Here is a 1,066,031-nt window from a genome sequence, read left to right as displayed (position 1 = left end):
TTTGTCTTTTGGAGTTCTGGAAGATATGGCAATTGCATTCTCACTAAATTGAGCATTATTTTAGTGGTGCATTAAACATCAAAACTAGATGTCATGAAATATTGTACTTATCATCATAGTGGCAACAGTGTTAGCATAATACAAACAATAAAACCATTACAAACCATCAGTTAACAAATCACAACTCTGTCACTATATTCAAAAGCCATATAAAAAGCACTTATCGTACATATTTCACAACCCTTGCAGGATCATAAAAACACAGACAAAGACAGCCATTATTTCATAGATTTCTTCAACCTGTGTTAAAGTTCTTGGCCCGGTGACAAATTATCCTGTGTCTATAGGCCGCCCAGATATATTTAGCTGGAGAAAATAACATATCTGGAGACAAGAACTGATACAAAGCATAAGCACTGAACAGCATGTACATATCAACCATTTTGATCTCCAATGGATATAAAAGTCAGAAAAAGTGACAAACTGTCACATGTGCAGGGTTTCAGCACACTTTCATGGGATGGTGATTTCAAAATGATGGTTGTATGACAGACGTGGGTACCTTGCTCGCTGAACCACTGGAATCAAGCTAGCCAGGCTGATGAAGGGTGATACCCTGAAATGGGTTCCAGAATGCTTGTTTCCTGTCCAGGGAGGACCTGGCCTAGCAGTTCGGGCTGGACTGTTCCCATGGGGAACAGGGTCAAGACTGATTTGCATATGGCTGGGTGCAAACTGGGGTGACGTGGCGAGCAAAATAACAATGGATTAAACCCAGATCTGTGACTGGGAGTGAGTGTTTGAAAAATGGCAACACTCCGCCCATCATTTTATTTTGCATTTCATTTTATTTAGTTTTGTGATGTTGCTTTGTGCGCCCTAAGTGGCAGGGGTATGCCCAGACGTGGGTCCCTTGCTCGCTGCACCACTGGTATAAAACTACCCTGGCTGATGAAGGGTGTTACCCTGAAACCGGTCCCATGATGCTTGTTTCCTGTCCAGGAAGGACCTGGCCTAGCAGTTTGGGCTGGACTGTTCCCATGGGGAACAGGGTCAAGACTGATTTGCATATGGCTGGGTCCAAACTGGGGTGACGTGGCGAGCAAAATAACAATGGATTAAGCCCAGATCTGTGACTGGGGGTGAGTATTTGAAAAGTTTAAACACTCCGTCCATCATTTTATTTTGTTTTGTGATGTTGCTTTGGGCGCCCTAAGTGGCAGATGTATGCCCAGACGTGTGTCCCTTGCTCACTGTGCCACTGGAATCAAGCTAGCCTGGCTGATGAGGGGTGATACCCTGAAACCGGTCCCAGGATTCTTGTTTCCTGTCCAGGAAGGACCTGGCCTAGCAGTTCGGGCTGGACTGTTCCCATGGGGAATAGGGTCAAGACTGATTTGCATATGGCTGTGTCCAAACTGGGGTGACGTGGCGGGCAAAATAACTATGGATTAAGCCCAGATATGTGACTGGGGGTGAGTGTTTGAAAAGTTTCAACACTCCGTCCATCATTTTCTTTTGTTTTGTGATGTTGCTTTGTGCACCCTAAGTGGCAGTGGTGTGCCCAGGTATGGGTCCCTTGCTTGCTGCACCACTGGAATCAAGCTAGCTTGGCTGATGAAGGGTGATACCCTGAAACCGGGCCCAGGATGCTTGTTTCCTGTCCAGGGAGGACCTGGCCTAGCAGTTCAGGCTGGACTGTTCCCATGGGGAACAGGGTCAAGACTGATTTGCATATGGCTGGGTCCAAACTGGGGTGACATGGCGAGCAAAATAACAATGGATTAAACCCAACTCTGTGACTGGGGGTGAGTGTTTGAAAAGTTTCAACACTCTGTCCATCATTTTGTTTTGTTTTGTGATGTTGCTTTGTGCGCCCTAAGTGGCAGGGGTATGCCCAGACGTGGGCCCCTTGCTCGCTGCACCACTGGAATAATGCTAGCCTGGCTGACAAAGGGTGCTACCCTGAAACCGATCCTAGGCTGCTTGTTTCCTGTCCAGGAAGGACCTGGCCTAGCAGTTCGGGCTGGACTGTTCCCATGGGGGACAGGGTCAAGATTGATTTGCAAATGGCTGGATCCAAACTGGGGTGACATGGCGAGCAAAATAACAATGGATTAAACCCAGATCTGTGATTTGGGGTGAGTGTTTGAAAAGTTTCAACACTCCGTCCATCATTTTATTTTGTTTTAAGATGTTGCTTTGTGTGCCCTAAGTGGCAGGGGTATGCCCAGACATGGGTCCTTTGCTCGCTCCGCCACTGGAATCAAGCTAGCCTGGCTGATGAAGGGTAATACCCTGAAACTGGTCTCAGGATGCTTGTTTCCTGTCCAGGGAACCTGGCCTAGCAGTTCGGGCTGGACTGTTCCCATGGGGAACAGGGTCAAGACTGATTTGCATATGGCTGGGTCCAAACTGGTGTGACGTGGCGAGCAAAATAACGATGGATTAAACCCAGATCTGTGACTGGGGTTGAGTGTTTGAAAAGTTTCAACACCCTGTCCATCAATTTATTTTGTTTTGTGATGTTGTATGACAGAATGTCATGAAAAACAACATTGAGTGACATGAATATCCTGTAAAAAATATTGTTTACCAAAATATTGTTTTTCTATACTTATAACGTAAATTACCAAAATATTGTACCTGTTGGGCCTGGCCCTTTTTGCAGTAATCTCCAAACTTTTGACCTCCTTCCTTCTATTTTGTTCTGACCTGTTTTTGTCGGCTTTAGGAGTCTGGGCACTTTACCACTGCTATCCAGTGCTAAAGTACAAGTGTTCTCTGTCTAAAATATAATGGTAATTGGATTTTCATCATTTGGCCCATTTGATTTACTTGTAAGTCCTTATTACAGTGCCCAGGGCCTGTAAATCAAATGCTACTAGTTGGCCTGCAGCACTGATTGTTTCACCCACATGAGTAGCCCTCTAAACGAGTCTCAGATATGCCACTGCAATGTCTGTGTGTACAGTTTTGCACTGCAAGTTTGAGCTGGCAAGTGTACTCACTTGCCATGCCCACACCTTCCCTTTTACTTCATGTAAGTTCCCCCTAAGGTAGGCCCCAGGCAGCCCCGTGGGCAGGATGCAGTGTATCTAAAAGGTAGGATATGTACTGATGTGTATTACATGTCCTGATAGTGAAATACTGCAAAATTCGCTTTTCACTATTGCAAAGCCTATCTCTTCCATAGGATAACATGGGGATTGCCATTAAATCTCTTTTAAGTGTAGTTTCCCATTGGGAACAGATAGAGATGTGGAGTGGGCATTTCCTCGCTTATCCATTCTGTGTCTCTGCCTGGCTGCTAAATACATGTCTAGGTCATACTGACGGTTGGGTTGTTTGTGAATTCCATCTAGACAGTGACACAAAGCTCAGGTGTGTCCTGCATATCCTGGTGAGTCTTCCTGGGCTAGAATGGGAGGGAGGAGCTGACACCTGCACTTGAAAGGGCTGTGCCTGCTCTCACACAATATAGTCTCCAACCTCCTAGTCTGTGTCTGGGTCAGGACAAGGAAGAAGTAGGGTCTTGTGCACTACAAATACTTTCCTACTTCAAAGGCAGAAATGAAAATAAGTATTGGACTGCTGACCCTATAACTTTAGATTACTTCTAGATCAAGAGGAACCTCTACCAAGGAGAAGAACTTGATGCTTCAGGAGGACCTGCCACTCTGACTGTTGCTTTGCTGTTCTGGCCTGTTGCTGCTGCCTCTGCCTTAAGAGAGAAAGAACTGGATTTTGCTTTCTGAAATTGTGTTTGTGGAGTTTCTCCAGGGGCTTTGACCTAGCTGGCCTTCTGTTAAGAAGTCTCAGGGACATCAAAGACTTAACCTGCCAGCATCTGGGTACTCCTGCTGAGGACCCTGGCTTGCCAAATTGTGCCAATCCTGTTCCTCGGCCCTTGGGTGTGGAAGCTGTCCTGAAACCAAGAAAAAACAGGCACACTGACTCCGGACGACTCTGGAACCGGCACTGCTGCATGACTTTGCGTCGCTGCATGCAACCCGAAGCTGTGGTCCTGCTGGAGTGCTACGACCCACGACCAACACGCAACCTTGACACCGTCGCAGCCCTACTGAAGTCCTGCAACATGGTGAGTCCCAAGTGCCATGTCCCTGACGTTCGTGACACCTGACTTCACCATGGCGCCTGTAGCCCTGTGGCATGACTGCGACCCCGAGAGGTCTTGATCCACCAGATTTATCAACCTCACTAGATCATAAGGAACTGACGCCTCGCACCAATGCCACATCACATCCCTTGCTCTGCAGTAAGGAACCAACGCAACCGGATCCAGCGACGCCTCATCTCTCTGACTCTGTAACCAGCTTGTTTTCCTCGTTACCAAAGGTACTGAACCTGCCGGTCCGTCCAACTCCGTGACCGGCGCCACTGTCCACGGGAGTGGCATCGGGCTGTTGGGAATGACTCCGTCAAATATGTTGTGATAGCCCCAGTTGGAGTAGTGTTTCTAGATGTTTTTATTGCGATTTAATCTTTTAAATTTCATTTTGGTCTTGTTTGATTTAGATAAATATTGGTTATTTTTCTGAACTGGTGTGTTGTCCTTTTGTGGTGTTTTCACTGTGTTACTGTATGTGTTTGTACAGACACTTTACACAATGCCTTTGAGATAAGCCTGACTGCTTGTGCCAAGCTACCATGGGGGTGAGCAGGGGTTATCTGAGCTGTTTATCTCCCTTACTCTGACTAGAGTGAGGGTCCCTACTGGGGACAGAGTGCCAACTGACTGCCAACCAAAGACCCCATTTCTAACAAGACCAAATATATTGTGGACGAAAATATTACGAAAAAAGCAAACAGGGGCAGTCTGTTTTCCATATATCCATAGACACTGTTTCCAGTTCTAATAATAATTTGATGCGGGGACACCAGTTCACAAATTCACTAAGTACCCAGAGAAAAGAATGCTTGCTCTAACAGGTTTCATTTGAAAGGACCCTGCGGTTTATCTTAATATGCAACAGAAACTTCATCTTTAATACCATACACCTTAAGGACCTCATTACGAGTGTGGCATTCTACAGAGCTGTTTTCAGACAGTGAACACTGCAAGGGTACTGGTGCACCCTGCTGGCTACAGCATTGGCGCTGGCTAGATTATGAGCCGGAGGCAATGCTGTAGCCTGTTTCCTGCTAGGCTGGCAGTTTCTGCCCGCCAAATTAGTGGGAAACTTATTATAACTCCGGCGGGGAGGTCACCAGGAAGGTGACGGCCACCTTGTCTGGAGTTTGGCGGACAGACTTTCCCGTCCGCCAAATTCAAAACGAGGCCTTAGGTGCCACTTCCACGGAGTAGTAGGTATTGCGTCAACAGGGGCAGCCCTGCTAACCCGGAACCTGGGGCAATTAAACCTTATACTGATAACAAGCAGAAAAGGGAAAAGAGAATAAAAGAAAAGAAACTGTAAAAAATCAAAATTATTATTCAATATAATCAAACATACTTAAAACAGTGGCTCCCCACGATACACCAAACAAAAATGAATTATTTTTTTTCCTGGAACCACTGTGGTCAATATAACCTTCAAGGAGTAGGCAGCAAAGATATTGTTTCAACTGTCAAGGCCTTTGACATTTTTCTTATGGAACACTTCTGTTTTCATCATTTGCTCCTTCCAGAATCAGTGCCCTGAATACCTTACCATCATGGTTTTATGACAAAATTTTCCAAACAAAAAATTGATGTTGGGAACCAAAATATTGTGGGCCGGATTTACTATGATATGGCACACTTCTGTTGCCTCCATAGCCCTGGCCCACTGTGAGGCAATGCAATGCAGCAAGGGAACTTGCTGTGCTGTGTTGTGTGGAATGGAGAGAGCAGAAATCCACCATATATATTAAGATATGGTGCACTTCTGCTCCCACAAAGCACCCTCTCCTAGCATGTATGCTGTGTGTGCTGCCTGCCTATTGTCAATACAGACCATGGTGCAAGGGTGCCAACATTTAGGGCAGGATTGATTTTGTGCAGAAAGCGATACCTTACTGCACAAAAAAACAATATTTAAGGCTTATTCTTCTCTCCATGTATGCTGTAGGATGGAAAGAGGAAAACGAGGAGACATGAAGATTATTCTCTTTGGTAAAGCTAGAATTACTTCACATTTCATGGATAGATGCAGGGAAACTCCCATGCTTCACTCTTGGAATGCATACCACAATGCAGTTGAAAGCAATGCAGCACAAACTGCTTTACATTCCTTGACAAAGTATCACAAGGCATTGCAAATTGCCACATATGTGTCTTTGTAAACCCCATTTAAGGACTTGCATTGCCTTGTGATGGCTTGCATCACACAAGGGCAATGCAAGTCCTTAGCAAATCTGGTATTTACGTACTTTGGTCCAGATTGCGCTAGGTTTGCAGCACTTTTGTGATGCAAACATGGTGAAAAGAAATAATGGTGGATTTGCACCAAATCTTATGCCTCCTCGAGACAGGTGTAGCAAGCAGAAATGCTTTAGGCCCTCACTACGAGTTTGGTGGGCCAAGGGCTGCTAAACCAGCAGTGGCAGTCGGACTGTCACACTCCTAGTGGTCCAACCGCCAGATTACGACTCTGGCAGTCGGACTGCCAGGGGACCACCACCAGGATCATGGAGCCAGAAGGAGTGGTGCCTATCGCAGTCATGGTCAGCCACGGCGGCACTGAGTTAAGTGGCACCTTGCTGATCACTAGTTCTCTTTCCACCAGCCTTTTCATGGCGGGGTTCCCACCATGAAAAGGCTGGCGGAAACCCAGTGCTGGCGGCCCCCCCGCCAGCACCCTCAGAATGTGCACTGTCTGTTGTGCAGACAGCGCGTGTTTCAAGGGTACTGTTTTGCGATGGCATTGACCTCGGCTCCCTTAAGGTCAGGCCGATCAGCCCTGTGGAAATATGATAATATGACTGGGGGAGGCCACCAGCATGACGGCCACCTCCTCCTTGCGGCTTTGACAGTCAGATCGCCCGACTGCCAAAGTTGTAATGAGGCCTTTAATTTCTATTCATTTTTCTGGCTTTGCATGTGTGGTGCAGACACATACAAAGTGGGAAAAGCCTTAAAACATGTTTTGTGGTCACAAAGACATCACTTCGAGTACAAAACCTATGCTTTAGGGCCCGCACTCTTGCACTATGGCAGAAGGGTGTGTGCATTTGTGCATGAGTTCCAAAAGTGCACCAGCAACAGGGAAGAGAAAAAATGCATCATATTTTCTCTTATGTGACATTTATTCTCTATCCTTTTCTGCAAGACAAAGCAACAGTTTTGCTGCAGCATTGTCTTGTGTACCTAAAGGATTGTAAACATGGGACCTTGAATGTAAACAACAAAATATCGATATAAAAATATCATGGACCAGAATATTGTAATACACAAGCAAGTATATTGATTTTACTGGGCATAGCATTATATTTCATTCCTTTTAGATAGTAAAGTGTAAAATAACACTGCGATTAAAAATAAATAAATGCAATATTTAAAAATAAAATAAAATGCATAACGATATAAATGTTAATAAAATAAACAATTGAATAATCTGTAAAAAAGCGTCAACATTAATTACAATAAAACCTTTAATAAATACATGTAGCCTACAAACATATATCATATTATGTAATAAAAAAATAAAAAAGAATACATCAAAACATAAAAATATATAATTAAAAATACATATTTACAAATATTTTCTAAACATAATAAAAACATTAGAAAAAAACAAGTAAATATTACTACTCCTAAGCTAATTAATAGTAAGGAAAGTGTAGGACTTAGAATTTAATAATCGCACTCCCAGTTTAGCAACTATAAGGAAATTATTGGCTCTGGAGGGGTCAGATTTTCTGCTCGCACTCGAAAGTAAGCAAAGGTAGAGAAAGTGTTGGACTTTGGAGGAGTTAGGTTTACTATTCTCGCAAAGTAAACTAAATTAGGGAAAGCTTTAGAATGTGGAGGGGGTCAGATTTACTATTTTGACTCCAATCTTTGTAACAGTAGAGAAAGTATTGGACTTTGAAAAGGGTCAAATTTACTATTTGCATTTCAATCTAAACAATAGGTGCGAAAGTGTTGGACGGTGCAAGTGTCACATTTTTGCAATTCCCACTCTAATCAAACCAGCACAGTAGGGAAAATGTGAACTTCGGAAGGGGCACATTTACTATTCCCACTCCAGTGTAACCAAAAGTAGGGAAAGTGATTTTTGAAGTTTTAGATGTACTAGTCCCACTCCAATCCAAGCAATGGTAGGGAAAATGTTGCACTTTGAAGGGATTTACTATTTCACTCCTGTTTTAAATAAACCATCTAGGTATAGACAAAATAAATTAAAATTTGAAATTATTTTTAAAATAATCAACATATTAAGTAAATATAAAACAAAATTCAATTTAATAAATACAACCTTTACATTACAAATAAAAGAATCTTTAAAAACCATTCAAAATATTTTCAGTTAGACACCTCCCACCTTACTACCCTAACGAAGAAACACTGAAAATAGATCATATAAAATTATGAATTAATCATATGACCTTAAAAATGAAATAAAATAATAAAATTATTAAACTCAATTACAAATTAAAAAACTGCCATTTAATAAAAATAAAAATTAGTCAATTAATTTATTTCAATAATTTATTGCCAGTTAAATAAAAAGATCACTTGAAAATGAATTCTAAATTAACAATAATAATTTCCACAGTAAAGAATTCCCACTCCATTCCCCCACATACCCAACAATCCCCTACTAAATTAATAACTACACAGTTAATAACTTATAGTACTAAAATAACTAATCACAATGATCAAAAAGGATGTCACATACAATTATAATAAAGACAATGATGTTATCTACTATTATATTTATAAAAAAATATATTTATCAAAATAATTTAAAAAATATATTTTATACATGAAAGTTAGAAGTGCAGCATCATCCACAAATACCAGTATTGATAGGGAAACCACACTTAACTGGACAATCCAACATCTGCTCTTTGAGACCCCCAACTTGGCCATTATGAAAAAGTCCAAAATGGTGGGGCCAGCACACATCCTAGCTTTACTCCTGATGAAATACCAAAGACTTTTGCAACCCCATATTAGAACTTGGCCATGATCCCATAATGGGTGTTCCTTAAAACAGCAACTAGACTACGAGTTATATTTTGCTTTTGCAGTTCTGTCCTCAAGCTCTCCCTGATCACTAAATTGAAATTAAGGGCCATATGTATGAAAAAATGTCCCTGTGAATCGCAAATAACGATTTTTAAGAAATCGCTATTTCCGAGTCGCAATAGGCCATGTAACAAAATTGCGAATCGGAATGAGCAATTTCTTAAAATTCGCTATTTGTGGTTTGCGAGGCACATTTACTGAATCGCAATTTGCATTTTTGCAATTTGCGATTTTTTACCGATTCGGTAAAAAATAGCAAATTGCGAGAAATTTTGGTAAAGCACACCTGGAGGAGCCTGATGACATCACAAGCAGGAAGTGAGTCATCCCAGGCAGTTTCAGGTGTCACACCCAAACCAGCATCCAGAGAGAGAGCAGCCCAGCCACACTGAGCAACACTCTGAAGGAGGCAGCACACCTGAGCAAGGATGGACACCTCAGCCCAAGGAAAGGAGAAGGGAGAGAGAAAGTGGAAGCTCAAATTCAGCGAGCAAGAGCTTGAGGTGCTGACAGAGGAGGTGGTCAGGAGCCATGACCGCCTTTTTGGGAAAAGCTCACTCCAGGTGCCGGAGAGTGAGAAAAGGTGACTCTGGGCAGATTTTCAATCCAAAATCTGCACAATTGGAGTGGCACAGCGCTCGGTCGATGAGATAAAGAAGAGGTGGTATGACCTGCGGTCCCGTGTGAAGGAGAGGGTGGCAAGAAGACTGCCAGGGGCACAGGAGGTGGTCCACCCACAGAGGCATCATCCACCCCATTAGAGGACCTAGTGGAGTCAACACTCCTCCCTGAAGCTGTGACTGGGGTCACAGAGATAGACACCTCCAGCACACCAAGTACCAGCCAAGGTAAGTGCAATATTGAATTGTGACCCCATATGTGTATTCACAAAAGCCCCTTAGGAATTAGCAAGTAATGTAAAACATTGTGGGAAGTAGTCCATGCCACATCTTAGAAGCAGCACAACAATGCATTATGGGAGTGGCAGTCCACAACCCAGAGCTGAACGTAACACATAGAATGTAATTAAGTAGAGCGACACACAGAGTAACACAACACCCACAACACAGTGAAGAGAAGTACCTGTACCTTTATTACCATTGTGTGACCTTACTTGCAACAAACATAACTGACATGCTGCATAGTGTCGTTGTAGGTGGGCCAGGCCCAGCAGCCACAGCATCAGCCACCGTAGGCGAGACTGACACCCATCCAGCCTCTGATTCCAACACAAGTGGGTCTCTCACCATTGCGCCTGTCCGACGCAGGCCCAGGGCACTGCCACTGCCAGAGCTCAGCCAAGACTCAGATGAGCAGCAGGAAGTTCCAATTACACCATCCCCAACAGGCAGGCGCAGCCAGATGCAGGAGGCCAGTTGTCAGCAGACCACAGCACCCGCAGGATGGCGACAAATGCTGGTGCATAACACCAACATGGGGGGCCTGCATCGCCAGCTTGAGTGCCTCAATTCTAACATAGAACTGCTGCATGAGGGACAGGTGCAGGCATCACAGGACACCGGAGAGCTCACTTGTGCTGTGCGTGAACTATGCCAGGAGCTGCGCCATGAGATAGTGAGCCATCGCAGACAGGAGCGCAGATTCCTTAACATGTATGTTCAGGGGCTTCTGTCGCTCTGTGAACAGGGTGGCTACTGCAATGTCACTGATTGCATGTCGTGCAGTGGCTGCACAAGGGGAGGCAGCACACAGCAGCAGGGATGTGGCTAACAGACTGGTACAAATCACTAATGTGATCGATAACATCCTGGGACAGAGGTCAGCCACACCTAGTGAGCTTGCACTGGGGGACACAGAGGACAGTTCCAGCCTCAGAAGTGTAGCTGTACCAGCATTGGACACCAGACGGAGCAGTGCCAGGCACAGCACTGCCAATGAGGGGGACAATAGAGGTGCAAGTGAGGTAACTTGGCACCCGAGTGGTGTGCGTGGCCGCAAAAAATGTTTTTCATTTAATTTTTTTTGCTATTCATAGAACGAACATTACCTGACATTAAGGTAATAAATTTAATTAACTACAGGTACAGTTGTCAGCGCATTTGTGTCATTCATACTTACATCTGAAATGGTTGTGTGTGATGTCAGCACGCCTTTGCCTTCCCTTTGCTGCACTGCTCCTGTCTGCTGGCTGTAGGGGTGGTATGGGATCATCATCCTCATCAGATTCAGATTCACATATTTCTACAGGTATGCCCCTGGTGGTAGCTATATTGTGCAAGATTGCACAAGTAGCCACTATTCTACATGTGGTCTCTGGACTGTACTGTAGTGCCCCTCCACTTTTGTGGAGGCACCGGAAGTGACTCTTCAGCAGTCCAAATGTGCGCTCCCCCACGTTGCTGGTCGCCCTTTGTGCTGCATTGTATCTCCGTTCAGCAGGTGTTGCAGGATTGAGGTAGGGTGTCATCATGTAGGTGCACACTGCATAGGCACTGTCTCCTGGAAGGGACAGAGGGTATGATGAGTAACTGAGCCATCTGACATCAGCACGCCATTAATGCGCCATTGTATAGAGGGAAAATACCTAGTAGATATCCTTCTCCAAACTCCCCAGCTAGCAGTATTGTGTGTATGCCGCTATGGTGAAAAATGTACAAATCATGTGTGCTCCCTGGGTACCTGGCCACGAGATCAGTTATGATGTAGGAAGCATTGCAAATCACCTGTATATTCATTGAATTTTGGTATTTCCGGTTGCGGTACACATACTCTGTGGCTGATGGTGGACAGATTGCAACATGTGTCCCATCTGTGGCATCTAGGACGTGGAGGAACTGTGCTATCTGGTAAAAAACAAATTTTGTCTGCTGTATTTCCTGTGGGCCGTGGGGGAATCTGATGTACTGGTGTAGTTTGCTCAGCAGTTGATAAATGCATTGAAAAATCTGGAGAGGGTACTCTGTGAGACCCCTCCAGCTGCTGCTATGACCCCTTGATAGCTCCCTGAGGCAAGTAGGTGGAAGGAGCATAATACCTGCACATGGGTGGGTATGCTGTGAGTCCTTAGTGTTCTGCGCTGCAGTATGGGTTGTAGCTCAGCTATCAGATCAAGAATCATGGCTGAGTTCAACATATACCTCTCATATATTTCCTCCTCTGTCAGGTTAAAAAGTATAATGCGCACTCTGAAAATGCGCTCCTGTCTCCTCCTCCCTCTCCTCAAACCTGACAAGATCCTCATCCTCCTCGCCATGACGTAGAGTGCAGCCATTGTGGAAAAGAGTCTGAGGCATTCTGGGCCTCTTTATATAGGTTGCACCTGGTTACCACCTGGTTTCACTTAGTGGTATTTTGCATGTGCAAAATGCCATTCTGTGAAAAATCGCAATTTGCGATTTTTTGCTGCATCGAATTGCGACTTGGATTTTGCGAATCGCATTTTGCGCCTCGCAATTTCCTACTGGACATACTGAATCGCAAAATGCGACTCGCAAAACCAGGTCGCAACGCAAAAAATCGCAATTTTTGCGATTTCTTATTTTTGGTCTGCAAATGCCTTTCATGCATCGCAGACCATGTTTTTGCACATGCAAACGGCCGATTTTTTCGATTCGCACCGTTTGTGAGTGCAAAAAAGTTTCATACATCTGGCCCCAAGTTACTAAGACAAATGAGTGTGATGCACCTAAGGGTCTTTTTATTTTGAATATGTTGCACAGTAAACAAATAATAGAATACATTAATTAACTCCTTTGCAAAAATCACATCCATGCCCACTTTGTCCAGCAATGAGATTGTCCTAAATTTAGGGGTTTACGCCTATTCCTGTTTTTTGTATTGGTACAACAATCATAGTGTTCCATTTTGGGCAATTCATGGATGTCAGTAGAGTGGCATCATTAATGCATAGCAGTATTGAAGCCTAGATTTATATCTACCAAGAGACACACTGATCAAGCCAGACACCTTTGCTCAATTTTTGTTCTTTCAGGGTAACTTCGGGCTCTGTTAAGGTAAAAGGAAAAACAACACAGAATTTCATAGCAGCAGAAGTACGTTCATGAAATGTATCCCCCGCCCCAGCTGAGAAAATATTATTTGGTGTAATGCTTCACTCATCTATTTGGAGTGGTATTAGTATCAGTACAATCTCAAAGTTTCTTGGGGTTATTATTTGTTGCTGCATCAATTTGCTGTTCCCCATATCTGGGAGGCACATTTTTACTCTATCTATAATTCTTTATATGTTACATTCAGCATAGCTGAGGTGTAATTTACACAATAAGACAGCGACCCATCAGAACCACAGGGACAGGGTCAATACAAAACACACAATCAAAAGGTTTCCTCAAGTAACAAACTAATCATTAAAAAACAGGAAGGGTCTTATGCAAAGGTGGCCCATAAGCAGATATTGTGCATCAGAATGTAAAATATTCATACAACAAAAATATTTGGGTTAGAAGAAAAAAAAAACAAATTTATTGACAATCATAAAAATATTAAAAAATGCATACATATCAATGACAAATACACATAAATAGTCTTTAAAAAAAACCGAAGAATACAAAATATTTCCATAGGTCTTAAAGAAGATGCCTGCCTTTATACAAATATTGATATGTATCCGTTGTTCAACTTGTATAATTTAAGGCTGTTGATGGATAATTCATTAATTGCCAGATGGTTACTTAGGGAGGGTTTTTTGTGAAGTGTAATTTACCACCCTGATATATTTAAATTTTGTTTTAACAGTGCACCAATCTAAATCATACCAGTTAGTCACCTTTGGGCAACTTGGTTAAGCCGGGCTATTAGTTATTATATACAGTCTATTTCATTACAAGATCGAATGCTTATGCAGGAAACCTTTTGATTCCACTTCAACGGCAGCTCCCTTAAAAACACACAGTACCATTACAACAATTTCAGGATTAGAACAAAACACACTATATAGCCTAGAATCTTCTGCCTCTTTTAAATTAAGCTTCTGGGATGAAAAGAGCTATTTTCTTTGTTGAATTAGTTTATGTTTGAAGATAAAATGCTTTTGGAAGATAAATTTTGGTATATAAATATAGGCCCTCATTTCAACCAAGTTGAAACCGCCGGGCGGCCGCCAATGCAGCCACACTCCCGCGGGGCCTATTTGGAGATACCTGCTGGGCCGGCGGGCAGAAACCTGGTTTCCGCCCGCTAGCCCAGCGGGGATCTCGGCTGCAAATGGAGCCGGCTGTGTTGCGGCTGTGCGAGGGGTGCAGTTGCACCTGTCGCGCTTTTCACTGTCTGCTATGCAGTGAAAAGCTGCATGGGGCCGTGGCCAGTGGCATGGGCAGTGCAGGGGCCCCCATGGGCCCCGCGACTCCCCTTTCCGCCAGCCTTTTCATGGCAGTTCAAACCGCCATAAAAAGGCTGGCGGGAGGGGGACTCGTAAACTGCCCGGAGTAAAGTGGCGGGAAACCACCGGTCCTGGCGGTGCGACCGCGGCACTTCCGCCGTGGTCGTAATTCCCCAGGAAGCACCGCCAACCTGTTGGCAGTGCTTCCGTCAAAACAGCCCTGGCGGTCAAAGACCGCCAGGGTTGTAATGACCCCCATAATGTTTTGGTAGAATGTTTAATTTAGAATGAATGGGAGCTTTTAATTTTCAGTAGCAAGTGTTGAGAGAAAATGGAGTTTTACATATCTGTACTTATGCCCTCATTACGAGTTTGACAGTCGGATTGCCAGACCGCCATAGTGGCGGCTGCCAAAAGACCGCCATGTTGTGAGTTTCACAGGCAGGACCGACAAAAGCCTGCAAACAAGCCAACACTGCCAGTAGTTTGGAGGGTGGGAAATAGGTGGTCCGACCACCAGCACCGACAGCTCTTCTACTAACCACTGAACCTATTGCAAGTAGTCTCAGTGGAGGTCAGCTATGGCGGTTCCTCAATGGCGGTCCGAACCACGGCGGTTCACAGTCAACAAAGTAAAACACAAGACCACAATGGATGGATTTGGAAACAACACAGCTAACGCACATTGCTGCACCTGATACACCTGCAAAGCACACTATAAAACACACCCCTTCACACACCACCACAATCCTTTGCATACACAAAGCCAAACATTGTAGCCAGAACGCATAATCAAAAAAGATAAAACCATAGAATAGGCACCCCACAAACTTGCACTAGGCACATATCCCACACCCCTATCACATCCATTTGCACCACACCACCCCATTTACTCCCCACCACCTGTTCAATTCCTACAATTATATCAAATTTTTATTATCACTACCATGTCTCACAAGGAAAATCCCCATTTCACTGAAAATGAGATAAAAGTCATGGTGGATGAAATCATTAGAGTAGAGACACATTTTTTTGGAGCACAGGTCCAGCATATTACTATCGCCAGGAAAATGGAAATGTGGCAAAGGACAGTCGACAGAGTGAATGCTGAAGAGGTGGAACAACCTCAAGGGGAAGGTCCGTTCCATGGCATCCAGGCACCGGCTGCAGGTCCAGAAGACTGGTGGTGGGCCCCCGCCTCCTCTCTTACAGCTCACATCCTGGGAGGAGAAGGTCTTGACCATCCTGTATCTTGGGGCAGTGGAGTTAGGTGAGTCACAAAACTAAAGTATCACAAAAATGTATTTTCAAGCATGCTCACTGATTACCTAAGACCACCTTCACTGTCACCCCACTCACCAACCCAGTGTCCACCTAACCATTGACCATTCTCTGGCATCTCACATGTGCACTCGAATCACCTGGGGGAACAATAGATAAGTACATTGTGTGTAGTGCAGGGATTGACAGGACTACAATTCCCAGCAAGCACTGTTCAACCATTACAAAAACCAGAACAGTGTATCCTTTTCAAATTTACATTGTTTAGCAAATCCCTAGTGAAGTGTACCCACCTGAGAAGATGACATCAGTATAGTGTGTGATCAGTACAAGCAATGACAGGACTACTGAGACCAGGAAGCACTGGTACTGTCACTCCACTCTGCCACCAAAATGTCCTCTGCTCAAATCACCGTTCTCCCTGTACTCACCATTAAAGGGTACTCACCTGAGAGGTTGATATCTGTATAGTGTGTGGCTAATACACTGACAGGACGGATAAGGCCAGGAGGCCTTGCTGCTCTCACTACACTGAGCCAGCACAGTGTCCTCTGCTCCTATGACCTATCTCCCTCCAGTCAGCCTTTGAACTGTACTCACCTGAGAGGATGACATCTGTATACTGTGTGTAGTACTTGGAGTAACACGATTGTAGATCCCAGGAGCAGTAGTCCCTGTAACTCCAATAACCAGACCAGTGCCCATATAACATTGTGCATCTGTCTGTGAACTTACAAATGAAGTGTACCCACCTGGGAGGGACCAAGATATAGACCATGGTACACTGCGATGTGGCTGAACACCTAGATCCATCTTCAGCAGCTATGCCAAGATGAAAATATTGTGGACACGAAGGACAGCTCAACCTGTGTGCCAAAGAAATTTGAGACAGATCAAAGGCCCAAAGATGCATCAGTTAATGTTATGGGCAGCAGACACATTCACAATGCACTGAACACATGATGACAACTATCACATATCCAACACGGTTCTGGGTCTGCCGGCATAATAGTTAACAAGGTCTCATAAGGACCTAAACCACATCCTGCCGAGCCACTGTTCAGCCTGCACTGCTAGCAAAAAATGAGTGACGACCATTCTACAAAGTGCGAACTGTAGGAAAGTACCATCTTGCCTGGCATGTTACCCCCATTTTTACATGTATGTAAGTTTGTTTTTGCCTGTCTCACATGGATCCCGCTAGCCAGGACCCCAGTGCTCATAGTTTGTGGCCTGAATGTGTGTATCTGTGTAGTGACTAACTGTGTCACTGAGGCTCTGCTAATCAGAACCTCAGTGCTCATGCTCTCTCTGCCTTTAAAATTGTCACAATAGGCTAGTGACCATTTTCACTAATTCTAATTGGCACACTGGAACACCCTTATAATTCCCTAGTATATGGTACCTAGGTACCCAGGGTATTGGGGTTCCAGGAGATCCCTATGGGCTGAGGCATTTCTTTTGCCACCCATAGGGAGCTCAGACAAATCTTACACAGGACTGCCACTGCAGCCTGAGTGAAATAAAACACACGTTATTTCACAGCCATTTTACACTGCACTTAAGTAACTTATAAGTCACCTATATGTCTAACCTTCACTTAGTGAAGGTTAGGTGCAAAGTTACTAAGTGTGAGGGCACCCTGGCATTAGCCAAGGTGCCACCACATAGTTTAGGACAAATTCCCCAGACTTTGTGAGTGCGGGAACACCATTACACGCGTGCACTACATATAGGTCAATACCTATATGTAGCTTCACAATTGTAACTCCGAACATGGCCATGTAACATGTCTAAAATCATGGAATTGTCCCCCCATGCAAAATCAGGTATTGGGGTGCCAATTCCATGCACTCCCGGGGCTCACTATGGACCCCGGGTACTGCCAAACCAGTTCTCTGGGGTTTTCTCTGTAGCTACAGCTGCTACCAACCCACAGACAGGGTTCTGCCCTCTTGGGGGCTGGGCAGCCCAGTCCCAGGAAGGCAGAACCACGAATTTCCTCTGAGAGAGGGTGTCACACTCCCTCCCTTTGGAAATATGTGTTAAAGGCTGAGGAGGGGTAGCCTCTCCCAGCCTCTGGAAAAGCTTTGAAGGGCGCCATCTGTGCCCTCCTTGCATAAACCAGTCTACAACGGTTCAGGGAACCCCAGTCCCTGCTCTGGCGCGAAACTGGCCAAGGGAAAGCGTAGTGACCACTCCTCTATCCATCACCACCCAGGGGTGGTGCCCCGAGCTCCTCCAGTGTGCCCCAGGCCTCTGCCATCTTAAATCCAGAGGTGTGAGGGCACTCTGGAGGCCTCTGAGTGGCCAGTGCCAGCAGGTGACGTCAGAGACTCCTCCTGATAGGTGCTTACCTGACTAGGTGGCCAATCCTCATCTGAGGGCTATTTAAGGTCTCTCCAGTGGGCTTTTCCTCAGATAACGACTTGCAAGAATTCACCGGATTTCCTCTGCACCTTTCTTTTCGACTTCTGCCAAGGATCGACCACTGACTGCTTCAGGACGCCTGCAAAACTGCAACAAAGTAGCAAGAAGACTACCAGCAACATTGTAGCGCCTAATCCTGCTGGCTTTCTCGACTGTTTCCTGGTGGTGCATGCTCTGAGGGCTGTCTGCCTTCACCCTGCATTGGAAACCACGAAGAAATCTCTTGTGGGTTGACTGAATCGTCCCCCTGCTTCAGCAGGCACCAAACTTCAGCGTCACCGGTACTGGGGGACCCCTCTCATCCTGACGAGCGTGGCCCCTGGCACACAGGTGGTGGACCCAAGTGACCCAGACTGTCCAGTGGTCCAACTGTCCAAATTTGGAGGAGGTAAGTCCTTGTCTCCCCTCTCCAGACAGTAATCCTGTGCACCACGTGAACTGCAGCTGCTAGGGCTTCTGTGCACTTTTGCAAGGAATCCTTCATGCACAGCCTAGCCCAGGTCCCCAGCACTCTGTCTTGCATTGCTCAACTCGCTGAGTTGACCACCGTCTTCGTGGAACCCTCTTTTGTAGCATTGAGATGACTGCCATGCTCAGTCTTCTTGAACCTGTGCTCAAGGACTTCTGTGGGTGCTGCCTTCCTGTGCATGGGCTCTCTGTCTTCTCTCCCAAGTGGCGACCTCCTGGTCCTTCCTGGGCCCGGGCAGCACCCTTTTCATCAACCACAACCTTTGAAACTAGCAAGGTTATTTGCAGTCTTTCTCCAAGGAAACAAATCTGCATCATCCAGCACTCCATGGTACATCTTCTGCATGAAGGAGAAGTTCCTAGCACCTTTCGTTGTTGCAGAATCTTCAGCTTCTTCCATCCAGAGGCAGCCATTTTGCACCTTCATCTGGGGTTTAGTGGGCTTCTGCCCCCCGGACACTTTCACAACTCTTGGACTTGGTCCCCTTCCTTTGCAGGTCCTCAGGTCGAGGAATCAGTCTTCAGAGATTTGCAGTCTGTTGTGGTCTTTGCAAAATCCTCTATCACAAGTTTAGTGTGTTTCTGGGGAAATAGTAATACTTTACTTCTCCTTTCTAGGTCTTGGGGTGGGGTATCTTGGACACCCTTAGTGTTTTCTTACACTCCCAGCAACCCCCTACACACTACACTAGTTTAGGGGTCCATTCTTGGTTCGCATTCCACTTTCTTAGTATGTGGTTTGTGTTGCCCCTAGGCCTTTTGCAACCTATTGTATTCTACAGTGTTTGCACTACTTTCTGACTGTTTTACTTACCTCATTTTGGTTTGTGTGTATATTTTGTGTATTTTACTGACCTCCTAAGGGAGTATATCCTCTAAGATATTTTTGGCACATTGTCACTAAAATAAAGTACCTTTATTTTTAGTAACTCTGAGTATTGTGTTTCTTGTGATATAGTACCTATATGATATAAGTGGTATGGTAGGAGCTTTGCATGTCTCCTAGTTCAGCCTAAGCTGCTAGAATACTACTAATCTACTAATAAGGGATAACTGGACCTGGTGGAAGTACCATCAGGTACCCACTATAAGCCAGGCCAACCTCCTACATTGGTGGTGCAGTGGTGGGATAAGTACTTGCAACTGCTTTACCACTTTGTCATTGGTGCTTTTCAGAATATACACAGTTAACCTAAACAGTCTAACTCTCTTTCTGAAAAGTTTCTAAAAAGTTTGAAAAAGTTTGAAAAAGTTTGAAAAAGTTTTCTCTTGTCTTTAAAAGTTTCTCAACTTTTTTCTCTCTATCCTAAACTCTTTGTTGCAACTATGTCTGTAGTAGAGGCCACTCCCAAAGTTGTCCAAGCAACTTATGGCAGTTTAAACTTTAAAGGTTTGAGGGGTCTCTGCATAGAAAGAAGTTTAAGCATCGGTAAGAACCCTACCAAAGATCTTCTCCTTAGCCTTCTCCTAGAAAGTGACCAGAACCAGCCTGGCCCATCCCAGGATCAGGAGGTAGAGGAGGAGGGTACCCAGAAAGCATCCGGGGAGGCCCCTGAGGACTCTGGGGAGGGTTCCTCCAAAGAACTGTCAGCTAACAGGCCATCTAGTGAAGCTGGTAGTGGGAGGGGGTCACACATCAGTAGGGCACCTTTCACTCCAAAAGGCCAGATAACTAGAGTTCAGGTAGTTAGAGACAGGTCCACTTCTGCCAATTCCCACATCACCTCTGTGTCAGAGAATTCCCAAGCCTCCCATCCTGAGGATAACACACTAGACAGGGAACTCAGAAAGCTGAGTTTGGAAGAGGCCATACTGAAGCTGAGACAGCAGCAGTTGGCTTTGGACAGGGAGTCTCTAGATGTAGAGAGGGAAAGACTGAAGTTGGTGTTAGTGTCCCATGGTGGCAGCAGCAGTGTTCTCGATAGTCATCCTGTAAGAGAAACAGATTCAAGAAACCTGCACAAGATTGTCCCCACTTACAAGGAGGGGTAGGACATAAACAAGTGGTTTGCTGCACTTGAGAGGGCCTGTATGGTACAGTTGGTCCCTCAAAGGCAGTGGGCTGCTATCTTGTGGCTATCTTTCACTGGCAAGGGTAGGGATAGGCCCCTTACTGTCAGAGAAAGTGATGCCAACAACTACAAAGTTTTGAAAGATGCACTCTTAGAGGGTTTTGGCTTCACCACAGAACAATACAGGATAAAGTTCAGGGATACCAGAAAAGAGTCTTCTCAAGACTGGACAGACTTTGTAGACTGTTCAGTGAAGGTCTTGAAGGGCTGGTTATATGGCAGTAAGGTGACTGACTATGAAAGCCTATATAATCTTATTTTGAGAGAGCATATTTTGAATAATTGTGTGTCTGACTTGTTACATCAGTACTTGGTATACTCAGATCTGACCTCTCCCCAAGAATTGGGAAAGAAGGCAGACAAATGGGTCAGAACAAGAGTGAGCAGAAAAGCTGATACAGGTGGTGACAAGGATGGCAAGAAGAAGGGTGGTAAGTCATCTGACGGGGGGACAAAGATAAAAAGCATTCTTCATCAGGCCCACAACAATCCTCTGTGGGAGGTGGGTGCAAATCCTCTTCACACAATCAAAAGAAGCTATGGTGTTATGTATGTAAAAGTAAAGGCCATTGGGTAAGTGATTCCACTTGTCCAAAGAAAAAGACCAAGGCTCCCACTACCACAACTCCAACTGTGTCCTCTAGTGCCCCTAGTAATAGCAGTGGTGGTAGGAAGAGTACTACAAATAGCCAATCAAAGGGTGCTGCTGGGCTCACCATTGGTAATGTAGTTAGGGTTTGTCTTGTTAGGGAGACCATAGAGGCTGTTTTAGTCTCTGATGGTGGTATTGACTTTGCCACCTTGGTTGCTTGCCCCCTTAATATGGGTAAGTAAAAGCAACTTCCCCTAATAAATGGTGTTGAGGTTGAGGCCTACAGGGATACAGGAGCCACTGTCACTATGGTGATTGAGAAACTGGTTCACCCTGATCAACACCTACTTGGTCAGCAGTACCAACTCTCTGCTTTTAAATTTGTCACTATAGGCTAGTGATTTCATTTACCAATTTCAATTGGCACAACAGACTTGCCCTTATAAGTCTCTAGTATATGGTACCTAGGTACCCAGGGCATTGGGGTTCCAGGAGATCCTTATGGGCTGCAGCAATTATTTTGCTACCCATGAGGAGCTCAGACAAACCCTTTCACAGGACTGATATTGCAGCCTGTGTGAAATAATGCACACACTATTTCACAGCCATTTTCACTGCACTTCAGTAACCTATATGTCTAATCTTCATTTGTTGAAGGTTAGGTGCAAAGTTGCTAAGTGTGATGGAACCCTTGCATTAGCAAAGGTGACTGCGGGGACGCCATTACACGTGTGCACTACATATAGGTAAATACCTATATGTAGCTTCACAATGGTAACTCCGAATATTGCCATGTAAGGTGTCTAAGATCATGGAATTGTCCCTCCATTCCAAATCTGTTATTGGGGAGCCATTTCTATGCATCTGGGGGGCTCCACCATGGACCCCCAGTACTGCCAAACCAGCTCTCTGAGGCTTGCACTGCAGCTACATCTGCTGCCACCTCACAGACAGGGTTCTGCCCTCCTGGGGTTTGAGCAGCTCAGTCATGCTCTGGGAACTCCCTGTCTTTCTTCTGCACCAGAAGGACCGAAGAAATCTCCTGTGGAGTGATGGAGTCACTTCCCGGCTCCTGCAGGCACCTTCTAAGACGACAACCAGTTCTCTTGGACTCCTCTCCTGCGTGCACAGGTGGTGGACCCCGTCGACACAGACTGTCCTAAGTTCCTTCTGTCCAAATTTGGAGGAGGTAAGAGCTTGCCTTCCCGATTTGCGGCAATTCCCCTTTGCACCGTGTCAACTTCACCTCCTGAGGCCTCTGTGCACTATTTGCAAAAATCCTTCATGCACAGACTGGCCCAGGTCCCCAACACTCTATCCTGTGACGCTCAACTCGCTGAGTTGTTCTCTGGCGATGTGAAACCTTCTTCTGTAGTGCTGCAACAACCGCAATTTGCACCTTCTTTGTCCCTGTGTCCTGGGACCTCCGTGGGTTCTGCCTGGTCATCTTTGGGTTCCCTCCAGTGTTGGGAGCCCCCTCTGCCTCCTCAGTTCGAGTTGAGGCTTCAAGGTCCCTCCTGGGTCCAGGCAGTGCTATGTTGATGCAATCGCGACTTTTGGTTGAACCAAGGCTTGTTGGAAGAATTTAGTGCCAAAACTCACCTGCATCCAACTTCTCCACAATGGACATCCATTGCATCAGGCAGAAACTCGCAACCATCTTCCTTTGGTGCATTTCTGCAGTCTCTGTCCAACTGGAGACTCTTCTTTTGCACCCTCTTCTAGGTTGGCAGGGGCTCCTGTCCTTTCTGGAAGCTTCTTCGACTTCTGGACTTGGTCTCCTCTCTTTGCAGGTCTTCTGGTCCAGGAATCCACCAATTGTTGGTTGCAGTCTAGTTTGGTTCTTGCAATAACTCTAATCACTACTTGTAGTGTGTCCTAAGGAAACTTGCAGTACTTTACTCCTACTTTCCTGGGCTCTGGGGTGAGGTATTTTACTCACCTTTGTGGTTTTCCTACTCTCCCAGTGATTCTCTACACAGTACACTTGTCTAGAGAGCAATTTGTGATTTGCATTCCACTTTCTTAGCATATGGTTTGTGTTGCCCCTAGACCTATTTTCTCCTATTGCATTCTATAGCATTTCCTATTGTTTGCTCTATCCTATGTCTAATTACTTACCTTATGTTGGTGTCTAGTGTATATATTGTGTATAATACTTATCTCCAGAAGGAGTATTGTCTCTAAGATATTTTTGGCCTCGTGTCACCCAAATAAACTACCTTTATTTTTGGTAACACTGAGTATTGTCTTTACTTGTGTATAACTACTGTGTAACTATAAGTGGTATTGCAGAAGCTTTGCATGTCTCCTATTTCAGCCTAAGCTGCTCTGCTATAGCTATCTCTATCAGCGTAAGCTGCTAGAACACTACTACGTTTCACTAATAAGGGATAACTGGACCTGGTATAAGGTGTAAGTACCCAAGGTACCCACTACAAACCAGGCCAGCCTCCTACAATGGACTTCCATCGTAAGTCTCTGGAAAAGTGAGAGGCCACCAACACCATCCTGGCCTCCCTAACAGGGGTGTTCAGGGAGATCAGTAGTACCCTGATCAGGGACCGTGAGCAACATCACACCCCTTCTTTTGGCCAAGCAACACCATCCCCTTCAACATCTGTGGCAGCCACTAGGAAGGGAAGGGCCCACCACAGACAGCCCTGCCTCTATAGCAGCAGGAGGGGCAGATGGCAAGACATTAACCACTGCCAGCAAGTGACATCTTCTTGAAGAAACTCCTTTGTGTGCCACAGATTCACTCTGTTGACTGTTCCTTAACCACTTTCCATTTTCCATGATAGTGGGACACTGTACTTTGGACTTCAAATTTTGAGGCATCTACTAATTTGGTTTCTTCCACCATGACTGATACCTTCACTTTACTATTTTTGAGTCTCACAGTTATGTCCTGTACATATGTAAATAAACACACATATCACAAAACACTGCCTACTACCCTTCTTTTCAACATTTCAAAAGGTTGAATTGTAAACCCATGTAATGCACATGATGAAGATATACGATAGTAATGGAAGGAGGGATTTGTCTCAGGTAGTGTCATGCTGAGGAGAATTAGCAACACAATGACACAAGTGTTGGTGGTCACACCAAACATTTTATTGCACAGTACAGCACATATGCTGTCTGGACTGTCATAGCCAGGAATGGCAGAACCACCTTGAATCTGGCTAGATATCACAAAGGTACTGTCCCTCAGACCACAGAAGAAAGGGCTCTGTCAGACCTTGCCCCATAGAATAGGCTAACAAATAATGTATCTTGTCACTAACTAGAGTCTCATCATAAACCAAAACCATGTCAGCCAACTTAACACATGCCATGGCACATACAGAGGGCAGTACATCAGTCCCTGATCATAGGTCCATCCAATTACAATGAGCAAGCATCTGATGGCATGACATAAACCTATGTTATTGTTGTGGCACAGGCACTGTCGTCTACAATGCGGAAACACATCAACAGCTACACAAAGTTCCTACAAGTCCATTGACAACGCAATATGACAGTAGAATGCATGGATTGCACTGGATGGCAACATATCTCAAACCCATATGATCACACACAAGAAATTTGGACCAACTCACCACATCAAACAAGTGTATTGTGCACCTCAGAATTCCATCCACCCACTGTCCAAGCTGCTTTGGCACAGGTCTCATACACCTCATATCTGTGACCAACATTACCTGGATCAATCCATGTCTACTTCATATTTCAGAACAGCAAAAGTTACCTCTCAATGTCATAACTCTGAAATACCCACTTGAGGATGACAGGGTGAAGAGACCTGGATAAAACACTAAAAAAAGTGTTTAGGCATGAAAATCATACATATGATCCAACCCTCATATCAAACTTCAGTAGATCCACTCACATTGCAATGAGACTGACACAAACAAAGCAGACCATTAAGTTAGCAACATTTCCAAGTCTGACTTAGCAAGCAAACCTTGGCTATACGCTGCATAGCTTTATATCCCCTGTCGATTGGAAACAAATACCCTACTCAACACATCCTGACCCCTACAGTTCCCCGTACAGTCACAGTAATCACATAACATTACATACTTACACTCAAGTGAAGTATTGATTGATGAGATCTGCCCACAAGTCATCACATTCCTCTTCATCTCTGTCATCCTCACATGGCATTTTTGGATTCTCACCCGGTGGTACTGCTAGCTCCCCATCATCTGGAATATATGGGATGTCTCCCCGCAGGGCAATGTTGTGGAGCATGCAGCAGGCCACAATGATCTTACATACTTTTTCGGGTGAGTAGAAGAGGGCTCCACCTGTCTTGTCCAGACACTTAAATCTGGCTTTCAGGAGCCCACAAGCCATCTCCATGGCACGCTGTGTTCTTTCGTGGGCATTGTTGAAGCAGACTTCCCCAGGCGTAGTTGGATTCATCACTGACGTCAACATCCATGGATGGTTTGGGTATGCAGAGTCCCCTGTAATGAAATGGAACATATGTGCAACTATGAGTCCCTCTCATCCGAATTTTTGCAGCAGACATTGCATACAAACAAAGAGGACATAAGTGACTTACCAACCAGCCAGGCACTCTTGTGACATCAGCTGTGGAATTGCACTGTTCCACATGATGAAGGCATCATGGACAGAACCCAGATAACAGGCTCAGACCTGTGAATTGTAGAGGTCCACCAAACAAACAACTTGGACATTAATGGAGTGGAAGTTCTTCCTGTTACGATAGACTTGTTCATTGGCATGCAGTCGAACCAAGGCAACATGTGTACCATCAATGGCTTCCACAACATGTGGGATGTGTGCCATACCATAGAACTCAGCCTTCACATGGGTGAAATTCACATGTTGAGGAAATCGGATGTAGCTGTCCAGGTGTTTTAACATTGCTGAGAGTACATCCTTCAATAAAAGACTGAACATAGGCTTGGACATCCCAGCAGATAGGGCCACTGTATTCTGGAAGGACCCCGTGGCCAGGAAGTGCAACACTGCGATGACTTGTGTAATGGGTGGTATGCTATTTGGACGTCGAATGGCAGGCATCAGATCTGGTTTCAACTAACGACAGAGATCTACAATTGTTTGCTAATTCAGCAGTAGATCTGGATAATGTGTTTTTCTTCCATGGCCTGAAGGTCTGGCAGTGGACGGTAGACAGGAGGATGTCTGATCCTTCCCCTCCCTGGGTACCTATGCAGGACAAGTAATAAGTTTAGCCATCACTCAATGTATTGCTTGCAACATGCATTAGGCATATCAATGACAGACTGTGACAAGGCATGTCATAAGTTGAGGACATGATACTCAGTACACATCACCATTGTCAATGACACAGAATCAACATGTTTCCCCCTTGCTTTGCCACAAACGTGTACACATCATCTAACTGGACAGCAAGTATTTGTGCGTAATACTTGCCTCTCGGACTGTGACTTGATATCTCAAGACTTAAATTACCTGGGATGGGGGAGGGGGGGCTGTGCCACAAAGCAAGTTTCCACTTGTGTCAAGCAATGTACAAAAATGGTGTCTAACTCGAGGACCCACATTACAGGACAGGACAGGCACTTATCATGGGTATTAACAACATTTTTGGAGTTGTGAAGCATTTTTCTTAGCCACAAAATGCATTTCATGCCTCTAAAATGGTAGGTGACTGACCCACTCCACTGGACATTATGAACTGCCTGTGACCGCTGGCAGAAGTCGTCATGGGAGTACACGGTTGCAACTGTGGCGGACATAGCCATAGGCTAACATTGTTGCCAGTGGTGGTCGCAGGCCAAAGGCTGTGTCCACAGGCAGTGACTGCTGCGGATGTTGCGGACGCGACCACCATGTTCTGAAAAATCCCTCAATTGACTCCTTACACTGTGCCAGCAAGACCTCCATGGGCTGAGCTGCTGTGTACCTCCTCAGGGATCAATCATGCCACTCCAAAAGGTGATAGGGCCTCTGCCTTCTCCCCAGAGAAGCTAGAGAAGCTAGTTGAGGAGGTCCTACACCTGTGTGGACAGCTCAATGGTGCACCAGAGGAGCGGGTAAGTACCTCATGTCCACTTTTTTCACTGCACATCACCATATTTTCCCTCATTACAGGCTAGAATGTACCCATGTGTGCCAGAATGAAAAGTCAAGGCCATGGAGGTGGAGTCAGTGTGCCATCAATTGGAGAGTCATTGTTCATGTAACTGTGTTCAGTGCCAGATGTTGGGTCCTTAGACTTTGGTGTGTGTCTGTTTTGAGTGTACCTTATGTTGGATGTACAATACTGGTGATGTGACATCACAGCAATCCCCATACATCACTTGACACATGGATGTTGTCAAAGTGAGACCACATGTATTTCCATGACAGCATGAGCTGTGATTGCATGTTTTATGTGTCAGGTGTGTGTCAACTGAGCTATGTGTATGTTGCCTGTGAGATTTCAAACCACATCTGGATCTTTTAAACTGTTATTCAGAAGGTATATCCTGACTCACTCTGCCCTTCAGGGTACCACATATGCACCACATGCCAATATGTTGTTGGCTACATGATGTACTGTCATGCATGGAAGTGAAAGGAATGGAGAACCATGTAGGTTCTGTCTGCTCAGACTGCAGAGACCAGGGCCTGTCAAATGTATCTCTAAATATGGGTCCAAGTTTAGGCTGGTGTTGTGTTTTTTGACTATGCAATTGTGACACTGTGCCCACTCCCTGTATCCAAGTATGTCTGTTCATGTGAACTAATCTAGGATCTGTGATAAAATGCAGCTTATTGAGGTTCTTTCCCTGATGAGTATGTAAATGGTTTTAGTAGGGAGACAATATTATGTGTATTATGTGCACTTGGCATCACTGTCAATCTGTGTATCTGAACCCTGACAGGTCCCTTACTCCCACAGCTCTTTTGACGGCATCACACAGGTCATATTTGTCCTGTGCAGGCTTATTGTAAACATGATATTCCCATACCGCAATGTGATGAATCCTCGGAACCCATGATATGTGACTCATTGGTTTGGTAACATAGCATATAATGGACAATGCATGCCTTTATTTGTTGGATGCCATCTCTGTAGGATGGATACGTGTCCAGAAGCATGTTTGATGGCATATGAAACAGATTCCCACCCCCTGAGGTGGCATAAGTATGCATTTGTCAGACCACATGTCCACACATGGACAGTTTGGACACCTTCTATACCCACCATGCCAGTCCCTTCATCATTACCCATGTGTAATGTTTGAGTTTGTACCCTGGCAGCAGCCTGTAGGAACTGTATGCAGGGAATCATTCTCACAGAGTGTGAGTGTATTAATGCATTCATGCCTAAGGGGTGTACCATTCAGAAGCCACAGAAGTGTGATGTGTCCCATTGTTACTCAGCTTTCAGTCAGCTTGCTAGGGCATGTACCACAAGATGCCAGTTGGTTTACCTAGTCAGTGGAGGGCCTGAGCAGGGTGGTGGATTGGTCTACAGATTGGGAAGTGTTTGTAGTCATGTACTTAGTGGCTGGCACAGTTGGGCAGTTTGGGCAAAAAAGAACGTCCACAGCTTTGTGCTCTGACAGATATGTGACTCATCCATTTTGGATGGGATGTGTGGACATAATTTCTTGTCTTTTCTCTTGCATCTATGCAGGTGAACGTCCATCAGAAGAAAGGGATTTGGATCGCTATCGCCAAGAAGGAGCGGACCCTGGGGGTCCACAGCCAGCAGAGTGCCTACTGCAGAAAGAGGTGGGAGGACCTGAGACACGGGACCCGGAAGATCGCAGAAGACGAGTTGGGTCTGTCCTCCCAACGTGGGCGGGGTGCCCGTAGGACAATGAGCCCCCTAACGGCCCACATTCTGTTGGTGGCCTACCCAGAGCTGGATGGGCCTTTGAGGGCAGCACAGCAGCCACAAGGGGGTGAGTAACCCATAAATTCCTGCCTGTCCCTTTGTCAGGTGCTACCTGCTCCCCCTGACAATTAGAGGTGAGCCATTTGTCACACAGTAGATGGGAGATTGTTTTTGCTGACATGTCATGTATATCAGACTGGTCTACCTTGCCTTCTGAACCTGCAATCTGGTACAGACCTGGGGGAAATACCCAAGCACTTTTCTACGCCAGTACCACAAATAGCTGTGTACAGTGATCTTTCATGTATTTTGGTTGTTGTAGTGGGTGTAATTTCTGAACCACAGACCACTTCTCCTGAAAGTCAAAGAAAAAAGGTAAGTGGGTTATGGATCACTGCCCTCTGCCATGTGTCTGGGCATATGTGGGCATATGTGCATGTAGACATCTGTCAACCAGAAGCACGAGTGTATGATGTGTGCTGTGCCTCACTACATTCTGTGATGTATTTGTGCCCAGCATAGATGTGACATGGCTTATATGGTTAATGTTTTGGAAGCAGATGTAGCACTTTTCTTTGGTAAGTGGGTAATGTCCATTGAGTAGAATTATGTCCCATGACATCCCAACATTCCTTGTGCCTACATGTCAGCATGTGTCCTTTTATCCTTGGGAAACATCCTTATTCTGCAGTTTCATGCACGTTCTACCCATATCGATGGGATGATGTCTGTGTTCCCTCACATATATGTGCATGGAAAACTGATAGTGGAATAGCACAATTACAGTGCTGATCCATTTCATGTCATGCCACAGACGGCAGTGTGTCGGCATTGTCTATTGTCTGACAGATACCTTCATGCATCATAGTATGTCATTTGTCATGTGGGACTAAAATAGCAATGAGGGACATGATATTTAGACCAGATTGTGGAACCACTCTGTGTTTACCTATGCTCTTTGTTAGAAATGGAGTCTCTAGTTGGCAGAGGTAGGGACCAAGTAGGGACCACAATCATAGTCAGGATAGGTCACACACAATCCGTGCCCACCCTCTGGTAGCTTGGCACTGAGCAGCCAGGCTTAACTTAGACAGCAATGTGTAAAGTATCTGTGCAATAAATCATAGAGTAACACAGTGAAAACACCACAAAAATACACCACACAGGTTTAGAAAAATATATGATGTTCATCTGGTTAAATTAAGGTAAAAAACTATAAAGATTCAAAAAGCACAAGTTGAGATATCACTTTTGCAAGATTAAAGAGTCTTACATTTTAGAAATCAACAGCTGTCTCATGTTTGCACAAAGTACCTGGTTTGCGTAAAAAATAACACGCACTGTGACTGCGCAGAGGAGAAGCTGTGTTTAAAAATAGGGTGTGCGTCAGAATTTCCGACGCAGCACAGACGTTACGTCATTTCTTTCCACGCTGCAAGGGGATTTTCGTCGATTTCCGGCGTGCAGTCTTGGTTCCTCACTGCAATGCGGGGATCTTTTTGATGCTCAGGAATGAGCCAGGGAAAATCCTGGGATGCAGGAAGAAGTCACAGACGTTACATCGGTCCGGTAGCTGATGCGTCAAATTTTCTTCACTCAGGAAGTCAAGCGACGTCGTTCCGGTTCGGCTGGGTGTCGATCCGGTAGGGATGTGAGCTGAATTTCCGGTCTCAAGGCAGATGCTGCGTCAAATCTTCACTCAGGAAGTCTGGCTACGTCGTTCCAGTTCAGCTGTGTGGCAATTTTCTCGTCACAAGGCAGGCTGTGCGTCTTTTCCGGCAGGCTGCATGTTTATTTTCAGCTTACAAGGAGTTTCCTGAAGAGAGGAAGTCTTTTTGGCCCTCAAACTTCAGAAAACAGGAGGCAATCTCAATCCAAATCCAAGCCCTTGAAGAACACTTCCCAGCAAAGTCAGAGGGCAGCAGGGCAACAGAAGAGCAGCAGTCCTTCTCAGCAAAACAGTCCAGATAAGTCCTTTGAGCAGCCAGGCAGTTCCTCTGAAGTGTCTGATTTGGTGGGGTCAGGGACCCAGTTTACATACCCAAAAATGCCTTTGAATTGGGTGAGACTTCAAAGAGTGGTTTTGAAGTACACAAAGTCCCCTTTCAATACAGGTCTGTCTGCCAGGGTCCCAGTAGGGGGGTTGGCAGTCCATTGTGTGAGGGCAAGCCACTAGCCTTTGAAATGTAAGTGTCAGGCCCTCCACACATCCAACCCATCCAGTATGCAGATGAATGCAGGTGTGACTGAGCCTCCTGTGTTTGTGGTTATCTGGGTGAAATGCACAAGGACTCTGTCAACCAGTCCAGCCCAGATGTTTATTGGAGGCAGGTTGTAAGGCAAAGATGGGTTTTCAGAGCAGAGAAATGCTCACTTTCTAAAAGTGGTATTTCTAAAATAGTGATATAAAATCCAACCTCAACAATAAGCAGGATTTTCTATTACCATTCTGACCATACTAAATATGACCTGGTTACCCATTTCTGATCAGAATCTACCACTCAGACAGTATATGAGAGTAGCCTAATGCTATCCTATGAAAGGCGCTGGCCTCACAGTAGTGGGAAAGTAATTTATGAGTTTTCCACTACCAGGACATATAAAAGACACATGTGCATGTCCTGCCTTTTACCTACTTAGCACCTTGCCCTATGGGTTACCTAGGGCCTACCTTATAGGTGACGTATATGTAGAAAAAGGGCAGTTTAAGGCTTGGCAAGTACTTTTAAATGCTGAAGTGGCAGTGAAACTGCACACACAGGTCTTGCAATGACAGGCCTGAGACATAGTTAAGGGGCTACTTATGTGAGTGGCACAACCAGTGCTGCAGGTCCACTAGTAGCACTCAATTCACAGGCCCTGGGCACATGTAGGGCACTTTACTAGGGACTTACAAGTAAACAAATATGCCAATTGGGAATGAACCAATGTTACCATGTTTAAGGTAGAGAGCATATGCACTTTAGCACTGGTTAGCAGTGGTAAAGTGTGCAGAGTCCTAAAACCAGCAAAAACAGTGTCAGAAAAGTGGAGGGAGGCAGAAAAAACGTTAGGGGATGACCACCCTAAGGCTTTAAGGTCTAACACCCTTGATGTGGCATTTTGTGTAAAAGTGCACTGCACATGTTAAATGACTGAGGAGTCTTCCCTGAATGTTGTCATGCATCATGGAGTGACTTGCAGTGATGTTGACATCACATGTGCTTGGGTTGAGACATTCATCCGCAGACAGATTCCAGGGGTGGCATGTCTTAGATATGGACAATGATGTTGCTTCTCAGTGGACAACAGGTTGGGGTCCTTCTATTTTTATTAGCAAGTTCTGTTTCTCCAACATGCATGGTGCAGATGTGCACCACACAGACACTCAGATGATGTAATTGTAATGAGTGTCAGACAAAAGTGTTTACTATCCTGGGGCTGACTGATTCATTGTTGTGTGTATTCTGGAGTCATCCCTGACGTCAATGTTGTTCCTTTCTATGACACACATGAGGCCTAACGAGTGACAATTATGCTACCTCCCTGACTCAATTGTGACAGGTGTCACTTTGTGAGCTATACATTATTGAAATGGGTATTTTCATGTCAACTACTCCAGGATGTTTCACTTTTGTATCTGCGATAGCTGGATTTAATTTGCATCATCTCAAATTGTTGGTACATCATGTATGTGCAAAATAAATGTGTGCATAAACTTGTGTGTGAAATATGGGACGTTACTTTACCAAGGGATTGTGTTGTTGACTACAAGTGAACTGAGGTCTGCTGCATGTGGCACAGCTGTGAGGGTGGAGAGGTTACCTAGTTGTTCTATGGTCATTGTTATTGCAAAACTTCAGTCATGTACTTGTAGTTGTCTGAGATCCTGATTGGCCTGTGGGTAACTTTGGTAACTCCAGGTGGCATGCATGCATATGGTATGGCAGATGAAAGTGTCACTTTGGTGGAATAATTTTATGAAGCCTACTTGACATGATGATACTGTTTGTCAATCAGAGTCGTGATTGAGGTGTTATCATGCATATGTTATGACCCTATTTCTCATTCTTTTTGATGCATCATCACAGGCAAGCGAAGGAGACGGGGAACCGCCGAGTGGGGACGTATCTCGCCATGGGACCTCAGATCAAGATACCATCAACAGAGAGGGACCCAGTGGCTTGGAAGTCGAGGTGAGTGCCACTGGGGAAACATGATCGACATCCTCATCATGGGATTCCTCCTCCAGCGGCCACTCCTTAGTAGTGGTGGACCCATCGGGGACCCCCCAAGTACCATCCATGTCCGCCACCCCCATTCTATCACCACCCTGCCTGTTGATCCCCACCCAGTTGGCTGTGCCTGCTCACCCAAGAGGGTGGGTGTCTCCTTTGCCGCAGGCACCTCTGCCCCAGCCCCTGTTGCCCCCTGCTGCCCTCAGTGAGGAGGCTATTGATCACCTGAGAACGGTCACTGTGGGTCAGACTGCCATTGTGAATTCCATCCAGGGATTGACAAGTCAGTTTTAACAGACTAATGCATTCCTTTAAGGTATTCATGGTGCAATGTCTGGCCTACAGAGATCTATTCAGGCTCTGGCCTCCACACTTACGGCAGCCAGTCATCACCCAGCTTCTGCCCCCCTCCACCTTCTTCTTCCCAATCCAAATCCCTACTTCCCCTACCTACCTAAAGCACACAAGCGGATCCTCATGCATCCTCCTCAACAGACAAACATAGCACAAACAAACACAAGCACCACAAGACACACCGGCACGCACACAAACAGCATCCACCCACAGACATAGCAACACTCACAACTGGCCGTGATATCCCCACCACCCCAGCTTCACACACATGACATCAAGCCTACCTACAAGCACCACAACAACAGTCACTGACACAGCCACCGCACCCATCCTACCTGCAGACACCACCCCAGCAAACACTCATACATCCACTACAAGCACTACTCCTGCAGATGCCACAACTACTGACACACCTACATCAACCACATCTACCATACCTGCAGTCACCACCCCAACAGATACCCACCCACCACGGCATCCCCCAGCACCTCCACCCTCCCCAAGTTCAAGACACATAAACGCCCTCACTCACCCACCCAACAGACACCCACCACACACAAGATTACCTTTCATAAGCACACACCCAAGAAATCCACGCCTACACAGCCTACAACCACTCCCTCAACTTCCAAATCCTGTCCCCCTTCTAATGACTGTCCCTATGTTTCTAAAACCTTTTTCCTGTGTGACTTTAGCCTTACCCCTGTTCTCCCCCCTCCAAACCACACCCAGAAGGACTTCACCCAGCTCCCAGTCCGTCCCTTCCACCTCCAAGGCCTCCCCTGCCCCCCCACAATTAGCCATCCCCCCCAAAGAATCCCATCCCTCCCAAAAAGAAGCCCATGCCTCCTAAGAAGAAGACTACTGCTCTTCAGCCCAACCCCCCTCCCATATCCAAAACCCCCACCCTGATAACCCCTGAGGTGCCTGGCTGCTCCCTTGATGCCCCTTCCTGTGGAGGTTATATGGCAGTGAGGAGTCAAGTTGGGGCATGGGAGTGTGCCATTATGTATTCATGAGGTGTATTATCTTGAGTTTTGTAAGTGCAGACATGGAGTGCGTTGAATTGTGCTAGCTGTGTTTGCATTTGCCTGTGCATATGCCAATTTAGGTGTGTTTTCCCTTGCAATTGGTTCCTGTAGAGGTATGTCCCATGCAGTGGGAGTTGTATGTGCTTTGTTGACTTTCCCTTCCCCATTGTTTAGATGTGCATAACAATTGGTTTTGGTATCGTTTGTCCCTGAGACCCGTGTAGGGCCATTTCCTGTGGAGATGTTGTTTGAGGGTCCTGTTCAAAGTGCTATAGGTCCCAGTGCAGTCTCCTTCCCTGTGTGTCCCAGATGGCACCATCCCAATTGCGTAGGTATAGTTGTTATGTTGTTCTTGATGTACTTGTGTCTCTTTCTTTTATTCATGCCACTGTGCTTCCATTGTGCTGTGATGTGTGTATCCATTGCAGGGCTGTTTACTAGTGGTGTTGTTTGTGTTGCATGGCACGCTTAATCGACAGGTATGTGTTGTATGTGTGGGCAGTCCCTGGCCAGTGTGGAATGTGATTATGTGAGCTGTAATTGTATATGTGCTGTAGGTGTGTTGTTGTTGCTGTGTGGGACATTGTTGTGTAGCCTTCAGTGTCCTGTTTCTGGGCTGTTTGGCCAATTGTATTTGTGTAGTGTTGCAGTGAAGTGTGAGTGTGCTGGCCAAAGTGTGCGTATTGTGTGTGTGTACGTGTCCGTGTTGATGTATGTCAGTGAGTGTGTGTAGTATGAGATGTGTGCCTGCTGCCCATGGCGTGACCCCCCACCATGATGTGTTTGCCGGCACTACAAGCTGTTTTTACAGGTTGATGATTCCGGTAGGTGCGTGTACTTTTGGTTGATGGTGTCCATGGCAATGCTGATTTCGTGGTCTTTCGATGAGCAGTGGCATGATGTATGTGTAAGGCTCCATGGCGGTCTGGACGTGTAAAGCTGCCTGCAGGTGAGTGTTTCTCTTTATACTGTCCATTTCCGCCAGGTTGTACAAGGTGTTTGGACCGCCGCGGTCACATTGGCAGTGTGCAACCTCGCAATGGGTCAGACGGAAACACTGTCTCTGCCAGCCTGTTTATGCTTCTATATGATCGTGGAGGTCTGTGCTACCTGGCGGTGCTGGCGAACTGCTGCCGGTCATCTGTTTGTATGACCACCAAACTCATAATACGGCGGTCTGCTCCACCAGACTCTTGGTCGTCGGACCGCCACCACAAGCATGGCAGTCACAGGACTGCCCAGCTCGTAATCAGGCCCTAGGTATTGTAATTCAGTCAAAATGATCATTTAATGTTGGATTATAGGGAATTTTAAGATAGAATGCTAACATATAGGTAAGTGTGGGAGGAGCACTTCAGTGTTTTCTTATAAATGCATAATCAGTTCTTACCTTAGATCTTGGGATCTTTGCGCATATTAACCCCTCAACTAATAGCCCAGTGATGAAATCTTTTTTGGCCATTTGGGGTAGTTCAAGATTAAGGCGTCATAAAGTTTTTGCACATTAGGTATCCATGCAAATTTGCATCCTTCTTTTGCAACATCCTGGGATTTCTAAAGGTACCCAGGGTTTGAGGAGTCCCTTGGAAGGGACTGGGAAAATAGGCAAAATAATGTAAAATTTTGAGGTTTTTGAGAAGAATTGGAAAAAAGTGGTCCGGATAAAAGTGTCTGTTTTTTCCCCTATAAATGGCATAGATTGCTGTGCTAAAATCACCTTCTTCTCAGCTTTCAGAAACATGCAGAGCTGAATCAAAAAACCTAGCACCTCATTTACGAGGACTGATGCATGGCTGCGTTGTATCAGCGATGCGTCAAAAATATTTGTGCTTCGGTACAGAATCCTACATCATAGAAGCACTGTATTTACAGTACGGCGCATCATGGTGTAAGGAGGTTGGCTGCATAAAAAATTACGTATCTGTGTGTGCCTTGTGGCAGGAAAATCTGACGCTCTTGCTGCATGAGAGACACAGGGCTGACTTGTAGCACTTAAAGTGCTGCAAATTGGCACAGCGTCACTTCAGGGTGCGGAATACATGAAAAAAAAAAAAAATGACGCTTTGGTGGAAAAAAATTGGCACACTTCACAGAAGGCAGCCATGGAGGAAACAGCAGGTGCAAGGACAACAATCCCAGCACCAGCCAGGATGTCCAGACAGACTCCCAGGGGTAGAGAAACCAGACTCCCAGGGGTAGAGGAACAGGAAGTGCATCTTCAGTGAGGAGGACAGTGACATCCTGATCACTGAGGTGACAGAGCACCAAAATCAGCTCTTTGTCACCTCACAATTGCCACTAGAGAAGGAAGAGGGCATTTGGCAGTCAATAGTGGAAAAGATCAACAACGTGGGACAAGCAAAAAAGGACTGTCACTGCAACATGCGGTCGCACGATTATAAGTGCCAGACAAAGGAGAAACTGGCCAACAACCTCAAGGCAGCAATGCAGACCAGAGGATGTAGCCTTGCACCCCAGGAGGATCTAGATGCCTTGGAGGAGCGGATAGCAGCTGTCATCTGAGGCGAGTTGGTGTCCCCAGACACAACAATGCAGCACACAAGGGACAACCACAGACACAAAGTAAATATTATCAAGCGGCAATGAAGGCAAAAAAGTCATGTTGGGCAGTGCAGCTAGCTATGTACCAGTGCTCTAATGCTCTGTCCCCAGGGCAAAGGCCTGGAATCTGGATTATGTCCCATTAAATGCCACTGAAATGTTACTCTCACTGCTCAGTAATGTGTTGCACAGTTCAGTCAGGCTCCATCACGTTTATCCATTACATGTGTGAAGCGCAGCACCAGTCCAAGTCAACCTGTGTATACTGGCTTGTGTAGTGCAATTCACAACATGAGTCACCAGAACCATAAGTCATACATCACAGAGTAAAAAACATGGATGCCCAATCACAAGCTTAGTGGTGCAGGGTAGCAATTAAAGTTACCTTGCTGTGCTGCCCTGTGCCACATGGAAAGGTGAGGAATGGTCTGTACTACCTAGATAATGTGCATTCCTGTCCTCTGCCCCTGTGCTGATGCACACTGGGCAGGAAAAGTGCCAGCACCCTTGCACCATTTAGTAAGGATGCCTGTGTGGCAGACCGTATTGTCCCTGTGCAGGAAGGGACACCCTCATGCACAAAAACAATCATGTCTGGCTTTGTTCCCTCCCTATGTATGATACAGAATGCAGCACATATAGAAAAAGGAAAAAAAACTAAGAGAATAAAAGCCAACACTCCTTGTTACGGCTCCCCTGAGGAGGTGTAAGAAAATTTTGTGTTCCCTGGTTCACTGAACCTTGTAAATCAGGGAATGCCACAAAAAACATGGGTTTGGCACTAGAAATACAATATAAAAGCCATGGTACAGCCCCCTGACACAGAGTAGGCAATGCAGCCACTTGCCCAGCCTTGCCTCACTCCATATTTACAAGGCCACAAAAAGCCATGCAAAGTTGACTTTTGTTTCCTTGTCAAAATGGGTCTTCAATTTACCCCGCTGGTTTGTCATAAAAAGTGATTTTCCGGCAGAGGAAGCTCCATGAACATATGCCCCAGGGACTGCAACAACACATCATGCATGGACACCTGAATCCAATACAACCTTATGGGAACAATGCAGACCAACTAGCACCATGAGGACACTGAAACCCTCATTATGACATTGGCGCTAAGTGCCGCTTACCGGCATTCTGATTGCCTCCAACATACCGCGAACGTGGCGACATACTGCTACGCGTATTATGACCCACACATAGAAATCCGCCACTATGCAGACACACACACAAGTCCACCACTCTAAAGGTCAGTGATATCTGGTAGCAAAGCCCACACTGTTACAGCAACAGAAATACACCCACAGCATTATGACCCATGAATCACTGCAGCGGACACTCAACCGCGGTAAACCATTGGCGGTACATACCGCTGGGCTCAAAATACACACACACATACAAAACAACACAACATTGGACAATTCAAACTACACACAACTGACACACATACACACACCACACACCCACACCACTATAAAACACACACATACATTACCCTCAACCCTTTACCATTACAAACAAGTTACAACAGAGAGAGAAACACACCAGGAGCACCCACAGAATCAGAGCCACAGAACACCATCACCCATACTCAATCCACGCACCTCACAGCACACACCCCAACACATCACCCCATACACACTCACACACACCACTCACACTACACCCATGGCACCACAAAGACACCCCAGGTTCTCAGAGGAGGTGCTAAGGGTCATGGTGGAGAAAATCATCAGGGTAGAGCCACAGCTATTCGGATCACAGGTGCAGCAGACGTCCATTGCTAGGAAGATGGAGCTATGGCAGAGAGTCATTGACAGGGTCAGCGCAGTGGGACAGCAACCCAGAACAAGGGATGACATCAGGAAGAGGTGAAATGACCTATGGGGGAAGGTGCGTTCTATGGTAGCAAGACACCAGATAGCTGTACAGAGGACTGTCTGTGGACCCCTACCTCCTCCCCCACAACTAACAACATGGGAGGAGCAAGTCTTGGCGATCATGCATCCTGAGGGTCTGGCAGGAGTAGTAGGAGGACTGGACTCTGGTAAGTCAAATCTTTACTACGTTCACCACCCCCCTACCTGAATGTCATCACAAACTCCCACCCCTACCCTCACAGCTATCACTCCACCACCTCACATATACCCCACCATCACAATCCACCCATCCCAATACCAAGCCCTGCCTGCAACACCAATGCGTGGACACCACTCACAGACCTGCATGGACCCCCATCACCACAGCATGCACACTAGTGACAATCACTTAGCCAACCAAATTACAACTCACACAAGTCAAAGCTGCCTTGGTAATAACAACCATAGAGGGGAACATACCCATGTACAAGATGTCACATGCAGTAACAAAAACACTGCATTTACATCCCCAGAGGACCCCCACACAACGTCACCGGAGATGAGGTGCCAGCAACATCCGCCTCCCCGAAGAGGCCCACACTGATGACAGCAGCTCTGCACGCCTGGATATGGATGACCAACCTGGCCCATCAGGGACCTCTGGACAGTCGGTGACCCAGTCACAGTCCCACACAGCCACAGAGCCTCCCCCCCAGGAAACACCACCACAGCACCCACCCAGCGGGCCCATAACTCTGTCCCCAGGACACGTCAATCAACAGTTTGTCCACCACTGCAGGGACCCCAGGCAACCCCACAAACACAGGACAATCAGTGACCTGGGGTCAGTGGCAGTGGGCACACGGTTCAGGGGACAGAGGCACAGGACAACCGGGAAGCTGGGAGGACTGCTGTGCGACAGGGGAGGACAGGCCCAGGGAACCAACTCTCCACGAGGCACTCAACAACATCCTGGGAGCATACCACCATTTCCAGGAGACAATGGGCCAGATACTGGCCAAGTTGCAGGAGACCCAGCGGCTGCAGGAGGGACAGTACCTGGGGATGAGGGAGGAACTGAGGGACATCCACACCACCCTGGTCACCATTGCAGGGGTGCTGGCAGACATGGCCAACACCATGAGGGAGGCAGTGGCACACCAACGGGCCCCTGACACTAGCCACACCGATGAACAGCCCTCCACCTCCGCTGACACTAGTGGACAGGAGGCCCCACCACAGGAACAACAGGCCACCAGCACCCCTCCCCCCGCAAATGGAGAACCACCACACAAAAGATCCAGGCAGAAGCCAGAGAACATTGCCAAGACCCCACCAGGAAATAAGACTCCCCTGAATGTCACCCTTGTGTCCCACTCTGTCACCCTGTCCACCTTGAACTGCCATTGCCCCACTCCCTATGCCCTCTTGGACAATGCACCTGTGATACCAATAGACTGGACTCTATCCTGGACATTCCTCCATCATCAACCCAGCCCATTGCAATACCCCCCACACTTATTATCACATAAATAAACGCACTTGGAACTAATACAAGTATGGAGTGTCAATTGATTGAAATATGTATTAGTTTAACAAGCTGTAAACATTGCAATTGAAATGTAGAGTTATATATACAGTACATAGGTATGACCTGTAGTGGGCAGCAGTAAATACAGCAGGAGCCAGAGTGGGGCACAGATATCTGAAAATAGAGATGCCAAAGGGTACAGTAAGTGGCATAGAAATTGGAAAATCAGACTGCCATGTACAATGTAAACACAAAACTGCAATGGAAGGTGAAGTTACAGTGTCTTACCTGTGTGTCACTGGAAGTACTGTTGAATTATAGTTGTTCTGTTGTCCCAATCTTCTTCCTCTGCCTCCTCTTCGTCACTGTCCACAGGCTCCACCGCTGCCACATGACCATCTCCAGCCTCATCCTCCTGCAGAAAAGGCACCTGGTGTCTCAAGCCCAGATTGTGCAACATGCAACATGCAATGATGATTTGGCACACCTTCTTGGGTGAGTAGCACAGGGATCCAGCTGTCAGATGGAGGCACCGGAATCTGGCCTTCAGGAGGCCAAAGGTGCCCTCAATGATCCTCCTTGTTCACCCATGTGCCTCATTGTAACGTTCCTCTGCCCTTGTCCTTGCATTCCCCACTGGGGTCAGTAGCCATGAGAGGTTGGAGTAACCAGAGTCACCTGTAAATATTGAGGGATACCTGTTAGCCAGACACTCACTCTTAGGGCCAAACCCACACCCATATACCAACAGACATTTGGAGGGGACCATGGGCTCACCTATTAGCCACACCCTGTGCCTCTGGAGTTGAGACATCACTTATGGAATGCTGCTATTCCTCAAAATAAAGGCATCATGCACAGACCCAGGATACTTTGCATTGAAATGGGAGATGTAGTGGCTTGCCAGACACACTATCTGCACATTCAGAGAGTGAAAGCTCTTTCGACTTCTGAACACCTGTTCATTTCTCCAGTGGGGGGGAAAAACCAATTTGTGTACCATTAATAGCACCAATGATTTTGGGGATATGTCCCATTGCATAGAAGTCAGCCTTCACTGTGGCCAAATCCTCCACCTGGGGGAATATGATGTAGCTCTGCCTGTGTTTCATCAGGGCAGACTACACTCTGGTCAGCACGTTTGAGAACATAGGCTGTGACATCCCTGCTGCCATGACCACTGTCGCTTAGAAGGACCCACTTGAAATGGAGCACTGGACCTGCACAAGAGGGGAAGTACCAGTGGAGTGGCAGATAGCTGAGATCAGGTCTGGCTCCAATTAGGCACACAGCTCATGGATTGTGGCCCTATCCAGTCTGTAGATTAGGATAATGTGCATGTCCTCCATTGTGGCCAGGTCCACCAGGGGTCTGTACACAGGGGTATGTCTCCATCTCCTATTCATCCTCACCGGCTGAACTCTAGGGTGAAAAACAGTGAGTAGATGGTCATATTCAAACATATCCTCAGATTAATATGCCTTGCATTTTTTTACAAAAACAGTATATGAACGTGTTGGGCCGTTGATGTGCCTATATCTGCTGTGACGCAATTAGATGCCATGGCCTGTTCCCCCCTGAAATGGCGGCCGTCTGACCTGTGAGGAGGGACAAGTGGAAATGAGATAATTCCCCTGATGTTGAGTGCCATTGCGGGAGGCGGTCGACGACTGCCTTGCAACACATCATTGGTTATCATTGGGGCCTAAGGGTTCCAGGAGCCAATGGTGATGTACGCGGGCGGTGATGGTACGCACCGCCGCTGAAGTGACTGCCATTTTCTATCTGTTCACTCACTTGCTACCTGACCTTCAACAGGAGAGGACTTACACTGCAAGTGCTGCTGTGACCTGTGTCTGGAAGCGACCATGGCCAGAGTGTCTGGGGAAAGGGCCCCTGCCTTCACTTCCGAGGAGTTGGAGAGACTAGTGGATGGGGTCATACCCTAGTACCCTTTACTTTATGGTCCTCCAGACAAACAGGTGACTACACTGTGAGCACGATGCTTGGGGCATGAATGTATGGAGTGCTGTGTGTGTAAGCCTCGTGTAGGGGGTGGGCTGAGGGGTCCTGGGAAGAGTGCTGCATGTTTGGTGGGCAATGTCTGTGCATAAGGGGATGGGAGGAATATGGTGGGCCATGAGTGTAACAGTCCGGACGGTATGACTAATAGAATTTCTTATGTATCTTTTTCTGCAGGTCAGCGCCCACTAGAAAAAGGGTATTTGGTGTGCCATCGCCAAGAAGGTGCGGAACCTGGGGGTCTTTGACAGTGGGAGCACCCACTGTGGAAAACGGTGGGAGGACCTGAGCTGCTGGGCAAGTAAGACGGCAGAGGCCCAGATGGGGAATAGAATCCCAACGAGGAAGGGGTGCCCATCGTACCCTGACCACCTGATGTTCTGCATCCTGGCGGTGGCCTATCCGGAGTTGGATGGGCACTTGAAGTCATCACAGCAGCGACAAGGCGGTGAGTACAGATTCAGAATCATGAAGTTGTGTGCGTTGAGGTGTTACCTGGGTGGGGAATGTGGGCCTGTGGGTGCCCCTAGGCCAGGACGAACATGGCAGGGTAGGTTCCATGATGGGCAGGCTCAGATGCACTCCAACCCCAATAATACTAGTGGGCATCTACTACTGGGCAGGGTCCTGAGGGTTTAAGGTGTGCAGGTAATGGCGTTAGGCATTGTACCCCATGGCCTGGTGACTAGGATTGTAACTCGTATTGCATGGCCTAGTGCATAGGGCTGTTCCCTGTGAGTTGTGTACGCCAACGGTGGTGCTGTTGCTGGCATTGACCAATTGTATCCTGTGTCTCTTCCACACCCTTTCTGTTTTGTCACCCTGTCCTTGTGTGCACTAGCATCATCTGGCGGAGGAGCTGAGGCACCGGCGACGGCGGGAGCTGCATCCCACATGGGCCTGGAGGCAGAATCCACCGACGGTGAGCGCACCAGTGGGACGGAGGGCGAGGGGAGCACCACGACGGAGACAGGAGGGGACAGTTCTGACAGCGACACCTCCTCCAATGGAAGCTCCCTGGCGGTGGCAGACACCTCTGTGCACACCCCAACTAAAGGTACAGCCGCTACCCCCGTACCAGCACCGCCCTCCCAGCAGCCCCTCAGTGAGTTTCCCGTGCCCGCTCACCCAGGAGGGTGGGCATATCCTTCGCCCCAGACACCTCAGGCCCTGCCCCAGTCATCGCTGCTGCCCTCAGTGAGGAGGCTATTGACCTCCTGAGGTCCCTCTCTGTTGGGCAGTCAACCATACTGAATGCTATCCAGGGTCTAGCAGGGCATTTGCCACAAACAAATGCATTCCTGGAGGGCATTCACTCTGGCGTGGCGGCACAACAGAGATCATTCCAGGCTCTGGCCAACTAACTGATGGCAGCCATTGTCCCTGTCTCTAGCCTCCTACCTCCAACTCCCTCTACCGAGTCCCATTTCTCTCAACCCCAGCCTATCCCAAGCACACCTTCAGACCTGCATGCACCCAAATCAACACACAGAAGTGGCTCAGGCAAACACAAGCACCACACTTCATCCCAAAGGCACTCACACAAGCACCATCCAGATGCAGACACACCAACATCCACTGCCTCCACTGTGACCCCCTCCTCATCGTCATCCACCTCCATCCCAGGAGTGTCTCCACTCACACCTGCATGCACTACATCCTCATCCACTACCTCCATCACCAGCACGCCTATCACTACACGCTCCTCACTGGCAGTCACTACCCCCATATCCATGCACATGTCCCATGTGTCCTCTCCCACTGTGTCTGTGCTCCCTCATCCCAAAGTACACAAACGCAAGCACTCAGACACCCAACAGCCGTCCACCTCATGACAGCATCCAGCCCATGCACCTGCACCAAAACACAGCAGACAGACACCTCCTACAACCACTCCCTCTTCCTCCACTCCCAAACCTTCACCCTCTTCCAGGTCCAGTGTCCCTAAAAGGCTTTTCCTCTCCACCCTTGCCCTATTCCCTGCCCCCCCATCCTTCACTTTGGGCCAAGGTGGGAAGAACCCAGGCCAGCACCTCAGCCACCCAATCCATGGCCACTGTAGTTTCTGCAGCTACTGCATGTGTGAGAGGCTTTAAGGAAGCACCCGTCAGCACTGCCTGCACCACCTGCCAAGGGAAAGAAGGGGCTGCCAGCTATCAAGGGCAGAAAGGGAACACCAGCCAGCAAGGGGAAGGAGGCACCACCAGCTAGCAAGGGCAAGGAAGCACCACCAGCTAGCACGTGCAAGGAGGCACCATCAGCTGGCCGCAGCAAGGAGGTACCACCAGATAGCAAGGGTAGGAAGGGAACACCAGCTGGAAGAAGCAAGAAGGCACCATCAGCTGCCAAGGGCAGGGCAGGAAGGGAACAACAGCTGCCAAGGACAATGTAAAAGGAACAGACACCGCAGGCAAGATGGATCTGGTGCCTGGGGCTGGAGCAGCATCTGGGCAAACAACACCAGCCATGGCTTTTCAGCCATCCGAGGCTGCAGGGGAAGGGCTGGAGCCTCCCACACCACTGACAGCACCGCCACCTGCACTGCCGCCAGCACCGCCACCTGCACCGCCACCTGCACCGCCACCTGCACTACTGCCAGCAGCACCACTGACAGCCGCAGCAGCCCCAGTGGGCAGTCGTCTGAGGCTGCAGGGGAAGGGCTGGAGCCTTCCCCCACCACTGACAGCACCGCCACCTGCACTGCCGCCAGCACCGCCACCACCGCCACCTGCACTGCCACCTGCACCACTGCCAGCAGCACCACTGTGTAGTCGTGATTACATGGGCTGTAGTGCGTCCTGGCCCCTGCAACAACTGTAGGTGTGACACCCAGGTGAGAGACTGTGACCTTGCACCATCCAGGATCTGCATCACAGGGCACAAGGACCCCTCCAGAGCCAGTGGAAGAAGGCATCCACTCATCCCCTCCTTTCCAGGATGAAGCACACTGGGCACAAGGGCCCCTCCATAGCCAGTGGAAGAAGGCATCCACTCACCCCCTTCTTGCCAGGATGCAGCACATTGGGCACAAGGCACCCTCTAGAACCAGTGAAAGAAGGCATCCATTCACCCCCTCCTTGCCAGAATGAAGCACACAGGGCACAAGGCCCCCTCCCGAACCAGTGGAAGAAGGCATCCAATTGCGAGACTGTGGCTGTGCACTCCCCAGGACCAAATAGTGGGCAAACCACCCACTAGAGAGACTGTGGTCTTGCACTCTCCAGGAGCAAACAGTGGGCAAACCATCCACTTGAGAGACTGTGGCTTTGCACTCCCCAGGACAAAGCAGTTGGAAAACCACCCACTTGAGAGACTGTGGCTTTGCACGCCCCAGGAGCAAGTAGTAGGCAAACCACCCACTTGAAAGACTGTGGCTTTGCACTCCCCAGGAGCAAGCAGTGGGCAAACCACCCACTTGAGAGACTGTGGCTTTGCACTCCCCAGGAGCAAGCAGTTGGAAAACCACCCACTTGAGAGACTGTGGCTTTGCACGCCCCAGGAGCAAGCAGTGGGCAAACCACCCACTTGAGAGACTGTGGCTTTGCACTCCCCAGGACCAAACAGTAGGCAAACCACCCACTAGAGAGACTGTGGCTTTGTACACCCCAGGACATCGTAGATGGCATGTAGCCCCCCCAGTAGCAGTGGCGTTGTACCATCTACCAGCTGAGGTGCTCCCCGTTCCCCTTCCCCCGGAGGTGCCTGTGTATCTTCGACCTGATGCCCCAGCAGTGTTCTCTCTGTATTGAGGCAGGAGTCAAGTGTGACCTTGTTCATTCAACAGAAGTCAAAGGAATAGTAAAAAAATATCTCCATTATGTGCAATTTACACAAGGATCACAACCTGTGTTAGTTTTCCTTTGGTTATATAACTTTCAAACCTTTACAGCCATTGACCAAGCTGTGTAGCATGAAGGATCATTGCTACTGGGGAATCAGTCTGTGGGATCTGCATGTGCCTTAACTACATATGGGCACAGTCAATGTGCACACTCTGTAATATTTCCATTGTGTATTACATTACAAATCACACTATCTTACACCTTTAACAATGTGTCCCACTCATGAGGCAACTTTTCCGGATTTACTCTCAGCTCTGTTGACATGTGTGTAGCATTGGTCAACACACATGGAAGTCCCCTACTGTGTAAATAAAGTATGTCAGACCATGAATCTATTCTTTCAGAACTACACCTACATATGCCAACCAATAATGCTGGGTTGACCACTAGCTGGCTCTCAGTGTTACACTGCCATTAGAATGTTAAATTTTAACATCTCTAACATTGTAAGTCAAATATTGGGTATTTACTGTTAACACAATGCTGCTGATTAACCTCACTATTGTGGCTGTGTTTTATGTCAGTTTACGTAATATGGGCAGGTGTCCAATGTCTCAGTATGTACAGTCAAATATACATATATAGATATCTTGTTGAGTTGCTACTTAACATCCATAACAACTTTATATACTACAAGTTACTACTACCTATCTACATCTAAACTTCAAATCCCCACCCTGCTTAACATTTAGGAATAAGTACAACAAATACACATACTAAAGCCTAAACATTTACTATTCTGCACATATGTTACTAAACATATAGGGCCTCATTACAACCCTGGTGGTCAGTGATAAAGCGCCGGTAATACCACCAACAGGCCGGCGGTAACAAAAATGGAATTATGACCATGGTGGAAACCGCTCACACAGACAGCCACTTTAACACACCGATCGCCACGGCTGTAGCAACAAGCACCATGGCGGTAACTGCCAGCAGCCAGGCGGACAACAATGTACCACCCACTCTATTACAACAGGCCTATCCGCCACCTTTTCTGGGGCGGTACCAACGACATCAAAAGCACAGCAGAAACAGTACACAGAAGGCAAAGGACTCACCCCTGGAGACACAAGAAAGAACCACGCCGCCATGGAGCCAGAGTTGCAGGTGTTCCCCATGCTCGTTTATCTCTTCTTCACTATGAACACCAATGCCGGCGAAAATGACCACGGTGAGTACTGCCGCCTAGCACACAGGGGAGGGGGGAGGAAAAAGAAAGTGACACACACACGCAACACCCCACCCCCAACACCATACACATAACCAGATGCAGTAACATTACATATTCACCCCGTACCCCTCAGGAATAATGCAAGGACAAAAGGAATTGATTAAAGTGAGTGTAATAATATAAAACTGTAGAAAATCGTGCTTCAAAATCAAAACAGTATATACATATATACAAATGGAGGGACACTGCCCAGTCCACAATGTCCGTTGGCCAGAGGGCCAAATCACATAGGCCAAGGCCCGACTTGACTCCTGCAACAACACGGAGAGAACACCACAGGGGCATCAGGTCGAAAATACTCAGGCACCTCGGGGGGACGGAAAACAGGGGGGCACCTCAGCTGGAAGATGGTAAAACAACACTGATCTTGGAGGGGGCTACATGCCCTGTGCGATGTCGTGGGGAGTGCAAGGCCACAGTCTCTCAAGTGGGTGGTTTGCCAATTGCTTGGTCCTGGGGAGTGCAAGGCCACAGTCTCTCAAGTGGGTGGCTTCTCCACTGGTTCTGGAGGGGGCCTTGTGCCCAGTGTGCTTCACCCTGGCAAGGATGGGGTGAGTGTGTGGCTTCTTCCACTGGTTCTGGAAGGGGCCTGGTGCCCAGTGTGCTTCATCCTGGCAAGGAAGCGGTGAGTGGATGGCTTCTTCCACTAGTTCTGGAGGGGGCCTTGTGCCCATTGTACTTCATCTTGGCAAGGATGGGGTGAGTGGATGGCTTCTTCCACTGGTTTTGAAGGGGGCCTGGTGCCCAGTGTGCTTCATCTTGGCAAGGATGGGGTGAGTGGATGGCTTCTTCCACTGGTTCTGGAGGGGGCCTGGTCCCCTGTGATGCAGCACTTGGGGAGTGCAAGGTCACAGTCTCTCACCTGGGTGTCACACCCACAGGACTTGCAGGGTACAGGACGCACTACAGTCCATGGAGGCAGGACTGCACACTGCCCGCCGGTGGTGACAGCTGCTCAGTGGTGGCAGTGGCGGTGCTGGTGTCGGGGCTGGCAGTGGTGGTGGGAGGCTCCAGCCCTTCCCCTGCAACCTCGGACGCTGCCCACTGGGGCTGCTGCTGCTGGCAGTGGTGCTGGCAGGAGTGCTGGTGGCGGTGCTGGTGGAGGGAATGCCAGTGGTGGGGTGAGGCTCCAGCCCATCCCCAGTAGCCTTGGACGGCTTCCCACTTGGGCTGCTGCTGCTGGCAGTGGTGCTGGTAGCGGTGCTGGTGGCGATGCTGGTGTCGGGAATGTCAGTGGTGGGGGGAGGCTCCAGCTCATCCCCTGCAGCCTCGGACAGCTGCCCACTTGGGCTGCTGGCAGTGGTGCTGGTGGCGGTGCTGGTGTCGGGAATTCCAGTGGTAGGTAGAGGCTCCAACCCTTCCCCTCCAGCCTCGGATTGCTGAACCACCATGGGTGGTGTTGGGGGCTCAGAATCAGTCCCAGCACCAGGCCTCCTGTCCTTCCTGCCTGCAGGGGCAGGCTCCTTGCCCTTGCCAGCTGGTGGTGCCTCCTTGCCCTTGCCCATGGCAGCTGGTGGTGCATCCTTGCCTTTCCCCTTGGCAGCTGGTGCAGACACACTATGAGTGCTGATGGCTGATTCCCTGGAGCCTCTCACACCTGCAGTAGCTGCCAACCCTTCTGTGGCCGTGGACTGGGTGGCTGAGGTGCTCGGCTGGGTTCTGACCACCCTTGCTCGACGTGAAGGACGGTGGGGAGGGGTAGGGAAGAGGTCAACGGCAGAGAGGAAAAGCTTCTTAGGGACACTGGGGCAGGAAGAAGGTGCAGGTTTGGTAGTGGAGGAAGAGGGAGTGGTTGGGGAAGGGTCTGTCTGCTGTGTTTGGGTGCAGTTGCATGGGCTGGATGCTGTTGTGAGGTGGATGGCTGTTGGGTGTCTGAGTGCTTGCGTTTGTGTACTTTGGGAGGAAGGGGCACAGACACAGTGGGAGAGGACACAGGGGACGTGTGCATGGATGTGGGGGATGTGACTGCCAGTGAGGGGTGTGTAGTGATAGGCGTGATGGTGATGGGGGTAGTGGATGAGGATGTAGTGCATGCAGGTGTGAGTGGAGACGCTATGGGGAGGGTGGTGGACGAGGAGGAGGAGGGGGACACAGTGGAGGCAGTAGATGTTGTTGTGTCTGCATCTGGATGGTGTTTGTGTGAGTGCCTGTGAGATGATGGGTGGTGCTTGTGTTTGCCTGAGCCTCTCCTATGTGTTGTCTTGGGTGCATGCTGGTCTGAATGTGTGCTTGGGATGGGTTGGGGTTGAGGGGAATGGGACTGGGTACAGGAAGTTGGAGGGGGAGGCTAGAGACAGAGACAATGGCTGCCATCAGGGAGGAGGCCAGAGCCTGGATTGAGCTCTGTTGGGCCGCCATGCCAGAGTGAATGACCTCCAAGAATGCATTTATTTGTTGCAAATGGCCTGTCAGCCCCTGGATGACATTCACTATGGCTGACTGCCCAACAGAGATGGATCGCAGGCGGTCAATAGCCTCCTCACTCAGGGCAGCAGGGCTGACTAGGGCAGGGCCCGAGGTGACTGGGGCGAAGGAGATGCTCACCCTCCTGGGTGAGCGGACACGGGACATTCACTGAGGGGCTGCTGGGAGGGCGGTGAGGGTGCAGGGGTGGCGGCTGTACCTGTAGTTGGGATGGGCACAGAGGTGTCTGCCACAAGCAGGGAGCTTCCATTGGAGGAGGTATCACTGTCAGAACTGTCCCATCCTGTCTCCGCCGTGGTGCTCCCCTCGCCCTCCGTCCCACTGGTGCCCTAACCATCGGTGGATTCGGCCTCATGGGCCATGTGGGATGCAGCTCCCTCCATCGCCGATGCCTCTGCTCCTCTGCCAGATGATACTAATGCATATAAGGAGGGGTGACAAAACAAAAAGGGGGGCAAGAGACAAAGGATACACTTGGTCAATGGCTGCTCTAACATCACAGTTGGCGTACACGACACACATACACAGGGAACAGCCCTACGCACTAGGCAATGCACAACCTGTCACAATGCTAGTCACCAGGCCATGGACAGGAATACCTAATGCCAATAGCAGCATACCTGAGACCCATAGGCCCATGCCCAGTAGTGGATGCATACTAGCTTGGTAGGAGGTGCTGTACAGCAGACCCAGCCCAACATGGGACCAACCGTGCAATGTCCGGCCTGGCCTAGGGGTACCCACAGGCCAACATCCCCCACCCAGAGACCACCCCACCACACGCAAGTAGTATACTGGGAAACTGTACTCACCCACTTGTGGCTGCTGTGATGCCTTCAAGTGCCCATCCAGCTCCGGATAGGCCACCGCCAGTATGCATGCCATTGGGGGGGGTCAGGGTTCAATGGGCACCCCTTCCTCGTTGGGAGGCCATCCCCAGCTGGGCATCTTCCGTCTTCCTTCCCCTGCGTCTCAGGTCCTCCCACCGTTTGTGACAGTGGGTGCTCTGCCTACCTTAGACCCCCAGGGTCTGCACGTCCTTGGCAATGGCACACCGTACATCCTTTTTCTGATGGGAGCTGACCTGCAGAGAAATACCCATAGGAAAAGGTATCAGTCAGACTGCCCGACCTGTTACATTCATGTCCCACCATAGCCCTCACATCCCCTGATGCACAGACATTGCCCACCATACATGCAGCACGCTGCCCAGGGCCCATCCACCAACCCACCCACACAAGGCCCTCACACACAGCAATCCATGCATTCATGCCCCATGCATCGTGCTCACAGTGTACTCACCTGTTGGTCTGGAGGCCAATACAGCATTCAGTACGGGGGTGGGACCCCATCCACCAGTCTCTCCAACTCCACAGCGGTGAAGGCAAGGGCCCTTTCCCCAGTGACACGAGCCATGGTCGGTCCCAGACATAGGTCACAGCAGCACTTGCAGTGTAGGTCCTATCCTGTCAGGTAGCAAGTGAGTGAACAGATAAAAAATGGTGGTCACATCCGCGGCGGTGCGTACCGTCACCAACAGCGTACATCACCATTGATCACTGTAACCCATAGGGCCCAATGACAACCAATGAGGTGTTGCACGGCGGTAGTCCATCGCCTCCCGCAACGGCACACAATGTCAGCAGCATTACCTCATTCCCACATGTCCATCCACACAGAACAGGCGGCTGCCATTTCAGGAGGGGGCAGGCCAACCTAACTGCGTCACAGTACACATAGGCACCATGTGGGCCTATACAACAATATACTGTCACAGTCACAACATGCAATGCAGTGTAGTGTTTGGAAATGTTGAATACTGACCAGCTGCGCCCAGTTTTGCCCCTTAGATTACAACTGCTGTGGATGAATAGGAGATGGAGACATCCTCCCATGTACTGACCCCTGGTGGACTTGGCAACAATGGAGAACAGGCACTTTATCCTCACCTATAGACTGGACAGGGCCACAATCACAGAGCTGTGTGCCCAATTGGAGCCGACCTGATATCTGCTATCTGTCGGCCCACCGAGATCCCCCCTCTTGTGCAAGTCCTATCTGTGCTCCATTTCTTGGCAACTGTCTCCTTCCAAGTGACAGTGGGCTTGGCAGCCAGCAGGAATGTCGCAGCCAATGTTCTCAATAGTGCTGACCAGAGTGTTGTCTGCCCCGATTAAACACATGCGCAGCTACATCGTTTTCCCCCAGGTGGAGGATTTGGCCACATTGAAAGCTGATTTCTATGCAATGGGACATATCCCCAACATAATTGGGGCTATTGATGGTAAACATATTGCATTCCCCCCCACCCCCCGGAGAAATGAACAGGTGTTCAGAAATCCTAAGAGCTTTCACTCCATAAATGTGCAGCTAGTGTGCCTGGCAGACCAGTACATCTCCCACGTCAATGCAAAGTATCCTGGGTCTGTGCATGATGCCTTTATCCTGAGGAATAGCAGCATCGCAAATGTGATGGCTCAACTCCAGAGGCACAGGGTGTGGCTAATAGGGGAGCCCTGGTTCCCACCCAGTGGATGTTGGTGTACGGGTATGGTGTTGGCCAAAAGGGTTAGTGTGTGTTTAGCAGGTATCCCTCGATATTTGCAGGTGACGCTGGTTACCCCCAACCTCTCATGGCTACTGACCCCATTGAGGAATGCCAGGGCAAGGGCAGAGGAACGTTACAATGAGGCACATGGGCGGACAAGAAGGATTATCGAGAGGACCTTTGGCATCCTGAAGACCAGGTTTTGTTGCCTCCATTTAACAGATGGATCCCTGTACTACACACCCAAGAAGGTCTGCCAGATAATTGTGGCATGCTGCATGTTGCATAACCTTGCGTTGAGATGCCAGGTGCCTTTTCTGCAGGAGGATGAGGCAGGAGATGGGCGTATGGCAGCAGTGGACCCTGTGGACAGTGAAGATGAGGAGGCAGAGGATGAGGACAACAGAACAGCAATAATACGACAGTACTTCCAGTGACACACAGGTAAGACATTGTAACTCACTCTACATTGACAGTTTTGTGTCAGATATTGTACATGGCAGGCAGATTCTCCCAGTTCTATGGCCACCTACTATACCCTTTGGTATCTCTATTTTCAGATATCTGTGCCCCACTCTGGCATCTGGTGTGTTGACTGCAGCCTACTACAGGTCAGTCCTATGTATACATCCCTGTACAGTTGTATTGCAGTGTATAAAGCTTGTTAAACTAATACATAGTTCAATCATTTGACAGACTCCATACTTGTAATTTTTTAAGTGGTGTTTATTTAAGTGCCAATAAGTAGAGGGGTATGTGCAATGGACTGGGCTGGTCGTGGAGGAATGTCGAGGATAGAGCCCAGTCCATTTGTATCACAGGTGCATTGTCCAAGGGGGCATAGGAAGTGGAGCAATGGCAGTTCAAGGTGGACAGGGTGACAGAATGGGACACATGGGTGACAATCAGGAGAGTTCTATTTCCTGGCGGGGGTCTTGGCAATGTTCTCTGGCTTCTGCCTGGATTGCAGGGACCGTTTGCGGGGTGGTTTGCAGGGGGGGTGCTGGTGGCCTGTTGTTCCTGTGGCGGGGCCTCCTCTGCACTAGCGGCAGCGGAGGTGGAGGACTGTTCATCGGTGTGGCAAGTGTCAGGGGCCTGGTGGTGTGCCACTGCCTCCCTCATGGTATTGGCCATGTCTGCCAGCACCCCTGCAATGGTGACCAGGGTGGTGTGGATGTCCTCCAAGTCCTCCCTGATCCCAGGTACTGTCCCTCCTGCAGCCGCTGGGTCTCCTGCAGCTTGTCCAGTATCTGGCCCATCATCTCCTGGGAATGGTGGTATGCTCCCAGGATGTTGGTGAGTGCCTCCTGGAGAGCCGGTTCCCTGGGCCTGTCCTCTCCCTGTCGCACAGCAGTCCTTCCAGCTTCCCTGTTGTCCTGTGCCTCTGTCCTCTGAACCGTGTGCCCACTGCCGCTGACTCTAGGTTCCTGGTCATCCTGTGTTTGTGGGGTGGCCTAGGGTCCCTGTAGTGGTGGACACACTGCTGATTGACGTGTCCTGGGGACAGAGGTATGGGTCCGCTGGGTGGGTACTGTGGTGGTGTTCCTGAGGGGGGAGGCTCTGTGGTGGTATGGGACTGTGCCTGGGTAACCGACTGTCCGGAGATCCCTGATGGGCCAGGTCTGTGATGGGGGTCCGTGCATTGATGTTATGTGCAGGGCTTGGTATTGGGATAGGTGGGTTGTGATGGTAGGGTGTATGTGAGTTGGGGGAGTGATGGGGGTGAGGAAAGGGGTGGGGGTTTGTGATAGCATGCAGGTAGGGGGGTGATAGTAATAAACATTTGACTTACAAGAGTCCATTCCTTCTGCTACTCCTGCCAGGCCCTCAGGATGCAGTATTGCCAAGACTTGCTCCTCCAATGTTGTTAGTTGTGGGGGTCCATCTCCAGTGCTCTGTACTGCTATCTGGTGTCTTGCTCCACGGAACGTCCCTTCCCCCGTAGGTCGTTCCACCTCTTTCTGATGTCATCCCTTCTTCTTGGGTGCTGTCCCACAGCATTGACCCTGTCCACGATCCTCCGCCATAGCTCCATCTTCCTAGCAATGGATGTCTGCTGCACCTGTACTCCAAATAGCTGTGGCTCTACCCGGATGATTTCCTCCACCATGACCCTTAGCTCCTCCTCTGAGAACCTGGGCTGTCTTTGTGGTGCCATGGGTGTAGTGTGAATGGTGTGTGTGAGGGTATGTGGGGTGATGTGTTGGGGTGTATTCTGTAAGGTGCGTGGATGGTGTATGGGTGATGGTGTAATGTAGCTCTGGTTCTGTGGGTGTTCTTGGTGTCTCTCTCTCTCAGTTGTCAATTGTTTGTAGTCGTAAAGGGATGTGGGTAGTGTGTGTGTGTGTTTTATAGTGGTGGGGTGTTTGTATTGTTGTCAGGTGTGTGTAGTTTGAATTGTCCAAAGTGGTGTAGTTTTGTTTGTGTGTGTGCATTTTGGGCGTGCCGGTATGCACCGCCAATGGTTTACCACGGTTGAATGTCCGCTGCGATGATTCGTGGGTCATGATGCTGTGGGCGTAATTCTCTTGGCGTAATGGTGTGGGTTTTGGTACTGCCAGTTTACCACTGACCTTTGGTCTGGCGGACTTGTGTGTGAGGCTGTATAGTGACAGATTGCTATGTGTGTGTCATAATATGGGTGGCAGTAATCCGCCGTGCCAGCGGTATGTTGGCGGCAGTCAGCATGGCGGTAAGCGGGATTTACCGCCAATATCATAATCAGGGCCATAGTGAGCTCCATTCAAATTTTGATCTGACACACATATTGTGCAGGATGGCACAAACCAAAATTATTTCAGAAACCATTGATGATGTGTATAGATAGGCATCACATCCAGACTGATCCAAATACCTGAATCTTAATTTGAACACTCCAGAAGTCCTTCCCACCACATTTCTAGTTTCTTCGAAGTATCTGGGCTCTATCTGTGTTTGGCTGAATGGGGTCCTCAGTCATACTTGCAGCCCATAACCTCGATCACCTATAGAGAGAGGAAGAAATGCAAATTAGGAGTAGCTGCCAACTTACATATTCATGTTGCACGGCTGATACTCATTGAATACTTGACCACAAAATTTAATTTTTCAAGGCTATCTTTTTTAAGGCTGTCTGTTTGTATTGGGGAAGAATAGAAGGTAGCCACATGTGATTGTACAGGATGTATATTTGCAATGTTGAATATACATCTCCTGATCTTGCACACTTCTTTGTCTGAATGACCAGCGTTATGAAAACAGTTGATGCCTCCATTCAAACTTAATATGGTGCTCAGTAATGTGTTTTGGAAAACAACATAGAATACCCATGGGACCATGTTATGTAGCATTTGCATTGCTATCGCATCACACTAGGGGAAGTAAGGGCAACCAAAAGGCAAAATTGATCTTCACTAGGACACCAAAGGCCAATTTTGCGTGGACGTGCATGCCTCTGTACATAAACGTCAGTGAAGGAAGCTGCTAGAGCTCTGTTACTTTACATTTGAAAGTAGGAGCCTTTTCATGGGTGGATCATTGTTATTTCCATGCATACACCGATGTTTTGCTGAGAATTAGTAGAATTTATACATTTAGTAAGAATGGGTATGTATCTACATCGTGTTCATCCCCATCCCAGCTATGACAAAGCCATAGACATGTATTTGTGCTTTTTATTTCAGCAGTCAATATGAATTGCATTGTGCAGCACTCACAGAAAGATGATTAAGCCTCTAAGATTATAATTTTAGGTGGGAGGCTTCACTTCTTGCACAAACACTATCCATCAAGTAGCACAGACACCTTAGTAAGACAGTGCAAGTGTGGATCCATTGGTGCGAGGCTCCGCACATTGCCGCACATTGCCACAGCATGAGTATTAAGTAGAACAGGTCAATTTTATGTGACATATAGGTCAGGTCTGCTCTGTACATTTCAGACAATACATCTACCGTGCTTGGTTCCCTGCATTGTTTGAGATGTTAGTACATATAGACACTAATGTCACACAAACGTTTAGCTTTATGATTTCATTACAGCCACTGGTGGGTAATGGAGCATTTGATTGATCCTATATTTAGTCTTTCCCATTCCATGTTCCAAAAGACATAAAAAATAAAACTTACCAATGAGAATTCCATTTTCATATGTTCCACTCTTGAAGCACCCAGTTATTATTACAATGTCTGAAAATGTAAGAGTCATGGGCACTTCCTGGGTATTTAACTACCACATTAGTGAATAATCCTTGATAGTCAATTATTGCCAGCACATTGATGGAATAGTTCCGCTTTCAGTTCTGGAAAATGTGTGCATTAGCTGCAGGTGGCACCAATTGCACATGGGTGTCATCAATTGCTCCAAGGACATCAGAGAAACCAGCAATCTCATAAAATCCTTGTTGGATAGTGAATTGTTGTAGGCTGGTTTTAGGGAACACCAGATACTGGAGAGTTAGCTGGCTAATCGCATCAAGCACAGATGGCAGAAAGGAAAAAGAGGTCCCCTGCAATATTCCAGCCGACAGGTCTTCTGAAAAGAGCCAGAGCCCAACATGCGCAGAACTGCCATTAGTTTCACATGTGGTGGGATGGCATTGGACAGTCCTGTTGCTTGTTGAATACTTGAGGTATCTTTGGCAACAACTCCAGGATGCTCTCCTTCTTCAAATGGAATAGCTGAATCACCTCCTCCACCCTGAAATCAATGAGGGTGATCCTTTGCCTGAATATCTGCTCTTTCCTCCTTTGCTGTCACATGGCTCAGATAAGCTTGACAGATTGTATTGAGTAGGAGTTCTTCTTATACTGATGGCCGTGCATTGTTGCATGCACCTACATTGGCCATGTGTAGCATTCTGACGTATTTACATTGTTGACATACATTGCGTGTCACTGCGTCAAGCAGTGATGTGTTAGTAAATACCACTGCATTGCTCTTGCAAAGGGATTTGCATGGAAACACCTAACTTACATGCTTCCTTATTTCCTGAGACATGCAAGCTGACACAGCGCAGGACTTGCACCACATAAGTTCAGAAAAGGATGCAGGAAGGCCTATGCATCGATTACTAACTCTCACTTAAGCCCTTGCATCGCCTTGTGTGGCACAAGTGCAATGCAGGGGCTTAGGTAACCTGGGCCTAGATATGGCAAAGGAGGCACACTTGATAAACAATGTGCTACACCTGTCAGCCTTAAGGTGGTCTTGTGCCAAACCTTTTTGCATTTGTCTTTGTAATTTTTTTTATAAATTGTTGCTGGCCTTAGGACTCTGCACTACACCGAGGATAAGCAGGGGTACTCTGCACTTTACCGAGGATAAGCAGTGCTAAAGTGCTTCAAACATAGTAGAATTGCATACACAATTGGCTTTTTTTTTCTCCCAAATATTTTTTAATTGATTTTCAACAGTATAAAGTAAATAGCTGGTAGCAGTGATGCCCACTGCATCACAACCCCTTATCAAAGAGGGGATATAGTACATCATACAGTATATCATATATCAGCTAGTAAATTGACATTTTATTTATATGCCGCAACCTCACATCCGGGAACTGATGATCCCCGAGCAATGTTCAAAGTGTCTGCCTAGCGCACGCATGGGGTGCATTTGCTTCCTACCCATCAAGGACCTTAAGGACTAGACAAGCAGATGGCTCCCCGGCGGCAGGGGGAGAAGTAGAAAAGAAAGCTGTGACTCCAAATGGTACGGAGTACTATTGCGTAATGGTTGGCTATACAGTGGCATATCTTGCTTCTGGCAGGGGTGAACCCATTAGGCTGGTGTCCTCATTCCCCCAGGGCTATTTTGTAGGCCAGTTTCAACATGTAGGTGCCCATAGTGTCGTAACCCCATCCCTACCTAACGAACGTTGGTCTTTCTCCAATGCTGTAGCTACTTCCGCAGCCCAGTAGGACACCAAGTGTAGCCAGTTCTCCACAATGGGGGGTTGGGGTGCTTTCCAAGACATAGCAATAAGTCGCTTAAACAGTACAAATGGAAGATACACGAATTTTAGATAGTGTTTAGTTAGTTTGTTTCTCGTAGCTATCCCCAGTTAACAGAAGAGTGGGTCCAGTGGGAGGTGTACAACTATGATATCCGACACATGTTGTACTATATGTGACCATGTAATGTGTAGCAATGGGTATTCCCATGTTATATGTATATGTAAAAAAAGTAGCATCTTCATGGCTGCACCTCGGGCACGAGGGGGAAGCTCCTGGACACATACTATGTAGGCGATGTGGTGTCAAATACGTTTAATGAACATAATTGAATTGTGAGTATTTCAGTCTAGCGTTCTGTGAAACATACTGCACATGCTCCAATTTCATTCTCCATTGCTGTTCTGTCAAAACAGGCGTCCCATCGAGCCTTGCTATGGGAATGTTGTACACCTTGTGTCCCTCCTAGTGTGGTGTAGAGATTAGAGATCAGCCTCCTTTCCGAGCCCTGTGTTAGTATATTATGCAGCCCTTGATGTATTTTGGGCACTGTGAAGCCCGACCGCCAGACTTTTCCTATCACTGCTTGCACTGCTGCATGAGCAAGAAACTGCCCTGTGTCCAGGCCATATACTTTGCTCAAATTTGAAAAGGAACGCAGCTGTCCCTCTTCATAAAGATCACCTAAATGTGCAAGCCCACCCTACCTCCATGTATTAAAGTTGTGTATTTGAGTAAGGTCTCACAACTGAGGTATATCCAATATTGGGAGTTGAGTAGGGGAACAACCGGCGCCACGGATGGACATATCGAGTCCATGCCAACTTTGCTGTCCGCAGTAGCAGGCCCAAATCTGCACCGTGTGTGTCCAATGTGAGGAGCCATCTTAGTACCCCTTTCTCCCACAGCGGCTCGCTTCATATCTCCCTCTATTGTTTGATCACCAGTCAACCAGAGCATCAGCCATTGGAGGTGAGCTGCTGCATAACATCGTTCTATATATGGCACTGCCATGCCACCTTCGGCCAAAGGGAGCTGGGGTGTCTCCAAGGATACCATCCTGTTTCCAGACCCCTATAGAAGTGCCGTTATCAGACTGGGCAAAGCTTTAAAAACGGCTTTCCCAAGAGGAACCGGTAATGCCATAAACAAGTAGAGCAATTGGAAGAGAACCAACATTTTGGCGATGGCCTCTGTACCCATAGAGGAGAGGGGCAGGTGCGTCCAGAAAGACGAAGATTGTCGAGCGGAGGTCAGTGCCTTGCCATAGTTGCGCTCCACTAAGTCCATCTCAGAGTGATAAACATTGATCCCCAAATAACAAAAGGTCCCGGTGGCCCAAACAAGCCGCTTCCCACTCGATGATAGTCCCACCATGTCCCTAGCCTTACATAGGGGAAATGCACAGGATTTACCCCAATTTTATTTCAAGCCCCCTACATCCTCAAAGTGGTATAATATAGCAAATTGATCTGGAAGAGCTCCAGCAACCTCACGTAAATAAATTAAAACATCATCCGCGTAGAGGGATGCAACATGCCACTCTCCGACCACCCAGATCCCCCAGTCTAATTACCTCGTCCGCAATTGTACTGCCAACGGCTCCATAGCCAGTGTTAAAAGCACTGGCGAAAGAGAATAACCCTTTTGCGCCCCCCTCTGGATGGAAAAAGAGTGAGACACCTGACTGCCAGTGCAGACTCTCACCCGAGTGGCGGTACATAGCAGCTGTACCCACCTTATAAAACAAGGGCCAAGTCCAAATCGTTCCAGGACCTGCATCAAGTAGGTCCAGCTAAGTGTGTCGAATGCCTTTTCAAAGTCCAGGGATACAGCCACTGGGTGGTCTGCATTCCTGGAAACCGCATCTATGATGTGGCACAGATGTCGGGTGTTGTGAAATGTGGCCCTACGAGGCACAAATCCGCACTAATCAAGATGAAGTAAGGTAGGGATCACCGGAAGCAGTCTGTTTGCCAGGGTCTTACTTAGGACCTTATAATCAATGTTTAACATTGATAAGGGTCTATCTGAACCCATTTCAAGCGGGTCTTTGCCTGGTTTGGGCAACACTATTAAAAGTGCTTTGCAGAGCGACGGTGGGAGTTGCCCTTGCCGACAAGATGCCCACACATATCCAGTAACTGGGGCGCAAGTGTGTCACTGTAGGTAGTGTAAAATTCAGTTGGAAACCCTTCTAGTCCAGGGGGGTTTTCTCTGGCCATCTGTCGAATTGCTAATCGTATTTTGTCTAACTTTAACAGTTGCTCTAAGTCCTGCCTCTGCTGCTGAGTCAGGGTAGTCAGGAGTTGAGCTTGCAGAAATGAGCGAATATGGGAAACGGACAGTGCAGGCGGTGCAGAATACAATGTTTCATAATACTGTGTGAAGGTTTCATTAATTGCTGCTTGGGTGTTTATCACCTCACCCTATTGTTGCGAATCGCCCCTACAACCATTCTGGGTACTTCCGAGCACAGTAGCCATGACAGTTTACGTCCTAGCTTATCCCCGTCTTTATGTTGTTGGGTCAGATGAGCTTCATAGTCTACATGACCTAGGAGCCGCAGTTCCTCTCAGTGTTGACTGCGCTGAATCGTCAGCAGTGAGCGTGCAGAGGGTCACCTATAGCCTCCTTTTCCAGCCTGCGTATATCATGTTCAAGGTTCAATATACTACGCTTAAGGGTAGACTTCACCCCCCAAGATGTGGCCATACAATGGACTCACAAAACCACCTTCATCGCATCCCATTCCACTCGAAGGTCGCCTACCTAGCGTGTGTTTTGCTTAAAATACTCTAAGAGGGAGGTGCCTATTGTAACTCTATATGCTGCGTCCTGTAGCACTTCTGCCCGTAACTTCCACAAGGGGGTTGGTGGTTTAGATTTACCCCACTGGAAAGTAACTTTAAAGGGATTATGATCAGACAGTGTTCTGCCTAGATGTTCAGAGCCACAGATATGAGGCCAAAAAAGTGAGTCACAGAAAATATAATCGAGCCTTGTGTGTATTTGGTACCCCGGTGCATAGTAAGAGTATTCCCTGGTCCCTGGGTGATTTAACCACCAAACATCGTGTAGACGCATGGAGTGAAACCACTGTTGAAAGTGTTTGGTAGCTTGGAGGCCAGGAGTATTCGGGAGAGGAGGGATCGAGCGATCCAACATGGTATTCTGTATGCAATTAAAGTCTTCCCCCAAAAGACCAGGAGCCCCAGGATCATGTATTAAGGTCGGGTCAGCTCATTTAGGAAAGCCCCTTGGGCAGTGTTAGGGCCATATATCAATGCTAGCATAATATGTTGACCATTCAGTTGGCCCTCTAGCAGTACGTGCCTCCCCTCTCGGTCTACGTGCACTCTAGTTTTCACAAAGGGAACCTACGGCGCCACCCAAATTAGTGTGCCCCTAGCGTAAGCTGAGTATCCTGTACCATAGATATGGCCCCTCCAGCGACGACAGAGCTTAAGCAATTCCCCATTTCTTAAATGCGTCTCCTGGAGGCAGGCAAAATGTATCCACCGCTGCCTGAGGTAAATATAAACCCTGTATTGTTTAATAGGGGGATTAACCATACCTGAGTGTTCCAGGTTAAAACAGCGTATTCTGCAGCCATAGAATCAAAATATAATGTTCATCTCCACAGTTGCCTCGTCCCACCAGCCCCCCCAGCCCCTCCACCCAGTCCGCTCTCTTCCTGTCTACCAGGCACATTAAAAATAATATGAACAAGATTCACAACTCCACGATCACAAGCCTGAACCACAAGTATCATGCCAAAACCCCTCAAACACTCGAATAGTTCTTAAAAAACTGTAATATACATGCGTCCATTCGGCCAAGGCATTAGGCCACACCTATGTTAAATTTACTAAATGTACTAACAAGTCCCTGTTAAGGTAGTAGAACATATACCCAGGGCCTGGAAATTAAAGGTTACTAGTGGGCCTGCAGCACTTATTGTGCCACCCACTTAGTTAGCCCTTTAAAACAGGTTATAAGTTTGCCATTGCAGCCTCTATGCTGTTTTAAACTGCCAATTTGACTTGGCAAAGTAACCCCCTTGCCAAGCCTTAAACTACCTTATTATTACATATGTTACTTCTAAGTTAGGCCATAGGTAGCCCATAAGACATGGTGTATTGTATTTAAGAGGTTGGACATGTTAAGTTTTACATGTTCTGAAAGTGAAAAACTCCTAAATTTGCTTTAGACTACTGTGAGGGCTACTTCTCCCATAGGATAACAGTGGGTTTGCTTATTACATTTAATAAGTGCTAACGTCTGATTGGGAACAGGTAGGAAATTCATGTTTGGTGCTTGAGAAACTGTAATTGAATGTACTCTGTAATGGTAAAGTCTGATTTTGAGTCACAGTTGTGGAAATTCCATGCAATGAGGAGTTTCCGAAATGTTTTGAAAAGAGGAGCAGTGCTTATGCTCAAGGACATTCTTTCGGCTGGTTCATACATAAATTTGTTAGGACAAATGAGGTAGAGGCAATTCGGGAAAAGAGACAAAATCTAGGGTTCAGTGAAACTGGATCTATTTCCAAGCAGGTTGACTCCTCAGGTGAGGGATAGTTGCAGTTGGTTACCAGGGGCCAAATGTATCAAGCAGTTTTGCCCATTTTGTGTCTATGGGAAAATGGGTTCATACATATGGCCCCAGATTTGGGGGGCAACTGCAGTGTTTTTTTTCAAAAGAAGTGGATAGGAGGAGGGTCTTATCTGTTTACTCCATTTGCAATGATACAGAGAGTCCTATTGAGGTGAGACAGGAGAGATTTCAATTAATTCTGGTGACCCACATTTTAACATCTCAGGCATGGTTCCTGTGGTTTTGGAGCTGGCTTACAGAATGCCTATTCTGTTAAAGGCAAGAGAAGGTATACTTTCCAACGAAGAAAGTCAGGAGCATCCTCTAATAGTGAGCAAGGTGTTGAACCTTCTTGTTTGGAATGTATAGGGAAATCTAGACGATTCAAATGTCTTTTGAAAGGAGCTACTGACATACTTGAGGAATCATGGCCACAAGGAACAAGACATAGATGAAAAAGAATATTGTCAGTTTGTGTTCCTTGGTACTTTGGACAGAATTTAAATTCTGTGAACGTGCCTGTCGCTGAGGCAGCACATTTTGTGACAGAATAATTTGAAAAAGGTTTGAGCTTTATGACATGAAATTGTTACAGATCACCAGTGTCTGCAGGATATTGTTTAATAAATGGAAGTTATGTAGAAGCTCTACTTAAGCTTGAGTAAGGCAGAAGCTTTTTTGGTCACCACCATTAGGGAAGGTGCAGACTCTGCCACAGCACAGCAAAGAGTTGTCCTAGCTAGACCCTTGATCAAGCTGGAAAAACAGCTGAAATTTCTTTAGCAATGCATCAAGGATGCTATGAACTTAGGGAACAGGTAGGGCTCCTTTTGGCGGTTTATAGGTGTCAGAAGGTTGCAGCAGGATTTGTCAGTAAAGCTAAAAATGCTAACGGTGATATGGTTTCAGGCCCTATGATATCTAAGAAGTCTTTAGGGGATATTACAAAAAATCCTTTTCAGTCTCAATCTTTGTGGGGGGAACAGGCTATGGAGGAATTTTTGGATAATGTGGCTCTCACCGTAACTAAAAAGGCGGAGCGAAATCCTTTGGAGACTGCCCTCGCGGAAGGCATCAGGGACCAATCAACTCCAGCTGGAATTCTACAAGACCTTCAGTACAATTTTAGGGCCAATTATGCTTGGACTTTTTGTGCAGGTGCAGCAGGTTTTAAGGCCTTCAGAATCATGGTCAAACGTTAACATTGTGGTTTTTCTAAAAAAAATGGAAGGTCCTCTTTGACTCAGGATTGTATCGGCCTTTAACTTAAAAAAATAGTGATTCAAAGATCTATTCTAATGTTTTTGGTTGCCAGGCTATACTGTATAATTGTTAAATTAGTGTCAGCTAATCAACATGGCTTTATTCCTAGTAGGGATACCACTGATCGTATACGCCAGGCCATTACACTTTTTAATGAAACTGAGACTGCAGATGAGCCCATGGCCCTGGCCCTGTTGGACGCAGAAGCAGCATTTGAAAGGGTCAGTTGGCAATATATGTGAAAGGTCATGAACTTGATTTAGGGACACGTTTCATTAAGGCAGTCCAGGCTAGATATAAACCATTGGCCCTGCTACAGATGATCTGAGGACAGTCCGATACCATACATATAGAAAGGGAAACGCAGCCGGGGTGCCAGTGCTCCCCTTTGCTATTTTCACTTTAAATTGATCCTTCTATTTGTAAACTTAAGGCTAATCTGTAAACTGAAGGCTAATCCAGTAATACTCCCAGTGCAGCAACATGAGTAGAGCATGAAAATATGCTGATAATGTGACAGTTATCACCATCAACCCTGACTCAGCTTTGCAGGCAAAAGCGATGGAAGCTGCTAGATTCAGGGACTTCTCTGGACACTCACTGAACAGTAAAAAGACACAGCTTGTGGTGAATCGCTGAGTTGATACTTAAGATGCTTGTGTGGTCAAGTATGCGGTGTATTTGGGGGTACAAGTCTGCGTGAATGTAGATTAGACAGTGAAGCTGAACTGGGATCTGATAGTTGGGAAAGCCAAGCAAGATCTTGGTCGATGGAATAACTTGCATCTGTTTATTATGGGTCTCTGAAATTTGACTAAAATGTTATTTTTGCTGAAAGCGTTGTACTTTTTTCATGCCATGCAGTTAGAATTGGAGAGCTCTTGGTTTAAGATGATGGACGCCCTGATCTCTAGGTTTAAATGGGCATATGGGAAAACGAGCAGAGCAAACACATTTCTGTCATTGCCCAGGGAAAGATGTAGCTGGGGCCCCCTGACTCTTAGGTTGTATCACCTGGCCACTGACCTTCAATATATGAGACCCCTTATGGATAACAAAGATGATGGAAATAATGCATACACACCCAATATCTATCAGCTCCGAATTAGGCCAGAAGCTGGGGGATGTCTATTGAAGGTGGTTGAACCCAGCTTCTACAAGAAGGTTTGATTCAAAGCACTAGTTGCAGCCTACAAGAACTTGGTGGTCTTCAGAAAAAAACTGGATTAGGGAAATGTAATTGGTATACTCAAGCCACCAGGATCCCACTGCTGCTAGATGGCTTTCATGATACCTGTCTGATAAGGTGGTGGAGGCACGGACTGCATAATATAGGAAACATTTATGAAGGGAGTATTGTAGGTTCATTTGAGAAACTCCGTGAACGATTCAACTTGACTAGTAGAGACTTCTTTCAATATCTCCAAATTTGCAACTTTCTAAGTAGAAATAACAGGTGTGGTTGCTTCTTTTTCAAAATCCAAACTAATTGATCTGTTGGTGGGCCCTGCAAAATGTTCAGTTAGCCAAATTTATTGAATCCTTATCTATGACATGCCCGACGACCTTAAGAAACACAATTCAAAGGGCAGCAGAGTATGGGGATCGTTGTTTTTACGTCTCTCTGGAACTTGGAGGCACTATATTGTGCTCCTCTGGATTACAGGACCAGCATTATAAAACTATCTTTAATTTATATTTCACCCCTGCAAAGATCGGGGGAGTACAGAAGGAATTCGTTGTCCACGATGTCAAGCTAGGAAAGCCCATTTGTTACATATGTTCTCAACTTGCTCTAGGTGAGACTTGCTTAAACTTGAAGTTTCCAAATTTGCGTGAGACATCTTAAATTCAGTACTAGTTTTGACCCTTCAGATTATGCTTTTGGGGGCCACGGAGGCAGCCGATGCTGCTGGCGGGGACTTTTTAATATTTATTGCTATGGCGGTTTTATGTATCTATATTGTGACTTCTTGGCTTGATCTGCAGCCCCCAACGTTCCATCAGTGGGAAGGCCGATTTGTATCAATATTTCATATGGAGATGGCACTCTATGAGCACAGGGGGAAGAAGGCCCGGCGAAAGGGAAAAACGATCTGGGGACCTCCCATAGATTGGGTGCAACGTCAATCTGGATAATCTGCAAACAACTTGATGTCTGCAACCAGATTCTCTCCTGGGTGAATAAGAGGTTGGAATATGGGTTGGCTGGTCCTCCCTCTTGGCACTATAAAGCATGAAGATGTACTTCTATACTATTACTGGCTGTTATAATCTAGAAGAGCTGGTCAACAATTGGGGATAGCAATGGTTCTGTATTTTCAGTGCGATAGAGCAGATATCGGGACAGTGCTTTATCCTGTTGATAGCTCTAAACCACTATGCTAATTGGGCTATTTTGATATTAATGTCAATGATAATTTTCATGTCCGGTAACTAATGAGTTCTATCTACATGATCTTTTTGGACTACAATCAACATTTCAGTAGACATGCAATTGTATACCTGCTTGCTTTTGTTGTCGGCTCGATATGTATTGCTGTATGTCTACTTGAGTCGAAGTTAGTGATGTAATAATCGATTTAAGCTTTTATAGATTCCCATACAATAATTCTTAGTCCCATGTACCACCTATTGTTTTTATCATGATTATATCATATTTATCTATTAAAAAAGCATTAATACAAAAGGTTTACAAAAAAGGAGAGTAAACCTCACTCACTTCCAAAGGCATGATTCCTCATCAGGCCCCCCCTTACCTTTAAGAGGTTTTTGTGGTTCATGGCGTGCATCTTGATAGACCACTTTAGCGACCCCCTGCATTTCTAGGACCATAGTCAACTGGCAGTTAGAGTGAATCCCCAACCCTAGTAGGTAATGAGCTGGAATTCGAAGTACCTATAACTTAAAATGGTTTCCTTTCACATTATAAAAAACGTACAGGGCTGTGTTAAGAACCTATTCTGTCATTAATAAAAAGGAAATTATGTAGGTAGGAATGTTTGCATAGAAGAATTTTAAAAGGCATGAGGATGTAAAGATGGCCTAAGTCAAGATATGAGGTGTTGACGGACGTGAGGTAAGATTTGAGGTTGTTTGACGTTTAGTCAGCTTATAAATAATTATTTAAAAAGGTTATCTTTGAAGTTGTCAACTTTTATATGTGTTTATTGTTTGTAACAGAGTTCCAGATATCAAAGGATTAGATACATGCAGTATGATTAATTCAGCAAAGGGGGTGCTTTCTGAGGTAAGAAGAAGAATAAAAACTATGTTAGATTGTTTTTCTTATCCAAAGTTTGAGGAAAAACAGAAAATGAGAAGTGGTACAATATATGTGGGTGTATGAAAATAAAGTTTAGAAGTTCAGACATGATGTTGAAAAACAGTTATTGACATCTTATGTGAAACCATATAAAGCTGTGAGATCAGCAGTGATTGCAAGATGGTTAGGATATGTCATGGAGGAAGCAGGTGTGGATAGGTGTAAGTTTGGAGCACATTCGATGTGAGGGGCTATGGCAAAAAAGCAAGTCAGGAGCAAGAATTGAGGATATTGCGAGAACAGCTGATTGGTTGGGTTCTGGTGTGTGTAAAACATTATTTCAGACCTGTGAAGCATGTTTCTAATGTTGTTCTGAGAGGCTTTGAACATGGATAATGCATGCCTCCGATCTAGTTAATAGAAATGGCGATTCTCCAAATGTTATGAAATGAGAATCAAGATTTCATTAAAGATACGGAGGCTATCATTATTTCTCTCATCCCTCCCTTTAGAGGATTTTGAAGGGATTCAAATATGTTAAGCATTTTAATTATAGGTGTTTTTAATACTGTTTATCAGTTGGACTTTCTGAAGCTAAATAAAAAAAAGAAAACGAAAGCATGTTTTGGTTCATAAAAGGACAGTAACGAGACATATGGAGGAGAATTAGCGGAGAGGAGAAGATTTTGGAGGGAAAGTGAGAAGGAGTATATTGGTGCATCTGTGTGTGATCTACGCATGGATGTGAACGTGGACCGCCCTAGCAGAGGCTCACCACTCTGGCCTCAAGTCTGGATTGGAAAAACCACTATCGATGTGCGCAGCGCACCTTCTTTTCACTGCCTGTCCAGCACCCTGCAGGGCTGATTGCAGCCATGCTCACACTGCTGCTACAAAATCTATATATTTGTTATAAAAGTACACCTACTTGCCGGACCGAGGAGGACTCGATGACAGAGTCTGCGGAAGGCAGAGCCTGGAGCAAAGGTAGGAAACCCGAGCAGACACATTCAATTATGTCCACTAAAAGGAAGCCTGTTTCCAGCAGTAGGCAACGGGAGCTTCAGTACAAGCACCCCCTCACCTGCCCACCGGTTACATGCCTTCTGGGGAGTTGGGTCTCTCTGCACATCATGGCAGGGCTGGCTAGTCTCAGACAGCAGCACGGTTCGGGAGAGTGGGGTACATGTGTTCTGGGCATCTCTGACATTTAACAGTAAACTGTCTGGACATTTCAGCTTCCTCCAAGAGCACATATGGCCCAAGCTGTGGGCCCCTTGTATTTGCCAAATCAGCATAGTTTTCTACAGAGGCCTGTGTAAACAGAAAAACAGTTAAATAAAATGAAATGTCGTACAGCCTTGAATTCACTGGAAACAAACACACAGTTGCATTTCCTCTCCTCCATCTTCACCCAGCACATGCAATTAGAAGGCTATTTTTCAGTGAAACTGAATGCAGGTCTCTCTCATAACTCCGATTGGCTGTTGCCAACCAATCAGTGTTAAGGTGGGTTTCACAAAAGTGAAAATGTGTTGGTATGACTGAGGGATGAGGAATAAGGAGTAGGGATAATGGATGAGGGATGTGAAGTAGTAATGATGGAAGATGGATGAGAAGTATGGATGAGAAGCAGGGATGAGGGATGAGAAGGAGGAATGATGGAAGATAAGTAGGGATGATAAGTAGGGAAGAGGGATGAGAAATAGGGATGATGGATGAGAAGTAGGGATGATGGTTGAATAGTAGGGAAGAGAAGCGGGGGTGAGGAATGAGAAGTAGGGATGATGTATGATGGATGAGAAGTAGGGATGACGGATGAGAAGTAGGGGTGATGCATGTTGGATGAGAAGTAGGGATGGTGAAAGAGTAATAGGGATGATAGATGAGAAGTAGGGATGATATATGATGGATGGGAAATAGCGATGATGGATGAGAAACAGGGATGAGAAGTAGGGATAAGGAGTGAGGATGTCACATCATTATTCCGAAATTCTTCACTCCCCCACCCACTGTTTCATACTCGTCACCCCACCATCTCACACGTTGTTGCTTGCCCCATCCTCTCCCATCAGAAAAAAAGCACTATGATGAGGCCAGTACTGGTCGCATCATAGCACTTTATTTATATCATCAGCGATGCTGCACATCAGCTTCACTGCTGTAAAACATGGCTAAAAGACATTGACGAAGTCAATAGCTCTTTTCTGCGTTGTTTAAATTGCACCAGCTTCACAAACCTTGAAGTGGCGATATTTTCAAAAAATGGTGGCTCAAAAAGGCCCTCTGTTGCAGTGAAACTATTGCAAGGCTTGGTGGCCACTTAACTTGTTTTTTAGGTCAAGCGCCCAAGCGCTCAGATGTGTTGTAATCTATCTGTGGGCTTTTAACCACACCCACTGCACACCCATCACTATCACTCGTTCATGGGCTTGCCTTTCAAAAATCCTTCGCTATCATTGGTAAATGCTTTACATTTGTCCCTCCTTGGGGCAGATTTGTAACCACCTTGGCCATCGACCCTATTACATGGATAATTACACGATTGCCAATACTTTGAAAGAGAGCGAACTTCTTTTTCCTTTTGTGTCTCTCCTTCGTGCTCACGCTCATGGCGGCTATGCCGCTTTGAATTGGCTTGCTTATGTCCACTGTTGTACTTATAATTTTCAATTTATGTGGCAAGAAAAGTCCAGTTAGGAATTTGCATAGCTAATAGCTCTAATTCAAGTGCACTAAAGACCTATTGCATTGCAAATGCTTGTCTTAGGTCTGCTTTAACATTTGCTCCTATTTCCAGGGTAGGTCCTGGAAGCAGGAAAAGTGAAAAAAAACAAATGAGAAAGAGGCCTATTGCATTTCCCACTGTCACTAAGCGGACAGCCGGGAAATACAGGAGCTTATTTACAAACAAATGATGCAGCTTGGTGCCGCAACCTATCTTGCAGACCCGAATTGCGCCATTAGGAATATGCAGGGATGCATCATATTTACAGCAATACAACGCAACCCTGTACTTTTTTCAGCGCTGGCGCACAATTGGCAGACTAGCGCCAACACAGGCACCCTTGCACCATGGTGCAAATGTGTTGTCTTGTGTGGATGATTGCTTATGTATAGGAAGGGACTCCTTCCTTCACATAAACAATCATTTATGCTGTTTTCCTCCATCTATGTGAGGAAAAAAACGAGGACAGATAGATATATTTCTCATTGTTGAACCACTTTTATGCCACCCCTAGGTTGGTGTAGTAATCTGAGGCATTCCCAGCCTTCTAAATCCAAGAATGCATCAGATTCCATACGTGTTGCTTGGGAACACCCACAGCAACATCTATGGAATGCCCATTTCACACAGAGTAATGCGTGCAAGAGGACCATATTTACAAGGCCATGAAAAGCCATGCAAGGTAGCTTTGCGTGACCTTGTAAATATGGGCCGGCACACTGCGACACCGGAGCATTAAAAAAAAGTGATGCTTCGGTGGCGCTAGGGGCTTGTAAATATGCCCCCTAGTTTTGATGTGTCCATGCTGGTTTTGACAACAATCTGCAGAAAATGGATACTGAAATAAAACTATTTTGGCCTCCGGCAAACTTAGGGAAGGAACTTTGAAATCTTTGCAGGTTTCAAAGTTCTCTAAATATGCTGTACTATGCGAGCAACATTAAAGCTTCACTGACGTACATAACACAGATGAAGTCAGTGCACATGCAAGCAGGCAGAGATATTGTCAGCTGTGTCTCCTCCCCAATGGCGGAGGAACATCGCCCCGCTGGCTCAGAGCCAGCAGCAGAAAAATAAAACAATATTTCACTATTGTTTTATTTTTCTGCTGTGGCTGAGCCAGCCTGTGCGGGGAGGGGCAGGCAGGCCGTGGGAGGGGGGAAGGAGGAGGAGGGAGTGGAGTGTGCCCTTAATCGCACATGTCTGTTTGGCCAGCCACTCTAGGCCGGCCAGACATGCGCAGTTAGGGTTCTTCAACCCAGCTGTATTTGGCAGCCGGGTTGAAGAAATAGCACAGACTCCCTGTGCCTGACTGAGCGGAAAACCAGCCGTCTCAGGACAATCCCCGTGCTGAGCTCATGCTAGGTAATAGCATGAGAGCATCACAGGGATTACACAGGGAGTCTTTGATGCTGGGACCAGGAAGCAGAGAAGCGTGAGCCGGCCGGCAGCACCAGGTAAGTGTTTTTTAAACTAACCCCTGCACTCCACACTCGTGCTTCCCCACCTGCACTTCACTCTCCCCGCCACTTTTAATTTTTGTCAGCTGCTGCTGGATATGGTGCTTTCCGGCTCAAGATAATGGCTTTTGGCATGTACATTAGTTGACTGCAGTGCAGAATTGCAGTCTCCCTGCCCTAGCCACGGAGGCTTTTTAGACATAGAGCTCCTAAGGCAAAAAAATTGAAGTTCAGTCACTCAGCACAAAAGGGAAGGTAAAAACAGTTGTGGAGTACCTGCAGCTCTCGCTCTTTGTGTCGAGATGGGTTCAAAGTGGAGGCTGCTGAAATAGAGATTGATTTACTAACATGCCAGGGTAATGGAAGGGACATCACACGCCCTTTGACCTTAATGGCCTTAAAGTGACATCATATGACCATGGACCCTGAATGTTCCAAGTAAACCATGTTGCAAGACCTTATACCTGTAGACATCACAATAAGTGACATCTCTGAAGCTCTGTAATAAATGCATGAGTAATATAACAATACAACATGGACATATCTCTATTTTATATACCACCTATGTTAGGGAAATTTTCAGGATTGATTCATAACTTGAGTAACTATTCTCTGTTTGGTTTAATAATCATTCTCAAACGATTTAGATTGCATTCATTTCACCCACCTCTACACTGTATGAGTGCCAGAATTTTGCCATTATTACTATCCCTTCGCCATGGGTGATCCTAATGCCAACAATTACCTCAGTATGTTAGGACCTTCATTTTATTATGACTATTGTAAGAAATTGGGTTATTGTTTCAGCAGTGTGGAAGCCCCACTCAGGCAAAAAACACAATCTTTGTCTGGTGAACCACAACGTGCCACCAAATTATCCTGTGCTGAACCCTTTGGTAGCCTGACACAAAAGCAGTTAGGCTTAACTTAGAGATATGGCGTTAAGTATTAATGCAGCACTCACACAGTACCAAGGTGAAAACACAACACAAAAAAATGCCACACCAATTTAGAAAAGTAAAGGAAACTGTCAAGAAATAAAATGACACCAGAACAACAAAAATACAATATGTTGAACAAGAGATATACAATTTTAAGTAGTTTTAAGTAGATGTTGCGCCTAAAAGCACAAAGCTTTATTCGTGGTCGTCTGGTCAGGGAAGACCAGTGGAAAGTCACAAGTTCAGGCTGACTGCAATGGAACGTCGGACAGATACAGGGACTAGGTTAGTCCAGCTGAAATAGTTACCTTCTCTAAGTCTGGCACAAAGAGTCCAGTTCTCGGTGGACGAAAACTGAGGCGCAAGGAGAGCATAGCTAATGGTCACCACTGTAGCACAAAGAGCAGGCCTGACATTTTGGATGGTTGTCACTGTAATGCTAAGATCTGGTTTGGTATGGCAGACTATTGTTATTTGGAATTTTGTGTTGGTGGTCATTGTGGCCTATTGTTGCTGTAGCATGAAGTGCAGAGCTTGTGTTACAGTCATCTGAGTCAGTTGCAGTAGGGTTACCCGGAGCTTTGCATTGGTGGTAACCGCTGGCGGCAGAGTCTTGGCACAAACAGGCCTGTTTGTGGTCCTGGAGAGCCCACAGCTTCAGGTGTGCACTTTGATGCAAGTCAAGGGTTCAAGACTTGGGGAGGTACCTCTTGCGGATCGGTGACTCACTCCAGCAGAGGCCAGCAGGGCTCAAGCTGGTCCAGTTGCATGTCCGGGCAAGTCCAGTTGCAGCAGGTCAGCTGGGCAGTTGCAGGGAGGCCTCCGGAGTTTGTTGTCTCCCCGTAGCTCAGAACAGGAGATCAGCCAACTGACCCTTGGAGTTACTCAGGTTAGCCTAGGATGAAGATAGCAGGTCCAATCTTCCTTCAGAGAGCATGGCAGGCCTCAAGCAGCAGGACAGTCGTCTGTGGATCAAGGCAGGCCTCACACAGCAGGGCAGTCCTCTGGTAGCAGCAGGGCAGTCCTCTGGGCTATAATGCAGTCCTTCTGCTGTAGTTAACAGGTCCAGGAGTGTTCTGAAGTGGTAGTTCAGGGGTTCCAATATTTATACCTGGTGGTAGCCATTGAAGTGGGGGGTGACATCCTGACTGCCTCCACATCTGTTTCTGGATGGTGCTTCCCTTCCCCTGCCAAGACTCCAAGAAGTCTGGGGTGACAAAAGACCTGCTAACATCTAGTCCCCTTTTGCCTCACTGTCTGAGAGGAATACAAAAAGCCCAGCAGCTAACCTATTCACAGTCATGTGACCCAGGACACATGCAGCAGGCACCTAATTGTTAGGACAGGAAAATGGCAACTTTCTAAAAGTGGCATTTTCCAGATTGTGACTTAAAGTCCAAATTTACCATTACAGAGGATTTCACATTACAATTTGAGTCCAAACGTGACATCCCTAGCTGTTCTCAATCAAAAGTTAACACTTATTAAATGTAATAAGGTAACCAATGTTATCCAACGGGAGAGATAGTCCTTGCAGTACTGACAAACTATTTTCACTACCAGGTCATATAAAACTTAAAGCAGATGTCCTAATTTTTAAATACAATGCACCTTGCCATGTGGGCTGTCTAGGATCTACGTTAGGGATGATTTATATGTTGTAAAAAAGGAAGGTGTAGACCTGGTAAGAATGTTTATTTTGCTAGGGCAAATTGGCAGTTTTAAAACTGCACTACAGGCTGCAGTGGCATGTGTAAAAGTGCTAGTTATGTGGGAGACCTTATGAGTGCTGCAGGCCCACTAGTAGCATTTAATTTACAGGCCCTGGGTACATGTAGCACCATATACTAGGAACCTATAAGGAAACTGAATATGCCAGTCAGGTGTAAGCTAAGTGTACCATGTTTTAAAGAGAGACCACAACCACTTTAACACTGGTTAGCAGTGGTAAGTACACAGAGTACTAATGCCACAAAACAAAATAAAAAACAAGAAGGATGAATGCTGAATGTTTGGGGGTGACCCTGCAGAGAGGGACAAGTTTAAGAACTGAGCCTCATGACAAGAATTACCTCCAATGCACAAGCACCAGCATTTTGCTATGGGGGCACCCATGATTAGATCTGCCGCTAGTATGTTAGTGCCAGTATTTTGCTATGGATACCTTCAGTGTGCTAGGGCCAATGACAGAGTCACAAGCATAATACCACATTCTCACTCAGGCTCACTTATATTCATTCGTTCACACTCATTCTCACTCACACTCACTGTTAGAAATGGGGTCTTTGGTTGGCAGTCAGGTTACCCCCCCGTCCAAGCAAGGACCCTCACTCTAGCCAGGGTAAGTCACACATAATTCAAATTATCCTGTGCCACCCCTCTGGTAGCTTGTCACTGGACTGGGGCAGTCAGGCTTAACTAAGAAGGCAATGTGTAAAGTATTTGTGCAATAAATCATACAAAAACACCATATAGCACCACAAAAATACATCACAGAGTGTTTAGAAAAATGTATAATATTTATCTGATAAGATGCAGGTCAAAACTATAAAAATACAATCAGTAGATTTTGAGACATCACTGTAAAAGTGATATAAAGGTGGTCATTCTAACCCTGGCGGTAAAAACCGCCAGGGCGAATGACCGCGGTACCACCGCCAACAGGCTGGCGGTGCACCGCTGGGCATTCTGACCGCGGCGGTTCAGCCACGGCCAGAAACGGAAAGACGGCGGTGTACCGCCGACTTTCCGCTGCCCTTGAGAATCCTCCATTCTCCATTCCCGGCGCGCTCCGCCGCCATGGGGATTCTGAAACCCCCTACCCCCATCCTGTTCCTGGCGGGTCTGCCGCCAATGGCATGGGCACTGCAGGGGCCCCCGTAAGAGGGCCCCACAAAGTATTTCAGTGTCTGCTATGCAGTCACTGACATACGCGACGGGTGCCACTGCACCCGTCGCACCTTCCCACTCCGCCGGCTCAATTCTGAGCCGGCGTCCTCGTGGGAAGGCTGTTTCCCACTGGGCTGGCGGGCGGCCTTTTGGCGGTCGCCCGCCAGCCCAGTGGGAAACCCAGAATGACCGCCGCGGTCTTTCGACCGCGGTACGGTCTTCTGGCGGTTCCCGCTTGGCGGGCGGCTTCAGCCGCCCGCCAATATCAGAATCACCCCCAAAGTGTCTTCAGTCTTTGAAAAACAAATAAATGTCTCTTAAAAACAAGAAATGTCTCTTGCAAGCACAAAGTACCTGGTTTGCATTCAAAATCCTCGCACGGGACTGCAGAGGAGGCGATGCATGGAAAATGGGGAGGTGTACATCGGTTTCGCCCCTTCGCACACCGACTTGCGTCATTATTTTCCATGCAGGGGAAGACTTTGCGTCGTTTTCTGGTGTGCGGACTGGGTTCATCTTCGGGTTGTGGGGTTTTCTGGTGCCACGGGGATGGTGCATGGAATCCTGGGCTTGTGGAGCGAAGTCACAAGCGCTGCGTCAATCTAGTGGGTGCTGCATGGAAATTTCTCCTGCACAGCAGACGATGTGTTGATTCCTTTCTGGAAGTCATCTGCGTCGTCCCAGGTCAGCTGTGTGTTGATCCGGTGGGCCGCACATGGAAGTTCTGGTCGCTACGCTGGCGCTGCGTTGATCTTCTCCTTGCGAAGTTGGGCTGCATCGTTCCGGTTCAGCGTGCGGTGAGTTTCTGTCCGCGGGGCACGCTGTGCATTGTTTTTAACAGGCTGTGCGTCGAATTTTCACCACACAAGGAGTCCAGTTGCAGGAGTGAAGTCTTTTTGGTCCTGAGACTTCAGGGAACAGGAAGCAAGCTCTATCCAAGCCCTTGAAGAGCACTTCTCAGCACAGCCAGAGAGCAGCAAGACAGCAGGGCAACAACAAGGCAGCAGTCCTTCTCAGAAAAGCAGTCCCAGTGAGTCCTTTGGGCAGCCAGGCAGTTCCTCTTGGCAGGTCTGGTTCAGGGATTCTTCACCAGCAGGTTTCTTGTCCAGAAGTGTCTGTGAGGTGGAGTGTCTACCCTAAGAAGTGTCTAAAGTCTGTGGTTTAGGGTGCTCTTCTTATACCCATTTTGGCCTTTGAAGTAGGCTTACTTCAAAGGAAAGTCTCACTTATTTGTGAAAGCCTGCCTTGCCCAGACCTCAGAAACACACCAGGAGGTTGGAGACTGCATTGTGTGAGAGCAGGCACATCCCTTTTAGGTGCAAGTGACCACTCCTCCCCTCCCTCCTAGCACAGATGGCTCATCAGAATATGCAGGCTACACCCCAGCCCCCTTTCTATCACCGTCTGGAGAGAGGTGCAAACAGACTAACTGTCAAACTAACCCAGACAGGGAATCCACAAACAGGCAGAGTCACAGAAACAGTTCAAGCAAGAAAATGCCCGCTTTCTAAAAGTGGCCTTTTTAAACAAGCAATCTCAAAACCAACTTTACTAAAAGATGTATTTTTAAATTGTGAGTTCAGAGGTCCCAAACTCCATATGTCTATCTGCTCCCAAAGAGAATCTATGCTTTAATCATGTTTAAAGGCAGCCCCCAGATTAACCTATAAGAGAGATAGGCCTTGCAACAGTGAAAACCGAATTTGGTAGTATTTCATTGTCAGGACATATAAAACACATTAGTATATGTCCTATCTTAACCATACACTGCACCCTGCCCATGGGGCTACCTAGGGCCTGCGTTAGCACTGTCTTATGTGTGGGAAAAGGGAAGGGTTAGGCCTGGCAAGTGGGGACACTTGCCAAGTCGAATTTACAGTTTAGAACTGCACACACAGTCACTGCAGTGGCAGGTCTGAGACATGATTACAGGGCTACTTATGTGGGTGGCACAACCAGTGCTGCAGGCCCCTTAGTAGCATTTGATTTACAGGCCCTGGGCACCTCTTTTGCACTTTACTAGGGACTTACCAGTAAATCAAACATGCCAATCATCGATAAACCAATCAACAGTACAATTTACACAGAGAGCATATGCATTTTAGCACTGGTTAGCAGTGGCAAGGTGCTCAGAGTTCTGAATCCATCAAAACAGGTCAGGAAAAATAGGAGGAAGGAAGCAAAAAGTTTGGGGATGACCCTTCAAAACAGGCCAGGTCCTACACTCATGTATTCATTTTTATTCGCTCTTGCACTTGCTCAGTTATGCACACTCATTCAGTCTTATTAATCCTCACACTGACTCACTCATAATTCATTATACTTCCATGCACTGTCTCTTGCTCTCACCTCCTCATCCTCACTCAGACTCATTTAGTTGTCCCTCTGGCTCACTCATTTTCAATGAATAACTCACATGTACTCATTCATACTTTCTCACTCAATCTAACTTGACTTTTCATCTCATGATTATGGTTCTGCTTTACTCTGACTCACTTATACTCACTGCATTTATACTCACTCATTGTGACTTTCGATCAGTTTCCCTTACAGTGTATCTCACTCACACTCCTTCACATTCATTCATTCTCACTCTCACACCTGCCGTCACTTTTACTCTTACTCAGCCTCATTCACTTTGACTTCCTTATACTTACTGACACATAGGGGGTCATTACGACCTTGGCCAAGATCTGACCGCCGTGCGGCCGCCAATGCGGCCGCATCCCCGCCTTGGCCATTTGGAGATCCCCGCTGGTTTCCGCCCGCCGGCCCAGCGGGGATCACGGCCACTACATAGGAGCCAGCTCCAAATGGAGCCGGCGGTGTTGCGGCCGTGCAACGGGTGCTGTTGCATAGCAGACAGTGAAAAGCTGCATGGGGCCCTGTCAGGGGGCCCCTGCACTGCCCATGCCAGTGGCATGGGCAGAGCACGGGCCCGCAGGGGCCCCACGACTCCCCGTTTCGACAGCCTTTTCCTGGCGGTCGGGGACTCGTATCCCCTGGGCCAAGCGGATTATCACCGCCGGGGCAAAAGTGGCGGAATACCGCCGACCCCGGCGGTGCGACCGCAGCACTTCCGCCACGGGCGTAATACGCCTGGAAGCACCGCCAGCCTGTTGGCGGTGCTTCCGTCATTTTAGCACTGGCGTGACCCCCTTAATCTCACTAGCTATGTCACTGGTTCTTGCTTGCACAAACATGCTTACACATACACACACCCTCTCTCACATAAACACTGTCACCTTAAGCATGCACAAACACATATATAAAGGCATATTTTTACATAGCCCAGCTGCCAGCGAAGGTTCAATTCAAACTGATTGTGCCCTACACTACTAGTAAATAATAGATTATTAATTCATTATTAGTGTAATAAAAAAATGCCAGAAAGTTAGGAGGGTGGCAACCCAAATGATGCCCATAAGGATGAACGGTCCCTGGTTTCCTTGCACTGATTTTGCCACCTCTACATCCAGGCGTCACAAAGGCAGTTCCAGAGATCACAAGGGGCAAACTAGGGGGAGTCACCATTGACCGGGCGCGGCCCGTCCTTTAGGGCGTAGGGGCCACACACCCCCACCTTTTGCCCCTCATGAAGAGTGTCTGTCAGGCTGAACAAAGGTCAGCCTGACAGACACTCTTCATGTTCAGGTCAGGCAGCCAGGAGCAGACCTGCACGATTTGTGCAGACTCCTGGCTTCCTGAACTGAACTTTGCTGAGGAGGTCACAGCTCCTATGGGCGTGACCTCCTCAGCTCAGCAAAGGTGCCTCGAGGCCCTCCCCTGGGTGATGAGGAAAGCGTCACCCATTGACTTCGACCTGGGTGCTTCAGGTTTAAGCCCTGAAGCACCCAGGGCGAGTCTCAATCAGTGATATTTCGTCACAGAGTGGGGTGGGGTCAGCAGTCTCACTGACCCCATTCCACTCTGTGACGAGGTTGGGACTGCTGCCTTCCCTCGTTGGCTGACCTAAGGTTAGCCAACGAGGGAAGGCAGCAGTCCCAAACCTCCTGGGACCTCCGAGGCTGAAGGTAAGTGTGTGTGTGTGTGTGTGATGTTTTAAAATGAATGTTTGGTGCATGCGTGCATGTTTGAATGTTATGAGTGTTGTTAATGGATGTGTGTGCGATCGTGCTTGCATGTATGTGTGAAAGAATGAGTGTGTGTGATCTTTTAAAATGAATATTTGGTGCGTGCGTGCATGTTTGAATGTTATGAGTGTTAATGGATGTGCGTGTGTGTGAAAGAATGAGTGTGAGTGTGATGTTTTGAAATGAATGTTTGGTACATGCATGCATGTTTTAATGTTATGAGTATTGTTAATGGATGTGCATGCATGCATGTGTGAAAGAATGAGTGTTTCTGAACTTTTAAAATGAAGGTTTGGTGCGTGCGTCCATGTTTGAATGTTATGAGTGTTGTTAATGGATGTGAGTGCATGTGTGTATGTGAAAGAATGTGTGTGTGTGTCTGTGTGTGTTTGTGCTTACCGCCCGCCCCCCTCCCTCCTAAAGCTGCCGGCCGCCACTGCCATTGACACCCTTAAATGATGTCCATGGCAGCAGATTAATCCACAATGACACAAGTTCAAGATAGAAAGGCAAGTTTACTTTCAAAGACAGACCTAACGCTTTTCAGAGGAGAATACGAGCCACCGACTGGGTGGGCAAAACTGTGACTTCCTTTCCTGTGACTTTTTACAGTTATAGACACTTAATTGTTTTTTTCTCCTGGTTAGTGCAGCTCCATGCCTCCTCAATTTCAGGTAAACTAATAGTGATGCACTAGAAATGACCTTGAGTAGACTATCACGATGCATAGACATCCACAAATATTTGTACCTTGAATTTAATTTATTAAGATAACGTACAATAAAAGCACCCCACCAGGAGCATGTTAACACAGGCTCAGCCCTAGCCCATCTGGGCTCCTACAACCGACTGGTTGAAACCACTTCGCACAAGGGTTCTACATTACCTGAGAGACAACCTAGACACAGACAGCAGGCACTAAATAGACACACACACAGCATACATGACAGGATATCACACGCCTTCCTTTTTTCCAACAAGCAGCAAGTAAACATCCTCCTTTATCATACACACAAAATAAACCACAGTAAGAACCATGTGTACTACACACAGCCTGCCCATGACTTACATATACAAGTAAAAGAAATACAAGATACACTAAGTATCCTTGAAACGGGCCATCCGTTGTGTCATACATGGGCAGGAGGGGAGAGGTGTCGTCCCTCACCGTTGTGGAGGAAACGACGAGGTGATAGGGGCGGCTCCTCCATAAGTACAGAGGAGCGTCACCCCCCTCCCAGCAGCTGCAAATCCTTTCAAAGAAAACGATAATAAACTATGTTTATTGTTTTCTTTGAAAGGGGTGGGGTCACAGGGGTGACGTGAACTTAGGTGGAGTGCACGGCACTCCCCCTCACTGCGCTTGTATATTTGGCCGGCCGTCTTGGGCCGGCCAAACATACATGCACACAGGGCTCTCTCCAGCCCAGCAACACAGTTGCTGCCCTCGAGAGAGCCTGCACAGGCTCCCAGTCTGCCTCAGAGCACCCTGGATGGGCGCTTCCAGCCAATCCTGATGCTGCTCTGAGCAGTGTCAGGATTAGCGGCAGTGTAGGCTGGGAGCCTGTGCCTGCAGCGCCAGCGAGACAGAGGAGCAGAGGAGTGGCGTGGGAGCAAAGGTGTTTTTTTGTTGTTGGCTTATTTAATTTAATGTTTATTACCCCCCATCCGCGCGCCACCTCACCCCTTCTGCACCCCGCGAACCACCACTGCGAGGTGGCCAAATGATTAGTTGAACTTTGCTGCAGTGCTGGTACCAACTGCCTGCCGGGGGCTGCGGGGAGCCCCTCTGTCACCCAGTTGAGTCCACTGCTCCTTGGGGAAACCGGTGAATGAACGGTCTGAACCTCTCCATTCTCAGGCCCTACAGACGCAATTGTGCACGCACCCCACCTGTGGCACCTGCACCCCTGGGTTGTGACTGGGGGTACCACGGTTGTGCCTCAAGACCACAATATGTATCTCTTGGGCCCACCGTATCACAAGAGATCTGCCTGCCTTCCTGCCACTACCTACACAGTTGACGCCTGTGCTTTTTCCTGTCTGGGATCGTGACAGGCTTTCAGAGTCTTCAGAGGCACATTGGGTACGTAACCTTGGATGATGACACTCCCGCCACGATTGTGCCATTTCTACCCAGGTGGCACCAGCATGGGCTCTGCTCCCTGATTCTGTAAGCAAATAGCGCATATACACCAGACACTACTGTCCATCACTTGAACCTTGCCAGTCATCCGCTTGCATGAACTTAGGTTGAACATTGCCTTGACAACTACCTCAACCGATTCCTGAAACGTGGAGCTTCAGCCTCGCACAATCAACACCTTACACAAAGGATTGAGCACACTCAAGAGATATAATTTGGGGCAACATTCAAGCTGGTAAAACCAAAATCTGCCAAAATGCTCCCTCACATTAATGGAACTACAACCGTCTTCTCCTCCACATCCATGGACCACACTCTCGATACCTTGCACCATTTAGAAACAATCCTGTGCACCCACTCTAGCCAGTTTGAAAAAGTCCTCCAAGCTATTTTGGGCACTAAAACTTCTCTGGAGGCTCAAATTGATGCAGTTTCCCTCAATGTGAACCTACTGAGAACGGACCATTGCAAATTGTCAGGCAGGATGCATAAAACAGACTCCACAGTGGCTGGATTGAAACCCACAGTGAAGGTACTGAAGGAACAATTACAAAAAATAGAAACAGAGGTGTCCTCCCTACACAGCAGGGTGGAGGATGTGGAGGGGAACTCCCACCAAAATAAAATTTGCCTCCTGGGATTTCCCAAACGCTCAGAGGGCCCTAATGTTGAACTATTCCTGGAGAGAATGGCTAAAGAAGATGGTGTTAGCAGATACGGTACAAAAATTATTTTCCATAGAAAGAGCACACTGGACAGCTGGCAGGCCTCCCCTGCCACGGCCCATTATGGCATGTTTTCTTAAGTCCCTGGACTTACTGCTTCAGCGATTCCTGTCCAATGGTCCCTGGCACTATGAAAATGCTCTCATTACGGCCTACCCATATTTCATGATGGTCGTGCAGTATCAACGGGGCTCCTAGCAGAAAGTTAAACAACGCCTATGTGAACTGAACTTTAAATATGCACTGCTCTTCTCTGCTAAACTCGGATTGTTGACTGTGAGACAACCCATGTGTTCCTGACACCGGAGGATGCATGGACATGGCTGCATGCTAGAGGATTTGCGCGGACAGCCATGGAGGAGGTTGGTGCTGAGAAATGGCTGGTGCCCAAATCCCGGCAATGGAAGCGTTGACCCCTTGCTCGAACCTGCTGGAGACCTGGTGGTGGCAGAACAGGCATGAGCTGTTTCTGAGGCTTCCCAATACAGCGCAAACTCTTTCACACTATTGTGTACAAAAAGCCTGCCAGCCTCTGACTGAGATGAGAAGAACTCAACGCCATCACTGGATGATTTTCTCCAGGGCCCGCGCATCATACTGAGAACTGCTGATGAACTCTGAAGCGACCGGCGGGAGCTTGCTTGAGACTATCCTGGTATGGTATGCTCACAGTGCCCAGTTCACTTCATCGGTAAGCTGTAAATCCTACACCTGATAGAAAAGTACTGATGCCCCCCTAAACTTCCCCAGATGACATTCCATCATTGCTGTTACGCAGTGACAGAAGTAATTGCGACTTTTGTTGTTAGACTCATGTACATTACTGCTTTTCTGGTATCTTGAAAGAGAAACTTTCACTGGGATCTTGGGGTACTATTGTCTTGAAGTAAAGGCCTACAGACAGACACGCCTTGGGTTTCTGGCTGCTCTCAGGATGGTACACTAACTGATCTAGCAAATTTGACCTACACTAGGATATACTATTACCCCCTTTGCTAGAGGCACCCTACACCAGCGGAGGGGGCAGAGATGCTCCATTAGTCGACACAGGCCTGTCCGATAGCTCCACGGTACATAACCACTCTTAAGTGTGATACACTTACATTTGACAGGCTCCCCACAGCTTGTTCTGCACAGCTACATACACCTAATACGCATTAGATACAAATTAGTTCATCTGTTAAAGGGGTTGTGGCATGAAGCTAAACAGCACTCAGTCCAGGGAAAGGGGAGTTGTTTTAGGCAATTGTTTGAATGTTTTTCAATATCTGGCTGCGTGGTTGGGTGAATGGGTGAGGGTTGGAGAATGGGTAGGGTCCAGGTGGGCTGGGGGGTGCATGATGGCCCAGTGAACTACACCTTCTACTCATGGCCCCCACTTTTAATGCTTTAACATGGCATATATGGGGCTTAGCCACTCCAGCTAGGAGACATAGAATATATGTGTACCTGTGCCGTAATTAAGTACATATGGACTGTCTCCAACAGACTCACCTCACCTCAGACTGAGCTTGATAAGTTAAGGAAGCATTGGAGCGGGCAGATTTACGGTAATGACTATTCAGCGTACACTCGGGGGGGGGTTCTCATTTGGGTTGCTCCAGAAGTACCTTTTGTCAAATCCAGAACACTGGTAGACAAGGATGGCAGGTAAGTTGTCATAGAGGGAATCCTCAATGGCCACCCCTTCTCTATGGCATCCATCTATGCACCCAACACGGCTCAAGACACTTTTTTCAATGCCCTTACCCCAACCATGCTCCGAGACATGAAAGCCCCTGGGTTTGGGAGAGTGACTACAATTACACCCATGACATTGCAGCCGACAGAACAATGTCCCCGCTTCCTGGCACAATGGGTGCGAAGATAACACAACATTTCAAGCGATGGTCTAGACATACTAGCTTGTATGATGTTTGGTGTTTGGGGCATCCAGGAGCTGCAAAATATTCCTATTATGCCCCGGGCCATCAAGTGCACACTAGATTTTTTTTTGGGAATGCTGAGGTGTTGACCCCTCATCTGTGGTTCTGAATATCCGGGCAGGACCCTCTCAGACCATGGCCCACTTACAATTATGTTTTGAGGGGGAGGGACAAGGGCACTCATTCCAAAATAGTGACTCTGAACAGGAGCGCTAGGGGACACGACATACAAAGACACAACACACATTACCTGGTTCTTTGACAAGAATACAGGGTCGGTGGAGTGCCATGGTCTTGAATGAGACGCCATGAATGTAATCGTGAGGGGACATTGCATTGCCACAAATTGGGGAGCCAGGACAACTCTCACGTGCACAGTGACAGAACTGGAAACAAAATTCTGGGGCATAGAAACTGAGGCAGTGGCGGAGCTGGAGGCGCGTCTCAGTTCGATGGACCTGTGTTGTCAGTATCAGGAGAAAGTAAAACAGTTTGGTGCTTTAGACCATAAGTCTTTCATAGCTCGCCAGCATGCTGATAGCGACAAGCCGGGACATACTGAAACCCCTGGGATATTGGTGGGCACAAAACATGATAAGGAAGGACACAAAAGAAACACACAAGAGGATATTAACAAAGTTTTCATACAATATTATAAGCGCTTATATTCCCCCACTCAGTACTACACCCATCACTAATACAAGATTACTTGGGACAGATACCTCTCCCCCGACTGTCCCCATTGCAGTCATTAGATCTAGAACAGCCCCTTCAGGAGGAGATAAATCTAGCCATCTAAGAGATGGTGTGCGGCAAGGCCCTGGGTACCAATGGGCTACCCATGGAGTTTTATGCCACCTTCTGAACTGCCCTTGCCCCACAACTGCTTGAGGTATGCAGAGAAGCACATTGACAAGTGGGTGTTGGCAAGTTCCCGTATGTGAGGCACTCATAGTAGTACTCCCAAAGCCGGGGAAGGATGCCTTTGGAGTGAGTTCCTACCAACCATTACCAATGTTAAACATTGACTATAAATGGAGAAAATCCTACTTTTTCCCCCTATATTGGGTCGAACCAGAACACAGAATGGGGCTGGCTGTGGGGCATCTTCTCTGGTCCTTCGACACCATCAGGCACCTCAGCGTTAACATTTATCATTCAGAGAAAGATCTGTTCGATGGTAACCATGGTAGAGCCTTGTTGTCAATCCGCCATTCTAGGTGTTTTGGACCTGACTACCTCTTTCAACTATGGACAGAGCCTCGATTGCCAAAATGGTGATCCCTCCTAAGCTCCTATATTTCTTTGTGGTATTGCCGGTGGTACAGACTAAGGCGGTCATTACAACATTGGCGGTAAAAGCCACTTACCCCGTGCAGAAGATCGCCAACACACCGCCGCAGCCGTGGAAATCCGCCACAGCTATTATGACCAACAACACGGAATCCGACAATATTCAGACACCCACACAAGTCCGCCACACCAAAGGTCAGTGATAAACTGGCGAAAACAAAACCTCCACTGTCACGCCAACAGAAATACGCCCACACCATCATGACCCACAAATCCACACGGCTGTCTTTCAACTGTGGTATTCCATTGGCGGTACACACCGCCGCGCTCAAAATACACACACATCTCCAAAACACAGCCACATTGGACAAATCGAAATACACACACCTGATACACATACACACACCACTCCCACACACCCAATACAATATAAAACACACACCCACATCACCCACAAACCCCTAGGACCACAATTACTGGTCACCTCTCACTACACACCACTACATATCAGCACACTTATCACCCCACACACCACCCCACACATCACCTACACCACCCCATGGCACGGCAAAGACACCCCAGGTTCTCGGAGGAGGAGCTCAGGGTCATGGTGGAGGAAATCGTCCGGGTAGAGCCACAGCTATTCGGAGCACAGGTGCAGCACACCTCCATTGCAAGGAAGATGGAGCTATCGTGAAGAATAGTGGATAGGGTCAACGCAGTGGGACAGCACCCAAGAAATCGGGAGGACATCAGGAAGAGGTGGAACGAACTACGGGGGAAGGTGCGTTCCGTGGACTCAAGACACCACCTGGCGGTTCAGCGGACTGGCGGCAGACCCCGACCTCCTCCCCCACAACTAACAACATGGGAGGAGCAGGTCTTGGCGATTCTGCATCGTGAGGGCCTCGCAGGAGTAGGTGGAGGAATGGACTCTGGTAAGTCAAATCTTAACTATTACATCCCCCACCCTACCTGCATGCCAGCACATACCCCCACCCTCACCCCCATCACTCTAACTCCTCACAAATGTTCCAACATCACAAACCACACATCCTAACACCAAGCCCTGCATGCAACAACAAAGCATGGACACCCATCACTAAAGCATGGCCACTGCACATACCCATACACCCCCCTAAACCATCATCACACAAGGTCCCACACAGGAATGCAAGCACTGGGGTACACGGTCACCCACCCATTGCACACCATGGCACACACAGATGTAATAAACATCCTTTTATACCCCTGCAGGACCCCTACCCAACGTCACCGGACAGGAGGGTCCACACACATCCACACCACCAACAGAAAAGGCCCACAGTGATGACAGCACCTCTGTCCAACTCAATCTAGATGACCAGCCCGGCCCATCGGGGACCTCGGGACAGTCGGTTCCCCTCACCCTGGCACAGGCCACCACAGAGCTTCCCCCCTCTGGAAATACCAGCACAGTACCCACCCAGGGGGCCCATACCTCCGTCCCCAGGACACATCAATCAGCAGTGTGTCCACCACTACAGGGAACCCAGGCTAACCCACCACCCCAACAACAGGGACCTGGGGGCAGTGGTAGTGGGCACACGGTCCAGGGGACAGAGGCCCAGGAACACAGGGGAACTGGGGGGGCTGCTGTGACAGGGGGAGGACAGGCCAAGGGAACCCACTCTCCACGAGGCCCTCTCCAACATCATGGGAGCCTACCACCACTCCCAGGAGACGATGGCAACGGTACTGGCCAAGTGTCAGGAGACCCAGTGCATGCAGGAGGAACAGTATTTGGGCTTCAGGGAGGAACTCAGAGCCATCAATTCCACCATGGGCACCATCGTAGGGGTGCTGAAGGAAGTACTCAACACCAGGAGGGATACTGTGGCACTACAAGGGGCCCCTGACACTAGCCTGGATGATGAACTGCCCACCACCTCCACCTGTGCTAGTGGACAGGACCACCACACCGGCATCCCACCCCCTGCAGAGGGAGAACCACCTTGCAAACGGTCCCTGAGATCCAGGACAAAGATAGAGAACGATGCCAAGACCCCCGCCAAGAAATGAGACCACCCTGAATGTCATCCTTCTGTCCCACTTTGTCACCATGTCCATCCTTAAACTGCCCCCAGCTCCAATTCCTATGCCCATTTGGGCAATGCACCTGTGAGACTAATAGACTGGACTCTGCCATGGACATTCCTCCGCCATCACCCCTCACCATTTTGCTACCCCCTCCAATATTGAGCACTAAACCCAACACCCTTAAAGCACAAAGCAATCTGGAGTCAGTCTGTGATTTCGAAATAGTATATTAGCAATTACTGTGGCAAAAAGCTCTTTCATTTGTAATGTCAACATACCTATGTCACACAGCTGTAGTCCATGAGGAATCAAAGCAGATGTCACACATTGGGACCCACATCTGTGAAATCGTAAGGGAAAGTGACAATTGAGTGACCATACAATGGGTGAAAACGACAGACAGTAGAGAGGTAGTAGTGTTTAAGTACATGTAGTAGGCAGGTTTGTATTCTTACATGTGTTTCACTGGAAATATTGCTGGATCACTGAGTCCCTGTTGTCCATGTCTTCTTCTTCTGCTTCCTTGTCTTCACTGTCCACAGGCTCCACAGCTGCAACAACACTGCCATCTGGACCCTCCTCCTGCAGAAAAGGCACCTGTCGTCGCAAAGCCAAGTTGTGAAGCATACAGCAGGCCACGATGATCTGGCACACCTTCTTTGGTGAGTAGAATGGGAATCCACCTGTCATGTGGAGGCACCTGAACCTGGCCTTCAGGAGGCCGAAGGTCCGTTCGATCACCCTCCCAGTTCGCCCATGGGCCTCATTGTAGCGTTCCTCTGCCCTTGTCCTGGGATTCCTCACTGGGGTCAGTAGCCATGACAGGTTGGGGTAACCAGAGTCACCTGCAAATGGCGAGGGACAACTGTTAGACACACACTAACCTGTAGGGATATCCCCAGACAACCATTCCCACTGTCTTGCTTCCAGGTGCTCACCTAATAGCCACACACTGTGCCTCTGGAGTTGACCCATCACATAAGGGATGCTGCTATTCCGCAGGATGTAGGCGTCATGCACTGAGCCAGGGAACTTGGCATTCACATGGGAGATGTACTGGTCGGCCAAACATACCATCTGTACATTCATCAAATGATAACTCTTCCGGTTTCTGTACACCTGTTCACTCCTGTAGGGGGGGACCAAAGCCACATGGGTCCCATCAATGGCACCTATGATGTTGGGGATATGTCCCAGGGCATAGAAATCACCTTTCACTGGAGGCAAATCCTCCACCTGAGGGAAAACGATGTAGCTCCGCATGTGTTTCAGCAGGGCAGACAACACCCTGGACAACACGTTGGAAAACATAGGCTGGGACATCCCTGATGCTATGGCCACTGTTGTTTGAAATAACCCACTTGCAAGGAAATGGAGCACTGACAGCACCTGCACTTGAGGGGGGATTCCTGTGGGATGGGGGATAGCTGACATCAGGTCTGGCTCCAGCTGGGTACACAGTTCCTGGATTGTGGCACGGACAAGTCTGTAGGTGATGATCACATGTCTTTCCTCCATTGTCGACAGGACCACCAACGGTCGGTACACCGGAGGATGCCGCAATCTCCTCACATGTCCCAGCGGACGGTGCCTATGAAGGTCAACAGCGAGCACAGAGACAAACAACTCAGAGGTACGTACCCACAGCTTACACAGAACACAAATCATAATCCAAAAAGTGTCCTGTATGTGTGTTGAGTCTAGGCCTAGGTATGTGTGACGCAGTTAAAAATTAAGCCATGTGGGCCCCTGAAATGGCGGCTGCCTGACCTGTAAAGTGGGACAATAGGATGTGAGGTAACTGCGCTGGCATTGTACACCGTCGCGGTAGGCGGTCGAAGACCGCTGCGCAATGCTGCATTGGTTAACATTGGACCCTATGGGTCCCAGGAGCCAATGACGATGTACGCCGGCAGTGACGGTACGCACCGCCGCAGACGTGACCACCATTTTCTATCTGTTCAATCACTCGATACCTGATCTTCGACAGGAGAGGACCTTCACTGCAAGTGCTACTGTGACCTCGGTCTGGAAGAGACAATGGCTTGAGTGTCTGGGGAAAGGGCCCCTGCCTTCACATCGGAGGAGTTGGAGAAAATCGTGGATGGGGTCCTCCCCCAGTACACGCTACTCTACAGGCCGCCAGACAAACAGGTAAGTACTCTGGGAGCATGCTGTTGGGCTATGCCTGTGTGGAGGGGGGTGGATGTAAGAAAGAAGTGGGTAGAGTGCGGCGTGCGTGAAACGCCGGTGTGTGCATGTGCCACATGCCAAGGGTCGGGATGGGGGCCAATAGCTGTGACGGTGCAGTTGGTAGTAAGTTTCTCTTCCCTGTGATGGGAGCTCCCTTGTGGTGGAGGCAACATCTGTGCCCCCCGCATCTACAGGTACAGCCGCCACCCCCCTACCAGCACCACCCTCCCAGCAGCCCCTCAGCCTTTGCCCCGTGCCCGCTCACCCAGGAGGGTGGGCATCACCTTCGCCCCAGGCACCTCAGGCCCTGCCCCTGTCAACCCTGCTGCCCTCAGTGAGGAGGCCATTGACCTCCTCAGGTCCCTCACTGTTGGGCAGTCTACCATTTTGAATGCCATCCAGGGTGTAGAAAAGCAGTTGCAACAAACAAATGCATTCCTGCAGGGCATTCATTCTGGTCAGACGGTCCTTCAGCAAGCTTTTCCGACTCTGGCCTCAGCACTGATGGCAGCCATTGTCCCTGTCTCTACCCTTCCCCATCCAACTTCCTCCACCCAGACCCAATCCCCTGTACCCAAGCCTATCCCAAGCACACCTTCAGACCAGCATGCACACACGTCAACACACAAGGGAAGCTCAGGCAGACATAAGCACCACACATCCCACAGGCACTCACGCAAGCATCACACACATGCAGACACACCAACATCCACTGCCTCCATTGTGTCCCCCTCCTCCTCTTCTCCCTCCTCCCTCCCAGTCTCGTCTCCACTCACACCTGCATGCACTACATCAACAGCCACTACTGCCATCACCAGCACACACCACCACACCCCCGCTCACGTTCAGTCACCACCCCTACAACCATTCACACGTCCCCTGTGTCCTCTCCCAGTGTGTCTGTGACGCCCCCTCCCAAGATACACAAACGCAGGCACACACACACCCAACAGCCATCCACCTCACGACAGCCTCCAGCGCATGCACCTTCACCCAAAGTCAGCAAATGAACACCTCCTACAACCACAACCTCTTCCTTCACTCCCAAAACCCCTCCAGCTACCCGTCCCATTGTCTCCAAAAAACGTTTCCTGTCCAACCTTGACCTCTTTCCCACACCTCCCCCACCCCGTCCGTCTCCTAGGTCCCGAACTAGCACCTCAGCCACATCTCCGGGACCAGTGGTGCCTGTAGTCACCGGAATATGGAGTGCACCAGCCACCAGGGCAGCCAGTGTGGCACGGAGCCATAGCACAGACAGTCCCCCACCTGTGAAGCATCAAAGGTTGGCCAGTGCCCGGCGGGAGAGGGGGAAAACTCCAGCCACCAAAGCCACTCCCAGGGGTCCCGGTGGGAGTGTGGAGTCAGCTGCGACACCTTCCAAGGTGGGAAAGGGACACAAGAAACCAGGAAAGTCTGGGAAGAGCAGCACAGCGGAGCAGACCGCCATCATAGCCGCTGCCCAGGACAGCAGTCATCCCCGCTGCCCAGGAGGCCACAGCCATCATCCCCGCTGGCCAGGAGACCACTGCCATCATCCCCACTGCCCAGGAGGCCACCGCCATCATCCGCGCTGCCAAGGAGGCCACAGCCATCATCCACGCTGCCCAGGAGGCCACCGCCATCATCCCTGCTGGGCCAGAGAGGACCGCCAGCACATGCCCCGCTGGGCTAGAGAGGACCGCCAGCAAAACCCCCGCTGGGCTAGAGAGGACCGCCAGCACAAGCCCCGCTGGGCTAGAGAGGACCGCCAGCACAAGCCCCGCTGGGCAAGAGAATACAGCAGCAGAAGCCCCGCTGGACTAGAGAGGACCACCAGCACAAGCCCCGCTGGGCCAGAGAGGACCGCCAGCACAAACCCCGCTGGGCTAGAGAGGACCGCCAGCACAAGCCCCGCTGGGCCAGAGAGGACCGCCAGCAGAAGCCCCTCTGAGCTAGAGAGGACCACCAGCACAAGCCCCGCTGGGCAAGAGAGGACCGCAGCAGAAGCCCCGCTGGGCTAGAGAGGACCACCAGCACAAGCCCCGCTGGGCCAGAGAGGACCGCCAGCACAAACCCCGCTGGGCTAGAGAGGACCGCCAGCACAAGCCCCGCTGGGCCAGAGAGGACCGCCAGCAGAAGTCCCTCTGAGCTAGAGAGGACCGCCAGCACAAGCCCCGCTGGGACAGAGAGGACCGCCAGCAGCTGAGTCTCTGCAAAGGAGCCCGCCGCTCCAAGCACCGCTGAACAGGGCACCGCCGCTCCAAGCACCGCTGAACAGGGCACCGCCGCTCCAAGCACCGCTGAACAGGGCACCACCGCCTCAAGCACCGCTGAACAGGGCACCGCCGCCTCAAGCACCGCTGAACAGGGCACCGCCACCTCAAGCACCACTGGCCCATGAGCGCCAAGGTCACTGACGCTACTGAGTCCGTTACGGGCAAGATGAAGCACTCTGGGCACAAAGCCCCCTCCAGAACCAGTGGAGAGATACATCCACTACCTCTGACCTTAGCAGGACGAAGTACTCTGGGCACAATGCCTCCTCCAGAACCAGTGGAGACTGTTATCCACTTGAGAGACTGTGGCTTTGCACTCCCCAGGATTGAACAGTGGGCAACCCACCCACTGTAGAGACTTGCGAGACTGTGGCTTTGCACTCCCCAGGATGGAACAGTGGGCAACCCACCCACTGTAGAGACTTGAGAGACTGTGGCTTTGCACTCCCCAGGATTGAACAGTGGGCATGTGGCCCTCTCGTGGATTTGGCGTCATGCACTCAACCGGCTAAGGTGCCCCCCCTTTCCCTCCCCCTGAGGTGCCTGTTTTCTTGCTCTCTGATGCCCCTACAGTGTTCTCTCCATCATGGTCGGGGATCTTGTGTGGGCCTCGCCCATACCGTGTGGGCCCAGTGTTCCACTGATTTAATTGGAGCACTACCTGGACTACTATGCTTGGTGTATATTTTGTTTATGGTGTATGTATATATTTTTGCCTTTTTTATATTACAATGGTTCCACTAATTTCCTTCTGTCTTTGCATTCTTTCGGGGGGGTTGGAGGGTGTGACTATCACGTATTAATATGTATTAGTGTTGGTGTTGTAGTGGGTGAGGGTGGGGGTGGGGGTGTTGTGTGTGTGTGTCCCTGTTTTTTCCCTTCCCCCTCCCGTGTGTCGTAGGTGTAGTACTCACCGTGGTCTTTGCCGCCGGCGTTCGTGCTCCTGGTAGAGGAGCAGGAAGACTATCGCAGGGAGAATTTGGAGTTCCGGCTCCATGGTGTCCTAGTTCCTCGTGGGGTGTGTAAAGGTGAGCGTTTTCCCTTCGGAATCCTGTTTCCGCTGTGTTTTTATCCGCAGTGAATCCGCCCCGGCAAAGGTGGCGGATTGGCCTGTTGTGATACTGTTGGCGGTACTTTGTCTTCCGCCTGTCTGTTGGCGGTGACCGCCAAGCTGTTTGTTTGTACCGCCGTGGAAGTCGGAGTATTAAAGTGGCTGTCTCTGTTGGCGGTTTCAGCCTCGGTCGTAATTGCTAGTTTTTTACCGCCGGCCTGTTGGCGGTCTTACCGCTGCTTTAACCCCGACCGCCAGGGTTGTAATGACCACCCAAATCTTTTCTCAGAACCCAGAGGGGCCTGCAGTCAGACCTGTCTGGGGGTATACCAGAAAGAGAGTTACGGTGGAAAGACTCCAGTGTCCTATGCCAGAAGGGGGTCTTGCAGTCCCAGACTTAGACTTGTACTTCTCAGCAGCTCAGCTACAGTGGCCCTGGCCCATGCAATGGCTAGCCGGAGATAGGACAATGGAGGGAGATCTACTGCGGGCAGAGCTGGGGAACACAGACATACTGGAGTGGTTATTCGGAACAGTACGGGCAATTGGATGCTTGAGCAAGCTAGCCTGAGTGGCTAAATGAACTTGGAACTGTAATATCGAACTCAACCGCACACTGACCCCTTGCACCCCACAGCTGCCCTTGTGGTGAGTACCAGTCATGAGAACTTTAACAACTACCCATGACACCTCCAAATGGCGAAACGCTGGACTCACTCATTTATGTGATCTCTACTCTGACATGGTCCTAAGCTCTTTTCAGGGGTTATAGGAACACTATGAGATCAATGCAGGCATATTTCTACTCTGTTCTCAGGGCATCGAAAGGGACAATATGGGTATCCGGCCAGATAGAGCCACTGACGCACCTAGGTCTGCAATGCTTTTAACGCATGGGATGGACTGACGAGTAGTCTCAGCTCTATATGTGGCATTGCAAGGAGGAGGCAGTGAGTTTGCAACTTGAAGCAAGTCAAATGGGACACATGGCTACACCCAGAACTCACTGCCAAGCAATGGACATGGCATTGGAATGAGTGAAACAGATCTCATGCAATGCCTGTTTAAAATGCATCCAATTTAACTTCTTGCACCAAAATTATCTCAAACTGCATCACCTCCATAAGATGTTCCTGGGGTCCTCCCTGGCATGCTCTAGGTGTGGCCACACTGACACAACATACCTACACATGGTCTAAGAATGTCCGCCATTGATGTACGTCTGGATCCAGGTACTGGAACATGTATCTGCAATAATTGAGATCCAACGCTCACTGGACCCCCTCCTGGGGATCATGAAATGCACCAAGCATACCAAGCACTATCTAAAGCTGGTTGACCTGGCACTGGTCCTTTTCAAGGGATTACTAACCATGGCCTGGAAGGCTTCACCGCCCCGGACACTTAAGTGTTGGCCTAGTGTGACTCACAAATGGTCCCTGGTGGAGGAGATGCTGTGACACATGATCGCCGAACGAGGGGTGGAACTGCCACAATCACAATCTGGGACACGTACGTACTCCACTTGTTTGATAAATTAAACCCACCACCCCCAGATGACCCTGCCACCCATGACGAAGCAGAGGAACAAATGCACTGAGCCCCCACATGTCCTGTACACTATTACCGACTCTTCACACTGACCTATTTGTGGCAGTATATCGGCCTCCCCTACTACCACACCAGGAATGGATGGGTTGTGCCTTTCCTCCTCTCATCCTCTCAGCCGATAGGTCATTATCGGACTGACTCATCCATCTATATGGTCGACCCCCACCTCTCACACCCACTCCATCCTGGCGGTAACCGCTACCCACGCCAACCAGAAAACTCTAATTGTTACTGTTTTGTTTTGTATCATTTAATGTTATGCATGTTGACTACAATTCTAGCAAGGTAAGATGTGATATTCTGCTGTAAACAAGTATCCCACTATTTGTTCTCTTTTTGTCACCAACTGCGGGACACTGACAGATATGCCATCCAAGTTTCGCCAAAGCAGACATTTTGTGATTCATTAATACAATAATTTATAACCAACTTGGATTGTATTATTTTGTTTAAGGTTTGATGATTGTATTAAAAACCAATAGAGAAATATATATAAAAAAAAAATTAAAACCACAACCAGCCTGTTCAAGACCTAAACTATACATGCAACACATGACTCAAAACTAGATTTTAGCCTTTTACTAGCCTTTCACTTCACTTACTTAACAACGGAGACAGCATGCACTTCCCCAACATGCATGTTAAAGGAACCTAACACATCAAAAGCAATCTGTCATAATACCCAGTCATAAATCTAACCAGCAAATACCTGACCACGGAGAGCAACTTTTCGCAGAATGCACCACATCACTACCATACATAGAGTAACCTACAGCAGTACAACATGGAGCTTCCACACACTACTCTACACTGAAACACCGCCGCCTGCCAAGCGGGAACCGCCAGAAGACCGTACTGCGGTCAAAAGACCGCGGCGGTCATTCTGGGTTTCTCACTGGGCTGGCGGGCGACCGCCAAAAGGCCGCCCGCCAGCCCAGTGGGAAACACCCTTTCACGATGAAGCCGGCTCCGAATGGAGCCGGCGGAGTGGAAGGGGTGCGACGGGTGCAGTTGCACCCGTTGCGAATTTCACTGTCTGCAATGCAGACAGTGAAATTCAAAGTGGGGCCCTCTTATGGGGGCCCCTGCAGTGCCCATGCTATTGGCATGGGCACTGCAGGGGCCCCCAGGGGCCCCACGACACCCCATACCTCCATCCTGTTCCTGGTGGCCGAACCGCCAGGAACAGGATGGCGGTATGGGGTGTCGGAATCCCCCTGGCGTGCTGCGCCGCCATGGAGGATTCCTGAGGGCAGCGGAAAACCGGCGGGAGACCGCCGGTTTTCCCTTTCTGACCGCGGCAAAACTGCCGCGGTCAGAATGCCCTTGAGAGCACCGCCAGCCTGTTGGCGGTGCTCTCGCGGTCGTTGACCCTGGCGGTCAATGACTGCCAGGGTCAGAATGACCCCCAAAGTGTTTGCTTAATTAGTGCAACACATGTCCATACAAGACCACGTGCAGCAAAATACACAAAACAAAAACCATTAAAATGATAAACTCTCTCCTTTGCTCAGGGACAGGATATACAGGAAGAAAAACATTCACACTTCAAGCATAAGCAAAATCACCCTCCATTAGAAACTCGAAACAGAAATGCCGGTAGTAGCCTACAAAATGTATATGCAAATGAATAAACACTGTTTCTAGCAGCATTGTCAAACGTACATTATAATGTACTGATAGTTCTTCACTTCCCAAAAACAGACACTTGAGCGTTGTTCCTATATCTGTGAGACTTATGAACAGTCACGGTCCTTCATTGTTGGCTGAAGACGTGTGATGCAAGTCAAAGTAACGCTATATGGGCTACGTGAATCTGAGTTCATCCAAAAGCCTCTCAAGGTAGCGGCTATTTACCCGGTCGCTGTGTAAGTTGTGAATTTGTTCAGTTATTTATTTGGCTGCTGGCTAAATAGTAGAAATTATTTACTATTTGGCTGGTGGCATTGGAAATAGAAGAGAAACTTCACTAATTACCTGTCCACTGGCTAAATATTAAAGGTTCTACACTGTTTGGCCCACAGCTATGTAGATAGTAGAAAAACTTCACTATTTACCCTGCCACTGGCTAAATAGTAGACATTCTTTATTGTTTGGCCAGCAACAATGAAAATAACAAGGAAACCTCACTTTTTACCTGGCTTCTGACTAAATAGCAGAGGTTATGTCCTACCTTGGCCACCAATCAAGCAGATAGAAAACAAACTTCACCCATTTCCCGGCTGCTGGTAAAACATCATTCTGCACAATTTGGTCAGCAGCCACACAAATAGCAAATAAACGTAATTGTGTACCTGGCTGCTGGTTAAATAGCAGAAATCATATACTATTTGGCCGGTAACCTGGCAAATAGTAAATACATTTTTCAATTTACCCGGCTGCTGGCTAAATAAAAGAAATGATTAACTGTTTGGCGGGTGGCCTAGAAAAAAGCAGCACAATGTCACTATTTACATGGATGTCTAAAAGCTTACATTTTATGTTATTGTGACTTATTGAGATTTCAAATGATACCTACCATAAAGTAGGACTTGAACCCAAATAACATCCATCTCTTTATGCAAGTTAGGATCCTCATTATTTCATTCACAAAAAGTGGTCAAAAATAGTGTACATGCTTATTGAGAATGGAATAGTATTTTCAAACCACCTAAATACTGTTTGGTTGGCTCACAAAATACTGAATCGCAGTGGGATGCAGAATGACTTGCCTAATTGATATTCATTAGGCAGGTGCAAATTTGCAACCATCTGTGATTAACTCCACTCACAGGTTTGGTGGCCTGCAAGGGACAGCACGTTACCATTCCTATGACTGTATTCCAAAACTGAAAACTCTTTTCTTTCCAAGGCAGACTGTGGGGGGCATTATTACCCTGGCGGTCACGGTCGTAGTCGGACCGCTGTCAAAGTGGCAATCTGGTCCAACCTCCAGGCTGCCCCCAGCCTGCAGCCTGGTGGTCCCAGCGGTTGTAATCCGCCAGGGCAGCAATTCAAGCAGCGCTGCCCTGGGGATTACGAGTCCCCATCCGCCAGCCAGTCCATGGTGGTAAACACCGCCATGGAAAGGCTGGTGGGGTGGGGGACTCGGTGGCCCCTAGGTGTCCCTGCTCTTCCCGTGCACTTGGCATGGGCAGTGGAGGGGCCCCCATGCAGAGCCCCATTGCGCATTCCACTGCCGTAATTACAGGCAGTGGAATGCGTGACGGGTGCTGCTGCTCCCGTTGCAACACTACATTGCCGCTGGCTCCATTAGGAGCCGGCTGCACTGCTAAGGACCTGGTGTAGGTAGGACGTTGAGCGATGTGGGCCACCAGGAGTCATCCCAGGCTGAAGTGGAGTTTCCGAAGATGATAAGCTCGGTCTTGTCTGAGTTGAGCTTGAGGCAGCTCTCCCTCATCCAGGCGGCGAGAGCTTTCATTCCGGTGTGAAAGTTCCCCTTAGCTTTGTCTGGGTCTTCAGTGAGGGATATGATGAGTTGTGTGTCATTGACGTATGACACGATGTTCATTCCGTGACCTCTGACGATGGCTGCAAGCTTACGGCCCCTTATGCAGTCACAGACACCGTATAGTTGATAGTCTTAATTCCAATCTTGTGACAAAAGGAAGAAAAACTACAGACCTTTCCTCAGAGTTTGTTGGACGATATTAACTCCTTTGCGATGATAAAGGACAATACCTATGCTATCCTGAGGGACCTCCGTTTATTAGAGTTCCTATGTACAGTTCTCTTCATTGACAGGAACTGCTTTCATAGCGGTTCCTGTTTATGCATGAAAGGTTTGATGGACAATACCGTCAGACCTGAAGGCTGGCCGGCAAACTTTTCAAATGTTTTTTGTTTTTCAAAATCTAACTCCCAAAGCAAAAGCTGTTTTTTGGAAAACTAAAAACTAATGCCACCCACATGCTGGGAGTTTTCTCCCAGGATGATGGGGGTCATTATATTTTTCTGTTCCTCACAGACAAGTTTCAACCTATGTAGGATGGGCAACATAAAAGCCTTCCCCCTGTAGACCATCAGAGGAAGTATTCTGTCAAGAAGCCACAAGCAAAGGAATGGTAATATAATTGATTGAACTGAATTCCATTGGAATATGGGTGAATTTATCCAGTAAATCAGAGAAAGACATTTAGGTATCAAAGACATGGAGGAAATAAAACTCAACAAGATAATTTATTCATTGACTTTATTGTAAATATTATAAGAAACAAGACACTAAGTAAACAGGTACATTTTGTTACTGTGAAATGTCGATCATTTCAGAGTTCTACTTTTGTACTAATTTTCCATACATGGGACATGAATCCAATGTTAGGGTTTCAGGGCCTGATTTAGATTTTGGAGGGGGTTACTCTGTCACAAACATGACGGATATTCTATCCGCTGTATTACAATCCCATAATAGCCTGTGGGGATCGTAATACAATGGACTGGATATCCGTCATGTGTGTGACAGAGTTAACCATCCGCCAAACTCTAAATCAGGCTCTAATTTGGGGTGATACTCTTTCAACTATCATTCTTCTATCTTTAGCTGAGACACAGCCACTGTGCTCGTCGATGAATCTCACAGCAGTAGCAATAGTGCTGGCTTCAAGCAGGAGTATCCAGAACAAGGACACAATGAAGCGTCATATCTTAGCATCTGGCTGGCACCAGCCTTCCTGAGCAGTCATCAGGCACAGGTAAAAGGGCAGCCTGTTATAGAAACGTTGCCACTTTTAAGAGAAATCTCTGACCTACCACTCTCTCCTACTATCTACCCTATGTTGCAACTCAGAAAGAACTAATCAACAGCCCTTTGGTAACAAGGACCCCACAGACTTTCTGTGGCAGCCTTTTCTCCATCCTCCATCACTTCAGATCTGGGTCTTCACCCTCCATCCACAGGGATACAGACAGTATGCTTCCACTGCCTAGGGAAGCTGTCTCTACACTCCACCATGTCATGCAAACTGCATCCAAATGGTCCATTCACTTAGACTTTTACCACACAAGGAGTCTTATTAGTCTTATTAAAACACATTTGCTACATATCCATCACACATATAAACCCCTAATCAATCAACCAGGGACTTGTAAACCACGGCTTATCACCTGTGGGGTCTCAAGGCGCTGTTGAGGGCATGCTGCTCACTCAAAGAGCCAGGTCATGAGATCCTTCTTGAACTACTTCAGCGAGGCGGCCTGTCTGAGTTGAGTGAGAGCGTGTTCCATGTCCCGGCTATGCAGGTAAGAGAAGGATCAGCCTCCAGCTGTGCTCTTCCTGATTCTGAGGATTGCGGCGAGGGCAAGTTGGGAAGATCTGAGATGCGTGGTGGGTGTGTAGAAGGTCAGACAGTGGTGGAGGTAGGCCAGGCAGATGTTGTGCAGTTTCATGTATGTGTGCGTCAGTAGCTTGTAAGTGATGCGTTTGTCGATCGGGAGCCACTGCAGGTCTCTGAGGTGGGTGGAGATGTGGGTGTGGCGGGGTTGTCCAGGTTGGATCTGGCTGCTGTGTTCTAGGTTATCTATGGTCTTGTTTGAAGCTTCTTTGTGACGCCGGCATAGAGTGTGTTGTTGTGCTTTGCTGCTGACAAGCGTGTGGGTGACCGTCTTTCTTGTCTCAGTGGGGATCCGGTTGAATATCTTCAGAAGGAGGCGCATGGTCTGGAAGCATGTCGATGAGGTGGTGTTGACTAGATGGGTAATAGAAATCATGAAGTCCAGCATGATGCCCAGGTTGCGTGCGTGGTCAGAGGGCGCTTGACATCCTCTGTCCCAGGTGGAGGGGGTGGAACCAAGTACGAGGATCTCTGTCTTGTCCGAATTGAGTTTGAGGGAGCTGGTTTCCATCCAGGCAGTGACTGCTTTCATTCCACAGTGAAAATCTCTCTTGGCTGTTGATAGGTCATCAGTCAAGGAGAGGACCAGTTAGGTATTGTCAACAAAGGAGACGATGTTTAGGCCATGCTGTCTAATGATTTTAGCGAGCGGGCCATGTAGATGTTGAAGGGGGTCAGGCTTATTAAGGTTCCCTGTGGTATTCCGCAGCATGTTTCTTTGGGTGCCGAGATAAACAGCGGGAGTCTGACACTCTGGGTTCCTCCAGTGAGGCTGCTGAATTTAGACAGCAGAATCACCTGAATTGGAGGAACTGATTCCAATCCCACACCATATGACAAATGTTGGACTAATCCGGTTTTCCAGCTAAGTACCAGCACCTCATCTCTGCCCTAGAGCCGGGGTGATTGTGGCCACCGGGCACATGCTAAGACTGACTTCTCAGGGGGAATTGTGGTGCATCAGATCTCATCCTTTTCTCTCAATTATATTAGTCTCACAAATGCAAAGACAAACAGAGGCAGAGAATAATTCAATATGATTTATTGAATTAGCTGCATCTTAGATAAAATGGCATGAATTGCAATAACTAGGATGATAGAACATGCTAAAAGCAAAATGGTTTCCTAAATCTGGTGCTCCTGGCTCTAGTCTTCCCTGACCATTGTCTTCCTAGCCCTGCTCCATGTTTGTATTAGCTCTTCATGGTCTTTCTGGTTCTGGTACTAGCGAACATCACCCTGACCCTGTAGGTTTGCCGGGTCCTTCTCCAACCTGCCCTGTTGTCTTGGATCTTCCAGGTCTGGCACTCCTAGTCTTTCTGGTTTGTGTCATCCTGATTATCCTGCATCTACTGGTCCTGGTCCTCCTTATTAGGTCCTCTTGAACTGACTCTAGTACTTTTAGTCTTGGTCTGGTTTCATTGGTGCTTGTGGCTCTGGTTGTCCTGGTTCCCCTGGTCCGCACCAGCCCAGTCCTGGCTATCCAGTTCCTAGTCCTCCTGCCCCATCTGATACTTTGGTTCCTGGTTCCTTTGGTTCCGATCTCTGATCCTCCTAGCCCTGCTCATGGTCCTCCTTATTCTGATTCTTCTAGTCCACCTACTGCTGCCACATCTGGCTCTTGGTCTCAATGGCGATAGTCCACATACCTGACTAGCCCTTCTGATCCTCCTCCAACATGTCATGATACTCCTGGACCTGGTGTTCCTGCTCATTTTCATCCTGGTTGTGTGCTAACTTGTCTATTTAGTCCTGATCCTCCTTGTTCAGGCCAGTATGTTCTTAGCTACCTGGTTATGGTCCTCCATGTTCCTGTCATCCTGGCCCTCCTTGTCCTGGTTCTCCTTTTCCTCTTTGCCCTGGCCCTCCTTGTTCTGGAATGCTAGGACCTGATTCTCCTGGACCTGTGTGACTTGATTTTGCTTTTTTTGCCATTGTTTTTGGTCCCACTGGCCCTCCGTGCGCTTGTGTTCTTAGCTCTTGTGGCTCCGCTGGCCATCTCCTCCTGAATCTCCAAATCCTGTTCTTCTGGTCTTCCTCACTCTCAGCCTGGCTTGCCTAACAATGATTTTCCTATTCCCCGACCTGATAGTCTGTGTTCTCCTCTTGATTTTGTGCCCACTAGACTTGATCCTTTTTGTTCTGATCCTCCTCCTTGTGTGAGTCTTCTATACCTAATTCTCTTGGATCTTGTTCTCCTAGCCATCCTGGTCCTTCCAGACCACATTCCTGTATCTCTTCCTTTTCCTTCATAGTCCTCTTGACCCTTCTCCATTTGACCTGGTCCTTCTGATGCTTTTCACGCTCATCATCTGAGTTCTAGTACACCCATTCCTGATCCACTTGGTCCACATGGCCTCTTTTATCCTGGTACTCTTAGACCTTGTTCCCTTAGGCCTTGCTAGTTTGGGTCATCCTAGCCTTCTTGTCCCTGTGCTTGTCTTCATGGTCCTTCTGGCACTGAACCCAATGGTCTGGACCCTTTTGATCCTGGTTTCCTTTGTTTGGGTCCTTCCTAGCCTTGCATTTTGGCCCTGGTCCCCCTGAACATCCAGGTCCAGCCCTCTTCTGGTCTTCCTGTTCCTCCTCACCCGGGTATTCTTACCCCCAGGTCCAGGTCTTTCTAATCCATTTGCTATTTATGGCTGTGGTCTTATACTCATAGTCCCCTAGCATCCTGAGGCCTGATCCTGGTTCTCAGAGTGCTGATCCTTCTAATCCTCCTTGCTCTGGTCCTTGTTCTCCTGGATCTGGTCCTCCTGATTTCCTTTGTACTGGCCCCCTAATCTTCCTTGCTTATTCTGGTCCCCTGACCCTACTGGCCATAGTCCTCATGCTCCTACTTTTCCAAGTATTCCTGGATCTGGTCCCGATCCTCCGAGCCTTCCTGATCTTGGTCCTCCTTTCTCTGGTCCTCCTCAGCCTGGCCATCCTGTTGCTTATCCTACTGGCCTTCCAGTTCCTAGCCCTATGGCATGGACCCCAGGCTGTGGTCATTCTAGCCCTGATGTCCCTGTACCGGATCCTTCTTTTGTTCCTCACCATGGTCCTCCTGGTACTGACACTCAAGGTACTGATCTTCATTTCCCTGGTACCCCAAGTCCATAGTTTTCTGGTCCTCTTAGAACATTTCCTTATCTGGTTGCCTGTGTTCCCCGACTCACCTAGGTGGCACTCCTAACCAAGGTTGTGCTATTCTTGCTTTCCATAGTCCTTGATCTTCTCAAGATTCTGTGCCTATTGACCATATTTTGGTCCTCCTGGGACTAGTTCTCCAGGATCATTCTAGTCTTGGTATCCTTGTTACTGGCCATACAGGTCCTTCTCGTCCTATTGTGCTTGCTATAACAAACCTTGCTTTTGTACCATCCTGGCCCTTTATGGTTTCCCCAGTCTTGGCCCATGTGGCCCTATTCCTTTCTTGTCCTATTGATCCTGGTAACCTTGCCTGATTCTCTTCACCATGAAACTCCTAGCACTGGTACCACTAGTCCTGGTCCTGGCTTTCTTCACGTTTGTACTCCTTCTGTGGGTTGTCCTTGTCCTCCTGCATCTGTTACTAGTCCTTTTAGTCCTGCTAGTCCTGTAGCCATTGATTCTGGCCATTTTGATGCAGATTCTCCTTGTTTGGTTCCTCCTGAGCCTTGTCATTTTGCATCTGGTCCTCCTACCCACCACTGTCCACTCCCTTTGTCTTCCAGATTCTGGTTAGCATTCTTACATCTGATTTTCCTCACCCATGTCCTGCTTTCAATAATGATTGCTCTGCCCAACTTGATTAGTTGTGTTCTGGTCTCTAGATCCTGATCTTCATTGCCTTTTTAACCCTGTTTCCAGTCCTCATGGTCATGATCCTTTTAGCTCACATAGTCGTCCTTGCGCTGGTCTTCTGGGTGCCCATGATACTGGTCCTCCAAGTCTTCCTAGCCCTTATCCTGATTTTCCTAGTCTCCTGTACTACTTGCCATTGCCCTCCAGGTCCTAATCTTTGTAGTTCTCTTCAATTGGACGTTGAGCCTCCGGGCCCTAGTCTTCCTGCTCATTGCTTGCATGGACCGGCAATACTCTTGCCCTAGCCCACCACAAATCATTCTAGCCTTTCTTTGTTCAGATGTTCCCTGACTTCTGGTTCATGCTAACCTAAGAACTTCCCAGACCCGGTCTGTCTGGTCATCCTTCCAATGTAATGCTGTCCAAAGTCCTTTGGATTCTGGATCTCCTGTTTCACAGGGTCCCGATCCTGGACCTTTTCATCCTCCTGACCCTCATTTTATCCATCAGTCCTCCTGATCCTTTTCCCCTGGTTTAACTAGTCCTCTAGTTTGCCTGTTCTTAATCCTTCTATTTTTGCCCCCCCGGTCCACATAGTCTTCATCTTAGTTCTGATACTCCTATGTCTAGCCCTCTTTCATCAACTCTTTAGGTGCTGCTCCCACTGGCCTTGATTTCTTTAGCCATCCTAGTCCCATGTCCTCCTGCCCCTTCCTAATCCTACTATCCTCCTGGTCTTCTGGGTTGTCTATTCTATCTTGTTCTTGTCCATATGACCATGGGCTCCTCTATCATGGTCCTTCTAGTATTGGTCCTATTGGCTCTGGTCTTCCTGATCCCTCTGGAACTGTTCCTCCTAGTTCCTATGTTGCTGGACACTCTGGTCCACAAAGTCCTTGTCACCCTGGTTTAGGATCCCCCTGGGTCTGACTCTCATGGGCCTTCTGATCCTAGCCCGACTGGTTCTCAATATCCTGATACATCAGGATACATTGTGCAAGTGACTAAAATGCCAGTGGGGCTAAACCAGGCACTCATGACATGGGACTATTAAGCTTCTGTTCCTGGAACCCACTCTGCTGGGGAGTATGAAAAAGCATGTTTATCCAGCAGGCAGCTGAGTGAAATCTTCTAGTGAATTACCCAGATGCATGACTTCATGTCTCCTACTTTCACTTCCCCATTCCACAGAAGTCCCATTACAGGGTCTCACTCAATTTACCTCCTGCAAGTGTCCCAGAGCACTGTGCCCCCAAGCTCCAATTGTCTACTATAAGTATCCCTCCCGCTGTGGCCCAGATACCGTTTATCTCTATGCATTCCCTTGTTGCTGCTGCCTGTCGACTGCTGCTTTAGTCAAGAGTGAAATACTAAGCAAGCACCGGGGGGGGGGGGTCCTCCATTAGGGCAGAGGAGCATCGCCCACCAGCCAGCAGCAGAAGCTGCAAAACCTTTCACAACCAAAGGATAATAAACAGTGTTTATTACCCTTTGGTTGTGAAAGGGGCGGGGCATTGGGGTCACGAGCAGCGAGGGGAGTGCACAATGCACATATGCGCAGTAGGCTCTATTCAGTCCAGCAACGCAGTTGCCGGGCTGGAGAGACCCTGCACAGGCTCCCAGTCTGCTTGGTAGTACCCAGGCTGGGCGCTCCCAGCCAATCCTAATGTTGCACTGAGCAGGGTCAGCATTGGCCGCAGGGTAGGCTGGGAGCCTATGCCTGCCTGCAGCAGAGGAGCGGAGCGGCATGGCGGCGGAGAAAGTAAGTGTTTTCTTTTTTTTATTTACTTAATTTAATGTTTATTTCCTATTTCCCCCTTCACCCCTGTGCGTGCGCCCTGCTCCTTTCGCGCCCTGCGGCCTCAAACCCCCGCACACTGCCCTGCTCCTTTTGCACGCCACGAGCGGTGACTGGCAAGCACAAATCCTCCTAAAAAAGAAGCATAAAGCTAGCACTAGGCTTTCCCTATGAAACTGAAAAAAGAGCAGTCCTACAAAAAAATCAGCAAAAGGAGTATGTACATTAAACCAAGAGTGCCAATACTAGTATTTTACAAAACACAAGAATTACCTTGCGTATGACTCTCAAGCACAACACCACATTTTTACTTATACTCACATTCACTCACACTCATCCTCCCTGAGTCACACTCATTTATTCTCATGGCTTGATCTCAGCCTTCCTCTTACTCCCACTCACTCATTCTCACTCACTTCAGTGTGTTTGAAGAGACACTCCTCCCACCATCCTGAGTCTTCTGGTTGAAGTGTCTAACTGAAGGAACGGAGAAATTACTCACAGGTTCATTTTGGACAAATGCAATAGTGTGCTCCACTTGTCAGTGCACTCATTTTCTGGGCCTCTTACTGCAGCTCTTTGGCTCAGACACAGAACCATATTCTCACAGCCAGACCTCTCTGATCCTCTGCCCTTAGCTCCTTGCAGATGATGTCTCTACACCAGTGCAGACAGTTTCTTTCCCAGGCTGCCAGATGCCGTTTTTTTATTTCAGGTCAGGGACATCTTAAGGATTCTGGGGGCCCTGATCAAATGTATTTTGGGGGCCCCTGTACGGAACAGCTTTGAATGCACAATCCAATTTCAGCTCTTTCATGCCTTCTTTAGCCAGGTCACTTACAGTGCACAGGCACACTGGTCCCAATTTTAAGGCCTGGTTCACAAGGGTAAACTTTTACCCTTTCGTAAGTTTACGATTTGTTTCAATTCACAAAGAAATTTTACGAGTAGTATTTTTAGGACTATGCAGTCTCTGCTCCCCTGGTGGTGACTCCACACACAAAAAGATAAGCAGTCTTTAAGATACTATTCATAAAATTGCAATGTAGATTGCAAAAAAACATACACCTACGCAAATGTTTACCTTTGTGAATCAGGCCCTAAATATAGATAGCTACTCATATTAAAAACATATTAAAAGAAAGCGGTATTTGAGATGATCTGTTCAAGGTCATCAGCGCAGCTCCCCTCTCCTCCCCCCAGGTCCCGGCACCCCAACAAAGGCTGTGCCCCTGGATCAGAGCCTACTATGCCCATGCCTTAAAACGTCTCTGGGTCGGCTGCAATTTTCTTGTTTGTTTCAGTTTGCCCGATTGATTTTCTGCTGCATGTAGACATTCTGCAGGGCTCAGCTCTAAGCTGACTCAGTGCCAGTTATGATGAAAAGAAGCCCCACATCGATGCACTTTTAAGTACATTTCCCAAAGTTACATATCATAGCACTTCGCCAGGTGAATGGTGACACCTGCGCAACCCTGGCACTTCTGTGCTTCTCCAGCTGAGTGCAGGAATTCACTGCACACCAGGGTCTACATTGCCACACAGACACAGCGGGCACTAAATACACATCATCCAGGACAGGATATAGCATAAATATACTCGTTGCATTCGTTATCATCATGATTGGAATGATTGCAAGTGCTATTCTGCTCGTATGTATCACCCCCTCACTGACTGTCTCATTATCTCCCTCATAATCTCCCTGAATCCTCTGAGTAATCTCATTTGTAGCTATCTGAGAGCAGACGATCGGTTTTGTTTTCTGAATCTCAGGGCCATCTTGAGTTCATTTATACTGTACACTGTTATGCGTGAATTATATTTTTAATTATTTAATAAATACCCACTTTAGTAATGTGTCTTTTTTATATACAGCTATGGTTCATAAAATCTTTACCGATTCCCCAAAGGAGCAGTACCAGAATGTAGTTTCTTAAATAGATTTTGAAAAAAATATCATCCTATTCAAATTCATGATAGATAAATTTACACCCAGTGGAGCAATATTTTGTAACTTAAGGCCACAATATTTGTATATAACAGTATTTTTTGTTATTGACATTCTAACGTGCAACTCCCTCTAAAATATTTCCATATTATGCCTGAATAAAACAGTATAAATGGATGTGTGCCTGCTCTGAATTATTTCGAATAAAATGAATTATTATTAGTGCTCTGTTTCATTATAGCTTCTGGGCACCACTGCTCGGTACTCATCATTTTTCCTTTTCAGTGCAATATTCTATTCTTTGCTGACTTTTGGTGCCACAGCTCATGTCATCAAAACTAAAAACATACAAAGACCGAATGTGGAGTAGCCCCTTTCAGCTACTGTTTTGTTTGGATCAGCCCCTGTCAGCCAGTCCAGGAAGATAGAAAAAGTTACAACAGACCTGCCAACTAACACGGGTGTCTCCTGTGACACACGATATTGGCTCCCCTCACACAGAACCCAGGTGAGTAGCCAAAATCACACGGTGACAGAGAAATCGAGCTAAAACTACTGTAAACAATGTATTTCAGCTCGTTTTCGAAGGCTTTTAACTCCAAATGTCCATTATTGGGTGTGAAAACACCCAGGACATGGGCAGCAGCCTCAGCAAGATTTTTTTCTTTTTTTGAGGAGGGGCTTTGGGGCAGGGGTGGGGTCAAAAGTGCCTCCTAGGTTAAGATGACCAGATTTTGAGGCGCAAAAACCGTGACAGGTCAGACATAAAAGTAGAACTAAAGACATTACTGTCACTTTTATATCTGGCCTGTCCCTTTTTTTTGTGTAGCTTTGTGAACGTGTGCTGATACGTGTGTATTTGTGTGTGTGTACGCACACACACACATATTCACACACACATTTACAAGACTACATATATAAAATTAGCTATGGCTTGACCTCCCACCATGCACCCCCAACCCACCCACCTCTCTCTGCTCCCCACTTCCTCTCTCTGCTGGGAGCTGACAGGGGATACAATACTTTTATTATTTCATACTTTGCATGCCTCTTGGTTTATGCTTCCCTAGATGATCTGACCTTTGGCCTAAAAACCGGGACACCTATTTAATAATCTGACCTTTGTCCCAAAAACCGGACATTTATTTAAAATTAAGAGAAGTGTGGGGACACCAGGACAGTCCTCTAAAACCCGGGACTGTCCGGGGAAATCCGGGATGTCTGGTCACCCTATCTTAGGTGCTTCTTGGCACAAGACCATACCCCTTCAAGGCCCGCCCCCCTCCTCACACTGTGAGGGTTTTTATGAAGTTGGAAAAAGTCTGTTACAAGTTAAGGATCAGGCTAGAGGAGTATGTCTTTCTCACCATTTGTTATTGGCTATAAGACGTGTTTTTGACATGGCAATGCATGGGCAATGATGCAAAGCCTCCCTACACTGCACTGAAAGCACATAAGGGTCCCTAAAGGTATTCACACGCTCCTGTTGATGCTGCACACATATTTGTTTTGTTCAAAATATATATATATTTTTTTTATTTTGCTCCGAAATTTAATTGGTGTTTCTAACTCCTGAGGATATTGCACCAACAGTGATTTTGCATAATACTCTTTTCCACATAAATATGACCCATGCCTAACTTTAATATCACATTGCTGCTTACTGTGCTCCGTCAAAGATTAAAATCAATAAAATAATATCCAATAACGTTCAAAAAGAAACTTTATCTCACAGCTGCAGACAGTCAGGAGTATTTCTGTCCTGCACTGCCTAAAAAGCAAATTTCATGAGTTTATATATCTTACAATGCACATTGTACAAGAGACACAACCAATCCTGGCATTTAGCCGTGTAACACATTTCTGAGTAATGAGCGTCATCAACATCAGCATTGGTCTTGATAATGATGTTAGGCTATGAATCAAAAACGCTAAGCAAAGCAGAAATATGTCCTTTATACTTGTGATTTATTCATTGTGAAAGCTTTGTGGTCATTGCCAGTCAGTTCAGCTTTGCCACCACTCAGAACAACATCCTCCAAGCTCATGTTGAGTAGCACAAAATGAAACCTGAAACAAAATGATTTCCACAGCGCCAAGGGAGATTTCCACCTAAAAGTGATTAACAACTAAATATATTTTGTGCTCCTAAACGTTTTTCATACTGATGCTGAAGTTGCATTGCTTGTGAATTTGGAATCAATGTGCCGTCAGCTTAATAGGTTGCCCTGCTGATGTAATAGTTTAACACCTAATGTGACATCTTAGAATCATCTTACAAAAACATTTTTTTCAGTACAGAATGATTGTTCACCTAACTGTAATACTACATCCCTTCGAACTGCAGGAAAGGCGTTACATGTGGTTTTACACTCCTGTTGATGATTTATTGAGAGTGGTTTTGGACCTAAATGTGCTTTACTCCTCTATGGAATTTTATTTTTGACAACGTTTTCCTGCTAAATTATTTTTCAACTTCTAAATCAGTTTTCACAATACTGCAGATTTTGCACCCGTGGGGATTTTACATGTAATGATGAACTTGCACCTATGGGTGATTCTTTAAACCTTGTTTCCTTTGCACCTACAATTTATTTTGCACCTACAATGTGATTTGTGCTCCTAAATGTTTTCCTTAGTAATGCTAAGGTTACACCAAGGGTGAATGTGCTCCTAAAAGTACTGTCATTTGATTGTATTATTGGTAACCCCTCTGACCCATGCTCTAGCTTGCAGCTAAGTCCGATTTTGCATCTAAGAGTATTCTGGTCCTAAATATAATGTGTTTTCTACCAGTGTTCTCAACGACCTGCTGTTTTATCAAGGGCGATTCTGCACCTAATTGTTTTTCTCTTAAATGTGATTTGTTCTCATTAAAGTAATTTCACTCTTACTGATGCTGTTCCGAGAGTGGCTTTGCATCTAAATGTGATTTTACCCCGTATGTATTTTACCTTCGAAATATGATTTATGCGCCTTAAAGGGTTTCCACATTCCTGCTGATGCGGTACCTCTGGTGATTTTGCTCTCCCTAAATGCGATGCCACATCCCTGCTTATTTTGTTTTTAAGTGTCACCACGTGGCCCATTCTGTTCAACTCGGCTTTGAACTAAGCAAGTGCTAACTTAGGGGTGGCCAGCACTGTTTACTTTCACCTGCTCAAACTGCGATCTAGTAGCTCCATTAAATAAGTTAATTCAGCAGAATAATGTGCACTCTTTTAAATAAACAATGTGAAATAAAAATACACATAGAAGAATAATTTAAAAAGATTATCTGATCAACACGTTCACCTTTGTAGAGAGACAGTGCACTCTTTTAAATAAACAATGTGAAATAAAAATACACATAGTAGGACAATTTTAAAAAATTATCTGATCAACACGTTCACCTTTGTAGAGAGACAGTACCTTTCAGATGATCATAAATCAAAGTGTTCTGACAATGAAAGGACAGCTGTAAACTAATAACATAGAGCTATTGCATCCTGACCATGTGTGGTAAAAAATATTGTGGTTTCTAATATCCTTCTGTACTTTGTGACACTATGTCCTCCACTTCGAACAAAAAGAGAAAGAGTTATGCTTCCCTGGTATGTGGTGCCAGCATCTTAATTAAAACACAGTTGGGATCTAAAATAGACCTTTATTTGTGTTAGTCACTGTTGTTTTAATATATTAATTATCTATTACGAGGTTTTTCACATCAGGGTCGAAGACCATATGACATCAGTTCATCTGATGTCAGAGGATATGTGATGCTACTTCCGCTATCCCTGATATTTTGGTAATTGACATCCAGCCCCCAAGTTCAATTCAAACCTCAATGGTACCTTCCTCTCCATGAACTGGGACCTCTTAAAATGCTTGGTGAGAATGGGGATGGCAGTAATTCAAAAGTTCCTCTACCTGCTTGAGACCACTGAGAAACCCACTGATGAGGCTTTAGTAGCTTCGACTCGCCAAATACTCCATCCTGTTCAGGTATCCTCAACACACCGGCATTCCCCTTCACGCCAAAGCGCTCAAGCACCACCGTTGCCTCGGAGCAGGAGGTCTAAGGGCTTCTTACATCAAAGCTGCAAGTATCAACTTCCAACTGTATTTATGGTATATGGTAGGATAAGAAGATACCACATAATTTTCAAATCAATCTGGATTACATTGTGTCCAGGGGCCCTCTGAATATTGATACTGTTACACAAAGGTTTACAGATATAAAGGCTTATGTATTTTTTAAAGTCTCTCACCCCTGTTTGGATACACTTCATTATATTATAATCAGGGTAGCATCTATCATTTGTGCGACAGGTGCAGTTGCACCGAGGACCAGAGGTGGGATGTGCACTCCAAATATGGCTATATTTCAATACTGCAGGCAGACCGTGAAGCATCTTTTCACAAAGGTTTCCTTGCTTCCACAACGTCTTTAGCCATGATGTTCAAGCTTATTTGTACAGCAACGTGAAGTTGTTTTCATTGTTCATATTACTAAACATACAACAATTCATTTTTCTGCAGTTATGCGATCATATATTAGCACCTCAACAAAATGATTCCCACTTCAGTGAATGGGCTTTCAGTTACAGAAGTTAAGGAACTAACAGATAATGGAAGCTTACTTTTGGGACCTATGCCTTCTAGAAAATGGAAATGTGAGCAGGTTATTGCCAGACTCTTTGCAGTTTTATATACTCAAAAATCATGCGCACAGAAACCAGCAAATGAGAGCAACATAGGTTTCTTTCATTAGTGATGACACAAACATTCTAACTCTGAGTATCCCTGCTATATCTGAGATAATTTCCTCTTCACATAATTATGGGAAGCTGAGTTGTTGGTTGACTGGTATGTGAACCCTGGTCAAGCAGCAACTACAATTCCTGTCAAGGTAAGGCATAAGCAAACCCCAAATTAACCTTGGTCAACTCCCTGGAAGCTTGGCTCACAACAGTGAGGCTTAACTTAGAGGCAATGTGTAAAGTATTTGTACAACACTTCAAACAGTAAAACTGTGAAATCAGCACACAAAAATAAGCCTTTAGTGTTAGAAATGGGGTTTCTGGTTGGCTGAGGTATGCAAGCAAGCCAGAAAGAATCCGCCACTCTAGTCAGGGTAAGTTAGATACACACCACAGATAACCTGTGCTCACCTTCTGGTAGATTGGCGCAGAGCAAGCAGGCTTACCATCAGAGGCAATGTGCAATGTATTTGGGCAACACACACAGTAACACAATCAATGACCCACAAAAAGAGACTCCACACAGGTTTAGAAAAATAGGTTTCTACATTGAGAATAAAATCAGACTGTTAGAAATGGGGTCTTTGGTTGGCAGTCAGATTACCCCCTGTACAAGCAAGGACCCTCACTCTAGTCAGGGTAAAAGAGAATCGCCCTCAGCTAACCCCCGCTCATCCCCTTGGTAGCTTGGCACGAGCAGGCAGGCTTAACTTCAGAGTGCTAGGTGTAAAGTATTTGTACCAACACACACAGTAACTTGATGAATACACTACAAAATGACACAACACAGGTTTAGAAAACTAGAAAATATTTATCTAAACAAAACAGGACCAAAACGACAAAAATCCACAATACACAAGTCATCAATTAAAAAACAAAACAAAAAAAGAGTCTTCATGTACTTTTAAACACAACGCTAATGCTGTAAGCGTGGATATGTACCTGGGTGCATCACAAATAACCCCACACGGGTGAGTGTGCATCAAAAAGGGCTTGCGATGCGTCGATATCACTCACGAATGAGACCGTGCGTAGTTTCTCCTTCAGTCGAGTTGGCATGCAGCGTTTCTTCTCTCCGCAGGAGAGCGATGTGTAGATTTGAACCGCACTCTCGGGACCAGGGCAGGCCTTGCATCATTTTTACATACCTAGCGATGTTTGCGTCGGAAATCCTGCCGCACGATCATCCAGAAACCACGCAGCGTGGGTTACAATCTCACCAGCCTCCGTCAGCGATGCTGCGTGTAATTTTCCAGCCACGTGCATCGATCTTTCAGTCGTGCTGCAGGCGAGCATCGATTTGCAGCCGTGAAGCCTTTGGCGAGTCTATTTTTCAGTCGCGGATCGGAGTTGCATTGATCTTTTCCCCGCACGGTGGTCGGTGCGTGGATTTCTTACTCTTGTTCTGCCAGCTTCTCCTTTCAGGGTCCTACGAACCACTTGGCAGAGTAGGAGTCTCAGCAGAGGCTCCAGGTGCTGGCAGATGGAAGTCTTTGCAGTTCCTGAGACTTCAAACAACAGGAGGCAAACTCTAACTCAAGCCCTTGGAGAGTTCTTCACAAGAAGGAAGGCACATAAAGTCCAGTCTTTGTCCTCTAGCACAGACAGAAGCAGCAACTGCTGGATAGCTCCACAAAGCACAGTCAGAGGCAGGGCAGCTCTTCTTCCTCAGCTCTTCAGCTCTTCTCCAGGCAGAGGTTCCTCTTGGTTTCCAGAAGTGTTCTAAAGTCTGTGGTTTTGGGAGCCCTTCTTATACCTATTTTGCCCTTTGAAGTAGGCTTACTTCAAAGAAAAGTCTCTCTTGTTTGTGAAATCCTGCCTTTCCCAGGCTATACGCAAGACACACACTAGGGGGTTGGAGGCTCCATCGTGTGAGGGCAGGCACAACCCTTTCAGGTGTGAGTGACCACTCCTCCCCTCCCTCCTAGCACAGATGGCTCATCAGGATATGCAGGCTACACCCCAGCTCCCCTTGTGTCACTGTCTAGTGCGAGGTGCAAAGAGCCCAATAGTCAAAGTGACTCAGACAGGGAATCCACAAACAGGTAGAGTCACAGAAATGGTGTAAGCAAGAAAATGCACACTTTCTAAAAGTGGCATTTTTAAACACACAATCTTAAAACCAACTTTACTAAGATATGTATTTTTAAATTGTGAGCTCAGAGACCCCAAACTTCCTATGTCTATCTGCTCCCAAAGGGAATCTACACTTTAATCAAATTTCAAGGTAGCCCCCACGTTAAGTTATGAGAGGGATAGGCCTTGCAACAGTGAAAACCGAATTTAGCAGTATTTTACTGTCAGGACATATAAAACACATTACTATATGCCCTACCATAACCATACACAGCACCCTGCCCTTGGGGCTACCTAGGCCTACCTTAGGGGTCCCCTACATGTAAGAAAGGGAGAGGTTTAGGCCTGGCAAGTGGGTACACTTGTCAAGTAGAATTTACAGTTAAAACTGCACACACAGACACTACAGTGGCAGGTCTGAGACATGATTACAGAGCTACTTATGTGGGTGGCACAACCAGTGCTGCAGGCCCACTAGTAGCATTTGATTTACAGGCCCTGGGCACCTCTAGTGCACTGTACTAGGGGCTTACTAATACATCAAATAGGCTAATCATGGATAAACGAATTACATACACATTTTGTAAAGGAGCACTTGCACTTTAGCACTGGTTAGGAGTGGTTAAGTGCCCAGAATAACAAAAACAGCAAAAACAGAGTCCAGCACAGGTCAACAACCTGGGAAACAGAGGCAAAAGGTTAAGGGAGACCACGCCAAGGATGAAAAGTCTAACACAAGCACAAAGTACCTGGTTTGCGTTCAAATTCTCCGCAAGGACCCGCCGAGGTGGAGGTGCGTGAAAAACGGGGAGGTGTGTGTTGATTTTTCAAGGCACACACAGGTGATGCGTCGTTGACTTTCCACGCAGGGCAGTCTTTGCATCGATTTCCAGCGTGTAGACTGGGATCCTCTTCAGGATGTGGGAGTTTTGGATTCCCCGGGGACGATGCGTTGAAATCCGGCGCTTGCAGGACGAAGTCACAGGGGCTGTGTTGATCGGGTGGGCGTTGCGTGGAAATTTCTACCGCAAGGCAGGCGGTGCGTCGATTCCTCTCAGGAAGTCAGGCTGCGTCATTCCGGCTCGGCACTGCGTCGATCTTCTCCTTGCAAAGTCTGGCTCGTCGTTCCGGTTCACCATGCAGTGATTTTCCCACTGCGATGCAGGCTGTGCATCGTTTCTTGCAGGCTGTGCGTCGATTTTCACGGCACAGGGAGTTCCTCTAGCAGAAATGAAGTCTTTTTGGTCCTGAGACTTCAGGGAACAGGAGGCAAGCTCTATCCAAGCCCTTGGAGAGCACTTCTTCAGCACAGCCAGAGAGCAGAAAGGCAGCAGGGCAACAACAAGACAGCAGTCCTTCTCAGAAAGCAGTCAGGTGAGCCCTGTGGGCCAGGCAATTCTTCTTGGCAGGTTGCAGGTTCAGGTTCTTCTCCAGGAAATGACTGAGTTGGTAGGGGCAGATGCCCTGTTTAAATACCCAAATGTGCCTTTGAAGTGGGGGAGACTTCAAAGAGTGGCTTAGAAGTGCACAAGGTCCCCTTTCAGTTCTATCCTGTCTGACAGGGCCCCAGTAGGGGGTGTGGCAGTCCTTTGTGTTAGGTCAGGCTAATTAATTTAGGAGTTTTACACTACCAGGACATGTAAACTACACAGGTACATGTCCTGCCTTTTGTCTAAACAGCACCCTGCCCTATGGGTTACCTAGGGCCTACCTTAGGGGTGCCTTATATGTAGGAAAAGGAGAGTTTTAGGCTTGGCCAGTACTTTTAAATGTCAAGTCGATTTGGCAGTGAAACTGCACACACACAGGCCTTGCAATGGCAGGCCTGAAACATAGTTGAGGGGCTAATTAAGTGGGTGGCACAATAGTGCTGCAGGCCCACTAGTAATATTTAATCTACAGGACCTGGGCACATATAGTGCACTTTACTAGGGACTTACAAGTACATTAAATAAGCCAATTAGGTATGATCCAATGTCATCATGTATTAAGGTAGAGAGCATATGCACTTTAGCACTGGTTAGCAGGGGTAAAGTGCACAGAGTCCTAAAACCAGCAAAAACAGTGTCCAATAAGTGGAGGGAGGCCGGCAAAAGTTAGGGGTGACCACCCTAAGGCTGTCTGGTCTAACAGCAATAATTACTATTCTCATTAAATTGTGAACCTCAAGGTGTCAGATTTTAACAGGCATGAAAATGATCATATCAAAGGCAAGGGCGTTCAGAATCATGGCCAGAATTGCTCAACGGGTCAGCTTATACCTTGTCTTGGAGACATTTGGTTCATTTAAATTGCCCAATCAAGTTCAAAGTTCCCTTCAAATGCTTGTGAAGAACACAGTATAGTAGAGTGCATTTTTCTTTTGGTGGCCAAAGCACAGGATGCTGTGAATGGTCAGGGAGCTCTAGTCATTATATGAGTGGTGTGCCAACCTCATGTTTCCATGCCACAGTCTTCGTTCAATTGTTGCTCCATGGGCAGGTCACACTTTGACCTTCTAGAACTGGTTCACCTTCAGTCACTTACAACAGGTCCTTCCTGTGAATGATGACTTAAAGCAAGACGCCTCACTTGGCTTTACAAAGAATTCCTATTGGATTGGAGCTATCTAAGGAGTCAGCTATCTCAAAACTTATAAGGACCTTATAGCTTGATAGGCTGTGAAGAAACCAACGAAACCCCATCATGTGTACTGCACCTTCCATTTTACAAAAGCACAGGGAATCACATTCATCATACACTAAGAGGAAATAACAAGGCCCATTATGACATACAGCCCTTATTTTGTGGTCAGAGGCAGTTTTGGTTCAATGGGTTGAGGAAAAAAAAGGAATTAGAATCAGTTGCCACCAACCGTTATTATGCCATGGCCTGTTTATGTGGACTGAGTCTGTCAGAATGGTCAAATGAGGAGCAGATTGTCATGAGGGGACTGTGTCAAGGGATCTTTGATTGTGTTTTATATTTCTGCTCACCTTGACAGCAGGCTACAAATGGAGGCCTTATTTTGGGGTAAGTAGTCAATATCTTTATAGATTTTTTTTCCTATAACACCATTTGCCAGGTAACATCTTTTCTTCATTACTGTGACAGTAGTGGTGCTGCACATTCTTTGCCATGGGCTGAAATTGAGTTTCAAAATGTACTCCCTGGTACATTAAATCTAGAGCTATTTTTATCTCATTATCTCATTTAATCTCATTAATACTCAAAACCGATGAGATTACACAATGGATAGAAGTCTGCAGGATTCTGCTTTCCAGAGCTACATCCAAGAGCGGGAAGCAGACCACCAGGAAAGAATGACATCTGATGGCAAACAATGGTCTACTTTGGCATTGACCATGCGCTTTAGTCCACTCTCAAGAAAAACATGGAACATTTCAACATAGTTAATTCTTTCACAATGCAGAAATATGGCTTAATTTGCTTTTTAGCAATCACATTCAGCTTATTGAACAAGTTACTTCCGTTCGGTAATGCCTTGTCTGGTGGAGATTCTAGCTGCAGATTCCGTACCTTAGAGTATGCCCCAGACATCAGACTGGATGAGGGCTTTTTTGAGAAGTCCCCTTGCATGCCGATAGGTGTCATCATTCGACTATGCATGACATTGTTGTCATCCGTGCCAGAAATTACATGCACAGTTCCTATATGGGCACCACCCTAGTTCATAACTATTTTTACACACTAGAGCCCCGGAGCCAAACTCAGGTGAAATGACCAATATACCAAGATGAGGTCCAGAAGGATCTCTTCGCAGAACTGGGAGGATGAAAGGGTCGATAAGGAATTTCCAGTTAATCAGAGTCACTACCATATAAGACTTTACAGAAGGTAAGTAACTTGTTCATCTGATAAAGTCTTCTAATAGCAGATACTTTACCTTAGAACTGATACCAAAGCAATCTCTCCCTGGAGAAGGGTCTGCAGACTGTTTACACTAAAACCGAGGACCGAACGGGTGAAATGGCCACCAAGCCAGACCTGACTGTCTAGGCAGTAGTATTTGGCAAACAAGTACAACAATGTTACATAACTGCTTGACAGGTGTTCAGAACTGTGGCCCCTCTAGCTACAAAGTGGTTGCAGAATTAGCCCTGGTGGATTAAGCTCTCAGGCCCTGAGGGGGTTGCTTCTTGGCCTTTGTGAGCAGATTTTTACACAGAGGACAATCCATCTGGAGATGCTTCTCCTTTCTTCACAGCCACAAATCCAACAAAGCGTTGATCGCCCACGCGGAAGTCTTTGGTACCATTAATGCAGAACGACAACGCTCTTTTTGGATACAGGCGGTTGAGTTTCTTCTCTTCCTTGATAGAGTGAGTGTTGGGGAAGAAAGTAGGCAGTGTGATGTTCTGCTTGACGTGGAAAGGTGTGACCACCTTTAGTAAGAAGGAGGGATGGGTTCTTAGGACCAGTTTATCCAGGAAAAAGGAGGTGTATGGGGGTTAGCAGAAAGTGCCTGCAATTTACTAACCCACCTGGCAGATGTTATAGCCACATGGAAGGCTGTTTTGATGGCATATTTCTCAGAGGGCAGCTGTGTATGGGGTCAAATGGTGAACACATTATGAAGGTGAGAACTAATTTAACCTCCCATTGGCGCATAATGAAAGGTGTAGGAGAAACATGTGCTGCAAACCTTTCAAGAAACGAGCCACAACAGGTGACTTAAACAGGGAGGGTTGATCTGACAACAGCCAGAAAGCTAAAATGGCTGAAAGATACACTTTATTTGAGCCCAAAGGAAGGCCTTGGAAGGAATAAAGCAAACAAAAGAACTTCAGGCAGGAGTGTAGACAGAAAATCAGTGGATTTGGCAGCACACCAAGCAACAACTTTGTTCCATCAGCAGGTGTAAATCATTTTCATGGGGAAACACCTGGCTGCCAGAACATCATCACACACTTCGGGAAGGAGGTCAAATACACTCAACTGTTGACGCTCAATTCTAGGGGTGTAATGGGAGCTCTGCTTCGCTGGTGGAGCTAACAGAGTTTTTGGAAAGGAGGGAGTGTGAGAGACTGGGAGGCGAGTTGAGGCTAATGCTGAGGACCGCTGAGGACTGCTTCTCCCAATGCAAGGTGTGTTTCCGGGGCAGCATCGCTGTGGTGCCGCAGAGCTGTGGGCTGTGGACAGCACCGGGCAGCAGAAAAGGCTGATGGAGAATGCTGCAAGGGTGGATCTCTGATGGGACGCTGTCGCTGAGGACCACTCCTGCTGACACGACGGGTAGCGGTGCTGTAGCAGCAGAACGTGCAGGCAGCTGGGCGCAGGGCGGTAAGGTGGCAAGGCGGCAGGGTGGCAAAGACAGCAGAAAGTGGTCAGAGGAAGCAGTGGGGCCTGGGATTTCGCAACCTTTGCGGCCCCAAACTGGCCCAGATTGGCTGGAAATGCTCCAGAACTTGACCCGTAAGCCGCTCCCTTCTCCCTTCACCTCCCTCCACCCCCCTTGCCCTGCTGGTGGTAGACCTGTAGGGTGGAGGTGCAAGGCATAAGTTGGAGGAAGAAACTGATTCTGTTCAGATTATCATCGCTATCACCACCACTGCACCACCACTGCACATTCCTAGCTACACCCTCCAGGATCCCCAATCTCAGCCTCAACTACAGCTCCTGCTTCTGCTGTGCCCCCCTGCTGCATACGACTTTGCACTAACTGTGCACTAACACTGCATCCTCTACACATCTGGTGCTTTTATGCAACCTGCGGATTCAGTGCACAAGAGGCAAATAGAGAAGGGGGCAAAATCAATTAATGATCCAACACCACATGGTTGTGCAAAAGTGTACAAGGGCCGCAAGAACATTAGAAGAAGGCGCTCATAGATCGGCTGTTTGGCCTAAACAACAATGACTTGTGCTGCACGAACAGATAGAGCGCACTATAAGACCCACGGTCGGCAACCAAAGACGGGTGTGGTGTGCGTGGCTATGGCGTTAGAGCCTGGGCCCTAGGGTAGAGCTGGAGAAGCGGCCGGACTAGGATGGGGTGTGGCTTGCTCCACTCTGTGTGCACCCAAGCCACCTTGACCTGTGTGATCCATGCGATCTGTGTGGTGGATAATGCAGTAACCCCGCTGAGATAACGCAATACAAGCACAACAAGGCACACAGCTGTTGCATATTAGCGACAATCAAATTATTGGGGTTGGACCTCTGAGTATGACGCTGTAGGTAATGCCACTAAAAAGCAGAAGAAGTATCAATGCAAGGCAGATTGCCCCGAGGCGCTCAATGAGAGTGCTTAATAGACTGATAAGAACACCTCCCAAGGCAAAAGGATTTGGGTGGAAGGAGTCTAGGCCTACGACAGGGGTTGTCAATGTTCTCTATGGTCCCGAGTCTACAGGGCCTGATCCCTCCTCCCCTGTAACTTCATTGGGTAATAACAACTGTAGCGATGCTGAGGACATGGTGAATAAGGCCACCCCTAGAACTCCCATGGGGCTAATAACTAGCTTCTACCAGAAGGTGGACAAGGTGCCCCACTTGCAGCAGATTGCTGAGCAAACAGGACCAGCTGAGCTTTAGGACCTGAGGAGCAAGTAGCAATGCAGGGTCATGCACTGGAGAAGGAGGATGGGCTAGAACCCTGCAGTGAAGAACGTTGAATAAACAGCACAGAGGTAGTCAGGGGGATGAGAACTATTGGAGACGTTAAACCTGTTCTAGCTGGACATCCAATGCCAGTGCTCACTTGTGAGCAAACCCGCAAGAAGTTATGTGCCACACCAAAGAATAAACAAAGAGCAATGAACAACTCGATGGGGGAGCATATGGCTCTGTCCCAGAGAAGGAAGTGGTACAAGATTCTACTCCACAGTTGCTCCAATAGAGACCTAGTGGCGCCAACTGACCATCTGGGAGATGTCAATCTAAATGGGAAAAGTGTCTATCTCAAGGAAAGTTCTCTCATGTTTCTCGATTACACACTCTCTGATGTACTGTGTAGCCCACTAGTTACCAGGAACAAGGCACTTGTAAGAAAGATTGGCTCTTGTGAACCGCCTGATGCTTTACTAACATCCAATGTTGACTCTGAGGCCTGGATGGAGGCTGCGCTCTGTACCAATTTAATTAATAACAGAACTACTTGAGTGAGGGGCTCTGCTTGGATGACTCCAGATTTCAGAGTATTCCCGCTAGCCAGTACTCGATGACCAACCCTATACTTGCATAGCCCCCACAAGGTTTCATAATTTCTGAGGCTATTACTGCACTAAATAACGTCATAGCATCGATCCTTGCTTTATTGGAGAAATTCCTTAGGGGAACCAACCACATCGAGACATTACTAACCATGATATTACAGGCTCTACTTCTGAGAGGCAGGACAGATAAAAGAAATCGAGATATACCTCCCCAGCAGTCCTGGGAAACGGCCACAACCATACCAAATCTCCAATAATGAAAAGGAACACTGTACAGACGCAAACTCCAGATACCAATCCTGCATGCACTGAGAGCCTAATACAATTTGACGCAATTACGGTCAACCCCTGTGATGATGGTGACTATGGCTGCGGAGTGGGCTAGCACAGTAGTGAGGGTCACTAGGTTTACAGAGGAGCATCAGGCTACTCGCCCTGAAAATGTCACAGTTACTTTTAGATCTAAGCAGCACACTGTGGAGCCTCAAGTGAGAACCCGGGGCTCACAGGGCAAAGCCCCAGGCAAAGCAGGTGATGAGCTGTCTATGGGTATCAAGTAAAAGGGAAAGGCTGTAAAAAAAGGGAAGGGGGCTACACCATTTCCAGTCTATTCCCTAAAATGGCTGTTCTCCAACTCCAAGAGCCGTGCAGACAGTGGGGTAACCCCAATCACTAACTATAAAGTTATGCCAAATGCAGAGAACACAGATGTTGGCAATCCAACCACCCCACTGCTGGATATTGTCGCATAGCAGGACGGAAGCAGCAGGTTCGAAGAAGGGGCTTCTGAATCACTCATGCCCCCGATTGTGAGGGCAGACGAAAAGGGGTAGGTCCAAAGGAAGAGGTAGACTGCCTAGAGCATCCCCTAGGGGAAAGGATGCATAGGAAAAAAGAAAAAGAGGCTTTAGAAAGGGAATAGCTGCAAGGAAGGGCACAACAAGAGCACTGAAGGGTGGTAGCCCTCCACCCCGCACCCAGGTGAGGACGGTAGCCCGAACCAAACTGAAAGATGCACGTACCCCTAGAGGCGCCTCCTAGTCTGAATCCTGATGCCCTACCATTTCCTGCGCCCCCTGCAACTAGACTCAGAGACAGCCCAGGAGTTTGTGATCTGTATTATGACAGTACTGCTGCTCCTGTTGGTATCTTGCCCAAAAGGAGGAGTAGTGGGCGTTGCCTGGAGTCTGTCAATCTCTTCCATGATGTCGGGTCAAATCAGCTCCTGAATGGATCAAGGTTGCTTGCGCGCTTTTACGCTGTCCCGGAGTTGAGAGTCCTTTCTTCAAGGGATGTGAAACTGGTGAAGTTGGGGAGCAAGCAACAGTGGTTTGACCGCAGCAGAAGGGGCGCCTATCCTACCACCTCCCTAGGTGGTACTTCCGTCTACTGTCCCTCCGCTGTAGTTGAATTTGCCCCGCCCATATGAGTTTCGTATAAGCTAAATTACAAAGGGCATAGTTGAATTTGCCCTGCCCGGTTATTCTCAACCACAAAGATTGCTTCCACATAATGGGGTTTGATCTGATGCCTTGTCCTGATATCAACTGAGAGGAAATTGGCTTGGATTAGTATTGTAAGAGTACTAAGGACATGTTGACTACCTGTAACCTGCATGGATATGGATCTCCAGTATGGGGTAAAATGAGGGGGTCCTCAGCTGATGACAATAAGTGCATGACATCCTGACCATCACCATTCATAACAACAGCAGGCAAAGTAGGATCCACAATCATGGCAAGAAGGAAACTGTGAATGTTTGTGAGGATTGGTCATGGGTAGCAGCTGTATTGGCTGGTGACTAAGGAGCCCCTCCCAGAGTGCAATTTGACTGAGTAGAGAAGGAATATCCCTGCTATTTGTCACCCCCTCTGCACATATTGTTCATACGCCTCTTTCATATAATAACTTGAAGGGGGTTGTGTACAAATTTTGTCATGGAATATAGCAGGTCTTGCTAGCAAAATGGAAGATAAGGATTGGTTAGAATTTGCTAGCTCACATGATATTTGCTGCTTCCAAGAAACCTGGGCTCTTAGTGAAATTTGTGCAAATGGGTTCTTGGGGGTTGATACATTGGCTGCCCGCTCCAGAAAGGGGCGGCCATCCGGTGGTCTTTCAATATGGGTTTCGTGTAAGCTAAATTGCAAAGTAGAGCAAGTAGATTTGCTAACCCTGTCGCTTTTGGCTAATGTTCAGTATGTGAAACTCAGGTCTGGGTGGGGACACGAGGCAGGAGATAGACATCCTGAATGTATACATTCCGTCATGGTGGTCACTAGCTCTTGAGCTCTGGAAAGATTGTTCAACATATATTGGAAGTGTTAGGCAGGCTGCAATACATTATAAATTAGTGAGGGGGAACAAAGGAGGGAAGAATCTGATGCTGATTTGTGGAGATTTCAACACACCAATCTATGACGCCATTAACAATAGTAGAATCATGATGGAAGATCTCAGTTTAGGAATTCCTGAGTCAGCTATATGCTGTTTTAAGTCTACAAAAAAGGCTGAGGCATTAACTGATCTGTTGCTAAATAATCATCTTCGTTTTGCCAATGGATGGTGCTGCTAAGGCAACCTTCAACAATGGAAGATGCTCTTCGGTCATTGACTATGTAATCATTAACGTTGAAGCGTGGAAGACTATCCTTGATATGGCTGTGATCAATAGGGTGGAAAGTGACCACAATCTACTTATCCTCAATATGAGAATGAGTGCCTTGGGGATAGAAAATACAACTAGGAGGGCCCCGGGGTACTATGAGGGTGAGATTGTCCTATCCAATTTCAGGAGAATAAAGTGGGATGGCGAGAATTCCCGCAACTTGAACATATAGTGGTAAATTTTCCACAGTCTATTTTAGATGCTCTTTCCAGCGATAGTCCCTCGATCCTAACCACATATGATACTATGGTAGGGGAGTTGAGGGCTCTGTGGACCAAGTCTGCAGCGACCAAGCTGGGTGGCAAAAATAGAGGGGGTGGCTTGGGGGGAAAGGCTGGTTTCATGAGGAGTTTGCGAGAGTAAAAAGAGATGTTTCCTGTGCCTTAACAGGGCGCCATGATAGCCGCACCAGTCAAGAGAAATTCAGAAAGTGTAGAAGAGGCTATAAGTGCCTGCTGGCTGCTAAGAAACTGCTGTACCAAAATGCTCTAAGGGAGGCTGCAGTTGAGAATAATTCAAAGAAAATCTGTGAATTGATAGCCAGAGTGGAGAAGGGAATGGTGAATGCTGTAGAAACTGGTATAAGCCCAGGTGTGTGGGTCCACCGTTATAGTACTTAATACAGTACTGACCCGGCTGGTCCCTTGGATCACAAGTTGACACAAGATGTCCTGCCCACCTGCCTCAATTCAACAGAAATATGAATCCCGGAAGAAATCAGAGCACTGGTAGCTATGAAGAAGCATGAGGCTCTGGGCCCTGATATGGTGCCTGTGGACCTCTACTGTAAGGCACACTACTACTGGGCTAGACCCCTCACTAAGGTGTTCAATGCAGCCCTTGGGGGAATGTAGTACCCCAGTCCTGACACTCTGCCATTATTGTTCCAATTTACAAGAAGGATGGCCGAGGCTGTCCTGCTAACTATCTGCCAATCTCCCTTCTTGATTGAGCCGGGAAGGTCCTAGGGAAAGTTTTGCTTACCCGATTGCAGGGGTGGGTGGAAGCCCAGGATGTCATGACAGGAGTGCAAGCTGGCTTTCGGTCCCAGGTGGAAACATTGATCAGGCTATCCGCCACTATATGATTGCATGCAATTTCACAGTAATCTGGGGGTCTTCATTATATTTGGTCTTTTTTAAACCTAAAAGCTGCCTTTGACTCAGTAGACAGAGGGAAGCTTTGGAAGTCATTGCTGGAGCCAGGGGTGGGTGAATCCTTAGTGAAAGCTATAGCGGCACTGCACTCAGATAACACGGCCAGAGTGAGGTACGGGATGGGTGTGGAGTGCACAGACCCTTTCCGGGTACAAAAGGGCGTGAAGCAAGGCTGTGTTTTGGCACCTCTACTTTTTATCCTCTTCCTGAATGATGTGGTCCATTACCTCCTAGAAGAACAGTTTGATATTTCTGCTGCAGCCGGTATGAGGGTCCCAATATTATTATTCGCAGACTACGAGGTGCTCATGGTACGCACAGAAAACGCAGCCCATGGGCTGCTTGGTCACTTTGTAAAATACTGCGTGGAAAAATCATTGATTATTAACTGTAGTATGACCATGAGTATGACCTTGCAGTCATCTCCAAACCTTAGGCGAAAATTAGCGAATAATGATGTACCAATTGATGCCATTAAGCACTTTGATTGTCTGGGCGTGCGGTTTTCGGATAGTCTAAGTTGGGACGGTCATGTGAGGAAGGCAGCTATAGTCTTAAAGCAAGCAACAGGGGCAATACTGAAGTTTAAGTGTAAGGCTGGGGTCTGAAGCATTAGTACCATCTTGAAAATATATGCTTAAAAGACAGTGGCTGCAGCACTCTATGTGGCAGGGCTTTGGGGACTTGCAAACACTAATGTGCTGCAAGTAGCCAAGAATAATTTCTTGAGAACTTTATTGGTATTAGGGCCAGGAACACCCAGGAAGGCCCTCTTCGCAGAGCTTAGCCTGGTGTCAATATCTGAACTAGCAGATCTAAGGCCAGTGTTAAGGGTAAGGTTAGTGCGCAATCCTAAGGCAGCAGTGTATTTGGAAACCCTCAAAGAGGTCACTGCGAGTGGTGGATGAGGGGGGCTATCGTGGGGGGCTCATGTCAAAAAGATTTTAGAAAACCTCTATCTAGAGGTTGTGTGGGTGGATTGCGGTACAGTCAGACAGGACACTGTGGGGCAGATAAAGGATTGGTATCAAGAATTCAATAAGATAATGGTCTGCCAGGAACTTCGGCTTGAATCTATTGTGAGCTAGCACTTTAACAACGCCTATGATCCTGCCCTTCTAAACTTTTTGGATCTGTTGTATGCCGAACTGAAGCATACTCTGTATATACAATATAGGTTGGGTGTGCTGCCACTAAGAGGCTATTTGGTCTGACCCGCCGCCTAGAGGCTGGACTGGAGTACTGCAACTGTAGGTCTGGGGAGGTAGACATGTTGCCCACTTTACCCTGTTTTGTAGGAAATTCGATGCGGCTTGGCATCTGTAGCTCTACCCCCTATTCAAATCTAGTGGGGCTAACTGTAACAAAACTGCACTAATCCTAAGGCCAGGTAGCATTAGTGCACATAACCTGGTCACCTCAAATATCTGGGCTGTGTGGCCCTCTTTGAGGAAGTTACCAGCTAAGCTGGGGTTTATTGAATTATAAGATCTGTTAGGGCCCAGCCCTGATGATTACATGAGACGGAACTATTTACTACCTCCCGTATGGATGGGGCGGTGCCATACTCAATGTCTCATTGTGGCAAAACCGTTATATGCCTAAACACTCCCTCTTTGTATTCCCTATCACACCTACTGTTCAGTGAGGGTCGGCCCAGTAGTGGTAGATGTTTTCCTAATGCCTTGTTACTATCAATTGCACAAGCAGCTTCTCTGGGTCCCCTTCATACAGTTCTTGGCTTGGATGTGGGGTCGTTCTTTTGTAGTTATAGATGGTGGTACTGTATTTGCACACATATGTACAAGGTGGTTCTAGGATCAGTGAGCTGCCTATGAGGAGATGCTTTGCTGCTGTTTGTTTTTTTATTTAATGATTAGCTGTTTTACGTGTAAATTAAGTTTTCTTATTCTTTTATGTATATTGTTTTATACTATTGTAAGGCGTGAAGCTGAAACAATTAATTGATTTTAAAAAAAATGTAAAAAGAAAGGTATGGTGCAATCCCGCTGGACAGTCTGAAGCACACATCTGTCTGAAGTGATTTCCTGCCATTTGGTCAAGTGGTGGCAAACCCTGCCACCAACAGTATGCCCGTGATGGTATGAGAGCAAATTAAAGGGGCTTTGACGCTGCTCTCCACCCGGGGGTGGGGAGCAAATAGGGTGACCTCTGGTCTTCACTAACAATGCCTCACTAACAATCACTAAGTTTATGCTTTCCAGAAAGATTGCTTTGTTTGATGATGTTGGCTTAGGTTTTGAGACCTATTGTGACATCATTCAAATGACTTTAATGGCTGGACCTCACTTACCAGAGTATGGGGTACAGAAATAGTACTCAGATAGGGGGCGATGCACACTGTTGATTCGGACAAGCTCGGGGACAGTGTCAGATGTCAACGAGTGCGGAGCGGGGCCTGGGGTGGATTCAAGTTGGCAGGCCTGAGTCCATCACCCCAGTTACTGCAACAGCCCAGCCTAAGGTACTTCTTCTCTTGGACTCAGCCACCCCAGTCGATAGCACACATCACATCTGTGTACTGCACACGGCAATGGCTGCCTGTCCACTATCCATGTGGGCCACATGCAGGCAAGCTCTTACATGATCGGTACCATGGTCTGTTGGTCAATTCTGGGCTAGCCAGGTTGTAACTCGCAAAAGCTGCACATGTGACATAGGCCAGCAGGTCACCTTCATAGTCATACTGGTTTAAACTGACCTGCATTTTAATATCATATCCAATACTCCAGCATGTTTACGTCTATCTATGTTGTCAGTGTATCACCGTCTGGTTAAGTTTGTCCTAAGTGAACAGACGTCCTTTCGTTGAAAGCACCAATCCACCACGCATTATTTGGGAGTGTCAGCAAATACATTACTTGTACTGTTTGTATGCTAAGCGCAAATATTCGTCAAGGCGAAGAAAAACAGGCATCACGCAAACAAATTGTTATTTTCTTTATTTGAAAGTAATGTTTCATTTCCCCAGCGTCGATGTGTTTTTACAGCGTATAATAAAATATGTCCCATGACCATTGCAGCATTGTTAACAATAAGTCCCTCTCCTGGTTCCCTTTGCCTTCATTGTTTATTGAGCTTATTTGTACACATACTCACATTACAGCATTTCAAAGGGAACAAACAATAATATTCAGAAAGCACATTTACGCACCACCTTCACCCGCTCCCGCACAGCTGAAAAGTAAGCCTCCCACCCCGGGGCGGAGTGTGGGGGTTGAAGGATTCCATTCTGGCATGCATTGGCGATCACCTGTGTTCTGAAACATCACGACGTGCACACTTCCGCCATCAGTGAGCGCGGTGCTTGGGTAAGAGGTGAGATGAGCTTGTTGGCGAACATTTTTATTGCTCTTTTTTGTCACAGGCCATCTTATTGCCTGGTGCAATTTTATTGTGTGTGTGGCGTGCACATGAGCAGGGTGATCTGCGGTACATTTGAAGTGGTAAGCTCCGGGTCGTATTCCACGTTTTAACCACAGTTTCAAAGTGAGGTGGGTCAAAACTTGAGATGCTAAGACATTGGTACATGGATGGAGATCTTGATATCAGATCGGAGAAGGGCATTCATGATTTTTCAATCCAATTAGGACCATATCTTTGTAAATCTATCTTTAATTGAAATCAAACCCCCCAAAGTCAGCACCAGTTTGTAAGGTGTCACCTGGCCGAGAGGCCATACCCTACAAGGCGAGCATTTTAAAAGTAATGACTTGTCAGAAACATCACACTTAGTACTCGTGGTCCTCATTTCTTAACTACATGTGTATGATAATTCAGTTTAGGATATGTATCCATGTGTGCATGACTTGTGACTGCGTATTTTTATGAGATGATTGTGTCACGTGGTTTCATAAACGAGATCCCCTCAGAGTAACAAGTGATATGTACTCTGATAGGCACGTGCCTTCTAGTCCGTCTGTCTCTCTCCCACACACATACCCACACTGGTAAGTACAGCTCTCTTCACATTACACCACATCCATGCGGGCCTGTGGCAATAACATTATGGGTTATACAGACCGTGCCGTGTTTCAACAACACATTCTTAGCACTCACCCAAAGTACTTATTTTATTCGTTTTCTTATTTTCTCAGTAGCAAAAGAATCACAATTATATACTATAGGAGAGCCCAAGATCATCCGGATACATACAGGTGGTGTGGACATTGGAGCTGTGCAATCAACTCCTTCCTGGGTAACCTGTATCCTTTATCGTGCCATTGGCACATCAAAACATGAGCACCCGGGACTGGACAGAACACAACATGCCTTATAGTGCGCATAAAAATACTATGAAAAACATTTACTGTTGAATATATAAATGCGTACAGGCGGCAGAATCATCATCAAAATTCATTGGCAGCTCCACTATGTACAATTGCTGGATAATTTAAAGCGTGGCACATCTGAGAAGATGGCAGATGATTACAGATTGACTTTAATAGAGGTTCAACAAGAATGTAGTCAAGGTGCACGCTCGCGGATACCTTTCTAGATTGCCAGGTTTTCCACTGACTATACTATTTAAAGTTTTAGTGTAATTGTCTCACGCATTTCTGATCAAACCTCTTTAAAGTTAATTTCAAGACTAGGTCCCATTTCAAGGTACGTTTGTCATTAATTTTGCTTGAAATTTGCCCTGGAGTCCGAAAGAAGTCTTCTGGCCTCTAACTCAGGTGTGTCAATGTTAATGTCATGTCATGTCATGTCATGAAAGAGCCATAAAGTGCAATATAAAATGAACATTTCCTGTGACTACCATTAGCTTGGAAAGAATGATGCCATTTGGCTCTAACCCAGCTGGCTTGTGGCAGGATGAGTGAACGGGTTCCTGTGCTTTTCAAAGGGATGGAGCTTCTATGCGCACAGCTGGAAACTGTCAATGTCTAAAGACTTTTTTTAGAACACCTATACTTCTGCAGACAACTTTGTGTTTTGAATATCTTTGGGTGTACTGTAATCCTTATTCTGCAATTGTCCCTCTCCTTAGTTGTATTGCTGGTACTGCTCTGCACCATATTCACTCAGTGCTAACTACAAGATGCGAACCCTTCCAGGTGCAAATCCAAAAAGACCAGGGATTGCACACATTAAAAAAACAAGGGTACAAATGAAGAGGAAAGACAACAGCAAAATCTGAGCACGGTTTCGAATCAGCTGTTTTTTCAGTTATGAACAATATGAACAAAAAAAATCAATTTCAAAGGTTGTACTAAAATACACTTTCATCCTGAACGTGCATTTCGAAGGCCCCGAGCAAGTGATTGCGCGGAACTTTGGAACCTGGCAAAATCTGGCCTATAGTTTATTTCACTCTTCCCCTAAAACCATTTTTAAGGCATTGGCTTCAATAGAAGCCTTTTTTATTTGGAAAGCCTGTCTAGTTGTTTGTAGGATGGACTGAATCTCTGCATCGGGACATGACATAAAAACAAAACTTGGCAGCCTGTTATTTACATTATATCCCAGTTTATATTAGTGAGATATAGCAACCCTAGCCTTGTAAATGTATCAAAAGTTAAGATGCTACATTCATTTGGTAGGAGAGTCTCATTCCCTCCAATAACCTTAAAAAGTAAAGTCGTAGAACCCAGACCATGGTTGAACACATGATCAGTGCTATTGTGTGAAATGTTTGATTAATCCCAGGAATGTCCTGGCTCCACACTTTATTGTTTATTGTTTTGGGTGCAGTTTGGGCATTAACTGCGCCTTCAACGATGCAAAGTTCTACCTCTATTCACGGATGCCAACTGTAGGAGGAGGTCTCTTTCATTTCAAACAAACATTGAGGCATGTTGACCTACTGAAGCACAAGGCATTAAAGTTATTGTGTATTGTTGTTATTTTTTGACTCCACACCTAGGGTGATAATTGTGTGTATGTGAGGATATTGCACTCTTTCCAAAGATTGTAAAAAGTTGTTACAGTAATTTGGCTGGCATGACTGGTGTCCGTGATCTGGAATTAATCACTTCATGATTAAATTAATCAAATCTAAATGCAAAACAGTTGCTCAAAAAAGTGCTATTTGCAGGGTATCTCGAATTCTGTAGCAACAAAGGAGTGAGTTATGTGGCCAATACCAACTTCTCTAAACTTGATGGAAATAGAAAGGCTACTGGAGCAGGAGTTTGCATTATAAATCACATTTAGCTCCAATTTTGGGACCCAGAAAAAAAACTATTTCGCAAACATGGTGCCCTGAGTGGTGTGAAGGAAAACTACTGGACCTCATGTAAGATATTTTGAGGGGTCCCCTATATTTTTATCAACCATAGCATAACAAGCATGTTACTTCCAAACTCTCCAGCTTTAATGACAGTGTCTAGAAGTCTCAGTTTTAATGAGTAGACAGCGGCCTGTGAAGGATTACTGAGTAAGAACCCTTGACAAGCGTGGACCCTCACCCTGAACCATTAGGGCTGAATATGTATATGCGAGGAACTTGGGATACCTCAGTCTTGCACAAGAGGAAAACGTTTGCTTCAAGTCACAGTTTTAGTTGTGGTTCACATCTGGTAACTTCAACACAATAACACCATTGAGTAGGGCAATTGAGCAATGAACAAAAGAAACCAAAATGTAAGCTCAGGGGATTGAGATGAAAATATCGCAAACATGGTTGGCTACATATTGCATCTGGTGTCAGATTACTTCAGAAAATAAATTTGATCTAAAATGTGAACTTGGCTTGCTCAATAGAGATCTCAATATGTATGGCTTCCTGTCATTACTATAAAGCACAAGTGCCATGGGTGCATCAACCATTATAACATTTCTTTAATAAAGAATATGCAGTCAGACTTCCACTGCACAGATCGTCTCTTTCTATTGCTTTTATTCCATGTTTTGTGTTTAAATTATTCTTTTGTACACTTCTTACTGCAAAGTCATGCAGCCCCGCAGGATTACTTGCTTGCAGCTCCAACCTCATCTTCCAATATGAGCATAAAATAATTTGTCTGGGTTAAGGGATCTACTATGAGCAATTGCCAGACTCTGAAACAGTGGCTAGGCTTCAGAGGCCAGCCAGGTTCACCTGGCGTGATGACTTGGACATGAGAATTGAGATTGCAGATATGTCTCTCTCGTAAGTGTGCTTCTCTTCCATGGCACTCGCTCCAGGTGCTTATCTTCTGTATATAATATTGGTTTTGAGAGTAGGTCCTTGGTCGTCTCCTCACACCACGGTACTGACCGAGGGGTCAGAGAGATTGAGCTGTCCTGTGATATCTGTTGGATGGTACTGCTGTGAAATACAAAGAAAGATCAAGAAATTGAGCCTCAAAGCATGGATGGAAAACAAACATTAACAATATCAAGGCCCAAGAAGCTGCCTCTCGGTGCAAATAAGAACCAGCGAGCTTCCAGCGCCTTTAAGTGACAAACATAAACAAACTTTGCCAGTCAGACTTTACAGAAATGCATGCAAAACATGCTCTAACAGGTTGGATCACGGTCTAGTTCAGAGTGAGAGGAAGCCTGTTCACAGGCACAGCACACTTCTGTAAATGGTGGTCTTTCCACACTGTGTAACTCAATGCATATATCACATTCTGATGTCTGTCTATTGTGTTTGCTTGCTATTGTGGCACTTAAGGAAGAGCTGAGATCAAGTTTGGAGACTGGTCCTATTGTTAGATATGGCGTTGTATGAATAATGTTCCCCGTGCACATGGTAAGTTATCTGTTTCAGTCTTTCATGTTGGACAGCAAGAATGCCATTGAGTTGGGGGTAATACTAGGATGTGTTATAGACAGCACATTGAAGCAGCAGGTAATTGTCAAGAAGTGCTATACAAACACAGCTCTATTATTTTTATTTTTCTAAGACAGTGGTCAAGCTTTGGGACTACTGCACATCATCCAGGTCTGTATCGTGCTTACACGTTATTTAGAAATACAACTGGAAAACGTGCAAATTTGTGTTTTCTGGACATCTAAGTAGCATAACTTGAGTAGCTGCTGCAAGAAATGGACAAACCTAAGTAGGCTTTTATATCCCACCCACATGTTTCGAAAGACGTTGGTCATCATTTGCCCTGGATTGCATGGCCGTGTTTGGGTGTTTGGAAGAGAATTGAATATTGACACTGATTCAAGGGCAAACTTATGATTCATCCAGTATTTTAGCATTTAGCAGTAATTAATTAACAGTGAGCCTGACCCATTGCGGCAAACTAGCTACACAAAGTTGAGGTAAATACTTTGATTCTGTATCCTTTTGTAGATACTTTATCCGGTCATAAACCTAAAATGCAACAAGGCAGATTTATCTGAAACGATTTTAAGCTGGATGCAGTACAATTTGCACAAGTTTTAGCATGCAAGTGCTTACCAATTATGGATTGCTGCAAACAAGTGCTGACACATTTTTATATGTGATAGGAGGCATCAAATCTGGGTCAAGATGTTTTTGATCTGCTCCACGCTTAGCAAGCGTCAAGAAGGATGCAAAATCAGTATGCCTATATGAGATAAATGTATTTATTTTTAAAAGTAAACCGAAATGCATAAAATAATGCCCTGATGTGTTAATTTTATCTGGGATCCAGAAGGGAGTGGACGTCAGAGTGGGTGTGAGCTACAGAGAGGCAAGGACAAGAAAAGCAAGTGCCTTGTAAACACTGGTAAGTCTAGGGCAGAGTCAGTCACAAGATAGGATTCTGCCATAACCATACAGACCTTCTATAGGCAAGTGCCTTTTGAGAAATCTCCTATTCTCCTTTTAGGTTAGACAGTTTCTACTGGGCTCCGCTACCTAACAGCAGAACATTTTCAAAGCCCCTATGGATATTTTGCCTCACAGCTGAAAATGACAAACCCGCTCCAGTGCCACACAGTCACTGTCAGGGTATCACAGTGCAGTCTCACATAAATAGCTGCCAGCATTTTTGTGCCTACCATTTTACAATCACCTCAGTGAACACTGTACACTGAACTAAACTGGAAGTCTTTGACTTGAGAGAGTCGAGTTTGGACCAAGTGTTTAGACGTCCCTCCTTACAGAAGAAATCGAGACACTTTCTATCCTCATTTTTAGTTGTTGTCATGCCCCAGTCCACATTCCCACATCACCCTAATATCGGTCTAACTTAGCAATGAGATGTCTTCATTTCCTATCATGTGAAACCCGCACGCATATTATCATTGTCTGCCCAACCTCTACAATGTCCCCTTCTTATGCCCATCACTTTGCTTTTATCACTGTAACCATACTGCTATTGCTAACACTTTTCCTTTGTGTTTCATCAACTTTAGCGGTTAGTTGCAAAACAAATCAAGGCTCCAGATAGTAAAAAAAAGTTACAAAGACGTTTATTAAACTGCTCAATAAAATAGCAAGCATTTTCCATGGCCTTCTTAACCCCGAAGACTCCAGGAGCCTCTCCTCAAGCTGCTGCTGGAACCTGAAATCAAGGCCCACCCAGGTGTGAAAGTACTCACTGATGAGCGCTCCCAGTACAGCTTCATGTATTGGAAGCAATCGCTTAAAAACAATTCATCCCCAGGAAAAAAACGAACACTTCTCAAAAACCCTCAGTAACTTTGTTTGTGTGTCAACCTTGACGGCTTCAACAGCGTGATGTATCTGACATGCTTTCAGAGTATAGAAGCTTAACGGAGCTAATGAAAACTTTCAGTGTTGTGGTAAAAAGTAGGATAAAAACACCGATTGCAATATAAGCGGAAAATGATTGAATATTTAGAGATTTTACATGTAGTAACCTTACATTTGTCAGCCTTTTTGTGTGTTTGAGGGAAGAGCTGTTTTGCCCATGTATTGTTAAGAACATAAGGCTGGCAGGGCAGTCATTCTTCCTCCAGTAGCCTTGAACAAGTATCGAGCTTAAGGGTAGCCTGATGGGCTCCAGTGCTTCTTCTCCGAAATACAGTAAGACTGTCAAATATGGTGGGCTGGTATGATTAGTTGAACGCTAAGCTCTTGCTAAGGCCTAGTGTCGGGATTTAGCTGTCCTGTGTGACAAAAGGGCCTGACCAGAGAGAAAGCCACGTTGTCAGATTACTCTATGTCGGGATAATAGCCAGAGGGTCCCCTGTCAGAGACCTGGAACTGTGATCATGATCTGCCTCATAATTTACTAAAAAGTTAAATCTTTGTAATTGGTGAGGTCTGGAGTGCATGATTTTAAACCACATTCTTGTGTGGAATTGTTGAGGGTGTTAGAGACAAACTGGCTATTTCGCTCAGTTCCTTAAACTTTTCTATCATGTGACCAACATCTCTAAAGGACTTGTCTGCACCAAATGAATGCCCACCAATGTACTCTGAATCGTAATGGAAAGCCAGACAACACTTACCACAAATGCCTCTTTTAGCAGAGGAATGATTCTTGATGTCATCACCAATTCAACTTTATCTAAACCTGCTCAAATATTTTTTTAGAAGTAAATTCATTAAATACCCCTTGCCTCAAAGCCTCCGACTGATCAGCAGACACATGCTCAACAAACACTTTACACCAGCTGCCACAAAGGTCAGTGGTATCCTGCCAGGTTACCTGTGCCTTTTACTGAGATCTAGAAGTGTTAGACCTGGCATTCTTGGTGTGGTTTTCCCTGACTGTTTTGCATTCTGACCTTCTGTTTGCTGACTTTGTTTTTGCTATCTTTAGCTCTGTAGGCATTTTACCACTGCTAAGGTGCATGTGCTCATTACCTAAAACATGTTACCAGTTGCTTGTCCATAATTGACATATTTAATTTTCTTATAAGTCCATAGTAAAGTGCACTACACGTGCCCAGGGCCTGTAAATTAAATCCTATCAGTGAGCCTGCTGCACTAATTGTGCCACCTGCTTAAGTAGCCTTTAAACATGCCTGGCCTGCCATTGTAGAGCCTGTGTGTGCAGTTATAAACTGCAATGTGGGCCTGGCAAGTTAACCCTCTTGCCAGGCCCAAACCTTCCTTTTAAATACATATGCCACCCTAAGGAATACCCTGGACAGCTCCAAGGGCAGCGTGCAGTTTATTTAAAAGTTGGACATGCACTTTTAAGTTTTACATCTCCAAGTAGTGAAAAACTCTTAACCACATTTTTCACTACTGCAGGGTCTATCTCTCCCATACGGTAGCATTGGGATTTTCTCATTGCATTTTTAAAGTGTAATTTCCAATTGGGAGGAGATGGAACCCCCAAGTTGTTGTCTCTGGAATCACAATTTAAAATCACAACTTATGTCGAAGTCAGATTTTGAATTATACTTCTGAAAATACAACTTTTAAAAAGTTGGCATTTTCTTACTTTAAATCATCTATTGCGTGCAGGCTGTCTCTGAATACACATCTGGGTGGGTGGCAGCTGGGCTCTTGTGCATTCCCTCCAGACAGCCAGACACAAAGGGAGCTTAAGTGTGACTGAGTGGCTGTCTGTAGATTGATGGCCCATCCTGCGCAGGATGGGTGGGAGGAGCTAGCACTTACACCTGAATGGGCAGGGTCCTTAGCCCTCACAAAGTGCTGCACAACCCCCTGTAGTCTGTCTGGAGCCAAGGCAGGAAGGACAGGGATTTTGTGCACTTCAAAGGCCTCTCTTTGATGTCTCCCTCACTTCAAATCCACCACTGGGTACAAGAACTGAACTTCTGGCCCCACCAAATCAGTACACGTCTGGACCTAAGGACATTCTTCCACGAAGAAGGACTACTGTGCTGCTGAAGGGGCTTTCACTCTGCTGGAACTCAGCTGCACTTTGCTGGACTCCTTCTTTGCTGTACCAGCCCTGATGCCCTCCTTGCCTGGAAGTCAGAAGGATTGGACCTGCATCTCTACATCCTCAGATCCAAAGGGACTGCAAGGGTGTGCTGGCTCAACTCCTGTTCTGAAGTCTCAGGGACATCAAAGATTTCACACCACTCTTCTACAGCTTCTAGACTCCGCCAACTGTGAGTCCTTCCCTGCCAAGTGTCACCAATCCAGTCCTAGGCCTTTGTAAGTTGGTTCTGCAGCTGTTTCTACAGAAATCCATGCATCACCATCACTGTGCCAATCAAAATTGCTGCATCTTTCTTCGACGCCGACACATCACCGCAGCCGTGGAGGACAATGACATCACATCATGAACTGCGCAGCCCAGAACCGAAGCATCGCCATCATTCCCGACTCATTGCCTTCACCTCTTGCCTAGCATCTTCTAAATTCCTAATGAGTCCGCAATCTGTTTTCAAGCTCACTATTTTGTTAACCCAATTACACTTGTCATATATCCTCTGAATATGAAGACCAATTACTAGTCATTCTCTTCTTTTGGCTGATTCTCAAACAGGGTAGCAGCCATACTTCTATTAGGCGTCACTGTGAACTCCTTTAGTATCCCCTTCGACATCCACAATGTGCTATGTGAAGTCCACAGTGCTGCAAAATCAACCAAAAGAACTAAAGCAACCATAGTTTCCCTCAGTGGATGTGTGTCAAGCTGCTGTGTAGATCTTTCACTTCAGGAGGTGCAGGACGTTTATAATGTCACCAACTGCAAATCTGCCTTGTTTCACTAAACACACAGACCCTTATTGAAAAGGTATGCACTGTACGGGTAAAATGGGAACAGCAGAGGTAACTCCTAATTTATCTAATTGACAAACTTTAAGTACACACAATTGTGCCCCAAATGTTGGGCAAGTCAGAAGTGCAATTGCAAACATGGGTTTCCTCTCCCTTGTCAATGAGGCTGCTCTCAGAGAAAAGTTCTATTGAGCTGTGTTTCACAAACATTTCTCCAGTTCTTCACCAGCTCCATTTTAGCAGTCGAGTTTGGGGGAGTTCTCCATTTTCTCTTCTTCTGCTTTTGAAAGCAACAAATCATTGGTATCTGTCTCACTGGTCCCACCTTTAAATGCCTAGAGGAATCTTGGTCATAGGAGTGTTATACACCTGTCTCACCCTGAATGGGTCCTTTGACTTTCTTGGCAAATTTAATTCCTTGACATTACCTATAACTATTTGTATGTTCCTTGTGTACTGTTTCTTCAAGGTGCTACTCAGGCAGGTTTCACATTTTTCATGGTCATGACAAATCCTCAACCCTACATCCTCTGGCCATGGCTTTCCAATTTAGACATAACTTTTATAAACCTGCCACAAAACTTACACCCCAAAGATATTTTGCTTGGTTAGAATGTAAAAACGTGTATGAATACTTGAGCCAGTGAAAGTAGTCCTGCATATGTTCTAGCGTCTCAGACCAATGCATGAAAGTTGGAACAGAGGGCACTATGTCCTAAGCCAACACTGTGATTCACAAACGTGTACAGTTTGTGATTGTTGCATGGCTTTTCACTATGTACTAAACCCATTAAGCAATTACATAAAAGGTTACTGAAACGCAATATGGGTTAGGAAATGCATTATGAATCTCAATTTGGAAAAATGTTTAGTGAGTGCCTTCTGAATTGTGAGTTCCAATGCAAAATATCAATGGTTTGCAACTACAATTTCAGTCACAATTCAATGGTAAGTTCCTGATTCCTCACAAAAGGTGGTAACCCATTCACAAAGGGGAAGGGGGAGCCAAAATGGCCCCTGTTCCTTTAAGTGGATGTCAAAAAAGTTGGTTTGAGAATAGGCAGTGGCAGGGACTGCTGCCAACTATTCAACACACTTAATAATTTTTTGTTGTTGTTTTAAACATGCAGCCCCCAGTTTCCTTTAAGGAGAAACAACTTATTTTTTTAAACAAGTTTTCATTATTTAGATACGATCATACATATTTTGGTCTGCTGGCTCTAGCAAGCCACCATCTCCGTGATAAAATCCAGAGTAAAATCAATTTGTAACCTACCACATGAACACTAATGATTTAGAGCAACTTGTAACCCACTCCAAATAACCTTATTTGGTGAACTGGTCTATTAATACATAGATCTGTTTGCGAAATATTCTACAAACATCCAGCCCTTTGTGGCGTTGTAAGAGCACTGCAAATTGTTTCCTGTAGTATCATCAGGTCAGTTGGCACAGTTGAGCATCAACAAGATAACCAACACTCAGTGGCAGACATGGCACTATCTACCTGATGAGGGACAGTGGTCTTTCTGTGAGCTCCTTGTACTTTGTGTTCAAATAAAGTAAAATACATTTAGAATTAGTACGTCTCTTCAGAATGAAACCCTGCTTAAAAGTCAGAAGAATGAATATAAGCTATCTGTGGGAGTAGTGAATCATGCAGTCCAACCTCCCGGCATACAAAGTAGATACTGGAGCTGCTACTCAAAACACCAAAGAAGGAGGATCCGATTTTGGGTATCTGGCCTGCAAAATTCACTGTTTGTATTGTGGCTGAGAAACCAAAATATGAACAATGATTTTTACTACCAGAAGACAGCACTGGACATTACAAACAAGAAATGTAGCAAGAGAGCTCGTCGTCAGTCACAATATGTAATGTGGTTCTAAATTTCACCATGTTTTAAATTAACACCAAGCAAGCATGTTATGGAATGTCCTCAATGTTCTTCTGCAGGTTTGGTCCCCCTAACCATAAAGCTACATCTGTATTTAAGAAATTCATGTGGTTTCAACATATTTTCAGCCATGGAAGAGAAGACAAAATAATAGTACATCAATTATCTCTTCGCTAAGAGCAAGCATGTTGCTGTATTTCTAAGGTTTTGTCCCAGTAGAGCTTTTGTCAACTGTTGATTGAGGGTGATGTATTTTGCAGTGACCCAATGTGAGGGAATGCACCCTGGACCATGACGCTATTTGGTGAAAAGGGTCAGAATTATTTTTTTCTGAAAACAAATAAGTCATGAGGGGCTAACACTGGGTGAGTCTAGGAATGTGCTTGCCTTTATCTATTGGGAGCTGAATATTTCAACCGGACCCACAGTAGTTAAAGCCATGTGCTTTGTAAATTAAAGACAGTCAAATGACACATACCTTCACGGTTGAAAGAAAACTACATTGGCATCCAGTGGCGGCACAAATCAAACATAAATTGCTCACATCGATGCATGAAATTGTAATGGCAATACTTTGAAACAAATCAAAGCAAGGATAACCAATTACCACCCAACAAGAAACCTACATTCAGCCCGTAACAACATTCTGTTAATCCAAAAAATGAACAGATCCTTGGTGGGAGGCAAACGCCTATCCTACCTGGGGCTCAAGGCTTGCAACAAACTTCCAGAGTCACTGAGAGAAGAGGAAAACATATTTAATTTCAAGAAAAATATTACATAAGCATCTATTCCAGCAAACCACTTGCCAAACCAGTCAATGCTGGCGTATTTGGTATTGCGCCTTCTAAGGCTTTTAGCTCTTTGGTTAGCCACTCTGTTTTAGCACCATATAAATATACTAACCATCAGTAAATAAAATAAACAAAAACATTTTTAAAGAGGAGTTTAGGACTGTGTATGTATGGTGCTGAGCAGGTCCCTCGCTAATTTTCACATACAAAAAAATTAAAAACGAACGTCTCTTGGTCACTTTTTTATACTAAGTCTTAATAAAATGCATTGCTTGGGCACAATAACATTAACACGGAAGGACACGGAGGTTTCTTTGAGTTGGACTTCGGTAATTGGTGGGCATTTGTCCATTTAAATGTGGTTGAAGCAATAGGTGGAGGTTGTGGAGCTGTTAGTGGGTCGAAGCACTGCGAATGATCTGGGGAGCAGGAGAGGATTTCAGCTGTGGGCCGTGGTCTGGGCTATTGGGAAAGGAAATGAGTGAATGAATGGGAAGCTCATGAAATTAGAAGGGTGAGTGGAGGGGTGGTTAAGTTGTGTTACAATAGGTGAACTATGATTCTGATGGAACCCTAAGTACAGGCAATAAACCGGCATACATTTTGGTTGCAGATCCCTTCCTTGAGTTTACTGTTTCAACTTTAAATATAACCTATACCTGTTACCCACATATTATCATTTATATTTTGCATCTAGTATGTTTAAATAGTGAAGATCTGATCCTTTATGAAAGATGAATAATTTGCACAGAACAGAAAAATATTCAGCAATCTGGTCTTAAAGGTCAACCACGAGGTCATTTCCATATTTTATATTTTCGAATATTTCCTTACATTTATTGTTGGCTGTGGATGGCCAGAGACCATGTACAGGGGCACCAGGATAGATACAAGATAGCAAAGCTGGTTTGGTAACAGTTGACACAAAGTAAACAGGGAAGCTCTAACTACTTCCTCCCTGAATTAGCTGAAAGACTTCAGCGATAAGGGGAGGAACTGTTTTCCAGAGGCTTGGAGTCGATTTCTATATTTCCTCATGCTGCTGTGGGGTAGGGCATTTTGTCAAATATTGCCTTGCATAATTGGCAAAATTCATTATGTAGAGAAAATAAGGCTGCACCCGTTGTACTGGCAGCAGATGCACCATACCAGGCCTATGGTGCCCCACACACCATATCCTGTCAAATCTACGGTGCAGCCACAAGAGGTGACAGATGATAAGTGTCCCCTCCTGTTGACTATGACATGCGAGTTCTTGATCCAGCAGCCGGAGACCATATGCCTTTCATGGGGGGTGACTCTGAGAACTGCGATCCAATCAACTGTACTCTGCATCTGCTGATGAACAAATAAGGTAAAGCAACCAAAGGCATTTCACAGACCACAAATTTGGTTTGTGAAAAATCCTAAATGCATACATTATTCAGAAATGAGCATCTGTTATGATTATCATCAGATGACTCCATGTCACTGTGAGCCATAATCCAGTCCATGGCTTTCCTTTTACAAAACACTGCAGAACTATAATTTACTTCAGTTTGTTTAACTGGAGTGATCATGAGTACCTCTACATGAATGTAGTGGGTGATACTGACACATCCTGGGTACTACTGAAAGCATGCCAGCAACGTCACACTGACTAGCACTATACTTGGTGAAACGCATCAGTAATTGTGTAGCTGTATGTTTTTGCTATAAAGTCAAACACATTTTGAATGAAAACTCTGGAGACATGAAGATGACATTAACCAGATCAGTGGAAATCCGTTTGGTCACAACTTCTGCCTTAATGCGTGGGCGACGCTACTTTAAAAGTTCCCGTGTAGAGAGGATGCTTTGATTGCATTCTGTTATTGGATGAATGACTGTCGTGGTACCAATTACTAAAACTCAATTGTGTTTGCAAAATGAGAAACTGATAGGCTGATAATCTCCAATGGAAAGTACGTTGTGTAGATTTATAATTTTCATTATAGAAAATGTGAAATCTGGGTAGATTTTGCTGTGTGTTGCCTTTCGAAATTCTGCTTGCCCCAGGGCTCAAAGATGAAATTATTGTCTAGCGAGTGTAGCTGCATACTGCACCACGTATGCGAGACAGCTTTGTGAAACAAGGTTTTAACAAACCGAGTGAAGGTCATTGCATACTGACAAATGATACGGGTGTATGAGTCGGGTAGTGGAAAACCTTTTTGAAGTTTAATTTCTGTAATTCTCAAATCAGCACTTTGTCACTAGCCGTGTCTCTTTGACGTTCATTGCACAACCATGGAACATATACATACATGCAATTCACTTCTCACACAAAAAGCGGAAACATGCTGCTTAGAAGTTGCATTTGAAAATCTTGAGAGAGACAATCTACACATAACACAATATGCATCAGCTTTTGGAAATGTACAGATACACAAAAGGAACACAAAACAATGACTTTCATTTTATTGTCCTCACCCCTAGGGTTCTTGTGACTATAGGAATGTGACTGTTTCGCCAAATTATCATCCTAGCCTCCTGTCCTTAGCTGTGTAAAGCTTTACATGAGTTGGAACTTATAGCCAACCAGTACCAGACATGTATCTGAGTACTGGCGATTGGGAGATGGTTTGGGTGTGTACTGAATACTATCGTGCAGTTGATGCTAATGCACAACCCTGCTGGAATAGTACTGCAGATTTATTACAGCATCAGTTCATAGATATCTTCATATCTTGGATTATAAAAGCCTTTAGGGCAATGGAATGATGAAAAACTGCTTATGTAACAAGAGGTTGGTGAACAGTGCGCAAGAAGAAGTGTACATGCATTTATTTTTAATTTTTGGCAGTTATTTATCACAATTTCAAGAAGTTAGACTAGTATTGTCTAACTACCTAAAATGTTTGTTTCTGAACGCCCATGACGGATATGCCGAGCTGCACTGTGGCACTATCCTAACCGCTTTATCTTTAGCTTCCTTCCACTCTTCTGATCCAGGAGATAACCCTTCCAGGTGACCAGGTCCACACCCTTCACATCCTAAAGACCACAAGCAGAAAAGCTAACCATGTGCGCCAGCTGATCTACAAGCTCCTCTCTTGGTGACCAAATGGCCTCCACCTGTAGAGAACCACCATGATCCCACTAATGCATAATGTAAAATGAATATGAACACTGTAAATCTCCATTTTGCAATCCATTTTCAAAATAACTTTACTATGCATTGGTTACATTGTTGCTAAGAACCTGGGACAAATGTGGCATGCTGTTTTTCTCGGATCAGCAGCTTCTTTTTTATTATCCCTTCCCTTATGCTTGACAGAGCTAAATCACAGATGAGTTTGGTAATCTCAGGATATCAGGATACCCACATTGTTTTGTAAATTATGTAGGTAATGCTGAAAACTTTGACTAATTATTTTGTCTGCAATCCGCTATCCTCTGACTAGCAGTAGGCATGAAAAGCATTAGGGAATTATAGCTTCGATCTTTTGGACCCTATGGTTAAATCCAATTCCTGTTTCATCAATATATATATTTTTTTTTACCATTACTATTTATTCATAAATAGGCTTCATAAACCTTTATAGTTCTGTGTATTTTCCCAGACCTTAACATTGTAGAAGAATATGATTGTGTTTTGACTATGATTTATCAATGCATGAGCCTATCACTGAATTAGTGAAGAGAGTAATCAACTCAAGCGTGGAAAATAATAACCAGTCTGTCTAGAGGTATGTCAATTAGGAGCACTGCTACTAGGTGGAGGTTTGTCCTGGTTAGACCACTTACACATGGTTTCCAGCTAGTGCAATCAGGAGACTGCTGAGGATGCAGGATGGCACGGTCAAGCTTTTTTGACATAATGATACAAGAGCATATTAAACCAGTTGTGATCAAATTGCAACATCTGCTAATTAAAAGTGTTGATTTCATGGTACCTATAATTGGCAGTAGATGTCTGTGCGACCGTTCATATCACAGATTCATATGGACTATATTTATTTGGTGTACCAATTGCTTGATGTGTTTATTCCCAGATATTTCCCGGAAGAAAGGAGCTTAGTTGGTCATCGGTTGCCATGCCAGTGATTAAGGTTTTGAGTATTCACCCACAAAAGATGTAATAGACAAAAGACAATTTTTGGATCACAGTCAAGCTCTTTAAGAAAGCTTTAGCTAAGCCTATGAATTTCATGTTATGTTAAACACTTTTATCATCAGTGACTTTCCCGAGAAACTCCACGCTTAGAAGCAAAACCCCGGGGAACACACTTTGCATGGAAAACGAAGCCTGATAACACAACATAGCCTAGCAGAATCTATTAGCATTCTGCTCTGCTGAAACTATCAGCCAGCTACTCGGTGAAGGTGTGATAACTAGTAATGGAGATAACAGCTCATGAAGTGTTAATCCTCTCGGATCCAAACAGTTCTTTTGTTCTAATAAGGGTGTCAAGGGAGACAGTTATGTTTTTCTTAGTTTATGGTTAATTAGTGTGTCTTGAACAGCTTTCTGAATTTTAATTCTGTTCTTGTTTTAGATTCTCCTGGAGGGGAGTTCACAGTGCGGGTTGGTATCACCAGCGCTGTGAACTCCCCTCAAGGAGAATCTTTTCTTCTGTAGTGAGAGGAAGAAGAATGAAATAGAACTCTTCTAGTTCACATAGAAGTCGAATTTTTTTTTCTTCAGTGAAGAGGACTAACTCAACACTGCTTTAAAACACACCACCCACAGTGATTAATTCATGAGCCATACACCGCACTGTGATACCACCCTCACTGTGAACTCTCCCCCAAGATAATCGAAGACAAGAAACAGAATTAAAATTCAGAAAGCCAATTGTCTCCATCGCTGTGGTATGATCATGTTGTGTTACTGTTCTTAATGTGGCAATAAGTATGTAAAGTGTAATCTTATTTTAAAGTGGAGAGAGAATTTGGTACTTTAGTATGTGAAAGGTCATGATGGTTTTGAATTAGAATTTTGCAACCACAATTAGCCATTGTAGATTATGGGAATGACATATGCAGAATGAGTTCAGTGGGAAAATCATTCTCATCTTTATTGTCTTCTTATAAAAATGCAAGAAGACACCCTCTGCACGACCTCTTCTATTTTGTTTATCACTGGTACTATTTTGCCATTCCCCCTTCTGTAATTTGCAGCTCGAAGCTTTCTCCACTCTCTTCATATAGTTTAGAAACTTTTCATATGCCTCCTGCTTAAATATAGATATTTTAGTAGGATCATTTTTACTTTTTGGTCCTTTGCTCATCAATTGTTTGTTTTTTAAAGATCTAGGCCTGTAAATTACAATTTAGGGTTTTCTATGACAACTTTGGGCTCCTCATTCAGTGTCCTGTGATTCGGTTAACATGTTTAGTATGGCTGAAGCATATTCTTCAGTGTCAATATGCCCCTTTTTATATCTCCAAGAACTTTTACTTTTTTCTAATTCTCTTATGCAGCAGTGAGGTATGTATAACTGGGTGATCTTTGTTTTTAACAAGATTTTTATTCTTTTAAAAGGAAAGGTGGTACACATTAGGCAGCTTTTTCCTGGGGCCAATGTGATGACTTCTATTTGGTGTGTGCTTGAGGTGATCAGGTAAGAATTCAGGGTTAATATATGCTGCTGTTCACATTGACTGGGTCTTGAAAGAGGGATCCAGAGATTCAAAAGAATAGCTTTATATAGTTGATGCTGTAGTTAATCAAACTTAAGAGAAACAGAGGTAGTGCCCAAGACTCTGCAAGCGGTGAATGTATATTGGCTTGTTGAACTTGCTTACACTTACTAGGCATATTTTAACTCAGAGTAGGGGTGCAAGCTATCAATATTCTAAGTCAGTTATCCTGATAATCTTCATAGAGCAACTCATGATTATTTGGTGTTGTAGTGTGTTGAAAGCAGCATTTAGGTATAACAACACCAAAACTGCCCTGTTACATGAATTCCTCATGCACACAAGCTGATCCTTTGCATATAGGAATGTGACTTCGGTGCTTCAGTTTGTGTAAACTCTGTCTGACAACTTCTTAGTGGATTACTGTTCACCATACTCTTTGTGTGTTGAATCCTGTCCATTATATCTTGGATTTTAGTTATCACTGCAATAAAGCAACAGTTGCCCAGGTTTTCTGCATCTCGAGTTTTTTGTTAGGTTGTGTGGAACTACACCACTTGTAAAATATTAGTTCATTATTTATTTGCATAAGGTGAAAAAGTTGCTGAACATAGATTTATAGTTGTTGCCGTGCATGCGTATGTTGGACACCCTGTTGCATTTTAGACTTTGGTTGTTCTCTCATTTTCAGAGGCAGGCCATGGCGTGAAGGTAAAGTTTGGGCACGATGACTATTTATTTTTAAAGGGTTTAGCTTGTACTGAGAGATGTTTATTTAGTTTGCAAAGTTGGAGTGTGTGTCAGGGGCCTGGTCTGAGCAACACAACTGGCCCTGATTCTGTGTATGGTATCAGCGAAGAAGCGATGTTTTTCAAAGTATTACTTTCTTATCTACTGTTTGATGTGACCTCTATGCATCATTTCAGAACATGAAAAATATAAATATGATGTATTTTAACCGTGGTCTATTGCAGCTAAGGGACATAAGTGACTTCAAGTTGGGGTAATATTTGTGAATAAAAAATGACAGGCTCGACTCTTGTAGCAGACAGCCAGCCCCTTAAGCCTTAATACTGTAAGCACAGTTTCCAGCCATGTTAGCTTCATGTGTTTTGAGTGTCTACATATTACTCCTGATGCTATGTTGAGACTATTAAAATGATTTATGTTAAATTAACACTCCAGAAGGTGTGCTACTGATCCAAACACGTTGACATCATCAAACTAGCTGATCAAACACCCAAAGCTTAGGTTGGTGTCTTTTTGTACTGGACGTCCTGCTGTAATTTCTCTGTCCTGCTGAAGCTTGTATCATCCTAGACTCTGAGCCCGGTGTATGATGGCACTCTCCTTCAGACTGAGAGTCTGATGCTCTGGTAATTTCCCTTTGTTCACAGGAGCTAAGTAACTCATGGCTAAAGAACAATTAGGGTCTCAAGACACCCCTCCAAGAAAGCCAGAACATTTGCAAATGTCTGCACATTAAAGGTGTCTCAAAGCGGAGGGCTATTGTTCCCCACTCTTTGTCCAGTTCCAACAGACTCAGAGTGCCCCTCAAGTCCGTGGATGCAAACTTTGTTTAAATCTATGTAATGCTCATTTGGTGCACTCAGTGGGCACCACATTTTAAAGTGTCTCTAACTGTTTGCTTAGAGCAGGCACGAGCATAAAAAGAGCAACAAAAATGAGAATATACTGTTTCAATATTGTTGCTTTCCTCGGCGAGCTACCATCACATGACAAATAACTATGAAAAGACGTTAAATAAGAACGAAATGTCTTGCAGCTCCGGGGACTTCCAAATAATTTATCATTTTAGTACCCCTACATTTTACTGAAGCATTTAACCACGAATTAGTCCTGACCGAAAGTAGATGACTAGTGAAAGCCAAACAAACTTGTAGCTAAGTGTGGTAGACATGACTAGGTAATCTGTGCAGAAGGAACAGTTAGAATACCCGTCTTTGTGGTTGATCCTTGTGTATTCTGTTAAGTCCACAGAGTCATAATTTATTTCGAGCATGCTATGAGCCAAAGATAAAAATGTGGCAGGCAGCGAATTCTATTAAAACAATATCTTGTTAAAATAATTTCGAGGAAGATTTTACTCGAACTGCACGTAGGCATAATGTTCAGGCGGCATTCGGTGAACTCTGTGGCCCTGCAGTGTCAATCTACCTTCTAGAAACTTATTTGGAATGACACTGATTTTAACAGCTTAATAGGAAGTTGATCTAAAACAGTGGTTCCCAACTTTGTTGACATCTGTGGACCCCCACATTATCACTACTGGAACCCGGGGACCCCCACTGAATCAATATTGGAATCCAGGGACCCCCTCCTGAGTCATTACTGAAAGCTGGGGACCTAATCTGTTAATATTATTTAACTTTCTAAGCAGTTGCGGAGCTCTTGAGAAGGCTTTGCGGTCCCTCAGTGGACCCCGGACCACAGTTTGGGAACCACTGATCTAAAATGTATGCAGGGAGAAATGTATTTGGATTTGGATGTAGTTAGAGTGCTTGGATAGATCTGATCCTGATCCTGAGATGGCAACATAATTGAGTAACATTTGCATATCTTAAGAAGTTATTAACTCCAATGTAATATTTCTTTTCTTCTATGGTTAGAGGAAGAAGACTGCAAGAGAACCCTTCTAGTTCACATAGAATTTAAATATATTTTTCGTCAGTGAAGATGACTGCTCAGCGCTGCTTTATTATACACAACCAACAGTGATTAATTCATTAGCTGAAGAACCTGTAACTCACTAATGATTGTAGGGGGTGTTGTTAGTAGTGTAAAAGTTTATTCATTAGCCAAACTAGGATTTTATGGGTTTGGCCAAAATGTACAATCACAGCGTTTTAAATGCATTCAATAAATTGACGTCCTGTCAGACTTCAATCATTTGTGAATTGTATTTCCGTATCTATATCTTGGGGCATAGGATTTATTAACATTATACTTTCTGTGGCCCATATTTGCTTTTTTCTGAGTGGACAAAGGAATCCTGCCTTCTGCTTGCCCTACAACACTTAAACACATATGATACAGAAAAATAGGCCAAACGTGCTACAGTAGAGTAGCTGTCCTGGGAATTAATAATCTTATTTTCTGCAAACAAAGGTCCACCTTAAAGGAGACGGCGCTCGAGATCAGGCAGGCTGTCAGGCATAAAATACCCGATATACTCACTTATTCCCAAGGAGATAACCCCTCAAATGCTGACCACAAACAACTGGGGGCAAGAGGGTCTCTGGTCTCTTTCTTAAAAAGTGAAAGGTAAGCACAGATGTACTTCAGCATTCAGATAGTTCATAAGTGTATCAGCAAATCGATTTTAATTCAGGGAATCGAAGAAGAATACAGAATTTTAATTTTATGATTCACATCTAGCAAGGTTGGACCAATAATGATAGAGAAATTCACAAATTGACGAATGCTGGATTATTCATACAGTCATTTAGTCATCCAATACTGAAAGACTGACAAATATATCAGCGAAAAAGCTGTCTCAACAGGAAAAGAAGGGGTTGTGGTAGTCTCTCATACATTGGAAATATAGAATTGTCCATCGATTAACAACCCTTGTTATAAAGACAATTAATACCATTATTCTGAAAAGCTTTCAAACCTGGAGTCACTGACTCCGGAAAACAACGATGTCAAGAGACTAATTCTGCCCCCGCCGCTCCTACTGAGACATTACCAGGTGCATAAACCGGTCTTCAAAATAATGACTGTGATAGTAGTTTGCTTCAGTGCTTAACTTTTAAGTTGAAGACCGTGGAACCCTTACTGAGTACCTAGATAGACAAATATAGAGACTATTTCTCCTGGCCAATGCAACCGACATGTTCTCCATGGAGTGGCCTTACTAAAATATTGCCTGCAGAGCTGAAAAGAAGGAAAAAGTTTCTTGTTCCACTTTTTAAGATTTAACTTGCCCTACAGTTTAAACTAAGACACACCCCAAGTGAGTCAACAACCAAGGAGTTAGAAAAAATAACAAAATAAAAACTGGGCTGATAAAGATTGTGAAACGTCTGGATAGTTTGAACAAATGCTAATTACCTGTTTGCACCTGAGGAAAAGTAGTTGTTTTCGTCATATTAGGATGAAAATGCATTAGTGATGAAAATGCTGCAAATCACATCATTCTAAAGCTCTAAGATCTTAGTAAAGTCATTTACAGATACTATTGTCTCAAGTTAGATGCGTCCAGATGCAGAAAGACCCCCACCTCAACAATCATTGTCTCTGGAAATCAGACAAAGTTAAGGAACGATCTTGTTGCATATATACAATGGGCCAAGGCAATTTATATCGTCCAAAGGGCCCTGAAATAACAGTTTCCTAGAGACCTGATGCACTCTACATATATATATATATATATATATATATATATATATATATATAAATATATTTATATATATATTTCAATGCAGAAGGTTTCCCTCAACTGCATTTATATGCTAGCATCTTTAACATATACTGTTGTACCATATTGTAAAGCTTGTAAAGATCAATTCCTCCTGATGGGCGGAGTCCTGCTCACACATAAAAAATACACAGCTAACTACATAAATAAATGTATGAATTAATAAATACCTATTTTGAATTACTGGAGACACATGAAGGCAGAGTTTTGGAGAAGGTCTGTACTTGTACCAATACTCAAAGAGAGTAATACAACAGATTCTTGAAATTACTATGCCAAAAGCATTACTTGAAATATGTGGCAAAATACAGGAACAAATGGTAAGGGAACTAGTTTCACAGTGGGTAAGTAAAGAGACGCTGGTATGGGTTTGGAATAGGTCATATCACAATAATCAGATGTTGTTCCAAGAGTAGTGGGAAAAGGTGATGCTGCTTACTTGACTAACTTTGACTTCAGTAAAGACTATGCAAATGAATTAATTTACTGGTAAAGTTTCTATTTCCCATAAAGACTTTGTTGCATATATGAAATCGGTTATGTGACCTTCGAGGGTAAAGGCCAAAGAGCAGCATATTGCTGGCAGAAGGTTAAAAGTGGAGTGATGCAGCGGTCACTGATACTAACATAGTACTTGACATAAAATGAACACGGAAAGATCAATAAAGACAAGTAAGTTGGCCTAAAGTAGACAGTATGAGAATTACCCCATACGAATATATATAAGTGAACAATTGAAAGCAAACAGATGGATGCTAATTAATCTAAGTTGAAGTTATGGCATAGTAAGGTACCTTAAATAGGAACATCTAGCAATTCTGTACTAAAAAATCTAATGTTCCATACCTTGCATAGAACAGAAATAAAGTCATATTATGTACACTTTATAATATGGTTTTAAAGTCATATTTAAACTACTCAGTGGAGTTAGAACGGCCCCAATAGAATTAAAGACTGTTACAAATGAAAAACTATACATGGAAGTGCAATAAAACAAATTAAAGTTACAGAGGGTACAGCCATTAAGAAAAACTAAAATAGTTGAATATATGTGTGCTCTGTATGAAGTGTTGAACCGGGAAGTACGGCTCTAAATAGATATTTATGGCAACCTATTCACCAGGAAGGGATTGTTTACTGAAGACATGTACCAGCTGATCAAGAAGGGTGAAGTTTATTACTGCTATAAACGTTTCAAAAAATAAGTTAAAGTTAGATGCCAGGAAAAAAAAATATCCATTGGGACGTTTTCCTGGATTCTAAGTTTAGTTTCGATTTCATCAAGCAGGTCAACAACTGTCATGCAAGGTTGCTTGAATACCAGCAGTGAGGGGTAAAAAAAAATCCCAAAATAGCAGGTACAGTAATATAGCCATAATTATGGAACTACAACATGGGGTTACACATGATTATATTATGGTTGTAGAAGAGTGTGAAACCTCCCACTCAATAGTTCCCATTTAGAATCCCATGAAAATGTTTCGGCTCACTAAAAAGCCTAGGTGGATTGTGGCTTGGAAGGTACTGTGCGTGCAGACATGGGGTGACAGGAGTTTTTTTGCCCTTGGAAAACCACCTTTGGAATGCTTTGATATGATTTCCTATTCTCTATTCAAATGGATCGATTGAGAATCAGCTCCTTATTTAAGCACTAATAGGGAATGTGAGTGGACTTACTTATATGCTGAGTTGTTGGTTTTATTTGTGCAGTTGGCATCATGGATTCTGAGAATGCATCCACCAGGAACTAAACTAAGACATAGGGGTTTATTTATTGAGAACTGGCGTAAGGCAGTGCCACAAGTCTTCTTGCTGCGCTGCCCTACACCAATGTGAAAGGGCAGGAATGCACTGTATTTATAAAATACGGAGCATTCCTGTCCTTTTCCCCTGCGCTGGCGCACAATTGACTGACTAGCGCCAATGCAGGTACCCTTGCACTGTGGTGCAAGGGTGCCTGCGTTGCATGTAAGTTTGTTTTTCTGCACAAAACAATCCTGAGAGGCGTTTTCCTATTTCTATATTTGCTGTGTGAGGAGAAATACAAATACAAATATTTCTTCTCGTCATGCCTCCCCTGGAGAGGCGTAAGGTTTTGTCACTTCCCCAGGTTTATATGGTTAAGTAATCTGGGGCAGCATCAAAACCCCTGGGTGTTCAGTCAGAAAACCTACCACAACGCCCATGGAATGAATCTGCAGAGCAAGGCAAAGCAACAACTGACACTGCTTTATCTTACTCCATCTCTATGAGGTCATTCAAAACCACGCAAAGTGGTTCTGTGTGGCCTCATAGATATGGCTGAGAGGTTAGCACCGCTGGAGCTTTAAGAAAAGTGACACTCCAGTGGCACAAGCCTCTGCTAAATAAGCGACAAAATGTCATGATTGGGACATTGTGATCTAGCCCCCTAACCGAGCAGTGCCACTTGGGTGAAGTTTATTAGTGGTGCAATCGGTGTGGCCACAGAGACACTGGCTTTGGAAATGCACCAAGAGAAGAATTTGCACCATTGTTTTCTTTCTGATTGACTCACTGTGGCCTCTCATTTGAGTAATGATACACAGTATGTTTTAACACACCTATGTTGAGCTACGGAAATCACTTACTGTATTGGCTATAATTGAGCCACTGGAATTCATGCCACGCTTTGGATGCTGCCTCTGACGGAAAGCATCAGTGGAGCCTATAAAATGGTCTTAGCCTGTTGTTTCTATGGTATTCAGCCTCCAGTCTAAGGACTGTGGCAAGCTAACAAAAAAAGAGAAATTACTGACAGAGGGACTGGAAATACGAATTTCTTTGTCCCTATCAAATCCTATGAGATGCACAATAGGTTTGAAATCATTAGGTCATATTATGAGAGATTACTTTTTTTGACTCTGAAACTGGTGTTTCGTTTCCTGCTACTATAATTTTTTCTAGTTTGTTTCTAGGTTGACTTATTTTTCTATGTTGACTGCAAAGTAAACATGAAGTGCACAATTCCCCTGTGGTAAAATTATGACCTTAAGACCTTAACAGGCAACTGTGCATATTGGGGGTGGGGGGGGAGGGGAGGGGGAGTGTGCTTATCCAGGGACTAAGCAATCGCTAATTATTTTTGATGTGGTAAATGATTGTGAAGTCTTCGAGACAAATGATCTTTCCCATGAGGGCTTGACCAACGGAATGATATTCGGCCTATTGACTCTAGACTTTCTCAGACACATCATTTTGGGGATGCCGGGGGATATGATTCCTCATTTGATTCCAGAGACAAACTAGATCTGCTCTTGTATTTATTTAAAATGGTCCCCTGCTTCAGGCTACGCTGAGTCCAATTGTTTGAACTGAAGTAATCACGCTGCAGATGAAAAGCCTTTTACTTAGAGTAGATCCTTGTTCACCCTTGCCATTTGAATGCTAAGCATTTGTCTTTACCTCGCTTGTGAGTTTACATGAGGCACACTACTTATATACTGAAAAACATTTAGCTATGGTGAATGAATTGCTTCTACATTTGAGGCAATGCATGTGGCTATTAACAACAAACATTTTCATATGTGCCTACCCTTGAAAACCTGTGGGGTCACTGCTCCCTAAAGTGGAGATGTTGAGACTCGTGGTTCGATTACTAGGAAATCTGTGACACCTCCTGGAAGCTCTGTTCTGCTTGAAACACTTAACTCCAATTACATATCTAGTTCATCAATTGAGAAGTTGAGCAAGAATGTGTTACTTGCTCCCCCTCTTTAATAAAATTGCAGAGGAATTGAAACCCATTCCTATTGCACATGACGGGGTGGAGGATGTTGATATCAGCTTGTCCTTACCTCTTCAACACAATCAGAAGTGTGTTCGTCCTAGGGAAAAAAAATATGAAAAGGACAAAGGGTCACCGTAAAAGAATAAGAAATTTAAAGTCCAGTGCACCACCACATAACAATGGTCTAGATGATTACGGAGTGGATAAAGGACTCCATGAATTATCTGATCCAGCTGCAAAGCCTAAGAATCTAAAAAATAGTAAATTACTATTTTTACACCTGGCTCACAAATGGCCTCACTAATGTTAACTGTAGCCAGAAGGAATAAGCCAGAAATCAGTAAAAAGGTGTTCAAACTTATGGATTTAAAAGTGCTAATGATTCCGAATAATGAAAGCATAACTCAGACCGCTTTGTCTTTCCATGTCACAAATGAGATTTTTTCTTCTGCAGCAGTGGGGTCTGATCTGACTATATCTTGTGAGCTCTCAAAGTCCATTGTGTGTGGTAGGCATAGTGACTGGATCAACTCTGGTGGATAGTTATAAAAATAATTCTATGGTTATTGGCAGTCCAGTCTTTTCCCACTATTTCTTCTCTCTCATAGGAATGAAAAGGGGTCATGGCTCAAGTAAGGAAAAGGCCAGTTATCAAGCTTTATAGTTTTTCTCGTTTATTATGATAAACTGCTTTAAATAGCGTTCTATTTCTTGTTTTTCTACATCATCATATTTCCCTCAGTGGTTGCTTGTGCAAAATGTCCGTGATCTGTTGATTCTGTGATTTCTGTTAAAACTGTTGCCAGAGAAAGAGATAACTTATTATGGACTTTGTGCGACACTGTGGTTTCCAAAAATTATTCTTGAAAACACAGATTATAAACATGATAATTGGACAGATAAACTCCTGGCAAGGGTGAACAAGCCAAAGGTTTTACTTAATAACACTGGGATAGTCACAAACTTGCTTCTTCACAGCTCAGCAAAAATGGAAGTTGATCATAGAAATAATAGCTGTGAGAAATGTACAGTTAGTTTCACATGGGTTCTCATTATGACTGAATTTACTCAGTATGGTCGCAGAGTTCATTATGTTGGCTATCATTCCACACAAAAAAACACACATCTAGTGATGACACTCTGAAACAAGCTAAAAATCTCAAGGCCTCGTAAGGCTATATTACCACAAACGATTGAACCTCCATCCTAGAATTCGTTTTCTACTCGGTCTGTTGTCTCCATGGTTTATGGGAAATTTGAACTATCAAGTTGTGTTTCAATGTTTTGTAAAAGTTTCAAATTCTACTTTCTGCAGTAGTTGTTGCTATTGATGAACATGTGTTTGATTTGGTATGCCCTTTATTTACAACTACTGAACCAGCTAATTACAGACCAAATGATGACTTAATCTGAGTATTTCATGTGGAATACAGTTTGAGTCCTGCACAAACCTCCTTGTCTGTTCATATGGTCCCTCTTCAGTTTTGCAGAACCATATTATGCTATTGATTTCGTAAACTTGTATTTATCACCATCTAAAATGTGTACTATGCATCTGATTACGTGGCTAGAATAGACAATTGTGATATAAAACATACAAATCTTCATGATTTTGTGTAATTCAACAGTGATTGTAATGCAAAATACCCATGTAAGGATTATTAATCAATTGAGTACATGAATTCTTTATTAAACATTGCAGAGATATTCCTTCCTCGGTTCATCTCTGACCACGGAGGTAATGAGATTGTTCATTGATTGTATTGATTTGTCCAGTATAACTTCTTGAAGATAAGAGTAAATTGACCGATCAACAACTGGAACCTTAGAATTATAAATATATGATTTCTTTGATATATTTCTGCTCCACACAACTCAGTTGGGGTGAACCAATTCTGTACCTGGCCATTCCTTTATTTTTCTACATGATGTTTCAAAGTCTATAGACTCTTCATGTGTATGGAAGGATAGTGAGTGATCATTGTCCCCACAATATTTTCAACACACAATCACTTTAGAGCAGGGAACTGACTGTACGCAGTGGGGATAATAAAGCTTGTTTAGCCCCCATTAAGATTAGCTATTCAAATAAGAGTATAGCCAGTTTTGATGACTTGCGTCTCTTGGAAGAATGACTGCTCCCTAAAAAGTGAAGTGTTAGGGGCACCTTCTCCTCTTATCCATGCCTCCGTTTTTGAATAGCTAGTGAAATGATTTCCTAAGATTTTTGCATCTCTAATTCCATGGTGTTAGAAAGATCCAGTCTCAGCCAAAATGAATGGATCTATGTGACTGAGGTGATAACAGGCCTCTAAATGAGAAGATAACACTTGCTTCCAATCTAAGAAGAATGTATAGAATTGCTATGAGAAAAGAGTGTGTTAGCATTAGTTATTTTTTGCCATGAAACCTACTAGTTCTTCAGACCTATATTTGATTATCAATTTAACTTTAAAACACCAATCAATTTGGTTGAAGAGATGTTCTGTGTTTGTGAACCTCACTTTGACTAGCACTACACATGCTGCTTGGAGGGGCAAGGTACTTTTGCCTAGTTACTGTCCTCAAGGCACTCCTTAAAGCTAGTGGAAAGATTTTTGGGCTAGTTTTTGTTCAACCCTTTGATGGACTGGGCTTCGTTTATTAACTTATTTCACCCAAATAGTTTTTAACTGTAACAGCATACTGTATTTAACTGCCAGCTGCCAGAAAACGTGATACTCCGGTGGACCACATTGATATTAGCCCACAGAGAAGCAAAGAAATCTTTGTAATTGTGTAAGATTCCCCCTCACCATCGACTGCCTTCAACTTGGTCACCCACTCGTAGGATGTCTGCAACAATCTCTCTCAATTCTTCAGCAACAAAATCATCACCGATTACAGTAACTACAGCCCACAACCACTCCCAGCAGACAGACCTCACCTAATGCCTCCTGAGCTTATCCAAAGAAACAATGCAAAACACTTGGCCCATAATTAGTCCAGCAAAAACTGCGACCACCATGAAGTCAATAAACTCAAGGTCTCCATCGGACCCCTGCCCTTATCATGCCTACTTCAGAGGACTACAACTCATCAGCGCCATGCTTACACCCATTTGGAATGCCTCCACCTCTTCAACGACCTTCTAAAATGCTTGGAAACACTGGGGCTAGACATTCTTCCCGTGGAATTGGCAGAATTTGGCGACTTCGTCTTACTCCTGTAATTTGGAGTTCTTGTCAAATTCCGCCAATCGCTGCATGGTGGAACTTTTTCGACAAGGCCCTAGAAATGTCAGCGCAAGTGAGATTTGGCATTCCCTACTGTGATTTTTTAACATGTGCAATCACGAGCGGTCACTGTCAGAGGGCTGCTTCTCAAGTAGATTTGCTGCAGCTCAAGTAGATTTCCTACTTGAGCGGCAGCATAATTAACTTAAGTGGCTGCACGCTCTTGTGCTCTTCATGGTGCCATTTATACTGCTTATTTAGCATTTCTTGCACTACTGTGCTAAATTGCAGCACTGTCAGTGCAACGTGCATATTTTCCGTCTATTGGCAGAAATCCGCTCCCAGAGGGGTGAGCGAGTTACCTCCACCCCTAGGAAACATGCAACTATCCTCCCATTACTGTAGAAACATTCTGTGGATTCTTCAATGCTCACTAATTACAGTCTGAGCTCCCTTCTACAATTCCTATCCAAGATCTTAGAGAAAATGATCAACAGACACCTCACCAAATACCTCAAAGACCATAAACTATTTGTTACCGCTCAATCTGGTTCCAGACCCAACCACAGCGTGGAAACTGCCTTCATCGCTGTCATGAATTACATCTGCATGACTCTGGATAGAGAGGATGAGGAGGCCTCTAACCTCCTGGACCTTTCTGTAGCTTTTGACACAGTCTCATACCCGATCCTCATCCAACACGTACAGGAAAACAGAATCGAAGGACAAGCACTCCAATAGATCTGCTCCTTCCGGACCCAGTCAGTCAGCCTGGTACTGTACACCTCGGACACCTGTGACCTCATCTATTGAGTTCTGAACGAATCCTCCCTAAGTCTTACCATCTTCAACACATACATAATCCCTCTAGCCAACATCAACTCTTTCAACGTTCTCTCCTACGTCAATGACACGCAACTCATTCACTCCATGATGGACAAAATGCCCAGTATCAGGATTAAGTTTAATGCCTGTATGACTGAAATCACACAATGGATGAAGACCAACTGTCTAAAGATGAACATTGACAAGACTGAAATCATGACTTTCGTGAAGAACATGTCACCGTAGGAATCCATCTGGTGGTCAACAAGGCCAGGACCAACATTGACCCCTACCCATGTCAAGAACCTCTGGGTCATCACTGACAGCAACTTCAACATGACCGCCCAAGTCAATGCTGAACCGGCTCATGCTCCACACCCTGAAGATGCTGAGGAAGATTTTCAAATGGCACGCAATCAGCACCTGGAGAACTGTCACGCATGCCCTGGTCACAAGCATGCTGGAATATGGGAACATCCTCTATGCTAGGATCAACACCAGAAGGCTGAAGACTATTTAATACTCTGTGGCCAGAATCCCTCTCAACCTCTCATGCTGCACTCACATCACACCACACCTGAAGGAGCTCTACTGGGTCCCAGTACACAAACAAGCACAATTCATACTTGTCACCTACACTTTCAAGGCACTACATAAAACTCGCCCACATACCTCAACAATCGCCTCTGCTTTCACAAACTTTTGCACTTCCACTTGTTTGTGTATAAGTGAATTAATTCCCCAAAAGACATGAAACACTGCCTTTGACATCTAATGTTGTCAATTGGGGGATAAGGGAGGCAATGTTAACAACATTTTCTAGGTCAACATGTTCTGAATCACTCGTGTGGCTGCCCGACCAAGTACATTGTCAGTAATGTGAATATGCAATGGTTCCAAAACGAATACCTTACAAGCACCCAGGCAAATTATATTATTTTGCCATTTGCTACAACAAAGGGGGACTTATGTGCAGAGTTTTTTTCTGTAAAACTAAACCACACTGTTAATGTACAAATGACAGATTCAGCTATGTGGAAATGGGTTGACCTTTAGGTAATGCTACCCTAAATGTGATCTTCAGCCTCCATATGAGAAATAATTGCGAATACATAGTTATCAAGTAAATTTCAAAAGGAAAATAAATATAAAGTGGATTAACACACCATTATACACAATGAATATTCGAGATTGCCAGGTCAGACCACGAATTGTATATATGTTTTCAAACAACATATGCACAGAAAATAGTGAGTTGAGTTTGAGCCACACTAAAGGCTAAACAGCAATTAAAACACCGCAAAACGTGTTTGCCTAGTGTTAGCGGATGAAGGCTAATGTGAAGGATTTGGCTAATGTGATTCAAAGCAAATGGTGGGCAAACTCAATGAAATAACTTTTATAGGGACAGGTGCCTCCAGAACCTGAACTATTATCAGCCCTAAGGGCACTTTGGAATCAGAAAATGTTTGGTTGGATTTTCACAAGCATTTGAAGGCTTTCATTTTTAGGCGCATATGTTAAGCGGCTAAGAAATTTTGAAATGAGAAGCTATTTGATTCTCTGGTTTTGTAATTTCAGCAAAGATTGTGGAAACTCTCTTCCTTAAATGTGATGTGTTTCTCCGCTTTTAAACTCATTAACAATATTACTGACCATGGGAAAGTCTGCAATTGTTGACAAGCGTTACATCTGAGATATAACCAAAAGTGATAAAACTGATGGATACCAGCTGACATACATTGATTTTTTTATCCTTCACAATCCTAACGGAAACAGAGGTTCTTGTTTCAACAGTCACCGTTCACTAATCACTAACAACCAGAAGAAGAGCAGGGCTGAAGCTTGAGGGGCGAGGGCTGTCTGGGGGTTACACCCCCTTATAAATTGATTTTTCTGCTAAATAGTTGGGTACAGGTACTTTTAGTCGGGTATGGCGAGGTGTCTTTCGGATTTCACCAACACTCTCTAACTTTCAATGATTTGAAAGCCTTCAAAAATGTTGGTAAGTTTACAAAATACTGTGCTTTCCCTCAGTACCCCTATAAACTGCATTCCTCTCCCTTTCCTCTGCCCCTTAAGCCCCTCTCACGCACCCTGCTCCCGTATAATGTAGTTTTACATTCCATGCCAGCCTGATTGTCGGAAAATCTAAAACTGGTACCACCCAATCTACGCCCCTGAAGAAGAGCAGGATACCAGATTACCAAAGCTGAACGAAAACCGTGTCTGAAGACAACCAAAATCCCTTAAAAATAACCTACAGCTAAGGGACAAACAACAAACATACATAAATGGGTAGAGATGGAACGTCAAGAAAGCAAAACTAATTATAATGGGCAGAAAATATGGAATAGGTGCCAGCTAGATCGATAAAAATACAGTTAAGGTGCCCTACGGATAGGTCAATAAATAAGAAACAAGTGGACCCATAAAGAGGATTCATAAATGAGGATAAATTAATCAGGGTGAAAACACAAGTGAACAGTCCTAACACTGCCTAAACAAAGCAACTGGAAAAAAACGTGGAACTGCAATGCAAATAAATAAAATCAGATGTGAGGGATACAATGTAAAGAAACAAAGTGACAGCAGTGACATTTGAGCTAGCACAGGAGTAAGTCCTTATCCAATCCTTACAGCTAATCCTAACATCTAATCATTGTTTTTAGGAGAGCACCCATATGCCATGTATATACGTGGATGAAATTTACTTCGAATGGGCTGGGTGAAACACTACAGCATTGCAATGTGTGGACTAATATTCTTTTTCCCACCAAATAGACATTTCTACAAGTAACCGCTCCCTGTTCTAAATAAGCAGTGGCAAAGCTAATATGTCTCACCTAAACTCTACCAGTGATAAGCTATTGGATTTGCGAATGCTTGTTTATAAAGTACTGATCAAAAGTAAAATAATATTTTCAATTTTCATAAATGGCATGCTTTAGTTTTCAAATTTCATATTGGAAACTATGAACCAAATATAAAAAAACTCTTGCCCCGATCCAGCTTAAAAACAATACAAAGGACTAGTTGAAGAGAAAGCCAACATATTATATTCAAGGCTGAAACACAGCCGACTCTCAGTAGTTTGACTGTACAAAATAGGTCTTTGACAACAGATATCTAAAAGGTGTCTGTAGGTAAGACCTAAAAAGGGCAGAACAGAAGGGCTGCATCTAGTTCTAAAGCTTTTAATTGCTCTGCACCTCACATGCAGATGATAACATGGTAATTAGCTCAAGTGGAACAGGTGATGCTGTGAAGGAGTACCGAACCAAAATACTTTGTAGGAAACCTGTACTTAGTATTTTACTATTGACATAGCACATTTTATTGAGCTGGTTGGCTGGGATATTATGTAAGCCGAGACAACAAGCTGGGGATCACTGAGTTTGAAAGATTTAGACCAGGCAATCAGTGGAGAAAATATTCTCTCCAACTTGTAGTGGACTTGTCTGTTCTTGCTGGAGAGTGGCCCTCTCTCACTACTAATGTATAGCTCTGTAGACAAATCTGTCCTCAACACTAATATTATATTAGCAGACATGTAAACTGCACGTGTCCTAGTGTCAATAGTAAACCCACACCAACAAGTAAGCCTTCTACACAAACAAACCAATGCCCAGAAACTGAAGGATTACCTTTATCGATAATACAATTGCATGCATTCCTTGTGACAAGGTACATATTAGGATGGATAACAAGGTGTAGTGTACAAAGGGAACTGGTTAAGACAATGCCTGCACTGCCTGCACTCGTCCTCTCTGTAAAAGTGGCATGTTCTAGGTATGTAAAAATATAATTGTTAATACTGGTTTGGGCAGAATCAGAATTATGTTTTATATATACTCTTATAACAATACGGTATTAATATGGGTGCAAACAAGGAAATGGCCGGACCCACGATTTCCTCGTTGGACTCAGTCGATTGCCAGGTTAAAATAGTCTTCCAGGTTCCAGATAAGATTTTAAACTGAAGTTTTTCTCCTTCATTTGAATTCGAGACTATATTGATTCTTAGAAGATAAACAAGTAGTTCTAATTTCTGATGGGAGCACGTGTAAGTTGGCAAATGAATAACTAAATATGCTTTAATTTTAAAACAATGGCTTTTTATTTTATTTATTGGTTTATTTATTTATTTGAAGTATTTAGTATAGCACGAACCTAGCCACAGGGCAGCAGATCACTTTACAAGTAACAGTTAATAAAGGCAATTACAAAAGAATTAGTGTGATTTTAGCATAGGGCAAGAAGCATAGAGCAATGTGCTTTACCGTAAACAGTGAACTATGGGCATTCCTGAGAAACGAGAGGAAAATTTTGCTCAGCTGGAATGGGATTCCAATAGGAAAATTACAGGACTTTCCAGGAATCTGTTTGGAACCATACACCTAGAACAGCGTTCTGTACAGACTGCTAGATGTTTTGAGTTCTACAAAGTAGTAAATCTACACTCGGACATAGACGTAAATCTCCAAGTGTAGATTTGCTACTATTTTATAAACCTATCCCAATGCATTCAGGAAGCTGAAAATACACTGCTGCATATTGTTCTATTCCAGCCAAAGACTAATTGCCATTTATTTATCAAACATGTTATGAGCTTTATTTAGTTTGAACTAGGTTGCAGAAGGTGAATTCGAAGTGCTATACTTCAAACGAACACTTGCACAGCCTCCCTAGCCTGTCAGGAGTATCTAGGATACTCCTTTTGCTTTGCTGGCTCTTTCGATACAGTGCCAACGCTGTTATGATTTGACAAGAGTTGTGCAAAGATGTAAATTCCAGGGACTATAAAATGTGTAATTTTCTAAAACTTTGCAAAGCTTTGCAAATTGCAAAGCTTGTGAACTTTACAAAAGATTGCTCCAGTGGCCCTATTCGCAACAGGAAACCTTTTCCACTGCAGCAAAGGGCCGCTCGGTCGGGACAGCAGATTATCACTGGTGTCCAAATGTGTCCCTTGCAAAGTTTCCCAAAAGCATGAACCTTTGACTCCATATCACATCTATTTCTGCCCAGGGTCATTAGTGATGGCACAGAATTTTCTTCCTCCGGCTGTGTCCTGGAGGAAATCCTGCTTCACAACAAAAAACCGCACATTTTACTTTACCAACTGTGAAGATGGATGAAATCAAGAAACTTCACCAGCTTTACTGAGCTGAAGTATTCCTACTTTGCCCTACTCTAAATCTCAACTGCCTCCAGCAACGCATCTTCTCCCAGAAGTAATCCTTAATGATCCTTTTTGGATGCCAGAGATCAGAATGACTATAATGCTTTCAAAAGCATATTTATAAGAGACCTTGCTGGGACTTAAATGACTTGAAAATAGGCTATGTGTGTCTCCAGATGTGATAGAACAATAGATGTGCAGCATGGTTGTTTTCCTGGTATTGCTTTCTAAGCCAAACATATGAAAGACTAATACTTCTTGAGAATTGACTGGTAATTGGCTTGGTAGCCCGTAACCCTGGCTGAGAAGATGTGTAGACCGCCCAAATCCAAGACATGTTGTTGCTAAATAGCCAATCTACAACCATCCCGGGGGCCTAATTACAGCAGCTCAAAATACTGACCCAGCAAATGAGAAGAACGCTACATTATGCTAATTCAATGGTAATACCACAACTCAATTGTCAGTTGCTCTTCAGGATTCTAGCAAGGTTGCCAAGTTGGAAATTGAATACTTAAACCTGGACTTTGGTGGCTGGATGTATTGTGGGTGACAAAAAACTCAAATCAAAATCATAGGCCACTGGCAATGAGCGGTGAACAGATATGATTGGTGTAATGTGGCTGGTCCTATGAAAACTGGACAGCAGGAGTGCTGCAGTCTGATAGTGGTACTCCAGTCACTATTGAAATCCGTGAATCTTGAAAGGATATGTCTGAAAAATCCCTTGTCTTCATTCTCCAACAGAACAAGGGAATGCAGACTTCACTGGCATAGTAATCACTGTGTATGTTTATTGAAGCAGGGCTCAGGTTCTAGGCTTGAAATGCAGGATGAGGAGAAATGAAGGGAAAGAGCAATGGAATAAAACATAAACTAATAATATGGCTGTAAATATATACAATGTAGATTCACTATATTCATTACCTCTGGTAAGGTAAGTATTAAGATTTACTGTTAGGATATTTGGAAGCTAATTTCGTATAAGGCACAAGTGTAATGTCTGGTCCCCTAATGCCTTTACTGTGGTTTCTAGCAATTTTATTATAGCTCTAGCAAGTTATGCCACTTTCATATAGAAACTCTAGCAAGAATCCTTTAAAAATGTCATATAGTAATCTTCGTAGACTGTAATTTAGTAATCCTTGCATTGACCTTTGAAGCTGCTCACCTACAGGTTTCTAGACGTCCTGTACAAATCCCAGAGGAATCTGAGAATGCCATTTTATGTAGGCCTGGCTATTTGAAATAACTTTTGATGATTTGTTTTTATACCCGCTTAACCACCACTAGAGTCTTAGCATTTTTAGATGCACTGCCATTTTGTTATTCCCAGTTGTACATTGTACATTTAGGCTGTGTGTTCAAGTAAGCATAGCCCCTTGGCTCAACGAAGTGAGAAATGCAGATTTAGTGAAATCAGCCTATTACCATAGCTTGCTGTATCTTTATTTCAAGGCATTCTCACATCCTTCCCACAAGAAGAGCCTGACATCTTCTTGTTAGTGTCTATCTGCAGTTTCTAATTAATCACATCTCCTGTCCTCTCCTTATGGCATTTAGAAATAATCGTATTGAAGTAGCAACATGAGGTACAGAATTCAGCATTACATGCTCCAACGGATCAGACAGTGGAACAATGGTGCTTTTAAACGGCAGATTACACTGAGAACATTTTTGATTATTGCCAGCTATTTTTTCATTTACAATGGGTTTGACTTCCATTACTTTTACAGATTGTCTGTTTTCTTTCACAAACTATATAAGCATAGGCTCAGTCTTCTGCCTAGTGGCTTGATAACTGTCCCAGAAGTTCTGAGTTCTATGGCAATGAGGGTTGTGCAAACCGCAATTCAAGAGCTCTTCTTCTCTTTAATCCTCTCCTGAAATCTGAGCTTTGCAAGTAAATGTCTTGATTACAGAGAGGGAGCGGGAACTGTGGAAAATTGTGAAGTGAACCACAAAAGTCACTAATTTACCCTGTGCTTAACCCTCTGGTACCTTGGCACAAAAACAGCTATGCATAATTTAGAGGCACTGTTTTAATTTGTTATGCAGCACAAAAATAGTAATAAAGTAAAAAGACAACACAAGAAAACTCCCACATCAATTTAGAAAAATAGAGTAACAATTAATAATAAAATGAGACCATAACAACAAAAATCCAATCAGTAGAACCGAAGATATGAATTGTAAATGCTTAAGTAAAAATAGTGTCAAGAAGCAGCAAGGGCTAACTGTGGGTATCTGGTTGCATCAGACAGGAACAAAGTCACAACTTCAGGCCAGCCACGATGGAGTGCGGGCTGAATATAGGGACCAGGTTTGTCTCTCTGAAAAATGTACCTTCTCAAAGTCCTGCGTGCAGAGTTCAAAACTTCAAGATTTCAGAAGAATAGCTCATCTGATGCCGGAGAGGGTCCAGGACTTGGGGAGGCATATCTTTGGCATCAGGAACTCACTTGAAAAGAGGCCAGCAGGGCTCAGGCATGTCCAGTTGCAGGTCCAGGCAAGTCCATTTGCAGCAGTTCAGCTGAGCAGTTGCAGGGAGGCCTTTGGAGCTTGGGTCCCTTTAGCTCAGAACAGGAGGTCAGCCAACAGACTCTTGAAGACACTCTGGTGGTCCTAGGTTGAAGAAGATGGTCCTCTCTCTGTCAAGCAGCAAGTCAGGCTCCAAGAAGAGGGGCAGTCCTTTGAAAAACCAGGCAGGCCTCAAGCAGCAGGGTAGTCATCCAGTAGCAGCAGGGCAATTCTTTGAGAAACAAGGCAGGCCTCAAGCAGCATAGCAGTCCTATGAGAAACAAGGCAAGCCTCAAGTGGCAGGGAAGTTCTCTGGAGTACAAGGCAGTCCTTCTGCAGTCTTCCACAGGTCCTGGAGTATACTAATGAGTGGGCCGGAGGGTTCTAATTTTATACCTGTTGCCAGCTTTGAAGTGGAAGAAGATTCTGGAGTTCACTCCCTCTCACATACATGTCTGCTGGAAGTTCCTGTCTTCCTGACCAGACCCCAGGAGGTTTGGGCCACAAATAGGATAGTGTGAAGCTCTTTGTGTATCTGCTGGGGCAGTGTCTTTGAAGTGGCTGTGCACACCCAGTCCCTCTATTGTGTGACTGTCTAGGAGGAATACACAAAGGCCAACTGCCAATTACACCTAGTCATGTGACCCAGGAAGCAGGCTGTAGGCACCAAATTGTTAAAATAGGAAAATGCCAATTTTCTAAAAGTATAATTTTCAGAATTGTGACATAAAATATGACTTTACCAATAAAGAGTATTTGAAATTACAAATCCTTAGATACTAAACATGAAATTTTCTACCTGCTCCTAAACAAAAGTTTTCACTTATTGTTGTAAAGTCTTCTTTTTGGCAGGTTTCCCCCCACTTTTTGCTGCTGGATGCTGTTGTTTTTGACCTGAAGGTGTACTAAGGCCTGCTAACCAGACTCCAGTACCAGCGCTCTTTCCCTTAAATTGTACTGAGACTCTGCAAACCCAATTGGCAAGGACTTTACTACCACTGTAAGGTCCTAGTAAATGGTACCGGTCATACCTAGGGCAGGGATGGTAACAGCAAAGTTTGCAGAGCTGCCATGCCAGCCTTCATGGGAAGCTTGTCTGCTCGAGTCCCTTCACTGCCCATAGCACAGGTCAGTCACCCCTAAGGCAGGCCTCCTATAGCCCATTAGGCAGGGTGCAATTTGTAATGAGTGTGGATATATATGCACGAGCATATATGACCTTGCTATAGCATTTAAAACTTGATCACAAGCGACCAGCAGTCCGTAGCATACCATGGGCTGGAACTTGGGCAGTCCCCAGATGCCCGGCTCCATGATGGCCCAGCCGCCCCTGTCTTTGGTATCAAACACCGGGCTTTTTAATTCAGAGCACAATTCTCGTACCTAGGATTACCTAGCATGTACCCTGGTGGCATCCTTAGAGGATGCCCACCAAGATACCAGCTTTCTCTTGCCTTGGAGGACTCTCCTGAGCCATTTAGTGCTAAGACAAGAGTCTGCCCTCCTGGTCATGATAACACTTCCCTCAGGACAGAGACAAAGGACCTGGGCAGGAAGCAGGTCACACCTCCTCCCTCCCACGATGGCTACTGTGAGAATAATCAAGGTGGTGAGCCTCAAAGTATTTCACTGCCCTTGATGTGTAAATTCTTGCCCCCCATTTGAGGACAAAGCCCTTTTCCACCTTGTCCAGGTCAACAGGTGGGAAAATGAGCTTTGCAGGAGGCATTTTCCTCCAAAAGGGTAGTCATACCTTTATGGTATGCTAGGAGGTCTCTACAGCCGAGGGAAGGTTCTGCCATATTGGCAAACCTTAGTAATAGTGGGTTCTGGGTAGAAAAGTGAAGTACTCCCGAAGGAAGTCATCACTTCAGGGGCGGACTAGCTGCAGGGCCACTAGCCCATTGGTCAACTTCCCTCACACCCTTTACACCTGTTAAAACTAGGATTTAAAGGGCTCCCCTGACACCAGACCTCCAGTTCTGTCTTGCAACTGAGGCACAAAGAAGAAGCCATCACTGACAACAGGATGTAGGATTCCGCTGCAGTGCAAAGCGAGGACACTTAAGTGCCCTGAGGGGACTACTACTGGAACTGTATGAACGACGTGTGCCTGTGGTGAAAACTCATTGGTCCAAGCAAGAGGAACCCCAGTGGACACCAAGAAGCCAAGACAGACTCCCCCGACTGCTGGTACCAGTCACCTGCAACCTGCAGAAGAATTATTGTGCTGCCTCACAAGAAGTGTGACCCATCGGGCCCCTCATGAGTGAGCCCAAAGAAAGTCGGTGACCTGCACCCCGGCAGTGGGGCTCTCACCAAGTTTCAGGACGCTACCTCCAGCCAATTGAGGAACCGTGGACTACTTTTGCCACTGCCAAAGACTTGTTGGTCGCCAGTCCGGTAACCAACGGCTTCTCAGAAATCACTGACTCCAGAGCAGTTCCCAGCATAGAGACCGACATCAGCAACTACCCCTCTCCTGAGATCCTGCATCCTGAAGGAGCCGACTTCGAGAGGCGCGGCAACGCATCCTTGGCACAACCAGCCCTTGTTTGACAGCTGAAGGTCACCTCTGCATCCGGAGACGCCGGGCATTTTTGGAAAGTTCCCGCTGTGGAATCCAGGTCCTGGGACCCAAAAAGCCTCTACTTCCCAGGGGTAGAGTGTGAATCCACCCGAAAGTGTGCTTTTGTCAAGTGCTGCAATTTTGACAGCGCACGTGGATCCCGTCAGCACCAAGGTCAGCCAGAGCACCTCTGCACCCGGACTCTCTGGGCAAGGTAACTAAAACTGACTGTTGAAGGTTGGTCTTGAGACCTGCAAGACCTTAACTCCAACGGGGTCCCCCGGAGCTCACCCTACAAGTGATCTATTGCACACTGTGATTTTCCCCATTGAATTCAATGGGAGTTGTTTGACCATTAAAAGTACTCTATATTTCAACGCTTTAAAAATCCACAACTCCAGTTGTATGTAAAATAAAAAGTTTGTTCTGGTGTCTATATTAAGACAAAAATTGCCTATATTTTTCTAAATTGGTGTTGGATTTCTTTTGAGTCGTGTCATTTACTTATCATCCATGTGGGTGTTGTGAAATGATTTACATACGTTCCTGTAAGTATCCTGACTGCTCTTTGCCACACTACCAGGACTGAGCTAAGGTTTACTGGAGTGAACACGAGGTCCACTTCTGAGTAACGTGTAGTATTACATGGTAAGACTCCCCAGTCATACCACATAATACTGCCATTTTGCTACAATTACTAAATGTAATATGGTCACCCAATGGTACTTAAGCTTACATGTCCAACCTTTTACATAGAATGTACCCTGCCCTATGGGCTGTTTAAAGTCTACCTTATGGGTGTCGTATATTTATTAAAAAGGAAGTTTTAGGTCTGGCAAGGGGTTTATTTTGCCAAGTTGAATTGTCACTTTGAAACTGCATACAGGCTGCAATGGCAGGCCTGAGACATGTTTTAAGGAGATACTTAAGTAGTTGGCACACAAAGTAATTTACCAGCTTTAAGACTTTTAAGCTAATTAAATATGCAAATCAGGTGTAAGTAAATTTCACTATATTTTAGGGAGTGAGCGCAAGCACTTTAGCACTGATTAACCTTGGGGAAGTACACAGGTCTCTAAAGCCAGCAAAATTAACTCAACAAAAAGAAGGGATGAAGGCAAAAGGTTTGGGGGTGACCCTGTAGAGACGGCCAGATCTAACAGGCACAATCTGTGACTTTTGTTTTTTTGGTAGATTTCTGGAAACAAACTAATAATGGAATACAGAATATACCAAGATATGGAACCTGCATAAATGAGGGCGAAGATAGGGAAAATACTTACTCCATAATAAGGAACTCAATTACTTTTGGACAATGACCACCTTTTTTTAAAATTTTAAAAAGAAAAAAGCTATTTTTGTTGATTTTATGCAACAAAACATTAAGTAGTTAACACACAAGCAAAGCATAGCTCCATTCCTGGAAACGGAGAGACTTTAGTTACATGTCATAGCAGTATACTTAGAAACAGTAGTACACATGGCTGAATCCAACACCAGATGGATAAAACGACTAGGGAACAGGAGCACATCAAAGCCAAGTCATCACGCCCAATACACAGTGATCACTACAATTATGCAAACTTGGCTGCCACCGTCACTGTACCTTGGCACTAAGGGCACATACATCATCCTTCCTTGTCAGAGCCGTCCCTCGAATCAATCACATCCTCAGCAACAAATTTATTGAGAAGATGCCCGCAAAACATGATTGCAAAGAAGGCACCCTTATCCGTGTGGTCTTAACGCATGTGCATCTCCTCTGCTACCCTCTATTCAAGGAGATCCCACTGCTAAGAAGACACCAACGGGGCTCTGGTGCCCATCCATCTGAAGGCCACCCACCTTTAGGCCAAGAGCAGCTCAAGCTGGGCTAGTCTATATAAATCCTCCAGCCCCTGGGTTTCACCACCACCCCCAGGAGGCAGGCCAATGGAGTCAGAGGGATCCCAATGTCCATCGCTTCCTCTATTTTGGGCACAACATCCCTCCAGAATCCCTGAATCACAGCACATGCTGAGGCCAAGTGTAAAAAGATGGATTCCAAAACCCCACATCATGCACACCCAGCCTTGCTCGAGGGGCCTATCCTGTTCAATTGCATAGGAGTCAAATAAGTGTGATGTAGATAATTAAAATGAAGCAACATGAATCTATGGTTGCATGACAACCTCCTCACCAATTCACATGCACACGCCCAGTCAGCATCCTCAATGGGCTCCTCCAATTCCTCCTCTCACGCCCTGAGTGAAGTGTAAGGGGCATTAACCATGTCAGTCCGGATCATCTTGTAAAATAAGGAGGTGAGATGCCTGCCCTCTCCCCACCAAAGTAGGCCACCCAACATCAGTGATGGCTGGGGTACCATAGGAAAACAGCCCAGATCTCTTGTTCACCTCTCTCCAACTTTGAATATTGGAGGAAGTGGCCCGGTCCTACTTCAAAGTTCTCCTGAGCCTGCTGGAATGTGATGAAGACCTCCCCGGGGTACAGATCCCCCGCCACCTGGGAACCTTCCATCCTCCATCGATCCATGGATATATCCTCATCAATAGCCCTATACGGAGCAAGGTCCCAGAGACAAAGATCCTTTTCGAAGGGAGTCCTGCGCAGCACCTGCTCCACCACTGCCTCCCAAATCGCCGTTGTCTGCCTCACCGAGTACAGGATTGTGCACTCGGACTGACTGTGAAGCATCAACAAGGATGTCAACGTGTCATCTCCCAGCATATTGAGAAACAATCGTTTTCCCCAGTTATCAGAATCTGTAAACCACCTTGCAGGATGTTGTAAGTTAGCCGCATAGTATTTCTGCCGTACATCCGGTATAGCAGGGTCCCCATCCTCCATATTGCACTTGAGTACTGATAGGGCCACCCTACTACGCCTCCCAGCCAAGACAAAGGATGTAAATAAACTGTCCAATTTGCTGAAGAAGTGCGGTCGGAGAGTAAACATTGCATTTTGGACTAAATAAAGGCAGTGAGGGAGAAATACCATTTTGGCTACTGAAGCCCTACCTATCACTGACAAAGGAAGTCTATTCCAGAATGCTATAGAGCCTTCAAATCCTGCTACAACTTTATCCTCATTCAAACGCCGAAACACATCCTCAGTGTGGGCTACCCATATACCCAAGCATCTAAAGCCCTCCATTTCCCAGCGGAAACCAATCCCGGGTAACCGGGCAGCGAGCACCCCGATCAGACCACCAAGTGGAAACAAGAGTAATTTCCTTAGATTAACGCAAAGGCCCTTAGATCCTACTAAAGACACTGAGGAGCCCTATTAATATTGGCACAGACTGGTGGAGGGACCATATATATATACCAGCGCGTCATCCGTATAGAGAGAGATAACATGCATGGAGACCTCCCCAATCGACTCCCCCATGGCTCCACCCCTTTACACAGAAGAAGTGCCAAGGGCTCAATAGCAAGAGCAACAGGAGTGGCGAGAGGGGCCAAACCTGCTGGTGCCCCTCCTGACCACACACCCCTGACAAAGGTCACTCCCAATCTTTACTCGGGCCGTGGGGCTAGTATACAAGAGCTGTACCCAGCTACAAAAGGAGGGGTCGAACACCATCCTCCGCAGCACTGCCATCAAAAACGGCCACTCCACAGTATCAAATGCTTTTTCCAGATCAAGGGAGACCAATGCCAGTTCGCGACAATCATCTATTATGTCATGTAGGATGTATGTGAGCCTCCAGAGATTTAAGGCAGTACTACGGGCTGGCATGAAGCCACATTGGTCTTCATGAACCAAGTCACAAACCACTTCCCCAGCTGGGCCACTAGTAGTTTACATAGTATTTTGACATCAGTATTGAGCATCATAAGGGGTCTACATGATAAAGGGTTCTCCCTTAAGATGATTTACGAAGACACTCCGGATATCACAGCGACTAGTCATCAATTCTCCATTAAGAGCACAAACATGAAGGATAGGATAAGCTTCCTGCTCCAGTCGCAACATCCATGCCAAAAGTCTACCGGATTTGTCCCCCTCCCTATGTAGTTATTGACAGTATGCCCTAATCCTGCACTTATCCAAGGATTCTGCGCCTGGAGCACTCCCTCCCATATTTCCAGCTTGAACACCTCAGAACCCTGGAGATTCCCCAAAGGATGCTCCCGCTCCCCTAGATCCACCTCCAGCTGTCGTCGTATGCCATAGCTGATTCCTATACCGGCCCCACACATGACTCCCTTAGGAGCCTCCCAATCCATAGCTCTGGGGGTGGTAGACCCCCAATTAAGATCCAAATAATCAGTGCGGGATGTCACCAGTGCGTCACGAAACACGGCGTCAGCAAAGAGGTCAGCTGTAGCACCAGCGCACATCTGTGCCCCTTTGTAATTTGAGTAGCACTGGCGCATGAGCGCCAAACTTAGATGCATCACCCCCAACAATTTCTGAATATCTATTCCACTAACCAGTTTACAATCTAGGCGGCTATAAGTAATATGGGTCAAGGAGTGACATGTATACTCGTGGCCATCGGGGTGCAGACCCTGCCAACTTTTACGAAAGTCCAAATTGCGCATTACTGCTGCAAGGGAGGATGTCACCAAGGGCTTAGTACCTTTCTTAGGTGGGTAGCAATCCGCATCCCCGTCCAGTAGACAGTTGTAACCCCTGCCCAGATTACCAGAGTCCCAGCACTGTCATCCAGGAGATCCTAAATACGGTCCTAAAACTGTTTATCATCAATATTAGGTGCATAAATATTGAGGAGTGTAATGGCCATACCATCAGCTGTGCCCTGATCCAGGAGATGGCGCCCCTCTATGTCTGCCTCACTATAAGTATGTCAGAAGGATAACCCTGGTGCAATCCAAATGGTCACCCCCAGGTATAGGAGGAGCAAGAAGCTGAAAACAACTGCCCCCGCCATTTCATCCCCCAGGAGATGGGTTACCTGCAGACAGGCTATATGGGCCTTATGCCATCGGAGGAACGAGTGAACCCTATACTTTTTAAAGTAACCCTTCAATCCTCTAACATTCCATATTTGTAGACCCAGCCATGTTAGAGCATAATGCCATTTCAACAAGATCAGACTCGGCCCCCCCCAAGCAGCTGTCTACATGGACCCATTTCTCCATTTAAATGGAGAAGCAAAGCTCCCTATATTCACTGCAAGCAATAAACTGCACAAAAAAATGAGTAGGAGTACCGAACAAGACAACTCCCTCAACACCTCACACCCCGGGCAGACAGTATAATGATGATAACTCATACTGCACATCCATCAGGTATCATGCTGTCAGGACCCACAGCCTAACCCCAAGACCCACAAACATGGCCTACCACTTAATTTGGAAAAGAAGCATTTGTGGCCCCGTAGAGAATGCATAAACTCCATACCATTCATCAAATAGAGCCAACAGTACAACATATACATTTTCCTGCAACAACGGCACACTACACCCAACCTCCAAGGACCACCTCTCCACAATTCAGGATGAAGAAAAAAAACACAGGAAGAGGAACATGTGGAAAAATGCAATGACATAAAATGGGTACGCAATCAAGTAGCAGAGTCACCCATGTCTGGGTCCGCACCAAGGTGGACATTGTCCCCATCAAGACAGGCTGAGCGTCCTGGGACACCAACGCCATGGTACCATCCCCTTGGATCTCAATCCTCATTGGGCTCCCATCTCGGCGCGGCGAAGAGCCACCTAGCACAGTGTCCTCCCGGAATCTCTAGTTCAGGCTGGTGGCTCCACGTGCACTCCCAGCTCCAACCTGATGGGGGCCAGTCTTCTCCCGATGCACCTTGTCCCACACCTCCAACCATCGCCACACATCTTCTGGGGTATCAAAGAAGTGGGACTTTCCCCCTGACAGGACCCTCAAATGGTCCGGGTACAAAACCATGTAGCAGAGGCCCACTGAGTGAAGATTGGCCTTGACTTCCAGGAAGCCCTTCTAAGACCACTGAACTTTGTTAGTACAATCCGGGCAGATGGAGATCCTGTGATTCTCAAAGTGGCAAGTATTGATCTCCCGGGCAGCACGAAGGATACAATCCCTGTCCTTAAAGTTCAGGATCTGGGCAATGATAGCTTGCAGCAGTGCTCCAGGCCTAAAGAGAGCGACCAGCATTTAGTGCGCCCTTTCAATTGCAAATAGCGGGTGACAAACCAGACAATTTCAGTACATCACAGATATAGTGTGCCACAAACACATCTGTCACATTACCATCAGCATGCTCCTGGAACCCAAGAAAAAGGACATTGTTGCGGCAGGACCCTTGAGGCACTCTGCCTCAAGGGTCCCCGCTCTGGAAATGACCTCAAACATCTGTTACCATAGCGTGACCACCTCAGACTGGAGCTCAGCGATGGAGCCCTCTGCAACTCATACCTTATCAGACACATTCATGAAGTCCACTCAGAGGAGGTTGACCTGAATAGCCACCGTCTCAATCTTTCCCTGAGGGCCGATTTGCAGCCATGTCTCACAGCAAGTAATTCGGTCCTAGATGGCTCCTCAGAGGACAAACCAGGCTCAGGATCCACTCTGAGACCAGCATGCCTTGCCAGCCACTGTGAAGGAGGGACTGGTGTAGTATACTGCTCCATAGTGTTCCCCCACAAAGGGGCCAGCTGCTTGTTCCTCCCTATAATAGAGACCGGAAGGGGATTCGTGTTCTCACTAGACCAGGTAACACAGCAGCAGAGGCACCACCCCAGAGGGCACAGCAACCCCTGACAGAATTGTGCTGCCTGGCTGTTGTTCACTCCCCAGCCGTAGGATGTAAAGTAGGAGGTTGGGGGGGGCAGAGAACTCAAGCCCCCATTGGCGGTCCCCCTTAGTTTTGCAATGCACCTCAAGCATGGCCCCCCAATGTTCACTGTCCCAGGGGTAAGGGGGTAAGAGGGAACACAAACCCAAACACCTGGGTCAATGGCCCAAGGTCCAGTTCAGTATTGAGGCTTCTCCTCCAAGAGGGGTTCCAAGGGTGAGACAAAGGCTGATCTATTAGGCTAATGTCCAGACCAAGATGGTTCTAGGCCCTCAGTTCCTGCAAAAACGTACCGCATCTCAGTGGGGGCCCTGCGCACAAACAACCCCAGGCCTCACAAGAGAGCTTGAGGCCCAGCTCTTGGCCACAATCTTGCCTCCTCATCGCAGCAGGCTCCTACACAAGCCAGATCTAATTTTGGCCCCAAGAGGACGAGGAAGTGGCTCCAGGGCTAGCCATCTCAGCCCAGCATGATCCACAAGGAAGAAGGCAGCCCGGGTTCCATAATTCCCAGGAGGTCACCGGCTGGAACTAGATGCCAGCCGATGATCAGGGCCCAATGTGGTCCAGTCAGAGCCGGCGCTAGAAGAGCTTCCTCCCCTGTGAGTCTTTGGTCCAGGGCGCAGGAGGCAAGCTTGTGCCACTGACCCCAGTGCCCTCCACTGCCGGCACCCCACTCAGTAAATTGCATTGGGCAGAAGACGCCTCCAGTCACACCCTGCGGCCCGGGCCACTCAATGCTGCTATTCAGATCACACAACACAGGCCGCAGTTCCAATCCAGCCACCACTCGCTCTCCTAAGGTGTGGACTGAGTTCAAGGGGACAGCTCCCAAGTTGCAGGGACAAATGAGGTAAGGTATGGCAGGATTCCAAAGGATAATGCCGGGGCTGCGAGGAACCTCTTAGAGACGTGTCCTGACGGTCATCTTGCGTGGCCACGCCCAGGACAACGACCACCTTAACTCCTGGAACTCTATAATGCCCGCCTCTGCATTAACCTACAGGCAGCATACAAAAGTCAGTAAACTCATGCAGTGTCAAGAGGTCACATAAATTGCAAACAGGGAGCCTTACAAAATTGCATACAATAGTATTTGTCTAGTTTAACAAAGCGTTTACAATGCCAGAGTTACTCATTTAATCATCTTCTGGATGTAAAAGTCAGCATCTTGCTCTCTTTAATTTCTTAAAACCTCTTATATCACTCTTTTTCAAGCACAGGACCTCTTGCACAATGCATATGCAGGATAATACCAAGACATGTTTGATTAGGACCCAAGACATAATAATGTGAAAGGGTTCACTCAATTTGAGGATAACCCAAAGGTAATTTCTTTAGTACTATAATCATTAGCATTATCAATATTCATTTCTTTATTTTAGTTTTGTAGTAGTATAATCCACAGCGGTTTTAGCATTCTGACTATTATTAACCAAATTTGCTATTTTATTAAAAAATGTATGTATTAACAAGATAAATAGCAGCAATACTTTAATCATCAGTACCACAATTTATATCATCATAATAGCACTATTATCTGCACACTTTTGGTGGGGATTGCATGTCCCAGGAGTGCCTAAGGCAAGCCACGGTGCAGGAAGTGGACAGAGCCATCACACACTACGAACCACTGCCCCTGATCCAGCTGTGTGGAAGTATCTGTACTCTTTAGGTTGGGACTGTAGGTCAAAGAAGCGCCTGAGGCAAGCCATGTTGCATGGGGGAGGAGGGGCAGAGCCAACACAAGAAACATAGCACTGCTTCTGACCCCAGTAATAAGCAGAGTACTGCGGGGGACTATCTGCACAGATCTGATAGGGACTGCAGGTCCCAGGAGTGCCTGAGGCAAGCCACGCTACAGGAGGGCTGCGGAGCCAATATGCACTATAGGTGCTCCCCCTGACCCCACTGCTCGGTGAATCTGTACACTTTTGGCAAGCTGTAGGAGTGGGGCAGAACCAACATGCACTGCAAAGCGAGATTCCTGACTGCTGCGTGCGTTGCATGCAGGCCACCCACAAGCAAATCACAAGCCAAGAACAGGCTAATCTCTGTGTGTCATTGACCAAATTTGGCCAGGTTGGGCCCCCTCATGGTCCATTGATGTATTATTACCTCAGTCATTACGTGTTTCACACTTCTCTCTTTTTTATTTGTTCTACAGTCTAATTACGGTGACCTAGCCCACCATCTGCAGCATCTGGGGGTATCTGTAGCTTGTGTATTTGATTCTTTTGGCTTGACTTTCCTGGTATTGGTTAAGCTCAAATTAGGAGCCCATAAATCCAGTACTGGTAGAAACGCTAATTTGGATGGTTTCTTTCAATGGGCAGTGGGGGTCATCAATAAGGAAATTCAGCTTGCTGAGAGACGCCTTTTCTTAACTCTGGATGTTGTGGACTTGCCTTCAGCAACCCTGGGTCACTACCCCTCTTTGGTGCTTGCGGAACTTGGTGAGCCTATCCCTCTTCCTGCCAGCAATAGTGACAATATGGACCCTCTGTTAAATTCAGTTGCGTTGCCGAAAATGATGGCGTCTTTAGGGAAACAGCCAAAGCGGGGTAAAAGCTGAGGAACCCGATTAATGGACCAGACAAGACCCCTCCTCAGTCCAATCTTATATCCCCACTTTCTCTGAATGCAATGAAGAGTGATTTAATTTCTCAGATTTGTAACCAGCTCAACTGCATACTGAAAGACTGCCTTTGCCCCCTCCATGACCGGCTGGACTTAATTGAGTACAAACTATCTTCTTTGGGATCGGTAGGGGTTGGGGCCTCTAGTCCTCACAATAAACCTGCAAATTCAGTATCTACTCAGACCCCTGCCTCGACTGAAACAATGGCAGATGAGGCACCAGGGTCTGGATTTCCAATGATGCCCAACAAGCAAGTTCCTGTCAATGTTCACTGGTGGGTAATTCTAATTTGGTGGATGTGGGCCCACCTATTCAGCATCTATTGCCAGAGATTTCCGCTGCGGGTCTTGAGTTAATAAGAGAGGGGAAAGCAATGTAACTTGTCACTTAGTCCAAGCGTTTCTCTGTATGTGGTGAGTCTGTCCAATGTCCCCAGATTAGCCCAGCATGTAAGTGAATCAGCAGGGCAGCTGGTAAACAAGGTTATGCATTGGTTTCATGCTCATGTTAAGCGTAAGGGTGGGCTATTTGGCTGCATCTTGTTTGCACATAGTGTGAAATGGGTGGCCTTTTCGATAAGGAATATGAGGGGAACTGTATAGTTGTCAAACGCATAAATCCGCTTATAGCGAATGATTTGCTACATGCCCCACTTTTAGGCCTAACTAGGCCTAATAAGGTCAAGGTATTCCCGTTGGGCTATTTCTATAAATATCACAGATCAGATCCCTTGGAGTCCACGTTTATACCATTCACCATGCCCCCTTGTATACATAGTCAAGTACCAACCCAAAACTGATACTCTGTTCTTTTGGCTCTTCCAGGTAATGACTGATTGCAGTGTGTTTGGCTGCAAAATAATTTTTGCGGTTTGGTCCAGACATACAATCCATTTTTTCCTAAACTAAATTAGGCAGTAGTTAGTGAGGTTATTAGGACAGCTGCATCATGTGATAGGATCCTCATGTCTTGAGATCCATACCCACCTCCAAATCTTTTCACTGTGGCATTGCCTTTCTAACTCAATTACATTTTTGAGCTCTAAAAGTTCTGGTATTTATTCTAAATTGTTTGGAATTTACTAATTTATCCAATATTGTTCTCTTACAGGAAAAGTGGGCAACTCCTGAAATTGTTTCTCAAGATTTTGTTTGTTATTCCGTCCCCACTGTCCCCTCTACTGTGGATTAAGACAGGGCTGAACTTACTGCATAGTTCAAGACCACTTTAAACTGTACTATATCACATATTCTGCTTAAGAGTGGTCTAATTCAGGCCTTTTATGTGAGCTGGCTAAAGAACCTCTGTATTGTTATTATTAATTATTTATAAGGACAACTTTATAGCTAAGGATAACCCAAATTTTGATCTACTCAACTACAAACTAGGAGTGGGAGTTGGGAATATCTCTACCATGCACAATGGGAGAAGATTGGTTTGGCGTACAGCAAATGTGGCTGACTTCTTACGCAAACTCTGCTCTTTCTGGTTTCAATATATTGCTCTCTTAGTGTTGAGCAGGCATTCTCTATAGGTGTAGAGGCCTGTGTTCAATTGCATCTTATAATCAGGGATGCACCTTTGAAGCCCCACAGGACCATGGGTGATATTCAACCATCATGGTTTGATGGCACTTTTAGGTTAGCAAACACATGGCTCCGTACAGCCATACATAAGAGCCCGAAAGATAGGGGGCTAATTGCAAAATGTAGGAGGCAGTGTAAACAGACTCAGAGAAAAAGAAAGTTGAGTGTGCAGCTTGACATCTAGAACAATCCGGTCTTATCTTGTAAAGTTTGAAATACCAGCCTGTATTGACATGCAGTCAACTGTAGTAACCTATCTACTAGCCGTACCAATTGTCTGAGTGCTAAACACAGATCAATGGATGGAGCATTTTGCAAGATTTATAACCCAGTGAATTGCTTGACAGAGAATATTCACCAATCTCCATCTGACTTCTCCATTGATATTATTTGGATCCCTTGATGAGGTTTTAGAGGCTGTTAACAATAGCCCAAGTAACAAAGCACCTGGGCAGAATGGCACTGATTTTAACAAAGCTAACCTAGATTTGTGAGTGCCATTGCTTACCAGTTATATAAACCTTGCTGCTAAGTCCATCTTCCTTCATTCTTGGCAATCTGCAATTACAGTACCCATGTTTAAAAAGGAGAACCGTGCAATCCCCCAGTTGTTTTCTGCCCAATTTCCCTTTTACAGTCTGCTGTGAAAATTGTGGGCAGGATGGTTCTTGATAGGCTAACAACATGGATGACTAACAACCATGGCATTTCAAGTGTGCAATCTGGTTTCAGGGCTGCCTTGGTCATCGAGAAAATCGTCAACACTCAGCTCACTCGGTACCTCGAAGACAACAACATCCTCGACTCCTATCAGTCCGGCTTCAGATGCAACCACAGTACCGAAACCACCCTCCTCGCCGCCATAGACTACATCAGAAGCCACCTCGACAATGGAGAAACATCAGCCCTCATCCTCCTAGACCTATCAGCCGCCTTTGACACCGTCTGTCACCACACCCTAAAATCCCGCCTCCACGCAGCAGGAATCCAGGAGCAGGCCCTCGAATGGACCGCATCCTTCCTCGCCGGCAGAACCCAAAGAGTCCACCTCCCCGTACCAATCCAAAGCCTTCAACATCATCTGCGGCGTACCCCAGGGCTCATCCCTCAGCCCGACGCTGTTCAACATCTACATGGCCCCCCTCGCACAAGTGACCCGTCAGCACAACCTCAACATCATCTCCTACGCCGACGACACCCAACTCAGCCTCTCCCTCACCAAGGACCCGCACACCACCAAAACCAACCTCCACGAGAGACTAAAAGCCATCGCCGACTGGATGAGAGACAGCCGGCTAAAACTGAACACGGACAAAACAGAGGTCCTCATCCTTGGGCGCACCCCCTCCGCCTGGGACAACTCATGGTGGCCGTCCACGCTGGCTCCCCCACCGACAGTGTACGAAACCTTGGCTTCACCCTCGACTCCTCACTCTCCATGTCAAAGCAGGTCAGCGCCATCTCCTCCTCCTGCTACGCTTCGCAGAGTTTACAAATGGATCCCAACAGAAACAAAAAAAACAGTAACCCAGGCCCTCGTCAGCAGCAGACTCGACTACGGCAACGCCCTCTACACCGGTATCTCATCCAAACTCCTCCAACGCCTCCAACGCATCCAAAACGCCTCCGCCCGACTCATCCTCAACATCCCTCGCCACTGCCACATCATCCCCCACCTAAGAGACCTTCACTGGCTCCCCGTCTACAAGAGGATCACCTTCAAGCTACTCATCCACGCATACAAGGGACTCCACTACACCGGACCATCATACCTGAACAACAGACTCAGCTTCTACACCCCCACCCGACATCTTCGCTCCGTTAACCTCGCCCTCGCCTCCATCCCCCGCGTCCGACGCAAATCTCCCGGCGGCAGATCCTTCTCGTACCTCGCCACCAAGACCTGGAACACCCTCCCGCCGGATCTACGACAGACCCAGGACCTTCTTTCCTTCAGAAAACTCCTCAAGACTTGGCTCTTCGAGCAGTAGCAGCACCCCCCCCCCCCCCCCAGCGCCCTGAAACCCTCACGGGTATGTAGCACGCTTTACAAATTGATTGATTGATTGGGTATGATGAATTAGTGTCTTACTGTACACGATTGGCAAACACATTTTCATCTAACTAGCCCTCATGAATCTTTCCTGTGCTTTTGACAGTGTTGTTAACACAAAGTTGTGGAAAAGTTTAGAGTCTTTGATGGCTGAGTAGGATATCGGTACCGTCTTATGTGCCTTGCATTGTGACCTTGTAGTCTCAGTCAGATACAGGGCGAGTAGCACATGTACGGAGTCTTTTGGACTGTCCCGGTTGTTCGGCAGGGTTGTGTACTTGCCCCTGTACTGTTTTTATTCTATATCAACAGACATAAAGCAGTTATGATTAAGAAGGGCAGGAATATCTCCCAGGTTAAGAACAAGGAGGCGAACATTTTATTATACGTGGATGATGCAGTGCTATTAGCAAAACTTCAAATGGGATTAAACTTTTGCCTGACCCCTTTATTAATTCCATAGGCCAGTTACCCCTAGAAACCAATCTTACCAAAACGTTTGATATGGCCTGTGGCCCAAGAAACCTTAAGTCCCATTGCCTGGCCATCCAGAGCAAAGCAATCTCATGAGTTCCCTTATTTGGGAGTAACTTGTGACTCGCAGGGCTAATGGGCATCACGTTTGACCAAGAGAACAGAAAGATTTTCTAATGATGTTGTACTCTTATTTAATTTGGCATCCTCTATTGCAAGGAAACTTATCACCCCACCCCTAGAAGTATACAAGACAAAATGTTTACCGGTAGTAACACAAGATTCAGGTGTCTGGGGTTATAAAAAAGGGAGGGAAACAGGGTTTGTATGCACATTTTAGGCATCCCGGTCAGCTGTCCTGCTTATGATATTCATGAGGAGGTGGGACCGGCCTTTATTGAGGATGATAATAAGGTGTAATCTGCATGCTACATTCAACAGGGAGGTTATTGACAACAGCCTATCTTACGACCTGGATCTTTGGATCCTAATGCTGTCCTGTAATCAACAGGTCTGCACAACAGGTCTGCACTAAGGTAAGTAGATCTTTTTACATTTTTAGGGACTTAATCATAAAAGAGAAAATGATCTATTTAAATTCTAGAAATGTAAGCAAAACAATAAGAAATGCTGGATCAAAATGAACTTTCTGGCCCTTAAGCAGCAGGAAAGAGAGTCAGTGGAATTAACTAAACCAATTAATACACTATGATAAGAACCACCATGGGTGTGGAGCAATATTTGGATAAGGTATTTCACACTTGGGACTGGATCTTATTGACTAGATTGCCCTGTGGTGAGCATTCTTTCCAAATGTATTAAATTTTACACTTTTTTGTAAATGTTATTTATACCAAATTCCTGGTTAAGTGCAAGTCTGTCTTGCTTTTTCTTCAAAACCTTAACGCCCCTATTGCGTGTTTTAGTGTTTGTTCCTTTCTGAAACAGACTTTTCCACATGGGATTCTCCTTATGTTTTAAATTCTGGCGGAATTATAGTGTTTGCACTTAGAATGTATGACATTCTGGGATTATATGTGCTGATGGATTGTTTTATGTTATTTTTCATGATCGCATATTTACTGAATTTTTTATATCTGGTACATGCTTTATGTTCAGATACAGCTATCTTTCTATCGATCTATCTCACTATTATCGGTATCAGCATCGTTATTACCAGAATTAGTGTTTTTTATGCATTGCTAATAATACCATCACATATAACATTAATAGGTAATAATTATATTGTTAGATATCTAATCAATTCATGCTCAATATGATTAGCCTTGATTTATTTTGCTGACAAGATGGACAAGTTAAACTCTCACAATGAGGTAACACGTTTAAAATAATCACTTCATAATAAAAAAAAAAAGGTGTTTTAGAAGTATTATCAGCAGCGTTATCAGTATGCTTACTATTAATAATTAAGATTAATTATAATCACTGTTTTATTAAAAATGCATGCAATTTATTTTATTTTTATTATGAGTCTTATTTCTATCATCCTGACAACACTATTATTATCATTATTCACATTGTTATTTGCAATCTTAAGGCCTAATTCACAAAGGTGAGTATATGCATGTATATTTAATCACATGCATATTTACTTCTACATCTAGGTGTAACTTTACACTTTTTGAGCTATTCAACATTTCAGAGTGGAGATTTACACCTAGGTGTATAGTTATGTGTCTCTACAGTGTCCAACATGTGGCTAGAGCCTCCGTACAATGGCATCTTTGACTGTAGATTTACGAGAAGTAACTTTACAAAGGTAGTTTACGTTTTGCCTACTTGGTGTTCGTGTCTGGAGCTGGAGACCTGGCAACAGAGATGGAAATCCCTTGGGGAAAGTATAGTGTTGTAATTAAGGATTCCTTCTTGGTAAGCAGGAGTCAGGTAGCCAGTTCATGTAGAATAACAGGTTGTAGGTTTATTGACAAATCTACAGGTCGCATAATAAAGTACCCCACCAGCAGCAGCAGCATCCTCTCTGCTCAGCCCACCCTCTCTAACTGTCAAACAACCTCCAGTCATTCACCAGTATTCCGTGACATCACACACTGCTGAGCAGTGCAGGGAACAATGGAGGTGTGCACAGAATGCATCACAAGCTTAGCAGATTATAACATATAGGAAAATGTAATAATGATTTATTATTTAAAAATAAATAACTAAATATATTATAATATATGATATACATGTAAATTGATGGAATGTATTTAGCATGGATCTGGAGATAATAAAATGAAAATGTAGAGTGCGTTAACTCCTTGAAAAGTGTATTAATAAACACAAATATGAAATGTATTAATTTCATTTATAAATACCAATATTTACAACAATACTTTAAACAACTACTCCCCTGCACTGACATTTTAATATCATATTTAGTACACTTGGTCAAAAGAAACATTAAAACTATAAAATATTCATATATAATTGTTTAATCATGCCAAGTCTTTAATGCTGTTTTTGTTCATAGCATCTATCAATAATAGCATTCATGGTATTGCTTCTGACTGATAGCACTGTCGACATTATTAATAGCAATATGATTTCCACTTATTTATTATGCTAGAAGATGGCTTGGTAAGTTAAACTGCCACAAAGTAGGCAACAAGCTTATCATCATTAGATTCAATGGTATTATACTGTTATTATCATTATCATTTTTATTATTTATTTATTTAGTTCTGGTGTTTTACTAATATTATCAACAGAGTCATTAAGATATTTATAATACTAGTAAGTCCTATTTACAAAAACAACAGTAACTGACTAATAACAATGTTGACTTTTTTATCAGTTCTCTGGCCAATATGATTATCATTAATTTCACTGATTTGTTATGCTGGTGATGTTGCTCCGTAACTTAAACTATCACAATGCAGGTCACAAGTCGGAATTCCAGCAAGCCAAACTCAGCTTTCCATGCTTCTGAGGTCAGCACATTGAGTACCATTAAATTGGATAACAGTAACACCTTCTAAATAAGGTGTCCAAAAATGGCAAAAATGTAGTTTGAAGCATAATATAAAAAGGAAGATATCATTAATCTATTACCAGTTTTATTATTATTAGTAATGTTGATAATATTTTCATCACTAATAATTAGTACAAATCTACAACAGTACAAAGCAGATGATGCTTTTCTGACAACTGAGCTAACCTAAAAAGCAAGCAACAAACAAAAAATAGGCATTTGACTGCCTATGCAGAAACACCGAGATTGGCCTTACAGTGTCTGCAGCTTCTCTACTTTCGAAACACCCAGTACATATAGTCTGAACTTTAAGCAGTTCAACACAAGCTGCACATAATATAACTTCAGCTTGACTGGTCAGTGTACTTTATAAAAATAGACTGTATGTATTTGTTTTTTTATAACAAGTTTTTTTTAATTTCAAACTAAACACTAACAAATGTTACAATAACTACACTTTATTTACAGGTATTACACTTTCTATTGTTCATTTCCCTCTGATTCTCCACTACGGTATTCATACTTTCCTATCCCATATCTTCATGTACTTTCAAGGATAATAGATAACACTAAAAATGATGCTCATTATCTTTAAAAAGGGTCCTAGTCCCTTCGGCAACGTCACCCCATTTCTTTTGAAAGTCAGCAATATATTTTCTAACTGTAACCAATATTTTCATAAAGTGAATTAAAAAAGATGTGTCTTTTCTTTAATTTGTTGGCTCCCGTAAGTATATGTAATGTCTGTGATCTAAGGCACTTCTGGCGAAGAGTGTTGTTGGGAATATTTCATTGATTGTCTTACTATGGCATAAAATGTGCCTGAATCCCTCTATCTAGATGTATAAGCTGTTTGCAGATACATCCTCGTAAGTGCTTCTGAGCATATCCTACCACAAACTTTGGTTTGATGAATATTTTCCTGAATCAGAATACATGGGTTTGATAATAAACATGGTCAAATAACTCGACGCCATGAAAGAGGCCCGGCCAATGTTGCCCATCCTTACAAAGGAGACCTAGGCTAAGTCTGTAGTTGCAGATCCAAGACAGTATGGACAAGCAAAAAAATACATCATGCTCAATATAGCAAAACCGAAAGAGAGGGGCTGTGAAAGGAGTCTAACAGTGGAGATTAAAATATATTTTTATTGAAAACTGGGAACATTCCTTGAAGGTGAGTGTGAGACTACGTCATACACTGTTTTCAATTTGTAACTCCAAATGATGCTTCCACTTGCTTACTGAACCTACTTGTAATTCAACAAATTGTGACTGCCCCGATCAGACAAAGTGTTTCTATGTATAACGATATTAAAATGACAAATCCATAAACAGTGCTTGGAACTAACCATCATTATAGGTATGTAAACCGATTTGTTTGGACAGTAGTTTTCACATAAGGTAGATCTTGAAAAATAGTGTGCTGAGACAATGACATCTCACACATTACATTTGCTAAAATAATGACGAGCAGAAGTCTGGAGATCATGAAATGTTACAATCGCAATAGAAATGTATCTCTGAGCAATGGGGCATCTAACTATGGGATCCTACTAAAGAGGTCTCCAATCGCGGCTGACTCTCCACTGGGTCATAAGCACTGACAGCAGGCCCAAAATACGCTGCCATTAAACCGTATTAAACTTGACATTTATGGGTGGGTTTGTATTAGGCTGCTGACTGAGTAATTAAACACATTTGAGCCACAGGGGGCTGAACTGCAGATTTTAGTTGAGGAAAGATAATGCCAGAACCAATGCACTTCAGATGTGTGTCCCACAGGTAGTAAAAACAAGCCAGAATTTGCTGAATAAATGGCGGGGGAAGGAACAAGCACACTCAATAACAGATGCTTTTATCAAAGCTGTTTTTCAACTCTCTGTCTCATATCATGAGTTGCTGTTTAGAGGATGCTGTGTGGCCCCTTAGTGGTGGGTAGCAAAAAATGTATAAATGATGCCCCTGCTGGAAGGAGAAAGTGACTCAATAGTGTCTTCTTGAGATGTAAGCCATAAGAGGTCCTAGTACTGAAGCAATTACACGTGTATCAAAATGGCAGCCCTGGCCTTTGCCTAGTCCTGCTAAGCTGTTTGCCTGAGCAGTTGTTGGTAGATGTGCACAATGAAGGACAGCAAGAGGTGTCTTATTAGTAGATCACAGTGAGCTCAAGCCTATGTTTACATTTACCAAATTGAGGGGAGCTGGGACTTCCGCCCAGGCACATGGGGGGTCATTCTGACCCTGGCGGTCCATGACCGCCATGGCGGAGGGCAGCGGAAGCACCGCCAACAGGCTGGCGGTGCTTCCTGGGCGATTCTGACCGCGGCGGTAAAGCCGCGGTCAGAAAAGGGGAGCCGGCGGTTTCCCGCCGATTTCCCGCTGGCCCAGGGAATCCGCCATGGCGGCGCTGCTTGCAGCACCGCCATGGGGATTCCGACCCCCTTCCCGCCAGCCTGTTTCTGGCGGTGTCCACCGTCAGAACCAGGATGGCGGGAACAGGTGCCGTGGGGCCCCCTAACAGGGCCCCACAAAGATTTTCACTCTCTGCTTTCCAGACAGTGAAAATCGCGACGGGTGCCACTGCACCCGTCGCACCCCTGCAACTCCACCGGCTCCATTCGGAGCTGGCTTCATTGTTGAAGAGGCTTTCCCGCTGGGCCGGCCGGCGGTCTTCTGGCGGTCGCCCGCCGGCCCAGCGGGAAAGCCGGAATGGCCGCGCGGTCTTTCGGCGGGAACCGCTTGGCGGGTGGCGACCGCCGACCGCCGCGGTCAGAATGACCGCCATAATGCCCCCTTTCAAATCTCGAATCAACACTGAGAAAAAGACAAGGATAGGTGGGTGTGTTTTCGACCAAGGTAGTGACAGACAAAAAATTATATTATTTTCTGAGAAGTAAGTGTGGCAAATGAAAGCCACAACAGTTGATTTCATCTGGAAAGCAGACAGACACTCAAACGGCCAAAATGTCGTCAATTGAAACATACATTGAAAATGTCACTGCAAACCACAAATTAAAACAATATAAGTAAATAGCAGAGTTGCTGGTAACCATGTTAAAGAGGCATTTAGAGATTTCTACCACATTTCAGTGGAGGAAACATAGAACGAGGCTTAATAGCTTAACACCCAGGGTTCTAACTCTATCAAGGGGAGACCACTTCCCTCCAACTCATTTCGGACTTTTGTGTGCTATCGTAATACATTCTGGGTGTTCTAGTCCTGATTTGCTTCAATTGAACTAATACACTTGAAAGCAATGATTTGTAGGTGAAAGGATACAGGCTGGAGACTATGCGCAGTGACCTGGAGTGAGGTGATCAATGCACTCTTTCATAAGTAAGGATCTCTTGGCTTACAAAAATCATTTCATTCACACCCAATGTGAACCACAAGGATGACAGTGCTCTATTATTAAGCCATCAAGACCCTGAAATCCCAGAAAGTGTTGCAAAAGTGTTGAGGATGGTGAAAACATAATTCTGAAGAACGTTATATTCAAAATGTCAGAAAAATGGTAAGACTTTTGAGACTACGGGAAGCTCCTCTTATCAGACGAACAGCCAGTGCTTAATTTGTAAAAAAAAAAACATAAAAGTGCCAGAGCCCTTCTCAGAAAGTCATTGGAGCTTACACCATCTGTTACCCCTGCTACCACTGCCAATGACAGTACCAACATAACTACGAACTATTGCACTCCTACACGTGTGACAATCTAGACTATTCCAGGCGACTCAAAGCTATAGGAATGCAGGCATTATTCATTTGTATTCTATATGAAAGTATTGCACACTGTTGTTGTGCTCATCTCAACATTAGACATACAGCACCACGATGTGGTGCACTGCTTTTAGTGCCGGTGTTGACAATCAAGCGCCAGCGCTGAGCACCCGAAAGCTCCAGCTCAAATTAAGTAGTGACAACAGGAAAAAAGATTAATTCAGCAACTACCTTTCAACTTGTCAGCATTTCAGTCTAAGTGGGGGTGGTTATGCAGAAGCACACAGAGCAAAATAATTATCTAAGTACACGGTTAAGGCAGATCAACCTTCAATGTGAAAGTCTCTACGTATTTTCCCATGCACAGAGGATTTGCATTCATTAACCTTGTTGATTATAAGTTATTGCTAATCCGTACCTAGAACTGAAGGGGTACTTTCTTCACTTGGAGACAACTACGGCTCAATATAAATGAGACTTGAAACGTTTTATTCCTCTCCCCTTGAACTGAGCCATTTGAACAATAAGTGTCTGAGTATCGGAGGATGCATTTATTTGGAACGATTCGTTGATATAAAGCTTTATTAGTTACGTCTGCCTAGTGAAAGTCAGTGGAAGTTCTAAACTAGATTTCCTGATAGTAACTGATCTACTAAGCCATGAATGACAGAAAAGGATATTTACTGGTACAAATTTAGTAAATCATAAAATACATTTCAAGTCATTGCAGAAGTCCATAGGGAGATTTCAATTAACTACATTAAATGAGTTCCCAATAGCCCTCCGTTATGAGGTTAAGTATTCTTCTTGAACCCTACTTGTATGAGTGAATCACTGAATACTGCATCATCAACACAAATGAACAGAGATTTTCTTTAAGTGATGAACGAAGGACCTTCCTGCACACTACCACCTGCAGAGCTGGAGTTTGCTGCACAAATACTTTCTGGTAATAAAACGGCCAGTTTCCAGCTGATGAGGGAGAGTGAAGTCCTTCGTTTAGAAAAGGCACGTTTTCAGAATGTTAAACTGGAGAGCCCTGTTGCTCCGCTCGTTGAGACAGGCAGACTCGTCAGTGGAGTCAGTGCTCGTTTCCAAGAGCACATGAAACAACCTATGAACCTGTCAAGAATTATTGGCCAGGTACTCCTTAACTAAACTTAGAATCATTTTACAACTACCTGACACTCTCAACTCGTCAGAGGTACATACACCCTGGTGCTACCAAAGATGTAGGATTACTGCCGGCCTGCCAGCACAGGTGCTTTCATCAGATAACTAACTCAGCAGCCTAACTATGTATACTCTTCAGTATTTGGTAGGTCGTTCCCATGCCCTACACATACAGAGTAAGATTGCGAAGAAAGCACTGCCAACTGTATTGTGCGTTTTCTAAAAGACACATTGCACTAGCCCAGACAGGACACCGTTGGGCCGATTGGCTAAATAACTGGCTGTGATGCTTCAATGAAACATTCAAGACTGCCCCAACACTTATTTTGGAGGCGCTCCCTTCCTAAAACATGTTTCCTTAGACTACTAACGATAACTGTCTTTCTGAAGCTGAGTAGTGCATGACAATTATAATGCTGCAGCACCCACTTCCACTGTCACTCATGTAAACAGGGGCGTGGCTTCAGGGTTTTTTGGGGTGTTACACCCCCTAACAAATATATCTTGTTATGAATATTTGGGAACAGGGGCTTTTAGTCGGGTATGGTGAGGTGTCTGTCGGATTTCGCCAGGAATTTTACGCAGGCAAACAAAAACACACACAGTCTCTCTCCCTCAATCTCTTTGGGAATACTTAAAAAATGTTGGTTATTTCACAACATAATGCGCTTTCTCTCACTTCGTGCACCTACCAATCTGCATTCCTCGCCCTTTCCGCCGCGTCTAAGCCCCTCGTGCACCAGCTTGTCCTATAATGCATTTCAACATTATGTGCCAGCGAGATTGTTGGGACATCGGAAGCTCACAACCCAACCCCACAATCTTAAACCCAAGCTACGCCCCTGCATCTAGCGGGCACCTAGCAGGTATTAATATACCTTTCACACTCAAAATATGATTCAGCTCTGTTCAGAGCTGCTTAGGCTAGCTATGCATAGGCAGTCTGACGAAAGAAACTGAAAGGCCCTTGTGCCCCACTAGCACCTCTGAGCCTTAGCCACGGACTTTAAACAGTGTTTTACTCCTCGTTTTAGTCATTCTTTTTAAAAGTAAATCTCGTTGGCGGTGATCTATTCTATTTTCTTTTGCGTACTCATAAATCCTTAGAAAAGTAATGTTACAAGGAATGTGGTTTAGAATAATACATTTATTTTATCCTTTCCTCACTTTTTTGAAGTATTGCTTTTCTTGCCTTTTTCTTTCAAGTGTTGTACCTAATCCGCATTCAGCAATTTCATCCATCTGGCTATGAGCTACTGGCTAAATTACTTGGGCAAGTATGTTTACATTCAGCTCAGGACCCTACACTGAAAATGCCATTATGGTTCACTGATGGCATTTGTAAAGAGAGGGAACAGAAGGCCCTGCTGAATTAAGTTGAAAGTCTCAATCAGAAAAAGACGTTTCATTCTGAGTCCCACAAATCGAACATTTAGGTTAGACACTTGTTGCACTCGGACAGTACCGATCTTTCTGGCGCACAAGTCAGATTGCACCTACCTTGATGCACCTGCACTTGCTACGGGTATGCGATGTGTTAGCCTGAATGTATCCTAAGGTATCCTAAGGTGCACCGAGAACAAGGCATTGTCGTGCATGGATTCTGTGGATGGCACAGCGTTCACTGGTGTAGAGATGCAGCTTTGGATATCCATGTACCCGAGAAATGGATCATCCAACAGCAAACCTCCACCACTCTGCCTCTTCTGGCACAGGGTCTACAGAATGTCCCATCTCTCAGCCTGCTCTCGAACGCTTTAAGTGATATCTGTAAGTGACTATAATCCTGGCACCAGGTATCACACAGATAACAGATTATGTAGCAGTGCTGACAGCAGTCCAACATTTACATGCCCTAACAGTTCAGCCGAGATCGCTGGTCTTAACGGTGGAGGACTCAAGCTTAAAGAAGACCAACTTCAAGCTTAACTAGTTATTGTTGGACTTTTGCTTATGCAGGGTCATCCCCAGTCTTTTTCGCCTCCTGCCTCCTATTTTTTTTCTGACATGTTGCTGTTGGCTTTTCAACTCTGAGCACTTTACCACTGCTAACCAGTGCTAAAGTGCATATGCTCTCCTGTCTAAATTGTATGTAAGTGGTTTATCCATGATTGGCATATTTGATTTACTAGTAAGTCCCTAGTAAGGTGCACTAGAGGTGCCAGGGCCTGTAAATCAAATGCTACTAGTGGGCCTGCAGCACTGGTTGTGCCACCCACATAAGTAGCTCTGTAATCATGTCTCAGACCTGCCACTGCAGTGTCTGTATGTGTAATTTTACACTGTAAATTCGACTTGGCAAGTGTACCCACTTGCCAGGTCTAAACCTTCCCTTTCCTTACATGTAAGGCACCCCTAAGGTAGGCCCTAGGTAGCCCCAAGGGCAGGGTGCAGTGTATGGATAAGGTAGGACATATAGTAATGTGGTTTATATGTCCTAACAATGAAATACTGCCAATTTCGTTTTCACTGTTGCAAGGTCTGTCTCTCTCATAGGATAATATGGGGGCTACCTTTAAATATGATTAAAGTGTAGATTCCCCTAGAGAGTAGATGGACATGTGGAGTTTGGGATCCCTGAACTCACAATTTAAAAATACATCTTTTAGTAAAGTTGATTTTAAGATTGTGAGTTTGGAAATGCCACTTTTAGAAAGTGAGCATTTTCTTGCTTAAACCATTCTGTGACTCTGCCTTGTTTGTGGATTCCCTGTCTGGGTCAGTTTGACAGTTGGGTTGTTTTTCACCTCACACCAGACAGTGACACAAAGGGAGCTGGGGTGTAATCTGCATTTCCTGATTAGCCATCTCTGCTAGGAGGGAGGGGTGGAGTGGTCACTCTCATCTGAAAGGACTGTGCCTGCCTCTGACAATGCTGTCTCCAACCCCCTGGTGTGTGTCTGAGGCCTTGCCTGGGCAAGGCAGGATTTCACAAGAAGGTGTGAGTCCCCTTTGAAGGAAGGTGACTTCAAAGACTAAAATGGGTATAAGAAGGGCACCCAAACTTACAAACTTTAGAAACACTTCTGGAATCAAGGGGAACCCCTGCCTGGAGAAGAGCTGATAGCTGAGGAAAACGTGCTGCCCTGCCTGTGACTGTGCTTTGTGGAGCTTTCCTGCAGTGCTGCTTCTGCCAGAGTAAGAGGGCAAAGACTGGACTTTGTGTGCCTTCCATCTTGAAGAAGAAATCTCCAAGGGCTTGATGTAGAGCTTGCCTCCTGTTGTTGAAGTCTCAGGGATAGCAAAGACTTCTTCCTGCCAGCACCTGGAGTCTCTGGAGAGACCCCTACTCTGCTCTGTGGTGCCCTTCCAGTTCCTGGGACCCTGAAAGGAGAGGCTGGCAGCCTAAGGACAAAAATACACGCACCGAGCGCCGTGCGGAGAAAAGATCGACGCAAATCCGATCGCGGCTGAGAAAACGACGCGACGCCGGCTCCGCAGCTGAGAAACGACGCCGCAGGAAACGCGACCGGAGAATCGACGCCCGGAGCAGGAGAAACGACGCGCAGCATCGCTGACGAAGGCTGAGAGATCGCAACCTGCGCCGCGGGACTTTCGGACCGTCGCGTGGCTGGCTTTTTCGACGCGCATCACCGTGCCGAGTTGTTTTCGACGCATATAACCGTGCAGGGTTATTTTCGACGCACACCGTCCGTGCGGGGTTATTTTTGACGCAAACCAGGTACATTTACACGCTAGCAGCGCTAGTGTGTTGTTACAACTACCTAAAGACTCTTTTTATTTTAAACCTTTAAAAAATCATAACTTGACTTGTGTATGTGGGATTTTTGTCGTTTTGGTCTTGTTTTGTCTAGATAAATATTTCCTATTTTTCTAAACTGGTGTTGTGTCATTTTGTAGTGTTTTCATTAAGTTACTGTGTGTGTTGGTACAAATACTTTACGCCCAGCACTCTGAGGTTAAGCCTACTGCTCTGCCAAGCTACCAAGGGGGTAAGCAGGGGTTAGCTGAGGGTGATTCTCTTTTATCCTAACTAGAGGGAGGGTCCTTGCTTGAACAGGGGGTAACCTGACTGTCAACCAAAGACCCCATTTCTAACATTGGAGGCAGCGACGGGATTGGACTTGTATTTGTACTTGACATACAGTAATTAAGTGTACACTACTGTTTTGATCTCAGACCACTACGTGACCACATACTACTTGTTTGGTGATCTTTTTGATTTTTCTCTTAAGGACTCTTTTTATTCTACTTCCATGATTTTGCTGATCCCTTGACTGATTCTTTTTACTTCATTGGGAAATTATTTTTTTCTGCCTTTTGGAACTTTGCACTTGTGACCATCATGTCTCAATCTGGAGATGCAACAGCTGGAGCTGTGTTTGAAATGGAGAAACTGAAGGAGTACTCAGTTGCTCAATTGAAACAGTTCCTTAAAGATCTTGACTGTCCCACTGAGAGCTCCACCAGGGAGGGGGAGCTGCAACAGGCACAGAGGGCCTGGGTGACAATCAAGAAGGCTGGAAGGCACACAGAGGAGGAGAATATGGGGGGGGAAGTGCAGAGGATACACAGTGGTGTAGTGGAGGAACCTGTTACGCCTGGGGGGAGGGTCCCCAGGAGGGGTGGCAGGGTGTCACCCAAGGGTCTGACTCCTGAAGAGTTACAGGACAGACAGGCAGAGAGGGAGTACCAATGGGAGATGAAAAAGCTCAATTGGGAGTTGGAAGAAAGGAGGAGGAACTTAGAGATTAAAAAAATGATTTATGCTTACGAGCTTAAATTGAAAGAGCTGGAAGTCATGAGGGCTGAGTCCAGCTGGAATGGTGGCAGCAACAATTGTATATCCAGTGACGCTGCAGAAGTGCACATGCCCAGAGAGGTGGTGCCCTACTTGAAGGAGGGAGTTAACACACGCCAGGAGGTTCAGGGGTATGAGGTAGCTCCAGTGATGCACAGGGTCCCTGAGGTGGATTGGGGAACTGGCATGGGGAGTCATATTCCTACTAGTGGGAGGGACACTCTACTGACTCTAGGTGAGAGTGACAGGGAGAGGGGTTCCCCCCAGGTAGAAGTCCTGGTTATGGAGTGTGAAAACATCCCAGAAGAGTGTGGGTTGAGTGTCAGGGACAGTCAGGTACTGTCTCACCAGTCTCAGGAGGGTGATGTGGGGTGCTTTTTCAAGGCAGAGTCACTGGATGGTTGGGTGAAGGGTACTTTGGTTAATTCATGTGAGGGGCTGAGTGATGTAATTGCTGGAGAGCATATGTCTAGTCCTTATTTTCCAGAGCTATGCCAACACCAGGTGGAGTGTGAGTTCTCTGACCCCAGGGAGCTTACAATGGAGGCAGACTTCTGGGTGAGTACCAGAGAGTCTGAAGAGGCATTTGGGGGTGCTCCTGAGAGGAGTGGTCTAGGTAGTTCCCAACCAGGTGAGGTAGGGAAGGATTGTAGTGTCCCAGGTAGGTCCCAGTGTAGTGGGATGGGTGAGGGACCCCATGTCCAGTCTCAGAGGAGAGGGAATGGGGATGGGTTGAGGCCCAAGGTGCCCGAGATCCGGTCCCAGGTCCTGGAGGGTTCCCTGCGGGAACACCAGGAGGGGAGCCTAGCCTGTACCATAGGGCCATCTGTTGAGGGAGACCCCACAGTGTCAGGAGAACTTGGGGGGGCGGCTGTAGCCAGCGTCCCACCAGTTCTGGTGTCTGGCAGTACCACTCCTAGGGAGGGGGTGCAGAAGTCCAGACAGAGGGTTGAGAGGGGGTTGCGGACCCCAGTGGAGAACCTGGAGGGTCAGGGGTCAGCTCTGAGAGCAGAGCCCCCCATGAATGACCTTGGTGAGACCATTTCTGGGTTGGGGGGAATCCAGACTCTGTCAGATGGGCAGAGGTCAGGAGACCTGCGCCAGCCAGACTCTTGTGTGGCCCTTCGGGACAGTGTGTCCCTTGAGGGGGGTAAGTGTGCCCCCCAGGAAGTCCTGGTGTGCCAGGCAATGGTTCAACCGCAGGGTGGTGACTCTGGGTTGAATGATCAGGTTCAGGGGGTAAACTCTGACCTGATGGGGGGTAAATGTGCTCCCAAGGAAGTCCTGGTGTGCCAGGCAGTGGTTCAACCGCAGGGTGGTGACCCTGGGTTGGATGACCAGGTTCAGAGGGTAAACTCTGACCTGGTAGGGGGTAGGTATGCCCCCCAGGAAGTCCTGGTTTGCCAGGCAGTGATCCAGTCTGTGGGTACAGACCCTGGATTGGGAGGCCAGGTTAAGGGTGTCCCCCCTGACCTGGAGGAAGGGGCTACTGCTAACAGTGCCCCTACCATGCTGTCTTCTGGGGGGGCCACTCCTAGTTGGGTGGTTCAGGACCCCAGAGGAGAGGGCAGGGGGAGGGAAGCCTCACCCCTGGCCCTGGTCCAACCTGAAGGTACAGACCCCAGGTTGGAGGATCAGTTGCAGGTTAACATCCCTGCACTGGTGGAAGAATTGTGCAGGACTGCTTCTACAAGCACCCTGACAGTTTTTGACTCTGGGGGTGCCGCTTCTGCAGGGAGGTTACAGAGCCCCAGAGGGGAGGACCAGGGTCAGGTTGTCATCCCTGACCTGGTGGAAGAGAGAGTGGTCAAAGGGTGCCAGGCACCTGGGGCTACCACCCCCCACTCTCCACAGTCACAGTGGTTAGAGAGGCCTGAGGTCGGGCTCTCATCCCTGACAGTTGTCTGGGGCCACTGTGGCTTGCTGTCCTGGTGGACAGAGTTGCCCCTGGGGGGGGGAGGACGAGAGTCACACCCCGGGGGTGGAGTGGGCAACACCACTGTGTTGGCCCTGGTGGTACTATCTGCCCATTACAATACATCTGTGAGCAAAGTAAAGTTAGGTGTTGCACAGATGGTGTCTGTAGATGTGGAGAAGGGTTCCCCATGGGTTAGCTTAGTGGGCCCTGAGAGTATGGACAGAGGGATCCAACTGGAGTCAGGAAGGCGTAGAACTGGAACATGCCCCTGCTGTTGTGGGCCTGGGTCCCTGTTCTATCGCCCCAATCAGGGAAGTACATCAAGGTATTGATTGTTCTCCCCTGGCTTTAGGCTGGTAGGGGGTCGTGTTGGACTTTTGCTTATGCAGGGTCATCCCCAGTCTTTTTCGCCTCCTGCCTCCTATTTTTTTCTGACATGTTGCTGTTGGCTTTTCAACTCTGAGCACTTTACCACTGCTAACCAGTGCTAAAGTGCATATGCTCTCCTGTCTAAATTGTATGTAAGTGGTTTATCCATGATTGGCATATTTGATTTACTAGTAAGTCCCTAGTAAGGTGCACTAGAGGTGCCAGGGCCTGTAAATCAAATGCTACTAGTGGGCCTGCAGCACTGGTTGTGCCACCCACATAAGTAGCTCTGTAATCATGTCTCAGACCTGCCACTGCAGTGTCTGTATGTGTAATTTTACACTGTAAATTCGACTTGGCAAGTGTACCCACTTGCCAGGTCTAAACCTTCCCTTTCCTTACATGTAAGGCACCCCTAAGGTAGGCCCTAGGTAGCCCCAAGGGCAGGGTGCAGTGTATGGATAAGGTAGGACATATAGTAATGTGGTTTATATGTCCTAACAGTGAAATACTGCCAATTTCGTTTTCACTGTTGCAAGGTCTGTCTCTCTCATAGGATAATATGGGGGCTACCTTTAAATATGATTAAAGTGTAGATTCCCCTAGAGAGTAGATGGACATGTGGAGTTTGGGATCCCTGAACTCACAATTTAAAAATACATCTTTTAGTAAAGTTGATTTTAAGATTGTGAGTTTGGAAATGCCACTTTTAGAAAGTGAGCATTTTCTTGCTTAAACCATTCTGTGACTCTGCCTTGTTTGTGGATTCCCTGTCTGGGTCAGTTTGACAGTTGGGTTGTTTTTCACCTCACACCAGACAGTGACACAAAGGGAGCTGGGGTGTAATCTGCATTTCCTGATTAGCCATCTCTGCTAGGAGGGAGGGGTGGAGTGGTCACTCTCATCTGAAAGGACTGTGCCTGCCTCTGACAATGCTGTCTCCAACCCCCTGGTGTGTGTCTGAGGCCTTGCCTGGGCAAGGCAGGATTTCACAAGAAGGTGTGAGTCCCCTTTGAAGGAAGGTGACTTCAAAGACTAAAATGGGTATAAGAAGGGCACCCAAACTTACAAACTTTAGAAACACTTCTGGAATCAAGGGGAACCTCTGCCTGGAGAAGAGCTGATAGCTGAGGAAAACGTGCTGCCCTGCCTGTGACTGTGCTTTGTGGAGCTTTCCTGCAGTGCTGCTTCTGCCAGAGTAAGAGGGCAAAGACTGGACTTTGTGTGCCTTCCATCTTGAAGAAGAAATCTCCAAGGGCTTGATGTAGAGCTTGCCTCCTGTTGTTGAAGTCTCAGGGATAGCAAAGACTTCTTCCTGCCAGCACCTGGAGTCTCTGGAGAGACCCCTACTCTGCTCTGTGGTGCCCTTCCAGTTCCTGGGACCCTGAAAGGAGAGGCTGGCAGCCTAAGGACAAAAATACACGCACCGAGCGCCGTGCGGAGAAAAGATCGACGCAAATCCGATCGCGGCTGAGAAAACGACGCGACGCCGGCTCCGCAGCTGAGAAACGACGCCGCAGGAAACGCGACCGGAGAATCGACGCCCGGAGCAGGAGAAACGACGCGCAGCATCGCTGACGAAGGCTGAGAGATCGCAACCTGCGCCGCGGGACTTTCGGACCGTCGCGTGGCTGGCTTTTTCGACGCGCATCACCGTGCCGAGTTGTTTTCGACGCATATAACCGTGCAGGGTTATTTTCGACGCACACCGTCCGTGCGGGGTTATTTTTGACGCAAACCAGGTACATTTACACGCTAGCAGCGCTAGTGTGTTGTTACAACTACCTAAAGACTCTTTTTATTTTAAACCTTTAAAAAATCATAACTTGACTTGTGTATGTGGGATTTTTGTCGTTTTGGTCTTGTTTTGTCTAGATAAATATTTCCTATTTTTCTAAACTGGTGTTGTGTCATTTTGTAGTGTTTTCATTAAGTTACTGTGTGTGTTGGTACAAATACTTTACGCCCAGCACTCTGAGGTTAAGCCTACTGCTCTGCCAAGCTACCAAGGGGGTAAGCAGGGGTTAGCTGAGGGTGATTCTCTTTTATCCTAACTAGAGGGAGGGTCCTTGCTTGAACAGGGGGTAACCTGACTGTCAACCAAAGACCCCATTTCTAACAGTTATCTAAAGGCTATTCACATTTTTACTGTGATTGACAGCAATGCCCACTTAATGAGGGGAGTCTGAATGCATATTTACAGAGACTGATCCCTTCTGACGGGTAGAGTAAGCAGACAAACTCAGCTGTTCTTAGACTAAAAAGAGATTACATGCAGTTTAGAGGGTAAGCTAAAGGGGTAAAAGACTAAACATTAATAACAATAACAATATGATGATAATAATGTATTGTTGTAATATTACTTTTATTATTATTTTTATTATTACTTTTATTATTGTTTGTATTGTTCTTCATTTGCATTGAAAAGTAGTATTACTCATTCTAGAAGGGCAGTTGCACTCAGGGTGGAGTTAAATTGACATTGACTAGAAGGGTACTGCTCTTTCAATATGCTTTTACTTCTACTTATTAAAAGATCTGAAGTACTTTTACTAGAGTGATGCCAGCACTTCCTAGAATGGGTTCTCCACTTTGAATTGTATACTCTTGGCACTCGGAACAAGAGCTGCTCCACTTTGCATAGAGTGGCACTGGCTTCCTGGTAGAGTTGCAATAGTTTTAAAGTGAATTATCTAGATTAGCAGCAAGGAACTTCTAGGCTGGCTGCTGGGTTTTTTATGTTGTTTTAGGGCTCTCCCAAAAGTGTACTTTAAATGTGGTGTTAACAAAGAGACTGCTGTACTGAATAGTTGAGAGTGGCAATTCAAGTACCTGTTCATTCCCTTTCTTTTCTGTCTCAAGTATTGGAGTTGCTACACACGATTTGCGAGACTATTTTGAAATAAATGTGGTTGTGCTCCATTTTTATGCCTGGTGTGTCATTTGTACACACACAACAGCAACACTGTTCGAAGATTTCGAACACCATGGATCTTGTTGTACAGGTCCCTATTGGAGAATACCGAAGCAAGGATTGGTCTACCAAACGATCCAAGTTTTAAATTAATGACGTGGAGAGGTTGGAGTGATGGGAAAACAGAGGGGTCCCAGCTGGAGGAAGTAACTAAGCGCCTTAATTTTGGGATAATATGTAAAAGATTTTTGAGGGAAACATATGTGAGCTCTGGTATGGGCACACACAGGCGAGTGTTAGTCCGCCATGATATAAATGGTATTTATTTACAGACAGTAACATATCTCTATGAATTCAGTCAGCACGATTGAATAGGTTTTGCCTTAAGTTAGTGCGCACTATCAAGCTCTTTGCCAATGCCAGAGAGAAATTCAGATTTTGACAAAAATCTCTGGCAGGTCTAGTAAAAAAACAACTATGTGACCAGCAGAATGAGATCCAAGTACTGACAATGCAAAAGTCTTGCTTCGCAATGTTTGGAGCAGAATGAGGAGTTTATCATTTTGAACGGGAGGCCACAAGATTATCTTGTACACATGTTAATTAAACTGGGTTAGATGTATTATTGGGGAAATTATTAGAAGCTCTTCAAAACAGATGGTATGGTCAGGTTTCATTGGCGGGATCGAACCATACTCCAATACCTTGCACTTAAATATCAGCAATCAATAGATGTTTAGGAATACTGTGTTTCAACCATACTTGAGTGGAGAACACCTGACAGTTAATTGTGGGCCACTACAAAAAGAACAATCATGATAGTATGGAAGGGAAATTTTTTCTCAATAAAATACATATGATAAAATCAATTTTACCTTTTTGCCATGAAAAGTGAGTTTTCTCTCATCTTGGTGTCTCAATCGATTTTTATAAAAGTACTCTCTACAATCCATGAGGGCAAAGCTGCCCTTAGAAGAGTTTGTTACAGAAATATCTGACTGACCAAGAGGTGAAACAATATCTGTGGGTGTAGGAACTCTTGACTTTGAAATCCTGCAATCGAAGCTGGGGAGAGTTCTCTCACCCAATTACCTTCCTCTACAACAGATTGAAAATTCCTGGCAACCCCCGCCAGGTATTTTAGGGTTAATTTCTAGGTATCTTAGGTACATATCTGGTCATTCACAAACCTAAAGATGTAAATGCAATTCAGGAAGCTCTATTTGAGGATGTTTGATTTAGGTCGGACAGATGTGATACAGTGAGTTTTTTTCCCTTTACTTAGCGCAACAAGTGGACAAAGGGACCTAGGGGAGGAGCTTCCATAGCTGAATCAGTAGTGACAGAAGAGATGCAGGATTAAGCAACGAATACCTTGGTGGGGGATTGCTTGTAGGGTGAAGGCAAATTGACCAATGGTTGTGTTTCCAAAGTTATGATTGTATCCACTGCAGTAATAGCTCAGGCAATGGCAGCAATGCTAGGGGCATTCGGAGCAATGAGCCAGGGAACTGGAGAAATGACTGTGGAAAACATGAATGGAAAACAGAAGAGACTGAAGAAAGAGGGAGGGCTGGAGGCAAAAGAGAAAAAAACATGAGCACAGGAAAAATATAGAACTTCAATATTGCACTGTTGTGTAGCCATAGTATGGACAAGTGGTGGTGTTCGTATCGCCAGAGAACGAGAAGATAGTTCACTTGTATTACACATTGTAGGTTAATACGCCAGCATGTATTGTCTCAGACAGGAAGATGACAATACTATCAAAGATTCCTTGCCCTCAATCTCTGCATTAGGGAATTGCAAGACTGAGAAATGATGCTGAGTTCAGAAACACTTTTGAACACTTTTGGCTGATGACACCACATGGAAAGTGTGATCTAGAGATTACCTCAAGGGTCTACTTGACGGTTTCTGAGCTCTATGAGGACTCATGCAGTTGTAAGGCACAGCTTGTCTAAAGATAGCATGGTTGGTGTGCCTAAAGTGCAAGCTTTCACTCTGTAGATTGCTGAGTCAGTAAGTAGTTTTCAGAACACTACTATCTGTTTCTTTTTGTCCTTTAGACCAATGATGGTGCTAAATAAAACATTAATCACTGGGAGTGCAAGTGTTGATACTTGATGTCCGCATAATCTAAGGCAAATGGCTTTTAAATTGCAGCCTCAAAAGCACAAAATGGCGACAATTTAGTCACACAAATATTTAAAGCTCTGTACAGACACCTTAGGAACAAACACAGTTATACAGCAAAGTAATCCGGATTTATAAATCCTCAGACTTATTACAGGAACAGCAGACAATACACCTAAGCAGTGAACCTGATATTATTCACAAAATACCTGACTACCATTTGCTATATTGGCTCTCCAAGGCCAACGCTCAAGTAATGAGGCACCACTACAGTATAACAAAGCAGGAGACTCATAACCAGAACATAATATAGATAGTCATGAGAGGGAGCCTCAAATGTAGACAATTGAAGAACATTCATACTGAACATGATGCAAATATCTGTGGCGTAATAGACTAGATTGAACCAACATAAGGTATTTATGTGCTACCCTCATAATGATCACCTACTTCACTGATCCCCACCCACTACCAACCTCTAGACAACCTACATGAAACCAGCATGATGCAAACAAACAGACTCCGTTCACGGTACCCATAGTACAAATTAAATATGTCTTAGAGCAACTGGATTTTGCACTTGATAGCATTGTCTTCATTTGCTAGAAGGAGTGTTTTAGATGTAATGCAGGAGGCCTACGTCAATACAGCCTGAAGATTACCTACCTTTTTGCATATATTTTGAAAGCAGGGCGGGGGACCAACACTCGGAATAGAACGTGTTTGCTCTACTGTGTTTCCTTTACCAAGCTTGCTTTTGCTTTGACACGCTATAAAATTTATTTAGACTTCTCTCCCAATAAAGAAAGGTAAGGTGTCTTATCTTTAATTGTGTTTTTCATTGTGAATATACTGATCATACGGATAACCTTTAGGGTATTTCTTCTGGTCCAGTGAAATTATTTTCTCTAAAATATAGAAATATATCTAAAATATAGAAATTATTTCCCTTTTTTAATGGAAGCTAACATGTAGTGGTTGAACAGGGAAGTGAACTCTGACTCTTTAAGACTACCATCTCGGCAGCATATACAAAAAATTTGCACCAGCCTGTTTCTTTGGTTCTATTTGTAACATACCAATCATTGCTTCCCCATAGGGAGGTTTTAGTGGGTTGTTTATGAACAAACAACATGAAGGTACCATTGATGGAGAAGCAGTGCTTAATTTGTGAAAGAATGAGTGCTGGTACCCAAAGTTCTGTTGAGAAGCCTGTGTTCAGTGATATTAAATATCAGCAGGCCAAATACCAAGATTGCGTAGTCCTGAATCCAACCCAGGCCTCTTTATTCCACTATCAGACACTCCCTGCCCCTTTATCTCACTCTTTTCTGTTCCTGCTTTCTCCCTTTGTGGTGGTGTTCTGTCTTTCTCTTCCTCTGTCTTTCTACTTTCTGTGATTTTACTTCTCTTGCTCTTGGAAAATGTCTGAAGAGGAAAAATATGTGCGGGTCCCCAAAAATGAGTGCCAGTTCACCCCACCACCTACAGCCACCGTCTCAAATTGAGCACTGCAGAATAGTACCACTGTCATCAAGAACACTTTTCTTCTCTATCATGAAATTTTCATTGCCATTTATAACTTTTAGAATGGGATGACGGGGAAAACTCCATGATCAAAGCGAACAGATTTTTTTATGTGACAGACCTGGCTGTGCATATGAGCATCAGTGCTTATCTATAATTGTGTTTTTCATTGGACTCATAGTAAAAATTAAAGATGTCTCAGAGCTACTGTATTCTGCACTTGATAACATTATCCTCATTTGTTAGGAGGGGAGTCTTAATTATATTGCAGGAGACCTTCAGTAGCGCAATCTGAAGCCCACGTACCTTTTTTGCAAGTATTTTGGAAGTAGGACGGAGGACCAACACTCGGAATCGAACGTGTTCGCTCTATTTTGTTTCCAAACTTGTTTTTGCTTTGATACACTATAAAAGTCATTTATACTTCTCTTCCAATAAAGGAAGGAAAGGTGGCTTATCTATAATTGTATTTTTCATTATAAATGTTGATCATATGTATAGCCTTTAGAATATTCCTCGTGGTCCAGTGAAACCGTGGAACACTTGTTTTAAAATTATTTTTGCAATTATTTTTTCCTCTAAGATATAGAAAGTGATGCTCTATTTTCAATGGAAGTGAACATGTGGTGGTTCAACAGGGAAGTGAATTCTGACTCCTTAAGACTACCAGCTCTGCAGCATATACAATGATTTGGACCAGCCTGTTTCTTTGGTTTGTTTAGTAGAATTATCAAGCAAGAACGTCTTTCTTCTTTATCATGAAACCTTCATTGCCATTCATAATTTTTAGAATAGGTAGCATGCAGTAATCCCTTCTACCTAATCATACAGGTGTAGATAGATGACAATGCCTTGTTACCTCTGATGCTTGAGCCCCAACTTGGAATCTTAGATACTTCCTGTGCGATGCCTGAAATGGCATACGGAAGTTGGTCTACAGTGCAAAGCCATCTGCTTTTTGAGTTTGAGATTTTCAAAACACTTTTGTCTACCAAAGTCTTTTGAGCATACCAGAGAAACAACTCCAATGGCATTTTCAAAGTAATTTGATTAATATTTTAAGAAGTTGAGTAAAATGAAAAAGATTAAACCAAAGAGGAAAAACATACAAATGGAGAGAATAGGAAAATAATAGTGACTATGGGCACTTGTACATACTCAAAACGTCTGATTCAATGGAGATAGACTAAGCTCCATAGTATTTGGGTAATTTTATGTACTGGGGCAAAGAAAAGGGACCGATGACATCTTTACAAACAAAATAATTTCGTGCTAGCTCCTCACTCTTCATAGAGTTTCTAGCAATTGCCATTTCTACAACCAGTCTGAACACAATCTTTCTTCCTACTCATTCTGTTATGTGAATTCCTTCCAACATCTTGTTGTGATGTCGCCCAGGCCAAACCTGGTTTGGCATTATCCCTCAACCATAACATTACCTTTTTCTGGAAACTATCCTAAGGTTAATGACCTGCAAACATGGGAACATTTGTGGCTATAACATTACATTTACCTTACATCAGAATTCTCAAATTATGGTCTGCTTCTAGGGTTATCTCCTTTTCTCGATGTTTAAGCATTTGCAGGAGCCTGATTTGTCCCAGAAAGGAAGGGTAGGACCAATACATTTAGCGGTGTCTCTTTTCAAACTCTACTTTGGGATCTGTCAAGTTGGTCTAGTTGAATATTTTCTCTATCGTCTCACAACAAATATGCATATCAGAACTGGCTACCCATCTGTGGTTTGAATTTGGCTTTCTAACCGTTGGCTATGAAACTGAAAATGTAGTAAGGTGTACTATCGAATTTGTTTACTCTTTCTTTGCTTTAAGCTTCAGCTCTTTCTGAAGTCTAGCTTTTTTTTACTTCTGAGCAAATACAGTAGGCCAATGTAAGAGGCACCCTCACGATGAGTCTTACCCAGTGTGTGCTGTAGTTTGGTTTTTGTGCTATGTTAAATGTAATTGTTCAGCCTGAATCTCACCTGGGAAGGTATCTTGGTGCTGATGAGAAAGGGGGTTACTTGCCACCCAATCTGTGTCCTAACTGAAGAGCCAGGTGTTCAGCTTCTTCCTGAATTCTAGGACTGAGATGGCAGCCCAAATGTGAAGAGGGAGTACATTCCAGGATTTAGGAACCCGTTATGAAAAGGTGCAGCTGCTGGCTCTGACTTTTCTCATGTGGAGGACAGTGGTGAGCATGAGTTTTGCAGAGTGGAGGTGTCTGGTGGAGCTGTGGAAGCTTACACAGTTGTTCAGGTAAGTGGGGCCTAAACTATATGGAGTGCGTTATATGTGTGAGAGAGTGTTCTGAAGTGAGCACGTTTGTGTATGAGGAGCCGGTGGGGCTTTCTGAGGTGCGTAGAGATATGGGTGAATGCAGGAAGGTTGAGTATGAGCCCAGCTGCTGTATTCTGAATAATCTGCAGCAACGTGGTGAGTTGGGTGGAAATTCCAATATAGAGAGCATGTCCATAGTTTAGCTTACTGTTGATGAGTGCTTGGGTGATTGTTCATCAGGCATTGAGAGGATGCCACCTGAAGATTTTCCTGAGGATCTTGAGGGTGTGAAAGTAGGAGGTGGTGACTGAGTTGTGTGAGCTGGCCATTGATGGTTTCTTGTCGACCACAATTCCCAAGTTCTTGGATAGCCTGGAAGGGATTGGAGTAGGACCAACTACTGATGGCCACCACTCTAAGGACCATACAGTCAGGTCTTCCTACAAGGATGCTACCTCCATCTTGCCTGTGCTCAGTTTGAGGCAGTTGGACTTCATGCAGAGGGCCATGACGGCCTTGTATTCAATTAATTCTGTTTGGGTGTTGGCGGTGTCCTTGGAGAGAGACAGGATGAGTTGTGTCTCACTGGCATATATTTGATGATATTGGTTCCAAAGGTTCATACGATGTTAGCGAGTGGGGCCATTTAGATATTGAAGGTCATGGGGCTCAGTGATTTTTCCTGGGGGACTCCGCAGATCAGATGTGGTTTTGGATGTTTAAGGGGATAAGCTGACTTTCTGCAGACGTCCTGCGAGGAAGAAGCTGATCCACTGAAAGGCTGTTGCACAAATTCCTAATTAGGTGGACTTGTTGGATTGGCAGAGGCCTATGAGATGCTCGTCATCCAGGTGGTTGGCTTATCTCTTGTTGATCAGTTTCTCAAAGACTTTCACAGGCTATTGATGTAGAGAGATGGGTCAGTAGTTGGCAGGACAGGATGGGTCTGCAGTGGATTTCTTCAGTAATGGCAGTGGTGCGGTTCCAGGGGTCCAGGATGGTAGCTATGGGTAGGAAGTCAATCAGGGTGAGTGTGGTGCTGATGGACTTGAGTCCTCTTGCGAAGGTAAAGTGAGGGCAGGGGTACAATGGGATTCCAGAGCAGATGGATCGCATGACAGTGGTGGTGTCCGCGAAGGTGATTGTGGGCAAGAGGTCAGGATAGTTGCAGGAAAGCTGTTGTCATCTCCGAGGATGGCTGCTGAAGTAGAAGAGTTCAGTAAGGGTGTGATAATATTCTTCACCAGGAGGGCAATTTAATTTACTAAGAGTTTTTCTTGCAGGAATTTGATTCCTTTCCTTTGTTAATTGAAGTGGCGATGAGGTGGGCAGCACCTCTCAGACGGCTGTTGCATGGGCACCCTTTTTTACAGATTTGCCTCTTTTGTTACTGGCTGTTCTTTATTTATGGATTTTGGAATGGAAGAGAGTGCATACTACTGTTCTCTGTCCTCATCATCTTCTCTTATCTCTTACTTCCTAGCCTTGTTCTCCTTCTATGACTCAACCATTTTTTGAACAGGAGTACTTTGGTGCAACCAGTATACTCAGAGTATCTTTCCTCAATAATGTATGGACAAATATCAAGCCCAGAAGAGGTCTTAAAGCTCTGGGCAGTATTTGTTGCACTCATTAGAGTGCCTTGTATAATATTCTTCTTGTTGATAGACAAATAGAATAATTTTGACTGACTCCTGAATGTATAGAATGGATGCTGTCTTTTGATATTGAAGTAGGTTAAATTGAAGGCAATGTGCATGAATTGCAGCCACTCACACTGATGTTTCTGTTTGAAACTATATTGATCATCAGGGAATCTGTAGCAATGCCCCTCAAAGATAAAATACACTTGGAACATATCCTCTCCTATTGAGTGCTGAATGGTGAGGTGTTAGGAAGTCACTAGGAATTTTGGGATGGAGTTGGATATTTTCCCTGGAGCACAGCATTAGGAGACAATCATTATCATTTTCCTGGAGGGGGGGTAAACAATCTAGAAATCTCATGTAACTTTTTAATGTAGTACTGGGAGCAGGGAACCTCATACAACCCTATTTGCTTTGGGCATTTGATCTGAAGCAAGGTTTCAAGGATCTCCAATCACACCAATCTTAGGATGTCTGTTGGAAATGGCCCTTCCTGCATGTTCACCCCCAACCATTTTGCCTTACTTCTCTTACTCTTTTCTGGATTTTTACATGTTCGTGTTAGGACTCTGTGCACTTTAACACTGCTAACCAGTTCTAAAGTACATGTACTGTCACCCTAAAACATGGGTTGATTGGCACATACCAAATTGTCATGTTTAATTTACATGTAAGCCCCTTGTAGAGTGGCATACCATACACCAGGGCTTGTAGGCCTGTGCAATAAATGTTACCAGTGGGCTTACAGCACTTATTGTGCCACTCACCTAAATAGCACCTTAAAACTTGTCCCAGGTCTGCCATTGCAGCCTGAAGGCAGTGGCCCACCGCCATGTTGACTTGCCATTCAAAACCCCTTGCCAAGCCTTAAACTCCCCTTTTATTACAAAGGTCACCCCTTAGATAAGCCCTAGGTTGCCCATAGGACAGGGTGCTATGCAGTTAAAAGGTGGGGCATGTACTTTTTAGTTTTACATGTCCCAGTAGTGATAAACTCCCAAATTTGTTTTTCACTATTGTGAGGCCTACCCCTCCTATAGGATAACATTGGAGATTCCATATTATATTTAATACTCTGCAATTTCTAAACCAGAGGCGGTATCTATATCATGTTTGATATCTATAAATGTAATAATAAACCCTCTTTAATAGTAAAGTTGGATTTATCATTAAAAGTTTTAGAAAGTTGGCATTGTCCTGCCCCTATCCATCTGTGCCGACAGCCTGTCTTAGGTCACATGACTGGGTGTAAATGACAGTTAGGGCTTTTGAATTCCCTCCAGGCAGTCATACAATTGTGGGATTACCTGAGCCTGAATGGCTACTATACAGCAGGCTTAACAACACTGTATTGTCAGTGCAGCCAGCTAGAAGCTAGGGAAGGGAAGGCAGGAAACTCCTGGAAAGAACCCTTCTGGAGACTTCTGGAGACTTCTCCCAACTTCGAAGAGCAGGGCACCCGAGCATAAAAATAAGGCTTTCAGACCCACACTTCAGTTTACCACTGGATCTGTGGAAGGACTCTCAGAGGACTGCCTATTGATGTGACCTGCTGTACACTCTGCCAGACTGCTGTCTGGAGCCTGCCTTAAACCTTCAGAGGTCAGCCCTGCTGAGGAGCCCTGCATCTTCACCTGCACCAGGACTTCCAGAAGTGACTCCAAGGGCTAGTTGTTCTGGCGTCCTGTTCAGAGCCACAGGGACATAACAGACTCACACCATCTTGAACCCACATCTGGACCCAGCCTGAGTAAATCTTGATTCCCAGGAGGTCTCCATCCACACTTGGATCCTTGGTTGTCATGCTAACAGTGCCAAGGTGGCCATTTTCCAAATAAGAGGACTTGCTACTTTGAACCTTAAACATCACAAATTTGTAACTCTGGTTCTACTAATTGGATTAGGTTGGTTTTGGTATCAGATCATTTATTACAATTTGCTCTATGTATCTAAATTGGTTTGGGATTTTTCTTGTGTTGTGTTTTTACTTTAGTACTATTTGCGTGATGCATAAATACTTCCCATAGTTCCTCTAACTTTAGGCTGGCTGTTTTTTGTGCCATGCTACCCAGGGCTAAGCACAGGTTAAATTAGTGATTTTTTGTGGTTCACTTTGCAAGGGACCGTAGCTGTTTCTTGACCAGGTATCACAACCTAGTCAACCAACAACCCAGTTTCTCCCAATGTGTAACTCTGTTTTCATCCTTAAAATTTCTCTGTGCTCCTGTGCACCAAAATTTGTATTTTGAGAGAAGGGCAAATTAACTATGTTTTGCTGTGTTTCAGGTAAAAGTTCAGTCAACGTAGATGGGAAAACCTTATTAGAGCTGGGACATGCATGACATTTATGGTCTCTTAGTCAACTAGCTCCACTGAAGAGTTATCAATGATAACTGGAAGCTACTTGCCACTCTCCCAACATCACTACCATTTAGCATGTTGTCAAGGTGTGCCGGAAAGGGATTTGTCACGTGTTGTGTGTAGATCTTCTTTTTCATCTGGCCTACCATGCAATTTCCTTGTCTGGATTCCTAGCAGATGGTGTTCCAGGTAATAGTAGTAGCTTACCCTTAACTGCAGATGCAACTACTGAATATGGAGGAGGCATTCCTTCATGAAGGAAGGAGACCAAAGAGAGGTTTGTATGTTTTCTCATGACTTTGAGTGCTACTTGAAGCAGTTGTCAAAAAATGCTTGCATTTGCATCTTGAGTAAGCCTGGCAATAATGAAATGTTATTTTTGATGCTGTTGTGGGTGTTAATGTTTCAAATATTAATGTAGTCCTTCTAGTAATTTCTGTGAAGCAAGTGACATCTTCTGGAGGTGATGAACTTGTCAGTTTATTTTGGTTGGCATCTGGAGCTGGTAAGGACTGTGGCCTATTATATTATGAGCTAATTGTGGTGTCAAGACCTGCTGATTGCAGCAGGCTTCTTGTAAAATGCAAACTGGACTTAGCAGTGTATACACATATTGTAAGTTCATTGTGGGCATTGGTCTAAATTATATAGTGCGTTATATGTGTGAGTGAGTGGCCAATAAAAACTGCCAGGTGACTGTGGGATGCACATGGCACATTTATATGATAATCTTTGTTCTGGATTTTGAAATATGTTCTAATAAGGCAGGTGTGAGGGAGGATAAAGCATTAGAAGTGATGCTCAATGTGTCAAGTGCCATTGCCATATCAATCAGCTGCTCAATCTCAAAGAGAGTCTCAACATTGGATATTTCAATGACAATGATTGCAAGACTGACAAGAGTCATCCTGGCTACATGGGCCTGCTCAGAATTGCAGTTTCTGCTGTTGAATCCCATAGCACCACAGGGGATCTCAACAAATGGGAGACATAAGTTGTCACAAAAGGTTTAACACCAATCATCTAAGAGACAGCCCTGCTGATTATTTAAAGATGTCACAACAGAAAATCAAAGTAGGTTCAATTATTCACTAGGTTACTTGGCCGAAGACAGAGATCTATGTTTTTCCTCCTTCATATTTGGGGCTTCAGTGGTGAGTACAAACCTTCCTTCGCTAGCTTTCTCTCCATAATGTTGCCAGTTCTGCATATAGTGGTGTTGCTGAAGTGCCATTGCCATATCAATCAGCTGCTCAATCTTAAAGAGAGTCTCCACACTGGCTATTTCAGTGACAATGATAGCAACACTGACAAGGGTCATCTTGGCTGCATGGCCTGCTCAGAGTTGCAGTGTCTGTCCATTTTTCAATGACAGGAATAAATGCTAAAGGGGGGGTCCTCAGAGAAAATGTATTCTTTTTGGATAATGTCAAAAAAGTGCTGCTGAGACTGTAGCAAAACTGGGAGGACTGGGATTAATTTAAATTACGCCGGCATAATTTGTGTAATGTGTGATTTCGCATTACATTTGGTACGCAAAATTTCCAAAATGATGCCATTACACCACTTCACATAACTGCTTATCATTTGCAGTAGAAATTTACAATGAAATGTGAAATTTTAGGTAAAAAGAATACCTGCAAACACATGGGAACAACAGAACGCTACTGACTGTTGTTTGTGTCCTTTTGCACTTAGTTTGTGTGCAAAATGTGTGCTTGCATCAAAAATGTACAGGACCGCCCAATTCACGCTGACGTATATATTAAGAAATGCTAGTTTAGAATTTCATGTAATTGTGTATAATTTTGCTGAAATTTAGCACAATTGCGCAAAAGCAAAAATTTGGAACCTCATAGGAAAAACCAAGATGAGAATATAGTATCTTTCCCCCCCCAAAAAAAGGCAATTTTTTCCTCTATAGCTGAGGGGAAAATGGAAATAAATGACTGGGCTCGTTCAGAGCGCTGTGGTTGCCGGAGTCTTAGTGGTCTTAAAGCAATAGGATCTTATACCAGGGGCAAACTCTGAATACATAGTTACACTAAAAAAAGAAGAAACAATATTTTCAGTGACTTTTTAATTTTTGTGTAATTAAATATAAATCTAATTTACGAAAAGTGTTCTAGATTCCCACTAGAACAGTGGGCAGAGCTTATTGGTTATGAATTATGATTGATGAAGGTCGCACTATGGAAAATTAGTCTTGAAAACTATTAGTCAAACTATGGGCCTGATTTAGATCTGGTGGACGAGTTACTCTGTAACAATGGTGATGGATTTCCTGTCAGCCGAAATATAACTTTCATTATATCCTACGGAACTAAAATTTTGGTGGATGGGAAATCTGTCACCGCTGTGACTGAATAACTCACCCGCCAAGATTTAAATTAGCCCCAAGTGTCTAAGATAGGCTTCATATTTGCAAGCTATTATTTTCTTTTTTTCCTTTGAAAAAATAAACTGTATATTATGATAATTATTTTACTTAAATCTGGGCCTGAAATGAGTGATCCTTTTCCCTAGGTATGTTTAAGCGTAAGAAGTGTACATTCTTATAGTCGCTATATTTTATGTATTATCTATCAGGAAGTGTGATTTCTGCCTTTCAGGTCAAATGCACTTGTCAGGGGCAAAGGAAATGTGCCACCTGATTTTCTGATCATCTTATGATTTTTTAATTACCATTGTTTTTCATAATGTGAAGTGTGAAATAAAGGTTTCCCAGCGTCATTCTTACTTGTTATTACGAAAACGATGAGAACATTTTAGAACAGTTTAAGAGAATATAACAGAGCATGCCATTTCGTTTTCAGATAAGGATTAACATTCTGCTCCTCTCCAGCAAAATGCCATAACCACAAACAAAAAATACACATACAAAATATGACACAAACATGACTCTTGGTGATGTGAAACAATGCCCAAATTAAAGAAAATGGTGCCACAATGGCATTGGATGAAAGACAAGTAGAAGAACATGAAAAAAAGAAACACAAAAAATATTGGTTTTAAAGACCGGCACCAGTAATGTAAGCAAAAAAAAATACAAAAAACAAAAATTTTATGTCAAAAAACTTGACAGCATATCAAAACTGTCACAAAAATTACAGACAGACTCCTTCTATTCCTAGAGGAGTCAAGAAGATCCTTTCAGATACACTGGATGACTGACCGACTGACTGACTGACTGTGGACGAACATGGCTATGAGATGCTGCCTGAGCAGTTGCAGCGTCTGAATGGGCTTTGGCAGTCAATGGGATGACAGAAAAGAAAGAGAGAGGTAGTAATAGACAGAAAAATAGAGAAAAAGAGAAAGAAAGAAAGGAAGGAAAAGGGCAGAATTCTTCTTCTTATTCTTACCGTGTCTTTCGAGGACCTACGTCTCTTGAAGCTGGAGGCCAGGGTGGAGGTGATGGACCTAAAAGAGCCTTTCTTTTTAGGGTCAGGTTCTGCTCTACCACTTTTTCTATCCTAAAATGAATATGTATAAGCAATTAGATCTCTAGTGTGTCTGTTTAAGCTAAACCTAGCATTTGTTGAATCATGCCCTGTGTGATTTTTAGTGGGTAGGAAAGCAAAAGTATTCATTGGAATAGCATCATCCCCAAAATCATCCATTTTAAGGCATTTTGGTGTACTGAATTCTCAATTTGTAACCACAAAAGGGTCTACAAATCTGCTATGCCTTCCTTTGTCTATTTATAATTAGGAAAATGTGTAGGAGTCCAGACCAGCTAATTGATCTTAAGTTTCTAAAAATACATTTATCATCTACAAGATTTGTATTATTTAGCCAGATTTTCATAGTTTAAAACTAATAAATTTCAATATGTTTTGATTACATTATAAAATTGTTCAGTGTACTTTTGGAAAGTATTGTGTTTTTCTTTTTAAATTACAATCCAATTACATGTTTCAGATCTAGCTTAGTCAATTTCTTCTCTGCCTTAACTAGAAAGAATTGGAGCTGCCTCCAAAATCCTTAGTCAGTTCAGAGGTATAGTTAGTGTTTCACATGGAGTCTAGGGTGTTTTAGAGTGAATTACTAAAATATGAACGGGAAGCAGGCTAGTAAGGCCTAGAGGGCCTACCTATATTGTCATAATGAGGATTTAAGCTTTGTCTAGGCCTACCACTAGCAATGTTCAGTATGGCAGAGGACTCTTTGTCTAGATAGAGGACTGCATTAGAAGAGAGGTCATTGTATGGATATTCTGTAAAAAATGTATTCAAAAATTGTAATGGTGCATTTGTGCAAAGCGTTACCTTATTTTTCAAAGTAAAGTCAACAAAACAATATGAAGCTGAGTAAGCAAAGCTCTGACTTTATGACATCATAAAGGAAATGTTATGAAATCATAAAGAGGTAAAAGTAAAAGAAGAAAAATGCAGTTGCAGCTGTTATACCCAAATCCAGGTATAACACAAATTTATTCCACCGGTGTTTAAGCACGCAGATGGGATAAATTTTATCCATTTGATTTCTGGCACACATGCACGGACGGGAAATGAAGCAAGATGAATGGAATGGAATGCTTTGTGTTCCATGGCATCTTAGGGAAAAATGTCCATGGAAAAAATGTGATCCCAAAAACTAGATTTGTGTTTTAACAAATAAATCTTTCCACTTGCCTGCCTTCTAGCAATGTACCAGATTCTAGTTTTCTGACGTTTCCACCTGTGGAAAGGTCTCACATTGTAAAACTGCTTTGTGACAGGATACTCTGCTAATAGCCACAGGACAGCATGCATGCTTATGGACTTGACATGTCAGTATATTATTTATCCATTGACCTAGTGCAGTTATTTTCTAGAAGATTGGCAAGTGAAAAATGGTGGTGTACTTATTGTGCTCTGTGCCAACAGGCCTTGGTTCACAGGATTAGCGGGGGAGGTTTAGGAGATCGATGGCACATTTGGTACCACCCCTTGCAAGCAATGCAAGCTATACTATGGCACGATTGCTTCATAAAACACAATTGGTTTTAAAAGGCTTCACTCTTTAGCCTGTTGAGAGAAGGGGACCCATATTTTCCTACTTTTTGGCATTATTCCAAATTTGCGATGGGAAAGACACTGCCTAGAATTCACTGTGAAATCTTGGACTTGACAGGATTTCTCAGCACAGAAAGATGCTTGCAGAATACAAGTGACAGAAGGGTCGTAGCTATGAATGGAGCAGAAGGTGCTGTGGCACGAGGGGCCAGAGGCATGATGGACCCATTGAACCACATTAATGCTATATTTTACAATCAACCAGAGGTCAAATGGCCCTTTTCCTTACTTGCTCTTGGGCCCAAGATACCCTTGCTACACAACTAATTGAAAGAGCACACACCACGTATCTTTTGGAATCTCTTATGAAGATTGCAACTGCACTTTTGCTGTAAAGGTATCAGAGTTGATTTTTGCTTGTGTTGGCGTAATATTTTCATTTTCATTCTAGCTCTTCAATGTAACATTTTTAACAGTAAAGTAGCAACATGATGCATGTACTGACAGCAGATTAAACCACGGAGGTGATACGTGTTAATTGCACATTTATTGTGAATAGAGCACAAGATATTGTGATGACTCCATATCACCATGATAACATTTTGTTGCATGCGATGGACCACACCGAGCTCCGGTGAGAGTGCCATTGCCTGTACTTTTGACAGTTATCTGAGTGATACCCATCGCAGTATCTTGCAATGTATTGGTGATAAATGGGAAAATAACAAATGCCGCCACCGCAGACCTTCTGTGCAGTCAGATATTACGCCAATGAAATGAGTAACGTTACCAGCACTGACACTTTTTTGCTCAAACTGAAAAAACAAATATTAATATACATTAGAGTATCTGTAACAAGCATGTGTTAGAGTTTTCGGATGAAGACAACCATGAATGGAAACATTCATAAAATCTAAGATGTTTAACTGAGCCCCCCACAGTAAGGATGCTTTTCAATGCAAAATCATTATGCATGTTTCATCATTAACTATGGAAGAAAGTCAATGGGTGATTTAATTGTTCATGGACAAGCACTGAAATTAAATGATGAGAGGCTTCTGGGAATATTTACAAGCGAAGAGTTATTAAGGGCACCAACATCCCCGGGATAGGTCAACTAAGTTTGTCAGTGAAAACATTTTTTTACCACATCACTAAAATAAAAAGCACTTTTTAATTTTTGTGTAAAGGGTTTAGTCATACCTGCAGGTTTTTTCTCCAGACGTTTACGGCGGCGAAGGCCAGCTGCATTTGCTTTCTCCGGGCATCCTTGTGCCGTTTGTATGCTATTTCGATGAATATTAAGAATATCCCAGCAACAATACCTCCAGCCACCAGCATGAACACACCTAGATGAAGGGGAGACATTGAAACCGGTGTGGTCAGAACTGCTTAAGATAACTGTCAGGAATTTTAAAGAAGGTGTATTGGTGGAGGTGATGATAGGGACATCTTAGTACATTCTCCGTGGTAATGCTCAGATTCTCTGATACCGTGAACCTCTTGCAGGTAAGCTTGATCACTCAGCTTCACTGAAGGATCCATAGCAGATAACAAAACTGCTACTAAGGTACTTGCAGTGAACAAAAGACTCACAGAAGTGCACAGTAAGCCATTAGATCCAATAAGAGTTCCCTCCTAGACAGCTTTATCAACATTTTTAAAAACCATGTCGGCTCTACTTAATTTGCACTCAGCTCAATTTCCCACGACAGAATTATTTTTGTCTCTGATCCGTCAAGCTGTACTGTGTCTGGTTAGACCGGTTCTCTCCTCAAATTGATAAGCCACCAGAGTTCCTATCAGTTCTCCTCTCTCGTTAACTCCTCTTTTTGCCCTAGCTTCTATCCAGGATTCTTTAGTTCTGTGGTTTCCTACTCTGCCAAAGGAGCTGGCAGATTTGATCACTACACCGTCAGTCCCTTGAGCATTACTAACAAGGCACCTGAATGGGCTGCATCATATCTCTTTAACCCCTATGCCTGTTTTTGTAGAATTCATGACTCTCCTCGTCTAGCTACATATGATTTGACATTCCACAGGAATCTGTCATAGGCCTACTCTTATTTGTAAATTAAAAAATACAAAATCACCAGACTCGTAATGAAGGTTTCCTTTGTGGGAAGTCTGCAGCAAAATCAATGCATTCCCACAAAGTATGTTTTAACTTTGGCTGTTTGACCTTCGTTGTTTTAGTATAGCCGGAGTTCTTGTACAAAAGCTATTGCATTACTGCAGACTATGTTTTACATATTGTTTCAATAGAGGAAACAAGAATTATAAGAAAAAAATATTTTGAGCATTCCTGTATTTATATAGTTGTTCATTTTATGATTCATTTACTTTGGCTGTGTTGCACACAACAAATATCTCCTTTTGGTTGGGATTTATTGCCACGTGTAGGAGTTTGCTTCCCTTGAAAAAAGAAATTAAAAAAAAAGATATTGAGCCAGATATTTAAAAATGAGTGAGCAGGAAGATAATGCAATCACTGAAAATGTTGCAGAGTCGGACAAGGAATTATTTACATGAAACCTCTGTCACTTTTTGGATACCTCTGTATCAAAATACATTTCTAAAGCAGTCTCCACTTCATTTAAGTTTGTGTTGTCAGATATTGGTCACTTTGTGGCGACTGTGATTTCTAATTTTTAAAACATTATCTCTGTCTGGAAGTAAAACATTGTTAAAAAAAAGTACTTGGCGACAGAATAACGATGTTGGTGGGTTAATTCAGCAAAATGAGATGGATTTAAATAACATATGGCATAGTTCTTTTATGAGCCCAAGTGTAGTTCAGTTTAAGAGTCCTTTAGAAGTTACATATGATGCATATATGGAAGACATCTATTATGATGTACTATGATAACAATAATAATGTTGTGAATGCCATAAAAAGGTCGAAAGTTTATAAATTACAGGACGTGACACTGGAAGCTGAAGGCAATACCATTTTTGATTGTGGGTTAGTTTAGCATTCCAATTTGCATGGGTGTTTTCACCATCTTTTAGAGACAAATACATAAAAACAGAATAAGGGCTCCCATAGATAGGACTGCTAGGTGCCAAAACATAATAAAATACGTGTAACTCTTGACTTGAGGACTACTAGGTCAAAAAGCAGGGTGGAATGCCCTAGACCAACAATTGCAAGGGAAGGAGGCTTTAATGCCAGTGTTACATCACAAAATAAGTCTTAGTAGATGAGCAAAGATCCCAAGAAAGCATTGTACAAGGCCTGCTCATAGTGCCAGGACAAGACTTTGAATGTCCTAGGACATTTAACTAAAATACGATGTGCCATACAAGAGGTCAAAAGTTCAGTGAAGGTGCTGGATCTCAAGGCTGCTTCTAAACGGGCTCAGAGAAACATATTTTCTGGGAGATAATGAAGGGAATTCATTTAAAAGAAGCGAGGTATATTATTGTGGATAGATCCTAAATTGGGGAATATTGCAGAATCAGACGTTGGCTGTTCTGTACAAGGATCCCTGTCTCGAGATAATTACATAAAGGAAATTGGCAAATAGGTTCAGTCTTCTACTTTTGACAAGGCACATACATCACTGATGACAGTATTCAGTCGGGATTCCACTGGCAGGCTCAGGGGTTGTTTTGCTGGCCAGACAACCTTCTACAGACCCTTCTAATACCACTAGCTCAGTTTCTACATGCCTTTCTTCTTCCCATGCACATGGAGGGTTGGCCACAGGGCCCCGCAGCTAACCTCCATAACCACCTAACCCCGCATTATGCACAGCTGAACAATCTGTCTCTTTTTGTGTGAGAATAGGTGTGAGAGGGTGTCTCTGGGTGTGAGAGTGTCTGTATGGGTGTGAAAATGGGTGCATGAGGGTCTGATGGGGTCTGTGAGTGGGTGTGTCAATGTCTGAGTGGGTCTGTAAGTGGGTGCATGAGTGTCTGAGTGGGTCTGTGAGTGGGTGTGTGAGTGTCTGAGTGGGTCTTTGAGTAGTTGCATCAGTGTCTGAATGGGTCTGTGAGTAGGAACATCAGAGTCTGAGTGGGTCTGTGCGTGGGTGCATGAAGGTCTGAGTGGGTTTGTGAGTGGGTGCATGAGTGTCTGAGTGGGTGCGTGAGGGTCTGAATGGGTCTATGAGTGGGTGAGTCAATGTCTGAATGGGTCTGTAAGAGGGTGCATCAGTGTCAGAGTGGGTCTGTGAGTGGGTGCGTCGGTGTCTGAGTGGGTCTGTGAGTGGTTGCATGAGGGTCTGAGTGGGTTTGTGAGTGGGTGCATCAGTGTCTTAATGGGTCTGTGAGTGGGTGCATGAGGGTCTGAGTGGGTTTGTGAGTGGGTGCATCGTGTCTGATGGGTCTGAAAGTGTTTGTGGGAGTCTATGAGTGAGTCTGAGTGGGTGCATGAGTGTCATGAGTGGGCGCAAGAGTCTCTGAGTGCATTTATAAGTGAAATAATTAGTGTATGAATGAGTGTGAGTTTTTTTAACATTTTTTTTTTTGCTTATTCGTGATTAATCCTGATTAATCTTAATTGATCTTGATTAATCATTAATAGTGTGCATGATGAAGACAAATAATTTTAAACCCATAATTTGACCACCAAACACCTCAATATCACACTCCTCGGGTCAGGGTACGTCCACCCTGACCCGTATGCTACTTTTCATTTTGTTTTTCAGCCCCAGGGGCCCTCTCCCATAACATAAAATATCAGCTACAACTTTCTACTTAGGGCGTGGCCAGACAATTACAGCTCCTCTAGTTATGTGCGCATTTGCAAAAATTCGCAAATATTCACGATTTATTCTCGACCTCAGATATACAAATTTGCATTTCCCTTAATTTCTCATCAACTACTGAACAGGTTTACACCAACTAAGTGAAAGCGTAATCTGCTTACCAAAAGCTAGCTTTCTGCCAAATTTAGTGTAATTCTGTCCAGTGGCTCGGGCTGTAGTCATGTCTAAAGGTCCTATGAGAATTAACATAGAAAACTTTTTTGACCCCCCCCCTCCCCCTTTCACTTGGCCCCCGCTTAACAGATTACCCCAAAACTTTCTGCACGGAACAAGATTCACCAGGACACTTGTTTTGGAAAATTTAGTGAAGATTGGCCGAATGGTGCCAAAGATATAGGCAAGTCAAAAATCGCTTTTTTCTCTGGAAACATGGTCCTAACTATAACTACCTAGTGGATATATATATATATATATATATATATATATAAATATATATATATATATAAAGAACAGAGGGGTGAATGTTGAGGACTGGAGAATGCGCCTTGTAGGGTACTATCTACAGAAAGTTACAACACTTTTGGCATCCACTATACTTTCTCTAGTTGTAAAGTTTCTTCAAAATTCATAACAACTTACATGAACAGCTCTAGTAGACTTGGACTTTTACATACATGATGTGTAGACTACTCCAAATCTTCAGGAGAAGACTCTATTTTCCTGGATGTACTACACAGTAAGTAGTAGTGTACAGACGTGAAACAGACTATTGGTTAAAGTGGGTGATTATACAACCAGCTAGGTCCAAAGAAAAATCAGTAGTGCAGGGGCAGTGCCTGTTAAGTGTCAGACTTGACTTACGACTAATTTTACCCCTTACCTACCCATCCTTTAGAACCACTAGCCAGTCTTGCAGTCACCTACCAGTATGCATGGCAGGTACAAGCTTCAATCGAGTAATAAGACCTGAAGCAATGCTGTGCAATGGCGGCCGTAACTAAACACTTAAACAAAGTTTTCTTCGGCAAGTGGATATCAAACTTTTTTCAAACTTAAAAGAAAACCAGCTTAATAATTCCAAGATTTAAAACAGACCTGCCATGTTTTCGAAGGTCAGTGTTGCTGGAGCATTGCTGCGGGAATCACACTCCTGGTATCGCACCCAGGTTTTGTCCAGCTCCTCCATGAATCCATTCTCATGGGACCTTGAAACGGAACCAGAAAGGTGTCAGCAGGTTTTGGCAGGACTCATCAATGTTTACAGGCAACCAGAGGAAGCGTGCCCCTGCTTACATTTTAACTTCATTAGATCACTTCAACTGTTGAAAACTGAAATTAGAACAACACACAAATACATTCTACCATAGATTGTACACATTTTCCACACTGCAGGGAATCTGGTGTGGTTTGTTGGCACATGCACTTGAATGTAAACGTGTCTTTTTAATGCCATATATTCATTTCCACATATCTTTATTTTCCTCTAATAGAAAACAGTTTATTTCAATTTTACAGTGTTAGAATAAATTACATTACAGTCCATTTTTTAAAACATTTCTCCTGTTCAGTTCCTCTCACTATGTTCAATGCCTTGCTTTCTAAACCTCAAGACATACACACAGACATACACAGGTACACAGGACCCTTCACACGAAGCTCCTGAAGCTTGCAATGCCCATTACCCCAATTAGTGCTGCCAATGCCAGTACCAATACAACTGGTAAGCATCACACTCTCGCAATTGTGATAATTAGGACTATTCCAGGCCACTCAGAGATACAATAATGGTCTGGGTGGCAGGTAATGCTAAGTTTCCTGTATTTTGAATTATTAAGCACTTTGTGGTGCTCACCTCAAAATTAGACAAACAGCGCCAACATGTGGTGGAGTTTCTTAAGCACTGCTGAAGAGAATTATGTGCCAGTACCGAGCACCCGCAAACATTAGCTCAAATTAAGCAAGGCATGTACATTAATATAGTAATAACCATCACATAATAATCTACAAAGGTCATGGTAAAACAATATCAGCCACTAATTCTACAGCCATTAGAACAGCTTCTACCCAAGTCTCTTATATGGCACAAACAATTAAAACAATTTAAAAATTCCCTTGAACCACTTTCTTTTGTGACTTTGTTTACCCTAACATCATTCCATTTACGAAGTTGGCAATTGTGTAACTAACTGAAATGCTGTTACTCAGACTTATGTGTCAAATACATTTTTGTATTGGATTCACAAGCTACTAACAGTGTAGGAGAAAAATAGGGATAGCCTTTCTAAAGAAGTCGCGAACATGCTTCCACTTGGCTGACACTCATATCTGAATTAATGAAAATGATGACACTCCATCATTTAGCCCCAGGTAGTTTGATACCGTTCAAAGTGAACAAGTATTTATGGTGGAAATATAATGCATTTTGGGGGTCCTTTCTGCATATATTGTGTACAAGGTAGATTGGGGATGTGTCATCCAATCAAGCAAGTCATATGTTTCAACCTTAAAAAACAAATAATGCCCATCAGTCAACCTCAGACATGAGAGTGACAAAATAAAAGAAATTGAAAAATGGTTGACCCTTTTAAAGGCTTTACTCCAAAGAAAGACTTGTCACAGAGCAATGTATGACATTGTTACAGGGCAAATAGGTCCAGTTGGTTTAGAGTCTAGTACTTGGTTCCACCACTCCAGGAGACATTATGGGCTATTTATAGAAAAGAATCAACATTCAGAAATCTTTGGGTAACATTTTCACTAATTTACTTACCTACTCAGTTTGTCAGTTACAGATGTGCAAGGATGTGTACTCACTCACTTAGTAGCGCACCTACTGATTACTGACTTATTTTTTCACTTGCTCATTGCAGGAAATGGCATGTTAAGTAGAAGGGCATAGCAGTGAATGAGCTCTCTCAAAGTTAAACAATGTTGGGGCAGATGTATGAAGAGACTCCCCTCTCCCCACAAGGTCATCCAACATGATTCTCAAAGGAAAAGGGGTTCCTAAATGAGCCTCTGCCCCTTTGCAAATCAGTTAACACCTTTTGTGGGGGAGATGCGCTAAACATTGGAAGGGGTACTACGAGTCCCAGACTGCTCTAGACCCCAGGAGGCAGCCATCTCACTGCACCAGCTGTCCCTAATCACCTCACCAGCAGCACTATAAAGCGCCAGGGGGACAACGCAGCGCGGGACGTGCTGAATATTGGAAGGGGGACTACGAGTGCCAGACTACTCTAGGCCCCAGAAGGTGGCCATCTCACTGCACCAGCTGTCCCTAATCACCTCACCAGCAGCGCTATAAAGTGCCAGGGGGACAACGCAACGCGGGACGTGCTGAACATTGGAAGGAGGACTACGAGTCCCAGACTGTTTGGCCCCAGGAGGCGGCCCTCTCACTGCACCAGCTGTCCCTAATCACCTCGCCAGCAGCGCTATAAAGTGCCAGGGGGCTGCCGGAGCCAGAAGGAGGCTGGGCTTGGCGGGGGAAGCTGCATAGCTCCTCCCCTGTGGCGACCGGAGGTGCACTAAATGATCTCCGCTTCCAGCAGTTGGGGGCCATAGAAGGGGCTGGGCTCACTTATTCGATTTTTATTTGCAATCTCATGAGCAGTGGGAAGTTAGGAGAGAAGTTCTTGAGCCTCTGGTTGGTGCTTGCTGGGGCCCCTTACTTTAATCTCACTGCATGCCTAGAGCTAAGACATCTTGTCGTAAGACAACTAGCAAGGCCGCTCCCGGGCCTACGAACTCTATAGGTCAAGTAGGTCCCTCCAAGTCGAGTATGGACAGATTTATAGTAAGGGCTGTGGAGATAATCGATAAGGAAATTGAGCTGGCAGAGCGTCGGCTTTCTGTATCCTCCCTACGTTCCATGCCCCTGGGTTGCTAGGGGCCTCATTAATAGGAGCTTCTAATGATGAGGAGCTGGTTGGGAGGGGAGGTAGTAGTGAGGTGATGCCCTGTGATGATCCTGTGGCAGTTGGGATTCAGGGGGACGTCGACGAGCCAGATCAGGCTCAGAGGCAGAAGTATGATCCCCTTGAGTTTGGAGCCATGGATTTAGTTCCCACAAATAACACAGGTGATAAGATGGTAACAAGAAATAAGAGGAAAGGAATGATAATCACTTATGTTGTGGTTGTATCCAAGTGGCAGCCCAACGCATTATTCCTTCCGAAAAAGAGGGGGCAGCCCAACGCTCCATCCATTCTAAAAAAAGAGGGGGCAGGTAATGGGAAGGGGCAGGGACAAGGGCAGGCTCAGGGGGAGATGGTTGTACAGATGGAAAAAAAATTATGTAGCATCCTTGACTTAATATTGTAGCCTGTAATCGACCGTCTCAACTCGATAGAGACTATGATTTTACGATTTGAGTTTAGCCACAACAACAGAGATCCCTTTACCAAGCCTAAGGAGAGAGGGTGTGGCAGGACCCATGAGCCAGGTGGAATCCCTGACATCCAGAGAGCACGCCCGAAAGGGACCGGAGAGGAACCGTTGATCCACCAAACAACAAGTAAAGGAAGAGGTCTACCTGTATTTAGTGAACCCTCTAAGGGACTTTTCCAACGCCCAAGTAGTGGACACCGTGTGGGTGATGAGCAAGGGGTTGGAGACCATGGCAGTGGATCTGAGGAAGCTGGGTCTGTGTATTTGCGTACTGACACCTTTGATAAATGACCTAGAATTTCTCCGGAGTGTACCCCTTAAATTATTATCCTAGAGAATGTTCCTCGGTTACCCAGAGGAACAAGTGAGTCGCATAACTCATAACTATATAACGTTGCACACTGGTTACGGAAACAGTCGGGCTGGCCAGAGGTCCTCAGTGAGGAAATATTCACTACCCAATGGGTATGCCAAAAGTTTCACATGGGGACTGTATAATTGTGAACTTCAAGTCACCTAGCAGTGTCAAATATCTGTTAAATATGATTGGTAATAAAAACCAAGTGAATGGGGGTATTGGAATGTTACCCCTGGGTTTTTTGTATCCCCCAGTAGCAGGGGGTTCTGGGAATATACTGTCTGACCAACATCGAGCACTACAAACCGGGTGTATACAACATCCTACCTTTAAGGTACCTATTTGGAACCGCTACTACCCACTATCCACACTAGACCAGTTAGACTTACTAGGTCCTTTGGGGTTACGGAAGGACAGGGTAACTCTTACACCCCAAGGACCAGCTGTCACCAAATCAACCATAGAGGCTCCCGTAGGGGGGGATCTTGTATATATCGATGGGCAATGGACAAAGGGGTGATTCTCCCGAAAAGGTGGCTGAATACAGGACAAACTTATCACTAATCTCCTGGAATGTTGCAGAGTGAACCCTAAGATAGCTGACAAAGCATGGAGCTCCCTTACAGAGAAATATGATGTCTGTGTGTTCCAAAAAACATGGGCTGTTAACAAGGCCTTTGTTAGAGGATTTACCACTTATAGCGTTGAGGCCCTGCCACCAAGGAAAATGGGCCGGGCAATGGGGGAACTTCTGATCTTGGTCAGAAATTACATAGTCTGAAGGCATGAATTACTGAGGATAGACTCCCCCGACCTAATGGGCATTAGCTTATGATTCTCAAGGGGATTAACCTTGGTTATATTAAATGTGTATGCACATACTTTGCCAGCAAACAGAGAGTCCTCTTTTGGCAATGTTTGAAATGCTAGTGGAAACTTATAAAAGTAAGCCTAGCCTAATAGTGGCTGGAGACTTCAATACCTGATTTGAACCGTGTCTTGCCCTCAACATGGTAATCAGTAAAGAGGATGAGCAATGGGGTGTCCCACAGCTGGTAGGTAGGCCAATAAGTCATCTTTCTCACATGGCCCTGTAGATAGTGGCAATGGTGGCGGCCCAGGAGCTACGTGCCTGTAATGGGAGAACAAACTCGGATCAAGCGCGAGCGCCCACTTTTAGAAGGGGGCACCAAAGGAGTGTGATTGATTATATCTTGTTGGATGTGCGATTATTGCCTGATCTGGAAGATATGGAGGTACTTAGCACCACTGTGAGTGACCATCGCCTACTAGCAGTATGGCTTAATGGAGGGAAATTTGTTAGGTCTCCCAACTGGGGACTTTCAGACCTGCCGGAACCGAGTATCTCTAATAATCAGCGACGAGTAACGTGGCCTAGAGTCCTGGCTGATCGGGAAGCGCATGCTGAGATCTATCAGTGGTTCATACAGTTTTTAGACGAATTTGAAGATCTGCATATAGTTTTCTCTAGTGAATACCGAGGCAGCCATAGGTTGGGAACAAAACATCCACATTGGTTTAATCGGGATTGTAGGGTGGCTAAGCGGGTGCTGGTAACCGCCATAAGGGAGTGTAATCCGCACAAGCACAAGCAATGTATGAAAAGGCTCAAAGGGTGGCAAGGAAAGAAAGAGATGATGAAAGCTGGCAAAAGCTACTTAAGGTATTGAGGCTAGGAGATAATCATGCCTTCTGGGCCATAATATCAGATGTAACTGGTGAATTGGGTACTTTGAGGCACTGTAACATTGCACCAGATAAGTGGGAGGAACACTTTTGTGCTTTATATTCAGTGAGTGTAATTGATAAGGAGGAGGTTTCTGGTGGTACCCCACATCAACACACAGGGAACCCCTTAGTAGACCTTAATATAGCATTAGGGGTGGAGAACCCTTGTATAGCTTTGGGTGAGGTAGATAGTCCTTGAATTATTTTTTTCATTGGAAGACACGCTGGCAGCTATCGATAGTCTGAAACCTCTTAAAGCTCCAGGCTTGGATTGAATTCCCAGAGACCTATACAAGTCCAAACCACGAGTGTGGGCAGGGTATATAAATGTTCTTTCTAATGCAATAGTAAGCGGGGGCAGCATGCCGGATACCTGGAAAGGGGCCAAAATTATTCCTGTGTTTAAAAAAGGAAACGCGAGCTGCCCTGCTAACTATGGCCCTATTAGCCTGCTGGATAATGTCCAAAAAATATTTGCTAGGCAGGTTCTTGACAAACTGTTGGGCTGGGCAGCTAGCGTAGAGATATTCTTGCCCTTGCAGGCAGGATTTCGGCCCAAGACAAGTACCATCGATCAGGTATTTAGGTTTTCAATATTGTACTGGAAACAGGTCCTCCTCCAACGTCAGAGGTTATAAGTAGCCTTTGTTGATCTGCGAGCTGCTTTTGACTTAATCCCACGTGAAAAAACTGTGGCAAGTTCTAAGGAAGATGGAAGTCCTTAGTAGTCTAGTGGACATCTTGATTAGACTACTTGTGGAAACTACGCCCAAGTCCGCTGGGGTGGGCAAGGAGAAGTGACATCTAGAATTCCGATAGGCCGTGGGGTTCGACAAGGTTGTGTGCTGGCACCTACGCTTTTTTCTCTCTATATGAATGACATCACCGAATATCTTGGATAGTGTATAAATGATTCTCCCACCATTTGTGATGGAAAAATCCCCATCCTTCTGTTTGCAGACGACTCACTGCTAATTTTCAAGTCTCTAGTGGGACCGCAAAATCTGGTGTTAAACTTCGGGTCCTTTTGTAGAGAAAGGGGGATGGAGATAAACTGCTCTAAGACCAAGTTTATGGTCTTTGACAATTCTACCGTCAGAATGAGGAGCATAAAATGGGTGATTCCAACCTTGAAAGGGTGTCAGAATTTGATTATCTAGGTATCACATTGTCACCTTGTCCCCAAAATTAAAATGGGAACCTCACGTAGTAACACTAGCACATAGATCTAACGCCATTCTTCGATTCTTCAGAGCCGCAAGCACTCGCTCTATCTCACCAGCTCTTGAGGCTTATCGAGCTAAGGCCCTCAATGCAGCAACCTATGGAGCAATAATATGGGGGTATGCTAACTCACATAGGATAGAGATAGCTGAAAAATGTTTATTAGGGCGCTAGAGGCCGTACCACCTAGTACCCTGCTTATACCCTTGAGATTTGATATAGGTATAAATCAGGTGATTGATCAAATACAGCTAAAACCCCTACTCTATTGGGTACGGGTTTGGTCTACCCCTGAGTTGGCCAGATATAGTGCATGTGTAAGACACTTGGTAAAGCTAGACCTAGCTCGAAAAGTCCCTTGGCTGGGCTTTGTCTTTGCATGGTTTAAAAAGTTGAAGCTTGAGGCACTTTGGGAACAGCCGGACCAAATCCGCTGTGAAGACAAACAGGTAGTTAAGGTGGCTTACTGGCAGTATATTAGGGAGCGCCAACAGTATAGGGCTAACCTGGGTCATCTCACAGAAACATATCTGGAATTCAAAGCTGTGCCCAAATTTGAAGATTTCCTGGACCAAGGGCAAAAGGTTTGTATCTGCGATATAGATATGGCCACTTGCCCTTAAACGCTTTCTGTAGCTCGTGGCGAGGAGATGGGCCATCTGTCTTATGCCCCTTGTGTAAATCTAAGCCTGAAACAGTCAATCATATTGTTATTGTCTGCCCTGGGCATCGAGCCTCAAGGTGGTGGTGGCTTAGGCCAGTTTGCTTAATCCTGGGGATTGGGGATTATCGATTGGCGATGCACCTGTTTAAGACAAGTACAGACAAGAGTTTAGTCTATCCTATGAGCCATTTTCTCCTGGGTGTGTAGATCAGAAGAGATATGGCTCTGGATTGGGAGGGGGCATGCAAGGGGGCTGGGAGAGTTATTCCACATGAAGTTTAAGGACTCTGGTAAAGTAAGGCCCTTGATAGGCTCGTTGTTGCACTGCCACTTTACGAGGATCAATAGTGGGCTAGTTCTATAGCTAACATAGAAGCCATGCTCTGAATGAGAAGGAGGGGCATAAATGTTTTAAACTGGTGTTTTTAATTGCTGAAAGGTTTTAAGGATTTATAAGCTGATTATGTGGCGCTAACAAACCCCTCACAGAGATGGGCGTAGTAATATATTGTGACAAGCAATATAGGGTATGTAAGAAATGGAGCACCTTAGAAGACTAGAAATCGTTTAGTCTTTGCTGTCTTTTATAAGAATTTTATTTTTACTGTTTTTCTGTTAGTAATATATAATTCTAGATTTATTAATGTATTGTTTTGAATAATGTATTTTTTTATGCATGCATTTAGGGAAAACCGCCGAAATGAAGTATTTCAATCGATCACCTATTGTGAAGTGCTGGTAGCTAGTCAATGGTTTGAGACCGTAATGGCGGTTGCAAACCATTGACACATACAATACTGAAATGCAATTTCCTCCAGGAGTTAAAAATCTTTACAGTCCCAATTTTGTTAAGAACACCGAATATCTTCCTCCATTACTCCTACATCTCTCAAACGTCTGGTGACAGCTCCTAGTGTACCACAGCACAGGCAACAGTGTGAGACAGACTCAATCACTCTCTTCATTAAATATGCCAGTACTCCAGTGGCATTGACATGATGTTTTTTATTTAAAAATGGCCTTCTTGTTCCTCATCTCCCTTTAGATTTCACAAGGCCAACTTCCCAGACCTTTGAGAATCAATGTTACAAACTGGTTTCAAGAGAAAACACAATACAAGACACAATACATGACATCAGCCCTTACTCAGGTAGACATGGTTACTGGGGCAGCAGTCTTCTTAATCGTGTCTTCTCCCAATTTCAGCAAAGTTTCACTTTCCATGAGGTGGACAAGCTGCTCTATAGATATAATCCAGTCGTGTGAGTGTGATGATGCTTTGAGCCTATCACTGTGACTTTCCATGTTGCCCCCACCACTAGTTTACATTGTATTCTTTGAACGGAAAAGAAATTGTGAAAGGGAGAATCCAATTTGAGATGCTGGACTAATAATTGACCTCTCTCTTGGTTTCAAAGGAAAACCCCTGAAGATGGTCATTTTTTTTATTGTACGTACCTGGGTGGAAGGTTATTTTAAAAAGACCTACATCAAAAGTCCTCCTCCCACTGGGCCTAGTATTTGCAATGTGAGAATATATGCCAGGTCATCCTACTTGTCCTTGGTTGACAAATGCCGACAGTACATCTGCTCTTTCTCTCCAAACTGGACCTTGTGTTATGGTAATTCAAACTAGAAGTGTGGATTCAGCATACTATGTGGCTTAAACTAAATGAAGAAATAATTTCATGAAGTTTACAAAACCGAAAAGTACACTCTGTCTGAAAATCATATTTGCGAAACACTTAAGGTCCCCAATGGATAGGAATTGTGCAGTGTAGCACGATGTTTCAAAATAAGGAGTCACAATCGACTATTCAGTTGGAAACAAAATTGGGAGACCTTCAAAAAGATGTACTTCACTACACACACTCACCTTATTTCTAGTTTCCTCATTAGGCACAAGTTCATTCAGCAACATACTCACATGTTTGCATGCTCACTCTCTTACTTCCTCATTCACTCACAATCTTACATGCTCATTCTCAATCTAATATTCTCACATTCTGCACCACTCATTAGTTTACTTTCTCACTTACACGGTGGTATACTCACTCTTGACTGCCGTAATTACAAACTGTTAGACCTGTCAATCTAAGTGTGGCCTTCTTGCCTGCACCCTTTTATTTTTCTGAATGTGTTGTTACTGCCCTTAGGACTCTATGCACTTTACCACTGCTAACTGTTGCTAAAGTGCTTGTGCTCACTCCCTACACATGGTAAAATTGTTTTACGCCTGATAGGAATATTTAATTTACTTATAAGTCCCTAGAAAGTGATATACCGCGTAGCCAGGGCCTGTAAATTAAATGCTAATACTGGACACTTATTGTGCCATTCACCTAAGTAGCCTGAATGCAGTTTCTAACTGGCCATATTGACTTGGCAAAATATACCCCTTGCCAATTCTTAATTCCCCTTTCATTACAAATAAGTCACCCCTAAGATAGGCCCTAGGCAGCTCATAGAGTAGGGTGTGTTGTAATTAAAAGGTTGGACATGTACTGTTAAGTTTTACATGTCCTAGTAGTGAAAGCTCAAAAAAATCATTTTTCACTACTGAGAGGCCTACCATAACATTGGATTGCCTTAGTATATTTATTAAGTGCTAACCTATGAATGGGAGGAAGTAGAAAATTCATGTTTGGTGTCTGAGAAACTGTAATTTTAAATCATCTTTAATGGTAAGGTCGGATTTTAAGTCATCATTTTGTAAATGCCACTTTTAGAAAGTTGAAATTTTCGGCCCTAATTATTTGTTGCCTGCAACTTGTTCCTGGGTTACATGACTGGGAGTAGTTGGCAGTTGGATTTGTATATTCTTCCCAGATACCCACACAATAGATTGATTAAGTGTGCCTGGATGGGCCATCTCTGGCAGGGTGATGGGTGGAGCTAGGCTCTGCCCCACTTGCAAATCAATAGGCTGTACCCTGTCTTCACACAACAAATTTTACATTAGTCCATTGTGCCTGTCACCAGGATGCAGCCATGACTGAGGAGCACTTCAAAGCGAATCTCTACAAATGTCCTCTACTTCAAAGAAGGCACCAGAACTGGAAATAGGACCCTCAGACCCAATCTTTAGGTAACTTTCTGGACCTGCGGAAGAACTCTCAGAAGACTGCCTGCTGCTGTGTAATTCAGAAGACTGCTTTGATGCACTGCTCTTCTGCCTGGAGCCTGCCTTGAACCCTCAGAAGCCTGCTGTACTGTTTGAGCAATGTTCCCCGGCTGGAATCCAGGACAAGCAGAGTTACACCAGAGGCTAGTCGTCTGGCCTTCTGACTAGAGCCTAAGGAACAGAAAAGGCTCCAACCCTCTTGAATCCTTATCTGGGATCAGCCTGAGTGAGTCCTGACCCTCCAAGTGCTGCAGGCCTCGAAAACTCTACTTGCCCACTTGCTATGGCGAGTCATATTTTATCAGGTTGGGCTATTTTTAGGACCTACTCACCCATAATGGTAAGTTGACAAAGAACAAGCATTTTGTTCAGTCAGAAAGTGAAGGAGCAATAAAGAGGCCTTTAAATCATGTTTTGATCTTGACACATTTGTTCAGTGCTCAGAGACAGAGGTCAAAAAATGGTTAGCATTTTTACAATTACCCTTCCGTATCTCATTGCAGAGTTCCAGGATTTTATAAACTGAATTGTCTAACTTGCTGTACAAAGAGTGTGAAGTGAAAGGCTGCAGGGTGTCAGATTTTTCCTAACATACATTTAAATAGGCAATAAGTAAACTGTACAAACGTTTCAAAATATATTTCAGTAGTTTTGAAACCCATTTTTTATACTTCTGAGTGATGAAACAAATATTTCAATAGGATGAAAACTAATCAGAACACTACTTGGCGAAGTGAAAATGATAAATGTTTTCAGAAACCCAATTGCCACTGATTATTGTTAATACACTATAGGCCCTCATTTCAACATTGGCGGGCAGCAACCGCCGCCTGCAAAGTTGAAACCGCGGGGCGGCCGCCAATGCGGCCGCACTCCCGCGGAGTCTATTTGGAGATCCCCGCTGGGCCGGCGGGCGGAAACCTGGTTTCCACCCACCAGCCCAGCGAGGATCTCGGCCGCAACACAGGAGCCGGCTCCAAATGGAGCCGGCCGTGTTGCGGCAGTGCGATGGGTGCAACAGCAGACAGTGAAAAGCTCCATGGAGCTGTGGCAGGGGGCCCCTGCTGCAGGGGCCCCCAGGGGCCCCGCAACTCCCCTTTCTGGAAGCCTTTTCATGGCGGTTCATACCGCCATGAAAAGGCTAGCGGGAGGGGGACTCGTAATCCCCTGGGCAGCGCTGCAAACAGCGCTGCCCTGGGGGTTTACAACCGCCGGTACAAAAGTGGTGGGAAACCACCAGTACAAAAGTGGCAGGAAACCGCCGGTCCCGGCAGTGAGACCGCGGCGCTTCCGCCGCAGTTGTAATGCCCGAGTTTGTACCGCCAGCCTGTTGGCGGTACAAACTCCAAAACAGCCCTGGCGGTCTTTGACCTCCAGGGTTGTAATGACGGCCTATATAGTTTTATCAGTAAAACTGCAAGTTAGTGAGAACGTTTTTGACCATTTCTTGGAAATATACTGTCTGTAAATAACAGTAAGCTACCACATCATGCCTTCATGATATATTTATTAAAAGTGAGTGTTTAAACATAAACTGAGAAACGTCCCTGCCCTGATGGCGATGCTATTAGTAAACTAAGAGGCAAGTCAGGGATCATGTGTACCCTATATGCGGGCTAGATTCTCAGGGCCTCATTTATGAGGAAGTGATGCAGTGCAGCGCAGCAAGTCACTTTTCTGCACTGCAATGTTACCTTGCTGCACTGCACCATGTGGCAGGGAAGGGGCAGAAATGTGCTGCATTTAAGGCAACATGGTTCATTCCTCTCCTTTCCCATACGCTGGTGCACAATGGGCTGCCTAGCACCAATGCAGAGAACCGTGCACCATGGTGCAAGGTTGCCTACATTGCATTCAGGATTGTTTTTGTGCAAGAAGGGAAACTTTCCTGCACAAAAACAATCCTGGGAGTCATATTCCTCTTTTTATGTGTGCTGCAAAATGCAGCACACATAGAAAGAGGAAGAACTGAGGAGAAATAGAGATATTTCTACTAGTTACGCCTCCCATGGGAAGGTATAAGATTTTGCTGCATTCCGAGGTTTGCAAGTTCTTGTAAGTCTGGGAATGTGTCAAAATCCCGGAGAGATGCGTGGAAACACCCATGCAATGCCAATGGAAAGCCTTCCTAGGGCACAGTAACACAACACAGAGATTTGCACTGCACTGCATTACTCCAGATTTTGTCAAGTCCTGGAAGTGGCGCTAAAAGTGCCCAGATAGCCAAAACAAAAACTCTGGACTTTGAACTTATTGGCTGAAAAGTGCTCGGAGAACTGAAAGAAGACTTAGCCTACCTTCTCATCCATCCACCCAGGATGCATCACCAGTCTGTCTGATTTCACCATGTTCTTCTCCACAGCAGCCCATTTTGTTCAGTGGTCATCCGCAGAAGGGGTGTCTGGCCTCATAAAGCCCTCGTCAGCTACAGCTTGCAGCTTCATCCAGCTGCAGATTTTTGACTTCCAAAAAAGAAACTAAGGGGGTCATTCTGACCCTGGCGGTCATTGACCGCCAGAGCCAACGACCGCGTGAGCACCGCCAACAGGCTGGCGGTGCTCCCAAGGGCATTCTGACCGCGGCGGTACGGCCGCGGTCAGAAACGGAAAACCGGCGGTGTACCGCCGGTTTTCCGCTGCCCTGAGGAATCCCCCACGGCGGCGCAGGTTGCTGCGCCGCCATGGGGATTCCGACCCCCTTACCGCCATCCTGTTCCTGGTGGTTTTGGCCGGCAGGAACAGGATGGCGGTAAGGGGTGTCATGGGGCCCCTGGGGGCCCCTGCAGTGCCCATGCCAATGGCATGGGCACTGCAGGGGCCCCCGTAACAGGGCCCCACCATGATTTTCAGTGTCTGCCATGCAGACACTGAAAATCGCGACGGGTGCAACTGCACCCGTCGCACCCCTTCCACTCCGCCGGCTCCATTCGGAGCTGGCATCCTCATGGAAGGGTGTTTCCCGCTGGGCTGGCGGGCGGCCTTCTGGCGGTCGCCCGCCAGCCCAGCGGGAAACCCAGAATACCCGCAGCGGTCTTTTGACCGCGCAGCGGTATTCTGGCGGTCCCAGCCAGGCCGGCGGCTTCTGCCGCCGGCCGGGATCAGAATGACCCCCTAAGTCTAGATGTAAAAATCTTCACCTCAACTTCCTCCAGAGGCTCCATGGCGATGATCCTGAACTTTACCTTCTCAGACATTTTTCCCCTAAATTCCATCTGAAGATAAGCTGGGACAAGGTCCAATCCTCTCGTATTGGATTGTTGCTGTTGGTGTTGCTTGAGCAGTGTTCCTACCCCACTAAAACAACAACAACTTCCCACATGAACGCACTCAAACATTCAAAATGTTTGTACCACAGCTTTGGTAACCATTTTCCTGTTTCACTAGGGAGGAGAGAGAGCACATTCTATTAGTCTGTGCTGCCTGGTTGAGCAGAGATATTTCAAAGTTTCTCAAAGAAAGTTATATACTTTACATTTCTCCATTACTTTTCCTGGCTACATTTATTCCTTGTCAGTGTTGCAGTGTTGCTTGACTTCAGCCAATATGTTTGTGCTGACCAGGTGGAATGTCTTCTTCAGTTCATCAGTTACACATTACTACCTCTCCAACCATGATATCAAGCTGACCATTTCATCAACATGATTATTATATCAACATGGCCAATAGTGCAACCTGATATGGCCATAATTTGATATGTGTACTATTCTCACAGTAATGTTGGCAGCAAAATATAATTTCCTCACAGACATTTTCTCATGCCACTATATCCTTTCTCCTATTTCCTCATTAGATAACATTTGGCTGTCCAACATTTTCTCTTTTTCCGACTTGACGTCGGTGCATATCACATTAACTAGAATTTTTATACAATCATCTCCTCATTAAAACCTTTTATGTAGCATCACAATTTTAATAAGACAATATGGGGGTCATTCTGACTCCCACCGGTGGCGGTAACCGCACGCCCTGCGGGAGCCGCCGAATGACCGCACCGCGGTCAAATGACCACGGCGGTCATTCTGAGTTTCCCGCTGGGCTGGCGGGCGACCGCCAGAAGGCCACCCGCCCGCCCAGCGGGAAACCCCCTTCCACAAGGATGCCGGCTCCGAATGGAGCCGGCGGAGTGGAAGGGGTGCGACGGGTGCAGTTGCACCCGTCGCGATTTTCAGTGTCTGCCACGCAGACACTGAAAATCTATGTGGGGCCCTGTTAGGGGGCCGCTGCAGTGCCCATGCCAAAGGCATGGGCACTGCAGGGGCCCCCAGGGGCCCCACGACACCCGTTCCCGCCAGCCAGGTTCTGGCGGTGAAAACCGCCAGAACCAGGCTGGCGGGAAGGGGGTCGGAATCCCCATGGCGGCGCTGCTTGCAGCGCCGCCCTGGAGGATTCCCTGGGGCAGCGGGAAACCGGCGGGACACCGCCGGTTTCCCGTTTCTGACCGCGGCTGTACCGCCGCGGTCAGAATGCCCATGGAAGCACCACCAGCCTGTTGGCGGTGCTTCGCGGTCGTTGGCCCTGGCGGTCCATGACCGCCAGGGTCAGAATGACCCCCTATATGTGTTTGATTGTATTTTTTAAAATATTTACATAAGAAATTCTCATTTTTTTAGGCGCCTGTATATTTATAATGAGGTACTGAGCCTTCTACTACTAACAAAACTATCATAATAGTTCAAAAGGTAGTAAAACAAAAATTAAAAATGGCTATAATCAAAGAGGCAAGTTAATTTAAATTAAATTACTTGTATTAATTGTATTTACATTTAAAATTAAACTAATCTTAATTCATCTAATTGTGAATCAGGGATAGATTTACTATTCAAAATATTGGAACAGAAAGAATATTTTCTGTAATTGGGACAAAAATGTAAGTCTTGCTCCCAAAAAAATGCAAGAAAAACATAAAAAAAGAAAATCTAAATAACAGCTGGCCGCTACTTATTCATATCGAAAGAAAGGAATTCCTATCACTGAGACAAGTTTGCCTTACTTAGTATATGATGACATAACAATCGGAATCGGTACGGCTTCCACTATGACGTTTTGGGTGCTACCTTCTGACAATCACCTTGAAAAAGTCCAGATCGACTGTGGGGCATGCGGGAGGTTCATAAATGAATCTGAAAGAGAACTCATCGGGTCGAAAATAATTTTATTTTTAGCCTGTGAATCCTCCAACTTTTTCAAGATAGGCAACATGTCGCCCATGCTACCGCAATCTGAAGGGCAGGCCCTGCACAGCCTGAATGGTCTCTGCAGGGTTTCGTGGAAGGACATTGAGAATAAGTTAAAGAGCTTGTGTGGAAAACTGTCACAATAATGGTAACTTAATGGTCCCAAATCTATTGCAGCTACTTCCCTCCATGACCAAGACAGCCAATTATCTGCTCCTATGTCTGGCTGCTTCTTAAACTGTGTGAGATCATCATTATGTGTCCTGTTCTCTAGTGCACAGTTCCCCACTTGCACCTTACAGTGCAGTTAAAGAGGACAGTGAGTTCAAAGAAGTTTAGGTTGAGGGAAATCGGGGCTTATGGCACAGGGAACCCCTGCCAAACAAAGCCAGGCCATGGAGATGGAACCACATCTGCAACAATTCACACACCACTAAGGCAACCCAATATTCTCTCAGATGTCTGAGTGAGAGCCATATAATACAAACAATGGGGGTCATTACAACGTCGGCGGTAAAAGCCGCTTACCGCCGTGCAGAAGTCCGCCAATACACCGCCGCGGCTGCGGAATTCCACCACAGCTATTATGACCCACATCTCGGAATCCGCCGAAATTCAGACACCCACACAACTCCGCCACACCAAAGGTCAGTGATAAACTGGCAAAAACAAATCCTCCACCGTCACGCCAACAGAAACACGCCTATGCTATTACGACACATGAATCCACGTGGCGGTCTTTCAACCGCGGTATTCCATTGGCGGTACACACCGCCGCGCTCAAAATACACACATCTCCAAAACACCGCCACATTGGACAATTCCAAATACACACAACTGATACACATACAAACACCACTCCCACACACCCAACACAATATAAAACACACATCCACATCACCCACAAACCCCTATGACCAAAAAATAGAGACGAAGGCAACAGAGAGAGCACAGCAATAGACAACCCCACCACACAGAGGCACAAAACACCATCACCCACACAACATCCACGCACAAACACCACACACCACTACACATCACCACACTCATCACCACATACACCACCCCACACATCACCTACACCACCCCATGGCACGCCAAAGACACCCCAGGTTTTCGGAGGAGGAGCTCAGGGTTATGGTGGAGGAAATCGTATGGGTAGAGCCACAGCTATTTGGATCACAGGTGCAGCACACCTCTATAGCTAGGAAGATGGAGCTATGGCGAAGAATCGTGGAAAGGGTCAACGTAGTGGGACAGCACCCAAGAAATCGGGAGGACATCAGGAAGAGGTGGAACGACCTACGGGGGAAGGTGCGTTCCGTGGTCTCCAGGCACAACATCGCAATTCAGCGGACTGGCGGCGGACCCCCACCTCCTCCCCCACAACTAACAACATGGGAGGAGCAGGTCTTGACCATTATGCATCCAGAGGGCCTCGGAGGAGTCGGTGGAGGAATGGACACTGGTAAGTCTAATCTTAACTATCATATCCCCCACCCTACCTGCATGCTATCACACACCCCCACCCTCACCCCCTCCCCTATTATTCCAACTCCTCACTAATGTACTAATAACACAAACCACACATTCCAACACCAAGCCCTGCATGACACAACAAAGCATGGACACCCATCACTAAAGCATGCCCACTGCACATACCCATAACAACCCCTAACCATCATCACACAAGCCCCCACACAGGAAAGCTAGCACTGGGGTACACGCTCACCCACCCATTGCACACCATGACACACACACATGCAATAATCATGCTTTTATACCCCTGCAGGACCATTACCTAACGTCACCAGACAGGAGGGTCCAGACATCTCTACCCCACCCACAGAAGAGGCCCACAGTGATGACAGCAGCTCTGGCCAACTGGATCCAGATGACCAGCCCGGACCATCGTGGGCCTCGGGACAGTCGGTTCTCCTCGCACAGACACAGCCCAACACTGACCTTCCACCCTCTGGTAACACCAGCACAGCACCCACCCAGCGGGCCTATACCTCCGTTCCCAGGACACGTCAATCAGCTGTGTGTCCACCACTACAGGGAACCCAGGATAACCCACCACCCCAACAACAGGGACCTGGGGGCAGTGGCAGTGGGCACACGGTCCAGGGGACGGATGCACAGGAACACAGGGGAACTGGGAGGGCTGCTGTGCGACAGGGGGCGGACAGGCCCAGGGAACCCACTCTCCACGAGGCCCTCTCCTTCATCATGGGAGCCTACCACCACTCCCAGGAGACGATGGTGACGGTCCTGGCCAAGTTTCAGGAGACCCAGCGCATGCAGGACGAACTGTATTTGGGGTTCAGAACCATCAGCTCCGCCCTGGGCACCATAGTAGGGGTGCTGAAGGATATACAGAAGACCATGAGGGACACCGCGGCACTCCAAGGGGCACCTGACACTAGCCTGGACGATGAACTGCCCACCACCTCCGCCGGCGCTAGTGGACAGGACGCCCCGCCACAGGACCACCACACCAGCACCACACCAGCACCCCACCCCCTGCAGACGGAGAACCACCGTCTCCAGAGACGGAGCACCCACTGCCGTAAAAGATGGGAGGACATTCGCCGCTGGAGCAAGAAGACGGCGGAGGCTCAGCTTGGTATGGCCTCCTAACGTGGGAGGGGTGCCCGTCGCACCATGACCCCCCTGATGTTCCTGGACCTGGCGGGGGCCTACCCTGAGTTGGATGGGCGCTTGAGGGCATCACAGCAGACACAAGGGGGTGAGTACACTCACATTCTGATGACTTTGCGCGCAGTGGAAGGGACTGGGTGGGGGAGGAGGGCTGTGGGTTTCCCTAGGCCAGGGCGACTTCCGTAGGCTAGGCCCCTCCGTAATGCAGGCCATGTGCCACTCCACCCCACCTCTGTAGAGTACCAAGTACAGGTATACATGCCCCTGTGTCATCTATGTGGACAGATGACACTCATAGCCATGTAGGCCACATGCCATGAACTGCATCTGTAGAGGCCAAGAGCACGGTGTAGTGCAGGGGGCTGCTGTGTCTGTATTGTCCGCCAACGGTAGCGGTAGCGGTAAGCCATGCACTCAACCTGTCTTTCTTCTGTTCCCCCCCCCTTTTTGTGCTCTCCCTGTTCTTTTGTGCATCAGCATCATCAGGCAGAGGGACAGTGGCACCGGAGCACGAGGGAGCTGCATCCCACATGGCCATGGAGGGCCACACCACAGACTCCGAATACACCAGTGGGACGGAGGGCGAGGGCGAGGGGAGCTTCACGTCGGTCACCGGATCAGCAGACAGCGACACGGACTTGTCCTCCGATGGGAGCTCCCTTGTGGTGGCGGCACCATCTGTGCCCCCCACTTCTACAGGTACAGCCGCCGCCCCACCTACCAGCACTGCCCTCCCAGCAGCCCCTCAGCCTTCGCTCCGTGCCCGCTCACCCAGGAGGGTGGGCATCACCTTCACCCCAGGCACCTCAGCCCCTGCCCCTGTCACCCCTGCTGCCCTCAGTGAGGAGGCCATTGACCTCCTCAGGTCACTCACTGTTGGGCAGTCTATCATTCTGAATGCCATCCAGGGTGTAGAAAGGGAGTTGCAACACAGTAATGCATTCCTGGAGGGCATTCATTCTGGTCAGGCTGCCCTTCATCGAACCCTGCAATCTCTGGCCTCAGCACTGATGGCAGCCATTGTCCCTGTGTCTAGCCTCCCCCCTCCAACTTCCTCCACCCAGACCCAATCCCCTGTACTCCAGCCTATCCCAAGCACAACATCAGACCAGCATGCACACACCTCAACACACAAAAGTGGCTCTGGCAAACATAGGCACCACACATCCCACAGGCACTCACACAAGCATCACCCACATACAGACACAGCAACATCCACTGCCTCCACTGTGTCCCCCTCGTCGTCGTCTCCCTCCTCCCTCCCAGTGTCATCTACACTCTCACCTGCATGCACTACATCTACAGCCACTAGGACTCGCACCAGAACACCCAGCACCACACCCCGCTCACCTGCACTCACCACCCCCACTACCATTTACACGTCCCCTGTGTCCTCTCCCAGTGTGTCTGTGACGCCCCCTCCCAAAGTACACAAACGCGGGCACCCACACACCCAACATCCATCCACCTCATGACAGCCTCCAGAACATGCACCTGCACCCAAATCATATAAAGTTACACATCCTACAACCACCTCCTCTTCCTCCACTCCCAGACCCCCTCCAGCTACCCATCCCAGTGTTCGTCAGAAACTTTTCCTGAGCAACGTTGACCTCTTTCCCACCACCCCCCCTCCAATTCATAGGTCCCGTACTAGCACCTCAGCCAAAAAAAGTCTGGTTCCAGTGGTGCGGGTTAGAGGTATATGGAGTGCACCGGGCACCAGGGCAGCCAGTGTGACACGGAGCCAAAGCACTGCCAGTCCACCCCCTGTAAAGCACAAGAAGTTGGACAGTGCCCGACGGGAGAGGGTGAAGACTCCTGCCGGCAAAGCCGCTCACAAGGGTCCCGGGGGGAGTGCCGAGTCAGCTGTGACTCCTCACAAGGTGGTGAAGGGGCAGAAGAAGTCTCCAAAGTCTGAGAAGGCCACCATCCTCCCCGCTGGCCAGGACGCCACCGCCAGCACAATCGTCACTGGTCCGGAGACCACCGCCGGAGCCAGTGCCCAGGAGGGCAGCACAATCGTCACTGGTCCGGAGACCACCGCCAGAGTCAGTGCCCAGGAGGGCAGCACAATCGTCACTGGTCAGGAGACCACCGCCAGAGTCAGTGCCCAGGAGGGCAGCACAATCGTCACTGGTCCGGAGACCACCGCCAGAGTCAGTGCCCAGGAGGTCAGCACAATCGTCACTGGTCAGGAGACCACAGCCAGATTCAGTGCCCAGGAGGGCAGCACAATCGTCACTGGTTAGGAGACCACCGCCAGCGTCAGTGCCCTGGAGGGCCCCGGCAGCCACAGCCCCGCTGGGCACTGAGGGACCGTCATGCCACACACCGCTGCACAGGTCAGAGACAGCAAAGTCAAGCACTGCTGAACAGGGCAAAGACCGCCATGGCAAGCACCGCTGAACAGGTCAGAAACTGCAAAGTCAAGCACCGCTGGACAGGGCAAGCACCGCTGAACAGGGCAAAGACCGCCATGGCAAGCACCGCTGAACAGGTCAGAAACTGCAAAGTCAAGCACCACTGAACAGGGCAAAGACTCCCATGGCAAGCACCGCTGAACAGGGCAAGCACCGCTGAACAGGGCAAAGACCGCCATGGCAAGCACCGCTGAACAAGTCAGGAACTGCAAAGTCAAGCACCGCTGAACAGGGCAAGCACTGCTGAACAGGGCAAAGACCGCCATGGCAAGCACTGCTGAACAGGTCAGAAACTGCAAAGTCAAGCACCGCTGAACAGGGCAAAGACCGCCATGGCAAGCACCGCTGAACATGGCAAAGACCGCCATGGCAAGCACCGCTGAACAGGTCAGAAACTGCAAAGTCAAGCACCGCTGAACAGGGCAAAGACCGCCATGGCAAAGCACCGCTGAACAGGAGAAAGACCGCCAACTCAAGCATCGTTAGCCCATGTGCAGCTGGGACAGTGACGGAACTGGGACCGTCACAGAGTGCGTGATGCACTCTGGGGACCAGTCCCCCTCCAGAACCAATGGAGAACTGCATCCACTACCTGAATCCTTCACAGGATGAAGCACTCTGGGCACCAGTCCCACTCCAGAACCAGTGGAGAACTGCATCCACTACCTGAATCCTTCACAGGATGAAGCACTCTGGGCACCAGTCCCCCTCCAGAACCAGTGGAGACATGCATCAACTTGAGAGACTGTGGCTTTGTACTCTCCAGGATGGTACAGTAGGCAAACCAACCACTGTAGAGACTTGAGAGACTGTGGCTTTGCACTCCCCAGGATACATCAATGGGCATGGAGCCCCGTCGTGGATCTGGCGTGGTGCACTCATCCGGCTGAGGTGCCCCCCTTCCCTTCCCCCTGAGGTGCCTGTTGTATTTCTATCTGATGCCCCTACAGTGTTCTCTCCGTTTGTGGACAGGTATCTAGTGTGGGCCTCCTCCATGCATTGTGGGCCCAGTGGTCAACGGACATTGAAATGTGCATACCTGCACTACTAATCGTGATGTATATATTTGGAATGTGTATATATTTCTGTATATATGAGCTTACTGTATTTGGATACATTACAATGGTTCAAGTAATTTGGTTTTGTCTTTGCATTCTTCCGGGGGGGTTGTGGGTTGTTCCTGTGATCTTTGGAAATGCATTGGTGTGTGTTGTAGTGTGCGAGGGTCGGGTTGGGTGTTGCATGTGTGTGTCCCTGACTTTTGCCTCCCCCCCTCCCCTATGTTGTAGGTGCAGTACTCACCGTTGTCTTCGGCGCCGCCGTTGCTGGTGTTCGTAGAGGAGCAGGAAGACAAGCGCAGGGAGTATTTGGGGTTCGGGCTCCATGGTGGCCTCCTTCCTCGTGGAGTGTGTTCAGGTGAGCGTTTTCCCATTGCAAAAGCTGTTTCTGCCATGTTTTTATCCACGGTGAATCCGCCCCGGAAAAGGTGGCGGATTGGTGTGTTGTAATACTGTGGGTGGTACTTTGTCTTCCGCCTGTCTGTTGGCGGTGACCGCCGCGCTGCTTGTCTGTACCGCCGTGGCGGTCGGTGTGTTAAAGTGGCTGTCTATGTTGGCGGTTTCTGCCACGGTCATAATTCCCTTTTTTTTCCGCCGGCCAGTTTGCGGTATTACCGCCGCTTTAACACCATCCGCCAGGGTTGTAATGACCCCCAATGTGCCAGAATAAATCATTTATTGAGAAGAATCAAGAGAGCAAATGGTGTTTAGTGTAAAAAAGAAGAGAAGTAAGACAGCACCAACACAAATAGTAATGAACAAGTAGACAGATGAAGTGCCACATTCAGTTAGTTCATCTGTTGATTCCCTCACCCCCTCTTAAAATCTGTAGGTGACTACCACTTTCCCCAAAATATTTATGGCTGGTTTTGCCCAGTTAAGCCAAATCTACTAGTGGGCTATTGGTACCCAACATCAATATGGGCATCTATGACCTTTTTATGGCAACATATTTGAACCAAAAGTCTCCATAAAACTTCTTCTTTAAATAACATCCACTGGAAGCGCAAATACTTTTCCACACAATAAGGTAAATTTACATATCCGTGTGTTAACACAAAGCACATGTAACCAACTGATGATTTTTAACCACCAACCCCCACCATATAGATCTACATTCACCCCTTTCAATCAATGCGTCTCCATGAAAGTATAAAACTCTAGTTACAATGGCGGTACATACATTATCTCAATCGAAACGAGTGCAACGTTCCCATGTAACCTTCGTGTACACATTGCTAAAGATACAGCATGAATAGTAATAGACACAAGCGTAATTCCCCATGTCACGCTTGTGTATTATGCACCATGTAACAATATTCTTCCCACTATGCTTTTAAAATCTTCCACTACATAGGGTAATGAACCATGACAGCAAGCCAGCAACTTAATATGATACTACAACATATCAATATATTGTCTCCTGATGAAGTGGCCCTTATCTTAAGGAGGCAACCGCTGTGGATATTAAATGTGTGGATTTCCATCCTGAAGGGTGGAGTCATTGGAGTTGTATGTCCAAATTATAGACACTTGGGCTCATGTTGTTAGATGAAAGCCATCAAAGGCATCATTCTAGATGTATGTTAAACACACCCACTTATGCAACGCACCAAGTTGGTCACATGTTGAATATTTTGCATTGGGAGCCCAAGCACATCTGGTAATTCTCACTTAATTGTCTGGCGATAACTGCACTGTCCAGCCAGTTCTTAAAAAGGGGGACCAAAGTGTGGCAATTATTACAGGTCCATTTCTCTGCTCATTTGAGGGGCAAAACTCTTTGGAAGTTGCTAGCCCCAAGATTCGAAACCCACTTATGTTTTGAAGATAGAGGGCCTGATTACAAACTTGTCGGATGGGATATTCCCTCACAAAGGTGACGGATATCCCGTCCGCCATTTTTTGAGTTCCATAAGATATAATGGAACTTGTAATACGGTGGATGAGATATCCATCACCTTTGTGAGGGAATATCCCATCCACCAAGGTCGTAATCAGGCCCATAATCAATTATGTTGGCTGACTTTTAGCCTTCTCTGGAGATGGCAGAACAGGACCTCTGATTGTTCCACTACCTTATGGAGTATAATTTCACTGAGGAAAAGAAGGCTATTTAGGCCTTCATGGACTTCAGGGCAGTGTTTGATAGTGTAGTTAGGATATTACTAAGAGATTTACTGAACCAGACCTAAATGCAGCAAGCACTTAAATAGACATTTTTGCTGTACTCTAAGAACAAAACATCTTTTTAATTTGGTTCTCGAGAAGAGACCCCAAAGCACTATCCAGCAACAACAAAAGCAAGATAAGTATGGCTCTTTGCATCCACGGTATTTATTATTTTTGTAAAACACATGCCGGATCAGCAGAGCAAGTGCAATGCAGATAGACCCACAGGTAATGGTGCGTCAGTCCTGTGTTTGTTATATGATGACAAGACTATTCTACTATCCCACATGACAAATTCACCACAAAAGTAGCCTATGAAAACTGAGAATCATTGTGAAATAATAATGTGAAGAACTTAAAGCCCAAAGAGGCCTTTTGGACTGAATAATGACATCCTTTAATCAGTCAATGACTTTGGTTAATTGTGTTTTAATTCAGAGGATAGGAAGTCCCCTAGAGAAAAAGGTCCTCGTATTTTGAGCAGTTAAGGATGGGAAATAACAACTTTGAACCTTTAATTGGGTGGTAGACTGCTGACAGCATTATCAGAACTTTTTAGGTCTCAGGTTTAGAGTTTGGCTGATGGAGTAGCACCTGTCAGGAAGTGGAGAACATTACCTCCGAGTCATGTTCAGTGCACCCGTGGAATGTTTCCATGACAACGTGTGCATTATTTCATGAATGATTCTGGAATGGGTTATTCTCTAAAGTCGGCAGTAGTGTTTCTGTTAAGCTGCATTAAGACGTGTATCTGGAGTGGTGCCTTATAAATAACGATCCTACTCATCTTCTATATGTGGATTCGTACTTCACAAGTGGTGACGAGTGGCACCACTCCTCGGACCTTTATTCAGCGTGCGATCGCCTCGTCTGGGGTCTTGTGCTATCATCTGGTTTTCTACAGGGCACGTGGATCTTTACTTTATGTTCCCCGGATTATTTTTATTTTTGTGCCGTGTACTGCACTGGTGCCTATATTTTGCAGGAGGACCTTATTTTTGGCACAGGTACTTTCCCAGACCTTTTTTGTCGGGCAGAGAATTCTGGAGTGTGCCGATTTCTATCTTCTCTACATTTTGTGGTGTGTACACTTGGTGCATTGTCTGTTGGGGAGCGGGGTTCACACTCCTAGATTGTGTACTTTCGTTGGAATTGGGTACACACACACTAGGATTGTTTTGTTCTATCAACGCGCGCGCAGCTCGAGCAACATTTACTTTTAAATCTGCTCTTCACGTGATCCTTCGGATTCCTTTCATCTGCATCTTCTGTCTTCAACAATGGACTCTTTGCAGTGGCGCGTCACGTACTGCAGAAGCTGTTTTACTCTCTCACATTCCTCCAGTTTCATTGGTGGATGAACTTAGGAAGTGTTTGTTTCAATTTTGGATCCATTTACCTAATTTGCTGCACATTTGGATTGTTATCTTAATCTGCATTTTTTTTCGACCTGTTGAATCAGTAAACTCCTAAGACATTACGTTTTGTGGAACCTTCCACTTTTTTCCTACCTACATGGAGCGTTTTACTCAACCTCATGCATGTAAATGATTCTTCTGTTCTAGAGAGGCTATGGATGAATGGGGATTCTAATTTACAACAAATTTTAGATATTGTCAGAAAAGCTTAAATGTCTTCCAGGAGTGCTATAGTTACACAGAAAGAGTCAAAACAAGATGAAGGTGTAGGTAAAGTTCATGCAAAAAGTCAAGGAAGAAAAGCAGGAAGGAAATAAGAGGCGAATATGGATATTTTAAAGGAATTCCCTAAAGAAAATCTTAAGTGTTTTAGATGTGACAGTAGATCACGTTTATGGAATAGTAAATTGTGCCCTGCATTAAAACAGAAGTGTTCTATAGGTGGTGGGATGGGGCACTTTTCCAAAGTTTGTAAATTTAAAATAATGTTAAATTTGTGGATGAAGGGAGTGACAGGGATGATTTTCTTTCACTGGACAAGAGTGAAAATGACAAGTTTGTATTAAACATTAAAGGTAGTGAAGACAAAATGTTAAATGTTTATATGGAAAAGGTCCCGAAAAAAACTGGATATACTGTGATTATTGGTGGGCTTGAAGTTCAAATGTATGCCGATTCGGGCTCTCCTTACTCTATTATTAATGAATAAATTTGGTATGACAAGTTTGCAAAAAATGTCGGTAATGAATTGGTCAGTCCTGATATTTCTTCAGAAGGTTTTTCTGGAGAAAAAAAAATGATTTATTAGGTTTTAGCAAACTTCTCTATGAATTTAGAGATAGATCTAGTTTATGTAAATTGTAGGTTTCTAAGAAGTGCCCTTCAGTGTTAGGTTGGCAAGATCAAGGAGGTTTGGGAATTATTCCAGACCCCAATTGTCCTGAACCTGTGATGGTAATTGATAAGTGTGAACAAATAAGTGATTTGGTTTGTAAGAATTTCCTAAGGATTTTAGTGATAAGATTGGCAAATTAACTGATTCCGAGCACAGAATTGTTCTTAAAAAAATTGCTGTTCCTAAGATTTTCAAGGTGAGAAATATACCTATAACTGTAGGAAAGAAGTAGGGAAGGAGTTGGTTCCATTGGTAAAGGAGGACATAATAGAGAAAAATTAATCATCTGAATGGGTTTCCCGGTTGTAGTTGCTAGGCGCTCGGATGGCAAAATTAGATTATGTATTGGTTTACGTTACTTGAACGATAATATACTTACTGACCAATTTCCTTTACCTCGCATTTCGGAAATGTTTTCTACTATTAATGGTGAAAAGTTTTTCACTACCATAGATCTTTCTGCCGCGTATCACTAGATTGTGTTACAAGAGGATTGTAAAATGTACACGGCATTCATTACTCCAGTTGGTTGTTACCAATATTCTGAATGCCACTCGGGTTGGCTTCTGCTGCCGCAGTCTTTCAAAGACGTATGCATTCCTTATTTGATAATATGGCAAGCGTGCAATGTTTTCAGGATGATATTTTAATTCATAGCAGAGATAAAACTGAACATGATAAAACTTGAGATTGTGTTTCAGGGCTGTTTTTTTGTGTTTTAGGTCTCAGGGTGTGGGGTCTGGCTCGGCGATGTGTGGGATTGGGTTGTTGTCAAGGTTTCTTGGTGGGAATGGGCTGGGTTTTGGTGTGTTTATGGGGTCGACATATTTTTTTTTTTTGCACTTCTGGTGTTTTCGTGCATGGGAGTGAACGAGGACACTGTTCGACTATGTTCAGAGTGCACCCAGGCGCCCTTGTGTGGCTTGACCCCAGTAAGTGCATTGGTTTCAATGGGTGGGAGGTGGGTGTCTTTGGTATTTTGTTTGGGTGGGTTGAAGTGAAGCTGGGGTTTCGGGATTTTGTGTGCTAGTAGGGGAGGGGTGAGCAAAGTTTCTCTCCGAATTTGGTGGGGATTGGTCCAGGGGAAGGGGTCGAAAAGCATTTTTGAAGTTGGGGTCGGATTCCAATTATGGCCGCGGTTTGGCATGTTTTTGGGGGGCTGTTTTGGGGGGTCGGAGTGGAGCTAGGGTGATGGGTCTGCTGTGAGGGATGGCTAGGGGTGTCACTAAGTAATGGGATTTGTTGGGGGTTGATCGATTGAAGGAAAGGGTTGTTTTGGGGCTGGTAAGTGAATGTGGAAATGGGCGTGTATAGGCTTTAGCAGCGGTAGCATGTTTACATGTTTTTGGGGTGAGATTTGAGGGTGTTGTGGGGGCCCTGGTTGTCGTTGTTTGATGAGCAAGGAGCTGAGGTCTATTGCGGTTTGTGGCAAGTCATTCTGAATGAGGGAGGACTAACAGTCACATTTTTGCAAGGGTAAATTTGCAGTTAAAAGTTTTTCATTCTTAGGCTGCATGCTGAGCGAGGAAGGAATAAGGCCCAAACCTGATTTCGTAGATGTGATACGTTTAGCCCCAGAACCAACTTGCAACAATGATGTGAGATCATTTCTTGGTCTAACAGAATTATTTTCAAAATATATAATTAATTTCTCATACAAAATCTTCCACGTAAGAAAATTACTCCAGAACAGTAATAGATTTCTTTGGAGTAAGGAGTGTAATAGAGAATTTGAAATTGTCAAATCAACTATTGCTAATGCTGCTGCTTCATCAGGTTGTGATCCAAATGTACCTAGTAATAATAGTACTGATGCCAGCTCAAAAGGTTTGGGTGCAGTATTATCCCAAAAGATGGTTAATGGTGGTGAATCTTTAATCACTTATGCCTCAAGGTCCCTCACTAACACAGAGGAGAAATATTCAGTCATAGAAAGAGAGACGTTAACATGTGTGTGGGCTTTGGAGCATTTCAAAGCGTTTGTATAGGGTAGACCATGTGAGGTGAGAAGTGATCACAAACAATTAGTTAAATTACTCTCAACAAAAGGCATGATCAAACCATCTGCTCGTTTGGCTACATTATCAATGGGACTCCAGGATTTTATTTACAATGTCATTTATGTACCTGGAAAAGACTACGTTTCTGATGATTTTCTTTCCAGGATGCCTCTAAAGATTAAGGAGGAAATCAGTTCTGAGTGGGACAATTATCATATTGCTGCGATACATGATGATGATATCCCTTTTAATGACAAGAAGTCATGGGAAGAGGAGAATTCTAAGGATGTTATGGTGCAGAAGGTTTTGGCACAGATTGTTCAGGGATGGCCCGAGAACAGAGTTTCAGAACCTAATTTGAGAACATTTTGGGAAGTTAGAAATGAATTATCCCATATCAATAGTATATTATGGAGAGGTGATAGGGCTATTCCTCCAGCTAGTCTAAGGAGATTAATCACATTGCAATGCCATGAGGGACATGGAGGGATTTTAAGGACCAAACGATCAGTAAAAAACATTTTGGTGGCCTGGTTCTGACATTTTCATAGAACGGTGTGTGAGAGATTGTAAGTGTGCTAATGCTGATAAATCTTTGAAGACATTAAAACCAAATATATATATTTCTTGTAACCCAAGGAGTCCTTCGGAGGTCATTGCTTTGGATTTTATGGGCATGTTAGACTTTTCATCCTTGGCGTGGTCTCCCTTAACTTTTTGCCTCTGTTTCCCAGGTTGTTGATGTGTGCTGGACTCTGATTTTGCTGTTTTTTTATGCAGGGCACTTTACCACTGCTAACCAGTGCTAAATTGCAAGTGCTCCTTTTACAAAATGTGAATGTAATTGGCTTATCCATGATTGGCATATTTGATTTAATGGTAAGTCCCTAGTACAGTGCACTAGAGGTGCCCAGGGCCTGCAAATCAAATGCTACTAGTGCACCTGCAGCGCTGGTTGTGCCACTCACCTAAGTAGCTCTGTAATCATGTCCCATTTCTGCCACCGCAGTTTCTGTGTGCGCAGTTTTAACTGTAAATTCGACTTGCCAAGTGTACCCATTTGCTTGGCCTAAACCTTCCCTTTTCTTACATGTAAGGCACCCCTAAGGTAGGCCCTAGGTAGCCCCAAGGGCAGGGTGCAGTGTATGGTTAAGATAGGACATATAGTAATGTGTTTTGTATGTCCTGACAGTGAAATATTGCTAAATTCGTTTTTCACTGTTGCCAGGCCTGTCCCTCTCATAGGTTAACATGGGGGCTACCTTTAAATCTGATTAAAGTGCAGATTACCTTTGGGAGCAGATGGACATTTGGCGTTTGGGGTCTCTGAGCTCACAATTTTAAAAAACATCTTTTAGTGAAGTTGATTTTAAGATTGTGTGTTTGGAAATGCCACTTTTAGAAAGTGATCATTTTCTTGCTTATACCATTTCTGTGACTATGCCTGTTTGTGGATTCCCTGTCTGGGTCAGCTTGACAGTTGGGCTGGTTGCACCTCACACTACACAGAGACACAAAGGGAGCTGGGGTGTAGTCTGCATTTCCTGATGAGCCATCTGTGCTAGAAGGGAGGGGAGGAGTGGACACTCACACCTGAAAGGGCTGTGCCTGCCCTCACACAATGCAGTCTCCAACCCCCTGGTGAGTGTCTGGGGCCTAGCCTGGGCAAGGCAGGATTTCAAATTCAAGAGAGACTTTGCTTTGAATTAGGCCTAATTCAAAGGTGAAATTGGGTATAAGAAGGGCACCCAAAACCACATACTTTAGAACACTTCTGGAAACCAAGAGGAACCTCTTCCTGGAGAAGAGCTGAAGAGCTGAGGAAGAAGAGCTGCCAAGCCTGTGACTGTACTCTGTGGAGCTATCCTGCAGTTGCTGCTTCTGCAAGAGTAAGAGGGCAAAGACTGGACTTTGTGTGCCCTCCTGCTTGCGAAGATCTCCAAGGGCTTGATTTAGAGCTTGCCTCTTGTTGTTTAAAGTCTCAGGGACAGCAAAGACTTTTCTCTGCCAGCACCTGGAGTCTCTGGAGAGACTCCTACTCTGCCCTGTGGTGCCCATCCAGTTCCTGGGACCCTGAGAGGAGAAGCTGGCAGCCTAAGAGGAAGAAATCCATGCACAGAAAGCCTTGCGGGGAAAAGATCTACGCAACTCCGATCTGCGGCTGAAAAATGTACTCGCTGCCGGCTTTGCAGATGAAAATCAAAGCTCACCTGCAACACGACCGAAGAATCGGCGCACAGAGCTGAAGAAACAACACGCAACATCGCTGACGGAGGCTGGTTAGATCGCAACCTGCGCTGTGTGGTTTTAGGATCATTGTGTGGCTGGATTTCCGAGGCAAGTACCACAGGGCGTGTAAAAATGACTCAAGGCCTTCCCGGTCCGAGAGTGGTGACTGGATCGACACATCGCTCTCCTACGGAGAGAAGAAACAACGCGCCCCGACCCAACGAAAGGAGAAACAACGCAAGGTCTCGCTTGTGAGTGAAATCAACGCATCACAAACCCTTTTTGATGCACACTCGCCCGTGCAGGGTTATTTTTGACACACAAAAGGTACATTTTCACGCTAACGGTGTTAGTGTGTGTTTTAAACTACATAAAGACTCTTTTTGCTTTTTAACTGATGACTTGTGTATTGTGGATTTTTGTCGTTGTGATCTTGTTTTGTTTAGATAAATATTCTCAATTTTTTTAAACCTGTGTTGTGTCATTTTGTAGTGTTTTCATTAAGTTACTGTGTGTGTTGGTACAAATACTTTACACCTAGCACTCTGAAGTTAAGCCTACTGCTTGTGCCAAGCTACCAAGGGGGTAAGCAGGGTTAGCTGAGGGTGATTCTCTGTTACCCTGAATAGAGTGAGGGTCCTTTCTTGGAAAGGGGGTAACCTGACTGCCAACCAAAGACTCAATTTCTAACAAGGAGCAATTTAGAATGACCTCTTAAGTATCTTGAAGGTCCCAGGGAAGAAATGTTTTGGGGGTTCTGTTGAACGCAGCTTTGAGTTTTATTACCCATTTCCTATTTTTGCAAAACCCATGACCTCAAACAATATTTACTTATACATTAGAGGTTGAGATACAGAAAGAGATGGAAGTGAGAGAGAGAGAACAAGTGCCCTTTCACAGGGGCCTTTTGGAAATCGAAGGCCCTAGAGAACTGCCCATGCCTTAAAAGTCTCTTGTAGTTTATTGAATGAGCTGTTCCCCCAAACGGTGCGTGTCTATTAAAATACCTTACCTATTCAGGGGTAGCAGCATTCACATGCGACGGAATGTGCGCAGTCATAGGTGGTGAAAACATAAGAGAATTACTGTTTAGCCTTTGCACACGTTAATTTTTTTGGCACCACGCCTAAGGTAACATTCCACGGCAGCACACTCTCTGCACTTTCGACTGACAGACTGCTGGGGGCGCACATCGCAGCGTTCACTGAGCTGTGGCATTGTCACGCAAGGTACGAGCTCTGACTGCAGACGTGCCACTGGGAATGCCACTTATCTGTGTGTGCGCGGTTCGGGTGTGCCTCGTCACCATAGAGAAGTCTCGCGGACCCGTGCAGGGCAAACACCTTCACAGTAAGAATGATAGCAACGCTTATGTTGTGTTCACTGTGGAAAGGGCGAAAAACCTGCCGAACAAGACTGCTGTGCTTAGAAACGCTGCGTACTAAAAGGTCAAACAGCAGCTAAACAAAGGCGTGCTGGTTTTCACCGAATGTCTCCTTAGCACCTCAGCCCGCGACTACCGCCGTCCAATAGGGCTTTCAGGAGGACTTGAGCCATGATCAAAGCCTCGCGCAAGCAGGTGGAGGCCTATTTTAGCTGGGCTGTAGGGGATGAGGGGGGGGGGGGAGAGAAGGATGGTTTAGTGGGAGTTTTGAGGGAGGACAACTGATGACCAAAAAACCAAACATGGTTACAGAGAAAAAGAAGAATGATCAAAATCGCAACGAAAATGTAACTGAGAGGCAAAATGATTATGAGTGCAAAACAAGGAAAGGAGGAGAGGACGAATTTTGTCAGGAAGGAAAGAAAAAAATGGAAAGTATTAAAGAAACATGAAAGGAGGGGAAAGGAAAAAAGGAGAAATCTTTCCTTGAGCAAATAATCCCTCGGAAACTTCACTGAAAGGGGCTGGGCTCGAATGTTTCGCTCACTCGCTCAGTGGCAATCATATTGTTTAAAGTGTTATTTTATTTTAATTTTTCTGCCTACTCCTTTGCAGCCGTTCCTCTTACCCCAAAGTATATCCTGAGTGACAAAGGGCCTGATAGAGGGCCTGATTTAGAGCTCGCAGAGGAGTTACTCCATCACAACGATGTTTTCAATTGTATTTAGAGTTTTAAGGACTAGAACTTAGTTTTTTCATCAGATATTGGCAGCGAGTATGAGAAAGAAAAACACGCAACCAGAAATGAAGGAGGATGACAGAGATGGAAAACAGCACAAAGAAAGAAAGCAGGATCGGCAATAGTGAGATAAGGGGTCAGTGGACTGAAAAGGCCTGAGAAGAATTCAACACTACCCAGTCTTAGTATTCGGCCTGCCGATCTTTAATAGCACTGCTGCAGTGGAATTTTGCTCATTGGCACTTATCGTTTTATAAATTAAACACTGGGTACACTGTAGAACTGGAACCCCCCATATTCTCCCATCCTGCAACATCATACAATAATTTATTAGCTGTCCACGACCCCATGATGCATTGTCTCTTAACATGACCTCAAATGATAAGTTGACGAGAAGAATGGAAAGGCAATAAGAATATATACCTACAGTGTAAGTTCCCAGTAAATCTGGTCCATAGGTGTCGACGACAATTGCCTGAGTACATCCTAAATATCAGACAGAGAGGCCTTTCATTTCATACTGTTGAGTATGATCTCCGGGGACGTGCTCTGTTACTTCAGTGTTATCTGGGTACACTGGTATGTCTATGCAGTCCTTCTGGCATTTATTTGGCTTCTTCTGTTGTGTGTGTTCCCATATTTAGCTCCAAATGTATTCATGTGATCCCTGGTTACCTCCATTGCTGCAACACTGTAAGACCACTTTCCCTTGGTGGACATCCAAGCAGCGCTGTCTGGACACTGGAAGACATGTATTGTTGTTATTTGAGTCATGTTTCTGTGACCTTACATTCTTCTTCATGCTGCTTCTCCTCTTCAAAAGACAACAGGGCACCTCTGATGGGGCACCTTCATTAGTTGACCGGATGCCACCCCTCCAACCATTCCCACACCATCTCTGGTATGATTTTATTTTTCTTCTGCAGAGATCCTCAGGCATGCAGGTTAGAACATCATGTATTTTATATCCTTATCGCTGAGAACTCTCTTGAGAGCATGCAAATGTAATCTTTGCTTTTGCCTGCTAGAGAGAAGTCCAATAAATCAAGGCTGTTGGGCCTTGTTTCCTTGTGGATTGATGTATTACATCCTGTTCCCCATAAGTGAAAGGGCTGTTGGTAATCACTCTCAAATGGAAGGCATATTTGTGAAAAGGGTTCTGGAAGGGTGGTCCTGATTTTTTCACTCCCCACTGGATCTCTTTGAGTGTTCTTAGGGGTTTACCATTTCTTGATTTCTGGTTTCCTGGTGCCAGATGTCAGTTAGTGTTTGGGCAGTGTCAGCAACATGCCACTACTAATGGACCCTATGATGTGGGAAGGGGAGAGACCCAGACTTCCTGTCCACAGACTCATGTTTCTGCAAATGTCAGTGCCAGGTATGAATTATGTTGTCCTGCGTTGAGTACCCAGGAGGTTAGTCAGGATACCACAGAAAGTCTGGAATCCTGTCTCATTATTATGTTCTCTGTTGTCTGTTTTTGTGGACCTATTAAAGTTTCACTCTTTGGGTTTTTACTGCTGAAGGGCACTGTGATCTTTCCTCAGAATGCTGTGTCTCCTATCTCTGGTGTGATATTTGGGTAAGGCCCCAATGTCTTTTAGTACAATCCTTCTTATGAATATTGTGGTCTTACAGTATGTCCACTCTACTCAACCGCAAGCAGAACAGCTACACCCTCTAGTTGTCCCTCCATCGCAGTGACAGTAGATAGATTTATATGTGGCCTCCTGTGCATTTCGCTTTTCAGTTCTCTAGTGCTAGCAAAACTTTTAATTATTTGATGTTTTTCAGGCTGATCGGGAACTCTTTATCACCTTTATGCCTCCTCCTTGCATTAATTTCCTCCAACAGCAGCCCATGCCCCAGAGATTGCTTTCATTGTTTGATGCCTCAGCACCTTGCCTGTCTCATTGCAGAGGCCTTCTGCAGCCTCTGACCCTCATACCTCACTACAGTCCTGTACATGATGCCTAGGCAGTGCATATCTTGATTATGAGGTTTGGGGGAGCCTCCACCCTTTCTTCCTCATCTTTCCCAATGATTAGGTCTTCCTGCTGCCACTAATCGTTGGCCCACACAGCTTCCTACCCAGGTCCTTTTTGCCTCTTCCAGTGCAGACAATGCAACACCAATCCCTGTTGCCATGAGTCAGTTATCAGCACTTAGGCCTTGAAGATGATTATCAACAGGGGAAATTATGGGGATTCTTCATCCCTTTCTCCAGGCACTCTACTTAGCTCCAGGATACACAATTTTGCCTTTGTTCTTCAGTTATCTGTGGCTCGACTCTCATTCAGGTATACTGCCTCACTAACATATGTTGACAGGTGGATTTAGATGGGGTTTCCAGGAATGGAGCATGGATCTCTCCTAGGTTGCGACCATTTTGTGTGTCTCTTGCTCACTGGTTCTTTTTGATGAATTTCTGAGTAGGGTTAGGATTTGACCAGTCTTCAGACTTTATGGCAATTAATTGATCATATTCCATAGCAGCATAGGAGCCAGCCCTGTGCTTTATGACTCTGAATAGCACAGTACTGTTGTTGGGAGGATTTGTGATGGAGTGCTTGTAATATTTAGCCACAGCTTCTGTGAGAAGTTGCCTTTGAGAAGAGCAGAGGTGATTTAGAGTGACAAGTTCACCATGGTGCTATATGTATTTTCACTTCTTTTTTTGTTGTCTGATTCTGTCCTTGCTGTTTCATGGCATTCTGTCATACCTAAATGTTGTATTTTTAGACCTTTCAGTGTGGAGTGTTAGTGGGATATGTATGTGCAGTCCTGATTCAGGCAAGTTATTGAGATCCTGCATGGAAAGCTCAGGTTCAATGAAGGCCAAAGGCTGTCAAGCTGAAGGGAATGGCCAGGAATGTTAGCACACTGGTGGCTGGAAAATAAGTGTACAAGGTAACTGCAGAAATGGTGGGCCGTAGAGTCAGGTCGTATGACCTGTGCCATATGGTACCTTCTGAACTCGGTGGTGTAACCTACCAAATTATCTATTTCTATGCCTTGCTCTCTGCCTCCAACTCCCTCTACCTCTGCCTATATATAGCTCTCTTGACTTCTGTTAATCTGTGTCTCTCTCTCTAGCTTTATCTCTAGTCACATATTTATCCAGCTTTATTTCTCTCTACCTACCTATCTCCTGCCCACATGTCTGCCTGTCCATATATCTATCTGTCAGTCTGTCTGGATGTTAGTCAGTCCACCTGTCTCCTATCTATCTATCTATCTATCTATCTATCTATCTATCTATCTATCTATCTATCTATCTATCTATCTATCTATCTATCTATCTATCACACCAAAGGTTACAGGGACGTTATAGTTAGGCTCCCATTTGAAATGTACAAAAACATAGAAATTAACCTGTTATAGTTAGAGGTAATTCAAGAAACTATAACTCGTGCCCTAAGGTATCTATAAGTTGTACCCCCGCCATACAGAGATCAATAATTTTACTGCAGATATTACAGTGACATTATTAATTATGTTATCAAAGATGTCATGAGTGGTGTAATTTGTGGTGTCATTACCAGCGGTGCGAGTTATAGTTACCTTAGGGCAGTATTTATAGTTACTTGAAATACCTCTAACTATAACAGGTGAATTTCTTTGGTTTTGTACGTTTAAAATGAGAGTCTAAATATAACATCCCTGTGACCTTTGTTTTTTCAGTGAATTTCTATGGCTTTTTTAACGTAAAGTAGTTTTCATTACTATACGTTAATCCAACTACCACCATGCACAGACTTCCACTGTGCGCAGCGGTGGTTGGCTGCAGGGCCTGGCCTGTGACCAGACATTGCAGCCAACCTTTATAACAACCTAACCCCATGCTGTGCACAGCCTTTGGCCTTGCACAGTGGGATATGGCCGCAGGGCCTGGCCTGTGGCCAGGCCATTCGCCCAATCCCTATAACCACACAACCCCACACTATGCACGGCCTTAAATTGTAAGGGGAAAAATACTTCAATGTTTCATCACTAGGAATGTTTAACACTGAAAACACTAGAAAATAAACAGACACACTGCCAAGGATTTGAACCTTCAGCCTACTGAGAGACAGCAGAAGACCTTGCCCATTGGTAAAGAAGTGACTCTGTTCTGCTCTACATCCAAAATGTAACTATAACATTTGTAACAAATATCTTGCTAGTCTGACTCTGTGATGTCAATGTATGGATAGGCCACTGCAATGAAAATCACACTCCCTCTCTTCCATCAGATTGTGAGATGGAAGAGAGAGATAGAGAGTGACAGGACCGCCGGGGGAGCCTCAAGGCCCACGCGGTCCTAGCTGGCTCCCCACGTCCTGTGGGGCCTGGCATTGCTCCCACAAGCAGGGAGCTGCTTTAATTAGCAGCTCCCTGCTTGTGGGAGCAGTGTTTTCATCTGTTTCCCTCTACGCATATTTGCGTGCAGGGAAACAGATGAAGACTTCCCTTTCTGCAAGTGAGACCTGTTTGAAATGCAGTCGAAAACCTTGGCAACAAAAGTTGTTTTTTTAATTGCATAAATCTTTGTTGGTTTCGTTATATCTTTATACCTGCTAATCAATCTGTCTGACCGACCCTGTTTGTTTTCTTAATGTACACATTTGGGCAATTACAGTTATTCTTCATGGCAGCATGCATTCACGTATTTGCACTGAGCACTTTCCTTATGATTTTAGGATACCTTACTGTATATATTTGATTTTTCTAATGAACAAATAACATATTCAAGTGCATGGATCCTTGTTGGTTCTCTTAATTGTTATGTGGTACAGCATTTTCAAAAATTAAAGTCAGTTTGATGAAACTTCATTTTGGGGACAAGGTGAAAAGATGAAACAACTTTTTCACAAAGATACAATATTTTGATGAAAAAAGGGCTGTGGTAGTCTTTTTTGTGTGTCTACCACCATACAGTACCAAAAAAAGACAACATTCGAACAAAGAAGACAGCAAAAAAAAGGTGTAGGGAAGATCGGAACAGGGCACGAGTATACAGGATGGGGGTGGTGTGGATGGTTTAAGGAGGTTGTTGGGTATTAGAATAAAAACAATCATGATAAAAAGCGAGTGGAAGCAGTACAAAGAAAACTGAAGGCAGGGAAGAGGCTGAAAGGATTGTGGGGAAGGGGAGAACACCGGACGTTTAAAGAAAGGGAAAAGGGGATTGGGTCCTAAGGGGAAAGAACCTTTCTTAAAATATAATAAAATGATCCTGGAGAAGCTAATATTTTTTCAAGAATGGCTTACATATTGATTTAGTCAAGCTTGTGAAAATCCTTATTAATGAAAAACTCTCATCAGAAGCATTTTCTTCAGGTTAGTTTTTCACCAGGAACACATATAATCTGTGATAGTATTATCTACCAAAACATACCAGATCCTTTGATTTATTTAATATCTACCTTGTTTTAAGAATTTCACCTTGTGGAAACATTATTGTGATAAATGCATTCTGCTTTCTGGGCATTTCACTCCTTCATTGCTTATGTATTCTGTGGATATAAATGTTCGAAGAAGCAATATTTCTTTGTCATCATCTCCATCAATTTCTTTATTTCAGTTTAGAAAAAAATATAAATGTTTATAATAAACTAATTTTTGCGTGAGCAATGCCCCTGCACACCCTCAGGTGTTTGCATTCAGTTCTGTGCGGCGGTGTCATTGGCACCGCAAATGATGTCCCGGTCACCTATACATGCCCCACTCAGGCTCGTGGACATCAGTTACTTTCCACACCAGAAGCACAGAGCCATGAAGTGCACTGACCTTTTTGTGTCCAAACTAGGGCCCTCAAAGGGATCGTCCCTAATTCTAGAAATCTGTGCACAGCTAGGGAATCATGGCTGGGTCTGTAAGGAATCTGCAGCTAGGTATTGTCCCTGTCAGATAATTCGTTACCAAAGGTAAGTAACATGTTCATCTGATAGAGACATCTAGCTCCAGATTCCTTATTTTTTAAATAAATACCCAAGCAATTCCATTCTTGTGGTGGGCTGCAGACAAATTTGTCTAGACTAAGAAGCCCTGTAGAACCAAATGGGTGAAATGCCCGTCTCTTCAGACCTGATTGTCCAAGAAGAAGTATTTGGCAAATGTGTACAGGGACGCTCAAGTTGCTTCCTGACAGATGTCCAGGACTGGGACTCCACGTGCCAACACCATGGTCACAGCCTTTCCTCTGGTGGGATGAGCCCTGAAGCCCTCCGGAGGCTGTTTTTCTGGCCAGGGAGTAGCAAATTTTAATACAGAGAATGACCCAGGGTGAAATGGTTTGCGGCTGTACTGCCCAACCTTTCTTTGCTCCCACGGAGCCCACAAACAGTTGGCCGTCCGCTCAGAACTCTTTTTTACAGTCATGGTAGAATGACAATGCTCTTTTTGGGCCCAGACGGTGGAGTAGCTCCTCTTCTTTAGAAGGATGTGGAGGAGTATAAATAGGGAGGCTTGGATGGCCTAGCCACCAGCTCACTCACCCGCCTGGCAGATTTTATTACCACTAGAAAGGCTGTGTTGATGTTAAGTAGCCGGAGGGTACTATTGTGCAGCAGCTCAAAGTGAGCACACATGAGGTATGTGAGAACCAAATTAAGGTCCCACTGAGGCATGATAAAAGGGCAATGAGGGAAACATGTACAAGTCTTTGAGAAATCTATAGACAATGAGAGACGTAAATAAAAAGGGTTGGACAGACAGCTGCAGGAAGGATAAAGAGCAGAGAGATAGCCCTTAAGAGTACCCAGAACAGAGCCCTGCTCTGAAAAGGTAAGAATAAAGAGAAGAATATAATAAAGAGAGGCAGAAAGAAGGTTGATATAATACAAACTTTTGCCTTTGACAGACGTACACCTCCTTGGTGGAGGGACGCCTGGCTGCCAGAATAACATTACAGTCTTCAGGAGGAAAGTCGAGGCTGATAACTATTGCTGCTCAATCAAGAAGCAAGAAGTAATAGAGTTGATATGTTTGGGTAGAGGGCCTTCCCTTGCTGCTTTGGTAGAAGATTCTCCCGAAGAGGCAGCCTGATTGGAGGATTGATGCTCATTTTCAGAAGCCCAGGATACCAGACTCTCTGTGCCCAGTCTGGTGCCACAAGAATGACTTGGGAGTGGACGTTCCTGATCCTCTTGAGAACTCTGGGCAGAAGTGGTATGGGAGAAAGGTGAACAGGAGGCCTTAGCTCCCCTCTAGATGAAAAACATCTCAGAGCGGTAGATGCCTTGGAAACTCCAACGCGCAAAACTGCTGATATTTGGCATTATCTTTGTAGGTGAACAAATCTAACTAAGGCTCTCCCCACTCCTGAACGAGTCTTTGCGCAACCTCTGAAGGGAGACACCACTTGTGATCTGCTAGGCATTGACTGCTGAGTTTGTCAACTCTGACATTTAGAGAACCTACCAGGTGTTGAATGACACGGGTAATGCCCTGTTGTTCCAGCTATGTCCAGAGTCACAGGGGCTCTTGATAAAGGGTCCACAAACCCACTCCACCCTGCTTGTTGTAGTACCACATTGCCGAGGTGTGGTCCGTGAACACCTGCACTATCTTCCCTTGACTGAGGGAAGAAATGCTTTCAATGCTAGTCGGATTGCACGGAGCTCCAACAAGTTGATGTGGTGTCTGGATTCTGCCAGAGACCAGAATCCTCTGACCTCCACCTCTCCCATATGGCCGCTCCACCCCAGGAGTGATTCATCTGTCACTACTGTCAGATCAGGTTGGGTAAGGGAGAGGAGTCTGCTAATGACCAAATCGCTGTTCATCAGCCAATACTGCAGGTCTTTTGCAGTTCCCTCTGAGATCTGGACCACGACAAAGCGATTCCCCTGATGCTGCGACCACTGGAACTTCAGATCTTACTGTGGAGCCTACATATACCATCTGGCATGATTCACCAACAGGATGCAGGAGGCCATGAGACCCAGCAGCCTAAAAGTCATTCTCACCGAAATCCAGGACAGAGGCTGAAACATTGGTATCATAGCCTGAATATCCTGCACTCGCTGCTCAGGAGGATAGGCCCAAAACTGCACTGTGTTCAGAACTGCTCCTATAAAAGGGAGTGTCTGAGAAGGAGTCAGATGTGACTTTGGCACATTTACAGTGATTCCCAGCCTGAAGGTGGAAGATGACAGCATGGGGTGAGCCCATCTTTTACAGCTTGTTGTCAAGATAGGAGAAGACTGACACCCCTAATCTCCGTAGATGAGCTGCAACCACTGCCATCACCTTGGTGAACATCCGAGAGGTACTGGTAAGGCCATACGGGAGCACAATGAACTGAAAGTGCTCATGGCCTACCTTGAACCACAGATAACAACTGTAGGCAGTCAGGATGGTGATGTGGAAATACACGTCCTGCAAGTCCAACTCTACCAACCAGTCTCCTTGGCCTAGGGCAGACAAGACCTGAGCCAAAATGAGCATCTTGAATTTCTCCTTTTTGAGGAAGAGATTGACGGTTCACAGCTCTTGAACAGGGTGAAGAACCTTGTTCTTTTTGGGTGTCAGAAAGTAGCAGGAATAACAACCACTGTCTTCTTCTGATATCAAAGCCCTCTCTATAGCTCCCTTAGCCAGGAGAGCCTTAATTTTCTCTCAGAGTAAGGATAGATAATTCTCCATCAGCTATTCTTGTGTTGGCGGTATAGGGAGAGGGGAAGATTCAAAGGAGAGGGTGTAGGCTCTCCAAATGATCTGCAAGACCCATTTGTCTGATGTAATGGATTGCCAGTTGATGTTGGATTCTCCCTCCACCTGGGTACCCATGGTCTTGCAGAACCAGACTCGGAGGGCTTAGAGGCTGCAGCCAGGGGTTTGTGGTGGGACACTTCTGGCTACCTGACCCATGGGGGTAAGAACCTGCTGCGCCCATGTCCTCACACAGCTTGGGAAGCTTGCACAGGATGGTGGTTGGCATAGGGTTGATGTGGTGGCATGGCCCTTACATAGCCACGAAAGGGTTGAAAGGCAGAATGGGTTGAGGGGTTGCTGAGAGGCCCAAGGACTTGGCCGTAGACTGCAAGTCTTCAAAGAACTCCAGTACCCAGTCTGCTTTTTCTCTGCTAGTGAGTCAGTTATGGTGAACTTTGCTGTATCTCTCCCATCTTTCCCTGCTTGGAAGAGAATGGACTGGGCTTCCTCCAGGACCTGTGGCACCACTTGCACAACTGTATCCCACAGAGTGTGGATACAACAGCCCAAAATGCATGTTGTGCTCACCGACCGCAGTGCTAGACTGGTGGAAGAAAACATTTCCTTCCCAAGGTGTCCAGCCTTCTGGATTCTGTGCCCGGGGGAGAGGTTGGGAACACGCCATGGAAAGTTGAGGCCTGGACTACCAAGCTCTCAGGGGTGGGGTGTTGGCTGAGGAAACTTGAATCACCTGAGGTGAGGCAATGACGGTGGGCAGTTGTCTTATTCACAGTAGCCCCTGTGCTGGGCTTGGACCAGGTTCCCAGCAGGACATCAGTCAGTGCTTCATTAAAAGGGAGCAGGGGTTCCTTAGAGGAAGCTCCCGGTTGAAGCACTTCTATCAAGAAGTTAGTCTTTACCGCAACAGAGGGAAGTTTGAGGTCAAGTTCCTTTGCTGCCCCCTTCACCACTATTACCTAAGATGATCCCTCTTCAATACCCAAAGTAAGGGAAGAAAGCAAACCAGTATCTGGAGGTGTGTCCAGTGCACTGGCATCTTCAGTTTCCTCATACCAGTCCAATGATGTTCCCAACTGGTATTCTAAAGAGTCCAGTGACCCCCTCCCATTTTCCCCCTAAGCCTGGCTGTTCAGAAAAATGCTCAGGCAACAACCTAGAACAAATGGGCCCTGTCAGCGACAGAGTCTGTGTCGAGGGGCACCGTTACAACCCTGAGTTGTCGGGGATTAGAATGATGCTGGCACCGCCAGTGGATGCCGGCAGCTCTGGGAGAATCGGCATCAGAACCAGCGCTGGAGAAGGTCATGTAGCCTTGACCGGTGCTGGTTCAGATCCACGATCGGATTCCTGGGGGCCATTGGAGCTGAGGCTGGAGCCACCTGTGCAGAACCTGATGGGGCCCCCTCTGAACCCATGGGCCCTGAAGGCTCGCTGATGGGAATGGCCTACTCAAAGACATGGTGCATGACCTCGACAAACTTTGTTATCTGAGCAGGGGTCACTTTGGCTCCCGGAAATGGAAGGATGCTCAAAGTCAGACCTGGCAAAGGCTCTATGGAACCCTATCTGGAATGCTGATATTCTGAAGTCATCGCGTTGGCCGATGGACAAGGAAAAGTCAAAGCCTGCTTTGACTTCTTGTCCTTCATATTCCTCTTTCCTCAGTGTCCCTATGACCTGGAGTGGGACGAAGTGGACTTGGGGCTCCTGGAGCAGTCCTGTGACCTTCTCCTCGATCAGGACCATGACCTCCAAGGAGTTACTACCGGGCCACAAGCAGCTTTAGGGACCGCTCCCTCAAAGCCTTCGGCACCATGGCCCAGCAGTGTGAGCATGACTTAGAGTCATGGTCGTGCTCCAAGCACCATAAACAGACCTGAATGGGGCGCTGTGACTGACATGGTGTGGTGTCAGGCACCACACAACTTAAAAACTGCTTTCCTCGAAGACATACCCTGACACACAAAACAATGCTCGCCAAAACATCGAAAAAACCTGTCAAAAAGTGACAGATGGGTAGCATGTCTTTGGATCAGCACTAACTGGCAAAGAAAGAAAAGAACTGATGTCTGTGCGTCTGGTAGGTGCCTATCTGGGTGACTGTGATGTAATTTACAACGCACAACGATGCGCTGAACCAAGCAAAGCCACACGATGCTTGCAGAAATATTCTGGATCCAGTCTGACGCCTGCAGCTAGATGTCTCTATTAGAATATGTGTGGTATTCACACCATAAAAGTCTCCTCTAGCACGTCTCCACAGGTCTTTCTTGTGTTAATTAAACTTACAGCAGATTACGTGACTGACAGGATCACAAATTACTCTCCGACTCAGCACATTAATGCACAGTATTCTCGTTCTTAAACCCTCCTTTAAGTAATTGACTTGTTCATCTCTATGGGCAGCAGTTGGAGTGCTGTTTTGCATTGTCTAATATCGTGATCCTAAGCATTGAAATTACCAAAATGTTCCTAACTATCTAGTGCAAACTAGAAAAGAAAAGAAAATAAACTCTACTTTCCTTCTTTTGCAGTCACCAATGGGTAAATGGTAGAAACGGTTTAACAGCATCCCTTTCGCTCCAGTTTCAGGATGAAAAGTAATAGGAATAATTTATATTCTAGCCTTGTAACCACCTTCCCTCAAAAAAGGGGCTTCAGTTCAACGACCTCACTAAGAAAATATACACCAAATTCTGAATTTGCAAGATAACTGCTAGTAGAGTACCCAATACTAAGTATAAATTTATTTTCGAAAACCATTTGCTCCTGAGCTTGTGCAATCTCAAATATCAGCTGCATAGCATGCTTTGACTATTGATTTAGCTCAGCATCCTCTCGTTAAACATAGGTTCTCAATTTTTGAGGAACATCAAAGATTGCTAAATTGGATTTGTTAAATCCAAGAATTGTCTTCCATTCAGGGTAATGAGCATACAGCCTCAGCTTTCAAAATGAGCAGGAGTGGCACTAGTATGCACTACAGGCACACTCCCCTCCTGTACAAATTTCAGTTCTTTCCACTCCGTTTCAGTCTGTTATCATACAGAAAAAATCTCCTCATACGCTGGCAGCTTCTTCTATGACGCATAATTTAGGCAAGGCGGGACGCAGAGTTTTACTCCGCAGAATTACATAAACTCCGTGAGATTCCGTGGAGTTCTGCCCATTCCTAAATTGATGTCACTTATGTCCAAAGTGCGCCATGTCACTTGGAACTTTGGCATACCACAGACCATGCAACTTGACTTTTAGCCACACAACTAATCATTCGTGAGAGGAAGCACCTGCGGTGAATGTGATCACAGTATTTACTCTTCCTATTCCTCACAGCGAGTAACACACGACATGACTACACGGATACAGCAGTTGCTTTCAAATGGCCTCACTTTACTTACTTAATGCATTCATGCAGAGGAGCGTGTACCCTAAAAAATGAATGTGAATCAAATCTACGAGGCGTCACATCTGTTGCAAATCACCTGCGCGCTCAAAGCAGTGACTTCCAGCGGCATTGTTTCCCACAGGTAAGTCATCGTGGCTTCTGCAGTAAACGCAGAACAGCTGTTACTTTGCGATACTTAGTATCGCTTTTGCTGGTCTCTCTCTTCTTTGGTTTTAAAATATGCCATTCGCAATTTTAGTGGTCGTAAACAAAAAGACCTCAACTATGCAGCATAAGCCATGAATCCCAGAAAGTTACAGGATTCATTATGTGGTTTCCATAGCAGTCACATTGAAAATCTGGAAGGCTTGTGCACATAAGCAGCTTGTACTTACAATAAAAAAAACTTGTATTTTATTTTTCACAATTAGTTCGAACTTCAAATGTACAACAGTGCGGCTAGTTGATGTTATTGTATGTCTTTCATTATGATTATCTTGTGTCTGTGGCATGGTAGCCGCAGGGCAGTCAGTTTCTCAGGGCTCCCACCAGTGCTTAATTTGAAGAATGTTAAGTGCCGGTGCTCCAAGCGCTGTTTAGAAACCGGTGGTGGCAACAGGCATGCCGAATACCACTCTGCGTGGTCTTAAATCCACCACAGGCTGCTTTGATTAACCGCCAGACAAAGGGGGACACCGCAAACTGAAAGTGTTCTTACCGCACCATGAAATGCAGACCATGCCTGTGGGTTGCAGAACAGCCAGAGGAACCGAAGGAGGAGGACAGGACAGGTAGGTACATTTATTTTCAATAAGTACTGGGCCCATCGCACATGGGAGAAAATTCAATAGCCCCAGCCCTGTTAAATAAGTGCCGGTGCTAAGCCCCAGAAACCATCGGCACACATTAAGCACTAACTTCCACTGTCTTCAGTCAATAGGACGGGACGTGTGAGAGGGTATCAGGTGTCCTGAAGTATCTGGGGTAGGACAGTTCTAGTGGATGTTTTGTTTAAATGTGTTGATTAGGTGCCCCTTACAGTTCAGCGCAGCTCAGACAAGAGCTAGCCAGATGACGAGTGACCTGGGAAATGTAAAGGCTTGTGGAGATGGGGTTGAGTCAGTCACATGTGACAAGTCAGTGGCGGGGCTATGGCTGTCTTCACGAACAGACCAGGCTTGGTCTTTATGGGAGAATGACTTACAAATTTAATATACCACTTGGTTGGAGGAGTCTGCCAGTCTCATGCTTGTGGGGATAATTTAATAACACCCCACCCCTGCCCACCTGCCTCCTGGGCCATCCCAGTGCTTACACCCTACTAGAGAGAGCAAGTTCCTTAATAAAGATCATGAAAGATGGCAAAGCATCAGAGCTGTGTTGAGGCCTCTTTCTGTCTTATGCATTCTCCCCACTACCTTATTGTTCTCTGCTACTCAGCCAGTGAGTGAGGTGATTGTATGGTTGGAATGTTGACAGTGTTTGTGCTTGGATGAGTGGACAGTTGGAGTGAGAAGCGCTGAGCGGCAGGATGCTGCTCCTGGTGGGGCTTTATCTGTAACCTACAACTAAGCTAATAAACCTAACTCTTTCATAACCTAAGAGTATCCATCATTGATTACAACTCTGGTGACGATTTAAGGAAGAACCAGTGTGCGAAAAAAAGAAAGAAACTAAACCTACAGAAAATCTAAAGAGGAACTAGATTACAGAGGAAAACTAAGAGAAAAGAGATTGAAAATCTAAGAGAAAAATATGAAGCAAAAGAAACTGAAAATTGAAGTGAAGAAGAACACCCTGGGAGCCCCACCAGTGCCTTTTCTACCAGACAGCCTGTATTCAACAGAAGTTAGAGGGCATGTGACCTGTTTAACTTCAAGGCAAGCTGTTTAATCTACTAGGTGCAGTGGTCTGCAGGTTGTGAAGGTGGTCTGCTCAGCTATGCACGGAGCCAAACCTGTTGTACCTCCTTGTATGGACTGGGTATATTGAAGAAATGTTCTGCTGAACAGCGTTTGTACAGAGTTCAAAATGTATGGCACTGAACACTTGGCAACCTAGTGGAAAGTCAGTTGGAGGAACAACTGGTGTCAGCATTTATACACTATCTAAAGAGTGATCAGTGAACCTGTGCAGCAACCACTTGAAGCGCTATGATTAAGGGCAAAGATTGAGTAACAGTTACAGTCTACCTGATGACTGGGTTGCTGAGTTTCCCGACCCCTATTCTACAAGAGAGATCATTGGGTACCTGATCTGTTTCCAGGAAGCTTTCTGAGAGGAAGACTGCAGTGCCGACCTGGCACATGGGAACAGCTCATGTGCAGTGGAGAACATGTGTGCCAATTTTTCATACGAGGGTAAAGAACTGTGCGTGCATTTAAATGGAATAAAATGTACAGTGGCAATTGTATTCGGATGAGAAGTCGCTCACCGGCGCAGAGTATTTGAATGTTTTCCAGGGAATAATTTAACTTTAGATATACTGTCATGTGCATTTTACTCAATACAATACATTGCTTGATAGAATTTTTCAATACTGCCATACTGGATTTTAAAGATGCGTTGGGTTGAATTGAGTATTGTTATGTTTATGCTGACAGCGCTTGCCGCTGCTGAAATAAATTTTTATTGAATTGAGAAATGTTAAGCCATTACTGACATGTTTTAAAGTTGTTGAGTCATGGCATGTATGTTATGCATGGGAGATGCGTCCTAATGCTATTTTAACATGACATCTTGCTTACTATATTTTGCGTGTGTATATTGGCCTGAAGTTTTAAAGCCATGCTTGATTTTCGAGACGTATAATTTGAGGTCGGATGCTAGAGTCACGTGCAGAGTTACATTTTAATGTTGTGATATTAGTATCTTGGTCCGTATTTGGGAACATGTTTTTGACCATCCTTCCTTAGGGGTAAGGATGTGGGGGCAGCTTGCTAAGCCCAATTTTAAGGGGGGTATGCGCCAGTGATATGTCAATCCTTCCTATGGGGTTAAGGATGTGGGGGAAGGATGTTAAGCCCAATGTTAAGGGGGTACACCCCAATGATATGGGCCAATCCTTCCTATGGGGTTAAGGATGCAGGGCAGTGTTTTAGGCTAAATGTAAACGGGGTAGGTAGTTACATTCCTAATGCAGTAGAGGGTAGGTGAAACCCTGGTCGAGTATAGGGTGATGGGAGTACGTGATTACACCCCAATGCAGTAGAGGATAGGTGAAACCCTGGTTCTGTTTAAGTGAATGGTGATGGGGGTACGTGTTTACACCCCAATGCAGTGGAGGGTAGGTGAGACCCTGGTTCTGTTTAAGTGAATGGTGATGGGGGTACGTGGTTACACCCCAATGTAGTAGAGGTGGAAGAAACTCTAGTCCTGTTGAGTGTTGAGTTGTCAAAGGCAACAGGCTGGTCCTGTTATAGTGTGCATAATGTGAAGGGGAACAGGTAGTTAGTGTTATCTGTTGGGTGAGCAGGGAAGTTTTGTGCTATTTGTACACTTGTATTATAAATTTGTGGAACATATTGATTAACTGTGTTTTACCATCTTACATCCCATTGAAGTATTGAAGTTATGCAGATAGGGTGTTTGTTAACCTTTTCTGTTTATTGCAGAGAATGTTTGTTAACCTGTTCTGTTTATTTCGATGGAGTGGTACTCAATTTTGGAGGACGGTTGATGGGGGTGTTTTGCAGTTTCCGTTCTGTTGAATATTTCATTATTTTCATAAGGGGGAGATGTGTTGTGGCCTCTTGCTATCTCATGCATTCTCCCCACTTCCTGATTCGCTGCTGCTCAGTCAGTGAGTGAGGTCATTGTATGGTTGGGATGTTGACAGTGTTTGTGCTTGGATGAGTGGACAGTTGGAGTGAGAAGGGCTGAGCGGCAGGATGCTGCTCCTGGTGGGGCTTCATCTGTAAGCTACAACTAAGCTAATAAACCTGCTTCTTTCATAACCTATGAGCATCCATCATTGATTACAACAAGCTGTTAGCAATTAGTCATACAAATGTTTGCGTGTGCCTGACCTGTCCTGCAATTAGCGCTTTTATTTCCAAAGTATATTTTTCAATACACAGACATTAAAAATGGTTTGCATAGAAATAATGAACAACTTGGATCCTTTATTATGAATATGATTAACAGAATTGCAAATATTTGTGGGCTGAGGTCAGTTGTGCAAATGGCCCGGCAGGCCTTCCTTGGTGGCCCGCAGACCATGCGGTGCTTACAGGTGCATCCACCAGACTGACAGGAGGGCCCATAAACACAAAAGAGGTCTGCTGGAGCATGCTTCAATGCACATGCTCCCGCTCCAGGTGCCCTTTTCTATGTTTACTGGCATGCTGCTGTGCTGGGAAGCAAAGGCCCCTTAAAAGGCAGCATTGATGGCTAACTTTTACAGGGCCTTTTGGTAAGCTTCCTGCCGCCTTTGCCTCCCATACTGCGTCTGCTGCCTGAAGCCTGAAGCCAGTAGTTCGCCGACACTGTCTCCACCTGCAGCCTGTTCCTCACACGCCTTCACAGTTAGGATGACAGAGCTGCTGGCATCCCTGCCCCACGTATCCAGTTTCTCAGCCAGGTAAGACGGGCTCGCTGGCGCTCTCCCTTGCATAGCTGCCAAGGTTTCAAATTGCTGTGTGTGAAATTTTCATAATTTCACTGTAACGAGTGACATTATAATGACTAAGAGTAACACTTTCTCACAAGCAAAATCAAACAGTGAAGATGAGTGCAATATATATCAGAAATTACACCCATTTGAGCAACGAGAGCGCTAAATAAATGCTACAGTACAATACAAGGTCTTCTGGTTTTAGGCTTGCTTAGGAGCCAGCTCTTGGCATGTGGTGCATATTTTGTCATTTTCACACGAGTAAGCACTGTCTCACCAAAGGTTTCACTTCATTAACTCTCAAATACAGCAATAAGCAACAAAAACAAGGGACCAGTAAACCATTGCAAAATGCCTTCTGCTGAACGGCATTGCATGTTGCCACATTTTTAGTAACTTTTGCTCCGATGGAGCAATTTGCTGCAGCATATGCAGCAGAAGATGGATTATGTGGCAAATGCAACTAACCTATAATAAGGTGGGAAACGCCATTGCTGCAAATTTGCATGATTGCAATGGCCCTGCCTAGAAATCCAAACCCCACTTGACTAAATCGGACCTCATGCTACTGCATAAGTAAAGCAGCTGCCTCAGTGCATAAGACCAAAAATTGCCTTTTAATGTCTATGGAGAATGCTCAAGCAGGAAATTTCTATTTCACTTGGAATATTCTTGGTCTGTTCCTTCTACTCTTAACTTCACTTGTTGCCCGCTTCACCACACATCTAAACCTAAAACACATCTCAAGCCCTTATGCACTATGCCTGCATACAGAGACTTGTCTTCAAAGTTGTACACAGATGCAACTCACCTCTGTGAAAATTACCACACTCTGGGCAAGCAACCCTTAACTTAGTTGCAGCTACTACACTGCACCACAGTCAGCAAACATTTTGGGAATACACACATCACATATACATGTAATGTATGTCATGTGGAGTATGACTTTCCACCTCACTACTCGACTATCACATGCCGCCTCCTCTTCTGAATGTAATTAGCCAAGAGAAATTCTGGTATTACTTACTGTAATAAAAGGTTAGCTTTTGTGACTACCTTGTACTCATAAATCAGGAAATTTGCTGTCCCGGCAAATTTCAGGCCATGGGGACCTATCTGCAAATCAAACAGAAACGAACAGGCAGGGACAAGGCTGGAGCAAGATGAGGAGAGTGCTGCTGCCAGCACAACCTTAATTAGGACTCTCGGTTTTATGGTATGTATGTTTTTTAATGTTTCCGTCTATATTTCGCCATGGTTGTATTTAGCCATATTTGTCTTTTTAGTCATCAGTATTTTTCGATATTTATTTTGTGCTTCGTGTATGCATGAAACAGTAACACATATATTCCCACGTTTATTAAACAAATGTGCAATCATACATTGATGCCTGTCGAGCTGCATTGCGCCTTGCCGAATATCCGGTTAGCAAGGATTCCCAGGCAATGCCTCTTAAAATTACTATTGTCTGATAATAAAAATATATTAGCAAAATGTCTTCCTTGTAGTTTTGTAGTTATATCTAGCTTCAAAATACAGCATTGTCTAGTAATGTTTTGAAAAAGGGCCCGACCCCACCCCCACCTGCAGGCCTATCAGTGCAGCCCTCAATCCCAAGCTAGACTGTAATTTTGGCCCCTGGGAAAAAGTTTGTGAGTACCCATTTTTAAACACTTCTAAAGACTAAGGAGCTCAAAGGAGGATAAAGTTGGTAACAGGCAGTCTCCCGAGCTCCAGCTTTACCTGATGATCTTCTGTGGGAAGGCATGGCTGGTGGCCAGGATCGCGCCGGTTCCCCAAAGAACAGGAAGGGAAGGCAGCCTCTCTGCCTCTGCTTAAAGGTTGCTGTGAGTGGCCCCACCTGGCCAGCTACCGTAATGAAGCACACAAAAGTGCACTCCAATGCAAACACCAATACTGGGAAGAGTGCGCATAGAAAATCCCGCACTTCAATCTAGGACCTCGAAGCTTAAGAGGGGTGGGTGCCAGTAAACTCCGCCACAATGCGTTCGGCAGAGCCTTTACCAAACTCCTCACTCCAAGTGTAGAGCAGAGTGGCAAAACTCGGGCAAACTCCACTAGAAAAGCAGAGTCATGCACCCATCACTAACAAGAATTCCTTCTTTCTGGTTTTCTCTCCCTGCATGAGATCGCATTGGACTCTCTTTTTGTGTCTTGCCTATCAAACAGTGCAAGCTGTCTGGTTGTGAAACATCTTTTGTGGGTTTACCAAGTATTTACAAAGACTTACAGCCCACCCATTGTTTGCAGTTGGTTGGCTTGTCAGTCATGTTTGCTTGCTTCTATTCAATGTTTTTTCATGTCCCTTCTTGTCCCTCTTGTGCTTGTCCCTCTGCTTGAGCACAGCCTCTTTACCATCATTTTGACTGGCTGATTTGTATTCTTCCACTGCTCATTGTTAGGTACCTGCATTTTCTATTTGATTAAGCACTCTATGAGAGTGCATGTGTTCTCCAGCACTCTCTTGTGTGTGCTTCTCTTCCCATGCCAAATACCCACCTCCAAGCTTCGTTTTGCTTTCTTCCTCATTTGCGACTCCCTTCCACCCCTCACCTAGCTTTATTTATTTTCCTGCCTTTTGTACCTAATCTTTTTGCAGAGTCTTCCCAAGACTTTTTGCCGCATTCCGCCTAATTTTTCTGACCAGTTTTTGTAGGCATTAGAACCCTGGGCACTTTACCACTGCTAACCAGTGCTAAAGCGCATTTGCTCCCTGTGTAAATTGTATTGGTGATTGGTTTACCCTGATTGGCATATTTGATTTACTAATAAGTCCCTAGTAAAGTGCACCAGTGGTGCTCAGGGCCTGTAAATCAAATGCTACCAGTGGGCCTGCAGCACTGGTTGTGCAACCCACATGAGTAGCCCTGTAAACATATCTCAGACCTGCCACTGCAGTGTCTGTGTGTTCAGTCCTGCACTGTCAATTCGACCTGGCAAGTGCACCCACTTGCCAGGCTCAAACCTTCCCTTTTCATACATGTAGGGCACTCCTAAGGTAGGCCCTGGGTAGCCTCATGGACAGTGTGCAGTGTATGTAAAGGTAGGACATGTAGTGATGTGTTTTACATGTCCTGACATTGAAACACTGCTAGATTCGTTTTTCACTGTTGCAAGACCTATCTCTCTCATAGGGTAACATAGGGACTGCCTTTATATCTCTTTTAAGTGTAGTTTCCCACTGGGAGTAGATAGAGTTATTGAGTTTGAGGACTCTAAACTTACAATTTAAAAATACAAATTTTGATAATATTGGTTTTTATATTGTCAGTTTGAAAATGCCCCTTTTAGAAAGTGGTCTTTTACTTGCTTAAACCATTCTGTGGCTCTGCTTGCTTGTGTATTTCCTGTCTGGATCAGATTCACAATTGGGCTGTTTTTGAATCTCCACTAGACAGTGACACAAAGAGAGCTGGGGTGTAGCCTCCATATCCTGATGGGTCATCTGAGCTAGAGTGGAGGGAGGAGCTGACACACCTGAATTGGCTGTGACTGCCCTCACACAATGCAGTCTCCAACCCCCTGGTGTGTGTCTGGAGCCAGACCTGGGCAAGGCAGAATCATGTGAACAACAGAGACTTACCTGTGAAGTTTTCCAACTTTAAAGGCAGAAAGGGGTATAAATAGTGGACCCCAAACCGCTGATTTTCAGATTACGTCTGGACTCAAAAGGAACCTCTGCCAAGGAGAAGAGCTGAAGACTAGGAGGAGGAGAACTGCCCCTTTGCCTGTGACTGTGCTTTAGTGAGTTGGCCTGCAGTTTCTGCTTCTGCCTGAAAGAGGACAAAGACTGGACTTTGTAGTATATTCCTGCTTGTGAAGTGTCTCCAAGGGCTTGAATTGAGCTTGCCTCCTGTTTTGAAGTGTCAGTGCCATCAAAGACTTCCTCTGCCAGCACTTGGACTCTCTGCTGAGACTCCTACCCTAGCCAAGTGGTACCCTATCCAGTACCTGGGCCCTTGAAAGGTGAAGCTGGTAGAACCAAGGTGGAAATCCACACAAAGGAGCCATGCAGGGAAAATTTCCACGTACCACATGAAACGCAGCTGTAAAAACGATGTTTCCATCTGCATTGCGGCAAAAAAATCAATGCACCACCTGCATCGCAGCTGGGAAATTGACACATCACCTGCATAACAGCTGGAGAATCGACACAAACCCCACCCAGGGCAGATTCTCATCCTCATGCAGCTGGATTTCGCACGCATCGTCGCTGGGCATCAGAATCAACGTGAACCGGCCCAGATCTGAGGTGCCTGTCCGGTAATCGACACATCGCTCTCTTGCAGGGGAGAAAAACAAATCATCGCCTACCCGACCGGAGAATAAACTACACATGGCCTCACTTGCGACTAAGGAACTGACGCATTGCTGACTTTTCCGACGCACGCTCGCCAGATGCAAACCAAGTACTTTGCGTAACATCAACATTTCCATTGTTACTATGAAGTAAGATTCTGTTATTTTAAAAATTCATAACTTTCCTTGTGTATGTTGAATTTTTGTTGCTTTGGTCTTGTTTGATTAAGATAAATATTGGCTAATTTTCTAAACTGGTGTGGTGTTCATTTTTTAGTGCTTTCACTGTATTACTGTGTGTGTTGGTACAAATACTTTACACATTGTCTGTGAGATAAGCTACACTGCTTGTGACAAGCTAAAAAAGGGTTTGTGACCGCAAAATGGCTATTTGTTAAGTGTTAAACCCATTTTTCAATTCAGTGACAACTTATTTTAAGAAATTGGGTTACTGTTTGAGGGGATAAAACTGTACTTAAGCATCAACTACAATCCTAGGCAGGGTGAAGTCACAAATAAACCCCAATTTATGCTGCACTCAACCCTCTGGTAGCTTGGCACAGAGGCTCAGATGAAATGTGTAAAGTATTTATGCAGAACCCCAAACAGTAGTAAAATGAAAACACTACACAAAAAGGATTCTTTACCAAGTTAGGAAAATATAGTAGATTTTAATGAATAAAACGAAACCAAAATGACATAAGTTCAATCAGTAGAATAAGAGACATGCAATTGAAAATATGTAGGTGAAAATAGTGACAAAAAGTCCAAAAGCACCACTCGCTGAAAATTGGTCACGCAAGACTGGGAAAATGTCAAAAGTTCAGGCCGATCATGAAGGAGGACTGGTCGGATACAAGGTCCAGACTCGTCCTGCTGAAAAATTAAATTCTCAGTCCAACGCAAAGAGTCCTGTTCACTGTGAAGGGGGATGGGAGGATCAGCGAAGCATCACTGATGGTCATTGATGTCTCATGAAGAGCAGGCTAGGCATCACAGATGGGCGTTGATCTAGCATGAAGAATCAGTTGTCATTGTGAGCAGTCGGGCCAATGCTGTACGGTGGTGCTCTCCACAAGTGGTGGTTGTGAAGGGTCGGGTTGACGGAAGTTCGTATGGCGGGCTGTGCAAGTGACAAGGTTTTGGCACCATCGGGCCAGTTCATGATAACGAAGTGCTAAAGTGTGCAGAGTCCTATAAACCAACAAAAACGGGTTCAGAAAACAGGAGGGTAAAGGCAAAAAGCTTGGGGATGACCCTGCAGAAAGGACCTAGTCCAACACTTACCAAATCCCAAATGGATTTTTAAATCCATAATGAATAGCTATTTGGAAGAAGCTTGTTCAGGGCATCCTTTTCAGAAAGGGATATGCTAAGGTATGTATCAATGTTTTGCAACGGAATTGCAGTCACACAACATTGAAATTTTACTAGCACCTCGAAGGGGGTGTTAACCTTTTGCAAAATGGGAAAGGGTTCTTTTGTGAACCCTTCCCCCTTGTCAATGTTCAAAAACTGTGTTGGGAGCAGGCAGTTTTCACAGGACCACAGCTAACCCTTAACAAAACACACAAAAAAATCATTTTCTTTTTACATTTAGACCCGTTTCCTTTAAGGAAAACGGGGTGCATTAAAAAAAAAGTTGACTTTATTTAAAATGTCATTACAGTCATGGTGGTCTGCTGACCTTAGCAGGTCAATATCCCTGTGATGTATACAATCGTAGCGAGTCACAAGTTACAAACCTACCTCATGAATATTGACAATTTCCACTTTTGTGAACTCAGTTATTTGTATATTGATGGGGTCACAAAGTTCCTTTCACAAAAAGTCAGTATGCAATTAGTCACCACTTTTTGCGAAAAGGAATTTCATACATCATGTCCTGAGTCACTAAAGCTTACAAAGGAGCTCACTGCAGTACTGATACTAATAGTAAGTGGGTTTCTAAGAGTCACACTGGTAAAACGACAATAACACCAGGCATATTAGTTTTCAGTATTATTTTCCGATCGAAATCTATATTCTAAATAGCGAATTCGAAGGGTGTATTGACTTTGTTAAAGCTTGCTTAATTTGCATTGTGGCTGTGATTCACAATTGTAATTGCATAACTTGTTTAATTCCACCCGCTGGTTCCTACTGCTATGTGTGTTAAAAGTGTTTTGAAAGAACTTCCAAGAATTAAACATGCTTACACAGCTCAATCTGATGCTGTATAATTGCTGAAATGCCTAGCCAGGAGCTGGAAGCAAAGCACCATCATCCATGCATGTTGTCATTACTTGGAACACTGGAATTACACCACCTCTTCAACAACCTTTAATTTTCATCAAAACAGCAACTCGATGGAGAGGTTTCTGGCATGTGTCATAGAATATACTTTTATGACTATTATTGGTGCAAACAAGAATTCCGCTTGAGATGATTTCAAATTTTGTCTGAAGAACAATACAGTTCCCAACCTTTCAAAGTTTCAGTCACTGCTATATTGACTTTGCAATGCTTTGCCCTCTTGAATTTTCCATTGGCACCCACATGATGATCAGAGGAGGGAACTTGCCATTACTTCAAAATGATATGGGTGCTAGTCTTATATAGTCGACAGATTTTCCTGTCTATATAATAATGATAAAATGATTTTCTTTACATTCAATATGCTGTGTTGCTCACTGTTATGGAGAACTTCAGCTAATGACAAATTTGTATGCTGTCTGGAAGGAAAACATATACTCACCTTAAAGACCGCAGACACTTTGAGCAAGTGATCTAACTGACCACATGATAAAGTAAAATGCTTTTGTGAAGCATTACTAGAAATTGATTATTGTGAAGTTGATTAAGCTTTCCTGTTTGCTTAATATGCCCAGCTCCAGAGGGCAAGATTGGTCACAGCAGGTTCACCAAGTTGATTTGATGAGAAAAGTAGCAATGAGGCTTCAAAGTCTGTTTTGCACCAGGCCTCAAACAAACCTTTGACATATCTGAGGATGATTCTTGTGGAAATGCTGCAAGCTGCTATGACTTGAGTACTGCTGCTTCTAGTAAAGCACAGAATTATATTTTGGGTTTTGAGGTCTAGCTGGTATTTGTAACCTAGCTGGTTAGTGAGGAAGAGTATACAATTGCACAGATTTGCATACAATTTGGAAGGATGTTGATATTAATTTGGTCTTTCTAGCCCCTTGGTGGTATGTATGTTCCAATAGAAGAGTGAATGAAGCACAAAGGAGTGCGTGCCAAGTGTGCACTGTTGGAAAGAATGTGTCCCCTTTGTTGTAAATGTCAAGGACTGGATGCTGAGAAGATCTGTTGAGTCCCTTTCTTGGCTGCAAGAGTTAAGGGCAACTCCTCCTAGTAGCCATATTTCACAGAAAAGACTATGTAAAAGTTGTCAGGTGTCTCATTAAGAGGGTGCCAGGCAGGAGCTAAAAAAAAGAATGGCAATCCAGTAGTTCTGAAAAAAAAATGAAGATAATCAGGGAGGCATTAAACATCCACTGACATTACGGAGGAGAAAAGAGCCAAGAATGTATGAATAAGTGGAACAGCCAGAGGCAATCCAAGTTCCAGGAGGTCAACAAAAAAGAAACAAATTGCAGCCAAAGGTCAAAGAAAAGAATGAAAAATCACTGAATCAAAGCACTGCAACACATATGCTTCAAACACCAACTTTTATCATAGGAATAGACTGTAGTGCATCATGGATTGGGTATCTTAGATAATATCCTTTGGACACACCATATCTAGGAAGGGCTGTTTATAGGGTTAATCTGTGCAGCTTTCTGGAATTCATTACATTTGTTTGCAAGCAATGACCTTGTTTGGCATCCTTTGCACCATGATGAATTTTGCAATCCCTCTTCCCTTTACATCCATGCAACTCCCAAAACACCACTCAGGGTGAATGTGACTACAGAGACGCCACAACAGTCCAGGTGGCCAAGGTGTCCAGCCATGAGCACCGCATCTCATCCAACAATATGCTGTTGACTGCACATGAAGCGCTAATTCCTCTTATGAGTGCATGAAGTCTATAGTAAGCCATTTGTCCTGCTCTTAGCCAGCTGTTGCCACATGTATATCAGCAAGGTACTTGGTATGTCTCTAGATAGTCCAAGGTAGAATAAAACCAATATGTCACTGTGACATAACCTGGAAACACATATCTGTGTATCTTTAGGTTGAAGCTAGGTAAGTAGTAGTGTCAAAAAGTCATACAGTGAGTATGGTATGCTCTTCACACTTTCTTCTTAAATGTAGCCTAACTCTTAATGTGTTATTGGATAATTTAAACACATAAACATTTAAAAAACATTCAGCTGTGTGATGATGTACAAGAGATGGTGAGAGTGCACCGTTTAGGGGCACATAGTTGTAATTGTTGGCTTCTTTGTTCCACCAATAGCTATTTAACCCATGGAATCTATTTCCAACAATCTAGAAGGTAGCAGCTCGGTCAAGCCAGCTGTTCTGAGGAGGTTGGTCAGAAGAACATTCATCTTACAGGACGTTTTAGTCATATTTAAACTATCATTATTCCATCGCAGACACTGAAGTGCTTCCACTAACAGGACCAGCCTTCACATGCAATTAATTATTCACCATCACTAGTCCCTAAAAACAACACCACAAGAATATGTGATCTTCTAATTCTCCTTCAAGGTGATAATCAAATATGACTAAAAATAATTATCGGACTTTGCCACACATGAGCTAGTTACTTTCAATCTTAACCTCAATTGTACCAATGCCACACATTCCATTGTACTGCTAGTCACCTTCATATGAATGGTCTGTCAACCCACCAGGTTCACTGATGACGTAATGACAAACATACATAAATGCTTTGAATATAGAACAATTGTAGCAGTACTTGAAATATTATCAAAAAACACTCAGACTATCATCAGCATCTCTAAAAGGAGACTCATATGGCAAACGGGTGAGTAACCGGAATTTTTTAATTAATCTAAATACTGGAAATTACTCCAGTGGAATTCAATTTATTGATTTTAGATCCCCATGCCACAAAGGCTTTAGCTGCTCTTGACTAATAAGACCAAAAAGACTGAAGATCGAGTGACATTACTTGTGTTCCCACTCAAAGCAGAAATTTAGATTATTCCTCTTGGAATGTGACAAATTTGCATACTGCTGATCCCTCCACAGATGAGCTATACGGAATGGCATTCTAGTGGCTAAGAATATTTGAAAAATTTGCATCCATCATTTTTTTGCTCTCTGAGCTTGACTGTATCAATGCCTTACCCAAGCCTGTCACGAGCTCTGCTCAAACCTGAAAAAAGTTCAAATCTGCTGAGATAATGCATAGACTAGGCCCTATACAATATTGTCTCCCCAAGAATTCCTCTGATGCTCCTCAATTCATTCCCTTCATGCCAGCATCAGATTTATGACTGACAATAAAGGACATGTTAGGGAAATACTTCAAAACCTGCATTTTAACTAGCTCCCTAAGGACATAATACTTTTTGCTAGTCTTAGAACTATCCTGATTACCTTGCTGTATCATGCAAAACATTCATATTTCCACCAACACAGAAAACATCCCTTAGACCTTTAAGGAACCTTTACTCATGCATTTGAGAAAGTGAATTCATTTGAATATTTGCCTTCATGTTTACATGTATCCTATGAAACTGCTGATGCTTTTGTTTGCATTTACGTGTGCAGTTACATTGTATTAATCAATCACTATTTTCTTTTGTACCAACTTGAAGACCACTAAAGCCTTAGTATTACTGCATACTTACACACATTTTAATGTATTCCCATCATGTTATCCAATGTAGTACACTGTTCTGAAGCTGACACAATGAAGCAAGGATTTTAGAAAATAGTAGAGTCAGCTGCTGCTGGTATTAGTTGTATCAATTTGCCATTGTCTTCTCACCTTCCTCCCATAAGAAAATCTTGGCACCTGCTCATTAGCGCCTATTCGTATGTTTCTTGTTTGTCACCTGTTCTCGCTTCCATTTGTTTGAATTGAGGATAAAGTGTATAAACGTAGCATCAAAATGTATAGATTTTATCAATACATGCTCCATGTGATCGAGGGAAAAGCTCTGGTCTGTTAAAATGGCTATTACCTTGCTTATTCCGAATGCTTGCTGGCAGTTTTTGTATTAAACGCATGTTATACATTTCTAGCCGAGTGTTTTCTTTTGTGCGCACCTAAGAAATTTACTTTTTAACCCTTAGATCCTGGCAGCAGCAAAACAAATGCCATGTTCCCTGATTAGCATAAATTCCTGGGGAAAGAGGCAATCTCCAGTTTTTAAGCATTGTATATCTTAGATTTTTTCATACTATGCTTCATTTGATCGCCATTACAAAAAGTAGAAATGCTGTGAGTCCCAAACAGTGACAGATGGTGAACTTTTTGTATCGAAAGGGTTTAACCATTGATGTCAAACAACTCTTTTTTGACGTAGAATATTTCACAATTACTCAGGAAACTGGAAGATTGCATACCTGGCAGGTTCATCTCACCAATTAGTCAATAGGGCTATCATTAGTGCCTCATTGGTGCCTGTTAACTATTAAGCACTGATCCAATTTGAGATACTCACAGTACATCAATTATATCTAAATAAATGTGTACTTCTGCTTCACTGTCTAAATCAATTCACTAAGTCAGAGACTATGCTAGAAACAAAGGAAGATCTGCAAAAGATACCCTCCTAACAGTGGTTTATGAGAGACCATTCATGTGTATGTATTTTGGCATTAAGGAAACTTTGAAAGAATATGTAGTGCCAGGTTTCTAGTATTGTAAGTCTGTATTTGAGTCCTATTTCTAATACCCAAATACAAAGATTTTCAGCAAGTCACATTGGACATAACATTGTACGTTAACCTCTTGGCTTTTTTCCCTCATGTGCACTACACATTGCCCACGCACCAGAGCTCATATGGTTACAGGACCAACTGACAGCAGTTGTAAATTAAATCAGGTCCTACTTATTGAGTCCAAGTATTGTAAAACAGAAGATTTTGCCATTTGGAAACAAGTGCTGTAAGCAGTCTTGGAGGACTGAGAGAAACCCCAGGTGAAAATATATAAACATGTGTATTTGGACTAAAGATGTCAAGTAATATTAGATAGTCTAAAAAATTGGTTATGAGAAACTCCAAAGCCACAAATTATTTTACTTGCATAAACAAGCTCAGATACAAAACAGAGAGGGAAACCTACAGATGTTTGGTTGTACAGTCGTCCCACAATTCTGATAAGAATCTTAACTATGACTCCTAAACTCTTCTCCAAATTCTGAGTTTTTGAAGTCAATTAATCGTGAAACCTTGAGGGGCTGTGGAAACTCACTATTTTCCTCTTATGCAAGTTCTAAAAAAGGGCAGCCATTTTCTTTATGCTGATCACATAGGACTCTGTCAATGGAGATATATATACCATATGGTTGAAGAACACAGGGCCTCCGGCCCAAGAAGCCAGTTCAACTGATCACAGTTAGGAAGATATGAAATCAAAAATCTGGATGGAGTCCCTGGTTTGCCAGTCCAGGGTGCACTCTCCTGCACTTCACTGAAAATACAACTTTCGGAACTGCCTATGGATCTGGGTCCAAGGATGGGCTGGGTGTCAGTGGAAAATCAATAAATTGTGCTGCAAGTTCTCAGTGAGTGCATCTCCTGACCAAACCATCGATGCCATGCATGCTTAACGATCCATCGCAAAGAGGAGCAAACTGTGACTATGAGTCACTAAAATATCTATCACATAGCAGCTGTAAAAGTAAAAGTACAAGATGAAGCTAGTGGAATATGTTTCTACTTCAATGCTATTGTGCCCATAATGCAGTTAATCAGGTGGTGCTCACTAAGTGCATGAACCTGTAGTCCCATATGGCTTGGTGAAATAAATAGCCTCAAGATGGCTCTGGCATGGAGGAAGGAAATTTTAGAAAAAGTGAGTACTTTGTTTTTGTTTTGTTTTGCATAAAGGCAACGTGATTAGACTTGGTGTGGCTGGCAAATGGGAGCATGCTCTATAACTCAGCTCCTTGGACTGCAAAGCCTATGGTTTATAGCGGAACAGTGGATCAGGGCCCTGGGGCTATCCAATCAGTAAACATCGAGATCCTTTGAAAGAACACAGAAGTAATCTGCTAAAACAGAGATAGTAACATGGGTAATAAATATAATTACTATCAATGATTCTCTAATGAGTGTGACCACATTCAGAAAAAAACAACAACTGTGTGAATAAGCAGAGCAAATGTGTAGACTAAACTGGATAATGGTCACTAGCAAGTTTAAGTGGATGCATTTTGTATGCCCTGCATCCACATATTATGATAATGGAGCATGTACTGCTCTCTTTCTTGAATTGTGTTAGAGAATAGCAAGAAAACAAAATGAGGGTGACTGCCAACTGTTGACGTTTAGGATTTAAAATAAAAAAAAGTGACAGAGTCACATTGGAAAAGATACAATGAGTGGACATTCACTGTCAGATTCCTGTGACAAATCTTTTGTTGTATAATTATGATGCAGTATAATGGTTTAGTGTAAACCTAAAAAAACGGTTAGGGCCAATTTACAAAAAAATCTTAAAAGGACCTCTCGGAGCGTGGCTTGGCACTGAAAGAAGATGGCCGCCTCCAAAGGAAAACAAGGACACAGGGGAATGGTTGAGGACAGAGTGACCTCCCCTACGAAACTGATCGGCAAGTCTCTAATGCCATTTTTTCATTAAATAATGGAAGTCTCCTGAGATTTCAATTGCGGCCACCATTTTGATTTTTTCTCTTTTTCTCCTCACACTTTCTTTTGATGATTTTATTATATATTTTATCAAATGCCTGGGAGATTTCTACATGGATTGATCAGTTTTCAAGTTTTTCAACATGTATTCTTCCTATTTGCATTGTGACTCTTTTCAATATTAATTCATTTTTTACTTTTACCTTTTCCTGAGGTGACAGCATCATTGGTGTTCATCTAATTCTTCTCATATTCTTCAAACTGTAATTCTTTGCTTATGGGCAGATCTAGGAATCTTCATTTGAGTAATAGTGAAGGACAAATTACTAAACCTTGGATAGTATTGCTTTATTCAATTCATTTCCCCCTTATCAAATATGGATAACATAAACAAATCCAGCCAAGGTAATGTTTTTTCTGTACCTATAACACCTGCCTCTTCATCGTCTGTGATTAATAAATTGTCTTCCAAGCTGCCAGAAGCATCATCTGCATCACCTAATAAAAGAGCTAAAACAGATCCTCCCTCTCCTATTAAAGCAATTGATAACATCTCCATGAAGTTACTTCTTGAGGAAATTAGAGCTCTTAAACCATATATGGAAGACACCAATAGACAACTACAAAATCTGAATGATAAATGGTTGCATGTAGAAAATAGAGTTTCTCATATAGTGGAGGTGTTGGACAATTCAATTGCGGCTAATAAATTGTTACAATCTGAAGTGGCTGTGTTGAAAAAACAGGCTGAAGACATGAAAAATCGAAATAGAAGGAATAATCTTCATATTTATGGTCTCCCTGAGGTTGTTAAAGGATCAGATTCAATGTCTTTCTTCCAATAGCATTTGCCCAAACTCCTAGATCTGCCCATGTCTCAAAGTTTAAATATACAAAGAGCACATAGACTTGGGCACTCTTCTCTTATTGCCTCTATGTCTAGAAAATCAAGAGGGATAATTCTATGTATTTTGGAATATCTGGATCTGCTAAAGGCTCTCAAAGCAGCGAAGGCTAAAGGTCGTATTGTATGGTCAGATTCAATCAATTAATCAATCAAATCTTTTTTTATAGAGCGCGCTACTCACCTGTGAGGGTCTCAAGGCGCTTGTGGGGGCGGGGGTGAAGGGGGGTTACTGTTCGAACAGCAATGTCTTGAGGTTTTTTCTGAAGAGTAGGAGGTCTTTGGTTTTGCGAAGGTTGGTGGGGAGGGAGTTCCAGGTTTTGGGGGCGAGGTGGGAAAAGGACCTGCCTCCTGTGGTGGTGCATTGGATGAGGGGGACTGTAGCTAGTGTGAGGTCGGCAATCTCTTTTTCACGCACGAATATGCTAAATCGACAGCAGACAAACTGAAAATATTCTTAGACATGTGTCCGGCGCTTAAAGCTCCTAATGCTTGATATGGTCTTTTTCACCCCTGTTTGTTCAAGGTGACTTACTATAATAGAACCACAACATATGAAGATCGAACTTTACTTCAGAATTTAATTGATTCCTACAGCAGTGAAAACATTGATATTTCCAAAACAGCAGAGTCTTAATTAATATACTATTCTTTGAAATATAATTGTGCATCTTTTAATCCTTGTGCTGTTAAATTGAACTTAATATTTAAAGGAATTGGTTGTAACTTCTTCATTTTCTCTTTTAGATAATGCTTTCTCAATGTGCCCGTTTCTAGGCTCGCATTTTGTGAATCCCGGCCTTACTCCCCTTTCGTGTTTGCAGTTATGGAGCTGAGGTTGTGTCATCTTCCTACTGTGGTTTCACCACCCTCACTTTGTTTTGTCTTGTAGGTATGTTCTTATTACTTGTTATGTTTATTTGTATTCTTGTTCTCTCTATTTATAAAGGCCTTTTTTCTTTCTCTTTCTTTTCTTTTTCTTTCACTACTTTTCTTTCTTATCATTTTTTCTTACTGTCTACTATTCATATACATTCTCTTTCTGTTATGCACTTTATGATGGTTTTGTGTGTTCAGATTTTTAAATTTCATAGTTGATTTATAATTTGTGTTTGGTGGTTACATTATCTTATTTTTCCTTCTAAATGACAACTAGATTTATTTACTGGAATGTTAAAGGTTCGGGGTCTCCTATAAAGTGTCAAAGAGTCTTAACACGTGTTGAAGTTAAAAGCTGATGTTGCCCTATTACAGGAAACTCATTTCTGATAATGAAGCATCCAAACTTGAAAGACAATGGGTGGGACATGTATTTTCCTCTCATGGTTCGGGAAAAATGGTGTGATTATCTTATGTCATAAGGTTTCTGATATTTCAGTTATATCTCAAGAAGTTGATGCTATGGGCAGATGGCTTCTTGTTTCGATGTTTATTAACAAAGTTCTGTTAACTATATTTAATGTTTAATTACCCACTCAACCAAATAAATTAGTTTGGAAGAATTCCCTTGTAAAGTTAATGAATATTTCTGATGTGTATTTAATTTTTGGAGGAGATTGTGATATGATTATAGATCCTTTCATTGATCATAATTCTAATGCTAAATGTATACCTTCCAATATCTTTTTACAGTTTACTGATATGATTAACCAAAGAGTTTTAACGTATGTTTGGAGATTGTGTAACCCCACATCACGAGAGTACTCTTTTTACTCTCCTGTACATTCCTCTCAATCGAGGATAGATTACTTGTTTGTTTCACAACATTTTGGACATGTGTTAGATTCGGAAATCAGGTCTATATTAATTTCTGATCATGCTGCTCTTGTAAGTATTGTCCTTGATCTTCTACCACATGTTCAATCAAAGAAAAGATGGAGATTTAATAATTCTTTACTCCTTGATACTAATTTTTCTCAACTTAAAAAAAAACTTGCAATACAATTCTTTTTGGATTATGATACTCCTCAGTTATTGACTCAGATTATCTGGGATGCTTTCAAAGCTGCCTCTAGAGACTTTATTATTTCTTTTGTTACCAATAAAAAGAAAGTTGCTAATAAAACTTTACTACAATCTTTGAATCGCATTAAACAATTAGAAAATATGTATTACTCTTCCATTTCTACAAAGTGTTTTAATGAGTTAGTTCAAGCTAGGTTTGCCTTTAATAAGAATTTCACAGACATTGCTAATTCCTACCTTCTTAAATCTAGTGCTAAATATTATGGAGGGCAGAATAAGCCAGGGAAACATTTAGCAAATTATCTTAAAATTTTAAAAAATAAACTGAAGATAGAATCTATTTACAATGCCTCTAATTCTTGATTACATAAAAATGATGACATTTTAAATTAATTTGTATATTTTTACACACAATTATATACTCCTGAATCACAACCTTCGCAGGAATGCATTTCCCAATATTTAACACTTATTAATCCGCCAACACTCTCACACTCTGAATTCTCTGCTCTAGATAAAGATATTTCCTTTCAGGAGATTCTCAATGTAATAAAACTTATGAAGAAAGGTAAAGCTCCAGGACCGGATGGTTTCACTACAGAATTGTATATGCACTTCTGTACATTATTGGCCCCAAGATTATATCAACTTTTTCATATTTCATCACATCTAATTTGACTGGAGGCTCTTTTCAAGAGGCTTTAATTTGCCTTATTCCAAAAGATAACAAAGATCCAAAATTATGTAAGAATTATAGACCAATCTCCCTGGTTAATTTAGATTTTACACTTTTTCTAAAATTTTGGCACCTTGTTTTGGAACCACTTTTACCCAACTTGATTGGTAGGGAACAATTGGGATTTTTTAAGGGTCACCTATTATTGGACAATACAAGAATGCTCCTATTGTGTAAGCCAACTGAGGACTTCTCTCTAGCTCTTGTCACATGGCAGTCCGGGGTGTGCACCACTTTAAAAAATGAAATGTTTCTCATGACCGTCTCCTGGCCTCTTTTAGCAGTGATCATGGTGCCTTTGACCTGACTCACCTCCCAGGGATCCTTCTCTAAAGGTAACACAAATTTGCTTCCACCTCTTCTGCACTTTACCAGGACCAAATCCCCTACGTGAATAGTTCGTTCTTTGGCTCTCCTTTTCCGTGACATCTTGTCATTCCTGTCCTTTCTTTGTGACAGCACTTTCCCCACCTGACTATGAACTTCATGGGGGATGGTATCTCGTACCTTCCAATTAATGCATATGGAACTAGGTGTCTCTCCAGTGGTAGTATGAGGAGTAAGTCGGTACTCCCGTAAAAAGGCATATACATGACCCCCAGCAATAGCAATTCGCAGTACCTTGTTGAGAGTCCTCATAAAACGTTCCACCTCTCCGTTTGCCTGAGGCCAATGAGGCGTGATCTTTTTGTGCACAATCCCTTGAGACTGCAAGTACTCAGCAAACTCTTGGCTTGAGAACGGAGGTCCATTGTCAGTGCGAATCTCCTGTAGCAAACCATGGGTGGCCATAATATTCTCGAGACGTGGTATGATCTGAGATGCGGTGGTAGACTCCACGATTTCAACCTCAGGATATTTTGAGAATTCATCTATCACAACAAAAGTGTGACGTCTATCTGGCAGACTCCCAAAATCAGTGCTCACTCGAAACCATGGGACAGGATGAATGGTTTCCGTAAGGATTTGTAGGGGATGTTCAACCGGACCAACCGCTTGACACATCATACATTGACATACAACTCTTTCAACGTGGTCATCAAGTCCCGGAAACCACATCTTACAACTCAATCTGGACTTTGTCTTCACCATTCCTTGATGAGATGCATGGGCAAGCTCCACTACAGGGTGCTGTAAGGACATGGGAATGACCAGCCTGTGTCCTCTCAGCAGACATCCTTCAGGAGATACAGCCAGCTCTTGTGCAGTGAGGACAACATGGTACGAGCTTCCGCCATCCGGAGAGTCACATTTCGAAGAATAGGATGCCATTTTCCGGATACCACTGCTGACATTACCAACTACAGACACTCATCACCATCTGTGGCTGACCTGATTTCGTCCAGAGACAAAGGCAGTGGCCGGGACCTTTCCACAATCAGCCTTACATACTCTTCTACTTCTTCTGCATCCGCGACTTCTTGAGAAGTAGCGGGCCTGGCATGCCGTGAGAGGTAGTCGGCAGGGTTCAAAGCTCCAGGTCGATACAGCACCTGAGATCGATAATCTTGCAGTTGCAAAATCCACTTTTCTATCCATGGCAGGGGCTTGGATGAGGACCCATTAAACAAAGGAATCAGGGGCTTGTGATCAGTGTGTACTATAAACGCTGACCATACAGGTACAGATGAAAGTGTCTGCAGCCCCAATGCACCGCAATGGCTTCTTTTTCGATTTGGGAATAGTGTTGCTCAGTCTCTGTTAGGGCACGACTGGCATATGCCACAGGACCCCACTCTCCGTCCAATTGCCTTTGTGCCAACACTGCCCCAAGCCCTGTGGGACTAGCATCCAGCAACAGTTCAGACTCCTTTCGAGGGTCAAAATAGACCAGGGTGGTGTGTTCAGATAACGCTGACTTGGTGGCATGGAAAGCAGCATCCTGTTTGTGTCCCCACTCCCAAACGGCATTGGTCTTGATGTGGTCTCTGAGAGGAGTCGTCAGAGCTGTCAGGTTCTTGATAAACCACCCACAGTAATTCAGCATGCCCAAATAGCTGTGGACACGGGACACATTAATGGGAGCCATGGCAGATTGAATGCCTTTTACCTTGGCTGGATCCGGCAAGACTCCTTCTCCAGAGAAACGATACCCAAAGAAGGCCACTTCAGTCTGTAAAAATGAACACTTGTCTCTGTGAAGCGTCAGGAGCTGGTGGTATCCAGCCCGCAAAACCATTTTCGAGAACCACTTTGACCCTGCAACCTCTGCAACAATGTCCTCTATAGTAGGTGTTAGATGCCGTTCCCGCTTAATGGAGATATTTGGCAAGTGCATATCCACACAAATTCTCACCTCTCCCGGTTTCTTGGGTTTCCTAGCAATCACAATGGGCGATACCCACGGAGTGGGACCATTGACCTTCTCTATAACATCCGCTTGCTCCAGCTTCCTGAGCTCCTCCTCCACTTTGGGCCTCAGATGGAAAGCAACTCTGCGATGTTTCAAAGCCACGGGCTGCATGGATTTGTCAATGTGTAGCCGTAACACGCGGTCCTTCAAGCAACCTATACCTTCAAACAATGGCTTAAACTCAGTTACCAAGCTTTCCACAGTCTCAAGGTGAACCCGTGAATGCAAAAGAAATGAGGTTGAGCTGCTCTGCCATCTGGCAGCTAAGTAGCATATCCGATCCAGTTTTGGTGACAAATACCTTGGTTTGTATTGCATTCTCCTTGTGAGACAGTGTTGTGGTAAACACACCTTCCAACGGCAGTGGCCGTGACGACTCAGACGCATATACTTGAGTCAGTGTAGGTCGTAACTTGAGCTGAATGGGAAGACTTTTTAATACTGATTGGGCCATTATATTAATGGAAGCGCCAGTGTCAATCAACGCGCAAACCTTATGGCCTGCCAGAAGAACTGGGCACCTTGGTACTCACTTCCGAGGATACCCACTAGGTTGCAACGTGTGTATCATGTGGACAGTTCCCTTACCTTCCTCATCATCGTCCAGATCATCATCTTCTTCTGTCATTATGGGTGGTTGAACTGAGTTGACAGCTTTGGGTTTCTGTGACTTAGGACGGACCGTTGACCTGCATACTTTGTCGAAATGGTTGACTTTATTGCAACTCGAGTATTTCTTGCCTTGCGCAGGACACACACCTTGATGAGGGAATGGACCACCACAAGAATAGCAGGATCGTGATGACGTGGTGGCCTTTTGCCTGGATTTCTTTCTATCCGCAGCAGCTGCGATGATGGCGTTCACTGGCTCCACTTTGACCTGGGTTTGGAGTGCTGCTTCCATATGAGCTGCACGTACCTTAGACAGCTCCTTGGACCTTCCCAACGTGAGGATGTTTACCATCGACATACCAGGTATCTGCAATATGGGTTCTCTTAGCTTCACGGATACGCAACCCTGTATGAATTGCGCACAGACTTCATCTTCCACGTCTAGCAAAGTGCAGGTACGAGCTAGGTCTTTTAGCCTCACATAGAAAGTATCAACTGATTCGTTTGGATGTTGTTTGGCCTGTCTGAGGAGGAAACGTTCAAAGTCAGGATTCGCCAGAGGTTCAAAATGAGCTGTGAGCGCCTGTTCCAATGACTGGTAGGTGAAAGGCGGGCCCTCTTCGGCCACAGACTGTCCCAGTTTATGAATGGCTGCACCTCCCAAATGTAAGAGCATGGGACGGCGTCTGTCATTGTCCAGTGCTGTTGCCGCAAAGTAGGTTTCTAACCTGTCCACCCACTCTTTCCATCGAGCTGCTTGAGCGGAGGGAGGACCTTCCACGACAAAAGGTTCCAATGCCAGGACTGAAGCCATGATTGCACCTCAAAACTCGCGACGTGTGAACACACCTTCACCTTTTATGTGCACGCAATCGAAGCACCCAAGGGTCACTGCATGCTTTAGGAGGTTTGCTGTCAGCCTGACACCACTGCCACACAGCCAACTCCACAGCGGGCCAGGAGTGCGGAAACCAGAGTCATGTACACAAACACGTGGAGTGTTAATGCGAAGTGTCTGAATTTATCCACATACTATGCGCAAGATTCACTTGTCCTGTGAATTTCCAGGGGTCACAGGAACTTTCAGATAAAGAAAAAAAACTTCCAACGAGGAGTAAGTGCCAAGAAGAATGAAAGAAGAAAGGAAAAATTGAGCATAGGCTAGAGCCCCAAAAAGGATCCTCAGTACTGTTCTGCCATTGTGCACTCCAAAATGCATGCACCAACGAAGCACAGGGGGCTTCACACGCCCCTCCCGATTGCTGCTCACCTTGTGCAGGAAAGAAAAGTTCAGTGGAAAAGGGTGGTTGCTCCAGCAACCGCCAGGACGCTTGCCTTGGGCGTGGATAGGTGAGCCTTTAACCTCCACAATGCTCCGGGCACACCACATGCAGTCGAGCCCTCAAGGAGCCACGCCATCAGCACTCAGAACAGCCAGGGCATTGGCTGGGGCGCGCATCGATGGGCGCGGCTGAAACTCGGCCTCTGCACACGGCCAACTGCGCCCAACGCCGGGATGCACACACGTACCCCAACACCAGGACCGGCAGAGGCACCAGCACCCAGCAGGAAGGGCAGAGGCTGCTGAGAGGCACTGGAGCGACCCTCGGCGATCAATGCCGGAGAGCTCCACGAGCCTGTATGGGGCTGCCGAAACGGCATGGAGGACGCTCATTGTGGCGTGCAAGAACTGGTGAGTGAATGAGGGGGTCCGATCAGCAGGATCACCCGCCTCGTCGCCAATTTGTTGTGTGGTATGCCTAGGCCATAAGTTATCAGCTTGCCGTGCTAGAAATAACACCTGCACACAGTTTGAGGTAACTGGACTGGCGGGAAACCTCCAGAGTCCTTTTTATTAAAGTCGGTTGCGTCACAGACTCAACCATTACTTCATTCCATTGCAGGGGAGATTGGTGTCATCTCCCTGCAAGTGTGGATGTCATGGGCGGGTCCATGACTAAACACAACAACCCCCTTGGTAGCATGGCACGAGCAGTAGGCTTAACTTCTGAGTTCTAGGTGTAAATTATTTGTACCAACACACACAGTAAATTAATGAAAACACTACAAAATGACACAACACAGGTTTAGAAAAATAGAGAATATTTATCTAAACAAAACAAGACCAAAACGACAAAAATCCACTATACACAAGTCAAGTTATCAATTAAAATGCAAAGCAAAAATAACCCAGCACGGGCGAGTGTGCGTCAAAAAGGGCTTGTGATGCGTCGATTTCACTCACGAGCGAGACCTTGCGCTGTTTCTCCTTTCGTTGGGTCCGGTGCGGCGTTTCTTCTCTCTGCAGGAGAGCGATGCATCGATCGGGTCAGCACTCTCGGGTCCAGGCAGGCCTTGCGTTGTTTTTACATGCCCAGCGGTACTTGTGTCGGAAATCCAGCGTTAAGATGATCCAAAAACCACGCAGCGCGGGTTGCGATCTCACTAGCCTCCACCAGCGATGCTGCGCATCATTTCTCCAGCTCTGTGTGTCGATTCTTCGGTCAAGTGTCCGGCGAGCGTCGATTTTCAGCTGCGGAGCCGGCGGGTCGTCATTTCTTCATCCGCAGATCGGAGTTGCGTCGATCTTTTCCCCGCACGGCGCTCTGTGCGTGGATATCCTCCTCTTAGGCTGCCACCTTCTCCTTTCAGGGTCCCAGGAACTGGATAGGCACCATAGGGCAGAGTAGGAGTCTCTCCAGAGACTCCAGGTGCTGGCAGAGAGAAGTCTTTGCTATCCCTGAGACTTCAAACAACAGGAGGCAAGCTCTAAATCAAGCCCCTGACGATCTTCACAAGATAGAAGGCACACAAAGTCCAGTCTTTGCCCTTTTACTCTGGAAGAAGCAGCAACTGCAGGATAGCTCCACAAAGCACAGTCACAGGCAGGGGAGCTCTTCTTCCTCAGCTCTTCAGCTCTTCTCCAGGCAGAGGTTCCTCTTGGTTTCCAGAAGTGTTCTAAAGTCTGTGGTTTTGGGTGCCCTTCTTATACCCAATTTCTCCTTTGAAGTAGGCCTACTTCAAAGCAAAGTCTCTCTTGAGTGTGAAATCCTGCCTTGCCCAGGCCAGCCCCCAAACACTCACCAGGAGGTTGGAGACTGCATTGTGTGAGGGCAGGCACAGCCCTTTCAGGTGTGAGTGTCCACTCCCTCCTCCCTCCTAGCACAGATGACTCATCAGGAAATGTAGACTACAACCCAGCTCCTTTTGTGTCACTGTCTAGTGTGAGGTGCAACCAGCCCAACTGTCAAACTGACCAAGACATGGTATCCACAAACAGGCAGAGTCTCAGAAATGGAATAAGCAAGAAAATGCTCACTTTCTAAAAGTGGCATTTTCAAACACACAATCTTAAAATCCACTTTACTAAAAGTTGTATTTTTAAATTGTGAGCTCAGCGACCCCAAACTCCACATGTCCATCCGCTCCCAAAGGGAATCTACACTTTACTCATATTTAAAGGTAGCCCCCATGTTAACCTATGAGAGGGACAGGCCTTGCAACAGTGAAAAACGAATTTAGCAATATTTCACTGTCAGGACATATAAAACACATTACTATATGTCCTACCTTAACCATACACTGCACCCTGCCCTTCGGGCTACCTAGGGCCTACCTTAGGGGTGTCTAACTTGTAAGAAAAGTCAAGGTTTAGGCCTGGCAAGTGGATACACTTGCCAAATTGAATTTACAGTTACAACTAAACACACAGACACTGCAGTGGCAGGTCTGAGACATGATTACAGAGCTACCTATGTGGGTGGCACAACCATGCAGGCCCACTAGTAGCATTTTATTTACAGGCCCTGGCACTTCTAGTGCACTTTACTAGGGACTCACTAGTAAATCAAATATGCCAATCATGGATAAACCAATTACATACAATTTACACTAAGAGCATATGCAGTTTAGCACTGGTTAGCAGTGGTAAAGTGATCAGAGTTCAAAAGCCAACAGCAACAGGTCAGAAAAAATAGGAGGCAGGAGGCAAAAAGATGGGGGATGACCCTGAATAAGCAAAAAAAGTCCAACAAAAGCTATTTAACACACAGAGAGACAGGTGTGCAAAAGGTGAAGGCAGTTGAATGATATAAAAAACGGAGAACTGTGGAAGAGGTGTTAAAGGGACAGTATGGTGAGCGTCCACTTACAGAGGCCCAGGGAAAAGTGTTGGGATAAGGGAGAAGAAGAGGGGAATACAGGTGAGCAAGATAGATGGATTGCTGAAGGGACAGGCATGTTACAAAAAGGACAGCTGAAAGAGAGAGAGAGAGAGAGAGAGAGAAGGGGAGAAAGCAGATGTTTAAGGGAGATAAACAGTGGTGAAAGCAGAGAGAGAGCGCGTTTGTGGCACTGTAGCTGCATGTGAAGGTGGGGGGCAAGGTGCCTTCACCCCTCTTTGTAGGGTGTGGGGGCATGGGTGTCTGCAGTGGGGGGTAAGGGGGAGGCACTTGCTCCCCCAGGATTTAGATACAGGCTAGTGCGCAGACTCATAGTGCAGCATAACTCTACGGCAGTGTTATCTGCCTGCACTAGGACGGCCGCAGCACCCACCAAAACAGTATGGGACGCCCTCCCCCCAAAAAATTCTGCAGACGCCCGTGTGAGGGCTAACATTTTGTTACCCCACTGGCCTTGTAATACCCACTTTCCATCCCTCAAGTGGAATTTACTTTTGTGGATTTATCCACAGACATGCCGTGAAATCCACAGTAAAAAATACAGTTACCACCACCAGGTATCACTTTGTGAATTCCTTCTAGCAGGCTTAAAATAGGTATTTTACGGTGCAAACTTTAGTGATAATATGACATTTGTGAATAGTTCTCTTAATAACTGTAACTGAAATGTAAAGTATTTTATTGCACAGTATCTTACTGACAGAGAGTGTGAAAGCGGTATGCCGAGGCATGCAGGGGATTCTTGCATGGAGATGAAGAACGCCACTTGTGCGTTTACACAACGTGAAACCACTGATTTTCTGCCAACAGGCTAGTTCTTAACGGCTCTTATAACCTCAAACCTCTCCCCCACACCAAGAAACAGACAGCTGGCCCAACCCTTCCAAGCTACACAAAAACTACGTGCGTTACTATCAACAAATGAGAAATGACAATTTGTTCTTCTTAGAGGCAACAACTTCTAATCACTGCCAATTGAGTCCAAGCTCACCAAGACTGGATATCCTGTTCTTCCTGTTGTATGACTTTTCATTAACTGTGGATGGGAATGTGTTTGCAGCATAGAAGGATCAAATACTTTGGCATGTCAGTCTACATAAATGTGTTGTGCAGTTGCCATGATGAAAGTGGTTCTCCTTTCTCAGCTCTGTAATAATTCACAGACCACACCAAGATGTTGCCAGCTTTGCACGCTTGTTCTCTCTAGTGGCCTCGTGTGATACGCAAAAAACACAAGTGGTGCACCTGTTTCTCACTTGTATGGATTAGTGCTGAATGCGTTCCATTCATATTATTTGTGTGCAATGTTTTCTCCTAACTCCACAAGAAGCTTACCAAAACACAATAACATAAAAACAGATATACTGCAGCACACCTATACGCAAGAAAGTGAAGGGATTCCTAAATTTTGACTGAAATTGTAAACCACTTTGCTCAAGTGCTCCCTTGATCCAGATGACTGACGTATAATCTGTCACCTCTCTGTACCGCCACTGAATGTCCTCCCAAATACAGAGTAAATGCCCGTGAGCATTTCGGATATCTAACAGGTCTTATCAGTTGGAGGCTCTTACCCCCTCGAATGGAGACCACAGAGCCTCAGGCTCCATGTTGCACACCATCCCAGCATACTAGCATCTAGAATGAGGGATAGAAGGTCCATGGATTGAACTTTACAGTGTAAATTGCACTGTGCTTGACACCCTCTGGGAAACCTGGATCATCTAGAATGAGAGAGGTGCTTATTTTACACCACGGAATCCTGACACTAGTGAGCCTGAGCATATCTCTCTACTGTACTAAGTTGCAGGAAATGCCATGGGAAAACAAATGCACATGTAGGCAAATTGTATTCAACCCAAACCTTTGCGGATGGTGCTGAGATAAGAGCAGACAAATGAGTTCTGATGATCTTTGCCTGCAGAATATGAAGGAAATCTTCCCAATTGGCAGTGTTGATGTTTGTCTTCTGTGTTCCATGTTTTGGAAGGGAAATAGTTTTGACTTTCTGCTGCTGATGTAACAGTCATATTTCCTCAACATCCCTCGCCCACTCACAGTCCGGTAGAGGTCAGGGTAATGAGTCTGAGATGAACATCCATTTATCTGTGTATGGATATTGCTATATTACTTTAGATTATCCTGAACAGTACCACAATTTTCTTGAAGGTTCGAGGTGCAGACCTCAGGCTGATGAGTAGGCCACAAAACTGGCAAAGAAGTAGTGGCATAACAGAAAAATGATGGGGCTCCCATTGCAGAATATGAAGAGGGGCCCCTGTGGCTCCAACATTTCACAGATATTCATTGGCCTTGGGCTGTATGGGACACCCCATGAACGCTTGGGGGATGCCTAATGTTAGAGAGGCCCCTAAAGACTTAGAGGGCCCCCACTGAGGCAAACGCTGCAGGGGATTATGTTGCACCCTGCAAAGAAGGACATCCTCTGTGAAACAAAGGAACGCTGAATGACATCACCAGGATGTGTATACCAAGGCCGACAACTCACAGGAACACTTCTGGTATTACTAGTGGCATGATGTGTCCTGCCAGTTTCATCTCTCTTGGTGCTACTTGGTAACTCTTTAGGTTGCCTGTTGTAATCTATCTGTGGGCTTTTAACCACACCCAGCAAACACCCATTACTATCATTTGTTCAGGGGCTTGCCTTTCAAAACTCCTTTGTTATCATTGGAAAATGCTTTACGTTTGCCCCTCCTTGGGGCAGTTTTGTTACCACCTTGGTCACCGACCCTGTTACATGGATAATTGCATGTTTGCCGATATGTATGACTGCAATCTAACTTCTTTTTCCTTTTGTGTCCCTCCTTCGCGCTCATGCTGACCGTGGCGCTTTGAATCAGCTCGCTTATGTCAACTGTTCTACTTTTAATTTTCAATTTATGTGGCAAGAAAAGTTCAGTTAGGAATGTACAATGCTAATAGATCTAACGCCAGCAAATGCGGGACCCATTGCATTGCAAAAGCATGACTTGGATGAGTTCCGGTTTAAAATATCCAACACTTTCAGCTGTCTAGAGAGAGCCAGAGGCCCTACTTGGGAAAATTGAATTCACAGATCACTAAATCACATTAATCTGCTTGGATTATCAATACAACGTGGAATTGGTTTACCATTCACTATAGAGAAATTATTATATAGAAAAGACCCAGCTCTCAAGCACCTGCAGTTCTACCTTTTGGTGTTTGATGACACACATACCATTTTTAGGTCTAGCTTGACACACTGTTATCAAGGGTCTAACACATACATGGAGTTGTCATTTGCTCTGACCTAAAGGAGTATTATCCCCTCCCCTTATGCCAGTAGAAGTTTGGACGTATCCTACCGCCTTTCATTGCACTGCATGACGGATTATTTTGCATCCTAACAGTACGCATTGAATTATTTGAATTACTTTTTGTGCATTTTTCTTTGTCCCTCTTAACATTGTACTCTTGTCATAATAATGTACTTCGTTTGACTGGTTTGATGTCATTCAATTTGTGGGTAGACCTGCACGTATAACGTTTTCAACAGTATTTTATTGCAATCTAAAATTAGGTTTTTTTTTTGCTACAGACGATTCTTAATTCAGAGTTCCTGATTTTCTTTCGTCATGAAGGAAAAGATAAGCACCTGATTCTGCCTAAAGCATGTTTTCTTTCAGTGAAACTGAGTTCAGTGGCAGGTAGTCCTACAGCAAATGCAGCCTCTGCAGGGTGTGGTGTCACAAAATTAAGTTCCCACTGTATACCTACCAGCTGGAAGATGGATGCTGAGCCCAAGGCTGCATCACTTGAGGATAATTATTGCTCTTGAGGGAACTTATTAGGCCTGGGAGTAATTTTAATTATGTCAGAGGAATTGGAGTCATTTAATTAATTTTGCATTACTCTTGTGATGAGAAATTACATGATTGGCTTGCTCATGTAATTAAGAGTAATTTGGGGCACAAAGCCCAGCTCAGGAGCACAGAAACAACAAACTTAAAAAGTGCGAGCGGCTCCTGCCTGTGCATGTCCTGTGATATTCAGGGCTATTTTCTTAGCACAAAATGCATCCTATGGCCCATTTCGGATAGACATGTGCATTTTGTGCTAAGGAAATAGAGCTAAATGCTTGATCATGCTTATTGCATGATTGCAAGTAACTACAAGTAGTTACGCTAGAGGCAATTACATGAGTTACATACACCCCAGAATTTATTGGACTACAAGGAAAGTTTTGACCAAGTTGATAGGACCATATTATATTTCTCTGGCCAGCTCCTCCAGCACTTCAATAAGAGAGAACATCAGTGTTAATGTAAATGACATAACCACACCCTAACTAGGGATCCCATCACTAGGAGGCTGTACAACTAGTGAACAGTACAACTATTGAATGCTTCCAGTGCAAAATATGGCACTCACCTGATCAGGCATACCACACTAGATAGGTGGCCATTCAAACTATACGTGTACATTAACGTGTGTTATTTACATAGTATGGCCGTTTCTTCCAGGAGCATTGTACTTATATGATTTTGGAAATCATACAACAACGTTCTAACTCACTCTTTAGTGTGCTAGTTAACTGTTTGGTACCTGTCTTGTATGTGTGAGAGAATCGTATTATGTTCTTTCTGCTAACTGTCCGTAACCTATTTCTGTTAGGGAAGGCTGTGCTTTTGCTCTTTAAGTCACCTGTATTGTGTTGTTAAGCTTGGTATAAAACTTTCCATTACACATAAAAAACAAATGATTCACATTGCCAATGCTTGCTTTAATGCGGGATGTGTGTGAAGGAGTGAACCCCTACAAAATATATGAGCAGACCTTACTCTAGGATTTTGCATGAAACAGTTTTCGAAACAGATTAGTCAACTTTGTAAAGTTTCAAGACACAGCTGACAAGATAACTTTGTAAAGATTCATAGCATAGCTGACAAGTGACCATTTCTGGCATTTTAACCAATAGCACACTTTCTATGCATGCGTTTTGAGTTGTGGCGAAACTGTCCCAAAATGAAACATGCTGTTGGTTAAAAAAAAACAAAAAACTAGATGATGGTATTCAATGTCATAGTGCTGTAGCGCAGAGATATGAAACCCAAAGTACAGTTTAGTTCCTGGCATTCTTCCTTTTTAGGTCGAGCGTAAGCGTACGGCCTCTTGTATATACTTTAGTATATACTTATATACTTCTTTGTGGGCTCTCTGTTTTTCATTGGTTTGTTTAGAATATACTTATATACGTTTTTGTGGGATCTCTGCTTTTTCATTGGGTTGTTTCAGTGTTCTTAAAAAATCATTGCGTGCTAGTGGTCAATCCTTGCTCTTTGTCCCACCTTTTCCTCAGTTGCACACTCCCCTGGAACATGGCCCTAGTATTTGTACCCTTCCACTTGTACTTATGTAGCATCTGGTTAGGACTACTTTTTTCTTAGGCAAAGACCATTTGACCAGAGCGCTGGATGTTTAAAGTGGCTATAGTCAGTTTCTCTAATCATGGTTGTAAATTATTTTATTTTCTGGTTACATGTGCTGTAGTTTCAAAGATCAAGGTAAAATGTTAGAGGCTGTTTTCTGGGAGGCCTGTTTCAACCCCTGGTGTAGTGTTACTTACTTTATTTTTTGTCTTGTGTCTCTGCAGCCGGTGTGTTTGTGAGAGTGTTTGTTTTCTTCTTTCACAAGGAAGTGATGATCAGTGAGATGGAGAGAGTTTTGCTAAGCGTCTGCTGCTGCTGGCACATGCTTAAAAGCAGCGGAGCTGTGCCCAAACAGTCCCCAGTGTAAACCATCACAGAGCAATATATATATATATAATAATAACAACAAACGGGAGGAAGCCAGGCGTTAATCTGCTCTCCACACCAGGGAGAAATGCAATAGCTTGGCCAAGGTAGAGAGAACAATACAGAGAGAATAGTTGCTCCAGGGCTTTAAAAACCCTCAAGGCAGGGATCAGGAAACAATATAGCTCATGCCTCCACCTCAAGTCTAAAGCAATCCCAGGAAGCAGAGAGAGAGTGGCGGGAACATAAAATATAACACAGTTGACATTAAATTAACTGATGAAAAGGGCTGCAGGATTGATTTAAAAAGTACAGATATCTTTACGTGGCATATTTTTGTGTCTCATTGCTCTCGCACATGAGTGTATGAGGGGAATCAGTTTTGCTCCAGCCTCCAACTAGCTTATTGCGCCCTCTCTCTCCCTGTGCACAAAAGCTGATTTTAATCGGTGTGATTCGTTTTGCTGTGTAGGCAATGTCTGCAAATGGATGGAGTGTTTCTTTGCAAGAAGAGCGGGAAGCAGATGATAACAATTATAAGGCTTGCAGGTCACCCCTCGCTCCTTATCACCTGGACATTGTCGCACCGCACCTAGGGTTGCAGGACTTTTTGATAAAGAGGCCCGCTCCTCTGGGCCTTCTCCCCCTCCTACCACTGTCTCTGTGCGATCAAAGGAAGTGTGATAATTTTGGCGCTGAAACACAATCCGATTTCCTTCTTCCCTAAAGTCCCAAAATGACATGCTGTGATAATCAGCACACAGGGAGCCCCATTGGGTCCAATAAAGTCCAAGGCAGAGCCTGTGGGCCACACACACACATTTCTTTCAAAATGAGAGGCAATAGATGCAACACAGTTTTGCCGTACATTGACTCACATCATTTTCACAAAAATTTAACAATCACAAGCCGATTTTCCAATATGAAGGTGGGAGTATTCGCGCACAAGGTTCTTTTTACCTCCTCCAACGAAGCATCACAGGAGCTAAACATTTCTGTCTTGAAACTGTTACCATGTAGTTTCCTCAGAATGGTCTGTGGTCACACGCTATCGTTGTTAGGGAATAAAGCAGTAGAGTAGCCATGTCGCCTTATCAGGTTGGACAAGGACGACAGTTTCCAGATTACTTCATGTCACATCATATCACGTTCCCAGTCCAAGTCTTTGACAAATCTTTTCAGGTACTCTAGTTGAGTTGAAATTAACCAAGAGTACAACTCCCAGAATGCGCTAGTAATTAAAAATACAAACCTCGAAACAAAACGTCCTGATGACTTGAAGTCACATGCCACCAGACCTTGTTTATTTTGATCTATGTGGGCAAGGTTATTGTTACCTCTCAGGGCCATTTAACCAAGTGTCATTTTTGGGGACCCGGCATGACAAATTTTGAAGCTCTCTGTTTGGAGCAATGTTGAATTTTATTACCTGTTTTGCGCTATTTGAATCCCACACAATGCCTATACTTCCTAATGTATACATTAAACTTTCAAAAGTGGGATCACATAAAACAGCTGAATTATGTCTTGCCTGGGACCCCAAAAATCCTCAGAATGACAATGGTGATTCGAGAAGAGAATGAGATACAAAAATAGACAGAGTTTGGACAGGGGCCCACCTTCTCAGTGGGGTCCTTTAAAGGTGGGGTCCCTGGGCAAGTGCCCATTCAGACCACATCTTAAAATGTTTTTGATTTAACCCCACGTCCTCTGCAAGCAAAGGGTGATTTCTTATTTTATTTAAATGTTTTACTTTTCTAAAAACTATCTTTTGAAGGGCACTAAATAAAACAGCCACTACCGTACAGTACATATCTAAAAGCTGTGCTTAATGGGAAGTTGCAGTACATTTTTTAAATTATGCTAATATCCTCTTTTTCAATCCTTCGAATTGCTTCACTGGGTACTCAAATGGTTCAGGTCCGCAGATACCTGTTTGCTCCAAAATCAGGAGCACAATACACTATGGTGAGTGGCACGCAGTCCATATTTGACAGATGACCTAACGTCCTGTGTGACACTTTCAGTTGGTCTCTGAGTTAATCAAATGTGCTTTGTATGAAAGCACACATAGGCCCATGGGAAATATTAAATTATGAATCCCGCAGTTAAAAGTGTTGTAGACTAAAATATCAGCTGATTGAATGTGTCACAAATGGCATGGCAACACTAGCAGTTTGGCCCGTTGGAGCTAAATCAGATGTTGACATTTCTGAACTTCAGTCAGAATTTGACATGTCTGTTGGTGCAATCAAGAGAACAATCTTAGAAGTTGCTTTCAAAGCCAATATTTCTAGAAGGCTCTAGTTTCCCAGTTCCAGGTGTGTAACTCACTCAGTGCAATATTTTCTCTTTGGTATTTGGGAGTTGCAGTCCTAGTGACCTCTTTTCATTATCAGAACTACAATATCAAGATTGCAAGGAGAAACCTGAAATGGATGAATTACTATGGTATTGAACTGTAAAACCTGAAACTCTATTGAGAATGATAAATTGTTTAATACTTATACCAAAAAGACTTAAACGCTACCATTTTATGCAAGAAACTGCGAATCTCCATGGTGAATGCATTTATGAAACGTCAACCTGCTTCACTTTTTCTTTCTCCATCTCCCTTGTGCTTTATTTTGGTCCTTATGCCTTAGGTGAACTGACCATGCACAATGCTCATAGAGGCGATAGAGTGAGCACTTGCTAATTTAGTGTTGGCGTGGCCCAAAATGAGTCAACAGAGATAGACCTCTGGCACAGCAGCCTCTTCTGATAAGTACTTCAAAGCACTATACATTTTCAAGTGATATGTCAATACTTCATAGTTTATTTTCTCAGGTGACAGCCCGTAATATATGTGTGTATGTGTTTTTTTCACTTAGTGATGCACTGCAACATAACAACTTAGTAATGTGGTGTTTTTTTATTAACTTACATTTAAAAAAGAAAACAAATCAATATAAGAAACTCTCTGCTATATGGAGCTGGGCCTGAATTACAAAACCTAAATATATAGTTAATCACAGTTACATTTACAAACAAAATAGGTGTTAAGCATAAGATATATTCATTTTACTGATGTTCCTCTTAGATGTAGACCATCTCCAACTAGACTTGTGAATGCTGCCTCATTGCAGGTGTAAATGCCCAGACATTGCTAATGCTTTCTCAAGTGTTTTACGCCTGTGTCGCCCAACCCTTTACAAAGACACAAAACAAGAGTTAACATTTCATCCCATGATCACAAAGCCTGCAATTTTTTATCCCTACCATAGTTGGGTACCATGTGCCCCTCTAATGGAGTTTGTAAAAACACAGAAACCCTCACAACCTGTTGCCTTGTTACTGTGTGAACTTCTCAAGGAATTCCAGGACAACCAGGATACTAATCTTGGATTTGGACAAAAAGTGCCTGTTACAAATTGTGTCCTGGTGCTTACCTAGCTAATGAGCATAACAATGAGCATCAACAAAACCTTTTAGCCTGTGACCTCAGAGTGGTGAGGTTGAGCAGTCCAAGGCTTACTCATGGAGGTGGTCTGAAGTTAAAGACTCACAATGCAGCAAACTAGCCAACAGAGGTTACTAATTCAAAAGTCTAGCTAGTAACCAGTGTGTAGACGTCAATTCACCAAAATGCCAGGGGTAGCAGATGTGACATCATATACCCTTTGAGTTAATTAATGTTACAGGAAGTGACATATTATGTTATTTGGCCCTGAATCGTTTCAGGTAGTGTTGTGACATATCCCTAAACATTAAATCCTACTGACATTACAATAGTTGCCACCGTTGAAGTTTGATAAAAACGGTATGATTAATATAACAAAAGGACACGTACATAATGTCTGTTTTAGGTTTCACATCTGTTAGGGTGTTAACATGCTGTAGTAGAAGATTACCCATTTCTGTATGTAATACATGATCCATTATGAGCTTGATTACAAAATTAGTTGTAAGAACCACCAAACTTGCAAATGAGATAAATACAAATTTTGCAGGTTTGGTAAACAACAGGTTTTGAACTGATTTAGAGTTTTTACCACGTACCAAGCAGTTAGCAGTTGGTATTGACATTTCTTAAATACCAAATGTGTGCAATTTAATTGATGTGGTAAATGATACACCTGATAAATAGAACATGCACAAAACATCACAAGTGCCCATTTTCAGACATTTGGTGTTCCAGAACCGAGCTGACCGTCATACAGGGTGTGTCAGGGATCAGAAGAATCTTTTTTGCACATACTATGTATATGATTCACTTTGCAAACAGCACACAAAAAGCTTTTATACAATCTTTTTTAACACTAAAGGAGTAAGAACATTTCATCAAGCCCTGCTTTTTTTGCTTGCAAGGTCTGAGTGCAGCACTGGTGCTGTGCTGTAACTGCTGTGTCTGAGGGAAGCTTGCACTGCTGCTGCCTGTGCTGTATCTGCTGTGTATGAAGGAAGCTTGCACTGCCGCTGTGCTATACTTGCTGTGTGTGAGGGAAGCTTGCACTAATGCATGCTGTATCTGCTGTGTGCAAGGGAAGCTTGCACTGCTGCCTGTGCTGTATCTGATGTGTGTGTGTGTGTGAATCTTGCCCTGATGCTGCCTGTGCTGTATTTGCTGTGTGCGAGGGAAGCTTGCACTGCTGCTGTGCTGCGTCTGTGCTGTGTGTGAGGGAAGGTTGCACTGAAGCTGTGCTGTATCTGCTGTGGGTGAGGGAAGCTTGCACTGCTGCTGCCTGTGCTGTATCTGTTCTGTGTGTGAGAGAAGTGTGAATTGCTGCTTTGCTGTATCTGTGTGAGGGAAGCTCGAACTGCTGCTGCCTGTGTTGTATCTGCTGTGTGTGATGTAAGCTTGCACTGCTGCCTGTACTGTATCTGCTGTGTGTGAGGGAAGCTTGCACTGCTGCTGCCTCTACTGTATCTGCTGGGTGTGAAGGAAGCTTGCATATTACCTTCTCTGTAAGGGAAGCTTGCATTGTACCTTTTCTATGAGGGAAGCTTTGCATTGTACCTTCTCTTTGAGGGGTGCTTGCATTGTACCATCTGCGTGAGGGACTCTTGAATTGTACCTTCTGTGTGAGGGATGCTTGAATTGTACCTTCTGTGTGAGGGAAGCTTGCATTGTACTTTCTGTGTGAGGGAAGCTTGCATTGTGCCTTATCTATGAGCACAGCTTGCATTGTACCTTCCCTTTGAGGGAAGCTTGCATTGTACCTTCCCTTTGAGGGAAGCTTTCATTGTAGCTTGCATTGCACCTTCCCTGTGAGGGAAGTTTGCATTGTACCTTCCCTGTGATGGAAGCTTGCATTGTACCTTCTCTGTGAGGGAGCATGCACTGCTGCCTGTGCTGCATCTGCTGTGTATGAAGGAAGCATGCACTGCTGCTGCCTGTACTGTATCTGCTGTATGTGAGGAAAGCTTGCATGGGACATTCTCTGTGTGGGAACCTTGCATTGTACCTTCACTTTGAGGGAAGCTTGCTTTGTACCTTCTGTGTGAGGGAAGCTTGCACCAATTTCTAAATAAACTACCTATCCCTCTCTATCTTCTTTTCTATCTATTATATGCAGCTATCACCCATATATATTCACCGTGCCACATAATTCCACTACTCAAATACTCCATACCACACAATTCCACACTGTTCAATTTCACAAGTAACAATTAAAATACAAACCACAAATTTCCACTCCACTCCACATATATCCCCTACACTCCAAACCAAAACACATAAATAAAAAGACATTGTCATTTACAACACCAATCGCTCTAACTCTTGCAAATGTGAGACTCATTGCATTGCAAATGCTTGTTTCTAATAGACAATCGTGGGCGAAACAGCCCAGTTAATGAGACATCCTTTCAGATGCAATTGCTGGCATCTCACTGCTAATGGGCTAATGATAACACTCCTTACAAAAACTGTAAGTGTATGGCAGCAGTAACAGTTAGACATGTCTAGAAACACTCAGAAATGAAAAATAATGTCTTGTCACCTCTATTCTCGAGCACAGCCTTGGCCTGAATATGTTGCGATTAAGGTGACCCTTACAACATCACAGTGAAGCGCCCTCTTGTGTGCACCGGATGCTTCAGATGCTGCCCTGCGAGGGCCCCCTGGGGTACTACTTACAGAGCACAGGAGCCTCTGGGATATCTCACTAACTCTCAATAACACATGCGCAAGTTCCATTTCTCTAATAAAATTCAACCTTTTATACATACTTTCACTCACGCACTGTTTCACTTAAACCAAACATAGGCATCTCTGTTTTTCATACACACAGGTGCTCGCTCGCAATAACACAGGAATGCACAAACACATACACACCTTCTATCACACCACACATTGTCACTCACAAACACATTCTGTCATGTGCACAAGAACACTCTCTATCACCAAATGACTGTGTAACACTTTTATGTAGTCTTCTTATTTTTATCCAACAGGACTGTGCATGCTGCATTTTTTGGGCCCATACCTACAATACTGAAAAAGATGTGTCCATTTGAGTAGGTCTGGCTTTAAAGTGCTGTTGTATGCAAACAACAGCTGTGCATGACTGACCTTAGGTGTTTTAGCGCATTAAAGCCAGGGCTTTGCCAATGTTTGTTTGCATATGCAGACACAGGCTATCTTTTGTCTACTGTCAGCTATTGCAATAAAGAGTCTGTCAAGATGATCCCTAATAGGTTCCCCTCCCTTCAGAATGAGGGATTGCTCCATGGTCGTACAATCTGAATAAGTCAGTAGTATATCAGTGCACCATGGTATTGTGATTCTCGCACCACCGATGGCCATGCATGTATACTATATGCTGATGCTCAGTTCATCAGCTGCAACAGCTGAAATCTGTCACTTTGACTCAAACCATTGGGCAAAGTTGCCAGCTACAGTCTGCAAATATTCAGAAACTTGAAAAGTAGCGTTTCACCAAAACTAAGCTTGCGACAAAGCAAACCAGTATGAAAACACTTCAATATAATGTTCATAATATTAGGTAATGCGGGAAAAGCGGCTACAAACTTGAGAATGTTCAGCGAGACGTTCTGCTTCCACGGGCTATCCTTTCTCATTCCGATCCCGAAGCCCGAGCGGAAAAAGAGCTCTCCCGTGGTCACCAGGTCGCACTTCTGGGACGCCTCGAACTCCAGCACGGCAGAGTCCCATATGAAAGCATGGAGTTTACTAGGGGGAAAACAGGAAGGCTTATGAACACCAGGACCAATACTTTCAATGCATGAATTAATTGCACCTTTATAGAGGGCAGAAACAAACGTTTCGCTTTTTTTCTATTTGATTAATTCCCAGTAACAGGCACCCTTGTCCACCACTTCAAATAATATCTCACATCTTCATTTTACTAATCCGCTGCAGCTAATCTATTCCTATTTAAAACACTTAAGTAAATGTCTGAGGTCTCAAGAGCACAAACTTAACACAACTTATTCTACAGAGAAAATGAAGCACATATTACTAATCTCCTAGCTAATTACCCTTACTTAGATTGCCACTCGCCGAAAAGCGCTTTAACACCTCGTCAGGATTTGGAAGCACTATATAAATACAAATTACAAATATCTATAACTTTTTAAGATATGCCTCCACAACTGCACCTTCTTTTAAGAGTAACTAACCAGTGATGAGTTAAGGATCTGCCCTCGCGATCAGTCTCTTTCCGCACTTTAACCATTCTTTAAAACACCAAGAATAGCTAAATCGGTATTGAAACCGGTTCTATATTTTTTTTGTAAGAGAAGTAGTTGAGAAGTGGTGACCCCTGTCATATTAAATTATTACTCCAAGGCAGCAAATGGCTTCGACTAGTATTTATTGAGTATAATATTATTTATTATTCTTGTGGCTGCCAAATGTGTCTTGGGTTGACTGGATCCTACACACATAGTAATGGCAGTGGGTCAAAGCTATTGCTTTTTAAAACGTTTATTGCTTTCCAGAATGTATTGCTATGTGATGTTTTAAAACACGTCCTGTCTCAACAAACAATTTCAGAATAATAAAAAAGGGACATTGTCACTGAAAATATAAACCTTTCACATCTCCTCGCCGCTGCTGGTCCTCTAAGAGACAAACAGACACTATAGCTGCAAAGGATCCAGTACAGTAGGAGGAGGAGGAGTGTGTGTGCGTGGATGTGCATTGGTAAGTGAAAGATACAAATATGTGAAGCCTTGTCTTACTACCCAGGGACAGTCGTTACTGGGCACATCTGCTGGTTAACACTCAAGCCACAGGGCCGAAATATTTGTGCATTCCATCATGGATAGCCAAATTACTTTAGGCATTCTCATAGTGGTGAGGTCGAGAAGGCAAGATGGCGGGGGCTCGAAGTTCAAATTTCATAAGAGAGCATAAAAAACGCTCAAGTACATCAATGACCAGTCAGTGCTTTACTTTAGAAAAATAAATGTATCATGATAATAGGTAAGTAAAGCAGAACAGTCAAACCTAAGGGCTGCAATGAAAACCAGAAGATGCGAGCTCTATCTGAAGCCGAGGTGATAAATGTTTCACAGATTCTTAGCACTAGACAAACTTTTGTTGACATTGGCCATGCGCCATATGGTATTCTACCAGGCAAGCCTGTGATGTGAAGTCTGTCTGTCCCTTGTTACTTCTGGCCTGAAGAAGGAGGGATGCAGACACCCTACAAGAACCTTTAGAGTCAAGAAAAGAGGAAGGTGACTCTGATGTATGAAGGCAACGGAGTAGCACCTTCATCTTGGTTATCTTGCTTCCCCTGATCACCTAGACTAGGGCAACTGTATGACTCTGGAGCAGATGCAGTACATATAGCTGTATTCATATAAGTCGTCCCGGCTGGACTTTGTACAGAACGTCCTCAGGATTATATTCTCATCTGGACAGGTGAAGTTGAGCACCTTTTAGATAGTTTGTTCCTCTTTTCCCATGTTACCACAGTAATATGAATCTGCTGACTCTCCAAGAGGTAACCATATTTTCAGGGAGAACACAGGGGTCTTACCCAGCTCTAGAGCCTTCTTCTATACACTGCATCTCAATGTCAAGAACAAGACGATGGACGCGGACTCAAGACCCACAACTTCTCCTTTTGCCAAAGGAGAAGTGACATAATATCAAGTTTGGTTCTTGTAGTCAGTGAGATTGCCAGCCCATTTTTTTTATCGGAGAGCCAATTAGATAAACACCATGCATGACAGTCATCCACTTGTGTTGATGTATTTATTCGAGGTAGTCATGGCCCCTAGGCCAACTAACCCATGTGGACTGGTTGGCCCAGGGGTCATTGGTTTACTATGAGTTATAGTAGTAGAAGCTGGAGGCCGACTTTGCACAACGCTCTTCTAGGTTCACTGCAAGGAGCTCCTATTTGATCCTTAAACTCAGGTAATCATTTCCCTTCTCCTGTATAGATTAGAGGCAATCACTCTAACATGATGTTACGGCCCAATAACAGGTAAGGGAAAAAGCCACTGCACAGCCTTGACATCCTGGTACAAGACCTTGTGCCACAGTCTACCAAAGCAGAGACTAGCTTTTACGGTACAACGGGTGACTTGAGTACCTCAGAAGGGAAGCTACACTGACTTTACATAGCAATGATGCCTCCAGTGCACCAGGGCTTTTGTCTGTGAATCGATTTATGCTTTTGGCATGATGTACCCCCTTCCTTGACAAATCACATCCAACTGGAAGAACAATCAGCTACATATGAAAAGGTTGCTGTTCAGACCACAGCTTCCATCTTTGCACAGGTTACTAGTACTTCTTGCCTTTTGTCAGTCAAAGCAACTCTCCATGTTGAAATTGTGTGGGGCACCGTAGTGCCTCAATAACACAGGAGTTTCTCAGTGACTTAGCACATGCAGTTGCCTCGGAACATCTACTAAAAAATACAAGTCCAATTCTGAGATATAAGTTAACCTTCATTTTGCATACATGTCATCCCTTGAAACATCTCTCCAACATAGTGAAAAAGTGAATTCAGACAATTACACGTAGTATGTAGGGTCACATGTTGCTTATGCAGTAGCACAACCAACCTCCTAATGTGAGCATTTCTTACATACCCAGTTCGTTTCCTACCTACATTCTGAGTTTCCTGCTCTTACTCTAAATGATTTATGTGTAGGTTGCTCACCAGAAAAGTCTTGAACTTCCTTGGAGAAGGTACCTGTCCAAAATGGTACTCCTTTTGACTAAGTTAATTACTGTTTCTCTTGTTTCTTTGTCTAGATGATCACAAAGACACCTATGCCCTCATTATGACCCTGGCAGTCTTCTGAACATCAGGGTAAATGTGGCGGTAGCACCGCCAACAGGCTGGCGGTACATACGCCACATAATGAGATTGGCAGGTTGGCTGCAGCCAACCTACCACTTCTCCACTCATACCGCCATAGTACCGCCCATGGCATTATGAGCTGGCCTACCACCATGGTTTTCGTGGTGTTAGCAACGCCACAAAAACCATGGTGGTAGGCCCTACCAGTGACAGGGCTTCCCTTTCACAGGTAGATGGCTCTCCCACCCCCCAGAACACTCACCTGGCGCCCCCTCCAACCAAAAGCACCTCCCCACCCACCCCCCATACACACACTAACCCCCACCCGATACACAAACTAACCCCAAAACCCCTTCCGATCCACTCACTCACCCCCACCACCTCTGATCCACACACTCCCCCCACCGCCTCCGATCCACTTATTCACCCCCCTCCGATCCACTCACTCACCACCCGCCCCTCCGATACATTCACACACATACCCACCCCCCATACACACACACACCATCTGATACGCACACACCACACAATTGACCCCACCCCCATAGCCACACATGCAGATATCACCCCCTCCCCGCATACACGCACACAGACATGCAGCAGGCATTCACTCATTCACTTACACTGGCATACACACATTCATACACACACTGGCATCCACACATTCACATATGCATACTTCCTGTCACATTCACACACGTTCTTACACACAATCACACTGACATGCAGACACGCACTCACTTCGCCAGTCTTACACGCATTCACTCACACGCATACTACCACGCATATACCACAACACTCACAGACGTATTCACACACACACTCACACATTAATGTACACACTCAGCCACACACACACAACACCCCCCCACCCTCCCAGCCCCCTCCCCTTTGGGATGCCCGACTTACCTTGTCCAGCGAGGAGGTCATCCTGCAGGGAACAGGAAGGGGCACTTCTACTTCCAGCAGCGTCCCGCCAGCAGAACACCACCAGGCAGCATCACTGGTCATAATACGGCTGACACCATTCTACTGGCGTGGCAGTGCTGGTGTTAGCAGTGCAAGGGTACCACCTTCCGCCACTATGTACACTGCTGGATTTCCAACCTTATTGTGGCAGATGTTAGGCAGTGCTCATAATATGGCGGATGGATGGTAGCCGCCGTGGCGGTATGCAGTATTTACCGCCAATGTTAGAATGAGGGCCCTAATGTTTAGTGGTGGCTCATTAATAATCATAGGCCTCCTTGGAGCCACCTCACACTGGGAAAGGTGCCTGCAGTAGTTCCTGAAAAAGCAGTCCTGTATTTCTATCAGAGCACATGAGAGGTTGTGTCTTTGAGGCTTCTGCTATCCCAGTATATATGTAGCTCGAAGAAGAAAGATTGTCATGTTAGACAACGTAGGTTGCAGATAGCTGTATCCCCATCCCCTAGCACCACCCACGGCACTATGCCCTTCCTGCAAAAGTCACTGCAGCCAGGTTGTTGTGTGTCTATTGTAGGTTCACAGACTCTGAAAGGAAACTGTTTGTGCTCATGCCATTGAATCAAGACTGGTTTATCCAGGTCAAACAGTGGCCTATAAGGAAGCATCATCTTTACAAACAGTGTGACCAAGGGCGCGGCCCTGCTAACACCTTAATAAAAAAGATGTGATGGTTGGCTCTCCTCACGTCTTGGGGTCGGCTTTGGCAGAGAAGGAATGAAGCCCAGCAACAAGAATTGTAATAAGTGAGGGCCTTGCTACGTGGAATCCATAATAATTGGTGATATCATGAAATATCCGCCACAGCCGCTGTTGGGTATTTGCCCTTCCTGCAGGTTCACCCAAGAATTTTGCCTTCTGTAGCTGAACCTTTTTTTGTTGGCATTAGGATTCTGGGCATTTTACTCCAGCAAACCAGTAGTAAAGTGCTTATGCTTTCCCTTCTAAACATAGTAAAATTGGTATATGCCTGACTGGCACATTTAATTTACTTATACTTCCCTAGCAGATACACTACATGTACCCAGGACCTCTAAATGAATTGCTGCTATTGAGCTGCAGCACTTAGGGCCAGATGTAGGAAGCACTTTGCGAGTCGCAAACGGCAAAATTTGCCGTTTGCGACTCGCAAATGCGTGTTTCCTATGCAGAAATGCATTTTGCGAGTCGTTACCGACTCGCAAAATGCATTTCCGAATCGCAAATAGGAAGGGGTGTTCCCTTCCTATTTGCGATTCGCAATGGTATGCAATTCCATTTGTGACCGCTTATGCGGTCGCAAATGGAGTCGCAGTTACCATCCACTTGAAGTGGATGGTAACCCATTCGCAAACAGGAAGGGGTCCCCATGGGACCCCTTCCCCTTTGTGAATGGACCCCAAAATATTTTTTCAGGGCAGGGAGTGGTCCAAGGGACCACTCCCTGCCCTGAAAAAACCGAAACAAAAGGTTTCGGATTTTTTGAAATGCAGCTCGTTTTCCCTTAGGGAAAACGGGCTACATTTAAAAAAAAAAAAACTGCTTTATTGAAAAGCAGGTCGCTAACATGGAGGCCTGCTGACTACAGCAGGCCTCCATGTTAGCGAGTGCCTATACTCGCTATGGGGCCGCAATTTGCGACCCACCTCATGAATATTCATGAGGTGGGTCATTGCGACCCCATAGCGAGTTGCAGTCGGTGTCTGAGACACCGTACTGCATAGCAATTTGCGAGTTGCAAATTGCGAGTCGGAAGGACTCGCAATTTGCAACTCGCAAATTGCTTCCTTCCTACATCTGGCCCATACTTCTTTCACTCATTTGAATTGTAATTTAAAATCATCTTAATAGTAATGTCAGATTTCAAAGTATTACTTTGGAAATGCTACTTTTAGAAAGTTGGCATTTCCATGCCTAGAGTTTCTGGGGCCTTTCTGTGAGTGTCCAGATGTCTTGGACTGCTGATGGTTCCCCAACTGGGAAACGTGTATTTGAATCAGACAGTGGACAAAGGACCTTGGTGTGAAAAAAGGTGTGCCTCTCCTTAGCAGGATGGTTTGGGGTTTTGCTCAGTCCATTCCAGAATTTAAAAGGGTAGCATGAGGTCTGTACCTGGCATCTTCTTGACTTCAGAAGAAGCCAACCCTGTCACTGAACGCTGCAGCTCACAACCGGGCTTACCTGCCCTTTATTTCTCTAGATAGGCTGGAGCCAAACCCAGGGGAAAGGGAAGAACTGTCAAGAACTAGAGTTAGAGTGGTTCCAGACCCTTGGTTTGAGTCTGATTGTGCTTCTCCCTGCCTACTAGATGGTTTCAATGGATCTGACACAGAGCCTCACAGAGCTGCTCAGCTTCTAGTTGAACTCCTTACAGCATCTGATGGCAAGCCACGCAGCGCCCCTCAGAGCTATGCTACGAAGATCCCAACTGAAATCTTCATTAGATCCGATGCTGAGCCTCACAGAGTCTCGCCATGCAGCTAAAAGCTTAGCTGAATCTGACACCAGGCATGCGAAGCCCTGTAGAGCCTGGCCGTGTGGCAAGAGCTTCACTGTATCTGACACAGAGAGATGCAGAGCTCCACATGGACTTGCCACACAGCTGAAAGCCTTACCAGATCTGATGCAGAGTGACACAGAGCTCCACACTGTGCAGACCCTTCACTGAATTCAGAAGGTAACATCCTCAGCAAAACAAACCTGGATTCAATCGGCCTTAACTTCTAACTTTGCCCCAGTACAATGCGACCAGATACCCCAGCTGGCACTTCACAGCCGTAGGTGCTATTAAACTTTAAAAACAAAATACTCCAGTTCTAATGATTGGATTTTGATCATTTTCATGTAATTTTATTTATTAAAATATTCTCAATTTTTCTAAATTGGTATGGGATTGTTCTTGTGTTGTGTTTTCACTTTATTACCTTTTGCTGTGCAAAAACGCATTACACATTTCCACTAAGTTAAACCTGACTGCTTTGTGCCACGCTATCAAAGAGTTAAGCCCAGATTTATTCTTCGACTTTTGTGGTTCACTCCTACAAGGATTGTGATTGTTCTTTGAAGTGAGTTCTCATTCTATTAAACAAATAATCCAGTTTCCTACAACCACAAAATCAGAACTCTGAGAACATTAGAAGATGGTCATTACAAAAAGACCAAAGTGCTGCACTAATAATGATTGGCTGGTGAGGTACTCCCAGCTTGCTGTGCAATTGCATAAGTACATAAGCAGAACGTTTGACAAGAAAATGTGTTCACTTTTTTCTTCAAACTCAAGCTTCCCTATGCCAGATAAGGAAACAAAATATGGACAGGAAGACTGGCTCACCAATCACTTTGGTCTATACTTGAAGCACTAAGGAAAATGGTTGTGTTACTGTGACCCAATGGAGATAAGAAGGTAGACTGTCCGTTATGGTGAGAATAAACATTATCTGGTCAAGAAACCAGATCTAGCTGTTAAGAGCATCACTACCCAAAATTGGAGAATGCTGAAAAGACTGGAGACGTGTGCTTCTGTCCACCATAACTCCAAGAGTGATATTAGTTGAGTGTAGAGATCTCATCATCATTGGATGAATGAAGAGGAAATTCCTTGCTCCTGCCACGAGGAGAGAGACAGATAGGCTAATGTATTCCCTATGATAAACTACTGTGCCCTACAGCTTTCCGGAGGTACTCTTCCTCCCTGTTAATCTTTGAATTCTGACTTTAATATCAAGAACTTGGTTGCACCCAACATGTGGTTCCCTTGAAGCTGGTCCACTTAACTGTGATGACTGCAACACTCCTGAGACCACATACGCCTGCATGTTGTGCTACTAAACTGCCATGTGCCTCATTAACTGAGGATCAGAGCAACCAGGAGACTCCTCTGTGAACCACAAGCACACTTCATAATGCTTCCAGCATCCACTAACTAAGATCTCCTACCATATATCACTTCTCCTCATGGCTGCCACCTCAAATAATATGTGCTTGCAACTGAACAAACACTAACAAGGTTATCTAGGGCCAGATGTAGCAACTGGTTTGCATGTCGCAAACTGCGAAAAACGCAGTTTGCGACATGCAAAACGGCTGTTGCGATGCTGATTCACATTTTGCGAGTCGGGAGCGACTCTCAAAATGTGAATCCGACTCGCAAATAGGAAGGGGTGTTCCCTTCCTATTTGCGACTCGCACCGCGATGTAGAATTGCTTTGTGACCGCGAAAGCAGTCACAAAGCAATTTGCAGTTAACACCCACTTGAACTGGGTGGTAACTCATTCGCAAACGGGAAGGGGTCCCCATGGGACCCCTTCCCCTTTGTGAATGTCGCTGAAAATATTTTTTCAGAGCAGGCAGTGGTCCAATGGACCACTGCCTGCTCTGAAACAATGCAACCAAATGGTTTCATTATTTTTTTGAATTGCAACTTGTTTTCCTTTAAGGAAAACGGGCTGCACTTTTAAAAAAAAACTGCTTTATTAAAAAAGCAGTCACAGACATGGTGGTCTGCTGTCTCCAGCAGGCCACCATCCCTGTGAGTGCAGGGACTCGCTATGGGGTCGCAGTTTGCGACCCACCTCATTAATATTCATGAGGTGGGTCTTTGCGACCCGATAGTGAGTCGCAGAAGGTGTCTGAGACACCTTTCTGCATACAATTTTGCAAATTGCGAGTCGGTATGACTCGCAATTTGCAACTCGCAAAATTGTCTGTACCTACATCTGGCCCCTGGTGTCTTACTGGAAGTGCACCTTCTGACCAAGGTAGCAGAGCTCTGCCTCCCAAATGGATGACTGCCCATCATGTTTACATATCTCTGCCGGCCTCGCAGAGATCTTTGTGCCTCTAGAGGAAATGCCATCTCAGCGGCTCCTCCAAAGATACTGTGAGTTTGTTTATTCTCTGCCATCTTTCATGCAGCTGCTCAGCAATAATTTGTGTTTTGAAAAAAAGCTCCTAAGGCAGGAGTTTCTTTTTCATTCAGTTTATTAAGTCAGGTTTTGTAAAGTGCAACACTGTCACCCGAGGGGTATCTGGATGCTGTGTCTCTGTCAAAGAGCCAGGTCTTGAGTCTCTTTCTGAACTCTACCAGCTAGGGAGCTGTATGGAGCTGAAGGGGAAGGTTGTTCCAGGTCTTAATAGCGATGTATACGAAGGAGCGGCCACTGTTATGGATGAGACAGATGCAGGAGGTGTGTGCAAGGGTGAGTGAAGAGGAGCGCAGGTGTCTAGAGGGTTGGTGTTCAGTCGATGGATGAGGTAGGCAGGTCCTAGGTCATGGAGGGCTCTGTAGGCATGCATGAGGATCTGGAACTGGCATCTCTTCTGGATCGGGAGCCAGTGGAGGTCCCTCAGGTGGGGGGTGATGTGGGTTCGTTTGGGGAAGTATGGCTGCAGCGTTTTGTAAAGTCTGGAGTCTTCTGAGAAGATGGGTGGAGATGCCGGCATAGAGGTCATTGCCGTAGTCAAGGCAGCAGGTGAAGAGAGCCTGAGTGTTGGTCTTTCTGGTGTTGTTTGGAATACATCTGAAGATTCTGCGGAGCATGCAAAATGTGTGGAAGCTGGAAGAGGTGACTGCGTTGATTTTTTCATTTCATGGTCAGCTGGCTGTCGAAGATGATGCCGAAGTTGCATACATGGTCGGTCAGTATGGGTCCAAGCTCTGCAGGCTACAAGCTGTGCTCTATGCGGAGGTGTTCTTCCCAAAGATCATTACTTCTGTTTTGTCTGAGTTGAGCTGGAGGCAGTTGTGGTCATGGCATTGCAGAAATTGCTTTTGGCTTTGGAGGGGTCCACGGGGAGCAAGAGGATCAGTTGAGTGTTGTATGCTTCTGAGATTATGTTGAGTCTGTGGGATCCGACGACATCTGCAAGGGGGTCATATAGATGTTGAATATGGTGGGGATGATCCTTGTTGTACACCTCATAAGATGTCTTTGGGTGCGGAGGTGAAGTGAGGCAATCGGATGCTCTGTGTGCATCCTGTGAGGAAGAAGGTGATCCACTTGAGGGCACCTTGCTGTATGCCTATGTGGTAGAGTCTGTTGATGAGGGTGCTGTGGGAGACTGTGTTGAATGCAGCAGAGAGGTCGAGAAGGATCAGGGCCACAGTTGTTCCATGGTCGAGGAGTGTTCTTATGTCGTCAGTGGTGGCAATCAGTGAGGTCTCAGTGCTGTGGTTGGGACAGAATCCTGATTGTGAGGCATCCAGTTGGTGGCTTTGTTCCAGGACTTTGGTGAGCTGCTAGTTGGTGGCTTTCTCGAGTACTTTGGCCGGGAAGGAGAGCATGATCATTTTCAACAATGAAGCATTCGGGAGAGGACTTCTTTAGGAGGAGTCTGACGTCTGAGTGTTTCCGATTCTCCAGGAAGGTAACTGTGGAGATGGAGGTGTTGAGGAGGCTGGTGAGTTGCGTGCTGATAGGGTTCTATGTGAAGTTGTTAAGGTGGTGGAGGCAGGGGTCGGTGCTTCTGATAAGTTGTGAAAGTCTTGTGGCAGAGACTACCTGATCTAAAGAAGAGTAGGCAATAAAAAACACTTTGAAAATGCAAGGAAATATGAAAAAATGTGTGCTAGGTGCTGTGGACTAAAACCAATAGGCACCAAAGATGAAGATTCTTGTAAATACTGAGTGTTGAGTGTATGGTTCTAGCAGCATCACTCTCTGCATTAATCATATTTAAAAAACGTTTCCCGTCTTGCCAGCAGGGTGCCGACAGGAGAGACCCTGGAGACTGAAGCTATCTTAGTATGACTGAATAATACGCAAGAGAGGGCCTTTTATCTCTTCCCTCTGCTCTGTGTATGTCAATTAGGGATAGCGGTGTTGGCAGCTCCTACTTGTGGCCTGCATTTCATGCACCTGCCATGGTCTTTGCTACATCTAGTTTCAAGAGCCATGAAAAGGAACCAAAAGTAAACAGTTATAGTAACCATGCTTAAGTTTTGTAGTTTCCCTTCCTTGTCCTACCTCCTCTAGTTTCTCAGCATCAAATATGAGATTGTTAAGAGGTCTACTAACTGACGTTATCAAGTACTAACCAGCTTGTGATGTCACTTTGCCACCCCTGGTCTTGTGGTGAATCAACATCCATGCACTGCAGATGTGAAACTGTGCAGCGGTCCAAGATGGGACTTGATAAATGAAATTCATACCAATATCTGAAATTTCCCGACCCATTGCCAGAGTGGGTGGGGTAAGCTTCTTACTAGGTGGACGTGGCTAGTGGTATGACTAAGCCACAACCTCTATTGTTTGTTTTGCAGCTCAAACCATGAAGGTCATTTGTTGTTTATCTGCAAAGGTCTACCGCTAAGTCAAACAATGGGAATTAGAACCATTCAAGAAGTAGTGGCAGCCTTTTCTGAGGGAACAAATGTGCAGGTAAAACAAAGGAATGTTGAGAGCTCCATTGCAGACAATTCAGAAAAGTGGCTCAGGGTCATTAAAGGACGGTACAGACCTGAAGCTAACATTCTTATGTTTGACTTTCTGACTCTCCCCACTGTATCTCCAGTGGGTCTAATTTTGTAATAACTTTACAGCCATTCTGCCTCTGGGTACAACAAATGTGAAAGACCCGAATTTTACTTATACATCCCCTCATCTGCAACTCTGGCCTATAATATAGGAAAAAAGGCCAGGGCACACCGAAAACAGTTCTATGTGGTTGATCCAAGTGGTCTTTCAATCAGAGTCGAAGTCCAAAACACGGATGAAACTAGACATTTATTAACCGATGAATAGGTGTGGTCAATATTCTCCTAGACTTTATCAAGGCTTAGAGATGAAAAGATGAGCAAAAGTAGGTATTGAGAAAAGGAGTTCCTTTCCCGGCGTGCATGGTTTCGGCCTCAGAAGTGGCCAATGACATCCAAATAATAGAAGTGAAAACTGGCCCTGATAAGCTGGTTACTGGGAGATAATGCCGTGCTGATAGGCGTCGGTGAGTTGCATGATGCATCTTTTCATCTCTAAGCCTTGATAAAGTCTAGGAGATGAAACATGTGTCGGATGCTGGCTGTATTTTGGATTGATTGTGATACATGTGGTCTTTGACCTGAATATTGACCACACCTATTCATCAGCTGAATATTGACCACACCTATTCATCGGTTAATAAATGTCTAGTTTCATCCGTGTTTGGGATTTCGACTCTGATTGAATGATCACTTGGATCAAGCACATAGAACTGTTTTCGGTGTGCCCTGGCCTTTTTCATATATTCTACATAACCACTGACTATTCCCCAGTCAGCGTTTTTTTGGACACCTTGGGTGGTAGGTGCCCTACCGGGTTGGCACCCATCTCATTTCCATTACTTGATGTGCTAAAGGACTGCTGTGTATGGACATTGTACCAATATATGTGTTGATGTGCGAGCATTGTGGCATTTTCCACCTGTTTCTTCATGTGTTGTAACTCTGGCCTATAATGCGGGTTTGGAGCCTTTACCAATTCTTATTGTTCATGGCAACCGGCTATGATGCTTAATTATTCGGAAGACTGATAAACTTCTTACCAGAAGTGATCCAAACGTAAGAGAAATGCATCTGGCCGATTCAGATCAGGAATTCCCTTTATGTATTCATCAGAAGTAGTGTGATTCACTTCACTAACGTTTGTAAATTCTGTAACATGATGGCAGTCATTGCCCATCAATCTGACCTTTATTCTATTACAAGGACGTACAATGAAAGTGTGTCTATGTTTGAAGAATTTTAAACTGTGTTTAAGGTTTTAAGATTTCTGAATTGTACTGAATGGTTATTGAGATATATATTGTATCATTGATAAGCTTTTTATTAACTTTAACAACATAAGCATACCTTATGTAGAAAATAGGAGGAAAGCCATGGTGAAACAATTTGACTCGCTGAACACAGCACTCGCCAATAAAAACAGGAAAAAATATAAAGAAAAAAATGTGAAATAGTAGAAACACGGTGACCCAAAAATAATGATTATATCAGAAGGAATATGTTTTCTAAATAAATATATTAGACAGAACCACATCTGAAGTTACCATATCAGATTATGAGGCCATAAGAGATCAGGTTTAGTTGTTGGAGATCTATTGTGGGGCTATCCAAGGGATACGGCATTTCTATGTGTGCTTTCAATTAATTCCATATCTTTTACTAGCTAATGTCCACTGACGTCTTAAAAGACGCATTATCGTTTCCAAGAATTTAAGTACACTGTAATGAGAATAGCATCGGTTTTAAATCCTTGGGATTGTATCTGCCAGTATTAGTTACCAGGGAAGCAGTTTCTGTTTGTAAACAATCAATCTATGAACAGCAAAGGAGTGTGTACATATAGACAGTCTTCTCTCTCTCCTTTTATTTATTTCTCTTTCTAGCTCTCTCTGTTTAAACTGAGAGTGGGCAATAAATTCTGTTCTGCCGGCGGAGGTCCAGCCAAATTCTGCCAACAGCCGCGTGGCGGAGCTTTTTGTGGCACGTGACTTGCCAATGGTAAGTTTTGCATGTCAGAACTGGCGTCCCCTAGGGACAGTTTTGGGTGCTAGGAGGGCACCTGGTGAGATTTTCTCACCGTGAATTGTCACGGGTGATTGTGGGCAGTCACGGCTATTTGCAGTGAGAAAGCTCCCACTCAAGTAGAAAATCTACTCAAGTGGCAGCAAAATCAACTCAAGAAGCAGCGTCCTTTGGCATTCTGTGTGCCATTTGTGCTGATTTTTCAGAGCAGATCGAGCTCCTGGCGCTTAAAGTCAGCGTGAGCAGTGAGACGTGCCAATTTTCGCCTGTTCGCGAAATTCTACGGAATCTCATTGAGATTTCATGTAACTCCAAAGAATTCCACGGCATGAAACTCCACGGGTTCCGCCACCCCTAGTTTACACACAATATACAAAAAAGCACAAAAAAATCCAGAAAAAGTAAAAACTTAGCACACAAATGGCTGGAGGGAAAAAAGAAGGGTTATGGGACCAAAAGAAGGAAATTGAGGTCTTCAAACATAAGGATAAATAGATCACCAGACACAGTAGGATAAGTTGTGTGATAAGGAAAACAACACTGCACGTAGATGTGATGAAAGTAAAATTAATATATTTAGAAAGGTAAAATCTTAGCCATGCTAAAAAAATTCGAATATACTTTCCTTTTTTTCAATTTTTTCACCTAAATGTTTTTACTCTAACATCTGAAAGGGAATTTGGTATATTAAATGCTGTCGTTTATTCTGACTTATTTAAATAAGTAACCCACCAGTCTCATACTCTTGATGAATAATACACTTACTGCAGTATGATGCAAACTAAACAGGAGCTTTCCTTGAGAACCATGGGCCCAGTGTTCAAAGAAATTTTGCAATTTCAAACCCTAGGATTGCCAAAATTACAGGGTTTGCAACTGCAAAATGTATTTTTCCATTTACTAAATCTATTTTGAAAGTCATAAATGCCTTTTCGACTCGCAAAATTATACACTCTGAATTGCAATTTAGTGTGTGTGAAAGGGGTGTTCCTCCTAATTGCGAGTCAAAGTGGGATGTTCAGTGGTTTGTGACTACAACTGCGTTTAAAATTAATAGAATAAGGTACTTATCTATACATGTAGCTCACTAGTACTGGTGTCGTTCATAGGTTCACATGCTTGAATAATCCCTATCGTCGAGCTTGGAGTCTCAATATAATTTTAGTAGCAGTCCAATGCTAATCTTAACTTGGAAAAACATATAATTGCCCCATTGTTAGCCTCTTCACATCATTTGTAAAGAACAAAATCAGCCAATCAAAGGGAAGGCTTCCTTTAAAGGGTGTGGGAGCTATGCCCCACATATTTATTGTCTCTTTTATTTGTGAAATCAAATGGATCCTACCTGCAGTAGGTGGTGATAGCTGAGCAATCAGTATAGCTTCTGACCCTCGCTCCACGCTAGGGTCAGGTAGTCACAGCTCTGACAGGCACATGCACTAACTGCGCATGGGCCATGTTGCAGGGTTTTCAGGGCTTATTTGATGCAAGCCATTGTTTCTCTGGCCTACCTGGGCTTATCTAATTGAAGCTCCTGTTTCTGTAGGCTGGCCGCCACAGAGCCACTCGTGCCCTGTCATGTGCGTGACCTTCTCTGACTGACTGCACTTGGGCACTTGAGGCTGCAGCCTGTGCTTCCCAAAACAGTGTGTCAATCAGTGAGGGTTCCACCTTTCTCAACTCATCATAGCATGTGGGGATCAGGAAGCCTGGCTGACCACACCCCACTCTCAGGGGCATAGCTTGGTCAGTGAGATTGGGGGGGGTGAGCTTCAGATTTTCCAACAATCAGGCAGGCGTTTACTGTTAAAATAAATTATACTGCAAGGAGGGCGCATGAGAGAGTCTTAAAGGTCAGTGAAAAGGGAGAGGAATGCAGATTAGTAGGGTTGGTAAACTCGAGAAAATACGAGAGTTTGTAAAAATAGCCAACATTATTTAAGACTTTTAAAACAAAGAAAGGGAAACTGTGGGGGTGATTCTAACCCTGGCGGTCGGTGATAAAGCGGCGGCCAACCCGCCAACAGGCCGGCGGTCGAAAAAATGGAATTCTGACCCTGGCGGGAACCGCCAACACAGCCCGCCACATTAACACTCCGACCGCCGCGGCGGTGCAGACAAACAGCGTGTCGGTCACCGCCAACAGGCAGGCGGCAGACAATGTACCGCCCACACTATCACAACTCACCAATCCGCCACCATTTTTCGGGGCGGGAGCCCCGCCGATAAAAACACGGCGGAAACAGACTACGAACGGGAAAACGCGCACCAAAACACACTCCACGAGGAAGGAGGACAGCATGGAACCCGAATTAAACATCCTACCTGCTCTCGTCTACCTTCTCATCTACCACGAGTACGAACTCCGGCGCAGACGACAACGGTGAGTACTGCACCTACGACACACGGGAGGGGGGAGGAGGGAAGCTTACGGCACACATATATGCGACCCCCCCCCCAAACTATGTACACACTAATGCAGAGCAACAATGCACAGTGACACCACCCAAACCCCCCTTAAGAATGCAAAGACAGAAATAAATTGGGACGAAAAATTTATATAAAAAATAGACTCTGATATGGAGCGGTCAACTACGCAAAATATCCATAACAAAATGATACTATATACACTGCCATGGAGAACCGAGGCAATTAGTCCTGTACATGAAAGTTAAATGGAACAGTCCGTGGGCTACAGTGTAGCGACACAAGGGCAAAGCCCACACAGGAGACCTGAGTCCTTTGGAGAGAACACTGCAGGGGCATCTGATGAAAAAATTACAGGCACCTCAGGGGGAAGGGAAGGGGGAGGCACCACAGCCACATGAGTCCACGACGCCAGATCCACGAAGGGGCCACCATGCCCATTGATGTATCCTGGGGAGTGCAAAGCCACAGTCTCTCAAGTCTCTACAGTGGGTGGGTTGCCCACTTCACCATCCTAGGGAGTGCAAAGCCACAGTCTCTCAAGTCTCCACAGTGGGTGGGTTGTCCACTTCACCATCCTGGGGAGTGCAAAGCCACAGTCTCTCAAGTCTCTACAGTGGGTGGGTTGCCCACTTCACCATCCTGGGGAGTGCAAAGCCACAGTCTCTCAAGTCTCCACAGTGGGTGGGTTGCCCACTTCACCATCCGGGGGAGTGCAAAGCCACAGTCCATCTGGTGGATGACAGTGTCCACTGCTCAAGGAGGAGGCATGGTGGGCACAGTGAACCATAAACAGTGCTTGAGAGGAAGGGCCCAGCGGAGCGGTGCTTGAGACGGCGGGGCCCAGCGGAGCGGTGCTTGACAGGAAGGGCCCAGCGGAGCGGTGCTTGAGACGGCGGGGCCCAGCGGAGCGGTGCTTGACAGGAAGGGCCCAGCGGAGCGGTGCTTGAGACGGCGGGGCCCAGCGGAGCGGTGCTTGAGAGGAAGGGCCCAGCGGAGCGGGGCTTGAGACGGCGGGGCCCAGCGGAGCGGTGCTTGACAGGAAGGGCCCAGCGGAGCGGTGCTTGAGACGGCGGGGCCCAGCGGAGCGGTGCTTGAGAGGAAGGGCCCAGCGGAGCGGTGCTTGAGACGGCGGGGCCCAGCGGAGCGGTGCTTGAGACGGCGGGGCCCAGCGGAGCGGTGCTTGAGAGGAAGGGCCCAGCGGAGCGGTGCTTGAGACGGCGGGGCCCAGCGGAGCGGTGCTTGAGACGGCGGGGCCCAGCGGAGCGGTGCTTGAGATGGCGGGGCCCAGCGGAGCGGTGCATGAGACGGCGGGGCCCAGCGGAGCGGTGCTCTTATGCACGGCGGGGCCCTGTTCAGCGGTGCTCTTCTCCACGGCGGGGCCCTGTTCAGTGGTGCTCTTGTGCACGGCGGGGCCCTGTTCAGCGGTGCCTATCTTCACGGCGGGCCCTGTTCAGCGGTGCTCTTCTCCACGGCGGGCCCTGTTCAGCGATGCTCTTCTGCACGGCGGGGCCCTGTTCAGCGGTGCCTATCTTCACGGCGGGCCCTGTTCAGCGGTGCTCTTCTGCACGGCGGGGCCCTGTTCAGCGGTGCCTATCTTCACGGCGGGCCCTGTTCAGCGGTGCTCTTCTGCACGGCGGGGCCCTGTTTAGCGGTGCCTATCTTCACGGCGGGCCCTGTTCAGCGGTGCCTATCTTCACGGCGGGCCCTGTTCAGCGGTGCCTATCTTCACGGCGGGCCCTGTTCAGCGGTGCTCTTCTGCACGGCGGGGCCCTGTTCAGCGGTGCTCTTCTCCACGGCGGGCCCTGTTCAGCGGTGCTCTTCTCCACGGCGGGGCCCTGTTCAGCGGTGCTCTTCTCCACGGCAGGCCCTGTTCAGCGGTGCTCTTCTCCACGGCGGGCCCTGTTCAGCGGTGCACATCCAGTAGGTCAAGGGAGCCAGACCTGGCCTGGACCCCCTGCTCAGTCGCCCTCCGACCGTGATGCTTCTGGACCCTTCGGGGACGGAGTCCTGGGCCCTTTGGTGTCCTCCTTTCCAGCTGGGATGTGGCATGTGGGGCCCACCTGCTCCGCGCTCCTGCTGCCTGACTTCTCCGCCCTGCTGCCCTTACGCTCCTTAGATGGGGCTCTCGGGCCCTTGCCTCCCCTAGATGATGTGGCTGGTGAAGTGGGCGAAGTTTGCTCCTTGGGGGCAGCCGTGTCAGTCCTCGCACGGCGGCCCTTGTGTTTCCTGGTCCTCTTGCCGGGGGGGGGGCTGGATGTGTCCTTGCTGCTGATTGAGGTGTCACTGCTGGCAAAGGGTGGACTCCAGAACCCATGCACAACAGTGACACCCGAAGCTGGGCTGGTGGTGGCTGTGGTGCTCTTGGGACTCTTTGCAGATGGAGGGGGTAGGTCATCGGAGGGAAAGAGGTCAAGATTAGCCAGGAAAAGTTTTTTAGGGCCAAGGTAAAGGGTAGGAGAAGTGGTGATGGGAGTGGAGGAAGAGGATGTGGTTGTAGGAGAGTCAGGTGTGCTGTCATTGGGTGAAGGTGCTGGTGCTGTAGGCTGTCGTGAGGTGGATGTCTGTTGGGTGGGTGGCTGCCTGCGTTTGTGTGTCTTGGAAGAGGGGGTGACAGACACAGTGGGAGAGGACACAGGGGACGTGTAAATGGCAGTGGGGGTGGTGACTGCACGCGTGCAGACTGTACAGGAGGGAGTGGTGGTGATGGAAGCACTGGCTGATGTTGGTGTGCATGCAGGTGTGAGTGTAGACGTCACAGGGAGGGAGGAGGGAGACGAGGAGGAGGGGGACACAGGGGTGGCAGTGACTGTTGGAATGTCTGCATCTGGGTGTTGCTTGGGTGAGTGTTTGTGGGATCTGTGGTGCTTGTGTCTGGATGAGCTGCCCTTGGGTGTTGAGGTGTGTGCAGGCTGGTCAGATGGTGTGGATGGGATAGGCTGAGGAACAGGAGACAGAGACAGGCTGGAGGCAGTCAGAAGAGGGAGGCTGGAAACAGGGACAATGGCTGCCGTCAGTGCTGAGGCCAGAGCAGTGAACGATAGTTGATGGGCAGCCTGACCCAAATGAATGCCCTCCAGGTTGGCAGTGCTCCGATGCACCTCCCTTTCTACCCCCTGGATGGCATTCAAAAGGGTAGTCTGCCCAACAATGAGCGTCCTCACAAGGTCAATGAGCTCCGCACTGAGGGCAGCAGGGGTGACAGGGGCAGGGGCTGAGGTGCCTGGGGCGAAGGAGACGCCCGCCTTCCTGGGCGAGCGGGCACGGAGCGTAGGCTGAGGGGCTGCAGGGAGGGCGGGGCTGGTGCGCTGGGTGGCGGCTGTACCTGTAGAGGCGGGGGTCCCAGATGTTTCCGCCACCGCTAGGGAGCACCCATCCGAGGACGTGTCTGTGTCGCTGCTCTCACCACCAGTCCCCGTTGTGGTGCTCCCCTCGCCCTCCGGATCACTGGTGCCCTCGGTGTCTGTTCCTGGGCCCACCGGGGCCTTGTGACTTGCAGCTCCCTCGTGCTCCGATGCCAAATCTCCTCCGCCTGATGATGCTAATGCACACATGCACAAGAAGATGAAGAAGAAGGGGGGGGGAGAAAAAAGAAGACCAGGTTGAGTGCATGCAATGTCAACACCGTTGGCGGAGAGGACAGACACAGGAGCCTCATGCACTAAGCCGCGCATTCGGGGTACACTACTCAGTACTTCTGACTAAGACAACAGGTCAAGAGAGGACAAACGCGCAGATGTGTGAGGCTGGACCATCAATAGCTGTACTTGTCACCCTACAGAGGTGGGGGCCGGGAGCACAGGGCCATGCCTAAGGGAGAGGACTTCACTACAGAAAGCGCCCTGGCCTAATGTCACCCACAACCCTCCTCCCCCACCCAGATGCCTCCACTGCGCAGAAAGATAGCAGAATGTGCTGATACTCACCCCCTTGTGTCTGCTGTGATGCTCTCAAGCGCCCATCCAAATCAGGGTAGGCCACCGCCAGGATCCGGGACATCAGGGGGGTCAGGGTACGACTGGCACCCCTCCTAGGTTGGGAGGCCATCCCCAGCAGTGACTCGGCGGTCTTCCTGGTTCCGCGGCGGATGTCCTCCCACCTCTTGCGGCAGTGGGTGCCCCGTCTGACGTGGACCCCCAGGGCCCGGACTTCCTTGGCGATGGCACGCCAAATCTCGACTTTCTGATGGGTGCTGACCTATGTGACATGTACAGGGTGGGAAGGAAACATTCATCAACTTACTGCATGTTAGATGTGATTGGCCCCCCCTCCCCAACCTTGCCATATGGCACATGCTCTCATCTGTCGTGCGTTGCACTCCTCATTCGCCCCCCACCCCACCAACTTACATCCACCCCACTCCACACAGGCATCGCCCATTCCATGTGCACCCGGTGTACTTACCTGTTGGTCTGGAGGACCGTAGAGTAACGCATACTGGGGGAGGACCCCATCCACGAGCTTCTCCAACTCTTCAGACGTGAAGGCAGGGGCCCTTTCCCCAGTCACAGCAGCCATTGTCACTTCCAGACCGAGGTCACAGCAGCACTTGCAGTATAGGTCCTCTCCTGTGGATGATCAGGTCTCGAGTGATTAGGCAGATAGAAAATGGCGGTCACGCCCGCGGCGGTGCGTACCGCTACCGCCGGCGCACCTCGTCATTGGCTCCTGAAACCCATAGCATTCAATGTTAACCAATGCGGCTCCGTGTAGCGGTCTTCGACCGCCTACCGCCACGGTGTGCTCTGCCAGCGCATTGACCTCACATCCCATTGTCCCACTTCACAGGTCAGGCAGCCGCCATTTCAAGGGCCCACATGGCATAATTTCTACTGCGACACACAGGCCTAGGCCTTGCATTGCCACACATACACGCCTTTCAAAACATAGATAACCGTGTGCTATGCAAGCTGTGGTGAACGTACCAGTGATTGGCTTGACTCTGTGCTCCATGTTGTCATTCCTAGGCACCGTCCGCTGGGACTTGCGAGGAGAAGGATGAATCCTCGCGTGTACCGACCGCTGGTGGACCTGTCGACAATGGAAGAACGCCACATCATACTACGATACCGACTTGACCGTGCCACTATCCATGAACTGTGTGCCCAGCTGGAGCCAGCCCTGATGTCCCCCATCCGCCAACCCACAGGAATTCCCCCTCTGGTGCAGGTTCTGTCAGTCCTCCATTTTCTTGCAAGTGGCTCATTCCAGACAGCAGTGGCCATGTCATCTGGAATGTCTCAGCCTATGTTTTCCAAAGTTTTGTCTAGAGTGTTGTCTGCCCTGACGAAACACATGCGGAGTTACATTATATTCCCTGAGGAGGTTGATTTGGCCACTGTGAAGGGTGATTTTTATGCCCTTGGACATATTCCCAACATCATTGGTGCCATTGATGGGACCCATGTAGCCTTAGTCCCCCCAAAAGACGATGAGCAGGTGTACAGAAACAGGAAAAGTTACCATTCTATGAACGTCCAGGTGGTCTGTTTGGCTGACCAGTACATCTCCCATGTGAATGCCATGTTCCCTGGGTCAGTGCATGACGCGTATGTGATGCGTAATAGCAGCATCCCTTATGCGATGGAACAGCTACAGAGACAACGTGTGTGGCTAATAGGTGACTCTGGTTACCCCAACCTGCCTTGGCTATTGACCCCAGTGAGGAATCCCCGGACCAGGGCTGAGGAACGGTACAATGAGGCCCATGGGCGAACTAGGAGGATCATAGAAAGGACCTTTGGCCTCCTGAAGGCCAGATTTAGGTGCCTGCATATGACAGGGGGATCCCTGATGTACTCACCAAAGAAGGTGTGCCAGATCATCGTGGCCTGCTGTATGCTTCACAATCTGGCATTGCGACGTCAGGTGCCTTTCCTGCAGGAGGATGGTCCAGATGGTGGTGTTGAAGCAGCTGTGGAGCCTGCGGAGAGTGAAGAGGAGGAAGACTCAGAGGACGACACAGACAACAGGGACAGAGTTATCCAACAGTATTTTCAGTAGCACACAGGTAAGAATCACCCACGCCATTTTACTTTTCCTGCAAGCCTCCTGCTTCTCAACTTTGTCTATGACCCCCCAGTTCTTTTAAACTGATGTTTGATTTTCCCTTCCCTTTTCAGTGCTGTATGACCCACTCCGTGACTACTGCTTGGTTAGCCCATGGACTATGTAAAACTATCTGGTGAAATCCGACAGACACCTCCCCATACTAGACTGAAATCACTTGTACCAAACTATTTACCAGAAAATATATTTATTAGGTCGGTGTAGAACCTCAAATACCCCACATGAAGCAACGCCCCTGCCAACTCTGTGATGTGTTGGAAATAGGATAGCAGGACTTGAAGAAGTGCATCTGACAGGCGTCATCAGTGATGTCTGGTCACATGCTGTAAACAGATACAATGCACATGTTTCAGTTTTATAGAAGCATGCACACTGTACATGTTGCCTGATTGGGCTATTTCCTGCATCAAATGGATGATAGTTTTCCAATTTGTGCAAGAAAAACCTCAATTGGCGGGTCTCTCCTTTTTCTGCTTATTTTGGCCCCCTGTGAGTGCTTTGGTGCATTTGTAGGCAGTGCAGTGCTGAGCTACTTGTGAGCTTTCCCCACCAACTTCAGCACAGAGCATGTGTTCTAGTGGCGCAGGCTATCGCAGCGCAGTCACTCTGATAGAGCAGCACAAGCCTCTCTAATAGGAGCAGCTCCTCCATTAGGGCGGAGGAGCATCCCCCGCCAACAGTGAAAGCTGCAAACCTTTTACCAAAAAACAATAATAAACTGTTTTTATTATTGTTGTTTTTGTAAAAGGGGTGGGCCACGGGGTGCCCAGCATTGAGGGGGAGTGCACAGCCCCACCTGCCCCTTCTGATCGCTGCGAGCCAGGAAGATACATTTCCTTTCTTCAGACCATCCCCCATGAAGTATCACTGGTCCTGAGCCTTTCAACAGGGCAGTCAAAAGATGTGAATACCTGCTGCCCTTGGGCTAGGTGGTTTGGCAGTGTCCATTGGCTCTTGCTCCAGTGGCTCTGTCAGGGTTGGTGCAGCTCCTGCCTATCTTCTTTTAGGTATGGAAACAGTTAATTTTTTATTACTTTAATTCCTTCTCTCCCTGAGCTCTCCTCCATCTGGCCACTTCAAGGGCTCCAACTACAAGTGGACAAGCCTAAACATTAACAGGGAAAGCCAAGGACTGTCTGGCTTTAAGAGTCTGTGAGCCGAACATTGGCAGTAGTTGGCATGTTTAGAACATGATAAAGTACCTTAAATGTTTAAATGTGTATTTCTTTAACACGTGGAAGCTTTTACACATTGATATATCATATTATATATCTATATCCAGAAGAATTTATTAAAAGGCAGGATTTTTAGACGTGAAGGGGGAAACTATCCTGCCCGCCCAGATGACAATGCTGCTAGAGAACTAGGAGGCACTATACTACTCTACAACAAACAGAAGTGACTTTTGTTTACAGTGCACATCCTGAACGCAAGTATTTGAAAGTGCTCTAATATGTGATATTTAATAAAAAAAATGTTTGGTGAAATTAAGTACTTGTCTAAGATTACACATGTTCGTCCAGCAGATTGCATATCTCTATGACATTTAATATTAACGCTTTGTCCTTAACTCTTAAAGGATGTGATTAGAGCACGGGCGACAGGCAGACAGTTTATTTTGTGCAGTGTTAAATACCACAAAACTTGTCTAAGGCCATAAGAGAGCTTCATAACAGATACAGGCTCTGTTACACGTTTTATTCCAGCATACAAAAATTCGCAACAAGGTACATCACGCTGAACTGAAGCCAGGATCAAAGAGTGAAAGTGTGAAGTGTGGAATGCCAGGATCAGGGTGTTGGCTGCTGTACATTAAGGCCCATATTTAGAGGCAAGAGCAGAGAAACAAACAGGCACAAAAAGTTTTGTTACTTAGCTCAGCTAATAGCTGGTGGAAAAACAGAGTGCAAAATTCAGCAAACACCAACAAAAACAAGCATTGGCAAAGCCAATAGGTTCTGATTGTGGGACCTACTTGCTTTGCCAATCCTCTTTGGCGATGCTGAACATTAGCAGTACAAATCAATGCTTTTGCTAGAGCTGTTTGGTATTGGCATATTGGCAGTTGTGTCATTCTGTTCGTATGTGCGTATGTTGACATGGGTACCATTTTCTTTTAGTTTTTATTGACTAATCTAAGGTGGTGGACGCTACTTAGATAAGTGCACAAAAGTGATTTGCTGCCTGGCCCTCCAAAAAACACATATATTTAAAAGAGATATTTCAAAAGAGTAAGGGCAGAGGTGTAGGGGTAACAAAGCAGCAGGTGAGGGGCCATAAGATAGAAAGTATCATGGGGGGAACGCACAAGGGAGATAGCGACATGGAGTACAAAGTGGTTTGGAGGAAGAGAGAGAGCACACACAGAAAAATAGGATGGGTGTTTTGGGGGAGAGGGGAGAAACACAAAATGGAGAGAGCTAGAAACACATGCACTCTGACTGAGTGTTTATCCAAAACAAAACAAAATTTTCCTCTAAAAGTAAGCAAAGTCACAAGTCAGTTTTTCAAGAGGATAGTAATAAAACTATGGTCCAGGGTAAGGACAAGTACAAGGAAAGCTATCAAAAAAGAAGCAAGCAAAAGAGAGAGAGACAACTAAGCCAACACTGTAAGTTCTTGGTGAGCACACCACAGGTCTTTTGCAACTGGAGAGCTTGCTTTTTCTTGAAATTTCTTCCTAAAACTGGCACAACAGGCAACAAACAATTATGTAAAAGTTATGCCTCATTTTGTGCACCAAACTGTATGGCGGCATTGGCATTACCATTACTGGCAGCTATTTCTGCCATAATTAGAAGGCACCAGAAAAAACTAGGTTCTAAGTGATGGTAATGCCTTGAAAGTAGGTATGCCATTGGAAAACATTAATTACTAGGGTTGAGTAGAACTCGTGGGGTTTCCGTCTGTGGAATTGCTGGGGTTATATAAAAACACTGCAACATTCAGTGGAGTTCTGCAAGTGGATGGAAATTGGCACTTTGCGCTGCCCACAAGGGTTTTTTTGAGCCGGAAACTTGTTCCACACCGAGAAATCAGTACGAATGGCGTCATATGCTGCACTAAAGTGTGCTGCTGCTTGAGGTGGTGTTGCTGCTGCGCAAGTGGATTTTCTACTTGAGCTGTAGCTTTTCCAACACGAACAGTAGTGACCGACCGCATTGGGAAAATCCCGCCACAGACCCTCCTATGGCTTGAAGATCGCACTACAGGATGCCAATTCTCACTCATGCTCATCAACTTACCATTGGTAAGCTACATGGAAGAAAAAATTCCGCCATGCGGTGGAGTGTGCAATTCAGCCTGAACTCCAACTCACATGTGTAATGTAAAGTGGTCAAAACTCAACAAACTCTTCCAGCGAAGAGGACTTTATCGCCCATCCCTACTGATTAATCATCAAAATTTATTAGCTGGGCTATTGTGGGTCTAAATGGACAAGACAATCTTTATTTTAGGTTTTCAGATAGCCTGGCTCTGTGAGATGTGGGCCATGATGTTCGAGGATTCTTTCTCTGGCGGTTATTCTCTGTGCCTCTTTTACTTGATAGCAGTCACCGTTATTTCTGCAATAAACCTTTGGAAGAATATTTTGGTGTTTTCTCGTCACTTCAAAGTGGCAATGAGGTGAAGAAGGTATTTTCTCTTCGGTTTTCACGGCTACTTATTTTTTTTTATATACAACTCTTCCAAAAGTGCTTTACCACACGGCGAGAGCCTCCTTGGGTCTACCGTCGGTCAATTCTTTAGGCAGCTTGTGTACGCGGCTTGCTCCGGACCCGAGGGCTGAATGAAAAGGAACGACCGAAGAGGACTGGAAACGTGAGGCACTGAGAGCTGTGAGCTTGCCTACACAGATATAAATTCTTTACTCCGTCACAAAATCCCAATGAAAGTATCTATACATTTATCACGGCACTAAAGGTTCTAGCTACGAAATGTGAATTTGAGAATTTTACTTCTCAACTCATTAGAGATCAATTAGTAGCTAGATGTCATACTAAAAGAATTCAAGAGAAATTGTTAACATGTAAAGACCCTTCATTGGATAAAGCTATTGACATACCAAAAAGCATTGAATGTTCTTTGGAAGATGCAAAACAGTTATAGCAATCTTTGTCCAATACAACAATTTCAGGAGAAGTGTCTAGTGTCCAAAGTAGTGATAACAAAAATAATTTACGGGCTGAGAAAAAACAAGATGGTTCTTCCAATTTGAGAAACAATATTTCATTCAAATACATCAAGAGACTATTTGTTATAGATGTGGTTCTTTAGCTCACATGTCTTCTTTCAAAAACTGTCCAGCAGTGAACCAGCAGTGTAGGAACTGTGGTAAAATGGGGCATTTTTCAAGAGTTTGAAGAAGTATGAAAAAAAATTAATGTCCGTTGTGTACTCAGCGAAGACACTGACAACATCCAGTTAGAGCATGATTACAATGAACTTGTGTTAGTGGTCAAAGATACAGTGTACAAAGTAGTGTTAGACCCTGATATTGATGTATTAGTAGATGGGGTATTAGTAAAACTTTTAGGAGCCACAGGAGCTCGCATCACTATTGTATCACAGGAAATATTTAATGAATTTTGGGCTTCCAGCACCCTTCTTCCTCCTGATGTCTCTACAGTTGCTTTTGAGGGAAGCAAAATTGATTTGATTGATTATTTTTGGGCTTCATTGTGTGTTTTTGATTAAACTATTCAAGGAAAAGTCTATGTTGCTAAAAAAGGTATCAATGTTTTGGGACTGGCTCATCAAGCTGAATTTAATTTGATTATCAAACCTGGAAGAGAAAAACCTGTGTCCATTGAAAAAAATAATTCGATTTGTGTTAAAACTGTTCCTGATTATATGTACCTCTGGCAACAGAAATTCAAAAAGTTATTTCAAGATAAGTTAGGAAAAATAACGAACTTCACACATACTATAACATTTTAAAGCAGGGTGTAATTCCTGTGAAACACAAATTAAGAAATATGCCTTTAAGTATAAGAGCAGACTTATCTAAATTATTGAAGGACATGTATGAGCAAGGCCTTATTGAGAAGGTAGAGGCAACCTTGTGGTTGTCTCCCATTGTTCTGGCAAAAAAAGGACAGGAGATTTAAGAATGTGTGTGGATTTAAGAAGTTTGAATGACGGAATTTGGATAGACAATTTTTCTTTACCAAGAATTGATGACTTAAGTATGAAAGTTGGTTCATCCAACTGGTTTACGAAACTAGATTTAAGGTCTGCTTACCATCAGGTAGAATTGGATGTTGACTCTAGACACTTAATGGCCTTTATAACTCCGCATGGCACCTTTCAGTTTTGCAGATTACCTTTTGGTCTAGCTTCAGCTGCAGCTGTATTTCAAAGGCTGATGTCTGACATGTTTGATAACAATCCAAATGTGGTAGTTTTTCAGGATGACATTTTTTTTTTTTCAGACAGTAAGGTTACACATGATAACATTCAGGAAGGTGTGTTAGGTACATTAGAAGATAGAGGTGTTGTTTTAAGGAAGGATACATGTATATTTAAATCTAGAGAAATTGAATACCTGGGACATGTGTTATCAGGACAGGGTATCAAACGGAAACCAGGATTAGTGAGAAGCATCTTGTAAGATCCTGCTCCAAAATCTAAGGATCAATTATTGTCTTTTCTGGGGTTGTGTGAATTTTATGCCAACTTTTTAAAGGACTTTGCACAAACTATTGAATGTTTCAGATCTGTGCTTAAGAGTACAACATTTATTTGGTCAGAGGAGTGCAATAGGACGTTTGAGCAAATCAAACGTGAAATTGTCAGTGCTCCAGCTTTACAGCCCTTTTCAAAAAGAAAAGAATAGTTGTGACTGTGGATGCGTGTAAGTATGGTTTAGGCGCTGTATTAACTCAGTTATCAGATGAAGGAGGTGAGAGTACTGTTGGGTTTGCTTCAAGAACTTTACGGCAGGTGGAACGTAAATACTCGGTGATTGAAAAACAGCTTTTAGCATGTATGTGGAGTATAGAGAAGTTCAAACAATATTTATGGGGTAGACATGTTGTCTTGAGAACGGATCATCGACCTCTTGTGGAAATTTGGTCAAGAAAAATAAAATAAAACGCTCTACAGCTTGTATTGCAAGATTGTCGGCAAACTTTTAGAATTTAATTTCTCTGTTGAGTACATTCCTGGTAGGAAAAACTGCAGAGCATATTGTTTATCTAGATTGCCCATTGAAGATAAAGATGAACAGGAATGGGAAACAGAGATTAAAGAATGCTTTGTGGCTTGTGTTGCAGAGTATAACAGACTTTTGGATGAGAAGGAATGGGTTGATTTTGTACAAAAGGATAGAGTGTTGTGCGCAGTGATGCGGTTGGTTAAGCCTGGTTTGCCCAAAGAGAAGAATTTGTCATTGGAACTACAACCATTTTGGAAAGTGTCTGATGAGTTATCCATTGAAGGAGATAAGTTAGTTAGAGGTAACAAGTTGATTCCTCCTGAGTGTTTTAGGAGAGATTTAATTTCTAAGGCTCATTCTGGTCATTTGGGTGCCACCATTACCAAAAGGAAGTTAAGATCTGATTTTTGGTGGCCTAGAATGGACAAAGAGATTGATGAATATGTCAGAAGTTGTACGAGGAGCTGTATGAGTGACAAAGTTTTGATCAGTCAGGATGCTGTAGATTCATTTGTTCCGTCACCGGCTAGAGCTTGGCAAAAAATTGGTCTTGATTTTTTGGGGCCTTACCATTTATTAGCACCCAACATGAGATATTTTATAGTAATTGTTGATCATATTTCGAGATGGGTTGAGGCAGAGCCTGTAAGGTTTCCTACCACTCAAAGTGTCATTGATTGCCCAAAAAAGATTTTCATCCGTGAAGGATTCCCTGAACAAATATAAACTGACAACGGGCCAATTTGTTTCAGCAGATATGCTGCAGTTTTTAAGCAAGTGTGGCATTAAACATATTAGGACACCTCTGTATCATCCACAAAGCAATGGACTGGTGGAGTGATTTAATCGAGTGCTAGTGGATTTTATCCAAGCTGCTTACAGATGTAATATGTCTGTTGATCGAACTATTAAAGAACTTGTGTGGTCTTATCGCACCATACCACATGTGGTCACTGGCAGGAGTCCTTTTGAAGTCATGAGGGGTAGAATAGCGTCAACTGAGTTATGTCCATTTTGGATGATTACTTTATTTCATGAAGGAAGTAATCTAAAAGAAGTTTGGCAAGTGGCAAAAAACAATTCCAACCATGTGGAAAAAAACGGAATGAGTTGTACGAAGAAAGTAAAAGTTTGCAGGTGGGTGATTGGGTAAGAGTAAACAATCCTGTATTAGTTAGAAAAGGTTTATCAAAGTTTAAGGAATTTCAACAGATTTGTGAACTAAGTAGGAATGCTGTGAAGCTTTCTGATGGTTGTTGGTGGAGCACAACTCGTATAGCTTTGGATCCAAGTGCGCGAGACCAGTCAGGTAACATGCAACAGGGAAAGAATAGATGTACTGTCAATGTTTCAGATGTTAATGAAAAGTGTGAGAATAGGAGAAGCAAAAGAGATAACTACAAACCAAGAACATTTCAAGACTATGTGATGTCCTAGGTAAGCACATGCTTCATTTTATATTTCATTTTGTCTGGTATAAGTATTTAGTTTAATGTATTGTACTATGTTCTTTTGTTCAATTTATTGTCTCATTTTAAAGAGGGAAGAATTGTGGTGATGCTGCTGTAGGTGATTGGTGAAGGTCCCTTGGAACTTCATGACATCAGGTGCTTGTGATGTGATGATGTTCGAGGATTCTTTCTCTGGCGGTTATTCTCTGTGCCCCTTTTACTTGATAGCAGTCACCATTATTTCGGCAATAAACTTTTGGAAGAATATTTCGGTGTTTTCTTGTCACTTCACAAGGTTCCAGGACTTTCACCGCCATACATGATTATGAACATAAGATTTATAAAGTGACACCTAAATTCTGTCTGGGTATTAAACCTGGACCAGTCCAAAACACTGGTAACTGGGGTAACCACAATCTCCCAGCAGGATGCGAGTGAGCCCACAGGAGGCACACAGGCCTAATACAGCAATTAAACAGGAGCTGGTTTGAGCAACCGTCATCCAGCGCTGAAATTCTGAGGCTCCACACAGTCCAGGCACTAGAGGACTTGTGTGTCCGCCTCAAAGCAACCTAAAGAACCGGCCTCCTGTGACCTGGAGGGCTTCGGCCTAAATAATTAGGTCTGGGCAAACTTTTAACTCTGCAGAAGTAATTGGAGTTATTTAGGTAATGACACAAAATTACAAAAAATTACGTAAGTACCCTATTCACATAATTATGAGTCATTTTGGATGTGAGGGTGCAATGTGAATAAAAAAATCGCTGGTATTCACTCCGCACATCATTTCGGTTAATTTTGCATAATTCTGCTGTAATTCCAGCAAATGATACAAGTTACATGTCACACCTCTCAGCATTCCTTGTTGATTTGGCAATCTGACAGTCTGGGGGGCCCTAAGGTGGTCCTATAAACTTACTGCTTGGGTAGCCCTAGAGTCCTGCCTATGGTTTTGTGGCTTTGAAAGCATAGTGGATTGCACAGATTAAATTAGTTATTTTACGGTTGTCATGAAAACTATGGGAATTTCTTACATGATGTAAAGTGCCGTGAACAGAGTTGACCTCATAAAGTGACATTGTGAGGCTTCAGCATTCTCTGCAGCAAATGTTCAGAGTTGGGCTGTCTCAGGCTTAGGGAAGGTGATTAGGTGTATCTTATCACTTTTCTGCTGCAGTTGTATATTTGCATGTGCACGTCATAGTAGTGTGAGTCTATTGGCTCCCGTTTGTTTTTCTAAACACATCAGCAAAGTCAAGCTCCACATTGATGAAACAGTGCGGCCAAGGGTCTTGCGTCACAAGAGGTGGTAGAGAAGTACCTAGAACTACTCTGTGGGTGTTACTATTGGTCATTGCCCCGAAACCCAAACAGCTGGGGACAATAAGACTGTGTGTGGACATGAGACTACCCAACCAGGCTATTCGAAGGGAGAGACCTGTTACTCCAACCATTAACGAGATAGTAACTGACCTTAATGGGGCCCAATAGTTTTCCAGAATTTATCTCAATTCTGGATACCACCAGCTGATGCTAGAACAGTCCAGTCGGTACATATTGACATTTTTCACTCATGTAGGACTGAGGAGATTCAAGTGTTTCAGTGTTGCCATATCATCGTCAGCAGAGACGTTTCAGGATGCCATATAGGAAGCTTTGTCTAGACTGGTGGGACTTATTAATGTAAGTGATGACATAATAATATTTTCCAGAGTCCTCGAGGAACATCATGTACGACTGAGAGCAACATTCCAGAAGTTAGAAGAAAGAGGGGTAAGACTTCATCATCACAGGTGTGCATTTGATACCAATGATTTGGAATGTTTTGGAGACAAGCTCTCCAAAGAGGGGCTCCAAGTTGATCTACAAAGGAATGAAGCTATCAGGTAGACAGCTAAACCCTGCAATTAATCAAAGGTGTGCAATTTTCTGGGCACATCGAACTATCGTGGCCGATTCATACCCCAGCATGCAACACTATCAGAACTGCTAAGAGCACTAACCAACAAGGATGCAATGTAGGAATGAAAAGGTCACATGGCTCAGGCCTTCAGAAACATAACAAATGTGCTTCTTCAGCATGTAACCATGGTGTACTTCAGCCCCAAGAGTCCAACAGAACTAACTGATTGTAGATGCCAGCGCCTTGGGGCTTGGAGCTGTCCTGCTACAGATGAAAGAAAAAGGGGAGTGGGTTCCCATAGCTTATGTGAGCAGAGCCCACAGAGCAGTGGAGATTCGATATGCGCAGATTGAACAAGAGACTGTTGCAAATCGGTGGGCCTGTAAACACTTTCATCTCTATTTGTGCGGTCAGAAATTTCAAGTGATTATGGAACACAAACCACTTGTGCCACTTTTTGCAGACAGTGCCAGAAAAAGGCCTCCAAGGATTGAAAGATTGGATGTGCAGCTCCAGCAACACTCCTTCGAAGATCCATACAGGCCGGGAGTGAATAATCCAGCTGATTATCTATTGCGCCTTCCTGTGGTGGTGAACCCCAGTGTACAGCAAGAAGGTGGCTTGGGGGCTGAAGCGTTCATGAAAATAGTTGTGGAGTTGCAGTACCATTGTGCACTGTCCTTGGAGGAAATTGCAAAGGAAACCAAGACTGATGGATGTCTCCAGAGGGTTAAGGAAGCACTACAAGAATACCACTGGCGAAACTTTCTGGATGGCATTCATGGTTTAGCAGAGGAAGAGCGAGAGGCCAGGACAAAGCTATGGAGGTGTTGCAATGAGTTGAGTGAGAGTGGAGAAGGACTCATGCTGAGAGGTCATCAAATAGTTATCCCTCAGAGTCTGTGGACATGAACAGTAGAACTGGCTCACCAAGGACATCAGGGCATAGCCAAGATGAAAGCCTGCATCGGAAGTAAAGTGTGGTTCCCCAGCATGGACCGGATGTTGGAGGAAAAAGTGAAAAACTGTAGATCCTGCATTCTCACAGGTGGGGAACCGCCAGTAGCCCCAGTGATCACAGAAGATGCTAATACCACGCCATGGTCATCCTCAAGCATGGATTTCAGAAGTTTTCCAGATCAATGATTCACTTTAGGGATCATGGACAGTCGTACCAAATTTCCCGTGGTGGATATTGTAACATCAATGTTCTTTGAATGTATAAAGCCTTTTCTCGACCAAGTCTTCGCATTGCTGGAGTTACCAGAGGAAATCAAAACGGACAATGGTCCTCCGTCCCAAAGTCAAGAATTCAAGGGCTACCTGCATGGCCTCAACATCAGACACAAGAGGATAATCCCTCAATCGCCCCAAGCCAATGGTGAAGTGGAGAGTTTTATAAGAAAGCGTAACAGGGCACACAGAATTGGGGTGAAAAAAGGTGAAATTCTGGAATGTTGTCAGCAGCAGTTTTTACGAGCATATCGCCAAACTCCACATATCACAACTGGGTGTGCGCCAACTGACCTCTTGATGAGGTGGCCTGTAAGAGATGGTCTGCCAGCCAGTCTCCAGTGAGAATCTGCAGTGATCAATGTATTGAGCACCCAAGAGAACAGAGGAGACTATAATGAAAGGGAGAGCCAGAGCGGGAGGGCTATAGAAAGGGGCAATTAAATGGGAGAGTGAGCCATCATTTGGGATTGCCACCCTGGATGGAAATGCCATACCCCATTTGAGAAAGAAGCCTGGGAGGTGGTAAGAGTGAAAGGAATGATGATAACGGCCAGGAAAGGAACCATGCCAGTGTTGAGAAATGTGTTGTGGTTGAAAACATCACAGAAGTGGGAGCTGGCTTTGCAGAAGATGGCGAGGAGGATGATCTTGATGTCGGTAGAACAGCAATCAATGGGAAGGAAGGGATCCTGATGGAGTCAGAAATGAGTACAGATTAACCCAATCACTACCATTGCAGGACATCGATCAGATAGCAGGACCCTGAGAAGTCAGCTGGGGTCATCCAAATCAATTGAAAGATAACCCTGGGCCTATTCAGAGACAAAAAGACTTTGTTTGCTAGGCACCAGGTCTGGTGTGATAACATTATTATTATTTTTTTTTAAGGTTATAAGAGATGTAGTGAGCCACCAGGCCACTACCATAAAATGTATATGGCATACATCCTGAGGGCAGGGCTCGGTCCAAGGGCTTCAAATGAAGATGCCTCTGCCGCTCCGGCAGAGCACGTAGCCACCAGAATTCCTGTGTGTTGCGAATAATTACTGTATGCTGCTGGCCCATGTAGGGCCTGTGTACTCACCCTAAACCCCAATACGACAGAGAGGTACAACAATGAACAAGTAAACTTTTAAAGCGAATCATGGGTGGATGATGTAATTTATATTTAGAGACTACCTGTAGACTTCAATAAAAGTCAGTGAACCACTGTGACTATGTGGGACACCCTCCTGGCAATAAGTGAGTAAATTATTAAGGCTTTTCACGGGCAGAGAGAGCATCATTAGTCATAAAGCAAGAGTTGCACTGGTAAGCATACAAGGTTTGTAAACGGGTGGGGTTCATTGGCTTTGTTTTTTAATTATTCATTTCTCATTTCAAAGTATTTGTAACCCTCAAATATTTTGAAATAAAAAAGTGATCTTTTACATTGAAATACAAATAAATGTAAAAATGTTAATCAGAATAACTGAACATATTGTTTCTGAAAGGACCAGCTCTATCTAGTGCACTAGATACTGCTCTACTCACAGGATATAAAGTTGTGATAACACTCTGATGCTGGACACAGTGCAAGACAGTAACCAAGAGTACACTTCACATTATGCAGCCGATAAAATCATGTCTTTTATGTTTAAAATGTATAGTCATTGCATAGTTTACATTTAAGTTATTTGATTTTATGCTTTTGGGTCTCTGATTTTATTTTATCTATCAAAATGTGTAAATATGATTATAACAAATGTAGTTATAAGTAGTTCACTATACAAATATTAGGGAAAATAAAAAATAAAAATCAATACATTATAAATAAAAAAAGGGATTTTAAAAAAAAACATTTCTACAAAATAAAAAAAAATCAATAAATTAGCTTTAAGTACAGCAATACTTGAAAGTCAGAGTTTTTAACTATTTATTAATACATGTACATATGGGACTATACGTAAACATTATGGGCCTGATTACGACCTTGGAGAATGGGATACTCCATCACAAACATGACGTTCCATTATATGCTATGAAACTAATAAAGTGGTAGGCGGGATATCTGTCACATTTGTAACGGAGTGTCCCATCCGCCAAAGTTGTAATCAGGCCCCAACTCTCTTTATTATGGTCCATATACATGTAAATTTCTATGTAGTTATGCATCTCTATATTTATCACTTTACTCCTAACGTACAAAAAAAAAACTTCACCTCTCTCCAATTCACTACTCTGGGGGTCATTCCAAGTTTGGCGGGCGGCAAACTTCCCCTGTCAAAAGACCGCTCCGCGGTCAGAAGGCCGCGGGGGCCATTTCGACTTTCCCGCTGGGCCGGCGGGCACCCGCCAAGGGAGCACCCGCCGGCCCAGCGGGAAAGGCCCTGCAACACAGGAGCCGGCTCCGAATGGAGCCGGCGGTGTTGCAGGGGTGCGACGGGTGCAGTTGCACCCGTTGCGATTTTCACTGTCTGCTAAGCAGACAGTGAAAATCATGCTGGGGCTGCTGGGGCTGCTGGGGCTGGAGATTCAGCCCAGCCAGGGGTAATCCGGCGGGAAACCGCCGGATCCCCTTTTCTGACCGCGGCTTTACCGCCGCAGTCAGAATGGGCAGGAAAGCACCGCCAGCCTGTTGGCGGTGCTTTCCGTCGGTCACGGCCCTGGCGGTTTTTACCGCCAGGGTCAGAATGACCCCCTCTATGTCTCGTTTTATAACAATAAATCAATATATCCTCTACCTGCACTCTGATTTATCCTAAAACTCATTGTACTGCTCCATCCTGTGAAAGTAAAAAAGTTGCCCACATCCCAGAGGGATAAGGCGAAAACACCTGCCACCAAGGGCTCAGGGAAAACAAAAGGGGATAGTGGCAAGACAGCTGCGCCACCATCCAAGGTCAAGGGCAGGACAGGAGAGGGCATGGTGGCACTGACTATGGGACCTGTGTCACACCTTCTGTCCACGTCAACGCCAACCGGTACGGCAGAGAAGACCGCCACCTGCACCGCCACATGAACCGCCATCAGCACTGCCACCAGCACTGCAGTCACTGAGCCCGCCACCAGCACCGCAGTCACTGAGCCCGCCATCAGCACCGCAGTCACTGAACCTGCCACCAGCACTGCTGCCACAGAGCCCGCCACCAGCACCGCCACCACAGCACGCCACCAGCACTGTCCCCAGCACCGCCACCACAGAGTCCGCCACCAGCACCGCCACCACAGAGCCCACCACCAGCACCGATCCCACAGAGCCCGCCGCAAGCACCGCTGCCACAGAGTCCACTGCCAGCACCGATGCCACATAGGCCACCATAAGCACCGCTGCCACAGTCGGCCACCAGCACCGATGCCACAGAGGCCGCCACAAGCACCGCCGCTACTGACACCGCTGCAAGCACCACCAGCGGCCCCAGGACATGCTGAGCCAGTGGTACCAACGCAGACATGGCTGCCATCCCCAGTGGTCAGTCGACCGAGCCTGGTGGTCAGTTCCAGGAGCCTCGGCAGCTTCCATGATGCAACACCTTCAGTGGAGAAAGGCATCCACTTCCTCTGTTTTTGGCAGGATGAAGACTCTGGGCACAAAGCCCCCTCCAGAACCAATGGAGTATCACATCCACTACCTCTGTCCTTGGCAGGATGAAGCACTCTGGGCACAAAGCCCACTCCAGAACCAGTGGAGAAAGGCATCCACTACCTCTGTCCTTTGCAGGATGAAGCACTCTGGGCACAAAGCCCAATCCAGAACCAGTGGAGTATCACATCCACTACCTCTGTCCTTGACAGGATGAAGCACTCTGGGCACAAAGCCCCCTCCAGAACCAGTGGAGATAGGCATCCACCTGAGTGAATGTGGCTTTGCACTCCCCAGGATACAGCAGTGGGCAAACCACCCACTGGAGAGACTTGAGAGACTGTGGCTTTGCACACACCAGGATAAAGCAGTGGGCAAACCACCACCCACTGGAGAGACTTGAGAGACTGTGGCTTTGCACTCCCCAGGATAAAGCAGTGGGCAAACCACCCACTGGAGAGACTTGAGAGACTGTGGCTTTGCACTCCCAAGGCTAATGCAGTGGGCAACCCACCCACTGGAGAGACTTGAGAGACTGTGGCTTTGCACTCCCCAGGCTAAAGCAGTGGGCAAACCACCCACTGGAGAGACTTGAGAGACTGTGGCTTTGCACTCCCCAGGATAAAGCAGTGGGCAACCCACCCACTGGAGAGACTTGAGAGACTGTGGCTTTGCACTCCCCAGGATAAAGCAGTGGGCAACCCACCCACTGGAGAGACTTGAGAGACTGTGGCTTTGCACTCCCCAGGATTAAGCAGTGGGCATGGAGCCCCCTCGTGGAGCAGTGCCGTTGTGCACTCATCCGGCTGAGGTGCCCCCCCCTTCCCCCTGAGGTGCCTGTTTCATTTCGATCTGATGACCCTGCAGTGTTCTCTCTGTTTGATGTCTGGCATCGAGTGTGGGCCTCGCCCATGCATTTTGGGCCCAGTGGTCCGCGGACAATTATTGGTGCACTACCCGGACTTGTGTACTTGGTGTACATAATTGTATATACTGTAGTTCGAGTTTTGACTACTGTTTTTTTCATGATTACAATTGTTCAACTCATTTCCTTTTGTCCTTGCGTTCTTCAAAGGGGGGTGAGGGGGTGTAAATGTAATGTTGCAGCATGTATTTGTGTGTATGTTGTTGTGGGTGAGGGTGGGTGGGGGTGTTGCGTGTTGCATCTGTGTGTCACTCTCTTTTCCCTCCCCCTCCCCTGTGTTGTAGGTGCAGTACTCACCGTGGTCGTCGCCGCCATCTTTGTTGCTCATGATAGAGGAGCAGGAAGACCATCGCAGGGAGTATTTGGAGTTCTGGCTCCATGGCATCCTGGTTCCTCGTGGGTGTGGAGAGGTGAGTGTTTTCCCTTCCAAGTCCTATTTCCGCCGTGTTTTTGTTTGCGTTGGTTCCGGCCCGAAAAAGGTGGCAGATTGGCGTCTCATAATAGTGTGGGCGGTACAATGTCTTCCGCCTGTCTGTTGGCGGTGACCGCCGCGCTGTTTGTTTGTACAGCCGTGGTGGTTGGAGTGTTAAAGTGGCTGTCTATGTTGGTGGTTTCCGCCACAGTCGTGATTCCATTTTTTTTCCCGCTGGCCTGTTGGCGGTATTACTGCCGCTTTAACACCGACCGCCAGGGTTGTAATGAGGGCCATTATGTCAGATTCCCAATGTGTGATGTGTTTATAATGAAAAATTATGGCAAAGAAAGTAGGTCTTACTCAATTATTTTGAAAAGTATGTGTTAAAGGCAAACAGCTTTTAAGGGTGGATTTTTAAAGCCAGTAGGAAGGCATTTGTGGTGCTGGTGACACACATGAACATATCATGTAGTGATGATTTTGGCTATGGTGATCCTTATTAAGGCCTGTTAGTAGGGATTTTTTTATTGTTTTGACAACTGTATTTTGTACATATTTGTAATTTTATTTTGGTATACTTGACGGTTGCCTTGAGGGAAATCTTATGAACGAACATAGTAGGTCCGAGTTGCTTATGGGTGCACGCCAATGGTAAAGGTTATAGGCTTGATTGCTTATAATGAAATGTTATGATAAAGCCTGTCATTGATTGTGAAAAGCATATGTTAAAGGCAATAGGTAGATAATTATTACTCTGTATTACAGCCTACAAAGGGGTATTTCTTTACATTGAAACCCCATAGATTTCCATACTAGGCAAGCAGTTTGTTAATGGTTAATCATTTGATCATGAGTGCAAAGGTGAGTGACAGAGTGCGTGTATGATGACCTATTGAGGTCCTACATCCATCAGTTACATAAAAGGTGCTTTCACTCATAAGCCACACCTATTGGCATTGCCAGTGCTTGTTTTTACATTTGATCTGCTAATATTAACTTCTGTATTTTTCATGGTTCTCTTTAAGCTGCCTACTGATTCCCTAGTTACGACTATTAATGGTCGATGGTGGAGATATTATTACATTCTTGGAAATGCAATACATTTCAGACAGATAATCTGGTTATAAATTACATTTTTAGTTTTTGTTAACAACGTACAATCAAAACATGAATGGTAATAGTATTGCATAATAGTATGTGATGCATTGCAACTGCATGTTTCATATTTATATAAGAAGAAGAATTAGGCTGAAAGAAGACCAAGAGATCCACTCTACCTCAATCCCCCATATGTGTATTACAAAGTGGAACTTAAAATGATCTTTTACTTTACATTTAAGTCAAGACGGTCTCATGGGACTTCTTGGAGATCTCTTAAAATTCCTTGAAAATCATCCATTCTCCCCAGATGTTCATGTTTCATCCAGAAGCCTTTTGATTTCATAGGGAAATCTCAATAATCATACAGGTGTCTAGCCCCTAGGACATCTCTCTAACTGAGGTGGGTCTTTGTGCCAGATGTATGATGGAACAATGCAAGTGTATATCACGCATGCCTTTACAACGAGATCGCTACAAGGACTGTGTCTTTATCACGCATGCCTTTACCATGCATGCCTTTACAAAGAATCTCATTGTAAAAGCATGTTTGGTAAAGAAACATGCATGGTAAATTCACCAGACACCATGCTCCACCTGCCCAAAGCCCTTAAAAATGTCCCTTTCACCCCCTGCCCTGAGCCATACCCCACCCCTACCCTGTTCTGTCCTAAAACCTACCCCGCCTTGTCCTAAAAACTAGCCCAACCGCCCACCCACCCTAATCCCTAGAACCTACCCTGACCTAAAAACTACCCCACTCTATACTAAAAAGTACCCTGCCGCCCCACCTTAAACCCTACCCTGTCCTAAAAACTCCCCCACCCCTCCCTAAAAGCTACCTGCCCTGACCTAAAACCTACCCACCCTGTTATGAAAACTACACCGACCCCCCCACCCTAAACTGTAAAACTTGCCCTGTCCTAAAAACTACCCTACCCTGTCCTAAAAACTACCCCAATCCCCGCCCCACCTTAAACCCTACACTGCCCTAAAAACTCCAGATACGCCCACACCCCAACCCTAAAAGCTACCTTTTCTGTCCTGAAATCTACCCTTCCCTGTCATAAAAAATACCCCGGCCTGACAGCCTTAAACCATAAAACATATCCTGTCCTAAAAACTACTCTACCCTGTCCTAAAAACTACCCTGACCCCCACCCTAAACCCTAAAATCTACTCTGTCCTAAAACCTACCCCGCCAGGTCCCTAAAACCTACCTTGCCTCTGCCCTAAAACATAAAGACAATCCTACCCTGTCATAAACACTACCCTCCCCCAGCCCTAAACCTCAAAAAGCTACCCTACCCTGTCCTAAAGCCTACACCACCCTCTTCTAAAAACTACCCTGACTCACCCACCCCGTCCTAAACCCTAAAACATACCCTGTCCTAAAAACGACACCACCCTGTCCTAAAAACTACCCCAACCCCACACCCCACCCTCATCCCTAAAAGCTACCCTGCCCTGTCCTAAAAGCTACCCTGCCCTGTCCTAAAAACTACCCTGGCCCACCCTAAAACCTACCCTGTCCTAAAGCCTACCCCACCCAGCCCTAAAAACTGCCCCATCCTGAACACTAAAACTTACCCCGCCCTGTCCTAAAAACAACACTGACCCCCAGCCCCTGCCCTAAATCCTAAAACTTACCCAGTCCTAAAAACTACTCCACCCTGTCCAAAAAAACTACTCCTACTCCAACCTAAGCCCTAAAATCTACCCTGTCCTAAAACCTACCACACCCTGTCCTAAAAACTACCCCTACCCACCACCCTAAACCCTAAAACCTCCCCTCCCCTGCAATCTACCCCTACCCCACCCTAAACCGTAAAAGCTACCTTGCCCTGTCCTAAGACCTACCCCACCTAGTCCTAAAAACTACCCCTACCTCCCACCTCGCCCTAAACCCTAAAAACTACCCTGTCCTAAAAGCTACCCCACCCTGTCCTAAAAACTATACGACCCCCCACCCTAAACCCTAAAAGCTACCCTGCCCTGTCCTAAAACTTACCCCTCCCTGTCCCAAAACCTACCCTGACTCCCTGTCCTAAACACTAAAACCTACCTGTCCTTAAAACTAGCCCACCCCATCATAAAAACTACCCCAACCCCACCCCTCCACCCTGAACACTAAAACCTACCCCGCCATGTCCTAAATACTGCCCGGACACCCCCGCCTTCACCCTAAAATCTACCCTGCCCTGTCATAAAACCTAACCTGCCCTGTCCTAAAAAGTACAGACCCCTGCCACACACTAAACCCTAAAACCTACTCTGTCCTAAAACCTACCCTGCCCTGTCCTAAAAACTAAACCACCCCGCCTAAACCCTAAAAGTTTCACTACCCTGTTCTAAAACTTACCAAGCCGTGTCCTAAAAACTACCCTGGCCCCTTGCCCTAAACCCTAAAACCCACCCTGTTCTAAAAACTACCCTGACCACCGACCCCCTCACCCTAAAACCTACCCCACCCTGTCCTGTAAATTACCCCAAACTCCCCCCACCAAACCTGGCCCCACTTACCTCTCTCTTCTCTGGTCGCTGCTCCTTCCTGTCCAGCCTAGACTGCTCTCTCTGCCGTTACCACACATATGCATGGTAAAGGCATGCGTGCTAAAGGCAAGCATGCTAAATGCATGCGTAGTAAACGTATATGTGTGGTAATGGTAGCATGGTCAATGCATAGCGTTGCATTGACCGTGCTGATAGTGATGTTTCCCCATTGTGAAAAGCTGTGGCTTTATCGTGTTTGCAGACCAGGTCCAATAATGCTAGTATAAACCTGTTTGCTTCTAGGTTTCATGGTATGCAAAATAAGGCACGCCTTGGGAAACCTCTATCCACCATCCCATCATTTTCTGAAATACGCATTACTCCCTCCTGAAAGGGCTTGATCCCTGGTATTGTAGATGAAATCCAAGGTTAGTTCTTTGCATCAGTGACATTTTGAGGAGTTATCTTTCTCAAAACACCACAGGTTAAATTGTGTAATATAGACTCTATGTAAGTATTTTAGTTGGCTAGTTCTACATTTGGTGGTAAATTGGCCACAGTGATCTCTCTTGGAGACATCTTGGCATCCTGCCCTTCTTCATCTAACAGATCCCCCATATCCCTTTCCCATGCTTGCTTAAGGACATCAAATGAGTTTGGACTATGGATCACAATAGAGCAATATGACATAGAGATCCTTTGAGCCCATATCCTCCATCAACAATTGTGTTTCTAGGGGGTTAAATTGGGGAGTTCTGCATGATCTTTAAAGACTACCAGATAGATGCAGTGCCTGCTCCTTCTTACCAGCGTGTCAAGGATTTTCAACACATCGTCCCTGAGCATCAAAATGTCCCCACATCACTGTGAGGAACCAAGGCTGCACTCTTGAAAAGTGGTGCATCCCCTTGCAGCACGGAAAGGAACGACCCATCGTCTATGCCACGCCAGAAAATCCGACACAGCGCCTTATTGTTTCATGCATCTCCTCGGAAACAAGGCTGAGCTCCTGGAAATTGATGCATCACCTTGCACTGTGGAAAGAAACAACGCATTGCCTGTGCTGTGCTTGAAAATCCGATGCAACACTATTTTTAGATGCATCTCCTCCTCTGCGACTCCGTGGGTCGTTATTTTTGATGCATCCCAGGTACTGTCTTTTACAAGGATACAACCATTGATTCTTAAGGATTGAGAGTCACTTAAATCTTTAAAAAGTAATATCCTGACTTGTGCATATTGAATTTGTGTTGTTTTCCTCCTATTTTATACAGATAAATATATGTTTTCCTAAACTGGTGTGGAATACTTTTTGTGGTGTTTTCACTGTGTTACTGCATGAGTTATTGCACAAATACTTTACACATTGCCTTCTAAGTTAAGCCTGCCTGCTCGGTGCCAAGCTACCAGAGGGTGAGCGCAGGATAATTTGGATTGTGTTGTGACTTACCCTGACTAGGATTGAGGTACCCACTTGGACAGAGTGCATACCTCTGGCAACTAAAGACCCAGACCCAATTTCTAACACAGTGAATATGCGTAAAGGAGGCCAGAGCTCCACTACAGACAAAAAATGTCTTAGAGAGAGTTGCTTTGGAAACTCCAGCATTGCATAAGTGTGGACATTCAATGATCTCAGATTGTGGCAAATAGAGCTAGCCCAGATTCTCCCAGTTTGCGGAACAGACCTTGCTCGACCATCCAGATGGACACGTCATTCATGATCTGCTAGGGAACAAAGGCTGAGTTTGTCCACCCTGGCATTCAGTGAGCCTGGCAGGTGTTGAACCACCAGGAAAATGTCCTGACATTCCAGCCATGTCCAGAAACGTAGGACCTCTTGACATAGGGTCCATGACCCCTACCCCACCATGCTTGCTGCAATACAACATGGCAGTGATTTTGTCTGTGTACACCTGCCCTAGCCTCCCCTTGATGGAAGGGAGGAAAGCTTTCAATGGCACTTGGATCATTCTCTGCTCTAACAAATGTATGCAAAGCTGAGACTTGCCCGGAGTCCAGAGTCCTCTAATCTCTACCTCTCCTGGATAGCCCCCCCCCCAGCCCAGGAGTGATGAATCTGTCACTACACTCAGTTGTGGGTGGGGAAGGTTGAGGCATCTGCTGCTGACCCAAACTCAGACTGTAAGCCCGCTTTGCAGGTCTTTTGTAGTTCCCTTCAAGATCTATACTAGGTTTGGGAGATTCACCTGATTCTGCAACCACTGAGACTTCAGATCCCACTGCAGAGCCTGCATATACCAACAGACATGTCACCAGGAGGTTGCAGGAGGTCATGAGACTCAGCAGCCTCAGAATCAGTTTCAATGAAATCTAGGACAGTGGCTGATACATCAGTATTATAGTCTGAATATCCTGGACTCAATGTTCTGGAGGGGAGGCCTAACACTACGTTGCATACAGAACAGTTCAGAGGAAAGGGAGCATGTGAGAGGGAGTCAGGTGTGACTTTGGCCCATTGAAATTGAACCCCAGTGAGTGCATGAGGTCCGCCATTTTCTGGAGGTTGGAGACAACTGCCTGGGCAGAGCCCACCTTCAACAGCCAAATGTCGAGATAGGGGAAGACTGGAAGCCCTGACCTTTACATATGTGCTGCAAAACTACTATCACCTTGGTAAACACCCAAGGGGCACTGATGAGGCCAAAAGGGAGCACTGTAAACTGAAAGTGCTTATGACTCACCGTGAACTGTAGGTAGTGTCTCTGAGCAGACAGGACAGGGATGTGGAAGTAGGTGTCCTGCAAGTCACAATCTACCATACGCTCTCCAGGATCCAGGGCAGACAGAACCTGAGCAACCATGAGCAAGTCAAATTTCTCATTCTTCAGAAGAGGTTAAGAAGGTGCAGGCCTAGAATAGGATGAAGTCCTCCATCCTTTCTGGGCACCAGAAAGTAGCAGGAATAGCAGACACAACCTATTTCTGATGCTGGCTCACTCTTGATGAATCTTTGGCCAAAAGAGCCAGCACTTCCTTACAAAGCAGGGAGAAGTGCTCCTCTGTCAACCAGACAAAGGAAGGTGGCATGGGGGTGGGGTTTTGAGGAAGGGGATGGAGTAACCCCATTGAACAATTTGGAGAACTCAAATGCCTCATGTTATGGACTGCCAGTGGAGCAAATGATGGGGTATCCTGTCACACACTAGGTGCCATTGATGGTAGAAGTGCACACTAAAGGATGTTGGAGGTGGTGGCTACCAAAGAAGTGGTAGACTTGGTTGTTCTCCAGCTGGTTGTCCCAAGGGGTCAGTGGAAGCAGTGTCCTCAATCACTAAAGGACTAGGAAGCCTGCTGGCTTTGGTGACTGGGTAGAATTAGATGCTGCTGGTAGACTAAACTATAGTCATGGAAGGGGCAAAAGAAGGACTGAGGCTAGTGTGGGGTCATGGGGAGTCCAAGGTAGTGGGTAATGGCCCTACTGTCCTTAAGGTGCTCAACCGCCAAATCCACCTTCTTGCCAAAAAGGCAAGTGCTGTCAAAGGGCATGTCCATGGGTGAAGCTTTGGCATCCCCTGAAAATCCAGTTGATCTCAGCCAATATCTGGCAATGGTCAATTGTCCTGTGCACAGGAGCCCGTGTGCAGGGCTTTGCCCCAGTCCCCAACACAACATCTATGAGGGTTTTACTGAATGGGAGGAGAGGCTCAGAGGGGGCAACTTCCAGCTGAAGCACCTCTGTCAAGGTATTCCTCTTGACTTCCACTAAGGACACTGGAAGGTCCAGAACCTCAGCTGCTGTCAATGAGACCAAGTCAATGTCTGGTGATGTATCCAAACCTCTGGCATCTGCCAGTTCCTCATACCAGTTGTCTTCTAGCTCACCAAAAGGGTTACAGTAACCACAAGGGTCCTGAGACTCCTCCCTTTCTTCTACCTCTCCAGGCATGACAAAGGAAAAAGGCACTGGCTTCAACTCAGAAGGTCTGGTCCAGTTCTGGACAGTGCCAGAGTCGGTGTTGGATGATGTGCATCTGACTGCATATCAGAGTCAGATATGACAATGGGGCTGGCCCCACCATGGGGCAACAGTGGCACTTGTTTATTCTTTATTTCAGTTACTTAAAAATTACAATTGTTAAAAACTCAGAGTAAAAATATATTTGAATAAAATCCGACAAATTGAATGTGTCTTCTTACAATCATCCTTCTTGAGAAACACATTAGCTGGCTAAAAAATGCAAATGTGGACATTTACTCTATAAAAATCATCAATCAAAAACTGTGTTACAGCTATGATTACCAGTTAAATCACATCAGTCACATATTACTATGCCTCAAAACAATTGTCATCAAGCTCATAAACATACCAACCCTTCAAGATTCTAGAATACCTAAAAAGTGCATCGTACTGCATGTCATCAAAATGTAGTAGCTTTAAAAGTGCACATTTTCTGGAAAAGTGCTAAGTGCATTGACATTAAGCTTGTCTCCTCATACCGGCTATTCCAAAATACTATAAAATACTTGTGCTACTTGAACATAGGTAATAATTGCTTATCACAAACCAAAGTAGCTTTAAAATAGTGATTTCCTAGATAATGTGTTTAATACGTTTGCGTTAAATTTCATCTCCTCATGCCTACATACAATGATACTACAATAAGCTAGAGTTTAGGTAATAATTGCTTAGCTGAAAGTGTGCACTATATGCCCATGGATACAAAGTATCCTGCTAGTCCTTTGGCATTAATTCCACCTTCTCATGCCCATACTGCAGTGATACTATATTGAACTTATACTAATAATAATTACATGGAGCAAAGTATGCGCTAACTGCCCATCAACACTGAATACCCAGCTTTCAAATACATAGCAACTAAGCAATTGATTAGCTTACAGACATTGCCAAATCAAAGGCTCCTTTATAATTTAATGTGCTAGTTTTGACTCCGCAATTCATCTAAACTTAAGAAACGTCCCAATGAACATCACATCTTCTCCTTGAAGGCAGGCTATAATTGCCTGCCGACACATACATATGTCTTCTTAATGAAATACTGTCTCAATAACCCTTTTCCATCTATTTTTCTATATTATAGCTGGACAAATACACACAATGTAGCACTGAATACAACGGCACTGGAGTGGGCTTCAAAGGATATCAAAGTCTTGTGGGTGGAGTCACTCTGGATCCATTAGCATATCTAAGGGGCCCGAGTGGTGCCGAGGGTTGTGAGATCCAGTGGTGCCTCCCCTCAAGCCTATGGGGCTTGAAGGTGCTCCAGAGGAGTCGGGCCACCCGAATATCATGTGCATGGCCTCAGAATACTCCTTGAGTTAACAGAGGTCACTCCGGCTTCTGGAAACTCGTGCTTCAAATTCCTGGTAACGTCTTGTTTTTTGTGGGAGTTACCCGATGAAGACTTTGACCAAAATGACGAATGTCAAAACTGGCTCCGTGAACGGTCCTGGGATCCCCCACATGACCAGAATCTGGAGCATTGAGGTGTTGTCTGATGCCTGGTGACCAGGAGCTTCAAAGACCACTCTTGCAACTTCTTTGGATGGAGGCGCCGCAGTCCACACAGGCCTTGGATTCGTGGCCTGGCTCCAAGTACCAAAGACAAACCGGGTGATGGTCTGTCACAGACAGCTGCCTGAGACAAACACCACAAGGTTTAAAGCCCTGACACACTGGGAGCCAAAGTCTCACAAAAAAGCTTTCACAAAATGTCAAAACAAGGTGCGTCAAAAATTGACTGGGCATAGCATTTTCTGGATCTGTGCTGATTAGCATGGAAAGAAAAGAAATGATGTCAGTACTAGGTGGTACCTATTTAGGCCCATCCATGTCGTTTCCAGTATCCCTGACATGGAGCCAACTGTCGCCTCCTTCAGTGCGCAAGGGTACTGTTTGTAAAGTTTCCGGATCCAGTCTGATGCCTGGGGAAAATTCTGAGGTAAGGAATCTGCGGCTAGAAATCTTGATATCCCACATACTTGACTTATTCAGTTGTATAAATTGTTAAAATATTTGTATTTGTTTCCTTATTAAATGTAAACATACAAACACTGGGGATGCCTTCAATATCTCTTTAAGTACGGCATCTCACAAGAGCATCAGAAGAAAGCATAATTTTTCAGTACTTGGGCATTCTTATATTAATAGTGGACATTGATGTTGACAGTGCTCACATGAGAGTGAACAGATGAGGAGGCCGAATGTGGAAGATAGAATAATATTTACAATTCGCCCCTCAAAAAAGTATTGAAACATTAAAAGCTGATGAAACGAGAATCAGAAAGACAAGGCAAACTGCAAAACTCCTAAAAGTCTTACAGCTTGGGAATTATTCTATGTTTATATCAGGCACGAATAAGTATGCTCACATTAATCTATGAAGAGAGGGCCGAAGTAAAAAACAACAGAGACATGTTACAAAAAATATATGGTTTATTTTTCTGGACGGTGACACCTTGAAGAGCTGTTATCTAACTTATGTTTGCTGAAATGTTAACTATCAAAATGTTTCTTGTCCCGAGCAAACTAAAGTATTGTAATGTCAAGTATTTATAAGATAGAAAAAAACAACGGCAATAAATGGGAAGCCGAAAGAAAGTATACTTTAAGAGTCTTCTTTGCTAAGCAAAGGTGTGATGAAAAGGGCTTGCAATATGTTATTTAAATACCTTTGTTGGTGCACGAATGATACTGTCATTTACATGTGTGCTTTACCTAATTGGAAATTATATCAATATATCTATGTGATGGAGAGTTCTACTGCCTGAAACCTTAAATTGACACCTCTCAGAGGCAGCAAGTATGTCCATTTACTTCATTACTTTGCATTCTGGTACTTGCAATTTTCATTTTATTTTGTGTCTAGAGTGCCCACCTCACTCCAGGTGTTTATGGCAGTCCTGAACCCTTCCCTTAAAAATCATTAATTTCAGTTGCGTTAGTCATATAGTTTAATGGAAGGAAATCCCAGGATGATTTAGGCTATTAGGCAATAGTGAAGGGCTGGAAATAGTGTCCGCAGTAACCTGCAGTGAGGTGTTCACACTATGAATTGCACCATTAAAAATACTTAACTAGATGTACCGGAATGAAAAGCAAAAAACTAGGATTGGATTAGCTGCGGAGTTTATAAGATCTTTGACTTGAGTTTATAATTAACCTTCACCACAGTACTGCAGTCTTAGTTCCACCCTCCAGTGAGAAGAACCTTAGCACTATGAGCAGTCTGTGGTATTTCACTCATCAGAACGCTGGGGGCATGCCTGAACATTAAGATTGAAGGGTTGAGACACTGAGCATCATATTATCAAGAAAACAACCCTCCTAATCCTTCACTTCTCTAAGCACTAGGGAAATAGACTAAGGAACTATGGGGGTGATTCTCACCCTGGCGGGCGGCCAGAGTTCCCCCCTCCAGAACACCGCACCGCGGTCATTAGACCGCTGCGGGTATTCTGGGTTTTACACTGGGCTGGCGGGCGACCGCCAAAAGGCCGCCCGCCAGCCCAGTGTAAAACAACCTTCCCACGAGGACGCCGGCTCCGAATGGAGCCGGCAGAGTGGGAAGGTGCGACGGGTGCAGTGGCACCCGTCGCGAATTTCACTGTCTGCAATGCAGACAGTGAAATTCATTGTGGGGCCCTCTTACGGGGGTCCCTGCAGTGCCCATGCCATTGGCATGGGCACTGCAGGGGCCCCCAGGGGCCCCACGACACCCCATACCCCCATCCTGTTCCTGGCGGGCGAACCGCCAGGAACAGGATGGCGGTATGGGGTGTCTGAATCCCCATGGCGGCGCAGCGAGCTGCGCCGCCATGGAGGATTCAGAAGGGCAGCGGAAAACCGGTGGGAGACCGCCGGTTTTCCACTTCTGACCGCGGCCGAACCGCCGCGGTCAGAATGCCCTGCGGGGCACCGCCAGCCTGTTGGCGGTGCCCCCGTCATTTTAGCCCTGGCGGTCGACGACCGCCAGGGTTAGAATGACCCCCTATATCTCAAAGTAGGCTTGAGAAATTGGTTGGGGTCAGTCGATCTCCCTTGGAATGGCTCCAGTCCTTTCTCTCCAACTATAGCCACCAAGTCAGTATTGAAGCAATGCATCCATCATCTCTTAAGGTGTCATCTGGAGTGCCTCTAGATTCATCCCTATCCTGTCTTCTCCTTAACATCTGTGTGGTCCTATGAGGTGGAATTGTTGATTTTTAACTGTTTGGAGTGATACCAGCTATGCACCATCCTTTGTGTCAAGTGATAATTGGGTGACACTGTCCTGCATGCCATTAAAATTAAATGTTTTGTACAACCAAATGTCTTTCACCGTGTTGCAGGATCAATAGCACTTTGTTACATTACGCTTGTTGAGCACTGGACTTAGATGTTTTCATGATTCGTGAATAAAAATATATTTTGATATTTCTGGTACTCCTCTTGTTACTGAATCAAATCACTTTAATCAACTCCTTTGAAGTGAGAGGTGTGTAATGAGCACTAGCCTTGACTGATTGCTTACAAACTATTGCTAATTGTTCCTAATGAGAAACACAATGACGCCACTTTTGTTTGAATAGTATATACCCTCTTAGCCACGCATAGCAGCACCCCTGTTTAGGCTGGAATATTTTTGCATGCCACTAAGCCAAGATAATGCTGCTGTTGTCTACAGCTCACAGGAGCAGAGTCTTGCTTTATTTTTATATACACTTTATTGTTTAGAAATGTCTCGGAAATCAGAATTTTCATACCTTTTGAGATCACAAGTATGAAATTAGTGCTTAAGTCCTCCTTGGTCATTGTTGTGGGTATATCCACTATTTGCTAGTTTGTTACGCAATGCTAGGAGAATCTCCCTTACGTGGATTTATTAGGAAGGTTTAAGGGTGCAGTTTTTGGGCAGGTTCCATGTAATGTTGCTGGTTGGGTTTAGGGACGGTTACATGAATTATCACCCTAGGTTTTTCTAGATCCTGCTTTCAATGAATCGGAATAGAAACAGAGTACATAACAGCATGTGTACTCATCAACTGCAGAAAACAAACAAGGTGATAACAGAAAGGCACACACTAAAAAGAAGATCCATATATTTATGTGCAATTGCATGCCCATAGAACTGTACTGCTTTTTCTTGGCATTCTGTTATCATTGTGCCAAACTCAATCATATGCAGTTTAGATGTGTTCAAATTCCACTTCTTCAAATTACAGGTTAGTTCATATGTAAACCCTGGAACAGAAGATTGTGCTGTTTATGTGGGAACGGTTTTGAAACAGTTTTGCATGTTTTCTTCTTGTTACACCTTGACAAACAAGCAGAAACTATATTTGGTCTCTTAGATTAATAGCTGGATTAAAGGTGTGCATGTGAAGATGTGGGACCGAGTTGCAACAATATGATGCTTTTTGCATGATTAGCCCCAAAGTTTTGGAATGATGCTGCTGGTTTTTCGACTCTGATAGTGTGTTGAGGCCAGCTAACCAGATCTCAGTGCCAGTGCTCTGATCCTTAAAACTGTAATGTGTGACTGGCTAATTCCCAGTTGGTATAACTTAACTTAATTATAAATCCCAAGTGTATAGTACTGGGGCACCCAGGACCTGTAAGTTACATTGTTCCTCATGGCTGCAGCACTTACTCGGCCTCCCTGAGTGTGACAAATTAAAACATGTCTCCTAGCCTGCCACCTCAGACTGGTAGAGCCATTTTAAACTGCTAACTTAACTTTTAAACCAATTACATATTCCAGACCTCCCCTTTTAATGCATACAAGTCTCCCCCACAGCACATCTATCGACACATACGGCAGTGGGCTGTTAAAAAGTAGGACAAATATTTGTATATGTCCTAACAGTAAAAATCCCAAATTGTCATATTTACTGCAGAAAGGCCCGGTTGGCGAGTATAGGGTTACACACTGACAATTCAGCTGTGCTAACTCCTTAATGGCACTACTAACCTTTACACATCACGGTATCAAAATAATCTTCACATTAATCCAAACCTCATGCCCAAGTCATGTTCAATTTACCTTTTAAGTATAAAGCAACTTTAGAAAGTTGCCACTATGTTGTCCAAGTTTTCCAGTGGCCATTCACAAATGGTGGTCACAAGACAGCCTTCTCCTGAGGAGAGATGTGAAAGACTCCCAGGAAGAGAAAAAATAGAAGCCTGCAAGTTGAAGAGATGTTACCTCTCCCTAGCAACAAGCCACACCAGGTGTGAGCCTAAAAGGAACATTTTAATTGGGAAGCTGCCTTTGAAGAGCAAATAGTGGACACACACGAGAGGGGCTGCTCTTTTGTTCTGGTAGACAGGTTATTGTCAGGGATAGAGAGGGGAAAACAGTTGTCAACCCAGTTTTTCTGTGGGTGTGTAGACCTCAAGTTAGCACAACTCTAGAGTAGGCTACCAACATCCACACACCGAGAGAGGGGTCCTGCCATCAAACATTCATAAAAATAATGTCTATTTGTTATAAATTGGGGTCTGATTTCTTTTGTGTTATTTAACTTTGCAGTTTCACTGTTTTGGTACTTTTAAATGTTTTACACATGTTCCTCAACAAATGAGTCTGACTGAACCCAAGACATTATTGTGAGTGTATTACATAGTGAGATCCCACAGCGACATCATGTAGTACACCACTTTCCTCACACGAGGGGTTAATTAAGTGGACAAAAGCACATGAATGTAAAGCTGTTAATAATTGCTCTGTGTATTTTAAATTATGAGCAATGGCTGAGGATTAAGTTTTGAATGCACTAGGGGAAATCTATTTCGGTCAATTTACAAATTATATTTTATCTTATTGTTTCTTTAATAATTGGCAGGATCCTTAATGTTTAAAAGACGTGTATATATTTTGGACTTGGCCTTGCATACAATGGAAGTACCTTTGCACTTAATAGCGCTACTTCTGAAGCTATTGCATTTTCTCCATTCCTGGTGGTGTTTTTTTTAGACCATCATCTACTAATCAACATTCTTTCCACACTGGGAGGGATGATTCTTCAATGGTTAATGTCTCATCTGAATGAACTCTTCCAGATTTTGAACATGTTTATTTCTCACTCGTCTCTCAGCATCCACACTAAACAGTATGGATTCAATTTTATTTAACCTAAATGTTGCATCTCGGGGAGGCTTTAGATATTCACAATTGCGTCACACACCACCAAAATACAGGTTGTGTGCAGACGTAACCACAATACCTACAACAGCGATGTACAAGGTTGTTTTTCTGTGGCAGAAAGATGACTAATCAGCCAGCAACTAAACTGAATCAAGAAAGAAGTGTTGACCCCAACAGCAGCATTGAATAAAAGTGGCAGCGAAGCGGGCATCCTGGGGAAACACAGAGCTAGGGCACAGTGTGCCCCCACAGTGCTTGTCACATCCGTCACCAGCTCTCAGACATGTTCAGTTGGCAGCAGAACAACTGCAAAGACGAGGCATGCGGACTTCACTGAAAGGGATGGTAAGAGGCTGAACTCCTGTGCGCAGAGAACCACCTTTAACACATGGAGGGGTTACACCACTGTACATTGCATTGGCCAGCACCTGTTTTCCTAAGCAGCAGTCACACCTCCAGACCCAGGAAAGGCCTCAGCCTCTTTGGCCGATTGGCCTCTATTTTTTTCTAATGGGCGATGCAGCACACAACATATGGTGCCATATGTATGAAAGCTTTTTCCCATAGACACAGAATGGGTAAAATCCTTTGGTACATCTGGCCCATGGTTTGGTAGGTTAATGTGGTTGGAGAGTAACAAGGCATGGTAAGCAATGTGCTAGGTTAGGTGTGGTGGGCTAAGTGGTTCTGTAGTCAGTCCTAAATAGTGTAAGAGTGCATGCATCTGTACACGTAGTATGAATGGAAATGGTGTTCCCTTGTTAAACAGACTGGGATTGAAATCAGAATTTTGCGACAAAGGTGTAAACTCTATGAACAACCTTTAAAATAAATTGATGAAAACATTCACACTCTAGTCTTTACATTTCCAATATTGTGCTTGCCTGCAGCCGTAGTTAATGAGACGCCGAGTCAGTTTTGTTCTATATAGTTAATGGGCCCTCAGAAATGCATGGGTTTAAAGGTGGTTTAGGGGTCACTAGAGGTCGATAAGGAACAGAGCGTGCACTTTTCTTTGATATACATGAATGTTTCACGCGCATGCGCATGCTGAAATTGTAAGATTTGGCTGCTGGAGGAAGAGCAGGCTTCCCCTGTAACGATTTCTTAGTTTCAGTTGCACTCAAAACTGACTCAGCAGATAGCGCTGTTTTCGGTCATTATCTTTCCTAATTAGATAGCTCAGTGGGTTAACCACTCAGGTTGAGGTAGGAAACCAGCAGCTTCCAGCCTGCATTAAGCCCACTTAACCTTCCAAGGTCGAAAAATCGTGCATTGTGAAGGTTGTTTTTTGTAATCTATATGGATTATATTTAAGGCAAACAGCAGTGCATAAGGCAAACAGCAGTGCATGCGCTATTCGAAAGTATAGCCGTATGGTGTTCCACACGGGTCTTCAGTTAGCCCCACCTTGTTCATCATATATGTGGCCCCCCTAGTGAACCTCACAAGATCATTTGGCCTCACCACTATTTCCTATACAGACGACACCAAGTTGTTATATCCATTAGTAGAAACAGCGAAGAAGTCAGGCGGTTCCATAACTGCATGGCAGAAGTGGTCACTTGGATGGGGAACCACTGTCTTAAAATAAACTCCAATAAGATGGAGGGACTGCTTTTTGGAAAGGGCAAAACTTTTTGGAACACTACGTGGTGGCCTCAGCATCTTGGCCCCCTTCCACACCCAATATAAAAAATGAGGAGCCTTGGGGTAATATTTGATTCCAAACTTACCTTTGCAGATCAAACAAACAATCTTCTTGTTGGACTTGGCTTTTTGACAGGGACATCCCCAAACTTTTTGCCTCCTTCCTCCTATTTTTTCTGACCTGTTGTTGTTGGCTTTTGACCTCTGGGCACTTTACCACTGCTAACCAGTGCTAAAGTGCATATGCTCTCTGTGTAAATTGTACTACTGATTGGTTTATCCATGATTGACTATTTAATTTACTTGTAAGTCCCTGGTAGAGTGCACTACATGTGCCTAGGGCAGGTAGATTAAATGCTACTAGTGGGCCTGCAGCACTGGTTGTGCCACCCACCTCAGTAGCCCCTTAACCTTGTCTCAGGCCTGCCATCGCAAGGCCTGTGTGTGCAGTTTCACTGCCACTTCGACTTGGCATTTAAAGGTATTTGCCAAGCCTAGAACTCCCCTTTTTCTATACATAAGTCACCCCTAATGTGTGCCCTAGGTAACCCCTAGAGCAGGGTGCTGTGTGGGTAAAAGGCAGGACATGTACTTGTGTGGTTATATGTCCTGGTAGTGTAAAACTCCTAAATTCGTTTTCACACTACTGTGAGGCCTGCTCCCTTCATAGGCTAACATTGGGGCTGCTCTCATACATTGTTGAAGTGGCAGCTGCTGATCTGAAAGGAGCAGGAAGGTCATATTTAGTATGGCCAGAATGGTAATATAAAATCCTGCTGACTGGTGAAGTCGGATTTAATATTACTATCCTAGAAATGCCACTTTTAGAAAGTGAGCATTTCTTTGCACTAAAATCTTGTTGTGCCCTTCAATCCACGTCTGGCTAGGTTTAGTTGACAGCTCCTTGTGCATTCACTCAGACACACCCCAAACACAGGGTACTCAGCCTCACTTGCATACATCTGCATTTTGAATGGGTCTTCCTGGGCTGGGAGGGTGGAGGGCCTGCCCTCACACAAAGGACTGCCACACCCCCTACTGGGACTCTGGCAGACAGGATTGATCTGAAAGGGGGCTTGGTGCATTTCTTAGAGACTCGTTGAAGTCACCCCCACTTCAAAGGCACAACTTAGTATAAAACAGGGCCTCTGCCCTACCTCATCAGACACTTGCTGGAGAAGAAACCTGAACCAGAAACTACATCCTTCCAAGAAGAACTGCCTGGCTGCTCAAAGGACTCACCTGTCTGCTTTCTACAAAGGACTGCTGCCTTGCTGTTGCCCTGCTGCCTTGCTGAACTCTTGTCTGGCTGTGAAAGTGCTCTCCAAGGGCTTGGATAGAGCTTGCCTCCTGTTCCTTGAAGTCTCAGGGCCAAAAAGACTTCTCTCTTTTACGTGGACGCTCCGTGCGCCGAAAATTTCGACGCACAGCTTGTTTCGCGGCGAGAAAAACGCCGCACTCCGACGCTGATCAACGCGACGCTCTGGGGACGATCGAAGATCCGACGCACGGCCTCGCAAGGACAACGCCGCCCGACCTCTAGAGGAGAAATCGACGCGACGCCTGCCGTGAGATCGTAATTTCAACGCGCAGCCCCGCAGATCGAAGTCTAGAGGAGAAATCGACGCGACGCCTGCCGTGAGATCGTAATTTCGACGCGCAGCCCCGCAGACCGACGCGCAGCCGGAGAACAAGCAGGAAAATCCACGCACAGACCCGGGACATCTGGTAATCCCCGCGATCCACAGAAAGAGACTGTCCACGCGCCGGAAAACGACGCCGACTTCCCCGCGTGGAAAATAATGACGCAAGTCCGTGTTTGCTGAGGAGAAATCGACACACACACCAGTTTTCCACGCACCTCTTCTCCTGTGGCCCTCTGAGGAGATTTTCCACCAGAAACCAGGTACTTTGTGTTTGAAAGAGACTTTGTTTACTTTCTAAAGACTTAAGACACTCTCTATCACTTTTCAGTGATATCTTTACAAATTCGTATTGCAACTTTGATCGTTTTGACCTGAAGATACCCAGATAAATATTATATATTTTTCTAAACACTGTGTGGTGTATTTTTGTGGTGTTATGCTATGGTGTTGTATGATTTATTGCACAAATGCTTTACACATTGCCTTCTAAGTTAAGCCTGACTGCTCGTGCCAAGCTACCGGAGGGTGAGCACAGGCTGATTTTGGATTGTGTGTGACTTACCCTGACTAGAGTGAGGGTTCTTGCTTGGACAGAGGGCAACCTGACTGCCAACCAAAAACCCCATTTCTAACACTTCTCTCCAGTTGTTTTTTCCAATTAAAGATGTTAAAAAAAATCCTATCTTTTTTACCGGACAGTCTCAAGTAATCAGCGACAATCTCTCTGGTGTTGTCAAGGTTGGATTACTGTAATACCCTATATCTGGGTTTACAGCAGACCTCCCTCAAAAAACTACATTGAGTACAGAATGCGCACAGCTGATGAAACATATTAGGAAATGTGTCTCTTTTTCACACGCTCTCGAGGACCTTCACTGGCTTCCAATAAAAAAGAGAGTGACCTTCAAAGCCCTGTGCCTAATGCACAAAGCACTCCGAGGTATAGCTTCAGGATACCTCAGGAACGAGCTGTCCTGGAATGTTACAGGAAGAAGCCTTTGATCCGCAACTTCAAAGTTAGCAAAGGTCCTAAGTATTCACACTGCCTCACGGGGTAGTAAAAGCTTAATTTACTCAGCAAGAAAACCATGGAATCCATCATCGTTTGATCTAAGAAACCAATCAAATCTGCTGACTTTCAGAAAATTGCTTAAGACTTAGGGCCTCATTATGACCCTGGCGGGCGGCAGAGGCCGCCCGCCAGGATCCCGCCCTCCAAATTACCGCGCCGCGGTCAAAAGACCGCGGCGGGTATTACGAGTTTTCCCCTGGGCTGGCGGGCGGTTCCAGTTAAACCGCCCGCCAGCCCAGGGGAAAACGACCTTCCCACGAGGATGCCGGCTCGTAATCGAGCCGGCGGAGTGGGAAGGTGCGACGGGTGCTACTGCACCCGTCGCGTATTTCACTGTCTGCAAGGCAGACAGTGAAATACATTTTGGGGCCCTCTTACGGGGGCCCCTGCCGTGCCCATGCCATTGGCATGGGCACGGCAGGGGCCACCAGGGGCCCCGCGACCCCCCCTACCGCCATCCTGTTCATGGCGGCTTTCCCGCCATGAACTGGATGGCGGTAGGGGGGGTCAGAATCCTCATGGCTGCGGAGCGCGCTCCGCAGCCATGGAGGATTCCAATGAGCAGCGGAAAGTCAGCGGGAGACCGCTGACTTTCCGCTTCTGACCGCGGCTGAACCGCCGCGGTCAGAATGCTCATTGGAGCACCGCCAGCCTGTCGGCGGTGCTCCCGTGGTCGGTGGCCCTGGCGGCCACCGGCCGCCAGGGTCAGAATGACCCTCTTAGTTATTTCGGCTTCATATGTAGCCAGAAATAGGATCTCATCTCTGTGACTTCTCTCTCACTTGCGGATGATAGCGCCAAGACACTCTAGGGCATTTTTCACGCTCTAAAAATCTTATAACATAACATATATTAGAACACTGCTCAAAAGCAATACAGCTAACTTCATCAGCAGTATACAGGCCACGAAATCTGGAATTAAAATCCTCCCTGTAAAGAATCTGATGCAAGGGCATAAGAGTTATATTGCCGGGCCCTTCTCACAACTGATTGTCCATACCTGGCCCTATTCCACCTGTAGAGTGGTGTTAGAAAGAAGCTCATTTTATCACTCCAGAGGTATAATGTAATAAGTTGGACTAGTGTCCTAGGAGACATATTTTTTTCAATGGACTTAAGATGTTGATTATTCACATATTGGTTCACCATGTTTATTTTTTGGGGAAGAATCTCTATCCGCTTGGTGTAAGCACTTGCTTTCCAATGCAAATGCTGTCTGAGACATGCTTTTAATCATGTTTTGATATTATAACAAGTATTAAATATGGTGCTCCATTCTTTATAATTATTCTATAAAGGAAAACAAAATGTGTTAATTGTGAGTTTGCCATGTATGCAGTAGGAGCTAACTAAATCTTTGGTTAAGTTCTTGAAAATATACTGAAGTTATCAGGTGAGGAACTCCTTGTGGTTATATACTCATTGGACCTAGGGCATAGGGATCACATTGGACCTACATCATACCCAGGGCATAGAGTCTTATGGGCCCCTATGGACCCGAGTCCAACAGCAGTCCAACAATGGAAGATTTTATGTTTGCCCAGATAGCATTTATTCAGGGTTTACGGATATCGTTTGATCCAGGTCCTACTGGACCAAGCTGTCAGAGCTGCCATTGAACCCTGGGCTTAGGGCTCCCATTGGACTCCAGACTCCTCTTTGGCCCAGGACGTAAGGGCTCAGGGCTTAAGGCTCTCATTTGTTTCATGGCTAAGGGCTACCAATGGACCCAGGACTCAGGGCCCCCATTGGATCAAGGTCACTTTACTACTGGGGCTTCCTTTCTGACGTAAGCTGAATCTTTAGAGTATCCATGTCGAGGGTAACAGGTTAACAGGAAGGCTCAAGTGGGTAAAGGTAAAGGGTGCTGAATATTTTGGCCTGTTAGGGTCAGGAAAGACCCTATATCCAGGAACTCTGACTCTCTTTTCAAGCAACTTAGGTAAGATACTATGCTCCGTGGTATGTATCTAAAAATTACATGCATCCACACTCAAAATACATTAGCATCACTCACCATAGGAAATCCTTTCTTCCCTTTCTTACTCGTTCATCACTCCACATCCCATCACCACCCCCACACCTCTATCTAGTCATATCCATCCCCATTAACTCCACCAACTCTCCCATAGCCATTTCCAAATGTGTACATCCCATCCACTTTACCATAGTCACCTTCTGCTTCCTATTGTTGTTCCACTCCTTCCTTTTCCTCAACACTACCATACTATATCTCCCCAAATTAACTCTATTGTCCTTGCATGTCAACTCCACACCCACCTATGTACTGTATTTCTACTCCTAAAATGTCACCCATATCATCTTTCCATCACTTCACAAATCTCACATACAAAATCATCCCTCCTAAGTCTTCACACATCTCCCACAACAGTGCTTAATCCTCATCCTCCCTACATAGATGTCCCCATCCCTCTCTTCATCTTCAGTTCTCATATCCCTCTCAAAATCACCAAGGATTTCTGAAACAGACACTACCAGCAAATAAAAACTTTCTACACTACAATCATCTCAAAGACTTCTTAGTCAATGCCTCTAACTCCAGACCCACATAACCTGCCTACATCTCAACATCCTTCAACAACGGCTTTCATGAATACAGTTTCCATCATAAACATAGCACATTTATAATTTTCTCATTCAAATCACCCTTCATCCCCCTACTAACAATCTACCCACTGGCTTTGAGTCACAATTTTAGTTTCTATCATCGACCTATCAAACACCACCCAGCATACAATCATAAAGCAACACATTCTCCCCTGTCCTCAATTGTTAATTTGAGAAATGTAAAGTTAAACCCTTACACTTTTCCTCAACTAGTGACCCACACACCATTTACCTTCAACAAATGTTAAAATAAATTATAACACTGCTGCCGGATGCATATCCCGTTACCTATTAGACAATACAAGTCCCAACATTACCTCAATACATCACCAAACACCAGACCACCATCACCTTCTTCACAAAGACTTCTACTCACCCCATCAAAATGATACCACTAAATCCTTTGTAAGCAGAAAAGTGACAGCTTAGACATCTTTGATGTAGGAAGCAACTGGTCAATAAATATCTCATCCACCCACTCAGTTTAATTGCTCTAAAATTCACAAGAAGGAGGAGATCCGCAAACCAATCAGAACACATTGACCAGGGGAGCAAGGGAATATGCAAAATGTAACAAAGCTCCTACCCTCTCTGCCTCTAAACACACCTCACAATAGCTAAATTGTATGGTGATCAATGAGCAAAACTAATCGAAAATCTTTGACCTACTGACTGTCTTAAAAATAGACCCACTATTTGTCACAAAAACATGGCTAGGAGATGACATGGCTCCAGTCCTTCATGAAGCAATTCCACCAGAAAACAGATTCTTTACTCTGACTCATTACTGAATCAACAGGGAAAGAAATAAGGAGAATTAGCAACTATATTCACATAACCTTTATCAGCCACAAAATGGATAATAATACAAAACAAGGCTGCAAAGTGCTTCCTATTAGATGCAATCCCAGTCCTACAGTCACCTTTAACATCCTTCTGTTACACAAACCTCTACCCAATTATGGAACCTTTACTAACACCATTTTAGATGCAATATCAGACCTATCCATGGCCAGCTCCAACCTATCCATCCTTGGTAACTTAAGCATTTGGTTAGACCAGGGTTCTGCAATGTTAGTCCTGGAGAGCCAGGTCCACGCCAGATTTTTAGCATATCCACATTTAGAAAAATGTAGATTTCTGAAACATGTTTTTTCTAAATGTGGATATGCTAAAAACCTGGCATGGACCCGGCTCTCCAGGACCGACTTTTCAGAACCCTGGGTTAGACAAACGTCAAATGCCTCAACCAAATGCCATCTTTTATCAGGTTGGCCACACTCAACCCAATCCATATCGGCATCACACATACCCATATTGCTGGCCATACATAAGATCCAACATTCTGCTTCCTATGCATTATAAAAATCCAGGGAAATGCTCCACTCACATGGACTGATCATCACCTTATCTCCTTCTTACTTTAGATGCTTTAAAGACTCTCAACTACCTGTTCCCTTTCTGCAGCAACCTACAGGCTCTGGAATGAGCTGAAAATTGATGACTTTGTAATATAAGCATCCACAAGCATACACCTAGAGGCAATATACTCTGCAAAGAAGCTGCATTACTAGATGACCATACCCTTTGAAACACAATACCCATAAAAACATCAAAATGTTCACATAAAAAGGCAAGCCCCTAAGATTAATGAAATCCTAACAAGGGAAAAAAGAACAAATCACAACACTTCAATGCACTTGGCAGAAATAAAATACCCTCTTGACAAAACGTGCCCAGACAGGCAAAACAGAATATATAAATCAAACATCAAAAGGCAAAAAGAATCCACAATTCAAGTGGGATTTACAACACCAAATGCCCACACAAAATCCTGAAGTCACTCACACAACTATCCATCTTTCTCAAGACTTCTGCAGCAAACTGGCAACTCACTACCCCACCAAAACAAACACATTAGACTCATATCTAGCAAGTAAGATAAACAGCTGTCAACAAGCACTCCAGAATAATGCATGCATCTCTGTCATCTTTCCAAGAAATATCAACAAATGTATTTCTGACCTTGTGAAAGCACCCAACCCAGCAGACTGGCTTTCCAATCTATACCCACCAAAAATGTTCAAGAACCTTCTACCACAAACATCAGTGGCTATACCAAGATTGAATTTAATCACCAATTCTCTGCCCACTGGAATATTTCCACAGACCTTACTGAAACATACATGCAACCACTAATAAAGAAGAACAACCAGGAACCAGATGGCCTTAATAACTATTTACCAATTTCTAGTGGTCCCTTCCTGGGCAACCTTTTCAAAGATCAACATTTCTTCAGATCTCTCAATTCCTAGAATACAGTAATTTTTTTCTGAGACAATGAAACATGATTCTCATCAGAAAGAGGCACAAAACCTGCTCTAATGGCCATATGTGATGATGTGATGGCTTAATAAACATTGCTGACAAAAACAGTATAGCAGTATTTCCTAGATCTATCTTAGGCTTTTGACACAGTTCACCATCAAAGTTTAATGTTCAGATTCAAAGAAATCAGTATTGATGATATAACTCTTGCTTGGGCCTCCTCTTACCTTGCTAATAGGGTGAACATGATATATATGCTCCTGTCTCCTCAGCACCTTGCAAAATAAAACTAGTCATTTCTCAAGTATCTATCACCTGTCTTCTCTTCTTAAAAGTTTACATGAAACCATTACCAATGCTAATGAACATTTTGGACACCACCTGCTTCAGTTATGCAGATGACACACAAGTAATTCTCAAACTGGAAAACCCCAAAGGCATACAAAACATTAAACACAAAAACTGTCTCACAGCTGTACACTATTGGATGACATGGAACAGTCTTGACTTAAATGCATCAGAAACCAAAATTCTCACTTGTAGTGCATGCAAACATGTGACCTATTAGTAGTCTGGCCAAATGATCTACGCCCATTGCCAAACATATCAGAAGATGGTTGAAATCATGGCATTGTCACAGGCTTTGCACTGTCACCTAGCAACCAATTGGAGAAACGTATCAAGTTTTCCGTCTGCACTATGAAGACACTCTGTCACATTTTACCCAATCTTGCATTTCCACAAATGGCTATAACAACATCATTCATCCTCTCAAAAGTTGATTATGCAAATGGTCTGAATCAAATGATTCCTGTCTCAGCCATGAGATAACTTTAGAGAATTCAGAACTCAGTTGCATTATTAATTTTATATCTACAGACATGCACACAGATCTCCCCCCTCCATTGTAGGCTCTTCACTGGCAGCAAGAAGATATTCAGTCAAACTATTATATATCACTCATAATGTTAAACACAATACAATGCTTCTGGAGTAAAATCAACAAATACTCCCAACGATGGACCCGATTCACAAAGATAAACTTAAACTTTTGGTCTAAACTTAGACCAAAAGTCTAAGCTTACAGCTTTAGGAATTCACAAAGGGCATTTGCGAGTATTATCTTTATATCCCCACTTTGGGCAGGAAGCTAGCTGTTGGTTCAGAAAGTGTGATGTGTGTGATTTGATGTAAATCTGTTTAGCACCTATGGAGATATTAGGCTCCAGAAATCTTTGCATATCTGAACGGTTGGGTTGGAGGGGCTCTGGTGAGAGTCCCTTGAATCCTGTTTAAAAATATAGAGCCTTGTGATTTACCCACGGGACTTTTTTCCCCTTAGGCCATCTTGTTCCTGAAGGAGCAAAGCTATGATTGGCTGCCAGCAACATGGAGAAAATGTTTGCTGGCAACCAATGCAAGACTCGGGGTCTTACTCCCTTGTCATGAAGCTAAAAAGTAAAAAAAATAGTATAAGGATGAGAGTAGGGCTATCCTGACGGTCTACGCCATGTATGTTGGACCCAGAGGGGGCCCCCAGTCCAACCCCACCAGGCACCAAATAAAAAAGTACATTGGCCTTTTCTGCTGCAATCTCACCGGAGTCATGAGGTATTGAGGCAAAAACAACATGACGGCCTGGCATTTATTTTTATACGTGGGGAGGGGGTTATGTGGGAGCCCGCTCTGTATGTGGATTTGGCCCCAGGGCCCATTTGGGTTCAGGGAGGGAGACAAACGCTCCCCCCCTAAAATAATTGCAGGGGGTAGGCTCTACGTATGTTAATATAATATTACTTTACATTAAAAAACCTAGAAATTAACTGAAAAAAACAATGGTTAAAGAGTTGTTATATTTAGAAATATTTAGGAAATGTAATTATAACTTAATTTGCATTACAAAACCTAGGAAATTCACTGAAAAATCAAAGGTTAAAATAAAGTTATATTGAGGTAAAAATGTCAGTGCCAATGTAACGTTTTGAGCCCAAAAACCATAAAAACTGACCTGTTAGCAGAGCTAACAATGACTTGCACCCCCAGCAAGCACTGCATACTACATCACTCATGATATGTTCTATGACATCATTTATGATATCCCTGATGACATCTCAAAAGACGTCACGGATGACATCACTGATGACATTATCCAAGCTACTTTTGTACACATTACTCTATAAAAGAACATGGCATTAGAGGTGTGAAAGTAAGTAGAAAATAGCTCACAATAATATGAAAAAACATTAGTGCCATTACATATTCAACCCACTTAGGTGAAGCAAGCTGTTTTGTGTGAAACAATGACACTATACGATATTCTGGTAGCCAAGCTCATTCAATCACAAATAGATGTCTAACTCGTACTGCACACAATATTCAGTCTGTATACTATATGTTCAGAGAAAACCAAGTTCTTCCAGACGCTCAATCCCTGTTATGTAAATAATGCCTGACTACGGACAGTCTTTAGTGTGTATTAAACCCTTAATAGTTAGCAAACCTCTCATGAGAAAGGAAGCAGACATGAGTAGAAAAGTGGGTACTATAAATAGTGTGTACTCTGTGCAGAGTGTTTACCCCTGTACAACACTGTTTGCAGACAGTCAAATCTCAAGAGGAATATAACACAAAATATTTTATCAGTATTTATTAAAAGCAGTGTTCACTCTATGCAAATCCCTCTGCAAAGAGAGACTATGCATTGTAAACACCCAAGGCCTGAAGGTGCTACAGGTCATACTACCCACACCCTTTATGCTCTGTTGAAAGCATTATAGATACATCAGCTTCAGTGGCCTATCAAGCACAGGTACCTGAGTATCCAGTGCACACAGTTGTCTTTCCTATATAAAAATCATCATGCTGATACAATTCCCTTAAATTCTGAAGGGTGCTTACAATTCATGGTATTTGCTACATACAACTTTTGCACTGTTAAAAACGTTAAAAATAAAATAAATCAAACATGTGTGCGAGTCATCAACTGTCACCTGCACAGAGTGTTAGTCTTGTACACAAACATTCATAAGGTGCTCACTACCTCGTGACCAACTAGGAGCATCAACATTTTGAAAAATATTTACCCCCATTAGCAGCAAAGAGGTTTAAAAAATTAAGTAGGGAAGTAGGATGATACTTACCTGCCACTATGCAAAGTAGAAAACAAACTAACATCCTCATTGGAGGATGTCATAAGTGATGTCATCAATGTCATATGAGATGTCATCAGTGATGTCATTAATGATGTCATAGAACATAATATGAGTGATGCACTATATGAGGTCATAAACAGTGCACGGCGGTGGCGCACGTTATATTTAGCTCTGAAGCTATAACTTGTGAATTTCAGTATATTTTTGGGTGCAAAACATTATGTTCGCACTGAAAATGTCACCTAACTACAACACCACCTTAACCTTTGTTTTTCAGTGAATTTGTAAGGTTTCTTTTTAAAAACAAAATCAGATCCTATTATTATGCCTAATTATAACGTATCACTTTAACTTTTGTTTTTGTCAGTGAATCTAGATATACACCTTAACCAGCTGTCGGAAAACTCTTTTTCTCCCGTTCTGCCAAAGAAGATTGCAGCACTGTGTCCTATAAAGAGCCCTTACTTGTCCCGGACAGCTTGGATGGCTTCAGCAGCGCTCTCATAGTTGTGTTTCTCCATATGTCGGTACATGGTGCTCAGCTCGACCTGCCTTCGAAAATAAATGTCCACCGAACTCTGCTTCACCGTGGCATAGATAAACTTGTCGGAAGGATTCCGCAGCTAGAATAAAAAGTGAACATAACATACTTTAGGAGCAGCAGTAATCTAAAAGGAGGAACATATTTCTGCATGGTATAAAAAGTGCACTGGCTAGTTCCTCTTTGAGCGAGACAACCATTAGGCAATGTCTTAAATAGTACAGTGACTGCCAAAACTAAAGATCCTACAGCAAGAATATATGCTTAAATGGGCTTGATCTTTTATTAGGTAAACATAGGATAACCTTTGGCAATAATGAAGCAAGCACCTAGTTATGATGCACAAATGTGCGAGAGAGATCAGATGCTCTGCACTGAACAAGAAGAGTACTACAGGGATCTTATGCATCTGGGAAATAAAACCAGAGATATATTGTTGGTGCTACTTTATCAGATACTCTAGGATAAGGCACCTCCAGAGGATAAGAGATGATGTTAACCTCAAGAACACATGAGGCAGTGGGTCAGCATAGTCAATTAAAGAATGCTTAAGTCAAAAGGGCTCAAGTACAGTAAAGTTATAAACCATGTAGGTTTATTAAATATTAAAGGGCAATTCAGAAAGCAAAAATAAAAGTTTATCAAGTGCATGGCTAATTAATATAGGGAAATAGCATACAGCTCAAATGAATGCAGCACAGAGTCTGACATGAAGTCAAGTGCCAGAGTGAAAATGTTCCAAGTCCTAAACAAGAAACACATAGGGCATTATTACAACCCTGGCAGTCTTGAAACCGCCAGGGGCACGGTGGCGGTTGGACCACCGCCAATGTGGAAGTATGGCAACCACATTACAACCATGGCAGTCGTGCAATGGTCGGACCACCAGCACTGCCAGATCATCAATTTTGGTCGGTTTGGCGGTGCTAATCCGTCAGGGCAGCGCTGCCCTGGGGATTACGTGTCCCTTCTCCATCAGAAATTACATGACTGTAGCCCCCCCATTTAAAGGCTGGCGTCGACAGGGTGCAGTGGGCCCCATGGGGACCCTGCACTGCCCATGCACTTGGCAATTATGAGCCAGTGTCAATGTTGGGGACTGTTTCCTGATGGGGGAAACACCTAATGGGGCCTGCGTGAAGGGGACACCACTGGCGGTAACCTGACCGCTGGAGTTTGGCAGACAGTCTTTTCTATCCGCCAAACTCAGAATGACCCCCAGAGTGACTGGGTCTGCTCTTTAAGCCGGTGCAAAGAAGACCAATGGCTCACCTCCAAATATTTGGTCTTATACAACAAAATTCCAAGCGAAAATTACATTGCCTGCATAAGGTGATCACATTATTGTAAGGATTGACAAATCAGGGTACAAAACGTAAGGCAGCATCATCTAACACAATCCCCTAATGAATATTGAAGCAACCCCTTTTGACCTAATGTTATCGGATGAGTCCATGCAAATCTAGTTACATACAAAACAATGTCAATTTTACATTATGAATAGGTCTACAATGGTACAGGCACGAAGAGCCTTGAATGTAGCAAAAGGGCTTTCTCCAGTGTTCTTTGAGAACAGTATGTCAGTACAGAGCGTGTCATAGTGCATATTTTATTATGCGTGCTGCAAAGTGAAAAAACACTCACACATCATGCACACATCAAGGCTGCGTTTAGATTCAAAATGGAGGTTAGGCCTTGATCGGGCCCAGTTCAGTCAAGCAGAGGGAATTACAGTTTTCCGAGGTGTACTGTGTTTTATTAGGAAAATGTTCAGAACATATTAGGCCCACATTCTTAATAAATCAGAAACATCTCTCTCAATATGACAGGATTATAGTTCCTATTCAGCCCATCGTGAGGTGTCCTATGGTTAGAGGGCAGAAGAATTGTTTACTGAGCGTGAAGTCTGAGTAGGAATGTTATGCTGAGTTAAGCCATAAATGAAAAACTTTAGCGCCCCTACTTTCCTCGCCTACCTCTATTGTCATGTGATGCTTCCTATGCACCCCACAATGGGGTTTCTGTTGCGGTCATTTCATAAACCCTCTTTAATCTCTACTATACGCTTGCAGTTTATGTGTGGTCTGTTTCCTCGTAGCATGATCCATTTGTTGTACATGCTGCATGTTTTATGTTACATTTGTTTTGGCTTTGTGTATCTAGGGTTTATCAAAAATGCAAATAAAATGTAAAAACAATGTTTTCATGTCCGAAAGGGGACCACACTGCACTCCAAAGCTTTCTAGCAGCTGATTGAAAAGTGACCAAAATCTCTAGCGAGAGGCTGAGGAAGTATCTACCTGTAATGAACATGCTTTAGAATAAGGGTGCAATTAGATGTCCTTATATTTTTGGAACTGTTATTTTACGCACTTGGAAACTGAGGAAATTCATTACCTGCCCTTCAGGATATGCTGACCGAACAAGGATGAGTTACTATTCCGAAGTTCATTGAACCATTTCGCTATTAAAAAGCCGCCATAACACTGTCAAATTTATAATGTCGGAGATTAGCTCATCTCCGACAACACCTTTATTTTCACCTGGGGAGTGGACGGTGGTGACCTCCTTCCACTAAGACACTAACCTTTGATCAATATTGATTTGGGACATAGACAGGCCTACCACTAGTTTAGGTGTTGAGAGGCCTGCTACATCTCTAGCCAGCCTGCCCTCGCCCTCTCCCTCCCCGGCTCCAAATCAGGCAGGACTGTCACCATTTGCTAACTTGCATGGCTGTAAAAAGGTGAAGTGATACATCTCCTTCTAAAAGCAGATTCTAAGTCAATTCTGCCTTCCTGAAGCAGCCGTAGTCACTATTACTTGGGAGAGGATGCTGCCAAACCGCACTGGCCAGGGGTGGCAGTTTCCCATTGTCCTTTCCAACTTCTTTGAATCCAGGACGAACTCCTGCCACTACTAAGAAATAAGTCAACTTGCCAGCCTCCATATTGAGTCAGCTGTCACAAAATGGATAGATGATATCTTCCTGGGAAGCTTATTGCAAGTATTATTGTAGCTGGATTTAAAACACAGGCAAAAAATGTTTTATGGACAAACTCTAAACGCATTATATTTGAGGAAACTTCATATTGCTCTTGTTGAAGATACATGTTTTTCCTGTGGTCTAGGACCTGCTCATTCCAGTGCAGCTTCTTGAATATTAAATGGAAAGCAGATGGGCATGGTATAACAAATTTCACCTGTTTGCCCCACGGCGCATCTTTAAACAGGTGTGTCAGGGCAAAGAAGGAAAGTGTATCCTATTATGATGACTGCACTGCTGTTAGGGCAGCAGCGAAATCCCGCTGCCCTATAGGCAGCGCAGCAGCTGCATGTTTTGTCTGTGTAGGTGGCAATCCGCCGTCACTTCGAGTAGAGGAGAGAGATCCCTTAGCAGGCAGATGCAGTGAGTGATTGCACCTACCTGCAGTGGGATGTCTGTTGGGTCCATGGGACCCACTGTCACCTGCCACAGTACTGTCCAGAGGGGGCGCACTGACAGAACCCTTCCAATACGCCTCTTAAGGGCATGTTTGCCTTTCGGCCAGTGTCTTTAATACGGCTCAGGTGCAGAGACAAAGTGATTTGCTCATTTGCATGGGACAATGCTCTCTCATGACAGTTCTGGCACTGCATGTGTGCCAGTGCTATCAGTATTAGAGAAGAGGCAGTACAAGAGTCTGCGGCCCCTTCTGCAATACCAAAGTGGGAGCACACTCCTGTTGTGCCCGCAGGCATTTTCCGTAATACCATCCCTGTAGCGCCAGCTTTGGACTCAATCAGGTTCCTTTAGAGTCCAGAGGAAATTTGACTTTCATTGCAAATGTGCTTTAACTTGAGTTTTGCAAATTTCTCACATAAAACAAGTCATTTAAAGAAAAGCAGAAAATTCGCCTGGTGGGCCTGATATTACTGCATCATGGAAGACACAAATCTGTTTCAGTTACCTTGAGGTAACTTCCTGGAGAAAAAATTGCAAGACGGCGCAGAGACTTTGGCGGTCAGTCCAACCGCGGTGGGCGGCGGTAGCCGCCCGCCTGGCGGGAACCGCCGAATGACCGCACCGCGGTCAAAAGACCGCAGTGGCCATTCTGGCTTTCCCGCTGGGCCGGCGGGCGACCGCCAAAAGGCCGCCCGCCGGCCCAGCGGGAAAGACCCAGCAACGATGAAGCTGGCTCCGAATGGAGCCGGCGGAGTTGCTGGGGTGCGACGGGTGCAGTGGCACCCATCGCGATTTTCAGTGTCTGCAAAGCAGACACTGAAAATCATTATGGGGCCCTGTTAGGGGGCCCCACGACACCCGTTCCCGCCATCCTGTTCCTGGTGGTAAAAACCGCCAGGAACGGGATGGCGGGAAGGGGGTCGGAATCCCCATGGCAGCGCTGCAAGCAGCGCTGCCATGGAGGATTCCCTGGGCCAGGGGAAAACCGGCGGGAAACCGCCGGTTCCCCTTTTCTGACCGCGGCTTTACCGCCGCGGTCAGAATGGCCCAGGAAGCACCGCCAGCCTGTTGGCGGTGCTTCCGCGGTCGACTGCCAGGGTCAGAATGACCCCCATTGTGTCCACGTGTTAATCCTCATAAATATCAGGGAATCGAAAAAATTTGTAACTAGAGCCTAGACGAACATTATATGCACTATGGGTTTTTAACATCCGAATTTAGTGGTGTAGAGGGTTGGCCTGACCATTCTGCCTCTCTGGAATTTATACGCTGACTCGCAGTCTATGGGACTGCTGTTGGAGCAGGATGGGCTGCCTTGGCCCAAATATGCCCCAGAGGCACATTGCAGTTGGCCCTCTACAGTTTGCGTGCGTGCAGACGTGTGTGTGTGTGTATGTGATTGTATGTATCCCTACTGCAATACAAAATAGCAAATGTACTTTATCCAACTCATGTTTGCATGTACTATAATAAGCTCAACTAGAATTCAGCTGTTTGTTTTGACTATCTATCCTGTATCCTGTATCTTTGATTTTTACTCCTATGTTATTTTAACTTTACTTCATATCATTCTTGTAAAACTGCAATAAATACGTATGGAAATCAAAAAAGAGTAGAATAATAACAGTAATAAAACGCATCTAGAAGTCTGCACTGGGTTTCTCTTATTCGTAGTTAGACCAGTGGGAATTCCCAGTCTGACACTGACACTAATAACATTCTTTTTATCAGTTTTCAATTTTAAATACCTTAAAAAAAATATTAAGCAAATGGAGAAATGTTACACTGATAGTGCTATTACATTTCTCATCCCTCACAGCAATGCCTCTTTTCAGTACCTCAGCATAAATCGGTTGATTTATTTCATGTATATATATTGCATTGTACTGCATTGTGATAGTATTTATATAGCGCTTACTACCTCTGAAGAGGCTTGGAGCTCTTTATGGCATGTGGCATGCTATTCAGGAAACGAAGATTAGTGGTTAATCCATTGGCTATAGTTTATAGTTGGCTATTGGCGAGTGGGATTATGTTCTCAAGAAAACAATCCCAGGAATTCTGTCAGGACTGGAGTCAAGGATTATGCTTTCGCTCTTCGCATTACGTTTTACAGCAGCCTTGTTTAACATCAGCAGAAACTACCTTTCCCATCAATCATAGAGAAAGGAAGAAGAAAAACATCAACCAGTAGTGATACTGAGGGTCCAACAATAATACATTCTCGGCTGCTATGCCCCCTCTTTCTTTGCTGCTCCACAGTCACAAGTTAAATGCCTCTCCTATTGCTTGAGTTTTATTGGAAAAAAGTGGGTATTTGGATTCCTTACCATAATTGCCTTTATCCCCAAAACAGGTGATGCGACAGGAGCACAGCTTATTGCTCCTCATGCAGTGCGGGTGTTTTTCTGATTTTGGGGTCCGCTTTAACACGGTGAAGCCCTACGTTCCCTAGAGGGTGCTCACTTCTAAATAAGAGTGCACCATAGAGGCGCAGAGCACACTACTCCAATGGCACCTGGCACAAGACACCCCTAACAAGAGGTCTGTACACGCTACAATAGTGCCTTCCATATTGCAGTATATATGCCCACACAGGGGTTGGTACTGCTGCCTCAGGTAATACCAAAACAGGTGTGTGCCATGCAACTGGATGCCCCAATAGGGGTCGGTATTGACAGTGCAGGCAGTAGAATCTGCCTTTATATCACAGGGAGAGGCAAGTGCAACTTCCTAAGATATAATAAGGGAGTACTGTCCAAGGGTGCAGAGCCTTAGGCACCTCTACTTGCAGTACCACAGCTTCACATCACAGTCTTCTCTGCATTTGCAAACAACAGCCTACAATGCACCATATAGAGTTTGGAGGAAGATGTTATCCCTCCCTACTTTCCTTCGCTTTGACAATGAGTTTTGAGACCTAGTGGAAGCATTTATCGATCAAGTAGTCGCCTCAGCCAGTGCCCCCCCCCAGAGCACAAACTAATGCAGTTACCCTACTGTTACCCAGAACCTCTCATCCTGATGGAATCCCCGTCAGGCCAACAACCACCAATGTAGCAAGCGGGTCTCCCAGATTAAACTCCCCTTAAGATGGGGGCTAAACGCAAGCATGTGCAAGGCATAGATCTGGATGCCTTGTATTCCCTCCAAAGGGTGTTCTTGTCTCAATCTCTAACCCCTTCGAATACACCGGCTGCCCAAGTCTCTGCCCCACTGGGCAAGGGATAGGAAGATTCCGAGCCCCAGTCAAACTTAGAGAGCAAACCCAATGCCCTAAATATGGTTGACTACAATGCGGACAACTCCCACACGGACTCAGACGAAGGCCCAGGCACATCTTGGCCATAGCATGCAACCTCTGACTCAGGAACTACATCTATTCCCGTAGCACAGAACTCAGACACGTCAAATATGCTGGATCTGGATGACCTGATGTATCCCAGTTCCTCTGAATGGGTCCTGGTAGAGAAGGTGGCGACTTATGTTGCAGTGAGACTAAGAAAACCCTTAGGGAAGGAAACTGGGCTCATCTCATGGTGGAATTACCCCATTCCTCCTTAGAAGAAAAAGTGATGCTGACTACAGAGATTGACCCTAGAATGGCCACCTCCATAGGAAAGTACATCTGAGACCCCAAGAAAGGCATTGACCACTTGTAGTGGTCATGCCAGGATAAACTGTTGGACATTACAGGGTCTTTAATGAAAATCCTGGACATGGCCAAGAAGGCCAAACAATCAAGTTCCCTATTTTCTCCAGAAATCTTTTCCGGTTGGGCACAGTACGCGATCATGCTTTTATGGAATGCTAACTGTGTATTGTCCATGAACACAGATGATCCCTCCTAATCAAGGTGGATCCAAAGCTTGGAGATATGGCATCCTTAGAGACGGGCCCATTGCTCAAGGGGGTTTGTTGGAGACCCTGGAAAAAGTCAAGGCTTGGATGTTTGACCAACAGGTTTTCCCTGGGACCTGTGTGGGCAGCGGTGCTTGGCCAGCCACTCCCTTTCAACTACCTGCCCAGAAGTCAAGGCTATCAGGGTGACCAATAGCAAGATTCAGGTTTGGAGGTGTCTACCCTTCCAGAGGCCAACATCAGCAAGGTGGCAGAAGAGGACCTCGAGGAAACTCACAAGACATTGATTCCGGTAAGTGTTCTCCCTTTTTCCCAACTAAAAGTGGGAGTGTGATTTGTTCTATTTGTATATAATTGGGAAAATATTACATCAGACGCCTGGGTCCTCCAGACAATACAAGGCTTCCACATAGACTTCTATGGGACTCCTATTCAGAGACATTTCCCTGACCTTTATCCCTTTCAAAATAAGATTCCCTCTTGGAAACTCAGGAAGTGAAGTGACTACTAAACAAAGGTTTTATATCCCCTTTTAAACTTCCTCCAAGGGGTTTTGTAAGCAATCTTTTCCTGGTGGAAAAAAATGGATGACAGCCAATGTCCTGTCATCATCCTACAATAGTTTAACTAATGGCTGGTGTATTGCCACAACAAGAGAGAAGGAATTCACCTCCTGTGGGGCATCCTAATACCATTGGCTTTGATAGTTCGTTTAGATTTGAAGGATGCCTATTTCACAATTCCCATCTTTCCACTGCATCGCTGATTCCTACAATTCATGTGGGCGGACCCACCGTATGAGTTCACCTGCTTGCTCATCTGCCTATCGTCCTCTCCATGGTGCTTCACTGAGGTGCTACGCCCAGTCACGGAAACCCTGCGAGCCCAAGGGATTCGCCTATTAGTCTACCTGGATGACATCCTATTCAGGAGCGGCTCGCGTGGCCGGGGCTGGGCGTGGCAGGGGGAATGGGAAGGGGGCGCGGAGGGCGTGGGAGAAAATTTATTACAAATAATTTTTAAAACCACTTACCTGCTTTGCTCACGCGCCGCTCCTCTCCCATCGCTGCTGCAGGCACAGGACCCCAGCCTGCCCTGCGCCAATCCTGACACTGCTCAGATCAGAACAGAGTTTATTATCCTTTCCATGTAAAAGGATTTGCAGTGGTTGCTGCTGGCGGGAGGGCGACGCTCCTCCGCTCAGACGGAGGAGCCGCGCCTGATCCTATTATTAGACCAATTCCCAAAGAAAATTCAAGAACACCTTCAAATGACCATGCATCTCTTGGAAGGCCTGGGGTTTGCCATCAACGCAAAGAAATCACTACTATCTATGGCACAAAGAAAAACCTTCCTCTGGTTCGTTATAGATTCCCGAGAACCCACGCTGAGTCTCCCAATGAAAAACATTGCAAAGATTGGCCAAGAACTCTGCAAGACTCTTTTAATTGAGCAGACCTCTTTAAGACAAACAGCACGAGTGGTAAGACTCCATTTATCGTTCATCCTATTGATATTTCCAGGCACTCCCCATTACAGGGCCCTTCAACGCATGAAAGCTCATCACTTACGCATAGTCGGAAAAGGTTCCCTTGACAGAGGACACGAAAGGAAAAATTAGATGGTGGCACATGTACATGGAAACGTGGAAGTGGAGAGCAATCTTAGGGTCCAACCCAGGCATAGTTACAGAATCGGACATCATAAAAGCGGTTGGGCACCCATTATGGAGAGTTTTCAACAGGAGGGAAATGGTCTGCTCAAGAATAACTGTTACATATCAACTTTCTAGAACTTCTAGTGAGCTCCTTTGATATATGTCGCTGGATCACAGAGAGAGCGCAGTGCTGTGTGCTACTGAAAATGGACAATCTCTCAGGGGTGCAGGACAACAACTACCTCTGCATGCCACGATCAAAAACTCTATTGGTGTTGGCCAAGAGTCTCTGGTATTTCTCTCTGGACAATGACATCTCTGTAATTCGGGAACACCTTCCCGGCAAAGGGAGGAAGTGGCAGACTGGGATTCCAGGCACCTTCAGGAAATGAGCCTGTGGAGTTTAAATCAGTTGATGATCTAAGCCATAAGGAAAAGATGGGGCCTATTCTCAGTGGACCTATTTGCGTTGAGTCTGGATGATCAATGGGAGAAGTTCTTCAGCTGGAGACCAGATCCCCAAGCTGCGGAGACGGACAACTTCCTCAAGGATTGGAGAGAAAGCAAAATCCTCGCCTCCAAGTCCTTAATACAATTGAAACTTTCCAATACAAAAGCTTAAACATTTTTCATTTTCATTTACTACTATTTCGTTGTGATACAATAAATTAATAGGAACTAAATGTGGTATCACTTTCAGAAAGCCTAGGAATGCTCTCCAGACATTTGACTGAAAACAGTCAAGTGGGGGTATCATTCTGTAAATTCGGCCATTGAACCAGGGATCTCTGGCTGGAGTCCTAGTACAGTAGCCTTTTCACTATTACGGGTTGATACAAGAATTTGTTTTGGCTCCTGAGACCGCGGTAGAGGGAAGTAAGATGGGTGAAATATGCTTCACACTTCAAAGCTCCTGTGGCAGGTCTCGGTTTTTGTCCCATTTAGCAACCCCAATGATTATGTGCACAACATTCAGGAATGAATCAGTTATCGCTGGGCAATTTAGGGCCTTGATTTGGGCCTAAGTGAGACAATAAAAACATTGTGGTAAGAAGCCTAGCACGGAAGCCAGGAGCCCCAAGGCAATAAATGGAAATGCCTTCCATGCCACTGTTTAGGCGGAAAATATAGAAATAATCATGTTTAATCACCCTCTTAGATCGCTGGGCGTTGGTGCCACTACATCTGCTGAATTATTGATAGCTACGCCCTAGAGCATGACGGTGTCATATAGGTGGGTTCTAAGGATGCGCAACAAATGAATATACTGTAGTTAATATGAATGAATATATTGTAGTTAAATCTCCAAAGGTACAGATCACATTATCACAGGCGAAATACCTCTCCAATAGAGACGTTTTGCTTAGAGAAATGGGACAACAAACGGGTGCTCTCATCCTCACACAGATGTGCTCAGGCAGTGCCGTAACGGAACTTGACTCCCCACCCCTCCCCCCAGCAAAGTGCTTGGAGGGCCCCCTTACCCCCGGACCCAGTCAGGGGCTTGCCAGCTGTGCACTGTGTATTGTGCTGAGGGGGCGCCCTGGAGCTCTGGGGCCTTTGTTACGCCACTGTGCTAAGGAGCAGGACTGCAAAGCAGACTTGAATTTGATACTAGAAAGAATATATCTCCCAGCACGGAAATGAACTGAGCCTCCATCTTAAAACGTGAAATACATACACTGATATGCTGAAATCACAGTGTCACACAAAAGTCTCGAACCTTGCATACTTTCACTGACAGGTTTTCTACTGAGATCTCTCACACATATTCTCTTACGATTTCGAGCAGACAATATTTACAATATGTACCAGTATGTGGATCTTAAGACAAGCACAGCAAGCTGAAAGAGTGGCTAACTGTTGTGGTTAACACATGTATGGGCAATATGTCACATTAAAAAGGGACACTGCACACCTGCATTACTCAGTGTTGTTCAAAATAAAGAAGTCAGCCTGGTCTTGGCGTAGGAGGAAAGTGAAGAGAAAAGTCAGAGCATCAGTTCACAAAACAAAGAGATCCACAGATATCTAGCAGGAAAACCAGCAAGCATTTCATGAAGGGTGAGATTTCTAATGCTGACGGCAGGGTGTATGTTTAGAAAACGTTTGGTCAGATTTACAAGCCCCTAGCGCCTCCTTGCACCATACTAGCGTCATTTTGCCAAAAGGGCATTAAGGTGGCCATCCCCTCGTGTCATCTTTGCAACCCCTGGCACCACATTATGTCTGCGTCACGCATAATGTATGTAAGGGGGCCGATCCCATGCAGGAGGCCCCAAAAAATGTTGCAGTGAAATTTACAGGATTTCACTGCACAATTTTTCCCATCATTTTTAAAGCCTGCTCAGGGCAGGTGTTTAAGTGACGCACCCATTATAATCTGTGTTTTACTGCAATAACGTCAACATTTTTTATGCTAGTTTGGCAAAACCACAACAGCGTCAAAAATGTTGATGCTGTTGTGGTAATTACTGTCATGGTGCGCCATATTGTAAATACGGCGCAACCATGGTGTCGTTAGGAGGGGGCAAGGGGAACGCAAGAAAGTGGTGCATGGGGACAGATGCACCACTTTCTTGTAAATCTGCCCGTATAATAATGACAACTGGCAGGTGATGAATATCTAGTGTGTGCAAGATAATGCACAGGGGGTGCTGTATGTCTAGAATGCGTAGAGTAATGCCACTGGGTCCATGCAGTGCGTATAGCATGTGTACATTAATGTTACTGGCAGGTGCCGTATGTAGGGTGACCAGACGTCCCGGATTTGCCTAGACACTCCCAGTTCTTCAATGACTGTCCCGGCGTCCCGAAACTTGTTGCAAAAACAGATAAATGTCCTGGTTTTGAGAGCTGATCGGGTGAGCACGCACATTTATCACTCTGCTCTGAAGGCACATGGCAGCATGGCTTAGGAAATCTTAAATCTTAAATCTTCATGCTACAGAGGTAGCGTGAAAATGAAAGACTTACTTATATATATAAATATATATATATATATATATATATATATATATATATATATATATATATATATATATATAAAAGGAAAATGAATATAATACTCGCACACTCGGATTTCAGGAACAAAAAAGATCAGTTTAATCTACACACAACGCGTTTCGACTGACACAGCAGCCTTGGTCACGTGATAAACATCACCACTAAAATACCATTTAAATACCCTGTTAACATAGACATAGAAATAGGACATTTAAAATGTGCAACCAATAAAAACACACACTACTTAGCAGATGTTATCGTAATAATACTCTTAGTACTTAGATCAGTTCATGCCCCTATATAATACCAAATATAATTCAGATATAATTATTAAATTACAAATCATTTCCCCCAATATTATTAATAAAATTAATAAATTAATATTATCAGTTTTTTTTGAAAATTCATTGTTGAATTTAAAAGGGAAAATAACCAAATTAAATAGCAGTGTTCTATCTATTAAAATTCATATTTCTTTGTTCTAAATCATAATGACTGTAAAATTACTTATCATTTAAAAAAAATTTTTTAGAGAGATGGTAAAATATGTACACTGCAAATATATCATCATAAACTTATTAAAGGCTAAAAGTCATCACCAGTACTAATTTTAACAATCAAATCAGAAAATCTGCAAAGTTAACCACCCATTAATAACGTGAAAAACAGTGGAGAATGAATATAAGCAAGCGGATAAAGTTTGATACTCCTTCGTCCGACCATATTATCTAAAAGAGATATCCAAAAATTAGAAATTAGAGTCAAAATTGGAGCAATAACTGAAAATTTAAACATCAAATTAATATTCAAATGAAAACTTGACACTCATACTCCATATCACATGATTGACCAAGATACTTGATCTAGATCCTATAAATTAATTCTATGCATAATAACATTTCTGTACAATCACCTCATTATATATATTGGTAAAAAGAATTTTCTTAGTCAGTAAAAAAAGTCTCATCAAGATAAATTAATAGTTATCATATAGGCTTCCCACTCCAAAAATCAAGCTGAGTGCCCTTAATGCTATCTGTGATTTGCGGGCTGAGTGCCCCTTCCGCATCAACATGAATAGTATACACTGTGTACTATGTAAGGACCTATGCCCTGGGCTCCATTGTTTTCATACTGAAATAGGTAATGACAATAATAATCCCCGGTCCTCATTTACAGCACCCCTGCAGATCAACCGTATCCGTGAGATATCCTGTCCTGTTAAAAACACCTACATGGCCTATTGCCATACTCAGTCCAAACATTTGGAACACATCTTATCTTTTAAATGCCTTTTGAGTGCAAGAGTCACCAAAAACACTTCTACAACTTTCAGGGTTCAACAGTCTGGACGTAGTCATGTAGACCTCAGTTTTGACACAAAGATCTTATGTTCCTACAAATGTGTGTAAAGATCCTTATCTGCGTTGAGTCCATAAGGTACCTTGGTGTGTAGCTTCATTATGTACCTGCTTTCCAACCTGCAGAGTTGCAGGGTTCTGTCACCTCCCCTGTCATTTTTCAGTATTTGCGCTATTCCATAATACTGCATTGTCCACCAGTTCTCCACATGGGATGAGGCATAGTGTTTTGCCAATGCGTAACTCGTGTCTTCATGTTGTACTGCTTGTATGTGCTCAAGTGTGCACTTCTGTAAGGGGCACGTTGTGCTTCCTACATATTTCAGTCCACATGGACATTTGTGCACCCTTGTAGTCCATGATGGTCAAACCTATTGTACATGCCTTACACATACCCCTTCTTGCATTCATTGAGCCAGTCGCTTGGTCCCCGATTCCCAAATTGACTGCACACTAGTAGATCCTTTAGGGATTTCACCTTCCTATACGTGAAAAGTGGTTGTCTACCTACAAATCTTGCAACGTCACTGTCACTCAGCAGAATCTTCCAATGTTTTAGGAACGCTTTCTTGATTTAAATACTTTCCTTGCTATAGGTGGTTATCATCCTTATCTCATTCGAATATTGCTGTGCCTTGGAAGCTGTAGTCATCAAAATGTGTTTCTGGGTGTTTTTTATAAGCCTTTTTGGCTCCCTGCTCAACAATGGATTGTGATATCCTTTTTGATGAAACCTGTTTTTCACTTCTTCAATTTGAACTCTCATGTCTTATCTATCTATCTATCTATCTATCTATCTATCTATCTATCTATCTATCTATCTATCTATCTATCTATCTATCTATCTATCTATATGTATATATATATAATATATAAAACCCAAGTGGCGGTTACCTCTAGGTAGCTAAAGTATAGTTAGGATTATGTTTCCATAGGAAATGTCTTTTTTGTGCTGCTAATAACTTTGGAACTCTTTGACAAGTCTCCACACAACTTTTCAAGAAAGCACTACTTTTTGACTAGTTTCCATATGGAAAGTTTCAGAGTGTCCAAGAAAAAAGGAGGGTGCCAAAACCTGTTTTCCCCATTCATTTTTCCACTGAAACTTTAGACACAGATACAGTCCAAACCGCTTAACAGATTTTCACCAAATACGTCAGACAGCTAGATCTTGGTCCATATTTTTGGAAAAATTAAGCTTCAAATAATTAGTATGATTACTTGGCATCACAACAACCAGAAAGTTGTGGCAGCCATCTTAGTGTTCTGGACTGAGTCCTGAGATAGAGCTAAGAAAAGATACAGGGGGCAGAGCGTGGATACCATGATCCTTTAGACTTGCAGGTGGGGTCACAGAGGGACCCTGCCTGGGGCCCAAAAAGTTTTTTCTTACATTTTGCCACAAATTCACAGAGAATCGGTGAATCTGCTGCATTTTTTTTTTTAAACAAAGTGCAGGCTCTGCACTTTTTTCTTTTAAAGGGTGGTCCAGGGCCCAGGGAAGGGGTCACACTTTTTTTTGGGGGGGGGGGGTGGTCGGGAGCACATGGCCAACCCTCCTCGACCCGAATAAGGTGTGAGGAACCCCATCCCCTGGGGCTGAAATGGTTTAAAAAGGAAAGTGGAGATGCACAACCCCCTCGGAAGCCTCAAAAGGTCCTGGGGATCCCCATCCCCCGGGGCAGTGGCACTTATGAAAAGGGAAAGGTGACACAGGCCCCCCCTCCCTGAGCCTTTAAAGGCCCTGGCGATCCTATCTCCAGGGGCTGGCTCAGTGACTGTGTCCATCCCCTGGACACAGTTGTTTCCCTGCCCGCACTACTGCAAGAAGGAAAGTATATGCTTGCTCCTGTCCCGAAGGAACACTTTTAAATCTCCTGCCAAACAAAAGCAGGGAAACAAAAGACATATTGCTCCCGCCCAGAGGGATGAGGAATAGATAGTTGCTGCCTCTGTGCAGGAGCAATGCTGGCTCCCAGCCCAACGTGTTGGTTGCCAGGTGCCCTGAGTGGGCACTAGGCCACTCACCTTTTATAAAGATAGACCGCAGGGATGGGGTCCCCAGGGCCAGAAAAGGCTCGAAAAGGGCAGCCGCATGGCCCTTCTTCCCTTTCAAATAGGATCCAGCCTCAAGGGATAGAGTCCCCGGGGCCTTTAATGGCTTGGGTAGGTGCACCCCTCTTTTTCAATTGTATTAGGCCATGGGGATGGGGTCCCCAGAACCCAGTGAGGCTCAGAAAGCAGGGACCCCATGCCCGCCCCCTTTTTTAATTAAATTTGGCCCTAGGGGTGGGGTACCCAGGGCCTAATGTGGCTCGGGTGGAGGGCTGCTATAAAGCTTAACTTGTTTATTTATGTCACATAAAGTGCATAAAATAATGGCCAATGTGTTTCGGCTCTTTTGCCTTAAAGTAGAGGTGTAGCTCCAGGGTAGGTGTTTGGGGTGTTACACCCCATAAACATTGTATTCTGTAGTGGATAGTTGGGTACAAGTACTTTCAGTAGGGTAATGTGAAGTGTTTGAGAGATTTCACCTGGGTTTGGTATATGCCCACACTGACAAAAGCACATTCCCTTTCTGTCGTCTGTCTTTTGAAGGCCTTAAAAAAATGTTGATTAGTTTGAAAAATATTGGGCCAGATTTACAAGGCCCTATCGCAACCGAAGCGTCACTTTTAGTGACGCTGCGGTGGGGCTATGCACTGCGCCGTATTTACAAGGTGACATTAATCCACTTTTTGTGGCTTAACACCACCTTGTAAATACAGCCCCTTCACATGCGGCACTTTGCCTTGTATGGGCGTGCAATTGTTGTTGCTGTAGGCGTGCCACAGCAACACCCATTGCATTTTGACGCTGCCCCAGATTTATTAGTTTTTGTAAACCTGAGGCAGCGCCAAAATCGAATGCCACCCAAGGGGTGGAGTTTGCATGGAGCAACAAGGAGAAATGCTTTAATTTCTCCTCGTTTTTTGTTCTTTATATCTGTGCTGCATTCTGAAGCACACATTGAAAGAGCAAAAGGCCATTGAGGATTGTTTTTGTGCAGGAACGTCTCCCTTCCTCACAAAAACGAACTCCCCTTCAGCACAGCCATCCTTGTACCAGGCGCAAGGGTGGCTTTATGGGCGCTCAGCAGCAAATTTAGCGACGGCACAGGGGGAAATACAGGGGTGTGGCGTATTGTTGTTAATATGGCACATTCCTGCATTTTGAAAATGATGAAGCGCAGCACTGCCAAATTTGGCGCAGCGTCGTGCTCTGTCATGTTCTTGTAACTCTGAGCCATTGGGTGCTTAATACCTCTAATAATCTGCCGTCGTCTCTCTTTACACTGCCCCGTAAACCCACCTCATGTCCTTCTTCTCACATTATGGGTTTTAACTAGATAGCCATGCATGATTGTTGGGAAATCTGAAGTTCACCCCCCCCAATCATACTGACCAAGATACGTCCCAGCATATAAGTCATCACTAGGGTAGGCCCTGGACAGGCCGGGGAACAGGGTGCCATGTTTTTAGATGATAGGACATGTACTGTTTAGTTTTACATTTCCTGGTGGTGAAAACCTTTTACATTGGTTTTGCAGCACTGTCTCTGGTCACATGATTGGTTGCAGTTGGCAGTTGAGCTTTGTGTATTCCCCCTACACAGCCATACACCTTGGGAGCTTAAGTGTGACTTGATGGGCCATCCTGGGTAGGATGGGAGGGAGGAGCTGGACTCAGCCTCTCTTATATCTGAATGGGCTGTGTCCTGTCCCCAAACAAAGGGATGCATAACCCCTGCAGTTAGTCTGGCGCCATCGTAGGGAGGGCAGGACATCTGTGCACTTCAAAGGCATGTCTTTGAAGTCTCCCCCACATCAGCGGCACTACTGGGAATAACAACTGGATATCAGACACCACCACTTCAGTACACTTATGAAACTATGGATACTCTCCCAGAAAGAACTGCTGTGCTGCTGAAGGACTGCCAGTCTGCTGGACTACACTCTGTTGGACTCCTGCTTTGATGTGCTGACCTGTTGCCTGCTGCCCTTGTGCCTGGGAGTGAGAAGGAATACACCTGCATCTCTCCAACCCCAAACCCCGAGTGACTCTAAGGACTAGTTAGCTGGCCTCTTGACCTGAAGTGTCAGGGACATTAATGACTTCCATCCACCCTGCTTCCGCACCTGAACTTCATCCCCTCCTTTCCATCTAGAGTAAGAACATCTCAGGTCTACTGAACAAATATACACCTTACAGACGGTCTCTCAAGAAACTGTAATTGAGCAGGACTATGGGAACTAATTATGGTTGGGAAATATGACATGGACGGCAGTATTGACCCCAATAACCTTTACTGCACTTGGCATTCACAGTACCTATAAAAACACCACACTTGAACCGGTCACCCTGCCATACAGATCCCTAGTGATACTATGTCCTGTAGCGCTACCACACACCAGGTATTGAAGATAAAGGCACGCTTAGCGTTTTTGAGTTTGTCTGCAACGAAAAGAAGCTTAGAAAGTTACACAAACTAAAAACAATGGTGAGAAACACCGTCCCAAATCCGTGGAACAACTGAACCAGACAGCTGATAATGGAATGCCAGTCAGTGACTATTATCTGTTCTGTAACAAAACTCCTAGTTAGTCAGAATTTAGTCACATCTACATTACTGACCCCAAGACCCCACATTAAGCAAGGAGGGAACAATTTGGTTCCATTAGCCCCCGTCCCACATTGCCTTTCTACACAATAGCCCGAGGCATAAGTACACCCAGAAGGCACCACATGACAACATCAACAACTGTGTCCCCTTAGGTCAAACTAGGAAGCGTAATGCTAATGCAATTATTTCCTCCCTTTTTAGGCTATGTTGAGAGACTAATAATCACATTGACCTTATTACAGAACCGTGGGGGCCCCTGGAAGTTAATAAAAATTGACTTGATCCTCATGCAGTGGCGTAATGAAACTTGATGGGGCCCCCCTGCAAAATGCATGGGCTGGGCCCCACTCTCCTCACTCAGTCAGGAGCTCTCAGCCAGGGGTCCGTCATCCATGCATATTGGTGGAGGGACCCCTATAGAGCTCGGGCCTCACAGCATCGTGGGGGCTGCGGGGGCTTTTGTTATATCACTGCCCTACCCAGTGTTTCATTGGTAAAAGAATGAGTGCTGGTGCCCAATCTCTGCTCAGAAGCATGCGGCCAGTGCTATTAAACGTCTGTGTGCTGATACCAAGGCTGCATTGTGTTGAATCCATCTCAGCCTCTTTAATCCACTACCACACACTCCCTGCCTCAATATCTCTCACTTGTAGGTTTCTGCTTTCTCGCTTTGGGGCATTTTTTCCATCATTTCCTTCCTCAATCTTTCCCCGATTAGGAAAAATAAGTGCATGTTCCCAAAAAAGAGTGCCAGTGGGCCCCATCACCAACCATACACTCAAAATAAGCACTGCCATTACCTGCATCTCTGAGGGTCCTCATGATATTTTCAACAGAATCAACCTTCTACGTTTTGACAAGCTGGTACCTAAATATATCTTGTCAATTACGTCTCTAAATATATTGGATATGTGACACAATAAAACCATAAGGGTAGGCTTGGCGACCAGTCTCCTATGTGTTGCTCTATAAGCCCAAAAGTCATTACTGAACAATTTGGAAATAATGGTAACACAAGCTCCACTTGAAAAGTACCAATTTAACCTCGGATCCCCCAAACATTCTTCTTGCCAACACAACAGTGTATTAGGTGGCATGCCAGCTCAACTGTCTGAAATTCTGATCTAGGTCAAGAGCCACCAGCCCTCAATAGCCCCAAACCTTCCCTAAATGAGAATAAAATATATCTTCAAAAGTAGCAGAAAAATAATGAACTTCTCAAGGACAACTGGGTATAGCATTCTTTACTACATAAAAAACTGCAGGCTCCCCAGACAAGGTCCAGCAACTCAGAATTGACAGCATCTTCATGAGTTAATAAACCTCTGCCCTCATTTAAGGTACACAATTCCTCTGGTCTCAGACTACTAAGCTGGAAAATGGCATGTCTGTTGCACAACTTGGACGGCATGACATCAAACATCAGATATGTGTCTTTCAGGAAACCTAAACTCTAACACCCCTGCACAGACGTTGATAATGTTGCTGGGACGTTCCTACTGAAAACCCCCCAAAGGGAGGAATTTTCCATTTGGATCCCTGTACCTCATTGAACTGCCAAGTTAAGGTTAATAATTGTAATCATCCCAATTTCCAACACCTGCTCTTCAGTTTTCACTCCAACACAAATCTCACTTTTCAAAGTACAATCCAGTAGCCCCAAGAGAAATCACAAAATTGCTGCTGTCCCTCAAACAGGCATTACATTCTTGCATCTCAGACTTGAGATGTTGCAGTAACCCGAAGTTAATCATTACAGGGGATTTCAACACTTACTTTAACCACATGAAGATTACTGTAATGAGACTGAGGATGAAGATAAAGCATGGGGAATTCCACCTTTAAAACAAAGTAACCCGAGCCATCTTGCAGCCATAGGGTGCCAGTTAACTCTGGTGCTATCACAAAGCCTTCATGCCTGTAAAGGGAGATCTGGATCAGACACACCCAGACAGCCAACTTTCAACAGCGGTTATTTTTAATCTATAATAGATTATGTCGGTTTGGAAATATGCCACTTGGACAGAATGTGTGATATGCTTATTGAAACACAGCCAGAAAGAAACCATAATGCACTGGTGATTTCTTTCCTCTTCAAAAATCATTCTCATTCTACCCTCATGCCCACCGACTGCAATAGCCTTAAGGCTGCGCGCCTTGTCGGAGTCTGAATAAAATCTACTAATGATTTATATCTGATATTCACTGCTTTACAAGATGTTTTGTCCAAGGAGGAAGTTTCCCCTCTGGTCCATAACAGATTATGAATAAATACAATAGCCTTGCAGAATTCATAGTGCCAGTGCTAGCTAGACCACCTCAGGGCAGGAAGTAATCCTCCCATCAATACAAGCAATGTTTTGACAGAGCTAATATAAATTTACATGCTTGCTGGTGTAAGGTTAAAGGATCAACAACCCTTTTGGAAAACCATGGTCTCAGGACACAATAATAGAACTACCACCCCAGAGTCATTTTTAACGAAGGACCAATGGTATTCACATCTCTCCGAGTTATATTCTCTGGCTGTTCCGTCAATTGATCACTTGTTTCCAGATGCAATCATGTTGTATCTCATGATCTAATCCCCTTTTCATTAAAAAAAGGTGGTGGCAGCTTTAAACAAGTAGGTGTTTGGAGAGTCCACAGGCCTTGTTGCAATCCCAGCCGACCTCAACAAACCGGACACCATCTTGTGGGCCATTACTTCATACGAATCAGTAATGCAATTCTAATGGAAGCCTCATCCCTGCATTAAGGCAGGGAGCCTAGATGGTGCCCATCTATAACAAAGACAAGAGGCAAGAGCCTGCTAATTCCTGCCCAATTAGCTTGCTTGACAATATTCAAAAAGGATGTTCAAGTGTTCTGCTGTCAAGGATTGAGAGCTGGGTGGAGGAGAACAAGATTCTATCCAGCTGCCAAGCCAGCTTTCAGAAGAAAATTACAGCTGATCAAGCATTCAGATTCTGCCTCCTGTTGACTAAGTTTGCGGTACTGAATAAGCAACCGCTAAATGTGGCATAACTACTTTATGCTTTCAACAATGCTCTGTGCCATTTGTTGTGGGCTCCTCAATGTGACCTTGATGTTCCATTTGGAATTTTATCTCTACTAATTAGTCTGCATGAAGGGAATTTTGCATTGATTCGTTGGGGCACTGCTGGTGAAACCATTAGACCATTTCCAGTGCTAAGGGAGATCCAACACATTTGCTCCTTCGTTCACCTTTTCTCATGATTTGAGGTGGATGGCCCAATGAGCTGGGAGCACTGTGGTGCCCTTAGAATTATCCTGACCTCCAGTCAAGCTAACTCTGTAGGTCGTGGTGGACTCAGAAATACTGAAAAGAACAGGTAGCATGCATGCTCTGCTTGCTATTTGTGGCCACCAGGGCCTCGAAACTAATTCACAAATCACTGACATGCCAAAATTATATTTTTGAATTTGACTCACAAAGGGTAGCAAAGGTAAGCAGTGAAGGCTTACATTTAGTGTGATGCTGGTTTAGGAAAATAGCCACATACAACCCATGAATAACAGGCAATAAACCGAATTCCGTATCAGTGGTATTATAATCATATTTACTTACATTAGATAATGATTTAATAACTCAATAAAATTGTGATAGTTCTCAACTGAACTAATTCAACTCAAAGCAAAGACTCTCTTTACCATATAACAACTCTGGGGGTTATTCCAACTTTGGAGGAGGTGGTAATCCGTCCCAAATGTGACGGATTTACCACCAGCCGTATTACGAGTTCCATAGGATATAATGGACTCGTAATACGGCTGGTGGTATATCCGTCACTTTACCGTCACTTTTGAGACGGATTACCACTTCCTCCAAAGTTGGAATAACCCCCTCTGTCCTTTAGTGTGCCAGATTTAGCAACGCATATGGGAACATCATCTGAATGTTCATAATACTCATGCAGCATAGGCAAAGCAGTTCAGAATGCTTTGCAAATAACAGGCAGCAACTGCATAGATACTTTGTCCTTGTTGGCACAAACAATTCATGATGCTTGGGCACCCACCAATGACTATGCCAATATTAAACATCTTTATTCTTCTGCATGCAACTGCAAACTCAACATTCTAAACCAAGCTTTCAATGCACTTGGCTCTAACAACTATGTCACTCTTCTAAGGAGTCCTTTCGAAGCCAAATGGGTTCCATCATAAAACTCGCAAGACACTACATGCGGCAGTCAATTTCAAACAAGCTTTAGAATCCTTTGGCTTGTCCCAACTCATTACATAACCTATACATATTGAGGGGGTCCTAATCTTGACTTGTTTTTGTCATCCTTTCCAGGTATATGAGTCACAAACACATTAGTGGCTGGAGTTGAGGCAAAGTGGTGAGATGGGGGTGGCACAAAACAAAAAAGACACACCAAAAAAAACTATAAAAATGTACTTATCGCATCACCGCCAGTTCACTGCTCTTCTGGGTCCCTTGCTGAAGGCACAGACTCCTCAGCCTGCCCTGCGGCCAATACTAATGCTGCTCTCATGCTGCTGGCAGCTTGGGAGCAGCGTCAGGATTGGCCTGAGCACTCTAGATTTGCGCTCCCAGGCAGACTGGGAGCCCAGGCCTGCTCTCTCCATCCCAGCAACACAGTACCAGTTTGGAGACAGCTCAGTGCACATGTGTGTTTGGCCGAGACAGCCAACCAAACACACATGTGCACTGAGGGGAGTGCACCTACCTTTCCCCCTGGTGTCTGTCATCCCCATGGCTCCACCCACACACTATAAAAAGATAATAAACAGAGTTTATTTTTGCTTTATTTTTCAAGTTTGCAGCTGCTCCTGCTGGTGGGGGGTGAGCCGCTGCTGCACAAACATTAATTTCTAGATTGACCGGGCCATTATCTTATCCAATTTACTATACTGTCTGCTAATGACCCACAGCAGTCACATGATTAAGCTACCCTCACCCGTACATTGTGGGGATTTTGTAAAACTTAATGCAGCCACAAAAATACCTACAACAGTAGTCTAAGGTTTTGGGGAGAGTATATAACCCCACTGCCATCCTAGGAACAGGGTTCTCAAGTACTTAGTTCCAGTGACAAAAATTTTCAAATGGAGTCCCTGATCCTCAAAATCTGTGATTCTCTGGATCCCTCCGATAATTTGAGTTAAAAACCCGACAAGCTTAGTGTCAGTGGAGAAAATGTTATTCTGCTGCAGTCAAATCAGTGTATAACCTCCAAAGCATGAGCTATAAAGCAGCCAGTGGACAAGCTACAGCAGAACGTCTTATCAAACAAATCACATTTTCACATCAGACACTTGTGTTATTTCCTCTTTCATGAAACTTAACCATCTTGGCAATACCAGACTGCAATCACAAGAATTTTGCAATCTGTTAGCTTCATAATTCATCAGGCAAGTTGAATCTACTTTTGATAGCACTACGTGTAACAAACACACATGTTTTATCCTGAGAAAGGTTCTGACTTGGTGGTTCGGAAAGGTCTATTATGGAAGGATTTACAGCAGAGTGAATCTTTTGAGACTTTTACCAAAGCCAAGTCCTGGCCTATGGAGGTCGTATGTAAACTGGCAGCAGGTCTAAGTAGCCCTGTGACTAAACAGTTTCATTTCCAGTCTAGCCATGAACATTGTACCAGAATACTGGGAAATAATGTTTCCTCTTTTGAAAAAAAGAAAATTGTAATCCAGAAGACCCTTATAGCTACTGTCCAATCAGATTACTGCCATGCTTACTAAACTTCTGGAAAAGACTGTGGTGGCTCAGCTTGGAAGTTTATGGGAGTGTCCAATTTTTTGACCAATGGCAGTAAGGATTTCTTCCTGGTTGTAGGACTAAACCCACTTTTCTCCTGGCAATGGAAGAAATCTGTCAGTATTAGAATGAAGGACATTCTGCAGCATTGATCTCTCTCTCTGCCACATTTGATATAGTGAATGATGTCCCCTTAGCTTACTGCATTGCTATAACTGGGATCCAGGGTATAATCTTAGCTTGGTTTAACATACAGTATTTCTATTTAACATGGATTAACTGTTGTCACTACTTACCTTCCTGTCGCCTATTTGCTTCATCATCTATGTCTGTCCCAGATCTTAGATCATTAAGGGGGTCATTACAAACCTGGCGGACGGTGTTAAAGCGGCGGTAAGACCACCAACAGGCTGGCGGTCTTTTTTAAAAAATTATGACCATGGCGGTTACCGCCATGGTCATCCGCCGCTTCTCCGTACCGCCCGCCAGGGCGGAGACGACCGCTGGGCTGGAGACTTGGGTCCCCAGCCCGGCGGCCGTCACAATACCGCCGCCGGTATTTTGATCCGGCTTACCGCCGTGGATTTCCAGCGGTAGGAACCGCCATGAAATCCATGGCGGTAAGCACTATCAGTGCCAGGGAATTGCTTCCCTGGCACTGATAAGGGTCTCCCCCACACCCCACCCCCACAAGACTCCCTCTCCTACACCCCCCACCACCCCTGCCACCCCCCAAGGGTGGCAGGACCCCCGCCCACCCCGACCCCGGACATTACCTGACACATACACACCCGACACGCACGCAGGCACCACCAACACACATACATGCACACACCGACATACATGCCAACATCCACACACACAGTCAGACACGCACACACACATTCAAACATACACGTGCACATCCATACAGACATACCTACAGACATACACGCACTCATTCCCAAAACACGTACCACCCCGCAAGCATACACGCACTCACATACCCCCTCTACATACACCCACGCACACCCCCATGCACGCACACAACACACAACACCTCCCCACCCCTCTCCCCTAACGGACGATCGACTTACCTGTTCCGTCGATCCTCCGGGAGGGGACGGGAGCCATGGGGCAGCTCCGCTGACACCACACCGCCAACAGAACACCGCCACGCAGAATCACAGGACGTGATTCGCTGGGCGGTGTTCTGTTGGCGTGGCGGTGGAGGTGGAGCAACCTCCACTTCCCCTCCGCCCGTCACAATGGCTGTTGGCGGCTCTCCGTCGGAAAAACGACGTAGAGCTCCCAACAGTCATAATACGCCGAGCGGAAAACCGCCACCACTGGCGGTCTTCAGCACGGCGGTCCCTCGGCGGTCTTGTGAAAAGACAGCCGAGGTTGTAATGACCCCCTAAGTCTTTTCGCTTTAAAGCACCGTCTTACACTGAAGATGCTCCAGTCATCTTCAGGTTAAGTCCATTTGGCCTTGAAAATCTGCAGTCAGGCTGAAAGACATTCTGGTTGCTGTGCAACTGTTGATGAATTACAACTCCTTAAAACGGAATGCTGGCAAAATATAACATCCACTTCTGGGCAAAAATTGTGAAAGTGGTATCAGTAAATTTGTCTCTTTACAGACCTACAATTTCCCTACCAATGCTCAAGATAGAATGGAAATAGTAAATCTGACCCCACTAAATCCCAACACTTTCCCTACTGTTCAATAGCCTGGATTGCAAATAGTAAATCTGTTCCCTCCAGTGTGAAAAACCTTCAACAACTGTGTTGAGCCTGGAGTGTGAATAATATATTTGACCAGTCCAAAGTCTAACACTTTTCCTTCTGTTCTACAGGTTGCAGTGAGAATATTAATCTGACCCCTCCAAAGTCCAACACTTTCCCTACTGTTACTCAAATTGGATAGGGAATAGTCAATCTGACCTCTCCAAACTCCACCACTTCAACTACTGTCACTCAGATTGGACGAGGTATATTCACTCAAGAGTCTCCAAAGTTCAACATGTTTTCTACTGCTGCTCAATTTGGAGTGGTAATAGTAATTCTGACCCCTCCAAATTCCAACACTCACTGCTTTTGCTCAGGTTGTGAAATTTGATTTCCTTTGATGTATGTGATTTTTTAATACTTTTTGTTTGAATGTATTTATGGTATATTTTCATTGGCATTTTTTGATGTTTATCAGATTATAATTAGAGCTTTATATGGAAGTTTTTAAGGATATTAGGAAATGTGATGAGGAAAAACAGACCTGGTCATGGATAAAAGTATTTCTTTCATGTTTCTGCATGTCACTTAATAGCACTGGGAAGTAGGGCATGACGTCTATGTGTGGAAAAAGGCAAACTGCCAAAACGCATTCAGCCATATCTACATAAATCACGCTTTAAAATCGAATCATTATGGAGTGCCGGCAATTCTTCTTTGAAGAGGTTTGTGATATATATAAATATATATGTATGTATATATATATATATATATATATAGAGAGAGAGAGAGAGAGAGAGAGAGATTTTCTGTAAAATGGAAATTAATAATAGTACCTTTTGATTTAACTATCAACTTCTTAGTTAACATTTTATTTATTTCATATTAATTTTAGTATATTTTTTCTGATTTATATTTATTTTAGAATTACATATTTTGATTTTATTTTTAATTGAATACATTTGTTTTCATATTTTTTTTATTGTATATATTTTGTAATTGTTTTAGGTAACTGTAACTCGTGCCCTCGCCATGCGCTGCTAATTACCCCACAGATTACGGCACTCACGACAACTTTGATAACATCACTCATAATGTCATTGTAATATTTGCAGTTAAACATTTTGACAAAAAAACTGTGCAAGGTGAGGGCGTGGGTTACAGTTATCTTAGGGCACGAGCTATAGTTACTTGAGATAACTATAACAGTTGAATTTTTATGGTTTTGTATGTTTACAATGGGAGCCCAACTATAACGTCCCTGTAACCCTTGGTTTTTTGAATTTCTATGATTTTGTACGTTTAAAATGTGAGCCTAAGTATAACATCTCTGTAACCTTTGGTTTTTTTAAAGTGAATTGCTATACTTTTTTTTAATTCTATGTCCTAACTATAATGCCCCTAACTAAAACGTCCTTATGTGTGTGTGTGTGTATACTAACTAATATGTCGTTATGTGTGTGTGTGTGTATGTGTATATAAATAAATATATATATATATATATATATATATATCCATGTAATATCGATAATTTTTCCACCTGTATTTTTATAGTCAATATTTTTGTATTTTACATAGTGTGTAGAGGCAATATTTCTGTTCTTGCTATTTTATCTACGCTATTTGTGTATCACAATATTTTTGTACTGCGTTCTTTTTGACCTTGGTATTGCTTCATAAAATAATTCAAGAAAAGCTCTTTTCCACTTCAGCATATATATCTTCATAGTAGAGGAGTCCATTGCAGCCTGTAGGATGTCTCTAGAGTCTTGTCAGATTTCCAGCACTTATAATTCTAAGAACCTGATTCTGACTGGTGTGCTTCTACTTCATTGGATACAGCACACCCTATTTACAGAAACCAGTGCAGCGTCCCGGTAACGTGAGGTGTCCTTATAGGACATCAGATATCCTATATAGCACATTGGGTTCAGGCTGCTTCGTTCCCTCGGTGCTGGGACCATAGAAACCACAAAATGTCTTCCCTATAATACGCCATCCTCCCCTGCTGACCCTGCATTTTTTCAGCAAAGGCCATGTCCTGCAAACTGCCTTACATCTAGGAGTCTTCTGCACTTTGCACTACTGCCAAGGAGGGCCCAACAGAAAGCCTACATTTATATGCATCTGCCCATGATGATTCACTGTCCACTGCGATGAGGTTCTCCCGAAAATTTCAGAGTCAATAACTTTCTAAGTCGTTCCTCAGTCGCTAAGACTGTGACTATGAAGTTCCCGATGACTACTCCTAGAGGGTCATGGCTCCAGCACACCCTTTGCTCTCAAACATAGACTGTTCCGTCCTTGTTCAGTCTCCGAACTCTCCTGGAAGTGTCCTCCTTGCTTCTATATTCTCTCACACATTCCAAACACCTGTCGGTGCCCTCACTATAAACCATCATTCATTTCAGCTTCCCAAAAATAACTCTGGTAGCAGAGAGTAATGAGCTGCAGGTGAATAAATGAAAGGGAATTATTTATTATTTGCAGCTTAGAAGATGCAGGATATCTTCCAAAAATTGGTAGATACCCCATTCACCTTATTCCCAACGTACACTCGTAGAAAGTGTGCTCTTGTGTACACACTCTGAATAGTGTGGATGGGAAATCTGACAGTTTTTGAAGGATGCCCTGCAATCGCCAAACTGTAACTAATCCTCAAAACGTCTTATGTTTCTAGAATCAGCAGAGATGTTTAAAAATGTTATCAAAGCTCGAGCTCACCTAGAAGAGTCCCTTCCAGTGCTTAGTTTGTGCTTGCTGTTTCCGGTGCTGAGCACCGGCACTTATTTTTGAGGGCCGGGGCCTATTCTTCTGCCTCAAGCATTTTCTGCGAGCAAAAGACGCATATGGGAAAGACGGATGGATGGAAAAACGAAAAAGCATCACAATGAGAGAAAGTAGAAAGCTGCAAGAGTGAGCTGAAGGGGCAGGGAGTGGCTTTATATGGATTGAAGAGGCCCGAGATGGCTTCAGGATTACGCTGCATCAGTATGTCGTCTTCCCACATTTAATTGCAGCAACCGCGTGTTTAAGAGGAGGGCTTTGGGCACCGGCACGTTTTTATTTACAAATGAAGCACTGGTCCCTTCACAAAGCATGCTGTAGGAAATCTAATGTGCTCATAGCTGTCCCTTCCAATGAGGTGCACGGGCAACCAAGTTCTATTGTATTAAATGTGTGTGTGAATTAAAACTGTTGGATTCCCAGCCTGATGAAGGGAAGTAATTCAAGCCCTTAAGTCTGTAAAACATTCCAGTAAAAGCACGCTTGGGTACTAAACGTGCGTGCTTCCGCTGGGCCTAGAGCAGGTCTTGTCCAGGATTATTCATGTATTGATTCTGCTTGATGGGTCAAAGACTGAGGTGGTTCGTTCTCGGGCAAGTACATATTTGAATAAACATACTGACCAAAATCTTCCATCCAGCTATTTTGGCCAAGAGATGAACTAGAACCTAGAGGGGACGTCTGTCATGCAGTGGGTACCATACCAGTTCAGATGTCCTCACTGTGTTATGCCTAGTAGAAAGTGTTCCTGGCATGTGGGCATCTCATATGCTTATTTACTTATTAGTATTTTTGTATAGCACTTACAAGACCCAAGAGCATCGTAGCACTTTAAATAGTTATGAGCAGTGACAATACAAATACATCAATTAAAGGAAATAAAACTAAATCATTAAAATCACTAGGTCGCTGAAAATATATCACACAACTACCATAATTGTTCCATGGCATGTAAATTCAGTGATGATGCAGAAAGAGCAAATAGAATCGACAGTAAAAACATCCGTGACATCACACTTAAGAGACAAGCTATGCAGAGAAAGGTGGGAAGTACAGAATTTGGGCACTGTGTTCCAGATCTTTGAAAAACATCTGGGAATGGATTGGTTTATGGTGCAGAGTCGTCGGGAGCCACCAGACATCCTTAATTTCTTAGTGAGACAGTCGGTTTGAATGGATGGGTTTGTGTACAATTCATGGCATCGTATAAGTGGATCTGCTTTTGCTAAGAAGGCAGTCCACCGCATGAAAGACTGGAGTAATGTGCTCAAAAATGTCCATCGCCTGAGATTGGATGGGCAGCAGCATAAAGGGAGGCTTTGAGGGGCACAAAATGCATTTTTGAAATACCAGATAGGTTTGTATTTCCATAGTCCAGTCTGGATAGTACAAGCTTTTTTTACGTTATTTAGATCTTTTAGATCTTGATCTGTTAAGAAAAGTTTGATGCCTTTGATTAGTAAAAGATGACGTTTAACATCTTGGCGACGGGGTTGTTGTTATTGTGTATACTGAGGGGGTTGTAAAGGATGAAGCCAAGTGATTTGTCATTTTCAGCTACAGTCATTGAGCATCATGGGATATTGGAGTAGTCTAGCTATTTTGGATAAGGAGTATGCCGTGAGGTCACTCATGCTGTGCACATAAGATCGAAGCGAATTCATTAGTCTGACTGTCAGAATAGTTAGTGAGCAACATATAAACAGAATTGAATGAATCTGTATGATTCCCTGTCCTACAGCAAAGTGTTAAAAGAAATGTAACATATTCTAGGGTTGTAGGAGAAACAACATTAATAAACAAAGAAGTGTATAATTACCCTTGGATCATTAATTCCTGTAATTCTCTCCTCAGGCCTGTCCAACACCAGGAAGGCAGCCAGGTTGGCAGTGTAAGAGGCCACAATGATCATAGCAAATCCAGCCCATACCATTCCAAGGATTCGTGCTGAGAAACTGCGAGGAGCACCTTGAATGCGGGAAACACAACAAATGTGCATTTGAGAACCTCAGGAACTGCAAGAACATCATTGTAGTAAATATTGTCACAGAGAAGGTTCCTACGCTGATAAGGATGTGTCTAAAGAGTCAACCCAAGAATGTGATCAGTGCAACCAGCTTGCAGACAAAACAAGACTAGCAGTGCATGGGGAGGCCCTTTGGAAACAATGGAAGCGTCACTTTAACTCCTGTCTTGGGCAGGCGTTAAAAATGAAGGGGAAATGGAGAAGTGAAATCAAATACATTTCACCGCGCCATTTTTCGGGGCCTCCTAATGGGGGAATGCCTCCTTGCATACATCACACCTAGTGTAGGCATAATGTGGCGCAAGGGGTTACAAATTGACGCAATGCTCACATTGCTCCACTTTGTAAATCTAGCGTGGGGAAAAGGCCTCCTTAATGCGACCGAAGCGTTAAAAAATGACGTTAGGGCGGCACAAGGAGGCGATAGGGGCTTGTAAATATGCCCCTCAGTACTGCTTTCGAGCAGTCGAGATACAGCTTAGCTGGATGTGTATAAATCTGAAAGATATTTAGAATGCAACTCCCAGGCCTTTCGTTCAGAGACTCTCTGCCATTACTAATTCATGGGAACCTCCCACCATTTTGTGGGATACACACATCACACACACACACACACACACACATTTGCACAATTATACACACACACTTGCTCTCTAGTTGTCTTTCTCTCTTTCTTTCTCCCTCTCACTGCTCTCCATGTGCTGATCTCCTTCTGGGCAGATGCTGTCCAGCCACCTAATACCTGCCAAATCTGAAACAATGATGAAAGGTTAATGTTAGCAACAAGTGAGGCACATGGATTAAGACTACAGGATGTCTGTGGTAGGTACCATTTAATCGCTCTTTCATCTGGTTTACTCTTTTCCAGTATGTTAAAGATGATTACTTAGCAGAAAACATTAGAATGGGGAAACAGCAATAACCGGTGATATGTCTCATGTAAGCAAGCTGTGGCAACAACTTTCATTGCAACATAATATCCTCCTAACAGATCGCTATCAATAATCCCAAGAGACGCTCCAGAAAACCCCATATCTTCTCTTTGTCACCTAAGTCATTCATGACATTTTGACCTCCTTAGTTTCCAAACATATTGCTTTTCATCCCTGGTTACAATATGATTCTTATTCCACCAGCCTTTGACTTCAACGTGCACACTTTATTCAACATAAACCATACTTCTCAAGGCTTTTTAATTGTAGATAATGATTTCCTGCAACATCAAAAGCAGATTTTATACACTCACTCAGCACTCGATTGACTCTCATGCAATCTAATCAAGGGTCATTCAATGCTACCTTTTGGTGCACCACTGCTTTCATTTTAAGAAAATCTTTATCAGACACCATTTGGAGAGCCATAGGGCAAGCAAAGACGAGTGGGTCTCAACCGAAGAGTTGAGGCTGTTAGACCCTGATGTGCCAGGATCCATCCAACTATGGATATGCAAACTGGACCCAGTACAACCCCTGCAGCACTTGACTCTCAGTGGTAGTGAAGGTGAGCAGTGACAGGCTTCTCAGGAAGGTAGTGTTGGGGTGCTCAGGTTTAGCTCTCAACAGACACACATCAGAATAATAAGTGATTATCTAACCCAGTGCTTGACTTTCAAAAAGAAAACTAAATACTACAAATAGGAAAAAGTACACAATCCAATTTAGTGTACTGGTGCCAGTTGAGGCCTCTTCTCACTGTTGATCATGTTCTCCCACCACTTATTGTCCAGGCAGTCCCTCACTGGGGCTAGCGTAATTAGACTTGTGCAGATTACCTTTGTAGTCTTGTCTTAGCGCACATTCTTTGTAAGCCAGTTTTTTGGCTCTCGCAATACAAGTATCTTTCAGTGTGTGAACAGGCTGAAGCTTCTCAGTGGGTCCTTGGGTTACACTCATAGACACCAAGCATACACCATGCAGCTTAAGTACACAAAAGTACACAACATGCACTTCGAATGTAAGCACTGTGGGCCATATGTACGAACACATTTTCCCATAGACACAGAATGGGCAAAACTGCTTGCTACATCTGGTCCTATGATCTTTGTTAGCACAGTGCAGCAGAACCTTACCCAAGTGGGCCAGTGACACAGATGAAAAGGTTTTGCCACTAATATGGATTAACAAAACATGCTGTGCTACCTTCACAACTCTATGTACCCATGACAGAGGCAATAGTAGTCCACTGTCTGTACAATGTAGGCCCGCTTGGTGTGTCCATCCAGGTCACAGGACAGCTCTAGAACTTCACTCATGTAAGAGGATATGCCCAGGCCTCTGCACTCACATTAGATTAGTGTGAAGCTACAACCAAAATCAAAAACCAGGATACCAAATACATGCAGTTTGGCACTTAGGATAGGGGATCATGATTGTACTTAATGAAGGGGAAATTCCAGTCCCAACAGGTCTGCATCAAATGATTTGTGAATTGAACTCTAATATTTGACAATAATCTGGCAGAAATTCAATAGCACTATGTGCAGTCAAATTCTTCATTGAGTCATGCATTACTCATTTAGAAAAATAATTAACTAAGGCCTCAATTAATCTTTAGGTGCAGGTATATTTTCAAATGGCCAAATAAATCTATTGCCAACTGTGCCTCCAGCCTCATCGGGATAACAGTGGGGTGAGTGGAGGTTTCCTCATCTTCCAGTGGTTACCAGGGGCTTTGCATTCAACACTGGAATTCGTACAATCCTCAGTGTATTCATTTATTTATTTTTTTAGACTTGGAAGCACAATGGCGACCCTAATTATGGCAAGTTAGCTTCTTTGTAGTGGCTTTGCCAAATGGCAACACAGTGCAAGTACTATCAGTTTATTTCTAACCCCCGAGGCAAGAAGTTTATCTGATCTTAATGAACTTGGTCCAGAGATAACCGATCACAAAATTCCAGGATGTCTATAAATCCGCAATCATTCTTCAAACAACAGTTCTCCACATTGCCTGAAGCCATGCTGGCAAAAGCACTATGGCCTCAATATAAGCTATCCCTACTATGAAATTCTGTCCTCCAGGAGCACATCGTTTTCATTCGGAACAGGCATTCTTAAAATGACTTTGTTGCCCGATACCCTATATATGCACAGCCTCAAAGCTGAACACATACAATTTAGAAATTGGGAGGATTAGGCGAGTAGACGCTTTGCCACTATCCGCATATTCAATTAATGCACAAGGGGTTTGTGGTCAATGAGAAGGATTCACTGAAGCGTGTTAATATTTCCTTTTCGAGAACTGAGCATTATGTATGTGCTTTTTATGCCTAAGAAGTGAAAGTCACACTGTGGCCCTGACCAACAACCAACTGCAAAACAATAGAAGCCAAAAAAATCACTCTCACATGCATGTTCAATACACAGTCTTTTCTACTAACAATACGCTGAAATTTTGGTGCTCCTTATCAAAAACATGTTGCTGCCAAAAATCCCACTCAAATCTAAACTCGGTTTTAAGAAGGAGATGTGGCCTGGTGGCTAGACTAGTGGCTACTCCCAGTGGCTTGTAGGACTGGGTCAAACAATAGGCCCGCCTGGACCTCATTAGCGAATCAGATAGCTTGAGGCCCACATTTGAAGTCAACCCAGTTTTGAACTTATAAATATACGCTGTATGGATATTTTGAAAGGCGTGGGAGACTATGCATTTGTGACTGCTACATGCAATGCTTGTGGTAACATCAGGGAATCAAGAGTAAAACTGGCACACTGGGCCATGAAACCGGTCCACAAACTCCTAAAAACAGGCTCACACACAGATCTGTCAGACCAGCCCATCGGGCACTGTCTGATTGCCCTGTGGGCCAGTCCGACCTTGCCTGCTGACTTCGGATCATGGGGAACCAGGTTGGAATCCTGACCTCCGTTTATCAACCTGTAATCCTGGGCAAATCACGTAATCTCCTGATGCCTAATACCAGTATAATGTGGGCTGGCTCTGGTATGGGACAGGCAGGTGTAGAATCGCTATTTTGTTTTTGATGATGTAAAAACTAGGGCACACTCAGGAGAGCCTCGGACTGCTGACACGGGCAGTGTTGCTGAAGGCAGAGCAGTACCAGAGAAAAAGGTGAGAGTCAAGATATCAACACCTTGCATGGTACATCAATAAGCTTCTTTTGAGAAGACAGAAAATATATATATATATATAAAAAAAAAAATAGATATATATATATGAGATATGGGCCTTTGTAGTTTTTGACAAAATTGACCCCCCCCCCCCCCCCATTAAATGTCATATTGTGGCTAATGAGGAAATCTTTGAAACTGACATTATTATCTCTGACAAATCTGGTCTTCACGGATCTCTCTGAAGAGCCTGTCAGTGAAAAGTGAGGACCCATGAGTAAAAGGGGCAGGGATAAAGTGTTGAAATGCCCAGGGTGCAAATGTCCAGGCTCTTCAGAACTTGCAGAATCCATTTATAATATGAGAGGGAAAGCTTAGGTAAACTCTTTCTTTTGAGCAGGTGGGACAAGAGACATCTATTTCATTTTTATTCTGCACACTTGAATCGTTATGGACATTGCCACACAGTAGTTTAAAGTCACATGAGGTTGAAAGAGAGACACGTAAAATCACAGACAAAAACGACAGTATAAGTGCAAAATATGAACTAAAAACAAACACTTTTTTGAGGAGGGTGACTAAAAAGAAACGAACATCAGCTACCACTGTGGAGAGTAGTGAGAACCAAGGCTCCCTGTACAGGGATTCATGTCATAGGTTCAGGTGCAGAGGGGACTTCTAGAGCAGGGGTTCCCAACCTTTTGATTCCTGAGGACCCTCACTGAATCAGTACTGGAAGTTGGGAACCCCCAAGCAATTTGTACAATTTAAATTTCAAACATTAAAACAGTAATTCACGAAAAATACGCAAACAAGTGCACAGCAAACACTCGAATTACTAAAGATATAATGATTTAATATTGAAAAGTATCAAAAAAATGGAAACATTTTAATGGGAAGGTTGATGCTGCATGTCGGCGACCAACTTTTCAATGTTTGGTTTTATTTAGGAATGACCAAACCATGTAGCACCAACGTCTACATTACTAGCAGAATTATTGTCTCACTCTCAAAGCACAGCATGCAAGATACCCAATGCACTTTATTCTCTGAGAAGGGGAAATGTTTATCCCGAATGGAGAAGTGGCAAAATTATGACATACAGGATGATTCAAAGATGTGAGTCTATGAAAGATCCTATGCTGGAGAAACCATACTATATGGAAAAAGGTACAAGTAAAAAAAAACGACATTCTCACATTAACTGCTTTAATGCTAAGGTCCTATTTCATGTTATTACCACAGTATTTCCTATAGTATGAAATCAGGGGTTAGTGCATCTCACACAGTTTACAAACATTTTAGAGGAAAACAACTGGAGCCATACTCACATGGCTTATTTCATGTGATTTATTTCATCCAAGGGAGTAGCCTGAAAAATAAAATACACCCCCACACACTTCGAGCTCTATGACATTAAATGAAAGAGCACAAGTTAACGAACTCAAATTTTTCTATGAATGCCAGTGAGAATTGTACACCCAAGGACAACTTGCAAAGAATTGTTCATATTAATGCATTTCATAGCATGGTTTTAAAGGAATCTGGTCAAAACCTGTAAGTACCTGTATTCACTTCTTTCTTTCATTCTTTCTATCTTTTTTTCCTTATGGTCTTTTTTCTTACCTGCATTCTATTGTTATTTCTTTTCTCCATTCTCCTTCTATTCCTCTTTCCATTTTTCTTTCCACCTCTCCATCCTACTTTCATACCATCTTTCATTGTTTCTACCTTTCTGTCCTTTTTAGATTTGTTTCATTTTCTTCCGACCCTTCGTTTTTAATTATTTCATTCTTTTCTTGTTCCTTCCTTTCTTCTTATGATCCTCTTGTACTTCCTTCTCCCCTTCAGTCCATCCTTTGTTTTATATTTCTCCGATTTGTTGTTTCTATTCTTTTCTTCCATCACCCTTCCCCATTTCCCATTTCTTCCTTCCGTTATTTCAATCTATCTTCCTGTACTCGGTATCTCTTTCCCTCGTTCCAGTTTTCATTTGAAGTATTTGTTCCTTGCATCTTTTCGTCTTGCTGTCATTCTTTCCATGCTTCATTTTATTTCTTTCCTTCTATCTTTGTTCCTTCATTTCTTTTGATTTCTTTCCTTCTTTCCATTTTTCTTTTGTGCTGTTTTCCATCCTCCTTCCTTTTTTACTTTTCATCTTTCTCTCCTGATTTACATTCTACTCTCCTTCCTTTTTTCGCGCTCACTCACTCCATTTGCCTCTCACTTATTTTCTCTTCATCGTTTACTTAATTTCTTTTTCTGTCTGTCACCTTTTGGCTTCTTTGGCACTCTTTGGCCCAATCCCACAACTTTGTCATGGTAATTATTATTGCTGCACTGCAATCCACAGATCAAAGTTAGGAAGGGCCATTAAACAATTTGTTTCTCTCCAGCGTCACCCCGTTTAAGCAGATCAAGGGGGTGCCTCATTATGCCCTTGATATAATCAGTGCACCGATTTAACCCCATGTGTTCTTGATTTCTGTCTGCGTTTAAGACTGTTGATGGCTTGCACACATTAAATATTGCATTGTATAACACTTTACATCAACGAGGAAGGGAGAGTGAAACAGACCCGCACAAAGTTGTGCTTCACTTAATTCATACCTTCTCGCTGGACGGTGTGTGTATCTATGTAAGTGGTGTTTTTATAACGCATCTAGCCAAATGGCAGTGGAGCTGTGCACAAGCCAAAGGCAAGCGCATACTCAATGAGCGATAGAAGATGGGGCTCGATTCTAGGTAATAAATAACATTTCACATTTGGGACGTCTGTACATATGCTGTTGTCATTAAGCACGCATCGACTCCAAAATGCTATTTATTTCCATTGTCAAAGGATCAACGGCTCCTCACCCACGAAAGGTAATACTCTATTTACAGGCTCTAATGCTCAGTGTATCTACAAATATTATATGCTAAGTAATGATTTATGCTGAGGCGTTTACACATATATTTTTTTACACCCCAGCAACAACGTGCTTACCTTCGCCTATTCCAGAGTTCAGCAGTACACCCCAGGAGAACCACATCGCCGAAGACAGCGTCAAAGCATCTTCTTCCTCTTCCTCGCTATTTACTTTGAATCGCCCAAATGGACTGAAAAAATAGAAGTCATAAATTATAATTAGGACTTTATGATAAAAAAAGCTGGAATTTAATTAAGTAAAATGTTTTAATTGAACTAGTGCATACTTGGTATGTTATTTGGACTTAGGGGCAGACATTTAAGATTAAAGGCTATCTGAACAGATGCTGTGTTGCACACACACCCCCATCACCAGGACTAGGAAGTGTGTAGTAATGAATAAATTGCTATCTCTTTGGCTCCACAAAACAAGTCAGTTGTGAAACCGCACGTGCAGCTTCGATGGCAGCCCAAGAACGTTTTCGTTTTTATCCCACTTCCCCTTCTTGTCATAAACACTGGGTGCAAAGTGACTTTCCAGAATGTTCCTGTTCATCCTGTCTCGGGCAGTGGAAGGATCTAAAATTTGAATCCTGGTCACATGAGTAAATAGGGCTGTGATTCCAAACTCTTCCACGTCTTTACCTGATGCAGACAATTGAGGTCCCAGAAAACCTGCAGACACACTTCAAAATGGGCAGCAAAGTAGACCTTTGGCGATCACCTGTAGATGCCAGTCACTGCTTGACAGAATGATGACACTCACCTTCGTTGTTCCAGAAGCATCTAAAATCTAACAGAATTGGATCTGAGTGTACGAAATAACATAAAAAACACAAGCGTGTTTCCCTATACTGGGAAGAGGGTGGATTGTTTACAACTTCAGTGAAGATTCCTTCCGTGCACAATTGAAATTATATGTAAATAACATTTTCTTCTGCATAGTAGAATCCTCACTGATAGTCACAAATGTAGAATTGATTTTCAAGTATATCCCTCTTCACAAATTCCAGTATTTTCCAGTAAACTTCAAAGACTGAGACTAGACTGAACGATCTAAAATCTTAACCAAAGAGATTCCTTAAAGCTGCCTGACCATCAATTGAATCAGCTTTATTGTCTTCATCTAAACACTGTTTAGTGAACAAACAAACTAATTTCCATGTAGCAGGCTTACAGATTTCAGAAAGAAGAATGTTTCTCAAACAAGCAGCTGCCGACGTGACCCCTCTTGTACAATGTGCTTTTGGTTTACTAGTCCAAGACTTGTTAGCCTGTTGCTAACAAAATGATATGCAGGACACTATCCATCTAGCAATGGATTGTTTAGTGGATGCCATCTCGGTAACGAAGGTCTATAAATGATATATAAATGTGTAGACTTGCATATGTTTTTGGCTCACTCTAAATAACATTTCATCACTCTCCAAATTTCTAGTGAGTGTTTGGTTGTTATGGTTGGGGCCTAAGGAGTGCTGAAAAAAAATATCATTGAGGGATAGACTGATTGATAAGAAAATCAGAGACAAGATTGGGTAGAAAATTTGGGTGAGTCATTAAAACTATCCAGTTGTGCCGAAAAACAGAATACAATTAAATAGCAGCCCACTAACCCTTCAAACAGAAGTGGTTCAAACTATAAAAGCTACCTTCCAAAAAAGGTGCTGCAATGATATCTTAGGGATAGGCTCAAAAGTTTGAGCCATTAATGTAGATAGCACCAAGTTAAGTTACCATGGAGGAGAAGGCTACTGTCATTTTGCAGGGTAGTTTCTTCAGTCCTTCAAAAAAGATGTTCATCACTGGGATTGCAAAAAATGATCTTTGCCTGGTATTTTCCTTTAAGCTGTGATGGCAACTAATTGTATTTTTGTTGAAGAATACAGCAGCTTCGATTTTGCAAGATGCAAAAGATAGGGCATAATGGCCTAGTTTTGGCATTTGTTGGGATCGTGGTCATTCTGTAGGCAATCACTTCCACTTAAAACATCAGGATGTTGTTGGGCAAGGTCATTTGGCTTCTTTGAGAATGTTCATACATTCCTGAGCCAGACCTAAGTGTCCATGTTACAGGAGCTAAGAAGCCATGCAGCCAAATTCAACAATTGTATGTTGTAATGATCTGTCTTCCCCAGCATCTTCAATAGCGGATTCATCTGCATGGCAATTTTGTGAGTGGTCTTAGTCCTAATGACAGATGAAGAAGTTCCAGGAACCACCACTACCTCAATTATACTGGGACAATAAGTAGCATTTTCACATTGCAATGCTTCATTCTCATCAGCCCTGATGGAATTAGTGGCAAAGGTTGAAAAGCATTCTGAAGTTTGTTTTCAATTCTTCAAAAGGACATCGCTCATTGACTCTGGCTACCAAACTCTTGAAGCAATATCTCAGCATTTTGCACTATGCCTTTGCAAGGAAGTCGGTTCTTCACATTTTCTACAACAAATAGTACATTTTATTGTAGCATCAGATAACACTTCCAACAAGGATGAAAACCAGGAGATAACTGCCTCTAAGTTCAAAGCAAACATTCAGATTAGGAACACTCTTCAGCAAGTGTTCTGCATAAGAACACTACATAAGACGCAAAACTTCTTCTTATACAAACTATCAACAGAAACTTAGTAAAAGTCTAAATGCATAAATCAATTTAAATATTATCCCTACTGATTCAGACAAAGACAGGACACTCACATCTCATGTCCCAAACACCAACGCACACACATAAATAAAATCAGACATATATACTTCTCTCTTTAAATATTCCCTTAAGATCCTTGAAGGATGACTTTTACTTGATGACTGTCTCGTAAGACTCATCAATGATGCACTCGAAGTGTCCTCTGTAGATGATCTTTCCAGGTCATCGGGGTCCCTATGTTTGGACAACCGAGGCAAACTCACATTATCCATTTCTCATAAACTGAGGAAACAACTGACAATTTCTCCATTTCCCAATGTTTCCCATAATCCTATTCCACAGCACTCTTCTCAACATGCACAACCCTCTTTGATGGTGAAAAACAAAAGGCTTCCTTTTTATGGTCTCCAGGTAAATTTACTCCTATCACGTACCCCGCTGTCACCATTAATCTCCTACCACTCACAATTCACTTCAACTTCTTCTGTGCTAATTCCCTTTTCCAGCAAACCTCATGTGTATCAATAGAGAGTTCATCCTTGCCCATCTATTATCCGCTCATTTTAAAACCAGGATGTCATCCTCTTGACAATACAAAAGGTGATGCTTCAATGTTAACATTGGGTGTGGTGCGAATTGCCCAGAGAAGTTTTTAAATTCACACACCCAAAGAAGATTATTTACTAGAAAAGGTTGCTTGTGTCACGCCGCTGATGTCCCACTCAGCATGACTCCTAGTGGCTGTCTCGGGCAAGCGGGACATGCAGGAGTGTAGGTACAAGTCAGGGTTGGGGAAAGTCGGTGGGCTGCCGTGCTCCCTAATTCGCAGCCAGCCTGCTGGTATAATGCCCTGTTCAGCCATTCTTCTCCCTGGGGGGGCTGTGCATTGGTGGGGCTATCCCTGTTTCCTTGTTCCAGGGGAATTCTGGGTCCCAGAATTCTCTCTGCAGAAACATATCATGCCAAATCCAAGACTGCCACATTGCTTTCTCTACTTACCTGAAGGCTCTCAATTAAACATGGTGGTACTCTTTTTCTTGATATAATTTCCTGTTATAAGGGTGTTAGTCCTTTTATACTTCTGCTGCAATGCTTCCTTGTGCTATAAGTGTGTTTCCTCGCTCCCAATTCCCTTCTAGGAGTTTTTTTCTCAGTTAAGGAGTGCTTGCTACCCTCTGGCGTCTTCCAGTTCTCTCGCTCCTCCTGGTCTTCCCTCTGGCTTTTTTCGTCCATTTGAGGGCATCTTCCTGAAGGCACTATCTGCTAGACACTACCTAGTGTCTGTGGCATCAAGGCTACTAGAAGGGGTCACTCCTACCACTGGCAGACATTGACAGTTAAAACGTGGGCCCTCTTGTCATTGGAACGCTCCAGACCGGCGTCACTATCCTGATAGTTTGCAACACCATGTACCTGGGTCTGACTCTGAAAATAAGGAACAAGAACAAGCTATCGGCAGGTCAGATGGATCAAGCCCTGGCTCTATATCAGACTATTCAGCAACAGATGCTGAACATGCAACAACTGTGAGATGATAATCTGGCTCTTTGGCAAGCCCTGGTGGCTAGGGCATCTGATGCTCCAACTGTCTCTTCAGTAACACCACATTTCTCAGGAAATCCAAATAAATTGAAGGAGCACTTGCATTCCTTTACAGTCTTCTTTGCTTCCTCTCAGCTCAATTTTTGCCAGACAGAACCAAGGTCAGTTACCTGATAAGTGCCTTGTAGGGTTCAGCCCTGGCTTGGGCAACACCCTAGTAGTCACAGAAGATCATTGTCTGCCGAATTACTGCACCTTTCTTTCAACCTTCAAACAAATGTTTAAAAGACCAGACCTTGAGTTCTCTGCTGAAGATGCTCTGTGCTATATACAACGAGGAAGCAAGACATTTTGACCTACATTACTCATTTTTGCAAGTTGGTGACAGAAGCTACATGTGTTGAACAAACCTTAGTTACTATGTTCCATAGGGGCCTTAAAGTGGAGATTAATGACAAATTGGTCCATTCTGTCCAAGCCGACAACCTCTCCATGCTGACGGATCAGGCCTTGCATATTGAGCACTGACTGTGGGATTGTAAGTCTGAAAAGGTAGAGCCCGCTCCTCTTTGGCTTTTGGTAGTACCAGACCATCAGTACATAAGGTGGAAGCTTCCTCCAAAGAGCCCACCATCCCTTCTAGTGAAGAACTGATACAAACTGGTCTGGCCCATGGACTTCCTACAAAGTCCGAAGAGAACACCAACATAAGCACAGGCTATGTATGTACTGCAGATAACCAGAGCATCTGGTTTGAGCCTGTCCAGTGCATCCCCAGAAGATTTCCAGAAACACCAGGTCCCATCCCATGTGGAGGAGTAAAGGATGGGAAGACCTCAAACCCCTTTTGTTGGAATGTCTGGGAAATACAAAGCCTCGCTTTTTCTCCTGCCTTTGTCTGTGAATATCCTGAATGGAGGAAGGGAAAGAATTTTGGCACTCTTAGACAGTGGTGCCAGTGGAGTGTATTTGGATGAAGACTGGGCCCAAGAGCAAAAAGTTCTCCGTATCACTAAAGAGATATCTGAACAAGTGCACAATACTGATGGCACACTCCTGGTTTCTGACCCTGTCAAAGAAATGGCAAGACTCTTGACAGTGACTTTTGGAAACCATCACAAAACTATTTCCTTTGATCTCATTGCCTCTCCTAATCACATAGTTATTCTAGGGGTTCCTTGGATGACACAACACAATCCGTACATGAACTGGGAAACCTGAACTATTTCCTTATCCTCCCATGCTGTCACAAATGTTGTTATTCCACTGAGGATTCCTGGGCCCCTAAAGAGCTTGACAAACCTCGGGGAACTGACTCAAGTACCAATTGTTTTTGATTAACAAAAGGAACTGTTTTTGACACCCGATCTGAAATTTGATTGTGCCATTACCTTTGAACTTGGAGCCATCATTCCTCATGGAAGGATTTACTCCCCCTCTCCGAGAAGGATACTCTAAAGTTATGCCTGGAGGAGAACTTGGTGCTTCCATGATCTTTGTTCCTGAAAGGCTGAACAAATGAAGACCTTGCATTGATTATAGAAGACTAAATATAATCACAGTAAAGGATCAGTATCCATTGCCTCTAATCAGGGATATTTTAGAATTAGTCAGAAATTCTAAGGTCTTCACTAAATTGAACGTATGCAGTGCGTACCACCTTTCATGCAACAAGGAGGGAGGTGAGGTAAATACAGCCTTTAGAACGCCATTCAGGCTTTTTGAATAGCTTCATGCCATTTAATTTAAGTGATGTTCCAGCAGTCTTCAAATGTTAAAGGGCCCATACATTTGCTGACATGTTTAATCAATTTGTGATCGTCCATCTCAATGAAGCCTAGTGTTCTCCAGAGTCCCCCTTCTGCACCATCAGCATGTCAGCCAGGTATTACTTATACTACATAATAATCAGTTGTTTTGAAAGCTGAAGAAGTGCAAATTTGACCAAACTAAAGTAGAGTGCTTGCAGTATCAGATTAACAGATTTCTGCCATTTTGGATTAGTCAACTTCATCTAATGTTAAAGAAACCCGATATTTCTACAGGCAGTTTGTTGGAAACTTTGCCCAGTTAACTAGTGGAATTACCTGAATCTGAAAGAAAGGCATGATCCATGTTTCTAAGGGGATGGGATGATCAGGCTGAGGAAGCCTTCTAGGTTTAAAGAAGGTCTTTACTCAAGCACCAAACTTGCGTCATCCAGATGCCACTAAAAAGTTCATTGTGAAAACCAGGGCCTCAGACTGGACCATTGGAGCTGTGCTTCTACAATGCCAGGAAGATGATGGTCTTGAACACCTTACTTTTTATCTGTCCCATATCCTATCTGTAAGAAACTGATTTACTGGTTGAAGGGGTGAAACCCTACTCAATCAGCAACCGCAAAACCTGTCACAGTGAAGCCACAAGTGAACCCTCAATTAACTTGAGCTCAACCTTGTGTGGTTTAGCAAAGAGCACTCAGGCTTAAATCAGACGCAACGTGTAAGTATTTCTGCAACACTTTAAAAAGTAATAAAATGAAAATACCACACAGGAACAGTCCCACTTCAAATTAGAAATATAGAGTGTTTATTAATAAATAAAAGAAAGCCCAAATGACAAATTAAATCAGTAAAACCATAGATATCCATTTATAAACATTTCAGTGAAATCAGAGCCCAAACATCACAAGGCGGCAAGGGTGGACATCTGGTTGTGCCAGACCAGGACAAAGTCACAAGTTCAGGCCAACCACTATGGAGCGTGGGCCAGCTAGAGGGACTCATTTAGGTCTTCTGAACACACTACCTTAATCCTGGTTGCAAAGAGATGTGCAGCCTCATGCTGAGGATGTATTGCACAACAGAGGAAAGCGAGGTCTGGTATAGATAATGGTCATGCAGCTGCATTTCCAGGAAGCTGTGTAGGGTGATGCAATGTATTTCCGTGGAGATGCATTCTGCAGTTGTTGTTCCAGCGATCTGCTTTAAGCAATGTGGAGTTCTTCCGTGAAGATGTGTCCTGCAGCAGCAGTGCCAGTGGGCTGCTGTAGGAGATGCAGAGTCCTTGCATCGGAGAAGTCCAAGCAGCAAAGGTAATGCATTGATTCTTCTCGGGGTTGTGCTACGCAGCAAAGGAGATACATTGGTTCTGCTGGTCCACAAATAGCTGACGGAGCACCTTTTAGGAGTCCAGTACTGGGGTGGCACCACTTGGCAGGGTAGGACCCACAGCTGCAGAGTACGGGTGCTTGTTAAAAGGGACTAGCCCTTGGAGTCACTCTGGTGCTCCAGGGTACAGGTCGCAGGTGCAGTCCTTCGCATCCAGGCAAGAGGGCAGCAAGGTAGCTGGTCAGCACAGAAGGGCAGCAGTCGAGCAGGTGGCAGTCTTTTCAGCAGCACAGCAGCCCTTCTTCCTGGCAGAGTCTCCCACAGGTCCAGAAGTGGACTAAAGAGTTGGGGTATGAGATCTGACATTTATACCTGGTGCCCACTTTGAAGTAGAAGAAACTTCTTGAGGTTTTACCCCCCCCCCGAAGTGTCACAGGATCATAGAACTTAAGCACAAGGACACGCATGCTGTAAGGTAATTCTATGCAGTATTCCAAGTTTAACAGCATTCCAATGCTCTTTTAATTTGTATAATGTCCACAAACACTCACATATTCATCAAAAAGAGAAGGGCACTATTATGCACACTGTTCTGGCACATTTGCACTGCCACACTGGTAAAAATAAATACTAAAGGGCACATGTAGTAATTACCCACAGTTTGCTGGGATATTACTTTTTCTGTACGGCACTATACACTAGAGTCTAAAATGTTATTAGGCAAGCATTAAATATATGCTTTGTTATTTACAGCCTTGAAAAAGCCCACAGCTTGCAGACCACTTAAGGGGTGAACATGTGTTCACTGTTTTTGATTCAGTACTAAGGCGAATCACAGCTGTACTTGATTTGTTATCAAGGAGGATTATGAAAAAACACAACTCTGTAATATTTGGTTTATCATGGATAATTCACAGGATTATGTAGTAGGAAAGTGTCCTTGTTCTGGTATGGTTACCCCTACTTTGTGCCTGTTGTCAGCATGTTTTTGACTGTGTTCACTAGGATCCTGCTAACCATGACCCCAGTGACTGTGCTCTCTCCCTTTAAATCTGGTTGCTTGGACCACAAACACCCCACATTTGGCATGCTGGTGCCCCATTATAAGTCCCTAGTATATGGTATCCAGGTACCCATGGCATTGGAGCACCAGGGGTCCTTCATGGGCTGCAGCGTGTCTTATGCCACCCATGAGAAGCCCATGCAAAGTGTATCTGCACCCTTTTCCCTACAGGTCTCTGCACCAGGTCACTGTAAGTCAGCCCTATGGTAGGCCCTTCTAGCCCAGAAGGAAGGGTGCAGGTATCTATGTGTGAGGGCACCCATGCATTAGCAGAGGAGCTCCCATGAACTCCGGCTCCATTTTCATGGACTTCGTAAGTGCAGGGATGACATTTTACGCGTGTACTGGACATAGGTGACTACTTATGTCCAGCTACATAATGGTAACTCCACACCTGGGCATGTTTTGTATCAAGCATATCGGAATCATACCCCAATACTGTTGCCAATATTGGAAGTATGATTCCATGCACTTTGGGGGCTCCTTAGAGGACCCTCAGCATTGCTCATACCAGCTTTCTGGGGTTTTCCGGGCAACCCAAGCTGCTGCCACCCCTCAGACGGGTTTCTGCCCTCCTGCTGCTTGAGCAGCTCAAGCCCAGGAAGGCAGAACAAAGGGTTTCCTTTAGGAGAGGGAGGCAACACCCTCTCCCTTGGAAGTAGTTGTTTCATGGCTTAGAGGGGTAGCCTTCCCAAACCACTGGTATGCTTCGAAGGGCACATCTGGTGCCCCCCTTGCATAAACTCGTCTGCAACAGTTCAGGGACCTCCAGTCCCTGATCTGGCACGAAACTGGACAATGGAATGGGGAGTGACCACCCCCTGCCCATCACCACTCCAGAGGTGGTGCCCAGAGCTCCTCCAGAGGGCTCCCTAATTCTGTCATCTTGAATCCAAGGTGGGGAGAGATCTCGGGGATCATCTGAGTGGCCAGGTCAGGCAGGTGATGTCAGAGCCCACTCCTGATAGGTGGTCACCTGGCTAGGTGACCAATCCCCCTTCCAGGGTTATTTCGGGTCTCCCTCTTGGGTGGGTCCTTAGATTCAACATGCAAGACTCCAGCAGGAGTCCTCTGCAATGTTTACTTTGACTTCTGGCCCCTGGAACTGCAACTGGAATCCACAGGAACCTACGATCTGCAGCAACATCAACGACTTTGCCCTGCAACATTGTTTCTCCGGCTCCTTCCAGCAACTGCAACATTTCCCCGGCTGTGCATCCTCTGAAGGCAGCAAGTCTTCAGCCTGCACAAGAAGCAAGAAGGAAACTCCCTTGGAGTGAAGGAGTCACTTCCCTGCATCCACAGGCATCAACTGCAATGATGACTGGCTGCATAGATCTCCTCTCATCCTGAGCTGCATGGATCCTGCACCACAGGTGGTGGTCTGGAGTGGTCCCCTTGGTCTTCTCTGCCAGCTGTCCATCTTTGGTGAAGGTAAGCCCTTGCCTTCCCATGCAGGACAGTACCCCCATGCACCACGTCACTTGCAGCTACCAAGGCTTGTTGGCATCGCCTCCGAGGTATCTTCAGGCTCTGTGTAGCCCCAGCCCCCAGCGCTCTACCCTGTGACACACACCCCTCTGTGTGCTTCTCCTGTGACGTCGAACATCTCCTCAGGTGTGCTGCATGGGCCTCTCTGCGAATCCTGTGCTCCTTGCCTGTGGGTCTTCTGTGGAGGCTGCCTCCTCTTCTTTGGACTCTCTGCACAGCTGAAGGTTGCCTGGGACTCCCGCCATGGGTTGATTCCTCCTTGGAACTTGCGGGTCCCCGGCACCCCCACTTTTCCTCCAAACATGACATTTGCCTTTGCCAAAGCTTGTTGGTGGTTTTTCCACACCAAAGACTGACTGCAATCCTCCATCCGGCGCGGGAAGTCGACTGCATCACAGAGAAACTCTTCATTTGCTCCAGTGCTGCATTGCTGACCGTCTTCATCTCCCCGTCGACCAACTCCTCCATCCACAGATGGGTGGGTAGTGGCTCCTGCCACCTTCCTCTTCCAGGATCCACCTTTGGTTTCTTGCAGTCTTGTCTGGGTCTTGCAATATCCTTCACTGAAGTCCTGTGGGTTGGTTTGGGTAGAACCAGTAAATTACCTCTTTCCTCCTGGTCGCTAGGGGGAACCCAGTACTTACATTTGGGGGTTCCTAGTACCTCCAGCTACCTCTTCCGATTCCACTTCCTTGGGTGGGGACCTGACCTTCACATTCCGCTTTCTTAGTATGTGGTTTGGTCTCCCCCTAGGCCTTCAGTAGTGCCTATTGCTTTTTACTGTTTTCTATTACTTTTAATGCATATTTCCTGATTGTTACTGTACAGATATAGGGGGTGATTCTAATTCTGGCGGGCGGCGGAGGCCGCCCGCCAGAATTCCACCCCCATAATACCGCTCCGCGGTCAGAAGACCGCGGAGGGTATTATGAGTTTTTCCCTGGGCTGGCGGGCGGTCTCCAAAAGACCGCCCGCCAGCCCAGGGAAAAACTCCCTTCCCACGAGGATGCCGGCTCGTAATCGAGCCGGCGGAGTGGGAAGGTGCGACGGGTGCAGTAGCACCCGTCGCGTATTTCAGTGTCTGCAAGGCAGACACTGAAATACCTTGCGGGGCCCTCTTACGGGGGCCCCTGCCGTGCCCATGCCATTGGCATGGGCACGGCAGGGGCCCTCAGGGGCCCGCGACCCCCCCTACCGCCATCCTGTTCATGGCGGCTTTCCCGCCATGAACAGGATGGCGGTAGGGGGGGTCAGAATCCCCCATGGCGGCGCAGCAAGCTGCGCCGCCATGGGGGATTCTGAGGGCAGCGGTAAACCGGCGGGAGACCGCCGGTTTACCCTTTCTGACCGCGGCCAAAGCGCCGCGGTCAGAATGCCCTGCGGGGCACCGCCGGCCTGTCGGCGGTGCTCCCGCCGACCCTCGCAGAATCAGCCCCATAGTGTATTTACTAACCTACTATTGTGGAATTGCCTAACTAGTATTTTTAATAATTGTATCACTCATACAATTGTGGTTCTTTCATGTGTGTAAGTGCAGTGTGACTACAGTGGTGTTGCATGAGCTTTGCACGTCTAATAGATAAGCTTTGGCTGCTCATCCACAGCTACCTCCAGAGAGCCTGGCTTCTAGCTACTGCCTACACTTCACTAATAAGGGGATACCTGCTCACCACACACCAGGCCAGCTTCCTACATTGGTCGGAGTGGTGGGATGTTCTGGAGGCCCTGCAGAAAGCAGGCCTCGCTATCAAGGCCTCTAAGTGCCTGATAGGACAGGGGAATGCTATATAATCTGAGCCTCATGGTATGTGGAGGCCAGATTCAACCACTGCAGGTGAAGACTCAAACCATTTTGGATTGGACTTCCCCTACTAACCAGACCCAGGTGAGGCCTCACTGGGAACTACAGGTGGTTTATTAAGAACTATGGCTTCATTGTAGCCCCTCTTAATCACCTCATCTCAAAAAGGATGCCTAAAACATTTTTGTGGACAGCCAGCTGTCAAAAAGCTTTTGAGGATCTTAAACAGGCCATGTGCTCTGGACCTATTTTAAGAAGCCCTGACTACTTTAAGTAGTTCATAGTTCAGGCAGATGCTTCTCAGATAGGGGTTGGGGAAGTTTTGTCACATCTTAATAGAAAGGGCCAGGAACAACTTGTAGCTTTTATAAGCAGAAGGTTGACCCTCAGGGCCTAGCAAGTCAGTTGTTCCAAGTTTACATCTGTTGGAGAACTTTTCTGCATCTCTCCCATCAGCAAGCACCTGAGAGAGTGTGGCCCGGGTCTCCTCCGGGACTTTAGGGAGCACTTTTGCAAGCAAATCCCATTGTGTATGGAAATTAGTCCCAATGGACAATGCCAAATGCCAATGTCGTGGTGCCAAACTGGTGGAAGAGAACATTCTCTTACCAAAGATGTACAGCCTCTTTGATTCCCTATCCAGTGGAGTGCTAGTGCATGCATCAGGGTGAATTAGGGATGAGGAGGTTTGGACTACGAAACTCTCTGGGGTGATGTGTTGGGTAAGGAAACTGGAATCCCCAGGAGTGGGGATATGGTAGTAGGCAATCGTCCTATTCACAGGAACTCATGCACAGGGATTGGGCCATGCCCTAAGTACGATGTCCTTAAAGGCTTTATTAAATGGGAGTAAAGGTTCTGAGGAGGAAACTCCAGGCTGAAGACCCTCTGTGAAAATGTTAGTTTTGACTGCCACTGAGAGTAGGTTAAGGTCCAGGATATCGGCTGCTGTGTGGACAACCATAGCAAAAATGGCTCCCTCCTCAGTAGCCACAGTAGGAGGGGAAACCAAGCCAGTATCAAATGAGATGTCTAACATACTGGTCTCAACCAGTCTCTCATGCAAATTGTCCTCCTCAAATGGGTCCTCTCCATAAGGGTCTATAAACCCCACACCTCCCAAACGTCCCCCTCTCCAGGCCTATGCATTAAATAAGCTATTGGCTCTGCTCTGGGGATGATGTCCTCAGTCGACACTGGATGTGGCATCAGATGACATCCATCCAGCTCTGTGTCAGAGTCGGGTATGACAATGGAGATGGCACCATCTAGGGGCAGCTCCAGGGGCATCAGTACTGGAGCGGGCACTGAGGAAGGTCTTGGTTTCTCTGGTGAGTCCGCTCTGGATCGAGCAAGGGGTTTTTGGGGCCTGACTGGTACTGAAGAACCTGTCGGTGTAGGCCCAAGGTTCTCCAGCGGGGCTGGGCCACCTAAAAATGAGGCACACGACCTCATAAAATTCTTTAACCTGGGCGGGAGTTGCTTTGGAAAAAATGGGGAAGCACAGAGCAGACCCAGGTTTAGACCCCCGCTGACTCATGGGGCTAGAAGTGCCAACACTCCTTCGTCTTATCAGAGGACATGAAGTCGAAGAACTTTTGGGCATCTTTGACTTCTTGTGTTTGTGGGACTTACCCAAATTCCCTGATGTCTTTGAGTGCAACGAGGAATGTTGTAACTGGCTCCATGAACGGGAACTCCCATGCAAATGGGACCTCAAGCGTCGTGAAGTTGAACAAAGTCAGGCAAAGAGGAGCTTGAGGAATACCTCCCTCAGTGCCTTCATGTACATGGCACCGCAGTCATCACACGTCTAGGAATCATGCCACAGCTCCAGGCACCATAAACACACCAAGTGGGAGTCTGACACTGAAATTTGCCTGTGGCAGGTTACACATGGTGTGAAACCAGTTGGTTTCTTAAGTGACATTGTCACACCAGGGGGAAGAATCACACAAAAAACAGTCCACAAATTAATGGAAAAGTCCAGAAAACGATTGAGGGGTAGCTCAATCCCGCTCAGTGCTTTCTAGGGTGGAAAGGAAAGAACTGACATCAGAGCACTCAGGTGGCACCAATATAGGTACCATGCACATCACTTCCAGTGTGCATGACGCCAATGACGCTGATGCGAAACCGAATGATGACACCTACCAGCACATTGGGGTACTGCTCAAAAATCTTCCAGCTCCAGTCTGATGCCTGGGGGATATTCAAAGGTGAGGAATCTGTGTCTAGAAGTCTCTCTCAGATAAAGCCTGTACTGATTTCTTAATAGGATCCCAAGGACCTTTCGAAATCTGAACAGATCATCCATTATCTCCAGTCCCTCAGAAATATGTAGTGTACAAAAGTTGTCAGGCCTGTGGTGCTTACTTTTTTGTCCAATATGATTTCTGTATTACCTATGTTCCTAGCATTAAGAATACTTTAGCAGATGCTCTGGCCCCTTAACCACAGAAATAAAGAGTATTTTCAGTCAGAAAAATATTTAAATATACTCCTACTCTTAAAATATATCCAGTGAATGAAAAAAGGTTCAGGTTTGGAGTGATTTTCAATTAGAAATAAACCAACTAGACAGAGCTCAGTGCCCCATGATTCCATTACTAAGAGTCAGAAAAAAGAACGGTCCTAACTAACATCTATGGGGCATGATGGGGTATAGAAGGAACAGTGAGGCTTTTACTTTTATAGGCACAGTGCCAGTTCATGTACACATTTCATTTGCAGACTATCTGCTAACATTGCTCGACATTCCCATTTTATTCCTTTCTGAAAAACATTTGTGAAACAGTTTTTTTAGATTCTTTGATTTATTTAGTGATGATTTGTATTCAACTGGATGCTTTAAAAAAAATTAAAATTAAATGCAATTTGGTCATTGATAGCCTTTTTATAGACTGCCATCATAATTACTTTCATTGTTATGGCACTCCTCTCTCTAAAGAGAGACATCACACAGTTGTACCAGTTGTACTCATGTGGCTCCTCATTTCAATCATTGATTCAAAACAAGTCAGAACTAAATGTGACCTGCCAAGAAATCACCAATGCCTGAATATATAACACTTGTTTCCCCTGCTTTATTATAATGTTTGTTAGTTATAAAGCAAAACTATTCAAACTGTGACAAGAACATGATAGAAAGACACAGTACACCTCTAGAATAGTACTCACCTAAAGCGGTCCAGTAGATATAACATCACAGCCACAACGTGCACTGAAAGTCCAACGAGAAGCCACAGAGTACTCTGAAAGGGCTGCATAAATGAGTCCAAAGTACTTCTGGGAATTTCCTAGGAGAGCAATACATTGGTATTCAGTAAATTAAAACAAGATGTGAATCATGGCATCCATAAATCATCCTGTGAAGCGGACTAAGAAAAAAATATACAATGCAAAATACCCAACATTGCAATTCGTAGTAAAGCCTGAGTAACTTCCAAGCAGTCTATCATTATGTTGGCCAGGGGATTCCCACCGCACTGAATTGTTATGCATCTATATATGAACGTGATAAGTCACACAATAATGCATGTGAATATGCCAGAGGAGGCACTGCACCAAGAGTGGGCACCATTTGGCAATGAATGCCTACAGTATATCAGGGTTTATAACCATTATGCCAGCATAAGCAGTACACAGTAGTGGGCATCGTCAGGCCAAGAACACCAACCATATGTCAATAAATACCATTTATACCATTATACGTTATTAGATGTGCCCCGTCACCCAGTAATCCCAAATGCATTTTCAGTTTCAGATAACTATAACTGCTGAATTTCTATGGTTTTGTGTGTATAAAATCTGTACCTAACTATATCGCCCCTGTAACCTTTGTTTTATTCAGTGAAATTCTAAGGTTTTTTTTTTATTCTATTCCTAACTGTAACTTCAGTTAACTAATATACCTTTTATTGACACATTCATTCTTATTACATATATATTTAAAAACCTATTGAGGTAAGGTTTTGTGGGTCTGTGAGAGGGTGTGTGAGTGGTTGTGTGAGGGTGGAATTCGGTGTGTTAGTGGTTGTGTGGGTTTGTAAATAGTTATGTGAGTAAGTGAGTGAGTGGCTGTGTAGATCTGTGACTGGGTGTGTGAGTGGCAGGAAACAACCTTTACAATGTGTTCATCACCACGCAGTACCTTTCCCTTGCATCCATTACCACACAATTACTTTACCACGCATATGCCTTTACCACACATACCTATACCATGATATAGTAAGTATATGCAAGGTTAGAAAATTTCAATATATGTACATATTACCTACCGGCAATAGCCAGTAAGTAATTATAGTTAGGACCGACTTTTCCCATGGATGAAGCATTTTTAGTTTTGCTAATAACTTTAGCGTTGTTTGATGAATCTTTACAAAAGTTTCTTTAGGTGCTGTCTGGAAATGTTTGCAGTGATTCATCAATTGGGGGCTGAGATAAAGTGTGTGGGGGGGGGGGTTCCCAAAACTATTTTTCTGTATGCAGTGAGTATGGGGATTTTGCTATTTTTATACATGGCCACAGCCCGAACCTCTGAAAGCAATTACACTAAATTTGGCAATAAGGTAGATTTGGTCTAAAAAGAACCCTTTTCATAAATTGGTGTAAATCTGTTCAGTCGTTTCAGAGTTATTAATGGAAACAAATATAGATATCTAGAGGTGCAGATCCTTCACGGATCTATAGCCCAATGGGGGAAAAAAAACTCATATAGCATACCCTGTCTGCACACTGCCCAAGGCCATGTCAATCACCGCCGCACACGGCCAAAGGCATAGTGTGGCGGTGGTTGTGTTAAAGTATGGTATTTATATATTACCCTAAGTTAACAAAACCACAGAAATGCACTGAAAAAAATAAAGGTTACAGAAACCCTATAGTTAGGTTAACGTTTTAACCACACAAAACAATAGAAATGCAGGAGTTATATTTATCTAAAAAAAATGATAACTTGTGATGTTAAGTAACTTTAGGTCACAAGTTATCGTTTCTTAAAGTAAGTAAAACTATAACTATACATATAACTGCTGAATTTCTATGGTTTAGTTTTTTCCAGTGAAAAAAATATATACATACATAGATATAGATATATATATATATATATATATATATATATATATATATATATACATACATACATATATAATGCAGTGCACTCACAGGAGATTTGAGAACTCTTTCCTTTGGAAGGTGTGTTTTTGATCGTGAGGGCAGCCGGAGCCTTGCTCGAATCACCGCATTTATAGCCCCGGTGAATACTGGCACCTTTGGTGATTTATTTGACTTTTATATCTGGGGCTATCCGCAATTCTTAAACTATTGGTAATTGGATACCACAGTTAGCGGATACTGGTGATCTGCTGGTATGTGCAGTAAGTGAATTCTATGGTTAATGGGATAGACCTGGTGACCTGGAACTGAATTGGTTTTGGAAGTGAGTTTAATCACAATATTTGCTGTGGTAGGCACATGCACTCTGCAGTTGAAATACAGTTTGCTTACATTCTCCATTCATTATCAGGAAACCTGTTTGTCCTGCCATGTTCAACATTACGAGAATACGAAAGCAAGCGGCTCTGTAATCGACATCCAGCAGGCAAACTGATACATTGTTGCACATGATCCAGCAGTGACGGCTTGAATCTCAGCGTCTGGCAGCCGGGTGAGTGTTTGGCAACAATAAATAATTTCAAATTGTCAACTAAAGGGCAGCCCAGTTCAGTGTTGCCTATGAACTAGCAGGAACAGCCTGCATTTTGTCAAGTACTGGAGTTAACATTTAATACGTTTGACAATTGATTTCCAGCGACTAGTCCAGTTCCCCGTCTGTGGATCGAGTGGGAAGGTGACCTCCGGAGTACACATCTCATTGCAATCAGATGGGTACGACACACCGAAACGAGTGCTGCCCTGCAGCCTGGAGGGCTCATGTGATGCCTACTCCAAGTAAGTGTAGAGTTCCTTTTTGTTTTGCTTTGGGGACTTTCACATTGAGACCACTGAAATTAAGTGCTTTTTTTGAGAAGTGACCATTTTGGGATGTCATGGCAGCAGAAGGTTCTACTGGGAAAGAAAGAAAGGAAGGGGGGATCCAGATTCAGTTAAAGTTTGATAAATTAGAGAAGTTCAGTATAAAATAACTATCTAAATGGTGGGAAGCGGAATCCCTACAAAAGTATGTAGAAGTGAAAGAGTACAGAGAGGATTAAGAACTTTTAATACACCTACATATGAGAATCCAGACCCTGAAATGTTGATAGAATGGGCAGATAACTCAAAAGATTTCTCAATGACTACAATGTGCATAATAATCAAATATGCATTAAAAGATAGAGTGAAATTACTAGCAGAGATTGACAAATTTAAACAGGAATTGGGAAACTTGACACCAAGGAAACGTTTTGATGAATTCTTTAAAAACCTGGACACTAAAATGAGTAAATTAGAAACAGAAATTATGAATACAAAACAGCATACATTTATTAGAGATTATAAGGATTATCAAATAGGGCGTATTTTGACATTTCACAGAAATTATTATCATTTATATAATGAAGAAGAACCTATAAGGGAGTCAAGCACATTGGGAGACCAACAACCCGGCTGAAGTGAATACTCAAAGAGCAATGCCTCAGATGCATTAGATACAACTCGCACCCGGATGGAACAAAGAAGCTCAAGACAGAATTTTTTTAATCAGTTCCTGCTTTTAAATCAAAGTAGGACAGAGTTAAAAGTAGAACAGACTTATAAAGGGGGCGAAAGAGGAAGCAGCAGAGGGAAACAAAGCACCAAAACAAGATCCGTGAGCAGGACCCCAGTGGGAGTAAAGACAAGGGGCCAAATAAAAGCACCATGAATGTGTTAAATCTTTCTAATCATAATTTGACTAAGGAGGAAATCAACTTGTTATCTCTGGGCTTATCATTTTGTCCAACAACTAATTTTAACTATGTTCAAAGTAGGGTGGACTTGTTACACTTTACAAGAAAATTAAAGTTGAAGAAATGGTTTGATCTTAAGCCTAGAAGTTTTGGAGCCGATAAACCCTACTGTGACCTTTAGTGAACTACAAATAGCTGATATTGATCTACTGCAGACTTTGATGATCTGAGAAGACAATGACTCGCAGCATGAGGATCCTTATCTTAATTTACTGAATTAAAATATTGAATTGGGTGTAAATGATCCGACTAATTTCAAGCCTAAATGAACCTTTTTGTCCATGATATCTTGTGATGCCACTAATGAGTTCGAGAACGTGCGGTCAAAGATTTTAAAAACATTAGGAATGTACGTTCACAGTTGCATACTAATTTAACCAAGAAACAATTTTAATTAATTGAGGGATTAAGAAGGGATCCCGAGACTGTGATACGGAAGTCAGACAAAGGTGGGAACATTGTAGCCATGTCAAAGGATATGTACTTAAAGGAGGGTAGAAGACAATTGGAGGATGCCACTTGCTATACCATTTCTAGTAAATTAGAATGTAGGGAAGCTGAACAAACATATGTAGAATTATTAACTAACTGGAAGGATAGGGAACTCCTCAAATGGGAGGAATTCCTTTTTCTCAAACCAAATAATTCAATAATTCCAGTCTTGTACCTCCTCCCAAAATTGCATAAGAATGTTAAAAACCCTCCTGGAAGACCAATTATATCTTCTATAGGTTCTCCCTTAGAACATACATTGAGATATATAGACCACTACTTGAGGCCATTTGTCCTAGCTCTGCCAGCTTACCTTAAGGATACTAGACACTTTCTGACTATCATTGAGGGCATACATTGGGGAAAGGAATATGTCCTTATGACAGTAGATATTACTAGCCTCTATACTAGTATTCAACATGAAATAGGATTGAAGGCATGCAGTCATTTGTTTCAAGCATGATCTTTGCCCGACATCTTACATTTAGGAATGTTGTTAGACATGATAATGTTTTGTTTAAACAACAATTTTTTTGCTTTTGACAATAAAATCTATAAACAGACTTGATCTATTCCAAGCTATGCCAATTTGGTGGTGGGCTGGTGGGAAGAGAGGGTCCTACATGGCTACCCAGAATTTGAAGAAACAATCATGTCATGGGTCAGATTTATTGATGAAATGTTTACAATTTGGCAAGCGGATGAGAGTTCTACAAGAAATTTTGTAAGAAAACTGAATGGAAATTATTGAAATTTACAGTTCACTGAATCTATCAGTAAAGAGAGGGTTGAGTTTTTGGATGTGGAAGTTAAGGTCAGAGGTGAAAAATTGGAAACAACATAGGGCCATATGTACGAACACATTTTCCCATAGACACAGAATGGGTAAAACCCTTTGGTACATCTAGCCCATTGTTCTTTAAATCTACAGCAGGCAACAGTATTTTATTTTCCACAAGTGCCCACCCCAGAAACCTATTTAATAGCATTCCATATGGTGAATTGTTGTAAGCTAAAAGAAACTGCAGCTCACCTAGTGCTTTTAAAATTGAGAAACAAGTGATGATGAAAAGATTTAAAGAGAGAGGCTATTCGAATGAGACAATAAATCAAGCTGTGAGCAAGGTAGAACGAACATCCAGACAGAATCTACTGTGCCCTGAGTCCACACCACAGGGAGAGGTGTCCAATGTTTTGAGATTTAGCACAACTTTTTCGAATCAAGCACCTAGAGTGAGAAAAATATTAGCAAAACATTGTCACACTCTACACACTGATAACACTCTTAGCAAATACATCAATCCCACCACTCAAATAACCTGTAGACGGTCTCGCTCATTAAAAGATGCATTGAGTAAAAATTTTATAACTGAACAAATTCCCCCTGAACAAATGCAAGGCTTTTTGTTGCTGTAAGAACTGCAAAGCCTGTAAAAAAAGCCATGACATCAAGAAATTTAAAATCCCTAATACAGCTAAGGAATTTGTCATCAGAAAACACACCTCATGCAATACAGAGAATGGAGTGTATTGTCTGATATGTCCTTGTAGGCATATATATGTGGGAAGTACCATACATAAAGTCAAAAATGGGTGCTGGAACAAATGAGAGCTATGACACATAATGATGTTACATACCCAGTCGCTAGGCACTTTGCAGAAACCCACTGGAGAAATTCTAGTTTGCTACAATTTGTGCTAATTGATAAAATTGTGGTTAATACTAGAGGAGGTGATAGAGAGAGAGAACTGCAAGTGCTTGAATCAAAATATATTTTGCAGTTTGAGACACTAATGACTCAGGGATTAAATTCAGATGAAGAAATGGCAGTACATTTATAGTGACAAGGCATATACTGTTATGTTTCTGTACTTTTTTCTGTCACCTTTTTACTTCAACAGGATGATTAGTAACCATGATTTTAATCATTTTTTATTCTTTTCACTTAGGTCAATGCCTGGTAATGTGGACAAGCAAGAATGGTCTAGGAAACTGATATAGTCCTTATAAAAAAAGCCCACTTGGGCCAGTTATGTTCTTATGTGGGACAACAGCCCACTTGGGCATTACCTTGTAATAATTAGAATTTTTGACTATTATTCTGATTGTATAAGGATATTGTTTAGAATTATAATTATGACATATAATATTAAAAATGATTGGGCTCCAGTTCGAATTGGAATTTACCTATATCACAGGTTCGTAAGAAGGTTTTTTAGTAATACATATAACATTAGACAGGACATGTCACTTCTACGTTGTATGATGATGATTTAAATTGATTATATACATTTATCTAAGGATGACATTATGCATTACGTTTTCCTTTTATAGACAATGAATGGTAACTAGTATGTTTTCTGTAAAATACTATTCAAAGATGGAGCCCACGTTACTGACGTTACATTGGTCCTTTCACTGTTTCTAGTTTGTTTATATTTGTTTGGTAACTATACTCTCGTTACTCCCGTTACCCATGACAAAGGTCCATTGGGACCAAAATGAGTTGGGCGAGGCCTGGAAAAAACTAAACTTTTGCACGCACAGAAGATTAGAGAATTCTTTCCTTTTGAAGGTGTGTTTATGACACACACACACACACTCATATATATATATATATATATATATATATATATATATATATATATACACATATTGATATATATTTAGAGAGAACGAGAGACAGTTATTACAATATGGATAATTTTGTGTAATAAGGACCTATATTGCCATCAAGGGATTCTGGTGAGATATATAAATCACGAGGACAAAGGCCACCTGAATGTCACCTGAAGATGGCTTAAAGCTGTGTGGCACTTTTTAACTGCTAAACCACTATGACTCTAGAAACATACTCAAATGTTATTAGGCGTGAATCAATGGCATTTCTGTTAGAATTATTTATTGTTTTACAAGAAGATGTACAGACAGGTCAGAGGTACAGCTATGGGAACCTGCTTCACCCGAGTTATGCTAATTTGCATATGCGTTGGTGGGAAAAGCAGGTGCTGCATTACCAGTGTGCATGAATGGGAGCATTGTGTGGTCTGTGGACTTGATTTACAGATAATCTATTTGTTCATTGGATGGGGTCTATTGAAAGTGACAATGATTGAATAGATAAAATTAACATCAGTGTTTTGAATTAACAGTTTACTAGTCATATTAGTGCACACTAGGTTCATTTTTTTGATTTACCTGTGCATATGCAAAATGGAAAATTGCAAACTAACTTTTTGGGAAACACAAAGTGGGAAACTTCATCTTACATGCATCCAATTTTTCATCCTCACAGTCTTAAATGCAGCATACGATATGTAGAAAATCTGTGCATACAAAGGAATTGTAGTGATCACTATGAATTACACAAAGCGCAGGATGAATTAGCAAACCACTTCCAACAGAGAGGGTATGGCAAAAATATCAACCAAGAAGCAAGATAAAAAGTTAACTTGATCAATTATGAAAAACAATTATTTGCTAAGAAAGTTTAATCCAAAATCAAGAAACTGTAGTATGGATTGATTACAGGTTACAGCCAGAACCATGTCACCACTAGGAGGATTGTATCCAAACATTGGCACCTTATAAGAGTGACCCAGTCTTAGGTAAAACAAATCCACAATAAACAATTTATTACTTTTAAGAGAGCAAAACCTATGAGGCAAGACCTGGATAAGAGCAATCCACAAGTTGCAGAAAGTAAAATATGGTTAAAAAATCCTGTGGGGTTTAAAGATGACAGAAATCTACGGCATGCTAATATACCATTATTAAAGCATAGGTTGTTTCACTGTTGTGTAGCTATTTTAGCCATGTTTTAGACACGTTGTTTTAAGCTAACTAGGCCTGCCGCTGGCACTTTAACCCTGTTACAATTTATTCAGTACTATACTTCAATCAATGAGAGCCAGCAAATTAGAAATAAAGGTTCTTAATTCCCAATTTCTTAATTTCTCTTTTTTTAGATAGAAACTGTACATTTTATGGATGCAAGAGGTGGAAGAACCTTTTGGGATATACTAAGGTATACAAGTATAGCTGGTGCAGTAACAATAGCAGGTGGTTAAACAGACCTTCAAGCATGCATTTTGAAGAAATAGTTGATGGATTTTTTATCTATAGGCCCACTGGGGCTTGATTTTGCAGTAGTTATTAAAAAGGAATTAATTAATGATCTAGAAGTTTCACTGCTAATATTACCCTAGTTTTAATTTGAGGATATGTAATTAATTTAGCAACAAGTTCTAATCCACACTGGAGTTTTTCAATGAATTGCGAGCTGTATTTTGATTTAGATTTTTGTAAATTGCATTGCATATTAGTTTAAAAAGCTTCAATGTATTTAATTCAAATATCAACCACTGCTGTTGTACACGTTACAACAATTTTGATATATGTAATTCAATTAATATGTATGATTGTTGGCATCCCTGTAACAGTATGTCTTTTATGTTTATTTTTAACCGGCAAGTGATTGCTCTTTAAAATATACTACCAATATGGTGCTGGCTTCATGAGAATAAGGCCATTGGTGGCGGGCTAAACACATTACGGTAGAATCGTAAATAAATTGCATTATAGCAACTCGTAAGTGTGTCATACTAACTCCTTATTCAGACACAGATATTGTCATATTTGCTCTGTTTCCTCTGACACCCCTCGCTTTGATATTATATATATATATATATATATATATATATATATATATATATATATATATATATATATATATTCTGTTATTCTTTTTCAATATAGTGATTTCACATGCTTGAGTTCTCTGAATTTTAAGGTGGTACCTAAAGATAAATGTGAGTTATGAGTATGACTTATAATACTTTGAAAATGGTGCATAAATTAAAGATATAACTATAAGAGTAAAATGGTGCATAAATTAAAGATATAACTATAAGAGTAAAATTTCTAATATTTGTTTTGTTTAAGATGGGTTTCCAAACAATAACTGATCTTTAACCTTTTTTAACCTTTTTTGTGAATTTCAATGGTTTTTGTAATGTTATTAAAAAATGTGTGATATTGGAACAGTTTAGTGGTGTGAAGTGGAGTGTTTTCAAGTGTAGTATGGTAGAATATAGTGGAGGGTAGGGTTGTAAATTGTACTGTGGTACACTATATTTTGGTATACTGGAGTGGAATAAAATGGACTTAGGTATACTGGAGTGGCATACCTAGAGATGGCATACAGCGAAGTGATGTAGAGTGGAGTCCCATAAAGTGGAGAAGCGCACACTGAAGTTGGAAACAGTAGAGTGACGTATATTGCAGTGACATAAAATGTAGCAGCGTGCAGTACAGTGGTATACAGTGAGATAGCATAGAATGGATTATGGTAAAGTGGAGTTATGTCCTATAAATATTGTAGAGTGTATTTGTGTAGACTGTAATAAGGTACAGTGGAGCTCTTTACAGTGGAGTGTTGTATAGTGTTGTATAGTGTAGGAACATATATTAGATTATTGTATGCTAAAATAGCATACAGTCGAGTGGTGTACAGTGGAGGGTTGTACTGTGGAGTGAAAAAAACTGGAATAGAGTACATCGGAGTGGGGTACAGTGAAGTGCCATACAGTGAAGCGTCATGCAGTTGAATAGAGTACAGTGGGCTTACGTAAAGTTGAGTGTCAACTTTATGTAAGCCCACTGCTGCATATTTTGTAGTGCCATACAGTGCAGTGGTGCAGACCAGAACAGCGTGCACTAGAGTGGTTTTGGGTGTAATAAGGTAAGGTCCAGTGGAGTATACTGAGGTTGCCTAAAGTATGGTCCCATACAGTGGAGTAGCATACAATTAAGTAGTGCTTCCTGTAATGATGTTGTGTTCACATGCATTAAGTCTTGAGACGTACACTGGAGAGGTGTTCTTTAGTGGAGTGGCGCAGAATAGTCTTGTAAAGCAGAGTGGCATACAGTACATTGTGGTACACTGTAGGGTTGTATACTACATTTTAGTAGAACTGAGAATTGTTGATTGGAGTAGCATACACTTGAATAGCGTACACTCCAGCAGTGTATCATAAAGCAGGGCATAGTAGAATAGCATTTAGTCGAATAGTGTAAAGTGTAATTGGATATAGTGGAATTGTGTACAGTTGTGAGCAGCACAGTGTAAGGTCGACCAGTAAATTGGCATACACAAAAATTACAGCAGTGAATAGTATAATTGTCTAGAGTGGTGTAGGCTGGAGTGACGTACAGCAGAGTTGGGTTGAGTAGAGTGGAATCAGATGTTATCAATGATGTCCTTTTGAGAGATCATCAGTAATGTCATAAATGATGCAAAAGACCATGTCATGAGTAATGTAATGTGTGAGGTCATAAGCAGTGCATGGTGGGGATGCATGATATAGTTAGCGCTGCTAACTACAAAAGGTGAATTGATTTTTTTTTTTAGTTCAAAACATCAATGTTATCAGTTATTAGTGTCATATTCACCAAAACGATAAAAAAATTTAACCTTTGGATTTTTTAAGTGAAATTCTACATAAAAAAAAAACAGATCTTTTCATCACGACTAACTATAACATTACTTTAACCTTTCTTTCAGTAAATTTCTAGGGTATTTTTGACGGAAAGTAATATTTAATTATGATATATAAATCCAACCACACCCACCATACACTGCTAATTACCCCACCAATTATGGCACTCAGGACACCTTTAATAATATAATTGATAAAATCAATGTAATAATTGCAGTAAATGTTTTGACGAAAAAACAGTGTATGGCGAGGGCACCAGTTTTAGGGCACGAGTTATAGTTACTCGGGATAACTTTAACAGGTGAATTTCTATGGTTTGGCACATTTAAAATGTGAGCCTAACTATAACGTCCCTGTAACCTTTTGTTTTCCGAAGTGAATATATATATATATATATATATATAACTTACTGGAAGTCATCAGTAGGTAGTTATAGTTAGGGCCATGTTTCCATAGAAAAAGCATTTTTTGTCTTGCCTATATCTTTGGCACAGTTTGACGAATCTTCACAAACTTTGCCAGAAAAAGTGGCCTGGTGATTCTTGTTGCGCCTAGGAACTTTTGGAGTGATCTGTCAAGCAAGGTCCAAGAAAAGGGGGCCCAGAAATCTGTCAACACGTCTACAGCCTGAACCACAGGAATTACACCAAATTTGGCAGAAAGCTAGCTGCCAGTAAGTGGATTGTGTTTTTTTGTTATTTGGTGTAAATCCATTCAGTAGCTTAGGAGATACTTAAAGGGAAATAAATTTGTATATCTCTGGCCACAATTAATGATGAAATTCTCATATTTTTGCAAATACGCATGCAAAAAGAAGCATAGCAATTGGCTGACCACAACCTGACTAGAAAGTTGTAACTGCCATTTTATTTCACGGGACACAGTCCCCGGGAATGAGAATTGAAACTGAAAGTTGTATAAGGGGTCAGGGTGAAGGTACCCTGTCCCCAGGGATGTGGTATAGGTGTGTTTTAGGGGCAAATTATAGGTTTAATATAATTTTGCATCACAGCGCCCGATATTCATGAAAATTCATGAATTTTCACAAATTTCTGTGAATTATTTGCAAAATATTCACAATCATGGAAACATTTGAAGAAAAAAAATCAGACTCATTCGTACACTAACTCATTCACTCCTACATGCACTCAGAGGTTCATACGCCCACTCACACACTCACTCAGACACTCATGCACCCACTCAGATTCACTCATAGACTCACTCACCCACTTTCAGACCCACTCAAACACTCATGCACCCACCCACACATCCACTGACAGATACAGGCCCTGTGGCTTATCTGAGCTGCACACGGCCAAAGGCCATGCTTGGCATGGGGTTGGGTGGTTATAAGGGCTTGGATGCAAGGCCTCAGCCATGTGCAGAGGGGGTTGGAATAATCTATAGTAACTAAAATTACTTTATGTTAAAAACCATAGAAATTCACTGAAAAAAAACAAAGGTTACAGGAACGTTATAGTTAGGTTCTGAATTTACTCATACAAAGCCGTAGAAATTCAGCAGTTATAGTTTGAGTTCTTTCAAGTAAGGATAACTTGTGCCCTAAGGTAACTATAACTCGTGTCTTCGCCATGCACAGCTAATTACTCCACAAATTATGTCATTGATGAGATCTTGTATGGCATCTTTGATATTACTGCAACCTTTGCAATTACATTATCGATAAGAAAACTATGCATGGCAAGGGCCAGGGCAGGGACACCCTGACCCCTTAGCTCTGGTGCTGGTGTTAAAAAAAAAGCAAGAAAAATCAGAGGATCGGTGGAATTTTCAGTAGTTTTTTTTAAAAAAGGGCAGGGCGTTTCCTGCTCTTTTCTTTTAATTAACCCCTGGATGGACCAGGTCTCAGGGGCATTGTGGGGATATAAAAAGGAGAAATCGCACATGGCTCTCCTCCAAGGGCTTCTATTAGCCCAGGGGACTGCCACCTCTCCGTGCCAATCAGAAAGAAAAACGCAGGGGGGTGCATGGCCATCTCACCCCCTGGGACCACTATCTCCCCAGGACAAAACAATACCTTGATGTGGGGGAGGCCATATGGCCTCCCACAAAGCCCCGTGGACCACCACCACCCCGGGGCTGAATTAAATATGCATGTGGAGGTGGGGTGGCCCCCGCACGGCCCCCCCACAGCCTGTGAGCACCATCTACCCAGGGCAAAATATTGTTTTAATATGGGGAGGCTCTATGACCTCCCCAGAGCCCCAGGGACTGTCACCTCCCCGGGGCAAAGATAGAATTGTTTGTGGAGGCTCTATGACCTCCCCAAAGCCTCTGGGGCCACCACCTTCCCGGAGCTAAAAGAAAAGAATGAAGGGGTCCATTGTGGACCTCCAGCCTCGTTAACCACCACCTCCCTGGGGCAAATACAACATTGGAGAGGGGCTGCACAGCCCTCCTCATGGAGCCATTCTTGGCCCTGGAGACCGCCACCCCCCAGGGCATGCTCCTGCCTTGTCCTGGGGTGCCCACCCGAGGACATAGCTGTTTGCTTTTGCTTGGTGGGAGCTGAGAGCTCCCAACAAGCAAAAGCAAACATAACTCCACTTTCTGCAAGCGGGAGCTGTCAAACAGCTCCTGGTTGCAGAAAGCAGGGTTTTCATCTGTGCAAGGAAACAGGCGAAAATATTGATCCTTCAAGCAGAGAACTACTATTTCAAGCTGCTCCCTGCTTGTGGGAGCAATGCCGGCTCCCGCAGGAAGCGGGGAGTCGGCTAGGACCGTGGGGGCCTTGAGGCTACCCTGCGGCGCTCTCTGTCTCTCTCTTCTATCCCATAATGGGATGGAAAAGAGAGAAATTTTGTTATTGTAATGGTTTTGCTATATAATAACTTCAAAGTGTCACACCAGTAAGATGTTTGGTTTAAACCTTATAGTTCTTTTTTTTTTTTAAACACCACTCCTGGCCTTCTGGTAAAGCTCAGTAGGATGAAGGTTCAAGTCCTAGTATATCATACAGTGGGTCAGTCTATTTACTAGTGTTTTGAATGTTAAACATTGGTAGTGATGTAATATTTAAGTCTTTTTCACCAACAAAATCTTTGGCTGGAGTGTCAAAGTTATGTCTGGACACTATAGACTAAGGAGCCATCTATGGAAAAGTAGGTGAGGTCTCTGACCTTCACACTGAAGGCTGAGGGTTCCAGTCTTAGTGTGTCTCTGGTTGTTTGCCCACTTTAATTTCTTTTCAACTTTAAACGTTTAAGGTATATACTGAAAGTGATCTCACTCTTTTTACTGGACAATTACATTTTTCTTATCAATTTGTCCTTAAATATATAATTCTCAATATATAATTTATTAAAGTTTCAAAAAACTGTCTGGGAGGTTGCAGGGAATTACCCCAGCTGTGCATGACCAATGATTTTGGATGGCTCAGAGTTGGGTAGGTATAGGGGTTGGCCACAGAGCCCGGCCGCAAGCTGGGCTCTGTGGCAAACCCCTACCGTGCGCAGCATAGGGTTGGGTGGCTATAGGGGCTAGGCTGCAGGTGGTTGGATTAACATATAGTAAGGAAAATTACTTTATATTAAAAAACATGGAAATTCACTAAAAAAACAAAGGTTGCAGGGACATTACAGCTAAGAAACAGAAAAAAACATATAAATTTCACTTTAAATAAAAAGGTTACAGGGACATTGTAGTTAGGCTTTGAATTTACTCGCACAACACCAGAGAAAATCAGCACTGCACTGCTAATCACCCCACAAATTACAGCACTCATGACATCTTTGATAACATCATTGATAACGCCACTGTAACATCTGCAGTACAATTATTGATCAGATAACCTTGCATGGCGGGGCGCAAGCTATAGTTACTTTAGGGCGCGAGTTATAGTTACTTGATATTACTCTAACTAGAACTACGGAATTTCTCTGGTTTTGTGCGAGTAAGTTCAGAACCTAACAAGTGAAAAAACACACATATATATAAATGAGTATATATATATATATATATATATATATATACATATATATTCACCCAAATGCTGCTCGTTGTTACCTAATTCTATCAGGTGGGTGCCTCCTTCGTGCAAGCAGCACTGCACGTAATTAATGTCCAAACCAAGCAGCTCCACTACAGAGCCAGGGGCACTCTTGGATTCCACTTCCTCACCCCAGCATGACGCGTTTTGGCGAAGTGCCTTCTTCAGATGCCGGTAATTACAGGACACACGCCCACTAGTGTTTAAATACGTTTTTACTCCTCCTTCAATTAATTCATGATTACAAACAGACTTCATTTCCCATAATGCACCAAGCTGGATATGCTACCACTCTGAGTATTCTTAATTGTTTTTACACAGTCTCAATCATATTTTCTCTCAGTGGATTGTAATACCAAGAACATTTTGGTTTTGGGCACTTAGCTGTACTGTAGTGGCAAGTGCATTCCCAGCCTCCATGTATATCCAAGAGTGCCCCTGGCTCTGTAGTGCAGCTGCTTGGTTTGGACATATATATATATATATATTTATATAATAGTATATATGCCATAATGAGAGATGTAATACGTGATAAGCAGTGCATAGTGGGGGCGCAAGTTATAGTTAGCCAAGTGAGGTATAATTGGGGAATTGTATTTTTTGCAGGATTTTAAACATTAGTTTTTTGTGTTAGTTCAACACCCAACTATAATGCCTCTATAAACTTTGTTTTTTTCAATTAATTTCTACGTTTTCTTTCTTTTTACAAAAGTTAAAATGTTAGTACTGCACCTAACTATAACACATTTTCTCACCCCAGGCAATAGAAGATTATTTATTTAATATGATTAAAATATGAGCGCCATTCATAGTGAATGGGGTTCACACGTTTAGTACTAAAACTCAAAGGTCAAATTCAAGTGTTTTTTTAACACTGTACAGCAAAAGTGATACAAGAAATTTTTTTTTTACTGTCTCACACATTTTATCTTGCTTTGCACTTTTAACCACTTGCATCCTGGCTTCGCGCTGTGAAACAAATGCACAGAAAATAGGAGACCTGATGACTAGCTCCAGAGCACAAATGGGATCCAGAAAGTAGTCAGAGGTATAGAAAAATTGGAAGACTGCAGTAAGAGGAGGTAAACGCACACATTCACTAAAATATATGAGCATGCAGCCATCATTTTGTCATCATAAAAAGGGCACCATTCTTCTGAGCTGTCAATTTTCTGTGAATTTGCAAGTTTCAGGTGAATCAAAAAATAAGTGAACACTCATATAAACAGTGTTTAATTTGTGCTCGCTGTTTCCGGTGCTGAGCACCGGCACTTATTTTTGAGGGCCGGCGCTTAGACTTCTGCCTCAAGCATGAGCTGCGAGCAAAAGACACGTTTGGGAAAAACGGAGGAAGAGAAAAATAAAACAAGTCACAATGAGAGAAAGCAGAAAGCTGCAAGAGTGAGCAGAAGGGGCAGAGAGTGGCTTTAAATGGATTGAAGTGGTCCGAGGCGGCTTCAGAATTACGCTGCCTCAGTATTCCACTGTTCGCACATTTAATTGCAGCAGCCCCGTGTTTAAGAGGAGAGATTTGGGCAACAGTACCTTTTTATTTACAAATTAAGCACTGCATATAAGGCACCACTGAAAGCAAGATTAAAGGCCAAACAGTGCGAAGGTGTGCGTCCTGTGTGCGTCCTACAGCAGGTGCATAAGAGCAAAGGCCATGTACAGCACAGGAAGAAAGCCCACATGGGTTGGAAGCACCACAGGCCCTGCGGCCAACCACACTGTGCAAAGCAAAATGTCACGTGCAGATGTTGTGTCGTGCCTGTGGAAGCTTTGGTGTAACCATGCAGGTGAAAAGTCAGATACTGCATAAGTTGAAAAAAAACAGAACATCCTTGGAAAAATACAATTAAAGGTGAGTTCAGCAAACCAAAAACACTGAAATTCACCATTGTGGTATACAGCGCACAAAGTTCCCTGGCATGCTCAATCCATTCCTTTGCCAAAGACACAAGAATAAAACAGTCTGTCTACCAAGGGCAAAACATGGCAGATCCGTGGAGTGTGATATGTTATTTATTACCTTTGCTGGGTGTGGAAAGGATCATGACTCACAAGAGGCGGAGAGGCGCATTATGACCCACTAGAGGCTTCTCCTCTTCTAAGTCATGGTGAACCATCCCCACGCTCAAAAATCGTAAAAAATAACGTGTTGTACTCGGCAGATTTGCTTGTATGGGTTGCCATGCTGTTTTGTCATGTGGCGTAGTTGTAAACGAAGACATTTAAACATATCCCGCGCTCGCTATTAAATTCATTTAGTGAGATAAAACCAGAATAACTAGGATTTGTGTGAAAGGCCCCAATTGTTCTCTTCTGCCAACTGATTCTAGAATGGAATTTTCGAGGCAATAAGCATAATTGTCTAAACTCAATTAAACTGACCTGTGGTAACTGTGGGGAATTTGACTTTAGCACTGCAGTGATAAAAGAGTGAAAGATTGTTTATTAGTACTATTGTTCCAAATAAATTATTTGGCCACATTTATTTTCACTAGCTAGGTATAAATATGTATCAATTCCTTAGCAGTGACAATAAGAGTGAATCAAAGGGATAGCAACTCACATTTGGTTGGGCACAGTCCTTGGTGTATGGCTAGGTGTTGCAGTCAACAACCGCCGTGCACTTGGTGCCCAACCCCTGCTACCCACAGCCAAGGGCAGTGCACTAGTGTGTTTGGGCATCGGCTTGATAGAAGGGTCTGGCTGTAGGCCGAAGGCCGTGCAGAGCAGGGGGTTGCATTCTCGGAGAAGTACAATAGTTAGTCCCCTTAATTTGTCTCACCTCAGCTACGGCAATGCTGTCCAGCAGGGCCTGCACAAGGCTCCAAAATATGGTGAAGTGGGCTCGGAAAATTCGAACATGTCCTTACTAATGTTGCTCCTTGCACTGGCTTTTGGATGCATTCGGTTTCAAGCAACGGAAGTTTCCTATGGATCTTTTGTTTTTTACCAATTAATTACAACTTCCCAGCTGGCCAAATATTTGTGATTCGTCAGGAGGGGTCCTCTTAAAGTTCCACATGCTCGAAGGGCCCTGTGTGGTGTACAATCCTTTTAAAATTATTTGCTATTGCAAATACATTTGATCTCCAATCACTCTCGATTTAAGAAAGCCCTTAGAACACCCGTATTACCTTAAGTAACTTCTTTTTTTAGACAGTCTTATTTTTCTAGAACGTCTAGAAAGCCTTTTCCTTCTAGTAAGCCTTACTTTTGTCTTTTTTTCTCCTTCCTAGATATGTCCAAGATACTGTGTACGGTGAACGCTGTGTTTGAATAAGTAAATAAATAAAATAATACATATTGTTTCTTATAACAAATTCTACCGCATGATAAATGCTCACCTTTTTAACCAGAATGGTCAGTCCTTGGTACTTGAAGGGCTTCGAAAACTCTATGTACTGGGCTCGCTCATTGTTGATGGTGAGGGGAGCCACTATCATATCAGCCTGGCCGCTCAGCAGCTCGCCCATCATCCCGTTCCATTCTTTCTTGTTGCTGTTATTGACCTGCAGGGACACAAACGGCTGTCAGTCACAATTCCCGTGCTAGGTAGGTAGTTGAACAATGTTGCACTGTAATACTTGTGTTGTATTGTTTGCATCAACTGATCCAAACAGGAAACACATGCAAATACCGCGGGAGCTTCAATTACCCTCAACTGATAAATATGCACCAGCAGATTAAATATTCCAGTAGTACGCCACTCTAGTATACGGTATTTCACTGTAGACCACTCCACTGTACCCCCCTGCACTCTACACCGCTCTACTTCACTCCATGTCACTTCACTCCATGCCACTCCAATCTATACCACTCTAGTCAATGCCTTTGCATTCTATGCTAGTTCCTCTATGGTACTCCATTCTACACTATTCTATTGTACTCAACACCACTCTCACCACTACATTCTACACTATTCAAATAAACACCAGTCCACTCTATGCCACTCTGCTATACACTATTCCCAAATATATCAGAACACTCTACGACTCTCCACTGTACAACTCTCCACTATATGCTATTCCACTCTACGCCACTCACCTCCATGACACTCCACTCTACACTATTGTGCTGTATGCCACTCCATTGTACCTCAGTCCAATGTATGTTGCTCCACTCTTTGCCACTGCACTCTGTGCTAATCCATGCTATGCTATTAAACTGTACCACAGTACTCTATGCCACTTCACTCTTTGCCACTTCACTGTACGCTGTTCCACTGTATGACACTCCACTCTATGCCATTCTACTCTACAACACCCCACTCAACACTATTCCACTCTATGCCACTACACTCTACTGCACTCCACTGTATGACACTCCACTCTACGTCAGTCCTCTCTACACCACTCTGCGGAACACTACTCCACGGTACGCCACTCCACTATACCACATTTCACTCTAGTCCCCTCCACTCTAGGACACAATACTCTATAACAGTACACTTTATGACACTTTCTTCCACTTTGCTGTACCTCACTCCACTTAATGACACTTCATTCGTCCACAGTAAACCCTACAATTTCATTTTTTTTAATTAATTACAAAAATAATTGGAATTCAATGAAAAAGATAGAGGTTAAACCTTTTCCTATAGCTGGATCACCGTGTGCATACACAAACATTAGAAATTCTTCAGTTATGGTTATGAACTACATTTAAATCTTAAATTTATAGTTTATGCATCACTTTTAAATTGATATAACTTAATGTATTCTTTCCCTACAAGTAAAAGCTAAAAGGCATAAACTTATAATTTCCAAAATTATACTTATATGGTTCATTTATAATTTATGCCACACTTCCAATTATTATAACTTGTGCACCTCCAGACACAGTGTATTTACCTTGGTAGCCCGCACTGCCTATAACTCATGCCTTTTCCATGCACTGCTGATAGCTTTTTATATTATCTCACTTATACCTTGTGAAATATTAGTATTTAGAAGAACAGTTATATCATTGCAAATCAAATCTTTTGTGATAATATAGTGCCTGGTAAAGTGGCGAGTTTTGGTTAATGTACTGTGGCACCCCTGCTTGGGCCAGGGCTTAAGGTGGGCAGTCCATACATCACTTTAATGAAGGGGTGCTCGGGCCCTCTCCCAAAGCCTAAAAAGGCCCCGTTGGGCCCATCCCCTGGGGCCACAACACTCAAAATAGGGCTGGGAAGCATGCAGCACCACTTCCTGAGCCATATAATGCCCCGGGATCCCATCCCCCGGGACCGGCTAAGGGACAGGTGTCAGGGGCAAACCCTCCCCTGGGACACCGTCTATTTTCCTGCTCAAGAGAATGGGAAGGGAGAAGTTTTATGCTCCCACCTTATGCCTTCCCCATGCATTGCTGAGACCCCTTCATATCACATCAGCCATAGCATGCGAAATCATAGCATTCATAAAAACACTCATGACATCTCAAATGGCATAATTTATAAGAACACTGATGGTAGAGACAGCAGAGGCCACTGCAAATGTCAAGGGGGGGCAGGGGTGGGGGGACGAAAGGGATGGGGCAAATCATTTTTTAAAAAAAAGCACTTACTGTTCTGGTCGCCGCCTCCTGCTCTTGTCACCTTGTGCTCCTTTTCTGGTGTCCCAGCATTCACTGGGACACCAGCACAGGCTACACACCAATCCTGGCGCTGCTTTCATGCTAAACCTAGCATGAAAGCAGCATCAGGATTAGTCAAAGCGGCTTGGACTGCCACTCAGGCACTGCCCTATGGTCTGTGCAGTTTCTCCAGCCCGGCTGTTCAACACAGCCGGGCTGGAGAAAAGTAAGTGCGCATGTGTGTTTGGCCGGCCTCACACGGCCAGCCAAACACTCAAGCACACTTAGATGCACTCTCTCCTCCTCCCACCTCCCGAGGCCCAGCCCCACCCCTCCCCGCACTGCGGCCTGAGCCAACAAATAAAAAAGCTATTGCTTTATTTTTCATCTCATGGCTTTTATCTTGGGGATGGGGTGGGCATTGCGAAGAAACCACCCCTTGGTAGAGAGCCTAGGTACAGTTAATTTAGTCTAGCTAGCAAGTTGACAACGCTGTGTTCGGAGGTGAGAGAGTTATAGTACGTGTGGCTCGGGGTGGTAAATTATCACTAACTTCTAACTATACCTTTTCAATATCTGAGGTTTGTGTAAGTTAAGTTGGCTTTGTATAGAATTAATAAATTAAGTTTTCCTAATTATGACTAGTCTTAAACCTTTGGTGGTTTGTTAAATTTTATGTTTTGCTTTTAAATTTGTTTCTAAGCATGTAATGTTGTTTAATATGGCATTAAGGGGGTCATTCTGACCCCGGCGGGTGGCGGTTGCCGCCCGCCTGGCGGGAACCGCCATTTGGCCGCACCGCGGTCAAAAGACCGCTGGTGCCATTCTGACCTTCCTGCTGGGCCGGCGGGCGCTACCCAAGGTAGCGCCCACCGGCCCAGCGGGAAGGAGCCCTGCAACACAGAAGCCGGCTCCGAATGGAGCCGGCGGTGTTGCGGGGGTGCGACGGGTGCAGTTGCACCTGTCGCGCTTTTCACTGTCTGCTAAGCAGACAGTGAAAAGCTTAATGGGGCCCTGTTAGGGGGCCCCTGCACTGCCCATGCCAGTGGCATGGGCAGTGCAGGGGCCCCCAGGGGCCCCTAGACACCCGTTACTGCCAGCCTCTTCCTGGCGGTGACAACCGCCAGAAACAGGCTGGCGGTAAGGGGGTCAGAATCCCCATGGCGGCGCTGCTTGCAGCGCCGCCATGGCGGATTCGCCCAGCCGGGGGTAGACCGTCGGGAAACCGCTGGCCCCGGTTTTCTGACCGTGGCTTTACCGCCGCGGTCAGAATGGGCAAGGAAGCACCGCCAGCCTGTTGGCGGTGCTTCCGTCATTCGCGGCCCTGGCGGTCTTTGACCGCCAGGGTCGGAATGACCCCCTAAATGTTTAAAATGTTTGTTTGGGTACTGCAGTACTTTCACGATAGTTCAAAGTTCATTATGAACGTCAGAAACATCTGTGTGATCATTTTACTTTCAATAGCAGTTCCTTGATAGTACAGTGATATGTGCGTAAAATTCTAAAATTATATTTACACCAAAGAATTGTATTTAAGACAGTAATTGGCCTCCTTCCAAAATTACGTTTTTGGTATGATGTAGTTTCCGAATGGCCAATCATCTATTTTATTTTGTTAAAATTATTATTTTTGGTGATTTCAATAAGTACTGCAGTACTTTCTAGATAGTTTTGAGAAAGTACTGCTGTACGCCCTAAACGTTTTATAAAATATATAAATTATTAAAAACATTTTCCTAACTCCACAGACTTTGCTAAACTGTCTCATTTCTTCCTATATATAACAAAAGAATAATAAGCTAAGTTTCATATAAAAATACAGAACAAAGACAGAGTGTGGTCTAAACAATATGGCTGCCTTTTTATTTTGCAAGGGCTTTCATTAACCAATAATATTGTGTCTCATAATCACCATGTTATGCAGTACGCCGTGAAGGCAAGGCACCACTTTATATCATGGCCCAATATAGCACTATGTTTTTGTCCCTTATTACTTAAAAACAACAGAACAAACTCAGATCAAGTAACAAAAACTACTCTTGCTCCCACCATAATCTATATTCCTGCCAAATGTCATGCAAATCCATTCTGCCACTTTGCCACTATGTCTATATAAAAAGTCTATGGGAAATGTGTTTTGGGACCCCCTTTTTTCTTTGCACCCCTTAACTAATTACCACAAAACGTTGCACCATCAATCAATGTAGAAAAAATAATAGATCTGCATCATTACCTGGAGATTAATCAAACAGTGAAAAAGTCATTAGCAAACAGAAATATGAAGAATTCCTATCTCCCAAACTCCTAACTATAACTACATAGTGGTTAGGGTCACTCTCCTGTCCTACATGGACATCTGTTTGGTTATCAGATTCTAATTAGTAGTGTCTAGTGAAAGTATGTATTGACTTACATGTTGTGGCTTTACAATTGTCTGAGATAGGGGCATTTTGGATCCATGCTGTGGTAGTCATTTCCCTCCTGTAGATTAACTTTAGGTTTTCCAGGCTTGGATTGTCCACAAGTGGGTAGCACAAGGTGATACAAGCCACTAACCATCTAACAATGGATTGCTTGAAAGGGGTCAGGCCTTGTCTAATGTGGCCAAATTTACAAACGTTTTATTTTTCTTGTTTTTTTCCAGATAAAACTGGAGAATCCTTTTAATGTTTCATGAGTGGAGAGCCTTTTCTGCCAGCGTAGTGGGTCACATAAGAAAGCCAGTAAGGTAATAGTCTGATTAATGTGGAAAACAGACACGGGTAAGAATGAAGTGTGTTCTTAAAACTACCCCTTTGGACTGAAAGAGAGCAAATGGTTCTACTGCTGATAAGGCTTGTAATTCACTGGTTCTTCTAGTTGAGGTGACAGTGATTAAAAAAGCAGTTTTCCATGATAGATGCTGCAATATGGCTCTATTCAAAAGGATTGCCAAACTTGAAAGAACTAGATTGAGCTCCAATCTTTTCACTAGTAAACAACCTTCTTGAATCATTTCAGAAGTGTTTTAGGTATTGGAATCGTAACAAAAGAGATTTGCTGTGGTGTCTTTCTAAATCCCATCATAGCAGGAGGGGGCTCCTCCACAATGGCGGAGGAGTGTTGCCCCTCTGGCCAAGATCCAGGAGATGAAAAATAAAACAATAGTTACAGTATTGTTTTATTTTTCATCTGCTTGCTCAGCAAGCATGTAAAGGGAGTGGTCGGGCTGGGCCACGGGAGGTGAGAGGGGGATGAGGAGAGAGTGCACATATGTGTTTGGCTGGCCATCTTAGGCCAGCCAAACACACATGCGCACTTAGGTTGCTACAGCCCAGCTGTGCTAAACAGTGGGGTGGGAGGTGGGATGAGGAGAGTGCACCTAAGTGTGCATGTGTGCTTGGCTGACCGTCTTAGGCTGGCCAAACACACATGCGCAGTTAGGTTTCTCCAGCCCGGCTCTGCTTGCATGAAATGAGCGCCAGGATTGGTGAGGAGCCTGTGCTGGTGTCCCAGTGAATGCTGGGACACCAACCATCGGGATCAGAGGAGAGCGAGGTGGCAGGAGGTGGCAGGAGATGGTGGGAAAGGTAAGTGGTCTTTTTTATCTATTTTTTTGGTTTTCTGTTCCTGCCATCCCCCTGCACCCCCCTCCCCGACATTTGTGGCGGCTGCTGCTGCTTCATAGCAATATTGACCTATGAAAGGATTTGTAGGTTTGACTAGGCTATATACAGCAATTAAGGAAGCAGTACGTCTGGGCATGTAATGGTCTTTTTACCTTTACTACTGCAAAATATACAGAATTGCTTAAATTTTAGTACTTAGCATGACTTGTTGATAGAAGGTTTCTTTATTGATTTATTTACCCTTTTTTGGCACTATGAATTACCTGGAGTACACTCCCTTGTTTCCCTATTCTGGTGGAACTTTTTCTACTGCTCATTTGGCCAAAAGGAGTTGAGATTCTTCTTTCAGTGCAGGCAGATAGTGATTCAATGTTGTTTTTGATGGAATAGGCAGTGGATTTGACTTGAAGAGAATCAGCCAGCCTCATCTTATAATGTTCAATACCAATTTGTCAGTTGCATAAACTTCCACAATTCCATGTGAGATATCACCACTCCCCTTACAGAAGTGGGTAACTGGATGGGGGGTTTGGATCATCATTTGCAATTACCACAGGAGTTTCTTCACCTGAAGTTTGATGTCTTCCGCTGAGTTGATGTGTTGTTTTGGTATCTCCACTAGTATTTGTATTATTGTTAATGTTGTGCCTGGTAAGACCATGCTGGGGAGTGACCCCTCTGATGGAAAAAAAATTCACTCTTCGAGCCTATAATTTGAAAAAAGTTTTTTGTTTCTCTTGGTTTCTGCTTCATTGTTCATACAAAGCTCCTGTTCCTCCAACTTTTGGCCAAAGTGTTGATCTTGAGCGGGGCAACAGGCTTTAGAGATGACACTCTCAGCCATGAAGTTCTTCCCAAGGAATTGCCACAGCAGTAATCTATTGCAGCAGGTTTGGAGGAGTACACAACAGAACTAACAACTTGGTTTTAGACCACAGCGCCTTCATTTAGTATCTCAAAGAATCCTGTTGCTGGTGTTTCGTTAAATCTGACACAAAGGATTTAATTCCATCCTAGATCTCTTGGTGACATCTTCTGAGTAGCAATGAAGTGCAAGTGTTCTTTAGAGGAGCTGATGCTGTGTCACACATCTCTTTCTCCAAAGAGTCAAGTCTTTTACTTTCTCTCTCAGGTGGAGCCGCGGGTTCTTAAGCTGGTGCATGTTTTTGTCTCACCACTGTTACAATAGGAGTAGAGACTAGGATCTACCTTGAGGAACTCTGGGTTTTAAAGAGGTGTCTGGTATTGTTTCTGCAGGTGTGTGTTACTGCCTTCCCAGTGGCCAGAGTCATACATTTTTCTTTTGCTATCTCTAGAAGGCCAGGAACCAGAGGTAACAGAGGTTTTGGAGCTGCTCTGTGTAACAGATTCTCCAATATTATGTACACTGTTAGTTGGGGTGTCTCCGAAGTGATATTTATTTTAGCTACCCCTCTCACCAGCACCTCATAAAAGGTAAGGATGTAACCCATTGGTGAAACTCTAGAAGGAATTTGTGTCAGACATGTCAGAGTGTATAAAGAGGAAGATAAGTACAGAATGAGAACACAAAGGGGGTTATTCTAACTTTGGAGGAGGTGTTAATCTGTCCCAAAAGTGACGGAAAAGTGACGGATTTACCACCAGCCGTATTACGAGTCCATTATATCCTATGGAACTCGTAATACGGCTGGTGGTATATCCGTCACTTTACCGTCACTTTTGGGACGGATTAACACTCCTCCAAAGTTAGAATAACCCCCAGAGTGTACTATCTGTGAGCTGTGGTAGAAGGAATGCTCTGAGATGAAACAACTCTCCTCCTTTGTGATCATTGTGGTAAAGATGGGTTCTACTGTCTTAATGGAGACATAGAGATTGTCTTTGAAGTCTTCCTGGATGGTGCTAGACCAAGAGGCCTCAAAGGTACCTGCACTGGGTATTCAAGGGGATTTAATAGCCTAATGAGTTGGTAAGACAAGGTGGAAGTGTCCAGAGATGATGCAGTCTTTGAACGTCCAAAAAGAGTATATTCTGTTTCTTCTCTGTTTCTTTTGGGGAGAGGTTTTCTCTTGTTCCAAAGAAAAGGTTATTCCAGCTTGAAAATATGTTGAATTACTTTAGTGGAAGTTGAAGGTGATACTGACCACACCTTCAACATCTGTGACGGTGATGCAGTCTCTTTTTACTTCTTCAAAGTCATCAGTCATCAAGTCAATTACAAACATTGTCTACTAATACTGATGGTGCTTAGTTGGCGGTATTCTTCTGATGTCAACATGGATCTGTATTTTCTTGACAGCAATGAGTATCAATGCCGATTGTGAATGGCCTGACATCGATGGCAGGTCATGCTCCAGGTGTTGGCAATGTGTTGTGGTTGACCCATCCTTCAACGGTGAGCAGGTTGGAGCTGAGCCTCTCAATGGTGATGTCAGTGATCTTGGTACAGGTCTCTTGTGGCATCAGGAATGGTAATGTTGTCTATCCCAGGCACATTATTTTCTCAGCCTAGTTTTCCATTTGATATCTTTTTCAAGAGGTGGTGCGGAGACCAAAGCAGGCTGAAAGGCTTACCTTCTCTTCTTTTTCTTCTCTCCTTCCATCATGTCCTCCAACAAGCCCCTTAGTCTGAAGTCCTCTCTATTGTGTAATGTTCTTTTTGACAGTCACAGAATGCAAGGCAGGATGACAGAACACACATACATTGTGGGCATCAGTCACTGTTTTCTTTCTTCCACATGAGGGGCACTTGGAGATAAGAGATGGCATTCTGAAAAAACTAATCAGACACCAAGAAAAAATGTTTCACTCAACAGCAGATGGTTAATCACATTGAGATAATCAAGCAAAAATATTTTCCTAACAGGAAAAGGGAAGATTTTTGAGGGAAAAATCCTCAGCAGATGTTCTGAGATCCTTCTGTCACAAGCTGGAAAAATGAAGTGGGTATGCTAGGCAAATGTGGGTACAATGCACTCAGGGAAAGGTGCCTGCCCGGTACTTAAAAGGATATACTTCTTTTTTCTTTCTGTCTACAATGTGAGCCTATCCAGCTGCATTTGAACTTTCCTGTTGCCTGCTCAAACGGTTTTCTCTGTATTACGATGCTGTGATGCAGTTACATGGCATTATTCTGGTGGATTATTTTGAACATTCTGGGAAAAATTAGACTTCTATTAGGCAACCATTTCACAGTTTGGCAGAGCGGACACTCTGTCACGAGCATGATGACTATCCTGTCCACAATATAACCAGTGCCACAGGAAATAATGCACTTATAGTAAGGTGGACAGGATATCTGTCACATTTGTGATGGAGTGACCCATCCACCAAACACAAAATCAGGCCCCAAGTCAATTGCTTATTTTCATTGACAAGTGGTCATTACAGCTTCCAAATCTTTTAAGCACAATTCAAGATAGCGAACTAAAACAGGAGCTATTCATTAAGCCAGTATGTCATAGGCAATAGTTCTGAAACATTGTCTCATTCCATGCCATGCTGGAGCCATATGGGCCTTAGTAGTGTTACCCAAATCTATAATGCAAAGACAAACAAAGTATGTGTTAAAGGAATTCTGTCATGAGGCCATAAAGTACACACGATGTAGATCACTGTTCCTTGGGATATGAATGATTTGCTTCTTTCCTTAAATTAAGCAGTCTCAGCCTAAATCTTAAAGATCCCTGTGTGGTCTAGGTGATATTGAAGTGGTTAAATAACACAGAGGACCTAGTGTGATGTATCACATGTCTAAGTCTTCATATAAAGACAACTGGTGTATTGCAACAATGTATGAGCTAAAAGTAAAACTATGTCCACTGTTATTTAGGTTATATTTCATTTTAAATGAACATGTATTTGGATCTTCCACTTTGCAGAGCTTTTTTCTACTTTATCTGAAATATATTTTCTCATACCAGCTAAACGATCATAATAATGCAAACTGGATAGTGTCCAGTTGCGTATCCTTACTTCCCCTATAAACGCAGTAGAGTATAACAAAGCTGATTCAAATTTGACTGAAAAACCCATCAAACCAGGTTTTGCCGAAAGACCATTGTATTGCTTAGAGAACAAGTGTAATCCATTTCAGGTTGAGCAAATTTTAGATTGAAATTTATTTTCCCTAATTAAGAAGGAGTAAAATAAATTCTTAGGCAACAATATTCTGATACTTGTTCCAATTTGACTCCCTTCATGTGCCACTTCAAAGATATTCTCCTTCCAAATTTTTTATATTTTAGTTTTTCTCCAATTCAGATGTGAATATTTTTAATTATTATGGAGAGCTAAATTATCTAACATTCTTTGGGATCTTACAGGGGTTTTATCAAGAACGACTTGAAGATCAGCATACCTCACTGGAAAAATCAGTAGCTGTCAATTTGTGGTGGAAAATAATGGCACAACACAAGCGCATCTGGTCAGTCATGTGCAAATTAAATATAGCTGAGGCTGGTACACAGCCTCATTCTAAACCATTTGATGTTTTTATTGCCCTTGCACAGCCCCACCTTAGCTTTGTTCCACCTAGACTCATGTGTTCTCGTGAACACAGTCAATTCCTTGTTTTAGCAACTTGCTCCTTAACTGTATCAGCTTATTTATCGAAAGCAGTTGATTAAGTTTACTTCATATCTTTCTTTTCATCTTTCTTTCTCTTTCAATTTTCATTCTTTTTCTTTCTTCCATCTTTCTGTTTCTTTCCTTTGGTCTTCTTCGTTATTTGTTCCTTTTTTATCATCTGTCTTTCTCTTCACCTTCTGCTTTCCTTCTTTGCATTTCTTTCTCTTTCTGTTCCCTTTTTATCCACTATTTTGTCTTCTATATCTGCCTCTCCTTTTTACTCTTTCCTACAGTTTAAGCATTTTTCTTTTACGTTATATTGTTCTGTCCTACTGTATGTGAACTTTGCATTTTTTCTTAGATATTTCATCCTTCCTTCCACTACTCTATTTTTCTTTCTATCTTACTTTCATCCTGTTTAAACTTTTCATCTTCCCAACCTTCGTTAATTGTTGTATCCTTTTTTCACCAATATTTTGCTTTACTTTCTTTCCATCTTTCTTTCGCACATTCTGTGATTCTGTAAAGTCATTCTTGTTTTCTTTCCATATTCCATTCCTTTTTTCCATTATTTTATCTGTAGTCCTTCTTTTCTTCCATTTTTTTCTCATTTTCTCATCCCTTGTATCCATCTAATCCTACTTCTCTCCATCTTTCCTCTTTTGTCTTTCCTACAAATATATTTTTTCATTGTATTGACACGTTCAATCCAAACAATATAGGAACATAACACACACCAGTGCTCTTTAGACATGACGTTAGTAGATCCAATATGCATTTTCAGTAGTGCATATGCAGACATAAATACGCATCAGTGTGATGTACCCATTACCTGCGGGGAATCTGCCCCTAGGATTCATCTGGAGTATCCAACAAGAATGTCATAAGGGGACCCTAAGGGACATATTTATACTTTGTTTGCGCAGAATGTGCATCAAAAATTTTGACGGACATTCGGCGCAAACCGCGCACCATATTTAAACTTTGACGCCCGAGCCCGTGGACATCAAAATTTCTCAGTGTGAGTCATTTTTGGGATGCAGGAAACTGCCTTGCGTTAATGACATGCAAGGTAGGCGTTCCCGCCCAAAAAATGCCTGTGCGGTTTATTTATTTATTTATTTATTTATACTCCTGCGTCAGCTTCTACGTCCCCACCCGCCCCCTCCGCTCCGCTGGCCTCGCACTTGCTGCCGTCCCTCGCACCCGCCGCTCCACGGCGGGTGGGAGATCTTTCTCCTTCCTGGCGGCCAAGACCTGGAACTCCCTCCCCACCAGCCTCAGGACCACCCAGGACCACTCCGCTTTCCGGAGACTCCTAAAGACTTGGCTGTTCGAGCAGCGATAACCCCCCCTTTCCCCCCTAGCGCCTTGAGACCCGCACGGGTGAGTAGCGCGCTTTATAAATGTTAATGATTTGATTTGATTTGATTTGATTTGACGCACAGGAGAGGGCTGGCCTTAAAAAACGTTGCACAGCCTGATGTGCGCCGTTTTTTAACGCCTGAGTCAGGGCAGACGTTAAGGGACCTGTGGGCTCACTTCCATGGTCTCTAACCATGGAAGGAGTCCAGAGGTGCCCTTCCCTGCCCCCAGGGACACCCCCTGCCACCCTCGCCCACCCCTGGAGGACACCCATGGCTGAGGAGACTCATCCCAGGTAAGTACAGGTAAGTTGAGGTAAGTATTATTATTTTTTTAAAGTGGCATAGGGGGCCTAATTTGGGCCCCCCTACTTGCCACTGTGCCCAATGACCATGCCCAGGGGACAGAAGTCCCCTGGGCATGGCCATTGGGCAAGGGGGCATGACTCCTGTCTTTGCTAAGACAGGAGTCATTTCAATGGGGTTTGTGCGTCATAAATGGCGTCAAAAAGTATAAATATTGGCCTAAATGTCCTTAGGCCTTGAGGCCAGTGGCAATTTCTCCACGAGCAGTTCCAGCTGGGACCGATAGTAGGCTACATCCAACAGCCATTTCCTCTTGGTGACAATAGCTTGTTTACCACAATGCAGGGCTACCCTTCTCTTTGCTAACAGCACGGCCATAGACACAAATTCACAGTTCACTGGTTGCAAGCTCTTGACCAATCCCAGCAGACACACTCCAGGATCACAATCCACTGGCCCAAGCACCATGGATGAAAATGCTTTAATGAATTGAATCAGTATCTTCTAATAAAGTCACATTGCCAAGCTAAGTGAAGAAAATCTGCATCTGCCAACCTACATCTCACACAGTTCCCATCTTCTTACACACCAAATTTACATAATTTAGCAGTCATGCTGTACATTTGGTGCACATATTTGAAGTGCATGATGAACAAGTTCCATTTAAATGTGAAGGTGTGCAACTGTGCACAGCAGAATTTCAAATCTGCCACCTTCAGTGGTCTGCCAAGCACAGCATTCCAACTCTCCAATGCTTTGTCAGGGGCCTGTGGCCGGTTGGTTTGCACTGCACTATATAATTTTGTGATCAAGTGTTGTCACGTGTCGCTTGGTGGAAGTGTCTGCAGTACACTGAGAGTGGGCTGTTCCTGTGGGAATTATGGGTAGACCTCATGCAGTGCAACTCTGAGGTGGTAATTTGTAGATGTCAGTAACGAGGTGTGTAGTTGGGTATGGGAAATATCCTCAAGTGCCACAAAGGTGCAATTGGGATAGGCATCTCCTATAGTTTTTAGGCCCGCTCAGTCGAGCAGTCGCAGCATGGTGCCCTCCTTAGTGATCGAGATTGCAGGGTGGTATGGTAGCGTGAGCGCTGGTGCATAAAAGGGGGTTTTCCCTGCTAACTCTCCTAGTACCACCATGCCTTCATGGTAAAGTGTACTGCGTTGATTTCCGTGAGTGATATCCCCTTGCTTCTATGCGGCAGAATAGCTTGCAGTGGTATAGAACAGGCATCTCTACGTTCCACTGCAAGGTGAGGTAAATACTCATATGTTGCATATCAATAATGTGCAAAACGATCATGTGCACACAAGCAATATAAATGGCAGTATGGCGCATTAAATCATCTGCATGAATGTGGCATTGTAAGTATATTCCAACTGATATTGTTAGGAAATGTGTCCTAAGTTTTTTTTTAAAATGCAGCGGTAGTGCAATGGGTTCATTAATAAAAAAGGTATAGAAACTTAGGCTGGACCACCATTTTCAGAACGGCTATCCTATCAGCTAAGGACAGTGTCCAACGTGACCACCTGGAAACCTGTTCTTCTAATTTGGAAATAGCCTTACCACAGTTGAATCTGATTACCAAGTTTGGGTCTCTATGTTCTTTGCAATATTATTTTCTTCTTATCATCTTTAAAATCTAACATTCCCTCCTCTCCTTCTTTCCAGTTTCATTTTCTTAATTTCATAGGTATTTCTTCCTTTCCCTTTAACTTTCTTCACTCTCCTCTTTGAATTTTTCTTTCAATCTAGTTTTCCTTTGTTCTTTCTTCACATTAATTCTTTCTTCTCTTTCTCAATTTTTTATTTTCATTTTCTCTCCACATAGCTTTCAATTTACCATTCGTACTGTCATTCTTTCTTACTTTCTGTTTATTACACTTTCCTTTTATCCGTTCTTCATTTATCCCTCAACCTTCATTTCAACTTTATTAGATTTTTGGCATTCTTCTTATATTTTTCTTCTTTCCATCTTTGTTTCTTTGTTTCTGTTTTCCTTTTCATCTTAAAAGTATTCTCATAGTCTTGCTTTTCAATTGTTTCCATCCATCTCTATTCACTACTTCCTTTTCTTTCCTTGTTTGCCTTCCTCCCTTCATTTCATGCTTTCTATTTTCAATTGCCTTTCTCATATTCTTTTTCTTAGCCAATTTCATCATTTTGCGTTTCCTCTATTGGTTGCAGTCCAAAACAGATCTGTTTCATGATACCTTTACTTTTTTCATGGTGAAGATTTTGGTTGAAGTATATGCAAAATGAAAGCATAGGAGTCTTGGGTATTATTAGTATTTTCTAGCCCTCTCGCACATCTGCTCAAGCATCCTAGGAGAGAAACAGCTCTTCAAAAGCAAGAACTGCAACAGATTCCACCATGGGTAAACGTTTCTAATGGCTGTGTTGATGCTAAAAATGGTATCAAGTCAGATACTTGATTTAGGATAGCTTTTCTCTCAGCATTTCCAGCTGCATCAATTCTCAGCAGGAAAAGTGTGCAAATAATGGTGCACGGAAAACACACGGAAGCCCTGATTTATACTTTTTGGTGCAAAACTGCACTAACGCAGTTTTGCACCAAAAAGGTTAGCACCGGCTTGCACCATTTCTGTGCACCAGCCAGGCACCATATTTATGGAATGGTGCAAGCCAGTGCACAGGGTAGGCTAGCGTTAAAAAAAATGACGTTAGTCGGGTCGGGCTGGCGGTATGGAAGAAGGGGGTTTTGCACCAAAAAATGACGTTAGACAGGTTAGAGTGAAAAACATGACTCTAACCTGCCTAGAGTCATTTTCTGACACAAAACCATTCATACAACATGACTCCTGTCTTAGAAAAGACAGGAGTCTTGCCTTCTTTCACAATGGCCAGCACAGGGTACCAGGGTCACCTGGGCATGGCCATTGCACCCAGTGCCATGTAGGGGGGCCCATTTCAGGGCCCACAATGGCACTTTAAAAAAAACAATACTTACCTGTACTTACATATATTTACCTGGGATGGGGTCCCCCTTCCTCCACTGTCCTTCTGGTGTGGGTGGGGGTGTCCCTGGGGCCTGAGGAGGGACCTGTGGGCTTATTCCATGGTGTTCCACCATGGAAATAGGCCCACAGGTCCCCTAATGCCTGCCCTGACCCAGGCGTGAAAAAATGGTGAAAAACGAGCTTTGCACCATTTTTTGACCCCTCCTTCCCCCTGTGCGTGATTTTTGCACAGGAGGATAAATAAGGCACTAGAGCCTTAGAGTCATTTTTTGCACGGGAACACCTACTTTGCATCTCATTGACGCAAAGTGGGTTTCAACATCCAAAAAATGACTTTAACTCCATAAAATTGGCGCTATACAGGTCTAGCGCCAAAGTATAAATATGGAGTTAGTTTTGCACTGAGTTTGCGTACAAAAAATGACACAAATTCGGGGCAAAACAAGTATAAATATGCCCCAAAGTCACTGATATTCAAATAGAAACCCTTTCACAGTGTATGGGGCATTTTAATGTGAGTGCTGGACATCCTTTGCTCAAAGATGCTCAGACCCCATCCATCAGCTCTATAGTTTTCGCAGGGGGTAGCTGAGCAACACTAGCATTGCAAGCAACTAGAACATACATGGCGGCGAGCACATTACCCAGAGGACTTACTCCATTTTAAAGTGGCACTGAAATCCTATCATGTTCAGATCAAGGCAGCCAAAAAAAGTTTATTTCACCACTCAGATTGTTGAAGCCCAATCAGAAAACAATTTTTAAGATCTTAAAATCCTTTTTACAACCTAAGGCACTGGTAAGGAACATCCCTCCCTCTCAAACCCACCGAGATCATATCTCCTTGTTTCCAAAGAGACAATACAAGCTATTTAACATCGCTTCACAACCTTTATAGCCCCATGAAGGATGCTGTGGTGTATTCTCATCGAAACTAGAGACTGAAATCTTCACTGTCTTTCAGGAAATCACATTAGACCAGTCACGCCAGGCCATTATGTCCTGTAAACTGGGAAACCCCAATGATCCTGCCCCCCCTGTTATTTTACACAAAGTTGAAGACATTGTCAACCTCGTCATTAATACAACTCTAAATACCTCACTAGCTACTGCTGAGGTTCCAAAAGACTGGAAATTGGCAGCTGTCAAACCTCCTCAAAACAAACCCATAGCAGCCACCGATTAATTATCCAATCTTTGCTCATTTCTCTACGCCAAGTATCAAGCAAAATGCTTGAAAAATTGGTTAATGGCTAATTACCTCTTTTTTGGAAGATGCAAATGTATTTCAGACAGGGCAGTCCGGTTTTCGTTCAAGTATACTCCACATAATCAGTCCTGTTCGCTGACACTTTAGAACTGACTTTGGATGCGGGAAATAATGCAGTGTTGATTTTATTAGATTTCTCTGCTGCATTTGAAACCTTCTCACATTACAGACAGTGCCAATGAATTGAGGACTATGTGATTTTTCAACTTGCCTTGTCCTGGATTAAATCCTTCCTAATAGATCATAGACAAACAATTTTGTTAGGCCCTTCTTTATCCCCAGAAAGAACAGTTACATCAGGGGTTATGCATGGCTCATTTTTTAGCCCTGCATTATTTATTTAATATATATATGACCCCCCCCCCTCATCTCTCTGATTGCTTCCTTTGGAATAGAAACCATCTCAAATGCTGATGATACACAGCTAATTTTATCTCTGGACAAAGCATCCACTGGATTTAAAAAATGCCTTGCTGAAGTCATCTGGTGGATGCATTCCGATCATTTAAAATGCGAAACAAACAAAACAGAGATTATGCTGCGTGGCATATCAAACTCGTTTGCCCCAGTACTATGGGGGCCGAACTCAGTGCCTTAACCACCTACCACTATAGAGGTTGTAAGAAATCTTGAAGTAAACTTAGATACCCCCTTGTCCTTCTGCCCACATGCTCTTGCAGTAGCAGGGACATGTTTAAATCATTGAGATTATTTTTTAATTACGTCTCATTGGCTGCAAGGAAGACTGTTGTCTTCACCTTGATAACCTTGAGACTTGATTACTGTAATAGTCTCTATGCAGGATCCTCAAAACAGACGATCCACAAACTCCAGGTCGTACAGAATGCAGCGGCTAGACTTGTGTGGAAACTTCCTAGACAATCCTCTGCAGCTCTTAAAACTTTACACTGGCTCCCAGTGTGTAAAAGGATCCTTTTTAAAATTCTCATATTGACCTTCAGAGCTTATTGATCCACTGGGTCTAGTTGTCTAACAACCAGATTCACCCATTACACAGCTAAAAGGACCCTGAGATCTTCCCATGCAAATCTACTTGAGCCCCCTCTTTTAGACTCAAAATTTGAGGCAGTAAATCCTTCTCAGTTCTGGGTACTAAGATATGGAACCAACTGCCCAGTCATTTACAATTCATTGAATCAGAAGCAATTTTCAAAAAGCAACTGAAGACCTGACTTTTTTGGACCCCAGGCGCACAGTGTTCTTCTCTCATCTAATGACCTAGTATCTTTTTTGCTGTTTCTCTTGTGTGATTGAGTCTCAATTTCCTTGCAGTGCCAGGATACTCCTTTGGGAGTGGCAGTGCACTTCTCAAGCTTCAAATTTGTTGAAATTATTACATTCAGAACTGCTGTCCAAGCCACGTACTCTCACACCTGGATGATGGTATCACATCTGGATGATGGTAATGCCCTACTCCACATCCTCCTAGACTCTACATTAGCAACGCCTCAGGGGCACTCCACACACTGCACCACGTCTCATCCAGGGCCTGAATAAATATGATCACATCACCCTCATCCTGATAGAACTCAGACCAGATCCTCTTGCCATCCAACACCATCTTTACAATCAACTGCATAAGTTACAAAGCCATCATGAACAACACCCCGCTTACCTCCCATTCAAGCTCACCATTTCTGGCGGTTCTTTGCACACCTGCAGCCACAACACCATCAGAATGCAGACTAAGAAGTGTAAAAAAGGGGAAAGAAACCAACAGGCTTTTTCATCTATATACCCAGGCTGTTGAACAACATCCCAATACCCATTAAGACCACTCCAATGCTTCTCCAATTTAGGAAAGAGTTGTGGACTCCACCTCTTTAACGATCATTACATCACAATGCATTAACCGTCCAAACTCACCTTTCTCTCCTATTTGTTGACTTGAAACTTATCTTTCATTGTGTACAGTGCTCTGCTGCCTTTTGGCTCGGTTGTTGCCAAAGATGTAACATATACATACATACATACTTACATACCCATTCTGGAGGACAGTTCAGTATCCACATTCATAGAGGCATTTCAACTATGCCACTAGGAATTCGATGGACCGAGCTCTAAGCATATTGCTCACCCACAGTGCTTCCTAGTATAACAGCAGGTGGCATTTCCCACTTATAAGCCAGGATTTTCCAAATTTTGCTGTGCATCTGCTGCTTGTGTGACAGCAGGTGGTTTGAGGAACAGGCCTCTAAACTTTCAATCAGGCTCATTTTTTCATTTAATTGCTGCCATGCTGAAATCTTTCAAACAGCTGAGCAGTGACAAGTTAGATTAGTACAATGAGAAGAGGTGAGAGCATGGGAGGAGGTGCAAGGTCATGGTTCAAATATAAAAATGCTGTAAAGATCTAGGTCACAAAGTTAGCACATCTAAAAGAAGAATGCAGACATTATTGTCAGCAAATGGTGCAAGCGCATAGCTATATGGTCACTCATTCTTAAACATGCATTTTAAAAAACATGAATACTATCTTGCTATGGTGTATTGCACAATAAGGCCCTGACTATGAGTATGCCTTCTTGGATGCAATAATTATTGCATTTGATAAAAATCCAACAAGGAGATGTCCAGAACTCATTGGCTGCAATAATTATCAAGTATTTTGAGTTGTTTTTTGGCGTTTACTGCACCAAAGCTCCCAAACCCGGTCAAATTAAGGCACAAAATACACAAAATATAACGGTTTGTGTGATCTTTATCACACCTGGTAATTGCCAGGTGTACTAAGCATCACATCTCTTGTGGATGTAACCTCTATGCAGGCTGGCCCTTTCCGGGCCTGCAACTGAATGGGCTAGTTGTAATCCCAACCGAAGTATGACTATTTTTCGAAATGGCTGTATACAGATCTCAGATTTACGGAGGCTCGAAAAATAGACAGGCTAGAAACTAAAACAAACTTATAAAATGGGTATTGGACCGCTTCATTCTCTAATGAGTCAACATAAGGGCACCTCTAGTCTGACTGCACTGTCCTGCTCAATGGGAGAAATGACTCTGGCCAGTGATTGGGCCATTTGTGTTGTCATTCCAGGTAACTCTTGTGAAAATCAGCTTGAGACACAAACCATGAAGCCCGTAACAGGGTGGTCAGCTAATGGTGGCTCAGTGACTGTGCTCACTCCCTCTGAGGACTTGTGCCAAGCCGGTGAATGATGGAAACAAGCAGATCTTCTTGTGATTGCGGGCAGACATCCCCTGCGGCACAGGAGGGACTGCAACCCTTCAGAAGGCCCTTAACTTTTCAGGGAGCCATATTCAGCCCAAAGCCAATGAATATCTCTGAGATGTGGGAGACTCAGGCCTTCATCACATTCAGAGGGTCCAATCATTTTGCGTTATTCCACTGAGACAGGGTAATGCTAGAGGGCGACATGCAGAATATCAGAGCCGGACTCATTCTCTGTACTTCTTTTCTCCCAGTGAGCTGTGGACTGGAGTCAAGCATCACACTTAATACGGTAGGAACGGGGAGGTTACTCAGTTGTACACTGAAAGCTGTTGTTTGTTGCTGGTGTGGGGACATATCGAATGGCTGTTGTGAGTGAGTGAATCGAGCAGTATTGGAAAGGGTCTTGAATGGCTTTGTGTTGAACACCCTTGGTGAAGTTGGGCTGCGGGGGCAGCCACTAACACCCTGCACTGAGCGCCATGGTGTGTTATTTCATTCTTGGCCCACACCAGAAAATACTGGAGCTGATTCACTCAAGACAATGGAAAATTAGAAAGTACCTTGACTAGATAAGATTTGAGGGGCCAGTCAGGCCAACTGAATGAAGGGCTTTTCTGTGATATGGGACAGTGTTTGCTGGGCATACTGGTGTTGGCTGGGTTGATCAATACCTGTGCTCATAGGCCTTCCGATTCCTCCTCTTCCTCTGGAGGACGTTGATCAGATGATTTGACCTATGAGTGACTGGTCCGGACTAGTGTGTGGTGGGCTGAGCAGGGCACTGTTGGCACACTATGACATCTGCTGGGAAGAGACAACAGGAGCTGGAGAAGGTAATGTGTGACTCATTTCATATGTGATAATGACTGGCGCACTGGTTGATGAGTATGTCCTACATTGTCTCTAATTAGTAAAAATGTAAACCTTGATCGCTGGTGTTAGAAATGGGGTTTTTGGTTGGCAGTCAGGTTGCCCTCTGTCCAAGCAAGAGCCCTCACTCTAGTCAGGGTAAGTCACACACAATCCAAAATCAGCCTGTGCCCACCCTCTGGTAGCTTGGCACGAGCAGTCAGGCTTAACTTAGAAGGCAATGTGTAAAGCATTTGTGCAATAAATCATACAATACCATAATATAACACCACAAAAATACACCACACAGTGTTTAGAAAAATATATAATATTCATCTGGGTATTTGCAGGTCAAAACGATCAAAGATGCAGTATGAATTTGTAAAGATATCACTGAAAAGTGATATAAAGGGGGTTATTCTAACTTTGGAGGAGGTGTTAATCCGTCCCAAAAGTGACGGAAAAGTGACGGATTTACCACCAGCCGTATTACGAGTCCATTATATCCTATGGAACTCGTAATACGGCTGGAGGTATATCCGTCACTTTACCGTCACTTTTGGGACGGATTAACACTCCTCCAAAGTTAGAATAACCCCCAAAGTGTCTTAAGTCTTTAAAAAGCAAACAAAGTCTCTTTCAAGCACAAAGTACCTGGTTTCTGGTAGAAAATCTCCGCAAAGGGCCGCAGAAGAAGAAATACGTGGAAAAATGGTGTGTGCGTTGATTTCTCCCCAGCACACACGGACTTGCGTCGTTATTTTTCACGCAGGGAAGTTGTGCGTCGTTTTCCGGCGGGCGGACAGTCTCTTTCTATGGGTCACGGGGATTACCAGATGTCCCGGGTCTGTGCGTGGATTCTCCTGCTTGTTTTCCGGCTGCGTGTCGTTCCGCGGGGCTGTGCGTCGAAGTTTCGCTCACACGGCAGGTGTCGCGTCGATTTCTCCTCTGGAAGTTGGGCGGTGTTGTCCTTGCGTCGAAGTTCTGGTCGTCCCAAAGGCGTCGCGTCGATCAGAGTCAGTGTGCAGTGTTTTTCTCTCCGCGGAACAAGCTGTGCGTCGAAAATTTCGGCGCACGAAGCGTCCAAGTGAAAAAGAGAAGTCTTTTTGGTCCTGAGACTTCAGGGAACAAGAGGCAAGCTCTATCCAAGCCCTTGGAGAGCACTTTTATAGCCAGGCAAGAGTTCAGCAAGGCAGCAGGCCAACAGCAAGGCAGCTGTACTTCGTAGAAAAGCAGACAGGTGAGTCTTTTAAGCAGCCAGGCAGTTCAGCAAGGCAGCAGGCCAACAGCAAGGCAGCAGTCCTTTGTAGAAAAGCAGACCGGTGAGTCCTTTGACCAGCCAGGCAGTTCTTCGTGGCAGGATGTAGTGTCTGGTTCAGGTTTCTTCTCCAGCAAGTGTCTGATGAGGTAGGGCAGAGGCCCTGTTTTATACTAAATTGTGCCTTTGAAGTGGGGGTGACTTCAAAGAGTGTCTAAGAAATGCACCAGGTCCCCTTGCAGTTCAATCCTGTCTGCCAGGGTCCCAGTAGGGGGTGTGGCAGTCCTTTGTGTGAGGGCAGGCCCTCCACCCTCCCAGCCCAGGAAGACCCATTCAAAATGCAGATGTATGCAAGTGAGGCTGAGTACCCTGTGTTTGGGGTGTGTCTGAGTGAATGCACAAGGAGCTGTCAACTAAACCTAGCCAGACGTGGATTGAAGGGCACAGAAAGATTTAAGTGCAAAGAAATGCTCACTTTCTAAAAGTGGCATTTCTAGAATAGTAATATTAAATCCGACTTCACCAGTCAGCAGGATTTTGTATTACCATTCTGGCCATACTAAATATGACCTTCCTACTCCTTTCAAATCAGCAGCTGCCACTTCAACAATGTATGAGGGCAGCCCCAATGTTAGCCTATGAAGGGAGCAGGCCTCACAGTAGTGTAAAAACGAATTTAGGAGTTTTACACTACCAGGACATATAACTACACAGGTACATGTCCTGCCTTTTACCCACACAGCACCCTGCTCGATGGGTTACCTAGGGCGCACATTAGGGGTGACCTATGTGTAGAAAAAGGGGAGTTCTAGGCTTGGCAAGTACTTTTAAATGCCAAGTCGAAGTGGCAGTGAAACTGCACACACAGGCCTTGCAATGGCAGGCCTGAGACAAGGTTAAGGGGCTACTGAAGTGGGTGGCACAACCAGTGCTGCAGGCCCACTAGCAGCATTTATTCTACAGGCCCTAGGCACATATAGTGCACTCTACTAGGGAATTATAAGTAAATTAAATAGCCAATCATGGATAAACGAATCAATAGTACAATTTACACAGAGAGCATATGCACTTTAGCACTGGTTAGCAGTGGTAAAGTGCCCAGAGGTCAAAAACCAACAACAACAGGTCAGAAAAAATAGGAGGAAGGAGGCAAAAAGTTTGGGGATGTCCCTGTCAAAAAACCAGGTCCAACAGCTGGTCTCCAATTTCTCTAAGGAGTTGACCACTGGCATAATATTAGTGGCAAAGCAATGTAAAAGAAGACGCTCTCTTTCGACCCTCCTCGTCCCCACAGAATCTGAGCTATTTTGCTCAAAAGGGGGACTTACTTTCAAAATGGTGAAAACAAAACCTCCAAGTGGTCACAACTTGTGCCCTCAAACAATGGTGTTCATCCAATGTGCCCATCCGATAGACTAGATCACATTCTGCAAGCCATACAGTAAATGTATGTCTAGATCTAGAACACAAAGTAGTTATCAATTTTTGGCTATTGCTGCCTCACCTGCTCAAGGGCTTTTTTGTGACAATGCATCCATAGTGACCCTGGAGTCTGGTGCTGTCGAGCAGGAGTGAGTGATGTACCTTAAATATCATGCGGACGATGTTGAAGTTTGATCCTGATGCAATAACATAAGACTGATGAATCTGCCTGAATTCAAAGAAGGAGTCAGTGATTAACTTTTCCCTGAGCAATAGTGGTGAAAATCTCTTGAGTTAAATGGCCTGTCCACATTTTTCACAGGGGAATGGATAAACATGAGCCACAGGTCTCCAGGGTACCTCTTCGATGCATCACAGTAAGACTAGAGAATTACAAAGAGCATGGACATATACACAACACCCAAGAAGTGATTTTCCCCAACTACATGGTCCTGCAGCAGTATTGACTATCACTCACCAAGATGAAAAAGAGACTAAGGGCCTTATTTATACTTTTTTAGTGCAGCATTTGCATAATTTGTGACGCAAAAGCGGCGCAAACGTACAAACTATAATTGTATTTTGGAAGTTTGTGCTGCTTTTGCACCAAGAATTACGCAAATGCTGTGCAAAAAAGTATAAATCAGGCCCTAAGGGTCTGAATTTGAGCTTGGCAGGCACATTACCCTGTCACAAATGTGATGGTTAGCCAGTCCACATTATTACAAGTGCAATAGGATATAATGCTCTTTTGACAAGGCTATCCATCACATCTCTGGTGGAGAAACCTGTTCAACAAACTCAAAATCAGGTCTCAAGTACCCTACTTTTAAAATTCATAGGTTTGTTCCCAGACACATTGAAGGCAACAGCAGATGGTGAGAATGTTAATTCTCTGAGGTGTCTGCATCATGAGATTTGGGGAAGGCTTTTGTGACATCCACTGGCAAACCAAACAACTTGTAAAAGGAGGAAAGTTTAAATAACATATTGAAGTAATAGCCAAGGTGGATGCAATGCAACACACTAGGATGGCAATCCTGCATTAAGATCCTCAGAGGTTCTGCTTCAGCTGAAATACGTAGCCCATGACTTACTCTCATGACTGTTGGTGAGATTGCCTGACTGAAGATGAGTTGTAACATTACAAAGAAGGTGGTCTGTGACATAGGCCAGTGACCAGAGTACTAGTGGACAATGTACATGTAAATGGCTGTGCCTTCACCCTCTGTAGTGATTGGTACAGAATTGACGGAACAATTGCAATAATATTTGTTAATATGAACTCTCTACTTCTCTTCTTTTTCTTCTCATTTTAATCTATTCTGGTTGACCTTATATCTTCACCCACTGGTCTGTGACTCTCTCCATGGCACCCACAAGAAAGTAGCCCCTTCTTGTTGTCTTAAATAGCTGTTATGGCTTGAGAGGGGTAGAGGGAGTCCTGCACTGTATTTACAGAGTTCCTCTTTAGGACACACATACAGACAGCTTTAGATGTCTGTTGTCAAAGAAATATAAATTGTGATAAATCTTTATAATTCCTGTTAGACCTGGCATCCTTGGCATGATTCCCCCTGTCTTTTTGCCTCTGTCTCCTGTAGTTTAGACTGTGTGCTGAATTTCATTTTTGCTGGTTTTGGTACTCTGTGCACTATGCCACTGCTGATCAGTGCTAAAGTGTAAGTGCTCCCTGTGTAAATTGTATAAATTGTGATTATGATTGGTTATCCATGATTGGCATATTTGATTTACTCGTATGACCCTAGAATAGTGCACCATGTGTGCCCAGGGCATGTAAATCAAATTCTACTAGTGGGCCTGCAGTACTGATTGTGCCACCCACGAGTAGCCCTGTAAAGATGTCTCAGGCCTTCCATTGCAGTGTCTGTGTGTGCAGTTTTAAACTACCATGCTGACCTGGCAATTGCACCACTTGTCAGGCCCACAACCTTCCCTTTTACTACATGTAAGGCACCCCTAACGTAGGCCCAAGGTAGCCCCATGGGCAGGGTGCAGTGTATTTAAAAGGTAGGACATTTGGTGTGTTTTACATGACCTCACAGTGAAATACTGCTAAATTCCGTTTTCTCTATTGCAAGGCCTATGGGCCATGGGTTAACATGGGGATTGCCTTGAAAATATCTTTTAAGTGTAATTTCCCATTGTGAGCAGATAGAGATGTGGAGTTTGGGGTCTCTGAACTTACAATTTAAAAATACATCTTTTGGTAACATTGGTTTTTAGATTGTAAGTTTGAAAATGCCACTTTTAGAAAGGACCACTTGTTTGATGATACTTTTAGAAAGTGGGCATTTTCTTACTTAACCATTCTGTGCCTCTCTCTGTCTGCTGGAATACATGTCTGGGTCAGGATGACAGCTGGGCTGTTTGTGAATTCACACTAGACAATAAAGCACAAAGGGAGCTGAGGTGTGCCCTGCATTTTCTGATACGTCTTCCTGGACTATAGTGGTGGGAGTAGCTGACACTTGCACCTGAATATGGCTGTGTCTGTCCTTACACAATGCAGTCTCCAACCCCCTAGAGTGTGTCTTGGACCAGGGCAGGAAAGGCAAGGTCTTGTGCACTACAAAGACTTTCCTTTGAGGTTTGCCTACTTCAAAGGCAGAAATGAGTATAAGTATTGGACTGCTGACCAGACAACTTCAGAACACTTGTGGGTCAAGAGGAGACTCTGCCATGGAGAAGAGCTGAGGAGCTGTGAGGAGGAGTACTGCTCCTTTGCTGTGTGTGCTTTTCTGGGTTGGTTTTAAGTTGCTGCTTCTGCTTTGGAGAGGACAAAGACTAAACTTTGCTGTATATCCAGCTTGTGAAGTTTCTTCCAGGGCTTAGACTGAGCTTGCCTTCTTTTAAGAAGTCTCAGGGACATCAAAGACTTCACCTGCCAGTCCTTGGGTTCTCTTGCTGAGGACTCTGACTCACCAGGTGGTGCCCACTCCAGTTCCTGGGCCCTTAGGAGTGAAAGCTGGCCTAAAAACAAGAAGAAGCAGACACATCAACTTTGGATGACTTCAGAATCGGCACCGCTGCCAGACTCCACCCTGCTGCCTGCACCCGAAGTTATGGTCCCCACTGAAGTGCAACAATCGTGCCTGACACTGAAGGCCAGACGCTGCTGGCCCGAAGCCGTGCGGTGCCTCTGATGTCCCACAACATTGTGAGTCCTGAGTGCTGTGTCACAGACGTCCGTGACAACCAACTCCGCCACTGTGCCCGTGGCCCCATGGTGTGACCTCGACACTGCAAAGTCACCTCATTGTGTCTTTACCTGCTGGACTCATCGACAACACTGGATCGTAAGGAAGCAACGCCCTGCCACCAACGCTGCATCACCTCCGCCGCAACCGTAAGGAACTGACACCTCACCTCCTCTGCCTCCCAGTAAGGGACCGACACCCGCCTCCCTGGTAGCAGTAAAGAACCAATGCTGCACCAGCTCCAGCAACGTCTCACCTCTCCGACTCCGTGCAATGTCTTTGTTCATCGTTTTCAAAGGTACTGTACATGGGGTCCGTGCGACTCCATGACTGGTGCTGCACTCCCTTGCAAGTGCTGTCGGACTGTTGGAAACAACTCCGTCAATGGCTTCATGAAAGCCCCAGTCGGAGCTATGGTGTTTCTAAGCACTTTATTGGAATTTCATCTTTAATAATTCATGTAATTGTTTGTGCATGTTGAATTTTAATATTTTTGGTCTTTTTTTGCATAGATAAATATTAGCTAATTTTCTAAACCGGTGTGGTTTCCATTTGTAGCGTTTTCACTCTGTTACTGTGTGTTGGTACAAATATTGCCTTTGAGATAAGCCTGACTCATGCCAAGCTACCAAGGGGGTGAACAGGGCTTATCTTAGAAGTGTGTTACCCTGACTAGCGTGAAAGTCCCTACTTGGAAAGGGTGTAAACTGACTGCCAACTAGAGGCTCCACTTCTAACACTATCCTATTTGGTTTGCTTGCTTACTGATTTTGTACCCTGTTTCTCCTGCAGTTGACATGGTATGAGTCCCCTGTGGACCTTGATATGCTGAAGAAAATGGTACGAAATGGCCCACCTAATAAACCCTGGTTTAATATAAGACCATCAGATAAATATACTTCTTCAGCTAGGATCAGGGAAGTAGCGAACACCCCCGCAGCCTCCATAGTGTGGGGGGGCCAGGCTTCTCTACAGGAAGAGGGCCCTCTCAGCTTGTCTGTGCAGCGTGGCCTAAAAGCAGCTGCAGTGTGCTGCCTATTTTACGCTGACACAGCGCTGGCCCCAGGCTAAAAAAAAATTGGGGGGGGGGGGGTTAGAGCCTGCCAGGCACCTTACAGGAATGGGTGGAGAGGCCCCTGAGAGAGAGAAAGAGAGAGCATCCTCCACAGAGCACTGCATGTTTTACAGGGAAGGGGAAGCACAGAACTTACTGGAGTAGAGGTAGGGTTGCCACCTTTCACAAAGAAAAAATGCCAGTCCGCTCTTCGCATTTTAAGATTCTGCAAAAGCCTACACACACTTGTTAAGTAAAACTTTATATGAAATAATCTGTATACATTTTACCATTGCCTTTATGTCTTTATTTGCTTAAGTTATCAGTCAGGGGTCATTAGGACTGCTGTTGAACACATTCTAAAGTGTTTTATTCTTACATAAGCTGTGCCGAGTATGTACTCATGAGGGGAAAAACACAAAGCCAGGAGAGTAAATGCTAGTCATTGTAAGTGATTTCATAATGTTGACATTAAAAGATCTGATGGAAATCCAGAGCTCTTATTTCCCTCAATCACGCTTTGAATAACTTAAAAAATATGCCAAGCCAAAGTTAAAAGCAATATGCAATACATTTATGGGCATATTTAAGAGCCCCTAGCGCCATTCTAATGCCACATTAGCACAATTTGTTATGCTAATGTGGCATAAGAAGGCCAAAAATGATGTGCCATATTTACAAAGTGGTGCAAAGCATGCATTGCACCACTTTGAAATCCTTTGAGCTACATTATGCTTGCAGCAGGCATAATGTATGCAAAGGACGCGTTACCTCCTTAGGGAGGCCAAACAAATGGCTCACGGACATCTAAGAGATTTCTTTGCGTCATTTATTTCGGCACTTTTAATGTCTGCCCAGAGCAGGTGTTAAAAGGAGTCTTCCATTGGTTACAATGGGACTGTGGATGCTTGGCAGGATTAGCGTCAACATTTTGAACGCTAATCCTGAAAAGCACTGGACTAGCGTCAAACTTTCCCCTAACTACCGCCGTGGTTTGCTGTATTTTAAATATGCCGCATGGTAGCGTTAGGGGGGCACTAAGGGGCACAAGAAATATGCCCCACAGTTTGAAAATAATTGACAAATATATACCAATAAAAGCACTGCATTGAAAAACTAAAGTGACCACCTTTACTGAAATATTCACAAGTGCTTCATGTATTTTCGTTTAAACCAAACCAAAGCAAAGTAAAGTATCTGCGTTCCATTAAAAAATTCAGTGAATTCAATATTAAAATAACCTCATTATTACGTTGCAGGTTTCTAAAGTGGAGATATCAACCTCTCTCTTGTCAGATGTATCTTGTTTTTTAAATCTGGTTCTTGTCATTTTGCTTTTCCCATTATAGTCAGGACGGCAAATAGCAGAATGCAGCCATTAACTACTCATAGCTGAAATGGAAAAATGTAAGGTCACTGTGTAATGTCTAATTGATAATTTCTTGTACACATACAGAACATGGAAGCCCTTTCCTTCATTGTTCCCACAATGTATGTTTGCGTTTTCATACTGCTAGCTCCCACAGCAGGGATGTACATCAGCATTGGTTATTATAGTTTCCAAAATAAACTCATTTCCTTCTGTATAACAAGGCAGTCAGTGATACCAAAGCAGTGGCTGAGGGGTTGTGAGGAAGGGGACCAAGTACATGATTTTATTGGGCAGGTGAAGACAGTGGCAGGTTGCCATAAGGTAATTACTGCTGAAAGGAGTCAATATATTGTGAGAGGTACACATTAAGTCAATTTGTATTGCTAGGTATAATTCCTGACACGATTAAGGTAAGTTACCTGCGCAGGGTCTTTGAAAGTGCATCAGGGAAAATTCCTCCCATGTGTGCAGAAAAATGACCTGCTTGGGTTAAAGATAAAGGTTTCCCTGAGGAGTCATTCAAAGTGTCACACATGAGGCCTGTAAATGTCTTACATTAGCTGCTGTAAACAATGAAATGTCACACAAAAGCTGACTTAAACTTGTAGCCCTGTTTGACATAGTTAAATGAAGGCATGGTGTCCCTGCATATGCAATAAGCTAAGGAGAGGAGTTCTGCGTGACATGTGATTTATTTTAATCCAAGGAGATGCATTGAAAAGGTGACCGCATCTGTTACACTGAATATGAACATTGACTACATTATGCGACAAGAAAAGGCAAATTAATCAATGTAATGTGTCACATGTTGTGATAGTATTACTTCATAATTTTGTCATTTTTTAACAAGTTACCACTGCCTGGCAAAAGGTTGACCTAAATTTTACCAGTTTCACATACAAATACAGTAAAAAGCAACAGAAAGGTGGCCGGTCGTCTTTTCCATAGGGCTGTCTACTGCACAGCACACACATCATTTACATTTGAAACACATTTTGTTTAGTAAAAGCTGTAGTTTTTGCAGCAGATGATGTGTTATGTAGCAAATGCATAATAATGTGGAAAACGACACAGCTGCAGAGCCGCATTACCCTATTACCCAAAACAGCAATCACTCATATTACGCATTCCTGCATGGGGCATCAAGTACATCTGCATTATGTTCTCTGTGCATTTTATTGAATGTAATGTTTAAAATACCACTAACCAGACTATCTTTGGTGTCCCTAGAAGTGAACTTTGGGGGTGGGGTGGGCACACATTATGTCACAGATGGCGCTACACCTAGGTAGGCACTCAGAATAAGGCATTAAATGAGATGGGGGACTGTCAGTCTTGAAGAATGTGAGCTCTGCAAATTTATGGTAAATTAACTCGCTCTACCAAAATAGAAATAACTTGCTTAATCTTCACCTTTTGGTGACTAAATTTAATTTGCACCTGCACATGCCTTACAAACCCACTCTCCTATTTTGGCATCAGCGAGAAGAACATTTACTCCGCCCTAAAGTTAAATTGTGTTAATACAAATAATAATAATATTATAATTAAAATATGAACACAACTCAATATTTATTGTCATTTTTCCAGCGCATGTTCATCCTGCAAGGCTAACTTTCTTCTCTTTGACGCTAAACATATCTTGGAAATTACTGCTGATGTCATGTGGATGCAGTAGGCAAAGGTGAAGTACTTCTAAAATGTGTTTGGTGACCGACTGCGGGGGAATGAGCTTTTTGGGGGGCACCCCTCACCATTCCCTGCAGGGAGACAGCTAAGGTTTCGTTACGCCACTGACTAGAATTTTAGGGTTACGGCAAGCTGGTCAAAATGATATTTAATGTCAGCATTCCTTAAACACAGATGGTCTCCTTCTCTTTCCTGCAGGAAACTGACACTTTGGGAGCAGATGCCAAACTCCAGAAGAGGTGGAGGGGAGAGGTGTATTACACTTCTTTTACCTTTTACAGATATAGATTACTAATGTGGGTTCAACTAGGGTTCCATTTGAGCAGATTACAGTGCAAGTAGACAAACCGGTAGATATATCATGGAAGAGGGGCCACTGGATGGGGAGCACAGTTAGCTGATGTGTGTGTGTGTGTATGCTCCAAATTTCATCTCAGTAGTCCTATTACATGTGCTAGGAGAGTGTATGGGGGTCACTTTCAGGCAAACACAATATGGGGAGGAGTCTATAAAAGTATTATTGTCACTACATACAAAAAATCATATCCTTCTCTGACTCCATGGCCAGTGAGAGAATGAGAGAGAGAGGAGAGAGGAGGAGACAAATGTCTTTAGGCTATTCAGATATCTCTTGATGTTCCAATTAGTGATGAGGATGGGTTCCTCTGGCTTTAGACACCATATGGTAAGTGTTGAGTGATTGAGTGAGTGCGCCGTGAGTGATGGTATTTATTGGTGTACATAAGCCCAAGGACTTCTTGACAGTAGGATAACAAAAAGCAGAAGGGAAAGAAAGCTAAGGGAGGAGACCATTAGCAAAATATGTGTGCTATCAATACTTCACAAAATATTTCATGATAGACCAGATGATGAAGGGCCAAAGAAAGAACATTTCAAAGCTGGAGGTTAAGAACCGAAAAAGTCTGACCTCCAAGATGTAAGTGACTGGGATGGAGAAGATATTAAACAGGAAAAGCCACCCAGAGTGAAGGAGTTGAAGAGGCATGAGTCAAAAAATTCAAAAGAGCTTGTACAGCCCCTCAACATAATTGGATCCATATGCAAGTTAGAGAACCTTAAAGTGGACTTTCTTTAAAACAGGGAGCCAAAGAAGTAAGCCCCAGACCTGGTCACATCTGCAAAGTCCAAAAGCAAGTCTGACCACTATAGGCCGAATTCTCTGAAGATGCTGGATAGTGTCAACTGAGAGCCCCCGTTAGCAAGTGTTGGCTTAGTCAAACCTGGGAAAAAAATCTGAACACGCCCTGGGGCTGGCAGATACTGATGAAGACAAGGAAAAATCCTTCTTAAGAGTCTAAATTGGCAACTGGAAGAGGTGGAGAAGCCATCTTACTTGGACACAAGACAGCGCCACAAGCTTACCTAAGCTAAAAAAGGACCTCAGCAGTGTTGGTAGTGTCTTTCTTCATGTTCCTACTTTTCAGAGTATGAAGGTGCGACATACGGAATGGAATGGTCTGCTAAAGCTCAGACTGAGTTTGACTATAGAGTCAGATTTGTTATATGTAACCTGCAAAAATCTCCACCTGCACCCAAGTCAGCCAGATGATGCATGAAAAATAGGCTATCAATCGAAGAAGCAAATTGGTCAATATGCTTTACCAATCTGGCAGAAGCTTTTTTGTCTTCTAGTGGAGGACGTCTTGCAGCCACCAGCACCTTCAGCTTCTCCAAGAAGATAACTGGGTATTGAAAGGTCAGTTCCTCGTGTGTGCTAAAAACAGTTATAGCAGGGATGGATGCATCACTCACAGAAAACATGAAGTTGATCTGAGTACCAAGTCTAGTAAGTCCAGGTCAGGCAACAAAATCTTCACAAAGACCCTTAAAATCAAACAGTTTGGGGGTAGAGCTTACTAACATTGCTCATAAAGCCAAAACTAAGGCTGTACCACAGGGATCTGGGCCCACTGCCTATTTAGGAAACAAACTCAATGTTCTTGGACTTGAGGTGAATTGGGGTAGACTGCTTCTTGGTATTAAACCACTTATGAGAGAGTTGCCATTTACCCTGTCTTATTTGGTGTTGTTGATCAGAGTGATTTGGGAGAACAGGAGGAATATACTTTTTTGCAATGCCCACAGCCACCATTCCAAAGTTAGAACCAAGGATAGAGTAAGAGAGATTGGCTTTAAGTGGTCTTCTTGTATTTGCTCCCACTACACTACCAGATGAAATTGTAGGCAGGCACATTAAGCTTGGCGTTAGTTGCCATTACTAAGGATAGCTCTTACAGTCCTAGAAGCTTTTATTCTTTTGGTAGTAAGTGGACCTTTATGTGAGCTACTGTTGTAACACTTTGCACTTTAAAGTTTTGTTAATGTTTTGATTCTTATCAAAATTTCTATTATGGAAAGTCCTTAAAAATCCAGCTGTATCCATTGTCATGTCTTCAGACTACATCACTATTTCTTCTCATCCTGCTCAGGACAAGTATTAACATCAGAATCCCACATAACATAACATAAAAATTTGAATGAAATGAGTTCCTATTGCATATAATGTTAAAAACATTTGAGCAACTTCAATAGTTTTGAGTGACATAACAAGTCAAATGATTTTTTTCTATGCTCATCAAATCATTTGAATATTTAAATGGGTGAATGATAGGCATGACTACGCCGATGACCAAGATGGCCATGCGGCGTTAAAGCTCCGGGAGGATCGGACCCCAATAACGACGGAGCCCCATGAATCGGGCTTCAAATTACACCTAATTGGCGCGCCCAGGCGCTAGATGGCTCCTGGCTGATGGAGTCCTGAATCGGAGGCCCTCGGAGACTGGGGAGGACCACTGGCAGCCTGTGGCCTATGCTTGGATGCCATGCGTCGGAAGCCCTGCAGATACAGGGACTACGCAGCCCAACTGAGCCCTACAGTAGAGCTCATGAGTGCCGGCAGGTCCCACCCACCTTCTCCCCACAGCGAACCTGAGCCTGCCCTGGGGATCAGTGCCAGGTGCTGCCAATATGCTGCAGTGAGTGGCGGGGACCTAGACTGTGAGTTGTCTGGCCGCGGGGAGCAGACCATGACTGATGCTCACCGGCTGGTGCTGGGGCCACCGCTGTTCCTTGGTCTACTGCGGCCCCTGATTTGCTGGGCTTGCCACCGGCAGGCAGATCCCCCAAGTGCACCCCACGCCCCCCCACCTGTTTTGCCCCAATATGGAGAGGTGCGGGCCTGTGATCAGTGAGTGCCCTTCAAGACCATACTGCAACAATGGTGACTGGGGAGGGCGGTCATTTGTGAACTGCGCTTAGACTACGCTCCTTTCGCCATACAGTGAGGGGAGCTCACCCCTTGATACATTGCTGGGCCCTCCGTGGCCAGCGCACTGAGCAGGGCTCTGTCATTGGACCATCTCGGGTGGGGCAGGTGCCTCACACCTCTGTGCCCCAGGCGAGTCCCCCTACATTCCACATCGTGGTAGGCGCACAGTGATATTGGACTGCTGCATTCATTCATCTTTGGTACGCAGCCCACCGCAATCATGGGTAAAGTGGACCCCTGGCTGCGCTGGCTCACTTTTGACAGACAAAAACACTTGCAACAACAAGAAGAGCCCCTAGTGCGGGAACAGGGGCTCACACAGAGAAGATGATGCAGGACTGACAGGCAAAGCCCCTGCAATACTGAGGGAGCTCCACGCAGGCTTCAAAGCAATTGATGCCAGATTTGACACAATAGCGGGCTGCCTATATTGGATGGGCGAACATATTGACGGCCAGGACACACGTCTTGACCAGGTGGAAGACCGTATATCCAAGACAGAGGATGCTGCTGCCAAAGTCACCAGAAGGCCAGAGGTGCTTGAGGGCTGTCTCCGCACTGTCACAGTAAAAAATCAGGATCTAGAGGCAAGAAATAGGTGTAATAATAGGCGCATCCTGGGGGTAGCGGACACTATGAGCACTTTTGTGAATGCTTGTTTACTGACCTGTTGACTGCTCCAGCTTTACATCTACATTCGTGGTTGAAGGCACCATAGATCTCTCATGGCACTATCAGTGTCTGGTACCCCCCCCCTCATCTGATTGTTGCCCATCTACTCAACTTCAGGGACTGCGACAACTCCCTGTGCCTGGCCCATGAGAAAGTTCCTCTAAAATACCAAGGCATCACGGTCTCCAGCTTCCCTAACCACACTGTAACAATACAGGAGGCCACACGGAAATTCTTGGAAGCCAAGACAGCCCTTCAGAAACATGACGTCTGATACTCTATGATCTACCCAGCCAAAATACGTGTTGATATCCCAGATGGGAAACCACGTATCTTTGACAAACTGTCTGATGTGCAAGAAACTCTTTAAGACACTGCCATATTTGGACAGCGCATATTGGAGCGCTTCTCCCACACACCCCAGGATGCCAGCCAGGAGCTCTTAACATCAGACTGATGGTTAGCTGTGCACCTGAATAAGAGTGCACCTCCACATGTCGCTCTGAGACTAAATCAGACAATGCCTTTCTGCCCCTTCCCGGGAGTACGCCCTGAGATTCCGAATTGACTGCAACCCCTCTGGAGCTCCTCAATAAGTTTTTATGTTACCCAAGTTGCATACTCGAGAAATGGGGTCTCTCCACAGCAGAGTTGCCACCCCTCCATGGTTGACACCACATTACTTGATCCCATTTTTTCATCTCTTATTCTAATGGTTTGAGTTTCACTTGTCATGTTCTCAACAGGCGTGACTGACACAAGACACTAATACGACTGACATTGGACGTTGCGCTACTGTCGTGGATCATCCGGGCCTCAACAATCCTCACAAAGGGAAGCAGGTTCAACAGTACCTGACTAGGCATGGCTTGCAAAATGCCTTCCTGCAAGAGACCCACCTGCCCCCCCATTTCTGACTCCCCAATCGCCAAACACTGGGGTCACACCAACATTTCTCTAATTACAGAGCCTACTCAGAGGGGGTATGCATCCTGGTTCATAAAACTTTACCATTCCATCACCAACAAACCATGTCGGACACCAACAGCAGATTTCTTCTAATGAGGGGCATTCTGGCTGGCCTCCATGTTGCACTACTTAACAAAGATGGCCCCAATACCGATACTCATGATTTTGTTCATACAATACAGTTGCACCTGGACAAAGAACCTGCTGAGCACCTGATAATTGGGGGTGATTTTAACTTGCTACAAAACCCCACACTGGACATTACCTTTCCACACCCCACCACAGTCTCTGCAGACTCTCCATGACATTTGTGCAACACACTCACTCCATGACCCGTGGTGACTATCCATGAACATTGTGCTTCCATACACATTCTATTCTGCACCACACAACACCTGGTCACGGACAGATTTCTAGGTGTTGTCACCCCGGTCATGACATGGCAGGGTAGCTCTGCCCATTTACCATGCACACTTTTAGACAACTCCCCATTCCGACTCGACTTTTCACATCACATGCATGGACTATATAGAGCTCCTGTGGTGCTTTCCCATGAAGGCCCTGCAGGACGATGCTTTCTGCGAGAAAGTCGGCTTGGCCATTACTGAATATTTCAACCTTAATGCACTTTTGGCCTCATCTTGGGCAGTGCTTTGGGTGACCTTCAAGGCCTACATGAGGGGAATAACCATATCCACTCAGGAGTGCTACGTTCTATCCACCGGGAACTTGCCCAGGTGGAGACCGCCCCGGCAAAGCTGGATGACCACCACGTTATTAACCCCAATGGACCATCGCTGCGGGCAAGGTCTCAATTCATGGACAAATTTAGGGAGCTTGCAGAGCATAAAATTAAACTTTTGTGTAAATTCACCAGAGCACGCTGCTATGGTGAAGGCAAGAGGCCAAGCAGTACTCTGGCCCACCTCATTCAACCTTCTAGTTCCGCCTCCTACATCCCTGAGATAAAAAGGCCTAGATGGCACTATGGCCTCCGACATTACAAAAGTTCAGGCACAATTCCCTGACTATTATAAAAGCTGTACACTGCTCGGATCACCTCCAGCTTCCCAGCTCTAATACAATACTTGGAGGAGGTGGCTACGGTCTGGCTAAGTTCAGGGCAGCAACAATTCCTCAGCGAGCCCTTCACTGAGGAGGAGCTTTTACTAGCCATAGATGCACTGAATGGCTCTAAAGCACCTGGGTTGGATGGCATCACAGGTGTCTTTTATAAGACATACAAGAATCTCCTTACCCCTGGCCTCCTCAACATGTATCAGGAGGCAATGGTACAGAGAAAACTCCCCCCCACGCTTAGAGATGCAGTAATCACTCTGCTCCTGAAACTGGGCTAAAACCCCAAGCGATTTGGCTCATATTGCCCCGTCACTTTTGAACATTGACAACAAAATCCTTGCAAAGCTAGTCGCGAATCAACTGTCCTTGTTACTAGACCAGATTATATCAATGGCCAATCGGGATTTGTGCCACACAGATCCACATCTCCGCACTGTCTCATGGGGCTTTGCTGCTCTGGTAATCTTGCTGTATGCCTCTCTGACTCTGCGACTTCGTATCAATGTCACACTGACCCTGGCCTTCTTTATTACAAGAGGGACGAGACAGGGATACCTACTATCTCCCCTTCTATTCATAATCGCTATGGACCTATTGATAAGGCACCTACACTAAAGACACCTACACAGAGGACTTCAGTTCAAGAGTGGGCCTTTGTTGGTCTCCCTTTACGCCAATGACATCCTCCTTTTCCATCGCTACCCTGCCACCAACCTGAGTACTGTGCTTACTGAGATTACCCTCTTCCTCACCTTCTCAGGGATATGGATAGATTGGAATATATCTGAATTATTCCCCTTGACAAAAGCTACCACCCCAGTGACCTGCGAGTTTCCCCTCACCTGGTATAAAGATCAGGTTAAATTCCTAGGCATTCACATACATAGGGACTGTGAACAAATAATTCTCCTCAACTACGGCCCGCTGTGGACAAACTGAACTCTCAGATAGACCACTGGATCCGCCTCCCATTGTCAATTGCAGGGAGTATTACCTTGATACAAATGGTGGTACTTACCCAGTTCTTATATCTCTTTATTAACATTCTAATTCCACTCACAAACTCCTTCTTTAGAACACTCCAGAGCTCACTGACTCCACTAATTTGGACTGGGAGACCTTTAAGCTCCTTTACGAACGAGGTGGATTCGGTGTTCCCCACTTTCAACTATGTTATCTGACTGCACAGTTCCACTACACCTATTACTAGTGCCACCCTGAGGCCTGCTTACCATACAATCTACTAGAAAGGGACCTAGTGTTCCCTGCCCACTTGACGACTCTGCTCCCCTCTGGCATCCTATTAGACACTACGGGCATTCAACCTCTCGTTACAACCTGCTGGGCATGGCTTAGGGTGCCTGCTGGCATCCTCCACACTATACTCACCAGCTCTTCCTCTGAGGAACAACCAGTGGCTTCTGCTTACACAGGAAAAACTAGTCCACCGCACCCTACGCTCCCATCACTTGCTCACCGTGGGTGACCTTTTCCCAGACTGGCACATATTTTCATGAACGGGAGACCCTCGCTTCACCAGTGCTACCCCAATAATTGTCCTTAGTCTTTCCAAAGCATGTTACGGTCACTCCTCCCCACCTTCTCTCTTACCCCTGTGGATTTTACCCCACTTACCTTGATTATTACTGCAAACTCTAGTGCGAGTCTCACCACTTTTGCCTTGCACAACTCCTACTTAATTACCGGCAGGTGGGGAGGCCTGGGGGGTAGCCCTGGGATATGATATCTCAGACAAGGTTTGGTATGCATGCTCCACACAAATACTCACAATATCCCTCAACCATAGACATAAGCTGTTGCATTATAAATTTCTTCGTAAAACATACATGACGCCCAATGCCCTAACCAAGCTTGATCCCACCGGGCCCTCTAATTGCTTGAAGTGCAATGTCGAATACGCTGCCTTTGCCCACCTGGCATGGACATGTGACCGGGTGTCAGAATACTGGAGGAATGTTTTTGTTATGTTTCCATCTATGAGTGATATCAATGTTGCACCGGATCCCCAGATGGTATATGTAGTGGCAATTCCTAAGCCGATGCAACGATTTGCAGCAACTGCCTTATTATTAGCCAAACGAGAAATAGCACTGCATTGGGGGTCCAAAACATCCCCTACGACAAAGACATGGCTCCACAGCCTTATATATTGCAACACCACTAGTGAGATCTTCGTCTTCTTGCAACCACCCAGTTCCTGTCCCAGGGATATCTGACAGCTACTCTGTGCTTACTTGTTGACATTGGATGACTCCAATCTGGTAAACACCCAGGACCATGGTAGCCCCTCGAACTAGACAGGAACCCCCTGGCGGAGGACTTCTTATCGAATTCACTCTACACATACCCAAAAACATGGGCAGATTCATGATTTGTACTCCCTGGCAGGCCCTTTCCATCAATATTATCTGCCAATATTGATTACATCAGTATACCTTTGCATGACCCTTTGTGTCAGAATCAAAATGTTATTGGCCCTATAATGTGCTTGTTATTTTTTTAATGTGGCATTTTATTGCTTACAGTTGAAAATCAATAAAGAAAGTTATAAAAACAAAAATAGGTGAATGATGGCAAAGATCATCAAGGACCGCAATTGTGGAAATATTTGTTCAATTCATCATTAAAATGTGCATTTCTGATGGCTGCACAAAAAAGTTCAAAAAAGTACACATTTTACATTGGCTTGTCAAATAGAACACCATTGATAGAAATCCCATAAATAAGCCAATGACATTAAAAAAATAAAAATCAAACAACAAAATGAAATCTAAGTTGGTGGTTGCTGACAGGGCCCACTGGTACTCATTTCTGGGGACCGGCACCCATGTTTCCCCATCAGGCGAGAGAGAAAAACAAACACCACGGAAAGAACAGGAAAGTGAGAGACAAAAAACTGTTACAAGGGAGAAGCAGGAGCCTGCATAAAGGGGCAGAGTGTGTCTGCAAGTGGGCTAACGAGCTAAGAGATGGATTTATTGTGCGTTTGGCATGCCAACATTTAAAAGGATTGGCTGTATGCATGTAAGTAGAGCACTGGGTACCAGCACTCATTCATGTATACATTAAGCACTGAAGGGGACAAGATGTGGCGTAATGGCCTGAGCCACTGACCTGTTCAAGGTACCGGGTTCAAGTCTCAGCGTTGGCTCAACATCCTGTTATTTGGGACAAATCACTTACAGACAGATGTACAAAGAGTAGGAATAGCAATTTCCAAACAGCAATTTTATCAGCATCACTATTCCTAGGTTGCAAATAGACCTACTTCATGATTATTAATGAGGTAGATTGCAGTTTTTGACTCAGGTTACCAAACCACCATGTCTGTGATTGCCTCTGAGTATTTTTTTATTTTTTTGCTGAAATGCAACCCATTTACCTAAAAGGAAAAAGGGAGGCGTTTCAACCAATCGCAGCTCGTGGTGTTAAAGGGGGTGGGGCGGCGCACGCAGGGGGGTAAGAGGGTGAAGCAGCAAGGGGTTGCGGGGGAAGAAAATATTAATAAAATTAAAATAAAAACTAAACTTACCTGAAAACCTCGCCGCGTCCCTCTCCTCTGCTGGTTACAGGCAGGCACAGCCTCCCAGCCTGCCCTGTGGCCAATCCTGACGCTGCTTAGAGCAGTGTCAGGATTGGCTGGGAGTGCCCAGCCAGGGCGCTCGCAGGCAAACTGGGAGCCTGTGCAGGCTCTCTCCAGCCCAGCAACTGTGTTGCTGGGCTGGAGAGAGCCCTGTGCGCATGTGTGTTTGGCCAGCCAGCCAAACACACATGCGCTCTCAGGGGGGCTGCTGAGCACTCTCCCTCACACTCGTCACCCCGTGGCCCCTTCCCTTTACAAGGAAACGATAATAAACACTGTTTATTATCATTTCCTTATAAAGATTTTGCAGCTGCCGCTGCTGGCGGGGTAGCAATGCTCCCCGCCCTCATGAAGGAGCCACCCCTGGCTTCAACAATAAAAAATGACACGTTTTGTTTAAATTTTTTAAGAGCAGGCAGTTGGTAATGGAACCAATGCCTGCTCTTAAAAAATGTTCTTCCAACATTCACAAAGGGGAAGGGGTGCCTTGGGGAGCCCTTCCAATTTGTAAATGCATTACAACCAACTTTGAGTTGGTGATAAAATATCAAGGTTTTGAAACGGTATTTTGGTTTCAAAACCTTGATACGTAACACTGAAAATCACTATTTGGCGTGGACGCTTTAACACACCCCTTACAATTGGCAATTTCTACACCCAAACAGAAATTCTGGAGAATAACAGTTTGGAAGTTTGTACATTTGGAAAAGCATTTTTTCTGTCCCAAACGGACTGATTTTGCAAACCAGGCTGTTTGCGACTGCAAAAATGCTTTATACATATGGCCCTTAGTCTCCCAATGCCTACAAAAAAAAGGATATGAACGTGTCCTTTGTAGAGTAACTAGTGCTCATATAAAGTGCTCTAATACCTTCAGGTCGAGTTTGCTCTTTATAAAACTGCACAGAAAAAGGTCACACAAACAGAGAACTCAGTAGCTCAGTAGAGGGAGAGGTTGGGGAGGAGCAACAGGGCACGAGCCGTGCTCCTGCTGCCCCTTGTGCTCCGTCCCTGCAGCTGAAAACGTTCACGCGGCTGCAATGGGTATCTGAAGATTCTCTTTTTTCAGTCTCAAATTACCAGGCTTGCGAAGATCTAAATATAAAGTCTGAAGTAATGAGTCACCCATCTGAGCAACTTCACAAAAACCCCTAGAAATGACCCTTCAGCTAAGCAGTCAGACATGCTCCATGCATGAAATCTGTCAGACTATGATTCTGGAAAGTGAGTGCTTATTTGAGTGACATCAAAGTCTACAGTGTGTTGGCTTTTGTGAAAAAGATTGCGCATTTTGCTCTACTGCTGTCAAATAAAAACCTTTTAGAATTAGCTTTGACATGTTTTGTTTTCGATTTAACCCAGACTTTTGTCAAGAAACTTACCCTCTCCTGGGTGCCAAATTTGCCATCTGCAACAAGGTGAACTTCATATGTGAAATGCATTTCTCGTGCAAGTTTAATCAACAAATCAATACAAAAACCGTAGCAGCAGTGAGGCACTGTTGGACGCCCTGTAAGAAAGGACAGTCGTGCGTTAAAAAGAGGCATTAGCAAATAACTCTCTCTAAATATACAACCTGTCCAAACATGAATTTAGGATGTGCGAATCATATAAAACACTAAAGGTGAGATGTGCTAATCCCTTTTATGGACATAAATCCTGAAAATCATACAGTTTTCAACCACAAAAGGGCCATTTCTAATGAACAAAATCAATTTTACGACCCATACAGAATCATAGTTTGGAAGGGGCATGAAAGGGGCAGTTAGTTCTGAGTGCAGTACCAAGCATTAATGAGAAATAAACAGTGTAATAAGGATCAAAAGAAAGAATTTCCTGGTAATTCCTCATTTACCAGGGCAACTGCACCCCCATTTCTTCACTCTGCCAGAGTCACCAGTATCACTGGTAACAGAAACTTTGGCAGGGTCGACATTACTCATCCAGTTCCATGGCATGCATAATAAGGTCCTTTTGCATCATCTATCGTATACTTCAAATATCAGTCCTTTCTACATACAGACCAGGATCCTAGTTACGAGTCACATTAAATTCTGCTCCGCCGGCAGAGTTGGGGAAATTTTGGCCAATCTATCTTACGCCTATAATGCAGAGTTACGGTCAAATTCTGCAAACCACCGGATGGCAGAATTGTTTTCTCGCACGCAGCTTGCCAATGGGAAGTTGCTGAGGGCAAGCAAGAGGTGGGATCACCTAGGTGGATTTTCAGGTGCTAGGAGGGCACCCGGTGATATTTTCTCACCGTGAACAATTGCGGTACGGTGAGAAAGCTGCTACTTGAGTAGAAAATCTACTTGAGCGGCAGCAAAATCAGCTTGAGCAGCAGAGCACGCTGTCAGGCTGTGAGGTGCTGTTGGGCTGAATTTCAACAACCAGCAAGCCCTCAGCACTAACAATCAGTGCAAGCAGTCCGATGTGCTGATTTATGCCCATTCGTGGAACTCTGCAGAATCTCAGAGAGTTTTCATGTTACTCCACGAAATTCAGCAAAGTGAAACACCTCAAGTTCCGCCCACCCCTATATCTTAGTACTATTCGGCATGACAATTAAAATAATCCTTCATAGCACTACGGCACCAAAAACGTCAGGGATGTAGAATAGGAAACTGAAATGGAAGTGCATATCATATGTAAATCCATACACCATTGTTAGAATAACTAAATCTGCTGCAATTCTGAAAGAAACTAAGGGTCAGATGAACAGAAAGCTTATTGCAAATTGCTCTCCAACAAATGGACAACATACCACCATCCTTCTGTTTGCATTTCGAAATGGAAAGCTTTTTTTTAAGCAGCTTGTGTTCTTTAAAATAACTGGCGCTACTTGAAAAACAAAAATAGATTTCAATTTGGAAATCCATCAAGAGGGCATGCAGTGGCCATTTGGACCACTGCCTACTCCAACTGGACTGCTAACTTGATTCCAAAAGGAGAAAGGATTCTGCAGGCACCTTTTCCCGCAGCAAGTCAGCTACTATGTCCTTTGAGGAGTCGCTGGTCAATGATTTGCGACAGGACTTGCAGTTACAAACCATTATCCATACAATAACTGAATCATGAATTGCAATTTGGGACGACTCACCCAAAACCCATTTCAATGGCAAACCCAAGGAGTTTATGAATCAGAGGATTTGCAATCACAAAATCACTGGATTTTCAATCACAACATTCTTTAGTACTTCTGGCCCAAATTGACTTCTGCTTTAAAATATTATTTGGACAGCACTCTAGAATCCTACGGCATTTCAATATGTTATTTAAAAAAAAATAGGGATTTGTGGTCACAAACCCGGTGATTTTACCAATTGCAGAACATCTGTGCCAAAATGACTTCTTCTTTAAAATGTTATTTGTTAAGCATCTTAAAAATCTTTAAGCATTTCTAAATATCAGCTTCCTGTCTTGTGTTTATTCTCTCCTCCACTTGCTGTTCCCTGACAGTACTTTTACCATACTATATTTCCACTAACTTTCCTTTGTTGAATATGCCGTTGCCACTTGCAGTGAAGTAGCCTTAGTCTGCAAGCAGCACATTACAACTGATCAATACATAAAAACATTAAAAAATAGATTCCAGGCATATTAGCTAAAGTGTGTATATATCACAGCAGTATTCAACCTCAATTTTGACTGCAGAATTTTGTTGTACCAGAATATTGTGCCAAGAATATCGAGGCCACAAATATCAAGATGGTGAGGTTATATAGGTAGGTATAGATTTACTTTAGATATATGTACCTTTTTGATTTTGCTAATAAGTTAGGCGCCGGTTGACAAATCTTCACAAAATTTTCTAAACTAGAACACTAGTTTGTTCAGTTGTTGTCTGGAAAGTTCAAGGGTAATTTCAGGGGTCCCAAAACACTTCTTCCACATGCAATGTCTATAGTGATTTTACACTTCTAAGACACGGCTGCAGCCTGAACCACTGAACCGAATTTCAGCAAATTTGACAGAGAGCTGGATCTTGGTCTGGAAACAAGCCTTTTAGGATTTTGGTGTAAATCTGTTCAGCGGTTTTGGAGTTACTAAAGAAAGAAATATTTGTATATCTAGGGATGTGGATCCTTTGCGGATCGCAAGCCAAAAGCAAGGCCCTGATTGGCTGATCGCACCACGAAAGAAAAGTTGCAGCCACCATTGTGTTTCTCAACTGCAACCTTGGGGTAAAAACATAAATAAAAACACATTTAAGGGATCAGGATAGAGGTATCCTGACTCCTGAGGACTCATGGAGGGGTCTCTGAGGGACCCCTTATGGGCAAAAAATTGGGCCACTTATTTTTATTTTTTTACCTGATCCGTGGATCCACCTCAGGTCTCAGCGCGACACCAAGTGTAAATCTGCAGTTTGGAAGCCCAATGAAAACAAAAATACACTCACACACCAAACCTCCGCTATGCATGTCTAAAGTCTGTGAACAGAGCGGTGTTCAGTGCATGCAGGCAAGTCGGCTGTAGGGCCTGGCTGCAGGCTAAGCTCTGCAGCCAATCCTTTCCATGAATGGCCACAGGACGTGCTCAACAGTGGTTGTAATAACGTAAGGAAATCATAGAAATTCTGCAGTTATAGTATTCTTATGTTAAGAAACTATAACTAATGGCCTAAAGTTACTTAACAGCACAAGTTATATTTTCTTGAGATAAGTATAACTGTAAGTATAACTGCTGAATTTCTGGGGTTTTGTGTATGTAAAAAGTGAACCTAACTATAACGGCCCTGTAACCTTTGTTACTTTGTTTTTGGGGAATATCTTTTTTTTTAAACATAAAGTAATATATTATTATATATTATCAAGGTGCATGGATGTGGAGGTAAGAACTGTAAATCTTAGTAATATGCATTTACCTTCTCGACATGTTTGTCCTCAATATTTATGACACATTGTTTTGGTACCAGATTTTTTTGCTATCGATATTTCGACATCGTACCCTCACAGTGGACTTGATGAATATATCACCTTAACACGTAACGATAAATGTAAGATAGTTGTGTATTTGACAGATTCAACTTGACTGTATATCTTCCGAACGCAAAAGGAGACGTTGTTGAATGTGGACCTATGATCCCCCAATCCTATACTTTTTTCATGTGACCATGTTGTGTGATTTTGGATAAACACGTCTGTCTCTCCATGTATCTCAGTCCCAGCATGTGTCTAACTTGAAAATACTCAAAAAGTATCCAGCTCCCAGTACTGAGTGATCACACTCAATGACTTCCCTACAACGTCTCTCCGTGTCATACAAGTATGAATTTGAGCACATATCACGAAATGCATATTTTGTAATAAAACAAACTATGATACTGACCCATAGAAAGCACATTTAGTTTGAAAGCAATATTGGTTGTACTGCTGCAAAACAATGCATGACGGTACCGAACAGCTGCTGATTTTAAAAACCAGCGAACCAATTAACTATTGAATTCCAGAGTTCCAAATTGAATTTCTCGTTATTAATCAATCTCAAATTAAGGATACGAAACGTGACTGCCTCTCTACTGAGATGAAGTGGACTGGTCATCTGGAAAATTGAATGATCACCTCCGGAAAGCCTGGATGCCTCAGCTTGAAGTCAGTCACATGTAGGTCGAGCTACCATATACCCAGTTATTCTCCAGTCCGGTCCTAATAATGATAAATCATAATAATAACTTCTTATAGATTTCTATGACGCCCTTCCCTCGTAACAAATGATGTAAATAACATTGGGAAGCCTTGGCTAAGTGCAACCGCTGCTCAGCCACATTTATAGAGGAGCAGCGATGTGATGTTCTTACTGCAGCAGACTGATGGACCAAAGGCTAAATTCCTGGACCAATCAGAGCTCTCGAAGTTCTGTTCCCATGGATACGAGGCACGTTGTAATGGGAATGAGAGGACCCGCACCTGAACAGCCTGAGGAACCATGTTGTATGCAGCGATCAATAATTCGGCGCTAGCAACCGAAGCTGATATTCCATTACATTTCTGCGTACAGACGATAATAATATAAATGACGATTGTTCTAAAAATCCTGCAGTAGCCTGGGCCTTTCCGCTAGTCTGCCGGAGTTAAATGTTCAACAGACAGTGCATTGATCTGGCATATTGAGGGGGTTAAGATTAGGAAAAAAGACATATTGCTTAAAAGGATGAAGTGATCTGTAGAACGCAAACGGAAATAACTGGGGCTGAAATATGCAAAATGTGGTGTGATTTAGACTTGGAGCAAATGATAAAGGAGAATCTTCCAGATTGTGCAGGCAGTTCCAATATATAAAAAAAATATTCATGTTGGAATGCGCAGCTCCCCGTATTTCGCACTTCTTCTCACGTGCAGAGTCCCCGTTACTGGTCCCTGTTTCTACTGGTCTCAGATTGCACCTGCCAGTCAATGTATGTCTTGATTTCCCCTGCGGCCTGGCTGCCTCCCACAACCAGGCTATTACTTGACTATTGAGCCTGAAACACGGATCCCGTGTTGGGAAGCAGAAAAGGAGGGTGTGCTCGGGAGCTAGTAAGGGCAAGCTCGAGAGATAGGGAGGGCAAGCTCGGGAGCTGGGGAGTGTTGAAGACGCTCCAAAAGACACCAGAGGAACCCGGCATGAATGAAAGCCATTGGAAAGTAGTGGACACATTTAGGGCCTGATGTAAATACTGGCGGATGGGTTGCTCTGTCACAAATTTGACATATCCCGTCTACAGAAATCTAAATCCCATAGGGAATAATGTGATTTAGATTTCGGGGAACGGGATATCCATCACCGTTGTGACGGAGTAATCCATCCACCAATATCTAAATTAGGCCCTTAATCTCTTTCTGTAGTATCAGAAGCTACCCCAACCCAACCTCTCTTTCCCACAGCCGAAAACAACCTGGGTCTTTTGGTAGAGCACTATTCATCAAATCCTAAACTGTCCTTGGCGTTAAAACATTAGAGCAGCTCTTGCTATCACACTCAAAGGTACTGGTTTTTATCATCCTTAAGAGGATGAAAGCTGGAGTCAGCCTATCGTTGTTAAACTTACTGTGCTGTCTATATCACCTCTACAGTTACATTTGTAATGGACAGCTCCTTTCAGCATTTTCTGATACTGTTCGACTTATCTTCCCCTGAGCTGATTTTATTTTCAAATACTTTATTGTCCTGCTTTCTCTGTACAAGAGTCTAGACGAGGATGTTGTATCTGGTAAATGTCATTTGGTGGTTCATTTTGCATATAATATGCTGGAAAATGCTATCTGGGATAAATTCAGGCAGCCCCTCCCTATGAGTAGGTACTGCCTTTGATCGACAATATCTAAGGATTTAGATCTTTGCAACTGACGAAATGGGCCAACTCCCTACACCACTGTGGGGCAATTCTTTTTACTCCCTTAGTGCCACATAGGATGGCCAGTCCAGGTAAGCCTAGCTAGCTCTAGCGGAGGTGTGCAGAGCTTAGCCAAACGACGAGGTTAAAGTTTCTCAAATATCCGACTACTACAGCAACTAGGTGGGACAGGACCAAGGTGTACAAAGCAGGCCTGTAGAAATGTTTTAAATTAAAGACTTGGGGCGGATTTATATATTGGCGGTATGTATACTCCGTCGCAACAGAGTATATACATCATGCCAACATAATGGTCTGCCTGCCCAATTTAGAGTTGGGCGGACCATAGGTTTGTCTACACTAGTGACTACTCAATCACTGCCATACCAAATCCCTTCTACTGCCCAACAGACTAGGGGCCGCTGGAGAAATGGCTATATGACCACCCACCCAAACAGGATGGGCGGACATATGGCCATTTTTGTACTGTCCGTCACCCTGATGTTTTAGTGTTATAAAAAATACACAGCATAGGCTGAATTCAAATTGTCTAAGTAGTGGTGCTCGCCATAACAGATTTTACTTTCTTTTTTCTTCCCTTTTGTTGCATTGAATTCATAGTCCTCTGTAACAGTTAAAACAGAAATAGCCAACAAATGTTATGCCCCTTGAAACTCACAGGCCTGGGGCCTTTTTAAGGTTCAGGTGACTAGTTAAATCCTAGCCAGAGATATGAATATAGGTCATAAGTTTATTGTAGACATGGTGATGAGTGCTACCTGGTAAGAAATAGGGATGTGGACTGGTATGGCACAATTATGAGACTTGTGGAGAATAGGGCTGATTGCTTACAATTTGGGAAAATAAAGTTTGGTCACTGTCATTCGCTTCAAGTCCATGCAGGCTGTATGGTGCATTTTCTGGCTAAGAAATCCATGCTCAAGAAATCTGAATTGGAGTCTGTAAGGATGAACTAAACTTGAAGAAGAAATTATGAGGCACCTTCTGTTAGTCTTATTTCCTAACTAGTTAGACCTATTTATGGGTTTTTAAAATTTAGAAGTACAGTGATTATTTAGCAGAAGGAGCACAATGACATTACAAATTAAGGGGCATATTTAGGAAAAATGGCTCTACACACAGTTCAGTACCATTTGTCCTGCACCCCTTAACACACCCCCAACACCACCATGTGTGCGCCGGATTTAAAATACTGTGCACCATGGCCGTAGTTAGGGGACTAGCGACAGACTTTTTGATGCTAGTCTGGCACTTTGCAGAGTTAGCATAAAAAATTCTGACTCTAATCCTGTAAAGCACCTAGAGGCTCACTGTAACTAATGTGAGCCTCCTTTAATGCCTGCTCTGAGCAGGCGTTAACTGTGCCAAAATGGGGGAACGCCCCCTTTGTATACATTATGCGTGGCACAGGCATAATGTAGTGCAAAGGGGTACAGAGTGGCACAATGCATGCACAGCGCAACTTTCTAATTATGGCACAGCGTTTTTGGCCTTCTAATGCCACATTAGCATAACAAAAAATGATGCTAATGTGGTGTTGGAATGGCGCCGGAGGCTCTTAAATATGCCCCTAAAGGTGTGATGGGAATTTTAAAGATACTGGATGGATGGACAGACTCAAAGTGTAACTCTCATTATAGCTGCATATAGAGAAATCAATTGCCCCAAGTTGATAGCTTTGAATGTTCACTTCTATGGATATTAAAGTGTATTGTGCCTGGTATATGCATATTACATTTGTGTTATTTTAGGTAAGTTTATGTGTTTTTCTTATAACTGTGTTTTAGCTTTCCATTCATAGGGGCCTTCAATCCCCTTTTCGTATTAGTATTTTGTTTCTCATTTTCTTTCAAAGGCAGAGAATGCGCATATATTTCCTATAAAATAGTCAATCATTGATTATTTTAACTGCATCAAAGCGACCATTAGGAATGTGAGATAGTTGGTTGTGATAGGTGGCATTACCGTAGAATTTCAAATGAAGTGGGGGTCAATAAAATGTTCCCCTAGCAATGAAAGGGACTTCTGAATGACCTGCTTCATCGGGGTCTGGCTTCTAATGTATCTTGCAGGGTGACTCGTTGCCTGGTAAACACGAGGAAGAGTATGAAGCAGGATCCCACTAGGTCAACCCTAAGTTGCCAGTTGGCTATGCATACAACATGATTGTCAGTATCCTTGCCCGACTAGTGTGTGCTCCACATTTCCCTTTAATGCCAAACCTGTGCCTCTCTCAATGATATCCGTAGTGGCTCTGCGCAGGAAAGAGAGAGCACCACACAATGCCGAGCACCATAATGCTGCTGTAAGTTGCGTTCTGGATACACTGGCAACGCTGTAGTCTATCCACTGGTTGCAGTGTGCACACCAGCTCGCTAATGGACCCGTGTGCAGTGTACTGTGGTGCAATGCACCGTGGCAGTCTGCATACACACTCCTTCCACACTGTTCCACTGTGGTATTCTTCAGTGTATTCATACGTGATATTGTAGAATGGCAGTATGGTAATTTATGCTTATATGCAGATGATACAAAGCTTTGCCTATTACAGTGGGGAAGGGTACATGGCTGTTAAACCTGTCCTATTTTTGCTGAATCTGTTTTGTTGGTCTTAATACTCTGCACACTTCACCACTTTTAACCAGTGCAAAAGTGCTTGTTCTCTCAATTTTAAACATGGTGAAATTGGCACATTTAATTTATCTGTAAGTCTCTTGTAATGTGGTACCACCTGTACCCAGGTACTATAACATAAATGCTACTAGTGGGTCTGCAGCACTGATTGTGCCACCAGCTTAAGTAGCTCTTTAATGATGTCTAAAGGCTGCCATTGCAGCCTGTGTGTGCAGTTTTAAATTGGCATTTTAACCCAGCAAAATAAACGTTTTGCCAGGCCTATACCTTCCTTTCAAATATATATGTTATCCCTAGTGCAGGCCCTGAACAGATCATAGGGCAGAATGCAGTGTATTTAAAACTTTGGGCATGTACTTTTAACTTTTACATTTCATGGTTGCGTAACACTCTTAAATTCATTTTTCAATAGTGCAAGGCTTGCCTCTCCCACAAGATAACAGTGGGTTACTTTATTACATTTTATAAGTAATAATTCTAAAGTTAAAGCAGGTGGGAATGTCAAGTTTGGTTACTAAAGAATTGTAATTTAAAAGCATCTTTGATGGTAAAGTTGTATTTTAATTCACAATTCTGAAAATGCCACTTGCAGAAAGTTGGCATGTTCTTTTCCCAAGCATTTAGTTCTTGCATTTAGTTCCTGGTTCACATGACTAGTTGGTCTTTGTGTGTTGCTCCCAGACAGTGAGACAAAGTGGGAAAAGGTGTAGGCAGGATGAGCTATCTCTTACTTAATAGGGTGTGGAGCTGTCACCTACCATACTTGCACATCACAAAGACTCTGCCTCGCACACTCCCAAAGGGTTTCACACTAGTCTTTTTTACTCCCTAAAAAGTTTGTGCCAGGGCAGGGAGGCAGGAAATTCAAGACATTTCTGTAGGGAGAGGACTCTTGAAGCTTGACCACTTCAAAGTGAGCACCAGGTTTCAATAGTGGACTCTAAGACCCAACTCTTCAATACACATCTGGACCTGTGGAAGAAGGTCTGTCACTCTGCCACCCCATTGTACTGCTGCCTGATTGAGAAGGACTGGAGCTGCATCTTGGACCCAGGACCACCAGAGTGCCTCCAAGGGCTAATTGGCTGGCCTCCGGATCAGAGCATCAGAGCCAGAAAAGGCTCCAACCTCCCTCAACTCTGCACCTCAACTCTGTCTGCTGTGAGTCCTGCTTGCTGTGGTTTCTGCTTGAGTAGGGTCCATCTCCAACCAGTAACCCAATTTCCTACAATGGCTTTACTGTACCCATGTTCAAAGTCAAGCTCTTGAGACACAAAAATTATGCTGAAGATCTGTATAGGTTGAGCCGTACAGTGTCCAGGATAATCAACTAACAGAGAGGTTTGAGGGGTACCATGTTGGATGACTTTAAAGAAGCTAACTAATGTCTCATGACCCCTAAAAAGCAAATTAAGGCAGAAAAGGGGGTTGGCTGGGATACACAGAGGAAGAAGCAGTGCTGGCATAGGACTGAAACTGCTTGGGTCACAGTTCTGGCAGTGCCCCCTTGATCAGACATCATCACTGTCTTTGGTGGGAGAAGTTTTTTCGATAGTCTGGTATGCGATGAGTTCTTATGCAGCAGAGGCTTCATTCTAAGATATTGTAAAGCACACGCTGACAGAGAGCCTTTGTCAGGAGGAAAACAAATTGTCTCCATTTGCACTGGGTCATCTCCACAGATCAACCACTGTGGTGTTAAAAAAGTAAATTATGCAAAATTACCAGGCAATAAATCAGCATGTCACAGTCAGCCCTGATCTGTAATCATAGAAGAGAGTAGAACAGTGCTAGAAAGGCAGACGTGGATTAAACAGGAAATTTAGAATGAATATAATTTTAAAAAACACGGCTAAAATAAAACCATTTAAAACTCTTAAATCTGAGTTTTATCGAGCAGCTACTGCAAAAAGAAGTTATCTTATTTTGAGAAGGGTAATTACAGAACACTTTAGATTGTGTGAGTCAGAGAACTGAGCTATGCAATATTTGAAACACACAAAACAGACTTTCAGGACATGACAACAGATGTCTCTGCAGCTCCATGGGCAATAGTGTAATCTGTCATAGCCAAAACCAACATCAACTTGCAGCATAGACTAGTGGAAAAAATATGACAAAGGCTTCACTGGACGAAATATGTAAATTGAATCAAACAGACACAGAAATGCACCAATCTAGAAAATAATAGGTAAAGGCATGTATTGGTAGACTGGTGACAAGTGAACGAACTGTGGGATGATGTACTACAGCGGAAAAAAAACTCACTACAAGTCTGACGCAAAGCTCACTGGTGCATTTTTCTAAATGACCAATCTGTGTAGCCTTGCTGTCCCTTACGTTCAGAACTGTGGATTAAAAATACTTTCGCCTTTGATAAACATATAGTGCTAAGAAACTTGAAATCTACTAAGAATCTTAAAATTGGGGACAAAGAGATGTGTAAAATAAGTATAAAGGCAGGCCAGGAAATCTTGATGTAAAGCAGGAATTCTTTATTGAAGTACATCCACAGGAGAGACCTTATCCACAGCCAACAACAAATCAACTGCTTCTCAGTCTCTCATGGTAACAATCACGCATTCTAAATAAGTTTCATCACAGCATGGTAACTAGGGTTCTACATCATAACTTGAATACATAATCATGCTCACAGCATGGTAACTAGGGTTCTACATCATAACTTGGATACATAGGGGGTCATTCTGACCCTGGCGGTCACCGACCGCCAGGGCCAACGACCGCGGAAGCACCGCCAACAGGCTGGCGGTGCTTCCATGGGCATTCTGACCGCGGCGGTACAGCTGCGGTCAGAAACGGGAAACCGGCGGTGTCCCGCCGGTTTCCCGCTGCCCCAGGGAATCCTCCACGGCGGCGCTGCTTGCAGCGCCGCCATGGGGATTCCGACCCCCTTACCGCCATCCTGTTCCTGGCGGTTTTCACCGCCAGGAACAGGATGGCGGTAACGGGTGTCGTGGGGCCCCTGGGGACCCCTGCAGTGCCCATGCCACTGCACCCGTCGCACGCCTTCAACTCCGCCGGCTCCATTCGGAGCCGACTTCCTCGTTGAAGGTGCTTTCCCGCTGGGCTGGCGGGCGGCCTTCTGGCGGTCGCCCGCCAGCCCAGCGGGAAAGCCAGAATGGCCGCCACGGTCATTTGACCGCGGTGCGGTCATTCGGCGGCTCCCGCCGGGCGTGCGGTTACCGCCGCCGGCGGGAGTCGGAATGACCCCCATAATCATGCTCTCTCACGCCTAGATTCAGAACACCACACCACCTCCCTTGCTCAACAAAAGAAACAGCAAAAGATAGTAAGAAACTGTACAAGATACATAAAAGGTATTCTTCAATGCGAGAAATACTTGATTAACATAATCCCTTAGGTAGAGAGGTACCTTCTTTGAACATTGTTGTCTTTGTAATTCATTGGATCCCTCTCCTAGTTCTTTTTCTTCAGAAACATTCTCATTGCAGTTCTGACATTTTGCTACTCTGTTTAAGTTCCAAATGCTATGGTCACTGGTTTTTACAACATTCGTGAACACTTTGATAACTTTCCCATCCATTCTGGGAGACTTAATTTTTACTCAGTCTCCAACATGTACCACTGTCTTTTTAACTGCTTTTCTCAAATCTTACAATTTTTTCCTTTTCTCCATTCTCTCCTTTTCCTTTTCTTCTCAGCCTTCTATTCTGCCAACATTGTCATCTACACTTCTCCTTTTCTCAGTCACCCACATGGGAATCACTTCAGTATTAGCAACTCTTCCTTTGAACAGCCAAAATGGTTTTACCCCTGTTGAGGAGTGTGGGGTAAATCGATATTCACGTACCTTCTTTCTTATCACCATTTCCCAATCCAAACCAGACACTAGAGCTTGTTGTAAGGTCTCTTTCAAAACCTTCACACGTCTCTCAACAATTCCATTGTTCTCAGGGTGATACAATGCTGTTTTTTTATGTTTTATACCTCTAGTCTTCAAACTTTCCTCTACCACTCTAAAGGTAAATTGTACCCCATTGTCTGAGAGTAATGTCATAGGAAATCCTTCTCCCTCAAAATGTTCCTCCAAAAAGTCTATGACAATTCTCAATTCTATCCAATTCAAAACTTTAATTTCAGGCAATCAAGAATACATGTCTAAACATACTAACACATAGCAATCCTGAGATCTCACTCTGACAGGACCCGAAGTGTCTATGGCAACATCTGACCACGGACCACTGGCTTTTTACCTCACTACCATTGGTTGAGACCTACATTTCAGAACTCTGTCACTGCAGGAACATTCAACACAATTTCTAACCTCTCTTTCAATGTTCACGTCCATTGCAGGCCACCAATATGCTTCTCTCATTCTTTCCTTTGATTTTGCAATTCCCATTTGACTTGCATGGGCATTTCTTATTCATCTCTCTCTTAGCCCACATGGGGGAATCAGCTTGGTGCCACACATCAATAATCCATCCACCACAACTAACATCTCTAACTGGCCAATATCCTTTTAGTTGTTCTTCGCAATCCTTCTTTCCACTCCAACCCTCATTAACCATTATACAAGCTTTTTGTAAAATAGAGTCAATTCTCAAATTCTGTCTCCATTCTTCCTCAGGTATTAATCCTTCTGTAATCACACATACTTTGATTTCTTCATCAAATTCTTCTACAGCAAACCATTCACCATCGTCCTCATTTTCACTTTTAGCATCACCTAGTCTGGATACACAGTCAGCAATAATATTATTGACACCCGGTAAATAGGACACTGTGAAGTCAAATTCTTGCAATGCTACTACCCATTTTCGTATTCTGTGAGACACAAAGTCTATGCCCTTTTTGGTAAATACTTCCTTGAGAGGTTTATGATCAGTTTGAATCTCAAATTTCCTTCACCACAAAAATGTTCTCAGTTTGCGTACCGCCCAAAAAACTCCTAGCACTTCTTTCTCAATAACTGCATAATTGTTTTCAGCTCCCTTCAGAGATCTGGAAATAAACAATATAGTTATTTCTTCTCCATCAGTCCTCTGAGTAAGGATAGCTCCCAAACCTCTTGAGCTTGCATCTGTTTTAATGTAGGATTCTCTTTCTGGATCAAAACTCCTTAGATTTGGTGTTTTAGAAAAACATTTCTTAACCACATCAAATTCACCTTCACAAACACTACACCATTTGAATTCCTTCCCTTAGTAATTCTCTCATATGGTATGTTTTTTCTGCAAAGTTTTGGATACATTTGTTATAGAATTCAGCCATACCAAGGAATTTCATGAGTTCCTCTGTGTTGAGGTACTTGTAATTTACATATTGTTTCTACCAAATCCTTTTTTGGTTTGATTCATGTGACTGATACCAAATGGCCCAAGTATTTGATTTCTTGCACATCAAATTTATATTTATCTGTACTAAGGGTAGGACCAGCAGTTTGTAATATTGACAACACTTCGCTTAACCTACATTCATGTTCCTTAGGATCCTTTTCCACTATAAGCACATCATCCTGATACACTCTGACTCCTCCCACGCCCTTCAGAATTCTTTCCATCCCCTCTGAAATACTGAGTCTGCAGAAATTAAGCCAAAGGGCATTCTTAAAAACTTGAATGTGCCAAAAGGAGTGATAAAAGCTGTTAGATCTTGGGACATAGGTTGCAATTTTACCTGATGGTAGGCCGAAGACAGATACAGAGAAGAAAAATGTTTCGCTCCATCAAGAGAAGTCAGTAATTCAGTAAGGTTGGGGAGAGGGTAGCGGTCAACTACGACCACTTTGTTGAGTTCTCTTAAATCAATACAAAGTCGGGCCTTTCCATTAGACTTTCGAGCCATAACAATTGGAGACAACCATTTAGTTGCCTCCACATATCTTGTATGATGTCATTTTCAACCAGTTTATTCAATTCTTCTTTCATGCTTTCCTTCACCAACATAGGAACATTCCTAACCTTGCCTACTTTAGGTGATGCATCATGTTTGAGTTTTATGAAATGAATGTAACCTTTTAGGCAGCCTAATTTGTTACAAAACACCTCAGGAAATTCTTTAACCCAACCTTCACTCCCAACACACACAGATTTAACTCAAAGCATTTCTTTGAGACAAGCCAGAGGATTTTCATTTGGATCCAAATATACATACAAGTCTCTTTGGTGAAACCAACTGATCAATGAGTCTCCTTTCATTGAACTATACATTTTTCCTGGGATTATCCTCCCTCCAAATTCAATTGTACCCCAGAAGTATCCTAACAGATCAATAGGTGCACCCCATGACCTTTTGGTTTTACTTCTGGCCTTTGTATCTTAACTTTATTTAATAGATGCTGTTCATAAAAGACTCCAGAGTCAAATAACATTTGAACAGGTGCACCATTTACTATGACCATTTCTATAGGACCTTCATTAACCTGAAGAATGCTGCCTCTTTCCTTCACACTTTCTTCATAAAGATTAACTTCTCTTACCTTTTTGACATTTTAGATGACCTACAACATTTTGTAAAACGGCCTTTTCAACAACACATTTTACATGTTGCTTTCCACCCAGGTCAATCCTTAAAATTGGCTACATGACCAGTATTACCACAATGAAAACATTTTACCAGAGGCGCTTTCAGTGTAGAATCCGTACTCAAGTAAATGTTTGTTGGGTTATCTTGAATCACCTTCACAGAATCACTATCATGCCTGTTAGAGGAGGTATTCTTAGGTATTATTTCTACACTTGCTTTTGAATGATCATGCATTTTCGCAAGAGAAAGTACTTCCTGCAGAGAAGGATTGCCCATTTGCCACAAGCTGTCCCTTGTTATGTCTAAAACACAACCCAATATTAGTTGGTCCCATAATCTGCCTTCCAGAGTTACACCAAAATTGCATGTGGAAGCTAATCTGCATAATTCTGTGATATACTGGAACACAGATTCTTCCTGACGTTGCATTCTCCTCCCAAAAGGATATCTTTCAAGTACTATGCTGATTTTGGGAAGATAATGCAAGTCTAACTTTTTTATACAAATTTCATATTTGTTTTACCCTGAAGAAGCACTTTGAGGCAGGTCAGGAAGATGCTCAAAAACTTCCAGTCCCTCTGAACCTAGGCAATGCATCAGCAAAGAAAGTCTTTATCTCAGCACTGAGAGATGTCCCACATACATGTGCATAGTGACCAAGTACTTTCTTCCATTTTAACCAAGGCAAAGGTGGGTCACCAGGAGATGATAGAAAAAAAGGAGGTGTAGTAACATTTTGCATGGTTGGTAAATGTTGGAACAATAAAATGCAATTGAAGCGTGCTAATTGCTGAGATTTGCCAAAGGTTGTCTTTATACTGATAATTGACACTTTGCTGAATAGATTCTAAAGGAAGAAAAACTTGCCATCACTGTTGCATTAATTAGTAGCACTAGTCTTGCCAGCAACACAAGGCGTATTTGGTATAATATTCAATCGCTGTGCGCAATTATTTCATAGCTGTAGTCATGAGCAAGATAATTGTTCGAAGCTGTGTGCATCAGCGAATACATTTTCCTGCTGTGCACATTGAATCTGTAGCTGTGCCCATCAGTGATCAGATTCCTCCACGGGTGTCCCTGTTGCTAGGACACGCTGACATTGGCTGCACTGTGCGCTGTTCAAAGTTGTGTGCATCAGCGAATAGATTTTCCTGCTATGTGCATTGAATCTGTAGCTGTGCGTATCAGTGAACAGATTCCTCCATGGGTGTCCCTGTTGCTAGTTCACTCTGACACTGGCTGCAATGTGCGCTACCTTACGTCACTACGCACATGCTTTGCCTACGTTGCTCACCGCCTCCATGCTTTACCGTACTCACGCGTTCTGCTCTTCACACACCAGATTTAAGTAATAACTGCACTAGTAAGGCAGGTTGCGAGAAAGTGGCGCAAGGAAGCTGTTCTCCTTACTCACAAGTCGCGAGGCGGTGCACGAGGAGAGTCTGTTAAACTCAAGTATGCTTTAATTTCCAACAAATAGCAATTTGAAAAGCTTGCGCAGAAGTAAAATAAAAGCAGGTAAGAAAAGTAAATAAAAATAATAAGTCGTAACTCAAAGAGTTATATAAATGTTTAAGTATTCAATAGTTACATAACAGAAGTGCCCAGTGAAATGAATCACCAATCCGAACGTGGAAGTGGATTTGATGTCCACAGTAATTTGTGAAGCGAAGTACTCTCTTTGAAGATTTAAAGGAGGTGAAATAGTAGAGCAGATAGGCACTTTAAATGTTGAGGTCTCTTTCAGTTGTTCAATAGAAGTCCAGGTATGGAGGGGTTTGTTTCCATGATCGTCGCCAAATGTAAAATAATTATAGAAGGCAGGCCAGGAAATCTTGATGTAAAGCAGGAATTCTTTATTAAAGTACATCCTCAGGAGAGACCTCATCCACAGTCAACCACAGAGCAACTACTTCTCAGTCGCCCGTGGTAACAATCATGCATTCTAAAGCATGGTAACTAGGGTTCTACCTCATAACTTGGATATAGAATCATGCTCACAGCATGGTAACTAGGGTTCTACATCATAACTTGGATACAGATACAGAATCATGCTCCCTCAGCCCTAGATACAGAACACCACACCATGGCAAAATGATCTGCATTGGAAAAGGATTGCTATGAACTACAGGGGGAGAGTGAATGAACACATGAAAACACAGGGGGGCTGCACAGAAAAGTGCAATTTGTAAGAGCGACTAATACATGTTCATTGCGAGATCAATTCATTCTATGCTGCATGTAATGATTTCTCCAGACAAACCTAGGCTTGTTATACACAAAAATATATAACAATGTGATAGTCTCTGAGCAGAACTCCCTGAAGTTTCTCTGTAGTGGGCAGTGGTCAGTACAATAATTGAGGCTGGAGTCTACACTTAACAGAATTGATGGGATGCTTTCTTTTGAAGTTTAGTACAATTAAGGTGTAGTGTTGTGTTTGTTTTCTGACGTTGTGTTAAAGAATGCAAAAAAGAGAAGGGTGGACAAATGTCTTGTCTTCGAAAATTGGCAAGCATTGAAGTTTGAAGAAATGCAGCTTGGTTTTTAGAACAGGGCAGTCAATGATTCATGTGTTCACTCTCTGGCGTCTCACATAATATTTATTTGCAATTCCATTAGAAATTATTAAATTATTATATAAATTATATTGAATTGCAATAATGGTGCGTATTTGACTATGCGAAGTACTAGAAATCGAAAATAGATGCAGTTGTTAAGTCACTAAATATACACATTAACAGATATGGCAACCTTGCTGTAGACAGCATATTTTTCCAGTATGGTTATGGAGGACCTACAAAGAAGTGCTGGTACTTTCCCACTTAAGTACATCAACACTTGTTTCGGAAATCCAGGCATACGTACGATTACTCCACATATGATTATTATGGCAGGCCACATGAGAAGTACTGGCAACATCATGCTAAATGGATACCAGCCTGCTGAGTTATGGTAGCACTGTGCCACTAATGTAGAGCACATCTGCTGAGAAATGTTTTCGCATCTGTCTTACTAAAAGTATAAGAGCTTCAAGTTGACTGAATGGAACTGAAGTTCTGTGAATAAAGAATGTGTCACCAGTCTTGCCAAGAGTTAGGTAGAACAATGTCATAGGGAAATCTAAATTCTGTGTTAAGTGCACTTGATTTCCTCACTACTGGCAGCCACTGATATCAACTAAATGTGTTGCCTGATTCCTGCTGACCTATTTACTTTCTTTCGGCACCATATTGAAAGTATTCTTTGTTTCAGTCACACTGTAGTCTATTTTGTTGCAAATAATCAAACAAGTTACTTCCCTTCGGTAACACGTTATCTGGTAGAGACTCTATCTAGCCTCAGATTTTTTACCTTAGAAAATAATTCCCAGATGCGGACTTGATCCCAAAACTTTTCAAGCGTCTTTAGGCTCCACATCGGTGTCGTCCACACCAAAAGGTGAAGTGTGCAGTGCCTATATAGGTACCATCCCAGCACGCTGACATCAGTTACTTTTTGTGAATTTCCCACGTCAGAAGCTTGGAGCCATGAAGGTTGCTGAAGTACCAGAATGCAGACACTAAGGACCTCATAGGGGTTACCCAATATGGCGAAGTCTGTTCACAGAGCAGGGAGGATGGGAAGGCGGTAAGAAATCTGCATCTAGATAGAGTCTCTACCAGATAATATTTTACCAAAGGTAAGTAACTTTTTCATCTGGTCGAGAATTCTAGACGCAGATTCCTTACCTTAGAATAGATCCCTCTCTGGAGCTGGATGTGCAAACAGATTTAGACTAGAAGTCATGGAGGACTGAACAGGCAAAGTGCCTGTCATGACAGCCCTGACTGTCCTGGCAGTAGTGCTTGGTAAAAGTGTGCAATGAAGCCCAGGTTTCTGCCTGACAGATGTCCCGGACAGGGACTCTGTGAGTTAACGCAGTGGTTGCAGTCTTAGCTCCAGTGAAATGAGCAAGTAAGCCCTCAGGGGGTTGCATCTTGGCCAATACACAGAAGATTTTAATGCAGAGCATTATCTATTGTGTGATTGTTCGTTTCTGCACAGCCGTAAATTTCTTTGCCCCAACAAACTCTAGTTTGTTGATCGTCCACTTTGAACTCTCTAGTGCGATCAATGTAGAAAAACAATGCTCTTTTTGGGTCCAAACAGTGGAGTCCCTCCTCATCTTTGGAGGGGTAAGGTTGAGCAAAGAAAGGAGGCAATGTGATGGACTGGCGTATGTGAAAAGATGATACTACTTTTGGTGGGAAAGAGGCACAGGTTCTCAAGACCAGTTTGTCTGAGTAGAAAGTTGTGTAAAGAGGGTGCACAGAGAGTGCTTGCAATTCACTAACCCTCCTGGCTGATGTAATGGCCACTAGAAAGGATGTTTGTATGGTCAGCAAATGAAAGAGACAATTTTGCAAGGGTTTGAATGGCTTAAATTAGAATTAGTTAATTAAGTTAGAATTAGCTTAAGGGCCCCCTGAGGCATGATGAAAGGTTGTGGAGAGAGCATATGCAGAAGTTATTTGAGAAAACTAGTCACAACTTGTGACTTAAACAGGGAGGACTGATCCAGCAGCCAAAAGAAAGCCAATATGGATAATATATATCCTTTAACAGTGCCAAAAGCAAAGCCTTGCTGGGTTAAAGGGAGAACAAACAAGAGAACCTCAAATAAGGCTGCAGAAAGAGGATCAACCTGTTTCAATGCACACCAAGTCACAAATTTGTCCCAACGACAAGCGTATACTGTCTTGGTTGAAGGATGCCTAGCTGCCAGAACAACATCACAGACTTCTGTTGGGAGGCTAAAAACTGTCAACTGCCACTGCTCAATCTCCATGCATGAAGGCAGAGCATGTGCAGGTTCAGGTCAGGTGAAGGACTCTAAGCTGCTGCTACAACAGTAGATCCTCCCAAAGAAGCAGCCTGATCGGCAGACCGAGTTCAGAATGCCATACTCTCTGTCTCCAATCCAGAGCTGTAAGAATGACTGGGGCCCAGTCGTTCCTAATCTTCTTGAGAACTCTGGGCAGGAGTGGTATTGGCAGAAAGGTGTACAGGAAGCCAGAGCTCCACTTGAGACCAAAAGCATCTCTGAGTGAGAGTCACCTTGGAAAATCTGGTTTGCAGAAGTGCTGACATTGCACATTCTCGGAAGTGGTGAACAGACCTAACCAAGGTTCACCCCAATCTGTGAAAATACTGTGTACCACCTAAGGATGAAGACGCCATTCGTGATGCACTAGGCATTGATGGCTGAGTTGTCTGCTCTGGCATTCTGAAAACCTGGCAGATGTTGAATCACCAGGGAAATGCCATGAGTTTCCAGCCATGTCCAGAGATGCAGAGCCTCTTGACAGATGGTCCATGACCCCGCTTTGCCTTGTTTGTTGAAATACCACATGGCAGTGGTGTTCACTGTAAACACCTGAACTAGCCTTCCCTCGATAGAAGGCAGAAAAACTATCAATGCTAGTCGGAATTGCTCAGCTCCAGATCTGAGATGTGGATCTGAGACTCCATGAAGACCAGAGTCCTCTAATCTCCAACTCTACCAGAAGTCTGCCCCTGCCTAAAAGTGACAAATCTATCACTGCGGTCAACTCTGGTTAGGGAAGGGAGAGGGGTCTGCAGTCGTAGTTCCACTGTAGGGCTTTTGCAATTCCCTCTGATGCCTGGATGAGGTCAGGGATATTCCACTGGTGCTGAGCCCACTGGAACCTCACGTTCCAGTGCAGAGCCTGCATATGCCAATGAGAATTTGTTAACAGCAAGATGCAGGAAGCCATGAGACTCTGCAGCCACAGAGTCAGTCTCACCGATATCCAGGATAGAGGCTGACATGTTTAGAATCATAGCTTGAGTATCCTAGATTCGCCATTCTATAGGAATGTCTCCAAAGAGACGGAGGCCATTGAAGGTCATGTCCATAAAGGATGCCTGGAAATCCCCTGAAAAAAACAGTTAATCTTAGCCAGGGGTGATATCTGAGTGCCACTGATGATGCAATCACTCTGCTGAGAGAGTCAGGCATATCCAGACTGCAGTGACTGGTGACCTTTGCTGCATCTATCTCACTTGCAATAGCCTGTGACAGTATGTCTGGGCCTCCCCGGCGACTATGGGCAGCACTTACAGAATCCCAAGCTATGTGGGTGTTTCAGCCCAAAGGGCATCTGGTGTTCACGGACTGTAGTGCGAGGCTGGTGGAACAGAACATTGTCTTGCCAAAGGTGTCCGCCTCTTCGATTCCCTATCTGGGTGTATGGTATTGAATGCATCAGGGATGAATTTGGACGTGGAGGCCTGGATAACTAGGCTCTCCAGGATAGGGTGCTCGATGAGGAAAGCTGGGTCCTCAGGAGTGAGGCGATGATGGCAGGCAACTAGCCTTCTTTGCACATCATCACTGACTATGGTCTGATGACACCCTATGCTTTAAAATTCATGTGAGTGAAGTGGTGTTTAACAGCCTTTTAAAAAAAAAAAAAAAAAACACATAGAAGAAGATTATACTTGGACACTTATCATAAGAAAGGAAATCAGAAGTTCAAGCAATCATCTCTCCAAGGTTACTTTATGGTAAAACCTTTTATTTAAGCTTCCCAAAATATCTGAATAATCAGCTGCACGTAGACCAGACTGTGGCAGCACAATTGATTCTAGTTCTAGATTGCTGCACACCTATTGCTCTGATTTACATGGGTTGCCAGTTCATTAGTGGACTGTCTCTAGGACTTTTTGGATCTTCCATCAAGATATCTATGGCTCTAGTCTTGCTTTTAATGTTATTCCACATAAGGTTTTAGAAAGTTTGCAATACCCTCCTCTTCTCTTTGAAACCGTAAAGCATCTACTTATTTTTATGAAACATCTAAAAATGCTACCCTTAGGGATCCCATATTTGCTATTAATTTGAATTTGTGTTAGTGGGTCAAAGACATCTTGAATGAATAACAAAGTTCTGCATAATTATCGTGGTTAAAGCAAAGCTACTACAAAGTCTTTATATGGAATATTGTGTCTAGTTCTGATGAGAGCATCTATAATGTTCAGTTCTGGAGTTCATATCTCCAGAAAGATAAACAATGATTGGAGATAATCTGATATAGTCAAACAAAATGGAGGAAGGTTTAAAAAAACCTTTGTAAGAAGAATGTCTCCATAAAAGAAAGACACACTAGAAAAACACATGATAGAGACATTCAATATTCAAACTATTTACACATCATTTATCAGTCAAGTGCACTACTATAGCTAGATTTTGTGTGTGATTTGAGAAAGGAGTGAGGGAGGCTTATTTGTAGCACTTGAGCACCCTCTAAATATCTAATACACTTTACAAACAACATGGCCATGATAAACAGTCTGCAGAAAAGCCTGCATCTGATGCTATTCATATGGAAACCCACAAAATATGCATATATTTTGTAATTGTGACCTTTACACTGACTATGCATCTTTTCAACAATTACAACTTGCCTCCACAGTACAACAAATGGTACAAATTATCAAGGGAGTATGTGTAAATATCTGCAGATGAGTCTGTCTCATTTCAGTAATGAATTGTTTTCAGAGGCAGGAAGACCTACAGGGCAGTTGAAACCCTCACCATACTTGAAAGGTCCATAGGGTTGTGGAAGCCTGGAGAGCATATGAAGGTAAAGCAGATACTTGCATGGCCAGAATCTTATGTCTTCTAGACAATTTAATGCTATAAAGAATGTTTAAGGTGGACAAAACAAATTTTAAGTATCTCTTAATTTAACTAGATAGCTTACCTAGTACAGTTTGGTTTGGGCCATTACAGATAACTTTCTTGATTGGATCATGATTGACAGTGTATTCCTCCTTGCATGTTCCATCTGGCAATGTCCCCCTCACATATACAAAGGGTTCCTGATGAATTGTAACAATCTAGGAATAAAAAGATTATTATTTTAACCAGTGTCTAATCCATGCAAACCATATTGACTGACTGAACCGGCTACATTACAATGCCTTTTTATGATAAATATACCTTGTGTCGGTGTTACTTTCGTTTGCAGGTTGGTTAGGTGGTATGCTCAGAAGAAAGTTGTGTAATGTTAAATTTTGATTTGTGAGCTTCAAACCATGCCTCTCAACAACTGTTTCAGAACACGTGGGTACATTAACGGCTAATGTAGCTAGGACAGCCATAAGTTCTTTGTAAAAGCTTGGTAAAAAGAGGTCTTCAGGAACTTCTGAAATCTGCGAGGACTTTCAACAGCACATATGGTTGAAGGGAGCACATTTTACCAGCGACTTTCCCCCAGATCTGACATTCTTGAAACTGGATGGCATAATTGTTAGGGAGTTGAATGTATGTATTTGAGAGCTATTTATCACACTAAATAAAGAACAATAACTTTGGGTGGTGTTATTTAATGGTTTCAATAAATAACTACAATTACAAATTCCCCCATCGAATAACAAACACATTTAACCATATCTCTAAGTAATATCTGCAGCTTCCCCGCCACACAATAAATATCGGAAGACTTGACCTGGTAATACTTTTCTGCAGAAAAACTCCAAAGGGACGTAAACAATCTGACCAACTTTTCCCACACTCATGGAATTCTAGGAGGCACTCATAACCAAGGAAGTATTAAGATAGTTTGGATGTACAGTGCGCCTTTCCACAAATTGCTTTGTGACTCAATGTCTGAATCTTTAATTGCATAAGTGCAGCTACTTGCATCCATTAAAGATGAACCAGATCACGGAAGGCACTGGGGCCTATTCATAAAGGTAGGTTACACATTTGAGTAAGATACACATCCAACTTTACCTTTACACATTTAAGTAACTTTACTACTTTTGGCAATTAAAATCCAAGTGTAAAGTTACTCAAAAGTGTAGACTTGGATCACTCCACCCCTTGAAAAAGGAGGTGAAGCTAAAGGTGTGAAGGAAGTATTGCTGCTCCACCAAAGTAATTGGGTATTTGAATCTCTTAGCTGCCATCTCCTCCTGAGTATAAAAAGTGGGCTATGCCATCTGGAGGTGCTTCTATTTGAATGGCCAATTTATCACCCCCCTTGGTTAAGATATAGCCGCCCTATTCATTACTGCCTTCACGGTCTCCCTGTGGGAGTTCAGCTACGTCCAAATTTGAATATTAAAAATTGGATGATCCTTTCTCCCCTTTGTCCTTGGGTATGTATGGACCAATGGATGAGTGACAGCTCTGGCAGGTGTCTTCGGTTGCGAAGGAGTAGAAGGAGGTGGAGGAAGCGTAGGTGGCATAGATGGAGGCAGAGGTTGAGTCTGTGTGGAAGAAGCTGAGGACAGGGCAGTTGTAGGAAACAATCATCTGCTGCAAACCTGTCAAAAACGCAACAGGTACCTGCATGACCTCTGGTTCTTTACAGTGACAATGATGTCCTTAGAGAGAGGAAGCTTGTCAGCACCCTTAGAGGAGAACAGGTAACTTATGGTATTGGTGTCAATGATATTGTAGACTAGATTGTCTTTGACAGGGCTGTCATCATCGAGGTACTAGCCCTAGCTGTACTTCTCAGCTTCTCCAAAACAATTCTATCACAAAAAATAACAGGAATGTCAGACTTTGTCTGGAAGGGTAAATCTTCAAACATCCCGAGAACAATGTTATACAGCTCTGCAATTGAGGAGTGTCTGGTTTCACCAATGTGAAAATGTGCAGCAAAAATAAATCTGTTCCTGGAATGGAATTATGGCCTGGAAAGAGGTAAAGCAGGAATTCTTAACTATTCCCCTCAGATGGTTTCTGTGGCTCCCCCCAAGTACAGGGTCTGCTCCTGAGGGGATGCTCAGAACTATGTCAATCCTGGTAGGTTACTGGCAGAAGGTAATGATGAAAAAAGGCTCTTTGTTTAACCCTTACGCAATGTCCCCTATCATATTTAAGCAAAGATTTACCCAGAGCCTTTCTGCCCTGTGATTTCATAGATGTCCACCTCTATTGAGAGATTTGTTTGACAGTGGAGCCCTCTAACCTGAAAAGAGATTAAGGACTGATTGTGTCTCCTCTGAGAAGATGAATACATGATCCAAACTAATGCACTGAATAGGGGATGAGACATAAACGATAAACCAAGTAGGGAACATACCCACTTAGATTCCCTGTTTGTCAATAATGTGAGTTGGAAAGGTATCATATGGCTCTACCATTACTTCCCGAAGGTAGGTCCTTCCTAAAACATAACTATGTTATGACATGGGAGAGGGACATCAGAGAAGAAATTCCACTAGACATTTGGCTAGCAATCTGGATGAAGGCAGCCAAGTTGTCTTCCTATAAACAACATAGAGAAAATGCCTACAAGCTCCTAACCACTTCAAAGCTTTCTCCTACGCGATTGAAAGCAATGTTTGGGGGCCATTGGATACACGTGGGAAGGAGTGTGGTGATCACAGAACACTAACATATGAATGGTCTTCCTGTCTCATTATCATGATGTTCTGGTGCAAATTTCTGGCACATATCAAAGATATCATGGGCCATTACAACCTTGGATATTATTTCTGGGGGGCATAGATAGAAACAACATATTTTCCCTGACTACACACCTAGGGAAACTATTATCACACTTGGTTCTGGCCGCAAGACAAGCTATAGGCCAAGTCTCAAAAAGCCAGTTGTGCCTCAACTTAAAACGTGGTGGGGTAAAATATGGGCCATCTTTGCAATGGAAAAAATATCCACCATTGATAATGACAGGGTACACAAGTCTAAAAGAATGTGGCACCTGATTGTTACCCACATGAGATGAGCCCAGGTGTTTGGGGGGATCCTGCAGTCCTGTCTGATGTTTCGGTGTGTTCCAGACTATTTGAAATAATCCCTATGAAGGAGGAAGAAGACACTCCTGATCCCTATTAATCTGAACTATAGTAGTGACATTAGGATGTCCTGTTTGGTATAATGCATTGTGAGCTGTCGATTATTGAACCCGTACCACCCCCCTCTCCCTTCACTCCCTTACTTTCCCCCTTTTTTCCACTTTTCCCTTCTGAAACCTAGCAATCACCCCTCTGATGTATGTGAAAGTATTATGCTACGTAACTGTGCCAAACTGTAAGCTTTATGATATGTTCTCAAACCCTGTACTATTTAAAACTCAAAATAAAGTAGCTAAAAAGAGAAACACAGCTTAGGAAATCAGAGGACTGAGTATTGCTTACTCTGTGACACTGTACTGAATGAATACATGGTGCCCAATGGTGTGGCATCAATTCTTACCCCAGACTGTCCCCTGCTTGAAACAGTGGGCAGAGGGAATCCCTTTACCATCTCACTAACCAAACCCTATCTCAAACATCTGGTGCAGTCTCTAGGTACCAGTTCAGTTTGCTTGCTAAGCAGTCAACATCTTTGGAAAATTGTCATTGCTGGTGCCTAAAGGAGGACATCATTCCTTCCATCAATCTTCTTCTTCAGATTTGCACTGCTTCTTCTTTTTCTTTTCAGGTGGTACTGTCTCGGCTAGGAGTGATCACATACATTGATTGGAATTTCCTTCTTTCACATGATCCTAATGCACTTCCTAGCATCTTTAAAAAATTGGATTTACACACCCCCCAAACGTAACATTTACCTTTACTAGATACATCAGAATATATATGATCTGCAGAGCTCTAAATTGTAATTTCACTTGAACAAAGAACTTCCCTTGCTTCTGAACTTGGGCTATTTTTCCCAGGAGGATAAAGACTTTGTCTAATCAACAATGAAAGTCCTGGTTTTGTCTTTCCATATGTAGTATAGTGTCTCTGTCAACATAATTCAGGAACTCATAATTATAGGGTGGCAGGAAGGAGGGCCTGAGAATCAACATTCAATGGGCTCTTTCTAGCATGAAACTTGAGGAAAAATCCCCTCAGGGATACTGGTTGTAAACCATGCCATATAGATCTGTTCAGGTTTACTTTATTTCGTTCCTTCTAGGACACCGATCAGTAGAACGTTATTCCTTCTCAATTGCTCTTTTGCATCTTCATTTCATCTTTCCAATGCTCTTGACAACTCTCTCAAGCATTTCGCCTCTTTCTGTAGAGTTTGTAGCTCATCTTCCAATATGGACTGTGCAGGCCTTTGCCTCTGTGGTATTTCAGCCAGTTTCTGGAAGTCGTGACAAAGGAATGATACTTGCACCCTAACTCTACCAATTTTGTCCTCTAGTGCTGTTTTAGTCTCTCTGATGGCCTGAAGGGTAATATGCTGGGGTGGTGGCCGCCGCAGGACCACATTAGGCCTCTGTCACCCTCTTGATTCCTTGGTACGTCTGCTCGCTGGGGATCTAATGAATGTATTGATTCCTCCTTGTATTGTGGCACCTTGGCTCCTATTTTTTCCCACTCTGTCCATCTGGAGGTACCATCACCACCCTGCACATAGACCCAGCACAAGAGGGGGCTCTCAAAGTTTGTCCTCCTGTCCCTCCTTACTCATGTTTCTAGCCAGCTCTTAAGTCACCACCTGGATGGGGGGATGCCAACCCAAGGCACAATGTCAGAGGGTGCCTTGTAACCTCTGGTACCCTAAGGCATCCATGATGTCTAGGCCCAGCAAAGTCCTATAGTCTACAATAAGGCCTATAGTCTCATCTTAATCACTTTGTGCTACCCCTGTAGGTTTTGGATATAGTGTTTCATTTGCAGGCATGGGGTTTTGGAAAAGTGTAATTTCTCATAAGAATGGCCCCTATCTGTGCCTCCTCTCGCAGTCTTCAAATCTTGCTTAACTGGAGGGGCGGGTTGCAAAAATGCCCAAAGAATGCACCATCCAGCGCCCTCTTGTGCCCCTCACAATCTCCTGGCCCGGGTCTTCATTCATAGTACATCTGATCCACACAGAGTATGGGAACACCACTATCCACATATTTATATTGTTGATGCTTAGGGCCTGTTTAAGGAATGGGCCCCCACAGCCAGCAGCTCCCCCTCTCCACTCGCTATGAGTTTAGCTGATGCTGCAGGTTCTTATAGGGTCATCAAATCGCGCCTGCCAGGCTACTGGTCTCCTTTAGTCCCCATGTCACCCTTAGACCCAGGACTGACACTCAGAGCACGACCAGGCCTCTGGTCACCAAGTGACATTTCTTACAAAAAGAAGAGTGCTTGGTTTACTGGCCTGAGTGAAGTTCAACCTAATGGTATGCAGTTCTGAGATCTAATTTTGTAAATTATTTGGACCAGCCAACAGCAGTTTTAATTCAAGGTAGAGGAAAACTTTCTACCCAGATGACATCACTGAGATAGCCCAATTCAATGCTTAGATGTAAACTGCCTGTTTTATTTTAACTAAGGTTACTTGGGAAAGCCTTTAAGTGATATCAGCGGGTTGATGATGCAGTCTTTCTACATATTCCTAAGAAATTTGGACAGCTCAACCTTAACTCCATGTGGAACATTGCATAGTCTATGTTTTATGCGGGCACACACTCTTTCAGTTTAATTGTATGCTTAAAATACTTGATTTTTCCAACTTTTTCCTCAAATATGTTATTGAATGGCTGTGTGAACAGACTTATGGTGTGCTAACGAGACAGGATATTTTTCACATGGTTTGATGACCATACCAAAGTCAACTTGGTGCCAACAACTCAACACATTAAAGCCCTCATTGCGAGTCTGGCGGTCTTAAGACCTTCAGACTCGCGGTGGCGTTGGACTGCCGCAGCCATGGCGGTCCAACTGCCACATTACGACCGTGGTGGAGCTGCCACAGTCCAACCGCCAACACTGCCAGGTTGCTGCCAGTCGACAGCCTGGCGGTCTCGACGGTTGTAATCCGCCAAGGTGGCGCTGCATTCAGCGCAACCCTGGGGATTACGACTCCACCATCTGCCAGCCTTTTCATGGAGGTTGGACCACCATAAAAAAGCTGGTGGAATGGGGGCCCCCCAGGTGCCCCTACACTGCCCATGCACTTAGCATGGGCAGTGCAGGGGTCCCCATGGACAGCCCCGTTCTGCTGTCCACTGCTCGAATTAAGGGAAGTGGAAAGCACGACGGGTGCTGCTCACCCGCTGCACCGCCACATTGCTGCCGGCTCGATTACGAGTGCGGTGCTCCTGTTATAGGGCCTGCGGTGCTCTGGCCGCACTTGTGGTCAGGTGGCAGTACGTGTTTGGCGGGCAGACTCCGCTGCCTGCCAAACTTGTAATGAGGGTCTAAGTCCTTTGTGAGCAACATACATTTTTCCTTTTATTTTATTGCTCATCTCACAGTCCTTTTGGAACCGCAAGCCCAAAGTGAGCTGAGCTTTAATCTGGCTACTGTTTGCTACTTACCCCTTTCATGAAACACAATAATTAAAAACAAAGCCAAAGCATTTGGTGTTAGAAATGAGAAAAGAGGTAGCCATCTAGTAAGTGAGTTGCATAATCTGAAATCAGAAAACCTGGGACAAATCCTGGCTTCCTTGCTTGACCAAATTGTGTGATCCTAGGCAAACATTTTAGTATGTGTAGCATCATTTCTCTTCATTTTTAGAGATGAGACTACCTTCCAGTATGTCAGTTCAGGGTGTGTACTAGAGAAAAATAATTTGATGCATTAAGGTGAAAAACTTCAGCATGTTAAAGAAATACACCTTTTTTCATTTTAAGGAGACTTCCTATGATGTTTGTGGCCTGTTTAGATGCAGACTATTTTCAGGGCTTGTCTCGTGCATGGGCTCTTAGAGCCCAGCCAGGCCCTTGGCTTGGCTCAGCTATCCCTGTTAATTAGTTGGCTCGCCCACCTCTAATTTTATTTTATTTCAAAAGAAATCTACACCCAAAAATAGTGAATCATCTCTATTTGACTTCCCTCAAAAGCAGTAAGAACTGCATCAAGAGGTGATAAACATTTGTCTACAAAGCTTTCAGTACTCTTCAATACAGATAATAGTGATTCTGGCACCTGAATCAACCAAAAGTTGTATTTCAACATTTTCAATTGTACCATTAATATTGGGATCATTGTACGACCTATTCATTGAGCTTCTTTCGTGTGAGTTGGAATCTTATCCTCGTCATAAAAAAATCTAGTGATACGAAGACTGTGGCTATCCAGTAGTGGAAGCTTAGTTTATTACAGATAAAGCGAACAGGAAGCTGCTGTATGGGCCCAGGTCAAGAGCAACTGTCACTGGGTTCACAGCATAACAATGTAAATTATACTAAGGAATGTATAAACAACAAATAAAATGCTATAATAAGTTTGAATCATCGGTACAGTGTAAAAAAAAGATGAGCAGGTTCCACAGAACCTTCCTCCAATCAACAATTTAAAGGACCTTGTGGCAGCCACAGAGATGTGGATCCATGAGGTCCTTGTACCCACCATATCAGAACAAGGCCCTGATTATGAATTGGTGGAATTTGCCATCACCCCCGAGCAAACCCCTATTTGTGCATGGGTCGGAATTCTGAGTTGTTCAAAATTTACCACATACGGTAATTACCAAGTGAAATAAAGTCCCCACCCTTCATTAAATTTTGGTAAGTGAAACCTGCTAGAAGTTATCAGGGGTATAGTGCATGGTATTTACAGTGCCCTGTGAATTTTGTAGTGGTAAGCACCAAATCTGATTGTTAGTCCCCAAAAGATGAAATAGGTGCAAATATCATACCCAATAAATTTTGAACCCCGGGGAGCTGGATTTTATTGAACGAGATTAATAACACCTACTCCTCGTAAAAAGTGCCCAGGCTATCAGATAACTATGATATAGTATGCATTAACTTCAACTACTTATCCTAAAAAATCATTGTGTGCCTTGTATCAGCTCCATCTTCCCAACACCGCTGCCAAATCTTTGTACCTTAATGACTATAATTATCTTTCTCTGTAAATTAATAATATGTTGCAAGAGCCAGATAATAAGTACTCTCAAGCAATCACCTCTAACATGGACAGGCTCAACTTGCTTTGTTGGACTCGAGGACACCACACTCAGGTGGTCACAGCATCAACATGAAATTTTTTCTTTTACCCAATCTTTACGTTTCTAGTTACTTATGATGAAGTTGTCATACATTTTAACGCTATGATTGGGCTCTGTACATTCCTTGTATTGGTCACTTTGACATGGCTGCCAACTCGGAACCTATGGACCAAGGGCAAGCTTGAACCATACACCACTAAAACTCCTCGTGATCTTTACTACCATTAGCACAAGGAATTCTTGCTTGGCTTGCACACACTCACCAGAATTGTAGACAAATCCTTTTAATGGTTCATGTCATTCTTCAGAACAAGACTAACTATGCAACAAATTTGTTTATCAAAAAACATCTCCATCACTTTTGGACCCTTTTAGAAATGGGGTCTTTAGTTGGCAGCGGTATGCACCCTCGTCCATGTAGGGACCACGATCCTAATATGGGTAAGTCACAATACAATCAAAACTATCCTGTGCCCACCCTCCGGTAGCTTGGCATTGAGCAGTCAGGCTTAACGTAGAAGGCAATGTGTAAAGTATTTGTGCAATAACTTATATACGAACACAGTGAAAACACCACAAAAATACACCACACAGGTTTAGAAAAATAGAGAATAATATTCTGAATAAAATACTTTTAAAACAATGAAACTCCGATGTACACAAGCAAAGTTATACATTTTTAAAAATTAAATCCCACTAAAGTGGTTAGAAACACAATAGCTCCAACTGGGGCTATCACAATGTCGTTCACAGAGTTGTTCCCATTAATCGGACGCCACAGGTGCCGGTCACGGAGTCACACGGACTCCTAGACACAGTACCTTTTGAAAACCAAGAGGCAAAGACGTGGCATGAAGTTGGAAAGATGAGGCGTTGCGGCGGCCGGTGCACCATCACTCCTTTCCAGCGTCCGGGGAGATGAGGCATTGGTTCAGCACTGTGAGGCAGGGGGAGGCGAGGCATTGGTTCTGTATGGTTGCAGGGGGAGCTGTGTGGCATTTGTGGCGAGGCGTCGATTCCTTGTCAAGACGTGATGTGCCGACTTCGGAGTGTTGCGATGACCCTGGTTTCATGTTAGTGTCGTGCTTGCGTTGCAGGCCGCAGTCGCTGTGTGCAGCGATGTCCACATAGCAGGATCAGGCTATGGCGTCGGTGATGGCATTGATGAAGTAGTTCCAGGTGTTGATGAAGTTGGAAAACCAGCTAAAAGCCAGTAGATATAGGCCCTCATTACAACCCTGCCGGACAGCGATATTTTGGAGAAAGGTACTGCCAACAGGCTGGCAGTACCTCTCCCCAAAATATGGCATTGGTGGTTTGGCTCAAGCCATTGTACCATTCTGTCCACCAGGGCGGTAACAGCCGCCGGGCTGGAGACTTCAGTCTACAGCCAGGCCGCCGTCACTGTCCCACCAGTGGGATTATGACCCCGCCTACCGCCATGGTTTCCGTGGCATTCTTACCGTCACGAAAACTATGGCGGTAGGCACTATCAGTGCCAGGTAATTCCTTCCCTGACACTGATAAGGGTCTCTCCCCCCTCCTCCTCCCCAGAGTCTCCTCCCACCCTCCCCCTCTCCCGCCCAACCCCCCACGACATACATGCACATTCACGCACCAACATACACACGCATACACACACTCATACCCACATTCACCCACGCATGCATACATACATTCACACACACATCCAAGCACACTGACATAAATAAAAGCACACACGCATTCACACAACACAACATACACACACACTCACACCCATTCAAACACACACAAATTCCACACGCCACACACCTGCATGCACACACACACAAACATACACACACACAACACCCCCAACCCCCTCCCCTGTCGGAGCACCCGACTTACCTGCTTGCAGGGGGTCCTCCGACAGGAGACGGGACATGGCGCTGTTGCCAGCAGCAGCATCTGCCAGCAGAACACCGCCAGGCCGTATCATGGGTCATGATACGGTCTGTGGCGGTCTACTGGAGTGGCGCTGCTGCTGGCAGCAGTGCCACCTTACCTCCATCCGCTGCCATGACCGTAGCCGGAATTCCACCATTCTTCTGGCGGAATTCCACCTACGGTCATAATATGGCAGACGGTAGGTAGCCGCGGCGACAGTGTTTTGGCGGCCGTCGTCACAGCGGTAGGCGGTCATTACCGCGATTGACATAACGAGGGCCATAGTCTTTTCTGTCCCTGAAAACAGGAGGCAAGCACAATCCAAGCTCTTGGAAAGCATTTTTTAGTATGGCAGAGTCCTTGCAGCACAGTCAGAGGCCATCAGGCAGCAGGGCAACAGCAGGGCAACAGTCCTTCTCAGCAAAGCAGTCCAGATGAGTCCTTTGGGCAGCCAGGCAGGTCTTCTGACAGAGTTCAGGAATATATCCAGAAGTGTCTGATTTGGTGGGGTCAGAGAACCAGTTTATATATCCAAAAATGCCTTTGAAGTGGGGGAGACTTCAAAGAATGGTTTTGAAGTGCACAAGTTCCCTTTTCAGCCCAGTCCTGTCTTCCAGGATCCCTGTGGGGGATTGTCAGTCATTTGTGTGAGGGCAGGCCACTGGAGGGAACCCTCCACCATTGCTGCCCAGGGAGATCCATTCAGAATGCAGATGTATGCAGGTGTGACTCAGGCCCTTATTATGGCTTCAGCTGTCTTTTTGGAAGACTGCCAAAGGAGCTGCAGCCAACAGACCGCCAGTGCTGGCGGTTGGCTAGCCGCCATATTAGGATTCATTGGAGGACTTCCACCCATTTATGGGTGATGTCTGACTCCGAAGAGACGGTTGCATTGCCAGCACTGCCACAGCAGCATGTCTTGCTCGAGTGGTGGTGCTGGCTGCGTAAAACTGCCAGGACACATCCCCTCCCGGACGACCTCCTCGACGGAGAAGGTAAGTGAGTGTCCAAAAGGTGGGGAGTGTTGGGTGCATGTGTGTGGTGTGTGCGTGTATGTGTGCGATGTGGGTGCATGTGTGCAAGTCGCAGAGTAAGTGGGGGTGCATGTGTACAAGTGTGCATATGCTGAGGGGGTAGTGTGTGAACGTATGCGTGCGTGGAGGGGTGGGGGTGTGAATGATTGTGGATGGTGGGTTGGGGGTGTTTGTGGATGCATGTGTGCATGTGCATGTGTTTGAGTGAGTGAACAGGGAGAGCGGTGAGTGTCTGAATGTGGTGCAGGGGCGATGGGGAAGGGAGGAGGGAGGTGTGAATATTTGTGGAGGGGGGTGCGTATGTGTGAGTGAGTGTGTGTGTATGTCAGGGTGAGTGGGGGTGTTTGGATGGGTGTGTACGGTTGGGGGGTGTTTGGAAGTGTGTGGATGGGTGGGGGGTGCATAGAGGTGTGGGGACATGTGTGCATGTGTGTGCTGGTGACAGGAATGGGGGTTCCTGTCGCCGGGTGAGTTACCGCCAGGGTTTTTGTGGCAGGGTGACCGCCACAGAAAGCCTGGCGGTCTGCTGCGTCGTATTCCAGCTGGAAGGCTGAGGCCTGCCGCCAGGCTGGAAGTGCTCACCGACGGGCGCGTCAATGCAACCGCACCGGCAGGCCAGGCGGCGTAGTGAAGGTTTGGCTTCTGCCAAACCCCACAACTTTTAATGCGGTTGTCTTTACTGCCGGTTCCAGAGCCGTAAGACCGCCACAGCGAGGCTGGCAGCCTGATGACCGTGAACCTCCTAATGAGGTCCTGAGTGGTCTGTGTTTATGGCTGTCTGGGTAGAATGCACAAGGGGAGCTGTCAACCAGCACAGACCAGATGTGGATTGGAGACAGGCTGTAAGGTACAGAAGGCAGTAAGTGCAGAGAAATGCCCACTTTCTAAAAGTGGCATTTCTAAAATAGTAAGATTAAATCCAACTTCACCATTAAGCAGGATTTTCTATTATCATTCTGGCCATACTAAATGTGACATGGCTACTCCTCACAGATCAGAATCTTCTACTCAAAAGTATATGACAGCAGTTCTAATGCTGGCTTTTGAGAGCAGCAGCCCTCACAGTAATGTAAAATGACTTTGTGAGTTTTTCATTACAAGGACATGTAAAACACATAAGTACATGATCTGCCTTTTATTTACATAGCGCCCTGCCCTATTGGTTACCAAGGGCCTACCTTAGGGATGACTTATATGTAGAAGAAAGGAAGTTTAAGGCTTGGCAAGTAGTTTTAAATGCCAAGCCGAAACTGCACACACAGGCCTTTCAATGACAGGCCTGAGACATGGTTAAGGGTCTACTTATGTGGGGGGGCGGAGCTAGTCAGCCAGCAAGATGGCCGGCACTCCGTGAGGCTCTGCTCTGGTGGGGGCCCAACTTACGCATTTACCCGGCCAGGACGGAGCTGGCCGAGCAGTGAGGCGGCGGGGGGGCGCCTGAGGTCGGCTTCGCCCCCTTTCCATTGTGAGTGGAGGCAGATCGGCGGCGTGAGAGGGGAGATCGGACCCCTTGAGGCGTGGCGTGGTCATGGCCGTCGCGCCGACGCAGAGCTGCTTTGCGCCGTCCCCGGGGAGTCCTGGAGGGCTCCTGGGGCTGCGCTCATCGAGAAGTGCGGGGGGCCTGCTCGACGGCGGTGTCGTGCCGCGGCCCTCCCCCCCCATGACTGGGGATTTCTTCTTTGGCCGCGGCCGGGATCACGGCTGGGCCGTGGGGCTGGTTGCCGCGCGGCCTTGAGGACTGGTGGCCGCGCGGGCGGCTTGGCGCGCTGGGCGGCCGGGGGGCCGTCTGTTGCTGGAGGACGACTCACGGCCGGCTGCGGATAGCTGGCCTGAAGTTGCTGAGCTTGACGTGGGAAACATCTTGGAGTGGCAGCACGGCGTGATTTGGCCCCTGTGCCTTGGGCCCACCTTATAGAGGTCAGTGGGGCTGCGGTGCCCTTTAGTGCAAGCATTGTGCGAACTGCTGGTGTGACGGAGCTGGGTGTACGACCGGGAGGCCCGGAGCCGAACGGGGCTGATAGACAGAAGCCTAGTGGAATTTGCCTGAGTGACCTACATACCTCACTCCCTTTCTTGAACTTCCACGGAGGTTGGCGATATATATTTGGCTACGACCTATCGACTGAGTGATGGGGAAGGCGGAGCAGAGGCAAGCTAAACTCTAATTTGAGGGAGGCAGGCGGAAGGGGGGGGCACCTGCTGCTCAGCTGGAGGAGTCTGCGACGGACGGGGAGACATCGGATGGATCGGTCAAGGCTATGTTTCTGGACTTAAAAACCAGCCTGGATGGCATAGATGGGAAGCGTGACCACGTGACAGAGCAACTTGATCGCATTAAGACTCGGGTGGACGGGCATGACTCCCGTCTTGACCAGTTGGAGGCGCCTACTTCCAGACTGGAGGACGCCTAGCGAGGGGAGAGTGAGCAGCTGCTGTGCATGGAGAGGGTGCTGGAGGTCATCCGGGCTAAAAATGAAGATTTGGAGGCCCGGTCGTGCCGGAATAACCTCAGACTGATAGGACTTCCCGAATCCACAGACATGGGCAGAATAGAGGATTTTGTTGAGGGAATGTTGTCCAATCTCTTCCCCGGTCAGTTGTCCCGCTTACTGGTAGCGGAGAGGGCGCACAGATCGTTGGGGCCACGGCCCCCGCCTGGGACTCCCCCGCGCCCTATCATCATCCAACTCCTAAATTATCGGGATCGAGACACGATTTTGCGACTGGCCAGGGAGCGCCGCCCGGTGGTCTCTAAAAACACTGAACTGAACTTCTTTCCGGACTACACCCCTAGCGTGCAGGCAGCGCGCAGGGCGTTTTTGCCGGTAAAGCGCTCTCTGGCCCAAACGGCTGCTAGGTTTTCGCTTATATACCCGGCAAAGCTAAAGGTGCAACATGGTGGGTCTCTTCAATTCTTTACGGATCTGAAGCAGGCAGCGAGATATACTAAGGCCCTCATTCTGACCCTGGCGGTTCTCTACCGCCAGGGCCAACGGGGGCGGGAGCACCGCCGACAGGCCGGCGGTGCTCCCTTGGTCATTCTGACCGCGGCGCTTTGGCCGCGGTCAGAACGGGAAAACCGGCGGTCTCCCGCCGGTTTTCCACTGCCCCTTAGAATCCTCCAAGGCGGCGCAGCTCGCTGCGCCGCCGAGGGGATTCTGACCCCCCCTACCTCCATCCTGTTCATGGGGATGGCTGTAGGGGGGGTTGCGGGGCCCATGCCCGTAAGAGGGCCCCGCAAAGTATTTCAGTGTCTGCCTTGCAGACACTGAAATACGCGACGGGTGCCACTGCACCCGTCGCACCTTCCCACTCCGCCGGCTCGATTACGAGCCGGCATCCTCGTGGGAAGGGAGTTTTTCCCTGGGCTGGCGGGCGGTCTTTTGGAGACCGCCCGCCAGCCCAGGGAAAAACTCATAATACCCTCCGCGGTCTTCTGACCGCGGAGCGGTATAATGGAGGGCGGGATCCTGGCGGGCGGCCTCCGCCGCCCGCCAGGGTCATAATGAGGCCCTAAGTCTCTCTCTCACGGAGCTCTGAGGCGGCGCCTGCAGAGGGCTGTGCCGCTGAGCGGGAGTCGCTGGGCGACAATGACTGATTGACATGGATGCCTTCTAGCAGAGAACGTGCCGCTGTATTTGGCTGTGAGATACTTTTGTGCTGTTCGTCCTGAAGACACTCCTTTTGCGTTGGGCCCCCTATCTGCCCTCCCTGCCGTTAGTAGGCGGGTTGGGCGGTTAGCTTTCGCCCTCTGGATGAGTCCCCACTATTTACATGTTTGGGTATTTGTGGTTTTTGGGGGGAGGGATATGCATTTGACCTGTTTGGGGGGTCGGTGTGGGTGGGGGGTGGTGGAGTTCTTGGGACTGTTGAAACTCAGGATTTTCTGCTTTTCTTTCTGTGTTCTGTGGATGGAGGAGGCTAGCCGGGATGGAGGAGCGATAGAATTCTGCTGTATGCCTGCTGAGGAGCGGAGATGTCACCGATGAGAGCGTCTTTGATTCGTTGCTTAACATGGAACGTGCGTGGCTCGAATGACAGACGGAAGGTGCGCCTTATGTCGGCTTATGTTAAGAGGCAGAACATAGATATATGCATGCTACAGGAGACGCACCTGGTGGAGAACACCTTGCGTTACTTAAAGGCGGGATGGATTGGGGAGTACCATGGCTCTGTGTACTCGCGTTATGCTAGAGGTGCAGCGATCTTGATACGAAAAGGGTTACAGTGGCATACTCGTAAGGCGATTGTTGACCCAATGGGACGGTATGTACTGCTAAGTGGGGTGTTGATGGATAAGCCGTGCCGCCTCGCGTCGGTGTATGGACCCAATACAGATGACCCTGAGTTCTTCAGTGAGGTCTGGTGATTGATTGAGTCTCTGGGGGGAGGAGCTGTGATATGGGGAGGGGACTTTAATGTGACCCTTGATCCTATTCTTGATAGAGAAAGTGCGGCTCGGGTTCAGCGTTCTGCTGCTGCTCGCGTCTTTTCCGCAGTTATGGAGGATGCGTCGTTAGTTGACCTGTGGCGAATGAGACATCCTGCGGTCCGGGAGGGCACTTGTGTAAATTATGTGCATAATAGTTGGTCGCGCCTTGATCGCTGGATAGGCTCGCGTGATGTGGCTTTATGGACCCGCTCGGCTGACCATTTGGCTCGTACATTGTCGGACCACTCCCCGGTGCGGGTGGAGCTGGAGATACCTGGTGGGCCAGCTCAGACTTATGTTTGGAGGCTGCCACTAGGGGCGCTTAGAGATGAGGTGTTCCATGAGGAGCTGCGCCGAGACATTAACCTTTATTTCGAACAGAATGCGGGCTCGGTGGGGTCTGCTGGCAAGCTGTGGGAAGCCTTTAAGGTGGTTGTATGCGGGACGTGCATTTCAAGGCAGCGCGGTGTATTACGTGCGCTGCGGCATGAGCTGGCTGAACTAGAGGGCCAGATTGCTGATCTGGAGACCCGGCTGGTGTCGTACTGGTCAGGAGATACATTGGCTGCCTTGCGGACTGCAGTCTCTGTGTACGGGGAGGCCTCTCTGAGAGAATTACATTTCTTAGGGAAATTTGCACGGGCCAGGCGTTATGGAGAGGGCGACAGAGCTGGGCGCACCTTGGCGAGTTTACTCCGCATGCCATGGGCTAGCAGTTACGTGACCGAGATGGATGATCCAAGTGGGGAGCGAGTGATGGGTACGTCTGAGGTTTTGAGGGTCTTCACTGCATTTTTTCAGGACCTCTATTCTGCCCCCTCTGCGATTCCTGAGGAGGTGATTCAGAGATATTTCTCGGACATTAGTCTCCTCTGGTTTGACAGGGCGCATAGGGAATATTTGGATGTTCCCTTCTCTATAGAAGAGGTAAAGGCTGCAATTTGGAGCCTTCTGGGAGGCAAGGCCCCTGGGTTGGATGGGTTGACACCGGTGTTTTACAAAGAATATGCTGACATCTTGGCACCCTATCTGCTGGCGATGTATGATGAAGGCCTACGGGAGGGTGTCCTCCCGGCCTCTCTGCGCGAGGCGCTTATTGTCACGATTCTCAAACCGGGTAAGGCTGAAGCTAGCTGTGATTCGTATCGACCTCTATCGATGATTAATATTGATAACAAGATATTGGCTAAGATGATAGCGGCTCGGCTGCAGCCTCTTATGACGAGACTGGTGTTGTCGGATCAGTCAGGGTTCATTCCAGGGCGGTCCACCACACACAACCTGCGCACATTCTTTGCCGTTGCTGGTTCAGTTTCCGCTGATGAGGTGGCTGCGGCGGTGTTCCTAGATGCCACTAAGGCGTTCGACTCATTGCTGTGGCAATACCTGTTTGCGCTTCTTGAAAGGGTGGGAATGAGCAGACGTTTTGTGAACTGGATACGTTTATTATATTCGCCGATGTGGCACTATATGTGCGCGACCCTGCACGCAACTTAGACGTGTTGTTAGATGAGATTGTCAGGTTTGGAGGTATTTCTGGAGTGGCGATAAATTGGACTAAGTCGGTTGTGTTACCTCTGTCGTCTGGAACGGCGGAATGTCGATCCCGCTATCCCATTGTGTGGGCGGATGGGCCTGTAAGATACTTAGGTCTTTGGCTGAGCTGTGATGTTGAGACGCTCTGGCTGGCCAATTATGGTAAAGCCATGGCTTGGCTAGAGGACAGAATTACAGCATGGCGTTCATTGCCATTGTCCCTGACTGGGCGGATTGCGGTGGCAAAGATGATTGTATTGCCCAAATGTTTGTATTTGTTTACTAACCTCCCGCTGGTGCTTACGGTTAGTTTCTTGCAGCGCCTTCGTTCCGCAGTGATCCGATTGGTGTGGGCGGGGGATCAACCCCGCATAGCTTGGAAAACATTAGTGTTGCCATTCGAGATGGGAGGACTCGTGGCCCCTGATTTGGAGCTATACTATTACTGCGCGCAGGTCCTATTTGCGTACTATTGGATCAGGCCGATCCGCTATCTGCCGCACCTGGCTCCTGAAAGCGACGCGGTGTGGCTTGACGGACTTGAACGAGTGTTGGGCTGTCTGGACAGGGCTCGGCCTCGAGGCATAGATACGGTGGCTTCCACAGTCTGGGCCTGGTCGAACATATTGAAGCGTTCTGGAACGAATGTGTCGTTTGCGCCATCTATGCACGTGGCGGCTGCGGGAGATGAGATGATGTGTCGAGACTCGCAGCTCCGGAGTTTCCTTCAGGCTTTTGATTTGACAACCCTGGATGATTGGTTTGTTGAAGATAGATTGATGTCCCCCGAGGAGGTCCTGGGCGATAGACCTGCCACTGCGCTTCATCGCTTCTACGTTTTGCGGATATGTGCCATGCTGCGCGCTCACTTCCCTGGCTCGCCTGCTGTGGAGTTCGCGGTCTCCTAAGAGGCTTATCACAAAGCTGTATGGCTGTGTACAGGAGCAGGGGGAGAAGGCGGGGCTGTCAGCAAGGGTGAAGTGGGCGAGGGATGTAGGGGAGAACATTACAGAGGATGCCTGGAGAGCGTGCTGTGCGCATATGAAAGAGCTGTCGCCCAACTACAGGTTATGCCTTATACATTTTAAGTTCCTGCACCTTCTGTATTACACCCCTCGAAGTTTGTGTGCTATGGGGCTACGGGCAGATGACATATGTGTGAGATGCCGGGCCCCTGCTGCTGATTTTCTGCACTTGCCGTGGGCTTGCCCGGAGGTGTATGCTTACTGGAAGATGGTATTCTGTGCAATTTCTGAGATGATTGGTCAGGAGATTTCTCCGTCTCCCGTGATGGCGCTGCTGGGTGAGATGAGTGGAGTGCAGTCTGCGATGCGACGCTTGGCTGGCATGATGTTGCTGCTGGCTAAGCGCAGGGTGGCAATTTGCTGGGGCCGGGCTCGGTCTCCTCGGGCCTCGGATTGGCTGCGAGATGCTGCGTACTGCCAGGAGCAATTAACGAATTATTGGGAGCTGATGCCGGCTGGCTCTAGGCCACGAGATATCTGGGCGCCTCTGCGATCATACCTTGAATCTATGTCTGTCTGAAGAGTCTGATACGGATGGGCATCTTGAGGTGTTGAGTGCTGTTCCCGCTTCTATAGGTTGCAATCAGGTGGAACGGCTGTTGAGAGAAAGGATTGCTCCTCCCGGCTTTGAGATTTCTGTTTCTCCCTCTCTGCCTTATATGCTTAGAGTCCGGCCCTTGGGCTTGATGACCTGCGGAGTTCTCTTGGCAGGGGACTGCTGCACACATATATTGGACACTCCTCTCTGGGCTAACTCAGCTTGAATGTTAAGAACTTTTGAGATTCGAGACATGGAGAATATTTGTAGTGCTGAGGATACACCACTGCTAAACTGTCTTTGAGTTACAATTGTAAGGGCAGAAGAGGGAACTTTGGCGGTCATTCTGACCGCGGCGGGCGGCTCTCGCCGCCCGCCATGAGGTCACCGCCGAATGACCGCCCCGCGGTCAAAAGACCGCGGCGGCCATTCCAACTTTCCCGCTGGACCAGCGGGCGCCCTCCAAAAGAGCGCCCGCCGGCCCAGCGGGAAAGCCCCTGCAACAATGAAGCCGGCTCCGAATGGAGCCGGCGGAGTTGCAGGGGTGCGAGGGGTGCAGTGGCACCCGTCGCGATTTTCACTGTCTGCTAAGCAGACAGTGAAAATCTTTGTGGGGCCCTGTTAGGGGGCCCCTGCACTGCCCATGCCAGTGGCATGGGCGGTGCAGGGGCCCCCAGGGGCCCCACGACACCCGTTCCCGCCAGCCTGGTTCTGGTGGTGAAAACCGCCAGAAACAGGCTGGCGGGAAGGGGGTCGGTTCCCCTTTTCTGACCGCGGCTTTACCGCCGCGGTCAGAATAGCCCAGGAAGCACCGCCAGCCTGTTGCCGGTGCTTCCGCTGCCCTCCGCCCTGGCGGTCAGAGACCGCCAGGGTTGGAATGAGGGCCTTTATGTTTTTGTTGTATGTTGTTTTTACAAAACTATAAATAAATATTTTTTTTTTAAAAGGATCTACTTATGTGGGTGTCACAATTAGTGCTACAGGCCCACTAGTAGCATTTAATTTATAGGCCCTGTGCACATTTAGTGTACTTTACTAGGGACTTACAAATAAATTAAATATACCAATTTGGTAGGAATGAATGTTACCTTGTTTAGGAGAGAGAACACATGCTCTTTAGCAATGGTTAGCAGTGGTAAAGTGTGCAGTGTCCTAAAACCAGCAAAAACAGTGTCGGAAAAGTGGAGGGAGGCAGGCAAAAAGTTGGGGGATGACCACACTAAGGCTGTCAGATCTAACAGACCCACATAGATCAGTACTTCCTAGAACCTCTTTGATATATACCTTGTAATTAGTGTATCAAATCATTGACTCCTACAACGTCAAATTCCAAATGTACTATGAAAACACTCACCAGAAATGCTCCAGTGAGTGGCAGTAAAGGGTTTCCTGCCTGGCCAGGATTCAAGACTGGATGCCCCTAAATAAACAGTGAACTAAATTCTCCAAAGTTGGAGACAGCCTTAATGGTCAGCAGACCTCCACATCAACTTATCAGCTGGTTGGCCACCAGGGTCCCCTTCCCCATTTATTAAAGAAGGTAGGAAGCTTGAATGTATTTTTACCTCTAATCAGACCATTTCTCAAATTCAACAGTGTCTTCAAGAGCATCTCCCACCATCTGCGCCTACTTCAGGAAAAACTACCTAATGTGACGCTGATTCCACTGTGCACTGATCATTACAGTGTCCCTTGAGGTTGTACTATTGTGACACCATATACACAGGTGTCTTCCCAAAAATGACTGGCAAGCAGAGGACACAGAACCATATGCCAAGACTCATTCTCTATTTATGATGCTCTGCTCCCATGAACCGTTGTCCTGAAAGTTGTGCCTTGGTTGCAGATAAAAAAGAGAACATACTTCAAGATATTGTGCATGTCACAGGACTTTGCCTAATATGGGTCAGTATTAAATATCAGCTCAACAGCTGCCTATGTTTGGCGTTCCTGAAACTGCTTGGCATCAACGGCCAAATATAAGTTATTCATTTTAGGTTCAATCATTTGAAACATTGATTCTTTCCGCATAAGATTTGAACAACATTTCTAGAGACTCAGAAGAGACCTATAAACTGATTTATTCCTGTCCGCCTGGTCCACCAGAAGGTGTGGCCTAGGCCTTCTTCCAGTTATCCACTCCCTTACTCCACCCCGCTTTTTCTAGGTCCTCTTGATAATTGTCTTAAGTGTGTTTCTTCTAGCTCTTGGAAACAGTTACTGAGAATTATAAGTGCAAAACAATCCCACCCTCCAATTAAACAAAGGATTTGAAAAAAGCCATTCAATACCGTCCTTTTTGTCACCCACATCATCAATTTCACTTGTTTTCTATTTTGTAGTACCCATTCCGCCCACCTTCAATCAAGGACTATGTAGCTGTGAATTCTGGTTTTCAAACGGAGAGCATTGCCTGCACTATATCAAGTGGCATGGCAAGAAAATGAATTTCAAAAGCATTAATTTAATATTGCTGTATTAGATTGCTCACCTTCAATCTGGTTGACATCTGATAGCCCTGTGGTTTTTCTGTTTGTCCTCCAGGCCAAATGATCTTTCTATCATTCTGTAAAACCTGCGGGAAAAACGATGCAATAGATCAGGCTCAATTATCAGCACCGATATGCAGCGTGTTTACTGAGCAGTTAGCAGCCATTCTGACAGATGTAGGGTGCATATGAACTGAGTCAGACTGGGGCCAGGGCATTGAGGGAAAATGATGATAGACAACGGTTTCAGTGTTGAAGCACAAGCATTGCAAGAAAGCACGGACACATTTACACAAAAGGCTGTACATGTAAGATCACATATTCTATAGTATGTGCACATTTACACTTTATAAGCTGGTGATTGGTAGGTCAGGTTTCTACAAGCAGTTTAGATTTCAGTTTATGTTTAAGCTAACTAAGGAAGTGAGTATGAACTGGTGTGGGAGGATGTTCCAGTGAAGAGGAGTAAGTAGTTCAAACAGTCTCAACCTTGAAAGCATGAGTCAGGGTAAAACTACGAAATGGAAATTGTCAGAATGTTGAGAAGGTGATTGAGTGAGATATTTGACCAGTTGGGAGTGTACTGTGAAGCAGTGCTGTGAATGGCTTTAAAAAACAAGATGATGATCTTGTACTGTTGCAGATATGTTCTATGCTTCAGACTCACTGATTTAACAACCTCTGACTTAATCTTATAATGTCTTCTTCCACTTACAATCTAAATTATGTATTATATGAAAAAGGCAACTCCACAATCTCTATGCCTCCGTACTCAACCTTGTGAGTCTTAACTGTGATTGGCGTTGAAGAACATTCAGTGCACCTCACCCCTTGCTGCCAGACTAGTGGATATTCTAATAATGTGGTCAGAGGGCACTTCCCACTTAGCAGTCATTCTTAGTGCTTCTTGCTTCACGTCAGTTGAAAGAAGCAGTGAAAAGCCTCTCATTTGATCCCATAGGCATTTATCATACCAGTCCACAGGGCTGAGTATGGCCATCCTAAGGGCCAACCCATTAGTGGTGCAGACTTTCTTGCCCAGGTGTGCCAATCTTCTCCTTTCTTTTTCTGGTGGTCCTGAAAACACGGCTGTATATGATAAGACAATCACAGAATCACTAGGTTATGATCAGATTTTCTACATAAGACTTACATGTTCTTTCTGATCTCTTATATATGATATAGTGGAATCTGGTGGCAAGAACATCTATAAAGACTCTCTCTAACGTCCCTGGCATTATTCTATCGAGCCAATGTCAGTTTCAGCATCACAAAGGATACAGACTTAGGAACCTACATACAGGAAATCAGAATGTTATAGAACGTTTCTGCTTTCCTGCTTACAGCTATAACAGAATGAACTCAGGCGTTTGGTTTTGTTGGAATTAAGTAACAGCTGCTGCTGGAATATATCTTCCGATCTTACTATGGTGAAGTATCAAATCTAGCTGATATATTTTAACCATAAGGTACGGACATCGGCCATTAAAGTGGAGTGTCAAGCAATCTCCCGTTTTTAGGTAGGGTCTTTTTTTAGTCATATAAGCAAAGATAATTCTGTAAGTTGGCGTCTCCTGGGTGTACGACTCATGCCGGCTATCTAGAGGCTCACGCTAAATGTGCAGAAGTCAATTTTGCTTCTCTGTTCAAGAAACCTCAATTAACCTGGCCAGTAATTGTGATGCTGCTGCTTAGGGATACTTGGAATAACTAATGTTTTCTCCACAAACCACCGGTTCAACCTTTAGAATGCCATAATGCTGACTGCTTTGGACATGAGTACCTTGACTTTAAGGTAGAATCCCTCCGTGTGATAGACATGCTCAGCAACAAGAACATTCTACAAGTAGATCGTTGTGGTGCCACGAAGTGTCTCTCTGACTTGAAAACGGAATGGAAGCAGAGCATGTGGGGTCCTAATCAAAATCGAAACGTAGCAAGATGCAACCCACGTTTTCTTAGCAGGAAGATAGTCTACAGGCTTACTTCTAATCTTCTCTGGCAGAACTACAGACTGTGCATGGCTGGCAGGTGATGTCTGTATTGAGGTAAAAATATAGGGGGTTATGACAACTTTGGAGGAGGTGTTAATCCGTCCCAAAAGTGACGGTAAAGTGACGGATATACCACCAGCCATATTACGAGTCCATTATATCCTATGGAACTCGTAATACGGCTGGTGGTATATCCGTCACTTTACCGTCACTTTTGGGACGGATTAACACCTCCTCCAAAGTTGTAATAACCCCCATAATCTCTTCACTCTCTCCGGGAGAGTTTCAAATTTCATTGATTAACAATGCTTGTGATTGTCAACATCCCGATGGTCAGATAAAAGACTTTTGAAATGGCCATCATCCTTGCATACCTTCCACTCACATATGTTGCTATTCTTGAACGAAGCAGGTCATAATAATACCAAACCACCAGATAAAACAGGAAACTTGGAACAGGCATTAAACCAAAAGGAGTCAATAACCACAAAAAGAAGGGTCATGGTGTCCTGGAACCTCCATGTTTTTTTGGAAAAATAGAACGTGAGTGGTTGTGGAGAGTGGGTCACTGTAGGTTCAAACATAACATTTAGGACGCAGCTGCCCTGCATAATCAAGACTGAGGAAGTTCTTGTGTGGCTGGAGTCACTTTTCTCTTCCACAATAGACATCTCATCCATGTAACTATATGTACGCTCACATACATGGTAATGTCACCTCATTGGCATACATTATGACCAGATGTGCTCTACTACATGATTTGGTACTGGACAGTCGTGCTGACAATGATGAAGTATCAGGAGGACCTGGACTTAATGATAATAGGTAATGAAGAATTGGTGGAATGGATAGAAAAGTGGACTGCTGAGGCATGAGAGTGCAGGGATCATGTGGGAGCTGGTGCTGCAGCACAGATCCATCTGGTGAGCAGCATTTGTGTAAATGGCAGTGAGGCTTAGTTGGGAAAAGGGTTGAAGACAGAATTCATATTAGGAGATGGATGGTCTTCCAAGCTGGTAAGTTTGGCTCATTTCACTTGTGGTCCTTGAGGTGCACATTCAACCTACAGCAACCAAGTGGAAACATATGAGCACACGACTAACATATCCACTTCTACTTCCCAAATATCCTGACATCAAGAAACGTTGGAGCCCATAGGTGCACAGACAAGGCACTTAAACAATAAGCTCTTGCTGTAATCCAGCTCCACAAAGTTCACATAGCTATAGAGGCCAGGTCTTATGATCCCAACACACATCAAGGATTTGAAAGCCCTTTCACTGTCGGTCAGTTGTTCAGCAAGACAGGCAATCCTCTTAATAGCTCCCGTCCTCTTTGCAAACTACAAGAGCTTCAAAAAACAAGTGTCTGTGGTGGTGCAGCCCTTAACACATAAAAGACAGTTCAGATGATGATGAAGTGGGTTTAGTTTGGGATAATGAGAAAGAAGGCATGAACTGACAGAAGGTTGTAGTGTATAAGGCTGGAGAGAGCAATGCTGCTCTTTTTTAAAAGGCACAGAAGAGCTCTGGTGTTATCCACTGAAGCCATAGGTTTTGGCCAAAATATGGCTTATGTAGTGGGGAAGGCCAGGGAGGCATACATGCCAAAGCTTCCTCTGTGGCTGTGAGGTCCATGTCAGCCAACATTTATTGGAAACCTTTGGTTGAGCTGGGGGAGTGGGAAAGGTACATAGCCAGAGCAAAGGCCCTGAGACATTAATTCTTCATTAACTGGCATGCGGTCTTCAAGATTGGTGGTAGATGTTTTCTAAGAATATGGTCTTCAGCTATTTGTCCCTCTCTCTCTTTATAGTATATAGTTAAACCCAAGCCAAAGGTTTTTCTTCTTTATAGTCCATGTGTCAATTTAGGCATTGTCTCCTTATATTGTGTGCACGACGAGTAAGAATGGTGGCTCAGTCTCTCTTCACAATTCAAACAACAGTTTTTAATCCCTTAATTTCCATTTTGTCTTTAACACGAGCCACAAACATGCACAAGAGTTTCTTGGTGACTCAGACACTGGGATGAGTGATGAAGAGCTGTTTGTTTACACAAAAACCTGTCAACTGTGAACTGCCATACAATACCAGTCGTTGAATTTCGGATTACTGGCTAATTGGTTAATATGGCGAATGACCTAGTGCATTTAACATTTCATTATGTAGTCTCATCATAGGTTTTTAACTAGTGAGCAGCTTCAAAATATAATTAAAACCAATGGTTACTTACATGGCTGCCATTGTAGATGCCGATCTGGACCAGCTTGCGGTTTTGCAAGTTCATGATACTATAATTAGCAAACTTCCTGTCTCCATCTTCATTAAACTCAACTCTTCCTGTTACACCCTCGGGATACTTGGAGGACATCAGGACTCTGAAATAAAAAGAAATGGTTTGATCGCTCACCACTCAACCAGTGTCAAATAGGGACCCAAAAGGAGCCCTGGCAAAAATATCCACCCCCCTTTCTCCTTGCTTTGTCATTTTTTTCTACTGTTTTTCTCCAGTCGCAAATGGGCCAATTCTGCCAATCAGCCCGTTTGCGGGTGGAAAAAACTTCATACATGTGGCCTTCAGTGTGCAAAAACACTGACTGCCTTGCAACCCAACATTAGTTCACCAGTCCCTTATCTTGCCTTTTGAATACTTTCTTTGTGCACTTTCTTGTTTCTACCTGCTAATTTTAGCATTGTGTCAGTTTCAGGTTTGCACTATTTTGCTTCCCTTAGGTCCTACTAGAAGTCTTTTGAAAGAGCAGAAATTATTTATGTTTTTCCTGTTGCATTCTTGATTGATGATATCCCTCATATGGGGCAAGTGATTCCGTTAATATCTCAGCTTTTTGCTCAGGTGTTGTTGAGTCATTTAGCTGGTTATTTGATCACAGTAACCTTGGGAAACACTACAAAAGGGATTGTGAATTTTAAGTACTCTAGCCTATCATTGATTTTCAAAATGTTTCTGGTAGGCAATGGGGACATTAGGTTTAGATCTCCAAAGCACATTATCCTATTACAACTGTTAGAAAATGGGACGTTAATATTTATTATAAGGTCTGGATTATCACTGATATGTCTTAAGTCTTTAAAGTATTTTTGTAGGGGAAGAGCTATGTTTAGCCCCTGTTATATTAAGCAATATCATCTCATTGTAACACAATTATGTGAAGAACGTAAATCTAGCAAAGCATCTTCTTATTGAAATGTGATAACAAATATTCTGGAAGGCCTAAGTGGGCACATATAAGGTAACTTTCCGTTTTGATACTAAATCAACAATACTACTGTGCAGCTAAGCGCACACAAATATTAGTCACAAATTACGAAATATGTGCCTTAATATATGTATGTCGTTTGCAGCTGTGGATTGTGGGTAATGTTAATGGCCCTTAGATGAAAAATAAATGAAATAAACCAATATACAGAAATGAAAGTCACAGTATACAGATTTGAAAGTCACTTGAATAACTATTACAGCACAATGACTATCCAACATAAAGCTGGTTGGTGACTCAACCCAGCTAAAGTGGAGCTATATTACTTGTATTAATGAAACGTGAAAGAGGTGCAAGGAATATACAGAGAAAAGCATAAATTGGCCCATGCAGGGTTAGCTCTTGAAATACATTTTAATGTTGTTCTTTTCTGATTACCAACAAACATGCAGGCGGCACAGTGTTCACTTTAGTGTGCATGCAACCCCTTCTATTCCAAAGTAAACAAATGCAATATCCAACTAAAGGGACACAAATGCAGCAAAAAATAAATGTAGGAGCCTGGCCTGGTTTGTAGTGGGCACCTTGGGTACTTACACCTTATACCAGGTCCAGTTATCTCTTATTAGTGAAATGTAGTAGTTTATTTGGGTGACACAGTACCAAAAATATCTTAGAGGCAATACTCCTTCTGGAGGTAAGTATTATACACAATATATACACTAGACACCAAAATAAGGTAAGTAATTAGACATAGGATAGTGCAAACAATAGGAAATGCTATAGAATGCAATGGGATCAAATAGGTCTAGGAGCAACACAAACAATATACTAAGAAAGTGGAATCCAATTCACAAATTCCCCCCTCGACAAGTGTAGTGTGTGCAGAATCGCTGGGATTACCCCACCCCAGAGCCCAGAAAATCAGGAGTAAAGTACTGCACGTTTCCTTAGGACACACTACACCTCATGATTGGAATTATTGCAAGAACCAACCAAGTCTGCAAACAACAAACAGTGGATTCCTGGACCTGAAGACCTGCAAAAGAAGGAGACCAAGTACAGAAGTCAAAAGAAGTTCCAGGAAGGATAGGAGCACCTGCCAACTCAGAAGAGGGTGCAAAGAAGAGTCCCTGGTTGGACGAAGACTGCAGAAATGCACCCTAGGAAGATGCCAGCGGGTTCCTGCATAATGCAAAGGATGTCCCACGCCGTGAAGTTGGATGCAGGCGAATTTTGGTGGTGGATTCCTCTAACAAACCTTGGTTCTGGCAAAGTCGCGTTTTGCATCAACTAGGTGCTATCTGGACCCAGGAAGGACCTGGGGGCCTCAACTCTGTGTGAGGAGGAAGAGGGGGCTCTCAGCACTTCAGAGAGCCCTCAAAGCACCAGTTAGCACCCACAGGAGTCCCGGGACAAGGGGACAAATGAGGTGCAAAATGCGGTTGGTGCAGCACTACAAAGGAAGGTCCCACGCCGCTGGAGATCAACTCAGCAAATTGAGCATCACAGGGAAGAGTGCTGGGGACCTGGGCCAGGCTGTGCACAAAGGAATTTTGCAAATAGTGCACAGAGGCCTCAGGAGGTGAAGAAGACCTGGGGCACAGGGGTACTGTCGTTCTGGGGGAAGGGAAGGTCTTACCTCATCCAAATTGCGACACCAGGACCTCAGGACAGGCGTTGTCGATGGGGTCCACCCTCTGTGTTCCAAGGAGCATGCTTGTCACTGTGAGAGGAGTGCAAGAGAACTGGTTGTCGACTTAGAAGGTGCCTGCGTGAGCAGGGGAGTGACTCTGTCACTCCACGGGAAATTTCCTCGGTCCTTCTAGTGCAGGGTGAAGATAGGGAGTCCTCAGAGCGTGCACACTGTGAAAACTGTTGCAGTTGCTGGCTGGAGCTGAAGTTGCAGAGGAAAATAATCCCTTCTGGCTAATTTGTTGCTGTTACAGCGGTTCCTGGAGCAGTCTGCGGTTGATCCGAGGTCAGAGGATGAAGTAGTAGTTGCAGAGGATTCCTGCTGGAAACTTGCATGTAGAATCTGAAGAACACCCACAGGAGAGACCCTAAATAGCCCAGAGAGTGGGATTGGCTATCTTATCAGGTAAGGACCTATCAGGAGGGGTCTCTGATGTCACCTGCTGGCACTGGCCACTCAGAGCCCTCCAGAGTGCCACCCCACCTTGCAAAGCAAGATGGCTGAAGTCTGGGACCCACTGGAGGAGCTCTGGGCACCACCCCTAGGGTGGTGATGGACAGGGGAGTGGTCACTCCCCTTTCCTTTGTCCTGTTTCGCACCAGAGCAGGGGACAAGGGGTCCCTGAACCGGTGTAGACTAGCTTATGCAAGGAGGATACCATCTGTGCCCTTCAAAGCATTTCCAGAAGCTGGGGAGGCTACCCATCCCCAGCCTGTAACACCTATTTCCAAAGGGAGAAGTGTAAAACCCTGCTCCCAAAGGAAATGCTTTGTTCTGCCTTCCTGGGACTGAGCTGCTCAGACCCCAGGAGGGCAGAACCCTGTCTGTGAGGTGGCAGCAGCTGTAGCTGCAGTGTAACACTCAGAAAGCTGGTTTGGCAGTACTGGGGGGTCCATAGTGGAGCCCCCAGGATGCATGGAATTGGCTCCCCAATACCAGATTTGGAATGAGGGGACAATTCCATGATCTTAGACACCTGACATGGCCATATTCAGAGTTACCATTGTGACGCTAGATATAGGTATTGACCTGCATATAGTGCACATGTGTAATTGCGTCCCTGCACTCACAAAGTCCCGGAAAATGGCCATGAACTATGTGGGGGCACCTTTGCTAGTGCAAGGGTGCCCTCACACCTAGTAACTTTGCACCTTACCTGCAGTAAGTGAAGGTTAGACTTATAGGTGACTTATAAGTTACTTAAGTGCAGTGAAAATGGCTGTTAAATAACGTGTGCGTTATTTCACGCACACTGCAGTGGCAATCCTGTGAAAGGGTTTATCTGAGCTCCTTATGGGCAGCGAAAGAAATGCTGCAGCCCATAAGGATCTCCTGGAACCCCAATGCCCTGGGTACCTAGGTACCATATACTAGGGACTTATAAGGGGACTCCAGTGTGCCAATTGAAATTGGTAAATGAAGTCACTAGCCTATAGTGACAAATTTTAAAGCAGATAGAGTATAAACACTGAGGTTCTGATTAGCAGAGCCTCAGTGACACAGTTAAGCATTATACAGACACACACATTAGGCCATGAACTATGAGCAATGGGGTCCTGACCAGGCAAAAACATACTGACATACAGGTAAAAATGGGGGTAAAATGCCAAGAAAGATGGTACTTTCTTACAATAAACCACATAAATACATAATGATTCACTGAATCGGGATTGGAAAGTTACATTTGACTACATAAATACATAATATTTGAGCGAAACAGGATTGCAAAATTACTTTTGAGAATGTAAGTTAAATGTAGGTGCACGAAAATGCCTGAGAATTGTCTTTGAGGAGGGTACTGGCAAAACTGCCCTCTAACAAAATATACTTCCTCTCCTCACTCGCACACTGAAGACCTTCAGCTTCTTTAGGCTGAGCACCCATGTGACCAAGATTAGGATTCTTGGTGCAGGAAGGAGAAGATGGCATGCCTTTCCCAACAGACATCTAGGATTTGGAATGCTATTTTAATTTTAGATCGATTATGGTCCATCACTACTGCTTCTACCATGATCTGACCCATCAATTCAAGCGATATTTCATCAAAGGGTAAGCACCAGTGTTCTGGACCATGCCACTCCTGGCCCATTCAAACTTCTCGGGTCTCTTCCCCACAGCTCCGCCATATACCTCGCTGACCAAAATCTCCCCCTCTAAACCTTATCCAAGTGCCCCTCAGCTTTCTATTTTAAACTATCCCTCTTATTGCTGTATCCCTATCACCCAGCTTACTCCAAAGTGTGGAGCACTTGCTTGCTTTACACATACATTCATATGCATGGATCACACAGGCATCCCTTAGGCCCATGCAAGTGACCTGTGGCATCTTCAATAGCCTCACACCAGGGTGTCTTATCAGTTCTATAATAAAATCATTTTTTCGAGAGATCAAGTTTCCATTGTAGTTCCCTACAACTGCGTAACGTCCTCAAGCTGCACTTATACCATTCTGGGGATCTTCAGTATTCTTGATCATTCCACAGAGAACTGTAGAGTCCCCCTGGGTCTTCTCCAGTGAACCATCCTAGTTGCACGGTAATACCATTTCTCTGTCCCCTAAGTCAGTGTCTCGGAAAGTGGGTTTCTGAGTAAAGCCACTGCTCAACATCGCAAGTCAAATGCCTGATCTCGACGTACTTACAGTCAGAGCAGAGCAGGCAGCACAGGAATGCACGCACAATTCATATTCACATCCTAGTGCCTGACAAGATGAGAATGCTTCTTGCCGCTCTATCCTTGTTTTCTGAATACCAGTTCTTATCATTCTATGCATTTTTCACAGGCACACATTTGAACAGCTAGTTTAGAACATGACAGCTGGAATTTCAGGTATGCTCAGATTGACAGTACATTCACATGACAGTGTGCTCTTTAGGAAGAAAGGGGAGTTAAAAAACAGGTGATGCCTTAAAAGGGAGTGCTGACCTCTGAAAGTGTGTATACACAGAGTTTTGTGAGTTGGCCTGAGCTTAGACTAAAGCCCTTTGACAAACAGTGCAAGTATTATGAGGAACCTTGAGGAAATGGCGTTTCTAAGGCCAATCAACGAGGACGTTTTTATATTTCATTAACTCGGCATTGCGATCAAATCGTGTGGTAGTAGCCCCTCTGAGCTCCATTAATTAAAGCATTGGTACAAACGTAAGTGCATCAGGGCCGGAGCCATGGCAGCTTTAAACGATATAGGTTGACTGCGTAAATATTTCACTTGGATATATTTCTTGTAATTATGCCTCACAGTCCTATGTTGGACACCCCTTGGACTAAAGAAGGTGAACACTAAGAAGTGATGAGACCCAAGAAAGGCAGAACGTGCGTGTATTTATGTCTGTCTGTGTTTGCCTATGAATGGATGCCTGGCCACCCACTTCAATCATGGTACTTCCAAAGCCTGGGCTCTGGTGCTGGAGTCTGAGTCGAGATCTTTGGGTGAGTGTGCCTCAGTGTGAGCGGCTGAATCCTGATTAAAGGAAGAGTGAGCCTCTCCCAACATGGCTGTAAGTGTGAATCAGGTAACATCCGAGTGAACAAGAAACAAATCGCCTCCCATCCCCCTCCAAGGCTGTGCCATGTTTGTCAGTTCATACTTCCTTGGGTGTGGTCCTTATGTGCAGATACACTTATAACATGTTTATTGGGATTGTTGTGTAGTTTTTTCTTATTTTATCAGTGTGATGATATGCAATGTTGTGTATCTGTCTCGCTTCCTTGCGTAGGCCCATACTCGAACTTCATAGCAAGGTGCCCTTTCTCCAGGGGGCACAAACCAACATTATAGTGTTGGCACAACAGAGCTGGTTTTTTTTTGCATTGCTTCATTGTATAGTTGTAAATCTAGGCACTAGTCTCTCAAGGATTACAGGGGGCTTTTCTACATATATCCTAACGCTCCCAAATGTTATAACATGTTAAAAATCTACTCTACTCATTAGTCAGCATTAACTTTCAGTGGCATTTTGTCTTCTGTTTCAATTACTCATCCATGACATACAGTGACATAACAGACAATGGAGGGGCCTCCCTGCAGAATTCGTTGAATGTCCCCGGAGTCTCTCACGTGTCACTGATATTCATTACAACCTAGAGACCAGCCCAAAGAAAAGCTACAAGATGGACAGGGAAAGAAGGAAAACATTCTTTATTAGAAAAACCCTCATCCACCAGGGTTGGTGGCATATTCCTGATATTCATTAGCCTAGGCTTAATAGAGGGCTCCCTGAAGGACTGGGGCCACTGTGCACCACAGGGCTGCAGGGGGCCGTGTTACGCCCTTGGTGGAGCCCATGCATTGAAACATAAAGAGATAGCATTCCTTCTATCACCTTGCTGTTTTTGCTGCAGATACCATAATTCTGGGCTGTAGAACTCAATTTATACCTCACTGACAAGACCTAACCACGTCAAAACTCGCCTGGCGCTGCTTGTATTCCCACTTGGGGAGGATATTGCATGGCAGTTCAGGCTGGACTGTTTCTGGGGGAATAGGGACAATCCTAATTTGTAGGAGTCAGACTCTGTCTAGAATGGCACAGTGGATGCAAAATGATGGTCTGAAGTTTGATCAGTGTCTGACACTAATTCAAGCATGACTTCTATTGCCTTCTTGTTTTTGCAACACAAATAATGATTTGCTTTCAAATACTTTCAAATCAAAATATTTATTACGTATAAGCACAACATACTAGTCTCTGAGCCATACCACTATCCACAACTAGGGACAGGGGTGTACAATGTTTTTGAATTAAAACACTACAAAAGTGGAACATTTGAGGCTAAAATGCTGACCCAAAATCACTGAAGGGTCTCAACCATGGAACTGGTTTTGTGATGAGGGAGGAAAGTGGATGAGAGAAGATCAGACATTGGATCAGATCTTTGGCGCAGTATAAGTGATGCTTTCTATTTCTTTGGTGGCGAGGACTGATAGTATTCTATTTTTAATTATGTAAATATGGAATACTGATTTATTTTACTCATATTTTAGTTGCAGGAATCTAAGTTTGTAAGGATATAGCGTGGGAAGTTAATTATGTAATAATTAATTACCAATTAATTATTATTTGTCTTTATTCATTTAATTGAATTTTAAATATGCAAAGTGTGGAATACCTATTTAAATCCATTTTATTTTAATTGTGGGATGCTGGGTTTATAGAGGTCAAGGGTGGGAAGTTAACTAAGTAATAATTCATTACCAATTAATTATTATTTGTTAATTAATTATTTGATTTATTTTAAATATGTAAAATATGAAATACTGATTTACTTTACTTACATTTTAGGTGCGAGCTGCTAGTAATTATTAGTCATTATGTAAACTCATTAAATGTTATATATATATATATATATATATATATATATATATATATATATATATATATATATATATATATATATATATATATATATACTGGAAGATGCAGGATCACAAGAAAACAACAGCCAGCCAGGGCAAAAATCTGGATCCCAAAGGATACAAAGAGCCACAAGAAAATGTAATATCCAAGAAAGAAGTGACTCAAACAGATGATCTCATTAAAGAACAAAAATATATTTCTACTACAACGTTTCAGCTTCCGCCTTCCTCAGGTAGTACAAGATGGTTTGCTCAGTGGCTGCACAGCTGACACTGGTGGATTTTCAAAAAGCATCATGAGTGAAGATTCCAATTGGAATGTGGAATCAATGCAGTCCTGAGAACTCTTCAGATATGCAGAAATCAAGTGGTATTGTCAGTGATGTTCAGTCCATCTGGATGCAGAGATTTTAAACGGTACATCCAGAAATTTTCTCTGATGTCCAGTAGTTCTTCCTTTAAAACATGCTCCACAGGGAAAATCTTCAAATCTGATAGTAAATGGTCCACAAGGTTAAAATGGTTGAAGAGTCATCTCCCTTTTCTGGATGTGTTACTCACCATTCATGAACACAAAATTATAACTGATCTGTACCACAAGCCTACAGATGCTCATTTGTATCTAAACTGGACTTCATGTCACCCACGCCACACTAAACTCAGCATCATCTACAGCCAAGCACTCAGAATAAGACGCATCTGCAGCAATGAAGACACTTGTAAAGGCCATCTACAGGAGCTTGTTAGATTATTTAAAAAGCGAGGCTATCCTCTGCATATCATTCTGCAACAAATTGACAAGTCTTTGCAGTTACCCAGGGAAGCACTTATTTGGAATAACAACAGAAGAAGCAAAAGTGACAGAATCCCTTTTGTGGTTGACTATCATCCATCAGCTCCCAACTACAGAAATATAATACAAACAACTTTTCCCTTACTATCTACTTGTGAAAAATTGCAAAAGCTTTTTCCAAAACCGCCAGTCATTGCTTACCGCAGAGCTCCCAATTTACGATCACTTATTGTGAGAGCTGAACTTAAGCAAGCTGTAACAAATGCAGGAGTTCATTGCTGTGATTCCAAAAGGTGCATCACATGTGAATACCTTTTACAAACATCATCAGTAACTAGCTCTGTTACAAAAAGGACCTATGGAATAAGACAGCATCTTACATGTCGCTCTAGATGCATTATTTATGTGATTCAGTGCCAACGTCAAAGCTGTAAAAAACAATATGTAGGTCAAACTGTGAATGACCTCCGTACACGATTCAGGAACCACAAATCGGCAATAATTAACAAGAAACTTGACCAGCCTGTAGCCAACCATTTTAACCTTGTGGACCATTTACTATCAGATTTGAAGATTTTCCCTGTGGAGCATGTTTTAAAGGAAGAACTACTGGACATCAGAGAAAATTTCTGGATGTACCGTTTAAAATCTCTGCATCCAGATGGATTGAACATCACTGACAATACCACTTGATTTCTGCATATCTGAAGAGTTCTCAGGACTGCATTGATTCCACATTCCAATTGGAATCTTCACTCATGATGTTTTTTGAAAATCCACCAGTGTCAGCTGTGCAGCCACTGAGCAAACCATCTTGTACTACCTGAGGAAGGCGGAAGCTGAAACGTTGTAGTAGAAATATATTTTTGTTCTTTAATGAGATCATCTGTTTGAGTCACTTCTTTCTTATATATATATATATATATATATATATATATATAATAATGTTTTTATTAAGAATTTAATATTTTTTCTACATTCATGGGGTTATTCATATATGTAATGTGTTTAAAGTGAAGCATTTTCCCTACTCTTGCTTAGGCTCCAGTGGTAATAGTAAAATTAACCTGATCTCAGTTCAACACTTACCTTAATATTGCTCTATTTTGAGTGGGAAAAGTACATTTAACCTCTCCAAAGTTCAACACTTTCCCTACTGTTGTGTAGACCGGAGAGAGAATAGTACATTTCACCCCTTCGCAGTCTAATGCTTTCCCTACTGTTTAGACTAGAGTGGAAATAGTACATTTATCCCCATCTCAGTCCAATGCTTTCCCTACTCCTATACTCACTGGAGTAGAAATAGTAAGTCTAACCCCTCCGAAGTCCAACACTTTCCATACTGTTGCATAAAGTAGAATGGGAATAGTATATTTAATATTCTTAAGTTACAATAGTTTTCATAATATTGTTTAAATAGATTATATATCAATAATAGTTTTATATGGCTTTCTATTTTATTTTATTTGTTGTTATTTTTAAATATATGTTACAGTTTCTAGTTTTTTTTGTAAATTTTTTACCATTTTTCAGTTTTTAATATTTTGTCTGTGTTAATTATTTTTGTATTCAATTGTTTATATTTGTAATGGTCTTATTGTGTATGAATGGTGTGTATATATATATATATGAATGAATGAATAACTGCTCCTGTTGCCTCCGTGATTTGATTAAGGAAATAAAAGCACCTCATTTCAACGTGAATCTGGTACGGCGCTTCTCTCTATGTGGAGATATTGCTGGAATTTGTTTGTGAGGGTGCTCCGTCCCTGCGCGCCGGCCAACCTGTCTGGATAAGGCTCTTTAAAAGCAGAGTAAAGTGATGATAAATATATATACAGATATATATATATATAGATATAGATATAGATATAGATATATACATCGCAATAGCAAGGAGGGAGAACAGGTCCAATGGCAAAGGTACTGTTTTTCTTTACTTTATAAAACCTTTGCCTGATAAGCACTTGAATTACCTTGCCTGCTCTGGGTTCCTTTAGGTCTAGGACAAACTCTGCTCCAGGGCGCTTTCCAACTGCTGTGTGGACAATTCACCTGTGAATTACTTATTCTTACCGGAACGAACTTACGAGCCAAATAGTATTCTTGCTCATTCGCTTTTAGCTTAACTAAAATGTAAGTAAAGCATTTTATTTTCTTCTTTTGTGTGATTTTAGTTAGCTCACTTTGGCAGGCATATATATTTTAGCATTCCATCTGCCCTGGAAGCACTGCAAGATATAGAGTGTCTGAACACTAATATTCTTTGGGGTTTTGGAAATGCTCTGACAAATTTTTCACTCTCCATCTATTTTCACTTTAGTATAGGTAAACGCAAAATGACCAAACTAGTCCAGGGAGTCCCCATACACAGAAAGGCAGAAGAGAAGTCCAATAACTGCCCCTTAAGTGAATCTGACTAGTTTATTGAAGAAGTAAATCTATTATTGGTGCAAATTGTCGGTTGGTAAGTCGAAACATTTGACCCAAACTCTTCCTGCTCTTTTTAAGATTTAAGAAGAAAGCTGTTAGGAAGACGCCTAGTAGAGCCTCCCCTGAGTCAGATTATACACAGCCTATCTACAGCGTCAACCCAAAGAACCTCGGCGCCCCTAGAGAATATTCCTAAGAGTTAGGCTTACAATGCAGCAACTGTTTTTTGCCACTATTTGATTCAAAAGGAACCTCAGCAGTTATGAAGGTCCCCGCTGAGGAGGCTGGGGTGATAGCTCCACAGGAAACTTTACCATCTAAAATTGAAGATCTCATTGTTGAAATTAAAGCAGCTGAGTTTAGAGGTAGGGGTCCTTAAGTGTTTTATAACCCAATTAACAAGCATGGTTAAGCAATTACTTACCAGTAAGGTGGCAATTATTGCTAATAATTGTTACAAAATAAAAAGCTTAATGGCAAAGACAGTAGAGCACACCTGAAGGACACATTTGTTTTCAGCTCCATAGGAAGGTCCAATAGCATGATAGAGGAACTGCCCAGGAAATTCTGAGTCAGGTTTATAGTGAGAAATATAGATCCCAGAGGAGACCAGGTGTCCCCTAACCATCCATGTCAGGGAAAGATAGTCCTAGAACTATGTTGTTAAGGATAAACAGTAATTTGCTGCATAATTATAAGATAGCACAGCATGATAATGATAGAGGGCCAACACATGCTTCCGAGATATATATGGTAAATGTACCCAAACTCTATCCATCGGCAAACTATGAAGGGACGGGCTCACTTAAGTATAAACTCATTCTTTGGGTACGACATGTGAGGGATTGTAGGTCAATTATTGGGGAAAACATTCCTAGTGCTAAAAGACTCTTTAATTATAGCCAAAAGCAAGATTGCATTCAAATAAATATGGCTGATGGAAAGCTGGTAGACAATCTAGTGACTCTGGATGCCAGGACCAGCCCTCCTTCGGGTTACAATATTACATTTAAATATCAATGGATGGGCATTAGACGCACCAATACTTTGTATAATCCTCAAAATTCAGTAGCAGACTCTGTATTGGGGGAAATCGATTGACTGTCTACTTCACACAATCTGTTCCCACTCCTTAGCTTCTTACAGCCAAATCCTATTGGTGATAATTCTAGGCATAGGGCATCATTACGAGTTTGGCGGTCTGGCGAGCCAACTGCCAAATTTGTGGGGTGGATGCCACCATCATGCAGGTGGCAAAGCAGACAGTGCACATTCCAATGGTGCTGGGCAAGGGGGCCCCTGTACTGCCCATGCCATTGACATGGCCAGTACAGGGGCCCCACTGTTGTCCCGGCACTGGCTTTACGTCAGCCTTTCCATGGCAGGGAGACCGCCATGGAAAGGCTGTTGGAAAACTGAGTTGTATTCAGCCAGGCGGCATTGAGTTCAGCACCGCCATGGCTGAGTACAACCCAGACCGCCATCAGCCCATTGAGAACAATGTTCCTGGCAATGATGGTGGTCCCCTGGCAGGTCCACCCCCAGGGTTGTAATGTGGCAATCGGACCGCCTGGAGTGCGGTGGGCCAACCATCACCACAAGTGTGGTGGTCCTCGGACCGCCACACTCGTAATGAAACCCATACTCTGGAGAGCCAGACAACAATAGTACTCATTTCCACTACCAGTGCAGCTACAGATGCCAGTCTGAACATCTCTTTCCCCTGTACGTAAGGCCTAGCTTACTTATGTAATAACCAGGGAATTACCTTTAGTACTTATAACCCAGCCCCCTCAATCGACCCTAACCTAACAGCAGATACACTGGGGAAGGACTTGTCCTCTGGTATATTTACACCATCATTCGACCCAATTGTAGGGGTTTTAATAGTTTCCTGGTATATGACGGGACTAAGGTCTACAATCACTCTTCCGGACTGGAACAATTTTATAGAACAATTCGACATATGTTTCTTTCAGGGAACATGGTGCCCAAAACCAGTCCTTAAGACTGGGTATATAAACTATTGGACTCCTGCTACCCATAACCACCAAGAAAGGCCATCTTGCTAATATGGGTCAGAGAACCCCTTAACTGCTCAGCCTCCCAGCTAGCCATAGACCGTCCTGGTATCTTAGTCATGCGAGCCAGGGATCATAAGAACACCACCATGGAATTTTATAATATCTATGTTAGAGGCACAAAGGGAGGCAAGCTGTCTAAAACATTGCAAAAAGTTGAGGAACATCTGGACAAGAGAATGTGTTTTGCACACCTTATCATAGCAGGTGACTTTAATACTACCTTTCAGCCTCTGGGGGGGGTGGTCACCCTAAGAAGAGAGTAAGATGATCAGTGGGCCATTTCCCAGTTCGACTTAGCCCCAATAAAAAAGTGTACCCACGTTGCTCTCCAATTGAAGGTTTTAACACTAGAACATGGGCTAAGGGTGGTCAATGGCAGAACAAAGTCTGACAAAGGAAGGGCTCCAACCTATATCAGAATAAACTGCACAAGTTTTATCAAATATGACTTGGTCAATTTGTGGCCATGGCGCTATGTTGATGATATGATGTTTAGGGAAAGACTCGAGAGCGACCAGAATCCCTTATTTCTGAGTATGTCCTCATTATTCTGAAAGTGGCCATCCGAATCTCTCCCACATCAAACCACAACGGCCATTGCAGCCACCAACAAGCATTACCTAAAGTGCCACCATCTTGCATTGTAACATGACACCCTATCTCATTTTCACCATGAAATACAAGTGACTGTGGTTCATCTAGAGGGTATCCATTCAGGGAATGGTGACATAGAGAAAGTAACAAGTATTCATACATGTTTCTTTGAACACATTGCTTTGTTTTTTCTAGTGCTCCACTCATACTAAAAAGAAAGCTTGAAATCCTAATTTAAGGGTTAATGAGGCATACAGGATGTACAGGAAACTGCTGACCTTAGCAGTAAGATCCAAAGACATGGTACAAATAAGTGCTGCAAGAAAGGCTTATAAGAAATCCCTGGTCAAAGCAAAAAGAGACTGGGATGAGAAGAGGTGGTGGGACCTCGCAAAAACATGTTCATGCAAGCAAATTCTGGTCCTTGGTTACCTGGAGGGGGGCAACCCTGCTGCATCTCAACTAACCACTGCATTATCCCGTCTGATTGCACTAATCACTAAACATTTCTACACTGACAAAAAGTAGACCTTTGCACATAGACTCTCTTTCCCATCTTTATTTTTAGAGCAGGCTGATTCATTCAATTCAAGTGATATCCCCACATCCTTAGACACCATAGTACGTGACGATGCCCCAGGGTACGATGGCATACCAGGGAATATTTTCATCCATGAAAAAGAAAGGTGGACCACATACATACTTGTGCTGTCAAATGTAATAACAAGGGGTGTCCTCCTTCCTGGATCCTGGAAAGGAGCGGAGGTGGAACTCTTCTCTAAGAAAGGCGACCTTAACTTACCAACCAACAAGATAACCATCAATCTAATCAACTCTATCCAAAAGGTATTTTGTCAGACAGTTCTGATCAAAATCCAGGTCTGGACTGAGGAACCTCCTTGCAGGCTGACTTTAGAAAGAAAATTAACACTACAGAGCAGGTCTTTCGGTTTATTCTTCTGAAGTGGAAAACTGTTCTAATTGACGGGGCCACCTTCACATGGCCTTTGTTGATTTGAAATCAGCTTTTGACCTGGTACCCTGGCAAAAGCTCTGCCTCATTTTACGTGATTTGAGAATGCCGCAAGGGGTCCTAGCTTTAGTTGTGTGCCTCCACAAGGACAATAGTGTGAAAATCTGCTGGGAAAAGCAGGGCCAGCTGATAGACCAAAACCCTGTGAGTAAGTGAGTCTGCAGGGATATGTGCTTGCCCTGACTTTATTTTCGTTATGGCTGAATGAAGTTGTCCACTTTCTCTCTCTTTGTCCCACGGATGCCACTCTCTTGCTAAAGACAAATCACCTCATTACGAGTTTGGTGGTTATGAGACCATGAGTAGGGGTGTGCGGGGAGTTCCACTCCGCCGGCGGAGTTAACAGAGTTGTTAGAACTCCAAAAACTCAGCTAGCACCACCAGCGGAGCAGAGCTCACCCAGTGCGCGTTGCATACGGCAAGCACAATCTGCGCTTGCACTGTGCAGCCCGTAACTAGGCTGCAGCATCCCCCGGAGCACAGAGGGAGGCAGCCGCAGCAGGGAGAGACTCGTCGCCATCGGACGACGAGGAAAGGACGACTCCCGGGAAGACCCAGGTAAGTTTATGTGTCTTTTTATTGTTGTTTGTGCACATTGGTGCACAAACAAGGACTGAAATGGCAGCTTTTGCTTCCTACAGCCCTGGTCTGAATACAGGCCAGGGCCGTTTCAGGCCTCTTGTGCACCGGCCTGCCCCATGTGCAGTGCACACTGGGCCACCTTTACGTGCCTGTTACATTAAAATATCAGCCAGTTAGCTATTCTACATTCCTTTTTAAAGTGTTTCATATCTTGTTTATAAAATAATTAGATGAATCCTCAGGTAATATCTCAGAGAAGCAACCTGAGAAAAGGGAAGAGGTGGGGGATAGAGTACAGGTTGGTCTCGAGATTTGAGTATTTGGAGAAGGGCATAAGCTGACAGGGACAAATAGGCAGTGGTGAGATAGTGTGCAAAGGAACAAAACAGGAGCAGATAGAAAATGTAAGAAAGCCAGAAGTTAAGAGCAGGAACTTTTTGGTGAAAATTAAGAGTGAAGCCACACGCAGAAATTTAAAGAAGAGCTGGAGCTGTTAAGAAGCAAGAAAACAGGAAGGAGCTGTAGAATCTGTTAAGCAGAAATACATGGGTACAAAGGGGTATCCTCAAATGTTCGGTACAATCATACAGAAGCTATGTTCCTAGTGGTTCATTAAAATCAAATGTTGAGTGTCATCAGTGACCCAGTGTCATTAGTAGCTTAGTATCATAATTGGTTTTGTTATAAGTGATTCTACATATTAAGTAGCTCTGTATAATGATCGGTCAGAATACTTAGGGCCTCATTACGAGTTTGGCAGTCCCAGGACCCCCATGTTGACAGTGGCGGTCATACCGCTAACGGGCTGGCGGAGAAGACCACCAAATAATGACTCTGACGATCTTCCCTATGGAATACAGCCAAAGCACTGCAGGCACCGCCACTGCGGTCAGACTGCCAAGGACAACTGAAGGCACCTGCAGGCCGGCAGAGACCATGTTTCCGGCAGACATATAGCAAGGCTGCACATCGCCAAGATTTCTGCCGTGGTCCACCATTACAGAATTCCTGGGTGGAAACGAACTCTATAACAGGAGACACACACCATCAGGAAGGCATACACGTCCAGAGCTGCCATGGAACCACAACTAGACTTTGTCCCGCTGCTCCTGCTCACCAAACAACTTTGGAATCGTTGGAGCCACCGACGACAGCAACCGTAAGTACACAGACTTACATGCTGCTGTTGTATATTGTTAATTTTTGTACACTTACACAACATACCATCACACGTAACTGTACACTGACACACACACTCACATACAGCCACATAGACAACCGCACATACACAGTACACACTACAGCCAGCATACACACACATCAAAAACACACACGCATGGAAACACAGCACATGCCCAGTCTCACACAATGACACACAACACCATAGCAAATCACAACTACACCACAACTACACAATTGTCAACACCTTGGCAAGCAATCACAATAGACACTACCCAGAGACACATCACACATACAATATAAAGTTCAGCCAACAGGGAATGAACACACACAATTACACAATCAGGCAAATTACCAATCGACACACACAGATTACACACAGCACATCGTACCTATCATTCCATACAGGAAACACACACACTCACACAATCAAAGCACACAAAGCAGCACAACAGAGCAACAAACACATGTCAACACAAATACCACACAATACCATGACAACAACATGTCTGCTACATATACATGCCCATCACACAATACACACCCTATCCCTGTAGGACAAAAGCACTGCACACACCCACACATACTGGCCATACAATACAGGAAGCACAAGCACCACACACACAAATACTGAAATACAACCAATGTCAGCCAGGACCAACTCTAACCTAGTAAAAGTAGTGCAGGACAAAGATGTAACCAGGAAACTAACAACTTGTTGGTCTGAATATATCAGTAAGAAAAATATGAATAAAGTCAAAGGCCATAGGCCAGTCCATAGTTCTAATAATGTTCAACAAAGGAACATTTTGGTGAGCCGAACTTGGCTCCTGACTGCCATGTAGCCTCCACAGGTAGGGCCATCAAGGGGACAGGCAGGCACCTCAGGGATTATCTGGGAGGGGTGGCAGGAGAGTTGGGCTTAGGCTTGGGAGGGGGGCTTTGGGATTTGGCTTGAGAGGGTTTATGTTTAGGCTTGGAGAGGAGCAGGTCTTCATGGGAGGGGTAGACTTCTTGGTGGGGGGCATGAGGCCTTGGAGGTAGAAGGGATGGACTTGGGGAGGATAACAGCACATCTAGGAGTTTCATTGGGTGAGAGAAAAGGCAAACTTAGAAAGGAAATATTTTTTAGACACACTGGAACAGTCATAGCAAAAGGGTTTGGATGTGGAGGGAGAGGGAGTGGTTGTATGAGGTGTTGGTATGGATGTCTTGGGTGCATGTTTTTGGTAGGTATGCTTGTGGGCTGTGGGTGTCTGTTGGGTCGGTGTATAAGGGTGTTTATGTGTTTTGGGCTGAGGGGGGTGGATGTGCTGGGAGATGCTGTGGTTTGGCTTTCTTTTGGGGTGGTGACTGCAGTTATGGTGGATGTTCTGCATGTAGAAGTGTCAGTGGTTGTGGTGTTGGTGGGTGTGGTGACTGGGGTGGATGTCTGAGGGTCTGCTGTGCTGCTGTCTATGGGTAGGATAGGTGACGTGGCTGGATCCGTGAATGTTGGTGAGGTGTCTGCAGGTGTGCTGTCTGTGATGCTGGGGGTTCTGTGGGTGTCAGGGCAGGATGTGACTGTTGCTGTGTGTGCATCTGAATGTTGCTTGTGTGTATGCCAGTGGTGTGTCTTGTGGTGCTTATGTTTGCATGAGCTACCCTTGGATACTGAGGTAGATGCATGCCTCATGCCTGTCTGTTTGTGTGCTTTGACTGGGTCCGGAAAGAGGGGTTTGGGATTGGGAAGAGGAAGGTGAAAGGGGGACAGTAGACAAAGGGTGACTCTCTACCATCATGTGGAGTATCTCTGTAGGCCAGTCAGTGCACCGTGAATGCCCTCCAGGGACGCATTACTCTGTTGGATTTGAGTTGCAGTCCCTGGATGGCATTCACGATGGTCGACTGACCCAAAGAGATGGACCCTAAGAGGTCAATAGCCTCCTCACTGAGGGCAGCAGGGCTAACAGGGGCTGGAATAGAGGTGCCTGTGGCAAGGGGGATGCCCAACCTCTTGGGTGAGTGGGCACGGCCAACTTGGTGGGGAGCTACAGGGAGGGTGGTGGTAGAAAGGGTTATGACAGACAGAGATGGTGCTGGGGTGGTCCTAGATGGGTCCACCACTGCCAGGGAGTGTCCACTGGAGGAGGATTCCAAAGATGATGAGGTGAATCCTGTCTCGCCCATGGACCTCTGTCGTATCATGACTAGAGGTCCAGTGGCCAGCAGCTTCCCCACTCAGCTGCGCCCCGTCTCCTTCATCTGCCGATGCTGATGCTGGAAAACAGGAAGAGAGGTAGGGTCATCACATTCTTTTCATACACTAATACCACACCGTACACATCATTTACATTACATCAAGTTGTACTACAACTCCTGTTAAAACCATGTTATTACCAACATTATGTGACAAGATACAATCTACACCCCTACATTACAACGTCTCACACTATTTAAGCCACCTATCGCACACCTACAATACCATCATATCAGTAGAGCTATCACGCTAACCAGTCCATGACATCCTGACTTGATAACATGATTCTGGGTCCCTATCCACGGCAACATAATCACCAACGATCAAACTATGACAAACTATGGAAATAGTGGTAACATTGACTTTCACATATCACATACACAAAGGGGGTCATTCTAACCCTGGCGGTCCAAGACCGCCAGGGCTAAAATGACGGGGGCACCGCCAACAGGCTGGCGGTGCCCCGCTGGGCATTCTGACCACGGCAGTTTGACCGCGGTCAGAAGTGGAAAACCGGCGGTCTACCGCCGGTTTTCCGCTGCCCATTTGAATCCCCCATGGCGGCGCAGCTCGCTGCGCCGCCATGGGGGATTCTGACAGCCCATACCGCCATCCTGCTCCTGGCGGTTCGCCCGCCAGGAACAGGATGGCGGTATGGGTTGTCGTGGGGCCCCTGGGGGCCCCTGCAGTGCCCATGCCAATGGCATGGGCACTGCAGGGGCCCCCGTAAGAGGGCCCCACAAAGAATTTCACTGTCTGCATTGCAGACAGTGAAATTCGCGACGGGTGCCACTGCACCCATCGCACCTTCCCACTCCGCCGGCTCCATTCGGAGCCGGCGTCCTCGTGGGAAGGTATTTTTGCACTGGGCTGGCGGGCGGCCTTTTGGCGGTCGCCCGCCAGCCCAGTGCAAAACCCAGAATACCCTCAGCGGTCTTCTGACCGCGGAGCGGTATTTTGGAGGGGGAAGTCTGCAGGGCGGCCTCCGCCGCCCGCCAGACTTAGAATCACCCCCAAAATCTCCACATACTTACATTATTACCTGATATCATGTACCAGTCCACAACCTTCACAACAGAAATAAGAAAACATGCACCTACTATAATTGGCATTTCCAGATTTGGAGTATGATAGAGTCTGAACACATGAACCAATAGGGATGTAGGAAAGGGTGATACATACATTTTGTGACCTACTCATCATAGTCATTCTTCACCTGTAAACAAAGTCTTGCACATTGATAGGGGCCTATTTAGTCCATAGAGTTTAGCCACAGACAACCACAGGTAGCATAACTACTCCTTAAATATAATGGACACCTGCTATGTGCATGAAGGCCACCTATAGTACAACGTATCATGATGAGTGGCAAAATCAATAGCCCAATGTTTGAGTAGCAACATCACTATCCACACTTCAGACATGAGTGGTCTTACATCTGTATAGGAAAATGTCAATGATATCAATCTGAGGATACCATGATAGAGACATGCACCTTGAAGCTAGCCAACAGACTGACTACACATACCATTCCACCCACATGTGAATGTGAAATACCACACCTGCACCACAATGTAGTCAGTTCAAACAATAGATTTCCATACTAAAAGCATTCAAAACATATCCAAAATAGCAAAAGAAAGCATGTCTACAATATATTACAATGTTTATTTATGACAGAACCTTACAATGTACACATGATGTTGGCAAAAAAACAGTGAATAATGTAACTGTTCATGTTCTTGGCCTATTTATGTTCATGTTCTTTGCCTAATTAGCAAGTACAAACTCAATGATTAAGGAAATAGCTGTGTAACCACTTACCATTCAAAGACCATGTACGTGGTACTAAAATTCAGAGCTCTGATAACAATGTATGTGTTGCAATAGTAGTCTTGAAATACCTCCATGTTTCCATCATGTAGGATGTCCACTCAGATTAGACACTACAGGGGCCAATGTACAGCCCTCACTTACCAAATGGGTTCACTTCCTAACTGCTCTGAGTACGTTTACCAAGTATGGCATGTGAAATGTCAGATGGACATCACAGCCTCACATGAAGTTGTCACTCAACAGAAACCTCATGAAAAGAAGGTATGACATAAACTTGTCAGACTCTTTGTTTCACATAAACATGGATCAAGGGGCAGTGGAATGGACCGAGGGCAAATACCTGAACAACTTACCATCATGATATCGGGAGTATGGATAAGTAGATGGCAAGTAACAACCAGTAGGTTAAATAAAGCAGTATAGTGTTACACATATGACACAGTCACATGTGCATCTGGTATGCTTTTGTACAGAAGGGGTAACATAGGAGAGTAATATGTCCCTAAACAATAATATGTGCACACCTTTGTACCAATCTTGAGGACTTTACATCTATGTGTTCCTTGGAGTTATTTGACCCTTTGCACTTACAACATTGTCACAGCTTAGATTCTATCATTTCATACACTGACTTGGCATAAGGAAGAAAATGTGTTTTGTCAGTACTTACCCCTTTATGGCTGCTATGCTGCCCTCAAATACCCATCCAACTCAGGGTAGGCCACTGCCAATATGTGGGCCCTTAGGGGGATCAAGATCTGATGGGCACCCCTTCCTCCTTCGGAGAACTTCCCCAGATGGGCCTCATCCCCAGATGGGCCTCAGGGGTCTTCTGGGCCCAGTGTCTCAGGTCCTCCCACCGCTTCCTACAGTGGGTGCTCCGCTGGCTGTTGACCCGCAGGGTCCACATTTTATTGGCGATGGCACACTAAGGGGGTGATTCTAACTCTGGCGGGCGGCGGAGGCCGCCCGCCAGAGTTCCCCCCTCCAGAATACCGCACCGCGTCGTAAGACCGCTGCGGTGATTCTGGGTTTTCCACTGGGCTGGCGGGCGACCGCCAAAAGGCCGCCCGCCAGCCCAGTGGAAAACAACCTTCCCACGAGGACGCCGGCTCTGAATGGAGCCGGCGGAGTGGGAAGGTGCGACGGGTGCAGTTACACCCGTCGCAAATTTCACTGTCTGCAATGCAGACAGTGAAATTCAAAGTGGGGCCCTCTTACGGGGGCCCCTGCAGTGCCCATGCCATTGGCATGGGCACTGCAGGGGCCCCCAGGGGCCCCACGACACCCCATACCGCCATCCTGTTCCTGGCGACAGAGCCGCCAGGAACAGGATGGCGGTATGCGCCGCCATGGAGGATTCTTTTGGGCAGCGGAAAACCGGCGGGAGACCGCCGGTTTTCCTCTTCTGACCGCGGCCAAACCGCCGCGGTCAGAATGCCCTGCGGGGCACCGCCAGCCTGTTGGCGGTGCTCCCGCCAACCTTGGCCCCGGCGGTCCATGACCGCCAGGGTCAGAATGACCCCCTAAATCTCCTTTTTCTGGTGGGCGTTGATCTGAATGAATGACACAGACAAGAGGAGAAAGTCGTCATGTCCACATGCACCATCCCAAAACAAGAAGGGTGAAACAAAAGTTAGTACAAGTAGCCATACACACACTTCCTCCACCATAACCCTTCTATGTGGAATGACCATATGCATGCAGGCCATGTGTGAAGTGGAGTCAGGCATACAACATGCATATCCAGTACCAGGTCTTGGCTAGAAACATACGACCAGACCACAAGCATGCATTTAAACATGGTATAAGTATACAACTATTGCAAACATCACCTTCATTTATTATGTTATACAGTTTTTCGTTGGGTCTGGGTACATACTCCCTACTATGTGTTAGGGCTCAAAACTATCTAAGCACATGTGCACATGTCCATCTACCCACAAATATCATCTAAATCCTTCATTTCACCACATTTCGTTAACATCATCGTACACTCAACATTTCATATATTGGTATTGCAGTGCACTTACCTGCTCCTCTGGTGCAGCATAGAGCTGTTCATACAGGGGTAGGTACTTCTCCACAAGCTTGTTCAACAACTTATTAGGTGAGAAGGCAGGGGCCCTATCACCTGTAGGACATGGCATGATTACTCTCAGAAGCAGTACACAGCAGCTCAGGTCGTGGAGGTCTTGTTGGCAGCAGTGTCATGAGACAAGTGAGGGCTGAAGTATGAGATGGCGGTCACATTCGCCACGTACAGGACCGTCACCGCCAGCAGAGGTCACCATTGACCCAAGTCCACCAAAGGCAGCATTGTGTTCCAATGGCAACGTCCACGGTGGTTGTGATCGCCTACCGCCATGAGGACATCCGCCGGCAGAGTTAGGTCATTTCCTGATGTCCAGTACAGTAGATCAGGCAGCTACCATTTTGAGGCTCATATGTGTACATTAAGGTTATGAAAGTTGAAGTTGCTTCATTGACTAAGATTCATTTTATGATAATGTGTGAACTGCTGGCTTAATGCAAACATGTAGCAATGTGCATGTAATATGTATAGGATGTGAAAATGATATATCTTGAGTTATGTACATGAAACAGTATTGTCAGCAGATTAATGACGATCTGGACATAGTATAGGTATCCCAAATATGTGTCACATGTTAAGTAAATAAATGTCACTTTTACAGTCTGTGACATGTTTCTCTATTCAATGATCATGCTAGGGATTAGGGGATCTGATTACAGTATTTAGGCAAATGTTGCCTAGGTATGTGCTGAATACAAGTCTTTCACTGTTTAATGTGACATAATGTAGCTTTATCTGTGACGTTGGTGTGATCATCCTTACGATGTATAGATTGAGTCATACACATACATTCTGGTGTTGTCCCACATAGTTACCCTGGCACGAGAAGAGCAAGACAACCTCTAGTGTACTGTCCGCTAGGAGACATGCACACAATGAAGGAGCAACATGTCATCCAAATATACCGCCTGGATAGGCAGACAATCATGGATCTCTGTCGTCAGTTGGAGCCAGATCTGATGCCTGTCATTCGTATCCCAATTGCATACCTCCCATTGTCCAAGTCAGGTCAGTGCTACACTTCCTGGCCACTGGGTTATTTCAAAATACAGTGGCCCTAACTGCCGGGATGTCTCAGCCCATGTTCAGTCTGGTTTTGAAGGCTGTACTTCCTGCATTGTTGAAACACCTGGACCGCTACATCAGATTTCCCCAACATGAGGTTTTTGTCCATGTTAAGGCTGATTGTTATGCTTTGGGACACATTCCACCTGTGGATAGAGCCATAGGTGGCACTCATGTTGCCTTGGTTCCCCTAAGTGCCCATGAACAGGTATATAGGAACAGGAAAAATGTCCACTCCACCAATGCCCAAGTGGTCTGTTTGGCTGACCTCTACATTTCACAAGTTTGTGCAAAGTATCCTGGGTCAGTCCATGATTCATTCATCATGCAGAACATCAATATCCCACTACTAATGACACAACTGTACACAGAGAGGGCCTGCCTGGTTGGTAAGCCATATAGGTCATGTGTGTCTGTACCTTTTATCTGCTACCATACATGTGAATATCCAAGATTAATGTTTGGATTGTTGTAACCATACCTTACAGGAGACTCTGGCTACCCCCTTGCGATTCCCTGCACTCACAGGGATGGTGGCCTGCTGGAGACAGCAGACCTCCATGTCTGTGACTGCTTTTAATAAAGCAGTTTTTATTTTGTATTGCAGCCCGTTTTCCTTAAAGGAAAACGAGTTGCAATACAAAAGAAAAAATGAAACCATTTGGTTTCGTTTTTTCGGAGTAGGCAGTGGTCCAGCAGTCACAAAGCAATTCTGCATCGTGGTGCGAATTGCAAATAGGAAGGGAACCCCCCTTCCTATTTGCGAATCTCATTACCATTTTGCGAGTCGGAACCGACTCGCAAAATGGGATTTTGCATCGCGATGTGCGTTTTGCATGGCGCAAACTGCGAATTTCGCAGTTTGCGCCATGCAAAATGCTTCGTACATCTGGCCCTTAAGACCTGTTTGGTATTGAAGGTGAGGCCAATGGTGCCATGTGTGTGTCAATTTGTCCCTGGCATGTCATGTGGCATCCAGACCCTCTAGCATCATAATGGTTTGTGTTGCATGTGAACTAACTTATACCTAGCTGTCAGTGTGTTGCCACTTTGCAGAAAAATGTGCATGTGTCTGAAGTCTAACATAGGTAAGTGGCAAGCCTACAGATGCCTGACCATGGTAAGTGGAATGTTCCATGACTGGGGACATTAGTACTGACCTATGCTGAGAACACTCTAGTTAGCAGCAGTACTTCACAATGTGGTCACTGGCATTGTCCAAATATATATGTGGGAATGTACAATACATGTGATTTGTGTCATGTACATGATACATCGCCAATGCAATATGTATCATGGTTATACAGTACATGTGTAATGACCATGGCAAATATGTTACATTAGAAGGGAACATTTTGATGCAAGACTTGTAATACATGACAGCTGTATATGTTTGATAAATCTCACTAACACATGTTCTGTGGCTAAGTGGTATTTATTGGGGAGTGCACAGCAAATTGAGTGATAAGAAACAACAATAATACAAACTAAACAGTGAAGGGTTCAGTCATGGTGGATGAAATCATCAGGGTAGCAGCTACATCATTTGGAAACACAAGTCCAGTGTCCTTGTACCATAGGAAAATAGAGATAGGTTTCAGAACGGTCAACAGGGTGTATCTGTGCCACACAAGGGGAACCAATCAGTAGAGGTTCACTTCCTGGCAGTAGGTTTGGTCTTGGCATCTGTTCCTCCTGGGTGTCTGGGTGGACATCTACGTATGCAGTGGGGTTCTTCTGCTCCCGAGGGTGGGATGTCTGAGGCATTCCCTCCCCTGGCAGGGCCTCCATTCCACTAGCAGCCACAGATGGTAAAAGGGCCGGATGTTTCATTGCTAGAAGAAGAGGACTGATGATGGGTACAGAACCTACTCAGGGTGGTATTGATCTCCCTCAGCACCCTAACAATGGAAGCCAGGGTGGCAATTTAGGCCTACCACTGCTGCATGGCGTTCTGGTGGTTGTCCCTCTGCAGTTGTATGATCTCCTCCATTGTGGCCAGTACCTGGCCCATCATGCCTTGGGAATGCTGGCAGGCTCCCAAGACTTAAGCGATGGCATCCTGGTCAGGTGTGTCCCTTGAAACCCCCATCCTCTGGCCCACACCATCCCTTCCATGCTCCCTACCCCCACGTACCTGTGCCTCTAGCACAGTGTGCCTACTCCCACTGGTGGCAAGACCATCATTGTCATGGGTACCAACAGGAGACCCAGGTACATGTAATAAGGGGGCACACAGTGGAAGACACTATCCTTGGGAAACTGGCTTGGGGGAGAATGGTTGCCTGTGATGTGGATGCAATAGGGCTGGGAGGAGTCAATGTGGGCTGGGTGAGGATCATAGTTGTTGACTGACCAGGTCTCCCTGATGAGTCAGCTTCGTCCTCTGTGTCCAAACATGGATGGGTGTGTTCCTCACCGGGGCCTTCATCCAGAGGGGTAGTGTCAGTCCTCTCCATGTTAAGAATGGCAAGGTTAGCTGTAGGAGAAATGGAGCATAGGGTTGCTGTAAGTGACGCAACAAGTGATGTTTAACTTTGAAAACTAGACATGCTATGTTACATGTACATACTGCCTTTACATGATCTCTGATATGACAATGACAGCTGCTTCCAAATCTGGCTTAGAGCAATGTGGTGCCCAGAGATTTGCAATTGCAAACACCATGCTCCAAACTCTACGAGTATATAGGTGTTTAGATGACTGCTGTTACCCTCATATCTTGTCTGAATAAAGACATCATAATGAAAATGTCACTTACCCAGTGTACATCTGTTCGTGGCATCAGTCGCTGAGATTCACATGGTATGCATGAGCTCGCCATCTGGTGTTGGGTCGGAGTGTTACAAGTTGTTTTTCTTCGAAGAAGTGTTTTCGAGTCACGGGACCGAGTGACTCTTCCTTCTGTGCTCATTGCGCTTTCGATTGTTTTCTTTCCGCCATCGGGTTCGGACGTGTTCCTGGAGACATTTCTATCCTAGTAAGGTGTATGGCATAATTGGTTCAGCTGACAGCTGGACAATGCACAATGATGAAAGAGCTGGCAAACAGCATGGGAGTTACCATTTTATCTGGGCATGTGTATGGGTGTTCTGCAAGTACATCCAGTTTACCATAGAGTTTTTTCACCCTGAGGTGAGTATAAGACATTGTTTGGAAAGTTTTCTCAGAGGCCAGTTTGGTAGGGAACACAGGTGTGGCTGTATTTTGCTTGTAATAGTGCTGGTAGTAGGCCATAGCATTGCTGTCATTGCCATGGTCTGTAAGGCAGTGGTGTATTCAGGAGGGGTTACACTAATTGTTAGTTTCACATGCAAGACATTTTAACATGTAGTACAGTGTTCTGGTTTTCTTACATGTGGAACAGTACCTGATGGGAGTTGTAGTGCTGTCAGTCCCTGTACTTCACATGCCATTCACAACCATTGTGGCACCAGGTGAGTTTAGTTGACATGTGGCATGCCCGAGAGGGGTATTTAGACATTTGAACACAGGGGTGGTCGGTGGTTTGGTCACTGAGGTTTGATCAGTGAGCATGAAAGACAAATCTTTTTGGTGACATGAATCGTGTAGTGACTTATCAGACTCCATTCACCCGGGTATTCCTGTCAGGCCCTCAGGATGTCCAAGAACTTCTCCTCCCATGATGGGAAAGTAGGGAGAGAAGGTGGGCATCCACCGCCAGTCTTGCAGACTGCCAGCTGGGGCCTGGCAGCCATGGAACGTACCTTCCCCTTGAGGTCGTTCCACCTCTTCCTTAGGTCCTCCCTTGTGTGTGGTTAACTGCCTACAGAATTCACCCTGTCTAGTATCCTTTGCCACAACTCCATTTTCCTGTCTATTGACGTGTGCTGGGCCTGTGCTCCAAAAAGCTATGGCTCTACTCTGACAATTTCGGCCACCATGACACTCAACTCATCATCAGTGAAACATGAATGTTTTTGTGGGGACATAGTATTGGTGAAAGAGACGGAGAGGTAGTGAAAAATGTGATGGGAAATTTTTACTGATGAGGTGTGGGTGTGGGTGCTGTGATGTGAGTGGGTGATGGTTGTTGTGTATTGTGTGGGATACTAAATTGTGTGTTGTGTATGTTGTGTGGTGTGGGATGAGTGCTAAGTGAAATGTGTAGGGGTGCCTATTGTTTGTTTTGCTAGATCTTTTTTTGGCTAGTCTCCTGTGAGTGGTTTTCTGGTTTCAAAGAACTTGGGGTTGTGTGTGAGTGTGTTTTATAGTGCAGAGTGTAGGTGTGTCAGTTGTGTGAATGTGTGTCAGGTGCGGGGTACTCAAACTATCTAATGTGGTGTTATGTTCTGACTGATGTGACTTCAGATTCCCGTGGTTCGCAGCGCCAATGGTTTTCCACCATGGAAGATCTGCTCTTGTGATTTGTGGATCTTAATATGACCGGAGGCTTTTTAGCGGGCTGGCGGTGCTAAGGTTCAAACTGCCTCTTTTCCGTCCTCCATCGTCATAGCGGTTTTGGGAATTTGGCTGTTTTTTGACGGACTGAGCTGTGTAACTCTTAACACAGCGGTCGGATTCCTGCCAACATGGCAGTCATTTGGTGGCTGCCACTGCAGCGGTCTCACCTTCAGACCGCCAAACTCATAATGAGGCCCTTAATTTGTATCATTTAGCAGTTACTCAGTATATTCAGTGGTAAGTATCATTAATGACTAAGTAAAGTTTCATCAGCTACACAGTATCATTTTGGATAAGAACTCTCTATAAACCATGAATTCATAAAGAAATAAGCACTCTGAAAGCAGTACCAGCACCTGCAAGTATCCCAAAATTACTTACTATACCAGCAAACCACACAGCAGGTGGCAACCCAAGCTTCCACTTTCTAGTATCTTAAAAGTTCTGTTTATACAATTATTAACTGTATTATGAGGTAACATGTCAGAGAAAATCCAATACAGATCGGACAGAAACTGAAAACAGCTGGCAGCTGTCATCTCAGGTTTTAAAAAGCTGGAAAGGTACATATGATTGTCAGAAAGCAGACTGGACCTTTAAGGAAAACATTGGGTAGAGAGGACTGGGGTTCAAAGCAGTATGAGAAGAACGGATGGGAAAATAAAGCGCTAATGAGAAAAGGCAATGGATACAAAAACTACTATGAATAGAGCATGAGTTTCAAGTACAAAGAAAATAAAAAGACATTAGAGGAAATGGAATGAGAGCAAGACTTGTGAAGAAAGACAACACACTATAAGAATAGGCTTGAATGTACACAGAGAGTTCAGTGATCAGTACAATCAGTGCCACAATAGGACTAGTTGCTGGTTCAGTATTGGGTCAGCATCACAAATTGTTTAGTATCATCAATACACAGCATTATCACCATTATATGTAGCATAGTATAATCACTAATTAGTATCTCAGTATTGTATCTGATTAGAATCAGTGATGAGAATAACTATTATTTCAGAATAATCAGTGCTACAGTACCATCAGCAGTTAATAATAAAAGTGGCTACATCAATAACATAGCATTATCAATCATATAACTGTGTTATCAGTTTGAAGTAGTGTGATCAGTGCCTAGTATTCATGGTAGCACAGGACAGTGATACATTAAGGTACCTTTGCTGCTATTAGTGGATCTTTAACTTTACTTTCTCAGTAACAAAAATGGTTTAGTATCATTATTATGCTAAAAAATAAGGGCAACTCAATGCACCTAAGGAATCTCATTAGACACTATACTAGTGTTAGTGTTAGTGTTAGAAGATAGTGGTTCTTTGTAGTATTTGATTATCAAGATGAATTTTAAGAATATTATTGATTTAGCAGTTCTTATGCATTAAAATATATAGAAGTATATAGAATATATAGATGTAGTCCCTAAGCTTAGGAATTATACAAACATGTATTTTCTTTTTTTTCATGCAGATTAATAAAAGAAAGAAAAATTATACAACACTCTTGTTCAAACACACACTCGCAGTGGCATTCCGACCACTGCCAATGCGGCGGTCTAACCGCCACATTATGACCACAGCGGTCGTGCCGCAGTCTAACCGCCAGCACCGCCAGGATTAGTTATCCCTGCGGCCTGGCGGTGGCGGCGTCCAAGCAGCGCTGCCCTGGGGATTACAACCGATGATTTCATGGCAGTAACACCGCCTGGCGGAGAACTGGTGCAGGGACCCCCCCGGCCAGCACCCTTGCAATGTTTACTGTCTGCTTTGAAGACAGTGAACATTGCGTGGGTGCTGGTGTACCTTTCATCCTACAGCATTGCCACTGGCTTGATTACGAGCCAGAGACAATGCTGTAGGGTGTTTAGCGCTAGGCTGGCGGACGGAAACTCAGGTTTCTGCCCACCGACCTAGCAGAAAACTCGTAATGGGCCAGGCGGGGAGGTAGCTCATATGGCGGCAACCTCCCATCGGCAGTTTGGTGGATGGCTATACCATCCCCCAAACTCGTAATGAGGCCCACAATGTTGTGTAAATAATATAAGTGGGTGCAAAAGTAAAAATAAAAACACTTGAGCAATGGGATATTAACAGTAGAGTACCTAAATAGGTCATTACACAACAAATACTATAAAGTCTTTATCCATCAGCCAATGGCAGACACCCGCACACCCTCCTTTGTGCATCTGTTGGCCATTAGCCGACGCAAGGGAAGGCCAAAGACTAACTACAGGACAAATCATCAATACCCCTCGCTAAACTGCATTCAAAACATGTTATGATTCGCGAGGAGATAGCATATTTTTGTTCAAATAAAATCCTATGTAACCTTAGGATCTGTTCAGTGTCTTGTTCTATTTTGCTGTATATAGACTTGTTCACTGTTTGAGTACTGCATCATCTGCATTACTTTGAACATATTATGAAATGTACATTGTCCTTATACTAAGGATGTGAAAACAATCGTCATACAAGGTATTGTGTCCTGTACCCTTTTTCAATAACATTGGTTATGATCCAAGTTACTACTTGAGTTTTGACACTTTCAAAGCAAAAGTAGTAGTGTTATTGAATGAGTCCCACAGGACATTTGCTTGACTTATTACTTTAGAATCCTTGGATAGTATTCCCCAGCTTGTTTGCCTTAGTTTTAAAGGTAGATATGCTCACTCAGTTCAAGGATTGAGGCCTCGGAGGCATAGTCAGACATCTCCAACTTGCATCCACAAACTGGAAGGAGTAGAATTTAGCACAGTGAGCACGCAGAAAGCGCTTGAAAGACATATGTCTTGAGCTTCAAGTATCTAGCAAACGAAGGTGTTAGTATAGGTTCACGTTTCAAGTATACAGGATTAATCAGGGCTCTAATGAGGACAGAGACATAAAGAGGGAAGAAAAGCTTAAGCTAGGTGTGCCCTCACAGGGATATTTTACAGGTAGAAGGTAAATAGTAAAGGTAGTACAGATACACATGCTATCACTTCATCTTCACTTATGGATTCAAATCTATTGGCGCCACACTCTCCCCAATACTGAATTACTCCCTCATTTAACTAAGAAGATGACTCAAAACCATATAGAACGGAGCAACCGCATCCTTCCTCAACATCCCAACACACACACACACAGAGCACCTGAAACAGCTCTTTTCAAACTCTTGAAACACACATTCTAAGTCTTACACAGCGCTGGTCTAGCATTCCTCCATACTGCCTCAGATACCAGAAACCTTCCAGATATCTTTGCTCATCATAGGCTTCTTCTAATTTGCTCCAAAGGGCAGAACGACCTGCCTCTACACACATGTGCCAGCTCTAACATTAGTGCCTTTTGCACAAACGGAATACTTGGCTCTTTGATTAGGTTACTCCATGAATTAGCGCTGACTCCTCTTGCATCGGCGACAGGATACCCTCTTGGATAAGAGTGCGTTTCACAAACAAATCAGAATATTGCAGAGAACACTTCCCCCAACACGTATGGGTATGTTTGTCCTGTTAGCTATGTCCTTTCCCGGACAGAACTTAGAATATGTTCAGTTTACTGTGTGATATGCGTAGTGCACTCACAGCACTGCACATAACAGTGGACATGACATATGCTATGTTCTCACTGACTATCCTGTGTGTCAAAAACTCCAGTTTTCCATATTTTTTTACTTTGTCTTTAGGGAACTTCGACTGGATTCCGCAGCATGTTTGCCTTAGTTTCAAAAGGTAGTTATGCTCACTCAGTTTGAGGAATGAAGCCTTAGAGGCATACTTGGCCACCCCCAACTTGCATCCACAAACTGGAAGAAATTGGATTTACCACGGTGAGTGTGCAAAAGACACATGTAAGACATGTCTTCCTGAGCCGCATTTGGCTGTCATAGGAGTCATTGATAAAGGTCCAACAGGCATGTGTTTGGTAATGTTCAGAATGGAAATGGTGGAACTGTGAAGGTTGAGGATGCATCAGCTGCCAACATGTCTGGACATCAATGGCAATTCCGTCCTGTGACTCACGAATGTGATGAGCCCTTGCATGGCAGTGGTATGTTGTTGTGGGTGCACTGATCTGTCGGATTGGACCTATGGCTGGTGGTATGAAAGTCTTGTGTGTGGTGCATGAATGGTGTGTGAATGGACTAGAAAGCGGTTGGTGCCTTGACGCGGCTTAATGGCTCACCTTTGTTAGCACGTCTGTCCTTATTTGGTGTTTATATGTTAATGAATAAGGGGACGCGTTATAGGTCGATAAACCTTTTGACTCCACTTAGAGTAATTCCACCATAAATCCCTAAACTCAAAGCAAATACATTAACATAACCAATAAACATCAACAAAATCTAGTAAGACTCATTAATCGTCACATGCCATGACCCATTTAGCCATGAATAACCACACCATTTAATAAAGTTAGAAAGTTTATTTCCCTAGATTAACAATGCTAAAATTACGTAACTCAATCTTAAAATCAGCTGGTAGACATACACAAATAACACTCATTAGCCAAATCGTCTAAAGAATCTCAATTTAACTAACACGTTGACTGTCAAGTATTCAGGAATAACTGCATTAGAAATAGCATACATTTAATTTCAGCAAATGTATGAATCAAAATTCTTTTAATAATAAGTTGTCAGCATCTTCAGTGTCTCCCTATCTATCCTTCAGATTAGAATAGCATGTTTGGGCTTCATGCAGAAACAGATTTAGTCAAAGTTAATTAGGAAAACATTTAACTGTGACTCTAACAAATAGCGGTTGGTACATAGAACAACTAATAATATCTACAACCAAGACAATAGCATGTTGTTATACCTCTCCTCAATATGGATCGGCAAGCTGCGATTCTCTTCATCAGTTGGACATCCATTTATTCTTTTTCAGCAAAGGGCAATGAAAGGGAAATGGTTCAGACACAGGGTTTCTCTACACAATCTGAACCATTATAGCAATCTCTAAGGGCAGCATCAAATTATTTAGCCATCATGCTTCAAAGTTAAAGTTATCAGGAACTGCTCAGCTCCCAGAACAGAATAGAATGACAATGACAATGCGAATGGCCATAAGGAAAAATGCACTCCTCCCTTCGGTGCAGTCAGACTAAGTTAGAATCACCTAAATAACTTCCTACAATGTAATTGGTCAGAAAATCGTAAGTTTATAGTCAATACAATTAGAACTAAACTCCAAATTTATGATGTAACTAAACTATCTTTCACACGCTGATGATTGAGTTTTCTTCTACTGTTCCCATAGTCCGGCTCATCAGGGAACTCTAGTCAGTGCGTCCAGTGTTTGTTCCTGTGAACATCACTTTCTCACGCATCACGTTAACAAAGTAAAAAATACTAAAACAGGACACTCTAGCAAGCAGTTCTCATGAGAAAGTTACAGGCTTCTGCTAAATGTTTGGTCAACTCAGTCTGAACAATGCATCTTTATTTTCCAAACATGATTTATATTCAGTCATTGCAGTTTAATATGAGGCTGTGCAATACTTAGGCCCAAACCTCGCTAACTTAAGGCCTACAACTAATAACAAATACATAACATCAAATCATTACTATAACATATTACTACCAAAAATGTCTACGTATATGTTCTTAATAAACATTAGTATACATTTAATATAACATTATGGGTGTCATTATGACCCCGGCGGTGAGTGGTAATGTGGCGGCAATACCACCAACAGGCTGGCATTACATATCGCCACATTATAAGAATAGCGGGTTGGCTGCAGCCACTTCTCCACTCACACTGCCAAGGAGGTATCAGCCGCCGGGCCGGAGATGTCTCTCTCCAGCCCGGCGGCCGGCGGCCGGCATACTACCGCCGGCAGCATTATGAGCCTGTCTACCACCATGGTTTTTGTGCCGTTAGCAACGCCAAGAAAACCATGGCGGTAGGCCCTACAGGTGACAGCAATTTGTTCCCTGTTACCGGTAGGCGGTTCCCCCACCCCCTCAACACTCACCTGCCACCCCTACTCCATCCAAACTCCCCCACCCCCTCCGATCCTCACACTCACCCCCACCCCCCTCCGATCCTCACACTCACCCCACCACCCCCTCCGATCCTCACACTCACCCCCACCCCGCCAATCCTCACACTAACCCCCTAGCCCCCATACTCGCACACACCCGCAGACACGCACCACACATACACCTAATCACTCACACTGGCATACACGCATTCATACATGCATACTTCCAGACATGCTCGCACACATTCTTACAACGATCACACTGACATGCAGACATGGACTCACTTCACCATTCTTACACGCATTCACTCACACGCATAAAACCACGCAAACAACACAACACACACATGCATTCACACACACACTCAGACATTCATGTACACACACAACACCCACCACCCGCCCACCCCCCCATCAGAAGCCAGACTTACCTTGGTCAAGGAGGTCTTCCAGCAGGGAACGGGAAGGGGCGCTGCTACCGCCAGCAGAACACTGCCAGGCTGTATTACTGAACATGATATGGCTGGCGGCGTTCTACTGGTGGTAGCAGTGCCAGCTTACCGCAGTCCACCAGTATGATCACTGTTGGATTTCCATCGTTCTTGTGGCAGAAGTCTGGCAGTGATCATAATATGGCGGACGGATGGTAGCTGCAGTGACAGTATATTATGTTATAATGATGGCCTAAGTGATTTATGGTGGCTGCTCAAGTGGGCACATTTTCCAAGTTGCACATTATTTTCTATGTTAACTAAATTATATGCAAATTCATAACTCATAATATATCAAATTCATTTGTAATAAATTCAGCATTCACAATCCCTCCTTGGATGACTAAATATGTCATCACAATTTTCATTACCCTAAAATTTCCCTCAACCAAATTTTGGCTTCCCTTAAATTTTTACTATTCCTTTTCACCCTTCTCAAATTTTTCCTACATGCTCTTTCCATGTCAATTTTTTCCCGTACTCTGATCATTTTTCAGTTTTCTCATTTTAATCACATGATACAATTTATAACTTTCCCATATCCCAAATAGACAAATCACAATAATCAATATTACTTGTATTATTTTCAAAGTGATTCCTTTCCCTAGCTTGCCAAGCTAATTCCCCACAGAAGACAAACCTTTGCCAACTTTTTCCCAAACTCCAGGTTCTTTCAGCTCATTTAAGTCAGTTCTCTCATTAGTTAGATTGTTAATTAAGCTTCTAATCTCTTTACTATTATTAGGTATGCATGTGCAACAATGTTGCAAGTTCAGCATTTTACAGACTCTGCCCTCCTTTGCTAAAAGGATGTCTAGCCCAAGTCAGTTCTGAAGAATCATTGATCTTACCTCAGCCATTTCCGTATCGATTAGGATCAGGGCTCCTGAACATTTTGTCAGCATGTTATCCACAATAGTAGACAACTTTCAAATGTTTACTGAATTCAGAATAACTCCCACTGAAGGAATCATTGATCCAAAAATATCTCCCACTATGCCAGAAGAAGATTCTCACGTTTGTCTGACATGATGTAATTCAGTCAGTTTAGGTAGTTTATTCAGGTTCTCAAGTTGAAATATCTTTGAGAAAACTATTCCCAAGTACTATGTGCCATACCATCTTCTTGGAAGACAGTAATACACATTTTGTCCACAGATGTAATACATTCCTGGAATTTCTGGGTCTTGTCCAATCAACATAAATGCCCACTTACTCTGAAACAAAAACACATGCCTACATTCACTCATTCCCACAAACAATGCAGCAGTTCTAGATTTAGGCCTATATTTGCAAAGCTTCCCTATGTGTTGTGCATCTTAAGCTAATTTCCTTTGTGTCATGTCGCTAAATGCATGATCATTTCTAAATGTTCTCTTGTCTAAGCCCTTTTCTAATTTCTGCTTTATTGCTTTTCTCCTATCGTTTGTCTGATCTAAAAAGCTCTTCTCTAAAGGTTGAAGCATGCATGTCAGGTTGTTCCTGTGCACAGAAGCTGTGCCAAATATTAATGTAGGTTCAAATAATCCTCTCAATAACTCTATATTATTATTCCATATGTAAGAGGCAAACTATGATAAGTAACTCCTTCCTCCACTGATGAAGGAATCTGCATGCATATATAACATTCTCTTGCATTCATCATTTCCACATACTCATGCAATAGGCGACAGATGACATTAGAAGAAAGATCTCCTTGTTTATTGTCTGCATGCAAATATTTCTCATCTAACCTGAACCTCTCTACTGCTGTAGGTGTAGCAGCTGTCCCTAAAGCAACTGTATGGTTGGCCACAATCTTGTCAAGCAATGCCACACTCACAATCAACACCAAGCATCCTATCATACACGCAATTGCCAAACCAATAGCTATGTATTTACAGAACTTTCTGTTCCTACCCTGCTGGCTTTGGTTACTCATGATCTGTAAAGAATCAAACAGTAGAAGAGAACAATCATAGCTATGAAGCAAAAATCAAAAGCAAGACAAAAACAAAACTTTAAATCTTCTCTCAGCAGTTATTTACGGCTTTCAGTCTTTCTTCCAGGACCCTTTTTGTCAAAATTAGGTAGTTTGTCAAAATCGATTTAGCAGCTTTGTCAAATCAGGTTATTTCAAAAGTATCTTCCAGTTAATTTCAATAGTCTCTTTTCTTTTCTCAGTTTACAGTTTTACACAATTCAGTTCATTGGCCTTCTTCATGTGCCAAAATATTGACCTGGAATTTCTCGATCAAAACAAAAAGACAAAAATTCATTCTGCATTCACATGTTGTTACATACGCCCATTCAGGACCTGCGTACCTTAGATTTACAATTCATTTTCTTTTCAATCTGCGATCTCCACTTAACTCTCCATTGCTCCATTGCTCAAATCTTCTTTTCTTGTTGTGTCTACTTCCTCCTCAATTGTTGTCTCTGTAATTACTTCTTTTCTCTTTAGTTCTCATTTTGGCCACGTATCACCTTTCAGTGGACCTCTTGTCAATGCTCTTTTCATTGTTAGACTTGTGACTTCTTTTAGTTCTGCAGGATTTTCTCTTGATGCACCTGCTACTAGGTCCAGAGGAGTCAGATCATTTTGGCTTTGATCCGCCTCAACTCCTTCACCCTCAGGGCCTGCTGTTTGCTCTGTTTGTCTCTCAAGACTGTCTGCTTCTGGGAGAGCCCTCCTCTGACTAGACTCTCCTGTCACCTTGGTTGAGGCTGATCAGACGTCAACCTACTGTATTCCTCCCATTTCCTCTCTCACAGGAGTATTTGGACTGCTTTCAGTTTGCTCAGAGTCAGCCTCTGATTCTCCTTCTCCAGTCTCCAATTCTGGAATTGGTCTGGAAGTTGTTGTTATCCTCAATAACCATTCTTCATTGTCCAATGGACATGGTACTCTCTGATTATTACTTGCTTGGATCCAGTTTGGAACTCCGGTGCACTTCACAGCTGTAGTAGTAACCAGTACAACTTGGCAGGGGCCTTTCCACCTAGCCTCCAAGCATGTCTTTCTCACATGTTTTCTGATCACAACCCAGTCTCCTGCATTCAGGTTGTACCTTTGATCTTGCAAATGTTGCAGTGTGGTGGCCTCCATCTGATGAGAGAAAGAGCGAACCACGTAAGCCAGACCTTTGCAGTAGTCCAACACCATATCATCTGCTATGTTCACAAGAGACTTTGTAGGTACCGCTGGCAACCTCATTGCTCTGCCCTTGAGGATTTCATAAAGTGACAATCCAGTTTTCCTGTCAAGTGTGTTTCTCATACTCATCAGAACTAACGGCAATTAATCTGGCCATTTCAGATTAGTGGACGCACACATTTTCGCCGTTCTTGACTTCAAGCTCCCAATCATCTGCTCAAAAACTCCTGAGGCTTCAGGGCGGTAACTACAATGTCAGTTTCTGCTCAATATTTAAAGCTGAACATAGCAATTTCATTACTTCATTCCCCTTACCTGATTCTAAAGAGACCGGAAAACCAAAACGTGGTATTAGTTCCCTAAGCAGTAACTACACTACAGTGAGACTGCCATTTCTTTGTGTAGGGCAAGCTTCAATCCAGTGACTAAAGATGCAAACAATCACTAACACATATTTCAATCCTCCACAAAAGGCATTTCAATGAAATCCATCTGTATTCTGCTAAATGGGCCTCCTGCTCTTCCAATTTGGCTCATAGTCCTTTTTCCCACGTTCATCAGTTTACAGATGATGCAGCAATGACAAATTGCTTCGGCAACCTGTCTAAGTTTCCAATTAAACCATTACTGTTTAAAAGTACAAATCATGGTATTTCTCCCAACATGTGCTTGACCATGATAATATCTTGCCATTTGAGTCAGAAAACTATTGGGCAGAACCATCTGTCCTCCTCCTCAAACCCAAATGCCATCCTCACGTTGAATACATTTTAACTTTACCCAATTTGTCCTTTACTCCCTGTCAGCATTTTCTTGAAGTGCTTTTAGTTCTTCTAAAGTGTCAATTATATGTAAAGCATAACTAGCACAGTATTTGTTTTCCGGCAACAATTCCCATTTCTCTTTCAACGATACACAGTTCAATGCGCAAAACCTTGCAACTTGATCCGCATATCCATTTCCCATTGACACAAAATCCTGTGACTTCAGGGGTGCAATGCATTTCACCACAGCAATCTTTTCAGGCAGTTGTATAGCTTGTTACAAGTCATGGATTCTCTCACTATTTCTAACTGGCGAACCAGAAAAGATCAGGAAACCTCTCTGTGATCACAGCTGGCCAAAGTCGTGGACTATTCCAAATGTGCATATGGTAACTTTGAGCTGTGCAGATACATGACATGCTCCAGTAAGAGCCAATAATTCATTCACTTGTGCCGAATACACTCCTCGAAGCCAAGGCGCTTCAAGTATACCAGAAATTGTGCACACAGCATATCCTACTCTCAATGTTCCCATGCTCTCACTTAGACAGGAACCATCAACAAAGACAATTTGGTCATTTTTTTCCAATTGGGTATCTTTAATATCAGGTCTTGGTTTAGTGCACAAATCAGTTACCTCCAAACAGTCATGCTCAACTTCTCTCAATTTGTCAACTTCAGTATTTGCCTTTGGAAGTAAAGTTGCTGGATTAAGCACTGTACACCTTTGTAAGGTCACATTGGGGGAACCCAGGATAACAGTCTCATACCTAGTCAACCTGGCATTCGTCAAATGCTGAGTCTTGGATCATGTAAGCAAAACTTCTAAGGAGTAAGGGACCATAACAGTTAAAGGATGTCCCATCACAATGCACTCACTCTTAGTGAGGCTCTGTCCAACATCAGCAACAGTTCGCAGACAACCTGGTAAGGCTGCTGCAACTGGTTCCAAAGTAGCTGAAAAATATGCTACTGGGCGGTATACACTGACAACGATAGCTCACCATTCCCAAAAACATCCTGACATCTCTCAATGTGTCTGGGGGATTCATCTGCAGTATGGCTGTAACCCTTTCTCTGGAAATTCTTCTAGCACACTTTTCAGTTTGGTGTCCCAAGTATTTCACTTTTTTCTGGCAGTACTGTTACTTAGCTGGGGACACTTTATGCCCATTCTTCCCTAAGTGATTCAGTAAGGCAGTGGTATCATATTTGCATGCCTCTTTTGTTTTGGACGCAACCAAAAGGTCATCATTGTACTGGACTAACATCGATTGGAAAGGCAATTCCATTGACACCCAATTCAAGACCTGATTGAAAATGGATGGTGACTCTAAAAACCGTTGAGGAATTCTGTACCAATAGTAGAATCGATCCAAAAATTTGAAACAGAAAAGAAACTAGCTATCTTCATGAAGAGGTACAGAAAAGAACACTTGTGACGACAAGTCCACTAAGGTGAACTATTCAGCATCGCATGGGATCAGGAACAAAATCACCGCTGGATTTGGCACCATGGTCAACATTTAATCACAATATCATTTACTTTTCTCAAATCCTGAACAATTGGAAATTTCCCACATGGCTTCCGCAAACCCATTATCGGTGAATTACATGGGCTGCTCAGCACTTCCTTCAAAACCCCTTGGGTAACAAATTCTGCAATTATAGGAGCAATCCCCTCAATGGTGTCCTGTGTCATGTGGTATTGGGGTATCTGGGGGAAAATCGCATTTGGCTTGACTGGTACTTTAACTGGCTCAACTCCTTTAATCAGACCGATGTCTTTTCCTTTCAAATCCCACTCTTTCATTTTAACTGTTCCCTGTAAGTCAGAAGGAAAATCTCTCACTGAGAAAACTGGTAAAGAAACTAATCAGAGGATGCTCCTCATTCACTGTATCACATTCCTTTTCTGTAGGCAAGTCTTCTTCATCATCACTGTTTGTCTGGATGGCAATTCCATCCTCCAAGCAAGTAATTGAACACCTAGTTTTGTATAGCAAGTCCCTTCCCAGTCGGGATTCTGGGCTCGAATCACAAACCACAAATTTGTGTAATCCCTCAAAATTTCCAATTTTAACCTGAACTGGTTCTGTAATTGGATTTGTCAAACACTGTTTGGCAACTCCTACAATCTGCACTGTCTTCCCTGAAAGGGGCAAGTTTGGAACTTCTGCAGATCTCACTGTAGAGCGTGTAGCTCCTCGGTCAACTAAGAATGAGACTTTGTGACCTATCACCTTCCCCTTCACACAGGGACCTTTATGAGCTACTTCTAAGGAAACTGCTAACACGCATTCCTCTTCATCTGAACTTTCACTTACCCAGTCATCATTCGCCTCATCCTCACTGTGTAGTGGGAATGCGTATACTGTGTTATTACTCTGATTAAGCCTTTGACTCGTGACCTGCTGTGGAAGCATCCCCTGCTGCTGCGCCATTGGGGCTTGAGGTATTTGAATTTGTTGTCTAGGTACCATTTGCACTTGAGGCTGCATTTGCTGCAACTAGGGCATCTGCAAATGTGGCATTTGCACTTGTTGCACAGGCTGGCAAGTTTGCATTGGGTTCACATTATATTGGAAATTCTGATTTTGACCTCTCATTCTTGAACCTCTTGGATTTGGGAAATAATGTATTTCATTTGTCTGCTGAACAACACTTTCCTGACCTAGCATTGGACACTTCCGTTTCCAATGTCCCAGGCCTCCACAAGCGTGGCACAGTAACAATCTCTTCATTCCTTGTAAATCACCTTGAACAACCACGTACTCAAATCAGGACCACGATTCACATTTCCAACTCCACCTCTACTTCTACCTTTCGCCTGGCTCTGTGACCACATATTCTCTTGCTGCTGTTGCTGCTGCTGTGGAAAACTTCCCTGCATCCCTGTTTGTGCCACTTTAATCTGCATCACCATTGCTTTCTCTTTCAACTTTCTCTGCTTCAATTTAATTTCATCACTACAGTACTTTGCATACTGCAATACTTCATCAATTGGCTTCGCTTGTCAGCAAATCAAATGACTCTTAAACATCTGGTTGATTTCAGGTCTCAATCATTCAACAAATCTGAACACAAAATGAATCATGTCCTTTGGCACAATTGTCTCTGACCCACTGTAATGCTTGAATGCCTGAAACAATCTCTCATATTATGCATACATTGACTCCTTGCTTTCCGGAGCTGTCTTGTCTATCCTCTGCCAGTCAGTATTCTTGGGCGAGATTCTCGTTTTTAAAATTTCAATCACCTTATAGTAATGTTTCATTACATCAAGAGATCACCTCTCAGAGGTTCTTTTGTCAGCCAATCTACACTCCTTTTACACTCGACCCATAAGTCTGCTGGAACCACTATTTCTAACAGGGTATTCAAATCTTCCCACAGACACTTTGCGAGTTTCACAAACCTGTATGTTTGCTGGTACCATTCCACTGGCTTCTTTCTCAACCTAGGATAGTCATTTGTAAATGACAATATGTCACTTCTGCCACAAGGGACATGTACAAAGTTCTCTCCCGGGATTTCTCTGATTGGTAATATTTTTACTGGGTTCTCAGTTTACTGCACATTTACAGTAAGATTCCCAGACCCTCTTTTTCTTTTGTCTCTTTTCTTCACCCATCTGCCTTCCCATTTGTCCAAGGCTCCCCATGCTTGAATACTCTGAACTAATTCCCTAACTTGAATTTTCATTTTGGTACTCTCATGTTCTCAAAGTCTTTTGAGTCAAATTCTAACCTGTAACTCCTCTTTAAGTTTTTCATTTTCTCAATGTCTATGTCATATTTTCCTGCTAATTTCTGATGTACTCTTCCTGTTTTGATGGTATTCAGTTGGCACAAATAACACAGCTAATCTTTCCTATATGAGTCAATTCTGTTTAATCCCATTGTTCCCTCAGTCAGTTTGTCTGCTTCTAGTCTAAGTCTTCTCAGCATTTCTAAACATCCAGTTTACTGCTGAGCTGTGAAGCCTTGTAATGAAATGTTATTATTAAGTGCACCTAGTGCCTGCTGTAATGTTAAGCTCAGGGTCTCTGGTGTCACCATGCTCGGATTAGGGTTTGTCCTGAAACTTCCCCGATTGTTTGGAGGAGTTCTAAAAGAATCAAAATCAATTAATGGACCTGATCCATCGAATGTTGGGTTCTCTGCTCATTGGTCCCATTATTTCCCTGGGCAAACAAGGGTATGACTGGACCTATGGTAACCGATATGGACACTGCATCTGGACTGGTTCTGGCATTTGACTCTCTTGGGTACATTACTCCTGTATTTTGGCTCATCAATGCAGACATTTCTCCCAGAGAGCCTGTCATCAGGGTGTATCCTAGAACTGTCTGTACTTAGGGACATCATATTCGGGGTGGACTCTTCCTGGATTAAAGTAAACTTCTGGTAAACCTGTCCTGATGGTACTACTAGGCTTGGGACAGTATTTACTATTGGCACATCTGGGTAAATTCTCGGTATGTCCATCAGCGGCACATACCTTTGAATCTCAGAAGTACTCAGAATACTATGGCTAACCTGTTTCTGGGTCTGGGTGGGTTCAACTGGTGTCGGAGCTGTAGGGTCTACACCGGTACTTGAAACTTTTTCATATGCTGCACAGGGTAGAGGACGCTTTCTCAGTAACTGCAAAATAAACTCATTGTCATCTGAGTCTTCGTTGAGAGTCAAAGACTTTCTGCTCTTTGCCCTCAGAAGGATGTGGATCCCTCTCCTCTGTACCTTTTATAGTCTTGTTCCCATTCTCTTGGGAATAAGCAGAAAACATCTTAATTCCCTGTAACGTCTCAGTTCTCCAAAATTTCTGATTATTTTCCCACCATGCCTCAGCTAAAGTCTTCTCAGCTTTTCTCATTCTCTTTCAAACTTCAATTGCTGTTGTTGTCTGGCTTCTAGTTTCCAAATATCTAAAGCTTCGAACTGTGCTGGTATCAGAGGAGGTTTCAAATCGTACAGTACCCTCCTCAAATTCTCCAAAATCCTCAAATTAAAAGTTCCATGGGCAGGGAATGCTAAGCTCCTGTCGCTCTCTGTCTCTTTGCACCATTGTTTTAACCAAAGACATGGCGCAGCACCATGTTCTTCAAACACGATGTAGGAGGGTGTGCCTTCTGGCAGTGTAATTTCTCCTATTCTTGGTGGTATAAATGTAGGTCCCCTTAGGGCACTCTTTATTCATTTTTTGTAATTTACGCTACTTTCAATCAAATCAGGCGGTGACTTTCAATCCAAAAATCCTTTTCGTCTACCTTATCAACCAATTACGATTCACGGTTGTCCACCAATCCGTTTGCAACCCTTCTCACTAACCAACCTATCCCAGCGTGGTTTCAATGACGTCACACTCACACGTATAGCGGCTGACAACCCCCTTCGGCTTGCCCTCCTAAACTCAGATCCACGCAAAACTAATGCAAAATATTATGAGCACTAAATAAAAACCCAATACACAAATTTGTTTGCTTACTACAGGTAGGTAACACAATTGCTTCAGAAACCTTACTGATTTTTCACTGTGGCATTTCGATCTGACAGCTACTCCTTCTATCTCAGTTTCTCTGACTCGCAAGCAAAATTCGACCTTCAAATTTCACTCTCGACCAATCATTGGATGCTTCTGGTGCAAATAGGACTCGCCCAATCGCAGTCAAAAACCTATCACTTTCTTTAACACGCACTCTTGAGTTTGTCAACCACGCCCGATTGACCTACTAAACAGACAAATTACAACATAGATGTATTCACTACTCCGGAGTCTTAGACCACACAGGGTCCATATACCAACAACCACATGGACAACTTTTCAGCACAAAGCACCACGCACATGTGAAGTTTGACGACCTCCCTACTGTCACACTTCGTAGTACGCAGACTCCCTTAACAGCTTTATTTGGAGTACGCAAACTCCCTAAACCCTCACAAACATCACAATTCACCTGCGATTTGCTTAAGCTGTGCAAGCGCAAAACCTCTTACATTCACTCTGTCATTGGAACGCCAAGAACATCCTCAAACAAGCATTGGCAAACTCCAAGTATTTGGGAAAGTCACAGTAGGTTCTTAGGGAGACATTTTCTTTCCACTTTGTATCATCAAATCCAAAAATCTTAACTTTTATCAACTTCTCTTACCAATTCTGTGAATTATTTTTATCTCCCAAGAAGATCCCATCCAGCTCTTTTACTACTTCTGAGAAAAAAGGAACTTATGTCTACTCTGCTGTCAATTCTGGAGAAAAGGACCTTCTGATGTGCTCTTAAGGAGACAAACCATGCAATGGACCTTACAATGGGCTCTTACGTAGCCTAGCCATCCTAGTCTTCTACCGTTTCTGTTAGCGCGTCTCTCCTTATTTGGTCTTTAATAGATAGGTTAATAGATAATGGGACGCTTTATAGGTCGATTAGCCTTTTGACTACGCTTTGAGTAATTCCACCATAAATCCCGAAACTCAAAGCAAATACATTATTAACATAATCAATAAACATCAACCAAATCTCATAAGACTCATCAATCATCAGACGCCATGACCCATCTGGCCATGAATAACCACACCATTTAATAAAGTTAGAAAGTTTATTTCCCTATTTTAACAATGCTAAAATCACATAAATCAATCTCAAAATCATCTGGTAGACATACACAAATAACACTGGTTGACCAAATCTTCTAAAGAATCTCAATTTAACTAACGCATTGACAGTCAAGCATTCTAGGATCATGGTACAAATCAATAACAGGAATAACTGTGCATCAGAAATATCATACATTTAATTTCAGCAAATGAAAAAATATAAATTATTTTAGTAATACTTTGCCAGCATCTCCAGTGTGTCCCTATCTATCCTTCACATTAGAATAGCATGTTTGGGTTTCATGCAAAAACAGATTTAGTCAAAGTTAATTTGGAAAACATCTAAATATGGCTCTAACAAATCGTGGTTGGTACATAGAACAACTAATAATAACTACAACCGAGGGTAGTTGGCACTTAGGTCCTCATAACCTTTTGTCCACATAAACTATCCATGCCAAATTTGGGTCCTTTTTTTTTCCAACATCCTAGGGATTCTAAACGTACCCAGAGTTTGTGGGTTCCCCAGGAGGAGACCAAGAAATTAGCCAAAATACAGCTAGAATTTAGTTTTTTTCATAAAAATGGGGAAAAAAGTGTTGCAGAAGAAAGCATGTGTTTTTTCCCATGAAAATGCCATCAACAAAGGGTTTGCAGTGCTAAAATCACCAACTTCCCAGCTTTCAGGAACAAACAAACTTAAATCAGAAAACCACATTTTTCAACACAATTGTGGTATTTTACTGGGACATACCCCATTTTTACTATTTTTTGTGCTTTCGGCCTTCTTCCAGTTAGTGACGGAAATGGGTGTAAAACCAATAGGAGATCCCAGACAGCTAAACATTTCTGAAAAAAAGACAAAATTCTAAATTCAGCAATGGGTCATTTGTGTAGATCCTTCACGGTTTTCCTACAGAAAGTAACAGCTGAAATAAAAAATATTGAAATTGAGTTAAAAAAAGCAATTTCTGTCCACGTTTTCTTCTGTAACTTTTTCCAGCTATGGCAGATTTTTAAAAGCAATATACTGTTAAGTCAGCTGGACTGTTCTGGGTCAGAGATATATAGGGCTTGAGGGTTTATCAAGAACCCTAGGTACCCAGAGCCAATAAATGGGCTGCACCTTACAATGGGTTTTCATTGTATAAAGGGTATACAGCAATGTATTTGGTAAAATATAAAGAGTGAAAAGTAGGTATCAAGGATACCTTTGTATTTCCAAAATGGGCACAAGATAAGGTGTTGAGAAGCAGTGGTTATTTGCACATCTCTGACTTCCGGGGTCCCCAGCATATGAATTACAGGACATTTCTCAAATAGACTTCTTTTTCACACACTGTCTTACATTTGGAAGGAAAAAATGTAGAGAAAGACAGAGGCAATAACACGTGTTCTTCTATTCTGTATTCTCCCAAGTCTCCCAATAAAAATGGTACCTCACTTGTGTGGGTGGGCCTAATGGCCTCAACAAGAAACGCAACATGGACACATCACATTTTTACATTGAAATCTGACGTGTTTTTTGGAATATGCCTAGCTGTGGATTTTGGCCTTTAGCTCAGCCAGCACCTAGGGAAACCTAGCAAACCTATGCATTTTGGAAAACTAGACGCCTATGGGAATCCAGGATGGGATGACTTGTGGGGCTCTCACTAGGTTCTGTTAACCAGAATCCTTTGGAAACCTCACAATCTGGCAAAAAAACACTTTTTCCTCACATTTCAGTGATGGAAAGTTCTAAAATCTGAGGGGAGCCACAAACTTCCTTCCACCAAGCATTCCTCCATGTCTCTGGATAAAATGGTATCTCACTTGTGTGGGTAAGACTAGGGCCCACAACAGGAAATGCCCCAAAACACATTGTGGACACATCACATTTTCCCAAAGAAAAAGGAGCTGTTTTTTGCAAAGTGCCTAGCTGTGGACTTTTGCCTCTAGCTCACTCAGCACCTAGGGAAACCTAGCAAACCTATACATTTTTTAAAACTAGACACCTGGAGGGAATTCAGAATGGGGTGACTTGTAGGGGCTCTCACCAAGTTCTGTTACCCAGAATATTTTGCAAACACCAACATTTTGCAAAAAAACACTTTTTCCTCATATTTTGGTGATAGAAAGTTCTGGAATCTGAGAGGAGCCACAAATTTCCTTCCACCCAGCATTCCCCCAAGTCTTCTGATAAAAATAGTATCTCACTTGTGTTGGTAGGCCTAGTGCCCGTGACAGGAAACACCCCAAAACACATCATGGACACAAAATATTTACATTGAAAACTGACGTGTTTTTTGGAAAGTGCCTAGCTGTGGATTTTGGCCTCTACTTCAGCCGGCACCTAGGAAAACCTGTGCATTTTTTAAAACTAGACACTAGGGAAACTCAAGATGGGGTAACTTGTGGGGCTCTCATCAGGTTCTGTTACCCAGAATCCTTTGCAAACCTCAAAATGTGGCTAAAAAAACACTTTTTCCTCACATTTCGGTGATAGAATGTTCTGGAATCTGAGCGGAGACACAAATTTCTTTCCACCTAGGATTTTCCCAAGTCTCCCAAAAAAAATGGTACCACACTTTTGTGGGTAGGCCTAGTGCCTGCGACAAGAAATGCCCCAAAACACAACATGGACACATCAAAGTTATCTATTACAAAACTAACTGTTTTTGCAAGGGGGGCACCTGCGTTTTTGGTCCTGGGCTCAGCAGCCATTTAGGGAAACCTACCAAACCCAGACATTTCTGAAAACTGAACACCGGAGGGAGTCCAGGGAGGTGTGACTTGTGTGGATCTCCCAGTGTTTTCCTACCCAAAGTCCTCAGCAAACCTCAAATTTAGCAAACAAATTACATTTTGCTCACATTTCTGTGTGGGCTCACCGAACCGGCACAAATTTCCTACCACCCAACATTCCCCTCAGTCTCCTGATAAAAATGATACCTCACTTGTGTAGGTGGACCAAGTGTCTGTGACATGGAAGGGTCAAAAACATGTCGAAATTGAGAGAGAACCAAAGCGGGTCTAAAAGGGCAGTTTGAAAAAAACGTTTTTAGGTTGACAAGTGGAGCAGAATTTTTATCAGTATAGATGGGACTATGCTAGGTGGTAGGAATTGTGTGGATTCCAGAAGGTTCCATCACAAAAATGTAGGGAAAATACATGATTTCAAGCAAAGTTGGAGATTTGCAGAGCATTGTGGGTAAGAAAATGGTGTGGGGTGCATGTGAAGCACAACACCCTGGACTCACAAAGATGTTTAATTTTCAGATGAGTATATTATCATTATTATAACCTACTACTGCCAAATATTTCTACGTATATGCTCTGAATAAACATCGGTATGCATTTAATTTTATGTAAATATGGTGGCCACTAAAGTGGGCACATTTTCCAGGTCGCACATGATTTTCTATGTTATTAATATTCTATGCAAATTAATAACTCGTAATACTTAAAATTCATTATTAATAAATTGAGCGTTCACACCTTCAGGGGTCTTGGTTTCAATATTCACAGATTTTGTTAACTATTTGAGCTTTGAAGCTAGAATTTCTGGAGGTGCTAAAACCAACTAGTGTAAGTGGGGCATTAACTTAAAAAAATTTTAACCAGATTTATAGCTTTGGCGGTAAGGATACACCGTCACAATGGCAACAAAGTATCCTTCCTGTCAAGATGATGGTCTGGCCACCTGATATATATTTGAACGGAGCATTGATGCAATCGTGGGGAAGACTACTCAATCTGTGGCATGGTTGCTCCTCCCATGTCCCGACTAAGTAAAGGCCATCGTTGACTGACCTCTGTGACCTCATACCTAATTTAGATGTGCAGAAATCCAGGTCAGTTTTCATTGTTCTTCACTACCTGGAAAACCATTGTGGTAAGGGGGTAACAGAGGCATTACATGGGAAATGCAGGACATGACCTGCGGTGAGTAATACTAGCAATAGACAGTATGATGTACTAACCATTAGTTCTTGGAATATCAATGGAGCACATACAAAGTCCCAGAAGAAAGATTTACTCTTGTTGCTAAAAGGGAGTCAAATAATATGCCTCCAGGAAACATGGGCGATTGAAGACTTTGATATAGTAGGGTACTCCGGTCATTTTAGACAGGCAGTTAAAACAAAAAAACAGGGGCGGCCAAAAGGGGGCTTAGCAATCTTTATTGAAATGGCACTAAAAATCGAAGCAGTTATAGTACCCATAGTAAATAATAACATTTTGGTGGTATCATTAAATAATTGGATGGAGGACATAAACATGTCGTTATACATAACAAATGTGTAGATTCCTCCAAATGCAAAAAGAAAGAGTTCAATAGTACTTGAGCTAAGCGAGGGGATAATAGCATGCCTGCAGGAACCAAACGCACCAGACATAATAGTAACGGAGTACTTTAATATGGACTTGATGTGCCATTTTGAGCGGAAAGAACTGGTAACCCAGCAAGACCACATATGGTCAATTCCCCCCGAAACTAATAGGGACCCCAAGAAAAGAATATATGACAAAAAGGCAAATGCATTAGTAAAGGACATGGAGGCCTTAGGACTGGGAGTCCTAAATGGGAGGATTCAATCAGGTAGTCCACCAGAGTGGTAATGCTAACTCTCAGGGACAGGATAAAGTCTTTTAATATAAATAAAACCCAGAGCAGTGACCAGGGGCAGCAAAGAATCATGCTTTCAGTGCAAGTACAACAGTATAAACAGGCTCCCTTATTGTTTGGGGAAGATACCACGATAAACTATCACAGGCTAATATGGTCCAGTAATTTGGATGCCCCAAGAAAGGAGCTAGCTGAAAGATTAGTAAAGGGAAGTGTAGTTAGAAGACATGGTAATAAAGTAAAACAATGTGCGGATTTCTTTAATAAAATAATGGAGAAAGGAGCAGCCCAGAGGCCCCATAAATGTCCTCGAAAAGAGTTGATGCAGAGAATCAGGGGTAGAATAAAGCCCTCCATTTATACTCAGAAACCACAGAAAAAGCGGGAAGAGCTGCATAAGAACATTAGGAAAGATCCACAAAATAGACATCTAAGCTATACCCTCACTAAATTTAATAGAAGCCTGCATAGACAGGTCTGGGAAGAAAAAAGGGAGGTAAATGACAATTCATGGATCAAAATGCTATACTTATCAAAACAAGAGAATGCAAGGCAGTTCTGGAAAGTCGTAAATGGAATAAACCACCCAGAAAGCCCGATAGTTAACTCTAATACACCAGAACAGACATGGGTAAAAATGTTAAAATAATTATTTAAATCATCAGCAACTAGGCTGCAGGATGGAGAACCTAAAATTGAGAATATCAGGAAGGGGGCTGTAGGGATAAGGGAAATAGTGTTAAGTTCCAGGAAAGATGGTGCTCCGGGACCACACGCAATTCCCCAAACCTTGTATTCATCAAATATAGATCTATGGGGTCCTATACTGGTGACAGTTTATAACTGTGTGATAGGGCAGCAGATAGTGGAAGATTCATGGCGGGGTTCCATAATAATCCCTATACACAAGAAAGGAAATAGAAACGCACAAGAAAACTATCAGCTGATAACGCTCATAGAAGACATAGAAGCAACGTATTTTGCTAGCTTATTACTGGACGAATTGAGGGAATGGCCATAGATAGAAAGATAGTTCCATTAAATCAAACAGGGTTTACACAAGGAGCACGAACAGAAATCAATATTCTAACATTGTCCCTATTAATGGATAAGCATATTCTCAAGAAGCAACAACTGAACCTTAGTTTTATTGATTTTAAATCAGCTTTTGATTCTGTGAATTGGAACTTACTTTGGGAAAATCTTACACTACTGGGCATTCCAGCTGGCCTTCTTAAGGTTATTCGGCTCCTGTATACTGTTACGTGGGTGAGGATACTGATAGAGAATGCCTCTGTTGTGTTAAGGAAAATATATACCTTTCAGGGATTAAAACAAGGCTGTGTCCTGGCACCCTATTTATTTAATCAGTTTTTAGCAGATTTGTCACATGAACTTGAAGAAGTAAACTCTCACTCCCCAAGATGAGGCCCGATGACTATGTCAAATCTGCTATATGCAGATGATGCTGTTCTTATAAGCCAAACACGAATTGGATTACAGAGATTAATGGGAAGGTTAGCAGAGTATTCGAAGGATAATTGATCTAACAGTAAATCTAAAAAAAGTAATGGAATGTAGCGGGAAAATAAGTAAGAAGCATAAATGGTTCCTTAATGGAGAGCAGGTCATGCAAGTTCAATCTTACCGTTATCTGGGAGTACTGTTTGATGCAGGGGATGTTTTATCCAACACAAGGATGAACTAAGAAAAAAAGGTCTAACATTGCGGCTAGCTTTTTCAACCTTAAAAAGAACCCTGAATGGCCCTAGTAAACTCCCTCTGTTAAAAGTGATATCAGCTAAATTGGCACTTAGCTTAACCTATGGTAGTGTTGCACTGTGTGGGAGTGATGCAGCATGTTTAAACACGAGTATAATAAAAACATATAGGTAGCTATTTTTCCTACCTCCAAATGCATCGCCTGCACAAACACGCCTGGAGTTTGGGTTACTAAACCAGATAATAGCCAGGAAAGGTGCCTGTGTGAATAGCTGGTATCGAATAAAAACAAACAATAAGAATGACCTATGGCAGATGTTGTGGAAAGAACTTCAAAATAATAGTGGATACCCTGCCTCACTTTACTTGGACCTGGCAATAAAAGATTTAGGGTTGTAGGAAAGTTGGGGAAGTGATTTATCTGCAGCAAGTTTTAAGAGTAAATAATAAAATGAAGAGGCTATCCATATTGAAAGATAAACAAACATTATCAAAAAGATCACATGCATGGGGGTGCTAAATGATTACAAGTTCCTTCGACATCAGTTGAATTTTGAAATAGGCTGGTCCTCAGTTCTAAAAATGGAATTCTTGCATATTCGACTAGGGAAGTTACCAGGTGATAATGGTGATTACTCCAGAGAGAGGGTGAGCTTGAATGAGAGTTGCAAGCTATGTAAATCTGGAAAGAGGAATTTGATACATCTCCTATGTTTGTGCCCAGCCTTAATGCAAGAAAGGAAATGTCGGTTAAAATCTCTTTCCAATCAACGTGGTTTACGAACCTGTATACAAGCAGTAATGGCATGTCTAAAACCACACAATCCCATCTTGAATTCCTGTATCGTGAAATTCATAAGGAGGCAGAGAAAAAATACTACTAAACGTGGTAACAGAATAACAGCAGTATCAGGAGAGAGAGAATAACATACTGTGAAATTCGGATTAACCCCGGCACAGGTCACGTAGAAGACAGAGGTTATGTTTTAAGTCTACCTTTTAAATGTTATTTATTTTAAGGATGTTCCAATATTTATGAATTTTATGTGGTGATATTATGATTTTAGAGGCAATATCTGGTATATTCCTTGTAATGGTTTTTATTCAATAAAGATTCATTCATTCATTCATTGTGGTAAGAGGCAGTGATAACTCTCAAATGCCCCCTCCCTCTTGCCTTGGGAGATAACTCCAAGGGTGTAAGGGGCATTTTTTTTTTTTTTTTTAAAGTAGTGTGTCAAACGTAAAAAGGCATTGACAGGAACCACTATTTAGGTGGGTCCGGTCAATGTTTTTTATTTGACCACCATTTGGTGGTCATCTTTAAATTTGTTTGGTGGAGAAGTCTCAGAGTGACAGACATTACCATCTCCGTCAGGGCAACTGAATCTTTTTTGTCCGCCAAATTGTAAATATGGCCCTTACTAATAACTCCTCCTTTTTTGTTTTTTGATTTTTGCAATGTGGGTAGCTGTGGATTTAGGGCCCTAGCTCAGCTGGCACCTAGGCAAACCTGTGCATTTCTGAAAACTAGATGGCGAGGGCAGCCCAGGGGCACATGACTTGCATGGTTCTACCCAGAAACCGTTACAAACATCAAACTTTGGTGAGAAACACAGATCTTCCTCACATTTCTGTGACATCCAGAACTGGAATCTGGAGGGAACCACAGGTGTGGGGGTGGGCTAAAAGAAAACAACACAAAAGGCCCTAAATCTCTAAATTGAGAGATAAGCAATAGGGGTAGGTGCTGCATTTAGTGCCGTTCTCTGGTACCACCTATGTTAACCTATAAACCACAGATATATTTGAAAACTAGACCACCAGGAGTGTCCAGGGTGGTGTGCGTTTTGGTGATCTCACAAGGTTTACTTACCGAAATTTTCTGCAAACCTCAAACTCTACCTGAGATCACACAAATTCCTACCACTCTGCATTACTTCCCTTGTGCCAATAAAAATGTAGCCACACTTGTGTGGCTGGGCCTAGTGCCTGCTACAGGAACAGCTCAAACCAAAGTCAATGGGAGCCCTTGATACGTTTCTGTCACAGGCAGTAGGCCTCGCCACACAAATAAAAGTACCATTTTTATTGTGAGACTTGGGGCAATGTAGGACAGATGGACATTTGTGGCTCCCCACAGATTTCAGAACTTTCCATCACAGAAATGTGAAGAGAAGGTATTTTTTAGTCAAAGTTTGAGGTTTGGAAGCGATTCTGGGTAAATAACCTGCTGATAGCCATGGCAGTAACCTTGTCCTGCATACACATACAGTGTCTAGTTCTCAAAAATGTACACGTTTGCTAGGTTTTCCTAGGTGCTGGCTCAGCTGAGATGCAAAATCTACAGCTACCCACATGGGAAAAAAGGTCCTGTTTTTCGGGGAAAAATGTGCACCATCCTGTTGTTGACACTAGGTCTACCCACACAAGTGAGGTACCATTTTTCTCGCAAGACTGGGGGAATGCTGGGTGGAAGGAAGTGTGTGGTTCCTCAAAGATTCCAGAACTTTCCATCACAGTAATGTGATTAAAATGTGTTTTTGTAGTCAAGGTTTGAAGTTTGCAAGGACTTCTGGGTACAAAAATGTGGTGTGAGCTATGCAAGTGACCCCATCCTGCATACTCCTGCTAGGTTTCTCTAGGTGCTGACTGAGTTGGGGTCCAAAAGCTAAAGCTACTCGGATTGGAAAAAGGTTCAATTATGAATATAAAAATGTTATGTATCCATGGTGCGATTTGGGACGTTTCCTGTCTCGGGCGCTAGCCCTACCCACACAAGTGAAGTACCATTTTTATCAGGAGACTTCGGGGAAACGCTGGCAGATGGAAGTTTGTGGCTCTGCATAGATTCCAGAACTTTTAATCACAGAAATACGAGGAAGATGTGTTATTTTAGTCAAGGTTTGAGGTTTACGAGGAATCCTGGGTAAAACTATCTCTTGGCAGCCATGTAAGTCACCCCACCCTTAATAACCCTATGTGTCTAGTTTTCAAAAATATACAGCTTTGCTGGGTTTCCTAGGTGTCGTCTGAGCTAGGGTCTAAAATTTACAGCTACCCACATTGGAAAAAATTGTATGTTTTACAGTGGAAAAATGTCATGCATCCATATTATGTTATGGGCTGTTTCCTGTCCCGGGCACTAGGCCTACCCACACAAATGACGTACCATTTTGTATCGAGAGACTTAGGGGAATGTTGGGTGGATGGAAGTTTGGGACTCCCCACAGATTTCAGAACTGTGCATCACAGAAATATGAGAAACATGTGTTTTTTAAGTCAAAATTTGAGGTTTGCAAGGAATGATGGGTGAAAAAACATGGAGAGCAATGCAAGTCTACCCACCCTGGAAACCCTTAGGTTTCTAGTTTTCAAAAATGTATGGTTTTGCTAGGTTCCTCTCAGTGCCATCTCAGCTAGGACCAAAAATGTACAGCTACCCACAATGGAAAAAAGGATCAGTTTGGAGTGGAAAAATGTCATGTGTACATGTGGGGTATTTGGCAGTTTCCTGTCACTGCCACTAGGCCTACAGACACAGGTGAGGTACCTTTTATTGGGAGACTTAGGGGAATGCTGGGTGAAAGGAAGTTTGTGGTTCTATGCAGATTTCAGAACTTTCCAACACAAATGTGTGAGGAACATGTGTTTTTTAGTCAAATTTTGAGGTTTGCAAAGGATTCTGGCATAAAAACCTGGTGAGAGCCATGCAACTCAACCAAGTCTGGATACCCTTAGGGTTCTAGTTTTAAAAAATGTGATCTGGGGTCAGGAATCTATAGCTCCGCACATTGGAAAAAAAGTGTCAGTTTTCAGTGGAAAAATGTGATGCATCCATGTTGCATTTTGGGCCATTTTCTGTCACTGGCATTAGGCCTACTGAATGGATGGAAGTTTGTGGCTCCCCACAGTTTCCAGAAATTTCCACCACAGAAATGTGAGGAAAATGTGTTTTTTGTCAAGGTTTGAGCTTTGCAAGGGATTCTTAGTACACAAAACGTGGTGACAATAAGCATGTCAACCATCATCCTGAATACCCCTAGGTCTCTAATTTACAGAAATGTACATGTGTGCTAGGTTTCTCTAGGTGCCAGATGAGCTAGGGTCCAAAACCTACAGCTATCCACATTAGAAATAAGGGTACGTTTTCAGTGTAAAAATGTGTTTCATTTTGGGACATTTCCTGTTGCTGGTACTAGGCCTACCCACACAAGTGAAGCACCATTTTTAGCAGGAGAATTGAGAGAAGGCCGGTGGGAGGGATTTTGTGCATTTATATTGGGAGAATTGGGAGAAGGTCGAGTGGGAGAAAGAGTGTGACTACCCACAGATTCCAGAACTTTCCAGCATAGAAAAGTAAGAAAAATGTGTTTTTTTTGGTCAACGTTTGAGGATTGCAATGGATGTTGGATAAAAAAATGTGTTGAGAGCTATGCAAGTCAACCCATCTTGGGTACCCTAGGTTTCTATTTTTCATATATGTACAGGTTTGCTAGGGTTCCCTAGGTGCCGGCTGAGCTAGGGTCCAAAATATACAGCTACCTGCTTTGGTAAAAAAGGTCTGTTGTCAGTGGGAAAATGTGAGGCGTTCATGTTGCGTTTTGGGCAGTTTCCTGCTGCAGGCACTAGGTCTACGCACACAAGGTATCATTTTTTACAGTAGACTTAAGGGAATGCTGGTTTGCTGGACGTTTGTAACTTCCCCACAGATTTCAGAACTTTCCATCACAGAAATGTGAAAAAAATAGTTTTTTTGTCAAAGTATGTAGATTGCAAGGGATTCTGGATTAAAAATAACCTGGTGACAGCCACACAAGTCTCCACACTCTGAATGCCCCTATGTGTCTAGTTTTTACCCACACAATGGAGGTGCCATTTTTTATTGGGCGATGTAGGGAAAGACTGGGTGGACAGAAGGTTGTGGCTCCCAACAGATGCCAGAACTTTCCATCATAGAAATGTGTGGAAAATATGTTTTTTTTTAAGTCAAAGTTTTTGGTTTGCAAGGCATTCTAGGTAAAAAAACACCTGGTGAGAGCCATGCAAGTAACACCACCCTGGAAATGCCTAGGTGTCTAGTTTTCAAAAAGGTACAGGTTTGTTAGGTTTCCCTAGGTGTCGGCTGAGCCAGGGTCCAAAACCTACAGCTCTCCATGTTGGAAAAAGTGTAAGTTTCTAGTGGAAATATCTGATGCCTCTATGTTGCAGTTTGGGACGTTTCCTGTCACGGGCACTAGGCCTACCCACACAAGTAAGGTACCATTTTTATTGGGGAACTTGAGGGAATGCCGGGTGGAAGGAGCTTTTTGGCTACCCACAGATTCCAGAACTTTCCCTCACAGAAATGTGAGGAAAGGTTGTTTTTCTAGCCAAAGTTTGAGGTTTGCAAGGGATTCTGGGTAAAGAACATCGTGACAGCAATGCAAGTCACCCCGTCGTGCATACCCCTCGGTGTGTAGTTATAAAAAATGTACAGGTTTGCTAAGTTTCCTAAGTTGCGGACGGAGCTAGGGTCCAAAATCTACAGCTTCCAAATTTACAAAAAAAAGGGTCAGTTCTGTGTGAAAAAATGTGATGTGTCCATGTTATGTTTTGGGCAGTTTCCTGTTGCGGGCACTAGGCGTACTTACACAAGTGAGGTACCATTTTTATCAGGAAACTTGGGTGAATGGCAGGTGGAAGGGAGTTTGCAGCTTCCCACAGATTCCAGAACTTTCCATCTCAGAAATGTGAGGAAATGTTTTTTGGTCAAAGTTTGAGGTCTGCACCGGATTTTGGATAAAAAAAAAAACTGGTTGATAAGTACCCAAGTCTCCAAAACCCTGTATATCCTGAGGTGTCTAGTTTTCAAAAACATACAGGTTTTCTGGACTTCCCTAGGTCCCGACTGAGCTAGTGTCCAAAATCTAGAGAAACCCAGATTGGGGAAAAAAGGGTCAGTTTCAGTGGAAGAATGTGATGCGCCGATGTTGTGTTTTGGCCTATTTCCTGTCACAGGCACCACGCCTACCCACACAAGTGAGGTTCCATTTTTATTAGACTATTTGTGGGAGCATAGAATAGTTGAACATTTGTTATTATCAAATGGATTTCGCTGCATTTGTGCCGTTAAAATGTATGCCACTATATAAGAAAGAAGACAAGTTGAAAAATACCCTCTAAATCATAAGCTTGTACGGGTACCCACAAATTCAGAGATGTACAAATAACAGCTGGTCCTAAAATCCATATCTTGTGCCCATGTCAGAAATACATAGGTTTCCTTGATACCCATTTTTCACTCTACATATTTCACGATATGATTAGTATACTCGGTACTCAATGAAAAACCATTGACCGGTGCAATTCAGTTGTTGGCAGATGAAAATGCTGTCACAAATGGCCATCTTTTCCTACTCATTTTCCACATTTCTTGATTTCAACAGGATTCTCTTTGGGAAACCTTGAGGGCTTGGCAAAATATGACCCCTTGAGGAATTTTTTCTATCTTTCAGAAAGCTAGAGCTTTCCTGGATCACACACAGGTCTCACACTGGTTTCCACCACAAGCAGGAAGTAGGTTGAGAGCACATAAATAGGAAAAATAGACTACCTCTTTGAAAAATGCAAACACTGTGTCCAAAATTTGGTTTTTTGATTCAGCTCTGTGTGTTCCTGAAAGCTGGGGAGATGGTGACTTTAGCACAGCAAACCATTTGTTGATGTCATGTTTAGGGGAAAAAACAGACACTTTTATACGGAGCACTTGTTTCCTATTTTTCTAAAAAAACTCAGAATATTGCTATATGTTGCCTATTTTCTTGGTCTGCTCCAGGGTAATCTATAAACCCTGAGTACCTTTAGAATCCACAGGATGTTGGAAAAAATGACTCAAATTTGGTGTGAATACTTTACGTGGAACAAAAACGGTTATGAAGCCCTCAGCGCGAACTACCCCAAATAGCAGAAAAAGGGCTCTGCACGGGGGGGAGTTTGGGGGTGGAGTCCCAGCAGCTAAGTGGTTCATCAATGGTGTTTTGGCCTTATCTTAAGCAGGAGGTAATCATTAAGGCAAAATAAAATTTAAAAGGTCCAAAAATTAGATATACAAATGAAGGAGCTATGGTAAAATGAGGAACTAATCTTCACTATGTGAAAATGGAGGCAGCTTCTTCAAGATACAAAAAGGTTTATACATGGATAGGCTGCAAGGTCCCTCAAGAGACGCAAAGACAAAGGGTGCAAAATTGCTTTTGTATCACACTAATTAAAGAATTGAGGTGAAGTGCTCAACACTCGTGAGTCACACTAATAATACAAAATGTTGTTTTGAACTTAAAGGTTGAGTATAAGGATAGGATACGGTTAATTAATTGAAAAAATCATCAGTCAAATGTAGAAAGTGGGATGCCAGGCCCAATTAGTGAGGACTATGCCATTTTCTTCTGGATGGTTGGACGATCAAAGCTCACGCACATGAGTAATGAGCCCACGACAGGTTTCAAAGTACTGAAAGTCTAGAAAGTGAGCTACAGGCGGAATCACAGTGACAGCAGTTCTGCTTGTTGTTGACTTCCTAGCAGCCTCTTTCATTCTTGCAACACTCATTTTGGGCTTGCATACTTGCCCGTCTGAGTTTTGATCATTAGAGACAGAAAATCAAGAATCAGGATATCAAAATGGGAGCAGGGGGAGTTTGTAAGTGGGATGGCATTATGGTAGGTCTGAAGAGATGAGGATAGAGGATTCACCTTTTTGATGGAATGAAACATTTCTGGGGTAGTATGAAACTTTGCAGGTAGAGTGGTACAAACAAAATGGTCGAGGTGCTCTACAGAAGGCCTTGACCAGAGTCTTAATCGTTTACTTGGCAGATATTGGAAGAAGAAAGGGTCTCTTGGGCTCATAGGCCAGGTGATGAAATTACCCCTTACCTTGCAGATGTTTGATTGACAAGCTTTGGAAGGTGAAAAGGTCTCATAGGCCAGGCTGTGATTTGACTCCTTTACCTGCAATGGATTAGAGCAATGGCACTATAATTTCACCCAGGCTTGTCCTGGTTAGGCAATTAAGAAGTCACTGTCTGTCATTTAATAAGCATGTCTGTTTGCAAGTATTCGTGATTCTCGGTGGAATTTCAAGAATGCCACTTTATAAATGCTTGATCATGTAGGTAGAGTACTAAGAATGCTATCTCAAGGCATCAAGAAATGCACTGCAATAATGTGCTATGTCAACACTTGACATTGCCAGCACTTCATTGCACAAACCTCAGAGGCTGAAAGACCGGTTGTGGCAGTTATAATCTGAGTCATATTAAAGACGCCCGACATGAAAGTTGTAAAAACTGTACGCAGCTCTCTGAAGTCCCCATGTTTAAGGAAAGTTTCTCCATGATTCACATTAGTTTTATTTGTTAAAAGGTAACATATTCATATCCTTGCATACAACCAAAGGCCAGCAAGCAGTTAACCTAAATAAATACATTCAGATATCAGCAAAACTGTCTCTTATCACCAACCCTGCAAATCACAGTACCAGCGAAAGAGGGGGGCGAGTCATTAGAAATCCAACCAGCACCTGTATTATGAAGCATGCATGCAACTTCCCTAGGTGGTTCGGGGGGACTTTCACATGTCTCATGATCAATAGCAATTCTTGCTACTCTGAAGTAAGAGGCAGCTGAGTTCTACAACCTTTGAGAAGAGATATTTCAGGAACGACGCCCAATCCTGTTCAGTTCATAGTCTTGCACCATACCTGTAACGCAGTTTGAGACATTCTCAATTTATAACAGGTCTTAGACTCTGTAAAGTCTATTACTATGCTCTGGAGCCCTGTCTTTCCCCATTAGGAGACTGATAACTTTTTTGGTGTCACACAACATCAGTGACAGCAGCTTCCAGCGGTGGAAGTAAAAGGTGTGTAAGGGCCCCAACACACCTCCAGCACTCTTCAAAACTGCTTTTATCTGGTCGCTGCTCCTGGGGTGAAAAGGGGTTGGGTGGGACGACAGCATGAAAGCAGCGTTATGATTGGCAGGAGCGCCCTGGCTTGGTGCTCCAAGGCAGAGTGGGAGCTTCTGCCTGCTGTTTCCAATCCGGCACCACAGTGCCAGGTTGGAGAGAGCCCAGTGCGAATGTGTGTTTGGCCAGCCCGAGCTGGCTGGCCAAATATACATGCGCACTGAGGACAGTGCTGTGCACTCCTCCTCCGTCCCTGTCATGCCCCATGGCCCCCCCTCTTTACAATAAAACGATAATAAACATAGTTTATTATCGTTTTATTGTAAAAGGTTTGCAGCTGCTGCTGCTGGCCGGGGGCGACGCTCCTCCACCATGCGGAGAAGCTGCTGCTGGTTTTATCCCATTTGCAAACCATCACAGGGATGTGGTATAAATAAGTGACTGTTTTAATTAGCACATTCCTGTACCCTCCAATAATCTCCTCTTTTAAATTCCTTTGTGCCGATGACTTGCAAGCTCGCTCGCATGCAGCAGAAATCTACAGATTTCTAACATCAGTTTTTAATTGTTTTCCTTCATGAGCAGCCAACATTCAAATTTCATCAGCAAACTGCAAACCAGCGGCCTAATTGTGGGGTGTAACACCTAGTGACATACCTGTGCATAGTGAAACCGTTTGTATCCAGAAGAGGAGAAATCACATTTTAGGCTATCTAGAGATTTAATGTCATCCATATTGAACAGCTCTAATCATTTAAGAACTCACCAAACTCCACTCCTGTAATGGTTAATGTTCCCCACGCCCCACCTCCCCCACAGGAGTCAGTGGAGACTAGAATACAGTCAACCCCATGCTTCCGAAGTAACTCTGGTAACCATCCAGGGAACGTTTCAACTGTATATTTGAACAAGCACCCTTTCCTTTTTGGATTCAGCCTGCTCCATTTCGACTAGCTAGTGAAGCTGTGTGTAGTGTATGCAGAGAATGGTTATCACCGTTCTCGAATGCCTTGTGCTGGTAAGGCTGCACGTTCTGGTTATGTTGACAGAGAGGCATTCGAGAACGGCAACAGTTGTGTGACGGTTGTTGAGGTGTACGGGACAACTGCGCTGTCTTCCTGTATAATCTGTGCTTAGAATAAATAAAGCACGTTTTACCAATTTCTACCGTGTTGGACGGAGTTCTTACAATTGGCGACGAGCGGCTTTTATCCAGTGCATCAAGATTGCACCAGCAACCAGCGACCAGGAGCGTCTTTTCCTTCGTATTCCCTGATGTTCAGGTGAGTCTGAGGCCGCGCAGCATCGCAGGGACAGAGGATTGTCTGGGAGTTGGGCAGCAGCACTGTGTTGTACGTGCGCTGTACCAACACGTCAGTCTGACGTGTACCGGCAGCCATCTTAATTGAGTCATTATTCATCTGCACCACGTGGAAGCTGAAACACATCACCCAGACGTGTAACTGGCATACGGCAGCCATTTTAGCTTGGGAATCGGCACTGCAGCCATTTTGGAACTGGTTATGGGAGAATTAAAACGTTTACATGTCCCAAGCAGCCATTTTTATTTGGAAATTGACTTATCAGTGACCTAAACACGTAATTTGACTTATCCTTGCCAATATTAATCACAAAAAAAAGGATATTACAATTCGTACTGTAACATTAATAATGTGTTACTTTTACATAATTGGAAAATTTCAAGAAGGAAGACTCCTGTCACATTAATAAAGTGTTACTTTTACATAATTGGAAAATTTCAAGTAGGAAGACAGTGCAGACACAATGGCTTCGAACAACCCATGGAACTTGTCACCCCCTCAACCATTTATTCCTGTTTCTGGCACACCTATATTAAAATGGGAGGAATGGTGTGAATATTTCAAAAATTATATCTCTGCCATTGAGGAAGAAGAGGAGCTTTCTGCTGAGAAAAAGTATAGGATCCTCCTACATTGTTTAGGAACAGGAGGGTTGAAGATTTTCAAAAACATTAATAAGAAACCCAGGCAAGCGGGTGAAGGCGACCTGTATAAGAATGCGCTTGAAGACTTAGGTAACTATTACAGACCTAGAGTTTGCGTAGCTGTAGATCGCTACAAGTTTTTTCATCGGAAACAAGGGAAAGAGGAACCAATAGAGGATTATGTGTCTGCCTTAAAGAATTTAGCAATTAATTGCAGATTTGGTGAACTACATGACAAGCTAATTTGTGACCAGATTGTTATGCAATCGTCTAACTCGAACATCCAAGACAACTTGTGGGCCAAAGGAGAAAGCTCTTTGCAGAATTGACTGGAAGGTGTGCGAAGGAGGTTTTGAATGAAAATAAAAGTGATGAGACCATAATTGCAAGAGTGAAAGGGAAAAAACCCACCAGAGAATTTAAAAAGAAAGGCACAGGGGAAACAGGAATTGAGCAGAAAAATTATAAGTCAGACGATTAAAGGAAGTGTTATAGATGTGGCAGTTATGACCGCTTGCCGAATGATAAATGGATTCCGGCAAGGAAGCAGAAGTGTTCGAAATGTGGAATTGTGGGACATTTTCAAAAAGTGTGTCAGAGGAAAAATGGGAATTGTGGTAAAGTGTTGGAACTTGAAGACACTAACTCTTCTGATGAAGATGATTTGAACATGTGTATCTTATGTGTAAATTCATCTGATGAAGACACCATTTTGTGCTTGAAGCAACAAGAGAAAAATAGAATGAAAAAACCAAGTTGTGAGTTTGTGTTGGGAGGAGTGACTATACACGTTGTAGTAGATTCAGGGTCTCCATATACTATTATTAATCAAAATGTGTGGGAAAGGGATCTCAAACACATTGTGGGTGAGGAGTTATGCTTGCCAGATATAACAATTAAGACATTTACTGGTGAAATCATTGAATTGTTAGGTTTCAAGAAGTTGAAATTCCAGTACAAAGACAGACAAATGACAGGAAAGTTGTATATTGCAGTTAGAGGTCCTTCCGTTTTGGGATGAATTGACCAGAGAAAATTGGGAATAATATTGGATCCTAACAATCCCGAACCAGTATTGTCTGTACAAACAGGGTTAGGAGTTGGTCAACTAGTTCTACAGAAATTTCCTAACGTATTCACGGGAAAGATTGGGAAAATGAAAGGCTTTATGCATCTCATTCGTTTAAAAAAGGATGCGGTACCACAGGTGCATAAAGTAAGACATATTCCCATTCCTTTAAAGGAAGATGTTAAAGTGCAATTGAATAAACTGCATGAGGAGAAAATTATAGAACCCATATAATCATCTGAGTTGGTGGCCCCATTAGTCGTAGTGAAGAAAGCCAATGGGAATTTACGATTATGCATCGACCTGAGAGATCTTAATAAGAACATACTAGTTGATCAATTGCCCTTACCACACATTAATGAAATGTTGTCACGCACTAGAGGAATGAAATGGTTTTCCTCCATTGATTTGAAAGCGGCCTATCACCAGGTATGGTTACATCCCAGTAGTAGGGACTTCACTGCTTTCGTCACACCCTTTGGGTGTTACAGATTTCGGAGGGTACCATTTGGTTTGGCGTCAGGGCCAGCCATGTTCCAGAGATTGATGAGCACAATACTTGCGGGATCGACAATACAATGGTCTTTCAAGATGATATCCTTATAATGGGGAGGTCAAGGGATGATCACGATCATACCTTGTTAAAAGTACTAAATGTGTTGGCCGAAAAGGGTTTGACGGCTGAAGTTAGTAAATGTAAATTTGCATGTGACCACGTCAACTACTTGGGGCATGTAGTATCTGCTCAAGGAATTAAGCCAAAGGAGGAGTTATTGTCTGCAATAAGCAGGGCACCAAATCCTCAGAACAAGGATGAAGTCCGTGCGTTTCTAGGTTTGGTAGAATTCTACTCCAAATTTGTCAGTAATTTTTCTACGAAAACTTATAATTTAAGACAATAGTTTAAAGCTAGAAACAAGTTTTTGTGGACAGAGCCATGTCAAAATGCTTTTGACATGTTGAAAAATGATATTTGCATTGCACCACCATTGCAAGGTTTCGATTCAAGTCTTAGATGTGTTATTACAACTGATGCCAGTTGAAAGGGAATTGGGGTAGTTCTTACCCAAATCAATGAGAAAGGCTATGAATATACGATTGCCTTTGCCTCACGTTCATTAACTCCAACTGAAGAGAAGTATTCAATTATTGAGCGTGAAGCACTCGCATGTGTATGGGCACTGGAACACTTTAGACAGTATGTGTGGGGTACTACAATCATCTTAAGATGTGACCACAAACCACTTGTGAAAGTTTTAACCACAAAGGGGTTGTATAAGGCTTCTCCTAGGCTGGGGAGAATGTCTGCACGCTTGTTTGACTACAACTATATGGTGCAATACTTCCCTGGAGTAAAGAACACATTTGCAGACTTCTTAAGTCGTATTCCCTTGCCAGCCAAGGATACTGTTGAAGATGGGAAAGAAGACATGTGGGTGGCTATTGTGGATGAAGGTATATGCACGGGTATTACGTGAGATGAATGGATTACAGAACAGGACTTAGATGAGGTAATGCAAGAATTAGGTGTCATGATTACTAAAGGGTGGCCATTAAAGAAAATGGTTAACAAGAATTTGTTATCCTTCTGGGAAGTAAGGGATGAATTATCCATGGAAGAAGGTTTATTTCTTAGAAATGGTAAGGTGATGCCTCCTATCACCTTAAGGAAGAAAATTCTTGAGATTTGCCATGAAGGCCACCTAGGCATTGGTAAGACCAAGAATAGAGTGAAGCATTGGTACTGGTGGCCGGGACTAGATAAGGAGGTAGAAAGAATGGTGAGAGATTGCCATGTGTGTGAGAATGCTGACAAAACGCAAGTGATGTTAAGACCGCCTTTACATCCTATTCCTTCTCCCAACATGTCTTGGGAAAGAGTAGGTATTGATGTCATGAGGCCCACAGGTGAAGGCGATGAACAGACCTTCCTTCTAGTACTTGTGGACCACTTTTCAAAGTGGCCGGAGGTAGGAATTGTAAGGAAAGCAGATGAAAGTAGTATCATCACATTTTTGGATACAATTTTTGTCAGAGAGGGTTTACCAAAATGTATTGTGTCTGACAATGGGGCACAATTCACGTCATCAGCTTTCCAAGATCATGTGAGGAGGAATGGAGTTAAACATCATACCACTTCGATTTACCATCCTGCGGGTAACGGTGCTGTCGAAAGGTTCAACCGCGTACTCAAAGGAATGATTCAATTATCTAATTGCAATCATTTGGTTTGGAAAACAGAATTATGGAAAACCTTGTGGGCTTTCAGGATTACCGCATGTGATAGTACTAACGCAAGTCTGTTTGAACTAATGAGGGGTAGAACTCCCATGTCAAAGGATAATGTTGGTTGGCTTAAAGCTGCCAAAAGGGTGGAATGGAGTCCTGAGGAAGTGAGGACAAATATTGAGAAAGCTCAGGGCAAATATACGAAGTGTTATGATGACATCCACAAGTGTAAGGAGCTTAAGTTATGTGTTGGCGATGTTGTAAGAGTCAAGAGCAATAAACACACAGTTAAAGTAGATTTTCTTCTCCCTTGAGAGTAATTGCAGTGTACAACAATTCAGTGAGACTCAGTGATGGTAAGGTATGGCACGTATCTGCATTGTCAATATGTAAAGGCGCCAAAGTTGACTCGGGAAAAGAGAATAGTATTCTGAAGAGTTATAAGTGGAAAGAGTGGTTAGAAGGAAAGGATGAGAGGAGAAAAGAACATGAGTATCAATGTCAACATAGAGTTGATTCGGGGAGCACTGGTGATCATTACCCATTGGGTGACCTATGGTCATCTAACGGTGCTAGTGGCTCTAGTGGCTTGGAAGGAACCCCCAGTAGGAGTGGTAGGTGGAGTAGATCTGGCGGGAAAATTGTGAAACCAAAGAAGTTCGATGATTATTATTCTTAGAAACACTTTAGAGACAACTTATTTGGAATGTGTTCAACTGTTTGTTATTAGAAATATTTGATGTTATGTTGTTTATTTTTATATTGTATTCCATTGTAAAGAGAGAAGATATGTAGTGTATGCAGAGAATGGTTATCACCGACTCTCGAATGCCTCGTGCTGGTAATGATGCACGTTCTGGTTATGTTGACAGAGAGGCATTCGAGAACGGCAACAGTTGTGTGACGGTTGTTGAGGTGTACGGGACAACTGCGCTGTCTTCCTGTATAATCTGTGCTTAGAATAAATAAAGCACGTTTTACCAATTTCTACCGTGTTGGACGGAGTTCTTACGCTGTGCTGTCTGTTTATAACAGAAGGTATGGGGAAGTCCAAGGCCATCCTCACCATCTGTTCTCTTCATCACACCCCTAGAAAATCGCTGCTTCTTCTCTGCCCAGACTGACTACTTTGTTCTTTAGTATGTGGAGTGTTAAGCCAGTTATCTGCAGTGGTAGGGCTTGGAAGGACACTAGGATTTTGGGAATCATGGTCATGCTGACCTCTGCAACTCTCCCACACTTATAAATGCCCTCCATATGCCAAAACTGGAATTCTCACTGAAAAGACTGTGATCAGGGACAGTAGTTGGTCTGTAAGTTTTGCCCCAGGTTAGGAACCAGTTGTACTGTGAAGTAAATAATAGAATTGCCACTCATGGAAATGGAAACATTTAAGTCAGCTCTGCAACTTGGTCAGGCGGATTGAGATTTGGCAAGGTTAATTTTAAATCGTGTGACCCTTCTGTATTGTATAATTTCCAGTATTAGTGTAGGCATGGTGCTGCCCGGATCAAGTGGGTGACCATATTGTCATCCGCATATATTACCCACATGGGCATTTCCCTTCCCACCAGTAAGCCATGAACGGCTGCGTTCCTGCATAGTTTCTCTGCCAATGGCTCAACGGAGAGAGTGATGAGCATCTCGGTCACTGAGCAGCCCTTCCTGGTCCACCACTCCCCAGCTACCGGAGCGGAAAAGCATTATTCACCCTGCCGTAATCTGAAGGTTTTTTGTAGATACGAAGCACACAGTTCCTAAATCAAGGGCCTATACCAAAAGAGGTTAGGGCTCGATCCAAGAAGTGACAATGGATTCTATAGTACAACTTCTCTATATAGAGCAGAATCATTAGCATCCTTTTGTGGGTCCTGTAGATGCCATTTGTTAGAAATGGGGTCTTTGGTTGACAGTCAGGTTACCCCCTGTTCAAGCAAGGACCCTCACTCTAGTCAGGGTAAAAGAGAATCACCCACAGCTAACCCCTGCTTACCCCCTTGGTAGCTTGGCAGAGCAGTAGGCTTAACCTCAGAGTGCTAGGTGTAAAGTATTTGTACGAACACACACAGTAACTTAAGGAAAACACTACAAAATGACACAATACCAGTTTAGAAAAATGGGAAATATTTATCTAAACAAAACAAGACCAAAACGACAAAAATCCAACATACACAAGTCAAGTTATGAATTTTTAAAGATTAAACTCAAAAATAGCGCTTAGAAACAAAAATGCTTCAATGAGATGTTAACACGGCGTCGTGACAGAGTCGTTCCCAACAAACCAACACCAGCGGCGCCGGACACAGAGTCGTGTAGACCCCCAAGTACAGTACCTTTGGTGAAGAGTGAAAACAAGCCGATGTGCGAAGTCGGGGATCGCAGCGTCTGTGCGCAACGTTGAATCCGCGCACTTCGAGCGGCGTCGGTCACGACGTGGTGCGGCGAGTTCCATGGAGTCCCGGACGTCAGCGGGGCTGCTGCGGCGTTGGGCCTGCGAAGAGCGTCACGTTCCAGCGAAGGTCGCGGCGTGAGGTGCAGGCGGCGTTACCGGATTCAGCAGCGGCGTCGGTCCGAAGTCATCTGAAGATGATTTCCTTGGATTCCACCAGCTTTCCTTTCAAGGGCCCAGGGACTGGATAGGGCACCACTTGTCGGGCAGGAGTCTCTCCAGAGACTCCAGGTGCGACAGAGAGAAGTCTTTGCTGTCCCTGAGACTTCAAACAACAGGAGGCAAGCTCTAACTCAAGCCCTTGGAGATTTCTTCACAAGATGGAAGGCACACAAAGTCCAGTCTTTGCCCTCTTACTCTGGCAGAAGCAGCACTGCAGGAAAGCTCCACAAAGCACAGTCACAGGCAGGGCAGCACTCCTTCCTCAGCTATCAGCTCTTCTCCAGGCAGAGGTTCCTCTTGGTTCCAGAAGTGTTTCTCAAGTCTGTAGATTTGGGTGCCCTTCTTATACCCATTTTAGTCTTTGAGGTCACCTTTCTTCAAAGGGAACTCACACCTACTTGTGAAATCCTGCCTTGCCCAGGCAAGGCATCAGACACACAGCAGGGGGTTGGAGCCGGCATTGTCAGAGGCAGGCACAGTCCTTTCAGATGAGAGTGACCACTCCACCCCTCCCTCCTAGCAGAGATGGCTAATCAGAAAATGCAGGTTACACCCCAGCCCCCTTTGTGTCACTGTGTAGTGCGAGGTGAAAAACAACCCAACTGTCAAACTGACCCAGACAGGGAATCCACAAACAAGGCAGAGTCACAGAATGGTTTAAGCAAGAAAGTGCTCACTTTCTAAAAGTGGCATTTTCAAACGCACAATCTTAAAAGATGTATTTTTAAATTGTGAGTTCATGGACCCCAAACTCCACATGTCCATCTACTCTCTAGGGGAATCTACACTTTAATCATATTTAAAGGTAGCCCCCATGTTATCCTATGAGAGAGACAGGCCTTGCAACAGTGAAAACCGAAATTGGCAGTATTTCACTGTCAGGACATATAAACCACATTTCTATATGTCCCACCTTATCCATACGCTGCACCCTGCCCTTGGGGCTACCTAGGGCCTACCTTAGGGGTGCCTTACATGTAAGAAAAGGTAAGGTTTAGGCCTGGCAAGTGGGTAAAAATACACTTACAGACACTGCAGTGGCAGGTCTGAGACATGATTACAGGGTTACACGGAGAGCATATGCACTTTAGCACTGGTTAGCAGTGGGAAAGTGCTCAGAGTTCAAAAGCCAACAGCGACAGGTCAGAAAAAAATAGGAGGCAGGAGGCAAAAAGATTCAGGATGACCCTACATAAGCAAAAGTCCAACACAACCCCCTACCAGCCTAAAGCCAGGGGAGAACAATCAATACCTTGATGTACTTCCCTGATTGGGGCGATAGAACAAGGACCCAGGCCCACAACAGCAGGGGCATGTTCCAGTTCTACGCCTTCCTGACTCTAGTTGGATCCCTCTGTCCATACTCTCAGGGCCCACTAAGCTAACCCATGGGGAACCCTTCTCCACATCTGCAGACACCATCTGTGCAGCGCCTAACTTTACTTTGCTTACAGATGTATTGCAATGGGCAGATAGTACCACCAGGGCCAACACATTGGTGTTGCCCACTCCACCCCTGGGGTGTGACTCTCGTTCCCCCCCCAGGGGCAGCTCTGTCCACCAGGACAGCAAGCCACAGTGACCCCTGACAACTGTCAGGGATGAGAGCCTGACCTCAGGCCTCTCCAACCACTGTGACTGTGGAGAGTGGGGGGCGGTAGCCCCAGGTGCCTGACACCCTTTGACCACTCTACCTTCCACCAGGTCAGAGAAGATAACCTGACCCTGGTCCTCCCCTCTGGGGCTCTGTACCCTCCCTCCAAGAGCGGCACCCCCAGAGTAAAAAATTGTCAGGGTGCTTGTAGAAGCAGTCCTGCACAATTCTTCCACCAGTGCAGGGATGTTAACCTGCAACTCATCCTCCAACCTGGGGTCTGTACCTTCAGGTTGGACCAAGGCCAGGGGTGAGGCTTCCCTCCCCCTGCCCTCTCTTCTGGGGTCCTGAACCACCCAACTAGGAGTGGCCCCCCGAGAAGACAACATGGTAGGGGCACTGTTAGCATTAGCCCCTTCCTCCAGGTCAGGGGGGGCACCCTGAACCTGGCCTTCCAATCCAGGGTCTGTACCCTTAGATTGCTCTGGGGTCAGGGGTGAGTCTTTCTCTCCCCTTCCCCTACTCTCAGGGTTCTGCACCCACCCCTCAGGGAGAGTACCCCTTGAAATCACACCGGAGGGGTGATTGGGCAAACCGCCCCCCCTTCAGGTCAGGGTTTATCCCCTGCACCTGATCCTCCAGTCCAGGGTCTGTACCCACAGACTGGACCACTGCCTGGCAACCCAGGAATTCCTGGGGGGCATACCTACCCCCCACCAGGTCAGAGTTTACCCTCTGAACCTGGTCATCCAACCCAGGGTCACCAACCTGCGGTTGAACCACTGCCTGGCGCACCAGGACTTCCTTGGGAGCACACTTACCCCCCATCAGGTCAGAGTTTACCCCCTGAACCTGATCATTCAACCCAGAGTCACCACCCTGCGGTTGAACCATTGCCTGGCACACCAGGACTTCCAGGGGGGCACACTTACCCCCCCTCAAGGGACACACTGTCCTGAAGGGCCACACAAGAGTCTGGCTGGCGCAGGTCTCCTGACCTCTGTCCATCTGACAGAGTCTGGATTCCCCCAACCCAGAAATGGTCTCAACAAGGTCATTCATGGGGGTCTCTGCTCTCAGAGCAGACCCCTGACCCTCCAGGTTCTCCACTGGGGTCCGCAACCCCCTCTCAACCCTCTGTCTGGACTTCTGCACCCCCTCACTAGGAGTGGTACTGCCAGACACCAGAACTGGTGGGATGCTGGCTACAGCCGCCCCCCCCCCCCAAGTTCTCCTGACACTGTGGGATCTCCCTCAACAGATGGCCCTATGGTACAGGCTAGGCTCCCCTCCTGGTGTTCCCTCATGGAACCCTCCAGGACCTGGGACCGGATCTCGGGCACCTTGGACCTCAGCCCATCCCCATTCCCTCTCCTCAGAGATTGGACATGGGGTCCCTCACCCATCCCACTACACTGGGACCTACCTGGGACACTACAATCCTTCCCTACCTCACCTGGTTGGGAAATACCTAGACCACTCCTCTCAGGAGCCCCCCCAAATGCCTCTTCAGACTCTCTGGTACTCACCAAGAGGTCTGCCTCCATTGTAAGCTCCCTGGGGTCAGAGAACTCACACTCCACCTGGTGTTGGCGTAGCTCTGGAAAATAAGGACTAGACATATGCTCTCCAGCAATTACATCACTCAGCCCCTTACATGAATTAACCAAAGTACCCTTCACCCAACCATCCAGTGACTCTGCTTTGAAAAAGCACCCCACATCACCCTCCTGAGACTGGTGAGACAGTACCCGACTGTCCCTGACACTCAACCCACACTCTTCTGGGATGTCTTCAAACTCCATAACCAGGACTTCTACCTGGGGGGAACCCCTCTCCCTGTCACTCTCACCTAGAGTCAGTAGAGTGTCCCTCCCACCAGTAGGAATATGACTCCCCATGCCAGTTCACCAATCCACCTCAAGGACCCTGTGCATCACTGGAGCTACCTCATACCCCTGAACCTCCTGGCGTCTGTTAACTCCCTCCTTCAAGTAGGGCACCACATCTCTGGGCATGTGCACTTCTTTAGCAGTACTGGATACAAGATATTTGCTGCCACCATCTGGACTGGACTCAGCCCTCATGGCCTCCAGCTTCAGCTCTTCACAGCTCAGCTCTTGAGCTGTAATCCTTTCTTTTTCCAGGACTAAGGCTCTCTTCTCCTCAGCCCTCTCAAGCTCTGCATCTAGCTCTTCCAGACTCCGGATTTGAGGTAGGAGCCAATCATCTCTTTCTGTTCCCTCCTCAGGGCCACTGCCCTCCTCCTCAGAGTAGTCCTCCTCCTCAGAGTAGTTATCCTCCTCAGACTCATTTGGTGGTGTTGCCTGACAACGTTTCAATTCATACTGAAACAGGGCTGACTCAAGATCCTCCCTTCTGGATTTCTTGTTCACAGCCAGTCCCCTTTCCATTCAGAATGCTTTAAGCTGCCACTTTTTATACATAAATAGGTGCCAGAAATTGACTTCCACTCTGCAAAGGCTTCACAACCAAAAACCAAAGTCCAAAAATATTAGCAATACTTCCAGGAGGACATCAGAGAACAAAAAGCAGAATCACAAGACAAGTAGAATGTGGTCACGTAGTGGTCTGAACTCAAAACAGTAGTGTACACTTAATTACTGTATGTCAAGTACAAATACAAGTCCAAATCCCAACCGCTGATCACCAATGTTAGAAATGGGGTCTTTGGTTGACAGTCAGGTTATCCCCTGTTCAAGCAAGGACCCTCACTCTAGTCAGGGTAAAAGAGAATCACCCTCAGCTAACCCCTGCTTACCCCCTTGGAAGCTTGGCAGAGCAGTAGGCTTAACCTCAGAGTGCTAGGTGTAAAGTATTTGTACCAACACACACAGTAACTTAAGGAAAACACTACAAAATGACACAACACCATTTTAGAGAAATAAGAAATATTTATCTAAACAAAAGAAGACCAAAACGACAAATATCCAACATACACAAGTCAAGTTATGAATTTTTAAAGATTAAACTCAAAAATAGCGCTTAGAAACAAAAATGCTTCGATGAGATGTTAACACGCCGTCGTGACGGAGTCATTCCCAACAAACCGACACCAGCGGCGCCGGACACGGAGTCGTGTAGACCCCCAAGTACAGTACCTTTGGTGAAGAGTGAAAACAAGCCGATGCGCGAAGTCGGGGATCGCGGCGTCTGTGCGAAACGTTGAATCCGTGCACTTCGAGCGGCGTCGGTCACGACGTGGTGCGGCGACTTCCATGGAGTCGCGGACTTCAGCGGTGCTGCTGCAGCGTCGGTCCTGCGAAGAGCGTCGCGTTCCAGCGAAGGTCAAGGCATCAGGTGCAGGCGGCGTTACCAGATTCAGCAGCGGCGTCGGTCCGAAGTCGTCTGAAGTCAATTTCATTGGATTCCACCAGCTTTCCTTTCAAAGGCCCAGGGACTGGACAGGGCACCACTTGTCGGGGCAGGAGTTTCTCCAGAGACTCCAGGTGCTGGCAGAGAGAAGTCTTTGCTGTCCCTGAGACTTCAAACAACAGGAGGCAAGCTCTAACTCAAGCCCTTGGAGATTTCTTCACAAGATGGAAGGCACACAAAGTCCAGTCTTTGCCCTCTTACTCTGGCAGAAGCAGCACTGCAGGAAAGCTCCACAAAGCACAGTCACAGGCAGGGCAGCACTTCTTCCTCAGCTATCAGGCTGAGGTTCCTCTTGGTTCCAGAAGTATTTCTCAAGTCTGTAGATTTGGGTGCCCTTCTTATACCCATTTTAGTCTTTGAGGTCACCTTTCTTCAAAGGGGACTCACACCTACTTGTGAAATCCTGCCTTGCCCAGGCAAGGCATCAGACACACAGCAGGGGGTTGGAGCCGGCATTGTCAGAGGCAGGCACAGTCCTTTCAGATGAGAGTGACCATTCCACCCCTCCCTCCTAGCAGAGATGGCTAATCAGGAAATGCAGGTTACACCCCAGCCTCCTTTGTGTCACTGTCTAGTGCGAGGTGAAAAACAACCCAACTGTCAAACTGACCCAGACAGGGAATCCACAAACAAGGCAGAGTCACAGAATGGTTTAAGCAAGAAAATGCTCACTTTCTAAAAGTGGCATTTTCAAACGCTCAATCTTAAAATCAACTTTACTAAAAGATGTATTTTTAAATTGTGAGTTCAGGGACCCCAAACTCCATATGTCCATCTACTCTCTAGGGGAATCTACACGTTAATCATATTTAAAGGTAGCCCCCATGTTATCCTATGAGAGAGACAGGCCTTGCAACAGTGAAAAACGAAATTGGCAGTATTTCACTGTCAGGACATATAAACCACATTATTATATGTCCCACCTTATCCATACACTGCACCCTGCCCTGGGGGCTACCTAGGGCCTACCTTAAGGGTGCCTTACATGTAAGAAAAGGGAAGGTTTAGACCCACTTGCCAAGTCGAATTTACAGTGTAAAAATACACTTACAGACACTGCAGTGGCAGGTCTGAGACATGATTACAGGGTTACCTGTGTGGGTGGCACAACCAGTGCTGTAGGCCCACTAGTAGCATTTGATTTACAGGCCCTGGCACCTCTAGTGCACCTTACTAGGGACTTACTAGTAAATCAAATAGGCCAATCATGGATAAACCAATTACATACAATTTACACGGAGAGCATATGCACTTTAGCACTGGTTAGCAGTGGGAAAGTGCTCAGAGTTCAAAAGCCAACAGTGACAGGTCAGAAAAAAATAGGAGGCAGGAGGCAAAAAGATTCAGGATGACCCTGCATAAGCAAAAGTCCAACACCATTGATCAGAAGAAATATCTTTTTTGTGTTGTCTCTGCAACACCTACCATGTACTAAGGCTTATTGACCCTGGTACACTAGATTTGGCAGAACCCCGCTGAGCCTATTTGCCAAAATGCTGGCAAACAGCTCGGCGTCTACATTCAGTAGTGATATTGGTTTTCTTAGAAGTACACAATAAATAGCCTTTTCCAGCTTAGAAATGAAAGAAATCATAGCCTGTGACATATAATTAATATCATCAATCATGCAATTAAAACTAGACAGAGTTGAACAGGTGGGAAAGCAAGGAGCGAGTGCCTGGCAGAAGGTTCTTATTGAAAATTGCTGCGAAGCCATCTGGCGAAGAGGATTTATTAATCTAAAATCTAGAGATGCTAATATTAACTTTGTCTATTGGTGCGACCTGCTCTAACTTGCATCTTCATGGCCGAGAATCTCTGAACCCGCAACACCCACTGCAGAGGGGATTGTGGCTCAGCAGCATAACATCAAGGCAGGCGTTACCTATGCCTGTATCATGTCTATTGAGCCATCTGGTTAGATTCTTAATTGCTGCTATTCTTTCAGCTGCTATTCTAGCTCTAAGCTTACACGCAGAGAGCTTACAGGTATTGTTGCCTCCTCTAAAGTACTTTTGTTTGGCATGTGATAATGCATATTCTGACTTATCAGTGTCCAGCATCTTGATCTGTGCCCTAACTGCATCCAATTTGTTCTTCACTCTAATGGAACCTGACCAAACATCGGTATCTTCCAGTCCTCCCAACCAATTACCTAATTGAGTGTATTTGTCCTTTCTCTCTATATTTCTCCTAAACGAGGCTGAGAGGATGCTGCCTTTCAGCACAATTTTAAGGACATTGCATAGGGTGTTGTCATCTCAATCCCTTGTGTTGTTGTTTTCTAAGTTATCAGGCTAAGCATCCTTCCATCTCTTCCACCACCCTCCATTTCTGGAACAAGTTGACATTCAGCTCCCATCCAATGTCATTCAACCCTTATCAGTGCCAGCTTTAGGGCAGTGCGATGGATGTCTTCGCACCAGGCGCCCAAGTGAAAGGGAGGCCTTCTGCATGACAGACTGAACAAGATAGGAGAATGCACAGCATTTTTCAGGGGATAATTACAGAGCATGATAACTCTGGGAGTTATTGTAGTTGATTGGGAGATCACATGTGGCAAGCATATCACAGACTAGTTTTTTACATAGATAGCTCAGTGAGTAATTGCTTTTGTGATAGAGATTATTTTGTTACTTGGAGTTCATGAGTAATATCCTTCTAACATAGCACATTTACCTATGAACTGGCATTAAAGCACTGCATGCAAATTGAAAGGCATAGGTTTAGAACGTAATTGTTTTTTTTCTATCAATCTTTATTAATATTCTAAGTTTGCTCAAAAGCGTTCCTTTGGGTAGCAATACAATTTTATTAGCATGACATCCAGTCATTGCCTTACATTTATGAGGCGTACTTACAAATACTTTTTGTCTGAATTACATAACAAACCTAGTCTTGGGGCTTACTTTCCAGTCCAAATCCAGAACTGCGATGGACATTTGCCCTAAAGAAATACAAAGTAGCACTACACGCTTTTTACATGAAGCAGACATACAATGGGTTGTACATGGATGTTCCCATGCACTCACACATGGGATGTAATTGTAATCCCCATCTCCTAACTTTGGTAGAAAGGGATTTGCATCAAGAAAGTGTACCTACTGGAGTCAAGTGCAGAATTGGAGGACATATTTATTTTCTCCAAACCTTCGCAGGTTTGCATGTCTGCTGCACCATACAGCACACATACAAAGTGGTAAAGTGTCAAAACCTAGCAAAAGCATAGAATTTTTTGCTCACAGGATAAACTTTCAGTGTAAAAACTAAGCTTGACATCAAGCAAACACCTCTGCGCTATGATGCAATGGTTTGCATTGGCGAAGGCAGTCTAAGGTACGCTAGCACTACAGGAGAGAGCAATAACACGATATATTAGTAAAAATGGTGCTGTTGTGCGCTCCTGTTTTCACATAATGTAACGAAGCAACTTTGGTTACTGCGCATCATAAAAAATAATTAATCTGCCCCTTTGTTTCTCCCGACCAAGAACTCTTAACATATAGGCGGTCATTCTGACCGCGGCGGGCGGCGGTCGCCGCCCGCCATGCAGTCACCGCCGAATGACCGCCCCGCGGTCATAAGACCGCGGCGGCCATCCCAACTTTCCCGCTGGGCCGGCGGGCGCCCTCCAAGAGAGCGCCCGCCGGGCCAGCGGGAAAGCCCCTGCAACAATGAAGCCGGCTCCGAATGGAGCTGGCGGAGTTGCAGGGGTGCGACGGGTGCAGTGGCACCCGTCGTGATTTTCACTGTCTGCTAAGCAGACAGTGAAAATCTTTGTGGTGCCCTGTTAGGGGGCCCCTGCACTGCCCATGCCAGTGGCATGGGCAGTGCAGGGGCCCCCAGGGGCCCCATGACACCCGTTCCCGCCAGCCTGGTTCTGACGGTGAAAACCGCCAGAAACAGGCTGGCGGGAAGGGGGTCGGAATCCCGAGGATTCCCTGGGCCAGGGGAAAACCGGCGGGAAACCGCCGGTTCCCCTTTTCTGACCGCGGATTTACCGCCGCAGTCAGAATAGCCCAGGAAGCACCGCCAGCCTGTTGGCGGTGCTTCCGCTGCCCTCCGCCCTGGCGGTCAGAGACCGCCAGGGTTGGAATGAGGGCCATAATGTCTACCAGTATGGATGGCATTTGACCTTGTGACTCTTTGTAGTCCACATTGTTCTAAGTAACATTGCCTATACATTGATTTACACACTTGTATGGCTCATTGTCTCTGCATGACATGTTTGTTATGTTAAGTATCCTGACAGTCTATATTGGGATGAGTAGCGCTACACAATAAATGTGAGAGAGAGGCTGAGGTGAGATGAGGGGCACCACTGGAGGATGGTAGTGAGAGAATCTGTGAAAAAGAAGCCAGCAACACTAAAACCAGCCCTGTCCCTCATGGGGTACCAGATCTGAAAGTGGCAAGTGTGTTTTCTTGCTTATGGAGATCTACAAGAAAATGGTGGCAGATACCAATAAATGGTTAAGTCTTACATATGTGTGCTGACCATAGAATAAAATGTGCAGTCTAAGGACCTGTTTTAGATCCTGGCAGAGGGGGTTACTCTGCCACAAACATAACGGATATCCTGTCTGCCATATTACGATCCCATTATAGCCGATGGGGATCATAATAAGGCCGACAAAATATTCGTCATGTTTGTGATGTAGTAACCCCATCTGCCAGGATCTACATCAGGCCCTTAGTTAGTGTGGTAATGTGTACACCAGATATCTTCCAGCCCAACATGCTGGAGCCTTGTTTTCCTCTCTAAAGAAGGGAGCATGTTTGGGCTATTCCCAGCACATTTATCCCTCCCTCCATCAATAATTAGATGTATGTCTCCATCAACAATGACACTGCTATGTGCTCCATTCAACAACTCTGTCACAGAGTTTCCCAAGAATCTCTCTTGGCCAAAGTTGATGGAGTATGTGGAAGCCAAAGTAAAGGTGTATAAGTCTAGAGATAGCACTAGTGTCAGTAATCTCCTCACGGGGTCTGTGTCAATAATCTCCTCACGGGGTCTGAAGTACCTCACACAGGAAGTCACACCCCAGAAGCATTGCGGCTCCTCTTTCCCAATCTACTAGGATTAGAAGAGTACTTCCTGAAAAGTCACTTGGCCCTTAACAACAACCAGTCCTTCATAAGTGGGTCTCCTGCAATATGGATTGGAGCATATTGAAGACAGCCAAAAATGTTGCTGGGAATTGAGGCAGAGAGGGTTAGATCTAATCAATTTGCCCATAGGATAATTATTGCATAAGAGCATGCTTTGCATAATAGGTGATTCCCTTGATAAGATGTCACATTTCTTGTCTGCTTCTTCAAAATGTACAGGCCCCAAAGACTAATGAGTTTCAGCCACTCCCACCCCTTCCCCCAACCTAAGTCTGAACATGCAGCTCAACTTTGGCAAAAAAATGTATTGTGCAGCTGTTTCTCTCCCAAAGTGGGTTAGATCAACTATAGCCAAAATAGCAACTTTCAATTCTCAAATTACAACCTTCAAGTGGTAATTAATTATAGCCCCGTTAGAAACAAACAAACCACCACACCTCTCACCTCCTTCATGTTATTGCTATCATTATGAGGAAGGTCGAGGTTTCTAAGATCATATATCCTGTTGTTTTTGGGCACTTTCAGTCTCTCTATGGATCCTATGATCCTAATGACCTTCTCTGTTTCTACTTCTTGATTCTTGTACCTATGTACTTAGGCTTTGACATCCTTACACTCTTTAAGAATATCACCTGCAGAGGGTTTTTATTCTTCATTTTCCTTCAGCCACCATCCTCCATTTCTTTCTTGGGAGTCATAGTCCTTGCCCTAAGGATGTGAGCCACACTCTCTCCTGTATTAGGCAGATTGTCAATAGTGTTTGGACTGCTCTCTGACTATGTAGGAATACATGTCTGAGTTTGTTGATCATGGAATCTAGAAGCCGGTTAGAATGAGTAGCCCTGTCTGTATTCTACATTGTGTGATTTAAGGAAGTCAGTCAGCTGTCGAAAGGTTAATCTTTTCACAGTGTTACCATCAAAAGGCTGAGGAACAACATGATCTTACGGTCATTGAGGATAAAGTTGCCTTTTTCCCTTGCTGATTTCATGATTTCTTCCTTAATTTTAAATCGATGGGCCCTTGTGAGGATGTCAGGTGTCGCATTTCTCACTGGTCAAAGATCCTGTGTGTTCTGGCCAGTTATATAGACTTTAAGCAATCCGAACAGTTTTCTTTAGTATCCTTACGCTCAGAGCCGCAGGATATTACTCAGATTCTGAAGTTATTCTGCATCACACACTTTCCCAATTCTATAAAGGTCTTCAAGCTTGCCTTGGAGGGTGATATTCTGCTTCTGTATAGAAATGATCTCCTACTGTTGAGGAATTTCTGCATATTGGACGTAATGCCTTGTGCTTTTTCAAGGGAGAACACTTGTCTCTAGGGAGTTGATGTTCTTTGTATAAACCGAATCGACTGTCTCAGCTCCAATATGAGGGCAATGAGGTTATCATGAAGTCCCTTGAATAAGTCCCCCTTGAACTGCTTGAAAGTGGGGCCCTTTGTGTCTAAAATCCTAAGAAGGCAATGCCTCCACAAGGGAGTCAGTGGTTTTGCCTGTGACTTCTCTAATGTCTTCCTGAAGGTGGTTTCACTGACGTCTTTAATAAAGTTTCTTTTGATGCAGTAATGATCGTGAGGCTCTTAGAAGTGCCCTCTTCCTTCCATTTCTGAAATTGTTAAACACAAATCATGTTTTTTCAGGTGTCTTAGTCTAATTAGTTCAATGGAACCAAAATAAGACTGCGACATGCAGAATCCATGAGGTTATCACACGTATTTAGAATTGGAAACAGTGTCAGTAATGACCTGGAGGCATGTGGTCACTATGTCTGCAGCTGTTTTTTGAGAAGGAATACTTAAGTGATGATGTCGCTGTGCTGAACCTATTCACTGGGGTAGTATGTGTGATAAGGTTTATCATCCTTTCGTTCTGAAAGGTTTGCAGCTTCTGCTGCTGGTGGGGGAGTGACGCTCCTCCACCCATATGGAGGAGCCGCTCCTGAATAGTACGCTGCCCTGCCGTCCAAACCTTGCTGTCATATTGGCACGTATTTGCATATTACTTACTGCTTATGCTCCTGGTGGCACCGATCAAAGGCTTTAAATAATATGCAAATGAGTGCCCAGACTCCCCAGTAGTTCCTCTGTGATACGCAGGGGCCCATTCCTCCACCCCCTCTGTACATCTTTCCCCAACGCCCCTCCCGGGCCTTGCAGAGAACAGCCTTATTTACTCTTGGTGCGCTACCTGCTCTGTCCGAGTTCAGAGCAGTGCACACAGCACTGACTGATGATCTATTTGCATTTCACACCTGCTGCAGAGATTACTGAAGACCAAGAGTTGACTTTGCTTGCCAGCAGTCAGTGTCCGCATTTGTGTACCCTTTTTAAATTGTGATGATGTACTTCACTTAGGGTAGCCGTGGCTAAACCCTCAATAAATCTTCTAATAAGCCATCAGGAATCCCAAAATGAGGGGGTTGGATGTCCTTGTGGATAACAAAGGGTCCAGCTAACAGGAGGTCCACTCAGTGCACTGGGTAGTGGGAGACCAGCCAAGCTCCTGTAATCTTCCTGCTGCTGCTTGCCTGTAACATAGGTGTGAAAAGGGCAGGACGGGCTGCCCCCAAGGACTTGAGCCATGAGAGCAGTGCTTTGATATACGAGTATGAGAGCTTATGGTAGTGATCCTTCCTGTGCCTGGGGATGGGTGACCAGTGTCTGTCTGTCCATGGGCCACTTGAAAGACCATTTGTCCAGACTCACCAGTCAACCTCTGGCAGAATCAGGACATGTAAACCATTGCTGGCTGCCCCTTGCCTTGCAAACGTGCACAGGGCTCACTGGGTGCTTCTGTTCTGAGGCAGAGTGATCTTGAGTTTTGGACCAAGACTGTGTGGGGCTTTTTCTAGTATGAGGGTGGCACATGCAGAGCGGACTGGTGGTGGTTAGTGTGACCTGCTAAGTTTGCATTGTCCGACCTTCATGTGTGACATTTTCATGCTTTCTGGCATGTTTCATAGGTGCTGGAAATATTATTTTGGGGGTGCAGGTGCTGCTTTTGTCGCACCCCCAAAATAATCAGAGTAGACTTCAAAAGGGGAATTGGCAAAACAATGTCTTTACTTTTTTCTTTTCATCTTATTGCATTTGGTCTGTATTCAAAGACAGGTCAAACCTTAGGCTATGTCTTCTGACAAATTGCTGTTTATTCTTTTTAGATGGAGAGTGCAATTTACTTTTGTTTCTGTGGCTGCAAAGTTAGAGGACTTTGTAAAACGAACTATCTCTGAGGGAACTGTGCAAATAGTTCAAAGTATATCAGTATTTAGAAAAGTGAAGCATGTTATTTCGGAATTCTGAAGTGTGATGATAACCATGATTTTACTGGGGTCAAAATAAATAAAAACACCTTACTTGGTGGTGTGAAAATTAGAAATATTTTCCGAAACCCAATTACATAATTTTATCAGTGAAACTGCTTGTCAGTGGGATTTTTTGGCAATGTCAATAGAAAATATGCTATGTGTAAATGACAACGCACCAACACGGCATGCTTTAGTAATTTATATACAACAGTGGTCTTCAAAATTCTCCACTGTTTACATACCACACCCTCACCACCAGCGCCTGAATGGACGAGGCTCATTTGCTAAGTTTCTTCTTTGTGTGATGCTTGGATTTTTCACAATCCTCTGACTTCTGTGTTGTAACTTTGATTGCAGCACCTGCACTCTGAAAACTGTTCCAGCACCACTGGCCTGGGTGCATATGTGTGACAGTTCCACACTTTCTGCCCTTGGTACTTCTGCGTGACATTTCCATGCTTTCTGGCCTGGGTGCTTCTGTGGGACATTGTCGCACATACTAGCCTGGGTGCTTATGTGTGACATTTCCACAGTTTCTGGCCTGGGTGCTTATGTGTGATATTTCCATGCTTTCTGGCCTAGGTGCCTATGTGTGACATTTCCATGCTTTCTGGCCTGAGTGCTTATGTGTGACATTTCCACAGTTTCTGGAGTGAGTGCTTATGTGTGACATTTCCATGCTTTCTGGCTTGGGTGTTTATGTGTAACAGTTTCATGCTTTCTGGCCTGGGTGCTTATGTGTGACATTTCCATGCTTTATGGCCTTGGTGGTTCTGTGGGACATTTTCACACGTTGTAGCCTGGGTGCTTATGTGTGACATTTCCACAGTTTCTGGCCTTGTTGCTTATGTGTGATATTTCCATGCTTTCTGGCCTAAGTGCTTATGTGTGACATTTCCATGCTTTCTGGCCTGAGTGTTTTTGTGTGACATTTTCACTGTTTCTGGCCTCAGTGACCTAGGTGCTTATGTGTGACATTTCCATGCTTTCTGGCCTGGGTGCTTCTGTGTGAAATTTCCACTCTTACTGGCCTGGGTGCTTATGTGTGACATTTCCACAGTTTCTGGCCAGGCTGCTTATGTGTGAAATGTCCACGATTTCTGGCTCAGTGACCTGGGTGATTATGTGTGGCATTTCCACGCTTTCTGGCCTGGATGCTTATTTGTGACATTTCCACAGTTTCTGGCTTGGGTGTTTATTTGTGACATTCCATTCTTTCTGGCCTGGGTGCTTATGTGTAACATTTCTCTGTTTTCTGGCATGGGTGTTTATGTATGACATTTTCACGATTTGTGGCCTATGTGTTTATGTGTGACATTTCCATGCTTTCCTGCCTGGGTGCCTATGTGTGACATTTCCATGCTTTCTGGCCTGGGTGCTTATGTGTGACATTTCCATGATTTCTGACCTCAGTGACCTGTGTGCTTATGTTTGACATTTCCATGTCATCTGGCCTGGATGCTTAAGTTTGACATCTCCATGCTTTCTGGCCTGTGTGCTTATGTGTGACATTTCCATGCTTTCTGGCCTGGATGCTCAAGTTTGATATTTCCATGCTTTCTGGTCTGGGTGCTTATGTGTGACAGTTCTATGCTTTCTGGCCTGGGTGTTTATGTGTGACATTTCCACAGTTTCCGGTCTGAGTGTTTATGTGTGATATTCCTATACTTACAGGTCTGGGTAGTTATGTGTGACATTTCCACGGGTTCTGCTCTCAGTGGCCTGAGCACATTTGTGTAACATTTCCATGCTTTCTGGCCTGGATGCTTAAGTTAGACATTTCCATACTTTCTGGTCTGGGTGCTAATGTGTGACGTTTCTATGCTTTCTGGCCTGAGTGTTGATGTATGACATTTCTACTGTTTCTAGCCTGGGTGTTTATGTGTGACATTCCCATGCTTAAAGGTCTGGGTGCTTCTGTGTGACATTTCCACAGTTTCTGGCCTCAGTGGCCTGAGTGCATATGTGTAACATTTTCATGCACTGTACAGGGCTGGTCTGACTTATACTTTGTGTTCTCTGATTCACTAGTATCTGGTGTCTATTTTGGGTGTTCTCTGTAAGAAAGTCTATGGGTATGGATTATTGGGTATTCTGGTGCTCTTTTAGGTTTTCATTCCTATGACTTGAAAGTTAATACAATTAAACATGTAATGAAAAAGATGAAGTAAAATGCACCATTTTGGTCTTTCTCAAAAAGGTTCTGTGGGGGGTGAACACCCCCAAACTCTCCCTAGTAGTGGTCAGGCTGGCTGGCTCACTCACTACTCACCGTATGGGGGCTGGTCTGAAAAAAATTGCTCGGGCTGATTTGGGTTCCCAGTCTAACCCTGCTTGCCTATAATCCTAAGAAGAAAGAGGTGATGGAGTGAGGGAGAAGAATTACTGTGCTAGGAGTCTGCTCTGGAGCCAGTGACTCTTTTGTTACGTGCTCTGCTGCACTGTACATTATTTCGTAATTCAAGCTAGTGTTGTGTTCTATAATGGAGAGGGCAGCAAGTGCATGAGTAGATAACATTGTTAAATCTCCCTGGTAACTACACGTGTGTTTGCCAATACAGAATACGAATCTCTTCAATCAGTAAGACAAGGTTGCACGGTACATTGACACAGCAGTATTGTAAAGTGGCAGTCTATAATAAGGATTTATTTCATCACAGTAGAATAGAGGCCTGCCAACTGTTTTATCTCAGCAAGAAGAAAAAGCAAGTTGTCAATGAAATCATGATTTCACTTAAATGCTTGGATAGTGTAGGTTAATTACATTACATATCCCTTCAAATGCATGGAGAGGTTAATATTTAGTTGTGGTATGTATATTATGTATATATATATATATATATATATATATATATATATATATATATATATATATATATATATATATACTTTACATAAGATTCCAACGACGGCACTCCATGCAGTTTGCTGTTCTTTATTTAAATCAGGAAATCCATATCAGTTCAAAACCTCAAAGAATCACCAAGTTCCGAACACTTGGAGGGCCAGGAGGAAGACCATGATGGTTGAAACTCGTCGCCCTAAACCTGTGATTCTTTGAGGTTTTGAACTGATATGGATTTCCTGATTTAAATAAAGAACAGCAAACTGCATGGAGTGCCGTCGTTTGAATCTTATGTAAAGCATATTTTGAATGGGTCCTGTGCCCATTGTTTGAGCACCCACCTCGTCAGGCGAGCACAGGAAGAACAACAGGACACATTTGGAGATATATATATATATATATATATATATATATATATATATATATATATGTGTGTTTTTTATATATATATATATATACACACACATATATATACACACATCTATAACTATATATATATATATATATAAAAATATAGATTATATATATATATATATATATATATATATACATATATATATATATATATATATATATTCACTGAAAAAACAAACATTATAGGTACATTATAGTTAGGTATCGAAATTTCGAAATTAATCATATAAAACCATAAAAATTCAGCAGCCCTAAGGTAATAGTTACCTTATGGCATGAGTTATAGTTACTTGAAATAACTCTAACTATAACTGCTAAATTTCTATGGGTGTGTGCAAGTAAATTCAGAACCTAACTATAACATCCCTGTAACCTTTGTTTTTTTCAACGAATTTCTATGTTTTTAAACATAAAGTAAGTTTAATTACTATAAGTTAATCCAACCACCTGCAGCCAAGCTCTCATGAGTAATGTAACATGTGAGGTCAAAAGCTGTGCATTACGGGGTGCAAGTTATAGTTAACGCAAGTAACATTAACTGCTGAATTTTTATGCTTTTGTACATGTGAAATGTGAGCCTAACTATAACGTCCCTGTGACCTTTGTTTTTTTTATTGAATTTCTATGTTTTTTTCAAATTCTATTTCCAACCTATAATGTCCCTGTAACCTTGTATTTTTCAGTGATTTTCTATGGTTTATTTAACAAAAAGTAATTTTCATTACTACACCTTAATCCAACCACTACCGAGCACAGGCGGTGGTTGGCCACAGGTCCTGTAACCACCAAACCCCTATTACCACCCAACCCTGCACTGCACATGGCCTTCAGCTTTGGCCACTTACATTTTTTTTAGGAGGGGGCCGCATGACCCTCCTCCCCAGGCTGATCTTTTCTGGTGCTGGGGCTCTTAAATCAGTCCCTAAGATTGGTTGCAGGGCTTAGGTTCAGACGATGCCTTAAACCCAACTCACCATGAATGGCCAACAAACACAGTGAAAGGCTTTCTGCTGTGTTCAGCAGGTGTTTGCCGTAGGGCTTAGGCTATGGCAAGACCCTGCGCCCATCCCTCAAAAGGCTGCCAACCCTCCAAGTGTGGCTGTTGGCTGAGAGCAGCAGTGCTACACTGAATATTTTTGCTTTAATTTTGGTCCAGGAGTCCCAAATCTGCAAAGCATCATTGGAGCTAAAGCTCCCTAGTCCAATTGTGAGCATTTATATTTTGAACTGGATTCACCAATCCTCTGCGTATTGACGAAATTGCGTATGATGGTTCACATACCTCTATAATTTAAGCTCTTAATGCCAAGTAAAACACTTTTAAATGCTAATTTCTCTGACAAAAAGTCTGGATGGATTTACAGAAAACCCAGTAAAGGCACTTCCTCAAGTAAAGTTCTATTTGTATTCGAAGTTTGGTGCAAATCCATTCAGCCGTTTTTACTCTATAGAGGAGCAAAGAATGAAAGGTAAAAAAGGTACAGTGGGAAATGTCACTTTTTCTACAAATACATAGTTGTCACAGAATGCCAAACTTCCTGTTTGCTAGAATGAAGAAAGCATGGCCAAGCATGCCCCAGGCTTTTGGGTTAAGTGCTTCACACTGACGGTCTATCCAGATAGTGGCATGTTTTAAGTGGAGTAGGTGATGGTGCAGACAAACCACCAAGTGCATGTGTTGAAATCTGCGGATGCAGGGTTACTAAATGAAGGAGACTTTACTACCTTTGTCCTGAAGACTATGCACTTACTCTGTATTGTATAAGAAGTAGCACCCACACAGCAGAGCCATTAGATTAACCTGACACAACCATCTGCATCATCAAAATAAAACAAGCATTTGCAATGCAATGGGTCTCGCATTAGCTCGAGTTAGAGCTATTAGGGTTGTAAACTCCTAACGGGACAGTTTCACATAAGCGAGCCGGCGGCCGTCATGAGCATCAAGGAGACACAAAAGGAAACAGAAGTTTGCTCGCAGTCAAACGTATCGGCAAAAGTGGAATTATCCATGTAACTGGCAAAAGTGCAATTATCCATGTAACAGGGTCGATGTCATGCAAAGAGCTCGACTACTGCCCAGCGAGATCGCGCTGCGCAGGAAATAGAAAGAAAAAGTAGTTTAGAAGCCATGCATGGCCTTCACTAATGAAATCAAGCTAATTTTGTTTTAAAAGGTAAGTGCACGCACCAACCAAACTGATGGGTGTGATTAAAAGCCCACAGAGAGATTACAACAGGGGCCAGAGCGCTTGCGCGCTCGACCGTTAAAAAAGAGAGTGGGCAAATTATGTTGGTTTCTTTATCCCCATGAGTGACACGTGGAAATTGATTTTATTGAGGCCAGAGAGACTATAAATCTAGCTTCTCAGGCATTTGCAGCTAGCTGGTGTCGTGAATAATAAGGGCCTCTTTGTTGCAGAACAACACTGTTTGAAAATGGGATTTACTGGCTTTTATTATAAGGGTTTGCAGTGAAATGATTTTATTGAGGCCTGAGAGACTATAAATCTAGCTTCTCAGTCATTTGCAGCTAGCTGGTGACGTGAATAATAAGGGCCTCTTTGTTGCAGAACAACACTGTTTGAAAATGGGATTTACTGGCTTTTATTATAAGGGTTTGCAGTGAAATTAAAGTGGGCCTCTGAAGCTAAGCAGTGTAGAGAATTACATTACTAAACTGGCACCTGTCTAGGGTCCATAGTGCACCAGGACTACATCTGCTGCAGTGATGGTAGCAAAACGAAGTAAGGCAGATCTAGTTCATAGCCTGTGAAGTACCCATCAGAAAAAAAAGGGAGAAATAATGTACATGTCAGAATCCCAAAGACCTGTACAGACCAGCTGCCAGGTCCTTGATTACTCTTTGTCAAAGGTATTAGAAATGATATGTGAAACTCTGATCATTACAAGCAGCAAATCTCGAGGACAAAAGCTGCAGCATTTCCACTTTATGAAGGAGACTCGTGGTGAGGCTACTCATCACCATGACCAACTCAGTGGAGCATTTTGCTGATAGTTTCTGATAAACAAGCTTTATAATTTTCCAACACATTGATGATAATCAAAGATAAAACTGTGCTTATTACCTCAGTGAGTTAGGGCCCTTCATGCAGCATCTTCATTGGTCCTATATAATGGTTTCCCCAATACCCAGGAAGTTACAGAATAGACTACCATTTTCAGCAATATTCTGAAAGCACATGTGGGCCTGCAGCCTAATGCTGACAGATAAGATACACCGAGTGACCCCGATAATAGTGTTCAGGAGCATGTCAAGGATTTTAGTCTCCTTTACTAAAAAAAACAACACTGCTGCTTGAGAAAGCGATCGTAAATTGAAAAGTTCTACTTAAATAGTGACTATCACCAGTGACAAGAAGCAATATTGATTATTGTTGTTAGAAATGGGGTTGGCTAGGGTATGCACCTAAGCCAGGCAGAACCCACCCACTCTAGTCAGGGCGAGGGAGTTACACAACCAAGATAACCCATAATCAACCCCTGGTAGCTTGGCACTAGCAGTCAGGCATATCCAACAGGCAATGTGTAAAGCGTTTGCACAACACACACAACACCTGTGACGGCCTGTCCCCCCCACAAAGGAGACGCAACACCAATTTATATAAAAATACCAAAATCATTAGACCAAAAACAACATGTCAGTAATACCCTGCTACCCAAGCAGTTGTCAAAACCTTCCACAGTACTATTACTCTTCAAAAGCCAGCAGTAGTCACATATAACAAATAGGTTACTGGTAATCATGCAACATAAGCGGTAGTTAGGTAAACATTACTAAAGGAATGCACAAGTCCTAATAAACAAACATATCCATTAATGCATATAAAAAGAACATCAGAGAACACAGGACAAGTCATGAATGTACACTGTAGTACTCACATTGCGCAACAATCACCATAACATTGGGGTTGGACATATCATGAAAACACATGTCACCAACAAGGCAGAAACAGTATCACGAGATGCACAGTAAGAATTACCTTATGCCAATGTCCCTAAAACATCAGGAATGCCCACAAAAACGAAGCACTCCCTGCCTGTTTACAGGCCCAAATCCCTGTGGCCGCATAAAGGGGGCTCCAGCGCTCCTTCAGTGCTAAAAGATGCCCAAAACTGGCTTTGTGGGGTCAGTACCTCCAGTGAGGTTTTCCTCCTGCCCAGCAAGCCTTCTGAATATGGATGAGGGAGGAGTGTGGCATGCACCCCCTCCAATCCTCTGGGGAGTTCTCTCCCCGCACACAACAAAGACAGTGGCCACAGCCGGGTGCCAACTACCCCAATGGCCCCGGGGGCCACGTCTGGCCCTCTCGGGAGCAGGGAAGCCAAATAACCCAAAGTAATACTGAAGAATTCACGCCCTCGCACAGAGACTGGGGAAGAGGGACTTATCCTCGCCTCCCCACGTCCAGCTTCCTAGGTGCTCCCTCCTAGTCTGGGGGGCACCGTGCACACCCTCTCTGCCGGACGGAACATCCAATGAGATTTCCTGGCTGCCTCACAGTAGGGGAGAGCCTCCTGCAGCCCCCTGCGTCTTGGGGGACCACACGTCTGCCCCCGAGAGCACTACACAACCTGGTGCACAAGTGTCTCTTTGAAATCCCCAGGCCGCTCAGTGAAGTCAGGCCAGTAGTGTTGCTTGCCTGTGCCCCGGGGGCACCTTCCACAGTGCTCCTCGCCCCAGGGGGCACTACCAGGAGCACGTTTGCTCCAGTCTTCTTTTTCCCAAGCCCCTGGGGCACGTCATAAAGCACGTTTTGGATGTGCTAGGGTGTCCTGGGTCGCAGCAGTGATTTCTCGCAGCAGAAGCACCTGGAGAGATGAGGAAAATCACTCACAATGCGCATTAAGCAAATTAAGTGGATCGCTCGTCACGTGCTAGGCTCCAAAACAGGAGCTTCCAACACATCACTGTCCTTACACTTAAAAGCAAGTATTTGGAGGGGGCACAGACCAGAGCACCCAGCCCCTGGGGACAACAGTGGACACACAGGGCGGTAGGGCCCAACAAGCAGGCCAGCAAAAGGGAATTGCAGTTAGGCAGTTCCTCCTAGTGACCCAGCAGGTCACAGGACAGCACAGCAGCAAAGGTGGTTCCCGGTGAGTGCCTCCAGCAGCATTCTGTGTCCAGGACAGTTCTTTTTTTAAGGGTGTCTTTCAACATGGGGAAACCCTCTGTACTTAGTCTCAGTTTTGCACAACACTTACAAAGAGGGGGAGAAGAGGTTATAACCAGTTCCAACTGGTTCTAGGAGTGTCCCCTCTCCCCTCCAGGCCAGGCTCCAGACATTAGTTGGGGGTCAACGAGTCCTTGGTGTGTGGCCAGGGCACAGCCTTTACAAATGCAGGTGTGCCCCGCCTCTCCTTCCCTCAACCCAGGAATATCATTCAATATGAAGCTGCACCTCTGTGACACCTCCACCCTCCCTGTGTACAGGCTGTCTGAAAAGTATGCACACAGCCCAACTGTCAGTCTGCCCCATATGTGGATTGGAGTGAAGCTGCAAAACACCAGAGTCATAAGCACAGAGAAATGCTCACTTTCTGCAAGTGGCATTTTTAGAATGGTAATAAAAAATCCACCTACACCAGTAAGCAGCATTTCTCACTTTGATTACAACCATACCATGCACGCCTACATTACCTCTCATAGATCAGACTATGCCCCCTAAACATAAGGCAGGGTATTTCTAATGCAATCCAATGAGCAAGGTAGGATTCACAGGGGTGAGAAACCAAATAGGCTGTTTGTCACTACCAGGACACGCCCCACAACCATGCACATGTCCTGCCTTCTACATACAGAGCACCCTGCCCATATGGCTAGCTAGGGCTTACCTTAGGGGTGATATATATGTAGTAAAAGGGGAGTTCCAGGCTTGGCAAGTAAATTTAGATGTCAGGTCCCTTTGGCAGTAAACTGTGCGTGCAGGCCCTGGGCTAGCAGGCCTGAGACAGGTTTGAAAGGCTACTTCTGTAGTTGGTGCAAGCAGCGCTTCAGGCCCACTAGTAGCATTTAATTTACAGGCCCTGGGTATAGGGATACCACTGTACAAGGGCCTTGCAGGTAAATTTAGGGCCTGGTTTATACTTTTTTAGCGCCGCATTTGCGTCATTTGTTGGCGCAAAAGCGGCGCAAACTTAAAAAATGTAATTGAATTTTGTAAGTTTGCGCCGCTTTTGCGTAAAAAAATGACACAAATGTGGTGCTAAAAAAGTATAAATCAGGCCCTAAATGTGCTAATTAGGTGTAAGCCAATCATACAAACTTTAGTTGGGATAGCACCTGCACATTAGCACTGATCAGCAGTGATGAAGTGCTCAGAGTCCTAGGGCCAACAACAAGAGATCAGAGAAATTAGAAGGAAGGAAGCAAAATGTTTGGGGATGACCCTGCAAGAAGGGCCAGGGCCAACAATTAGCATTCCTACATCATACGCCCATAGGCAATGAGCCACTACTGAAGATACCAACCTTATCAGCACAGAACCCCATCCAGATGATGAAAAACTATGTGCACTATCAGCTGAAAAAAATTACATAGTTTTCCACAACTACATCAATCCATGTAAAACTTGTAGATCCCTGAGGGAGGCTAAATCCTGTTCCTATCAAATCTCCTTTACCTACTTGACTCTCTGGGTCTTGCATGAGAAAAGTCGCGAATTGCAGTAGCTGTAAAAGATCTTTGAAATCAAGCAGACAGCACATTAAAGCAAGGTAAAATTAACTGCTGACATTACAGGCACTGCCATGTCAAACACTAAATTTAATAAATCTACCTTAAGCCTAGTTCTAGCATATTTCTAATATCTTATAGGCAGACCTCCTTCAAGTCACCGATAGTGAAGAAGCACCAAACACATATTGGGCCCGATTACGATCCTGGTGAAATCTGTTGACTGCCAGGGTTGCAGTGGCGGTCTAACTGCCGCCAAAGCAGTGGTCTGACCGCTTTGGCGGCAGTCTGACTACCACATTATGACCGTGGCAGTCGTGCCATGGTCAGACCAGCAGCTTCTCCAGAACAACGCGTCCCGACAGGCTGGCGATCCTAATCCACCAGGGCAGCGTTGCAAGCATCAGTTGGTTGGATCAATGGTGATCCCTAGCATGAAAATCTCTCGGTCATACTTGCGGTCACCCCCACCCTACTTAGGAAGGGGCAACCATTGCTAGTTTTCTCTGCCCATTTCCGCTTTGAAAGGCATGGTGGACATGGGCAGGGAAAATATATAATGGCCTCAAGGAACAGAGAGAAAAATCCCTGTATGTCCTGGCCATTTGGTTTGCCTAGAAAAAGAAAACCCATCCTTGGGAGTTTTTGATCAAAATGTTTGCCAAGCTGGTGCGTCAAATATGGACCACATTCATCAAACGGTCAGTCCTGTGAAGGGAAGAATGAAGTTGGAAGTCCTTCAATGCAAGATGTACAATCTTGCGTTCCAGTATAGTTATATGGTACAGTTATTTATTTGACCTCAAACCCCGTACAGGAACATTTTGGAACCTGTTCCCGCCTGTTAGTGATGCCTCCACAAATGTGGGCTGAGAAGGTCAGTTCTGTTGAACTGAAATTCCCTTTGGCTGATTATTTGTTTTATACCTCCATCTGATTAATTCTGTTGCCAGAGGCATTACCTTCAATTTGATTTCCCAGTTGTCCTAGTCTTGAATCTATTGGTCTTTCATGTATTGTTAGGGAGGTCTCATGAAATGCTTTTATTGGCAAATTGTCTAGGTATGGATATATGGATATATGTAAATCCTTTGCTTCCTTAAATGTGATACCATGCACTTGGAAAATGTCCTTGTGGATAGTTCAGCCCAAATTGGATCATTCAGAATTGATAATGAGATTTTCTCAGAGTGAATCTCAGGAATTGTTGTTTTTTTCATATCATTGGGGATATAAAATAGAAGTCTTTCAAATCCAACAAACACATCCAATCTCTTTTGTGAGTTGAGGATAAATTTAACGTCCATTCAAAGGTGTGGGAACTACCAGCAGCAGACCCTCAACTAATTCTGCCAGTGGTATTCCCTAGCTTGGCAGTCTGTCAGTCGTAGTGGCAGTCAACCCACCCTATTTAGGTAGAGACAACTATTACTGGTTTTCTCTATCTCTATCTGTTTTCTCTGCCATGGAAGGCATGGTGGGTATGGGCAGGGGAAATGAATATTGGCTGTAAGGAGAAGAGAGAAAACTCTCTGTGTGCCAATTCCATTTGGTTTGCTTAGAAAAACAAACTCTATCTTTAGGATTTTTTCATTATAAAAGTTTGTCGAACAGGCTTTTAAAATATGGAGCTCACTCATCAAACCATCAGTCCTGTGAAAGGAGGAATTATGTCAGAGATACTCAAAGCAAGATATACAGTCTTGAGTTCCAGTATATGTATATGGTACCGTTGTTATTTCTATGACGACAAACCCTGTACAGTTCAATTCTAGAAGTGGGTTCCCCACTCTGTTAGGGATTTATCTGCAAATATGCTTAGAAGATCAACTTTGTTGAAACAGAGTTTCTTTCAGTGAATTCCTTGTCTTATACCTCCATCTGATGGTTCTCCAGCCTGCCACATCACCTTCATTTTGACTTCCCAGTTATCCTGGTCTTGAATCCATTGGTCTTTTAGGCATGGTTGGAGAGGTCTCATGAAAAGACATAACATGCACAGGGTAATAGATAAATGCACAAGACTATCATTCCCAGCATAAAAGATTTTGCAACAGCTGTTTCTTCAGACAGTCTGTACCACAAAGGAGACACTGCTCCTACTTTCTGTTCAGAGTAGGACCTCAATAGTGTAGCGAAATGGTAGTTGATTTTGCATAGCTGACATCGTTACCTAGACGACAAAGAAGGGATGTGGTTGTGCTGAAATACCTTTGAGACTGTTCTGGTGAGTGTGCTTCTGTTAGCCAGTTTATCTAGGTATGGATACATGTAAACCCTTTGCTTCCTTTAATGTACCACCGCATGCTTAGAAAATGTTCTTCTGCAGATTTCAGCCTAAATTAGATCGTTCTGAATAAATGAGATTTTCTCACAGTGAATCTCAGGAACATTTGCTCTTTTTATATTATTGGGATGTTAGAAATGGGGTCTTTGGTTGGCAGTCAGGTTACCCCCTGTCCAAGTAAGGACCCTCACTCTAGTCAGGGTAAAAGAGAATCACCCTCAGCTAAGCCCTGGTTACTCCCTTGGTAGCTTGGCATGAGCAGTAGGCTTAACTTCAGAGTGCTAGGTGTAAATTATTTGTACCAGCACACACAGTAACTTAATGAAAACAGTACAAAATGACACAACAAAGGTTTAGAAAAATATAGAATATTTATCTAAACAAAACAAGAAGAAAAGGTCAAAAATCCACAATACACAAGTCAAGTTATCAATTAAAAAGCAAAAAGAGTCTTCATTTAGTTGTAAACACACACTAACCCTGTTAGCGTGAAAATGTACCTTGGGTGTGTCAAAAATAACCCCGCACGGGCGAGTGTGCGTCAAAAAGGGCTTGCGACGCGTCTATTTCACTCACGAGCAAGACCTTGCGTTGTTTCTACTTTCGACGGGTTGGGCATGTCGTTTCTTCTCTCCGCAGTACAGTGATGCGTCGATCCGGTCAGCACTCTTGGATCCGAGCAGGCCTTGCGTTGTTTTTACATGCCCAGCGGTGCTTGTGTCGGAAATCCAGCCGCACGATGATCCGAAAACCACACAGCGCGGGTTGTGATCTCACCAGGCTCCGTCAGCGATGCTGCACATCCTTTCTCCAGCTCCGTGTGTCGATTCTTTGGTCGCGTTGCAGGCAAGCGTCGATTTACAGCTGCGAACTCTGCGGCGCGGCAATTTTTCAGCCACAGAACAGAGTTGTGTCGATCTTTTCCACGCACACGTTCTGTGCATGGATTTCTTCCTCTTAGGCTGCCAGCTTCTCCTTTCAAGGGCCCAGGAACTAGATGGGCACCACAGGGCAGAGTAGGTGTCTCTCCAGAGACTCCAGGTGTTGGCAGAGAGAAGTCTTTGCTGTCCCTGAGACTTCAAGGAACAGGAGGCAAGCTCTAAATCAAGCCCTTGGAGATCTTCACAAGATGTAAGGCACACAAAGTCCAGTCTTTGCCCTCTTACTCTGGCAGAAGTAGCAACTGCACGATAGTTCCACAAAGCACAGTCACAGGCAGGGCAGCTCTTCTTCCTCAGCTCTTCAACTCTTCTCCAGGCAAAGGTTCCTCTTGGTTTCCAGAAGTGTTCCAAAGTCTGTGGTTTTGGGTGCCCTTCTTATACCCAATTTCTCCTTTGGAGTAGGCCTACTTCAAAGCAAAGTCTCTCTTGAATGTGAAATCCTGCCTTGCCCAGGCCAGGCCCCAGACACTCATCAGGGGTTTGGAGACTGCATTGTGTGAGAGCAGGCACAGCCCTTTCAGGTGTGAGCGACCCCTCTTCCCCTCCCTCCCAGCACAGATGGCTCATCAAGATATGCAGGCCACACCCCAGCTCCCTTTGTGTCACTGTCTAGTGTGAGGTGCAACCAGCCCAACTGTCAAACTGACCCAGACAGGGAATCCACAAACAGGCAGAGTCACAGAAATGGCATGAGCAAGAAAATGCTCACTTTCTAAAAGTGGCATTTTCAAACACAATCTTAAAATAAACTTTACTAAAAGATGTATTTTTAAATTTTGTGCTCAGAGACACCAAACTCCACACGCCCATCCGCTCCCAAAGGGAATCTACACTTTAATCAGATTTAAAGGTAGCCCCCATGTTAACCTATGAGAGGGACAGGCCTTGTAACAGTGAAAAACGAATTTAGCAATATTTCACTGTCAGGACATATAAAACACATTGCTATATGTCCTACCCTAACCATACACTGCACCCTGCCCTTGGGGCTTCCTAGGGCCTACCTTAGGGGTGTCTGACATGTAATAAAAGGGAAGGTTTTGGCCTGGCAAGTGGGTACACTTGGCAAGTCGAATTTACAGTTAAAACTGCACACACAGACACTGCAGTGGCAGGTCTGAGACATGATTACAGAGCTACTTATGTGAGTGGCACAACCAGTGCTGCAGGTCCACTAGTAGCATTTGATTTACTGGCCCTGGGCACCTCTAGTGCACTGTACTGGGGACTTACTAATAAATAAAATATGCCAATCATGGATAAGCCAATTACATACACATTTTGTAAAGGAGCACTTGCACTTTGGCACTGGTTAGCAGTGATAAAGTGCCCCGAGTAACAACAACAGCAAAATCAGAGTCCAGAACACATCAACAACCTGGGAAACAGAGGCAAAAAGTTAAGGGAGACCACGCCAAGGATGAAAAGTCTAACATGGGATATAAAATAGGTGTCTTGCAAATCCAACAAACACATCCAATCTGAAGGCCTCCACGGTCCCAGCTGGCTCCCCACCTTCAGTGGGAGCCAGCATTGCTGTCACAGAGAGGGAGCTGCTCTCTGTGAAAGCAATTGTTTCTCTGTCTCCCTGCCTGCATCTTTGGACATAGCAGGAGCCGGCCAAGGGGTTTGACGGTCCCAAGGGCCATCAGTGGCTCTTCAAGGGGGGCCGCCTGGCTTCACTCCACTAAAAATGGGCACAGGGGAGGTGGTGGTCTCAGGGGATGCAGGGGTCTGAAACTGACCGCCTTTCCATTTTTTTTAAATTTGCCCTGGGGAGGTAGTGGTACCCGGGACTCCGGGGAGGGCCGTGTGACCCAACTTCCTGAATGCCCCAAGGAGGTGGTGGTCTCCCCGGGGCTGCGCATTTGTTTTTGTTTTTTTGGCTGCAAATTCCCGACATTATTTTTTAGGGAGCGGGGTCCCTCTGAGACCTCAGCACCAGAGCTAAGGGGTCAGAGTGTCTCTACCCTGACACCTTTTTGTTTTTTTCACATTTTTTAGTAGTCCCAAGATGGCTGCCAACACTTTCTGGTTTAAGCATTGGCAGCCAATCTGACCTCTGCTTTTGCCATGTGCAAACTTCTAATCTTTGCAAAGTCGCCGCGGCCACAGATTTACAATATTGTTTTCCCTTCAGTATCTCAAAACCTACTGAACAGATTTACACCAACTAAGTGAAAGTGTAATCTGTGTACCAAAATCTAGCTTTCTGACAAATTTTGTGCAGTTCTATCCAGTGGTTCGGGCTGTAGCCTTGTTCAAAAGTCCTATGTGAATTAACATTGGAAATGCAACTTTATGGACCCCCCCCTTTTTCTTGGCCCTTGCTTGAAAAATAACCCCAAAAATTTCCGTGCGCAGCAAGAATCACTGGGGCACTTTTGTTTTTTAATTTTGTGAAGATTCGTCAAGCGGTGCCGTAGATATAGGCAAGGTTCTAAGGAAACATGGTCAAAACTATAACTACCTGATGGCGACTCCCCACTAGGAATATAAATATAAACATATATATATATATATATATATATATATATATATATATATACACAGGGAGTGCAGAATTATTAGGCAAATGAGTATTTTGACCACATCATCCTCTTTATGCATGTTGTCTTACTCCAAGCTGTATAGGCTCGAAAGCCTACTACCAATTAAGCATATTAGGTGATGTGCATCTCTGTAATGAGAAGGGGTGTGGTCTAATGACATCAACACCCTATATCAGGTGTGCATAATTATTAGGCAACTTCCTTTCCTTTGGCAAAATGGGTCAAAAGAAGGACTTGACAGGCTCAGAAAAGTCAAAAATAGTGAGATATCTTGCAGAGGGATGCAGCACTCTTAAAATTGCAAAGCTTCTGAAGCGTGATCATCGAACAATCAAGCGTTTCATTCAAAATAGTCAACAGGGTCGCAAGAAGCGTGTGGAAAAACCAAGGCGCAAAATAACTGCCCATGAACTGAGAAAAGTCAAGCGTGCAGCTGCCACGATGCCACTTGCCACCAGTTTGGCCATATTTCAGAGCTGCAACATCACTGGAGTGCCCAAAAGCACAAGGTGTGCAATACTCAGAGACATGGCCAAGGTAAGAAAGGCTGAAAGACGACCACCACTGAACAAGACACACAAGCTGAAACGTCAAGACTGGGCCAAGAAATATCTCAAGACTGATTTTTCTAAGGTTTTATGGACTGATGAAATGAGAGTGAGTCTTGATGGGCCAGATGGATGGGCCCGTGGCTGGATTGGTAAAGGGCAGAGAGCTCCAGTCCGACTCAGACACCAGCAAGGTGGAGGTGGAGTACTGGTTTGGGCTGGTATCATCAAAGATGAGCTTGTGGGGCCTTTTCGGGTTGAGGATGGAGTCAAGCTCAACTCCCAGTCCTACTGCCAGTTCCTGGAAGACACCTTCTTCAAGCAGTGGTACAGGAAGAAGTCTGCATCCTTCAAGAAAAACATGATTTTCATGCAGGACAATGCTCCATCACACGCGTCCAAGTACTCCACAGCGTGGCTGGCAAGAAAGGGTATAAAAGAAGGAAATCTAATGACATGGCCTCCTTGTTCACCTGATCTGAACCCCATTGAGAACCTGTGGTCCATCATCAAATGTGAGATTTACAAGGAGGGAAAACAGTACACCTCTCTGAACAGTGTCTGGGAGGCTGTGGTTGCTGCTGCACGCAATGTTGATGGTGAACAGATCAAAACACTGACAGAATCCATGGATGGCAGGCTTTTGAGTGTCCTTGCAAAGAAAGGTGGCTATATTGGTCACTGATTTGTTTTTGTTTTGTTTTTGAATGTCAGAAATGTATATTTGTGAATGTTGAGATGTTATATTGGTTTCACTGGTAATAATAAATAATTGAAATGGGTATATATTTTTTTTTGTTAAGTTGCCTAATAATTATGCACAGTGATAGTCACCTGCACACACAGATATCCCCCTAACATAGCTAAAACTAAAAACAAACTAAAAACTACTTCCAAAAATATTCAGCTTTGATATTAATGAGTTTTTTGGGTTCATTGAGAACATGGTTGTTGTTCAATAATAAAATTAATCCTCAAAAATACAACTTGCCTAATAATTCTGCACTCCCTGTATATCCACACACACACACACACACATATACACATTTATCACATATATTTAAAAGTTACAATGCACAAAACCCTCTGGCTTCCTTCAGCACCAGCTCTTGTACCGGGCATGGAAACCCAGAACCATTTTTGCACAAGGAGTTACTTCCAATATATATAATTATATTTCCAATATTAAGGAACACAACACGAGCACAAGAAATGGTGATTTATTGGGTATGTTGGCTGACACCTAATAAATTCCTGTTTCTTTACTGTGTTGCATTCTTTTATATTGGACAGAGATCCCAGTGCAATATATATATATATATATATATATATATATATATATCATAAACAACGCGTTTCAACCAATACGGTCTTCTTCATTGGCCCAAATCATTACAGAAGCCCCCCCTCCCATAGAAAAAATACCATTAGACATCAACGACCTAAAAGAAATCCTAAGTGAATCCTATATATAAATGTAAATAACCCAAAATACATGTGTGGGACCAAATTGTCTTAACCAAAATATTACATTCTAAATTGGGACATTTCATTTTCAAAAAAGAAAAAATATAATAAATTCGATATACATTAAATAACATACCCAACGGTAGCATTGACCCACCAAATGGTGGCCATGTAATGGTAAGTCCCCACACTCTCATTTTGATTTCATACATCTACATCTAATGAGCATCATATTCATATATCATTTCGGAAGTACAGGCCAGTACTGAAAAGCAAGTCAAATTTACAGATCCCAATTGTGACATAGCGGTGCACCAACTTCACAAGGCAAAACCAGGAAGAACTGCAAGAATTGGTTGGCCCATATATATATATATATATATATATATATATATATATATATATAGATATATCTATATATATATATATATCTATATATATATATATATATATATCTATATATATATATATATATAGATATATATATATATATATATAGCATTGTACAGTGGCACAGAGTGACAAGAGGCCCTAACAATAGAAGAGGCGTGCCAATAAAGCATACTTATACAAAATGACATAATACAACATAGAGGCTGATTTATGTACAACTAAAACCGCTAGGACCTGCAATGCCTTTAAAAAACTGCCACCTATGGAGTCTGTCGTGAAACCTTGTACTATATTTTGCCAATCAACATCTTCCCCAAAACCCCATGCTTTAATTGATTAAACAATCGTGATCCTTAGCGACAGCTTACCTTTTAAAAAGTGGACCTGTTTTCCAGATGTTGGTGTTTCCAACACAACCCCTTGGTGGGTCTGTAATATTCTCCTTTTCAAACAAGTCATGGACAGCCTGTCCCACTACAGCAACAGCATCACTGATGTGTGCTGATTCATTCTTCCCATTGATAAGCTGTAGGCCAATAACTCCTAAAGCAAACAGTAAGAACACTATCAAACTCGAGACTCATCAGAGGAACATAGTTAATATGTTTAAAGTTAGCCTCACAGGTACAGAACCCTTTACATAGAAACATTGTATTGCAGGCTTAAAGTGAAAGCACAAAATGGTTAATCCTGTGTCAAGTAAGCAGAGTGAGATACAGTCAAAGAAAAATAGAAACTGTGTACACAGTGTGATTCAAGTAGAATGACTGATATTTATAGGTGTAGTAATAGAGGTGCTTCAACCAGTAAAAAACGTAATTCGAGAGGAGAGTATATGTAGGGTGATACCTGCAAACTTTATAAGAAAAGCTAAAGCATTTGCAATGCAATGGACCTCGCGTTTGCTCGAGTTAGAGCTATTAGCATTGTAAATTCCTAAATGGACATTTCTTGCCACACAAACTGAAAATAAAAAGTAAAATAGTTGACATGAGCGAGCCGATTCAAAGCGCCACAGCTGCCATGAGCGCTGAGGAGAGACACAAAAGGAAAAAGAAGTTCAGTTGCAGTCAAAGTTATCGGCAAAAGTGCAATTAGCCGCGTAACAGGGGCGATGACCAAGGCAGTAACTAAACCACCCCATGGAGGGATAAACGTAGAGCATTTCCCACTGAAAACAAAGGATTTTTGAAAGACAAGCCCATGAACAAATGATAGTGATGGGCGTGCAGTGGACGTGGTTAAAAACCCACATAGATATCAACACGTCGGAAAAGCAGGCTTGCGTGCTGCCATGCTTAGCCTAAAAAGAGCAGCGTTCATTGGGCCGGGCAAGGAGAGAATATTATATAATTTACATTTTGCGATTGTCTGATAGATAATAAGGTGTGTGATCAACTACAGAGGCTAAAGTGAAGAGAAGAGTTAGGGCATGTAGTACATGCACATAGTAGTATATTATTATGATAAAGATATTCATTTTTCAATTTGCTTTTATTTGTGCTTTTAGATTTTCCCTAAAGTCAAGTGACAAAGGGAAAACAAGGGGGAGCACTGGCAACACCAGTACTAAGGCCCCGTGCACTAAGAATTGATTTGCAAAAAGTAGATGCTCATTGAAGACCACCTTTTGCGGCCATGCTGACTTTGTGCCGCGTTTATTGCCGCCTGCACTGCAGCGCTTAGTTAAACAGTGGTGCCCCTGTTGGTGGCAAAGTGGGCAGGGTCTGGAGCGCAGCTTAGGCATGGGAGGGGGACGCCCCCATTAAAAATGGCAATCACAGCTCGGCAAACATCAGAGTTAAGAATGTTTCAATGTTTGTCCTGTGGCGAAAAGTTCATAAACCCTTGTTGAGTCCAAATTCTGATTTTCCAAACCGCGCTATATAACAAAAGCTGATGAAATACTGAATCATAGGGAGTATCAGAAGGACCTGCCTTACAAATATTCATTACCCATGTCGCGCGCCCTGCAATTGGCCACAGTGACAGGAATAGTGGACTGCAAGGGCCAGCCAGCCATTATGTTTGTGACTGTGTTTAAATAAAGTTTTGTTTTTTTTTAATATAGGCTGTTTCCTTTAAAACAAAGCAGTCAAAAAAATGTTTTCTTTTTTCGAAAACCGTCACCGAGCTGTGGCCACTGCCAACATTCCTTGAAACTGTTTTCAAGATTCACAAAGAAAATGGGTCCAAAAGGGATTCATTCGCCTTTTGCAAATCAAATACCACCAAAGCTTGAGAGTCAGTAACTTTCCAACGTTTCGCAACTGGATTACAGTTGCAAAACATTGATACATCAGGGTCGGAATCGCTAATTAAAAGGGGTGCCCGGACTGCACCCTTTCCAAATAGCGAAGCTGAAACCATTTCTAGATCCATTTAGTTTTTTGGAAGCCTTTTTCGTCCGCGTTATGAGTTTAGCACATTTGATAAGTGATTTTAGTGTTCATGAACTCTCTGATGTCCTGAATCAAAGGATGTGCACATGCTAAATCCCTTTGCACATGAGGCCACAAGTTCCCTCATACAGTGCCCAGGCATCAGCTGCAGTTTGGCAACCCGTCACTCGCTCGCTCATGCAGAAGATGGCGGACTGGTCTTTTTCCTTTTTCATGCCAGAGGTTGTGTTATTGCATTCCTCTAAATCTGCCACAATATCCGGTGTTTTGCGTTAGGGGCAAAAATAAGTGATCAATCCTATTGATAACGGGTTAGATTTTAGCGATTGCGCAAGCATTTACTGCATGGGATGCAATCACTTTCTTCCAAGGATACTGATTGGCTATTTTCTGATCCTGATCTTGGTTTAGACCTTTCCATTTGGCCCACTACTCAGACTGTTAACTCATCAGACTCAACTGCACCCTGAGAAAAATGATGTTGGAAGATGTGGCAGTTTCTCCAAGAGGGCGGAGGAGCATCGCCCCACCTGCTGCGAGCGCAGCAGGTAAATTTAAATTGATAATGATAATCTACCATTTTATTCAATCAGCGCTAGTGTGAGGGCTGGGGCGGGGCTGATTCCTGCTGATTGGCAGCAGTATCACTTGCCAAGCATGCCAGTGCAGAGTGAGCATGTTGGATTGGCCAGCTGCCTTTCAACGGCCAGCTCGACATGCGCACTTCAGACCACATCAATCCCAGCTGTGTTAAACAGCCTGGAGATTGCAGGCACAGGCCCGTAGTCTCAAAAGAGCGCTAGTTTAGCCTGCTCCAACCAATCCTGGAGTTGCTCTCAAACTGAAAACAGCATGAGAGTCGCTCCAGGATTGGTTAGGTTCGCCTTGGCTTCCATTCCTTCCCTTTCCCTCCCTTTCCAACATGATGGCTCGGCTGGACAGCTGCTCTCTGAACGGACAAGGGGTATTTCCATTCCATTTCTACTGCTGTTCCTCCTGGACACTTGTCTGCTCCTACTCTCTGATCCACCAACTGTTTTAGGTGACATTTGTTATCACTCTCTTCATTGTGATTCAATTGGTTAAGTAAATTCACCTGATTACATTTCAAAAGTCCCCATCCTTCTGGTTTCCAATTGTTTCCATGTGTACTATGCTCCATTGGTTGCCTAATGTTTCTAGCGCCATGATGTGTTGACGATAGTGCTCTTTATAAATAATAAGTACAAATAAGTATTTCACATGTCTGCACCTATTTCTACAGCATAAGAAATGGCAGCGCTAGATTGGGTGTCACATGCTATATTATGTGAGTTTACGGCTGCCTCAAGCAGGTCGACGCGCGCCAAGGACTTTTTATCGGTGTTATTTTATTATAACTGCAGCAGGTGTTGCATGTCATCATGGGCTCTGGGCTGTTGCTTTGCAGAGCTGTCAGTGAGGAGGAGAACAGGGTGTTTTGCTTTTGCATGTGTTACAGTGTCAGGTCAGGACATGACTAAGCCAAAACGTAGCCGTTCTGCCCTTCAAGGAAAACCAGGAGCTCGTCTCAGGCTCCACTTCTCTGCAGCACGGAAGCGGGCAGGGTCTCTGGTAGAGAGAGACATCCAACTGCCAATGGTAGGAGTCCTTCATGGTAGCAAGTGTGGTTGAGAGAAACAGGAGAGGTGGGATGGGCACGGCCTGCCCCCGGGCTTAGCCCAAACCTCTGTCCCTGTCACCCAGAGCTCCCCAGGCTCCACCAGCCCAGCCCACGTCAACATGCAGTTAACTGGCTGCAACCAGCACAGCTCAGCCTGAGTGCCAGCTCCCTTCCCATTACATTGCACCACAGGGACATGTGCCCTGTTTGTTTGCCATGGAGCTGGTTGTCACTTGTGCATCTGAAAAGCATCCTGGAGAAAGTGTTTCAAAGACAGAGCTTGAGTGCAGGCGCTACCTTTAGGTTTCCCATCATTACTGCCTAGTGAAAGCCCCGCACTGTTTGCTATATCTTTTTCCTGTAGAATAAAAATGTGCCACTGCCTCCTCTAATATATATGCCATTAGCACAAAAATGAACAAAAAAATCGCAACAGCGGTTGGATTTTAATTTGTTGGTTTTCTTCCACTGTTGGGCTAATCCCTCATTGTGTGGGAGATTTTCATCAGAAAGAAATATCCCATAATTTTCATCAGCTCGAGAGCTGCAGGAGTCAATTACCGCGTTATAACACAAACAACTTATCATGCACTCCGGTGATCCTGCTGCAGGCCTCTGCTCTCTCACCTTCTGTACTGCAGAGCCCACATATCTAGTCACAGGTGCTCCACCGCGAATTTGGAGTGAAAGGTCGACAGACGTGTTTCTTTTGCATTCATCTTCACTTGACCATGTGATCTTCTTCATGAGTGTCTGAGGGTGACTTTGGACTACAGCTAGGCATCTGCAGTATCCAGATAGCGTTGTTGTTCAGGTAGGCTATCAGTCTTGCATGGGTGCCATTTGAATATGCAGGTAATGTAAAATAATATCAGCTACCTTCAGGATGTTGTTCCTGCACTTTTTCATGCAGCACATTACTCTTGTACAGTACATACTTTGAACTGAGTGACACCACTTGTTTGCACGATTGAGAACTCTGGTGCAATGGTTGACGGCACTGCAAGTTTGTGAGGAGGTATGTCAGTGGGTCAAAACGTTGTTTGGAATACGTGGCCATCCAATCATTGGCCTCTCTGCTGAGCGCCCAGGACAGTGGCCACATATTTCAGTTGTAATTGTGATCCAATGCAAATGGGTGTGATGAGGCCCCCATCATGAGGGTACACAGTTTTCAAAATAACAACAAGGTGAAAATAAACTAAAAAGCAGTGGTTGCTCGCTACCTAAAACTCATATCTAACTTTAACGCCCCACCACTTTCGAATGCCGCCATCCACCACTGGGATGTTTAAGTGTGTCCTGATGATGACCCATGGATAGATGGATAGTTACACCACTTTAGGTCAAATTATCGACTATCCAGGATAGATGAATGAGCAATTGAATTATTGATTGGCATAACAAAGAACCATTTTGCCTAGATTTTAAGACCCACACATTTTTTTTTCACTAACCTATGTTTTGTACTCTTGTATGCCTGACGTTTTACAGCTTTTATTTGACCTACACTAACTGAAGTAATTATTGTATGTTGTGCAATATGTATATTACAGGATCTTAGGAATTCTAGCCTGAGTGCTACTCATTTAAAACATGAATCTTTCAACTGATGCTGAACCATTTCAGTGATCAAGGTAAGTTTTATCACAAAAAAATTATGAATTAACAGTCTGATTGGGTGTTTTCAAAAATGTAAAATCTACTGGAAGGGCAATCATTTCTGAAACTAAAGTCCTACTCATACACCAAGTTCTTCCACTGAAGAAGAGGTGCGATAATGGCGTCCCTGTTGCTTCACAATGGATACATGAGTGACACTGCAGATCTGCTGGCAGATACCAGAGGGTACACCCAGTAGGGGCTTCCGGGGTGTGGAAGGGGTGGCACAGAGGCGTGGAGGGGGAACAAACATTATTTTAATTTAAAAATGTTTTAAAAAAACACTTACTTTCCCTTGCCGCCGCTCCTCTCCTCGATTGCTGCAGGCAGGCACAGGCTCCCAGCCTCCCTGCCACCAACCCTGACATTTCTCAGAGCAGTGTCACGATTGGCTGGGAGTGCGCAGCCAGAGCACTCCCAGGCAGACAGGGTGCCTGTGCAGGCTCTCTCCAGCCTGGCAACTGTGTTGCCGGGCTGGAGGGACCTTACTGTGCATGTGTGTTTGGCCGGCCCAAGACCACCGGCTCGTCACCCTCGTGGACCGCCGCTTTACCAGAAAATGATAATAAACAGAGTTTATTATTGTTTTCTGGTAAAGGTTTAGCAGCTGCCGCTGCTGGGGGGGGGGGAGGGTGTAACGCTCCTCCACTCTACCGGAGGAGCGGCCCCTGGGTACACCTATGAGCATATGACACAAAAACATATCATGGAGATAAAGCACCAAATTGACAAAATCAGCCTTGTTTCGCAAATATGCGCTAGTGTGTATTTTGTGGTAGTCTAAGCTCAGTAAAGTCTTATGCAAATTAAAGGTGTCAGGGCACACAAATTTGGGTGAGCTGGTGACCCAGGCTGAATAAAGGCGGAGATCTCAGGGACATTAAACAGAAGAGGAATCGTGGATAGGAATGTGTGTAATTTCCCAAGAGTGTTTTGTCAACTCCTTGAGATTTAATTAAATATTAGCCAATTTCAACTGCGTTAAGAAGTTAGAGATGTTTTGTGAGTAGGTGTTGTGGGACGACGAAAATTTGAAATCTTCATTTTTTGTGGGCAAGTTTTCTTTTAATAAAATGTGTCCAGGTAATATTTCCTATAAGGCCCTTTTTTTTGTGAAAGTTTTCCTACGGATGAACGTTTGCTATGGTGGTCCTCTCTGCAAATTTGCACAGTTTATCACCACTGTGAAATTCATTGGCAAATAAGGTTGCACAGTTCTACATTTGCAATTATCTTACTGGATAAACTTGAAATGGTCAAAAAGTGTGAAAGGAGGAATAGTGAGGAATATAGGGAAAGGTAAGACAGAAAACAAAAAATGAAGTGTTATTGCTATACATACGTTATGCATTACCTTCTATTACTAGGAATACTGTGGCAGCTGTACTATTCACATTTGCAAACCAGGGATGTGAAATTTGTACACCAACTGGTTTGAGAACTGCAATGCAATTTTTAGGTGACCAATGTGCTAATAATATGTTAGATTGTAAAACATTTGTAGGAGGGTGTAGGAGGCTGGCCTGGTTTGTAGTGGTACCAAGGGGTACTTACACTCTGCACCAGGTCCAGTTATCCCTTATTAGTGTAGAAGAGGTGTCTAGCAGCTTAGGCTGATAGAAAAGGTAGCTTAGCAGAGCAGCTTAGGCTGAACTAGGAGACGTGTAAAGCTCCCACTATACCACTGGTGTCATATGCACAATATCATAAGAAAACACAATACACAGATATACTAAAAATAAAGGTACTTTATTTTTATGACAATACGCCAAAAGTATCTCAGTGAGTACCCTCAGTATGAGGATAGCAAATATACACAAGATATATGTACACAATACCAAAAATATGCAGTAATAGCAATAGAAAGTAATGCAAGCAATGTACAGTCACAATAGATTGAAATGAGAGCACATAGGTACAGGGGCAACACAAACCATATACTCTAGAAGCGGAATGCGAACCACAAACGGACCCCAACCTTATGTGAGCTTGTAGAGGGTCGCTGGGACTGTAAGAAAACAGTGAGGGTTAGAAAAATAGCCATCCCCAAGACCCTGAAAAGTGGGTGCAAAGTGCGCCTAAGTTCCCCAGAGAGCACAGAAGTCGTGATAGGGAAATTCTGCAAGGAAGACCAACACCAGCAATGCAACAACGATGGATTTCCGGACGAGAGTAACTGTGGAACAAGGGGACCAAGTCCAAGAGTCACGATCAAGTCGGGAGTGGGCAGATGCCCAGGAAATGCCAGCTGTGGGTGCAAAGAAGCTGCCACCGGATGGTATAAGCTGTGGATTCTGCAATAACGAAGAGGACTAGGAACTTCCCCTTTGGAGGATGGATGTCCCACGTCGTGAAGAAGATTGCAGATGTGTTTCCGTGCAGAAAGACTGCAAACAAGCCTTGCTAGCTGCAAGGGTTGCGGTAAGGGTTTTTGGATGCTGCTGTGGCCCAGGAGGGACCAGGATGTCTCCAATTGCGTGAGGAGACAGAGGGGGCATCCAGCAAGACAAAGAGCCCACTCAGAACCAAGCAGCACCCGCAGAAGTGCCGGGACAGGCACTATGAAGTGGAGTGAACCGGAGCTCACCCGAAGTCACAAAAGAAGGTCCCATGACGCCGGAGGACAACTCAGGAGGTCGTGCACTGCAGGTTAGAGTGTCAGGGACCCAGGCTTGGCTGTGCACAAAGGAAATCCTGGAAGAGTGCACAGGAGCCAGAGCAGCTGCAAATCACGCGGTACCCAGCAATGCAGTCTAGCGTGGTGAGGCAAGGACTTACCTCCACCAAACTTGGACTGAAGAGTCACTGGACTGTGGCAGTCTTTTGGTGCCTGCAGTTGCAGGGGGAAGATTCCGTCGACCCACAGGAGATTTCTTCGGAGCTTCTAGTGCAGAGAGGAGGCAGACTACCCCCACAGCATGCACCACCAGGAAAACAGTCGAGAAGGCGGCCGGATCAGCGTTACAAGGTCGCATTAGTCGTCTTTGCTACTTTGTTGCAGTTTTGCAGGCGTCCAGAGCAGTCAGCGGTCGATTCCTTGGCAGAAGGTGAAGAGAGAGATGCAGAGGAACTCTGATGAGCTCTTGCATTCGGTATCTAAAGAATTCCCCAAAGCAGAGACCCTAAATAGCCAGAAAAGGAGGTTTGGCTACTTAGGAAGGAGGATAGGCTAGCAACACAGGTAAGAGCCTATCAGAAGGAGTCTCTGACATCACCTGCTGGCCCTGGCCACTCAGAGCAGTCCAGTGTGCCAGCAGCACCTCTGTTTCCAAGATGGCAGAGGTCTGGAGCACACTGGAGGAGCTCTGGGCACCTCCCAGGGGAGGTGCAGGTCAGGGGAGTGGTCACTCCCCTTTCCTTTGTCCAGTTTCGTGCCAGAGCAGGGCTGGGGGATCCCTGAACCGGTGTAGACTGGCTTATGCAGAGATGGGCACCATTTGTGCCCATCAAAGCATTTCCAGAGGCTGGGGGAGGCTACTCCTCCCCAGCCCTGACACCTTTTTCCAAAGGGAGAGGGTGTAACACCGTCTATCTGAGGAAGTCCTTTGTTCTGCCTTCCTGGGCCAAGCCTGGCTGGACCCCAGGAGGGCAGAAACCTGTCTGAGGGGTTGGCAGCAGCTGCAGTGAAACCCCGGGAAAGGTAGTTTGGCAGTACCCGGGTCTGTGCTAGAGACTCGGGGGATCATGGAATTGTCTCCCCAATGCCAGAATGGCATTGGGGTGACAATTCCATGATCTTAGACATGTTACATGGCCATGTTCGGAGTTACCATTGTGACGCTATACATATGTAGTGACATATGTATAGTGCACGCGTGTAATGGTGTCCCCGCACTCACAAAGTCCGGGGAATTTGCCCTGAACAATATGGGGCCACCTTGGCTAGTTTACACATTAAGTAACTTAGCACCCAACCTTTACCAGGTAAAGGTTAGACATATAGGTGACTTATAAGTTACTTAAGTGCAGTGGTAAATGGCTGTGAAATAACGTGGACGTGATTTCACTCAGGCTGCAGTGGCAGGCCTGTGTAAGAATTGTCAGAGCTCCCTATGGGTGGCAAAAGAAATGCTGCAGCCCATAGGGATCTCCTGGAACCCCAATGCCCTGGGTACCTCAGTACCATATATTAGGGAATTATAAGGGTGTTCCAGCATGCCAATGTAAATTGGTGAAATTGGTCACTAGCCCGTTAGTGACAATTTGAAAAGAAATGAGAGAGCATAACCACTGAGGTTCTGGTTAGCAGAGCCTCAGTGAGACAGTTAGTCATAACACAGGTAACACATACATATAGGTCACAAACTTATGAGCACTGGGGTCCTGCCTAGCAGGGTCCCAGTGACACATAACAAACATACTGAAAACATAGGGTTTTCACTATGAGCACTGGGCCCTGGCTAGCAGGATCCCAGTGAGACAGTGAAAACACCCTGACATAAACTCACAAACAGGCCAAAAGTGGGGGTAACAAGGCTAGACAGAGGCTACTTTCTCACAGAGGGTAAAAAAGTGGCATGCATATTATTTAAGCAAGTCACTATTTGAGATAAGCTTTGGTGAAATTTTTATTACACCAGAGTAATTCGCGTACTTTTGAGAATTTTGCATTGCATGTGTTACTCTAAATTCTCGTAATTATGCTACAGCAATACTATGCGTAGTTAAGTACTGTTCGCAGCAGAAATTTACCACGGAATGGCACTAGTCACAGTAATAATTTACAGGGAAGGCATGCAGACAACAGAATGCAAGTGGCTGTCATTCACACTGCTTTTTTTAAGGACGTACTTGTGCCAAAATTTTACATGAGGAAGCATTTTTCTCTAAAATATAGCATAAAACAACCGATTTGCATTTTGAGTAATTTAAAATATTTCATGGAAATTTGTGGAATTAGGTGAAAGCAAACTATACAATTTTCACACACACCCATTTGGGAGCTCCTGCAATTGGAGGCTAAAGCAGAGCAAGAGGCCTCCAAAGCTCAGCAGACCTCCAACCTTCCCTTTTACAAATCAATCCCACATCCTTTGAGGTATCGAAAACTCGTACATAAATGTGACTCACAATTAGAAGGTAACACCTAGGCGCCCTCCTAATTGCTATTTAGCTGGAGCACAAAACTCATTTTTGAAGGCAGAAAGGCTTTTCCGAATCACAAAATGAGTTTCATACATACCACAAAACCCTGTATATCGTACCATTTGTGTTCATATCTGGAAGACATATCTCCATGAGGATAAAGGCGGATCAAGCATTTCAGAAAATCGCCTAATCAAGCCTGTACAAAGAAGCTCAAGAATTTAAACACGTCTAGAACAGAGCTAACAGGGACAGGGGATATGATAAACACATTCACATTCTTGAATGGGATAAAGACAATATGAAAGGAACCACGATATCAGGATCAGTGTGAGGGCGGTTGGTGGGGCAGAGGAGTAAGACTGCAAAAGTTTTTATTAAGGAGTCCTCTCCCAGTGCTTCATTTGTTTTGGACTTTTTTGCGTATGCAGGGTCATCCCCAATCTTTTTGCCTCCTGCCTCCTATTTTTTCTGACGTGTTGCTGTTGGCTTTTGAACTCTGAGCACTTTACCACTGCTAACCAGTGCTAGAGTGCATATGCTCTCTGTGTACATTTGTATGTAATTGGTTTATCCATGATTGGCAGATTTGATTTACTAGTAAGTCCCTAGTGAAGTGCACTAGAGGTGCCAGGGCCTGTAAATCAAATGCTACTAGTGGGCCTGCAGCACTGGTTGTGCCACCCACATAAGTAGCTCTGTAATCATGTCTCAGACCTGCCACTGCAGTGTCTGTGTGTGCAGTTTTAACTGTAAATTCGACTTGGCAAGTGTACACCCTTTCCAGGCCTAAACCTTCCCTTTTCTTACATGTAAGGCACCCCTAAGGTAGGCCATAGGTAGGCACAAGGGCAGTGTGCAGTGTATGGTTAACGTGGGACATATAGTAATGTGTTTTATATTCCTGACAGTGAAATATTGCTAAATTCGTTTTTCACTGTTGCAAGGCCTGCCCCTCTCATAGGTTAAACATGGGGGCTACCTTTAAATATGAGTAAAGTGTAGATTCCCTTTGGGAGCGGATGGACATGTGGAGTTTGGGGTCTCTGAGCTCACAATTTAAAAATACATCTTTTAGTAAAGTTGATTTTAAGATTGTGTGTTTGAAAATGCCACTTTTAGAAAGTGAGCATTTTCTTGCTTATACCATTTCTGTGACTCTGCCTGTTTGTGGATTCCCTGTCTGGCTCAGTTTGACAGTTGGGCTGGTTGCACCTCACAGTAGACAGTGACACAAAGTAGCTGGGGTGTAGTCTGCATTTCCTGATGAGCCATCTGTGCTAGGAGGGAGGGGTGGACTGGTCACTTACACCTGAAAGGGCTGTGCCTGTCCTCACACAATGCCGTCTCCGACCCCCTGGTGAGTGTCTGGGGCCTGGCCTGGGAAGGGCAGGATTTCACATTCAAAAGAGACTTTACTTTGAAGTAGGCCTACTTCAAAGGAGAAATTGGGTATAAGAAGGGCACCCAAAACCACAGACTTAAGAACACTTTTAGAAACAAGAGGAACCTGTGCCTGGAGAAGAGCTGAAGAGCCGAGGAAGAAGAGCTGCCCTACCTGTGACTGTGCTTTGTGGAGCTATCCTGCAGTTTCTGCTTCTGCCAGAGTAAGAGGGCAAAGACTGTCCTTCCATCTTGTGAGGAAATCTCAAAGGGCTTGATTTAGAGCTTGCCTCCTGTTGTTTGAAGTCTCAGGGACAGCAAATACTTCTCTCTGCCAGCACCTGGAGTCTCTGGAGAGGCTCCTGCTCTGACAAGTGGTGCCCTATCCAGTCCCTGGGCCCTTGAAAGGAAAGCTGGTGGAAATCCAAGGAAATTAACTTCGGACAATTTCGGACCGGCATCGCTGCTGAATCCGGTGACGCCGCCTGCAACCGACTCCGTGATCTTCGCTGGAACGCGGTGACCTTGGCAGGCCCGACGCCGCTGCAGCCCCACTGAAGTCTGCAACTCCATGGAAGTCGCCACACCACATCATAACCGATGCCACTCGAAGTGCGCTGATTCAACGTTTTGCACAGATGCCGCGAACCCCGACTTCGCGCATCGACTTCTTTTCACTCTACACCAAAGGTACTGTACTTGGGGGTCTACGCCACTCCGTGTCTGGCGCCGCTGGTGTCGGCTTGTTGGGAACTCCATCACGACGCCGTGTTAACACCTCATCGAAACATTTTGTGTTTCTAAGCGCTATTTTTTAGTTTAATCTTTAAAAATTCATAACTTGACTTGTGTATGTCGGATTTTTTTTGTTTTGGTCTTGTTTTGTTTAGATAAATATTTCCTATTTTTCTAAACTGGTGTTGTGTCATTTTGTAGTGTTGTCATTAAGTTACTGTGTGTGTTGGTACAAATACTTTACACATAGCACTCTGAAGTTAAGCGTACTGCTCTGCCAAGCTACCAAGGGGGTAAGCAGGGGTTGGCTGAGGGTGATTCTCTTTTACCCTGACTAGAGTGAGGGTCCTTGCTTCAACAGGGGGTAACCTGACTGTCAACCAAAGACCCCATTTCTAACAATTTGTAAAAGAATGAGTGCCAGTACACAAAGCTCTGCTGTGATGCGGTGCAATTAGATGTCAGCTGGCCCAATAACCAAGGCTGTATTGAATTCAACTCATGCCTCTCTAACCCACCTCCAGACACCCTTTGCACCTTTATCTCACTCTTCCAGGTTCCTGCTGTCCCTCTTTGGCGCGGTTTTCCTGTCTCTCTCTTCTGTGTCTCCAATTTGCTTTCCCTCTCTTGCTCTTGTTAAATGTCTGACTCAGAAAAAAGAAGTGCCTTCACCTGCAATCAGAGGCTAAATTAAGCCCTGTCTCCTCCATACTGGGGTGGAAGTAAAAATAGTAGACAATTTCTGGAAGGTTTGGGGACAGAAAGCGTAGCATGGTCAATGTGATTTCATTACGGTAAAGATGGGGATCGGTAATGCTAGGAACTAGTGGGCTAAGTGAGTAAAGACCAATCATCAGTATGAACATAGGAGTGCTTATCCGACGTCAGATTCTATGTTTTCATTTAATATAATCAACCATCAGTTTAGAGGGTTAAAGCAGTGCTTAATTTGAGTCGGTGGTTTGCGGTGTGGGGCACTGACACTTACTTTTGAGGGCTGGCACTTATTCTTCTGTCTCAAGAATTTCCTGCAAGCAAAATACACATATGGGAAAGAAGAAAAGAAAGTAAAAGCGTCACTAAGTGAGAAAGCAGAAAGCAGCAAGAGTGAGCTGAACAGGCAGGGAGTGCCTGTAAATGCGTTAAAGAGGCCCGAGATGGTTTCAGGATTACGCTGCTCCAGTATTCCGTGCTCCCACATGTAATTGCAGCAGCCGAGAGTTTCAGAGGAGAACTTTGGGAACCGGCATGTTTTATTTACAAATTAAGCACTAAGTTAAGGTAGAGATGGCCAGCTACCAAACAACCCCCTCGGGAGTCAGAGCAGCAAAGGATGTGGGTCCCATAGAAGATGAGCACTAACCCATGGAGAAGAATGAGGGACTAACTGGATGATCAGACTTCAGATATGGATTGCCAGTATGCAACTAAAATGTGGCTAAACTCATAGGGGGTCATTCCGACTCCCGCCCGCCGCGGTCACCGCGCGGCCGGCGGGAGCCACCAGAATACCGTTCCGCGGTCGAAAGACCGCGGCGGTAATTCTGACTTTCCCGCTGGGCTGGAGGGCGGCCGCCTTCAGGCCGCCCGCCAGCCCAGCGGGAAAGAGGCTTCCACGATGAAGCCGGCTCGGAATCGAGCCGGCGGAGTGGAAGCTGTGCGACGGGTGCAGTTGCACCCGTCGCCTATTTCACTGTCTGCGCAGCAGACAGTGAAATACATTTAGGGGCCCTCTTACGGGGGCCCCTGCAGTGCCCATGCCATTGGCATGGGCACTGCAGGGGCCCCCAGGGGCCCCGCGACCCCCCCTACCGCCATCCGGTTCCCGGCGGGAGCACCGCCGGGAACTGGATGGCGGTAGGGGGGGTCGGAATCCCCTCGGCGGCGCAGCTAGCTGCGCCGCCTTGGAGGATTCCAATGGGCGGCGGTACACTGGCGGGAGACCGCCAGTGTTGCCGGTCCGACCGCGGCTTTACCGCCGCGGTCGGAATGCCCATTGGAGCACCGCCGGCTTGTCGGCGGTGCTCCCGCGGTCCACCAACCCGGCGGTCATTGACCGCTGCGGTTGGAATGAGGGCCATAGTATCTGATTCGCAAAGGTAAACTTACACTTTTGTGTAAGTTTACTGCGTTTGTTTTGAAATTCGCAAAACTTCATTTAAATAGTAAGTTTCGGAGTGCGGAGGATTCGCAGTCCAGGCAAAGAACTCCGCACATAAAAGATACAACATGAATATTCTCCGCCCGGACTCGGGACGCTCCGCACTCGTGAATTCACCACTAAAATTCAGTATGGTGAATTCCAAAACAAATGTAAAGGTACACAAAAGTGCGCGTTTTCCTTTGTGAATCAGGAGTAACAGAGTGAGTTTGGGGCGACTTAGGTCATGGTACCTGAAAGCAAACCTGACCTCAAAGGGACACATCCGTTTAAGAGGTAAACAGGCAGATGGGCCGATGAAACATATGACAGCGCCAGAGTTCTCTAATCCATTACCATGTATGGAGGCCCTGGTAATCCGAGTTTCACGGGAACCTCCTCCCCGCTGGATACACTGGATATACTGGGCAGTATCACATGCTGCACACACAGGTAATATTTGCTTTTATAACGGGGCAACCCTGGAAGTAATCTTACATCTTTTCGCCCAACTGAACAGGCGAATCATTAAAAAGTAAATTAAGTAAATGAATGATTACAAGAGAATATAATTGTTAGCGCTTGAAGCATTTAACCCGTTACCCTGGCACATCTACCAGCTAGAAGTCTAATCTACTGGGCACAGATATATTTGTGTTATATTTTCAAGACCTAAATAGCCTCAGTCTCCAGTCTATTGGGTTTGCATGGCAAATGTTTTTATCTAAGTATCAAGTATGTGTTTAGTAAAAACAAAAAGTTCTACCTGAAGCTGCAAAATCAAACAGATGGGCAGGCAATTCTGTGTGTACGGGCAGAAAACACCCAGTCGTACTTTTTAAATTAAAAAAATGTAATAGTTTGGGCCAATTGTATATTTGGAAATCCAATGCAGGCTGATGTTTTTTACAGTATATGCCACAAGTGGAACTATTTCCTAGTGACAATAATAAGTAATATTATGACCCAATGAGTGGTATTCATTATAGGATCAATTATTAAATCAACCAATCATAAAGGGTGACTGAGATCCTGGTTTAAATAACTAGTCAGGCGATAGAAGAAACCCAGTGAGCTCTGACAGCTGGTGTGGGCCAGGGACACACTTGCCCCTTCCCCACTTTTAAAACCAAAGGTGGTTATGAAATGGCAATGAACGGTGCTACCCAGCAGTAGGTAGCCACACCATTAGTTGGTATGGTAAACTATTCATTAACCATTGCCGGCTGTGGGTCTTAGGGCCATATGTATGAAAGCTTTTTCCCATAGACACAGAATGGGTAAAATCCTTTGGTACATCTGGCCCTTAGTGCTCAGCTCAACCAGGCTAAAACACCTGTCATACAACTTGCTTAACAAGTTCTATTAGCACTTGTAGTTTAACAGGTGTTAATAGTAGCCTTGCACTACCACTGCTGGCCTCAGGCTAACAGTGAAGCAAGAGCTCCTGAGAGCGGTCAGGCTGTCGTTCAGGGCTGACCAATCCTCTGGATCTCCACGGCAGGTGATGTGATCACTTCAATCCAGGTCATTACAGACACTGTCTTCAGTCTAAAGTTTTCACTTACAAATCATTGACTGTAGGTATGTTAGCCTAATAAATTCAATGGAAGCAAAGCAAGACTGCAACACTCAGAATACATTAGGTGATCACACTAAAGCTCAGGACTGGAAACAGTGAACCAAATAACCTAGAACTAGGTGGTCACCCTAATTGCAGGCCCATGGCACGACACGAAGGAAAGCTGATATACATACTAAACAGACTGAAAGAGTGACCCAATGATATGCATAGTCGGAATATCAGATGTTTCCTTAAGGTTGCAAATTAGCAAATGTTTTCATAAGCAATAACATTTTCACTTATAATATAGTGCATAAAATGATCTGCAGGTCATCGAAAGTGAACTGATCACATGCATTAATATTTCATCAACAAGTTATCACTCTTTGACATTGATACTACAATGTGTACCACTTGCAAATTGCTTGAAATTATTCAATTATTCTTGAAAGTATAATGGCTTATGAATGAAGCTTAGTGGACTATACAGGTATCATTCCATTAGTATTTTATAATTATGTGTGAATTATAATAGGCAGAGGAAGAGCAAGAGTGGTTATATCTTCTAGTACAATATTTAAAAAACAGTGGAAAATCTGCCCAATGGGATGCAATGGATCAAATTGGCACTAAACTCCAGAATAGCACCACGGATCATCACACCATCTTAAAATAAGAAATCTATAGGCGAAATCATTCCTCAACACCAACAGAAACTTCACCCAGGCCCTCATCACCAAGTTGAACGACAGCACTCGAGAAGTCACTAGACCATACAGAATTCAGCTGTCAGACTCCAACTTCCACCACACACCCTCATCACCCTGCTCCTCAAAGAGCTCCACTGACTCCCTATACAAGAACAGGCACTCTTCAAACTCCTCAGGTACATATAGAAAGCCTTGCACAACATCAGTCCCACCTACTTCAACAATCACATTAACTTCAACATTCCTACCTAACAACTCTCCTAAGCCAGACTCTGACCTCCAGATATCTATGGCATATACAGAACCCATTCTGGTAGCCAGGCTTTGTCCAACCTCACTCCCAAAGCCTGGAACTACCTACTATTGCACATCAGAGCTGCCTCCTCCATCTTGATTTTCACAAAAAACTGAAGGTATGTTTTTTTACCTAGTCTTGGACCCTGGCTTGACATAAGATGCGCATGTTTTTCAGCTTTGCAGTCCACAAATACCCATCACATAAAAAAGAGTGGTGAAAACCTTTTTTTTAAGACAGTTACATCAACTGATGACCCTGGAACAGGACCCATAATGATAATTCCCTCTATCAACATACGTACATTACAGAGCTAAAGAAGTCATGACCAGCACTCCATGCTGAGATGACAGACGCAAGCAGGGGGCCTTCGCCCAACAAAGCATTGACATGTTTTCGAGATGGTCAAGATGGAGGATGTGCTCTTTTGACCTCCCCCCCAGTTCTGACTGGAAACCAGTGCTCAGAGTGCTGGTGTGCCTGGATGGGTCGGTGCAGGGCTTAATGAGCTCCCCAGTGTTGCAGGAATCAGCAGATGAGTGCCGGCCCTCCGACTGGAAGGGGCGCAGGCCCAGGCCACGATTACAGACGGCCTCAATGAGAAAATGGTAGCCCAGGAGTGACAAACGGGTCTCCAGGCACCTCATGGGTGGTGACAGCAGCAGGAAAACCCATCCTAGCTGGCAGATCATTCCTGCTGGGGTTGAGGGTCAGGAGTGAGGCATGAAATGCAGCAGACTACACTCCCTGCCTTACTGCCCGGTGGAAGAGGAGAAGGTTTGAACGACCCTACTACGGTGCCCACTAGTGGGGCGGGGAGGCCCACAGCTTCGCAGGGCCAGGAGGCAGTGCTGGGCTGGGCCACTGGGAGAGGCAGCATCAATATGGAAGGGCCAGCTCGGGCACAGAGCTTCCGTGCAGCACCTCTGGACTGACAGTGAGTTGGGGAGTGGGTCCTCCTTCCCTCCATTGCTCCTTTTGGCGATCGCCCTCCCCTTCCGTAGACTGCCAGACTGATCAGGGCCATGCTCTTGGGACCATTGCTGGACCCAATACCTGTGAAGGGAGTTGGCCTTTCACCCTGGCCCAGTTTCATACAAACATTACCAAGAGGGCGGACAAGTGGCCCGAAGTGAGTGAAGGCTGCAGCTTGCCTGCAGGAACCCGACTGCTTGTGCTGCCCAGGTGTTGCTCACTCTGGCAAGAGGCCTGGACTCCCCCCTTTGAGCACTGGTGACACCTTACAAAGGTCAGCTGGATGGGGAAGTGACTCCAGACCATACCAGGGCTGGTATATGTTAAGGACAGCAGGAGCCAAAGACCCACGTGGGATGGGTCGGGACAAGGCCCCACAGGCCCAGGCCAAAATGGACACAAATATATCACCAGTTGAAGGAGCAAAAGGGGCCTTAGGTGGTGAACAGTGAACTGAGGCCCCACCAACGGCTGACAACACATCAGTGATCCTACAAGCCATTCAGGACTCTAAAGCAGCATTGGAGACTAAAATATGGGAAGTTGGCATAGATGTTGCCTTATTGCGCCAAGATCTCAGTCAGACCATTGACCAGGTGACCGAAGAGGAAGGTAGGATATCAGAGCTGGAAGGTACAGTGTGGGTCTCTCCTCGGAGGTAGCCCGTCTTTCACAAAATAAGAAGACTCTACAGGAACAGGTGGAAGATGCTGAAAATAGGGTCCGACACAACAACTTCTGCTTCACAGGCTTTCTGGAGGGAGCTGAAGATTCAGCCCCAGAAACCTTCCTAGAACAAGTGATCTGACCCTGGATGGATGTGGAGAGTCTGTTTCTCTGCTTTATCCTTGAGAGGGCCCATAGGTCTTTGCCCCAAAAACGTCCTCCAGCGAACGCCCTGCATCCGATGATAGCAAGAGTTCTAAGACAGGGATGCTGGTCTGAGAGGCGCAAAGGCACCCAATGTTCCAATATGGTTGCACCATGATATTCCCTGATTACACTCAACAGGATCAGACATGAGGCAAATCCTACAACCAAGTGAAGCAAAAACTGTACACTATGAACTTATCCTATATGCTTCCTCACCCCACTCGGTTGCACATAATCCATGATTCCAAGTCCATATTCTTTGACACCCCAGTGGAGGCTTGGACCTGGCTTACCAAACAACGACCCCTGACCATGAACCAACCTCCACGATGGCAGTTGACTACCCTCTCCAACGCTAGAAGGCACAGTCCAAAGGGTGTGCGAAGGATACATAACAACATAAATGCTCCAGACGGTGGCAAGGGGGGCACGTCAGAGGCTGATGCATCCATGAAGTCTGAGAGGGAACAGCTGGAACATCCTGCGCCCAGAGAGACAATGGACTAAGAGGAACCCCCAGATTGACTCTGCTGAGGGCAGGGGAAATGGCAGGACAAGACCCCAATGAGAGTTCAGGCACTTCCAGCAACCAATGACAAGCTTACTAGGCATGGTTCCGCTGGGGGGTGAACTGCCTAGACCATATGAGCACATCAATCCCAAGTTAATTCTGTGTTTACTTTGGGTTCAGGTGACAGATGCTTCTTCAGGGTGGAAAGTGTATGGAGGGGTAGTTGGGGGGAGGGTAGGGGTTTTGTTCTTCTCTTGAGATTTCTCTGGCTGTTTGATTTGTTTTGTTACACAGTGATTCTGGGTGCAGTGATCAGGCCTCACTTGCCCACACGCTTGGCTCTGTGTCACTGCCTGCACAGCCTCCAGTAAGGCCCTCCCCTTTGAGGTGGGGATGGGGTAGATATCACACACTGGGACACATCATGCCAATCTGCAACCACCAACACGGGGGCACACCCGGTCATGACATGGGATGTTATTGGGCTGGTGGATTGGATTAAGAGAGGAGCCATACTACAATTGCACAAAGACATAGGGGGTGATTCTAAGTCTGGCGGGCGGCGGAGGCCGCCCGCCAGACTTCCCCCTCCAAAATACCGCTCCGCGGTCGGAAGACCGCTGAGGGTATTCTGGGTTTTGCACTGGGCTGGCGGGCGACCGCCAAAAGGCCGCCCGCCAGCCCAGTGCAAAACTACCTTCCCACGAGGACGCCGGCTCCGAATGGAGCCGGCGGAGTGGGAAGGTGCGACGGGTGCAGTGGCACCCGTCGCAAATTTCACTGTCTGCAATGCAGACAGTGAAATTCTTTGTGAGGCCCTCTTACGGGGGACCCTGGCAGTGCCCATGCCCTGGGCATGGGCACTGCAGGGGCCCCCAGGGGCCCCACGACAACCCATACCGCCATCCTGTTCCTGGCGGGCGAACCGCCAGGAACAGGATGGCGGTATGGGCTGTCAGAATTCAAATGGGCAGCGGAAAACCGGCGGGAGACCGCCGGTTTTCCACTTCTGACCGCGGTCAAACCGCCGCGGTCAGAATGCCCAGCGGGGCACCGCCAGCCTGTTGGCGGTGCCCCCGTCATTTTAGCCCTGGCGGTCTTGGACCGCCAGGGTTAGAATGACCCCCATAATCTGGCAATCTTGTTGCTTTAAACGACTCATCTACAGGGACACTACTGTCCATTCAGGTCCCGCAGGGGCTATGACAGAGTGTATCATGCGGGATACTCCTAAGGCTCGCAAGGGTAGCCAACATTTTAGTTTAGATAGGACATTGCACTATGTAGTAAGTAAGGTCACAAGGGACGCTCATGGCAGATATGTGATCCTTGAGAGCTTTATGGAATGTATCCCCTATAAGTTAGCTAGTGGACACATTCCACCAGCCACACAACACGCTACACTGATAACCTTTGGTGCGCTTATAAGTGCCCTGCTTCATGGGGTAACAATTGTGGGTGGAGATTTTAATAATGTCATGGACACGCAAGACTGGTACAGACCCCAGAGTGGGCTCCTGAGGCAGAGGAGGGCCTGGCAGAATGGTTGGTTGGGTTGTGACTTAGTGACCCACCTGGAACCCTGAGAGACATGAATACACACTTGCATCAGGGCACATGGGTCGCTGTCCCACAATGACTACTTATTCCTCCCAGAATCAGAACTTTTACACACCACAGGGTTGCAAATTCACCCCCCAAGGGATATCAGTCCACTCCCCGGTAGTCACTTATTTTGGGGCCCCGGTCACTAGGGGTTTGTCCACTCTGGTGACTTAATGCTTGGCTTCTCACCGACGACCATTTTTCTGAGTATTTATCTGACGAACTGAAAGCACTCCTTGATCTAAATAAGGGCACTGTGGAACTGTGGAATTGGTTGGGATACTGTGGTGAGCTTGCAAAGCCTCAATGAGGGGTGTTGCTCACTCCTGTGCCAGGAAGATGGACCGTGAAAGGTGGCCCAGATTGTAGATCCAGAGGCATCCATATTGTCACAGGAATGGGTACTGCCGAGTAAGCAGACTGCTGTAATGCAGTGTCAGTTGCAAATCGAGATGATATCCTTGCATCAGTTATGCATGGAGGAAGTCTGCAAATGTTGAATGGTCTCCACATGGAGGATGTATGAATGCGGGGACAAGTCAAGCAAGATTTTTCACTGCCTAGCTATGAAAGACACAACGCCCAGAGCGGTGTATGAATAGTAGATGGAGTGGGATGGGTAGTGGAGGATTCTAAGGGGATTGCATCTATCTTCGCTCAATGCTATGAAATGCTTTATGAAGACCAGGTACTCCCAGAATGTGAATCTACCCCCCCCCCCCCCTCAGTTGCAGACCTCACACTGTCTTGGCTGACTGCCGCAGACACAGCTGCCTTAGAACAGGAACTTACACTTGAAGAGATGAGTGTCGCATTAGCAGATTTAAACTCTGGGAAAACCCCCAGCCCGGATGGCTTCCCTGGTGGAATACTATTAGAAACTCAGTCCAAACTCACCCCCTCCCCTTTCTGGACTTGTTTACAGAAGCGAGTACTAAGGGCCACTTCCTGCAAGAAATAATCTGGCAACTCTGGTCGTTCTACCCAAACCAGGTTGCCCGTCGAGCCAATGTGTATCTTACTGGCCTAATGCCCTCATTAATACAGAGGTTGAACTCTGTGCAAAGCTTCTAGCCAACTGACTCCTGCAGGTAATACCCCAGTTGGTCCATCCAGACCAATTCCGGTTTATTGCTCACCGCAGCACAATACACTGCATCAGGACGGTGCACCTAGCATTAGACTGTATTAAACATCCCTTCTGCTGATAGATTTTGAAAAGGCATTCAATACAGTATACTGGTTGTTCCTGGATGAAACCATTACCAGGATGGCGTTTGGGCCAAAACACTGGGTTTATGTCAGGGACCTCTATGCTACCCCTCATGCTTGAGCGTGAAACAATGGGGTTTGACTCCCAGGTTTCCTATCAGGCAAGGCACCAAACAGGGGTTTTCTGTATCTAGAAATACACATTTCCTGGGATTCAGTACTTACCCGGAACCTCAATCATTGTCCTCTGGCAAGGAAGGCCTGAGAAGTCATGCCTTGATGGGATAAGCTCCCCCTAAACCTTTTCAATCAATCAATCGGGAGATTTGTAAAGCGCACTACTCACCCGTGAGGGTCTCAAGGCGCTGAGGAAGGGAGGGGGGAGAAGCTGGGGAGGGAGGTGCTGCTACTGCTCGAACAGCAAAGCCTTGAGAAGTTTCCTGAAGGTAAGGAGGTCTTTGGTCTGGCGCAGGTGGGTGGGAAGAGTGTTCCACGTTTTGGCGGCGAGGTGCAATATGGGTAGAATAGCCCTTTTAAAAATGATGATCCTCCCCAGGCTACTTTATATTCTCCAAAACCACCCTCTCCATATTTGACAGGCTTGGTTCAACTCTATGACGGACATGGGCGACAGCTTATATGGGCTCACAAACCTCCAAGATTGGATTTTTGCAAATGTGTTTGCACCGTTTATGAGAGAGGGCTTGCCATTGTGGACGATGGCTTCTATTATTGGACGGCCAAGCTACTGACCACAAATAACTGCCTAGGAGATGGGGGGATCCAAAATACCAAGGAGAATTGCCCCTCCTTGACTTGGATAAAGTCATAGGTATCCTTTACAGGACACCCATTCCAACAACCCTCCCAGAACTGACTCAGGTGGTCTACCAGGTGTTGAGGGAGGCACTGAGGTGGATAGGCTGGGATAGCAACTTCACACTTAAGACTCCCTTAAGGGAGGGCTGATTGCTGGCCCATAGAGTGATCCTAAATAGTTTCTGGGGATGGGACTGCTTAGGGACATCACGTCAGGGAGATGTATTGGATCGGGACTCTATCAAGTCCTTTCAGGACCATCGAGCAAACTTCCTAATGCTCACTTGCCAGTTTTTTGTTACCTACAGCTTCTACATGTGATACTTCAATACCAGGGAGAGTTGGCTGAAGTCCCAGAGTGTGATCCACTGGAGGGCCGCTTGCTTATGCATCATCTGTGCTGAGGTGGTATTTCGCAGATTTACAAGACCCTGGTGTCAAACTCCCCTGATCTAATTGGTCCTTTAAGGGTGAGAGCCCTGGTTGAGCTCAACTGGTGAGAGGCGTGTGTAGCTCCCGTGTGTTGGTGATCTTGCCGAGGCTTTGGCTCATACAGTTCACATTTCTTCACCAGGCATATCTCACACCGCTCCAACTATGGAAGGCCAGGAACTGCGCTTCCCCCACTTGTAACAGATGCCACAGTCTCAAGGGGGATTTCATCCATCTGGTATGGTCATGCCCTGTTACACATACATACTGGAACACCATCATATTCAATTTAGCTCTGTGGTGGGATGCCTATAGAGGCAGATCCTACAATTGCGCTGCTGGGCATATTGGATGATCTGAGGGCCCCCCAGGGAGCTAGGACACTGGTGGGACTGGGCACACTGGTGGCTAAAAGAGATATAGAAAGCCAGTGGAACTCCCCTGTAGGCCCTCCTATAGTGGCATGGATGAATGGTATGTAGGGGTCTGCCAAAATTGAAGAAACAATATATACAGCCATGGGATATCCCAGTAAATATGAGAAAGTCTGGAAGAAATGGTAGACACATTATGGTGTAGATGGATGAGGTTGGAATGGAACAATTAAATAATGTTTATCTATAGGTTCAGTTGGGGGGCTGGGGTGTACCCTGTATATACTGTTTATTCCAGAGAGCAACTAGTTGCATGGTTCTTGATGAAAATAAAATTGTTGCTATAAAATAAAAAACATAACTTTGACGTATGGATGGGATATGATAGATATCATATTATATAAACCAACAAATGTGATATTCCATGTAGTACTATGTGAAAAACAAATTTAACAGTGAGAAGTTGCTCACATTGATTGTTGTATCTAGAGCCAGAGGCGTATCCCCTTCAAGATGCATACTTCATCATAAGGTAGTGATCGAAATGGGGTAGGCGGTGCAAAATCCAACAGGCTTTTTGAAGGAGATCCTTTAAGGTCCACATGGCCTTTCATACATGCCGTGGCTCCACTCGAGCAGAAAAAAAATGGTAGGTAGTGGAGAGAAGTTGTGTTTTGGTGATATTAAAACTGCCTTCGGATAACCAAGATAATTGTTTTCAATAGTGAACATTATTCTTGGCATGATTAAAACTAAAGGAGGGACCCCTAGCACTTATGTAGTCTGTGTGAGTCCATGATGTGATCAACAGATGAAGCTACTGGAGCGGATCAGTTTCCTTCAGGGTAGGGCAGAGAATGCAGAGAGGCACTCCCACCAAAGCAACATCCAGATTGTGGACATGCTAGAGGGACTGGAAGGTCTCAATGCAACCCTCTTTGTGGAGGAAAGGCTGCGAAAGGAAGTTAAACTCCTGGGTTTGTTACACTTTTCACAGCTGAACGGGTGCACCGAGTGCTAGCTCGGTTTCCTCCTTCAGGATTCCTTCCTAGATCTATCTTCGCCCAATTACCCAACTTTTATGACAAAGATGCCATCCGCCAAGCACCCAGGAAAGTGGGGCATTATGATAAAGAAGAAGGCAGTATAAGGATCTTTAAACATTTTAGTCAAGCACATGTATATATTTTTATAGATGTACACCTGTACATATAAATATACATATTCATGCACACATGCGCTGTAGGAAGTTGGCTCTGTATGTGCTATTTCAAAGTAAGGAATAGCATGCACAGAGTCCAAGGGTTCCCCTTAGAGGTAAAATAGTGGTAAAAAGAGATAATACTAATGCTCTATTTTGTGGTAGTGTGGTCGAGCAGTAGGCTTATCCAAGGAGTAGTGTTAAGCATTTGTTGTACCTACACATAGACAATAAATGAGGTACACACACTCAGAGACAAATCCAGCCAATAGGTTTTGTTATAGAAAAATATCTTTTCTTAGTTTATTTTAAGAACCACAGGTTCAAATTTAACATGTAATATCTTGTTTGAAAGGTATTGCAGGTAAGTACATTAGGAACTTTGAATCATTTTAATTGCATGTATACTTTTCAAGTTATTGACAAATAGCTACTTTAAAAGTGGACACAGTGCAATTTTCACAGTTCCTGGGGGAGGTAAGTTTTTGTTAGTTTTACCAGGTAAGTAAGACACTTACAGGGTTCAGTTCTTGGTCCAAGGTAGCCCACCGTTGGGGGTTCAGAGCAACCCCAAAGTCACCACACCAGCAGCTCAGGGCCGGTCAGGTGCAGAGTTCAAAGTGGTGCCCAAAACGCATAGGCTAGAATGGAGAGAAGGGGGTGCCCCGGTTCCGGTCTGCTTGCAGGTAAGTACCCGCGTCTTCGGAGGGCAGACCAGGGGGGTTTTGTAGGGCACCGGGGGGGACACAAGCCCACACAGAAATTTCACCCTCAGCAGCGCGGGGGCGGCCGGGTGCAGTGTAGAAACAAGCGTCGGGTTTGCAATGTTAGTCTATGAGAGATCAACGGATCTCTTCAGCGCTGCAGGCAGGCAAGGGGGGGCTTCCTCGGGGAAACCTCCACTTGGGCAGGGGAGAGGGACTCCTGGGGGTCACTTCTCCAGTGAAAGTCCGGTCCTTCAGGTCCTGGGGGCTGCGGGTGCAGGGTCTTTTCCAGGCGTCGGGACTTAGGTTTCAGAGAGTCGCGGTCAGGGGAAGCCTCGGGATTCCCTCTGCAGGCGGCGCTGTGGGGGCTCAGGGGGGACAGGTTTTGGTACTCACAGTCGGAGAGTAGTCCGGGGGTCCTCCCTGAGGTGTTGGTTCTCCACCAGCCGAGTCGGGGTCGCCGGGTGCAGTGTTGCAAGTCTCACGCTTTTTGCGGGGAGATTGCAGGGTCTTTAAAGCTGCTCCTTGAAACAAAGTCGCAGTCTTTTTGGAGCAGGTCTGCTGTCCTCGGGAGTTTCTTGTCTTTTTTGAAGCCGGGCAGTCCTCAGAGGATTCAGAGGTCGCTGGTCCCTTGGAAGGCGTCGCTGGAGCAGAGTTCTTTGGAAGGCAGGAGACAGGCCGGTGAGTTTCTGGAGCCAAGGCAGTTGTCGTCTTCTGGTCTTCCTCTGCAGGGGTTTTCAGCTAGGCAGTCCTTCTTCTTGTAGTTGCAGGAATCTAATTTTCTAGGGTTCCGGGTAGCCCTTAAATACTAAATTTAAGGGCGTGTTTAGGTCTGGGGGGTTAGTAGCCAATGGCTACTAGCCCTGAGGGTGGGTACACCCTCTTTGTGCCTCCTCCCAAGGGGAGGGGGTCACAATCCTAACCCTATTGGGGGAATCCTCCATCTGCAAGATGGAGGATTTCTAAAAGTTAGAGTCACCTCAGCTCAGGACACCTTAGGGGCTGTCCTGACTGGCCAGTGACTCCTCCTTGTTGCTTTCTTTGTTCCCTCCAGCCTTGCCGCCAAAAGTGGGGGCCGTGGCCGGAGGGGGCGGGCAACTCCACTAAGCTGTAGTGCCCTGCTGGGCTGTGACAAAGGGGTGAGCCTTTGAGGCTCACCGCCAGGTGTCACAGCTCCTGCCTGGGGGAGGTGTTAGCATCTCCACCCAGTGCAGGCTTTGTTGCTGGCCTCAGAGTGACAAAGGCACTCTCCCCATGGGGCCAGCAACATGTCTCTAGTGTGGCAGGCTGCTGGAACTAGTCAGCCTACACAGACAGTCGGTTAAGTTTCAGGGGGCACCTCTAAGGTGCCCTCTGGGGTGTATTTTGCAATAAAATGTACATTGGCATCAGTGTGCATTTATTGTGCTGAGAAGTTTGATACCAAACTTCCCAGTTTTCAGTGTAGCCATTATGGTGCTGTGGAGTTCGTGTTTGACAGACTCCCAGACCATATACTCTTATGGCTACCCTGCACTTACAATGTCTAAGGTTTTGTTTAGACACTGTAGGGGTACCATGCTCATGCACTGGTACCCTCACCTATGGTATAGTGCACCCTGCCTTAGGGCTGTAAGGCCTGCTAGAGGGGTGTCTTACCTATACTGCATAGGCAGTGAGAGGCTGGCATGGCACCCTGAGGGGAGTGCCATGTCGACTTACTCGTTTTGTCCTCACTAGCACACACAAGCTGGCAAGCAGTGTGTCTGTGCTGAGTGAGAGGTCTCCAGGGTGGCATAAGACATGCTGCAGCCCTTAGAGACCTTCCTTGGCATCAGGGCCCTTTGTACTAGAAGTACCAGTTACAAGGGACTTATCTGGATGCCAGGGTCTGCCAATTGTGGATACAAAAGTACAGGTTAGGGAAAGAACACTGGTGCTGGGGCCTGGTTAGCAGGCCTCAGCACACTTTCAATTGTAAACATAGCATCAGCAAAGGCAAAATGTCAGGGGGCAACCATGCCAAGGAGGCATTTCCTTACACAACCCCCCCCCAAACGAAAGAGGATGAGACTAACCTTTCCCAAGAGAGTCTTCATTTTCTAAGTGGAAGAACCTGGAAAGGCCATCTGCATTGGCATGGGCAGTCCCAGGTCTGTGTTCCACTATAAAGTCCATTCCCTGTAGGGAGATGGACCACCTCAACAGTTTAGGATTTTCACCTTTCATTTGCATCAGCCATTTGAGAGGTCTGTGGTCAGTTTGAACTAGGAAGTGAGTCCCAAAGAGGTATGGTCTCAGCTTCTTCAGGGACCAAACCACAGCAAAGGCCTCCCTCTCAATGGCACTCCAACGCTGCTCCCTGGGGAGTAACCTCCTGCTAATGAAAGCAACAGGCTGGTCAAGGCCATCATCATTTGTTTGGGACAAAACTGCCCCTATCCCATGTTCAGAGGCATCTGTCTGCACAATGAACTGCTTAGAATAATCTGGAGCTTTTAGAACTGGTGCTGAGCACATTGCTTGTTTCAGGGTGTCAAAGGCCTGTTGGCATTCCACAGTCCAGTTCACTTTCTTGGGCATTTTCTTGGAGGTGAGTTCAGTGAGGGCTGTCACAATGGATCCATATCCCTTCACAAACCTCCTGTAATACCCAGTCAAGCCAAGGAATGCCCTGACTTGAGTCTGGGTTTTTGGAGCTACCCAGTCCAGAATAGTCTGGATCTTGGGTTGGAGTGGCTGAACTTGGCCTCCACCTACAAGGTGGCCCAAGTAAACCACAGTTCCCTGCCCTATCTGGCACTTGGATGCCTTGATAGAGAGGCCTGCAGATTGCAGAGCCTTCAAAACCTTCTTCAGGTGGACCAGGTGATCCTGCCAGGTGGAGCTAAAGACAGCAATATCATCAAGATAAGCTGTGCTAAAGGACTCCAAACCAGCAAGGACTTGATTCACCAACCTTTGGAAGGTGGCAGGGGCATTCTTTAAACCAAAGGGCATAACAGTAAACTGATAATGCCCATCAGGTGTGGAGAATGCTGTTTTCTCTTTTGCTCCAGGTGCCATTTTTATTTGCCAGTACCCTGCTCTCAAGTCAAAGGTACTTAAGAATTTGGCAGCACCTAATTTATCTATGAGCTCATCAGCTCTAGGAATTGGATGAGCATCTGTCTTGGTGACAGAATTGAGCCCTCTGTAGTCCATACAAAACCTCATCTCTTTCTTTCCATCTTTGGTGTGAGGTTTGGGGACTAAGACCACTGGGCTAGCCCAGGGGCTGTCAGAGCGCTCAATGACTCCCAATTCCAGCATCTTGTGGACTTCCACCTTGATGCTTTCCTTAACATGGTCAGACTGTCTAAAGATTTTGTTTTTGACAGGCATGCTGTCTCCTGTGTCCACATCATGGGTACACAGGTGTGTCTGACCAGGGGTTAAGGAGAAGAGTTCAGGAAACTGTTGTAGGACTCTCCTACAATCAGCTTGCTGTTGGCCAGAGAGGGTGTCTGAGTAGATCACTCCATCTACTGAGCCATCTTTTGGGTCTGATGACAGAAGATCAGGGAGAGGTTCACTCTCTGCCTCCTGATCCTCATCTGTTACCATCAACAGATTCACATCAGCCCTGTCATGGAAGAGCTTAAGGCGGTTCACATGGATCACCCTCTTGGGGCTCCTGCTTGTGCCCAGGTCCACCAGGTAGGTGAACTGACTCTTCCTTTCTAGCACTGGGTAAGGGCCACTCCATTTGTCCTGGAGTGCCCTGGGAGCCACAGGCTCCAGAACCCAGACTTTCTGCCCTGGTTGGAACTCAACCAGTGCAGCCTTTTGGTCATACCAAAACTTCTGGAGCTGTTGGCTGGCCTCAAGGTTTTTGGTTGCCTTTTCCATGTACTCTGCCATTCTAGAGCGAAGGCCAAGTACATAGTCCACTATGTCTTGTTTAGGCTCATGAAGAGGTCTCTCCCAGCCTTCTTTAACAAGAGCAAGTGGTCCCCTTACAGGGTGGCCAAACAGAAGTTCAAAGGGTGAGAATCCTACTCCCTTCTGTGGCACCTCTCTGTAAGCAAAAAGCAGACATGGCAAGAGGACATCCCATCTCCTTTTGAGTTTTTCTGGGAGCCCCATGATCATGCCTTTTAATGTCTTGTTGAATCTCTCAACCAAGCCATTAGTTTGTGGATGGTATGGTGTAGTGAATTTGTAAGTCACTCCACACTCATTCCACATGTGTTTTAGGTATGCTGACATGAAGTTGGTACCTCTGTCAGACACCACCTCCTTAGGGAAACCCACTCTGGTAAAGATACCAATGAGGGCCTTGGCTACTGCAGGGGCAGTAGTCGACCTAAGGGGAATAGCTTCAGGATACCTAGTAGCATGATCCACTACTACTAGGATGTACATATTTCCTGAGGCTGTGGGAGGTTCCAGTGGACCAACTATGTCCACACCCACTCTTTCAAAGGGGACCCCCACCACTGGAAGTGGAATGAGGGGGGCCTTTGGGTGCCCACCTGTCTTACCACTGGATTGACAGGTGGGGCAGGAGAGGCAAAACTCCTTAACCTTCTGGGACATATTGGGCCAGTAGAAGTGGTTGACTAACCTCTCCCACGTCTTGGTTTGCCCCAAATGCCCAGCAAGGGGAATATCATGGGCTAAGGTCAGAATAAACTCTCTGAACGACTGAGGCACTACCACTCTCCTAGTGGCACCAGGTTTGGGGTCTCTGGCCTCAGTGTACAGGAGTCCATCTTCCCAATAGACCCTATGTGTTCCATTTTTCTTGCCCTTGGACTCTTCAGCAGCTTGCTGCCTAAGGCCTTCAAGAGAGGGACAGGTTTCTTGTCCCTTACACAGCTCCTCCCTTGAGGGTCCCCCTGGGCCTAAGAGCTCAACCTGATAAGGTTCAAGTTCCAAAGGCTCAGTTCCCTCAGAGGGCAGAACTTCTTCCTGAGAAGAGAGGTCCCCTTTTTCTGACTGTGTTGCAGTTGGTTTCCCAACTGACTTTCCTTTTCTCTTGGTAGGCTGGGCCATTTTTCCAGACTCCAGCTCTACTTTTTCACCCTGTGCCTTGCATTGTGCTCTTGTTTTTACACACACCAGTTCAGGGATACCCAGCATGGCTGCATGGGTTTTTAGTTCTACCTCAGCCCATGCTGAGGACTCCAGGTCATTTCCAAGCAGACAGTCTACTGGGATGTTTGAGGAGACCACCACCTGTTTCAGGCCATTGACCCCTCCCCATTCTAAAGTTACCATTGCCATGGGATGTGCTTTAGTTTGATTGTCAGCATTGGTGACTGTATAAGTTTTTCCAGTCAGGTATTGGCAAGGGGAAACCAGTTTCTCTGTCACCATGGTGACACTGGCACCTGTATCCCTCAGGCCCTCTACACTTGTCCCATTAATAAAGAGCTGCTGCCTGTATTTTTGCATGTTAGGGGGCCAGGCAGCTAGTGTGGCTAAATCCACCCCACCCTCAGAGACTAGAGTAGCTTCAGTGTGGACCCTGATTTGCTCTGGGCACACTGTTGATCCCACTTGGAGACTAGCCATTCCAGTGTTACCTGGATTGGAGTTTGGAGTGGAACTTTTGTTGGGACAGGCCTTGTCTCCAGTTTGGTGTCCAGACTGACTACAGTTTCGACACCAGGCCTTTTTGGGATCAAAGTTTTTACCCTTGTACCCAGGATTGTTTTGTGAAGAGGCTCTGGGCCCACCCTCCTGTGCAGGTTTTTGGGGGCCTTTAGAAGACTCTTGACTATTTTTATTTTTGGCTGTCTCACCACCTTTCCCCTGGGGAGGTTTTGTGACCCCTTTCTTTTGGTCACCCCCTGTGGAAGTTTTGGACACCCTTCTTTCCCAATTCTTGGGGAGAAATTGGTCCTTGGTCTACCAGATGCTGATGCAGTTTATCATTGAAACAATTACTTAACAGGTGTTCTTTCACAAATAAATTGTACAGCCCATCATAATTACTTACACCACTGCCTTGAATCCAACCATCTAGTGTTTTTACTGAGTAGTCTACAAAGTCAACCCAGGTCTGGCTCGAGGATTTTTGAGCCCCCCTGAATCTAATCCTATACTCCTCAGTGGAGAATCCAAAGCCCTCAATCAGGGTACCCTTCATGAGGTCATAAGATTCTGCATCTTGTCCAGAGAGTGTGAGGAGTCTATCCCTACACTTTCCTGTGAACATTTCCCAAAGGAGAGCACCCCAGTGAGATCTGTTCACTTTTCTGGTTACACAAGCCCTCTCAAAAGCTGTGAACCATTTGGTGATGTCATCACCATCTTCATATTTAGTTACAATCCCTTTAGGGATTTTCAACATGTCAGGAGAATCTCTGACCCTATTTATGTTGCTGCCACCATTGATGGGTCCTAGGCCCATCTCTTGTCTTTCCCTCTCTATGGCTAGGATCTGTCTTTCCAAAGCCAATCTTTTGGCCATCCTGGCTAACTGGATGTCCTCTTCACTGGAGTTATCCTCAGTGATTTCAGAGGTGTTGGTCTCTCCTGTGAGGGAACCAGCATCTCTGACTATTATTTTTGGAGTCAGGGTTTGAGGGACCCTGTTCTCCCTAGATAGGACTGGTAGGGGGGAATTTTCCTCCAAGTCACTATCCTCTTCCTCTGAGTTGCCACCCTCAGAGGGGTTGGCCTTTTCAAACTCTGCCAAAAGCTCCTGGAGCTGTATTTTGGTAGGTTTGGGGCCCATTGTTATTTTCTTTATTTTACAGAGTGACCTTAGCTCCCTCATCTTAAGATGGAGGTAAGGTGTGGTGTCGAGTTCCACCACAGTCACATCTGTGCTAGACATTTTGCTTCTAAAAGTTGGAATACTTTTTAAGAATCTACAACTGGTTCTAGAATCTAATTCAAACATTTACAAACTTTTAAACTCTAAAAGAAATGCTAAACAGGATCTAACACAAGGCCCTAGCAGGTCTTTTAAGAATTTAGAAAACTTTTCAAATTGCAAAAATCAATTTCTAATGACAATTTTGGAATTTGTCGTGTGATCAGGTATTGGCTGAGTAGTCCAGCAAATGCAAAGTCTTGTACCCCACCGCTGATCCACCAATGTAGGAAGTTGGCTCTGTATGTGCTATTTCAAAGTAAGGAATAGCATGCACAGAGTCTAAGGGTTCCCCTTAGAGGTAAAATAGTGGTAAAAAGAGATAATACTAATGCTCTATTTTGTGGTAGTGTGGTCGAGCAGTAGGCTTATCCAAGGAGTAGTGTTAAGCATTTGTTGTACCTACACATAGACAATAAATGAGGTACACACACTCAGAGACAAATCCAGCCAATAGGTTTTGTTATAGAAAAATATCTTTTCTTAGTTTATTTTAAGAACCACAGGTTCAAATTTAACATGTAATATCTTGTTTGAAAGGTATTGCAGGTAAGTACATTAGGAACTTTGAATCATTTCAATTGCATGTATATTTTTCAAGTTATTGACAAATAGCTACTTTAAAAGTGGACACAGTGCAATTTTCACAGTTCCTGGGGGAGGTAAGTATTTGTTAGTTTTACCAGGTAAGTAAGACACTTACAGGGTTCAGTTCTTGGTCCAAGGTAGCCCACCGTTGGGGGTTCAGAGCAACCCCAAAGTCACCACACCAGCAGCTCAGGGCCGGTCAGGTGCAGAGTTCAAAGTGGTGCCCAAAACGCATAGGCTAGAATGGAGAGAAGGGGGTGCCCCGGTTCCGGTCTGCTTGCAGGTAAGTACCCGCGTCTTCGGAGGGCAGACCAGGGGGGTTTTGTAGGGCACCGGGGGGGACACAAGCCCACACAGAAATTTCACCCTCAGCAGCGCGGGGGCGGCCGGGTGCAGTGTAGAAACAAGCGTCGGGTTTGCAATGTTAGTCTATGAGAGATCAACGGATCTCTTCAGCGCTGCAGGCAGGCAAGGGGGGGCTTCCTCGGGGAAACCTCCACTTGGGCAGGGGAGAGGGACTCCTGGGGGTCACTTCTCCACTGAAAGTCCGGTCCTTCAGGTCCTGGGGGCTGCGGGTGCAGGGTCTTTTCCAGGCGTCGGGACTTAGGTTTCAGAGAGTCGCGGTCAGGGGAAGCCTCGGGATTCCCTCTGCAGGCGGCGCTGTGGGGGCTCAGGGGGGACAGGTTTTGGTACTCACAGTCGGAGAGTAGTCCGGGGGTCCTCCCTGAGGTGTTGGTTCTCCACCAGCCGAGTCGGGGTCGCCGGGTGCAGTGTTGCAAGTCTCACGCTTCTTGCGGGGAGATTGCAGGGTCTTTAAAGCTGCTCCTTGAAACAAAGTTGCAGTCTTTTTGGAGCAGGTCCGCTGTCCTCGGGAGTTTCTTGTCTTTTTTGAAGCCGGGCAGTCCTCAGAGGATTCAGAGGTCGCTGGTCCCTTGGAAGGCGTCGCTGGAGCAGAGTTCTTTGGAAGGCAGGAGACAGGCCGGTGAGTTTCTGGAGCCAAGGCAGTTGTCGTCTTCTGGTCTTCCTCTGCAGGGGTTTTCAGCTAGGCAGTCCTTCTTCTTGTAGTTGCAGGAATCTAATTTTCTAGGGTTCCGGGTAGCCCTTAAATACTAAATTTAAGGGCGTGTTTAGGTCTGGGGGGTTAGTAGCCAATGGCTACTAGCCCTGAGGGTGGGTACACCCTCTTTGTGCCTCCTCCCAAGGGGAGGGGGTCACAATCCTAACCCTATTGGGGGAATCCTCCATCTGCAAGATGGAGGATTTCTAAAAGTTAGAGTCACCTCAGCTCAGGACACCTTAGGGGCTGTCCTGACTGGCCAGTGACTCCTCCTTGTTGCTTTCTTTGTTCCCTCCAGCCTTGCCGCCAAAAGTGGGGGCCGTGGCCGGAGGGGGCGGGCAGCTCCACTAAGCTGGAGTGCCCTGCTGGGCTGTGACAAAGGGGTGAGCCTTTGAGGCTCACCGCCAGGTGTCACAGCTCCTGCCTGGGGGAGGTGTTAGCATCTCCACCCAGTGCAGGCTTTGTTGCTGGCCTCAGAGTGACAAAGGCACTCTCCCCATGGGGCCAGCAACATGTCTCTAGTGTGGCAGGCTGCTGGAACTAGTCAGCCTACACAGACAGTCGGTTAAGTTTCAGGGGGCACCTCTAAGGTGCCCTCTGGGGTGTATTTTGCAATCAAATGTACACTGGCATCAGTGTGCATTTATTGTGCTGAGAAGTTTGATACCAAACTTCCCAGTTTTCAGTGTAGCCATTATGGTGCTGTGGAGTTCGTGTTTGACAGACTCCCAGACCATATACTCTTATGGCTACCCTGCACTTACAATGTCTAAGGTTTTGTTTAGACACTGTAGGGGTACCATGCTCATGCACTGGTACCCTCACCTATGGTATAGTGCACCCTGCCTTAGGGCTGTAAGGCCTGCTAGAGGGGTGTCTTACCTATACTGCATAGGCAGTGAGAGGCTGGCATGGCACCCTGAGGGGAGTGCCATGTCGACTTACTCGTTTTGTCCTCACTAGCACACACAAGCTGGCAAGCAGTGTGTCTGTGCTGAGTGAGAGGTCTCCAGGGTGGCATAAGACATGCTGCAGCCCTTAGAGACCTTCCTTGGCATCAGGGCCCTTGGTACTAGAAGTACCAGTTACAAGGGACTTATCTGGATGCCAGGGTCTGCCAATTGTGGATACAAAAGTACAGGTTAGGGAAAGAACACTGGTGCTGGGGCCTGGTTAGCAGGCCTCAGCACACTTTCAATTGTAAACATAGCATCAGCAAAGGCAAAAAGTCAGGGGGCAACCATGCCAAGGAGGCATTTCCTTACATGCGCACACACACAAACTTACAATGATCTCTCTTTATAGGTGGCCCCATCAATTTCATGTGTGGCTCCTCTAAAATTCACTCCTAGAGATGTCACTGACCTAAAGTCCATCTCACACACCTCAGGTGATTGAGTCCAGGGAAAGAAAATTATACCCTCCAGGAACTTCTTACTGTAATTCCGTCTACTAACAAATAGCAACTTCACCAGATACCGGGCCAGCTCTTCAGACCACCGGTCCTATACATTGCTCCTCCTTTCCTCCCTCGAGCCAGACTCCCAGATGAATTCTTGGAGAGGAAGTTTTGTAGTTAAAATGTAGTATATGGCTAGGAAAACAACAGCTCTTAAAAAAAACAGAAATATAAGTGGGCAGGTCAAGCGGTCCCGATGTCTTCACCCCCCATGGTGAAGCCACAAAAAACATGTTCATCTCAAGAGACAATTAGGATGCAGGCTTATAGTAGATTTGGAATCTGGCAGATTCATGCAAAGTGCTCACTCACTGTCAATCACTTTAACAGCGCTGAAGTCAGGTTTAACAGTTAGCGAGGAAGTAAAGTCATCAGAATGGCAAACGGTACCACTGCCTGTGTGAGCTCGTATTAAACTTCATTGGCAGGCACGAGTAGGCAGCCACCTCAGCATCACCAGCCTTTGGGCCAGCATTCAAATGACATAGAAATGCCAGCCAGTATCAAGGAAGGTGCCAGGTCCTACACTTGTTTTGGTAGTCTTCTGAATTTGCAGCGGTTGGCAAATGGGTGGCTCTCCTCATGTCCTCCACTGAGTGGAAAAGAAACTGGCCTGCTGTCTAAAAAGGAAACCTCGACCTCCAAAGCGACCCTTAGTGATTTCAAGGGTTAGTTGGCTGACCAACTGTCTGAGCTACAAGGAGAGAACAAGCTCCAGATGCCTCCCTGCAACTGTACAGCTCGACCTGCTGCACCATATGTGCCTGACCCTGCTGCTGGACCTGCCTGAACCCTGAGGGCTTCTGCTGGAGTAAGTTCCTGTTCCCCAAGAGGGTCCTCCCCAGATCCTGGACCCTTGGCCGGCATTAGTTGAGATCATCTTGTGAAGAAAAGTAAAGACATGAAGATTTGGGCTCTTCACAACTGTGAATGGGCCAGTTGCACCAAGACTCTGCCTCCCACGACGACGGCCAATGCGAATCTCCAGTGAACTTGACTCTTCATGCTACAGTGAGCTCCAACAACGACCAGCAATGTGAGATCTTCGTGCTACAGCAACGACAGCCATGGTGACAGGCAACGCGAAGCTCCGGTAGTAACTGTCTGCAACACCCGATCAGATCTTTGCACTACATGACGACCATTCACAACTCTCTCCCTGCTCCTTGTGGCGTCTGGAACTCTTCATGTCAGACTTTAAGAAGGGAACTATTTTAGGGGGTCTAACCAGGTTCCTATAGCAACCTCGTGCTCCATTGAGGTCAGCCTGAACTTGTGACTTTTCCCCAGTCTAGCACAAGCAGATGACCGTAAGTGGCTATTTGTGCTTTTAGGCATATCACTATCTAAAACTGATTGGATTTGTGCTGTTATGCTATTTCAACTCTGCACTCCGCTTGGAGCATTGAGTTATCTGCTAGCCCCACCAGCGGAGCTCACCCGGTGCGCGCTGCACCCCATAACTGGGCTGCAGTGTGCACCAGAGCAGAGGAGGGAGGCAGCCACTGGAGAGGACTCGTCGTCGCAGTCAGACGAGGAGGAAAGGAGGACCCTCTGGAAGACCCAAGTAAGGCCTTTTCTCTTTCTTTGTTGTGTGGTTGTTTGTGCTCATTGGTGCACAAACAAGGACTGAAACAGCATCTTTTGCTGCCTACGGCCCTGGCCTGAACCCAGGCCAGGGCCGTAGGCAATGAAAGCTGCCATTTCAGGCCTCTTGTGCACCAGCCTGTCCTGTGTGCACTGCACGTGGGGCAAGCCGTTGCACAACTGGCATGGCAGCATTTTCTGCCTACAGCCCTGGCCTGAATTATGGCCAGGGCCATAGGCAGATAAAGAAAGCTGCTGTTTCAGGCATCTTGTGCACTGGCCTGTCCCGTGTGCAGTGCACAAGGGGCCTGAAGCAGCAGCTTTCACTGCCTACGGCCCTCCTGAATGTATCCATCTCGCAAGCGCTCAGCAGGGTCGGGCCTGGCTGACTAGACCCGACCCTGCTTAGCGCTTCTGAGATGGGCCAATTCAGGAGGACTCCGCGGGCATGCAACTCCAGCTTCACGGAATTCCACAGAGCTTTTTTCAACTCTGCAGAATTCCGCAAAGCCGGACTCCGTTCACCCCGCCCATGCCTAAATATAACATAACTCCCACCAAGGCCCACTTTCAACTATCATGTCACCCTGTACCTTGATAATAAAGTAGTTTTTGGATGTTCCTTTGAGGGAACCTCGTAGACATTTCAGAGTGTTCTTTTTAATTGATTATAAGTGACCCAAGTGTGTTAAAATGAATCGTCTCAAACATACATTTCTGAAGGCTAGTTGATACAGTGTATCATTATCAACAGCATTGGGGTAAAAGAGCTCATTACCATCAGGTGCATATTCCAGGGCACTTCCGGATATTTCTCGTTCTCCCACCAGCCAGACATAGCCTGGCCCAGTCATGTTTAGGAATGCCGCTGATCTGTATACTGCACCTGCATCTTCCTCACTGAAAAAACAGGATATCAAAGATTTATTGGTAGAAGTGCTATGCTATAGAACAGAGCATGGAGCCAATGTCTTTGTGTTGAAAGTACATACTGCATTGAAAAGTGATGAAACAGAGGATAACTGGTAAACCATATTAATAAAAATATGATACACAAAGTAACAAGTAAACTATAACTATCAAGAATCGGAAATCTGAATGTAGTAGAGGATATTGCAGTATCAAGGGACTAAGGGCCAGATGTATGAAAGGATTTTACCCATTCTGTGTCTATGGGAAAATGCTTTAGTACATATGGCCCCAAATCATTAAACCAATGGGTTTTCTTCTAAATATGGTTCTTCAACTAGCTTCTCTTTTAAAAATGTCTTCTACAACTAATGGCTTTTAGTAAAAAAATGTCTTCCCCAACTAATGACCAATCAGAATTCTACAAACCCATAGTGAGCTCTCATTCTCCCTGCACCTCAAAAGCTAAGCTATCCTCCAAAGTAATGCATATTCCCCACCCCCTGAAAAGATGAAAATAACATAGCTTCAATAGGTTCCAGCAACTCATAGGTGCTCATAGTCTTCTAATCATCTTGGAGGCTTCCTCTTATTACTATGGCATACAACACCTTAAGGTTAATGCCAAAACTCCTTCTCTTCCTGCCTCTATTGGTAAACCTCAGTTGAAAAGAAGACTATACCACTTTCAACCAAAATCAACTTTCACTCACCTCAATATGCTTGGGATAGACCCATCATCTGGTACTAGCAGTATCTTGGCACAAAGAGTACACTGTAAAACATTTTCACAAGCCTAAGATTCAACACTAAAACACAGCTCTTCTAAGCTATTTCCCCTTTTATATAGAAGCCAGGGCCAAGTGGCCTCATGAACTTGGTGATAGAAAATTACAACAAAACAACATTTTCCCCTTTCAGATGTATGTAAAAATGTACAACAATTGACCGACTTACTGAATGAAGCAGGGATGCAACTACCCCTAAACTTTTGGTGAGCGAAGAGGAGTACCCATCTTGAGAGTCTGGTTCAAAATTATTTTGTGTGGGCCCTCTTGACTTATCGATTCATGTAAGGCTCTCTTAATTCATCGATGCGCAGCATTTCTTACAAGCACACTACCAGCAGATCTCTTGGAAGGTGTCACCTCTATAAATTAGTTTTAAAGGTCTCTTTGAAGGTTATTCCCGTGACTTAGGAACAAGGACAATGAGTTCCAGAAAGCAGTCCCTGAAAGGAAAGGAACATGTTCTCTGCCTTGAATTTGGAGTTTAAAGTGGGATGCAAAGGAGGAACTGGTCCTGATCCTTAACTGTCCACTTCGGTGAGATAATGAGAATCTGTTAGTAGGGAAGCAAGGATGCACCTGCAGCCCAGCTTATAATGTATCCCGAGGTGGACGCAGAGCCAATGGAGAACACTCTGGGGGTCATTCTAAGTCTGGCGGGCGGCGGAGGCCGCCCGCCAGACTTCCCCCTCCAAAATACCACTCCGCGGTCGAAAGACCGCTGAGGGTATTTTGGGATTTGCCCTGGGCTGGCGGGCGACCGCCAAAAGGCCGCCCGCCAGCCCAGGGCAAATCAACCTTCCCACGAGGACGCCGGCTCAGAATTGAGCCGGCGGAGTGGGAAGGTGCGACGGGTGCAGTGGCACCCGTCGCGTATTTCAGTGTCTGCAAAGCAGACACTGAAATACAATGTGGGGCCCTCTTACGGGGCCCCTGCAGTGCCCATGCCATTGGCATGGGCACTGCAGGGGCCCCCAGGGGCCCCGCGGCACCCCCTACCGCCATCCTGTTCCTGGCGGGAGACCCGCCAGGAACAGGATGGCGGTAGGGAGTGTCAGAATCCCCATGGCGGCGGAGCGCGCTCCGCCGCCATGGAGGATTCTCAAGGGCAGCAGAAAACCGGCGGGAGACCGCCGGTTTTCCGAATCTGACCGCGGCCAAACCGCTGCGGTCAGAATGCCCTGCGGGGCACCGCCGGCCTGTCGGCGGTGCTCCCGCCGACCCTGACCCGGCGGTCTCAGACCGCCGGGGTCAGAATCAGGGCCTCTGTACCTGGGGAAGTGTTTTCTTCTTGCAGGCTAAGTCAAGACAGATCACAGCATTCTGCGCGTTGTGCCACCAAAGACTTTTAAGGTGTAAGACCTGCATATAAACAGACGCATTACTGTTAGCAGGAATTGACTGCTTCTCCCAAAACAAGTCATTTGTGGGTTGTCAAGCAATAGATGGAGAAAGGAATTTAGGGGCATATTTATTCTTGTTTTGCACCGAATTCGCATCTTTTTTTTATGCAAATTCAGGGCAAAACTAGCTCCATATTTATACTTTGGTGCTAGACCCGTCTAGCGCCAAAGTTATGGAGTTAAAGTCATTTTTTGGACGTGGAAAAAATCACTCTATGGCCTTAGCACCGTATTTATCCCCCTGTGCTAAAGTCACGCATGAGGGGAAGGAGGAATCAAATAATGGTGCAAAGCTTGCATTTAACGCCTGGGTCAGGGCAGGCATTAGGGGAATTGTGGGCAGAGCCCTTCCCTGGCCCCAGGGACACAACCACCCACCCCCACCCACACCAGAGGGACACCGCAGGCTGGGGACCCATCCCAGGTAGGTCCCGTTAAGTATATATATATTTGTTTCCCTCTTGGGGGCCCTAACCTGGGCCCCCTGCATGGCACTGGGGGGCCCAAATAGTGAAAAAGTTTTTTCACTATTTCCAAAAAGCACTTTAGCACTGGTTAATACGTTCCTGCAGGGCTCTTGTTATCAGGAGTAAAGTGTGTGGAGTCCTACAAACCAACCAAAATGGGTTCATAAAACTGGAGAGTGAAGGCAAAAAGCTGTGGATGACCTTGCAGAAAGGGCCAAGTCAAACAGGGACATATCCCAGAGCAGGGCATCTGGTCCTGGTCTTTGCTAGTCATTAACCTGAGGCTGAGTGTTGTTTAACTCCAGTGCTAAAGTGCTTGTGGTCTCTCCTTAAAACATGGTGGAATTGACTTACACCCAAGTGACATATTGATATTACTTGTAACCCCTAGTAAACTGGCACAACCTGTGTCCAGGGCCTGTAAATTAAATGCTACTAGTGGGCCTGCAGCACTGATTGGGTCACCTACTTAAGTAGTACTTTAAACATGTCTCAGGCCCGCCATCGCAGCCTCTGTTTGCAGTTTTAAAAACTGCTGTTTTGACATGGCAAAATAAACCTTTTGCCCGACCCAAACCTTCTTTTTAATACATGTACTCCCCTAGGGTAGGCCCTGTCGAGCCCCGGGGCAGACTTCTGTGTATTTAAAAAGTTGGACATGTACTTTTAAGTTTTACATGTCCTGGCAGTGCAAAACTCCTAAATTCATTTTTCACCACTGTAAGGCTTACTTCTTGCACAAGATACCATTGGAGTTACCTTATTCCATTTAATCAGTGATGGCTTCCAAATAGGAACAAGTAACCAGTTCATGGTTGGTGTCTTTGGGGTTGTAATGAAAAATCCTCTCTTAAGCTAAAGTCGGATTTCAAAAAACAATTTTGAAAATACCACTTTTAGAAAGTTGCCATTTTCCTGCTATTGCCATTTAATGCCCACTGTCTGTCACTGGGTCACATGACTGGGTGTAGTTGGAAGTTGGCTTTCTGTATTTCCCCTAGACAGTCACGCAATAGAGGGCGTAGGTATTCCTGAATGGGCCATCACTGGTAGGATGGGAGGGCAGAGCTAGGCACTCCCCTTTTTGCACTTAAATAGGGTGTGTCCTGCCTCCACACAAGGGGTTGCATACCCTCTATAGTTAGTGTGGAGCCAGGGCAGGGGAGGCAGGAAACCTGTGTACTTTAAAGGTGAGCCTCTAGAAGCTTCTCCCATTTCAAAGGAGCAATCTGGTAAAAACATATTTGATCCAAGTGGTGCCCCTCAGGTACTGGACCCTTGGTGTGGCCTCAATGGAGCTGAATTGAAGGTGTAGGGCTCTTTGTGACTGTGAATGGGTCGATTGGTGTCAAAATCAAAACGTCAGCCCAACTCTTTGCGCTACAGCATCAACCACTTGTGATGAGTTGCACTGCGAAGCACTAACACAACCGCTTGCGATGACAACAGGATCTTCAAGCAAAAGCAGTACCGGTCTGCAACACCAGGTCTGCTCTTCGTGCTACATTGTCAACCGTCCAATTGTTTGGAGTGCCACTTTGAAGCTCCGGCCCAACCGTTCGCAAAGACTGTATGCAATGCCAGGCCTCCTCTTCCCGCTACATGGATGACCATCTGTGACATTTCTCTGCTCTTCGTGGACCCCTCCCCATTGTGAACAGGACCCCTGGTGACAGGCTAAGAAAGTCACTTTTCAGCTGGACTAGCCTGGACCCTGTATCTGGCCAGTGATGCATCACGGTCTGCCTGAATTTGTGACTTTCTCCTGGTCTCGCATGACCAGATAGCCACAAGTGGCACTTTGGACTTTTTGGTGCTATTTCCACTTAAATCTTTAAAATTACACATCTCTGATTCTACTGATTGCATTTTTATAATTTTGGCCTTGAAATGTTTATTAAATTGTGCTCTGTGTCTCTAGACTCATGTGGGAATTTTTCTTGTGTTGTGTTTTCACTTTCTTACTATTTGAAATGCTTCCTAAATACTTGAAATGCTGCCTCTAAGTTAATCCTGACTGCTCTGTGCCAGGAGAAGAGATAGTTGAGCGTTGGTTAGTTTGGGGTTTGCTTGTGCCTCACCCTGACAAGGATTGTGGTTGCTGCTTGAATAGGGTTTCACCTCCTCAACCAGTTACCCAATTTCTCCCAGTCCCCTATAAAAATCAAAAGAACTAATGGAAAACTGGAACAAGGTTCTGCCTTTTTAATACATCAAGGCCCTTCCCTGAAGTCCTGAAGGGTCAAAGTCAGGGGGCAAAGAAATCTGGTGACCTTCAAAATAGTATGTAACCATCACTATGCTGTTCAGACATCCCTTCAGTCGTAGGGTCAAATTAACTGTGTTAGTGTTTCTCCGCTTCTGAATTTTTAATAGGAACACCACTCTCATGAATAAGATGATACATTTAGATTTTTGTCGAACAGCAATACATGAATTCTGTGAAGTAGATATAGTCAGTGTTTTAGTTCCTTTTTTCTAATTTTCTAAGTCTGTATAATGTTTTTCCTATGGAGGAAAAGAGGAAGGGCTCATTTGGAATGTTCCGTCGAAAACTTAAGTTTGATTTGTTTGTTTCCAAGTACATGCTATTAACATATAGTTAATGTACAAACAATTATTACAGAATAAACAACTTTAACAAAATACAAAATTTACCTTGCTGAGAGGATGATGACTCTTGCTTCCAGCTCCTTTGCTTCCAGCAACAGTGAGGTCACATTTTTTATTCCAGGGTTAAACTGGAGCACTTTTTCTGCCTGTGATTAGTGTGAGCAAAATGAATTAGTGCAATATAAAAATATCCCATAGCGTGAGCCATGCTAGTAAGATTAAAGGTTCGATAGATATGTATTTTATGTCAAATTGATAGAATTTTTATCTAGTCCTTTGTTCTGTTTCTTTCCCTTTTTTGCACTGTGCATGCAAATTGAAGTCAGTCAAGACCGGAAAAAAGGCGTGCATTCTATAGAAAATCAGAAAAAAAGAGTTTGGAAAATGCAATTGAAAAGTCAAATCAGTGTTTTTAAAAATAAAACAGAAAAAAAACAAAGAAGAAAACTTAAGAAAACTAATTAAAAAAAACAAGTATTGCACAGGTTTTTTTTTACCTTTGAGAGTAAAAGTGATTATCTTACACCAAAGAAATTTTGTTTCCAAAGAAAAAAAAAACTTGCAAGTTAATAATTGGTTCACATGCAATCCTCGTAAAGAAATCATTTGGCGCGGAGGGTCCGGGTAGGGTGGGGAGGGAAGCGGGACCATTTTGTCTTTGAGTATCCATTCTCAAGTTCAATCCAAAACTATCTCAACATAAAAGACGTGCTTCCGGAAACAGTCATGGATCTTGGGGGGTTTTGAAATTTTTGGGGTGTCTGTGGTTATTTGTCATTTTGCTAGTTAGACTTGATGGGCGACGTGCATTTTCCATGCATATATACCTTAGGTCCACGCCTGTTGTCATAGGAAAGTTGGTCGAGGTTTTCATAGTTCCTTTTTTTACTCTGATGAATAATGTGCACAGAGAAAATATGTAGACACAGAAGAATATTATAAACAGTTGAAAATGACGTGTAGTAAAGCAATCCAACATCCACCTCCTTTCTCCACTGCTCTCTAGAAAGGGTACATATAACACTGGAGCTTGCAAAAACGCACTACTGATGCTAGTGAATGTCTGAGGATCCTCATTTACTAAAAGGCGATGCTTAAAATGAGCAGGTACAGTTAGTTTAGAAGTGCCAGAACGTCTTACTTTTCACAAGTGCATGGACACTTCTCAGCAGAGCTTGGCAGGACAGTGTTAACATGGTTAAAATGGACTGCGATATTTTGAATAGTACCACAATTAGCCTTCTAGCCTGCTGTCATTGGCTATACCTCTTGTAAAAGGCCATCTTCTCAAGTTATAGGCCCAATCAAGAGGCGAGGACATACAACGAGGAAGGGGGCCTTGTATACCTGGTATAGACCTCTGCAGAAGGGCCATAATCGATTAGAACATTCAGCCCACTGAAGGTAGAGGGTACTCAAATATACAGGGAGAATTAGAAAACAAACATTGGAATGTTGGAGCAAGTGGCCTACACAAGCCATTATTGACTCTTAGACACTTCAGTGACTCTACTTCAGTCACATTACAGTGATCTTATAGCATTTCTGGACTGAACCTATACTTTTATTGAGACAGGCCAGCACTGGCACTTCTCAGAACGACTTCATTACTCTGAATATTCCAGTATTACCAATTATGAAAAAGCGTTCTATACATTTAATAGGAGGGGAAGGACATAACGCACAAGGATCCCTAAAAGTGTTTTACTTTTTAGTGAAGTCCTGTTGTGGTTAATTGAAAAGCATATGGACTTTTCATAAGAGAGCTCTATACAATTCGGAATTCACAAAAAGGTATTAATAATTATTATACCACGTAACAATAACATGATATTGATGCACCTCTCATTAAAGGCCTCAATTCCGTTTTTATAGCAGTTCTGGTCCTTACTCGTAGGTCGTAATATGTTTAATATGAAAATATTTCTTAGTAGGGCCCCAGTACTTTCGGAAGCGCTGTGCTAGAACTTGCGAGAAGTACTCGAAGGGAAATTGGTGATCCTTATAAACGGGGTCCCGTTACTTGCACTGCCGGGGTTGCTGACTCCCCAGTTCTTTTAATGAGACAATACTGGCAGATCGGAGCAGGCCCACAACACTTTTAATCGACTAACGATTCTACCGCATAGGGCTATAACACTGAAACTAAGACAATACTGGCACTTCTATTTACTTAAGATAAGGCAGGGAACTTAAAAGTGGCAGTACTTTAAACGAGGCAGTGTGTGCACTTTTAGAAAAGGGGTACAATCGGTTACATTGTGCAGTATCAGTATTTCTAAACAGCGCCCCAGTACTTTACTAGGACAGTAATAGCACTTTTCAGAGAAGCCCCGGGGGTTTTAACGGCAGAGCACAGTTACTTATCAGTGGAGCTCCGTAAGTCTAAGGGGATGATATGCGCACTTCTTAACTTATCACCAGTACCTTTAATGGGACAGGAGGGGCACATCTCTACCTACCACAACACTTCTGCACAGTGTTTCTTAACATTTCCTCCGTAGTTTAGGTGGGGCTTCCATGGCACTTTTAAATGTACTATACATTGAATGGGCTATTATGGGCACTTGCAGTGAGACTCTAGGCGCTCTTCTGATCAGGGTCCAATGCTTTAGTGGGACACTTCCGGCACGTCTCTGAAGGAAGAAAGCACTGTGACACAGCAAGTACCTGCAATATATTTTTTCATTTTAAACACTGCCAAAAGTAAGTGGGGAAAACTTGCATGTATTTCAGTTCACTGACTCACATTTGACTAAAACTGTATTATAAAGCTAATGTTATGGTGATTTTACTACTAGCTGTAATCAAAGCCCAAATATGATCAATAAAACTGCACATCTGAGTCCAAGCCCCTCAAAGGAACCTGTCCTTGTAATATTATGGTGTGTTGCCACCAAGGAAGATGCATGCCTGGCTCTGGTGACATCACTGGTGTGAGCCGCCCTAGAGACAAGGCATTGAGTTCTATGTGTTGACAAGTCTTGGGTTCTACGGAGTCAGACTGTGCAGTGTTAGTGCAGCCTTCGAGAGAAGCCATGTCCCATTTCTATTCAGAAGGACAAGAGGAAAGTTACAGGAAATAACTCTCAATGCACAAGACATCATCTGAGACTACAACACCCAACCTTTGTGGCGAACAAGGGGCTGCACCTGTTGCTACAACACCCAACCTTTGCGAATTACCCAGGACCGCATCTAAAGAGGCAACACCCAACTCTCTTGACATTCTGGTCATACTAAGATACTGAACTTTGCGCGTATCTTCTGAGAAAAGCTGTATCTGTTACTCGGTGTATTGACCTCTACACCACTAGGGGGTAATAGCAGGTAATAAAGAAAATAGGTAAAACGGGTGAGATGCTAGTACCTGACATTATAACCAGTTTGAAAATTTATTTTGTGTGATGTACTCACCCCTGCCCTGATAATATTGCCAATGTAACGAGTCAAGAACAGAGAGAATGGCGTGGCTTTGATGATGTCTGAATAGGATTAGGAAGGATGATTGGTTAGACTGGACCACTTCTCCAGATTGACTCTTTGTGATTCACAGTGATTGTTCAGTTTGGTTTCAACTGAGCAAAACGCAAATCAACACCTGCCATTTTGAACTGGGGTGAAGTAATTGATACTCCTTTTGTCGTGACAATGACGACGAAAACGAGGCAGAGGAGTTCTCAAGAGTCCTAATTGTTCTTCTCGTTGGGGAGAGAGAGAGGTTGTAAATATCAGAGCACCCGGTAAACTGTGATGCAGAGCCACAGGTCAAAGATGTCTTGGTGAAGGCTGACATGTAAGTCTATGCAACAATGCACCATTCAACCAGTATATTTATAGGACAGCCAAATATGGCCCCATGCTTATAACTTCGCCAATGAGAAGCAATGTCAAAGTTCCTAGACTGTGCTGCTCGGCTGCAAAAATCTATGAGCAGGAAATACCACCGAGCCAAGAGGGTCTTGAAGAAGGCTGACTCAGGTGTTATGTCCACATACGCCAGGTTGTTTACATTTATGTTGGTTAAGCAGTCTTATAGTGTAGCAAACAAGGACATTATGTTGCCCAATGAGAATAGACTGAAGGCTTCTCAACCACAATACAATGTTCAAGATGTGCTTCCTCCCAGGTCAGAATCACCAATATAGAAGAGATCATGTCAGAATATGAGGGTTCTCTAGTCTTTTTGTATAAGTACACACTTGCCTTATGAAAAACGTTGAAGCTAGTGTTTCATAAAGAAGGGCTATGAAGGGTCAGTCATATCACTCACAAGACATATCATTAACTCTTGAACAGACCTACTTGCTTTCAGTCAGGTTGCTGTATTGCGAACTAGAACAATTTCAAGGCAAGCAAGTCCGCTGCCTTTGGGGATGTTTGTTCATTAAAATTTGCAAGATAAAACGCTGTTCCATTAGCACACAATGCAGCCCCCTGCATGAAGCGTGCTTGAGAGCTCCATAGCGCTGCAACGAGCAGCACATGCGTTTGTGTCTCTCTGAATTATTTCTCCTGTGAATGGTTGACCTACTTTTCTGTAGCAAGAAATCGAATTAACACACTTGTGTTTGCTCCACCAAGTCGGTAGAGCAATAAATGTGCAGCATTATGGAAGGTAAAGTATGTGTTCTCAGGAGGATGTTGGCTGTACAACGCTAGCTCAGGATGAAAATTGTGCCATGTATCGGGTGCAGAGGTTCACTTGGGGACTTAAGGTCCAGTTAGATATTTTTCTCTGCTGCCTTACTTTAATTCCAGAATCAGAATTTAACAATATTTCCTTAATTATCTGCTCAATAGATTGATCATGAACTGTCTCAAAGAGTGAGGCTGGTAGACCATTGAAGGGCAGGTGAGCGGATCTTGTGGACAAGGGATGGACAATGTACTTTAAGGACTTGATGTTCTGTCCCAGTGTAGAGGAGAATAATGAGTATAAAGGTGAATGGGCAGTTTGGAGGCAGCATTGGAGTAGGATCAGTGGAGAAGCGGTCTAGGGAAAACATGGAAAAGAAGTTGTAAAGGATGGAGGCAAACGGACAGAGAAAGTCGGAGTGAATGGGAGAGCGGAAAAGAGTACGAACGAGTGCGAGATAGCCAGTGAGAAAGAAAAGAATGGTAAGTTCAAGGTAAAGTGAGAAGAAGGGAGAAGGAGAGAATGGGATGAACTGAGCTGGGTTACAGTGTGAAACCAAACACAATGAAAGAATGGAAGGTTCGAGAGATATTGGTATTTTTTAAAAATGTTGTCTTAAAAGGAGAGACCTGAGTAATGCAGAGGCGTTTGGTTTCTATTCAGACATCATCAGAGTTCTGGACCTCCCTCTTCCTTTGAGGAAATGAGTGGATAATTATTTGAATTGTCATGGACTGATACCAGATCCTGCATCCCTTCCCCTGCACTTCTGCACTTGTATTCCTCTCATGAAGGTCGGCCTTGAAATATAAGTGTAAAAAGTGGCACCTTTCTAAACGACTCAGTTTCCCTATGTCCCTTTCATATATTTATTAGTTTTTCATATATGAAATTACTGATATTCTGTTAACATGTCTACCCTAGTGCAAAACTTGAAACTGCATGTTGAGATCAAGAGACACCTACAGCTTATACATTGTACATCAGCATATCCATAAGTGTAGACTATAAGACATATGTAAGTAGATGGGAAAGAAAACATTTCATCCTAATAGCCCTTAAGGCTAAGCTAGCTACCCTTTAGTACACCCCTACTTCCAGCCACCCTACAGGAGCAATGCTGTAGAACTGCCAGAAGGAGGGCATAAAAATAACTAAACCTATTTTTCAGAAGTAGCATAATCTTTGCACTAACTTGATCAAAATAATTTCATCTTTTAGTGAGAATCCCCTTTGTTCTGTGCCCTGACCTTAAGCACTTGATGTATGAAATGTTGATTTCTACATATAACAAGAAGACATTTTCTGTGTGCCCAGCACCAGTACCACTTCCCAGTGAATTTCCCCAAGGAGCATGCAGATCTACAGATGATAAAAAATTGTGGAAGTGACAACGCCGGTTACCACACAATAAAAGCAGCATGATCAACACACTGCTGCCTAAGGCCCCTATCACTGATGAGAAGAAAGCATGCAACGCAGACAACACACTCCTCCCCGTGCATATGGTATTTAGGAATAGGTCAGCTATCCTTCTTAAAGGGATAGAGGGGAGATGTATACGTCCCTCCCCCGCCCTCTCTTTAGGAACGAGGTGTTCTTGAGTGCACTGGACTGTCCCCCTCCCCTATCATGAGAGACAGTGGAAACATCCGGCTGGTCACGACCTCAGTTCTGATTTAACTTTCTAGAAGCAAGACAAAAACACACAGTAGTGAGAGGAACACACAGGAAATAGCCAAACGTAAAGGCACGAAAGGAAGCACATTGGCAAGACAGTTAAAGAATGGGATGTTGTCGGGCATGGATGAAATGACCTTCTCCACCGGGCTGCAAGTCACTGCCTCCCTGGAGCAATTTTGAAAACAATTACAATCTTCTGTGACTTTTTTTCCACTATGAAGCTTCACCTACTCAAACTAAACACAGGAAAAATAAACGCATTTTTATAAACTTCATGCATCATAAGCTGCTCTTGGATTTCATGTTTTTTAACTGATAAAAGCACATTTGAACAGGGGCTACATTGATTGATATTAATGACCGGGTTCTGTATTGTATGGCTTCAGGTTTCTAATGGGATAGATCTACATTGAGAATTTAGATTTTTTTAATGTTCAGCCCAGGCTCCTTTTTTATCAACTACGTGAAGCTTTCTTAGAGGGAAAGTTATTGATTGGGATTTAAATCCGAAACTTAATTGAATACACTACGCTTTGTTAAGGAGCTGATAGTGCTTATTTAATGCTGTGACATGACACTAGCACCCAGAACGAGGTGCTAGTCAACACTCAATTTAGTTAAAAATTGACAACTTGATTGAAAGTACTGGAATGTCCTCCAAAAAATGAAAGGTACGAATATCAAGCGGTTACATTATAAAATGACCCATGATAGAAAACAGAGTGACTTTTCTTCTCTATCATTGGGCTTTCATAATAGTTCATAACTTTATTATTAAAATCCCTCACATTAGAAAACATAAGCAGGTAGGCCATTAAGGTGTGCTCAAAGAAAATTGTTTCTTGAGGGGCATTTTTCATGATGGTGGGTCATCATGAAGATTCGAACACAGTGAGTAATTTCTTTAAAAAATGTTCAGCAAATTCCCTCCTAGGTAATACCTTTGAAAGGATATTACATAAGAGTGATAGATGGGGCTACTTTGCATGACTCAAATATGCTGTTATTGCCACAGATAGCAAATAAAGTTAGTTGAAACACGAAATTTCTGTACACATAATCAGTCTTTAAAGAACTTAGGGCCAGATGTAGCAAAACGCCAATTTGCGACTTGCAAATTGCGAGTCCCTGCGACTCGCAATTTGCAACTCGCAAATTGGTATGCAGTATGGTGTCTCAGACACCGACTGCGACTCGCTATGGGGTCGCAATGACCCACCTCATTAATATTCATGAGGTGGGTCGCTAATTGCGGCCCCATAGCGAGTCTAGGCACTCGCAAACATGGAGGCCTGCTGTCGTCAGCAGACCTCCATGTTCGTGACTGCTTTAAATAAAGCAGTTTTTTTTTTTTTAAGTGTAGCCCGTTTTCCTTAAAGGAAAACGAGCTGCACTTAAAAAAAAACGAAACCTTTAGTTTCGGTATTTTTTCAGGGCAGGGAGTGGTCCGTTGGACCACTCCCTGCCCTGAAAAAATATTTGTGGGTCCATTCACAAAGTGGAAGGGGTCCCATGTGGACCCCTTCCAATTTTCGAGTGGGTTACCATCCACTTCAAGTGGATGGTAACTGCGAAATGGAATTGCATTCCACTCCGAATCGCAAATAGGAAGGGAACACCCCTTCCTATTTGCGATTCTGAAATGCATATTGCGAGTCGGTCCCGACTCGCAATATGCATTTCTGAATAGCAAAGAGGCTTTTGCGCCTCGCAAACGGCGATTTTCGCTGTTTGCGAGGCGCAAACCCTTTGCTACATCTGGCCCTAAGTGACCATGTTCAATATAGGTCACATTGTGGTTGAAGGTCCAATCTCCTTTCCTACAAAGAAGAATCATCTGTGTTGCTCTGCGGTCGAAAGACATTTTAGGTATCACCATTGTCTTGGCAACAATGGTGCTATTATGACTGGATCCAAAGTACGTTTGTCTGAATGACCATGAGGTTCAAACCAATTGGTAGAAAGGCATTTGATGGACACTGGTGAAAACATTATATTTTCTTAATCTTGACATAAAACGTTAATTACTTTTTATGTAGTGATGACACATCCAATGTCCTACTGTACCTTTTTCTTGCCAGCACTTTTCTTTTTCCCAGATAATCCTGCTCAGATCATCTTTTTCTATTTTGAATGTCTGAGTGCTGGAAGGGCAACAGAGAAAATCTATGGCTAATGAGTGTGATCTTTCTTACTTCTTATGTAGTCATTATTATTGAATTTCAAGAAGAAGACTTTCAGAATGAAGCTCACCACTCTGATCTGTAAAGTAGTCTTTGACTCCCACCACCATGAGTAACATTACGTGTGCTCCCAGGCTTTAAGTGTCTCATTATAATGTTCATTTTTGTGAAGTTTCTCTGAACAGAAGGCCCCACCGTGTTCACTGCTGAACTTCCACTAGTTCAGTTCTTTATCTACTTTCACTAAAGTAACCACATTTTAATACCAGTGTGTTGGACTTTTTTCCTTATCCAGGGTCATCCCCAATCTGTTTGCCTCCTGCCTCCAATTTTTTCTGACCTGCTGCTGTTGGCTTTTGAACTCTGAGCACTTTACCACTGCTAAACCAGTGCTAAAGTGCATATGCTCTCTGTTTAAATTGTATGTAATTGGTTCATCCATGATTGGCATATTTGATTTACTAGTAAGTCCCTAGTAAAGTGCACTGGAGGTGCCAGGGCCTGTAAATCAAATACTATTAGTGGGCTTGAAGCACCGGTTGTGTCACCCACATTAGTAGCTCTGTAATCATGTCTCAGACCTGCCACTGCAGTGTCTGTGTGTGCAGTTTTAACTGTAAATTCGACTTGGCAAGTGTACCCACTTGCCAGGCCCAAACCTTCCCTTTTCTTACATGCAAGGCACCCCTAAGGTAGGCCCTAGGTAACCCCAAGGGCAGGGTGCAGTGTATGGTTAAGGTAGGACATATAGTAATGTGTTTTTATATGTCCTGACAGTGAAATATTGCTAAATTCGTTTTTCACTGTTGCAAGGCCTATCCCTCTCATAGGTTAATGTGGGGGCTACCTTTAAATCTGATTAAAGTGTAGATTCCCTTTGGAAGCGGATGGACATGTGGAGTTTGGGGTCTCTGAGCTCACAATTTAAAAATACATCTTTTAGTAAAGTTGATTTTGAGACTGTGCGTTTGAAAATGCCACTTTTAGAAAGTGAGCATTTTCTTGCTTATACCATTTCTGTGACTCTGCCTGTTTGTGGATTCCCTGTCTGGGTCAGTTTGACAGTTGGGCTGGTTGCACCTCACACTAGACAGTGACACAAAAGGAGCTGGGGTGTAGTCTGCATTTCCTGATGAGCCATCTGTGCTAGGAGGGAGCGGAGGAGTGGTCACTTACACCTGAAAGGGCTGTGCCTGTCCTCACACAATGCTGTCTCCGACCCCCTGGTGAGTGTCTGGGGCCTGGGCAAGGCAGGATTTCACATTCCAAAGAGACTTTCCTTTAAAGTAGGCCTACTTCAAAGGGCAAAATGGATATCAGAAGGGCACCCAAAACCACAGACTTTAGAACACATCTGGAAACCAATAGGAATCTCTGCCTGCAGAAGAGCTGAAGAGCTGAGGAAGAAGAGCTGCCCTGCCTGTGACTGTGCTTTGTGGAGCTATCCTGCATTTGCGGCTTCTGCCAGAGTAAGAGGGCAAAGACTGGACTTTGTGTGCCTTCCATCTTGTGAAGAAATCTCCAAGGGCTTGATTTAGATCTTGCTTCCTGTTGTTTGAAGTCTCAGGAACAGCAAAGACTTCTCTCTGCCAGCACCTGGAGTCTCTGGAGAGACTCCTACTCTGAGAAGTCATGCCCTATCCAGTTCCTGGGATCCTGAAATGAGAAGCTTGCAGCCCAAGAGTAAGAAATCCACGCACCGACTGCCGTGCGGGGAAAAGATCGACGCGAGTGCGATCTGCGGCAAAAAAATCGACGCACCGCCAGCTTTGCGGCTGAAAATTGACACTCGCCTGTAATGCGACCGGAAGATCGACGCCCGGAGCTGGGGAAAGTGATATCGACACATTGCAAGCCCTTTCTAATGCACACTTGCCCGTCCAGGGGTATTTTCGACACGCCCAAGGTACATTTTCAGCGTTAGCGTTGTGTTTAAAATTACATGAAGAATCTTTTTGTTTTTTAATTGATAACTTGACGTGTATAGAGGATTTTTGTCATTTTAGTCTTGTTTTGTTTACATCAATATTTTCTATTTTCTAAACCTGTGTTGTGTCATTTTGTAGTGTTTTCATTAAGTTGCTGTGTGTGTTGGTAAAAATACTTTACACCTAGCACTCTGAAGTTAAACCTCCTGCTCGTGCCAAGCTACCAAGGGGGTGAGGAGGGGTTAGCTGAGGGTGATTCTCTTTTACCTTGACTAAAGTGAGGGTCCTTTCTTGGACAGGGTGTAACCTGACTGCCAACCAAAGACCCCATTTCTAACACAGTGGTTAAGCTCTACCACCATTAATCATTCATGCAGGGATCCCATATGCATGACAGACAAGAAATGTATAGATGCTACTCTGCATTGTAGCAGTTTTATGGTTCACATCATTGCTTGGACATCACCAGGGACAAAAATGTGTTCTTCAAAGGAAGAACGTTTGTTCCAATAGAATCAAGAAGAGATCCACAGTCACATCATTTTCCATTTGATTTATAAGTATTTTGTCATATGGATGAGTCCAAACATGGAAAAACTCTAAAACAGCTAACATTTCACTTTATACTGCATCTCAAGAGCAGCTATTGAAGGCATACCTGGGGAATTCATAACTATAAGTAGTACTGTAAGCAACGTCTCCAGGGAAAGTGTACGTAATCAACAGAAACCCAAATGGATCCACTTAAAACACTGCGATCCTGCTTCTATTTCTGGTGAGCGTTTCCTGATTCATCTTGAGATAAAAACTGCAAACTCCTTTATCTCAGAGGAGTATGTCATACTCTACAAGGATTGTGTGATTTTTACACTGTAAGTCATTAGCACAGAAAGTTCAAACTTTCTTCTCAGCTAAGTCTCACATGCTGATCACTCTGATCAGGCAGCCTCGTCAGCAGCACACTAACAGGCTACCTTTCAATTGACTGGTGACAAAGTAACTGGGTTTGGTGATTGATAACTGCAGATAAGCAAGGGATCACCCAGCATTATTCCATGCAACCTGCAAAAACATAAGTTGTAGGGTAGCATAATTTTTGGATACCTGCCTTGCCAGGACTCGTCCATAAAGGGGAAGAGCCCTTAGGTTAGTGAAGTTAAATTTCAGCTTGTTTTTTTGCTAGAGAAAATGTGTTTTATGTATTCTGTTTTAACGGGTTCTGGGGTCCTTATTCAGGTAAAAGGGATATGTTGAATTACAGTAAAGATCTCTTAGGGTAAAATAGTGATATCACAATTAATATAGAATAACAAGAAACAGAAACTTATTAGCAAACTTTTGTTTTGTATGAGCAAGGCTGGACTCGTAGACAACCAATACACCGAGAAGGCTTCACTTCACCCTTCTGTGATGAAACCAAAATCTAGAAGCAGGTCCCTATATTTCCAGGTATGAAGCACAGTCTCTTACTGAGAAAACAGATGATCATTTTTCTACATTTTTGGAAGTTAGAAAGACAAATGGAAGAGACAAGAGTTCTGAGCATTGATCCGGAGCGGTTTGGGCTTAAGACGGAACCCGAGGTGTGGGCAGGCCTATTTTAATTCACGTCATGCAGCTGAAGATCCTTATTTTCAAGTACACATTGACTTTGTGTTGGCCCTTTTAAACATATCCCCAGGTGCTCCTCACTCAATTGTCAACAAAAGAATCAAAACTAAACTCCTGGATGGGAAGTTGGTATTAGGTCCCTTCTGTCCCATGTACGAGTGACGAGTAGATCGAAACTCCGAGTGGGGATTGAAAATATACTTTGAAGAGGGTTCTCCTACTCTGATGAGGTGCATCTGGGGGTTTCTCTCTTCTGACAGGTTAACAGCACAGCAAAGCCTTTCCCCGAGATTTCTCACTGTGAGAGGACCATGAAGCACATGCTCACGTATTTCTGCTTTTATCCAAGAAGGCAGTTTTCATTTTAGTGCATATGTCTCATGATGAATTAAAATTACATTTATTTTAGCACTTCTGGATGTTCTACAGCAGACCACTAATTATTTAAGGGAGACGGATGGCATGCTGGATTTTTTTCTACTAAAATGTCTTCATACATATTCTAAGAAGAACAAGATGTAATCATTTGATGCAAATGTGTAATTCTGTGACCTTTCAACAGCGAGAAGGATTACATTTCAGTGGCATAGAGAAAGGAAGACAAAGGTACTAAAGTCCTTCACTATTTTTCAGTCTGATGTCCTTGCCGAGCAGCACAGCGTGCACTGCAGCTATCATCACTAGGAAAGACAGCATACTGCTGCCTTCATATGTACTTTGGGCTGTTGTCGATTCCTACTCACAAAGATTTCGAAGATTCTCTTGGTCGAAATAAAATTGCCATTAAACAATGTGGGTCATTTTTCTGCAGAGTTTCCGGGCACAGAGCTCCTGATCAGATGCAAAAGTATATAAATAAATGATGGCATCTCATTACATAATAGCTGCAGCATATTTAAAGAAAACTCTTTGGGCCTGATTCACAAAAGTATTTAAGACTAGGTAAAAGAGTACTCCTACGGTAGTCTTTTATGTTCTCTCACACATCCTTGTCAACAGGCCTGAAAACAGCTAATATCAGCATAAAATGGGAATATTCATAGGCAATTGATGCAAATTGAAGACTTTGTCTTCTTTGCACTTTTTTAATAAGGAGTTGGACGTTTCAGGGCCTATTCAAAAAGACATGAAAGAGGACTTGAAAGAGTACTCCTGTAGTACTATTTCCCACACTCATTGATGATTTTGTGAATGAGTCCCTATGTTCGAATGGGACCAGTAAAGAATATAAATGTGCCTAAGCCTAGGATTTTTGTGTTCTCTGTGTGTCACTGTGTTAACACTGTTGGGTAAAGGTTTCACCTCATTAGTGCCAGTTTAACACCTAAATAAAGCAATAAGCAAAAGGAAAGCGATAAGGTAAACTTTGCTAAGGACCTTCCTCTGCAAGGCAATACGTGTTGCTGAGTTTTTTAGTAACTTTTGATTCGTTTGAGCTAAAACAATTTTTTGGTAAAATCTGCAGGTTATCCACCAGATGGCGGATTATGTGGCACATGCGACAAATCCATAATTATCTAGAAAACGCTGCGGCCTGCAACATTTCCGTGGCCCTGGGATAACAACAGTAATTTAGGTATTGCCTCTGAACTACAACAGGATGGCTATTTAGGCTGCAAAAGATAGGTGCTGCTGGCTACGATAACCAAGACCTGGCAGCAGATTAATCTAAACAAAATATTTCATTAAAGGCATCAATCCCACTTTATTCTGTACACTGAAGAACTAATACTGCAAAGAAGTGTTTTGTGGTCATTTTTTAAAAATATCTGTGTCCTGCTAGCAGATGAGGAATTACCTTCCACCACAATGGCTCTCTTCACCCACCAGTGAGTGACCTTGGGCATGGAGACTGGTTAGAAAGCATTAGACTGCAGCCTCTCTTTCAACAAGCAACTAATAAGCCCCCAGTTCATGTGAGTATGCAGGTCGATTTTTCCTTAATTCTACAGTACGCCTACTCACTTATTTTAGTGAATGGGAGAAAAGCTATTCTACACTGAAGCTCCTTTGAGGCCCTTAAATGTTTATCTAACAGAGCAGTTTGTAAACTAATTGGAGCCTTTGTCACACTGATTATGCTTTGGACTTATTATGAGATTTTGAGACTGCAGATTTAATGCAGAACTGGGTGGCTGGTGGTGAACGTAAAGGATTGTTGGTAAAATGGGATATAACGGATAAAGCATGCGGGGACTGTCAAGAGGTGCATGCAAGGAGACAGTGTGTATCAACACATATTGCAGCAGATAGGGCCAAGATCTGTCCTCGCTGTTGGTTTTCCTAGAATAACTGGTGGCCAGAGTTAATCATCCTCTCTCCCCTTAGAAGTACTGCCACTGCCTCATACCTGGCAAGTCCTTCACCTTTCTCAGTTGGAGGTCAGCAGTCTCTCTAGGTTAAAGTATAGAGCAGTGGCCGGTTAGCAAAGTGGTACGCCTCAGCTCCAATCCTAAGATCAACCCTTCTACAAAACAATAAGAAGAGAATCAGTAATCACAATCAATTTCTAATGATAGATGATGACTTGCTACCTTCTACGCAGTGGCCCCATGCAGTTTCAGTCTAGGGTAAAGAGGGGCATGCCTCATTACACACTACAGATCCCCATGTGCAAAACATGTAAGGTTCTGCTTATTTGCGTCTTCACGCCCCCACGTCACATGCATGAGGCCACTGCTTGCAGCATCAGCTGCTGCACTTTCCATGAGATGTGTGTGCTTGGTTTGCTGGACCCCACATCCCTCAGGTATGGGGGTGACTCCTTTTCATTGATGAATGAGATGCGGTGGGTAAATGAACAGTTGCTGCTACAAAACTGGTGCCATCGACAGCCCCTTCCCCTTTGAGGCAGAAGAATCAGATTTGACTTTGGTGTGTCCAGCACAGTGCACCTTCTCAATAAGCTGGTCTGAGGCAAAGCGGCTGCAGCGACAGAGCAGGGTGAATGCTGGTAAAGCTGTGATAAGCGGGTGTTTGGATGGAATCGTGAGTCTGAGTTACAGAAGCTATGTAGCAGAGCTTAAAAGAGAGGGTGCACTGCCCTTCTGTGTAACAAAATTCAAGTCATCTCATAAAAGCATTAAAGGCCAATTGACGAAACCAATCGAGATGATTAGTATAACATTGGTTTCTCTGTTTTTTTCAGCAAAGGTTTTAATGCAACTGTTAAAAAATGAATATGGATCCTAGTGAAACGTTAAGCATCGTGCATGACTAGCTGGACTGCCTTTAATATATGGGTCATTCTGGATCAAGTACTGTATATTTGCAGAGCTCCAGGTTATTCCCTTCATTTTGATTGATTTACATGTAGGAGATTTCGACTATGGCAAAGCAAGTGAAATGAATAAAGTACAACATTCTGTCAAGTACTAGTCAGACACTGTTGATGCTTTAAGCATAATGTTAGCCATGTTACAATGGAAAGAAAATGTGTTTCACGTACAGATATCTACATACATAAAACAGTTTGAAGATTTTTATTTTTTGTCTATTTGTATTTTTTTTATTTTGTTATATGCAAAGTGGAGCAAGCTATCCCAGAACTGACCTTGGATTCTCTCTCCTCCAGTAGGGTCTCCAGCTTCTTCTGGGCTGCTCGACCCTCGTGGTCCTCACTGACAATCAGTATGATGTGGTTCCAGTTGAAGAGTCGCATCATCTCAAACCACACGTTGGCCTGGTGGGAGTAGGGTGGGACGGTGCGCAGGAAGGACAGATGGATGCTCTGCAGGACAGAAGGCCAGTGGCAGAGTCATTTGAGATGTCGACAAACACCTCCAAGCCAGCGGAGTATGCTTACCCAAGAACAAGGAATCGATATGGTTTAAAACATTCCCATATTTAGCAGCTGTCTCTGGTCGATGTCTGTCCTGCCTGATTGAAAAGCACAACTTCTTACACTCAGGGGAGTGGAGCATTGCAATTGAATTTAACTCCCCACAGACAATATTAACCAGTCTGGAACACATGCGAGTAGTCCCTGCAGGATGTAAACCGTCTACAATAGACTTTTCCTTCTCAGTAGCCCTTCTCCTATTAGTGCGAGTAAAACTCCCTACGGCACCCCCTGAGATAAAAAGGTACTTAGATAACTTTCTGTCAAATTGTATGGAACAGCTAAAATGAAAAACCAATAAAATAATATCAGCAGTGTTGTCATATGTGATAAGTAAACAGAGTAATTTGAGCCTGTTGTTCAAGCTTGCTATTATAGCTTCCCAGTTTCCAAAGTTTGTTGCAGCATCCATAGATTTGCTTTTCTCTGTTACTAATCCCAAAACACGTGCATTCTCCACCACTCAAAACACCTTATCGCTCATCTTCCTTGTGACCTTTTCTTCAACACTGGCCATGTTCCCTTTTTTCAACTCCTGGGAATATCCCAGCCAAGCCACTGCCCTTCTTACATCTGCAACAGGGCTGAACTCGCCATTCTACTAATCTAACATTTGCACGGGAGGCTACTGGGTAGGTGCCTGCTTTCAAAGCATGATGAGATGCCAATCCCCGCCTTGACCCCATCCCCTCACAGCTTCCTTTACAGACTTGCCTGACTGCCCACTTCCTACATTGCACCTTCTTGGTTGTCAGCTGCTACAGGTAAGAACTGAAAAACATACTGCACTTTTTTCAGCGAAGGCATTGATTAAAAATGTTTTCTTTTTATTGAGTCTAAAGTCCAGACCAAATAATTTAAAAAAATATGTATATTTGCATCCATGTTGTGGTTTTGTATAGAGTGAACTTAGCCAAAGGGCAGCAGAGCACAGTACAGTGTCAAAGACGAAGATACAGTAAAGACTGATTAGTGAGGTGCTGGGTTCTGGAGCAGAAGTTGACTCAGCACATGGTGATGTACTGTGTTTTCAAGATGCGAGTCTTCATCTCTTTTCTAAATTGGATCACGGTTGGGGAGGGCTTCATGAGTACGAGAAGATATATCCACCCTTCTTTGTCCATTCCATGTGAGGAGCTCCAGACTGTGCTAATAAATATGTTACAGAAGTGCAAAAACAGTATAAAAACTGTGACTCCTGGGCAATAATTCAAACACAGGAATAGTTGGCCGATGAACCGGCCATTCTAGTCTCACGTGAACTCAGGTGAGATATTCTTGTGAAGAAGGCTGGTGGGTCCAATGCATTACCTGAATGGTCTGTTAAACCACTGGCAACCTTTGTCCCCAAAGTGAATCAATAAGGTAGAGGCTGCAGTGAAATAAACAGGCCTTTTTTGTAGCCATAGACAATTGGTGATGAATCGCTCGACTGGCAGTGACAATTGACAGGTTTACATCTCTCACACTGAAGCAGATAAAGATAGCAACACCATTACCTTGGCGACATACTGCAGTAATGGGAAAACATATTAACCAAAGTAGGTGTATAAATAATCTAAGTTAAACACTACTGAGAGTCTGTAAGTAAAGCTGATCCTCATCAGGGTTCTAGTTAAGGCTTCACATAAATGAACTAAAATGATCAACATTTACGTCTAACTAATAATCCTACGTAAGGCTGGGATCATTTTTCGGACCAGGTTTCAACCTCCCTGAATAAGGTGATCCCTGACTACTGAGGTGCACCAGTCAGTCCTGTGGCTTATTTAAAGAGGAATTTGCTACTGAACAGCACAGAGAAAACGTGGGCTACGGGATAACATGACATGCGAACACTTTAATTTAATTTAATGTACTTATAAAATGATGCAAACAGAACTGAAATAATCTAATATTACTAAAGAGAGTTGTTGAATGGTTGACACGCTTACTACTACTAAGGTAGTGAAAAAGATCACCCCAACCTAAACATCTTGTGATGAGTTAGCAAGTTTTCCACACAACTCACAACGTTACATCCTGAGCACTGACTCTAGAACTGAGGAACCAGCTTTGAGTCTCAGAGTTGCTGAACATCTTGTGATTCTGGGCAAATTACTTAGGACCTGATTTAGATTTCGGCGGACACGTTACTTCGTCACAACGGTGACGGATATCCTGCCCATCGAAACATAAATCCTATAGGGGATAATGGGATTTATATGTCAGCAAATGGGATATCTGTCACCATTGTGATGAAGTAACCCATTTGCCAAAATCTAAATCAGGCCCTTAACCTCCCTCAAAATCAATGTGACCTTGTGTAATGTAACTGGGGCCATTATAAAGCACTCCAATACCTTTGGTTCTATTTTACACTATATAAAGTTGCAAAAATAAAAAATAAACATATCCAGATAAAAATTGAGGGAAACAGGAATGTACATCCCATTATCAACTTAAGTACCATCTGTTTAGACAGGTGTGTATATTGTCAGTCTAGGTGTATGAGATTAGGTGTACGATCCTTTCTTTAAAATACTGATTTTTGTTCTAGTCACTATCTTAGAATAAGAGGGAACTGGATGATAGATTCAATAGGAATTATTATCTAACTAATCCTAATGTAGGGCAGAATGCCCATTTCTTTTTTATTAGACATTTTATGCATCTGCCTCGAAATTTATCTGAACTTCTACTATTTTATTTGCACTGGATAAAGAAACCGAAGTTCCAGCTAGGCCAAGACGGAGGACACTGGATAGGTATCTGGCAAGGGATACTCACTCAAACAATCACATGTGATAAGAAAACTAATATTTATGACCATCTATGTTTTACTGATGTAACTATATAATGTTAATTTTCAAGACATGATAAAATGTCTGATGTGCTTTTCCTAAAACAGACAGAACTTGCATCTGACTGGACCTTGAAGCTAAACAGTGAAATTCTTGAATTTGAGAACTAAATACTAGAGAAGGAAGAAAATATCCAAATTAGAAACAATCTGAGAAACAAATATACAAGAAAAAAATCAATAAAACCAAGTAAGTATCTCCAACATAGTAAACCAACATAACTAACAATTTTGAATATAGACATTTTAGGCCTGATTTACAGTTTGGCAGATGGATTAATGTCCATCAGGGCAACAAAGTAGTTTACTCTGTCACCCTGGCAGAACCCTTTCACCAAATTTAGCGATGTCTGAAGGTCTAGTTTTGCTGCATGTTTCCTGGCACCTCTGTCTCTCATTTACCCTGCACCCCACAGAGCTCCTCATCTGCCCCTGTATCCAGTAGAATAGGAATACTTTATGTTACATTTAATAGGAAGCATCCAAGTGGTCTAAGGGCTCCCTGCAGTCATGTCTCCTGCAATCTTGAGAGGTCCCCAATGCAGCAGACAGACATACAGCCATGTAACGCTCTACTGGAATGCAAATGACTTCTAATTCAACACTTGTGCTAATTCCATTCCCTTTCCTCTGCCCTGCATTTCTGAAGTCAGTGTCAACTATGGGCGATATAGGTAAAGACCAAAATGTATACCTTTCAGAGACTACTCATGGATTTGTAACTCAAAGTTTCAACAGACACCATTCAATCACAGGCCTAATGCCAAATCATCAAGGTGCTTGATCTTTCAGATTTCACCGTTAGTGCATCCTGCTTTTTTAATGCGCTTTAAGCACTTACTAGTCGAAGGATCTTAATATCATAAAGCTACCAGTCTATGATTTTTGTAACTATGTTCTCCCTTCATTTGTTCTTGTTCCTGTGACTCAGTATTTTGTTATGAGTTGATTGCAGCTCCCTTTCAGTACTGCCCAATTTCTCTTTGTTGTGTCTGGTCTGTGTGGCTCGATTATCAACCTTGCTAAATCCTATACTATGTTTTTCTTAGACTAATTGAATATTTCTCCCGACTATGCTATCTCTGTAGGGGGCTCCTCAGTCTTGCATCTACTGCTATTATAAAATGGCTCAGTTGCTGCCTAGGGGCATTGGCATTTGAATAATAGAAGAACAGTGATGGCATCAATCCATCAAAAGCTACTGCCTATATTCCACTTTTTGGGATTTTGTTCCAATTTACTTTACCATTTTTTTTGCAAATTTCATCTTGTTCTCTCAAATTTTATCTGCACTTTAATAACTAATATGAATGGAAATTAAGGGTGCACCAATGAATAGGCAACACACACACCCAATCAGGGATTCTTCAATTGTCCAATTAAATCTCATTAGAGAATTATTTTTTTAAATGTCTTTATTGCTTTTACAATGCACAAAAGTAACAGAACCACATCTAGCACACAGTAATAACACTCTTTAGCAGAGAAAAGCAGTCAGGTACAGTTTAATCACTCTTGTCCATAGCACCTTCTGATACAGCATGCAAGGCTTGTGCACCCTTCTATATATGGCCATCGTCTCGGGAAGGCCAGTAAATGTCATAAAGTACTTGTCAATAGCAGGTGAACATAGTAGCTCCTCCCCAACGAGAAGACCCCATTATGAATACATAGACATCTCATGGTGAACAAAATAACACCACAACAAATTTAACTGTAAAATCCACCCCAAAGCAGAGTATGTGGGCCCTTGTGTATAAAGCCTATTCTGCATTTTATGTTGCCTGTGTATACCCATGTAGCACTCAAGCATTGGAAAGTATTTCAAAGTGCTAGTGACAGCGGTATGGCTTCACAAGGGGTGGTCTGTACCTGTGTCTACCTGGCTCCTCAGGCTCTCCAAACAGTAAATTGTGTACTCAGTCAAGTGAGGAGCCCCATCATCTCCGTCCAAGTAGGGCCAGTGACAGTGCTCTCAAGGTGGGCAGTCATTGAGTGTACTTCGAGCTTCTCTATGTAGGCATCCCAGCCACCCAGTAGGTCCTCCCCATCACCTCCAATGTACAATCATCTGCTATTTTGCCCTGCGCACATGTCTGTCTGCCATCATCGTAATAAAGGTACCGTGGCCTATTTCCAGGCCATAGTGATGCAGCATTTAGCCAGAATCAGTGCCAAATTCTAGAAAACAGAAAAGGCAGCCAGAAACAGAAAACAAATGGACCATTGTCTCCGGGACAACCTCCATTACCTGCACCCAAAAGCGGTGCAACACTACGCATGACCAAACCAGGTGGGGAAAATCAGCGTCTGCCTCACCACACCAGGGACATGTACCAAGTGAACCTGGAAACATCATGCTGTTCCTTTGTGAGGTGAGATACGCATGATGCAGGTACTGGAACTGAATGAGGTGTAACGTTTGTTGCGTGTCACCTGGCTGATCGGTTGAAGGCACTGGTCCCACTGTTTGGCCGGGATGTCCACTTCAAGTGCTAAATTCCACCAGTGTTGTAACTTTGCAGTCTCTCCAGGTGGCCGGTGCCATAGCACAGTGTATAGGCGTGTAATGGTTTTAGTAGATTTACCTCTTGTCAGGACCACCTCCAATGGTGCCTCGATAGGAGACTACACCGGATCAGACCTCAAAGTCCTCCACATCTCATCCCTGAGGGCCGAATACAGGAGGAACTGATCTGGCCCCAACCTGGGTTCCAGCGTCCCAGCTTCAAACTTTCAGAGTTCGTCCTCCGTGACCACATCTGCCCAGGACTCAATCCCTGCTTCCACCCATTCCTGTGTACGGTACGTGCTCTTTAGCAGAGCTTATTCAGGCATCACCCAGATCGATAGACTGGGTGCATATAGCATGGAGCACGAGCCGCTGGAGACGTACCATCTCCAAACATGTAGGGCTGTTTGCCATAGTACACCATGCAAGTTTCTGGGCGGAACAGCATCTAAAAGCCTATTTAAAAGGGATCATCCCAGTAGCTCCGCCAAAGTTCCAGTGTATTTAAAGGACGGTGCACCTTGTAACCATCTCATCTGCTGCTGCAGCTGGGCCACTGCATAGTAGAGTTTGTCATCAAGACTTCTAAGAGCTCAATCTTCGAATGCAGCAAATAGTTTACTAAGTGTCACCCATCACCAGTTGGGTACCCCGTATCAAGCTTATGAGAACACTCCATAGGTCCTTAAAGATGCCTTCCGTATACTCAATGGGAGGGTCACAAAGGAATATAGTAACCGGGGGATGGCAATTCTGCCCATCGGTGACAGTGGCAGCCCAGTCCAAAAGGGAAGCGAGTGATGGACCAAAGCCACTGCCTTCCGTAGGTTTCCCTCCATTAGGTCAAGTGTGTCATGGTAGATTTGCACCCCCAAATATCTGATGGAGTTAAACTTCCAGGTCAGGTCCTTGTGTGGTAGCGCCTCTATCCATTCTTCAGGTATTGGAGTCAAAGGGAACAAGCAGGACTTATCCCAATTAAATATGAAGTGCAGACATCTTCCCAAAGTCGTCCAACACCGCCTTTGCTCCCAGTAACAGTGTTGTCTGCCTTTAAATAAATCAATGGATCATCTTCATATCGAGATATAATTTGGAGGTGCCCCAGCAGCACGAGCATCCTCTGCGGGCACAGTCTCACCTGCAGCATGCCAGGGACTTCATAAACATGGGGACAATGGGAATGGGGGACATCCCGGTCTAGTGCCCCAAGCCACTGGGAACAAGTGAGATACCACTTGCCCTGTGTGCACCCCTGCAAAAGATCCCAAGTATAGCTGTGCCACCCTCTTCAGGAAGTGACCCTCTGGATCTATTGTCATGTGAGTCACTGTAAATGACACTCCCAGGACCACCTACACGGTACACCCTGTGCATAGCTTGAGTAGGTCATCCCATAGACCCCACCCTGCCATCATCCACTTAGCCTGGTGAGTTCCAATGTAGTGAGGTGCATTTCCTGTAGGCATGCACAGTGTACATGGGGCCTCTGCAAGTAAGCATTGAGACAGTGCCACCTGAAATATGAGTCTATGCATCTTGCGTTCCATGTGAGCAGCTGATAATGTTGCAACACCATCAGCGAGTAAACAAACATCCTCGACGCAACATCATATGTAGAGACCAAGAAAGTAGCATCAACCCATACAGTCACACATGCGGGTACCCAAACTCAAACAGAACTCCAAACTCCCTTTCCCAAGTCTTTGTGCAAAAGTGCAACAATTGGCCACAGCCCTTACAGAGTGTGTAATACATATAGAAAAGCAGTCCTGTGGATGGTGTGGGGTGATACATGGCAGGCACAGTGTGTATCAAAAGAACTGTGTCCCTTGATGCTCTGCTCAGAGTGCGATCTTTGCCTCTCCCCAGCCACAGTGCAACAAAGTCACCTCTGTGGACCCGTAGACAGACACAACACCAACAACTTCAACACTGATATCATTCTCCCAAATCAAAGAAAAAGGATATAGAAAACATAAAGTATTTAGAGGAGATAAGCAGTCATCGGGGTGCCCTCTGGCCCCCCTCAGTGTCTCCAAGATCTCAACCATTATGGAGCCACTTAAAGAGAGCATCTCCGATGCCTCCAGAGTGCCAACTTCGATGCCAGAACCAGGAGATCCCACTTGTACCAGTGCTGTGAGCACCTGAGCTCTCTCTTGCTTTGCTTGTTCTTTTGAAGGGCAAAAGAGGATTTTGTGAGTCGACCAGCATCTGTTTCGTGTCATCATCCAACCCCCCTCAGCGTCCAGGCAGTCCAGAGGGGGATGCTATCCCTTCAATTCCAGTCAGTCCCATGCTTCTTTGGGCGTTTGAAAAACTGATGCCCTATCTCCTTTAATAACTTTGAGTTTAGCTGGGAAAATCAATGCGTACTTGTGCCCCAAATGCTGGAGCCTCTGTTTCACCATGTAGTACAAAGGCTGCTAAGAGCTCTGTAAAGTTTGCATTTGTATCTTGAAGCACCAGGTCAGTGTTGAGGGGTGTCCCAACCAATGCAATGTCCATGTCAGGTGGAAAGGGATTGTGGAGGTTGTCACCCGTTTGGGGCCTATTGGGTGAACCATTACAACACCATTGTATGCTACAATAATATGGCAGGAGAAAGCGGTAAAGCCCCAAGGGTGGCAGTCCACAATGTTCCCCCGCACCACACAACAGTGGGGGGATCATTGTCACTGGTCTCTACTGGGCGTCTCCACCTTCAGGGCAGCCGCGTGGAAGGAGAAATGGATGAAGGAAGCAGAGGAAAATAAAACCCCCTTCCCCTCCAGGAGGCCAATACCTTCTCACAGAGGAGACCAGGACCCTGGCAGACCAGTGAGCATCAATCGGTTGCCCTGCTTGTTAGTGACAGCATCCCCCAGTCTCAACGTGGCACACATAAGTTTTCCTTTGAGCCAGTCAAGCACTACTCTAGGGTGAGGCATCAACCCAAGTGCGACTGTACTCCACAGGGGGCTGAAAAGCAGGGCAGCCCCTCAAGCGTGACACCCTCCGAAATGAGCCACTGGGCAAAGCCAACCAGCACGGTGTGGAACAATGTGTTGGATACAAGGGGGTGGGCAGAGCCCAAGTCCTTGTCGCAGCTCACCCCTGGTCTGCAGCAGTGCAAAGGCACTGACCGTAGGAATATTGATACTAAACCCTGCAGGAGGGTCTCCTGCCCGCTGTTGGGAGCAGCACAGCTGGATTCACAGCTGGAGCAGCAGTGCCCGTGGATAAGTCTGTTGCAGTTGGCCCCGGTCCCCAGACAGAGCATAAGCAGCTCCCTGGGCACCAGGATCCACAGCACAGGCCAGGCATGAAGCAGGCCACTGGGCCCCTAGGAGCAGTAGCAAGAGGGGAATGGGTTGACTCACTGCACTGTCTCGTAGTCCCCTCTATTAGTTGTGGAGGCATTGAGCAGTGTCCGGGAAACTGACTTAGCCCACTTAAATGGGAGCCTCATTACTCCGTCCCATGCTTGAAAGATGCAGGAAGGCTGTGTTCGGGCCTTCAGTAGTCGCAAATTGGGATGGAGGAGGGGCTGCCTAATTGCTCCATTGCGTGGCCTCCTCGCGACAACAAACAGTTGTGGTGCACTGTAAGTTTAGTATTCGTAACTTGCAGCACAGGGCCAGTGTTGAGGGGTGTCCCCACCAATGTAAGTCCATGTCAGGTGGAGAGGAATTGTGGAGGTTGTCACCTGGTTTGGTGCCTTTTGGGTGAACCATCACAACACCATCGGGCACTACAATACTATAGCAGGAGAAAGCGGTAGATCCCCATGCGTGGCAGTCCACAGTGTTCCCCCGCACCACACAACAGTGTGGGGATCAAAGTCACTGGTCTGTGCTGGGCGTCACCACCTTCAGGGCTGCCACGAGGCAGGAGAAAAGGATGAAGGAAGGAGAGGAAACCAAAACCCCCATCCCTCCAGAAGGGAGGTAAAGTGCCTTCTCACAGAAGAGACCAGGACCCTGGCAGACCAGTGATCATCAATCGTTTGCCCTGAATGTTAGTGACACCATCCCCCAGTCTCAAAGCGGCAGTGGTTCACACATAAGGGAGGAGTCCCTCAGTCTTCCTGTGAGCCACTCAAGCGCTACTGTAGGGTGTGGGATCCCCACAAGTGGGACTGCGCTCCACAGAGGGCTGAGAAGTAGGGGGCCCCAGGTCGCCTTCCTCAAGCGTGGCCCCCTCCGAAGAGAGACACAAAGCAAAGCCAACCAGCATGGTGTGGAACAATGCATTGGACACAGGGGAGAGGGTGGGAGCCCAAGTCTTTGTTGCAGCTCACCCATGGTCCATAGCAGTGCAGAGGCACAGGGTCCCTCTCTGACCATGGACTGTTGATACTAAACCTTGCAGAAGGGTCTCCAGCCCACCGTTGGGAGCAGCACAGCAGACTTCACAGCTGGATCCGCAGTGCCCATAGGTAAGTCTGTTAGGGCTGGCCACGATCCCCAGACAGAGCGTGCACCAGGATACACAGCACAGGCCAGGGAAAAAGCAGGCCACTGGGCCCTTCAGACCAGTAGCAAAGTGGGAAGGGTAGGGCTCACTGCACCGTCTCGTAGTCCTCTCAATTAGTTTTGGAGGCATTGGACAGTGTCTGGAAACAGACCTAGCCCACTCAAATGGGAGCCTCACTGCTCCGTCCCATGCTTGGAGAATGCAGGCAGATTGTGTCCGGGCCTTCAGCCGCTCACAGGGGGATGGAGGAGGGGCTGCCCCGTGGCTCCATTGCACGGCCTACGTGCGACAACAAACAGTTGTGGTGCTCTGCCCCATCGCCTTAGGACACTGCCGCTCTCCTCGTCCCTGCAATGTGAACCCACGTATATGTGGCTGTGGAATTCCAGTCGGTCCATGGGTAGCAGGGTCCAACCGTCTCTGGCCGCGATATGCGGTGTGGTCGACTCAGCTCCATGTCGCAGATCGTGGTGGTTTGTAAGGGTTGCTCTGACCCTCACAGAGAAGCAATGAGCCGGTGGTGCACTCGAGTGTGGCAGTGGATGAATGGGCCGCAGATGGTGCAATAACTTGATTATTGTGGTGTTGTGACGGAGCTCGGGTCAATGTGACAGCTCTAGTCGCAATCCTTGATTAGAGAATAATGAGCCATATGTACGAAAGGATTTAGCAGTTCTTAATGCCCCTAATAACAATTTTGGTACGTTAAGCAGTTGTGGCCGCTGCCAGGAAGGGGTGGGTGGGCCTGGAGGGCAGCGCGCATAGCGGGGAGTGCGGGCCGTTAAAAAATAAGTAAATAGACTTACTTGCCCCTCTGCGATCCGCCGCTCCCGCCAGCCGCCTTGTCTCCTGTGCTTTCCTCCCCAATCAATCACGACGCTTCTCTCATGCTGTTACACAGCATGAAAGAAGTGCCCCGATTGGCTTGAGTGGGCAGAAATGCTGCTCAGGGAGGGAGTGGGGCACTGCGCTTGGTCTCCACCTGGCTGTAAAATGCAGCGGTGGAGAATTTCTAAGTCCACATACCACTCCTACTCCAAGTGACATGGGGGAGGCTGGCCCACCCCGCACTACAAAGGTGGAAAAATAATGGGATAATAAAAAACTTTTATTATCCCTTTATTTTTCTGCTTTTCGTGAGTGGGGCAACACTCCTCCGCCATTGCGGAGGGGCTGCCCTGCTAAATTACCTTTCCATATGTACAAATGCAGATAGGGAATAGCAAAATGTGGTTTCTACAAAGTAAAAATCACATTTTGAGATTCCCTAAATAGCAAATTCACCACAAAGTAGAAAACACATTTTGCGATTCTCGAAAATAGCAAATCGCAAACAGGAATTTCCTATTTGCAATTTCCTAAGCACACATACAAAGCATTTACTAAATAAGAAACAGGCACTTAGGAAATGCTATTTCCATCAACTCCAAGTCGATGGTAACCATGTGCAATTTTAAAAAAGCTGGCCAAAATGCATTTTTTGAAGTGCCATATAGCAGCCACATGCTTCTAGGTCATTTGTGCACTTTACATGTGCACCACTTTACTGGGGGGAGCATCAAGAGGGGCTGTAGGCCCATTGGCCCCAATGGTGTAGCATTTCCTAACGATTTCTTAATAACGATCCCTACTCTGTAGAAATCGCTATTTGGAAATCTCAATTTTTGCACATTCCATTTTGTATTACCTAAATTGCAATTTTTTAGGATTCACTATTTAGGAAGAGCAAAAACTGAATTTTGCACATATGGCCCTATAATTCTATTTTGTTGAGCATGATGAAACAAAAATAATAATAAAAAGGTAAAAGTGTTGATATAGGATACAGAAACAGAGCTGTCATTCTAAACCAATAGAAGGTATTCAGCAAGTTCTGGTGAAGGAACTCCCTTGAAGTAAACTCCTGAAATCTTCTGGAATGGTTCCCAAGACTGAAAACCACTTCTCTCAATGGAGAGGATTCCTCAATGCTCAGCTTCTGGTCCACAGGAAATGCCAGCCATCAACTGGCCCAAGACAATTCTTCCAATGTGGTGATGCTACCCATGTTTCAAAACCGTGCATACCCTCCAACCTCGGTAAAGAAGTTTCCCAAGGGTTAAATGGGTGTCACTGCCAGGACCTTGAACCTTTTGAAACACATTTGCCAGAAGAAAGTCTAGGCCTCCACTGGAACTAGGTATCCTGAAAACAGGCCATCAAGTAGAACAAGAGATAACTTTATTCAGCAGTGGCATAACAAATCTTGAGGGGGCCCTCCTCCAAAAGTACATGGAGCCCCCACCCCAACCTCCTACCACGTTTGCTGAGGGGGCCCCCTGGAGCTCGACGGTCTTCCCTCTCTACCCACACCCCACAGACAGGGTCTCCGGGGGCTTATGTTATTCCATTGCTATCCAGCAGGCTCTGCAGGCAGTCACGAGTTCATCAGTGAAGCAGACTGGGACTACTTTCCTTTTAATTTCCAAGCAAATGTTATTCTTGAAGTGGCTCATGCACGGTGATTTAATGGGTAACCAGGCATCTATTGGTCAAGCGATCGAGCCAATTGTAAAAAAAATGCCAAATGCTTTTCACTTGTAGTTGTTCAGCAAAATGATGCATTTCATATCTTGAGGGGACATTCTTTGTGCTTATTATAAAGTTCCATGTACCAAATTCCCCATCCCCAAGGGGTTTGCTTTGAGCTTCAAAAGAAATTTGCTCCCCTGGGCCCCCTATAGGACATCACTCTTCTCCGTCTCCATAGTCCCATTCTCTTCTGAAAGAGGAAAGGACCTCGTAATTCTGTACTGTACTCCGTTCAACTATATAGATAATCTGCATACAAAAAGCAATACTATCAGAATGAAAGTAAAGACAATGGAAATAAAAATGTCTAAACTTTAAACAAAACATGTGTGTCTCAGACTGTTCAGCAGGTTGCAGTTATTGCAGAGGTATCAATACCAGGTTATAGAGCAAATAAATGGAGGAGTCTTCTAAAAATGGATTCCCTCACAACAATCAAAGGCAAACTGAAATCAGGAAATAATTAGCAAATTATAGAGAGATCTGATGATGTATCCTTTCACCAGCAGGAGGACTGCCTTCTGTTTAGCGTGTTTCTTTCTTTGATGGCTATCTGGATGCCATCAAGTCCTGGATGTCTGAATACCATCTGAATTTAAATTCAGAGAATAATGAGTGCCATTTAATATCCACTTCACTTTCATCTCTATTAATACAGTCGAAGATATTAAATATTTTGGACTGGGTACAGGATTCCTTGCTCAGATTTGTGATTCATTTTACCAGCACCTCACCAAGCTCCACCTAGCTTTTGAACAACTGCTCCAGCCCTGGCATGGGTCTGAGTTACTGTTATCTTCCTTATTGTCCACCAGGATGTGCTATGCTCTGCTGTCCAAGTAATAACCCACACCCTTTGAGGGTCGAGCCTGTGAGTGCATGCACTAGCACATGTGTCTGGCATTCGAGACAATTTTGTGTTCATTGAAGGGCTTCGAGCCAGCCTGTCGCTCACCATTTGTTGGCTTGCATGGCATTCTTCTTTATAGCCTTGTAATTTGTCAAGGCATGCCTGGCACCACTTCCGCTTCTCTGTGTGGAGCAGGGATAAAGCACTGATTGATTCAACTTAATTAGTGCTAACTTCTAGTGCCCCGCAAACAGAAGGCTTGTACCCAGCAGGACAAAAAAAATTGCAACGTTTTTTTTTTAAAGCTAACTTTTTTTATTTTACCAAATCATCTTTTCTCAGTTCACATGCATTTTTTATTTTGTTTTTGCTCGTGGGCGCTGTTGTCAAAAGATGACAATGAATTTGTTCTAAATATGCGAGACCAATTGCATTGCAAATGCTTATTTATTTTCAGTTCTTAACCCTCCACTTTCGTATTTCTACATCAAATAACCCCCTTCTATTTAAAGAACCCCCAAATGTTAACAAAAGCTGCAGGTCAACACTTTACCCTCAGTCTTCTTCTATTGCTGGAACCTCATATATTACTGCTTAGGAAATTCCAAGTAAAAACCTTATCATTCTCGAAAAAAAGCCCTAAATTCACCTTTTGACCTCGGTTTTTCTAATTTAGACCAGTTGAGTACCCACAAGAAATGGAGGAAAAGGTAAAAAAAAGTGTTTCAATTTTTTACATTTTCAGACTAGTTTTCTTTACTTTTCAATCTTCGAAAGCCCCTATACTTGTATTATATTTGTGTCACCCTTTGGGAATATCATCATTGCAGTTATAGTTGTATTCTTCTGTTTTTATTTTCAAAATAATCTAATTGAGCATTCTATAAAACAACCGATTACCCTTCCCGGAATTATCATTGTGCATTAATAGATATACTAAATAAGTAAAATAGCAACATAATGATCATTTTAAAATATACTTTTATTTTTTGGGCTTCACTATCAGTCGTTATTGTGTCCCGATTACTCCGGGCCCACTGCAGAATCGTGTACACATAAGCAGGGTGATATGACGCTGCCACTGAACCATCATTACCGAACCTGGCAGGACAAATATTGAACTGACACTGTTTTTTAGATATTTAATTGCAAAGAAAGACTCACTCTGGGATAGTTGAATGAGCAGATTAAACTGTCCGGTAACTGTTCAAAGAGACCTGCCCAGAGATAACTATAGATACTATAATCAACGTGAATACATCATCTGAAATGTTATACTCGATTGGACACAAGCCTGAACATGTGAATTCAGCAATCATTAAATACATGCTCTTTAATTTCGTAATACACACAGGTATCTTAAAAATAAACAAGGACCTTTTAGCAAACCATAGTTCACAGCCAATATTCCAGGCATGTTGAAACTATGCATCTTGGCACGATTTCTAATGATCTAATCGAGAATTAATTGTAATATGTGCAGTAATTACAGCTAAGGAGTTCACCCCATTTACTGTACATATCGCAGTTAGGATTCCCACAGTTTTCCCTCAATATATTTTGGCAGGGGATGGCGAGAGGCCAAATAATTAATAAAACATGCAAATTTAGAATTAAGCACCAACATTTGCACGTTAGTCACCATTATTTGGGACAAGCTCGTAAGTGGGAATTATGTATCGTACATGTTAAAGTCCGATCCAAGCTACTCATAATTTGAGAGCAGATGTCTGTACTCGGGCCACTTCGTCACAAAGTACAGCAGCTACATCACATGACCATCCCTGCCACTTCCGGCGCTGTATTTCGTCATTAGCTTTCGGTCCCAAAAAGGTGGGCTAATGGGATTCCAGGTTTGTGGGCTCCGCCGGCATCGACTTCTCTGTTCCCACTTTCCAAAGCTACGAGAGGTTTTCAGGAGGCTCCTAAAATGGAGCAACCCGTTGCAGTCAACCAGGCATCGTTTGCACCGCGTGTGATCGCTAGCAGTTCATTTTAACAGGCTGACTGACTGAAAATCCCCGTGTGCTATTTGACATAGCGCTGCATTAGGCCTGTCTAAATGCACCCCAGGGGCGTGGGTTTGTTGGAATAAAGGCTATTAGGCTACTTGCCGTGGCCTCTTTAAATATCCTTTGATCTATTCTGGGAGAATGTTGGTGCTGTAAAAAGGAGAAGTCCTTTGCACAGCACATCTCTGTCTATTTAAATGTATCACTTCAGATTCTTCCTTCTGATACCTTCAGCGTCAGTGTTTACATGTTTTCCTCTTTTTTAATTCAAGGCCTGAATTGGCCGGATTTGCCTGTCAGAACCAGAGCGCTAGGACTGGTTGGGTTGGAAAAGAGCAACAATACACTGACTATATACTTTATGAGGGCCGTGTGACTTTGTTGACATTTTATGCAAATACTGTGATAGGTGGACAAGAGTTAAAATGCCCAACATATTATGGCACATGGATTTTGGAATTAGATGTTTTAGCTGTTTTTGCACACTGCTATGGAACAGTGATAGCAAGACCCCTAGTCAGCATGAATATTGCTGAATAGTCACAAAATCATTAGACCAGAGCTCTTAACCATTCTAACAGGCGCCTTTCCTGTCACATTTCAAAAACAGAAGCTTAAAATTGATCTTACTGCTGTAAGACCTGTCAACGGTAGTGTGGTCTTCTCCAAAGTTTTGCCTTACTCCTTCATTTTGTTTTTGTTAGCCTTATGACTCTGTGCACTTTACAACTGCTAACCAGTGCCAAAGTGTGTGTGCTCTCTCCTTTGAACATGGTGAAACTGCCTTACACCCCAATGGCACATTTAGTTTAGCTGTAAGTCCCTAGTATAGTTGTACTACATGTATCCTGGGCCTGTAAATTAAATACTACTAGTGGGCCTGCAGCTCTGATTGTGCCACCCACATAAGTAGCCCTTTTAAACTGGTCACAAACCTGCCATTGCAGCCTCTGTGTGCAGTTTAAACTTCCACTTTGACCTTGCAAAAAAAACCTTTTGCCAGACCCAAACCTTCTTTTTTAATACGTACAAGTTACCCCAATAGTAGGCCCTAAACATTCCAGAGGGCAGGGTGCAGCATATTTAAAAAGTTGGACAATTTTAAGTTTTCCATGTTCTGGTAGTGAAAAACTCCTAATTTTGTTCTTTACTACTATAAGGCCTACATCTCCCATAGGAAAACATTTGGTCAACTTATTACATTCAATAAACGATAACTTTCAATTGGGAGCAGTTTGGAATATCGAGTTTGGTGTCTAAAAAATTGTAATTTAAAACCCTCTTTAATGGTAGAGTTGGATTTTAAGTCACAGTTTTGAAAATGCCACTTTTAGAACATTGGCATTTTCTTGTCCCACCAATTTGGTGCCTGCTGCTTGTTCCTGGTTCACATGACTTTGTATAGTTGGCAGTTGGACTTTTTGTATTTGTACCAGACAGCCACACAATAATGGCATTAGGTGTGCCTGGATGGGCCATCACCTGGCAGGACGAGGGGGCGGGTGAAGCTGGAAACTGCCCTACTTGCAACTGAATAGGCTGTGCCCTCCCTTCACACAAAGGACTTGTTACCACTGCATTGTTCATTCAGCCAGCTTGGAGCCAGAGCAAGGCAGGCAGGAATTTTCAAGGATTTCAAAGGGAATTCTCAAGAAACTTCCTCTACTTTAAAGTAGGCACCAGTATAAATTTTGGGCCCTCAGACCCAACTTATCAGTACACCTCTGGGCCTGTGGATATTACAGAAGAAAGACTGCTTTAATAGCCTGCTGCCATAAAAACTGCCACTTGGCTGCCGTAGTACTCTGTTGCCTGCTGCACTGCTTGCTGTCAAGGAAGATAGGACCTGCAACCTTCATCCCGGGCTGAAGTGACTCCAAGTGTCAGCTGACTGACCTCCTGTTTTGAGCTACAAGAACATAACAAGCTCCAGAGGCTCCTTGCAACTGCCCCCCTAACCTGCAACTGGACTTGGCAGAGCCCTGCTGGCCTCTGCTGGAGTGTGTTACTGAACCCCAAGATGTGCCCCTCTGGTCCTGGACTATTGGTGTGACATCCGTTGAGCTCCTTTTCAAATAGAAGGAGAAATCCTGAAGCTTTGGGCTCCTTGCTAACACAAATCGGTCCTTTGGCGCCAAGATCTTGCCACACACGCTGCCCACCAACCCAAAGCTCCAATCAATCCAACTCTTCGCACCACAGCAACTGCCAGCGACACCCAGAAAGGTGAGATCTGCACTTTGCACTTCGGCAGTGACATCTAGCGGAGACCACCAATGTGTAGCTCTAGCAATGACAGTCTAAAACAACCTCCCTGCTCCTAGCAACTCCTTCCACCACGAACGTATCTCTTCACATTGGACTTTGAATGAAACTCTTTCAGCTGTACTAACTTGGTCCCTGTGTCTGACCCATGCTCCATTGCAGTCAGCCTGAGCTTGACACTTTCTCCCAGTCTTGCACGACCAGATTACCACGAGCGGCACTTTGTGCTTTTAGGTGATTTATTTACCTGAAATCTTTAAAACTGCATATCTTTGGTTCTACTGATTGATTTTTTGTCATTTTGGTGTCAAATCATTTAATACATTTTACACCATGTTTCCAAATTGCTGTGGATTTTTTTGTATTATTTTTTCACTGAAAAACTGTTTGAAGTGCTGCATAAATACTTTACACATTGCCTCTAAGTTAATCTTGACTCAGATGATCCTGCTCCCTTGCTGCCTATATGTCATGAAGAATTCGTTCTGCGTGTTGCCATTGTCCTTATTTTGCCAGCTTGATAATTTACTGATATGTAGAGATGTAGAGTCCGCCTTGCGGTCCTAAAATTGGATTTAGCTGAAGGTGGGTTGGGGCTTCCGGATCTCCATCTATATTAAATGGCAGGACTGCTCCAGTATGCAGCATTGTGGTGTGATGATAACCCTAATTGGGAGAAAAAACTACTGGAGGGATTGGGGCGCCTACCTAAGCTCCCGACACTTCTTATGTGTGGCTGTAGACTCCTGGTAGATACCCTCTTTGTGATATCACAGGTCGCCTGGATATGGGAGCAGGCAGTTACCCAGATGCTGCGGCAGGCGCCCTACGTGTGCCTCCTTCCTGTTTGGGGCTGTGCTCCTTTGCACACATTGCTGACGCAATAGACGTTTCGAGGTGGTGGGCAGGAGGCTGTAACAGGGCAGGAGATTTATATCACAATGTCTCCTCTGTAAGCCTGGAGGAGGCCGGGACCCTTTTTGGGATTGACCAGGGACAACTCCTACAATATGCCAGTATATCACAAACAACTTGGGAGATCTGGATCTTCTTCCCGGAGGAGATGGTCGAGTCTCATCTGTTACAAACCCTACTGGCCCAGGGCTCTGAGAGAGGTGTCCTCTCCCACCTAAATGTGCCTTTAAAAAGAGAGAGACAGACAGACATGTCGGCGACGCATGCAATGTGGGACGCAGACCTGGAGATGCCTCTTATGGACAGGGAGTGCACCTGGGCCCGTGAGCTGGTACAGAATGGACCCAGTAATGCCAGATTTAAATTATCGCAATTTTACTACCTGCATAGAGCGTAACTGACACTGCAGTGACTCCATAGAATTTACCCAACACGTCCAGACATTCGCACACGCTGCGGCGCATCCCAAGCTACATTTGGACATGTCACATGGGTATGCAGGTCTCTGCATCCCCTTTGGCATGAGATCGCACAGGTGTTAAAAAGAACAACAACGGTTAAAGTGGAGTTAACAATGCAACACTGTTTATTGGGATGCCAAGCCTTCCCAGCAAAGGTAAAAACATGGCATATCGGTTTGCACAGCTGGGGTTGATACTTGTGAGGTGGCACAACGCTATTCATTGGGCCAGCCCGAATTCTCCAAGCCAAGACAAATGGTTGACAGACCTCCTGGAATGAGTAACGGCTGAGGAATGCCGGCTCCGCAGGGTCTGTACAGACAACCAAGCGATTTGGAGCTCTGGGATTATATGGTGGTACATTTGAGGGGGACTAAATATGGGGTGGCTGGTGATCCAGTGACTGAGCACCCAACCAAATCCGACACTGACCACTACCCTGGGGGTTCTGCTTAGTGGAAACGCGTGGGAAAAATAAATGCAATGGTTGTGATTGTTGTAATACAGTTGACTCCTGGGTGTGGGATGATTGGATGGGTCAAGGTGAAAGTTATCATTGGTTAACCGCTGATCCTGAAACTATTTAGGAGGGTTCCTGAGGCAGTTGTATGGGCACAGACTTGTGTCTCAGGCTACAGAGTGTGGGGCACTGTTCTCCCACTTTCTCGTTCCCTCCACCTCCCCTGCATATATTGACTCACCTGATTGTTAATTGCTCCCTTTTTCTCCCCCTTGATCCTTCACCTTCCCCTTTTCTTGCTGCTTGGACTGCTGAAAGCTTATTGATGCTCTCTCCTACTATTGGAGTTGTGAGATTGTGCACTGCTAAATCTGCCATACTATTGTTGTTGATTACTGTTCTGCCCGGTACTGTTTGTAATGCTTATCTAAAATGCGAATAAAACAATTTGCAAAAAAAAAGTTAATCCCTACTGCTTTTGAGTCAAGCTACCAGAGGGTTAAACACAGGATAATTTTGGGTTTGTTTGTGACAGAAATTGTGGCTGCTGCCTGGGTAGGGTTTTACCGCACTCAGCCGGTAACCAAATTTACAGCAACTGCTCTTTCTAGCACTAAAAACAGCCCTTCCATAATGCACATTTCCATGCACAGTCTTCTTGCTTACATTTACAGTCTCACATGCTTTCCCAGACTGTCAACCCTGTCTATTGTTCAAATTTCCAAAAGAGCACATTACTGAAAAGAGGCAATAAAATCAGACTTCGCAATGAATCGAAACTGAGTCACTCTGTTGTAACTTCTAATCTCCATCTAAAGACCAAGAGCCTCATTCAGAAGTATCTGAAATGGAAAGGAATGGGGCAGTACACATGGCTTGGAACAATTGAACTACTGGCCCAAAGAGTAATGACTATGAAATGTTGACCCATAGGCCTAGACCTAGAAGAAAGACTATTATACAGGCATGCACTTCAGAAACAGAAAAGCAGACCAGCTACGAGCTATAGAAGTATGACTTACATGACTCCCATGAGCCCACTTCACTCATTATCCATAAGCCATAGAAACAGAATTGCCGCTAGCATGCTAGCACTTACGAACCCAGAGGCATAGAAGGGGAAGAACAGCTTGCGGGAATGCAACCATGTTGCTTCAAGAGCCAAACACTAAGGGCCGAATTTAGAATTTGGAGGAGTGGGAGCACTGCTGTTAAGAGGTAGTGCTCCCTGTCCACCAAACTAATGGCTCTTACATTCTATTAGAGTTGGAGGAAGCTCTGTATTTACACTGGTGCAATGTCATCTGGTTCTGTTGGTGTAAGCCTCTTACTTGGCGGCCCACCCATCAAGATGCTGCCAGGTCACAGTGATGGTGGTCTGGCCCTATTGAGGGTAGGCAAACCATAATTATTTATCCTGCTCATGTCCCAGACACAGGCATGAATAGACATTGGCAAGCCAATTTGGTCTTGTCTTTGGGACCTATTGGCATTGTTACTGTTTTTTAGTACTGCTTTACAGCATTCTCAATTCGAGCTGGATTGGTAAATTTAAAAAAAGTAACAGGGAAGTGTTTTTTTAAAGCAGATGTTGCACATCAACATGCAGGGCGTGATGTGGGGAAGCAACATGAAGGGTGCGGGCAGGGGGAAGCAACATGGAGGATGTGATGGAGAAAGCAACATGGAGGGAGTGGAAGAACCATACGGGACAATGAAACTATGGCTTTGTTTATTGTCTTCTTATCTCTTATACCAAGTGACAATGTTCTGCTGAGGTTGTTGGGACCTTAATAAACAGATAATAAACGTAGTAAGCCAGGATCATGATCAATGCTAGGGGCCTTATTATAAGTTATGTAGATTTGGGTGTGGATAATGAGTCACTGGAAATAATGTTTCCCATCGGTATCACCACACATAAACCTGGCTATTTCAAGGTAATCCCAATGAATGGGGAATAACTGTGAGGAACTGTTTTTTCCAGGAGAAATTTCACATGGAAATCCAAATTCCGTGGCATGAACGCTCATACTTGCCACTAAGTTTGCGCAGGTAGTAAATGTGAGTACGGGTAAATCAGGAATCAGGGGAGGTGGCCAGTCAAAGGGAGCATGCTATCAATGCCTTGAGTGTTTGTCAAAATAACAAGACAAAAATACTCTGGGACCAAAATATTAAGGGCTAAATATCAGAACCAAAATATCATGACGGTAAGTACATATAGGTAAGAATAGATTTACAATACTTAACTCCACACCTATCTATCTTGATGATATGCATATCATTAAGGAAAATATGTGTGAAGCTAGGTATAGTAAAGCTATACTTACCTATGCATACTTCCCATTTTTTCATTTTTTATTTTTAGCCCTGATATTCTGGCCTCTCAATGTATTTCCCAGCCAGTAAAATCGGATCTGTCATTCCCAGACCAGGAAAATCTGGGTGCAGAAATACCAGGCACCTACAACTCAGTGACTTCCTCTGGCTACCATTACCCACCTAAATGACATGTAATACCTGCTGAAGCATCTAGAAGGCAATCTACTGTTGCAGCATTTCGTATGTTGCAATCATGTTCAAGACCTCAGGTAAAACTATCCATACCCAATTGTGTCTTCCTCTTTCAGAAAATGAATGCCCTGCTGCAGTCTTTACTATAGGGCAGGTGGTCCCTGTGGGTATCATTGAGGAAGTGCTGCTGACCCACATTTAGCGTGGCAAGCCACACCGGTCGTGATGCTCTATTACTAGATGGCTCATCTACGCTTCCTGAATGACTGATGGTTTGATGGATTCAATGGTCTGGCTTATGCTTCGGAAGGGAGGAATGGGACGTGCAAACCTATCTCACCTGCTTTATAGAGAAGTGCAACCTGTCCCCTTACTCTCCGCCACTCAGGCCGTGTTGAGGGTATGGGCGGACACACTTAAGGATATGGGATGGGCTACCAAGTTCACACTGGAGACCCCTTTATGGCAAGGGATTCGACTCTCTCAGTTGGCAGCTCTCAAGTGGTTTTCCGCATGGGACACCAAAGATATCTCAGGACTAGGAGATGTCCTACATGAGGGGCTTTTGAAATCCTTTCTAGAGATACAGTCACAATACGATCTTCACTGCTCCCAATTTTTCCAAAGTCTTCAACTCAGGAAACCGCTCCAACCTTACCTACAAACTGAGGGAGATATCCCATAATACTCCCAGTGGAAGCTAAAACGCTCTTGACTAACATCAAAGAACATAAGCTGTCTGAGACATTTCACATGCTCCTCAGAAATGTGCCTGACAACATGACTGGGGTGTTGGAGGCCTGGGAAACAAATTTAGGTCTTTTAGATGATGAGGATTGGAGAGAGGTGGCGGATGCTCCACGAGATGCAGTAATCCCATCTCAATACCGATTTATACAGTTCAAACTACTACATCGCACATACCTCACTCGGACTCGGCTGTGCAAGGTGGGCTAATCCCCTTAAGCAGTTACTTGTAGTGAAACCACCCAGAGGAGCGCCTGATGCACACTTTCTGGCACTGTCCTGTTCCTAATGCCTTTTGGGATCATATCTTGGGTGCCTTGGGAAAGGTACTGAGGTGGACTGCCCCTAGATCCCCTAGGTTGATCATGTTGCATATTGTGGAGCGTATTGGAGGAAACAGATATCATAAGGCACTTCTGTGGCTAGGACTGATGATAGCAAAAAGAGATCTAGCACAAGAGTGGAAATCAGACATGGCTCCATCCAACACTAAATGGGCTACAGGCATAGGTCACTCTATGGCCGTGGAAAGACCAATCTACCAAGAACAGGGATGCCGCAAAAAACATACAATTGGCAAGGGTGGACTGATCTTCGAGGCATCACATTGGAGCCGTTCCCGGCGTCGCTTTGGTCCATAGCTTATGTAAGAAAGCTATAGAAACCCTCGATCACATAGGGAGGATTCCAGATACAGGCCACGTGACTCCTACTCTCTCAAACTTATGGATAGGATTAAGGGGTGTTCATTTGTTTCATTGCATTAATGCCTGGAAATATGATATTCTCTGTGATGTACTGCTTATTGCTGTTTGTACTCTGTTTGCTGAATTTCATGTGGGGAAGGTTGGGGTGTTATGGAAAACAATTAAAACAATTTTTGCAAAAAAATTATCTCAGGTAAAGTACACATGACATACATACAAGAGCAGCATTACCAGATTGGAAATAAGGACATGTAGGAGATGAAAGAAACATGCCATGTATTTTCCTGCTGTACATTGGGATCTGGAATATCATTGAAGTCCAACTACACAAAGTTCCATGCCTTCGCACATCTACAAAGCTCTGACCTTCAAACAATATATGTGCATGTCTGGCTGGCCCTCACAAGACAGACAGCCAGAAAAGACATTCGCACTTTAAATTTAGGTGCATGGCTCATGCTGCCACTCAGCAGCAGTGGCCCTGCCCCGTCCTCAAACTCTGTTCAGGACGGGAGGTTAGAAAATAAAATGGTAATAAATGAATTTTATTACCATTTTATTTTTCTTCCCTGGGGGCTTGAAGGCGACGCTCATCTGCCCTAAAGGAGAAACCGAGGTTGTCCCCTTCTGCCTTGAACTGCTGTAAAAAGTCCAATATGTACCATGGTGTACTGCTTTGTATTTTGTAGCTAGGTTTAAGCTACAAAAATAGTATGCATCCATACATATATTTATTATTGTTCTAGCAGATGGAGGTATTTTGTATAACATCGCTAATTGTTTTTGCACTACCAAAGGAACCTCCTGCAGAAGTACTGAAAACCTTTTCAGCAAGAAATTATTAAGTTCATAACTTGATATGTGTTTTGCTGAGTGATCGTGAAACTGAGCTTACAACTAGGTTTTGTGGGAGTTTTTGTCATATATTGAAAAAGGTCATAAATATTCCACATCCTAGTATGTTCAATACAATGGACAAAACGACAGGCCTACTGAGACCTTCGTGCAGCACTTGCTTTGCTGTAAAATGTTAACCAAAATAGCTTAACATTATGTGACCTCAGAGTGGAAAAAGCTCTTTATGCTGCGAGAAACAGTAGGCCACGATTGGTCTATAAGGACGACACAATTTGAGCATTCCATTAAAGCTATCTTGCATACACAGCTGTGTGCAGGTAATCATCCACAAAGAGGAGAAAATTTACAAATGGTTAATGAGGAATAAGAAAAAGGATGCTGAAAGTCTCTTCCAGGGTACCACTGTAAATTGCACCCCTGGTTTAAAGGCTCTTTCTCCATTCCTAAAACAAGTAACCCACCTCCATCACTTCTTGATTTACTTTCTGCCCTGTTTAGTCAAGCAAATAAAAATGTACATCCTAGACTTCATGCTGCTTTTACAGACTGGTCTCAGTGACTATATTTGATGTTGCCCAGGTTCCCTTGAGGAATATCTGAAATTGAAATAATTCCTGATTTGTGTTTAATATAGTGATGTTTGTTTACAGGATCAGGTAGAAGGGTGCAGAGGCCCTTTCATGGGTCTAAGCACACGCATCATCAGCTCTACATTCTAGGGGGCTATGGGCTCGATGTACAAAACCGTTTTGGGTCATCACAGTCTCTGCAATTTGTAAAACTACACGGCTTGCAAAAGCAAGATGGTATCTTGATATGCATAAAACCCATTTTGCGAGTAAGAAAATCATTCCTGGCTCTAAAAATGGGTGTACGAACCAATATCAAATCACAATTAAGTAAGGGCATGAAAGGAGCATTCCTTTCTAATTTCAGTTGGTTGTTACATGTATCACTGGTCAGCAAACATAATTGTGGTTGTTAGAAATGGGGTTTTTGGTTGGCAGTTAGGTTGCCCTCTGTCCAAGCAAGAACCCTTACTCTAGTCAGGGTAAGTCACACACAATCCAAAATCAGCCTGTGCTCACCCTCCGGTAGCTTGGCACGAGCAGTCAGGCTTAACTTAGAAGGCAATGTGTAAAGCATTTGTGCAATAAATCATACAACACCATAGCATAACACCACAAAAATACACCACACAGTATTTAGAAAAATATATAATATTTATCTGGGTATCTTCAGGTCAAAAACTATCAAAGTTGCAATATGAATTTGTAAATATATCACTGAAAAGTGATATAAAGTGTCTTAAGTCTTTAGAAAGTAAACAGAGTCTCTTTCAAACACAAAGTACCTGGTTTCTGGTGGAAAATCTCCTCAGAGGGCCACAAAGGAAGAGGTGCGTGGAAAAAGGGTGTGTGCGTCGATTTCTCCCCAGCACACACGGACTTGCGTCGTTATTTTCCACGCGGGGAAGTCGGGCGTCGTTTTCCGGCGCGCGGACAGTCTCTTTCTGTGGGTCGCGGGGATTACCAGATGTCCCGGGTCTGTGCGTGGATTTTCCTGCTTGTTTTCCGGCTGCACGTCGTTCTGCGGGGCTGCGCGTCGAAGTTTCGATCTCACGGCAGGCGTCGCGTCGATTTCTCCTGCGGAGTCGGGCGGCGTTGTCCTTGCGAGGCCGTGCGTCAAAGTTTTGATCTCACGGCAGGCGTCGGGTCGATTTCTCCTGCGGAGTCGGGCGGGGAGTTGTCCTTGCGAAGCCGTGCGTCAAAGTTTTGATCTCACGGCAGGCGTCGCGTTGATTTCTCCTGCGGAGTCGGGCGGCGTTGTCCTTGCGAGGCCGTGCGTCAAAGTTTTGATCTCACGGCAGGCGTTGCGTCGATTTCTCCCGGGAAGTCGGGCGGCGTTGTCCTTGCGAGGCCGTGCGTCAAAGTTTCGGTCGTCCCGAAAGCGTTGCGTTGATCAGCGTCGGTGTGCGGCGTTTTTCTTGCCGCGGAACAAGCTGTGCGTCGAAAAGTTCGGCGCACGGAGCGTCCAAGAGGAAGAGTGAAGTCTTTTTGGTCCTGAGACTTCAGGGAACAGGAGGCAAGCTCTATCCAAGCCCTTGGAGAGCACTTTTACAGCCAGGCAAGAGTTCAGCAAGGCAGCAGGCCAACAGCAAGGCAGCAGTCCTTTGTAGAAAAGCAGACAGGTGAGTCCTTTGAGCAGCCAGGCAGTTCTTCTTGGCAGGATGTAGTTTCTGGTTCAGGTTTCTTCTCCAGCAAGTGTCTGATGAGGTAGGGCAGAGGCCCTGTTTTATACTAAGTTGTGCCTTTGAAGTGGGGGTGACTTCAAAGAGTCTCTAAGAAATGCACCAAGTTCCCTTTCAGCTCAATCCTGTCTGCCAGAGTCCCAGTAGGGGGTGTGGCAGTCCTTTGTGTGAGGGCAGGCCCTCCACCCTCCCAGCCCAGGAAGACCCATTCAAAATGCAGATGTATGCAAGTGAGGCTGAGTACCCTGTGTTTTGGGGTGTGTCTGAGTGAATGCACAAGGAGCTGTCAACTAAACCTAGCCAGACGTGGATTGAAGGGCACAACAAGATTTTAGTGCAAAGAAATGCTCACTTTCTAAAAGTGGCATTTCTAGAATAGTAATATTAAATCCGACTTCACCAGTCAGCAGGATTTTGTATTACCGTCTGGCCATACTAAATATGACCTTCCTGCTCCTTTCAGATCAGCAGCTGCCACTTCAACAGTGTATGAGGGCAGCCCCAATGTTAGCCTATGAAAGGAGCAGGCCTCACAGTAGTGTAAAAGCGAGTTTAGGAGTTTCACACTACCAGGACATATAACTACACAGGTACATGTCCTGCCTTTTACCTACACAGCACCCTGCTCTAGGGGTTACCTAGGGCACACATTAGGGATGACTTATATGTAGTAAAAGGGAGTTCTAGGCTTGGCAAGTACTTTTAAATGCCAAGTCGAAGTGGCAGTGAAACTGCACACACAGGCCTTGCAATGGCAGGCCTGAGACAGGGTTAAGGGGCTACTGAGGTGGGTGGCACAACCAGTGCTGCAGGCCCACTAGTAGCATTTAATCTACCTGCCCTAGGCACATGTAGTGCACTCTACCAGGGACTTACAAGTAAATTAAATAGTCAATCATGGATAAACCAATCAGTAGTACAATTTACCCAGAGAGCATATGCACTTTAGCACTGGTTAGCAGTGGTAAAGTGCCCAGAGGTCAAAAGCCAACAACAACAGGTCAGAAAAAATAGGAGGAAGGAGGCAAAGAGTTTGGGGATGTCCCTGTCAAAAAGCCAGGTCCAACATGACCCCCTACCAGCCTAAAGCCAGGGGAGAACAATCACTATCCTGATGTACTTCCCTGTTTGAGGCGACAGAACAAGGACCCAGGCCCACAACAGCAGGGGCATGCTCCAGTTCTTCGCCTTCCTGACTCCAATTGGATCACTCTGTCCATACTCTCAGGGCCCACTAAGCCAACCCATGGGGAACCTTTCTCCTTACCTGCGGATCCCATCTGTGCAGCACCTAACCTTACTTTGCTCACAGATGTATCCCAGGAGCAGGATAGTACCACCATGACCAACACAGTGGTGTTGCCCACTCTACTCCTGAGGTGTGACACTTGTCCCCTCCCCAGGGATAACTCTGTCCACCCGGACAGCAAGCCACAGTGATTACTGACAGCTGCCAGGGATGAGAGCCAGGCCCCAGGCCTCTCAAAGCTCTCCAACCACTGTGGCTGTGGAGAGTGGGGGGCGGTAGCCCCAGGTGCTGGGCACCCTTTAACCACTCTCCCTTCCACCAGGTCAGGGATGACAGCCTGAACCTGGTCCTCCCCTCTGGGGCTTTGTACCCTCCCTCCTGGAGCGGTACCCCCAGAGTCCAACATGGTCAGGGTGCTTACAGAAGTCACCCTGTACCATTCCTCCACCAGTGCAGGGCTGTTAACCTGCAACTGGCCCTCCAACCTGGGGCCTGTACCTTCAGGTTGGACTAGGGCCCGGGGTGAGGCTTCCCTCCCCCTGCCCTCCCTTCTGGGGTCCAGCACCCTCCAACTAGGAGTGGCCTCCTCAGAAGACAACATGGTAGGGGCACTGATACCAGTAGCCCCTCCCTCCAGGTCCGGGGGGACACCCTGAACCTGGTCTACCAGCCCAGGGTCTGTACCCTCAGACTGGATCACTGCCTGGCAAACCAGGACTTCCTGGGGGGCACACCTACCCCCCACCAGGTCAGAGTTTAACCTCTGCACCTGACCATTCAACTCAGAGTCACCACCCTGAAGTTGAACAATTGCCTGGCACGCCAGGACTTCCTGGAGGGCACACTGACCCTCCACCAGGTCAGAGCTTAACCTCTGCACCTGACCATTCAACTCAGAGTCACCACCCTGAAGTTGAACAATTGCCTGGCACGCCAGGACTTCCTGGAGGGCACACTGACCCTCCACCAGGTCAGAGTTTAACCTCTGAACTTGGCCATTCAACTCAGAGTCACCACCATGAAGTTGAACAATTGCCTGGCACGCCAGGACTTCCTGGAGGGCACACTGACCCTCCACCAGGTCAGAGTTTAACCTCCGAACTGGGCCATTCAACTCAGAGTCACCACCCTGAAGTTAAATAATTGCCTGGCGCACCAGGACTTTCTGGGAGGCACACCTACCTCCCACCAGGTCAGAGTTTAACCTCTGAGCCTGGTTCCCCAACCCAGGGTCACCACCCTGAGGTTGGGCAATTGCCTGGCACGCCAGGACTTTCTGGGGGGCACACCTACCCCCCACCAGGTCAGAGTTTAACCTCTGAACCTGGTCATCCAACCCAGAGTCAACACCCTGAGGTTGGACAATTGCCTGGCACAGCAGGGCTTCTTGGGAGGCACACCTACCTCCCACCAGGTCAGAGTTTAACCTCTGAACCTGGGTATCCAACCTAGAGTCACCACCCTGAGGTTGAACAATTGCCTGGCACGCCAGGACTTTCTGGGGGGCACACCTACCCCCCACCAGGTCAGAGTTTAACCTCTGAACCCGGTTATCCAACCCAGAGTCAGCACTCTGAGGTTGGACCACTGCCTGGTACACCAGGACTTTCTGGGGGGCACGCCTACCCCCCAACAGGTCAGAGCTTATCCCCTGAACCTGGTTAGCCAACCCAGAGTCACCACCCTGAGGTTGAACCATTGCCTGGCAGGCCAGGACTTCCAGGGAGGCACACCTACCTCCCACCAGGTCAGAGTTTAACCTCTGAGCCTGGTTCCCCAGCCCAGGGTCACCACCCTGAGGTTGGGCAATTGCCTGGCACGCCAGGACTTTCTGGGGGGCACACCTGCCCCCCACCAGGTCAGAGTTTAACCTCTGAACCTGGTCATCCAACCCAGAGTCAACACCCTGAGGTTGGACAATTGCCTGGCACGCCAGGACTTTCTGGGGGGCGCACCTACCCCCACCAGGTCAGAGTTTAACCTCTGAACCTGGTCATCCAACCCAGAGTCAACACCCTGAGGTTGGACAATTGCCTGGCACAGCAGGACTTCTTGGGAGGCACATCTACCTCCCACCAGGTCAGAGTTTAACCTCTGAACCTGGGTATCCAACCCAGAGTCACCACCCTGAGGTTGAATCTTTGCCTGGCATGCCAGGACTTCCTGGGGGGCACTCTCACCCCCCACAAGGGACACACCGTCCCCAAGGGCCACACAAGAGTCTGGTTGGCGCAGGTCTCCCGACCTCTGCCCATCCGGCAGAGTCTGGGTTTCCCCCAAACCAGAAACGGTTTCACCTGGGTCATTCCTGGGGGGCTCTGCTCTCAGAGCTGTCCCCTGACTCTCAAGGTCCTCCACTGGGGTCTGCAACCCCCTCTCAACCCTATGTCTGGACTTCTGCACCCCCTCACTAGGAGGGGTACTGCCAGACACCAGAACTGTTGGGATGCTGGCTACAGTCACCCCCCCCCAAGTTCTTCTGACACTGCGGGGCTTCCCTCAAAAGGTGGCCCTACGGTACAGGCTAGGCTTCCCTCCTGGTGTTCCCTCATGGAACCCTCTAGGACCTGGGACCTACCTGGGACACTACAATCCTTTCCCACCACACTCGGTTGGGAACCAACTAGACCACTCCCTTCAGGAGCACCCCCAAATGCCTCTTCAGACTCTCTGGTACTCACCCAGAAGTCTGCCTCCATTGTAAGTTCCCTGGGGTCAGAGAACTCACACTCCACCTGGTGTTGGCGTAGCTCTGGAAAATAAGGACCAGACATATGCTCTCCAGCAATTACATCACTCTGCCCTTCACATGTATTAACCACAGTACCCTTCACCCAACCACCCAGTAACTCAACCTTGGAAAAGCACTCTACTTCACCCTCCTGAGACTGGTGAGACAGTATCTGTCTGTCCCTGACACTCAACCCAAACTCTTCTGGGATGTCTCTACACTCTATATCCAGGACGTCCACCAGGGGGGAACCCTTTTCTCTGTCACTCTCTGCTAGAGTCAGTAAAGTGTCCCTCCCCCCAGTAGGAATATGACTCCCTGTGCCAGTTCCCCAATCCTTCTCAGGGACCCTGTGCATAACGGGAACTACCTCATACCCTTGAACTGCCTGGGGTGTGTCAACTCCCTTCTTCAAGTTGAGAATCACATCTCTGGGCTTGTGCCCTTCTTCAGCAGTACTAGATGCAAGATTTTTGCTGCCACCATCTGAACTGGACTCAGCCCTTCCGGCCTCCAGTTTCAGCTCTTTACAGCTCAGCTCTTGAGCTGCAATCTTTTCTTCTTCCAGGGCTAAGAGTCTTTTTGCCTCAACCTCTGCAAGATACTCCTCTAATTGTTGCTCCTGTCGCCTTTGACTTCGGAGCCATTCATCTATTTCTGGGTCACTGTCCAACTCTGAGTAGTCTTCCTCCTCATCTGAGTAGTCTTCCTCCTCATGTGCGTAGTCCTCCTCCTCATCTGAGGGGTACTTAGTCATTTGGTTTCTTGCTGCCTCTCTCTCTGCCCATCTTTCCTCCCCCCAGACTATGTAGTGATGGAGCATCTCCGCTTTAGTAGATCTCCTTGCTACAGGAAGGCCCCATTGTCTGCAAAGCTTCCTTAGGTCAGCCTTAGTGAGGTGGTCAGTACGAACAAAGAATGAGTAGGTACACAATCCCATTTTGATAAGATCTTATCAGCAAAAACCAAAATCCAAAGTCCAAAATATCAATAGTATATCCAGGAGGACATCAGAGAACCAAGAGCCAAAAAAGATGAAAAATCAAGTTGACCTTCAACTGTGGGTAGGTAGTGAAATACTTAGCTACTGTATGTCACTGCACAAACACAAGTCCTATCCTCACCGCTGATCACCAATGTTAGAAATGGGGTTTTTGGTTGGCAGTTAGGTTGCCCTCTGTCCAAGCAAGAACCCTCACTCTAGTCAGGGTAAGTCACACACAATCCAAAATCAGCCTGTGCTCACCCTCCGGTAGCTTGGCACGAGCAGTCAGGCTTAACTTAGAAGGCAATGTGTAAAGCATTTGTGCAATAAATCATACAACACCATAGCATAACACCACAAAAATACACCACACAGTATTTAGAAAAATATATAATATTTATCTGGGTATCTTCAGGTCAAAAACGATCAAAGTTGCAATATCAATTTGTAAATATATCACTGAAAAGTGATATAAAGTGTCTTAAGTCTTTAGAAAGTAAACAGAGTCTCTTTCAAACACAAAGTACCTGGTTTCTGGTGGAAAATCTCCTCAGAGGGCCACAAAGGAAGAGGTGCGTGGAAAAAGGGTGTGTGCGTCGATTTCTCCCCAGCACACACGGACTTGCGTCGTTATTTTCCACGCGGGGAAGTCGGGCGTCGTTTTCCGGCGCGCGGACAGTCTCTTTCTGTGGGTCGCGGGGATTACCAGATGTCCCGGGTCTGTGCGTGGATTTTCCTGCTTGTTTTCCGGCTGCGCGTCGTTCTGTGGGGCTGCGTGTCGAAGTTTCGATCTCACGGCAGGCGTCGCGTCGATTTCTCCTGCGGAGTCGGGCGGCGTTGTCCTTGCGAGGCCGTGCGTCAAAGTTTTGATCTCACGGCAGGCATCGCGTCGATTTCTCCTGCGGAGTCGGGCGGCGTTGTCCTTGCGAAGCCGTGCGTCAAAGTTTTGATCTCACGGCAGGCGTCGCGTCGATTTCTCCTGCGGAGTCGGGCGGCGTTGTCCTTGCGAGGCCGTGCGTCAAAGTTTTGATCTCACGGCAGGCGTTGCGTCGATTTCTCCCGGGAAGTCGGGCGGCGTTGTCCTTGCGAGGCCGTGCGTCAAAGTTTCGGTCGTCCCGAAGGCGTCGCGTTGATCAGCGTTGGTGTGCGGCGTTTTTCTTGCCGCGGAACAAGCTGTGCGTCGAAAAGTTCGGCGCACGGAGCGTCCAAGAGGAAGAGTGAAGTCTTTTTGGTCCTGAGACTTCAGGGAACAGGAGGCAAGCTCTATCCAAGCCCTTGGAGAGCACTTTTACAGCCAGGCAAGAGTTCAGCAAGGCAGCAGGCCAACAGCAAGGCAGCAGTCCTTTGTAGAAAAGCAGACAGGTGAGTCCTTTGAGCAGCCAGGCAGTTCTTCTTGGCAGGATGTAGTTTCTGGTTCAGGTTTCTTCTCCAGCAAGTGTCTGATGAGGTAGGGCAGAGGCCCTGTTTTATACTAAGTTGTGCCTTTGAAGTGGGGGTGACTTCAAAGAGTCTCTAAGAAATGCACCAAGTTCCCTTTCAGCTCAATCCTGTCTGCCAGAGTCCCAGTAGGGGGTGTGGCAGTCCTTTGTGTGAGGGCAGGCCCTCCACCCTCCCAGCCCAGGAAGACCCATTCAAAATGCAGATGTATGCAAGTGAGGCTGGGTACCCTGTGTTTGGGGTGTGTCTGAGTGAATGCACAAGGAGCTGTCAACTAAACCTAGCCAGACGTGGATTGAAGGGCACAACAAGATTTTAGTGCAAAGAAATGCTCACTTTCTAAAAGTGGCATTTCTAGAATAGTAATATTAAATCCGACTTCACCAGTCAGCAGGATTTTGTATTACCATTCTGGCCATACTAAATATGACCTTCCTGGCCTCACAGTAGTGTAAAAGCGAGTTTAGGAGTTTCACACTACCAGGACATATAACTACACAGGTACATGTCCTGCCTTTTACCTACACAGCGCCCTGCTCTAGGGGTTACCTAGGGCACACATTAGGGATGACTTATATGTAGTAAAAGGGGAGTTCTAGGCTTGGCAAGTACTTTTAAATGCCAAGTCGAAGTGGCAGTGAAACTGCACACACAGGCCTTGCAATGGCAGGCCTGAGACAGGGTTAAGGGGCTACTGAGGTGGGTGGCACAACCAGTGCTGCAGGCCCACTAGTAGCATTTAATCTACCTGCCCTAGGCACATGTAGTGCACTCTACCAGGGACTTACAAGTAAATTAAATAGTCAATCATGGATAAACCAATCAGTAGTACAATTTACCCAGAGAGCATATGCACTTTAGCACTGGTTAGCAGTGGTAAAGTGCCCAGAGGTCAAAAGCCAACAACAACAGGTCAGAAAAAATAGGAGGAAGGAGGCAAAAAGTTTGGGGATGTCCCTGTCTAAAAGCCAGGTCCAACAGTGGTTATAAACGGCTGATCAGTTCTCCACACCTTAGTGAACGTAGTTACTAATTAGCAAAGAGAAAGGCAGATCTGCCTTCTCACAGAGTGCCACTCCGTGTCACACAATTTTGGCTCCTTTCACACGATCACCCAATGAGGAGCCGAAAAAACACACTGGCAGGAAAGTCAGCCGGAAAGCACTATACAGAATGGCTTTCCAGCTCTTTCTTGGAGGCTGTAAGCAGGTGATGTCCATTATCGGGATGTGTAAACACCCCAGAACATCTACCACAGTCTCAGCGACCATTTGCTTTTTTGGTTGGAGAAGAGGCGAGGGGGGATTTGTGGTGGGCACAGTGCTTCTCAAGTAGCTCTAGGTTCGACGCCCCTCCCCCATCAAAGCCCCACTCCTTCCTCACATGGTGATTTTTTTTTGTAAATTGGCAGGTCTGGAAAGGTGTCACTTTGTGAATGTAGTCGGCAGCCTCAGGGGGTGTAAGCAGTGGTTGATCAAACCAATGTACTTTTCACCCAGTACTTCCCCAAACTGGAACATTTTCTTTATTCTAAAGCAGCACCAATTCCTCTAAGGAACATGAGCTGCTTAAAAATGTTTTCCATTTGGGAATTCAAACAGAGGGATGATGACCTGCTGTTCCTTTCGGGTCGCCATTTCTGTATTTTTAGCTAATTATATGATTTTGCAAATATCAACCTGCCTAAATAATCTTCATTTGTTTTGCAACTACCTGACTGGACATTTTTCAATGTGGCTTATTAGTACGTAGGCTTCATTTCAAAATTAAAGACTTCTCAATAACTTGATGCACATTTTGCAATAACCCTTTTGATACATCTAATCCTGCGTATTGATTTAGGAGGGAAGTCAGTGACTGTACGGTCAACTTAAAAATGTAGGTCCTGTCTCAAAGTCTCAAATGAATTGCCATTAGGGAAAAGACAGTATGGGTAAAATGGGAGGTTGAGAAATGAGAACAGAGACCATCTCAGAATGACAGCCTTTTGGGTGGGCGATGTGTAGGACCCCCCTGTGTCCCATCCCTCAATGAGATTGAAGCATGGGAGACACCAAATGTAGATCCTTGTAACCTCTGATCCTTGTTTTGTGCACTCTGGAGAGCCTCAGATGTGTGCACTATATTTTGAACATGCTTAGAATTTGTCCATGTGCCCTCGGTTTGATATGTGAAAACAGCATATGTTGCAAAAATGGAACCCTTCTGTGTCAGCGAGAATAGATAGACCACTTGCAGTTTCCAAGATTGCTATGCAAAGCAGATTCTTGTTGTTTCCTAGTTCTGTGATTCCCTGCAGATATCCTAAAAGGGTCTACTCTGCCAGTTTGTTCTCTTCTTGATGATGATTATAGTCAGTTTCTGCAATGAGCTGTGACATGTGGTCATCATGTTGTTTTTGCTTAGCTAGACACACATGAAGATCTGTGGATACTTGGCAGCATGGAATACTACTTTATCTAGGGACCCATACAGAACTTAGAGAATACTACTCAGTTCCAGGCAGGTAGCCTTTTTTTATCATGCATAGTCTTTAAGCAATCTCGTTGGATAAATGCTTTTGGGGTTACCAATAGTTTATTTTATTTTCAAGAAAGTAGCTGCAAAGATCCATGCCCCAAACAGTTGCCTTGTATTCAGATTAAGCACATCTAGCATTTACTACATGTATGGGGTCTATTCAGAACCAACGTGTTTGAGACATATCAGACCTTTATTTTTTTCTTGTCTCACTAAAATTTCAAAATTTGAAGCGTGTTGTGCCAGACAGTGACATCAATGCTGAGAGACATGATCTCAATTCTGATATATTTTGTGAACAGTTATGACAAGGAATCCATTATATACTGACATGAGTATTTGAGCTATTCAGGCAATGGATGCAACGTCTGACTTGGATATCATTAGGAGGTTATTAAGGCTTAGTATGACCAACTTAAAATCCTGCCTCTCCAGCTGACACATTTTGTGATAGACAGATGTTGCTGATTGGTGAGGCAGGTACATCCATCTACCGCTTTTCAGAAGTAAAATCACTGGGATTAATTCACAAACTACATTTTGTAGTACATAAAGTAGTGCTGCAGTAGTACTACTTACATACTGCAAAGCACAACCCACAACCTATGAGTGGAAATCTTCACCTCTATCTGTCCTCTCTTTTCTATAGACAGATCCTCACATATGGAAGTTTACTACTTAGTACTGAATGGGGGAGAGGCCAGGTGGAGTGGATGGAAAAGAGGGATCACTTATACTAAATAAGAGGGGTTTAGAAAGGATTAAGAAGGGGTTTTGGAAGGACCTAAGAGGGGACTAGGGATGGAATGACACCCACGATTGAAATTCACAAAGTGCACTTCTAAAGTTACTAGAAATGGAGTAAATCCAGCACCACACATGGCCAACCACTGCCACTGAAACACCCTCCTGCAAAAAATAATGGAGGCAGGGACTTAAACATTAATTATGAAATACATTAACATGTTTTTACTTTTGAATAATATATATTTTTAATGTAATCTTTAATGTCTACATATACATAAAAATATATTTTATTTTTTGTTAACTTACACAGGTTTCACAAAGGCCATTTAATTATGTTCGCCCTGCATCTGCTAATAATTGGTGTGGTAGCTTTGTGCAATAATAACAATCAATTACCTAATGTATTTGGTATGACCAGCAATATTGTTTTTTAAAAAATGAACATGTATTTTTAGTATGGTTGTTTCAAACCCCTCTGCATAGAATATTGTGGTCAATGTGTGTTCCCAAATCCAGACTTATTATATTGAGCGTATATGTGTCCTGTTATAGATACATTCTTGGGCAAAGTATAGTACATAGTTGTAAAACAAAAGAAGCAAATATCACCACAGGCTCCATGGGCTGTCCAGTGGGAATTATGCAGACACCAGTAATCGCCACATTTACTTTGTTGTTTAGGCTTCATTATTGGATCATACAGAATTGATCTAGGTTGAATTAAATGTTCGTTGCTCATGCACAAGCTATGAATCAGAGATTGTATTTATTTTAACAAAATGACAAATGCCTTCAAGGGTGTGACGGCAAGAAAAATGAAGCTTTAAGATTAAACCCAGTGTTATTATAGAAACTATTAATCTGATCTTTGAAAATACTTGTAAATCTGTACCCACAGGGTTACGTTGCTGCACAGGTGCAGATGTGCGACTTTTATCAATTCACAAACCATTCCAATAGTATAGCTTTAAAGCTGCAAACTTTTTCGGGCATTTTCCTGGGAAAGAAATCTTCCTTTTTCTTTTTAATGTTTGTTTTAACCTTTCCTCAATACAAAATTGTACGCAGAGCACAATTCCTCATTATACAATGATAGTGCCTCTGTGCAATGGAACATTTTCACTAATTATTTTTGTCTATTTTTACATCCCCACAAAGTTTAGAGTGTTTCATTCCACTTTCCACAAGTTGAACCCCTCGACTAGGACTTGTTTCCATAGACTATTAAGCAATAGATAGGTAATAGTATGTGAAATACAAGCATTGGCGCAGCCAATAGGTCTCACCTTTGGGACCTTATGAGTATTTAGCCTTGCAGCACATTATCCTGTATGCTATAACATCCACTGTTACGTTATGTGCCACTGGTGAATGGCCACACACAAGCAAGAATGGACTTTCCTGCTATTTAATGAAAATATGATAAAGTCTCTTCTGAAAAGTGTATTTCTTTAACCAAGAAGCTTTGACAATAATGGGCACAGTATAGCACTTCAATGAGAAGTGCTTATTTAAAGTGTCTTTGTACAACTGGTAGTTTGAAATTATATATCTGGAAGTGGTGAAAATAGAAGCTCGGCATGGGAAAACAACCTGGCCCACAAAAGCCAAATTCCAAACACCCCAAGCACTGTTGCAACAAGTGAAGACACTCAAAACACTTGTAGCGACCTAGACATTGGTAAGCCTAACCAGTGGTGCCTTAGTGTCAGACTAAAAACTGTCTGATTTACGATTGCGACAGAGGCGTTTCCACCAACATGGCGGATGTAATGTGGATTACTATTTGTCATTATTTTTTGTTAGTGATGTTGTTACTGTTTTCTTTTGTTACTGTTATAGAGGTTGTTTCTCAGTAACAAAAGATCAATGGCCCTAACGTGCAGGCACTTGATTGTTGTTTTTGTCCATGCCTTGCGAGCAGAGTCTCTGCGGCTGGAAGCCAACAGTCCCCTGTTCTCGAACTAAACAAGGCGGAAAATTCTGAGCTTGACTGAAAGGAAACTCTGTGGATTTGTGATGGTGCTCATGCTCTGACTAAACCTAAACGAGGTCTTAAATATGAGCTAATCTGCTACCTCTATTGAGCTATCTTGTATTTTCTGGTGTTGTAGTGGGTGTGTACACCGTTTAGAGAAATGTGCTCACCACACCCTTTCCCTATAAAGTTTCTTAATACCTAATTGCACAATAACTAATATATGTATATTTATGCATGCACAAGCATTTGCCCTTTCATCATAATGCAAATTTGTTTAACGCATGAGATTATCCTTCACTTTTCACATTAGCTTACCTAGGACTCCTTTCCAGTGATGCAGTTTACCGTGTTCACATAGGTAAATACAACACACATAAATGGCTATTTTGGTGTAAGCATGAAAAAACAATGCAGAAAGAAAAATTGGCACTATATGGCCATCTCTCTAAAGGAATAAAGGATTATATTACACAATTACCTGTTATATATCATGAACAATAACAATAAATATATCCTCCTTGGCCCGCAAGATGTTTCAAAGTTCCTAATGATGACCCCCAATGCCCTGTTGGCAAATGTGGACCAGGAACCTGTCATGCTTTTCTTTCACCATAAAAAGATTGAGGGCTTTGAAGAATGGGGGAAAGGGATACCTATCTCAATACCATGTTTACAATTGCAAACATGGCACTGGGGCGGGCAGCACTGAATTGCCCAGGAACAGTATAAAATGCAGCCTTCAGTAACGTGGGGCACAACAACAACCCATCGAGCCAATGGCACAGCTGGAAGAATGTATGGTACTCAGGTGATAATTTCACCCGAAATAAAATCGCATGAGGATTTGGCTGCAACAGCCACCAAGCATTAATACCTGTTCTTTTTCTGACAGAGGAGCATACAATGCTCCCCCTGGCATTGCTCGCCCCTACCGGACCATGAGTTAGAAGCATATACTTACCAACTGCTCCAAACAGCTTGTAAATGTATGTGTTAAGTCCCAAGCAACTGTGAATTCTGTGCAGATTTACAACTGGTAAATCTGGTCGTACATGGTAAGTGGCTGGCATGGATTTAACCTACTGCTATAGTAATATGCATGAAAATGTACCACCTGGCCATCAGGGTTAGACTGGGACAAAAGAATCCAAGGCCCCCCAAAATAAAAACGGCCCCCATTAGCGAATCAGATAGCTAAAAAAGTGGCGTACATTTGCAAATCAGGCCAGGTTTGAACTTATGAGGACACACTATATGCTTATTTTTCAAGGTATGAGATACTGCATGCATTTATGTTTGCTGCAGGCAATGTTTGTGGTTCATCAGTGGAGTGTTGATTGGCATTCGCAGAGCCCCGGAAGCTGGAAGCCGTGGACCGCTGCATTGCACGAGTGCAGAGCTTGGAGTAAGGGCCTGACGAGTCAGAGCCGGAGGGATGGTTGGGGTTGTGGCTGTGGCCACGGCCGTGGCTGTGAGGAGGCGGGGAGGAAGCGAGGAAGCAGCAAGAAGTGCAGCGGAGACTATTGCTGCATATCAGTCACATGCTATGCCAACAGAGAACGCGGGAGGAAGGAGAAGCAAGGCAAGGAGAGTCTGCAGCGAGGGAGACTGCCATTGCTGCGGGCCACAGTGAGGAGAGGCAGCTAGCCCGGGCCAGGCTGCCTCCATTCGGTCTCCCAGAAGCCTGTGGCAATGGTGCCCCCTGCCGCCCACCTGTCGTTTGCTGAGAAAACGCCAATACTACAGGCGTAAGGAGAGATTCAAGGCGGTAAGGCTAGGGGGACACATAAGGCTTACAGCCCTGCCCCGCATTGCGGAAGCGGCCGGCAGAAGGCTCGTGCAGCTTGCACCCATGGTAGCTTGCACCCACAGCAGACCTCTTCTTGCCGCTTGCCCTCCCCCTCGCTGCACATTGCCTAGCTGCTCCTATTGTTCCAAATCCTCTTGGGGCATTGCTCTCACTGACTATCGATTCCATGGTGGCAGAACTGGAGTGTCCTCCTTCCTTCATTTGAGCCTGGCCTGGCCCATTGCCTCGTCCTGCCTGCCCTTCTGCTGGAAGCAGGGAAAAGGAGGCAGTCTCCCTGACATTGTTTGCCGTCGACCCTGACAGTGCTTCCCGCCAGCCCAACTGCTGTTTTGCCATCCTGCAGGCCTGGCTCACCGTCCTGCAGCTGGAAGCAGGGAGAAGAAGGGGTGAGTCTCCTGGTCCGCGTCCCCGGCTGTCCAACATTCGGCTCTTGGTTGCCCCGTCCAATAGAGGCCAGCCTTTGCTTTAACTTTTGGTCTGACCTGGGCCCCTTTATAAGGCCGCCTGCCCCTCTCCGTCCTTTTCAGCACAGGGCTGCAGAGTGGGGGTCAGCGGGCTTGAAGCATTGGGGATCATTCCAGTAAGTTCCATAGTGTGTCTCCACCAGCGCCCAGCTCTCAACATTGGACTATGGGCTGGGCTGGAATGCCAGTGGGTAAATGGCGAAACATTGCCCGGTGTGAGCTCAGATTGAGAGGCACTGTGTCTGGAGCTCCTGGAGAACCTGGAGCTTGGAGTGCCTGTAGCGAGCAGGATGCACTAGGCTGCAGGCAGCCTGCTAGGAGCAGAAGCATCTGGCATTAGGTCAGCGTGGCTTGCCATGCATTGCTATCTTGCTCCACTCGCCCATGGCTGTTGATGGACACAAAGCTGCTGAGCGCCTTGGAAGCGCGTCGGAAGTGGTTTGCCCCTCTTCTTAGGGAACAGCAAATTCGGACCAGTCCGGAGAAGAGAGGGGAGGTCCTTCGAATCTGGGAGGACTGGCCTCTAAGACCACATTGGATATTGCCCCCGAACAAGGTGAGAGACTTCTTTATCGCCCCCCTGCTTTGACTTGGTCCTGGTGGTTGGAGGAGAGGCAAAATTATGACCCTAAAGAAATTACGCTCAGGGCATTTGCTCCCAGGAAGGGCATGTACAGAAACAAAATCCAATCCCCTTCGGATTAAGGTCAACCCAGCCCTACGGGAGAAGGGACAGAATCAAAGTTTTGTATTATGGGAAAAAGAAAAGATCCCACAGGAGGAGACAAAGCTTGACATTCCTCTCGGCATGACAGCTGGCACGGAGCCAAGTGGATCCCTGTTCAAGGGGGTTTCGAAGGAGTCTTACTCCGTTCATAGCAGATTAAGGGGGGAGCAGGGGACATAGCCTCCCAGGACACCCTTCTACAGAGCACTCAGAACTCACCCAGGGCGCTGTCGCATTCCTCTTTTACATCCTCCCCCTCCTGTTAGTTAGCCCACCTCCACCTGTAGAGACCTTCGGAGTAGTAGTTAAGTCTGCTGAAGCTCTCCAGGAATCCGTTTTCCACTTAAGGGCTAAAGGGACTTCAGTCACTGGGCTTCAAGACTTCAGCCTGCCTGATTTGGACTTAGACCTCTGTAGGAGATATGGGTATCATGTCAAGGACTATTCCTTGCCTCCTGGGGATCCTGTGCCTATGCTTCCACCGACAGGTCTCCATTTGTTTAGCAGTGCCCTGTCCATCCAAGACTCTGTGTACTCTCACCTATCTGTGACCCCAGTTCTGGAAGTAAGCAGTAAATTGCCTAGTCAAACACCAGACCAGGAGAAAAGGATCTCTACTTCCCTGAACAGCTTGGAAAACCTGCTTTCCTCAATTTTAAAACTTCTTGAGAAATTTGTAGGAGGGTCTGACTTTATTCTCGATTCTGTGACAGCCATTTTGAAGAAATGGTCTAAAGATAACAAAACCAGGAGTTTGAATCAAGGTCTCTCGGGGTCATCGGCTGCCCCTTGTTGCTACTAAATAAGCCGGAGAATCCCATGGTGAGTTCCTGCATGGAGGTGAGCACGCAGGCTGGTAAACCCCAGTGTAAAGAGACTATCAATGAAAGGGCACTGCCTGATAGCCCAGTGGACTTCATATGATTTATTTTTGACCCCTGTCCATTTAAGAGTAAACGGTCGGCAAAGTCTAATCAGACTGAACAGGAGATATTCCCAATATTTAAAGCCTTGTCTAATCAGAGGAATTACTCTCCGGAGTCACCTGCTCCTCTGCCAATAGTAGGAGAGAAAAGCAAGAAGAAAAAATCTAAAGGTTTGAAAAGACCAGTTTGAAGGATCACTAAAAAAGGCAGAAGGAAAGTACATTTCTCTGAGATGACAGATTCCACACAAAAATGCACGGAGGTACCTAGCATGATTTCTCCCTCCTCTTTGGCGACAGGGATCGCATCTGGGATTATTGGAGCAGTTGCCAGGGAGCCAGAGAGGGAGTCCGAGAGTAAGCCTTTCTTTGTCCACCCTCCTGGTCCACCTCCCGAATTGAATCCAACCGCTCCAATTTTTTCGTTCCCCAGGCTGAAGGGAGTCTCTAATGGCCCTGTATTTTCAGAAGGCCTTCCCACAACTGGATGCAATGCAAACACATATATAGTAGACTTTATTCCAATCTTTGATGCAGATTTCATCTTGAATAGATCAACTTTGTTAAACTGTTTCTCGGAGTCTGGCCCATTGAGGTCAATTCAAAGCTGTGACATTGACCTTATTTCTCTACTGTATTCTAAGGTAGGCTTTAAGTCAAGGATTTCCTTTCGCTTTAAACGCTTAGCTAAACTGGTCCTTCGAAATGCAGATTTTTTGCGGTGTCGCAGGATTTATGTGGTCCCCTATCTGGGTTTGAATCAGACTGGTGCTAGTGAGGGGTTGCTAGTGGAAAAGAACAAAGATGGTTATTTGTCACAGGAGTCACCCAACTCTAAGGACTAGTATGTGTTTAGGCCCAGGGTAGATTTGCGGGACCTGACAGTTTCCTTTTCAGGGAATGGTAGGCAGGCGTCACTGCGGGAAGCTCCAACCGCCCGAGCAAAAAAGCATTAATGGTCTGGATGGGTGGGGTTGGCTCCCATGAACCTTAAACCAGGCGCGGGGGTCTATGTTCCTGTTTCAACCCCTCAACTTGCGTCGGCCTAAAAATTGTCTCATAGAATGCTGCAGGGGTGAGATATAGTAGGGAGAAGTTACTTTGTCTCAGCTCTTTAAGGCCTGACTTGATTTACCTCCAAGAGACATGGTCTGATAGGGATTTATTGTGGGATGATTATTATGTTATAGACTGTAAGGCCACCCCTTCTAGAAGGGGGCATACTAAAGGGGGAGGTGCCTGCTTTCTGTCAACTAAACTTAAGTGGAATTATGATTGTTATAGATCCTAGCAACCTTTTCGTGGCCTTACCCTGTCAGGTTCATAATCCCACTTGGGGCTCTACCCCCCTGTTACTGGTCAACACCTACATCCCCCCGAATCGGTCTATGACGCCTTTTTGTAGAAGGTTTTTGTCTATATAAAAAATGCTCTAGATAGTGAGTATCCTCCCTATGTAGTGCTAGTTGGAGACTTAAACTGCAACACTTCCAATCATGCTCTGAGCCAAGTCTGCAAGGTTGAGAGAGAGGAAGCCCTGCGAATTCCACCCTGTGTTCCCCCCTCGATAAGAACAAATAAGACAGGGAAACTTCTACTTGATCTCCCTAGGAGAAATTATTGTATCATTGCTAATGGAAGGTCTACTTCAGATTCCCAAACTTCCTTTACACATGTTTCTCCAAGGGGAATGGCAATATTAGATTACCTGGTGTTAGGTTATACCTCTTTTTCTTTGTTAAATGACTTAAAGATTATAAATACCTCTGTTAGTGACCACAATTTGCCTTTCTTCTGAACATGCTTATGACGTGGACCTGGGAGCTGGGTAAGTCAAACCCCATGTTCGATAATAAGACAGGAGGGACCCAGCATGATCACAGAAGGATCTCAGGTGTGTTAGAGACCTTAGAACTTGCTGTTGCAGAGTTGGATGGGAATGAATTGCAAAACTTTGCAAACCTTATGAAGCAACTGCTAATTAGCTCCTCTCTAAGATCTCCTAAAATAGACACAAGGTGATTCCCCGTCCATTACTTGCCCTGAATAGGGAAAACAATGGTCTGGTTAGGATTCAGTACTTAGAGTATTCATCAGAAAGGGACTCCAGGGTGGCCCTGTTAAAAAGGAGAAGGAGGCACTTGAGGGCCTGTCTCGGAAGAGACTCCTGGGACAGGCTTTGGATCCACCTCAGGGAAGCAGCGGTAAAGAGTCAGGCTAGATGTTTTTGGTCATCGGTTGGCGAAGGCTGAGGATCAAGAATACATTCTTACCGTGTAGCCATATCTGAAGCTCATTGGACTGAATTCATTGCCACCCTTTATGTATCAAATGGGGTTGAATTGTTCCGGCTTCCCGAAAGTGATGGATCACAATCCACTGATCCTCCTACAGTAAAGGAGATAGAGCTGACCATTCGTGCTATGCGCCTCTCGGCCGCAATGGGACCTGATGAATTACCCATTTTGGTAATAAAACAGGATATTTGCTCATGGAGTAAGATTTTATTTGTTGTTTTTAGAAGGTGTTTCTTTTCCAGAAGTATCCCACCCTCCTGGGTTGGTAGTATCATCGTGCCTTTATTTAAGAAGGGCGATCGTAACTGTACAGTAAACTACCGGCAGATCGCCCTGCTGGACGCGGTAGGGAAAATTTTGCTAAATGTCTGCTTTCCAGACTATCTATTTGGGCTGAGGAGATTAATATCATTCCCCTGGAGCAAACTGGGTTTAGGCATAGCCATAGCACTTTGGATAATATTGCAGCATTACAAGTTATCATCAAAATGTATTGTTAAAGTAAGAGTTGGAGTGGTCTATGACACATTTATCATCTTTTCAACAGCTTTTGATAAAGTGGATAGAGACTTGCTGTGCGGAAAGCTGGCTAACTTGGGTTTGCCTAATATTCTTCTTGAGCTAATGATAGCGCTTCACTCCCCTACTTGGTGTAGAATACTGTTGGGGGGGACCAAGGTTTATCCCAAGAGATTCCCATTCTGAATGGATTAAAACAAGGATGCCTCTTGGTGCCTTTGTTCTTTTCTTTATGTATTTAAAATCTAACTTCTTACCTTTCCCAGAGCAAGGGCTTTCCCGTGCAAATCGGAGGAAATTCAGTTTGCTGCTTACAATATACCGATGATATCATAATTTTCCACTTAACTCCCAAAGGCCTAAATAACCGTCTTCAGTCTTTGTCGCAGTATACTGGGGCCCAGTTTACAAAGGTTAATGCTTCGAAAAGTAAGGTTATATGCTTCCATGGAAACAAAAAAATAAAGTCCCCTAATTTTCACTAGTCCCTAGGCACTCAAAAGCTAGAAATTGTGAATTCTTATACTTTTTGGGGGAAAATAGTCTATGGGAATCTTAGTGACAAAGCACACATAGAAAATAATTATTCCAAAGCAGGGCGTCAGGCAAGAGGCTTAGGGGCCTTGGATATGGCCACTGGGACAAGGCACTTTGCACACCTTTTAGTGGTCTATCGAGCAAAAATTCCAGCATCCCTCTTAAATGGCTTGGAATTGATTAATTTCTCTAAATGTTTTTTTTTAAATTTGTTGGAAGGCAAAACCCTTAGAAAACTCTTGTCTGTTAATTCAGCTACTTCTGTGGTGGCCTTAAGGCTGGAACTGGGATTAAGAAGTGCGTATGTTCAGGGCTTAGCAGGGGTTATACGGTGGGTCGCTTGCCTCGCAAGGAGTGAGGATAATACTTTAAGGTCCTTGCTGAGGAAAAGAATTCTGGTGGACAATAATTTCAGGTATACCATCTGTAAGAATTTCTCCTACGACTTAGAAAGGCTGGGCTTGGATTGCAATCAGGTCCTGGCTATTACCCCCTCAATTGAAAATTGGCTTGAAACAGGCTACATGGTCTGTAAGCTTTCAACTGGACATAGAAAGATGTGCAAAAAAGAGATTGTTTCTGAACTTAGCAGACTCCCTAATAGTAAAAAAAAAGCACAACCTCATATCATATGGAATCTACCTCATGGGGTTAGGCGCTTTTGGATGCTGCTTCACCAGGGACTGCTTCCTTTGAATGTTCTTTTGGCAAAATGGCATGGCTCGGCTAAGGAGTGTAACTTCTGTTTAGCTGAAACCCAGGACTCAAATTATGTTCTATTTGCCTGCCCATCCATTGTTTTGTTTCGGTGTAAGTGGCTAAGACCCATTTGTCTCCAGCTTTCTATACTATCTGACCAGAGTTTCTTCAAGCCTTGTATGATCCTCCCATTGAATAGTTCTGTTTTACAATTTTTTTTTTTTTAATGATTTTTATATTTATTTTAAGCTTATGAAATGTAAAGATGATGTTTTATGGTGCACTGTCTATTAAGGTAGTAGGGTGTGGGTGTTTTGGGATTTCTTTTAATGTGAGGGGTCAGGGAGTTTTTTATCATGATTCATTTTATGGGTGGAGTCCCTGTTCATTGGACAAGTTATTTGAGTGCTTATGTATATATTTAATTCTCATCATGTCTTTTTCATGTGGACCTCCTTCAGAGTTCGTAAAAATAAATAAAATAAACTTGAACTTGAAAAACTTGTGGTAATATCAGGGAAATCAACAGTAAAAAGGGGGCCACCTGACCATAAAACAAGCCCATACACTACTAGAAAATAGACCAACACACTGATCTACCAGACTAGCTCATGGGGCACTGACAGATTGCCCTATAGGCTAGGGCGACCAAAATATTAAAGTCATAAACCAGGACATTTCACAAAAATAGAAGGACTACAATTTTACTTCAACTGAACTCAAAGAATGACAGTGCGCATCAGCATTCAGTTGCAGAAGAGGCACTAAGAACATTAATAAATTCAAATTTTTAAAGTCAGTATCATGCCTGTTAGTTAAATTGCCTTCTGGTAATAGTTGCTAACTATCCCTACTTTGGAAAACAAAAGGAAACACACCTCGCACTGTTTTCAATCGACCCCCTCTAAAAGCCGGGTGTGGGAAAACTGAGCTGATTGCAGAAGCCCCCTCATTTTTTGTCCCCATTTCCACTCTTCTGGTGTTTTCCCGACTCTGATGGTGCCCTAGGCACTGCTAAATAGTCACAGGGCCTGTGCTCTGATTAAAATTATATATGCAAATTAGGTTATTTTAATTGGCTATACCAACCTACCTAGAAGTTCCTAGTATATGGTAGGGCATGTAGGTTTAGGGGATCCAGTATAGATAGTACACTCATAGGTGCACTGCTGTGGCGTCAGTGTCATTTTAAAAGCAGGCCTGCCTTGCAGGCTCTTTTAAGTTCAACTTCACCAAAATTCGACTTTGGAATTAAAAGTACTTCCAAAGTCCTCAGCTACCTTATTTTTACATATGTCACCTACAACGTATGCCGTAAGTACCCCCAGTGTTGGGTGCAGTGTAACTCTAAGCAGGGGCTATATAAAAGATGTTTTATAAGCCCTGGTAAGGAAAAAATAGTCAAATTCATTTTTCCCCATTGTAGTGAATGGGTTCCATAGGCTAACATGGAGAGACTTTATTTTAAAATGAGAAAGTCCTATTTTCCATAAGAAGGAGCTAAATATATCAAGTTTGGTATCAAATTAAAAGTTACAATAAAACAACTTGGCACTGTTGAATTTAATATAACTTGAACAGGGAAAGAATATTACAACTCTTGCTAAAAGTTACCAACTTCAGCCCTGTAGTGCCCTTCTCTGATTGAACAGCATCTGGCAGCCTGAGTCAGGCTGCCTTGATGAGGAGTGAAATGGCCTGGGCTGAAGCAAAGGGAGCATCTCGTGGAAGGAGATCTGTCTCACCAGGTGGTAGAACAGGATGGGGGGGGGGTGAGAAGCCAAACTGGACCTCAAAGGAGGGAAGGACATTTGGGACAGCAACTGGACCTCCCCCATTTCCTGCTGCCCCAGACAGCCAGGTGCTGCTTGATTAGATTAAGAGAGAGCTGGAAGGGGATGTGTTAAGTAAACCTTAGCCACACCAATGGGTGAACTCAGACAGATGTAAACATTAAGATTTAATTTTTGACATCTTGGATTTTGGAGGAATGTTGCTCCCTGGGATTGATTTGTCCCACAATTCCCAGGAAGTGGTCCCTCAAGAGGGTGGTAGCCTGCATGTGGTTGGACAGGATCACCCCCCTGCTTGCCACCCCAGGAGCAAGGATAAATATGGCAGAGCTTCCCCACACTTCAGATCCCTCCTGGAAAAAGACAAGAAGAAGAAATGACTGTCCTGCTTGACTCCTGGGCTGCACCTGGACACTGCACTCAAAAGGACTGCACCAGCTGCACACTATGGGCTTCACCAAGAAAAGGACTTTACCTTAATTCTACAACTCCAGGAAAAAGCTCCCTGTAAGCTGCAGGGAGAAAGGAGATGACTAGTGTCTCCTGCATCATGTCCTGCACAAATAGCCCAGCTGACCAGTGACCAGTTACCATTGAAGGATTTTGACCAGGTGCAGTGGGTGGGAGTTGAAGTTTTAACCTCCAAGGAGCAACTCAGAGCTTCCGGAACCGTGGAGTGAGTTGTGGACACTTGAAGGACCTTACAAGTACTTCTGGAAGAAGATTCAGTAGTTTGGAAAAGTTTGGATCAGCTTTGGAAAAAAGCTCCATAAGTGGACAACCCAACGGCAAGAGTCAAGCTGGCCAACGTCGACTGCAACCCAGCCTGGCTTGCAGGTATGTCCCGCTGAAAAGCTCTGTAGTCCCAGACTTCGAGGATTGGACAAGGGGCTTGCAGAAAGGCAATCCAAAGATGTCGCATTGAAATCGGCATGCTCAGGAGGGTCGTCCGACATTGGGGAAGAAAAGCTCCAAAAATGTTTCTAAGTCCGAAGGTAAAAGTTTGACCAAGGCCTCCAGCACAGTGTATCCGAGGAGGGCTCAATCGTGGTCGGCCTCAAATTTCGACTTTGTCCCAGTCAAAGGAAATCTTCCCAAAAATGTGACTATGTCAGAACGCAGAAACTGGACCGAGGCCTCCTGCGCCGTGTTTCCGAAGAGGGCTCCAGCGAAGTCGGCCTCAACTTGTGACTTCGTCCCGGTTAGAGAGAAATCTTAAAGAAGTGTGAATGTAAAATGTTAACCAAGGCTTCCCGCTCCGTAGCCCAGTAGGACTCCATCGCGGTCGGCCTTAACTTTTGAATTTGCCCCAGTCGAGTGTGACCAGATATCTAGAGCAGCACTTTTTGTTTCTAGGCACTGAAAAACAGGCACTAAAAACATTTAGGGGGTTATTACAACTTGGAGGAGGTGTTAATCCGTCCCAAATGTGACGGATATACCACCAGCCGTATTACGAGTTCCATAGGATATAATGGACTCGTAATACGGCTGGTGGTATATCCGTCACTTTACAGTCACTTTTGGGACGGATTAACACCCCCTCAAAGTTGTAATAACCCCCATAATCTTTAAAAAAAATCATATCTCCAGGTCCCTACATTGGATTGTTGTCATTTTGGTGTCATTTCAAAGATGAAAATATATGCTATTCTTATAAATTAGTGTACGATTGTTATTGCGTTTGTGTTTTACTTATTTACTGTTTTGTTGATATTCAATGCTTTAGACATCTGTCTCCTAAGTTAAGCCTAACTGATTGTGTCCAAGCTACCAAGGGTTGAGCCAGGATTAATTTATTGAGACCTTGACTGGACCTAGTGGGTTTGTGCGCTATTGCTAAGTGTAGGTGCTTACCTACCTTTACCAATAAACCACTTTCAACCACCAGACATGAGCTAAATTTCCCTAACTCTGCTGGCACAGTTGGCAAAAAAACAGTAGTGTCCCTGCATAACTGGAACGCCTTGTCACCCTACTATAGGGCAGTGCGACCCTGGCAGTGATTGCCATGCAACTTGGAATCAGGGTCTTGGTCTCTCAGCCTTAACATCCCAGTAGACGATTTTCAAAGCAAAGGATTGATTAATACTTTGCCCAGTTGACACTCATTAATGCTCTCCCCTTAATCCTTACTGCCTAGGGCAATTGATAATCATAACTGCTAGGGGATTGTAAGGGTCACTAACGGTAGGGCCATTGAGGAAGACCCTTTAGAGGGGCATTAAAGCTCTTAATGTTGCCTTTATTCTGTCTCATTTGTGGATGTACATACTTTATCGTAAAAGCAACTAAACCTAAAACACAGTTACTTCTGCAAATTGTTCTGGTTTATTTGATTCTTTTTTCTAAGTTATAAATGTTTCCATTTCTACAAAGAATGATCCAACTTTGCTTGCCAGAAAGATATGATTTGAAAGTTCTGAAATAGTGAAAATGTGTTTGCAAATGCATAAAGACAGGGAGTCCCAGACCATCGATTGGTATCATCTTTCAGAATATGTGCTTTGTGGTGAGCAGATATGTATTTTATTTCCATGTAGATGTATTCCTTTTAGCCAAGGTACTTTGCACCTTCAGTAGTGGGTGGGTTATTCTGTGGGCTGATCTATGGATTTACAGGTCTGGACATTCCTGGGTATGGATTAAACGTGAATATGTTGATTTGCATGTTGGTGAACATATTTGTGACTGTAGGTGGAGTTCTCTATTTTCTCACTTTTCACGGGATCTATGTGGGGGGCTATTGGGGAGTAGCACATTGCTGTTATATATGCAAACTATATACCTAAACAGAAAACTGCAGTCCAAATCAAACTTGCTGATTTGATTAAATGAACCAAGATGCTTTTTGCAGGCATGTTGGCGTTGTAAACTAACATTAAAGGCCTTATCTAGAGTTTGGCAGATGGCATACTCCTTCACAAGCATGCCCGATGTCCTGTCGTCTGTATTATTATATTTCCATTATAACCAATGACACTTATAATATGACGGACGGGATATCTGTCACATTCTGACAGAGTATCACATCTGCAATACTCTAAGTAAGACTGCAAGTCTAATATGTGTTCTTACGGCAACATTTTGGAGGGCTGTGGAACAAAACAATAAGGCCCAGATTTATTAAGGATTTGATTAGTCCTTGCCTGATGCAGTCGTCATAAGGTAGTTTCCAAATGGGATTTACATAGCCACACAAGGGGTGAAATGTAATACAATGAAGCAGCTTGCGCTCTGTTGCGTTAAATTTTGATTTGATAGGCGTTCCATGGGTGGAGTTTGGGCATTTCCATACATTCACCCATGAAATGTAACGCAATCCTAGATTTACTAAAGGTAGTAAACCAGGGATTACACCAAAATGGTGAACCTACCACAAAGAGGTGTAAAGAGGAGAAATATGTTTGTAAATTCCTCTTTCTATATGTGCTGCATTCTGCAAATAGAAAAAGGAATATTCCTCTAAGGATTGTTTTTGTGAAGGCAGGCATCTCTTCCTGCACAAAAATTGTCCTGGGTGTAGGCACCCCTGTATTATGGTTAGGGCTAGGCTGCCTAGTGTGATCCAGCACTTTGATAGGGCAGAAGTGTGCCATATCTCAGTAGATATGGAGCAATTCTGCTTCCTCCCTTTCAAGTTGCCTTGCTTTGTTGTGTGAGAGATTTGTAGATCTAGCCCTAAATAAGTAACTTGTAGAGTAAGTTGTCTGATTTAAATACCTTACATTAGTATTCATACATTTAATCATTAGGCTATTTAAAATAGTCTGCTTAGATATATCAAATAATGCTAAATTAATCAAGCTCAAAAATAGCATGATGCAATCACCTTGTCTGAATAGATTGACATGCGTGTTGTCAGACCAATGACTGGAATCCTGTAGAAGCCAGCTGTGTATGATACAGGGGTTGGTGTGAGGTGGTCATTTGGAGCAGGCGGATGGCTAACCAAGATCGCGTAAACCTAGAAGAAATGAGACAACATTTATTAGCATGCAAAGTGACCATCTTAAAGTATACAGTTTGATGTACATATATGTCCATTAACTTTGCTGAAATGTATGATGGAGTGATAGAGCGGTGGAACAGGATGAAGTAATACAATGAGACATGGCAAAATAAAATGTCCTGCCTGCAAGCGAGTGGGAGGTTGAAGTATTGAAGATCAATGACTGTAATAGTGGCTGCCTGACTGTGTTGCTGCCTCAACTTAACATTTGTGCTTTTGCCATTAACTCAATGAATCACTTACTCCTGGTCTTACACGAATGCCCACCTGATTCTCCCAACATGGTTCCCTCTGAAGGCAGAGGCCAGGGTGTGCCGGATACATTTTCTTAAACTGTTAATTGCACAGCAATGTGGATGGTCCAGGTAACAAACAGCCCTTCCACTATACAAACAGTGTCGCAAATCAGATCTCGGAAATTGAAAGGTATACTGTTCTGCCAGTACTATGATACAAAATAAAAGTCTACTTCAAGTTCAACCCCCCAAGGAGAGGTTGAATCTTTTTTTAAAATATATATGGCAGGCACTGCATAAATCAATCTCAGGTTTCCTTGGGAGGTATACCAGATCCACTGCAGCCTTTAGTTAAAAGCATACTGTGTAGTTATCGTTAGGTGAGACTTTCTATAGGAAGAGCATTTTTTTATTTGCTAATAACTTTTCGCCAATTGACAAATCTAAACAAAACTTTCCAAAAAACAAGTTCATCCACTTCTCCCCACTCAGCTGTTTCCTGAAAAGTTGGTCCATCAAGTGGGGCATAGAAAAAAGGAGTGGAGGCAACAAGCTTTTTCCCATGCAATTTTTTGATAGGAAAATTTAGACAAGCATACAGAAAAAACAGCTGAATGGGAATACACTAAATTCGGCTGAAAGCTAAAGAAATTAAGGTTCAAAATGTATAGATATCTCTTACCACGGGACTCCTGAGGGAATACATGTGAAAAATCAAATTCTGATTGGCCAGGTCTGCAACAGTCCTGCAGGACTGAGCAATGTGATAGGCGGCTGCAAAAGGAAGAAAAATGTTACTGCTACCGTTACATGACTTGAGGTACCAGTCAACATCAACTTTTTTCTATGACATTATTTATGACATCACTGATGACATCTGAAATGATATAATTGATGACATCGTTGTGCATGATCGGGACTGACAAAAGTATAATTAGCACTACCATAAATTTCAGATGACATCAGTGATGTAATATATAAGGACAGAAGCGGCTCCTCAAAGCGGAGAAAGTTATGTCAGTTATGTCCAATTGGCAAATGTCCCTGTTTTTTATTTTAAATGGTAGTGCTTTTTCAGTGAATACCTATTTTTTTACATACTGTAATATTGTAATATGATATGTGGACAACTGCTAGGGTGTTGGGTCTTGGGGCCCGGCTTATAGCCAGGCCTTGTTCCCAACCCCACACGAGCGGCCAACCACCTGCCCCACACAGCCTTAGGAACCCCCATTCTTTTCTGAAATCTTTTTTACAGTCCGACGGGGCTCCCTGGGAGTCCCACAGGAGCACACAAAGAACCCAGCTGGATACATTTGAGCTCAGGCTGTTTTTCAGGGACCTCCCTCCATTGAGCCAAGTGTTCATGGTTCTCTTGTCCTGTCCTCTACTATCTGTTTTATTTTATATTCAGGACATGGGGACTTCCTGTCCTGTAATGGTGGATGAAACATTTTCTTTCATGTTGTGGCTAGCCAATCAGATCGCTCAAGTCAACAAGACAGTGAGTCCGATGGGAGCGATGAGAAAAAAAGCACTTGCGACCAATCAGATTACTCCAATTTCATTCATTTCTCGTCCCAAAGGTCTACCCTGGGAGTCCCGAGAGATCAACTGTCACTATAGCTATAAATTTTGAAACTTAATTTCTTAAATACTACAGAACAGATTTACACCAAATCACAAAAAGCAGACTTCCTGGGTAAAGATCTAACCCTCTATCAAATCTGGTGTAATTCTGTTCAGCTGTTTTGGCTGTCTCGTGGTTAAATTTTTCTTGTGTAAAATGCATGTCAAAAAACGGTTAAGGCCCCCCTTTTATTTTCATCCCCCACTTGACGGATCACTCCAAAAGTTTCTAGGAAAGAGCTGAGGTGGATAAACTTTGTTTTCAGAAATTCTTGTCAGGATTCTCAAGTGGCGCTAAAGTTATTAGCAAAGCAAAAAAGCTATTCCTATCAAAACTATGGCAGTGTGAATAGCATAGGAACAACTTTAAAAAGTTGTGTATTGCTCCTTTGACTTTGATCAGAGGCACTAATCTAGTAACAAAAGTGCATAGAATCTCAGGCTCGGACTGGCCTACAGTGCAATCAGGCAGTGCCAGAAGGGCTTGTCTGACAGGTTAATGTGTGGGCTGTTTTGCTGGCTGTTTGTATACCTTGGCGGGCCAGATGTTATTATTGATTCCCCAGATATTACCAAAAACATTGCCTGCAGCAAGCACAACTCCATGCAATCTTCCGTGCACTTAATCAGTGTATACGTATAAGTTCAAAACTACCCCAATTGGCAAACATGGGCCCCTTTTTTAGCTCAGTTGGATGGCCTCCTGATTGCCTCCTTGAGGGACACAAAAAGCAGGACACATGACTTCAAGAGAGCCCAGTTGACTATAGAGGACCAGACCCTGCAGGACGCCACACTGGAAAGAGACTTGGTGCCAAGACGTCTGCCATGAGAAGCTTGGGGCTATAGAACCGACCAGAAAAAGCGTTCCCAGTAGTTGAAAGACTAAGTGGCAGATTTAAGAGCCCCAGCGCCTCCTTGCGCCACATTAGCATAATTTCTTTATGCTAATGTGGCCCAACAAGGCCAAAATCGCTATGCCAAATTTACAAAGTGGCGCAATGCATGCATTGCACCACTTTGTAACCCCTTGTGCCACATTATGCCTGCGTCGGGCATAATGTACGCAAGGGGGGTGTTCCCCCGTTAGGAGGGCCGAAAAATGACTCAAAGAAATTTAAAAGATTTCTTTGCATCATTTTTTTCGGCATCTTCAATGAGCCCCTAAATACCAACATTCTGGTGCTAACCCTGAGCAGTACATAAATACCTTCAGAAATTCTAACACTATTGCCCACTACCCTCCGCCATGGTGTGCCGTATTTTAACTACGGCGTGCACATGGTGGCGGTAAGGGGGTCCAAGAGTTCACAAAGAAAGTGGTGCTACATGTAATATATCTCCACTTTTCTTAAATCTGGCCGTAAAGGCCTGATTTAGAGATTGGCAGACAGGGTACTCTGTGGCAAATGCAACACAGCACACTGTCCACCAAACCCTTGGTCCACCACCTCATTTGTAGCAGGGCAGGGCTTACATTTTCTGTTGACAGAGCCCTCATTGGCCTCATCAAAGGACATCCTCCTCAGATAGAGTAGGGGTGTTGCAGGAAGGACTTTATGCCATATGCCTTATTTAAGGTCGATGGTGTAATGCTTTTTTCCTGTCTATCACTGTCAGAAAAAACCTGGAGTCGAGGTACAAAAAAAAAATAATGACTCAACTCTGGGAGAAAAGTTGGGTGAACAACATCAAAACTGACAGCAGTTGTCCACCAAACGTTTTGTACATTGAAAGGAATCCCCATGATGAAGGTTCTTTTTGATGTACAGAGATGACCGCTGAGCCGGTGGTCATCTCTAAATTTGATGGGCGGTAGTCCATCAGGGTGGCGGATTTGATGTGCTCCACCACCCTGAAGGATCTAGTACCATTTGGCCCTCAGTCTGAAGGTAAAGCCTTTGACAAGATAGCTTGCTTTGAGTATATAACCTTGCTCCACTGAATTCAGTTTGAAATTACACCTAAGCTACAATTCTCCAATTTTTTTTGCTTTTTTCGATAGTGATTAACTTCTTTCTAGGCACCTTTTTCCTCAAAACTTCATTATCTCCAATTCTTTCTAACCTATGTTGATGTGAGTGTTGTATTTTTTCTCATTACATATTTCTCTATTTTTCTTAATCGATTTGGTAAGTTTACTACTGTGTTCTTTACTTTAAAATTGTTGGTACTGCGTGAACTTAAAACATACGTCTCTAGGGATTACTGGCTGCTTGTGCCTGAGCTACCAGGGATTGAGCGGAGATTCTCTCAAAAATGTGTTTCGGCGTAAAAAAAAAAAAAAGTTATTGAGTCAGTAGGGATATCCCTCTGTTAAATAATAACACCATTTTTGATACACACACATATAGTTCAAAGATCAAATTCAAGTTTATTGTCAGAGGACAAGAAAGGTGGCTTGAGCTAAACAATTTACACTGCCTCAGATTGCATGTGACAATTATTTTATATATATATATATATATATAATACAGTCGCCATAGCGGCTTTACATCTATGGCTCAGCACACGTTCCATTGAAAATGCATTATTTGGTTTACATATAGCTTTGCAAGCCTTTGACAACTCAATATAAAAGTTGGCCCACCCATAGGAAAACTAACTAAGCTCTGGCATGCAGAGGTTTTTGCAGAATCAGATGAAAACACAGGTGAAAAGTATTAAAGAGGGACCAAAAAAGTTCCTTTTTTTGTTTCCAATTGGAAATTTTACTCTCTGCTACTGCAAAAACGCTGAATGTATTTACATCAAACTTGGGCAGGAAAGTAGAATTTAACCGAAAAATCGTTCTGTTTTTGGTTTGGTGTAGATCTGTTCAGCAATGTTTTGACATATTACTGACAAAAAAAGGTGCTAGATGGGCATCAAAGAGTACAAATTTAGAGATACCTGGGGCGTTGAAATTCGCACCTGTAAGTTTAAGAGTTCTGTCGATCAATTTTGAATGCTCCATGAATATTTCATGAAATGTGACTGACTAATTATGGGCCTTTCACCATCTTGGAAATTGTGAATTCGACCAAACTCATGAGCTTTCCGCAATGGAAAATGATTTTACAAAGAAATGGGAAATACAATGACCAGTTCTTGTCCTCAAAGAGGATCAGACAGTTATCCGGAGGGATGGCAACATTTCTCCAATAATGAGAAGCAGTTAGGTGGACAGTAAACGTCAAATTCCGAAAATATAGAGGACAGCTAACATTTGATTTAAGGAGCAGGCGTCGTGTTCCTGAATTTTTGTGTTTTCGGAAAATTAAGAATTTGAAGAATAAGAAGGTTAAGTCATCAGGCCTGTGGCTGGGTACTGGGTCTGCTAGCAGGCAAAGGTTTTTAGGGCAAAACCTGGCCAAAGCGAGGCCCTGCTTCCAACCACTGGAACACATAACAGGTGGGTACCGGGCCTGGTCGGGAGCTGAGGGACTGGAAGAAGCACGGACTGTGGCTGTGCATCCAACCACTGATGTTCCGTTAAAAAAACCTGAAATAAGGTGACATTCTACTTCCAAATCAAAGACTAGAGAAACCCGAAATGCGCCAGTGAGTGTCTGCTACTCAATCTATAACTTATGCCTTTATCATGAAAACCATAACCTATCACCGAAGGACTGCTAATGACCTACATCAGACATCATCAGAAAGCCATCCATGAAATCACTAGTGATACTGCAGATGACTCTAGGATTACAATTCTGTCTGCTGTTAATATGGGTACAGTGCCATTTCTTCGTTTTGACGTGTTACCATCTCATCATATTACGTTATAAAGTACAGTACATGTGTTTAAAATGTCAAGCTCTGGTCATAGTGATAAGACACGACTGTAGATGTTTATGCACCTCTTTATTTAAACTAATTTACAGTGAGGAAGCAGTATTGCAAATTCCATCAGAAAGCAGAACCCCAATTCTCACCCTTCCGACCTAACTGATAGCACTGCCAAGAATTCCACTCTCACATCACACAAATAACATTACAGAGGTGCATCATCGCTGAAGCTTAGAGAGCCAACAGAACATGCAAGATGTAATACATACATCACTCCTCCACAATGAAGATACACCAGGATGCCCAACACAAAGCCACAAATACACACACAACATCCCTGTCAATCTGAACACACAGTGTACCATTCTACCACCTGAAAGACTGCTTCTTCACATGAACGGGCATACTTACAATGAACTGGCGCAACGTGGTGCTGCGGCAAAGTTGACAGCGCCACGCTGCGTCAGTTCTGAAATGCAGGGATGCTCCATAGTTACAAAAATATGGCACACTCCTGTGTTTCCCCTAATGCTAGTACTAAATTTAGCAACCACAGCCAACACAGGCCTCCTTGAACCATAGTGCAAGGGTGTCTGTGTTAAAGGGAAGGATTGTTTATGTGCAGGAAGGGACACCTTCCTGCACATAAACAATCTACAATGGTGATCTGGCACTTCTATGTTTGCTGCAGAATGCAACACACATACAAGTACCAAATCGTCATTATTTAATGATTGCTTATGTGCAGGAAAGGATACCTTCCTGCACATAAACAATCACTCACGTCGGTTTTGCTCTTTCTATGTGTGCTGCCTGCAGAATGCAGCACACATTGAAAAAGCAAAAAGAAGGAGAAATGAAATATTTCTCCTCTTTACACCATGCTAATGCCACTCCCGGGGTGGCGTTAGTTTTGGCGCTGCCACAGATGTACAGATTCTTGTAATCTCAGGCGGTGTTTAAAGCAATGGCTGTTACGGTGAAACGCCAACAGCAACACCCATTGAACTCCTCTCTGCTGCAGAAAACTATATCGGGGTCATATTTGTGAGGCGGGGTTAAGCCACAAAAAGTGGCGTAGTGCCACCTTGTAAATATGTGTAATGCACAGCGCCACTGTGAAGTTCCGGTGGCGCTATGAGGCTTGTAAATATGTCCTTCAATGCCTAACGTTGCAGTGTAAAAATAAGAGGGCTGCAAGGCCTTTTCTAATACTGTCCTAGACAAGTGACTTCACATTAAACTCACAGCCACCAATCATGTACCTACCAAATTAGTCTCAATATTAGCCAAACCAATGATCATTCACACAAGCACGTTACCACCAAATCAATATAAGCACATCCGCATCTTAACAGCTGTAAATCAACCACTCGTCTCATTTCTAACAAGCCCGATCTAGTCTGGTTTTATGTTCAAGATAAGTCACGCGTAAACGATATAATTCAATAACCTGTGAACATACATCTTCAGTCTATAGAGCAGAAATGTAAAACAAACCAGTGCCTTGCAACCATCACTCAACCAGCACTCTGGGACTCTTGGCTACCAAATAAACCTTCACTCAATAAATCCGAGGCCTAGTGTAATAAATGCTATTTCTCAACCCACACTCAGTTTACAATTGCATAGAATGGGATTCGTGCTCTCCTGCACATGTTCACATATAAGCACCTCTGCCATTGCGATCCCTTACAGTAGTCCACCAGTGAGATCTGTGACCGATCCGTGATCCAACACACGCAATACCACATGTGTCACTGCTCTCCATACACAGGTGTGATATGTGTGCTAATGCACACTGCCGCATATCTGCTACTGCCATCTTCATTAATTCACACACCAGCAAGATCCATGATCCGTCACACACAAAAGCATATATGACATTGCTCGATCTGCTGACAAGAAGGGAAGATCGCTGTGGGCCTGTGGCTAGGTGACATACACCGGTAACATGGTAACAACCTCAGCCACGCTGCATGGCAGCCCTGCTGCGACCAGATGGTCTCGGTGAAGGATGGAATCAGAGCCTGGTCTCTCTTAAGCCTGCTCTATTAATGGTGACCTGTGCCATGGACTAAATACACCAGGCTGTGTGCTGGTCAGGACTTGGCGGAAAAGTAGCAGGCAGGAATGGACTTTCAGCAGGTGTCACTTGGTTCCGTTCAGCAGATGCCATGCCAGGTACAGGTCACTCCTCTTCTTCCACACTTTCACACTCTGCCAAGATGCTGACCCCAAGGCAGCTGCCACGTCCACCGACGCAACTCCCAGCAGAAGAACATATTTTTAAACGCTGTATTAACTGGCACCTCCCTTTCTCGAATGACTCTTTTAAAAACGTCATACTTCCAAGTTCTAAGTGACGGACACAATTAATAGTCAGGCTGCAGCAGTTTGCAGTAACAGTGCAAAAAACCCGAAATATTTATTTACATGTAGCGGAGCAACCACCTGCCACGTACGCACGCACCATGTATGCATTCAGGCCTCGAAATAACATGCCAAAATAGTTAGTACACTGCATGGAAAATGCCCACTTATGAGAGAAGAAGAGTCCACGCCTTAGAGTGTCTGTAAATTAAAATAAGCTGACCTGCTCGTGCAGTGCACTCCAGATAAGTCAACTTCAGTCGTACCTTCCCTTTCTTTAGAACTTCACCTCAGCAGTCCCCCCTCAAAAATACTAAAGCGTTATATAAATGCATTACAAATCCAGTAAAATAAAATCAAACCGAACTCTGGAAGGTAATGGGATGTCTCTTGCCCACTCATTTTAGTAAAGTATTCCCCGAGACCTTGTATTAAACACGCACTGCTCTGCAGACACAGAAGTTGAGGGCGGGGCCTGGGTTTTGAGAGCAAATTCATAGGCTGGGCGGACTGCAGAGCCCTTGTGAACTGCATTAGGGGAGCCTGTACATTTATATGTCAGTATCAGATCAATAAAACGTTTAATTACCAACGGAATTGATTCACGTGTGTGCCTTCTCCTTTAATGGAAATCCTGTTTCAGATCTCCGCCCTGTGAACCAGAGACCTAAGATAATAGCATTCCTGGATTATAGACCGCAGTTAAGCAGCGCCCATACAGTCACGCCGCGTAATGTGATTTATTTAACCACACATTTAATGCCCAACGGTAATTCCTTTCCGAGAGATATTAGCAAGTACCAACGGGGAGCTGGGGATACAACGGACCGAGGAGAGGGAGGGGTGGGGAGAGACTGCAAAGCGAAACTTGACGGCAAGTAACTAGAGAAAATGCAGAAGAAAAACAGAAGACAAAAGAAACGAAGAAATAAAGAAATCATGTATTAAAAAAGGAAAAAAAAGAAAAGTAAAAATAAGAAAGTAAGAATGAGAAGAAAGAGAGAAAGAGTCGAAAGAAAGTAGGAAAAAATGTGAAGAACAAAAGCTAAATAATGGGAAGAAAGAATGTAAGAAAGAAAGTAAGTAGTTAGGGAGGAAGGAGGGTTGTTTTAATATCGTGTACGAATACCCCCAATTGGATCCTTGAGGTTTCACAACTAGCCCACGGATTCAGATGCCTGTTACTGACTTCTCCTTAGTCCCGAATAGTAACAGTGTATCTTTAGCCTATAGAAGAAAATCTCCTGTCAACCCCTCTGCTCGAGCTACCCTATGACTCCATCTGACAGGGAAAGGATAAAACTGCAGATTCACAAAGTAAATAATAGTCATAAATTACCGCATTTAGGGGCATATTTATGAGCGTCTTGCGCCGCCGTGGCGCAAACTTTGAACTCATATCTATGAGGCCACGCAAGGCCACTTGGCATGGCTTTGAATGGCCTCATAGATATGGAGTAAGGCAAGGCAGCGCAAACCTCTGTGATGCCTTATTCTGTGCAAGGGAGGCGTTCCATGGGCGCTGCAGTGAATGTCAGGGCTGGACTGGGACCCCAGAGCAGCCCTGGCAAAGTCTGTCGGACCAGCCCCCATATGGTGCACAGCGAGCAAGCATGACCACTACAATGTGGTTTGGGGGTCTAAACCCCCCCAAGAAAATTTGGGAAAATGGCATAAACAGTGCACTCTACAGCACATTTTTCATTATATATTTAATTGTACTTGTTTTTAAAGCATAGTAAATGACCTTACAGTGCACCAAGGTACAGCAATCTTTATTGGAGCTCTTCAATATTTCCCTCACCATTGCCCCCTAACAGTGCCTCTCATCTCTCCATAGCCCCTCTCTCACATGTATTTCATTTGTTTTATAGAGCCTTTCTTACCAGTGTAGGCAGTGATGTAATTAAACTTGAGGGTCACCCTGCAAGTACATGAAGGGACCCCCTCCGGATTCACTCAGGAGACCTCAGGCAAGAGAACTGTGCAGAGGGGGCCCCTGGAACTCAGTGGCCCCCTCACACAGCGGGGGCTGGCGGGAGCTTTGTTACGCCAGTGAGCATAGAGTGTCGGAGCACTTTACATCACACACATACAGGGACAATGAATCCTAAGTGTGTAAATCAGTGTACAGAAAATGTTGCATAAGATAAAGGGAACTGCAAGGTGTAGGATTCACTTGTGAACCATATTGGTAGGCATGTTTTAAGAGTGCTTGGCTTGGGGAAACATAAACTCAGGAGTCAGAATGTAACACCGTGGTTAGGGTTGACTTTACATCTGTGATCTGCATAGCGCACATTCTTTGCACCAGGCACATTAACCCGCTTCGCTACCTTAGATGATCAAAACTGCCACTAGACAAAACTCCATCTCTCTCCAGCATATAAATTAATCGCCTGAATTATCTTGGCTCTTTTCTTGTTGCCTGAAAACCATTGGTTATACAAGGAACTCTGCAGTGCTTTTAAAACTGCTGCACTGACACAAAACCGGCCCCCAATAACAAGAAAGGCCTTCCCCAGCCTCCTAAGGAAACACCTAATGCCCGGTACGGCCAGCCCAGCCTTGGTGTGGGTTTCCATGAAACACCCATGGAAATTGACGCGTCCCCAGATTTACAAGAGCTTGTAAACCTGGGGATGCACCATAACATTAAGCCTCCCTAGTTGAGGCGCAATGAGGAGAAATATCTTTATTTCTCCTCGTTTTTTCCTTTTTTTATGTGTGCATTCTGCAGCACACATAGAGATGTCCCTTCCTGCACAAAAATAATCCTGCATGTAATGCAGTATGGTGCAAGGATGCCTGTTTTTGCTCTAGGCAGCCCATTGTGTCCCAGAGTAGGGAGAAAGGACATGAATGCTATAGATATGGTGCATTTTTGCCCTTTCACTTTGACGCAGGGCAGTGCAGCAAGGTGACTTTCGGCACTGCCCTGCGCAAAATACCCATAAATATGCTTTTTTACGCTAAACAGGAATTCACAAAGACATTCCTGGAAGGCATTAATCCATGTACCAGGACAGTGATCTCCACACTCCTAAATCCCACACAAAAGTTTAAGCTGAAAATGGAAATGCACTAGCATTTCAACATGAAAGGCGTATTAAATAACATGGGCATGTAAACTGGAGAATGCTACAGTAGTAAGGTGGAGGTTGACCCATGAAGGTGGAGAGGATGTGGCATAACAGTCAGAGCAGCTGACTTTGGAACTTGGGAAAGCAGGTTTGAGTTTCGATGTTGGCTCAACATCCCATAATTCTGGGCAAATCACTTAATTTCCCTGTGCCTACACAAACAAATGTGTCCTTGTGTAATGTAACAGGTGCTCTAATACCTTTGGGTCATGTCTGCACCATATTAAATAAAAGTGGTGATCTGCGAGGGCAGAGTGAACAATGAGGTTCAGCAAAGAGGGGAACTACAGAAGGGTTGATTTGTGGCAGGATTGATTCATTATGATGGGTAGAAACATGCCAAAGATTGAGTTGGAGTGATTGTAATACATGAACAGACAAGAAAAGGATCCTCAGAGTAGTGGAGGGATTTGGGCTTGTGATGTGCTGACTGGTGTGGGCTCTGCATGGTGTTCTCTATGGTGCCCATGTAAAGTTAACTCCAAGCACAAGAATATTGAGTTATTGTCAACGATTTTGCTTTCCATGTATGGAGATGCTATTTAAAACTCCAGACAGGGTGCATTGAGATGGCTCGGAGGATATCCAAAAGGGTGCAATTTTCCACATGGCTATTGATTTTAGTGCATCCTGGCAACAGGGAGGCATGCTTAAGTTTGTTATTGAATAGTAGTATGGGGCTATAATGAAATTAATAACTATGCTGCAAATTATATTTCATTGGGAATGTAGGTAGTGGCACATGGTTAGCATATGCTTAATAATAATAACAGTATTATGATGGCACCACCAACAGGAAGTTGATACTAGTAGGCATGTCTCATAAAGGTTATCACGGAAACAATGAATTGCAGAGGATGAAGAAAAGTTGTGTACAGGGTATCAAACCATTTTTAGGACTGCCCTGGACAAAGTTAATCTGCCTTACTAGTCTTATATTTTCAGAAAGAGGACTGTGCAAGTAGTAGATCCACAATTATCCCCTCAACAGGAACCAACAACCTCATTGTGGCGCTTGACTCTATCAGGGTCGCGAGGCACAGCAGTCCAAAGTCTACTCAGGAGCGGCGGAGTGGGTCAGTAATCACCACTCACTGGCACGCAATAACACTCAATAAATAATTGCCCAGTTTGTGCTTTTTCTTTAGAAAAGGAAAAGTACATTTGTTGCACACACAGTACTAAATACTATGCAGTGATTTACAAAAATATACATATGTTGGGTGGAAATACCTTGGTGACACTCTGACATCATATTTGACCCCTAAACGGTCCTGACCCCCAAAAACTACAGTACAACCTTTCATACCATATAGCACATTGTCACATGTTAGGGTGTCACTTTAAGTAAAACATGCCTGTTGGCTTTGTCAAGGATACTACATATGTAGAACAAGTACTGCATGTCAAAATCCACTTTTCTATCACTGACATCAGTAATTACAAACAAACAAACAAAGCACCCACAGGACCAAACACTAGAGATCACTGCATATCAAGGTCAGAGAACAAAAATGAAATCCTCAGGAATGTTTGAAACTTAGGCTGAAAGCCTGGGGAGGGGGGATCATAATTTCCTTGACCCTTCAAAATTAGGGTCACTTTTGAATTCCTTTCAGGTTTGGAGGGGCTGCTGTACTCCCGCAGCCCCACACAACTCTCTTGCAAAAAGTTAGTGGTTGTAGGAGGCTGGCCCTCTATGTAGTGGGCAAAACTACGCACACTGTGTAGGGGTCCAGGCAACTACACTCTGTTTTGCAGAGGTAAAAACTAGGCCAACTAATGCTCTGATTTTTATGGTATCTTGGATGAGCAGTTCGGGTAATCTTGGAGAAGTTCAGAACATTGGTTGTACTCACAGTATCAATAAATGAGGCCCCACACTCAAAAGAATAATGAGACCAATTTACAAAAATTCTTTGGATTTTTATAACATTTTTAAGACCAAGATCATCAAAATCAGGTAAGTACTTTTTAAGGTATGAATTTGTAAAGTTTTAATAATGTTAGTCTTTTTGTGCGTAATTACGCACCATAGAAATCAATGGAAAAATACATTGAAAATTCACAGTAAATCATCACCAATGTGTATGTTGAGGTCATCAATGGGTACTCTTGACCCGCTGGAGAAGTTCGGGTGACTCTCGGTTCTGATGGGAGCAGCTGAAGAAAGTTGATGGAGCAGGTGCCAGGCCACTGCAGGGGACCACTTGTAGAAGGCGGACTTAAAGGTGAGTCTGATGGATCCCCTTGTGATGTCGAGGTCGCAAATGGTGGGGGACCCTTACTGCACAGCTGGATCTTTGGTACTGGGCACAGGGCGGCCTGGTGCAGAGCGAATCCGTGAGCAAAGAGCTGTGCACAAAGGTGCCCTTGGAAGCAGGAAGTTGGTCACTTTGAGGGTCGCTTGCAGGTCAGCAGTGGCACTCTGGTGGAGGTCTAACTGGTTCCTGAAGTCCCTTGACTGGGGTTTCCTCCTGGTCCTTTTTCAGTCCAGAATGGACTGTCCTTCTGGATGTCTGACGTGAAGGGACTAGTGCATAGGGCTATAGCACGAACTGGCCACTGAAGAGCACAGTGCCACCAAACTTGGCACACTGTCAGGGTTTGTCCTCATGGTCCAACGGGCAAAGTTTGGTCTGGCTGTGGTGTCCGGTTCCTTGGTCAGCAGTCGGTCAGTGAAGTGGCGTTCACTGAGTCTTTGGTTTCTTGGTGTGGAGTGATACCTTCACTCTGGAGGGATATCTCTGGTGATTTGTAAAGAGTGAAGGACCTCTGGGGGTTTATAGAGTCCGACCAATGTCCAAGCAACCCCTCAGTGGCGATTGTTGAGTCCAGGATGCAGCAGGCATGGTTTGCTACCTTTTCTTGATGCAGTCTCGAGCCTTGGGTCTTCTTTGTTGCTGGTCTTCTTTCATACTTGGAATCTGATTTTGCGGTCTCGGGATACCCACTAAATACTGTATTAGTGGGCATTTTAGGTGGTACCTTTTAGTGACCAATGGGTCATCTACCTTGGGTAGCTACACTTACTAAGTGACTACATCCTATGGGCAGAGCTCACTTTCATACACCTCAATGGCTCTTTTCCTTCCATCCAAGATGGAGGAAAATGAAATGGAGAGGTCACCTTGCATGCAACACCTCAAAGGTGGTGCAAGCTGGGGATGACTACTCCTCCTACACTTTGTCTGTTTTCCCACCGTTGCTCCTGCCAAATGTGGGGTTTGCAACTGGGGCGGCCATCTGATGCTAGCAGCAGGCCTGGGGGTTGAGTTTCAAGGGTGGTATGCCCTTTGAATCTCGCCAGCAGGGCAGTGCATATTCCTGAGGGAAGGGGTATTAGCACCTCCACCCAGGAAGAGGCTTTGTTCTGAATCCCAGAGAGCAGGATCTCTAATCCTGGGGATTCAGAATCATGTCTGGTGGTGGCAGGCAGGATGTGACAGGCCAGCAACCATGCCAGGGTATTTAGCATTTGCAGGGAGCACCTTTAAGGTGGTCCTGGGGTACATTTTGTAATAAATCCAATACTGGTAGCAGTTTGGATATATCATTCTTAGTTGTTTGATACCAAACAACCCAGGGTTCAGGGTAGCCATCATGTAACTGTGAAACTCGTACTGAGCAGTGTCCATCACATGCATTAAAATAGCTGCCCTGTTCACTTACTAAGTCCCAGGTTTGGTAAGGACACAGTAGGGACACTTTGCTCAGGCATCTATGCCCACACATGCCATATAGTCCACCCTGCCTTAGGGCTGTAAGGTCTTCCAGAAGGGTGACCTACCTTTAGTGCATGTAGTGTATAGTGGACAGGGCCACAGGATGTGTGTCATGTCAAATTTGTCTTTTAGGATTACATCAGAACACTCAGCCTGCAATGGCGGTGCTGGGTGCTTCTGGGTGCATGGCCCTAGAGGGTGGCACAATCTGGGTTGCTGCCTTCAGGGGCCTACCCTTAGTACCCCATGCCCTGGGTACCATCATGGAGCCTGTCCTTCCAGTTGGCCATGGTGTTGCTATCAGTCAATTCCAGTGTTCAACATTTTTGTGACTCCTTTGTACAAGAGTTTTACATCAGATTGGAAAGTTGTAGAAGCTAGATACCCCTGGTCAATCCTCCACTCCATCTGAACCGTGCTGCATAACATTTTGGGACACTTCACGATGACGCTGTTAAGTGGTTCCTGCCCGCATCTCCTCTGGGACCTCAGCTGTGCCCCTAGCTGACGTCAGTTACGTCCTTAAGCTAACATCACTCTCAGGGACCCTCCTGAGTTGGCTCTAGAGGTCTGGCTCTCCTTCTTTGTTCAATGGGCCTAGGCTGTCCCAACCCTGGTACTGTGTTACAGCTAATTAATGGCTGCAGATTTTCTTTCCCACCCGTTCCTCCTCAGAAGCTGAGTGAAGCACTATTAATTACACCTTTTGTGTGGGAAGGCGTTTGATCTTTCTACTGGGGAGCAGTGTAATTAACTTAGCCCAGTAGGGTGACAAAAGGCTTGGAATCTAATCCTGAGCTGAGCCAGACAAATATGATACTTCTGGATGCAGCAGATGATGGATTGTGAGGTCATAAGCAGTGCATGGTGGGGGCCATGTAGCTCAATGAACTGGTAACATTCAGTGTCTTTTAGTTTTAAAACACTAAGGGGCTGAATTAAGAGCCCCTAGCGCCTCCTTGTGACCCATTAGTGACTTTTTTTTAATTTTAATGTGGCCCAACGAGGCCAAAATCGCCGCACCAAATTTACCAATATGCAAGCATAGCGCCACTTTGCAGCCCTTTGCACTACATTATGCCTGCGCCAGGCATAATGTATGCAAAGGGGGCATTCCCCCATTAGGGGGCCCAAAAAGAAATGTTAGAGATTTATTTGCATAATTTGTTCTGTGTAGCACCTGCTCTGGAGGCTCCCATTGTTTACAATGGGCCTAAATGGGCTTTGCAGGATTAGCATCAACATTTTTTACGCTAATCCTGAAAAGATCCGATCTAGCGTGGAAAATTTTGATGCTGGTTCCACTAACTACCACCATGGTGCACCATATCTTAGATACGGTGCACACATGGTGAAGTTAGGGTGGCGCTAAGGGGCACAAGAAAAGTAGCACTGCTCTGGGTGTAGCACTACTATTTTTAAATCAGACTCAAAGGGCCTGATTTAGATATTGGTGGACAAGTTAGTCTGTCACATTGGTGACAGATATCCCATCTGCCGTAATCTAAATTCCATAGGATAAAATGCGATTTAGATTACGGTGGACGGGATATCTGCCATGTTGTGAGGGAGTAACTTGTCTGCCAATATCTCTCTCAGGCCCTAAGCTGTGTGTGACTTTGCCACCTAAATATGAAACCATTTTAACCTTTGTTTTTTACTTAATTTTCAAGGGTTTTTTAACCTAAGGTGAGATCTTATTACCCTTGCAACCTGTAATGTCACTTTAGATTTTGTTTATTCAGTGAATTTCTGGGTTTCTTACTTAAGTTAATTTTTGATTTTCATAACTGTGAAGAACTTTGGTTTTTGATTGAGGGGTGGTGAACACCCTTCTCAAGCATCAACCACAATGCTTGTCATGGTGAGCCACAAAAGTCACCTAATTGACTTCTGCTTAACCCGCTGGTAGCTTGTTGCAAAAGCAGTCAGGCTTAACCTAGAGGCAATGTATAAAGTATTTATGCAGCACTTAAACAGTAATAAAATAAAAGCACAACACAATAAAAATGTCACACTAATTTTGAAAAATGGAGTAAGTTTTAATCCATTATATGATACAAAAACAGCAAAATTCCAATTAGTAGAACAGGAGTTATGATTTTTTAAAGTTTAAAGTGAAACATAGGGGGTCATTCTGGCCTTGGCGGTCCATGACCGCCATGGCGGAGGGCGGTGGAAGCACCGCCAACAGGCTGGCGGTGCTTCCTGGGCGATTCTGACCGCGGTGGTAAAGCCGTGGTCAGAAAAGGGGAGCCTGCGGTTTCCCGCCGGTTTCCCGCCGGTTTCCCGCTGGCCCAGGGAATCCGCCATGGCGGCGCTGCTTGCAGCACCGCCATGGGGATTCCGAGCGCCTTCCCGCCAGCCTGTTTCTGGCGGTGTCCACCGCCGGAACCAGGATGGCGGGAACGGCTGCCGTGGGGCCCCTGGGGGCCCCTGCACTGCCCATGCCACTGGCATGGGCAGTGCAGGGGCCCCCTAACAGGGCCCCACAAAGATTTTCACTGTCTGCTGTGCAGACAGTGAAAATCGCGACGGGTGCCACTGCACCCGTCGCACCCCTTCAACTCCGCCGGCTCCATTCCGAGCCGGCTTCATTGTTGAAGGGGCTGTCCCGCTGGGCCGGCCGGCAGTCTTCTGGCGGTCGCCCGCAGGCCCAGCGGGAAAGCCGGAATGGCCGCCGCGGTCCTTTGACCGCGGAGCGGTCTTTCGGCGGGAACCGCTTGGCGGGCGGCGACCGCCGACTGCCGCGGTCAGAATGACCGCCATAGTGTCTATAATATATCAAAGTGCCAACCGGGGAACATTTCTTCATGTCGACTTCGGGCCTGATCTAGAGTTTGGCAGATGTGGTTACTCCATCTCAAACGTGACCGATATCCCGTCTGCCATATAACGATTCCATTACATGCTATGCACATCGTAATACGGCGGATGAGATATCCGTCACTTTTCTGACGGAGTAACCTGTCTGCCAAACTCTAAATCAGGCCCTTGGTCTCTTATTTGGATGACGGGAATCTACAGCTGGACAAATTATGGCTCCATGAGGCCGGATACCCGTCCTGCAGGGAGCTGTTGAGCAGGATTTGCTGCTGTGGAGAACAACATAGCGAAGTCAGGACAACAGGCAATGCACCATGAGCGGATCGGTGAGCGGATAAGGTTTTGGGTGAAAATTTTCCAACTCTCAAGTTTTGGATTTGGGCTATCTAGGCACCTTTAGCACCACTTCCAAGGTTTAAAGGCTGGAGTTCCACCACTTGGAGGGTCACTACTCACTCGGGCTCAATATAGGTGCAGGTTTAAGATGGTTGAAACCATTTCTGTCCCTGAGGCTCTGATATGAGGTCCAGCCAACTAGCCCTTGGGGTTACTCTGGAAGTCCTGATTGATTTCAAGTAGAGAAGCAGGTCTCAAGTAGCAGCAAAGTCCTCTGACAGCACAGGGCAGGCTGCAGGCAGCAGGGAAATCCTTTGAAAGTCCTCTACAGGTCCAGAAGTGAACTAAAAAGAGGGTCTGAGGGTCCCTAATTTTATACCTAGTACCAGCTTTGAAGTGGAAGAAACTTCTGGAGTTCCCCCCCACAGAAGTGTCTGGAATTTCCTGCCTCCCTGCCCTGGTTGTAGGATGATTGTGGGCACAATAAGCTAGTTTGAAGTTTTCTGTGTATGAGCTGAGGCAGCTTCTTTGAAGTGCAAGGGGGGTTGTAAACAGCTCCGCCCCTCCAATCTTGTCAGTATGGCCCATTCTGCTAACATCCAGTCCCTCTATTGTGTGACCCTCTCGGAGGAATATACAGAGGCCAACTGCCAACTACACCTATTCATGTGACACAGGAAACAGGCTGCTGACACCAAATGGTTCAGACAAAAAAATGCCAACTTTCTAAAAGATCCATTTTAAGAATTGTAACTTAAAACCCAACTTTTCCACTGAAGACGATTTTAACATGACATTTCTACCTGATCCCAAACAAAAGTTATCACTTATTAAATGTAATAAGGTGACCACATGTTATCCTATGGAAGAGGTAGACCTCACAGTAGTGAAACATTAATTAGTGATTCTTTTCACTACCAGGGTATGTAAAACTTAAAAGTACATGTCCAGTGTTTTAAATACAAGGTACCCTGCCCTAAGGGCTGTTTAGGACCTACCTAAATGGGTGACATATACATTAAAAGGGAGTTCTACATGTGGCAAGGAGTTTATTTTGCCAGGTCCAATTGGCAGTTTAAAACTGCAAATAAGCTGCAATGGCAGTCCTGAGACATGCATTTAGGGTCCACCTCTGGGGTGACAAAATAAGTGCTACAGGCCCACTAGTAGCATTTAATTTACTAGACTTGGGTATATGGTATACCACTTTACTAGGGACTTGTATGTCAATGAAATATGGCAATCAAGTGTAAAACCATTTTTGCCATGTTTTAGGGAGTGAGCACAAGTACTTTAGCATTGTTTTGGCAGTGGTGGGGTCCACAGAGCCTTAAGGTCAACAAAACCTAAATCAGAAAATAGGAGGGATGAAAGCAAAATAAGTTTGGGGTGACCCTACAGAGGGGGCTAAGTCCAACAATACCTAACTATAACATTTTTAATGAAGGATTTGGTCTGTTTTTCATTCCTAACTATAACATTTTTAATGAAGGATTTGGTCTGTTTTTCATTCCTAACTATAATGTTTTATATATATATATATATATACGAGAACAAGGCTACATGTGTCTGGGTTAATCCCTTCATCAGCAAAGAACAAACATTTCCTTCCTTGTTCAAAGGCCAACTGCCTGGCTGCTCAGTCGATTTAATTGCAGGCACCTGATATCAGTTGAATACCACTTTTGTCCCAGTGGACCTCAAGTGATTTGCAAAGTGCATCCTGGTAAAGGTAGTCCTGCACATTTTAAAATTATATCCCAAGTGGGTTGCTGAAGCCAAACAAAATAATAAAACACAGTTCATTTCCCCAGTGGGCAAATTCAAAGTAAGAAAATCGTTTTTGCTGCCAATGTTCCAACCTCCTGCGCTGAAAGTGACCATCCATACAGTCACACATAGAACTGCTTCTTTATGCAGTGATGCTGAGCAGCCAGGCAGTTGGCCTTTGAAAAAGGAAGAAAATGTTTGTTCTCTGCTGATGAAGGGATAAATCCAGAAACACGAGTCCAGAGATGTTTGAAAATATAAGGCCAGAAATAATGAAAATGCCAAAGAATTCTCTGTAAGTTGCTGACTTTGCTACATTCCATAATGACCAGTTGCGAGTGCGCTTTTGTTCAGGACAACTCTCTCTTGTATATATCTATATATATATATATATATATATATATATAGGGATGTTATATGCGGCCCCCTCCCTAGCAGAAGACCTACCACTTGCCACCAACGATTCCATCCAGCTCAGTAACCGCTTCAATCCCCTAACCAACCTCCCTGAATCACGCGACGACATCAACCCAGACACCCTGGCAGACGGGCCAGCAGCAACCAACACGCACTCTCCTCATGTAACCCCACAGCATATCGAATACATACAAGCTCTAAGGAAGGAAGTCACAGAACTCAAGCATATGGTTAACTCATTACTTGCAATAGTAAAACAGCTAACCCACGCAAATAACACGACCACCAGTAACCTTGCCCAAAATCCAATCCTATCAGGCATCACAACAAACTCGCCCAACTCCTCTGCTTCTAGCCACGCTGGCCCTCACCCTACCAAAGAAAAGACCATGAACTCCCACCAGACTCCCCTCTTCCACAATTTAGGCACAGGAAATTCACTAGACATCTATCATAATACCCTCAAACCCATGAGCAACACCGCCTCAAAATACTCTACGCAACCAGCCACTGACCAGTCCCATTTAGGTAATATAGTTCTAATGGTTAACGTTCCCAAGTTAACCACATTGGCGCGCAAGGAAGGGGTAGACTCTATCAAAAACAAGGCAATCCACTGGATTCGCCATGTTAGAGGCTGCCGATCCATAATACGTGAGGACCTAATTACCGTAGTACGAAGGCCAGACCCGGGAACTCACTTTGATATCCTAAAACTGACACTCAAGAACAGGACCATGGCGAACAATCTGGTGGCCCTAGACGCAAGAACAAGCCCACCTGCACACTCACGCATCCAGTTTAAACAGCCCAGGTCACCTACGCTCCACGAGGAATGCCCGAGTTATCACTCGGCAGAAAACCTATCCCCTCTTGGTAAACATGATTGACTCACAGCCCCACCTAAAATCTATGCAGGCAAACCTTGCAACCTTCCAACATCTATCACCCCCAGATCCTCCTTTTACCCCACCACTGTCTGTCCATGTATTCACCCCCCTACCCATGACACGGCGACCATTTCCGGCTCACCGAGCAATCATGACAACGATGCTCCACCCATCTTGCAGGCACATTGCCCACCAAACTTAGAGCTGCTGTCTAGGCCGGCAAGCATCTCCTTGATCAGGACCAGGCCTGTTCCAACAGAGGAACATCACCAACCACCACAAGCCTCACGGGCAAACATTGGTATCAACCCATCTCTGCTCCCTCAGCCACATCTGCCAAACCAACCCCCGACAGCCAACTTCACAAACCCCGGGCATTTAGGCAGGACAACTCAGTCACAATCTGGGGTACGACTTGTCTCATGGAACGTGGCAGGTCTGAAATCTATTCTTCCCCTTCCATCCTTCTCCTCATTTATTGACGAACATGACATATGTCTCCTGCAGGAAACATGGTCACTCGACCCACTCTTCCGAACAGGCTACTCAAATTTCCACATCCCCGCTGTGGCCAGCACGAGAGGCAAGCCCTCAGGGGGTCTGACCATCTGGATCAAAACATCGCTTAGCTGCCATATATCACAGCTACCTACCGCCTCTCCCGACCTGTTAGGCCTTCGTCTATCCTTTGGGCCTGACTCTGTGGTGAACATCTTTAATATCTACGCTCGAGGGGTCAGGGGGGGTCAAGTCTCCAAAACCCTCAGCGCCCTCGTAGCCCTCTTACAAAATTATCCCCGCCATCATAAAACCATTGTGGCTGGGGACTTCAACGTCACATTCGAACCCCTTGACTGGGACGATCTCACGTCCACCCGCGAGGAAGCTCAAGCCTGGTCTATCCCCGCCCTGTCAATTCCACCCATCAAAAGGTGGACGTCGGTTGCCATTCAGGTTAAATCATTGACCATGGAGTTTGGACTCAGGGCGCTAAATGGCAGAACTAATTCAGACACCAACGGTAGTCACACATACAACAAAACGAACCACACCAGCAGAATCGATTATTGCCTATTCGATATAAGATTATGGCCTCTAGTCATCGATATGACAATCATCGAAAGGACCGAAAGTGATCACAACCCTCTCTCTGTCCACACATTAGCCCTAGGTAACCTCCCAGCCACGTCTAACCCCGCAGCAGTAGCACCCGAGGGTATTAACCTGGCCAACAACAAAAGACACCTAAAATGGGTCAATATTGTGGCCCGGCCCGCACTCATCAATGCTGCCAACAGCACCCTAAAATCCACACTAAGGGACCTAGAGGCGGGTTCTGCAACACCCCATCAGGAAATTAGCTCAATCCACACCTCCTGCTTTAGGGATATCGCGGACCACTTCTCAGCTTCCCCAGCCCACGACGACAAACGACCCAAAGCCAGGCTCCGCTGGTTCAACAAAACGTGCCGGTCCCTAAACAAGCGCCTAGTTCAAGCCATTAAATCCAAGGACCCCATCGCCATCCGCGTAGCTAGGAAGTCCTATAAATCTGCAATATGCATAGCCAAGCGTGATCAAGATAGCAAATGGTGGACAGCACTCAGCGACGCTGTGCGCAAGAGAAATTATAGTCTGTTCTGGTCCCTGGCAGCGCGAGGCCCAGAAACCAGTGGTTTGGACATCACAACCAATATTGCCCCAAGAGACTGGATAGCCCACTTTAGTAGTCTGTACTCCCCTGATCATGATAGCCCCACCTCTGTTTGTACGGGTCCCCTCCTACTTCACTCATTAGCACCAACCAGCACAGCACCCCTGTTGTTCTCCCAAAGTGATATAACTTATTCTCTAAGCACTCTAAAACGCGGCAGGGCCCCTGGTTCAGACTGCGTCCCAGCAGACCTATTCTCAACAGACCTAGCATCCTGGTCAAGATATCTCACCATTCTAGCTAACGCAATAGCATCTGGGGCGCCAATTCCCGACTCTTGGAAAGCGGCCATTGTTATTCCAATCTTTAAAAAGGGCGACAGATCTCTTCCCTGTAACTATAGACCCATTAGTCTAATTGACTGTGTCCAAAAAGTCTTCTGCCACTGCCTCCTAGGGAAGATAGAAGAATGGATAATTGACCACGATATCCTTAGCCCCCTCCAAGCCGGTTTCCGAAAGAAGATTTCCACCACTGATCAAGCCCTCAGATTCCTATTATTATATTGGAAAACAGTGTTCATTGATAAAGGCAGCCTTTATGTAGCTTTCGTGGACCTGAAATCTGCCTTTGACCTAGTACCTCGCAACAAACTGTGGGTCACTCTCTCTCGGATGGGAATCCCGGAACACATCCTTGCCATTTTGATACGACTCCACGAGGACAACTACGCACAAGTCAGGTGGGGCAACAAGGGCCAACTTACCGATAGAATCCACGTCTCTAGGGGTGTGCGGCAAGGTTGCGTACTTGCCCCGACCCTCTTTTCCCTGTACATCAACGAAATTGTCCCCTCCCTCCTCAGACTGCAGGCTGACGCACCTTCACTTGGCACACAAAAAATCCCAGTCTTACTCTTTGCCGATGACACTCTTTTGATATCTAAGACCCCTAGTGGTCTAAGGAAACTCCTTGCGTGCTTCGAGCATTTCTGTTCATCCCAGGGACTCGAAATCAACGCAACGAAAACCAAACTAATGACCCTTAATCCCCACAGATCCTTCAAAGGGAAATTTACTTTAGAGGGCTCCTCAATCGAGAAGGTGGGCATTTTCAGCTACCTGGGCATAACACTCACTGACAACATGTCCTGGAAGCCACACATAGGAAAACAAGCCCTTAAATTAAGACAAACAACTGGGGCTCTACTAAAAAATTTCCACCTCTCACACACAAAACCAATTCGCCCAGCATTACAGTTATACGAAGCCCAGGCAGTTTCCTCAGCGCTCTACGGGGCTGAACTTTGGGGTTATACCAAAACCCAAGACCTAACCATCGCTGAAAACAACTTCTTAAGAAACCTTGTGTCCCTTCCGCTAAGCACCCCACTGTTCCCTCTTTTCAAGGACCTCGGCATCAAACGCATTGGTCACAAAGCCCGCCTGCGACCTCTGCTGTACTGGCGGCGTCTCTGGACCACTCCGGAACTTGACATCTTCACCGAAGCTCTACAGGTCATCCTAAAAGCCGACCACCTGCACAGAATCCCCTGGCTACGATCCATCAAGGATTTACTTCACTCTATCGGGCTCGATGATCTCTGGAACTCACCAGCCACGTCAGTCTTTCCCTCGAAAAGCGAACTAAAGAAACTTTACTGGCAAATGGCCAACAACGAAGACACTCGGGCTGCACTCCACACTACATTATCTTGTGACTTTGCCAACCTAAAAGAGTCATGCAAGTACGAATCTTTTTGGGACCTAATCACGGTCCCAAGGGAAAGGAAACTGTACTTCCAGCTCCGCATTGGAACACTCCCATTAAGACTTTTCACCAGCAGCTGGTCACACAACGAATCCACCGCATGCCCTGCTTGCAAAGCCCCCGTCGAGAATCTCCCTCACCTCCTTTTTGCATGCCCCGCATATACTGCCCCCCGTAGGAAATGGCTGGCCCCGGCATGCAGACTACTGGGAGCACGCTGCTGTGCGCTAGCTCTGCGAATCCTTAGATCAGACACCAGGCCAACGCTAGTGATCGCTATCGCCAAATTCCTCGGAGCTAGTTGGCTTATTAGAGGGAAAACTCTCCTGGACAAAGACTCCAAATAAGACTGTCCCAACATCCTGCACAGTGCATTTCATTTCATTTCATTTCATCTAATTTTATTCCATTTTATTCTATCTCATTTTTATTCCATTTTAATTTTTATTTATGTTTTACTCCCTTTTATCACCATATTTACCTGCAATTTTATTTTATTACGTGCATTTACTTGTATTTATTACTGCTCGCGCTTTTTTGGCTCTTGTAGCCGCAATAAAGCTTCTTTGAATTGAATTGAGTTAGGAAATAGTATTACAATCATAGAAATTTACTGGAAAACCAAAGGTTACAGAGATGTTATAGCAAGGAAGTCAAATTTTAAAAAAACTTTAGAAATTCACTAAAACAACAAAGGTTACAGGGACATTATAGTTAGGTGCAGAATTTACACACAAAACACCACAGAAATTCAGCAACTCATGCCCTAAGGTAACAATACTCTCACCCCCGCCATGCACAGTTTGCTTATCAATAATTTTTTAGCAAACGTTGCAGGGTATTATCATAGGAGATGTCATGACTGATGTAATATGTGCAGTAATTAGCAGCCACACTATGATTGAAAGCCACGAGGTAGGAACCCCAAAGCCCCAGCGGCCTGAGCCATCTCCTCGCCTCTAGCAGGAGCTGGCATTGCTCCCGCCCACTGGGAGCAGCTAAAATTGCTGCTTCTTGTGGGTGGGAACAATCTTTTCATCTGTTTCCCTGCCCATTTCAGTGCAGGCAGGGAAACCGCTATGTCCCAGGGTAGGCACCCCAGGCAGTAGCATATAAGCCGGCCATGAGGAATGGGGTACCCAGGGCCATTAATGGCCCAATTAGAGAGGTGGTGCAGCCTTCCTCCCCTTTGTAATTGCGGCTGGGCCCCGGGGGATTGCGTCCCTGGAGCTGAAATGGCCTGTGAAGGGAGCTTTGTTGCCCCCCTTCAAATTACTTATACTGCCGGGAGCTAGGAATGGAGTCCCGGGGGCCCAAATCGACCTGGGGAGTAGGGCTGCATACCCTCTCCCCTTTTTGAATAAGGCAGAGACCTTAGGAATAGGGTCCCCAGGGCCGAAATAGGCCCGGGAGGAAGGCCACATTCTCCTCTCCCACTTTTTTTTTTTAAAGGCCAGGCTCCAGGGGATGGGGTAGTAGGTAACATAGATAGATAGATAGATAGATAGATAGATAGATAGATAGATAGATAGATAGATAGATAGATAGATAGATAGATACTGGCTGCTCCCTAGTTCATAATATTGTTTTAAAAGGGATCTGAAAACCTATGCATCAAGATATGCATGCAACACTGTTTCATGGTAACCATTTTTAGGTAGAGCGCGCAAGTGCTCTGGCCTGTTGTATTCTATCTGCTGGCTTTTAACCACACCCACCGCACGCCCATCACTATCACTCGTTCATGGGCTTGCCTTTCGAAAATCCTTTGTTATCATTTGTAAATGTTTTACATTGGTCCTTCCTTGGGGCAGTTTTGTGATTGCCTTGGCCATTGATCCTGTTACATGGATAATTGCATGCTTGCCAATATGTTTGACTGCAAGCAAACTTTTATTCCTTATGTGTCTCTCCTTCACGCTCATGGCGGCCATGGCGTTTTGAATCGGCTCGCTTATGCCAACAGTTTTACTTTTCATTTCCAATTTATGTGGCAAGAATAGTCCAGTTAGGGATTTACAAAGCTAGTAGCTCTAACTCGAGCAAACGTGAGACCCATTGCATTGCAAATGCTTGTCAGATATGCTGACAGTACCTTGCCTTTTTAGTAGACCACTTGCACTTTTGTCTTTGACAAATATTTGAGAACACAAAATGTGTTATTTGAAACATAGACATCAAATGGAAAATGTCTTCTTCATCTCAAGTTCCATTCTAACTCCACTTAAGTGTTTTATATCATTGCCACCACAATGGACATCTATAATGTGGGGACGGTCGAATTTACTAAACGAGAAAAGTACAGGGAGTAACTGATTCCATTTCAAACCTCTTTCACCAATGCATGTTTTTTCAACTCCTTTCAAACCTCAATCATGTTCAACACATACTTTCTTAGCATGCTGTCTGGACCAAAAATTAAACTGTAGTCCAAACCCTAACCATCTTGCACATAAACTGGCATACAAGAATAAGGAACACATAGGCAGACAAACAAATATATAACGAGTTAGTGGATTAGCCAATAGGAAACTACATCATGCCAACAACCTAATTTTTAAAAAAAGGACAATTATTGTCTTGAAGACAGTTTGGGCTACTAATGTGGCACAATGGTACCAAAAAAGAAAGGGAGGTAAGAACATGAAGTAGTCTGCAGATATTATGCTTAGCAAGTATTAAAAAGGCATTTGACACACACATTTATGGTCACATGACAATGAAAACAAACGGAAACCTAGATAAGAAATAAAATTAAGAAGTAAAGCATTATGTGATTAGTTAATAAAACTAAGTGGGCTATAAACACAGCTCAATACTGCTAAATACCACCATCAAACTTAGAGGCTCTAGTGACTGTTGGCAAGCAATAGAGCTTTGTTTCTTCTTCAAAGACATACATATCAAAACTTGTACATTTCGTCTAGAATGCCAACGGTTGTTTAATACGTCATGGTAAACCTGCTCTTATTAATCACTGTAAACTAAGTTGTGACACCGGAGAAAATAAAGATTTTTTATTATTTAGCACGTCTTCAACTATTTAAACTATTGCACAAATAAGAACTTATAGGTAACTAGCAATGGTATGAAGATGCACTTAATGTTTACATAAATGAAAGTGCACTGCCGGAAGATCAGAAGTACTTACAAATGCTCAATCAAGAAATAGAAGAAGAAAACAATAAAAATGCAGAAATTCTACGCAATACCCCTTTTACTAATAATATTTCTACTTCCAGGACTGCTGACCCACTTGGACCAACCAATTGTTGATACTGAAGATGGGGTTGCCATGGACAATGTTCAAAATGGAATGCAGCAAGTGAAAATTTGATACACTAGTATCATAGTTAAATAGCAAACAACTAGAAATGCATCCATACATAAAAGAATCAGTAGATCATAGACTTCAACATGAAAATGGAATATGTGAATCTACTACTCATCAACTTACATTACAATATGTAAGTGGACAAGCAGACGCAGGAAGAATTTTATCATTAAAGTAATTACTGCTTATGTGCATTGTTACTAGCTTTAATTTATCTTGTGTAGTTACTGTTCCTTATGGCTTAGCAGCACATAAAATCAAAGAAATTATCTCACATTGTCAACTTTTGCTACCTGTCAAGCAAACTTGAAGTCTTAAAATTAAATACTGATACATGCCAAGAACCTGGTACAGTCCTTAAATAATTAAAAGTTCTTGGAACAATTCTCATACAATTAAAATTTCATGATAACTACTACCATATGATCACCTTGAATGGTAAATGTTCTAAATGTTGACATTGCATTATAACAAAAATGGTAGTTTTGTCTGAAAACACATAAAAGTGAAAACAATTATGGGTTGACTTTGTGCTATGTTTATTAAGTACAATCAGATATCACTCTAGTAGTTTATTATGAACTTGCCTCCAGAAGGTACATGTTTGACATACCTTACACTTACCATTTGTCTCTATATTAATTACAATTTAATATTTCCGATACCTGAAGAAAATACCTGAAAAAATCTGGTTAATATAGGTAGAATATTGGTATTGATTAATATTGGTTGAAGCTCTTTATCGTTTGAAACAGTTGGTTAGTTCTGAAAAAAAATGTTTTTCTTCTTTTCTGTTTTAAGGCTTTTTAAAAAAAAAAAGTAAGGTCTACATGAATAACCAGAACAATAGTCTGAGCAGGAAACAGGAGGACAACAAAGTGTTTGGAGGACACTAGTGAGCCATGCCACGCTCACGATGGATAGTCGTATCTCTCTCCCGCAACAGTGACAGTATGGAAGAGGAGACAGTGTGTCACTGTATTACATCATTCCTATACTAGTTGACCATTCTGCCCAAAAAGATGTATGAGCATCGTGATAGCAGGAGCAAGTACTGGTGGAGGGACAGACGCACTGGGTGTTGGTGGAGGTGATGATAGAACAGAAGAAGTAGAATGTGCTACTGAAGGGACAGATGCAGCGGGTGGGTGGTGGAGGGGGTGATGAAGTAGAAGTCAAAGGTGTTGCAGAAACTGAAGAGGTGGCTGCTGCTGATCGTCCTGCTTCATCCTCTTTCATCTCCTTCTGGTGCCTCATGTCCACACGTGCCTACCTGGTGGAATGAATTTCCTGCAGGTGTTTTCTCATTCCTGTGGTACATAAGGAGCACCGTTTAATGCTCCCTTGGGAAATAACTTTGTTATATAGTGTTAAAAATGGCCCTTTCTGCAGGGTCATCCCCAGACTTCTTGCCTTTCTCCTCCTCATTTTCTGACCTTGTTCATGTTGGCCTTAGGACTCTGGGCACTTTACTACTGCTAACCACTGCTTAAGTGCATGTGCTCTCTGTTTAAATCGTGGTAACATTGGTGTGTCCACAATTTGCATATTACATTTCTTTGTAAGTTCCTAGTAAAGTGCACTATAAGTGCCTAGAGCCTGTAAATTAAATGCTCCTAGTGCCTGCAGCATGAATTGTGCCACCCACTACAGTAGCCTTTCAAAAATGTCTCAGGTCTGCCACTGCAAAGCCTATGTGTGCAGTTCCTACTTGCCAGGTCCAGACCTTCCCTTTTTTTACATATACGTCATCCCTAAGGTAGGCCCAAGTAAGCCAGAAGTGTGTTTAAAAAGTCGGACATATACTTTTAAGTTTAACATGTCCTAGTAGTGAAAAACTATTACATTTGTTTTTCATTACTGCATGGCCTATCTCTTCCATAGGATTACCTTGAAGCAGCCTTGAAGTGTAACTTCCAATTGGGAAAAGATAGAAATTTGTAGTTTGGTGTCTTTGGACTCACAATTTAAAATCACAACTTATGGTGAAGTTAGATTTTAAATTGTAGGTCTGAAAATGTCACATTTAGAAAGTTGGCATCTTCAGACTTTAACCATTCTGTGCATCTGCCTGTCTCTAAATACACACCTTGGGTTGGTGACAGCTGGGGTTAGTGCATTCCCTTTACACAGTTGCACACAATGGGAGCTTAGAAGTTACTTAATGGGCCTTAATGGCCATTAATTGGCTTAATGGGAGGGCGGAGCTTAGCACTGCCTCACTTACACCTGAATAGGGCTGTGCCTCTCCCCACATAAAGGGCTGCATAATCCCCTGTAGAGTGTCTGGAGCCAGGGAAGGAAGTGCAGGGACCTTGTGATCTAAAAAGACCTCTTTGAAGTCTCCCCTACTTCAAAGGCACATTTGGGTATAAGTACTGGAGCTCAAACCCCACCAAATCTGAACTCTTCTGGAGCGAAGGACATTCTGTCAAGAAGAAGAACTGCTGAGCTGCCAGGAGGGATTGCCACTCTGCAACTGAATTGCTGTGTTGGGCTACTGCTTGCTGTGTGCTTTTCTGTAGTAGGAACTGCCACTTTGCTACTTGTTTTGCTGTGTTGGCCTTCTGCCTGCGGTTTCTTGCCTGTTGCTTCTTGCATGCAGTGAGATGGACTGGACTTGTTCTCTACATCCTTGAACCCAAGATTCTCCAAGGGCTTGTTGGTTTGCCCCCTGTCCTCCTGTAGTCTTAAGGACATCAAAGATTGACTACGACTTCTCTGGTGCTGCTGGACTCTGCCATCTGTGAGTCCTACCCTTGCCTGAGGTGCTTACTCCAGTCCTGGGCCTCAGAAGTGGGTTCTGCAGCTGATTTCTGTAAAAACCCATGCATCGCCTCAAGTGCAGGAGAAATTCCAACACATCGCTCCCTCAACAGCAATGCAGATGCTGCTCAACAACAGTAGATTCACAGCCTGCGGGGCTTGACAACGATGCTCTGCGTGGCCGGATAACGATGCATTACATTCACTTCAGTGGAGCCTAACGGCGATGTAGTAACTCAACTGGGTGGAAAATAACCACTTATAGCACCCTCTACATCAATGCTTTGCTCCATCAAATGTATTGTTTCGGTGGGCCCTTCTTGGGTTCTGTAGTCAGCCTACCCTCCTTCGCGGTTGGCCTGAATTTTGAATTTGCACAGGTCCCTCGTGACCTCAAGTTACATGTTGACCGCTAGTGACTTCTAAGCACTGTTTTCTTGTTTAATCTTTAAACATTTATGTCCCCACTTCTAGTTATTGGATTTTTGTAGTTTTGGTCTTGTTTTACTCAGCGACATGTTCACTATTTTTCTAAACTAGTGTGGAGTCTTTTTGTGGTGTCTTCCACTGTGTTACTGTAATTAAGGGTTGCACAAGTAATTTACACATTGCCTCTTAAGTTAAGCCTGACTGCTCTATGCCAAGCTACCAGGGGGTGAAGACTGGTTAATTTAGGTTGTGCATCTGACTTACCGTGAATGGGACTGTGGTCCTACTTGAAAAGGGTCATACCTCTGCCAACTAGAAACCCAATTTTTAACACAAAGGTTGCATGTAACAAGTTTGGCATACATTTTGTTCTCTCCAGGTGGCAATGAAACAAATTCCATGCAATGAATTCCTTTAAATTCTTCCTCCCGCCACTTCTTCTTCCTCCTCTTGCACCTACACTGGATCATCTTCTTCAGCCATTGCAGTTATCCAAAAGTTGCAAGCTGGCTTTTGAAAAAAAAGATTTTCCCTGTTCTAAAGAGCACAACTTTGAAAATATCAAATGAATGGGGGAAAGGGTATACACTTACTGTTTCCTCAAATTGGCAGAGTTCTAAGCCAATGATATGCTGTTTTACAAAAGCAAACATACCACAGTAGTATCTAGACACTACTGCATTACTACTGTGGTACTCACATAGTTCACAAACACAACCTACAGTTACAATACAAACGCATAAACCATTAAAAAACACACCAGCCCTGAAATCCTGAAACCGTATTTGAATTAAAATAATTATTTGGTTAAAATATAATTTAAAACATGTACAGATTTACTACAGTACTATTGAGGAACCACTATTGAAAGCAAAACAATCAAGAAGGCAATGCTGATGTTTTTAATGAACTAAGACCTGTCAAAAGAACCGTGGTACCAAAAAGAATGTATATGAATTAAAACCTACTCAATAAAAATGTATAATTAAAAACAATTTTTGAAAAAAGAAAGAAAGCTACAAATTCATTGAAAAAGCCAAGGTTTAAGATCAGACATAATTAGGAAAATGTAATTTATCATTTCTGTACAAAACCAACTCAAACTACACAGCCCTTACAAATTCAAAAGTTATAATTAAACTTTGTTATATTTTGCACCCCACCCTGAGAATAAAGCGCATGTTCCCTGATGCAGTAACAATATGCCCTAGATGTAGATCAACGTCGGCACCCTTCTATCATATGGTATGGGACTGCTCGAATATACAAACGTCCTGGGCAGAGGTGGTAGAGGAGGTATCTGGGCTAACGGGACTTGCACTAGTAGCAGACCCCGGGTCCTGTCTGTTGGGACTTAGGAAGAGACCAAAAAAACAAAGACATTTACACAAATTCATAGACCTGGCCTTTTTAATGTACAAAAGGTTAATAGCAATGCATTGGAAAGCCGCTAAGGCTCCTGACCTGAAATCCTGGCACTCTCTAATAATACGCTGGGCTCGCACTGAATATCAGGTACTAAAAAGAATGGTGCGCGAAGGGCGACAACACACAGGATGCTCTACATGGGAGGATATGGTGACAAAGCTGGAGGCCAAAAACGACGAGAAGCCGCCTTGAACCGGGGCACGCGTATTTGCAACAACCACAGCATAAATTCTTCTGCACCCCCCATCTCGGAAACAAAATTCATAGGACACCCAGGCACCACAGAGTATGCACACCATCTCCCCCCATTTGTCCAGTAATAGTCGCCCACTAAACCTATGTTACCACAGTTTTAGCGACGCATGGGGAGCAGAAAACCAGGGGAGCCACCCGCACACACTAATTAAGTTGAGGCCCCCCTCTGACATTTAGGGAACTCATGCACGCAAAGCAAGGTCCACACTGGTCTCAAGCGAATGCCTATATAAAATGAACAAGGAAGGATAAACCCATGGAGGGTGCAGCCAGAAATGATACCGCAAGATTAGAAGTGTTCCGTGAAGTGCATATTGGGGGGGGGGTGTAATTGTTACATGACTTAGATAATTAGCCATTGTTTTGGTTCATCCTGCGGTTGCAAATTGTACAATTTGTATCATATTTTGGAAAATAAAACCAATAAATATATATATTTTTTTAAAAATGAAAAAAAAATATATATATATATATTTTGCACCCCACCCAAAACTTACTATAACTCCTGCACCCCTGTAAACATTATTGTGAACTCACAAGCCAGACTACATTAACTGTAACTCAGCCCTCTACCATGCACACTCTTTGGATAAATTATGTGATTTCAGATGCCATGAGTGTTGTTATGGATGCTTTAATTGAATATGTTATAGGTGATGTAATAGGAAAGGTTATAAGCAGTGCCTTGGGAAGGCATGAGTTATAGTTAATATAGCCTGGCTAGCGAGTTCACAACGCTATGTACATAGGTGCAGGGGTTATAGTACTTTTTGTGGTGCTCACCTCCTGGTCGCCTCATTATTCTGTATGTGGCATAACCAGTTTAGTACCCAGGGAAGCCTACCAACATTAGATATTTCTGAAAACTAGACCCCGGGAGAAGTCCAGGATGGTGTAGGTTGGGTGGATGTTACCATGTTTGGTTTCTTTATTGGAATATCCTAAATAGGTCAAACATTTGTTAAAAAAGAAAATTCCTGAATTCTTCTTTAACAAAAAATTCAGGAATTTGTAAGGAGCATCAAAACTACCACCATCTAGTTTTCCCACACAGTCTATCAATATAGAAAGTACCAGTCTATCAATAATGAAAGTACTTCACATGTGTGAGTGATCCTATCGTAACTAATAGAAACAAGCCAAATCTGTGACCATGTGAAGTCAATAAGGTGTCAATGTCATCTTCAACGGGCACAATATTGGCCTATTCAGTACAATAGGACTATTCACACATCTGGGGTACCGTTTTTATTGGGAAAAGTGTTGGTTTGTTTTGTGATAAGACTTTTACCATTTGCTTCAAGTTTTGGATGTTTTTGACTTGCAAAAGTGAAAAAGTTTGCATATTTACTGGTCCATTGACATTTGCAGGCAGGGACGTAGCTGCAGTGGGGTGTATGAGGTGGGAGAATGCCCTAACAATTACTTAGTCTTGCATGGCAGTGTTAGCCAGATCAGCTGTCTGCAGCAACAGTGATGTAAACATGTTGTTGCAGACTTAGTAGAGGTGGGCAAGCTAACATAATAACGGAAAGTAGAGCCAGAACAAGCAGACAGGAAAATATTTGGCATGTAAAGCATGCAACAAATATAATGTAAAATATGTTGCTTTCAAAAAAAGTTAAAAGAGTATTTTTTTAACATGCAGATGCATTTCATCTAAGTACTTCAGATTACATCACTGCATTGAGAGGCATTTATTAAAAGTAATATTTTTAAAATATAATTGTGGAAATATCCATTCCTCTTTCCACCCTGACAACAATGCAAGCAGTGTAATAAGAGGCAAGTCAGTTGTAACAGGTATGCCATATGTGGCCTACATTCTTATTATAGATGGAGTAACATTATAATTTGTTTAACACAAGAAGTTTTGTGTGCAGCCACATTTTGAACTCACACATTTTCAGGTTCTCACAATTGTGATGATGTAGGAAAGGAGGCTCGGTTAAATAAAAATGTACATACTATCACACAATGTGTTGAAGTGGGAAAGCTGGGATTGACCACTAGATTTTCCGGTTTTACATTGTGCAATTCAGCTACAAGACATGTATCTCTTTCACTCACCTGTTTTACATCAAAGGTCACTGCTTTGTATGTAATTCTTGGCGCATGAGGTTAGAACCTGGGGGAAGGCAGAAGTCACACGAAAGCTTAGATTTTTTGGAGCATGAGGGTTTAAGAAGACCTTGAGGGTCCAAGAGAAACTTAAAATGAGTGAACTATCTGGCTCGAGCTTTCAGTGGCTTGCCCACCTCTTCCACTGCACCTGGGATGGCAGAGTGAACCATGAAGAAGTATGTGATGGCCATGCAGTACCAAGGGCATGGATCTGGTTAGGACCCTGCCCTTCACGCCCTGCTTATAAGTAAGCTGTCTGCATAGCTTTAATATTGTTGGGTCCTGGCAGGTCTCAGATGTGGCAGTCATTAAAAACTTTGAAATGGGTCCTTGTCGGATCCTAAATGAATGCCCTTTACAGGAAAAAAACAATGCTTGAATTCCCGACAATGACAGTAGAAAGCCTTGAGGTAATCCATAACAGTGATGCAGTCCCTGTTTATATTACATTTTAACTACATCTTGCATACCCAAGGAGTGTTTGTTTCATTTTTTCCATGTGTTGTGCTCCTAAGGTTTTTTTGTGCAACATAGAAGTCTTTTATGTGAATCCAATTGCTTTTAGGCTTCAGGGTGAGTTCTGGTTGTGAGTGAGTATTCACGACGGGACACGAGTGAGAAGTTTCTCACAGTGCCTGTAAACGTGTCATAAAAGTCTTCAGATGTCATGCACATGCAATCTGGACTAACATAAACGCCTGCTTTTGCTGCCCATTCTAAGCCTCGTCTACTGTCGTTAGGTAATGTGTTTCTGCTAGTCTACTTTCCTGGACCTTTCTGACCTATATTGCTCTGAAGAAGAACTGGAGTGGAGTGCACAATATAATCCAGACTATCCCAAGAAGACCCTAGGCTGACCTTAATTTTCCAAAGAACTGAAAGCTAATTCTCTCAACTATTCATTACCAAAGTCCAGTGGCACCAGCTCGCCCTATCATTTTTAACTGGGTACACTTTGTGACTTGTAGGGTAATCTCAGACTCACACCACCATAACATTACTGACTAAGCCACACCCCTGTCTCTACTTTCCTAATATATCAGAGTTTGGGAACACTCTGAAAGGAGTAGACAAGGGAAAACTTGATTTGATGTCCAGAAGTGGTTTGACTTGTCTCCTATGCCGCAGACTTGTATTTATATGCATGACTAGGAAACACAGGGTCCAAATGAGTAGCTCATTAAATTGCGGCCTAGACCGTACAGTAATCATGAAGATGAACTTTATAAAATAGAAAGACATGCTCAATCAAGCAACGAGCTAGATTACAAAGAACATTCTAAAAACAAACAAAGAATGGAAAAACGCAAGGTCCCAGCAATTACATATTACTTACACACTCATTAACATAACCCTACAAATTATTTTTCAACAAGCCCACCAATTCACACAACATTGTGTTTGTCTTTGCTTGCCAACGGAATAATATTTCATCACAAATGATCGAGACAGAACAAAACACAATTGGGTCTAAGTCATCAAAAATGAGTAAATTTGCACCTGTAGAATTAGTTTAAGTACTGATGCAGAATTACTACTTTTCACTATTAGCCAACATTCCCGGTTGGATGCCTGGATAGCTGTGCCAGGAACAGGTTTTTGGATGTACTACATGGGATATCATTGCAACGTGTTGGCGGGTGCTCACTGTACAAATGAAATCAGCGTTACCCTGAGGCAATACCTCATCAGTACCATGTAATTATGAGTTAATTTATCTGGAATAGGGAATAAATGTGTGTGCATAGTTTCAATGGGTGAGGTTCTTCACGGTTTCCTGCGTACCCCAGAGCCTTGCGCAGCAGTAAGCGCTCAGATTTACCACCTGTCTGAGCATGTGTAAACGTAAGCTGGTGGGCGGGGGAAGAGGGGTGAGTGTGTGGAAGAAGGATAAGGCAGTTAGAGTAGGGAAGGGGAAGAAGGTGACCTGGTAGGCGGAAGCATGTCCCCTTTATAAGTGAGAGAGCATAGTTTTTATTACATATTATAGACCTGAAATGCTTATGATTAACAATGCTACATTAAATAAAATATTCATTGAAACATATACATTAACATAAATTATTTTTATGTGTGTAAACTAATGTCAACTATAAGAAATAATCGTTCATAGATTGCTAAAACTGTGCCTATTAAAACGTATAAAACTGCATTCATTAGAACTCGTATATCTTAAGTTAGCATGAGCCAAGCAAAGCTGTGTAGCTCTCATATTAAAGTGTATTTTCTGTCTCTTCAGTGTGCTGACTTGTAAAAGACCATGACCCAGCGATTGTTCTTTTCCTTTCAATAGTTTACAACAGAGCCACATTTTCCCATCCGCATGCTAGCAGTTTTTAGTTTAGAGTTATGTGCTTCGAAACATTATTTGACACTTCCAAGGACGATGGAGCGAAGAAGAAGAGAACTTGTGACCTGATATGTATAAAGACAATGAAGTAATCCCGGATGAACCACCTACGAAAATACGTCAATTATGATGACCAATTAGAACATAAAGTTTTATCGAAAATGACAAAATGCATTACTTAATGTATAATTTGATAGGTTAACAATGGTGGGGTGTATTGGCTAACCAATAGAATTTTGGGGGAATGAATCACGGAAAAGGGATAAAAACCCATGACACAGGAGACAAACGGTCATTAGGTAGGGAATGATATTGATTGCATCTCGAAACTCTGTCACTCTATTTGGTGACTTGAGACTTATAGAAAACTATCTTTGCCCATAGACTGCCCCTTACACTTTTCTCCGTAGGAGGAGAGTGTCTTTGCCTTTAACTTAGATAGACTGTTGGCGATCTAACTGATGTCCTGAAGACGAAGACTGATCCTGAATGCTGACTTAATCAGAGGAGGGTAATTATAAAATTGCTAATGAAAATTCATTTATTTGCCTTTTCTTTCTAGGTACCAACTGCTGTATGTTTTGATTAGAGACCTTAGTTAGATGTTTTCCAAATTGGTGTTCAAATTGTTTTGCATGAAGCCCAACATGCTAATGCTAATTAGAGGTTAGACGAGGTATTCAATTTTGACTGACAAACCGACGTGACTGACGTGATGCTATGCTGAACTAGTATCTTAGAACATTCGATGTATTCGATGTATTATGATTCACTTATATCCATCTGATTATCTATGCTACTGATCTATGCATTATTGAAAGCTTATTATGATTATCATCTTGTGACTGTGCTTATATGTTTCCTGGCTTTGAGATTGATGCTTTTGCTATTAGATTGTAATCAATAGGGAATAAAATTCATAAAACTCCATTAAGGTGTGGTTATTCGTGACTGAAAGGTCATGATTGCGCCGAAGGTTTATTAATGACTAAAGTGAGATATATTTTGGTGTTAACTATTGACAATGTTATTGACGTATTGATTGATATATTGATCAGTTATCTCGTCCTACTGTGTCTCACCACTGGGCCCAAAGATTCATCGTCCTAAAACGAGTCCTGATGTGTATAAATTGACATAGACGGACGCGTTAACAATTCTGGTAGCAGAGTACGGTTTGGCCCTTGAGGGCCCTAGGACGGAGTTTTCATTGTTTAATTGTTTTCTTGTGATAATACAATTTGGAGAAATGATGAGTTGCTAGATTCGCCATGGCTTTCCCGGGATCTCGGAGCCTGCCTAAATGAGTTGGGAATGTTCTCGGCGCAATAGTATGTGTGGTTAGGGTCTTTTGCGCTTATTAAATCTTGTGCACTTTGCAGGCGATTGTGAATATTTGAGTGCGATTAGGCCAAATTAAGTGTTGTTTAGAAGGAGTGGGCGTACTTCACAGCATGAGAGTAGGGAAGTCGGCGTACTTCATGTGAATGCAGCGCTTGTTGCTCAAAATTATCCACGTGGTTGGTTGTTGTATACAGGCCTATTGAGGTCTAAGACTCCGGAGTATGATGTTAAAATGGTTTATGTTGTAATCTGTGCGGTTTAGTAGGTCAATCGGGCGTGGTTGACAAGTCAAGTTTCGAGTTATGATACATGTGTGAAACCTTCGATGGAGATTTGACAAGTTCTAAAGTGCACTAGAAGGAGTCATTGACAAGTCGAGAGTAGGATTTGCAGGTCGAATTCTGCTTGCGTATGAGGGAACTGAGAAGGAGAAAGTAGCGGACGAGGCTTCAAGTGAAATCTCTGTAAAGTTCTGAAGCGAATGTGTTACCCTTCCTGTAGCAAACTGGCAGATTTGTGTTGTCATTCAAGTGCTAGCTATAATTCGCATTAGTTTGTATGAGTTGTGAGGAGTTAGCAAGGTGTGGACAAGCCGCAAGACTTTGTCAGCTGCAGTGTGTGTGAGTGTGACGTCAGTGGTGCCGCGCTGGGATAGGTCAGATGTCGAGAGGGGTCGCGCACGAATTGGTTACCGTCCGTGAGAGACAATAGGTTGAGCAAAGGGTAGATGAAGAGTGTCCTGGGAACTAAGCCGTTTTCTGATTAAATAAAAATAAAATTAATTTTGTTAAGGCATTCAAAAGCGCTTTGAAAGGAGATGTGTATATTGTTGCAACTGATGGGGAACCTACACCACCTGAAGGTACACCAGCTTACACGGTTATGGAGGAAAAGGGCGTTGCACCATGTTTATGGATAAAAAAATGGCGCAAACTAACAGAGAAAGAGGGGTGTCTAGCGTTTCCAGAACATGGAACATTTAATCAAAAGGTGTTAGAAAATTTGAGGTGGATGTTAAGTACGCAGAAACCACCTCCTCGACCGGCACAATATGAGGCTTTGGCAATTTGGGACCTGATGGCTCTTAAACATAGACAAGAAAGATTTCACAGAAGATTGACAAGGGCAGAAAAATCCTATGCAGAGGCTAGGTGGGATAATGAGAACAAAATGTGGAGACGAGGAATAGTGGATGGGTTAAAGCTGTTTCCGGCAACAACCCAGGGAGAGGAGACACAGGGAAAGAAAGCTTCTTGCAAAACTGACAAAGAACCAGGCAAACACAAAGAGAATAAAAGATCCTGGGAAGAAGAGGACGATTCAGATGACGAGGCGTCTATGGATAGATTGTTACATGATCGTCCGCCACCATATGCGGTGAACGACAGTGCACCAAGTACTAGCTTGGATCCTGGGAACCAGACGAAGGAGAAGGGTGTTACTGATACCATGCAGACTAGCGATACAGCTTTGATACAGAATGGTGTCAGTGTACCCACTGCACCAAACTCGCCGATACAGTTACAGCCTCCACCACAGATAAAAAGAATTTATCCCGATGTTGCAGTACTCGAGACTACTACGAACTTGGTGGTACCGCCAGACCCGATATATACAAAGCCAAGGTTAATGCAGATTGAGTCAACTCCACAGTTAGTGTCACAACCGCAACAACTGATACCTGGGTATAACCCAGTAGCGGGTCCTTTGAAAGAACCTGCACCAGGGTTATTAGAACAGACCTATGGTGTCACCGCTCCAAGAAGCTTGGGATTAGGCCAGACACCTGCCGCTATATCACTACCTATTACTGTTGGTCCCCCAGTACCATTATATGCACAGGAGAAAACAGGGACACGCGAACAGGGGGTCATAACTCATGAAACGATAAGAGGAGGGCCTATTATAACTCCACAAATAATGGCCCAGGGAGGACAGGTTTGTGAACAAACAAGACCCTTAATGGACCTCAGTCCAATAGGGGCACCTCTTGAGGCAATGCGACAAGCAGGGTTGGGAGTCCTGACTCCCCAAACTATGAGTACAAATACCTCATACACTCCAATGATACATGCAGGGAACATTTCACTGCAGGGTTTTACAGTACAACAGTTAAATGAGTGGTTAGAGAAAACTTGCACATCACAAAAGACTACAGCGATTACAATCGAACCTGAGAAAGAAAAACAAGATGAACACCTAAATATAGTACGACTAGGAGCAGAAGCTGCTGAATTGGTGGATGGAACAATGGGAGTAAATAGGTTAGAGTCTTACACTGAGGCAGAATTAAGGTACTTATGCCCTAAAATCACCAAAGAGGTAGGCAACGTACACCAGAAATTAACGAATTTGGCAGACAAATACAATATCGACATTGGAAACACGAAACATTTGAAACGGAGTTACAGATTAGATTTTGACACTAAGGATTTTGAACACATGAGATCTGCAGGCATGAAGACACATCTTAAAGAGTTGCTGCAAAGCGCACAAATTTGGGGTGCACTAGAGAAATGGGAAGGCCGATGGATAAAGAAAAGAGATAAGGGAAAAAGAGATAGTCCAGGATCTATTGAAACAACAATCACACCAAATTTAGAGACGGTGAAAATCCTACCTATGAGAGAAACAGCTGGAGGTGTTTTGGTGCATGTGCCTTGGTCCAGGGGAGACATTTTGTCCTTTACGAATGATTATCCTAGGTTAAGAGAAAAACCGATTGAGTGGTATCAACAGACAGATAGATTTGTGAAGCTTGCAAAATGTCTCTGGGAAGACTTAAATACCTTGTTTGAGATCATTGTTCCGCCAGACTTGTGGCTCGAGTGTAAGAGAGGGGTAGATTGGCCCACAAAGGAACCAGCAAGGGATAAAGTGACTGGAGCACCTTCTGAAGAGGTGATGAAATATTATCATAAAGTAATTGAGTTTTTGAAACAAAAGGTGTCACCGAAGGTAACTGATTGGCAGAAAATCGACCGGACCTCTCAAGAGGTTAAAGAGTCAATACATGCATATTATGAAAGGTTGTTAAAGGCATTCAAACATTACAGTGGTACTGAAACAATTGAACTGAAAGACATGAATCATCTTGTGTTCAGATTCGTCGAAGGGCTGAGACCGGAGGTCAGCCAAATGATAAAAAATCATTTGATTTGTTGGCAAGCTAAACCGATTGATGAAGTATTACAGTACGCAAAATACTGTAGTGACGAAATTGAGTTGAAGCAGAAAAAGTTGAAGGAGAAGGTGATGGTGATGCAGATAAGGGCTGCACAGGCTGGAATACAGGGAAATGGTGTTCAGCAAATGATACAGCAACAACCGCATTTGAATGGTGTGTTTCAGGCACAGCCGAGAGGTAGAGGTCGAGGGTTTGTGAACCGTGGTTCGGACATGAATAATGTTGTTGTTCAAGGTGATGGTCAAGGAGTGAAAAAGATGTCACCATGTCATGCGTGCGGGGGCGTGGGACATTGGAAACGGGATTGTCCGAATATAATGCAGGATGGTACAGTTCAGCAGAGTATTAATGCCGGTACACTGCAAAATTCACGAGGTCCAAGAATGAGACACCAGAATCAAAACTATCAAAATTATTTGGTGCAAATGTCAGGGGTGCAACCTATTCAGCAAATGCAAATGCCGCGTTTCCAAACAGTGTCAGTACAACCAATACAACAGCAGATCCCTATGGTGCCTAGACAGCAAATGCAGTTACCCCTGGCTCCGATGGGACAGCAACAGGTGACGCTTCCTCAACAGGTCACAGGTCAGGTAACAAATCAAAACAACACTGTACAACAATTCCCATTACGAGGTGAAAATGAGATGAATGAGGATTGGTCAGATGACAGCTCAGACAGTGAAGAGTGCAGACTCGCAGCATCCTTAGAGGTAGACCAGAGAAGCCCATATGTGGAGGGAAAAGTAATGGGCTACAAAGTCTCATTTTTAGTCGATACAGGAGCTACACGCTCTACGGTTCGCAGTGCAGAGGTACCAAGATTACCTCTCTCGGGGCGCACCATACGAGTGGTTGGTGTGGCTAACCAGTACCTGACTAATCCAATCACTGACCCAGTGCAGGTTGAAATCGGAAATTTTCAGGGCCTGCATAGATTTGTTGTATGCGACTCAAGCCCAGTATCCTTATTAGGAAGAGACTTATTATGCAAAACCAAATGTTCGATTACCTGTTCCAATGGTGGAATAGAGGTACAGACAAACAGTGATGATGAGGGAGATGAGGGTCAACTCATAGAAGAAGGAGGAGAGATGAATGAAGATTACCCTCTAATTACCCTTTTCCCAGTGTTTACCTTGATCGATCTACCTGCTGATCTGCAAGGATCGGTAACAGAGAAGGTGTGGGATTTGACTGGAAAGGAGGTTGGATTAATCAAGGGAGTAGGTCCAGTCAAGGTGCAGATAAAGCCGAATGCAGTGTTCCCACAAGTGTCACAATATCACATGACTCAGGATGTCCTTATTGAAGTGACACAGATAATTGCAGATTTTCTCAGACAGGGAGTTTTGAAAGAGGTCCTGAGCAGTCCGTGTAACTCTCCAATTATGGGTTTGAGAAAGCCCTGTGGGAAACTTCGAATTGTGCAGGATTTGAGAAAAATAAACAAAATTGTGATAAAATGCTGCCCTGTGGTTCCCAACCCAGCGGTAATAATGTACCAGGTTCCTTGTGATGCTGAATGGTTTACCGTAGTAGATCTATCACAAGCGTTTTTCTCGATACCACTTCACGAAGACAGCCAGTTTTTGTTCAGTTTCAAATTCCTGGATAAGGTGTACAGTTGGTGCAGAATTCCTCAGGGGTTTTCTGAGTCACCATCCATCTTCAATCAGATATTGAAGAAGGATTGGGAACCTCTTGTGCTACCTTACAATTCAACTCTTGTACAGTACATTGATGATTTGTTGATTGCATCCAAAACCAAAGACAGCTGCAAATATGATACCATTGTATTATTGAACCATTTACGGAAAAACGGACATACGGTGTCACCTAAAAAGCTGCAGTACTGTCAAAAAGAAGTGAAGTATTTGGGGCATCTGATTGAAAAAGGGTCCCGAAGAATATCAAAAGAGAGAATAACAGTTGTTTTACAAATGAATCCCCCAACAACAAAGAGAGATGTCAGGATGTTCTTGGGAATGGTGGGCTACTGTCGCCAGTGGATACCCAACTTCTCGGTCATTTCAAAACCATTAACAAAACTGACAGGAAAGGAAGTTAAGGATGAACCATACACAATCACATTGACAAAAGAAGAGCTTGAGTCATTTCTAGAGCTGAAAGAGTGCATGTGCAGGGCTCCAGCATTAGGAATGCCTGATTATGAGAAACCATTTTTGTTGTTCTGTTATGAACGTGATGCTTGCTCTTTGTCTGTCTTAACACAGGTCCATGGAGATGCAAATCGCCCTGTAGCATTTTTTCATCTACTTTGGACCCTGTCGCAGTAGCCTTACCGGGTTGTTTGCGAGCAGTCGCAGCAGTTGGTCAAAGCCTTTCACAATGTGAGGGCATAGTCATGGGATACCCTTTGACAGTATTGGTTCCACATTCTGTTGAAATTATGCTGACACGAACTAAGACACAGCACATGACAAATGCACGACTTACCGAATATGAGACAATTATTCTGGGGTCACCCAATGTCACATTGAAAAGGTGCACTGTGCTGAACCCGGCAACTCTACTTCCCATTGAGAATACAGAAATAAAAGACGGGGAAGAGTTTGAGCATGATTGTCTGGAGGTGACTGAGGTCAGTACCAAACCTCGCTCAGATATAAAAGATACCCAGTTAGAGGAAAACGATTGCATTATGTTCGTTGATGGGTCCTGTCTAAGAGATTCAACAGGAACCTTGAGAGCTGGTTATGCAGTTTGTTCCATATCTGGTATAGTCGAGGCCTCCTGGCTCGAGAAAGTGTTTTCTGCACAGGTGGCAGAATTGATAGCTCTCACAAAAGCCTGCCATGCTGCTGTAAATCTATACAGACAGCAGATACGGATTTGGAATTGTACATGATTTTGGTCAACTCTGGTCACAGAGAGGGTTCATGACATCCTCTGGTTCACCAGTGAAAAATGGAGAACAAATAAGAGATTTGTTACATGCGATTCAGTTGCCTCTCGAAATTGCCGTGGTGAAGTGCAGTGCTCACACCAGATCACAAGACTTTGTGTCAATGGGGAATGGTTATGCAGACCAAGTTGCCAGATTTTGTGCATTAAACTGTATATCTTTTAAAGAGCAGTGGGAACTGTTACCACAACCTGAGAATGACACAACCTTAAGTCTAGCATTACGAGTGGTTGATACTTTAGACGAATTAAAGACATTACAAAGCCAAGTTAGCAAAGAAGAAAAACGTTCCTGGCAGAAAATGCAGTGTGTACAAAGAGCAGATGATATTTGGGTGTCAGAAGAGGGAAAATTGGTTTTGCCAAACAGTCTTCTGTCACAATTTGCCCGATTGTATCATGGGCAGGCACATTTAGGAAGAGATGCCATGATCAGATCATTTAAGATTGATTGGTTCAATCCAAAATTCAGACATGCCGCAGAAATTACTTGTCACAGGTGCGTCATCTGTCAACAGATGAACGCTGGGAAACGAACAGTGGTAATTTTGAGCCACATTGGGAGAGCTGGTGGTCCATTTAATAAAATACAAATGGATTTCATTGAAATGCCTGTTTGCGGAGGATTGAGGTACGTGTTGGTGATTGTGTGTGTTTTTAGCCATTGGATTGAAGCATATCCCACATGTAGGAATGACAGTCTTACAGTTGCAAAACTACTACTCAGAGAATTAATACCCAGGTTCGGGTTTCCGGTTTCTATAGAATCAGATAGGGGAAGACACTTCGACAATGAGGTGATTAAACTTCTGTGTGCCTCACTCAACATTGAACAAAAGCTGCATTGTAGCTATCGCCCTGAAGCCTCAGGACTAGTCGAGCAGATGAATGGTACTTTGAAATCAAGAATAGCAAAAATGTGTGCAGCAACAAACATGAAGTGGCCAGATGCATTACCTCTAGTGCTGACGTCTATGAGAAACACGCCAGATAAGAAAACGGGATTGTCCCCACATGAAATCCTCATGGGCAGAGCAATGAGGTTACCGGCGGTACCTGCAAATGCACTAGTGAATATTACAGATGATATGGTGTTGGATTACTGCAAAGGTTTGGCTGACGTGATTCGCTCTTTCTCTCACCAGGTGGAAGCTAACACGTTACCACCAATCGGCGAACCAGGACACTCTCTGCAAGCTGGAGATTGGGTGGTTGTCAAGAAGCACGTAAGAAAATCGTGTCTTGAGCCGCGTTGGAAAGGGCCATATCAAGTGATATTGACGACCACTACTGCTGTGAAGTGTGCCGGGGTTCCCAACTGGATACATGCCAGCCATACAAAAAGGGTAGCGTGTCCTGTTGAAGAGGAACTTGAAAATTCCGGTACAGCAACTTCAAGAGGAGAAGTCTCAGAGTCAGAGATCAGTCAAGAAAGATCTGAGACTACAGGAGATCCCGCTGAGAACAGCCGTGTCCCTCAAACTATCAGTGAGTTCGAGAGAGGTGACGGAGTGCCAATCTCAGTGGAGGCAGCAGGAGAACAAAGACAAGGAGAGGTTCTCCCAGAAGCAGACGAATACAATTCAGAGTCTGAATACAGTGTCGAACAAGAAGGAGAGAGAGACGAAGAAGTGGCAAATTTAAATAAGAACGAATCAGAATCTCCTGAACAAGTTCCAAGCCTATCAGGAGAAAACACCATATTACAAGAGGAGGGTGCTGTCCAAGGTACTGAAGGGAAACGCCGAAGCAAGACGAACAGAGGTGACAATTGGCCAAACAAATCACACCTTAGAGTAAGAGAAATAGCAAACGAGACAATAATAGAGGAAAGCAATACCTCACAAACTGACGATCTGAGTGAAGGAGAACAACAAGGAGAACGAAAATTAAAAAGAAAGAGAATAGCAAACAGAAGATATACAGGTCCTGAATGGGCATATGCTACAACTTCTGAATGGCAACAAGAATTCTTAGCATTCTGTTTTGATCGAGAAATACCAGGCCAGTACTACGGTACCTGAAGAATATACAACAAGAAAACTGAAGATAAAATATCGAAATTGTGAAAGCTGAAAAATAATAATCAAGAATCTTAAGGAAGAAAAAAGAAAACTACCGGAAAGTGACATTAAACCTGGATTTGACTTATAGAAATATAATTACGACAAGCTGCTAACCTGAATTGACGAAAAGGGTCCTGGAGTGAGTGAAGACACTGTAAAATACACAGAGAGAGAGTTTACTGCTCAGAGTTGATTGTTGATCTGCTATTCTGATTCTATACAAACATGGCTTATAGTAACAAAGGAAGTAAAGTGTGTGGTTGGTTAGGACTTATGATAGGTGTTGTATGCGCAATAATGATTGTGGGAGTGATTGTGGGAATGCCATGGAGAGAGAGTGAAACTATTAATGCAACTTTAAAACCTGAGACTACTACTACAACTAATAAACTATCACCATGGGAGAAATTTGAGCAAGACACAAGACATCTGCATGAGGGAACTAATGCAAAAGGGGAGCTTTCTACTAATGTTTTCTATCGCTTACTAAATGAGTATGTGGAAACTATGGATGCGAAAGACTGTTATGTATGCACTAAAATTCCTTCATCTGTGCAGGAGGGAGTTACTTATCATAGCCTCCCTCTTACGTATGGGATCAGCTGTAGCTTGCTACTAACAAGATTTTATGATCAAGAGCATGTGCAATATTTTTATTCAAATTTAGACGTTGTGTTTTCTTTTGTGCCTGTTATTGAATTCTTAAATAAGCTAGCTAAAGAGCATGATATAAAATTAATTAGAGGATTCTTTGAGCCAACACTAACATTTGGAACTGCTTATGCACATCGCAATAACTTAACATGCTTACTGTCTTCTGTAGAGAAAAGCTTTTTAGATCATACAGATGATAGACGCAAAGCATTAAAAGAAAGATTAGAAAAAGGTTTAGAAAAACGCACTTATGCAAATGATTATGCTTATACTGCAATTAAAACACAAGGCAAGTTAGCTATAGATGCATTACACGTAGGTAGACTCTGCATATATAGACCGAAATCTGATCAAGATAATTTGTTTGTAGGAACGAGTGAATGTAGGCATGTGTTTTTGTTTCAGAGTAAATGGACCTTTATGTTAAATGGACAAGACCCAGCAATTCCTGGAATCTATTACATCTGTGGGTTAAATGCATATTACCGTCTCCCTAAGGGATGGTATGGGACATGTTATTTGGGAATAATATTCCCAAAGATCTACCAGATTGATGACTTAAAACAAATACCTGAAACGTCTGGATTACAAAATACCAGACAAAAACGAGAATCAGTGGCGGCTGTCATTGGTGACATATTTGGAGCTATAATTCCTTCAGTGGGGGTTATCCTAAATTCTATGAAAATTCAAAAGTTGTCTGCTATTGTGGATAACATGCTGACAAACTTTACAGGAGCTATACTTCTGATGGATACTGAACTTGCTGCAGAAAGAGCTATGACTCTTTAAAACCGGCTTGCTTTAGACATTCTTTTAGCAAAGAGTGGAGGTGTGTGCAAAATGCTTAATGAACGTCATTGCTGCTCATATATACCTGATAACAGTAAGAAAATTAGAAGCATGCTTACTAACCTGACTAGAGATAGTACAGATTTGAAGGGTCTAAAAGAACCTGGTGTTTGGGAGAAATTTGGAAAAGGAATTGCCCAAGTGGGAAGCTGGTTTTCCAACATTTGGAATGGGGTACTTGCAAAAATCATGATGGGATTATTAATTGTTCTGTTTTGTTTATTGGGATTTTGGGGAATATGTAAGATTAATGATAAAGTGAAAAGAAATTTGACTAAAAGAACCAAAAGAAACGAAGAAAGTGAAAGAGAGAAAATGTTCAATTAAATATGGGAAAGCTCACATAAAGGGCAGGATGTTGAAATGCGTATTATGCGCAAGGTGAAAAATTAAGACCAAAAGATTTGTGATGACGAGCGTCATCAGAGGAGGGACTGAGAGAGCGTAGTTTTTATTACATATTATAGACGTGAAATGCTTATGATTAACAATGCTACATTAAATAAAATATTCATTGAAACATACACATTAACATAAATGATTTTTATGTGTGTAAACTAATGTCAACTATAAGAAATAATCGTTCATAGATTGCTAAAACTGTGCCTATTAAAACGTATAAAACTGCATTCATTAGAACTCGTATATCTTAAGTTAGCATGAGCCAAGCAAAGCTGTGTAGCTCTCATATTAAAGTGTATTTTCTGTCTCTTCAGTGTGCTGACTTGTAAAAGACCATGACCCAGCGATTGTTCTTTTCTTTTCAATAGTTTGCAAAAGAGCCACATTTTCCCATCCGCATGCTAGCAGTTTTTAGTTTAGAGGTATGTGCTTCGAAACATTATTTGACACTTCCAAGGACGATGGAGCGAAGAAGAAGAGAACTTGTGACCTGATATGTATAAAGACAATGAAGTAATCCCGGATGAACCACCTACGAAAATACGTCAATTATGATGACCAATTAGAACATAAAGTTTTATCGAAAATGACAAAATGCATTACTTAATGTATAATTTGATAGGTTAACAATGGTGGGGTGTATTGGCTAACCAATAGAATTTTGGTGGAATGAATCACGGAAAAGGGATAAAAACCCATGACACAGGAGACAAACGGTCATTAGGTAGGGAATGATATTGATTGCATCTCGAAACTCTGTCACTCTATTTGGTGACTTGAGACTTAGAGAAAACTATCTTTGCCCATAGACTGCCCCTTACACTTTTCTCCATAGGAGGAGAGTGTCTTTGCCTTTAACTTAGATAGACTGTTGGCGATCTAACTGATGTCCTGAAGACGAAGACTGATCCTGAATGCTGACTTAATCAGAGGAGGGTAATTATAAAATTGCTAATGAAAATTCATTTATTTGCCTTTTCTTTCTAGGTACCAACTGCTGTATGTTTTGATTAGAAACCTTAGTTAGATGTTTTCCAAATTGGTGTTCAAATTGTTTTGCATGAAGCCCAACATGCTAATGCTAATTAGAGGTTAGACGAGGTATTCAATTTTAACTGACAAACCGACGTGACTGACGTGATGCTATGCTGAACTAGTATCTTAGAACATTCGATGTATTCGATGTATTACGATTCACTTATATCCATCTGATTATCTATGCTACTGATCTATGCATTATTGAAAGCTTATTATGATTATCATCTTGTGACTGTGCTTATATGTTTCCTGGCTTTGAGATTGATGCTTTTGCTATTAGATTGTAATCAATAGGGAATAAAATTCATAAAACTCCATTAAGGTGTGGTTATTCGTGACTGAAAGGTCATGATTGCGCCGAAGGTTTATTAATGACTAAAGTGAGATATATTTTGGTGTTAACTATTGACAATGTTATTGACGTATTGATTGATATATTGATCAGTTATCTCGTCCTACTGTGTCTCACCACTGGGCCCAAAGATTCATCGTCCTAAAACGAGTCCTGATGTGTATAAATTGACATAGACGGACGCGTTAACATAAGGAAAATGATTGGGCAGAGAGGAACAGAGGTTTCACTGCTTTTATGGCTCAATGATCAATCCATTTCATTGGCCTGTTTTTTTAAACTGATTAAATCAGGTCCAGTGTTCATGAGCCCAGGAAATACCAGTGCGGAAACACCAGCCCACTACTGATTGGGTGGGATGGAATGCCACACCCTAATAAGGGGGCCCATAGTGTAAAGTTCAGCATTGGGAAATGTGGTTCTCTTTCTAAATGCACATTTTTTTCTCCACAGGGAAAACCTTTTACCTCAAGGAGACAGAACCTCTTCTGCAACCCCCGGCAAATGTGGGGGTGATTTGTGCTCCTTCTCATCTGCCAATAGGGGATACTCCAGCCTTTGGCAGTAATAAATGTCCCACCATTGCCGTGGTGGGGAGGTGTCGGAACAGAGTTTGGCAATGTTCACAAAACTACATTGTGCTGCCATGTTAAAGTCATTAAATCAATTAACTATGAAGCATTCTTCCAGTTTGGAACCAAAAAGCTGCTGCGCCTTATGCGAATGGTTTGTCCACCGGGCTGAACTGCACCTTCGTGGTTATCTTCAAGATTACTCTTTCATTATTATATGAGGCTACAAATTGCCTTACAACAAACCTCTGTCATCTGAAATTAACATAACTCTGCAATGTCCTTAACAACTGCATGCCAGAAAGAATGCACCAAAACCTGATTTTCTTAATCAGTCAACTGAATTCATATTTTTGTGATCACATTTCACATTCTGGCACAATGGTACTTTTCCACCTAGGTGGCTGCTAGCCAGTGCACATAGGAGCGGGAAGCAGATGTTGTGCTTCCAGAAGAGGCTTCAACTCCAGAATGAATTGCGGCATGCGCAGTGGAGCTGCATCTTCAGTGAGAGAGATTTACAAAAGCTTCATAGGCCTCTAAAATGTTGTTTAGACTTTGCATGAGGACACTGTTGAACTTTCTGCTATCACTGGAGCGGTTTGTAAAAACTGAAATTAAACATGTAACCTTGCCTTTTCATATATGTAAAGGAATTGGGGTATAGAATGAGCCTGATGCACATCTCAGAAGCTGGTACCTGTTGAACTTTTTTGCTTATGCAGGGTCATCCCCAATCTTTTTGCCTCCTGCCTCCTATTTTTTCTGACCTGTTGCTGTTGGCTTTTGAACTCTGAGGACTTTACCCCTGCTAACCAGTGCTAGAGTGCATATGCTCTCTGTGTAAAGTGTATGTGATTGGTTTATCCATGATTGGCATATTTGATTTACTAGTAAGTCCCTAGTAAAGGGCACTAGAGGTGCCAGGGCCTGTAAATCAAATGCTACTAGTGGGCCTGCAGCACTGGTTGTGCCACCCACATGAGTAGCTCTGTAATCATGTCTCAGACCTGCCACTGCAGTGTCTGTGTGTGCAGTTTTAACTGTAAATTCGAATTTGCAAGTGTACCCACTTGCCAGGCCCAGGCCTTCCCTTTTCTTACATGTAAGGCACCCCTAAGGTAGGCGCTAGGTAGCCCCAAGGACAGGGTGCAGTGTATGGTTAAGGTAGGACATATAGTAATGTGTTTTATATGTCCTGACAGTGAAATATTGCTAAATCCGTTTTTCACTGTTGCAAGGCCCGTCCCTCTCATAGGTTAACATAGGGGATACCTTTAAATCTGATTAAAGTGTAGATTCCCTTTGAGAGCGGATGGACATGTGGAGTTTGGGGTCTCTGAGCTCACAATTTAAAAATACATCTTTTAGTGAAGTTGATTTTAAGATTGTGTGTTTGAAAATGCCACTTTTAGAAAGTGAGCATTTTCTTGCTTATACCATTTCTGCGACTCTGCCTGTTTGTGGATTCTCTGTCTGGGTCAGTTTGGCAGTTGGACTGGTTGCACCTCACACTAGACAGTGACACAAAGGGGGCTGGGGTGTAGTCTGCACTTCCTGATGAGCTATCTGTGCTAGGAGGGAGGGAAGGAGTGGTCTCTTACACCTGAAAAGGCTGTGCCTGTCCTCACACAATGCCGTCACCGACCCCCTGGTGAGTGTCTGGGGCTTGGCCTGGGAAAGGCAGGATTTCACATTCAAAGGAGACTTTACTTTGAAGTAGGCCTACTTCAAAGGGGAAATTGGGCATACGAAGGGCACCCAAAACCACAGACTTTAGAACACTTCTGGAAACAAGAGGAACCTCTGCCTGGAGAAGAGCTGAAGAGCTGAGGAGAAGTGCTGCCCTGCCTGTGACTGTGCTTTGTGGAGGAATCCTGCAGTTGCTGCTTCTGCCAGAGTAAGAGGGCAAAGAATGGACTTTGTGTGCCTTCCATCTTGTGAAGAAATCCCCAAGGGCTTGATTTAGAGCTTGCCTCCTGTTGTTTGAAGTCTCAGGGACAGTAAAGACTTCTCTCTGCCAGCACCTGGAGTCTCTGGAGAGACTCCTGCTCTGACAAGTGGTGCCCTATCCAGTCCCTGGGTCCTTGAAAGGAAAGTTGGTGGAAATCCAAGGAAATCGACTTTGAACCGACGACACTGCTGAATCCGGTGACGCCGCCTGCAACCGACTCCGTGATCTTCGCTGGAACGCGACGATCTTCGCAGGCCCAATGCCGCTGCTGCCCCACTGAAGTTCGCGACTCCGTGGAAGTCGCCGCACCACGTCGTAACCGACACCGATCGAAGTGCGCAGATTCAACGTTTCGCACAGATGCTGCGATCCCCGACTTCGCGCAACGACTTGTTTTCACTCTTCACCAAAGGTACTGTACTTGGGGGTCTACGCGACTCCGTGTCCGGCGCTGCTGTTGTCGGCTTGTTGGGAACGACTCCGTCACGACGCCGTGTTAACACCTCATCAAAGCATTTTTTGTTTCTAAACGCAATTTTTGAGTTTAATCTTTAAAAATTCATAACTTGACTTGTGTATGTCGGATTTTTGTCGTTTTGGTCTTGTTTTGTTTAGATAAATATTTCCTATTTTTTTAACTGGTGTTGTGTCATTTTGTAGTGTTTTCATTAAGTTACTGTGTGTGTTGGTACACATACTTTACACCTAGCACTCTGAGGTTAAGCCTACTGCTCTGCCAAGCTACCAAGGGGTAAGCAGGGGTTAGCTGAGGGTGATTCTTTTTTACCCTGACTAGAGTGAGGGTCCTTGCTTGAACAGGGGGTAACCTGACTGTCAACCAAAGACCCCATTTCTAACAGTACCCAACTGGCACGTAACTCTATAAAATAATAAACCTATTGATATGGGAAAATAATTCCATGCAGAACACAATTGAGCCTCAGATCATCAGATAAGGAGATGTATTTCAATTTTCAACCAAATTATACAGCCTTTTGTCTTTATGGACACATATAGTCACTGAATCTAAGAAGTCCCACATTATTACCATGTCAGACAAACAGGGTTTTTAGCAAAATATACAGCAGTATATGCCTCCTGCACTCTATCACAATTGATTAGAACTGTGGACCAAGTGTTCCATCTTTTACGTTCTAATATACTGTAAACCCTGTACCCAGATAATTCTATGGCCGAATTTACCTTCCACTCAAAACAATATTTTGCTCCATGAGGCATCTAGCAATTCACTGGTCATTAGTCTGGGCACCTTGGTAATCATGAGGTTCTTCATGTCATTTAGTAGAGACCAAATGTTTCTGTCTCAGGTACAGCTAGACAGCAGTGACCCACATAATACAACTTTGGACATTTGGTCAGCTTGTCCATGCTCAGAGACTTGCCATGTCCTATGCTTGACTTTGCGGTTGGATAGATCACCTGCTGAATAAGCTGCGGTTCATGGCTATCTTTCCTTCCTCTAGCCAGAAACTATGTTTGACTGTGCCTACTGCATGCGTGTGTTCCTAGGGTGGATGGCAGAGGACTGATGGGGAGGAGTGTGGATGCTGGTGGCAGCAGGTCTTTTCCTTAATGCTTCTTCTTAAAGCACCCAAAGAGCTGTGATCTGAGGTGGAGAACGAGATTTGTTTGACACTTCATAGGTTGATTAAGTTTAGGCTGAACTCTTCAATTATGGTTTCTTGAGGGTCTGTGAACCTATATGCTTGATTGCATCCCTCATACCATTCATTTTTACACTAATAGTGGCAATCTCAGCACTCCGTGCAATGAGAAGCTGTGGTTAATCATAAAAGGGCCTGTGATTCATGTAGGACTCTGATGAAAATATTAAATAGGAACTGTGATGACTGATTTCTTCTGCAGGCTGAGTATCTGACAACAAATGACCATGGGACACTCATGGCTCTGAGATTCTTTCTCTACTTCTTACCAGTTATGCCCTCCTTTCTCACTGGGCTAATGCAGCCCTGCTGGTGAGGAGTACATTTTTATGTTTAATTAGCACTAGTGGCCTTATTGTTATTTTTCCCATTTCTGTTCCTTCAAGAGATGTTCAGTAGATAGGCCTCATCATCTCTGAGCTTTGTGCCCAAGATGGGGATCAAGATATGGATTGTAATGATGGTGTGTCCTCGACCTACTGTCCTCTCAATTGCTTTAGGGATTTCCTTATCTAATTCTTAGTAGCTTTCTCACCCTCCAGTTTCCTTCTTCTTCTGCTGCTCCTGTCAAGAAAACTCTGAACAAAGTCCTGTATGTGCTGCAGTAATGTACTGGCTGAATCAAAATCATCAATTAACTGCTTTAATGGGCATTGCTCACCTGCTGTTCTTTGTTTTATTTGATAATAGGCGTTCAGTTGTTTCTGTATTCCTCTACATTTAGGATTAGTTGGTTGTGGGGGGACATCGAGGGGGCACTCAGGCTGAAGTCTGGAGAGAGCTGTAAAGGATTTGTCCCTCTGCTCTATTAATAGGAATATTGACTGATGTTTTCCTAGCAAACCACTCCGGAATACAGCACTGTCCCTGAAGTGTCAAGCCATTTGGGGCACTACAAGATGCATTAGTATTGGTGACTTATGGGAGAGTGGCCTCAACTCTAAGGTCTTGGCACCAGCTTAGTGCTGTCACAGCACCCCAGAATTTCCTCCTGATTAACATGTGAGGGCCTAATTACAGGTTTGGCTGACTGGAACACCCATCCGCCAAACTTCCGACAGGGTGACCGCCACTATAGTGGCGACCTCCCCGCCAAACCTATTATGACTTTCCCGCTGGGCTGACAGGTAGAAAGCAAGGTTTCCACCTGTCAACCCAGCGGAAAAGTGGCAGCAGCATTGTCGCTGGGTTCTAATTGAGCCGGCAGCAATGCTGCTGCCCACATGGTGCACCAGCGCCCTCGCAATGCTCACTGTCTGCACAGCAAAGATGAGCATTGCAAGGGTGCTGGGTAGGGGGACCCCTGCACTGCCCATGCCAAGTGCATGGACAGTGCAGGGGACCCCCTGTGGCCCCCTGCACCTGCTCTCCGCCAGCCTTTTCATGGTGGTGAAACCCCTATGAAAGGGCTGGCAGAGAACCAAGTCGTAATCAGCAGGGCGGCGCTGCATGCAGCACCGTCCTGGATGATTGCGACCTTCACCTACCGTCAACCCATCAGTATCACCCATCCAGCGGACATGGTGGTACACTGGTGGTCTGACCACCAGGGTCATTATGTGGCAGTCAGACCGCCACAGCAGTGGCGGTCCAGACGGGCACCGCAAGTTTGGCGGTCTAGTGACTGCCAGACTCGTGATTAGGCCCTTAGTCTTGGCCAAGTGGATTCATTATCTCTATAATGGGTAAAAACATTCTGTAGCATGTAGGTTGTGCTAGTTGACAGGCTGTCAGCATTTATGTAGGAACCACACGTAAAGGTAAATTATTCCTCAATATTCGGGGCAGAACAGAAAACAAGCAACCACCCTATGTACTAAGATTATATTTGGAAATTATTGAATTGGCTTAATTGTTCATGTGTGAACTCTAGGCATGAACCTACCACTTGATTTTAAAAGATAGGTCTTGGTGGGGCATGGCCTGCCAAGATGGCTGTGTAGACTTGCCCCTCACGGCCCTGCTCCAATGGCTGTATTTTCCTGATTCTGCACATCATGGTGGTCATTCCAACCTCGGCGGTAAAAGGCGCTTACCGCTGTGCAGAAGACCGCCATAACACCGCCGCGGTCGCTGTACACCGCCACGGTCATTCTGACCCACAACAGGCAAACCGCCAAAATACAGACATCCACAAAAGTCCGCCACACCAAAGGCCAGCGAGAAACTGGCGATGACCAAACCTCCACCGTCACGCCAACAGAAAAACGCCCATGCCATTACGACCCACGAATCCACGCGGCGGTCTTTCAACCGCGGTATTCCATTGGCGGTACACACCGCCGCACTCAAAATACACACACACTTACAAAACACAGCCACATTGGACAAATCGAAATACACACACCTGATACACATACACACACCACTCCCACACACCCAATACAACATATAACACACACCCACATCACCCACAAACCCCCACTCCTCGAGATTCGTGAACACGCACTGAGAAAAAGAGAACCGAGCACCCAGACGCGCAATTCACTGTCACCCTGCAATATTACCACGCACTTCAAACAACACACCAATACACAGCACCACACTTAGCACCACACAATCCACCCCACACATCACCCACACCACCCCATGGCACCGCAAAGACACCCCAGGTTTACTGACGATGAACTCAGGGTCATGGTGGAGGAAATTGTACGGGTAGAGCCACAGCTCTTCGGGACACAGGTGCAGCACACCACCATTGCCAGGAAGATGGAGCTATGGAGCAGAATAGTCGACAGGGTCAACGCTGTGGGACAGCACCCAAGAAATAGGGACGACATCAGGAAGCGGAACGACCTACGGGGGAAGGTGCGTTCCATGGTATCCAGGCACAACATCGCGGTGCAGAAGACTGGCGGCGGACCCCCACCTCCTCCCCCAGAATTTACAACATGGGAGGAGCAGGTCTTGGCGATCCTGCATCCTGACGGCCTCGCAGGAGTAGGCGGAGGAATGGACTCTGGTAAGTCTAATCTTAACTACTTCATCCCCCCCACCCCACCAGCATGCCAACTCATACCTCCACCCTCACCCTCACCCCCATCACACCTACTCCTTGCAAATGTCTCACCATCAGAACCCACCCATCCCAACACCAAGCCCTGCATGCGACCACAAAGCAGGGACACCCATCATCTAAGCATGCCCACTGCACACACCCCCCCCAAACCACCGTCACAAAAGCCCCCACAAGGGAATGCCAGCACTGGGGTACACGGGCACCCACCCATTGCACGCTATGGCACACACAGAAGCAATAACCATACCTTTATACCCCTGCAGGACCCGAACGCCACGTCACCGCGCAGGAGGGTCCACAAATGTCCACTCCACCCCCAGAAGAAGCCCACAGTGCTGACAGCAGCTCTATCTCACTGGATCTAGATGACCAGCCCGGCCCATCGGGGACCTCTGGACAGTCGGTTCCCCTCAGACAGCCACAGCCCACAGCAGACCTTCCCCCCACTGGGAACACCAGCACAGCACCCACCCAGCGGGCCCATACCTCTGTCCCCAGGACACGTCAATCAGCAGTGTGTCCACCACTACAGGGAACCCAGGTTAACCCACCACCCCAACAACAACAGGGACCTGGGGGCAGTGATAGTGGGCACACGGTCCAGGGGACAGAGGCCCAGGGAAACAGGGGAACTGGGAGGGCTGCTGTGCGACGGGGGGGGACAGGCCCAGGGAACCCACTCTCCACGAGGCCCTCTCCTCCATCATGGGAGCATACCACCACTCCCAGGAGACGATGTCCACGGTCCTGGCCAGGTTTCAGGAGATCCAGCTTCTGCAGGAGCAACAGTATATGGGGTTCAGGGAGGAACTAAGAAACATCTGTTCCGCCATGGGCACCATCGTAGTGGCACTGAATCAGGTAGTCACCACATTGCGGGACACTCTGGCACCACAAAGGGCCCCTGTCACTAGCATGGACCAAGAACTGCCTACCACCTCCGCCGGCGCTAGTGGACAGGAGGCCCCGACACAAGACCAGCAGGCCACCAGAACCCCACCTCCTGCAGAAGGAGAACCACCCCGCAAGCGGGCCCTGAGATCCAGGAAGAAGACAGGGTAAGATGCCAAGACCCCCGCCACGAAAGGATAACTCCCTGATTGTCATCCCACTGTCCCACATTGACACCCTGTCCAACCTTAAACTGCCCCTGCTCCACTTTCCACAGGTATTTGGACATTGCACCTGTGATACTGATAGTCTGGACTCTGCCATGGACAATCCTCCACTATCACCACTCACCGATTTGCAACCACCCACCAATTTAGAGCACTGTAATAAACACACTTATTGCACAAAACAATCAGGAATCTGTCTGTTATTTGGAACAAATGTATTAGATATGACCGTGCCAAAATGCTTATTTTCATTGTGATGCCAACATACCAATGTCACACAGCTGTAGTCCATGGGAAAACAAAGCAGATGTCACGCAGTGGGGCCCACAGCTCTGAAATCTGAAGGGAAAGTCACAACTCAGTTACCATACACTGGGGGTTAAGTAAATGTTATATGCCGGGGGGGATTCTTACCTGTGTGTCATTGAAAATACTGCAGTATTACTGTGCTCCTGTTGTCTATGTCGTCCTCTTCGCCTTTCTCCTCTTCACTCTCCACAGGCTCCACAGCTGCTACAACACCACCATCTGGACAATCCTCCTGCAGAAAAGGCACCTGGCGTCGCAAAGCCAGGTTGTGAAGCATACAGCAGGCCACGATGATCTGGCACACCTTCTTTGGTGAGTACATTAGGGATCCACCTGTCATATGGAGGCACCTAAACCTAGCCTTTAGGAGGCCGAAGGTCCGCTCTATCACCCTCCTAGTACGTCCATGGGCTTCATTGTACCGTTCCTCTGCCCTTGTCCGGGGATTCCTCACTGGAGTCAGTAGCCATGACAGGTTGGGGTAACCAGAGTCACCAATTAGCCACACACTGTGCCTCTGGCGTTGATCCATCACGTAAGGGATGCTGCTATTCCGCATGATGTACGCATCATGCACTGAGCCAGGGAACTTGGCATTAACATGGGAGATGTACTGGTCAGCCAAACAGACCATCTGGACATTCATAGAATGATAACTCTTCCTGTTCCTGTACACCTGTTCACTCCTGCTGGGGGGGACCAAAGCAACATGGGTCCCATCAATGGCACCAATGATGTTGGGAATATGTCCAAGGGCATAGAAATCACCTTTCACTGTAGCCAAATCCCCCACCTCAGGGAAGACGATGTAGCTTCGCATGTGTTTGAGCAGGGCAGACAACACTCTGGACAACACCTTGGAAAACATGGGCTGGGACATCCCTGATGCAATGGCCACAGTTGTTTGAAATGACCCACTTGCTAAGAAATGAAGTACTGACAGAACCTGCACTAGAGGGGGGATCCCTGTGGGTTGGCGGATAGGTGACATCAGGTCTGGCTCCAGCTGGGCACACAGTTCATGTATAGTGGCTGGGTCAAGCCTGTATGTCAGTATGACATGTCTTTCCTCCATTGTCGACAGGTCCACCAGCGGTCTGTACACGGGAAGATTCCTCCATCTCCTTGCATGTACCAGTGGACGGTGCCTATGAAGGACAACAGCGAGCACAGAGTCAATCAAACCACAGGTACGTTCCCACAGCTTGCACATAACACGAATCCCTATGCATTGTATGGCTTGTATGAGTGTCGATGCAAGGCCTAGGTATGTGTGTCGCAGTACAAATTCAGCCATGTGGGCCCTTGAAATGGCGGCTGCCTGACCTGTGAAGTGTGACAATGGGATGTGAGGTCAATGCGCTGGCGTGGGACACCGTGGCGGTAGGCAGTCGAAGACCGCGGTGCAAAGCAGCATTGGTTAACATTGAACCCTATGGGTTTCAGGAGCCAATGACGATGTGCGCCGGCGGTCGCGGTACGCACCGCCGCGGTACGCACCGCCGCGGGCGTAACCGCCATTTTCTATCAGCTTAATCACTCGATACCTGATCTTCCACAGGAGAGGACCTACACTGCAAGTGCTGCTGTGACCTCGGTCTGGAAGAGACAATGGCTCATGCGACTGGGGAAAGGGCCCCTGCCTTCACTGCGGAGGAGTTGGAGAAACTCGTGGATGGGGTCCTCCCCCAGTATGCGCTACTCTACGGTCCTCCAGACCAACAGGTAAGTACACTGGGACCATGCTTTGTGGGCTATGCCTGTGTTGAGTGGGGTAGATGAAAGATGGTGGGGAGGGGAGCGATTGAGGCATGCATCAAGCGACAGATGGGAGCATGTGCCACATGGCAAGGGTGGGGATGGGGGGCCACTCACATGGAGCATGCAGAAGGTGATGATTATACTTCTCTCCCTGAACATGTCACATAGGTCAGCGCCCACCAGAAAATCGACATTTGGCGTGCCATCGCCAAGGACGTCCGGACCCTGGGGGTCCACAACAGACGAGGCACCCACTGCCGGAAAAGATGGGAGGACATCCGCCGCTGGAGCAGGAAGACGGCGGAGGCTCGGCTGGGGATGGCCTCCCAACGTGGGAGGGGTGCCAGCCGGACTTTGAGCCCCCTGATGTCCCGGATCCTGGCGGTGGCCTACCCTGATTTGGATGGGCGCGTGAGGCCCTTCATCTCAAGCACCGCTGCACTGGGCCCTTCATCTTATGCACCGCTGAACTGGGCCCTTCATCTCAAGCACCGCTGCACTGGGCACCGCCGTCTCAAGCACCGCTGCACTGGGCCCTTCATCTCATGCACCGCTGAACTGGGCCCTTCATCTCAAGCACCGCTACACTGGGCACCGCCGTCTCAAGCACCGCTGAACTGGGCCCTTCATCTCAAGCACCGCTGAACTGGGCACGGCCGTCTCAAGCACCGCTGAACTGGGCCCTTCATCTCAAGCACCACTGCACTGGGCACCGCCGTCTCAAGCACCGCTGAACTGGGCACCGCCGTCTCAAGCACCGCTGCACTGGGCACCGCCATCTCAAGCACCACTGAACTGGGCCCTTCATCTCAAGCACCGCTGAACTGGGCACCGCCGTCTCAAGCACCGCTGAACTGGGCCCTTCATCTCAAGCACCGCTGCACTGGGCCCTTCATCTCATGCACCGCTGAACTGGGCCCTTCATCTCAAGCACCGCTGAACTGGGCACCGCCGTCTCAAGCACTGCTGAACTGGGCCCTTCATCTCAAGCACCGCTGAACTGGGCACCGCCGTCTCAAGCTCCGCTGAACTGGGCCCTTCATCTCAAGCACCGCTGAACTGGGCACCGCCGTCTCAAGCACCGCTGAACTGGGCCCTTCATCTCAAGCACCGCTGCACTGGGCCCTTCATCTCATGCACCGCTGAACTGGGCCCTTCATCTCAAGCACCGCTGAACTGGGCAACGCCGTCTCAAGCACCGCTGAACTGGGCCCTTCATCTCAAGCACCGCTGAACTGGGCACCGCCGTCTCAAGCACTGCTGAACTGGGCCCTTCATCTCAAGCACCGCTGCACTGGGCCCTTCATCTCATGCACCGCTGAACTGGGCCCTTCATCTCAAGCACCGCTGAACTGGGCCCTTCATCTCAAGCACCGCTGCACTGGGCACTGCCGTCTCAAGCACCGCTGAACTGGGCCCTTCATCTCAAGCACCGCTGAACTGGGCACCGCCGTCTCAAGCACCGCTGAACTGGGCCCTTCATCTCAAGCACCGCTGAACTGGGCACCGCCGTCTCAAGCACCGCTGAACTGGGCCCTTCATCTCAAGCACCGCTGCACTGGGCCCTTCATCTCATGCACCGCTGAACTGGGCCCTTCATCTCAAGCACCGCTGCACTGGGCACCGCCGTCTCAAGCACCGCTGCACTGGGCCCTTCATCTCATGCACCGCTGAACTGGGCCCTTCATCTCAAGCACCGCTGCACTGGGCACCGCCGTCTCAAGCACCGCTGAACAGGGCCCTTCATCTCAAGCACCGCTGAACTGGGCACCGCCGTCTCAAGCACCGCTGAACTGGGCCCTTCTTCTCAAGCCCCGCTGCACTGGGCACCGCCGTCTCAAGCACCGCTGAACTGGGCCCTTCATCTCAACCACCGCTGAACTGGGCACCGCCGTCTCAAGCACCGCTGAACTGGGCCCTTCATCTCAAGCACCGCTGCACTGGGCACCGCCGTCTCAAGCACCACTGAACTGGGCACCGCCGTCTCAAGCACCGCTGGCCCATTGGCAGAAGGGGCAGGCCCTCATCTGTGTTGGGCAGGGCTGCACGAAGCACTCTGGGCACCAGTCCCCCTCCAGAACCAGTGGAGACTGTCATCCACTTGTGAGACTGTGGCTTTGCACTCCCCAGGATGGCACAGTGGGCAACCCACCCACTGTATAGACTTGAGAGGCTGTGGCTTTGCACTCCCCAGGATGGCACAGTGGGCAACCCACCCACTGCAGAGACTTGAGAGACTGTGGCTTTGCACTCCCCAGGATGGAACAGTGGGCAACCCACCCACTGCAGAGACTTGAGAGACTGTGGCTTTGCACTCCCCAGGATGGAACAGTGGGCAAACCACCCACTGTAGAGACTTGATAGACTGTGGCTTTGCACTCCCCAGGATGGAACAGTGGGCATGGAGGCCCCTTGTGGATCTGGCGTCGTGGACTCATCTGGCTGAGGTGCCCCCCCTTCCCTTCCCCCTGAGGTGCCTGTAGTTTTGCTATCTGATGCCCCTGCAGTGTTCTCTCCGTTGGTGTCAGGTATCCTGTGTGGGCTTTGCCCATGTGATTTCGGCCCAGTGGTCCACGGACAATGCCTGCAAAAATTATCGGACTTTTAATATTTATGTATATAATAGTTTTAATGTGTGATATATTTATAAGCCAGTGATACAATATATTCGACAGTTGATGATCATTTCCTTTTGTCTTTGCATTCTTCCGGGGGGTTTGGGGGTGTAACTGTGATGTATTGCTATGCATTGATGTGTGTGTTGTAGTGGGTGAGGGTGGGGGTGGGTGTGTCGCGTATGTGTGTCCCCGTAATTTTTTCCCTCCTCCCTCTCCTGTGTCGTAGGTGCAGTACTCACCGTTGTCTTCTGCGCCGGCGTTCGTGCTCCTGGTAGAGGAGCAGGAAGACAATAGCTGGGAGGATGTGGAGTTCGGGTTCCATGCTGTCCAGATTCCTCGTGGGGTGTATGGAGGTGAGCGTTTTCCGTTCGAAATGGCTGTTTCCGCCGTGTTTTTATCGGCGGGGCTACCGCCCCGGAAAAGGTGGCGGATTGGTGGGTTGTGATAGGGTGGGCGGTTTGTTTGTCCCGCCGTGGCGGTCGGAGTGTTGAAGTGGCGGTCTCTGTTGGCGGTTTCTGCCAGGGTCGGAATTCCATTTTTTTAACCGCCAGCCTGTTGGCGGGTTGGCCGCCGCTTTAACACCGACCGCCAGGGTTGGAATGACCCCACATGTTTTTTGCATTCACCGACGGTATGGGTCCACGGAGGGAGGATGGAGGACCATGAGAGAGCGGGGCTTACTGCTGTGGTGAAGGCTGTGGCTTTGGCCCTGCAGTGGGGCGGGGACTGTTTCTCTGCGCTGGACCCAGTGCCTAACTTTGGTGACAGATTAAAGTATCTTCAGTGATTCCAGGGAGACAGTGATGTCAATCCAGAGTGAGGCGCCCCGATGATGCTAGGGAGAACCCTGAAAGCTGTGCCCAAGTGACCTTTGACTCCGATGCTGGAAGAGTGGTGAGACATACCCTGCACAGCATTAAAGATACTCAGGTGGACTTGCAGTTTAGTGGGAAGGCTGCCGGAGAGGATATGTGCGCAACACGCCAGTAGGTGCCCCTCCTCCAACCGAGCCTTTCGGTCATTTTATCTCTCCGCATGCAAATGTTTCTCTGCTTCTGTGGGAAAGGGAAACGATAATGGTTGCCTGCATTTATGTTAACTCCCTGTACCCACCATTAATGCTGCGAACCCCCCTACGAAAGGTGACCTACGTTGGTGCACATAACGCCATCGACAGAATCCTTATGCTCTTGCAGCGCTTCCGCTTTATCTGCACAGCAGCTCTTGGACTCAAAGCTGAAATTGCGCCACACATACACTGATGACAACCATTCACGCCACCAAAACGACGTATACAGGAAAGCATTACGACATGTTTTAGCTCTCAGACGCATTGTGGGTCCTCGGCTCTTGGTGGAATTAAGAGAGACACTAAAAATGGATTTTGCCAAAAACTCCGAAGGCCTAAAATCAGATCTCTGCTCAATAGTTAACATGCTGAAAGCACATCTCGACCAAGTTAGCTCTCGCTTGATCGAAATGGAATCAACAAAGGAAAAGAAAAACATTAAGATACTGCTAATCCACACCACAACACAGACTGACGTCACAACGGTGAAATACGAAGACTTGAAAAACGGTCTTCAGTGCAACAATTTAAGTATCAAAAACCTCCTCCAAGAGGGGGCTCAGGACTCAGTCCTAGACATATTCCTGTCCAGCATTTCTGCGCACATCTTATCCTCAAGCCCTCCCCGACATGGAGAGAGCACACGGGGGTGGACGTACCCGAGAAGGCAAGGGGCCATGAACAAACCGAAATGTGTTAGTGACATTTCTAATCTTTAAATCGAAAGAATGATTCCTATTATTGGCAAGGCGGGCAGATTACATCTCTTTTCAAGATCATGGTTCTGAACTATATCGACAGCCCCTGTCACTCTTTAGAGATGATAATCCTTCAACCCAGTTACAGGCATGCTGAAACAGGAAAACATCAAACCCAGGTGAACATTTGCATTCGGCAACGCTTTTGAATGACAAAATAAACCCTATCACTTTACGGACAGGAGACCAGCTGGCCGACTATTGGACATTCCTCTGCAGGATGATGCAGAGAAACAGAGTAACCAGGATGTGCAAGAAGAAGCCATAGGAGAGATGGGTCACCTGATAAAATGGAGGAAGCTGCGTGCGCAAAGACGCCTTGAGAACAGACCTCAAGCTTTGCAACAGAAGACCCTGCCACCATGAATCCTTATTTATATTACACACAGGAAGGTCGTTTGAGATTTGCTTCCTTGAGCATTACTTGTTTTTTTTTCCTCATTGGTGTATAAGGCTTCCGAAGATTTGTGAGACCAGTTGTAATGAGTCCAGCTACTGCTAAGAGGCTATGCATGCCTAGTCTCAAAGGCACCATAATGGCAATCTTTGAGCACTGGAGCTGCTGCAGTTTTGTTCTACCACAAGATCAATATGCTGCAGAGACTCTATTTCACACATTGTAGAAGGCAGTGTCAGCTACTCCTCTTAGAGACTTACTCGACAGGCACAATAGGCTATGGTGGGCCCTTAATGCTGGCTTTGGATGATAATATTTAGTTTTCAAAGATGCCTGAGCTTTTCTCCCTAATTACAAAATGGTTAAACATCCCTCACAAACGCAACAGATTCTGGCAGCACATTTGGGAGGGGGGGGGGGGGGGGGGTGTTAAGAGATAGTCACCGTGCAGAAGACACACCTCACCAAGCAAGATGAACACAATCTTAAGCACAAGCTGTCCCTGACTGTTTTCCACTCATCTGCCGCTACAAGACATAATGGAGTGCACTATTTTCCTATAGATCGTTAAGATTCCAACCAATGACCCATAAGGCAGATAAGGAAGGCTGGTAGATTATAGAAGCAGGCACCTTATGAGGCCAACCTATTGCTATAGAAACAGTTTATGCTCCCAGTATAAATCAAAACACATTTCCGTTTTCCTTCCTTTTCCTTAGGTGATTTTGCCATTAGAGTTATCATACTCACTGAAGATTTTAACTGCGTTTGGGAACATTCTACGGAGAGGATAATTAATCCGTATCCCACCAGGGTGCTTTTTCCAAAACACTTAAGGCCACTCTGAAAGTGCTTGGCCTTAGGGATCCTAGGAAAGAACATGAGAATACTAGAGATCATATCTTTTTCTTGCATAGGTCCTACTCTAGGGCAGACTATATTCTTCTCACCAATGCTCTCCTGCAGTGGGCACAAGAAAGTGTTTTACGTTCAATTTCCTTCTCAGGTCCTGCCCCAGTGGAGCTTGTCTCTCCTGGGACATGCGTCTGCAGAGTTCGGAGAGAGGGATATTTCATCCAACGTTTCAGTGACTGTCCTGAAATCAGAAATGCTCTCTTATATCACTGACTATTTCGCTCATGATCTCCCATAAGTTACAAATTGGGCATGCACCCGTGACTCATTTAAGGTTGTAAAGCATGGTCATTGTATTGCTGCTTTGGCTGGAATACAAACAATGGGGCACTCCAATCAACGATTTTAGAGGATCAACTCAAACACGAAGAAAATCCTCTGGAAATCCTTCAGAGAAAAGTAGGGGCACCGAGGGAAAATTTGAATGCACTGGACTCAAACAAGGCTGATATGACACGTCTCAGGCTTAGGAACAACTCTTATGATCAGGAGAGCAAGGTTGGGGGCATCTAGCCAGGCAGCTTTGGTGCAAACAAGAACCCACCTAAGATAACTGATAATCAAAGAAGGAGCAGGAGGCTACAGGAGACCTCTCATTTTTATAAAGCCTGCTCTACTACATTACCTCTCACAATGTTTAATTCAATTTGACATGAAATAAGGTGACTCCAAGAATGACCAAGGCTCAGATCTCTTTGCTTCTAAACAAGAGACATAAGCGCATTAGTGTTCCCTCTTTCAGGCCCATTGCACAACTTAATCTAGATGCAACGTTATATGCAAAAGGCTTTGTGTCATTATTAATATCCATTGATGTGGAAAAAGCTTTCAAACAGATGGACTTGAGCTTTTTAATAGGCAGCCTTTAGAGTTTTTAACCCCTTCTTTATTAAAATACTCAAGGCTGGTTACCAACCTCCCACATCAAGAGTTCATGGAAACGGGTAATTTTCTGATCCCCTCCCCTTGAAGAGAGGTAAACGAGAGGCCTGTCACTTCTCCCCATTACACTTTGTCATAGGCACTGGGCCACTGGTGGCTACAATAAGACCTGATGAGGATAGCTACCCCTTTTTCTAACAAAGAACACGTTTACACCATTTGTGGATGAGATGCTACTGTGGGTGGCAAATACTGCAGCTTGTGTGCAACAATTACTTCGAGAAATCCTAGAATACAAAGTCTTCTTAGGCTTTAACATTAATGCTGATAAATCAGAAGTTCTTAATATCACTGTACCGCAAGCTGACCTGGCTTCTCTCTCAGCACAAACCTGGCCTCGATGGGCCAAAAAAACATAAAATACCAGGGAATTTACATTACATCTAAACTACATTACCGCTTGGTTGCCAAATATCCAGAACTCCTTATGTGTTTAATACAGGCGTTGGTCCTCACTATTGTTTTCGAGGCTAGGTCGGGTTAACAATCTGAAAATACATTTTATTTCGCAGTCTCTTTACGTCTTTCAAGCCCTTCCATTTACAGTACCTGCTCCCTTTTTCTCAGAACTTAAAACACTGGAGTTGTGCTTTATTTGGCAAGGTCAGTGAGATAGATTGAGATTTAGAGTAGAGCAAACTCCTAAATTAGAGGGTGGGTTAGCCCTTCCAATATTTGTACTTAATTATAAGGCTGCTCTGCTTAGAATATTAGTGGACTGGTCCCTTAGAACCTCAGAGAAACACTGTGTCTGTATGGATCATGCAATGATAGTTAGATCCCTTCGGGAACTAATATGGAAGCTAAAAGGGAACAGACCAACCGTTGCTACCTTAGCACCATTATCAAGCTACACTAGAGATTTGGGACACTATTTCAAGACCACATTTTGACTTTCTTCCCACACTCATATACACCACTATCCAGCCTTCTCTACTACTCAAAATTCAGGTTTTTCGACCACTGGGAGGCTGATAACTGTTGGACAATCTCTGATATGTCTACTAACCAGGAGATATGTCTTTTGGGGATTGTAATTGGAAATTTAATTCACAGCAAAATGAGTGACATATTTATGTACTACTAAGGCACTGGGTTCAACATCCACACATTTGAGCAGCGGTCAAAAGAGAGCTGTTCCGCTTGAAAAGTTCATGAAATCTGGAGGTAGAATCAATGCTTTTTATACGTCTTATTACACATGGTAACTACACAACCTCATCCGTTGGGGTCATGCTGGTTTAAAATCCTGGGGGTTCAAATATCTTACTTCCAATAGCAAATTCTCTGTTGTCATATCACTAAAAACTCCCATAGTATACCAGATATGGAAAACCACCTCACGTTTGCATTTGATTGGTATTAATATCCCACGAGGCTCGATAAACTATCCTGATTCTAGCTCAGTGTGTTGAGAGGCTGTGGTATGGTGGGAGGCTTTTATCATATTTTGTGGGAATGCACAAGGATTAAGCCATTCTGGTCTGACAGTCTAACACCCATAAAAACAATTTTGGGCTACCCCTTAACATTTCATTTCTATTTTGATATACAAGGTCTCCATTCCCACATCCTGTGTGAGGAAGTGATTAGTTGGGGTGAATAGTAGTCTATCATATGTCATGATGTTATTCTTTCAGTTAGGTACAGTAATGGTTTCAGTAACTTTATTTCAGCTCACCCCCTTGTAGCTATGGCACAGAGCAGACAGACGGAACTTCAAGAAAAGGTGTGAAGCATTTATAAGTAGCAAAACAGTTAAAAGGTAAAATCACAATCTCAATAAAATTCCCACACCAAATTATACAAATAGAGAATAATTAATTAACAAAATGACACCACAGCAACAAATGTAAAAAATCTAATAAGAGGAACCTGAGATATGAATTTTTAAAGTTGTGAATGAAAATAGCACCAAAGTGTGTTAAAAGCCAACTGGGTCAAGGGTAAGTTTTCAGGCTATCTCAATGGGTTGTGGGTCAAATACAGGGACCAAGTTCGTCTTGGTGGGAAAGTTGCCTCCTATCATCTGCAGTATTCAGTGAAAACAGGCATTGAGTTTGTGCTGAGCAAAAGGGGTTTAAAATTAACAGATTCCAGTGCTGGGACGGAACCTTGGGGAAACAATTGGTTTTAGGTACAAAAAGCTCTGTCCGAAGAAGTTTGACCTTTCACACCCCAGAGGTCTCTGGTGTAGATGGTTTTTGTTTCGGCAGCAGTGCTGATGAAGCTGCGGTTTGGAACGAAAAAGTGTTTGATATCAATGGATTCCAGTATCAAGAGAAGACTGCAGCAGGAGCTGCGGCAAAGTCAGGCCCAGCAGTGATGCACCCTTGTCAGATCAGCTGGACAGGTTGGTCTCACATTGGTTCTCCAGGTAACAAGTCTGTAAAATGTTTCTAAGTCTTATGTTTTCCCAGAATGTTGAGAGGAATGCACTTTGACACAGCCTTTGGTGCCAGGACCTCAACAGTTGCACTCCAACAGAAACCACCAGCATGATCCAGAGGTGGTCAGCTGGGTTATTTGGGAAAAGTAGCTTCTTGGAGCATGTTCTGTCCCTGTACCTTAACAGGAGGTCAAGCAACTGAATTTTGGAGTCTACTTATTTATCCTGGGTATTTGGTAGACCAGGTCCAGCCTCACTGGACTCAGCAGCAGGTGGAGTCCTTGTTTTTTCTTATACAATTCCACTAGTGTTCTGAAGAGGGTGTTTGGAGTGCCACATTTATCACTGGCAGTAGCCTGTAGATGTGGGTGACCTCTGGCCCGTTCCTAAACAATAGTGAAAAAGTTCCCAGCATTAGCCCTACCCACTTTTGCAATAGTTCCTTTGTGCCCTACTGCAAACAATACTACAGTGCTCCCCTCTACCTAAATCCAGCATAGCAGAAACGTCCTTCCCCTGTGCAGAGCTACTGTGCCTGCCATAGAGGTGTTGCCAGGAAAAAGCCAGGGAAAATTAGCAACTCTGTGGTCACTGTGGTTACTCAAAACCGTGTCTGGGGTCAGCTTCTCTGACACTGAGATTGGTGCCTAGCTGACTAGAGAGACAAAGGAGGGGAAGGTCCAAGTGCAGCTACATCTGCCTGTGGCAGGCAACCCTTTGTTAAGTTAATTATATTCCCGGGCAAAGGAACAGAACAATCCTCACACCCAAAGCCTTTGTCCCAGCTCTGGGAACAAGTTCACACTGCATTAAAGGGTCTATGCCGCTCCTGGGTGACAGTTGGAAAGTCATGCAAATGGGCTTTTAGAGACTTCAGGAAGGTGGAGGGTGACTTTTTAAAGTACCTTTTGTAAAATATGTATTACAAATCCGACTTTACCAGTGCATTTGGCTTATATTAAGTATTTTAAAATATCTAAGAATTAACTTTGTAGGTGGTTCTTAGATGGAGATAACAATATTCATTTTTATTATTGTAACCCAATGCTTTTCCATGGAAGAGTTAACCTTGTTATAGGAAAAATAGCATACAAGGCCTTGTCACTGTAGGGACATCTTTTACATTAAACATTTCTATGTCCTATTTTTAAATACCATGCACCCTAACTTAGGGACCTTTAAGGCCAAATTAGGGGTGACTTTTTATTATTTCTAAGGTATATTCATGCCTGTCTAAAGGTGTTATTTTGAAAGGTTGAATCTGCATTATTAAAACTATTCAATAAGATGACCGTGATTGGCTGGTAGTCATATTTGCACTGTCACTCTAGTGGTGGCACAATATGTGCTGCAGTCCACTTGTGTCATTTAATTTACTGGCACTGGGTGCACTTTGTACCACATAATCGGGACTTATAGGTACGTTAAAAATGCCAGTTAGGAGTATAGCAAATTTTGACATGTGTCAGAGGTCAGAGAACATGTTCCAGTGCCTGGTTAGCAGAATCCTAGTGCAGCGAGTCAAAAACCCAGCAAAATCATTAAAAAAAAAAGGGGTGATCTTACAAAAATAGCCCTACATCCTGCAACATTAAACATGAAATGGGTGAGTGGTCTTGTGGAACTGTTTTGGGACTGCCAAAACAACTCTGACAGTCTTTAAAAAAATAACACAGAGGCCCCAACTATTTCAAATTGGTACCTTTGTTTATGGAACACTATTGCCACGTAGAGGCTAACTTCTGCCATTTCTAGCTTGCAAACCTCATTTGACTCCACTTGGGACCCACTTTTAACCTTTCTTTTGCAGGATATGAGAGCTTTGAATTTGTTCAAGTATTAAAGCTCACTATATGCCTCCTAGGGGGCGAGGGGCAAGCAAAATCTGTCATAGCCTTTTTGAAACCAGTGTACTGATCTGCTATTGGAATTTATTTGCTTTATTCTTCCAATCCAGGCGTATGGGAGAAGGTGGTAGGGTGTGTTAGAAATGGAGTCTTTCGTTGGCAGTCAGGTTACCCCCTGTCCAAGCAAGGACCCTCACTCTAGTCAGGGTAAAAGAGAATCACCCTCAGCTAACCCCTGCTTACACCCTGGGTAGCTTGGCACAAGCTGTAGGCTTAACTTCAGAGTGCAAGGTGTAAAGTATTGGTACCAACACACACAGTACCTTAATGAATACACTACAAAATGACACAACACAGGTTTAGAAAAATAGAATTTGTTTATCTAAACAAAACAAGACCAAAACAATAAAAATCCACAATACACAAGTCAAGTTACCAAGTAAAAAGCAAAAAGAGTCTTCATGTAATTTTAAATCCAATGCTAACACTGTTAGCCTGAAAATGTACATGGATGCATCAAAAATAACCCAGCACGGGTCAGTGTGCATCAAAAAGGGCTTGCAATGCATCAATATCACTCATGAGCGAGACCTTGCGTCGTTACTCCTGTAGTCGAGCCTGCGTGCGTCATTTCTTCTCTCCGCAGGAGAGTGATGCGTCGATTCGAACCGCACTCTCTGATCCGGGCAGGCCTTGCATCGTTTTTGCATGCCCAGCGATGTTGGCGTCGGAAATCCTGCCGCACGATGATCCGAAAACCACGCAGTACGGGTTGCGATCGCACCAGCCTCCGTCAGCAATATTGCGCTTGGTTTCTCCAGCCGCAGGCGTCGATCTTCCTGGCACGTTGCAGGTGAGCGTCGATTTTCAGCCGGCAAAGCCGGCGGCACGTTGATTTTTCAGCCGCAGATCAGAGTCGCGTCGATCTTTTCCCCGCACTCTTGGGCTGCCAGCTTCTCTTCTCAGGGTCCCAGGAACTGGATGGGCACCACTTGGCAGAGTAGGAGTCTCAGCAGAGGCTCCAGGTGCTGGCAGAGAGAAGTCTTTGCTGTCCCTGAGACTTCAAATAACAGGAGGCAAGCTCTAAATCAAGCCCTTGGAGAGTTCTTCACAAGATGGAAGGCACACAGAACTGCAGGATAGCTCCACAAAGCACAGTCACAGGCAGGGCAGCTCTTCTTCCTCAGCTCTTCAGCTCTTCTTCAGGCAGAGGTTCTTCTTGGTTTCCAGAAGTGATCTAAAGTGTGTGGTTTTGGGTGCTCTTCTTATACCTATTTTTTTCCCTTTGAAGTAGGCTTACTTCAAAGAAAAGGATCTTTTGTTTGTGAAATCCTGCCTTGCCCAAGCCAGGCCCCAGACACACACCAGGGGGTTGGAGACTGCATTCTGTGAGGGCAGCCACAGTCCTTTCAGGTGTAAGTGACCACTCCTCCCCTCCCTCCTAGCACAGCTGGCTCATCATGAAATGCAGACTACACCCCAGGTCCTTTTGTGTCACTGTCTAGTGAGAGGTGCAGCCAGCCTAACTGTCAAACTGACCCAGACAGGGAATCCACAAACAGGCAGAGTCACCGAAATGATTTAATCAAGAAAATGCTCACTTTCTAAAAGTGGCATTTTCAAACACACAATCTTAAAATCAACTTTACTAAAAGATGTATTTGTAAATTGTGAGCTCGGGGACCCCAAACGCCACATGTCTATCCACTCCCAGAGGGAATCTACACTTTAATCATATTTAAAGGTAGCCCCCATGTTAACCTATGAGAGGGATAAGCCTTTCTACAGTGAAAACCAAATTTAGCAGTATTTTACTGTTAGAAAATATAAAACACATTACTATATGTCCTACCTTAATCATATACTGCACCCTGCCCTTGGGGCTACCTAGGGCCTACCTTAGTGGTGTCTGACATGTATGAAAAGGGAAGGTTTAGGCCTGGCAAGTGGGTACACTTGCAAAGTCGAATTGGCAGTTTAAAACTGCACACACAGACACTGAAATGGCAGGTCTAAGACATGATTACAGAGCTACTTATGTGGGTGGCACAATCAGTGCTGCAGGCACACTAGTAGCATTTGATTTACAGGCCCTGGGCAATTCTAGTGCACCCAACTAGGGTCTTACTAGTAAATCAAATATGTCAATCATGGATAAGCCAATTACATACACATTTTGTATAGGAGCACTTGCACTTTAGCACTGGTTAGCAGTGGTAAAGTGCCCAGAGTAAGAAAAGCAGCAAAAACAGAGTCCAGCACACATCAACAACCTGGGGAACAGAGGCAAAAAGTTAAGGGACACCACACTAAGGATGAAAAGTCTAACAGGGTGGTAGAGGGGTTTGTTATGTTCCTTTTAAAGTGACATGCAAACACTTGTATTGCAGCTGTACCACTGAGCAATGTGTACTTGTTTTGAAATTTCTAAAATCCAATCAACAGCTATGCTCAAAAAAGAGATGTCCTCAGGGAAGAGCTGCCAGAGGAATTTAAATACAATGCACAACATTTTGAATGCAACATGATCAGAGATGGGAGCACATTGCATGGCTCTATGTGTTGAAGAGGCATGGTGTCTATTTGTTAGCCCAAAGATGGCCTGGTCTGCTGAATCCTGGGTTGATCCAAGAGGGTCTTTAGAAGACTGATGTAAACGCCATTTAATTTGGCCCTAACTACCAGTGCAAAAATGTTTTTGGACAAAAATAGAGATCTTTTTTTAGTCTAGAGAACCCTTCCCTTGAAACCAAAAACTATCAATTTCGTTTTGGATCGATTTAACAGACGATAGCTTGAGTTCATCCACTTCTGTATGCCACACAGCAAATATCACAGCTGTAATGCAAGTTGGCAATATTGTGAAAATGCAATATATACCCAGTTGTCATATACATGAAACGGAGCCACACATGGTTATCTTTAGTAAAAACAAACGGAAGACGTTGAAAAGAGTGGGTCAGGGTTGACCCTTGCACAGTGGCGTCATGAAACTTGAGGGAGCCCCTCTGCAAAGTACCTGTAGGTGACCTCCTTTCCCATTGACCCGGCCAGTGTTCTGTGCTGAGGGGCTCCCTGGAGCTGCCCTCCCCGACCATTCCACGCACCACGGGGCTGCCGGGGCCTTTGTTACGCCGCTGCCCTTGCATAATTCCATGGCTGTGAGTGCCAGGTTCCGATAGGAATAACCATAACTTCACCAACTTTCTCTTACTATTGGGTGAACAAGGTGCAGAGATAATCTAATCAATAACTTCTAACAGATCTCAGGCCCCTTCTTAGTTTCTTAGTAGCAGTTGTTTAAATTATAAGTTCAAATAAATTATAAATAACCAAGTCAGAAATGAATTAATTAAAAGCAACAAAATCAAATTCAACATATTTTTTAAAGCAAAAAAGATTTAGAATGTAAAGAATACAGAAAATTTAAAACCAGGTAGTTAAAAATAATGCAAGGTGAGTGTACGGGGACTGATGGGCGAGTAAAGGACTAGCCAGGGATTGGACAGGAAAGAGTAAGTATTCAAGGATATGCAGAAAGAAAGGAACGAGCCACAATGCCAATGTGTTGCGTGGAAACAGCTAGAATGTAAATATAAGCAGGGGAACAGAGTAGGTGAGGGGATAGAGAAGGGCCAGGGAAACTAGGGAGAGAGCAGTGAATTGCAGGGGGCTTAGATAAAAGGAGCGGGTGAATAGTGGAAAGGCTCCATGGGAAACATTGTAATACTGGAAATTCAAACAGAAAAGGTGTGATATGACAGAGAGAGCCTAGGAAGTCTGGAAGCCCAGAAGTGGTACAGGTATTTAGGCCAGGCAAAGGGGAATACAGACAACTGTCAGAGGAGAGGAAATGTGCACTGATACGAAATCTCAACCCATTTCCTCAACAAGGTCATACATAGACAAAACCATCAGAAGGGCTGATTCACAAGAGCATTTATGAGTACAAGAAGTAGTACTATTAAAGTAACCTTTTACATACTCTTACATTGCATTCTGATTCGGCCCTAAAATGTCCAATCCCCTATCAGTACAAGTGCAAAATAATCTAAGTCTTTTCTATTTGGACTTCTTGTAAATGAATATTTCCTGAATATTCCATTTTTTTTTACATTTTAACTGTTTTGCTGAAAAATTAGCAATGGCATTTAGTATTATGCAAAAGAGTACTACAGGAGTACTATATCATGTACTTTATGATGCCTTTGTGACTAGGCCCCAAAATGTATGGATACCTCTGTAAAAATGCACCATGGAGGTCTGAATATAATTAACTTATCGATTTAAATTGTGTTAAATATTTTAGCAACAATGAATTTGGTCTAATTGCTTTTGTTATTTTTTAGATATCTTTAGGAATCACAGGCAACCATAAATGTTTTCAGTGCTTCCTTTTGTGTTTTACATTACCGTATGCTTAGAGCTATAATTTACCCAGGACTGAAGAATATGAATAAAATCCTACTCCGCTTGGTTGGAATTTATTGGATGCAATCATTAATACCAATTATGAGCTTGCCCCAAATAATGGGGAATAACATGCACATTTTGGTGCTTACTGCTTACCTGCTGAAATGTATCTGGGAAAACTGCAGAAGTGCGATGCTAGCTGCCAAACCCATAATTTCAGTATGTGTGATAACAGAGGTTACCACACATTTCTGAGTTACCTGGCCCATTCGTAATGAAGGACTATGCCATTTTGTTGTAACATCAAATTACTTATAACACCTACGGTACTACAGCCTCCTATACATGTCTATTTTCCAGGCTGATCCATGGATATTTTAATGCCTCTTGTATTTCAGAAAAACAATACACATTTAGAGAATTTGGGGCCAGATGTAGGAAAGGGTTTGCGAGTCGCAAACGGCAAAAACTGCCGTTTGCGAGGCGCAAATCGCATTTTCCTATGCAGAAATGCATTCTGCGAGTCGGGACCGACTCGCAAAATGCGTTTCAGAATCGTAAATAGGAAGGGGTGTTCCCTTCCTATTTGCGATTCCTAGTGGTATGCAATACCATTTGCGACCGCATATGCGGTCGCAAATGGTGTCGCAGTTACCATCCACTTCAAGTGGATGGTAACCCACTCGCAAATTGGAAGGGGTCCCCATGGGACCCCTTCCTCTTTGTGAATGGACCCCAAATTATTTTTTCAGGGCAGGTAGTGGTCCAAGGGACCACTACCTACCCTGAAAAAATACCGAAACTAAAGGTTTCGGATTTTTTTTAAGTGCAGCTCGTTTTCCTTTAAGGAAAACGGGCTACACTTAAAAAAAAAAACTGCTTTATTTAAAAGCAGTCACGAACATGGAGGTCTGCTGACTACAGCAGGCCTCCATGTTTGCGAGTGCCCATAGTCGGTATGGGGCCGCAATTTGCGACCCACCTCATTAATATTAATGAGGTGGGTCATTGCGACCCCATACCGACTCGCAGACGGTGTCTGAGACACCGTTCTGCATAACATTTTGCGAGTTGCAAATAGCGAGTCGCTATGACTCACTATTTGCAAGTCGCAAAATGTTTCTTTGCTACATCTGGCCCTTGATGAGCTATTTTCAAATCCATCAGAACCACATGACATGTGGTGTTCCCTAAAATGTGTTCTATTTGTTCTACCACTGAGCTAACACTTTTTAATAACTAATTTGCAAAGTCAGAGGACAGAATCAGTTTGAGGTTATGACATTAAGCTCATTTCTATTTTTTTTTTAGAATAAATTGTTGGGTACACACTGTTAGAAATGGGGTCTCCGGCTGGCAGTCAGTTTGCACTCTGTCCAAGCAGGGAACCTCACTTAAGTCAGGGCAATGGAGCTACACTCTTAGATAACCCCTGCTCACCCCCTTGGAAGTTTGGCACAAGCAGTCAGCCTTATCTCAAAGGCAATGTGTAACGTATTTGTACCAACACACACAGTAACACAGTGAAAACACTGCAAAACAGATACCACACCAGTTTAGAAAAATAGGCAATATTTATCTAAATCAAACAAGATCAAAACAACAAAAATCCAACATACACAAATCAAGATATGAATTTCCAAAGTAAAAAGAGTCTTACTCCATAGAAAACTATCGAAATGTTGATTTTACACAAAGTACCTGGTTTGAGTAAAAAATAAAGCTGCATGGGCGAGCATGCATCGATTCCTTACTTTCAAGTGAAGCTGTGCATCGTTTTCTTCTCCGTTCAGGTAGGCGATGCATCGTTTTTCTCCCCGCAAGAGAGCGATGAGGGCATCTCGGAGCCATGTAGCTTCACAATGACTTTGACACCCAGCGACGATGCTTGAGAAATCCAGACGCACGGTGATGGAAAACTGCACTGCGTGGGGTTTGCGTCGTTTTCAGCAAACGCTAGTGGGTGTTGCATCGTTCCTCCTGCCGTGTTGCAGGCGATGCGTTGAAATCCGCCACAAGGCGGGTGGTGCGTCGTTTTTCAGATGCGTTGCAGGTGGTGCATTGAAATTTTCCCTGAACAGCTCCCAGTGCGTGGATTTCAGTCCTTGTTCCACCAGCTTCACCTTTTAAGGGCCCAGGGACTGGATAGGGTGCCACTTGGCAGAGCAGGATTCTCAGCAGAGAGTCCAGGTGCTGGAAGAGAAAGTCTTTGATGGCCCTGAGACTTCAAAACAGGAGGCAAGCTCAGTTCAAGCCCTTGGAGATTATTCTCAAGCAGGAATATACCACAAAGTCCAGTCTTTGTCGCCTTCACAGGCAGAAGCAGTAACTGCAGGATAGCCCAACAAAGCACAATCACAGGCAGGGGCAGCACATCTCCTCAGCTCTTCAGCACTTCTCCTTTTCAGAGGTTCCTCTTGGTTCCAGAAGCAAATCTAAAAATCTGGGGTTTTGGGTCCACTACTTATAACCCTTTCTGCCGTTGAAGTAGGCAAACTTCAAAGGAAAGTCCCTGTTTTTCACAAGATCCTTTCTTGCCCAGGCCTGGCCTCAGCCACACACCAGGGGGTTGGAGACTGCATTGTTTGATGGTAGGCACAGCCCATTCAGGTGTAAGTGACCACTCATCTCAGCTCCCTTTGTCTCACTGTCTAGAGGGGATTCACAAACAGCCCAACTGTCAATCTGACCCAGGGAATACACAAGCAAGCAGAGTCACAGAATGGTTTAAGCAAGAAAATGCCCACTTTCTAAAAGTGGCATTTCCAAACTAACAATCTAAAAACCAAACTTTACCAAAAGATGTATTTTAAAATTGTGAGTTCAGAGACCCTAAACTCCACATCTCTATCTGTTCTTAAAGGGAAACTGCACTTCAACGTTATTTAAAGGCAGTCCTCATGTTAACCTATGAGAGAGATAGGTCTTGCAACAGTGAAAAACGGATTTGGCAGTATTTCACTATTAGAACATGTAAAACACATCAGTACATGTCCCACCTTTAACATACACTGCACCCTGCCCATGGAGCTACCTAAGGCCTACCTTAGGGGTGCCTTACATGTATATAAAGGGAAGGGTTGAGCCTGGCAAGTGGGTGCACTTGCCAGGTCGAATTGGCAGTTCAAGACTGCACACACAGACACTGCAGTGGCAGGTCTGAGACATGTTTACAGGGCTACTCATGTGGGTGGCACAACCAGTGCCGCAGGCCCCCTAGTAGCATTTGATTTACAGGCCATGGGCAGTTCTAGTGTACTTTACTAGGGACTTACTAGTAAATCAAATATGCCAATCATGGAAAAACCAATTACACATACAATTTACACAGGAACACTTGCACTTTAGCACTGGTCAGCAGTGGTAAAGTGCCCAGAGTACCAAAAACAGCAGAAACAGAGACCAGCACACAATCAAAACATGGGAAGCAGAGGCAAAAATGACAGGGGAGACTACGCCAAAGATGGCAGGTTTAACACACACCTATTCAGACAAATGAGAATGTCAAAAAGAGTTATTTGTGCTGCTCAGTGGTGAATGGCCTCTGGTGTTTGGTTTACTCTAAAACTCAGTGTGCATCAATCAAAAGGGGTTTTCGTATCACTGAGAAACCTAAGATGAAAAAAGTGGTTATCCTGAAAAACCTGTTCAGGCAAAGCAACTTTCAAACCACCAAAGCTGAAAGGCAGATCAGTCTCCAAGAGAAGTCATCTGGTGCTAAAGAATCAATGTACTTTTACCACAAATCACTCAGAATATAAACAGAAAATCCATAAACTTTGGAGATTACCTACTCAACTCTGGTGCTGTGCAAAGTCACCTAGTTTTATTTACACGGAGAACACACGGGTCACACTAGAACTACGAGTATTATGTGGACTTCTCATATTGTCCTTGTGCAAATATCTGTAGCTCGCCATATTTTTCATTGCAAAGTTTGGTTTTTCTCCAAGAGCAACAAAAAATACCTTAACGACCAACAAAAATCAAAACAGCAATAATTTTGCATGTGGGGCCCAAGTACTACATCTGTACTCGGAGAAATATACATACACCAGAAAAGGCCAGAGAAACACCAGTCACACAAATAAAGAATCAGCTGCATAAACACAGGTGATGGAATAACACAGTAAACTACAGGTAAACCCTGTAAGGAGATCTACATGAAATAAGCTCACAAAATAAAAACAATGCCCTACTCGTCACCCAGTGGCCAACACATTCACAACTAAAACAGTAGCTGCTAAGGTAGTCTACTGGGAAGTCTTATCACGTCTACAGACCTTGTTTGTTGCCTGAAAAGACTTACAGAAATGTAGAATGTTGTCTTTGCTGGTAATACCACAAAATGGCTTTAATAATAACAACAATTTACAACAACAAAGATAGTTTATTTCTGGTCAAGGGCCATAAAACCATAATAATATAATACAATACCACATACTCGACTTGATCAAATATTAAAAGCTAAAAACTAAAAAATTGCCTCAAAATCTACAATAGTCAGAAATTTGGATTATTAAATTAGCATGAACATGACTTTTTCATATAGTGCTTGTTAAGCATGGACGACAGAGGACGCCTTGCCTGAAACTGCAGTCCGGGTGTCCATCATAATCATAAGTACTTAATAAATAACACAAGAACAGTTGTCCTTTCCTGGAATTTGCAAAATAGAGGAACACTTTTAGATTGATCTAAATGTTATTGTTCGTTAAATATCAGGGGCATAGATGGGGGGGGGGTATTACACCCCCTAATAAATGGGTCTTCTGATGAATTGTTGGATACCGATGCTTTCAGTGGGGCATGATGAGGTGTCTGTCGATTTTCACCTAGGATTTCTGCATGCACACAAACACACACACACTCTGTCATCTCTGTTTTGAAAGCTAAACATATGGTTATTTTACTATTGTGTTTCACTCACTTAGTACTCCTACCGAGCCGTATTTCTCTACCTTTCCACTGCCCTTTAAACCCCCCTCCTGCGCCCTGCTCGCCATATAATGTATTATAACATCATGTGCCACCGTGATTGGTGGGAAATCTGAAGCTCCCCCTCACCCCAGTCTTACTGACCGACCCACGCCCCTTCTAAAGATGTTCAATTATTGACTGGTTAACGCTGAGCAGGAAGCTAACCTACATCTGGAAAGTCCTTCCCAATGCGCGAAAGCTGGTGTTAAAAAGAATTGACAAGTAAACGCCCTTAGAAGCAGCGTGTTTCTTGTTGGCAGCCAACCTTCCCCCGCTGAGCCTTCTCCAAGAAGGAAGCCAAAGCCGTGATCTGCAGGCACAGCTTGAAAGGCTGCATTCCGATGCACAAAGACAGTGAGCAGAGCAGGTGCAGAGAAGAAACTGCTGGCGAGAGCTCCCTGGTGACTTCCTGTATGGTGTAGGCTGTGATGTATTTTAACCAGCAACGGGGAAGAACACGGGGCACACGTTCTCCTCCTTCAGTTGAAGACTATTGTTATTTAGGCTGTAAACCCAGTACTGTTTTATCCCGGTGAGGTAATTACTGACGGCAGTGCTCGGTTTCCAGCTTTCTTTACGTTACGCATGTATAGAATTTCGATTTTGAAACAAACCGTGCAATCTTCACATATAAAGGATTAAGTTATTATCACGGTGACTCAGCTTCTCACAGTCTGTAGACCTGCTCCTGTTCCCAACATGTAGGTGCCCAGGACCCTCCTGAAACAAGCACTGGCAAAGTCAACGGGGCTGTCGTGTTTATTGTGAACGCGCTCTATTTACAGAAAGAGACGCACCTAGGCAGACAGGCAATCCGTGGAGGAAAGAGGAGACGGGCAGCGGGAGGCATAACCGATCTGCAGCACTTGTAATGCATCACCTTGGTGCTGCACCAGTTTCTAAGCACTTATAAGTTTACAGACATTAGAAATCTAGGCAGCGAGGTTCTCCTTATCAAGGAATCAGCCTGTCCATGTGGTTGTGCTACTTCTGAATATACTTGAGCTGCATATGGTGCCAGAGGGCTGGCCAGAGTACCAGGACGTCTGAAGATTATTTATAACATTGAAATTGCAAATGTAGGTGACAAATAACGCGGTCTTAGGCAGCGGAGCTACCCTAGGTTTAAAGATATTGCAGGTGATAGAGCGTTCCGACCTAATAAATTACCTGTATTTGGACGCTCTTGGGTCGATGAATCTTTTGACCAAGTGGGGCTCTCTTCACCCGAGATTAGTCAATTTAATCAAATCAATAATCAATAACGAACATAAGCAATGCCCTGATCAACATAACACTTCACAATTAATCCAGAAAACATTTCGGCGAACCATGACCTTCCGGCCATGAATAACCACACCAGTTTATTCAAAGTTAATGAATTTATTTCCCTATATTAACAAAGCTAGCACAATATAAATGTGTCTCAACACCAAATGATATATGTAAATGAACATTAATAGCTGTCCATAACGGCGAAAAAGATGCAATCTATGCAGCATTTGAATAACAATGCATTCGATAACAGCAACGCAAACCACTAAAACTATAATCTATAATGGGCTAATTGCATACATTAGTCAGCATAACAAGGTCTCAAATTGCATCGTGCAACAAATGAATCCTCATCTAACCTCAAATTAGCATCTGCATGTGGGATTTCATGCAAAAAACAATTTAGCAACATTGATTTGGAAAACTCCTGACTAGGGCTCTTATCAAAAATCAGCAGTTGGTTACCTAAAAAGAAACACAATGCAATTGTACATTTTCCTTTCATATTTACCAAATTCAATCAGCATTCAAGGAAGTCTTCGTCTCACAGGTACCGGTTTCGATCAGCATGGGACGGGGGCAAAGGGGCAGGGTGGACGGGGCAATTGCCTCACAGCGGCAAGATAAAAGGACAAAACTACTACTTTATGCAAAGGGGCAAATCAAAGTTAAAGTCTCTAGGGCGAGAATTACTTAAAGTCTCTTTCTCTCGATTAGAGAAAGCATCAAAGTCTCATTCATAATGGCGTTGAACATCAATTGGCATCGTAGAAGATGGCAAAATGACGAGGTCGGCAAGATGGGCCATAATGGCTGCAATGTCCTGAAAATGGCGGGTAATGGCTGCTGGCTAATGGCTAATGGCTAATGGCCTGCAATAATGTCCTCAATGGGTGCAATGGGTAATGGCTGCTTTCTTCTTGTGCACCAGGTTTAAATAAACAACAGTTCAAATCCAGTAGGGTCTTCCATTGGAGGGTTCATAGGTTGGCTTCAAATTGTCCAATCAAAAACAAAAATTCACAAGCTTCTACCTAGGCATACATTATCCTTGGAGTCGGGAACGTAAGTTGCAACATATTTTACCAATTAACTCACTTTCAGAGCTTTCATTGTCTGCACCTGCAGATTGACCTTGGAGCAAAGAAGAAGATGCCAGGCTGGCACGAAACCTTAAAGATAAGCATGTGAACCGATCTCACTGGAAAAGTACAGCTTCAAGCAAGAATACACGTTTTATTAGCACATTAGAAAAACACGAGCATCTAAACCGTGAGACAAGGCAACTAGGCCGAAGCCTCCACTAAAGTTATGCTAAGTTAAAACATTTCAAACAAGCAAATCATGGCACACGTTTACGGTTATGTCAGATTAGTACAATTCTAATACATCACGTTATATAAAGCACGCTTATAAATGTTGGCGAACTACTCTGAGGGCACATTTGTCCCCGTACAATCTTTATTAGTTTGGTTAAAGTCACACTTGATTATTGCGGCACTACGTTTATGCGCTAATAAATGTAAAACCTTCATTTCTGCGTCATCAATCCCTCCTCTGATGACTATTTGTCATCACACAAAACTATTCCCACAAATTTTATTCCATTAAAATTCTGTCAGTTCTCTTTGCCATTTAGTTCCCCTTGTTCTTGTCTTGTATTCTTCTGCCATTCTTTTCATTATTTTCTCTTCCTTCCTTCTTTTAATTCTTGCCATGATCATTAGTATTCCCCTCTTTATTCCCCAAATCCCAAAGATGCAAATTAATACTATTAGTATTCCCTGTATTATTTTTAGTAATATTCCATTCCAAATGCCACCAAGCCAATTTCCCACTGAAGCAACTCCCTTTCCAACCTTCTCCCAAACTCCTGGTTCTTTCAATTCCTTCAAGTCTGCACTCTCTTTTGTTAGATTTGCAAGCATTGTTTTAATCTTCACACTGTTGTCTGGTATATACATGCAACAGTGACGCGCACCAAGCATTTTGCAAACGCCGCCATCCTTTGCTAAAAGAATGTCTAGGGCAAGCCTGTTTTGAAGAGTCATAGCTCTTTCTGCTGCAAGTTCAGCATCCATCAGGATTATAGCACCTGAAAACTTTGTCAACATGTTATCCACTATAGTAGACAACTTTCTTATTTTGATGGAATTCAACACAACTCCCAATGAAGGAATCATGGCTCCAAATATATCTCCTACCACAGCAGCTGCGGTCTCTCTTTTCTGGATACGATGAGATCCAGACGTCTTTGGAATCACTGATAGGTCATCCAGTTGATAAACCTTTGGGAACACTATACCCAAATAACATCTCCCCCACCATCCCTTTGGAAGACGATAATAGGCATTATGCCCACAAATGTAATATACACCAGGTATGACAGGGTCAAGTCCGTTCAGCATGAATGTCCATTTGGCCTTAAAGATAAACGTATGTTTACATTCACTCGCTCCCACGAAAATGTTATTATAATAAGATTCACCACGATATATACAAAATTTCCCTACATGCCAAGCGTCTAAAGCTATTTTTCCTTGTGTTTTTATTGCGGCAAAAGCATAATTATCTACTGAAGTCCTCTTACTTAACTCCTTTTCTAATTTCGCATTCATTTGTGCCCTTCTATCATCCGTGCGATCTAAAAAGCTTATTTCTACTGCAGTGAGCGAGCAGGTAAGGTTTTCCCTATGAGCGTGAGCTGTTTCAAAAGGTTGCATTGGCTCGAAAAATTCCCTCATTATTTTAGCATCCCAATCTTTAGCAATCTGGCTTAGTTGCGTTATTATAGGAACATATGCAAAGGTAACATCATAATTTGAGTAAAAATACTGTATGTTAGTTTGACCATAAAATCTAGAAGTTACTAAACTACATGTAATCCCATATGTAAGAGGCATGTGGTGATAAGTCACCCCTTCCGTTACCGATGTCGGTATCTGTGTACACACATAACAATCTTTTGCATCCATAGTCTCAACATATTCTGTTAGTAGGCGATAGAAAACATTATACGAAAGTTCCTTCTTATCATGCAAGTGTCTCTCATCTAATTCTAGTCTTTTCAATGCGGTTAGTTCAGTGACAGTAACAGGAGCAGAAGTAGAAGCATCAATTTTCTCATTCTCACCCTTACCACGCGTTGCAAGCACTATTGCCATTATTATTAGTACACATGCAGTTATCAAGCCTATACACGCATATTTACAATATTTCACTCTACTGTTTTGTGTAGCGTACTTAGTCATGATCTGTATAGAATCAGAGAGCTAGAAGCACTTATAAAGAAACTATTTAGCAATTAGTTACAAAGCTGAACGAGCGCAATGTTCACACAGTTTTCTTCAGGAGCCCAGTCACTTATCGGTTAGCAGCATTTGTCTCAATTCGGCAATAACTCAGTCTTTCATCAGTTAGCAACGTTGTCTCAAATCGGGTTTAAGAGTCAATCAGGTTATCAAAGTCTTATCAAGTTAGCAAATGTCTCATCCGGTTTAGCAATGTCTCAGCTGGTTGTATCACGTTAGATTATTCAGCAAGTAATGTCATTTATCAGTTTTTTTTTTTTTTTCAGTCAATAGTGTCCATAAAACCTTTTCTTTTCTATTGGTATCTCTTCTTCTTCGTTCTCGAGGCTAAGAGATACAAATTCGTCGGTCCAATCGTCATTGACTACATATGCCCATTCTGGACCGGAATATCTCCTGTTTGGTATCATTTTCCTTTTCAATTTTGCATCTCTCTTTGATTCTGCCTCACTGGTACTTTCCTCTTTGGCCAAGTCTTTTTCTTCACTTGATGTTGGTACCACGACAGACACTTCCTTTCTTTTCTCTTTCACTCTTGGCCCTTCACTGTCGTTCAACGTTTCTCTAGTTCTTAGTTTTACTGGTGATATACTTGGTCTTCTCTTTCCACTGTGTCCACTTGATGGACCTGCGATCTCTTCTGAAGAAGTTTGAACAGTTTCGTTCTGTTCTGCCTTGTCCCCTCCTTTTGGGGAGTCAATCAGGTTTTCCTTTTCTTTTTCTGTACCGTCTGCTTCTGGGAAAGCCCTCCTCTGATCAGGCTCTCCTGCTTCTTCACCTCTTTCGAGCCCTTTGTCACTGTTACTTTCTTCAGGCTCTTTGTCACTTTCAGCTGCTTCAGGCTTTTTGTTACCTTCAGCTGCTTCGTCGCTGTCTGAGGTTTCTCCTTGGTCTTCCCCAAGTGAATCGGTTGTTTCGTCCTCAGAGAATATTTCTCTCTCCTCTATTTCTGCCTGTTCGCTTCTAGTTCTGTTTTGCTCTGTCTCAGCGCTCGCGCACTTTGTTATCAGGTACTGGCAGTTTCAGCGCTTCAACTTCCTCATCCGTGGGACACAACACTTTCTTTGTATGACTGGCGTGGATCCAGTTGGGAACTCTCGCACACTTCACAGCGGTAGTGGTCGTCAGGATCACTTGGAAAGGGCCTTTCCAACGGGGTTCCAGACACGACTTCCTCACGTGCTTCTTTATCACGACCCAGTCACCTGCTTTCAGTGTGTGTCCTGGACCTTGGATCGGTGACAAGGTGGTTGCTTCCACCTGGTGAGAGAAAGAGCGAACCACGTCAGCCAGACCTTTGCAGTAGTCTAACACCATATCATCTGTAATATTAAAAAGTGCGTTTGCGGGAACTGCAGGAAGTCTCATGGCCCTGCCCATGAGAATTTCGTGCGGGGACAATCCAGTCTTTCTGTCAAGGGTGTTTCTCATTGACATTAACACCAAAGGCAATGCGTCAGGCCATTTCAAATTTGTCGATGCACATATTTTCGCCATTCTTGATTTCAGTGTACCATTCATTTGTTCCACCAGTCCTGAGGCTTCAGGGCGATAGCTACAATGCAGTTTTTGCTCAATGTTCAGCGCTGCGCAAAGTAACTTTATCACCTCGTTATTGAAGTGACCTCCTCTATCTGATTCTAAAGAGATCGGGAATCCGAAACGTGGTATCAACTCCCTCAACAATAGTTTTGCAACTGTAAGGCTGTCATTTCTACGTGTGGGTTATGCTTCAATCCAGTGACTAAAAATGCACACAATCACCAACACATACTTCAGACCTCCATGCACAGGCATCTCAATAAAGTCCATCTGCATTCTGCTGAACGGGCCACCCGCCCTGCCAATGTGGCTCACGTTCACAACCGTTCCCTTTCCTGGGTTCATCTGTTGACAAATGACACAACGATGGCAGACTGCTTCTGCAACTTGACGGAATCTGGGGTTAAACCAATCAGTTTTGAACAATCTTATCATGGCATCTCTCCCTAGGTGAGCCTGCCCATGATAGAACCGCGCTAGCTGCGATAAGAGACTATTTGGTAAAACAAATTTTCCTTCATTTGAAACCCATAACTCATCTGGTCTCCTTGTACATTGTGACTCAATCCAGGAAGCTCTTTCATCCTCCCTGACGCTATTCTGTAATGCTTTTAGTTCATCCATTGTATCCACGACCTTCAAGGCAAATGCTTCAGCTGGTTCGAGCTCTGGCTCACTTATCAAATTCCATTCATCCCTGAGCAATATACAGTTCAAGGCACAAAATCTTGCGACCTGATCCGCATATGCATTTCCCAGGGAAACATAGGTGGTCATTCTGACCCTGGCGGTCTTTGACCGCCAGGGCGGAGGACCGCGGGAGCACCGCCGACAGGCCGGCGGTGCTCCAATGGGGATTCCGACCGCGGCGGTAAAGCCGCGGTCGGACCGGCACCACTGGCGGGGTCCCGCCACTGTACCGCGGCCCCATTGAATCCTCCGCGGCGGCGCAGCTTGCTGCACCGCCGCGGGGATTCCGACCCCCCCTACCGCCATCCAGATCCCGGCGGTCGGACCGCCGAGATCCGGATGGCGGTAGGGGGGGTCGCGGGGCCCCTGGGGGCCCCTGCAGTGCCCATGCCACTGGCATGGGCATTGCAGGGGCCCCCGTAAGAGGGCCCCTACATGTATTTCACTGTCTGCTGTGCAGACAGTGAAATACGCGACGGGTGCAACTGCACCCGTCGCACAGCTTCCACTCCGCCGGCTCGATTCCGAGCCGGCTTCATCGTGGAAGCCTCTTTCCCGCTGGGCTGGCTGGCGGTCTGAAGGCGACCGCCCGCCAGCCCAGCGGGAAAGTCAGAATTACCGCCGCGGTCTTTCGACCGCGGAACGGTAACCTGACGGCGGGACTTTGGCGGGCAGCCTCCGCCGCCCGCCAAGGTCAGAATGAGGGCCAAAGTCCTGTCCTTTTGTATGAGCACTACACTTTACCACTGCAATTTCGGCTGGCATCTGAATGGCGTGTAACAATTCCCTTATTCTCTCCCCGTTTTTCACTGGGGACCCTGAAGAGGTCAGGAAACCTCTCTGTGACCATAGTTGCCCAAAGTCGTGCACAATTCCAAACCCGTACTGACTGTCAGTGTAAATGGTAACCTTCATCAATGTAGACAGTTGGCATGCTCTTCTAAGGGCTACAAGCTCTGCTACTTGTGCGGAATAGACTCCTTGAAGCCAGGACGCTTCCAAGACACCTGTTACAGTACATACAGCATATCCTGCTTTCAAAATTCCCAATGCATCTCTTAAACATGACCCATCAACAAAAACAATTTGGTCATTTTCATCAAGCTTAGTATCCTTAATGTCAGGTCGGGGTTTTGTGCAAAATTCAGTCACCTGAAGACAGTCGTGCTCGACGTCTTCAGCGTTCTCAATTTCAGCATTTTCACCGGGAAGCAAGGTTGCTGGATTCAACGTAGTGCACCTTTTCAGCTGCACATTCGGTGAGCCCAGAATTATTGTTTCATACCTTGTGAGTCTTGCTCCAGTCATGTGTTGCGTTCGGGAGCGGGTCAAAAGTATCTCAACTGAGTGAGGGACCATGACTGTTAATGGATGTCCCATCACTATTCCTTCACTCTGAGTGAGGCTGATACCAACTGCTGCTACGGCGCGCAAACACCCTGGCAGTGCTGCTGCGACCGGATCCAAAGTAGCTGAAAAATACGCTACTGGTCTGTTTATGCCACCATGGGCTTGGGTCAAGACAGACAAAGAACATGCATCACGTTCATGACAAAACAATGTGAAAGGCTTTGTGTAATCAGGCATACCTAAAGCTGGAGCCCTTCACATGCATTCTTTCAATTCAATAAAAGCATCCATCTCATCTCCTTTCAGCTCAATTTCATCCAAGGCATCCTTCTGGGTCAGTTTCAGTAAAGGCTTTGCTAGAGTTGAGAAGTTGGGAATCCATTGGCGACAGTAGCTCACCATCCCCAAAAACTTCCTCACCTCCCTCCTCGTCTTTGGTGGACTAATTTGAAGTACACTTGTTATTCTTTCCTTCATTATTCTCCGTGACCCTTTCTCTATTTGATGACCCAAGTATTTTACTTTCTTCTGACAGAACTGCAACTTTGAAGGAGACACCTTGTGTCCATTCCTTCCCGAATGGTTCAGTAGAGCAATGGTGTCGGCTGGGCAGCCACTTTCTGTCTTAGATGCAATCAGTAAGTCATCAATGTACTGTACTAGGGTTGACTCGAATGGCAATTCTAACGCTTCCAAGTCTTTCTTTAGAATCTGATTGAAAATTGACGGTGACTCAGAAAACCCTTGAGGAATTCGACACCAACTGTAAACTCTGTCTAAGAATTTGAAACAAAAGAGAAATTGGCTGTCCTCATGAAGAGGCACCGAAAAGAATGCTTGTGACAAGTCGATGACTGAGAACCACTCGGCATCGCAAGGGACTTGAAACATTATCACAGCTGGATTCGGTACTACAGGGCAGCATTTAATTATGATGTCATTTATTTTCCTCAAGTCCTGCACGATTCGGACCTTTCCACTCGGCTTTATTAGTCCCATGATTGGTGAATTACATGGACTGCTTAACACTTCTTTCAGCACTCCCTGTTTTACAAACTCGTCAATGAGTTGGGCGACTTTCATGAGGGTGTCTTGTGCCATGTGGTATTGTGGGGTCTGGGGAAAGGTTACATTGGGTTTTACGGTCACTTTCACTGGTTCCACTCCTTTCACCAATCCCACCTCTTTTCCTGTCATATCCCACACTTCCTTTCCGACTGTTTCCCGTAATTCAGCTGGAATATCTTCTTCAGTTATCATCGGAAAAAGGTTAATCAGAGGATATTTTTCATCGACAGTTTCCATCTCATCCCCTTCTACACTGTCCTCTTCTTCCCCATCACTGCTCGTCTGAATTCTAATTCCATCGTTCGAACACATAATCGAACATCCCAATTTGCACAATAGGTCTCTCCCTAACAGTGCTATCGGGCTTGAGTCACATACCACAAAATTATGTGACCCTTGATAGTTACCAATTCTGACTGGTACTGGATCTGTGATTGGGTTCGTCAGGTGCCTGTTTGCTACTCCCACTACTTGAACTGTTCTCCCTGAGAGTGGCAAATTTGGTACTTCAATGCTCCTAACAGTTGAACGTGTGGCTCCTGTGTCAACCAAGAATGAAACACGATGACCCATAACTCTGCCCTCCACATATGGACCCTTTTGATCAACTTCCAAGGATGCTGCAAGCACACAATTTCCCTCCTCATCTGAACTTTCACTCTCCCATACATTGTTTATTCCATTCTCACTGTGTAATGGGAACTGTTGTACTGTGCCATTTGTATTCATCACCTGACCCGAGACATGTGGAGGAACCATCACTTGCTGCTGACTCACTGGTGCCAAAGGTATTTGCATTTGCTGATTAGGTACCATGGGAAACTGCTGTTGCATTGGCTGCATTTGCGTCATCTGCATACGGGGCATCTGCATTTGCTGCGGCTGCATGGGCTGTAATCCCTGCAGCTGATTTATGGTCTGAAAATTTGGGTTTGGACCTCTCATTTTCGGTCCCCTCATTGTCTGGAATGCATTGACATCATTGTTTTGCTGACCAACACCTGCACCTTCCTGCACCACTATCGGGCACTCGCGTTTCCAATGCCCGACGATTCCGCACACGTGACACGGCATCACCCTTTTCATTGCCTGCACACCATTCGGAATCGCAACAGGGTTAAAATCCGGACCATTACTCCCAAAGCCTCCTCTGCCTCTGCCTCTCGCCTGTGGCTGAAACACCATATTTCCCTGCGGCTGCGGCTGCGGTATCTGCTGTTGGAACCCTTGTAACCCTTGCAACCCTGTCTGAGCTGCTTTAAGTTGCATCATCATCACTTTCTCTTTCAACCTTTTCTGTTTCACTTCAATTTCGTCGCTACAGTATTTCGCATAATTCAACACCTCATCAATAGGTTTCGACTGCCAACAAATCAAATGCGTCTTTATCATCTGACCTATCTCTGGTCTCAGCCCTTCCACAAATCTAAACACAAAAGGAAGCATGTCCTTCGCCTCTATTGTTTCCGTGCCACTGTAGTTCTTGAACGCCTTCAACAACCTCTCATAGTAACCATGAATCGACTCTTTAGCCTCTTGGGCGGTTCGATCAATCTTCTGCCAATCCACATTTTTCGCGGCAACCTTCGTCTTCAAATGCTCAATCACCTTATAGTACAAGCTCATCACCATAGGTGATGGAGCACCCGTATCCCTGTCTCTCTCTGGTTCACTTATCGGCCAACCTACAGCCCTTTTGCAGTCTTCCCACAAATCTGCCGGAACCACAATCTCAAAGAGGGTGTTCAGGTCTTCCCAAAGACATTTCGCAAGCTTCACAAACCTATCAGTCTGTTCTCTCTCAGTTTGGGAAAATCATCCGTAAAAGACTGAATGTCACTTCTGTGCCACGGTACATGTATTAATTTTCCCCCTGCTGTCTCCCTCATTGGTAACATGGTTATTGCATCACTACTCTGTGGTCTGCTCTGGGACACTATCTTTCTTCTTTTCCTTTTTCTTTGCCCATCTACTTTCCCATTTGTCTAAGCACCTCCACACTTGTGCACTCTGCAGCAATTCTCTAAGGTGCGTTTTCATGCCTGCTGACCTCATGTGTTCAAAGTCTGTGGTCCCGAAATCCAATCTATAGCTCCTGCTCAAGTGTTTTGTCTTGTCTATCTCAACCCCGTTTTTGTCAGCTATCTCTTGCAGCCTTCTATGTACCTTGTTCACGTCTCTCGTAATCCTGGGACATAGATACCTCAGCTCTTCTTCCGAGTAGGACTCTAACCTATTCAAACCCATAGTCCCTTCCACCAATTCTTCTGCTTCCATGTTCAACCTGACCCTATTCAGATAGTCCTCTCCCTTCCCACTGGCTGAGCTTTGTGTGGAATTCAGACTGTTGAACCACTGTGTCAGCTGTTGTGCATTCAACCCCATCAGTGTAGCATTCACATCGACTGCCATTGATGGTTGCGGCAACTTTTCAGTGTTCGATGATAGCGGTATCATCAGTGGGGGACTCGACCTCACCACTGTTGACTGAGCACATATGGGACTAAACTCCATCAAGGACCCAGATCCAGTTGGCAGAGCCGCTATCGGAGTTGTCTCTGGAGTGTTTTCTATGCACCTCCTTTCCGTCCCATTCTGCACCACTGATCCTTGACCGCTCATACCTGAGTTAGGCTGAATGTACAAAGGTACCGGTGGACCTACAGTAATGGGTAGGGATATCGCATCTGGGTTCTGTCCATTCCCCAGGTTCTGAGGCATGTTCATTCCCACACTATGGGTCATCATTGCCAGCATGCCCGTCTGACTCCCCGTCATCTGAGCATGTGCGGTTCCCCCCTGCATCTGCTTTTGAGGCAACAAAAGCTGGGTTGATTCAGCTTGTGCCAATGTTGGGTTGCGACCATTCTGTACTCCCATTACGGTTGGATCTAGAATCATTCCCGTACTGTTGTCACTGCTGTAGTACCTTGGGACCTGCGGCTGATAATTTTCTGCTGTTTTCAATATAGGCACATCTGGATATATTCTCCTAACCTGCGGTATCTGCGGGGTGAACAATAAACTCGGGTCCTTAGATCCCGATGGCGTTTCTGAATTCGGAGTTTCATTATTCTGTACCGGTGCCGGAGGGGCAGAACTGGTACTTGGACCTTGTTCACTCTCTGCATAAGGTGGTGGACGGTCGTTCAGCGATTGCATGATGAACTCCTCATCCTCTGACTCGTCTTCTCTCCTTAACTTTTCCTTGTCCTCTCTATCTTTGGAACACCTCCTGTTTGTCTTACAGGTAGCTTTCTTGCCTGTCGCCTCTTCTTCCTTAGCAATTGCGGGAAACAGTTTTATCCCCTGCAATATATCTGACCTCCACACCTTCTGTGCATTATCCCACCTAGCGTCCGCTAGTGTCTTTTCTACCTTTCTTATCCTGGCCTCGAACTTCTTTTGCTGTTGCTGTCTAGCCATTAGTTCCCAAATCGCTAGAGCCTCAAACTGTGCTGGCCTTGGAGGTACCTTCATGTCGTACATCGCGAATCTCAAATTCTCTAGGATCCTTATATTGAATGTCCCATGGATCGGGAACGCTACGCTCCCATGTCTCTCTGTCAGCTTGTGCCATTGCTTTAGCCAAAGGCACGGAGCTACCCCCCTTTCCTCCATTACAATGTAAGCTGGTGTACCTTCGGGTGGCGTCTCCTCTCCTACGCTCGCTTTAATGTAAGACTCCCCCTTCATCGCACTCTTTAATGCTTTAAAAAATTTCATTTTCTCGTCTTTTATTTCACAAAATTTGTAATCAATAAGTGACTTTAATTCCCGGAATACTCTTCGCTTGCCTTTCCCCTTTCAATCGAGCCCCACGGACTGCGTCCAATCCGTGCGCGACCCTTCTCTGCAACCAACCTATCCCAGCGCGGCTCCTAGTGACGTCACACTCACACACTCTGCGGCTGACAAAGCCTCGCGGCTTGTCCTCCTTCACTCAGCTCCTCTCGTAACAACTTCTGGCATGTATCGCGAGCAACCAAATAATAATAAAACAGATCTGTCGGTTTACTACAGGAAGGGTAACACAATCGCTTCAGGACCTTAGGGATTTTTCACTAGCCTCGGCAGTTATTCCATCTTTCTCGGTCCCCACTTTCGCAATCAAATCCTGACCCGCAGACTCTGCTCTCAACTTGTCAATGATCTATTCTAGTGCACTTAGAATTTGTCAAAGCCCGAAGTCGAAGTTTTCTTCCACTCCCTTAACACACGTACCGACTCGTTGACCACGCCCGGTCAACCTATTAAACCGACCAGACCACAACATAAAACAAGTGTCTCATACACTTTTCAACATACTCCGGAGTCTCTTGACCTCGCAGGGCCCGTCTCAACAACAACAACCACGTGGACCTTTTTCTGCACAAAGCGCCACATGCACATGAAGTTCGACGACTTCCCTACTCTCACACTCGGAGTCGCACCTCTGCTATTCTCTAAAATCCTCGCAACCTTTTCAAACAATCTGCGGCAATAAGCTGTGCAAGCGCAAAATCCTAACTTCACTCATACCGTCACTAGTACCGCCAACGCCGATTTCACACCTCCATTCTCTCCATTCGCAAGCTCCGAGATCCCGGGAAAGTCGTGGGGGACTTAGGGCATCATCATTCTCTCAATCTGTTTTACCCAAGAAAAATCTAATTCAACACCATATACTTCTCGAGTGGGGTCTCAAAGAGCGAAACCGTTACCTCTCGAGCGGGGTCCCAAAGGGCGAAACCGTCCTCTGCTACCATCTACTGATAGAGCGTTCCGACCTAATAAATTACCTGTATTTGGACGCTCTTGGGTCGATGAATCTTTTGACCAAGTGGGGCTCTCTTCACCCGAGATTAGTCAATTTAATCAAATCAATAATCAATAACGAACATAAGCAATGCCCTGATCAACATAACACTTCACAATTAATCCAGAAAACATATCGGCGAACCATGACCTTCCGGCCATGAATAACCACACCAGTTTATTCAAAGTTAATGAATTTATTTCCCTATATTAACAAAGCTAGCACGATATAAATGTGTCTCAACACCAAATGATATATGTAAATGAACATTAATAGCTGTCCATAACGGCGAAAATGATGCAATCTATGCAGCATTTGAATAACAATGCATTCGATAATAGCAACGCAAACCACTAAAACTATAATCTGTAATGGGCTAATTGCATACATTAGTCAGCATAACAAGGTCTCAAATTGCATCGTGCAACAAATGAATCCTCATCTAACCTCAAATTAGCATCTGCATGTGGGATTTCATGCAAAAAACAATTTAGCAACATTGATTTGGAAAACTCCTGACTAGGGCTCTTATCAAAAATCAGCAGTTGGTTACCTAAAAAGAAACACAATGCAATTGTACATTTTCCTTTCATATTTACCAAATTCAATCAGCATTCAAGGAAGTCTTCGTCTCACAGATACCGGTTTCGATCAGCATGGGATGGGGGCAAAGGGGCAGGGTGGACGGGGCAATTGCCTCACAGCGGCAAGATAAAAGGACAAAACTACTACTTTATGCAAAGGGGCAAATCAAAGTTAAAGTCTCTAGGGCGAGAATTACTTAAAGTCTCTTTCTCTCGATTAGAGAAAGCATCAAAGTCTCATTCATAATGGCGTCGAACATCAATTGGCATCGTAGAAGATGGCAAAATGACGAGGTCGGCAAGATGGGCCATAATGGCTGCAATGTCCTGCAAATGGCAGGTAATGGCTGCTGGCTAATGGCTAATGGCCTGCAATAATGTCCTCAATGGGTGCAATGGGTAATGGCTGCTTTCTTCTTGTGCACCAGGTTTAAATAAACAACAGTTCAAATCCAGTAGGGTCTTCCATTGGAGGGTTCATAGGTTGGCTTCAAATTGTCCAATCAAAAACAACAATTCACAAGCTTCTACCTAGGCATACATTATCCTTGGAGTCGGGAACGTAAGTTGCAACATATTTTACCAATTAACTCACTTTCAGAGCTTCCATTGTCTGCACCTGCAGATTGACCTTGGAGCAAAGAAGAAGATGCCAGGCTGGCATGAAACCTTAAAGATAAGCATGTGAACCGATCTCACTGGAAAAGTACAGCTTCAAGCAAGAATACACGTTTTATTAGCACATTAGAAAAACACGAGCATCTAAACCGTGAGACAAGGCAACTAGGCCGAAGCCTCCACTAAAGTTATGCTAAGTTAAAACATTTCAAACAAGCAAATCATGGCACACGTTTACGGTTATGTCAGATTAGTACAATTCTAATACATCACGTTATATAAAGCACGCTTATAAATGTTGGCGAACTACTCTGAGGGCACATTTGTCCCCGTACAATCTTTATTAGTTCGGTTAAAGTCACACTTGATTATTGCGGCACTACGTTTATGCGCTAATAAATGTAAAACCTTCATTTCTGCGTCATCACAGGCATATAATATTTCCATAAGAGAGTGCTTGCTCTCAAGGCAACAATGTCTGTACTGTAGTAATATGGAGTTGGCATTGATGAAAGTATGGTCACAGTCAAAAGTTGCAGGGTGTACCAAAATTAAAATGTTCAATAAAACCAGCTGGAAATAGGGTTACAGACATTGCCATAATGCCTAGAGTTTGCCATAAGTAAGCATAGACAGGCAAATGCTGCAATTCCTTAATTATGTGAAAACTCCGTGGGCACAAAACCCCATAACTCAAGTGCCCACGGGCACTGTGTTGTTTTACTTTGGAAGAAACGTCATGACAATGTGTTGCCTTATACTACGAAACAACTATGCCATTATAGTTAAAATAACAATATAAACATATTCCTTTTTGTAATGGAGTAGAAGACAGCATTAGAGAAGGGGTGTCTAACGTGCGTCACAAAAGGAAAGACATAGGGCCTGATTTGCAATGTATGCAGAAACTCCCAGACTCCTTACTTACTCCCTTGTGGCTATTCTCTACACCACAGAACGCATGGTGAGGGCTTGAATATACATGACCCCATCACCTCCATCATGATGGAACTCCACCGGCTCCCCATACCAGTCCACCCCATCTTGAAAACAAGATGCTTTATCTACAAATTCATCGTGACTAACACCCTTCCTCCCCTTCTATCTGGTTGACAATCGCATCACCTCGGGTGGCTCTCAGCACAGCCACGCTCAAAAACTATTGGGTTGGAAATGAAAAAGTGAAAAAAAGACCAAATACAAGACGATAGGCTTTGTGCATCTATGCACCCAATGTCTGCCACAACATCCATCCTGGTATCCATCAGGACCACGCCAACCCTCGTTCAATTTAGGGAACAAGTCCACTTCCTCTCTCAGAACCCAGCTACCCCTCCAATCACTCACTGTATCTTAAGCTTTTACCCTGTAGAGAGCTCAGCTGCATTTGAGTTAAGTTTGAATTGTTAGAAATGGGGTCTCTAGTTTGCAGTCGATTTGCACCTTGTCCAAGTATGGACTCTCACTCTAGTCAGGATAGGGGAGATACCTGCTCAGATAACCCATGCTCACCCCCTTGGTAGCTTGGCATGAGCAGTCCAGCTTATCTCAGAAGCAATGTGTAAAGTATTTGCACATATGTTGGAATTTTCCCTTTTGCAGGGCCATCCCCAGACTTTTTACCTCCTTCCTCCTATTTTTTCTGACCTGTTTCTGTTGGCTTTTGAACTCTGAGCACTTTAAAAAAATATATTTTTATTGATTTTATGTTTCAGATATGCAATACAAACCGTTCAATTTTCAACGACAGGATCACTCAGAGCATTATCTAATATCAAAACCATTTAACAATCGCAAACCCCCCCAAAAAAAACACAACACGGAACACTACCAGTTCAGCCGTATCCTTTATAGCTGCACTTGCCATGAGTTTATCCTTTGTTATCTATCTTTTAAGGTGTTCGTGCGTGACCAGTGTGGGCCCTGTTTTGCTGAGTAAAAGTTTCCTGGCCGCCTAATGGGGGCTCCAGGCAGAATAGTGAGCACGGATGCCTACCCGGGTGATGCTGCGCCCCATATGTCGTTGGTAATCTTGTGTTGGGGAGCTGGTGGGTTGTTACTACATGAGGAGGTAGGGGGTGAGGTGTATGCACTGTAGTGTCTGGGGGCCCGGCGGGTTGTGTCTCTGTGATGGGGGAAGCAGAGAGATTTATATTGCAATTATTGCAGGTATATGTTCCCTGGTTCATGGGGGCATCTCGTCATTTTTGGCCTCCAATTTGGTTACCAGATTTTCCCAGGTGGTGCACCCTGTGTGTTGTCGCCCCTCATGCACCATTCTTTTGAGTACCTGATATTCAGTGCGAGCCCAACGTAATATTAGAGTATGCCAAGATATACGATCAGGAGCTTTGGGGGCTTTCCAGTGTATCGCTATTAATCTTTTGTACATTAAATAGGCTAAGTCTACAAACTTGTGCAGGTGTCTTTGTTTTTTTGGTCTTTTTCTCAGACCCAATAAGCAGGATCCGGGATCTGCTGTCAACGAGAGCCCCGTTAACTCGGACATCTCACCTACCACCTCCGCCCAGGCAGTTTGTATATTGGGGCAGTCCCATACCATGTGATAGAAGGGTGCTGACGGTGTTTTGCATCTAGGGCATACTGGCTCAGAGTTGGGGAACATTCCCTTTATCCTGGCTGGGGATAGATATGTTTGATGCGTGAAATTGAATTGGGTGTACCTAAATCTGGGATTCCTTGACACGCCGCGGGCGTGGGACAAGGCTTTTGGCCAGTCCACTTGTGTGATCGGGGCGGGGAGTACAGCGTTCCATCTCATCCAGGCCTTCCCCGCCTGTGGCTCGGGAGCTTTATTGAGAGTTCTGTAAAGGCTGGATATTATTTTTATTTGGTCATTATGTTGAAAGAGGTGGTGAACCACAGGGGAGACCGCCGGTTCCGAGACACCTGCCCCCCATATTTTTCTAATTTCGTGGCATATAGCGTGGTATGTCAGGAACTGGCCGGGGCTTATCTCTGTGAGGGCCTGGAGAGCCTCGAATGACATTAGCTTGCCATCTTCAAAGCAATCTCCTATTGTCTGTACTCCTGCTTCACTCCACGCCCGCACAGCTCGCATTCGGGCTGCGGTCCCCGCCAATAGATAATTCAGTGGTATGTGTGGGGAGTAAGGAAGCTTATCCTCTCCTTTTTGCACAAATTTAGCCCAGCACGCGTGCGCAACTGCAAGCAGTGGGTTGACCTGTTATGTCTTGGGGAACTTCGATGTCAGACATCTTATCAGGGGGGTCCCCTTCAGCCGGGGCTCCAGGCACGTGGATTCTGCATGTTCTGGTCTGTGGATCCAATTGTGGACCCACTGAAGTTGTGCAGCTGCATAGTATCGTTCAAAGTTAGGGGCTCCCAGGCCGCCATTGTCCACCGGTTGTTGCAGCATCATTAGAGCCACCCGTGCTCTGCCTCCGCCCCAGATGAGCTGCAGCAAAGCTGTGTTTAAATTGATAAAGAAGCTTTTGGGAATAGTTATCGGTAAGGCCGGAAAATAATATAGCAGCCTAGGTAGGATCAGCATGTTGGCGATCGCCACCTTTCCAGGCGGCGAGAGCGGGAGCTTGTTCCAGAACTGTAATGAGCCTTTTATGGAGGTTAGCGCCCTCCCCAGATTCCCATCTCTTAGATCTTCTGTGTCGTGGTATATGTTTATCCCAAGATATTTAAATGTAGCCGGACACCACTTAAGGCGCCCTATCTGAGGGGCATCCTGATTATTGGGTGCCCTCTTTACCAGGGGAAACGCACAGGACTTTTCCCAATTCACCACAAGACCTGACAGGTCTCCAAACTCAGCCAGTAAGGATATTACTGAGGGAATAACTGCACGGCCGTTCCTGATGTATATTAAGGCATCATCTGTGTATAGTGAAATCGTGTGATGTAGCCCGCTCCTGATTATTCCCCATTCATGTTCCATGAGACGTATTCTTGCCGCTAGCGGTTCCATTGCTATGGCAAACAATAGCGGGGGTAGGGGGCAGCCCTGCCGTGTGCCTCGGGAGATCGAGAAGCTGTCAGAGATCACCCCGCCCGTCCTCACCCTCGCGCTTGGATTGGAATACAGTGTCCGGACCCAGCGAATATAATTGGGGCCTATTCCCATGCGAGCCATTGTGGCCAGTAGGTAATCCCACTCAAGCGTGTCAAAGGCCTTTTCAATATCTAATGATAGCACCATTTCCTCTTGTGCGTCACGGGGAGTGTCCCCCATTATGCTCAGTAGTCTGCAAATATTTAGGAAGGTGTTGCGCCTAGGGATGAAGCCGTTTTTGTCTGCATGTACAAGTAAGTGCATGAGGGGAGCCAATCTGTTAGCTAATATTTTGCCTAATATTTTGCAATCTGTGTTTAGAAGCGATAATGGTCTATAGGATTTGACATCTGTGGGGTCCCGGCCCTGTTTAGGGAGTACCACAATCATAGCTTCCCTTTGGGATAAGGGCAAGCTACCGTTAGTCCACGCTTCTGTGAACACTCCCAGCAGGTGGGGTTTCAGGCAGGATAAGTGGGCTTTATAATATTCCGAAGGGAGGCCGTCTGCCCCAGGCGCTTTATTCCTGGGCAGCTGTGCAAGGGCTAATTCTATTTCATCCATTGTCATGGGGGTTTCGATTATATCTCTATCTGTTTGTGGTAGTTGGGGCAGGAGAGAATCGGCGAGAAAAGCCTTGAGTTGTGTAGCAGTGCATGAGGTACGTTTGGTGTATAGGTTTGAGTAGTATTTCCTAAATGTCTCGTTTATTTCTACTTGTGTGGTAGCCATATCCTGTGCGCCCACTCGGATGGCACCTATTGGAGTTTGCTGTCTGTCTTCGCGGAGCAGCCATGCTAACATTCTGCTTGATCTATCCCCTTCCGTTTGCAACCTGGTTAAGTAATAGTTGTAGTCATGGCAGCGGAGTCTGCTATCTGCGTCATTATATTTTGAGCGTTTTTCTTTTAGGACAATATTGGAAATTTCCCCTAGTGCTACCGCTATTTCCGCTGCCCTGAGTTCCTTCTCTAGTTTGCCAATCTCTGCCTGTAAAGAGCGTCTCACTCCCCACGTGGTGGATATGCATACTCCGCGTGCTACTACTTTGTGGGCGTCCCACTCTATTGCCCGAGTTGCTGCGGACATGGCATTTATATCCCAATACTGGCTTATAGATTCTTTCAGTGATTCAGCAAATGCTTGGTCCTGTAATGCCTCCGCCTGGAACCTCCAGGTGGGGACTGCCTGACGTGTTCTTCCCCAATTCAGTGTTACTCTCAATGGCGCATGATCCGACAGTGTCTTTGCTAGGTATTCCGATTCGCTAACCAATGCCCCTATTTCGCGAGTGCCCCATATTATGTCTATTCTAGTGTGGGTGTTGTGTGGTGCTGAGTAAAATGAATATTCTCTTTGTTCTGGGTGGCCTAACTCTGAGCACTTTACCACTGCTAACCAGTGCTAAAGTGCACATGCTCTATGTGTAAATTGTGTGGTTAATTGGTTTATCCATGATGGGCATATTTGATTTACTGGTAAGTCCCTAGTACAGTGCACTAGAGGTGCCCAGGGCCTGTAAATCAAATGCTACTAGTGGGCCTGCAGCACTGATTGTGCCACTCACCTAAGTAGCTCTGTAATCATGTCTCAGACCTGCTACTGCAGTGTCTGAGTGTGCAGTTTTTAACTGTAAATTCGACTTGGCAAGTGTACCCACTTGCCAGGCCTAAACCTTCCCTTTTCCTATATTAAGACACCCTAAGGTAGGCCCTAGGTACCCCCAAGGGCAGGGTGCAGTGTATGGTTAAGATAGGACATATAATAACGTGTTTTATACAGGGAGTGCAGAATTATTAGGCAAATTAGTATTTTGACCACATCATCCTCTTTATGCATGTTGTCTTACTCCAAGCTGTATAGGCTCGAAAGCCTACTACCAATTAAGCATATTAGGTGATGTGCATCTCTGTAATGAGAAGGGGTGTGGTCTAATGACATCAACACCCTATATCAGGTGTGCATAATTATTAGGCAACTTCCTTTCCTTTGGCAAAATGGGTCAAAAGAAGGACTTGCCAGGCTCAGAAAAGTCAAAAATAGTGAGATATCTTGCAGAGGGATGCAGCACTCTTAAAATTGCAAAGCTTCTGAAGCGTGATCATCGAACAATCAAGCGTTTCATTCAAAATAGTCAACAGGGTCGCAAGAAGCGTGTGGAAAAACCAAGGCGCAAAATAACTGCCCATGAACTGAGAAAAGTCAAGCGTGCAGCTGCCACGATGCCACTTGCCACCAGTTTGGCCATATTTCAGAGCTGCAACATCACTGGAGTGCCCAAAAGCACAAGGTGTGCAATACTCAGAGACATGGCCAAGGTAAGAAAGGCTGAAAGACGACCACCACTGAACAAGACACACAAGCTGAAACGTCAAGACTGGGCCAAAAAATATCTCAAGACTGATTTTTCTAAGGTTTTATGGACTGATGAAATGAGAGTGAGTCTTGATGGGCCAGATGGATGGGCCCGTGGCTGGATTGGTAAAGGGCAGAGAGCTCCAGTCCGACTCAGACGCCAGCAAGGTGGAGGTGGAGTACTGGTTTGGGCTGGTATCATCAAAGATGAGCTTGTGGGGCCTTTTCGGGTTGAGGATGGAGTCAAGCTCAACTCCCAGTCCTACTGCCAGTTCCGGGAAGACACCTTCTTCAAGCAGTGGTACAGGAAGAAGTCTGCATCCTTCAAGAAAAACATGATTTTCATGCAGGACAATGCTCCATCACACGCGTCCAAGTACTCCACAGCGTGGCTGGCAAGAAAGGGTATAAAAGAAGGAAATCTAATGACATGGCCTCCTTGTTCACCTGATCTGAACCCCATTGAGAACCTGTGGTCCATCATCAAATGTGAGATTTACAAGGAGGGAAAACAGTACACCTCTCTGAACAGTGTCTGGGAGGCTGTGGTTGCTGCTGCACGCAATGTTGATGGTGAACAGATCAAAACACTGACAGAATCCATGGATGGCAGGCTTTTGAGTGTCCTTGCAAAGAAAGGTGGCTATATTGGTCACTGATTTGTTTTTGTTTTGTTTTTGAATGTCAGAAATGTATATTTGTGAATGTTGAGATGTTATATTGGTTTCACTGGTAATGATAAATAATTGAAATGGGTATATATTTTTTTTTGTTAAGTTGCCTAATAATTATGCACAGTGATAGTCACCTGCACACTCAGATATCCCCCTAACATAGCTAAAACTAAAAACAAACTAAAAACTACTTCCAAAAATATTCAGTTTTGATATTAATGAGTTTTTTGGGTTCATTGAGAACATGGTTGTTGTTCAATAATAAAATTAATCCTCAAAAATACAACTTGCCTAATAATTCTGCACTCCCTCTATGTCCTGACAGTGAAATACTGCTAAAGTCGTTTTTCACTGTTGCAAGGCCTGTCCCTCTCATAGGTAAACATGGGGGCTACCTTTAAATATGATTAAAGTGTAGATTCCGTTTGGGAGCGGATAGACATTTGGAGTTTGGGGTATCTGATCTCACAATTGAAAAATACATTGTTTAGTAAAGTTGATTTTAAGAATGTGTGTTTGAAAATGCCACTTTTAGAAAGTGAGCATTGTCTTGCTTAAACCATTTCTGTCACTCTGCCTGTTTGTGGATTCCCTGTCTGGGTCAGTTTGACAGTTGGGCTGGTTGCACCTCTCACTAGACAGTGACACAAAGGGAGCTGGGGTGTAGTCTGCATTTCCTGATGAGCCATCTGTGCTAGAAGGGAGGGGAGGAGCAGTCACTCACACCTGAAAGGTCTGTGCCTGCCCTCACACAATGCATCAATTTTGAGTTGTAGGGGTGCCACCTGGCCGCTCCCTACCTGGTGTCCCAGTTACACCACTGATCCCTACCCTATCTGGCACTTACTGGCCTTGATAGTGAGGCCTGTGGCTTGCAGCACCTTCAACACTTCCCAGAGGTGGTGCAAGGGTTCCTCCCAACTGGAGCTGAACACAGCAATTTCATCATGATAGGCAGCACTGGAGTTTTCAAGCCCAGCCAGGACCAGATTGACCAACCTCTTGAAGGTGGCAGGGGCATTCTTCAACCTGAAGGGCATGACTCGGAACTGAAAGTGCCCCTCTGGTACTGAGAATACTGACCTCTTCTTGGCCCCCTCGGTCAAGGCATTCTGCCAGTACCCAGATGATAAATCAAACATGCTGAGGAACTTGGCTACCAACCGATCTATGAGCTCATCAGCTCCGGGGAGGGGGTGGGCATTTGTTTTGGTGATGGCATTGAGCCCCCGGTAGTCCACACAGAACCAACACTCTGGTGTGGCACTAGGTGCAGCAGCCTTGGGGACCAAAACCACTGGGCTGGACCAAGGGCTGCTGGAGCGCTCAATCAGAACTAAAGCTAACATCTTGGAGACCTCCTCCTTGATGCTGGACTTCACTTTGTCAGCCAACCTGTAAACCTTGTTTTTCACAGGCAGGCTGACCTCAGTTTTCACATCATGCATGCATAGATGGGTGACACCTGGAGTGAGTGAGAACAGAGTCAACGTGTCCCAGTAACTGGTGACACTCACTCTGCTGTTCTAGATTCACAGAAGGGGAGAGGACTACGCCTTCTACTTGCCCTTCCTGCTCCTTGGCAGACAGGGGGTCAGGGAGAGATTCACTCTCATCATCTGCCCCATCATCCGTAGCCAGAAGCATGGTTAACTCAGACCTCTCAAAGTGTGGTTTGAGGCGGTTCACAAGTAGAACCCTCAAGGGGGTTCCTTGGAGTCTGCAAGTCCACCAAGTAGGAGGCATCACTCTTGCGCTCCTTTACCTCAAATGGCCCTGACCTCCTGTCCTGCAGAGCACAAGGCTCTGCGGGGTCATGACCCACACTTTCTGGGCAGGCTGAAACTCAACCATAGTGGTGTTATGGGTGTACCAGCATTTCATGTCCTCCTGGCTTGCCTCTAGGTTCTCTTGTGCGAGCTTCCTGAAGCATGCTGTCTGGTTTCTGAAGGCCAGAATGTAGTTAAATGTATCCTAGTGTGGCTTCCTAGGAGCTTGCTCCCAGCCCTCTTTCACCAGACTCAGAGGTCCTGTGACCGGGTGCCCATACAACAGTTCAAAGGGGCTAAAGCCAGCCCCCTTCTGTGGTACTTCCCAGTAGGCAGAGAGAAGGCATGGTAAGAGGATGTCCCACTTATGCCTCATGGAGTCTGATCGACCCCAATCATGCCTTTCAAGGTTCCGTTGAATCTCTCAACCAACCCGTTACTTTGGGGGTGATAAGGAGTGGTGACTTTGTAGTTCACTCCACAATCCTTCCACATGGCCTTTATGTTCATGGGCACACAGTTGGTACCCCGGTCAGACACCACCTCCTTGGGGAAACCCACTTGAGTAAAGATCCCCATCAGTGCCCTGGACACAACCAGAAGCGTCATTGTCCTTAGAGGGATAGCTTCCAGGTACTGGGTGGCATGGTCCACCAAGACCAGGATGAACTTGTTGCCTAGGGCTGTCTTGGGTCCAGGGGCCCCACTATGTCAATGCCCACCCGCTCAAAAGGGGTGCTCACGACAGGAATGGGTTGGAGGGGGTCTTTGCATTTCCCTCCTCTTTTGCCACTTGCTTGGCAAGTCTGACAGGATCTACAAAATGCATCTGAATTGTTTCTCATTTGGGACCAATAGAATTGGGTTTCAAGCCTGTCAAAGGTCTTGCCCTATCCTAAATGTCCTGCCAGAGGCACACCATGAGCCAAACCCAGTAGAAAGGATCTGAAGCGCTGAGGTTCCACAAGCACACCGGCTGCCACAGGCTCAGCAGCCTTAGGCTCGCTACACAGTAGATCATTTTCCAAGTATATTAGGAGATTCTTGGGCTCAGCGCCACCTGCCTGGTCCTCGGCCTGCTGCCTAAGACCCACAAGAGTAGGGCACACCTTTTGCTCTGCGCAGAACTCCTCCTTGGTGGGCCCCCCCTCTTGCTGCCAATGGGTCAACTCAGGTAAGTCTCCCAGTTTGGCCATTTGTTCCCCTGTAGGTGCTGGGGCGTCCCCCTCGAGGTCAGCCTCCTCGCAGACTGTGGGAAATTCTGAGGTGGGTTTCCCGCACCCCTTGCTCTTTCTCTTGGCAGTCACCTGGGCCACTGTTTCAGGCTCCAGGTCTGTTTGATCACCCTGTCTGGCTTCCATGGACCAAGTAGTCACGCATTCCCACTCTGGCAGCCCCAACATCCCCAAGTGCGACCTAAGCTCCACCTCCTTCCAGGTGGAAGTCTCCAGGTCGTTGCCCAGCAGACAGTCAACTGGCCTGGTGGGACTCACAGCTACCCTCAAGGAACCTGAGACCCCTCCTCACTCAAAGGGAACCTGCGCCACCTTACATTGGTGCTCAAAGTTGTCCACTGTAACTACTTGGTTAAATACACCAGGGGCTATTTGCTCTTCAGACACCAGGTGACACCGGACCGTGGTCACGCTGGCTCCAGTATCTCTGAGAGCCTCTACCCTCTGCCCATTGATGGTCACTCACTGCCTGTATTTCTTAGTGTTATCAGGCATTACGTTTCTCTGCACCTTCTCACTGTCCCCTAGTGAGACAAGGGTCATCTTTGTGGGATCCCCACACCCACCTGGAACCACCTCCTCCCCAAGCGCTAAACTGGTCAACCCAGTGGTCTGCCCACTGCTGGGTGACGGTGTCCACTTGGGACATTTGGGATCCCCCTTCATGTGACCCTCCTGGTCACAAGCAAAGCACTTACGGTGCTTAAGGCATTCCTGAAGAGATCCATGGTTTCTTATCTCCCGGGGGGGAGGATTTCTTACCCGGGTTACTAGATTGGTGCCCTTTGGATGACTCCTTTTGTTTCCCCTTATCCCCCCCCACTCTGCTGCTGGGAACCCTGTCCACCTTTGGCAGAATCTCCCCCATATACCTTTTGTGGACTCTGGTACTCACCCGGCAGCCCGCCTCCATAGCAAGCTTCCTGGGGTCAGTCAGCTTACTCTCAGTCAAGTGCTGGTGCAGCTCTGCAAAACACAGACTAGACAAGTGTTCCCATGCAATTAAATTGTACAGTCCCTGAAAATCTGTCACATGACTGCCCTTCACCCAACCATTTAGTGCTCTAGAAAAAGAATCTACACATTCTAACCAGGTCTGGGAATCAGTTTTCTTACTCTGCCTAAACTGATCCCAGTACTTGTCAGGAGTGAGACCATATCTAGTGAGAAGGGCCTCCTTCATGTCAGCGTATGTGAGGTTGTACCCCTTACTGAAAGCTAGCAAAGTGTTCCTCCCCTCCTCTGTGAAGTGGTTCCACAATCCTGCCCCCCCAATTCTTCTCAGGGACCCCATTCATGTGGATGGATGCCTCATATTCCCTGAAACGACCTCTATATGTTGTCTCCCTTCTTGTACTCTTTCCCTATGTTCTTAGGAATGTGCACAATTCTGTCTGACTACACTGAGGAATTGCTGCCACCATCATTGCTGGATCTGCTCCTCACATCCATTTCCTTTACTCTGAGCTCATGGTCCAAAATCATTTTCTTTTCCTCCATTTTCAATCTCTCCAACTCAATCTGGTGCATCCTGGCTTCTCTCCTGTCCTCCAGTTCCTCTGGAGTCAGGCTCTAAGACCGACCACTGCTGCTTGACCCAGGTGGTACCCCACCCCCAGCAGCTCCTACACTCTCAGCACATCTTCTCCTGGTGTTGGGTCCACAGACTCCCCCATTGGAACCACGGACTGCCCACTGGCAGTTCCGGCTGTTACCTAGGCCCTCAGCGCCTTTTGCAGCTCCTCCTTTTTAGTGAGGCCTCTGACCTGGACTTTGAGGTTTTTTCAAACTGCCTTCAGTTCCTTCACGGGATAGGTTTCCAACCTATCCTCCTCAAAAACTAAATCCTGGGATGCAACTGCTGATGCTCTTGACTGAGACATGATGGAGTTCACTTGAACTTGAAATCAAAAATAGGTCAAAGATTAAAAAAAATCAAAACCAAAAATCTGTATGTGGTACGTAGTGGTCTGCAATAGGGTAGTAGTGTACACCAATCACCGTAGGTCAATTGAAAATGCAAGTCCTATCCTAACCGCTGACAACCAATGTTAGAAATGGGGTCTCTAGTTGGCAGTCGGTTTGTACCTTCTTGAAGTAGGGACCTTTACTCCAGTCAAGATAAGGGAGATACCTTCTCAGATAACCCCTGCTCACCCCTTGGTATCTTGGCACAAGCAGTCAGGCTTATCTCAGAAGCAATGTGTAAAACATTTGCACATAACACACAGTAACATAGTGTAAACACTGCAAAAGAACCCCACACCAGTTTTAGAAAAATAGCCAATATGTATCTGTGTAAACAGGACCAAAATGAAATAAAATCCAACATACAGTGCTAAAGATATGAATTTTGTAAGATTTAGGTTAAAAATAAAATTCCTTTAAGTCGATAGCTCCACCTGGGGCTATCACGGTGTCGTGTTCAACAAAACTAACAGTTCAGGCCGGCTGCGGCGAAGAGGGCCAGCTACCATGTCAGGAAGACCCGCAAACAGTACCTTTGGATTTGCAGGGCATCATGATCCTCACGGTGAACTCCAGAGAGAGGCATTGCTGGTGTTGCGGTGTCGGTTCCGGAGTCGGTGCAAAGTTGTCGGGCCCTTGAAGTCACACACGTTGCAGATCGAACTCCAGGCTGATGAAGTGGATGGCATCAGGGCTGTGGTGCAAAGTGGGACAATGCGACATGCGGTGCCCACAGGTCACGGTGCAGGCAGCAGTTCGGTGACGTCATCCAGCGGCATCGGTGAGACCAGGACAGCGATGTGAAGCGGGGCGGTGCAACGAGCAGTGTCACCAGGTCACGGTTCAGGTAGCGCATCGCCTTTGCCGAAGCGCTGTCGTTGACAGGTCCAAGACAGGGGTGCGGGACAGGACAGTGCTTCATGACCCTCACAAGCAGTGTCCACATGCCACGGTGCAGGCAGGGATGCCTGGTGATGACATTCGAGTCAATGGTGCTGGTGTCGGTGGACCGGGGCTGCGCTGCAGGACTGTGCTCCCGAGTACCTCATGAGTGGGGTCCACAGGCCATGGTGCAGGCAGTGGCGCTGGTGTTAGTAGGAGCGGCGGCGTCAGGGATGCCCAGTCTGCGGTGTGAGCAAGTGATGCCAGAGTGAGGGGCCAACAAGTCGCAGTGCGCTCAGTGGCTCGTTGAAGTCGTCTGATGATGATGTCAGTGAGACCAGGGTCACGTTGCGAAGCACAGCAGGGGGGCTCCGTGCAGCATCGGCACGTCACGGTGCAGGCCAGCAGCGTCATTGGTGGCGTTGCAGTGGTTTCTTCTCTTAAATAGCACAAAACACACAGTTCTCAGTGCTGCAGGTTAAGGAAACTGAAGTCTTTGGTGTCCCTTAGACTTCGAACTGGAAGCAAGCTCTACTCCAAGCCCTTGGAGAACTTTCTCAAGCAGAATGCACAGCAAAGTTCACACTTTGCTCTCTTTTCAGGCAGAAGCAGCAACTACAGGTCAGTCCAACAAAGCAACACAGCAAAGGGACAGTAGTCCTCCTCCAGCTCTTCTCCTTGGCAGAGGTTCATCTTGATTCCAGAAAGGTTCTAAAAGTGTGTGTTTTTTGGTCCAATACTTATACCCCTTTCTGCTTCTGAAGTTGGCAAATTTAAAGCAAAGTCTCAAGTGTTTGCAAAATCCTTCCTTGTCCAGGCCAGACCCCAGACACACACCAGGGGGTTGGAGACTGCATTGTGTGAGGGCAGGCACAGTCCTTTCAGGTGTAAGCAACCACTCCTCCCTCCACTCTAGCTCAGATGGCTCATCAGGATATGCAGGCTACACCTCAGCTCCCTTTGTGTCACTGTCTGGAGGAGAGGTGTAAACAGAGCAACTGCCAAACTGACCCAGAGGAGGGAACCCACCAACAGGCAGAGTCATAGAATGGTTTAGCAAGAAAATGCCTACTTTCTAAAAGTGGCATTTTGAAACTCACAATCTAAAAAACAACTTCATTAAAATATGTATTTTAAAATTGTGAATTCAGAGACCCCAAACTCCATATTTCTATCTGCCCTCAAAGGGAATCTGTACTTTAAAGTTATTTAAAGGCAACCCCCATGTTAACCTATAAGGGAGATAGGCCTTGCAACAGTGAAAAACGAATTTGGCAGTATTTCACTGTTAGGACATGTAAAACACACCAGTACATGACGTACCGTTTAAATACACTGTACCCTCTCCATGGGGCTACCTAGGGCATATCTAAGGGGTGTCTTACGTGTACCAAAAGAGAAGCTTGGGCCTGGCAAGTGGGTACACTTGCCAGGGCGAATTGGCAGTTTAAAACTGCACACACAGACACTGCAGTGGCAGGTCAGAGCCATGTTTCAAGGGCTACTAATGTGGGTGACACAACCAGTGCTGCAAGACCACTAGTAGCATTTGATTTACAGACCCTGGGCATCCCTAGTGCACTTTACTAGGGACTTACCAGTAAATCAAATATGCCAATCTTGGATAATAAACCAATCATTAATATAATTTACATAGGGAGCACTTGCACTTTAGCACTGATCAGCAAAGTGTGCAGAGACAATAAACCAGCAAAGACACTTTCTGGAGCAAGCAGACAGCATTCTGCTTGAAGTTGAATAAATGATGAAAATGAGGACTTTGAAATGGTACTTGTTTGCATTATTAGTCTGGTTGAAACTATTCAACACCATACTTCAATTTCTCAAAAAAATTGTTTTCGAAACGAAAATAACACATGAATTATAATTCTGTAAACCTTACAACCGTTAATAAAAATAATATAGTGAATTTATCACCAAGGCAATTTTTCTAATGCATTCCATTTCTCCATCAAAGAACTGTACTGCCCATCTTAAGTAGTGCATGACATGTTATACCCATAGTCCAAGCAGGAACAATGTCCCGAAGCATAGGAATATGAGGTGAACGTTGTATCCTTGAACAAAATGCGAAGGACATGATGCTTATACCTTAGGATGACTGAAGATGTTACATTTTTGGGGTGCCCCCTCCACTTCTATATTCCTTCGTTCACAAAGCCTGCGCCCATTACCAATTGCCATGGTTCCGTTTTACTAGTTTGTAGACTATTCTACGACAGGGTGAGGTAGTGGGTTCAGAGAAGAAGTAATCACCATGATACTCGTTTTTGTTATCATTCTTTTAGCCTCCTATTCATACCTTCATTTTGTTGTTGAATGTCACATGTTGTGAAAGTTGTGAGCTTAGGCGACAGCTTAGACATAACAAAAATTCAAACATAGAAATTATAAGTAACTGCCTGATCAAAAGAAGTCCCATGCCTTAAAACCGTGCATAGGGTTACTGTCTGATCACTAAAGCTCAATATTTCCTATGTCCACAATGACTTTACTTTTCTTTTACTGCAAGTCAAGACCAACTTGTGAGATTGTTGGACTTCTCGAGTAATATCAAGTAACACTAACGAAGACTTTGGTTCCGCTACACTGAAGCAATACCATAAGGTAAAAAATAATTCTCCGTAGCACAGCAAGTGAGAGGGCACCAAGGAGGGCACTAAGAAAATGCAACAAGCATGGGACAGAACCTCACCCCCAATACTCGCCTCATTACAAACAAAGCGGCACCATAAAATACTTCCCCTAAGTATTTTTCCTAAACAAATCTAATGTGGAATGACGCCAAGGTTACTGAAAAAATAGGTACTGACTGCTGTTTGGTTCTATGTTTAATACCCAAAAATGTGTCAAACTATATTATCAGCAATTCAAAACTGAACTTGAGATATAAGGTAGGAAATTAACAGTGTTTTCCATTCAAAATGGTATCCAAAGTGTAAAAAGTCGCAAGTGGATTGTTTCCACTAGGCTCATGATTGGCTCGTGTTTCGTGACCAATTAATATTATCCTATCTTTGGTACAACGAAGGAGGGACTTTTATAGCTTGTTCAGATATAATTTAACAGCTGAGAGCAGCACAACTCCGATGGGGCTCAGGTTTATGTGTTTTAATGTGAGTCCATTCAAAGGCCCAGTAAATTGACATTCCTGGGCAAGGAGGAAATTAATCCAATGCTATTTATCTGTACAGCCATTCCAAAATATACCATTATTTGCTTTGCAGTGCAATGGCATTGCAATGGTCAGACTGTGATGTGCTTCGTTTGGCAGGTTTGAAGCATTTCTGTGGTTGCATGCCTGTTCCTTCTCTGCCTGCTTCTAATCCCCATGCAAGTTTGTGACTCTGCAGCACTCTCCATAAACCTCAAAACCCAAGAGTGTCTTGCTGGCACTAACCTTAAAATCAGCAGGGTAACCCGAAACAGCAGGGATTAAGGGTGGTTCACTCACGAGATTATCAAAGGTCCATCCCACATAAACCAGATGGTAAACTACTCTATTTGTTTGTGAATGAGTCTGAGTCTCACACTGAACAAAAGAAGACAATACTAACATTGTCTCAGCCAACCACATAGCTGGGCTCATGCACATTGCCAACTACTCTAAAAGCCCAGCCTTCACAGGAAAGGGGCAGCAAATGATTGTCTTTGGTCCAAGATTTTAGCAAAGAGACACAACTCTCAGTGCAGAAATACAAGACCATGTGGGGGTGATATTATCTTACATCCCTCTTCTTCCTCGGTGATATCTACAAATGCATCCCCTCCTAGAGCAACTTGATTTCGAACAGAAGGAAGTAACAGGTCATTGGAGAAACATTGTTTTGTTGATGTCTAAAAGCCACCCAGACTATTAAATAGTAGACTCGTCTGCACAACATCTTTGTGGGTCAGCATTTACAGTTGGGAGATGCTCATTTCCACAATACCACTGTTATATCCCTCTGTGGATGGAGAGCTCATCTCCAAGGCCTCTGGTCAGCAAAAGAGATGTGCCTTCACATAAGCGTTTTGTAATTAAGAGTGCTGAGACTGGCTCAAAAATCCTTTCTACTTCAGATGGAAAATCATCAAGTACTAATAAGAACAGGCAACATAGTAATTTTCATTATATGAAAAGGCAAGGCAGTATAGGATGACAAATCCTAGCTCAAGAAGCTCATTTTCAATTGCACTGTGTCTTCTGCACCACATTGAGCTGAAAAGGATTAATGTTCCAGGCCTGGAGATTGGGATGGTGGGTGCCTACAGCAGGCTCCACTGGAACTACCATGAGTGGGAGATACAACAAGTATAACGAGTCTTCAACATTTGGGGTGCACACCCCTTGTCCTGCTTTGCCACTAAAACAGGGATGCCACTTTTTTTCGCTGGCCTCCATAGAAAAACTGTCCAGCCCCGTAAAAACTGGCTGAGGTGGCAACCCTACTCTAAAGATGATGCTAAATTCACACATTTTTTGCAAGGAGGCGGTGGTATTCAGGTTTTCTGGGGCAAGTTCTTCAATTCTTTGGTCAGGGATCTGTGTGTATGCCAATCCTCCAGCTGTCTCATGCTGAGAGTCCTCTGACAACTAAAGAGGGTTGTGCAAGCTGATCCTGAGCTTGGGCCAGTGAGTCCTTGTATTCAAATTCCTCCTCACCTCACTTTTAAACTGATGGTAAGTGAGTATGAGGTAGATATTGTACTGACATAGGCAGTGCTAGTTCAGTTTAGGGAATTAGTGCAGGGATAAATAGGCTGTCTCATGGAGGAGAAAACTCTCAGAGGGTCTTGAAAACAAAAACTAATTAACTTGCCTATTATATTACCTAGGTCTTACACAATTATGGTCAGGCTACATGTACATATTTAGCACCCAGTTCAGTGCCTCATTAACTGGATAGTGGACAGTAGAAACATGCTGCACCCTCGAAGGTTGCCATTTTTAAAGGGACAAATGGGCAACATATGACCAGACCATGGGGTAATTAAACAAAAACATGAATAGAGAGATGTCCTCTGTGTATGTTTGGGTGAAGAAAAATACCTCCCTACATATGGCAATACATTAAGATTGAAAGGAGACCCTAAGACAACAACCGACTGGACAAGGATCTCACGCTATATTAATTTATATTTACTTGTTCAAATCACCCATGAAAAGAAGCCAGGCATTGCATAGCCAAAGTAGTGTGGCCCCAGAAATAAGTCCTCTGCAAAAGAATAATCCTTGGAAATGGGACACACAAAAAGTACTTTTTGCCAACATTTGTTTAAATAATATTTGAGACTCAGGGGTCAGGTGTACCAAGCCATTTTGCAATTGAAAACCCTGTTATTCACGAAAGTCACTGGGATTTCGATCACTAAATTGCATTTTGGCAGGTATTACGCTTATTTTGCTAGCTGCCTTGCAGAATGAGTTTAGCCACCTATACAGAGTTACAGTTAAACAGGAGCCTGAATTGTAATCATAGTATCAATGATCTGCAGTCACAATTGCCTTCGTACACCTTCTTTTTTAGGGGCGAGCGCAAAGCGCTCCGTCCCGTGTTGAAATCTCTCTTTGGGCTTCAAACCACGCCCATGTCACATCAGTCTCTTTCTCTAGTTCGTGGGCATGTCTTTTAAAATGTGCTTGCTTTCATTAGTGAAAGACATGCATAAGTCATGCCTTTTCTGGTGTTTAGCCCTCCTCAAGCGCAGTATCCAAGTACTGAAAACATACAAGGCTCTGCGTTTTCTGTCTGGTTTCTGGACTACTTTTTCTCTTTTTCACAGCGCGATCTCGCTGGGCAGAAGTGGAGCGCTTTGCATGACATCGACCCTGTTACATAGTTAGTTGCACTTTTGCCGGTTACATGGATAATTGTACTTTTGCTGATAGGTTTCACTACAAGTGAACTTTTATTTCCCTTTGTGTGTCTACTTTGCACTGATGGTGGCCGTCAGCTCGCTTATGTAGAAACTTTTATTTTTCAGTTTATATGGCAAGAAACGTCCGATTAGGTGTTTACAATGCTAATTGCTCTAGCTCAAGCAAACGCGAGACCCACTGCATTGCAAATGCTTGTTTTGTATGGTGTCAGGCGACCTGTGTGGGGAGCAGCCATTGGTCTCTGATATCCTTGTTAATGCAGCACTGGTCCTTTAGGGAACCCGGGCTGCTTTAGAAAAAAAGTTTCCTATTTTAGAATGCAAACAGGAATGGTTGTCTGCTGTTCTCTACAGGCTTTCCGCCCCCAGGCTCTGCTGTTAATCGCAGGTGTTGCAAATAACAAACTGTCTAATTAGTATTCACTTGGAAGGTCGGTCAGTGCCCCCTGCCCCCTTACTGGACATGTTGCAAGTGACTAAATAGTCCACAAGTCGTTTCGCGAAATGAGAGATTGGTTGCAAAAAAGGTTGGTGTGCAGCGTGTGACCTCTTTTTGCAACCAGTTTTATAGTTCATCTCACCGAGGCTCCTGAAAGAACCATGACCGATAGATACCATAAAATAACTGAATTTAGGTCAAATATCTGGACCTGGGTGGTATGGGAAATCAGTATGAGTTGTTTTGTACTCAAGCAGAAAGACTTGGCCCTGGTACTGACAACCCGATCTCTATGTTAATGCATGAAAGCCACAGAATGAGACCAAAGCAGTACTCGGATCACTGATCGCACCAGGGAGCGAGGGCGCCGAGTATCGGTTGCTGGAAAAAGGTACTTCCTCTTCTCCATGGACTTCTTCTTTCCTTCAGTGAGCTCTGGGTGAATGTTTAGGGCAGAGAAGAGCTACCTGCAAGACCCAGTGCAAGACTATCTACAGAGTATTCCAATAGTTGTTTGAAAAACAAACGCCCACCAATGTCCAATGTCTAGAAATTTGTGCGCTGGGGCCCTTATATTTTGAGATCTGTTTCAGATGCTGGATTCGGCAGTGCACGGTTAAAACAGCAATTTTTTAGTGCTCTGAAGTGGCCTATGTGTTGGCTAACGTTATACCATACTAAACATTAAATACATGTTTTATTAGGTTGATGTATTGCTTTTCCTTCTCACAAATTCTTGTACATTTGATCTTACAGTTACACCGCTTTGCAAAATAAATACTTTGTCGGAGCACAGGCTGAAAAATTGGTCCTCATTAATAAATTACTACTATTTAGCTTTGATTGGAATAGGGACCTGTCTACTGTTATCAATTTAAATCTCATTCAATGAGCCCTGGGACACCCGCCTGACGCCTTTTAACCGAAGGTAATATCAAATAAGGTGCTCAAACCCTTTACAAAACAGCTGTTGAACATAATGCTGCCTTCTGATGAGCCAAAACAACAATGGGACAGCGGGAATCGTCAAGGGAGTCCTTTGAGATCAAACATAAATCATAGCTTTTCCAAGGGAAGTAAAGATGGATAAATCCTATACAACTTCAATTCACTGCATGGCGATTTTATCTTTTAGATTACACACGTAAAAGATCCAGGAACTGAAATCCATCGTGTTCTGTACTGCATCTTTTGCGTTGCGTAACATATTTCATTCTAATAAATAATCTAAAGGGATCATCCAGTGATCGATGTCATAAAGGGTCTGAAAACCCAAGAACATCACCAAACAAAGGAACAATCCGGAATGCTTATTGATGGAGATTGTTAATGGTGTAGAGCTGGGCACAAGTGTATTTTTCTCTACACTGGATGGTGCCTTCAATAATTCAGTAAAAGGGAAGCTGTTTTCTGGAGATATCCAGAAGATGCAGGTTTTCCTGACTTGGCTTCAGAATTGAGTTCGTCCAAACAGGGAAAGTTATCCCTCCCCCCAAATAAACTGATGATCCGCTGGTAAGATAGGACAGCAGTCCCCCACCCCACCTGCAGATATCTATGCAGCCCTTCATTCTGATGACATCCAGGATAGGGGTAGTATGGCAGACTGTATTCTCCTCTGACACCAGTGCTCTCACCCTTCTGAGAAAGGAGAAATAGCAAAAGTTAACACATTGTAATCTCTCTTTTCAAATGCGAAATAGGGGTTTTGATGTATTGAACACATACCTATAATTATTATTATCTGAATGATTTCAAAGCAGGCACACTTTCACTCAGAACTGTTCTACTCAGATCACTTAGGAATTTCAGCTAGACAGTAAAGGTTTTGGTATTCTTATTTAGAAATCAATACAAATGTAACACAAATCAATCATCTAAAAACGTATCAGTAAGTTAACATAAAATCAGAAAAAAGATGGCTATTTAGTTTACTACTTGGCCAATGTTATAAGAAGAATGATGGGCTTGAAAGACAAATTAAAAAACACTGGATAGCCCATGACTTTAGAAAGAAATGCAATAAAGACAAGCATTAACAAAACCCATAGGTCCTGTCTATGCATGATCTATTGGCTTGGTCAATGTTTTAATAGCCAAATTGTACAGCAGCGCTGCTGTTGCAAGCAAGCGCGTGGGGGGAGGGAGCAAGCTACAACAAAGGATGGGAGTTCCGGGGACCGGATGCTGGCAACAATGCAGAAGTGAGGCGGCAGGGGCTGGGTGTAGAACAAAACAGGAGCTGGCAGGAGGAGGAGGGGAGGCGACCTGCAAACACATGCCCTCTTATAGAGTACTACAACTGAATTTAAAAAAGAGTACTTCTAGAAGCATGTGACCAGAGGAAGGACACTGGCTGCAGATAGAAAGCTGTGCATGGTCTATGCTCCACCGAAGGAACAAATACATAAAGAGAAAGTGAAACTGGCATGTGCTGCCTTATAAAAACCAAGGAAATGAGAATGATGATAAAGCCAACCAATTGTAAGAAATGGGCAGTCACTGGAGAGAGACAGACTTACGACATAGGAGGATGCTGGGGTAAAGACACTGGGTGCACTATTTAGAGAGGGATTGCTGCAACCACTTCGGCTAGCTGCAAATTGAGTATGACGTCCCAGTGGGCCACTTCCTGGCCTATGGCGCGCTGGTAGCGGAACTAGGACGCATGTGGCACATAACTGACATGGAACCAGATCAGCACCGACTGGTGCACACACTGTATATCGTGGGAAGTGGCCACATACTCATTACCTGGTTCTTCGGAGCCATGTTTCACATTAGTTAGGATGAATTATTAGCAACCAGGAGATGCTGGGAAAGGGATCTGGGCCACCCATTTACACCTAAAGAACGGAAAAGGGCACTCTACTATGCGCGGAAGGTATCAAGGAACACCAAGTTTCAATACATCCAACAAAATATTCTTCACAGGGCATATCTTACACCAGCAACCCTACACAAAATGTTTTGATCCACCTCCCTTTGCCTCCGATGCCAAACACCAAATGCTGACATGTTGCACATGTTTTGGAATTGTCCAGTGGTTGCAGCCTTGTGGAGAGCGGTCACGGACACCGTATGCACTGTCACTGACCAGGAGAATCTATTCGTGGCAGAGAGGATGATTTTTGGTCTGTTCAAACAAAAGAAAATGCAACTGGTCACTAATAGGTTCATTGAATTGGCATTACTTATTACCGGTCGCTGTATAGCCATGCACTGGAAGGCTGCCTCCCTAACGGGATTGCTACATTGGTGCACTGCTGCACTTAAATGAGGCAACAATGAGGCAATAGTGCTTAGACCCGAAGAAGTGTGGGGCTTGCGCAGGATCCCCATAGCAGCCTGCTGGGACACTGTTACTTGATCTACAAACTTTCCGAGACACCCTCATAGCCTCTTACTCTTACCATCCACCTATTCACTCCTCATGTGCATTATTATCATCAGGGAGTATTATGACTGGGACATAGGTGATATCTGATATACAACTGAGCGAAACAATCTATGAGGGGAACCTGTGGGAGCAAGGGATGGGAAGTTATGGAAATTCCTGAGATTTCTTGATGTCATGTCAATTGTTTCTATTTGTTCTTGTTAATATAACAATATTATGAGCCAATTCGTCCTACCAAACTACTGACCCACATGCTGCTCTAAGGCATTCATGCTGAGCTCTGTATCTGGTTTGTACTTTGTACTGCTGACTACTCTTGGAAATAATGAAATTGGTTAAAAAAAAGTAATGGGCAGTCACTAAGTCTTTTTTCTATGTATTTTAATTTGCAAAAGATCTCACAAGCGTCAACACATGCTCTGTTTCAGGCAAGACCTAATAAACCAGGTTTACACTGTATTTGAGGAAGGAAGTGGGACATTAAAAAGTACAATGTTACTCTAAATTGATTTATAGAACCTGAAATCTGGTGCTCACAGCTGCATGATTAAAACATGGCAACAAAAATTGCAAAAAAGTCCACAAGATAAAAAATTGAGAAATGTTTATTCAATACTTCTTGTTAAATAATGTAGCATAAATGTGGCTACAGGGCGCAAGTGACACATTGATCTTCTTGCACTTGTGAAGAAAGGTGATGAACTTGTGAAGAAAGGTGAGCCGCTTGATTAAATATTCAATTGGACAAATTAAAGAAAACAAAGTTTGCATCAAAGCATTCCGCACAGGCAAGCTCAGACAACCCATATCTAAAAACTATCAACTGAATTTCAAACCCTCAATTATGAATTGGTGAGGTCATTATCATGACAAGAAAGATGAAACAACCCTTGGAAGCATAAAATAAACAGGGGTGGACACAGCGCCGAAAAATGGATAGTCAGGACAACAGCCACTCAAATATGTGCCTCAAATTAGATGTCATAGATGGTTCAAGAACAGCTGCAGGTTTGCTTCAGTGTCTGTGAAATATCTGAAATTTCCATAATTTTGATTTATCAAAGTGCTGTCTGTGCAAACTTTAGATAAAAAAAGAGTTATTGTCGTAAAACACAGAGATACGATTTCAAGCCTAAGATACACAAGCAAAAAAATGTACTTCATATCATAGGATACCACTCATCTACCTTCTTTTACCTGGCACTTGTCAGCCCTCTGCAATACTGCCAAATATGCTTCACAATCTAAACCAAAATAGCACAACCCTTACTTCATGAGACACTATGGCCCTCATTCCTACATTGGCGGGCGGCGGTTGCCGCCCGCCATGCCGGAATCTCCAATCTGCCGCCATGCGGTCAAAAGACCGCTGGCGGCATTCCGACCTTCCCGCTGGGTCAGCGGGCGCTAACAATGTTAGCGCCCGCCGGCCCAGCAGGAAGGGGGCCTGCAACATTGAAGCCGGCTCCGAATGGAGCCGGCGGTGTTGCAGGTGTGCGACGGGTGCAGTTGCACCCGTCGCGCTTTTCACTGTCTGCTAGGCAGACAGTGAAAAGCAGGCTGGGGCCCTGTTAGGGGGCCCCTGCACTGCCCATGCCAGTGGCATGGGCAGTGCAGGGGCCCCCAGGGGCCCCAGGACACCTGTTCCCGCCAGCCTCTTCCTGGCGGTGTAAACCGCCAGAAACAGGCTGGGGGGAAGGGGGTCAGAATCCCCTGGGCAGCGCTGCTTGCAGCGCTGCCCTGGCGGATTTGCCCAGCCGGGGGAAATCTGGCGGGAAACCGCCGGACCCGGTTTTCTGACCGCGGCGTCATAATGGGCAGGGAAGAACCGCCAGCTTGTTGGCGGTGCTTCCGTCATTTTAGCCCTGGCGGTCTCGGACCGCCAGGGTTAGAATGACCCCCTATGTCCAGTAACAAGCTCCAATCTTAGAGAACACTAGGAACAGGGGAACATCAGAATGGGCCCCCTCACCTGTTAAAGTTTCATTGCCCAGGTTCTCATATCCTCTAGGCAACCCTTCACTTACGCAGGGTACACACTGGCAATGTCCATACCACACCAGGTTCTCCTGTCACCTAAAGGAAATCCTACCTTATGATACACAGCTGCAATATACATGCTACTCTCTGGTCCTCATATGGGTTGGTCAAAATCTCCTCTTACCTGGAATACATCACAGCTATAGTTAAACCACTCCAGAGTTTTCACAAAACTAGTGTCAAGTACCGGAAAGGGTAAAGATCTATTCAGTTTCCTTTTTGACTGCTTAAGGAAAAAGTGATATTGAGTATCTCTATCAGAAATAATGGTATGGGGTAGCCCAGAAAGATGAAAAATATTTGTCACAAAACAGTACAACATTTTCTCTTCTGTGGGTAACCTGGAAAACGAGAGAAAAGGACATTTGTGAAGAAATATTTTCTGTAGCCATGATTGCTTGTCATCCCTCAGAAAGGGGAAGTTTGTTATAAAGTAAGGGTTTCGGGAAAAAAAAACTCCAGAAGAGAATTAGGTAACATAGGTGGGAAGGTGAACATGGCAATGGAAAATACAACGATGGAGAAAGAGACTTCTTGGGTTTTGTTGTAAGGTACCCTGCCCAGCCTCTACTGAGCTCATATTTAACTTCCAGGTGCGATGAGTAAGACCCTTTTGGAGGTTTGTGTGAACCAAAGAGTATTGTCTGGCAAAATTGGTTGTTTCAACTCCTTTGCTTTTCAAACCAGTTCACATCCTTATTTCAATCCCTCGCTTTTGTGTTTTTTTCCCCATTGTCTGTTCCCTTAGCCTCCCTGTGTTTTTCTTCTCAGATCTCCTGAATACTTTTTATTTAAGTGTGTTTTGAACTTTTGGTTTGGACCATTTTTATGTCTTTAGCAGAAATTGGTTTCCCAGTACCGTGAACCTCTTCCCAACCTTGGTTCTAGGCTAATGTTCCTAGTTTGCTTAGGGGCTAGTTACAGTGTAGCTTCTAGCTTCACCGAGTAGGCATTTTCTGTGTTTCTGCTAAATTCTAGTACTTGTGAAGGCCTTATTTATAACCATTTTTTAAACTAGTTTCTGTCTTTACATATTGACAGATAAGTTGTTTTCCATATCTCCCTACTGTGATGCTATACCATTGTGAAACTGCAAGACTCTGTTTCAGGCCTTCCAAAAACCAACCTGCTTTTGTGAGTGTCTTTCTTTTTTTTATTCCTATACCCCTTTTCCAAGGGTTTCTCCACTGTCCTGACATATATATAGGAAGTAAGATAACCTACAGGAGGAGAAAGTGGGATTTACCTCTCTGTCCAACAACCAAGGGTCCTGATAGATTGTCAGGCCTAAAATACATGAATGTCATGGTCAATCCATGTCATGGCACAGGCGATCACTGAGACACAAGAGAAATGTAATCACTTAGTAGGAAGGGAACTGGCCATCAGATTTATGGCTAGTAATCCACCAGATACCAGGTCCAGTAGTACTGCAAGTACACCTAACACCCTGGACTGATAAATTCTGTACCAGCGGATACATTTTGCCACAACAGTTATAGCTCCATCAGAACATTTTTAGGAAACTAACTTCAGTTTCAAGCTTTCTGGCTCAATGTAATCTTTACTTCCTGGCCAAACTAGAACAATTTAGTACTTATCATACTTAGGTTAATTTTATTATTTTGTATTTGGCCAACAGCCTTGATACTGAATTAGAGTGCCTGGATTTCTAACTTCCTACCATTTGTACATTTATCACTGCTATTTTTTAGTACAAACAATGCTAGCCACTCATACAGGGTTGTTGATACTTCCACAAGGGTCAATAGCAACAGTTGATGGTCAAAGTGGCTCCGATAGTTGACTCAGCTGCTGCAGCTTTATATAAAGCCCTCTGTGAAGACTTACAGTAGGCATTATCTCTGGTAGTGAATCACCCACCACTACAGATGTACTCATAGATCTGAACTAAAAGTTGATACTCTGAAGAAGCAGAGAGGCCAGGAGAGTCCCTTATTTTAAATGAAATTCATTGTTAAACCTCTCACCAAGAATATGGATGGCACATCCTTGACAGTAAACCAATGCAAATAAGTAATATTCAAAAGACTCTGATGGTTGAAGAGAGTGAGAGAACATGCCAAAGGCTATTTTATTTTTATTGTGGAACTGCAGGGCATTTTGTCAAAACCTGTCCTCAGCTGGTGGGAAATGACAGGACTCAACAGTGAAAGACGAACCATAGTTGGGCTCCCATCAAGAAAAGAAGTTTGATGGTAGAATTGGGAAAGTCCCACTTCCAACTCTCTATCCATATGTTAACATCCAGTGGGCCTTTGAGTCTCTTTGCCTTATTAGTTTGCGGTGCATCAGGTTGCTTCATGGATCAGTCTTTTTACCAGCCGTGGCCAGTCCATTGGGGCTGAGAGACCACACCCCCTCACATTTTGCCCCTCAAAAGGAGTGTCTGTCAGGCTGATCAAATGACACTCCTTGCTTTCAGGTCAGGCAGCCAGGAGCCAGACAAGCACTAAATGTGCAGGCTCCTGACTGCCTGAGCTGAACTTTGCTGGGCTGAGGATGTCACAGCTCCTGTGGGGGTGATCTCCTCAGCTCAGCAAAGGTCCTTGAGTGAAGAGGAGTAGCATCACTTATTGTCTCAAACCTGGGCATTTCAATTTTAAGCCCTGAAGCTCCCAGGGCCGAGTGTCAATCAGTGACACTTCATCACAGAGTGGGGTGGGGTCAGCAGTCTCAATGACCCCATCCCACTCTGTGACGAGGTTGGGACTTCTGCCTTCCCTCAATGGCTGACCTACGGTCAGCCAATGTGGGAAGGCAGCAGTCTCGACCCTTCTGGGGCCTCCAAGGCCTACGACTGTTGCCTTCCCTCATTGGCAGATCTAAGGTCAACCAATGAGGGAAGGCAGCAGTTCCAACTCTCCTGGGACCTCTGAGGCAGAGCTACAGGTAAGTGTGTGTGTATGTTTGAATATTTGGTAAAGAGCGTTGTGAATGGATGCACGTGTGAATGAATGGGTGTGAGTGAGTGTGTATATGTGCGTGTGTGGCCAGCCCGCACCCCCTCCCCCCTCCTAAAATTACCGGCTGCCACTGCTTTACATGAATTGCTGAAAAAAGCAAAAAACAGCCCCAAACTAATTTTTGGAACTAATGTATCTTTATTGGCTGGAGAAATTTCTTTGAAGAGAACTGAGTTGACCATGGCGTTAGACAATGGGCATCTAGAAAAGATTTCACTTGACCTTACTGATGTCCCTACATTCACAGTTGTTCCAGGAACTAACTGGCTCCACCAACATATTTCACAGATTAATTGAAGTTGCAGAATGAAGAACTTCAGTGTTTCCCACAAGAAAGTTTAAATCAAGCCCCTCCATTAACTTGTGAATTACAGATAGAAGTTTCTGCTTTGCTGTTCTGCAAGAAGGGTGGAAGATCCTCATTCCAGAAGTCAAGATACCCTATAGTCAAATTAATACATTGCCAGTTAAAGAAGATGAGGTGCTTCACAATTACTGACATAAGAACCTATAAAAAGGATTCATACGCCACTCTGCCTCTTCAGCCAGTGCCCCAATCTTCTTTGTAATAAAAGCAAGAGGACAATATCGCCCCTGTTATTAACTATAAAGAGATTAACTCCATCACAGTCTATAATCAATGCCCTTTGCCACTCATTTTATTCCTATGTATTCTCCAAATTAGGTCTGAGGGGTGCGTACAAGCCAGTCTGTATTAGAAAAGAAAATGAATAGAAGCCTGCATTTAACGCTCAATATGGACACTTTGAATACTTAGCAATGGCATTCTCTTCATGCAATGCACCTGAGATATTTAGTACTTTCTCAATTATATTTTAGAAACATTTTAGATGTCTTTGTTGTGATATAATTAGGAGGCAACTTAATATTTTCTGAGTCATTAAAGGAATATTAAAAACATGTAAAGGAAGTACTCACAAAGTGAAGACAACACTCCCTGTTTGCAAAGCAAAAGAAATTCATCTTGAAGTCTATGAAGAGGTATTTTGGTATTTGTAGGCTTCAAGACCTCAGATCAAGAGATCCGTATGGATCAAGGAAAGCGTAAGGCAGTACAAGAATGGCCATCTCCCAACTTGTTGAAACAGAGTCAATGATTTTGCAGCTTTGCCAAATTCTACGTTCATTTTGTACAAGTATTTCCTGAAATTGGGAGCTCTATTTCCCGACTCACACAAAAAGAAGTCATGTTTTATTAGGGACCTGAACAATTATGAAATTACTTATAGACCTGGTAATATATAAGGGAAGGCACGTGTTCTGCCACATCATTGTGTGGAACAAAAAGCAACCATAAACATTCCCCTATTTTGGTGCTCAAAGGAAGACAGAATAAAGAGGTAGAGATTTTTTTTACAGTAACTTAAAGACACTATCTGACCATCAACATGCCAGAGGGGATTATTCAGAGGAAATTCGAAAAAGTTATTTTATATCTCAATGAATGATGAAAAATCAGCTCCTCATCTGAAGAAAACGTCTTCAGACTGCCACACTCAAGGTGGCGGTCAGGACAGCCGCTGTTGTGGTGGTCCAACTGCCACATTAAAACCCTATCAGTCAAACTGCCAGGGAACTGCCAGCACCGCCAGGATCCATTATCTCGGCGGCCTCGTCGTGTTGTAGACCGTAATCTGCCAGGACAGTGCTGCATGCAGCACTGCCCTTTGGATTACAACCTTGTTCTCTGCCAGCCTTTTCATGGCAGTAACACCATCATGACAAGGCTGGTGGAGAACAGGTGCAGGGGGGTCACAGGGGTGCCTCTGCACTGCCCATGCATTTGGCATGGGCAGTGCAGGGGCTCCCCTATCCAGCACCCTCGCAATTTTCACTGTCTGCTTTGCAGACAGTGAAAATTGCGAGGGTGCTGGTGCACCCTGTGGGCTACATTACTGACGCTGTCTCGATTACGCTCCGGAGAAAATGCTGTAGCCTCTGTCCCGCTAGGCCGGCAGGCGAAAACTGAGCTTTCCGCCCACCGACCTAGCGGGAAACTCTTAATAACACTGGCGGGGTGGTAGCTACGAAGGCGCAGCCACCCTGTTGGGAGTTTGGCGGATGGGATTAGGTGAAAACAGTGCTGTTAGATCTGGCATCCTTGGCGTGGTCTCCCCTAACTTTTTGCCCCTGCTTCCCAGGTTGTTGCTATGTGCTGGACCCTGTTATTGCTGTTTTTGTCACTTTGGGCACTTTACCACTGCTTACCAGTGCTAAAGTGCAACTGCGCCCTATGTGAAATTGTATGTGCAATTGTCTTTTCCATAATTGGCATATTTGATTAACTAGTAGGTCCCCATTAAAGTGCATTAGAGGTGACTAGGGCCTGTAAATAAAACGCCACTAGTGGGCCTGCAGCACTGATTGTTACACCCACGTGAGTAGACTTGTAAATATGTCTCAGACTTTCCACTGAAGTGTCTGTGTGTGCAGTTTTAAATTGCCAATTTGACTTGGCAAGTGTACCCACTTGCCAGGCCTAAACCTTGCATTTTCATACATGTAAGGCACCCCTAAGGTAGACCCTAGGTAGCCCCATGGGCAGGGTGCAGTGTATGTTAAAGGTGGGACATATACTGATGTGCTTTACATGTCCTATCAGTGAAATAATCCCAAATTCTGTTTTCACTGTTGAAAGGCCTATCTCTATCATAGGTTAACATGGGGGCTGCCTTTAAATATTCTTAAAGTGGAGTTTGCCTTTGAGAGCAGATAGAGATGTGGAGTTTAGGGTCTCTGAACTCACATTAAAAATACATCTTTTAGTGAAGGTGGTTTTTAGATTGGTAGTTTGAAAATGCTACTTTTAGAAAGTAGGCATTTTCTTGCTTTACCATTCTGTGGCTCTGCCTGTTTGTGGATTCCCTGTCTGGGTCAGACTGGCAGTTGGACTGTTTGTGAATCTCCTCTAGACAGTGACACAAAGGGAGCTTGGGTGTAGCTTGCATATCCTGATGAGCCATCAGGGCTAGAGTGGAGGGAGGAGTGGTTACTTACACCTGAATGGGCTTTGCCTGCCCTCACACAATGCAGTCTCCAAACCCTTGAGTGTGTCTGGGGCCTGGCCTGGGCAAGGCAGGATCCTGTAAACAACAGAGACATTTCTTTGAAGTTGGGCAACTTCAAAGGCAGAAAGGGGTATAAGTATTGGACTCAAAAGCCCATACTTCAGATCTTTTCAAGATCACTTCTGGAACCAAGAGGAACCTCTGCCAAGGAGAAGAGCTGAGGAGAAGTGCTGCCCCTGCTCATGACTGTGCTTTGCTGGGCTATCCTGCAACTGCTGCTTCTGCCTGTGAACGGGGACAAAGACTGGACTTTGTCGTATATTTCTGCTTGAGAAGAATCTCCAAGGGCTTGGATTGAGCTTGCCTCCTGTTTTGAAGTCTCAGGGCCATCAAAAACTTCCACTGCCAGCACCTGAACTCTCTGGTGAGACTCCTGCCCTGCCAAGTGGTGCCCCATGCAGTCCCTGGACCTTTAAAAAGTGAAGATGGTAGAAAAAGGATGGAAATCCGCACACTGGAAGCTGTGCGGGGAACATTTTGATGCACCACCTGCAACATGGCTGAAAAACGATGAGCCACCCACTTCGCGGCTGAAATCGACACCCCATCTGGGGTGATCGACGCATCACGGCTGGAGAAACAACGCAACATCTGCTTGCAGCTGCTGATAACGACACAAACCCCATGCATCACGGTTTTCCAACACCGTGCGACCGGATTTCTCATACATCGTCGCTGGGCATCAGAGTCATCCTGACCCTGTGCGGATCAGAGGTGCCCTGTCTGAAAATCGACGCATCGCTCTCCTGTGGGAGAGGACAACGACGCATTGCCTACCCGACCGAAGAAGTAACGATGCACGGCCTCAATTGCAAATAAGGAATCAAGGCATCACTAACGTTTGCGATGCACGCTCACCCGTGCAGCTTTATTTTTGACGTAAACCAGGTACTTTGGGTAAAATCAACATTTCCATTGTTTTCTATGGAATAAGATTCTTTTTACGTTAAAAATTCATATCTTGACTTGTGTATGTTGAATTTTTGTCATTCTGGTCTTGTTTGATTTGATAAATATTCCTTATTTTTCTAACCTGGTGTTGAGTCATTTTGTAGTGTTTTCACTGTATTACTGTGTGTGTTGGTACAAGTACTTTACATGTTGTCTCTGGGTTAAGCTTTCCTGCTCCTGCCATACTACCAAGGGGGTGACAGGTGTTAACCAGGTGTGTTTCTCCTTTGCCCTGAGTAGAGTGAGGGTCCTTGCTTGGACAGGGGGTAACCTGACTGCCAACCGAAGACCCCATTTCTAACACCTCACCAATAAAAGTTGGGTAATACAATTTTTTTCCACTATCTACCATCCCCAGATGGGTAGACAAATAGAGAGACTGAATCTTGGAGAATTTTTGAGATTTTTTTTTAATGTATCAGTCTGAACGGTGGGTGCAGTGGATTTTAACTACATAATTTACTTTTAACCTCACCCTCCACACATACCTAGGGTACATTCCTTTTTTTCCCCCTGGGTTTGATCCTCACATTTGGTCACCTACACTCTCCACTGCCTCGTTCCAAAGACAGGTTGCTCATAAATGAGAAATGTCTCAGGATAATGACGAGACACAGTGCCATCCAAAAAAATATTGCAGCCATAAATATAAGTGATTGTGAAACAGAACTAGGAAAAGAAAAAGCCCACAGAGCTTGTTGACTATTTTGACTGACTATGTTGACTGATAAGCACATCTTCATGATTTAAAGTTCTATTTTTATAACACAATAATTCCATTCCTAATGCAACAGAATACAGCATATGTAATTCAATAAATGTTTCTAATCCAGTTTTGTCTTGTTTTTGCAACAATACTGCTCCACAAGCTCTCTCAGAGGCTTACATTTCTACAATTAAATTCTACGCAGTACTAGGACAGCATAAGATTGATGTTGTTTAAGCATCCTCTTACATGTCTTAAAAGTCCTTTCACCTGGCTTGTCCCATAAAAAAACCCTTTCTCATATTTTCTTTTTTCAAACCATGAACGATATCATTAAATAATTCTGCAAAGTTTTTAACAATGTGACATTGACGTTTGTGAACAATGAAAACTTTGTGTTTTGTTTGACATTAGTACAGGAAGGCATCTCTAGAATTGCTAAAACCTTTTAGGGTTCCATGTAAAGGCCAGAGGCATTCAATAAGAATATAAAATATTCCACTTTCTGTTTCTCAAAGCCACACTTCTTGGTTTACAGAATAAATAATGTTGCTGAGGTCTTGATACACTAGATTCATATCTTTCTGATGTTCTACAAGAGTCTTAGAAAACACCAGAATGATATTGAGGTAGAGCAATATAAACTGATTCAAAAAATCTAGAACCCATAAAACACTTAAACATAAGTGGGGCATCACACAACCAAAATGAAATTACCAGACATTCAAAATTCCCCAATGTGGTATAAAAGGCCATCTCACGTGTTGCCCTTCTTTATACACACCTCACAAATGAAATTTAGAAAAGGCTTGTGTTCCTTGAACAGACTCCAAAACATCCTATATTTAGAGACAAAGGCTCATTATGCCCCTAATCATAATTTGGTTTAAACCTCTCTAATCCACGCAAGGACGGAGGTGCAGCATGTGGTGAAGATGATGGTTAGCCTATTTTGTAACTGCTTAAGCCTCAGTGTCTCTCTGTCTCTCTTAGCGCCAGATTTATTTGGAATGGTGCAATCATATTCCATGTGATGGAGAAGTGAGTTAACCTTAAGCTTAGCAAAAACTAGAGAAAAAGCAGTGACACTGGCTTTGAAGTGGCACTATAGCAATGTAAGCCACAATCAAATTGGAGGTGAACCATTAGGTGACCAGTAGCTTTGTGAAACATAACAATGATCATGGCAAAACACTGATGATAAGGATCTTGTTTTGGTAGACCCGTTAGCATGTGGGTTATGCCTCTTCAACAAAGGAATATCAGAAATTACAGCTTACTTAAGAGAGGGTATAAAATAAAAAAAATAGCACTTTGGTGTAATTTGCAAAAGTGTCTCGTAATGGTAATGAGGGTTTATGAAGCAGGCCTGAAACCAATGTAGAACCATAATTTCAACCAATTTCAGGAGCTATTTTTTCTCTTTCTGGAATATTAGTCTTAGTGGCCGAATTCTGATCAATTAACATTCTGCAGGCACAACAATCAAACAATGCAGAAGCATTATTACCTCTGGTAAAGGGAAGAAATGATTACCACTGTTATTCATAGACAATCCACTATATAAGGAAGCCAACATACTTCTTTTTTTCTCCTCTTTTTTAAAAGATGATTGGGGATGTTTGGACTATTCCAAAAGTATTTCAAAATTCTTCTGTAGATAATTTGCACACGCATGAATCAGCTATCCAGGTTCACCACAATAAGGCATAGGCCAGCTTTTTGCCGACATTCCTTTTCACTCCTATACAAAGGACCCATTGCTCATCCTATTTGTCTAGATATGTCTTGAGGCTAAGTGAGTTTCCACTGGAAACTTGCCCAACCTCTGAACTGCTTTATTTCTTTTCCTCTTGCTTATAACGTTAGTTATATTAACAACACTTGCCATGTTCATAAATAGAAATGGGAGGTTAGGAGTGCTCCAACGCATCCTTATTTTCTTGTTTCAACTGTTGTCAAAATAGTCATTTGAGTTCTCTGTAACAAAAAGGTTTTGAATACCAATTGAGGAAAACGAGTCACTTAAGTAAAAACATCCATTCCATGTTGCTGAATATCACAAAAGGCTTCCTCAACTGACTACTCCCATTGAGGACATTGAAACATCTTCTTAAAAGCAAGCAGGAAGGAATACATTTCCAAACAGGCATCAGAAATCGTTATCAGAGGAGGTATCCCAATCAAAAGTGGGTCCAGTAAGGCAACAAATAAGGTAACCCACCTTTCCTCGTTCTTGATTAAACTGTGCAGGGAGAAAGGCAAGATGCACTGTCTTATATTAATTTTTAAATCCAGAAAGGTTTGTTAAAATAGTTTATAAATGAAATAATAAATATCTTTTGTTTTTATCTTTTTTTTAAACTAGATTATATTTATTTATATTGATAACTATTTAATTAACATCAATTAATTGAACATTATTTCCTAGCAAGTTTTATACAAGTTCATTATTTTCCATGAGAGAACAGTTTGTATGAGAGGCCTTGTGTGGTGCTGGTCTTACTTTAGCTCTGATCACAAGTTATTTCCTACTGGTTTGAGTCCTTTTTGGGTGTAATACCTTTAGAAATTTAGGGGCATATTTCCAAGCCCCTTGCATCTACTTGTGGCACACTAGCGTCATTTTTTTATGCTAAAGTGGTGTTAAGAAGGCCATTCCCTTGCGCTATATTTGCAAACTGGTGCAATGCATGCATGCGCCACTTTGTAACCATTAGCTCCACATGTATGTAAGGGGGGCGTTCCCACGAAGGGAGGCCCATAAAAATGACATAGTAAAATTTACAAGCTTTCACTGCACCATTTTTAGCATACTTTTTCCTGTTTGCCTGGGGTAGGTGTTAAAGGGACACTGCCATTGTTTTCAATGGGCCTCCCTTGACTTTGTAGGATTAGCTCCATAAATTTTGGCACTAATCCTGCAAAGCGCCACAATAGCGTCAACATTTTTGACGCTATTGTCCTTACATGTGGCATGGTGTGCTGTATTGTAAATTTAGTGCACACATGGTGTTGTTAGGGGGCGCAGGGCGACGCAACAAAAGTAGCATATCAGTACTGATGCACCACTTTCTTGTAAATATGCCCTGTAGTTTGTGAATAGCAGTGGGATTACTCTTTTGTGGGCGGGTAGGTGGATGTCTCTCCCTAATCCTTTTCATTAGCCCTTAGCCCTGTCCCTAAGTCCTCTCACCTTTAATCATAAGTATTTCCCATTGTCAAGCCAGACCCCTCTATTCCTCCCAAATTTGCTACTAAAATGTATACTTACATGTGTAGAGACAATGCAGTAGTGGTGAAGATTTACACACAGAAAAAGATATGAGAGGTGAAGGAGGAACCTCTGCATGTAAGTCTGTGTTAGAAATGGGGTTTTTGGTTGGCAGTCAGGTTACCCCCTGTCCAAGCAAAAGCCCTCACTCTAGTCAGGATAAGTCACACACAATCCAAGATAATCCTGTGCCCACCCTCTGGTAGCTTGGCACGAGCAGTCAGGCTTAACTTAGAAGGCAATGTGTAAAGTATTTGTGCAATAAATCATACAATACCACCATATAGCACCACAAAAATACACCACACAGTGTTTAGAAAAATATATAATATTTATCAGGATAATTGTAGGTCAAAAAGAATAAAGTTGCAATGGAAAATTGTAGAAATATCACGGAAAAGTGATATAAAGTGTCTTAAAGTCTTTAGAATATAAACAAAGTCTCTTTCAAGCACAAGTACCTGGTTGGGAGTGGAAAAATCTCCTCAGAGGGCCACAAGAGAAGAGGTGCGTGGAAAAAGGGTGTGTGCGGCGATTTCTCCCCAGCACACACGGACTTGCGTCGTTATTTTCCACGCGGGGAAGTCGGGCGTCGTTTTCCGGCGCGCGGACAGTCTCTTTCTGTGGATCGCGGGGATTACCAGATGTCCCGGGCCTGTGCGTGGATTTTCCTGCTTGTTCTCCGGCTGCGCGTCGGTCTGCGGGGCTGCGCGTCGAAATTACGATCTCACGGCAGGCGTCGTGTCGATTTCTCCTCTAGACTTCGATCTGCGGGGCTGCGCGTTGAAATTACGATCTCACGGCAGGCGTTGCGTCGATTTCTCCTCTAGAGGTCGGGCGGCGTTGTCCTTGCGAGGCCGTGCGTCGGATCTTCGATCGTCCCAAGAGCGTCGCGTCGATCAGCGTCGGAGTGCAGCGTTTTTCTCGCCGCGAAACAAGCTGTGCGTCGAAATTTTCGGCGCACGGAGCGTCCAAGTAAAAGAGAGAAGTCTTTTTGGTCCTGAGACTTCAAGGAACAGGAGGCAAGCTCTATCCAACCCCTTGGAGAGCACTTTCACAGCCAGACAAGAGTTCAGCAAGGCAGCAGGGCAACAGCAAGGCAGCAGTCCTTTGTAGAAAGCAGACAGGTGAGTCCTTTGAGCAGCCAGGCAGTTCTTCTTGGCAGGATGTAGTTTCTGGTTCAGGTTTCTTCTCCAGCAAGTGTCTGATGAGGTAGGGCAGAGGCCCTGTTTTATACCCAAATGTGCCTTTGAAGTGGGGGAGACTTCAAAGAGTGGCTAAGAGGTGCACCAGGTCCCCTTTCAGTTCAATCCTGTCTGCCAGGGTCCCAGTAGGGGGTGTGGCAGTCCTTTGTGTGAGGGCAGGCCCTCCACCCTCCCAGCCCAGGAAGACCCATTCAAAATGCAGATGTATGCAAGTGAGGCTGAGTACCCTGTGTTTGGGGTGTGTCTGAGTGAATGCACAAGGGGCTGTCAACCAAGCCCAGCCAGACGTGGATTGTAAGGCACAGAAGGATTTAAGTGCAAAGAAATGCTCACTTTCTAAAAGTGGCATTTCTAGAATAGTAATATTAAATCCGACTTCACCAGTCAGTAGGACTTTGTATTACCATTCTGGCCATACTAAATATGACCTTCCTGCTCCTTTCAGATCAGCAGCTGCCACTTTAACAGTGTATGAGGGCAGCCCCAATGTTAGCCTATGAAGGGAGCAGGCCTCACAGTAGTGTGAAAACGAATTTAGGAGTTTTACACTACCAGGACATATAACTACATAGGTACATGTCCTGCCTTTTACCTACACAGCACCCTGCCTTAGGGGTTACCTAGGGCACACCTTAAGGGTGACTTATATGAAGAAAAAGGGGAGTTCTAGGCTTGGCAAGAACTTTTAAATGCCAAGTCGATGTGGCAGTGAAACTGCACACACAGGCCTTGCAATGGCAGGCCTGAGACTAGAAAAAGGGGCTACTTAAGTGGGTGGCACAACCAGTGCTGCTGGCCCACTAGTAGCATTTAATTTACCAGCCCTATGCACATAAAGTGCACCTTACTAGGGACTTATAAGTAAATTAATAGTCCAATCAGGTATGATTCCAGGTTACCATGTTTTAGGGGAGAGAGCATATGCACTTTAGCCCTGGTTAGCAGGGGTAAAGTGCGCAGAGTCTATAAACCAGCAAAAACAGTGTCCAAAAAGTGGAGGGAGGCAGGCAAAAAGTTAGGGGTGACTACCCTAAGGCTGTCAGGTCTAACAGTCTGTAAACAGCATTTTGTAGAAATATATTGTAGCACTAAATAATGTACCACAAAATGCAGTTTGTGAAAATGCCGTTAGTCCTGACATCCTTGGCATGATAGCCCCCCCAAACGTTTTGCCTTCACTCCTCCTGTTGATGAATTTCTTTTTGTTGGTTTTAGGACTCTGCACAATTTACCACTGCTAATCTGCACTGAAGTGCTTGTGCTCCATCCCTAAAAATGGTAAATGTGGCCTACTCTTAACTGGTACTTTTAATTTACTTGTAAGTCCCTAGTAAATGGTACTCCATCCCTAAAAATGGTAAATGTGGCCTACACCTAACCAGTACTTTTAATTCATTTGTAAGTCCCTAGTAAATGGTACTATATGTACCCAGGGAGTGTTAATTAAATACTTCTAGTGGGTCTGCAACACTCGTTGTGCACACACTAAAATAGCATTTGACAACATGGCACAGGTCTGCCACTGCAGCCTGCAGTGCAGTTTTAAACTGCCATTTCAACATGGCAAAACACATCTTTTGTCAGGTCTAAACCTTCCTCTTTAATACATATAATTTATCCCTAAGGTAGGCCTTAACGTCTCATAGAGCACGGTGTAGTTTATTTAAAAAATAGGACATGTGCGTTTAAGGTTTACATCTCCTGGAAGTGAAAAACTTGTTAAACTGTTTTTCACTACTGTGAGGTCTATCTCTACCGTTGGATAACATTGGGTTACCTTGTTACATTTAATATGTGATAATGTTTGGTTGGGAACAGCTAGGAATGTCATATTTAGACTCAGATTAATCAAAATTTAACATCACATCCTCTTTAGTGGTTAGGCTGGATTTTGATTCACAAATGGCACTATTAGAAAGCTGGCATTTCCGTATCCTAACCCTTTGTGATTTTTGCCAGTGTCCTAGGTCACATGAATGAATGCCTCTGCTGTTGGGCTTTGTGTGTTCTTCCCAGACAGTGAAACAAAAGTGAACTAGGCATTGGCAGGATGGGCCATCCAGCCAGGATGGTTGGAGTGGAGCTGTGGCCAGCTTCGATAACATTTTAAAGGGTTGTGCCTCCAGCATACACAAAGGATCCTGATGCTAGTCTTTTGTCACTCCAGATTTCTTTGAGACTTGACAGAGGAAGGGAAGACTTTCCAGAAGTAGACATTGGGTAGTGAAGGGAATTCTCCTATTTCCACATCAAAGACTGGCACCAGATATAAATATTAGACCCTCAGAGCACCAGCTCAGTATACTCACGGACCTGCAAACAGTACAGATGAAGGGCTGCCTTGTTCCCCAGAGGACTGCCCTGCTGCTTGAGGCCTGCCTTGTTCCCCAGATGACTTCTCTGCTGATCCCAGAGGACTGTCCTGTTGCTTGAGACCTGCTCTCTGAGAAGCGAGATTGGACCTGCTTCCTTCATCCCAGGCTAACCTGAGTAACTTCAAGGGTCAGTTGGCTGCCCTCCTATTTTGAGTTGCCGGAACACAACAACTTCAAGAGGTGTCCCTGCAACTGCCCAGCTGACCTTCTGCAACTGGACCTGCATGAGGCCTGCTGGCCCCTGCCAGAGTGAGTCCCTGGTCCAAAGAGGTGAATCCCTGGCCCTGGGCCTTTGGCTGGCATCACAGTGAACTCCCCTTCAAGAAAAGGAGAAATCCTGAAGTTTTGGGCTCTTAGCGACCATGAATGGGCTCTTTCACGCCAAGACTCTGCCACCCATGATAACCACCAATGCAAAGCTCTGGTGAACTTGATCTGCACTACATGCTACAGCAACAACAGCCCATGGTGACCACCAGAGTGGAGCTCCACTAACAACTGTCCACGATGCCTGACGATGCCTGACCAAATATTCATGTTACAGCTACAACCATGCCAGGCCTAATCTTCACCCTACAGCAATGACCAACTGCGATGCTCTCCCTGCTCCTCCTGGCCTCCTCCACTGGGAAAGAACTCTTTGTACTGGACTTTTAGAAGGTAACTTTAGCAGCTGGACTAACCTGCTCCTTGTATCTGGGCTGTGTTCCATTGCAGTCGGCCTGAACGTGAGACTTTCCCCCAGTGTAGCCTGACTGTATGAACAAGTGTGGCGCTTTGTGCTTTTAGGCACTGTACCTACCTAAAACTATGAAATTGCATATTTCTGGTTCTACTGATTGGATTTTTGTCATTCTGGTAAAATTTTATTTATTCCTTTTTATATTATAGTTCTGAATAGGTTCCAAATCTTTCTTGTGTTATGTTCCCATGTCATTACTGTTTGTGTGCTGTATAAATACTTTACCCTAGAGGTTAAACAAGGATAATTTAGTGACTTTTGTGGTTTAGCCTGACAAGGATTGTGTTATTGCTTGAGTGGGGCTTTCAACACCTTCAACCAATAAACCAAATTTTGTACAGCCACAAAATGTTTACCAAAATGCACCCTGGACTTCCCAAATGGCCAAGTGGAGGTAATGTATTGATGGCGTACTGGCAGTACAGAAGGGCATTGAAAGTGAACTGGAGGGCTTTAGAAAGCAACTGTTTATGGTTCGTTCTTCAATTAAATTCACTCTGGAGAAAGATGATCTTATGATCCATTTGTGGGCTACAACTATGTACCACAAACATAACTAACTGTGTAATGATTCATGTGTCAAAACATAGGATAACAACAGCCTCTTGAGCAGCAATGCTACTTAGAGCCTGATGCACTGTTCGGTAGGCCTTCAAAATCTAGCGTTGTCCTGTTAGAGCAAATATTTTCTCAACGAGTTTCTGTACTTTATAATGGGAGCTGCTTTGAGTAACAAAATGACATTGCATTGACAAACATAACCAGTCACCCTGACGCTCTGAAAGTTTTCTCCATGCATATGGGAGCATTCGTGGACAGGAAAAATGCAAGAGGAAATGGCATTGTTGTTGATGTGGGTCTGCTCTGTTATGGGAAAAAACATTGTAATCCCACCTCTAAATGTGGCAGCTCACCGATGTGGGCATCGCATATTCAGATTTATGGCAGATATCACGTTCGTCTTTGTGCACAATGGTTTATTCACAAAGCAATTTCTGATGTCGCAATGTACGCATTCACAGCAGGTGACATTACGCTCATGTGCAATATTACCCTATGATGGTGCAACATGTACGTAGCAATGGAATACGGTAGAGCAATTGCGCTTTAAAACTTTTTTGATCCACAGTGGACATTAATTTTCTCCTGCCTGTCTTTGACACGAGTAAGTATCCCACCATATCCACAATGGGAATGAGTCACTTAATGGTTTGTGAATATGTGGGTGCGCGTAAATACGCCAGGGCACGCCCACTGAAGAATGCTGCTGTAAATACCACATCTTATTATCATTACATCACGTAGAGTTTGGAACCTCCATTTGTTGAAATCCTGGGTGGTCCTCGGAAGTCCAGGGAGTTACGTTTGGATTTTGATTAATCAAATATAAACATTTTACTCGAACTTCGTGTGTTCGTTTCAAATACATTTTCCTGACATGTAGATTTACGTGTAAATGTAAGGGTGGGTAAATCTGTTGATGAGTGTAAATAAGGCTTTCAGAACACTAAAAGAGCAATTGCAATCATAATTGGAGCTATTTGACCAACAAAGTTGTTAGTGGCGCTTCGATTTTGCCACTCTGAATATTTATTTTTCCGACAATGTGCATCAAGAGGTATACCTAAACACCAAAACTAAAAAATGGTTTAATTAATGGGAAATAACAGTTTCAATGGTATGTTGAGTAAGTTTAGGGAAACAAAAACGCAGGTGCGGCCCGTCCTTTAGGGCGGAGGGGGCCACGCCCCTCATCTTTTGCCCCTCATGAAGAGTGTCTGTCAGGGTGAACAAAGGTCAGCTTGACAGACACTCTTCATTTTCAGCTCAGACAGCCAGGAGTGAGACATGCGCGATTTGCGCAGACTCCTGGCTGCCTGAACTGAACTTTGCTGGGCTGAGGAGGTCACAGCTCCTATGGACGTAACCTCCTTGGCTCAGCAAAGGTGCCCCGAGGCCCTCCCCTGGGTGACGAGGAAAGCGTCACCCATTGACTTCGACCTGGGCGCTTCAGGTTTAAGCCCTGAAGCGCCCAGGGCGAGTGTGACACTTAGTCACAAAGTGGGATGGAGTTAGCAGTCTCACTGACCCCATCGCACTCTGTGACGAGGCTGGGACTGCTGCCTTCCCTCCAGCCAATGAGGGAAGGCAGCAGTCCCAACCCTCCTGGGACCTCGAGGCTGAAGGTAAGTGTGTGTGTGTGTGATCTTTTAAAATTTATGTTTGGTGCGTGCGTGCATGTTTGAATGTTATGAGTGTTCATGGATGTGCGTGCGTGTGTGAAAGAAAGAGTGTGTGTGATGTTTTAAAATGAATGTTTGGTGCGTGCGTGCATGTTTGAATGTTATGAGTGTTGTTAATGGATGTGCGTGTCTGTGTGTGAAAGAATGAGTGTGTGTGTGTGTGCAGATAATTTTCCACAGAGTGGGTGTGCTTTTGGCATAAATGCATGCTGTGCAGGCCGACATGTCATGTCACGGCAGGCTGCCCAGCGTGTTGTCATGCAGAAAAACTCTAAAGCAGGGGTTTCTTTTTGCAGAGCAAAACGTAAATATCCTGGAGATGTATTCATTTTACTTTTATTTTGAAGTATTTGTAGAGTGCAAACACATCACATCACAGCGCAAAAACTGGAGGGGGGGGATTTATTGGATCAGGTCAGTTACTCTGGGACGAGCCATGTTATAAGCTTTTTCCTGAAGCTCAGGTAGTCACTAGTGAGGTGGAGGTTCCAGTGGCCGCTTCCAGATGGGTAAAGGAGCGGTCTCCGGCTCTAAGTTTTTTGATGGGTTTAGTTTTGGCTAAAGCTAGTGCTAAATGGATGTTCAGACACCGTGGTTGTGGTACAAATGTAAATATGTATTACAAATTTCCAGGAAGAAACAGCTCAGCCATCCAACTCCACCGTTAGCCCCTTACATCTGTCCTTACATTCTATAGAATCTCTCACAATTCTATTCTGAGCTGATGTCAGGTTTGCTGCACGATCAGCTCACAATACCACAAAGCTTCCTTTTATTATTTTCTTTTAAAAAACACAAATAAAGACTGTGCCAGACAATATAGAAGAATATACAGCACATAACATATTAAAGAAAACAGTCCACTATATCAAAAATACCTTACAACGCTATAGTCATACTAACATAGTCACTTAGATAAGCCAGATTTTGTTGCTATATCATATGTGGATGAAAAACACTACAGTCATATCAATATTGGGAACTAAACATAGTCACTTAGATAAACCAAACTTTGTACTTTCCTGCCAGACTTCCTTGGTAATTTTCCATCTTCGTTTTTTATACTAGTATCATCCTCGTTTCTCTTGCAAGCCAGACTTATTTTTGATTCCAATATCAACATCCTTTTACTTGTCAGTCCTTCCTTGTTGGGAATAGCTGTCAGCATTATTCTACATTTTCCCTTTACATATCACCACTCTGTTAAGATCCCAAACACGATGATATTCAGGTCCTATGGCATTAGTGAAAACTTTGATAACTCTCATTGGTTTCGACAGTTGATTTCCATTCATATGCCAACCTGGTTGTCTTAGCATAACAGCATCACCCACGTTTACAGTTGTTGATTTGACAGTTTATATCAAAATGTATTTTACTGTTTCTCAGTTTCAAGGCTTCTCTTGTCCTCCACTGCTTGGATCGAGTTTTATTTTTTTACTTCCCAAAAATGTATTCATTGAAGCAGTCGGGGCTCGCAGGGGTTACAAGGGATGGGGCAGCTTGGGGTGGGCGGGGATTTATTACTATAAAATGAATATTAAAAAAAGTTACCTGAGCGCTGTGCCATCACTCCTCTGTCCACTTAGCAGCCAGAGGCTCCCAGGGCGCTCCGGGAGACTGTGCCTTTTCTCTCCAGCCAGGCAACAAAGTGCCAGGTTGGAGAGAGCACAGTGCGCATGTGTTTTGGCCAGCCCGAGATGGCCAGCCATACACACATGCGTACTGAGGGGTGTGTACAGTGCACTCCCCTCGTCCCCGTCATACCCATTGGCCCGCCCCTTTAACATTGAAAGGATAATAAGCAGAGTTTATTATCCTTTCGTTATTAAAGATTTGCAGCATCTGCTGCTGGCGGGAGGCGACGCTCCTCTGCCATAGTGGAGGAGCCGCTGCTGCACCCAAGATTGTTCTAGTATGGTATTGGGGTGCCTCCCACAAAACAATACAAATGGGGACATCCCCGTAGTTGTGTGAAGTGTGAACCTGTACACCCCAACTCTTTTGGATACTTCTTCCTGCCAATTTAGGCAGTTAATTTTAGCCAGCGAAATGGTCTCTTTTACCCCCGATTAAACTATCATTCCACTGGATTCGGAATGATATAGAGCACATTTTTTGTGCATAATTCCACAACCTTGAAGAAAATTCTCCATTTCCTTAGAAACCAATTCCACCCCATTGTCTGTCAACAATGTTTCAGGGAAACCCTCCTCCAGAAAGAGGTCTTTCAAAAAATTAATCACATGATGTGTTTCGATGCCTCTGGAAAAACATATTTCAGGCCATCGGGAGTACATATCCATCACGACTATGACATTACTCTCATGGCCATCCCCATGTATGGGTCCTAAAGTGTCCAAGGCAATGTATTTCTAAGGCTCATTGGGCCGATTTCTAATTATCATAGGTTGAGTCCTTGGTTTCATGCTTTTTTCACTCAAAGCGCATTGCATGCATTCTCTCACCAAACATTCTACTTGAGTATCCATTCCCGGGCACCAATAACTTGACCGTAATCTTTCCTTGGTTTTTGAGATGCCTAAGTGACACTTATGTGCTAGATCCAACAACTCTTCTCCTAGTTTAACCAGAGGAACTAATCTAGTACCTTGTAACAATAAACTATCATTAGAGGATAACTGATCTTTCACCAGCAAAAAATCTTTGCACTCCACACCCCCTTGTTGTCTATATTTACAGCCAGTACAGAAAAGATTTATCACCTTTTGTAAAGTTTCATCTCTCTTTACTTCCTCACGCCATCTTCTGATATTATCTCCTAAACAACTTCACAAACTCTGTGTAATCATTGGTAGCATCAATATCTTGTTCACCTTTCCCTTTATGCACTAATCTTGACAATGTATCTGCTATCACTTTTTCAACACCTGGAATATACTTAACACTAAAATTATATTATTGTAAACTTACAACCCATTTGGAGATTCTAGCAGAAATAGGGTCAATACCTTTTCTATTGAAGACCTCACACAAAGGTTTATGATCTGTCCTTACTTTAAATGTACTCCCCCACAAAAACGTAATTCACGTTTTTGTTGCCCACTGAAGCACAAGGGCTTCCCTCTCTGTCATGGAGTACTTGCACTCTGCACCTTTCAGACTCCTCGGTATAAACATGATAGTATTTTCGGGGCCACATCCTCCTTGTTGTAACAGTACCCCAAGACCTTTGAGGCTGGCATGAATGGTAATAATTGAGGTTTTTTTTGGACCAAAATTCTTGATTTTGGCAGCCTGTGCCAATTTGCACTTAATTTCATCAAATTCTCTCTCACACTCAGCATTCCATGAAAAACTGACTCATTTCTTGTTATAATACTCTGCCATCCCTAGAAAACGCATTAGTTCTTCTTTAGTAGTGGGAGGAACCATTTTCTGAATGGTATTTATGGGACCTTCTTTAGGAGCTACTCCTTCACCTGTTATTGCCTAAATAATCAATGGTATTGGTGCCAAACTTGCATTTGTCTAATTCTGTGGTAAGATCATGATCACATAACCTGCTCAAAACTTATCTGACTTTTGTACCATGTTTGGTTTTATCTTTTCAATATACAAGTATGTCATTTTATTATACACAGACCCCATCTATTGCTTTCAATATCTTTTCCATAACCCGTTGAAAAACTGGTGCGGCCAATGTTAAGCCAAAAGGGAGTCTGGTACATCTAAAAGTTCAGAACGGTGTTATAAACGTGGTAAGGTCTTTAAACATCTCCTCTGACTTTATTTGATGATAGCTGAAGCAAGATCAATGGTACTAAAGACCTTTTTTTCTACTACCATTGGTAATAATTGAGATGCATTGGTTAATGGATATCTGTCTACTAAAACACATTTGTTTAATTGTCTACGATCAGAGATCCTTTTGATTTTCTGGCAGCAACTACTGGGGTTAGCCATGCATGTGAGCAAGCCTGTCATCAGCTCACAATACCACAGCTATGTTTCATGATCTCAGGTTTGTCGTAGGCTTGTAAAACTCCACAAGACCGGAATCTTGGAGAGCCTTGTGTGTGTTGCAGAGAAGCTTGAATTTTGCTCTTTTTTGGATGGGTGGGGTAAGGGAAGTTTCACTCAGTGCATCTTAAACATTTTTATGTTTCGCCTGAGACAGCACATGTGCTGTATTTGCAAGATCTTTTGTTACTTAAAAATACTAAAAAAGGCGTAGAACCCGTCCATTTCTCAGCACTGGTTGGCTTAATCGTTATTCTCTTTACCTTGCTTCTCATGGGTCAGCACGTGCCTCTTTCACTTTTGGTCTTGTGTGTTTCTCTCTTCAATGGACCATGGTCCAAGTATTGGTTGATGTCTTTAATAATATCCTTTCATTACTTGAGCTTAGATTCCGTTTTTGTTTTGTTTTTTGTTGATGCTTCCTCCATTGTTATTGCGTCCTCGTCCTCGTTGCTTGCTCCCTCTCACCTCCCTTTATTGTTGTTTGACTCTTTCCCCTCCAGTTGTTGTTGCTTGCCTCCCCTCCTGTCATTATTCCTTGCCCCCTCCCCCTTATGCCATAAAAAAACAAGCATTGGCAAAAAAAATCTCTGGCTGGATAGGCCAGACCTATTTGTCTTGTCAATTCTTTTTTTTATTGCCTTTCAGAGTTTTCACTGATAATTACTACTGGAACTGGCTCTTTCTGCAGGATCATCCCTAAACATTTTGCCTTCACTCCTATTTTAACAGAATTTATTTTTGTTGGCCTTCGGACTCTGCCCACTTTACCACTGCAACCAGTGCTAAAGTGCTTGTACTCTTTTCTTAAAACATGGTAGAAATGGATTATACCCAATTGGCATATTCAGTTTACTCATAAGACCCTAGTAAAGTGGTGCTACCTGTGGCCAGGGCCTGTAAATGAAATGCTACTCGTGGACAAGCAGCACTGATTGTGCCACCTACTTGAATAGCATTTTCAATATGTCTCAGGCCTTCCATTGCAGCATGGGTGCAGTTTTAAACTGCTATTTGGACCTGTGAAAATAAACCTTTTGCCAAGCACAAACTTTTCAATGTATTTAAAAGTAGGACATGTGATTTTATGTTTTACATATTCTGGTAGTGAAAATCTCCTAAATTATTTTTTTCACTACTACAAGGCCTACCTCTCCTCTAGGATGACATTGGAGTTACCTTGTTGCATGTAATAAGCTGAAATTTCCAAATGGGAGCAGAAAATCAGTTCATGTTTGGTGTTGTTGGAATGGTAATGAAAAATCCTAAATTATGGTGAAGTCGGATTTTAAATTACATTTTTGAAAATGCCATTTTTATAAAATTAGCATTTTCCTTCCTTAGCCACTTTGTGCCTGCAGCCTGCCTCGGCGTCATATGGCTGAGTGTAGCTGACAGTTCGGCTTTGCATATTCCTCCTAGTCAGCCACACACAATAGAAAGCTTAGGTGTGCCTTGATGGGCCATCACCAGCAGGTTGGGAGGGAGGAGCTGGGCACAAGCCCATTTCCACTTAAATAGGGTGTGTCCGGCTTCCACACAAAGGGCTGCATATTCCTTGTAGTTAGTCCTAAGCCAAGGTAGGGAGTGCAGGGCACCTGTGCACTTCAAAGGCATGCCTGTAGAAGCATCTCCCTACTTCAAAGGCACAACTGGGTTTACATACTAGACCTCAGACACCAACTCTTCAGTACATTTCTGAACCTGTGGATATTCTGCCAGGAAGGAACTGCTGTGCTGCTGAAAGGACTGCCACTCTGCTGGCTGCTGCCCTGCTAGACTACTCCCACGCATGACTGCTTCCTTGCTGGATTGCTGCCCTGCTGACATGCTTCCTCCTGCCTGAGACAGACGGATTGGACCTGCACCTGAACCCAGGACCCCCAGAGGGATTCAAAGGGCCAGTCTTGCTTAGAGCCACAGGAACATAATAGGCTCACAACCACCTGAATCAACACCTAGACCCAGTTGGAGCACGCCTCTGACCCCCAAGTGGTGCATCTCAGGTCCCGGACCCTGTGTGACCTCAGAGAGGCTGAATTTAATTTTTTGGGCTCTCAGCGACAGCAAACGGGCATGTTGGCACCAAAACCTCATCACTCGCACAGTCCGCCAACGTGAAGGTCCGCCAGCTCGCCCTTTGTGTCACACCATAGACTGCTCACGGGGACTACAAACACAAAGCACCAGCATAACTGCTTGCAGTGCCAATAGGATCTTTGCACTACAGCAACGCCCATCCATGATGTCAGGCCTGCTCTTCGCATTACATCAGCAACCGTCCCCGATGCTTCCCTGCTCCTCACGGCCCCTTACACCATGAAAGGGACTCTTTGTGCTGGACTGAAAAGGTAACTTTTCAGTGGGACTAACCTGGACTCTGTATACAGCCCATGCTCCAACATGGTTGGCCTGCACTTGTGACTTTCTCACAGTCTGACCCGATAGCCAGGAGTGGCACTTTTGGCTTTTTGGCACTAATTCACTGAAATCTTTAAAACTGCAGAGCTTTGGATCTACTGATTGGATTTTTGTCATTTTTGGTCTTGTTTTATTTATTATAAATAACTCTATTTTCTAACCTGGTGTGGGATCCTTTATGTGTGGTGTTTTCACTTATTTTGTGTTTGAAGTGTTGCACAAATACTTCACACTTTGCCAGAGGCATTTCAAAACTTGAGGTGCATCCCCTGTACAGTACATGGATGGGCCCCTCTTCGGACACACTCAGGAGATCTCTGTCAAGGGTAATGTGCTGAGGAAGCCTCCTGGAGCTCGGGCCCCTGCCCCGCAGGGGTTGCGGGGTACTTTGTTACACCACTGCACACTGCCTTTAAGTTAAGCCTGACTGCTCTCTGCCAAGCTATCAAAGGGTTGGGAACAGGTTAATTTAGAGGTGGCTTCTGCCTCACCCCGACAAGGATTATGGTTGCTGTTTGAACAGGGCTCCTACCACAGTCAACCAACAACCCAATTTCTTACAATTTCTATTGGTTACTGAGGAAAATAAATTGAGGTGCACACCATGAAATGTAACTCCTTCACATGAGACTTTTCAATATGGGTGTAGAATTGGTGAAAAAGCTTACTTGAGAGTGACAAGGCATGTTTTGCTCCATAACAGTGCCTACTGCTCATGCGCCCCACAAGTTCTACAGATGCTCTTCCCATCAATTTTTGCTGCTTTCTCTGCTCAAGAGTGCTAAATTCCTGTAACAGCCGTCCACTTGTGCTGTCCGCGAATGCTGGATACTCAGTGCCCACTTTGACTTTTCACTTTACCAACAACTACTAGCTGATAGTGCTGCCTATTACTGGTAGATGTCAATTGCTCATTGACTGCTTATACTTTCCACAAGTGCTAGATACACGCTGCCCACCAGTGCTGGCTTCTCACTCTGCCTACCAGTGCTAGATACTCACTTCCATCCCTGCCTGGCTGCTCACTCTGCCCACCAGTTCTAGAAGCTCACTCCACCCAGTGCTGCCTGCTTGCTCTGCTCATGAGTACTAGGTATCCAATGGCCATCGGCACCTCGTGCTGCCTACAAGCGCTAAATAGTGCAAGACAGAGGGTTGGAACTGCACACTCTGACCACTGGTGGCTTCCTGTGCTGCCCACCAGTACCCCATTCGTGCAGTTCCCACCCATGGCAGAAGCTCAGGCTGCCCACCCCTGGGCAAAACATTAGTTCTGTTGAAAAGGATGAACTGCAACGGCAGCTCCTCCCCTTCATCGCCCACTGCCAGCAGCAGCAGCTGTAAAACTTGAAAAATAAAATGATAATAAAGCATGTTTATTATTGTTTTATTTTCTCCATAGCGTTGAATCTAGAGGGTGAGGCTATGCAGATGACAGGCACGAGTGGAAGTGGTAGGTGCACTGTTGTAAGTGTGCATGTGGGTTTGGCTAGCCGTCTCAGGACGGCCAAACTGACATACGCATTGAGCTGTCTCCAATCTGAGCTGCATTGCCTGGTTGGAGACAGTAGGCACAGGCTTCCAGGTTGTCTGGGAGTGCAAATCAAGGGTACTCAGGCCAATCCTGATGCTGCTTTCATGCTGCCCCCAGTATGAGAGCAGTGTTAAGATTGGCAGCAGGGCAGTCTGGGAGCCTGTGCCTGCAGTGGAACCAGAAGAGTGGCAATGCAGTGTTTTCTTTGCTCCCCCCACCACAACCCTGCCCTTTTGCACTGACACAAACTGCGACTGATGAACTGATCATTGGATTCCATGGTTATTGGCACCTTCCCCTCTCTGCTGAGATTGTAATGTACTCATGGAGACATCTTTCATCTACTTAATGACTTGCACACATCTTAAGCTGAAACGCTATAGGATTTATAGTAAAATGAAATACATCATTACAGTTTACAAATGAGATACGAGGTTGAGTCTCATTTGGTGGCCCTTGTCTTCCTGCATCACCCTTGAGTACGGAGGGTGGGCGGTGAGGGATCATAGCATACATGCACCCGAGAGTGACTCTGAACACTATCTAATCTGTCTTCATTTAAGAGGATTGAGCCTCGGGTGCAGGTCTGGTATGCAGCCTGTCTTCTGGAATGTTTGGCAGGTGCATGGCAGGTACACTTTTACAAAAAGGAGAATAGAACTGTACATCCGATGGCACAGGGAGCGGCACTTTAGGGGGCATATTTATATTTTTTGATGCAAAACTGCACTAACGCACTTTGCATCAAAAAGTTTAGCACCAGCATGCGCCATTCCCGAGCGCCAGCCGGGTGCCATATTTATGGAATGGTGCAAGCCAGTGCAAAGGGTAGGCTAGCATAAAAAAAATTATGTTAGACGGGTGGGGTGGTGGTATGAGAGAAGGGGGTTTTACACCAAAAAATTATGTTAGGCTGGTTAGAGGCAAAAAGAATGCCTCTAACCAGCCTAGCGTCATTTTCTGATGCAAAACCATCCATACCACATGACTCTTGTCTTAGAAAAGACAGGAGTCATGCCCACCACCCCAATGGCCAACACGGGGGACCAGTGTCCCCTGGGCATGACCACTGCACCCTGTGCCATGCAGGGGACCTCAAGTCGGGCCCACAATGGCACTTTATTAAAAAAAAAAAAAAAAATTACCTATACTTACATGGGATGGGGTCCTCCATCCTCCAGTGTCCCTCTAGTGTGGGTGGGGGTGGTCCTGGGGCTTGAGGAGGGCAGGGCACCTGTGAACTCATTCCATGGTATTTAACCATGGAAATGGATCCACAGGTCCTCTAACGCCTGGTCTGACCCAGGCATTAAGTAATAGTGCAAAGTAAGCTTTGCACCATTACTGAGCCCCTCCTCCCACCCATGCGTCATTTTAGCACGGGGATAAATATGGGGCTATGGGATTATGACCATTGTTTAAATGGGAACGCCTACCTTGCATCTCATTGACGCAAGGTAGGTTCACGCATCTTAAAAATGGTGCAAACTCTAATATTTTTAATAAATGTAAATATGTAGTTAGTTTTGCGCCAAATTTGCGTAAAAAATATGTAAATTTGGCACAAATTGCGCAAATTCTGTGCAAATTGAGTATAAATATGCCCTTAAGTGCTTTGGTAATCTGAATCTGGCGGGATAGCCTGAATCATAGCATGAGAAATGAAGCCAGGCCTGGAATTGGATGGCTGAGGTCTGCCTGAAACCTTTTCTCTGTATCTGCAGCACCGTCTCGTTGTCCAGAGACATCATTTAGCACACTTAGCACTGTGGTGTGTGCACAGCACCATCATCGCTGACGTTTGCACTTTTCAAGCAAAACAAAAAAACATAGTCGTATCTCTGCACCTATTGAGCAGTGACTCGAACCTTTATTTCTAGTGTGTGCTGTCATATCAGGGGCTGCTGAACATTAGGAATGCGCCAGGTCTGGGTTGAAGCGCATTGGCGGCAGGGTCGGAATGGCCTGTGGGGCACTCAGGCAGTGCCCGAAGGGCTGGTCAGACGGGGCAGCTTTTGGGATGGTTTTTAGTCTTTTGAGGACCTGTTTTGTGATCTGCTTGGCCGGTTTTTGCTGTTGATTTCCCTGATATTATCACAAGCATTGCTTGCAGCAAGCACAAATTACCCGGCAATGGCTACTTATAGACGCACAACATTTGCTCTCTGGATTCTACGGAGATGCAGAACACGGATTCACTTCAAGCAGGCAGACAAAAGAAATGGCTTCTGAGGGCTGGGCCGCTTGTTGTCAACACCGGTCTTGGAGCACTGGCTCTTCCGGATAAAACACTGACTCTTCCTGATGTGGCTCTTCCAGATGGAGCACTGGCTATTCCAGATGTGGCTCTTCCTAATGGAGCACTGGCTCTTCCTGATGTGGCTCTTCCAGATGGGGCACTGGCTATTCCAGATGTGGCTCTTCCTGATGGAGCACTGGCTCTTCCGGATAAAACACTGACTCGTCCTGATGTGGCTCTTCCTGGTGGAGCACTGGCTCTTCCAGATGGAAAACTGGCTCTTTCTCAGCTCCTCTTTCAGATCGGCCCAGGGTGTCTGAACACAAATACAATGTCTCACAGTACACCATAAATTCACTACAATAATATCTAAGCATACTTCATATATGACAGACAAAATGCCTACCTTCCGAGCGTCTCTGTGAAAAGCACTTACCTGCTTGTTAGCTTCTGTGTACTTACTTTAGAGCTGTTTTAATCTGTTGTTCGAACTCCATTGATAACATTCCTAAGGTCGCAATGCTGGGTGGGATTGGCCACTTCTTTTAATGTGCATTTTTCAGTGGGCAGATATTGGGATTTGATGTTTACACCTACTGTTGTTCAGGTATGTTCTGTTGAATTTAATGTAGAGGAAATGTATGGCCAAATGTCGCAGAGAGGCCACGAAGTGAATGTGTATAGCCTATCACCTCTTGACAAACTAGGGCAGGTCGGCGGAAGAGCAGTGTGCATGTGTTATTTTGCGGCCTGTCTGCCCTTGCCCTGTGTTTGCCTGATGATTTGTTGTTGCATGTCCAAAGTTGCTAGAGCAATATCCAGAGGGGGATGCAGCCAGCAGTAATATGTCACTCAATTCATATGGATTGTGAAACATCCAAACATCACACAAAGAATAAGTACAGCAAATGAGCCTTGCAGGAGAGTGTACAGCGTAGTATAAAGCTGGTGGCGCATTTTGGAGCACACTATCACAAATGTATTACTAAAGCATGGTGTGGTAGCATACCGTCATTCACAGGTAGCAAATGAAATGATCGCTAAATTGCAACTGACGTATAGTTTTACTGACAACATTAATAATACCACATATCACACAAAAGATGTGTGAAAATTATCACCACGTAAAGTGTCTTGATTTGTTTTGACCCCAATAAAATATTTGTTTCTGTCACACGTGAGAATTATAAAAGTGCATAAGTTCCACTTTCCTGAACGCTATTTCTATTTTCAAACATTCTTACAGTTCAAATGTTGTGTTAGAAATAAAATTACCATTCCTCAGCCTTTCGTTTCACATTCAGAAAGATTGTCACTTAATTCACACCACAGTATACTCTCACTGTGCAGTCAGAGAAAGAAAGGTAACGCCAATCTTCATGTTAAAAGAAGAACACCAATCTCCCCAAAGAATAAGCAGCAATTTATCAAAAGACAGGGCCAGACAATTGACCTCTATGACACAATAAAATGTAAAGGCATCTGTACTGCTCATTTACCTTCTGAATTCCACCATGGCTATTTTGGGGGTACTGCACCACCCCCCAAAACCTCTACTTCCAGTGCCCATGGGCATTTCTTAGTTGGATGCCCAATTCCAACCACCCACCAAACCATCCAGCGTGATCACACTATGTTTTTGCTGTGTCAACTTACTATGCTGTCCGCACAAAAATGATATGATGCTTGGCCCTTTCACTGCCATCATCCTCAATGAAGAGTTGCTGACTTCTGTTGCTTAAGGTGGGTCAGAGGGGTAATGAACTTGTTGCATAGAGCTGCGTCCAATCTGCGGCTCACAGTTTTGACTACCGTCGTAGCTTGCACAACTTTGGGGGCCCATGAACTGGAGAACAGTCACACATTACCGTGTTAAGTCTTTGTGGCAAAGATTACCTACCACCAGATTCATATGTTTTGCTTGAGAGCAAGTGTGGTTTTTCATTGTGCTGCTTTAAAAATCAAGCATTGGAAGCCCCAATAGGCCTCGCCTATCCGAGACCTATTGTCTTTTTTTCATGTTTCTTATCCATGTTGTACAGCAGCGTAGCTGCTCTGCTGCATGGTTGAAAGTAAATTTAAAAAGTGCTATGACGCTGTCAACATTGGCCACGTCATATTCCTTTTTTTTCTTTCAACTACAACACACGGCAGCTGCGCTACTGTACAACATGAATGAAAATTTTTTGAAAAAGCCAAATAATTGAACTAATTGGAGTTTTAGCCTTGTTGTACAGCAGCAGAGCAATTATGCAGCATAGTTGAAAATACATTTTAAAAACGGCTGTGCAACATGGCCAAGAAAAAAAGTTAACAAAGCCAATAATTCTCACATAGGCAAGAACTATTGGCTTTGCCAATGTTTGTTCTTTCACTCCTGTCAGGGTATACATCCCTTACAAGGCTACGTAAACCAGAAAATCAGCATTAGATATATGCACTAAATGTGGTTGGCTTCTGATGCTGTTACCTGAGAATGTGTGGCAGATAGGCCACTGGAAAGTGCTGTCCAATGGCAGAGACAGCTGACAATCTGTCATCGGATACCTATTGCCCTATAATGTGTGCAAACAGAGAAAGCACACATTATTACATTGAATGCACTGCACCCAGGCCAGCCGCTAACTCGCGCTGCTGCAGGATATCGCATCAAGTAAAAAATAGAGCGGCTGTTTTAAAGCCACTGCGTGTTTCACTGTGCAGGTGGCAACCCACCTGCACTTTTAAAGAGAATTAGACCTCCCCTTGCAGGGGAGTGCAATGAGTGACTGCACCAGCCTGCAAGGGGATGTCTGGGGGATCTCTAGGACCCCTTTCCCCCTCCAGATTGGCTGCCATCAGGGGGCACAAAGACAGTGTGCCACCTTTTAGGTTGCGCCCTGTGAAGGCGCCTCCTGACAGCTTCTTTGCCTCTGTGCCCGTGTCTATAATATGGCGTAGGTGCAGAAGCAAAGTGATTCCCTCATTTGCCTGGGGCCACGCCCCCATGCAAATGAGGGAACACCCTTGGGTGATAGCGATGTTGCTGTATGTGTGCCAGCACTATCGGTATTACTGAAGGGGCAGCACAAGCATCTGTGGCCCTTTCCAAGATAATAGAGTGCCACAGGGGTGCGCTAAGCAGGCACACACTCCCATTGTGCCCCTGAGGCACATTTATAATACAGCCCCTGGTGGTTTCTCCACCTTCAAATGGTGATTCAGATAAACTGACTTCTTACAACAGTTCAATCTTTTCATCAATTTCTAAATTACCCCATATATTGTAAGTAAAAGTCCCGGTTCTGGGGCCACAGGGCAGACAAGGGCTACTCTGCCACAAGCATTGTGGTTGGGGTGGATTGCTTCTGGTGTTCTGGGGCCTATTCTACTGTGGCTCTGCAAACGGGCGAAGTAAACCCATTAAGCACTTGACACTCTGGCGGTCATTTAGAAATCGGTGGACAGAAAATCCCATCTGCCAAAGTCCAAATGGGCAGATTGACGCCAGTCAGTCTGCCTTCCTGCGAGCCCCATTGAGAGTTCCCCACTGGGTCAGCTGGCCCAACAGTAAAAGCCCTACAGCATTGTCTCCGGCTCATAATAGAGCTGACGGCAATGTGTAGTACATAGGGTGCACCAGCAGACAGTGAACATCGTGACAGAGCTGGCCGGGGGGGTCCTGCACTGCCCATGCCATGTGCATGGGCCCCCCTGGGGCCCCCTGCACCTTGTCTCCATCATCCTTTACATGGTGGGGCTACTGCCATGTAATCGCCAGTGGAGAAAGGACTCGTAATTCCTAGGGCAGCGCTGCTTGCAGTGCTGCCCTGGTGGATTAGAACCGCCTGCACCGCCAGCACCATCAGCACCTCAAGCCCCTCCTGTGGAGGAAAACTGGTGGTCCAACCGTGGCGGTAGCGCCACGGTCGTAATGTGACTGTCTGACCGCCACATTGGCAGCGGTCTGACCGCCACCACAGCAGCCAAGGGCTTATCAGTGTTGTATGGGGACAGAGACTCAGAACTCAGTCAAACAACAGACACTATCATTCACCAACCCAATGTGTATCCTAGTAAAAAAAAAGGCATTTCAAAGTCCAAGCAAAACAAAATTCTAAACAATTTAATAATGTGATCTTTATGGGAAGTGTTTCCATATTGTGTGTGATGACCAAGGAGTTAAGATTGTTGTGTTATGGAGCGCAGGGCGTAGCAGTGTGGTGGATGATGAAGCATGAGAAACAGATATGCACTTTTATGGTTTTCAGTGCACTGGTAGTTTTGAAGAGCTGTTTAGGAGCCTTTACAGCACTTTTTATGATATAGTGTACTTGGCTGGTTTCTGCACTAGTACTCCAAAATAAACATGTACTCTAAAAAATAAACAGCGAGTACCATGTGTAATAAGAGCCCATAGTGCCAACTCGGAGCTCAGGTCTGACTTTTATAAACCACTCACTCGGCCTTCATCTTTGTGGTTTATGATTTCACCAGCACCTTCGATTGCTAAAAAGGGCCATATTATATGGTTTCCCAGATGTGGTACTCGTGCTTCCTTTCGAGAAATATATATATATGTATCCCACCCCTAACAGGGCCACGAAGCATGACATTAGGCATCAGATTCCTACGTGCCTATTCGCAGAATACAGTTGAAACAGTGTTGAATAACATGTTCTACAGGCGAACTGTTATGTGAAGTGCGTGAGGTTTAAGAGGTTGTTTCAAACTCTGTGCACTCTCCGGGGAGGTTATTCATTAATTAATGCAGTAATAAAGTGTGCACGGGCCATTGCTGCCTCACATTGTGTGATCTACTCTAGGTGGGAAGGAGCTGAGCTAATAATGGGCGAAGCAGATCCTAATGAGGCTTTGGGGGGCAGCCAACGGGGGGATGTCTCCCCCCGGAATTTTTGGGGCAATGGAGCAGTCCATGACTGCTCGGGCTATATTTGGGCTTCTTTTTGGGCTTCCATGTCGCCGTCTATATAAACGTCCATCTTATGATTTTTGTCACCATTTTGGTTTTAGGTGACACGGTGGCTGGCATCCTCCGTAGAAGCAAAAATGTAATCCCTCCCTCCCATAGAATTTTCAGGAATATACAAAAGGAGGTTTTTCTGCAGCATTAGTGGGATTCGTAATACAGAAGGGATCTTTTCTTGAGGACAGGTGTGTTTTTTGTTACAAGATAAGCTATTATGTTGAATTGTTGTCGCTTGGAGGCTGGTGCTATGGCGGGGGGCAGGGACAGTTGGCACGGTTTGCGCAGTTTTAGGCTTGAAAGCGGCAGCCCAGGTGGGAAACGAGAGGGGAGACTGGACTTCGCAGGGGCGAGCCACGTTGTTAAAATGTTCGACAGGAAGTTAGAGTTGTTATAGTTGCAGAGTGATAGCATCTTGAAAGGGGTTTTGAATATAGCTATTGCAACGAGAAAAACAAGAGGACAGGATTGCAATACTGTTGTTGGGAGGGGGGAGGGTAGGGTAGGGGCGGGGGGAGTGGCATAGATGAAGCGCATGTATAGTGAGGCAGTTAGTTTTGTAAGGCAAAGGCCAGGTTATAATGTTAAGGGCACCTGTCTTCAATAATGCGGCCTTTTCCACACAGTTCGGTGTCAGTCTTGGTTATGCCCCCATTTTCCCCAACACATCTTGGGCCTGACGTATTCACCTAAAAACTCCGCCCAGTCAATTTACAGGAGAGTACTTGTGGCGAGCAGATCTAGTGCTCATTGTATGTCAAGAAGCGACCATTGGTTGGAGAGTAGGCCAAGAGGCGCTGAGAGAAGCGCCTGGGAGTAAGAGAACACACATCCGAGCCGTTCGATCTGCCTCAGCAAACCAAAACAGCCATGCATGTTACCCAGAACCGAAACATGGCGTAGAGCAAATACCCACCTGCACACATTCCCTCTTAGTCTACTGTGTTCATTTTATTTTATGTTGTATGTCAAGGCGGTAATGTGTCACCACACGCTACTACTAGCTCCTGTCCACTCCAGCCCGTCCCCGCGTCTTTCCCCAGCCAGCTAGCGGGGATCTGTGGTTCCGACTACGAGAAGGAGGGGTTTCGGTGCAGCTCACATTTGAAGAGCTGCATTGCAGTGAGAGGAGACTAATTGGAATTCAGCAAAGGAAAGGCCCGTGGTGCGAAGGGCTGGCACGCGGGGGGGACGAGGCAGTGTGGGGTGGGTGGGAGCTCAGCGAGTCGAGTGGGACTGAGACGTCGGGGTAGGGGGCTCCTGCACAGGAGGAGGTGTGCCGCCACAATGGAGGGAAGGGGCTGGCAGACTCGAACACGGTGTTGGGGGAGCACACTGGATGGCGTGGAAGGTGTCAGTATCTTTGGATACTGCGCACAGGGAGCCATGTCGGGCTGTGATGTCCCCGCTCTGCGAGAGCTTGTAAGGTCGGTGAGCGCCGGAGCACAGACAATGAAGACCCGGCGAGCGAGCGGGACTCTGCCGGGAACGAGGGAGGGGTGAAAGGGGACTCCATGGAGCACGCACCCGGTAAAGGAACAAAGAACATAAAAACAATGAGCAATTAAAGACAGAATAATAGAGACACAGCAAGAAAAATACACGAATCAAAAGAGTACAAAGCTCCCCTGAAAGAACTCACAGAAAAAGGAACAGATAAAATCACAGCAGAACCAGTATGTGTAAGAACAGCAAAGGAAACATACTATTTCAAAAGCAGACACATACAGAGTTCACGAATGACTGCACTTCAAAGCGAGACACGCGACAAACGAACCGAGAAAATAAACGCGAGAAAAAATGCACACTAGTGGAAAACAGCCACAGCGAAGGAACACAGTACTGAAAAGAGAAACAAATACGGGGTGATGGGGGGTGGACGGGGGGAGGGGGCAAATGCAGAGCAAGATAGCACACGCTGAGGCAATAAACCTACACCAAAAAATATGAAAAGTACGCATAGCATAAACAAGCATACTGTAAATTAACAACTGAACACATAAACACAGCAAGGGAAACAGCAAAGAGAAGATGGAAATACACAGCAAATATCCACAAACAGAGGCAAGACAAACCCATCGACGAAAAGGCAAACTCAGAGACGAAGACTGAACAGAGACCAAATGAACAAATATACAACATTTGTGTATATATTGTATATATTGTGTAAATATTGTGTATTACACAAAATACGAAGCAAACACTGCAGATAGTAAAGAAAATAAATATAATGGAAAATAATAAATATACATCAGTAGAAGGAAAGAGCGCAGAGACAAGCACACAGAGCAATGGGTTAATACTTCGAAAATGAACAGTATAGTAAATTGAGAAACATATCAAGATATAATTCAGCACAGCAAATACTCAGGAACACATAGACCGAAAAAGAACATGTATACAGCAAGGGAACAAATGCTTTAAAATGCTGAAGTGCACAGCAAATAAATACGCATGTTGCAAAGGAAGAATCACACAGCACTGGTACAAACGTAGAGCCATCGGTCAAGCAGAGGGCAAAGGGACCTTTACACATCAAATCAACTAGGTGAAAGCATAGGAATACGCTATGAGGAGTGGAATGACTATGCAGGAAAGCAACACATTAACACAAATCAGAAAAACACGGAAAATAAATAAATACGCAGTAGAGGGACAAGTACACCTCAAAAGAACAAAAAGGCAACTGAGAGGAGTAAAATACAACTAAGACATGTTGTACGTGAATTACTCGGCTGCCATATGCCCTGGAGAATACCTTCTTAAAATACTTCCACGCAACGGGCACGCAAGATGTAGCAAGATCATCAAAGTAAGGGATGGTTTTTTGGGCGATGTATGTCATTTTATATATTTACAGGTCCAGTTCTCCATACATTGATTTATGTTTTCTTCTACCCACGGCATCAAGAGAGCCAACCTTTTGGCAAAACTACCTGCGTGTTAGAGATCTGTGCTCCACCCTAACTCCGTCTGTGTGCAGCGCCATATTAGAGGATACATCCGCTCACACTTGTATCCTTTTCTACACAGTCTTTACTACATCGAGCACATGGCACATATACACTGGTTTTTAATGTACGTTTTCATGTACGACAAGCCAGTGCTCTGTGCAGGGGGCCTGCATACATAATGTATACGTACAGTCAGAATGCATATAGCCCTGATAACCCCAGTGTGATGTACGGCATCACAATACATATGTATACAGGGTGTATGTCATGAAAGAAAAATGTTTTTCACATTAAAAAAAATGTATAGTTTCTTCTGTGAAGGTATATATATATATATTTATATATATATATATATATATCACCGTATAAATATAATAAATCAAGCATGTCAGTGAGAGCTCCAAGTTACAATTTTATTTCCGTGTGTATAATTTCTCACTGAGAACGTTAAAGGGTATCTCCATGCCTCTGCTTATGTTGCGTCATGGTTGGGAGCAGCGTGGCATAACAAATGGTTCCCACCTTCGAGAACAATTCAGATCGCCTAGCAACAGCATAATGTTACTGTTGAAATTTGAAAACACTCAGATACAGAGAGCCTTAGAATGTGGGGAAAAACAGAACATGACCTAATTCTTAAACGCAGCTACATACTGCTCAATTGCTGCAAAGTTAGTGTTCTTTCCAAATTATGGTATTCCCCTTTTTTATTCGTAATAAACATTTTCCCCTTTCTTAAAAAAGAAAACACTTCCATTCAATATATAGCATATTAGATAGTGAAACATACAACATAGTGTCATTTTGGTCACTGATTTGTGGTGTGAAGAATACCATGATTGCTTAGAATTTCTGTGAAATGCTGAATGTGGCCAGGTTGTAGAGGAGAAAGAACCATGAAGGATTCTCCTACTCTAATGAAGGGGACTGGTATTGGCGTGGCACTGTCTTTCAGGGTGGGCAGAGAGGGTCTGGGGGGCTTATTCCGTCTTGGCTATAAATCTCTCAACTGATTGGTATGGGTGGTCACTTTTGGGGTTTGGCAGGATCTCGTATACCTCATGATAAAAGATTAATAGTCATCTGAGATTCTCCTGATTTGACCTTGGGTCTGAGAGTGTATTCGAGTGTCAGTGTCAAGGTTTGGCTGTGTATCTGTGAATTCGCATCCATAGAGTGGGATTCGAGTAAGGTTCACCTGAGAAGGGGATCTAAATTACGTTTTCTCCGTCTGATGGTTGTGTTTGACATTTGGATGTGAGTCTCTCCACTGACAATCTGAGGTCATTGGATATGTAAAGGTTTCCTGGTATGTTGTTATATTTGGACCTAAAGATGTCTATCTCTTCCATTTGTCAGGTATGGAATACTTGTGAAACTAATTTTGGTGTCTGTGTGTAGGATTTGGTTTTGATTCTCTCCCTTGAAGTTTAATGGTGGGATGAATCAGGAGTATCCCCTGTTCTAGTCATTGTTTTGGATTCCGGCTAGGGTCCTCTCTCTTGATGAAGCAGATGAGGACAGATATGGTGGGTTTGCATGGGGTTCTCTTTTTGTTGCTGTCATGTTTGAGTTCCAGTTACGGTCCTCTCTCTCCATGAAGTAGATGAGGACTAATATGGGCGTGAAGGGTGCTGGGGCTCTCTTATTCTATTCACTGTGTTTTGGGGGATAACTATGGTCCTCTCTCTTAATGAAGCAGAAAGATATGGGGAGGTGCATGTGGTTCCCTTGTTCTAGACGTTTTGTTCTAGGTTCCGGCCATGGCTCTCTATCTTCTCAAATGTAGGAGGGCCAGTATGAAGATGAGGGGTGCAGGATACTCTCTTGTTCTAGTTATTGTGTTTTGGAATGCAGCTACGGCCCTCTCTCTTGAAAAACACGGATCACAACTAGAATCAAGCAGGGAGTCATTCAGTTGGGCTTGCATTTGACTCATCCTGCCCAGCATATGATGACCACAGCCCCAAGCTCTTCCTACCTGACTGGAGATGAGGTCCTCGCACACAGAAAGGGCCATCTGAATGGCATTGGGTTTGTGAGTAACCGAGGTGGCGTTCAGTCGAATTTTGTAGATCCCATGTCTCTTGTTCGCTTGATTCACAGCTTCTCTAAAAATCTGCTCATGTTTTTTCGTGCTCAGTACGGCCCCAATGTTCACAATTTTGGGATCACAACCAGCCCGGGCAAAGGAGAAAGAAAAAAGCACAGCTAGAAGGAAGAGACGCATCCTGTCCATGGGCTCCTTAGAGCCAGTGTGAGACAGGACCTCCTCTGAGGGTCTCACTCAGTCAGAAAGAGCCAGTTCCTCTTCTGAAGGTCTCATGAAGAATCAGACAGATGCAGGTTTTCTTCCGAGGGCCTCACTATGAGCGGTAAGCGTGAGCTCTGGTCCTTCTATGAAAGTCTTGTCCAAAATGAGACAGTTCCTGCTTTGGCAGTCTCACCGTAGTGTGATGCAGATCTGGCTTTGAGGGTCACACTTAGAATCAGGGCTATCCCCGCTTCAGCTCAAATGGTTCCACTCTGTCAAGTGAGCCCGACTCCTGCTCTGAGGGTCTTATTCGCATTTCGGGGAGCCTGTGTTCTCGTCTGTAGGTCTCAGTTCCGATGGAGGCCAGGCTGGAGGACCTTTTGGGGGTGAAAGACTGGAGGTCTCGGGGGTGCGCCCCTGAACCAGACCTCAACCTCTCACGGTACGTGCTGTCCCCTGCCGCCCCTGTGGACTCCTGCTGACCACCAGGCCCTCTGTTGCCCGTCAATGGACCTGCTGCCTCAGGGGTTCCTGGCTCCGATCTTCAGAAGATGGCTCCTCGTTGCTGCTCCTTATTCTGCATTCATCTGCCTCTTTCACTGACATCAGAAGACGATACCAATGACGGATTGTGCGGTGCACATACTAATGAGGGCTGGGTCTAGGTGCCGTCTCCGTGTATGGAGCCCGCAGAAAGGTTTGTCCTGAAAGGGTTTCAACGTCCAAGGTTGGCCATACAGAATACACTGTTTACCATATGTGCTGTTCACCTATAAGATCACTTGGCCCTCTGGAGTCAGGGTAGTACTGCTGCTATCCACCGTGCCCTTATGGATTTTGTTGTATTTGGACACAGACCCGCGGCACCTGTGGTTGGTTCCCTGCGTATTGTAGATGGCGCTTTTCCATACAATTCCTTTGCGCTAGCGGGTTGCACAGCCCTATAGATGGGCACTTCTCCTTAAGGCTGCGGTCCCTCTATCAGGAGCCTGTAGCGCGGCAGGTGCGAGTGGAAGCTGCGGGTGGAGGCGCTCCCTATATCACCTCAGGGTCCGCAGCTGCCTATAGTGAAGGTCCCTCTGTAAGGATACAGAGCGGGCTCCACTCCTGTCCAGAGCGCTGTCCTCCTTGAGACTCTGCGTCGGGCTGACTCCGGCGCTGTCCTCGGTGCTGATCTCAGGTGCTGGACAGGGAGCTCGGCTGCTGCGTTGCTTGGATCCTCGCTCGCAGCTGGACCCCTCTAACTCGTGAGCCTCTCGGCTTTCAGGCACAAAAAAGGGCAGGTTCCTCCAGTGCTGGAGAGCTGCTCTGCCTTTAGGGGTTTCAGGCACCGAGATTAGGTTCCGCCAGTGCTGGAGAGCCGCTCTGCCTTTGAGGGGTTTCAGGCACTGGCATTTGCAGACAGTACAGAAGCAGGGAACTGGTAGATAGTCTGCTTTATCGTTTGGGTTTTCAGAAAGAGGTAAAGCAGGCAGTGAACGGTTGATAGCTCACCGAAGCGAAAGGTGGCGTGGCGCTACGCTGGAATGATGCACTGCCGTCTTTTGGGGATTTAGAGCCCTAGACAGAGCACGATCGAATGCTTCTCTGCATCGTCTCACCAGCAGCCTCAGCCTGCAGCCTCCTTCCTGTGTAACCCCCACCCTTTCTACCGACGAACACTTTCCCCACCCCCCGCTGCATGCCATCAGACTCCCCGGGCACCATTCAGCCGGGGCTTCCGGACAGACAGGTGTGAGACCTTATTGCTTTTCTATGCGTTTCACGAAGAGCCTTTGTCCAGCTCTAACCTCAGACGTCCCTACATTTTGGATGTTGGGGGGTGGGGGGGAGGGGGCTGCATGGCTGGATGAGAGCCTGGATGCGACATCTCAGCTGCTTTTCACAAACGGACCCTTGTTCCCAGGGCTGATGGAGTCAGCTTCAGCGTAGGACTAATAGCTCCTCTCACTCGTCTCACCTGCATTCTTCGGTGGAGCGTGAGCTGGAATGGTGCCATGAAAGCGCCAAGAAGCATGCTGTGAACCCAGCAGAGGGATACCCGATGCTGGAACCCCTAGGGGCATTATTGCTCAAGACACTTCGCTCAACGTGCCCGCTGTCCATAAACAGCACAACGTAAAGCGAGTCACAGTTCCACAGAGCACATTCAGTGTGACCATGCGATGGTACCCCGTCCCCAGGCTTCTCGCTCGCGCACAGGGAATTAATGGACATATTTACAGACAGACACCAAGGCCGTCCAAGTACTTGAATTACATAAAACAAATCACAACTGTTCAGGGCAACCACTCATCACCACAGGCTTCCTTCTCGTCTATTTTTTCGCGCTGTCAGCGCTGCCCCTCATCCCCCTGGACGCGCAAACCAACCATAATAATTCAGCCATTTACTTGCCACATAAGTCTTTGAGTTAGTCTGGCCTAGAGGTTCTCTCCTTCATAATTATAGTGTATTTCCCGGACTATAACTCAGTCGTGTTCTCCTGCGTGAGTCTCTTATTAAAGATCTCTTCACCGAACTGTTTCAAAGGCAAATGCATTCTTACCAGTCGTACCAAAACCTCACCTAACCTGCCTGACTGACTGTCTGACTGGCACAGCCTCAGCTACGCAAAGCAAAGCAACCACACAAGAGTTGGCAGGCACTCCTGACAATCACAAAACACGTCACACCACCCTGGGCAACTATCTGACATCAGCAGTCCCGAAAACAGAGGGCATTTTCTAGTTGACGGTAACATAATTTCTTTCCTAACCCCAGATCTAGCAATCAGATTTCATTTGATTGGCATAAAACAACTAATAAAATAACTATATGACAACATTGGATGATTACCTCTTGTGTGAGCTCGCTGACAATGAAAACGTAAAATAGAATTATTCGCAGTCAAACATGGCTACACTTTATAAAATCTAAACGAAATTATTAACCACGAGTCTATGGATAACTGGGTTCAGTTGCATCCCGCAATATCATTCCCTGCACATCCAAGAGGGGATGTTAACCCCTAAACCAACCACTAAAGCTCTGGCATTACACATGAGAGTCTTCTGTAAATCTAAGACAACTATTAATCGCAAGTATATAGGTATTTGAGTTCGCTTGCTCCCCACAATATCATCCCCAGCCCAGCCAGAAACAAGTTAACCCGGTAGCAGGTGCTAGCACTTTGGCAAAGGTGAGATTTCAAGTTTTTGGCTACAAGCTGCATGAAAGTTATCACCCTACCTACTGTGATATTCGAGACCCCACTAAAACAATAGGTGATGGCCACATGCACTGGTCAAATGTCTTGACCATGGTGCGAAAAAGGCAGATTTTATGATGGTACGATTTCGGGCAGAGACAATTATGTGCTGCACTCTTTCTTTTACCTTTCCGCGTAAGTGGTACATTTGCTTGCCATAATATTTAAAACGCCGGGCTCACTCGAAGGTGAACTTGGTCTCACGAACAATAAGGCTTTGAGCCGGCACCAGAGGGATGGAGAGAAGTGCATGCTAAGTACAGTCCTTTGCAAAAGATGTCTTACGCTGGAAAGGTGCACTTTTCACATCGCAAAACGATTTCGGCTGCTATGCAGTACTTTGTGTCAAGGAGGCATTCCTAGGGGTGAGTCAAGGTAAACAAACCATAGGTTTTGAAGGAAGACCCAATCTTCGAAGATATCTAATTCGGTCTATGCATCAAAAACTATCACAAACTGGAAGCAGGCACAAGCAAGAGGGAATTCATTGATTTCCCTAGAAACCAATGCAATGCCTACATGCTCCAGTGCACAGCATTCATCCGATGCAGCTGATTCTTCTGTTTGTTGACACATAGGAAATCTGAATGTATGTCGCAACAACGCATGCTGGAACCACGCATGCCTAAACAAAGCGGTCGGAACAACAACCGCGTTGTTACCACTAATGCCTTTACCACGAATGCCTTAACAATGATTTTTCGTTGTAAAGGCATTCCTGATAAAGGCATTAGTGAACGTCATACGTGGTTCCAGCATGCAACCCCCCCTGGCCACCCACCCCTAAAAATTACCACGACCCCCCACAGCCCGCCTATAAAACTACCCCAACCTCCCACCCCACCCTGAAAATTACCCCAACCCGCCCCTAAAACCTAAAACCACCCCAACCCCAACCCCCACCCCTTAAACCTAAAACCCCCAACACCCCACCTGCCCCTAAAACCACCCCAATCCATACCCCTAAAATTCCAGCGACCCCCCCAACCTCCCACCCCGCCCCTAAAACCTAAACTACCCCACCCCTAAAAAGTAAAAATACCCCAGACCCCCCACCCTGCCCCTAAAACTAAAAATACCCCGAACCCCCACCCCTAAACCTAAACCACCCCACCCCCAAAATTAAAAAATACCCGACCCCCACCTGTAAAATAAAAAATGCCCCAACATCCCTCCCCGCCACTAAACCACCCCGACCCCCACCCCCAAAAACTAAAAATACCCCGACCCCCCACCCTGCCCCTAAAACTAAAAATGCCCGACCCCCTCCCCACCCCTAAACCACCTCGCTCCCATCCCCAAAACCTAAAAATACCCTGACCCCCGCACCCACCCCTATAACCTAAACTACCCCAACCCCCACCCCTAAAAAACTAAAAATACCCCAACCCCCCACCCCGCCCCTAAAACTGAAAATGCACGACCCCCCACCCCTAAACCTAAACCACCCCACCCCCAAAAACTAAAAATACCCGACTCCCCACCCCGCAGCTAAAATAAAAATGCCCCAACCCCACTCCCCTGCCCCTAAACCACCCCGACTCCCCACCCCCAAAAACGAAAAATACCACAACCCCCCACCCCGCCGTGGGGGGTTGTGGTATTTTCCACCTATCGCTCCTGAGTGACAATTTTTCATCGACCCCCGCACCACAGTAAGGAACCAAGGCTGCATGTCCAGAAATCAATGCATCTTCTCAAGAATCGACGCATCTCCTCCCCTGCATGGTAAGGAACAAACACATCACTTTGCTTTTACGGCGCATCACCTCTCCTGTGGCCCGCATCATCTTTGTTTTTGACGCATCCCAGGTACTTTGTGCTAAAGAGATACATCCATTGATTCCTATGGATTAGGATTTTCTTACACTTTCAAAAAGGGATACTCTGACCTGTATATCCACCACACACTGACAATCTTCACTTAACACACATGAATAACCTTTCTTTAACAAACTTCTTAATAGTGCAGTTTTTTGGGCAAAGTGAGGAACACATTTTGAATAATATTCAACTAAACCTAAACAGTATTTCAGCATATCCCTGTTCTTAGATATGGGGCATCTTCAATAGCCTTTAGAACCTTTGTTTATGGTTCAAACCTCTTAGCACTGATATAATGTCCCAAGAAATCCACCCCACTTGCTTCACATTTGCACTTGCCAGAAAACAAGGTTAAACCTTTATCCCTGAATACAGATAATACTTTAGGCAATATCACATTAAGTTCTTCCACAATACTACCAAACACCGAGATGTCATCCTGGAAATAAAGATCACTTTTATGATCTTGGAACATCAACCTCATAAGTCTTTGTAAAACAGACGAGGATGACACCAAGCCAAGAGGCATTCTTTTGTAGCAGAAAGCTGCTGGTGGGGCAATAAACAAAGTGAGATGTTTGGAATCATCAGTTAACATAATCTGGTTACACACCACAGACATATCCAATGTGGTAAATATGGCGCCCCCTTCAAAGTGCACAACATTGTTTCATTTATGTTTGGCAATGGCTAACAATCTACGCCAATATTACAGATTAGGTCCTGCAAATCCACACAAAGCATTAATATCTGATCACTCTTACAGGCCAGAACTACAGGAGACTACCATTTAGAACCTTCAGTTGGTCTCTTCCCAGCTCTTTAATGAATACCTCAGGAAACATTTCAATTCAATGTTCACCTATGGAGACATTCTTTCAAAACTCACTTATCTTTGGATAATAGGGATTTCAACACTAGCATTGTTGGGTTGGTTGGGGTGCAAAATTATGTCCAATTCCCCTTGGTTATTACATCCTAACATATTTGGCCCGTCCTTGGCTACATAGAGTATGGTTATGGTTTTACATTTATCGAATTATAGCTGACCATCAAATTCACCAACAATCTCAATTTTCACTCCTCCATAAATGAAAATCATAACATTACATGGTCTCAATTCAAGAGGAGGACTTTCTCAAACACCTCAGCTCTAATTATAGTAAATGGTGGTCCAGAATCTGCCATTACTTGCACAACAATCCCATTCATTGGAATATCACAAATTGGAGGTTTCCTTTTGATATTGCACATCAGATTTAGGTCAAGCATGCCTTCAACAACATGCACATCATTACAAGATGGGACAATCAAAAATACATCTTTGTTGTCCCCATTCTCCCCTCAATGGTAGATACTAAACTACAGCACAAGGAGCGACACCCCGTGGCAAAGTGCCACTTTTTGTTAGACTTGAAACAAACTTGAGAAGATGAACAACTCTTAGATACAGAGGAGTCATTTTTGCTACCACACTTAAACCATGTCAAAAAGGTATTTGTACATATACCATCAATTTCACCACTATGTTGTTTAGACTCCACAATCTAATCTTGTGATCTTTGATTGCACCTTGAGTTGCTGGGAAAGTAATTTCACTGCACTGAGCACTATAACTAGGAGAGGATAAGTAAAAATTAGAGTTCTCTATTGCTTTGGGAATGGTGATAGCAGATTCAAGATCAGGGCCATCAATAGATAACAACTGCTCCTAAATCTTCTTAGTGCACATTCCCTCAATCAAATGGTCACAAATGGTTTCATCGCGCATGCCCCATTAGTTACAATTGATGGCCAATGTCGTTAACACGAGACAAACTTGTCAATTGACTCCCCAGGTTGTTAAGTTCTTTTTAAAAATGTGTGTCTTTCCAACACCACACTCCTGCTGGGTGAACGTTTATGAAGTGCTTGAATTGGTGTGGCACATTCGTCAACCACGTGTACAGATTCCCCCATATCTTCTTGCTGCAAGGCGATTCTCACGTTTACCAATGGCAACGTTTTTAAAAAATAGGTCTGCTTTCTGGGCCAAAATTGTGTATAAGCAAAGATTGTTTCTTCTTGATGGTAAATGTGTCTCCATCAATGACATTAAGGTATGCTTCAAAAACATCCTTCCACCTAAACATCTCTAATAGTAGTTTACCAGGCAGTGACACAAACAGAAGAGGAGGAGATACTCCTTCCATGAACAAAACTATATTGTAGTACATGGGGGCACCAGTAAATATGGTACAGTAACCAGGGAGTGAAACACAGCTGATGCACCCTGGATTCTTCACAATAAATAAAATGTAAAATTGTAACCCTACAACAACAAATGGTACAATTTCCCTATGCCTGACATTAAAATGATGGCCAAAATGGTGCAAAAACGATGTTATCTTAATTGTTGTTTATCTGTGTTAGACCTGACATGCCTTAGGGTGGTCACCCCTAACTTTTTGCCTGCCTCCCTCCACTTTTTGGACTCTGTTTTTGCTGGCTTTTAGACTCTGCGCACTTTACCACTGCAAACCAGTGCTAAAGTGCATATGCTCTCTCCCTTTAAACATGGTAACTTTGGATCATACCCAATTGGACTATTTAATATACTTATAAGTCCCTATTAATGTGCTGTAGATTAAATGCTACTAGTGGGCCTGCAGCACTGGTTGTGCCACCCACTCAAGTAGCCCCTTTACCTTGTCCCAGGCCTGCCATGGCAAGGCCTGTGTGTGCAGTTTCACTGCCACTTCAACTTGGCATTTAAAAGTACTTGCCAAGCCTAAAGCTCCCCTTTTTCTACACGTCACCTCTAATGTGTGCCCTTGGTAACCGCTAGAGCAGGGTGCTGTGTGGGTAAAAGGCAGGACATGAACCTGTGTAGTTTACATGTCCTGGTAGTGTAAAACTCTTAAATTTGTTTTTACACTACTGTGAGGCCTGCTCCCTTCAGAGGCTAACATTGGGGCCACCCTCATACATTGTTGAAGTGGCAGCTGCTGATCTGAAGGGAATAGGAAGGTCATATTTAGTATGGCCAGAATGGTTATACAAAATCCTGCTGACTGGTGAAGTAGGATTTAATATTACTATTTTAGAAATGCCACTTTTAGAAAGTGAGTATTTCTCTGCACTTAAATCTTTCTGTGCCTTACAATCCACGTCTGGCTAGGTTTAGTTGACAGCTCCTTGTGCATTTACTCAGACACACCCCTAACACAGGGTACTCAGCCTCACTTGCATACATCTGTATTTTGATTGGGTCCTCCTGGGCTGGGAGGGTGGAGGGCCTGCTCTGACACAAAGGACTGCCACACCCCCTACTGGGACCCTGGCAGACAGGATTGAACTGAAAGGGGACCTGGTGTACTTCTAAACCACTCTTTGAAGTCTCCCCCACTTCAAAGGCACATTTGGGTATAAAACAGGGCCTCTGCCCTACCACCTCAGACACTTGCTGGAGGAAACCTGAACCAGAACCTGCATCCTGCCAAGAAGAACTACCTGGCTGCTCAAAGGACTCACCTGTCTGCTTTCTACAAAGGACTTCTGCCTTGCTGTTGGCCTGCTGCCTAGCTGAACTCTTGTCTGGCTGCAAAAGTGCTCTCCAAGGGCTTGGATAGAGCTTGTCTCCTGTTCCCAGAAGTCTCAGGACCAAAAAGACTTATCTTTTTAATTTGGACTCCTCGTACGCCGAAAAATTCAGCGCACAGCTTGCTCCGCGGTGAGAAAATCGCCGCACGCCGATCCAGAAAGACGCAGCTCGACGCGACGCCTACGGTGCGACCGGAACTTCGACGCCAAAAGACCGCCCGCCAGCCCAGGGCAAATCAACCTTCCCACTAGGATGCCGGCTCAGAATTGAGCCGGCGGAGTGGGAAGGTGCGACGGGTGCAGTTGCACCCGTCGAGTATTTCAGTGTCTGCTGGGCAGACACTGAAATACTTTTTGGGGCCCCCAGGGGCCCCGCGGCACCCCCTACCGCCATCCTGTTCATGGCGGGAGAGCCGCCATGAACAGGATGGCGGTAGGGGGTGTCAGAATCCCCATGGCGGCGGAGCGCGCTCCGCCGCCATGGAGGATTCAGACGGGCAGCGGAAAGTCGGCGGTACACCGCCGACTTTCCGTTTCTGTCCGCGGCTGAACCGCCGCGGTCAGAATGCCCCGCGGTGCACCGCCAGCCTGTTGGCGGTGCTACTGCCGACCTCCGCCATGGCGGTAATTACCGCCATGGTCAGAATGACCCCCTAAATGTTTGTTGGATAATTTAGATTAATTAATTTATGTTATACATATTAATTTTTAAACAAAACATTACACTGTCAGTGGCATTTTTCTCTTTAATTTGTATTTTGAAACTGTGATTGAAAGTTCTGCTTAATTCATGTAAATTAATTTTTAGTAAACTTTTAAAAATGTTATTTTTTAACTAAGTTAGCTATTATTTGCTAATATATCATTATTGTAATTATTTAACACTACAACATTTATTTACATATACATATATATTTATATATACAAACAAATACATATATGTATATATGTGTAAGTATATATATATATATATATATATATAAATATATATTTTATATATATATACATATATATTTATATATATATATTTATTGACAAAAAAACAAAGTTTAAAGTGACGATATAGTTAGGTGTGGTAATAATATCCCACTTTCCATGAAAATAATAGAAATTCACTGAAAAAAACAAAGGTTACAGGAACTTTATAGTTAAGTGAAAATGACAGTCAAAACACGGTTTTAAGCTAAGCTAGCAAGCTAACAAAACCACAAAACCACTGAAATTAATCAGTTATTGTTATCTCAAGTATCTATAACTCATGCCCTAAGGTAACTGTAAGTTGCGCTCCCACCATGCGCAGCCTTGTCATGAATAATGCCATTTCAGATGCTGCAGTCAGGTTATCAATGATGTCATTGATCATGTCATGATGATGTAATATGTGGGGTAAATTGCAGTGCCTGCCAAAGGCACAAGTTTCAGTTACTTCAAGTATTAAATAGTAAGCCAACTAGCCCTTGAAGTCACTCTGGTAGTCCTGGGTTAAAAAACTGAAACAGGGTAAAGCAGCAGGGCAGGCCTTTGAGGGTTCAGTCAATGTCTTGGTACTAGTCCTGCCACATGCCAGATTATGGGGGTTATTACAACTTTGGAGGAGGTGTTAATCCTTCCCAAATGTGACGGATATACCACCAGCTGCATTACAAGTTCCATAGGATATAATGGACTCGTAATACGGCTGGTGGTATATCCGTCACTTTACCGTCCCTTTTGGGACGGATTAACACCTCCTCCAAAGTTGTAATAACCCCCTATGTGCCAGATGCAGCCTTCTGCTGCTTCTGCTTTTTGATGACACGTGCATCCCAGCCCCTGAACACTGCTCCTTGTTTGTCCCCATCTGAGCCGTGAGCATTGCCATTTGTATCTCATTTCAGCCTCCGAGCTCTGCTCCGTGTTTGTCCCCATCTCGCCCTCAAGCACTGCTTTGCACCTTTAGTGTGTTTCTATTTGTTTAAGATTTCTGTGTGCTTGTGGAGATTTGCTGGGATCTCATGAGATCTCTGTAAGTCTTAGTGCCCATTTTGGATGTGGTCCTATTTAAACCACACCCAGGGCCACGAGGTTTCCTTTGTCTTCTGTGTTTGACCTGAGAGGAGCTCTATGCCAGTGGTCCCTTTACCTGAACTTCGCAAACATTTCCTCAGTGCTTCACTCTTCTGCAACTTCGCAATCTCAGCTTCACCACTTAGGCTATCTGATTCCACGATCTTCCCACAGATTTAAACTCTGGACAAAACCTGTAGGAAATTAAGAAATGGTAAAAAGGGAGAAAACGTGTATCAGGCACCACATTTTAGCATGCTGGCATAACAGTAACCAAGAAAGGTCTTTAGAAGGCAACCCATAAGTAGCCAAGAAAGTATCCAACATAACAACTGCTTCATGTGACTTTTTCAAAGGTCAATCCACAACTTCTGAAACAACAAGAGTGAACAGTGGAATAAGACAAGTCTTCTGCCCAAGTATTGGTAGTGATGTATTACTGAATACACTTGTGCTCAGAACTGTAAATGTTGATAAATACTAATACCTGTGTTATTCACTAGAAAACAAGAGAACGAGTAGACAAAAAGGACCACACATAATGCCCAGCAGGAGACGAGGACACAATCCAGTATGTTCCTTGTGGATAGCCAGTTGATCACACGTAGTTAGAGACACCATAGGAGAGATGGGTGTTACTAAACAGATTAATCCCTGGAAAAGGAAGAGCTCTCATTAACCTTGTTTCTCATGTCTTTAAGGAACAACAGCCTCATTCTTAGAAAGATGCTCACGCTAATCATTAACAGGACCTTCTTCCCTGGGCCTCATCTGTCTTCCTTGTTGCTTCTTCAGATCACAAGTAAGAAGGTAGGGTTTGAGATGTCAGCCAACATCCAACATCGTCTCTGTAAAGCTGTGTCCAGGGCTTATAAGATAAAGTTCACATTGATCCCGACAGACAGGCTTCCTGCAGTAGACTAGTACTTCCAAGTGCAGCAAAGCAGTATTCTGAAGTACACAGCAGGCCATAGAAGTAGGCAGTCCTTTGAGAGTCCTTCAATAAATCCAGAAGGTGAACTAAAGAGGGGGTTTGAAGGTCCTATTTTAATACCTGGTGCCATCTTTGAAGTAGGAGAAGTTTCAAGAGATCTTTCTTTAAAGTTCTTGGATTTTCCTGCCTCCTCTCCCCTGGCTCCAGTCTGACGGCAGGCACAATGAAGTAGTGTGAAGTCCTTTGTGTGAAGGTAAGGCACAGTCTATTGATTTGTAAGGGGAGCTGTGCCCACCTCAGGGTGCCATCCTGTTAGTGATGGCACATCCAGGGACACCTAATCCCGCTATTGTGTGGCTGTCTGGGAGGATTGAATAAATCTCAACTGCCAATTACACCTAGGGGGTCATTTTGACCTCGGCGGTCTTTTTTAAAGACCGCCGAGGGACCGCCGTGCGGAAGACCGCCAGTGGTGGCGGTTTGCCACGCGGCCTATTATGACCTTTGGCAGCTCTCCGTCCTTTTACAGACGGAGAGCCGCCAACAGCCATACTGGCGGGAGGCGGGGAAGTGGAGGTTGCTCCACCTCCATCGCCACGCCAACAGAACACCGCCCAGCGAATCACGTCCTGTGATTCGCCGTGGCGGTGTTCTGTTGGCGGTGTGGTGTCGACGGAGCAGCCCCCATGGATCCGGTCCCCTCCCGGAGGATCGTCGGACCAGGTAAGTCGATCGTCTGTGAGGGGAGGGGAGTGGGGGGGGTGTTGTGTGTTGTATGGGTGCATGGGGGTGTGCGTGTGTGTATGTAGAGGGGGCGTGTGAGTGCGTGTATGCCTGCGGGTATGTCTGTATGGATGTGTGCGTGTATGTTTGAATGTGGGTGTGCGTGTATGACTGTGTGTGTGGATGTAGGCATGTATGTCGGCGTGTGTGCGTGTAAGTATGTAGGTGGTGCCTGCGTGCGTGTCGTGTGGGTATGGGTGAAGTGATGTTGGGGGTCGGGGTGGGGAGGGGGGCCCTGCCACCTTTGGGGGGTGGCAGGGGTGGTGGGGGGTAGGGGAGGGAGTTGGGGGGTGGGGGAAGGAATTCCCTGGCACTGATAGTGCTTACCGCCATGGATTTCATGACGGTTCAAACCGCTGGAAATCCACGGCGATAAGCCGGGTCCAAATACCGCCGGCGGTATGGTCACGGCTGCCGGGCTGGAGACCAAGGTCTCCCGCCCGGCGGTCGTCTCCGCCCTGGCGGGCGGAACGGAGATCCGGCGGATGACCATGGCGGTAACTGCCATGGTCATAATTCCACAACGTAAGATCGCCAGCCTGTTGGCGGTCGTACCGCCGGTTCTCCGCCTTCCGCCAGGGTCATAATGACCCCCCTAGTCATGTGACCCAGGACCAGGCAGCAGGCACTAAATATGGAAGGAAAATGCCAACTTTCTAAAAGTGGCATTTTTAAAAATCCGACTTTACCATTAAAAAGGCCTTTAAATTACAATTTATCAGACATCAACCACGAAACTACTACTTTGTCCCAATCAAAAGTTAGCACTTACTAAATGTAATAAGGCAACCACATGTTATCACAGGGGGTGAGTAGGTCTCACAGTAGTGAAAAACAAATGTAGACTTTTTTGACTGCCAGGATTACAATCCACACTACCTAATGGGGTGCCTTGGGCCTACCTTAGGGATGTCATATGTAAGAAAAGCGGTGTTTAAGGTTGGGCAAGGTGATTATTTCACCAAGTCGAATTGGTAGTATAAAACTGCATTCTTGATGCAATGTCAGACTTGGGGCATGTTTTATAGAACTACCCTAAGTGGGTGTGTGATGGGCCGTTGCTACAACCAACGGACCCGCCCTATTCGTAGGAACGAAAACGGCACAGCCACTCCCGACCCGGAAGTGCAGTGCTGGCCGCCCAATCCCCTTTCGTATCCGGGAGCTGAAGGGCAGAGACAGCAGATTCGTGCCGTTTTTGGTTTAAACACGGAGGCCGGACCAGCTGAAGGAGGAGAGACGGACGAGCGCTGAGGGAGCAGCAGAACCACGGAAGACATCGACGAAGGGAGAAGAGAAGATGCCACGGATAGCTGTGGATCGGGAGACCCTGACAGAGATCCAGAGTCCAGCACCAGCGGCGCGGGAGGCGTCCAGCGCGAATTCCAGCCACTCTTGGGGAAAAGCATGGCCCCCTCAGGTGGGTGGCTACCCTAAACTAGGGGAAGGGAAGGGAGTACGGGAGGAGGGTACGAACAGTATTTTCTTGTGTTTTCTGTAGGAAGGGAGGTGATGGGACAGCACACTTAAAGGGAATAGACAAAGGGGGTTTAGGGGAAGCGGGACAAAACACAGTGCTACTAAAAGGACTCATAAACTGAACCAGGAGGCAGAAAAGAAAACAGGAAAAGAGGGAAAAGGACCAGAGAAGGAAGGCGGTCTTAGTGTTCAAGTCCAGACCTAGAATACTCTAGATAAAGCCAGACGTGGGAGAAGTGCGAGCCCAGGCAGACCCTAAAGAAGGGAACCAGGGAACAGGGAGAACAGAGAAAGAGGAAAAGGAACAACTATAGAAAATAAGCTGAAAGCACAAAAGAAGAAAGAAACTACAGAAGAGAGAAAAGCAGAAGCAGACAGCATAGGCCACAGAAACGGCGAAGGACAGCCAGACAGTGCTTCAGAGAGGAAACAAAAGAAAAGGGGGGGGGAACAAAAAATAGAAGAAAACAAAAACCTATAGCAAAGGATATCCTACTTACCGATCTTTTATCGTTCTTGTTCCCAAATGCGCCTCCTGGGAGCCCTGAAACGAGAAGACGAGGAGAAGAATTAAAGAGACAGTCACCGTACACACGGGAATCATAGAACCACGTGAACTATACCTTTAACTGCAATAAAAGTCACCATATCATTCGACCACTGACTACGTGTCCTCATTGCACCGCCCTGCAACAGGGTGGCTCAAAGAATGTTGCAGGCCCACTAGTAGCATTTAATTTATAGGCCCTAAGTATATGGTATACCACGCTACCCGGAAATTATAAGTAAATAAAATATGCCAAATAAGTGTAAGCCAATTTGATGTTTTATGGAGTTTGCACAAGGACTTTACTACTAGTTAGCAGTGGTAAAGTGCACTGGGTGCTAAGGCCACCAAATACGAATTTGGCAAAAATAGGTGGGGTGAATGGGAAAGGTATTGTGGAAGATCACCCTAAGGCTGACTGGTCTAACAGTGACTAGTAATATGTTAGTACAACTTTATGTACTACAAAATATAGTTTGTGAATAGGGCTCCTTGTTTTACATGGGCACTGCACCACCACACCTTTTGCCATTGTAGCACCTTCATGTATGGTTATTATGAGCTTGACCTTAAGTTTGTTTAGCTCATGCAAATTTAAAGAATACTTTATGTAATACGATTGCATTACTAAAATTGGTGTTATTTTTATTCTCCATTGATTTTGTTCAGCATGCACATAAAATTGTAATGCATCAGCTAACCTTATTTCTTTCTTACCAATGATTGTGTTTATTAAACTGCTAAAGGTACACCTCTTCTAAACTCATAACCCATTTTCAAATAGAATCCGACTGAACCAGCCTTTGGCACTTCAGAGATTTCATCAAACATCACTATAAAACACCTGTCACATGCCCAACTGTTGAGGGTTAAAGTCTGAGGAACAAACATGTTTCAGGCTCAGAAAACAAGAGTATCCTGTTACTATACCAAAACAAGCTCAACAGAAGATATTACAGATTCACAGAGAAGAATTATTACACATTGCCACAAACTGGAAGCTAAAAAGAATGTGTTTGTGACCCATCACTCCATACAAAACAAATATACTTAAAAATAATTTTGAAATGCTGGAAAAATTATGAAAAGACATCCGGAATGTAAGAAAAGGTCAATTACCTGCGGTAACAATCTCACTGCTGGATTCACTATCTATCTGCAGAGTTCTTACCTATAGAATAATCCCATGTGTTAGTCTGGATCCAGAAACTTCAAAAGATCTAAATCTGCTGGTGGGGATGCTGCCTCCATGCTGATGCAGGAAGTGGTGTCAGACAATGTCATAAAGCCATAATGCAAGCACCCCAGCATAACAGCATTGGTTTCCATCATAGATTGTCCCAGCCTTCAAGGTAAACAGATAGACTGACATTGATGGAGTAATGCAGTGCCCCAATATATATATATATATATATATATATATATATATATATATATATATATATATATATATATATATATATATATATATTTGGTATCTTATTAACCCTTCCCAATAACGGTGTAGAGGCAGGTGGGTCTGTGAGGAATCTGCAGGTAGATAGGGTATGCACCAGAAAGATCATTACCACAGGTAAGTAACTTTTTTCTTCTGATACATACTTATACCTGTTTATTCCTAACCTGCAGAAAAGATTCCTAAGCCATACCCTCCCAGGAGGAGGGTTGATGGATGATTATACTAGGAAAGTTTGAGACAGAGCTGGAAAATGACATTCTCTATGCACTTTGGAAATCAGGCATAGTGCTTGGTAAATACGTGTAGAGATGCCCACATAGCTGATTTACATATCTCTGCAATTTCAACTCCTCTTGCAAGGGCAGAATTGGGGATTTTGGCCCTGGCAGAATGGGCCATAATCCTTTCTGGAGGTTTCATCTTGGCCAGTGCATAGCAAGTCTTAAAGCAGAGGATGATCCATCTTCAAAGGGTCCTTTTTTTGCACTGCTTTGCATTTCAGGGCACTGCAGTACCCCACAAAGCGCTGGTCATCCAGTCATGTGCCCTTAGTGCAGTCCAGGTAGTAACTGACTGCCCTACTAAGACCCAGCCTATGCAACTGCTCCTCCTCCTTCCTGTGATCTGATTAATCTTCAGAGGGTCCTTTTTGCACTGGTTGGCATTTCATGGCATTGCAGTACCCCATAAAGCACTGGTCATCCAGTCATGTGTCTTTAGTGCAGTCCAGGTAGTAATTGACTGCCCAACTAAGATCCAGCCTATGCCACAGCTCCTCCTCCTTCTTGGGATCTGGTGGGGGATAAAACATCTGAAGCTTGAATAACTGATTCAAACAGAATGGAATTGCCTCTTTAGACAGGAAAGTAGGCCTGGTTCTAAACATCAGCTTGTCAGGTGGAACGTTGTAAAGGTTGAGGGAAACTAAGGGCCTGCATCTTTCTTCCTGTCTTGCAGAAGTTATTGCTACTGAAAAAAGAAATTTTCTGAGTTAACATCCTTAAATGGCAACTATGGATGGAGTCCCCTTTGGAAAGGTTAAAACCAAATGAAGGTCCCACTGGGGCACAACAAAGAGGCTTGGGGATAGCTATTTGTCTACTCCTTTAAAAGCACATCACAGGGGGGATTGGACATGGGATGGTTGTTCTGGCAGATAGAGGAACACTGACAAAGCTGCTAAACATCTCTTAATAGTACCAACCATACAACCCCTGTTGGCAAAAGAGAGGGGAAACTGGAGAACCTGGGATAACTAGGCCTGCAACAGTTCTACCTTGCCCTCGTGCTATGTGACAAAGTTGCCCCATCTAGCAGAATAAGCCAATTTTATAGAAGGGTTTAGCACCAAAAGAATAAAAGTAAACCTCCTGTGGCAGCAGATGTCTCATTCCCAATCTCCAGGCATGTAGGTGGAATCCTCGGAGATTGGGGTGCGGTACCTTTCTCTCCAAATGGAAGAGAAACTGCAGTCTCAATGGCAGTTTGAGCAAGGGAAATGTGGAGAAGTGCAGAAGGTCTGCATACAACAGCCTCAATGACTAATCCAGGCTGTTGAGCATGACCTGGTCTGGTCTTGGTACATCTTCCTTGGAATCGAAGGTACAGGGTATGGTGGAAACATGTAATGCAAAAGAAAGTTCTATTTCAAACTGAAACACATCCTCCAATGCTCCCCTTAATGACACTAGAGGGCATAGAACTACTGGCATTTACCAATTTCCAATTAAGCAAACAGGTTCACCTGAGAAGTGCTCCACTGGACGAAGATGTCCTGACTACCTCAGACAGAAGTCACCACATGTGATTGCCAAGACCAGGCTGAGATTCAGATAACTTGCTAGGGGATAGATGGTTAATAAGATCCCTGGGTAGTGTGCCCCGAGCACAGTCTCAATGCCTCTGGCCAAAGGAGGTGAGACCCTGTCCCCCCTTGCTTGTTGATGCACCACATTACTTTTGAGTTGCATCAAGATTTGGATGGGCTGGCCTTGGATGAAGGGGATAAGGGAGTTGAGTGCAAGCGAAACCACCCACAGTTTCAAAAGGTTCATGCAAAAAATCTGTTCTTCCAGAAACCAGAGACATCATATCTCCAGATCCTCCCGGTGAGCCCCCGCCCTAAAAGTGAGACATCTGTCACTACAAAAAGGAAAAGGAAGGCGGCGGTTTTCAGTTGTGTACAGCACCTCCCTAAGTGCCAATTGTGTGAACATAAACCGCTCAATAGGTGATGGCACTCCGCAACCCAAGTAGTGCCATATAATGTGTGAAATATTCCAATAACAAACATGTGCATAAGATGCACGCAGAGGAGTAATACAGTAATACCAAAGTGTACAAAGACCATCCTATCAATCTAGTAAAAACATCAGTCCAATATAAAAGGAGAATTTTATTCTAATTCCAAGATGTGCAGACAGCTGACGTGTTTCGTCTATAACAACTTTTTCAAGGCTAAAAACTCAAGTATCGCTACAGGTCCGGTTCAACAATAAGAAGGCCCTGCTGAAGCTTAGGGCAGAGACCAAGTGTGTCCAATACCAAGGTAGGGGCAAGTATCCTGTTACAGTTATGCAAACAATTTCAGAGGCATAGCAGAAAACACACACAAAGTAATCCAGTAAGCAAGTGGTATAAATCAATAAAGTTTCTGTCTGACGAGGCCTAATTAAATTGAAAATATGAGATTCTGCCATCAAAATGCTGCAGTTAAGTATTCAGCGAGGCCATGATAAGCCTCCCCAAGTACTAGCATAGACTAAAGAGACCAAAATAGAACTTTGGGAGCATTCCTGTTCAATGATTATGGCAACTGTAACACCATAATACTTGGTGAGAACATCATTAATTCTCATACAAGCAAGAGAACAAGTGAAAGAGAGCAAGCAAAACGTGAAACAGAGAATTGCATCCACTTATCGAAATGTCTTTGTGGGCTCACATATATAGGCAAAGCAGAAGGAACATTTCTACCAGCTGAGCTCAAACATAGAATATGGGTCTAAGCAAATGGCATCTTCCAATTAACAACAGCAAGATCAGTTCTTTAGGGGTGCTGGGAAAAGAGTAAGCCTGTTCTGCTTGCAAAAAGTATGACCCTTATTAATGATGACTAGCCTGTAAAGCAGCTGCCATCTTGAGTGGACATTGAAATTATGTGATTGGGAGCTTGCTTGCAGGGTCACCCCCAAACCTTTTGACTTTTTCTCTGCACCTTTTGCAGAATTCATTATTGTTGGCCTCTGTGCACTTTACCACTTCTAACCAGTGCTAAAGTTCATGCGCTTACTCCTCTAAACATGGTTTGATTGGCTTACACCTGTTTGGCATATTTAAATTACGTATAATTCCCTTGTACAGTGGTATACCATATACCCAGGACCTGTAAATTAATTGCTACCAGTGGGCCTGCAGCACTTATTGTGCCACTCACTTAAGTAGTACCTTAAAACATGTCCAGTGTCTGTGACTGCAGCCTGAATGTGGTTTTAAACTGACAATTCAACTTGGCAAAATAACCCCATTGCCAAGCCTTAAACTCTTTTCTTACAAATAAGACATCCTTATGTTATGGCCTCTGCACCCGCAATGCAGAGTGCATTGTAATTAAAAGTTTGAACATGTACTCTTAAGTTTTACTTGTCCTGGTAGACACTAGTGTGAGGCCTACCCCTCCCATAGGATAACATTGGAGATTCCTTATTACATTTATTACGCTGTAATTTCCAATCGGGAGCAGGTAGTTTTGCCATGTTTGTTATCTTTGAAACTGTAATGATAAACCTTCTTTAATGATAAATTCAGGTTTTTCATTATAATTGTGAAAATACCAGTTTTAGAAAGTTCGCGTTTTCCTGCCCTTAACCCCTTGTGTCTGCAGCCTGTCTTGGGGCACATCACTGGGTGCAGCTGATGAACTTTGTGAATTCCTCCCACACAGTCACACAGTAGTGGGATAAGGTGTGCCTCAATTGGCCATCTGCTGACAGGATAGGGTGTGCTCTGACTTCACACAAAGAACCTAACACCTCAACATTGTTTCTGCAGTCAGCGTCGAGACAGGGCAAGGAAGCCAGGACGTTGCAAGCACTTCAAAGATCCTTTCCGGAAGCTTCAGCTACCTTCCAGAGGAAAGGCGCCTGGGCATAAAAATAGGACCTTCAGAATCACTCATCAGTTCACCACTGGACCTAGGGAAGGACTCTCCGAGGACTGTCAGCAGTTGTGACCTGCTGTGCACTCTGTAGCATTGCTGCTGTACCTGCATTGACTGCTTTGCTGTCTGGCGCCTGCCTTGAACCCCCAGAGGCCAGCCCAGCTGTGGATCCCTGCATCTTCACCTGTACCCAGGACTACCAGAGTGACTCCATGGGCTAGTTTGCTGGCCTCCTGTTCAGAGTCACAGGTCACAAAAGACCCCAACCATCTTGAACCAACAACTGGACCCAGCCTAAGTGAGTCCTGAACCACCAAGATGTGTCCCACCAGTACCAACCCTTTGGTTGTGGTGCCATAGGTGCACAGATGGCCTAATCTCCAAACTGAGGACTTAGAACAATTTTGGCCAAAAACTGCTCTGAGAACCAGGAAGAGACTGGGACCAACCTGCTTGCCTAACTGCCTGAGGTGCATTGCCGGTCAGATGGACTTCACGGTTTCTACTACCACATTCTTCGCCACAGCAGCAAGTCCTGTTGGGCGGTCCTTCGCTAAAGGAGAATCCGACCTTGTGGCACTGTCTTCAGCTACAGCCCTCTGCCTTGTTCCGCTGAAGATTTTCAACTTCCATTTCGATTACTAAGTCTCAATATAGAAATCTTCACTTTGGCTTCGACCATGGGCCATCCAATGACGACTATCCCTCTTTTGACACTTTCTGCAGCATTACCCAGCTGACCTTTACCTACTCAGAAACATTTTCTCCGAATTTTTTCAAAGTCCGAAGTTAATCACTGATGGGACCTAAACCGCCTCTTGTACCTGAACCGTGCTACAGCTCAGTCTGCTGTATTGTTTTACTTTGACCCAGTCTTGCGCGACTGAATGTCCGCAGTTGGCGCTTTGATGTTTAGGTTCTACTGATTGGATTATTGTCATTTTGATGGAAAATAATGTATTAAAATTTACTCTGTTTATCTAAATCGGGTTGGGATTTTTCTTGTTTTGTGTTTTCACTTTATTGCAGTATGTATGCTGCATATATACTTTACACATTGCCTCTAAGTTAAGCTTGACTGTTTTTTGTGCCAAGTTACCCAGAGCTAAGCACAGGTTAATTTAGGGACATTTGGTGGCTCACCCTGCAGTTTTTCACACTTATGTGATGAGTTTACAGAGCCCTGCTCCATGAGTGTCTTCATCTGTTTTTTTTGCCTAACAACCTTTTGCACTCCTGCACCTGTATTTGTGGTTTTATATCAAGCATAACCTACAGCTTTAGTAAACCATGGTACTGTCACCAAAGAACAAGAGTTACGGGCCCTTCGCAAAACATTTGATGTTTCTCAACAAGATTTACCTGCTGAAAGCAGCTGAAACCTCCGAGAGAAACACGAGGGACAAATATGAAGGAATCAGCCCAGAAACATATATTCCCATGTTATTCAGAAAGATAATATACGCCGTTCTTTCTACACCATTGGGGTTACCAAGACCCTGAGTAATGCTGTAATCTACTCACAATAAAGTGTCACTAAAAGTGTCATATCTAAGGGATTGAAATGTCACGTCCAACCAAACTTAAAGCAGAGAAATGTCACACTTAAGCAAACTGAAAACTTGGTAGCTATATATGTGCTGCCCCAAAACATAAGTGGGTAGATTTATGAAAAGTGGTGCTGCACCTAGTACAGCGCCACTTTTTGTGTGGCTCTTAGCGCCCCCCTAATGCCACCATGTGTACGCCATATTTAAAATAGGGCACACCATGGAAGTAGTCAGGGGTACCAGCGTCATCATTTTTTACGGTAGTGCAGCGCTTTGCAGGATTAGAGTAAAAAAGTTTGACCCTAATCCTGCAAAGCACCTTAAGGCCCATTTAAAACAAAACAATGGTAGCCCTCCTTTAACGCCTCCAAAATGCAGATAAAAATGACGCCAAGAAATCTCGTAGATTTCTGGGCGCCATTTTTTCAGCCCCCCCGTACCAGAATACCCCCCCCTAGTCTACATTACGCTTGGCGCTCACAAAGTGGCGCCATTATGTAAATGTGACCTTCCAACGCCACATTAGCGTAAAAAAAATATGCTAATGTGGCGTCAGAATGGCGCTAGGCCCTCTTAAATCTGGGCAGAGGTATGCTGCTGTCCTCGTTGACTACAAGAACAAACGGTTGAGCTCAAGTTCATGTCCGACATAAATATTACAGCATCCATACAGTTTTCAGAGGAAATTACCACAAAGGAAGGAGTGCCTCAAAAACGTGCACAGACAATGGGGTCCAACTGACTTCATACTATATGAACAGATTCATAAAGAATCACGCGATAGGCCATGATAGCTATGTCCCATGTTATGCGTTTGTAAATGGGTTAGCTGAAATAATGAATAGACTGACAAAAGGCACTACACAAATGATGGTCAATAACCAAATAGAAATTGAAATAATTACACAAGAAATGTTAGTAGGACATCGCACCCTGGTGACTGAAACCAATGGCTTTGCACCTTTTGAGCTTATAAAAGTACTCAAGCCACATCACAACTTGGCGGACACTAATGATAGACGATAATTTAGGAGAACGTCAAATCAAGTTACAAAAATGAAACTCTTTAAAATGAAAGGGAAAGAATAAAGCAACTCAGTACTGAATCAAGGGATTGGGTGAGAATAAAACTACAGAAGCGCTATGGGACGTGGATAAAAATAGTGAATGGAGAGAGATGCAGCAAGCCAAAAGCAGTCTTGTACAGGAAGAAGTGAAAGAAAGAAAACAGGAATACGGATATGGACGTGGAAGATACCGGCCGAGCAGGTTTTGATTTTGACCCAGAAATGGAAGGACTGCAGAGTAGCAGCATTAATGTTGCTAAGGCTACACCGCCAGATGGAGATCAGCAAGAAAGTTCAGAACAATCAGATGATCCAAGGACTGATACGAATACTAGGTCAATCTGAACCACACAGACTTGCAGGACAGCCTCGATAATGGAAAAAAATATTTGTGACTTTAACTGGTTGATCTTCTCCACAGCTTAAAACATTTCATATTTTACTTGTCAGGGGTGGGCGAAAGGTGAACTGTGTTGAGTTTTATTTATCTGTTTATTTACTTATTATTTTAATTTGTTTTTAATTCTTCATTCCTTTTACTGTGTAATAATATTGTATTTCATTTATTTTGGAAAGGAGAAATATATGTAGCGAAGTCTTCCCGCTGCCCCAGGAATGTTTTATTAGCCACTGAAAGTTCTTGTGGTGAAGGTTGGGGACGAGGGCTGATCTGAAAAGGTCGCAGTACTGTCATGGATGGCCTCTTACCTCATCGACATTATATTATTATAGTAAAAAAATAATTACAGCAGTCGCTCCCTTGGAGTTGAGGAGGACTTTTACCTCAATCACATCAAAATGTCCCTATAGTGAGGAAGAAACAGTTTCCCCCCTCCTAAACAAGATAATGGGCCAGGTCTACACTCTAATCACTGGGATTTAGTAGGATTAAACAATGCCTGAACGTGGGACAAACAATAGTAGCACAGCATAGTATGTTACATCCACAAGTGTTCAGCTTATAGGAAAACAGTTTTCTATTTACCACACAACATCATTCAGGATGCAGTTAGTGCAACTAAACAGTAATTATCCGCTTCTCACACAAAGCCCTCTAAATATAACACAAGTTTTGGAAATTGAAAAGAGATTTAATAGGAGAATGGCCAGAACCCTCCTGGATGTTCATAGATTCGAAATGGAAGATAGTGATAAAACAGTAATATAGACAGGACTAGAAAACACTCATATATTGAGTCAAATGCAGCTTTACCGGAGGTCAGCTCTAAACTTTTGGCAAATTGAGAACGCTGGGGTGTAGGCTTAGCCATCGTAGTCAGGAAGGATCTGAAGTTGGAAAAGTTTAATTCCACTAAATACACTTCCTTCAAAACAGTTGCTTGAAAACTTAACATTTCACCTCACAGCGCTCTGAAGTTCGAGGTTCTCTCAAGACCTCCTGAGATCGCAAATATTTTGATGAAGACCTTACAGATTTGGGGGCATATTTAAGAGCCCCTAGCAACACTATAGCATCATTTTTTGACACTAAGGTGGCGGTAAAGTGGCTTTTTCCCCATGCCATATTTACAAAGTAGTGCAATGAATCCATTGCTCCACTTTGTAAACTCACACGCCACACTATGCCTGCGCCAGGCATAATGTAGGCAAGGGAGGCATTCCAGTGCTAGGTGGCCCGCACAAATGGTGCAGTAAAATTGAACGGATTTCACTGCGCCATTTTTGGTGTCAATTTTAATGCCTGCTCAAAGAAGGCATTAAAATGATGCTCCCATAGAAACCTATTGGCCTCCTTGCATTTTGCTACAGTAGTGTCAATTTCTTAATATTTCTGTAGCCTACAAGTTATTGGGATGGTGCAAGGATGTCATCTAAAACACAAATATTTAGACTAGCTTTCGGATAGCCCCTCATCTAAGGACAAACATCTACCTAGAATCATAACGTATTGCATTAATCGTACCACTTTGACAGAGATGCTTATGAATGTAATATCATTTTCTGGCTTGATGTGGCTTTTTTCATTGTGTGAGTTACGGAAAGTGGGCCTAATCATAACTTGCAAATTGCAGGGGGGCGTGGCTTGTCGCTGAGCGAAGAAGGCCGCCTTTTTCGGAGCTCCGTGATGGCGGCGGGAGACAAGGTGAGCCGGAGCATGTTTATTGGTAGTTTTTATTGGTGTTGCAGAGAGGAAACGTTAGGGAATATGCCTGAAATGCATTATTCCCCTTAGAATGACTTGAAAGCTATTTTTCATGCCCTAATTGACTGAATTAAATGGTGGTCATCTGAGGAATCGATTGCAACCGCCATTTTGTTTTTGTTTTCACCTCACAATCTCTTTTTCTACTTTATACATCGTTGCCTGAGGTATTCTTTTTTACACTTTTTGGCCTAAAAGTGTTTGCTTATGCTCTCTGCTTATCGTATCCTGCTATTTGCCAAAATATCTCCAGTTTAATTAATATTTTGGTCTACTTTTTTCTGAGTTGTGACCTTATTTCATTCAATATATGATTTACTACATATTGGACAAAATTATATATCTTGCTTATGGGCAGATCTAGGAACCTTCAATTGACTAATAGTAAAGTCCAAAGTAATAAAAGTTCCAATATTATTCCTCTATCGAACTCATTCGCCCTTTGGTCAAATATGGAGACTACAGGGACTACTATTCTTGACATTACACCGTCAACACCTGTTTCTCCCTCTACTGTTATTAATAAAGTATCGTCCAAACCTTCAGTAACTGTATCAAGGTCCACAAATAGGAGAGCTAAAAAGGATCCTCCATCTCTTATTAAAGTTGTAGATACCATATCTATGGAGTTACTTCTTGAGGAAATAAGAGCTCTTAAGCCCTATATGGAAGATATAAATAAACAATTGCTAATTTTGAATGACAGATGGTCTCTTGTAGAGAACAGATTCTCTCAAGTAGAATGAAGAGCAGAAGTGTTTGAGGGCTCAGTTTAGTCTATTAAGTCTCTACAAACTGAAGTCGTTATGTTGAAGAAACATGCAGAGGATGTAGAAAATCGGAACCAAAGAAATAATCTTCGTATTTATGGTCTACCTGAAGGAACTGAGGGTTCAGATTCATTATCTTTCTTTTAATCATTTCTGCCCAAAATTCTGGATCTGCCTACTTCTCCTGCTTTAAATACTTTAAATATACAAAGAGCACATAGACTTGGTCATCCTTCACATATGGCTTCGACGTCAAAGAAACCAAGAGGAATAATACTTTATTGTTTTTTAGTATATAGACCTGCTAAAGGTTCTCAGAGCAGCAAAAGCTAAAGGTCAGATCATGTGGTCAGGTTTCAATCTCTTCTTTGCTCAGGATTATGCTAAGTCGATAGCGGACAAACTAAATAAATTTCTGGATATGCGTCCGGCATTAAAGTCGCTTAATGCTCGATATGGTCTCTTCCATCCATGTTTGTTCAAGGTGACTTACAATAATAAAACCACAACATATGAAGACAGCAATTTATTGACTCTTGTAGAGGTGAACAAATAGATACTTCTAAAGTATCGGAGACTTGACTATTATATTGGTTTGTTTTTTCCTTGTCTTTAATGGTTGTGTCAACTACTGGTTCATGTAATCTTAAGAGTGACATATTGTCTAAGGGATTAGAATTTCCCTATTTTCTTCTCTTTTTAGATCTTACTTCATTAAAGTACCTGTCTTTTGTGGTAGCAACCTGTGTGGCCCGGTCTCTCTTCCCTTCCGTGTCTACAGTCGTGGAGTGAAGGTTGCGTCGTCTTCCCTTTGTGGTTTCACCACCCTCACGTTGTTTTTGTCTTATAGGGATGGTTTTATTGCTTGTTCTTTTTTTTCTGTATTTTTAATGTTTCTTTCTATATTGTATTTTGTTCATTCTCTCCTTCTCCTTTTCCTCTTCTTTTCCTCTTTTTTCCTCTTTTCCTTTTTTCTCTTTCTATTTTCTCCTGTTCATAGTTAAATTCTTCTTCTTCTGTACATCAAAATATGTTTTTTGGTTCAATTTTTCCACAACAATAGTTGGTTTATTTGCATTAATTCATGGTTATATTATAAACTCTTTATTTTAAATGACAATTAGATTTATTTCATGGAATGTTAAAGGTTTAGGATCCCCAATAAAGCGTCAAAGAGTTTTAACACTTATTTTAAACTTGAGAGCTGATATTGCCCTGTCACAAGAGACTCATATATCGGATAATGAGGTAGCTAAACTTGAAAGGCAATGGGTAGGACATGTTTTTTTGTCTCCGGGCACAGGGAAGAGGAATGGAGTCATTATACTGTGTCATAAAGCTTTGAATATCTCTGATATTTCGCAAGAATTAGATGTGATGGGTACATGGGTTATAGTTTCAATGTATATTAACAAAGTACCTTTAACTATATTTAATGTTTATACTCCTACCTAACCTGATAAATCTTTCTGGAATGAAATATTAGTTAAGTTAATGACTATGGGGGTCATTACAGCTGTAACCGCCGGGCGGCCGCCAATGCAGCAGCACTCCCGCGGTGCCCATTTGGACATCCCCGCTGGGCCGGCGGGCGGAAACCAAGTTTCCACCCGCAGGCCCAGCGGGGATGTGGGGCGCAACATGGGAGCCGGCTCCAAATGGAGCCGGCGGTATTGCGGCCGTGCGATGGGTGCAGTTGCACCCGTCGCGCTTTTCACTGTCTGCATAGCAGACAGTGAAAAGCCGCATGGGGCCCTGTCAGGGGGCCCCACGACTCCCCGTACTGCCAGCCTTTTCCTGGCGGTTCATACTGCCAGAAAAAGGCTGGCGGTCGGGGACTCGTAATCCCCTGGGCAGCGCTGCCGCGGTTGTAATAGGCCAGGAAGCACCGCCAGCCTGTTGGCGGTGCTTCCGTCATTTTAGCCCTGGTGGTCTCGTACTCGTATTGTGTAACTCAGATTTATTCTTTAATCTGTAACCCAGTCCAATTCCCACTTTGAGTATTTTCAAACCAATAGACAACTTTCCTATCAGTGCTGGTAAAACCAAGGGTGGCAATATCACCATTGGCATTTCTCCAAGGCCAGGAACCACTTCTTTAATATGCTCTATATACTGCCACATAGCCACATGACGCTTAGTCACCCCTACCCACTTTGCATATGCCTCTTCGAACTGCTGTGTTTTGAGCTATTTCGACCTCCAAGCCAGCATTGTTGCAACTAATTGTGCTCCCCAATTTTGGAGACGCAGGAAAGAGGCTATCGTGCAATGGGATAGAAACAAACATATGTCCCCCCTTGAGCAATATTCGCTTTTTGGGACTGTTTGGAAACACCAAAAAGCACAAAGCCTGCTTTTGGGGTTATTAAGGTGTGGAGGGTGCTGCTAATATAAAAAAATATCCCACCAGAACTGGCCCAACACATGGCAAGTGAAAAAGGTATGGAGCCAGTCCCTGGCCTGTCCCAGCAGAAACAAAGGTCTGGAACATTTTATGAACAGGTACGGGTGTATAATATGCCATCCATCATGACAAAAAAGACATTCTCTTGAAATTATCCACCCTTAAAGACTTATGACCAACCTCACAAATAATCTATCAGTCACCTTCAGAAACACAGCATTGGGTTTTTAACCAAATCTTTTTGAGCAAAACCAGCCACTAGGTCCTGGGTCCCATGACTACACAATAGCCTATACCAATTCTCAACTCCCTGAAGCCTAGATTTCACAATTGAATGCATAGCATGATGGTCAGATTGACTACCTTCCTTCCAGTTACTGGTTAGGGAATGAATAATCTGTTGAAAGCTAAGAAACAAATGATTGGCCTGCATTCTGCCAAGTTATGTGTTCATCCCTCAGAATAAAATGACCAAGCTCTGCAAAACTACATAAATTCCAATTCCTAACATCAGATATTGAGAGAGCCAGTCCAAGACAACTGCACTCCTGAAGTTTGAGATATATATAACCTGTTGGAATATTATGTGTTACACAAAAACCTCTTAGCCGAATGCTCATCTCTTGAAGCATCTTGTACCTAGTTCTTTTAGATAGCTTTTCTGTCTTAATAAATACTGGCAAACTAATCTCTGATTCTTGGAACATTCTCTCCAGAAAAAAATATCCACCACCCCACTACCTTTGAGTGCTCTAGCCAGGAAGTCACATAGAGCGGCATCATAATAAGTCTGCATGGAGGGAAGAGCCAGGGCACCCTGCACAACATTCATTTACAAAACAGCATATTTGACCCTGGAAGCTTTCTTATTCAAGATGAAATTTCTAATCAGCGAGTCGAGATAACTGTTACTAACATTTATCGGAAACTTAGCAAACAGAAGGAACAGCAGAGGTAAGATAGACATTTTAATAAGGGCAACCTGCCCCACCACAGTCAGGGGAAAAAGTGACCATCTTTCAATAGCCCTCGGATTTTATACAACGCAACCATATCATATAAATAAATGAAAAAGCTGCAAGTAGCTATTCAAGACAAACATTTGTAAATAACTAATAGGGCTGCGTGAGTGAGCTTGCTGTTGTAGTGCCAAGGCAAATCACTTGGTGCTGCATGAAAACGAAGCAACTCTGTTTAGTCTTGATTAATCTTATAGCCACCAATCCTAAAGAACGCATCAAAGTCATTAAAGACCCTCTTTACATTCAATTTGCGTCAACAAAGCCATAAATTTACCAACCTGCTGGCTCTTTCCATAGACCTGCTGTTGATGAGCTTTAGAGCTGGTAATCTCCTCCAATATGAAAAAGTCTTTTAAGTTCTGCTTGGCCTCCTCTAAATTAACACTAGACAAGGAAAGCCTGCTCTGTGCTTACTGGGCTGACTCAACATTGGCCTGCAATTCTGCCACCTTACGAGCCTCCTGCTTATTGTGATTAACTTTATACGCTATAATCTGCCCCCCGAGCTGTGGCCTTAAACGCTTCCCAAATTGCAAAAGGTGAAGCTGTATCATGATTCAGCAAGAACACGTTTTCTTATATTATCCACACATTCCTGGTTAGAAAGAAGGGACTGGTCCAGCTGCCACCTGGGCCCTTCCCTCCTAGTTGTTCGCACCGCTATTGTAATAGAGACCAAATACCCGAACCGAAAAGTCCAAGCACGAGGCAGTATGGAAGCAGTGAGAAAAACAGGTAAACTGTAAAGACACTGGATTATCACAGTGCCAAGGATCAATTAAGTGGAAGTCTTGCCTAAACTATCCATCATATGTTTTGTCTCATGCTTTAACTAATTTTTTGTCAATTTAAAACTATCTAGTGCCAGATCCTGTATAAAATTAAAATCCCAACCCAAAATTATTGGCCCCTCGGACCCCCGTTTTCTTATTGCAAGCCTTCATAAGGGCCTCAGTCTCATCAGTGACAGGACCATAGTAGTTCACCAAATTGAGAGGACAGCCATTTGCAGATGCCTTCACCAAAATCCACCTGCCTCTTAGGTCCCTAATCACTTCTCTTACTGACCAAACAATCCTACTCCCCAAACAAAACACAACCCCCCTTACTGCCAATCCTGCTGAAGCGAAATATGCATGGGAGAAATGTTTAGGTACAAAAATCCTTGGGGAATTGTTCTTAAGGTGGGTCTCCTGAAAAGCAGTACCTCGGAGGAAAGCAAAATCTCATCCACCCATCACACTTGCGCCTGTTGGCGATACCTTTTGATTGCAAGAGAGAAACTTAATCTGGAGTGTCATCATATGCATAGAATTTGCAGGAGACCAAAACATCCAGAAACCTGTCTGAAAGCATCTCTAACCCTACTTTGATTCTTCTCCCGTTATTACAACATGTGCTTCCTACCACCCTGAAACCCACACCAAAAAACCCAAGTGACCCCAAAAGCGACCTCAAAAAACCCCTAGCCCAAACAAGGGGGGAATTGCCCACACTACCCCCCCCACACCCAAAATAGAGGGGTGCCATGAGGTTGTACCCCCGACCCTTGTGACTCTGAAATACGAGCCCGTCCCCACTAAAAAAGAAAGAAAAATCAACATTGACCACTGTATCCCTTCAAACATGATTCAATACTATACAATTCAATTCAAAGTTTTTCACCCTTGATCCATAATTGTTTAAGGAACTCCTGAGCACCACTGAGGGAGGTAAACACATAAAATTGCCCTTTTGCCAACACCTTCAACTTAGATTGTTGTATTATAGAAGTCTGTGCACCCTGCACTCTAAACAGATCAAGCATTTTGCCAAAGTCCCTTCAATGACGAGTTGAAACTGCTGACATGTCTGAAAAGATGCACCAGTGAGATATCTCCAGGATTTGGAAATGTTTCTTCTCAATGGCTTTGGCCAAGATATGCTCCTTGACTCGATAATCAGAAAAATTAACCAAAATAGTTGGAGGATATTTCGAGCTGGAGGGGCGTTGGACTGGGACTCTACGAGCCCTTGTTATAGTTAGATCCCCCGACAAACCTGGCAAAACATTGGCTTTGATTAAAGAATCCACCCATTGAAGTCTGTTGTCTTTCACAACCTTCTGGGACCCCTGTAATGTGCAAATTAGTACACCAGGAATGATTTTCAAGTTCATCAGTCTTATATTCCAGAAGACCCTTTTGTTTCTCCATTTGGGCAACAGTTTTCTGCATCACTATAACTATGTCTTCTAGATCAGATATCCCAGTCTATGCTTCCTTAAGCTGCACCATATTTTCTTTGATCTTGGACAACCTCTCATGTAGCGTAGCAATCTTTAGTGCCTGTGACACTTTAAAGTCCCTAATCTAGGACAAACTCATATCAAGCATTGCCCTGACGTGTTGGTCCTCAGTACCTCAATAGCCCACCTCCCTCTTCTGCGACTGCTGTCCCTGTTCTTGTTCATGGATCCAGTTTAGATGGTATGGGGCAGGTAACTCAATGATTATCTTGGGTGGGAGCTGATTTTGTATTTCACTAGACTAAGGGAATCATTACGAGTTTGACAGACTTTTGGCAAGATCGCCGCAGAGCGGGTACCAAAAAACCACCATGTTGGCGGTAATCCAGCCACCATATTGAGACTCACACTGTGAAGTCTGCCAAAAACAGCCAAATTTCTGAAACCGCCAGGATACTGGAGGACAGAAAAGAGGCGGTCTCTCCACCAGCACAGCCAGCCCAACAAAAATCCTCCCATCAGATTATGATCCACAAATCATGACAGCGGTTCTTCCATGGCGGAAAACCACGGCGGTCTCAACTCACTTCAGTCAGAACACCACACCACATTGGATATTTTGAATACCACACACCAGATACACATCCACACACCCGACACACCTACTCACGACACTATACAACACACCCCTACACAACCCACAATCCTTTGCAACAAAACACCACACAACCTCAGACAACCAACATCCCTGAGAGTTTTAAATAGCAAGAATAGGCGCCCATTATCACTTCACTACGCACACATCACATACCTGCACAACATAAAAAACACACACATTACTACCACATACAACCCACAACAGCCATCCCTCACTCACATCACAGCACCTACACCTCACCATTTATCTAACTCTGCACCCTTTCACTTTGAACACAACCACAACGTCTTCCCAACCACTACCATGTTCCCACAAAAAAAACACTTCTCACTGATGAGGAGTTGAGGGCCATGGTGGATGAAATTGTCAGGGTAGAGCCACATCTGTTTCGGAGCACAGGTCAAACAAACATCTATTGCCAGGAAAATGGAGTTGTGGCAAAGGATAGTCAACAGGGTGAATTCTTTAGGCAGTTATCCAGGCAAAAGGGAGGACAGCAGGAAGAGGTGGAAAGACCTCAGGGGGAAGGTCTGTTCCATGGCATCCAGGCACCAGCTCACAGTATTGAAGGCTGGCTGTGGGCCCCCACCTCCTCCTCCTACTTTCATATCTTGGGAGGAGAAGGTCTTGGACATAATACATCGTTAGGGCCTGACAGGAATACCTGGGGGAGTGGAGTCTGGTAAGTCACTACACCATTCATGTCACACAATTGTCTTGTTCTGCATGCTCCCTCACCACCCACACCCACCCCACTTTACACACCACCCACTACAACTCTCTCCTAATCACCTAATACACCTCTCTGGCATGCTACATGCCCATTAAACCCATCTGGCCCCACAGCCCTTGGAAGTGGCACATAACGTATTGACTAATTTTAGCACTACATTCCCAGAATGCAATGTCCCAACATTTTACAAACAAGTACACTGCACAAAATATAACTTGTCTTGCATGTTAAACTAATATTCCATCCAATCCACCTTGATTGTTCTAGTGTGGAACAGTACATGGTAATGTCAGCAATGCAATGGCTCACTTACACTAGCATCCCAAGCAAAACACAGCTATAGCTGAGTGCTCATATATAATGGCCACAGATTTTAAGATCCCAAGCTAGAAATGTACTCACCTGGTTTCGAAAGTCAGATGGCTGAGTGGATGCACATGCAGTACATCCAGATACAGGTCAATGTCCATTGTTTACTCACATACTGTGTTCCTAGAAAGACACAATTGTGCATTGTACAGTTCTTATTTGTGCCCTCTATCATGCCTTACAGTTCACTAGGTAACAGAGGTGAACAGCCATGTCAATAATCAGACAATATCAGATGCCATCATCAGTGCAATCATTACCAACATAGTTTAACAGCTTAAACCATGGTGTATGGAATTGAAGTTACAGAGTTTCATGTTGTACTAAGTTAGATTGTGCAGCAGCTGTCACTGTCATTGCTGGGAATCATGTTAAGGCAAAGTCTGCATCTCACACAACTGCTACAATACCCCCATCGTAACCTGAACTCTATGTTTCACTACCTCGACAAGTAACCTTGTCATTGTCACAATGGAGAGGTTATCAGAGACTGTCACTACCACTCTGAATGAGGGCCCTAGTGAGGACAACACCCCTGGATGTCTGGACACTGATGAAGAACCTGGGCCATCTAGGACTCCTGGTCAGTCAACAACTGTCAGCCGTACCCTGTCCACATCAACTCCTCCCAGCCCTGTTACATCTACACCACAAGCAACAATTCGCCCCCCAAACTGTGTCCCAAGGACTGTTACGTCCATTGTATGCCCCCACAGTACAGGTACCTGAGTCTCACTTTGCCACCCCTGACAATGATGGACCTGCCACCACTGGGAGTGGGCACACTGAGCCAGGGGCATAGGCACGTGGGGGTAGGGTGAATGGAAGGGCTTCTGTGGGCCAGAAGATGGGGACTCAAAGGGACAATACTAACCAGGAAACCATCTCCCAAGTCTTGGGAGCCTACCAAAGTTCCCAACGCATGATGGGCCAAGTTATCTCCATGTTGGGGGAAATCCAAAAGCTGCAGAGGGACAACCGTCAGGAAGTCATGCAGTAGTGGCAGGCACAAAATTCCCAATTGGGTTCCATTGCAGGGGTGCTGTGAGACATGGATACCACACTGAGTAGGTTATGTACCCAACATTTGGCCCCCTCTACTAGCAATGAAACATTAGGCCCTTCTACATCAGTGGTTGCTAGTGCAATTGAGGCCCTGCCAGGGGAAGGACACGCTTCAGACATCCCACCCTCTGTAGCTGAAGAACCCACCTGCAAATGTGGACATCCAGCCAGGCATCCAGCAGGAGCAGATGTCTAGACTTAACCCACTGCCAGGAAGTGAACCTCTCCTGACATGTTCCTCTTGTGTGCCACAGAAACCCCCTGTTGACTGTTCTGTAACTAATCTCCATTTTCCTATGGTACAAGGACATCGGACGTGTGTTTCCAAATAGTGTAGCAGCTACCATGACTGAACCTCCCACTGTTTATTTGTGTGTGTTTTATGTTAATGGTCACATATGTTGATTTAATTTCCACAATAAATCACACTTAAACACAGGTCCTGTGTTTGTGTCATTTATCATCCATGTACAATAGTTATGCATGCCAACTCCAGTCTGATGATGTCCCTCTGTATAGTACACCCATTGTTATGGACATCAAATGTGGGTTCCATCAACAGGAGACTCATTACAAGTGGATTGTAACAGGACAGATTCCAAAAGGTTGTAAACTAGAACTACACACAATCAATGATAGATATGCTAACAGCACAAAGAGCGTGACTGAGAGCTACATCAGGATGTTTAATAAGGTGTAACGCAATGCTAAACCACACGATACAGACGTTTGGGTCATGTTACTCTACCAACAAGGCAGGAGGCACACAGATTGGTTCTTTGTCTCACCTGGTAAAGAGTTATACCCATACCATAGCTACAAAATATACAAATACATGGTACAGACAGAGATCAGTACTGATGTACCCAGTGCTGGAACCTTTCACTTACATTGGTCACATGCCCATAGGCTTGTCACTCGCCAATGTCAGTCCACAGTGGTCTGCAAAGTAGGAACACACTGACAGCTAGGTTCAAGGTAGATTACATACAACTGAAACCCTTGTGATGGGAGAGGCTATGGTCTATATTTTCACATGAACCAGACACATATCCAGACACAAATGACACTATTTGACAACCTCCTGTACCGTACAAGTGAACTTGACAGGGAAACACTTTTCCACCCCAGTGTCCTGAAAGTCTTACAATGTTAGTTACACGCCACATAATCAAGACTAATAAAACCGGATTTCAGCCATGTCTTTTTCTCATGTTGGTCTGCAATTCCCACCTTCTTCAGACACTGTCTGTCATTTGCCAAGGTTGATGAGCCAAACAGGATCTAGGCAAATCTGTGATTGAAAGAGAAAAGGGATGGGATATAGCAGAATACAACCATCAAATCAGAGAAGTCATGTCTACAAGTGTAACAATACATGATAATGTAGACCACTCTGTCCTGTACAGATTTCAGTTTGCATCTCAACTCACTCATAGCCATTGGAGCTATCTACAACCCCACAGATGATGCAAGAAAGGAGGTGATATGCTACCCATCTACTTCAGGTTGCAAAATTATATCCCAACATTATGTCTACTTCAGATAATTTTTAGTCAGTTGAAGTACTGATTGATGATACCTGCCCTAGTCTTCTGCTTCATCTTCCACTGGCTCTTCATCATTTTGCAAATCTGAATTTCCACTCATAGGTTCTGCTGACACCCCCTCATCTGGTCAAATGGTATCAGTCGTCTCAGGGCAAGATTGTGGAGCATGCAGCAGACAACTAATATTTGACATACCTTGTTGTGTAAGTAGAGGATGGCTCCTCCTGATATGTCCAAGCACCTCAATCTTGCCTTCAGTAGCCCAAACGTCTGCTCAATGATACGCCTTGTCCTCCCGTGGGCCTCATTGTAGTGGACTTTCCCTGGAGTGGTTGGGAACCTCACCGGCGTCAACAACCAAGGACGGTTTGGATAGCCAGAGTCACCTATCAACAAATTGGTAAAACAACACACACATATATGTGAGACAAGCAACATTGTGTTGGCAGGAGACATACATTGCAAACACACATTTCAATTGTAACTTACCAACCAGCCAAGCCCTCTCTGTGTGGCATCGTGTCATCAGCAGTGGGACATTGCTCTTCCGCATGATGAAGGCCTCATGGACTGATCCTGGATACTTTGCACTGACTTGTGAAATGTACTGGTCTGCCAGACACACCACTTGAATGTTTATGAAGTGGTAGTTTTTCCTGTCTCTAAACACCTGTCCATTGGCACTGGAGGGAACCAAGGCAACATGGGTGCCATCTATGGCTCTAACTACATGTTGAATGTGTCCCATAGCATAAAACTCTGCCTTCACATAGGCCAAATCCGCACATTGGGGAAACCTGATGTAGCTGTTCAGGTGTTTCAACAATGCACACAGTACATCTCTCAAAACCAGATTGAACATAGGCTGAGACATTTCTGCAGTTAGGCCCACTGTATTCTGAAAGGACTCAGTGGCCAGGAAGTGTAGCACTGACAAGACTTGAGCGATTGGAGGTATGCTATAGGGATTGTGAATGGCAGGCACCAGATCTAGCTACAATTGATCACAAAGATCCAGGATAGTGCAATGATTCAGCTAAATGTCTGGATACAGTGTCTCTTCTCCATGGTGTGCAGGTCTACTAGTGGACAGAACACTGGTGGTTGCCGTCCTCTCCTCGTGGCAGGAGAACTATGTGAAAAAAATGTCAACATAGTATGTGGCATGCAGACATCTTGTAAAGTTAAACGAACAACTCACAGATATCTGCTGCTGAGGTCAGTTACAGTCTCTGATATCCACACTACAGCACATAACTATGCATCAGATGTCAGCCTCCTTGGTGCACATTCCCTCAAATAACTATTGAACTAACTACTCATCTCTTACTGTATATGTTTGTAAGTCCAACCTACTTGACATGTCTTACACATACTTCAGAGTAGGTGTATATTGCGATCACCACATGTCCTACGGTAACACAGCATTTACTGCACAGATGCACAAATAGACAACTAAACATGAAGGCAGTACTTACAGATGTACTGCACAATATGGGGTATAGTTTATAACGCAGATTATAAAACTCTTCCATATATCAAATGTGCCTTAAAATGACAGTCACCTGGACATGTGGAAGTTACCTAGGTCCGCCGGTGGAAGTCGTCATGGCGGTAGGCGGTCACAACCACGCTGGTACTTGCCATTGGAACACATTTCTGCCTTTGGCAGACTTGGACCAATGGCGAGTTCCGCCGGCAGTGGCCGTCATGTACGTGGGGGACGTGACCGCCATCTTCTGTGGTACTGCTCAATTGACTCCTGACACTGCTGCCAGCAAGACCTCCACTACCTGAGTTGCTGTGTACTGCCTCTGGGAGCTATCATGCCACGTCCTGCAGGAGGTAGGGCTCCAGCCTTCACCCCTGAGGAGCTGGATAAGCTTGTGGAGGAGGTCCTACGCCTGTATGGACAGGTATGTGGTGCACCAGAGGACCAGGTGAGTCCAATGCAATACCAATGTGTGATAGGGATGGTGTCTGATGGTGTACCTGAAATGTAACGTATTGAAGGTGTTGATGCATGTAGATGCTAATTTGTAAATGAATGTGAGTTGAGAGGATGGGAATGGTTGCCAACTTGCTGTCACTGAAGTGTATTGTCCATTACTATTTGAATGGTGCATGTGGACATGACTTTTAACTTTTGTCTGTATCATCCATGCAGGTCAACGCCCATCAGAAGAAGGGACCCCTGGGGTCCACAACCGGCAGAGCACCCACTGTAGGAAGCGGTGGGAGGACCTGAGATGCTGAGCCTGGAAGACCGCAGAGGCCCAGCTGGGGAAGTCCTACCAACAATGAAGGGGTGCCCGTTGGACCTTGACCCCCTGACTGACCTGCATTTTGGTGGTGGCCTATCCTGAGGTAGACGGGCGTTTGAGGACAGCACAGCAGACACAAGGGGGTAAGTACTGACAGAACCCATGTACTTGCCTCTGCAAGTTAAGAGTAGATTTGTCTAAATATTGCAGCTGTGACATTGTGGTAAGTGCTACAGGTATAGTGTCTGCTAGAGAGACATGGTACTACAGTTGCCAACATACAAACACAGATGTGGCCATTGTAATGTGTATAGGGACATGTTAATCACCTATGTCAACCAAATAGTATGAATGCATGTGGAGATGAACATGTGACTGTGTCATATGCGCAACTCTATTCAGCCACAAATATATGTAACCTGCTGTGTCATCCTTCTCACCTAGCGTTCCAAAGTCCATTTACCCAAATGGTTAATTGTATGCTCTTTGGTCTCTCACCAGTCCTATTCCACTGGATCTAGTTCTATTTGCAACATTGGGTCTGACAGGTGAGTAACAGGGCCAAGTAATCCTGTGTCCTGAAATAGATGGACACTTCATGTGAGGCTGTCATCCCAATCAGGCTTTTGGTATGGCCAGCTTACTATACTTCCTAAGAGGTTTGAGGAGATGTCCCCATTGTCATGCCAGATTCATACATTGGAAAATGTGAAGTTTGATCAGGGTGGACATCCTACGTTGTGAAAATCATGGTGACAACAATACATTGTCATTTCATGACATTACATTGACGTGTACAAATACCTTTTATCCTAATGTATTTGTTGTTGAGAAGGCAAGTGGCTAGGCTGCTGATCTATTAGCCCATGTATATTGTCCATGCTACATAGGACAGTACCGTACTGAGTGCAACAAAAATTATTTTGTGCCTACATTATTTTTCAATTGGTACTTCGCGCCTATTGTTATGTTGAAACCTCTTCTTCGCCAGACTTACCTTTGGTAATCTAGGCTGTTTGGACAGTTTTGGTAATGGCGCTGCTCATTTCTGCCTAACTTAATCGTGTAGCAAGTGTTCCATTTGGTATACACATGTTGGTGTTATGGGATATGTTGTCATTCATTTTGCTTGACTCTAGGTGTATGTGTCATTCATGGTTACATAAGTAATCAGTTGTGTAAGTGTTAGTTTTGGACTAAGGTAATAGGAAGCACATGTCTGGGCAGTTGTTAGTGATGTAGGTGTTTGGATGTTGTCATGTAGAGGTTTCTAATCAGCATGTATGGTGGAATGCTATGAGCCCTTCATGCACATTGTTTGGTGTCCATTATATTGGTTGTGTTACTATGCTCCCTGTGGTTGTCTGTGGATGTATCCTGTGTGCTAAGTAGGCCCATATTGCAGTACATAGATTAGTTGTCTTTGTGTCAATGAGTTAGATTAGTGGGCCCAGATACTCCTAAATAATATTTTCCTAGTATTTAGATAGATGTTTCAATTACATGCTATGTCATTATGTGAGGCACACTGTATGATTATGACATATGAAGTGTCTTCATCTGAGGTTTTTGCCATTGTTTAAGTTGTGTACAGAATGATAGGTTAGGCCTGTGATTGGAAAGCAACATGCTGTGTCGTACTTGAAGTGAGATGAGTTTACTTTACTGGAACATGACTACTGGTGATGGACTGGGCAGGTGTGGAGTACGGGAGGCATGATATTGTGTTGTCAGTAAACTGCATTCCCTCAGACTGATTAATTGATTGACACATGCCAAGGGGAAGACAGTATCCACATCTTCATTATTGGAATCCTTCTCCAGTGGACAATCCCTGGTGGTGGCGGACCCATATGGGACCAACGGAGCACCATCTCAGTCCGCTACCCCCCTTACTACCACTGTCCTCCCTGTAGCTCTCCACCCAGTTGGCCGTGCCCGCTCACCCAAGAGGGTGGGCGTCTCCTTTGCCACAGGCACGTCTGCCCCTGCCCCGGTCAACCCTGCTGCCCTCAGTGAGGAGGCTATTGACTGCCTGATGTTGATCTTTGTGGGTCAGTCGACCATCGTGAATGCCATTCAGGGACTGGCAACTCAGATACAACAGAGCAATGCATTCCTGGAGGGCATTGACTGGTCACTGGCTGGCCTACTGAGACCCTTTCAGGCTTTTGCCTCCACACTGACGGCAGCCAGTCACCCTTTGTCTTCGCCGCCCCCCCACCTTCCTCTTCCCAATCCAAAACCCCTCTTCCCCAACCCAGCCAAAGCACACAGACAGACAAGCATGCATCCACCTCAACATCCAAAGGTAGCTCAGACAAACATAAGCACCACACGACATGTCACCAGCATGTAAACAAGCAATATAAACTTACACACACATCAACAGTCACAACCTGCCCTGACACCCCCACCACCCCGGCATCACAGACACAACACCTGACACACCTGCAGACACCACAACAATATTCACAGATCCAGCCACTGCACATATCAGACCCACAGACAGTATGACAGCAGACCCTCAGACATCCACCCCAGTCACCACATCGGCAGACACCATAGCCACAGACACGCCAGCATGCAGCACATCCACCATGCCTGCAGTCACCACCCCAACAGACACTCACCCACCCACCATGGCAACTCCCAGCACCTCCACCCCCTCCTCCGAAAACAGATAAACGCCACACTCACCCACCCAACAGACACCCGCCACCCACAAGCATACCTCACACAAACATGTCCCCAAGACATCTACACCAACACCTCAGACAACCAATCTCTCTCCCTCCACACCCAAACCCTTTTGCTATCACCGTTCCCATGTGTCTAAGAAATCTTTCCTTTTGAAGTTTGCTCTTTTCCCTACTCCTCTCCCACCCCATGAACCCATAAATGTTTTGGGTCGCTCCCCAAGTCTGGCCCTTTGACATTCAAGATCTCACCCACCCCCTGCAAGTTCTCATGCCTCTCCCCTGCCAAGAAGTCTACACTTCCACCTAAAAGCCAGCCCTCCCCTAAACCTAAGTCCAAACCCAAACCCACCCTCCCAAGTCTGATCCCAAAGGCCCCCTCCAAAACTCAAACCTAAAACCCCTCTACGCCCCCCGCCAGAGAACCCCTGAGGTGTGTGCCTGCCCCACTGATGCCCCTTCCTTTGAAGGTTACATGGCAGTCAGGAGTCAAGTTTGGGGCACCCATTTGTGCACTGTGTGCATGCAGTATGACTGCATTGTGGACTAGCCTATGGCCTTTGTTATTCATATATTGTTTACAGGTTACATTTTTGTCATGAATTTCTTTCCCTAGTATGGAGTTGTTCCTGGCTGACACAAGTTGTGTGTATGTCTGTGTGTGTGTGTGTTCTGCTTGGGCTATGTGTGTTGTTTGGGCAGTATGTGTGGTTGTGTCTAGTGTTTTGGTTTGAAAAGTGGTCAGGTATGTGTTGTGTCATGGACATTTGTGTGTTGAAGGGATTTGTTGTGTTGGTATTGTGTGTTGTTGGTGTGTTGTGTGGCTTTTTGTGCATTGAGTGTGTGTGCATTATGTGCATGAAATGTTGGACATAAAGGGCCTGATTACAACTTTGGAGGAGGTGTTAATCCGTCCCAAATGTGACAGATATACCACCAGCCGTATTACGAGTTCCATAGGATATAATGGACTCGTAATACGGCTGGTGGTATATCTGTCACATTCGGGACGGATTAACACCTTCCTCCAAAGTTGTAATCAGGCCTAAAGTTCTTTTTAGGTCTATACGTAAGTAGTATGATTGTGTATTTGCATGTGTGTTTTGCATGTTGGTGTCACTTTGTGAAGCCTGTGTGATGTGTCCCTGGGTATTGTCCCATGTGTCACTACAAAGTGAATGTAGATGGTGAGGATGTGTTGTTTTTGTGAAGTGTTGTGGAGTTGTGTGGTATTGTGTGAGCATGGGCCTGTGCAGTGCGTCTGTGCTTTCCTGTGTGTGTTTGTGATGTTTGTGTGAGTATGTGTGTGTGGTGGCTGTGGCGTGCTTATTGTGTACATGCGAGTGTGTGTGTGGCTGTCTGTGAGTGTGTATGTTAGTGTGCAGTTAAGTGTGAGTGTCACCCTCGCGCCCCTTTCCAAATGTATGTTGTGTGTGTACGAAAATTGGCAGCATACAAGGTAACAGTGTGTACTTATGGTTGCTGTCTTCTACTCAGATTCGGAAAGGTGTTGGGGGAGCAGGAGCAGCGAGAAGACAAATAGTTCTGGTTCTCTGGCAGCTCCGTATGAGTATGGGTTCCTGAAGGTGAGTGTCTCCTTTTATACAGGTGGTTTCCGCCTGTGTTTCTGTGGTGGTGCGACCACGACAGAAACCTTAGCGGTGTGCAACCTTGTAATCTGTCCGGCGGAAACATGGTCTTCACCAGCCTGCGGGTGACTGCTGTCAGCCATGGCGGTGCCGGCAGTGCTTTGGCTTTATTCTGTTGGGAATATTTCCATGGTCATAAAATGGTGGTCTTCTCCGCCAGCCTGTTGGTGATGCGACCGCCACCGCCAACATGGCGGTCCTGGGACTGCTAAACTCGTAATGAGGCCCTCAGTCTCTGAAACCAGTCTGTATAGATTTCTGTGCCTGTGGCTCACTAACAGATTGCTGAATTCTTAACTACGGGGGTGCCACACGCTCCACTGGAACTTCTTTCCCTGGCAGTTGTGGAATTGTAGGCCCAGTTGCCAGCAATCTACCTTCTGTAAATAGAGGATAGTCTTTAGCTTTAGTATGATTCAGATCCACCCCTGACACAGTTTCCATTCATGGCTCATTGTTACATGATCCCTTAAAGTGAGTCCTTATGGGGGGAGTTGTAACATCTTCAGCCCTATGAGACACTCTAGCGTCTGCCCCCGACTCACTATAAGAAAACACCCCCTCAATAGCAGGCATAGTGGGTTCCAATCTCAAATGGAGGTTATAGCTAGCTAGTGCAGCTGCAGACTAGGCTTGTATAGCACCCCTTTTCACTCTCTGAGACAGGACGGGAGAAGAGTTTGAGGCACCAATTACATTACTCGTCTTTGCGTGCTGCTTTCCCATGATACCATCAAGGAATAGCTAGAATACCTCAGAAACAGACTGCTTCTAATCCAGACCATTGTCTGGGCTTTACCACACAAAACCCCAGCAAAACTCCTGGCATTACTAAGAATGCATCATATCTTCATGAGTTACACTTCTAAAATAGCAAAGGCTGCCCTCCTTGCATTGAAATAGCTCCTGGTTCATGAAGCAGGGGGGGACCCACAGCATTTCTGCAGCTAGGGTAAAGTTGTCAGTTAGCGGGTCTCAGTAGGGTCAATAGCATAGATCCTTAATTTTGAATCTTCAAATCCTCCCTTGAGTTCTAGTAAATGTAATCACCCGCACCACCAAGTTAGAGCCACCACAAACAAAACAAACGTACTCCATAGCCACTGTGAATGCGCACCAGCCCTGACTCCTCATAGCTGGCTACTCTCACCTCGGAGCAAGATCATCTCTCCAGCAGACATGGTTGCCGCTGACCTCCTGCCACTTGCACCACTGCTTGTACTGGTGACTGGCTCATCAAAATGCACTAAGCTCTCGTAAGCTGTGGCAGCCCTCTTGCTGAAAAAACAGTGCAATGAGGGTGGCCTTCACCTTGGAAACTGCTGTGGGATCCGAAGGAAACGCAGCCCTTGCAGCGGCCATGGTGAAACGCCATCAGCCAAGATGACAATGATGTGGGGCTGGTCACACGGACTACCGGCAGAGCATCCCAGGCTTTACTCCTCTCTATGAGAAAATATGAGGGTAGTGGGGAGGTTTTCTCATGGACAGCCTAGCATGACATTGGAGCAGGAGCTGGTTGATCTGTTGTAGCTGGATGTTTGTGCAATGCAACAGATTATAAATTCCAGCTATCTAAGAAGCTTGAGAACACTACACTGAGAGTAGAAGCACAGTGATGACTATTATGTAAACAGATAGGATACTGCAATCTGAGCTGTTAATGGAGAACAGCCAACTCCTCCTCTTCCCTGACATGGGTACTGAGTCCTTGGCTAGGATGAAATCCCTCTTGGAAGTTAAATATGGACTGGTAGAGGAAGGCCAAGCAGCAACCATGCACTTTCTAATTCAGCTGAAAGGTGGGTGAAAGAATTTCCTCAAGTAGTTTCAGTCAAGACTTTAAAACTAGCACTGGATGACAGCAGCACTGAGAGGGATTGGTGAGTAGTCTAGGATATTCCTGGGGCTGCAGTAGTTTGGATGGTTAACCAGTTGCACCAGAGTCCTCCTCCTCTAACAGGGAGCGATAGCCGGGTGATACTTGCCAAAATAAATTTAATTTTACGTTTTTCTTCTATATTTTTTCTGCTTTCTCCTTTCTCTCCTTGGCGTTCGCAGGAATAGCAGCATCAGTCCATGGTTGAAAAGTATGTTAAATATTTATACAGGAAATACGTTTCTAGTGATTCTTAATATGGGACAGCAGGAAGCATTTGTTTTTTATGAGTCTAGTTAATGTTCAAACTCTTCTTGCTATGCTTTGTTGAACAAACAGATTCAAAGCTAAAAGAAGATGACGGAAGAGAAAGGGTAAGACAGAGAACAGATGAAGGGAGAAGTAGGAAATTGAGTCAATAGGTTACATTGTTTAGATATTGGTTGTTTGGTTGTCTTCTGTTTTCCCTGAATGTTTGAAGGTCTTCTTGGTGATTGATTCCTTCCAGTACGGATTCACAGGGAGGTAACCACTTCTAGGAATGATTAAGACAACAGGTACTTTGTGTCTCAGTAAATGTTAGCAAAATTTAGAGATAAGCAGGTTGTTGGTGATGAAGGAAAACGGGCTGCATTTCAAAACGAAAAGTTTTCTTTTCATTTTTTCAGAGTAGGCAGTGGTGTCTGCTCTGGAAAACATTTTCACTACCATTCACAAAGGGGAAGGGGTACCGTGGGGACCCCTTCCCGTTTGCGAATGGGTTAGCACCACTTTGAAATTGGTGTTAACTGTGTTTGTTTTGTGACTGCATTCACAGTCACAAAACAATTATACAAGGGCCTGTGAGTTGCAATGAGGAAGAGACTCCTTTGGAACGCCCCTTCCTTACTACAAGTCGCAAACCCTATTTTGCGAGTCAGTAAGAAAAAACTAACTCGCAAAATAGAAATGGTACATTTTACAAGGCCATTTTGTGGTTGCAAATGGCAATTTACGCACTTTGCGACCACAAAATTGCATTGTACATCTGGCCCATGGTGCATTCCTGACTCGTTCCCCTGCCCTCAGCATGCAATGGGCTACCTAGGGCCAACACTGGCACTCTTGCACCATGGTGCAAGGATGCTTGCCTTCCATGCAGGGTTGTTTTTGTGCAAGAGGGGGCACCTTCCTGCACAAAAACAATCCTTGGAGGCATATTCCTCTATATATGTGCAGCACACATAGAAAGAGGAAGTAACAAGGAGAAATAAAGATATTTCTCCTTGCTACGCCTCTCCTGGGGAGGCATATCTTTTATGCACATTCCTAGGTGTACCAGGTTTGGTAAATCTGTAAATGCATAGAACAAAATTGGAGATCCATGGAAAGACCCATGAAGCATCCTTGGAATGTCTCCCTAGTTCAGAGTAATGCAACGTAGTGATTTTTACTTACTCCAGATTTTTTAAGCCATTCAAAACCATGCAAAGTGACTTTGCGTGGCTTCAAAAATCTGACATAGAGATTTGCATCATGCACGTACCATCATGCGTGGTGCAATGAAACACAAACCTCTCACAAATATGCCCAACAATGTTTGCAGTACAGTCAAGCATAGCCAGTGATAAAAAAGGATGGCCAGGGCCCTGTTACCGCCCTTAAGCTTGTAATTGTGAAGACTCATAAATGTTCTATTGGGAAAGAGGTCTTACTGTTAGGAATTGATAGAGCGGGTTATGCAGCGCAGTCACAGAGGTTTTTGTTTTTAGCTATGTCAGTGGCCCACTGCTGTATTGCGTCTGATTGGTTGGAACCAATGCCACTGACCTTTAACCAATGGTTGGCCCGTCTGTGTTCAATATTCTATTTCGAGATGGGCTCTTATGCGCTTAAGGGTCGATCCTGCAGACAGATTGGTAAATTAATTTGGGCCCCGCTCGCACAGTGGTTAGGTTGCAGTTAATTGCTGTCTGTATGCGATATGTATTTAGCACAATTTATTCACTGCACCTTTTCTGCACTTTACTTCTCTTCAAGATGGTTTTAAAGAACCTATTTTGTGACCACTGTTTGCTGTATATGGATGAGATAACTTATATGTATTTATATGTCTCCTATTAATATTGTTCTTTTTTTCTGCTGTGCATCTTCCCAAAAAAAAAAAAAATTATAAAAAAAAAGGAAAGAGGTCACCTAGTGTTGCTATGCCAATACTTACACATAAGTATAATATTATTTATTGCTGGCAAAAGCGTATGGCAAAAAGTATGGTATTATACAATAAAACAACGTGATATTTCCGTTCACACTCCAAACGTTACCATGATCTTTCGAGACAGAGATTCCATATGATATTGGCTAGGGGTGACACTGGTTGTGCAAGTGTATGTTCTATCTGTAGTGTGTCAATGTTTTTGTGTGCAAACCAATATTTCATATAGTGTGTCTGCGCTACAATAAAATATGCATATAAATCCTGTACTGAGAGGCCCCCATTTTTCATGGGCCACATCAGTATCCCCCATTACAACCCAGGCTTCCCTCCACAATATTTAAATCTAATAAGCAGTGTTGGACCTGGCTTTTTGACAGGGTCATCCCCAAACGTTTTGCCTCCTTCCTCCTATTTTTTTCTGACCTGTTCTTGTTGGCTTTTGAACTCTGGGCACTTTACCACTGCTAACCAGTGCTAAAGTGCATATGCTCTCTGTATAAATTGTATTGTTGATTGGTTTATCCATGATTGGCTATTTGATTTACTTGTAAGACCCTAGTAGAGTGCACTATATGTGCCTAGGGCCTGTAGATTAAATGCTACTAGTGGGCCTGCAGCACTGGTTGTGCCACCCACTTAAGTAGCCCCTTCACCTTGTCTCAGGCCTGCCATTGTAAGGCCTGTGTGTGCAGTTTCACTGCCACTTCGACTTGGCATTTAAAAGTACTTGCCAAGCCTAAAACTCCCCTTTTTATACATATGTCACCCCTAATGTGTGCCCTCAGTCACACCCCAAACACAGGGTACTCAGCCTCACTTGCATACATCTGCATTTTGAATGGGTCTTCCTGGGCTGGGAGGGTGGAGGGCTGCCCTCACACAAAGGACTGCCACACCCCCTACTGGGACCCTGGCAGACAGGATTGAACTGAAAGGGGACCTGGTGCCTTTCTTAGTCACTCTTTGAAGTCACACCCACTTCAAAGGCACAATTTAGTATAACACATTCGGGAACGCAGCCCCAGGGTAGGTGCTGTACTGGACACCGGTGAACACAGAAATTTACTGTGAACCGGGCAACAGGCCTGTGTGATCCCATGAAGCCCATTCTCTAGTGAAGATGGGTGACTGATAGGAAAGAAAAGCCAGTCCGGTTTAATCCTAGTAAGTGACTGATGACGCCTTGACTGTGAGCGTTAGTCTGCAGGAGTTTAGATTTTTTTGCCTTGTTTTCAATTGGAAAAGCCCAATGATTAAGTAGGTCCTGAAGAAGCGTCAGGGGATCCTGTTGGACCATAAGAGACGCGAAACATGTCGACCGCATACTAAGGAATATCGGATAATTTCCGTCTTCCTTCATTTTGATCGTTTTTGTGTGAGTGTCTGAGCATTATCTCTGGTTTCACTCCCTTGTTACTTTTTAATCTTGACCATTTCCCAACAGCAAGTAATAAATTATTTAGTGAGGGTCTTGAGCCAATTTTACTCCTCTTTTCTGTGTTTTTTCTTCCTCTCTCGGACCCATATTTGGCTCCGCGGCATCATCGAGTATAAAAAGATCTCCGGCAAAGAGCCCCACCTCGGGGGGTGCCCGTCAGACATTGCAGCGCCGGTCTGACGAGGAGCTGTCCGATGATGAAGCATGACACCAAATATGGTGTGTGAGGACTATTGCTCCTGATCAGTAGGACTCCTTGTCTTTCCTTCTCACTAGTTTTGGAACAGTGTACCATATTATATTATCACGTTGACTGGAGGGTGTACACTGGACCATTAATCCTCTGATCCCTTCTTTTTGTTTGAAACAATTTAGTATAAAACAGGGCCTCTGCCCTGCCTCATGAGACACTTGCTGGAGAAGAAACCTGAACCAGAACCTGCATCCTGCCAAGAAGAACTGTTGGGCTGCTCAAAGGACTCACCTGACTGCTTTCTACAAAGGGCTGCTGCCTTGCTGTTGGCCTGCTGCCTTCCTGAACTCTTGTCTGGCTGACAAAAGTGCTCTCCAAGGGCTTGGATAGAGCTTGCCTCCTGTTCCCTGAAGTCTCAGGACCAAAAATACTTCTCTTTTTCAACTGGACTCCTTGTGTGCCGAAAAACAAGAAAACACACAACTTGCTCCGCGATGAGAAATTCACTGCACGCCGATCCAGAAAGACGCCGCTCGACGCGATGCCTGCGGTGCGACCGGAACTTCGAAGCACTGCCTCGCATTGACCACGCCACCTGACTTCCAGAGAGAAAATCTACGCAACGCCTGCCATGAGAAAGAAAATTCATTGCACAGCTCCCCGGAACGACGCACAGCTGGATGACAAGCCGAGGAATCCACGCACAGACCCTGGGACATTTGGTAATCCCGCGATCCACAGAAGGAGACGGTCCACGTGCCGGAAAACGACGCACGTCTTCCCCGAGTGAAAAATAACGATGCAAGTCCGTGTGTGAAGAGGTGTAACCAACGCACACACCATTTTTCCACGCATCTTCTCCTCTGCGGCCCTTTGCGGAGATTTTCCACTGCAAACCAGGTACTTTGTGCTTGAAAGAGACTTTGCTTTTTAAAGACTGAAGACACTTTATATCACTTTTCAGTGATATCTTTACAAATTCATATTGCATCTTGGATCGTTTTGACCTGCAAATACCCAGATAAATATTATATATTTTTCTAAACACTGTGTGGTGTATTTTTGTGGAGCTATATTGTGTTATTGTATGATTTATTGCACAAACGCTTTACACATTGCCTTCTAAGTTAAACCTGACTGCTCTTGCCAAGCTACCAAAGGGTGGGCACAGGATAATTTGGATTGTGTGTGACTTACCCTGACTAGAGTGAGGGTTCTTGCTTGGACAGAGGGTAACCTGACTGCCAACCAAAAAACCATTTCTAACAAGCAGCTGTCACAGCTCTCGTCAAAATGCTAGCAGAATACACACAGGGATGTTTAAAAGCAGGTATAGTAATTTTGGCAAAATAATCATTTTGATAATTGAGATTTGCCCCATCATGGAGATCAGCAAATGTATCAAGCATTCTGTGCAGGCTTTGAACAAATCTAGTGCAGGGTCAAAATTACACCCAATGAGATCCCTTACGTTCCTAGTGATATGATTATCAGGAAACTTCATATCATCCATGCTCCATTTTAAGTGGTACTCCAATGCAAACTCTACAGTAGCATCTACAAATAGGACTATCTCAGACTTGTCCCAGCAGAGCTGCAGACAAGAGTGACCCCCAAATCCTACCCTGTAACGTCCCGGGAGACAAAAGGTAGGTTCTCTTCAGGCTTTTGCATTTATAACACTATATCACCTGCATACAGGGTTAGCAGCAGAGCTTTACTCCCACAAAAAGCCCTTATCTTGAATTAAAATCTTGGAGGAGGCAGGCAATTGCCTCCAATGCCAGTGCAAATATTAGAGGAGACAAAGGACATCCCTGATGCGTGCCTCTGCCGGTAAGAAACAACTCGGAATGTGGTCTAATAACCTTAACTCTAGCTCATGGTGCTGTATATAGTTATCAGTTTCATGAAGTGGTCGTCCAATTCAATGAGGAGAACCTCTTGCATGAAAGGCCACTCCAGAGCATCAGAAGCTTTTTCAGCATCTATAAGAATTGTCACTGCGGACGCTTTGGGTCTACTAGTGTAAGACGGCTATCAGGATGTAGAAGTTGAAAACAGTGGATCTTTGAGGTATACAACATAATTATTCTGGCAATACTAGAAGCTGCATAAACTGATGCAGGTGCTGCACTAGAATGTTAGCGAACATTTTGTTATCAATGTTCAATCAGGACAGCAGCCTCTTTGAGGAACATTGGGAGGGTGCCTTTCCTGGCTTTAGCAGTAATTGTAGCCTCCACCATAGTTAGTGGAATTCAACCTTTAGTAATTGCTGTGTACTATAAAGCTAGTAGTCTGGGGGCAAGATAATATTACATTATTTGTAAAATTTGACATGTGAGCCATCCCCTCAGGGGCCTTACCACTGCGTAGACTCATGAGTGCACTTCGACGTCTTCCAACAACAAGGGAGAATTTAATAATTCTCTTATTTGCACTTCAATCCATGCTAATGTTTAAAGGTTCTATATCAGTTGGCACACATTGTAATCTAGTGGCAAAGCGGTGTTTGTAATATCTTTTAAGGGTATCTATGATATCTACTGATGTGAAGTCATCAAGCTCTTGCCGATACGTATACATGAGAATTGGCAGGAATCGTATGATGTTTTGAGCTCCCACTTCAGCGTCTTGCCAGGTATGTCTCCTTCCCTGAAAAGTCAGGCCTTAGGATGCTTCCCCAAATATAGGACCTCGAGGTCCACCACCCCACATAGCATCTTGCCATGTCACCTGAAGGTTGATAAACCTGGATTTGGTTTCCGTGACAGCGTACAGACATTTTAGTTTTTTTTAGATCACTCTCCAGTCGTTCCAATCAAGAGTTTAGTGTTTTAAGGATGCCTGAACTTTTCGATATGCAAATGACTTTTATATACACTTTAAAAGCTTCCTATAGAGTTTCATTTCCCAGAACTAAAGAATCACTTAGTTTAAACCATTCTACTATTGCAGTTCTGACCTCTGTCCTAAACAGGAATCAAAGTTCTGTACTTTTAAGGGCCAATTTATATACTATGGTGTTGTAGCAGGTATCTGAATAACATTAATTACCAGGGAGTGATCAGTTAGAGCCCTGGGCTGAATGCTAGCAACACATGTTTTTCCCTTCACTGGGGCACAAGTCAGGATAGAAAGCAATGGGGGACCCGGCAAATTGCAGATCCGGAGTGGCTCTATTTAGTTGTAATATTTGATTCCTGTCCCTGTAATTAAGCAGTCTTGCAATTATCAGCGTATGATTCTGCTCATGTGCAGCTGAGGTGCCATGTTCTCTCTCTACAATGAAGACCCCGTTGCGTCTGAACAGGGTTTCTAAAAGGCTGTTGAGGTGGAACGCCCACAACAACACCTATTACACACCGCTCTGCTGCAGAAAACTGCATTGGAGAGGAGAGATCCATATTTACAAAATGACATTAAGCCACAAAAAGTGTAAATGTGGCACACTACACAGCGCCACTAGACCGTCACAAAACGTGGTGCTCCGGTGGCGCTAGGGCCTTGTAATTCTCACTTGGTGGCACTTGGGCCCCAAGTGCGAAGCTTAAGCGCCTTACACTAGAAGTTAACGTATGTCGCAATAAACATTCAAACTTCAAGTAAAACACGCTAGGCAGGTCACCTTGCTTATATTTCACATAATATAAATATTGCATGTACCTGCCTATCACCATGTTCACAACAGTACTTCTCACTAAGACACACGACACAACAGTGAAAAGAACACAATGGGCCGAATTCCTAAATTTAATCCAATATGGCATAGCTATGTCATTAAGACTACAATCAGGCTACCCAACAGCACTCTTCACCTAGAAACACGCGAGACACATCGTCCACCATGCAAAGAGCATATTTATCGCCCTAGAAGATGAAGCAGAGCTCCTGAGCCTTAACATTTAAACACCAAAATCCTATACCCACATCTCATTTAGTGAGACAGTCACATAACTGAGAAAATGACAGAACACAATACCATAACAGAACACAGTGAGTCGGACTCCGGTCTGTTCGAGGAACCTCGGGACCACCTGGTAAATCGACAGATTATTGAAAGCGCTATCATGCCATGTACCTAATGGCCGATAGAACAACGGAAGAACAGCTTCTGTGCAAATGCTGAAAACAAAATGGAGAATTTTTAAAACCTTCACAACAGTCCCAGAATAAAACACCTTTAAGAAATCACATTTCTCTTCCTCTGTTGTGTCGGTTTTCTAGAAGTCAGTACGAAATCGAGCTACAATGTTAATTCCATTACAGATTGGGAAAATTGGTGGTTTCTTCAGTCTATGAAGGCAGTGGATGGCTCTGTTGCAGATTATACCCTTCAGGGTCACCAGGGATCTAGGGCGATCACCTGCCCCCAAAGGATCCTGGGCATCAAAAATGCTGCAGTAGAAGAACGCCTAAAGAAAGAGGTAATGGTTCTTTGGCACGAAGTTATCTTCTTCACTAAAGGAACAGGACTTCATGTTATCCAGTTTGTAGAAAAATACCCATCCCCACATGCAAACAGTTCGACTACGTTAGCCCCGTTTATTTTCCTACTCAAGAAGGCACAGCAATTAAAATTTGCAATTTAAATTTTGTTCTACTGACATCTTGAAATTAATAGTTGTCATGGTGATAGCTTTGGCTGTCTTCGGAGTGCTGCAGCATAGCTGCATAAAAATAGAAAATGGATCATAAAATAGAGATGCTAGAGAGCATCTACAAGCCCTGCAGGAACGCATAATAAGAATCAGCACACTTCAGTGTCTATATTCCCTAAAAATCACTGGTAGATTAGTTGCTCGAATTAATTACTGAATGGAAAAGCAACTTAAAATGCAGAAGCTTAATATGTACCAAAATATCAAACATTTAATTTGATAACGTTAACAGACAATGTGTGCCTTTCTTTCTGTGTGGCTGTCTGTCTATTGATATCTGCATGGTCTCCAAGTCTATTCGTACATCAGTCCGTCCGTCCATAAATCAATGGCTCCCTCCATCCATCCATCCGCGAATCTGCCTACGTATGTCTATGTTGTTTATAGGTCTGCCTCTCTCTAGCCATCTCGTCCTACACCCATATATCCATCTATCTACCTATCAATCTGCATTTTGGTCTAACTGTTTATCCCTTTGAACCTATCTGTCATCTTAATTTTTGCGCATTTAATTTGCTTTTGTTTGTGTAGCACTTCGGACCAACAGCTTGGTGATCACAAAGAATTACAAACAACCAGCAAAGATAATTGAGAAAAGGTTAAACGAAGGGGTATATTAAAATTAAAACTTTTTGGTGCAAAACTGCGCTAACGCAGTTTTGCACCAAAAAGTTTACTGTCAGCTTGCACCATTCCTGAGCACCGGCCGGGCACCATATTAATTGAATGACGCAAGCTGGCACTAAGCTGGGGCTAGTGTAAAAAAAAATTACGCTAGCCGGGTGGGGGTGGCGGTATGGGAATAGGAGGTTGAGTGTCTGGAAATGACACAAGGCTGGTTAGCGGCAAAAGAAATGCTGCTATCCAGCCCTGCGTCATTTCCAGATGCACAACCATCCTAAAACATGACTCCTGTCTTAGAAAAGACAGGAGTCATGCCCACCACCCCAATGGCCAGCACAGGGGACCAGTGTCCCCTGGGCATGGCCATTTCACCCAGTGCCATGCAGGGAGCTCCATGATAGGGCCCTCAATGGCAGTAAAAAAAAAAATACTTACCCTACTTGCCTGGGATGGGGTCCCCCATCCTCTCGTGTCCCTCTGGTGTGGGTGGGGGTGTTCCTGGGGCTTTGGTTGGGCACATGTGGGCCCATTCCATGGTGTTTGACCATTGAAATGTGTGTATGTATGTAGGTATGTATGGTGTATTTATAAAGCGCATTCCGGCCCGGGGGCATTGAAGCGCTAACTAAGGTGAGGCAGTGCAATGTCTGTAAGGAGAAAGGTACAGGCTATCGAGGAAATAGCCAGGTCTTAACCCGTTTCCTGAAAGTAAGGTAATTGTGCTCTTTCCTGAGATTCAACAGGAGAGAATTCCAGATCCTGGCGGCGGCGATAGTGAAAGTTTTGTCCCCCCACTTCACCTTCTTGGTGCGGGGGACTAGAATTTGAAATGTGCTGGCAGAGCACAGCAGTCGTGTAGGTCGGTGCCACTGTAATTTGGTAGTCAAATACTTGGGACCAATCCCGTGAGTGGCTTTATGTACGATACAGAGAGCCTTAAAAGAGATCCGTTGGGCTATAGGAAGCCAATGTAGATTCCTAAGGCTCTCCATAGCGGAGGCTGATCGTGGCAAATTCAATATTAGTCTAGCAGCTGTGTTCTGCATCAGCTGCAGTTTTGTTAGTGATCCTTTGTCCATGTTGAGCAAGAGGGCATTGCCATAATCCAATCTGGACAGGACCAGGGCCAGGGTAGCAGTAATTCTCCATTCTTTTAAAATATAGGGGAAGATTTTCTTCAATTTCCTCAAAATCCACATACAGGATTTAATGGTCTGATTGACCTGAGGTTGAAAAGATAAGTGGTCATCAAAAAGAAATCCTAGATTCCTTGACGTGGAACCAGGTAGAGGCAGTGTGCCACACTCTTTTGCCCACCAGTTAGGGGACCGCTGTGCCCTACTTATCCCAAAGCAGAAAACCTCGGTCTTATCACAGTTCAATTTTAGCCAGTTAGCCTTCATCCAGCTGCTTACCGCCAACATACAAGCATTAAAACGGGCCGCAACTACCTCCACGTCTTTGTTAATAGAAATGATAAGTTGAGTGTCATCAGCATATGAGGTAGGGATGAAGCCAAAAGAGCGTATTAGTTCTGCCAGAGGAGCCACATAGACATTCAATAAAGTAGGGCTGAGCGACGAACCCTGAGGAACCCCGCAGGGCAGAACGTAAGCGGGGGATCTAAAATCTCCACAGCTTACCGTAGACCACCTGTTAGAAAGAAAGGATTCAATAAGCTTCAGGGCTAATTCCCTAATGCCTACCTGATGTAGGCGTTCGAGCACAATGTGGGGAGCAATGATGTTAAATGCTGCTGATAGGTCCAGCAGGACCAAGAAGACACCCTGTCCCTCATCAACCAGCCTACGAATAGTGTCTGAAGAGGAGATGAGGGCAGATTCCGTACTATGAGACTTCCGGAATCCATGTTGAGAAAAGTTGGACCCCTCTGAGTCTAACAAGAAATTGACCAATTCTCTAATGATGTATTTTTCAAACATTTTGGCCAGAAAAGGGAGCAAGGCTATGGGGCGAAGGTTGGTTAAATCATCATGTTTCCCCGTTTCCTTCTTTTTTAGGGGAATAATAGTGGTTGCTTTCCAAGCAGAGGGGTAAATGCTGGAAGTGAGGACCTCCTAAAATATAGGGACCAGCGCAGATGCCACCAACTCCGGGACCAATTGCAAAATAGCCAGAGGGCAGGGATCTAACGGAGAACCAGATTTACATCCCTGAAGCAGCTTACAGATTATATCTTGGGGTGGCATGTTGAACTTTGAAAGTAAACTACAATTATTAGACGTGGCTCTAGGTGAGGCAGAGGGGAGCAATACCGGAGTGTCGGTGGGGAGAGAGTGCCCCTGAGTCTCATCTAAAATAAAACTGGAGTAAATATTTTAAATTTTACTTTCAAAGAACTTTGCTATTTTGTTGCAGAAATCTTGTGAGTTCTCCAGCTTGGTCGTGCAGAGGGGGGTGGTAAGAGCATTAATAACTCTGAATAACTCTCTAGAGGAATTGGCAGCTATCCTAAATTAGCGTGAAGTATTCTGATTTAGCTCTGAAACAAGCCTCCTTATAGTTATTTAAGGCTAGTTTTAAATGAAGTTTATCGCTGGCACCAGAATTGAGACTCCTGCGACGCTCCTGCTGTCTATATTTCCTCTGGAGTGCTTTAAGGTCCTTGGAGAACCAAGGTTGGCTGGGTTTTTTACCTATACGTGGTGCGTAAACCTTCTGAGGGTCTAATGAGTCAATCGCCAAAGTAATTCCCTGGTTAAAACGAGCCAGTGGCGGTAAAACAGACATCTTAGGATCCTTCCAACTGAGTTTTAGTGCCATTTCCAGGGATTTAGCTTTAATGCATTTCCAGTATCTTAATAATTTATTCGGGGGTGTGTGTTTAAGAAAAGACTGTTTCTCAGTGAACTTAAAAGTCAGAAGCGAATGGTCCGTCCAATTTAGCAGGACAGTAATAAGCTTTCATTTTACCTCAGGACGGGTAAAGATCCTGTTGAGGGTATGACCAGCTATATGAGTAGCCGGACCTTCCTTTAAAACCCAGTCTAAAGAGACCATGAGATTAAGGAATTCAGTGACCAGCGGGTTACTACTGTCATCAAAATGAATGTTGAAATCCCCTAATATAATCGCTTTAGGGGCCATAACAAGAGGTTCCAACAAATCTGTGCATTCCAAAAGAAACTTAGGGAGGGGACCAGGAGGACGGTAGATTAAAAGGCCTTTTGAAACTAAGAAATTGCCATAAAAAAGTTTAAAAACCATCGTTTCACATATATCTGAAGAAGTGCTCCTAACAGTCCAAGTGCAAGTGAGGTCCAACCTACAGATAATGGCCAGTCCCCCTCCTCTGCCCGTTGTCCTATCTGACCTATAATACGAATAACCTGCGGGGGAAGCCTCGATAAAATCCGGGTCCGACTCAGGCCTAGCCCAAGTTTCAGTTATGAAAAGGCAATCCATGTTGAGGGTGGAAATAAGTTCCCTGATTTCGAATTTATGCTTGGGAAGGGATCTGGCGGTGATAAGAGCAAAATACCCCATTTCCCTGATGCCCCCTGTGCCCCTACAATTGGCATGATCCATCTTACTTCCAGCTTCCCTCAAAACTCTGTGCTCCTCCACTGTTAGTGGCCTCGGCGGGGACCATTCACAGCGTGCACATTTCCAGGGGCCAGGGTTACCCGGCATAAGCGTATGAAGGCAAGGACAACCTGCCAAACTACAAATATCTGGATAGGTGAGCAGGCCTTCTTTAGGAGAGGATGTAAGGTTCCTGGCCCTCTGGCCCGTCCTGGCGCGGACGGGTGCAGACGGGCTTGCCTTTGGCACGCCTTTGGCGTGCCAGCGGCGCGCCCGCTGCGTGGCTGTGTTACTGCTCCCACTATATCCCCCAGAGAAACAACTGGACTGCTACCCAGCAGGAAGCGTCCCCGCCGGTATGGGAAGTGGGCTCTAACAGGCCCAAATTTCCTGCAAGGTCCACCAACAAAAATGGACCTCCGGCTAAATGTCCACAGGTCCCCTAATGCCTGGTCCGACCCAGGTGTTAAACAATGGTGCTAAGCAAGCTTAGCGCCATTATTTGGGGCCGTATCCCATCTGTGCGTTATTTTTGCATGGGTGATAAATATGGCGCTATTGGGATAGTGCAATTTTTTGGATGGAAACACCTACCTTGCATCTCATTGACGCAAAGTAGGTTCACACATCAAAAAAATGGTGCAAACTCCAGTATTTTGACGCTAGACGTGTCTAACATCAAAATATAATATATGGAGTTAAGTTTGCGCCGTATTTGCCTAAAACAATGATGCAAATGCGGCGCAGAGTATAAATATGCTCCGAAGGATGCAAAAGATGACGCTAAATGCAGCAACAAAAAAAAACGTTGGGATGGGAAAGAAGATGGTTCAGACTGGAGTTAACAATAGGTATAGTGTGGATGGGGCTATAAACAACATTGATCGGAAGTGAGGTGGGTTAGATGTTCTACAGAAAGATACCAAAGATGTCAGAAGGGAAAGGGAAACAAGATGATGTAGATCAGCTAAGCGAAGATGTGCGAGAAAATGGTTACCCCTAGCCTTCTATCCCCAGCGAACAGATAATGGGGCATATTTAGGAAACGTGGTGCTGTACGCAGTGCAGCGCCACTTTTCTTGCACCCCTTAGCACCTCCCCCTAACGTCACCATGTGTGCACCATATTTAATATATGGTGCACCATGGTGGTAGTTACGGGATTAGCGTCAGAATTTTTGACGCCAGTCCGGAGTTTTGCAGGATTAGCGTCAAAAACTTTTACGCTAATCCTGCAAAGCTCATTGAGGCCCATTGTAATCAATGGTGCGCCTCCTTTTAATGCCTACTTTGAGCAGGCGTTAAAAGTGCAGAAAGAAATGACACAAAGAAATCTGTTAGGGGAACGCCCCCCCTTGGCATACATTATGCCTGGGGCAGGCATAATGTAGCACAAAGGGTTACAAAGTGGCACAATGCATGCATTATGCCACTTTGTAAATATGGCGCCGAGATTTTGGCCTCGTTCGGCCACATTAGCGCAAAAATAAATGGCGTTAATGTAGGGCAAGGAAGCTCTATGGGCTCTTGGATATGCCCCAATGTATCTTATCTCAAAATACCAAGGCCAAATCAGTAAAACTATTTTAGATTTCATTATCTGGTTACCTGCTGGTCTAGAAAGTCTAAAATGCTTCAGACAAAGGCACATATTGTGGGCACAGATCACTATTTCTGATTATATACTCTGAGGCCCTGATTCTGACCCTGGCGGTTGACTACCGTCAGGGCAGAGTGCCGCGGATGCACCGCCAACAGGCTGGCGGTGCATCCATGGGCATTCTGACCACGGCGGTACAGCCGCGGTCAGAAACGGGAAACCGGCGGTGTCCCGCCGGTTTCCCGCTGCCCTAGGGAATCCTCCACGGCGGCGCTGCAAGCAGCGCCGCCATGGGGATTCCGACCCCCTTACCGCCATCCTGTTCCTGGCGGTTTTCACCGCCAGGAACAGGATGGCGGTAACGGGTGTCGTGGGGCCCCCTAACAGGGCCCCACTAAGATTTGCAGTGTCTGCATAGCAGACACTGAAAATCGCGACGGGTGCAACTGCATCCCATACCCTATGTAACTAGTTGAAAAAAGGGTAATTGTAGTTTGTCTCTCATGTATTTCAATCATCTGTTCTATGGCAGCTATTTAGTAGAAGGTAATTCTGTTGAGAAATTGAAAGTTAGCATCTTCAGTTTTTCATTCATTGAAACCCCTTTAACACGTTTGCATCAGCTCTGCTGCTCAGCATCTCTCAAGTCTACCTGCATCCACCCCTACAAGTTAACAGCCATTCATCAGCTAGGAAGGCCTTGTACAGAGTCAGCCTTATGTACCTTTCTTAATCCCAGGTGTCAAAACCAGCTTCTGGAATACACTGATTTTTGAGCATCTAAAATCGTATCCCCCTCTCTCAGACCCTTTGCTACCACAACAAGCTGTAAAAGGCATTTGCAATGTCAGTAGGTCTGGCTTATGATTCAAAGTACCTTTTCTGTCATTGATGTGTTTAGGCAGCCCATAAGTCATCATACATGCACTCTTGTCTTTGCACTCATGCATCCATTCATCCATCCATTCACAAATTCTTACATTCACCCTGACACAACCACAATAAATCACAAACAAACTCAACAACTTATGCAAGATAAATTAAAGAATTAAAGAATTAAAGAATTAAAGAATACAAATTAAAGAATACAAATAGAAAAAAGAAAACATGCTGCCTTCTAAACACGACAGACATATGCTTTCAACAACAGAACCAAACATGGCAGTGGGTGTCAGCCTTGCAAAGGTACTGTGAATAGTATATTGTTGTTTTAAAGTTCAAGCATGGTCACCATATTTAGAACCAATGTGTTGGTCATCTTAGAATGGTAAACCAATGACACATTATGGACATCAGCATTCCATTAGGGTCTCCTGGTTTAAAGGAAGTGGCCTTGTGGGATGTGACACAAAGTAGATAAAATGAGCAGCAAGCAAGTGACCAGTTAGCACTGCCTCAATAGCTGTGGTATACTCTAAAGAAAACATTACATTTAAAAGAGGAGAAGCAAAGACATGAAAGAGAAGTTATAAAAGGAAAAAATGCAAAAACAGAGAACTGGCCACCCAGCATTGACACTGAAGCACACTCCTTTTCAAGTGGGTGTGCACAAATCACAAAATGCCTTCCGTCACAGGGCAAAGGAGCCAATGATTATTGTGGAATGAACCATTACCCCATGCCGTTCACTGTCATGGATACAAGCAGTGTGTAATTGAAACTCAGAAAGATCAATGGAGGAAAAGAACTGACTCAAGGGCGATATATGTATGCATTTATAATTATGTATATGGATGTATGTGTTAATAATGTTTTTATGGAAATATCCTCAAAGATGGGAACCGCCAGAATACCGCTGCGCGGTCAAAAGACCGCCGCGGGTATTCTGGGTTTCCCACTGGGCTGGCGGGTGACCGCCAAAAGGCCGCCCGCCAGCCCAGTGGGAAACACCCCTCCATGAGGATGCCGGCTCCGAATGGAGCCGGCGGAGTGGAGGATGTGCGACGGGTGCAGTGGCACCCGTCGCGTATTTCAGTGTCTGCAAAGCAGACACTGAAATACAAAGTGGGGCCCTCTTACGGGGCCCCTGCAGTGCCCATGCCATTGGCATGGGCACTGCAGGGGCCCCCAGGGGCCCCACGACACCCCTCACCGCCATCCTGTTCCTGGCGGGCGGAACCGCCAGGAACAGGATGGCGGTGAGGGGGTCGGAATCCCCATGGCGGCGCAGCAAGCTGCGCCACCATGGCGGATTCCCCTGGGCAGCGGAAAGCCGGCGGGAGACCGCCGACTTTCTGTTTCTGGCCGCGGCTGTACCGCCGCGGTCAGAATGCCCGGCGGAGCACCGCCAGCCTGTTGGCGGTGCTACCGCCGACTCCGGCCCCGGCGGTCCATGACCGCCGGGGTCAGAATGACCCCCATAGTAATTAAAAAAGGTATCCAGAGAAAACAGTTGGGCAGGCCAAATACTATCTCTGCTAGGATGGCCTAACAAGGATTTTCACAGAGCAAATAGTTCATATCCAACCCCTAAATATCTATTGTCTATAACATATACTTTTCACAATAAATATGTCAAGCTTAGTGCCTTTACCATAACATTTAATGATCAACAGATCAAGCCTATAGCCAAGATCACTGACTTGCCACATAACCATTTCAGTCCTGCTGTATCGAGTGTAAACTTTGCCATAAGCCAAAAAGTGCAATACAAACAGTCTGTTTAGTGGAAGCACACAAAGTACACCTAACCAAATCCTAAACAAATCAAGCCAGACCTAGACGTGCATGTATATTCGTGGAGCCCTGGGCTCTCAAACACAAACTGAACTGTGAAGTCTAAAGTTAATCACCACCACCCCATCTGTACTACTGCCAGAGAACAACAAGCACTGTAAATTATCTAGTTATCTAAGACACTTTAATAGCATTACAATGCCATGTATGTGCCCCTCAAAGTTCGCATTCAGGCAGCTGGGATAAACAAAATGATCACACCTGGATAGAGGCCAAGCACATTTTTGTCTCTGGAAGGAAACAACTTCTGCCCAGTCAAAATGTGGTCTCCTGGCTACCAAAATGTGGGTGGAGCTAAAGCCCCTCTCCTGGTAGTGCTTCTTAAAGAGATTTTTTAGGTTACTTCACATAGGCCCTCATTCTGACCCTGGCGGTCTTTGACCGCCAGGGCGGAGGACCGCGGGAGCACCGCCGACAAGCCGGCGGTGCTCCAATGGGGATTCCGACCGCGGCGGTAAAGCCGCGGTCGGACCGGCACCACTGGCGGGGTCCCGCCAGTGTACCGCGGCCCCATTGAATCCTCCGCGGCGGCGCAGCTTGCTGCACCGCCGCGGGGATTCTGACCCCCCCTACCGCCATCCAGATCCCGGCGGTCGGACCGCCGAGATCCGGATGGCGGTAGGGGGGGTCGCGGGGCCCCTGGGGGCCCCTGCAGTGCCCATGCCACTGGCATGGGCATTGCAGGGGCCCCCGTAAGAGGGCCCCTACATGTATTTCACTGTCTGCTGCGCAGACAGTGAAATACGCGACGGGTGCAACTGCACCCGTCGCACAGCTTCCACTCCGCCGGCTCGATTCCGAGCCGGCTTCATCGTGGAAGCCTCTTTCCCGCTGGGCTGGCTGGCGGTCTGAAGGAGACCGCCCGCCAGCCCAGCGGGAATGTCAGAATTACCGCCGCGGTCTTTCGACCGCGGAACGGTAACCTGACGGCGGGACTTTGGCGGGCGGCCTCCGCCGCCCGCCAAGGTCAGAATGAGGGCCATAATGTCTGTCAGCAGTTGCGCTGTCAAGTCAGACTTAACTCATATTCTGTTGAATTCCCTTCTGTGCCTTAATGTGGGTGAGTGTCTTACCACACTCAGTTAAGTCCAGGCAGACCCTTACTGTCACTAAACCTCTTAAGAAGTTGATTGGTGTTGTGCATTGAAGAAACCATATTCATTACTGGCTAAGTCTCTGAGGAAGGGTCAAGCACATCCATTGGACAGCAAACTAAGACTTTGATAACGAATCAGGTGCCCATTACCAGACTCAGAGGTGCACTTGTAAATAATGCTCGATAAGGAGAAAATCTCATGATAATAAGATGTTTTCACACTCTGCACACCTGTATTTAGTGCCATCACAACTGTGGTAAAGGGTGTTGAGGGACCTGTTGTAATGACACAGGTTGCTGCTGCAAGCACGGCAGTAGTGTCTGAAACAGGCACTGCATCAATGTCTGCTGCAAATGAGGCAGAAGGTGCAGCTGAAGTGACAGTTGTAGGTGCACGTGGCATGGCTGCTGTAAATGCGATTCAAGTGGCTTCTGATACGTACCTAAAGCCCACAATTTAATCTAAGAAAGTCATTAGTTTTATTGACTTAGGTATCCCTGGTCCAGATGAGACCCTATATCCATAACAGGGTTGAAACATCGTCAACATTAAACATTCAAACAAACCAACTTCAAAGCCTTATTCAAGAAGATGAGCAGATGTATCATAATCCTTGGATTTTATCAGTATACATGGTTGCTTGCTGTTTACAGACCACATATTTTCACATTGTGTTTCTTTGTTGGTTCCCTTTTTCACGTGGAACACTGTGCACTTGCTGTATAGAACCATATGTGCATTACATATTTTGTGGCTATTTATTATAAAAACCAATACCTATAATTTTGGTTAATGGCTATCTATTTTTCACCATGAGTGGTTCTAAATTTGATGACATTTCACTTTAAGTAGCCCTGTGAACCTAATATCTTTGCCGGCAGTGTGTTGGCCCTACAAATGTTCCAGAGCCTCCTGGGACGTCGGGAGGACCGAGGGTAATCTGGTTGGCCATGCTGTTTCGGCTAATGAGTTACACTTTATTTAACAAGCATTTGGGTTGACTGTGCTGTGTGCACACTGGTGACTTTCCCTGTGTATAGGGAGGCTGGACATCTTTCTGCCTTTTGCCAGGAGAGTGTTGGTCCAAAAAGTGTTTCGGTGCCAACCTCCAGCTGCTGCTAGGGCCACTGGTGGGACAAAGAATATACCCCTGCTAAGGGAGAATGCACTGGGCTTACTCGGCTGTGGTATCCATTAGGAATCAGTTTGGGGGCGCGATATGCACAGTGCTGTCCTCCCCTAGGATAGAGTCCAGTTCTCTGGTTTCTGCTGGGAGTGCATTGTTTTGTTACAGCTAGGGTGCACTCCGTGAGAAATAGCTGCATTGATGCGTGCATGCCAGTAACCTATACGCACTGTGACCAAAAGAGCGGTAAAACCAAAAATTATAGTCAAGTTTATGGCACCTGCTGTCGAATTAAAAAATTGGTCTAAACTGAATCCAGTGTCGATTACAGGCTGGCTTGAGGTGAAGGGGGCCTGTTGGTAGCCTTTCCCTTCTAGCTCTACCCGGGGTTGTTCACATCATGGTATCTTTATTTGCTGGGAGGTCTGTGATATGGCTTTAGAATGGGTGGCGCTCCCTAGTCATTTGGCATCAGTCTGGTAAATTCATGCTATGCCACATTGTGAAGAATAATATAATGCACCCGATGATTATGTTTTGACAACAATGTTAGAAAAATAAATTTACCCCAGGCTGATCAAGAGATTAAGACTTGCAATGATGTCAAAGTCTGCAAGATGTGTTATCAATTTTATATGGTCCTTATGTCAATCACGTTTTATTCCTCACATTTCAAATTGTGGACCCAAGTCTGTAGCAAGTTAAAAATGCCTCTTGTTTCACCGCTTACCTCAGAGCTTTAAGGCTGACTGTAATAAAATAGGGTTTGGCAGCCTAACAACAAACAGTGGTTAGGTCTTCCTATGTGTATGAAAAATACCTGAGTGTGCGTATTATCTTCTGAATCATGGAGTCGTTGTGTGGAACCAGGGAACAAGTCAGAGGTACATGTGGGGGGACGGTGTCCACCCACTATTTTCCCAGGTTGGACGATGCCTGCCCTGCCAAGAAGTTTGGTCTCACTGCAAATTTGTCCCAGTGTAATTTTCTGACACATTTTCTGCTTTCGTGCAGGTGAGCAGGGGGCTTGTCAGATTCCAACTGAGCCCATAACAAAAGCTGAAGATTTAGTGGGTCATCAGGGCTCCTTTTGTTGGAGTGTCCTTGGCTGGAAACTATCTGGAGCCTCACACTTCGATGCGAATGCAGTGGAGGGGAAACAAAGGTGCACAGCTTGTCAGCACTTTAAATGTACTTAAGAGAGGCAACCTTTTGATTTTATTGAGTTCCTGCATATGAGAGATGCATGTACGGTAAGAACGTCAGATGTGTTGGTCTGTCCCAGTATTTACACAAACTACAAATTTAAATACTACTATTTTTATTTCTGTATATAGCGCTATTCATCAAAATGCAAGGTGTTAGACCTCTTTACATCACACATACTCATTACCCTGACAATATATCATCCACATTTGTACATCAATGCTCAGGATACGTTACATAAGGCAGTGAGGGTTACAAGGTGTAGGAGTCACATATCGTCCTTCATAGATCACTGCGCTATATTTAAAAGATTACAATTTATGAACTGCAAGTAGGGAAAAGTATCTGCGATAAAAGCAGTAACTCACTTACCTATCTACATCAAATAAAAATATGTAATCTGCATGTTACATGATGTGCTTTGCAGGAGACACATAACCCTCAATGCTACTTTGAGTCAAAATGGACACTAATCAAAACACAGATCTTTCTAGCAAATACATTAACCACCATAGTTATTTTACCATTATTCTTATTCCCTCAGATTTACTGAGAACCCAAAGATCTCTGCAGTAGGTGACTTAACCCTATAAGATATTTTAAAATTCAGACTTGGCAACCAATTAAGAAGAACACATTTACTGTCTTGTTTTTCCCTGTTGCCTATTTTTTGACAGATATTTTACAAAACAAGGCTCTTATTTACTGGCTTTGTGGTGCAGAGCAGCACAGCAAGTCCCCCTGGTGCACCGTGCTGTGTCACAGGGAAAGGGCAGGAATGCGCCATAATTATCCAATACAGTGCATACCTGTCCTTCCCCCTGCGCTAGCGCCCTTTTGGCAGACTAGCGCCAATGCAGGCACCATTGCAAATTTGCATGCAATCCTAGGAGGCTTTTTCCTCTTTCTGTGTGTGCTGCAGTATGCAGCACACATAGAAAGAGGAACAAAGGAGGAGAAATAAAGATATTTCTCCTTGTTATGCCTCTCCTGGGTAGGTGTACGTTTTAGGCATATTCCCAGGTTGAAAAGTCCTCATAAATATGGGAATGCATCAAAATCTATTGGAATTGTGTGGGAACACCCACCGCAATACCCATGGAATGCCTACCCAAGGCAATTTGTGCTGCGTTGCCTTACTCCACATTTTGTAAGCAGTTCAGAGCCACACAAAGGGACTTTGCTTGGCTTCAAAAATATGACCAAGGGGTTTGCACCATGCTCGTACCACATTGTATGGTGCGAGCATGGCACAACCCCCTCATAAATATGCCCCAAAATGTATAGGTTGAGGCACAGATTTACAGATCTGTCTAAATCAGGCGTATTTGCATGTATATTCTTAATGCACTCAAATGTACTTATGATAGACCTGCTACACATATGTGAGGTCTTAAGGTCTGATGTCATTTCTTATAAAGTCATTTCCTGTAAAGTCATGGGTTGTGATGCCACGTACGATGTCACAGGCTGTGACATCACTTGCATACTGCCTACCTTGGTTAGTCCCCCTACTTCTTTTTTAGGTCGAGCACGCAAGCACTCTGGCCTATTGTAATCTGTCTGTCGGCTTTTAACCACCCCCACCGCACACCCATCACTATCACGCATTCTTGGGCTTGCCTTTCAAAAATCCTTTGTTATGATTGATAAATTCTTTACATTTGTCCGTCCTTGGGGCAGTTGTGTTAGCGCCTTGCAGACTGCCCCTGTTACATGGATAATTGCACATTTGCTGATACATTTGACTGCGAGCAAACTTCTTTTTCCTTTTGTGTTTCTCCTTCGCGCTCATGGCGGACATGGCACTTTGAATCAGCTCGCTTATGTGAACTGTTTTACTTTTTATTTTTAAGTTATGTGGAAAGAAAAGTCCAGTTAGGAATTTACAATGCTAATAGGTCTTACTCGAGCAAAAATTAGACCCATTGCATTGCAAATGCTTATTTATGACTTGTGCAGTGCGTGGAACGAGGTAGTGCAGCACAGCAATGTGTGATGCTGAGATATGCTTTTTACGTAGTGTCCATGGTTAAATACCCACATTGGGCTGTGGTGAAAATAATGGACCTGAGTATAATTGAGGAAGACTGTATAGAATGTTCCTTTTTTAGGCTTTGGACTGCCTTAATGTTTAGAAATTTCTGCCTTCTCACCATGAGCGGCTACAGGAGGGAAAAGGGGCGGGGAGGTGCATGGTGGGGGGTAGGGGGTTTGGAGGGGAAACAGGACAAAAAATATTTAAAAACGTAACTTTTTCAACACGCTGCGCCGCTCCACTCCACTCCACTCTGGTCCTGCACTACAGGCACAGGCTCCCAGCCTGCCCTGCGTCCAATCCTAATGCTGCTTTCATGCTGCTGCCTGCATGAAAGCAGCATTAGGACTGGATGGAGCGCCCAGCCAGTGCACTCCGAGGCAGAGTGGGAGACTCTGCTTGCTCTCTCCAACCAAGCAACACTGTGCTGGGTTGGAGAGCCCAGTGCGCATGTGTGTTTGGCCGGCTTAAGATGGCCAGCCAAACATACATGCACACTGAGGGGGAGTGCTGTGCACTCACCCTTTGTGCTCATCACAGCCCCATGGCCCGCCTCTTTTACTATAAAAAAAATAATAAACGTAATTTTGCAGCTGCTGTTGCTGGAAGAGGGGTGATAGAGCGTTCCGTCCTAATAAATTACCTGTATTTGGACGCTCTTGGGTCGATGAATCTTTTGACCAAGTGGGGCTCTCTTCACCCGAGATTAGTCAATTTAATCAAATCAATAATCAATAACGAACATAATCAATGCCCTGATCAACATAACACTTCACAATTAATCCAGAAAACATTTCGGCGAACCATGACCTTTCGGCCATGAATAACCACACCAGTTAATTCAAAGTTAATGAATTTATTTCCCTATATTAACAAAGCTAGCACGATATAAATGTGTCTCAACACCAAATGATATATGTAAATGAACATTAATAGCTGTCCATAACGGCGAAAAGATGCAATCTATGCAGCATTTGAATAACAATGCATTCGATAATAGCAACGCAAACCACTAAAACTATAATCTGTAATGGGCTAATTGCATACATTAGTCAGCATAACAAGGTCTCAAATTGCATCGTGCAACAAATGAATCCTCATCTAACCTCAAATTAGCATCTGCATGTGGGACTTCATGCAAAAAAACAATTTAGCAACATTGATTTGGAAAACTCCTAACTAGGGCTCTTATCAAAAATCAGCAGTTGGTTACCTAAAAAGAAACACAATGCAATTGTACATTTTCCTTTCATATTTACCAAATTCAATCAGCATTTAAGGAAGTCTTCGTCTCACAGGTACCGGTTTCGATCAGCATGGGACGGGGGCAAAGGGGGCAGGGTGGACGGGGCAATTGCCTCACAGCGGCAAGATAAAAGGACAAAACTACTACTTTATGCAAAGGGGCAGATCAAAGTTAAAGTCTCTAGATCGAGAATTACTTAAAGTCTCTTTCTCTCGATTAGAGAAAGCATCAAAGTCTCATTCAAAATGGCATCGAACATCAATTGGCATCGTAGAAGATGGCAAAATGACGAGGTCGGCAAGATGGGCCATAATGGCTGCAATGGGCAATAATGTCCTCAATGGGTGCAGTGGGTAATGGCCGCTTTCTTCTTGTGCACCAGGTTTAAATAATCAACAGTTCAAATCCAGTAGGGTCTTCCATTGGAGGGTTCATAGGTTGGCTTCAAATTGTCCAATCAAAAACAACAATTTACAAGCTTCTACCTAGGCCTACATTATCCTTGGAGTCGGGAACGTAAGTTGCAACATATTTTACCAATTAACTCACTTTCAGAGCTTCCATTGTCTGCACCTGCAGATTGACCTTGGAGCAAAGAAGAAGATGCCAGGCTGGCACGAAACCTTAAAGATAAGCATGTGAACCGATCTCACTGGAAAAGTACAGCTTCAAGCAGGAATACACGTTTTATTAGCACATTAGAAAAACACGAGCATCTAAACCGTGAGACAAGGCAACTAGGCCAAAGCCTCCACTAAAGTTATGCTAAGTTAAAACATTTCAAACAAGCAAATCATGGCACACGTTTACGGTTATGTCAGATTAGTACAATTCTAATACATCACGTTATATAAAGCACGCTTATAAATGTTGGCGAACTACTCTGAGGGCACATTTGTCCCCGTACAATCTTTATTAGTTCGGTTAAAGTCACACTTGATTATTGCGGCACTACGTTTATGCGCTAATAAATGTAAAACCTTCGTTTCTGCGTCATCAATCCCTCCTCTGATGACTATTTGTCATCACACAAAACTATTCCCACAAATTTTATTCCATTAAAATTCTGTCAGTTCTCTTTGCCTTTTAGTTCCCCTTGTTCTTGCCTTGTATTCTTCTGCCATTCTTTTCATCATTTTCTCTTCCTTCCTTCTCTTAATTCTTGCCATGATCATTAGTATTCCCCTCTTTATTCCCCAAATCCCAAAGATGCAAATTAGTACTATTAGTATTCCCTGTATTATTTTTAGTAATATTCCATTCCAAATGCCACCGAGCCAATTTCCAACTGAAGCAACTCCCTTTCCAACCTTCTCCCAAACTCCTGGTTCTTTCAATTCCTTCAAGTCTGCACTCTCTTTTGTTAAATTTGCAAGCATTGTTTTAATCTTCACACTGTTGTCTGGTATATACGTGCAACAGTGACGCGCACCAAGCATTTTGCAAACGCCCCCATCCTTTGCTAAAAGAATGTCTAGGGCAAGCCTGTTTTGAAGAGTCATAGCTCTTTCTGCTGCAAGTTCAGCATCCATCAGGATTATATCACCTGAAAACTTTGTCAACATGTTATCCACTATAGTAGACAACTTTCTTATTTTGATGGAATTCAACACAACTCCCAATGAAGGAATCATGGCTCCAAATATATCTCCTACCACAGCAGCTGCAGTCTCTCTTTTCTGGATACGATGAGATCCAGACGTCTTTGGAATCCCCGATAGGTCATCCAGTTGATAAACCTTTGGGAACACTATACCCAAATAACATCTCCCCCACCATCCCTTTGGAAGACGATAATAGGCATTATGCCCACAAATGTAATATACACCAGGTATGACAGGGTCAAGTCCGTTCAGCATGAATGTCCATTTGGCCTTAAAGATAAACGTATGTTTACATTCACTCGCTCCCACGAAAATGTTATCATAATAAGATTCACCACGATATATACAAAATTTCCCTACATGCCAAGCGTCTAAAGCTATTTTTCCTTGTGTTTTTATTGCGGCAAAAGCATAATTATCTACTGAAGTCCTCTTACTTAGCTCTTTTTCTAATTTCGCATTCATTTGTGCCCTTCTATCATCTGTGCGATCTAAAAGCTTATTTCTACTGCAGAGAGCGAGCAGGTAAGGTTTTCCCTATGAGCGTGAGCTGTTTCAAAAGGTTGCATTGGCTCGAAAAATTCCCTCATTATTTTAGCATCCCAATCTTTAGCAATCTGGCTTAGTTGCGTTATTATAGGAACATATGCAAAGGTAACATCATAATTTGAATAAAAATACTGTATGTTAGTTTGACCATAAAATCTAGAAGTTACTAAACTACATGTAATCCCATATGTAAGAGGCATGTGGTGATAAGTCACCCCTTCCGTTACCGATGTGGGTATCTGTGTACACACATAACAATCTTTCGCATCCATAGTCTCAACATATTCTGTTAGTAGGCGATAGAAAACATTATACGAAAGTTCCTTCTTATCATGCAAGTGTCTCTCATCTAATTCTAGTCTTTTCAATGCGGTTAGTTCAGTGACAGTAACAGGAGCAGAAGTAGAAGCATAAATTTTCTCATTCTCACCCTTACCACGCGTTGCAAGCACTATTGCCATTATTATTAGTACACATGCAGTTATCAAGCCTATACACGCATATTTACAATATTTCACTCTACTGTTTTGTGTAGCGTACTTAGTCATGATCTGTATAGAATCAGAGAGCTAGAAGCACTTATAAAGAAACGATTTAGCAATTAGTTACAAAGCTGAACGAGCACAATGTTCACACAGTTTTCTTCAGGAGCCCAGTCACTTATCGGTTAGCAGCATTTGTCTCAATTCGGCAATAACTCAGTCTTTTATCAGTTAGCAACGTTGTCTCAAATCGGGTTTAAGAGTCAATCAGGTTATCAAAGTCTTATCAAGTTAGCAAATGTCTCATCCGGTTTAGCAATGTCTCAGCTGGTTGTATCACGTTAGATTATGGCAAGCAATGTCATTTATCACCCTTTCAATCAATAGTGTCCATAAAACTTTTCTTTTCTATTGGTATCTCTTCTTCTTCGTTCTCGAGGCTAAGAGATACAAATTCGTCGGTCCAATCGTCATTGACTACATATGCCCATTCTGGACCGGAATATCTCCTGTTTGGTATCCTTTTCCTTTTCAATTTTGCATCTCTCTTCGATTCTGCCTCACTGGTACTTTCCTCTTTGGCCAAGTCTTTTTCTTCACTTGATGTTGGTACCACGACAGACACTTCCTTTCTTTTCTCTTTCACTCTTGGCCCTTCAATGTCGTTCAACGTTTCTCTAGTTCTTAGTTTTACTGGTGATATACTTGGTCTTCTCTTTGCACTGTGTCCACTTGATGGACCTGCGATCTCTTCTGAGGAAGTTTGAACAGTATTGTTCTGTTCTGCCTTGTCCCCTCCTTCTGGGGAGTCAATCAGGTTTTCCTTTTCTTTTTCTGTACCGTCTGCTTCTGGGAAAGCCCTCCTCTGATCAGGCTCTCCTGCTTCTTCACCTCTTTCGAGCCCTTTGTCACCGTTACTTTCTTCAGGCTCTTTGTTACCTTCAGCTGCTTCAGGCTCTTTGTTACCTTCAGCTGCTTCGTCGCTGTCTGAGGTTTCTTCTTGGTCTTCCCCAAGTGAATCGGTTGTTTCGTCCTCAGAGAATATTTCTCTCTCTTCTATTTCTGCCTGTTCGCTCCTAGTTCTGTTTTGCTCTGTCTCAGCGCTCGGCACTTTGTTATCAGGTACTGGCAGTTTCAGCGCTTCAACTTCCTCATCTGTGGGACACAACACCTTCTTTGTATGACTGGCGTGAATCCAGTTGGGAACTCCCGCACACTTCACAGCGGTAGTGGTCGTCAGGATCACTTGGAAAGGGTCTTTCCAACGGGGTTCCAGACACGACTTCCTCACGTGCTTCTTTATCACGACCCAGTCACCTGCTTTCAGTGTGTGTCCTGGACCTTGGATCGGTGACAAGGTGGTTGCTTCCACCTGGTGAGAGAAAGAGCGAACCACGTCAGCCAGACCTTTGCAGTAGTCTAACACCATATCATCTGTAATATTCAAAAGCGCGTTTGCGGGAACTGCAGGAAGTCTCATGGCCCTGCCCATGAGAATTTCGTGCGGGGACAATCCAGTCTTTCTGTCAGGGGTGTTTCTCATTGACATTAACACCAAAGGCAATGCGTCAGGCCATTTCAAATTTGTCGATGCACATATTTTCGCCATTCTTGATTTCAGTGTACCATTTATCTGTTCCACCAGTCCTGAGGCTTCAGGGCGATAGCTACAATGCAGTTTTTGCTCAATGTTCAGCGCTGCGCAAAGTAACTTTATCACCTCGTTATTGAAGTGACTTCCTCTATCTGATTCTAAAGAGATCGGGAATCCGAAACGTGGTATCAACTCCCTCAACAATAGTTTTGCAACTGTAAGGCTGTCATTTCAACGTGTGGGGTATGCTTCAATCCAGTGACTAAAAATGCACACAATCACCAACACATACTTCAGACCTCCATGCACAGGCATCTCAATAAAGTCCATCTGCATTCTGCTGAATGGGCCACCCGCCCTGCCAATGTGGCTCACGTTCACAACCGTTCCCTTTCCTGGGTTCATCTGCTGACAAATGACACAACGATGGCAAACTGCTTCTGCAACTTGACGGAATCTGGGGTTAAAGCAATCAGTTTTGAACAATCTTATCATGGCATCTCTCCCTAGGTGAGCCTGCCCATGATAGAACCGCGCTAGCTGCGATAAGAGACTATTTGGTAAAACAAATTTTCCCTCATTTGAAACCCATAACTCATCTGGTCTCCTTGTACATTGTGACTTAATCCAGGAAACTCTTTCATCCTCCCTGACGCTATTCTGTAATGCTTTTAGTTCATCCATTGTATCCACGACCTGCAAGGCAAATGCTTCAGCTAGTTCGAGTTCTGGTTCACTTATCAAATTCCATTCATCCCTGAGCAATATACAGTTCAAGGCACAAAATCTTGCGACTTGATCCGCATATGCATTTCCCAGGGAAACATAGTCCTGTCCTTTTGTATGAGCACTACACTTTACCACTGCAATTTCGGCTGGCATCTGAATGGCGTGTAACAATTCCCTTATTCTCTCCCCGTTTTTCACTGGGGTCCCTGAAGAGGTCAGGAAACCTCTCTGTGACCATAGTTGCCCAAAGTCGTGCACAATTCCAAACCCGTACTGACTGTCAGTGTAAATGGTAACCTTCATCAATGTAAACAGTTGGCATGCTCTTGTAAGGGCTACAAGCTCTGCTACTTGTGCGGAATAGACTCCTTGAAGCCAGGATGCTTCCAAGACACCTGTTACAGTACATACAGCATATCCTGCTTTCAAAATTCCCAACCCATCTCTTAGACATGAACCATCAACAAAAATAATATGGTCATTTTCATCAAGCTTAGTATCCCTAATATCAGGTCGGGGTTTTGTGCAAAATTCAGTCACCTGAAGGCAGTCGTGCTCGACGTCTTCAGCGTTCTCAATTTCAGCATTTTCACCGGGAAGCAAGGTTGCTGGATTCAACGTAGTGCACCTTTTCAGCTGCACATTCGGTGAGCCCAGAATTATTGTTTCATACCTTGTGAGTCTTGCTCCAGTCATGTGTTGCGTTCAGGAGCGGGTCAAAAGTATCTCAACTGAGTGAGGGACCATGACTGTTAATGGGTGTCCCATCACTATTCCTTCACTCTGAGTGAGGCTGATACCAACTGCTGCTACGGCGCGCAAACACCCTGGCAGTGCTGCTGCGACCGGATCCAAAGTAGCTGAAAAATACGCTACTGGTCTGTTTATGCCACCATGGGCTTGGGTCAAGACAGACAAAGAACATGCATCACGTTCATGACAAAACAATGTGAAAGGCTTTGTGTAATCAGGCATACCTAAAGCTGGAGCCCTGCACATGCATTCTTTCAATTCAATAAAAGCATCCATCTCATCTCCTTTCAGCTCAATTTCATCCAAGGCATCCCTCTGGGTCAGTTTCAGTAAAGGCTTTGCTAGAGTTGAAAAGTTGGGAATCCACTGGCGACAGTAGCTCACCATCCCCAAAAACTTCCTCACCTCCCTCCTCGTCTTTGGTGGACTCATTTGAAGTACACTTGTTATTCTTTCCTTCATTATTCTCCGTGACCCTTTCTCTATTTGGTGACCCAAGTATTTTACTTTCTTCTGACAGAACTGCAACTTTGAAGGAGACACCTTGTGTCCATTCCTTCCCAAATGGTTCAGTAGAGCAATGGTGTCGGCTGTGCAGCCACTTTCTGTCTTAGATGCAATCAGTAAGTCATCGATGTACTGTACTAGGGTTGACTCGAATGGCAATTCTAACGCTTCCAAGTCTTTCTTTAGAATCTGATTGAAAATTGACGGTGACTCCGAAAACCCTTGAGGAATTCGACACCAACTGTAAACTCTGTCTAAGAATTTGAAACAAAAGAGAAATTGGCTGTCCTCATGAAGAGGCACCGAAAAGAATGCTTGTGACAAGTCAATGACTGAGAACCACTCGGCCTCGCAAGGGACTTGAAACATTATCACAGCTGGATTCGGTACTACAGGGCAGCATTTAATTATGATGTCATTTATTTTCCTCAAGTCCTGCACGATTCGGACCTTTCCACTCGGCTTTATTAGTCCCATGATTGGTGAATTACATGGACTGCTTAACACTTCTTTCAGTACTCCCTGTTTTACAAACTCGTCAATGAGTTGGGCGACTTTCATGAGGGTGTCTTGTGCCATGTGGTATTGTGGGGTCTGGGGAAAGGTTACATTGGGTTTTACGGTCACTTTCACTGGTTCCACTCCTTTCACCAATCCCACCTCTTTTCCTGTCATATCCCACACTTCCTTTCCGACTGTTTCCCGTAATTCAGCTGGAATATCTTCTTCAGTTATCATCGGAAAAAGGTTAATCAGAGGATATTCTTCATCGACAGTTTCCATCTCATCCCCTTCTACACTGTCCTCTTCTTCCCCATCACTGCTCGTCTGAATTCTAATTCCATCGTTCGAACACATAATCGAACATCCCAATTTGCACAATAGGTCTCTCCCTAACAGTGCTATCGGGCTTGAGTCACATACCACAAAATTATGTGACCCTTGATAGTTACCAATTCTGACTTGTACTGGATCTGTGATTGGGTTCGTCAGGTGCCTGTTTGCTACTCCCACTACTTGAACTGTTCTCCCTGAGAGTGGCAAATTTGGTACTTCAATGCTCCTAACAGTTGAACGTGTGGCTCCTGTGTCAATCAAGAATGAAACACGATGACCCATAACTCTTCCCTCCACATATGGACCCTTTTGATCAACTTCCAAGGATGCTGCAAGCACACAATTTCCCTCCTCATCTGAACTTTCACTCTCCCATACATTGTTTATTCCATTCTCACTGTGTAATGGGAACTGTTGTACGGTGCCATTTGTATTCATCACCTGACCCGAGACCTGTGGAGGAACCATCACTTGCTGCTGACTCACTGGTGCCAAAGGTATTTGCATTTGCTGATTAGGTACCATGGGAAACTGCTGTTGCATTGGCTGCATTTGCGTCATCTGCATACGGGGCATCTGCATCTGCTGCGGCTGCATGGGCTGTAATCCCTGCAGCTGATTTATGGTCTGAAAATTTGGGTTTGGACCTCTCATTTTCAGTCCCCTCATTGTCTGGAATGCATTGACATCATTGTTTTGCTGACCAACACCTGCACCTTCCTGCATCACCATCGGGCACTCGCGATTCCAATGCCCGACGATTCCGCACACGTGACACGGCGTCACCCTTTTCATTGCCTGCACACCATTCGGAATTGCAACAGTGTTCAAATCCGGACCATTACTCCCAAAGCCTCCTCTGCCTCTGCCTCTCGCCTGTGGCTGAAACACCATATTTCCCTGCGGCTGCGGTATCTGCTGTTGGAACCCTTGCAACCCTTGCAGACCTGTCTGAGCTGCTTTAAGCTGCATCACCATCACTTTCTCTTTCAACCTTTTCTGTTTCACTTCAATTTCGTCGCTACAGTATTTCGCATAATTCAACACCTCATCAATAGGTTTCGACTGCCAACAAATCAAATGCGTCTTTATTATCTGACTTATCTCTGGTCTCAGCCCTTCCACAAATCTAAACACAAAATGAAGCATGTCCTTCGCCTCTATTGTTTCCGTGCCACTGTAGTTCTTGAACGCCTTCAACAACCTCTCATAGTAACCATGAATCGACTCTTTAGCCTTTTGGGCAGTTCGATCAATCTTCTGCCAATCCACATTTTTCGCGGCAACCTTCGTCTTCAAATGCTCAATCACCTTATAGTACAAGCTCATTACCATAGGTGATGGTGCACCCGTATCCCTGTCTCTCTCTGGTTCACTTGTCGGCTAACCTACAGCCCTTTTGCAGTCTTCCCACAAATCTGCCGGAACCACAATCTCAAAGAGGGTGTTCAGGTCTTCCCAAAGACATTTTGCAAGCTTCACAAACCTATCAGTCTGTTGATACCATTCAATCGGTTTCTCTCTCAGTTTGGGAAAATCATCCGTAAAAGACTGAATGTCGCTTCTGTGCCACGGTACATGTATTAATTTTCCCCCTGCTGTCTCCCTCATTGGTAACATGGTTATTGCATCACTACTCTGTGATCTTTTCTCGTTGTGCTCTGGGACACTGTCTTTCCTCTTTTCCTTTTTCTTTGCCCATCTGCTTTCCCATTTGTCTAAGCACCTCCACACTTGTGCACTCTGCAGCAATTCTCTAAGGTGCGTTTTCATGCCTGCTGACCTCATGTGTTCAAAGTCTGTGGTCCCGAAATCCAATCTATAGCTCCTGCTCAAGTGTTTTGTCTTGTCTATCTCAACCCCGTTTTTGTCAGCTATTTCTTGCAACCTTCTATGTACCTTGTTCACTTCTCTCGTAATCCTAGGACATAGATACCTCAGCTCTTCTTCCGAGTAGGACTCTAACCTATTCAAACCCATAGTCCCTTCCACCAATTCTTCTGCTTCCATGTTCAACCTGACCTTATTCAGATAGTCTTCTCCCTTCCCACTGGCTGAGCTTTGTGTGGAATTCAGACTGTTGAACCACTGTGTCAGCTGTTGCGCATTCAACCCCATCAGTGTAGCATTCACATCGACTGCCATTGATGGTTGCGGCAACTTTTCAGTGTTCGATGATAGCGGTATCATCAGTGGGGGACTCGACCTCACCACTGTTGACTGAGCACATATGGGACTAAACTCCATCAAGGACCCAGATCCAGTTGGCAGAGCCGCTATCGGAGTTGTCTCTGGAGTGTTTTCTATGCACCTCCTTTCCGTCCCACTCTGCACCATTGATCCTTGACCGCTCATACCTGAGTTAGGCTGAATGTACAAAGGTACCGGTGGACCTACAGTAATGGGTAGGGATATCGCATCTGGGTTATGTCCATTCCCCAGGTTCTGAGGCATGTTCATTCCCACACTATGGGTCATCATTCCCGGCATGCCCGTCTGACTCCCCGTCATCTGAGCATGTGCGGTTCCCCCCTGCATCTGCTTTTGAGGCATCAAAAACTGGGTTGATTCAGCTTGTGCCAATGTTGGGTTGCGACCATTCTGTACTCCCATTACGGTTGGATCTAGAATCATTCCCGTACTGTTGTCACTGCTGTAGTACCTTGGGACCTGCGGCTGATAATTTTCTGCTGTTTTCAATATAGGCACATCTGGATATATTCTCCTAACCTGCGGTATCTGCGGGGTAAACAGTAAACTCGGGTCCTTAGATCCCGATGGCGTTTCTGAACTCGGAGTTTCATTATTCTGTACCGGTGCCGGAGGGGCCTAACTGGTACTTGGACCTTGTTCACTCTCTGCATAAGGTGGTGGACGGTCGTTCAGCAATTGCATGATGAACTCCTCATCCTCTGACTCGTCTTCTCTCCTTAACTTTTCCTCGTCCTCTCTATCTATGGAACACCTCCTGTTTGTCTTACAGGTAGCTTTCTTGCCTGTCGCCTCTTCTTCCTTAGCAATTGCGGGAAACAATTTTATCCCCTGCAATATATCTGTCCTCCACACCTTCTGTGCATTATCCCACCTAGCGTCCGCTAGTGTCTTTTCTACCTTTCTTATCCTGGTCTCGAACTTCTTTTGCTGTTGCTGTCTAGCCATTAGTTCCCAAATCGCTAGAGCCTCAAACTGTGCTGGCCTTGGAGGTACCTTCATGTCGTACATCGCGAATCTCAAATTCTCTAGGATCCTTATATTGAATGTCCCATGGATCGGGAACGCTACGCTCCCATGTCTCTCTGTCAGCTTGTGCCATTGCTTTAGCCAAAGGCACGGAGCTACCCCCCTTTCCTCCATTACAATGTAAGCTGGTGTACCTTCGGGTGGCGTCTCCTCTCCTACGCTCGCTTTATTGTAAGACTCCCCCTTCATCGCACTCTTTAATGCTTTAAAAAATTTCATTTTCTCGTCTTTTATTTCACAAAGTTTGTAATCAATAAGTGACTTTAATTCCCGGAATACTCTTCGCTTGCCTTTCCCCTTCCAATCGAGCCCCACGGACTGCGTCCAATCCGTGCGCGGCCCTTCTTTGCAACCAACCTATCCCAGCGCGGCTCCTAGTGACGTCACACTCACACACACTGCGGCTGACAAAGCCTTGCGGCTTGTCCTCCTTCACTCCGCTCCTCTCGTAACAACTTCTAGCATGTATCGCGAGCAACCAAATAATAACAAAACAGATCTGTCGGTTTACTACAGGAAGGGTAACACAATCGCTTCAGGACCTTAGGGATTTTTCACTAGCCTCGGCAGTTATTCCATCTTTCTCGGTCCCCACTTTCGCAAGCAAATCCTGACCCGCAGACTCTGCTCTCAACTTGTCAATGATCTATTCTAGTGCACTTAGAATTTGTCAAAGCCCGAAGTCGAAGTTTTCTTTCACTCCCTTAACACACGTACCGACTCGTTGACCACGCCCGGTCAACCTATTAAACCGACCAGACCACAATATAAAACAAGTGTCTCATACACTTTTCCACATACTCCGGAGTCTCTTGACCTCGCAGGGCCTGTCTCAACAACAACAACCACGTGGACCTTTTTCTGCACAAAGCGCCACATGCACATGAAGTTCGACGACTTCCCTACTCTCACACTCGGAGTCGCACCTCCGCTATTCTCTAAAATCCTCACAACCTTTTCAAACAATCTGCGGCAATAAGCTGTGCAAGCGCAAAACCCTGACTTCACTCATACCGTCACTAGTACCGCCAACGCCGATTTCACACCTCCATTCTCTCCATTCGCAAGCTCCGAGATCCCGGGAAAGTCGCGGGGGACTTAGGGCATCATCATTCTCTCAATCTGTTTTACCCAAGAAAATCTAATTCAACACCATATACCTCTCGAGTGGGGTCTCAAAGAGTGCAACCGTTACCTATTGAGCGGGGTCCCAAAGGGCGAAACCGTTACCTCTCGAGTGGGGTCCCAAAGGGCGAAACCGTTACCTCTCGAGTGGGGTCCCAAAGGGCGAAACCGTTACCTCTCGAGTGGGGTCCCAAAGGGCGAAACCGTTACCTCTCGAGTGGGGTCCCAAAGGGCGAAACCGTCCTCTGCTACCATCTACTGATAGAGCGTTCCGTCCTAATAAATTACCTGTATTTGGACGCTCTTGGGTCGATGAATCTTTTGACCAAGTGGGGCTCTCTTCACCCGAGATTAGTCAATTTAATCAAATCAATAATCAATAACGAACATAAGCAATGCCCTGATCAACATAACACTTCACAATTAATCCAGAAAACATTTCGGCGAACCATGACCTTTCGGCCATGAATAACCACACCAGTTAATTCAAAGTTAATGAATTTATTTCCCTATATTAACAAAGCTAGCACGATATAAATGTGTCTCAACACCAAATGATATATGTAAATGAACATTAATAGCTGTCCATAACGGCGAAAAGATGCAATCTATGCAGCATTTGAATAACAATGCATTCGATAATAGCAACGCAAACCACTAAAACTATAATCTGTAATGGGCTAATTGCATACATTAGTCAGCATAACAAGGTCTCAAATTGCATCGTGCAACAAATGAATCCTCATCTAACCTCAAATTAGCATCTGCATGTGGGACTTCATGCAAAAAAACAATTTAGCAACATTGATTTGGAAAACTCCTAACTAGGGCTCTTATCAAAAATCAGCAGTTGGTTACCTAAAAAGAAACACAATGCAATTGTACATTTTCCTTTCATATTTACCAAATTCAATCAGCATTCAAGGAAGTCTTCGTCTCACAGGTACCGGTTTCGATCAGCATGGGACGGGGGCAAAGGGGGCAGGGTGGACGGGGCAATTGCCTCACAGCGGCAAGATAAAAGGACAAAACTACTACTTTATGCAAAGGGGCAGATCAAAGTTAAAGTCTCTAGAGCGAGAATTACTTAAAGTCTCTTTCTCTCGATTAGAGAAAGCATCAAAGTCTCATTCAAAATGGCGTCGAACATCAATTGGCATCGTAGAAGATGGCAAAATGACGAGGTCGGCAAGATGGGCCATAATGGCTGCAATGGGCAATAATGTCCTCAATGGGTGCAGTGGGTAATGGCCGCTTTCTTCTTGTGCACCAGGTTTAAATAATCAACAGTTCAAATCCAGTAGGGTCTTCCATTGGAGGGTTCATAGGTTGGCTTCAAATTGTCCAATCAAAAACAACAATTTACAAGCTTCTACCTAGGCCTACATTATCCTTGGAGTCGGGAACGTAAGTTGCAACATATTTTACCAATTAACTCACTTTCAGAGCTTCCATTGTCTGCACCTGCAGATTGACCTTGGAGCAAAGAAGAAGATGCCAGGCTGGCACGAAACCTTAAAGATAAGCATGTGAACCGATCTCACTGGAAAAGTACAGCTTCAAGCAGGAATACACGTTTTATTAGCACATTAGAAAAACACGAGCATCTAAACCGTGAGACAAGGCAACTAGGCCAAAGCCTCCACTAAAGTTATGCTAAGTTAAAACATTTCAAACAAGCAAATCATGGCACACGTTTACGGTTATGTCAGATTAGTACAATTCTAATACATCACGTTATATAAAGCACGCTTATAAATGTTGGCGAACTACTCTGAGGGCACATTTGTCCCCGTACAATCTTTATTAGTTTGGTTAAAGTCACACTTGATTATTGCGGCACTACGTTTATGCGCTAATAAATGTAAAACCTTCGTTTCTGCGTCATCAATCCCTCCTCTGATGACTATTTGTCATCACACAAAACTATTCCCACAAATTTTATTCCATTAAAATTCTGTCAGTTCTCTTTGCCTTTTAGTTCCCCTTGTTCTTGCCTTGTATTCTTCTGCCATTCTTTTCATCATTTTCTCTTCCTTCCTTCTCTTAATTCTTGCCATGATCATTAGTATTCCCCTCTTTATTCCCCAAATCCCAAAGATGCAAATTAGTACTATTAGTATTCCCTGTATTATTTTTAGTAATATTCCATTCCAAATGCCACCGAGCCAATTTCCCACTGAAGCAACTCCCTTTCCAACCTTCTCCCAAACTCCTGGTTCTTTCAATTCCTTCAAGTCTGCACTCTCTTTTGTTAAATTTGCAAGCATTGTTTTAATCTTCACACTGTTGTCTGGTATATACGTGCAACAGTGACGCGCACCAAGCATTTTGCAAACGCCCCCATCCTTTGCTAAAAGAATGTCTAGGGCAAGCCTGTTTTGAAGAGTCATAGCTCTTTCTGCTGCAAGTTCAGCATCCATCAGGATTATAGCACCTGAAAACTTTGTCAACATGTTATCCACTATAGTAGACAACTTTCTTATTTTGATGGAATTCAACACAACTCCCAATGAAGGAATCATGGCTCCAAATATATCTCCTACCACAGCAGCTGCAGTCTCTCTTTTCTGGATACGATGAGATCCAGACGTCTTTGGAATCACCGATAGGTCATCCAGTTGATAAACCTTTGGGAACACTATACCCAAATAACATCTCCCCCACCATCCCTTTGGAAGACGATAATAGGCATTATGCCCACAAATGTAATATACACCAGGTATGACAGGGTCAAGTCCGTTCAGCATGAATGTCCATTTGGCCTTAAAGATAAACGTATGTTTACATTCACTCGCTCCCACGAAAATGTTATCATAATAAGATTCACCACGATATATACAAAATTTCCCTACATGCCAAGCGTCTAAAGCTATTTTTCCTTGTGTTTTTATTGCGGCAAAAGCATAATTATCTACTGAAGTCCTCTTACTCAGCTCTTTTTCTAATTTCGCATTCATTTGTGCCCTTCTATCATCTGTGCGATCTAAAAGCTTATTTCTACTGCAGAGAGCGAGCAGGTAAGGTTTTCCCTATGAGCGTGAGCTGTTTCAAAAGGTTGCATTGGCTCGAAAAATTCCCTCATTATTTTAGCATCCCAATCTTTAGCAATCTGGCTTAGTTGCGTTATTATAGGAACATATGCAAAGGTAACATCATAATTTGAATAAAAATACTGTATGTTAGTTTGACCATAAAATCTAGAAGTTACTAAACTACATGTAATCCCATATGTAAGAGGCATGTGGTGATAAGTCACCCTTTCCGTTACCGATGTGGGTATCTGTGTACACACATAACAATCTTTCGCATCCATAGTCTCAACATATTCTGTTAGTAGGCGATAGAAAACATTATACGAAAGTTCCTTCTTATCATGCAAGTGTCTCTCATCTAATTCTAGTCTTTTCAATGCGGTTAGTTCAGTGACAGTAACAGGAGCAGAAGTAGAAGCATCAATTTTCTCATTCTCACCCTTACCACGCGTTGCAAGCACTATTGCCATTATTATTAGTACACATGCAGTTATCAAGCCTATACACGCATATTTACAATATTTCACTCTACTGTTTTGTGTAGCGTACTTAGTCATGATCTGTATAGAATCAGAGAGCTAGAAGCACTTATAAAGAAACGATTTAGCAATTAGTTACAAAGCTGAACGAGCACAATGTTCACACAGTTTTCTTCAGGAGCCCAGTCACTTATCGGTTAGCAGCATTTGTCTCAATTCGGCAATAACTCAGTCTTTTATCAGTTAGCAACGTTGTCTCAAATCGGGTTTAAGAGTCAATCAGGTTATCAAAGTCTTATCAAGTTAGCAAATGTCTCATCCGGTTTAGCAATGTCTCAGCTGGTTGTATCACGTTAGATTATGGCAAGCAATGTCATTTATCACCCTTTCAATCAATAGTGTCCATAAAACTTTTCTTTTCTATTGGTATCTCTTCTTCTTCGTTCTCGAGGCTAAGAGATACAAATTCGTCGGTCCTATCGTCATTGACTACATATGCCCATTCTGGACCGGAATATCTCCTGTTTGGTATCCTTTTCCTTTTCAATTTTGCATCTCTCTTCGATTCTGCCTCACTGGTACTTTCCTCTTTGGCCAAGTCTTTTTCTTCACTTGATGTTGGTACCACGACAGACACTTCCTTTCTTTTCTCTTTCACTCTTGGCCCTTCAATGTCGTTCAACGTTTCTCTAGTTCTTAGTTTAACTGGTGATATACTTGGTCTTCTCTTTGCACTGTGTCCACTTGATGGACCTGCGATCTCTTCTGAGGAAGTTTGAACAGTTTTGTTCTGTTCTGCCTTGTCCCCTCCTTCTGGGGAGTCAATCAGGTTTTCCTTTTCTTTTTCTGTACCGTCTGCTTCTGGGAAAGCCCTCCTCTGATCAGGCTCTCCTGCTTCTTCACCTCTTTCGAGCCCTTTGTCACCGTTACTTTCTTCAGGCTCTTTGTTACCTTCAGCTGCTTCAGGCTCTTTGTTACCTTCAGCTGCTTCGTCGCTGTCTGAGGTTTCTTCTTGGTCTTCCCCAAGTAAATCGGTTGTTTCGTCCTCAGAGAATATTTCTCTCTCTTCTATTTCTGCCTGTTCGCTCCTAGTTCTGTTTTGCTCTGTCTCAGCGCTCGGCACTTTGTTATCAGGTACTAGCAGTTTCAGCGCTTCAACTTCCTCATCTGTGGGACACAACACCTTCTTTGTATGACTGGCGTGAATCCAGTTGGGAACTCCCGCACACTTCACAGCGGTAGTGGTCGTCAGGATCACTTGGAAAGGGCCTTTCCAACGGGGTTCCAGACACGACTTCCTCACGTGCTTCTTTATCACGACCCAGTCACCTGCTTTCAGTGTGTGTCCTGGACCTTGGATCGGTGACAAGGTGGTTGCTTCCACCTGGTGAGAGAAAGAGCGAACCACGTCAGCCAGACCTTTGCAGTAGTCTAACACCATATCATCTGTAATATTCAAAAGCGCGTTTGCGGGAACTGCAGGATGTCTCAGGGCCCTGCCCATGAGAATTTCGTGCGGGGACAATCCAGTCTTTCTGTCAGGGGTGTTTCTCATTGACATTAACACCAAAGGCAATGCGTCAGGCCATTTCAAATTTGTCGATGCACATATTTTCGCCATTCTTGATTTCAGTGTACCATTTATCTGTTCCACCAGTCCTGAGGCTTCAGGGCGATAGCTACAATGCAGTTTTTGCTCAATGTTCAGCGCTGCGCAAAGTAACTTTATCACCTCGTTATTGAAGTGACTTCCTCTATCTGATTCTAAAGAGATCGGGAATCCGAAACGTGGTATCAACTCCCTCAACAATAGTTTTGCAACTGTAAGGCTGTCATTTCAACGTGTGGGGTATGCTTCAATCCAGTGACTAAAAATGCACACAATCACCAACACATACTTCAGACCTCCATGCACAGGCATCTCAATAAAGTCCATCTGCATTCTGCTGAACGGGCCGCCCGCCCTGCCAATGTGGCTCACGTTCACAACCGTTCCCTTTCCTGGGTTCATCTGCTGACAAATGACACAACAATGGCAAACTGCTTCTGCAACTTGACGGAATCTGGGGTTAAAGCAATCAGTTTTGAACAATCTTATCATGGCATCTCTCCCTAGGTGAGCCTGCCCATGATAGAACCGCGCTAGCTGCGATAAGAGACTATTTGGTAAAACAAATTTTCCCTCATTTGAAACCCATAACTCATCTGGTCTCCTTGTACATTGTGACTTAATCCAGGAAACTCTTTCATCCTCCCTGACGCTATTCTGTAATGCTTTTAGTTCATCCATTGTATCCACGACCTTCAAGGCAAATGCTTCAGCTAGTTCGAGTTCTGGTTCACTTATCAAATTCCATTCATCCCTGAGCAATATACAGTTCAAGGCACAAAATCTTGCGACTTGATCCGCATATGCATTTCCCAGGGAAACATAGGGCCTGATTCTAACTTTGGAGGACGGTGTTAAACCGTCCCAAAAGTGGCGGATATACCACCTACCGTATTACGAGTTCCATAGGATATAATGGACTCGTAATACGGTAGGTGGTATATCCGCCACTTTTGGGACGGTTTAACACCGTCCTCCAAAGTTAGAATCAGGCCCATAGTCCTGTCCTTTTGTATGAGCACTACACTTTACCACTGCAATTTCGGCTGGCATCTGAATGGCGTGTAACAATTCCCTTATTCTCTCCCCGTTTTTCACTGGGGACCCTGAAGAGGTCAGGAAACCTCTCTGTGACCATAGTTGCCCAAAGTCGTGCACAATTCCAAACCCGTACTGACTGTCAGTGTAAATGGTAACCTTCATCAATGTAGACAGTTGGCATGCTCTTGTAAGGGCTACAAGCTCTACTACTTGTGCGGAATAGACTCCTTGAAGCCAGGATGCTTCCAAGACACCTGTTACAGTACATACAGCATATCCTGCTTTCAAAATTCCCAACCCATCTCTTAGACATGAACCATCAACAAAAATAATATGGTCATTTTCATCAAGCTTAGTATCCCTAATATCAGGTCGGGGTTTTGTGCAAAATTCAGTCACCTGAAGGCAGTCGTGCTCGACGTCTTCAGCGTTCTCAATTTCAGCATTTTCACCGGGAAGCAAGGTTGCTGGATTCAACGTAGTGCACCTTTTCAGCTGCACATTCGGTGAGCCCAGAATTATTGTTTCATACCTTGTGAGTCTTGCTCCAGTCATGTGTTGCGTTCAGGAGCGGGTCAAAAGTATCTCAACTGAGTGAGGGACCATGACTGTTAATGGGTGTCCCATCACTATTCCTTCACTCTGAGTGAGGCTGATACCAACTGCTGCTACGGCGCGCAAACACCCTGGCAGTGCTGCTGCGACCGGATCCAAAGTAGCTGAAAAATACGCTACTGGTCTGTTTATGCCACCATGGGCTTGGGTCAAGACAGACAAAGAACATGCATCACGTTCATGACAAAACAATGTGAAAGGCTTTGTGTAATCAGGCATACCTAAAGCTGGAGCCCTGCACATGCATTCTTTCAATTCAATAAAAGCATCCATCTCATCTCCTTTCAGCTCAATTTCATCCAAGGCATCCTTCTGGGTCAGTTTCAGTAAAGGCTTTGCTAGAGTTGAAAAGTTGGGAATCCACTGGCGACAGTAGCTCACCATCCCCAAAAACTTCCTCACCTCCCTCCTCGTCTTTGGTGGACTCATTTGAAGTACACTTGTTATTCTTTCCTTCATTATTCTCCGTGACCCTTTCTCTATTTGATGACCCAAGTATTTTACTTTCTTCTGACAGAACTGCAACTTTGAAGGAGACACCTTGTGTCCATTCCTTCCCAAATGGTTCAGTAGAGCAATGGTGTCGGCTGTGCAGCCACTTTCTGTCTTAGATGCAATCAGTAAGTCATCGATGTACTGTACTAGGGTTGACTCGAATGGCAATTCTAACGCTTCCAAGTCTTTCTTTAGAATCTGATTGAAAATTGACGGTGACTCCGAAAACCCTTGAGGAATTCGACACCAACTGTAAACTCTGTCTAAGAATTTGAAACAAAAGAGAAATTGGCTGTCCTCATGAAGAGGCACCGAAAAGAATGCTTGTGACAAGTCAATGACTGAGAACCACTCGGCCTCGCAAGGGACTTGAAACATTATCACAGCTGGATTCGGTACTACAGGGCAGCATTTAATTATGATGTCATTTATTTTCCTCAAGTCCTGCACGATTCGGACCTTTCCACTCGGCTTTATTAGTCCCATGATTGGTGAATTACATGGACTGCTTAACACTTCTTTCAGTACTCCCTGTTTTACAAACTCGTCAATGAGTTGGGCGACTTTCATGAGGGTGTCTTGTGCCATGTGGTATTGTGGGGTCTGGGGAAAGGTTACATTGGGTTTTACGGTCACTTTCACTGGTTCCACTCCTTTCACCAATCCCACCTCTTTTCCTGTCATATCCCACACTTCCTTTCCGACTGTTTCCCGTAATTCAGCTGGAATATCTTCTTCAGTTATCATCGGAAAAAGGTTAATCAGAGGATATTCTTCATCGACAGTTTCCATCTCATCCCCTTCTACACTGTCCTCTTCTTCCCCATCACTGCTCGTCTGAATTCTAATTCCATCGTTCGAACACATAATCGAACATCCCAATTTGCACAATAGGTCTCTCCCTAACAGTGCTATCGGGCTTGAGTCACATACCACAAAATTATGTGACCCTTGATAGTTACCAATTCTGACTTGTACTGGATCTGTGATTGGGTTCGTCAGGTGCCTGTTTGCTACTCCCACTACTTGAACTGTTCTCCCTGAGAGTGGCAAATTTGGTACTTCAATGCTCCTAACAGTTGAACGTGTGGCTCCTGTGTCAATCAAGAATGAAACACGATGACCCATAACTCTTCCCTCCACATATGGACCCTTTTGATCAACTTCCAAGGATGCTGCAAGCACACAATTTCCCTCCTCATCTGAACTTTCACTCTCCCATACATTGTTTATTCCATTCTCACTGTGTAATGGGAACTGTTGTACGGTGCCATTTGTATTCATCACCTGACCCGAGACCTGTGGAGGAACCATCACTTGCTGCTGACTCACTGGTGCCAAAGGTATTTGCATTTGCTGATTAGGTACCATGGGAAACTGCTGTTGCATTGGCTGCATTTGCGTCATCTGCATACGGGGCATCTGCATCTGCTGCGGCTGCATGGGCTGTAATCCCTGCAGCTGATTTATGGTCTGAAAATTTGGGTTTGGACCTCTCATTTTCAGTCCCCTCATTGTCTGGAATGCATTGACATCATTGTTTTGCTGACCAACACCTGCACCTTCCTGCATCACCATCGGGCACTCGCGTTTCCAATGCCCGACGATTCCGCACACGTGACACGGCGTCACCCTTTTCATTGCCTGCACACCATTCGGAATTGCAACAGTGTTCAAATCCGGACCATTACTCCCAAAGCCTCCTCTGCCTCTGCCTCTCGCCTGTGGCTGAAACACCATATTTCCCTGCGGCTGCGGTATCTGCTGTTGGAACCCTTGCAACCCTTGCAGACCTGTCTGAGCTGCTTTAAGTTGCATCACCATCACTTTCTCTTTCAACCTTTTCTGTTTCACTTCAATTTCGTCGCTACAGTATTTCGCATAATTCAACACCTCATCAATAGGTTTCGACTGCCAACAAATCAAATGCGTCTTTATCATCTGACTTATCTCTGGTCTCAGCCCTTCCACAAATCTAAACACAAAATGAAGCATGTCCTTCGCCTCTATTGTTTCCGTGCCACTGTAGTTCTTGAACGCCTTCAACAACCTCTCATAGTAACCATGAATCGACTCTTTAGCCTCTTGGGCAGTTCGATCAATCTTCTGCCAATCCACATTTTTCGCGGCAACCTTCGTCTTCAAATGCTCAATCACCTTATAGTACAAGCTCATTATCATAGGTGATGGTGCACCCGTATCCCTGTCTCTCTCTGGTTCACTTGTCGGCCAACCTACAGCCCGTTTGCAGTCTTCCCACAAATCTGCCGGAACCACAATCTCAAAGAGGGTGTTCAGGTCTTCCCAAAGACATTTTGCAAGCTTCACAAACCTATCAGTCTGTTGATACCATTCAATCGGTTTCTCTCTCAGTTTGGGAAAATCATCCGTAAAAGACTGAATGTCGCTTCTGTGCCACGGTACATGTATTAATTTTCCCCCTGCTGTCTCCCTCATTGGTAACATGGTTATTGCATCACTACTCTGTGATCTTTTCTCGTTGTGCTCTGGGACACTGTCTTTCCTCTTTTCCTTTTTCTTTGCCCATCTGCTTTCCCATTTGTCTAAGCACCTCCACACTTGTGCACTCTGCAGCAATTCTCTAAGGTGCGTTATCATGCCTGCTGACCTCATGTGTTCAAAGTCTGTGGTCCCGAAATCCAATCTATAGCTCCTGCTCAAGTGTTTTGTCTTGTCTATCTCAACCCCGTTTTTGTCAGCTATTTCTTGCAACCTTCTATGTACCTTGTTCACTTCTCTCGTAATCCTAGGACATAGATACCTCAGCTCTTCTTCCGAGTAGGACTCTAACCTATTCAAACCCATAGTCCCTTCCACCAATTCTTCTGCTTCCATGTTCAACCTGACCTTATTCAGATAGTCTTCTCCCTTCCCACTGGCTGAGCTTTGTGTGGAATTCAGACTGTTGAACCACTGTGTCAGCTGTTGCGCATTCAACCCCATCAGTGTAGCATTCACATCGACTGCCATTGATGGTTGCGGCAACTTTTCAGTGTTCGATGATAGCGGTATCATCAGTGGGGGACTCGACCTCACCACTGTTGACTGAGCACATATGGGACTAAACTCCATCAAGGACCCAGATCCAGTTGGCAGAGCCGCTATCGGAGTTGTCTCTGGAGTGTTTTCTATGCACCTCCTTTCCGTCCCACTCTGCACCATTGATCCTTGACCGCTCATACCTGAGTTAGGCTGAATGTACAAAGGTACCGGTGGACCTACAGTAATGGGTAGGGATATCGCATCTGGGTTATGTCCATTCCCCAGGTTCTGAGGCATGTTCATTCCCACACTATGGGTCATCATTCCCGGCATGCCCGTCTGACTCCCCGTCATCTGAGCATGTGCGGTTCCCCCCTGCATCTGCTTTTGAGGCATCAAAAACTGGGTTGATTCAGCTTGTGCCAATGTTGGGTTGTGACCATTCTGTTCTCCCATTACGGTTGGATCTAGAATCATTCCCGTACTGTTGTCACTGCTGTAGTACCTTGGGACCTGCGGCTGATAATTTTCTGCTGTTTTCAATATAGGCACATCTGGATATATTCTCCTAACCTGCGGTATCTGCGGGGTGAACAGTAAACTCGGGTCCTTAGATCCCGATGGCGTTTCTGAACTCGGAGCTTCATTATTCTGTACCGGTGCCGGAGGGGCAGAACTGGTACTTGGACCTTGTTCACTCTCTGCATAAGGTGGTGGACGGTCGTTCAGCAATTGCATGATGAACTCCTCATCCTCTGACTCGTCTTCTCTCCTTAACTTTTCCTCGTCCTCTCTATCTTTGGAACACCTCCTGTTTGTCTTACAGGTAGCTTTCTTGCCTGTCGCCTCTTCTTCCTTAGCAATTGCGGGAAACAATTTTATCCCCTGCAATATATCTGACCTCCACACCTTCTGTGCATTATCCCACCTAGCGTCCGCTAGTGTCTTTTCTACCTTTCTTATCCTGGTCTCGAACTTCTTTTGCTGTTGCTGTCTAGCCATTAGTTCCCAAATCGCTAGAGCCTCAAACTGTGCTGGCCTTGGAGGTACCTTCATGTCGTACATCGCGAATCTCAAATTCTCTAGGATCCTTATATTGAATGTCCCATGGATCGGGAACGCTACACTCCCATGTCTCTCTGTCAGCTTGTGCCATTGCTTTAGCCAAAGGCACGGAGCTACCCCCCTTTCCTCCATTACAATGTAAGCTGGTGTACCTTCGGGTGGCGTCTCCTCTCCTACGCTCGCTTTATTGTAAGACTCCCCCTTCATCGCACTCTTTAATGCTTTAAAAAATTTCATTTTCTCGTCTTTTATTTCACAAAGTTTGTAATCAATAAGTGACTTTAATTCCCGGAATACTCTTCGCTTGCCTTTCCCCTTCCAATCGAGCCCCACGGACTGCGTCCAATCCGTGCGCGGCCCTTCTTTGCAACCAACCTATCCCAGCGCGGCTCCTAGTGACGTCACACTCACACACACTGCGGCTGACAAAGCCTTGCGGCTTGTCCTCCTTCACTCCGCTCCTCTCGTAACAACTTCTAGCATGTATCGCGAGCAACCAAATAATAATAAAACAGATCTGTCGGTTTACTACAGGAAGGGTAACACAATCGCTTCAGGACCTTAGGGATTTTTCACTAGCCTCTGCAGTTATTCCATCTTTCTCGGTCCCCACTTTCGCAAGCAAATCCTGACCCGCAGACTCTGCTCTCAACTTGTCAATGATCTATTCTAGTGCACTTAGAATTTGTCAAAGCCCGAAGTCGAAGTTTTCTTTCACTCCCTTAACACACGTACCGACTCGTTGACCACGCCCGGTCAACCTATTAAACCGACCAGACCACAACATAAAACAAGTGTCTCATACACTTTTCAACATACTCCGGAGTCTCTTGACCTCGCAGGGCCCGTCTCAACAACAACAACCACGTGGACCTTTTTCTGCACAAAGCGCCACATGCACATGAAGTTCGACGACTTCCCTACTCTCACACTCGGAGTCGCACCTCCGCTATTCTCTAAAATCCTCGCAACCTTTTCAAACAATCTGCGGCAATAAGCTGTGCAAGCGCAAAACCCTGACTTCACTCATACCGTCACTAGTACCGCCAACGCCGATTTCACACCTCCATTCTCTCCATTCGCAAGCTCCGAGATCCCGGGAAAGTCGCGGGGGACTTAGGGCATCATCATTCTCTCAATCTGTTTTACCCAAGAAAATCTAATTCAACACCATATACCTCTCGAGTGGGGTCTCAAAGAGCGCAACCGTTACCTCTTGAGCGGGGTCCCAAAGGGCGAAACCGTTACCTCTCGAGTGGGGTCCCAAAGGGCGAAACCGTTACCTCTCGAGTGGGGTCCCAAAGGGCGAAACCGTCCTCTGCTACCATCTACTGATAGAGCGTTCCGTCCTAATAAATTACCTGTATTTGGACGCTCTTGGGTCGATGAATCTTTTGACCAAGTGGGGCTCTCTTCACCCGAGATTAGTCAATTTAATCAAATCAATAATCAATAACGAACATAAGCAATGCCCTGATCAACATAACACTTCACAATTAATCCAGAAAACATTTCGGCGAACCATGACCTTTCGGCCATGAATAACCACACCAGTTCATTCAAAGTTAATGAATTTATTTCCCTATATTAACAAAGCTAGCACGATATAAATGTGTCTCAACACCAAATGATATATGTAAATGAACATTAATAGCTGTCCATAACGGCGAAAAGATGCAATCTATGCAGCATTTGAATAACAATGCATTCGATAATAGCAACGCAAACCACTAAAACTATAATCTGTAATGGGCTAATTGCATACATTAGTCAGCATAACAAGGTCTCAAATTGCATCGTGCAACAAATGAATCCTCATCTAACCTCAAATTAGCATCTGCATGTGGGACTTCATGCAAAAAAACAATTTAGCAACATTGATTTGGAAAACTCCTAACTAGGGCTCTTATCAAAAATCAGCAGTTGGTTACCTAAAAAGAAACACAATGCAATTGTACATTTTCCTTTCATATTTACCAAATTCAATCAGCATTCAAGGAAGTCTTCGTCTCACAGGTACCGGTTTCGATCAGCATGGGACGGGGGTAAAGGGGGCAGGGTGGACGGGGCAATTGCCTCACAGCGGCAAGATAAAAGGACAAAACTACTACTTTATGCAAAGGGGCAGATCAAAGTTAAAGTCTCTAGAGCGAGAATTACTTAAAGTCTCTTTCTCTCGATTAGAGAAAGCATCAAAGTCTCATTCAAAATGGCGTCGAACATCAATTGGCATCGTAGAAGATGGCAAAATGACGAGGTCGGCAAGATGGGCCATAATGGCTGCAATGGGCAATAATGTCCTCAATGGGTGCAGTGGGTAATGGCCGCTTTCTTCTTGTGCACCAGGTTTAAATAATCAACAGTTCAAATCCAGTAGGGTCTTCCATTGGAGGGTTCATAGGTTGGCTTCCAATTGTCCAATCAAAAACAACAATTTACAAGCTTCTACCTAGGCCTACATTATCCTTGGAGTCGGGAACGTAAGTTGCAACATATTTTACCAATTAACTCACTTTCAGAGCTTCCATTGTCTGCACCTGCAGATTGACCTTGGAGCAAAGAAGAAGATGCCAGGCTGGCACGAAACCTTAAAGATAAGCATGTGAACCGATCTCACTGGAAAAGTACAGCTTCAAGCAGGAATACACGTTTTATTAGCACATTAGAAAAACACGAGCATCTAAACCGTGAGACAAGGCAACTAGGCCGAAGCCTCCACTAAAGTTATGCTAAGTTAAAACATTTCAAACAAGCAAATCATGGCACACGTTTACGGTTATGTCAGATTAGTACAATTCTAATACATCACGTTATATAAAGCACGCTTATAAATGTTGGCGAACTACTCTGAGGGCACATTTGTCCCCGTACAATCTTTATTAGTTCGGTTAAAGTCACACTTGATTATTGCGGCACTACGTTTATGCGCTAATAAATGTAAAACCTTTGTTTCTGCGTCATCAGGGGCAAAGCTCCTGCTTCTCGTATGGATCCTGGCTCTTCTTATGCATCTTTGCAGTGTCCATTTTTCGTGGCCTGTCAGTTTGGTTGCTTTCAATGGTGTAGCAAAGGGCCCGCAGCCCCCGTGGGGTTTGGGAGCCGAGCTCCAGGGGACTCCTCAGGACAGCAGCTGGCCTGAGTGAGTCCCCCTCCATGTTGTTTGCAGAACGGCCCCCTCCAGTTTCCTTTGCCACTGGTTATTTTCCTAGAGAATCCTGGCAGATCAGCGTGAAAGGGTTAAGAATCGGTGTGTCCATGATGTGCTCGAGTGAGAGTGAAAGAGGGTTAATAACTCAAACCTTGATTCTGGGTATCACTTGACTATGCCATCTGTTCAGGTGTGTATCATTCATGGGCGAATTGCGCAGCGTTACTGGTGAACATGCCGATCTCATGTTGCACTGCCAAAGGGGCTGGTTATAGTTGTTTTCCGCTGGTTGATTGATTTGTGAATTAATTGGTATATTGTTGATCTTGGAAAACGGCTTGGGATGGTTTACCACATATTTTTCGGCAGATGAGTTTTCCAGGAGTAAATTCCCTTGCATTTTATAGTGGCGGCTGGCTTCTAATTACCACCTCCATTCCCCAAAAGGTAAATATCAACATTGATACCTACTGCGTATGACACTAAACGCACGAGCTAAACAGCGTCATCAATATTTGGCGGGTGCGATAGTTCTCATGGACGTCATTTAGGGGTCGCCAGAGGTCGCAGATAAGACCCCTGGCTTGCTCTTTGCTGCCCTGGAACTGCCTTTGCCACCACTGGCCTCAGTTGAGGCCCCACTCCTTTTGTTTTCTGTCAATTTGTTATCCCACTAATAGTGAACAGTACGATATCATTCACTATCAGTGTAATGAAAGTTAGCTGGAATATGCCCTTCCACTGCAGCTGAGGTGAGTAAAAAATGCATTTAAATGTATGTTGTGTGCGTGCTTGCCGGTGAAAGTGTGTTTATGTGAGAAAGTGTGTGTGTAAGTGTGACTTTCTATGAGTAAGTATGTGTGTGTGAGTGAAAGTGGAGGTCAAAGGGCGTGTGATGTCACTCACTACCCCTGGCATTTCGGTGAACTGACGTCCATGATAGTTATCAATTCAATATTGCATGTGGTTTTTATCTCTTATCATGCAGTTCTCCATGTGTGCTGATTACTGAGCCCTGTGGTTATGGCATTACCGAATGACTCGTAATCCAGGCCTTGATCAGTGCTGTTGCATCATAGAACTACATGTTTCGGTCGGGACGGGTAGGGAACGCTTCTCACAGGCCACTTCTAGTCTAACCCCATGTAAACCACACAAGTAGCTTAAATAGTTCATATAAAAATGCATTTAAAGGAGCAGTGGCTTGCTTATTAGTGCCATTCAGATTTCAAGTAATACCAAATAGCTCGCACCATATGCTTCTAGTTTTAGGTGCACTCGTTTATTACCAAGCCCTGGTGGGTAATCGTGTCCTAGTCAAAACAAGGAGAGAGACTGACAGTCATTTTTAAATTGTTTTTCAAAGTTTTTCAGCGCCACTTATTTTTCCCTTTTGATGGAATGCTGATTATCACACTTAGGGCCATATGTACAAAAGCTTTTTCCCATAGACACAGAATGGTTAAAATCCTTTCGTACATCAGGCCCCTAGTGTGTTGATGCCCCCTGCCTGATGGTACACTTTCTACACATCATTCCTTAACTACTGACCACCTGAGGTCCAATTCACAAAGGTAAACTCAGACCAAAAGTCAAAGCTTAGACCAAAAGTCTATGTTTAGACCTAAAGTCTAACTTCACTCCTAGCAAAGATAGACTTTTTATCTAAGATTACACTTTTGGTCTACGTTTAGACCGAAAGTGTAAACTTAGACCACACGTCTTTAATAACAGTAAAGTTAGACTTTTGATCTAAGTTTGCGCTTTGGGGCTAAACTTAGACTTTTTGTCTAAATTTACCTTTGTGAATCAGACACCCAGTCTCTAGATCCATTAGAAGGGAGTGGTATAGGTGGAGTGCATCAGCCTAATGCACACCCTGCACTGGACCTGTGCAGGGCCAGCCCAAAGGAACACCTTAAAAACAAACGCTTAGTGGAAAATACATGACAGGAACATTCCACAATGGTCAACCAACTTGTAGGCAACACCCTGGTATATATGGCACTGAGTGGCATGCTGGCATCAGTTCCTAGGATTTTTCAGCACTCCATAAAGGCATGTGCAGAGAAACTAAGAGAGAGTTAACAACAGAGACAGTCTCAGTTTTAAATATGTTATCATATCTCGAGATCTGATTAACCACAGTACTACACCAACTGGGCGGGAGATAGGATAGAGAAGAATTTCTATAGGAAGATATAGGTGCAGATTTAAGAGGGCCTAGAGGCACTTTAGCGCTGCCTTAGCGTAATTTTTATATACGCTAGGGTAGAACTAAGGTGGAACTAAGGTGGCCTTTTCCCCGCACCAAATGTATAAAGTGGCGCAATGCATGCATTGCCCCACTTTGTTATGCATGCCCCGGTGCATAATGTATGCAAAGGGGGTGTCCCCCCACTAGGGGAGCCAAAAAAGGCAGAAAGAAATCTAAAAGCTTTCTTTGCGTCATTTTTTTGGCACTTTTAATGCCTACTCACAGCAGGCGTTAAAGGGGGCACACCTTTGTTTACAATGGGCCCCATGTACTGTTCAGGGTTAGCGCCAAAATGTTGGTGCTAACCCTGAACAATATATCAGTAGCATCAAAAATGTTGACGCTATTGCCCCCTACCCTGCGCCATGGTGCGCCATATCTAAGATGCGGCGCTCGATGGTGGCAGTAGGGGGGTCCTAAGGAGCTCAAGGAACGTGACGCTGCACTGGGTGCAGCACCACTTTTCTTTAATCTGCCCTATAGTATCCATCAGAAATATTATTATCGCCAGTAAGAAACATTTTGTTATTGAGTTTATAATGTGCACAAAGGCCTGTAGACATCATAGTACTGGAGGCAAGAAAGCAATAGTAAATCTAAAGCTGAAAGAGCTTCTGATAGATACTTGATCCTGCATATTTCTTGCTTTATGAACAAGTCCCAAACCAAAACTTTCAGTGAGGTGGGACTGAGTAGTGTTGATTAACCAAAGAAGTCATGCAACACAGCCCTGGCATTCTATCTGTCAATGTGAGCCTGAACTATGAGGCAATGATGTTTCACAAAAGTATCTGATGGAGACCAATCACTGCACTGCAAGCACCAGTAATGGGGGCCCTTTATGAGAGCAGTAAAAGAATAAGAAATTACATATCTGGGGGTCAATCTACGCACTCTTGTCTTCTCCTCATTAGTAGGGTGAGGAGAAGGAGAGAAATATGGAAGAATGATGGACTTGTCCATGTGGAAGGCAGATGACTTTTGGCAAGAAAGAAGAGCAGGTACAAAGTACCAGTTTGAGTGGGTAGAACACGATGGAATGTGGCCAGACCTACAAGCGGTTTGGTTCACTAAACCTAAGTGCCAAAGGTAGCACTAGGAACAATCTTTGAAGTGAGTGAATGCATCAGACAAAGTACAGTAGTTCAAAGGAAGAGGCCATGAGGAAGGTTAAAAATAGACTGAAATCCAGATCAAAATAACAAATGGTATGGGAAGAATCAGATAAAGCCAACATTTCAGATAACGCACCATCAAAGGTGATTTGAAGCGAAAATGTGTCAACCCAGCCAAATAACCTTTTAGGGTGATGACTTCCAAACCCTGCTGTGCACAGTATACAACAAAGTGCAAAACATCTGAGTGCCAAAGCTGTAAACGGTTTAGACTTTGAACTCCTACAAATTGACAAACTTTTGCCCCGTGGCCCACACAGAGTTCTGAACGTATGTTTCATGGCCGCTAAAATAACATTAGCCACTTTCATAGGTAAAGGCATGATCTTTCGTTGGCACAGTTTAATCTCCATGCATGCACCTGCAAAGTCAGAGGATTAGGGTGGATGACCTGACCCACTTACTGTGAAAGCAGGTCTGCTGTGTTGAACAGGAAGAGGGGGCTGGATGCAGATTCCCAACAGGTCGGTGTCCCAGATCCTCCTCCTTGCTCACTCAGGGAAGTTCAAGATCAGCTTAGCTTGGTTCTCCAGCACCTTCTGCAGGGAATTCGACGGGCAAGAGGTTAGGCAGAAGCACTTAAATCAAATGCTGGGACTAGTCAAATCTGAAAGCATTCCCCAGGAAATAACAAGGAAGTGTATGGTACAAAACTAGGGCACTTCCTGATCATGGGCAAGAGATCCACATGGAATCATCCCAACGTCCATTACCTTTCAATGGAGCTCCTACTAATGGTCTTTTGCAGAGATGTGACGCAGCATATCCACCCTCACATTGAGGGAGCACATAAGATGCGTTGTGTGAAGGAAAATGGCCTTTTGTAGGCCTCATCACCACAGGCATTAGGCCTGACAACACCAAATTCAAGAAACCACACCACCCTGCCTGTTTACATAATTGGCAATTTGTTTCATTTAGAAGGATCTGAATGGTACTCCCTGAGATGGAAGGGAGGAAGGCTTTCATGGCAAAGCGACCTACCTCAGCACTGTACCATCATGTCATCCAGATAGGTATCACAACCCAAAGAAGAGGCAGTAGTCTGTGACTGTGAGTGACTGAATACATGCTCCACTGTGAGGGTGGAGTGGTACATCGACCAATGTAGGTCTGGGAAAACACAATGGAAAATATCTAGCTAAGCCAAAATGCTCCTCTGGTGCTGAAATGACTGGCATCACAGGCACCACTGAAGAGCCCTCATGTGCCATCTCACATGGGGTCTAACATGATGTGCAAGGTCATGATATCTAACAGGAGTAAGACATGCAAAACCAGGAATGGGACCTACTTCAGAAACAGAAATCATACCCCGATTTAAATATCTGAAATCCTCTGAGGAGGGGAAACATTTTGAAAATGTACCATGCCAAGGAATGTTAATCTGTGCATGGAAAAAATGTGGAGCTTCTGGTCATTGATGGTAAAGCCCAAGTTGTGCAAAAGGGTCATAATGCACTGAAGAAGTTCCAAGACCAATGCAAGGGGTCCCGCCTTTATCAATCCATCATCGAGGTATGTGAATACATAGATTCCAGACCCATGAAGCAAATTCACCACGGCAAAAAGCTTTTGTAAACACTCATGTATTGATCGCCAGACCAAGTGGTAAAACTGTGAACTAAAAGTGTTTGACCCTCCACAGTGAACCAGAGGGAATGCCTGTGGGTGGGTAGGCTCTGTAGATGAAAGTCAGTGTCCTGGAGATCCAGAGACACCAACCAAGGTCCTGCATTCTAGGACAACAGTTCCTTACTCAGGGACAGCATTCTGAATTGTCTTACTGAATGAAAACATTCAAGAGCCCGAGTCCAGGATCGGTTTGAGATTTCTGTCCGTGTAAGGTACCGGGAAGTAGGGGGAGTTAAATCCTTTGCTCCTCTCCTCTAAGGGTGCCACTTCTGTGGCACTTTTGTTCAGCAGGACGAGAACGTCTGCTTCCAAAATTGAGGTGTGTGCCAGGGAGCACATCCTGGCAGAAGGAGGGTGGCCCGGAAAAAAGATAAGCTGGAGTACTCAGCAATCCATCCCAATTGTCTCCAACTAGTGGCAAAATGGGTGACATAATGGGAAACGCCCCACCTAACATAAGCTGGCGGAGGTTTGTGAAGGAGTCAGAGAGGTTTCAAGGTAGCAGATCTAATGGGCAATGGCAGAAAACATGAAGGAAGAATCAGCCTTTTCTCTGAAGAGTCCCATGCATTAAAAGGAATGTGCACAAGGGTCACCTGGACATCTCCCAAAAATCTGTTTTTAGGGATGCCTGAGAAGGATGACTGACATTGTCGTGGATCATACCATTGCTTTGGGAGAATTGAGGCTGCACTTTAAGATGTGTTAGGAGGTGTCAAGGCTGTTACTGACCAGATCTGAGAATGGCTTCATCCGTTTGTTCAGGAAGACTGATGACAGCCATTTCCCACCAAGTGTAAATGTATCAGCATACACAATAAATGGTGTTGGCAGTACGGAGAGCCAAATTTATTTCCAGAACCAAACACTTTCATCCCCATCGAGTAAAATCTGGAGAAACATAGGAAAATCATGCAAGATTAATTTGGCAGACAAGGTATGCAACACCAGGTTCTCTAGCAATGGGTGAGAGGACAAGAATTTGGGATCGCAGGGCACAAGCCTATGGAGTCTTGGGATTTGCCTGGGGCCCCAAAAAGGGCTTCCTCCAGGGATCCATGACTGGCTCCAGAAGTTGCCCTAGAAATGAAAGCAAGGGCTTTGAAACTGCTGATGGTGGCTGCAGGACCTCAGTCAAGCTGTATTTAAGTGGACATGGGCAATTCCAGTGGTCCTGCTGTTTTTTTCCGCACCACAGAATTTAAAGGAACAGACTTCCTCTAAAAGGACAGGGAATGTTTCCTTTTGGGGATGTGTCGAGACCACTATCATTTTGTAAGTCCATGTAAAGACAGGTGTCTGTATAGTATGGAGTAAAGATGTTGTCAGATTTCAAACTGTCTTCTTCTGTGTGCCATTAATCTATACTAAGCATCTTCAGAGCATCAGACATCTGGGCCCCAGGGAGTGACTGTGCCAAAGGTTCGCATCAAAACATGCCAATCTTTTTTTCTTGCCCATCACATGATATGATATCATCTGACCTTGATAGATTTGGAAGCGGCCCAGTGATGCACAAGGGTGCTGGTTTGAAAAGCGGCACCAATGGAACAAGGAAGAGTGCCTTAGGAGTTGTGTTCTTCTGCGGAAGCATTACCAAGGCCGGATCCCATGGGGGTATGGAAGCGGATAGTGTCAAGGTTGTCGCTACAGGAATCGGTGAATTGTCTAAATAAGGCCTGCCCTTGGGCAGCAGCCCAGAGGGTTAAATGTCCATCTCCAAAATCTCCAGCATGCCCCAAAAAAGGTCTTGACCTGTGTAGATTAGGCAGCATGATTCACAAACTCCAATTCCATATTTTGGAGGACAGGAATAGGATCCGAAACGAAGAAGATCCTGGCATCTGAGAACAGTGCTGCAGAGACTTTAATTGGTCCCGGAAGTGGGAATCTTTCCTGAGGGAAGAAGAGGGCTTCTCTTTTCTATGACATTTCTTGTGATTTCGTCCAGGAAGATCCCTTAGAAGACATTCTCTATCAAATTCCTTAACTGAAGGAGGGAACAGGGAATACCTTAGGGTTTCTTTGAATACCTTAGCCACAAGCAGTGTAACTGCCTGCTTCCAGATGGCCTTTGGGTGTAGTAAGAAAAAATAGCTGCAAGTTGAGAGGTCATAGATCCAACACACCAACTACAGACATCGTGTAGATCTGATAAAGATATCTCTAGCTACAATGTCAACATCGTTTGAGCCCCAAAATCAAAAGAGGTGACATTTGACCTATTGATTGTCGGAATTTGTCAGTGAGACACAGAGTAGAAATCTAGACCCGTGTAGATGAGGCGGTCGGTGCTATATATATATATATATATATATATATATATATATATATATATATATATACACACACAATGTGTCATCGAAGTCGGGGCAGATGAAGAGAGTGCTGGCAAGCAGAGCGGAAGGAAAATGTTTCCAGGTCTAGTAGGGCGCTTGGATGATATTTGTACAGATAGGAATCTGTGGAATGGGCAGTGCAGGGGCTCCCCTGGCCAGTGCCATTGCAATTTTCACTGTCTGCTTTGCAGACAGTGAACATTGTGAGGGTGCTGGTGCACCCTGTGCTCTACTGCATTGCAGCGGCTCGATTACGAGCAGGAGACAATGCTGTAGGCTGTTTCCTGCTAGACCAGGGGGCAGAAACTCAGGTTTCTACTAGTGGGAAACTCCTAGTGGGGCCGGCGGGGAGGTAGTCTGTATGGCAGCAACCACCCCATCGGAAGTTGTCGGCCGAACTCATAATGAGCCCCTCAGTCTTTTGCCTCATAAATTTTGGGGGATTCTAGTACGTAGCAGTGCTGCCCAAACTTTCAAGAACTAAGACCCAATCTTTAGAACGACAAACGTTTGAGATCCACCTAGTTTTAATGGGCATGAGGTGGGACACTTTTTAATGTGACTAAAGCATCATCTTCCTAGAGTTTCAGTGATAAAACTATATTGTGCAGAAATGATAATGTCATTTGTGCCTTAACAAGTAAAATGTTGTGCTTTGTTTTGATCCATGTTTGTTTTCATCACACTTCATCAGAATTGCAAAAAAAAAAAAATTGTTTCTTTCCACACTGCTGAATGCATACAGTTTATTATATTAATTAAATGGCTAGCAAATAAGTGTATCTATAATCATGACATCTAATAGGTTTAAAATCTAATAAAAAATCATGTTTGGATTTAGCTATTGTAGCAAAGTGGGATTATATAACTGCTAATATAAAGCGGATCTTGATTCAAGCAGTTGCTTGGAATGCATTTTTATAGATGATTAAATCATTAACTAAGGTGTTTTGATTTCAAATAAAGTTAATGTATGGAAGAGAAGTTTGCACACAGTTTCAAAAATGACAACTAATGTTGAATCTGAATTGAAGAGTGACTGCTGTGATTTAAATTTCTTATGTTCATGACAAAATACTCTTTATTAAATGTTGAGATTTCATGAAAGCATAATCAAATTATGTGATTCTGCTCATAATTTGTTTATAATTCATAGATGAACATTTCAAGGTGCCAGGGGCCAATTATTGTCAATGGACTAAGGATACTGAAGAAAGTAAGTTACTTACCTGTAACTGTAGTTTTCCAGTATTGGTATTTTGCATAGATTCACACACTTGAATCATTCTGTGTTGTCGAAGTGGGAGTCCCACAGTACCTTTAGAAAGCAGTGTAATGTTAAACATAGCCTAGAAAGGCCCTGAAGCCTTCATTTTAGTTGCATCTCTCAGTCTTTTAAAAGAGACTTAACTTCAACAAATCAGGTTGTGGCACCCTGTAGAACACTCCCCTCAGAGGCTTCTGTCTCTCAGATTTTCAGAGCACAAGTGTAAACATGTATAGTACCAAAGAGAAAGGTGAACCTCTCAGGGGAGCTGGGTGAATCTATGAAAGACGCCACTTCTGGAGAACTACAGTTAAGGATATGTGACTTATTTTATACTCCAGTATTGGTTCTTTCATAGATTCACATGCTTAAATCAGATTAAACAGCAGATGAATGGAAGATTTTTTTCTATGAACATCAGAATAAATTTGTACATACAGCTACACATTCATACATATACATAAATGAACAAATTAAAACATGCCCAATACATTCAAGATTGGTGGGCACCACTTACTACGATGGCTCACCTTTACTGGAAAAGATGCTGTAATGTCGCCCACTGTAAACCCACTGCTGCATCTCAGTGAGCTGGGCAATCCAAGCAGTGGTGCTATGTAAAGGTGGGTCAATTTTTCCAGGTCGCTGCTCTGCAGATATCTTGGTTAGACACACCGGCAAACAATGCTGTCGAAGTTAATATACCTCTGGATAAATGAGCTCACACCTTTGTTTGCAATGACGTGCCAGCTTTTTGATGATACAATTGTATGGCATTAGTTATCCATCTTGCTATAATCTGTTCCAAGAATGGATAACCCTTTATAGGAGCAGTGTATGCTATTAATAACTGATTGGACTTGCGAAAGTGTTTTGTTTTTTCAAGGTAAAATTTTAGACATCTCTTGACACCCGAGAAATTCAATATCCTTTCTGCTGCAGACTTGGGATCTGAGAAAAAAGTCTTTAGAACTATTGGTTAATTCAAGTGGAAGTCTGATGGAACTTTTGGAATGAATTTTGGATTAGTTTGCAGAATCACTCTATCATTTGTGAATTGTAGGAAAGACCCTAAATAGACCTCTGAGAAATGTTTTGATGAGTCTGCTAGACCACGATGATGGTGATGCCGCTGATCTCCTGAAGCGAGAGATGGCTGTTAGGTGAACTTTAATGGAAGCATGAGTGAGACCTGAATGTGCCAGAAGTAGTAAATAAGGGACAATTTCTTCTGGTTTAGATGACACTGGGTGCATGTTGGGCCATTGACACCAGATGCAAAACCGCTTACATTTAAGACTCTAAGCGCCTGATTTAGAACTTGGCAGATGGATTACTCCTTCACAACAGTGACGGATATTCCATTCCCTGAAATTTAAATCCCATTCCATCCTATGGAATTTAGATTTTAGCGGACGAGATATCCATCACAGTTGTGATGGAGTAATCGTAATTCTTGTTTATACTATCTGCACGAGCTCTGGCTGAAATATCCATGCATTCTTCTGGATGTTCAGTTGAGCAAATTAATTGAATTCAGGAGCCAGACTGACAAGTGTAAGGATTTTGAATCTAGGTGAAGTACTTGACCTTGGCTCGTTGTCATTAGAGACTTAAGTGGTTGCAGTTGTCTGTGCTGTCTCTCTGAAAGGAGAAGTAGCTCAGTGAACCAGAGTTGTTGTGGCCACCTCGGAGTGATCAGAATGATCCTTCAGGGCTCTGACCTCATCTTCATGAGAATCTTTGTGAGCAGAGGAGTCAGAGGAAAAGCATAGACAAAGATTCCGGACCATGCGATCAAAAACTCATTCCCCTACTACCCTAGTTGGGGATGTCAGCTTGTGTAGAATCTACATTTCTGCTTCTGGAAGGTTGCAAACAGGTCCAGATTCAGTCTGCCCCATTAATGGAAAATTCCCTCCAGGACTTCCTGGTTGATCTCCCATTTGTGGCAAGTACTTCTCATCCTGCTAAGAGTATCTGCTGTGACATTTGGCTTTCCTGGCACATGTTCTGCTTTCAGATTCACCTGGTGACAGATCAACCACTTCCAAATTCTTTGAGCCTCTTGAAGACAGCACGTAGGATCTTGTGCCACCTTGCTTGTTGATATAGTGCATGGTTGTGGTGTTGTCTGTGTGGATGAGCACTGCAGATTTTTGTATCCTGGGCAGGAAGGCTTGTAGGGCTAGATGCACCGCCTTGAGTTCTAGCAAGCTGTTGTGAAGAGACAACTGATACAGCTCCTATTTTCCGCCGGCTTGCAAATCTAGCAGATAGGCTCCCCAACGTTCTAAGGAAGCATCAATAGTGATTAGCAAACCTGAAACTTGGGGTAAGAATGGTAGGCCTGCGGAGAGATTTGCCTCTCAAATCCACCAGGATAAAGCTGTGCACATCTCCAAGATGACACAAACTATATAGTATAAAGAGCCTTGTATTTGGATCTGTTGCCTGTCCAGTTCCTCTTGCAACTGTTGCATCCAAAGGCAGCAAAACTATACCAAGAGAATGCATTAAGACACCAACCATAACAGGGATTTGAAGAGAAAGTGACTTTTGTTCTTGCACTAGACGGGCCAACTGCAGTAATTTTGTCAGGTCTTTTTGGTGTTGGATATTTTTTTGTTCAGCACTGTGTCCAGTGCAGCCACTAAGAACGTTATCCTCTTGGAGGGCTAAAGGGCTGACTTTTGGGGATTCAGCGTGAGTTCGATATTGAGAAAGACTTGGGCCCATATTTATACTTTTTTTGTACCGCATTTGCGTCATTCATTGATGCAAAAGCAGCGCAAACTTACAAAATACAATTATATTTTTAAGTTTGAGTCACTTTTGCATAAACAAAATGATGCACATGCAGCGCAAAAAAAGTATATGGTGTTTTTCGTGTCTTAAGAATGCCGCTACTGGTGCCAGGCACTATGTGAAAATGCAAGGGGTGGATTTCAGGCCAAATGGGAGGACCTTAAACTGATAATGGCTGCTGGCTACTGTGAATCTTAAAAATATTTGATGACGTGGATGTATCAGGATGTAAAAAAATGCATCTTGGAGATCTAATGTTGTCATATAATCTCCCTGTTTAGAGGCTGCAGGATGTCCTGGGGTATGACCTGGCAAAATGTCTGTTTCGAGTGACATATGTTGAGTGTCATAGATCCAGAGTAGGTCTCCATTCCCCTGACCTCTTCCCTTCTGGTTTCTAGAGATTCATTCTGTGGCCCATTTTCTGAGCATGGTCTGGACTTCTAACCTGAGAAGCAGATGTTTTGGCGGGGACTTTTGGGGAGGAGTCATAGGTGGTTTTGGATGAATCCCAGTGAGTGGCCGAATTGAATTAGATCCGATCCAACACCCAGTGCTTTGTTATTTTCCTCCATTCATGGAGGTGATTGGATATTTTGCTTCCGAGGCATGTCTTATGAGCAGGAGATCTAGCCGGTGCCTTTAGTTTATCACTGTAACATCCTGTGTCTTTAATTTGATGACCTATTTTTCCTCCCTGGTTTTACCTTGTGTACGCTGCCTGAGGAGGCTGTCTCTGCTGATATTGCGGACAGAACTGTTGTGACCCAGATTGGTATGATGGATACCTGTATTGTTGCTAACTCCCTCTGTAGAAGAATTGCCTTCTACTTCGTGCACCACAAAAACGTAATTTATGATACTGCAGGGTACCTAGTGACTTGGCGGTATCGGTGTCCGTTTTTATGGATTGGAGGGTGTGTTCAACGTGTTTCCCAAAGAGGGCTTCACCGTCATATGGGAGGTCTAGAATTTTACTTTGTACCTCTGGTCTGAAGGGAGTGGCTTTCAATCAATCTTGCCTCCATAGGACTGCTGAGCCTGCCAGTTGTCGATTACCTGTGTACGCAATGTCCATGGTGGAATTGATGATTTCAGATGAGATATGTTCTTGCTGTAAGATTTTCTTAGCCTCAGCATTGACATCACCTTGAAGACGGTCAAGATATGGTGCGATGTCTGACCACATTTGTCGCTCATATGTTCCAAGCACTGCCAAAGAGTTTGCTGCTCGCACTGTGAGTGCTTACATTGAAGAAGAACATTTCCTCATGTTGTCCAGGCCTACCTTCCTTATCAAGAGGAACGGAGATTGGCGCAGATGGATTCTTAGAATGGTGTTGGGTTGTTTGAGTAATGACAGAGTCAAGATTTAGATGCTCAATGAGGCGGGCAGGAGAATCTTTTGGGACTTTATATGTTTTGTCCAAGCGTTGTAATACTGCAGCCACTGTGGCTGGGTTGTTCATGGGCTTTATCCCTTCTTCCCATATGTAATCCATGATGGGAATAGCCCTGACGCTCTACCTGAGGAGTTCCTTGAAGTCATACAAGAAGCAATCAGTTTGTTTCTCATCCTGGGAAGATCAAACCACTTTGCCGCTCTCTCCAGGAGATTATGGAAAAGTCCAATATCTTCAGGGTGTGAATCCGTCATCATGGTTGGCGTCCTTGTCACCACCATAGTTGTCCTTGTCATCAATGGCATAGTAGACGATCTCTCCGTTGCAGTACCGAATTTCTTTTTTATATGTATGAAATTTGAGGTGTAGGAGGCTCAGACCTTTTTTAAGAAAAAGCATATTCTTTGTGCTTTTGATAATGTTTTTCTGAGGGACTATGTTCTCCATTATATTTTTATGAGAGACTTTGCTCCTTGTGAGACCCATGGTGGATCATTTTAGTAGATTTTCTGTGAGGCTCATGAGGATAGCGGACTTCTGACTTCTCCTTCTCTCTTTTGTGAACTTTCCTGGAGGATGAAGATTCCTCACTGTCATCCTCAGACACAGGGCCCTTCTTAGCCTTAAGTTTTTGGAGCCACAGCAGTAACCTCCCCTGTCTCTCCTTTAGGGTTTTGGAAAGGTATGACATACTCCCTCACTTTGAGGGAGGGATAGAGGCAGTGAATGCAATCCTTGTGTTGATCTTCTGAATGAAGCCTTTTCTTGCTACAGGTCCCACTTGGTCTAAAAAGACCTTTTTTAGCTTGCTCTGACATTTTAGAGTCGGACATGAAGCAGATGGTAACTAGTAGATGGAAATAACTCTTTCTGAATACTGGTAATAAGCTGAACTGAGCAGAGCTCTGGGGAGTTCTGGGAAGACTCCTTCACACCAACGTGCTGTTGGGAACCTCCACAGAGTTCTACAGGAAAAATCTGAGAGACAGAAGAATCTGAGGGGAGTGTTATATAGGGAACTACAAACTGATTGGATGAAGTTTAGTCCCTTTTAAAAGACTAAAGTGAAGGCTTTAGGGCCTTCCCAGGCTATGTTTATTATTTCATTGCTTTCTAATGGTACCATGGGGCTCCCACTTCAACGACTGGAAATGATTCAACTATGCAAATCTATGAAAGATCCAATACTGAAGCAATTTTATTTTTCTGGCAGACATAGTGGGTTGTGTGTTCAATATAAAGATTTCAGTAATTAACAATCAGACAGTCCTTGTACAAGATGTGCTCTCTAAACTAGTTACAACTAAAAAGAAGACAGAAGCACTCTATTGGGCAGGAGACACAAATTTTGTGTTAGACCAGTATAATGTTACCCCCAAGTCAGCACTGCTGAGAAGCATATCATCATCTACAGCACTATTGAGAGTGATAGTGTTCTCTTCAAGTTGGCTGTAAGCTAAGGCCTTGTTAATTCGCTTCAAACATGGACATGAAACTTGGTGTGAAAATATTCAATTTACGGAATGAGAAGCTGGATATTCCATCATCTCATAAATAATATCAAGAGATACTGAGAAGGCTTGGTTTACATTGCATCCCTGTACAAAAAAAGGTCCTAAACGAAGTGAACATGAATTAATTACCCAGGTTACTGAGGGGCTGGGCTTTGGGAAAGATATCAGTAAATTTATATCTGCAAAACATCACATTTTAATGCGATTCGGAATGTGTTTTGTAAATAGAAAAAAAGCCTTCTTGGGGTCACCAATCCTGTGATTTTGCAAATTGTAAGTTTTGCAAATGCAAAATGGCTTGTACCTCTGGTCCCTTCTCTCTTATCACTAGACTAACAAGTACGTATACTATGTGGGCTTAAAAATCCTAAGGATGTAGCAAATCTGTATAAAATCAACTATTGCTTACTGTCACAAAACTTTACAGGTGACTTTTCAAGCACAGGTAAGGTAAGTGTAAAAAAGTGCATAATGTTACGACGGTTGTATGCTTTCCAACCCCTTTCAGCAGTGAGGCCAAAGAGGACTTGGTGAGTTCGTATAACAACATTTTGAGGTTTCTGTGGAGCAGCTGGGAACCGAGAAGTATGTGCACAAATGTATATTTTCCAAAATAGAAGGACAAGCTTGGAAATATATCCCTGTATTTTGAGGGGTTTAACTTTAAGGCCCTGAGCAAATGGTGATTCATGTTCTCCAAGAGCATTGATTGGATACGGGTGCCAGTGGCGAAGAGGCCCTTGAGCAGTGTACTGTGGTTAGTGAATTTCTACCGAAACCTCAGGTTACGGTACTGGAAACCCTCTTTGTAGCATCCCCTGTTTTAGAGCATCACTCCTGCCATGTTCGGGGCCAGGTATGACTCAAGCAAGTACTGAATGGGAGATGTATTTGAGGGTGATAATCTTATTCCTTTTGACCTGTTGGTGGAGCAATACGACTTCCCAAGGGGCCAATTTCTGACATATAAACGACTTATGGTGGCTTTTAAAGACATTTGTGGCATAATGTGAGCAGAGCCCTCGACCCACTCGCATACAAATGATATTCGCAATAGGGACAGGTAGACAAGTGTTCTCATGGCTGATTATCGTCATTCCAGACGATACCCCCCAAGTCCCCTCCGCCCCCCAGCGCCTATGAACTAACTGGGAAGCTGACGTGGGACGCACCTTCACACCAAAAAATAGAAACACAATAATTTCTGACCCCTTTAAGATATCACGTAATGCCAGATTCAAGTGTATCCAATTTAATATCGTAGGTATGTCTTACCTGACCCCTGCACACCTAGGGAAAATCTATAATATCGCAAACACTTTCAGCCCCATTTATACTCTACTGAAGTGTGGAGAACACTGGGAAAATATCAAGTGTGTAACATGTCCGCACCAGCAGAGAAACAGTAGCTAAATCTGCCCCAAAAGTTAAAATTCTAGAGTGGAAGGTGAGGAAAAAGCACAATACGAGTACGTTCTTTGATTATGCTTAGTTATGCACCTTTCCCTCTTCACTCCAGTATATGCTTGCCCAGGGCAAAGACAGGATGGTGGGGGCAACCATTAACATTCCACCTGGGTGAAAGTGGTGGTTCCTGTTGGAGATGATTATGAAGATGTTGAATGTGGCGGCAACGTTGATTAAAGCATGAAAAAGTGGATACAAATGTGGAAAAGAATGCCCACTCTAGCGTCCGAGCAAGAATGACCAGTCTATACTGGCTTACGACCACTGTGTGTAAATCATGCATCAAGTGCAAAGTACATGCAAAGTTTTCTCAAAAAGCGCGCACAACCTCTAGCGCTACATGTTGTTCCAAGTTTTGAATATTAAGGAAAGAGCTTCCCCTCCTCTCTTATTTTTCTTCTTTCACTTTACTCCTTTGTTTTATCTTTCCAACCCGATTTGCTTCTTTCCTTCTTGTGTCCATTCATAATTTACTTTCTTGTTCTTACCCAATGGTTTCTAAGTCATTTTATTTCCTTCTCCTCCCACCTCCTATCAATCCCGTCCTCTCTTAACTTCTATTCTGCTTCAGACTCCTCTGCGCGGCCATCATATGTACCTGTGTCTCGGCTTCTCGGCGCTGCAGCGGTTTTCGCTTAAACTCGACAAGGAGACGGCAGCTTACTGTTGTACCGCGCCTCGAGGGTTGTCTGGTGCGCTCACAGTAGCTTATGCATTGCGTTGCACACACAACAGCCCAGCATTAAATGAACCACGCAGACACTGAAGGTGTTTGGTGGCTGGTGGTCTACACGGACGGGTCCCACTCTGACTCTCCTAGACCAGTGGACCCCCACTAAGGCATTACTGAAAGCTGGGAACCTAATCTGTTAATATTGTTTAATTTTCCCAGCACTTGCGGACCCTATAATGAGTCTTTGCAGACCCACAGACCATGTCCAAGACCATGCCCTGCAGCCACCAGAATGTATTATTAGCTGGTCAGGTGGCATTAGGACTACTTCAAAGTTGGACAACTCCAGTTATAACTTAGGTTCACCTCAGATTGGATCACACTGTGGTCATGTAGTTACATCACTGGCACAACATTGCATTCTTCCCCAAATTAGACAAAACATAACAAGGCAAAATAAACACAGCAGAGCACTGCAAGTACTGATCGGGTCTGGAAAGCACTAAAAACGTCAGTGTGGAACTCGCATGGGGCACCTATAATGAGATAACCATTGTCAACAATGTCATAACGGGCAAACACAAAAATGACAGACAGGGTTCAGTGTACCCACCAGCCTCACACAAGGTGATCCTTCAGTCTTTGGATGGCATAGGGTTTCCTCGCAGTTTATACCTGGTGCTGGTTGTGTGATCTGCCCTTGGCTCTGGTGGAGTGGCCTGCGACCCACTCACTGGATCCATAGTCTGCTGCACCGAGACACATTCTTGGCCAGGTGACAGCAGGTGAGCGGGAGATTATCTTCTATTCTCAAATGATGATTCTGGCTCATCTATCTGAGGAGCATCCTATTGCAGAGGGTTAGACTGTGATGAGCTGGGGTAAAACCTTTTGAACGCTGAGACGTTCCTGGCAACTTCTTCTCTCCTGCTCCGGGAAATGACCATGGTGCTCTGGCGCTGTATGTGTGTCCAGGGGTGACATTCAAACAGCAAACTGAATTTACTCCCTGGAGACCGATCCTTGACAAGCACTCGATCTTCAGCTTTTAAGTTGGACACTTTAGCTCGCTGACGGTGACTAGCTTTTTCATATGAGTTCCTTCTTTTCTCATACACATGTTTGTTGTCCACTGGACAGAGAGTCCAGACGGGGTGGTGAGGAATTGAATAGATGACTACAAGCCCCATGGATAGGTGCCCAGGTTCGTGCCCAGTAGTAGAGTGGGGAGTCTGGTGGTAATTACGCAGGAATGAGTAGGTAGCTAGCTCTGAAGCCTGCTGGCAGGGAGAGGAAATTATAATAACTTTATTTAAGGTCCTCATAAATCTCTCTACCTCCTTGTTTGCTTGAGGCCAACGCAGAGTTGGTTTCTTGTGAGAGATTCCCATCAACATCAGATATGACACTATTTCCGGACCTTGAAAGGGAGGTCCATTTTCCATCCCTATTTCTATGATCAGTCCATGGGTGGCTACAAGTTTTTCAATCTTTGGAATTACTTCACTGGCTGTCAGAGAGGAAAGAATTTCAACTTTGGGGTATTCAGAACTATGGTGTGTCTTCCATCAGGAAGATTCCCGAAATCCAGACTTGCAGGTACCCACGGCTGTCACGGCCCTCTCTCGTGGGATTCTCCAGGGGTCCTCACCTGCTCTCTGCAGGGGTGGCAGGCCCCTGGCCTAAGTGCTTCCAAGTGGGTCCAAAGCACAGGGGCCTTCACCATGTCTTTTGCAGGGGGCTCTCTCAAGTTTCAATAAGCCACTGCTGGCAGTCTGCTGTAGCAGGCATCAAACCCATGTTTTGGGATGTACAACTGCTATCACCGTCTGGCTCAAAATAACTAAAATTCTTAATTGTGACTTGCATAACTTGGGATGTTGTATCTTGGGTCTCTGCACACGTCCTCAAGCTGGAAAAGTTAACAGTAGCTTCCTGGTCCTGGCTTTCCTCCTTGCTCCAACGTAGACTCACTATATACTGGAAGGCCTCCTCTCTTCCAGGTATCACTTACTGGCATACCACAGTTAACGTTGTGGCTGAAATGGAATCCATCCTCTTGCTGAGAGAAGAAGCTACGAGCCTTCGGAAATGACCCACACCACCTGAATGGGATGAAGTCCTATTCACGTTTAAGGAACACCTAAATAATTAATCAATGTCTCTTTATGGGGACCTCCCCATTATCAAATTGCACTGGATGTTATGGGTATCACTTAATTTGTATATAATACGCAGTCCAACAACGCCCCTTCACTGCGGTGCTGATAGATACACGCGCACAAGTGTTTGGTTTTTTACACAATTTCCTCTGTTGGGCCACATTAATGCCAGTTCTGTTGCCCCCGTGACGATCATACATCTCTATGATTTTGACGTTTTTCACAGTTGGATACCTCAGGCCAGGCTTCAAGTTTAATTGGTTAGCTTATTTCTTTGTTCAAAAAGATACCAAATTAATGCTAATCTTCCTAATTTATGACTATGTAAATCAGACTGATCTCATCCTGATAGGATATGTACGGCCATGAATATACCGAGTCACTGATTACTTAAAAGTAAAATCAATAAACAGAAGTTTTTAAAAAGTGTGGTTAGTGAAGACACACCTACTCACGTGGTCTATGTTAGCTTGGTCACAATATATTTGATAGAACCGTGAGACAACCTAACCAACAACATTCACTTGATAGCCCCGTCCTTACTCCTTGTCCATCAGTCACATCCTAGGCAATCAAGGCTCCCCTCTGGCAACAGAAAAAAACGTAAATTTCAGGTTTATAATAATACACGACAGCATGACTTGCGAGAGTGAAATATAGGATTGTTTGATAACGATCAAAATGGTGTGGAGGACATCCACCTAGTAGCGGCGGATGCCTCATCCACCCACTTCTAAGGCCCATATTTAAGAAATGTGGTGCTTCATGTCATGAAGCGCCACTTTTCTTGTGGCCCATTGCCCCCCCCACACCACCATGTGTGCGCCCCATTTAACATACAACGCACCAAGGCACATGTTAGGGAAAATAGCACTATAATATTTGACGCTATAGTTGTACTTTTCAGGATTTGAGACAAACATTCTGGTGCTAAACCTGCAAAGTACATGGAGGCCCATTAAAAATAATGGTGTGCCTTCTTTTAACGCCTGCTCTGTGCAGGCATTAAAAATACCGCTAAAAATGGTGCAGTGGAATCTCATAGATTCCACTGTGCCATTTTTGCGGGCCCCCGGAAATGCGCCCTTGCATACATTATGCCTGGTGCGGGCATAATTTGGCACAAGTGTTTACAAAGTTGGGCAAAAGCGTGCATTGCACCACTTTGTAAATATGGCGTGGCGTTTTTGCCACCCTATCGCCACATTAGCATAAAAAATAACGTTAATGTGGTGATAGTTGGCACTAGGCCCTTCTTAAATGTGGGCCTAACGGACAGATTTAAGAGTCCCTAGAGCCTCGTTGTGCCACATTATTGTCAATTGCTGTACGCTGATGTGGCCCAAAGAGGCCAAAACGGCTGCACCAAATTTACAAAGTGGCTCAATGCATACATTGCGCCACTTTGTAACCCTTTGAGCTACATTATGCCTGCAAAGGGGGCATTCCCGCATTAGGGGGGGCCAAAAATGGCACAAAGAAATCTAAGAGATTATTTTGTATCATTTGTTTCAGCACTTTTAATGCCTACCCAGAGCAGGCATTAAAAGGAGGCACACCATTGTTTACAATGGGCCTAGACGCTAATCCTGCAAAACTCCGAACTAGCGTCCAACATTGTGACGCTAGTTCCCTAACTACCGCCATGGTGCGCCATAACTTAGATAGGGCGCACACATGGTGGCATTAGGGGGCGCTAAGGGGTGCAAGAAAAGTGGGGCTGCACTGGGTGCAGCCCCACTTTTCTTAAATTTGTCCCTTAGTGTATTAGCTGATGTTCTGCGTCTGCCGAACTTTACCTCGTCCCCTTTTTTTCTTAAAGAAAAGGTAGAGGTTGGCGTTCATTCTGACTCTGCTCTTTGTTCCGCATGAGGGGCACTGTTCAGTAGTTGTATGTGTTTTATTCATACTCGACGATTGCTACAGCCTGTACTTGAGATTGCTTACATAACTGATGAGTAAGCGCATGAATTAGCTGCAAAGAGTGTAGGTTTTGTGGTTATATTGGTCTGTAATCTTTGAGGCCCTGACAATGTCCCTGAAGATCGGAGAGCTCTGAGTATAGCTCAAGGCCTGCAGAGTCTTTTATAAGTGTTTTGCATTCTGAAAACACCCACCCGTTGATGGTCAACCATTTGAAGGCAGCAGGCGCCAGAAATATTCTCTCTCCAATTCTGGTTCTTAGTGTTTGAAACGTTGTTTTATGAGCACAGCAGAATCATCTACTATTTGATAGGGTGCCAGCATCTTATCCTGTCTGGTAGGAAGGTCATACGCGGCTGGTATGACTGTATCTTGTTTTAAATTAATGCTTTCCATCTCTGTTTGTCCATTGATCTTTCTAAGGCCCATACATGCGAAGCAATGTAGCATTTCTTAACGAACGGACCAAATCGCTAGTTTGGGCCTCTAGGAAATGATAAATAGCCTTTCCTAGTGTGCAAAATGTAGTAATGCGGTCGAAAATTGTGATTATTACCCCGTAGAAATCACAGTTTGGGATTACCAAATTAGGAAATCTCAAATAGGGATTTTCTATTTGTGATTCCCAAACAGCATGTACATAGCATTTCCTAAATGCAAAATGGACATTTAGGAAATGCTATCATCATCGAATCCAAGCCCATGGTAACCAGGTGAAAATTTTAAAAACGCACCCAAAACGCAGTTTTTGCAGTGCCATAGAGTGTGCAGTCGCCCTGAGGGTATAGGAGCGCTTTACACAACAACCACTTTCTTTTTATTTAGAATTAAGGGGTGCTTTAAGTACACATAAATGTGCATTTCCAAATCTGTGATTTCCTATTAGGAAATTGCAGATTTGGAAATGTAAAATCATTTGTACCTTTGAGTCTAAGGACAATAGATACAAATGGTTTTGCATTTCCAAATTTGTGATTTCCTAATAGCAATTGAGAATCCATAGGAATCCCTATTAGGAAATTGCAATTTTCGTACATTCCAATTTTAATTTTCACATGAAAATGTATTGAGTCATGCAGTTTTAAAAGAAAAGTACATGTCATCTGGCCATTATTAACCCTCTCTATAGGATATATATGCATATAGTCACTGAAAAAAGCCAAAGGTTGCTGGGACGTCATAAGTAGGCTCACATTTTAAACATACAACCCCCTAGAAATTCATCTGTAAGAGTTATCTCATGTAACTATAATTCGTGCCCTAAAATAACTATATTTGCATCCCCGCCATGCACAGTTTTTTCGTCAAACATTTTACTGCAAATATTACATTCATAATATCAATGATGTTATCAAAGATGTCATGAGTGCTGTAATTTGTGGGGTAATTATCAGTGCATGAAGAGGATGCGAGTTATAGTTACCTTAGGCACAAGTTATAGATACTTGAGACAACTGTGACCGGGCCCCCCTGCGAACCCCACAGATCCACCCAGCCTTCAGCAGTGTGTGGCGGGGTGGGCAGGAAGGCTTAACCTGTGGACAGGCCCTGCAGGCAACGCCCGGTAACCACCCAACCCTGTGCCATGCACGGCCTTCGGCAATGTACAGTGGGGGTTGGCAGCACAGCCTGCCCTGGGGTTGTTTGGTTATAAGAGGTTTGCTGTAACCAGAAGATTTTGCTGGGAAAAAGACTTCAACGTTCCATCACAAGGAATGTTTAACATTCAAAACACTAGTAAATAAATAGACACACCACCATGAAACAGGAGGCTTTGAATACTTAACCTACTGAGTGTCAGTCCCAGAGCCTTACCAGTAGGCCACAAGTGACTTTCTCTGTCCAGTGCATCTAAATTGAGCTATAACATTTGAACCAAACATCTTGCTGGTGTGACACTTTGAAGTCATTGTATATAGAGACCACTGCAATACCAATCTCTCTCGCGCTTTCTTCCATCTGATTATGGGATGAAAGAGAGAGAGATTGAGAGAGAGAGAGTTTTTCTAGACTTTGACGAATGGTATTCTGAGAATGAGATATTTGTGGGCAAATTGATAAGGAAAATGTATTTGCCAAGTAAAAAGAGTGTGATCGTGTTTTTGTATATATGGTCAATATTTGAAAGTGAAATGTAATTGAAACTGGAATGTGACTAATGACACACCTGGACTAGAACCTTCAACCTTCAGTGTGAGGGCTAAAGTGGTTAACCACCAGGCCACAGGTGACATTTTCCTTTGCAGCTTCTAGATATAGATAGAAGATTCAACCCAAAGATTTTGATGGCAAAAAAACGTAAATGTTCCATCACTAGTAATGTTAACAGTCAAAACACTGGTAAATAAACAGACACACTGCCATGAAACATCAGGATTTGAACCTTCACCCTACTGATTGACAGTCCAAGACCTTTACCAGTAGGCCACAAGTGACTCTGCTGTACTGTACATCAAAACATACTTATAACATTTGAAACAAACATCTTGCTTGTGTGCCGGTTTGAAGTCATTCTATGGAGAGACTATTGTTATTTCAATGATCTCTCCATAGAAATACCTCAAAGCGGCAGACAAGCAAGATGCTTGCTGCCAGGAGAGGACCGCAGGGGGAGCCTGAAGGCCCCCGAGGTCCTAGCCAGCTCCTGTCTCCTGTGGGAGCCAGCATTGTTCCTGCAAACAGGGAGCTACTTTAAATAGCAATGTTTTTATCTGTTTCCCTACACACATATTTGCGTGCAGAGAAACAGATTAAAACTCCGCTTTCTGCAAGCGGGAGCCATATTAATTTATTTCAGCCCCTGGAGGCGGCGGTCCCCAGGAGCTGCGGGGGCCCACACGCCCCTCTCCCCATAAATTGTGTGAATTGTACCGGGGAGGTGGCAGTCCCCAGGGCGCGGCGTAGTTCGGCCTCCCATATATTACACTGATTGCCCCGGGGAGGTGGTGGTCCCTGGGGCTGTGGGGAGGGGGGTGAGCGGGCCTCCCTGCATTCATGTAAGAAGTTTTGCCCTGAGGTGGTGGTGGTCCCTGGGGCATGGGTGGACCCCGGGGCCCGCACGCATACCTCATTTTCAGTGCCCCTTGGGAAGTGGTGGTTCCTTGGGCTACACACTCCATAAACATAACAAGCAGTACCATGGGGAGGTCCCCTGGGGTTATAAGCCCTAGGAGGGGAGGCCAGTGTGCCCCCTGCTATTTTTTGCTATACCCTTGGGACCTGGCCTCGCTGGAGGCAAAGTAAAAAGCAAGCGTGTGAGACCACGCTTGCTTTTTTATCTTTTAAAATTCACATATTTGCTGCAACCTACCCCATGATTTAAAAAAATACTTTTATGTCTTAGGGAGGGATACCTGGGGGGACTGCACCAAGGCTGTGGGGTGTAGGGTAACAGTACCCTGCCCCCTTTTCTCTTTTTAACGTTTGTTTTTGAGGCTCGGCTGAAGTTTCTTGGTTGAAGTGTTGGCAGTCAATCAGATCTCTGCACAAGAGCTGGAGTATTCACAAAGCATTGGCGCTTCCAGATATACAAATTAGGTTTTCTTTTAATATTTAAAAAACTACTGAATTAATTTTCACTAAAAAACAAAAAGCACTATTTCTGGACCAAGAGCTACCTTTCTGCCAAATTTAGTGGAATTCTGTCAACCAGTTCGGGCTGTAGTTGTGTCTAAAATTCCTATGGGAATTAAAATGTGAAATGCCCTTTTTTTTACCCCCCCCCACTTGCTGGATCACCCCAAAACTTCTCTGGCACACTATGTTTGGAAACGTTTGTGAACTGTGCCAAATATATAGGTAAGTCAAAAATGCTTTTTCAACTGTAACTAGGTCCTAACTATAACTACCTACTAGCAACCTTCAGTAGGAAATATATATATAATAATATATAGTATTTGGAAAGTGCTCTGGGGTCCCCGCATGTGGAAGGAACTATTCAGTGCTCATGACTATTGATGAGGATCCCCTGGAAGAGAAGTAATAGTATTCTGCACATTTCTTAGGGATTCAGTTAAATACTTTTTTAACACTACAATACTCGTAGAGGCATAGATAATAGACATTGTCACAGTTGTATACACCCCTTATTTCTGTGAACTTTTGAAAATGTAAGTGCGCATACGCTTCAGTGTTGTGTAAAGCTGCTGTACCCATTTATATCTTCAAATTGAATTTATGGGTTATGATTTATTAATTGTATTTCCCTGTTTGTGTTAGTAACTGTGTGTTTTAAATATGAGTTTTAGAATTCTGGGTAGTGTACTTTTTTCATGAGTGTGTCTGTTATGCTGTTCTGTTGTGTTTTTATGTATACTTCTGTTTTTTGTATGTGAGTTGTCAGAGATTTGCAAATCGGTATCTAAAAGTACACCTCATCTCTGAATATGCCTATGTGAGTATGCAAGTGTCTTTCAGTGGTGTAGCATCAATAATCTTCCTGAGTATGCCTTTGAGTATGATTGATGAGTGAGTGATGGGGTGCAATTGCGTATCTGTGCAAGTGTCCCTTTATGCTTCTCTATGCTTATGTCAGTCTCTACCTGAGTTAGCTGTGCTCGACAAAGTAGTTATGCAACAGGCAAGCCAGTATTGATGCTGACATCAGGTACTGAGAAGCAACAGAAGAGTGGACCAGTTTTTTGTCATGTCACAGTCACTGGTGGAAAGACAACATATGGCTAGGGAATTCCATACCTTTGCCCAGTTAACTTGTGTTTTAGGTACAACTAATTGAATCCATGTAGCACTTCAGCCACCACATCACAAGGTGCGCCTTTCTAGCAACTGACACCACTGGCACACCATCAACGTGCAAGCTCTTGATGATGCCAGGGATTGCTTCACTGATGTTTTTTTTTTGCCCTACCTGGAAGCACAGACAACAGCTATATATTCCATCAGTCACCTCTTGCATGTCATTTGGTATCTAGGAATTTTGTTGACATGCAAGTAATACCATCCCACACTAGTGGTGCATTTGCGGGGATGGCTTCTCAAACATACTCAATCATTACTCACTACAACAGAACTGATAAACATATTTTACAGCCAATACATGTATGAATAAATGATGCAGTACATTTACTATACAAGCACATTTTTTTTTAAATACACATATTTGTTACAGGTGATGCTGGGTGTGTTCTCTCTTTCCATCTCCTAAATTTCCTCACACCCTTCAGAAATGCAAACACATTACCTTCATAGGAGGTACAATAGGTAACACATGCACGCGTGAGCCATCACTTAACACATATTTTGTATCCTTAAATTGCAATTCGATGTCTTGTCTGCACAGTGGACTCCCTAGAAGTTGTGACCAAGTCAAAGCTGCCTGTTGCACAACATTTCATGCAACAGGCTAGATGTTACCCACGATCCGCAGACACATGGACACCTGGTGCACAGGACAGAGGTCAGGGAATGCAGGTGCTGGGTCACTTAATCAATTCGTCTTTCACTTGAATTACTGGTTTAATTGCTGCACAACATCATTATCAACCTCCACTCTAGTGCAACTTTGCTAATCTGAACCCTTAACATGGCTGTAGGACTGGAAGAAAGGGCCCTCAGCTACACTGAAGAAGAATTAAATACCATTTGTAATGTGGTCCTCAAAGTTACCCTTAGCTTTAAGAAGCCCCCGAGACCCAACTGAGCACAGAATAGGCCCTATATTGAAGAGACATCAGTACACGCTGCATTACAGTGGGTGGCCGCACCCATCCAGGGAAGGAGTGCCGCAAGCATTGGAAGAACACTCGGACCTAGGTCAACCTGACGGTCCAAGATATGCTTTGTATGTCTTCCTAGCCCCTTGTGCACCACTCCAGCATGACACCAATGCATAGGATGGCCCTGAAAACCATCTGGCAAAAATGTCACACTCAGCTGGAAGCTTTTGAGCAGCACAGAAGCAGTAAGTGTAAAATGTATATTAACATAAGAGAAAATGTGTTTTAAAACAGTGTTGGTTTGTTTTTGGAATGGATTAAATTATTGTTTATTTAGATTTTTTATAAGTGCATGTAAATGGATAATACATATAGCTAAAACTAAGCCTCTTAAGTTGGCACAGTGAAAATGTTTTGTGAGCTACTGTTAGACCTCGGATCTTTTGGTGTGGTTGCCCCTGTCTTTCTGCTTTCTGACTTCCTGTTTTGATTGTGTGCTGAACTTTGTTTTTGCTGACTTTTGGACTTTGTGCACTTTTTCACAGCTGACCAGTGGTAATGTGCCCGTGCTCTGTCTAAAATGTGCTACATTGCGTCTCTCCTTGATTGGTATATTGGATTTACTGGTAAGTTCCAAGTAAAATACACTATGTGTGCCCATGACCCATAAATAAAATGCTATTAGTGGGGCTGCACTACTGATTGTGCCACCCACTACTGTAGCCTTTCAAACATGTTTCAGGCCTGCCATTGCAGAGCCTGTGTGTGCAATTTTAATTTGTCATTTTGTTCTGGAAAGTGTACTCACTTGCCAGGCCCAAACCTGCCTTTTTATTACATGTAAGTCACCCCTAAGGTAGGCCCTAGTCAGCCCCAAGGGCAGGGAGTAGTGTATATAACAAGTTGGACATGTACTTTTAAGTTTAACATGTCCAGGTAGGGAAAAACTCTTAAACTCGTTTTCACTATTGCAAGGACTATCTCTCTCATAGGCTAACATTGGGGCTATCTTAAAACATCTTTTAAGTGTAATTTCAAATTGGGAAAAGATGGAACTGAGAATATTGGGGTCCCCGGACTCACAATTTAAAAACACAACTTTTAAATTGCTGGTCGGAAAATGACACTTTCAGAAGTTAGCATTTTATTACTTTAACCATTCTGTTCTTTAGGCCGTCTCTGAATACACATTTGGGTTTAGGTGACAGCTACACTTGTGCATTCTCTCTAGACAGCCACAACACGGGAAGGGCTGGGTGTGACAGGGGATACATCTGCATTCATCTGCATACTGAGAGTCATCCTGGGAAGGAAGAGATAAAGGTAGTTCACAATTACATATAAATAGGTTGTGTCCTGCCTTCACACAAAGGGTTGATTTACCCCTACTGATAGTCTAGAGCCAGGACTGGGTTGAAAGTATCCTTGTGCACTTCAGAGAGTTCCTTTGAAGTCATCCCAACACCAAAGGCCTTTTTGGGTATAAGTACTGGACCTCTGACACGATATACTCAGAACACTTCTGGACTGAGGACATTCTGCCAGGAAGAAGGACTGCTGTGCTGCCAGGAGCAACTGCCACTTTGCTGTTTGTTTTGCTCTGTTGGCCTTCTGCCTGCTGCTTCTTAACGGAGAGTAAGAGGACTGGACTGAACTTTCTACATCCTGAAATCTAAAGATTCTCCAAGGGCCTGACTGAGCTTGCCTCCTGTTTCTGAAGTCTCAGGTACATCATCAAAGACTTCACCTGCATCTTACTACCAATACCTGGACTCCTCTGCTGTGCGTCCTGCTCCGCCAAGTGGTACCAAATCCAGTTCTGGGTCCAGTGGTGCTGCAACTCATGAAACAGACTCATGAACACAAGTGCGTCAATTAGAACGCATGCATTAAACCCAGCGCCTCAATTGGAACCAGCACATCCAGCTGTAGAAACAAAGCCTCACCGCTGCCTGCACCAAAGCCGCAGACACTGCACAACTGGTACACATCGCTTCTGGATATCAATGCATCAACAACGTTACCCGAACAGGAAACAAATCATCAACAGCAATAGCTATGCATCCCTTCTTTTGGATCAACTCATCATCCCCGTGCATTGACGAAACTAAGGTACTGTCAGCAGGTATGCTTGACTTCTCAATCCAGCCTGTGCTCCATCACGGTCAGACTGAACTTTTAGATTTGCTCTGGTCTAGGGCGACCAGATAGCCTGGGTTGGAGCTATGAGGTTCTAAGCACTGCAGTTTCATTCAATCTTTAAAAATTCATAACTTTACTTGTGCAGTTTGAATATTTGTCATTTTGGCCTTGTTTTACTCAGATAAATACTGGCTATTGTTGTAAACTGGTGAGGAGTGCTTTGTGGTGTTTTCACTGTGTTACTCTGTGTGTGTGTGCACAAATACTTTACACATTGCCTCTTTAGTTTAGCCTGACTTCTGTGTGCCAAGCTACCAGAGGGTAAGCACAGGTAAACTTTTAGTGTGTATCTTACTTACCCTAACTAGAATTGTCATGCCTACTTGGACAGGGTGCAAACCTCTGCCAACTACAGGCCCAACAGCTACATACTTGCTGTACATATTACATTTCTGACAACATTCTGTAACAGAACCTATATAAAATTTTCTCTGATAGGTACTTCTAACTCCAGAGTCTTCACCTTTAGAATATTCCAGACTGAATATGGGAGCTGGGTGGCATTGTGTGGCTCTGCACGAAGCTCGTTCCACTCTGGAAGTGATGGAGCGGAGCTGAATATAGGTGTAATCCGTGTGAACTAATGTGATTTTTTTAGATCGAGCGCTTTGACCTGTAGTAAGCATTGTGGGCTTTTAACCACGCCCACCGCAGGCCCATCACTTTCACTCATTTGTGGGCTTACCTTTCAAAACTCCTTTCTTATCACAGGTAAATGCTTTGCCTTTGTCCCTCCTTGAGACGGTTTTGTTACCGCATTGCAGACTGCCCCTTTTACATGTATAATTGCACGATTGCCGATACGTTTGACTGCGAGCTAAATACTTGTTCTTTTTGTGTCTCTCTTTTGAGCTCATGGCAGACGTGGAGCTTTGAATCAGCTCAGTTATGTCAACTGTTACTTTTCATTTGTATTCATTTAAGTGGCAAGAAAAGCCCAGTTAGGAATTTACAATGCTAATAGCTCTAACTCAAGCAAATGCGAGACCTACTGCATTGCAAATGTTTGTTCATTTCATTATCTTCAAATGCGGATCCAGAGCTCAGTTGACTAATCCTTAGAAAATTCTCTTTTCAGGTGTGCAAGGAAATAATATCTCCACCAAAGACTACAGAGTTCAAACTGTGCTGCTACAGTCCAAAACAGATGGTGACAAACTCGTGATTGCGCTCAGGACTTAAACAATGTGCCCTCATGCATCCAAAGGTGATCTGGGACCATGAAGCAAAGCTGTATGTTGATGAACTCTGAAAGAAGTTGTGGACCTCGCACAAGTTCCGTTCCTGCTCCAAGTCAAGGGTGAGGACTCGTTACTGCTATCGAGGCCACCCCTGCAACAGGTCTTCCTCATGGTTGGAGTTGTCCAGTAAATTAAAGTCAAAATAGAAGAAGAATCATTAAAAATGGAGGCGGGGCTCAACCCCATGCTGCCACTCTGTGTCTAAAGAGAAGCTAGGGGGGGGTGGATTTCTGGTCATTGTATGCCATCCTCTCGCAACATCATAAGCCTCCGCCCTACTACAACTTTGCTAATCTAAACCTCTAACATGGCTGTGGGACCAGAACCGGCCCTAAGCTTCATTGAAGAGGAATTAAAATAATTTGTGATGTGGTCCCCAAAGTTACCCTCAGCTTTTAAGAGGGTCTCAAGTCCTAGCTGAGCACAGAAGCACAGGCCCAATTTTGAAGAGACATCAGCACACACTGCAGTACAGTGGGTGTCCATACAGTCCAAGGGGAGGAGTGCCACAAATGGCAGGAGAACTTTTGGAGCTTGGTCAGAATAAAGGTCCAGGGCATCCTTAGCATGTCCTCCTACACATAAAAAAACTGAAGCAGGACTCAACTTCATCTCACCACTCTCTGTCTAAAGAGAAGCCGGGAGGGCCTCGAGGTACCAATCGATCATGCTCACGATCCCCACTCAATTAACAGATTCCATCCACACAGATGCGCCCCGAATTTCCCAAGACCAGTGGCGATGCTGCAACAGTTAGAGGCTTGTGACGAAGAAGGATATAGCCCTTTGTCCTACTTAGACCTTCAACCTCTGAATGCCTTCCTGTAAATGGAAACATTCAAAACATTCACTGTTAGAAATGGGGTCTTTGGTTGGCAGTCAGGTTGCCCCCTGTCCAAGCAAGGACCCTCACTCTAGTCAGGGTAAAAGAGAATCACCCTCAGCTAACACCCGCTCACCCCCTTGGTAGCTTGGCACAAGCAGAAGGCTTAACTTCAGAGTGCTAGGTGTAAAGTAATTTGTACCAACACACACAGTAACTTAATGAAAACACTACAAAATGACACAACGCAGGTTTATAAAATAGAAAATATTTAGCTAAACAAAACAAGACCGAAACAAGTTAGTACTAAAAATGCAAAAAGAGTCTTCATGTAATTTTAAACACAACGCTAACGCTGTTAGCGTGAAAATGTACTTTGGGTGCATCAAAAATTACCTCCCACGGGCAAGTGTGCGTCAAAAAGGGCTTACAATGCGTTGATATCACTCACAAGCGAGACTGTGGATCGTTTCTCCTTTGGTTGGGTCGGCGTGCGTTGTTTCTTCTCTCTGCAGGAGAGCGATGCATCGATCCAGTCAGCACTCTCAGGTCCGGGCAGGCCTTGCGTAGTTTTTACATGCCTAGTGGTGTTTGGGTCAGAAATTCAGGCGCACAATGACCTGAAAACCACGCAGCGCATGATGCGATCTCACCAGCCTCCGTCAGCGATGCTGCGCGTCATTTCCCCAGCTCCATGCGTTGATCTTCCAGTCGCGTTGCAGGCGAGTGTCGATTTTCAGCCGCGAAGCGGGCGGCACGTCGATTTTTCAGCCACAGATCAAAGCCACATCAATCTTTTCCCTGCACAGCGGTTAGTGCATGGATTTCTCACTCTTGGGCTGCTAGCTTCTCCTTCCAGGGTCCCAGAAACTGGATGGGCACCAAGTATTTGCTATCCCTGAGACTTCAAACAACAGGAGCAAAGCTCTAAATCAGGCCCTTGGAGATCTTCACAAGAAGGGAGGCAACACAAAGTCCAGTCTTTGTCCTCTAGTACAGGCAGAAGCAGCAACTGCAGGATAGCGCTACAAAGCACAGTCACAGGCAGGGCACCACTTCATCCTCAGCTTTTCAGCTCTTCTCCAGGCAGAGGTTCCTCTTGGTTTCCAGAAGTGTTCGAAAGTCTGTGGTTTTGGGTGCCCTTTTTATACCCATTTTGCCCTTTGAAGTAGGCTTACTTCAAAGGAAAGTCTCTCTTGATTGTGAAATCCTGCCTTGCCCAGGCCAGGCCCCAGACACACACCACGGGGTTGGAGACTGCATTGTGTAAGGCCAGGCACAGCCCTTTCAGGTGTGAGTGACCACTCCTCCCTCCCTCCTAGCACAGATGGCTCATCAGGATTTGCAGGCTACACCCGAGCTCCCTTTGTGTCACTGTCTAGTGAGAGGTGCAACCAGGCCAACTGTCAAACTGACCCAGACAGGGAATCCACAAACAGGCAGAGTCACAGAAATGGTTTAAGCAGGAAAATGCTTACTTACTAAAAGTGTCATTTTCAAACACACAATCTTAAAATCAACTTTACTTAAAGATATATTTTCCAATTGTGAGCTCAGAGACCCCAAACTCCATATGTCTATCCACTCCCAAAGGGAATCTACACTTTAATCATATTTAAAGGTAGCCCCATGTTAATCTATGAGAGGGACAGGCCTTGCAACAGTGAAAAACGACTTTAGCAGTATTTCACTGTCAAGACATATAAAACACATTACTATATGTCCTACCTTAACCATACACTGCACCCTGCCCTTGGCGCTACCTAGGGCCTACCTTAGGGGTGCCTTACTTGTAAGAAAAGGGAAGGTTTAGGCTTGGCAAGTGGGTACACTTGCCAAGTTGAATTTACAGTTTAAAACTGCACACACAAACACTGCAGTGGCAGGTCTGAGACATGATTGCAGAGCTACTATTGTGGGTGGCACAACCAGTGCTACAGGCCCACTAGTAGCATTTGATTTACAGGCCCTGGGCACCTCTAGTGTACTGTACTAGGGACTTAGCAGTAAAACAAATAAGCCAATCATGGATAAACCAATCAACAGTACAATTTACATAGAGAGCATATGCACTTTAGCACTGGTTAGCAGTGGTAAAGTGCTCAGAGTTCAAAAGCCAACAGCAACAGGTCAGAAGAAATAGGAGGCAGGAGTCAAAAAGATTAGGGATGACCCTGCATAACACATTCCAACATTCACACTAACCAAATTTCTGTCTGCCATGGATCCATGCAACTGGATGGTTGCCTTGGACCTGCTGGGTGTGTACATTCACGTGCCCATCCTGCAGTCCCATAGACATTACCTGCAGTTCAAGATAGGCCAGGAGCATTTTCAGTTTACTGTAATCCCTCCTGGCATCCCTCATGTTCACAAAAGTGATGGCAGTGGGCCATCTTCAGCGGTTGGGGATATCAGTTTTCCCCTGCATTGGTGACTAGCTGTTAAAAGCATGCTTATCACAGTCAGACGTAGACCACTTGCAGGCAATGGCAAACCTTTTGACATCTTTGGAAGTTCAATCAGTGAGCTTCCTTTTATCCGTGCTCTTCTGGGCACAGTACAGGTTTGGGGCTTTCCACCCTCGCCATGAGTCCAGGGATTTCGGGCTATGATCCTGATGTTATATGATTGATCCTAAATCTCTGTGAGAGTGGCTCTGAGGCTTCTTGGCCTGCTAGTCTCATGTATCCTGCTTGTTCACATACCCAGTTGGAATATGCAGGCTCTGAACTGGGCTCTGAAGTCTCATTGGGCCCACAACCAAGGAAACCTATCAGATGTCATCTACGTTTCAGAGTAGGTGGTGGCTTCTCAGTCGCAATCTGACCAGTTGCAGATCCCTCTACCTTCCCTACCCAGAGGTGATAGGGGTGACAGATGCATCACTGCAAGGTTGGGAAGGCCATTTGGGAGAGGTGGAGATCAAACCCATTTCCACATAAATCTGTTGGAGGTGCAGGCCATCTTTAACCACAAGAGAGGACGAGCGTAGGCGCGGACGACTGGTGGATCATGAATTGTGGTTTTATCCTGAGAGCGCAGGACATCTTCTGACATTGGGGATAGCCCGGACTGGATCTTTTCACTGCTGTGAGAAAGTGCAGTATCAAAACTACTGCATGCTGGAGTTCCCAAGAATGTTCTCCCTAACAGATACATTAAGGCTAGATTGGACCATGGGACACCCATGCATGTTTACACCTCTACCTCTCCTGCAGAAGACTACAAATGGCAAGGCTCAGATCATCCTAGTGGCTCTAGACCGAGCCAGGAAAGTGTGGTACCTGAAACATCTGGACATCAGCATCCGTCCTCTGATAAAGCTACTATTTCGGGAGTATCTTCTGTCGCAGGAACCAGGTGTCCCTCGACGAAAGTCTATTTATGCACAGCACTGGTTCAAATTTCTGGCCCACAAGAAAGACCCTTACAAGCCAAACTGTCAGATGTTTTGTTGTTTGTTTTATCTCAGACGAAGCAAAGTCTTGCTGTGGGTGCCATTAAAGGTTATTTGTCAGCCATTTTGGACTTTCTGTGTTTGCAAGACTAGCTGTCCTAGTTTGAATCATCTATTGTGGTTTATTAACATTTTAACATAGATGTCCATCTCAAACTGTAATGCCACTGTGGTATTTTATGTTGGTCCTGACTTTCCTGATGTGATCCCCCCCTCAAGCCAATGCACAGCTGTTAGTTGCATCTACTGATACTCTAAACCATCATCCTCATTGCGATCACTTCAGTTTGTTATGCAGAGTAGCACCTGGCTGTTTCGGTGTAGCTGCTCTATACTAGCTTTTTTCCCCAGACAAACTAGTGGTGAGGACCAGTGCAGTCATTTTTCCTGAAGTTGCGACAACCTTTCACATTGGGCACTCCATCACCATCCCAACATTCTTTGCACTGCTTCACCTCTCAAAAGGGGAGGAGAGACACCATCGACTGGATTCCAAAAGAGCCTAGAGCTTTTACATCAATTGCACCAAAGACCATCAAGTGAGCGATCAGTTTCTTTGGGGGTTCACTGAGGCTAAGAAATGTAAGACGGTGCAGCAAAGGTTGACAGTCCTCTGCATTAAGATCTGCTATGTACTGGCCAAGACGCAGGCTCTGAAAGTACTGAGGACTCATTTCACCCAGGCCAAAGCTAAAACCACTGCGCCCATGGAGTGCTTGTCTTGAAATCTTCCAGGTGCTTTGACAGCGAGTTCCAATGAAAAGGGCATTCCACCTGTTTGGTTTAACAGGACATTTTTGTCTAAACCCTCTCCACAGACCCTTCACCTTGGGTTGAACTGCTTTGGTACCTACTCCAAAGGTGCAGAATCTGCAGTTAGAAGTATCTATCAGAAGAACAAGTTACTTACCTTTGGTAATGCTCTTTCTGGTGGATACTCTTACAGCAGATTTCTCACTGCCCTCCACACTCCATGGAGTGGTCACTTTTTACACCTGAAAAGGTTCCAAATTAGAGATCTGCAGAATTGTACAACCTATTGTTTTGTGCTCCACATCTGAGGGTCAAGAGAGTCAATAAAGCAGCTGATGAAGGGGCACATGGGTGGTTCCCATGTGTGGCTGTGCTCCGTCACTTCAGGAGTGAAACAGTGCCAACGCAGAGCCACACAATGCCACCTAGGGCATTTGGGAGCATTGCTGTTAAAACCTCCAGATGCAGTCTGGTGCCTGGGGAATATGCTAATGGTCAAATTCCTGAAGGTCAACAGAATATCCACGAGAAGAGTGTTACTGAATGTAAGTAACTTATTCTATTTCACCAAGATATGTGCAGATAAGGCTATCATTATGTCAACTGCGCTTACTATCCAGCATGTTACATTTTTATGCTAATCCATTAAACACCTACATCATGTTTGATAAATGAAAGACCTTTCATGCAATATTTTTTCATTTAAATTGAACTAACAATAAAGATGTTTTCCAAAAATACTTTTTTCTGTGATACACTGCTTGCTAACAGTAATTTTCCAAAATTACAATTTCTTGCCTCGAATAGTTTATATGCCCATGTCAAAACATTAAACTGGGCACTGAAGGCTGGATTTAAAAAATGTATTAAAATATCTGACTACTTTTCAACATTTCTAACAATATTACAAATTTATAACTTTCACTCATATTCTAGCAGGATAAAAGTTAGTGAAAAAGTTGACATAATGCCAAACTATTTCTTATTTTTTAACATAATGACCTAATAGATATGTGCATCCATGTAGGAAGCAGTGAACATATGCACTCAATATTTTTTCTTTTGTCCTCATTCCTTTGACATAGCTGGTCAATCACCATCTCAGTTGGGCCAGGGCAAACTTCAGAATCCTCAACTGCATGACTAGCATGACAACTATCAACAGCTAGGGAGGAGGAACCATCCACTAGCAGGTAGTTTGTGATGGCCCAGAGACAAACATATTCAACCACCAAAAGATTCAATTTGCTGGGTGTCTAATCCACTGTGTAAGTGGAGGTGTTGTACACCACCAGCAAGGAGAAGGTGGACAATATGGCTCCTCTGAGCCTTCACCAGTACCTTTGTGAGGTGTCTGAAGAGCAGACCCAACTATCATCTGAGTCTGCATGCAACTTGTCCCTTACTGCAGAGGCCCTCATACTATTGGGGCCTCTAGATGCAAGCCCTGATCAACTCTCTTCTCTTTTTCTTGTTCCAAGGTCCCACCCAAAACAGCCACAGCAGCAGTCAGGGGGCACTTCAGCCCCTGACACCTTTAGCCCTCAGGTGTTTCCCACTCCCTTTCCCCTCTTTATGACACTAATAGACCCGACAGCCATAGGGTGGTTTTCCCCCAACTTTTTACCTGCCTCCCTCCATTTTTCTGATTTAGTTTCTGCTGGTTTTAGGACTATGGGGGTCATTCTAACCCTGGCGGTCGGCGACCGCCAGGGCTAAAATGACGGAGGCACCGCCAACAGGCTGGCGGTGCTTCCTTGGCCATTCTGACCGCGGCGGTAAAGCCGCGGTCAGAAAAGGGCAACCGGCGGTTTCCCGCCGGTTTACCCCTGGCCCAGGGAATCCTCCATGGTGGCGGATTCCGACCCCCTTACCGCCATCCTGTTCCTGGCGGTTTTCACCGCCAGGAACAGGATGGCGGTAACGGGTGTTGTGGGGCCCCTGGGGCCCCTGCAGTGCCCATGCCACTGGCATGGGCACTGCAGGGGCCCCCTAACAGGGCCCCACTAAGATTTTCAGTGTCTGCAAAGCAGACACTGAAAATCGCGACGAGTGCCACTGCACCCGTCGCACCCCTTCGACTCCGCCGGCTCCATTCGGAGCCGGCATCCTCGTAGAAGGGGGTTTCCCGCTGGGCCGGCGGGCAGCCTTCTGGCGGTCGCCCGCCGGCCCAGCGGGAAAGCCAGAATGGCCGCCGCGGTCTTTTGACCGCGGTGCGGTCATTCGGCGGTTCCTGCTTGGCAGGCGGCGACCGCCGCCCGCCAATGTCGGAATGACCCCCTATGTCCACTTTTCCACTGCTGACCAGGGATAAGCATAGTAACATTGGCCCGTACCCAATTAGTGTATTTAATTTACCTAAAAGTCCCTACTAAAGTGCACTATATGTGCCGAGGGCCTGTAAATTAAATGCTACTAATGGGCCTGCAGCACTGATTATGGGACCCACATAAGTAGACCCTTAACCACGTCTCAGACCTGCCATTGCAGAGCCTGTGTGTGCAGTTTCACTGCCACTTCGACTTGGCATTTAAGAATAATTGCTAAGCCTTAAACTCTTCTTTTATTGCATATAAGTCGCCCCTAAGGTAGGCCTAGGCAGCCCATATGGCAGGGTGCTTTGGAAGTAAAGGGCAGGGCATGGACAAGTAAGTTCTACCTGTCCTGGTAGTGAAAAACTCCCAAAGTAATTTTTCACTATTGTAAAGCCTGCTCCTCTCATAAGGCAGCATTGGAAATTCCCTCATATACATTTACGTGGTAATTTCAGACCTGAACGTAGTGGCATTGTCACGTTTGAAAAATATAATAATTGTGGCACCCGTTGTTCTAAAGTAAAATTAATTAGAATAAAAAATCAAATTATATCACATATACATGATTCTTCGAATATATCAAAACAACCACTAGCTATAATCTATAATTATTTAATATTTACATCTTAGTAAATTCTTAGTTTGAATTTCCTATTGTTTACATCATCCAATTAAACAATCAATCCTTAATATATTTCACAAGTCCCAATTATATCAGTCCATATAATTCCTAGTGCGCTTCATAAACTGAGGTTGTTATATTAGTTTCCAAAGTCCATTTAATTCAAAACTGATGTTCCTATGAAATTTATTTTCACCTCCGATTTTAATAAGAATCCACATTGGAATCAAAAATTGTCCAAGTTCCTTGAAACAACCTCTCAGCCAACACGTGTTTCGTCATTTGACTTCCTCAGGGCTGGGATATAGTTGCTCCTTATAGTATAATAATCTGGAACCCAAGAGTCATCACAAACACATTATTTAAACTCTATTTGACTTGAATAAATTTATATATGGATGAATCAATAGCTAGTACCAGCATAAAAACCTATAACCAAGAGTGATTCAAAATGGTGAATAAGTGTCAATATCCAAATCAGACCCCAACTCATTTAGGTTTTAATTTAATTTAAACAGACCACCACAGAGTGACTGCCTCAACATGCATACCCAACCATAGTGTCACCAGAGTACAAGAGAAACAGTGTGCAACCCTGAATAAAAAAGTTAATTTAAGAACCAAAGAAAAAGACGTTATCCTTATATAAACATACCCTTATTTGTCACAAAATAAATAGACAATACGTCTTCCTATATAAGCCAATGGTCACCCCAAGAAAAACTCCAATGATAAATATATATATAATAATAAAATACCTTCTAACTTGCCACCAGTATATTCACATTAAGGGGGTCATTCTGACCCCGGCTGGCGGCGGAAGCCGCCGGCCTGGCTGGGACCGCCAGAATACCGCTGCGCGGTCAAAAGACCGCCGCGGGTATTCTGGGTTTCCCGCTGGGCTGGCGGGCGACCGCCAGAAGGCCGCCCGCCAGCCCAGCGGGAAACACCCTTCCATGAGGATGCCGGCTCCGAATGGAGCCGGCGGAGTGGAAGGGGTGCGACGGGTGCAGTTGCACCCGTCGCGATTTTCAGTGTCTGCATGGCAGACACTGAAAATCTTGGTGGGGCCCTGTTATGGGGGCCCCTGCAGTGCCCATGCCATTGGCATGGGCACTGCAGGGGCCCCCAGGGGCCCCACGACACCCCATACCGCCATCCTGTGCCTGGCGGCCAAAACCGCCAGGAACAGGATGGCGGTATGGGGGTCGGAATCCCCATGGCGGCACAGCAAGCTGCGCCGCCATGGAGGATTCCCCAGGGCAGCGGAAAACCGGCGATACACCGCCGGTTTTCCATTTCTGACCGCGGCTGTACCGCCGCGGTCAGAATGCCCAAGGGAGCACCGCCAGCCTGTTGGCGGTGCTCCCGCGGTCGTTGGCCCTGGCGGATTTTACCGCCAGGGTCAGAATGACCCCCTAAGTGTATCAACCAGTTGACTCCCCTGTCATCTGGAAAGTTCTATAGGTCATCTTTCATTTGCCTCGTACATAATTCCAAAAGGAGTAGACTGTGTGAAAAAGGACATGTACAAATCTTCATTCGCTTTCCACATATTACCGTTCCCCCAATAGTACTACAAGTCTACTCCAATAAACTTGCCAAGTTATATAACCTCCTGCCAGGTCTCACCATAAAAACGACCTGTGAATAATTCATAATACCGAACACATTAGACTCCCCACAGTTGAAATTATCCTAATTATCCGTACCTCTTCTCCAATCTCCAACCGGTTGACCCAGGGAACGTGGCCTGCCTGCCGACCTCCCCGTAATTCTTCTCCTCGCGTGTCTGTATCTACGACCGCATAGACGCCGTGACACGCATAGAGCAGCTCGTCTAATTTCAAACTATCCCCTACGTAAACGCCGTTTACGGCATGTTCATAGACCCCTATTACAAGGGTTCTTCCATCAATAACATCATGGAAGGACTACTTCCCTTCCACATTGATCAACACAAAAGTAGGACTGCTGCTACACACTCATGTAATTTCAACCAAAACCCTGATTAGTTATTAAGACTCAATACATAGGAAAAAGCCAATAAATATTGATATTGATCACAATATATATCTGTAACTCCACCCATATTATTTAATAAATAAACTCATTTATTTCTGTCTGTTTATTTTGTATGTGACAACTAACGGTAGTTAGTAGAGTTAGTATGAAAAAAGGAAGTAAATTATTCAAGAATCCAACACCAGGAAAAAATCATATTTAATTGAATAACACTAAATATGAAAAATAAAAAATATATAAACTATATATTAGAGAAATTTTATGAAAATACAAATAATAATAAAAATAAAAATAAAATCAAAGAGTAAGTGAAAGTAGAGAAAGAAGGAGAAATGTTATAACGAACTCATCCCACATACCTTCAACAAAATAATCTATCATAAAATATTCAAGTCATACATTAATATAAATACAATCATAATTACAATCTTCCTCTGTTATAACAGAATACCTTGTACTTTCTGGTATTAATTAAAGGCCATTCTTATAGTAACAACATCACATATTACATAGTCTCAGAGAATTTTTTACTTCACAATCTAATAAATCACTTCACAGAGCTACTTCTAGATTACTCTCAAACTTATGTAAATTAATATGTTCAGTCTCCCAAAAAATACTCTAATTCCCTATCAGTATTCAATCCGTCTTCTACTGCCCTTAACCGCATTATCCACATTGCTTCTCTTCTGCGTAGTGTTAATTCTCTATTCCCACCTCTCTGATCTCTTAATATTTATTCGCAACCAAAAAAAGTGAAGCCGATTCTTGTATTTTGTGATTTACAATTGATCATATGCGCTACCACTGGATATCTAACATCCTGCTGAGCCAAAGCTCTAGCATGTTCTCCAATCCTGATTTTTAACGATCGGATTGTACTGCCAACATAATATCTTTTACATTTGCAGACCAAAATATATACTACAAAGGAGGTATTACAGTCCATATATGACCTAATAGGAAATGTTTCACCCAATAGATTAGAAAATTCCTTACGCCCATGACAGGCCCATCTACAGAGTCCACAACCTCCACATTTGTAAAATCCCACTTTCTGTATTTGCAGCCAATTAGTCTTTGAAACAGTTCTGGGGAAACTAGGACTCAGAATCTCTTTCAATGACCTCCCCCTTCGGAATGTAAATATGGGTTTGTTAGTTAGAAATTCTGTCAGTATTTCATCTCTAAGTAAAATGTGCCAGTGTTTGGTGATATATTTCTTCAAAATCCTTGTACTATCTGTAAAATCTGTAATTAGTCTCACTTTCTCTTCCTTTTGCCTCTGAGTGCCTTTATTTTTTGATATCAATGTTGCCTGACGCGGAACCCGTCTTATTCTGTTTTGTGCTTTGATAATGACCTCATCATTATAACCTCTATTTCTGAAACGATTACCCATTTCTTCAATGCACTTGTCAAATTCACCCTCATCACTACAATTTCTCCGTGCTCTAACCATCTCTCCGTAGGGAATTGACTCAATTTGGTATTTAGGATGTGCACTTTCCGCATGTAATATTGAGTTGCAGGCAGTAGATTTTCAAAACAGTTTACTCTCAATATGACCTTTTTTTATGTACAATTCTACATCCAGAAATTCTATACTGGTCATACTATATTTACACGTAAATTTAACATTCATACCATTTGAGTTAAGAAAGTCCACAAAATCCATTAAAAGACTGGCACCCCCTGTCCATAACATCATACAATCGTCTATAAAACGTCCCCAGTAGAGGATGTGTGTCTGCCAAAGGGCAGCACCTGGACCCCAGACCCAGTGTATGAAGCGCACTAGGAATTATATGGACTGATATAATTGGGACTTGTGAAATATATTAAGGATTGATTGTTTAATTGGATGATGTAAACAATAGGAAATTCAAACTAAGAATTTACTAAGATGTAAATATTAAATAATTATAGATTATAGCTAGGGGTTGTTTTGATATATTCGAAGAATCATGTATATGTGATATAATTTGATTTTTTATTCTAATTAATTTTACTTTAGAACAACGGGTGCCACAATTATTATTTTTTAGGTTACCTTCATAAACTGAGGTTGTTATATTAGTTTCCAAAGTCCATTTAATTCAAAACTGATGTTCCTATGAAATTTATTTTCACCTCCGATTTTAATAAGAATCCACATTGGAATCAAAAATTGTCCAAGTTCCTTGAAACAACCTCTCAGCCAACACGTGTTTCGTCATTTGACTTCCTCAGGGCTGGGATATAGTTGCTCCTTATAGTATAATAATCTGGAACCCAAGAGTCATCACAAACACATTATTTAAACTCTATTTGACTTGAATAAATTTATATATGGATGAATCAATAGCTAGTACCAGCATAAAAACCTATAACCAAGAGTGATTCAAAATGGTGAATAAGTGTCAATATCCAAATCAGACCCCAACTCATTTAGGTTTTAATTTAATTTAAACAGACCACCACAGAGTGACTGCCTCAACATGCATACCCAACCATAGTGTCACCAGAGTACAAGAGAAACAGTGTGCAACCCTGAATAAAAAAGTTAATTTAAGAACCAAAGAAAAAGACGTTATCCTTATATAAACATACCCTTATTTGTCACAAAATAAATAGACAATACGTCTTCCTATATAAGCCAATGGTCACCCCAAGAAAAACTCCAATGATAAATATATATATAATAATAAAATACCTTCTAACTTGCCACCAGTATATTCACATTAAGGGGGTCATTCTGACCCCGGCTGGCGGCGGAAGCCGCCGGCCTGGCTGGGACCGCCAGAATACCGCTGCGCGGTCAAAAGACCGCCGCGGGTATTCTGGGTTTCCCGCTGGGCTGGCGGGCGACCGCCAGAAGGCCGCCCGCCAGCCCAGCGGGAAACACCCTTCCATGAGGATGCCGGCTCCGAATGGAGCCGGCGGAGTGGAAGGGGTGCGACGGGTGCAGTTGCACCCGTCGCGATTTTCAGTGTCTGCATGGCAGACACTGAAAATCTTGGTGGGGCCCTGTTATGGGGGCCCCTGCAGTGCCCATGCCATTGGCATGGGCACTGCAGGGGCCCCCAGGGGCCCCACGACACCCCATACCGCCATCCTGTGCCTGGCGGCCAAAACCGCCAGGAACAGGATGGCGGTATGGGGGTCGGAATCCCCATGGCGGCACAGCAAGCTGCGCCGCCATGGAGGATTCCCCAGGGCAGCGGAAAACCGGCGATACACCGCCGGTTTTCCATTTCTGACCGCGGCTGTACCGCCGCGGTCAGAATGCCCAAGGGAGCACCGCCAGCCTGTTGGCGGTGCTCCCGCGGTCGTTGGCCCTGGCGGATTTTACCGCCAGGGTCAGAATGACCCCCTAAGTGTATCAACCAGTTGACTCCCCTGTCATCTGGAAAGTTCTATAGGTCATCTTTCATTTGCCTCGTACATAATTCCAAAAGGAGTAGACTGTGTGAAAAAGGACATGTACAAATCTTCATTCGCTTTCCACATATTACCGTTCCCCCAATAGTACTACAAGTCTACTCCAATAAACTTGCCAAGTTATATAACCTCCTGCCAGGTCTCACCATAAAAACGACCTGTGAATAATTCATAATACCGAACACATTAGACTCCCCACAGTTGAAATTATCCTAATTATCCGTACCTCTTCTCCAATCTCCAACCGGTTGACCCAGGGAACGTGGCCTGCCTGCCGACCTCCCCGTAATTCTTCTCCTCGCGTGTCTGTATCTACGACCGCATAGACGCCGTGACACGCATAGAGCAGCTCGTCTAATTTCAAACTATCCCCTACGTAAACGCCGTTTACGGCATGTTCATAGACCCCTATTACAAGGGTTCTTCCATCAATAACATCATGGAAGGACTACTTCCCTTCCACATTGATCAACACAAAAGTAGGACTGCTGCTACACACTCATGTAATTTCAACCAAAACCCTGATTAGTTATTAAGACTCAATACATAGGAAAAAGCCAATAAATATTGATATTGATCACAATATATATCTGTAACTCCACCCATATTATTTAATAAATAAACTCATTTATTTCTGTCTGTTTATTTTGTATGTGACAACTAACGGTAGTTAGTAGAGTTAGTATGAAAAAAGGAAGTAAATTATTCAAGAATCCAACACCAGGAAAAAATCATATTTAATTGAATAACACTAAATATGAAAAATAAAAAATATATAAACTATATATTAGAGAAATTTTATGAAAATACAAATAATAATAAAAATAAAAATAAAATCAAAGAGTAAGTGAAAGTAGAGAAAGAAGGAGAAATGTTATAACGAACTCATCCCACATACCTTCAACAAAATAATCTATCATAAAATATTCAAGTCATACATTAATATAAATACAATCATAATTACAATCTTCCTCTGTTATAACAGAATACCTTGTACTTTCTGGTATTAATTAAAGGCCATTCTTATAGTAACAACATCACATATTACATAGTCTCAGAGAATTTTTTACTTCACAATCTAATAAATCACTTCACAGAGCTACTTCTAGATTACTCTCAAACTTATGTAAATTAATATGTTCAGTCTCCCAAAAAATACTCTAATTCCCTATCAGTATTCAATCCGTCTTCTACTGCCCTTAACCGCATTATCCACATTGCTTCTCTTCTGCGTAGTGTTAATTCTCTATTCCCACCTCTCTGATCTCTTAATATTTATTCGCAACCAAAAAAAGTGAAGCCGATTCTTGTATTTTGTGATTTACAATTGATCATATGCGCTACCACTGGATATCTAACATCCTGCTGAGCCAAAGCTCTAGCATGTTCTCCAATCCTGATTTTTAACGATCGGATTGTACTGCCAACATAATATCTTTTACATTTGCAGACCAAAATATATACTACAAAGGAGGTATTACAGTCCATATATGACCTAATAGGAAATGTTTCACCCAATAGATTAGAAAATTCCTTACGCCCATGACAGGCCCATCTACAGAGTCCACAACCTCCACATTTGTAAAATCCCACTTTCTGTATTTGCAGCCAATTAGTCTTTGAAACAGTTCTGGGGAAACTAGGACTCAGAATCTCTTTCAATGACCTCCCCCTTCGGAATGTAAATATGGGTTTGTTAGTTAGAAATTCTGTCAGTATTTCATCTCTAAGTAAAATGTGCCAGTGTTTGGTGATATATTTCTTCAAAATCCTTGTACTATCTGTAAAATCTGTAATTAGTCTCACTTTCTCTTCCTTTTGCCTCTGAGTGCCTTTATTTTTTGATATCAATGTTGCCTGACGCGGAACCCGTCTTATTCTGTTTTGTGCTTTGATAATGACCTCATCATTATAACCTCTATTTCTGAAACGATTACCCATTTCTTCAATGCACTTTTCAAATTCACCCTCATCACTACAATTTCTCCGTGCTCTAACCATCTCTCCGTAGGGAATTGACTCAATTTGGTATTTAGGATGTGCACTTTCCGCATGTAATATTGAGTTGCAGGCAGTAGATTTTCAAAACAGTTTACTCTCAATATGACCTTTTTTTATGTACAATTCTACATCCAGAAATTCTATACTGGTCATACTATATTTACACGTAAATTTAACATTCATACCATTTGAGTTAAGAAAGTCCACAAAATCCATTAAAAGACTGGCACCCCCTGTCCATAACATCATACAATCGTCTATAAAACGTCCCCAGTAGAGGATGTGTGTCTGCCAAAGGGCAGCACCTGGACCCCAGACCCAGTGTATGAAGCGCACTAGGAATTATATGGACTGATATAATTGGGACTTGTGAAATATATTAAGGATTGATTGTTTAATTGGATGATGTAAACAATAGGAAATTCAAACTAAGAATTTACTAAGATGTAAATATTAAATAATTATAGATTATAGCTAGGGGTTGTTTTGATATATTCGAAGAATCATGTATATGTGATATAATTTGATTTTTTATTCTAATTAATTTTACTTTAGAACAACGGGTGCCACAATTATTATTTTTTAGGTTACCTGACTGGTAGCACAGTCGGGAATTTTGGGGTTTGGGTGTGTTCCCCAAAATAGTGCACCGTTGCATTAAGAATTTGCAGTTGTTAGTTACTTATCGTTAATACTCTCCTGAGTGCACCATTTCTCACCCTCTGAATACACCCCACTCTGTACATAAAGCATTGCCATGTTTGGTATGGTTTAAACTGAAGTGAGAAATCCTGCTTACTGGTGAAGTTGGATTTAACATTATTATTTTAGAAATACCACTTTTAGAAAGTAGGCATTTCTCTGCACTTACTGCTCTTTGTGCCTTACAGGCTGTCTCCAATCCATGTCTGGTCTGTGTGGGTTGACAGCTCTCCTTGTCCATTCCACCCAGACAGCCATAAACACAGGACACCCAGCTGCAACTGAATTCATCTGAATGCTGATGGGTCTTTCTGAGCAGGAAGGGTGGAGGGGCTCTCACACTTAAAAGGTTAGTGGCCTGACCCCACACAAAGGACTGATAACCCCCTCAGATCTCCTGGCAGACAGGACTGGGTTTAAAGGGGAACTGGTGTGCTTCAAAACCGCTCTTTGAAGTCTCCTCAACTTCATAGGCACATTTAGGTATATATGCTAGGTCTGTGACCTCTGAAGATTAGACACTTCCGGACCTACAACTGGACTCTGTCAGAAGAACTTCAGTACTGCCCAAATGATTCATCTTTACGGCCTTTCCAGAAGGACTGCTCTCCTGCTTGTTACCCTGCTGGCTGCTGCTATCTGACCCTGCGGGAAGGACTTTGCCTTCCCGCACAAGTGATCACCAAGGGCTTGTCAGCTTTCCTCCTGTTAAGAAGTCTCAGGGCACCAAAGACATCACCAGGAGAGAAAGTCCACTATGGCAAAAAAAATTGACGCAACACCTACAGAAACATAACAGCGCCTGCTTCGTGGCTCCTGTTTCATCATCACAGCATATTTGGATTTTCCACGCATCGTCCCTGGGCGATAATTTATCATCAAACCCTGCACAGCAGTAAGGAACCAAGGCTGCATGCCCAGAAATCGAGACATCCCCTTACCTGCGAGGAAAGAATTGATGCATCACTTCTGTCATGCTTGAAAAATCAACGCATCACCTTTTTCTTTCCAATGCCTCATCTTCTCTGCAGGTCACAGCGTCTTTATTTTTTGCACATCCAAGGTACTTTGTGCTTAAGAGATACATCCACTGATTCTTATGGATTAAGACTTACCTACACCTCTACTACTTTACTATGTGCAGCCTCACAACCTCAATGATAGAAGCCATAACATGTCATCTGCTACTATAGCCCATCCCACATTCTATAGTGTCATCTCCCAGTTTGTCCACTTGCTTTCCCAACCACCTGTGTATCACATTTCTCATGGGCTGTCTGGTCCTGCAGTGGTCAGCTATGTAAAATCCTTTTTCACAGTTTTATAAAAATATTTTTTCATTTATGAATATAAAGATTGTTCAGAACAAAAAATAGATATATTTTCTTGATGGATATGTTGTTATTGTGATTTCTAGCATGGTTGTAAAATACACACTTATATAAATGGTGTTACACATTTTCTTCACACAGATTTACTTCATCAGTCCTTAAACTGTCATGCATTATTTTAGGTCAGTTTTGATTATTTTTTTATTTCAAACTTGTTTATGGATGACATTTAGGGCCAGATGTACAAAGCTATTTTGTAGTTGCAAATGGCAGAACTTGCCTGTTGCAACCGCAAAATGGTCTTGTAGAATGTATCATCCCTATTTTGGGAGTCCGTAACAAGTTATCGACTTGCAAACTAGGGATTGTGACTCGCAATTAAGAAGGGGCATTCCATGTCCGTCTCTTCCTCACTGCGACTCACAGGCCTTTGTATGATTGTTTTGTGACCGTGAATTCTGTCAAAATTTTAAATTGGTGGTAACCCAATTGAAAATGGGAAGGGGCCGTCAAGGGACCCCTTCCCTTTGTGAATGGGGCACCAATATTTTCTCAGAGCAGGCAGTGTTCCCACGGACCACTACCTACTCCGAAAAAGTGAAACTGAAATGTTTTAATTTTTATTCTTGAAATGCATCACAATTTCCCTTAAGGAAAACGGGCTGCAATTAAAAAAATGCTTTTAAAAAAAAGCAGTCACAGACATGGTCGTCTGCTGACCCCAGGAGGTCACCATCCCTGTGAGTGTGGGCATTCCCAAATGGGTCACAAATTGTGACGTGCCTCATGAATTTTAATGAGGCAGATCCCTTTTAACCCATTTTCGAATCGCTAACAGTGTCTCAGAAACTGTTGTACATTTTGTTTTGTGACTCGCAATTTGTGATTCACAAATAAAAACTAATTACAAGTCGCAAAAAAAATGGTTGTACATCTAGCCCTTAAACATAGATAGCTTTGTGATTGCTGCATACCAATGTTATTTCAACTGTGCTTTGTGTTATTAACAAAGTAGTAAGTTTGAAAATTAAAAATTTATCAACAAGATGTAGTCTACAACTCTGCCAACACAATACTGGTTTTTAAGTCGCACTGTAAGTCATCTTGTGATGGTGGTTGAGGTGGAGGTGGAGGTGGTATTGGAGGTGATGGTGAGGTAGGTGGTAGATTTGTGGGTGTTGCCAGGGCATTCATATTTAGGTTTGTGGGTGTTTTGGGCCTCATAGGTTGTGGAGCCTCTCCAGAATCTTATGCCCACACTGGTCCTGAAGATGATATTTTATGATTATTGTGTCTATCAACTTCATGGTCATGGTATGTTGCCTTGTAATCTCTTTCTGCAAACTATGAGGATAATCACTGTAACATTGGTAACATTACACAAGTTATCCAATGCACAGGTCTTCCTGTCAATCACCTTAGGGAAACTTTTAAGGAGCTGCGGAATCTCACTGACCAGAGAGTCACCCCTATTGCATTAATATCCTTCTGCATAGTGGACCGCTGATATAGTAAATGATCCTCCCAGAGGATAGGATAAGGACAAGGACATTCAAACCCTCACCACTGTGTGCGTGGCATCTGACATGGGCAGAATATCCATTCCAAACAGGGTGGCCATCTGGGAGGGTTTGGAGGATTAATAAAGGGAGGGATAGCTGTTCCTCATCAGGTGTGTCCTATCTTCAGGTGACTGGGAGAAGACTGGAAATGCCCCTCCATGGGAGGAGTGTTTAGCTCAGTCTGCAGGGAAATTGTATGTTGATGACTGTGAAGAGGTAAGTATTTTGTAGATGGAACAAACATCCAGACCTTCTTAGCTAGTGGCTGTGGACTAGAAATCCTCAGAAGCGTTCTTGAAGGAACGCTGATGGCTGGCTAAGAGGAGTTGTCTAAGGTTTTTAGTGCAGACGCAACAATGTCCTTTTCCTCATCCTCCATCAACCCATTCCTCCTACTCAACCATCCCCTGCTCATTCTTCTTGTGCAGTGTATTGTAGACTAAGATAGTTTCTTCACGGAGGTTTGGATATTCTCCTTGGACTGTCCCCAGTACTTGCAAAAAAGAAGATGAAAAAAGATGAAATACATAAAATAAGATAGATCAGATAATAACTTTATTTTGGCAGCAAAAACAGCCATAAAAGCACAATACAAATAAAACATCCTTAAAAAGTAATCTGGGCTTTTTACATAAAATAAAGTTTTGTATCAATACTTCTTAAGAACACTAAAAATGAGAATTGAATTCCTATTTAAGGTAGTAACATGAGAAATGAAATAAACATATGAATGTAGGGGTTGATCAATGCATGGAATTTTTGACACAAATGATGCCAGAGTAGAGGGAAATAAATGAAAGACAAATAATACATCATAATAAACCACATTTAAAATAACATTTAAATCTCAATTACCATAGAGAAGAGAGAAAAAATGATTAACTATAGTAGTAAAGATCAGATGTTCACAGACTTTTCTGATCACTGGATAGTAGAGGGCCTAATTGCTGCCCCCAGGACTTCCCCAGATTTCATGCTTGGTGGTCATAATTCAGGCACCTGGGGCCGTTGTCTGACTGTACCTTATAGGAGAAAAAGACATATACAGAAGACTATGACATCAAAAGTTACACATTACTACAGTATGGTGTTAAGGTTGGCTACAAAGTATGACACTCTCCTGGAGGATAACACAAGTCCTAACATAACGTTGTGTGTGTGCCAATGAAATGCAATAACAAGTCTAAGGATAATTAAAATTGACAAAATATATCATAATCAACAATACAATTTAATATGGACAGGATGGAAAATAGGAATATAGGACAATATACATAAATCTTCCCTGTCACTTACAAATAGAGAAATGGGTCAGTCCCAAACCCAAAAGAACAGATGTTTTACTTACTAATCTCTGCCTCCCTTTGGCTTTGTGTAGCTAGTCCAAGTTTTGCTATAGAGCTAATAGCAGAAGTACAGGTGGTGGTAATTGGTGGTTGGGAAAAAACATATGCCTTTAAAGTGAATTAAAAGTATACAAGCATAATAGTGTAAAGATTTTGAATATACACGTTTTAGTTGAGTAAACTAATTAGTAAAAAACAGCTAATAAATTACTTAAGGTACAACAAACAAAGGTATAGATATGCCATTTAGTTTGTTGGTGATATGTATAATGAAAGGACATATCTGTGTGTGTTGTAAGGTTGTGTGTAGAGACAGGTGCAGTGTGTTGCCTAGCCGTATTCGGAAGTACTTCTGCCACTGCAGTATCAAACAAATTATTTGTAATGGTGACTATATGGGAGGTTGAAAAAATATAAGTAAATGAATACAAATTTCATCTTTTTTAAAGGGTGTGTGGTAGAGGGATATGTATGTAATGTCTGCCTAATAGTTTGAGATTGTTGGAAAGGCAGAGCTGTGTGAGTGATTGTTTGATACGTTTTTAGAGACAGAGACCGGTCTAGTTCCTATCTGGCATTACATTAGGGTTGTTGCTAACAGGAAGCACACACAGGAGTGACGGTGCATTGTGAAGAAAACAGACTACTCCAAGGAGGGGTGGGATGGAGCCAGAATCCAAACATACCTCTAGAAATAGATTTTGGCAGCTGAATCCAGGAGAGCTTCTCTTTCACATGCCTTCTCTCACCCTACCATGTCTTATTAATGTCCCCAAGGGTGTGTTAGCGCATCGGTCCTTATTTGGTCTTTATGTTAATAGATAAGGGGAGGCGTTATAGGTCGATAAACCTTTTGACTACGATTAGGATAACTCCACCATAAGTTCTCAGACTCAAAATAATCACATTAGCAGAATCAATAGACATCAATGAATATCTCAGGACTCAATAATCTTCATGCACCATGACCCATTTGGTCATGAATAACCATACCATTTAATAAAAGTTATAAAGGATCTTTCCCTAAAATAACAACACTAAAATCATGTAAATCAATCCCAAAATCAGCTCATAGACATACACAAACAACACTGGTTGACCAAATCTTCTGAAGAATCTCAATTTAACTAGGGCATTTTTAGTTAAACATTCCAAAATCACAGTACAACTCAACAACAAGAATAACTGCACATTAGATATAACATATATTTAAATTCAGCAAATGAACAAATGCAAATTCCTCTCACTTAATATATTGTCAGCATCTCCAGTGTCTCCTGATATATCCTTCGGATTAGAAGAGCATGGTTGGCTTCATGCAAAACAGTTTTAGTCAAAAGTTAATTTGGAAAACATCTAACTATGGCTCTAACATAATAGCTGTTGGTACGTAGAACAACTACAATTATCTACAACAAGACAATAGCATTTTGTTATACCTCTCCTCAATATAGTTCGGCAGACTGCAATTTTCTTCATCAGTTGGACATCCATCTGGTCTGCATCAGCAAAGGAGAATGGAAGGGGTAGAGTCAGACATAGGGGTCTCTACGCAATCTGAGCTATAAAGCAATCTCTAGGGGCAGCATCAAATTATTTAGCCATCAAGCAACGAAGAAGTGAAGACGTTTATCCTCTGTGCAGTCGGGTTAAGTTGAAATCACCTAAAGTACTTCCCACATTACCATTGATCAGAGCTTAAGTTTAAATCTATGACATAACTAAACTATCTTTCACACGTTGATGATTGGTTCTTCTTCTTCTGGTTCCATCTTCCGACTCGTCAGGTAACCACCCATAATCTAGTCAGTGCGTCCATTGTTAGTTCCTGGGAACATCGCTGTCTCACACATCAAGTTAACAATTGTAACCATTTAGTTACAGCATGATTCTACAAGCAGTTTCTCATGAGAAAGTTAAAGGATACTGCTACATGTTTGGTCAACTTAGTTAGAACAATGCATCTTTACTTTCTAAACATAAATTCACAATTTTATTCAGGCATTGCATTTTAATATGAGGGTGTGCAATACTTAGGCCAGACCTCGATAACTTAAGGCCTACAGTCAATTAAGCAAGTACTAAGCATTAAATCATTAATATGATACATTACTGCTAAATTATTATTTATATAAGTTTCTGAATAAACATTAGCATGCTAAATATATGGCATTTGCGGCCACTCAAGTCGGCACATTTTCGCAAATTAATTACTATGTTAACTAATTTTTTATGCAAATTCATAACTCGTAATACATAATATTTATTAGTAATAAGTTCAGCATTCACAAACCCTCCTCTAATGACTAAATATGTCATCACACCTCGCCTTTACCCAAAATGTTCTCATTTAACTAACACTTGGTCTCCCTTAAAGTTTTATTTGACCTTTTAACATTTCTCGAATTTTCTCTAAATATCCTTTCCATTTCAATTACTTCCCTCCTGTGATCATTTTTAAATTTTCTCATTTTATCACATTACAATTTATACATTTCCCTTGTTCCAAATATACAAATCATAATAACCAATATTACTTGTATTATTTTTAGAATTATCCCTTTCCCTAGTTTACCAAGCCAATTTCCCACAGAAGCAAAACCTTTACCCACTTTTACCCAAACTCCAGGTTCTTTCAGCTCCTTTTAGTTAGATTTTTAATTAAGCTTCTAATGTCTTTGCTATTATTCCGTATAAAGGTACAACAATGTTGCGAGTTCACCATTTTACAGACTCCGCCCTCCTTTGCTAAAAGGATGTCTAGAGCAAGTCGGTTCTGAAGAGCTAAAGATCTTACCGCAGCCATTTCTGTATCCATTAGAATTATAGCTCCTGAGAATCTTTTCAGCATGTTATCCTCAATGGTAGACAACTTTCGAATTTTCACAAAATTTAGAATAACTCCTACAGAAGGAATCATTGCTCTAAAGATTTCTCCCACTATGCTAGAGGAAGATTCTCTCTTTTGTCTGACATGATGCAATCCAGTCATTTTAGGAATTTTATTCAGGTTCTCCAGCTGAAATATCTTTGGGAAAACTATCCCCAAGTATCACGCGCCATGCCATCCTCTTAGAAGACAGTAATACGCATGTTGTCCACAGTAGGCATTTAAAGCTAAACCCTTGTTTCTTTGTGTCACAAAATGCATAATCATTCCTACATGTTCTCTTTTCTAAGTCTTGTTTAATTTCTCCTTTAATGCTTTCTTCCTATCATCTGTGTGCTATAGAAAGCTCTTCTCTAAAGGTGGAAGAAAGCATGTCGAATTGTTCCAGTGTGCGTATGCCGTGCCAAATGTTAATGTAGGTTCAAAGAATCCTCTCACTAACTCTATGTTATTTTCCTTCCCTACTCTACTCCAATATTTGATTATAGGGATAAACGAAAACACAACGTCATAGTTTGAGGAAAAAATACTGAATGTACTCCTGGTTATGGAATCTTGTTAATAAAAGACTACAGCTTATTCCATAAGTAAGAGGCAAACTATGATAAGTAACTCCTTCCTCTACTGATGAAGGAATCTGGGTGCACACATAACATTCTCTTGTATTCATTGTTTTGACATACTCACGCAATAGGCGATAGAAAACATTTCAGGAAAGATCTCCTTGGTTGTTGTCTACATGCAAGTATTTCTCATCCAACCTAAACCTCTCTACTGCTGTAAGTAAAGTAGCTGTTCCCAAAGCAGTTGTGTGGTTGGCCACAATCTTATCAAGCACTGCCATACTCACAATCACCACCAAACATCCTATCACGCCTACAATTGTCAAACCAATATCCATATATTTACAGCACTTTTTGTTTCTACCCTGCTGTTTTTGGTTCCTCATGATCTGTAAAGAATCAGAGAGTAGAAGAGGAAAATGTATACTCATGCAGCAAAAATCAAAAACAAAATAGAACAAAAGAACGAGTTACTTACCTTCGGTAACGACTTTTCTGGTGGATACATTAGCTACCTGTGGATTCCTCACCTAATGAATACTCCCATGGCGCCAGCATTCGACGGAAATCTTCTTACTAGTCTCTGCACGTCGACGAGGACGTCACTCTAGCCCACGCGATGCCGTCTGACGTCATACAGGCAATAAGAGGTCCTCGACGACGTGCGGACGTCAGTACCAATCATTTTTTACGTGCATGAGAACAACCAGGCAATGCAATGAAAGAGCAAGGCAACATCCCATTATATTGTAAAAATACACAACATTGCATGAATAACTGTAAATCTTTTATATATATATATATATATAACTCTCTCTTTTAAAATATATACACACATCAAGTATATACACAAAGATATATACATATATACATATATATAAATATATTATATACAACATCTATTGCACCCTCAAAGACCAAGAGGAGCGTACTCAAGGATTACTTGGTAAGACCAGAAAGGCAACGGGGAGGCGGGTGGGACCGTGAGGAATCCACAGGTAGCTAATGTATCCACCAGAAAAGTCGTTACCGAAGGTAAGTAACTCGTTCTTCTGATGGATACAACTACCTGTGGATTCCTCACCTAATGAATAGAGTCCCAAAGCAGTACCACGCCCGGCGGTGGGTGCCTAAATGGTCAAACCAAGAAATCCTGCAGCACTGACCGTGCAAAATGGCCGTCCCTTCTAACCTCAGAATCCAAACAGTAATGTTTTGCAAAAGTGTGAAGGGACGACCAAGTTGCGGCCTTGCAGATGTCGACCACAGGAACACCTCTGGCCAAGGCCGAAGTGGCCGACTTAGCTCTGGTGGAATGAGCTCTAATGCCCTCAGGAGGATCCTTCTTTGCCAAAGAGTAACAGATTTTAATGCAAAGAACAACCCACCTGGATAGTGTTCTCTTGTGGACTGCCTTTCCTCTCCTCTTGCCCACGTATCCAATAAACAGCTGATCCTCCAGCCTGAAATCCTTTGTTCTATCAATAAAGAAGCTCAACGCCCTCTTTGGGTCCAGACGGTGCAGTCTTTCTTCCTCTTTGGAAGGATGAGGCGGAGGATAGAACGTGGACAAAGTAATTGCCTGAGCCAAATGGAAGGGTGAAACAACCTTCGGGAGGAAAGCAGCCTTGGTCCTCAACACCACCTTATCCCCATAAAAAGTTGTATAAGGGGGCTTTACTGATAAGGCCTGCAACTCACTCACTCTCCTTGCTGAAGTTATAGCTATCAGGAAGACTGTTTTTAAAACCAAATACCTTAAGGAGCAAGAATGCATAGGTTCAAAAGGGGACCCCATAAGGAAAGTCAGGACCAAGGACAAATCCCATTGCGGCATAACGAATGGCTTTGGAGGATATTTATTTAGAAGACCTTTCAGGAATCTGATAACAATAGGGGATTTAAATAAAGATGGTTGGTCTGGAAGACATATGAAGGCTGACAAGGCCGATAAATAACCCTTAATGGTAGCCACTGCACAACCTTTCTGCGCTAGAGACAGAGCAAAAGACAAAACGTCCGATAGATGAGAATGCAAAGGATCAATCTGCCTCTCTCCACACCACGCAACAAATTTAGACCACCTATTAGCGTAGATAGATTTAGTGGAGTGTCGCCTGACCGCGAATATAACATCCACTACCTCAGGCGGGAGAGAGAAGGAACTCAGGTTGCCCCGTTCAATCTCCAGGCATGTAGGTGCAGACTCTGGAGGTTGGGGTGTAGAACCTGCCCCTGCGACTGCGAGAGGAGGTCTGCCCTGAAAGGGAGACGGAGCGGAGGGCACATTGAGAGTTGGAGAAGGTCGGAGTACCATACCCTCCTTGGCCAATCTGGAGCTATTAGGATGACTAGAGCCCGGTCCTGGCGAATCTTCCTCAATACTCGAGGAATCAAGGGTATGGGAGGAAACGCGTAAAGCAACTGGCCGCACCAGGTTATTTGAAACGCGTCCCCCAACGCTCCCTGCATCGGATACTGGAGGCTGCAGAACAACGGACAATGCGCGTTCTCTCGAGTGGCAAACAGATCTACCCGAGGAAATCCCCACCTCTGGAAGATTAAACGGACTTGATCTGGATGGAGACGCCACTCGTGGTCTGCCGAGAAATGGCGACTGAGACTGTCCGCACGCACGTTCAAGACTCCGGCCAGATGGTTTGCTATCAAGCAAATCTGATGGTCCTTTGCCCAGGACCATAGTCGAAGAGCTTCTCTGCAGAGAAGGTACGACCCCACTCCTCCCTGCTTGTTTATGTACCACATCGTGGTAGTATTGTCCGTTAGGACCTGTACCGACTGACCACGAAGGGAAGGGAGGAAGGCCTTGAGAGCCAGACGTACAGCCCGTAACTCTAACAGATTGATGTGAAACATCTGTTCCTCTGGAGACCAAAGACCTTTGATCTCCAGATCCCCCAGATGAGCTCCCCACCCTAGAGTGGAAGCATCCGTTATGACTGTGGCCACTGGTGGCGACTGCTGGAACGGCTTTCCTTGTGAAAGATTGTTGCTTGCAATCCACCATCTCAAATCCACAGCAGCATCTCTGGAGATCTTGACAGTACCCTCTAGATCCCCTTTGTGTTGAGACCACTGCCTTCGGAGGCACCACTGAAGAGCCCTCATGTGCCAGCGAGCATGCGTGACCAACAGAATGCAGGAGGCAAAAAGACCGAGCAGACGAAGGACCTTGAGAACTGGAACTACCGCTCCATTTTGAAACATTGGAACCAAATCCTGAATATCTTGAATCCGCTGAGGCGGAGGAAAGGCCCGACCCAATGTTGTATCCAGTACTGCCCCTATGAACAGGAGGCGCTGAGAGGGCTCTAGGTGAGATTTGGGCTCGTTCACCGAAAAACCCAGGTCGAACAACAACTGGGTTGTTGACTGCAGATGATGCGACACAAGCTCCGGGGACTTGGCTTTGATCAACCAGTCGTCCAAATAAGGGAATACTGCTATCCCCTTCCTTCTGAGTTCTGCCGCAACCACCGACATCACCTTCGTGAAGACTCGAGGTGCTGAAGTAAGACCAAACGGAAGGACCGCAAACTGATAGTGTTGCGATCCCACCACAAACCGGAGATACTTCCTGTGTGACTTGAGTATCGGGATATGAAAGTAAGCATCCTGCAAGTCGACAGACACCATCCAGTCTTCCTTGTTCAACGCCAAAAGCACCTGTGCTAGGGTCAGCATCTTGAATTTTTCCTGCTTGAGGAACCAATTCAAGATCCTCAGGTCCAGAATTGGTCTCAAACGACCATCCTTCTTGGGAATCAGGAAATACCTTGAGTAACATCCTCGACCCCTTTCCTGCTCTGGGACCAACTCCACCGCGCCCTTGGAAAGGAGGGCTTGTACCTCCTGTTCTAGCAACAGGAGGTGTTCTTCTGAACAATAAGAAGGGCGGGGCGGGATGAGGGGCGGGAACTCCCGAAAGGGAAGGGTGTAGCCTTTTCCCACAATACTGAGAACCCAAGTGTCCGTTGTAACAGTCTTCCATTTGGTGAGAAAATGCTGTAATCTTCCCCCTACAGGAGAGGAGTGAGTGGGAAATGGTGGAAGCCTAAGGCTGCTTCCCCTGCTGCACCCCGCCAGAGGATGAGGAAGAGGCAGAGTGCTGCTGAGAGGCTCCTCTGGTGCGGACCCTACCTCTCCCCCTGAAAGATCTATAGGGATGGGAAGAGGCAGGTTGCTGATATCTTCCCCGAAAGGAAGAGGAGGAAGAGCCACGCCCAAATCCACGAAACCTCCTGAAAAATCTGGAAGAGGCCGTGGAAGAAGGAGCTTGGAGCCCTAACGACTTAGCCGTGGCCCTGCTTTCCTTAAAACGTTCCAAGGCCGAATCAGCCTTGGCTCCAAACAGTTTGTCCCCATCAAACGGGAGATCCAACAATGTGGACTGTACATCTGCAGAAAAGCCCGAGTTACGGAGCCAGGCCTGTCTCCTTGCCACCACAGTTGTGCCCATTGCTCTGGCTACCGAGTCGGTGGTATCCAGTCCCATCTGGATAATCTGGGTCGCAGCAGCCTGAGCATTTGAGACAAGATCCAAAAGACCCTGGGGAAGCTCTGTAAATGATGAGGAAATGTCATCCATCAGAGCATGAATATACCTCCCCAGGATACAGGTTGCATTGGTGGCTTTTAACGCCAGACTGCAGGAAGAAAAAATCTTCTTCGACTGCGCCTCTAGCTTCTTTGAATCTCTGTCCCAGGCACCGTCGGGAAAGAACCAGGCGCTGACTTGGATGAACAGGAGGCCTGCACCACCAAGCTCTCCGGCGTAGGGTGCCTAGATAGAAACCCAGGGTCAGTCGGAGCCGCCCGATACCTCCTGGCCACGGCTCTGTGAACTGCTGGGGAAGATGCCGGCCTCTTCCACACCTCTATCACCGGATCCAGCAGAGCGTCATTAAATGGCAACAGAGGCTCCGCCGCAGCTGAGGCCGGATGTAGCACCTCTGTTAAAAGGTTTTGTTTAGCCTCCACCACCGGCAAAGGCAGGTCCAAAAAACTAGCTGCCTTCCGTACCACTGCATGAAAGGAAGCAGCCTCCTCAGTATATTTCCCCGGGGACGAAAGATCCCACTCAGGGGAAGTGTCCAGCCCACTGGCCGACTCCAGTCCACGCAGCCCATCACCCGAGTCCTCTAGCTCTCCTTCCTCCAGGGCTCGTTGGTACTCCTGCTCTTCTAATACACGGAGAGCACGTCTCCTGGAATGAAGTCGCTGTTCAATACGCGGAGTCGACAATGCCTCCGCCGAAGTCGAAGATCGGCGCCGATCTTCAGAAGCCACCGACGCCGCGTCCGGCGCCACAGGTAACTTCGGCGCCGACAAAAGAGCAGCTGAAGCAGATGGACCCACCGGAGTCACAGGCCGAAATCCCGACTTCGACGTCGACGGGATGGAAATCCCCAGGGCCAATCCTTCTGAAGCCACCGGAGCGGCCACCGGCGCCGACACTGGCGCCGAGCCCACGTTCCCAAAAGGGAGAAAGGGCATAAAGGGTGCCGGCCGAAGAGGCGCAGGATCACCCAAAGAAAAGGCCAAAGGCCCAGCCGGAGCACCCCCTGGAGCCATCTGGTGGAAGATGGCATACATCGCATTCATGAATGCAGAACTATCGGCTCCAGGGGTGGGAAAAGCCGGATACTGAGGTGCCTGTCTCGGAGGCGACCCCGACGCCGGCCTCGGCGTCTGCGCCGGAGAAAACACCTGAGGCTCCAATACCTCAATCACCGACGCCTGTCCAGGTGAAGTTGGAGACGCCGGAGAGGGCAACGGCGTCGAAGGATGCGGCGTAACCGTGGGACTGATCTCCCATGTCCTTCGGCGCCGATCCGAAGACCTGGAACGAGTCTCCTTCGAATGACGCCGAGATTCTCTACGGCGCCGGGAGTCTCGATGACGCCGATGTCTTGGAGAAGAAGACTTCTTGTGATGCTTCTCCTTCGATTTAGCCATAAACAGCTTCGCCTCACGTTCCTTGAGGGCCTTTGGATTCATGTGCTGGCATGAATCACAAGTCGAGACGTCGTGGTCGGAGCTCAAACACCAAAGGCAATCGGAATGAGGATCCGTCACCGACATCTTGCCTCCACACTCACGACAAGGCTTAAATCCAGACTTTCTCTGCGACATTATTACCACAGCGAAAGACTACGCAGCAAAAATACACTGTAACCAAAAAAGTAACAGTTGCTCCCTCGAAGATAACCGTTTCGAATGCATGGAAAAAAGGGAACTGACGTCCGCACGTCGTCGAGGACCTCTTATTGCCTGTATGACGTCAGACGGCGTCGCGTGGGCTAGAGTGACGTCCTCGTCGACGTGCAGAGACTAGTAAGAAGATTTCCGTCGAATGCTGGCGCCATGGGAGTATTCATTAGGTGAGGAATCCACAGGTAGTTGTATCCATCAGAAAGTCTGGATTTAAGCCTTGTCGTGAGTGTGGAGGCAAGATGTCGGTGACGGATCCTCATTCCGATTGCCTTTGGTGTTTGAGCTCCGACCACGACGTCTCGACTTGTGATTCATGCCAGCACATGAATCCAAAGGCCCTCAAGGAACGTGAGGCGAAGCTGTTTATGGCTAAATCGAAGGAGAAGCATCACAAGAAGTCTTCTTCTCCAAGACATCGGCGTCATCGAGACTCCCGGCGCCGTAGAGAATCTCGGCGTCATTCGAAGGAGACTCGTTCCAGGTCTTCGGATCGGCGCCGAAGGACATGGGAGATCAGTCCCACGGTTACGCCGCATCCTTCGACGCCGTTGCCCTCTCCGGCGTCTCCAACTTCACCTGGACAGGCGTCGGTGATTGAGGTATTGGAGCCTCAGGTGTTTTCTCCGGCGCAGACGCCGAGGCCGGCGTCGGGGTCGCCTCCGAGACAGGCACCTCAGTATCCGGCTTTTCCCACCCCTGGAGCCGATAGTTCCGCATTCTTGAATGCGATGTATGCCATCTTCCAACAGATGGCTCCAGGGGGTGCTCCGGCTGGGCCTTTGGCCTTTTCTTTGGGTGATCCTGCGCCTCTTCGGCCGGCACCCTTTATGCCCTTTCTCCCTTTTGGGAACGTGGGCTCGGCGCCAGTGTCGGCGCCGGTGGCCGCTCCGGTGGCTTCAGAAGGATTGGCCCCGGGGATTTCCATCCCGTCGACGTCGAAGTCGGGATTTCGGCCTGTGACTCCGGTGGGTCCATCTGCTTCAGCTGCTCTTTTGTCGGCGCCGAAGTTACCTGTGGCGCCGGACGCGGCGTCGGTGGCTTCTGAAGATCGGCGCCGATCTTCGACTTCGGCGGAGGCATTGTCGACTCCGCGTATTGAACAGCGACTTCATTCCAGGAGACGTGCTCTCCGTGTATTAGAAGAGCAGGAGTACCAACGAGCCCTGGAGGAAGGAGAGCTAGAGGACTCGGGTGATGGGCTGCGTGGACTGGAGTCGGCCAGTGGGCTGGACACTTTCCCTGAGTGGGATCTTTCGTCCCCGGGGGAATATACTGAGGAGGCTGCTTCCTTTCATGCAGTGGTACGGAAGGCAGCTAGTTTTTTGGACCTGCCTTTGCCGGTGGTGGAGGCTAAACAAAACCTTTTAACAGAGGTGCTACATCCGGCCTCAGCTGCGGCGGAGCCTCTGTTGCCATTTAATGACGCTCTGCTGGATCCGGTGATAGAGGTGTGGAAGAGGCCGGCATCTTCCCCAGCAGTTCACAGAGCCGTGGCCAGGAGGTATCGGGCGGCTCCGACTGACCCTGGGTTTCTATCTAGGCACCCTACGCCGGAGAGCTTGGTGGTGCAGGCCTCCTGTTCATCCAAGTCAGCGCCTGGTTCTTTCCCGACGGTGCCTGGGGACAGAGATTCAAAGAAGCTAGAGGCGCAGTCGAAGAAGATTTTTTCGTCCTGCAGTCTGGCGTTAAAAGCCACCAATGCAACCTGTATCCTGGGGAGGTATATTCATGCTCTGATGGATGACATTTCCTCATTGTTTACAGAGCTTCCCCAGGGTCTTTTGGATCTTGTCTCAAATGCTCAGGCTGCTGCGACCCAGATTATCCAGATGGGACTGGATACCACCGACTCGGTAGCCAGAGCAATGGGCACAACTGTGGTGGCAAGGAGACAGGCCTGGCTCCGTAACTCGGGCTTTTCTGCAGATGTACAGTCCACATTGTTGGATCTCCCGTTTGATGGGGACAAACTGTTTGGAGCCAAGGCTGATTCGGCCTTGGAACGTTTTAAGGAAAGCAGGGCCACGGCTAAGTCGTTAGGGCTCCAAGCTCCTTCTTCCACGGCCTCTTCCAGATTTTTCAGGAGGTTTCGTGGATTTGGGCGTGGCTCTTCCTCCTCTTCCTTTCGAGGAAGATATCAGCAACCTGCCTCTTCCCATCCCTATAGATCTTTCAGGGGGAGAGGTAGGGTCCGCACCAGAGGAGCCTCTCAGCAGCACTCTGCCTCTTCCTCATCCTCTGGCGGGGTGCAGCAGGGGAAGCAGCCTTAGGCTTCCACCATTTCCCACTCACTCCTCTCCTGTAGGGGGAAGATTACAGCATTTTCTCACCAAATGGAAGACTGTTACAACGGACACTTGGGTTCTCAGTATTGTGGGAAAAGGCTACACCCTTCCCTTTCGGGAGTTCCCGCCCCTCATCCCGCCCCGCCCTTCTTATTGTTCAGAAGAACACCTCCTGTTGCTAGAACAGGAGGTACAAGCCCTCCTTTCCAAGGACGCGGTGGAGTTGGTCCCAGAGCAGGAAAGGGGTCGAGGATGTTACTCAAGGTATTTCCTGATTCCCAAGAAGGATGGTCGTTTGAGACCAATTCTGGACCTGAGGATCTTGAATTGGTTCCTCAAGCAGGAAAAATTCAAGATGCTGACCCTAGCACAGGTGCTTTTGGCGTTGAACAAGGAAGACTGGATGGTGTCTGTCGACTTGCAGGATGCTTACTTTCATATCCCGATACTCAAGTCACACAGGAAGTATCTCCGGTTTGTGGTGGGATCGCAACACTATCAGTTTGCGGTCCTTCCGTTTGGTCTTACTTCAGCACCTCGAGTCTTCACGAAGGTGATGTCGGTGGTTGCGGCAGAACTCAGAAGGAAGGGGATAGCAGTATTCCCTTATTTGGACGACTGGTTGATCAAAGCCAAGTCCCCGGAGCTTGTGTCGCATCATCTGCAGTCAACAACCCAGTTGTTGTTCGACCTGGGTTTTTCGGTGAACAAGCCCAAATCTCACCTAGAGCCCTCTCAGCGCCTCCTGTTCATAGGGGCAGTACTGGATACAACATTGGGTCGGGCCTTTCCTCCGCCTCAGCGGATTCAAGATATTCAGGATTTGGTTCCAATGTTTCAAAATGGAGCGGTAGTTCCAGTTCTCAAGGTCCTTCGTCTGCTCAGTCTTTTTGCCTCCTGCATTCTGTTGGTCACGCATGCTCGCTGGCACATGAGGGCCCTTCAGTGGTGCCTCCGAAGGCAGTGGTCTCAACACAAAGGGGATCTAGAGGGTACTGTCAAGATCTCCAGAGATGCTGCTGTGGATTTGAGATGGTGGATTGCAAGCAACAATCTTTCACAAGGAAAGCCGTTCCAGCAGTCGCCACCAGTGGCCACAGTCATAACGGATGTTTCCACTCTAGGGTGGGGAGCTCATCTGGGGGATCTGGAGATCAAAGGTCTTTGGTCTCCAGAGGAACAGATGTTTCACATCAATCTGTTAGAGTTACGGGCTGTACGTCTGGCTCTCAAGGCCTTCCTCCCTTCCCTTCGTGGTCAGTCGGTACAGGTCCTAACGGACAATACTACCACGATGTGGTACATAAACAAGCAGGGAGGAGTGGGGTCGTACCTTCTCTGCAGAGAAGCTCTTCGACTATGGTCCTGGGCAAAGGACCATCAGATTTGCTTGATAGCAAACCATCTGGCCGGAGTCTTGAACGTGCGTGCGGACAGTCTCAGTCGCCATTTCTCGGCAGACCACGAGTGGCGTCTCCATCCAGATCAAGTCCGTTTAATCTTCCAGAGGTGGGGATTTCCTCGGGTAGATCTGTTTGCCACTCGAGAGAACGCGCATTGTCCGTTGTTCTGCAGCCTCCAGTATCCGATGCAGGGAGCGTTGGGAGACGCGTTTCAAATAACCTGGTGCGGCCAGTTGCTTTACGCGTTTCCTCCCATACCCTTGATTCCTCGAGTATTGAGGAAGATTCGCCAGGACCGGGCTCTAGTCATCCTAATAGCTCCAGATTGGCCAAGGAGGGTATGGTACTCCGACCTTCTCCAACTCTCAATGTGCCCTCCGCTCCGTCTCCCTTTCAGGGCAGACCTCCTCTCGCAGTCGCAGGGGCAGGTTCTACACCCCAACCTCCAGAGTCTGCACCTACATGCCTGGAGATTGAACGGGGCAACCTGAGTTCCTTCTCTCTCCCGCCTGAGGTAGTGGATGTTATATTAGCGGCCAGGCGACACTCCACTAAATCTATCTACGCTAATAGGTGGTCTAAATTTGTTGCGTGGTGTGGAGAGAGGCAGATTGATCCTTTGCATTCTCATCTATCGGACGTTTTGTCTTTTGCTCTGTCTCTAGCGCAGAAAGGTTGTGCAGTAGCAACCATTAAGGGTTATTTATCGGCCTTGTCAGCCTTCATATGTCTTCCAGACCAACCATCTTTATTTAAATCCCCTATTGTTATCAGATTCCTGAAAGGTCTTCTAAATAAATATCCTCCAAAGCCATTCGTTATGCCGCAATGGGATTTGTCCTTGGTCCTGACTTTCCTTATGGGGTCCCCTTTTGAACCTATGCATTCTTGCTCCTTAAGGTATTTAGTTTTAAAAACAGTCTTCCTGATAGCTATAACATCAGCAAGGAGAGTGAGTGAGTTGCAGGCCTTATCAGTAAAGCCCCCTTATACAACTTTTTATGGGGATAAGGTGGTGTTGAGGACCAAGGCTGCTTTCCTCCCGAAGGTTGTTTCACCCTTCCATTTGGCTCAGGCAATTACTTTGTCCACGTTCTATCCTCCGCCTCATCCTTCCAAAGAGGAAGAAAGACTGCACCGTCTGGACCCAAAGAGGGCGTTGAGCTTCTTTATTGATAGAACAAAGGATTTAAAGCTGGAGGATCAGCTGTTTATTGGATACGTGGGCAAGAGGAGAGGAAAGGCAGTCCACAAGAGAACACTATCCAGGTGGGTTGTTCTTTGCATTAAAATCTGTTACTCTTTGGCAAAGAAGGATCCTCCTGAGGGCATTAGAGCTCATTCCACCAGAGCTAAGTCGGCCACTTCGGCCTTGGCCAGAGGTGTTCCTGTGGTCGACATCTGCAAGGCCGCAACTTGGTCGTCCCTTCACACTTTTGCAAAACATTACTGTTTGGATTCTGAGGTTAGAAGGGACGGCCATTTTGCACGGTCAGTGCTGCAGGATTTCTTGGTTTGACCATTTAGGCACCCACCACCGGGCGTGGTACTGCTTTGGGACTCTATTCATTAGGTGAGGAATCCACAGGTAGTCGTATCCATCAGAAGAACGAGTTACTTACCTTCGGTAACGACTTTTCTGGTGGATAGATTAGCTACCTGTGGATTCCTCACGGTCCCACCCGCCTCCCCGTTGCCTTTCTGGTCTTACCAAGTAATCCTTGAGTACGCTCCTCTTGGTCTTTGAGGGTGCAATAGATGTTGTATATAATATATTTATATATATGTATATATGTATATATCTTTGTGTATATACTTGATGTGTGTATATATTTTAAAAGAGAGAGTTATATATATATATATATAAAAGATTTACAGTTATTCATGCAATGTTGTGTATTTTTACAATATAATGGGATGTTGCCTTGCTCTTTCATTGCATTGCCTGGTTGTTCTCATGCACGTAAAAAATGATTGGTACTGACGTCCGCACGTCGTCGAGGACCTCTTATTGCCTGTATGACGTCAGACGGCGTCGCGTGGGCTAGAGTGACGTCCTCGTCGACGTGCAGAGACTAGTAAGAAGATTTCCGTCGAATGCTGGCGCCATGGGAGTATTCATTAGGTGAGGAATCCACAGGTAGCTAATGTATCCACCAGAAAAGTCGTTACCGAAGGTAAGTAACTCGTTCTTCTCTGCGACATTATTACCACAGCGAAAGACTACGCAGCAAAAATACACTGTAACCAAAAAAGTAACAGTTGCTCCCTCGAAGATAACCGTTTCGAATGCACGGAAAAAAGGGAACTGACGTCTGCACATCGTCGAGGACCTCTTATTGCCTGTATGACGTCAGACGGCGTCGCGTGGGCTAGAGTGACGTCCTCGTCGACGTGCAGAGACTAGTAAGAAGATTTCCGTCGAATGCTGGCGCCATGGGAGTATTCATTAGGTGAGGAATCCACAGGTAGTTGTATCCATCAGAAATCTCCAATCTTCTTTGGAAGTTTATTTACAGCTTCCAGTCTTTCTTCCAGGGACTTTTTTGTTAAAAATATGTAGTTTGGTAAAATCGGTTTAACAGCTTTGTCAAATCAGGTTAAAAAGTCTCTTCCAGTTAATTTCAACAGTCTCTTTTCTTTTCCTCTGTTTACAGCTTTACACAATTCAGTTCATTGATCTTGTTCATGTGCGAAAACATTGACCTGGAATATCTCGATCAAACCAAAAAGGCAAAACTTCATGCTGCCATTCACTTGTTGTTACATACGCCTATTCAGGACCAGCGTACCTTTGATCTCCAAATCTTTTTCTATTCAACCTGCAATCGCCATTTAACTCTCCATCGTTCAAATCTTCTTTTCTTGTCATGTCGGCTTCCTCCTCAATTGTTGTTGCTGTAATTGCTTCTTTCCTCTTTGGTTGTGATTTCAGCCATATCTCACCTTTTAGTGGGCCTTTTGTCAATGCTCTTCTCAGTGTTGGGCTTGTGACTTCATTTGGTGCTGCAGGATTTTCTCTTGACGTACCTGCTTCTGCTTCTGGAGGAGTCAGATAGTTTTGGCTTTGACCCACCTCAACTTCTTCACCCTTAGGGCCTGCTGTTTGCTCTGTTTGTCTCTCAAGATTGTCTGCTTCTGGGAGAGCCCTCCTCTGACGAGACTCCCCTGTTACTTTGGTCAAGGCTGGTCCACCATTGCCTTTCTGTATTCCTTCCATTTCGTCCCTCACAGGAGCATTTGGACCGTTTCCATTTTGCTCAGAGTCAGTCTCGGTTTCTCTTTCTTCTGTCTCCTATTCTGGGGTTGGTCTGGAAGTTGTTGGTGCTCTCAACAACTCTTCTTCATTGTCCAGAGGACACGGTACCCTCTGAGTATGACTTGCGTGGATCCAGTTTGGAACTCCAGTGCACCTCACAGCTGTAGTAGTAACTAGTACTACTTGGTAGGGGCCTTTCCACCGAGGCTCCATGCATGTCTTTCTCACGTGTTTTCTGATCACAACCCAGTCTCCCGCATTCAGGTTATGGTTTTGATCTGGCAATGGTTCCACTGTGGTGGCCTCCACCTGATGATAGAAAGAGTAAACCACGTCAGCCAGGCCTTTGCAGTAGTCCAACACCATATCATCTCTTATGTTCACAAGAGAATTTGCAGGAACCGCTGGCAATCTCATTGCTCTGCCCATGAGGATTTCATGCGGCGACAATCCAGTTTTCCTGTTAGGTGTGTTTCTCATACTCATCAGAACTAATGATAGTGCATCTGGCCATTTCACATTCGTGAACACACACATTTTCGCCGTTCTTGATTTCAAGGTACCATTCATCTGCTCAACAAGTCCTGATGCTTCAGGGTGGTAACTACAATGCAGTTTTTGCTCAATGTTTAAATCTGAACATAATAATTTGATTACTTCATTGCTGAAGTGACTTCCCCTATCTGATTCTAAAGAGACCGGAAAACCAAAACGTGGTATTAGTTCCCTAAGTAGTAACTTGGCTACTGTGAGGCTGTCATTCCTTTGTGTAGGGGAAGCTTCAATCCAGTGACCAAAGTTGCAAACAATCACCAACACATATCTCAATCCCCCCCACACAAGCATCTCAATAAAAACCATCTGCATTCTGCTAAATTGACCTTCTGCTCTTCCTGTGTGGCTCATGTTGACCACAGTCCCTTTCCTCACGTTCATCTGCTGACAGATGATGCATCAATGGCAAATTGCTTTGACAACCTGTCTAAATTTTGGATTGAACCAAAATTGCCTAAAGGTACGAATAATCTCATCCCTCCCAACATGTGCTTGACCATGATAGTAGCATGCCATTTGAGTCAACAAACTATTTGTCCCTCTCCTAAAGTCCATATGTCATCTTCACATTGAACATATTTTAACTTCACCCAATTTCTCCTTTCCTTCCTGTGACATTTTTCTTGGAGCACTTTCAGTTCTTCTAATATGTCAATTACATGTAAGGAATAAATAGCACATTCTTCGTTTTCCTGCGACTTGATCCGCATATCCATTTCCCATTGACACAAAATCTTGTGATTTTATGTGTGCACTGCATTTTATCACAGCAATCTTTTCAGGCAGCTCTATAGCTTGCAACCGGTCATGGATTCTTTCACCATTTCTAACTGGTGAACTAGAAGAAGTCAGGAAACCTCTCTGTGACCACAGCTGACCAAAGTCGTAGACTATTCCATATCCATACTGACTATCGATATAGATAGTAACTTTAAGCTGTGCCGAAACATGACAAGCTCTAGTAAGACCTACTAATTCAGCCACTTGTGCAGAATGCACTCCTTGAAGCCAGGACACTTCAAGAATACGAGAAATTGTGCACACAGCATATCCTGCTCTCAGTGTTCCCACGTTATCTCTCAAACAGGAACCATCAACAAAGACAATTTGGTCATTCTCTTCCAATTCGGTATCTCGAATCTCAGGTCTTGGTTTTGTGCACAAATCAGTTACTTCCAGACAGTAATACTCAACTTCTTTTAATTTGTCAATTTCAGTAATTTCATTTGGAAGTAAGGTTGCTGGATTAAGCACTGTAAACCTCTTCAAAGTCATGTTGTGGGAACCCAGGATGATGGTCTCATACCTAGCCAACCTGTCATTGGTTAAGTGCTGTGTTTTGGAACGGGTAAGCAAAACGTCTATGGAGTGAGGGACCATAACAGTTAAAGGATATCCCATCACAATACTCTCACTCTGAGTGAGGCTCTGTCCAACCGCTGCAACTGCACGCAGACAACCTGGTAAGGGTGCTGCGACAGGGTCCAAAGTAGCTGAAAAATAAGCTACTGGGTGCTTTATACCACCATGGAGTTGAGTCAAGACAGACAAAGAACATGCATCACGCTCATGACAAAACAACGTAAAGGGTTTTGTGTAATCAGGCATTCCAAAACCGGGGCTTGACACAGACTCTCTCTCAATTCAGTAAAAGCCTTCATGCACGCTTGATCTAACACTAAGGGGTAGGTAACCTCTTTGTGAGTCAGCTTCTGTAATGGCTTTAAATTGACTGTAAAGTTGGGAATCCATTGACAACAATAGCTCACCATTCCCAAAAACATCCTGACGTCTCTCTGTGTGGCTAGG

The 1,066,031-nt window shown here is 44.6% G+C and overlaps 1 protein-coding gene and 1 long non-coding RNA gene across 10 annotated transcripts; one reads left to right on the top strand and one right to left on the bottom strand.

The window, feature by feature from the left end:
- Window positions 1-130,049: 130,049 nt before the first annotated feature.
- On the bottom strand, window positions 130,050-905,068 carry GRIN1 (glutamate ionotropic receptor NMDA type subunit 1). 9 transcript variants are annotated; one of them, XM_069241305.1, is made up of 21 exons: window positions 902,898-905,068; window positions 744,340-744,474; window positions 692,370-692,546; window positions 677,600-677,662; window positions 676,818-676,918; window positions 671,371-671,492; window positions 633,096-633,270; window positions 532,638-532,782; window positions 528,412-528,495; window positions 507,286-507,421; window positions 484,410-484,537; window positions 443,049-443,213; window positions 424,921-425,039; window positions 410,183-410,295; window positions 402,917-403,065; window positions 372,766-372,923; window positions 307,247-307,408; window positions 221,398-221,507; window positions 216,791-216,936; window positions 213,953-214,063; window positions 130,050-133,193 (listed from the first exon to the last, which is right to left on the bottom strand). In XM_069241305.1, exons 1-21 carry the CDS (start codon window positions 903,153-903,155, stop codon window positions 133,125-133,127), a joined length of 2,826 nt encoding a protein of 941 aa, XP_069097406.1. In that variant the 5' UTR covers window positions 903,156-905,068; the 3' UTR covers window positions 130,050-133,124. The 9 variants fall into 9 exon arrangements, with proteins under 9 accessions (XP_069097406.1, XP_069097409.1, XP_069097414.1 ...); XM_069241308.1 differs by lacking the exon at window positions 213,953-214,063 and adding an exon at window positions 155,026-155,055; XM_069241313.1 differs by lacking the exons at window positions 213,953-214,063; window positions 677,600-677,662 and adding exons at window positions 141,066-141,101; window positions 155,026-155,055.
- LOC138302170 (uncharacterized) lies at window positions 427,364-431,231 on the top strand. The gene is made up of 3 exons (XR_011205321.1): window positions 427,364-427,408; window positions 427,553-427,692; window positions 431,133-431,231. It is a non-coding gene; the product is annotated as an uncharacterized lncRNA (long non-coding RNA).
- Window positions 905,069-1,066,031: the final 160,963 nt, after the last annotated feature.

This window comes from Pleurodeles waltl, chromosome 6 (assembly GCF_031143425.1).
Source record: "Pleurodeles waltl isolate 20211129_DDA chromosome 6, aPleWal1.hap1.20221129, whole genome shotgun sequence".
Lineage (NCBI taxonomy): Eukaryota > Metazoa > Chordata > Amphibia > Caudata > Salamandridae > Pleurodeles > Pleurodeles waltl.
Note: the sequence above shows the minus strand (reverse complement) of the source record. Positions and strands in the feature narration are given on the sequence as shown.

What these genes read in the sequence shown, in the direction of transcription:
- GRIN1 (XM_069241305.1), bottom strand. Translation starts at nt 903,155, where the DNA reads ATGGACAGGATGCGTCTCTTCCTTCTAGCTGTGCTTTTTTCTTTCTCC. An exon ending in CCTGGAATATGCACCTGATG is followed by an intron (nt 633,271 to 671,370) that starts GTAATGAGCTCT and finishes TGTTTGCTTTAG; the next exon opens with GAGTTATTGGCCTACAGCTT. An exon ending in TCTGGAGAAAAAACCTGCAG is followed by an intron (nt 214,064 to 216,790) that starts GTATGACTAAAC and finishes TATTCATTTTAG; the next exon opens with GATAGAAAAAGTGGTAGAGC.